Here is a 1,153,433-nt window from a genome sequence, read left to right on the forward strand (position 1 = left end):
TCTTAGAGGCATGAAGCGACCTGCTCAAGGATACACAGGCAGTCAGTCTTGTAAGAAGGGGGCCAGGATTGAACTCAAGCAGTCTGGCTCCAGAGCCCATCCTCTAAAGGAATACACAGGGGAAGTACATCGTTCAAAAAGCCTTCCTTGAAAGCTGGAACCAATGCAACTGGTGAGATAGAGAAGCGCCTGGCTAGGAGAAAGGAAGAGAAGAGCCGTGACCTTTGCATGGCTCTCCTTTACGCAGAAGCAGACTCTAAGCCCTCCAGGTAGAGCTAGTCACCTGAACTGAGGATGCATTGGAAGGTAGGCTGAGCTTTCAGAGTTGATTCTTGGACCAGCCTTCACCCTCCATAGACTTGGGGTTGCCTTCTATCCTGCAGCGCCTGACCTTCCCCTGCTGCTGCCCCGCTACCCTCTGCAGCCTTCTGGCATGGTTTCCTGGATGGCAACCGACTTGCTCCTTCTTGGTCCTATGTGTCCACAGCTAGGCACAGCCTGAATGTCGTGGACGCCTGGGTCCATACTGCCCTTGAGGGGCCCAGCCTGGCTTCTTTCCTGTTCACATTCCAAAGGGGCTGACTCAATGCCTCCTCTCCCATGTGCTAGTTCTTCTGTCCTACAAGGTGGTGAATGTTATATTGAGGTATGACCTGCTTGAACCCAACAGACTAATTAATCTCCAGGCACCTACTGAGTACAAAATGGTTCTTCTGCAGAGAATAAACCAGACACATTACCCTAGTGCTTGCCTTTCAGCAGCTGCACATTTATTAGATAAATGAGACTGTGTATGGGAAGCAGTTATTGGATAAATGAATTTCTTGTCTTTTTTTTTTCTTTTTGAGAGAGAGTCTGCTCTGTCACTCGGGCTGGAGTGCACTGGTGAGATCTTGGCTCACTGTAACCTCTGCCTCCCAGGCCCAAGTGATTCTCCTGCCTCAGCCTCCAGAGTAGCTCGGATTACAGGCCTGCAATACCATGCCCAGTTAATTTTTTTGCATTTTTAGTAGGAATGGGGCTTCACTATGTTGGTCAGGCTGGTCTCGAACTCCTGACCTCAGATGAGCCTCCTGCCTCAGCGTCCCAAAGTGCTGGGATTATAGACATGAGCCACCGTACCCGGCTAGATAAGTGAATTTCTAAGTTGCATGGCAAGGCTGTGAAGTGCTGGAGGTCAGAGAGTGGACCAGCCAGAATGGCCTAGAGTAAATCACAAAATGTCACAGCTGAGGGAGACCTTGACTATCATCCTGGTTTCCAAAGAGGAAAACGAATGTGGAGAACTCAAGTCACTCACTGGTGATAAAACGGCAAAGCAGGTGTGGGCTGTCAAGTTCTCCTGAGCCAAATGCTCTTTTCACTTGACTGTGATGCCTTCTCCAAGGAGCGGGGAAGACAGGGATCCTGAGAGCGTCTTCTGGTTAGAAGGAGTTGCATAAGCACGGGGACATCGCAGGAGTGAGGCCCCATAATAGAAAAGAGTCATGAGGACAAAGATAGGAAGACAGAAGGAAATTCCTCCCAGAAGACAGACCTGAGCCCAGCAGCCTATTCCTGATCAAAGCCAGTGGCTCGGAAGCTGTGATGGTGGCTTCTGCGTGGCTGTTAAAGTGCTGCTGTTAACAAGCAAGTACCGTATCTTCTCACGATGTCCGTGTACTCATCCTGAAAACGCTGACAGCAAAGCAGCCCCCGTCACGGGGCGATGGAGAGGTGCTCGTGGGCAGTAAAGCCACTGAGGTATGAAGACCTGCACATTAGAGCTGTTGGAATGAATAACTTCACAAGGAAAGAAATGGAAGTCCTGATACCAGTATCATTTAATCTTCCCGTCTGGAGGGCAGATTTTGACAGGATTAACAGAAACTTTCCCAGGGGTTCCTGCTCCCCATGAGGTGCAGATCTCTTCCAGGGGATGCGAGCAGCATCTGGGAGTCTTTGGGGCTGACTGTCTCCTTTGCTTGTTTCCTGAGTGTAATTATGGTCCCACAGCTGCTTTGGGAAGACAAAAAGTGCCAGCCTTGTTCCCCAAATCTTGTTCTGCATTTCTTAATGATCTAATTTGATAGTGTAATATCACACAAAGTTGTAGCCCTTCTGAGGAGCCAGGGATGATGCCCAAAAAACACTGGAATGGGAGTCAGGAGTTCTTGGCTCTACCATGGACCGGCTGGGGGACCTGAGGCAAATGACTTAACCTCTCTGGGCCTCAGAGCTCAGACTAGATTATCACTAAGGCCCATTTTGATCCTAATGTTTCTGAGCCTAGGAAGACGATGTTGTAAGAGAAAAACAGTGCACATTCCACGGTCGGATGAGCTGGGATTCAGAACTCCAGCTCGCAGCCTCATTTGTTGTGAGCCCTTGGAAAGTTACTTAAACGCCCTTGGTTTTTTAATACATAAAATATACTGAAGGAAATAAAAATGCTTATAATAAAGTGCTTAGAATAATGCCAAATACATATATGCACTTAATAAATGTTAGTTTCTCTCTTTTTCCTTTGCCTATCTCTAGCAACCTAAGGAAGCCAGCCAACTTTCATGTAAAATATCTTCTTCCCTCCCTCCCTCCCTCCCTCCCTCCCTGCCTCCTTCCCTTCCTCCCTCACTTCCTCACTTCCTCCCTCCCTCCCTCCCTGCCTCCTTCCCTCCCTCCCTGCCTCCTTCCCTTCCTCCCTCACTTCCTCCCTCCCTGCCTCCTTCCCTCCCTCCCTGCCTCCTTCCCTCCCTCCCTGCCTCCTTCCCTTCCTCCCTCACTTCCTCCCTGCCTCCTTCCCTTCCTTCCTCCCTGCCTCCTTCCCTTCCTCCCTCACTTCCTCCCTCCCTTCCTCCTTCCCTTTCTCCCTCACTTCCTTCCTCCCTGCCTCCTTCCCTTCCTCCCTCCCTCCCTCCTTCCCTCACTCCCTCCCTCTTTGCCTCCTTCCCTTCCTTCTTTCTTCCCTTCTTTTCTTTCTTTCCTCAACATACATTCCCTAAGCATCTCCAGTATCCCTGGCTTAGGATTAGGCACTGGGGAAACACAGGCGACCATGCTCTGGTCGAGTATGGGAGGTTATGGTAGACTGTATAATGGAGAGAAGGCATGCTTTTGATTCTCAGTAGGGAAAGAAAAGATTCATCCCTGGAGGAGGCCTCTGGGAATGCTTTGCGAAGGAGCTGGCGTATTAGTTGATTCCTGATGGAAACTTGCAGAAGCACAGAAGATGGAGAGAGTGTGTGTGTGTGTGTGCGTGCCCGCGCGTGTGCACTTGAGCTTGTGCTTATGTGTGTAAGCTGGAGGTGGGAACACTTGTTATGCAGCATTGGGCAAGAGACTGGAAAAATGAGCCCATAGACACTTCACTGAGGCCAGAGGCTTTGCAGGAATTGCCCAGCAAGGCAAGCTGGGATTGAGACATTATCTTCTTAAGGCTTCATTAAATTGTGTATGTTTCCCAGCGTGGGCAATGGGGCTGCAGCTGCACAGCTTACCTTTCCAGCCTGGTGGGGCTACACAAGTTTCTGGAATCCTGAAGCAGAGCATGACATCAGTGGAGCCCTACCTGCTTTGAAAAGTGCCTCTCATTCCCAGAAGGACAGTGTAGGGGCCTGCAGAACTAGCCTCCTGACTACCCGGCTTTGCCTCTGTCTGACCCTGGCCACTTGGCAAAGACTCGAGCTCTTGGGGAGGTGAACGGATAGATGCTTGTCCTGACCAGAGGTCGACAGGCATCAGAGCACACTTGCAACCGTACCCGAGTGACGGAACCTGAGCTGCAGGCAGAGCCAGCCCTGTCCCTGTTGTATGGCATTAGGATGCAGTAAGCAAAGGAACCCGGAGGATCTCCCTGGTCCAAGCCCGGGAGCGTTTACTTTTGCCTTGGGTTTCGGTCCCACTTTGGGCAGTTTGACTCTGTGTCAGGCTTGGGTGCTAGGAGCATGTCTTTTCTTCCAGTTTGACTCTTTTCTCAATACTTTGAATAGGGGCAGTCCCTGTTGTCTGGGGGAAGCTTTAAATGGAAGGATTATAAGATTTGGGTGTTTTCCCTGCTAATCTTGCTTTGTTACCTGCTTGGATACAAGAGTTGATTAAGTGAGGTATAGTCATTGCCTTGAAAGAAACCTCTGTTCTGCTCATATACCTCTAAGCAGTTGCCATTTTAAATCAGTAACGTAATTTTGTTTGGTATACAGGAAGCATTTCTCCTCTTCCTCCTCTTTCCTTCTCCTGCTCCATCTTCCTTGTGATTAGAGACTTTGCTCTAGGATGGAATGTATTTGCTTTATCTGAGCTTAGAGGTGGTGGTGGTTATGTTCCCATATTCCAGAGCAGGAAGCCACAGGGAGGCAAGGGGAGGACCCGGAAAGCATCACCTGGGGCCGGAAACCACACAGACCCGACGGTCTCCATCTTGGCGGCTGGGATTTCCACTCTGAGATAAACAGCCAGTCTCTCCCAGGGCAGCAGTTCTTATTATCCTCTGAAAATCCATGCCTCTGAAATAGACAGTTTCTCACAGATTTACTGACAGGTACAATTGTCGCCAGAAACAGAATAGACAATGCAAAATAGCTCCTCTAAGCTGCCTTTAATTGGCTCGTAAAGTCATTTTCTTGAGATGGATTAATCACACCCAGACACAGTTTGCTAGCGCAGCTCATAAAACCTGTTTTTCCCGATCATTTCCCAGGGTGAGGACATATTCTGTGCCACTCTTGGTCCTTATGTACAGTCCTGCTATTAGATTTTATAGGAGCTGGCCGATGAGACACACCCACCCAGGTTTTGGCACTGCAAGTCCAGTGGACAGGTGTGGCCTAATCCTAGAGGCAGGATTCTTTCCATCTTAAAGTGCACATTAAATTCTTTCTGCTTGTGGAAAATGACAGACCCCCAAAACTACCATTCTTCTGGTTCTGACAGGGAGATATGAGTACTCTGCAAACTCTTTCTTTGAGCTCCGCAGAGCTTACTACTAATATTCTATTTCCTATTCAAAGAAGCTTCTACGTGGGTATTGATCTTTGCACCAGCTGCCATTTCAGTGTTGAGGGAGCGTCCCAAGTGCAACTGGGCTCCCCTCCCCCAGAGTGAACTAGTGAATCAGAAGAAATCTGTTAGACATGGCAGTTCTTTTAATTTTTGTTTTAAAGCTCTGTTACTTGGAGGAGAAAACCATGGAGGCTTAGCTTCCGTGGAGAATTCAAGGCTGAAATCGAATAAAACTTGCACAAGTTAATCTTAAACACTTAATGGTATGCAAATTTGAACTCCTATTCATGTAAATCACTGTAATGAGAATCGGTTTCAACCAGCCAGATCAGATTTTGCAGTTTTTCTCTTTTGCTTCCTTATTTTTGAGTGTGAATGATGTGCAGGCATGTGGATGATTTCCCTGGGATTCCTGTTTGGTTGGGTAGATTGCTGGAGGGTGGGGGGCAGGAGGGAAAGGAGGAATACAGAAGGTAGAGCAGCTGGGCTGGAAGCTTTGTTCATGATTATGGGTTTCTCTAAAAGGATTCAGTCTAATCCTCCTCTGGCCATGTGTGGTAGCTCAAGTCCATGATCCCAGCACTTTGGGAGGCTGAAGCCAGTGGATCGCTTGAGTCCAGGAGTTTGAGACCAGCCTGGGCAACACAGTGAGACTCTGTACAAAAAATAAATTAAAAAGAATTAGCTAGGTTTGGTGGTGCATGTGTGTGGTTCTAGCTACTTGGGAGGCTGAGGCGGGAGAATCACTTGAGTCCAGAAGGTTAAGGCTACAGTGAGCTGTAATCAAGTCACTGCACTGCAGCCGGGGCCTCAGAAAGAGCCCCTGCATTAAAAAAAAAAAAAAAAAAAAATCCTCTAGCAGTAGCATAGCAGCAAGGGACATGGGGCAAGGGCAGGCTTGGGGTGTATGCTGGGCTTTTGCTTCCTGCTGCCAGGCCTCCGGAGGTGCCCACAGCTCCTTACCACATGTGCTTTCTCAGCATGGCTGCTTACTTCATCAAGCTAGCAAGGAGAGTCTCTAGAGTGAGTGTGTTATGTGTGTTATCAAGGTGGCATCTTGTACAATGCAGTGGAATCACAGGAATGCCTTCCATACCCATGCCATATGCTATTGGTTAGAAGAAGCAAGTCCTAGGTCCTGCTTACACTCAAGGAGTGGGAATTACACAAGGGCATGGACACCAGGAGGTGGGGATCCAGGGGCTGGTACAGCAGGGGCTGTCTGTCATACCATTCCTTATGAATTCCACTCCCAAGTATCGTTAAAGGGTTAAATTATGTTGACTTTGAAGTCACTGTGGAAGGATATCCTAAATTATACCAAGCTTAGGGAGAGTTGGTCCTCCTTACCTTTCAAATATCTCTGCCTGCTTTTAGGTATTTGATATTTCAGGTATTTAATAGTCTTCTATTATAAAATAAGCTGATATCTTTTGTTAAGTTGATAGAAGATAGAAGACTTAAATTTCAAATGCTTCTCTGAGGTTATTCTTTACTGAATTTAGTTATCTGAACTGGTTGCCATTGTTCATGTCTAAATCTGATCATCATTTATTTGTATGGGAAACAAGATGTGGGAGAGAAAAGAACAGGTCCTACTGGATGAAGTCTGAGATACAAACTAAGCAGGGAGACAGAACACTTTGCCTTTCCAAGGATCTTGCTTTCTAGTTACCTGACAGCTAGGCTGCAAGTAATGATGTGTCCTCTCTGAACTACTGCAAGGGCAGATAGCTCAATGGAAGCGGTTGGTCATGATATCCCAGAAGGGAAATCCAGAGTGTCTTATAGGTTCACAAAGTACTGAATATCCCCAGAGAGATCCATTAGAAGTTGTTCATCAATTGTTTAACTGCTAAAGAGAGCCTCCAATTGTCATGAACTTGCTAGACATGCATCTGAAAAGAGGAGAAAGGGAAGGGATTTGGGGAAGTGCCTTGAGTCTCAACATCCTTCCTTCTCCGGATGATGCCCCAGATTTCGTGAATTGTGTCCTGGTAAACTACAAATTCTTCTGGTGAAGCACTGCATCTTACTTTACTGGTTATTCACAGCCTAGTGTGAATGAGGGGATAGGGAGATGGATTTGCCATGCATATCCTCCCCTGCACGTGGAGTTGTGGAAAACTAACCTTTTCATGGACAGAGAAAACATTTTGACATGAAAGTGTCCTTTACTTATGTCTTTTCCCTACTTACCTACTTTAGCTGGGCTCTCTCTCCACATTATAGAAGATAAAACTATTTTATTTGGCCCACGTTCCCTCTACAGCTTCATCATGAGTGCTCTAATACTTATATACTGCACCAACCTTTCTTATAACAACCCAAATTCTTTCATGCAGGTATACCCGTCTCACACTCCTACTTCTACCTTGGATACATCTCTGCTCTTTTTAGCCTATTCTTAGTTCTTAGAGAGATTTAGTGCAATGACCACACGCTTTGGGAAGATTTCCCCAACTACTCTAGGGAGGAGCAGTTGCTTTCTCCTTGGGGCTACCACATTGCAGTTGGTAGCATCAAATCACACTGGAAAAGGTTATATGAAAGCCAATCTGTCTCACGACTCTAAGGGCTCTTTAGGGGCAAGGACTGTACTTGCTTATTATAATCTCTTTGATGCCATCCTAGGGCCTGATGATACTAAGTACTAACATTCACTGAGCACTTATTGTATGCTAGACACTGGGCTATACATTTTAAATGTATTACTCACTTAATCTTTACATAGCGTCAAGGATAGGATGACCTCTGAGCTGCCACTTGCTGGATGGAGCCCTTGGTTCCAGATTTGTATGACTTCGTGTTACTATTCTTGCTTTAGTGATGAGAAACTGTGTCACAGAGAATTTATGTAACTTTTTTAAAAAGTCATGCAATTACAATTGGCAGAGCCTGGATATGAACCTGGGCTTTTTGATGTAGAGCTTTTGTCTTAGGTCCTATGTTATGGTCTTGTGCATACTCCTTACTATAGAACTATGATTCACACATGTTTATGGAGCGACTGACTGAATGAAAGTGTCAGGTGTTGGAGTATGACCTTGCCCTCATAGCCCCTCCTCAGTGAAGCCCTGCCTCTGTTCAGTTTGGCCTTTGGTTTCTGTAGTTCTGGCTTGCAGTCCCTCCAGCCTTCATTGAAGCAGAAGGAAGCATCTGGACTGGTGGCCCTGATGGCTGATATCTCTATTCCTCCTCCTCTGCACTCTGGGTAGCCTGACCTGAGAAGTCCTTAGTTCCAGCTTGTTTGTGACCTGATACTTCAGCTTTGGGGCCCAGAATCCTTGAGCCTCTGGGCTGGCCTAGCTGCAAGGGTCTGATGGACATTCCACAACTGTCAGCACTACAGGTCTGGCCACAGATGAAAACAGCCTGGGTGGGAGGATGGGGATTGTCTTGGCTTTCCCTGAAGAACTTTGTCAGGTGTCCATGGCAACAAAGCCCTGAGTGGATGCTGAGTAGAGTTGGCCCTCTGCCTCATAGGGCCAAGGATAGGATGACCTCTGAGTTGCTACTTGCTGACAAGGCCGGCAATACTAGCATGTATACTAGCCCAGAGATGGGGCTTTCCTCTTTCACTGGAGGCAACTGAAACCCAAAATATTTGCCTGGTGCTATGCTGGATGTTATGGACATAGAGGGCTCCACAGGCACTTGAAAGACTTAAAGCCTAATGCCAGAGATATCCATATGAATTAACTATTGTAATATATTATAATGAGTACTTTGCTATACATGTACGTGCTTTGGATACATAAAAAGAGGAGTATTTAATTCTGCTGGTAGACAAAGTGGTGTATGGTAAGCTGCCAAAAGAGGAAAACATGGTTTAGCATGAGATAAAGTAAGTACAATTCCTGTATGGTAGCTGACACATAATAGTGCAAACATAGTGCTTGGCAAGCAGTAGGTGTCCAGTGAGCTCAGATATCATGGTCAGCAGCAACAGCATTGGCATTTCTAGATCTAGAAGAGTGAATAAGTGATATTCAGGCACAAAAATCAGGAAAGGGATCAACATTCCCTCTTTAAAAGGAGAAAATATTATTCCCATAGAGTAAGTTTGGAAAAAATATTGAAAAAAACATGAAGTTAGAAAGTTGGGAAAACATGGAACTCAGGGTTGGACATTTAATTACACTTTTAGTTCTGCTACAGTGAGCTATACTAACTGAGCATTTAGTAAATTGCCTTTCCCCTATGGATTCTCTTTTATAATTTGTAGATGTAGAAAGATGGACAGCATGGTACCCAAGCGCTCTTCTAATAACAGGATCTTCAGTCTCTACAATGTCTCACCCACAATGTCTTGCAGTCAATAAAAAGAGATCAGACATGTATGGAAACAGAAACATGTATTCCATAGTCAAAAGAAAAAGCAGTCAATAGAAACTAACTCTAAGATAATAGAAGTAATAGACTAATACTCTAAAGCATCTATTTAAAATATGGTCAAGGATTTAAATAAAAATATGATTATCATAAACAAACAGATGTGTAATATCAACAGAGAAATGGAAAGTATAAAAAACCAATGGGTATTGTATAAATGACAATCAAAATATTTGAAATTTAAAAATTACTCAGTGGGTTTAATATCACATGGGAGATGACAGGTAAATATACTTGTAAACTCAATAGAAGTTGTCCAATCTGAAGAACTGAGAAAAAAAGGCTTAAAAATAAATAGAGCATTAGGAACCAGGGGTACCATTTCAAGTTATCTACGATACATTTAATTATAGGTCAAGAAGGAGGGGAAAAATGGAGAAAAAAACAATAAAAAAAATAAAGGCTAAAAATGTTCAACATTTGGTGGAAAACACAAATTTACAGGTCAAGGAAGTCACTAAACATAAGCAGGATAAATAAATAAACAATAAAATAAACCACACTTAGTACTACAAAGTCAAAGGGAAAGCAAAATTCTTGAAAGTAGCAAGAGCAGAAGGACACATCACATGCTGAGAACATTAATACATATCATGATTAACTTCTCTTTAAAAATAGTGGAAGCTGGTTGGGTGCAGTGGCTCACACCTGTAAACCCAGCACTTTGGGAGGCTGAGGACAGCGGATCACCTGAGGTAAGGAGTTTGAGACTAGCCTGGCCAACATGACAAAACCTCATCTCTATTAAACATATAAAAATTATCTGGGTGTGGTGGTGGGCACCTGTAATCCCAGCTACTCAGGAGACTGAGGCAGGAGAACTGCTTGAACCCGGGAGGCAGAGGTTGCAGTGAGCCGAGATCATGCCGCTGCACTCCAGCTTCAGTGACAGAGACTCTGTCTCAAAAATAAATACATACATAAATAAATAAAAATAGTGGAAATAAGGCACAGAATGATATCTTTAAGGTGTTTAAAGAAAAAAAAAATCTGTCAATCCAGAATCTCAGAATTTTCTATTTCCTTCAAGAATGATGGCAAAATGAACACATTTGACAGTAAATAAAAATTGAGAGGATTTATTGCCAGTAGATCACAAATTCAGGAAATGCTAAAGAAAAATTTTTCAAGCAGAAGAAAAATGATACTTGATAGAAACTCAGATCCACAGGAGGGAATGACAGATACTGGAAATGGTAACTATGTAACAAGATATAAAAGATTATATATTTTTTTCCAAATTAATATAATGTGAGGTTTATAACAAATATAGAAATAATACATACAACAACAATATCCAAAATACAGACAGGGGAAGGCAAGTGATATTATTCTGTTGCATGGTTATTATATTTCTACATAAAATGGTATTATATAAACTCCAACTAGACTGTGATAAGTCAAAGATGCATAATGTAGTCCCTTGAGCAAGCATTAAAATATAATGCATCTCAGAGATAGAGCTGAAAAGCCAATAGCAGAATTAAAATTGAATACTAAAAAACATTTGATGAACCCAAAAGAAGGTAAAAAGGGAGAGAGAGACAAATCTGGTAATCATAAGATATAGAAGATTTCAACAGAGGTGTCAACCACTATCTTAGTCCATTGAGGCTGCTATAACAAAAATACCCCATGGACTTTATAGCTTAAATAACAAATACTTATTACTCATAGTTCTGAAGGCTGGTAGGTCCAAGATCAAAGCTCTGGGAGAGTCATTCTCTTGTGGGGACTCTCTTCCTGGTTCAAAGACAGCAATCTTCTTACTGTGTCTTTATATGAAAAAGGGATGAGTGAGGTAACTGGGCTCTCTTTTATAAGAGCACTGATTTCATTCATGAAGGCTCTGCCTTCATGGCCTAATCACCTCCCAAAGTCCCCACCTCCTAATGCCATCATATTAGGGATTAGGATTTCAAATCAAATTTTGGAGGAACACAAACATCTAATCCATCACAACCAGCTTGATATTATTGACAGTTATTGTATGTTACATCCAACGGCTGCACAACATACATTCTTTTTTATATACACATCTGATTTTCTTTAAGATTAACTATAAGCTGGGTCAAAAATGAAGTCTCAGTAAATTTTAAATGACAGAAATCTTAGGATATTTTGAATATGTTCTTTGTCCATAATGGAATTAAACTGAAAGTTAAATTTATGAAGGGAACTCTGGTGCCATGGTTTGGGAGTTTGATCCTTCCAAATCTCATGTTGAAATTTAATCCCCAGTGTGGTAGTGTTTGGAGATCGGGCCTAGTGGGAGGTTTTGGGGTCATGGGGGTGGATCCCTCATGAATTGATCAGTGGGCTCCCTGAAGCAGGAGCGTGAGTGAGTTCTCACTCTGTTAGTTCCCGTGAGAGCTAGTTGTTAAAAAGAGCCTGCCACCTCCCCTATCTCTCTCTCTCGCTTCTTCTTTTACCACATGGTCTCAACGTACACTGGCTCCCCTTTGCCTTTCACCATGAATGTAAGTAGCCTGAAACCCTCGCCAGAAGCAAATGCTGGTGCCGTACTTCTTGTATAGCCTTTAGAACCGTGAGCCGAATAAACCTCTTTTCTTTATAAATTTCCCAGCTTCAGGTATTCCTCTAAAGCAACACTGAATGGACCAAGACATCTGGCAAAGTCCCAATATCTGCATATTTATAAGCCACATGTTTAAATATCCCACGTGTCAAACATTAGAAAATATTTTCAGCTAAATGATAATGAACACACATATGAGAAGTTGCGGGACTCAGCAAAGGCAGTAGATAGAGGGAGATTTATAGGTTTATATGCTTATGTTAGAAGAGAAGAACAATTTAGATGATTGGTAATCTAAATTTCTGCCTTAAGGAACTAGAAAGATATGACCAACATGGTGAAACCCCGTCTCTACTAAAAATACAAAAATTAGCTGGGCATGGTGGCACGCGCCTGCAGTCCCAGCTACTTGGGAGGCTGAGGCAGGAGAATTGCTTGAACCCAGGAGGTGGAGGTTGCAGTGAGCCGAGACTGTGCCATTGTACTCCAGCCTGGTGATAGAGCAAGACTCTGTCTCAAAAAAAAAAAAAAAAAAAAAAAAAAAAAAAAAAAAGCTTAAATCCAGAATAAGTAGAAAGAACATAATAGAGAGCAGGTATTAATGAAGTAAAGAAATAGATAAACAATAGAGACCAGTCCAAAGCCAGTTACCCTTCTCGTATTCTCTGATAGAAATAATTAAACCAATGAAACCATTTCCATAAACATTATAGAATTAATTGGGAGAGATGGGAGGGAGAGAAATGAAGATAAAGCAGACCTGTGGCACACTTGGCATTTGCTAGCTCGGCTTATCCTCTCTGACGTGCTTCCTTTAGGTTCGCTGCCTCCCACCCCAGAATCGTGGAAATCCTGTCACAAGATTATAGTTCCCCTTAACTGCTCTGTAGATAACAACTTAATTATTGTGAAACATTAAGTTTTCCCTTTGAGATGTTCTTTCTGGTCATGCATATCAGTGAAACTACTGATGCCAGCTGGTCTGAAGGACCCCACAAGGAACTGACTCCTCAGAGAAGGCAGTTTCCACATCCTGATGATTTCATCCCCGTTACCCAAACCAATCAATGGCCCTAATTTTCCAGCCCCTCTCTCTCTATGACCCTCTTAGAAACCTCAGCCCAGAACTCCTCAGGGAGACATATTTGAGGGTTTCCTTATACCTCCTCACTCATCCGCCCTGTGATCATTTAACTCTTTCTCTGCTGCACACCTGGCCTCCGTGTGTTGGTCTGTCACTTTGCACCAGGTGTGGGAAACTGCTGGTCCTGGAATGCTAATATGATTTCCTCCTGGGACCGGTGATCTCTTTTGTGATAATAATACCTTTTTAGGATTCTAGAATAACTTAAGTCTATGTGAAAAGTTTGGAAGATTAAAAAAATGCTTTATTATATATTTTTTTCTATCAGAAAATACAATTTACATATAATGAAGCAATACGGTCCTTGATCCTGTCTAAAAAGTATGCATTTTAAAGCAAGGCTTCCATAGTTCACAAGAATCCATCACACAATCTGCTTCCTGTATGAACTCATCCTAACTATAACCCTTATCACTCCACACCAGATGTCAAAGGGGTAGGAGGTTTGGGTGGTGATGGTGTGTGGTTGGGTGGGGGCAGCTGGGCACTATTGAGAGAAGGAGGATAGATTAGCTGCCACTGAAACCTCCCCTCACTGTTCTAGGCATTCCCCCTTGTGGGACTTTTGCATTCTACCACTCTTCATAGGTCCTGAAAGATGTGGGCTTTGCTTCACATCAACCAAGGGGAAGAGAAAAACATTTCAAGACAGTGAAGGAGAATGAGTTATCACCTGGACACCCTGTTTAATAGATCAGGATTTGTAAATAGGAAAAGCTGAGTGATGAGCTTTCTGAATCTTGGACTAAAAACTCTAATAATTAAGCTGGGAGAGTGGTGGTCAAGAAAGCGCTCCCAGTGCCAAGGGAAGTCTTCCTATTATTATCGTCCCCAAATTTATGCCAGAAATGATTGAATCGTAGCATTCAGCAAGAATGGTTGTTCACCTGTTTTGTACACTCTGGGCCCCGGGATGGAATAGCCAGATACAAAGTCATCCAGACATAAAAATATTTGAATTGTTCTTTGAGTCTATCTGCTAGTAAAATATGAGTACATTCACTTTCATTTGAGAACAACATACAATTTAAAAGACATAGCTTATGTAACACTATAAAGAGAATAGAGTAGATTCAATTCCTCCTTGTCTTAGTCCATTTGGTCTGCTAAAAGAAAATACCTTAGACTGAATGACTCATAATCAAAATCAATTTATTTTCCCAGCTCCGGAGGCTGGGAAGCCTAAAATTCAATGTTCGTTTAAGGGCCTGTTTTCTGGTTCACAGATGGCTCTTTCTAGCTGTATCCTCAGGTGGTGTAAGGAGCAAGGCTCATACGTCACAATATTAATACATGGCCCTTTATATATAAGGGCCCTTTTATAAGGACACTAATTCCATTTATGAGGGCTCTACAGTCATGACCTGATTACCTCCCAAAGGCCACATTTCCTAATACCATCATATTAGGGATTATGACTTCAACATGTTTATTTGTGGCGACACAAACAGAGCATAGGACTTCCATGAGGAGGTAGTTCCCCCTAACCAGTGCAGCTGGGAGAGCAGTCTTGTTCTGGCGTTCCTGGAGGTGCCTTCTCTGTCCCTCTCTGTCGTGTCCTGTGTTGTCCTTGTTACAAGATCTCACTGTGCCGGAGATGACTAAGCTGCTTCAGATCTCCCACTTTAAGTCACAAGTTAGTTCTTTTTCAAAGGGCAAAATCCCTGGTGTTGGGCAGCCCATCCTCGCTGCAGCCCATCCTCGCTGCACAGGCCACTGGCCGTGGTGGGCCATGCCGTCGCTCTCTGTCTCTCCAACTGAAAGGGGCTGAGCTCTCATCTCGTTTTCTTTGCTTTGTCTGGTATTTCAGCAGGCTCTCTGTGGCACCTTCAGTTGCACATGCCTTGTGGTCACAGGAATTCATCTGAGACATGCTTGGGAACGATCGGAACTCAAAACCTATTCCTTACTGGGCAGAAATACGGATGTCATCAACTTCCATTAGTCACTTCCACATGCATTTGCTCATTTAATCCTCCCACCAATTATTTTAGTAGGTTATCAAATCTGTAATAAGGGTAATAATAATCACAATAGTATCAATAACAACTGCATTTATTGAGTGCTTTTCAGATGACAAGCACTGTGCTAAAAACATTGTGAGTGCTGTTCAAATTAATCCTCTTAGCAACTCTGTGAGGCAGGCATTATCATCCCCTCATTTAACATATGAGAAAACAGACTCATAGAGAGCTTAGGTAACTTGTTCCAAGTCACATAACTAATAGACATGGGAGCAAAAGCTTGAAACCAGGTGTTCTGTGTTTAGAGTGGAATGGGGTTGGTCCGGGTGAGTAGTAGAGGAACTCCCTGCTTTCATGCCTCCTCTCCTGCATGTGGTACCTGCATGTGGTACCTGCACTCATGAGCACTCAAGGCCCAGCTGACTCCTGGAAGTTATGCTCCCATCCTCATGGCAGGGCATGCTCTCCTGCTACCTACTCTCTCTCTTCTATCAGGAAAGAAATCCTATTTGCCATTTATGAATTTACGGGCCAGGTGTGGTGGCTCACACGTGTAATCCCAGCACTTTGGGGAGGCCAAGCTGGGCAGATCACCTGAGGTCAGGAGTTTGAGACCAGCCTGGTCAACGTGGCAAAACCCAGCTCTACTAAAAATACAAAACTTAGCCGGGCGTGCTGGTGTGCTCCTGTAATCCCAGCTACTTGGGAGGCTGAGGCAGGAGAATCACTTGGACCTGGGAGATGGAGTTTGCAGTGAGCTGTGATCACAACACTGCACTCCAGACTGGGCAACAGAGTGAGACTCCGTCTCAAAAAAAAAAAAAAATTTATGGAGAATTTCCCCTCCAGGGACCTTTCTTCTTACTGGAACAATCTCAGTTCAGCCTCACTGTCATTTTGGTTACAGATATAACATTTATCCCCTTTTAAAGGTGATGACATTAGATTGAAAAGATGCTTTGGGGATATGGGGCCATGCTAATAACTCCGATTGGTCTCACCTTTGGATAAACCCCAAGCTTTGTTCACATTCAACGGTGTTTAGCCAAGCCTCCCCACCTTATTTTTGCCAGGTGGTAGTGAAGACCTGGGGGAGGGAATTTCCACTCTTGGCTCTGCTATATTTCATCCTGTAGGATCTGGTCATTACTCAAGGCTGTTGAAATCTTTCTGGATTCCAACTCTGTCATCTGACGTATTTCTATCTTTCTTAACTGGGTGTCATCTGAAAATGTGATGAGCATGTAGCCTTTATTTTCACCCAGGTCATTGATAAAAATGTTGACTAGGAAGGAGCAAGGGGACCGAATACTCTAAATGCTGTTAGAAAGCCCTCTATGTCTGTGTCAATTTATTAATTACTATTCTTTGAGTCTGTCATTCTGCTCGCTGTTCAGTCCTTCTAATTATACAGGCCTGGACTTCTTTCTCTGTCTTATTCATAAGATATGAGAGTCTTGAGTCTGAGATTATGGGATGAGAGGGCAGGTGTGTGGCAAAGGATTAATCTTGTCCAAAGGGAGGTTTGTTCCTTGTCTAGTTCCTGGAAGCTAATCTCTAAATCCTTGGAATGTCCTGCCTCATGAGTGTCTTTGTTTACCTGGGGGCCCTGGGCCATACATTATAAGCCCGACCTCTGGCAGGGATAGAGACTAAGGCTGTTCGTGTCTACATGACCAACTCCCAATAAAACCCTGGGCACCAAGGCTTAACCGAGTTTCCATGGTTGGCAATATCCCGTGTGTGTTGCACACATTGTTGCCGGGAGTGCTGGCTGCGTAACTCTACAGGGGGAGGAAAACTGGAAACTCATGCAAGGTTTCTCCTGGCCTCTGCTCTGTGTGCCTCTCTCTTTTTGCTGATGTGGCTCTGTATCATTTTGCTGTAATAAACTGTAACTGTGAGTACAATGGCTTTGCTGAGTTCCGTGAGTTCCAGCCAATCACTAAACCTGAAGGTGGTTTTGGGGCTGACTGAATTGCAAGAGGAATCTCTGGATTACATTGAATGTATCTTTCTTTAAAGCCAGAGGACTGAGATCTCTTTGTACTTCTGCTTGAATCTCCTCCTGGACTTCCCAAACCCCTTCTTCAAAAGATACTATGCAAAATGAGTAGGAAGTCCTCTCTGCTTCACAAAGAAGCCTCCTCCTCCATGGCCTGTCCTACTCACTGACCATGGCCTGTCCTATGCACTGACTGTGGCCTGTCCTACACACTGACCGTGGCCTGTCCTACGCACTGACCATGGCCTGTCCTACGCACTGACTGTGGCCTGTCCTACGCACTGACCATGGCCTGTCCTATGCACTGACTGTGGCCTGTCCTACACACTGACCATGGCCTGTCCTACTCACTGACCATGGCCTGTCCTACGCACTGACCGTGGCCTGTCCTACGCACTGACCATGGCCTGTCCTACGCACTGACTGTGGCCTGTCCTACGCACTGACCATGGCCTGTCCTACGCACTGACCTTGGCCTGTCCTACGCACTGACCATGGCCTGTCCTACGCACTGACCAACCCCTCTTGGCTGCCCCACGGGGATGAATGAGTACTCACTTCGGTCTACGGCGGGTAGGATATTGTATTGCCCAGGCAGACTCCACACCTGCCTGCCTTTCAGGAAAGTCCCTGCTAAAATCCAAATGTTAACTGGGGAAGAGCGCAATTCTCTGCTGTCACCCATTTATACTTTTGCCTAAAGTAATCAGTCCACTAACAGAATGGGCTCTCATTAAGATAGAATTCAGGAGAGAGAAGATCGGATGGGGGTACTTCTGGGGCTTCCCCTAACTATGAGAGTGAAGAGAGTTCTTCTAGGCAGGGGAACAGGGTTTCTGGGGTCTCCACAGGGCTCTGTCGAGGCATAAGGAAGGAGAGTGCTGGAGGTGTGGTGGAGGGCTGACAGTAAGCTGGACCTGCATCCTAGATGTGTTAGAAAATTAGAGGGTGAAAACCAGCTCTTTGCTCCTTGTCTGGCATCCACGTGTATCCACCCGGCCAGGTGGGCAGTAACTTTCCAGAGGATGGAAGGGAGAGCAGCCAAGCTGGGCATGGGAGGCAGATGTATCACTAGAGAGAGAGGGAGGCCACTCCTTACCTTATCTCACAAGGGGTTTACTGAAAACCAGGTTCCTGGCACTATGCCGGGAAAAGCGTCATTAAGTAGAAGAGAGCAATCCCTTTACACATAGGGTTTTAATCTCACCTCTGCCCTATGCAATTCCAGGGAGCTGAACCAAGACACTCTTCAAAATGGAGACAATTTGTCTTCAATTCTAACGTCAGGGAGTGTGACCGAAAAACCTTTAGATCTCTCCTCAGAGGTCATTTTTATGACTTCTTGCTACTTTTATCTATAAACTATTTTTTAGGTCTATGATGGGAAAATAGTTTTGTTGTTTTCTTCCTGTCTTTTTCTTTTATCCTCCCGTCAAGAACCATGAAATAATCTCCCCTTAAGACAGTCACATGAGACGGTTCTGTCTTCCCTTGACCCTGGGCCTTAGAGGATCAGAGAGCACATGACCTGAAAAGTGTCACCCTCCCATAGAAATCCGCGGGGAATCTTTATTTCTATCCTCCTAGCACCAGAGGTCTTAGAAAGTGTAGAGAGATGGGGGTGGGGATAGATGGGGTCAACCCCACCCCCCAAGCTTCATAAATGCGAGCACTTAGAGTCAGTTCCCAAGATGAGAGCCTTCGTATTGAAAGCCATTAAATGAAAATTTCTTGAGAGCAGGAACTACATGAATTTGTCCTTGAATTGAGGGTTTGGCCAGGCCTGACCCCTGACTTGAGACTTCAGAACGCTTAGGTGAAGCAGGATCTGGAAATGCAAACTTTCTTCAGTCACCCGAGTGTGCTTGGTACCTGCCTGACGAATGCTTCTGATGCGCCCTCCCTAAACTCTGCATCGAGGTATTAGCTGGGAGCTCCCTCCCGTAGTGACCAAGGCTCTTCTCTAATACCTGACTGTGCTCTTGGTCAGAATCTCCACTGAGCTCAGCTGTCCAATTTCACACCATAAAGTATGCTTTCAACACAGTAAAGTTGTGCTTTGGGCTTGCTGGGTACTAATTTATTGGGTCAAACGTTGTCAGAATTGTTGAACACACAGGCAGTGTAATCAATATAGTTGAAATGGGAGATTCCCAGACTTTAATCCTCTGGTCCTTTTGTTAAATCTCCCAGGGATCTGGTTGAAATGCAGCGTGGGACACAGTGGTTCTGGGGAGGGTCCTAACAAGCTTCCAGGTGACTCTCTGCGCCAGACTTTGAGAAGCCAGCATTGAAGGATGTTGATATGGGGAGGAGGAGAAGCCAGTCACTACGGCTCTGCTCATACATCCCCAGCAGAAAACACAGAAAGGGATCATGGACTCTACATTGGTCTGAAGGAAACTCGCCCCATCCCTGAGGCTGAGGGCAGGGCTCTCAGCCCTCCATCACTTTGATTGAAGTATTTACAGCAGCAAGAGGCAGGATGGTGCAATGGTTAGTGCTTGTGCTCTGGTGCCAGCTTGCCTATTTGAGGCCTGACATGCACTCCTAAGCTCTGTGTTCTTGTGGCTTAACATTTTAGTGCCTCAGTTTTCTTACTTGTAAAACAGGGGCGGGCTAGTCCTAATAGCACTCACCTCTATAAGGTTGCTGTAAAAAATTAAAATATTATGTAAGGGACCTGGTCCATAGAAAATGTCATTATTTTCCTTTTCAGCTGGAGCTCCTGTTTCTAAGCCTGGGACCGACCTCAGGGGGCCCCGGGTTTCTGTGCCCTGAACTGCCACAGTTGTGCAAGCACTCGGGTCTCCTGTTACCCGGGAGCCGGCAACAGACCAAAATAAAGGGGTTGGGTGTGGGGGGCGGGTAGCAGGGCGGGCTGAGGGAGCCTCTAGAGGGAGTCTGAGCAGGCCAGCTGGGAATGCCTGTCAGCCATCCAGGGTGGCTTCTCCTTTGCTGTGCTCCTGCATGGGCCTGGAGGTGGGTGAGTGACTCATGCTGGTGCCCTCCCCACCCCTGCACCCAAATGCTCAGCCCTCCCCACAGCCAGGGCTCACCTAATCCCCACAGTGGGAGTCGGGGGGTATTCACGCCTGTGCCGAGGTCTAGGGTTGCACCGCGGTGACTTCACACTCAGCAGCATGTGCAGCTGAGGCCTCTGTGCAGCCGTCTCCTGCAAGGCGGGCAGCGAGGTCAGCTTGGCAGCCGCCGCCTCTCCAGCCTGGATCTGGCCGCAGGCAGCGGTTCCCTAGGACCCAAGGAAAGGATGGCCGAACAAGAAACTAGTGGGCTACAGGTCCTGCTGCACACGCTTCAGGTAGGAAAGGGTAGTGTGGGTTCAGAACCCCGCCGGCTGGGTCTTTGCCTGGGCTGGCCTGCCTGGGAGCTGGGCACACAGTCCCCTTTGGCAATCACTGGCCCAGTTTGCTAACAGCAACAGAGCAGGAGTCGGCTCTCACCTTGAAACTGACCTGAGTGATGCTATGGAGTTCAAATATTAAACATGACGATGTTGATGATTGTTCTGCTTAAATTATTGATCCTGGTGGGATCAGAGGCTCTGGGTAAAAGATTCATGTTTGCTAGAGATGGGGAAGGTGGAGAAAAAGCCTGTTTGGGAAATGAAGGAGGTCTGTTAAGCTCTTTCTGAACAAGGCTGGAGACCTGCTGAGGGCATGTAGAGCTGACTGGGAGGACAGGGTAGCTGAGGAGAGGACCCTTCTGGGCTTCTCCTGCTAAATGGCTATCTTACTGGGCTTCCAAATTGTAGTTATGTCAGAATGCCCTGGGATGCTGATGATTGGTGCATATTCTCAGGCAGGGTCCGACTGGAAGGTGTTTGAATCACGTAGGGCAGTAGCCTGGGAATGTGTCTTCTCCCTGGGGGAAGCTGTTCAGTCCTGATTTTGAGAATGCTTGTTCTAGAGCAGTGGTTTGCCAACTTGTCTGCACATTAGAATCACCTGGAGAGGGCCACAAAATACTCATGCTTGGGACTCACCCCCAAAGATACGGATTTAACCGGTCTAGGGATCAATCTAAGCATTAGATTTTGAAAACTCCCTGGGGGTCTCCATGTAGATCATGTAGATTTAAGGTTGAGAACCACGACTGTCTATGCTTGCATTTAGCTGGATTTGGAGGATGCTGGTGTTCAAAGAGGCCCAAGGGGTCTTCTACCTCAGGAGTTTAAGCTTGAAGTTCATGGAAGGGGTCACAACATGGTGGGCTTGAGGGAGTCCATGCCCCATTTAGAATGTAAACATCTTGTTCTTATTTTGCTTTTTCTCTGCTGAGAAAAATGTTCTTAATTTTTCTCCAATTTTTTTTTTTTTTTTTAGACAGAGTCTTGCTCTGACCCCAGGCCGGAGTGCAATGGCGCAATCTCAGCTCACTGCAACCTTTGCCTCCTGGGTTCAAGCAATTCTCCTGCGTCAGCCTCCCAAGTGGCTGGGATTATAGGCTGTCATCACCACGCCCAGCTAATATTTTGTATTTTTAGTGGAGACGGGTTTTACCATGTTGGCCAGACTGGTTTTGAACTCCTGACCTCAGGTAATCCACCCACCACTGCCTCCCAAAGTGCTGGGATGACAGGCGTGAGCCACCGTGCCTGGCCATTTTTCTCTTGATTCTTAGGAAGATCTGTATTCCTGAAAGTTTAAGAACCAATAAATCCAACCCTCAGGTGTGCATATAAGGAAACTGAATCTCAGAAGTGAAATAGGCTCCTTGATGTCATACGGCTACTTAGTAGCAGAACTGGGACTTCAGTATTCATTTGACTTGGCGTCCTTTGACTCATTCTATCTGAGGCACGCAAGGCGAGAATGTATCTGGCCAGGGGTGTTGGAGGCAGGAGTGGACTTCAAAACAAATTTGCAAAATAAATCCAAGGATTTATTTTTATCTGGCTAGATTTATTTGATTTAATAACCAGGTATAATAAGCTGACATTCTGAGAGTCCTTCTAATTTCTGAATACTTATATGGAGATCTTGATTAACTGTGATTCAAACAACTTAAAAGTGTCGCGTTGACAGAATTTTCCTTGCACTAGCTGTCTAGGAAAGAGGGAAAATAATAAATTGGTATTAGGGGTTCAGTAAAAATGGGTGTCCTGTAGCTGGCCTCGAAGTCACTTCAGGTTGAGCTCAATTGCCTGCATTCCCACCAGTGAGAATTGATAATTGATGTTTAGCATGATCACCCCAGGGCACTGCAAGATTCTCAATTATCAAAGAAAGATTTAATTATGTTCACTAGACTCTACTTGGTTCCCAATTAACCAGAACATTATGATAGCAGGAGCATGCTTCCTGTGTATACTTCAGATGATCAGAGTTTGGTTTAGAATTGACGTGGGTTCCTGGCCCGGCCCACACCGAGTGCTTCCATGAGCCCTGTTTCTATCTATGGTAGAAGTCAGAACTCTGAAACACATTTGAAAAAAGAGAACCCAGAACCTACATTCTGTGGAATGATCTTTCATGATGGATTTGATGTCCTCTCCCATAAACTAGGTGAGCCCTCATTGTTTTCGAGAAGGGTTAGCTGAAGCTGTCTCAGTTGGGGATCCCAAAGATCTTACCGATTCAAACCAGTGTGTCTCTCCTTGTGCACAGAGGTGACAGAAGGCTTTGAATTGCTTCTCAAACCTTCGGGGAAACCAGTGAATAGGTTCAAACCGCATGCGAGCTTAGGTCTCAGTTCCCGTCTTTTAGGAGTGCCCCAAAAGATTGCCAAGGGAAGGAAGAAAGAGATTGGAGGGCCAGGAAAAGCCATCGCAAGCATAACAGAATATCCCCGTGCTGTGTTTGTGGAGGTCTCCCTACGTGAGCACATCACCATTTCTGACTCTTTAGGGGCATAAAAGAAACCGGGCCACTACGAAACATCAGTTTTCTGCCTGTTAACCTTTTCCTGCACACATGAGGAAGGGGAAAGTAGTTCTTCCTACCACAATTTAAAAACAGCTTTTTTATCTCTGTCCTGAAGGTCTGAGGATCTGATTTCTACCCAGACATGTTCCAGCTTCCTGGCCTTTACAGCGTGGGTGTGAGGCAGAGAATCAGACGGACTGATGTGGGTCTGAGTGAGGAGGGAGGCAGGCAGCCCACGGCACAGGTGTTGGAGGCAGAAAGGACTGGATCCAGGCCCTTTTCTGGCACTTACTGGCTGTTTATCCTTACGAAAGTCCCTCGACCTCTCTGAGCCTCCATGGATGTATTCTGTGAAAGAAGGGCCATAAAAAAACGTTCCTCAGCACTTTGTGTGAGGATTAAGAGAATACATTTGAAAAGCACTTGTCAACTCTAAATGGCTGTTCAAATGACTGTGGTTTTATGATTTCCCTAGTGGAGTATGCAGTGGAGAGGCTGGGAACGCTTGCCTACACTTTTCATCAACCTGCCTTGCTTTTTTCCTGGGTGGACTCCAATATACTTGGAAAAAAAAGAGGTGTCTCATTTGTCCCGCTCTCATCTCTCCATGTGGTTTGAGCTAATGGAGAAGATGGGGAACTGCCAGGATTGCAGGATGTGGGCTCCCTGCCAGCTCTGATGCTGCGAGCTCTCACCCAGCAGTGTCCCACAAAATGCCAGTTAAGTACCTTTATTGAAAGATGAAAAATGTATAATTATTCGGTCAGCTTTGGCACACTCTACGTTGTGATATGGGCACATTTTTGCCATTTGCATTTGTACTTTATTATTTTATGTGATAGCTGCTTAGATCAAACCCAGGTCTACATCTTTGCCAAAATGTGCATAGTTAACTTTTTTTCTCAACTTGAGCTCCAAGAACAACACATCCATAATGGATTATGAATGATGCTGCAGGATGTGGGGCTTCCTGTCTTGAGTGAGCATGGAACTTAGATACCCTTGGCTGGGGTGACCAGTCCACTTTTCTCCCTTGGACTTGATCCTTCAGGGATTATTTCCAAGATAACAGGTGACTTTAGCTTCTGGGCTGCAAATAGAGAAAGGGTAGAAAAATGATGACTGATATGTTTCATTCATAGCACTTGGGACTTTTGCTTCCAAAACATGTGTCTGAAATTTTCCCTTGTAGAACTCTCCATGGGGGACATGGGAACATCCATCTATTGTATCCATAGGCCAGGTGGAAAGGAAACTGAGCTTTTCCCTTGGACTTAAACAGAAGGATTTGGACAAATCAAGGGAAGAACTTTCCTTTTGGTAGCGAACACTGTGTAGATTTTCCAAAGTTTCCTGGGAAGTTTGAGGCTTTCTGGGTTTGTGGGAGATGTCTGCTTCAACCACAACTCAAACATAAAAACAAACTGAAAACTGTCTTAATTTCAGGCATTAATAGAAGCAAAGAAAGAGGAAATCCTATGAGGATGGGTGCCAAATGGACAAGGAACAAAACTGGCGAGAAATTACATCTGTCAGAGCCTAAGGAATGGCTTTGTGACAATCAGCCTGGGCAGGGAAGGGGTGATGACGGTGCATAGGCATATGCTGAGCTGTAAGTGGGAGAAACCTTCATTTGGTATTTTGTTTTTCAAGACCTCATTACTTTCATAGCTTCTTAAATTTCTTGGAATTAGAGATTGGAGAAAATGAACAATTATTAAGGGTCTACCTGTGCCAGGCTTTTACCTCCATTACCTAACTTTCCTCCCTCTGTCACCTGTGAGGGAGGCGTGGTTGTTCTACTGTCTTATAGAGGACACTGATGGTCAAGGAAAGGGTAAGCTGCTCAAGGCTTAAGGACAGAAACTTAGTAAATCCTCAGATAAGAGATGTGAGGCAGGTTTTGTTCCCCTAAAGCCTTTTCACTGGTTTATGTTGCTTAAGTTACGTACAGAATACTCTTTTTTTGGGGGGTATTGCCTTCATCTGATAAACCTGACAGTTGGGGGAAATATGAATTTTCTACACTACAGGAAGCCTTATTTAGAATTGAAGTCATCTTCCACATTCTTATTTGGTGTAGGGGCAAGGAACTCCTAATGAAGGAAGGTAATACTTTGGATTTGAGTCAACTGAATGTTTTCAATACTCCTCTATCCATTCATGTATTCACTCATCCACCTATTCATTCACCCATTCATCAATTGATCCATCCATCCCATTCACATGTTCATCCACCTGTTCATTTACCCATTCATCAATTGATCCATCCATCTCATTCACATGTTCATCCACCCATCCATCTATCCATTCATCCACCTAGATATAGCTTTCTATGTGCTGGAAGAGATGTGTAAAAATGAGAATTATAACACCTACTTATAGGGTTTTTATAAGTTTAGAGAAAATTTATGGAAAGAAGTAAGCACATTGGTACATACCCAATAACTTGGAGCACTTATTGTAATGAAATGCAGTCACACCGCCCTCATGAAAATGCAGCATAGGAGCTAGGAGGAAGAAACAAAATTATTCGTAAAGCAAGTTTGCGTGCGGTCAATGCCATGGTAAAGGTAAACATCAACAGAAAATTTTCTGGAAGTTGGGGAAGAAACTTTTCCTGGTTAGGGATTCAGGGAAGGCCTTGGAAAATGGGTCTGATTTCAGCAGGGGGAGGTACATTTATCAGGATGAGGAGGGTGCCTAGTGATCTTCCCCCGTGAGGGTGGGATTTGCCATGGCATGGAGTTTGATTTAAAATGACAGTTCATGAAGGGGAGGAAATGAGATGGAGATGGAAGTTTGGCCAAATGCTGGAGGGTCTTGAGTGGCAAGCATCCGGTCCAGCCATGCCCTTGGTAATGGCTGCCTATCCCTGCATGTGAGTGGTGAAGCTGCAGGACATGCAGCCAAGGTGATAATTGCAGAGCTCTTTGGACTGGGAACATTCGACATGGCTGCAGCACTGTTTTTTCTTATCACGTAATGTGATCTGTCCTCATTCCCCATTCTCCACCAGGCTTTTGTCACTGGACTTCTTCCTATGCCTGTTCCTAACTCTTAGTTCCAACCTTCAGCCGCTCCTGTCACTTACCTCGTCCTTGTATCTCACCTCATTCTGAGTCTTTCTAACCCTAGGAGGAAGGGCTGGGATGAACTGAGGCTCAGGGACTGGGGCAGGAGAACTGTTCTAAAACACTTGTTTTTTTTTTTTTTTAAATTATTGTTTTTAATTTGGAAGAAACATAAGTTATTTTAGGGGCAGCATTCAAATGTCCTTGCATCAAAGCAGCTCTGACAGCATGGCTGAATTAACCAGAGTTGAGTCAAGAAGTCTCATCCCCACTCTCGAATTGGGAGCAGTTGGCATTTTCATCTTCTGAGCCCAGATTTTGGATCTGTTTCCCTGAACACCCACCTCTGCAAGGCAGGGGGTGAAGGACAGGGGCCAGTGGGGCTTTGAGGTGTAATTGGAGATTTGGCATTGCTGCTGATATGCTGAGGGAAATGGCCAGCAGAAACCCATGCCCACAGCAGAAATCCGTCACTTGGCAACATTTTCTCCACAATTTACTCCGTTTCTAAAACTGGAACTGATCTTTTGAAAACCAAACACAGCCTCAGTTCCAGCCCTGGGAGTTGGGGAAGAGAACTTGCTCTGGATTATCAATTACTGTATCTGCAATTGTGGGACAGGCAGCTATGAATCAAACAGCCTGGGCACCTCTTCGTATTTCAGCAATGAGTGTATGGAAATTCATCCTCCTGGGTGTGAGTCCCATCTCCTTTCGCCAGGCCTGAAATAAAGAAAGTGGAGGGTTTGTGGGGTCTGTGCTTTTTCACTGAGCAAAGACTACATGGTTCCTTCAAAGCCATAGATCTACAAATCAGGTTTTTGTTAGAGGAAAGGTGATAAGAGACAAGAGAGCAGTCAAGGTCAAGAGCCAGGAACAAAAAAATGAATATAAAGGAGGGCGTGAAAGAAAACAGAACGGCCAAGAGCGTGGGCTCAGTATGTCTCCCTTCCTCTTTCCCTCCCTCCTTTCCTTCTTTTCTCTCTCCGTTCTTTCTGTTTTTTGGTAACTTTTTACAAACTGAATATATCTGTGTAACTAGAACCCAGGTGAAGTAGCAGTACACTCTGAGCATCCCAGCAGGGCCCCTCACTCCCACTTCCCGGGAGTAACACGCAGTAACGTGGAGGAATCGCACAAAGTTAAGCAAATAACTTAAGTTGCTTAAATTTGTGCAGATAACTTAAGTTGCTTAACTTTGTGCTATTTTCCTCCATATAGCCCTATGTTGTTGTAGATGGTTCATTCTCATTGGTCAATAGCATGCCATCGTGTGAATATACCACAATTTCTATGTCCATTCTGGAGTTGGTGGTATTTGGGGCAGTTTCCGATTTGGAGTTATAACAAAATAGTGCTGCTTTGCACATTCTATTATCTGTCTTTGCAAACAACTGTATGCATGTCTGTCGAGTATATGTCTAGGAGTGAAGTTGTGGGATGTTAGGGTGCACATATGTTCAGCTTTATAGATAACAACAAATGGTTTTCAAGAATGGTAGCTCCAAAACAAACATCTATTAGCCACATGGGTGCCATTAGCTAGTGAAAGCACTGGATGTTCCAGATCTTGCCAAAACTTGCTTAACACATATTTGTTAGTTGAAAGTGATTTGAGATGCTTTGCATCAAAGGATTACTCATAACATTTATGTCTTGTGTGTTCAGTTCCGCTTCTTGGTCCTTTTTATAACACTTAAAATAATAACTAACATTTATGAAACAGCTTGTGCAAGTCAGGAGCTATGCAGAGTTTTTCACATGTATCATCTAATTTAATCTTTTTTTATTCTTTGAGACAGAGTCACTCTCTCACCCAGGCTGGAGTGCAGTGGCACAGTCCTGGGTCACTGCAACCTCTGCTTCCCAGGTTCAAGGGATTACCCTGCCTCAGCTACTTGGGAGTAGCTGGGATTACAGGCATGCACCACCATGCCTAGCTAATTTTTGTATTTTTAGTAGAGACAGGGTTTTACCGTGTTGGCTAGAGCTGGTCTCGAACTCCTGATCACAAGTGATCTGCCCTTCTCAGCCTCCCAAAGTGCTGGGATTGCAGGCATGAGCCCATTTAATCTTTCCAACAATCCTGTGAGGCAGTTAATATTATTCTCATTTTAAAGCTTTCAAATGGAAGATTGGAGAGGTTACTGAATTTTCCATGATCACAGAGTGAACAAGTGGCATAGCTGGAATTTTAGCAGCGGGAATCTCAATCATACCAGCACAAGTGCCCTCACCAGGTACATTAACTTTCTGAGGAAAAGGGGGGCCATTTAGAAGACTGTCAATAGATTTCCCCAGGTGTAGGTGTCTTCTAGGGAAGATGGAAACCCTCACCTAGCTCAGCCGGCCAGGACAGTAGCTGTCTCCACAGGCTGGGAGGACTGGCTCACAGGGTGCAGAACAGGTGCCCAGAACACGGATCAGCAAACTCTTGCAAAGGGCCAGTGGCAAGTTTTAAGGCTTTGTCAGCCATACATGGGATCCCTGTTGCAACTGCTCAACCCTGCCACTGCAGCTGTAGACAATATACAAATGAATGGGTATGTCTGTGTTCCAGTGGAAGTTTATTTAGAAAACAGGCAGTGGGTTAGATTTGGCCCACAGGCCATAGTTTGTTGCCCCTGGTCTGAGGGCCTTTGAATCACAAGCCTGGTATAAGGGTGGGAGATGGGGTGGAAAGATAATGAATGGAGCACCGGGGGCTAATTGCTGTGGCAAACTGCCAGGTGGGAACTTACCTCTCTGTGGTGGATGCTCTCCACTCCCAGGCTACCCTTCTTGTAAAAGCAACAGATCAAACCATGCCTCTGGGGACAAGTCTTGGAGAACCAGAGCGTCATCTCCCGAGTCTCCTGCTACCACCACAGCTTGTCTGGCTATCAGTGGAGAAAGCGCCTGTATCCATTAGCCCTCGGGGGTGGGCTTTCAGGTTATTTCAGCAGCACTGATGTGTGATGGGTGACTATTCTGTAGATAATGGTCTACATTCAACAGCACTAGAATCCCAAGATAAAACCAGCACTTCTCGAACTGGATTCCAAAGAACACTAGTGTTTCCTGGAATGCCAATGGGTGTTCCATTCAAAAAAGTTGTGGGGACAGATGGAGTTGAAATGTCAGGATAAATAAATTTACTATATTTCTTTACTGAAAAATCTTCATTTAAAAAAAATTCTTTAAAGACACTCATGTCTTTCAATTCTCAGTTTAAATACCTTTTACTCAGAGAGGATTTCTGTGATAGCCCGATTAGTTACCGGGTCACTGTATGCCCCACCTCTCTCATTTACCTGTCTGTGTGTTCCCTAATATTTGTTTTTGTGCTTCTTTTCTTCTTCCATCATAGTTGATGTCTTATCTGTCTTGCTTACTCTTTTTCCATACTACTGTTATAAGTAAAATTTCGGTGCCACAAAAGAAATAGCACTGGAAGATAAATCCTCTCAGCAAGGCGGTTTACTTGTATAGAAGGGTGCGGTGTATGGATGGAGCAATGGTGGCCGCATGCTTGGACGAGGAGGGAAGGGGTCCCTATGCCTGACAGGGGTCGTCCCTACTGCTGTGTCGTTTCTCTATTGGCTAGGGTTAGACCTCGCAAGCTAGACTGATCCCCACTGGTTATTATAAAAAGAGCAGTTGTCCGAGCTGGAGTGGCAGGGTGGGTGTTTTTGTGGGAAGGATGGTTACAGGAGGGTCAGAGCAGGTAGCCAGGGGTGATCGAGGTCAAAGAAGGTGACTGGAGCAGGTGACCGGGATGAGTCAGGATGGAGCTGGGAGCTGGGGGAACAGATGTGAACTACTGATTAGAAGTGGTGGAGAAGGTCGTTTACTGAAATTACAAGGAAGTGAAACTTTAAAATAGAGAATTAAAGAATAGGAGGGCTGAGCATACTGACATACTGATGCCTTGAAGAGAAACTTGGGGTTCACTCTAACACTACCTAAAGCACTGTCTGGTACATGCGAGGTGCTCAATAAATATTTGTTGATTGACAAATAAAATGAATGTGTATGGTATATTAATAAGTTGGAGACATAATATATGGTATTTCTAAATTATCTTGGAAATCAGATAAAATTTTTTTGGCAAAACCCACTGGTATTTCACAGGACATTAGGAGTCCACGGAACACATTTGGCAGGTAATGGTTTCAGATCGATGCCACGTTATATCTCCGCTGGCTTGTGAGTGTTAATTTTCTCTTGGTTTGGAAACTGGTTTCAGCATGTTATAACTGTTCTGATGTGAGTGGATTTGAAGTTAGGTCTGTCGGAAACCTAGGGACATTCCTCCGGTTGGTTTATGCCACTAGCTAATGACCCTATAAGTGGTTTGGAGGCCTTGTGTTGATATGAATTCTGGTCCTTACTTGATTGGGATAAAATGATATAAGCAATAGATGCAGAGGTTTACAACGGGGTTATTTCTAGAGGCTCAAGAGAGCCATTCTGATTCTGATCAGAAGGCCATATGGTGATAAGGATCGCTTTAGCTTCAGGTTTCACATTAAAGGCAGGGTCAGGTTTCACAGTCACGGTATCTGATGAAGCTTTTCCTAGGGGACTTGGAGAAAAGCCGCTTCTCCAATGAATGGTCAGCAATGAATTCTCCCCTCACCCTTTCCCCCACCAATTCCCCCAAAACAATGTATGTTAACATTTCTAATCTCCAGATCCCACCAGTCAGTGCTAGCTCAATACCCCACAGTTTTGACCCAGAGCATCCACATCCTAGCCCTCGAAAGACAATTAAGCCAGCCAGTCCTGAAGATAATGCAGACACCTTTTACTTTTCATATTTAGATTAAGAGCAAATGCCACTTTCTCCTTGACTTTAATTGCACCAACCTAATATGTTCTTAAGGAAAAAAAAAAGTCCTGAATGACAATTAAATTTTTGCACTGCAGATGAGATTAAGATGATGATAATATTGGAAGAAAAATGAGTATTAAAATTCAAGAAGTGTTTTTGTCAAGAACCCCTCACATTTGTCAAGGACTTACTGTGTACCAGGAAATAGTCTAAGCATTTTTCCTGTCTTCTCTTATGTAACCTCACAACAATCCTGTGAGGTATATATGGCTATTTTTTCCCATTTTACAGATAACGCCAGGCGTTTGCTTAAGCTCTTGCAGTCTTTAAGTGGCAGTCACAATTTAAACACTGGCAGTCTGACTCCAGATTCCATTCCATTCCATTCACCAGTCCACGACATCCCTTTTGTGTTTGCCTGTCTTTTCTCCACTAAACATATTTTTCTGTAAAGGTAATAATACCAGTTCATTATTTGTAAAAAAATTTAATTAATATGCAGATATAAATTATAGGGAGGAAAAATCCACCCCATTAAATTCTGCTTCCTAAGACTACTTCACAATCACTTGCTAAGTATTCTTCTAAATATTTATATACATATAGCAATGAGATTTTTCTATAATTATATACCTGTATCTTCAATTTGCTTTTCCTACATCCGAGGTACTTGAACATTTTTTATGCCAACACATGTAGCCAGCTCTATCTTGGGTGATAGTTATATAGTTTTTTTAGTTCATGTTGTGCTGTAATTTAAATAAATAGAAGTGTGTTTTTTTCTGGCATTTCACTTGAGCTTCACTTTGTTTATGCTCTTTATTTTTTGATATTGCATATGTTACTTTTTAATACTGAACTTTATCAAACTTTTCTTTAATGGATTATTTTTGCTGCAAGGCTTTCCCCCCGCTGATCTAACTCTTATACTTAATGATGTTTGAGTTTCATACCACATCATTTCCTTTTCCTTCTATCTTGTTTCTTTCCTAGAGCCTCTCTGCCATACCATTCTTCACTTGCTTGTGCCAATAGTTAACCCATTTATAGCTTTAAAATTTCTTTTACTGGAAAACCTCATTTCTCTGCTACCCAATAGAGCTCTACGTGATAACATTTGAAAGTTTGAAATTTGATACACATATTTATTTAAATTAACATATATAGGCTTCTTAGCTGGGCTCCAGGAGGGCCAAAGTTGATTTTGGGTACTGCCACTGATTTTCTGGTTGACTTGGATCCTATGGGTCAGATCTTCTCTGTGTTGACATCAGTGCTAGGAGATTTGTCTAGTAATCTCATCTGTTTTTTTGACAATATTACTCTCTTGTTACTGTTCATATGTTTATTAAATGTCTCCCTGTGCCAGATGCTGTACTAAATGCTGGCTGGAAAGTTTTTCAGAATTTTATCAGTAGACACTTTTCTACTGAAATTCTTTCAAATGCTAATGTCTGATGTCAGGAAGAAAGAGATCCGAAATGCTGTGGTCACTCTTGATGCCCTTTGCTCTATGACCCTCTATTCTGTGGTGACCAACTGAGAACACAGTAGCATCATTACTCCAAGTCTCTTGGGGAAGATCAGAATGCTCAGTAAACATGTAACATGTTTAGCTATGCCTATGCATTTCTATCTGCCTATGCAGTCATGCCTAGGCCTATGCATTTGTCAGTTCACACACTACAGGGCAGTGAGTCATAAGCTTTTAGCTTTGTTTTTGTTTTTTTTTTAACCCCACAGATTCCCTTTGAAACTTAAAGATACTTTCTCCAGATAGATATCCATAAAAACCTGTGAACAATTCAGGGCAATAAGCCACTTAAACACTACTTGGGTTTTGTCTTAGGGAATGAAGCTCTTAAAGGTCAGAATGATACAGCAACTTCCAGTAAAGTAAATCTCACATTTATTTTCCCAGTTGTGATATATCGCTAATAAATCTGTACTGGACACAATATTCTTCCTGTATCCACATCCCAACTTGGTCTTGAACATCTTTCATACTTGATCTATACTCGTGAAAGTCATAATTGCCTTTGATGGATCAACTAAAATGTTACTTTTCATAAAAAGCCTTTTCTGACAATCTAAGTAGATGGTATATCTCCCTTCTCCAAAGTTGCACCCAAGCATTTGTACCTCTCTGGAATCATCTATGATTTACTTGGTTATAAAAATCGTTGTCCTTAATCTATTCGACAAACCTTTACTAGGCATTGAGAACCTCAAAATGAATATAACATGGTTCTTGTCCTTCCAGAGATGAAGAATCAGATATACATTTGAGAGTCTCCTGAAAATGAGAAGCCCTCTCCCTAGATAAGCATACATATGCACTTAAACTAAACATTTGAATCTCAGAAGATTTGTCCACAGTTGGATTGAGAACTTACGCCTTGTGGTTGCTTGAGTAAAAATATGAACATATAATTATAAATTATTATTATAAATGAAGAGGTAGCAATGTTCCCAGTGTATTTTTTAAAGAAAGGGGATCTCAGTTGATCTCTAATCGTCCATGAACCTCTGCCTTTGAATAATGGTAGATTAGATATTTCAGACCAACTGTTGAACTTTAGATAATTAAAAATATGGATAAAATATAAATACTTATTCTAAAAAAATGAGTGTTCAAATGATATAATGAGCTTGTAATGGATTGAAGTCAAGAGAGGCGAGAAACTCAGAGAAAAGAGAAAAACTCTGGTACTTTTGCCTTGGTCTTAGTCTATTTTGTACTGCTGTAACACATTACCAAAAACTAGACAATTTATAATGGACAGAAACTTATTGGCTCATAGTTCTAGAGCCTGGGAAGTCCAAAATCAAGGGGCTGGCATCTGACTGGAGCTTCCTGCTGCATCATGACATGGTAGAAGGCATCACATGATGGAAAGCCAAAGAGAGGGTGAGAGAGAGCAAGAGGGGGTCAAATTTATCATTTTCTAAGAAATCCACTCCTGAGATAATAAACCTACTCCCAATAATGGCATTAATTCATTCATGAGAGAAGAAACCTCATTGCCTAGTTATCTCTTAAAGGTTCTACCCTTCTATCCCTTAATATAGTTGTATTAGGGATTAAGTTTCTAACACATGGCTTTTGGGGAACACATTCAAATAATGTGTAAATGCTTTGGAAGCATTTACTGTTTTGGAAGTTGTGGCTGGAAAGGTTGAATTGTACATTCGGTGACCTCGCTCATCTAGGAGAACAAGATCAGTATAGAGCGTTCCAAGAATGGAGACCCTGGTGATCCACTCCCCGCGTTAGGGCTGAGACCTGAAGGACTGCTGTCTAGAAGTAAAAGTGAACCATATACAAGCTAGTCTTCACATAGAGCCATTCTTCAACTCTTCTGGTTGACCCAGAAAATTTTAAGACTTGAAAAGGTAGTCTCAGATTCTTTAAAATCCTAAGTACCTGCTAGTTGCTAATTAAAAACATCATTGGTGGAAGAAAATGTCCTATGAGGCCCTATACTAATTTTACAAATAATTTAAAAATCAGGCATTAGAGGGAGGTAAGCTAATATGGGTAAACACCAGAAGAAATAACAGATGACAGAATTAGTTCCACCGGTACCCCAGAAACTGAAATTACTGGACATAGAATGTAAGAGAACTTTGGTTACTGTGGTCAAAGAGATAGAAACCAAGTTTGGAATTTTTGACAGTGAACTATAATCTACAAGAAGTGATACAGTAGATCTGAAGAGGAACTATTAATCAGTAGAAGTTCTTGAACTAAAAAATAAAAGAACCAAAACAAACAGCTCAATAGATGGGTTTAACTGCAGATTAGACTTGGCCAAAGAAGAATTGAAAATCAGGCCAGAAGAGACTATACAGAATGAAGCAGAGAAAGTCAAAATAATCGAACGTGCTGAAGGGCAGGCAAGATACATGGAGTGAGAAGGTTGGACGTACATTTAATTGGAGTTCTGGATGGAGAGGAGAGAATGAGGCAGCAACAGTATTTGAAGAGATGAGATAGTCTCAGCCCTTCATTATACTGATGATATTCTGTGATAATAGCAATAGCATCTTACTGAAGTCTATATTCCCTGAAATATAGCCTTTATTAAGTGTCTGTTGAATTTGTTAGGTGAGGAAACATTCTATAGTGTTCTATTCTAGTTTTATATCTTTGAAATTATATCAAAAGTTCTTTCAAAGTGGTATGCTCTTTAAAATAATATTAGACAATGTGAACTACTGTCTGATGTGGATGTGTGTTCAAATATTTGAATCTCTGTATTTGTGGTTGTCACCTCAAAAATTAGAGCAAAATCTAAAATTGACACTATAGATTAAATTTAAGCTCTCTCTTATGATTAATTTTTGACCAAAAATCCCCTTAAACTCATATATGTTATCTATGATAATACTCTATTTGAGTTCTTATAATGTAAGTTTTATAGCAGCCTTTGGCATTGAGTCAAATATTCTAATCTGGTCACAGGTAATTAAAACATTAATATTTACTTTTTCCTTGTCTTCTTTAATTACATGGTATTTTGATAACTTTATATTTTAATTTGAAATAGAGAAGAAAAATGATGTTTTATAGCTTCCTTGGGAAACAGCTTCTGAGACAAAGATTTGCATACAGGAACTTTATTGGGCGAGTGCCTGGATCCACACGTGGGATAATGGAGGAAGTAGGATTGGGCAGAGGGGAGATTGAACTGCAATGTAGTCACAACAAAGGCTCCAGATGATTACACACTAAACTCTGGAACTTAGACGGTCCTTCAGCAGTTGTCTCATCCTGCAGCAAGGGGGTTGAGGCTGTACACCTTCTCCCCTGCGTCATTGACTGGGCATTGGATGAAGGCTGCTTCCAGATACGGGACATGGCTACTATGATCTGTTTGTATCAATACAGCACTTCTGATACAAAATGTGTGAGGTGGTTCCCACACGAACAACCAAGTCTTCAACTTTCTGGATGCCACCTGGGTATCCTACCTTTCACTTCCATTCTGTTAGTAACTACCTGGAGTTAGCATCAGGTCTCACAAGTGAAGGACTTAGTCCCATGAGACTGCTTCTACTTCAGATGCCAATCACCTGAAACTTCTGACCAATTGACTTTAAAGCCCTGGAGTTCCCATAGCTCCCTCTTCAGGTTTGATAATTTGCTAGAACAGCTCCCAGAACTCAGGAAAGCACTTTACTTACATTTACCAGTTTATGATACAGGATACAAATGAATAGCCAGATGGAGAGGTACATAGAGGAGGTCTGGAAGGGTCCTGTGTGCAGGAGCGTCAGTGCCAAGAAGTTAGGGTGCACCAGCCTACTTCCTGTGTGGATGTGTCCAACAACCTGGAAGCACTCTGAACCCCATCATTTAAGGTTTTTATGTAGGCTCCATTATATAGGCCTGATTGATGATCTCCAGCCCCTCTCCTCTCCCTGGAAGTTGGGAGCTGAGGCTGAAAGTTCCAACCCTCCAACTATGTCTTAGTCTTTCTAGCAACCAGAGTCTATCCTGAATCTGCCTAGGGTCCTCCAGTCACCAGCCATCTCATTAGCATACAAAAAGATACTGTGAGCACTCTGGACATTCCAAGGGTTTTAGAAGCTCTTGTGTCAGGGACCAGGGACTAAGACCAAATATTATAACAAAATGATGCTCCTATCACTCAGGAAATTAGAAGGATTTTTTTTTGTGTTCCAGGAAGTAGGGGTGAAGACCAAATATATATTTTTACTATATCATAAGGTCACTTGACCTTGTATACTTTTTTTTTTTTTCAACCTTACAGCAGTTCCCAGAAGATACTGCTGAGAGCTGTCAGTCACTGATACTCTCTGTGGTTGCGGGGATAATTGCCTCAGTTCAGAAGGGGAGACCTTGGAGGAACATGCCCAGCATCCACTACATGTGATTACTGATAAAACTGAGCATCATGAGACATAGGTTCAAATCCTGGCTTTGCTAGAAATTGGCTTGGCTATGTGACCTTAGGCAAGCCATGTAACCTTTTGGGAAACAATTTCCTCAGCTGTGAAATAAGTGGTAGTGATGAGATGAGTTTTTCCTTAACTTTAATCATTTGCATACCACTTCCATATTTTTGGTTCAACTAAACTATTGTTTACTTAACATTTCCAGTAAATTTATTCATTAAATTTTTTTTTGTTTCTTTTTCTAGAACTGCATGTCAAAAATGTAATCATTTTAACTTAACATTGTTTAAGGTGAAACCTTTTATATAGCCACAATATAGCAGTAGCACTTACCACATACAGGAAGTAGCCACAAAAATAAGTGTAATATAAACACATAATGTTATTTAAATCCAACTAGATATGTTGCCTGTGGAGTCTCTGAGCCTTGGTTTGCTTTCTGTTTTCTGAAAAGATTAGCAAATATTGGAGAGGTATTGGAAATAGACTAATAACTGAGACTTCAGCAGACATTTCCCCAAAGAAGAATAAACACTTTACTGAGAACAAACATTTTTCTTTATGTGATACAGTGATATTTAATGCTGTGTCTCCTGTGGCATCTAAATCTAGATCATATACTCTCAGTAGGAGGTTTTTGACCTTTCAAAAAAATCCTGGATTAGGTAGTCTTTTGGGTAAAATTATATTGTTCCATGATTCGCTACTTGTGCGAGAAGAGAATTGGGGAAAAGATATGAACTATATTTTTTTCAGGTCATGCATCTATTAAATACTATCCGGAAGCCTGAAGAATTAAGTTTATTGGATGAGGTTCCTAATATTATGAGCATGCCATATTTGAAATGGAACCATGATGAATAGCAAAGATAATTCAATGCTTCAATTCTTTCTGTATCCCTGGAAGAAGGAGCCTTTCATAGAAAATAGACACTCCTTCCTCGAGTAAGCTAGTATAGGCCTATCCTGTGTCCCAGCTTCCCCTCCTCTGGAGTGGCTGATCTGAAGTCACATGCTCTAGGAATCTCCTCTTTGTGAAATCAGCAGTTTCTTAATCAGATGCCTTTTTGGGACATTTAAGCATTAATAGGAGGGACCTAGAAAATCCTTCTTCTTGTGATCTTTCTAGAAGATCTCAGACCCTGTACTGAGATGCTCAAACCTTCAGACTTACTTCTAGAATTCTATTACCTTTGCATATGTAGGTCATTAGGAGCAGAGCTTTGAATCTTGTCTAGGACTTCAGCTGTATTCTAAATGTTACCAGGGTTACTATTCCTGGTTCTTCTTCTTGTTTATTTTTAGAATTGATACATCATATTTTTACTTATTTATGTGGTTACATGTGATATTGTTACATATATAGAATGTGTAATGATCATGTCAGAGTGTTTGGACTATCCATCGCTTTGAGTATTTGTCATTTCTGTGTGTTGGAAACATTTCAAATTCTGTCTCCTAGCTCTATTTAAATATACAATATATTGTTGTTGACTATAGTCACCCCACTCTCCTATTGAACACTAGAACTGATTTTTCTATCTAACTGTATGTCTGTGCACATTAATCAGCCTCTTTTAACTCTTCCTCCACATTGACTGCCACACACCCTTCCCAGCCTCTGATAACCAACAAGCCAATTTCTATTTCCATGAGATCCACTTTTTTAAGCTCCCACATATCAGTGAGAACATGCAATATTGATCTTTCTGTGCCTGGCATGTTTCATATAACATAATGATCTCTGGTTCAATCCATGTTGCTGCAAATAACATAATTGTATTCTTTTTTATGGCTGAATAGTATTCCATTGTGTACATATGCCATATTTACTTTATCCGTTCATTCACTGATGGACATTTAATTCAATTCCATATCTTGGCTCTTGTGAATATTGTTGCAGTAAACGTGGGGGTGCAGGTATCTCTTTGATATACAGATTTTCTTTACTTGGATAAATATTCAGTGGTAGAATTGCTGGATGATATGGTAGTTCTAGTTTTAGTCTTTTTGAGAAATCTCCATACTGTTTTCCACAATGGCTGTACTAATTTACACTCTCACCAAATGTGTATGACTTTCTTTTTCTGTGCATCCTCACTAACATCTGATTTTTTTGGTCTTTTTAATAACACCCATTCTTCCTGGGGGTAAGATGATACCTCAGCATGGTTTTGATTTGCATTTCCCTGGTGATGAGTGATGCTGAGTAATTTTTCATATATCTGTTGACCATTTGTATGTCTTATTTTGAGAACTGTCTATTCATATCCTTTGCCCACTTCATAATAATGTTATTTATTTTATTTTATTTTTACCATTGAGTTCCTTGTGTATTCTGGTTATTGGTCCCTTGTTGGATGAATAGTTTGCAAATATTTCTTCCAGTCAACAAGTTATCTATTCATTCTGTTGATTGCTTCCTCTTCTACACAGAAGTTTTTTAGTTTACTGTAGTCTCATTTGTCTATTTTTGTTTCTGTTGCCTGTGCTTTTGAGGTTTTAGCCATAAAATCTTTGCCTTGACCAGTGTCCTGAAGTGTTTCCCCTAAGGTTTCTTCTAGTAGTCTTACAGTGTTGGGTCTTATGTTTAAGTCTTTAATCCATCTTAAGTTTATTTTTATACATGATGAGAGATAGGGGTTCAGTTTCATTCTTCTGCACATGAATTTTCAGCTTTCCCATCACCATTTATTGAAGAGGATATCCTTTCCCCAATGTATGCTCTTGGTACCTTTGTCCAAAATCAGTTGGCTGAAAATATGTAGATTTATTTCTGGGTTCTCTATTCTGTTCCATCGGTCTATGTGTCTGTTTTTTGTACCAACACCATACTTTTTTGGTTGCTGTAACCTTGTAAAAGATTTAGAAGTCAGGTGGTGTAATGTCTCTAGCTTCTTTGTGCTTAGGATTGCTTTGGCTCTTCAAGTTCTTTTTTGGTTCTATACAAATTTTAGATTTGTTTTTTTAATTTTGTGAAAAATAACATTGGTATTTTGATGAGCATTGGATTGAATCTGTGGATTACTTTGGGTAGTGTGGTTGTTTTAACAATATTAATTCTTCTGATTCATGAGCATGGGATGTCTTTCCATTTTTTAGCATCCTTCTTAATTTCCTTCATCAGTGTTTTGTAGTTTTCCTTGTAGAGATCCTTCAGCTCCTTGAAGCCTTGAAACACAACATACCAAAATCTGTGGCACACACCAAAAGTTGTACTAAAAGAAAAGTTCATAGCAATAAATGCCTACCTCAAAAAAGTAGGAGATATTTCAAATAACCATTGTAATAATGCACCTGAAAGAACTAGAAAAGCAGAGCAAAACAAACCCAGAATGAGCAGAAGGAAGTAACTAGTAAAGATCAGAACAGAGAGAAATGAAATGTTGACTAAAAAATAACACTGAGAATCACCACCTCAATTTATTCCCAAGAATTTCATGTTTTGGTAGCTATTGTAAGATTGCTTTCTTGATGTATTTTTTAATTGGTTATTTATTATTGGTGTATAAAAATACTACTGAGTTTGTGTTTTGGTTTTGTATCCTGCCACTTTACTAAAATGGTTTATCAGTTCTAAAAGTTTTTGGTGGAGTTTTTAGGTTTCTCTACATATAAGATTATGCTATTTTCGAAGAAGGACAATTTGGCTTCCTCTTTTCCAATGTGGATGTTTTCTTTCTTTTTCTTTTTTTTTTTTTTTGATGGAGTCTCATTCTTTTGCTCAGGTTGGAGTGCAGTGGTGCAATCTCAGCTCACTGCAACCTCCACCTCCCAGGTTCAAGCAATTCTCCTTCCTCAGCCTCCCACACCTGGCTAATTTTTGTATTTTTAGTAGAGACTGGGTTTCACCATGTTGGCCAGGCTGGTCTCAAACTCCTGACCTCAGGTGGTCTGCCTGCCTTGGCCTCCCAAGTGTTGGGATTACAGGCGTGAGCCATTGTGGCCGGCCCCAGTGTGGATGTCTGTTATTTCTTTATCTTGCCAGATTGCTCTGCCTAGTACTTTCAGTACTATGTTGAATAAGAGTGGTGAAAATGGCCATCATTGTCTTGTTTCAGTTCTTAGAAGAAGGGGTTTCAGTTTTTCCTTTACTGATATGATGTTAACTGTGGGTTTGTGATATATGGCTTTTATTAAGTTGAAGTTTTCTTCTGTTTAATTTTTTGAGATTTTTTTTTTATCGTGAAGGGATATTGAATTTTATCAAATGCTTTTTTCAGGAGGTATTGGGATTGTCAGATGGCTTTCGTTCTCCTTTCTGAAGATGTGATACGTGACAGTATGTTGAACCATCCTCGTATCACTGGTATAGATCCCACTTGATCATGGCTTGTTCTATTTTCGATGTGTGTTAGCTTTAGTAAGCTAGCATTTTATTTTTGTGTCTATGTTCATCTGGAATATTGGCATGCAGTTTTCTTTTTCTGTTGAGTGTCTGTCAGGTTTTGGTATCAAGGTAATGCTGACCTGGTAGAATGAATTGGGTAGAATTCTCACCTCTTCAATTTTTTGGAATAGTTTGAGAAAACGCATGTTCTTTGTTAGTTGGGTACAATTCGGTGCTGAAGCCATCCAGCCCTGGGTTTTTCTTTGATGGGACATTTTTATAAATAAAAAACCCAGACTTTTTTTTTTTTTTTTTAATTACTGATTCAATCTCATCACTCATTATTGGTCTATTCAGGTCTTCTATTTCTTCCTAGTTCAATCTTGGTAGGTTGTATGTGTCCAGGAATTTATCACTTTTCTTTAGCTTCTCCAGTTTCTTACTGTACAGAAAGAATCTTACTCTACAGAAAGAATGGTACCAGCTCCTCTTTGTACCTCTGGTAGAATTTGGCTGTGAACCCGTCTGGTCCTGGACTTTATTTGGTTGATAGACTATTAATTGCCGCCTCAATTTCAGACCTTGTTATTGGTCTATTCAGGGATTGGATTTCTTCCTGGTTTAATCTTGGGAGGGTGTAAGTTTCCAGCAAGGTGGCTTGCTGACTTGCTTGGATGGCAGCAGTGGGCCAGGTGGGTGGGTGGGTCCTCAGGACCCTGGGTGGAGGGCATGGCATGAGTAATGGCAGTAGCCACAGCAGGACAACCCTTTAGCTCCCAAGTGGTCTGTGGTGGTGTTGGCAGCAGCCGTGATGGGGTGAGGAGGGTCAGTCTTGAGGCACACAGGTGGTACATACGGGTGGGTGCCTGCTGTGCTGGTAGCAGCAGATTGAGTGGGCCTGTCCTCGGTCCCATGAGAGGAGTGCTCAGGTGCCAGTGGTGGTAAATGGGCGGGGTGAACCCAAGGCTCCCAGATAACACATATTGGTATTGGGGAGGATAAATATGGGCCAGGTGAGTGTGTCCTCTGGCCCTCTGGTAGTACATACAGGTGCTGGCTGTGGTAGGCAGGGGTGGGGTGATCCCTAGGACCCTGGTAGAATGTTTAGTGAGGATGGCAGTGGCTGTGTCATGGCCCTGCTCTTGGGTGGGTTGCTTTTAGTGGCAGCAGCCATAGACAGGCAGCTGGAGAGTATATGCTTGTGTCCCAGTTGATGGCTGCAGGTAGGGTAGCCTGTCCTCAGGTCACTGGTAAGTGCACAGTGGCTCTGCTGCCGGGGTGGCAGGGTTGCTGCCAGTGGCGGCAGGGTTGCTGCCAGTGGCTTATGCTTTGGCCCTGGGTGCAGCAGCCAATAGTGGCAGTGGCTGTGTGTGGGGGATTCTTCTCTCTGGGCACATGAAAATGCACAGAGGTCCCGCTGGGAGTGGCAGGCTTGTTGCCAATGGCTCATGCTTCTGCCCTGGAGGCAGCAGCCAGCAGTGGTGATGGTGAAAGTTTAGGGATGCCAGTGGGGCTCCAGGAATGTGGAGATACACGGGCTATTGGGTCTTATAGCAGGATGCAGTCTGGCGAGGACTGGGCTCTCAAAATGGTACCTTGCTGTAGCTTCTTAGGACTTGGGGGGGTGGGGGTGGGACCCAGTGTGGGCTCCCTCTCTGGAGTAATGCCATTGCACAGTCTCTAGGTAGCTACCTATGTTAGTTTCAGGGTCTTCAATGGTCAAGGGGCTTCCCCATGGCCAGGGTTGCAAGAGTCCATGGTGAGAATGTGGATCACTGGGAGCCCCTTGCCTACCCTTCCTTGCACTGGGGAGCCTCTCCGGGTTCCCAGCTGATCCTGGCCGAGAAAGCTGCCTAACGTCCCTCTTTTCCTTGCCTTGAGTATTTCTTGCCACTTCTTGGTTGAATTCCAGTATTCTTTCTTAGATGATCTAATTGAAGTGTATTTTGGTTCTTCTTTGTGGAGGAGGCAAGTACCAGATGCCTCTAATCAGCCATCTTGAAGACTCTGTTCCTGACTCCATGTTGAACTATGTTGACAGATACTTCATTCCAGTCTTTCTGTTCTTCAATCGCCCAGTGTTAAGACTCTGGACATCTCTTGCTGCAATCACCTAAGCTAGGTAACCAGAGGATGACTGAATTCTATGTAAGTACCAGTTTGTATCAGTACTAATAAGTACATCAGAAAGACATATACAAATTACCTTACCTTGGGCTAGTAAAGGCACAAACTCATGTTAGCAGGGCCACCATCACTGATTTAGTTAGATCTGTGGCCTGAATATTCCTAAGGAATTCGGACCATGAGGCCTCTTTGCCTCTATTGTAAAACCAGTTGATGTCAATAAATAAATAGTGATAAGACGACAACCATCAGACTAATAGCAGAGAAGGAAGAAGGTGAGGGGAAAGAAGAGGTAAGCAGCAGGAAGGAGAGGCCTTTACTCAGCACTTTCTGTTTTCTAGGTCGCAGGGCGGGGGAAGTGTCTTTAAATACAACCTCTGTGTGGTGAATCGATCCCTCAGTTACAAAGCCCAGGTTCGATTACACAAGTGTCTCCTATTATCTTCTAGGCCAACCCAATCACTGTTCTTTTTATAATTCTTTGAATCTTTTCTTGGTGTACAGACTTTGTGGCCAATTTAACAAGGTCTGTGAAAGTGAGTGAGTTTTACACATGCAGTTTTATTTGGTGTGCCTTACAAGTTACATGGAATATCTAGAATTACACTAGTATTTCTAGAGTGACCTGATAACTCAGCCCTTTGTTTCTTCCAATCACATCTGAAAAGTCACTTTTCTCTTTGCTTCTAAATGTTTTGCTACCATCTGGTTATTTATTTCTGCAAATGGCACAGGGACAAAATTTTTATGACTAATAATATGCAAGTAAGTGTGTGTTCCATCTGATGTGTGGGCAACCTCTCTGTTATGATATAACCTAGTATGCTGTTGTACTTGTCAAGTGTTTGGATATATGGATAACAGGGTAGTAAATGTGGTGCTTACATTACACGTGCTTCGTTTTTGTAAGATGTGATCCATAGAATTGTTTTCAGGAAAGCTAAATTCCCCATTACCTGGAACAAAATGCATTTGGATGTACCCACTGTACTGGTGATCAAAGTAATTTTCATGCATGATAGTCTGGGGTGCATGAAGAAGGAGGGTTGATACAGTGCAGAAGACTTTTAGACCTACCTCGAGTCTAATGAGAGGAAGCCTCCATCTGATTTTTGGGTAATACATGTTGTTTTCACTCAATTCCAATGGCTGTCCAAGGGCGATTTCCTCCCCTGGAAATATTTGACCATGCCTAGAGACAATTTTGGTTGTGATAATTGTGGGGGATGCTACTGGCTAAACATCTTGCAACACTTAGCGTCCTCCTCCGCTAATTGTCTTACAATGGGCAGAACACTTCCTTCATCCCCAACCAAACATTATACAGTCCAAAATGTCAACAGTGCCAAAGTTGAGAACCCCACTCTATTCAGTCATTTATCCATTTTACTAATCTAGGCTGGAATTTAAAATGGCACAATACCAGATAGCACAATGTAATTTTGGCTAGATAATAATTTCTCTGAGAAAGATAGAGACAGAGATGCTGTACTTGCTAATTCTTGGAGTTGCTCATGGAAGCATCAGGCTAGTGGATCTCAGGACAAACATTTTCTCTCCAGAGCCATCTCCTCACTCCCTGCTGGTAGTGTGCTGTTGAGCCCCGAGAACCAATTGGCAGTGATCAGTGTTGTTTGCTTTGATGTATTCCTGAGGCTGGAGGGATTGTTGAACTATATGAGTGACACGTGCCTGGAGGAGAAGAGTATTATAATTTGCAAAGGGGAGAAGGAGACCAATTAGAGTAGATTAAAAATAGAACATACTGTGGGAAACAGTCAGGGCCCCAAATCGTCCAGCAAGCCGACATATGCACACGAAGATCCGTGGAAGATGAACATGACATCCTGTGGGTTACAAGTTCATGGGCGACCAGTGGGGATGGGAGGATAAACAATTGTACTCACGTTTAACAGTGTTCTGGGCTTTTCTGTTGTTGGGTAGGGCTCAGTGGAGAGAGAAACGGGAGGAGCAGGAGGAATAGAAAACGTGACTCAAGTGTCTAGGAACAGACTGGCTACTGTTTTGCCCTCTCAAGGATTCTCAAACCCTCATGCATGCATATGGGTTCAAATTTGTGTATTGAATAGTAGTATCTCACTTTTTGTAGGAAAATCAGCTCTCTTAAAATAGAATAAGACCAAGATAATAACCAATTTATGCCTAGGGAGAGCCCAGATGGATGTCATGCTACAAAATCTGTACACCATGTGGGAAGAGCCTCATGCTGCCATCCTCAGGGCTGCCTTACAACCCTATTTCATATACAATTAAACAAACCTTTTTATCTAACTTGCAAGCCAATTATATTGTTGCAACCAGCAAATTAAAGTAAGGGGAAGATACTAAAGATAGCTTCTTTGACAAAAGCAAGGAATGGTAGCTCTCCTGCGCAGAGATTTAGGTTTACATACTTAACATAGAACAGGTTGAGCATAATATTAATTTTCATAGCAATAAACATTCGTTCTCACCAAGAAAGGCGAGATGATTTTGAGTGTATTCTGTTTAAGGGCATAGAAAATTTCTCTTCAAAATATTTATATAAATAGATAGATATAGCTATAGATAGTTTTATTGCTTAAAGACATAAAGATATAGGCTGGACTAATCATGGAAGAATAATTTAGTACACCAGGGTGTACGAGATAAGAGTGCACCTTACAGATACCTCCGGAAGCTCACTGTTAATTTCATGTGTATACATTTAGGTACTTCAGTTTCTCTTCTAGCAAAATGTAAATATACTGAGGTCAAGAGAGATTATTGGAAAATTCTCTGAAATCTGTAGCTAACAAGGAGGGAGAGTATGTTGAATTGAGACTATCATATTTAGCGTCCTTCTTCTTCTTTTTTTTTTTTTTTAAACGGAGTTTCACTCTTGTTACCCAGGCTGGAGTGCAATGGCACGATCTTGGCTCACCGCAACCTCTGCCTCCTGGGTTCAGGCAATTCTCCTGCCTCAGCCTCCTGAGTAGCTGGGATTACAGGTATGCGCCACCATGCCCAGCTAACTTTTGTATTTTTAGTAGAGACGAGGTTTCACCATGTTGACTGGGATGGTCTCGATCTCGTGACCTCGTGATCCACCGGCCTCGGCCTCCCAAAGTTCTTTTTTTGATTAAAGATCTCTGGCTGTAAAATGGATATTGCTTGCCTGAAAGTATGAAATAAAAGGAGCTAGTATGCCTACTAAAGCTCCTCCTTGGTATACTTAGTAGGTACTCATTAAATATTGCATTAATGTAAAATATAGTACTACAATAATAATAATTAGGGGCAGACCTGGGTTCTGGGGGCCCTGAAACTTACATAACTTTGGATTGCTCTTTAAGGAGAATAATGCAAAACAACAAATACAGAATTAAGTATGAATAAGGATACTTATCTAGAATAAGAAACTTTTACAAAGCAATGATTTTTAAAAAGCTGACAAATACCACAGACTTCACAAAATCAGAAAAATAATGTATTTTTAAATTGACTTCCTGGCATTTCTTTATAATCCTTTTTTTCATATTTTTCTTGGCTGAATTTCCTTTGATTGCGCTATTCATATGACATTTTATATAATACCATTTTCTATAGAGAAAATAAGGATAATTCAAGCTCTTCTGTAGCACGGTTGATCAAAATTTGTTTTTTACTACTGACAATTAAAGAAAAACTTCTTTCAGCTCCACAATTTGTTTTTTGGGGTAATGTCAAGTAAACATTTAGAATTATTGTCAAATTTGAGAAAACTTCTGTCAAACTTCTTTTAAGAGCTGTAAGTTTTGAAGGATCACTTTACAGAGCAGTTTCCAGCTCTGTCCATGGCGTGCTGGGTTTCTCCTCCGTGACTCACATCCAGTGCTAGACGCTGAGGGTAACGTGCTCACCATCATGGGACCCTCATGTTATGATGCTGGGTGAGTCTGCACAGGATGTGATGCTCTTAGAAGCTATTGCTGCAATCGGATAGCCAGCAGTAACTTAGCTATACACAAAAGTTCCTGCAAATCATACGAATAAATTCTGTTAAACCCAAGCCAAATAGATCCTCAACTCAACTCCAAGGTCACCCAAACAGGAATCTTAATTGTGGTTAAAATGGCTTACTCGTGCTAGTGGTACAAAATCATATGCCTATGTAAACACATGATTGGGACCCCTGTCAGGTATTGAAAGAATCCCATGCAAGTCAGGGACTCGAAAGTTTTAGCTGCATAAGATTTATGGTCACTCTACCTCTGATAATGACAAGTAGCACTGAGGAGAGAATTACAGTTGACCCTTAAACAGCGTTCGGGGCTGGATGTGGTGGCTCACCCCTGTAATCCCAGCACTTTGGAAGGCTGAGGCAGATGGATCACCTGAGGGCAGCAGTTCAAGATCAGCCTGGCCAACATGGCAAAACCCTGTCTCTACTAAAAATACAAGTTAGCCGGGCATGGTGGCAGATGCCTGTAATCCCAGCTACTTGGGAGGCTGAGGCAGGAGAATTGCTTGAACCTGGGAGGCAGAGGTTGCAGTGAGCTGAGATCGTGCCACTGAACTCCAGCCTGGGCAACAGAGCGAGACTGTCTAAAAAAAAAAGCAACGTTGGGGTTGGGGGCACGGATCCCTGTGCAGTAGAAAATCCATGTGTGACTTTTGAGTTCCCCAAACTTAAATTCTAATAGCTTATTACTGACTGGACGCCTTACTGCTAATGTAAACAGTGGATTAGCACATATTTTGCATGTTATATGTATTGTATAGTGTATTCTTATAATAAAGTAAGCTAGAGAAAAGAAAGTGTTATTTAAAAAATTATAAGAAAGAAAAATATATTTACTATTCATTAAGTGGGAGTGGATCATCTTAAAAGACTTCATCCTCATCTTCACTTTGAGTAGGTTGAGAAGAAGGAGGAAGTGGACGGGTTGCTCTTGCTGTCTCGGGGGTGGCAGAAGGGGAAGAGAATCCATGTAGAAGTGGACCTGCGCAGTTCAAACTCATGCTATCCAAGGGTCAGCTCTAGTAGAACTGGGCCACCGGTTTGCTCAGGAACTAGCTGTGTGACCTAAGTTTAGTCATTTTACTTTTTATGGACTTGGATTTCCCGTCTTTAAAGTGAGAAGTTTGAATTAGGTGATGTGGAATGTTCCTGATACCCACAATGCTGTGTGATTCTGTGAACAGTTTCTGAACAAGCCTAGCAGGGTCAGGGCAGATGGGGAAGAGCAAGAGGAAATGGTTGTTCCTGAATCAAAGACCATCCCTCCCTCCCTTTCTCCTCCAGCAGAGAGGTTTGTTTAGCAAACAAATCCCGAGTTTTCCCAATACAGCCAAGCTATGAAAACTCTGTACCACCCAGTATTGCTACAATTACCACTGTGACAGGCCTATCTTTTATTCTCCCAGAAGCCAGGCGTGAGGAGTGAACTGAGCTGTCTGGATGACTTACCCAGGCATTTCTCTTTTGAAAGCGATCAGGGCGGGAAAAGAATTGCCTGGAGGCAGCTGGGCTCAGGCCAATTCCCTGGTTGGTCCTGAGCATCTCCTTTTTTGAGGACCCTAGAAGTCAGACTAAGTTTGGGAGGATTCCATGACCTTCTCTCTTTACCTCTTGGCCTTCGATTCCTCTCCTTTGATGGATGGACTGGGAATGGGAGAAAGGTGAGTGGTGACTAGTCCTGCTTGGGCAGTATGTACTTTGAAGGCTGCTTCTCAGAAGTCCTGGGAAGAGCCAAGATTCTGGTTTATGTGTGTATGTTACCTAGAATAAATCCAGCTGCTAGGAGAGTGTCAGGAAGGAAACTTCTTCTGAATATTTGAATCTGTTTTGGAGTTTGGATGTCAAGGTAGAGATGGAGAGAGCTGTGGCTTTCCCAGCACAGAGGCGGACACACAGGCAAGGAGCAACTGCTGTTGAAGCTGAAGCCTCATGGCTGCTCCCCTTGGCCTGCTACCTTTGGTGTGAGTGGGATACAGGTATTCAGAAAGGAAATGACATTTGAATTACATTTTGAAGACCCAGTAGAAGTTTCCTGGGCGGTCGAGTTGGGGAAAACACTTGTGTAAGATCAAAAGGCATGCACTTACTTGTCGACCTGGAACCGCTGGCAAACAGAGACTGTCCATGGACACAGGGCCACAGACTGGTACCAGTCCATGTTAGGAACCAGGCTGCACAGCAGGAGGTGAGTGGTGGGCAAGTCAGCAAAAAGCAAAGCTTCATCTGTATTTACAGCCACTCCCCATCTCTCACGTTCCTGCCTGAGCTCTGCCTCCTGTCAGATCAGCAGCGCCATTAGATTCTCATAGGAGTGCAAGGCCTGTGGTGAACTGCGCATGGGAGGGATCTAGGTTGAGCGTTCCTATGAGAATCTCATGGCTGATGATCTGTCACTGTTCCCCAACACTCCCAGAGAGGACTGACTAGTTGCAAGAAAACAAGCTCAGGCTCCCACTGATTCTACATTTTGGCGAGTTGTATAATTATTTTGTTATATGTTATAACGCAATAATAATAGAAAATAAAGTGCATGATGAAATGTAATGTGCTTGAATCAACCCAAAACTACCACCCCAAACCCACCCTGTCAGTGAAAAAATTGTCTTCCACAAAACTAGTCCCAGGTATCAAAAAGGCTAGGGCGCTCTGCATTGATAGAAAGGCTGATAACGATGTATGGGTGTTTATCACTCCACATCTTGTTCTTTAGTTGTGTAGATGCAGATATGCATATATATGGATATATATCTATAAACATGCATGTATATAAACATTAAACAAAAAAGGACATGCTACACATACATTTTGTGCATTTAACACTATAACATGAATATCTTTGCACATTAATAAAAATGTCCTGTAACAGCATTATCATCAGTGATTGAACACGATTCCATTGTATTATGGTAATTTATTTCATGTTAGACATTTAGAGTGTTTACAGTTTTTCATGATTAGCAACAGTGATGAAGTGATGAAGATCTTTGCAAATAGATGTTTGTCTCCATCCCTTGGGAATACTTGCAGTAAAATTGTTGGGTCAAAGGGTCTGTACATTTTAAAGGCTTTTGATTAAGTATTTCTAAATTACCCATCCAGGAAAGTTGTAGCAATTTACAGTCTCTTCAGCAGTGTAGGAGAATGGCCATTTTCTCTCACCCTCACCAGGGCTGGATTTTATCAGGCTTTTAAATCTTTCCCCATTTGAGAGGGAAAAGATGGTAATTCATTTTAATTTGCATTTCTTTGATTACTAATGTAATTGAACTTTTTTTTTTTTAAAGCCTATTATCTATTTGCATTTCTGCATTTGTAAATTGCCTGTTTATTTCTTTCGGGTAAGTGAAAATTTTACTTGAGGAACATTCTCCTCAAAACATGAGGGTCAGATATTTAAAAACATTTTCTTTGTTCTCACTCTTCAAAAACATGCCTCCCACTGGACAAATGAAGAAACGATCTAAAAGGAGGAATGGTGTCTCTGTTAGTAGGTGGTAAGTCTATCAGCAATGGGACTGGGGCAGATTTTAACTCTGTGCTTCCGCTCCGAGCTCTTACCTCAGAGTTGGCTCTCAGCCTTCTGAGTTTCTGTTCATGGCCCTATAGTAACTTTTACCTCTTTCTTTTTTCCCTTGAGACTGAGTCTCACTCTGTCACCCAGGCTGGAGTGCAATGGTGCGATCTCGGCTCACTGCTACCTCCACCTCCTGGGTTCAAGCAATTCTCCTGCCTGGCCCACCTTTTACCTCTTTCACCTGCCTTTCAGTTGAGCTACTTGAGTACCTGTGTAACCATGCTCCGTCCTAGGTTTTAAGTTCCTAAAAGGCAAGGAAAGTTCTTTCTTCCCTCTTTAATGCTGAGCTGCACCTAACACAGTCACTTGTTCATCACAGGTGCTCACTATGTGAAGTGAACAAATAGGGAATGCCACTTCCCAATAGTACCACTTTACTGTTAGGCAAGTTTGAGCTTGCTATCCCTTCTTCAAACTTGCTAGGTAGTCTAAGAAAAATGACCCAGCTTTACAGTGCCTATTCTCCATGCCCCAAAGCAAAGATTAGTAATATTTGTTTATAAGTTGCAAAATACTGAGAATTATTGTGGAGCTAAAAAACAATTAAGAGCATTCTGCACATAAGTCATTAACTACACTTGAAATGAAATATGTGAGTTACCAGTGACATTTCAAGGACTATATTTGTTAATAGCTGAGGCTTAGCAAATAGAAATTATTTATAAACTTGTCTGAAACGGGAATCCAATAGCTGTTTCTAGTCTTGTTGAACAATCCAATTAAGGGACTCTTTATATATAACGTGTTTGCTATTTTTCCATTTGAAATAGTAAGATGATATTGTATTTAAAATCTGCAACTGGCTGTTTGATAGTGGCTCTGTGTCTAAAGCCTTGGACTCTTGGGGGAGGTGAGTCTATGCTCTGCCTTGGCAAGGGGTCCAGAAGGAGGAACTCAGAGGTGTCACTTCCAACTGAACTTGTGGGAGGTGGCCTGCGTCTTCTACTCTGGTCTGCGTGTGTGTGCCTGTCTGCAGAAGACATTCTCTGTTGTTGATCTAGTGGACTCTTGGAGCCCTGCATTTGTGGAAAGTAATAGGAACTCAGGTCCTTGTAGCCCGAATGCTGACTCGACATCAATATAATGTAGATATCTTACTTCCATGATGGGAGTCCCTTTTCAAGAGTTTAACCTCTAAAACTAAAAGAAGTCTGGGAGATTCCAGGAAGGGTCTTTTTTTCAGTGATGTCACAATTCTATGCATCTGAATCCTGTTAACATTGTAGGCCTTGCTGGATTACAGGTTCCACATGGTAGAATGTGGCCAATGAAACAACGGTGTGTTAGCTGAGCTTGGTGCAAATGACAGCCCCCACCACGCTTGCCCACTTCAGAACTGTTTACGTGCATGCCAATTCGTATTCTGTCACGAAATGCTGAGGTCCAACGCGACGAGTCTGTTCCTCAATGAATTCACTTGGAGCCTCGTTCTGCTGAGATTCACTGTCAGAGTATCCTGAGCCATCAGTGAATTTGACTCTTGTTAGAATGTCTTTACTGAACTTCACAATATGCTCTCATGTGAAAAAATTTTGTTTGGTAGTGGCGCTAACTGTTCACCATTGGGTTACGGATAAACACTGCCTGGTACCTCAAGTGAGGAAGACCTGAGGTAATGTCTTGACTACTGAAAAATAGCTCCTGGGATCTCAAAATGACACAATGAGACCACTTTTGTTTTCCTGAAAATATCCTTCTTGAAGGATGTTTGAGCCATTGTCTAGGTAGGTAGCATTGTGACATCCATCTTGCTTCTAATCCCATGATCCAGGTGAGTACCATGAAGTCACAGCGGTGGATTATGACTGTGAAGATGAAATTTTAACAGCAGCATGCACTCTGTTCTAGTCTAGACCTGCCTGTTAAAAAACAGCACCACTAGGTTGTGCTAGAGTATAAACATAGCACGACGTGCATTTCCTGGCAGATCTTTACTTTATTGGCTATTTCTTTCTTTTTTTTTCATTTCTTAAGAAAAAAATTCTTGCATTCTATGTAACGTAGAAAAACATATCAGAAGTATCATTGTGATCACTGTTGTTTGAAATGAAGGACCTTTGAATGACAATATTGTGATTTTTGTAAAGGCTGGAGGTAGGGATATGCTTAGAATCATTTATACTTACTCCCAGATATCACTTAGTCACCTTCCAACATCGGGTGCTCTGGGCTGGGGACTACTTCTCCTCCTCAGTCTTCTCATTGGAGCCTCATTTTCTGCCTGACTTGTCAACACTGGAAAGCTCAAGGCTGTCTCTCGGGTTCTCTTTCTTCTCTTCTCTGTATATTTTTCCTAGGGCGTCTTCCTCAGTCACATACCGTGTATATGTCATGGGCATTGAAGCCCCAGCTACATCTCTCGTCCTGACTTTTCTATGAAACTCCAGTCTCATTTATCCAGGATGACCAAACATTTCAGCCTTCTGGGACAATTCTGCTTTATACCTACTCTCCTCTTATAATTATTAGTAGCACTCATTTCTCTCAGAAGATTTCAGTCATGTCATCCTATACGTATGCCTCTGACAATTTAACATCTCCACTTAAATATCTTATAGGTATCTTGATTACTATGTCTGAAACTGAACTCCCTTATTTCTTCCCAGTGAATGGCATCAACGTCCACCAGTTGCTTTAGCCAGTTATTGGGGACTTTTCCTGGATTATTTTATTCCTCTGATGTAATCAGCGAATAGACTCTGTAGACTCTACGTTCAAAATACATCCCAGAGCCACTTGATATGATCTCTTCCACTACCATCCTAGTCCGAGTCACACTCACTCGTCTCTTACTTGGATATATCTTAAAATGAATTCTCTATGTGATAATGAGGTTGATATTGAAGTCACATCATGTCGCTTTTCCAACTAAAATTCTCTTATAAGAAGCAAAGTAAATAACTGGGAACAATAATAGAATTTAGTATGTCACTAAAATAGACAGGGAACCTGGAATTTGTTGAGTGCCATTGTGCCACGTTGTTTGCATTTGTTCTCTCATTTAATTTAAACTTCAGCTCTGTTTTGTGAGTATTGCTCTAGATTATTTCAGCTAAAGCAAAACAAAACCAGCCAACCAATCAAGGACAAAAATGTAAGGCTCAGAAAGATTAAAATAACTTGCTTAGGATTACACAGCTACTTACGTATTAGAGCTGGGTTTGAATCTTAGTTCTCGCTACTGCTAAAGCCCAAGGATTATCTGTTTGTTTTTTTCCAATCACTTTGTTGATGTGATGGCTAATTTATGTGTCAACTTGAGTGGGCCAAGGGATGCCCAGGTAGCTGGTAAAACATTTCTGGGTGTGCCTAGGAGGGTGTTTCTGGGAGAGATGAGCGTTGGGTTCAGTAGGCTGAGTAGAGAGATCCACTTTCATCAATGTGAGTGGACATAATCTAATTTGTTTCAGGCCCAATTACAACACAAAGACAGAGGAATGATGAACTTAATCTATCTTCTTGAGCTGGGACCTTGGAGCTCCTGGTTCTCTGGCCTTCATACTCTAGTACTTTACACAAGCAGAGCAGCCCCTACTCCCAATTTCTCAGGTCTTCACGTTCAGCTAGGAGTTACATAGTCAGCTTCCCTGGTTATTAGAACTTTGAACTTGGACTGATTTATATCAGGTTCTCCAGGTTGCAGATGATAGGTCATGGGACTTCTCAACCTCCATAAATTATGTGAGCCAATTAGCATAATAAATTTCTCTCTCTGGTTCTGATTCTCTAGAGAACCATAATACAGTTGGCAACCAATCATCTTTCTTCATCTGGCTTCAGAAATACCTTTTTTTTTTTTTTTTAAACATGTTTTTGTGTTACTTAGGCAGGTTACTTAGTGATCTTTCAATGGTTATCATCAAAGTCTTGTAAGAGTTTTCCTGTGTTACTGTATTGATTAGAATTAGATTTGGCTATGGATGATGGGAGCTAAAATCACTGTTTTATTCTTTTGTACATAAAGCAGTCTGGAGGTGAGTGTTCCGGGGCCCCACACTCATGCTCTGGTTTCCCTCTGTCCTAACGTTGTGATGCACTGTTACCTGCCTTGAGAACACCCTGGGTTCTGGGATGGCTGTTGGGAATCGCCACTAAAATGGATCTGTTACTAAGGAAAAGTGGGAGAAGCCAGCAGTCTCTCCTTTACTGATTGGCTTTGTTTCTTTTCTTTCTCATTATTTGAGAATTTGTTTTTAAGCAGAAATCTGAGTGTGTAAGGAATAAAGCCTAAAATTAGGTCGATTTGGCATCTGAGTGACCTACCTATAATTTTCAATTTTCCCTGTGACTGTTGTGTTGAGCACGTTTGTAATTTCTATGACCTAGATACTTTACACAATTATCTCATTTAATTCTCACTAAAGCCTCCAAAGTAAGCATTATCTCTATTTTACAGATGAGGAAACCAAGGCTTGGAATATGTTTTTAGTGCACATCGAACACTGTCTAATGTGCCATGATTAACACTTCATGTGTGCACAAGAGGTATTCAAAACTTTTCTTGACCTTGTTTTAATTGAAAGTTTCCCTCCTGACTATCAAATGGGACACATCATCCTTCATTTTTTTCTCTAGGTTTTCAAAAAAAAAAAAAAAAAACCAACAACAACTAAGCTTAATGTGATTAGAGATGATAGAAGAATATCATGGTTTTTAAAAATTCAGATGCCTGAAATCCAACCCCAGAACCTTTGATTTAGTGATTTGGACGGTTGTGGTAGTCTGTAGTTTAGAAAGGTAATGTGTAACTCCAGAGTGAGCTTCTGGCATGAGAAGAGGAACTGTCAAGGCTTGCTCTGTTGATCTTAGTTTGGTATCTTCTTGATTTGAAAAGTCTCTGCTTATTCCAGTGTTTGTGCTGTCCTATTAAACCACCATCTCTGAATTTCTTGTTACACTGACATTGCCACTGTTCTCCTGGGTGCTGGGTGTCCATATAATGTTTCTTCTCAGAAATTCTCTCTTTCAAAAGATGGCTCCCACCTTTTCCCAAGTGGACTCAGTTCTACTTTTAAAGGTGCTGCTGAGGGCTTTAAAAGCAAACTCTGATTTGAGGTGCTGGGGAGTCCTGGTCCATCTTGTCTTTCTCCCTTTGCTTCTCTCAGGAGTAAAGGCTGGCATAGGAGAATGAGAAGAAAATTATTAAAAGTCCAAATTGGCAGGTAGGATTTCAAAGAACGAAAGTAATTGTATTCAAGGCACGTCTCCCCTATGTTTATGCTCACAAAAGTCTGTCTTGCAAGAACTCCACAGCACCACGTACACTGCTGGCCCTCTGCAAATCAGCACCAACGACAACATTATAATTATGCTTCAAAAACAAAGGCATTGAGAAGTTGCGTCTTAAATATCCTTTATTTGACTGCTCTAGAAGCTTCTGTTTGAGTACAGCATGGGAGAGCAGGTGCAGAGGTTAAAAATATGCTCATAAAAAACTAGAACCCAGTGTCTTTTTGTTGTATTCATAATAAATGAGAATGTTTTCCTGGAGGCTTAGCCATTAATGGAGGTGATGGGGCAGGAAATGGAAGTTCTTCTCTTGGATTCTGTTTATAATGCAGTCAAACAAGGGTAAGGAGGCTTAACTAAACCTTTTTTGGGGGTAGAGTGGGGAGGTGGGACGAGAAGGCAAATTTGTACTAATAACTCACCTTGAGCTTGTTAATTTCTCATGCATTGTGCTAAAAGGGTCTCTTGGTATAAGCATAATAATAGCACCTCCCATGTATGTAGCATCCACTGCTTACCAGACAGGGTATTAGGGACTTTATAGACATGATTTCAAGCTGCCACAGCAAAATCGCGGGTGACTATTGTGTAATACTCTGAGAGTCTCTAGGAGGCCACACAAGGGGTGCATAGCCAGTAAATGTCCATACCAAGATTCAAACCCACAGGGTCCAAAGTCTTTGCTCCTTTCTCTAGACTATTGGCTTGATGAGGACTCATTTGGTTGCAAGTAACTAAAGCCTAGTTCAGGATTTCAACCAACTCAACTGAAACCACACTCTGGGTTTACTAAAGCTAATATAATTAAATTCCAGTTTACATATAAAAGGGAATTTATTACGGAGATACAAAGGTTTCTCACCAGATGCTAAAGTGAGTCTGTGTCTCCTGAGTGAACTGGAACCAGTGCTTAAGTCCAGGTAGGACTCATGCAGATTTTTGTCTTTGCTTTTTTTGCACACCTCAATTCACTTTTCCTTCTTGCTACAGAGGGGCTTCTGGCTCCTCTCTCAACTCTCCTGACATCCTGCAAATACTGCCAACGGTTGCTGAGTTCAGCATGACACAGTCAAGGCACCCGGAGAGAGATACCAGATTCAGTAGTCGAGATGAGTGGATTAACTGGCCCAGCTTAAATGAGCTGCCTACCCCTGGACCCATCAACTGGGGCCAGCAGGGAAGTTAAAACTGTAGGAACATGATTGCCCCCACAATGGCCAGGTGGTATAAAAATGGAAGAGCATATCTCAGAAAAGTTGTGTGTGTGTGTGTGTGTGTGTGTGTGTGTGTGTGTGTGTATTTGCATGTTTGTCTGTGTGTGGAAAGTAGTAGACAAAAGTTGTCCAGTATGCCTGTGCAGACTGCAGGTATCTCCTGGTTGCGGGGTCCTAGTAGCTGCATAGTTTGCCACACATCACTTTTCATTCTCTCCCTGTGGATGGTTCCCCACAAGGGACAAAAGTAGAAGGATTTGAGTGGTGTCTGAAGAAAGCCAAGGAAGAAAAGAATTTGTCCATAATCTGCTCTCAGCGTCAATTCTAAGCATCTATTAACTATTTATAAACTAACTCCATTTCCATTCATTCACGTACACGTTATTCATTCATTCTCGCACTCATTCATCTACTCTTTCATTCAAGTACTCATTTTTCATTCAATACACACTGAACACAAGAAACAAGGCCTCAAGTACAGAGGCCGCCATCGCCTACACGATAAAATCTAAACTCCTTATGAAGGCCTGCCTTCCCAGGTCGTCTATTTTGCTTTCTTCTGCATGTACTTGGGGCTGTAAGATACGTTGCAATGTTCTTTTGCCTTGTTTACTTGATAGATGAACACCTCTTGGCTTTAAGGCAGGGTTCTCCCCAACCTCATCGTTGCAGCATTCTCCTTACCCTTAATGCAAAGCTAAGTGACTCCTAATGTTCCCATAGTACTCAGTGAGCCTGTCTTCAGATGGCCATTCACTTATAGTGTACCTACCTGTCTCTCAGTGAGAAGACGATGTCCCCTCCTGGAGACACTTTGTCAAATGCGGAAAAGCTGTAGTAAGTGTGCAAATCAATGCTGATTGTGATGGTAGATGTGCCCTCTTAGACCTGGCCCCATGGAGAAGAGCGGGAGGTACATGGCTGGATGCAGTGGCTGTGAACTACCTCCACTGCAGAATGGCCTGCACGCTGCTGTTTCTGGGTCTGTCTCCACCATTGTGCCACTGGCACGATTTGTTTCTCACTAATTGTGGATCCCTGGTGACTGGCAGAACTCTTGGGACATTTTTGCTTCTCAATAAAGGTCTGTTGGATCAATGCAAAAATGAATAAAATATAAAACAAGAATATTAATTGCCGTAGAAATAGCTCTCTGGCATAATAAATGTGCTTTTGCCCCAAGGATATAAGAAACTTTTGAGCTTATATATTTCCCCCTACCTACTTCCCTCTCTCTTTATGTTCTTGTTTGCTTTTATGTTTTTTTTTTTTTAAATGGAGTCCTGTTCTGTTGCCCAGGCTGGAGTGCAGTGGCATGATCTTGGCTCACTGCAACCTGTGCCTTCTAGGTTCAAGCAATTCTCCTGCCTTAGCCTCTTGAGTAGCTGAGACTACAGGCGTGTGCCACCACACCTGACTAATTTTTATATTTTTTAGTAGAGCTAGGGTTTCGCCATGTTGGCCAGGCTGGTCTCCAACTTCTGACCTCAGGTGATCTGCCTGCCTCAGTCTCCCAAAGTTCTGGGATTACAGGTGTAAGCTGCTGTGCCTGGCCTGCTTTTATCATTTTTTATTATAGAAAGAGTCTATGGTCATTTTAGAAAAATTGAAAGTTGATTAAGCAAAAATAATTTGTCATTTTGCTATTAAGGAATAACAAACATTAACATCTTTCCCAAATATTTTTCTATGCCAAAAATATACACCAATGTGGGTTATTTTTAAAAGAAATTTAATCATCCGCTTTAAATAGAGATTAGGCAAATATGTAAATGTACAAATCACAAAGAAATAGACAGGTCTAAAGGGGACCTTATTTAAGATTAGAGTTTCAAACAGTACTAACTGCTTTGGGAGATGCTAAGTTCCTTGTCCCTGGATGTATTTAAAAAACCAGAAAGATTAGAAACTTCCTCATTTGCAAGTTGTAGGGGTGATTCAAGCATTTGACATAGTCGTATTAGAGAACTACAGTCTGATTTTCTGATCCATTTAGAGAATCCTCATGGATTCTAAAAGAAACCCACGTTTCCAAAAGTGTCTGCTGTGTTGAGAGCCAGAAGGCCTAGTGTTCTGCAGCCCTGTCTCAAGCAGCATAATCCTGAAAGGCAGCCTCTCCGAGGTTAATCTTTGAACACACTCTTAGGCTTACTTACGCTCCCAGGTTGACAGATGAGTTTTCGTTCCACAATGTGGTATAGTTCAGCGTTGCCTAATGTAGTCATTGTGCAATTAGCATTAAATTAGTTATAAGATGAAATGAAACAAATTTGGCTTTTTGAAATGGAGGACTTTCATACGAGGCCAAAGTTAAGGCAAAGAAAGCCAGAGAACATTTCAACTCAAAAAGCAATTTGCTTTGCACAAGGAAGTCGGAAAATTACAGCCGATCATACCTAATTACGGCACACATTTGCCTTTGAATGTGAGTTCTCCCTCCGAAGAACTGTCTCCAAGTTTCTTCCCCTTCACCTCTCAGCAGCCAGAATCCACTGCTGATGGAAAATAGTCATTGGAGCAACTTGATATTGTCAGTTTCCCGACATGGTCACAGGAGGTTCTGACAGATTGAGTGTTGTACAGGGTCCTGTTCCAAACGAAGTAATGTGCATGTGATCATGAAAAACAGGATGGAGGAGAATGTGGATGTTCCCATGTAAGCTGATGGAGAGAAATGTAATTCTCCTTCACACTTCAAGGATTTAAAGTATAGGTGTAGATACTACCCCTCCAAGAGATGGTGATTAATTCTACTCCTCCTTCTCAAGTGTGGGCTAGACGTATTGACTGGCTTCCAAGAAACAGAGTATGAGAGCAAAAATAATGTCACAGTTGAGAAACATGGTGTGCATCACTTTACTCAAGTGATAAACCATCAGCTACATCGTGTGTTTATCGCTGACCCTGGATGTATGATGGAAAGGACCTCTGAAGATCCATAATCCTTGTCTAATAAAAAAGAATCCGACTAACCAAATAGGGGGTCATTCTACAGGTTACCTTTTCACTACTCCTCAATGTGTGAAGGTTGTGAGAAAAGGTGTAAATCAAAAGTAAAACTGTAAGCACCACAACCGACGTAATGGACCCTTCCTCTTGGCCAAGAGCCTTCCAAAGTTAATCTGAAAGACTGGTTCAGGCCAGGATGGGACGTGGGGGTTGAACATGTCTCATTATACCCGCCTCCCTTTGGAATTCAGGCACAGCTGACCAGCATTAACATTAAAACAGATCTTAAGATGGACAAACAGACTTTTTGTAGCAATAAGACACCAAATTCCAGCCTGACTCTAGTACAGCATCACATAACAGATAGCAGGCGCTGAAAGAAATCAAAGTATTTTACCCCAAAATATATGAGTTTGACATGTATTGAAATGGTCCAGCAAAGCTGTCTGTTGTGGGGGAAAATCTGCGTTCTATAGAGAATCCCTATTCCTTTCTAGGTCTTTTCCCTGATCCAGGAGAGAATTAACTAAGGGTTAGGCACCTAATTGGGACTGATAAGAGATCTGAAGCCTGCTGCATAAAGGTTTTTTCTGCATGAGAAAACCTTGGTCTCCAGAACCCCTTTGTCTTTTTGTTTTTGTTGTTGTTGTTTTGAGACAGAGTCTCGCTCTGTTGCCCAGGCTGGAGTGCAGTGGTGCGATCTCGGCTCACTGCAACCTCTGCCTCCTGGGTTCGAGCAATTCTCCTGCCTCAGCCTCCCAAGTACCTTGGACTACAGACACGTGCCACCACGCCCAGCTAATTTTTGTGTTTGTAGTAGAGATGGGGTTTCACCATGTTGGCCAGGCTGGCCTCGAACTCCTGACCTGAGGTGATCTGCCCGCCTCAGCCTCCCAAAGTGCTGGGATTACAGGCATGAGCTACCACATCCAGCCTAGAACCCCTTTGTCTTAACTAAGACATTCGTTTCTGTTGATCCCAGGTCTTTAGATAATAGCTCTCAGTAAATTGCCAATCAGAAAATGTTTGAATCTACGTATGACCTAGAAGCTCCTGCTTCTAGTTGTCTCACCTTTCTGGACTGAACCAATGTACATCTTACATGTATTGATTGATGTCTTATGTCTCCCTAAAGTGTATAAAGCCAAGCTGTAGCCTGACCACCTTGGACACATGTTCTCAGGATCTCCTGGGGCTGTGTCATGGGCCATTGGTCACTTGTATTTGGTTCAGAATAAATCCCTTCAAATATTTTACAGAGTTTGACTCTTTTCCTTGATAAAGGAAGACTGAGAAACTGTCACAGACCAGAGGAGACTGGAGAGAGATGACAACCACATGCAACATGGTACACCGGGTGGGATATTGGAATGGAACAAGGATGTTAGCGAAGCTGGTGAAATCCAGGAATGTCTAGAGTTTAATTAACAATAATGTACCAGGCCAGGTGCAATGGCTCACACTTGTAATCCCAGTTTGTAAAGTGATCCGAGGCCGAGGCAGGACAACATGGCACAACCCTATCTCTACTAAAAATACAAAAAATAGCAGGACATGGTGTGGGTGCCTGTAGTCCCAGCTACTTGGGAGGCAGAGGTAGGAGAATCACTTGAACCCAGGAGGTGGAGGTTGCAGTGAGCCAAGATTGCATCACTCCACTCCAGGCTGGGCAAAAGAGTGAGACTCTGTCTCAAAAAAAAAAGGGGCAAAAACAGCAACAACAACAACAAAAAAACACATTAAAAAACTCAGTAATGTACCAATGTCAGTTTTTTAGTTATTTTAACTATTGTAAGATGTTGACAGTGAAACAAAGGGTTATACAGAAACTCTTAGTGCTATCTTTGTAACTTTTCCCTCAGTCTAAAATTATTCTAAATTAAAAAGTTTATTAAAAATATTTTAAAGAGTTTCTTTTTCTCCCTATGCAGATTTCTCTTTCTGTTTCCTTAAGGGACTTGGTTCATGCCTCTGATACTGACTCATCAAGTGGCTTTAAGGAAATCAGTATGTTCCTCATAAAGAAAGTCTACGTTTTGATTGTATGGCTCAAACACCAGATTTTGGATGTAATTCTTAAGAGTAAATTGTTAGTGTGGCCATTCATTATCAACTGCTTGACAATTGACTATAGAGTCTGAAAAACGGAAGAAGGTCATAATATTTAACCTAATTATGTAATTATGTATAAAGTCACTCATGACAGTCTGTATAATGGCAGGGCACAATTATAATAACTCTCAGTAAATGGGCATGAAGCTGATTGATGTTAGAATGGTAGACTTTATTTTGTGGAGAAATTAATCAAAAGAGGCTTTAGAATTAAGTTGGTCAAATATCTCTCCAAGTGCAGTCATGCCTTTGCAGCATCTCTGATTGATGAGAGGCTCTCTGCTTGTGCTTGTCTAGCCAACCCACATCCACTTTTGGGAGTAAAGAACTTTGATTTTCAATCATGGTGAATGTGTGCTTACTTTACATGGTTGGTTGACTTCCTTGAAGAAAATGGGAGCCAAAACTTAAGACAGAGTCAGAAATAATTAATAAGGTTTTGAAAGAGGTTTCCACCTTATGATCGCCATGGTTATCCAAGATAACTGTTGCCTCTATTTGGAAAGACTCTCCACTTCCTCACTGCCCATCTCTATTAATCTTCTTTCCATGATGAAGCCTTTCACGATTGGACTTTCCCTTCCTTTCCTACCTCTTCCTCAACTTCCATTAACCATTCTCATCCACTGAATTCAGTTTGTACTTGATCGTGGTAACTTGTCAATATTTCTGTGTTCTTTTCAGCTTGTTTAGAAGCTACATTGAGAACTCCCATTCTGCTGGCATCCTTTGAGTCCCCTTCATCCATGGCTAAATGTATTGATGAGCATCTAATAGTTTTAATAAATGATTAATGGATGTAGAGAAGGACAGACAGATGGACATTCTGTCAAGTGACTGCTTATGAGGGCAGCTACAACTCTCTATGACTTTACTTCCTGATGACTTTCAATCAGTAATTTTAATCTCAACCCTCTTCAACCTATGGCAGGATCTCTGAGTATTGGTGTCCCAGTCATGTTTCCTGGATTCATGGAAAGGATCAAAGTCAAAAGCAACTTCTATCATCATGACATTTACTTGATATTCAGCATAAAGCTGAATTCCAGATAAGAGGCATGAAACAAATTTGTACTCCTTAAGTGGAAGCATTGAACTAAGAGATCATTGAATATCTCCTTAGTTCTTGCAATTCAGCCCTGGCAATTAGAGAAGAGATGCCTGATGTCCTCTTTATGGGTTATGTGATCCTACACAGCTCCAGATGCTTTTATGGACTATTAAAATTGTGACTTAACTGGCTAATTGCCAAACATTCATGGCTTTTAATAGACTATTTTCATCCCAGTGTCTGGTTGTAATCTTTGATCCTTGAAGACGTGATCCATAGTGGAACTACCACCTTCATCCTCAGAAGTTCTTTTTTTTTCTATTATGTTTCCCATTTATTTACCCTCTTAGCTAATTAATTTTATAACCGAGCTTGTTGACCTTGATTTTCTGGAATCCACTGGTTTTTCTTTTTTGGGTGTGAACTATAAAAAAGACAAAATATCCTCAGTTTGTATTCAGCCTTATTTTTACCTAAAAACAGTTTACTCTTACCTACTCTCTCTACTTCATGAAATAGAATCTGTGTAAAAACTGAACACCTGGTATAAATTTATCATCAACCAAGAATCCTTCTGAAGCAGGTGCAGTGTCCTTGGCAGAGTTCTAGGGTGACATCGTGGGTCTTGTTGCTCCAGGATGGAATGTTTATGTTTCCAAAGACATATTCAGAATATTCATAAATAGATGGTAGAGTCTACATGAATTGAACAATGCTTCAAGCACAAGTTCCTGTTGATGAAGAATGAGACCTCTCTGGGAGAATGTTTTATGACATTATCTATACACTCTTATCCATACATATTACATAGTGATGATAAAATTTTGAATATATTCATTCACAGAAGAATGGATTAGTGAGACTTACAATAAAGATACAGATAAAAATATGTTTAATTCTTTGGAAGTGAAGTCATAGGGCATAGGGAAAGATAAATAGGATGCCTAATTTCCTTCCAAACTGCTTCCTGTTTAGTTCTTGCACTGTGGTTATAATTGATATACCAAATCTTGCAACAAATTTTCCTTGCAGCTGGCCACATAGCACTGAGATTCCTGGATATATTTGGTGGGAAGCATTCTGCTTTGAAGATGAGATTTGCTAGGATGAAAATCACAGTTGAAGTCCTTTAGAGCTGCTTGTGTGGACCAGCTGGTCCAGTGAGCTCATGTTATGGCTTAAATACTTCTGAGGTGTGCCTCATGAGATGAGGAGGCTATACTATACAGACAGGATGGGTAATCTCTTTTCATAGATACTTAAAGCTGAGTATTAACAGTATTTTTTCTGAGATAGTCCCCAGTAATCTGGCCTTCAAACAAGGGGAAGACTACAGGAATACTTACTCTCTGATCTATGGTATGTTTGACCTTAGCTGCTGCTGATTATGTTAATATAGTAACTCACTCTGAAGTATAAGGGCTTTGTGTTTTCAACCTCGGACATAGGTTGTATGATTTACTGACTCTTCTTGTTACTGTTTGGGTTTTCTTTTCGTATATAAATATTGTGTTTATTGTTGAGATTAAAGGTTTGACTCATCCGCAAAAGTGTAACTAATATCAGAGTCAATCTTTTACGAATGACGTGGGTCCTCCTACAGAAATAAGAACTTGGAAAATTGTCTTCTGTTGCAGGATAGAAAATCTAGTGTCCCTGGATCTTGATTACTTTGGCCTATAGTGTGGTGAGTATGGACACAATGGAAGGTGATCCCAGGTGGCAAGGGAAAGATGGCACCCACCAAAAGCAGGCTGGCTGAGGGCACATGGGAAATCATACCTCTTGGGAAACCCTAAGTGGAAAAGGAGAAAACCCTATTATGGCAGAGCCAAGTTAGTTATCTTCCAGAGCCATTTCTTCTTCTTCTTTTAGCACAACAGCTGAGCTGCAAGTTCCATCCTCCCTTGTAGTTACACCTGAACAAGTGACTGAGTTTTGATCAATAAGATGAGGTTGGAAATGACATGTGCCACTTTCAGGCCTGTCACATAAAATCCTCCTGTGAGAGATCTGCTCTATATATTTTTTTCAGTTAGCTTGAGGCAGGTGAACATGTTGACCTTGGAGGGTACATGAAAAAAAAAAGCCACAACATAGAAGGAACCTGGGTTGTTGAATAACCACTTACAGAAGCCCTGCCCACCAACTAAGAATATCTCTTTAGGACTTTATATGAATTTTTAAAAGCTCTCTTGTTGTTATTAGGCCATTTATATGTTTTTTGGGGGGTGGGTTATTATAGTGGGTAACATCATCTTAACTCATCTGTATGCCGTACAAACTTACTTGTCTATTTACCAATTCATCTTATGTTGTATTAGTCTGTTCTCATGCTGCTAATAAAGACATACTTGAGACTGGGTAATTTATAAAGGAAAGAGGATTAATGGACTCACAGCTCCACATGGCTGGGGAGGCCTCACAATCATGGCAGAAGGCGAAGGAGAAGCAAAGGCACATCTTACATGGCGGCTGGCAAGAGAGCTTGTGTAGGGAAACTCCCATTTATCAAACCATCAGATCTCATGAGACTTATTCACTAACACAAGAACAGTATGGGGGAAACCAGCCCTATGATTCAGTTATCTCCACCTGGCCCTGCCCTCGACAAGTGGGGATTATTATAATTTGAGATGAGATTTGGGTGGGGCACAGCCAAACCACATCACATGTGATGGCAAAACTTGGAATTCTGGAGCTATTTGCAAAGTTTGTTTCTTGGTTTTAACTTACTGTATGAGTAGCTTGGGAGGAAGCTGGATCTCCAGGAGCACAGAAGCAATTTCTGAGATACAGATGCCCCTCCTCACATGGTGACACCTCATTCCTTCCACCCTGGTCCAACCTTACAGTGTTTGGGCCTTATTTTATTAATGGAGGCAAGAAGTTTGCATATAAGTTACGTGAACTCATCTACATTCCCTTTCTTTATCTCTTTTTCTTTAGTCAAAGGATCTCATTTAGTACACCTGGGGAATTAATTTATACTTATGTAGCAGAATGAAGAAAACTCGGGCATATGACAATCATAGTTATTAATCTTACCATACCCGAAACATTAGTTGAGCAGATACTTCCTAGTCGAGATATCTGTGAGAACAGAGACTGATTTATTTACAACTGCATCTCCAGTTCTCGACATGAAGTGACCACCCAATAAATATCTGCCAATTATATTAACACAGAGCTTCCAATAACAAAGCCAATCATGGATAAATTGGGGAGAATACTGACAATAAAACAAAGAGAAAATATTAGTCTTTATCACCTAGAATGTGGCAGATGCTTTCTTTCAATATAACAGAACCAAATACTGTAGAGGGAAGATGAATTAATAATCATTCAAAATGAATATAATGTTTCATTCTAGACCAAAGCCACACCCTCAATTTCATTCCTAGTTGTTGATTTATTTTCAAATAGTTGAGAAGATGCTAGATACATCCATAGACTGAAATTTGCTAAATTCAACTAGGTTGTCAGTTAACCCTCTGTGTGTGTGTGTTTGTGTGTATAGAAGTCTGATTGATCATGTATCCAATTCAGAAATCTAGTCCTGGCTTTGAATGAAAATGGAAAGTAGGCAGTTGTCTTGGAGGAATAATTTGTGGGAGGTTCCATAAGTCTCCAAGCCCTAAAGTATCTCCCTGATGTGGCTTTCACTGATCCCTGAAACAAGGAGACTTTTATTCCTTTGATTTATTTCATTATCCTCATTAGGTTTACAGGGAGGAATAGCATGTTACATAGGTATAAGTAATTAATGCATTAGTGTGGTGGTTCTCAACCAGGGCCAAGTTTCTATTTTGCAACATCTGTTGATATTTTTGGTTGTCACAACTGGGGCTGAGAGCTGTGGGGTGGTTATGCTACTTGTCTCTAGTTGATAGAGACCAGGAGTACTGCTAAATATTTTGCAATATATGGGACAGCTCCCTCTTTCCCATTAAAAAAATAATTATCTGCCCCAAAATACCAGTAGTGCTGAGCTTGAGAAACCCTGCATTAGAGTGAAGTAATTTGTTCATAGATTCTTTTGAGAAGATAGTTAACAGAGTAGAAGTTTTGAGAGAGAGTAGGTGGGGTGGACAGAAAGGCATAAATTTAAAATTGTGGAATGGGAAGATAAATGCTGGGATACCTTTACACCCTAGAGGCTCCTGGCTAACATATGTGAATTGAAAGAGAAAAAATTACTCTTTCTTGGGAAATATCCCAACTCTAGAGCTGTTCTTTTAAAATGTCATGGTGCTGTCTTAAGTTAACAAAGGTCAGCAGTGGTGTGGGTAGGGGAAAGGGCAGAGATCCACACTGGCCTCTTACATGTCTCACTCTGTCTATCCTGGAGCCAGAGGGACACCTTTAGAAGAGCTTCCTACCCTACCTGCGTTTTCTGAGGGCACACCTGTCCTGAGACTCCTGGGCATGTTTCCAGCAGATGAACAGACACTCCCACTTTCTCTCTCACTCTTCATCTTCAGAGTCTGGCACACTGTCAGAAATGGAAAGTTGGTTTCTTAGCATGAAGATCTGTTGACTCCAGTTTGACATAATAGAACGTCATCAGGTCATGGAAATGGAAGGGGTCTGAGAAATCATGTCTTCTTATTCTCTTAATTGAAACATGAGGAAGCAAATGGGGTCCAGGGAAAGTAAATGGTTTATCTAAAATCATTATGGAAAAAATGAGGATTAGAATTGGATTTACCACCTCTGAGTCTGATGTTTCTCTATTCTCTATCATGTCATCTTCTGCAAAAACACCTGAGTAAGAGAGAAACTCACTAAAATCTTTGGGAGATTTTGCAGTTTAAATGCTTGGCATAGATTTTTTATTTCTTTTTCACTGTCATGCGTTCCAAATTCAGCTTTTAGAAATCAGATTTTCAGTGCTTTTTATTATCTCCTGTTGAGATTGGTTTGCATTCTAGTCGGTATTGCTGGTAAGAAATTATCCTGATCGCAGTGGCTTGAAACAACCATTTTATTTTTCTCACATTTTGGGGGGTCAGGCATTGGGGAAGAACTCATCAGGGCAGTTCTTTTCTAGTGTCTCTCATGTAGTTGCAGTCAGAAGTTGGCTGGGGCTGTAATTATCTGAAGCCTCAATTGGTCTGGACATCTAAGATTGCTCCCTACCATTATTTAGTTGACCTTTAATGCCCACTGATGCTAGTTCAGCTGAGAGCTTAACTGACTGTCTGCAGGAGCACCATATGGGTCTTTCCATATGGCCTGGGCTTTGTTATGGCATGGCTGTGTTATGGTAGTCAGTTCTCTTACATGGAGACTTAAGGCATTAGATGCAAGTGTAAGGTTTAAATGAAGCAAGCGAGGTTTGAATGAGGCAACTGTGGCCAGTTATTGAAATAAAGAAATTTAATCGGCTCTTGGGCGAGGTTCTGCGATCTGACAGGAGGGGCCAGAGAAGTCGCGCCTGACACCTCTCAGATGTGGGGTTTTATAGGGAGTGGAGGCGTTTTGATTGGTTGTGGGGAAGTAGGGTGTGGACGGGGCCAGCTGCTATTGGCAGGTAGGCAGGATTTCCGGTGAGTGGGCCGCCCAGGGGGAGTGGGACCTGGACAGGGCAAAATGCTATTGGGCAGGTTCTGGCGGGGCTTCTTTTAAATTTTGGCGGGCTTCTTCAATGGCTGGCTAGGTGCTGAGTGCAGAGGCTAGTGTTGAGTGCAGATTTGCGTGCTGAGTGCAGAAGTGGGTGTGGGGTGGTGACGTGGTTTCTAGGCGTGGAGGGGGGGTGGGCGTGTCCGAGCTCTTGGCGAGGAGACCGGCCTTACAGCAAGTATCCCAGTGACCTGATGCCTGTTTCTTAATCCTCAAACTGTACCCTAGGATTGCATTGCTTTTCATGACCTAGTCTTGAAAGTTAAGCTATGTTACTTCCATTGCATTCTATTTGGTAATAAGAGAGTTACTAAAATTGGCTAAGATTCAAGAATAGTTGACATAGATACCACCTCTTGGTGGTACACATGACAAAGCATTGTGGACAGGTTTTAAAATTGTCACAATTCAGATTTTAGAGTCAAAAAGTTTCCACTAAATAAATACTAATTTGGCTATTTTGCAATGTCCTATTTTTTTCATATTTGCTATATTTCAAAACTCAATGTATAAAATATGAAGAAAATTTACTTTTGCTTTTGAGTAAATTATTCAACTTCTCTTGGCCTAAATTTCCTTATCATTACAATAAGAATAGTGATATCTAAATTGTAAGATGATAATTTTATTTTAAAGATTAAGCAGTAAATGGTGTCTGAAACAAAGCAGACACTGAATGGTAATAATCATAATATTGGCTGGGTGTGGTGGCTCGCCCCTACAATCCCAGCACTTTGGGAGGCCGAGGTGGATGAATTGCTTGAGCTCAGGAGTTCGAGACCAGCCTGGGCAACATGATGGAAACCATGTCTCTACCAAAAATAAGCCAGGTGTGGTGGTGCACTTCTATAGTCCCAGCTACTTGGGAGGCTGACATAGGCGGATCCTGGGAAGCTGGGCTGCAGTCCAGTTGAGGCTTTGATGAGTCATGATCATGCCATTGCACTCCAACCTGGGTGACAGAGCAAGACCCTGTCCTGAAAAAAAATCGTAACATTGTTGTCTACATGGGATGCCAGTTCATATCTTGATGCCTTTTTCTTAACCCTCAAATTGTACAGAACATCTCTGAAAACAGCTGTTTAGATTGGGGTAGGGAAGACCATTGCCTACAACTTCAAAGAGTACCCAAATGTGGAGTACCCATGAGATAACAAGAGTCTCTGAAATGAGAGGTACAGAGACAGCCCGTCAAATCTTTCCTGCTTCATAATTCTGCTTTAGACTAGCTTGCTGAGAATGAGCTGGGTAGAGGATGTGGAAAAGGGCATCTTCCCAGTATCTTTGGAATGAAGGTGACTTGCAGCGGCAGGGAGGAGCCTCCCTGTCTTGGATGCTTTAATTGTCCAAGTATGTTTTGGAGGTGGTGGATTCAGAGGGGACGAAGGCAGCGCGTGGCAGCTGCTGGCCGAAGGAAGAAGGCAGCAACCCATTTCCTTGACAATGCTGTGAGCCTTGGGTGGTAGACACCTGGAAGTGTTATTTACTTGCTGTGTTTAGAATCCTTTCAGAAAAGCTGAAAACTGCTATTTCCTTTCAGTAGTCCTTAATTCTAACCTGCAAGTTTTGTGCTGTAATTTGTCAGCTGTGCTTGGAAAAGACCTCACAGCCTTCCTAGAAATAGAGATAGCGTCTGCTTTCTGATAAGCATCATTTAAAAGAAAACAGAGAACCTTTTAGGCCCGTGAGGTTGTTGATGCCTGTCATTATGATGATGACTGGAGTCTTTGCAGTTTATAGAGAGACCACAAGCCTGCCCGCATTGACGGCAAAGCGCAGGATTCAAAGTTGTCTCGGCCCAGAGGATGCAATCTCACCCTCTTTAGGGTTTTGTTTATTTATTTTTTCTCCCTCCTTAAGAGTATTCTGCTAAACTGGGAACACGGTGATCCTGGTGAAAAACTGATCTCATAAGATGCATCTCAAAGGGTCTTCAGACCTACTTTTGGATTATTCACCTTTCCTCTGTCATGGCCATGGCCTATTCATTTACCGGCATTTTGTTGGACATTTAGTGTGACCCAGGCAGTGAGCTAAGCATTTCTACATTTATTATGATATTTCTAACCCAACCGTGTCCATGAGTTAGGTACAAGTATTAGTCCAATAATATGGGTGAAGAAATTGGGTCTTACAGAGGTTGTGGAAATTGGCCTAAAGTTGATCTGAATTAAACTTACATTTTTTTAAACCCCCTCACTTCTCTCTTTCTCTCCCTGCCTCCCTCTACCTCTCTCTTTCTCTGCCTCAGCCTCACTAGCCTTCTGAATGTCCCTCAACTTTGCTATAGGACTTTGCAAACTAGCCTCTTTTGCTCTGAGCATTTTTCTTTTCCATCTTCTGCCGGTTTACTTTTGTTTATCCTTCAGCGCTCAGCTTAAGTGTTCCTTCTTAAGGGATTCTTTTCTGATTCACATCAAATAACTCTATTTTATGCTCACATGTCACAATAAACCTGGCACCTATTCCCAGTTGCACTTTTATATTTGTTTGGGTGACCCTTTGCACAATACATCCCTCCCCAGCTAACTTCGAAGCTTTGTGAGAACAAGAACTGTGTATATTCATACCATCTATGTATTCGTAGCACCTAGCACAGGGCCCGGTACATAGTAAATGCTCAACAAATATCTACCAAATAAATGAAAAATAGACCACATTCTACCTTAGATCCTGAATACCCTTTTTTACTGAGGGGGATCATTGATATCCTTGACAGCTCATTATAGGAGACTCAGTGTATGATTGGGACATTTGTCAGATTCTTCGGCTGGAGAACTGTGAGCAAAGATCTTGATGAGGTTGTTTTCAAATTTCCATCTAAGATACTCCAGCCAGAAAACAGTATATACCATTTATTTATTTTTTTATATTTTAAAATTTTGTTATAAAACCACGTAAACTACCACCCAGCTTCTGGGTAGAGCAAACTTCTTTCTTATATGCCTTCACCATTTCTATGCCAACCTCCATCATTACTGAAACAAATATCATAGTTATTCAGTCCATAGTCTTTTAAAACACTTCTATCTTATGAACCCATTTCAACCTTGCCAGGAATTTTTTTCCTTCAACTTAGACTACATTTCTAATCATGCAGTTTCTGCCTGTTTCCTCTTGTGTGAAGACAGACAGTGCTGGTCACTATTTTTGGTGTTATAGAACCATTTTTAGTAATTGAAGTTTGTGAATAGTGCTCCCTTCAGTCATTCATTACCAACTTCAAATTTAATAACGTCTTTTATTTAACCAATGGACCATCTCTAGTGAGCGTTCAAACTACACGACTGGAAGAACACATTTATTTTTGGCAATATGGTTTTCTTGGGCTCTGAGCTGTGTCCTGTGCTCTTGGCTCATGAATTTGGAAGAGGGTCTGTCTTATTCTCTAGAGGCCAAGAATTAGAATGTTATGGGCTTATTCTTTCAATCTGGCAGGGCATACGCACTTTATTTCTGTGAAATCAGGGGCACTACTCAAAGTGCGCCAGGATGGAGTGTTTTTTCCCAGTCTGGTAAAATTGGTTTTAGACTCGTGGAGAAAATTGAGAAGGGGACTACAGGAGCTTTCTTTACCCTCCACTTTAAGACCACGATGGTATCAGTGGTGCCTATTTTTTAACACTGTGTTTGACTGTTATGTTTTGGATATGATTTGTTTGTCCCCACGAAGGCACATGTTGAGACCTGAACCCCAATGTTGGAGTTGGGGCCCGATGGCGCCCTGGGGCCTTGCACAGAGTAGGCATTCAGGAAACTATGGAATTAGAGGTATTTGGATCATAGGGGCAGATGCCTCATGAATGGCTGAGTGCCATTCTCGCAGGAGTAAGTGAGTTCTCACTCATGGTTCCCACGTGAGCTGATTGTTGAGAAGGCCTGGCACCTCCCTTCCTTCTGTCACTTCCTCGCTCACCCTGTGATCTGCACATGTAGGCTCCTCTTGCCTTGCACTATGAGCAGAAGTAGCCTGACGCTTTCACCAAAAGCAGATGCTGGGGCCATGCTTCTTGTACAGCCTACAGAATGTGAGCCAGATAAACTTCTTTTCTTTATAAATTACCCAATCTCAAGTTTTAAAAGTAACACAAAAGGCAGACTAAAACACCGCACATACTAGGCACTCTGTATTTGCTTGCTCAGTTGTTAGATTGACAGAAAAATTGAGTTGTGCACCTTGTAAACTTCTGTAACAATGTTCTCACTGGAATGGAATTTACATCCTGGCACTGAGGAGAACAGAATGGCAAGGCTCTGTCAGATTGCATATGAAATTTGAATCCTATCTCGTATCATTCCATAGTTTCCTGAATGCCTACTCTGTGAAAGACCCCATGCTAGGATCAGGGAGAGCAACAGGAATGAGTAAAAAATCTGGCTCTAGAGGCGCTCACAGTCTAAAGTGAGTGTAGAAGGTTAAAAGTGGCTGCAAATTCTTTTCCACACCTCCATTTGAGGGGTAGAGTCTAACTCCCCTCCCCTTGAATTTGGACTAGCATCCAGATTGATTTGATTAATCAATAGAATGGAGCAGAAGTAATGTTTGGTCTTCTGAGGCTAAGACAAAAGAAGCCTTGCAACTTCCACCCAGTTCTTTTGGAATGCTTGGTCTGGGGGAAGCCAGTGGCCATGGAGGAAGTCCAAGTGCCTTAAGACTATTATGCTAAAAAAGACGTATGTGGGCATTCTGATCGACAGTCCAAGGTATCCCCAGTCTTCCAGCTGTCCCTGCTAAGGTGCCAGACATGATTGAAACTATCATAGACCCTCTAGTCTAGGGCATCTGACAGTTGAGTGCCACTCAGTGACCTCAGTTAATACCATGGGAAGCAGAAGAATCTCCCTGCCAAGTTTTGGCCAAATTTACCTACCCACACAATCCACAGCTATAATAAAAAGGACATTGTTCTAAGTGATTAAGTTTTGGGGTAGGTTGTTATCCCACAATAGACAACCAGAACAGAGATGTAAGAAAATAATCAGGTTCAAATAAGAATTTTAATAAAAGATATTTACAAAGTGTTGTTGGAAAACAGAACAAATAATTGGAACAAATCATTCTGTTCTTGGAAAGGCCAGGCCACCACATTGCCCCACTTGGCAGGGCACCAATCCCGGTGTAGTCTTTGTGAGCAGCACCCCTGGAGTTGTGTGGTACCCAACATGAGCAGACATGTGTGGCAATTGTAGATAATGGGTGCTGGGAAGGCAGGTTAGCAGGGAAAACTATATAGAAAAGGAACTGGAGCTGGGAATTAACATATGCTCCAAAGAGTGGGGAGAAATGACACTTAAGCCTGCATCAGCATGAGCCCAGACTTGAGAGCAGAGGTACCCATGATGCTCTTGGTGCATCAATACTGGTTCTGTATCGTTGGCACAGAGTGTTGAGGTAGGAGGAGTGGCTTCAGGTGAGCCTCCAAAGGCAGAGTGATGTGAAGGGCATCATTTTCTTTTTCTTTTTTTTTGAGATGGAGTCTTGCTCTGTCACCCAGGTTGGAGTGCAGTGATGTGATCTCAGCCCACTGCAACTTCTGTCTCCTGGGTTAAAGCAATTCTCCTGCCTCAGCCTCCCAAGTAGCTGGGACTACAGGCGCGCGCCACCATGCCCAGCTAATTTTTGTATTTTTAGTAGAGACGGGGTTTCACCTGTTGCCCAGGATGGTCTCGATCTCTTGACCTTGTGATCCACCCGCCTTGGCCTCCCAAAGTGCTGGGATTACAGGTATGAGCCAATGTGCCTGCCCAAAGGCCATCATTTTTATACCGTGATGAGGAGTTGGGAGGATGAAGGCAACAGGGAGACTTAGAAGATTTTGAAGCAGGAGTGACACATTCAAAACAGTATTTGAGAAAATTGCAGTTCAAAACCCCATAGACTATGAAAGACACTGTTCTTCCAATTCCGAGTCTCCCTGAAAGCTTGGTAGATAGATTTTTTTTTTATAGCAATGTCTTCAACAACAGGGGGATTACTCGACGTTTCATTTGAAAGGATCATTAAAGGAAAACCGAGGCACATCACATCCTGCCTTCTTTAATTGCTCATTTATTATTACTGTGGGTGAGATAACAGCTTTGTGTTATTCTTCTAAATAGTATAAAATGTTTATTGGTAAAGGTAGCAGTACATAAATTAATGCCGGTTGAGATTATTTTTCTCCACTAATAGCTGTAATTTTTATTTAAAGTGAAACCATTTTGTGCTGCTCCATTCTGGCTCAGAGCTGAGTGTGGGCATTAGGAACTGAGCATCTGTATGACCACACTGTCTCTTAGTTTCTGTGGGATGGCAGGATTTTGTTGGTGAGTTGGCTCTCTGGTTTGTTTGTGAAACCAATTTCTTTCCTGTTTTTTAAGACCACAGTACTTGGGAAGAGGGCTCATGGAGGTGTAAAACGTTCTTTTCTCTGTCACATCCAAATTTACTAAAAGTGGCTTTTAGAAATGAAGATATTCATTATTTCACTTATCTGAAAGTCAACAGGTAGGTGGGTCCACAGAGTTGATCTGGTGGCTTAATACTCACTGAGGACTCAGAATTGTCTCTTCATATGACAGTGTCCAAACACAGGAAATATTTTTGTGTTTTGTTTTAATTTTTTTTTTTAACTTCTGGAGAAAATTTTTTTTCCAAAATCCTCCTGCAGACATCCTCTCGGGTTTTCTATTCCTGATCTGGGTTCATATCCACCTCTAATCCGACCGCACGAAAGAGAGAAAGCTTAGAGGAGATGAGCCATGGCCCATTTCCTGGGCAGGGGAGAGGGACCCAAGTCCTCTGTCAGCACTTGGCCCTTCTGTATTTGAGGCAAATGGGGCTTTCTTGTAGGGAACTCCAGAGGAATGGCTGTGTGTGCAGCATATGATGTTGGCCACAGGTCAAACCAGTTTAAGGGTGTTGATTTAATACATACCATATGCCCGGTTCTGTATCCCTGCTGGCAGATACAACAGAAGCGTGGAAGACAATGCTTGTTCTCAGGGAGTATCAGTGGGCATTGTAATAAAGCAGGCCATTCCTTAGCTGGAGGAATTTAATAAAATATATAGATTAGCTATTACACCTTGCGAGGTGGGAACAGAGAGATGAATAAAACCTAGTTCTTGCCCAGAAATAATGTGCAATTCCCTTCACCATCTGCTTTATTCAGTCTGGTCACACTGCAGGTGGATCCATCCCCCAGCCTCCCCATGCTCTGCTGTGCTGCCCCTGGAGCACACAGAGCTACACTGCAGGAAGAACTCTCTTTTCTCCCCTTTCAACTTGGTTTCTAAAGAGTCTCCCATCCAAGTACTAACCAGGCCTGACCCTGTTTAGCTTCCAGAGGTTTCTCAAGAGTCATCACTCATGGACCTGCCTGGGTTCAATGCTCCCTTCCAGGGTTCTCTCTACTTCTCCCAGTTTACTGTTGTCACAGCTGTCACTGTCTTGGGTCCTGTATGCCAGCTGTTCATCTCAGCCAGGCCTGGAGCCCCCTGAAGGAAGGTTGTTCTGTCACCGATTTTTATCCTCAGTGATACAGAGGCGTGAAATGTCATGGTTTGAGCAGAAAACTTCCAAGGGGTTCCATGTTACTGAAGCATATATTTCAGGCAGGGGTGTTATAATGAATAATGAAGCTGGAGACATAAGAAGGGCAAGATCATAAAGAACTTTGAAAATTTTATTAATGAGCTATGACTTTATCCTATATGTGATGGGGAATTATAGAGGTCTTTGAAGCAGTTGAGAAACATGAGTCTTATTAATGGGAAGATTAAGGCTTTGCCTTAAATAAAATACCCTCTCCTTCAAGTATCTTATAATGCAAAGAGCACTGCACTGATTTTGGGAGCCTGAGCTGAGTTATACTCCTGGCTTTTCTGTATGTATTATGCAAGGAGACTCAGCAAATCCACACTGTCTCTGAACTCAGGGTTCTCTTCTGTATAACAAAGGATAGAGTGTCAAGCATTGCAGAGATCCCTTAGAGTTTTTTCATAATAGGATTTGGTGTCACTCTGGGATTCTCTTGAGAAAAGTAGGAGTTCATTCTTGTCAGTCAGGGAGTCTTTGCATCAGAACATTTTAGTGACTTTCTGTTTCTTGCCTCTGTGCTGTATGTAAAAATAAGCCAAACCTACTGAAAGAACAGACCTGTGCTACCCTGGCCCGCAAAGCCCTTTTACTTCCTTGTTTTCTGTATAAATCATGATTGCTTACTCTTTTATTCATTCTGCTGATGTTACTATGAGATAGGTCTGCAAAGAGGGGTTCTGAAGACTAAATACGGAGGGAGGTGCAGCCCCGGGTCCCTTATCAAGTGAGTCCCCTTGTCTGTCCTTTCGCTGCAGTAAGTCTTTCTCCATGGCAGGAGGTAGAGTCCTGCCATTCCGCTTGCATCCCTGATCATCCAACTTTTTTCTCTTGCGTTCCTTCTTAAATATGGCTGCCTGTGTTCTCGTTGCAGACCTCCTCTGACAAGGAGTCCATCCTGACCATCCTCAAGGTCCTCGGAGATCTGCTTTCTGTTGGTGAGTAGGCCATGCTCTCATGCTTTCATATGGTGGACGCGGAGCCTCCCGGCTGTGATCTCTCCGGGGACCTCTGTGGCCTGGGGGTTTGCTCTTGCTTCAGTTTCCTGTGAGAGGCAGCATCACTAGCCCATCTTTTTTCTCTAAGATTAATAAGACCCACGTAACCTGGACTGATTGTACTCGCACTCAGTCTTCTCACCCAACACTGAGGAGGAAAGTAGACTTAGTAGTAACCCTCTGGGGGTCTACCCCTCTTCTCCCTCTGCTCTCTTCCATGTGGCCTATTTAAGAGAGCCAAGTATCAGAAGCTGTCTTGCCTATTTCAAGTAGAGACAGAACTATCAGGCAGGAGCTGAACTTGGAAGCGGGTAAGCATCACGTTTTCAGAGATAAGATGACGGAGTCGACTACATTGGAATCAACTGAGTTAACTGGAGCATGCTTCTATTAGCTCAAGGTCCTAGTGAGATTTTTGGACATTCTGACATTCACCCAATTTGCATTTTTATGTATGCTGGCCACATTACTCTAGAAAGAGATGTTAACACTGAACAGGCAATGTCAGAAATAAATGACACTCCAGACCCACAGATACTGAAGGTTACAGTTTCAAGAGGAAGGGGCCCATCATACTGGGGTCTTACCATGGTTTGTGCTGCGTTCTATTGGCAGGATGACTTCCGTTTAGTCTTTTGAGTGGGGTCTGTGTAAGTGAAGTCACTTGTCTCTGGGATAGTGCTGTCTTAACGTTTGTTCAGAGGTGTCTGAAACTCTTAGGATGAAACCTTGAAGTTCTCCCTCTGATAAGGTGGTGATTACTGCACCTCTTTCAGAGAATGCTACTTTTCATTAGGATAAAAAATCAGATGTTCTTCTTTGATAGTGTCCCACCCTGTTGACCACCTTGGTTAGGTCAACTTTGCCCCGTGTATAGAGAGAATTAACCAAGGGCAAGTTGAAATGAAATCGTTGCTTTTGAGTTTGTCCTTGGGCAAGGTGGAGGAGATCCCTGTTCAAAACTGTTCTTAGGTTGAAAGACCAATAGTTCATCAAAGCTCTAGACTCTCTTCAAAATTCCCTAGATAGGATGATTGGATGTTTCTTTCTCAAGGTACTACTCCAGTAGTTTCTGTAATTTTCTCCCATCAGTTTCTGAAAATCAGAAAATCATTATGCCATCAATACAATGATTCCAGATTAGGTCATCATCCCAATCCTTGTTACAGAAGATTCAAATGCATAGCAGAGGGATACTCGATATTCCCTCTTCTAAGTATATGATTATACAAAAGCCTATATGCAAATTACAACATGTACACACAGGTATACACACGTATACTAAATATTCAACAGATTCTCAGGCAAGCTCTGTATATTAACATGTGTTGCAGATGAGTACTAGGTTCTTAAATATTCCACTATTTTCCTATTTCACAACCCTCTTTCCTTACCTGATAGTACAGCTTTAACACAGGTTGCTTCAAGAACTACACAGTTTTGTGTAGTTGAACTAATTCTTTCTCCGTCTCTAGCTGTGAGGTCTGTTTTCTGCTCCAAGAAAAATGGGGGTTATTATTTGTGTCTCATCTTTCCTCTGGCTTCCCCTCAGGCACAGATCGGAGGATTCACTACATGATCAGCAAGGGTGGCAGTGAGGCTCTTCTGCAGACCCTGGTAGACACAGCGAGGACAGCTCCTCCAGACTATGACATCCTCCTGCCTCTCTTCCGGCTGCTGGCCAAAGTTGGCCTAAGAGGTACTCACACTCCAAGACCTAAAGCTAACTAATAAGGCACTTCTAGGGTTGTTTTGATGAGTACAATTTGGGGCGCTCTGGTGGAGAAGCACAGGAAGGAAGTGGCAGGGAGGTTCTGGACACCTTGGTGGTGATGGCAGGACCAGACCCATAGGAGAAACCATTTTGTTGACTTAGATGTCAGCTCATCCAAGGTATGGTGCTCAGGACAGAGCCCAGAACAAACATGGGCTACATGGGGCGTGGACCATATTGGGGGGAAGGAGGGGAGTACTCCAACGCAGTTTTTAATTATTTAAAAAATAAATGGAACGTGTCTAAAAGTTGCATCACAAGGCTGTGGAGAAAAAGGAACACTTATACACTGTTGGTGGGAGTATAAGTTAGTTCAACCATTGTGGAAGACAATATGGTGATTCCTTAAAAACCTAAAGACAGAAATACCATTCGACTCAGCAATCCCATTACTGGGCGTATACTCCAAAGAATATAAATCATTCTATTATAAAGACACTTGCTCGCATTCATTCATTGCAGCGCTATTCACAGTTACATGGACTCAACCTAAATTCCCATCAATAATAGACTAGGTAAAGAAAATGTGGTACGTATACACTGTGGAATATCATACAGCTGTAAAAAGGAGGTCATGTCCTTTGCAGGGACATGAGTGGAGCTGGAGGCCATTATCCTTAGCAGACTCAAGCAGAAACAGAAAACCAAATACCTCATGTTGTCACTTATGAGTGGGAGCTAAATGGTGAGAACACATGGACACACACTGGGGGCTGTCGGAGGATGGAGGGTAAGAGGAGGGAGAGGATTAGGAAAAATAACTAATGGGTACCAGGCTTAATACCTGGGTGCTGAAATAACCCATACAACAAATCCCTATGACATAAGTTTACCTGTGTAACAAACCTGCGCATTTACCCTTGAACTTAAAATAAAAGTTAAAAAAAGAAAGTCCATTTTACAAGTGTACTGTTTTCCTAAGGCTGCCGTAACAAATGGCCACGAACTGACTAGCTTAACTTAACAGAAGACTGTTAGGAGATCAGAAGTCCGAAATCAAGGTGTTGGCAGGATTTGGTTCCTTCTCGAGGCTCTGAGGGAGAATCAGTTCCGTGCCTCTCTCCTCTGAGGGTTCCAGAAATACTTGGTGTTTCCTGGACTGTAGATGTATCACTTCAGTCTCCGCCTCCATCTTCACGCGCGGTCCTCCGTACCTTTTCCTCTTTGTGTGAGGCCATCAGTCATAGGATTTAGAGCCTACTCTAATTTGTATGACCTAATCTTTAGTAATAAAATCTGCAAAGACTCTATTTCCGAAAAGAATAACGTTCTGAGCTTCTGGGTGGACATGAATGTTTTGGGGCCACTATTCAATCCACTACAAGTCACATAGAAGTGGAACATTCCTAGTTGAAGGAAAGATGGGGGAAGGGCCTAGAGTTCTTCCATTTAGGCTCCATAGTCATTTCTCTTTTACCAAGGAAAACCCTGAAACATTTCCCTAAAATTCTAGAAGTTCTTGGAGCACAGTTTAAAAGCATGGACACTCAGGACTCAGGCAAACATTGCAAATGAGTTGCAAGTGTTAAGTTCTAATTGTGTGCTGAGTCTTATATAGGTCACAGCTGAGAAGCTCAGATCCTCTAAAAAGCGGACCTTTGATGTTCAGAGCTATCAGTGGCAGCCAAGGGCCTGGGGGTTCTGGAACACTCTTCCTTTCAATATTTGGATCTCCACTTTGAGTCCATTTAACATTCTGCTGATAATGATGGAGAACTGGGCTTTTGCCAGCACCTGCATGAGCACGTCCCAGAAAAAATCAATACAATTCATTTGGCGAATATTCAACAGATACTTACTGCATGTCTCCTAGGGCCAGGTGCTTTAGGTACTAGGAACACCATGATGACCAAGGAAATTAAGGACCTGCTCTCATGGAATTATGTTCAAGTGGAGAAGGCCAGCAAATCCACAAATAACTTGGCGATAGAAGACTATGATGAGTGATGTAAGAGGAAGCAAGAGTGATGCTACTCTAGACTGGTGTGGTCAGGAGAGGTAACATTTGAGCTAAAACTTCAAGAATGAGAAATCAGTAAACCAAAGAGTGGGCCATGTGAACTCCAGGAAAGGACCACAGAGACCTGATATATCCCTCGGTCATAAACAGTATTAGCTGGGGAGTCAGACCTGGGTTTCAGTTCTGGTCCTGACACTTACTGGCTGTGTGACCTTGGGCAAAGTAGTTAAACTTTCTGAGCATTGTGCCTTTATATAAAATAGAGTTATCTTTGTATAAAATCGAGTCATCTGTACAGTTGGCCCTCCATTTCTGTGGGTTCTGCACCCATGGATTCAGTTAACCTTGGATTGAAAATACTTAAACAATTGTATCTGTACGAAACATGTACAGAGTTTTTTCTTGTCATTATTCCCTAAACAAAACAGAATAACAACTATTTACATAGTATTTACATTAGATTAAGTATTACAGTAATCTAGAGATGATGTAAGGTACGAGGATGCGTGTAGGTGGTATGCAAATACTACATCATTTTAAATCAGGGATTTGAGCATCCACGGATTTTGGTATCTGTGAGAATCCTGGAACAAATCCCATGTGGATACTTTACTTAATTCTAGGGTGATATGAGGATTAAACAAGGTATTGTATGTCACATGCTTAGCATGTGGTTCAGGACCCTGGAAAACTAGGGTCATACAGGTTTTATAGGAGAAAGAGAGAGATGAGAGATACACCAGGCCAGTGATTTCCAAGTTATTCACCTTGATATTAGTATTGTAGTGATTACATTACCACAGTTTCTGCCATCAAGGGGTTATAGTCCTTGACATTGACATTCAAGTTGCCATAGGCTGACCTGAACAGAACAGAAATGAAGTTGGATGCTCATGAAGGAATGGGGTAGATATCTCTTTTCTGATGAAGGGAATAGGTTGTGTAGGTTTAGTTGCAACCTCTTTGCTGATGTCCTTTGGTCCAGAGGTACATATCAGTAAATCAGGTTTAGGATTTTATTTCTGTTTAATTCATTTCTACCTGTGATAAATCTGATAGAGATGTATTCTTGCAAAAACAAACATGATGTTTAGACATTACCCATTGACTGGTATCGTAGTGGGGACGAGGAAAAGAAAATAGGTGTTTCTTTTTTATGCTTATTTCCTGATTATTAAAATAATAAGGACTTCTTTGTAACACTAGAAGTTAGGTTATTTGGAGCAATAATTTAGAAATATTAGAGGGAAAAATTTATTTTTAAAAAAATATATTTTGACTTTTTATTATGAAAACTACCATATAGAAAGATGTCCTCTTATATACCTAAACTTAGTTCTAACCATTGTTAGCATTTTTCCATATTTTCTTCGCCTATTTATTTTTATCTGAAATATTTTAAGAGAAATTATGGGTAGCATTTTCCTTTCAAGTGCATTTCTTTGAAAAGAGACATTTCCCTACATAATCACAATTACCATTACTACAAACCTAATAAAATAAAAGATACATGCATAATTTATATTTATTCCAATGTCTCCAAATGTTCCCAACTGTCTTTTACAGGCATGCTCAGAGCAAGATTCAATCCAAGTTGACACATTACATTTTAATGTTATATCAAGAATTATATTAATATTAAGAATATTAAATATTCTTAATTCTAGAATTGTCTTAAAGGAGGAACTTTATTCCCAATTGAACTGTGGTTAATGTATGAGGACAACCTAAATATAGGGGCTTGAGAGTTATTCAACCCACAAGCTTGCATGTAAATATATGTAGCCCAAATTAGCTCTTTTGATTCGTTTGGTTCTAGTGGGGACATATTTAGCAGCATTTGTCACTAGGTCTGAAAAATGTCTTTGACTATGATTATCCTCCTCCTTCACCATCTTCCCCTTCCTCCACTTCACACACTGTACAATCCAGAATCAATGTGGAGTGCAACTAAACTAGATTGATTTGTGTTCTTAGATAAAAGGATTGGACGGAAGGCCCTCGAACTGGAAGCACTTGATGTCACATTGATTCTGGCCAGGAAGAACCTATCCCATGGCCAGAACCTCCTCCACTGTCTCTGGGCTCTGCGTGTGTTTGCCTCCAGTGGTGAGTGACTCTACTGTGGCTCTCGGGGATGTCTTCCAAACCTGGGCAGGGACAAAGGAAACTGTGTGAGGGTCTGGTTGGAAGAAAGGCATGGTTGGGTGATACACATGGTGGTCCCAGTCAGATAAATAAAAGGGGGCTGACAATCCAGATGCTGTGGATGTGAGAAGTTACTTCTTCATCTTCTCCTTAGCCAGGTAGAGCTCTTGTCTGGTCCTAGAGATAGACTTTAATATTGTTTCTCCTTGGGAATCACACAGGATAGTATTCTAGATTTTTCTATTAGTACTACAAGGTAAAAAAGATCTATGACAGGAGAAGGGCAGACTTTATTTAGTCCTAGTCACATTCAAGTGTTGTATCTGGGCAAAATGACTCTCATATCACAAATCTCCCTACCATATTCCTGAAATTACTCATTGATTACAACGTCCCTTACCATTGAAAAAAAAAACCCATGATCCTTCTCAACAGGGTCCTCCAAGTAATTATTAGGAACATCATAGCCCAGTTGATACTTATTTGCTGACTCCTGATTTATTTCTAATTATCATAACCATTTTGTATTTAGACCCACAATTTTATAGCTTAGAAAAAGAAACTTTAGAGTGAAGCAAGGCTGGGCATGGTGGCTCACGCCTGTAATCCCAGCCCTCTGGGTGGCTGAGGTGGGCAGACCACTTGAGCCCAGGAGTTGGAGACCAGACTGGTCTCTACTAAAAATACAGAAAATTAGCTGGGTGTGGTAGCACGTGCCTGTAGTCCCAGCTACTTTGGAAGGCTGAGGTAGGAAAATCACTTGAGCCCAGGAATTCAAGGCTGTAGTGACCAATGATCATGCCCCTGCACTCCAGCCTGGGCAAGAAAGCAAGACCCTGTCTTAAAAAGAAAAAAAAAAAAAGTGAAGCAATTGCTTGAATTCATACAGATAAAAACTCAAGAGGGCAGAATTTCTAACTCCAGAACTCATTTTAATTCTATTCCATATGGAAACTTTTTATTAATACATTAGATCCTATAGCTTCTGTCTTATATATAATGAGCATAGACTTTCATTTCTCCTTTCTGAGTTCCCTTCCTGTGAAATTAAAATGACAATTATTTAAAGGTTATATAGTCTGTAGGGGAAAGAATGTGGGCTTAGAGCCAAAAAGACCTGAGTTTGACTGTGATTCTATTTCTTACGAGTCACGAAACATGAGTGCTTAACCTATTGAACCTCAGTTTCATCCTTTACAAAACTATAGTAGTAATAATGATCACTGTTACTCTGCTAGGGCTGTCTTAACAAAATACCACAGTCTGTGTTGCTTCAACAAAAGAAATTTATTTTCTCACTTTTTATTTTTTTGAGACGAAGTTTCACTGTGTCACCCAGGGTGGAGTGCACTGGTGTGCCCTTGGCTCAACTGCAACCTCCACCTCCCGGGTTCAGGTGATAAGCGATTCTCCTGCCTAAGCCTCCCAAGTAGCTGGGATGACAGGCACCTGCCATCATGCCTAATTTTGTGTATTTTAGTAGAGATGGGGTTTCACCATGTTGGCCAGGCTAGTCTTGAAGTCCTGACCTCAGGTGATCCACCCACCTTGGCCTCCCAAAGTGCTGGGATTACAGGTGTGAGCCACTGCCCCCAGCCACAATAACCTGATTTTCATTAGTAAATTCTCTTAATAGACGTGGAGGATTCATAAAGAGAAAGTCTTCCTGGGGAATGATGGGATAGATTCTTGAATTCTTGTTCACAGATGGAGCCTCTATTCACCCATCTCCCGTATATTGACCTGAAAACCAGTAAGCATTAGGGAAAGGCTGAGTAACTCTATATACACTCATATCTAATAAAGGAAAAGAGAAACTGTGGCCTTGTATAAAGGACAACTCTCAATAATGAATAGACGGAAGGTGTTACATCCACATTTGCAACATGCCAGCAGAACAAAATTTGAAGCATTTTCTGGTTTCCTAAAGAATAATTAGGCTGAAAAACTTGCCTTCCTTAAATATAATTGTTATGGAGATTTTGAACAATTTCTTCAGCTGGAGTTGTGACAAGTCCTGGGATTTTTCCTGTGTGTGTGAGGAGATGACTATTTGATTTACCCTCTAAGCCTATGTTGATTGTACCAACTCACTGTTCCATAAGATAATTAAAAAAATTATACTGTCAATCTGTATACATGGGCTTTACTGATGAGAGGCAAGCAGAGTTCAAGAAGCCTGTGGATTACTATCTCTTCCGTGAACTGGTAGCTACTGTGGAATGTTCCAGCAAAGCTTTCTAAACAGCTCCTATCTTCAGAAGGAGTTGGCTGGAACCCTAATGGGCCTGTGAGAGCCAATGAACCCTTTGGAAGTTCTAAGATGGCCAGCGAGGATGTTTACAGAGCTGCTGGAGATCTAACCTTGGACACGCATCCACAAAGGCGAGCTCAGTGAAGATTTCTCATTGTTATCCTCTTCCAGTTCCAAGCCTAGAGTCTTTCATGTTAGAATCAGTGCATTTAAAATTAGCTCCTCCTTAACTTGATAACGGAATTTTGTTGAATTACTTGCCAAAAATTTTCTCTAGTATGTTTTCTCAATTAGGAAGTAAGAGCTGAGTTAGTAGCCACAAGAGTGGAAGATTGATGGGCAGGACTAGGATGCCAAATCTCTGAATTTTGATCCAGGCAATTACTTCATGTACTAGCCTCAGGAGGGACATATATGTAGAGGGTGTTCCAGGAACATGCACTCTGCAATAGCAAAGACATCAGCCTCAGTCCCTATCTGATAGACTGTAGTGGGATGAGGAGTCTTCAGATTTCCATTTGGCTTCCTTTCCTGAGGGTTGGAGCAATTCAGTGTTAGCCACCCTTGTTTCCCTCTCTTTGCCTTCTCTAAGACCTCTCGTTCCCACTTATTTTTCTCAAATCAAGGCTAGCGTAAAGCACAAGGCATTCACAGGTCTTTGTCTTAAAAAACACAAGTGCAATGGAGGAAAGACAGACAAGAGTCACACCTTGGAAGGTAACCCTCTTTCCTTCTCCCTCTGAAATTTTGCCCCCCTTGCTTACTGGCTCTATTTTGTGTCCTTTGGAATTCTCTTGTTTTTTTTTTGACATGAGCAGAGCTCTACTTAAAGTGATCTAAGTGGAGTAGGGTCCTGGGAATATTGGAGAGAGGCTGGGGCATCCTTGGAGACACGAATAACATCAAAAAGTTGTATTTATCTAACCAGATACCTCTTTTGAGTCTCTTTCTATCATTCAGATCTATGACAATGCTTTTATAACCACTCAATTGGGCAAAAAGGCAAAAACTTCCCAGTCTAGTTACTGCTGAGCAGGAAGAACTCATTCTTCATTTGACGTTCTAGTTGAGGCATAGTCCATTGTCAAGTCATCACCTTAGTCATGGGAGACCAAAGTATGAAACTACAGGGAAACGTGCAACCAGGGTGGAAAAGAAAGGGAGCTATTTTATCAGGTTCCCTTTTAAAGACGTAAAGGAGTCAATCCAAGTTGTACTGAACCTTAACTCATCCACCTGTGGCTATAACTACTGTGCTTTTGTCTTTCTTAGTCTCCATGGGAGCCATGCTGGGAATTAATGGAGCCATGGAACTGCTTTTCAAGGTTATTACTCCTTACACCCGAAAGCGCACCCGAGCAATCAGGTACAGAGTGCCGTGTAATACTTCTGCCCCTTTCGTAACACGTGGAGAGATGGAGACTGTCCCACGTGTATTTTCATGGTGCTTCCAGCTCAGTTTAGTGATGACTTCTCCCTTGGAAATATGGTACAATGTCTTTATCGCTTCCCAGCCTACATCCCTCCATACCCATGGGTCATTTCCTCTAATTTTCATGATAACCCCGAATGGATGTATTACTCTTCTCTTTCTCAGGTGAGGAAGTTAAAATGTGGAGAGAGCCTTATCCAAGGTTATTGTGCTAGGAAATAGTAGAGTTGAGATTCGAATCCAGATCTTTCACACTGGAAACCTCATGTTACTTTTGCCTGAAGCCCTCAGGTATCTACTTTTTACTCACAGAAAATCTACCATAAATAAATATAATCCTCAAAAGACATTCCAGAAATGACACGGTTTCTAAAGAGTCAGCCAGTTAAACTTCTGGCATGAGTTCTGGGCCTTATAATAGTCCATCATGGTCATGTGCTGGTCTTGAGATGTATTTTTATGATTGGAAAATGAAACTCAGCCTATTCTCTCTGCCTCTGCTTGCTGGAGTGGAGTGAATCATCAAGTTAAAAAGGGAGATGGTTAGACATGAAGGCTTTAGAGATATTCGGGACCATTAAGATCCATCATTTATGGGAGTGACTCAGCGAGGACCTTGAAAGAATATTAGAAGAAATTCAGCCAGTTTCCAAGATAGATGGGGTCATTTGGCAAGTAACATTTCCATGCTCAACCATACTATTTTCTGCATCCCAGCATCAATCTTAGGCTCATGTTCACCTGATTATTTTTCTCTTGGGTCACTACAGTTATGCCATTATCATCCATTCTCACCTGCAACTCTCTACACCAAGCATTTCCTAGAGTGAAATACACTATATCTCAGTGAAAAAAAATTTTCATCCAGTAAGTTGAGAAATACTGGATTGAATACTGGTTTCTTTACTGTAAGACTTCTCAGAGTCTTTGTAAAGCCAACACATATTGAAAATATCTGTTATTTAGTATACCCTGATCAAAAACTGATTTAGTTAGGAACTGTCTTTTTTTTTTTTTTTTTTTTTTTGAGATCAATTTTTTTTTTTAGGGGAAGAACAGGTGTCAGTGTTTTATGTATTTCATTTTGGAAACATATTCTCTAGGGTGTGAATTTATTGCAAAGTGGAATTCAATTAAATTCTAAGGACCCTCATCTAGTAGGTAAAAAACTTCAAAATAAAAAACTCAGGGACCAAAAAAAATTTCTTTATTTTCGATAATTATACTTTACTCTGTCTTGAATTTACATTTATGTCAGATAACAGGAAATATAATGCAGTGTCTTATCAGGAATCTAATGCAAATTAGTGATTCTTTGGTTCCTCCAGGGTTTTCACTCTTCTCCCCTTCTTCCTCAAGTGCATCTGAGGTCTAAGAAGTCATGGTAGTGCTGGGGTGTTGATGGAAAAACACAGATTGTCCTCCATCGTCTCATGTCCATTTGGACATATATATGATTTGGACATGTCTCATTTTTATCACTGTGTTCAGGCCTTTGCTGCTGACATCTGCAGTGTTAACATGTTCTTTGGTCACCAATCTGTGAACTTTCTGCCCTATTCACAAGGCTCCTTCTAATGTGATGCTGTCATAATTCAGCTGTTCAGAAGATCAGGAATATCTGGCTTCTTCCTTAGGTTATGTGAAAATCTGCGTGATGTCTGCTGGGCTCATCCACATACGCGTCTCACTCAGTTTTCTCTTGTTTGTCATGTGGGTACCATGTTGCTTGGAGGGCTCCCCTAGGAAGCCTTTTTCACATAACCATGGGTATCAAGGCACTAGGTCTCTCCTTTCTGGGAGCTTTTATTGTCTTCTTCATTCAGGCCAAGCTTGTTGGTAGCTAGGAGAAATCAACAAAGCATAGACACTTCCTCCTCAGAGACTCACATTAGCTGCCATTTTTATTGCTTTCTTTTACTCCTGCAAAGGGAGTTGAATTCAGGCACAAATCTGATCAAGGTTCCAGAGGCAATTGGGAAAGTAATATCAGGGATTGATAGGAGTGGGAATGGGGTGCTTCTAATAACAAAAAGAGACTTCCAGGGACCTCAGGCATATTTCTACATGTCTGGTTTGTTTCATAAATTTTGGGGAAGATGGCTCCCTTTCTCCAGTCAAATGCTGTATTAAAACCAAACCTCTGTAGGAGAGAGGCTTTTCCAGCATCCATTACAATATAGCTGTCATTGGCATGGTGTTTATTAGGTGCCCTACACTGTGCTAAGCTCTTAGCATGCGTTACCTCCTTCGAGCCTCTCATCTGCTCTGCAAGGCAGGTACTATTATTGTCCCCAGTTTTACTGGAAAATAAATTGAAACTGAAAGAAGTTAAGTAACATGCTGGGTTTTAAGTGAAAGAGCTGGGATTTAAACTCTGTCTGATACATGAGCCTCAACTCTTAAGCCACCACTGGCGTATCTTACACAGTCTATTTCCAGCATTTTATTTCTAAAGCCATCATAAGTAAGACAATCATATGCAATTAAAGTTTGCTTAAATCTAAATGGCTCATACCCATGGAACAATTTGCTTAATGATAGAGGAGTCTTTCTCCTCCATCAAATGGCTGTTTCCTCTCAAAGGCTGAATATCTACTCGTTTTGCTTTTGAATTATTTCCCAAAGCTACCTTGTTTTCTATCTTATCCTCACTCATCAACAGCAAGATAAGAACAAAGGTAATGAAATTGGAAGACCTGCTCTGTCAGCCTCCTTCTAGCAGATTCCTTGGCGAGTCATTTAACTTGTCTTAACTAAACTTTGACATTTCTTAAAGCATGAATGTCAAGTCTTACCTCCTAGGTTTATTGTGGGCAATAAAAAATAATGTGTAAAAACGTTGTGTGCTTTGACATGCTATGACACTGTTAATCATTATTAATGCAAATACTATGGGGTGTCTGGTTGTCTGCTGCGGGTCAGGTGGCAGAGGCTGGTGAAGAGTCTGGAGATGAGGACTTCCTGCCAATTTTCATCTTTCACAAACTCCATCCTGAAAATAGTAACAAGACATACCCAAATGAATTCTACCCAAGCCATTTGGATGACAGAACCTGTGGGCTTGAGGGGGTCTTGCAGGGAGGGGATGAAGTGACATGTCAGGGGACATGGAGAGCTCTGCTAAGTATCACCCTCCAAATGCCAGCATGCTATGGGAGAGTTATTCCGGGATGCCTTTGTAGGAGCAGATGCCCAGTGTTGTGTCACTATGACTCCTCCCTCCTGTGGAGATTAAACCTGCCCTACTTCTCTAGCATGAACCTAAAATTAGATGTGCAGCTGTCCTCCAATGAAGCCCTGTCTCCAGATAGTACTCAGGGCAAGATTTACAACAGAGGCTCCAACCACATACCTGCTAGAGAGAAGGGACACGAAGAGCAATGTCACAACCCTCTGTGGCCTTGTGCTAGTCCTCGCCCCAGGGCAGGCGGCTATTTCAGGCCTCATCTTCTTCCCAAATATCCCCCATGCTGCACACACTTGGGTCGGCTTGTGCCTGCTTCCTTCCTTCGGCTCCTCAAGTCCCACGCTAGTTGGAGCTATTATGGTCAGACTCTGACTGCTACGATAGCCCTCCAGTTGATCTCCCTTCATTTCAAAGCCATCAGGAAGGTGCCTCAGCTTCCCTTTCCAGACTGGTTTCTCATTCCTGCTCTCCTCTCTCTTTCCAGTCAACTATCCCTGAATGCGGCATTCCCTCTTCTTCCCCAGGTCTCCCCCTTCCTCTGGAATGCCCACGCTGCCTTGTGCAGTGGTAGAAGGTACTACCCAGCCTCCAGACTTCACTAGATGCCACCTGCTCCATTCCACCAGGGAAAAGGAATCTACTTTCCTCAGAACTTTGTTTAGACCTTCTTTCAACTTATATTCCATTGAACTCTGTACTATGTTGGACTAGGTGTGTTTTCTCCTCTTTAAATTCTATACTTCCTAAAGTAGAAATCAAATTATATGTATTTGTTATTTTCCATCCCTCCTAGCCCAGTGCCTAGATGATAATAGGCTCTTAATTGAATTTAAAAGAATCCGAGCATGGTGGCTCACATCTGTAATCCCATTGCTTTGTGAGGCCGAGGCAGGCGGATCGCTTGAGGCCAGGAGTTTGAGACCAGCCAGAGCAACGTAGCAAGACCCTATCTCTACAAGAAATTAGTTGGGTGTGGTGGTGTGCACCTGTCGTCCTGGCTACTCAGGAGGCTGAGGTGGGAGAATTGCTTGGGCCCAGGAGTTTGAGGCTACAGTGAGTCATGACTACACCACTGCACACCAGCCTAGGGGACACATTGAGATCCTGTCTCAAAAATAAATAAGGGCCGGGCACAGTGGCTCCTGCCTATAATCCCAGTATTTTGGGAGGCTGAGGTGGGCGGATCACCTAAGATCAGGAGTTTGAGACCAGCCTGGCCAACATGATGAAACCCCATCTCTACTAAAAATACAAAAATTAGCTGGGCGTGGTGGTGGGTGCCCGTATACTCCAGAGGCTGAGGTAGGAGAATCACTTGAACCCAGGAGGCAGAGGTTGTAGTGAGCCAAGCACTGTACTCCAGCCTGTGAGACAGAGTGAGAATCTGTCTCAAAAAAATAAATTAATTAAAACAAATAAATATATACATTGAAAAGAAATACTTTAATAAAAAAATTATTGGTGAATTCCCATAGTCATGAATAAAAGCCAGAATATGCTCAGTAGGTGCCATGCTAGGCATTTCATATATGTTACCTTTTTCTCCCTTGATCCCAGGCTGGCTGCACACATAGGATTCTGCCCCATCTAAATATGTCTGAAACATTGGTGGGCACACCTCCCGGGAGCTCTGTTGCATGAGAGAATGAGGTGCCTTCTGGGAGGAAACTTATTCTGGAGACTGCGAAGCAGCAGCCACCAGCTTGAAAGAGAGCAAAGTTTCTATCACTGGAGGGAAGATAAAAGTTCAGAGTCTTTTCTATTATTTAGAGTTGTCTGGGGGAACTGACAGAGATTGGAGAAGGGAAAGATCTGAATTTGAGGGGCGTGTGGGGACAGCATTCACATTAAAACTTCGCCTTCTATTTAAACTAGGCTTTCAGTGTTTGGTCTGTTAATGGACTCAGCTGGGGCTTAAACATTTCTGGGGGAGCTTTTTATAGAGGTAGGGAGGAGGAAATGACACCGGGCAGAGTGTGCTACCTCTTGCTCATTTGTTCCACTGTGGACAAGCTTGTTTATCTGCACTAAAGCTGTCTTTGAGCTGTCCAAACTCACTAAGTAGGGAAATTTATTGAGGCAAAGACAGATTACTTGTCTGCGACTGACTCATCTTGTGACCTTAGGAAGGCTTGTGATTACTCCATGTCTCAACACTTTCTGCTGGGAGCTGTCCCTTTGTGCCCTCATTCCCAGGATGGGACCGAGGGGTTTGGTAATAATAAGGACCATTGCCGCTGGCCACGCACTTGACCTTTTCCCAAGCGCAGCCACGTCCCCGCTGATCCTACTGGATTCTCGCACTGTCATATTGAGCCTAACCTTTGAAGCTGGGTTATCACATGTTATCATCAGTATGTCTCCTAGGATTTTAAACTCTGCTGGCTTGCCTTGCTTCATAAATTTCATAGCCAATTGGAAATGGGTTGGATCTTCCTAGCAGAGGCTGGTTCTTGAAGCCCATTGTATTTTCTGACCATTGCTCCACACTTCGAGAAAGAGAACCTGGCTTACCCACAGGCTGAGATGGCTCCCTCATCCCTCACCTTCATTTTCTCTGGAGCTGCCTCAAGGACGCAGGAAGTGGAAGACCACACTGGTCTCACCCTCACGGAGGATAACATCTTTAGTATCCCTACCCTTTTAATGCCCTCTCAGGTTTTCAGCAGGAAGGTCATGCAATGATTTATGTCTTCACCCTCAGGGTCAGTCTCATGCTATTAGATTGTGGAGGTCAAAATACCTGGGCTTGAACACCTTGGCAGTGGGAGGAGATGGATATGTTTGGTCTTTAAGAAAGCTTCATAAGCAAATTCTTCACCTTAGTCTCCTGCTGGCTGTCCTAGTAGCTCCTTGTGCTTGGAATTGTGTTAGGTGATATTCTCCCTTCAAAGGATCAATCTTCCAGGGCCTCTCTGGCCTTAGAATTCTGCCCGAGTGCAGGATTACTGGGCATTGCTTTATTGGCAGCCCTTTCTGGTGATTTCATCTTCAATTTATGAGCTAGAAAAAATGTACTGCTTCTCCTCTCCCTGCCCCCAAATCACTCACTGCCTTTGCCCAAAGCCAGGTCTTCTGGGCTTTCTCCAACCATCACACCATTCCACTTTATCTGATCATAGTGGCTGATAGATGAGTGAGACTCAGCCAGAGCTAATGGATTCCATGAGATCATGAGTGATTGGGTGACTCAGCAACTTTTCACTTAGACAATGGGAATGCAAACTACAAGAAACAGAGATATTTTTCTGCTTCTTAAAATAGTTACTGATTCCCCTGGGTTTTTATTTTCCCCAGCCCCCACTAAGGACTTTGTGACTCTCCATTCAGCGTTAGACTCTGTGGTCTCCAGGGAAGGGCCTCACAGTGGGGCTTCACTCCATGTCTTGGCACTTTCTGGTAGTCCCTTGTCTCCAGAGCAAAAACAGGAGAAAAAAAATCCCCTCCCCAGCCTCACAAGTGCTGATACTGGGGGCATGCACCATGAGCTCAACTTACTAACCGAGTGATTATTGTATCTGCGACCTGACTCCAAACCTGTAGCTGATGGAGAATGAATAGTTTCCTGCATGAATTAAGCCTTGGCAACTAGAGTTATAGGGTTAAGGCCCTTTCATCTTCTTAAGCAGCCATTGAGCATTTCCTGATTAGGGCAAGCCATAGATATCCAAGTCATGGAATCTAAAGTTTGAAGGTCTTAAGGGATCTTCTTATCTCTTTCATCTGAAAATGAGGTCACCGAAACCCAGAGAAGCTGAACCAAGCCTTCTACCCTAACTTCAAGACACCATTTATTACTCCAAGACACTTTTCTGCATATTACAAAACAAACATGCCTTGAATTAGGACTTTCATATGACAACATTCTATGTGCCAGTCTCAATGTTAAGCGCTGGGGACTTGTTGCTTGGGGACCTCAAGTGGCCAACAGTCTGTGCCAACAAGAATGATGTAGTGTGGGAGGAAGGCCTTGCATCCTGACCCAGTTTTGGGCTTGTGAAATGGCCAGCTCCCCATCCTGTGGAAATGTCTTTATAATACATTTCTCGGAAATGCCCACAGAGCTGAGCAGACAGGACCTCTTCTTTGGGCTCTGGGCCTCACGTGACCCTACATTTTTAGAGAGACTTTCTTGAAATGTCTAAAGTATTCTTTTGGTGCTTGAGAAGGGCTTGGTCTGGCAGTGCCATCCAGGGGAGTCTTAGTCCCTGTTTCTCCCCTCTGGGGTATTCTCTAATCCCGTGTCACCTGGGTGGCGAACCAGATTCCTTCAGCACGAGGAGCTCAGGAACTCATCGTGCATATGGGTTGTCCTGATTCAGGTGTGTTGGGCTGGCGAGCAGATCTTCCTCATTGCTGGTTCTGTGTTTATTCCTGAGGATGACATCCCGGGCAGTCAGAAGATTGCTTGATATGTTGATATTGGATGGATCAAGTCATTTACACAGACTGGCCTCCAAACCAAATCTCTGTTGGTCCTTAATATCCTCGGGAGGACTTACATGTACCACTTTTCCCTGATGAGGGTTCTCTACAGAAATTGCATTTCCACCTTTATCTACTGAAGCTTGTACAGCTCACACCTCTCTATAGATTTCCCTCAATTTTCCCTGTGGAGACTAGAGGCAGGCTCTTAGGAACTTTCACTTGCCATAGAAATTAATCTTCTAGCCCAGCCTGACTCATTGAGGAGCTTATGCACAGAAATTTGTATTTTCCTGTAAATCACACCTTCCTCTCAATACTGTAACCACCTACAAATAGGTAGGAAGGGGAGTTTGAGGAATTGCGGGGAGGTACAGAAAGACTCTTAGGAGGTACTCTTGTGGTCTTCATCTTTTACTTTGAGGGAACTGATAATTCTAACTGAATTCTAAATTCTTCAGGAGCAGATTCCACACTCAAGTACCACAAATTATAAAGCAGATTGGGGAAGAAAACACACTCTGGTTTTCCTGTGGGGCCATGAGTGGGTGCAGTGTCTGGAGATGTGCTTGTTTAGTAGAGATAAGCCAACTCATTGGCTGGGAAGGAAAGGGTCAAAAGGAGTCCACTGCACAGATGTAGAACCCTGGAAAGCTAGCTACTTTTAAGAGTTTAGGCAGAGACTGCAGGATGAGGACAGATTGAAAGCTTTCTGTCTAAGTTCAATTGTGGTGCTATTTTAATATTAGATCTCTATGTGATCATTAGTCATCTTCGACAAAGCTAATGAGAAAAATGACTAGAGAACAATAAATGGTTATTTCAAAGGAGTGAATTAGTATAAATCACATCTGAGTTTCTTTCAGTTGGTGCATTGTAGGTATTCAATAAATGCCAGTTGAGTGAATGAATACTGTTGTTTTGGTTTGCCTGAGTTGCACTCTTTTAACTATACATTGATTTATTCCGTAGTATTGTAGGGCTTTTTTTATTGTCAGGATGTGTGAGTATTGAAAAGATGTAGTCCTTGCCCTCAAGGAGCTTATAGATACATGCACACATTAGCATGTAAACAAATAAGATAAATGTGATCATGGTGGGGTATTCAAGAAGGAGGGTTTCAGTCTGCTCAGGAATTAAGAAGGAAGAACTCACTGAGAAGGCAGCTTTTGATTTGACATAGGGAAGGAGTTTCTGGATGTTAATTTTATAAGAGGGGAACCTTCTAGGCAGAGGCAGAAACAAGAGCAAAGACAAAAAAGCAGAAGAAATGATGGGTTTATATATTGTAGGGGTATACTGCAAGAGAGTGAAGGCAGGAAGCTCTTCCGCATTGATGTGAACATTCTAATACCTTAGTAGATGATAAAAGAATGGGAATATGTAATTCACAAAGAGGAAATAAGAAACAGAGAAACTCGTAAAAATATTCAACTATCAATCATCAGAGAAACGCAAGTTAGATCAAGACAACAATCTCACAAATCAAAGTAATAAAAATTTTGAAAAATGGTAAAATTTATTGTTGGTGAGGATTCCATTAAATGGACACTCATATGCTGGTGGGAATGTGGACTGATAGAACCTTCAAGAAACAATGAGTGATATAGATCAAGACTTAAAAAATTTTCCTATTCCTTAACCCAATTTTTCTTAAATTCTGTCCTAAAAAATCACTTTGAAATGTGGCCTAAGATTTATGTGCAAAAATATCAATCACAGTGTTATTTATAATTGGAAATATTATCACCTGAAAAAGCTCAATAATAGGGAATTCTTGGTAAAAGTGATGTATTTCCACATCATATTATGAAGCAACACACAAAAATAGGTCAGGAATGATATCTGTTATGGGAAACAGCTTATCATAAAATATTGACTGAAAAAGTAAGTCTCAAAGTTCAGAGTGACCTCAACTATGTAAAAAGTATACACACAATGTAGGCTTCAGGCTAAGATGGAAGAACTGGGGTCAGATTTATCTTCCCATCTAAAAAAAAGAACGAGAGATAAAATACATAAACCAATGTTGATGGACATTAGGCAATGAAAGATAGTGATTCCTGAGAGATAAGCCCTTAAATTGCCCCAGCTCATTGTCTTAGAGAGTTTCTAGATTGCCATGCAGGGACAATGAACCCACTTGCAGTCCAAGACTCCCTGAGTTAAAGAAACAGTTGGAAGACAGAGCTGAAGGTCTGGAGAAACCAAGGTGCAGAGCATTTATAGGACAGAGTACCAGAAACAGAGCTGCACAGAAGGAGAACTCTGGAGATCTTCAGGGATTACCCTCAGGTATTTAGCTAGATATGCAAGCGTGCTTATTGGGAAATTAGCCAAAGCCAGGGAAAGACCAGCTGAAGGAAATGGAGGGAACAATATCTGACATACACGCAGGACTGGAAATAGTACTTGATTCTGAAAGACAGACTGGAAAACCTCATGACTCATGGGACATTAGATAAAGTACACAGAAGGATTTTTGCCTCAGTAGTGAGGAAAAAAGTCATCCCTTGATATTCATAGAGGATAGGTTACAAGAACTCTTGTAGATACCAAAATCTGTGGAGACCCAAGTCCTTCATATAAAATATTGCAATAGTTGCATATAACCTATGCACATTATCCTGTGTACTTTAAATCTTTAAATTACTTATAATACCTACAAGTGTAAATACTATGTAAATAGTTGTTAGACTCTATTGTTTCGAGACTAATGACAAGGAGAAAGGTCGGTTAATATTCAGCACAGATGCAATTTTAGAAAATATATTTGATCAACAGTGGTTGAATTCACGCACGTAGAACCCATGAATACAAAGAGCTGACTGTTCTTAGCTCTAGCCTGAGCGTTAGCTCTAGACCAGGGCTTTGGTCCTGGCAGGCAAATATTAAAAGCAAGACCTGGAATGATGAAACTACTTCCAGTAAATTAGCTGTATTCCAAGTCAAAGCCTCAGAATGTTTATTGGAACACAAAAATATTCAGCAAGCAGTCGATCAGGTAAAAGTCACAATGTGTAGATTCCAAGAAGAAATTATTAGTCATGCAAAGAAACAAGAAAGTACCATCGATGATGAGATAATTCATTCAGTCAAAATCAGAACTGAGTTAGATGTTGAATTATCAGGCAAGAACATCAAAGAGCTATTCTAACTATATGTCACGTGTTCAAAAATTAAGTAATGACACAGAAGATAAAAGAAAGACCCAAATTGAACCTCTAGAGATGAAATCTACAATATGTAAAAGATAAACATATTGGATTGAATTAAGGAAAATTAGATGTGGCAGAAGAAAAGATAAGCTTGAAGATACAGAAACAGAACATTTCCAAAATGAAACACACAGAAGAGATTTAAGAAGAAGGGAGTCGTAGTGAACTATGGGACAACTTCAAGTGGCCTAGTACATATAATGTGAGCCACTGAAGAGGAGAGAGAGGTAGGGACAGAAAAAGTATTTGAGGAAATAAAAGCTTAAACCTCTGAAGTGCGATAAAAATGATAGCGATACAGGAAACCATGTGTATAAGAAAAATGAAAAAAATGACTCCAAGTAAAATAATTGAACTTCTCAAAACCAGCTGGGTGCGGGGACTCACACCCCCAGCATTGTGGGAGGCTGAGGTGAGTGGATTGCTTCAGCTCAGGAGCTTGAGACCACCCTGGGCAACATGGTGAAACCCCTGTCTCTACTAAGATACAAAAATTGACTGGGTGTGGTGGCGCATGACTGTAATCCCGGCTACTCGGGAGGCTGAGGCAGGAGAATTTCTTGAACCATGGAGGTGGAGGTTGTAGTGAGGCGAGATCACACTATTGCACTCCAGCCTGGGCGACTGAGTGAGACTCTGTCTCCACAAAAACAAAACAAAACCAAGCAAACAAACGAAAAACTTCAAAGCACCTAGGAAAGGAAAAAAGATGCATTATATACACAGAAACAAAAATAAAAATCTAACAGATTTCTTGTTGGAAATAATGGCAAGTGAAAAAACAGTGGTGCAGCATCTTTAAAGTATGGACTTCTATACTCAATGAAAATAGCTTTTAAAAATGCTGATGAAATAAAGACTTTTCAAACATACAGAAACTAAAAGACCTCATCAACATCAGACTCTCACGCCAATAAATATTAAAGAAAACTTTGGGCAGAAGGAAAATGATACCAGGTGGAACGATGTATCTATTCAAAAGATGGTTAAAGAACAGAGCACTAGAAATGGTGGTGGTGATGGTTGTTTTGAGACAGAGTCTGGCTCTGTCACCAAGCTGGAGTGCAGTGGCACAATCTCGGCTCACTGCAACCTCCATCTCCTGGGTTCAAGTGATTCTCTTGCTTCAGCCTCCCGAGTAGCTGGGACTACAGGTGCATGCCGCTACACCCAGCTAATTTTTTGTATGTTTTTAGTAGAGACGGGGTTTCACTGTGTTAGCAAGGATGGTCTCAGTCTCCTGACCTTGTGATCTGCTCGCCTTAGCCTCCCAAAGTGCTGGGATTACAGGCGTGAGCCACTGCACCCAGCCGGAAATAGTAACATGAGTAAATATATTTGATTTTAGATTATTATTTTAGTCTCTTTAAAAGGTAGGTTAAGTGTTTAAATAAAGGTAATCACGATATAGTCAGGAGTTTACATTCCTTGTAAAGTTAAAATGTAAGAGAAGAGCACAAAGATCAGGAAGAGAGAAATGAAAGTATTCTATTGTAATTGTCTTATGTGTTAAATGTCATATTAACAATTTAAGGTAGACTTCGATAATTTGAAAATGTATACTAAAGCAACCACTAAAATAGTTAAGAGTTATACCTAATAAGTCAACAAGAAGGTAAATTATTATAAAAACATTCAATTCATCCAAAAGAAGGCAGGAAAAGAGGAAAAGGTGGTTAAAGAACAGATGTCATAAATAGACAAAAAATTAACAAGAGTGTAGACTTAAACCTAACCACACCAATAAGATGTCAATGTTACGTCCTCTATGTAAGGGCAAATATGTAATCATATTGATAAACCAGTGACTCAGTTGTGCTGCATATAAGAACCACAATTCACAATTGAAAAAATATAGAACTAGCCCAAATGCCCATCAGTCAATAAGTGGATAAACAAATTGTGTATAAATATATCATGGAGTGTCACTCAGCCATAAAAAGGAAAAAATAGTGGCATTCTCAGCAACCTGGATGAAATTGGAGACCATTATTCTAAGTGAAGTAACTCAAGAATGGAACACCAAACATTGTATGTTCTTACTCATAATGGGAGCTAAGCTATGAGGATGCAAAGGCATAAGAATGAGAAAATGGACTTTGGAGACTCGGGGAAAGGGTGGGAGGAGGGTGAGAGATGAAAGACTACACACTGGGTACAGTGTACACTACTTGGGTGATGGGTGCACCAAAATCTCAGAAATCACCACTGAAAAATTTATTCATGTAATCAAATAGCACCTGTTCCCCAAAAACCTATTAAAATAAAAAAAATTAAATTGTGCTGCCTTAAACACTTAAAATTTCTTATTAATATATAATAATGATACATGTTGATAGAGTACATGTGATATTTTGATACATGCATACAATGTGTAATGATAAAATCAGAGTATTTAGGATATCCATCACCTTGAACATTTATCATTTCTTTGTGTTGGGAACATTTCAAATCTAGTTATTTTGAAATATATATTGTTGTTAACTAAGTCACTTCACTGTGCTATCGAGTACTGGAACTTATTCCCTCTGTCTATGTTTGTACCCACATTTAGTGATTTCTCTTCTCCCTTCCCCACTCCCAGCCTCTGGTAACTATCATTCTACTCTCACCTCATGAGATAAACTTTTTAGCTCAGACATGTGACTGAGAGAAATGTAGCGGTAGTTGTCTTTCTGTGCCTCACTTATTTCACTTAACATAATGACCTTCAGATCCACCCATGTTGCTGCAAATGACAGGATTTCATTCTTGTTTAATGGTGGACTAGTATTCCATTGTGGACATGGACCACATTTTTAAAATCCATTTATCTATTGATAAATTCTTTGGTTAATTCCATAATTGATTATTGTGAATAGTGCTGCAATAAACATGGAAAGCAGGTATATCTTTAATATACTGATTTTCTTTCTTTTGGTTAAATATTCAATAATGTGATTGCTGGATTGCGTGGTAGTTCTATTTTTTTTTTTAGCACCCTCCATATCGTTTTCTATAATGGCTGTATAAATTTACGTTCTGACTAACAGGGTATACGAGTTCCCTTTTCTCCACATCCTTGCAAGCATCCATTATTTTTTTGTCTTTTTGATAATAGCCATTCTAACTGTAGTAAGATAATATCTCATTATGGTTTTGATTTGTGTTTTCTTGATGATTCGTGATAGTGAGCATTTTTTCATATATCTGTTGGCCACTTGTATGGCTTCTTTTGATAAATGTCTACTTAGATCCTTTGCCCACTTTATTATTATTATTTTCCTCATTTAAGCTGTTGGCATTCATCAATACTCTCAGATGTCTCTACCAACATGGGCTTTATCAGAAGCTTTTGTCTACTTTTTAATGGGATTATTTGTTTTCTTGCTATTGAGTTGGGTTCCTTGTATATTCTGGTTATTAGTCCCCTGCCAGAGAATTTGCAAATATATATTTTTTCCATTCAGCAGGTTGTCTTTTCATTCGGCTGATTGTTTGCTTTTCTGTATGGAAGCTTTTTAGTTTAATGTAGTCCCATTTGTCTGTGTTTTTGTTGCTTGTGCTTTTGAGATCTTAGCCATAAAATATTTGTCTAGACCAAAGTTCCAAAGAATTTCTCCTGTGTTTTCTTCAGGTAGTTTTATAGTTTTGGGTTTTATATTTAAGTATTTAATCCATGTGGAGTTGATTTTTGTATGTGGTGAGAGATAGGGGTCTAGTTTCATTCTTCTGCATATGGATATCCAGTTTTCCCATCACCATTTACTGAAGAGGGTGTCCTTTCCCCAAAGAATGTTCTTGATTCTTTTTTCAAAAATTAATTGGCTGTAAATTGGTGAATATCTTTCTGGGTTTTCTGTTCTGCTCCGTTGGTCTATATGTCTGTTTCCTTGATAGTATCATGCTGATTTGGTTACTATAGCTTTGTAGTATATTTTGAAGTCAGGTAGTGTAATGCCTCCAGCTTTGTTCTTTTTGCTTGGGATTTCTTTGGTTATTTGGGGTCTTTTGTGGTTTCATATGAATTTTGGAAGTTGTTTCCTATTTCTGTGAAGAATGTCATTGGCATTTTGATGGGGATTGCATTGAATCCGCAGATTGCTTTGGAGTAGTATAGTCTCAAGGTGACTTTTAACAATATCAATTCTTCCAGTCCATGAGCATGGATGTCTTTCCATTTGTTTGTGTCCTTTTCAATTTCTTCATCAGTGTTTTGTAGTTTTCCTTCTAGAGGCCTTTCACCTCTTGGTTAAATTTATTTCTAGCCATTTTCTTATCTTTTGTAGCTATTGTAAATGGGATTGCTTTCTTGATTTATTTTTCAGCTAGTATCTTATTAGTGTAGAGAAATACTACTGATATTTTTTTGTTGATTTTGTATCTTGTGACTTTACTGAATTCAATGATCAGTTCTAAGAGTTCTTTTGGTGGAGTCTTGGTTTTTCTATATATAAGATCATGTCATACAAAAAGAGAGACAATTTTGACTTTCTGTTTTCCAATCTAAATGTCTTTTATTTCTTTCTCCTGCTAGAGATTGTTCTGGCTGGAACTTTCAGCACTATGTTGAGTATGAATAGTGAGAGTGGACATTGTTACCGTGTTCCAGTTCTCTGAGGAAATTCTCTAGGCTTCTCTCCATTTATTATGATATTAGCTGGGTTTGTCACATATGGCTTTTATTATGTTTATTATGTTTTATTATGTTTCTACTATGCCTAATTAGTTAAGACTTTTTCTTATGAAGGAATGTTCAATTTTATCAGATGACTATATGGTTTTTATCTTCCATTCTGTTTAACAGAACAGAATGTGATGTGTCACAGTTATTGATTTGTATATGTTGAACCATTCTGGCACTCCTGGGATAAATCCCCCTTGATCATGGTGTATTATTTTTTTGATGGGTTGTTGGTTTGCTAGTATTTTGTTTGCTGTATTTTGTTGAGAACTTTTGCATCTATGTTCAGTAGGAATATTGATCTATAAGTTTCTTTTTTTGTTGTGTCCTTGTTTGGTTTCAGTAACAGGGTAATGATGGTTTCATAGAATGAGTTAGGAAGAATTCCTTTCTCTTTAATTTTTTTGGAAAAATTTGAGAAAAATTGGTGTTGGTTCTTCCTTATAAGTTTGGTAGAATTCATCAGTAAAGTCATCTGGTTCTGAATTTTTGTTGTTGGGGGACTTTTTATTACTCATTCAATCTCATACTCATTATTGGTCTGTTCAAATTTCCTATTTCTTACTTGTTCAATCTTGGTAGATTGTACATATCCAGGGATTCGCCATTCTCCTCCAGGTTTTCTAATTTGCTAGCATATAGTTGTGATAAGAGTATCTAATAATTCGTTGTATTTCTGTGGTATCAGGAGTAATATCTCCGTTATCGTTTCTGATTTTATTTATTTGGGTCTTCTCTCTCTCTCTCTTTTTTTTTTTTTTTTTGAGACGGAGTTTCACTCTTGTTACCCAGGCTGGAGTGCAATGGCGCGATCTCGGCTCACCGCAACCTCCGCCTCCTGGGTTCAGGCAATTCTCCTGCCTCAGCCTCCTGAGTAGCTGGGATTACAGGCATGCGCCACCATGCCCAGCTAATTTTTTGTATTTTTAGTAGAGACGGGGTTTCACCATGTTGACCAGGATGGTCTCGATCTCTTGACCTTGTGATCCGCCCGCCTAGGCCTCCCAAAGTGCTGGGATTACAGGCTTGAGCCACCCCGCCCAGCCCTTCTCACTTTTTTTTATTAGTCAGTTAGCAGTTTATTGACTTTATCTCCAAAAAACTGTTCAATTCATTGATCCTTTGTAATTTTTTAGTCTTTATTTCATTTACTTCTGCTCTGATCTTTATTATTCCTTTCTTTCTACTAATTTGGGGCTTGGTTTGTTCTTGCTTTTCTAGTTTCTTGAGGTGCATCACCAGGTTATTTGAAATCTTTCTGCTTTTTTGACATAGGCATTTTTGCTATAAACTTCCCTCTTAGCACTGCTTGTACTGTATTCCACAGATTTTAGTATGTTGTATTTTTACTTTCATTCATTTCAAGAATTTTTAAATTTCCTTCTCAATTTCTTCCTTGACCCAATGGCTATTCAGGAGCATGTTGTTTAATTCCATGTATTTCCAAATTTCCTTTTATTATTGATTTCTAGTTTTATTCCATTGTGATCTGAAAAGATACTTGATAAGATTTTGATGCTTAAAATTTGCTGAGACTCATTTTTGTGGCCTAACATATGGTCTATCCTGGGGAATGTTCCAGGTGCTGATGAGAAGAAAGTGTATTCTGCGGTTGTTTGGTGAAATGTTCTATAAATGTCTGTCAGGTCTATTTGTTCTAAAGTGCAGTTTGAATTCAATGTTTCTTTGCTGATTTTCTGTCTAGATTATCTGTCCAATGCTGAGAGTGGGATGTTGAAGTCCCCATCTATTATTATATTAGAGTCTATCTCTCCAGTAGGGTCAGTGGTGGTTAGAGCAGATTAATCTCCAAGTTCCCTGACTGTGCTAGTGGGGAGTGATGCCAGGTGGGGCAGACCTGTCCTGAGGCCTGCTGATGATGCACATAAGCACCCAAAGTGGCAAGCAACACTAACTGATCTCCAGGTCCCTAGATGGTGTGGTCATGGTGGTGGCAGTGGTGAGGACAGGCTTGTCCCCAGGCCCCAGGAAGGCTCCCAGACAGACCAATCTCCAAGCCTGCTGAAAGCACATGCATGTGCAAAGTGTCTGTGTCTGGGAGTGTAGGGTTGCTGTCAGTGGCAGCAGCTCCAGGCAGGTGGCTCTCAGGCTCTGGGGAGTGAATGCTTCAGCTCCCTTTGTCCTGAAGGCAGCTTCCCAGGTGCATTGCACTGCCATTCCCTGGGCTATAGGGCATTGCGTGGGCTAGAGTGCTGGGCACCTGGTTGCAATGCTGGGTCTAGCCATCCTACTTGGTGGACATGAGGTGATATCAGTGGAGTTCTATGGATGTGGAAATGCAGGGTCTGTTGGGCCTCAGGGCAGGATATAGTCTGGTGGGTCCTGGGCTCTTAAAATGGCTGTGTGCTACAGCTGCTTGTGTCTGAGGAGTATGTGGGATCCAGCATGAAATACATCTCTGAAGTAATTTCATGATATGAACTCTAGGCAGCTTCATATACTAGTCTCAGGGCCCATGAAGGCTGAGGAGCTCTCCTGTAGCTAGGATTGCAAAAGTCTGCGGGAATGTGGAGAGATGGGGATCCTTTGCTCACCTTTTCCCTGCACTGGGGAGTTTCTTCTGACACAGAGCTGGTTCCAATCCTGGCCAGGCCAGATGCTTAGCTTGCTTCTCCTTCCCTGCCTCAGAGATTCCCTGGGTGCCTCCAGGTAGCCATCTTGAAGTCCTTCCACTCAGGACTGTGTATAAACACATTTTAAATATAAAGACTCAAGAGGGTTAAAAGTAAAAGGATGAAAAAGATATACCAAGCTAATGCTAATCAAAAGAAAGCTAGGGAGCTTTTTCTAATGTCAAATAAGGTAGATTTCAGAGCATGGAATATTGCCAGGTATAAAAAAGTAATTTTATAATAATAAAGGGTCAGTTTATTAGGAGCAAATAAAAGCCCTAAATGTTTATGCACCTACTAACAGAGTTTCAAAATAATTGATGTAAAAACTGATAGAACTGCAAGAAAAAATAGATATATCCATGACTTTAGTTGGAGATTTTAATAACCCTCTTTGAATAATTGACAGAATCAGTAGAAAATCAGTAAGAATGTAGATGATTTAAATAACACTATCAATCAATGTGGCTTAATTTATATTCATAGGATACTTTACCAACCTATGGCAGAATATACATTCTTTTCACCTGCAATGGAATTTTTACCAAGATAGACAGTATTGTGAACCATAAAGCCAGTCACAATGAATTTATAAGAATTCAAATGATATAAAGTAAGGGAATTAAATGATCAACAACAGAAAGGTTTCTGTAAGAGTCCCCAAGATTTGAAAATTAAATAATGTACTTCTAAAAGAACTATGGGTCAAAGAAGAAATCAAAAGAGAAACTAGAAAATGTCTTGAACTGAATGAAAATGAGTACAGCATACTAAAATCTCTGGGATGCCACATTGTTGGGGGAAATTTATAGAACAATAGAGGCATATTAGAAAAGAAGTAAGATAGAAGGATCTCTAATCAACAACCTCATCTTCCATCATAAGAAAGGTGAAGAAGATTGAAATCTAAAGCAAGTAAAAGGAAGGAAATAAGAAAAATCAGAATAGGAATAAATAAAATTGCAAACATTAAAACAATAAACAATTAATTGAAAGTTGATTCTTTGAGATTGATAAAATTGATAAAACTCCAATCCAGGCCAGGCACAGTGGCTCATGCCTGTAATCCCAGCGTTTTGGGAGACTGAGGTGGGCAGATGTTGAGGTCAGGAGATTGAGACCATCCTGGCCAACATGGTAAAACCCCTTCTCTACTAAAAATACAAAAAAATTAACTTAGTGTGGTGGCACGTGCCTGTAATTCCAGCTACTTGGGAGGCTGAGGCAGGAGAATTGCTTGAACCAGAGAGTTGGAGGTTGCAGTGAGCTGAGATTGCACCATTGCACTCCAGCCTGAGGACAGAAGGAGACTCCATCTCAAAAAACAAACAAAAAACTCCAATCCAGACTGATACGAAAAAAAGAGAGAAGCACAAATGACCAGTATCAGAAATGAGAGGCAAAATTGCTACAATTTCTGCAGATATGCAAAGGAAAATAAGGGAATATTACAGTTTTGTCCACTAAATTGGACAACTTAGATTGAGTGGAAGCTTACCAAAGAAGAAAAAGATAACCTACATAGCCCTGTATTTAGTAAGCGAATTGAATGTATAGTTAAATTATCCCCACAAAGAAAAGTCTAAGTTTAGATGGGTTTCCTGGTGAATTCTACCAAACATTTAAAAATAAATAATAGTGATTTTATACAAACTCCTGGAGATAATTTAAGAAGAGAGAGTATTTTCCAACTTATTCAATGACGCCAGCACTATACTGATACAAATAGCAGGCAAAGACTTTACAAAGAAAGAAAACTTCCAACCAATATCTCTTAAGAACAGAGATGAAAATAATCTTAACCCAATTTTAGTAAATTGATATTGACAATATATAAAGGATCAGGATCAAGATCAATTGATATTTGTCACATGAATGCAAGACTGGTTTAACGTGTGGAAATCATTAAATGTAATTCATTATATAAAAAATCTCCAACAATATATGATTATCTCCAAGGACCCAGAAAAAGCATTTGACAGGATCTACCATTTCCTGATAAAAACTCAACACATTAGAAATAGAAGGGAGCTTTCTCAATGAATCACATCTATGAAAACTGTTAAGTGACATCATACTTCCTGGTAAAAGACTGAATGCTTCCCCAGTAAGATCAGAAACAAAACTAGAACGTCTCCTCTCATTAAATCTATTTAACGTTATACTGGAGACCTAGTCAGTTAAATAAGGCAAGGAAAATAGCTGAATGACATCCATCTGGGTAAAGAAGATGTACAACTATTTGCAGATGATTATCTTTGTGGAAATTCTGATGGAAACGATACACAAAAAATTACAAGAACTAATAAATGAGTTTACCAAGGTTCCAGGATGCAAGATCAACACATAAAAAATTATGTTTCCACATAGTGCAAAAAATTGTTGGAAATAAATCATTGAAAATTTTTAATAATACAGTTTACAATAGCAATATAAATGTAAAAACTTAGGGATAAATCTGCCAATAGACGAAAAGGATCTGTATGCTGTAAGCTACGAAACAACGTTGAAACAGATGAAAGAAGACATAAATAGAGAGATAAATGAGTTTGTGATCTTTACCGAGGCAAAAATTATTTAAATAACAGGAGTAAAAGCACAATCCATAGAGTAAAAAATGGATAAACTGGACTTTATCAATATTAAAAACTTCTGTACCTCAGAAGGCACTTTTAAGAGAATGAAGATACAGACTACACACTGGGAGACAATATTTGCCAATCATGTACTTTGTAAAAAAGTTTTCTTCTGTATATACAAAGAACAGTTAAATAATAGAAAAGAACAATCCAATTAAAAATAGACAAAAGATTGGAACAGATATGTCACTAGAGAAGATAAGTAGATAGCAAATATGCACATATAAAATATGCTCATCATAATTCCTTAGGGAAATGCATACTTAAACTGTAATATGATACTACTGTGTACTTTTAGAATGGTTAAAATTTAAAAGACTGACCATCACGAGAATTGGCAAAGAAGAGCATGAACACACACTTTGCTGAAGGGAATGTAGGAATGGTACAACCACTTTGGACAACAGTCTGGCAGTTTCTTTTTTTCTTTTTTTTTTTTTTTTTTTTTGAGACAGAGTTTCGCTCTTGTTACCCAGGCTGGAGTGCAATGGCGCGATCTCGGCTCACTGCAACCTCCGCCTCCTGGGTACAGGCAATTCTCCTGCCTCAGCCTCCTGAGTAGCTGGGATTACAGGCACGCGCCACCATGCCCAGCTAATTTTTTGTATTAGTAGAGACGGGGTTTCACCATGTTGACCAGGATGGTCTCGATCTCTTGACCTCGTGGTCCACCCGCCTCGGCCTCCCAAAGTGCTGGGATTATAGGCATGAGCCACCGCACCCGGCCCTGGCAGTTTCTTAAAAATCAAACATGCACCTATCATATCATTCAGCCATTCATTTTCTAGGTATTATTTACACAATAGAAGTGAAAGCAGATATCCTTACAAAGACTCATTTACAAATGTTCATTGCAGCTTTATTTGTAATAGCTGAAAACTGGAAATAATCCTTATATCTATCAATTGGTGAATAGATAAACTGTGATATTTCCATACAATAGAATATTGTTCAGCAATTAAAAAACTATTGATATATGCTACAACATGGATAAATCTCAGAATAATTATGCCGAATGAAAGATGTCAGACAAAAAAGTATATACTATATTATTCCATTTGTATTAAATTCCAGAAAATGTAAAATAGACTATGGTGAGGAAAAGAAGCTGAATGGCTGTCTGGAGATGGAGGTTGGAGGTAAATGTGGAGAAGGAGGGAGGGATTATGAAGAAGAAAAAGGAAAACTTGAGGAGGATATTGATATTATCTAGATTGTGGTGATGTTTCAAAGGTATACACATACATGAAATCTCATCAAGTTGTACACTTTAAATGTGTATAACTTATTGTATGCCAATAACAAGTCAATACAGCAGTCAAAAAAATAAAAAAGTTCTATTTACATTAAAGAATATGTACAGTAAAATCTTTAAAGAAGAATACCAATAACTAGTTATTTTGAATGGTGGGGGGTAAATAATTAACTTTTTTTTTCTGTAACATTAGAATTACTTTTATGATCATAAAAATTAAAATTAAATGAAAATAATTTCAGTACTATCTAGTCTAGAATATATTCTCTTTGATTGGCTGGCTACAGACAAGCATTGTAACAAACAAGACCATCAATAATTAGATCACGCATTCATTCATTTGAAAAGGAATTGAGGGGAGTTTTGACAGAGGAGGTAGATTTAACTCATCAGTATTGGGGATGGAAAGGGAGGGAATGAAATAGAGAAGGGTTTTTTTGAGCAGAGAATAAAAGCATTAGAAAATGCATAAAGCAAGAAATGGATTGGTTTCTGTGGGACAAATAGTTGGTTGGATATTAATATAAGGTAACGTTTGAGATGGGTGGTAATGGGAGAGAAAGGCACAAACCATTTCAGGTTCTTGTCTCTATATCTTGTCTACCTTTTCTTCTTTCTGCTCCTCTTCCTCTCTTCCTCTGTTCTTCTCTTTCCCTTCTCTTCCTTTCTCTTTGTCATCTTAGGTTTTCTGCATTCTAGGAAAATTCCTTGTGTTTGTTTACAACTCGAATAATTCAATTTTCTGCTTTGTCCTGTCTGCTATTCACTGCCTCCCACAAAGTATCAAGCTTACTCTGCTTCACAGGAAGCTACCTCTTCAATATTTGGAAAATTGATCACCTCTTTGTTTTGAACTAAGGAATAGTTTTCTTTGCTATTTCAGCATTGCAGAAGCAGATCTGTCCTCTCAGTATTAGCTTTAATTAATAATAGTCACATTTAATTATGTTGGAGTTTAATATAGGTCTCCACTCAAATATTTCAGAAGAGGATCCTAGGAGGTTTCTCCATAGGAGAAACCCTAGTAGTAACAATTTTAGCAGTTTACCTGGAGAAGGAGTGTAGTGGAACAGGTCTATACCCATAGCAACAGATGTTATTTTATTTCAGTGTCACTGATATGATGCTCCCTATTATGACGATTCTCAGGCATGTGTCATCAAGAGCAAACCCTGAGGTGTGCTAAGGAGGAAGGTAATCGAACTCATGCTTGTCCAAAAGATTCTTAAGTGGTTTTGACCTTGAGTTCTTGTTTCTCTGGGTTAGGGGATTTCTTTAGTGTTTCCTGATGCCTCTGTCTCAGCTCTGGCTATCAGAGAGTCTTCTAAATATTTTACTTTGGGATGTTCCATTTCTGTTTCTGAGGACTGCTAAAATGTTTGCTGTTTGAATATTTCTACGGACTTTTAAAGGGTAAAAAAAAAAAAAATTTGACTCTGTGACATGGTAGTACGTTTTTTAATTCCATAAAATCTTTAAATGTTTTATGCAAATGAAAAAGTAGAAGGTACTCAATCCAATACCCTCACTTTATAAACAGGGACAATGAGTCCAAAATAGGTGATGTCCTGTAATTTACACAAGTAAATAGTGAGTAGAAAAGCTCAGAGAAGACTCCAGGTCTCCTGATGTCCTGTGCAAATTTATTTTCACCACACCGTGCTGTAGCATGACTTTTTTCCTCAAATTTTAAAAAAGAAATGATTAAATGACTAGAATAAATAAAACATGTGCAGTGGACGGTTTTACTGGAGCCCAAGGGCTCTAAAGAGGAAACAGCCAGCCTCAGGCCTCTGTTTCCTTGAGGTTGAACTAATTTGTTTTTGAAAATGATCCACCCTAATCATAGTAATACTCATCATACATAATAAAATCACATTTTATGTGGTGTTTCAGGCCAAATGAATCCCCCAAAAATACTTTTCAGAGCTAATACCAAGGTAATACCCCAATTAGATGATGCCGTTATGGAATTAAATAAACTACAGAACTAAAATATAAAAGGGTAAGAGGGAACGCTGAAAATGATTATTCTGAAACAAGATCAAGGGTCAATGAGGCAGAGAAACATGAAAGTCAGTTCCAGATGGCAGCCACCATAGTCCTGAGCACATGTGTACCCCACCGCCATCTCTTGGTAGCCATGGGTACTACAGCTCCAGATTGCCACAGTACAAGCTGGCATACATATTCCTTAAGACAGAAAGAGATAAAAGTGTTACAATGTCTTCTTATTGATAGAGATGTGATTTCCAAGAAATGCAAAGAAAATTGCTTTTTAAAAATTTAATTTGCTGATTTTTCTTTCTATTGTTGGGAGAACCCAAATGTTGACTTCTTAAATTTTGTTTGTGGTAGGGACAAATACTCGGTCCAAGTAGCATCCTAGTAGTATTCTTTTTCTCATTAGAGTTGCGGTAAAGGCTGAAATGAGTTCATTGAATAATTAGTTATAGAGTCAATAGTATTTCTGCTTCTTAAAGCGGAAATATAAGAGTGTATTTTGGAAGGCAATTGTTAAGAGACTTTTGATTTGATTTTCCATGGACTTTTATACACGTGCTATTCTTTTTTTCTTTTTTTTTTTTTCTTTTGATCTCGAGGGCAAACAGCTTAAAAAGGGAGTCCTAAAATCATTTCTAGTTTCTTAAAAAGAAGATTCTAAAATAAAAATATTTTTTCTCCCTCAAGGCCAGCTTTTGTTTTTGAAAATTACCTTTTAAGTAGTTCCTAAGGGTTTGACTTCCTGGCTAGAACTGGTTTATGGGTGTCCAGGGTTTGAACAGTTGAATTCATTCAAATCTTTGGGAGAAGATGTATTTGCTGTCTCCCAAGATGGGTTTCAAAATCTTGTGCATTCTGTTCTTACTTATAAGCTGGAGCTGAATGATGAGAACATATGGACACATGGAGGGGAGGACATGTACTGGGGCTTGCTAGGGGCGTGAGTGGGCGTGGGGAGGGAGAGCATCAGGATAAATAGCTCATGCATGCTGGGCTTAATACCTAGGTGATGGGTTGATCTGCACAGCAAACCACCATGACACATGTTTACCTGTATAACAAACCTGCACATCTTACACATGTACCCGGGAACTTAAAAGTTGAAATAAAAAAAAAGGAAAATGTCATGCATTTCAGTACAAGTCTCTGGACCGCATGTCATGATCAGTAAAAGTGAACAATGGAGAAGTCAATGTCAATGTAAAGATTTTTCTTTTGTGTTATGAATGCTCCGGGCCTTTCAAGCCATCATTTCAAGTGTAGTGTTAAACGTGAGGGCAAATCTGCTGTGGACCTGTCAAAATGTTTGCTATGGGAGTGCTGTTTATTCTTGAGAGCCAGGCTGACACAGAGCCGTCTGGATGCCGTAAAGGCCTCTTGTAGGTAAATCTCACAGAGGGTATCATTACTTTCAAGAATTTGATCCATCAATACTAATAAAAATGGAGATCAATTGGGAACCGCCAAATGTGTCAGATCTTTTTATGTACATTCTCTTATTTAATTTTCACATCACTGTGAAATTGGTGCTTTTATGCTGCTGTTTTACAAATGAGAAAACAGAGTCTGAGAGAAGTTAGGTAACACACACAAGGCCATAGCAGAATAAAGTTAAAGGCAGAGTATCTGACTCTAAATCCCACACTCTTTTCATTATACAATGCACACTGGTTTTTCAAGTCATCCAGCCCCAGGCTATGCTTATTTTCATCAATACTTTGAGGACATTAGTCTATTATTGATACTAATTCTATAGCAAACAAATTTAAAGCATTTGTAACTGCGTCTTCCTTTTTGCGTTTAAGCAAAAACATCCGAAGTATGCTATAAACACACATCGGAATGAAAACCAACACATATCCCCATCCACAAATCTGTTAACCAGATTGTCCATAGTATCAGCAATAAAAAAGGGTATGGAAGAAGGAAAGACATTGCTTTACATTGTTACAGGCGGATTTCTTTACAATATTTTTAAAAGGGGAAGGTCCCCGCTTCCTTTTTCAAATGAATTGTTACATGAAATTCCAAATTACAACACAGATTAAGAGTCGCCTTGTTGGAAGCTATAGTTAAAATTTCAGAGTTCTGACTTGAAACTTGTCTGCCCCATTACCTTCTCTGGGATTCCAGGACTTGAAAGAAGATGTATTGAAAGCCCCTCAAACTATTGAAAATAACATGAGGTCAGAAGTTATGAATTTCGGTTCAAGAGCAGGCTCCCTCTCTTTGATTGACCTTAAGCAGCTTTCTCAATGCTGCTGAGCCTCAATTTTTATACCTTAAAAATAGGCATAAGAGTGCTTGTCCTATGGAGCTGTTCTGAGATTTAAGTGGAATGATGCATATCAGGGCCCAGAGCAGTGGATTGAATTTAACAAGTTTTCATAAAGAATACTGCCCTTCATCCCTCAAGAGGGCTTCTCTAAACTGTCAAGATGATATGCAGGTCACATGTGACTACAACTTTCACTGCTCATCCAATGTACTGTCCCAAGGTGTAGCAAATCCTGTCCTTTGGTTGGCAAACATAGCTATCTGTACTGACGTTTGAAGTCACCATCTTTCCTAAGCACTTGCTCATAACACCACTTGCTTTTACATTGCTTGGTTTCCTTGCAACCTCAGGTATTCTGGGTTGGAAATTAAGTAAAGCATCATCCACATGCATTTCTTCAAGGCATTTCTAGTAGATATAGTACAGAAAGGTCCAGATTAGGAAAAGATACAAGTACTTCTAAGACAATGTAAAGTTTTATCATCTCTCAAATGATACCAATGCTTGGTTGAAAATGGTGGCTACTGAATTAGCTTGGGCACATGGCATGAATGTGCACACATTTATCATGTTGTTTCTTTGAATCTTCTGTGAAACTGAGGAAGTTACAGTTTCTGATTCAGAGGTTGTAATTAAAATAGTCTGTGGCTGACAAAAAGGGGGAAGTTTGATCTGTTGGCCCCTCACATTATAGAGCTGATCCTGTCCGTTCTTATTAATGATCATGCTTTCTTCCGTATTGAGTAATGTGTCAGGAATAAAAAGTTTCCCCTAGCTCTTAGATGTGAGAAAATAGAGTTTGAAATCATCTTCTTTATTTTTGTAAAGATTTTAATGGAGCTACAGAAAACATAAAACAAAAGAGTGTTGATAATCTTGTCCAAATTCATATTACACTTTCCTCATCTGTCTGCAGACTTGGCAGACATAGCTAATATAGATTTTTAATAAATTCTATTCAGGCTGTAAATTTTTTACTAAAGGAAATAAAAATATATTATCTGCTAAATGTCTTGCACATCTTGAACATAACACTGCTGAAAAGGGGTGTGATTTGCTTCCTTGTGGATTGAGGCTTTCATAATAAAAGTTCCTGGTCACTTTGAAGTTTCCTTAAAACATGCAGAAGCAATTAACAACATGTTTGACTTTGTAGAAACGGAAAGTGATAGCTTCTGAGACACGTGCCTACAAGATTGTACATCTTGATATACTGTTGCTGGCCATAGAAAAGATTTTCAAGCTTTGGCCTGCAGTAAACTATTTTTAAAGTGTGAGACAAGAAGAAATCTCCTCTAATTTGGAAATACATTGAGGATGAAAATAGGGCAAAAAGAGTACTGTAAAACTGAGATGTATGTGCTGTTTCTCTGAAACTGTTTGGTCTTTGAAGAGACATAAGTATCCTAGAAAAGGATGAATTAACTGTACGTGGGTAGTTGTAGGTTGTGACAAACAATTACATGGAGAAAAAGACTCAATTTTTGGAAATAAGACAGTTTCAGAATTCAGAAAATGTCAATGAAAAGGGCAACCAAATTAAACAGAACTTTCTCAATTTCCTTACTAAATTTGTAACATATTTAGAGTACACTGTTGATTTCACAAGTTTAGATGACTTCTGTGCTTTAAAAGCATTTTCCCTGAGGCAGGTTTAACTTTGGAATGTCTTAAAATCATGGCCATTTTAGACATGGAGAACTTATGCACACATTTAAAGATGCAAAAGACCTGATGGACAACAGCAAGCTGGTCTATGGTAAGCCTGTAAATAAAAAGTGGGTGGAGATTTTTGGATGAAAACAAATCCTACATTATCTAAAAGCCTGTTGTTGCAAGTCAGTAAAATACTAAGTATTCCTTCATTATAGTTTGGATGTTTGACCCCTCAAAATCTCACGTTGAAATTGTATCCTCAGTGTTGGAGGTGGGGTCTGGTAGGAGGCGTTTGGGTTATGGGGGTGGATCCCTCATGAACATCTTGGTGCCGTCCTCATAGAAATGCGTCAGTTCTCATTCCATTAGTTCCCATAAGAGCTGGTTGTTATAAAAGAGCCTGGCACTTCCCTCCTCCTCTTTCTCTTTCTCTCACTGCTTCTCTCACCATGGTGATCTCTGCACATTCTGCCATGAGAGGAAGCTTCTGGAAGCCCTCACCAGAAGCAGATACTGGTGCCATGCTTCTGCAGAACTATCAGCAAAATAAACCTCTTTTCTGTGGAAATTACCCAGCCTCACGTCTTCCTTTATAGCAACACACAAATAGACTAAGATGTCCAGGCACAAATGCTTTTGTGCAGAGGATATACATCACCTTGACATTACCATGCTGAAATGACACCAGGCAGCCATGTAATATAGGCTCAATGAGAGCAGAGCTACAAGATAAAGTAATGTTACATTTGCTATATCAGTTTTGCCTATGTAAAAGAAAAGAAGGATGTCCTAAAGGATACAGGCATTTGAGAGAAGTATCATTAGAGAATAAAAATTAAAATTTTCCTATATATCATAGCTAAAATAGATTTGTTATTTTTCATTACATAGTGGTAATAATACATGTTTAATTAGTTCAATTATATTTATATTCTCTTTTTTAAAAGTATTGAATTATGCACCTTAAAATGTATGTCAATATAGCATGATGAATATATAGCATCTCTTTAATATTCAGAGAACTTAAAAGTTAAATTGTTCTGTTAAAGAACAGAAAAAAATTATAAAATTATCATTGCATTTTTCTCACATATTTGTTTATACTTATTAATTACTACTAACTGCCACTTTTAGTCTTATTTTATTGTTTAAGTATTAGCATTTATGTAATAGAAAAGTAAATAGTAAATAATATGATTTCAAATAAATATCTATTCATATTTTATGTTAAAGTAATAACACATGTCTATATTATTTTAAAAAATTACTCTTTTTGTTTGTTTGATACAACTGTGTCTTGGGTTGACTTTTTAAAAAGTTGGCCATTCTACCTAGATAAATGCATTACAACCAGCTCCAGGCCCACCTGGGTTCCCTCCTCCTCTTCCTACAGGCTGCATAGAAGCAGATGTAACTTACTCAGGCTGTGTAAAGACAGACATAACTTACAATATCCATGCCTCCAACTGAACATCTGAGGGGAAGCTAATAAGGTATCAAAGAACATACGGATAATTTAACCACATTTATGTAGAATGAATAAAATATATAGAAAGGACTGTCCTAGTTAACAGAGAAAGTAACAATGTAGGGGCAAAACCCCTCTAAAAGATATAAGCAAGAAGGCATACAAAAGACAGATGAATAATTTAAGCTGGAGAAAACATTACCCAAGAAACAAATGCAAACTTCCTACAGCTGCTTTGGAGTGTAGAAGAATTTCAGGATATCACAAATTCAATGACTCAAGATCCCAAGAACAGGATGCTATAACAACAGAATGAGCTGATAAGAAAGATGACTGAACATTTAAGGTTAATATTGTTGTGTGTAAATTTGATCCTGCCATTTTGATATTAGCTAGTTGTTTTGCCCATAAGTTGATACGGTTTCTTCATAGTGTCAGTGGTCTTTACAATTTGGTATGTTTTTGCAGTGGCTGGTACTGGTTGTTCCTTTCCATGTTTAGGGCTTCCTTCAGGAGCTCTTGTAAGGCAGGGCTGGTGGTGACAGAATCTCTCAGCCATTGCTTGTCTGTAAAGGATTTTATTTCTCCTTTGTTTATGAGCTTAGTTTGGCTGGATATGAAATTCTGGGTTGAAAATTTTTTTCTTTAAGGATGTTGAATATTCGTCCCTACTCTCTTCTGGCTTGTAGGATTTCTGCCAAAAGATCTGCTGTGAGTCTAATGGGCTTCCCTTTGTGGGTAACTCAACCTTCTCTCTGGCTGCCCTTAGCAATTTTTCCTTCATTTCAATTCTGGTGAATCTGATGATTATATGTCTTGGGGTTGCTCTTCTCAAGAAATATCTTTGTGGTGTTCTCTGTATTTCCTGAATTTGAGTGTTTGCCTTCCTTACTAGTTTGGGAAGGTTCTCCTGGATAATATCCTGAAGAGTGTTTTCCAGCTTGGTTTCATTCTCCCTGTCATTTTCAGGTACACCGATCAAATGTAGATTAGGTCTTTTCACATAATCCCGTATTTCTCGGATGCTTTGTTAATTTCTTTTCACTCTTTTTTCTCTAATCTTGCCTTCTCACTTTATTTCATTGAATTGATCTTCAATCTCTGATATCCTTTCTTCTGCTTGATCAATTTGGCTATTGAAACTTGTGTATGTTTCACGAAGTTCTCGTGCTGTGTTTTTCAGCTCCATCAAGTTGTTTATGTTCTTCTCTATGCTGGTTATTGTAGTTAACATTTTGTCTAACCTTTTTTCAAGGTTGTTAGCTTCCTAGCATAGGGTTAGAACATGCTCCTTTAGCTCGGAGAAGTTTGTTATTACCCACCTTCTGAAGCCTGCTTCTGTCAATCGTCAAACTAATTCTCCATCCAGTTTTGTTCCTTGCTGGTGAGGAGTTGTGATCCCTTGGAGGAGAAGAGGCGTTCTGGTTTTTGGAGATATCAGTCTTTTTGAGCTGGTTTCTTCCCATCTTTGTGTGACCTTTGGATGGGATCTCTGAGTGGACATCCTTTCTGTTGACGTTGAAACTATTTCTTTCTGTTTGTTAATTTTCCTTCTAACGGTCAGGCTTCTCTGCTGCAGGTCTTCTAGAGTTTACTGGAGGTCCACTACAGACCCTGCTTGCCTGGGAATCACCAGCAGGGGCTGCAGAACAACAAAGATTGCTGCCTGTTCCTTCCTCTGGTAGCTTTGTCCCAGAAGGGTACCTGCCAGATGTCAGCCAGAGCTCTCCTGTTTGAGGTGTCTGTCAGCCCCTGCTGGGAGGTGACTCCCAATCAGGATACATGGAGGTCAGGGAGCCACTTGAGGAGGCATTCTGTCCCTTATCTGGGTGTGGTGGCAGGCACCTGTAATCCCAGCTACTTGTGAGGCTAAGGCAGGAGAATCACTTGAACCTGGGAGGCGGAGGTTGCAGTGAGCCTTGCACCATTGCATTCTAGCCTGGGCAACAAGAGCAAAACTTCATCTAAAAAAAAAAAGAGAAAAAAGAAATTGAGACCACAAATTCTGCTTTTAAATGAAATTAACAGGATAGAAGCAGAATGGATACAGCAAAAAGTTAATTTGTGACAGAGAGCAAAGGCTTGTAATAATGACCCTGAGTGGAGACAAGAAGTCCAAGAGATTAATGCAACTAGAATGACAATAATTTATAAGAAGCCAGGGATTATGTTGTTCTTTCTGAAGTAGAAAGACAAAGAATCACAACAGTTGTGAATGACAGAAAACTCTACCAGAGTGGCCTCGGAAATCCTGGGTCAGGCATCCTTTGCTTGCCTCTGCTGTAAATTTTGCTGTTACTTTTAAAATTTATATATGTTGGGAAATCTTCCTCCATTATTACCTAATATTGAGGAAGTAATTTATTTTATTTATAATAACATATGAACACATGGGCTGGGTGCAGTAATTCCAGAGCTTTAGGAGGCCAAGGCAGAAAGATTGCTTGAGGCCAGGAGTATGACATCAAGCCTGGGCAACAGAGTGAGACCCTGTCTCTAAGAAAAAAAGCTCAGTGTGATGGCATGTGCCTGTGGTACCAGCTACTCAAAAGGCTGAGGCCGGAGGGTTGCTTGAGCCTAGGAGTTCCAGTCTGCAGTGAGCTATGATTTTGCTACTGCACTCTATCCTGGGTAGCAGACAGAGATCCTGTCTCCCCAAACCCCTGCAACCTCCCAATACACACACACACATACACAAATATATAAATATATGTACATTTATAATTTATAAATCTATAATAGAATGCCTTTGTAATTTAATATATAAAATACAGATCATTTATATATAATTTTACATATAATGAAGAATTTTGTTATATGTTTATATAAATATATCCTATATATTAATATTTTCAATAATAATACATAATTAAATAGTAAAATAAAAGTTTATAACCTTAATTTATGTAGTTTAATTAAAACATCAAACCAACAATGCAGTATACATACATTTGTGTATGTACACATGTAATTCTTGTCTATCACGTGGATCATTCAAAAAAAATGATAACCTAAGTTTTATTAAGGCTGTGGTTAAACAGATCTGTTCATATGCTAAAGCCATCAATCCACATTAAAAGCTATGAAACTGTTTAATTCCTTTGACCCAGAAATTTCACTATTAAAACTCTTATTTAAAATAATCAAAGCCCAGCATGGTGGCTCACGCCTGTAATCCCAGCACTTTGGGAGGCTGAGGTGGGTGGATCACGAGGTCAAGAGATTGAGACCATCTTGGCCAACATGGCAAAACCCCGTCTCTACTAAAAATACAGAAAAATTAGCCAGGCGTGGTGGTGTGTGCCTGTGATTTCAGCTACTCAGGAGGCTGAGGCAGGAGAATTGCTTGAAACCGGAAAATGGAAGTTGCAGTGAGTCATGATCGCACCACTGCACTCCAGCCTGGTGATAGAGCAAGACTCTGTCTCCAGAAAAAAAAAAAAAAAAACATTAATATACATGGATATTTGTGAGAACATTGTTTCTAATACTAAAAGATTAGAAATAACTTAAAAATTGAACCATAGCCTGTTCATGAAGTAATGGTATATACAAAAAATCAAATACTATTCAGTCATTAAAAATCAGATGTTAGGAAAAATTTTATAGTACAGTGCTGAAAATATACTATAGGTGAAAAATGCAGATACAGGTTTTGAAACTTTGTATAGTATGATCACAAATACATAGAAATACACACACATATATAATCTTTAGTGATCTGTTCATTATCCATCCATTCCAATCATCTCTATTGAAAGCACACACAAGCACCAAAAAGAGATTTTAATTTTGTACTTAATTTATTTCACAATTTTTAGTCAAAAATATTTTTAAATACTAAAAAAATTGTGTTTTTCTTAGAAAAATAAGTAATTATAAATGCAGAAATGATAGCACCTTAATTTATTTGTAAATGTGATCATACCAGCTACTGTGATGGCATCAAAGGAATCTTTGGGAACCATCTTCACCCCAGATGGAAATATTTTCTTTGGTTCCATATGTAGACATCACTGAGAGGAGGCTGAACTTGCCCCTTATTTTTGCCCAGCTTCCCCAAAACATTATTTTTTTTCCAAGAAACGAAAGGACCAGATGAAATGCTAGTGGACTTGATAGAGTACAGGCACAAAGATGGAGACCAAAGAATATGATTTTAGAAATGGGACCATGTGGCCTCTTGGGTGAAGAATTTTTCAAAGGTGTCACTCTGGCCCACTTGTGCCTTTTTCTAATTTTGACCCCGCAGCCCACTTTAGATGAAACCACCTCTCCACTCTTCGTAGCTTTGGCTTAATGTCAAGCTTTGGGTGCTTGAGGCTCATACACAGGCACAGAGCTGGGGACTGCACCTGTGAGTCTCTCACCCAGGGCTCTGGAAAACCTTGAGAAGTGGTTGGACACTGGGACAAGGGATCGTGTTTCTTAATGGAGTGGAGAAGACCAGTGTGTAGAGAGCGGTGTCTGAAGCATTCTTTCAAGGTGTCCCTGGAGAAAGTCACTCCTTTAGCCAAATTTTGAAGGCTGTTCAAAACATTTGAGCTTTGGAATATTTTCTATGTTTATTCTAACCATCCTCTTATCATAAACACAGAGTTGTTTGCATTAAACAATCACACTGATTGCAAATGACAGAGCCTCTCTGGCTAGCTCATCAGGCCAAGAGAGAGGCGTAGCAGAGCGTAACTGGGTCAGTTTCCAAGTCCTCCATCTGAAAATGAGACTGCCAGGCAAGAGGCAGAATCTTTGTAGAGTCATACGTTCTCCTGTGAGGAATTCCGCCCTGATACTGGCTCTTGACTTTGCCATTTTTTTGTTTCTTCCTTTCACTCCTACTCACATCCTGTTGGAACGACTCATTTTGTTCTAATTCTGCTCTGGGGTTTTTGTTCGGAGTGCAAACCTAGAAATACATCTGCACTTTCTCAGCGAACTCATCGTTTGGCCGGGCTGCTCTATAATTAGATTTTTCAAAAATCTCTCTCCTCGTATATCAATTATTCCACTCCCTAATCATCTTCCTCAGTGTTCTCAGTGATCCTACTCATTTATCAAACTGTCTGGGTCTATGCTTAAGCATTTGCAAAGAGAGAGTGATGCATGCTACTGCCTACAGTGTCCATGTGGTGGAAGTCTTGGGATCTTTTCTCCCATGTCTTTTCTTTTGCTTCCCACCAGCCTTGCTGGATCATAGCATCACCTTCAGTGTTTGATCCAGGATGCTGTTCTGTTTAATGTGCTTTAGGATTTCCATGATGATGGTTTTAGAAGTAGAGCATTCTGGAAATTGATGTTCTCTGTGTTTGTGTCCCCGTGTACCAGGAGACCTAACTTCCTGAAGCACTCACCAGTTGTATAACTAATTTTCCTTTGATAATCTTGGTGATAGCCAACAGACAAGATGAATCATGGGATAAATTACTGATCCTGTGTTGGGTACTTAGTATGAGAGGGAAGATGGGCCAGTATTCAGGCACAGAACAAGTAGCCCTCTGTTCCAACAGGAGTGCCAGAGTCTGAAAATTTACACCATGGTGATTCCATCATGGTCCCAACCTCATCAAACTAGACATGAAAGGAACAAGCTAGTAAGGTCTTAGGCAAAAGACATATATAAGGAAAGAGATATATTTCTACAATTTGTCACTTAGTTCTTACTGTAGAACCTGATACAAATATACTGTCTGACAGGTTCTCTTACACTTGAAGACACTATTTTATGATGGGTATAAATTAATTCTTTTACTATAGTCACTAAGCATGAGTGATTTGCTTCTTCAATTGATCTATGAGGGTTTTTAAGTGCCTTATTCACTCATGTATTCACTTTTTCATCATGAATTTATTTAGAGCTTACTATAGGCTGGGTATTTTGTGGGCACTGGGGAAGGATTGCTGAGTAGAAAAAGATATGGTCTCTGTCCTGAGTTTTATAGATCAATAGGAAAGACAGATGTTAATCATAACGTCCCACAAATCCTTGTAAAATCATGGTGATGATAACTCCTAGTCGAAGGGTACCTTGGTGAAGGGCATGTTGGGGATGTTTTGGAGCTCTGACTGGTTGAACTTGGTTATAGTCATCCTGGACCAAACAGACACACACATCCACGTGTGCCCTTTGCTGTAACTGTTGTGAAGGTGAGGTCATGTTGTAGTGTTTATTTTTCAGAGGGTTTGATGGTTTTTATTATACTTACACGTATTTAACATTATGTTGTTCATCAGATTCAGGGAATATAAAGCTCCCAAACATAATTTTTCTATCAAAATAATGCCTAGAAAATTAAAAAGATTGTATATATATTACAGCTTCTTAAAAGTCTGCAAGTCTTCTGGCTTTCTGGGATTCCCATGTCTTCAGATTAAAGTGAAATTTGACTCTAAATCTGGTGGAAAATCCGGCATCCTTTCACTCTCCGTATTCACCAATAAATGTCCATATGGCAATTTGTATTGAAGACTTGTGGCAAAACGTGGTTTAAATGGTAATTAAACCACAGGACAGGATAGCAAAAATATAGATATTGACTATGCAAGATTTAAAAGTCTCTTAAGCATTTTCTCCCCTGGGGAATTTTTACTGTTTTTTGTTGTTGTTGTTGTTCAACTCAAGCTCTGTCATTTGCCCATATTTCTGAGTCTACCCAAGCTCTGTCCTGGGGGTATCTTTCAGCAACTATCCTCTTTTGTTGAAGATGATAAGACTTACTGAGGAGAAAATAAAAGGATTCTGTGATCAAATAAATTTGGGGAGCTTCAGTTCAAATGCCATAAGACATTTTTTTAAAACCATAGGATATCTTAGATTTTTAGCATGCTAATATGTGTTGTACATTTTTAAGAAATTGTATCATTTATTATGACTTTGGCTGCATGTAGCACGAATTCTGACTTAAATGATTTAAGCAGAAATAAACCTTATTTCATGCAGCTGAGTTCAGATGTAGAATGGACGTCACGGTTGGTTGATTCAGTGGCTCAGTGATGGCATCACAGGCTTAGTTTCGTTCCATTTTTTGCCACTGCCATACTCAGTATTGATTTTATACCCAAGCTGGTAGAAGGATATCCTCAAATCTAGAATAGCAGTATCCTTAACAAGAGGCGTGACCGTCTGTTCCTAGAGCCCTTTCTTAGGTGAGAAGAGACTTGTCTCAGAATCCCCAAATGGACTGTCTCTCACGTATCTTTGGACAGAATTGGGTATTAGCCTTATTCCTACATTAATCAACAGCAAGGAGAAGAGGTCAGCTCTCCTTCAAGCACCTGGATACACACGGGGTGGGTAATACCTGCACAAAATTGAGGTTCTGTTTGGAGGAAGTTATGTGGGATTAAGTGTCAAGCAGATCACTAACAAAAACATATGAGATGTTTCATGTTCAGATAAGTGTGTTTCTTTCTCTAAAAGAATACACTGCTATGGACTGAATTATGTCTTATCAAGTACATATGTTGAAGCCCTAACCCCCAATGTTACTGTATTTGAAGACAGGGTCTTTAGGAGTAATTAAGGTTAAGTGAGGTCATAAGGATGAGACCTTAATCCTATAGGACTGGTGGTCTTATAAGAAGATACAGAGATTTTCCTTTCTCTTTTTCCTCTTCTCCCTGCACACCTGTGCATGTGTGCATGCGTGTACACACACACACACACACATGAAAGGCCATGTGAGGACATACTAAGGAGGCAGCTGTTTGTAAGCCAGAAAAAGAGAATTCACCAGAGACCAACCCTGCCAGACCTTCTAGCCTCCAGAACTGTGAAAAAACACATTTTTGTTGCTTAACCCACCCAGTCTCTGGCATTTTATTATGGCAGCCTAAACAGACAAATACAGATGCTGGTACTGAGAAGTGGGGTGCTGCTGTAACCTAAAAATGTGGAAGCCACTTTGGAACTGGGTAATGAGTGGAGGCTATAAGATTTTGGAGGTACACACCAGAAAAGGCCTAGGTTGTAGTGAAGGGACCATTGGTAGAAATATGGACATTAAAGGCAATTCTGGTGAAGGCTGAAAAAGAAAAGAGGAGAGCTGCAGAGAAAGCCTCCACCTGCCTAGAGAATACATGCAGCGTGATGGACAGAATGTTGGTAGAAGTAAGGATGTCAAAAGCCATTCTGGCAGGGCCTTAGATGGAAATGAGGAACAAGTTACTGGAAACTGGAGGAAAGGCCATTGTTGTTATGAAGTGGCAAAGAACTTGGGTGAATGGTTTTCTAGTGTTTCGTGGAAGGTGGAACTCGCAGGCACTAAAGTTGGATAATTACCTGAGGCGGTTTCTAAGCAAAATGTTGAAGATGTGGCTATGTTCTTCCTGAAGGCTTAAAGAAAATTCTAGAGAAGAGAGAAATTGACAAAGGAACTGCAAAAAGGAACCAGAGCTTGAAAATTTGGTGAATTCTCAGCCTATCCATATTGCAAAAAGTGAGGAAGCATGTTTTGAAGGGAACACCGGAAGTGTGGCTGGACTATTACTTGATAAGGAGATTATGAGATTATATGGGCAGACAAAAGGAACTAAGTGAAGAAAAGGAAAGAAGGACTCCAAAGGTGATTCTGAGATGATCAGGGCTACCACTCACATCACAACCCAGAGGATACAGGCCCAGGGAGCAAGCTTGGGTGACGTCACAGACTTGGTTTCAAGAGGTCAAACCACCTCTTCTTGGAGTATCGGGGCAGGATCCCTATCTGACAGGGTCATTAGGGTGACAGAACATTGAACCAGAAAGGATTATGCTCCAGTCTTAAAACTCAACAGAATTTGCCGTGCTAGGCTTTGGACATACTTGGGAGTTGTCGTCTCTTTACTTGGTTTGATTTCTCACTTTTGGAATGGGAATGTCTATCTTATACCTGTCCTAATATATTTTCAATGTACATAAGTTTTCTGGTCTCATGAGCTCACAGTTGGAGAAAAATTTTGCCTCAGAATAGATTGTATTCCGAATACAATTGTATTCAACCATACTTGATTTAGACAATAATTAGATGAGAATTTGGACTTGAGATTTTAGTGCTGATGCTAAAATGAGGTGAGAGTTTTAGAGCTGTTGGGATGGAGTGGATGTACTTTGCACAAGAAGGGCCAGAGGCAGAATGCTACAGATTGAACTAAGTCCCCCTAAAATTTGTATGTTGATACCCTAATCCCCAATGTGATTGTATTTAGAGACAGGGTCTTTAGGAGATAATTAGGATTAAATGAGAACGTAAGGGTCAAGTCTTAATCCCATGGGACTGATGACCTCATGAGAAGAGGAAGATTTCTCTCTGTCTCGCTCTCTGTCTCTCTCTCTGTGTGTGTGTGTGTGTGTGTGTGTGTGTGTGTGTGTGTGTGCATGTGTTGAGGGAAGGCCGTGTAAGAATATAGCGAGAAGGTGCTGTCTGCAAGCCAAGAAGAAAACCCTTAGCAAAAATTGAGCCTCCCAGGCCTTGATATGGGACTTCTAGCCTCTAGAACTGTGGGAAAAGAAATTTCTGTTGCTTAAGGCATCCACTCTTGATATTTTATTATTATTGCTGTAGAAGACTAATACCTAAATCAATGTGATAAAAATTAAAATAATACAGAAGTTTCTAGAAAAAAATGAGGTTCCTCTCTCTGTGACAATTCTAGCCCTGAATATTGCTGCTAAAAATAATTTGTGGTGTGGTTTTCTAGTCACTTTAATACTTTCCAAATGAATTCATATGTTTGTGCATGTATACATACATTAATCATTATACATACATGCTTTGTTTACTTTTTATTTTTTAGCATCAATATTTTACTTACTGTTATACAAGCTGAATACTACCATTTAACAAAATGCATAGCCCTATCTCATTCTTTATAAAGTTTACATAGATACATTGTGTGGATGTTTTATAATTTCTCCAACCACTTCAGCATGAAAGAATATTGTGTGAAGTGGTTTCCACACTTATCTGAACATGAAACAGCTCCTATTTGGATTAAACAGAATATAATTTTGGACCTGCTATTCTGGAACTTCAGGTTCTGTGTCTGTCTGTTGCCTCAAAAGAAGATGTAACTTCCTGAGGCTCTCAAGACATTTGGCCATTTGGCCACAGTAGAATGTAATTGGCTGATAGTTCTCAAAATACATGATAACACAGGGTACTAATTAATACCCATGTGCTAGATGGTCCTCATCTGGTCCCTGTGCACCTGAAGTGCTAACTTCCCATTCTTTAGGGGACCAAGTACTTTGTTCTTTCATTTTTGATACTAGACTGTTACAGAAATTGTGGCATTACTCAGCAGCTGACTTATTTCATCTTGGAAGAAAACTCCTTCTAGCTACATGGCTTGAATAGAGTAAATCTGACTAATGAATTAACAGGCAGGATGTTGGCAGCATAAAATATTCTGGGCTGCCTAGAAAAGTTTTAAAAATTTGCCTAGTGTTTATAAGGAAAATTATTTCTCATAATTTATATTGCTTGAATCTAATTTTATTTATCAACAAATACTCTGAAAGGACAAAAACCCACCTTAGTAAAGCCATTTAATTCCTAAAGCCACTCAGTCCTATTAATGGGGTTGTGAAGGTAAATATGTGTGAATCTAACATGCCTGTGAGTTTGCACAACTGTCCTGTTGGCAAGAGCCAGGATTCTGTTGTGTTTATCATTGGGGATTGAATTGATTTCCAACAGAAAGATTATTCTGTAAATCCAATTCCCATACAGACGCTGTTAATTGTTGATTCAGTTGTTTGTAGGTCCAGATGCTGTATTTTGGAAGATTTGTCAATTTAATTTTTTAAAATTAAAACAATTTAATTTTTCATTTCCTCATGTTTAAAGCCTCATTTAGGCTTGGATTTATTTTACGTGACAGCACATATATATATATATATATATATATATATATATATATATATATATATATATATATATATAAAAGAAAAAGAACCAGCATCATTAAATTGATGGATCAGAGACTCAAAAATTTTTTAATGAGCTTCCTTTCCTGATTTCAACAAATGATAAGAAAAAAGATCTTTCCCAAGTCCACTTAATCTTTAGCACCTCATTTATGTCATACATGGCATTTTTCGGTATAAGACTGACTTACAAATTATCACAGATTTCAGATACTGGAAGCTGAGATATTTCCTACGCTTTATTGTTTAAAGGTGTTTATTTTATAGCACTTTTTAGTTGCATTATATTCTATTCTAGAGTAATAGCCACCTTTTTTTTCCTCCCATCATAGTGTTGTCTTAAGAAATCATGAATTCTTTTATTTATTTTTTTTTTGAGATGGAGTCTTGCTCTTGTCAGTCAGACCGGAGTGCAATGGTGCGATCTCAGCACGTTGCAACTTCTGCCTCCTAGGCTCAAGTGATTCTCCTGCCTCAGCCTCCCGAGTAGCTGGGATTATAGGTGCCCATCACTGCGCCTGGCTAATTGTTGTATTTTTAGTGGAGATGAGGTTTCACCAAATTGGCCAGGCTGGTCTCGAACTCCCGACCTCAGGTGATCTGCCCACCTTGGCCTTTCAAAGTGTTGGGATTACAGGTGTTAGCCATCGCACCTGGCCAGGAATCATGAATTTTTTAAATTGGAAAATGAAATGGTTTTCTTATCCAAACTCTTATCTAAATGTTCTCATATAGTAAAAGTGCAAGGGATATAGTAATAGTATAATTACTACAATTATACAAATACTAATAACCATACATTAAAGTATATATTTTATATATATACTTTATATTTATATTTATACTATATATTTTATATATATAGTATATATATAGTATTATATATATATACTAAAGTATATATTAGTATATAAATACTAATAACCATAAATTAAAGTATATATTTAATGATATGTATAAATATGTTTAATTATATATGACAAATAGTCATGTCTATCATTATCATTATACTCTTCTTGCTTAATATAATTTTAATAATGTGTAGGAACAGTCCAGGCTACCAGTGTCTTAGAACGACTCTGGACTTATCTATAGATCAATCAAGACCCAGGAAAGATAACGGGAAGTTCTATGTAGGATATTATGATGTTTTTCAAATCCTCTCCACCTCTGTATTCTTAAGTAGAAAAAGAAGTTTCTTGCGCCTTCATATTTAGGAAGGCAATCTTGGGTAGGATGTTTGTTAAAGATGTCATTTGACTATCATCATTCTTGTCTTTTAATCTAGATATAACTAAAAAGCACAAACAGTGTCCTGCGCCATGTCGGAGACATTTCAAGGTAGAGTAGGAGCTATCCTGAATAGAAAATGCCTTTCGGCCCACAGAGATGATGTTATCACAAAACACTGTGACTCATTGGGTTGACAGATCCATTCCCTCTCAACATAAAATCTGTGATGTTTTCACTGAGAAAGCTTAGTCCAGAGATTGGGTGATGGCAGCTAGTGTTTGCCTCGACCCCACCATGGCATGAAACCTGGTGGCTGGAGGGAGGAGACGGAAGCGTAATGGAGTAGTGCAGAATTAGAGAGTAATGTGCCCAATTCTCAGGACCCCTTGGGAATCTAGGGCATCCTTTTCATTGACAGAAATCATTTATGTGGAGCTTCAGTAACTTTTGAATCTGTCATGTCAGCTGCTTCAGTAGGCTGCATGGATTTAAATGGGTTAGAAATTCCTTCTCTTTTAAGGACCTTTATAGGCAACTCACACAAGGACAGATAGGTTTGTGCCCATGTAGGGGGCGGTGCTGGGAGACAAAGAAGGTCAATTTGATTCCATCAATTAACCAGTTAGGAAAGTTCTACAACAAGTGAACCTCGTGTGGCCAGGCATGGCGGCACACTCCTGTAATCCTGTCATCCCAGCACTTTGGTAGGCCGAGGCGGGCAGATCACCTGAAGTCAAGAGTTGGAGACCAGCCTGGCCAACATGGTGAAACCCCATCTCTACTAAAAATACAAAAATTAGCTGAGCGTGGTGGCATGTGCCTGTAATCCCAGATACTCAGGAGGCTGAGGTAGGAGACTCGCTTGAACCCGGGAGGTGGAAGTTGCAGTGAGCCGAGATTGCCCCATTACACTCCAGCCTGGGCGACAGACTGAGACTCTATCTGAAAAAACAAAAACAAAAACAGGTAAACCCTACGTTAGGCACAGGAGGAAGGGGCTCTGTTATATGACCCTATTTTCTTATTTCTCCCTTTTGTCTATTTTTTTCTTTCTTAATCAATTATTTGTAAGAACATCCTTGTGCTATAGAAATAGTACTTGAAATCAGAAGACCTGCACTCAAGTTAATCTTCTTAAGCCTCGATTTCTTTATAGTAAAATGAGTCAGCCTCAGATTTGTTGTAAAAACAATTGGAATGAGTGAATAAGGTCCTTGACATCGTACCTGCTGCATTGCAAATACTCACGAGATTCCACTTACTAACAATACTCTGTCAAACAGGGCAGAACCTTTCATTATGTTGGGGGTAACGTTTCATAATCCTGAAAATAGCAAAGTTTCAGTATTTTTATTTCCTAAAATATTTCTGAGAATCCACAAAAGAGCTGGCCCACCATGCTAGAAAAATTGTCCTCCACCCACCCACCTAAAACTTGTGGAAAATTTTGATTCAGATAAGAACTGTAGGGGCTTATCGCAGGCAAAGCCCCGTTGCTGAGTGTTGAAAGAGTTATCAGGGCACATCCGTGCTTTGGGGGGTTTTAATATTGCATAGGGAGGCTGAGGCAGTTACACAAATTACTATTTAATAATCACCATATGGGCAGGTGCAGTGGCTCATGCCTCTAATTGCAGCTACTTGAGAGGCTGAGGCTGAAGGATTCCATGAGACCAGGAGCTCACGGTTGCAGTGAGCTGTGATCACACCACTGCACTCCAGCCTATGTGACAGAAAGAGACCTGTCTCTGAAAATGAAAAAATAATAATGATAGTCACGATGATGATGATAATTAGCGTAAGAGTCACTGAGTTGCTGAGGGGAATCCAGAAGTAGGGAGCTCACATCTAAATGGAGGATCAGCAAATGCTTCATGGTACAGATTCGTTTTTGCCAATGTAAGATCAACACATTCTCAAGAGTCTGACAGCTTGATAGCAATTTTAAGATGTCATGTTATGCTTATGTTTTAAAGATAGTCACAAATGTGCTGCCCTACCGAAAATGTATAGAAAGCTTTTCATTGATAACTTATAGCTGAAAATATTTTTATAAGGCTAGTTTTTTAGGTCATTGTTTCTGAAACTGGCAATCTAAATATATTGTTTGTCTAAATATTGTCTTTATAAATACACAGTATCTGTATATTGCTCAAGTATAAGAACTGTGGTGTTTCAGATGAGGGGTGGATATTTGGATAGAATTTTAACTCTCAGATTTTCTGAGTTTCTCACTGACAGATTTGCTCCTACTTGGACATCACCGTCTTTGCTACCTGACCACAACTATTTTTGGACTATGGCTACCTTTACTCTGTTTAATCTGTCAATAGACTTCCTCTGTGTCTTTTCTTCCAAAAACTTGTCGAGGTATTTGTTTGACTGATGACTTCTCCCTGCCATTACCTCCATTGTTATGGAGTTACTCATTTTTGTATTTCCATTCTGAATTAAATGGAGCTTTGGGAGAAAGGGAAATGAATTTATGTTATTATTTTACTTTGAATGAGAAGCCCCTATCCCTCAGGTCATTCATTCATTCATTCATTTATGCAAAGACTTGATTAGGATCCAATAGATATGATGATTCAATAATTCAAAAGGAAAAAGCAACTAAACTGAAAAGAAAAATTTCTGTATGTTGCACTCTTGGCATGACATTAGACTTTCCATGACATTCCTAGATAAAGATAAAGAGTGAAGGATGAGACTTACAGTGGATGTGGAGTCTGGGACAATAGCCAAAATCTTCATAGGGAGGCAGAAAAAAGCAGGTGGACTGTACCTGTGGCGCTGAAAGCCTCACTAGGAAGAGCTCGAAGCTTGTTGGGCCACTTAGAGGAATCCTCATTCTATGCTTTCTGTGCCCCAATACTCAGTGGAGCCAAGAAAACTACCTAGCACTATGTTCTCCTGACAACTCAGTACCTTCATTTCCCCCTACCCTTCCTCACACCGTTCCAACCCACTCCTGGTATTCTTTTGTTTTTACTGAATATTATTTTGAGAGCAATTTTAAGATTGCAGTTATATTGAGCAGAAGATACTGAGATGTCCCATATACCCCCTGCCCTCCACATGCAGAGCCCCCCCATTATCAATGTCCCCCACTAGAGTTGTCCATTGGTTACAATTCCTTCCCTCCCTCCCTCCCTCCCTTCTTTCTCTCTCTCTGTCTCTTTCCTTCTTTCCTTTTTTGCTTTGTTTTCTTTTTTTGAGACAGAGTCTTGCTCTGTCACCCAGGCTAGACTGCAGTGGCGCAATCTAGGCTCACTGCAACATTCGCCTCCTGGTGTTCAAGCAGTTCTCCTGCCTCAACCTCCTGAGTAGCTGGGACTACAGGCATGCCACCCTATGCCCAGCTAATTTGTGTATTTTTAGTAGAGACAGTGTTTCGCCATGTTGGCCAGGCTGGTTTCAAACTCCTGACCTCAGGTAATCTACCTGCCTTAGCCTCCCAAAGTGCTGGAACTACAGGTGTGAGCCACTGTGCCTGGCCTACAATTTCTGAATCTACACTGGCACTTCATTATCACCCAAAGTCCACAGTTTATACGAGAGCTGACTTTTGGTGGTGTACATTCTCTGGGTTTGTACAAATTTATAATGACGTGAATCTACCATTATAGTATCATACAGAGTAATCTCACTGCTCTAAAAATCCTCTCTGCTTCAACAATCCACTGTTAAATAGGGCAGAACCTTTTATTATGTTGGGGGCAATGTCATCTTTTCCTTCCTTTAACCCCAGGCAAACACTGATCTTTTCATAGATTTGCCTTTTCCAAAATGCCATCTAGTTGGAATCACACATATGTAGCTTTTTCAAATTGGCTGTATTCACTTAGCAATCTGCATTGAAGGGTTCTCTGTGTCTTTTAATGGCTGGATAGCTCATTTCCTTTTAGTTGTGAATAACATTCCATTGTTTGGATGTAGCAAAGTTTATTTATTTACCTACTGAAGAAATTTATTTATTTACAGTTGCTTCCAAGTTCTGGCAATTATGAATAAAGCTGTTATAAACATCCATGTGCAGATTTTTGTGTGGACATGAGTTTTTAACTCATTTGGGTAAATATGAAGGAGCACAATTGCTGGATTGTATAATAAAAGTTTGTTTAGCTTTGTAAGAAACCGTCAGACTGTCTTCCAAAGTTCACCAGCAATTAAGGAGAGTTCCTGTTGTTCCATCCTTACCATTGATTGGTATTTTCAGTGATCTGGATTAAGGTCATTGTAATAGGTATGTGTTGGTATTTCACTGTGGTTTTAATTTGCATTTCCCTGATGACATATGGTGTGAAGCATCTTTCTACCTGCCTTGACATCTCTATGTCTTCTTGATAAGGTGTCTGTTAGGGTCTTCAGCTCATTTTAAAAATAAGTCTGCATGTTTCCTTGTTGTTGAGTTTTAAGAATTGTCTCCTGGAACTCTTTTTTCTCTTTAAAAAAAGGCTTGTCTTTGCCATGCTTATTCTATGCGGTTTCTAGAAGTAGTGCATAGTTAACATTGAGGTATATTTAAGTTTAGCAGACGACCGTTGCAATCTATTCAATGATTAGTTTATTTACTCACCAAACATGTGTTTAAAAATTACTGTGTAGCAGGTGCTATGATAAGTGCTCAGACTTTAAAGATTATGTTTGCTTTCCTCAAAGAGCTTCCAGACTAATGTGAAGTCAGATACAGAAATAAACAATTTTCATGTTATCGTAAAAATGTTGTCATAAAGAAAATTAGAAAGTGTGATGAGAACTCAGAGAAGGAAGAAGTTTATGGAGTCTGGAACTCAGGAAGCGGGGAGGTGGAGTTTGAGCTGGATGATATAAGGTGAGTAGATAGGGGAGGAGAAGTTTGCCAGCTGGGAAAGGACCAAAGGGGAAAAGGCTTTCTAAAGAATGAGAGAAATTCCCGTTCAACCTTGTGAAGAAATGCAAGAGCATGGTGTGTGGATGAGAATTTCAGGTAGTTCAGTGTGCCAGGAGTTCTCTGATAGATTATGGCCAATGTTGAACTTTATTGGTACTAAATCCCATCCTTTAAATAAGTGGAATTGACAGTTTTTTCTTTTTCTTTCTTTTTTTTTTTTTTGAGACAAAGTCTCATTCTGTCACCCAGGCTGGAGTGCAATGGAGTGATCTTGGCTCACTGCAACCTCTGCCTTCCAGATTCAAGCGATTCTCCTGCCTCAGCCTCCCAAGTAGTTGGGACTACAGTGGCCTGTCACCATGTCCAATTAATTTTTTTATTTTTAGTAGAGATGGGTTTTCAATGTGATGGCCAGGCCGACCTCGAACTCCTGACCTCGGGTGATCCACCCGCCTCAGCCTCCCAAAGTGCTGGGATTACAAGCATGAGCCGCTGTGCCTGGCCGACAGTTCTTTTGAAGTCTTCCCATATCATCTGAGTTTTAATGAAGATCTTAATTTCTAAACACTCCAAGGATGCTGGGAATCATAAATCCTGTCAATCAAGAATTGAGCACCAAATCATTGCAAGGCTTTGATATGGACAGAAATGAATAACTGCCCTTGCTGTCTGGAACTGCGGACCCTAGAGTCCCTCAAAATTTAAAGATCTCTTTATATAGATGATAGTCCTTAGTTTTAGCTAAGAAAGAAGAATGTTTATGAAATATTTTCTTGGAGTTCCACAAATCATGGAGCTACTGGGAGGCATCATGGAAGATCTTGAGCATTTGACCTGAAATAAAAATAGCTTAGGGGTTCTCCCCTCACTTCCTGCCGAGAAAGTCCCTTGGCCAGATCTACTGAGTACCCACTGCCTAGGTCGGTGTTTCACAAGTGAGATTCCTAGACAGTAGCATTAGCAATACCTGGGAGGTTGTTGGAAGTGCAGTTTCTCAGGTCCTACCCTAGACCTCCTGTATCAGGAACTTTGGGGCCGAAGCTCAGAACTCTGTCTTTTAACAAGGCCTTCCGAGGATTCCGATGCACAATGCATGCTCAGGTTTGAGAATCGCTGGTCTCAGGGATTGCTGGTGAACTTTTCTGTTGCTATTCTATATCCTGCCAAGTGACGGAACACTTTGTAGGTCTTTGCCAACTCTACATGTCTTTAACTTATTTTTTTAATCTTGCGATAGCAATTTTATTATTTATTTATTTATTTATTTTTATTGCATTTTATGTTTTGGGGTACATGTGAAGAACATGCAGATTGTTGCATAGGTGCACACGTGGCAGTGTGATTTGCTGCCTTCCTCCCCTTCACCTATATCTGGCATTTCTCCCCATGCTATCTCTCCCCAACTTCCCACCCCGTGCTGTCCCTCCCCTATTTCCCCCCAACAGACCCCAGTGTGTAGTGCTCCCCTCCCTGTGTCCATGTGTTCTTATTGTTCAACACCTGCCTATGAGTGAGAACATGTGGTGTTTGATTTTGTGTTCTCGTGTCAGTTTGCTGAGAATTATGGTTTCCAGGTTCATCCATGTCCCTATGAAGGATGCGAACTCATCGTTTTTGATGGCTGCATAATATTCCATTGTGTATATGTGCCACATTTTCCCTGTCCAGTCTATCATCGATGGGCATTTGGGTTGGACACATGCACACAAATGTTCATTGCAGCACAGTTTACAATAGCAAACTCCTTAACTTTTTAAAAAGAGGGCTGACTAGTTAGTCATCAGACAGAAGAACAACTCTTTTTGTTACTTTTTTATTATAAAAGATACATAACCTAAAATTTGCCATTTAAACACTTTAAAGTGTACAATTCAGGTATTAATTACACTCACAATATTGTAGAGCTGTCTCCACTATCTGTGGTCAAAACTTTATTGTTACCCCCAAATTCTGTCTGTAATCATTAAGCAATCACTTCCCACTCCCCTTCCCATCAGCTCCTGGTAACCACTAATTTCCTTTCTCTATGCCTTGGCCTTTTGTGGGTAGCTCATGTAAGTGGGATGGATTGCACGATATTTGTCTTCGTGTGAATGACAACATTTTGAAATGCTGGTTGCGTTCATGCTGGAAGGTGCTAAGCCTTGGTACCGCATATGGTTGTGTTACATCTCAATCAAACAGGCCAGCTAACAGTCAGGTTTGTCTTCACCGTGCTCTTTAACTGGAGCAAAATCAGATACATTTTTATTCATCTACTGAATCAGAAACTGTCTGCTGGGTGCCTGCTCTGTGCTGTCCATTAAGATAGCATATCGCATCTTTTCTTTTGTGCTGCCAGATATTTCTAAAGTGGATTATATCGTATGTGCATTTGACTTATAAGAATTCAAATAAATGTGTGGTATAGTAAATATTCTACTATTATAGTCAAATAGCAAACACTCTATAGAATTCTATTTTGCATGTATATGCTTAATTATATTCTTTACCCATTATACCTCTTTATATACATATTAGAGTACAGGATTACAGTTGCACATTCATGTGTGATGTACTTTTTGAATTGTTTAAGGAGGATAAATTATTTTAAGGCTAGTGCTTGTCTTAAGCACTGACTTGAGAGTCACACCTCTATGTAGAAAGAAACTCTTGTTTGTGAGAGCTTTCCCCTCCTTCCTGGTGCTGGGAATTCTCAAAAGCTTTTGTCTGAGCCCTTGTCTTGATGCCGTTGCTTGTGAATTTGGAAGTACTTCAAAACCGTTTCCCCTTTGCAGAGTCTCTGCTTATGACAAGCCAGGCAGGATGGGGCCCTCCTAGCCTCGACTGCTCTGCTCCTGGTTCCATCTCAGGCAGTAGTCACCCTCTGTCACACTCCCTGCTGAGTGTTTGTAACCAAACCAGTCTGAGATCTGGGTTTCATTTTCTCTTATAAAAATTTCCCATGATTGATGAGAATTCCTGCATCTGTCTTTGACAGCATCTGGATAGAGTTGTGGGGGAGGAGATTCTTATTTTCCCAAGAAAAGTGGACAAGTTTCATCCTGGGCACAGGATCTGGTTGAGTTTCTGCACCATATGTTTATGCTTTTTCTTTCCTTTCACCATGCAGGAGCCATCTCAGTTTCTCTTTCTGTTTTCTCCTCTCTCCCTTGAAAATGGTGATTAGCAAGATCCATGTGTTACCACTTTCCTTGTCACCTGGCTCTGTGTGTGTGTGTGTGTGTGTGTGTGTGTGTGTGTGTGAGAGAGATTTTATCTATCCTGCTAGTCCCTCTCAATCCAGGCAGGAGGCCGGAGTTGTACGAGACAGTATTCTAGGCAATATGCTCAATCTCTTGTAAAGGTCCTCCTCCTTTATCCACCTGTTATTTGGCTAACTCCTTTGAGTTTTCACTTTCTTTTTCTACTGCAACAACCCCTTGTCCCACTGCCAACTCTAGTGAGGTTCTAGGGTCAAATTCTAGGCCACCTTCTTCCTTCTTTCTGATATCTCCCTAAGGAAGCTCGCAAGTGCCAGTGCTCAATATGGTGCTGGACAGCAGGTGTTGAGTGCCTGACATTGAGGTGAGACACATGCCCAGACAAGTTCCCGCTCTGCTGCTTTCTAACATGGCCACTTCAGGCAGGTTAAGTTACCTTTCTGAGTCTCTTCATCGGTAAAATGGCGATTGTTATGAGAAGTAACTGAGCTAGTATTCTCTCATAGCAATCTGTCAAGAAATCCCATCTTAAATCTAAAAGATATCCACGTGCTTCTTGAGATCATTCCAATTGTACCATGAAGAACAGTTTGAAGGGGTCCTAGAATGGATATGGATGCATCAGTTCTGGGCTATTGCAATAGTTAGGTTAAAGATGATATTGTGTGATTTCTATTTATTTAGATCTTTAAGAATATTTTTTCAACCGTTCTCTAGTTCTCAGTATAAAAGGATGTCTTTCGTTAAATCAATTACCAGAAATTGTATTCTTTTTGCTGCTAAGATTAGTGGGATTTAAAAAAATAATTTCTGAAATTTCATTGCTAATGTATAGAGGTACAATTGATTTTTGTATATTGATCTGTTATCATGCCACCTTGCAAAACTTGTTTATTAGTTTTAATAGTTTTTAGTGACTTTAAGATTTTTCTATACCCAAGATCATGCCATCTGCAAATATAGTTTTACTTCTTTTCTAACCTATGTGCCATTTGTTTATTTATTCATTTATGCCTAAGTGCCCTGGCTATAATCTCCAGTATAATGTTAAGCACAGGTGGCTTTCCTTTGTCTGATCTTAGGGGAAAAGCATTAAATCTTTCTTCATTAAGTATCATATTAACTGTGGATTTTCTGTAGGCCCCTTCATCAGGTTGAGGAGGTTTCCTTTGATTCCAGCTTATTGAATAATTTTATAAGAAAAATGTGATGAATTTTATTAAATACTTTTCCTATGTGCTTTGAGATTATCACATATTTTCAGATCCTCTATTCTATTATTATGGTGGGTTATTACATTGATTGAATTTCAGATGTCAAACCAACCCTGCATTCCTGGGCTAAATCCCACTTATTCCTTCTGTGTAATCTTTTTTACTTGCTGCTGTATTTAGTTTGCTCTACATAACTTTCTACTGGTCTCTGGCTTCTCCTCTTGTCTTCCTAGAGTCCTTTTTTTTTTTTTTTTTTAATAGTTGAGTTGTCAGAGAAGGCTTCCTTAAAACATGCTAAATCATTGCTTAGAATCCAGTAGTGAATCCTCCACTTAGAGTGAAGCCAAAGCCCCTATAGTACTTACCTCATCTGAGTTCTCCTCTCCTCTCATCCTCAACTCTAGCAGCCCTGTCCATCTCACTGTTCCTTGAACAGGTCAGGGCTGTTGTCAGCTTACAGTGTCTGCACTGGCTGTCCCCTCAGCTCAGCAGATGCTTCTCCTGATGATTGCATGAAAACAACTTCCTCTTCACATTTTTGTTCATATGTTGCTTTATCAATGAAGTCTACTCCAGCCAACCTTTTAAAACTTGTAACCCATCCCTGTACAGCTGATCTCTTTACCCTGTTATTGCTTTTTCTTTTTTCCCCATAGCATTCATCACATCTAAGAATACTAATTTAGTGTATTTTTCGAAAATGCTATCGTCTATTAGCTATTTCCTTCGCTTTAATCTTCTGAAACATAAGTGCTTTGAGTGTAAGAGTCTTTAGTTTATCAATTTGTCCTGACACATAGCAGGTGCTCAGTAAATATTTGTTGAATAAAGGAATAATATAACTAAAGCTCTTAGACCAGTGCCTAGCTTTTAAAAAAGATTCAGCAAACATTTGTTGGTGATCTTTGTTCAAATAAGACTAAGTGGCAGGGGTAGAATACTACGAAACAAAATGTGCTTCCTATTTTTTGGAGCTTGTAGAGTGGAAGAAGAAACAGACATTAATAAAACAATCACACAACTGAGCGAATAATTACAAACTAAATTGTGCAATGAGAAAAGAGGAAAAAAGGATGAATGCACCTAACAGAGGACTAGCAGTCAAGGGAGTCTTTCTAGAGGAAATGACACCTAAGTTAGAATGCGAAGGATGAAATATGAGCTACGGGTAAAGAAGGGGAGAAGGGCCCAGAGCATTTTAGCCTGCAGCATTAGCAAGGTCAAAGGACAAGTGATGGGAACATGCTCTAGGTCTTGGAAAAAGGCCAAGGGGGCAGAGGTAGAGAAAGTAAAAGAAAGCGGTGTGGGACAAAGCTGGAGAGGACTGCAGCTGCCAGATTGGGTAGGGCCTCCTGGTCCGTGTTTCAGATTTGGGTTTTTATCAAGATCAAGAGTGGATGCGGGGTAGCAATGTGAGGGTGCTCTAATTAGAGCCTCTGACTGAGAAGACCACTCTAGTTGCAGACTGGAGAACAGCTTGAAGGAGATATATAGTGGATATGAATGGATTCGTTTGGGGGCCATAGCAGTAGTTGGGTGAGAGCTATTTGGGTGATTTTAACTTATTTCATTTCTTGTTGCTTAATTGTATTTTCTAATATACCTAAGAAATAACCTAGGAAGTTAAAATATATATTCCAACCAAGGGCCAATAGCTCTAGAAATTATCTTTCTCATTGAAGGACCAGACCCTGACATGCTTAGGCTAGGGTGACAACAGCAGAGATCAAAAGGAATGGACAACTTAAGAGCACTCTAGAAGTTACAATGTGGTGTTTGAGGGAGTGATTAGATTTAGGTGGTAAGGACAGGTAGTGTTAAGGGTATATGCTCAGCTTCCGGGAATATAGTAGTTCCACTGTCTGAGAAGGGGAAACTTGGGGAGGGTCATGTCTTGGTGAGGTGAATGTTAGGATTCTGGTATCTATCTGAATGCTAAAGATTGCAAGAAGCTTTGGAGGGGGACAGACTCTCAGGTAGCCCCCCCATTTTTCTTACCTGCTGCTGTTCAGACCTTTATGTTGTTTCCTGCCTTTGAGAGTGGGAAAGAGCTGCAACTTGTTTCTAAGCCACAGAATATGGCAAGGTAAGGACACGTCATCCCTTGTCACCCCTGTGATTATGTTCCATAATTGTGTTATAAGAGGTCATTGCATACATACTCTCTGTAGAAACTCTCCTTGTTGACGAAGTAAGCAGTAATGCTGGGGAAACCCCCAGTGCAAAGAAAAGTTGGTGGCTTGTAGAGACTCCAGGTAGCCTCTAGAAACTCAGAGTGGTCATGCCGTCTGTCAGCAAGCAGGCAGTGTCCTCAGCCCTGGCACTGCAAGGAAAGGTATTTTGCCAAGACCCTGTTTGAACTGGGAAACGTCCTTCTCCAGTTGAGCCTCAAGATGAAGACTCAGCCCTGGCTGATGCCCTGATTGCAGCCTCGTCAGACCCGAAGCAGAGGATCCATCTAAGCTATGGGATTCCTGCCCACATAAACTGCAAGATAATACATTAATATTGTTTTAAGCTGCTACGCTTGTGGTAACATTACACTACAATTGATAACTAATAATAGTGGCCCTTGCTATAACTAGGTCATCTGAGCCACAGAGTATTTGACTTCCAAGAGAGAGTTTGGTCCTGTGTTTCTTCCATGCACCCAGGGAGAGGAGCACATTTTTTCTCCAGCGACCTCTCCTGACTGGTGAATGACAGTCCTGCAGGCTTACTTCCTGCAAACACATATGCAGAGATAAGCTTACTTCCTCACTTGGTACCCAATCCACCTTCCATGATCTAACAGTGACATTCAAGTTAATAAGTTGGTGCAATTGTAATTGTGTTTTTTGCCATTACTTTTAATGGCAAAAATTACATTTGCACCAACCTAATAATATTACATTTCAGGGGCTGTAGTAAGCTTTTAACTTTTTAATTTAAATTTTTACTTTATCTCACTCTTCACACCATCCCATCACTTAGATCTTACTATATCCACTTTATAGATGAGGAACCTATGAGATTCAGAGAGATCAAGTAAACCTGGAACCCGGAAGCAGAAAATGGCTGCTCCAAGCTTCAAACCCAAGCCCTCTACTTCCTAATTTAGCTACTCAGTCCGTTCATTCAAAGATGCCTGTGACTTGCTTCTCCTCGAGTTCTTTGTCGTTGTCTCCATGTCCACCCCTGAACATCTACACCCACTCAGGCTGCAGCCAAACCGAACCACGTACATTCCTGAGTCAAGCAGTGGACTCCAACTGGACAAGTTGTTTGCTTCATTGGCTCTGCGATGTATTAATCCTCTGACCTTGCACAAGTCATCTCACCTCTTGATCTCCACAGTCCTTATTTGAAAGATAAAAAATTGCACTGAGAGATATTTTCGATTCTCTCTAGAATTATGTTAAAAGTAGAGAGAAGACATTAGGAACACTGATTTAAAGTCACACGGAGGTAGACATGTAGCTCAGTGCTGCCTCTTCCTAGCTGCTGAACCTTGGGAAGATTATTCACCCTTTGTGAACTTCATTATTGCTGTTTGTAAAACAAGACTAATAATCTCACCCTCTAGCATTCCCGTGAAGATCAAATGTGATGTATAATGATGTATATGGGACATTTAACTTTCTGCTTGGCATTTATAGGGGCCCCCTAAATAGGGGTGATAAATATTCAAGACTCTTTGGTAATGGCTCTTAAAATTTACTTCAGCTTGAAGACGTAAATTGAACTTTTGCGATTCTGTGGCTTTTTGCTAAAAATCTTAACAAGAGGATATTTACAAATTTGCCAATAGTTAAGCTTAGCTTTTTCTGAATAGGAGAGTGGAAGTGATCTGTGACCTCTAGAATCTTAGCTGAACTCAGTTAACTATCCTACAGTGTGAAAATAGATAGGATGGGGCCGTTCCACTTTGCCTTTGGCTGTTGTTAAAACTCTCTGGGAGCAAGATGTTCTGCAGAAATTTCTGAAATGATTCTTTCATTGATGTAAACACAGGGACACTCAGATGGAGGACATTTTGATAGTTCTATTTTTTATCTCTTTTGGACACCCCATAAGGAAGCTCAAACAATGGGGGATGATGGCATGAGTTTAAACTCTAAGAAAACAGTGACCTCCTGAGAAGTCCTCTTCAGGCCAGCGGGGTGTGGGGGCAGGGGCGGGGGGTGGCTCATGGCTCATGCCTGTAATCCTAGCACTTTGGGAGGCTGAGGCAGGCGAATCACTTGAGGTCAAGAGCTCGAGACCAGCCTGGCCAACATGGCAAAACCCCATCTCTACTAACAACACAAAAATTAGCTGGCTGTGGTGGCGCATGCCTGTAATCCCAGCTACTTGGGAGGTTTAGTCAGGAGAATCTCTTGAGCCCAAGAGGTGGAGGTTGCAGTGAGCTGAGATCCTGCCACTGCACTCCAGCCTGGGAGGCAAGAGCGAAACGCCATCTTGAAAAAGGAAAAAAAGGAGAGAGACAGAAGTCCTATTCCATAAAATCAGTGCAGCTACCAGAACCGTGAGTGTCAGATGCACGCATTCAGCAGGAGGCAGCCTTGCACTCAGAAGGCACTAACTGTGGGGCTCCAGAGCACTCACTTAATACAATGGCCTTGACTTCTTGGAGTGGAAGTAACTGAATGCCTTCTTATTTGTTTAAGCTTTAGCAGCTTAAACTTTTGCTTTTTATGGGGTTAGTGGTTGGTTGACAGAGTAGTTGCCTTGGCTCTGATAGGTTTTCTTTCTTTCTTTGTACTTGGCTGTGGGAGCAGATAAGTGGCAGAGAAGCATTGCTCAGAGTGGACCAGTGCTGCAGACATGTATCCACCGAATAAACCAAAAAAAAGAGGCTGTTGGTGACACGCACATGACTGACTCCATGCCTGGATCCTGGGCGCCGCCTGTGGGAAATCAAGTGATTTCAGTTTGCTCACTAGTTGATTTTGGGTGTTTGTTCTTATATGGACACTACATCTTTACAAACTTCTTTTTAAGGAAAGCCCTTACATCACATTCCCAGTAGGTACACGTATGTAATTTTGTGCATTGAAATGAAAATTTCTCAGACACTGCTAACCTTTACTGCATGAAATGACTCTGATTATATGAATTTCATTTTTATTCCTTCTATTTCATTAAAAAGTATAGTCAATACCTATAAAATTGACTTTACAATGCACTATTCGGTCACAGTTTGCAGTTTGGAAAAACAGTGTGCCTAGACAGTCTAGTGACATTCGGTTTCCAAACTAATCCCCAGGTCTCCTCCTGTTTCCTCACATGCACCTCGTCTGACTCCTTTAGGAGCTTCCTACCCTTGAGTGTTGGTGCTTTCCTGGGGCAGCCCTCTGTTCTGCTCCTGATTGAATTTCCTCACAGATATCACCTGCTTGCCTGGCTATGGCCGTCATTGCTGCTGTAGTGATTCATACATGTATATTCCCAACTCTAGTCGCACCCCTGAATTCTATATGAAGTGATTCATACATGTATATTCCCAACTCAAGTCGCACCCCTGAATTCTATATGAAGTGATTCATACATGTATATTCCCAACTCTAGTCGCACCCCTGAATTCTATATGAAGTGATTCATACATGTATATTCCCAACTCTAGTCGCACCCCTGAATTCCATATGAAGTGATTCATACATGTATATTCCCAACTCTAGTCGCACCCCTGAATTCCATATGAAGTGATTCATACATGTATATTCCCAACTCTAGTCGCACCCCTGAATTCCATATGAAGTGATTCATACATGTATATTCCCAACTCTAGTCTCACCCCTGAATTCTATATGAAGTGATTCATACATGTATATTCCCAACTCTAGTCGCACCCCTGAATTCTATATGAAGTGATTCATACATGTATATTCCCAACTCTAGTCGCACCCCTGAATTCTATATGAAGTGATTCATACATGTATATTCCCAACTCTAGTCGCACCCCTGAATTCTATATGAAGTGATTCATACATGTATATTCCCAACTCTAGTCGCACCCCTGAATTCTATATGAAGTGATTCATACATGTATATTCCCAACTCTAGTCGCACCCCTGAATTCCATATGAAGTGATTCATACATGTATATTCCCAACTCTAGTCGCACCCCTGAATTCCATATGAAGTGATTCATACATGTATATTCCCAACTCTAGTCGCACCCCTGAATTCTATATGAAGTGATTCATACATGTATATTCCCAACTCTAGTCGCACCCCTGAATTCTAGATGAAGTGATTCATACATGTATATTCCCAACTCTAGTCGCACCCCTGAATTCCATATGAAGTGATTCATACATGTATATTCCCAACTCTAGTCGCACCCCTGAATTCCATATGAAGTGATTCATACATGTATATTCCCAACTCTAGTCGCACCCCTGAATTCCATATGAAGTGATTCATACATGTATATTCCCAACTCTAGTCGCACCCCTGAATTCCATATGAAGTGATTCATACATGTATATTCCCAACTCTAGTCGCACCCCTGAATTCCATATGAAGTGATTCATACATGTATATTCCCAACTCTAGTCGCACCCCTGAATTCTATATGAAGTGATTCATACATGTATATTCCCAACTCTAGTCACACCCCTGAATTCTATATGAAGTGATTCATACATGTATATTCCCAACTCTAGTCACACCCCCGAATTCTGTATGAAGTGATTCATACATGTATATTCCCAACTCTAGTTGCACCCCTGAATTCTATGTGATGCTTCCAGCAGCATTCCAAACACTTTCATGTAGGCTTCTGCTGTCCCCTTCATCTTGAACTCAGCATCAGAATCAAAATCATTATGTGGCCTAAACACTGCAGCTTCTCTCCTTAGTCTATTAATGGCTCTCTTATTCCCCCATCGTCCTAGCCTAAATATTTCAGTCCATCACTGACTCTTCATTTTCCTTCACCCTCCACAGCTCACCTTTCCTCAGCTCTTGTTAATTTTTTGCTCACAACCTCTCTCTCAGTTTTCCATTTTGACACCACATCACCTTGATTAAAAAACCCAAATGGCTTCTCATTACCTACAGAACTGAATGTGAAGTCTTTAGAATATTAGAATTTGGCCTCAAATCTTATCTCCATCATTGCCCTAAATGTGCCCTTTGCTGCGCTAAACACTGATCTCCCGCTTACACCCTAGGAAGAAATAAATCTCTTCTAGTTTTTCAGGAAGAACCCTCAATCTTTTTTGACGAATGTGATACTTACCATGCATTTCCTGCTATATAATGTCACTGTCTGGATTCATATTTATTTAGATTAGCATGTTATTTGGTACTTTCTAGAGAGTTGTGATCTGGGAGTCACCTTGAATTACCCTCTCAACATCGAAAGAGTAAGGCATACTGATAGCGTCTCTTAAACCAATTATCCTAAAACTTGCGCGTGCATCCGAATTACCTTTTAGAATAAAGATTCTGATTCAGCAGGTCAGGGATGTGGTTTGAGATTCTGCCTATCTGACTTTCAGAAAATGTGAGGCTGGTGATCAGAGACTCAAACTTTGAGTAGCAAGATGCAAATGTGCCTTTAACTCATCCCTTCTTCCCTCATGCCACTTTTTGGGTTTGAGACCCTATTATGGCTTATTCTCCTAACTGGTCTGTTTGCCACCTGTCCCTTCACACCACTGGTCTCTCTCATAAAACTATTATCTATTTTTATTTTATTTTATTTATTTATTTATTTTGAGACGGAGTTTCGCTCTTGTTACCCAGGCTGGAGTGCAATGGCGCGATCTCGGCTCACCGCAACCTCCGCCTCCTGGGTTCAGGCAATTCTCCTGCCTCAGCCTCCTGAGTAGCTGGGATTACAGGCACATGCCACTATGCCCAGCTAATTTTTTGTATTTTTAGAAGAGGCAGGGTTTCACCATGTTGACCAGGATAGTCTCGATCTCTTGACCTCCTGATCCCCCCGCCTCGGCCTCCCAAAGTGCTGGGATTACAGGCTTGAGCCACCGCGCCCGGCCATAAAACTATTATCTAATGGATCATTACCTCGTTTGTGAATTTCTCAAAACAAAAGTGCAATGGAAATGAGAAATGCAGTCGCTGTCCTCGGAGACCCGGCCTGTGCACTGGGATTGGGTTAGGTGCCTTGCTTAGAACATCCTCACTCTTTGCCCGTTTCCATGGTTTCCTTCTTCTCTACTAATTCATTTCAAGGAAATTAATCTGGCTGCTCTGCTCTTCCAAAAACACCGATTTTCTTTTTGCCGCGTGTACTGCGGCGCCTGGACTTTTCACACTACCTTGAATTTCCAGAAACACCTTCCATGTGTTCCTTCTTAAATCCACCGTTGCCAAAACTCGGTGTGATTATAGAACAGTGGGATTGGAGAAGCTGAAAGCTGATGAGAGGAAAACCTTCTGAAGGATAAAGGAAGCAGTCCATCCATCAAAGCTAGCCTTGCCCTCTTCATAACTGCCCTATGGTCATTTTGGTCTCCCTGAGCTAGGGTGTCATCCCAGCTGTGGGTTTGCATAGGGGCCTGTGAATTCAGGCTTTTGCTCTTGAAGAGCTGCTTTATAGGTTATGGGGAATGATGCTGTCACAAGGACTGCTTTTCTTTTGTATTTTATGTTTATTCATTCATTTATTTATTTTCCTTTTTACTGCTTTCTCTGTTGTTCAGTATTAGCTAATATATTGCAAAGTGAACTCTCATTGATTAGGCAGAGGCCAGGATAGGGCCAGTGAGAGAGACATTCTGGAGAACAACAGAGAGGGAGGAAGCGGAGGTGTGCAGTGAGATTCTTGAGTTTGGGGTCCCAGCTCTGCTGACATGTCTATAGTCTTGGAAGTGCCATCCAACCTCTTTGGACGGTTCCTCCAATCCTGAGAGAGGTGGTGGAAACAGATCACTGCTTAGCAGGCCTTAAGGATAAGTTACTAGGGCCATATAGAATCTTCTATTTTTTTAAAAAAGCAAACACAACTCTCCTCCCTAGAATTATACCACACGGCCCTCAATGCCAGTGAAGTTTTCCTCTGCCCTGTAGGTATGTTTTTGTGTGAAGTCAGAAGCAGGAAACAGATCGAAAGATCACTGAGTTGTGGGTCAAAAAGTATTTTTCATTCTCATATGCGTCCTTTTGTTGCAAAGACTGTGAAATTCCTCCATGGAGGAAAGTGATGAATTTGGAAGAAAAATCCCGGCATAACTATTTTCCGCCCTAAGGAAACAGCCTCTCTTTCCAATGTGTGAATGCATTTTCCACTGCGTCCCCAGGGGTATGAGTGTTTCAAGAAGTTTGCACTGTGCTACTGTATTCTCTAAGCCCCCAAGCCCCACTCCCTCCCAGACCATTCTCTCGAGTCCCCGCATGTTTCCAGAAACAAATCAAGAGACTGGCAAGAGCTCTGCCTGGTATGAATAATAGAAAAATGAGCCACTCTGTGCAGGGAAGTTGGTGGAAGGTGGGAGGCAAGCAGGGAGAGAAAGATTTTCAGCAGCAGAGGGGACCTCAGAGATGCATCTGCAAGACGGACACTTTGCTCAGCGCGATTTCTGCATTTATGCCTCTTTAATGGTCAGCGGGACAATTGCCTCCTACCTGGTTAATGATGGGTCTGTTGTGGGGTGGCAACAGGCATTCTGGCTGTGGGATCCAAGGGATGACAAAAAGACCACTGAACGTTGACTGTTGCTTTTCTTTCTCTTTCCCCAGGGCGGCCACTGAAGTTTTGGCAGCATTGCTGAAATCCAGTAAGCAGCTCTTTTGAAGGGTGGTTATTTCTTTCCCCTCTGAGTTCAATGAAAAATGCTCTCCTGTCCCCATGGCTCTGTCTTTTTTCTTTTTTTTCTTTCTTTCTTTTCTTTTTCCATGAACTACTATTTCTCAAGCACCCATGGCTCATTTCTGATCTGGAAAGCAATAAAGTCATGTTCTGGATCTTTGGGGTAAGACAGAGAATGTTACGGCTGTTCCAAGTACATGACCACAAAGAGAAAATAAATATTATCCATACACGATGCCACTAAGACAATGGACCCTAAAGGGGGTATTGTTTACTGTGGCCCTGGTGTACTCTCTACCCCTGTCTAACAGAGCCAGCAGTTTTTAAAGATTGTTGGAATGAACTCTAGGTTGCAGTGGAAGAAAAGATTTTGGCTGCTGGAGAGCAGTATTCCTGCATTTGGTTCTCAACTCAGCTCAGCTCATAAGTCTAAATTTTTGGGCAGATGGAATGTTGGGAATTGCTTGGACGGTGTTGATGCTGATAACAAATTTACGTTTAAAAGTTGACTCTTTTCTCAGTTACTTGAGAGACTGCAAAAGAATAGCTCTGGGGGTTCTGAATAATTTGAGGATTTTTTTTTTTGCCTGGTAGCCCTGTCCTAATTATGTTGGGAGTCAATTTCATGTGTGCAATATAATAGCAGGCACAATGCACTTGGGAGGGAAGAAGTCTTAGCTTAACATTACTCAGTTTTTTCCTTCTTACCTCTTCATCCATTTTAATCTGGCACCTTGGAAACCAGCTGATTCAATTGGGATGTTTGTTTCTCTATAGGAAGCCTGAGGCCTGTGGGTAAGAGGTGAACTTTAATAAAAACTTTTAAATAAATAAATAAAAATAAAAACACACTCTCCCCCCATCCATACATCTCTGTCAACTATAAGCACAGAGAAAGAACCAAATCACATGCTGCTTCCCTTTATAGACTTAGAGAAATTGAAGCTTGAATTCATTTGGTTTCTTCAAACTTGATATGAGCCACAAGAGCTTTAAGACCAGCAAGTACAGTGGAGCTGGTAAGAGCAGGGCGTGGGAGTGAAGAGGAAGAGGTTACGAAGCCCTGGAGATAGGAGGAGATGGAAAAGTGTTACCTGTGGGTTCTGGGGAGAGACATTCATTCTTCAGACTGAACTTGCTTCAGGATTGGCATCTTTGTTCTCATTGTTTATCTACTCCCTCAGTTGCTCCCAAATGCCTTTTGTTTGATGCAGCAAAGGGAGGGAGTGTTGAATTGCAGGAGGAAAAGATGCCGAGAGCAGCCTGGGAGGCCAGCCTGTGGATGTCATGCCTTGGGAAAGAAGCTATCTCTCAAATCGCCCCAGCCCAGCCTTGGCCTGGAGGACTGGATGTTTCATGGGAAGGGAGCCCAGAGAGCTGAGTAAGCCTGGCTTACTTTCTGCACACACACCTTCCTTAGCTCCTGAGCTTAGAGTTGAGCATCCTGATATAAAATGTACCTACCTAGATGTGTAAAAATCTGAAAGTAGTCTTATGTCAGTTGTTTATTGATCAGAAATGTAATGCCTCAGCCCAGGAAAAACCAATAGCCAGTGCAAATGTGGTTTAATTCAGGCTTAGACCCTGTAGCTAAGTTTTTAACACACTGGCCACGCCTAGCAGGCTGAGTGTGTGGTGCTGGGGGCTCAACTTTTAGAATTTCTGACTTCTTCTTTCCCTTCAGAGCTTAGCTCGGATGTTGCCCTCTGAAAATCCTTGCCCTGGCTACAACTTGGATACCCCTCCTCAGTGCTCTTATAGGCTCTCCCATCTCAGACTTGATTACATTGTGATGAAATTGCTATTGTCTGTTCCGTCCAGCAGACTGCAAGCTTTTGAGGGAAAGCGTCACCTGTACTGGTCATTGTATTACTTACCTCAGCACAGTGAAGAGCCTGATACAAATATTTGTTGACTAAATTTTATTTATTTTTATTTTTTTTTAAATTTAAGTTCTGGGATATTAAATTTTTAAATGAATACATGATTTGTAATTTTTTCCACGTGTAAAAATGGCAGTACTGCCCCCTGCTACCTGAATCTAACATCCATGCATAGAACCAATGATCTTAAGATTTGTCGTACTCATCTCTATTTACCTATTCTTTTTTTTTTTTTTTTTTTTCTGAGGCGGAGTTTCGCTCGTTACCCAGGCTGGAGTGCAATGGCGCGATCTCGGCTCACCGCAACCTCCGCCTCCTGGGTTCAGGCAATTCTCCTGCCTCAGCCTCCTGAGTAGCTGGGATTACAGGCACGTGCCACCATGCCCAGCTAATTTTTTGTATTTTTAGTAGAGACGGGGTTTCACCATGTTGACCAGGATGGTCTCGATCTCTTGACCTCGTGATCCACCCGCCTCGGCCTCCCAAAGTGCTGGGATTACAGACGTGAGCCACCGCGCCCGGCTCTATTTACCTATTCTAATAGATTGGTGGAGACCTGCAGTCGCTTGCTGTCCTCTACCTATAAAACGGGTTTTAGCGTCCCATTAGGAGGATGGATAGCCTATTTGCTGATTCTGCTGAGCTGTCTGTACATCTCTTGTGTTACTTATAGCACGAGAGAGTTGGTGAGAGGTTCTTTAACATTCTTTCTAACACTATACCTGGGCTTAATGTGTATCAGGGTTTCTCAATGTTGGCACCATTGGCATTTTGGACAGGATAATTATTTATTAGAGTCTGTTCTGTGCATTGCAGGATACACAGCAACATCCCTGGCATCTACCCACCAGATGCCAGTATCATGCCTCAGTTGTAACAAACAAAATTACCTTCAGACTCTGCCAAATGTCCCTCCCAGGAGGTGGGCAGTAAAATTGCCCCCTGTTGAGAATCACGGATGTGTATTTGGGCACACACATGAGCTGAAGCTCATTCAAAGTTTCAAAAGACCCCTCCCCAAATACCTTTATTGATAGTTCCAAGAAATACCTTCTTGCATAATTGATGTTAAATTCCTCAGTGTCAGCATCCTTCATATGGGGTCATAAGAGGTAAGAACGCTGAAGGTAGAATGTCATTGTGAGCATTTACAAAGTACTTGGGAGGGAAACAGATTCTAGAGGATCTCGAGCGTCTTAGAATGAGGAGGGCAAATGGATTTCATAATGAGTAGAAAGTCCAGTGTGTGGGTAGAAGAATTCTGGGATCATGTTTAAGCTCAGCAGGAAAGAGGACTACATTTAAATAGAAAAGTCTGTCATGGATTTGGGGAGAAGTAAAACAGCATGCCAGGCAGTCACCATCTCTGTTTTGCCAGCCTATTGAAAGTATTGCATGGCATGGAGGGGCTGGTTATAGATGGTGCCACCATTCTGATGAGGCAGGGGTTGCTGCAGGGCATACAAGTGTTGTGGAATTTTCTGTTCGCTTTACATTGCCTATATGTCATGCATAGTTAAGACCTGATATGGAGTGTCTTTCGACTTGGATCCCAGAGTGAGTTTCCATCAGCTGAACTTAAATGCAGAAAGTCAGTTTCTGTCAAAATTTAAGACTTTACCATCTGGCACTGATACCTGGGAACGTTTATGTAAACCTTTAGCTCCTAAATGCACACTCCTTTTAGCTGGTGATTATTCTGACCTTGATCTTTGCTTGTTGGTGAGTATAAAGGTTGCCCATTACAAAAGGGAGAGACTTCCCTGATCTAAGTAAAGCTGGGAGTAAAGATCCACTACTTTACTTGAAGGAGGGCAGTCAGTGCTCCTGTGACAGTAAACACTAGGGTGGGTTGGAAATCTGAGGTTGCTGATGGCTTATTAAGTAGTGACAGGCAGAGGCCATCCCCAGGAAAAGCAGAACTGAGGGATCAGGGAGACTTGGAGTCCACCCACAGTAACCACAGAAAGCAAGGGAAAGATCACCTGTGTTGCGTTTGGAAGATCTCATTATTCAGCTTTATCTTTTATCAAGTAGCCACTGCATGAAAAGCCAGTGCAGAATATGAGGATGATGGGAAAAAGAGAATTGAACCAAGACACATTTCCCATCTCTTTCTCTTTCTGAGCAAAGCAGGCAAAATAAACCTGGAAGTCCCAGGCCTTTTCTCCAGTTACCTCAGCAATTTGGGATCCTACAAATGAAAAATCATTGCTCACTCAAGGTTCCTTTCTGTGTCTTTGTAGGCTGGAATGGTCTAATCCAAATCTCATGCCTTTCTTTGTGTCCATTCCCCTCTTCTCCACTATTAACATGCACAAATCCCACCCTAACTTGTCCTGTATTGAAAACTTTGTCTTTTAGTGCTTTATCCTATCCAAACACATTTAGCTTTTTATTCCTGAAATGTAATAAAGATTTACTTAGGAAATAGTGTTACTTATTATTTCAGGCAATTTTTTAAATATAATAAATCAACACAACATGTCCTTTGTTTTCCCCTCTATATTAGTCTGTTCTCATGCTGCTATGAAAAAATACCCAAGGCTGGGTAATTTACAAAGGAAAGAGATGTAATTGACTCAGTTTTGCAGGGCTGAGGAGGCCTCAGGAAACTTACAATCATGGCAGAAGGGGAAGCAAACATGTCCTTCTTCACATGGCAGTAGCAAGAAGTGTCGAGCAAAAGTAGAAAAAGCCCCTTAGAAAACCATCACATCTCACGAAGAACTCATTCACTATCATGAGAACAGCATGAAGGTAACTGCCCCCACGATTCCATTGGTTCCCACTGGGCCCCTACAATTCAAGATGAGATTTGGGTGGGGACACCCAAACCATATGATCCTCTCTTGCTGTCTGACTTCACTCTGCCTTGGTCTCATCTCTTCCTCTACCTCTACCTTCGTCTCTGTCTTTTCCTCATCCTTTTCTCTTTCTCATTTTCCTGTCCACCTCTTCCTCTTTCTTTTTGTTTCCTCCTTACCTTCCATCAGCATTAGGCATGAATGTATTTTTGAAAAACTGTGACCCTGGAAGCAGCACTCGAGTAAGCATGCAGCAATAGGATTATGCCTGATTTGTACTGGCTTCAGAAATGAATCTTCAAATAATGTCTTAGTATTAACCTTGCTGTCAAGATTTAAAGGTCATATTCTTGCAATAAGAAAACACCTTCTGGTTCAGGCCCTAAAACTTAGTCTAATGATGAGTCTCTGTCAGACCACTCTCCAGTTTAAGAATTAGCATTGGAGTCTGGAAGTTTGCAGAAGTTGGGGCATGGGAATGGGAAAGTAGGTTAGCAAAGTAAGAGAGACAGAAAAGAAAAGGGGGAAGGGAGAGATGTAAGATAGCTAATGGTAAGTTTGGCAGGAAGTGGAGACTTCTCACAGATCTTCCGAGATAATGCTGTCTGGCTGGCTCACAGGGACAGCCTGTCAGCCTGTTGCTCCAGGAGGCTAGAAAGGGAGGGCGTTCTAAGTGCTGAGAGCCGGATCATGGAGAGACAGCCTCATGGTCTCGGGGGTGTCTGCTGTGACCTGGCAATCAGCGACGCCAGAGGGGGAGAATGTGATGGCCAAGTGGCTACTCACTACAAAATGTCACAGGAGGGCCATCTTTGTTATGCACCCAAATCAGGTCTTTAAAAGAATTCTGGGAGCTTCAGGGAGTCCTCAGAATGGCCATATATATTTTAGGACGGTGGGTGTTGTTAATCCTTTGATCTCATGGCCATGCACAAGTACTAGTGGGTCAATGCAGCCTTCACGGCCCTTGCAGGTGAATTCTGTGTTTCCACGCTGCCTGTAATCTGCCCTCCTGGCTGCAAGCTTTTCTCTGCCCTGACGAGAACGATGCCCCCAAGGTTCTGCCCACAGAGTGTGTTCCTTCCTTTAGTTTCTGGATGAGGGCTGTGGAGTCAGACTACGAGAACTGGAAAACACCTTCAAGGCTACCTCATTCGGTGGTATTCAAATTTTTGTTTTTAAAAATTCATTCTTATTTATTCATTTTTTAATTGAAAAATTAAAATGTATACACTTTGGTGTACAACATGATTCTTTGAAATATATAGACATTGTGGCATGGCTGAATTGAGGTAATTGACACATGCAGTTTTTGAGTAGAGAGCTCAGAGCCACGTCTGCCTGACTCCCATCAATTCCCCTCAAGGTGGCCTCTGAGACACATTCACAAAAGACAGGGCTCCTGCGAACCCAGAAAACTATTGATCTTACCTCCCCCATCCCCCTTATTTTCACAGGAGGAAACTGAGGACCAGAGAGAGGGCATGATCCACGTAGATCTCTGAGACTTACTGTAATCGATGAATCACGTATTTTTTGCATGTTATGTGTGTATGCATATTTTTCCTACTGGTTATAGCTCCAAAGGAACTGGGATTCTACTGGATCCCCCATACCTCATACTGGGCTACACCCAGAGGAGCTGCTAATACATTAATGTTGACTAAGAAAGAGTTCCAGGTTCCTGAGTTAAGCCTCACACATTTGCTTTCACTATGCCTTGCTGAAGAGTCCAACCTAATTTCCGTCCCCAGAAGGAATCAAATTGTGGTGTGATTACAGAGCTGATGCATCTTCTTCCATCATAACTTCTGGAGAAGCATGCAGTATATTTCTGTGATGAGCCAAAAATTTGCTTCAAATAATATTGATAGATTTTTGCATTTGTCACACCGGGATGGGCAGCTGTGATCGAGAGTGTATGAATGCAGCATAGTAAGATACATCCATCATGCTGTTGGTTTGAAATGACAACCCAAATATCTACCATTTATCGAGAGTTCTTAGTATGTCAGGCTCTCTATATACAGTTAGCCTATCAAGGAGATATTATAATCCCCATTTTACAGGCGTAGGAACTGACATTTGGAAAAGTGAAGTAATTCATGTTGTTAGTGGGCTGCGGAGCTTACCTGCCAGTCTCCAGACCCCTGGGACCTGAGCCCTATGCTGCACTGAGGAGATTAATAAGGGTAGGTTTAATTAGCCCAAAGAAGATAGGATCAGAAACAGGAAGAAAGCTAAATAAATACTGTCTAAGTATTAGAAGGATTATTGTGGGAGGGGGTATCTGTCATTCAGGTTAGAAAAGAACACAGTCCATGCCTTGTAAGCATCTGCGTGGGATCCAGCGAGAGGTGCCCAGGACACCATTATGGATATGTAAAGGGCCAGGGTCTCTGCTGCCCTGAGGCTGAGCATCAGGCAAGCTGATGAATGGTGGGGTGAGAGAGGGAGGGAGCCGGAAGTGTTACAGACTCCCCGTATGCCATGTGATGTTCAACTTGGCACATGGCTTTTTTCCCTTGGCTCCAAATCCAGTCCTCTCTGCCAAAATGTTACGTCTTTTGCGTAAGTCCATAAAAGAGCTTAAACAGTTTAAGCTAAAGGGATACTACCTGTCCTGGTCGCCCCCGTCCCGTTCCCGTCTCTTTGGGACTGTCAGACAGCAGGTTGGGTGGGCCTTTGGGGCTGAGCCACAGACAGCAGTGCATGTCATTCCTCTTCAGGCCATGTGGTGGTGCTGTTCTTTCAGTTATCTTGGCCGTGCTAGTCCAATATTTATTTTCGGTGAGTAATTTGTTTATCAGGAGGTTATTTTAATCTAATTTTGGCCATATTTGCTATTCCACACTATCTGTGCTTCCCAGCGTTAGCAGCTTGCATGTCTTGAAGGAAATTAGCTGAAGATGGTCTCGGAGGCATTTGCTTAGCCATTATTTAAGGGAGTTGGGAGGAGGCAGGGTGAGCAGAGCCCGGGGTGAGAACCGGCGATGGAATTTGTTGCAGTTTCAGTGATGTTGGCATGATGGAGTGGGACTTTCGGAGGGCAGGAGCACTCGGAGCTGCTTTTCCAGAGCCGCCTCTGGTGAATCCTAGAACGTTTGTAGTTAGGTCTCCCCATTTCCCTATTGATCTCTGATAACCTTTTATCTTCCCCACCTGGTTAGGCAGACACCACTTAAGGACAATGCCTTTCTGCCTCCTCGCCCTGCATGTAGCCCTCATCCCATGTCATAGTCTGTTTTGCGAACCTTTTACTGCCAGCCCTTAACGAAGTGGGAAGGAGAGTAGGGAGTGGGGAGAGGATGACTGTTTATTAGAGTACCTGTGATGAATAATGGCTCTTAGTTATTAGGGAGCACAGCACTTGCTAGGCACTTTACACATGGCATCTCATTCTCACTAGAGCCTGTGATATTATGATCCCCATCTTACACGCAAGGAAGATGTAATTAGGAGAGGTTAGTAGCTCTCCATGGTAAATGGAGAGCTACAATTTGAACTCAGTGGTGACCATTTCCAATGGAGAAAAGCTTCCTATTTCAAAGATTATTCCCACCTTCCACCTGGAGTCAGAAAACTGGGTTCTGGGTTCAGAGCAGCCGTTGATTGGCTCTGTGACCTTAAACTAGTTTTTCGCCATTGCACTTCAGTTTGATTTTTGAAAATGGGAGGGTTAGCCCAGGTGAGGAGATTGGGAATTCTTTAGTAGCAGAAACTTTTCTTTTTTTTTTAAACATAAAATCTCATGAGGGAAATTGCACGCATAAAGCAAACAATGGGGGCAAAGGGGGACCCCACTTAATGACAGCATGACCTTTCCCTTGCCCCTCCCTTGTCCCTGGCTCTTGATAGACACTGAGAAACACCCAAAGAAGTTCCTGAGGGGCCCAAAGAAATCAAGTTTGAAAACCTCTCAAATAAATATACTCATGGGACACTTCCAGAGCCCAGTCTGTTGTCTGAGATTACAACTTAAAAAATGGGCTGACACTTTTCTTAGGAGGTTGGAAAGTGTGTTAAGTTTTACTATGCAGTGGCAATAAGGGAGAACCAGGACAGTTTGACCTGGAGAAATATCCAAAATGCTGTTCTCATCCTCCAGCCCTAATCGGGTAAATTCTGAGTCTTTTGGGACTGACAGACCTAGTTAAACCAATGAACTGAACCTGACTCAGTGAGGAGGGTCAGCTTCCAGCTGGAATTATAGTGGCAATATCCACCTTCCCAAGGTGGCCAGCGTGTTCCCAGGCACCCATTGTGGGTCCAACACAGCTGTGGGTGGTGGTGGTGAGTTTTTCTTGCTTGATACAAAACTCTTGGCCACATAAAATATTGTCGGCATGCGATTGCCACCGATCCTCGTTCTTACACTCAAGCAGGATGCTGTCTTTTATCAGGAGATCCTGCTAAGACTTAGTTCTATCTCGAGAGTTCTTCCTCTGGCCTGATATTTGCTTGCTGGTTTGGGCCATGTTGTTTCTTTGACAATAGTGGCGGCGTGGGAACATGTGTGCAGGTGGTATATGTTTGCTGTAAGCTCAGAGCTCTTACTCCGAAAGAGTAAGTCACAGTAGAGAATAGCACTTGCTCAGTGGTCACGGTGCGGGCTCTGGAGAGACTGTGTGAAGTCAAACTGTGGCCACTGTGGCATGTTTCTTAATGACTCTGTGCTGTACTTGCCTCATCTATAAGGCTGGGAAAACCATACGCTCCAAAGGTGATTAGTGAGATTTAAACAAGGTGATGTTTCAAAGAGTGGGAGTACAATGCTGGACCTTGGTACATCTCAGTAAAGATGAACTCTTATTTTATTATCATCACCATTTCAAAAGTCCTGGAGGTTTCAGGAATTGGTGATACAACAGCATCAAGCCTGATGAAATGTAAGTTTGTCTCTCAAGCTCTTCCCTGAGGGTTGAGTGATATCTGGTTGTTTTTAGAGTCTGTCTCTTTTTCAAGAAGCTTTTTCTGTAAAAGCGCCAGATGATAGTAAATATTTTAGGGCTTGTGGATCACACGGTTCTATCACAGCTACTCAACTCTTCCCTCATAGGACAAAAACAGTAACAGACAACACATAAGGAAATGGGTGTGACTGTATTCCAATAAAACTTTATGAAAATGGACTGTGGGCAATTTGCTGACCCCCTACTTTAGACTCTGTGAGGCTCGGATTTGGGGACTCGGTCCCATGCATCCTTATTTCTTAAGCCATTGACTCTAATGTGTTTTATAGAGCAGACACTCAGAGTAAGTTATCTAAATGAACAAAGGAATCAATGACCAAGTAAATGCGGGCAGATTCAGCCCTGCTCAGTCAATCCACATGCACTTATTTTGTTTTCACTCCAGGGAATTAAAGGTTAACATCCAAGGTTGCTGACTTCTAAATCTCTTAGATTTTAGAACTTGTATCATCCTGGCATAATTGATGACTGGCTATGGATTGGCAAAGATAAATTATCACAAAGATTTAAGGAGATAGACAAAAAGATAAACATTTCATGACTCCGAAAGGCTTCCTCATCGCTTTCAGGATTGGCTGTACAATTATTTATTTATGTCGAGTTGTACTTAAGGTGTTTCCTAGCACCTTCTAATAATAGCAGTTTACAAAGCACCTTTTCATATACGATCTCATTTAATCTTCACCATGGTCCTGTCAGATAGGTAAATATTTAATTATTCTATAATAGTAGTTCCCAACATGAGTGATTTTGCCCCAGAGGGAGCAATTAGCAAGGTCTGGAGACATTTTTCGTTGTCACATCTGTGGGGGGAGGGCGTGCTGCTGGCATCAACTTAGCAAAGGCCAGGTTGCTGCTGAACATCCTACAAGTGCACAGGATGGCCCCACACAATGAGTAATATCAGCCCGAGATGTCAATATAGTGTGATGTTGAGAAAAATAGTATTCAATGGAGAGGACACTGAGGCCCAAAGAGATTGGCTGATTTGCCCGGGATTGTGTAATATGCACTTGGCATATTGGGACTAACATCCATCCCTTCCTTTCACTACTGCAGAGTTTCAAATTTTTTGGGGGGAAGAAATGAAAGTTTATTTTTATTTTTGAATTAAATCCTTTGCAGAGCCACTGTATATGAACCAATGATGTGAAAGCTGCTCTGGGGACAGTGGAAGTTAGAGACCCTGCTCAGCCTTTTCCTTGGACCCTTCCACCAGTCCGAGGGGCACACAGCATGGCAACCACTGCCCACTGACCATGAGGCACAGAGAGCACCACATGTTTCTTGGCACCCCGAGGCTTCCAGATGTTTCTGAAACTATTACATTGCTTTTTTTTTTTTCAGTAGGGGATGAAGCATCCAAGTTGTGCTTCAATAAAATGCATTGCACAGAGGAAGAGAGAATGGGGGTCACATATGAGGGTATTGATTGCTGGTGCAGCCCAGGTGATAGGAGACGATGGACATACCAAGAGTGATAGGAGTTGAGTTAAAAGGCGAGTGCACGCAGCTCAAGGTTCTGTGATTTCATAGGCTCTGATGATTGAAGGAACACCAGGGTCCTTAGTCTCGGGCCAAATTTAATGAAACCACGCAGACACATGGGAATGGTTTTAAGGAGTGGAGAGTTTAATAGGCAAGAAAGAAGGAAGAAGCTTCCTTGTACAGAGACAGAGGGAGGGGGATCCAAAGCCGACAGAGGAAACCCTCAGTGCGGCAGAAATCAGCCAGTTATATGAGGAGGCTGGAGGAGGAGGTTTCTGATTTGCCTAGGGCTCAGGGGATTGGTTTGACCAGGCATGTCATTCACATAGCCCGTGAAAAACTGGCCCTCCCACCCCAGTCTTTTAATATGCAAATACAGGGGCCATGATGTTCTACACACGTGGGGATATGTGGGGGCCGCCATGTTGCCAGGCATATGTTGGGGCAAGGGCAAGAACAAGGTGGGATGTGTTTGGGTCGACCCAGTTTCTAATGACCTTCATTTGCATATGAAAGCTGGCCAGATCGGGGCTTTCCTGCTAGACAAGAAACGTTTCCGGAGCTGCTTTAAAAGAAACAAAAAATTCCCAAGGACCCCCTTTCCTCTCTATCTGCCTAAAATAATTTCTTAGTAACTCCTATAACAATAGTGACACACTGTTGGCTGTCCTAAGGCTGAAGGGCAGCAGGCTCGGGGGTGCAGAAGCATTTGCTATTTGCCTCTTCCTTGTACATTCAGGGTCTAAAGGCATAATACTGTGTGAACCAATTCACGTGTGTTGCTTGGAACACAGGGCAGGTTTGCTTTCCTGCTGTCTTCCGGCCAGAAGCGGGCAGCACCACCGACAGGTGCCTTAAGTATGAACTGGGGGAGAAAGGAAGGTGAGGGAAGGTATCTGATTTTCTTCCTCTTGGTGTAAATCCTGGCTTTCTTCTTTAAGTGTCATCCTCTGATGATTAACAGCGGACACAGTAAAGTCAAGCCAGGTGGAAGGTTTTCTAAATCTGGAAGGGATAATGGCTTGTGGGGGTATATCAAGTACTTCCTTCCCCACCCACAGTCTAGACTCAAAACGTCGGATGGATAGGAAACTCCTATACAAATTTCTAGGCCTATTTCTAAGATAATTATTCTGAGGAGCCTTCTTGCAGAGATGCCAAAAACAACAGAAAGATGAGTGAGAAAGTCTCAGCCGGACAGATTCCCCCGCTTTTGCACAACCTGTTGGGATGAGTCTCTAAGTGGTGGGGATCACACATCCCTATCCCTGCTCACCGTTCCCATCATCTGCTGCTACTGTCCCCTCGTTTTCTTCACCTGGCTTTAGCTCCTGGACTTTTTGTTATTTGCACTCACCAAGTTTCTGCGTTATCCATTTGCTGTGTGCCCTTAAGGTTTGAAGAATTTCCTATTCCCAGATCTCTGCATCCTGGCTCCTTCCAGTCACTCATGTCTCAGCTCCAGTGCCCCCTCCTCAAGGGTCTTCCCTGCTCATCCAACCTAAAGTAGCCACCCTACCTCGTGACTCCAGTGCCACTGTTTTGTTTTCTCTGTATCACTTGTCCCTATGTAAAACCGCCTTGTTTACTTTGATATCTGCTTCCCCACGCCACTCCTATGGAACTGCAAGCCCCATAAGAGGCGAGACTTTGTCTGTTTCATTTTCTGCTGTATCACTATTGTCAATAACAGTGCCTGGCACAGCCGGTATATCGTAGTTGCTAAATGAATGTTTGCTGAATGGATTAAGGGTGGTACCTTGGGTGTGGGAATGGTTTTAGTTTATAATTTACTCTCTGACTAGCCGTAGGGAAGATCTGGCTTTCAGGACAAAGGCCTGTATGTTTATTTGCATATAAGAAGCAAACCTCCCAAGAGTCTACCATGTTGGAGAATTTTCAAACCAGCAATATTGAAGAATCGATCATATTTTCTCAAATCCAAGTCTGTCATCAACTGTGAGGTGCATACCATTTTTTAATGTGACACTGAGTGAGAAAATGCTGTCAGTTACAATGAAAACATCACCCTTGGTAAGAAGCACCTTAATTTTGGAAATGCTAAAAATATCAGTGCCTTAGTATTGATAAAGTATGATGTGAGATGGAGTCCTCATATACGATGCAAAATACTGACTCAGAAGAGTTTCAAGTCTTGTGGCCCCTTGTATTTTTATTTTTTTAATTTATTTTTTATTTTTTTTTTTTGTAGAAAAGGGGGTCTCACTCTGTTGCCCAGGCTGGTCTCGAACTCCTGGCTCGATGCTTCTGCCTTGGCCTCCCAAAATGCTGGGATTACAGGCTCGTCCCATTCTCTTAATAGGTGTAGCACTGCACCCTAATGCCCTTCATTAGACGTTGTATGTGCTGAGGGTGGGGTAAGAGCAGAGATGTGTGAGGAAGAGAAAGGTGTGTATTCTGAAGCTTCACTGAGAGTGGAAAAATTCTTATGGTTGGGACTAGTTCTGCAGAAAGTTATTAGAAGGAGTAGAGGATTAAAAAAAAGGTAGATTAATCCAGATTTAAAACAATGCTCCAAAGTGTGTCTCTTACCTATCTTGGTTTCTGAAGCTTAGGAAAAGCATCTTTAATTTTATAAAGGCAATCAATTGGGAAAACAAGATTTGCTTGAAGCCAAAATTTCCTTTATAACCAAATTTATTAAAATGTACCTGTTTTACAAAGAGAAAAGAGTACCTGTAAGCTAATTCAAAACCATCATTCTTATTTGAGCGAATGATAATCAAGTATCATTTCCATTATGAATCGCATTAGGCTTCCTGATGCTTTTATACATGTCTGGCTATTCTCCTTGCACCAGCCACTCCAGCAGCTGCAGGGCAGGAGGAGAGGGCAGCTGACTGTGCCTTTCCTCATGGCGTTGAACTCACACCTGGGCCTGACTGCTGGGCTGGCCTCACTGTGCCACTGGCTGGATCTCAGGAAGTCCCCAAAACATCTCCAGGGACTCAAAGAACCATAGGCCATTTATTTGGGCCCTTAAACCTTCTTAAGTTTCCTATGAAAAATCAACTCTTACCACAATTTAGGAGCCTGAGAGGGAGCAGAGAAGTTGAAGGAGGGGGATTGGCTAAAAGCCACTCCCTTCAAGCACAGCGGGCTGTATCTCTATTAGCCTTTCAGAAATCTTCCTCAAGAAGCTGGATTAGTGGTAGGAGCTCAATGTCTTTGCATAGGTGCAAAGATTGTGAACTATGATAATAGGCTTGTGAGATGATGAATATGGTTATTAGCCTGATTTGTTCATTCCCTAAGGGAATGAACAGGCATGGAAACATCACATCTACCTCCATAGATATATACAATCATTTTTTTTTTTTTTTTTTTTTTTTTTTATTGCATTTTAGGTTTTGGGGTACATGTGAAGAACATGCAAGGTTGTTGCACAGGTGCACACCTGGCAGTATGATTGCTGCCTCCCTCCCCTTCACCTATATCTGGCATTTCTCCCCATGCTATCCCTCCCCAACTCCCCACCCCCCCCACTATCCCCCCTCCCCCCAACAGACCCCCGTGTATAGTGCTCCCCTCCCTGTGTCCATGTGTTCTCCTTGTTCAACACCCGCCTATGAGCGAGAACATGTGGTGTTTGATTTTGTGTTCTTGTGTCAGTTTGCTGAGAATGATGTTTTCTAGGTTCATCCATGTCCCTACGAAGGATGTGAACTCCTCCTTTTTAATGGCTGCATAATATTCCATGGTGTATATGTGCCACATTTTCCCTGTCCAGTCTATCATCGATGGGCATTTGGGCTGGTTCCAGGTCTTTGCTATTGTAAACTGTGCTGCAATGAACATTCGTGTGCATGTGTCCTTATAGTAGAACGATTTATAATCCTTTGGATATATGCCCAGTAATGGGATTGCTGGGTCAAATGGAATTTCTATTTCTAGGTCCTTGAGGAATCGCCACACTGTTTTCCACAGTGGTTGAACTAATTTACACTCCCACCAACAGTGTAAAAGTGTTCCTATTTCTCCACATCCTCTCCAGCATCTGTTGTCTCCAGATTTTTTAATGATCGCCATTCTAACTGGCGTGAGATGGTATCTCAATGTAGTTTTGATTTGCATTTCTCTAATGACCAGTGATGATGAGCATTTTTTCATATGTTTGTTGGCCTCATGTATGTCTTCTTTTGTAAAGTATCTGTTCATATCCTTCGCCCATTTTTGAATGGGCTTGTTTGTTTTTTTCTTGTAAATCTTTTTTAGTTCATTGTAAATTCTGGATATCAGCCCTTTGTCAGATGGGTAGGCTGCAAAAATTTTTTCCCATTCTGTTGGTTGCCGATTCACTCTATTGACTGTTTCTTTTGCCGTGCAAAAGCTGTGGAGTTTGATTAGGTCCCATTTGTCTATTTTGGCTTTTGTTGCCAATGCTTTTGGTGTTTTGGTCATAAAGTCCTTGCCTACGCCTATGTCCTGAATGGTTTTGCCTAGGTTTCCTTCTAGTGTTTTTATGGTGTTACGTCTTATGTTTAAGTCTTTAATCCATCTGGAGTCAATTTTAGTGTAAGGTGTCAGGAAGGGGTCCAGTTTCTGCTTTCTGCATATGGCTAGCCAGTTTTCCCAACACCACTTATTGAACATGGAATCCTTTCCCCATTGATTGTTTTTTTCAGGTTTGTCAAAGATCAGGTGGTTGTAGATATGTTGTGTCGCCTCCGACGTCTCTGTTCTGTTCCATTGGTCTATATCTCTGTTTTGGTACCAGTACCATGCTGTTTTGATTACTGTAGCCTTGTAGTAGAGTTTGAAGTCCGGTAGTGTGATGCCTCCTGCTTTGTTCTTTTTGCTTAGAATTGACTTGGCTATGCGGGCTCTCTTTTGGTTCCATATGAAGTTTAAGGTGATTTTTTCCAGTTCTGTGAGGAAGGTCATTGGTAGCTTGATGGGGATAGCGTTGAATCTGTAAATTACTTTGGGCAGTATGGCCATTTTCACGATATTAATTCTTCCTAACCATGAACATGGAATGTTTCTCCATCTGTTTGTGTCCTCTCTTATTTCGTTGAGCAGTGATTTGTAGTTCTCCTTGAAGAGGTCCTTTATGTTCCTTGTTAGTTGTATTCCTAGGTATTTTATTCTCTTTGTAGCAATTGTGAATGGCAGTTCGTTCTTGATTTGGCTCTCTTTAAGTCTGTTATTGGTGTATAGGAATGCTTGTGATTTTTGCACATTGATTTTGTATCCTGAGACTTTGCTGAAGTTGCTTATCAGTTTCAGGAGATTTTGGGCTGAGGTGATAGGGTCTTCTAGATATACAATCATGTCGTCTGCAAATAGAGACAATTTGACTTCCTCCTTTCCTAATTGAATACCCTTTATTTCTTTTTCTTGCCTGATTGCTCTGGCTAGAACTTCCAGTACTATATTGAATAGGAGTGGTGAGAGAGGGCATCCTTGTCTAGTGCCGGATTTCAAAGGGAATGCTTCCAGTTTTTGCCCATTCAGTATGATATTGGCTGTCGGTTTGTCATAAATAGCTTTTATTATTTTGAGATACGTTCCATCGATACCTAGTTTATTGAGGGTTTTTAGCATAAAGGGCTGTTGAATTTTGTCGAAGGCCTTCTCTGCATCAATTGAGATAATCATGTGGTTTTTGTCTTTGGTTCTGTTTATGTGGTGAATTACATTTATAGACTTGCGTATATTGAACCAGCCTTGCATCCCCGGGATGAATCCTACTTGATCGTGGTGGATAAGCTTTTTGATGTGCTGTTGTAATCGGCTTGCCAGTATTTTATTGAAGATTTTTGCATCTATGTTCATCATGGATATTGGCCTGTAGTTTTCTTTTCTTGTTGAGTCTCTGCCGGGTTTTGGTATTAGGATGATGTTGGTCTCATAAAATGATTTGGGAAGGATTCCCTCTTTTTGGATTATTTGGAATAGTTTCAGTAGGAATGGTACCAGTTCCTCTTTGTATGTCTGGTAGAATTCGGCTGTGAGACCATCTGGGCCTGGGCTTTTTTTGGGTGGTAGGCTCTTAATTGCTGCCTCGACTTCAGACCTTGTTATTGGTCTATTCAGGGTTTCGACTTCTTCCTGGTTTAGGCATGGGAGGAGACTACTGTCCAGGAATTTATCCATTTCTTCCAGGTTTTCTAATTTATGTGCATAGAGTTGTTTGTAATAATCTCTGATGATGGTTTGAATTTCTGTGGCATCTGTGGTGATATCCCCTTTATCATTTTTTATTGCATCTATTTGGTTATTCTCTCTTTTCTTTTTTATTAGTTTGGCTAGTGGTCTGTCTATTTTGTTGATCTTTTCAAAAAACCAGCTCCTGGATTTATTGATTTTTTGTAGGGTTTTTCGTGTCTCTATCTCCTTCATTTCTGCTTTGATCTTAGTTATTTCTTGTCTTCTGCTAGGTTTTGAGTTTTTTTGATCTTGCTCCTCTAGCTCTTTCAATTTTGATGATAGGGTGTCAATTTTAGTTCTCTCCTTTCTTCTCATGTGGGCACTTATTGCTATATATTTTCCTCTAGAGACTGCTTTAAATGTGTCCCAGAGATTCTGGTATGTGGTGTCTTCATTCTCGTTGGTTTCGAAGAACATCTTTATTTCTGCCTTCATTTCAGTGTTTATCCAGTCAACATTCAGGAGAAAGTTGTTCAATTTCCATGAGGATGTGCGGTTCTGGGTGGGCTTCTGAATTCTGAGTTCTAACTTGATTGCACTGTCGTCTGAGAGACTGTTTGTTATGGTTTCTGTTCTTTTGCATTTGCTGAGGAGTGATTTACTTCCAATTATGTGGTCAATTTTAGAGTAGGTGTGATGTGGTGCTGAGAAGAATGTATATTCTGTGGATTTGGGCTGGAGAGTTCTGTAAATATCTATTAGGTTTGCTTGTTCCAGGTCTGAGTTCAAGTCCTGGATATCCTTATTAATTTTCTGTCTCGTTGATCTGTCTAATATTGACAACGGTGTGTTGAAGTCTCCCAGTATTAATGTGTGGGAGTCTATGTCTCTTTGTAAGTCTTTAAGAACTTGCCTTATGTATCTGGGTGCTCCTGTATTAGGTGCATATATATTTAGGATCGTTAGCTCTTCTTGTTGTATTGATCCTTTTACCATTATGTAATGTCCTTCTTTGTCTCTTTTGATCTTTGTTGCTTTAAAGTCTATTTTATCAGAGATGAGAATTGCAACTCCTGCTTTTTTTTGCTCTCCATTTGCTTGGTAAATCTTCCTCCATCCCTTTATTTTGAGCCTTTGTGTATCCTTGCATGTGAGGTGGGTTTCCTGGATACAGCACACTGATGGGTTTTGGCTTTTTATCCAATTTGCCAGTCTGTGTCTTTTGATTGGGGCATTTAGTCCATTTACATTTAGGGTTAATATTGTTATGTGTGAGTTTGGTCCTGTCATTTTGATGCTAGCTGGCTGTTTTGCCCATTGGTTGATGGAGATTCTTCATTGTGTTGCTGCTCTTTACCATTTCGTGCGTTTTTGGAGTGGCTGGTGCTGGTTGTTTTTTTCTATGTGTAGTGTCTCCTTCAGGAGCTCTTGTAAAGCTGGTCTGGTGGTGATGAAATCTGTGAGTGCTTGCTTGTTCACAAAGGATTTTATTTTTCCTTCACTTATGAAGCTTAGTTTGGCTGGATATGAAATTCTGGGTTGAAAGTTCTTTTCTTTAAGGATGTTGAATATCGGCCCCCACTCTCTTCTGGCCTGTAGGGTTTCTGCTGAGAGATCTGCTGTGAGTCTGATGGGTTTCCCTTTGTGGGTAACCCGACCTTTCTCTCTGGCTGCCCTTAGTATTTTCTCCTTCATTTCAACCCTGGTGAATCTGATGATTATGTGCCTTGGGGTTGCTCTTCTAGAGGAATATCTTTGTGGTGTTCTCTGTATTTCTTGGACTTGAATCTTGGCCTGCCTTGCTAGGTTGGGGAAGTTTTCCTGGATAATATCTTGAAGAGTATTTTCCAGCTTGGATGCATTCTCTTCGTCACATTCAGGTACACCTATCAAACGTAGATTAGGTCTTTTCACGTAGTCCCATATTTCTTGTTGACTCTGTTCATTCCTTTTTACCTTGTTTTCTCTAATCTTGCCTTCTCGTTTTATTTCATTGAGTTGATCTTCAACTTCTGATATCCTTTCTTCTGCTTGGTCAATTCTGCTGTTGAAACTTGTACATGCTTCGCGAAGTTCTCGTGTTGTGTTTTTCAGCTCCATCAATTCATTCATATTCCTCTCTAAGTTGTCCATTCTCGTTAGCATTTCGTCAAGTCTTTTTTCAAGGTTCTTAGTTTCTTTGCATTGGGTTAGAACATGTTCTTTTAGCTCACAGAAGTTTCTTATTATCCATTTTCTGAAAGCTGATTCTGTCATTTCATCACACTCATTCTCCGTCCAGTCTTGTTCCCGTGCTGGTGAGGAGTTATGCTGCCTTGTAGGGGGAGAGGTGTTCTGGTTTTGGGTGTTTTCATCCTTTTTGCGCTGGTTTCTTCCCATCTTTGTGGATTTATCCGCCTATTGACTTTGTAGTTGCTGTCTTTCTGATTTTGGTAATTTTCAGTCTGCAGCAGCTAAACTCATAAACCCCCTTTTCTTCTCCCCAGGTGTTCTGGCCCAGGGGTTTAGCACTTTATGTTTTTCAGCTGTGTTGCTACCGTTTTCCCTGCCCACAAGGTGGCAGTCTAGTCACACTCAGCCTGCAGAGGCTTCGCTGAGCTGCTGTGGGCTCCGCCCAGCTTCCGTGTGAGCTTCCCAGCAGTCCTGTGGGTGTAGTTAGAACTGCTTCCGCTATGCTGGCCCGCCCCTGTAGTGACGGAGTCTCTGTAGTGGCGGGTTGTCTTGGTTACGGAAAATTGCCCCGGGAACTGTAGGGTGTTTCCCGATGGAGGACGCCCCTCCCCCACAGAGCTGAACCGTCCCGGGTTCAGCCGTGTTTCTAGAGGGGCCCTCTTTGTCCTGTAATCTCTTGGCTTGCCTCCTTGCCACAGTTCCCCTTGCTGGCCCAGAGGGGACACAGTCTCGTTCACTTTGTTCAAGGAGCCGCTGCTCCCCGCCCCCCGTGCAGGCCGAGCGGCTGCTCCGGTCCAACCAGCGGCGCTGGGAATGCGGGGAGCTTCTCCGCGCAATTAAAATCCGCTGCCCTGTGTGCCGCTGCGTCAGCCGAAGCAGCGGCTCTGAGATTCGTGGCACTCCCTTGCCCGGGGGTCTCCTGGCTTGGCTCCCTACTTCAGCTCCCCTTTCTGGCTCAGAGGGAACTCTGTCTCTCTCGCTCTGCGCAAGAAGCCACTGCCCCCCGCTCCAGGGCGTAGGCTGAGCGGCCACTCCGCTCAAACCAGCGGCGCTGGAGACCCGTGGGTCTTTTCCTCCTGTGAATCTCCTGGTCTGTGGGCAGTAAAAGTCCGTCTGGAAATGCGGCGTCCACTCACCCTCTGCGCCTTCTCTCGGAGCTGCAATCCCGACTTCCTCTTAAGTGGCCATCTTGGATCGATCTCTATACAATCATTTTTATCAATTGAAAATAAAACTAAAAAGGGGCTTTGGGGCTATCATGGGATATTAACTTTGGAGTCAGGTGAGGGGATTTCACGTGAATCCTAGATATGACGATTGTAAGCTCTGCAGACTTAAATAGGGTGTTTAATTTCTCTCAGCCTGTGTCTTCATTTGTAAAAGAAATAAAGTCATATTTATCTTTAAGCATTTCCGTAAGACAAATGAAATGATCCATGTAAGATGGTTAGCCTAGTGCAATGCACATAGAAAATATTTAGTACATAAATACTCATGTTGTAATGTGTCCTGATGGCAAAGTAGACAGTTTGCTTTTCATGCAATATGATTTAGAAGACTTGGTAGAGACTACTTTATCCAGAAATATCTTCTAAATAGACTCCTTGAAAAGATCCCTAAGATAATCTGTTGCAAAGTCAAGGGTATTGCAAACTGTAGTTAGGGACACCATTACCTTTAATCTTACTAATGTCTCAGAAATGGGAGTTCTCGCGTGGAAAATTGCAGGGTTTGAGAACCATGGTTTGAAGTGGGGCTTTCATTATGGAATCCTGATTGGGATTAGGCAAGTTTTGTGATTTAATTGCTTAAGGTTGGTAGACGCAGGGAGGAAGGAATTTGGAAGCAAAGTTTGGAGAGTGAGAGTTCAGTACCCCCAGTTGTGTGGGCTTCTGTTCTGAGAAGGGGGTTTCTTCCCAGAAAAAGACTAGTTGAATTGTCAGTAGTTCAGATGGATGGGTTTTCAGGAAGGCTCTGAAACAGTAGAGCTATTCTTTCTGGGCAAAATTTTTTAGATAGAATACGTCACGGTACGCTGTATGGCTGGAGGTAATTTCTCTTCTCAGAAATGATGGGGGCCTCGAGTCCTCGTATTTACTCTTTCTCATATGTGTCTTAACAAATGTAAAGGTGGCATATTAAACTGTTATCAGTCATGTGGATCTTAGAGAATTAACTAATCTTCTAAAAAGACTTTAGAGTCATGAGACTCAATACATGTACATTTTGTCAGAGAGGGAAATTTTAAGGTTTATATCATGGACATGGCCTTTAATGGCATCTAGGATAAAATGGGGTGTGAACCTCAGCATGTGTAAAGGGGAGCGTTTCATTGTATGATGGGGGTGTCTCAGAAGAGGCAGCAGTGTGGGACTGGTGGCCATTTTGGGGTGAGAAGTCAATTACATTCCATGGGGATTGAAGAAAATGGTTATAAATTTGACTTATTTTGAAACTTTTCCTTTGGCTATGCTCACTGGTGAAAGGTATGTGAAATTTGGATACCATCTTTGTAGAGAAAGGAACGAGCATTTATTGATTACGTACTTTATGTCAGGTGCTGAGTTACGTTTTCATTTCTTATAATGGACTTGTAAGAATGCTTCAATTATTTTTATCTTTTTAATATTGCTTTAATATTTGCAGACGATGGAAACTCAGCTCAGAATGGCTAAGTGCCCTTCATAGTCCATTTTGTGTTTCTATAACAAAATCCCTGAAACTAGGTAACTGATAAAGAACAGAAATTTATTTTCCCACAGTTCTGGAGGCTGGGAAGTCCCAGATCAAGGCTTTGGCATCTGGCAGGGGCCTTCTTTCTGCGTCCTCACATAGCAGAAGGTGAAAGGGCAAACTAGCAGGACACTGTGTGAAGCGTCTTTTATGAGGCCCTTAGTCTCATTTACAAGGGAGGAGGCTGCCTGGCCTAATCAGGTCTTCAAGGCCCCACCTCTTAATACTGTCACATTGACAGCATCTGAATTTTGGAGGGGACATGTTCAAACCGTAACATTGAGTAACTTAACCAAGGTTACACAGCTAGTGAACGCTAGGGCTAAAAGTAAAATTAGTCACTAGGGCACCCTGAAGCTTCTGTTTGTGGTTTGGCCGTGTCTCCACACAAATCTCATCTTGAATGGTAGCTCTCTCAATTCCTACATGTCATGGGAGGGACCCAGTGACATGACAGTGGGTCTTTCCCATGCTGTTCTCACAATGGTGAATAAGTCTCATGAGAGCTGATGGTCTTATAAAGGGGAATTTCCCTGCACAAGCTGTCTGTCGCCTGCCACCATGTAAGATGTCCCTTGCTCTTCTGCCATGATTGTGAGACCTCCCTAGCCTCACAATTCACAGTGGAACTGTGAATCAATTGAACCTCTTTCCTTTATAAATGACCGAGTTTCAGGTATGTCTTTATTAGCAGCATGAGAACAGACTAATACAGTTGTCCATAGCAATAGAGAGCCATTGGAATAAAAAAATAGATGATGCTGATCAGCATGATGATAGTTACCACAGGCAACAGTTATTGTACCTATTAGGTGCCAGGCATCAAGCCACCTACTTTATATGTAGTATCTCGTTTAGTTTTCTCAACAGTCTCACAAAGGAGAGATTACTGTTGGTTTTATTTCTCAGCTAAAGACTGAGTGATAGAACTGTAAAGTAATATGCTCAAAGTCGATAGCTAGAAAGTGGTGGAGTTTCTTGCCATACGCAAGGATTTCAGAAAGACAGTCACAGAAAGCTGAAGGGTCTGCCCACAGATCAGACCAGCAAGGCAGTGAAGGGTACATGAGTTTAGAAGTCTACACTCATCTGTATGTCTCATTTCTGGAGCTGTGGCTGTTAAAGCATCCAGTACATTACTTTGCTGCAGGCTCCCACGTTTCCTCTGCGAAAGGTCGTCACCACTCCCAAAAAGGATGGTACAGTTCCCAAATAAGGGAAGTAAAGAGCAGTGAGAACAACTTCCTTTGGTTTTGCCAAATAAGAGGAGCAGTGGGCTGCTTGCAGGTATAATTATCCAGGATGCCAACCATTTCTGCCCTCCAGCCTGCCATGAGGTCCCGCATTGCTCAGGAGAAGTTCAATGTTTTGAATTTTGAAGGTTTCCTGTTTAGACCACAAACATCTTTATAAAGATGGTTGGGATCTCCAATGCCTTCAGGAGCTAGGCGGGTAATTCACTTCTGAAGGAGCTGGGGTTAGACAAAAAGATGAGTTGATTACTATGTCAACCTGTGGATTGCTCGTCCTGCTCGTTCGCCTCGACAACACTGTGTGGCTAATAGTCTGTGGGTTGCTAGTTTGTAACACCAAAAGGCTACATATTTTTTTCCCCTCCTGATCGTCAAAGTTTATTGTAGAATGCATAAGGAATAAAACCATAGAAAAGTTGAAATAAGCAAATAGAATCATCAGTTGCTCCCCAGTCTCATTAAGTATTCTTGTTACCTTGGCATATTCCTTTCCAGTTTTTAGTGTAAAAATCTGCATCAGTGGGGTCTTCACTAGAGAGAAACACATGAACCTCAGTTAAGAAATATTTAGGGTGAAAATTAAGCTATCACGAGATCCCGTTTCACACTGAGAATTAGCTACAAGTCAGGCCCTGGGAGGATGGAACCTGGAGAGAGAAGTAGAAATAGTGGAATATAGAGGGTGAATGGGAGGTGAGGACAAAGATAAATCTCCTGTTGTTCATGGATTTGCCAAAGGAAAACTGGCCAAAAAAGATCTTTAGCATGAGGCTGGCAGTGAGGGCCTGATGTGGGAGCCAGGAAGCAGGGGCACAACTTTTAGGGTCGGGTAGAGGAGGGGGTGAAGTGTTGAAGACCCTTAGAACTCTCTGTCCATTCCATTCCCATCCTTCAACCGGTTTAAAAGACACTTATCTAGGTGGGGCATCGTGGTTCACGCCTGTAATTCCAGCACTTTGGGAGGCCGAGGCAAGTAGATCACTTGAGGTCAGGAGTTTGAGTCCAGCCTGGCCAACATGGTGAAACCCATCTCCACTACAAATACAAAAAAATTAGCCTGGTGTGGTAGCAGGTGCCTGTAGTCCCAGCTACTTGGGAGAATTAGGCTGGAGAATAGCTTGAACTTGGGAGGCAGAAGTTGCAGTGAGCCGAGATCATGCCACTGCACTCCAGCCTGGGCGACAGAGCAAGACTCCGTCTTTAAATAAATAAATAAATAAATGAAATAAAAGACACTAATCTACTTAGACACTTTTAAAAAATTAAGCAACAGGAATTTTTTTTTCTCAAGGAAAATTTTAGGAGAAAGCCATTTATGTAAACACATTATAGCACAGCTGGTCTGTTCCAAAGAGGGGCACTTGAAGCCCTCTCTCACCTCTCAACTCTGAGCCCACCCAGAGCAGTATTCAAAAACTCACATCATCTCCGCTCTGTTTGCCCTGGCCCGGAAAAGCAGCGCTTTCCTCTCGGATCATCTAGAACTCTTTGAAGTTGCCCATCCCGGTGACCCTCATTTCATTCTTTGCTCTTCTCCACATTTGCTCTTTCTCAGTTTGATGAATCTCCTCCTGTCGCATTTCAGATGCGTATTGACTTTTGCACCACTTCCCAAGCCATTCTCAGAGAAAGATTGACGGGTGTAGGGTCGCCGGGGAAGGAGGTTTAGCTGTTTTAAATGTTAGTAAACATGACAGTTTGTTGGGGATTAACAGGAAATCATGAATAAAATCATTGGGATTTGATAAGGGATTTTTCTCCCAGACAATTAAAGATTTTTTTTTCCATTATCTTTCTCCCCACAGAAAACAAGTCATGGATGAAGGTCACTGGGATAACCCATTATCATCTAATACTCTTAAAACAGATAAAAGACAAAAGTCTTTAAGCTTGTGCAGACCACAGGGCCCCTGTGAACTGTCATTCTGGCATCTTTTTAGCAGGTGATACTGTCCTTTAATGCCTCCTACTTAATTCTCAATTTTCTTTTAAACATCAGATGTTGAATAGGCTGCAAACTCCTTTAGGCAATAAAGAACTCTCGTGCTCTGTGGCCAAGGTCTGCCAAGGAGTCAAATATTTTTGGTACCAAAGAATAATTAATTAAAGGAGGTAATAAAGGCAGTTCAAACCCTCCGCAAACATATCACCGGGCGAATAAAGCTCATCACTCTCGGTTTTGGCCATGTTGTAAAGAGAGAGAGAGAAAAATAAAACGAGCTTCACAAATGGGCCAAAAATCTCAGTGGGGTTTAGTCAAGCCTGACAATTTAGAATTTGACAAACAAGCAGAAAAAAAAGAGAGTTTTATTAATATTATGAGAAAACCCCTCTGGAATAAAGCATTAAATGTCCATGTTATTTTTTGCACTCATATGTACTTACGTGATCTTAGGGAGAAATCTGACTTTGAGGTGAAATTTTGCGTGATTATACCTCTGGGGCTCTCCCTCACACACAGCCAGAAGTACACACTGTCTCGTAAGCCAGTGTGAATGGTTGAGATGATGGAGAGATGTGAGAGAACAGAGCTGCAAGATGTGGGCATTCTGGCTGAGACTCAGCCGGTTAGAGCCCTGCAGTGCACCCAGTCCCTAGGAGTTGAGAGGACCAGGCATCTGCTGGGTACATCTGAACTGGTACGTGTTTGTCCACTGACCCTGTAGCCCACGGAGTTTAACCTGAGAAGTAGTGTATAGTAACTGTTGAGAGAGGTATCTTGGACTACTCTTCTGCCTCTATTTTAGGTATGTAAAATAGGGTTTTATGGGAGATCCCAGCCGGGAATATTGGACTAAGAGAAGTCAAGGAGTAGAAAAGGCACTCTGTTACAACTCTGTGTCAGATGTGCGGAAGCCCCATACTACACCTCCGCTGGGTGGACTTTCAAACTGCACCTGAACATCTTTGGCGCCCATTGCTCACTACTACGTGCGGTCTATCTTCTTGATGAACAGCCTGAACTGTGACAAATTCTTTTCCTGACTTCAGCCTAGTGTAATTTCTTTCTTTCTTTTCTTTCTTTCTCTCTCTTTCATTTCTTTTCTTTCCTTCCCTCCCTCCTTCCCTCTCTTTCTTCTTTTCTCTTTCTTTCTTCTTTCTTTCCTTCCTTCCTTCCTTCTTTCTTTTCTTTTCTTTTTTCCTTCCCTCCCTCCCTCCCCTCTTCCTTCCTTCCTTCCTTCCTTTCTTTCTTTCTCTTTCTTTCTTTCTTTCTTTCTTTCTTTCTTTCTTTCTTTCTTTCTTTCTTTCTTTCTTTCTTTTTCTTTCTCTTTCTTTCTCTCTTTCTTTCTTTTCCTTTCTCTCGTTTGTTCGTTCAATAGGGTCTCACTCTGTTGCTCAGGATCATAGCCCACGGCAACCTCGAACTCCTGGGTCCAAGTGATGCTCCTGCCTCAGTCTCCCGAGTACCTGGGGCTACAGGTGCAAGCGACCATGTTTGGCTTCTTTGTATTTTTGTGGAGATGGGGTTTGCTTATCTCTGTTGCTCAGGCTTGTCTCCAAACTCCTGGCCTCAAGTTATCCTCTTGCCTCAGCCTTGCAAAGTGCTGGGGTTACAGGTGTGAGCCACTATGCCCGGCCTGTGATTTCTTTCTCACTTGGTCTTGGGGTCTCTCTTGAGAGCGACTGTAAGCCACCAATAGTGGGTAAAGTTAGTTGGGGTGTGTGGGTCAGGTGAGACTCCAAGGAGGCAGCACAACAAAACCCATGAAATAACAGAAGCATTTCTGTCGTTCCAGAGCCAGGAGAATAAGAGGAGTCGCTGGGGAGCCTGGCGGTGGCAGGGAGCTCACCTGTCTGGGCAGAGAGAGGTCCTCTTGAGGGACTGGGCCTTACCTAAGGTCCACGGCGCTATCGCTCAGGCTTTCTTGAGGGGGTTGTGGATTGGGTGGTTTAAAGAAAACACCCATGAAGAATGGGTCCTGTTCACATGACCCTGGTGTTGTCCATTGGGTTTTGCTGTGGCCGGCAGGGGTGGGAAATGTCGGGTTTTGGGTCGCTGGGATGTGGGACAAGGAGACCATATGGCAAACAGTCACGTGGGGAGGGCAGGTTTTCTGTAGGTCAGAGGTGACAGGGTATGACTGGGCTTCCAGCAACTTAAGCAGGCCTAAAAATGGATGTGGAGGCTACAACTACATGGAACAAATCTATGAGTCTTGATTATCCATAAACTGGCTTCCATTCTCTTTAGGAAGGACACCCAACACATCTCTTGGACATGGTAGCCTTTCAGATGTAGCATCTCACTCGGTATCCTCTCCTTCACCTAACATAAAAGTTAGCTCAACCCAAGTGACAACCTCCTAGGTGCACCGAGATTCAGAAAGGAGGAATGGAAATCTGGTGGAAATCTCTCTCTTTGTGTCCCTCTCTCCTCTCACACTATTATTATTATTACGTTTTCTCCCCCTGAGAATAAGGTACAGACTTTCATACACTCTAATGATGAATTTACTAAAAACAAAAGTATTCTCTTACATAACCCCAGTTTATCAAAATCTGAAAATAAACATTGATACAAGACTATTAGTCAGTCTACGGATCTTCAAATTTGACCAGTTGTCCAATAATGCCTTTTATAGCAAAAGAAAAAACTGTTTTCTGGCCCAAGATGTATATTATAATTACGTATCATACTGACCTGTCACGTCTTTTTAGCTCCCTTTAGCCTCATGTTTTGTTTTGCCTTTCATGACCTTGACATTTTGAAGGAGTGTAGGTCAGGTATTATCTAGCATGTCCTTCATTTCAGCTTTGCTGATTTTCTTCATGATGCAATTCGGGTTATGCATTCTCGGCAGGAACACTATAGAAGTGGTGCTGATCTTTCTCAGTGCATCGCATCAGGGCGCACGTGATGACTGCCCCATTGCTGGGGATGTTAACTTTGATCACTTGATTTAAAGTGACACCTGCCAGTTTTCTATACTAAAAAGTTATTATTCCCTTTATAATTAATAAACATCTTGTGGGAAAAACACTGGAACATTCTCAAAGAGGTGCGGCCATGGAGGGCCTGTGAGTGATACTGTTTTTCCCTTTGTTTTCAGAGTCGAACAGCCGCAGAGCGGTGAACCGAGGCTATGTCACCAGCTTGCTCAGGCTGCACCAGGACTGGCACGGCCATGACACAGCCAACACCTACGTGCACATCCGACGGGGCTTGCTGCTCTGCCTCAGGCACATTGCTGCCCTCCAGTCCGGCAGGGAGGCCTTCCTGGCAGCACAGGGCATGGAGATCCTCTTCAACACCACACAGGCAAGCAGCACACTCAGCAGCTGAATGACAGCTGGATGATTCCTGAAGGCTGTCATTTAAGAATCATCCCAGACAGAGCTGGGAACTCCTCAGTCTATTTCTTGTTGCCTACTATGGGCAGATGTTCTGGATTTAAATCTTCATTCCAGGTCAGGTGCGGTGGCTCACCCCTGTAATCCCAGCACTTTGGGAGGCTGAGGTGGGTGATCACCTGAGGTCAGGAGTTGGAGACCAGCCTGGCCAACATGGTGAAACCCCTTCTCTACTAAAAATACAAAAATTAGCCAGACATGGTGGCGCATGCCTGTAATCCCAGCTACTCAGGAGGCTGAGGCAGGAGAATCACTTGAACCCAGGAGGGGGAGGTTGCAGTGATCTGAGATCACGCCACTGCACTCCAGCCTAGATGACAGAGTGAGACCCTGTCTCAAAACAGTAACAACAACAAAAAAGTCTTTTGATTGATTCATATATACTTAGTATATTATTTGTTGAGCACACACTACCAGACGTGCAGTGTGGCATAGTGGCTGAAAGTGTTGACTCTAAAACTAGAGTACTGCATTCAAATTCCAGCTCTAGGGCCTAGAGCTGTGAAACTTTGAAGAAGTCCCCCAGCTTCTCTAGGCCTACCTTGAGGTTTTTCTTCAAAAAAAAGCAGAAATAACAAAACCTATGTTGTTGTGTGGACTGAATAAGTTACTGTAGAAATGGGATGTGCTTAGAAGAGTGCTTGCCATGACTGAACTGCTTTTGAGGGTGAGCCCTTATTGGAATAATTAGCAGTGGGAGCTAGTGGTGGATAGGACACACAAGGCCCTTGATCCTATGGGGAAAACCTCCCAGCACGAGAGTCAGACACTAAGTAAGCAAAGAATCCCATGAGGAAGATAATGTCATGTTGCTCTGTGAAATCAGCGAAGTAAGGCAGTGACTGCCCTAGGTAGAGGGAGCAGGTGTTCTTTTAGAGAGCTCAAGTCTCTTTTAGAGAGCAGAGTTACTGGAGGAGCTGGTCGTGCTGGTCAGGCCAGGTTGCAGGGTAAGAGCATCCCAGTGAAAGGGGATGGTGCCTTCAAGGGTGTCTACTTACCAGCACCCCACGGGAATATGTATTCTAGGGATTCATGGATTTCAACCTAAATAAATCCCTTAATTTCACTTGATTAGAGCTAATTTAAATACCACAGTTTGAGGCCACATATGCCTTCTCTATTGGTGATGAAAGTTTTCCAAATATCCATCATCCGCTCACCCGCCTTCTCCTGGGGTGAAGGCAGCCATGCTGCACACGCGTTACGTTCCTGTTGTCTCTGGATTGGGCCACCTCTGGACTCCCTCTATCAGTCTCCGTGCTCCTCTCTGGACACCCTCCAGTTTTTCTCTACCTGAGTACACGTGAGGTAATGAAGCTGCCAACGAGAGTGTTGTTTTCCAATCCAGGGTATCTGTAGACATTTCTCTTTCAAGAATGGCCCCTTTCCCCACTAAACAATAACAAAATACTGTGCTGCAAACCAGTATCTAATCTCCTATCTGCTAACACCTCTGGGTTTCTGTCCATCATTACAGCTTTCAAAGCTTTTCAGTCACTCAGTAGCTGTATTTTACGTTCTCTTTCTCAGGATGAAGCAGGGCTTTGAGTTTTTCCAAGCTTCCCCATGCTTTGTAAGCCTGTGGTTCCCCAAGTCTCGCATCCCTCCCAGTCCTTGTGCAATGCCCTGCTGCAGTGCTGGTGTTTAGCAGACCCCCGCTCTGGTCCCATGCTTTACCAAATTCCTCTGCCCTCCGAGCTATTGGCTATTTCTCTGTTCTGTGCTAAAAAACCAACCAAACAAAAAACAAGCAAACAAAGGCAAGAAAAACAAGAGTAATAAAGGAAGAAGATGGTCATCACCGAGGTACGTGTCTGCACTAGAAAGATGGTGGAGAAAACACCAAATGCAGCCAGCGTGAGGGGTGCGAGCCTGTATGCAGGTCTTTAAAACGGTGCCTCAGCAGTCAATGAAGACTTCAGTTGCTCAATTAAGCACATTAACAAGAAACTTCCAGCCTTTAATTACTGCTGGGAATGGAAGCAGAATGTGAGTAGACACAGAATCTGCACTTTGTAGTGAGGTTTCTCTAGCTCATATTATAATCTCTCTTGGCATTACACAGAAAAGTAGCTCAGGAGGGGCCTATGGGACAGTGCTGAGTAAATAGGACGTGACACACTAAGGCTGTCGCCTGGAAGAGTGTGTGGAATGTATGGATGTCAACCTCAAGGGGTTGAATTCCTCACCACCACCACTCCCTTTGCTTTTAGTCTTTTTTAAATAGTGTGCTCTTGGCTGGGCATGGTGGCTCACGCCTGTAATCCCAGCACTTTGGGAGGCCGAGGCGGGCAGATTACCTGAGGTCAGGAGTTTGAGACCAGCCTGGCCAACATGGCGAAACGCTGTCTCTACTAAAAATACAAAAATTAGCCAGGCGTGGTGGCAGGCGCCTGTAATCCCAGCAGCTCGGGAGGCTGAGACAGAAGAATTGCTTGAACTCAGGAGGCGGAGGTTGCAGTGAGCTGAAATCGTACCATTACACTAGCCTGGGTGACAGAGTGAGACTCTGTCTCAAAAAAAAAAGTGTGCTCTTCCAGAGGAAATGTTATCAAGTTTATGCGCAAAGTCTGATGTTTGACCTTCTCCTGTTTTTTGGAACATGATCCTTGCGGGTGAGTGACAGGCTGTCCTGACTTAGAAACCAAACGGCTCATTATTCTTCCCTGGCAGCCATAACCAGTGTTGAGTAGCCTCCCAGACCTGAGCTGAATGCTGTGAGCACAGATGCCCTTGCAGGTGTGCTGGAGTTTCAGCTCTCCCTTCTGCTAGAGAAGGCAGGGGAGTCACTGGATGGCCAACTCAGGGGCCTTGGATTTGGTGATGTTATTTCAGTTGCCATTTGCAAATTCTGCTGCTGCTGCCACTGCTGATGCCAGTGATGATGGTGACAATGAAAATGAAGCTGCAGCAGCAGGAAGAGGAGGAGGAAGAGAAGAAGAGAAGAAGACAGTTCCTTTGAACTCTTACTATTAATATATCCCTTCACTGTCTTAGCAATTTATGCAGACTTTCCAATATTGACCTTTTAAAAAGCTTTGAGATAGGCTCTATTATTTTCTTTATTTTTACAGATGAAGAAACCGAGGCACATAACTGTTGAGTGATTCTCCCAAGTCCACAAAGCTCACAAATGCTGGAGCCAGGATTGGAATCTGGTAGCCTCACTTGAGAGCCTATGCTTTTGCCCACTGTACCAGCAGCTCTCCAAGTTGCGCATGCATCAGAGTTACCTGGACGGCTCACTAAAGCAGAGCCCGTTGGACCACATTCTCAGTTTCTGATTCAGCAGGGCTCTGGTGGAGCCTGAGAATGTGCTTTCCTGACAACTTCCTAAGTGATGCTGATGCTACTGGTTCAGGATCACACTTGGAAAAACACTGTCCTAATTTATTTATTTATTTAGAGATGGAGTTTTGCTATTCTTGACCAGGCTGGAACGCAATGACGTGACTTCAGCTCACTGCAACCTCCGCCTCCTGAGTTCAAGCAATTCTCCTGTCTCAGCCTCCTGAGTAGCTGGGATTACAGGTGCCCACCACTATGCCCAGCTATTTTTTTGTATTTTTAGTAGAGACGGGGTTTCACCATGTTGGCCAGGCTGGTCTTGAACTCCTGACCTCAGGTGATCCGCCTGCCTTGGCCTCCCAAAGTGCTGGGATTACAGGCATGAGCCACCGCACCTGGCCCCTATATTGTTTTTATTGGTGTTTATGATGTGCTTACAAACCTATTGAGGATGAGACTGACTGTAAAGGATTGTTGTTTGCCTTTCTACTGAGGTCACTGCTGGCATTGTCTCTCTCTTGGTGACCCTACCTCTTGGTTTCCTGTGTCTCACATTTCTTCACAGATTCTGTAAACATCCCCTAAAAGTGCAAAGGCTGAGATCACACAGTGCAGCCAGGGTGTTGTGTAATGTAATATAATCTTATTGGAGCTTTGCATGAGGAAAGACGAAGAAGGATGACAATTTGAGTGCAAGGTTAAAAAAAAAAAGAACTCCTACAAGGATGCCTGAAACAGCTGGAGGTAGTTATCAATTTGGAGAAATAGGTAATTGCAGAAGGAACAAACCTATGTAAGATAATCAGAGAAAAGGACCACTCTTTGGAGCTACAATAGCTTGAGGGGCCTGAAAGGTGTTTTTCAAACTTGAGTATGCATCACTTACCTAGAGGAATTGTTACAGATTGCTAGATCCTACCCCAGAGTTTCTAATTCTGTTGATCTGAGGTGAGGCGCAAGATTCTGCATTTCTTTCTTTCTTTTTTTTTTTTTTTTTTAATGAATGAGAGGTTCTCATATTGCCCAGGTTGGCCTTGAACGCATAGCCTCGCCTCCTCAAGCGCCAGGACAACTGGCCGGAGCCACCGTGACTCCCAAGATTCTGCATTTCTAACGAGTTCTCAGGTGATGCTGATGCTGCTAGTCTGGATACCTCACTTTGAGAACCACTAGACTAAGATGTGATACGGCCTTTTAAAAGTCACAGTCGCCACCATTTGCTCAGAAAGTGCATTAGGCCAAGCCTTGATTCCCCAGGCTCCTCTCTGGCCGATAAGACCAAAGACCTCAGCCTTATGAACCTATGGAAGGAGGGACTGAATCCTGAAGATGGAATGTTACCACCTTGGAATCAGGAGCTAGGTACCCTGAAGGTCAGATTGGTGTGAGGTCATTTACTATTTATTCAGTAAATGTTTTCTGAGCTCCTTCTTTGTGAAAGGTGTTGGGTCTGGGTTTTATGGGGGGGTTCACAGATGAAGGTGTTAGAGGACATTGGGGCTGGGTTTTATGGGGGGTTCACAGATGAAGGTGTTATCATCCTCAGGAAACTTAGCATCCTATATGGAAAAGTAGGATATGGCTAATACAGTGTAGGCAGCAGGCGAGGGTAATGGCAGACTTGGTGTAAGCACGCAGGGGAAGCCTTATGTGATTTTGCTGACCAGAGAAGGCTCCATGAAGGCAGCCACATCTGAATGAGGCTAGGAGAGCATCTTGAAAACTCTAAGAGAAACACTTGGTTTGTGAACTGTTCAGGGAAGCAGAAGGAGGTGGCCATGAGGCATAGACGGAAAGAGAAGCCGGGAAGAGCGAGTGGGACAAGTAGGACTTTTTGGAGGGTCGGGCAGAAGGAAAGATCTCAGTGATAATCCAGAAGGTATTGAACCATTTCCATTTAAGATGTTTTTATATTGAAGCTACACCACATCTGCTCTCAGCCTTAGAATTTCTCACGTATGTTCAAAGAATCACTGGAAAGAGAGGGGAGAGAGGGGTTATGCCAGGCAGGGGTTGAAGAGCTGCTGTGTCACCTGAGACCTGAATGATAAAAGAATCAGTGCCATGGGGATCTGGAGACGAGGGTTCCAGGGAGAGAAGAAGAAAGTACATGCAAAGACCCTCAGGTGGGGGAGTAGGGTGGGAGGCGGGTGAGCTTGAGAAACACAGACATGGCAGAGCGTTGTGAGTGCGGGGGAAGGCATGAGGTCGGGTTGGAGTCATGGGCAGTGCTGGGGCATTTAGAGCTCCTTGAATCATAATGAGGAGTTTGAATTTTATTTCCATCAATTTTTTTGTTTGTTTGTTTTGTTTTGAGACAGAATCTTGCTCTGTTACCCAGGCTGGAGTGCGGTAGTGCAATCTTGGCTCAATGCAGCCACTGCTTCCTGGGTTCAAGCAATTCTCCTGCCTCTCAGCCTCCCGAGTAGCTGGAATTGTAGGCACGCAGCACCATGCCTGGTTAATTTTTGTGTTTTTAGTAGAGACTGGTTTCACCATGTTGGCTAGGCTGGCCTCTAACTCCTGACCTCATGACCCACCTGCCTTGGCCTCCCGAAGTGCTGGGATTACAGGCATGAGGCTCCTCACCTGGCCTCCATCAAGTTGTGAGCAGGCACGAAGAGAGCAGAAGACAAGAATTAAAGAGATAGGGCCAGATCACATAGAACTTCCTAGGGCAGAAAAATAAATTAGAATTTTATTTCTATTGAGCAGGAGACTGACCTGATACAATTTATGCTTTTCATTTTTTTATTTTTGAAAAATTTTAAGTTAATTATAGTAAAATAATGCAACAAAATTCACCGTCGTAACCATTTTATGTGTACAATTTGGTAGGGTTAAGTACATCGTTGTACAACCGTCACTACTACCCACCCATCTCCAGAACTCTTTTCATCTTGAAAAATTGAAACTCTATACCCGTTAAACTGATTCATGCTTTTAAAGGACCATTCTGGCTGCCATTTGGAAAAGCAATTATCAGAGGGCACGAGGGGAAGGAAAGAGAGTAAGGGGAGGAATTAGAGTGTTTATAGGAGTTTAGGCAGGAGATGTTGATGGCTTTGGCTATAGAGAAGCAGAGCTGGAATTTAAACCCAGGACTTCATATTCTTAGTCAAAGTCCTTTTCCACTAAAATGCCTTGCTTTGTTATCATGGCAGTGATTACCAGGACTCTGCTCTGAGTAGCTACGATTCCTAGTGTCTGCTTGCAGACTCTTAGGAGACTTTATGAAACTAAGGATGCCTTCTTGGAATCTTCCCACTAGCTAATACTAGGTGCTTACTGTGAGGCACTCTGCCTACCTTAATGCATTTAATTCGCACACAACATTATGAGTGAGGTTGTGTTATTATCTCCACTTTGCAGATGAGGAAGACACTGGCACAGAGGAGTGTATTAATTTGCCATAGTCTGGCTCCAGGACCTGAGCAGTTTGCTCTTACCCTATCTTGCCCATATATCATGCAAGTAGGGTAATTATTATTCCAAAGCTAATTCAAAGATGTTAACTGTGACGGAAGCATTGAATGTTTTAAGCATTCTCATATTTCATCATCCCTTCCAAGTAGCAGATGCGTTACTGAGAGTGATGGGAAACGGGAGCCTAAAATCTCACCTTTGCCTCCGATTCTGAGACATTGGTTCTTAAGGATCCTATTTCCTGGAGTCTTGTCTTTTTTTGATGTATAGCACAAGTACCAACTCTGCACTTCTAGGAGCCTGAAAGCAAATGCTTCCTGGGCACCCCCCTTGCCTCGCTTCGTCTTGGCCCTGCACACACCTATCCATCGAGGGAAATGTTGACAAATGAATTCAAGAATTTCTGTTACCTTGAAACTAACAATCTCTGCATTCATAAGTATTTCCCCTACAGTGCAGCAGACAGCAAATACGGCATGATTCCTAATGCCTTGGGTTTTATAGATTTTAATACTTCCTCCAGCCTCCAAAATCAGTTCACGGTATGGCCCAGTTTTTCAGAACATTTGAACTTGGCCTCATGCTTTCACTTACTTTTCACTTGTACTATTGCACCAAAGAAAAAGACACGATTACCTTTTATCAGCAAAGACCATCACAGACATACCTGGGTTCCAAAATGTTGGCATTTTTGACCAAGTTCCCTGGCTTGGGCTGGCTCTATTTCTACCAAGGTTGGAGCTGAGAACATTATCTCTGACAAGCCATCTCCTTCACCTTCTTGCTTCCTCCTTCAGTCTCTGTTTTATTTATTTATTTATTTTTTTGAGACAGAGTTTTGCTCTTGTTACCCAGACTGGAGTGCAATGGTGCAATCTCGGCTCACCACAACCTCCGCCTCCTGGGTTCAGGCAATTCTCCTGTCTCAGCCTCCTGAGTAGCTGGGATTACAGGCATGCGCCACCATGCTCAGCTAATTTTTTTTGTATTAGTAGAGATGGGGTTTCACCGTGTTGACCAGGATGGTCTCGATCTCTTGACGTCTCTGTTTTATTTTTTTCCCATTACAAAACTCTTGAGACCATTTGACCAGACCAAGGGGTGAAACAGCTTTAACTGTTCATTAGCCTCCGTAATGAATTTTTCTGGCTGTGTATTCTGAGGCTGTTGATTCAGGACACCTGATTGGTATGACTGGCGCACATTGAAGGAGAGAGAACATTCTTGATTGCATTAAGACATTTCATTTTGAAGTTGGCTCACTTAAGGCTGGGCACGGTGGCTCATGCCTGTAATCCCAGCACTTTGAAAGGCAGAGGCGGGTGGACCACCTGAGGTCAGGAGTTCAAGATCAACCTGACCAACATGGAAAAACCCTGTCTCTACTAAAAATACAAAAAATTAGCTGTATGTGGTGGCATGTGTCTGTAATCCCAGCTACTCAGGAGGCTGAGGCAGGAGAATTGCTTGAACCTGGGAGTTGGAGGCTGCAGTGAGCCAAGATCGTGCCACTGCATTCCAACCTGGGTGACTGAGCAAGACTGTCTGAAAAAAAGAAAAAAAAAAAGAAAAAGAAAGTTGGCTTACTTATATTTTGCAGTCATTTGGGTAGCTTAAATTCATGGATAAATTTTTATTATTTTTTCCCTCCATGTTCTTTGACATGGAAGTATCTGTAATGTTGAGTCTAGAGATGGCACAGTTCGGCAGCGCCACAGACATTCACGCTGCCCTGTCGTGGGTCCTTAGCATCCACCGTCTCCACTTCTGTGACTTATTGGCCTCAGAGCTTGCTGCACTTTTTAGGAACAGCAAACTGGGGCCCCCACTAGTCCCTGTACCAAATCAGTAGACAAAACATTTACAGAGATACTGAAGAAAATGGTTTTGTTTTTGCCAAAGAGAAACTGAACTATAGTCGACTCTGTCTCTCAATTTATTGAACTTGTTCTTACATTTTTCACAGTGTCTGAGAAGAAGGGTCTTGTCATGTTCCATCAGTATCAAAATGTTACATCTGCAAACCCAATTTTTCTCTGATTTGGGAAGGTACCAAGAGGGATCAACACTGTGGGCTTTGAGAAGAGGCATGTAATTTAATTTAGGTACTTGGGATTCACTTAGTCTTTTCTTCTGATTTCATGTTTTATCTTTTTTTAAAAAATATTTTTCTCCTCAGAAGACAGCTGAAAGAGAAAAGCAAGACTTCTATCAATTCAGCTGTTCATTCCCTAACATAGGCACTAATTCACAGTGACACATGGGTGGCTGAGAAAAGACACCGACCTCCACTTCCCCCAGCTATCCTGAGCAATGTCTTGCCTTAGGCGCAGCATCCTTTGAAAGAATTTTAAGTCTATATTCAGACTGTGTTCACTGCAATGATCTATGAAATGTGCAAGAGACAGAAAAGTGCAGATTCTGCATTAGACAAAATTCTATGTTAGAATGTTCAAATTTGACATTCTACATTAGGGCTGTTTACGGTCTGTCCATGTAGGCTGTGTGTAATTCATTAGCTTAAATACAGATAGGAGACTGTTATTAGCTGTGTTACAGCTAGGGGACTGTGCCCAGATGTCGACGTCTGATATAATCTTCCCTTTGCTCAGAACTGCCTGGATGACAAGAGCATGGAGCCCGTCATCTCCGTGGTGCTTCAGACCCTGAGGCGGTGCTATCCTAAGAGTCCTCTGCCCTTGGTCACAGCCAGCAGTGCCTACGCCTTCCCAGTCCCTGGGAGCATCACCTCTGAACCTCCACGTGATCTACTTGAAGGTAAAATAAGTGGGTAACTATGACCTTTAAGATGAGTTTTTGCATTTTGACAATGTTTCCCAGGAACGTGGATGAAAACAGAATTAGCTGTTTTATAGGTCCACCATAATTGTTCATTAAGTTAATTAGATACATATATGAAAAAGCAGTGTGTATTTTCATAAATAGGGTGAGAAAATACCAGGCTCACTTATTTCGTTCTTCATTATTAACTGTTTCTGCTTTGCCTGGTAGCTATCAAATGCCTGTATAGTCATCTCAGCTAATTAAACAAAAAAGTCTATTCAGAATCCCATGACTGAATCTCTGAAGCATACTGACTGATAGTGGAATTAATTTGCCCTAAGGATGAAATATAAATAAAATTCTTGTTATTTACAACTCCAGGCTAGTCATATTGGAATATTTGAAAGTATTATTATTTAATCTCTAGGAAGATCTTCCTGTCAAAAGATCCTAGTACGAACAGGTTTTCTGTAGGCATAATTTTGCCACAGTGGTACAAGATGCCTTCTGTGCCTTCTATAACTTCCTTCATCAAAAAATTAGGGGCTCAGTCAAGGTAATATTTAAGTTATAACACATTTTGTATGTATGGCTATGCTAGTTGCATAAACGCCTCTAACTTTCATGGGAGAATTCAGAGTGGTATTCATATGTCGTTTTATTCTGCAATTATTTTGCATTCAATGTGGGATAATTGCTTAGACTTTATAACTTAGTGCCCTGACTTGCCTATGTGCACACCATTTATACCTACCAATAAGTATTCGCGTGTGTTGGGATTTTGTGTAATTGATATTGCACCCCTTATTTGAGAGAGGAAGAAGCAGGAACCACTGCGTGATGAACATCTAGATCCTAAATCCCAGGCAAAGGGGAAACCTCACTCACTTCACCTCTTTTTCCTCTTCCAGAGGATTTTGAAGATGATGGTGAGGAGGAGGTGGACAAAGACTCTGATTCTGAAGACGGAAAAGTGGAAGTATGTACCCCAGCCCGTGCCTCTAATGATGTCCATATTCACATCATGCGCAGAAAAATATCACTTCCTATGTTTGCCTAAGCCCAGTGTAAATTTTCAGAACTTACTCTAGTACTGCCACTCCAGTGACACTCAATAAATGACAGCCACTGTTATTGATTTTCAAGTTGTCATTTTCATCTTGGTAGGTCTGGTACAAGGTATCATTGTAAAGTCAGAGGCTATCCTATCCATTATTAAGACACCGATATTCCATTCAGATGAGCTTTAGGTACACACTTAACACCTGGAGTTGGTGTATTTAATAAGACCATTTAAAGACCCTAGAAAGATTTTCCAGGATGCTTTCTAGTAGATCTCATGTGTCTTCATAAGTCAGTCTTCTTATCCTTTCTGCATAGGGTTGTTGCTTGTACAGTTCCACTGACATCAGAGTCTGTGAATTGTTTTCCCATAAATTGCACAGTGCACAACCTGGCCAGCAGAGAAGTGCTACTCTTTGGGCTCCCTCCCAAAAAGACCTATCCTATAGAACAGAGGTTGGTGAACTTCCTATTAAAAAAATCCAATAGTAGCCGGGTGCAGTGGCTAATGCTTGTAATCCCAGCACTTTGGGAGGCCGAGGCAGGCAGATTACGACGTGAGGAGGTCAAGATCATCCTGGCTAACACAGTGAAACCCCCCTCTACTAAAAATACAAAAAAATTAGCCATGTGTGGTGGCACGCACCTATAGTCCCAGCTACTCAGGAGGCTGAGGCAGGAGAATCACTTGAGCCTGGCAGGTGAGGAGGTTGCAGTGAGCAGAGATCACGCCACTGCACTCCTGCCTGGGCAACAGAGTGAGACTCTGTCTCAAAAAAAAAAAAAAAAAAAAAGTCCAATAGTAATTATTTTAGGCTTTGTAGAACACACAGTCTTTGTCACAACTGTTCAGCTTTGTCGTAGCACAAAACAGTTATAGACAATTCGTAAATAATGGGCATGGCTGTGTTCCAAGCAATCCTTATGTACAGAAATAAGCAGTGAGACATAGTTTATGGACTGTTTTTCTACAGCAAGGTTTGTAGACCTTGGCACTGTTGGCATTTAGACTGGATACTTCTTGGTTGTGGGAGGCTGCCCTGTGCATTGTAGGATGTTTAGAGGCATTGCTGACCTCTACCCACTGGATATTAGTAGTGCCTACCTCGTTTCCCCCCAGGCATGAGCCAGAAGTATCTCTAAGACTTGCCAGAATCACCCCTAGTTGAGGATTACTGCTGTAGAATAAGACTTTGTGAATTATAATTCTGTTTCCATTTCTGTTGGTGGACATGGACTTCGACAAATTCCTTTAAGTTACAGTTTCTTAATTTCATCATCTGTAAAATAAGACTCAGTAAATTAAAGTAAATGCTGCCTTTTATGACATTTCCTGGGGATGAAACTCAAATTTAAAAAATCAATTTTTTCTCCTCCTTTCCTTTCTCTCCTTCTTTCCTATCTGTCTAGAAAGAAAGAGACTTTTGAGTTTTCTATCATGATCCTCACTCACCTTGCTGATGGTAGTGGTAGCAGACATACAGGGACTACCTCTTAGCTACATCTGTAGGTTTAGACTGCTATTGACAGTCTGGTGTTCTTTGGGTTTTGTTGATAAATAGAATCATTTCTGAAGTCATCAGTAGCAAATTGGTTCTTTGCTGTGGCTTGGTGTGCAGGCTTATGGAGTACATGTGGAATTATTTGAATAACAGTGTGCTGCTGCAGTCATTCATCAATGCCACTTCCCCTCCCCTCTTGCTTGCTCTTTGATAACCGAATGTCTGATGCAGAGTGTCACTCGCCCCGTGTATCTGATGGGAAGGGACCGGGTGCACCACAGTGCCTGATGTCCCACAGCATGGGAGGACAGGCATTCAGATACTTTCCCATGCTCTGCAGTGGATGAAGGGGTGGGGTAGAGAGAAACCTAAACAGATAAATAAACTCAACTGGGAAAGAAGCACAAGACCAATTGGTAAGAGTTTGAAAACTGTTCATCAAAAGGCTTCAAGCCAAGGCAAGAAGATGAGAAGTCAGTGTGAGCATGAGTTGTAGAGATGGAGAGGAACATGAGAGTCAGGGCTGATTTGGAGGCACAGCGAGAGCAAGGAGACTCGTGCTTCAGAAAGCTGGGTTTTCCCCAGGGAACCCAGCAGCATTTACTGCCGGAGGTGTGAACCGGAAGTCAGGCATATTTTACTTCTGGTCACAGAACTGATCCGGGCCTTAAACCTGTGGCCTTCCCACTTGACAATCTTAGGTAATTATTGAGACCAGCCTCTTAAAAAGAATGATTAAGAGGATCTTTTATCTGTAAAGGGTCGTGAGAGTGGAAAGTAGGGTGGTGTGCTTTGATTGAAAATTGCTAAGGTCAACGTATTAGATGTGGGCTCTGTTCACATACACAAGCATCAGACTCAGACAAACTCTGAAGAAGAGAATGATAAACAGAGTGAATTCAAGCTCTCCCTTCCTTCTTCCTTCCTCTCCTTTCTTTTTACTTTTTTTATTCCCTTCAGGCACTTTCTTGGGTATGATCCATATGCAACATGCTAAATTCTTGGGGATGTTAATATGAAACACAAACAGACAAGACGATGTAGTTTTTATCTTCAAAGAGTTCACAGTCTAGTGAACTTGGAGTTTGTCCTTATTAAGTGTTAAAATCACCACCTTCAATGGATTGGTGAACTCAAATCTGAGGCAGCCAAAAGACAGTGTCTAAAAGGTCCAACCTATGGAACAAGAGCCAGAAAGCATTACCTGGATTAGGTAGGTACCAGAATTCTAGTTAGTAAAGGACTGCCTGGGATGCTGTGATGACACAGAAGCAAGTCCATCTCCAGATTCGTATAAATGCCATTTATAAGAAATACAAAAGGAAGTTGCAACCTGGCTGAGACTAAGCTCCAGAACTTTGAAGGTCAGAGATAGTCTCTGTCACAACGATTAAACTTCACTGTTGCACTGAGAAAACAGCCATGACCAAATGAACGGGTGTGGCTCTGTTCTAATAAAACTTTATTGACAAAAACAACCAGTGGGCCGTAGTTCATTAACCCCTGCTCTAAGGCTAAGTGGGTCGCCTAGTCACATGTGGAATGAATTAGATTGCAGCTCATGGGTTGCGTGACTCTTTTCTGTTCAGATGCACTGGTTGGAGCATAACCCTACTGGTGGGGACATTCTTCCCAGTGGCCTCAGGTTGTGTTTCCATCAGTGCCACCCCGTGCCATGGCTGAGTTTGCAGTGGAAGGAGTGGAGACAAGCAGAAACTGATAGATAAAGCTGGAAAGGACAAGAATGGTGGTCATGGATTTGGTCATGGTGTGTACTATACCTGAAATATTATTAAATGAAACACATGGGAATTAATTTTCTTTTAATTTGAAGTTTGGGGAAAAATTGTGAAACATAGATGGACTATTGCATTTTCCCCCCCTTGGATCAGGAATACAAACATCTATTTTCCACATTTATTGAATTTAACCTTTCAGGACTGCCAGGTTTTTCCTTAACTAGTGCAATATACTTGTAAAACATATGGTATGGTTTTTTTCCCTCTATTTCATTAAGGAAACTTGATCTAGGATGTAGAAAGATGAAGAGACTGGGCTGGTTGATTCCTGGTGTCTTTTCTCTGTAAGACCCTACAACCCTTGGAAAACACACAAGTATTCAGAGGAGAGTCACCATCACCATTAAATTGTTTCGAAATGATGATCTATCGAGAATAAAAAATAAAGTGCCTGGGATTGTTGAGTCCAATAAGTAGAAGACTGGTGGTGCCTTGGTAAACTTTTAAGTATGCAAAGGGATAAAGGTGCAGTAGGAGAATGCCAGCTCCTCCCCAGGTCTCGTAAGGATCGATATAATTTCTCTCCTATTTCTCAAATCTTGTCTCCTGCAATCTTCCTTTTATTCTGTATGCATCAGTCACCTTCTTTCTGTAAGCAAATTCCAGCTTTTCCTTCTGCTAGTAATTCACTTCTAGGCCTGCACATACGTGGCTTTTTTTGTCATGTAGGTTTCAGTTGAAACATTACCTCCCTGTGAGTCCTCCTCAGATCTCCCAATCTAAACAGCCTCTCATTCCTCAATCTTAGTCATATCATTCTCTTTTATCATTTCAAGGGCAGTTATCACTGTTGAAAATTAACTTATTCATTTGTTTACTTTCTTCTTTACTGTTTTTCTTTTCTCACTAAAAGGCAAATTCCATGGGAGCTTGGACGTTTGTCTGTTCCGTTACGACTGAACCTTCAATACCTAGAAGAGTACCTACTCACAGTAGGTGCTGATGAAGTGTTTGTGAAAAGACTGACAAATAAATGACAAAGATAGATAAAGAGTGACAGTAATCACAATGAAGTCGATGATAGTGGCGATGAGATAAAGAATTTATTTCATCATGTGTTTTATTGATGATCTAGTTTATATCATTTTATACAAATTTTTACTTCTGATGAAGGCTGATAACTACTGACATACATGCTGAGACAAGTTGTTTATCTTCTTTCTTTTTATTTTAAAAATACAATCCAGCATAACAAATTCCTCACTGGTTAGGCTAGTGTTGTAATTTGGAGGCAAGAAAACCACGTCTTGAGATTCTGAAGAAGCACATACGTGTCTTGTCTTGATGCTTCTCAGGGTGGATTTCCTGACTGTAATCTCTTCTATGAATATTCCTTTGTAGGATGATGACTTGGAAACAGATGTGGACAAGCTGAGTTCCAAACCTGGTCTTGACCGGCCTGAAGAGGAACTGATGCAGTATGAGGCGATGTGTCCTGAGCTCTCCTGCAGCTCCGAGGTAGGACCCGTGCTGTGGTTCTGATCTTTGATGATGTATGATGGGTTCTTTGCAGATCCTGGGAGGCCAAACCAGTGTGTCCAGATGGAAAGCATTGCTCATCATTAGCTATATGCTTCTGGGCTCTTCCTCAGAGAAAAGCAAAATGCTAAACAAAATTGGGAAAAGGTGGCAAAAATGGGAAAAAGTTAGGATGTCTGCAAGGGTTCTTCCATCTGACACTCACACTTAGGATGGATGCTCAGTCATGTGCTGCATAGCGACGTTTCCATTGATGATAGACAATATACACCATGGTGGTCCCATAAGATTATAAGACTGTATTTTCACTACATCTTTTTATGTTTAGACACACAGATATCATTGTGTTACTATTGCCTACAGTGTTCAGTACATCCACATGCTGTACAGGCTGGTAGCCTAGGAGCAATAGGCTACGCCATATATTCTAAGTATGCAGTAGGGTGGACCATCTAAGTTTGTGTAAGCACACCCTGCCCCCATGCACTGAAAAAGCAAATAAAAATTCATGATGATTTAACTGTTCTCATGCCAAAGTGGGAAAATTGTCCTAGATGGCTTTTTTGAAGGTGGACATCCTGATTTCAGGCTTTCTTTGTCAGTTAGAAACAAATTGAGAACCTTAGACCTGGTGATGGTAATTCTGTGCCTAGTGGCTGCCGTGAATATTTTAGACCTGCTTTTTGATCTCCATTATTTTCTTATGGCTCTTAGAAATAAATCATGAATTTGGCTACATCTAAGGGTATAAGCTAAGTCACGTGTACAGAAGGGAGTTAATATATTCTATTTGACTTCAGAAAGCAGGCAGCGATCAGTAAAAACCGTTTTAGGAAAGGAAATTTCAGTGTAGTATGAACGTTTTATTCAAATAAGCAGAATTATCCTCAAGTGAAAAGCACTGCCTTGGGGTGCAGTGAGGCCCCCATAAATACGGTTTTTCAACCAGATTATAATTCAGTGGGAATCTTGAAGAAGACATTCAAATACTGTTTACCATTGGACTAGACCCACCAAAAGCCCCTTCCAAACATAGTGAGTTTCTATGATTCCGTTATTTGTTTGACTCTTGAAGGTTACTCTTTCTTAGTCAACCTTGGAAAAAGCTTCCAAATTCACAGGATTCGTGCTTAGCTCTGTGTCCAGAGAGTAAGGACAGGGATCAAATTGTGCTCCCTATCTGGAAGGTCACACTAACATATTCTATTCCATTTTGAACCTGAAGGAACTGGAGTCCAAACCTGGAGATGATTTGAACCCTGAAAAGACTGAGTTTGCCAATCACCACCACATTCCGACTGCTGCCTTCTCAAAGCAGCGTTGCTTCAACGAGGACCAAAGTTCCTGTGGGCAAGAAAGAGAAGATGCCGTCCGGTCTTCCCTTCTGTGCATGGTGAAGACGGGAAGGTCCACAGCACATCTAGGATCCAAAAGAAAGCCTGTAGTGAACCCGTACCAAAATGTGCAATCCAGTCATCTCGGGAGAGATTCTTCTGAAAGTGAAATCCCTGACATTCAGGATTCCCTGAAAGTGGATGCCTGGGACGTAGATGCAATTTTCTGCCAAAGGACGGGTGCCTCCTTTTCCAATTCCAGTAGGACTGGAGAAACTGTCAAAGTAATAGATAAGCTTCTGCAGACACATCCGAAACGTGTCCCCTACCATGATCCCTATCTTTATATGGCCAAAGGCAGAAGAACCAGCTCTGTGGTGGACTTCAAGATGATGGCATTTCCTGACCTCTGGGGACACTGTCCCCCTCCTGCCACCCAGCCCATGTTGGAACGCAAATGTGGAGTCCAAAGGTGATGGTGCTACTGACTTGGGAGCTCTATTTGTTCTGTTCTTTGATCATTTGATAAATGGAATGGTTTGTACAGATAATTCTACTATCTATAGAAAAGTGAGCATTAATCAGGAACATGTTAAAGCCTGTTGGGAAACTTTGGCCAAACACACAAATTTTCCTCCCTGCAAGGACATTTCAGAATCAAGTGTGGGGTAGTGGTAGGCATGCATTTTCTGATGAAAAATTCCTTGAATAAATCTAATACAACTCCTTATCCTATCTCCCTTGCAAACCACTGTGACAAAGAAAGATCATCTAGTTTCTCCAAATACTGGGCTCCTTCCTCAAAAGTAGGTTTTCAGAAAAACCAAGAGCTGATTATTTGGGATCTTTTTTCTTGTTTACTGCAAATTGGTATGAGATCTCTTGCTAATATAAAGGAGGTGGTGTGCGTCCATTCCACAGCCCCAGCTTTGATAGACCCTGGCTTGGTTTGGAGAATAGTTTTGCTGCTTCACAGAGGAGGGGATGGAAAAGACATTCTCCAGGGAAGAAACACTGGATGATAGATTATTCCCAGAAGGCAGGAAAGGAAGCTTTACCTATGGCTCAGCATATTGTGAATAAAATGAAAACTGCTAAAGGCAAAAAAATATTATTTTCCTTGAAAAAAAAATGTATGCACATACCAAGTCAATGGAGCAAAGTGGGCAGACCAGAAAGAAATTATTCTCTTGATGGTAGGTCTCCCAGACTGCTCCCACTTGGGATCCTGGCTGACATCTCCCACCCTACCCCCTGCACTTTATCTGTCATGCTCATGTTTTTGAGAAACTGACCACAAGGGCCATTGTAGCACCATCTCACCCCTGCATAGAACATCTTCCCTCTAAGCCCAGACCTCATGCCCCCTTTTCCCAGCCTTCTCTCATGCCTCTTCTGTGGACTGGGTTGGAAATTCAGATGGCAATCTGAAAGACCTCCTAAGCTTTCTTTCCCTCTCTTAGTTAAATATCACAGATTTTGGTGTTTCTTAGACAGAAGAATGACCTAAGCCTATTGGAGCAGGCAGAGCCCAAGGAACATAAATTGCATAAGGGTATGCAGGCTTATTGGAGCCTCCCAAACCTTGAAGATGCTAGCAGCTAATAGTCCTAATGTCTTCCTCAAAACTTTCACAGTGCAGACTACCCTCTTATTCTCACAGCTAGAAAAGTTCCAAAGTCCCCTGACTCAAGTGCCTTTGATACAATTCTTCAAGCCAAGAATTCTCACATTACTACTGATGTATAGTGACAACCAAAATCTAACATTGCTAATTCCTACATTCCTACTTCTCAGTGCAGTTTTATTTTTTGATAAAGAGAAAGAAAGAGGGCAGGGCCATTTGCACTCTCTGAGCTCAAGGTTGAGGCATTATTAAACTTCTCTGTGCTTTCATATTTGTCTGATGACTCCCAGAGTTCTTCGCAGGTGATTATAGGATGAGTGAGCTAAGGAGGTAAGACTGACCCTTAAAATGTTTTCAATTTTCTTTTTCAGGATCAGGATATTTGAGGATATTCGGAGGCTCATCCAGCCAAGTGATGTTATAAATAGAGTTGTCTTCAGTTTAGATGAGCCTTGGTAGGTAGTCTTGTGCATCCGAGGAATGCGGGGCATGGAGAATTCTGTTAACGGCCTGAGAATAGACGTGTTTCCTGTTAGTAATCCACTCCTCCTCCTAAACACAGCATGATGGAAATTCAGGTTAAAGATCTATAGGAGAGGCTGGGCGTAGTGGCTCACGCCTGTAATCCCAGCACTTTGGGAGGCTGAGGCGGGCGGATCATGAGGTAAGGAGATCGAGACCATCCTGGCCAACGTGGTTGAAACCCCCTCTCTACTAAAATACAAAAAAATTAGATGAGTGTGGTGGTGTGTGCCTGTAGTCCCAGCTACTCGGGAGGCTGAGGCGGGGGAATTGCTTGAACCCGGGTGGCAGAGGATGCCGTGAGCTGAGATCGTGCCACTGCACTACATCCTGGGCAACAGAGTAAGACTCTGTCTCAAAAGAAAAAAAGAAAAAAAAAGATCTAAAAAACGATGAGTTTGTGTCCTTTGTAGGGACATGGATGAACCTGGACACCATCATTCTCAGCAAACTGACACAAGAACAGAAAATCAAACACCGCATGTTCTCACTCATAGGCGGGTGTTGAACAATGAGAACACATGGACACGGGGAGGGGTCTGTCTGGGGGAAATAGGGGAGGGACAGCAGGGGGTGGGGAGTTGGGGAGAGAAAGCATGGGGAGAAAGGCAGCAAATCACACTGCCATATGTGTACCTATGCAACAATCTTGCATGTTCTTCACATGGACCCCAAAACCAAAAATGCAAAAAATCTATAAGAGAAAGCTTATCTTTAAGAATCATCACCCTGTTTTCAAGAGTAGCTATAACACATATGTTCACATGTTCTTTATTTCATTATAGGCCTTTGCAAGATAGTGCTTCCAATTGCTTAAAGTTCTTCTCCAAATTTGAATCAGGAAATCTTCGCAAAGCTATCCAAGTGCGTGAGTAAGTAAGGAAAACCACAGGGGCTATGTCTTCGCAGTTCATGAAAGCAAGTTGTGACTGTCTTCCCCATGCTCTGTTCAGTGATTAGTGACCTCACATTGGTAGCTTGAAATCAGCCATGGTGGGAATATTTATATCATAAAAATTGGCACACAGTACAAGTGAAGGCTTTCGTCTCAGAGAGTCATTTGTTAAACATTCACCAGTACACCACCAGGGAACTCACAGGTGTCATAGCTGAGTGAGCCATTCACTAGAGGTGAACTGTTATTATGTGTCTTATGTTTCAAATAATGGGTCCATATTTGGGTTTGAGAGCACTTTGATGCCAAGACTGATTCTGTTGACATGGAAGGGCACATGGGCTTTGCTATTCCTGCACTTCGCCATGCCTGTTGCTCTCATTCCTTAGGTGGCAACTCATGAGCTTCCCAGAGAGAGGTGAGCCATCCTGCGTTCAAGGGAAGATGCTGTACCGTGCTCTCTAGCAGAACCTACAGATGAGCTCTCAGTAGAGACGGATATCATAGCCAAGGAAAGTCTAGGGCTGTACAAACTAAAAGGAAGGAAATAAAACACAAATGAGTTTTAATTCTTTTTCAGTTTCAGAAGAGACTACTGTTTTCACTTTGTTAAAATTCTTTCTATTATAGCAGCGTGGATATATTTCCCATATACCAAAAGGCAACATATATGATTCAACTTCTATGGGTGAACTTCTGAAAGAACAGTCCAGAACAGATAATGGTGTGGTAGCCACAGACAGACACCAAGGCCACTTCACCACCTTCCAACCAGGAGACTGAGCAAGTTTCCTAACTCACTCCATGCCTTTATTTCCTCACTCACAAAATGAGAACAATAATTGCACCTACTTCTTAGGGATTTCATGAGAGCTAAATAATACACTTAAAACTCTTAGAGTAGTACCTGGCACCTGGTCAGCACTTAGCAACATATACTCTCACTCGGGTATGCATCTTTACCACAGTTGGAGCTCAGAACTCAGTGTAGCTGGGACCTCCTTTATATTCACCTGAGGATTCATTTTTGAAGCTTTTCCTTTTTAGGGGAGGTGAAGGGTGATCCTTTTTTTTTGAACATAAAATATTTCAAGGAAGCCCAACATATAAAACAGAGACAAATTTAACAAATAAGGCTAAACACGAGAAAGACAATCATGTCAAGATTCATTCTCAGCGTTCTTTGGGTTATCGGCTTAGCTTCCACTTCTTCCTGTAGCTCCTACTTTGACTCTTCCTTCTCTCCAGATATCATGTTCAAAGGATCCAGGAGAGGAGACCTGATTATAAGCCTCCTGGTGGGACAGTTATCAGATCAGGATGTGCCTAAGCTGCTGGGCCAGCTCAGGTGTTTTTCTCTATACGTCTCCCTTGGACCAGAGTGTAAAATCCTAAATTCATCAGTTATGATCAGGGTAATAGAGCCAAATGACAGTAAACAAACCTAATTATGGGTAAGGAATGTTTGTGATTACTTTTTGGAGAGAGCCCTGTGGGAATAGCAGACAATTTGAGGGTCATAGCCTTTCCTAGTTGTTCTTGTGAGTGCCACTCCGTGGGTTATGCTTCATGTATTGGATGGTGGCTCAGTGGTTAGAGTGTGGTGCTCACAGCGACAGTGTGAGGGCTGGACTTCATCAGATAGCTCTACTCTGCTCTCAGCTGTCTCATACCATGCTATAGCCTTTCATAAATCTCACTACACAAAGCCATTTACTAGGGGTCCCACGTGGGAGAATATGAATGGATTGGGGCAAAAGCATTATCCTTTTCAGAAGAGCAACTCAAAGAGAATACCAAGAGGATGGAACAACATTTTTAAAAATAAAATATCCTGATAATGTTTAAGTCAAAAGTACATTGCTAGTTCTGTTGCTAGAGATCAGAAAAATAATAACCTTTGGAGATATAGCGATGAGGGGAGGATCCCTGAGGTCCTCTTGGGGTGCTGGAAATTTCCTATATCTGTGTAGTAGTCACGCAAGTGGTTTCAGATGTAAATAAATTCATCGAGCTGTATACGCAAGATGTGTGTATTTTATAGCATGGGAGTTATATCACAACGATAATGAAACAACCCCTGCATTACTCGTCTAATTCATGTTTGTTGTTTCGCTGGGGGATTTATATTTACTAGTTATTTGAGTTTTATAAATAGCACTGTAAGTTTAGACACTTCCATTTTCCATATGTGGAAATTGAGGCTCAAAAGTAATGCTGATCATCAAAAGTAATGGTGTATCCAAACCAGATGAGGTTGAATTTTCTCTGGTATATAGCATACTTGCATTTTTTCTAGCTAGATAAAAACTTCATTATAGTTCAATAAAAATATATGCTAATATTTTCAAATAATAAAAAGACTGGAATTGGAATGTTATTAACACAAAAGAAGTGTTAAATGCTTAGGTGATAGATATGCCAATTACCCTGATTTGATCATTACACATTGTATTATTGTGTCAAAATATCACATGTACCCCATAAATAAGTACAACTATTGTGTATCCATAATTTTAAAAAAATTTAAAAATATGCACTACTGTGTAATTGACTCTTCTGATACAAAGAAGCCCCCTCACCTCCACGAATTTCCAAAACCTGTACCCAGTATTGTGATATCAGGATGATAAGTATAACTCGCCAGCTGGCTGAGATCCTGGGTCTTAGATCTGTATAACCCAGAACCTGAAACATGTAGATTCTCAGTGTCTCAAGGTTACCTTAAAGTCTTTCCGGATAATCCTCCAGTCTTGCTTCTGATCTGCAGGTTCGAATATGACCTGTTGGTCAATGCGGACGTGAACAGCACCCAGCACCAGCAGTGGTTCTACTTCCGGGTGAGCGGTATGCAGGCGGCCATCCCTTACCGCTTCAACATCATCAACTGTGAGAAGCCCAACAGCCAGTTTAATTATGGTATGAACTCTTGGGGAGCAGGGGCTTTCCCCAGCATGCCAGGAATGAAATCATTTATTGACTGTTTGGATTCAAAGAGATTTGCACGGGTTCAGAGCGTTTGAATTTGGGTGGATTTTTGGGTTGCCAGGTGTGGCAGGCAGGCAGTGGCCCTCAGCGGCACACTGCTATTTTAGAGGCGAGGCTGGGCATCCTCACTCTGCACATGTAATATCCTCTGCTTCTGGATTCCCTCGCTCTACCTTGAATTTTTTGAGGTTGGTGAGCACTATCATTTATTCCTCCTCTCCATCTCCTAAGTCCCATAGGAGCAATTATTTTGACCTGCTTGTCACAAGATAGGAGAACAATAAAATCCAACTGGACAACACTGATTTACATTCTCAGAAAGCTCTTGAAGAAGTTTAAATTCTCCCGAATACCCATGGCCATTTTGGAGGAGGTGTTCAAGAGAGAAAGGCGATTAGCAGCCTGCATTTATTTTGAATGTTTCGAGGAATGGAAATTCTGCATACAATTGCTGCCTCACATGCTAATTTACTGGGTGGCTTTGAATGAGGAATAACTATTCCCAGGTGTGTAGGTCCAAGCTCAGGATACTGCCTCTACTTTGTAGTGAGTGAGCAGATTCTTGTGGGTATGAGAAGAGAAAATATGAATCTTGACATTTATACTCACTTTGTATGGCGGTTGTAACAAATTGTCACAAACTTGGTGGTTTAAAACAAGACCAATTTGTTCTCTTACAGTTCTGGAGTTCAGAGGTCCAAAATCAGTTTCTCTGGGCTGAAGTCAAGGTGTTGGCAGAACCATGTTTCCTCTGGAGATTCCAGGGAAACTCCATTTCCTTTCCTTTTCCAGCTTCTAGGTTAACATTCCCTGTGTTCCTTGGCTTATGGCCCCTTCGTTCATCCTCAAAGCTAGCAGTGTTGCATCTTCAAATCTCTCTCTGCTTCAGTCACGTCGCAGCTCTTCTATAGTCAAACCTCTCCCTCTGCCCCCCTTTCATAAGGACATTTGTGTCCTTATGAAACCTCCCTCTCATAATCACACCATCTCAAGAACCTTAACTTAATCACATCTGCAAAGTCTCCTTGGCCACATACAGTTAACTGTCACAATTTCCAGGGATTACGACCTATGTATCTTTGAGGGTCCTTATTTGGCCCAGAACAACTCTCTTTTCCGCATGGATTAATTCCTTTTCTGATTTTGTGTAGGGATGCAGCCCACCCTGTATTCCGTGAAGGAGGCTCTTCTTGGCAGACCCACCTGGATACGGACAGGCTATGAAATATGTTATTACGAGTAAGTTAGAGTGCTGTTAGCTTCCTTTTCTCTGTCCTGTAATTTTCTCTCAATTTCCCATATGGATCTTATAAACATCAGCAATCTGTGCTTGTCTGCTAAACTTGTTGTCACTCTGCCTTAATGTCCAATGCCCTGCCCTTCAGAGGTGTAAGCATATTCACTGGCACCCACAGTAGATCTCAAGAAATACCTTTGGATTTGCTGAAAGATAGTTTATCTTCATTTAACCACATTAAACTCTTAGATCTTGTTGTTAGGTATTAGCAGTCGGAGAGGGTCTACCTGTGATTAGTGTGTCAAGCCTTACCTGTGTTTGCTGAACCCAGAGAGTGAAGTGTCTGAGGTGTTCTGTTTTGTTCCTGTCTACCCTGTGCTTTAGTTTTCCAAAGTACAAGAGGGTGACAAATACACGCAAGTAACTCCTCCCCACAGCAAGGTGATTTTGTGAAAAATAAAAATAAAAAGGGAGGAGTTTCAAAATTCATCTTCAATCCTTGATCAATTGCCAGTGTCATCAATTTATCCTGCAAAGTTATAATGAACTTTAGACTGTCCATAGATTTTGATGGAAGAAATGCATTCTAGATGTCTAGGTTGCTTATGTGTACATTTCCTTCAGACGAAAAATACAATTCAAATTTATAGGAAAATAAGGATAGGAATTACTCTGAGAGGTAGAATGTGTATAATTAATTATTAGTTCAGTTCTAGTTTCTTATAAAACTGGGAGACTAGTGCTTGCTTTTTTAAATAAAGTAAGTTTCATCTCTTTCTGAAGTTACTAGAAGTCTCTAAGAAAATAGTATGATCAGACATTTTAGAGTTTAGGGCAGTTGTCACTATTGAAAAGAAACAGAATATACCCTTATGCCTCTTGGCTTTTGAGGCTTTGAGGATAGGAGTATTGATAGATGGGGAAAGGTCAAGAATCTTGTTGCTGTATCAGATACAAAGGCAAAAATCGCCATGGAGATAAAGACACTCTGCAGGACACAGAGCCAGGCTGACTAGAAGTCTATAATAAAAGAGTTGGAGGTATTCAATCCCTGGTCTATTAGGATATGAATCTGAAGAGTATTTTTTACATCCTTTAGAAAAATTGCAACATATTATGATTTTGTTGGTTTTCCATTCACCTAAATGGCAGCTACACTCCGGCTCACCTATCTCAAGACTCTCAGGACCTTTCTTACGGTTCAGAGAGATTTAGATTAAAAATCACCTCAAGGTGATAGCCTGCAACTGCAAGAAAAAAAATATGAAAACCTACATTTGGACCTTGGTGTGTCAAGAATGACTTTTAGTGTTCTCTGAAAATAGTTATTCTCAGGAAATGTGAAAGATCCAGCTTAAAGGTGGCTTGGATCTGAAAGTTAGTAAGAGATTGGACAGACATAACATTTTGCATTCTTTCCTAATGGGATGCATAGATGTCTTATTGGAGTGCTCCTCTTGGAACTATGGAATAAGAAGGCTCAGGGGACCACGCATTTCTCAAAAGAGGCAAGAAGCACACTTTCAAAAGCTCAGCTTTGACCTAAGGAGAACCATTGCCGATAGCTTTTAGATCTATTAACAAGACAATTATTATGTGATTAAAGAGCAACAGAGGGGTAAGAAAAAAACCATGAATGTATAATGTAATTCATTTTCATATTCCAGCCATGAATACAACAGAGATGAATGGATAAGATTGCTACATTGTAATGTGGTTTGTTTTATAATTATGCACCATGTTGTGTTAACATATTTCCAATAATGTGATGTAACAACAGGATAGATCTGTGTCATCTCCGTTCACCCACAAATTAGAACACATCTCTCAATTATAAAATGATGCCTTAGATTATACATGTCTCTCTCCCTGTTTACCTATCCTGATCTTTGAGTTGATTTGCTTTAGAAGAGTTCTTTGCTTCTCTCCTGCCTGTATGATCTCTGGTTGTTAATTTGGGAGAAGCTTACTTTCCTATTTCCTTGTCTCCAATATATCTTGAGAAACGATGCTCTAGTTCTATAATGCTGTTAAAGTCCCAGATTTGGTGCCATGTTTTAAGAGTATGCCAGGGTGCTCCTTGTGGAGAGAACTGTGAGCTGAGGTACCTGAGTATGAATACAGAAGGGTGAGAGGAAAAAGAACATTCAGAATAAATGGGATTTACATTTGCATTTTCTTTCAGAAGTTGAACTTGACAACAATGATGAGTGGTTAAGGATGTGGGCTGACTGCTCTGTGGGGCCAGTCGTCATGATGGAAAGTCTCCAAACTATTTTGATAATGTGTCACTAATCAAGATATATGTGTATGTGTTCTTACTAGATTAGTTTATGCATTTAAAAAAAAGTGTATATGCATGACCATACTAATGTATTATGCACGTAAGAAAACATACAAAAAAGAGTTTTAAAATAGGAGAAAAAGATGAAGCAAATAATAGTTTATGTCTACCTAATGGTTACATCTTTATGCTATTTATAGCTCAAGGCACACTAGAATTTTGCCATGGAGTTTACCATTAGGTGTAGTTATAAATAGTCTTTTTGGTAATTTTGAGAAACTTTGATTAATTTTCTAGATCTGATTAGATTATTTTAACCAAAATCAGAATTACCCCAAAAGACATAAAATATTGGGGTAGGCTATGTCCGTTCTGCCATTTTCTGGTCATTTTGATTGCAATTTAATGTCATCTATAGATGACTTCTAAGCAGATTTTCTTTTAAAAAGTAATTGTCTACTTTGTGAGGTTTAGTTTAATTTAGAATATAATCTGCAAATCAGAATAAGCTTCTGTAAACTTAAATACCTTGCCAGAAGCTAAAAGCAAAAAAAAAAAAAAAAGAAAGGGAGCTGGCTGTTCCCGCTTCTTCCTCTGGAGACCTCTCCCATGCAACAATCGATACTTAACTAATATATAAAAACCGTAGATGCAGAATAAATGTGTTTTTCATACTCCAGCCCTGCAGTACAACAGTGGTGAGTGGATAGATTGCTGCACCATCACCTACTCTGTGTTTTATAATTAGCCATCACATTAGGTTGACATCGAGACAGCTGTGCCAATCCCCATATTAAACAGCAGACAACTTAATTTCTTTGTTGCTATCTAGATAATAGTCATTTTAAGGAGAAATTCTGATATTTTCTGCCTGTGGTCAGTTGATCATTCTGCCCCAGCCCCGGAGCACCTCCCACCCCTTCTATTCCACACCTTGCTCTTCCCCACCTTGAAGACCACTAGGCTGGAAAATAAAAAATGCCCCTCGAGAAGGAGGAATAGTAATGGGCAGATTAATTTTTCCCTGCCTCTCGTAAAAGGAAGCCAGGACCCTTTTAGTTTCTCTTTTATTTTGTTCCCTGTGGTCTGCTTCTTCCTCTAATGTACACAGCCTCACACCTTTTTGAATTCTCTCCCAGCTCTGGTCTAAAGTAATTTCGGTGCTGAAGGGCAGAGGGAGGGAAGCTGCATGCGTAGAGTGGCCATGTAATACACAACGGCTGATCTCCTCTGACATTTATCTCCGTTCGTGAGAGGAGATGGAACAGCTCACTCATGAAGATGAATGTCATACAAGAGCTCTGCCATCGTGCATCCTTCCGCGGGATCTCAGGAGAGAGATTTGGTGTTATATGGAATATTAGAAACGCTGCAGACACAGGGAAACCTGGCAACTTGGCTGCTCTGCCTTATTAGATTCTGTTAAGTGAAATGATGCACCTTGTTAAACCGAGCCATTGTCATTATAAGATTATCTGATCCATTCTCCATCATGGCATTTGCTTATTTTATGCACCCACTGGAAAAAAAATGACTTTCCAGCATATTTTTAAGTACAAATGAAACTAGCCTGAGTTCATAACTATGCCTTTGTGTACTTTGTTCCTTGCTTCACTGAAGTCTTTATGATGATAAAAGTGTAGATCCTTCCAGATAAATGTTTCAGGGAATGGAAAAGCAAACAAAAAGTCTTTTAGCTGTGAAGTTGCTGCATGTACCCAGCCCAGGTCATCTTTGACCCCAGATGACCAATAGGATCCAGCTAATCTTCAGGAGCACACCTGATTTTCACCAGGCTGCTTCTCCATCTAGATGAACAGATTGGAGAGAGGAAGTTCTTTGACTCAAACTTTCACCACTTGTTAATGGTGTGACCTTGGGCAAATTCGACCAACTTCTTTAACTTCAGATGCTTCATCTTAAAACAGGGTAATAATGGTATCTACGTAATAGAAGTGTTCTGAAGATAAAATGACGAGATAAAACGTGTAAAGATTAGAACAGTGTCTGGTGCACAGTAGGTGTTCAATGAATGCTATCAATTATTTTTAATAATTAGTAAAAACATCTTGATGGCATCAAATCCAATGATTAAAAAAACATTGTACATAGATCATTTTATTAGCTCTCATCTGAATTATTTTACACTTTTTTTCTGTTATTTTAGACTCTAAGTTCATAGGCAGCTCTGATTTATGAAGATTAAAACTTCAGATTCTTACTTGCTACATTGGGCATGAGACATCTTGTCCTTTTTTATCCATTCTGAAGAAGCAGGTGATATATATATATATATAAAAATCTTAGTTTCTGAGCTAAGCCTGCAACTGGGGTTGAATCCTTGTGTGGAATTCCCATAGACACTTAACCTCTGTGAGCCTTAATTTCCATCTATAGAATGTGTGTAATAATTAATACTCACCTTGAAAGGATGCCATTAGGATTGGAAATAAAATGCATTGAACATCCTAATTATTACTCCTGGAGTCTTAGGTCCGCTTATTATACAAACTTGAACTGCATAGCTACTGTGTCCAGGCAATGTGGGAAGCATGAAGATAAATGAATAAGCAGGTCCCTGCCATAAAGTATTGGCCATGAGAATATGAGTGATAAGGGAACTATCAGGGAAGGCTTCCTGAAAGAGGAAACACTTGAGTTGAATCTTGAAGGATGAATAAGACTTCGCTAAATAAGAAAGATGGAAAGGGCTTTCCATACAAAGCAAGAACATGGGAACAGTTTAACACGGGAAGGAGGAACATCGCTGTCTTGCAAACATCGCTTGATATGTCCGTGTCGTAACTGAGAAACGAAGAGAACTTGTTGATGGGATCTCACTTTATCATGGATGAATTGAACTGTAGCAAGCCAGGTGTTTCACTTTAGAGATTTGTCAAACATTTGGCTTTGAAGAAGGTGATCTTGGGAAAGTTTAAAGGCCTCTGCAGAGGAAGGTGTGCTGGAAGTAGAGTCATCTCCTGGACAACTCCTGCTACAAGGTGGCTGCCAGGAGACTCCAGTGGGGATGCCTGACATTTGCTTTAGGTTCAGCCAGAGTTTAGACCCCAGACGAGGGTTCTAACTGAATTTGCTTTAGCTGAAAGTCATTCTAAAAAAGGTGACATTCAGGTTTTTTTTTTTTTGGAATTCTAGCTGTGTGCAACCATCTGGAGAAGGCTGACTTGGTAGGGAGCTGTTAGTCTTGCTCAGGAGAATATAACATCACCACGCTACAGGGGCAGCATGTTAGGTGAGAGAGAGAGAGTGTGTGTGAGTGTGTGTGTGTGTGTGTGTATGTTGGGGGTGTGAGAAGGCAGATTTGACATAGTCAAAACTGCCATTTGAATTCCTTACACTTCCCTTAAATCTTGAGCCCATGGAAGCTCAAGAGTTAAGGATTAGCCCATTTTATTTCTCTTGCCATTTCGCTGCAGCTGCTCTTTCCTTGGAGTCCAGGTGTGGTCTGAATGAGGGTAAGAACATAGGGATAAATGCATGGATTTTATTTTTCCTCTCTCTTTCTTGCTCTGTCCTGTGGTTGAATGTGGTGAGGCTGAGTTTGCATAGGCTGAATGTGCTTGTGATGTGACTTTAGTGTACTAAATAGTGCGGTGGGGACCGAAAAAGAGGCAAGGCCTATGCCGAATAAGACCAACCCTACCGGCCCTTAGGGATACCTATTATTCTTGAGTCCAGCTACAGGCTCTGTCTCCACTGTTTGTAGGTGAAGGACTGGGGACAGTGAGGCACAAGGTGCCTGTTGCTGTCAGCCTTTACGTTCACGGATATGTGCATATGTGTGTGTGCACTCACACATATATGCTTACAAGTGAGGCAGTCTTCCGTGCTTTGATTGGTTATCCCTGGCTCATTTTATTTCAATTGCTGTTTCCTGTAAAGAGGAGTAATTGACTAGCATTTGTTGTTCAGCAAGGTGTAAACTGAGTGTAAGTTTGCACGGAGCCTTTACAAGGGAAATCAGAAAGCAAATACGAGGTAGAGCATATGTAACTTGCATGCTTTCTGAGCTACCATCTGCTTCTTTACACATTTTCTAATAACCAGAGTCATAGCTTTTGGAGAAACTTCAGAACTTTGGGGCAATCTGGCAAAGTAGACCCAATTAGGCGTGAGATTCACATCACACCATGTGGGAAGACACCCTTTTGAAATTTCTATTTCTGTAGGCATAAAGGAAACGGATTCTATGAATACAATGCCAAAAACCTGGGTGTGACGGCCACTTGGGGCTTACATTGTTACGGGGTACACCCCTTTCCCTAGCATGACCAAGGCTCCAGGTTGCCATGTTGACAGAAGCCGAGACAAGATAAAGGCAGCAGGCCATGATGAGTGCGTTACCAGCTTTCCTTAGTCCCAGTCCATGTTGTACAAATATTGAAAAGCCACAAAAGCATGAGAAATAAAATAGTAGATTTTCTGTCTCTTTCTTCCATGCTTGCTTTTTGCTTAGGTTGGGAGTGGCATGAAGGTAGCACAAAGGCGGAAACCCATGTTTACCATGTGCTAACCCATGTTTTTTATATTTCTCAAGAACACACAAGAATAATCACCTACTATTTCTTCCCTTCCCCTTCCTTCCCTTTCCCCCAGTAAAACCAAAAGCACAACGGACTAGTAAGCCAGCGTTGTTAATGTTCAAAGGTGGAATTACATCTCTTGGTGTCCGGGTGTATTTTGCATTATAATGCAGCCTTGATGATAACATTTCTCAGGAAAGCCTGCACAGCTGTCTCAGCATCAGCTGGCAGCGTGTGGGGAAAATATTGCTCGGAATGGACTTCTGGGTGCAATTTTCTTTGATACTGTTCTCTGAAGTATCAAAATTGGTTCTTCATCTTTGATAAAGGAAAATGTGCACTCTCAAGCCTTAAGAAGCTGAACCACGTTTGAGGTGACAAATATATTCCTTTGGGAAGAGAGCATTGTACAGTAGAAAGAACAAAGCCTTTACAGCCAGAGAGATCTGGGTCTTAGTCCGGTATCTACCATTTAGCCTGGAGCCCTTTGGCAAATTAATTTTTTTAAGCTTTTGTTTCATCATCCTCCTGATGGCTTGCGGCAATAATAACGTAAGATGACATGTGTTAAACGGTGAATTGGAACTCAGTATACCATATGATTGCTAATAAATCTACTTGACAGGTGGAGGGGAAAGGAAGGAGTTGTACCCTATGTGGTCTGGGGAGACAGGAATTGGGGGAACCCAAATTTGGGTAATGAAGTTTTATGTCTGCAATGAAAACCCAGGAAAAACAGAAGTGTCACATTTTCTTCAATTTTCTAGCTCAATGACTGTATAGCCCTCATTTTCAGACAGAGCAAGGAAAGACCTATAGCATATATGGCACAATTGGGAGGCAGACAGGCCAGGCTACACGTTGCTGAACTGACTCGTGACCTGGCAGTAAGTTCACTTGTACATTTCCCTTCTCTCAGTCTCACCCACAGAAATGTTTCAAGTGAAGGCCATTGTGCCAGTACAGTACATAGCACAGGAAATTTACAGCATCTAGGACCCTAAGTGAGCCCGCACCGAGCCCCCACCTCTCCTTGATTTTCTTCTCTCTTCCTCTCTCTTTAGAAACCACTATCGCCAGAGTAGAGCTGCTGCAGGCGGAGCGTCTGGGAAGTGCTACTATACCCTCACCTTTGCTGTCAGTTTCCCACACGATGAGGATGTCTGCTACCTGGCCTACCACTATCCCTATACCTACACAGCCCTCATGGTAACCGCCTCCTTACAGCATCACTCCAGAAGGGGCTCTCTGAGGTTTTCCTGAGAACATTTAGGAGACCCTGACATCCTAATGGGGGGTGTAGAGGGGTGTAGAGAAACTATAGCCTTCCTAAGGGAGCCAGGCTGTGTTGTCACTGACTTGGTGGCTTACTATATGTCCCATCTTCTTCTCTGGACAGAGCGCAAGGCTGAGCCTTGATCAGTGACATTCTGAAGGCCCGAGTGGTCTGCAAGTCGGGGCAGGACATGGGGGCACTTCTTAAGAGACTATCTTTAAAAAGTCAAGTATGAAGTAGGTTGCAGGTGTATGGGGAGTTAGACCGTACAAGTAAGCTGAGATGCAAATCTGAAGAAAATTCAATCATTCAGAGGAATGGAGAAGGCAGGAAGGTGGAACTTGGGAAGCTTATGAGTCTGTGTGCAAGCAGCCATGCCAGCATCTCCAGTGCTTCCGATGGCTGTGAGCTGGAGGCTGCTAGAAGGATCCAGGGTGGAAGAGAAAAGTTTGAGAATAAAACACTAGATCCTTGCAACAGAGAACCACAATCTTTTTTATGAGGGAGTGCAGCAGAAGTCAGTGCAGACTCACAGTTAGCATTCCTGTGTTCCATAAGGCCCTGCAAAAAGTTCACAAGACAATCGTGAGCAAATGGACTGCTTAAACCATGCAGTTTTCTGTCATTTGAAAAAGCTGGCAAACTATCCCTTACCACTAGCCATTTCATGGCTATCCTGAGGATAAATGAGCCCAGTATCTTCTATAAAGCACTTTCATCTTCAGTGTTAACATAAAATGTTTTTAGCATATTTATAATCATATGTGTGTATATGAGTATGTCTATCACTTAGCCTGAAGGATGTGCATTTTCATTTTAAGGCTGTGATAAGGAGTTGGAAAAGATAATAACCAAGGACATCTTTTCCTTCCAAAGGAATGTGCAGGTATGAATGGAAATTTTTCTCATAGAGAAGGCATGTCTTGAACCACTTGGCTCACTGCTGCGTGAAAGTGCATCTGTCCTCTTCTCCATATGCTGTCTTGCCTAAAGAGAGATTTTTACTGTTTTCCAGATTGCAAAAGAGACACAACTAGTATTATTTGTGTATCACACTCAGAGCGCTCAAGAAGTTAATCCAAGTAACGTGCATCACAAGCTAGGCTGTAACAAGCCACATTTGTTATCAAACATGTTTTGTTGCCTTTAGGGACACAGAACAGGCAAGATTCATGATTCCCTTCAACAGCTGTTTTTACAGTCTTGCCTGTGAAACACTGCACATGAAAAGTCTACCGTGGGCTGGGCACAGTGGCTGACTCCTGTAATCTTAGCACTTTGGGAGGCCAACGTGAGAGGACTGCTTGAGCCCAGAGTTCAAGACCCATGTGGACAGCATGGTCATCTCTACAAAACCCCATCTCTACAAAAAAATACAAAAATTAGTCAGGCCTGGCGGTGTGTGCCTGTAGACCCTGCTAGTTAGAAGGCTGAGATGGAGGATCGCTTTAGCTCAGGAGGTTGAGGCTGAAGTGAGCCAGGACGGTACAACTGCATTCCATCGTCGGCAACAGAGTGATACCCTATCAAAAAAACAAAAACAAACGTAAAAGAAAAAAGTCTACTAGGGAAGGAGATTCAGTTCTAAACATGTGTTATGTGTCTGCCTTTCCCATTGGGTAAGGGATCATGGATCTAGGACACTGTTCTTTTCACTTGTTAGAATATCTTGGACTCTGATAAGGTTCCTGGTGGCGATTTGTATAAAGCATTAGAACTCAAAGGGGTTGGGGAAGTTGTCTAATTCACCCTTAACGTTTATAGATGCAAAGACTGAGGCCGGAAGTCCCACAGTTAGCTAGCAGCCATGCAGGAACAGGACATCAGCCTTTGAGGTCTATTCCTGTGGTCTTTCTACTTCACTGTAGAAAAGTGAAGAAGAAATTCAGAATTTCTGCTCTGGGGTTAGATCAGTGTCCTTGCTGGCTATGGCACTCATAAGCTACTAAAACATGCAGTCCTGTTTTATGAGTACATGTAGTCATGATTGTATGATGATACAGACATCTCTAATGGTTGAAATCAAATCACCAACCCACAGTTTATATCTTTAATTCTGAGTGCTGTGGATGTGGTTCAGCTGAGGGATAATGTCTTTTTCCAAACATAGTCTAATTCTTACCCCAAGATGCTCTGATGGATTCTTGCTAGGTGCCTACAGGCTGATTCAAATTGTGTAACCTTTTCAACCCAACCTTGACTTGATGGCACCTAGTTGTTTACCTCGTGCCTCTGGGCCTGGTTACCTTCTGGACACAGATTCAGATCAGAACACGGGGTCTAAAGTTTGCAATTGATAAATAACTCTAAGAGCCACCCAGTGTGGGTGGGGGGCGGTTAATGAGGAGATGATTTAATCTTGAAACAAAAACACACAAAAAAAGAGGACCCCCTCTCTCCACCAGTCATGTAGTTTCACTGAGAGGGAAAGAGAGGCTTGTTAATTAATGCTTATTGGCTTGTTACTGTTAATATTAATAACTATTACTGTTCCTGTTAATTACAATAAGCTATAACTGCTTATGACTTTTTATTGTTACTTGTGAGCCTATTGACTGTGAATGTCTTCCACCAGGGAAGTTTGTGGAGAGTTAATGAGAAAGTGGGATAACTTATTTCTCCTAAATGAGCAAAACAGGGTTAGAAAGACAGTTTGCTACTTGCAAGTAACAAATGTGTGTTCTCAATTTTAGGTTTTACATTTCCAATAACTCATGGTCTTTGTCCTCTCTAGGTTTAAGACAATAATTGACTCTGTGACTTCTCTTAAAAAAACTCTTCCTCCCATCATGGACAGAATGAGTACATTCTGTAATGCACACTAGTCATTTTTATTTTTGGACATGTCCTGAGGAGAAACAGTTTTTCTTCCAACAGATCAGTAATAAATTAAATGTGAATGATACCCCATGGGCAGAATTAACTGTATGATACTTGGGGGTTATGATGGGGGTAGAAAATACGTTTCCATGTGGAATTCATAATTTGCAAGTCTCTTATAATATGGATTACATTTAATAATTACAGACATTTTTATAGCGAAAGACTTGTATGTTGGATGTTTTTCAACGTGAATACAATTTTGAAACTTTCAAGATTGTATTATTCTCTTATAATAAGGGAATTAGTATTTGGTTCTTTCAAATGGATATCTTCCAGATGCTTGCCAGCAAGTCTGTTGGTAATTGTTCATATTATAGCATTAACATACAGCTAAAAGAAAGAAATACACTATTGTAATTCTGAAGCATACAAAAGAGGTCTATTTTAATCAGCTGTATCAAGTTATCAGTAATTGTAATGATTGTTAAAGTGTTAGCAATACTCATTAAAGTATTAGAATTATGTTATAAATAGCCCCTAGGTAGCCAGTAGTATTGGTTGAAAATGGGACCTCAAGAGAGTTTCTGATGAATATTTTAGGAGATAAAAAATTGGAGTCTCACTGAGAACTTACAACTGCATGAATTGACAAGAGACAAAAAAAAAAAAGTGGTCACTAATAGAGTCCAGGTATTGGGAGAGCTTGAGGATCTTAGAGAATAGGAGCAGAATTTTTACCAGACACATATACCCACTGTGTAAGATGTGAATACTGTTATCTCCAGAGATGGTGGTGGCGGGGAGGAGGGCGAGAGAGAGAGAGAGAGAGAAAAGAAAGAAAGAAAGAAAGAAAGAAAAAAATGAATTAGAATGCCACCAGCACAGTATCTTATAAATGACTCAATAAATGAAGAGTTTAAGAAGTGTCAAGTGGAAAATGTTGACTTCCGTATGTGGCAGATCAAAGATGCAATGAGCAGGTCATAAATCAACACTGTCATGTAATCAGTAGACAGAGGTCCATCCGTGTATGGGCCAAACAAAAGACAGGCCTCAATAAATGTTCTTGATGTTGAGGAGGTGAACATGGAAAGCCATTCTGAGGAGCCAACATGTTCATGAATGGTAAAGTCTTTGACCACAAAGACATCTGAATTCCAGGGTCTTGGGCATAATGAAAGAAAGCTTCGAGGTCAGACAGGCCTGGATTTTAGTATACCTGTTGAGTTGCCTTGCTGCGTAGCCACGGGCAAGCTATTTAACTTCTCTTAGCCTTGGTTTTCTCGTCTGTAACATTGGAAACAAAAAAACAGTGACTACATAGGCTATTTTGAAGATTAAATAATTGCTATATGGAAAATTTTAGCAGTGTCTATGTCTGGTAAGCAATATTAGGTGGTAACTATTGAAGCATTTATTATTTTTTAAGATGATGTGTGATTATTTTCTCTGTTGGACTGATTGGAAGATGCCCATTCCATAATTTATACTAAAATTAACACTTTGTAAAAAAAAAAAAAATCCAAATGAAAGACCCCTCCCCCAAAATTACAAAGGCTGATGATGGTTTTCTTAGGGTCTTTGATTATGATTGGTTTTTTTTTCTTACTCTCTTTTCCAAATCATCATACTATAGCTTTGTTTATTGCTTATAGACAAGGAATATTAAAACCATCTTTTCTTTATAATCGGCAAATCTGTGAGCAGTTATCTGGAGATTAATCTTTTCTCACATTTTTAAAGTTAAGTTTCTTTAACTTGCGGAGTGTAATATTGGCAGACTGGGACGGTTTGAGAAAGCTCATCAGAACATGCCTGCAGCATGTTCTTGTAGCTTTTATTTAGCTTAAGGGTGTTATTTGTTCTTCTCTTGTGATAAGAAGTCTTCGGATCTCTGATGAGTGTATTTAAGTGACAACTGAGATCTAGGCAGTAGACAAATAAAATAGGCCATCTCCTTAGGAATGGGCTTTCTTCTAAATTAGGGGAACAGAGAGTGCAGCAGTTTAGGGATGAACAATAGAAAATGAATGATTTTTGAGTGCATAGTGCTTCTCACTTTATCAGTAGCCATCAGCAGGTTACCCTGCTGAGGTCAAGGAAGTCTCTTATCGAAGTTTTAAGGGAGTAGTTGATAAAGGAAAGGGACACTGAGGACTCCTGTGGAGAGACACAGGATGAAGCTGCAGGCTAAGATTATCAGCTTGATATGTTCACAGACAGGATTTTCTTTTAAGAAGTCAGTCTCTCTGGGGGTTCCCACAATTGCCTTGACCTCATTCACAGTTTTATAAAGAAACCCACCCTTGGGGCTTCCACAGGGCTGTAATTGCAGTCAGTTGGCACATGCATTCAGAGGTCTCACTTTTCTCATCAATGATCCCCACAATATCCAGTTAGGCATAACTTTTCTGGGCTTGAGGTGGGAGATCATTGTTAGAAGAACAGGACAAAAACATTTTTACAAAAGGAAATCCGACAAATTTATATTTGGTTTACTTCTAGCAATCTTTTATATGACTGAAGCCAAAATAATCCCCTAAAAGTAGAAGTGTTAGATACTTGTGCTGGACCCGGTGGCAGGTCCAACAGGAGGGTGATTTCACTGAGGGGTGCGGGGAGATTGATCTGTGAAAAATTTCAGTTTACAGAAAATGAGTGATATGGTTTGGCTGAGTCCCCACCCAAATCTCATCTTGAATTGTAGCTCCCATAATTCTCATGTGTCATGGGAGGGACCCAGTGGGAGGTAATTGAGTCATGGGGACAGGTCTTTCCGATGCTACTCTCGTGATAGTGAACGATTTTCGTGAGATCTGATGGTTTTATAAAGGGGCGTTCCCTCGCACACACCGTCTTGTCTGCTGCCATGTAAGACTTGCCTTTGCTCTTCTTTACCTTCCACCCTGATTGTGAGGCCTTCCCAACCATGTGGAACTGTGAATCCATTAAACTTCTTTCCTTTACAAATTACCCAGTCTCAGGTCTGTCTTTATTAGCAGCATGAGAATGGACTAATACAGTGAGCTTAAGCTAAAAGATTATTAGACATTTGTTGAGTTGTAATATTATTTTGAAAAATGTAATAATAACAAATTAAAAGAGAACTCATGAGAGAAGAAAACTTTCAGGTTTTGCCTTCTCCCACATTTGCTGCTTGGGAGCCTGTGCAGCCAACACTATTTTGAAGGACAGTGCCCATGTGCCCTAAGATACCGTTTTGACTTTTTTCCTCTCATAGCTGATAGTGCTTGGTGGCGTCTATAGACCAACCTTCTGCCTAGCCTGTTTCCCTATAACAGATTTATAAAATCTAGATTTTATTATTTTTTTAAAGTTCGGTATCAGGCACCAAAGAGCTATGGCTTAATTGTAACTTCACAGAATGACGATTACTGCTTTTTGTTTTTCATTTATTTGTTGTTACCCCTTTTCCCTTTTCTTTTTCTTTCTTTCTTTTTTTTTTATACAGATTGTGTTTACTATTATTTTTAATTTCTTTAGAAGAGTTTTATTTCTTTTTAAATTGACAAATAGTGTTTGCTTACATTTATATGGTACATGTGTATGTTACAGATTGATCAAACCAGACTAATAAACATATCTATCACCTCACATATTTATCGTTTCTTTGTGGTGAGCATACTTAAAATTACTCTTTTAGTGATTTTGAAATAATTCAGTGTATTATTATTAGCTATGGTTACTACACTATGTAATACATCACCAGACCTTATTCCTCTTGTCTAATTGAAATGTTGTACCCTTTCACCAACATCTCTCCATTCCTCCCCCTTGTTCCCACCTCCAGGCCCTGGTCACCACCATTCTACTCTCTACTTCTGTGAGTTTGACTTTTTTAGATTCCATGTGTAGTGAGATCACATGGTATTTGTCTCTCTGTGCCCAGCATTTCACTTGGCGTATGTCCTTCAGGCTCATCCATGTTGTTTCAAATGACAGAATTTCCTGCTTTTGCTTTTTGAGGCTGAATAGTATTCCATTGTGTGTGTATGTATATATGTATGTGTGTATGTATATGTATATATACATATATATATCTTCATCGATGGGCACTGTGGTTTCCACATCTTGGCTCTTGTGAATAATGCTGCACTGAACATAGGGGTGTAAACAGACATCTCTTTGATGTACTGATTTCAGTCCCTTTGGATGTATACCTAGAAGGGAGATGTGTGGATTACATGGTAATTCTATTTTTGGTTTTTTGGGGAAACGTCATACTGTTTTCCAAAATAGCTGCACTGATTTGCATTCCCACCAGTGGTGTTCAGGGTTCCAGATCCTCACAAGCACTTGCTGTCATTCATCTTTTTGATGATAGCCAATCTAACAGGTGTGGAGTGGTATCTCATTGTGGTTTTATTCTTAATGTCTCTGATGATTAGAGATATTGAGCATTTTTTAATGTACCTGTTGGTCATTTGTATGTCTTCTTTTCAGAAATGCCTATTCAGGTCTTTTACCCATTTTTATAGGGTCGTTTGTTTTTTTGTTACTGAGTAATTTGTGTTCCTTTCATATTTTGGATATTAACCCCTTATCTGATGTATGATTTGCAAATATTTTCTCCCAATTTGTGGGTTGTCTCTTTGCTCTGTAAATTGTTTCCTTTGCTATGCAGAAGCTTTTTAGTTGGGTAAAATCCTATTGTCTATTTTTGCTTTCTTTTTCTGTGCTCTTGGGGTCGTATCTAAGAAATCACTGTCCAGACTAATGTCATGAAGGTTTTTTCCTTATGTTTTCATCTTGTAGCAGTACAGTTTCTGGTCTTATGCTTTTGTCTTTAGTCCATTTTGAGTTGATTCTTATGTAAGGGGTCAATTCTCATTCTTCCGCGTGTGGATATTCAGTTTTCCGAACAGCATTTATTGAAGAAAGTGTTCTTTCCCCATTGCATACGTCTATAAAAAAATTAATTGACTGAGTTTATGTTTGGGCTTTTGTTGAGAAAGCTTCACCACTGGCAAGGACCCATGTGACCATAATAAAATGTGAAACAAACAGATTTAGTAAGAAAGAGAAGAGAGAGACAGAGAGAGAGCGCATGAGAACACAAGCTCATAAAAAGAATTCAGCAAGACAGTGTTTCCCAACACATACTCTATAGCACTTCAGTCTCTTGAGATGTTTAGAGAAAAAAGTTTAATGGTCGTCTAAATTTATGAAGCACTTGTGCTAGCTTTTCTTCTAACAGTTCACAATGCATATTGAAATATTAAAGAATCTGAGAAATCCTGCATTCATGGAAATATTTTCATTTTCTTTAACTCAACATTTTCTAAGCACTTTGGCTCTGAATTTCCTGCCTCCTCCACCTCCTTGTTCACACCCCAGCACTTACTAACATAGTACGGGATATATTTTGGGAAATGCTGCAACCAAGTTTCCCTTTCTGGTTTTAGAGCCTTGGAATCTTGATAGTAATTGTGAGGCAGATTTCATTTTGTCTGGATTTCGGTAATAAAGAATACTGAGAGCAACTTTCACTCAAATGTTTATTAAAATGTTAAAAATAATTTGTGATCACAGAGACTATAATTTGAATCCAGCATTATCCATACCTTCAGTTTTTTTTTTTTTTTGGAATAGCATTTCACTCTTGTTGCCCATGCTGGAGTGCTATGGCATGATCTCGGTTCACCACAACCTCTGCCCTGGGTTTAAGCGATTCTCCTGCCTCAGCCTCCTGAGTAGCTGGGACTACAGGCACGTGCCACCACACCTGGCTAATTTTTTGTATTTTTAGTAGAGACGAGGTTCCACTGTGTTAGCCAGGATGGTCTTGATCTCCTGACCTTGTGATCTGTCTGCCTTGGCCTTCCAAAGTGCTGGGATTACCACCACCCAGGCGTAAGCCACCATACCCGGCCGTATTCATACCTCCTTAACTATGTAGCTAGAATTTTCCTTTTCCAGGATGACTTAGAAACATGACTGATATTATGATGGAGACATTTCCATTCTTGTTCTGTGCCATCTCTCCTGGGATACGCAGATGTCTACTTATATCAGGGCTTTAGTTAATAATTTAATATTGATTTTTTTAACCTATGAAGTTTTTTTCCGGTAAGGTCCTTTTAAGAGAGTATTTTCTATTCTCTAGTGGTTAGTTTATTTTTGCTGTTTTGAAAATCATTTTTACTTAAGTCTAATTTCATTTAATTGTCAGAAAATATTATTTGTATAATTTCTGCTTTCTTGGGGGGAGAATTTGATGAGTTTTCATTATACAGCCTCATATGTGATTAATTATTGCTGCAGTTCCATGGATATTTGAGAAATATTCTCTGGAAAAACAAAGTTTGACATATGTCTACAAAAACAATATTGTTCAAATAGCATATATTATTATTTTTATGCAGCTGATTTATTCAAGACTGAGGTGCAATGTTAAAATCCTCCCACTCCGAGAACAGTTTTTTCTTTTTCTGCCATTTTGTTGTGTTATGTATTCCAATCCCACATTATTTGATTGTTAAGATATATGAGTTTTATATGTTCATTGTGAATTGTGCCCTTTATCAAAATAAGATTTTAAAATCCCATTTAATGCACTCGATCTTGAATATGGCCTCGTTGTATATTACTATTACCATGCCTGCCTTAATTTATGTTTGCTTATGCTTTTAGCTTCAATATTTCTCCTTTAAAATGTTTGAACAGAGGCAAACAAAGAGATAATTTAAGGGCATTTCTCATACACATAACTTTTTTCCTTTCTCTGTCTTTAGAAGTCCCTCTTATATGCAACATGCAGTGGGATTTTAAAAAAGTAATTCGTAAGTTTTTTGTTTCATTTACCTAGCAGGCTAGTTTTTTGTCAAGAAACAAGGTGGGTGGTTTCTCCTTGGCCCTCTTAATACCTACTTGATTCTGGAAAAAACTTTAAATTTCAAGCTGGGAGGATAATTTTTGGGCAGTGGTGTTCTTGTCCTGCAGAGGGGCAGTGTTTCCCTCTCTGGTTACTGAAGTCTCCGCTGTCAGGGGATGCAGTGTGGGTGGGGAAAGTCTCTTGGCCTCTTTATGACTAGTCCCTGTTTTGACTAGAGAAAATTTCTTCAATTCTTAAAGCTTGTTAACAAGGGGCCAGATGTGGTGGCTCATGCCTGTATTCCCAGCACTTTGGGAGGTCAAGGGATGGGGGAGCAGATCACCTGAGGTCAGAAGTTCGAGACCAGCCTGGCCAACATGGCGAAACCCTGTCTCTACTAAAAATACAAAAATTAGTAGGGTGTGGTGGTAGATGCCTGTAATCCCTGCTACTTGGGAGGCTGAGGCAGGAGAATCACTTGAAGCTGGGAGGCAGAGGTTGCAGTGAGCTGGGACTGTGCCACTGCACGCCAGCCTGGGCAACAGAGTGAGACTCTGTCTCAAAAAAAAAAAAAAAAGATCGTTAACCAGATGTCCTAATTTCAGTGACTATTCCATTTTTGTATTGAGTTTTTTAAAAAATGAGTATTGAAATGGGGCAGTATGGTAGGAAAAATTGATTGCTATTAGTTCTTTTAGCTCAGCAGTCCACGTGGATTAATCACATCTGTTAGTTTTTCAGTATGCTCACAATTCTCCCTCTTACTTGGTTCTGTTGAAGTTTTCTGTCTCATTCTTCCCAGTGTTCTGGACGTGTTCTATTTTCATGATAGCCACATTTAAAAAAAAAAAATTTAAACAAAGCATGATTAGACTTGTCTTTTTTCTTTTCACATTGATTGATTTTTTTTTATTTGTACAAATTTATGGGTATACGTGAAGTTTTGTTACAAGCATAGATTGAGCAGAGATCAAGCCAGTGCTTTTAGGATCCATCACCTAAATAATGTACATCGTACCCGTTAACACATTTCTCATGATCCTCCCCACCCCATCCCCTGACCCTTCCGAGTCTCCATTATCTATCATTTCCTTGTATGCCACAGCGATAGGAAGAGGGCTTTATGCCCCTGCCCTCCTCCCTCTTCCTTTATGCCAAAACATGTAAGAATGATGCTTCCTGCTCAGTCTCACTGAACTTCTCCTAGACCATAGAAATAGCCCCCTTTTAATCACTCAATGCCCAATACATAAAAGGTGGATTAGATTAACAATACTTCTACACTGTATGTGAGCTGTCGATGTTTTCTGTTATTGTTGTTATAAAAAACGTTAATAATATACATACCTACTTTATTTCTGTTCCAGACTCATCTTGACATTCTGGAAAAGAGTGTCAACCTCAAGAAGGTCTACTTCCGGCAGGATGTTCTCTGCCAGACGCTGGGAGGGAATCCGTGTCCCTTGGTGACCATCACGGCCATGCCTGAGTCCAGCAGCAAGGAGCACCTAGAGCAGTTCCGTGAGTAAAATGGGATCCTCTTCGTTGGAAGATTTGACTAAGTGTGTCCTTTATAGTCTTGGAAGCATTCTGTCTCTTTTAGAAAAGGTCCATAAAGGGTTGGGGACTGTCTGTCTTTGTAGAAATACACCCCCAGCTCTTCTTGGTGTGACACAAAGGTTAAACATTAATGTTGCTCTGTTGTGAAAGGGAGAGAAAATGAATTCAAACTGTCAGGGAGATGAAATGACAGTTTGCTAATGATGGTCACTTCCTCTCTTAAAACACAACCAGGACTCTGAATCACATTTTCCAGCTTCTAATCCAGGGACTTTTCTCACTGTGCTCACTGCTGTTATGTGACTCTCAGCCTGTCAAGGTTTGGAAAGGAAGAAGGTTGAGTTTTTGAACCCTGGCTAAAGAATCCCCTTGATAACCTGAATACCATTTGTATCTGAAGGGCTGGAGGTGTGGAGTAGGCTCTAGCTAAGAACTTTGAAATAAAGTCAAAACCAAACTCATGCACACACCCGCAGACACACACAAATATACACATACGGACACATACACGAACACATAGACACACATAGAAACAGACATATACACATATGTATACAGACACAAACACATATACACACACACACACACACACACACATCTTTAAATGTTAGGATCCTCTCCCTAAGTGCATAGGTGTGACTGACCTGTTACCACTAGCTTTTGAAAATGGCTTCTGACATAGTTTCAGACCTTAGGTGGGCAAAAAACCCCCCAAAGAATGAGGAATGTTTTGCAATACAGCGAAGTTTTGGAGATTAAAGAAGAGACTGGGGACCCAAAGATACAGCCTTCCCTGATGAAGATACAGATTTCCCCGATAACAATCCAGCCTTACCTGATGAAGGGCTAACCTCACTCAGGTAACTCTTTGGTGGATGGGAATTGTATTTTCTCACACCCCATCGGCATCTGACAATGGATGCTTAACAACCTGGCTAATCAACAACCAATTACTCCATCTGGATTAATGAGGCCCTAAAACGCTTTAATGAATAATAAGGGATTTTCCAAAAATTCTCTGCTGTGTCTTATGCATTTAAGAGCAATTTCTGTCACAGTCAGAGAGTCCTCCCCTCGGCAGATGAGTGGTGCTTGGGAGCTGGAGACAGTAATCCTCCCAGGGCAACTTTCACTGAACAATTATTTATTTAAGAAAGCGGATGTGTGTAAGTCTCAGCTTCTCTTTCTGAAAAAGAGGTGAGCAGAACTCCGATGTATTATTATGACATAGAAGTGCCTCCGTTTTTGCAGTTTTGTTTGTGCTGACACTGGAACTTTTGTTGCTATTATAAATATGGAGAGTATTCTTACTTTAAGAAGAGGACTTGAAACATGCAAAGGCCCTTCAGTAATTTGGCACTCCAACAAATAGTTCTGTTAAAAAAAAGAGAGAAAAGATCTCTTAGTACACCCTTATATGAATCAAAAGAGGCTGGTTTCTGCTTGCTCCGTAAGATGGGGTATAGTAAGGGTACACTTTTATGATCAGAACAGTTTGTGTTTTCTTTTAAACATGTGCTAACATTTCCAATGTTCATCTTAAGAAGTATCAGATGAATGCTATGCATTTTCTTTTTGTCACTTGCAAATGACAATCATTGCGCTAGAGTCTGAGGAAACCAGGGATCTGACCTAGGTGAAAGGGCTAGTTAGGGCCATCTTCATAAGTGTGTCACCTGTACATTTGCACAGGTCTTCTGCTTAGAAGGACCATACGCTCCGCTTAATGCTCTTCTGTCACCCTCTTGAAATTCTTCATAAAATTTTAAACAAGGAGCCCTGCCTTTCCATTTCTCACTGGGCCCTGCAAATTATGTAGCTGGTCCCAGATGTGATCTAAGGTCATACAGGTAGAAAGTGGCCTTTCTCATACTACCTTTCTCTGTTTCCAAATGACACAAGAAGAGTTTTAATCTATTTCTCCCACTCACTGAAAGTATTATTTGTACGGATTATGTAGCTGATTGGTATCTTTCAGCATAGGGGTTAATTTCAGGACCCCTTATTTTACGGGGGTCCTGAATACTATGATCTGTAGTGGTGACAGATTTTCAACCTTGTTATTCTGATTCCAGCGTCTACGCACACAACAAATGGGCTGACTCCTTCATTATAACACGTGTACAGCATCAACATTTGGCTTCATTCTTGGAGCCATAACTTCCTCTCTTCCTCATTCTGTCCTCAAATTATTAGATACTGGCTTAGTTAAAGCATTCATGCTAAATTGACCACAGATAAGTGTATTACGATCTTCTTGCTCACAATGAATTTAATTTTCCTTTCCTAACCCAATGGAAGCATTTTCATGGTAGATGTTTCAGATACTGTGGCAGGCAGGGAGAGAGAGAAGATTCTTTCTGCCTGAATGCCTTTCTTCAGACCCATCAGGTAGCAGCACAGAGCTGAGATTCATGACATGAGCCACAGTGCTGGGGCACAGTTTCAACAGGGCTGCATAATAAAAAAGTCTATGGGGTAGGTTACAAGTATGTATGAATATATAAACACACGCCATTGCAGTGTTTCTAAAAGAAAAAAAAAAACCCCAGCCCAGTATAAACATTACCTACCCTTCAAAGTGCAACTAACCGTGCCTGTAAATCAGAAATGGAACTACTTAATTTCCTTTCAACTCCAAAATGTGACGTATTGATTTAGAAGGAGGAAACAGCAAATGAGCCTGCAGCTCGAGATCCTCTTGCCTCCAGGCTTCCCTTCAGGTGAGATTCAATTGTTTGACCTGCCTCCTCCCTCTTGGGGACTAGGGTAGCTTCAGTGTGGGGTTGTATTTAGCTGTAATTTAGCTAGTTTCTGCTTCAGTGGCTGCCACTCACCCCTCTTAAGGAGCTATGAGTGGAAAGAAAGGTTTTCTCTCCACTGTGTGGGATTATTACTTGAGTCTTACTTTAGAAACCCAGGAAATAGGACCATGTCTATGGAACCATGGGGGAGCCCCCCTCTTAAGGCTGGTTCCCCTGATGATCTGGTCTGAAGTCCTGGACCTGAAGATTATTGAGGACAAGTTACTGATTACTTTTAGTTCCTCCCAGGGTTTGAGCTTCAAAGAGTCTTCCAAAAGCATTTATTTGGTTTGATTTATTTTTCAAAAGCATTTTATTTTTAAAAAGTTATTTTCCTGGAAACGTTTAGCCATACGTTCTTGGTAATATATTTTCAGTTGAGTCGTCACCAGATTTGCCAGCTGTATACTTTATCACTGTTTGGACAATTGAGGACAGTGCCTTCTTGAAATGATCCCAGTGAAGAAGACTTCCTGCTTTACACCTTGATGTTTGAGCCCTCAGCGTCAAGCTGCTGGCAGGTCTTCAAGAGCAAAGTCACTCTCTGCCCTTTTCAGTGGGACAGTCAACAGGGAAGTTTTCTGGGAGATTGTCACTGAAGCCGTTATGGAAGAGGGGGACTTGAGGAGAAATTGATGATAGCAGGGAAGCTTTCTTTATAAAAGGATCGACAGCTCAATCTAGCATAAGGGACTGTTAGTGATGAATGAGGCACTGGGCAGTTAGGAAGTGCCTGGACTTCCTAACTGCCCAGTGCCTCATTCACCACTAAGGTAGGTACTTCCTAACTAGTAGGATTTGGGATGTCAAAGGAACCCAGGCAGGGCATTTGGGTTTTGCACAGGGGAACGGGAGAGAGGAGAAATACACAGAATCCAAGAAAATGGAACAGAGGGCTCCAACAGGTTGGAGCAGAAGATAACCCATAAGCAGTTTGGGGCTAGGCTTGGTAGGTACAATCAATCCAGGAAATTCTTTTCAGTGCCTTCTGAGCCTAGCCTCCATTGGTTAATGGTGGTCTGACATAGTTACACTTAGCCTACTTAAATTCTTTAACACATTTATGTTAACAGGTACTTTGATTAGCAAACCCTTTATATATGCAACTTCCAGGTAGATCTGAGAAGTTTTCTATCTTTAGTTTATATATTCTTCCAGAATAGGATATATGTGGGTGGGTGGTGTGGTATCTCCTTTCTTGAATTTGAACTGAGAGAAGATGCTGAATTTAAGCAGAACTAAAGAGCAATTCAGAATAAAGAGTCTTGGGGGGGGTCGTTATTTATCTAAACCCAGAAAGAGGAATGGTTGTACCTTTTCCCAGATTCAAAAATTTCCCAAAAACCATCCCTGCTTTCTGTTTATTTTCACACAGATTGAGTTGTCTTTGTGTGGAAATTACTCTTTCTCATGAACCGTTGGCTGTTTTATACTTGTTGTCTTATTTCCATTTGGCAGATGGGGCCCATCAAACATATTCCCAGATATCCGTCTTTAGGCTTTGGTTTAAATCAGAACACACTGCTTAGTGAAGGCTGCTATCATTTTGTTGACTTCTCCATTTTCTCCACATTTCTCTCACACCCTCATGTTCTAAATTACCATTTTAGCCTAGAGAAAGTTGAGTCCCGTTTGACTTTGGAGAACTATGTCTCTGATAGATGCTTCATTTTTCTTAGAAACTTTATTGCCAAATTGGACATCTCTACATTCAGACCCTGTGACAACATGTCTTGATTGTCCTGACGAATGATCTGAGAGAAGGAACAAATTTATGGGAATGTTCTGAGAGAAAATGTCATTATCCTATTAGAAACTCTCATTCTCTAAATGAATAGTCACTTACTAATTCACTGACTGGTGAGAAGTCAAGAAACAGCAAAGGTGCCTGGGAGCGGGTGGATGTGCTATTTTTGCAATCTGAGACACCTCCACCCTGCATTTATTATAACTTAAAAGAGCGGAGCATAACCTTTATATGTCTCTGGAGGTGAGATAATCTCACTCCGCTGCCGCAGTCTCCTATGGCTCACACATTCTTCTTTCCAGGGGGCCTGAGGTGGGGGAAAGCGGGAGGCTGCATTTGCAGTTGTTAAAGAATACCTTTCTTTTTCTTTTTTTTTTTTTTTTAAATATTCTTACAAAAGCAATGTTCTATTCAGCCTGCCATTATGCTAAAAGCTTTTCCTTGGAAGACAATAGCTGCTCTCAGAAAAAAGATTTACATGGGGTCCCGAGGGTGTAATGAGCTACCACGCAGCACCTGCCTCCGGTTGGGAGTTGTCACTTGTAAGTGTTTTTAAATTAGAAAGGAGTGGAAAAATACACGGTTACAGAATTCCCCTTTTGGCTTCTTTGCAAATCATTTTCCACTCTCTCTGGCCTTTGTTTCTGAGACTCCTGATCAGGTGCGAAGAAAAGAGCTTTCCGTTGGGAAGAGCTGGAAGTGGCAACAGTGGCTGGTCTCAGGAAAACAGAAACTCAGGTGAACTGCAGAACTCTCATTCTGGACCTTTCTGTTTTTGTACCTCCCAGAGGCGTATGAGACAAGTATCACTATGGAATTACTGAATTTTAGAGCTTAACAATCCACGAAGACTTATCGGGTCCAGATTTCTCAATTGCTGATGAGAGACTGGGCTGAGGGACATGAGATGAACTATCTAGGTAACCTATCTAGTTGGTGGTGGCAGAGGCAGCTCTAGACCTGAGCCTCTGGTCTCCATCTCTTGGCAATCTTTTTTTTGTTTGTTTCCGGAAAGTGATGCTTTTGACAAATAGTAGAGCTAAAAAAAACTAACTGCAAGAGCATAATGACTTCTCTCCATAGAAATCTTTAATAAAAGGAATTAGAGAAACGGAACTGTGCCCTTTTCTTGCCTTGGGATTTCTTCAGGCAAACAGGGCTAAAGATATTCGGAATACATAGATAAGTAGTATTTAGTCTTTGTCATTGAGTACTCATAGTCTACGGGGCGTGTGTGTGTGTGTGTGTGTGTGTGTGTGTGTTAAACAGGTTATTATAATACAGAAAGTTTTAACAGAACCGGGGTGAAACTAAGTTCAGTGGAAGCACAGAGAAGAGAGGATGTATCTGCATGGTAAAATCAAAGGGAGACTTTTACCCACCATGATCCCCTGTATAAACGCCACGTGACTGGTGATCTTGTACTGACACAGCTTTGCGTTGAAAGCAAGCTCAGTTGGCAATCCAAAAACTATTTGAAGAACAGTTTGACTCTTTGAGAATTCATGAAAAGTAAAATATATAAAACACATCAAAACCCTCTTAAATTTGTTTTTCCTCATTTTTCTCACTGTTGTTGATCCGCCCGCACATAAATAGGGACTCACCACAATCCTACCCTCTTCAGACACAAACCCTCAAACCGTATGACATCTAGACTGGTTGAATATCTCCTTTCTGCTTTCCACTTTGGCCTAGTCACTCTAATAATAAGAAGGTAGGAATCCTTCTTCCTTCCAAGGCTGGTTGAAAGTGATGGGAAAGATTGTAAAAACCTTAAAGGCAGTTAAATAGCTTGGCTTACACCCTATCATGTAAATATTTCACTCTTCTAGAGTTTTACATGATATCGTTTGGTCCTCGTAATTACCTTATGAATTAAGAAAGACAGTAATTGTTACAACTGTTTTGTGGATGATAAAATTGAGATTCAGCGTCAATGTCATTAATTTACACTTGAAGTCAGACTTCTGTATGCAGAGAAACGGGGGAAGTGTCTTTTCAAGAAGAAACGTAGCATATGCAGAAGCAAGGAGACCGGGACATGGTGCTTTGAAAATCTCAGGGTGGCTGGGCGTGGTGCTTCATGCCCGTAATCCCAGCACTTTGGGAGGCTGAGGTGGACGGATCATTTGAGGTCAGGAGTTCAAGACCAGCCTGGACAACATGGCGAAACCCTGTCTCTACTAACAATACAAAAAAAAAAAAAAAAAAAAAAAGCCGTGTGTGGTGGTGCATGCCTATAATCCCAGCTACTCAGGAGACTGAGGTAGGAGAATTCCTTGAACTCAGGCAGTGGAGGTTACAGTGAGCCGAGATCATGCCACTACACTTCAGCCTGGACGACAGAATGAGAGACCCTGTCTCAAAAAAAAAAAAAACGGGAAAGAAAAAAAGAAATCTCAGGGTGCCAGGACTACAGAATTGTGGACTGAGTTATGGGGACAGCAGATAAAGTGGGAAAAGTAAGTTGGACTAAATGATAGGTGACCTTCTTTTTCATGTTAAAAAGTTTTTATTGAAGGCAATTATGAGCTAATCGGATGTTATTTAAAGCAGAGAAATGACAAGATCACATGTGTCTTGGAGGAAAGTTTTGTGGCAGTAATGTAGAAGAAAGTCTGGGGTAAGCATAGAGGTGTCATGGAGTCCAGCACAGAGGAACTCTTAAGCATTTATGTGTTAGATTTACTGGGGTTCAAATATTGGCTCTGCCATTTGTTAGCGTTATGACCTTGGAAAACATGCTTAGACACTTTGAGCCATGGTTTCCTCATCTATAAGTTGTGGATAATAGTATTTATATACTATTCATAGAGCAATTAGAGATTGTAAACGGCTTAGAAGGGTGCCTCCCACACAGTGAGTGTTCAAGAAACGCTAGCAATTGTTGGTCAACTATGTGGGTGATGAGGTTTCAGAGGAAGATAGGTCTAGGGAAATGGGCGGGACGGGCCTAAATTCAAGAGCTGTGTCTCAGAAGTGAGAGGTACTTGGTGACTGGCTGAGAGTAGGGATGAAGGGTAAGGAGTTGAAATATTAATATTTCCACTTTTGTTGGTGAGTAGATAGTTGAATGCCAACAAAAGAATATATGAAAAAGGTAAGACTGTCGTGGGAGGATAATGAGTTTGGTTTTGGAAATACACATTTTCAGAGGCCTGAAAATTCTATAAGAACTAAGGCTAAACATAATTATAAAGCAATATGCTATAAGATGTAATGTATTTTACAGAGAAATAAAACAAATTTTGTACTACCTGACAGATTTTCTCAATTAGCGAGGATATCAGAGTTGACTCTATGCAGTTATTACAGCAGAATCATGGCGTGCATTTCATCAGAATCAGTCCAGAACATTCTATTCTACATGTGCTCATGTGATATAATGATTTACATAGTTTAAGGTAACTAACTATTTACAAAATATTTACATATGACTAATACCTCACAGCGTTGCTGTGAGGTAAAAAAAAGAAAAGAAAGAATTGGATTTATTATCTCCATGTTTAGATGATGAAGTTGAGACCTGAGAAAGACATATAATAAGTAGGAGCTAGAGCTTGGATTTAAACCAAACCTGAATTCTAAACCCCGTGATCTTAACTCTTGTAGTCGACTGCCTCTTTCAGCTGTGCAATAATGAGGGAAAATCCTTCATCTTCAAGATACAGTCACCCATATGTCAGAATAGCTGTTTATACTACAAATAATATATTCTAGGCTTCTCCAATGGTCATTTAAACACTAATAACCCTTATAATTTGAGTAAAATCTGAATATTACTGTCTCTACAAGACTTTGCATGCTTTTTCCACCTGTATCTAAAATGCTTCAACCCCACTAACCTCCTTTCTATTTCTTGAACACAGCACCGCCACCACTTCCCCTGAGTCTCTGTATTTGCTGTTTCCTCTGTCTCTAACACTTTTTCTCCATAGCTTTGCATGGTTGATTTCTCCTTGTCATATAATATCCAAGCTCAGGTCAAGGAAGTCTTCCTGGATCATCCTATCTAATGTTCCTTCACTCCTAATCTCTTTATCACATGACCTTGTTATTTTTTTCTTCATTGCCTCTATGACTGAGCTCCATGAAAGCACAGACTATATGCTGTGTTTTTTTCACCATTATAGAATGGTCTTGTGACTAACACAGTCTCTGCACAAAGCAGGTGCACAATATATGTTTATTCAACAAGTAAGTGAAATCCCTGCACCTGTTCTTGCTCCCGCCCACCATGCAGGGCCTTTAACCTTTCTTGAAAAGTTACTTCTTATCCGGGTATTTCTCGGGTCTTCAAGGATAGCCACAAACGTAGCAGCTATTGGGTGTGGTCTCCACGTATGGGCCACTTCATTGTTTCCCTCATGTTTGGACTTCTCTTCGTAGTTGTTGTCCTTGCAGTCTGGAAAAGGACTTTTGCCATTGCTGTGTTTTCAGAGAGCTACTGGATTCCATGTAAAGGTAGGGGAATAGCCCTCCTCAAAACTGTGCCACACATCCACACGACCCCAATCGGTATGAGTCTCCCCACGTTTCTGGTGAAAACAGCTTTATCGTCACAGGCTGGATGAGGATGAGAGAAACCCCTTGCCTACAAGATTCACATGCCTTTCTCTTCAGGATTCTTACACCCAAGGCATAAAAAACACATCCAATGTTTCTCTTTCAGGATCTTTGCACCTAAGGCAGAAAAACACAACCGATTTGTCTTCCATACCTATTAACACATGTCCTGAGGGCTGGGTAATTAGCAACCTTGTCAGTTCCCCAAACTTAGGATACAGGATTGTGCTAGCCAGGCACGACCATGAGTTTGCTATTAAGATTGCCAATAAAATATGTGGTTTTCATAAAACAAAACAATACAATTTATTATTCATGTATATTTACATGTGTAGAAAAAGTATAAAACCATGCTGAATGAAAGCTACCACCAGATTCAACATAGTGATTCCATCTGAGGAAGGAGGAAGCAGAAAGGGAAAGCAAAATGTGTCCTAAATCTAATCTATTGGTGAGTTTGTATTTCTTAAGGAAAACCAGTTCTAAAGAAAATATGGAAAAATGTTAACGACTTTAAACATAGGTGTCTGTCATATTATTTTCTGTCTCCAACTATTTTTATGTTTCATTTCTAAAATTAAAAAAATTAAAAAGTGCCAACATGTCATCCTTGTCTAAAAATGCATTAGTTAGAAATGTGAAAATAACTCTGTGTTCCTCCTATGACTACTCCTCAATTACTGTTAATAGTTTTATGTTTATCCTTTAATGTACAGATGCATGCACACACACATGCACATTCACACGCTGACGCATAAATACACATGTACAGAGCCTTAATATTTAGGTAAAATGTACTTAAATTGGCCTTCTTGACAACTGAGGTCTATGACTTCCTTTGGAAGTCCAGATCTCTGTCCCATTAATTCTGAGACTTGACAGCCTCACCAGATTCTGTGCTCTCACTTTACACTCTCACAAAATATAAGAGATTATTTTCCTCCATGGCTGAGTCAATAATTTTATCTGTCTTCTGCATTTTTATACTTACTAGTTTAAAATTTTTTTTAATTAAAATATTTTTTATTTTTAAAATTTTTGGTGGGTACATAGTGAGTGTATATATTTATGGTGCACATAGTAGGTGTATATATTTATTTATAATGAGATGTTTTGATACAGGCATGCAATGTGAAATAAACACATCATGGACAATGGGATATCCATCCCCTCAAGCATTTATCCTTTGGGTTACAAATAATCCAGTTACATTGTTTAAGTTTGTAAATGTTCCGTTGTCTTCAATTTTTTTGGGAGAGTTAGAGAAGGACTGGAGTTAATTCTTTAAATACTTGGTAGAATTTACCAGCAAAGCCATCAGACCCTTTTTTGTTGGGAGTCTTTTGATTGCGGATTCAATCTCCTTACTTGTTATGGGCCTGCTAATATTTTCTGTGTCTTCATGATTCAGTCTTGGTAGGTGTACGTTTCTAGGAATGTTTGCATTTCTTTTGAGTTATCTAATATGTTGCCACATAATTGTTCATAGTAGTCTCATGATCCTTTGTATTTCTGTGGTATCAGTTGTAATGCCTCTTATTTATAATTTTATTTAACCTCCTCTCTTTTTCCTCTTACTTAGTTTAGCTAAAGGTTTGTCAATTTTGTTTATCTTTTTGAAAAAGCAACTCTTAATTTTATCGATCCAAAGATTCTGGGTGGGCCATTTGGCGTGATACAGTCAGGCTTCATGTTGCAGTCCTTGGGAAGCTTGCTAGTTCCAGGGTCAGCAGGTGAGCGGGTCTGAGCCTGGTCTGAGCCTGGACTCGCTGAGGTGAGCCTACAGCTAGGGTCTGCTGGAGGTGGCCCTGAATCCTAGGTCTCTGAGGATCAGCCTGGTGCAGGGGGTCACTGGGTGGACCTGTTCACTGGATCTCAGGGGACTGGCTTGGAGCTTGGGTTCTCAGGGGCTGAATAAACACCTCTTCTGAGACAGGGTTGGACCGTGGGTCCACTGAGGCATGGAGCCATGGGTGCCAGCCTAGAACTGGCAAAAGCATTTGTATTTGCTTCTGTTAGTCAGGAGACTGCTAGCAAATTGGGATGACCATATTCTCTACCACGGATTTTTGGGATCACATATGAATCATAAATTCAAACATATGTAAAGATTCGCTTATCATTATAAATTCCTAGGGAAAATTTGACATAAAAAATTGTTCCTGCTCTCCCCTTCTGTGACTTAGGAGTAAAGATCAGGGATTTCCTACAATGTCCTGCCATGGGTGGGCCCCGTGCTTCAGTCCCAGTTCCCTGTGTCCCTTGCGGCCCTCAAAGCAGAAGCTCCAAGTCTCCAAGGCTTTGTTGAAACCTTCGGGGGAGAAACATGCTCTGATGCTTTCTTATTTTCCAAGTTTTTTTTTTTTTTTTTTGGTTTCACTTTGTTTTTGGCACTTACAGATTTATTCTTTCAGACCAATTCAGCAATGCCTCAAAAATGACTTTTGAATAAAAGAATTCAACATTTTTGTTTTTTGGGGGATTGTTCAGAGTATTTATTATTCTGCAAAAAAATGGAAGTTCTTACCCCTTGATCTTGCCACTTTGCAGCCTACTTTTTTCCATTAGAAAGAAAAATGAGAGTCTATTTTTTGTTTGCTATAATGGATAATATGAATTTGAAGGTCTGTTTGTAATTTGAAATAGCATATCTGCTATTCTATGTTTAGAATTGACATTATTCCTGTTGAAAAGAATACGCTTTCTTTTATGATTCTTTTTTTTTTCCTTAACAGACAGTAAGAATTTTAGTGAAGAAATACTTTGGAGTTTCTGAATTAAGATTCCAACCAAAACCTGGGTTTTCTCCAGGGATTTCTACCTGTTTTGTTTTTTGACATCATGAGTATCAACAGAAGAGTGTGATTTTTATTTTTATTTTTTTGCTTGTAAGATGACTAATTTACCCAGAGGTACCTCTTGTGTGTGACTTTAGTCCCCTGTATCCAACATCCACGCCAGAAACCTCAAAAAGACAAGTTATCTGATACACCACACCCAGCTGTTCTCATCTATGAGACTTGCTTGACGTACCTTCAATTGCGGAAGGAGCTTGTTCCCTTGCAGCTGATGGAAATTCTCTCCCTCCCAAGACGGAAATTCTTAATTGTAACTTGCGGGGTGGGTGTAATTAGAGTAATTTGGACAATAAATCTCAGCAGAGCTGATTGATGTTTCCCACGCTCTCAAAAATCAGGATAGGGTAACGTAGTAGAACCCAGAGATGGATCGTAGCTGTTTTTCCACAGTGAATGTTCATGAGCTAGTGGGATTCTTCATTTCTCTGTTAGAGGTAAGTGATGAGTGATTATGGCCACAGGGACTTCCTCCTACCCCAAAACAAAACTTACACAGTCACATTCAAGCCAGATTACAGAATGCTGAGATTGTATTGTACTCCCTCTTCTTTCTTCTTGAAAGTAGGGATTAGATTTACTAGAGGAAAACCGACGTGAATGATGTGGCAGTTTCCAGTTTGTTGATGGTGTTTTCCTACTGCCATTCTCTCAAAGTTGTAGAAAGGAAATTGTTTGGCCAGACAGGCGATTGTCAATAGGAGCCTCTTGAGGAGGTATCTGGGAGCTCACTTCACTGATTCCCCTCACCAGAGAGATTCAGGAACACAGGTTATGAGCTGAGTCATTGGGCAAATTAACTGCCCCACATGGGATAATTAAAATGTATGTCGATGAGCCACCTTGGTAATGACTGGGTGATCGAGTTCTCGCCTTATTGCGCGTTGTTGCCTTTCCCGGCAACAGATGATCGCATTCAGAGCTTGCATGCTGCAGCTCAGAGGGAATTGGTGTTACCCCAGTGTCCTATGTGTATCTTCCCTGCAGCTGATTTTCTGTGGCTCATTGAGCATCGAGTCCAGGTGGCAGCTGTGGATTTTGACATCCCAGAATTTTATAGGGCAAGGGCATTCTTAACATGTGGTGATGCACATCCCGTTAGGAAGTGGCTATTCATGAAACTGACAGGGTAAAGCCCTAATTAGAAAGACCAGCAGGGCTCTCTGTACCCCAGGATGCTTCAACAGAGCTGTCACTGTCTCCCCTCAGGCAGGATCGTCGGGCTGAAACACTGAGCAAAAAACATTTTGTTCAATGTTCAACAAAAATAACTCCCATCATTAGCAACATGACGAGTGAAAGGAGGACCTGCGTGTCAAAAGAAAAGGAGGTACACGTCGTCGTAAATAACGAGTGATTCTGAAAACTTTAAGCTGCTGGGGAAGCAGCTTTCAGCTTCTGGAAGGTGCTATTGGAAACCCATAGAGTAAAATGGGTATGCTCCTCTAGTTTTCAGCAGATGGGAGCTTAATTTGAGGGTTTTGGGAACACTTCAGTCATGGAAAGAAGTGGGGGACAACTGAATTTGAATCATGGATTATCTCAATATTTTGCAGGGCTTATTTCTTTGAGGCAGATTTTCTCAATCTTTAAAGTGGAGGGTTGTAAGCGACTATCTTCTTTGTTAGGTATATAATATAGTCCTGTTTATTCAGATTCTGAACTCTTTAGAAAAAAAACAAAAAATTCCCACATACCAAATTGCAGTCTAAGCACACTGACGCAAACAGCATTTATTCCTTATGATTAAAAAGAAATGTAGCCAGATGGTATGGCAGTTTCTTAAGTTGTTATGAAAAGCAAGAATCCTTGTCTTAATTTCTTTTCAATCAATAACAATTTCCAATTCACAAGGAAGAGAAAAGCGAAATAGAAACTGTCTTCCTTTGAAGGAAGCTGTGATGTAATGATTTGCTGGGCAACTTACATAGTTTAATTAAGCACTCTGATTAAATCAATATGCATCCAACAGCTCAGCCTGGCAATCAGCTTAATCTCATTAACTGTTGTTCAGACCCCAATAATTGATTAATAATACATTATCATTTATGAATTATTGACTTCAAGTTATAATTGTGCCTGCTTTGTTCATGGCACCTGCTGCCACATGTTAATTATGAAATGCTCAAGCACTTTCTTGGAATAACTTTAGAGATAAAGCTGATGGAGTTTTTAATGAAGCAGTACTATCTTTAGTTCAGAGCCGTCAGAAGAGCTAGGCCTGTATTGTTCATTAAGTGAGAGCAGGCATTTAGCATTTTTAGAGCTGAGGCTCAAAGAATTAAAGACAAGGTTGGAAGGCACCACACACAGGTTAGATGATGAGCCCTGCTAAATGAGATGGGTGATATCAGAATCATAAACCCCTAGATCCTTACTGCCAGTGGATTCTGCTTATTGAGGGTATCTGAATATATATTAAATACGTATTATTCCTGCTCTCTCTACTTGCTTACGGTCTATCTTTGAGGTTTTGATATGCCAATTTGGGAATTCTAGCAGAAGGATCTGACCTTTCCTGGATATAGGTGGAATGGATAGGAGCTATTGACAGAAATGGCCTCCCTCTCTGACAGAGGCCTTTGGCCGAAGAAGAGGAGTTACCACACTTGAACCAGGATAGTCTGTTTCGTGTTACTTAATTCACCTAGTTCTGTTTATTTTTTCTGGCTAGTAAGAGCTTGCTTCAGAGTGCCAGCCTGGTCTGTGCTGAGAGAGCTGGGAATAAATCCACGTTAAAAAAAAGGGGGCCTGGTGTCCCCCTGGTTATGGCAGCACAGTGAATTCTTGCTTGATACCCAAAAGAAGGATGAGATTTAAGGAGCAGGAACCGATGGGAGAAGTTCCATGGCCCCTTCCTCCATGTTGAGTCTCTTTGTACAGGCATTTGTGAACGACCTGGGCTTAATTTTATTAAAGACACCTTGGGAAGCATCATTATCACCACTTCTGGTTCTATAGCCCAGGAGGAACCCTTCAGTCAGGAATGAGTTGGAGCTCCCACTCCAATGAATTGGAACTCCCGTAATGGCTGGCTTTCCTAAGAGATTGCTTCCCCAGTAGGAAGCCCCTTTGATCCTGAACAACTTGCTCAGAAACCAGCAGTGTGGGAAGGAAGATCTGATCTTCAGGCTCCATCTTTTCTTCTTGTGAATTCCATGAAAAGCCACGTTTTCAAGGGCGTGTTTTCCAGGAAAGAAGGCCTTTTGATAGAGTTGTAAAACGTGGGCTTGTCATCAGACTTGGATTCGAAATCTGGCTTTTCTGAATTTTGAAAAGTGGCTTAAACTGTCTGAGCTTCAGGTTCGTCATGTGTAAATGGGGATAATATTTCCACTCTTATAAGCTTGTGGTGAGGATTAATGAGGTAAGGTATATTTTCTTAACACAGTGTAAAGAGAGGGTGCTTGTTAAATGCTCATATGCAAAATCGTTCACTCCATCCTCCTTGTTTATTGCAAGCTGAAATGTAATTGCCCGTTTTATACAATGCCATTTTAACTCAGGATAACCGCAAAGCCTTTTGAAGGGTGAAACTCAAGTGGATAAAGCTACTCAAGAGTTACAGCTCTGATCTGCACTCAAATTCGGGCTTTCACAGTAGCTAGGTAGACTTGTAAAGGTATTGGCAACCTCTCTGATTCTCAGTTTCATCATCTGTAGAATGAAATATCTATAATATTGTCACATACAACTATGGTTAAGCTTAAAGGAATTGGTGTATATAAAACACAGTGCCAAGGACACAGTAGATGCTCAATAAAATATCAGTACTTTACCTTCCTTTTATTTCACATGGGAATACTATAGTTAGCATTTATCTCTAAAGTGGCACTGATCAAGAGAAGGATATAGCTTTTCCCATTTGTAGTCTCAGAAAATACCAGAGGGGAGGAAATAGCAAGCATTACAAAACATCCTGTCTCAGCCTAAAGCTCTCAGCAAAAAACCTTATCTATATTTGGCACACCCAGTTAAAGACAGCTTTCAGCAAAGCCTGAAGACTGAAGCGCTATCTCGTTTATGCTGTTCAAATGAACACAAATGTACCTGACTTTTGCTTGGGCAAATGAATTTCCTTCTATTCCTTACCTATTTCTTGATTCCTAGCTTGTCTACCAAAGACAGATTCATGAAGGATGCCTAACAGAGTCCCATTACAATAGTGCAAAAGGTTTAGAGGAAATTACAGGGGAGAAGTGTCCTGTCTTAATACACTGAACCGCTGTTTCTGAGTTGAAATGAATCCCAGCTCATCTTGGAGCAAAAGGCTCTTTCAGAGGCCCTGAATGATTCCTTAGAACTTTGAGTTATGCTTGATTCATTTTTGTTGGATTCCTCCTCTTTCTGTCACACCCAGCTTATACTAAAGAACCACACTCACTCATGCCGTGGGTGAACAGGCACGAGCCGTCAATCACAGGAGTGAACAGAGTGGGTTCAGGAGCCTGATGGCCCTGGCTCTCATGCCTGCTCTGCCACTTGGTAATTTGAGCCTCTGTCTCCTCCTCTGAGAAACCCAGAGGTCAGTCATAGTGGAGGTGACCCCGCTTCAGAGGATCAGCAATCAGTGGGTCCCTTGACTTTCTGCTGGCCACCAAAATAATACTCTTCCTGTCTGCCTAGATTTTATCTGTGAGGTGGAGGAGCAAATTCATGGTAAGGAGAAAACGGGTCAGAGAGTCTCAAGATGACAAAAGCACATTTTCCATCACGCCCTGACTCTTGTCTTCCTCAGCTGTGCTGATAGCACTGGTCTGGGCTCTACTTTGTGAATCTCCATTTGTTCAAGTCACTGTGTATCCTTTTTCCTGATCTAAGTTGAGCACTTGATCTTGATCCTGGACTTCCTGCTTTGCCCGTATAGCAGGAGACTGAATCCTGCCAGGCTGATGCAGTCCTGTGAGAAGCAGTGCTCTTGTGTAGGATGTTGGTGGAAGCTTGTACTGGGACTTTCAGGGCTATGACCTGTCCTGTGACCAAATAGAAGACTTCAGCTTCCAAGGCCGCCAGTCTAGCATTGTCCCCTCTTGCCATCGTCCTTCACAGCATTTATAAACATGCAATTTGGTATTTCCTGCCTCTCATCTGTTTCCGGCTTCTTCCTCTCCATCCTTTCTTCCAAAGGGATTTGCATAAAGGCAGGCTGTCAATACTGTTCTTAAAGGAAGTGTCTACAAAACACTTTGAATCAACCTAGTTTCTAGCTCATCTGTTTCCATAGCAACCAATCATGATGTCACAAACGGGGGAGATGAGTTGAGCTGGGAATTAGGTGGCAAGAGAGCAGATGGGCTTTTTGTAAAGCAAGAAAAGGAAAACAATATCCTCTCCACACAGAGATTTCCTCGGTAATAAAGAGCAAGGGAGAGATAAATAAAGAAGCAATGAGAGAAAGGAAGAATCCTTTCCAAACAGAGTTGGAGAAATTAGGAGTGAAAATTAGCAACACTTGTGAGCAATGCTTGTTTCCTTTCAGCCAGTATGAATGATGAATCTGCACCACTCCCCTGGGATGATGAACAACATGCACAATGAGGAAACAAAACTTTGAGAGGCTGGAGAATTTGCCAGGGCTGTGAAGCAAGTCCCAGACTAGCTTTGGGAGGAGGATTGAGTTGATATTAATAATGAAATAGAGCAGGAATTGACAAACTTTTTCTGTAAAGGGCCAGATAGTAAATATTTTAGACTTCATGGCCAGATGATCTCTTTTTCAACTACTCAGCTTTGACTTTGTCACACAAAAGCAAGCACAGACAATAAACAAATGGATATAGTTGTGTTCCAATAAAGCTTTATTTACAAAATAGGAATGGGCCAAATGTGGCCCATGAAATTCTTGAAGTGGAGGGCTATAGAATATAAGTTTCACACTTAAATGGGACGGTCCTTGATAGTCGTATGGACCCCAGATGCACTCCTGAGACTTCTGGACCATGTATTATAGTGTCATGAGTGAAAAGAATAGATGGGTACTGAGGTCCCAGCTTCTTCATTTATTCAACAAACTTTATTGTGAATCTGCTTCATGAAATATTTTTTTCTGGGTGTTGGGAATACAGCAGTACATGAATGTCTGTCATCGAAAGTTTTATGTCCTAATTAGCTGTATAGCTGGGACAAACCATTAACCCAAAGTCAGCCCCAACTTTCTCTTTTGGAGATGTAATTTTTTAAAATCGTGAGTCACATTACATATACAGAACAATTTATGTAGAACATAAAAATAATCAAATTTCTGTTTACCCACTATCCGTGTGTAGAACATTGCCACTAGCTGTCTCTCCCAGGTCTCATTATCCTTCTCTTATCTTTGGAATATTGTGTTATTTCCTTTTTTGTCTGTTTTTTGATTTAATCATATAAATGTTATAAATGTTTTATTAAAAATATATAGCTTAATTTTGCCTCTGATGTTTTAAATTATATGGGCCATGATGTAGTATTATCCTTTGACATGTATCTTTCGCTCAGTGTTTTTTGTTTTTAACATGTATCCACACAGATGTGTGTAGCTATTAATAAAACCTGGGTCCAAAGACCACTAGGGCCAGATGTGTAGTTTAACAATGTTAGAGTAATTAACTTTGCTGCAGCAATAGAGAATGGAGAATCACTGAGCCTTTCCAAGGGGAGCTAAGGGAGGGTATTTGAAGGGTAGAGTCGATCATAGATTTTTTTGGCAGGGATTGGTCAGGATTTGTAAGCCAGGCGTTGCTGGAATTGTCAGTGGGTTTATCTTTAGAATGCATGAATCCATGTAGAGGTCAGTTTGTTTGTGGTTTTATTTTAGAATATATGGTTGTGAATGAAGTGATATTCTACGGTCTGTGATGTATGTTGTAGCTGAGTTGGCCATAGTTTATTTTTCTTGTGAGTCTGGGTGAATTTTACATATGTTGATGAAATTATCAGTTTTCCCGTTACAGCCTTGCTACCAGCAAGGGCGTTAAAACAAACAATTTAACTTTCTCACTATTTTTTATCTTCATTGCTGTATAATATTCCATTGTATAAACAGACTGACATTTACTTATCCAATCTGCTTTTGATAACATCTAAATTGTTCCTAAATATTTGCCCTTAGAAGGGATGCTGCTATGATGTGATTAAAAGTTTCTCCTAATCGAGAAGGTGGTAGAATGGAATCATAGTATCTAGGAGGAGGCAGATGTTTAACTTTACTAAGGAAAGTAGTCAGATGTTTACCTTTACTAGGGAATACTGCACTGGTTTCTGAAGTTAACATTATACAATGTTAACTTCCTGTCAGTTGTGAATGAGAGTTGCTCTACATCCCGACTAAGTTTCTAATTTTTGCCAGTCTGATGAGTATGTGATGGTATCTCATTATAGTTTTAGTTGGCATTTCTTTGATAATAAATAAGGTTGAACACTTTCTCAGATGTTTCTTTAGCCCTTTGGATTTCCTCTTTTTTGATGTTTCTGTTCATCTCCTCCTTCCTACCCTCACATTTTGCTATTGGTTTGTCTTTCTCTCACAATATATATGGAATCCTTCTGGCTACTGAAGTATAATACCAGTTCTGACATAACTCATGCTTTTATAGACATGTGGGTCTATTTCTGTTATCTTAGTTCTGATTCGTGTTTTATTGGCCCTTCTCTGCACTCCTATAATACTAGCTTGATGTCTATCATTTTAAATAAATTCTGATATCTTGTGGGGGAGTCTGGCACTTTGTTTTGCCTCTTTGGTAGTGTTTTTTCGTTTTTGTTTTTTGAGACAGAGTCTTACTCTGTCACCCAGCCTGGAGTGCAGTGGTGCCAGATTGGCTCACTGCAACCTTCACCTCCCGGGTTCAAGTGATTCTCCTGTTTCAGCCTCCCGAATAGCTGGGATTACAGGTGCCTGCCACCATGCCCAGCGAATTTTTATATTTTTAGTAGAGATGGGGTTTCACCATGTTGACTGGGCTGGTCTCAAATTCCTGACCTCAGGTGATCCACCTGCGTTGGCCTCCCAGAGTGCTGGGATTACAGGTGTGAAGCACCACTCCCAGCCTCTTTGGTAGTATTTTAACTATTCTTGGTCTCTTTCACTTCTAAATAAATTTTGATATATGCTTGTCTACTTTAAAAACAAAAATACAAAATGTCTATTGAAATTTTCTTGAAATGATATACCTATCAGGGAAAAAATGCTTCTCTCCAAGGTTTTGAGAACATGTTATATTTCCCCATTTAGGTAGGATTCTGTAATTGTTTTCATAAAGTTTTCTTTTTTTTTTTTTTGGTATAAAGAGCTTGCTTTCACATCATATTTTTATTCTTGGATAATTTATATACTTGTGGGCTATTATAAATGATATATTCTTTAATAATTTCTTTTAAAAATGATCGTTACTGGTATAGAAAAATGTGATGAACTTTTCTTTTTTTCTTTCTTTTTTGAGACAGAGTCTTCCTCTGTCACCAGGCTGGTGTAATCTCAGCTCACTGCAACCTCCGCCTCCTGGGTTCAAGTGATTCTTGTGCTTCAACCTCCAGAGTAGCTGGGACTACAGGTGCATGCTACCACGCCCAGCTAAATTTTGTATTTTTAGTAGAGATGGGGTTTCACCATGTTGGCCAGGATAGAATGGTTTTGGTCCTTTGATCTCATGATCCACCTGCCTTGGCGTCCCGAAGTGCTGGGATTACAGATGTGAGCCACTGCGCCCAGCTGGATTTTTCTATATTTATTTTGTATTTTAAAATGGAATACTTTTAAAATTTAAAGAATTTTTGCAAAACTTTAGAATTTTTAATGCTGATATGTCATTTGCAACTGACAGGTTTTCTTCCCTTTACCTCTGTTATATCTTCGTTTTCTCTTTTTTTATGATTCAGAACAATGCTTATTAGAAATGGTGATAGTGAGCATTTTTATATTGTCTCTGATCTTCAAAGAAATGCTCTTAATATCTTACCATTAAGTATGACATTTACTGAAGGTGTGTGTGCGTGTGTGTCTGTATTCATTTAAGGTTAAGGATGTGCTTTTCTATTCCCCATTTGCTCAAAGATTTTTAACATGAATGGATGTTGAATTTTATTAGATGCTTCTTCCCACATCTATTATAATTATCAGATCGTTTTTCTCCTTTAATCTGCTATTGAGATAATCACATTAGTTGATTTTATAATATTACACTGTGCATGCAGTTCTGGAATAAATCCATTTGTTATATATTATCGTTTTTTTTTGACATTGCTTGATTAAATTTGCTTTTACTTTGTTTAGGACTTGCATATATATTTATGATTGTGAGAGGCTTGTAATTTTCTTTCTTTTAGTTTTAAATTCTCTGAAGAGTTTGTGTAACATTAATAACATTAGAATGAGCTCTTCCTTCTATGTTTGGGAGAATTTGCCTCTATAGTTCTGGTGCTTTCTTGTGAGAACTTTTTAACCTGTTAATTCAATTTCATTATTGACTAAATAATGTTTTCTGGTTTTCTTATTTTTCAGACAAGTTGGACAAGCTATCTTTATTTTTTCTGTAATGTTTCTATTTAAGGTTCAACCTTGACTATATGTTGTTCAAGTTCTTCAGCTTGTGTAATTATGTCTTTATTTTAATTCTTAATGTTGTTTATTCATACCTTATTCTTTTTTGATATAAAAATTTTAGAGAGGCTGGGCATGGTGGCTTATGCCTGTAATCCCAGCACTGAGGGAGGCTGATCACCAGAGATCGGGGGTTTGAGACCAGGCTGGTCGACATGGTGAAATCCCATCTCTATTAAAAATACCAAAAAAAAAAAAAAAAAATTAGTTGGGTGTGGTGGCAGGTGTCTGTAATTTCAGCTACTTGGGAGGCTGAGGCAGGATAATTGCTTGAACTTAGGAGGTGGAGGTTGCAGTGAGCTGAGATCATGCCACTGCATTCCAGCTTGGGTGATGGAGTGAGACTCTGTCTCAAAAACAAAAAGAATTCAGAGAATTTTTTTTTTTTTTTTTTTTTTTTTTAAAGAGAAAGAGAGAGAGAGACTAGGAAGGAGGAAAAAGAAAGAGAAAGAGAGAGAGATAATGGGGAGGAGGGAGAAGGAAAAGAAAGAGGGAGAGAGAATGGGAGTATTGCTTTCTTGCCCAGGCTAGAATGCAATTTAGTAATGGGTATTGAAAACCTCTTTTATACTGATAATTATACTTAATGATGTAGTCAGGAAGGAATAAGGGAAGAAGATAACAAACAAACAGCCAACCAATATTTCATTTAAACCTATGAAATGCTATGCGATTACTGAGGAGTGATTTACTTCCAATTATATAGTCACCTTTGGAATAGGTGTGAGATGGTAATGTATGTTTTGTGTATTTGAAGTGGAGAGTTCTATAAATGTTTATTAAGTTTACTTGTTCCGGGTCTGAGTTCAAGTTCTGAATATCCTTGTTAATTTTCTATCTCGTTGATCTATAATATCGTTAGCTCTTCTTGTTGCATTGATCCTTTTGCCATTATGTAATGTCATTCCTTGCCTCTTTTGATCTTAGTTGCTTTAAAGTCTACTTTATCACAGGCGAGAATTGCATGTCCTGCTTTTTGTTTATTAGTGTATTTTTACTCTCTGTTTGATTGGTAAATCTTCCTCCTTCTCTCTGAGTCTTTGTGTATTGTTGCATGTAAGATGGGCCCGGATGCAGCATACCGATGGGTTTTGGCTTTTTATCCAATTAAAATATATATAAGTTTAATACCGGCGTTTGATGCTAGCTGGCTGTTTTGCCCATTAGTTGATGTAAATTTTTTATTGTGTTAAAGTTCTTTGCTTTTTGATATATTTTTGGAAAGGCTGATATTGGTTGTTCCTTTATATGTATAGTGCTTCTTTCAGAAGCTCTTGTAAAGCAGGCCTGGTGGTGGTGAACTCTCTAAGTACTTGTTTGTTCGCAAAAGATTTAATTTTTCCTTCGCTCATAAAGCTTAGTTTGGCTGGATAGGAAATTCTGGGTTGAAAGTTCTTTTCTTTAAGGATGTTAAATATTGGTCCCCACTCTTTTCTGGCTTGTAGGGTTTCTGCTGAGAGATCTGCTGTAAGTCTGATAGGTTTCCCTTTATGGGTAACCTGACCTTTCTCTCTGGCTGCCCTTAGTATTTTCTCCTTCATTTCAACCCTAATAAATCTGGCGATTATGTGCCTTGGGGTTGGTCTTCTTGAAGAATATCTTTGTGGTGTTCTCTGTATTACCTGGAGTTGAATATTACCCTGCCTTGCCAGGTTGGGAAAATTTTCCTGAATGATATCCTGAAGAGTATTTTCCAACTTGGATTCATTCTCTTCGTCACATTCAGGTACACCTATCAAACGTAAATTAGGTCTTTTCACATAGTCCGATATTTCCTGGAGACTTTGCTCATTCCTTTTCATCCTTTTTTCTGCATTCTTGTCTTCTCGTTTCATTTCACTGAGCTGGTTCTCGACTTCTGATATCCTTCCTTCTGCTTGATCAATTCGACTGTTTAAACTTGTGCATGCTTCGCGAAGTTCTCGTGTTGTGTTTTTCAGCTCCATCAATTCACTTATATTCTTCTCTAAATTGTCCATTCTCGTTAACAGTTCGTCAAACCTTTTTTCAAGGTTCTTAGTTTCTTTGCATTGGGTTAGAACAAGTTCTTTTAATTCACAGAAGTTTCTTATCACCCACGTTTTGAAACCTGCTTCTGTTATTGGAACACACGTGTAATCTATTAAGCCTTGTTCCGTTACTGATGAGGAATTGCAATCCCCTGTAGAGGGAGAGACATTCTGATTTTGAGTATTCTCTACCTTTTTACGCTGGTTTCTTCCCTTCATTATATATTTGTCCGTCTGTCGTGTTTATAATTACCGACTTTCTAACTGGGTCTCTGACGTCCAACTTGTTGATTCCCTGCGCCGAAATCTGAGCAATCCACTGAGCCGGCCAAAACAGCGGTGTTAAGATTGATGGTGCTTTTCTGCCCGGGAATATCCGGACTCTGCACCAAGAACTGGCGTGCTAAGGCACCAGCAAAACCGCCACGCCGGCCACAAGAGTCGCCCTGGCAACCCGTGGAGCTCCTCCACTGGGAATCTCCTGGTCCGTGAGCAACTAATATTCGTCTGAAAGTGTGGCGTCCTCTCGTTCTTTGCACTTTCACTGGGAGGTATGTGCCCGAGCAGCTAATCATCAGCCATCTTGGATCTGAATTTGTTTCCCTTTAAATGCCACTTTACCTCTATACCACTGGCTTTTCTATGATATTTTCATTTTCTGTCAGTACTAACTTTTTTCTAATATGCATTCTTGTTCATTTTTTTTTTTTTTTTGAAAGAGAGAGAGAGAATAGGAAGGAGGAAAAAGGAAGAGAAAGAGAGAGAGAGAATGGGGAGGAGGGAGAAGGAAAAGAAAGAGGGAGAGAGAATGGGAGTATTGCTTTCTTGCCCAGGCTAGAATGCAATTTAGTAATGGGTATTGACAAGCTCTTTTATACTGATAATTCTACTTAATGATGTAGTCAGGAAGGAATAAGGGAAGAAGATAACAAACAAACAGCCAACCAATATTTCATTTAAACCTATGAAATGCTATGCGATTACTGAGGAGTGATTTACTTCCAATTATATAGTCACCTTTGGAATAGGTGTGAGGTGGTAATGTATGTTTTGTGTATTTGAAGTGGAGAGTTCTATAAATGTTTATTAAGTTTACTTGTTCCGGGTCTGAGTTCAAGTTCTGAATATCCTTGTTAATTTTCTATCTCGTTGATCTATAGAATCATTAGCTCTTCTTGTTACATTGATCCTTTTGCCATTATGTAATGTCATTCCTTGCCTCTTTTGATCTTTGTTGCTTTAAAGTCTACTTTATCAGAGGCGAGAATTGCATCTCCTGCTTTTTGTTTATTAGTGTATTTTTACTCTCTGTTTGATTGGTAAATCTTCCTCCTTCTCTCTGAGTCTTTGCGTATTGTTGCATGTAAGATGGGCCCGGATGCAGCATACCGATGGGTTTTGGCTTTTTATCCAATTAAAATATATATAAGTTTAATACCGGCGTTTGATGCTAGCTGGCTGTTTTGCTCATTAGTTGATGTAAATTTTTTATTGTGTTGAAGTTCTTTGCTTTTTGATATATTTTTGGAAAGGCTGATATTGGTTGTTCCTTTATATGTATAGTGCTTCTTTCAGAAGCTCTTGTAAAGCAGGCCTGGTGGTGGTGAACTCTCTAAGTACTTGTTTGTTCGCAAAAGATTTAATTTTTCCTTCGCTCATAAAGTTTAGTTTGGCTGGATAGGAAATTCTGGGTTGAAAGTTCTTTTCTTTAAGGATGTTAAATATTGGTCCCCACTCTTTTCTGGCTTGTAGGGTTTCTGCTGAGAGATCTGCTGTAAGTCTGATAGGTTTCCCTTTATGGGTAACCTGACCTTTCTCTCTGGCTGCCCTTAGTATTTTCTCCTTCATTTCAACCCTAATAAATCTGGCGATTATGTGCCTTGGGGTTGGTCTTCTTGAAGAATATCTTTGTGGTGTTCTCTGTATTACCTGGAGTTGAATATTACCCTGCCTTGCCAGGTTGGGAAAATTTTCCTGAATGATATCCTGAAGAGTATTTTCCAACTTGGATTCATTCTCTTCATCACATTCAGGTACACCTATCAAACGTAAATTAGGTCTTTTCACATAGTCCGATATTTCCTGGAGACTTTGCTCATTCCTTTTCATCCTTTTTTCTGCATTCTTGTCTTCTCGTTTCATTTCACTGAGCTGGTCCTCGACTTCTGATATCCTTCCTTCTGCTTGATCAATTCGACTGTTTAAACTTGTGCATGCTTCGCGAAGTTCTCGTGTTGTGTTTTTCAGCTCGATCAATTCACTTATATTCTTCTCTAAATTGTCCATTCTCGTTAACAGTTCGTCAAACCTTTTTTCAAGGTTCTTAGTTTCTTTGCATTGGGTTAGAACAAGTTCTTTTAATTCACAGAAGTTTCTTATCACCCACGTTTTGAAACCTGCTTCTGTTATTGGAACACACGTGTAATCTATTAAGCCTTGTTCCATTACTGATGAGGAATTGCAATCCCCTGTAGAGGGAGAGGCATTCTGATTTTGAGTATTCTCTACCTTTTTACGCTGGTTTCTTCCCTTCATTGTATATTTGTCCGTCTGTCGTCTTTATAATTACCGGCTTTCTAACTGGGTCTCTGACGTCCAACTTGTTGATTCCCTGCGCCGAAATCTGAGCAATCCACTGAGCCGGCCAAAACAGCGGTGTTAAGATTGATGGTGCTTTTCTGCCCGGGAATCTCCGGACTCTGCACCAAGAACTGGCGTGCTAAGGCACCAGCAAAACCACCACGCCGGCCACAAGAGTCGCCCTGGCGACCCGTGGGGCTCCTCCACTGGGAATCTCCTGGTCCGTGAGCAACAAATATTCGTCTGAAAGTGTGGCGTCCTCTCGTTCTTTGAGCTTTCACAGGGAGGTACGTGCCCGAGCTGCTAATCATCAGCCATCTTGGATCTCTCTCTCTTATTCATTTTTTAACCCATTAATTGTTCAATACTTTCTTTAAAATTTTCAAATATGTGAAGTTTTTCTGGTTATTTAATGTTGATTGTAAATTAGTTTTATTGTAAACAGAGAATGTCATCTGCCTGTTACCCGTCCTTCGATAGTTGTTAAGGCTATCTTTATGGCTTAGTGTATGGCCAAGTTTTGTGAACACCTCGTGTGCACGGAAGGAGTGTGTATTTTCCAGCTGCTGAGTGCATCGTTCGATATAGCTGATTTAGGTGAAACGTTTATCTGTGCTGTTTGAATCCCCTATATTTTTATTGACTTCTTTCTTTGACAGCTTAATCTGTCCATTTGAGAGAGTTGTGTTAAATCTTCCACTACAACAATAGATTTGATAATGCTTTCTTGTTTAGTAAAGATTTTCTTTACCTATTTTGAGACTATGGTGTTAGCTGCATATGAATTTACAATTATTATACTGTGTTTTTCTAATTAATTGAAACTGATCATTATGTAGTGACTTTGTTTGCCTTAAGTGCCTTAAAGGGCACTTTGAATTAATATTTATGCTTTTGAGGGGTTTCAGCATTTCAGTTGCTTCTGTGGGAAGGTCGAATCAGGGCATCTTATCTATCATGTTTTTAGAAGTGGAAGAGTCTATTTAATGAATATTTTTCATGTCTTATTCTTAGGGTTGCCATGGGGATCAAGAAGATAATATACGACACATAAAGTGCTTGACTTTTCCATGATTATGTAAATACCCAAATAACATTTCCAACTGATGCAAAACGTGTCAGGGAGAGTCATACTTCGAAAAAAAAATTTTTGATGGGGACCGATATATCCCTGGTAAATCTATTTCCAATAGAGTATATCTTTGGAGGCCTGTTTTTAATGTCAGTTGTGTCAGCTGGTTTTTATTTGCAGTATTGCATTACTGGTATGCTTTATGAATATTGATTGTAAGGTGACTATTTACTTGGAACTGCATTTAGGGAAACACTTTATAACTTGGGTTAAGTTATATTCCTGACAGAATTTCTTCTGCTAGTCACCCAATGGTATGCTCACCACAAGTCCAGTTTAAGTTAAATTCTTCATGACTGTCAAACCACATTAGTAGTGTGCATTTGTAGTGAAAACCAGCTTCGGGGGGTACACATGGATGCCTTCCCAGAGTAGCACTAGAGTCAAGTCCTAAGTTTTCTTGCTACTCCCTTTGCAACCGCGTTTTGCTTCTCGTTCTCTTTTGTATTATCTATGCGGCTTTCTTGAGTACCACCCTTTCGCGGTGGTCTATCAAATTTCCCAGTGTGGCCAAGCTTTGGGCTGCTTCTCCTGTTTCCTGGGACCTGTGCAGATGTCAAACCAAAACTCAGATTCTCTAGGGGTTGGCAGGAAACTCTCAGGTTCAAAGATGACTTCAGTAGTCACTTATTCCCCAAATTTTTGTTTTTACTTTACTTTACAATACAAGTTGAAACCAGTTTGTATTGGCATCAACTAAGTACCAGGGACAAAAATATACAGAGAGAGAGTTTCTGGTTTTTTGACTTTTTGGGACTTTCACACTAATGGAAGATAGTCAATAAACTGTCCAGTTAACAATTAAGTGAATATTCACATAATGTGATAGTAACCATAAGAAAAAAAGTAGGTTGTAGTAATGAAGAATGAGGTAGAGTGGTGGTGGTAAATCATTCAGAACAGGATGACCTCTTTGGAAAGACATTTAAGCCAATACCCCAACCACAAGCATTTGCCATTTGAGAAGGTGAGGCGAAGTGGGGTGGAGTTTGGGGAACAGGGTTAGAGGAAGTGAAGCAACATATTGCTAGCTCACTAGCCTGTGAGGAGGCCGTGCAGCAGGAATGAATTTGGTGTGTTTCGGGATTGGAAAAGAAGAGAGAGTGACTGGAATGAACTGGGCAAGGGAGAGAGTCGAAGTAAGTGACATCGGAGAGGTAGAGAGGGGACAGATCGTGGAGGGCGTTATAGACCAGGCTAACTAAGCAGGACTTTTGTTCCCATCCTGCAGTCAGTGGGGGATCTTTAAAGGGTTTTGGGTTTTAGAAATGTTACTCTTCCATCAGTGGGCAGGATAGCTTGGAGGCCTAGAAGACTAGAGAGAGAGGCAAGGAAGAGGTGAAGTGAATAGAAAATTATGAGTATAAATGGGAATTCTAGGGAGAAATGTGTGAAAAAAATACTTGGGCAAGAAAAGAGGAGGAATGGCAGATAACATCCATGGGCGATGAGTGGATGACGGCGCCATTTTCCAAATTTCTAAACTCAGGAGGAGGAACTAGTTGTAGTGGGAAGGCAAATTTCTTACATGGGTAACTTTTGAGGTTTTAAGAGCCCGAGAGAAGAGAACAGCGTGGAGTTGGGGCATGCAGTTCTATTTGGAGCTTATGGAGCAATCAGGACTTGAATTAAAGATGAATGCAGGTTTGGCAGGGCCTTTCCTTTTCTGTAACTTGCTAACTTACACGATAGGGAATCAGGTTTCACACACGGGGAGTCTTCGCCTCTGCTGTCAGCCTGGCATTGTTATATTATTGAGTGGGCCAGTTCCACAGCCAGTCAGTCTCTGCCGGCACAGCCATCTTCCAACCCCCTGGCAAGGAGGGCATAGAACACTTAATCTCCCTTTTTCCAGTTCTTAGTAACTCCTGGTTTGTTTTCACCGAAGTATTGGACTATACTGGAAATATAGGTTGCTGTTTTTTCCAGCAGGTTATATAGATCTCAGAATGGTATAGTCCGTGCACGTGGCAGGTGGTGAGAAGGGGGGCACATGATCACTTCTTAATTTTTTCAATGTTCTCTCAAATCTCCTGCACTCAAGCCCCCAAATCCATTACCTGCTCTCTTCTTCAGAAAATTACAACCCTTCTTACATGAGCAGGAAGTTCTGTTTCCTTAGCCCCTCCTCTATCTTCCAAATATGATCATGTAAGTTTTTAAGAGACACTAAAGAACTTTTATAAAGTTTCAAATGAGAAGAGTGCAGCTCTGGTCCCATACGTGAAGGCAGATCGATGCTCTAATTCTCATTCATCCTCTCCAGCAACAAGTAGCTGATTTCTTCTCTATTAGTTAGGAAGCCAGCACCCTTTATTAAGGTGAACATTTCCCCATTTTGTTCAGGACAGCACAGTTCAGTCTCATAGACACAATGTATATCCTTTCAGTTTAGAAGATATTTTCCCGCCTCCTTGTGAAACAAGAAATGCAGAATTACCGGTCTACACCAGACATGAGTGTCTCTCTCTTAGCCATCTGAAGTGAGTGAAAACAGTTTCATTAAATTCTTTTTACTTATGTATTTACTTCTAAATATAAGTATAAATAGGAGAAGGGTATAGAGAATGATTTTCAGTTTATTCTACAATGTAAATAAAATTGTCAAATATTACAACAAAGCCAACTTAGGTAAGGATGCAAAAGAAGAGGTGATTCATTTCTTTGGCTAGAGGAGTTTGACTGGTGGGAAATAAGACAATGTGTATAGCTTTTTTTTTTTTTTTTTTGAGAAACTTGATTGTTAAGGGAAAGAGACCGTTTGAGCAATAATTAGAGAGTATTCAGGAGGTATGTGTTGCTTGCTGTTGTTGATTTTTTACTTGTTTGTTTTGCTTACTGATAGCAGCGTTTGAGCAAGCTTCTTAAATGTCTGGCTGGAACAGAAGCCAGTCTTGAGATAAAAAAGATCAGAAGTGCAGCCAAGGCTGGTAACAACTGACGAAGTGTCCAAAAGAAGCTAGAAGAGGGTAAGAATAGAATAGATTAGTCATGAACTTCTATCCCTCAGCAGGAGGAAGAAGGATGTTGGCCCCCATATCCTTGATTATTTTTTTCTTTTTGCACAGAGCATTATGAGGTCATCTGCCAATGGGGAACAGAGTAGAAGGATTTGAGGGAGATAGTAAAAGTAGGAACAGTCATTAAGGGGAATGGAAGGAAAAACTGACCAGTGATACAGTAAAGAGTGACAGAGAGAGGCTGAAGAATCAGTGGCAGGAAGACTATGGATTTCTGTGGCATCAACCTATGTGGATGGGTACTTTCCCCAGCAGTGATCAACAGGTCTGATGGAGCGGAGATAGTCAACGTGTGGACTGACCCAATGTGGAGGGTGTGTATGACAAGGAAGTGGGAAAATTGGGGAATAAAGGAGGCTTAGCATCATAAACTCTTTGTTTTATGGAGTTAGAGCCCCAGCTAAGCTCTTATCTGGTAAATTGGTGGCATTCCAAACACTAGGTAATGATTTTGTTCTTGACACATGGTAGCTAGATATGTTGTCCTTTATTCAGTATGCTGAAGGTTACAACATCTCTGACTTATTCTCTGATAATAAAATGTATTCTTTGGATGTAGAAAGTTTGGCCTGAATGTAAATGTCTCCAAAAATTAGTTTAGTTTAGCTTATTTATTTTAAGAAGTAATGAAAGCCACCTAAGAGACAATAAATCTTAAGCATATGTGCCCAGCAGAAGTGTTTGTATATGTAATGTTTGCTTATGTTTTCCTTGAGCTGTCAGCTGCTTTTTCTATACACGAACCATTGTGAGCATATGGCATTTTGAGGTGAGTCATAGGAAATTCAGCTGAGTTTGTTAATTGCCCAAAGAGACAGGTATAAAACTCAGAAGGGAATCAGAATGCATCTACCAATGAACCTTAGACAGGTGTGACTTGCCTAATTACTTGCTGATAGAAAAAGCACAGCTATTCTAATTTATTTACATCCCACTCTAATGATATGAGGATGCTCAGCAACTGTCAGATGGGGTGTGTTGGGTTTGTCCTCCTGAGTTGCTCCAGGCAGTGTGTTTTAAGGGAAATAAGAATATGGTTTAGTATCCTGGCTTCATAGTTATGTGGATCCCATGGCTATATGAGCAAGCTTTGTTTTTAAGCCTCTGTTTTTCTCTTTCTTAAAAATGAAGCTCATAATACATAATTTTATGTCATTCTGAAGACCAGATGAGTCAACAAATATTTAAAGCAGAGAGCCTAGTTCCTGGTCCTATGGATATTTGTTTTTTCTCATTTCCCACCTGCTTCGCTCAACTATGAAACTTCTAGCTCCTAACATGCGAGATCAAGCTAATGCTTATTGTGATTCTTCTCCCACAACAAGAGCAAAAATTACAGAATCAAAATAACACAACTTAAGCATTATAAATAAATTGAGAGAAAGCAAACGAGAGAGAAATAGAGGATGATATGGAAAGTATGGTAAAAAGTATTTGGAAGACTTTTGATGAAAAGTATGAAGACGTCCCTTGAATTATTTTTGCAACTTTTTATTTCAAAGTAAAACTTAAAAAAATAACAATTTATAAAGAAAATGGTTTTTAATTTTGCTTTCTTTTTTTTTCCAAGATGGCAGATTAGAGGCTTATAGCATGCCTCGGCCACTTGGAAATAGCATGATAGTGCACAAAGATGAACTCTGTGAGCCTTAATTCAAGAAAGAAAACAGGAATCCACCAGAATCATGAAGGACACCCTATATCCTGAGGAGGAGAATGTGGGCACACTGCCCCTGTGACAGTGTCTGTCTGATAAAATTTGAGTGAAGCCCCAGTCATGAGAGAGACAGAGAGCCTCTGTGTCTCACCTTTCCACTAGGGATCCAAGCAAATGAGGCTGAAGGAGAGCATTTTGTTTCTTCCAAACTCTAGAGCTAACTTGGAATGAGGCTTGAAGACATTACGAGGAAAAGGCACTGGGAAAAGCTGCAGGCATTTTGCCAGGTTCAGGACCAAGAGCAGGACATGATTTTTAGTTTGGGCTCCTACAAAATCAGTCATTCTTTGGCAACTTGCATAGCTGTGCAAGAATTTTAGTCTTGGGCCCAGAGATTGAAGCACCTGCTCTGGAGGGGTTAGGGACCTCCACAGCCAGAACTGTAGAAAGTGCTTCAGAAGTAGTTGCTAGAATTGTGCTCTTCTCCATTGCAGGCCTGTGGTGGAAGGAGATCTGCTACAGCTGTGGTTTCTTCTAGGTGACAAGACTTGTAGCTAGGGCCATCTTGGAAGACTAAAACCAGTCTGCATGTATCATTGCTGGGTGCCTACCCCAGCCTGCCCCCCTGAGTTCATGGTCCAGCAGAGCCCTCTCCACTTCACTCCCAGACAGAAATCCAGGCATTCAGAGTATCCACTTGCCTGGACCAGCAGCCTGAGCCACCCCACCCTTCCTGGACATAGATCATAGTGCAGTGGGGCCCTCTCTGCCTCTTGTCCAGGCAAATCTCCAAGTATTTGGAGCATTTTCTCACCAGGATCAGAAGCCTGAGCTGTCTCACCCTTCCTGTGCATAGATTATGGTGCACTAGGACCCTCTCCATTCCACATGTAGACAAATCTCCAGGTATTTGGTGCACTCTCTCACCTGAGTCACCTCACCCTTCCTGTGAAGAGATCCTAGTGTAGCAAGGGCCTCTCCACTTCATGCCCAGGCAGATCTCCAAGTATGTGGAGTGCCTGCTCCCTAGTCTAGCACCCTGAGCCACCTCACCCTTCCTGGACATAGATCATGGTGCAGTGGGACTCTCTACAGTCCAAGCCAAGACAGATCTCCAGGCACTCAAAGCACCTTATTACACAGATTGACAGCCTTAGCTGCCACACCCTTTCTGTGCAGATATTTGGGTAAATGCAGTCCCCCTATGCTTCATGCCCAGGCAGATTGTTAGGCATTCAGAGCACCTGTTTTCCTGGTTTAGCAGCCTGAGCTGCCCCACTTTTCCTGCACATAGATCCAGGTGTAGAGGAGCCTTCTCTTCTCCATGTCCAGGCAGATCTCCAGGGATCCAGAGCATCCACTCTCCTGGATTAGGAATTTAGGCTTCCCCCTACATCACTATGCAGAAGACTTGGTGCTGAGGAGGTTTTCCGGCTTCATACTTAGGCCTGCGTCTGGGTGCTTGGTGGCTGCTCATTGGATTCTCCTTTAGTACTGATGCTTGTGCCTACCATCAAGGGACCTGTATGTGAGCTAGCTCTCCCTGGCCCTGCCCACTGCGGCTGGTGCCTCCCCTGGGGCTAAGCCGGGAGCTCAGACCACTATGTATTCCACAAGTCAGCCCATTTCCCGAGGCATCAAAGAACTTTTGACAGTAAACAAGGATCAAGTATATACCCAGCTGCATTGGCCACAGCTGGCTCTTACCCATAAATGGACATCCACTGGCTTCTAGGTGAAATCGCATGGCCCAATATCAAACCTGCCGACAGACGTGCATAATAGGGCTATAGAAGCAAAGCCAAAATAACCTGCCTAGCATTTTCTACAGTTACACTCCATAGGGAAGAGGGAAAACAGAAAGACAAAAATTATAGAGAAAGATAAAGAAAAAATTTTTACCTATATGAAAATAATTACACAAATTAGAAATGCCAACATCCCCAGATGAGAAGAAATTCTGACACCATGAAAAATCTGAATTTAGTGACACCACTAAAGGATCTTGCTAGCTCTCCAGCAATGGTCTCTAGGGGGAAATGGAAACTCAGGAATGACAGATAAAGAATTCAAAGTGTAGACTGCAAAGAAGCTCAGTGAGATCCAAGACAATGATGAAAATCAACACAAAGGAATTTCTAAAGCAATCCAGGAAATGAAGGAAGTGATACATATCTTTAAAATAAATCAATCAGAGTTTCTGGAATTGAAAAAAAAAAACACTTGAAATATTTCAAAATACAGCTGAAAGCTTTCTAATAACTGGACCAATTAGGAGAAAGAATTTCAGAGCTTGAAGACCAGCCTTTCAAACTAACCCCATCAGACAAAAATAAAGAGAAAAGAATTTTAAAGAATAAAGTCTGAGAAATATGGAATTATGTAAAATTACCAAATCTGTGAATTATTGGCATTCCTGAGAGAGAAGAAAAAAGCAACAAACTGGAAAACATACTTGAGGGAATCAGTCAAGAAAATTTTCCTAATATTGCTGGAGAGGTAAGCATCCAGATACAAGAAATCCAGAGAATACCTGCAAGATGCTATGTTGATGAAAATCACCAAAGCATATATTTACCACTGTCCAAGGTCAACAATAAAGAAAAAAACCTTAAGGGAAACTAGAGGAAAAGGTCAGATCACTTACATAGGGAACCTCATCAATCTAACAGCAGGCTTCTCAGCAGAAACTTTGTAAGCCAGGAGAGATTGGGGCCTATTTACAACATTGTTAAGGAAATGCCAACCCAGAATTTTATATCTGGCTAAACTAAGCTTCATAAGCAAAGGAGAAAGAAAATATTTTTTAGAATAGCAAGTGGTATGGGAATTTGTTATCACTAGACCAGACTTAAGAAGAACTCCTTAGTGAGTCTAAACATGAAAAAAAGTAACTATTCCTGCTATGCAGAAACACACTTAGGTACATAGCCCAAAGATGCTCTGAGGCAATCACGCAATAGAAACTACAAAGCAACGAGCTAACAACTTCACAATAGGATGAAAGCCTCACATATCAATAGTAACCATAAATGGTTTAAACGCCCCATTTGAAAGACACAGTGTGGCAAGTTGGATAAAAAACCAAGACCCATCCATCTGCTGTTTTCAAGAGACTCATTTTATACATAATGATATCCATAGCCTCAAAGTAAAAAATTGGAGAAAAATCTGTCATGCAAATGGGAAAAAAGAGCAGGGATTGCTATTCTTGTATTAAATAAAACTCTTTAAACCAACATCAGTAAATAAGAACAAAAAAGGGCATTACGTGATGCCCTCTCTCACTGCTCCTATTCAACACACCACTGGAAGTCCCAGTCAGACCATTCAGGCAAGAAAAAGAAATAAAAGACATCTAGATAGGAAAAAAAACAAAGAAGTCAAAATATCTCTCTTCACTTATGATTCTATACCTAGAGAACCCTAAAGACTCCACCACAAGGCTCCTAGAACCAATAAAGGGCTTCAGTAAAGTTTCAGGATACAAAATCAATGTACAGAAAATCAGTAGCATTTTTATACAGCAACAACATTCAAACTGAGAACCCACTCAGGAACACAGTCCCATATACAGTAGTCACAAAATAACTACCTAGGAATACATCTAACCTAAAGTGAAAGATCTGTATAAGAGAAATGCAAAACACTGCTAAAAGAAATCATAGATGACACAAATAAATGGAAGAATATTTCATGGTCATGGATTGGAGGAATCAATCTCAAAATGGCTATACTGCCTAAAGCAATCTATAGTTTCCATGCTATTCCTATCAAACTACTAATGTCACTTTTCATATAACTAGAATAAAACTATTCTAAAATTCATATGGAACCAAAGAAGCATCCAATAGTCAAAGCAATCATAAGCAAAAAGAACAAAGGTGCAGAACAAAGGTGCAGGCATCATATCACCCAACTTCTGACTATACTATAAGGCTACAGTAATCAAAATGGCATTGTACGGTACAAAAACAGACACACAGACCAATGGAACACAACAGAGAGCCCTGAAATAATGCCATTGACAAAGATGATGAAAGAAGAAATAAAAATTATAAAGACAGAATAAAAAACTATGAAAATCAGCAGGCATATTTAAGAAAAAGGAAAGGCATTTTTTAGAAATGAAAGATAAATTCAATGAAATTAAAACCATGGTAGACAAATTAAGCAGCAGTTTAGACATAGTTGAAGAACTTAAGAAAATGAAGGACATATTTGGGAACATAACCTAGAATTTATGACCTAGAGAAAGAACTGGATACCTCAGAAGAATGACTGAGAGACGTGGAAGGCAGAATGAGAATTTCTGAGAAGCTTCAGAAGGAGCGTAGAGAGTAGGAGGAAGTGGGTGCTGTCTTAAATATATTGGCTAAAAATTTTCCAGAATTGCAAAATAAATGAATCCTTAAGTTGAGGATAGGAATAACTGCACTTGAATACACCAAAGTGAAGTTGCCGAGCACCAAACATTGAGGGAAATTCTTAGAAGAAACCAAAGAGAAAATACATACAATGACATAGTACTTGATTATTGTTTTCTAAAACTCAAGAGTAAAATAAGGTGCTGTTATAAGAAAGCTGGAAAAAAAACTATGAGAGGAAAAGATTGAAAAAGTGAAACTGTAAGAAATGAAAGAAGGAAACAGCTACATGAATGTTAAATAGGGGAGATCACAGCACTTAGATTCAGGACACTCTTCTCCTGGTTTGTCACTTACTACCTGTAAGAATTTGGCTAAGTTACCTACCATCTCTGATTAAGAATATGCATGTCTTCTGGTTTTGTTTCGATAAGCTTCAGCCATCAGCAATCAACCCATCTCGTACAGTGATTTTTATTTTCCACTAAAAGAGCCCAACGTACTGTATTGTGAACGTGTCAGACAAAAACTGAGAGAAAGTATGAAGTTAGCTTGCTGTCTAGCAGAAAGAAAGGGTGGAGAAATCCAGAATTCAAAGAAGAAGTCAAAACCCAGCCTCCACCTGTGATAGAGTGCCCTAGGTGTTTAGGACCAACTGAAGTTTTGAGACCAGCAAGGAAGTGGTTTGCACAGAGCAGAGGTGCCCGTTTGATGTCTCAAAACTCAGATTCTTGCTACATCTACTCCAGGCTGCGACTTACATTTTACTCCATGGGGTTGAGTTCTGTTTCTGGAAGTCTTGAACATGCTTCAGTTTTGAGTTGCTAATCATCAGTCTCTGCAACTTGCAAGAAACGCCCCTGGGGTTTCACTGATTCAAGTAGAGCAGAATCTAAACTTGTTATGAAGCATAAAGCATGAGAGAGTCAAACTGAAACAAGTTCAGGAAATAAACTGCATTTGGAGCTAAGTGAATAATCTTCCCTACTTCTTGAGCAGACTGGAACAAAGCACTTGTCTGGAATAACATTTGTTGTGTGCGAGTTGACGTTTGATTGCCTTTTATTATCCAGAGGGCTGGCTTCAGCATGAGGAGAGGTGAGGGGTGTTTCATCAGTGTAGGGTTGCTGGATTGGCTGGAGACTCTCCAGCTCTGATCCATAATTTATACCAAGATGGGAACAGCAAGACACTGCCCATTATCAGGGCTTTTGCTTATGGACACAAACCTATCCCACTAAATCCCTTAGAGAGGAGACTTAATGGGGACTTTTCATGGTTCTGATAGTGAGTGCCAGGCTGGCTGCTGCCTTAAGAAAGAGACAAATGAAAGGGGCTAGAGGCAGCTCCTATATTGACACATGACCTTTGCATACTCAACCTAAGTAAAAATTACCTTGCCATCTACCTCTCCATTTACTGATAGTCTTCTAGCACCCAAGGAGATTGTCTAAATGAGTTCAGGGGCCACCAGACTCTGTTTCTAGAGTGTTAGGAAGCACTCCTAAGGACTCTGGCTGCCAGGAAACAGGGACAAGAATTAGCATCACTCTCCAGGGTGAAGCATTAGGTGGACACATAAAACAATTTAGAAATCCTGGGAGTATTTGTGTCCTCACTGCCTCTCTGTTTCTTTCCTATGTTCATCTAATAATTTGCACAGAATTACGCTAGTACACTTCTGTAAACTGAGTTGCTATTTGATTCTCATGTGATACTTTGTTTATGTACACAGATGTATTTATGTAGAAAAAAGACAAACCTAGTCACTCATGTTTTGCAAGAATTCAGCGCACTGTCTGGTACTACCAGTAGGCTTTTTAATATTAGTTCAAGCAAAAGAAGTAGGGAGGAAAAGGAGGGAAGAAATGAGGTAGAAAGATGCACGCAGGCCGGGCGCGGTGGCTCAAGCCTGTAATCCCAGCACTTTGGGAGGCCGAGGCGGGTGGATCACGAGGGCAAGAGATCGAGACCATCCTGGTCAACATGGTGAAACCCCGTCTCTACTAATACAAAAAATTAGCTGGGCACGGTGGCGCGTGCCTGTAATCCCAGCTACTCAGGAGGCTGAGGCAGGAGAATTGCCTGAACCCAGGAGGCGGAGATTGCGGTGAGCCGAGATCGCGCCATTGCGCTCCAGCCTGGGTATCAAGAGCGAAACTCCGTCTCAAAAAAAAAAAAAAGAAAGATGCACGCAGAATGTGCATGTTCATTGCAGCACTCTTCACAATAGCAAAGACATGGAATCAACCCAAATGCCCATCAATGATAGACCGGATAACGAAAATGTGGTCCATACACACCATGGAATACTATGCAGCTGTTAAAAAGGAATGAGATCTTGTCCTTTGCAGGGATATAGATAAAGCTGGAAGCCATTATCCTCAGCAAACTTAACAGGAACAGAAAACCAAACACCGCATGTTCTCACTTATAAGTGGGAGCTGAACAATGAGAACACATGGGCACAGGGAGGGGAATGACATTTTCTGGGGCCCATCAGGGGAGGGTAGGGGGTGGGGAGGGCATTGGGGAAAAGAGCTGATGCATGCATGCTGGGCTTAATACCTAGGTGATGGGTTGATAGGTGCAGGAAACCACCATGGCACACGTTTACCTATGTAACGAACCTGCACATCCTACACATGTACCCCAGAACTTAAAACTACAAACCAAAAGTGCATTTAAAAAATTGAAAAAGAAAGCTGCATGTAGGGGATTATTTTAATTCATTCATTTACCAAATATTTGTCAAGTGTCTGGTGCATGCCAGACACTTCTAGTCAGTAGAGACATCCATAAGTAGGAAGCAAAATAGATAAGGTCTTGCCCTTCGAATTTGCATTCTAGTGAAGGGCCACATAAACTGATCAATGAAATGTCAGATAGTTCTAAGCAAATGAAGGAAAGAATAGCAAATGGAGGATAAGGTGTGCCAGGGGGTCATGGGCTTTGAATTATGAGAAAAGGTCAGAGAATAAGTCTCTGTGAAAGGTAACAATTGGAGGAGAGAGACTTGGAGAACTCTTCATGGCAAAGAAAATAGCGATTGCAAAAGTGCATTTGAAAACAACATGTTTTAAAGCCCCAAGACAGGAATGTGCTTGGTCGGTTCTAATCAGGGAGGTCAGGTGGCTGAATAGAGGGAACAAGGTGGAGAGGCAGAGGTAAGGTCTGAGAGGTGATGAGGGCAGTTTCTGCAGACACTGGTAGCAGTTGTAGGGATGCTGGCTTTTCTCTGAGTGATTGGTGGCTTGAAGTAGAAGAGTGAAATGGTATGTTTTATTTATTAAGGGAATCACTCTAGCTGTTATGAGGGCACTGTGCAGGGATAAAGGTGACCCCTGAAGAATCATTTGCCTTGATCCAGGAAAGCATAGTGGTGTCTTTGAAGAGAACCACAAGAATAGGAGGGTGGCTGTATTTTGGCCCCATTTTGAAGGCAGAACAGATTTTGCTATTGGACTGAACAAAGGATGTGCAAGAAAAAGTCATCAAGGATGACTTCCAGAATAAATGGTTTGAATGGGCTGCCCAAACTGGAGCCAGGAAAACCAGTGTAGAAACTACTCAGTCATCTAGGTAAAGGTAGAGCTTCCTGGACCATTGAAAAAGTGTGGTGAGACGGGATCTCCTTGCTCTGCTCTTAGTGCTAGGAGGACAGCACTCGATCTTTCACCATTATGCATCATATTAACTGTAGGTTTGTTGTGGATAATTATCAAGTTGAAGATATAACCCTCTACTAGAGGGTTATAAGTATTCTTATTTTTCTGAGAATTTCTATCGTAAGTAGGTGTTGAATTTTGTCAATGTTTTTTATGTATTAATTGATATGATCATGTGATTTTTCTTTATAGTTTGATAATATGGTAGATATTACATTGCTTTATTGAACCTTTATTTTTGAAGGAAATTTTTACTAAATATGGAATTCTGAGTTGAAAGTCCTTTTCTTTCAGCACTTAAAGAGTATTGTGCCACTTCATTTGGCCCTAGTTTTTGATGAGAGATCCACTGTCATTCAGTTTTTTTCCCCAATAGAAAAGGTGTTATCTAGTTCTTGTTATCTTCAATAATTTTTTTTCTTTAGTTTTCAAAATTTCATTACAATATGTCCTATTCTGGGTTTCTTTGAGCTTATCCTATTTGGTGTTTGCCCAGCTTCTTGAATCTGTAGGTTGTTTATTGCCAGATTTGGGAAGTTTTAAACCATTGTTTCTTTTAGCTCTTTTTTGGCTCCTCCATCTTTCTCCTCTAACTTGGGGACTCCAATTATACGAATGTTGGATCTTCTATTTTGTCTCCCAAGTCATTGAGATTTCTTCTTCTATTTCAGTGAATATTTTTTCTGTTGTTCAGATTAGGTAATTTTTATTGCTCTATTATCAAGTTAACCGATTTCTCTTCCCCTCCATTCTGCTGTTTAGCCTATTATTTTTTATTACAGTGATTGTAGTTTTCAGTTCTAAAGTTTTTATTTCATCCTTATATCTTCTGCTTGTTTGCTGAGGATCTGTTAAATGTTCATGTGTTTCAAGTGTGTTCCTAATTTCTCCTGAAGCATTTTTATGACAGCTGCTTAAAATATTTGTCAGCTAATTATGACATCTCTGTCTTCTCAGTGTTAGCTTCTATTCATTACCCTTTTTCAGGAAAATTTTCCTTTTTTTTTTTTTTGATCTGATAAATGGTTTTTTGATGGAAACCTGGACATACTGAGCTATGATATTATGAGACTTTGGATGTTATTTAAACCTTCTGTTTTAGCTAGTATAGTATCTACACTATCTAAAATTCATCAGAATTCTAGCTAGTATCTACTATACTAGCTAAAACAGAAGGTTTAAATAATGAATATTTATAATATTTAATAAGACATTGAATATTGCCCCCATTCATGTCTATTCAGAACCTCAGGATATGATCTTATTTGAAAATAGGATCTTTGCAGATGAAGTTAATTAAGGGTCTTGAGATGAAGTCATCCTAGGTTTAGTGTGGGCCTTACATCCATGACTTCCATCCTTGTATGTGGAGGAGAGAATACAAAGAGAAACAGGGAGGGCCACGTGAAGGCAGAGCCCAAGAGTAGGGTTATGCTATTACAAGCCGAAGAACATCTGGAGGCTCCAGAAGCTGGAAGAGGTGAGGGAAAATTTCCTCTAGAAACTTCAGAATGATTGTGGCCCTGAAAGCACCTTGATTCAGATTTCCATCCTCCGGAAGTGTGACTGAGTAACTTTTCATCGATGTAAGCCAACTAATTGGTGGTAATTTGTTACGTACGGTAGTCCTAGGAAACAAAGTAGCTTGTTCTATACCTCTCTGGCAGAGGAAGGGATGGGGGTGCTACAGTATCTGCCAGAAGAGTGTATCCAGGTTTTCCACTCAGCCTCTGATGATCCCCAAGGGAGGTGGCCTCCACCTTTTTGTGGTTGAGGGTGAGGATTCTGGCTCCACGTTAGGCTTGCACTGGTACCACTGTGGCTAGGAGGGCAAGGTGTAGACCACTCAGACATCCTCACATGGTGTCTTCTGACACCTCATTATTACTGGTAGGTGGTGAAAGTCCTTACTCTCACTAGGGCTCCTCTGTCACCACCCCAGTGGGGGGGCAGGGCTAGGATTTTCATGACTGCTGGGGTAGGAAGTTGGAGTTCAGGCTTCTCACCTGCAGAGTCCAGGTCTCCCCTGACACTGCAGGTTCTCTACCTGGCCTTCTCTGACACACCTCTGTGCCGGGAGGTAACCCAGTTGGGGTGCCTCAATGGGACCTGTCCAGAGTGCAAGTCTCGTCTCCCCAGGGTTTTCTGTATAGCGTTTGGCTGGAGTGCTATTATGTAAAAGTTTTCTGACTTGCTAGGCTGCCCCTCTCCTGACTAGACAGAGCAGGGTTTTATGGGGCTCTTCTGTTTGTGACAATTGGCATTTCTGGGTTGCTAACTTGTTCAGCTCCAAGTTTAGGATATATGAGGCAGAACAACAACAATGACCAACCTGCCCTGAGGTCATTCTTGGGTCCTGAGTTCCCGAGCTGATCTGCCTTCTTCTCTCCACTTTTCAGAGACTTTTTATATTTGTTTTCTATGTAATAATCAGAGATTTTAGTTGTACTTAGTGGGAGGAATTGGGAAGGATACATCTCCTATATATTCCCAGAAGTGGCCATCCTCAGATGCCTTTTAAAGATTCCTCATGTGTTTATTCTTGCCAGATTGTAGAACTTATCATTTTATGCCCTTTCCTATTGAGTATCATTCTTGGGCACTACAAAGATCTAGGCAATCCTGTTAAAAATGTAATTATGAGCTAGAGATCAGTTGAGTCCCTTGAACTCAGGAGGGCCCTGAACCTTGATGGGGTTTTCATCAGAAATTTCCTTTGTCCTTTCTTGTTACTTGAGAGAAGGCCATTTGAATCATTGCTTTAAGGAGGAAGGAACATTAATAATAACTTTTTTTTTGTAAAAGAGAGCCTTCATTTTAGAAGTTGTTTAACTATAAAATTTCTCAAAAAAGCCTAGTCTTTCCAGAGTAAATAAGCTGTTATTCAGGTTATATGAATATTTTGTGAACCCAGATATTCAAATAAGTAATTACTTTCTGAGACACTGGTTTGTGAAAGGCAGTGGATCAGTGTTCTCCTCCCCCAGGCTTTTCTCATGCGAATCAAGGCTACTTTCTGAAAATGAACCTTTCTTATTTTGTTCTCAGCTTTGTATGTTTCTCCCCTTGTTATCTAACACCCTTTCTTTATTGCTGCTTCTCTGCCTGCCCAGTACTCACCGTGTTCATGAACATTGTCTAAGCTTTTCACAGGATGAACACTTGGGAAATAGCCAAATTCTGGTCTTGCCTTTACATTACCCGTTTGATTATGAACTCAATTATGTTCCTCGACTTGTCTATGTTGGGACAGCTTTTCTCAGAAATACTGTATACTGTGTGAGACCCAAGGCTGTATTTCCTACTTCTTTCCTATCTTTTGGGATGATGAAGAAAATGCTGACCTAATAACTGATTGTAAAATGAATTAATGAAGGAGGTGAAGAGAACCTGGCTTAGATGATAGTAAGAGAGATTGAGTATTTTGGTTTTTTTCATTAGATTGTATTCACCCTTTCATCCATCCAACAAACACTCATGTAGATGCCTGCTGTTTATTAGATACCTTACTAAGCATTGTATAGATTTGAAAAATGAAAAGAAAAACAGAGGGACAGGATGATGTATACCTTGAACTTCAGGATCAGAAAGACCTGACTTTGGATCTCTGATCTGCCATGTACTAACTGTGTTGCTGTGAAACTAGCTCTCGGAGCTTCAATTTCCTCCTATGTATGTTTGTTACAATGATTAAATGAAATAACAGACATACAGAATTCCTGAAGTAAGTAGATACTGGATATATGTTGGTTATTAACAAAACATGTTTTTCTGCCTTAAAAAAGTTTATAGTATAGTAGAGAAGAATATGTTTAAAGTAATTAGAACATTTTTAGATTTTCCTATGAGAGCAGCATTTTGTAAATTCAAAGGAGAAAGTTCACATCAAACTGGTGATGGATTGTATAGCTTAAATGTAAGTTGTATTACTGTCCATCATTCAGACTGGCATATACAGATGAATGATCTTCACTAACTTAGAGGTAGGTTTGAGGGTCAAGGATAAAGATTGGGTTTTTGCATTTTTCTTAGTGTGCTGAACATTTTCATGTTACCCACCACCCCAATATCCCATATCTGTTCTTTAGCCCTAAACGGTGACTTTATGAGTTGGGAGGCTAATCTTCATGACCTATGTCTTTGCTGTAATAGCTTTGATTGGGTTTGGCCAATGGAAAATAATACAAAAGATTAGATAAAGGGAGGAAGGATGACAGCATGGTTTTTATTCCTCCAGCTTTCTCCTTGGCTGTGAATCCCGCCTCTTAAGATTCCAGCTTTTGGTGGGGTCCCTTCCATCCCATCATCCTTTCTTTTTTTTTTTTTTTTTGAGACGGAGTTTCACTCTTGTTACCCAGGCTGGAGTGCAATGGCGCCATCTCGGCTCACTGCAACCTCCGCCTCCTGGGTTCAAGCAATTCTCCTGCCTCAGCCACCTGAGTAACTGGGACTACAGGCATGCACCACCATGCCCAGCTGATTTTTGTATTTTTAGTAGAGACAGGGTTTCACCTTGTTGACCAGGATGATCTCGACCTCTTGACCTCATGATCCACCTGCCTTGGCCTCCCAAAGTGCTGGGATTATAGGTGTGAGCCACCGCGTCTAGCCCCCATCATCCTTTCTAAGTACCTGTAATGTCTCCCTCCTTGTGCCTTGAGGCTAGGGGTGTTCTACCTGGCCCCAGGATCCTGTACTATCCTTTGCTGATTTCTCCAGTTTCATGTGCTGTTTCCTGCCAATGCTTGAAATGATGTCCCAGTCCGCTTGGAAATTACTCTTGCTTCTGCATCTCCTCCCAGGGAAGATGCCTCATGGTAGCGTGGATCAATCCAAATAACATTGAAATCGTGTTTGTGCTCAGAAAATTATGGATTAAAGGGGCTGTGATAGATTTTCATAAAAGAACAAAAGATTGGGAGAGGAAGGGAAGGCTTGAGAAATTTTTCTTCTCAAATAAATTCACTGGGGAAATTCGTACCAACTTTTCCAGTGCCTGTGGGTTCTTAAGTTTCTTCCCTTTTGGAGAAATCCATCTGTTTCTCTAGAATGTGACCAGCAGGCCCTGCTGTTGCCACTGCTTGCAGGGCTTTTCATCACCTGTATGAATGTCTGATAGGGCTATGAAATATGGCCCCTGAAGGCCTCTGAACTGCCTTTTCCCTTCCTCAAATGGTGAATAATCATTGAACCACTCCACGGTTTCTGATATGAAGTTCAAATCAAGCCATGAAAAAACTCATATTTCACAAGGTAGCATATTTTTGGTTCCTGGCAGTAAATTTCCCTCACTCTCCCTGTGCTGTGGGACACATTTGGAAAGGTCAGTTTGGCACTGTGTAAATTAACTGGAGGGCCATTGGAGTTGAATGAAATCTATTGTAAATGTGTATTGATGGGCGTAGCATAGGCTGGAGGGCCATGGCTCTTGTGCCAGGGTGATTTGGACAAAAAAGCAGATTGTACCATGGGCCTTAGAACCGCTGTTATTGTCACACTGAGTAATTGCTGGAATAGTGTCATGAGACAATGAATGGCAGCCACATTCTTTTCCAAAGCTTCCTTTGGGAGGTGAGTATTGAAGTTCTGCCCAGGATGAAGCCAATAGCTTGGTGTCATGAGGTCTTATCCCCTCAAGTCTGAGTGGTGCTATGCATTGCCAGGATCCAGAGGACACCATTCCCGTCATCATCTATGTAAATGGAGCCCCATAGAGTTGTGCAGTGTACTGGCTGTGCAGCCATGTAGGATAGCCTTGAGTTCATTACAGCACAGCTTTAGGAGGAGGCAGCATGGTCCAGGGTTGAGAGCGAGGACTCTGAGGTCAGATGGTCCTGGGTTGGATCACAGGTCTTCTGCTTGTTAGCGGTATGATCTAGAGCATATCTTTCCAATTTTCTGAGCCGCTCTAGGTACCCATTTTAAAAGTAACTATAATAATAACCCCTCCACATGTGATTTTGATTATAAAATCAGTTAATGCAAATGAGGCACCTTGCTCATCATGATAAGCAGTCCCACAGTGTTAACTATTAATGTTCTTATTACTTAAAATGTAGGCTCTTCCTGGAGCCCCAGAACCCAGTGTTGTCACAAATGATAATAATTAATGGAAAACGTGGAAGGGAACTTGATCTGCCATGTCCTGTTCAGAGCCCTTGGTTTGTACTTGACTCCTTTCCTTTTCAGAGTCATATAATGTCATCAGTGAGCAGAGGAGCTTAACTTTCCTGCAATTAATTATTTAATCAATCCATTCATTTATTTAAAGTATAATAATTGAACACCTCTTCTTTCTCAGGCATTGTTTTAGACTCTGGGGAGCAGCAGTGAACAAAGAAGACAGTAAACAAATCATGTCAAAATCCCCTTACAGAGCCTCTACTGGACTGCTTGAGCACTATATTAACTATCTCATTTTACCTACAGGAAACATATGTTTAGGAGAGAGAGAGAGAGAGAGAACATTTAGAGAAGACTTTCTTTTTTTATATTTAGTGGGAAGTAAAGCTGTAACTATTATTCAAGGGCCTTGACTCTGTGCTGTCTTTCGGGAGACTCTGCTGCCATCCCCTTGGTGTTTAACCTCCCGTACCTTGTGGCACCAATAGTTGGTCAGCCAGCAATATTAATTTTGCACCTACTATGTTCTTGGCACTGTGCTAGGCACAAAGAATACTGTTGCGAACACAACAGAAATGTACAGTTTCATATGAATATAGACATTAAAGATAGTTTGAAAGTTATTACTGAAATAATAGTAAATGTTCAAAGAAGCACCTCTAATTGTGAGGAAGCCGTCAGGGGAGGCTTTTCTGTGGAAGTGACATTTACGTTGGGACTTGAAGGATGGCGAGGAGTTGCAGGGGAAAGGCAGGTAGAGGAAGAGCAGCTTCTGAAATTTAACTTTTTCTAAAAGATCTAGATTTTGGTTCATTTTTCTAGTAAGTTTTTTTTTTTTTTCCATTTAGGGCTTGATGATTGGTTGGTCAATAAATATTTGTTAAATGACAGAATAAGTAGATGGATAGATTATCCATCTTCAATGAGTGAATGTATGAATACATAAAATCTTGCATTAGAAAAAAAACATAAAGATTCTCTGGATCAGGGTCATCATTGACATTTTAATAGGTTAAAGAGACAGAGAGAGAGTTATTTACCATCCTTACTCCTTGGCTGCCTTCTTGCTGATTTTTGGCTGCTATAATTTCTTTCATTAATTCTCTTTTCTTTTCACTAGACATACATAGCTCTTCCTTTTAAAAAGTACTTACTTGATACAGGATATAAGCTCATTTTTTTATGGTCAAGTGAATAGTAGCACTGCTGACTTGGAAATCTTGCACACTGAAGAGGAGGAATCAGGAATTTCTGAAAAATGGGCCTTTTAAAATTAGTCATAGCTTAACATCCGCAGAAAGAAGCTTGTGCTTGCGCACCTCTGTTGGAAGCTTTGAGAATTCATGCTCACAATGTGCCATGCAGTGAGACTCTGCCTTTGGGTTCAAGCACTGGCTGTTTTGTGTTGATCTATTGTAGACCAACTTGGAAGGCAATGAAAAATTATCCCATTTGATGCCTCGTTTATGCAATATGGATCCTGGTGGAGCTTTGAGGGCTTTATTAATAAGAGCATCTGATGGTTTATTGAATATGTGGTACCCAATTACTGGATTTGACAGTAAAAGGTATATATTAATGACTTGTTAGAGCTGACCTGGCTGGTAATTGATTACTAATGAGGCAGACTTGCTTTCATCTAGGCAAAGTGAGATTTTGAAACTTTTAGATAGCCCTGCATGAATGCCTTAGGAGAAGTGATCTACTAAATGGAGGATAAATATTTCATGGAGAACATTTTACAGCACCCATCTTACTAATTTTTTAAAGGATAACTAGATGGTTACTGGAAAGTCCCAGTTGGCAGTTGTCTTTGGTGTTCAAAATTCTTCACGTGCAGGATTGGCCCAAAGTAATTTCAGTCATTCTAGATTTATCTTGCTACCTGTAACAAGAGGGCCAGGTCCTACTGACTGAGCATGTTTTCCTGCAATGAGTGAGTCATTGGCAAGCTTCCTATGGGGTTTATGGAGACAAAGCCTATTTTATGCATGCATTTCAAATGTCACAAGAAAGAACTATTTCTAGCCACAACTAGGATTGCTCACTGATACAAAGGTGAAATATTTTCCTTTCTTTTTGGCATTGAATTAAATAAATAACATGCTTTCCTGAAGATGTTGCATGTATCTTTTCTATAAAAATGCTCTGAATCTGTTTTACAAATCTCAATTTTCCATCTGACCCTTTTCCTCTTTATATTAATGAACTTCACCTAATTGAATAGAATGCCATAACTGACAAGAGTTCATTCTGAATTTCAGCTTCATGTCCCCAGGAAGGCATTTTCTTAGTAACACTTAGCAAAATGATATCTATCAAATCACTGGTGCAGTTAGAATTTAATTTGCTCTATCAGCTGCCATTGTCATGCTACTTAACCTTAAAAAATGTAATTTTTCTCAAGACTTCATAATTCCCTTTACATTTCTTCTTCTTTTTTTCTCATTGCTTGAATTTAATAAACTCTTGAATGAGAAAAGGCTGGGTAAGAGCCATTCTTCACAAGGTGACAGGGAAGGAGTGCGTTTCCAATTCACACTACCTGTCTCTCACCTCCCAGCTGGGAATCTCATGCTTTCTACGCTGCCTTTCCTCCTGTTGCTAGTCCACAGCATCCTCCTAAGGAAGGGGAAAGGAAGGGACTTACAGAGAAAAGAAAAATAGAGAAAAGAAGCAACAAGAATAGGAAAATAAAAGAATAAGAAAATAAAGAAAATAAAAGGAGGAAAAAAAAAACAGAAGAAATGAATAGCAACAAAGGGGGGAAAAATGAAAGGGAGAAGCAATTGTGAAAGTCAAAGAAACCAGGCCCCAACCCTTGACCCCTACATACTGTGTTTTCACCTTACTGAATATGCAGCCCACATAAATATCTCCCTCGTTTGAGCTCTGCAGAGCATGTCTTCACAATTATTGGTGGCTTTTCCTCCAGGGGACACTTGGCAATGTCTGGAGACGCTTTTGATGATCACCACTGGTGGTAAGAGTAGGGAGGAGGATGCTTCAGTGGGTTAAAGCCAGGCATCTTGGGTTGAATGGTGCCCCTCCAACCCAAATTCATGTCCATTCAGAAAACTATGAATGTGACCTTATTGGAGAAAAGGTCTCTGAGTTATAATCAAGACAAGATGAGGTTATACTGGATTAGGGTGGGCCGAAATCCAAAGACTATTGTTCTTTTAAGATGAGAGCGCTTTGGACACGGAGACACAGACATAGTGGAAAGATGGCAATGTGAAGAAGATACAGAGATTGGGATGGTGCTGCTACAAGCCAAGGCATGCCAAAGGTTGCCAAGAACCACCAGAGGCTAAAAAAAAGAGAAAGGATCCTTCCTTAGAGAAGAATCTAAGGAAACATGGCCTGATGGAGGAAATATGACCTGATGCCATCTTGATTTTGGACTTCTAGCATCCACAACTGTGAGAAAATAAAGCCATTGTTTTAAGCCATTTGATTCACGTGGAAACAAATTCCTAGGAAACTAATACACGGGGAATGCTGCTAGACAGTGTGCAGTGCACAAGACAACCGCCTGTAACAAGGAATTATGTGATCCATGTTGAGAAGGACGAGATTAAAAAACCCTGTTGCAGAGCTAAAGTTTGTAGGTCTCATTTAATACTCTATTATATATGCTTTGAAATGTTTCTATGTTTGCAATTTCTCACCGCATTCCTATATGTTATTTAAGTTTTTGGGCCTCTGTGTGTTGTTATGTCAACTATGTGTTAACTCTTGGAAGGCCAGGGGGCATATGTTTGCCTCTTTGATTCCTTTAATGTTAGTTAATAAGTACATAGTAGGAACTCAATAAATGCTTCTTAAATAAATGAACAAAGACTGTTAGCACACGAGACAGTTGCGGTGAACCTGTCTTCACTTCTGTCAGTGGAGCATATTCTGAGGGCTTGTGGTTGTGCTTTGCCAAGTTGTGATTGATGCTCCTTAAGTTTGAGATGTCTGTGTAAATCATGTCCACCCGGCAAGGAAGTTCTGATATAAACAAGACGTAGAAAAAGCATGGCCTATTGGAAAGAGATCTGGAAAGAAAGTAAAAGGTTCAATATATGTATCTTTGGGCAACTAACCTGTTCTCTCTGAACTTCAGTTTTCCTTTCTATGAAATGCAAATAGTGAACGTAGTTTATAGAGTTGTTGTGAGGATCAGGCAGTTTACAACATAAAAAGCTTGACAAAAGTGCCAAGCGAAACTTTTGATTTTTGATCATGCAAAAAAAGAAACAAGCATCTTCTCCTGGTTCATAAAAGTGTCATGTACCAGGAGACATGAATGTGTGCATGATGGAGCTATGAGTTTTACCTGGGAAATAAAAATCATGGAGGAGGGAGTAATGCTTCACATTGTGCATCTCCTGTGTGCCAGGGATGTTTTTACATTTTATCCTTAATTTTTGGGACAATCTTATGAGGTAGCAATTGCTATTCTCAGTTTGGAAATGAGGAGGTGAAACTCACAAAAAGAAGCTCACAAAGAGCTGAAGTCAGTATTGACAGACTCTGATTTAATATTAAAGCCCAAAATATATCAACGGAACACGCTGGTTTTCAAGCTGATGTGAAGTCTTGAGTGGTTGTTTGACAAATTAAAGAAAGGTGATGAGCCCATGTTGCATTGGAACAGAAGATATATGAGGATAATATGAAGTGAGTATGTGCTGGTAGGGTGTCATCTCTGTGTAAGACAACGTTTCTGACCCGCCTTTGCTGTGCCAGATACAAGGGCTGTTTTCTCTTGGTCTCCAGGACTTGCCTGTAATACATTAATAGTGGTATCTACAGACCCGGGCTACAGAGAAGATGATGGGCCATGGTCTCAGGAGTCCTACAAGGCACTCTGTTAGTTAGTTTCCCAAGTCTGACTATCAGAGCTAGAGAATGACAAGGTTGAAGATCTGGAAAATGTATCAGGATAATACATGGTGAATCAGAAGAATATTCCAAAGCCTCTTGTTCTGCTCCTATCAGGAATTTATGCTCTGACAGCTTCTCTATGAAACTGTTTATGCCCCGGTGGCCTATGCCCCATTGAAAACTATGTTAATCCATAGGAGCGTTTTCAACAGAACAATTCAAAGAAAAAGCAAATTAAAAAATAAGTGCATTTAAGTGATATCCAAGAGAAGACTTCCTGTATCAGAGACCAGAATCAGGGCAAGCAAAAGCCTGTCTTAGATTTTGCTTGTCTGAGCTAAGCATTTTGTGCATAGTTATGCCAGACCTGCTGTCTTTGTCTGTTTTGTGCTGCTAGGCTAGGTAATTTCTAATAAACAGAAATTTATTGGCTCATAGTTCTGGAGTCTGGGAAGTCCAAAATAGAGAAATCTGTATCTTACAAGCATCTTCTTGTTGCATTATCCCATGGTGGAAGGACAAACAGTAGGTAAGAGAGAGGCAAAGCGGGGCTGAATTTGTCCTTTCATAAGAAATCCACTCCTGAGATAACAAACCCACTCCTATGATAACAGCTTTAGTCCATTAATGGGGGCAAAGTCCTTATGGCTAATCAACTCTTGAATGTCCCCCTTCTTAGTACTGTTACAATAGCAATTAAATTTAAATATGGGTTTTGGAGGGGACAGACATTCAAATGATAGTACCTGCTCTCCAGAGAATTTATGTGGGAAGCCCACATGAAGAGAAAGCATGGTGTTCCTCTACCATTGGTGGAGTACCAGTGGTACCATTGGAAGTTGAAGGCCACTCCTTTGCACACATGAAACTGTAAGTCTTGCCTTTGGAAGACTCAGCTTTCATTACTTAGGTAATGTGGCATCTTAAATCTGGTCGTGTGTGGATATTGAGGGTAATACTTCTTCACTTTTTAAGGGGCTGATGAGGAAGGAACTTACGGTAATCATCACTGCAAACATTTTAAGATATTTTTCTTTTGTCAAGGTGCTACAAGAGAAGATATTTGATTGTTAGAGGAAGAAAGGTTAGCTTCCTACTATCCTCTTACCAAATTAATAATAATTTAGACACTAATGACTCACTTCATAGGTTTCACATTTCTGGATTTTTTATGAGTTTACATCCAAAAGATCAAATATAAAATATACTTCTACATGTATTTTCTCCAGAGACAAATAACTTTGGGATTCTTTTCTGTTCCTCTGTTTGCCTTCTCTACAAGCCGAGGCCATTTATTTCTGTATGAATAGTGACATTAGAAATATTTTCACACATCCTTCCTTTCTGGTTTACCTAGTTTTGACAAAACATAGACCAAGGGTGTTCTTTGAGCCTTTAACTTACATTAAAAGTGACATCTAATGTATCAGACACATGATTTATAGGACTCAGATATTCTACCTCCTTCAGTGGGAAGTGCTCCCCACCGCCTGAACATTACAGATGCTGGGGGCTGACCAGTCACTTGTTCTTGGAAGTCCAGACCGCACCCCCCACCCCACCCAATGCTGATTCTGAGTAGCTAGGCTGACCAGCAGCAACACTGGAGTTTCTGGTTCTTAACAGCCATTTCTAGACTTGAACGGAACCTCACAATGAAGCTTTGGATTGTGGCATCTTGAGTCCCTAAAGCAACTATGATATAGAGGAGGGCTTAATACGCTGGGAGATGAACTCTGACCAACTAGAAACAGAAGACAGGAAAGATACAGTTTGAAATTATTTCCCATTTCTTCCTTTTATTGGCCTCTTGGAAGTATGGTCGATCTTTGCAACTTGTTAGTAGGTAACTCACATGCCGAGTGGTCTGTTCTATCTACACATGGGATGTTGTGAATCAACATGGTAATTAAACATTTTCATTGTTGTGCATCTTTTCTTGTCTCCTGTTGCTTTTCCTTTCCTTTTTTTTTTTTTTTGAGATGGAGTTTTGCTCTGTCGTCAGGCTGGAGTGCACTGCATTGGCTCCATCTCAGCTCACTGCAACCTTCGCCTCCCGGGTTCAAGTGATTCTCCTGCCTCAGCCTCCCAAATAGGGATTGCAGGTGCACACCACTATGGCTGACTGATTTTTGTATTTTTATTAGAGACGGGGTTTCACTCTATGGGCCAGGCTGGTCTTGAACTCCTGACTTCAAGTGATCTGCCGCCTTCGCCTCCCAAAGTGCTGGGATTACAGGTACGAGACACCATGCCTGGCTGTTTTTTCTTGACTCTTTAGGCCTATGGTTTGGGCCTCTCAAAGTAAGGAGTAGCACTTTATTTCTCACCCGTGTCTCTATTTTCTAGAGACCTCAGGTTAAAACAATGTCTTAAGTTGAAAAGTAGCTTAATAGTCATAAGAAGATCATACTTCGGACTGTGTTCTATATGTCAGAAAAAATACACAGTTTTTGTTTCAATGATGTGAAATTGAAAATCTCTTCTTGAGGAGAATGTTGTAATTTTTATGAAGCGTCTGTTGTAGTATATACGAAACTCAGGAGGATGGAAAGACAGCTGACCAGAAAGTTCAGATGTGATTTCCAATTAGTTTTCCTTGGTGCAACAATTCGTGTAATCACTGCAGCTTTTCTACCATGCTTTGCAGAAAGCTGAGTGAGGGAAGTCAGTTGGATTGGCAGTGGGCTATCAGAAAACATTCAGGCTGTTGCCAGGAAAAGAGTAAGACAGAGTTTCACAAAACTCTATTTGCAAAATTAAATTGGCTAGGATCAAGATAGTCTTGCAGCTTCAATTTGGTTGCAAGCCTATAAACAAGGACCATAAATACAAAGCAATGTTCTGAACAGCAAGGATGTATCTAATGGGCTGCCACTGAGGTCAGCTCTGGGTCAAGTTTCATTTCCTAATGAAAGGAAAAAGAGCGGACTGTGGAGAACTTAATGAAACCCATCATGATTCCAAAGTGGAAGGCCCTGCCTTTCCAGGAGAATGAAATACATGTCATTCCTGTGTCTTCACATTTAGATTTTCTAATTATTTTGCAGTGTGTGTGATTTTATGATAAAATCACTTGAAGAATAAAGGAAATAATGAAAGTAGCAAAGAAATGCAGGTATGAAAGAGGTTTATCTCTTTATCTCACAAGACCCATCATCTGGATGAGTTACTGAAATTCAATTTTGGACAGAAAGATTTCATAGAGGGAATGCTCCAAAACGGTGATCAGACTTCTAGGGAAGAATGGGAGTAAAATTAGAAACAAGGAAGCAGATTTCTCAAAAATACCTGAGAGATGAGAGTCATATGAGGACCCAACCACTGAGCTGTGTTGGATGGTAAGAAACTAGAGTAGTGGTGGTTGTTATAAGAAACTTGATGTACCTTTGAAAAAACAGGTGCTGTTTTCTTTCATGCATGGCTCAAGACACCGTGTGCTGAAACATTGCAGAATACTTTAATTTCAGAGAGGGTAGCTCTGTGAAGGACACTAATGAGGCAAGTGATTTGCACTTAACTTCCCCATAGATGCAGATGCTAAATGGCGTGGCTGTCATAACATCCATATACTTTAGCAGGGATATTCCCACACCTCGGGCGTGTGTATGTGCATGGAACAACACACCTGGTGCATAGAACGACAGATCCTTTCTCCCAAAGTTGGTCCCTAAGGGGTCATCTGCATAGATTGTTAAGGTAAAATCACTCAAAGGTATGGTTCAGGTAGGCACAGGTAAGAAGAAATTCATTTGATTATTTAGGCAAATCTAAGGGCGAGCCAGTGCAGTCAGCTGCTAGGGCATTAGATGGTTCATGATAGAATTGTTGAGAGTGGATGAAAATCAAAGGCAAGTCTTTAACGTCTTGGATAAGAGACAGACCAATTGGCATGGCCCACTCATGTTGGTTAGATGGTAACACAAATCTGTAATCTTTGCCATTGTCAGTAAAGGGGCAGGGATTGAATGGGGTTGAGGTGGAATACATCAGTAGGAATGATAACCAATAACTGAATAAGGTTAAGCAGATTTGCAAACATGAAATATGAAAACAGAGGAGAGATACATTAACATGATGTGCATAGCTCTGCATAATCAGCTAATAGTTTTGAAGTTTAGTAGATCAAGGAATTCAGATGATATATCCAGTGTGGAGTTCAGATCATGGTCTCTCAAAGATGTCCTTGCCCCAGTCCCTTAATTCTATAAATGGGTTACTTCTACATCTCAAGGGATCTTTGTAGGTATAATTAAGGTTACAAATCTTAAAATAGGGAGATTATTGTGGATTATTAAAGCAAGCACAATGTAATCATACAAGCTGTTACAAACAGAGACCATTTTGTGGCTGGAATCAGATGTGGTAGAAAAGGAGGCAGAAGAGATGTGAAAACCATAAGGTTGAAAGCATGAAACAAACTTGATGAGCTCCTGCTGACTTTGAAGATGAGGCAGGAAGCTGAGGGAGGCTCTTAGCTGACAGCCAGCAAGGGAATGGGGACTTCAGTCCTATAACAAAAAGAAATCTGAATAAACTCGAAAGAAGATTCTCCACTTAGCCTCCAAACAAGATTCTGGGCAGCTGATTTTTCTTAGTGAGACCTATGTTTGGCTTCTATCCCACAGACCTGTGAGACACATGGGTATTATTTTAAGTCTCTAGATTTGTCATAATTTGTTATGGCAGCAATAGAAAACTAACATATTCACATATTTATTTTTACATAAATGTGTATATGGTCTTCTTCAGTGTGCGAACATACACAGATATTTCAGGAAAAGTATCATACTCTATATAACATATTAGAGTAAATAAATGGCTCACGGGTTGGCCATGCATAGCTTTATGGTCAGTTGCTTCTGGCACACACCACCAAGGATTGGTCTGCAAGCATGATACATTTTGGCCATTTTAAACTTCTTCAATGATAAAAAGAGAGATTCCATGTGTGAAATTTATCATACTGTCCACTTTTGAGGGCTGCTGGCTCCTAAATTTTGTCAGAAATTTAAACCCATCTTCAGCCTTCACCCAAGCTTTTGCCAAACTTGAGAAATCTTCCAGCCAATATATATGTATGTATCTGTGTTTATATATCTATAGTGTATATACATGCAGATCTATAGTTACCATTTTCAAAGCAGTTTTATAATGTGTTAAGAATACTGCAGAATTCTGCTGAATTGGTCCTACTGAAACACTGAGATGTCTGCTTTCTATGGACTGGGGAACAGCAGGTGAAGGGGGGCATGAGGCTTTGGTTTCTATCAACACTGGGCCTGTCCTTTTCCCACACTGACATCTCTTGCAAGTTTTCCTTATTTGTGCTTCCCCATGTTTTAAAAGCTCACCCATGAGTTTACCCAGAGAAAACACCTCCTGCTTCATTCTTTTCAAACATCTTGAATATAAGAATTTAATGATGCACTCATGGGAGCCACCACTCTGCTTGCCTGTCTTCTTTTCAGCACCAGACTGGGATGGACAGCCCTGCTAGGTGGTTGGGCAGTATGTAGGCAGTCCTTACGTAGTCAACAGAACTATCTTCTGTGTTTTAAATCTAAGTGTGGATACTGGAAAATGCTAATTTATGGTAAGCAAGAGCTGGATTGACAGGAAGCACACAGCAGAGGGAGAGGCCGTTTGGTGAGTCTGGGAAAGGGTAATGGAAATGGAAGTGAGAAATAAAGACTGACAAGAATAAAATCAAAGAGGTTAAAAATAGAATGGTTTAGAGTTAACCCAGAGAGTGTCTTAGTAAAATAACGTAGAAAAAGCTTTTGGATTTATATCTAGGAAGATAGACATGTGTGTTTGTAAACACACACATGTGTCAGAGAATAGGGAAAATGAAAAAAAAAAAAAACCTCAGGGAATCAAATACCTTCTTGGAAGATCAATTAATGTCCAAACTTGAGTTTATATCCTGAGAAACAATAAGGGTGGCCTTGTTTTTTTTCTCAAGGTGAGAGGAAATGAGATGCCAGCTTGCTGGCCTTAGGCTAGAATCTAAGCAGATGTCTGTCATAGGGTGGATCAGATGGACTCAGCACAGATCTCATGCTGTGTCCCATGAGTCTGACGATCTTCTGAGGCTTTTTACTCTGAGAATTGTACTGGAAGGAAGGGAGAAGCAGGGCTACCATTCCTGAGATCAAGTTTTTTGAGTTAGAGCAAGAGTTAAGACTGTCTTTACCATGGGCAAATGAGGAGGTATTCCTTTTGGCGATATCCCCAGCAATTTGTTCCGTAGCTCTTCTGTGGAGCATGCTGGAGAAGTAAGGTGAGGCAGATTCCCATTGTACATTTGAGTCAGCTGAGTCCCACATGGGTACCAGGATTGTCCAACATTACATAGTTAGCAACATCCCTACCAATTGTTGTGAATACTCTCCATTTTTCTCAAGTTCTAAAGCAATTCTATTCCCACATTGCCTGAAAATAACCTTGTTTCCTGTTTTGGTGGTGGTGGTGGTGGTGGTGGGCAAACATTGGCACAATCGTGTAGAGCTTATTTGTGAATGAAAGAACATTTGAGGACTCAGAATATTTTAACAAGCACTGAGTAACTCAGTTGAAACATGATTGTTATCTTCACATAACAAGGAGTCATGTATGTAAAAGGGATTTACTGAAATCCCTGTCGTCCCAGAGGGCTGATGCGGGATTAAGGAGTAGTAGCAACAACAGGAAAACAGATTTCAGCCTAGGATAAGAAAGAATTTTCTTCCAGTTAGAAGAGTCTAAAATGGAATTAGCTAATTTGTGTGATAATGAATTCCATGTCTTCTGAGGTAATTAAGTCAAAACTGAATGATCATTTGCCAGAATGTTGTACAGAGATTTATAGAATTGGCACAATAGCGGACAGGACTTGTGCTTGATAACCCAAGTATTAAAATTCACTGTTTCTATCAAAATTAAAATAGTTCCACCTGAACTTCATTATTTTATTCTTTCCTATTTGCCTTTGATTTCTACTCTCTATTTAAGCTTTTGTTTCTATGTAGGGCAAAAAGGGACCTTGTGGTTAGCAAAGTTTAACTTACCTTCCTGAGTTCAGCCCTCTCTTTTTCATTTCCCTTCTGATTTACTCATACATTTATCTCCTCTCCTTTGCCTTTCTAATACCTTCTTCAGGCCACGTTCTTTGCTTTAATATAGCGTGCTTCTTTACTAAAACGATGTTCCCTTAACTCTGCCACTCCTTACATTTCCAATCTGAATCTTTTCATGAAGCAATAATTTGTTTACAATTTTAAAATTAAAAAGTTGGCATTTCCACTTCCTCAATTCATGCTCATGCCTTAAACTCTTAACATATGACTCTTTTTGCCCCTCAGCTTTATTGGGGTATACTTGACAAATAGAAATTCTATATATTTAAGGTATACAAGGTGATGTTTTAATCTGCAGATACATTGTGAAATGACTTCTACAATTAAGCTAATTATCACCTCCCATAGTTATAATTTTTTTGTGGTGAGAACAACTAAGATAAACTCTCTTAGCAAATTTCAAGTGTATATTAATAACTCAGTATTATTTATTATTAACTGTGGTCAGCATGCTGTAGAGTAGGTATTCAGAATTTATTCATGTCTCTTAACTGAACATTTGTATCCTTTAATCAACATCTCCCTATTTTCTCCAAACTCCTCTACTCCCTGAAAACCACCATGTTACTTTTGATTTTTATGAGTAAAATTAAAAGTAAAATTATGCAGTGTTTGTCATCCTGACTCTGGTTTACTTTACTTAGCATAATATCCTTCAGGTTCATCCATATTGTCATGAATGACCGATTTCCCTTATTTTCAGGCTAACATTCTTTTTTATATATGTAACACATTTTCTTTATCCATTTATCTGTAGATGAACTCTCAGCTTATTACATGTCTTGGCTATTGTGAATTACCTTGCAGTATACATGGAGGTGCGGATATCTCTTTGAGATCCTGATTTCCTTTCCTCTGAGTATGTACCTAGAAGTGGGATTGCTGAATTATATGGTAGTTTTATTTCTGATTTTTTGAGGCACCTCTGTACTGTTTTCCATAGTGGCTCTACCAATTTACATACCTACTAGCAGTATACAAGGGGTCCCTTTTCTCCACATCCTTGCCAATAGTTATCTTCATTTTTTTTTTTTTTGATAATAGCCATTCTAATAGGTATGAGGTTATATCTCATTGTGGTTTTAATTTGCATGTCCCTGATGATTATTGATGATGAGCATCTTTTTCTACAGCTGTTGGTTGTTTGTATGGTTTTTTGTTTTTTTTTTTTGAGAAATGTTTATTCAGGTCCTAGCCTATTTTTAAATTAGCTTGTGTTTTAATTTTTCTATTGAGTTGTTTGAGTTCCTTGTATATTTTGAATATTAACCATTTATCAGATGTATGACTTGCAAGTAAATTTTTTCCACTTTGTAGATTGCCTTTTTACTTCATTGATGATTTTCTTTGCTATTTAGAAAATGTTTAGTTTGGTGCAATCTTACTTGTCTGTTTTTGCTTTTGTTGACTGTGTGCTTTGAGAGCCATATCCAAAAGTCATCACTGAGGTCAATTTTAACAAACTTTTCCTCTTAGTTTTCTCCTAGTAATTTTCTAGATTTGTGCCTTATGTCTAAGTCTTGAAACCATTTTGAGTTGATTTTTACACGTGCCTTAGATAAGTGTCCAGTTTCATTCTTCTGTATGTGGGTATCCAGTTTTTCCAATACTATTTGATGAAGAGACTGTCCTTTCTTCATTTAGTGTCCTTGGCACATTTTTTGAAATCAATTGACTCCTCAGTTTTATTTCTGGGGTCTCGGTTGTATTCTATTTATCTGTATGGGGTTTTTTTTTTTTTTTGAATGCCACTATCATGGTTTTGATTATTGTAGTTTTGAAACATGTTTTGAAACCTAGAAGTATATTGCCTCCAGCATTTTGTTTGTTTATTTAAGATTGATTTGGCTATTCAAAATCTTTTGTGTTTCATATCAGTTTTAGGACTATTTTTTTCTATTTTTGTTAAGAATGTCATTGGGGTTTTGATAAGAATTGCATCGAATCAGTAGATCACTGGGATAGTATGAACATTTTAACAATATTTATTCTTACAATCCTTGAATATGAAATGTCTTTCTATTAATCTGTGTCTTCCTTAATTTCCTTCATCAGTGTTTTGTAGTTATAAAATAAGTATACAAGTCTTTTAAGTCTTTGGTTAAGTTTATTGCTAAATATTTTATTCTGTTTGTTGCTATTGTGAGTGGGGTTCTTTCTTAATTTTCTTTTCAGATACTTCATTGTTTGTATATAGAAATGTAACTAATATTTGCATGCAACTTTACTGAATTTATTTATTGGTACTAAAAGGTTTTTTTTGCTGAATGTTAGCGTTTTCTACATATCATATGTAAATTGCAAACAGACGTAATTTTACTTCTTCCTTTCTGATTTGGATATTATCTATCTATCTATCTATCTATCTATCTATCTTGTCTAATTGCTCCAGTTAGGACTTTCAGTACCATACTGAATAGAGGTGGTGAGAGTGAGCATCCTTGCCTTGTACCAGATCTTGGAGGGAACCCTTTTGGCTTTCCCTATGGATTATCATATGATCTACGGGCATTTAATATATGGCCTTTAGTGTGTTGAAGTAAGCTCCTTTTATATCTATTTTGTCGAGAGTTTCAATCATGAATGGATATTGAACTTTGCCAAATGCTTTTTTGGCATCTACTGATATAATCACTTAGGGTTTTGTCCTTTTGTTGTTGTTAATGTATCGTATCACATTGATTGATTTGTGTATGTTGAACCATCCTTGCATCCCAGGGATAAATCCCACTTGGTAATGGTGCATGATCCCTTTAATATGCTATTTAATTCAGTTTGCTAGTATTTTATTGAGGATTTAAAAATCTATGTTCATCAGGAATATTTGCTTATAGTTTTTTCCTTTTAGTGTCTTTGGTATCAGTGATGCTAGCCTCATAAAATGAGTTTGGATGTGTGCTCTCTGCATCTTTTTTGGAAGAGTTTAAGAAAGATTGGTTTTAATTCTTCTTTGAATGTTTGGTAGAATTCAACTCTGAAGACTTCTCCTCCAGGTCTTTTCTTTTTGGTCAGGTTTTTGATTACTGATTCAGTCCCCTTACTTGTTATTGATTTGTTCAGGATTTCTGTCTCTTATTAATTTAGTTTTGGTAGTTTGTATGTTTCTAGGAATTTATCAGTTTTTTTCCAGATTGTACACAATTTGTTGGTATCAATTGCCTGTAATAGTCCCTTGTAGTCTTTTTATTGCTGAGACATCTATTGTAATATCGCTCTTTAATTTCCAATTTGTATTTGAGTCTTCTTTCTCTTAACCTATCTAAGGGTTTATGGATTTCACATATATTTTCAAAAACAAACTTTTAGTTTTGTTAATTTTGTAATTGTTTTTCTGTTCTCTTTTTGATTTATTTCTGATCTAATACTTATTTTCTTCTGCTAATTTTGGTCTTTCCTTTTTTTTTTTTTTTTTTTTTTTACTAGTTTCTTGAAGATAAAAGTTTTTTTGAGATCTTTCTTCTTTTATGATGTAGACATTTATAGCTACAAAATTTTATGTTGATATTGCTTTTCCTGCATCCCATTAAATTTTGTTTTGTAGCATTTTTGTTTTTGTTCGTTTCAAAATATTTAAAACATTTTTTACATTTTTTTTACCCAATGGTTGCTAGAGTGTGTGGTTTAATTTCCATATATTTTCTCATTTTCTTACTGTTACTGATTTCTAGTTTTATTCCATTGTGTTCAGAAAAGATACTTGGAATAATTTCAATCTTCTTGAATTTGTTAAGATTAGTTTAGTGACCTAACTTGTGATTTTGGAAATGTTCTGTGTGCAATTGAGAAGAATGTCTGTTATTTCTGCTGTTGGGCACAATGCTCTATATGTTTCTGTTAGGTTCATTTGGTCTGTAGTGCTGTTAAGTCCTGCTTTTCCCTTACTGATACTCTGTTTAGGTGGCCTCTCCATTATAGAGAGTGGAGTATTGAAATCTTATACTATTATTGTGCTGCTGTGTGTTTTCTTCTTTAGATCTGTCAATGTTTGCTTTATATACTTAGGTTCTTTGTTGTTGGGTACATATGTAATTTTAATATTTTTATCTTTCTATTAAATGGGACTTTTTGTATGTAATAACTTTCTTTGTGCTTAACTTTTTTTTATTAATCTACTTTGTTTGATATATGTACAGCTATCCCTACTCTGCTTGGGTTACTTTCACGTGGAATATCTTTTTCTACCCCTTAACTTTTAGCCTATGCATGTCTTTAAAGCTCAAGTGAGTATCTTATAGGCAGCATATTGTCACATCTTTTTAAAAAATCCATTCAGCCATTCTGTGTCTTTTGATTGGAGAATTTAATCCATTTCCATGTTTTGATAGTCTTGCCATTTTGTTAATTGTTTTTCAACTGTTTTGTAGTTTCTTTGTTTCTTTCTTCTTTGCTTCTGTCTTCCTTTGTATTTGATGACTTTTTGGGGTGTGCTTTGATTCCTTTCTCTTTTGTGTATCAAATAGAGGCTGCCATGAAATGTATGTAAATTATCTTAGAGTTATAACACTATTTTTTGCTCCCAATAACTTGTCACATACAAAAACTATACTTTTTTTATCCCATACATTTTATGTTATTGAAGTTACAGTTCACATTTTAATATTTTTATCCATTAACAAATTATATCTAGTTAATTTTAATACATTTGTCTAACTTTTATAACAGAGTTAAACTGGTTTACTTACCACCATTGCAATATTAGAGTATTCTGAATTTGACTATATACTTACATTTACCAGTGAGTTTTATACTTGCATATATTTTCATGTTACTAATTAATGTTCTTTTGTTTAAACTTGAAGGACCCCCTTAGCATTTTTTTTTAAACCTAGTCATAGGTTTGCTTGAGGATCCATAATTGGGCTAAGTTAGAGGGCTTGCTATAGGGGAGAGGGATAGGCATGTCTCCTTCTGGATGCCTGGACAGATAGGCATGACCCTGGACTGCAGTGGCGCAGGATTGAAACAGAATCTCAGTGCTGCTTAAGGCTCCATAGCTGGGACTGAGGTTGGAGGGCCTGCCACAGGAAGCATGGATGTAAGTCACTGGGCTCTCAGGCAAGCAGAGCTGACTCTGGACCATGGTAGGGCAGGGCTACAGCTGGGTCACAGAGTTTCTTCAGGACCTGCAGTAGGGAGCAAAGCCAGCTGGATTGCTACCAGGAGGTGGGTGCGTCTCCTGCTTTCACCCAGTTCCCTGGGTGGGCAGGACTGCTGCTGGACTGGCAGGGTGGGGCTGGGAGCTAGAAATGAATCACGGAACTGCCTCAGGATTTGCAGTTTTAACTAAGGGCTTAATACCAGGACCGTGGCGAGGTGTGGCTTCTCCTGAGTTTGTTGGCACATCAGGCTGCTTGCAGGATGGAGGCCAAGTGGGGCTGGAGCTGAGTCTACAGGGGAATGGGGCTTCTTTGGTCTGCAGCTCTGGCCAGGCTTGGTGAGACTGCCACTGGGGCATGGGCCTGCTTTCTCAAAGGGGACCTCCTTGGTTATGAGCGTTGCCAGGGTTTTTCAATCTCCTATCTGGATTCTGAAGCTCCTTCAAAGGCACTTTTCTCTGTGGATGGTTGCCAGATCGATTTTTCTGTGGGCAAATGCAAACTGGGCACCTCCTGTTCTGCTATCTTACTGATGTCACTTTGACATACTACTCTTTCCTCATCATTCTACTGAGTGATGGGTACTTAGGTGTTTGTTCTCATAGTCTTTGTAACTTTCTGGTTTAAAAAAATTCTCATGATAATAAGCCTTTCCAGGATCGCTTCCTTGTCAAATCAAACAGCGTTTTCTCAGTCTTTTTCCCCACTTCAATTCTTCATGTCCTTTTTATATGGATGATATGTTTCCTTACTTCTGGAAGCTCTCTCTTCCCTTGACTTCCATGGCAGAATCATGCTGATTTCCTTTCTATTACCTCTCACATTTCTAACAGTAGTTTGCCCAGGGAACAATCTTCACCTGTTTTTCTTCTTCTTCTTTTTTTTTTTGAGACAGAGTCTCAGAGTCTCACTGTGTTGCCCAGACTGGAGTGTGCAATGGCGCGATCTCGGCTCACTGCAACCTCCGCCTCCCGGGTTCAAGCAATTTTCCTGCCTCAACCTCCTGAGTAGCTGGAACTACAGGCACATACCGCCAAGCCCGGCTAATGTTTTGTATTTTAGTAGAGGCAGGGTTTCACTGTGTTGCCCAGGCTGGTCACAAACTCCTGAGCTCAGGCAGTCCGCCCACCTCGGCCTCCCAAAGGGCTGGGATTACAGGTGTGAGCCACGGCGCCCGGCCTATTTCTCTTCTTTCTCTGTGTTTCAGGCATGTTTATGATTACTCTGTTTTAGCTATAGTCCTGTATGCAAATGGCTCTCAAATTCATTAATTTAGACCCTGACTTCTCTCCCAAATCCCTGCTCCAAGAGCTCTCCTTGGTTCCCCTCAGTACCTCAGAGCCAGCGTGGTGAAAACCCAATTGATAACCCTCTCCTTGCCCCACTCAGCTCCTCCTGCTTCCTCTTGACTTGCTCTTCCTTATATTACCCTTATCCACACTATTCAGGCTCTAAATTTAGTAATCAGAGTTGATTCTTTCTCTGACTCCGTAATCAGTGCCCAGCTTTTATATTCTACCTTTGATTTCTTTCAGGTGAGCATCTCCCTTTCTATTTCCCCATCTCTATTTTAGTGTGACGCCTATTACCTCGCATCTGAACCTTTCTCACTCACAACCAATCTCCATGCACAAAGTCTCTGTTCTTTTCCATCATAATTTCCATACTCTGGAAATGATCATTCTTTTCTTCAGACACCATCACTAGCTTCCCTGGCTGAAAAAATTAAATATAGTGTCAAATTCAAGATCTTCCACAATGTGGGTCCCAACTCTCTACATGCTTTATCCACCACAAATAGCAGCCATTAATAATAGTGAACATGGATGAGAGCTCACTGTGGGCCAGTATTGTGCTAAGTGATTTTAATAACCTGATTAAATAGATACTATTATTATAATTCAATAACTATATTAATTATTCCCTATAGTCATAGAATCAGTAAGCATTTGAGCCTAGGTGAGGTGATTCCAGATCCTGCCACCACTTCGGTGCTTTATTGGCTTATCACCCACCTCTACCACATGAAGCTTTAATCTGGAATTTTAATGCATCTGCCATTGACTGCTGCCCCATCCCCCACTAATTGGACTGTTTTTCTACAGATGTTGTGTTAGAAAATATCTTCCTTCTTACAGACTCTTTACTGACCCCTGCCCCATATTTGAAATCCGACATTATTTACTTTGTACTTTTATATACAACTGTATTGATTTCTTATAGTAATGTGTGCCCTTAGCTTCTCAGTTTTATTATTTTTTATCTCCATAGAGACAGAAACTATGTTTCAATCTTGTTTTTTATTCTTTAAGTTACTTAGCAGAGCACCTTATGAACAACACGGTAGGGTCTTCATTTGAATTAAATTGGCTGGTAGCACATCAACTAAATATCAGAACTTGTCCTAATTTCTTACAATGCACCTTTCATGCTTTTATGATTATTACTTCTTGCGTTAGTGTTTAGACAGCCTGCAGGAGCCACATTGATTTATATGACACACACACACACACACACACACACACACGTGTGTGTATATATATATACACCATTGATTTATTTACACCTCAAGAACTGCCCTGCTAAGTGAGGGAAAGAAAAGCCTCATTTCCACAAGAGACAAGCACTAGTAACTGAAAAAGTATCACAGCAATGTCTAGACAGAAGGAAAAATTTTAAAGTTTGATTAATTAGAATTAATAGCCTAGTTTTGATCTCCTATATTAGTCAGAAGAGATTTATCTAAGCTATTCAAGTCAATGTGGAGTAATCTGAACTTTTTCTACAGAGAAGTTCATCTGGAAGAACTAATTTTGAGTTATTTGAATTTTTCTGATCCTGAGGGTGTGATGAGCACTTGACTGCTGGCTGTAATTCTCCATTGTCTTTGTCACCCAAGATGGAGGGGTACAACTGTCTCAGCAATGGTTTGCAAAAATGAGTTGAAACTGACCATTTGCTAGCCCTGTCTCAGAGAGTGGGTGATGGAATTTTTGCCTCTCTTATGTGAAACCCATTCTTACATTCTCTCTCTACAGCCATTTATTTCTTTGCAGAGCTGTCTGAAATTATTCATATTTCTGATTTTTTATCCCTTTTTCTCACTCAACTGTTTGATTTTTTCTCAATCACGCCGTTATTTTTCAGTTCTGCTTTCTAAGAGCCTTTAAGCTTGTTTGGTGTGTGATGAATACATTTTTTAAAATGTTTTGTGACAGAACATTTCTGGGGTAAGGGAATGATAAATATCAAATCAAGTGGAGGCTAGAAATTTAATTTTCCCTATCAGGGCCAATCTGTGCTTCATTTTATCCTGACAAAAATTGATATTTTATCCCTGTGATAATGGAAGACTCTGATTGTAGTTCCTTTTCATAATTCGTTACAAAAAAATCTTTTTTTTTTTCCCCTGAGAAACTTGAATCAAAGCAGAGTGGATTCTGTGCACATAGTGAAGAAAGGCACCTGATATTCCTTTACCTTTGTTTCCCCAAGCCTGGCAGCAAGGATTTTCATAAAGTTGCCCAGGTTCTTGTTTAAATGTGTTGCTTTCTGGTTTAATCTCTGGTTGTTGCCGAGAGATTTATCTTGAAAAGGCTGTGACACAATCCCCCCCTACTTTCTTCATTCAGCTCCATTTCTTAAATTAAGGAAGACTTAAGGAGCCTGAGACGATGGCTGAAAACTGACCTTTTAAGTTAACACACTAGAATTTGGTTAAGTCTAGAGAGAAACTAAATAGTACTTATTTAATGAAGACCCATCAAGGGCTTGCTTCCAGTCAGGTAACATTTCAGAGATCTTTACATATTAATTCATTTAATGATCATAACATCCTATGATGCTGATCCTATTTTTAATCCCCGTTTTATGGTTGAGGAAACTGAGGCAAAAAGAAGTTAATTGTCAATGATTCAAGTTACCAGCAAGTGGTAAAGCCAGGATTCAAATGCAGGCAGGCAGCCGGGATCAATACTCTTAATCACCTGCTCTGCTGCCTCCACATTAAACTGTTCAGTTAGGTGTGCATCTACCCTGGCCTCATCCACCCCTCCCAGACATCTTCCCAGGTCTTCAGTAGTTCAGTCTCTGAACTACTCTTTGGAAGGATGTTGCCAGTCATATTTTTTACACTCCCCAAAGAAGTTATGCCAGAAGCATTCAGGAAATGTCCAGACTCCCAAATCCTAGAATTACTTCTGCCTCAGAAGTATAGTCTCAGCTCTGTCAGAAACAAACCATATGATCTTGGGGGTAAAAAACTTCCTTTACTGTCTTTCTTGTCCATCTGTAAAATAAGATAAGGCTCAGCTAAGTTATTGCTTCTGTTCCAGCAATAAAGGGTTAGCCTTGACCCATTCTCTGTGACACCCAGCTTGTGGACCATGCTTAGAAATATGTCTCATATTCAGACTCTGTCTTCTGAGGGCAGGCCAGCTTGGGTCAGCTAAAACTTTTCACCAAGTCTGAAATAATATATATGTATGTGTGAATATGTGTCTTTTAATTTCATCTCATTCCATGGAAACCCGACCATTAGTTAAGAACTGTTTTAGAACCAAGTGAGAAAACCCAATTTAAAATGGTTTCAGCAAAGTAGAAAAATTTATGGGCTCATCTAAATCAAAAGTTTGGGAGAATGGAATTTTTATGCATGATTTTATCCAGAAACTAAACAATGCCATCAGAATTCAGTCTTCTGCTGTGCTCGCCTCTGTGTGGGATGTATTTTTGGCAGGGAATTCTAATAGAGAGCTTGCTTTACTCCTTAGAGATTCAAGTTTGTATGTTATTAATTAGCAATTCTAGCATGAAGGGAATTGTGTGAAGCATCTTTCCTATTAGGTCAAATGGAAGTCCTAGAGCTACCTCTTAGGAGAGCGATTTTGGGGCCAGTTTTTACCAGTCATTCTGGTGAAGGCAGGGTGCTGGTGGTGGTGGGAGAAATGATGGTATAATACCAAGTTTCCTGTGCCCAAAGCCTAGGGATCATACTGTTTGAACCATGTGGGCTGAAAGTGGGGAAGCAATTGTTAACTAAAAAAAATAGTTTCTGTTACCAGAAGAAAAGGAATGGGTGGTAAGAGGAAGGCAGGAAAAGACTAAGATATATAATCCATAGTATGTGATGCTCAGCCTCCTTCTCCCATATTTACAAGCACAATCTCAGAAAAAGCTTTTAGGATAGTTTTCTCATCATCCAAACATATGACATTGATAGATAAAATATAAAAATTTTAAAACACGAAAAGAGCATAAGTTCAAAAATAAAAAAATCGTGGACTACAAATAGACCAGAAATTTAAAATCTTGAGGAAGGCTTAAGTCAATGGCCTGCTGGGCTCTAAGAATAGAAGGAGCTAGCATTTTGCTCCTGGGCTATTTCTGCTAAAACTAATACACATGGGTTAGGGTTCTAGAGTCAGGCTCACTGTTTGATGTCAGAGGCTGGAGCTGGCTTCTCTCCCCCTCCCACAAAGAAAAAGTACACTGAAAATAAATAAATAAGTATTGATTCAGGACTTGGGGATTTGGTTTTTCAGAACCGATGGTCCTACAAAGCCGGGAGGATAAAGATGCATCTAGGAATAGTACCAAGATGCCATAGTCCTCATGGCACCATGGGTAAAGAGCTGCCACGTATCTCTGGACTGGGGGTCTGAAGGTGAGGGAGGGCAAAAGCAGCACCACTAGATAGGTATGGTGATCAGAGAGGGAGGAAGAGAAAGAGAAACGTAAATGACAGCCGAGGAAAACCCACTTTCAACATGAGCCTACAACAAATAAAACTTCAGAAATATGTGATGAGAAAGACAGTCAATAAAGCCTGTAAGAAAGCCACAACTTCACTCCATGTGACAGCAAATATAGGAAAATTGTACATGAAGATTTTACAGTGACTACATTTAGGCTGCTCAAAGTGATAAAAGAAGAAATAATGTCAACTAAGAAGTATGAGAATTAACTAGCTTAAAATCTTGTAAATGAAAAAATACAGTTCATTTAGAAAAGTAAATGGGATAAATTTAATCCTAGACATGTTTAAAGAAGGAATGAATGAAAGTGAAAGAAATCTACTCAGAGAGCAGCACAAGAGGAGTGGGATATCTCTGGAAGAACCAGTTAGAGACGTGAGGATGCACTGAGAGGCTCGCACGTTTATCTGATGATACTTCCAGAAGAGGATGAAGGAAATGGTGGAGAAACAGTGTTACAAGATGTAATAGCTGAAATGTTCGTAAAATAGAGTAAAGATTTGTCTTTCAAGATTGCATTCTGCATATCAAACAGAAGAAATAAAGATTAACCCACACCTAGAAACATTATATTGAATCAACAGAGTAACGGGATAAAAAGAAGATCCGAGAATCTATGCAAGGGGAAAAAATAGTTCACTTTCAAGGAGACAACAGTTAGACTAAAAGAAGGGGAGGCGCAACGAGGCACCAAGTCTTTAAAAAAGTGAAGTTAAAAGCAGATGTTTTCAGTCATTGAAGATGAAGGAAGTCTACCAACAAGACCCTCAGCGAGGGAACAGTTAGCAGATGCACTTCAGCAAGAAGAATAGGAAACAAGAGATGACAGGTGTGGTATACAAGGAATGGTGAATATGGAAACTGACACATTTTATCAGAAATTACAGAAAGGACTGGCTACAAAAACTAACTTATTAATTTGATAAAACAAACTCTAGACAGCAATGCCAATGTGGAAAACTGAGTTTAATGGGTACTTAAAATATGCTAAAATTTTTGTCTTATTTTGGGGGTGCAGACACATTGTAAATACATAGATTTTGTTCAGAATAATTATAGTCCAAAGAAAACCACTGAAATCAAGACATAAAACCCATAATTTTGACACTAATAGAGAAATCAAAGACTAGAACATATTAAAGTCCATCAACTTAAGCATGACTGGAAAGTCGAGGGAAAAAGGAAGAAGAAAAGACTGATAAACACAAAATCAGTTTGCTAAAATGAGTGTATGTACATAACCAGTAGTAACAATACAAATAATTGGGTTAAAGTAAATTATTTTCAGCTAAAACTGACAGTTTGAGAAAAATAAAATCTCTGTCCCTGCTAACAAGAGACATACTTAAGATGACCCTCAGAAAAGGTTTGCAGATAGAAACAGCAAATAAGCTTGTGCAGTGGTATTAATGTTAAATGAGAAAAAATTATGGAAAATCTAATGATAGGGATAAAAAGGGCTACTGCATAATAAAAAAATACAATCAGATAGTCTCTCAAGCCCCTACTAATAGAGCAAAAACAGATAGAATTACAAGGAGGTAGAAACAAACTTATAAAATGGATGATTTAAACAATTATGTCTCATTGGCATATATAGGATTTCACACCCAACAAATGGATTTACAAAATATAACTATATTGTAGGTCACAGAAGAAAAATTATCAGGCAATTAAAAAAAATCAGTCACCAGTTTTATGAGCAGAGAGCAATACACTTCCATCTCTATCAAAAAAAAATTTAGAAACTTAATTTTTCATTAAGAAATCACCCTGGAATTTAAAATTGTCTTGAACTGAAGGACATTGAAAACATTACATATAAAAACATATGAGGTGCAGCTAAATTGGTAATTAGAAAGATTTTTCTGTCCATTAAACCAGTATTAGCCATCCTGGGTAATATTCTCACGTGCCTTGGAGTGAGGCTTCACGTCTGCAGCTACCTAGTAAGCCCCATTCCCACTGTTTCGATTCTTTAAGGCCAGGACGAGTGACACCCGCCCAGAGCACAGCCTCTGGTGTCTAACCTGAGCTGACCTATGCGATTTTGCCTCTACTTACCTGTCTCATGGTGCATCTCCATCTTCCTTAGTACAGCGTTATCTGTGACCTCGCTTAATCCTCTCTCCTCTTTCCACTAGCAGTAAACTCTTTGAGGCAAGGGATCTTTGTATGCCCTGATGTAAGAGACTTGTGCGTGGTAGGTGTGCAGTAAGTGTTCCCAGACTTGAGTCAAGTTCCAAAGTGATTGCAGAGGCTATCTACACATTGTCCTTCCGCATGAGAGCAGTGCTCAAGCCTGGAGACCTGACTTCGAGAATCATCAGCATTCAGATGATATGTAAAGCCTGGAAATGGGTAAGATCACTTAGGCATTAAGTAGTGTGAGCAAAGAAAGCCTAGGTTCAAGAAGAGAGGAATGGCAGCATGGTGCAGTACAGAGTTGGAGAAGGGGCTAGCTGAAGAGGTAAGAGGAAAATGAGGAGTGCAGGTACCTGCAAATCTGGAGAAAACAGTTTAAAAAAAAAAAATAAGTTGTGCTCCCAGCAGCTGGTAGGCAAAGAACAAAGAGATTTGAAAGGAGTTCGTAGGAATAAAAACAATGGCGGTCATTGGGGCCTGGAGCAAAGTCAGTTTTAAGGAAATGGTGGAATTGGGCAGGAGATTGGAGTGAGCTGCCTGCATAATTTTATGCATGGAGAGCTCTGCCTGGAGTGTCTTTTCTTCCACCCCTCAAGACTTGGCTCACAGCCTGTCCTCTGCATGTACTTCATAAATATATGTTTTTATTACATATACTATACATATATAATCTTTATCACATTGCATATATATAAGATATAAATAACATATACACATATACCTAAATTTTTACTGCAACACATCACAGTACATTAGTATTATTTATGTGTGGACTCCCACACCTCACCCTGGCCAAGAATCTGAGGCTTTGGGGTCAAGACCATTTATGCGTGTGTCCCAGTTTCCAACACAGTGTGCAGAAGTGTGTCAGCTTTCCCTTAATGGAAAAGGTTTTTCTGCGGGTGGGGCACGTGCAAAGGGGGTCGTGAGGGGAGAGGCTAAGGTAACAATGCTGCCTCTTTCCGCCCTTCCTCTTGTGTTTTGGCACAACTCTGGTTGCATGTGGTAAAGTATAGAGGGCGGCTGCCTGTAGGTGGGAGATGAGGCGTGCAGAGGCGCTGTCAGAGCAGCGCCTGCCAGCACTCCTGCAGTGGCGACCACTTCCATTTGGGGCAGGGGTACCTGGCATCCCTCAGACATTTCTTATGCTCCTCTGCCTCCCCACCCTCCCAGCATTTCCCCGAAAACCCTCCCAGCACGTCCCCGAAAGTGCAGTGCTAATGGATCCACAGCTACTGGGCTTTTCATCCTGGTCTAATGTGGCCTGGAGCCAGGCAGAGACGGGCGATAGCACAGACCCTCACCTTCCTCAGCATGCCTGGGCATGATGTGAATATGAGTTTTGTGCAGACTCCATGTTGTGCTTTTCCAGGGTTTAGAGTGAGAATTCCCAATTCAGCCAAGAGGAGCGCTCATTTGCTTTGCTTAGTCTTGGCCTCGAACGTAATGTAAGTTAGGGTCAAATGTAATTGTTTTCCCTTCTTTCCCTCCTCCCATTCATCCTACCCATCATTTCCTCCCTCAGTGTGCTCTCTTTGAGTGTCTCATCTGTCTTCCTTCCTGTCTTTTTGCCTGCCACTTTTTCTGTCTCATTCATTCTCTATTTCTCTCCATTCATACATATGCACATGTTTGCATAAATGCAAATATATGCTTATATAGTTCATTCAGATTTGGAATGCAGAGTTTTGGGCTTTTTTCTCTTATGGTTGTAATTTTCCTGGCTACCCCTGCAGTGTCACCTGGGACCAACATCTGAGAAACTGTTTCCATCAGGTGGTTGCTCTCTGTCTCACCCTAGCCTGGTTGGCTGGATTCTAGATACTACGAAGGCTTCTCTGGAGAAATTAAAAAGACAAGGGCTAGGGCCTATAGGGCTCTGAGCAGAAGGTTATCCAGGTAGCTATGGTGAGGAAGAGGTCCCTCCAGCCCTTGCCGCCCCTACAGACCAGGGAATCCAGCCGCTACTGGGTGCTAAGGATGAAATTTGAATTCCAGAAGAGTAAATTTTGGTTAAAGTGCTGGGAAGAACTGATCTAACCCTGTCACCCGTCCTTTTCTTCTTTCTTTTTTTCGTTTATAGTTTCTGGCATGTAATTAAATGGTTAAAGCATTAGGAAGTTTTGAAACTAGTCCCACATCCCCTTCAAATAGCATGCAGCCCCATGAGTCATTACCTTTAAAAATATATCTCACTGACCCTCACCCAATTAACCCGTTGCGGTTTAATCAACATATCCTTGGGAAAAGGTTGGTGATATTTTGCTTGAAATTCTCTAGTCTGAATTTTTACGTGCGATTTTCTTCTAGAGTGTGTGCCTCTTCTAATGTGATTAATTACTTTCCCCCGGAAGAGGTCTTGGCACCCTTTCAACACTTAGAAGCTCTGCTCTCATGGGCAGAGAAATTACCTTGACATGCTGTGGCAAGAGCAGGGACAGAACAGGAGTGGCTCAGCATGGTAGAGGGCATGGGAACGGTAATAGGCTTGCTCTAAAGGCCGGGACTGGGAGCTTGGCTGTACTGGATGAGGGTTTTAGAAGGTATATATGTCAGAGATGAAATCTAAGTCTTTGAGCAGATCTGAGGGGAAGGTGCACTAGGCAGGCCAGTGGCCAGGAGTCCAGGGAGAGCGGGCACCAGAGTGAGAATCCAGGCCAGAAAACCAGGCAAAGAAAATAGAAGATTCAAGTGGAGCTTCTGCGGATAACAAGGTCAAGGGCTTTTGGATAAAGACAAAGGTAACAGAGGAAAAGCTGTAGGCAAAGCACAGCAAGCTGGAAAGACCAGGGGCTAAGTCTCACATCGGGTCTGGGTTCAAGTTCTTGTGCTATTTACAAGGTGTTTTTCCGTGAGCAAAATTAACATCTGTAGCCATTTATATTTTACTTAAAGTGGAACCTATAAAACTCCTTTCCTTTGTTATGGTGAAGGTTAAGTAAAATTATGTGTGTAAAATGGTAAATACAGGGCCTGCTTTACAGTAGCTGTCACTAACTGATAATTAACTTCTCCCTGCCCTAGGCAAGGTCCTGTGGCATGAGCTGTGTGAATGAAAGTTGACCCTCATGCAGAGGTTAGCAGGCGAGAAATTCCCGTGGGTTTCCTACCTAAGTCTGACTTGGTTGCATGTTTAGACAGAAACTCAAGTCCAGAGCGTGTACTTGACTTGGTGAAGGTCTCAGCAATAGTTAGAAACAAAGCCAGAAATATAACTCAGCTTTTCTAAATTGTAATCTGTAGGTCTCTCTTATTAAGCATGTGCATACTTAGCGGTATCCATTGGTATTTTGAGCCAAATAAGATTTGTATCTTGTTGAGGAAACGTCTGTGGATTATTACAAAGCCTATGAAGATAAGTGTAATTTTATGTTTCATGGATACATCTTAGTGGATGCCCTACAGGTCTGCGTGTTTGACTTTAATGCTTGCATTTATCTAAATATCAAAAAGTCATAGGAAGACCAGATGAAGGAGATGATAAGAACCAGGCAGCACCTTCTTCAGGGCATGTGACTTGTCTTGTGTATATACTGGTGGTGATGGATCATTTTGATTTATCTGCTTTCCGATCCCAGTCCCTCTGGCCATGACAACAATGATTGGAGTTAGAGCGCAGGCTGTGGAAATGGAGTGAGCTAGGTTGTCTATCTAAAACCCATAAATCGAGGATCATCAGTCACATACTTGCCTCATGGATCTATCTGTAAAATGCTAAATACAGGGCTTGCTGTATTGTAGCTGTTCTAACTGGTAGTTAACTTCCCCCTGGCCTAGGAAAGGTCCTGTGGCAGGAGCTGTGTGAATGAAAGTTGACCATCATGCAGTGGTTAGCAGGTGAGGAATTCCTGTGGCTTTCCTACCTAAGTCTGACTTGGTTGCATGTTTAGACAAAAGGAGACCCTCAGAGTTCTTGACTCTGCTTTTAGCTCCTGATTTGCTCCATGGGTATCTCTCATGGAACTATCCCTTTGGAAATGCAGCAGGGATTAATTAAGAATGTGGCACACAGGAGCCAGACTGCCTGCTTTGGAACCCAGACTTTAGGACTTTGTTTTCCATGTTATCTTGACCCAGTCACTTAACTATTCCCAGCCTCAGTTTTCTGATTTGTGAAATGGTGCTTACAGTAGCACATTCATCATGAACTGTCTTGAGGACGATTGGGGCCAAAACAACCACAGTCAATGATGGAAACATAGTAAATGATTTTTAATTTGCTGTCTGGTCCTAAAGCTACAGATCCTTGGTTTCCCTTTGTGGAATCTGTCACACTCTTTCTCTACTCAACCACTTGGGTTCACCTCTTCCCTTGTCTTTTGGTCGGACCTAAGGCAGCCTATCTGACCCCTGGTAAGATCATATTTGGGTGTGGGTTTGCCTTGAAAGGCGCTATAGTAGTCCGTTCTCACACTGCCCAAGACTAGGTAATTTATAAAGAAAAGAGGTTTAATTGACTTACAGTTCCACATGGCTGGCTAGGCCTCAGGACAGTTACAATCATGGCAGAAGGAAAAGCAGGCACCTTCTTCACAAGTCGGCAGGAAAGAGAAGCGAGAAGGAGGAACTTCCAAACTCTTATAAAAACACCAGATCTCGTGAGAACTCACTTTCATGAGAACAGCATGAGGGAAACTGCCCCCATGATCCAGTCACCCCCCACCAGGTCCCTCTCTCAACACATGGGGATTATGGGGCTTACAGTTCAAGATGAGATTTGGGAGAGGACGCAGAGTGAAACGGTGTCAGGTACAGAACTCATGAGCTTGAGTTGTAGCATCACGTTACACTCCTTGAATTCTCCTGTTCTTATGTCATGTTGGCCTTCTCAGTAATCCATCCCCAGTGCCTTGCACGGTACCTGGTGCAAAAAAATTACTCAGCATGGACTGGCCACGTAAGCAAGTACATACGGGGAGAAACACAGTCTCTCGTGTAGCCCTTAGCTGGCCCTAAAACTTTGACTTCACACTGCTGCTTCTGTGTTGTTACTTTACAGTTTACTCAGTTGTAGCAAAGGGCAGAAGACCTAAGTGTGGTAGCCATGGGTGAAGGAGAAGTGAAAGAGTACCATAAGGAAATGCATTCTTTTGGGGCACTGCCAATGGCCAGGCAGGGCTCATGTCGGGAAAGGAAGGATGGAGTCCTATTTGACGCATTTGCATTCTCAGAGTCTGGTGAGCCAGGCAGCCAACCTGCTCCGGACAAGTTTGGTGGGTCTTACATCAAGTTGAATCTGAGTAGGCATTTATCTAATATAGTTTGTGACTATGTGAACATATGGAGAGCAGAATTATGCTAGAGAGGTGCCAAGATTTTAGCTGAGAATATAGTTTGTGTTTTAAGCCTTCGTGCCAAGTTAGAGACTCAATGGGACAAAGGAGAAAGATGTCAGAAGAATGTCACTGATGTCAGAATCAGAGACAATTATCAGCTAGACGAAAAGAAGGTCAGTGTTAGGTACATATTTTTACCCAAATTTCAAAGTCTGAACAGTTCCTGAAAAACTGTCCCCCCCACCCCATACCAACTGCAAGTTTGGGAACTTCCCAGAATGATCCTCAGTTTCCATGATTTGCTGGAGCACTGCACAACTCACTGAAAGTTATGATACTCGGTGATAATTTATTACAGGGAAAGGATTCAAATTGGAATTAGGCAAAAAAAGATATTCATAGGGCAGAGTCCAGGAGGAATTAAAATGCAGAGATTCTGCTCCTTCTCCCCCTGTGGAATCCTGGTTGGCATTACCTCCTCACTGCCATGATGTATGATAACAGGTGTAAAGTATTGCGAACCAGGGACGCTCATCCAAACCTTGGTGTCTAGAGTTTGCATTGGGACTTGATTGGATACTGCCTATATGGCTGACCTGTAGTCTCTCTCCTTGTAGAGGCTGGGCTAATACCTTTGGTCTCCAGTTCCTCCAGAGCTTGGAACATCTAGGGCTAGGGCATGGCTCAAGCTCTCATCTTAAGTCACATTGTTAGATAGTCCTGTGGCCAAAGCACCCAGGCAAATATACTCCAATCAGGTAGGACATTCTAGGGACACAGGGGGTCTCCTCTAAGTAGCCAAGGGCAAAGGCCAGACTTATCTTTGGGTAAAGTTGATGCTTCACTCCATGGTTATTAACTGTTAAATTCCCCTTTTCTGAAATCACCCAGTGAATGGTGACACAGGGCAAAGCAGATTATAGGGACTCTACAGAGCTAGACCGTATTCATTTATGACCCTCTCTATATGGAAATCCAGATAGAGTGGGCCAGGTCCTTATACATCAGGATTATGCTGGCGAGGTTTTTCTGGCTGGGCCTAATGGCACAGAACAGCCATGGACCCAGCCCTAGCCTTCGGTTTGCAGTCTCAGATACTTGATTTTATCCATTCATCCAGGTGGATTGGATTATATGGACCAGAGATGGATTTTTAAAATCACAATCAAATCTATTAATTTATAATTAAATATATACTCACATATGTGCATACCTTTACTAAGAACCAGAAGAGGTCACCAACATGGAGTGTCTCAGTCCTGTCGAGGTGGGTCACTCAGGATGCTGAAATACACCGCAGAAGGCAGCTTATTCAGCACAAAATCAGAGCAGAGGGAGCGGCTGTCGAAGATACAGTAGTTCTCATGGTCTGAAGACTGGCTTTGCCTGCTCTAGCAGCATTTTTGCTCTAAATAACTGTATCAGACTCCTAAAATGAGAGCACAGTTTTTCCTGGTCAGTGCTGACAAGTCCTGTTTTTCCAAGTCTCTATTTTCATTATTTCTTATCAGGTCCCAAAGGCTTCTCTCATTACAGCATTTTATATTATAATTTATAAGCTTATTTTATGTACATGACATCTCAGTGTAACTGGTACCTAGTATGTTAATCTCACTAAGTCAGCTCCAAATCACCATGTGGGGTAGGTTAGGGTGGAGGGATACCTTGCTTACTATGTCCAGGGAGCCAGATATTCCCAGCCCCTTCTACACTGGGGATTCCAGGACCTGGTGATTTGGAGGTCATCTTAGATTTCTCCATTTTTATCCTCTAGAGATAACATGAGCAGGTATTATTTGTACGATTGCCTGAAGAAAAAACTCATGCTCATGAGATACACATCCGGCTGTGGTCCTCTCCTTGTTCCATGGCAGAATAGAGACCATCAAAACAAATGGAAATGGTGGGATAAAAATGAATTGCGATATGTGGATGAGAATTTAAGTCCTGGTGTAACATGCAGGCATTACAAACCTAGGCTACATGCTTTATTTTGTCTGCGGACCAGCTTTGCATCTAAATACAGGTCACACTACGTTGCGTACATATGTGTGTATAATGCAAATATAGAACACTGCATAATACAACAAAGAAATTTCAGAGTTTAAAATGCAGTACTGTCATCTTTTTAGAGCTGGAGTTACCTTAATGTGCTGTCTGCCCCACTCAGGCAAACTTTAAAATAATATCATATTTCACAAAACCCTATTAAACTGTCACATAAATTCCCTTTATTTCCCTTTCCCGTCAATGCTGATTACCGCAGAAGATATTTCTGTGTCAGTGGAAATGTTTCTCCCTTCCCATCAGCTTTCCTCTCTTGCCACTTTTTTTTGGGGTCTGTCTCCTGGGGCCAGTTTGCTAGAGACCCCTTTGCCTGAGCAGAACAGAGGAAATACAATCACTCAGCCAGCCCTGCTAATCCAGTGCTGTTTTTCACAGAAGCATTTAGTAGCTTCCGCTTCCGACTGGGCCATTCTGAGAGCGAGGCTGACTTCACAGGGGCTTTCAAATAGTTGATACTGAGCATTTCCTACGTGTTTGGCTCAGGCTGACTCCTTTAATGTTTACAATGCAGTGAGATGGGATTATTATTATTATACCCATTTCACACCTGAACAAATTGAGGCCGATTGTAAGTAACACATGCAAAGTCAAGCCACAAGTTCAGTGGCGGGGCTCGGATTCAGGACAACCAGCTGTCCCAGTTTTCCCCAGGATGGAGGAGTTTACCTGGACATGGGCTTTCAGTGCTAAGACCTGAACAGACAGTCCTGAACAGAGCAGGATGGTTGATCACTTCAGTTTTTTTTTTTTTTTTTTGAGATGGAGTTTCGCTCTTGTCACCCAGGCTGGAGTGCAATGGTGCAATCTTGGCTCACTGCAACCTCCGCCTCCCTGGGTCAAGCGATTCTCCTGCCTCAGCCTCCTAAGTAGCTGGGATTACAGGTGCTCACAACGACACCCAGCTAATTTTTGTATTTTTATTAGAGGCGGGATTTCACCATGTTGGTCGGGCTGGTCATGAACTCCTGACCTCCAGTGATCTGCCTGCCTTGGCCTCCCAAATCGTGCCTGGCTGGTCACTTTAGTTTAGATCTCAATCCATCTGAATGCCTGAAAACCCTTGCTCTTAACCATTAAGGATACTGCCTTATCCACATGGAACAGAATATGATAATATCATTACATAAATTGATACGATAATATCCATTCTTTATTATTCCCATCTTTCTAAATTTTTTATGCTTTACAGAAAACTTTTTAAAGTCAAATTCGAGTGGTTCTCATTCAAACTAGATGTGGCCACACCAGTAATGTATTCACTCATTCATTTGACTGAGTACAGTTTGAATAATAATAATATAATTATCCTTAATAATAATGCCAGTAATTATACAACTTAGCTAATTATACTGATCGGGCAATTAATATGTTCCATATACTTTGCAAAATGCTTTACATGCATTATCTTATTGAATTTTGACAACAATTTTGTGAGGACCATTATTTTTCCCAGTTTTTCAAATAAAGCTGTGAAGCTCAGAGTACTTCAGTGACTAGTCAGAGAGAGTGGGCAGAGTCGAGATTCTAACCCGAGTCCATCCTACACAGCGACACAGGACATAGTGATTGCAACATAGCTTATTTGCTCTTCTCTACAGAGTTTCAGAGCTGGCTTCAAGGGCTCTGCAGCAGAACAGTCTAATCTTAACCATGTAGCTGTGTCTCACTTAGAAAAACAACTGAGAGAACGCTAACTTTTCAAAAAGATTCCTGGCAGCGTGCTTCAATATTGAGAGCTCTCAAAGTAAATTTAAATGATGACTTGATTTGTAAAATATCAATTTATGCACAATCTATAAGGCCTATCTCTGGCACAATCCCGTGGCATGGTCTAGGGAGATTGTTTTAAACCAAGGCACTAGAGGATGTCATTAGGTTTGTATTAAATGACTTCCTGGGTGGGTAATTTAAATCTGTATTCTGCTCAGGAAAAATTGATGACCAAAAAATTCTCACATGATAGATGACTTTGGTCACACAGATAGATTTGAGCATATAGTTCCCTTCCTCCCTCTCTTCCCTTCCCTCGTCTCTTCCCTTCCCTCCCTCTCTTCTCTTCCTTCCCTTCTCTTTCCTTCCCTCCCTCCCTTCCTTTTTTTTCATCTTTTTGAGACAGAGTCTCACTGTGTTGCCCAGGCTGGAGTGTAGTGGCATGATCTCGGCTCACTGCAACCTCTGCCTCCTGGGTTCAAGAGATTCTCCTGCCTCAGCCTCCTGAGTAGCTGAAATTATAGGTGTGAGCCACCACACCCGGCCCTTTCCTTCCTTTTCTCCTCCCTCCCTTTCTCCCTCCCTCCCTCCTATCCATCCCTCTGTGTCATTCTCTCTGTTTCTTTGGTGTTCATCTTTCTGTCTCCAAACCCTGAAAGAAAAAAGAAGTATTTCCATTAACTTCCTGTTCATTTACAAGGCCATTCACGCACATGCGTGGCCCAAAAATCTGTTTTATTAGGCTCCAGCTTTCAAACTGTGTTCTTTTAAAGCTACTCGTTCCCATGTGAATCCCCTCTGGAGCCAGTCTCTTAATGGCTACACAGTAGAACTTTTAAAATTCTTGCTTTTAATGCCTGCCTTATTCTCAGACAGAGTGATATCCCACTCACTAGTCTTCACTGGTCTAATCTATATTATTTATTGTGTGTGTGTGTGTGTACACCAGTCACTGTGCTGGTTTCTAATTACTGGGGAAACAAAATTGAATCAAACACATATACTCAGGACCCTTTTAAAATGATTTTTAGGCCTGAGGCACTTTAAGAATTGGAGGGCCCATCATACAGTATATCAAACATAATAAAATGCAATCACAACTCACATTAAATACCTTTTTTTGTCACTGAATTTGAAATAATTTAATGTTTGCTTTAACAGTTATTTGGCTATGGATGATATTTAATTTATGAGTGACTTTTGCCGTCATTGTCTGTAATTGGGAATTTTTGTGAAGTGTGGAAATCTTACCTACAAATTGCTTTCAAACTCAATGACGTTCTTATGAATACTAAATTTAACAATGAAGTTGACATGATATTCTATTTTTTGGACAGTGAGACGTTTATTTCAATTTCATAGTTTCTTTTCACATTTTGGAGCCGATACATTAAGGTCTCACATATTTTTCAGAATCTTATAAAGTGTGTTGGCTCCAGGCAGTCTGGGAACTTAGGGGTCAAGGACCCTGTGTGTCTTTCCTGCCTTGAGGCGTGTTCTGGCTCGAGACAGAGGGAAAAATCTAGAAGTACAAGGCAGGATAGACTGAAATGACCCATGCTATGGTAGAAATCAGGGCCAGACAGTGTAAGAGCACAGGCACCAGAGTACTTAATTCAGACTCTAAAGGAGGGAAGAAGGGAGTCTCAGAATGGGTGAACCATGAGGTTACCAGAAGCCCAAGGCCGCTGGTCAAGAAGAGAGGGCATGAGGGGCTTTCCTGCAGAAGGAAGGACCTATGCAAAGATCAGGAGCAGAACAGAGTGTATTGAATCAAACTGTAATGTGGGGAGCAGGTCGGGGGGGGGTCTGTGGCATGGGGTGAACATCTCCCCACTGGGGAGGCAGATCTTGAAGGGCCTTGTGCCTCAATAAGAAGTCTTGATTTTATCTTGAGGCCAATGGGGAGCTACTGAATATTTGGAAGAAGTAGGAATGGAGAGGGTGTAAAATATTCAAAAAGGTATTTAGGAGATGAAAATGATGGGACTTAGTAATGCCCTGGATGCCAGGTACCTCTGTGATGTGGATGTCTGGTGAGATGCCCCCCATTTCCCGAAGAGTTGACTCGAAGGGCGATGATGCAGCATACCTGCCCACATCAGGCCTGGGGGGTAGGGGATGGGGGAGTGGGAGGACATGCCCCTGTGCAGGAGGACACATCTCCAGGCCATTGTCTCAGGCCACTGCTGCTATGCCACAAAGACCCGCAGGAAGGTTTTAGGATGGCAGAAGTAAACTTTGAAAAGAAGGGGCCAGAAACAATTCTTTGAGGCTGTTTGCAAGCAGCAAAAGACTTTGTATGCGGATCTCAATTTCCCATTTTCAGACCTAAATGTGTCACTAATATTCTCCATCAGGCTCTCTGACCAGACCTGCTCCCCACACACTCTGTTGATTCCACACATCCTAGGAGCTCTTGGCCTGCCAGGGGCTCTTTCTTGTTGCCCAGTCATCTGTGAATATACCTAATTCAAAAGGTGAATACATTTAAATGGCTTAAACATAAAAGGCAGGTTGCCAAGCAACTGGGAATCTGAAATACCCTCGTCAGGCTGTGTAAGTGGAGAGCTGGCAGGCCACCACTGGAGTCATTCTGAGTGGAACAGTGGCAGGAAGAACAATAACAATAATAATAATTCTCATTCCCTTTCTTTTTATTTTTCTCTGATTTCTTTCTTCCTCCTTCCATTTCTTACCATAAACCAGCAGCTCAGCCTTAATTTTGAAATATAATCGCTGTGTTTAAACTAACCCATAACAGCTCTTAATTCTGTTTGTGAAGTAACCAGGCAGCAGAGCTGCTTCCCTATTGCTGACTTTCCCCATTCCTTGAACACCTCCAGAACTCTGCAAACGACCTGAACTATGCTAACCCTCGTGAGAGTAAAAAAAGAAATCCACCTCTTAAAGCAAGTAACCTAGCTATTGAAATTTCCTGGCATGGTTTCCATTTGGACCGGCTCTGCTCTGGTGTCAGCTGGTGACATCTGTTTTTGGGTTTCAGACTCTTACATCTTCACCTTCTGCCTTATTGGTCCTTATGGCTCAGACTGTCATTTCATTGTGCTGTTCTCTCGTGCTGGTTTTTCTGCTGTCTAGAAGTCAGCTGTCTTAAATAGCTGGAGCTGGAAAGAGTTTGGGGGAAGCCCAAGATTCCTGAGAGATGCTCCAATGAAGAGAGCGGGCGTAAAACAAACAAAATCCTATTTGCTTATCTAAAACATTTCGTTGGGCCGGGCACAGTGGCTCACATCTGGAATTCCAGCAATTTGGGAGGCCGAGAAGGGTGGATCACTGAAGGTCAGGAGTTCGAGACCAGCCTGACCAACATGGTGAAACACCCATCTCTATCAAAAGTACAAAAATTAACCAGGCGTGGTGGTGGTGTCTGTAGTCCCAGTTACTCGGGAGGCTGAGGCAGGAGAATCACTTGAACCTGGGAAGCGGAGGTTGCAGTGAGCTGAGATTGCATCACTGCATGCCAGCCTGGGTGACAGAGTGAGACTCCATCTCAAAAATAGATAAATAAATAAAAATAGTAAAACATTTCATTGCACACGAGTTCATGTCTCTCCCTCTCACTCCTCTCACCTTTTCCCTGCCCCTCTCCTCTGATGCGTAATGGCATTCTGCAATAAAACTGACCTGCTTCAGCCCACTGCAATGCTGCAGTGGCAGACACTTGGCCTCTGGAGGAAACTCTGTCCTGGAGCCCAGATTTTGGATCCTTCTCCAGTTGAAATACTTTTTTTCAGGCAAATAATTTAGGAAAGAGCAGAGCAAGAAACTTATCTGACGTGAGAGTAAAATTATTCACTAGAATGCATTTCAAAGTTTTCTGAATTAAATCAATAGCTTTCTCTTTCTTCAAGATTCTTATCTGTCAGTGCTTTATAAGATGTCTAAACCTGGCGAAATGTAATAAAGCATAACAGGGTGGGATGTGTTGAATGAGTCTTCATGGAGCATGTCACAGTCCCCTTCCCATCTCATTTTGGTTGTGTGTCTAGAGGTTGCTGTACCACGTGGGCTCCATTGAGATAGTGCTCGGGGTGGGAGCTCTGGAAGAGGATCGCTTGAGACTTGGCCATGTCTTTACAAGACAGGTCTTCAAAACAGCCAAGCAGAAGTGATCTGGCCCCACCCTTGGTGGCCTTAAGGTGTCAGGAGCTTTTATGAGAAGTCCTGAAGCTTAAGGGAAGCAGTTGATGCTTTCCTCCTGGCAGTGCTAATTCTACCGGGGAGAGCTGGGGCAAAGGAGCTAGTAGCGTGGGATACAAGTGAGCCAGCCGGCAGGTCTGCGGCACAGTTGCAAACATCCCTAAGTGAAATCAGCTGATGGATTGATGGGGGCGGGTACACAGCATCTGTCTGCAATTTTCCTGATGCGATTACACACTTCTCCCAAGTGACTGCCGTTTCTGTGTGTAGTAAATTTCTCAAACCCAATCCAAATACTTTATTATTATACTGTATATATTATGTATCATTATAGCACAGATGTATTATTTTTTATTCCCAGCATATTATAATATAACAAAATTTCCAGGAAAATCTGTACAGTTTGATGCAGATGAGGGAATGCAGATGGATGGGCTCATCTTTATGCAGAATCTAAAATTGTTATCTCAGCCTCGATTACGGCACTTCCTCTTGGTTATCTGAAAATTGCCCAGGAATAGATTTGCTGATTTTCTTTTCATTTATCCCCATTATGTGAGCCCACTTTCTTATAGTTTAGAGATAGAGGGTACAAAATAAACAGGCAAGATTACCCTTTGCAAAGAAATACAAGTTTGTAATATTTTGAAATTGGACTGTTTTGTGAGAAAGAAGGCAACAAAAAAAGATGCTTTGTTTTGAGGGGAGAAAACCTTATTCTGTTATTCATCTTCTCAATATCTCAGCTCTGTTCCATTGGGGTATAATAAACTTTTACTATTCAGCGTGGTGAGGGGTTTTAGTTAGGAAGTTGGCAGAGGGCACAGGGCTACATTGTTCAATCCGGCAGCCACCAGCCACCTGAGGCTATTGACTAATTAAAAGCCATTAGTCCAGGTTGGGTTCGGTGGCTCTTGCCTGTAATCCCAGTGCTTTGGGGGGTCCAGGCGGATGGATCATGAGGTGAGGAGTTTGAGACCAGCCTGGCCAACACGGTGAAACCCGTCTCTACTAAAGATATAAAAAATTAGCCAGGTGTGGTGGCACGCCTGGAGGCTGAGGCAGGAGAATCACTTGAACTGGGGAGGTGGAGGTTACAGTGAGCTGAGATCACACCACTGCACTCCAGCCTGGGTGACAGGGCAAGCCTCCGTTTGGAAAAAAAGCAATTAGTCCAAATTTCTCTGTGCTGCAAGTAAAATGTGTACCCCAAAAGTCTGATAACTTGGTACCAAAAAAGTCTCACTCAATACCTATGTCTCATTAATCATTTTTCATATGATTACATATTGAAATAGTCATTTTTACTATCTACTGGGTTAAAATATATTATTAAAATTAATTTCACCTTACATTGCTTTTTTAAAAATGTGGCTATTAGAAAAAATAAAATTATTCGTGTGGCTTGTATCATATCTCTGTTGAACAGGGAGGGCTTTGCTCCTTAAAAGTCCAATTCCTTAATTTTGGCATCATGTGGGGGCTTGGTAGAAATGCAGAGTCTTGGGCATCACCTAGACTCAGTGGAGCAGAATCTGCATTTCAGCAAGATATCCAGAGGATTCACACACACATCGAAAACACTGTTGTAGTTAAGGACAAATTTTAAAAGGCTTAAATTATTTGACCTCCCATAAATACCTATTGGTTTCCCATGGGAAAACTGGGAGTCCTTTGAGGACAAGACTTTGTCTAACACTCCTTGACATCCTCAGTGTTTGGTATAGTCTTGGGTTCACAGGAGATGATACCCAGTGAATGTTGAACACATGAATGGGCACACAGTCCTGTCTGCCACTGCATGGGTGAAGACTCAATGGTCGCATAAGGTGAAGGGATCTGATGGCGACCACATTCCAGTACAAATAATTTAAAATGATATGTGCATCCTTTGGGTATCTGAAGCACAGAACAGAACTATGTTTTATTTTCATATGTTAGGATCCTAACTGGTTTTCCTATCTGGACTCTTAAAACATTACCTCCCCCGCCCCTTCCGTACTGCCTTTATTTTTAAAGCGTAAATAAAAGCAAGTTTATTAAGAAAGTAAAAGAATAAAGAATGGCTACTCCATAGGCAGAGCAGACCTGAGGCCTGCTGCTTGCCCATTTTCATGGTTAGTTTTTGATTATATGCTAAACGAGGGGTGGATTATTCCTGAGTTTTCTGGGAAAGGGATGGGCTTTGATTGTAGTATGGAAAATTATATGAAAGGGAGCAAACTTACAAATTAGATCATGGTATTTGGCATCTGGTACGCTTCTCCTCACACATTCTTTGCCATCCCCACTTACATTTATTTCATTTCTTTAACTGGCCAAGTTTCCTCAGTCCAGAGAAGTCTCTGCTTATCTGTCTATACCTCAAAGAGCCTTCTGTTCCAAAATGGTGATTCCACTCCTCCTCTTTCATTCTCCATTGCTTCTCTCTGCTTTAAGTAAATACTTACCCTGTAATGCCCAGGACCTCAAGCCTGGGACCTTCACGGTACTTATATGATGTTGTTGTCTCCCTCCTCTGCTTCCCAGCCCTTGTGTGGCTGGGACTTTAACTCTTTTCACTACGGTCCCTATTAAAGTGCTTGTTGCATCGCAAGACTTCAATAAATATTCTTTGAATGAATGAATGAAAATGAATGAATGAATAAAAAATGAGTGATTGTTGTGACATAACTGGGCATGGAGGAGTTAATTACAGGAGCTAATTATAGTTAATTGCACCTATCTAGTCAGCAAATATTTTCTGAATAATTCCCATGTAGACAACAGAGAAATGTGGTATGGAAAGCAGAGAGGGTGATGGAAGAAACCAAATATGAAAATGAACTGTAAGGTCACATGGTGAGTTGTACGCAGTTGCATAGATGATGTGCCATGGGACCCGGGAGAAGGGAGTTACTCTTTCTGCCTGGGGCATCAGGAAAAGCTTCAGATGAAAGGACAGTGAGAGTTTGGTAGGTTGAAGTGTGAGGATAAAAGGGAAAGGACACAGTGTGTTTTGGGAACAGTAAAAATCAGGGCGATCGCAATTTGGTTCAGGAGTGACAGGAAAGGAGACCCATTGGCTGGGCCAGCTGGAGTGTGGGTACACTTTCCATGAGGAGACAAGCGAGTGTAGACTCTCCTGCAGTGTGTTACCACCAGATTTAGGTTTTTGGTTTTAGACCTCATAGGCTGCTGTGTGGCCAGACCAGATGTTAAGAAAGAGGTTGTAGTAATGCAGTGAAGAAGAAGGGGGGGATGTATATTTGAGAGAGAAGGAAAGAGAGGGTGGGGCTTGAAGGTTCTGGACATTAGTAGGAAATGTGTGTATTATGATCTGTGAAGAAGCTGGAAAGATTGAAGAAAGAGATTTTTAGGCTGCCAATAGAATGATCATTATCCTTCAATCAGTTTCCAAAGCTTATCAGCCACAAAGGGCCTGTGGTCAGCCTTGACCTCCATGACTTCCTCCCTGCTGCCCCCAAGAAACCCCAGTGCGGCGAGGGGGATCATCAGAATCTCCTTTGCCTGCTCTGCCAGTGCATGAATGCCCACATCTTTTTGGTGAAAACTAAGCAAATCCATCACAGAAAGATGTCAGAGCCTCTTGGACTCCTTGTCATCTGGAGGTAATGGAGGTCACACGTCAGGTTTTGGGGAAAAGGCAGAGTGCAAAGTTCCGGGAGGGACAGGGTCGGGGGCCACTTCCTGCCACTGGAAGGCAGGTGGGGCTGAAGATGAACAATTTCTGGTGAAGGCAAATGGTTTGGAAATGACAATCTGGTCAGTTTCTTATTCCAGTAGTATATGGGTTAGAAAGATCACAGCTTAAGAGTTTGTAAAAGACAGCCTGGACTCAGACAAACCCTGCTCATCTGGGAAGGAATTGTGTGCCAGCAAGAGAAAACCAGCTCACATTTGGTCGTTCCGGAGCTGATTATTAGCTGTCATTACCTGCACTTTCTATTTTCTTCTGCTGCCTCCCAACTTTTGAGCACTTTTCTACTTATTAGCACTTGCATCTGAATATTGGAAAAGGAGAAAAGAGAGGTGAAGAGGCTCCACGTATTTTGCTTCCTGTTAGCAATTCTATTAAAAGAATGCTGAAGGAACCAATAGAATTAAAGTAGATTGAAACCATTGGCAAAAAGTTTGATTTTCATCTACCCTGTTTCACATTGCCGTTGATAATCATTAAATCTAGTGCAGCAAAGACTTAAGAGAGCCTTGCTTTATGGGTAGAGAACTGAGATTTCCAAAGATTTTAATTTCCCCAAATCCATTCGATCAGTAAGAGACAGAACCAGATCTCAAACCAAATTCTTCCAGTTCATAATTTACACGGTACTTGTTTTTCCTGCACTATATCATGTTTAGTCTCAATAAGATTCATTTTGGCTTTCCTCTTAAATATATACAGACAAAATAGTACATAATGAAATGAAAAGAATATTGCATTTTGATTCAGAACACCTAATTTTTTCCCTTGCTTTCTCTCCTTTCTTGCCTTGTAAGCAAGAGTGTGATCATTCCTGCCTTGCCTACTTCACAGATTTACTCACAAAACCGAAGGAATAATACAGGTGAAAGTGCCTTCTCTGCTACAAGGTGCTATAAAAATGCCATGAATGTGTTTACGTACAATCCCACACGTTTGAACAGAGCTAGTCAGAATTATTTGTTACTCTGTCATATGTCTACCAGTTTAATAACATTGCATGAATTTGAAGGATTCTTTTTATTTGGCAGCGTTAAGGAAATTCTAAGAAATTAGAAATATATCGGTCATAACTGATATAGCTTCTGAAGAGAAGAAAACACTTTATTATTTGCAGGTGTTAGGAATTATTTTCCTGGACACTTTTAGAGAATCAACAGCAAACATTAAAAAAGTAAGGAGTATAATAAAGTTCAATAACTTGGAAATTTTAATAAAAGATTTCTTCCTTATCTTGGAAAACGTGTAAAAAGATCGCATACAACAGAAAACAAGAACACACGTTTCTATTTCTGCAGAATGAGGAGACAAGTTTCCAGGCGCCTAAAGACTGTTAAAAGCTGTCAGCTTCTTGCACAATCTTGGTGGGAGAAACATGGAGCGATGTGGAAAATGGAGAGGTCACGAGCAGGGGTGATATGATGCTAGGCCCAGCAAAAATATTTTTCACATCTGAGGATGAAATGAGTTCACTTTCAGACAAACAAGAAGTGCCTATGTTCACTGCCAGCAGATTCATATTAGAAGAAACCCTGAAAGGAGGAAAGTGACGCCTGATGAAAGCTTGTAGATGCAGCAAGGAGTGAGGAGTAAATAAAGTGTAAATATGTGGTTTCAATCAATATTGACTTTATAACACAATAAATGTAAATGTCTTATGGATTTTAGGATGTAGTAGAAATTATAGTAGATTATATTATACTGTAATAAATCAGAGAAGTACCTTGTAATCTCTAAGGTAACCACTGGAAAAGAATAGAAGGATACATAACTTTTAAGCTAATAGAGGAGAATAAAGAAACAATGGGAAAAAACAATCAATTCAAGTGCAGGTCAGATGGGAAAAACAATTGATCATACAATACTTAGGACAAAGGGAGAGCAAATATTAAATTGATAGCATTATGCCAGTATAAATCATTAATTACAGCAAATGGAAATTGATGAAATGCTTCAATTAAAGTAAAATAAAACAATGCTAGACTAAATAAAATATAATATATAACCATATGGTGCTTCAAAAGACAAATACTTGGCCAGGTGCGGTGGCTCACGCCTGTAATCCCAGCACTTTGGGAGGCTGAGGCAGGCGGATCATGAGGTCAAGAGATCGAGACCATCCTGGTCAACATGGTGAAACCCCATCTCTACTAAAAATGCAAAAATTAGCTGGGTGTGGTGGAGTAGTCCTAGCTACTCAGGATGAGGCAGGAGAATTGCCTGACCCCAGGAGGCAGAGGTTGCGATGAGCCGAGATCGTGCCATTGCACTCTAGTCTGGGTAACAAGAGTGAAACTCCGTCTCAAAAAAAAAAAAAAAAAGACAAATACTTATAGCTATGGAAACATTGAAAGTAAAGTGATGAAAAAATGTATATTTTTAAATACTAAGCAGAAGAAAGCCAACAAAGCTATATTTATACATGCAAAGGAGACATTAAGGCAATGGCTTAGGAGAACTGCAGAGATATCTTAAAATGATAAAAAGTTCATTGAAGCAGGGAAATATAATAATTCTAAATCTATATGTAGTTAATAACATGGCCTAAAAATAAATAAAGAATTGACAACATCATAAAATGGAACAGACAAATCCACAATCATCTTTGGAGATTTGAATATACCCCTCTCAGTAATTCCCAAAACAAACAGTATAATATTTGTAAGAATATAGACAATATGAACAATATGACTAACAAACTGGACCTAATTGGTGTATATGGAACATTGTACCCAACAGCATTCTTTGATCAGAACAGCTTTTTTTCATAATGGAACTACTGGAAATAAATCAAATGCCTATCAAGAGGTGAGAGAATAAACAAATTGCTGTGTGCTACCCTGGAGTACTACTCAGTGATTAAAAGAAATTATTGATGTATCCAACAACATCGATAGCTCTCAAAAGTATTATGCTAAGTTAGAGGAGCCAGGCAGAAAAGTTATATACTGTATGATTTTTTTTTTTTTTTTTGAGATGGAGTTTTGCTCTTGTTGCCCAGCCTGGAGTGCAGTGGTGCGATTTTGGCTCACTGCAACCCCTGCCTCCTGGGTTCAAGTGATTCTCCTGCTTCTGATTCTCCTGCCTCAGCCTCCTGAATAGCTGGGATTACAGGTGCACACCACCATGCCTGGCTAGTTTTTGTATTTTTAGTAGAGACAAGGTTTTGCCGTGTTGGCCAGGCTGGTCTCGAACTCCTAATCTCAGGTGATCTGCCGCCTCAGCCTCCCAAAGTGCTGGGATTACAGGTGTGAGCCACCGCTCCCTACACTGTATGATTTAATTATTATGAAATTGCAGAAAAGAAAGCATCATGTGATAAAAAGCAAATCAGTGGTTACTAGAGGCTAGGGATGGGGTGAAGGGATTGTCTGCAAAGTGAATTGAGGGGAATATTGGAGGTAATAATAATAATTTTATATCATGATCATTTGGTTTTGCAACACTGTATACATGTGTCAAAATTTATTGACTTGTAACACTAAAATTGGTAAAATTTATTTTGTGTAAATTATATCACAATCAAGTTAATAAAGAAACATCTTTTAATATTGATATGGAAGATCTTCAAGATATATTGGTAAATGAAAAATGCACAGTGCATAAAATGTGCATAGTAGGTACCTTTTTTAGAAAACATAGTAGCATGTGTATGTAATATATACAAATTTTCTTCTTTTTAAATTTTTTTTCTCAGAATCTCCCCACTTCCTTTTCCACTCCTGTTTCTTGTTTCCTTCCTTCCTCACCCTGTTTTCCTTCTGTCGGGTCCTTATACACTCTCTTCTATGATTGCTGGGCTTCGTGTTAGCTGCGTGATTCCACCTTGAAATCAAACCTGCTCTCCTGGCCATTTCTTCTACCCCTTAACCCCACTGTCTAATTCTTCAGCTCCTGGAAGCCCCATCTGATCATACCTTTGCATCATGATTTTTTTTTGTGATGCTTGCATAGCACACAAGATTGGTCTGAAACCCTTAGTATGCCCAGAAAGGCCTGCAGAAGCAGGGACAAACTTAGTTTTGTACCTTCATTCCTTGTTTTGCCTTCCAAATGGCCTGTGCTTCGGTCACATTAAATCACTTCACTTTTCCTCGGGTATTATGTATCCTATGACCTCAGTCATTTGTAAATAGACCTACTTAGGCCATTTCTACTACCTTTTTTTTTAATTTACTTGGAAAACAACCGGACAAACCAGATCAACTGCTACCTTTTCTGTGAAAATTCGTTTTTTTACTCTTCCTCGCCTGTGGTGACTTACTATTTGAAAATACTTGCCTTTGTGAAATTGACATATGATTATTATTTTCTAAACAAGTAAGCATTCCAGATAGAGATAAAGAAGACCTAAAAATCACCTAGATGACCTTTATCTGCAGCTGTCTCTATGTATAGATACCTTTTGATAAATTTTATAGCTACATACAAATGGGATCCGTCTGTAATGTACTCTCTCCTCTAATTCTTTTTTCACTCACCATTATATCACAGATACCTTTTTGTGTTGACAGAAAAAGACGTGTCATTTTTAATGGCTGCATAGTATTCTGTTTTGCATATTATTTCCTGAACTGCTTTCCTGTTAACACATGTTTAAGTCACTTACAGTTGCTTGCATCAGTATAAATGATGTCACAATGATTATTCCACTGTGCTTTGAAAATACCCTGACAAGTGTCCCCGATCACGTGTGATTGTAATTATCTGTGTGCCTGTCTTCCCCACCAGACTGTTACTAGTTTCCTGAGGGCAAAATCCATTATTTACCTTGTAATCTGCAGAACCCTGCAGAGTGCCAGTAGGAGCTTAATATATGTTGTTGAGAGAAAGAAGGAGTAAATGAATGGATGTTTATATAGTCGGGTACACGTGTTATCATCACACGTCTTCAGTTTTTGCTCAACTTTTCGTTGGCCTAAAGGCCTGATCTCTCTTAGGTATTATTCAATCTCCTACTTGTTCCTAATCTATCTTTACCGATGTCATTGCCTCTCTAAATTCAATATATAGCTTTAAGAATTAAAACCTGTTCAAACCATGACTCCCCCATAGATTGTGGTGGTCTCTGAAACATATTTTGTTAATTGCCAGACAAAATAAATGCAAATATCTGCCATTTTCTCCTGATCCTAAGCGAACACGTGTTACCAAGACTGAGATTGTCAATTGCAAGAAAAAACCACGTGGTATGTGTGATGCATACTATTTACAGCTGTTGTCCATTAAGAGTTCTCTGGAGTACCATTTGCTGCTACAACTGAATGGTTTCCTAAGTTTAACTCACCAATATGACTGCAAAACTGTCTTAAATCAGAGGCGAAGAGAGGAAAGCCAACTAGAACTGGCTAAAATACTGCTTATGTCTTCATGAGAATCCGTCGTTTTCCCCATTTGCTTTGCTTCTTCAGGATGCTAGAACAGCCTGCAAGGTCTTGTGGCATATTACAGTACAGCAGGTTAGCAACTTGACTCTCCAATGGAAAGAAACACATCGGTGATGCCTCTCTGTTACAGCTTGCATTCGGCTTATTGGTTAATGCACTGCGTCGTACCGCGTGTATCAGACAATGGTAGCCAACTGTCCCAGACGATGGAAGTGTTTTGTTAGTGTCACAAATTTACAAGAGCTTAAGCTAGTTTTCATTCCTTCTTGCTGGGCTGAAAGCACTTACTACTGTCCAATATGCTGCAAATGAACATAGTTCAAAAATCACAAAGAGAGTGATGTGGGATTACAGAACTGAAAATAGGATACTGATTGGGTACAAATTCATCAAGCCTCTTTATTTCGAAACAAGCTTTTATTGGAGTGCCAACACAACTTGCTTTGGAAAAAGCAAAAGCAACTGTGAGCAAATGATATAGTAGGAAACCTGACCTCCAGTTAATTTCAGTTGTGCCCAGCTAGCTAACTGTACATGTCCTTCCTTCCAACATATATTTTTTAGAAAGTTTCAGTTAGTGAGTCATTACTTCTTTGTGCAGAACACCTAATCTGCTATGGACTGAATATGTATATCATCCCCAAATTAATATGTTGACATTTTAATTCCCAAAGGGATGGTGTTAGAAGGTGGAGCCTTTGAGCCGGGCGCGGTGGCTCACGCCTGTAATCCCAGCACTTTGGGAGGCCGAGGCGGGTGGATCACAAGGTCAAGAGATCGAGACCATCCTGGTCAACATGGTGAAACCCCGTCTCTGCTAAAAAATACAAAAATTAGCTGGGCAGTGGTGCATGCCTGTAGTCCCAGCTACTCGGGAGGCTGAAGCAGGAGAATTGCTTGAACCCAGGAGGTGGAGGTTACAGTGACCTGAGATGTGCCACTGCACTCCAGCCTGGGTAACAAGAATAAAACTCCATCTCAAAAAAAAAAAAAAAAAAAGAAAGTGGAGCTTTTGAAAGTTGATTAGGCCCTGAGGGTGGTGACCTCTTTAAGAAAAAAAGGTTGACGGGGTATGGTGGCTCACCCCTGTATTTCCAGCACTTTGGGAGGCTGAGGCAGGAGGATCACCTGAGGTCAGGAGTTTGAGAACAGCCTGCCCAATGTGGCAGTGGCAGGTGCCTGTAATCCCACCTATTTGGGAGGCTGAGGTAGGAGAATCTTTTGAACCTGGGAGGCAGAGGTTGCAGTGAGCCGAGATCGAACAACTGTACTCCAGCTTGGGTGACAAAAGTGAAATTTAATCTAAAAAAAAAAAAATGAAAGGAGACTTGAGGGAACTCAGTTGTCCCTTCCACATTCGAAGACAGAGTGAAAAGGCAGTCATCTAAGAAACAGAAGGCAGGTCCTCACCAGACACAGAATTTGCTGGCACCTTAATCATGGATTTCTCGGCCTCCAGAACTGTAAAAAAGAAATTTCTGTTGTTTAGAAGCCACCCAGTCTATGGTATTCTGCTATGGAAGCCTGAAAAAAGTAAGACAAATCCATTGCTCAGTTTTTTCAGAAACTTACGTAACTCATCTTCTGTTAAAAATGGTGAGGCCAGAATCTGAACCCTGGAAATACGGCTCCTAATGTTGTTCTCTAATTCACTATACTGTACTGTCTCTGATTGGGTAGATGTTTCGTCTACAATAATTTCAGAATTAGTTTTATAAGGCACGGTCTTTGGCATGTATTTCTTCTGATGAAAATTCATCAACTCCCTTTTTCTTTTCTAAAACACACGTCAGATATCATTCTCCCTACAACTCACTATTTCATTCTTTTCTCCACAATCTAGAAAGTGCACATGAATGCATGGTCATTCAAAGGATGACTTTAAACCTGGTCTGACAGTGAGTTTAATAGGGTGTCACAAAAACATGAGTGCAATGGCCTAACCAAATAGTGGTTTACTGTTCTCAAATAACCAGAAGTAATGAAGAAGTCCGTGAAGTTGTGGTATAGCTGCTTAAGGAATTTGCCAAGAACCCTGGCTCCTTCTGCTTTTACAGTCACCATCTTTAGCATGTGACTTTGATTCTCACATTGGCTTTCTCATCTGAAGGTATCACATCTATGTGCAAAACAGGAGGAAGAAGAAAGGCAAAGGACAAGGCACAAAAACCAAGCAGGCATTTACCAGATGCAACTGTCCCCTTAAATTAGTTTTCCAGAAAGACTCACTCTCTGATAACAGTTAAATCTCACTGGCCACAACCGTGTCACATGGTCACTCGTACCTGCAAAAGGATCCATGAAGCTAGCATTTTAATATGGGCGAATTTCTTCCCCTTCAAAAATCAGGGCTCTGGTAATAAGAAAGAAAGGGAGAAAGGCTACTGGGCAGGTAACAGGCAGTTTGTGCCATGTCTGTAATACTGTAAGCAACACTTGCACTTTTATTGGTAACTGATGATTCTGCAATATACTCTGTTACTTATCACAGGATACCAGTGAGACACTGACTCTATGGTTGAGGATATCTGATCTACAGGATAAAGTCCAAATCCCTAAACCAAATATGTAAGAAAGGATCTTACCAGTTTAATACTAGCCTACTTTTTAATATTCATGTTCCACCATCTCTAGCCCTTTGCTTGAGCCACATGTAACTTCATTTTTTAATTAACTGACTTTTGTGCCACTATTTTTTGCATATGTCCTTTTCTTTGTTCAGAAGACCCTCCTCACCATCTCCAACTGGTAAATAATGCTTATTTTGCAAGACCCAGTGTGAATACCATCACATCTCTGGAAACGTCCTTACCTCTCTCAGTCATACCTATTTTGGTGTTTTGTATACACCTCCATTAGCTCACTTGTAATTATTTTTTTCATATTTGTCACTTCTGACAAACACTATGGCCTCTTAGAGAACAAGGACTATAATTTATCCAACTTTTTCTACCCGGTGCTCCTGCAGTTCTTGGGATATGCTCAAGACACCTGCTTAAGGGAAAATAAACTGACTGTTACCTCCAGTGTATAGGTGACATACAAGGAGCTGAAGTGACCTGTTTTCACCACAGCCAGTAAAAATGAACTGATCTGCACCCCTTAAATCTAGACCTCAGTGGATTAATGGCTGTCAGCAGAAACATGGAAGAGACAGATAGTGGGGTTTTTTTTGGTCTTAGTCGATGATAATAACATAATTCAATAATTTAAAAGTGTTTTCTTTATATCTTCCATTGCCTATTCTTTAGCTCTAAGAGTTATGCAGTTTTTTTCTTTCTTTGTGCACAATTTGAGACACAGTTTGTGTCCTCAAAAAGGCTACTGTTTTTTAGATTCTATATATGAGGAAGATCATATCATGTTTGTCTTTCTGTGTGGGGCTTGTTTCACTTAACACAATGTCCTCCAGACTCATCCATGTTGCTGAAAATGACAGAATTTCATTCTGTTTTATGGTTGAATAGTATTCCGCACATACACACATATATACGCATATATACACACACACACACATATCCATATATATACATATCCCTATATATACACACACATGCATACAATAATATATATAATATATATGTGTGTATGTGTGTATATATATGTAGGATATATATGTGAGATAGATACATATTCATCTGCAGTTGAACATTTGGGTAGATTCCGTATCTTGTCTGTTGTGAATAACATAGAAATTGCAGGAAACATGACCAAGGTGGCTGCAATAAACACGGGAGTGCAGATATCTCTTCAAAACACTGATTTTATTTACTTTGGACACATACCCAATAGTGGTATTGCTGAATCATATGATAGTTCTATTTGTAATTTTTTGAGGGACCTCCATATCGAGTAGAATAGTGGTTACCAGGGGCTGGGCACGGTGGTGGGAAGGGAGAAACGGGAGAAGACGATCAATGTGTACAGTTACAGTTAGGAAGAATAGGTTCTGGTGTTCTGTTACACAGTAGGGTGACTAGAGCAAACAATGTAATGCACATTTCAAGATAGCTAAAAAAGAATATTTTGAATATTATTCCAAAGAAATGATAACTGTTTAAAATGATGAATATGGTAATTACCCTGATTCGGTCGTTATATGATGTATGCATGCACTGAAACATCACGTTATTGTCCCATGAACATGGCTAATGATCGTATGTCAATTATAAATAATAAAAACGTTACCGTCTAAGGATAAAAAGACATTTGAACTTCAAGTGATTTGAACAATATGTAAAGAAATGACTAGTTTATTAACTTTCAGGCTCTTCAGTGGCTTGGGTGTTTATGCTTAGCAAATCCTTAGTACTTGTCATTAGAGGAAGTTTAGGAGCAATAAGGAATTCGGTGAGAATACGGAAGGAAAAGTGAGTCATAAAAAAACCCACTAAACTGAACAAAGGGTTAAAGTAGACATGGTGAATACTTGATATGATGCTACAGCCTCTCCCTTCCTTCCCTGAGTATGTGGAACACAGACATCACTAATCAATCAAAACACATTTTCCACCTGAGCCCAGACATGGCCTTAGAATGCATTTCAACACTATGACACTCCGGATATCTTCTATCAACAAAGAAGGGAAGACATTCCTATCTTTCCCTTATCAGTACATTCTCCATAAAGACTGGTTCATGTCAATACAGTACCTGTAACAGGGCAGAGAGTGTTTTCCTAACTCCCTCTGGAAAATGAAGCAAACACTGGGACTCCAAGATTGAGCTTCCAGGTATTTAACTCTTCTATCAGATCTCTCTCGTGGGTTGGGTTCATGGAGTTCCAAAGACACTGCTTCTGTAACTTGCCTTCTATTTCTGCTAGGGAATGAGAGGGACCGTCCCACCCACAGACCTAACAACTGAGGAGGGGGAGAGCTAACATATACTGAATGGCAGGCAATATACTGAGTGCTTTATATTTACACGTTTTTGTTTTTTATAACAATCGCATAAGGTCAGTATTATTGTTTCCATTTTATAGATAGGAGATAGTGTCAAAGAAATTAAGTCACTTGCCTGAGATCCCAGAGGTGGTGAGGGGTGAAGATAAGATTCAATCTCAGATCTGTGATATTGAACTCTGGAGAGTTAGTTGTTTCTTTGGTGATCTTGATAAAATCTGCTTCTTGGGTTCTTTTAAACCACCATGTAGTTACATTTTTTATAATAGCCTTGAGCTGTACCTTCATACTTTCTTGAGTCTTGCAGACCACAGAGGCAGATGGAAAATGGGTAAACGTAGATCAGATATGTGTTAGAAAAAATCTGTTTAAACCTTCATGCCAATCATGTGAAAATCTGGTCCACTGGAGACCATCTTGATGGAAATGGAAAACAAATTTGGGTTTAATTTTCTTCTGTCCCCTTTTCTGCAGGACATCGTCCATATCAGGTGATCACCGCTCGAGTTCATCCAGGAGAGAGCAATGCCAGTTGGGTGATGAAGGGTACCTTGGAGTTCCTGGTCAGCAGTGACCCTGTGGCGAGGCTCTTGAGGGAAAACTTCATTTTCAAGATCATACCCATGCTCAACCCAGACGGTGTCATCAACGGCAAGTATGTCAGGCATCTGGCCCAGCCAAACCTGCATTTATGCTACCAAAGAAACACTGTCATTTCACCCAGTGGGCGTGATTGGAGAGGCCTTGGTACTCTGTGAGGAATGAACTCTTGATTTTCTGTTCTCTGGTACATGTAACAACATACTTTCCATACACACTGATGTCAGTCTCATGGTTTCTTTGAATAGAAAGGTATAGAATTGAGGCCTACGCAGGATTGCTTGAGACCAGTAGTTCAAGACCAGCCTGGGCAACACAGTGAGACCCCATCTCTACAACATAAATAAATTTAAAAAAAAATAGGAATCATAGGCGATTAATAGCAGAGGAAATAATCTAGTTTAACTTTAAAAAGGAGGAAACTGGTGTCCAGAGTAATCAAATGACTTGTCCAAATCACACGGTGGGTTAATGACAAAGTCAGGGCTCGAACTGTGATTTCTTCAGAGTAAGGCCAATGCTTGTATTTACTTACTCACATTTACTACAGGGAAATCTTCATTCTCAATCAGCTATAATAATGGCATCTCTCTAGCTAAATAAAATGTTGGCTGAAAAACAGAAGGTTGGGGTGGTTCCTCTCTTTACCTAGCCCTTACAGGACTCTTGGGAATATATGATGGGAAAGATGACTCCCGTGCCTGGTTGATGACTCCGTTGAAATGGGCCACATTCTCAGAGTTTGTGAGCTGAGGCCCAGACGTCAGATGAGGCACCAAAACTCACACAGCTGGTCTGTGAGGGTGACAGGTCACATTCACGAAGACCTCTTTCAGACTTTGTGGGCAAAGGATAAAGCTCCTTGCCTTGGTAATAGATGATTCTTTTTACTCTAGGAATGAACATTATATCCTATGAGAAAAAGAGAATACAAGATAAACTGAAAATATTGAGGAAAAAAATTCAAAAGCTACAAATTGAAAATGTATTATTTAAAAAAAGTATCAAAGAAGCAAAAAAGAAGTTTAGAAAACTATAGAGTAGAGCAATGTTAAAACTGTTAAATGAAAGAAAATGAGAATTATAAAGAAATACTCAAAGGAAACAAAAACATCCAAGGATGAAATGAAAATGACTTAAATAAGAATGATTTAAGAAAGATGAAACAATTAACTTTTTAAGAAAAAATTTAAAGGCTAAACAGCTAATATATTGACTAACTTCAAAAGATAAGCACCAAAGATAGATAAGTTAAAAAGGTTAAAAATCTGAAGATGATAAAGTATAAAAAGATGAAAAGCATAATTCCAAATGATGAAATATGTCAAACTATGTTAAATGAAGGCAAATCAAAGCTACAGACTGTAAAAATAAAATTTCAGTATGCACACGCGCACACACACACACACAAACACACACACACACACACACACAGAAAGGAAAGATAAGACACCCATGTGTTCCTCACAGGTCAGCTTGTCCCAGCTCAGCAGTTGCCAGACTTCATTTTATTTAATTTTTTACGGAGATTATTTGAGGGCAGAGAATGTTGGGCAGAGAGTAGGGTTTCTTCTCTTTTTCTGTGGTGACTGATTGGCCTTTAAGCACATGGGAAAACTGGGAGGCCAAGTCCTTCACTAAGAAACTCAATCAGACCTTGGAAAGCAATTAGCCTTCTGAGCTCTCAAGCTGTAAAGGTCCTAAAGCAGTGTTCGCTCCTGGTGGAACAGAACTCAGCTGGCTCTTGCCATGTGCTCCTTTAACGGCAGAGAACAGCTCTGGGACATCAGTGAATGGCTCCTCCCTGCTTGAGCAGCCACGGGTTTTACCAGTAAGCTTTCTCAGCCCGAATGGATGGAAAACAGTTATGCAAGGCATCTTGAGGGACATGATCCCATTTTGACATTTTCTCATCCAAATTGGCTCTTTTCTGAAATCTCTCCTTCCCTGGAATTGTCTGAGGTCCAGTAGAATATGGAAAGAGCACTGGATCTAGAGTCATAAGATTCGTTGGGAATTCTGGCTTTCCTCCTGCCCTACTCAGTTTTCTCTTCTGTTGGAAGAAGACGACTATATGCTCCCTATTGACCATTCTGGAAAAGGCCTCAGAAGCCCAAGGCAGTATTCAAGCTCAGGGATTAAGTATTGTAGTTTCTTCCATTTTAAATGCTTATAACTCCAAATCAGAGGCTTGATCCAGGTCTCCGGTTTAAAGGTTAATGTGATCTCAGTCACCGAGTATCCTCCTGGCCTAGACACACATTATTTCCAGCTCACGGCTGGTTGCTTTGGGCTCCCAAATGGCAGGCCAGCTTTCACTTAGTGACACTGGCATTCATCATCATTACCATTATTTATTATGACTAAAATTACCTTTTCATTTATATAGCATCTTTCATCATGGAGCTTAAGGCACTTTGTAGATCACTTGGATTACCCAAACAATTTTGGCTGAAAGGGACTTGGAAATCATAGTGTTATTCTACTGAAGGAAAAATCCACAGGTCATAGCACATCATTTTGAAAAGACTTGAGACTGCCTGAATGTATAATGTCTCATCGTAAAAGAGCTTAAAAGTCTCAGTGCCTCAGCCCTCCTTAGAACATACCTAACACATGGTTTATCTAATTTCTGCTCGAACTATTTCTGTGATTGACATTTCATTTTAGGGCATGCCCATTCTGTTGTGTATAGCTATGTGGATTTGTGTTTTACTGTGTTTTGATCTTTGTCCTGTGCGCTTCACCCATTTCAATCATTCCTCTCTTAGGGTACCCCATGGATAAAATCTAATCCCCCTCATCCATGGCTGAACTTCCCTATATCAAGTCCTCTCCAACCTTGATGCAGTTCACCTAAATCTTGTGCATATGGTATTTTTTCTGATGTTCTCATCTTCACCGATTTTCTCTGAATATATTTTTACCAGTAGGCTCCTTTTTGTGACACTGTGGTGTTTTGTCCTTTGTAATGTATTTTGACAGTTTTAGGGGAACAGATGGTTTTTGGTTACATGGTTAAGTTCTTTAGTGGCGATTTCTGGGATTTTGGTGCACCCATCACCCGAACAGCGTACATTGTACCCAATATGTAGTCTTTTATCCCTCACCTCCCAATCCTTCCCCCTCGAGTCCCCAAAGTACATTATATCATTCTCATGTATTTGCATCCTCATAGTTTAGCTCCCATTTACAAATGAGAACATATGATATTTGGTTTTCCATTCCTGAGTTACTTCACTTAGAATAATAGTCTCCAACTCCATTCAAGTTGCTGCAAAGGCCATTATTTCATTCCATTGTATTCCATGGTATATATATATACACCACATTTTCTTTTTTTTAATTGTGCTTTAGGTTCTGGGATACATGTGCAGATCATGCAGGATTGTTGCATAGGTACACATGTGGCAATGTGGTTTGCTACCTCCATCCCCCTGTCACCTACATCTGGCATTTCTCCCCATGTTATCCTTCCCCACTCCCCCAACTGTCCCTCCCTTGGCTCCCCCAACAGACCCCAGTGTGCGGTGCTCCCCTCCTTGTGTTCTCATTGTTCAACACCAGCCTATGAGTGAGAACATGTACCACATTTTCTTTATCCACTGGTTGGTTGATGGCACTTAGGTTTGTTCCATATCTCTGCAATTATAAATTGTGCTGCTATAAACATGCAAGTTCGAGTGTCTTTTTCATATAATGACTTCCTTTCCTTTGGGTACATACCCAGCAGTGGGATTACTGGATCGAATGATGGTTCTACTTTTGGTGCTTTAAGGAATCTCTGTACTGTTTTCCATGACAGTTGTACTAGTTTACATTCCCACCAGCAGTGTAAAAGTGTTCACTTTTCACCATATCCATGCTAACATCTATTATATTTTGGTTTTTTAATTATGACACTTGTTACAGGAGCGAGGTGGTATCTCATTGTGGTTTTAATTTGCATTTCCTTGATAATTAATGATGTTGAGCATTTTTTTTCATATGTTTGTTGGCTATTTGTGTATGTTTTGAGAATTGTCTATTCATGCCCTTTGCCCACTTTTTGATGGGATTGTTTTTTATCTTGCTAATTTGTTTGAGTTCTTTGTAGATTCTGGATATCAGTCCTTTGTTGGATGCTTAGTTTGCAAAGATTTTTCTCCCACTCTGTGGGTTGTCTGTTTACTCTGCTGATTATTTATTTTGCTGTACAGGAGCTTTTTAGTTTAATTAGGTCCCATCTGTTTATTTTTGTTTTCCTTGAATTTGCTTTTGGGTTCTTAGTCATGAATTATTTGCCTAAGCCAACGTTATCCAATGTTATCTTCTAGATTTTTTGTGGTCTCAGGTCTTAGATTTAAGTCTTTAATCTATCTTGAGTTGATTTTCGTATAAGGTGAGAGATGAAGATCTAGTTTCATTATTCTACATATGGCTTCACAGTTATCCTAGCACCATTTATTGAATAGCATTTCCTTTCCCCACTTTGTGCTTTTTGTATGCTTTGTCAAAAATCACTTGGCTCTAAGTATTTGGCTTTATTTCTGGGTTTTCTATTTTGTTCCATTGGTCTATGTGCCTATTTTTACACTAGCACCATGCTGTTTTGGTAACTATAGCCTTGTTGTATAATTTGAACTTGGGTAATATGATGCCTCCAGATTTGTTCTTTTTGCTTAGTGTTGCTTTGGTTATGCAGGCTCTTTTTTTGGTTCCATATAAATTTTAGAATTGTTTTTTTCTAGTTCTTTGAAGATTGATGATGGTATTTTAATGGGAATTGCATTGACTCTGTAGACTGCTTTTGGTTGCATGATAATTTTCACAATATTGACCTTACCTATCCATGAGCGTGGGATGTGTTTCTATTTGTTTGTGTCACCTATGATTTTTTTTTTCATCAGTATTTTGTTTTCTTAGTAGAGATATTTTACCTCTTTGGTTAAGTACATTCCTAGGTATTTTATTTATTTATTTATTTATTTATTTTTACAGCTGTTGCAAAAGTGACTAAGTTCTTGATTTGATTCTCAGCTTGGTTGCTGTTGGTGTATAGCATTGCTACTGATTTTTGTATATTGATTTTGTATCCTGAAACTTTACTGAATTCATTTATTAGATGTAGGAGTTTTTGGATAAGTCTTTAGGGTTTTCTAGGTATACAATCATATCATTGACAAACAGTGACTGTTTAACTTCCAATTTATTGATTTGGATGCCCTTTATTTTTTTTTCTTGTCTGACTGCTCTGGCTAGGACTTCCAGTATTATGCTGAATAGAAGTGATTAATGTGGGCTTTTTTTTTGGAAAGTGCAGTGGTGTGATCTTGGCTCACTGCAACTTCTGCCTCCTGGATTCAAGTGATTCTCCTGCCTCATCCTCCTGAGTAGCTGAGGCTATAGGCGCCACCACGCCCAGATAATTTTTGTATTTTTAGTAGAGACAGGGTTTCACCATGTTGGCCAGGATGGTCTCCATCTGTTGACCTTGTGATCTGCCCACCTCAGCCTCTCAAAATGCTGGAATTACAGGTGTGAGCCACTGTGCCTGGCCAATGTGGGCATTCTTAATAGGCTTCTTAAAGATGAAAGAACTGTTCTGTGTGTTGTCTGATCAGCAAAGAGGCAATCCCTGCACAAAGATTAGAGAACCTAAACCCGAACTTGGCTCTTAACCTATTAGGCTTTATTTCTCTCTCACAAGTAAAAATGGGCCTCATGGAGCTTGCAGTAATAAGTAAAAGTAGAGTTTCCTTTTGTGGTGTTGGTGATGGAGCTTCTGAGGGTGGCTGAGAGCTTTTGATATAAGAGTGGCCAGTGAAATAAAAGCATGATTTTCTAGCAAAAAATCATGCCAAGCCAAAGATCTCTTAGCAATACATACTGGAACAGGAAAACAAAATACAAAGATGGAAGGTTATGTTAAGTTCCAAAAGAAAAACATTTTGTCACGTTTTGGGCCTGGTAGTTTGTGCTGAATTGGGCTGAGTTCTAAGAAAATCAGGAGGACTGATCCAGTGGTTCCTTGACACTTAAAAATCTTCCCACGGTGAGGCAAAATAGAATGGGCAGTCAACAGATTGTGTTAGAGCAGAAGTGGTAATTAGTGGCTGGGTTAGAGTGAGAAATGGGGAGAAGACAGGTGATTCCTGAACTGCATTAAAGGTAGACAGAATGTATAAAAGAGCATGGGGTGAGGGAGAGGAAGAGTCTAGCATGATTCCCAGTCTTTTTATTTTGGTTGTTGGGCGGTAGTGACAAAATAATTTTTGTAAAGTCAACACACAGCCTAACATTTTATTTACAGGAGAACCAGAGCATATTGATTCTTAGAGTATATACAACTCTAAAAACTTGATTATCTTCTTTCAAGGCCATTGTGGAACAGAAGCAAACAGCAATAAAGAGCAAAGACTCCACTATAAGAAAATACATCAAGGTATTAAAACGTAATCGCTGAATGCACTAGAGGAAACAAATCAAACTATAAAAATCAGATAAAAAACCTTGACCATTTTAACAATCTGGGACCATTTAAAGTTAGTGCCAGTAGTGTTTACTCCACTGTGGGTTGTGAAGACTTTTACAATAAGAACGCTCACAGAATCCATCTAAAAATTATTCAACACCTTTTATGGGCTAAGAAAGAACCTAGTTCTTTTACATATATTGTCTTATTTAATCATCTCTATAGCCCAACAAATTTGGGTCTTCTGTGCAATTTCCAGGTAAGAGAAGTTGAGCACACGGGCGTTCAGTCTTGAGTGCAGTTTAAACATCTGGCATTACAGAGCCAGGAACTCAAGTCTATCCTACATGACTTTGCTGCAGATATTTAAGGGAATTAGAATAAAAGCATCTTTTTATTTATTTATTTATTTATTTTTATTTATTTATTTTTTCTTAGAATAAAAGAATCTTAACATGTTCTTGCAGGGCAAATTCTTATATATTAATTAGTCCCAGTCATTCAAATGATAAGGAAACTGAGACCAAAGAGGTAAACAAGTTATTCACAATTACATAGCTAGTTCAAGGTGTAACTGGCGTGAGAAATTGTCTAGATAATGAAAGTGCATGCGTGCACGCGCGCGCACACACACACACACACACCATGCCCAAGGTTATATGACTATCTTGTGGCAGAGCTAACTTTAAAACCCTTGTTCTGGTCTATCAGGACTTCCCAACCTCGGATGGAGATTGTCTCAGACCCATCAGCTGGTAGGCTCTGAAACTCATCTTGCTGAGTCAGACCTTCATATCCAGGGTGCCTGGGAGAAGCCATGGCACAACCTTGCCCAGATTTCAGCCATTCTTGCCCAGGATGAATGAACTGGTTCATCCTCAATTTCTAGCTTGGCTTGATCTTGGACACTCAACCTTGACTTTCCAGCTTTCTCTACTAGAGAATGCTGTGTCCTTCCCTATTACTGCCAGATTTTGGCTGCAAGCACCACTCAGCTGACTGTGTATATTTATTGTCATGGGGCTTCTATTCCATGACCCATTCTGTGGTATATTTTCACTTAACTCTCTAGGATCACAAAGGGCTTAGATTGTTACCTTTGGGCCGGGCCATGCCTCAGCTCTACTTTTGAATGTATTTAAAGTCTTTTGATATAATGACATGCAGCGGTGGCTCTCAGACTTTTGGATTTCACAGATCTGTTGAATTTAAATGAACAGAGGACTGATTAGTAAGTATGCCTTTTTTTTATTTGAGCAAGTAAGAATGGAAGATACTCTCTGAGATCCCAAACAACAGACTGGGAAAGTTTCAATCTCATTTGTTTCTTGGGCTGCTGCCTCATCTACGTGGGATCATGCAAATAACCCAGGAGCATGCGATGTTGGGCCTGTAGATCATGACAGTGAGCATACTTGCCGTGTGCACTATAATCCATGCTGCTGGTACCCATGAAGGCTTCTCTGTAGACAGGGAGAAGTGTGTAATCAGTGAGTATATTAGTTATTCCCGCTGTTAATCATCCTGTTCCAGGAACAAGGAAAATTCTGGAACAGGAAAAGGTGCCTGAAAAATGGGCCCTTAAGGGAAAGAGGTAATTCTCCTGAACTTCAAATTGGGAATACTCAGGTCTAACCAGAAGGTCCCTGTGGATCATAGAGGAAGTTGGCATCTGCCATATGGAGGAGGCCAGAGGACCCAAGTGGCCTCTTGAAAATGACAACAGCGATACTAACAATCAGTTTTCATTTTTTTTTGAGTAGTTTTCTTTTGCTCTATAATTGACTATTTAAGGGTTAATCAGTCTGCTAGTATTGTTTCAGCTGTACTACTGGGGAAAGTGCCTATGCCGAAGGTTGGTGAAGGGGAAAAGTGGCACTCGTACTTAATGAAATTCCTAGGGAAACGGTAGGAACAGTACAATAGCTAATACATTTTAAGAGTTGTACTCAGTAAAATGAGAACATTTAAGAAAATGAAATAGATTTACTTTCTAATTATAAAAACGATACATGATACAGCCTAGATAATAGGTGTTTCAAAAATAAGATTTAATGTAAGGAATTAGTACGAATTTAATACAACATTCACGCAGGTGGTAGAAGTCTAAAAGTTCAAAAGGAGGTGCAAAAACACCACCACCAACAACAAAAAACAAAACCCAGGAGATTAAGAACTGCAGAGGCAGCCGGGCGCGGTGGCTCACGCCTGTAATCCCAGCACTTTGGGAGGCCGAGGCGGGCGGATCATGAGGTCAAGAGATTGAGACCATCCTGACCAACATGGTGAAACCCCGTCTCTACTAAAAATACAAAAAATTAGCTGGGCATGGTGGCGTGCGCCTGTAGTCCCAGTTATTCAGGAGACTGAGGCAGGAGAATTGCTTGAACCTGGGAGGTGGAGGTTGCAGTGAGCTGAGATTGTGCCACTGCACTGCAGCCTGGCACCTGGTGACAGAGTGAGACTCTGTCTCAAAAAAAAAAAAAAAAAAAAAAAAGAACTGCAGAGGCAGTAGCTACCACCTGTAATAATGGAGGAAGCAAATGGAAGAGGAGGAGAACCTAGCAAGTAGAGGGGCTCCATGAGGCTGGTGTTTGGAACTCAGAGAAGGGAGATTGACCTGGCTAGGGCTTCAGTGCACAGCACGCACAGCCTAGAGGGTGGAGTCTAGAGCGGCTTATATTCAAATAGCAAAGGAACCATTTGGTTCTTTCTGCTGCTGATGCCTTTGATGGAGTACAGCAATATTCCTTTCTGTGGGAGCCGAAGGAGTAGGGTTTGACACATTTGATAACTGGAACTGGAAAACAGAAAGGGTGTGTTTCTCTTTCTCAACCTGCCTTCCTATCTTTCTCTAGAGCCTCTCATTGGCAGAACCTACTGTCAACTGTAAAGGCTATCTGAGCTCTGTGGTCTGCAGAGTTTTAACAACAGGTGAAAGTAAGTGCAAAGTATCTATTTACCGAGTGCTCAACGTGCACTAGTATGGTTCTTAGCACCGTGTCTATGTGACTTCGTTGTTTTCAAAAAACAAAATGGTTTTATTTTTTCCAGTGGGGAAAAAATGACACATCATTATTATGAACAACTCAATATGTATAGAAAAAGCTTAAAGAAGAAATTTAAAGGCACCTAAATTCAGGACTATTGCATTGTCTAATTCCAAAGGGTACCATTTACATTATAATCTATTATAATTACTTAGTGCCTCTGGAATTTTATAACATGGAGGCTCTTTCTGAATCAAGCTGCCCAGAGAAAACATTATTAGCGAGTTGAAGATCTTTTAGCCATTTGTCTATAAATTGACAGCTTTGGGTGTGTCAGCTATATCTTTAAGTATATTTCTATTTTAACTTTCATAACATAATATATTTTGTAGTATAATTTATAAACCGCATCTTCCTGTGGCAGAAATACGAATTAAATGATCAGTTTTAAAAATAACCATCTTTTAGTATTGATGGGGCCATAATTAATGTAACTAATTCTTCATTACAAACTATAGAAAGATGAATATTTTGTTATGTTTTTAGTGATTTTTTTCTGGTTACTTAAGATAAATTTTTAAAGTAGTCAGTTGAGTCAGATGTTGTGCATATTTGATATTTGATACATATTGTTGCCAGATTACTCTCCTACCTAATCTTTCTAAAGTCTCTTAAAATGTGACCCTCCAGGTAAGGTCATTCCAGAATAGAAGGGCTCTGAAGTGTTTTACTATAGGTTAGATTGGAAGGTGAAGTTTGTGTACCACTCATTTAGGGTATGATTTTTGTTGAAATTATGGGCATAATAATCACTTAGCATTTTCAATTTCCTTCTTCTCCTTTTAGTCTTCATTTGCTATCTTGAAAGAATTACTGAAGGTACACCAGGGAGCCTTGTTTTATGTCTGGGCATTCTCCAACAGGCTAAGGTTCAATAAGCATGGGGTCTGATCCTTCCAAGTTGGATTTATGCTGGTGGGACTCTTGGATCATGTGGGGGAATAATTCCCTTTCCCATGATTCGCTGGTTCATGGTTGGCTTCTGAAATGCACATTCGCCGTATGCCTGTGGGTGTGAGTTTTGCAGTGCTCACCCACAAAGCTAGAGCAGGGGACCAGGGCGCCCTCTGCAGGAGGGAGAAGGAGTGACAGGAAGAAGCAGCGCAGACCACAAAGGCGGAGGGAAGCCGGCTGCTACGTGGTCAGCTCCCAGCAGGCATTTGTTTCTTTCTCCGTTTCCGTGTCTCCCTCTCTGTTTCTCAATCTCTCTTTCTTTCTAACTCTTCAAGGCATCGCATCCCCTCTCTGAAAGCTTACATGGTCACAAGCTGAAGAACCTGTAGGATAAAGTTCTATGGCCTCTGGGAAATGAGTAATTCTATCCATATTTTCTGTAGAAATGATGCTGATGACAAGACAGGGGAGTAATATACCCCCGACTTCCTTGCAAATTCTCATTCCGAAGTTTTAGCTCCGTTTTAGCTCCAAACTTCTTTCAGACAGAGGCCAAGGCAATTAGAAGCTCCTGCTGTAACACCTCCCTGTGAAATGTTTGCTATCCGAAAATCATAATCTCTTAGCAGTTAAAGCTTAACCTCTACCAGTCATCTGTTCCTTACACATGGAACTCAACTGCTCTTCCTGTGAGCTGACAAAGGAGCTTAAACTTGCAATCATGTTTAATTCCTGAGTTTCATTCCTCACATTTTAATTTAGATTGCTTTGCTATTTTGTAGTGTTTGGAACAGAGCAGAATTATTGGAGGATGGAAATTTTTGCTTTATTTGGTTTTTAGAAAAATTTAAGAATTTCGAGACATGAAGCCGAGGTTGAGTGTTTGGATGAAAATGTCAATCTGGGTTCTGGTTCGACTCTGTCCATCTCTGTGTCAGAACGCTCTGAAGGGAGATGAACAGAAGGGTATTTAATCTTCCTTTGCATTCCTTTCCTTATATTTAAAAATGGGAAAAATTGTTATTCTGATTCAGAAGGGGTCTGAGGAACTATAATTTTTTTTCACTTTCTCCTGCCCTCACTGGGAAAACAGTAGGGGTGGAGATCTCAGCCGTTTTGAATGCTAAGATATTCTCCTAGACAAAAAAAAAAAAAAAAAAAGCAACATTGTAGGAATAGTTTAATCTCACAGCTTTGTTTGCAACTTTATAAAATGAAAGACAGATGCATATTTAAATTTTTTAAAATATGCAGAAGTAGCTGTTTTTGGCCTTAAATTCCTGCCTGGCAAATGCCTGTCAGTAATTCCCAAATCATGGTCTGTAGGGAATTTGTAGGGCATCCGCAATGCATCTTCAGACAAGTGGAAGGAGGTCGAGAGACCCATGAAGAACATGGCACTTGGTGTAACCATCCAAACCTCTGCCCATAAACCACAGAAATAGTATGGACTCAGAGCACTGAGGGCCTGGTTCATAGAGGGCAACACACTCAATCTTGCTGACGAACTTGTTCATAGAAATCAAAATGGAAATGATTTGCTCTGGGAACGCTTAAGGTCCTGCTGCTAAATCATTTGCATAGTGTTAAATGATGCATAGTGCTGGGGCTGGGTTCTGGGATTATGTTCCCAAGGGCTTTCTCACTCATCCCATTCCCACCACCGCCTGCATACACAGAAGGCGTCAGGAGCTTGAGGACTCCATTTGCCTTCCACAGACATTGCAGTTTTGAATAAATATTACTATTTATTATTCCCAAATTTAGAGTTATTAATTATATCAGCATAAACCTAATTTATGCCATCATAAATAGTGATAATAAATGCTGCCAAATTCTAATACCCAGCGTTTGCCAACTGTGCCTGTAGTTGATGGGTTTCCCCTCCTCACTTCCCAGAAGCATTAAATTAAAAATGATTCAGTGTTGCAGAATCATTGATCAAGTTGGGGCTGAGGCTCCTCGGGAAATGCACTTGTTTTGTTCAATGCTTTGCTCTCTCATTGGCTGGGCAGCCTCTGATGTCTGTCTGCATTCCAGTGTTTCTCCTTTCCTTTCTCTCTCCTCTTGTCCTCCTAAAGGAGGAAGAAATCCGGGCACCGATGCAGGGATAGAGAGAGGTAGATGAGCATCTATTCTTTTTTTCTAAATTTCCCCTTTAGACATCACTCTTCTTAGCATCCCCTCTTCTAACACTTTATTTCAACATAAACTTAGAAGTCTTTATAAAGCAAACCCTTGGGTATAATATAGATTTGTTATTTCTCAATTTTCATCACATCTATTGTGTATTTAGGGGTGAATATTATACATAGCTTCCTAAAATATGTGAAAGTCTATAATGGGAAAATAGGAAGCATAGCCCTGGCAACCCCCACCAAAACCGAGGAAGCTTTTTCTTTTGGAATTTACTCTCAGGGGTGCTCTGCTTTTGCAAAGGAAGAGGAAGAACCCGTCCCTAGGTTATCAGAACGATAATGCAATATCGTTGCTTTTCTCAAGGGAAACAATTTTTACTTTTTCTTCATTCTCCCTGGCTCTTGCTTTGTTTTCATCTGTGATGATTGTGGTGCTGATGTAGTAAAAAAAATTCTGACAAGACAGTCAGAAGAAGACCCAGCTTAGGTCAAAATTAGCTTCTTTATAGCTGCGTGGCTTTGGACAATTTACTTAATCCTGTTTGCACTGCTTTTTAAGGGAGTAGTAAGCCCTAACCACTGCATCTCACTTGATTAATATTATGATCAAGTACCATAGTACTTCCAAACTACTCAGTACTGAACAAAGGTAAGAGCTCCTCTTATTGTGTTCTGATGCCTAAATTTCAGTGATAGGACATCAGCGCTCTTCTCAATGCCAGGCCAAGCAGGCTTAATAATCTTTTCCCTGCTTTTCATTTTTTAGTTTTGCAAAGACATCCAGAATAAGCTATGGCAATGGGATAGAAATTCTAAATTCTGCAGAGGAAGAGGCAAGGTAAAAGATATATATATAGATAGATAGATAGATAGATAAAAATTTATATATATATGGAGAGAGAGAGAGAGAGAGAGAGAGACAGAGATCTTGCTTGTTAAAGTTTGGTTATCCTTCTGATTTTAAAATTATGGGGCAAGTATAGGACTGAATAGATCATACAAAAAGTACACCAATAGAGAAAACTTTGAACTGGGGAGTTCAGCTAATGCCCTTTTCCCTCCTCATGCTTACTCATCAAGTAGATGTAGCTGGCATCTTGGAATGGACGAAAACCCTGGCTTCTTGCCTTCAGAAGCCAGCCTATCATCAGCCTCCATAAAGGCATCTCCAAGAGCTTTTCAGGGTGTCAGTAATGAGCAGCATCTGTGGTCCATGGAGACTGTCTTTGCCAGCCTGGAGACTGCCTCCCTGCAGTGGGTACCCAAGCCCCAAGATCACAGAAACCCAGTTTCCTGGAAAAGTACACCCTATCAGCAACTAGAAGGAATTCCACCTTAAAGGCTGGCATTGGGAAATTGCCCGAGAGCCTCTGCTCTCTGTTCTAGATCATTCTGCCTGACAGGCAGAAGTGTATAAGCAGGAAAGCCAGAGGCAGCACATACACTTTGATAATGCAGATCCACCTCCCTGCCCCGGTTTCCAGGTTGCCTTTTGCTTGGCTATTCATCTCTCTGAGCCACCTAGCCCTTTTGAATTATTAGCCTTATTCCTTCATTGCCAGCTTCCTTCTTGCAAATATGCTCCCATACATCTTCACTCCACAGAAAATGCTTTCCTCTCTATTTACAGCTTCTTTCTGCCCCCACCCTTCCCTCTGGTCCAATAACTAATGGTAGAGGAGATAAATAAGAAACATAACTCTTTTTGGCCATTATTTTTTGTTGTTACTCTGCAGAGTAATATATATAATAACAAGGAAACAAATCTTATTACTAAAGTAATTACAATAAATAAAAAATAACTGAGAGTGGAGCTTAAAGAAGGGGACATAGCAGGGGAGTGATTGCAGCAGGATTTAAAAATGTTAATTTTCCAATGCCAGTCTCTGCTGCCCTGTTCATGTCCTGCTTAGGAGATTGTGTCTGATTAGGGAGTGGTTGTTACTGCTGTTTGAACACACCCACTCCCAGCTGAGTTATGTCTTAGGTCTTTAAAGGAGAAATTTGGCCCAAGGAATCCCTTGGGAAATCTCTTTGCCAGCAGCCCAATGTTGGAAAACAGCAACATTTAGCATGTTAAGCTGCGTCATCATCAAAACTTGGGAATTGCAAAGAATTACTTTGCATTTTTCCCTGTGTAGATAAAATTCTCTTTAACTAGTCTACACAGACATGCATTCACCCCATTATCTGTGGATCTCCAAGTTGAGGACACAGCGCACCCTTTTGTAAAATACGCTGATGCTGACCAATCTTAGAGTTAAAATATTTTTCTTTATAGCCAATCTAATTTTATCCAAAAGCAATTTATGTTTATTTGTTTTTGTATGGCCACAGTGGAAATTATTTTTCTTCATTAATTATGACTGTTATTCTATTTCTGATAGTCATCTTTCCAAGTCCTTTTGGTATTTGAGTTGCTTCTGTTTCTTTTTGAACCTAAATCATGTATGTGCAGTGTTTAGTCTGATACACAGTGTTTTAAGTGTAATTGTCACTGTTTGGTTTCCTTAACCTTCTCCAAGTTGCTCTTGAGTGTGGAAGGATGAGGTGAGGTATAGTGGCTTTCCCACGCCTCTTAACATCATTCTTCAACACCATCCTTAAACTTCAAATGCATTTATTAATTCATGTGACCATATGGTCTTCTAAGTTGCTCTAAACAACTGGTCTTGGTAATCTGCACATTTGGAAACATAGGACAAACCCAAAATTTAGACACAGCCACTACAACACTTCCTCCCTCAACCACTGCCATCACCACCATCTCTGCTATCACCACCACCATCAATGACATGACAAGAAAATGGCAAATATTGAATGAGCATTTAACACATGCTTGACAATGCTAAACACTTTACATATATTATTTCTTAATTCTCACAACAACCCTCTGTGGTAAATATTAATAATATCTTGACTTTACTAATGAACAAAGTAATATTTTAAAAGCAAAGTAAGTGTCTCAGGGCATTCAGAATACAGATAGTATTTGGGTAAAGACAATATTCAATTCAGTTTTCTTTCTTTTTGTATTGTGATTCTAGATCCTGCCCACTTACCACGACATTATATATGAAATCAGAAGTTACAGAATTCTGTAATGCTAGAGGTGAAAGGCATCTTACATTTTAATAAATCAGCCCCACGCTTTCTTTATAGAAGAGAAAAATAAAAGATGCTCAGTAAGGTGACCATAGGTTCTTAAATCTCCACAGTGTTAGAGCTGAATTTGACGTTCAGGCCCGAAACTTTCCCCGCTGAATCTCCATTACATGCAAGAATAACACATTTGCAACCTAGGCAGACATTTATGTAAACTATTATGCATAAAATTATGACATTTGGGAATATAAAGCAAAGGTAAGTTCTTCATTAAGACAGATAATGCAGGATTGAGTGGTAGTTCTATTTTTAGTTCTTTATGAAATCTACATGCTGTTTTCCATAGGAATACAAATTTACATTCCTACCAACAGTCTATAAGTGGTTCATTTTCTCTGCCTCCTCACCAACATCTGTTATTTTTTAAAACTCTTTTGAATAATAGCCATTCTGACTGGTATAAGATGATATCTCATTGTGGTTTTCATTTACATTTTTCTGATCTTCTGTGGTGTTGGTTTTTTTACATGCTTGTTGTCCATTTTTGTATCTTCTTTTGAAAAATGTTGATTCATATCCTTTGCCCACTTTTTAATGGGGCTGTTTATTTATTTATTTTGTTGAGTTGTTTGAGTTCCTTGTAACTTCTGGATATTAGTCCCTTTTTGGATGGATATTTTGCAAATTTTTTTTGCCATTTTGCAGGTTGTCTGTCCACTCTGTTGATTGTTTCTTTTGCTGTGCAGAATCTTTTTGGTTTAATTTTCCCATTTACAATTCATAGTAGCAAAGATGTGGAATCGACCTAAGTGTCCATCAATGGATGACTGAATAAATAAAATGTGGTATATATACACAAAGGAATACTATTCAGCCGTAAAAAGAATGAAATCATGTCATGCAGCAACATGGATGGAACTGGAGGCCTTTATGTTAAGTGGCAAAAATTCAGAAATGGAAAGACAAATACTGCATGTTCTCACTTATAAATGGGAACTAAATAATGTATACACATGGACATAGAGTATGGAATGAAAGACGCTGGAGACTCAAAAGGAAAGGGAGGTGAGGAGGAGGCGGATGATGAGAAATACTTAATGGTACCCTGTACATTATTCAGGTGATGGATACACTAGAAACCTAGACTTCATCATTGTGCAATATATTCATGTGACCAAATTGCACTTGTACGTCTTAAATTATATATATATATATATAAAGAGAATACAAACAGCTCTGCATAGAGATGGTTAAAGTATCAGAAATATTTCAGCATATCTAATACAGCTTCTCAGATGTAGTTGGATGTCTGAGGGGGCTTTAAAAGGGGAGGCAGAAGACCCTTGGAAGAAGAGTAATAGTATCTCCAGGCCAGCATTTTCCTAATGGCTTCTGCAGGATGCTAGCAGACTGGTGCTAATAGATGTTTCACACAAAAGGGTGCTATGGCTTGAAAAGTTCAAGAAATTTTCGGTAAAAAATTTTTCTTTTAATTGTAGAAATGTTCAGTGCCATTAAAATATTAACATACATGGAGACTCTCCAAGATGGGATAAAATATATGCCATTTCCTGAACTTATTTGAACAGGATCACATTTGTTGAAATGCACCTAAACTATCTAGAGGAACATTAGTGATCACTCAACTTGGGCAATGTTGCCTCGGGCTTTTCACTGAGATGCAGACATAAAATGAAGACTACTTAGAAAGAAGCACATTAGCATCGTGGTTAAGAACACTTAGAATGGAGCTGTGTTGCTTGGGTTTGCCACTTACTAGCTGTGTGACCTTGGACAAGAAACTTGTCATAGGTTGGGTTATTTATGACACAGTCTCCACAATAGAGAATTACTGTAGGAAATTAATTGTGTTGTATTCTTGGGAATAGCACTTATGAAAGCATGAGGGAAGCTGAATTGGGCATAGAACACAGTTGATTGTGTTGCAATTGCTATTACAAAGGCCTCAGATGATCAGTAGGGATTTCTAAAGCTGGGATGCCTCTTTACCCAATGGCTTTTCAGTGTCTGGAACTAAGACAAGTGGACTGAGGCTTTCCTTTGTACTCGCCACCAATGATCAGTCCTTGAATATAAGGTGCCCCTCAGGAGGGGATACCCCAGGGAAGAAAGATCCCTTTGGCTGAGGGCAATTCCTAGGGGAAGTACTCAGTTGTGAGCCTCAGCAGCCAATGACAACTGAGGAATAAGTTCCTTGATCCTAACGGTACTCTGAGAGATACACCACAGTATCTGCTGTGCTTCAGTTTCCTCATCTGTAAAATGGGAATAATAGCAAATAATGACCTTTTTAATAAGGCCATTATGAGTTAAGTGAGTTACTATATAATATGCCTGATACTTAATAGTGCTCTTATACATGTTAAAGTAAATAACACTTATAGGAACAGTTATTATACTTTAACACTTATGAAAGCACTATTAAACAAGTGTATTTAGCAAATACACTACACACTAAATAGTGTAATTAGCATGAAGCCGTAAACTCTTTCAATGGCTTAATCATATTGCTAACTCATTTTTAGTTCATTGTCAAATAAAGCCTCTAAGTAATTTTTATAATAATTGTCATTAACCTGAACGTTTCCTGGTATGTCACTGTGCAGTTGATCTAGATGGATCAAATCTTGAGCCCATGCTTATCTTATGCCAATTTCATCCAATTAGATTCCATTCTTCTGAAACCACTTTGGATCTTGAATCTGTCATCCATTTCATACACTAAGTAGTGCTCTTATAAATGTTACGATTATTCACTTTTATAGTTAAGACAATGAAAACTAAAAAAAAAACAAAGAGAATATATTATTCATTCCTAGTATATTAAAAACAAGTGCTTGTATGTCATAGTATTTTCATATGACTTATCATAGCTTTTTCTTAGGCTTGGACAAAGAGGCTATTACTGCATTTTCTGCTGTGTTCTTTCCCTAATAATGTAAATATTTCTGTGATACGAGTGGTCCGCTCTTTCAGGAGGCACCCCCTCAGACGGGTCTTATGTTTGGTAAACAAACAAACAAACTTCAGTCCAGTCCAAGATGTAATTTGAGTAGAGATGACTAAATATTGACTCATATCTAAGAAGTTGATTGTGATTTTGACATGACCTAAAGGGAACTGTATTCATGGAAGAGATGGCCTATTCCAATTTGATGTCAAGAGATTCAATGCTAGCATAGCTGAGATCATTTTTCTTTTATTTTCCTAAGTGCATCATTAAAAGAAAATGTCCAAAGCTTGGGCTGTGCTTTCCAATCTCAGGGCAAAAAATTGGAGTGTTTGTGAATCCTGATCAGGCTGGACTTCTCTCTAGAAGGAGACTACTGCCCATTAGTGCCTGTCATTTGTGATAGTAACTGGAAACTCAGCCAGCAAGACTCCCTTCAACAGTAATCAGAACCATTGAAGTCCATCCGATCTCATGTGGGGAACACTTAAAAAAAAATGTAATTCAATATCTAGCTATTAATCTAGTCATCCTGACACTGCATTATTGAGTGTTCTAATTCAGTGGATTTGGCCTCTGAGAGACTCAGCCATAATGCATGTAATGTAATGGATATCATCTGAAAAGCAAGTTGTTCTCCTTGGCTAGGTTATTTAAAGGTATTGAATAACATCAAATATATTCTATATCCATAATAGTGTTCAGAATCATTTTGTTCAACCCAGTTTTTCATAGTATGGAAAAAGAAATAGGCTTAGAGTTTCGATGCTACGTATAAAACTGTACCCAGTTTCCTGACATAGATAAGATCAAGTCAAAAGACAATAGACTCTTCCATTCCAGTGATGTGCTATTTCTCTTGGACAAAAATCTTATCCTTTTTATTCCACAGAGGAAGACAGTGTGAGCTCTACATGAATATATTTCTGTGACTTGATCATACAACCATGGAATCTTAGGGAACTTAGCATCTAGACCCGTTTTTCAACTTGCACTTGAAATTCCTTTACAGCATTTATGACACGTGGCCAAACAGCCTGTGCTCTAGCACGTCTATAGTGTGTGAACTTATTTCTTCTCACAGGAACTTATTTCATTGTTGATAGTCCTCTTAGAAAGTCATTTCTTAAACCATGCTAATATATTTCACCTCAAAACTTCTACGCTTATGCCACATGGAGTAAGTTCAATCACTCTTCTTTGGACTTCTATGCAATTGAAGACTGCCCTCATATCACCCCCATGTTTTCCTTTCTCCAGAGTAAGAATCTGTAGTTTCTTCAGTCACTTGTCTTAGGATGTGGTTTTGGATTCTTCCATCATCCTGATTTTTATCTGAATTACCTCACTCATTAATCCATTAAATGTTTATTGAGCATATCCTAGGTAAGAAACATTGGTAAACCCGTGGATGCAACGTTGAACAGAGCAAGCTGTTTAGTAGAGAGGTGGAAACAGGCAATTCAAAATAGTAGACTACAGTGTTAGACATCGTCTTATGGCTTTTAGCCATACAGATGCCCGGAGAAAGGGGGCATAAGTTGGTCCTGAGGTCTGGGACAACCTCCTGTAGCATCTACATTGGGAGCTGAAGGAAGGGTTAGCCAGCAGCAAAGTGTGTGAGGGCAGTAGAAGCAGGGAGGTGTCAGACATGCTGGCCTACATGGGAGACTGGCATGTTCAGAGCCCAGGAATATCTAGGTTTTTATTATGATGGAATTCCCAGATGACCACCATTATTATTCTGAAAACCCAACTGCTATTCATGAAGCCTGAAGCATGAAGCCTGAAGCATACAGCCTTAAGCTCTGTTGATGGCCTAATCCTATTGCTAACTCATTTTCAGCTCATTGTCAGATAAAGCCTCTGGTATTTTTTATATTGATTTCCATTAACCTGAATGGTTCTTGCTGTATCACTCTATAGTTGATCTAGATGGATCAAGTCTTGAATCACACTTGTCCCAGTTTCATCCATTCTTATGAGATCCCATTCTTATGAGACCACTTTCTATCCTGAATCTGCTATCCATCTCATTTGGCTTTCTCCTAATTTACATGGAGCCTTCAGCGCTGACAAGAATTTCTTTTATCTTTTTATCATGTCATTGATACATTCATTGAACTTGAGTGAACCAAGGACAATGTACTAGAAGACATATCACCAAAGGCATAGGTCCATTTAGTTATGAGCATTCAAGCACTTTCTTATCTATTTTAGTGCTGCCATTGAACACATCTTTCTTTATATAACTTGTAAGGATATGTTGAGAGACTTTCGCAAATTCCTCACTGAAGGCCTGTTAAACTCTCTCTCCTTATCTAATAACCTGTCAAAGTGTGAAACGAAGTTGGGCTGGCACAGCTGGAACAATTCACAAAGTTGTTCTGGTTACAGGTGCCAGTTTTTATGTGTTCTACTTCCTTTTCTAAGAGACCCCACATTTCCCTGTTAATATATTCCAGGATTTTGCTGACGATTGGTGTCAAGCTCCCTGGTTTCATGTGCCATTTTTTCCTTTTACAAAAATGGAGGGACGTTTGCCCATCCCTAGTCTTGATAATTTTTCATAGATTACTGACATTGTCTCAAGCTAAGGGTGAGCTCAGCCACTGCCTTTGAAAAGTGAAGAGGAGACCCCAGCTCCTGACTTGGGATGTTTCAGACTTCCCACAGGCACCTCTCATAATTGAGAACTTGTGGCAGTTAGTCTTTCCTGTCCCCAGAATAGATCGTTCATCATGCTTGTCAGGATGATTTAGTCTGGGGGTGTGAAACTGCAATTCTTTTGACCTTGGTTCACTGAACTGACATGTTACATGTGGGCCCAAATCATTGTAACTTCAGGTATTTTAATCCAGAAAGGGCTTTATGACACTAAATTGTTTTACTTCCATTGACTTAATGCTCTGTGGTACCAGCCACGTTCCCTCTTGGTTATGAGTAGATCATAGATGGAAAAGACCGAACATGTTTTGATAGTGTGACATGCTATCAATGATATGTGACTAAGATATGTCCTGCATATCTTAGGTACCTTTGTCCACATGTGGCAAGCTTTCAGGGGTTAAACAGCAAAATTCGGGTGTGGTGGGTGTGGCTGTCAATATGGCTGAATAGGAGCAGCTCCAGTCTGCAGCTCCCAGAGAGAGCAACTCAGAAGGCAGGTAATTTCTGCATTTCCAACTGAGGTACCTGGCTCATTTTATTGGGACTGGTTAGACAGTGGGTGCAGCCCACAGAGGGCGAGTCGAAACATACTGGGGAGTTGCCTAACCCTGGAAGTGCAAAGGGTCAGGGAACTCCCTCCCCTAGCCAAGGGAAGCCTTGAGAGACTGTGCCATGAGGAATGGTGCATTCCAGCCCAGATACTACGCTTTTCCCACACTCTTCACAACCCACAAACCAGGACAATCGTTCGGGTGTGTATAGCACCAGGGCCCTGAGTTTCAAGCACAAAACTGGCCAGCCATTTGGGCAGACACCGAGCTAGCTGCAGGAGATGTTTTTCATACCCCAGTGGTACCTGGTACACCAGTGAGACAAAATCGTTCACTTCCCTGGAAAGGAGGCTGAAACCAGGGAGCCAAGTGGTCTAGCTCAGCACATCCCAACCCCCCCCCATGGAGCCCAGCAAGCTAAGATCTATTGGCTTGAAATTCTTGCTGCTATCACAGCAGTCTGAAGTCGACCTGGGATGCTCTAGTTTGGTGGGAGGAGGGGTGCCCATTATTACTAAGGCTTGAGTAGGCAGTTTTCCCCTCACAGTGTAAACAAAGCTGACAGGAAGTGGGAACTGGGCGGAGCCACCCCAACTCAGCAGAGCCACTGTGCCCTGATTGCCTCTCTACATTCCTCCTTTCTGGGCAGAGCATTTCTGAAAGAAAGGCAGCAGTCACAGACAGGGGTTTATAGGTAAAACTCCTATCTCCCTGGGACAGAGCACCTGGGGAAGGGGCAACTGTGGGTGCAGCTTCCGCAGACTTAAACATTCCTGCCTGCTGGCTCTGAAGAGAGCGGTGAAGCTCCCAGCACAGTGCTCAAGCTCTGCCAAAGGACAGACTGCCTCCTCAAGTGGGTCCCTGACCCCCGTGCTTCCTGAGGGGGAGACGCCTCCCAGCAGGGATGGACAGATACCTCCTACAGGAGAGCTCTGGCTGACATCTGGCAGGTGCCCCTCTGGGATGAAGCTTCCAGAGGAAAGAACAGACAGCAATCTTTGCTATTCTGCAGTCTCCGCTGGTGATACCCAGGCAAGCAGGGTCTGGAATGGATCTTCAGCAAACTCCAGCAGACCTGCAGCAAAGGGACCTGATGTTAAAGGGAAAACTGACAAAGAGAAAGCAGTAACATCAAAGGACAACCATGCAAAAACTCCAACTGAAGGTCACCAACAGCAAAGACCAAAGGTAGACAAATCCAGGAAGATGAGGAAAAACTAGCGCAAAAATGCTGAAAGTCCCAAAAACCAGAATGACTCTTCTCCTCCAAAACATCACAACTACTTGCCAACAAGGGAAAAAAATTGAGTGGAGAATGAGTTTCATGAGTTGAGAGAAGTAGTCTTCAGAAGATGGGTAATAACAATCTCCTCCGAGCTAAAGGAGTATGTTCTAACCCAATGCAAGGAAGCCAAGAACCTTGAAAAAAGGATAGAGGAATTGCTAACTAGAATAACAAGTTTAGAGAGAACATAAATGACCTGATAAAGCTGAAAAACACAGCACGAGAACTTTGTGAAGCATACACAAGTATCCATAGCTGAATCAATCAAGCAGAAGAAAGGATATCAGAGATTGAAGATCCACTTAATGAAATAAAGCATGAAGACAAGATTAGAGAAGAAAGAATGACAAGGAATGAACAAAGCCTCCAAGAAATATGGGACTGTGTGAAAAGACCAAACCAACATTTGATTGGTGTACCTGAAAGTGATGGAGAAAATGGAACCAAATTGGGAAACACTCTTCAGGATATTACCCAGGAGACATTGAACCTAGCAAGACAGGTCATTCAAATTCAGGAAATACAGAGAAGACCACAAAGATACTCCTTGAGAAGAGCAACCCCAAGACACATAATCATCAGATTCACCAAGGTTGAAATGTAGGAAAAAATGTTAAGGGCAGCCAGAGAGAAAGGTCAGTTACCCACAAAGGGAAGCCCATCAGACTCACAGTGAGTCACTGCAGAAACCCTTCAAGCCAGAAGAGAGTGGGAGCCAATATTCAACATTCTTAAAGAAAAGCATTTTCAACCCAGAATTTCATATCCAGTCAAACTAAGTTTCATAAGTAAAGGAGAAATAAAATTCTTTACAGAAAATCAAATGCTGAGGGATTTTGTCACCACCAGGCCCGCCTTACAGGAGCTCCTGAAGAAAGCACTAAATGTGGAAAGAAAAAACCAGTGCCCACCACTGCAAAAACATACCAAATTGTAAAGACCATTAACACTATAAAGAAATTGCGTCAACTAATGGGCAAAATAATCAGTTAGCATCATAATGACAGATCAAATTAATACATAACAATATTAACCTTAAATGTAAACAGGCTAAATTACCCTATTAAAAGACACAGACTGGAAAATTGGATAAAGAGTCAAGACCCATTTTATTTAGGAGACCTATCTCATGTGCAGAGACACACATAGGCTCAAAATAAAGGGATGGAAAAATATTTACCAAACAAATGGAAAGCACATAAAAGCAGGGGTTGCAATCTAGTCTGAGTTAGATGGATCCAGCCAACAACTGAAGCTGGATATAATATACACATACACATTAATTGAACTCCTCTGTGGATCATAAAGCTGCCCAAGTGGGGCTGCTTAGCTATTTATTTTATCTACTTTGTTATGTGTTTTGCATTTTATTTATTTATTCATTTATTTTGAGATGGAGTCTCACTCTGTCGCCCAGCCTGGAATGCAATGGCACGATCTTGGTTCACTGCAACATCTGCCTCCTGGTTCAAGCGATTCTCTTGCCTCAGCCTCCCGAGTAGCTGGGATTATGGGCACACAGCACCATACCCAGCTAATTTTTTGTACTTTTAGTAGAGACGGGGTTTTTCCACGTTGGCCAGGCTAGTCTTGAACTCCTGACCTCAGGTGATCTGCCTGCCTCAGCCTCCCAAAGTGTCGGGATTACAGGCATGAGCCACCGTGCCCGGCTTTATTTTATTTAATTTGAGTCAAATGGTGATCACCTAAGGAAAAAAAACATGATTTCATGTTTTCTTTGTCACCAAATGACTTTGTTTTCAACTGAATTACTGGGCTAGACACTGCATAAAAATATTTTTTACAGGCAGGAGTGAAAAAGAGGAACAGTTTATGAAATGAAATTATAAAAGTTTCATTTTATAAGGGTGATGACAAATGTGCTAGACCTTTTTGTAATATCCATAGCCAAAAAACAGAAATTGCGTAAGGATGAATATTAGTGTCTTTCATAGGATGTTTTAGTACATACTGCATGTCATTAATTAGGCAATATTTCTGTGAGTTTGAAACTAGGACATCTCCAGAGTCCTAAATGACATTTCCAGCTTTATATTGTCATTCAGTGTCTTTTATGCTATTTTATTTTTTTTCAGTCTCTTTGAAGCATTGAGACCCACAGTTCATGATAAAATACATTCTTCAATTTTAGTGCATGGTTAAAAAAAAACCATCTATTGGCATTTAGCAAGAGTAACCGTTCATAAGGTTTTGACAGTTTATACTGGTTTTCATGGGACAGCCCCTGTTTATATTTGGTTTGGCAGTGTAATTATTTAATAGTATACCAGTTTATTCTAAAAAATGCAGATGATGTATTATGTGGCTCCCCTTAATGTAGTTAAGAGTCACAACTTATTTGACTTTACATTAGTGGTTTTGTGTTTGATTAGGCCTGTTCTTCCCAGCTGTGCCTTCTCCAGGAGCTAAAACTCATGTTTCCAGTCTTTCCTTGGGATCTAAACACTGCACATGATAGAAGTTGGCAAAGCTGGTCAGGCACGGTGGCTCATGCCTGTAATTCCAGCACTTTGGGAGGCTGAGGCAGGCAGATCACAAGTTCAGGAGATCGAGACCATCCTGGCTAACATGGTGAAACCCCATCTCTGCTATAAAAAAAAAAAAAAAATACAAAAAATGAGTCGGGCATGGTGGCATGTGCCTATAGTCCCAGCTACTTGGGAGGCTGAAACAGGAGGATCCCTTGAACCTGGGAGGTGGAGGTTGCAGTGAGCTGAGATTGCGCCACTGCACACTAGCCTGGGCGACAGAGTTAGAGTGGTTTCAAAAGAAAAAAAAAAGAGGTTGGCAAAGCTTACGGACAAATACCCTCTCTCTTTTCCTTTATTATTCTTGACCTTGTAGAGAGAAGTAACATACAAAACGGGATAGATCTTAAATACTCCTTAGAGTGTCTCTGCCCCTTCGTTTTGTAGGTGATGTAACTGGGATTCAAAGAGAGCTTAATGGGTGTAGCCCGTGGATGGCTTGTCTCTTAGATCAGCATGCCTTTCAATTTAATTAGTATTTTAAGAGAGTCCTAAGTAAACTCACTAAAAGGGAGGGATCTGAAAAACCACGCCAACACGAAGATGGAATTTTACAGAAATCCAAATGAAACCCTGTGTGTTTAAAACCCTCATGCAGAACTGCTTTGGGTAGAATGAGTCGGACAAGCAGGACTCCTGCTGCTCTGGGGTGCCACCTGCAGCGCCCAGGCTCCGGGAACCATTCCTGTGACAGCACAATTAACTATCCCAAAGTAGGAGAAATATGTTAGAGAGGAATACTCCAGGGAAGGCAGATACACATCTTCCTATTGATAGTCCTATTTTTCCCTGTGTTTTTTTTTAAATACACAGATTTCTTTAGCTTCTGTAAGCAGAAATAATCCACTTCTCAGAGTCCTTATTGTCTATTGGACAAATCCAGCAAAAAATATGCATTGTGTTTTCAGTATGTGTTTCTTATTTTATGAGTTGATTTGAGTAGAACTCCCCTCTGAGAAAACCAAGCAAGAGGAACTCTGGAATAGGGAAGAGTCTGACTAGAATTAAGGACTCATATACTGACCACTGGGGCTGTCAGTCATAAAGATGGATTAATAATAGGGTTTCAGAATAATATCTGAAGGTCATTAATTGTATTTTGGATTTCTGCCTTCCTGGAATGAATTAGGAATACACTGAGTCTTTCCGAAAGCAAAGGGCTACACGAAACCCTTTCTTGCTTTGTGATTAAATAACTTTGCCTTTTTGGAGACCCATGTTCTCATCTATTACAGAAAGAAAGAAAAAATCATGGAAATATTTATCTCCCGGAAGTTTCTGATTCCATGGTGTGTCCTAGATGAGGTGGCGTCTTTGGGACCAGTGCTACTAACAAGTGAATATCGAGAAAGAGGATAGACACAGGTGGGAAAATATGGCTGCTGGTTTCACAGAAGGTTCCAGAAACACATAGACAATGTCTTTTCCCTTCACTCTGCTTTCTCACAAAGATATTCCAAAGGGCACGCATTCCTTGGATCACTAGGTCATGAGGACCTTAGGTCTAGGGTAGAAAGTAGAGTGCTCTCTCTGTTGGGAGGTTCCTATCATAGTCCAGGAGGTAAGAAAACAGATAAGCAATGGTGTCTCTCAGAACTGGTTTAAAAGATGCCAAATGTGGGATCTTGGCCTCTGCTTTTCTCCAGGACCAGCCTTGTGGCAAAACTCCGCGGGCTGGGCCTATTCTACCACATTGAGATCGAGAAAACTCCAAGACTCCACCTTAGCTTATGATGAATAGAAAAGAATAAGAAAGCTGTGATTTTTCTTTGAAAGCAAAAGTTGTAAAAAAATGTGTTGAGCATAATAGACTGTCAACCATGCTATCAGACTTAAAATTATAGCTGGACCCAGCAGACTCACAATGTAAATTTGACAGATAGGGCAACAGGCAAGTATTGCACAAATGCCTCCTGGGACCATAACTTCAATTCATCTCTGAGGAATCAACGTGAAAGGTCTACTCTCCCGAACACTCATGCCCCTGTAATTTCAGGCTCTGTTCTCACCACGTGGGTTTATACAACCTTGAACCATGTCTGCATTTTTCATTTTATTTCAGGGAAATTAATTCCTTGCAGGACATGTTGTGTGTGAAATCAGGCATTTTTCCTATCATTGCCTTTGAGCCCTGCCGCTTATAATTCTAAGATAGCCGGAAGCATTAAAAAGAACCCAAGAGAAATTTATAGTTGAAACGAGTAACAACAATGCAATGACTGATAAATATTCTTTACCCTTGCCCGCACTGGCCTGGAGTTGAGTCAGCTCTTTATCCTTCAATGATCAAGGTTGGGGCTGCTTTTCTGGGGAACAGAACAATGGAATAGAGCCTATTTCAATTCCAGCGTTTTAGAGTGTCTACATTGATGTAGCCGATCTTTGAATTTCTAAGACGTTGCGAATCAAAGCATCATATCAATGTTATTATATATTGGAGAGTTAACTTAGAAAATGCAAATTGTAATTTCGGTGCATATGTTTTAGTTGAGATATATAACATTTTCTTAATAGGATTTACTAAGCACCCTAAGGCAGAATTCAGTGATTAAGGAAGTCTCTCTCTCTCTCTGTGTGTGTGTGTGTGTGTGTGTGTGTGTGTGTAACTTTTTGCCAAGTGCTAGACAGTGTTCTAGAATTTAGGGAAGCAGTGATGTAATCTTATAATCAAAAGCACGCCTCAAGCTTGAAAGACCCAGAAGAACTAACCACTGCACATAGGATAGATATTTTAGTAGATGCATCAGTAATTTGTTGTGGAAGCAGAACCACACTGAGAATTAACTTTGCTTTGGAGAAACAACAAAGGTATAACAGTCCACAGCTGATAATTGGGGTTTTAAGTTGGGCTTTGAGAGAACAAAGACTTTACAGCACTCACTTTTGAGAAAGTGGGTTGTATTTCAGTGTAACTTAGTGATACATATACATTTTTAAAATGGGTATTCTTAAACTGGGTGTTTACTACGTAACAGTAAATAGTTTCTAGCATTTTATACTATAAAATCTCTTTTAATACTTGTGATAATCCTGTGGGAGGGGTATTACTAAAATGCCTTATATAGATAAGGAAACTGAGACTCAGAGAGGTTAGGTAACTTACTAAAGTTCTCACAGCTACCAAGTGGTGGAACTGGGATTAGAACCTGGCCTTCTTTGCTCCAAAGTTCCAGTATTTTAGTGGACCCATTTGCTTGTTAGCAGTGACCTTATTAATTTGCTAACCCTTTGTAAGATCCCACGATGAATCTCATTTTCCAGAACTTGGCCAGAAACGATGACAGGAGAGATGAGTGCCTGACTTGGCATCTGGGGATTCTGTTTCTTTGAGTGTCACTTTCAGTACTCAAGTGGTCTTGGGACAAGTTACATAAAATTGAATAGCACTGCTTTCTTTAAGTAAAATGAATGTAATGTTCCCTCCATTATGAAGTTTGTAGTAGGTTACCTTTAACCTATACATGTGCATGGCTGAGCACACAGTGCTAAGCACAGGCACATAATGTGTCCACGGAAGTGTCTGTTACCACACACATTTCTGAGTAATTTGCAGTAGGGAAATTCAGCTATCTCAACCTTTGCAATAATGCCATCCACAGTGTCTGCTTCTGTCTCTGTAGGACAAAGTAAAAGAACTATGTGTAAAATATTTCTATAACTTAGGCTGACCTTCACACTAGTCTTGGTTTGTATGATTTTATTTTACTTTATTAGTAATCCTGAGTGTTTATGCAATGTCTGGTAAGCCAGGGGATTCCACACATATTTCGAAATGTTAATGCTTACTTAATACACTGTATCAGCTTTTGGACTGAGTTGTGGTCATTTTATTAGGACCCTATTATAGTGCTGATGACATTATCCCCTCTTTGACTTCTCTGTCCCAACTACCTTCCATGACTCCACTTGGCTGAGACTCCCGGTTGCCGCGTGACATGGGAAAGTCAGTTTTAAGTAATCTCAAAGGCTTCCCCTCCCTGCAGCAGATCTGAACACCCCAGGGGTATTGGGCTGTGCACTGGCAACACAATAGCTCTGAATCCCCTCTCCCACTAGCCATCCCTAGAATCCAGGGACTCACCTCTTATCCTCCCATCCTTCCACTAAGTTGGGGCCCTTGTGATTCTCAGCACCCCAGTTCCCAGGATCAGGTTTTAACTTTGTGGCCCAGGATTCTGTTTGCTAAGGACCTGGCATAAGGGCTTGAGTCCAGCTTGCCCTGGGATTAGACCTCTTGACAAACAACTATGTACATGCCAAACTGCAATTAGCGTAAGCCAAGGCGAATACATTTCTATTAATTAAAGTCCATACTTTATTCAGATGTCTTTAGTTTTTACCTAGTCCAGAATCCCATCCATGACATCATATTACATTTGGTCCTCACATTTCCCTAAGTTCCTTTGGGCCACGGCACTTTCTTGGACTTTGTTTTTGATGACCTCAATAGTTTTGAGGAGCCCTGGTCAGATATTTTGGAGAATGACCCTTAATTGGCATTGATCTAATGTTTTTCTCATGATTAGCCTGTGTTGGTGTGTATTTTTGGGAAGGAGACCACAGGTGTAAAGTGCCATTTTTACTGCATTCTATTAAGAGAGACATATCAATATGACTTATCACTATTGATGTTGACCTTGCTGAGGTAATGTTTGCTGGGTTTCTACATTGTAGAGTTACTCTTTTTCCCTGTCATTTCATACTTTACTCTTGCTGACCAACCTTTTTCACTTCAATAGTATCAGGTCACCACCAAGGATAGCAGAGATAAAGGAGTTTAGATAAAAGCCTCCAGGTGGTAGGGAGATCTAAAGCCTGAGGCTGTTCTGCTTTGGGTTTAATTTTTTTCTTGGGTCCAGTGGCGTGAAAAATTGAAAGAGGTTTTTTTCACTTTAAGAACAACGAGGAACAGCCCCTGGCAGGTGGCTGTAAGTCAGTGTGTCGGCATAGGGGCAAGTCGCACTGACTGGAGTGGCCCCTGTCCCCATGTCTCCCTCAGGGTTCTGGCAGGGCCTGGCTGCAGGGCTGCCAAGGGCTGCCAAGGGCCACGCTGAGGTCCAGTCCTGGTGACCACATCAGGGCAAGCGTGTACATTCAAGATGCTAAAAACAAAGTGACCAAGGATGACTCAGCTGTGCCCAAGCCGGGGCAAGTCTGATAGATAGGCTGGAGCAGGGTGGATGCAGGAACTAAAGCCAAAGGTCAGTGGCCTGGGAGGACTGAGAAGAAACCGCTTGCTGGCCTTGCAGAAATGAGGGTTCTGAATCAATTCCTTGAAGAAGATGAAGCTCCTTTCTTCTTCTTCGTCTTTTTTATTTTTATTTTTTACCATTGGCCACATAGATAACAGATGGATGGAGGAAATTTAAACAGAACCAGGATGATCGCATCATTCTAAATGATCTTGTTTAGTTCCTTCTAGAAGGAGGAAGGTGACAGCTCCTGTTCAGGCTGTTCCTTGGAAATTACATCAACGTTTCTAGTGCAAGGAAGACTGAATGAAACATTAAATGAAATATATCCATCTAAGAAAATCGGTTGCTCCCAAATCCTGCCCTTTGACTCATAGAGCAGCAGCTTCAACCGTGATTCACATTTCTTGGAGAGAGAAGTTTCATTGTCAGGGTCTCTGCTTTTAAAGCCCAGTAGGGATGTTCCCATGAAAACTCTGGCATGCACTGTGTGGTAATTGGTATGTCCAGAAAGGGCACCCCTCAATCTAAGCTCCCCGTGTCCACTCCCACTCAGTCTCCAAGCTTCAGCCTTCCTCTGTTAGATGTGCTAAATTTGTTAATGTATCCACTAATGCAATCCAGAAACTGAGTGAGCAGGCGCGGGGAGATAACAGCATCTTTCTTATATAACTCTCTTCCTCTCTCTTATAACTGGAATGTGTCTCCGTGGTCTTTTCCTCTAAGAGACCATGATTTACAGCAGCATAAGCTATTGAGACCCAGTTTATAAAATGTCCTTGACTGTATTCCACCATCCAGAGTGGAGCACCCGTAATTCTGGTTGATCCAGGAATTCTAGTTGATTTCAGCCAGTGCAGGAGACTACAGGCATCTACACACCCAACTGATCCTTTTATTGTGGCTGAAGTATTTGGTCATTCACTTTCCTAGTCGTTTTGGCTTTCAAGAAAATGGAGTCTAGGTACTTATTTGACCAAATTAACCTTTTTGATGACTGTGCTAACCATCTGTATTAATCACCGTGGTGAAAGCGGTTGTCCACACAACCAGAGTTTTATGAGTCTCATTTCCTTTGACCTTTATTCTAACCACCCAGTTATCTGACAACATGTGTCTAAAAAGTGAAAGAAAGTCCGCTTGCTTTACACTGAATTCAATAATGTCTGACCTTGCTCTTCAGCTGTAGAGTATATTGTTTAGACCGTGAAATTGATGAGGCGAGAAGAGATGCTGAGAGGAAAATAACTGAAATGCAGGGAGAGCAGATAGTGCAGTTTGCTTACATTTAAATTAACTGATGCTAATTTATTTACTTATTATATTTATGGGATGCACCCATTACTTATTAGCCCCTGGATACATTTTAAGAGGATCATAAAAAGAGACACTCCTTGTCATTATGGCTAATTAACATTCAAATTGACTAACTAACTAACATTTAAGCGCTAAGAATAAAATCGGTCATGGGCCAGTCAACATTTTCATCAAACGTCCTTAAATAGAATCCATTAGCTGTTTCCCTCTCTGCTGCTTTTCTATCTGCTGCCAAAATATCGGACACCAGAGGATGTCAGAGTTGATAAGGGAACTATAGCTGTAGCACTGCAGCAGTTAATATCAGGTGTGTCTCTGGACTCGTACGGGGTTGTATGCAAAGCTTGATTAAATGGACATGGCTTCCTCTCAGAAGAGGTTTGTAGTCCAGTTGCAATTGATGCAGAAGAAATGAACACAGGACATTCAGGACTTATATATCCTATTGTTCTGAATTTGTTTTGCTCACAGCAATTACTAAGGCTTACAAATTAGGGTGTGTGTCCAATAGTAAGTTTTCTTATTGAATATGTATGCTGAAATATCCTTGAGCTATTGTAAATCCATTCAGTTGAAATACGTAGGGCAGGGAGAAATACTGATTGGACAGCTCAGATGGTTCTTTTCATAATTTCTAGGAGGAAAGGTCTAGAAAAAGAAGGAAATAACTTATGTGTCACTAACCTCCCAAGTAAATCTCTATTTAAACACATATGAGTCCTACATTAAAATATGTGTATATTAAATTTTCTGTCCCTTTCACTATTTATGTTTTTGATGTTTTCACTGGTTCAGCTGTCAGTTGAGGTTATGCTGAAGGCAGCTGGGGGTGACTAAGATCAGGCAGGGAGAAGATGAGCTAAGAATTATGAAGATTTTCCACTAAGTATTGTGAGGATTATTGTTACAAGGTGAGGACCAGGGTGATCTCACCAGGTGAAAGTCATTTTTTTCACTTTAATCAGACTTTTGGTAAATTTACATTTTTGAAGAATCCTATGTTTTAAGCCATGAAAGGTGCTCCATTTAGGCTAACTGTAAAGGAATCATTTCCATGTGAATCAAAAGTTCAAGCCAAATTAGAGATTTAAAGTTCTATGTCATTTTATTTTTTATTTTTTATTTTTATTTTTTTATTTTATTTTATTTTTTTTTATTGCATTTTAGGTTTTGGGGTACATGTGAAAAACATGCAGCGTTGTTGCATAGGTGCATACGTGGCAGTGTGATTTGCTGCCTTCCTCCCCTTCACCTATATCTGGCATTTCTCCCCATGCTATCTCTCCCCGACTCCCCACCCACTGCTGTCCCCCCCACTCCCCCACATCAGACCCCTGTGTATAGTGTTCCCCTCCCTTTGTCCATGTGTTCTCCTTGTTCAACACCGCCTATGAGTGAGAACATGTGGTGTTTGATTTTGTGTTCTTGTGTCAGTTTGCTGAGAATGATGGTTTCCAGGTTCATCCATGTCCCTACAAAGGACGTGAACTCCTCGTTTTTAATGGCTGCATAATATTCCATGGTGTATATGTGCCACATTTTTCCTTTCTAGTCTATCATCGATGGGCATTTGGGTTGGTTCCAGGTCTTTGCTGTTGTAAACTGTGCTGCAATGAACATTCATGTGCATGTGTCCTTATAGTAGAATGATTTATAATCCTTTTAATATATGCCCAGTAATGGGATTGCTGGGTCAAATGGAATTTCTATTTCTAGGTCCTTGAGGAATCGCCACACTGTTTTCCACAGTGGTTGAACTAATTTACACTCCCACCAACAGTGTAAAAGTGTTCCTATTTCTCCACATCCTCTCCAGCATCTGTTGTCTCCAGATTTTTTAATGATCGCCATTCTAACTGGCGTGAGATGGTGTCTCAATGTAGTTTTGATTTGCATTTCTCTAATGACCAGTGATGATGAGCATTTTTTCATATGTTTGTTGGCCTCATGTATGTCTTCTTTTGTAAAGTACCTGTTCATATCCTTCGCCCATTTTTGAATGGGCTTGTTTGTTTTTTTCTTGTAAATCTTTTTTAGCTCGTTGTAAATTCTGGATATCAGCCCTTTGTCGGATGGGTAGTCTGCAAAAATTTTTTCCCATTCTGTTGGTAGCCGATTCACTCTATTGACTGTTTCTTTTGCCGTGCAGAAGCTGTGGAGTTTGATTAGGTCCCATTTGTCTATTTTGGCTTTTGTTGCCAATGCTTTTGGTGTTTTGGTCATGAAGTCCTTGCCTACGCCTATGTCCTGAATGGTTTTGCCTAGGTTTCCTTCAAGTGTTTTTATGGTGTTACATCTTATGTTTAAGTCTTTAATCCATCTGGAGTCAATTTTAGTGTAAGGTGTCAGGAAGGGGTCGAGTTTCTGCTTTCTGCATATGGCTAGCCAGTTTTTCCAACACCACTTATTGAACAGGGAATCCTTTCCCCATTGCTTGCTTTTATCAGGTTTGTCAAAGATTGGGTGGTTGTAGATATATTGTGTCGCCTCCGACGCCTCTGTTCTGTTCCATTGGTCTATATCTCTGTTTTGGTATCAGTACCATGCTGTTTTGATTACTGTAGCCTTGTAGTAGAGTTTGATGTCCGGTAGTGTGATGCCTCCCGCTTTGTTCTTTTTGCTTAGAATTGACTTGGCTATGCGGGCTCTCTTTTGGTTCCATATGAAGTTTAAGGTGGTTTTTTCCAGTTCTGTGAAGAAGGTCATTGGTAGCTTGATGGGGATAGCGTTGAATCTGTAAATTACTTTGGGCAGTATGGCCATTTTCACGATATTAATTCTTCCTAACCATGAACATGGAATGTTTCTCCATCTGTTTGTGTCCTCTCTTGTTTCATTGAGCAGTGGTTTGTAGTTCTCCTTGAAGAGGTCCTTTACGTTCCTTGTTAGTTGTATTCCTAGGTATTTTATTCTCTTTGTAGCAATTGTGAATGGCAGTTCGTTCTTGATTTGGCTCTCTTTAAGTCTGTTATTGGTGTATAGGAATGCTTGTGATTTTTGCACATTGATTTTGTATCCTGAGACTTTGCTGAAGTTGCTTATCAGTTTTAGGAGATTTTGGGCTGAGATGATAGGGTCTTCCAGATATACAATCATGTTGTCTGCAAATAGAGACAATTTGACTTCCTCCTTTCCTAATTGAATACCCTTTATTTCTTTTTCTTGTCTGATTGATCTGGCTAGAACTTCCAGTACTGTATTGAATAGGAGTGGTGAGAGAGGGCATCCTTGTCTAGTGCCCGATTTCAAAGGGAATGCTTCCAGTTTTTGCCCATTCAGTATGATATTGGCTGTCGGTTTGTCATAAATAGCTTTTATTATTTTGAGGTATGTTCCGTCGATACCTAGTTTATTGAGAGTTTTTAGCATAAAGGGCTGTTGAATTTTGTCAAAGGCCTTCTCTGCATCAATTGAGATAATCATGTGGTTTTTGTCTTTGGTTCTGTTTATGTGGTGAATTACATTTATAGACTTGCGTATATTGAACCAGCCTTGCATCCCCAGGATGAATCCTACTTGATCATGGTGGATAAGCTTTTTGATGTGCTGTTGCAATCGGCTTGCCTGTATTTTATTGAAGATTTTTGCATCTATGTTCATCATGGATATTGGCCTGTAGTTTTCTTTTCTTGTTGAGTCTCTGCCAGGTTTTGGTATTAGGATGATGTTGGTCTCATAAAATGATTTGGGAAGGATTCCTTCTTTTTGGATTATTTGGAATAGTTTCAGTAGGAATGGTACCAGTTCCTCTTTGTATGTCTGGTAGAATTCGGCTGTGAACTCATCTGGACCTGGGCTTTTTTTGGGTGGTAGGCTCTTAATTGCTGCCTCGACTTCAGACCTTGTTATTGGTCTATTCAGGGTTTCGACTGCTTCCTGGTTTAGGCTTGGGAGGAGGCAACTGTCCAGGAATTTATCCATTTCTTCCAGGTTTTCTAATTGATGTGCATAGAGTTGTTTGTAATAATCTCTGATGATGGTTTGAATTTCTGTGGAATCTGTGGTTATATCCCCTTTATCATTTTTTATTGCATCTATTTGGTTATTCTCTCTTTTCATTTTTATTAGTCTGGCTAGTGGTCTATTTTGTTGATCGTTTCAAAAAACCAGCTCCTGGATTTATTGATTTTTTGAAGGGTTTTTCGTGTCTCTATCTCCTTCAATTCTGCTTTGATCTTAGTTATTTCTTGTCTTCTGCTAGGTTTTGAGTTTTTTTGATCTTGCTCCTCTAGCTCTTTCAATTTTGACGATAGGGTGTCAATTTTAGATCTCTCCTTTCTTCTCATGTGGGCACTTATTGCTATATATTTTCCTCTAGAGACTGCTTTAAATGTGTCCCAGAGATTCTGGTATGTGGTGTCTTCGTTCTCGTTGGTTTCGAAGAACATCTTTATTTTTGCCTTCATTTCAGTGTTTATCCAGTCAACATTCAGGAGAAAGTTGTTCAATTTCCATGAGGCTATGCAGTTCTGGGTTGGCTTCTGAATTCTGAGTTCTAACTTGATTGCACTGTGGTCTGAGAGACTGTTTGTTATGGTTTCCGTTCTTTTGCATTTGCTGAGGAGTGATTTACTTCCAATTATGTGGTCAATTTTAGAGTAGGTGTGATGTGGTGCTGAGAAGAATGTATATTCTGTGGATTTGGGGTGGAGAGTTCTGTAAATGTCTATTAGGTTTGCTTGTTCCAAGTCTGAGTTCAAGTCCTGGATATCCTTGTTAATTTTCTGTCTCGTTGATCTGTCTAATATTGACAATGGTGTGTTGAAGTCTCCCATTATTATTGTGTGGGAGTCTAGGTCTCTTTGTAAGTCTTTAAGAACTTGCCTTATGTATCTGGGTGCTCCTGTATTAGGTGCATATATATTTAGGATCGTTAGCTCTTCTTGTTGCATTGATCCTTTTACCATTATGTAATGTCCGTCTTTGTCTCTTTTGATCTTTGTTGCTTTAAAGTCTATTTTATCAGAGATGAGAATTGCAACTCCTGCTTTTTTTTGCTCTCCATTTGCTTGGTAAATCTTCCTTCATCCCTTTATTTTGAGCCTTTGTGTATCCCTGCATGTGAGGTGGGTTTCCTGGATACGGCACTCTGATGGGTTTTGGCTTTTTATCCAATTTGCCAATCTGTGTCTTTTGATTGGGGCATTTAGTCCGTTTACATTTAGGGTTAATATTGTTATGTGTGAATTTGATCCTGTCATTTTGATGCTAGCTGGCTGTTTTGCCCATTGGTTGATGCAGATTCTTCATTGTGTTGATGCTCTTTACCATTTCGTGTGTTTTTGGAGTGGCTGGTACTGGTTGTTCTTTTCTATGTGTAGTGCCTCCTTCAGGAGCTCTTGTAAAGCTGGTCTGGTGGTGATGAAATCTCTGAGTACTTGCTTGTTCACAAAGGATTTTATTTTTCCTTCACTTATGAAGCTTAGTTTGGCTGGATATGAAATTCTGGGTTGAAAGTTCTTTTCTTTAAGGATATTGAATATCGGCCCCCACTCCCTTCTGGCCTGTAGGGTTTCTGCTGAGAGATCTGCTGTGAGTATGATGGGTTTCCCTTTGTGGGTAACCCGACCTTTCTCTCTGGCTGCCCTTAGTATTTTCTCCTTCATTTCAACCCTGGTGAATCTGATGATTATGTGCCTTGCGGTTGCTCTTCTAGAGGAATACCTTTGTGGTGTTCTCTGTATTTCCTGGACTTGAATATTGGCCTGCCTTGCTAGGTTGGGGAAGTTTTCCTGGATAATATCCTGAAGAGTATTTTCCAGCTTGGATGCATTCTCTTCGTCACATTCAGGTACACCTATCAAACGTAGATTAGGTCTTTTCACATAGTCCCATATTTCTTGTTGACTCTGTTCATTCCTTTTTACCCTGTTTTCTCTAATCTTGCCTTCTCGTTTTATTTCATTGAGTTGATCTTCGACCTCTGATATCTTTTCTTCTGCTTAGTCAATTCGGCTGTTGAAACTTGTGCATGCTTCACGAAGTTCTCGTGTTGTGTTTTTCAGCTCCATCAATTCGCTCATATTCCTCTCTAAGTTGTCCATTCTCGTTAACATTTCGTCAAGTCTTTTTTCAAGGTTCTTAGTTTCTTTGCATTGGGTTAGAACATGTTCTTTTAGCTCACGGAAGTTTCTTATTATCCACTTTCTGAAAGCTGATTCTGTCATTTCGTCACACTCATTCTCCATCCAGTCTTGTTCCCTTGCTGGTGAGGAGTTGTGCTCCCTTGTAGGGGGAGAGGTGTTCTGGTTTTGGGTGTTTTCATCCTTTTTGCGCTGGTTTCTTCCCATCTTTGTGGATTTATCCACCTATCGACTTTGTAGTTGCTGTCTTTCTGATTTTGGTAATTTTAAGTCTGCAGTAGCTGAACTCATAAACCCCCTTTTCTTCCCCCCAGGTGTTCTGTCCCAAGGAGTTAGGGCTTTATGATTTTCTGCTGTCTTGCAACCGTTTTCCCTGCCCACAAGGTGGCAGCCTAGTCACACTCAGTCTGCAGAGGCTTCATTGAGCTGCTGTGGGCTCCGCCCAGCTTCCGTGTGAACTTCCCTGCAGTCCTGTTTATATGTGTGTAGTTAGAACTGCTTCTGCTATGCTGGTCCGCCCCTGTAGTGACGGAGTCTCTGTAGTGGCGGGTTGTCTTGGTTATGGCAAATTGCCCAGGGAACTGCAGGGTGTTTCCCGGTGGTGGACGCCCCTCCTCCACAGAGCTGGACCGTCCCGGGTTCAGCCGTGTTTCCGGTGGCGCCCTCTTTGCCTGTGAATCTCTTGGCTTGACTCCCTGCCTCAGCTCCCCTTGCTGGCCCAGAGGGGACCCAGTCTCGCTCACTCTGCACAAGGAGCCGCTGCTCCCTGCCCCAGGTGCAGGCCGAGCGGCTGCGCCAGTCCAACCAGCGGTGCTGGCAACCCATGGAGCTCCTCCACCTGTGAATATCCTGGTTTATGGGCAGTAAGAATCCGCTGCCCTATGAGCCGTTGCATCAGCCGAAGCAGCGGCTCTGAGATTCGTGGTGTGCCCTTGCCCGGGAGTCTTCTGGCTTGAATCCCTGCTTCAGCTCCCCTTGCTGGCTCAGAGGGGACTCAGTCTCTCTCGCTCTGTACAACGAGCCGCTGCCCCCCGCCCCAGGGCGTAGGCCGAGCGGCCGCGCTGCTCAAACCAGCGGCGCTGGCGACCCGTGGGGCTTCTCCTCCTGTGAATCTCCTGGTCTGTGGGCAGTAAAAATCTGTCTGGAAATGCGGCGTCCACTCACCCTCTGCGCCTTCTCTCGGACCTGCGATCCCGACTTCCTCCTAATCGGCCATCGTGGCATGGACCTGGACCAGCTCCTGGACGTGTCCTTCGAGCAGCTGACGCAGCTGCCCTATGTCATTTTATTAAAACTCAATGGGATGCTTTAGAATTTGGAGCATCTGAAGTTAATTTTCAGATTGGACACTAACCTAGTGCAGTATATAGGTGGAGCAAATGGGTTCTGGAGCCATAATTCTTAAATTCCTAAGCTGACTGTAACCTCAGGTGCATTTGTTAACCTCTCTGAGGCTCAGATTCCTTCCCAGTAAAGTTGTGAAGATAATAGAGTCCATTAATTCAATGAGATAATCATGTACAGTGCCTAAAACTGTTCCTATCATATAATAAATAATAAATCTTCAGCTATTGTTATGGTTAGTTACCAATATATTACCAATTTATAGCAACACAATAATAATTATTAACAACTGTCATTAATTCTATATTAACTAAAATTTCTTCTCACAGTGGTTCATTAGCCTAAGGAATATTTAAATTCAGTTTTCTTTCCCTAAGATGGTACTTCAGAGTGATTGCAATGGAACTTCTTAACTTTCCCTTCAGTCCCTTTCCTCTCTTCTCTCTCTTTTTTTTTTTTTTTTGCCTATTTTTAAGTAAAATCCTCAATTTTAAACCTTGCATGCATATAGAAAATTATAGTCTTACCCCTCTCCGTGGTGGTGGTGAAGGGGGGTGTGTGTGTGTGCGCGCGTGCGCGTGGGGAGATCTAGTAACATCCCATTAAGCTTGAAGAAAGTTTCATCTCCTGCCCAGAGCTGTGCCTTGCTGGAGTCTGGTGAGGGACAAAGGGCAAGGCTGCAACAAATGATACACCAAAGAAGAGATTCAAAATGAATAAGGAAAGTAGGTAAATATGGAGAAGGATAAAATTAAGCTAAGGAAAAAAATAAAGATGGAATAAGCGTGTCTGTTGGGTGTGTGGGAGCAAGGTTCTTGTTCAGAATGATGGTCTTATCCAGCATTAGCTTTATGTGCAAGAGTTTCAGGGCCAGGAAACTCTATCTCATGCCATCCATTTAATACATATTTAATGTGTTCCCACTAGGTGACAAGCACTGTGCTAAGCATTGTGTATAGAGTGTCAAAGACCAGATCCGTGACCTTTGTTGCCATGACAATTACACTGTTAATGGGAAGACTTATATTAGTAATAATTAATATTAGTTGACAACCATGATTTCATATTTGTTATTTTACAAATAAGCAGAGGAGCATCTGTTAAGGAATAGAGACCAAAAGTTAATTAGTTTAATGGATTAGCTGAGGAAAGACTAAGGATGTATGAATAGATTTTCAGAGAGTGCCTAAGGACTTGCTTATGGTTGTGGAAAATAACTATGGGGCAGTAAAGACTAAGTAATCACTAAAGTTGGGACTTCTAATATGTTTCGAGACTCTGCAACTCACCAAAATAAAACAAACTGGCTTTGCCAGATCTTGAAAAAGCATCATTGTGCAGAGGGATTTGAGCAGGACTTTTTATTTCATTTTATTTACATCAAATGACTCCAGATTTCTTGGGGATTTTCCACTGAAACTATTTTTAAAACAACTTCCCCCATAGTGGCTATTGCCAGAGTGAGTAGTTTTTGTAATTTTATAAGTTAGCTCAATTTGAGGACACTGAGGGTGTGTACGAAGGTATGTACTAGAGAAGCTAAATAAAAAAGACTGAAAATAAATGTTGCTGTCAAATATTAGATAGAAATCTGAACATCTTGGTGCTGTGACCAAAACTACCCTCCCTGAGTCCTGGTATGTATAGAAATAATTTTGGCTTTTTGTGAAGCACTAGCCCAATGATCAGTTGCTTCTCCCCAACAGAGAAAGGAGAAAGGGCTTTAAATAAGATCGAGGAGGTACTGCTCCTGCTTCAGAGCTTCATTGTGTTACCATTGTGAGACATTTATTGAGCACCATAATTTAAAAAATCATAGTAAGATGTAGTCCCTTCTTCACAGTCTGATGCTCTCAGGGAGCTACCTTGTCCTGACCCTTCAATTTCTTTTTTTCCCAATATGCATGCGGTTCCCCCAACTCAGCTGGGTCCCCCAACCTAGTCTGTCACAAGTTCAGCTGATCCTAATCCTGGTTAGTAACTAATGTGCTAAGCCTCTTACAAGAGCATCAACAATTTCAACTAACAGTGAGCACTTCAGGGTGGAAATTAGGCTTTAAAAAGTGCAAACCCAACACTTATGAGCTCTCGGCCTTTTCATCTGTCTCCTCCCACCCTTCTGTTTCTATCAGGAATCTGTGATAAGAGTGGATGAGCTCATGCCATCTGAGGTCAAACCCAGCCTCTCTCAATTGCCAACCAAATGTCACGGGTCAAAGTACATGATCCAGCTAAGCCTCAGTTGCTCCTCTCCTCCCCTCTCCTCTCCTCTCCTCCCCTCTCCTCCCCTCCCCTCCCCTCTCCTCTACCCTCCCCTCCCCTTCCCTCTCCTCTACCCTCCCCTTCCCTCCCCTCCTCTCCCCTCTCCTCCCCTCCCCTCCCCTCTCCTCTCTTCTGTCTTTTTGAGATGGAGTCTTGCTCTGTCACCCAGGCTGGAGTGCAATGGCATGATCTCGGCTTACTGCAACCTCCACTTCCCAGGTCCAAGTCATTCTCCTGCCTCAGCCTCCATAGTAGCTAGGATTACAGACGCACACCACCATGCCTAATTTTTATATTTTTATTAGTAGAGACAGGGTTCAACATGTTGGCCAGGCTGGTTTTGAACTTCTGACCTCGTGATCTGCCCACTTCAGCCTCCCAAAGTGCTGGAACTACAGGTGTGAGCCACTACACCTAGTCAAGCCTCAGTTTTCTTACTTATAAAATGGTGACCATTATAGGTGGATTTTGAGAAAAAAGGCAGGCTAATTTAGGTAAACTACTTTGCATGAGATCTGGTATGAAATGCTCAATATAGCTAAGTTCTTATTTTTATTATCTCATTATCTCCTAATATTCCCCAGTCACATGCTCTGAGCAGATTGGAACATTCCCTTTCTCAGGAATATGCTTTGTCTCTCTCCCTACTTTTAAAAATAACATTCACTTTGTCAGAAATGACCTCCTTATCCCCAATTCTTCTATCACCATCCAGGGTTACCAGATTTAACAAGTAAAAATACAGGACATTTAGTTAAATTTGAATTTTAAATAAACAACCAATAGTTTTTAGTACAAGTATGTCCCATGCAATATTTAATGGGATATGCTTATCTTAAAAATTTATTGGTTTATCTAAATTCATATATAACTGATAGTCTGTCTCTCTCTCTCTTTTTTTTTTAAGATGGAGTCTTGCTCTGTTTCTCAGGCTGAAGTGCAGTGATGTCATCTCAGCTCACTGCAACCTCTGCCTCCTGGATTCAAGTGATTCTCCTGCTTCAGCCTCCCAAATAGCTGGGATTACAGGCACCTGCCACCATGCCCAGCTAATTTTTGTATTTTTAAGGGAGACAGAATTTCACCATGTTGGCCAGCTGGTCTTGAACTCCTGACCTCAAGTGATCCATACTTCTCGGCCTACCAAAGTGCTGCGATTACAGGCATAAGCCACTGTGCATGGCCTGATAGTCTGTAATTTATCTGGCAACTCTCCCTCCTCCACTCTCTCCTGCCTCCTAAGCCGTATCTGCTATTGAAAATCTTGTTTGCAGTGGCAAACTCAACCAAGTGGGGAATGCTGACGGGTGGAAGAATCCTGGTGAGGATGTTGTAACTGGGCGGTGTATACAGGGTAGCATCTCATCTCCTGCTTGTTTCTATGTGTGAATGTAAAACTTGTGTTGCTAGTGTCCCCAATATTTAAGAGTAGTCAGAAATTCAAAAAATTAAGTGTGTGTTTTCTGCCAATATTTAAATGTTGAAACTAATTTAAAAATCACTCATGGGTTGCAAATTTGAAAACTCCATCCAGGATAATTACATTTCCCTACACATGACTTTCCTTGAAAGCCCACACTTAGAGATGGCATCTTGTTCAGCTGAACTCTCTATAGGGAGCTCCATTCTTATGGCTCAGTACTAATGGCCCTGTATGGTACGTCTAAATTTCTTCCAAGTAGATTATAAATCAAAGACGGTAGAAACAATGTTCATTTTTTAATTTTCCAAGGCTTAGCATTTAATGCATTATCAGTTGAAAGAATGAATAAAGGAATACATAAATGAATAAATACATTTCAGTTTAGCAGGAGTGGGCAAAAATCACTCACAGGGTCAAGAATAGGAGTAAGACAAGGCGATACCGAGGAAAGCACAGAAATCCGAGACTTTTCAAACCGTGACCAGGCGGCAACAACTTGATCCGATTGTGGTATTTCCTTGCGGTTCTCCATTAAATACATTTACTTGAGGTGTTACGAAATGAGTAAATTCCCCCTCTCTCTAACAGCTGCTGTTCCTCAGGCCGCAGTCGCTCAAGCAGCCCATAGCAGATAGGCTGTGTAAACAGAAGCATTCCCAGTTTACTTAGGGAGAATCCTATGTCAGAGCACACAGCTCCAGTGGGAACAGCCAGAGGGTTCCTGAAGTGGTCTTAGTGCCCTAGCCAGCGTTATATCTGAAGTTTTAGCTATAAATTTTGCCCTGGATAGAAATTAATTTTAAGTCCCTCAGTATTAATGACAGCATTATGAACTAATATAATAAAAGTTTATTGACTCATTTTCCACCACAATTTGTCTTTGATTCTTGTGCTACCATATTAAATTTTTATGAAATGGAAACACTGTTTGTAGGCTGAATAATAATGAAAGAAAAAGAACAAATAAGACTTTGAAAATCATTCATTGGGATCTAAGACATTTTGAGTCAGGAAAATTAATGCTATTTTCATGAGGGATGGGTAGAATAATTTGTACAACAGTAAGGGAATCTGACCAACCAGAGAAATGCTTAAGGATACATAATCACTTATGATTGGTTCGTATATTATTTGGCTATACTCAGAAGTAGATATTTAGATCATCAAGAAAGGAGAAGTTGAGATTATTGTCAATAATCTGTTATCAAGGGCTAAATCGACATGTGTGATTGTCCTACCCCCACCAAGGGATGGAGAATAATAATAAACAGTGAATGGAAGTTAAATTCTTTATATCAGGCACTGTGTCTACCATTTCATAGACACAATCTCATTTATTCCTCATAACCACCCTATGAGGTGGGTTTTCTTTCTAAACAAGGAAATGGGTCCAGTAGTTTGCCCCAAGACACATACTCATGAATGATGTCATTGATGCTTTAACCCAAGATAGAGCATGTACCTACTGTGCATTTGACACGGTCTCCTGATGTAACACTGCAGCATAAACACAATAGCAATGGAAGCCAGGGAGCTGCCATCAAACTCCAAAACATTCTCATAAGTGACAGTTGAACCAAGGGAGCATAGCGGAAGTAAAGTGCCTTTTATTGGGACATGAGATACAAGAGTTGAGTAACAAGCATCAGAATCAGGCGTAGGAAACAAGCTCAAGAAACATAAAAATCAAACACGGTGTCAGGAGTGGACTTTGGGGTCAGAGTCATACATTAGAGCGAGGGTCAGGACAGATGGAGTAAAGACCCAACCATTAGAGTTAGAGATTTAGTTGAAGAACAAGGACAGAAACCATCCTTTCTACTATGAGGACTCAAGAAAGAGGATTTTTCTCAAATCTGGTAGGTGAAGGCTTGCTGGAAAGAGCTGTATCATAAAGAGCGCTCAGTGTGGTGATTGTGCCATGTCACTGTGTTACATAGCCCTGAGAGTGATGGCTGTTCTTATAGCAAATTTGGATGCATGGATATAATTATCATTGGTCATTGAAGAACCCTTCAAACTAGTGAATTCCAAATAGTACATTTAAAAAAAATTGACCCGGTGTTTTTCCTTTGGAATCAAAATCTTCAACATCTCATGCTATGGGAAAGAAAAAAAAAATTCTTCAGCAGCGCTCTCCAATTTCTGCTCGAACAAAATTTATGACCTTTTGAGCAGTGAAGAACGCCCATAGTGGACTGCTTTTAATGACTCATTCTGTTTAATAAATGACTCTGAGAGCCATCAAAGATGGTGTGAGAGTAGGTGTGCCAATGACATAGATACGCTTCTAGGAGAATGAATATCCAGGTACCTGTGCCAGCAGGCCCATGCCAAGGGCTTACCAGTATTCCTCAAAGGACTAAATGACTAAATAACAGTGTGCACACTTGGGCATGGGGCGTTGTATCCCTGTTATTGGAAGAGGTTGGGTAGCTTCCCTTCTCCGAAATCTAACCATAGCTGTTGTCTAACCAAAGGGTCAATTACCAGAGATGAATGTAGTAATAATGGAGTTGCCAGTGGGAGTTAAGCCACAATCTTCTGTCTGCACTGATCACAGTGAAGAGACAAGCCCAGCAGGGATGCTAACTCTGCAACCTGGTGTCCAGTCAACCTCTCAGGTGCTGGGGTAAGACCAGTCCTTGGCAGGATCAGAAGAACCTAAGGGAAGTTAAGGTCATGCTTGGAAGAGCTCTGCGTATCAAAGGGGAAGCTACCAGGTCCTCAGGGGTGGGGTAGATCGTAACACCACCGATGAAATTTGGAACATTACGATCTCAATACCCTCAGGAAGTGAGACAGGAGCCAAGAGCCAAGGTAGAAGCAAAGCCAGGTTCAAGACAACTGTTTGTGTGGAGCTGGGAGGCTATGCCTTGTTTTCACTGTGTACCAGCCATGTGGTGTGTGGTATTCAGCTAGGTTTAAAGGCATGTGGTCAGGTCAGAAGAAGAAAACAAAAATCCCTGGCTTTGAATCTGAGGAGCAGGCTGAGAGTGGAGGAGATAGTTCCCCATCCTGAATATTCTCAGGGCTACAATACAATGGAATGAGCCTGAGCATCTGAATCAGACAGAGCTGGTATCAGGTTCTGTTTTCATTCCCCGTTCCCTGTGTCATGCTCGAGATTTACTTTTCCAGCCTAGATACCTCTTCCTCACTTGTTAAGAGAATATGATCATATCCACTTCACAATAGTTTTCAAAATTTCACTGGGAACGTAAACCCCAGAGCCTGACTCAAAGTATATTTTTAATCTGGCCATTAATAACAATAACAATCCTAATAAAGGTTCATTTTACATCTGTCATTGTTGGTAAGCCACTTTCTCTTCCTTCATTCAGTCCACCATTGTGGCTCAAGGAAACGGCTGGAATGAATTAACTTTGAGAAAGAACTAGATATAATAGCGGGAGAATCAGTGCTGGAGAGAAAAGTAAAAATCGCCTCTTGTAGCCCTGGTGGATTATGGGAAGGAAAAGAACAACAGGAAGGAAAGCAAGTCCTTCATCACAGGCATCCTGGGCTCTGCTCTCAGGGCTCAAGTGTTTGGGGAAAATGTGTTAGAGAAGGGTGAAGACGAAGCAGAGGAGACGAATGTGACTCACTCTGTTTAGAACTCTGAGAGAAAGAAGCAGGCAGATGCAATTGCTTTGCAGGAGGGTCTCTCCCCCGTCCCCTGCTCCTGCCCGCAAGGCAGGGTGGCTGCAGGGAAGAAAAAGTGAAGGGGGCAGTGCTATGGGTGTTAACGTTCTGTCTGGATCCCTACCAGCCTGTGCATCTCCCCCCGGATGCTGTATTGTCTGACAAGGAGAAACTGTTGTTCTCTTCTGACGTTGCCCTTAACCAGACAGAAGTCACTGAGCCAGGGAAACCTAGCGGCTCTCTCTCCACTCAGCCCCCGTGGCCCTTGGCCAACGACCAGCTGCCGCAGGGCACCAGGGATCTCCAGCTGGGACTCATGGCTGCTGGGGGTACAGTCTGTGCTCTCAGTTTTCCTGTGTGGTCAGATGGATGGGAATCTCCTGTTGAGGCAACGTTCTTTTATCAGTTTTGTGAAAAAGTGTGCAATATTTGCACATACTTATGGGGCATGTGATACTTTGATGCGTGTATACAGTGTGTAATGATGAAATCAGGGTAATTAGCCTATCACTTTAAATATTTATCATTTCTTTGTGTTAGAAGCATTCTAAATTCACTCTTCAAGCTATTTAAAAACATACAATAAATTATTGTTAATTATAGTCACCCTACCGTGCTACAGAACACCGCAATTTATTCCTCCTATCTAATTTTAATTTTCTGTTTATTAACAAACCTCTCACCCTTCCACCTTCTCCCTTACCCTTCCCAGCCTCTAATAACTGCTTTTCTACTCTCCGTTTCTATGAGATCAACTTTTTTCAGCTTCCATGAATGAAAGAAAACATGGTATTTGTCTTTTTGTACCTGGTTTATTTTACTTGACAGTGTCCTCCAGACTCACCCACGTTGCCATGAATGACAGAATCTCCTTCTTTTTTATGACTGAATTGTATTCCATTGTGTATATAGGCCACATTTTCTTTATTCATCCATTCATTGACAGACACTTGGGTTGACTCCATATCTTAGCGATTGTGACTAGTGCTACAATAAACGTAAGGATGCAGGTATCACTTTGATATGCTGGTTTTCTTTCCTTTGGGTAAATACTCAGTAGTAGGATTGCTGGATCATAGGATGGATTTGTTTTTAGTTTACGGAGGAATCTCTGTACTGTTTTCCATAAAGTTGGTACTAATTCACATTCCCATAAACAGTGTCCAAGCAGTCCTCTTTCTCTACATCCTTGCCAGCATTTGATATCTTTTGTCTACCTGGAGTAAGATGATATCTCACTGTGGTTTCTTGCATGTCCCTGATGATTAGTGGTGTTGAGCATTTCTTTTTTATATATCTGTTGGAGAACACAATCTCACTGGCTTTTTCCTTCCCTCTTGCTTGCTGGCTTTCCTCATTTCCTTTTCTTCAAAGAATATCCTGCCCTAATAAGTCACTTGGATAGGAATTCCTACTTTATTGTTCAGGGAGAAGGAGAGCTGGGGTTAGCCCTACCCGGATTCACTCAGCTTTTGCATGGTGGGAAAGGACCTGAAATTTTTCACATGGCTCTTACAAGTGAAGAGTTCCTGGAAAACTAGCTGGAGAGCTTGCCCGGAGGATTCATTCACTACAGGATAGTGTGAGCCTAGGGCCAAAAGCTATCTGGAGGCAGGCCATCCTCCTAAGGCCTGAGTGGGAGTCCCAGGTACTAAGAACCAAGGTGGCTCTTAGTATCTTTGAAAGGATCGTCCATGCAGCAACAGAAGAGCTATGGACAACAGCAAGAAAACCAGCAGTAACACCCAGCAGCAGAAAGGGAGAGTGTGCCGGGGGTCAGCACCAGGGCCAGCAGCCCACACGTAAAGGCCAACCCAGCCCTTTGCAGTCAAGAGGCCAGCATGAGACAAGGGGCCACCTGCTCCCTGTGCCTTCGCAGTCCCGCAACAACACATCCCATCTTGGAAAAACGGAAGGAGGGGAGAACATTTAACTGAAAGTTAAATTCTGAGTTCACTCAATTTGGTTTCCCACCAAGTTGTTTTAACCCCGAAGACAATTTAAATCAAAAAATAAATTGAGATACATTGAATTATAAATTTAAGATTTTCATTATCTTAAATTTGCAATTTAATGTATGGGGTGGTGCTATATATATAAAAAGGTGGAAACCACGTTGTCTTTGCACGTCTGAGTTGGGGTGTGAAGAAAACTGTGTTATTCCTGTGTGCATCTTCCTCTCTGCTTCCCATGGGAACGGAAGTCACTTGCATCAAAGGCCTCAGATGGGGTGAAGAACAATCACATTGGCACTCAGCTTGACTTGAAGCCCCTCAGCCTGGGGGAGATGCAACCCACCGGCAAGCGGACAGGAGTAGCAAGTTGGCCATGAGGATCTGAAGAGAAAGAAATCCATAAAGCGTGTGAACTTGCAATACCCTTTGGTGCTTACAAATATGTGACTTGTTGCTATGGCGATGCTTCTGGGATGAATGGGTGATAACAGGAAATACCTCAAGACCCTTTTACTCCAGCCACAGCAGGAGCAGTCCTCAGTGAAGGTTTGGTTAGGGGAACTTCCCTTGCAGTTGAGGCAGTCAACTCTCCTCCCATTGGGGATGCAGCGGGGCACTCCGGTGTCAGTCTGGATTTATAGATTTTCACCACTGAGCACTCCTTGTTGTTAAGCATGGCGGATGCCCTGCTCCATAGAAAATACGCAAGTGCCTGCTAGAGAGTGTGGTAACAGAATGCAGCCTGCATTTTCTGCCTTCCACTCTAGACCTACCTTCCCTTTTTCTTCCAACCTGAAGCATAATTCTGTGGATGATTTTTCCCTCCACCTGACCTCAGATGAGTTCATTCATCCATTTGTCAGGAACAAGAGCCAGTTGAAACAAGTAAATAACGTGGAAAGGAAAGGGAGCTGGGTGTCCCAAACCCCTCCATTGAGCTGTGACTCGGGAATTACAGCACATTGTATTAAACCATTTCTTTTTGATGCATTGGGGCCATGTAAAAGTCGACAGTGACATATGGGAAAGGCCCTGTTAGCAGGATTGGGGCTGTTGTGTGATAAATGACACAATATGTCAAAGACCATCTGTTATCCATCATGTTGGCTTCCTCAGAACACTTGGGATGGAGAGAGAGAGAGAGAAGAAGAAGGAGGAGGAGGGAGAGAGATTGGTGAAGAGTGGCTGAGAGGTGGGAGAATGAAAAGGAAGCAAGGCTATACACAGCTGGAAGAAGACAGGAAAATGACCTGCTCACCGTAAGAGAGCAGACATCACGCAGGAGGATGAGCTAAAGCGAGTCTCTCCAGCAACTTGCCACTCTCCTGTTCCTCACATCTCTCTTCCCTTTCTGTTTTCATGTTTGTTTGTTTGTTTAAGTTTAATCAGTTGAGCGTATTAAACCTTCATGCCGGCAGGTGAGGAATTGGAGCTGGCTGCACAGTTGTTCCGTTCCTTTCCTTCTCCAGACACACTGCTCTGGTGTTGCATAGGATCTCTCCTGGGCCAGGCAAGCTCAGTGGAGCATTCTGCAACTTCATTGGCATGGCACGACATATTAGAATTGCTCAAGTGAATGGTCTGAAGCCAGTGTTTGAGAGCAGGTTTTGTGCCAGGAGGGAACTTGGGTTTCTTAGCACTTCATCCTTCTAACATTCCTGTCACACTTATGCAAATGCCTGCAAAGTTTCTGATTATTTTGTATCATCAGAGGAAACTTCCATTTATATTGAATTTCTCTGTGATATTATATCTGTGACTCTTTCAGGATAGGGCCAGGGTACCCGGGAGGATAGATTTCTACTCCCCTCAAAGATGCAACTGCTTCTTGTGCCATCTAAGGGAATAAATCTGTGTTAGTGAGTCTGAAAGATCAGAATCAGACATCCCTGCAGCTCACATGCTTTTTTAGATGAGGTTACAGGCAGAAGTGCTTTTTGAAAATAATTACACTTTTATATTTACAGAGTCAGTTTCCTTAGTACTCATATTTTTTCCTAAGCATTATTTTATATCCTTTAAGTATATATATGGATTGTTGTTCTGTGTTACAGAAGTAAATAAAGGAAGAGACAGAAGCAAGATACTTTGATCCCACAACCTGGATTACCTGAGTAGGTTTTATAAAACACAGATCCTATACTTTAGAATAAACTTCTGATTCAGAAGTTTTGATATAGGGCCCATAAATCTGAATTTTTACGTTTATCTGGTGATTCTGATGATCAGTGTAGTGAAGGTATTGGTTTCAGCCTAAACATTAATTTTACCCTTTTCTTGCCACCAGCACCCAAATTTCCTTCTGTGTATTTAGTTTCTGTCTCTTCTCCACCATGTGGTTATTTTTAAAAGATAGATCCACTTTTGCCCCATTCAGGCCAACGGTAGAGAGTGACTCCTAAAACCTAGAGCTATTGCAAATGATTCTTTTCCTCTGAAGACAGTGGATAAAGATGTGAGCTCCAGAATTGTAGTGGACATTTTGTTTGCTACAGGCAGGGAAAGCCTTAAGCTATTGGGCGCTGCCGTGTGTAGCCTGAGAATGAAGCTGACACCATGGAAAGCAGAGAGGAGAGACGGAGAGAAACTGCATCTTGATGAATCAATTGAGCTTCTTGATCAGGCTTGTCTGACTTGAAATCTATGTTTAGATGTTTCAGCAGCATCAGTCACAGTGTTTAAGTCAAGATGAGCTGTGTTTTAAATCACTCAAAACCAAAAAAGTGCCACCTGTTACAAATAGCCACGCTGAGGAAAGCTTGCTCTAAATCTCATTCCAAATAGGTAGGGAATCCAGAATGAGCATCACCACACACTAGATCCTAATAATACTGAGCATCTGCTAGGGCCAAGCACCTTTTAAGGCCAGCATGGAGCATCTCGAGTTGAGAAGGCCAGTTCTTATGACATTTTCAGGATAAAAAGAGAGGACAGTATGCCTTTTAAGAGAACTAATAATGTAAGACAATTCAAAAGTATCCAAACAGGGCTGGGTGCTGTGGCTCATGCCTATAATGCCAGCACTTTGAGAAGCTGAGGTGGGAGGATTGCTTGAGCTCAGGAATTCAAGATTGGCCTGGGCAACATAAAGAGACCTTGACTCTGCAAAAAATACAAAAACTAGCTGGGGGTGGTGGCACAGGCCTGTGGTCCCAGCTGTTCAGGACAGTGTGGTGCGAGGATCACCTGAGCCCGGGAGGTGGAGGTTGCAGTGAGCTGAGATTGCACCACTGAACTCCAGCCTGGATGACAGAGCAAGATCTTGTCTCAAAAATAAAAACCAAGAAGTATCAAAGCAGAATAAATGCAATCAATAAATGAAGTTAGAGGAGTAAAAACGAACCAAAGCTCATTATGGGCCAGAGATGTGGAGGAGTTAGTATTTGGATTTGTTAGCCATCGTTGTTTACAAACATCAGTTCCTGTCTCTTTTCTTGGAATACTCTTGGGTAACACCTATAACCAAAAACAAGATAAGACATAGATTATCTCAGGTCAGACAGGCATCCCCACTCATGAGTTAAGCATGCCGATATCATCGAGGGTAAAGACGTGTTTAGATGATGAAGAGGAGGCTACATGAATTACTGATATAAAAATTACTTAAAGATCCAACTCCCCACCATTTCAGTTAAGGAACAACACTTTGAATTTTTAACAGTGGAGCGTTGCACCTGACCTATCTAGGAATATTGATATGACAGTTGTGTCTAGAGTGTTTTAGAGGAAGATGAATTAGAAGAAAAGAAGGTCCCTCAAGTATCTAGGCTAACATCTCTTTAGTCTCTGATTGAATGTAAGGGCAACCAGATTGGTAGAGAGAGGCCTGAGGCCAGGTAGACACAAGAATATTTAGTAATTGATTGGTTATGGAGGATAAAGGGAGAGGAGGGAATTAGATGTAATTATGAAATGTTTAACCTGAGTTACTAGGGGACTTAGTGTGCCATTAAAATTTAACTCAAAAGGGAAAAAAAAAGCTGATTTTGAAAGGAATATAATTCTTTAAGTTTCAAATATTTTGAATTTCATTGGCTGTCAAGATAATTGTGTGGAGATATTTATGGCAGGTACATGAGAAATCAGGATGTGGTGTATCGGAGGGAAGTCGAGGCTACAGGTGCAGTTTTTTTGGTGGTAACATAAAAAGTTAAAGCTGGAAGAATAGATACAAAGTTCCATAAAGAGTATACAGAGAGAAAATATGAGGATCAATGCCAAAATATGAGTAAATTTGTAAAGCAAAAGGAAGAAAAGAAACTCAGAAAACAAATAGAGATAGGCTGGTCAAGAAGGCAGTGCTAATAACAACAGAAATACCAGCCACAGTGATAATAACTAATTTACTAAGTGCCAGACACTATGCTTAAGCACTGCATAAATATATATTAGAAGAACCAAAGGCATTTTTGTTTTTATCCAAGCAAAGAAAAAAGGATCAGAGGACAGATGTAATTACAGAAAAATCCAAGGCAACTCAAACTGGCTGTCTTTGAAGTGGGTTGTGAGATCTCCAATTGGTGAAACGGGGTTCTGCCCTTGAGAAGCGTGTTCACCAGTGGTACAGTGGCTGAAAATCTGTGCTGTGGAGATGGGAAGACCCGGGATTGAAACCCTGGTCTGCACTTAACTAGCTGTGTGGATTCTTGCCCAAGTGACCCGGTTTCTTCCTCGGTAAAAATGTAGAGCTATTTTACCTACTACACAGGCTCATGACAAGGATTAAGTAATGAATAGCACATAAAGTATCCAGACCACTGCCTGGTACAGTGCTCAGCATAAGATGTCTCTTAAGAGTATGAGAAGGTGGGAAGCCTTAGCTGGGACTAGGCAGCAGAACCCTATTATGTGTCCAGCTAGGGAAGCCTCCTGGAGTTCAGTGAGGCAGATTCGGGGTTGCTGCATGCATGCCTTTGAGTGGAGTGACTGAGGAATGGCATGTCCAATCCTTCCACACAGGAGAGCCATACTTTGGCTTGCTACAATGGTCAATGACATCCATGGCTCTGTGTGCAGAGAAATAAGCTGCAAATAAACCCCCTTTCTCTTTCACCTATTAAAAAAAAGTTAACAGTAAATTGTAGCATTTCAAGGTTCCCTTCTGTGTGCCATCTCTTCACCTACCCATGGTCCTACATGTCAGCTTACTCCAGCAGCTCACAAATACCCCTGCCATCAATGCCCAGTGACTTCTGACTCCATGAACATTGCCCTGATGAAAATCATGTCTCTATTTATCTAGATAAATCGATTGTGGCATAAAGCCATTCAGTTCAGCCACCTCCCGTGATGCATGGGGTCCACTTCATGATGGATTTGACTTTAGCTATCTAAGGCAGTAATGCTTATCCTTGACTATCCATTAGATTCTCCCAGTAGAGGTTTATTTTTTTAACTCCACGTTTTTTCTTTGTTGTAAAATCCCTGCCCTAGACCTGGTGCATTAGAATTTGTAGGTATGAAGTTGGGACATACGTATTTTTATAAGGCTCCCTGGCTGAGTCTGATGTACAGTCAGTGGTAAAATCACGCATCACATATTTAAGGAGAGAAATCTTTGAAAGTCATAGTCAATATGTAACTAAGCTAGAATTTGAGTCCAAATGTCTCTAACCTCAAATCTATTATTTTGACCCTATTCTTAAATAGTAGCAATCAAAAAAGTTAAGTTTTGGATAATCAAGTAGTCATTCTCCAGTTCAGGTATGACAAAAGCATAATCAGTTTTCATAATCAGAGGATATATTTTAGTGGATATGTTTAATTCTTTCTTTGAAAATGTTAATTTAGACATGTACACATGTGTACAGACATACTCAAAAGAATTATTGACTTACGAAATATAGAGGCCCATTACTGAACATTTGTGTATGCCATACCTGAACTGGTTAGACACTTTCTTTCCCCCCCACTAAACTTTCGGCGTGTGTGACTTTCTCAGTACTTTTCGGGCATTCCATCGCCTCTGCTAATTTGTTGTATCATTGCTGGTCATGCAAACTAAGAAGAGATACAGTGTAAATGAAGCCAGCGGGAAAGAAGGACCTCAGATACATCTAAAATACAGGCAGTGTGAGAATAGAGACCTTGTTCTTTACGTTCTTGTGTGTCCATAATAGTTGTTTAAAAGAAATACTTGTTGAATTGAAATTGTGTTATGATTTTTCTTTACCAGAATCTCTCAGAAACCAGCCTTTCTTAGGCTTCTGAATATTTAATTAGTTACTTGTTTTCATTTATGGACGTGTGGCCAAATTTTGGCCAGGGAGGGCTTGGAATTCTGGGTAATTTGGCATACCATGGAATAGAGGTAATTCCTTCAAAGGAAAATTCAGTTGCTAGCTATCAAAAGGAGAAATGAATAGTGGAAGGCAAGAGCAGTTCATGTCCCCTTTTCCACCTTCTCAGTGTCTTTCCATGTCTCCCATTTTCTCCAGGCCTCGGCTGTTGTTATAATGTGCTTTCCTACCTTCTTGTTTTCTCCCAATTCTAATACGATTTGTACAGGCCTATACAATTAAACTTCCCAGAAAGTGCATTTACCATATTTTAAAACCTTCAGTCACTTCTAATCCTCACTGGATAAAGTTTGAGCTCCTCTGCCTGGCATTCAAGACCCTAAAAAAATTCTTGTCTTTTACCAAGGCAATGATTTTATTATTCAGAAATTTCTACTTGAACTAGCTGTTCAATGAATTGCTCTTATATCCCAAACACAGCCTCATTGGATTGGTGGAGGAAACTTATCCTAGCCAGAGTAGCTTTGCCTGGACACATCATATAGATTGATCAGAAATCTTAGGAATAATCTGGGCATAATGTCTACATTCCTGGAATTCTCCCCTGTTCCCCATTGTAGGCATGCTCTGTATGTCCATCATGTTGAAAAACTCAAGGCAGGCCAAGTGGCCACATGTTTGTCCCTCAGTACATGCTATCCCCTTCCTTAAGTGTCATTCTATAATGTCTCTCCTATGCTGACCACTCTTATCTGGACACTTGTCTCAAAAAAATCGTTCCTGATTTCTCCTAGTGAATAGGAGGTGCCTCTCATTTGTAACCTCACGATGCACTGAATATTCCCTTATGACACTGTAATGTAATTTCCATTTGCTCTCCCTGTCTCAACTACATCAGGAACTCCTTCGTGGCAAAATTAACATTCCAAATCTTCATCACCCATCCTAGCACATGCTTAGCTAGTGTAGAAGCTCAGGGATGGTGAAAACCTTACCTATCCTATTTATGCCTTGTCACATCCTAGTGCACAGAAGAAGATGGGGCACAAGGAAACTCTCCACACAGAAGTACTTCAATGGCTCCACCTCAATCATGGTGAGCATCAATGTTCTTACTGAATGAAACAAAATATTGTCTAAGATGTGATCCTGCTCCCCTTCTCCTCTCATCTCCTCACACTGTCCCTGACCCACCCTTGCTATTTCTGTCCACTGGCCTCCTTGCTCTTTCTGAGACACACCAGTGTCCCAGAAAATGACAAGTGCGTTCCAGATTCATTCTCTTTACCCTGAGTGTTCCCTCTTCCCCCTGGTATGTATGTGATCTGCTCTGCTCAATAATAACCTAATTAGGTCCCTGATTATCTGGTATCATAAAGTGCTTTCTACATAGCACACCCTATATGCCTTAGCCTTCTTAATCATTTCCACTGCTTTTAGCCTTATCTTACATGACAGATGTTCAGTGGTGTGTTTATTGTGTGTCACCCCTTTCTTTATGGTAGTTCAATGAGGGTAGGGACTTTGTCTTGTCTGTTACTCTGTCCTCAGCTTCTAGATCATGCCTAGCAATTACTGTTTGTTAAGTGAATATGTGCTAAAGAAATAAAAGGATGTAAGGGAACACAAAGCATGTAAAATAATTATGTTGGGCACTACTGAATATAGATAGCTATTCCCACCAGCCATTCATATTCCCTTCTCTACAGAAACAGATAGATACCTGAATTAAATATAGGTACATGTTCCTGAATCTTCAAATCCAATACAGGCACAGTGGTGTTAATAATTTGCAATACATTGTGTCTAGCATTGCCTTGTGAAAGAGATTGGGAGGAGAGAGGAGAGAGCCTGAACACTTCTCCCAACTGCAATTCTCTACCCCTTTTCATAATGTTTTTGTAGCTTGATGGAGGCATTTTCTTCCCAAAAGCAGCTTGACATTTATCCAGGATTGGCTGAATTTACTGCTGCAGTTACCAGCAAAAAGCCATCAGGTTTTAGAGTTTTCTCATCCGTAGAAAGCTGGTCAATTTATTTTATTAGCATCTTTTCCAGTCCCCGACCCTAAAATAACTGATTTCAGTGTTTACATTCTCAAAGGTGGGCTAATGAAGAAGCTTTGGCAGCTACTGCCAAGCCCTGGATGTTTAAGTAAAGCTTTGTAATAAAAGCAACAGCAATAAAACCCCAGCCTTACCCATTGGAAAAATAGATTTTTTTGTGTAGTATTTTAAAAATACCATATTTTATGATAGATATGATAGATAAATTTGGTTTGTGAATAGACGATTAATTAAAATAATTCTGTAAATTTTATGCCGCTTCTCTTCCCATTATTCTCCACCTTGTTCATTGACAGATATAACTTGCTTTTTTTTTTTAGGATAGTCTGCTATTTTTTCACTCTTTCTTGTTTTCCTCAGTTGCCTTCACCCATCTGTGTGTCTTTATCTTACTCCCTTCACTGCATGTGAAGACTCTGTTATTTCTGAATCTTTGGACTAACCTTAGAAAAGTCCCCTTAGAGGTGCACACTGTGGTGGCTTCTGAGAGTCCTGTGCCTGTCCACATGGAGCTCCTTCTACTCATTCACTAACAATTCTGTTTATTAAACCTGAACCCAATTGTTTGCAAAATGTAGAACGATTAGAACTCTCTTACATGGCCAGTGGGGGTGAACTCATATACAGCCACTTTGGAAAATATTTTTGAAGTTATGCTTATCATGTGATTCAGTGAATTACACTGTCTCCCCAAGGGCAATAAAAACATGTCCACATGATTGCTCATAGCACTTGTACTCATAATCACCCCAAACTGAGAACTCACCAAATACGTATCAACAGATGAACGACTAAGCAAATTGTGGCAAATCCATGCAATGAAATACTATTCAGCAATAAAAAGGAACAAAATATTGGTACATACTACAACATGGATGAACCTCAATAACATGCTTAGACAAAGGAACCAAACACAAAAAACGACATGCTTCATGAATGATTCTATTTTATGAAGTTCTTTAATAGACAAAACTAATCTAAATTGGTGGTTGTCTCAAAACAGGGGTGGGGCTGTTGACTACAAAGGGTCATGAGGAAACTTTTTGTGGTGATGAAGAAGTTTTATATCTTGATTGTGGGAGTGATTTCAGGGATGTACCCGCTCGTGAAAATGCATCAAACTACCCTTTATATGGGTGCATTTTGTTGTATGTAAATTAAACTTCAATCATGTTAATTTAAAATAAAAACAAAACAGCAAAAGAATGCATGTTTGAAGTCAATTCCCACTGAAATCTTCAGTGGTCAAGCCATCTGTCAAGCCATCTGTCTGCAACAGACTCTTGCCTCCTAAGACACTACTGACCACTTACCCATCAGGAGAGTTTTAGGAAACTTCATTAAATTATTACAAAGAGCACGCTCGGATTCAAAACCTGATATTTCTGGCCACTCCATGGGAGAATAGCAACTGATGATAAAAGCAATGAAAACAGTGAATATTTATTGATTTATTGAAATACTTGGCATTTGTAGTGCTGTGCCAGTGTGTCTGGTTCTTAGCACAGTGCCTGGTGCACAGGAGGCACACCATAAATATTTACTGAGTAACAGAACAAAACCTTTAACAATGTTACAGCGAATGTGTTATCATTTTATCACCATTTTATAGATAAGTAAGCCAGGGTCAGAGAAGTTAAGTGACTTTTCCAAAATCTATGAGCTAAGAATTTTCAAAGCCATTTTTTAAGCCTTAGCATCAGGTTTCCCATTAAATTAAAATTTGATTTAATGCAAAATATCTTGCTTCCCAATTGGTTGCCTTTTTTAAAAATGTAAAATTGTTATGATTATATATAAATCATATGCCTCTATTGGCAATCACATAATTTAAATATGTGAACAATCTTTGTAAACTCCAAAGCTTTGTAGAAAAACAAGATATAAGCAATATGGCTTAGCATAAAATTTGGCTTTCTTTTTTCCTAACATAATAAAAGCTAACATTTGTGCTTAAAATGTATCATACACTGTTTTAAGTGCTGTGTATTCTATAAAATCACTAAATTCTCACAAAAATTCTCTGAGGTACATATCATCATCATCATCATTATCATCATTGTCTTATCCTTGTCTTCAACATCACCATTTTATAGATGAGAAAACTGAGGTTCATGCAATTTTTTCCCTAAGTTATAGAGATGGTAAGTGGCAGAGCCAGGATTTGAATCCAAATTGTTTTTATTCAAATCTCTCATAATCATTACCCCATACTTTCTCACCCATCTCTTTACCTATCCATCCATCCATCCAACCATCCATCCATCCATCCCTACAGCACTAGTTTTTAGCATTTTTCCTTGCAACACATCTGACAAATAATGTTCATTCAGTGATATCCTCACCTCATTGTCATTTACTTTGGTGTTCTGTATAGATGAACAGACTGCAAGTTACGTATAGTTTTCTGTCAGTTGAAATTTCAACCCATTTTAACGTTCAGAATAGAAACTGTTCCTCTAGATTAAAACAATAACAAAAAAAAAAAACAAAACAATGGCATGGTTTGTCTTTTATTGCCAATCTGAGTTGGGTAAATGTAGCTTAATAATTCACATCACATTTATTTGGATAATGTTCTCTTAAACTGAAAAAAGACACAAAGGACTCATTACTCCAGAAAACTACCCTACCCACTTCTTCCATGCTATTTCTCTTTTCCTTCTCTTGAAAATATGTTAGAAAAATCTAGCATAGGATTTCCAAACTTTCCCTCTTCAATTCAGTGGTTAAAAGGCTCATGGCCAGAAACTCATTAGCATTCTTCCCAAGAACCAGGCAGCTTGGGCACATAGATGATGATAGCTTTGAGAGCAGCTGAGAAGAAAAACCTCTAGCCAGTGTGGTATTCAGAGGAACAGCCTTCAAAAAGCCAGAGAGGTTTATTCCTCAGGTTGACATGCATGTCTTTAGGCTGGATCTCACATTTGGGACAACAGTCCCCAATGAGAATAAGTTCAGAAGAGGTCTGATAAAAGCTACACACTGATTAGGATATCTCCTTGAAAAAACTGTGATTAATCATGCCTCTAGAGCAAATACAATTTAATTTATTTCATGACAGTTTTATGTTTTAAGAAAGTAATTGTGATTTTTTAAATGAAATGTCAGTTTGACCTGCTTGGTTTTATAAAATACAGCATATCTACAATGCTTTCTTATTCAGACTTTATAACCTTTGCTATTATGTTGACTAAGGTGGAATGACCGACATTTGAATGTCTTTAAAAAAGATTACCTACATTCTGAAGACTGATACACTTATTAGATATTCCTTATGGATTCATTTCAGAAATTACCTATGTAGAGAAAGAACACACCATGATTTGCCTTGTTAGTAAACTAAATGGACAAATCCCTTTCATTATGCAGCGTAGCTAGTATTACCACATTCAAAATAATTCAAAATTTAAGAATGCACTGTAAATGTGCATTCTTAAAAAGTTGTTCAAAGGGACAGGAACAAAATATCTTTATCTCTATGTTTTTAAAATGTATTTTTGCATGCTTTCCATAATGAAGGCAACTTTTTTTTTTTTTTAAAGACTAAAGCCCAGCATAAGCATTTGGCCTGTTAGATGTGCAACAAACTTCAGTTTTTTTGTAGCATGTTCAAAAGGCTTTTGGCTTGCAATCAGGCTATAGTTGACACACTAAGGTTTTTTTTTTCCCTCTGGTAAAGAGGAGGTTCATTCAACAAGTTTGTGGCAGCCTCAGTACCCAAGACCCCGCTGGGAGCCAATTTTAACACCTGAAATATTTTCTGCTTTCTGAAGAGGGAAGGACATCCAGAGAATACTTGACATTAAGAGTTATTGTCATAAAGTTTTGTCTTAATCTATTAAGGAGAATTTTAAAGTCAGGAAAGTATGACTAGAGCATCTCATATCTCAGGAATAGTGTCCCCACTATGTTTTAAGCTTCATATATTGTAGAAAGATTTAAGACTAAATAATCTTAAAATCAAACCAGACTCGAAATGCTCTGGAGAAGAAGCCCAGGATATGTCTTCCTAGTACTCACATTATACAGGATGATACAGCTTTGTTGGTTGAAAGGATGTCAAGGGATCATATAAATTATCCACTTTGATGAAGTTAAAGGTTAATAATCTGCTAGCAAAAGAAAGGGCAATTCTAGAAACGCATACTTCAGCCACTGGTTCTCATAATTCCTCTAAGACCTCTCCGGGTCTGGGATTAGTGAATGCCCCAGATTCTTCCACGTGGGGCCCTTGGCCTCTTTCAACGTTCATTGCTTTCAACTCTAGGGGTAGGTAGTCTGGTGTAAAGGGAAATGGAATAAAAGTGAAGACAATGCAGGTTGAACAGGAAGAAAAGATTGTCCTATTTTCCATTTTGGAAGCCAAATAAGATTGTCCCTGTATATTGCTACTTGAAAAGATGAGTTAAAAAATCTGATAACATGGCTCAGAAGGCTGGCCTAAATGAGGTCAACTAGTATGACTAGGTAACAATCTGAGGAAATGTACAAAAATCAAGCCTGTTTTTTTCCAATACTTGGAAGAGAGCTTATTTTAAATAAAAATCTAAATTTTAAGAGGTAGATTACAAAATAAAAATAACTATAATTAATTATATGAAATATAATCTTATAATGGATGTATTATGCCATATATAAAATCTATGTTATGATGTATTATAATAATTTGCATTTGTGTGCCAAGAATTGAGCTATCCATTTTGCATCAATTTTCTTTCTCTTTTCTTTTTTCCCAACAAATGACAGATTTAATGTAAATGCTTCTGTTACAATTGCATCTAATTTATAGAAACATGTGTACCATTCATTCTGCTATAGTCAGTCTATTACATTGTTTCTATCAGAGCTATCTTTTTTTGTGAATGGAAAACAAAGCTTAACGCTAACACCGTTTGTCTCTGATCAAGGTGAACTCTGCTGTCTAAATAGTCTGGACACATCAATTTTCTAACATATTTATCTCAATAATTGTATGGGAGCAATACTCTTACTGTCCCATTTAAGAGATGAGGTTGTTAAGGCAGAGAAGGTTGTAGAGCTCACCAAAGAGCATCACTAAGTCCCTGTTGCAGAGTGATTACCCTAGGTTGCATATCCTGTAGATAATTTTTAGGTTTATTGCAGGCTATCCTGTATAGTTAAGTGTTATGAAGAAAATGAGGCTAAAAAAATAGAATGGAAATTGCAGCTGATTTGTGAGGCAAATAGACATATCAAGCTCCCATTGAGCACTGCTCAAAGCCTTTATGAATTAATTATATGTTACATGTCTAGTTAATTACTAACTTATCACTGTACTCACCTTTTGCCTTAATAGCTTGGTAAAATCTCATGCATATCCTCAAATGAACTACTGCTCCTCTGCATGCTTGCTTACAAATTATAGTTTGATCCAAGAAACTGAAAAGTTCTGATTCTCTGTTATATTCACATGCGTTGACGTGGAGCATGTGTGTGTGCAGTAATCAGGTGAGTATAACAGGCTCCCTTGGATAGTGCCCACCTTCAAGGAGAACGGCTGTACTGTTGTCGTTTTCAGTGTAATATCACATTTATGGAGCTTGCTGTCAATGTGGTAAGATCAATGGGAATTGCACTTTTATAATACCAGTTTTCCTCTGGCCTCATTTCATTTAGACCAGGAGCATGCACTCACATGCTTGAGGGAGACAGAAGCCACAACCAGTGACAAATGTTCATTTGTCCCCAGGATTGAGACTGGAATAATAGTGTTGCTTTCTCTAGTTTCAGCTTGCCTAGAAACATGCGATGGTTATTAAATCTTTATTCAATATGCTTATATCAAACATACATTTCATATTTTTTATTCTCATACCTAGGTTGTGTGAAAAGAAAGATTTGGGAATAAAAAACTTAAAATCTTATATAATTCTTCCAAGTTTAAGTCCTGATTCTGTTATATGATTTTATTGATCACTCATCATGCCCCAGACACAGCCCTCAATACAGCACATGATTATCTCAATTAATCCCCACCACGTCGCAACAACAGAGGCTCAGAAAAGTATACGCTTTCTGGAAATGGTAGAATTTGAACCTAAATTTCTGACTCCTAAGTGTATAATCTGAACTCCTACAGGATTCCACCTTTTGAAATTGATGCAGGCAGGCACAGTTGCCATTTTTTATTGCTCAACAGATAGAGCTAATCTTATGAAGCAACCCTTATAATGCAATCAGCTTGCATAGCTACACTGCCCAGTGATCTGCTATATGATGGACACTCCAGAGAATTTAAAAGTGAGGAAACGTTTAGGATCAAGGCTTGAGCATAACTAATGGCAAAATTGTCCTTCTTCTGCAACAGATAGAGAGAATAACTTGTAAATTGGGCCTTTTTTTTTTTTTTTTTTTTTTTTGTCAGGGCCAGGCTGGTCAGATTCAGCAAGGGGACAGTGTTTACTTGACACTTGGTTCAACTTGGTCTTCTGGTCTTAGGTGTCACTTGTAGCTTCTTAGACATCAAGGGACAAACTGCACCATTAAAAAGGTAAAAGGAGGCTATTGGATGATAGGTGGCTCATACCTATCATTCCAGCACTTTGGGAGGCTGCAGCAGGAGGATTGCTTGAGCCTAGGAGTTCTAGATCAAACTGGGCAACACAGAAAGACCCCGTATCTACAAAAAACGAAATAGCCAGGCATGGCGGTGTGTACCTATAATCCTAGCTTCTTGGGAGACTGAGGCAGGAGGATTCCTTGAGCTCAGGAGTTTGAGGTTGCAGTGAACTATGATTAAGCCCCTGCACTTCAGTCTGGGCAACAGACAGAACAATGCCTGGTGTCTTAAAAAACAAAACAAGTAATCCCAGCACTTTGGGAGGCCAAGGAAGGTGGGTCATGAGGTCAAGAGATCGAGACCATCCTGGCCAACATGGTGAAACCCCACCTCTACTAAAAATACAAAAAAGTAGCCAGACGTGGTGGCGTATGCTTGTAATCCCAGCTACTTGGGAGTCTGAGACAGGAGAATCGCTTGAACCCAGGAGGCGGACCTTGCGGTGAGCCGAGAATGCGCCATTGTACTCCAGCCTGGGCAACAAGAGTGAAACTCTGTCTCAAAAAAACAAAACAATGTTCTTGTTAAACATACAGTGTCCCAGGTTCCCAGGTACCTCCCCTGGAGACAGGGATTCAGAGGGCCTGAGATGGTACTTGGGAATTTGCAAGTTAAACATATACCTCAGGAAATCCTTACCGTCAGAGAAGTCTGAGATACTCTGCCAAGGCAAAGATATAGGCTGGCAGAATTAATTGGCCTTCCTTGCTGCTTTTCCTTAAATGGTTGTCTTGGATTTCCTAGTTCCGTTATTGCTAGTTCTGTGTCATTGACATTTGACCTCACACATCCTTTCCTGGGCTCCTAGCAGCTGCTCCAGTTCTTGTCTGTACATCACTCTGCCTCTTGGGTCACAACTCCTTGCCATTTGCTATTATTAACCTTGCATTTTGTGTCTGTCAAATTTGACCCATGCGAGAGAATTGGCAGTTCAGTACCCAGACAAATGATTTCCAGCCCAATAGTTCAAAGAATGGATATGATCTTATTTTCTTCTTTGTGTTTGGATGTGAGCCAAGCAAATGCATTCTCCTAGGTCAGTGGATGTCAACCTCGGCTAAGCTCTTCAGGGAGCTTTACAACCCACCCTGGGTGATTCTGATGTCATTGGTCTGGGCTGTAGCCTGGCATAAGGGACTTTAAAGGCCCCAGGTGCCTCCACCATGCCCCGTAGGTGGTAGGGTGTGGGGGTACCAACACTCTAGAAAGTCCTGCAACCACTCTACTAGTTTTCAGGAGAGTGGAACTGGGTTTATAAAAACTTTTGCTTTAGGTATAGAATCATCTGAGCTATCTTTGAAGGAATCAGCCAAACTAGCATATTGCTCACCCAAACTCTCTTTTCTAGGAGAGAAAAATCTTCAGTGAGCCCCTTTTATGCCTAGCCACCATTCTTCCCTGGACCTCGTCTGAGACAAACGTGTTACAATATCGCATTTATAAAGCACTTATCTCCCTAGAGCACACATACCATGCAGATGCGTTTTAAGATCTCATTAATCCTCACAGATGTTTTCCTTTAAGATTTCATAGGCGTATCACACCAATGCTGAAAACACAACTTTAAAAATACATATAAGTATGATATAATTTTCAAACTATTATTTACATTCCGTAAACATTTATGTAGATGGATGTATATAAAACCTAGAAAATATCAATAACATATATAAAACACAAACCCTCAAATGTGCTTGCATTGATCAACATTCCTTTTCAATCCCTTCTTTTACTCTGTGGTGCCCCATTTTCTTTTTCTCTTTCCCTTTGCAAGAATTTTCATGTCTCTTTACTGTTGAAATTCCCATGGCTACATTTTTGGCTAGTTCAGCCGCTGTGTTTGCTTATTTTTTACGTGCTCATGATGGCAGTTGCATCATGGTGATCAAACTGCTTGCAACATCCCTTGCTTCAAATCTTACCATATAGCCCCTCCCTCCCTCACGCAGCCCATACAAAGTCTTAGCTCTGTGGTATTCCTTTATCTTTGTCAATTACTTACAAACTCTGAGTAGCTTCACCTGTTGGGTAATAAAAAATGGCAACTCTGCCTGCCTGCATCAATTTCAGAAGGCAGAATCCTGTAGGATTTGAGGATATACCCTAGGAGTCAGAGATCTAGGTTCAAATTCTACCATTTTCAGAAAGCATATGACCTTTCTGAGCCTCCGTTTTTGGGATGTAGTGGGGATTAATTGAAATAACCATGTATTGTATGGAGAGCCATATCTGGGGCATGATGATCAATACATGGTAACATTCTTATCAGCATCTGTCATCTACACAGACAAGGCTTCCATTTTAAGCCCAAGCTCTTTCCTTTATTTAAGTTGTCTCTGACTCCCACTGGGGTACTTCAGGACCTGTTTTTTTTTTTTTTTTACTGCATCATTTCTTTTTTCTTTTCTAAATATACTTCAATTTCTGGGATACCTGTGCAGAATGTGCAGGTTTGTTACATAGGTATACATGTGCCATGGTGGTTTGCTGCACCCATCGACTTGTCATCTACATTAGGTATTTCTCCTAATGCTATTCCTCCCCTAGCCCCCCACCCCGCCGACAGGCCCCTGTGTGTGATGTTACCCTCCCTGTGTCGATGTGTTCTCACTGTTCAGTTAGTGCTTATGAGTGAGAACATGTGGTGTTTGGTTTTCTGTTCCTGTGTTAGATTGCTGAGAATGATGGTTTCCAGCTTCATCCATGTCCCTGCAAAGGACATGAACTCACACTTTTATGGCTGCATGGTATTCCATGGTGTATATGTGCCACATTTTCTTTATCCAGTCTAACATTGATGGGCATTTGCGTTGGTTCCAAGTCTTAACTATTGTGAATAATGCTGCAATAAACATACAAGTGCATGTGTCTTTATAGTAGAATGATTTATAATCCTTTGGATATATACCCAGAAATGGGATTGCTGGGTCACATGGAATTTCTATTTCTAGGTCCTTGAGGAAGTGCCACAGTGTCTTCCACAATAGTTAAACTAATTTACACTCCCACCAACAGTGTAAAAGCATTCCTATTTCTCCACATCCTCTCCAGTATCTGTGTTTCCTGACTTTTTAATGATCGCCCTTCTAACTGGTGTGAAATGGTATCTCGTGGTTTTGATTTGCATTTCTCTAACGACCCCTGATGATGAGCTTTTTTTCATATGTTTGTTGACCACATAAATGTCTTCCTTTGAGAAGTGTCTGTTTGTATCCTTTGCCCACTTTTTGATGCGGTTGTTTGTTCTTTTCTTGTAAATTTGTTTAAGTTCCTTGTAGATTCTGGATATTAACCCTTTGTCAGATGGATAGATTGCAAAAATTTTCACCCTTTCTGTAGGTTGCCTCTTCACTCTGATGACAGTTTCTTTTGCTGTGCAGAAGCTATTTAGCTTAATTAGATCCCATTTGTCAATTTTGGCTTTTGTTGCCATTGCTTTTGGTGTTTGAATCATGAAGTCTTTGCCCACGCCTATGTCCTGAATGATATTGCCTAGGTTTTCTTGTAGGGTTTTTATGGGTTTAGGTCTTATGTTTAAATCTTTAATCCATCTTGAGTTAATTTTTGTATTAGGTGTAAGGAAGGGGTCCAGTTTCAGTTTCCTAAATATGGCTAGCCAGTTTTCCCAGTACCGTTTATTAAATAGGGAATCCTTTCTCTATTGCTTGTTTCTGTCAGGTTTGTCAAAGATCAGATGGTTGTAGATGTGTGGTGTTACTTCTGAGGCCCCTGTTTTGTTCCATTGGTCTATATATCTGTTTTGGTACTAATACCCTGCTGTTTTCATTACTATAGTCCTGTAATATAGTTTGAATTCAGGTAGTGTGATGCCTCCAGCTCTGTTCTTTTTGCTTGGGATTGTCTTGGCTATATAGGCTGTGTTTTGGTTTCATATTGTAATTTAAAGTAGTTTTTTCTCCTTCTGTGAAGAAAGTCAGCGGTAACAATGGGAATAGCATTGAATCTATAAATTACTTTGGGCAGTATGGGCATTTTCACAATATTGATTCTTCCTATCCCTGAGCATGGGATGTTTTTTCATTTGTTTGTGTCCTCTCTTATTTCCTTGAGCAGTGGTTGTAGTTCTTTTTGAAGAGATTCTTCACATCTTTTGTAAGTTATATTCCTAGATATTTTATTCCCTTTGTAGAAATTGTGAATGGGAGTTCACTCATGATTTGGTTCTCTGTTTGTCTGTTATTGGTATATAGGAATGCTTGTGATTTTTGCACATTGATTTTGTATCCTGAGACTTTGCTGAAGTTGCTTATCGCTTAAGGAGATTTTGGGATGACACAATGGGGTTTTTGAAATACACAATCATGTCATCTGCAAACAGATAATTTGACTTCCTCTCTTCCTGTTTGAGTACCTTTTATTTATTTGTCTTGCCTGATTGCCCCGGTCAGAACTTCCAATACTATGTTGAATAGGAGTGGTGAGACGGCATCCTTGTCCTATGCTGGGTTTCAGAGGGAATGCTTCCAGCTTTTGCCCATTCAGTGTGATATTGGATGTGAGTTTGTCATAAATAGCTCTTATTATTTTGAGATATGTTCCATCAATACCTAGTTTATTGAGTGTTTTTAGTATGAAGTAGTGTTGAACTTTATCAAAGGCCTTTTCTGCATCTATTGAGATAATCATGGTTTTTGTCATTGGTTCTGTTTACGTGATGGATTATGTTTATTGATTTGCGAATGTTGAACGAGCCTTGCATCCCAGGGATGAAGCTGACTTGATCATGGTGGATAAGCTTTTTAATTTGCTGCTGGATTCAGTTTGCCAGCATTTTATTGAGGATTTTTGCATTAATGTTCATCAGGGATATTGGCCTCAAATTTTATTTTTTTGTTGTGTCTCTGCCAGGTTTTGGTATCCGAATGATGCTGGCCTCATAAAATGAGTTAAGGAGGAATCCCTCTTTTTCTACTGTTTACAATAGTTTCAGAAGGAATGGTACCAGCTCCTCCTTGTACCTCTGCTAGAATTTGTCTCTGAATCCGTCTGGTCCTGGGTGTTTCTGGCTGGTAGGCTACTAATTACTTACTCAATTTCAGAACTTGTTATTGGTCTATTCAGGGATTCAACTTCTTCCTGGTTTAGTCTTTGGAGGGTGTATGTGTCCAGGAATGTATCCATTTCTTCTTGATGTTCTAGTTTATTTGTGTAGAGGTGTTTATAGTATTCTCTGATGGTAGTTTGTGTTTCTGTGGGATCAGTGATGATCTCCACTTTATCATTTTTTATTGTATCTATCTGATTCTTCTCTCTTTTCTTCTTTATTAGTCTAGCTAGTGTTCTATCTGTTTTGTTAATCTTTTCAAAAAAACAGCTTCTGGATTCATTGCTTTTTTGAGGGGTTTTCCCTGTCTCTATCTTTTTCATTTCTGCTCTGATCTTCTTTATTTCTTGTCTTCTGCTAGCTTTTGAATTTGTTTGCTCTTGCTTCTCTAGTTCTTTTAATTGTGATGTTGGAGTGTCAATTTTAGATCTTTGCTGCTTTCTCCTGTGGGCATTTAGTGCTATAAATTTCCATCTAAACACTGCTTTAGCTGTGTCCCAGAGATCCTGGTACATTGTGCCTTGTTCTCATTGGTTTCAAAGAACTTATTTATTTCTGCCTTAATTTCATTATTTAGTCATTAGTCATTCAGGAGCAGGTTGTTCAGTTTCCCTGTAGTTGTGTGGTTTTGAGTGAGTTTCTTAATCCTGAGTTCTAATTTGATTGCACTGTGATCTGAGAAACTGTTTGTTATGATTTCTGTTCTTTTGCATTTGCTGAGTGTTTTACTTCCAATTATGTTGTTGATTTTAGAAAAAGTGTTATGTGGTGCTGAGAAGAATGTATATTCTGTTGATTTGAGGTGCAGAGTTCTGTACATGCCTACTAGGTCCACTTGGTCCAGAGCTGAGTTCAAGTCCAGCATATCCTTGTTAATTTTCTGTCTCATGAATCTGTCTAATATTGACAGTGGAGTGTTAAAGTCTCCCATTATTATTGTGTGGGAGTCTAAGTCTCTTTGTAGGTCATTAAGAACTTGCTTTATGTACCTGGGTGCTCCTGTATTGGGTGCGTATATATTTAGGATCCTTAGCTCGTCTTAATGCATTGATCCTTTTACCATTATGTAATGCCCTTCTTTGTCTTTTTTAATTTTTGTTGGTTTAAAGTCTAGGATTGCAACTACTGCTTTTATTTGCTTTCCATTTACTTGGTAAATTTTCCTCCATCCCTTTATTTTGAGCCTCTGTGTGTCTTTGCACATCTCCTGAATGCAGCATACCAATGGGTCTTGCCTCTTTATCCAGTTTGCCTATCTCTGCCTTTTAATAGAGCACTTATCCCATTTACATTTAAGGTTGATATTGTTGTGTGTGAATTTGATCCTGTCATTACGATGCTAGCTGGTTATTTTGTCCATTAGTTGGTATAGTTTCTTCATGGTGTCGATGGTCTGTATATTTTGATTTGTTTTTGCAGTGGCTGGAATTCCCCTCACCCCCCATATTTAGTGCTTCCTTCAGGAGCTCTTGTAAGGTCGGACTGGCAGTGACAAAATCCCTCAGCATTTGCTTTTCTGTAAAACATTTTATATCTCCTTCACTTATGAAGCTTAGTTTGGCTGGATATAAAATTCTGGTTTGAAAATTCTTTTCTTTAAGAATGTTGAATATTGGCTCCCTAACTCTCTTCTGGCTTATAGGATTTCTGCAGAGCGATCCACTGTTAGTCTGATGTGCTTACCTTTGTGGGTAACCCGACCTTTCTCTCTGGCTGCCCTTAACATTTTTTCCTTCATTTCAACCTTGGTGAATCTGATGATTATGTGTCTTGGGTTGCTCTTTTGATGAGTATCTTTGTAGTGTTCTCTGTATTTCCTGAATTTGAATGTTGGCCTGCCTTGCTAGGTTGGGGAAATTCTATTGGATAATATCCTGAAGTGTATTTCCAACTTGGTTCCATTCTTCCCATCACTTTCAGGTACACCAATCAAATTAGGTTTGATATTTTCACATATTTCCATATTTCTTGGAGGCTTTGTTCATTCCTTTTCATTCTTTTTTCTCTAATCTTGTTTCACACTTTATTTCATTAAGTTGATCTTCAATCTCTGATATCCTTTCTTCACTTGGTCAATTCAGCTATTGATCCTTGGGCATGCTTCATGAGGTTCTTGTGCTGTGTTTTTCAGCTCCATCAGGTCTTTTGTATTCTTTTCTAACCTAGTTATTCTAGTTCACAACTTTTCTAACCTTTTATCAAGTCCTTAGCTTCCTTGCATTGGGTTAAAACATGCTCCTTTAGCTTGGAGGAGTTTGCTGTTACCTACCATCTGAAGACTACTTCTGTCAATTCATTAAACTCATTCTCCATCCAGTTTTGTTCCCTTGCTGGAGAGGAGTTGTGATCCTTTGGAGGAGAAGGGGCATTCTGGTTTTTGGAATTTTCATCCTTTTTGTGCTGGTTTTTCATCATCTTTGTGGATTCATCTACCTTTGATGTTGATGACATTCAGATGGAGTTGTTGCGTGGTCATTCTTTTTGTTGTGTTGAAGCTATTGCTTTCTGTTTGTTAGTTTTCCTTCTAACAGTCAGGCCTCTCTGCTGCAGGTCTGCTGGAGTTTGCTGGGGGTCCACTCCAGACCCTGTTTGCCTGGGTATCACCAGCAGAGGCTGCAGAACAGCAAAGGTTGCTGCCTGTTCATTCCTCTGGAAACTTCATCCCAGAAAGGCACCCACCAGATGCCAGCCAGAGCGTTCCTGTATGAGGTGTCTGTCAACCCCTGCTGGGAGATATCTCCCTCTCAGGAGGCTTGGGGGTGAGAGACCCACTTGAGAAGGCAGTCTGTCTTTTAGCAAGGCTCAAGTGCTATGCTGGGAGATTCGCTGCTCTCTTCAGAGCTGGCAGGCAGGAATGTTTAAGTCTACTGAAGCTGTGGCCACAGCCACCCCTTCCTCCAGATGCTCTGTCCCAGGGAGATGGGAGTTTTATCTATAAGCCCCTGACTAGGGCTGCTGCTTTTCTTTCAGAGATGTCCTGCCCAGAGAGGAGGAATCTGGAGAGGCAGTCTGGCTAAAGCGGCTTTGCAGAGCTGTAGTGGGCTCTGCCCAGTTTGAAATTCCTACTGACTTTGTTTACACTGTGAGGGGGAAAACTGCCTACTCAAGCCTCTGTAATGGTGGATGCCCCTCCCCTGACCAAGTTCCAGCATCCTAGGTTGACTTCAGACTGCTGTGCTGGCAGCAAGAATTTCAAGTCAGTGAATCTTAGCTTGCTGGGCTCTGTAGGGGTGGTATCTACTGAGCAAGACCACTTGGCTTTCTGTCTTCAGCCCCCTTTCCAGGAGAGTGAATGGTTCTGAACATTCTGTCTCACTGGCATTCCAGGCACCACTGGGTATGATAAGAAAATCCCTGCAGCTAGCTCAGTGTCTGTTTAAATGACTGCCCAGATTTGTGCTTGAAACCCAGGCCCTTGTGGTGTAGGTACCCGAGGGAATCTCCTGGTCTGTGGGTTGCAAAGACCTTGGGAAAACTGTAGTATCTGGGCCAGATAGTGCTGTCTTTCATGGCATGGTCTCTCATGGCTTTCCTTGGCTAGGAGAGGGATTTCTCTGACCTCTTGCGCTACTGGGGTGAGGCAACACCTTACCCTGCTTCTGCTTGCCCTTTGTGGACTGCATCTACTGTTTAACCAGTCCCAGTGAGATGAACTGGGTATCTCAGTTGGAATTGCAGAAATCACCAGCCTCTGTGTTGGTCTTGCTGGGAGCTGCATACCAGAGCTGTTCCTTTGCAGCCATCTTGCCCAGGAGTCCTGCTGCATCATTTCTGTTTGTTTATATTGCCTTTACAAATGTTCCTTTATTTCCTTTTACTTGCATGTTTCTGCCCATTAGACTGTAAGCTCCTAGGGGCAGGAATGTGACTTAAATCATTGTGTCCCTACTCCCAGACATGCAAGTATATCATGAGAGCATAGGGACAGATAGAGAACTCCCTGTCTACAGATACTTGAATAATTTACACTAAGGCCTTACACAAAAATTGCATGTCTGTTTATCCTCCTGTCTGGTAAGAAGAAAGCATTAGACAAGGCATTCCAGTCCTTAGCCACCTTTTTCTAACTGGTCCTAAATTGGATCTTTAGACAAACTTAGCAAGGTCTGTCTTTCAGAATGGAAATCTGGAAACCCTCTCCATTGCACAAAATTTTGGCATGCTGAATCTTAAATTACTGAGCCTCCCTAGAGAATGAGACCTGCTAAGCCTGGGGTCTAGTTTCCCAGACCCCACTGCGGGAATCTGCATTCTGGGCACTTGGCTCCCTTGTTTTGATTCAGGTTAATTCCAGGGGCAGGTCACCTTCCCACAGAGGAGCTTGGAAACACCCGTTATGGACATACATTGCCATTCCTCTACTTCTGAAGAGAGAATTGTTTGATGTGTCTCAAATGATCTCATTATTAGTTCTTCAATTTTTATCAGCTCAAAATTGGACTAAACGCTGACTAATAAGGCTCCTGTGCTTATTAAAATTGTTTTGTTTGTGTTTATGGCATTTTTCTTAATCACCAAGGAATAATGAGTACAGTTTATAAATTCCTTGGCTAATAATTCAGCAATTATGGTATTAAAAGAGTGTTTTGTACAATAGATATGAGAAAGAATGTAAAGAAATTAGGAGAGACGAATTATTCATCTTGAAGCTGAAGGGGAACAGGAATTTTTGTCTCCCCTCCTGGAACCTAAATGAACTGGGGTAGGCAGAGTGGCTTGTGATTGACTTTCTGTCTTTATCAAGGTGTAATGAACAAATACAAGTTGTTTATATTTATGGTACAGAATGTGATGTTTGGATATATATATTAATTGTAAAATACTTATCAGTCAAGCTAATTAACATATCTAACACCTCATATAGTTTGTTTTTTGTGTTGAGAATATTCAAGATCTCTGATAGCAATTTTCAAGTATATAACACATTATTGTTAACTATAGGCATCTTGTGGTACAAGATCTCCGGAACTTACTCATACTGTCTAACTGAAACCTCGTACCATTTGACCAACAGCTTTTCATCCATTTCCTTTGCCTGTTCCCCCAGCCTGTGGTAATCAACCTTCTACTCACTGCTTCTATGAATTAGAAGTTTTTTAGATTCCACATGTAAGTGAGATGATGCAGTATTTATATTTCTATGCGAAGCTTATTTCAGTTAGCATAATGTCCTCCGGGTTCATCCATCTTTTCCCAAATTACAGGATTTCTCTGTTTTCTAAGGTTGAGTACTATTTCATTGTATGTATGGGTCACATTTTCTTTATCCATTCGTCTCACCGTGGACACTTACATTGATTCTGTATCTTGGCTATTGTGAATAGTGCTGTACCGAATGTCGGAAGGCAGAGATCTCTTGGACATACCGATGTCATTTCTGTTGGATATGTACCCAGAAGTGGGATTGCTGGACCATAAGGTAGTTGATTGTAATATTTTTAGAACCTCCATATTGTTTTCCAGAATTTCTGTATCAATTTACTTGCCACCAATAGTGTACAAAGGGTATTTTTCCCTACACCCTCCCCAAATACTTGTTATATTTTGTCTTTTTGATCAAAACTTGTTCTCACAGGTGTGAGGTTTGTCTTTTTTATCAAAATCATTCTCACAGGTATGAGGTATATATCATTTTTGTTTTAATTTGCATTTCCCTAATGATTAGTGAAGTTGAACATTTTTTTATATACTTGTTTGAGAAATGTCTACTGAGGTCCCTTTTTCCATTTAAAAAATCAGGTTGCTTGTTTCTTGCTATTGGTTTGAGTTCCTTATATATTTTAGATGTTAGCCCCTTATAATGTATGTTATATAAATATGTTCCCCCATTCCGTAGGTTGTTCTTTCATTCTGCTGGATGTTTCCTCTGCTGTGCAGAAGCATTTTAGTATGACACAATTCCATTTGTCCATTTTTGCTTTTATTGCCTGTGCTTTAGAGATCATAATCAAGCATCATGGTCCAGACTAATGTCAATAAGTTTTTGCCTATGTTTTCTTCTAATAATTTTACAGTTTTGGATCTGAATTTCAAGTGTTTATTTTGAATTGACTTTTGTATAAAATGTGAGATAAGGTTCCAAGTTCATTCTTTTGCATGTGACTATCTAGTTTTTTCAAAATCAGTTACTGAAGAGACTGTCCTTTCCACATTTTCTGTCCTTGGCACTGTTGTTGATCAGTTGATTGTAATTGCATGGATTCATTTGTAAGGTCTCTATTGTGTTTCATTGGTCTCTATGTCTATTTTTATGCCAGTACCATACTGTTTTAATTTCTACAACTTTGTGGTATGGAGAACATGCTAATTGGAGAACATTTAGAAAATATAGATAGACAAAAACAATAAAATAGGTTGGGTGTCATGGCTCCCGCCTGTAATCCCTGCACTTTGGGAGGCTGAGGCGGGCGGTTCACCTGAGATCAGGAGTTTGAGACCAGCCTGGCCAACATGGTGAAGCCCTGTCTCCACTAAAAATACAAAAATTAGCCAGTGTGGTGGCTCATACCTGTAATCCCAGCTACTTGGGAGGCTGAGGCAGGAGAATTGCTTGAGCCTAGGAGACAGAGGCTGCAGTGAGCTGAGACTGTGCCACTGTACTCTAGCCTGGATGACAGAGCGAGACTCCATCTCAAAAAAAAAAAGAACCCAGAAAATCAAAAACTAAAACAAAAATAAATAATAAAATAAAAAGTAACCCATTAACCCAAAATCAAAGTTTAATCACAGTTAATATTTTAATGGATTTCTTTTCACCCATTTTGTAAATACTCTTATAACTAGAATAGTATATACTAGTTTAACATTAGATGAAATAAAATATTACTTTAAAATATCATTGTAATGGCTTTGTAAGTCCTTTATAGAGAATACTGTTCTCTGATTTTATAGCATTTAAGTTTCATCCCAATTTCTTCTATGCAGAAAAATAAGTTTGGGTACCGAATTTTGTCCTAGGAACCCAAATGGGGACCCCGATCCAGCCTAGAAGGCATCCCAGGGAAAGACTGATGTGATGGGAATAGTGAGGCCCCCTCCAAGGGCCATTCTAAGTATTCAAGGAGATAATGTAGGTGAAAACTTCTTGGTAGGTGATTAGGAGAATTCTTATCTATTGATCTTTTATCTATTAGCTTTGATTTCCAATAAATACAAATTAAAGTACAAAAAGAAAAGCACAAAGAAGAAAACCAAATCGCCTAGAGTTTTATTTCTGTGAGTTAATGGCTATTAATATTTTAGTGTTTAAAGTTTCATTATTTTCTATGTGCATGTAATATATATATTTTTGTCTATCTGCTTTTATTTCAAAAAAAGGTCATGTAGTACATACTTTGTGTTAATGTTTGTATTTTCTTTATATCAAAACTATTCTGAGACTCTATATAGTATTTCAATGACTATATAAAGGCATTTCATCATAGGTATAGAAAACAATTCACTTGATCTGAATAATTTTCCAAATTGTGGTGCTTATGTTTATGGCATTACTATGCTGTTTTTGGAATTCTAGTTGCTTCTAGTGCTGCACAGTTGACAAAGTTTGCCTGTCTCTTGATTATTAACTCAGTATTAATTCCCATAATGGAGTGGCTGAGCCTCTGGACAGTTTTCTTGCTTTTGATAAGTTGTACCAAATTTCCCTTTGGAGAATTGTCCTGACTTGAACTTCTACACGAAGTGGGCTGGAATACACCCATCTGGATGACTGGTCTGAATTTCATAAGAATGAATATGCGTTGCTGGACTCAAGTAATAAAGTTGCACCATTTGGTATTTATATTAGATGAGTAGATTTTGGCTGCTCTTGCCACACACAAAAAATGAGTAAGTATGTGAGATGATAAATATATTAATTTGCTTCAATATAGTAACCTTCTTTTTTACTATCTATGTGTATCCTGTAACATCATATTGTATACATTAAATATTCACAATTTAAAAGAATGTTTTGCCAACGTTCAGAGCATTCAAAGTTAATTTTTTTTTTTTATAAGTGCTTATGTCAGAGTTCAGGTTTGTGGTTATTTTTGTCATGCTAATGGAAATTAGTGGTGAAAAGTCTTATCAAGAGAACTTGTATCAGAAATGAGTCAGTTAAATTCTATTTTATAAACATTCATTGAACATCGATCATGAGCATAGGAGTTTGTTTGAATCTAGTGCTATGCAAAGATGAATGTGATGTCATTCTTTAAAAAGTACAGTGTTACAGAGGAATAAAACCTATAAATGCCTATAAATAAAATATACATATGAGAGGGAAGAATGCAATATATACTGTCATACAGACTCAAGTCGAAGGAAAGATCAGATCACATTGCCTTGCCAAAGTATGGCAAAGAGATTGGCCTCTGAGGCTAGGCAGGATTTTAAGAGGTGGAGATTATATGGCCATAGAAACAGCAGGAATAAATCATAAAAGGTCAGAAAGGCTAAGAATATTTAGGGAATGGTGAGCATTCTAGTCTGGTTGAAGCCTAGGAAGTATGTGAAGGGCTTTGATCATCATGCTAAGAACTTGGAAGCTTATTGCAATAGCAAAATACTACTTGAGTATTCTTGACTTTTTTTTTTCCTCCTGACATTTAAGGCTAGTAACTATTTTCAGTGGGTAGGATTTATTAGTCAAGAGGGAGGTAGCAAACAAAAGAGAAAGAAGAAGAAGGAGTAAAATCTTTCCCATGAAATGAAACTTGAACATAAGAGTTGAAGGACAGAGAGAGCAAAGAAAAAAGTCATTTTTCTGTCTTAGTGCTTTGGCATGTTTAGAGGATTTCTTGAGGGTTTCATGACAAAAATGATAATCATCATTTATTGAGTACCTATTATGTGCTAGATGCTTTTCTAACCTTTCCTTGAACAATTTAGGTAGTAGGTATTTTTCGACATAGTTTATGAAAAAGGAAGTCAAAGTCTAGTAAGGTCATGTGCCTTGTTCTTCTAGATCATATAAAGGGCTGGGATTAAGTTTAAATCAGTTGCTTCCAGATCCCATGCTCTTACTATTGTATTCAATATGTGACCTTCTGGGAGCAGGACTTTCTGGGTTCTTTTATTATTCTTATAGCTTCTATTTCTGAACCCTAAGGCATGTTGAGCTTGGGTTGACGTGTGCAATAAATGCATATTAATAATTTTCCAAATCGTACTTATGTTTATGGCGTGACTATGCTGTTTTTGGAATTTTACTTGCTTCCAGTTTTCCAATCTTAAGAACAGTGCCATGAACTGTTGCATTGTTGCCACTTTTCCTACACCATTGATTATTAATTCAGAACCCCTATGTTCAAGTTTCATTTCATGGGAAATATTTTATTCCTTCTTCTTCTTTCCCTTTTGTTCCACTGCCTCCCACTTGACTGATAAATCCTACCCATTGAAAACAACCACCAGCCTTAAATGTCAGGAGAAAAGAAAAAGTCAAGTAACTCAGAGTTACCTGTTTTGTACTCTATTTTCTTCAGATTCTGCCAAATCATCATCTTAGAACTAGACAGAACTTCAGCAGTCACCTGGTTTATTATTCGCCCTTCTGATATCCCCATCTAGCATCTCTGATGGATATTTTCTGACTCAAGACTTGACTGAAGTGGAAGCGGTTGTGTTTTACTTGAATGACTCATTTAATGTAGCTGAGAAGTGGAATGACAGAGCGAAAGCCATGTTTGCTTCTAGAGAGGTTAAACATTGAATAGAAAAAGTAATGTATAGATGCTGCCAGGGATCAGTACAATGGTCTGCTGTGTTGTGCCCAGCCTTACTCATCGTTCACAGCTTAGGAACTCCTGTGCTAAGGAGACAGAAGCAATGTGGTTCCTGACTCATAACTGTGATGAGTTAACCTACTTTGGTAATATGTTTATAATCCTTTTGAGCTCCTTGGAGGAAAGATGCAATATGAATATAAAATAATAACAAAGCAGCTGGCCTTCAGCTACTTCCTGAATGCCCAGGTGTGGTTTGAGGCTTAATGAATTTGTGTTAGTAAAATATTCTGAGGTTCCAGTTGAAGGGAGCTAGAGAGCACAAATGGCTATTAATTATTATTATTGTTGTTATCGACTTCTGCCCAGAGCATGGAGATGGATGATCTGTGCCATGGTTTATCCCCAGGAGTGTAGCTGCAGGTGCCAGTCCAGTGTGCCATAAACGTCTAATCTTTTGCAAGGATCAACTCTACTTTGGATTAAAAAAAATAATGATTTCTCATAGTCTATTCTGAATGAGATGCTTTTTTCTCCTCCTGTGTCATCTGGTGACTTTTGATATTTATAATTAAAACAAACTGCACTTAAACCCTGGCTGGACCCTTCATGTTTTATATTAAGCAGTGTGAAGGCAGTCTACTTGAATTCATCTCACCTGCATAACATAAGAAGAGGAAACAAACAAAATGCAGTTTTACATGTAACCTTGGCATATTTTGCCTACTTTGTGTCTTATGGGCATGCGTTTGCCACCCAGATGTCCAAACTGGGTCTGTATACAGTCAACATAGATCAGATTTTTTTTTCAATCATTTTGCTTTACATGGCCTTAATTATTTCAACAAATGCTTCAGCAGCTAAGCAAAGTATGTCTCATCATGTCAACTGAAGGATGACAAGGTTCATAAGTTTGGAAAGGAGAGCTGTATTTCTCATAAAGCGTTACAGTCTGCAGGGTGGCCATTCTGACAGGCTGGGAAGCATAGCCTCCAGCCAGAAGCCAGAAACAGACACTTCAAGGGAGAGGCAAGGGTGCAAATATTTATGCTGAGAGGAGTGGCTGAATATACATATTTATAAGTTAGAGGAGGAGTCATGAATATGTATAAAAGGAGAAACATACACATGCTCAGTTGAGCTGCATGCCTCTCCATGGGGCCCAAGTTCAGAACATGGTGGCATTGGTGTGATCTGATGGTGGAGTTTTCAGTCTGCTGACATAAAAAAGTGAAGCAGAGAACGTGAGAACCCTCACTGTGCATTCTCTGACCCACAGATAAGACTGACCAGAACCACTTCATGGTTGATGGGCTCTTATCAGGAAGGCATGCTACTTGGTGGTTGGGCTGAAACTGCAAAAGGGAGGGACGGTTTAAGGTGGGTGGTGTCAGGGATTTGGTTGATATCGGTGTGGAGCCAGTCTTTCCAAAGGGCTGGTTTGTTTAACCCCTAGGAAAGAAAGCCTAGTAGCAGTGAGGGAGGAAGGATAATGAGGCTTGTCTGACCTCCCATCCCATCATGTCCAGGAACTCAACATCGGAGGTTTCTCTGCAGTTCCTCTTGACCAAGAGGATGTCCATTAAGTCCACTGGGGGCTCAAAATTTTATTTTTATTTCTCGTTCAGTTTCAGGCTTGCTCCAAGGAGGCAGGGGGAAAAGTTGATGATTACTTAACTCTGCCCCAATCGCTGTCTATTGTCATTGCCTGAGAAACACAATGGAAAGATTTGGGCAGATGAAATGGTTCAAGCACATTTCCAAAGTGATTACAGAAAAGTTTCATTGGTTTTTGAGACACAAACATTTAGCTGTTAAAATAAACAAACTTCTGCATCCCTACAATTATTGCTTGCCAACGCAGATGCAGCTTAAATGAATCCCGGCTCATCTTGAATACTGTTATGATCTCCCCAAATGAATCTTCTTGCTATTTTAGCCAGGGAGGGAGCAGTCAGTATTCAGCTGAATGATCTTGTGACAATATCCTCTCTGTTTTCCAGTTTAAGTTTGAAGGACATTTCCAATCAGGTTAATGAGGACCTGCTGATTCAGTGCTGAAACAAGTTTGCTTACATCTCTCCTCTTATCTATCCATGAAGAGCCATTCTCTTTCATCTGCCAGCCAATCACAGCCTGCCAGTGCAACATCTGGCTTGAGCAGCTGCCGAGAGAGGAAGTACACTTTCTCTCCCTCAAGCAAGTAGCAAGTGTGTGTAATTGACAACCTGTAATTGCAAGAACGCACAGACTTTGGGAGAAACCGTGAAGGGAAGCTGAGAGAGGAGATGAAGGAAGCAAGGCAGGTTTTGTACACTTTGGAGGGAGTGTGAGGTGGAAAGAATTGCATAGAGGAGAGCAACAAATCATGTTATCTGTGCATCAGCAGAGAGGAGTTATTGTAACGTGTTCATAATGTTCTGGTCCACTTTTTAATCAGCTCAATGTAAGGAAAAAACAGATAACCCTTAATATTTTCCCAAACTGAAAATGCAAGGGATTATTTATGAATCTGAGAGGCATTTGATTCTATGACTAAGACTCTCTTGAGCCCAAAGGTATTCTTTAAGGAAGCATGCATTAAGATAGAAACAGGTCGGCTTCTTCTGTATTTCACTGCATTTAGTTCACCTGAGCTTAAGTCCGCGCTCTCCCTTGTCACACTGAAATACTATTGCCTGAGTATGAGATACATTTAAAAGACAGCCTATTACCAATTTATTCTTTATCTTACCAAGAACTTCCAAAGTGTCTCTTCCCTTTATTGGGGTCTGTTTTCTTCCAAATCTGCAGCTGTGATATTCAATTGAGATGAATTCTATAGAATTGCTATGAGAACTTTTTCAAAACTTACATCAGGCTAGGTCAGAATCATTGGCGGTGATTTAAAACACTTGAACTAGTTTCCTGGATTGTTCCATTCTGCTTTACCTTTTCTACCTGCCCCACCTTGCTTAGAATCACTTCACTGTATTTACAAGTTGCCACTTGCTAGTGCCTTGTGAAGATGTTGGAAAATTCCCTTTGAACCTCAGTCATCTTTGAGAACTCCTTGCAGAGAGAAGAGCAGAGCGCATTCAACCAAAGCAGTGTCTCAATCCCTGAACAGCCTCAATGACACCAGAACAAGAGGGAATAGAAGATCTGCTAAGCCGTTGCTACTCAAAGTGTGGTCTGTGGGCCGGTAGCATTGGTATCACCTGGAGCTCGTTAGAAACGCACAGTCTCAGTCCTCGTCCCAAACCTGTGAAATTCAAATCTGCATTGTACCAGAGTCTTCAGTGATAATTGTGCAAAGTGAAGAGTGCTGCTCAAAGCTACATCTGAATAAAGAAAAGACACTAAGAGCCAATACCAGCATGATTTGGAAAGTCAATCCATGGTTTTTCACTGCTTATAGATGAACAACTATGCTTATTTTTAATACATGTGCAGGATCAAAGAAATCTTTTCTGTCAAGGGCTTATAGTAAATATTTTAAGCTTTGTGGCTACACAGTTTCTGATGAAACTGTTTGCCGTTATAGGGCAAAAGCAGCCACAGACAATATATAAGCAAATGGGTATGGCTGTGTTCCAATGAAACTGTATTTAGGTACACTGAATTTTAAATTTTACATAATTTTCGTATAACACAAAATATACTTCTTCTGATATTTGCTCAACCATGTAAAAATGTAAAATTTATTCTCAGCTCATGGGACATACAAAAGCAGACGATGGCTTAGATGTGGCCCGTGGGCCATAGTTTGCAAATTCCTAAAACATACTGAGATATGTTTAATATTTATTCTTTGTTGCAGATTTACTCATTCAAAATTTATTCTTGCTCTGATGCAGGTGGCCTGTAGAAACACCATTGACAAATCGTGGTCTAAAGGTGTAAACTTTGAAATTGCACCCAAAACTCTTCACAAACCTTGATCACGTCTCTCCTTTCCTTCTCTTCTTTTGTTAACCCGATACATGAGACACTCAGAAAAGCACAATTGCGCAGCAGCTAAGAGGCTGAGCATTGGCATCACCTGTATGTGGGTTGACACTTAGGTTCTTCTGTTTACTAGCTATGTGAACCTTAGTCAAGATGCTTAACCTCTGTGTAGCGACGCAGCTTAGTCTGTGTGTCTTTAATATGAAGATAATTAGATAATGGCTGGCTGACAGTTTTGTGCTAGTTGTAAAATAATAATCAAGTATGCAGGGTTCTTAGCACAACGTTTGGCACATGACAAATCCTCTATCACGAAAGAGGCTTTGTGACTCCTGATCCCTCCTGTGAACGGTTAGCTCTCGATTCCTGGGCTTACGCCGTCCCTTTTGCCCACGCCACCTTGCCCTCATTTATCCCTTCTACTTCCATATTATTCTAGGTCCAGGATATGAGTCCTAAAATCTTTCCTAACTCATCTCACTGTGCCAATCCCTACTTAGGCAAAAGTAATTATTCCATGCCTGTGCTTTGTGAATCGCATCACATCTGCTGTCACATTTTAGCATGGTCGTGTATTATATGTTTTCTCAACCTCATTCCTGTAAGTGAGATATTGACCAATACAGTAAATGTGTCTTTTGGAGGTCAGTTGCTCCCTCTCTCTTTCTGTGTCTCCCTGCTCATGGACACCTGGGTCTCAGCTGTGCCCATCTACATGCATTTGCCCTACCCTTGCCTATGCACTTTGATTCGGCTTGGACCTCTGCACCCTGATTCCTGACCAGTGACCAAGTTCCCAGCTGAGTCTTCAATGCCAACTCTGCATGCACAGCTTTCCAGCTTCTCCTGTTTCTGTAACCTGCTGGATGCCTATCTTCTTTTCATTTCAGCCCATCAGCGTCCAATGGTGCTGCACGCTCCTTGCTATGAAACTGATCAGGATCTGTAATTGCCCAGTATTCTCAGGTTCTAGCCATCCTGCTAGCCCTTGGGCTTACCAGTTTCTTTTTATTTCGATCTTTCCTGATCTTCCAGAACTGGCACCAGAGAACATTTTATAATAAAAAATAAAGGAGTGGCAATGTCCGGTCACAAGGAGATGGCCACAAGGTGCAGCATTTGTCCAGAAACAAGCTCAGTCCATGTGAGACCTTCTCTCTTCCTATTGTAACTCTTTGCTTAAAAAAGGAGCTTCAGCCAGGTGCGGTGGCTCATGCCTGTAATTCCAGCACTTTGGGAGGCTGAGGTGGGAGGATCATGAGGTCAAGAGATCAAGACCATCCTGGCCAACATGGTGAAACCCGTCTCTACTAAAAAAAATACAAAAATTAGCTGGGCGTGGTGGCGCTCACCTGTAGTCCCAGCTACTTGGGAGGCTGAAGCAGGAGAATTGCTTGAACCCAGGAGGCAGAGATTGCAGTGAGCTGAGATTGCACCACTGCACTCCAGCCTGGCGCCTGGTGACAGAGCAAGACTCTGTCTCAAAACAAAACAAAAACGGAGCTTCATCCTCCAAGGGCAGCTGCTCCCCAGCCCATGGAAGATGAAGTGAAGTCCTAACCCTGCGGTGCTAAAAGTACTGTGGACTCCTTGCCAATGTGCAGAACAATGGTGGAAATAGTAATTAAGTCATACGGTATTATTGACTCATTAGGAACACCTTTCTGCTGGGCCGGATCAGTGCATAATATTGGTTCTCATAAAGATGCTTCTTAGAAATCCAGATACCCATGGTAATGAAATGATCTAAAAATTTGAAAAGGCCCCTTGACTTTTTTTTAAAGGAAAGTAGCTTCAGTCTAAGGGGAAATGAAAGCTCAGTTGGCAAGGAGGCTGAGACCAGTGCCAGATAGCAGGCCTAAGGCATTTAGTTAGCCCCTAAATCTCATCTATTAAGGACTCAACTGCATGATTAATATATTTTTCTTACAGTTGTCCAACAATACTGTGCTGAATGTTGAATATTGAATTAATATTTTCTCTAAGCAGCCAAACCTATTTATTTGGAATTAAGTCTCTGAGCTGGTGACTTTGGGAAATTCTGGAAAACCAGAAGCCTGCGTAATGGAACGCTGTGTGTTGGGCCTGAAGAATCGCTGAGAGAACACTGGTCTGCAGGGCATGCCTGTTTTATATCGGGGATGTTCACATGTGTCTGGACGAGTTTCAAGTTCCCCTCCTTTGCTTTCTTCTCAATGAGTGGGTTTTACCTGGTCGAAGCGAACAATAAGAGCCCTAAACATCATTAACTCATCCTGAACTTTTCTCCTCAGCCCCCAATTTGGTTTCCGGTCATATTGACCCACAGTTTTAGTTGTGGTGTTTCAGCTAAACAACAGCTGGGAGTCGATGGCAACCCAGCTGCAGCCTGCTGGAGCAGGCACTTGAGCTCCTACATGTGTAAAGATGATAAAATGGCTAGACATATACGTTTCTAATTGCAGCCAGGATTCTGCAGCTGGGAAGTCACCCGAAGATATATATTCTGTGTTGTAATCCGGCGACGATGCAGTCCACCCCAACTGAAAAGCATTTCCCTTCCTTCTCACCCCCGAGATTGCTGCCAAAATGTGAAGCCCAGTTCCAGCTCCCAGACTATGTTCGCTTCTCATTAGGAGCTGACCCAGCTCCAGTCTTGTAAATCTAGCCATGGATTGAGCCAGGGAGATAGAGCAGTTGGAGTTTGAGGGGGACGTGATGGTAAGGTAATGCCAGGACATAAGACTCAGATGCATCCTAAGATAAGATCTATGGTGTCACAAAGGCAGCCCTCCAATCCCACACCACCTGCACCACTGTACTCATGATTGGGAACAGAGCCTCCTGTTTCCTCCCTTCAGCCTTCTGACACCCCCCTCACTCCCCTCCTTGCCTCTCCTTCCTCCCCCTTTTCCATTCCACCCTACGTGTATACACACCTGTCCTCCTTGCTTCAAACAGCTCCTACGACTCATCGTCCATCTCTGACAGGCCCTTTCCAATGATGGGGAAACATTCATTTTCCTTGAACTTCTGAGGGCTTTCCTCTTTCTTTGCAACAGGTATTTCCCTGTAGTTAAATATTTAGTCTTCTGTCTTTACAATGAATCCTCAAAGCATTTCTCTTTATAGGAAAAAAAGTAACCAAACTTAGTTTTCCTCTGCTTGAATTCTGGCTTTTAAGACTATCATTTTGCTGTGGATTTAAAGAGCTGAGCAATGATTTCTTTGTTCCCTTATCCTGAGGTACTGATCTGTAGCCACTCAGACTAACTAGTCTTTATAGCAGGAGGACTGCAGGAGCCGGCGGGAGAAGACATTGATAAAAGAGGCCAAAAAAGGACAATACATCTGCAAGAGTCTAAACCGTTATTTGGCTAGAGTGGTAAGCCCTGGCACTGCACTGCTGGCTTCTTTGCCTTTGGTGCTTGGCCAAAATCTCCTTATGATAAGGAGCCTTCCATTTGCTTTTATATTTGCAAGGTCTTGCACAGTGCCTGGCATCATACACTTAAAAAAATGCCTGGGCAATAAGCAGTGCGAGTGAATGAACTCCTGTCAAATCTGGTCGGATCTGCTTGTGCTAATGATAATGCCTCATATTTGTAAAGTTTCCCAAAGTATTTCCGCATGTATCATCTGACTTGATGTGACTATTGGTAAGTTGTCATTTTTTTCCTGCACTTTCGTCAGTGAGCCAGAAGGCATACAAATAAGCAAGTAATTTAAATCTGAGAACATAACCAGAAGGAGCAATAGCCTGGATGACGAGATATATTATCTTCTATCTGGCCTTTGGGTATAGATCAGGGATCAGCAAACTGTGGCCCATGAACCAAATCTGGCCTGTCCCCTGTTTTGGTAAATAAAGTTTTGTCAGAAGGCAGCCATACTCATTCATGATGCTGCTTTCTTTCAACAGCAGTGGAGCTGACTAGTTGTGAGAGATGGTCAGGCCTGTAAAGCCCAAGACATTTGCTATTTGACCCTTGACAGAAAAAGTTTGCTGACCTGTGGTCTAGATGATTAAGAAGCATTCATTTAGCAGGGGGCACATGTCACTTTTAAGGATGTCAGTAAAGCCAGAGAAAGTCTGCCTGCCTTTGAAACTCCTCTGGATGATTGGGTGGTATTTTCTGATCAGTGACCTAGGTTATATGCTTAAAAAGAAACAGCAGGGAGGAAAAGTGGAGCAGTAAATAAAACATAAAATTATCTTCTTCAGGGGCGTACTGGAGTACCCAGGGTTTCACACTCAGGTTGCCTTGTGTTATCTTAAACAGCTCAACATAAAGTGCTTCAGAGAGCCCATTGTCCCACAAGGCAGCTATGACATCCGGCTGAGCCATCTCAGCCTCCTTCCTTATTTCACACGTTCTGTTATCTTTACACTTGAGAAGTTACTCCAGATGCAGCTCTGTTGAAAGTAACATAATTAGGTATGGGTGCCTCCTCTCGCTCTTTCGTCATCCCTGGAGTGCGTGCAGGCTGCCTTCACTCTGAGAACTTAATTTTTCCCTGCTGGATCCATAAGTAGATGGAACATATGGGACCTCTTGTACCTGTAGGCATTTCAGCAATTTCCTCTGATGAATCCATTTGTAAATCTCTGCTCAGATACACCCTGTATCTGAGTTCTACAGGGATACAGAAGAGGGGTGTTTTCCTCAGTCTGAGGGTCCAGGGAAATTAGTGTCATTAAGCTAGGGTAGACTGCCGCATTGATATCTTCATATCAATGCATGGCTCCTCTCTTCACTCTATCCTTCCATTCTCCTTTGTTTTCTCATCCTCTTTAGTCCTTTTCTGGAACCACAAATATCTTCCCCAAAGCTCTCCCTTTTGCAGGCCAAGTGGTTCTTTCTTCATCTCTGAACCCTGGATGCTCACTGACATCTCAGTCCTTGGAGCACGGGTAAGGGGTGGGTGATGAGTCACCTTCTACTCTAAGTGTTTATCAAGAGTATTTTCCTCTAAAGGTCATTGAGGTACTGGCTATGAAGTGATTGTAGTCTATCCACTTTGTTATGTGGTTAATATGAGGCATGGTTGGTGAGGGGTCATGTTTGTAACAGAGGGTGACCTGTTTTGTTTTAGACAAGTTTGATTTGACATGTCTGTGGTACGTTAAGATTACCCCTATGGTTACAGCTGATCTCCTTCCTCCTAGAAGATTTTTCTTATAAAGAGTAGACTTTTGTAGGTGGTTCTGTTCTTTCTTATGGGCACACTTAAACCTAAGAAAGTTGACTATTTCCCCTCACTGGCTCTTCTCATGCTAGTTTTCCATGTTCGGCAGGACGATGGTGTGCTTTAGTCTCTTCAGACTTAAAACCACCTACCCATCAGCACCATAACTTACAAACACGAGAAATATATTTACTTTTGTTTAATCATAAACTCTGACTCAGCATTTTTCAGTTAGTACTTTTATTTGGAACCATCCTTGCTTTCAAAGAAAATGTCATCCTTTATTCTAGAACATTGACCTTTAAAAAATGTCTAGATAATTATCATTTCATACAGGTATATCAGGAGCCATCATTACTCATGTGTTTGTTTTGTTTTTATTAAATAATTCACACATAAAATAATGTGCGAAGAATATGCAAGGAACACACACAATGCTAATATTTAACAGAGTTTAACGCTTTTACATATTTGCTTCAGGGTTTTATTTTTAAATAAATAACATATTGTAGATACAGATTTAAGCCTCCTTGGAATCCATTCACAATCCAATTTCCATCCTTGCGTCTCCAAAATTGCAACTATCCTGAACCTGGCATCAATTGTGTGTCCTCCTGGTCCCTCTCTCTCTCTTTTTTTCTCCTTCTTTCTCTATTTCTGCTTTTGTATTTTTTCCTTGATGTCTTTGGTCAATTTTTTATGCTTGTGTATGTTATGTAAATTATGCTAATTTACAATGTTTTTATAGAAATTTTTTATTACATTTTTCTTAAATTAAAAGCAAACATACAAACACGAAACAAACATTCCACGAAAATTTCTGAAATTCAAAACAAAATGAAACTCTAATTTCTTTTCTTTTTTCCAGCTTGATCTGTCAGTTTCTGAGAGGGATTTTTTTTAACTTCCACCATGAGTGTGATTTTGTCAATTTCTCCTTGTAATTATTTTTGCTTTTGTATTCCAAAGTGATGTTCTTAGGGGTATACACTTTCATGGTTGTGAGAGTTTCTTAGTGCATTGTTTCTTAAATAATTATATAGCATCCCCCTTTAACTTGCTTAATGATTTTGCTGTAAATAATTTTTTCTAGTAGTTATTAGGTGTCTCTCAATATTATTTTGGATTTGCTGATGATTTCTATTTTTTCTACTTTATCATTTTCTTTTCTTTTCTTGTGTGTTCCATTGATTCTCCTTTCCCTGGATTTACTCCAATGACTTTTCCTAGATTTGAACAAACTCTTTTTATCTTAACTCTATCTTTTTTTTAAAAAAAAAAAACCTTATAAAAGAAATTCGATAAGCATTTTGTTACATTTCTGCATTTTATAACTTCCATCATTTCTTTAACTCATACATTGATAGATTCTGTTTTTTGATGCCAGAAGGCCATGGTAGAGGTTATTACTGTTAGAATTCTGTTCTTATAACTTTTAAGGGGATGCCTGATTTCTAATTCAATTCCATTGTGATTAAACAACCTGGCGTCTACCGCTTTTTTTTTTTTTTTTGATATGTAGTGAGTCATCTTTATGACATAGTATGAGAACATTTTTTACAAATATTCAATATATAGTATAAAAGTATGCATCTTCTCTGGAATATAATGCTTTTAAATCAAGCTTTTTTGATGTATTATATAGATTTCTTATCCTACTTTTTCTTTTTCTTTTTTTTTTCCTATTTGATCTGTATCTCTGAAGGATGTTTATGAAACACATCCCAATATTATATCTCCTTGGAACTATTTTATCCTGTTCAATGTATTTGCCCTCAATTCTATTTTCCCCCTAATACTAGTATTGCTATACCAGGCAAAAGTATGCCTACTGAGTCTTTTTTTCTTTTTGTTGAGATGGAGTCTCAATCAGTTGCCAGGCTGGAGTACAGTGGTGCGATCTTGGCTTACTGCAACCTTTGACTCCCTGGTTCAAGCAATTCTCCTGCCTCAGCCTCCTGGGTAGCTGCGCACACCACCACGCCCAGCTAATTTATGTATTTTAGGTAGAGACTGGCTTTCACCATGTTGGCCAGTATGGTCTCAATCTCCTGACCTTGTGATCCACCAGCCTCGGCCTCCCATAGTGCTAAGATTATATGGGGTGGGGGGTGGGGCACCATGCCCCACCCTGAGTCTTTTTTTCTGAATTTTTATTTTCAAACCTGATATGGTTTGACTGTATATCCCTACCCGAATCTCATCACAAACTGTAATCCGCATAATCCCCATGTGTTGAGGGATGGACCTGGTGGGAGGTGACTGGATCATGGGGACGGTTTCCCCCATGCAGGTCTTAGGCTAGTGAGTGAGTTTTCACAAGATCTGATGGTTTTATAAATGTTTGGCAGTTCCTCCTTCACATTTGCCCTCTCTCTTCTGCCACCTTGTAAAGAAGGTGCCTGCTTCCCCTTTGTCTACTGCCATGATTGTAAGTTTCCTGAGGCCTCCCCCAGCCGTGTGGAACTGAGTCAATTAAACCTCTTTTGTTTGTAAATCACCCAATCCCAATCTCAGGTATTCTTTATAGCAGTGTGAAAATGGATTAATACACAATGTTTTCCTGATAATCTGTTTTAAATATGTATCTCGCAGAGATCATATAGCTTTTTAAAAAATCCAATATGTAGTAGTGTCTTTTAATAGATTAATTTTCTATTTATTGTGAGCATTCCTCTGTTTGGATTAATTTTATCCATCTTGTTTTGTGCTATTTAACATCATTTTTAACTTCCTTTTAAAATTCATTTTTGCTACCTTCCTTGGATTACGAATTTTTAAACTATTTTTTTTCTTTTGCTAGTTTAGAAGCTACTGATTATATTTTATTATTTTGGTGATTTTGCTTTAATTTAAAAATAATAAAATGTAATATACATACATAAAATTGTACATGACAGAAATGAATGATCACAAAATGATCACATGATGACAGAACATTCATGTAACTGTCATATAAGAAATCAAACATTTCCAGTATTTCAACAGTATAAGAGCATTAATACATTTTAAAAATACATCTTTTCACTCCCAGTTTTAATGAAGTATAACTGATAAATAACAATTGAATATATTTATGGTGTACAACATAGTGTTGTGATATACATATACATTGTGAAATGACTACCACAATCTAAAATAAATCTTTAATTTAAATTTTGTTTCCACATTATCTAAAGTTATGCAGTATCTCTATACCTTTCCAAATGAGATGAGGACATTAGCAAAGCTGAATTAACTAGCCATCAAAAACTCTTTCTAATCATTTTCAATGATATTGTTTTTAATTTTAATATCACTTATTCGAAGCAGTCAGCTATTTTATATTCAGTAGTCACATAAATTTTGTATCTCGCTTCCCTTTTCTGTGCCTTTTTTTTGCTTCTTTCTAAAGAAGCTACCTTTAGTAGCTTTTTACTATTAATTTATGAGAAGTAAATTCTAAACCTCATTTTATGTCTGCAAATGTCTTTATTTCATCTTTATTTGAATGATACTCTATCCATTTACAAAATTCTAATTTAACGGTTGTCGTCCCTCAGCACTTTGAAATTTTTCTCTATTGCTTTCAATTACTTATTGTTACTACTCTTAAATCTACTCACAATATAATTACCATTGCTTTGAAGGAAATGTATCTTTTGTTTGATAATTTTCAAAAAATTTCTGTTTATTTTCATTGAAGTGTGTCCTCCTGTTTTTATTATGGCACCCCACCCTTCCTTCAGCTGTGCTTGATGCCCCTAGGTTAGGAATCTGGGGGACAATCATTTGAGAATACATCTCCTGTTTTCTGACCAGGAGCAGGAGGGATATTGCTTAGTCTTGTAACCTGGAGGATGGGACTCAGGGTCTGATTATTCCTACTGCAGATTTTCAACCAATCCTTCTGTGTTTGGAAATTTTCTGTAAGTCTCACATTTAGAGATACCTGGTGCACCCAATTCCTGACCTTTTTCCCATGTAAATTGACTTGCTTTCTTTTGGCACTTAAGTTTGAGGGATCTCTGAACTGCTAAATCACATACTGCTAGACCATCTGCTTTCAATCTTTCAATATTTAGATATTTCTCTGTTATCATCCCCCTTTGCTATTTTCTTTGTGTCTGAAGATTTAGAAATATTTAAAAAATTCTTTACAGTAATTTTGGAGGGGGCTTCTTGGAGGTATAATGAATGAATGCCTATATTCAACCTTCTGTGTTTAAACAACAATTTTTTCCATTAAGGTTTTATAGACATTGAAAATTCTATTAACAGAAGATAGGGTACTTCATTTCATAATTAGAAATATCCCAGGGAGACATAACACATTAACTTATAATTATAAATGGCTGTCTGCTTTCCTCTTTATAATTGACCCCCAATTCAGAATTAATTGCTTCCATATCCCTGTTTTATCTCCTTCACATATTCACGGTTTTTGGTTAGCAGGCCTCAGTAACTAGACAGTAGACTTCCTGGGATTATGTCTTAGTACTATGACAGGTACTAAATACACGTTTGAGTGCCTGGTACAGAGGTTGCACCATAAATGCTTCTTCAATAGAACTGAATGATTTAAAATCGGAATTAACACAAAAATTTTCAGCTATGACAAGAGTGTTTCTCACCCATTGGCAAGAAATTTGAACCAGATGTTCACTATGTTACCATATTTTTCTCTCAGATTTGTCACTTGATTTGATTGATTACAGGGTTTAGAAAATGACATTATGAGTAGATGGAAACCCAGTAATAATGAAATGACAATATTACTTGGTATGTATGTAATCCTTTTATTAAGGTATTTCTATACCCATCATTTTTGAAAGTCTTAATACATCCCTGCAATTTTGGAGAATTGTAAGGCCTATTTACAAGATACTAGTGAGAATAATCGTCATCAATTTAGGAAAACAGAAGTATATTCCCATATTTAACATTGTTTTATGTGAAACTATGAGCAGCGAAGGCAGGAAACTAGGAGAAGGGCTTATTAAAAGAATTTTAAAAAGTGTGGATCACCTGTTAATTGCCAAAATACAGGCCTAAATTTTCCCTTGTATGTTACTCTTCCCCTAAGGAATACAACCATGAGGCAGTTGAACACACCTGTTTCTTTTTTTTCTTTCTTTCTTTCTTTTTTTTTTTTTTTTGAGATGGAGTCTCACTCTGTTGCCCAGGCTGGAGTACAGTAGTGCGATCTTGGCTCACTGCAACCTCTGCCTCCCAGGTTCAAGCGATTCTCCTGCCTCAGCCTCCTGAGTAGCTGGAACTACAGGCACATGCCGCGACATCTGGCCAATTTTTGTATTTTTAGTAGAGACAGGATTTCACTGTGTTAACCAGAATGGTCTTGATCTCCTGATTGAATGATCTGCCTGCCTTGGCCTCCCAAAGTGCTGGGATTACAGGCATGAGCCACCACGCCCAGTTGCACACACCTGTTTTTTGAAGAGAAATAGAAAAGGGGACTTGGTGCAATATGTATCTATCTACAGAAATGGCCTGTGTACTACACCGCCTGCCCATGCAGAGTGACACAGATACACTTCTTTACCCAATTCCACATTCTGACCACAAAAGGACTACAGCTCTGAGCTTATTCTAATATTTTAAATGGAAGGAGTAGAGGGACCTCTCCTTATGTAGAGAAAACAAAGTTCTTATTTAGTAAAAATATTATAGTTAGACACAATTATAACCACACAGATACTTGACAACCAGTAGTTATCAGCAAAGGGAGTAATGATAATTTTTGCCTGGCGTAGAAAGACTTGCTGTTGTTAATTCTGAGAACTGTCTAATCTCTCCTCAGGAAGCAGGAGGCCTGAGGATTCTAGCTAGGCTGGGATTCCAGGAGAACAGAATAATATGGGTTTGAGAAGGGTTGGGGTCTGTGGTTATACAATTTTGAACAAAGTGTAATGGAACCAGGAAAATTGGGCGTAGACAAAGAAATATTTTAGAAGTTGAAGAAGAGTTTCCAAAGCAAGAGTCAAATCTATGGAAGGGATTACCCCAGAGATTGCCTGAGAGGAGCTTTAAAGTGTGCTGATTCAGTCTGAAAAGGAGGATTGTACATTGAATTGAAGTTATTTACTGCAGAATGTCAAACAGGTAATGCAACGTTTACTGATTAATATTACAGTTCATTTCTGGACTGGTCCCATAGAATGAGGTTTTAAGCATGGATTCAGCTAGTAGGAGATATGCAATTTAAATGCATTAAAGGAAGCTAAAGTTGTAAATTGTAATAAATCATTATGCCATCTTAAACTGCCAACAAGGTAAGTGCAAGTGGTGACCTGGTTAGCAGTCAGTAGGCACAGTTTCATGAGAGCAGCAGAAACATTCTATTGTTGTATAAATGGAGGGAGCAGGGAATTGCTCCTCCGTCAGAGAGAGCAAATTAACTAACATCACATCATAGCTTCAGGGATGTCACCTATGAAAACCTAGCAGCTTTACAGGTGTGACTCCCTTGGTTACTGAAAGAGCTGGTCAGTCGCCAGTCTGAGCTATTTTTATGTTAGTTGTGTGAGAGCTGAATTCCTGGGTTTGTGGTCATGCTGACTCACTAGATAAAATGGACAACTGAAGAAAATGGTGCTTTTTTCTTCTTCTAAAGAATAGACAGATACCCGTTCATCACAGAAGTGGGACTTGAGAGCTTTATGAGGCTGGCTATTGGAGTGAGCCCTGGAAATTCTTTTTATGATGCACAGGTTTGTGAGGGGAGTCTCTATGTTTGTCTCATGGCTTCTTGATAATCATTAGGTTTTAGAGAACTTACTAACAAATCATGATTGACTTCTGAAAAATGAAAGTTGCAGATTCACACAAGAAACCGGAAAGTTAAGAATAGGTTATCCCAAGTTCTAGTATGGAAATAGGTAGCCATATGCTGCAAGAGCAAAACTTTGGTAATTAAGGGGCTAATTCTTGAGCTATCTGGAATATGAAATATATTTTTTATAATTTTTGCAATTACATTTTAAAAGTCAGGATATAATTCATGTACCATGCTCTTCAGTTATTTCAAGTGGGTAAAGTGGTTTTTAACATACTCACAAAGTGGTACAACCACTATCTCATTCCAGTACGTTTTCATCTCCCCAAAAGAAAGCTGTTAGCCATCCTTTCCTGTTTTCCTCTCAGTCCCCAGAAATCACTAATGTGCTTTCCGTGTCTATGACTTTTTCTATTCTGGACATTTCATATAACTGGTATCATATAATATATGGCCTGCTATGTCTGCCTTTTTGCATTCAACACAAGGTTTTCAAGGTTTCATCCATGTTGTTGAATGCATCACCATTTTGTTTCTTTCTATGGCTCAGTAATATTCCATTGTATGGGGATACTGCATTTGTTATTCAGCATCAGTTGATGGACATTTGGCTTGTTTCCTCTTTCTGACTGATAGGAGTAATGCAGCTATAAACAAGCATGTGCAAGATTTTATGTGGACATATATTTTTAGTTCTCATGGATATATATCCATGTGCAATTATCAGATAATATGGTGCTGGGTCATATGGGGACTTTATGTTTGACATTTTAAGGAACTGCAGACCTACTTCAAAGTGCCTGAACCACTTTATATTTCACCAGCAATATGTAAGTGTTTCAGTTGATCCACATTCCCTCCAGCACTTTTTTCTATATTTTATTTTAGCCATCTGAGTGGGTATGAAATGGTATTCTTTTGTAATTTTGATTTTCATTTGCCTAATGACGAATGGTGTTGAACATCTTTTAATGAGCTTATTGGTCATTTGTAAATCCTCTTTGGAAAAATGTCTATTTAAATATTTTACCTAGGCTTTGATTGGGTTGTTTGTATTATTGAATATAAGAAAACATTTTCTTCCATTCTGCAGAATGTCTTTTTCACTCTCTTGATAGTGTCCTTTGATACCCAATAGTTTTTACTGTTGATGAAGTTCAGTTTATTTTTTAATTGAATTTGCTTTTGATGTTATATCTAAGAAACCATAGCCTAACTCAGGGTCACGAAGATTTATCATCATGTTTCTTCTAGGAGTTTTATAATTTTAGCTCTTATATTTAAATCTATAATTGGTTTGGGTTAATTTTCATGTATTACTTGAGGTGAAGGTCCAAATCTACTCTTTTATGTGTGGATATTCAGTTCTGCTAGCACCATTTGTTGAAAAGGCTATTTTTCGTCATTGAATTGTCTTGTCATCCTTGTGGAAAATGATATGATCAGAAATGTGTGGGTTTATTTCTGGGCTCTCACTTCTGTTTCCATGGATCTATGTCTATCTTTATTACAGTATCATACTATTCTGATAATTGTAACTTTCATTTTGAAATTCGGAAGTGTGAGTCCATCATCTTTGTTCTTTTTCAATACTGCTTTGTGTATTCCTTGTTCTTTTGATTTCCATATGAATTTTAAGTTTAGCCTGTCAAATTTTGCAAATAAAAAAAAACCCAGATGGATTTATGATAGAGATTGTGTTGAAGCTGTAGATCAATCTGGGAAGTGGTGCCATTTTAATAATACCAAGTCTTCAAGTTCATGAATACACAGTATCTTCCATTTGTTCAAGTGCTCTTTAATTTCTTTCAATAATGTTTTGCCTTTTGTGATGTACAAGCCTTACACTTCTTTGGTTAAATTTATTCCTAAGTATTTTATTTATTTTAATGCTATTGTAAGTAAACTTGGCTTTTGAATTTTATTTTCAGATTGTTCATTGCTGGTGTATGTATATATAATTTGGTTAATTAGGATTTTCTATATACAAGATTGTATCATTTGCCAATAAAAATAGTATTACTTTTTCCTTTCCTATCTGGAAGCTTTTAATTTCATTTTCTTGCATAATTTCTCTGGCTAGCATCCACAATACAATGTTGAATAGAGTGGTAAAAGCAGACAACTTTGGCTCATTTTAAATCTTTCAGTCTCTTACTATTAAGTAAAATAACAGCTGTGAGCTTATCAGGTGAAGAAGTTCCCTTCTTGGTTTTTTTTTTTTTTTTTAAAACATGTTTTCATTATGAACATATGCTGGATTTTATAAAAGCTTTTGAGATGATTGTGTGTGTTTGTCTTTTATCCTACTAATATGGTATATTACATTAATGGATTTACATACATTGAACAAACCTTCCAATCCTGTGATGAATCCACTTGTTTATGAACAACATATGCAATCTTTATTATAAGCTGTTAGGTTTGTTTTGCTAGTATTTTGTTGAGTATTTTGGGCTTACTGTACTTTGGACACTGTTCTGTAGCTTTTTTCCCTCCATGATGTCTTTGGTTTTGGTATCAGGCTAATATTGGAATCATAGAATGAGTTGGAAATTGTTTCCTTCTTAAGGATGCTTTGGAAAGTTTTGTGAAAGATTGGTTTTAATTCTTCCTTAAAAGTTTGGTCGAGTTCACCAGGGAGGCCATGCAGAATTCACCAGTAATGCCATATACTTGGTCTTGAGCTTTGCTTTCTGAGAGTTTTGCTGATTAATAATTCTCTCTTTTTATTTATTATAGGTCTATTCAGATTTAAGATTTTCTATTTCTTCTTCAGTCATATGTGGTAAATTGTGTCTGTCTAACTTTTTGTCCATTTTATTTAGTTTTTTTTTTGTAGCATGCGATTATTCATAGTATTTCCTTACAGCCTCTGTGAAGTCAATAGTAATGTTCTCTGTGTCATTTCTCCTTTTAATAATTTACATCTTTTCTTCCTTTTATCCTTGTCAATTTAGTAAAAAGGTTTATCAGTGTTCAAAGAACCACCTTTTAGTTCATTGACTTTTCTATTGTTTTTCTATTCTGTATTTTATGTATTTCTCTTCTAATCTTTATTGTTTCTTTTGTTTTGCTTACTTCAGGTTTAATTTCTTCTTCTTTCTAGTTTCTTAATCTAAAAGCCTAGATTACTGATTTGTGACGTTACTTTTTTTTTTAAATATAGGCACTTACAAATATGTATTTTTTTCTAAGTACTGCTTTTGTTTATCCTGTAAGGTTTGGTATGCTGTGTTTTCATTTCTGTTAGTCTCAAAGTATTTTCTAATTTCTATTGTGATCTTTTCTTTGACTCATTGATTATTTAGGAGTGCATTGTTTAATTTCCATGTGTTTATAAATTTCCCAAAATTCTCTCTGGTATCAATATCTAATTTAATTTGGTTTTGGTCAAATAACATAGTTGGATAAATTATTTGAATTTATTAAAACTTGTTTTATGGCCAACCATGTGATCCACTCTAGAGAATGTGTGCACTTGAGAAAAATGTGCATTCTTTGTTGGACGAAGTGTTCTATAGATGTCTGTTAATCTACTTGTTTTATATTGTTATGCAAATCTTATGTTTTCTGTTTGATTCTGTGTCTAGTTGTTCTATCCATTGCTGAAAGTGAGGAACTTAAATCTCCGACTATTACTGTTGACTTGTCTATTTGCTTCATTTCTTTTAGTTATTCCATCATATATTATGATGCTTTGTTACTGGTTGTGCACATATTTACAATTTTTGTAGCTTCTTGATGAATTAACCCTTTATCATTATGTAATGTCCTTCTTTGTCTTTTGTAACTGTTTGTGAGATAAAGTACATTATGTCTGTCAGTCCTATAGCCACTCTATCTTTCTTTTGGTTACTGTTTGCATAGTATTTTCTTTTCACTCTTTTAACCCTTTGTATCTTTGAATTCAAAGTATATCACTTACAGCCAGCTTATAGTTGGAACACTTTAAAAAAAATCCATTCTTCTATTTCAGTCTTTAGATTTAATTGTTTAATCCATTTACATTTAATATAATTACTGATTTTAAAAAAGATTTTATGTATGTCATTTTGCTATTTGTTTTCTATATTACTATGTATGTTTTGTTGTTCTTTCATTCCTCTCTTATTACTTTTGAGTTAATAAATATTCAAATTACTATTTAAATTTGTTTTCATTGGTTTTAGAGTATTTTTGAATTCTTTTATAACTGCCTTAGGGATTTACAATATTAAAATATAACATTCTAGTCAGATTAAAACAAACTTAACTGCAATAGTATACAAAATGTGCTATTATAAAGCTTCATTTCCTTCCCCTTTCTTTGTGCTATTATCATACGAAATACATCGTTATATATTGTATGCACGTCAGCACAGTTTATAATTATAGGTTATGCCATTGTTTTTTAAATCAGGGAAGAAAAGATGTAATTAAAAATACATTTACAATGCCTTTTATATATACATATGTATTAACCGTATCAGTGATTTTTTATGTGGATTCTTTTTACTGTCTAGTGTCCTTTCATTTCAGCTTGAAGCCTTCCCTTTAATATGTCTTGTATGGCAGGTTTCATGGCAATATATTTTCATTTTCTTCATTAGGAAACAAATTGATTTTTCCATCAAAAAGATAGTTTTGCTAAATGTTCAGTCTTTTTGTGTTAGCATTTTGAGTATATCATCTCACTGGCTCTGGCCTCCACAATTTCTGAAGAAAAATCAGTTATTAATTTCATCGTAGGTCTCTTGTAGAGCATTAGTCAATTCTCTCTTGTTACTTTCAAAATTCTCTTTGTCTTTTGATGTTTTGTTTATTATATATCCAGCTGTGAACTCTGAGTTTATCTTTCTTTGAGTTTGATGAGATTTTTGGATGTGTAGATTAATGTTTTCCACTAAGTTTAGAAAGTTTTCAGCTATTATTTTTTCTGTCTCTTTGTCTCTCTGTTGCTTCCCCTCTTATTTGGAAGTCCTGTTAGATGTATGTTGATGGTGTCCTAGTGTGTGTGTGACTCTTAATTTTTTATATTCTTTTTTCTCTCTATTCATGAAAGTGGGTAATCCCATTGATCTTCCAGTTACTGAATACTTTTTCTGTCTGTGCAAAACTTCTTTTGAGGATCTGTAGTGATTTTTCAATTTTAGGTATTGTACTTTTTAATTCCAGAATCTATATTTGATTATATCATTTTTGTTTTTTATTAATAGTTTCTATTTGGTAAAGATGTCATTCTGACACTTTTCTTTAGTTCTTCAGACCTGTTTTTTTTCTCTTTTTGTTTCTTTAAACATATTTATAATAGCTTATTTAAATCTTGGACAGTAAATTCAGTATCTGGGCTCCCACAAGGATAGTTTCTATTAGCTGTGATATTTTCTGTGTATGACCCACACTTTCTTGTTTTTTTCATTTTAATGTCTCATACATTTTTTGCTGAAAAGTAGAAATTTTAAATACGTAATGTTGCCATTCTGGAAATCAGATTCTTCCTCGACCCCAGGATTTGTTGTTGTTTACTTAATGACTTCTTGAACTAATCTGTAAAGTCTATGTTCTTCGTCACGTGTGGCCATTAAAGTCTTTGCTTGCCTAGCCTGGTGGTCTTCTAATGATTAGGCAGAGTTTCCTAGTGTTCTGTAACTAATAAGTCTCATAGCATTTGCTAGGGAACCTTGAGTTTATGTTTGGGCATGCTTTCAACAGTCTGTCAGACAGTTTACATCTCTTCTTCAATCTTCACTTCCTGCTTGTTCAGAGCCTCAAGGTTTGTCACAAGTGAGAGCTCAGGGCCTTTTTATGTCTTTCCTGAGCACACATATAGCCCTGAGTGTACACACAATCCTACGCATGTAGGTCTCTAGAAATATTTTGGAGCTTTCAAAATCTCCCTGTCAACTTTTACCCCCACCTTTTAGTTTTAAGTTTGGTGGTTTGCCCATTGATTGCCCAACTATTTTCTATTGCCTTGGAGATCTATGATATTTAGCAATTGCTTGTAACTTTTTTCAACAAATGCCCCTGGGGAAGGCTGTTTTCTCTCAGAAAGCTTTGAGTCATGTCAAATAAGGACCAGTGCTGCTGATTCCTTTTGGCCGTGAACAGAGCTAACACTCATCCAATAGCTTTTCAACAAAACAACCTTAATTGTAGAGTCTTGACACAATTTGCAAGACATCACTAATTGGATTTCACTTGCCATCTGCTACAGTATACCTGACAGAGCCCAGTAAAATATAAATTCAGAACCGATGACAGAAAACAAACCCTTCCTGATAATTGCGGTTACCCAATCTGGAGCCTTAGAGGGATGGCAGAGGTAGCATCTAGAGTCTTATACTAAAAGGACTGGCATTGAATAAATAAATGTGTACATTTTATTTTCTCAAGATTTATTTGAGATTTTCCTACCTTTAAGGGAGAGCAAGGATGAAGGAAAGCAGGTATCATCTCATGTAGGATAATTTTTCTTAAGGAACACTGACAATTACTTTCTTTTATAAACATATATAAAGTCATATTGACTATGTTTAGCTTGAAGTGTGTATTTTAGTTTAAAATATCCAGTGAACTGAAGATAACTTTTTTTTTCCTGATCCATGAGACCTAACTATAAAGATGTTTTGATTTTTCATATTGCAAATTTGATTTCCTGAATAAAAAGATGCAGTCAAGCTACTAATAATAAAACCCTCTGATTTTCTCCTTGGATCTTAGTGGAAATAAAGTAAAATAACTTTAAAATGTTAATACAATATCTTTGAAGGAGCTAGACCACTGAAAAGAATGGAGCTTTCTTCTTAAGTAAGAAAGATGAAGATATGATCATTTCATGGAAGGTCCATTAATACCATATCCATACTCAAACCACAACTATTCTAAAAGGAAAATATACTCAGACCATAAAAATATATTTCCCAGAAAATAGATAGTGGAGTCATTCATTCATTCTTTATTGATAAGGTGATTTCTATGTGTCACACATTGTTTTTTGGTGCTGAGAATATAGTAGTTGAATAAAATAAGTAAGGCTCATGTTATCATTGAACCTGTACTCTAGTGTGGAAGAGAGAACATGAACTAAACTGGAGGCAGATATGTAATACAATGATAGGTGGTGTTAAATGCAGTGAAGAAAATAACATATGTTGGAAAGCAGAGGGTAATGAGCAGGTGAAAGGTAGGGAGAAGGTTCTCTCTGATGAGATGACATTTGAGCAGAAACTTGAGAGTAAACCATGGATATTTGGGGAAAGAGACTGTCAGGTGGAGTGAAAGCAGGTAAGAAACCTTTGAAGTGGTCCAGGTAAAAGAAGATAGTGGCTTGGGCAGGGTGGTAGTGTTAAAAGTGCTGAGTTATACTTGGTTTCTGTATATATTAAATATTTTGAAGGCAGAGTCTGTAAGATTTGCTGGTAAACAGGATTAGGGGTATGTGATAAGGATGCCTCAAAGATGAATATAAGGTATTTGACCTGAGCAACTGAGTGGTTAGGGGAGCCATTTGCTGACAATAGAGAGAGGGTAGTTGATGCTCCTTCTTTCTTTGTTTAGGAAGCCATAAAAGTGATTTTCCTTTTAATTTCCTAGAATCGTGTGTGTGTGTGTGTGTGTGTGTGTGTGTGTGTGTGTGTGTGTGATTCAGCTGAACAATACCAAGAGGCTGTAGAAGATTTGGATAGCATTCAAAGCAACACAAAGGCTTTTCTGCAACAAAATACTATAAATGTGTTAAGAGAGAGTGGGGGAAAAAAATGAGAAAAAGGAAGGGAATAGAAAAAGATTGTGCTTTAGGTAAAAAAATTTCCAGACTTTTTCCAGGACACCTACTTTTCATTGGCTAAAGATCTGGGATCAAATTCATTCTTGAAATACATGACTATGAACAGTTACGTAAACCTTCTGAATTGCAGTTTCTTCAAATATAAAGTAAGATTTTTTTGAGGATTGAATGATAAATATAGTTTTTTCCCTCTTATTTTCATTTTATTCTTATGGTTTACTGAAAGTCTCAAAAAAGCCCTATATTGATGATCTAATTAGTCTCTAAGATTGTATATAACAAGTAGTTACTGAGATCCATTAAATGTAGGACATGATGATGAGTATTGAAGCAGATTCAATGAACATATAAGATGCCGTACTATCCTCAAAAGATTTATAATCTAAATATGTAGTTAAGCAAAATCACAGGACAGTATTGATGGTGATGCAAATACAAATGCTAAAAAGAACTGCTTTTAAAAAATGCAAACATTTGTTCATCACTGATTATGTGTGAAGCATTTTTCTAAGTGCCTTAAGTGTGTTATGACACTTAAGCTAAGAAACAAACAATCAAAAATCCTGTGAGTTAAATACTGATATCACCCTTAGGTAGAAATCAAAAGACAGGAGTATTCATCATCTGATATTGAAGAGTCTTAAATTTAACAAAGTTAAATAACTTGGCCAAATTTATATAGCAAGTGAGAGTTCCAGACTTGAATGCACACAGCCAGAATCTGGTGATACACACATAAACTTTTCACCATTTTTATTTTTTCAAGGAAATTTAGAAGTTGGAGAAATTGGTATAGATTGTAGTCAAAGGAAGTCTCATGAAAGGGGCAAGGCTTGATAAGTTTCCTGAAAGACAGGTAGAATAAGACAGTGATGGTGGGACTTCAGACATACTTCCTTCAGCAGGTGAGAGGATTTGAGAGCTGGGGGAGCACATAGTGGCCTGGGAACAGTAAGGAAATATGGTTTGCTTGGACCACTGGATTTGTGTTGGGCAGTGATAAAAGATTGAGCTGGACTGGTGAGCTGAGACCAATTTGTAGAAAATCTTGAATATCAGCCAAAGTAGTTTACACATTCTTTTTTAGGTAACAGGAAACCAGTGAAAGAATTTGAATATATGTTTGGAATTATGTCAGATTGGAGGAGAAACAGTATACAAAACAGAAGATGAGAAAAACAGTGAGGAGGCAATTGCTGCAATTTATATGGGAGATGATAAAGCTTAGGTGATATATTTTCTCCTTATGAATTTGGGTTTGAAAAGATAAAACCCTATAACCTGCCTCCCCTCTCTCTCTCTTCCCCTTATGTATGTCACTGTCACTTTGTCTTGTCTTTTGCGTGTCTTTACCTAGAATTAGGGTTTTCAAAGAAGAAAGTCATCTTGGATCATGTGTTCTAATTTTCTACTTTAAAAACAACAGCAAAAACTAAGGAACTTGCTTAGGATTACATTGTAGTAAGTGTCAAAGCCAAGGCTAAAGCTCAATTTTTTTTTTCCTCATTTCTTCTTCAGCACTGAGTGCTATCCATTTTCTCCTAACAAAAAAATCAAGGAAAAAGAACTCTAGAATTCCAAGATGATTCTTTCCATTCTTTTACCTAGGATGGTATTAGCAGTCAGAATTGCTTTCAGGGAATAGGATAAATGTTTCCTAGCTACTTAAAGATCCAATCAGCAGAAATTATTTTTCTGTATCTATGTTCCTTATTGTAAGAGACTAATCAAGGTTTCATTATACACCAGAGTTAAACACATTGACATCCTCTGAAAAAAGCATTAAGAGTCACCTTCTTTTCTACATCTACTAGTTAGCAGGAAAGAGGAGTTGTCACTCTCTAAAGACACATTTTGGCTTGGTCGACTCATCAGGGAGATTCCTTTCTGGTCTATAAGAAAAACTTACCTGAATATGAACAAGGTCTTAGGCATAGAAAAAGGGAACAAGTGAAACGTCGTGCATTCTTTCCACCTAGGAAAATAAATATGGGATCTAATGGTTCATTACAGCACTCTAATTTCTGAGCTTCTTTCAGAAATCTGCTTTAAATTTATTAACTTTTTTTGCATTAGGGATAGTAGACTAGAAGTTCCATTGCAATTTTATACAAAACCATTTTTATTTTTCTTAACATTAATGATTTTGAACATTACATGAAATTTTTCTATTAAAGGTTTCTCTCCAACAAGGATTATACAGTGACTTTTAATCCAAAGCAGACTGCAGCAGCCCAGAGGAAGCCACAGCTGAGATGGAGATGACCAGGAACAATCAATATTTCATAATTAAATCTGTTGAATTCACAGTAAAAAAATAAAGCTGCAGTTTTAATTTAGAGATTGACTGTCCAGAGAAAAAATATTCTGACAGCAGTAGAATGGGGATTTGACTTTCATTTACTCCTCAGATAAAGGTGAATTCATTGCCTATCACCTTCTGACCACTGTGCTGGGTTGGTGCTGAAAAATTGACAGAACAAGAGAGACATGATATATGCTTGGGGCTGTCACTTGGTAATAATCCCCACAATGTAAATTCCTGGAAGGACTTATACACTGCCATAATCTTCAGAATAAGAATAGTACCTGACACATAGTAGGTGTTCTAGTTGAATAATAAATATTTGGTGAATTAGTGAATAAAATGTTTGTATATGACATTTTTGTCTTTTGAATGTAATTTCATACCTGATACAAACTTATCAGATAAGAAGAGGAATGTTAATTTTACATCGAAGAAAGCCACAAAGATGCCAAAAGATTTCTAAGGTTTGTGGTCAGGTGACAGCATTGGCCTTACAGTCCATCAATTTTTAAAATATTAAGCAGTGAAATCCTTTCTTCAAACAAAATTGGACTCCTGAGTTCAACAAGCAAATCAGGTAGAAACTGAGACACCCTGGTGCATACAGGTGTGGGAAACAGACAGCTTCCATTGCTGTAGGTTTCTTCCTCATCCCCTTTCATCCGTTGCAAACACTGGATTAATCAAGACAATTAGATGGTTAAGAAATTTGTGCATCTTATAAGTAACTCTCTTCTCTGTTATATGGTTTACTCTTTATTCAGAGGCTACTCTAGCTGGGTGACCTTAGGCAGGTTACTTAACATTTCTAAATCTCAACTTTCTCACCTGCAAAATGGGAATTATAATTACAAATGCCTCTGGTGTTATTGCGAAGACCAATGAGGAGAATACATATAAGCAGTTAATAAAAGGCATGGCACAAAATAAGTGCTCAGTGAATGTGAACTATAATGGCGGTGATGACGATGATGATTGAGGTAATGGTGACTGGGAGGAAGAACAGTTTTTGATACTCACCTGGTCTAAAACAAAAGGATAAAGTAGGGCTTATTTATTTTTCCCAAGGTGATAGGAACTTTTAATATTAAATTAAATATATAATTATCCACTTCATCTTATATCACAGACATGACAATCAGGATACAAATAAATGTAGAGAATAATGTGTTCTTGCTTTTGTGGTGTCAGCATTTAGTTTGCTTTTTAGATTTGATTTAATAAAAAGGTTTTAAGCACAATTTATTTAGGACATTAAAATATACAATTAAATGTCATTTTAATTCATGTTAATATATGTTTATGAAATAATATCTGTGTTCCAGTTACTCTTTCAGTCTCTGGGGACACAGAGGTGCACAAAACACTATCTTGTCTTCAAAGTGCTGTACGTCTGGTGGAAGAAACCGTTATAGTAATGTAAAATAAGTCTGTGGCAGAAGTGTCCTCAAATTCCTTTTGCAAAATTTGAAAATGTCCATATCTTTTTACTCAGTTTGTTTGTTTTTTTTTTTTCTGATACATTTCTAAGGACAAGGCTTATGGGGAATGATATTTCCCAGGTTGTTGAATATTGATAATAATTTGTCTATACCTCCTTATATCTGAAAGATCAGTTTTTCTGAATATCAAATCATTGTCTCACATTTCCTTTCTTTAAATATTTTACTTAATTCTTTGAATATCCCTATTCAGTTTTCTTTTGAAGCATTGTCCTCAAAAAGGGGTAATCTAATTGTTCCTTGGTAAGTCATATCCTGTTATTACTTAGATTTCCAATGAGTTTCTTTTTCTTTCAAATCCAGTAATATCACTAGATTATCTTCTGGTGTTGGCTGAAGTCTTAGCGTCTGTTTTGATCCTTGGCTTTGTTTTTCTTTTTCAGAAACTACTCTTATTCATATGTTAGATCTTCTTTGCCTGTCCTCAATATTTGTCACTTTGTCTTGAATCCTCGTTATCTCTTTCAACCCTTCTACAGATTTTAAAAAAGCTTTTAAGTTTACATTTTTCTCTAAAGGCGTTATTTGTCATATTTATTCATGTTTGTGTTCTTTCTAGGCTAGGTCTTATTTTCGTTTATTTTCACAAAGTGATATTTTCATTTTCTAACCATTTATTATCACCTAATTTTTGGAGTTTTTCTAATTCTTTTGTTGTTTTCTCATAAATTATAGATTTTTTCTTTTTCCGAGTTATAACTTTCAAAACTTTTAAATATTTATTTTGAAATAATTTCTGTTAAATAAGTTATAGTACAAAAATATTCCTGTATATCTTTCACTCAGCTTACCTAAATGTTAGCATTTTACATATTCGTAGGATAATGCTCAAAACCAGGAAACTAACATTAATATGCTAGTATTAATTACTCTCATACATTATTCAGATTTCACTGATCATTCCAATAATGATTTTTTTCAGGATGATATATTGCATTTAGTAGTTGCATCTTCTCAATCTCCTCTAATATGAAATGGTTCTTCAAGTTTTTTTCTGTTTATCTTGACTTTTTTGAAGAGTACTGGTCAGTTATTTATAGAATATCCCTTGAATTGGGTTTGTCTGATGCTTCTTCATGATTAAATAGTGACTTTGTATTTCTGACAAGATCGTTGCACAGGTGACTTTGGACCCTTCTCAGTTGAATCACATCAGGGGTATGTGATGTTGCTATGTCTCACAAATGGTGATGTTAACTTCCATCATTTCAATAAAGTGTTATCTTACAGACTTCTCCATCATAAAGTTACTATTATTCCCTTTGGAATTAGTACGTCTCTTGTGGGGAGATACTCTGAGTCTATGTAAATATTCTGTCGCTCATTATACTTTCACTCACTAACTTTAGCATCCTTTGCTGATTGTTGCTTCTATCAATTATTTTTGTGTGTTTTTCAGATAAGTTTTAAAATTTTTTCTCTGAATTTATAAATCTACTTCTCTATATACTAATTGGAATTATACTAAAATTAAGAGCTATTCCTTCTTCCCTATTTATTTATTAATATCACTATGAATTTATGAATATTTAATTTATTCTATGGGTTATAACATAATACTATTGTTTGTGCTCAAATCTTACTGTATTTGGCCATTGTGGTTCCCTTAGGATTGATCTCTGTGTCATTTCAACATGTCCCCATTATTTTAAAATACTTCCTTACTTTTTGGTGCCATTATATATTCTATTCTAGATTGATATTCTTTTTTTCTGCCTCACCTCTGAAAGCAGGCATTTCTTCAGTGGCCCTGATTTCTTTTTTTGAATAATATTTATATACTGGTATCTGGATACTAGATGTGTTTCTTGCTAATAGGGTGTTCTCATTTCTTGGTTCTTTCAGTAGACAAAGCTAGGAAATAGATGTATGAATACACACACGCGCACACACATCTATTTCTTTATCTATCTGTTTATATAAAATCATGAGTTCATGCTGATACCTCGATTTCAATACCGTATCACAGAGTTAATTTCTTATTTGTAATTCCTTTCTGTGACAGTGAGAAACCTGGTTGTTGTTATTCATAATTGATTTACTTATTCATTCAATCCTAGAATACACATAAAGTAGTTTTAGAATTGCTAGCTCAGAATTGCATACTGCTGTGAAAAACAAGTTTGTGTATTGTTCTTTTTGTCCTTAGTTTTACCATTTATAGCCAAAATTTTATTTTGTAAAGTTACTCAGCTCAGTTCTTTTCTTCTTACTTCCTTTAGTGTTAGTCGTTTGTCACAGAGTTTATTTATAAATGTTTTATAACCCATTTGGGTTTTCTTCATGGCGTTTATGTTTGATTATATTTATTTATTGACTGATGTGAATATGTGAAATGTTAACATGGTTCTAAAAGTTGGAATTAGACAAAAAAGTATGCTCAGGGAAATGTCGCTTGCCCCTCATCCTTTTTATCCCACTCCCAGTTACCCATTCTCTGTTTGTTATACCCCATGTCCACCAGCCTTTGTTAGGCAATCAATCTGACTAGTTTCTGATTTATCTTTCTTATATCTGTTTTTGCACAAAGGAATAAATGCATGTATATTGTTCATCTCCATTATTAATTCTGCTGTTCTAGCCCTTAACTGTATGTTTTTTATATTTAATAATTATATTTCATCCAACTTTATCATTTAACTCCATATCCTAAAAATTGCCACTCCATATCAGCTCATTGGGATTTTCCTCTTTTTTTTACATAGCTGCATAATACTTCATTTTGTAACTGCACCAAATTATTCAACTACTCTCCTATATGGAAATTTACTTGTGGATGCTAATATTGTATCTACTACTTTACTGAATTCCTTTACTGTTTGAGCTAATAGTTGGTTTTCTAGCTATGCTGTACTGTTATCTGCAAATACACATGATTTCACATCTTCTTTACTGATTTGCGTGCTTCTGATTGATGTCTCTTTTCTAGGTTCATTAGGTAATACTTTTAATTATACATTGAATAGTTGTGGAGTGATCCTCATTACCTCGTTTCTGCTTTTAGTGGAAATTCCTCTGGAGTTTCTCCATTACATAAAATTCTTCCTTTAAGACTTTTAGAAGTCCTGGTTTTAGGAATGTGCATGTGTGTATATACACATACATGCAAATAGTATCCATCCATTCTTATTTTCTTGGTTATATCAGGAGTGGGTGTGGAATTTTTTCAAAGGTTTCTATTTGCTTTATTATAAAAATGATTATTAGTTCTTGATTTTTAAACATTTTCTTTTATTATTTCCTATTCTTTTTTTTTTGTGAGAATTAAAAAGAATTTAAAATTTCAGATTTTAAATAAATTACCCTTAGTCGTATCTAGTAAATAATCTTATGTTGTTCAAAATGTCAGCTGGTTGCAATAGGTGACATCAAGTGATTGTTGACTGGCTGGCCTCAGAATCAGTAGCACAGCCTAAGGTTTCACTGCTCACTTGCATGTGTTGTTGGTCTTGTGAACACATGAGTATCTGAGACAGATCTCAATCAATTTAAAAGGTTTATTTTGCCAAGGTTAAGAATGTGCCCACGACACAGCCTCAGAGGTCCTGATGACATTTGCCCAAGGTGGTTGGGGGCATAGCTTGGTTTTATACATTTTAGGGAGACATGAGATATCAATGAATACGTGTAAGATGTACATTGATTGGGTCCAGAAAGGTGAGACAACTCAAAGCAGGGGAGGGAGCTTCCAGGCCATAGGTAGATATGAGACAAACAGTTGCATTCTTTTGAGACTCTGATTAGCCTTTCTCTGAATATACAAGTTCCATGTGAGAGGAAGGTGGAGGAGTAATCACTTATGCCTGAGTCTGGCTTAGCGAAACAACACGTGGAGGAAGCAATCAGATACGCATTTCTCTCAGGTGAACAGGGGCATGGCTTTGAGTTCTTCCACGAGGAATCTCCTTGTGGGCAAATTGCAAGGCAGGTGTGTCGCTTTTCTATCTCTGTAGCTGAGAGGAGTAGTCACTTATGCCCGAGTCTGGCTTAGTGAAACAACAGGGCAGAGGGAACAATCAGATATGCGTTTCTCTCAGCTGAACAGAGGAATGGCTTTGAGTTCTGCCTCCTTTGTCTACAAGGAATCTCCTTGTGAGGCAGGTATGTAGCTTTGCTATCTTTGTAGCTATCTTATATGGGAATAAAATGCGAGGCGGGTTGTGCAGTTCCCAGCTTGGCTTTTCCCTTTGACTTAGTGATCTTGGGGTCCCAAGATTTATTTTTCTTTCACAGTTTGACGACATGGCTTTAGAAACTTCCACGTTAGAGGGCTGACTGTTTCATAGGGAGTAACATTTCCTTTTATTGAGTCAGTTGTATGTGGGGACAATGGCTGTGTAGAAATGTGAATTAACTTGTCACATGTTCTTGATTGATGCAAGTGATGCAGTAGGGCTCTCTGTATATTTGCAGCCAGTCTGAGTCATCCCTTAATCTGGTCTGAGCCGATTTCAGCCGAAGTTGTCTGTGATCTTTAAAATTGCCCCATTGAGTATCTGAATGATATTATGAAATCAGACTTGTGAAAATAACTTAGAACTATAAATCACGTTTTAATCTTCTCTATTAGTGTTCAAATTAAAACATGTATGAGACTAATGCAACAGTGGGAAAAATGGGGTGGGCAAGTCTGTAAGCGGGGGTGTCTCCAAGCTTTTGGAGCTAGCTCTGCTCCAGATGAGATGCTAGAAATTCTAAATATGTTTTCTAGTTCCTGGAAGCATGGTGGCAATACACCCCTTTATAAAGTGATAATTCCTTTGTAAATGTTAATTTTCTTCCTTTCCTTAAAGTCTAGTGGAAAACACTGCTTCTTTCACTTTAATGTGCTTACACATTCCATTAGGATCTTGTTAAAATGCAGACTCAGGGCTGGGACTTGAGTTTCTATATCTCTAACAGGATGCCAGGTAATGCTGTTGCTCCTTCTTTGTGACCACCCTTGGAGGAAGACGGGCATAAAGAACAACTCATTTATGTTTAGGCCTAGCCAAAGTTCAAATGTTAACTACGGGTAATGTCTTTCACAAAGATGATCTTTGAACCCAGGTCAGTTCTTCTGGCCTATCTTTAAAGACTTTGGCCTTCCCATTTCTGGGCTCTGGGATGATCAGGCCTCTGGTAACCCATCCCTGGGTTCCTGGAGGTATGTAGGAACACCTGTGTTTGATCTTCCCATTTCTGGGCTCTGGGGTGATCAGGCCTCTGGTATCCCATCCCTGGGTTCCTGGAGGTGTGTAGGAACACCTGTGTTTGATCTTCCCCTTTCTGGGCTCTGGGATGATCAGGCCTCTGGTAACCCATCCCTGGGTTCCTGGAGGTGTGTAGAAACACCTGTGTTTGATCTTCCCATTTCTGGGCTCTGGGGTGATCAGGCCTCTGTTAGCCATCCCTGGGTTCCTGGAGGTATGTAGGAACACCTGTGTTTGATCTCTTATCTTCCCTTGCTCTTTGAGTTATTGATTCTTCTGAGCATTTTACAGGTCAAAAAATATCCTGAACATAATACTATGTCCCTGACAACACTGGTTGTTTTGAGCTTTAGAATAACTGTAGCCTTGAAATGAAGTTGCCTTTTGTTTTTTTTCTTTTCTCCATCCAAACCATCTTTATTTGGAAAGCTCTGGGTGCAGTGTCTGGCCAGTAGTCCCCCATGCTGTTCCGTCATGTTCTTGAAGTTTTCATGCATCTCTTTGCCTTCATAGATATTATCCTCCTGTACCCTCACTGCCTCCTGCACCTAGGATGTGCAGTGAATGGCGAAGCTGCTGCCTGCATCTCAAACGTGCTGCCTCTCTTTAGGCTCCAGAGCCTGCTGTGCTGCAGGCACAATATTATCAAGCCTGGCATCATTCATTCAGTCTGATGGGCTCTATCCCTCTGTCTTTTAGTCCTGGACTGATGCATGAATGTTGAATCCTTTTGTATTTTGATGGTAGCTCTATAGATTCTTTTTTAAAAAGTGACTCACTTTGCCTCTTTCTCTGCTTGTGGTCCTTTCTTTGCTTTAGGAGTCCTGGTAGTTCAGTATCTCATTGTTAAAGCCCTTGGTTACATTACTTGTTTACCCATCTCTGGATGATCCCTGTTCTCAGCAGAGAAACAAGATCCACAATTAATTAATGTTAAAAGAATGACCTTTATTGCCATCACTGTCCTTCAGACTGTGCAGCGTCTATGGTTCTGTTTCACTCAGAATCGTGCAGCTGATGGTCTCCATTCAGTGACCTTTAGTTAGGACTAGTGCTGCTGCTTGACTCTTCGATAATTTCAGTTGAGATGCTTTTGTTTGGTCGTAAAATGACCATGTTTTCTGGAGATCAGAAGCTTTTCTCTCTTTTCTTAAGGAAAAAGATCTGCCCCACGATAACCTCAGTTTTAAGGATTAGGGCTTTTCCAGACATTGGCTGCAAAGGCCTGAAAAGAACAGGAAGATAATGCATGTGGAAAACAAGCAAGGTAAACAGAGGAAGTGAAGACACCTGAGCCTAGAGGAGTGTGAAAGTTCCACCTAAAAACTTTCCATCAGTGCAAAATAATTCAGCCTAGTTCTGGCCAAGTATTCTAGCTTTGCACCACCTTCTAAAATTAAGGATCTAGAAAAGGGTATCACATCTCTGTTTTGCGTTTGCTGTGAGAGTTACTGGGATGCAGTAAAACATGCAACATTAAACATGCAACATTCCTAGACAAACTGGATATCTGAGCACCCTAGATCTAGCGTATCGAGTGCATAGAAACTTTATCTTAAACTAGTCTGCATTTAAACTAAAGCTTTTTAAAATGAGAAGGACTAGTCAGATGAAATGTCTTTATCTGTGAAAAACAAAACGAAGTGGATAATTTTTCCTGTAACTGCGGTTTTCAGTGGAGGGAATAATAACATCATCCATCAATATTTGCAGATAATTGGTTCCAGGACACCTTCCCCACACCCACCACCATGGGTACCAAAATTCGTGGATGCTCAGGTTTCTTACATAAAATTGCTTGGTACAGTTGGCCTTCTGTATTCGTGGATACAAAGGGCCAACTGTAGCGATAATCACCATTTCGTGATTCTTTTAAAGAAAGAAGAACTTCAAACTATTTGAGAAGGGGACCGCTTTTCAGAAATTATAGGCACCGAATTTATTGCCAGCCAGTCATAGCTGTCCATCTGCTAATTCTCTCCCCTTAGAAGGAGCAGCTGTCATTTCAGAAATGCTACAGTAGATAATAAGATGGGGTGCATTTCATCTTCAAATGCTCAGAACAGATCCCTGGGAAGAGCAGCAACAGTTCCTCTGACTGCACAGATCTCTGATATTATTAACACAAAATGCCAACTGGATTCAGAGATTGGAAGCAAATGGATTTGCTTAAAAGGAGAAGCACTCAAGTTAGGTGTTGTATATATTATAATAACCTGCAATTGCTTAGATATAGGGACTGCCAAAGCCATAGGGACACACGGAGATACTCTCCAAATCATAACCCCCATAGAGCTTTGAAGACAAATACAGTCATGTGGGCTCCCCAAATCCACACAGCCTATGTACACAAATGGAATGATTCATTGCCTCTACTGCTCTAAAACAGAAAACAAACAGACCAAATTTTCCCCAAAATAAGAGCTTTCTTCACTTCTGTGTGTCTCACATTGGCCTAATTTCTCTCTGAATCTATATGTTTAGATGATCTTTGATGCAGTCCTCCTTTGTGCACTGTTTAACAGCCCAAATTTCAGTCAGCAATTTCTACTGATTATTCCTTTGCATTTTTTCTTAGCTAAATTCTTTTCTGTTCAGCCTACTGCCTCTCCTCTTGGGTTTGTTCAAGTCAACTGATACTTAAAACTGACCAAAGCCTCTTGGCTGGAGTTCCTAGTCAAGCCACTTCTCCCTTCCACCCACCTTTCATAAGCAACCTAACTCTACTTCATAAGAAAAATAATTTTATTAGGATGAGGTAAGGAACAAATAAATGTAGTCAAAGTTGTGCTTTGGTCTAAATGCATCCGAGAGCATTTTAGAGATGGATGAAGGTGTAGACAGACGTATAGATGTGGATATAGTCATGGACACAGACATATGCAGAGATGGAAGCATATGATATTTCTCTATAGGGATATCTAAAAAAGATATCTCATTCGAGCCTCAAAATAAACCTGAGGGGAGGTTTGACTTATGTATTTCACATATGAGAATGTTGACCCTCAAAGAGGTCTCAAATCCTATATCTGGTAGCAGCTGGGAGTTCGAACTAAGTTTTCTTATTCAAACTTGGGCTTCTTCTGGCTGCAGCATGAAGCTTTATTTTTTCTATTCTTGGGAATTGTGATCTAAAATAATATTTATGTAAAGTGGTAATGCATGAGCCTTCTCTACGTAGATGTTGCCCCTGAACTTGGTTTCCATGGAGCACAGGGAAAGAAGATGAAGAGAGAGTTGATACAGAATTGCTGGCTGCTGGACACATGTCATGCTTGCATTTTCATTTACAGAAACAGAAATGCTTTTAAAGGGCCTCAACTAATTTCATCACAGTCGATGTTACAAAGGAAAAAACAAATCTCCAGTGCTGATGAGAATCCAGGTCAAGGCAAGGAGAAATCACAGAGCCGTCAAAGAGCATCCTGGGGCTCTGGGATGCTGTGCCTGCAAGTGCCTTGATTTGAGAAAAGAAATTCTTTTAAACACAGCAAATGTGCTTGGGAGCAAGTCTGGGTTGCCTGTTCCTTTCTGTTGCTGTTGGCATTGAAAATCTGCTTCATATTTTACCTTCATCCTTGGTCACCAGGCAGAACTGATAAACTCTATTTCTAGATGTCATTGCTATTAAAAAGAGAAAGGGAGAAAAAAAGCAGGCAAAGACCAAAAAAGCCAGAGAGGCACATGCACAAGACCTACCATTTATCAAGTCAAAATATTTTAATGGAGAAATCAGGATAAGTAATTAATCTAAAGATTTTCAGTTTCCAGCAAGTTGTAAGAGGGTCTGACAGACAGCAGGAAGCTAATATTTAAAGATAATTTCAGGAACATGGAAATGAATAAGTGGTAGAAGGAGAAGGCTGAACCTTCTTTTTAGCTCTAATGTTTATTGAAAAAAGTGCATTTGAAACAAAACAAAACAGAAATCATATCTGATTGTATGTATAAATGCTGGTGAATTTATTGTTTCTAAATTATTTACCCAATAACCTGGCAGAGTTACTATATTAGAGTTTTGATGGTGACCAAGAGACTGCCACTGTCCCTGCCCCCAGGAAGCTCCTAGTTTAATTGGGAGGTCAAGAGAAAGGAAAATAAAAATGCATCTAAAATGGTTTTATAAGAACTCTGATTAAGGGGGCCTCAGGATGTCATTGTAAGAAATAGGAGATGGAGGCAATGGCCTGGAAGGTCATAGAAAGTTCCCCTGCATATTGATACCCTAAAAGTTGAAGAGGTGGGAGTGCACGAAGATGGGAGAGTCCCAGTAAAGACCTATGTGTGACAAGATAGAATGGGCAATGTATTGTGTATTGGTTTCTTAGGGCTGTTGTAGCACACTACCACAAATTGCGTCGCTTAAAACAACAGAAACTCATCTCACATTTCTGGAGGCCATAAGTCGAGTGAAAACTGTTAGCGATTCCATAGTGCTTGGGTGCGGAAGGACAAAGGCGTAGGGCTTGGGAGGAGAGGGGGTGCTGGAGGTGATGGAGATGACGTGCTGATCCTCCAGATCTGTGGTACTTAGCTCACTGACCCTACTGAGTAGATGACACCTTAGCAGGACTGCTGGGAACGTCTCCTGTGTAGGGGCTGCACTTGGTAATCTCTGGTGGTTGTGGGTTTTTAGGATCATGCTTCCTGACAACTCAGCATCTCAGTTTCCTCACTGTCAATGGCAGTCAATCCTCTCACTACCAGCTGGGTCACATTTGTAAAGTAACTTGGTACCTTCCAATATGAACATCATCATTCCCCAAATGAGGGAATATATGATTTTGAGCTCATTCTTGCTCTAATACACCATGATGATATATTTGTAAAAGGTACTCTGATTCTCTTGGTAAATGTCAAGCAGTGCAAGAGAAGAGACTAAGGGTTAGAAACAATAAACCTGGGGGGAAAGCCTAGCTCTTTCTTATGGCCTAGATCTCCAGCCATTTATTTAATCATTTCTAAGCCTCATTCTCTTCATGGGGGTGCTCTAATATCTACCTTGCAGAGTAATTGAGCCAGCTGGAAATATCATATGTAACATACCCAGTATCATAGATTGAATGTGACTTAATTATCTGTAGAACCGAGAACCCATAGCCTAGATAAATTTATTAAATTTATTCCCCATGGATGTATATAGTTGGGAACTACATTTTCCAACTTTGACTTAAAACTCTGTTCATAGTAAGTCAAATATGGTTTCTAGTTCCTTTTGGGATTGTGAATAATCAGGATACTTTGGGGCTTAAATGACAGATCTACAGCTTTCTGGACATCTGAAATTGATGCCAATTGGGCAGAAACCAGAGGAAAGTTTTGAATTCATTAGTTTAGTTGTTTATCTTGCAGAGCTTTATTTTCTCAAGTTATTTTCTCCTGAATGTGTATTTATTTGCTTATTGTTTCTTACTGTAGCCACAGATGCTCGCTGAGTGGGGAAGATTTGAACAGACAATGGCTTTGTCCCAGTGCTCATCTGCAGCCAACCATTTACCATGCCAAAGGACTCCTCTACCACCTGAGCAGCGTTGGCCGGAGTCCCGTGGTGAGTCACTTCCTTCTGCCTCCAGCTTCCTGGCTGCTTCCTTCTACCTTCCAGGAAGCAGATTATATTCGGTCAATGCAAGAATAGACAAAGACCAAAGACCTATGTATGACAAAATAGAATGGGGGATGCATTGTATATTGGCTTCCTGGGCCGCCGTAGCAAACTGCCACTACTGGGTAGCTTTGTGTAAAGCAACAGAAACTTATCTCACATTTCTGAAGGCGTAAGTCTGGGATCAGGGTGTTGGCAGGATCATGCTCACTCTGATAGCTCTAAGGAAAAATCCTTGTTTGTCTGTTCCCACTTCTGGTGGTTGCTAGCGATCTTTAGCATTCCCAGGCTCGTGGCAGCATAACACTCATCTTTGCTTCTGTCTCAAGACCATGTTCCCTCTATGTCCAAGTTGCCCTGTTCTAGTAAGGATTTCAGTCATTGTATTGGGGCTTGCCCTAATTAAGTATGGCCTCATCATAGATTTATTATATCTGCAAAGACTCTTGTTTCTAAATAAGGTTACATTCACAAATATCAGGGATTAGAGCTCCAATACATCTTTTGGGGGGACACAATTCACCCCACAACAAAGGCAAACCTCCAGTGTAGTATTCACTAGTAAAAAAAAGAACAAAAAACTGGGTAAAAAATTATATTTTGTCCCATATCCTAAGTCTTTGTTTTTCTGGTATTTCAGTTATTGGATAAGAAAGAAAATGTATATACCTATTAAATAGTGTTTGGAACAAAATCCTCTAGGTGTTTATGTTCAACTAACACTTACTGTATTCCAAATATCATTCTGGCACTGTCCCAGGGATTTTTATATCTAAGCTATTTTCCCGAGCCTCTGGTACTATACAATTGATTTAAAAAACAGACTATTTGAAACCAGAGTACTTGGCTCAAGATAATAAAGAGAAAATGGCAGCCAAGTAACCATATGAAAATGCTCATTTATTAACTACAAACTGTGAACATACCTGTCTACAAATGTGTAGGGGGACATATGTCCAAATTTAGAGTCCTAACATAACAAACTTAAAATAGAGCGAAGAAGCTCACATACTGGCCAAATAAATTAATCATCTCTACCCTTAACCACTTTTTGAACATCTATGTGACAAAAAGGTGGTGCATTCAATGAATATTTATTTTTAAAATGAATGAATATATAATGTAGAATCTTATTTAAATCTCAAAAGAGATGAACAAGTAAACTGATTTCAATGAGATCACCCAGAGGTGTATGGCAGAGTGGGGATTCAATTCTGATATGTTTTTCTACCTGCGGCATAGCTTCTCCTCATTACTTACTGTTGAAAGAGTGTGTTGGGGAGCCCCATTACTGTTCTCAGGCTCAGTGATTCCCTGGAAGGACTCACAGAACTCAGAATAGCAGTTACATTCATAATTACAGTTTATTACCTTGAGAAGATACAGATAAAATCAGAAAAGGTTAAAGTCATTCTTGGCAGAGTCTAGGAGAGACACGGCACAAATTTCTAGGTATCCTTGCTCAGTGGAGATGGATGGATAGTGCTTGACTCTCCAGCAACAATATCCATTGGCAACCAGGAAACCTCACCTAGCTCTGGTGTCCAGGATTTTTATTGAGAGGTCAGTTATGTAGCCATCAAATATCCCACAAGACTGATTTTAATTACTCAGTCTCCCACCTCTCCAGAGGTCAAATTGATATCTCATGGTCTGAAAGCCCCACCATAAGTCACATTGTTAGCATCAACCATCTGGCATGGCCCAAGTCCCAAGGTAAAGAAAGATCTGTTATCCAGCAGAATATTCTAAGATTGTGAAGTTTATTTCCCAGGAGTCATTCAAGGGACAGAGCTTATTTTAGAGTATGCAGGATTTGAACCCTCTGGGCTTGCTGAGTCAATTCTTTTTTGCCTAGAAAGCAAAGTGCATTATTTTCTCTTAAGAACTCTCATTCTGGAATTTCTAGCCAGAGCTATCAGGCAAGAGAAAGAAATAAAGGGCATCCAAATTGGAAAAAATGAAATCAAATTATTTCTGTTTGCTGATGATGTTATCATATACCTAGGAAACCTTAAAGACTCTCTTAAAAGACTCCTACATTTGATAAATGATTTCAATAAAGTCTCAGGTTACAAAATCAATGTACACAAATCAATAGCACTGCTGTATGCCAATAACAACCAGCTGAGAATAAAATCAAGAATTCAATTTTATTAACAATAGCTACAAAAAAATAAAATAGGAGTATATTTAACCAAGGAGGTAAAAGATCACTACAATAAGAACCACAAAACACTGATGAAAGAAATCAGAGCCGACACAGACTAATAGAAAAATATCCCTTGCTCATGGATAGGAAGAAACAGTATTTTGAAAATCACCATATTGCCCAAAGCAATCTACAGATTCAGTGTAATTCCTATCAAAATACCGACATCATTTTTCACAGAATTAGAAAAAACAATCCTAAAATTTATATGGAACCAAAAAATAGCTGAAGAAATCCTTAGCAAAAAGAACAAATCTGGAGGCATCACATTAGTAAACTTCAAGTTATACTACCCGTCGATACTTACCAAATCAGCATGGCACTGGTATAAAAGTGGCACATAGACCAATGGAACAGAATATAGTAGAAAAGAATATGTGCTCTGTTCAGTAAATGATGCTGGGAAAATTGGATAGCCACATACGGAAGAACGAAGTTGGATCCCTATCTCTCACCATGTACAAAAATTAACTCAAGGTGAATTAAAGACTTAAATCTAAGATCTGAGTCTGTAAAAATTCTCAAAGAAACCCTAAGAAAAACTCTTCTGGATATAGGTATAGGCAAATAATTTGTGGTGAAGACTCCAAAAGCAACAAAAACAAAAATAAATAAATGGGACCTAATTAAACTAAGTACTTTTGCATGACCAAAGAAATAACAGAGTGAACAGACAACCTACAGAATGGGAGAAAATATTTGCAAACTATACATCTGACGAAAGACTAATATCCGAAATCTACAAGGAACTCAAACAAATCAGTAAGACAAAAAACAAATACTGTCATTAAAATGTGGGTAAATGACATGAACAAATATTTCTCAAAAGAAGATATATGAGTGACAAAGAAACATGAAAAAATGGTCAACATCACTAATCATCAGGGAAATGTAAATTAAAACTGCAGTGAGATACCACCTTACCCCAGTAAGAATGGCCATTTTTAAAAGTCAAAAAACAACAGATGTAGGCTTTAATGCAGTGAAAATGGAATACTCATTCACTACCAATGGGAATGTAAATTAGTACAACCTCTATGAAAAACAGTATTGTGATTTCTCAAAGAACTAGAAAAAGATCCACCATTTGATCCAGCAATCCCACTACTGGGTATCTACCCCAAGGAAAGCAAAGTTTTTGTATTAAAAAGACACCTGCACGTGCATGTTTATTGCAGCGTAATTCATAATTGCACAAAGATATGGAATCAACCCAAATCCTCATCACCTAATGAGTGGATAAAGAAAATGTGGCATATATAAATATGCACACACACATATGTGTGTATCTGTGTATAAATATATATACATATTTATATATATCTATATATACATATAGATATATATATAAATACACACATACATACATATACCATGGAATACTACTCAATCATAAAAAGAATGAAATAATATCTTTTACAGCAACTTGAATGGAACTGGAGGCCATTATCCTGAGTTAAGTAACCCAGGAATGGAATCCCACGTGTTCTCATTAAGTGAGATAAGCTATGGGTATACAAAGGCATACAGACTGGTATAGTGGACACTAGAGAAGCAGAAGGGGGTTGCTGGGAGAGGAGTGAAATGAAAAATTACCTATCGGGTACAATGTACACTATTCAGGCGGTGGGTACACCTAAAAGAAATTTCACCACTATAGAATTCATCCGTGCAACCAAAAACTACCAAAGCTATTGAAATTTAAAAACAATTAAAAAATGAGAATACTGGTTCTATGCTGCTGAAAATGTACAATATTTTCATTCTGACCTTCTCCCTCCTCCAATCTTAGAAGGCACTGTAATCTCTGCAGTCTACCCTCTGGAAGCAAGCACATGACCTGCATAGCAGGGCATCAATCTCATGATTAAAATTTGAAAAAATTATGTTTCTCTGAGTAGGAAGCTTTAGTCTCTAAGAGGAAAGACAGAGAGAGAGAGACTTAAAAGGGAGAACTCTCTACATAATACACATTTAAACACGCATACATTCAATCCACTACAAAACAGAATTCCTCTCTGCTCTGACAACCTCTAATTGAAGAGCAGAACATTTATTTTAAAGCATGACAGGTGAAAGTCTTGTTTAAAAATATAAATAAACATTAATTAGCTATAAACATGACAGCCACAGACGTGTCTCCTGCTGGGACCATCTGAGAGGTGGGTGAGAAACAGCTGAGCACTAAATGCTGTTCACAGTGTTACAAAGCTCTCTAATGGGCTCACCATCACCTTTTAGTTACCTAGGAGGCTATCTTTAATGAGTCTCCTGCTGGCAGCAGAAGCGCTGCCACTCACTCAGCACTCAGGCCTGTCCTGTACTGGGAAGATTTCCACTGTGATGGGATTAGCTGTGACTCTGCCCAACTTCTGGCTCTTATGAAAATGTTTTCTGAAGCACTGGGAAGTCACTTTATGGTGGCTAGGAAGTTCCACCTGTCCTAGATACTCTTCAGGCATTTGCCTATTGGTGAGTGGATTAATATGAATTCCCAGGACCAACAAGAATGTGGTACTGTGAGAAAAAGCAGTATCCTGATAGTGCTGAGCATTGCTAAGTACCAGACAAGTCATTCAGTTTATAGTGAATATGGCAGTATTCACAAACTGTGTCATTCCTCCCCTAATTCATATGCCTGTCCATCTACCCAACTAGCCATCCATCATCCATTCATCTGTTCATGCATCCATCCATCCAATCAGTTATCCACCTACCCACCCATCATAGACAGTCATTCATTTGTTTATTCACTTACATCGTATATGTATAACTATGGTGTTGGGTGCCAGGGATACAAATAAAATTTTTCATTAAAGATTATCCTTTTCTTTGAGGAAACCACATTTTACTTTGGTAGAAACTAGCCAGGTCTACAAGGAAACTGGTGTGGTAGAAGAGAGTAAGCACTGTAACAAAGGCTCATGTGAGCTGTTATAGGAACATCGATGAAGGGTTGAGTTATTTTCTCTCAGCGTTATGGAAAAGTCAGAGATTGGAAGTACCATTTGAACTGGACTTGAATGAAGAAGAGTTTTCCTTGGATTTTATTCTAGTTAGCATGAGAAATATTATTTTCTCAAAGAATCTGTAGGCCTATTATCTCTTGGGTCTTCTGCCTTGTGAAATTGAAAATCCAGGAGTTTTCTGTGCTTAGGGTCACTACATAGGGCAAAGGAAAGGAAGCTTTTCATCTGATGGGTGGCAGAGATTCATGTGATATCACATAGACCTTCTTGTGACTCCATTCCCATTTTCTTTAACCCAGGTTTTCTGTCTGTGTTTGTTAGAGAGTCCAGATGTTAGGTACAAAAGCCCACACACAGCAAAGTTTGGTATAATTAAACATTGAAATATTCAGTAACCAAAACCAACCAACCAAAAAAAAAAAAGAACTATGATATAGCCAATAACATGGATGAATCTCATAAATATTATATTGAGTGAAAGAAGCTAGACACTAAAGACCACATAATCTATGCTTCTATTTACATAAAATTTAAGATCAGTCAAAGTAATTTATGAAGACATAAATTAGAACAGTGGTTACCTCTGAGGAAGAGCATTGATTGAATAATAGGTGCCAGGAGGGAACTTTATAGGTTAGTGGAGATGTACAATATTATGATCAGAGTCAGTTACACAAAAGCTCATTGAACTGTATATTCAGGATCTGTGTTTTTCACTCTAGGTACACATTTACCTAAATACAGAAAATTAAAACAAAGCAAAGTCACAGAAATTTAAAATGCAATGAAGAGACAAAGGGGGCTCCCTCAAATGAAGCTGACTGGCATACAGGCATGTGAGTCAAGGAAAACAGTTTTGCCAGAACAGAGCAGAAAGGATAAGGTCTGTTTAGAAGTCAGAAAGATCCAGCCAGAGAGAAGGCTTATAAGAAGAGAAGTCCAAAGAAGCAGATAAGCTCTATAATCAGCTAGCAGAAGGTATTGAACCAGTTCCCCTTTGTGGAGCTAAAAAGTTCCCCTAAAAACCAAGAGGCTCATGTCCAAGGAGGCAGATGAGGACAGTCGGGGACATCCTTGGGAGTGGAAGAAATCTCTTAGGCTACTAGAGCAAGCTCCTGGGGAGCCAGGTGGCCAGCCTTTCTTCTGAGCTGCCATATTGCAGCTGGCGTGGCCCCTGTGCTGTTCAAATAATTGGGACTTCAGAATTAGGAGTGATATTGATTCTTATCCTCTTGGCTCTCACTATGTGAGTGCATTTTGGTAAAGGGATTTCAGTGCTCTTTGAAGAGCACATTGATTTCCATTTATAACTCACACACACTGGGCTGCCTTCTGCCAGAGGACAGGGTGGGCACATTTCGGTCTTGTCTATCTCTGGGGCCCAGTGGAATATAATCTTTAGCTACTTAAACGATTTTTCTGGTTTTATTTTGTATCTCTGGCATATGTTTTGAGTTAACCAGCTTCTTTTAAAAGAATCACAAAAGGGGAGGAAAAAGAGGATGACTTATTCCTTTCCATAACCCTTGTCAAGGGCCTCAAGATATTTTATACACACGATTTGTTTTATTTCCACTTTATTCCTTAGCAGTAGCAGAAGAACAAGTGTTATTTTTGCTTATTTTCATGACTCATGCTAAGGTACCACATCTAGAATTTCCTTTTTTTTTTTTTTTTTGCATTTGAGGATATGGTAGGAAAACAACAAACTCACTCTCCAGTTCCATAGTCAGGAAGAAGGACAGAATACCCACAGAGGTCCTCGATGAAAAATATTTCACTTTGTTTCTATATTCTTTTATTTGGAATTGTTCCCAAGCTAAAATAAAGACTAAACAAGGCTTCTTTACCATACCAGAAACCAAGTTTTGTGTATATCTTTCCTGACACAAATAATCTGTATCTAATTGAATTGCTTCAGTTTCTTGATAAACTTTAGTTGAAAGGCAAAGGGCATTTTTCCTGTTGCCCTCAATAGTGTCTTCAATGTAATTTCAAAGAGCTGAACATCTGGGATATTCTTAGAGGGAGGACAAGTTAGAATTTTCAAAGAACTCTAAACCAATTTCTTTCTTTTTTTTTTTTTAATTGAATTTTAGGTTTTGGGGTACATGTGAAAAACATGCAAGGTTGTTGCATAGGTGCACACGTGGCAGTGTGATTTGCTGCCTTCCTCCCCTTCACCTATATCTGGCATTTCTCCCCATGCTATCTCTCCCCGACTCCACACCCGCTGCTGTCCCCCCCACTCCCCCCCAACAGACCCCAGTGTATAGTGCTCCCCTCCCTGTGTCCATGTGTTCCCATTGTTCAATACCCATCTATGAGTGAGAACATGCGATGTTTGATTTTGTGTTCTTGTGTCAGTTTGCTGAGAATGATGGTTTCCAGGTTCATCCATGTCCCTACAAAGGACGCGAATTCATCGTTTTTGATGGCTGCATAATATTCCATGGTGTATATGTGCCACATTTTTCCTGTCCAGTCTATCATCGATGGGCATTAACAAATTTCTTACGTTTTATTTGTTGAGGGGTGGAATGAGATGAGGAGATGGAGTGGAGGGGAAAATAGGAAGAAACCACTTGGATCATGTTCCCCTTCCGCCTTTGTGAAGGTCCCTCTGCCCAGAGCTGATGGAAATGGGGGAAAGCAAGAAATACATGGAGATGGGGCCCGAGAGACTAGTTTTGCCATTAGGCTGCTCTTTGTGAAGGCCAGAAGTCAAGAACAGAGGTTTCCAATGAAGACACAGGAGAGAGTTGTGCATGCCTGGGGAAAACTGATCTAGTAAACACAGGAGCAAGGTAACATGATCATGGCCAAGGGCATTGGATGTAAGGCTTAAAGTTCTCCTCCTGGACAGTGGGGGTTGCCCAGAGCGAAGCACTTTCCATCCTTGGGGGCCAAGGCAATCAACAGTTCTCAGATAGGAAAGCAAATCAGAAACAGAGGCAAAAACCAAGGCAAACCTCTGTCCTGGAACTGGGTAGGCATGGTGATAGGTCAGTATTCAGTCCCCACCCCACCCCAAGAGCTCACCCAGGCAACATAGAAGCTCTGTTACAGGTAAAAAAGACTAGTCTAGATCCCACCTTATGGTGAAGACAGAGGTCTCAATAACCATCTGCTCGGATTGGGCTTGGCACACCAAATGGATTAATGCTTCTACCTGGAGAACTTCAGTACCTGCAACTGAGCGAGACAGATGGCAAAGGCCTCTCAGTCTGATAGGTTGCAGGGATTGCATATAAAGGTGACATCCAGGCTGCTGCTTGTCTCTCTTCAGTGTCTGAAACTGGATAAAGGGAACAGATTTAGCACCCGAGGAATCTGCCAGGAACTCACTGCACAAGGGCCTTCTCAGGGCGTTAGGTTTACCGCTCATGGAGGGAGGAGGGCTGGCCAGAGACGGAGAGTGGAAAAACACGAGAGCATGACCACTCACTTTCAAACTGGCTAACTGAGAGTTTTGTTATATTGTTCTTCATCACTGGTCCATCAAATGTTTCACAATGTTTTGTTTGGAAAACTTTTAGAACCATGCTGATCAGAGTTTGAGTTATCACACATCACTTTCTAATGGGTAGCCATGGCAAGTTGCTTGACCTCCTTTAACTTTAGAAGAAATTGAATCTTGTCACCATAGTTGGATAATATCCTCCTTTTAGGACTTCTTATACCAATTATAGAGGCTTATAAAATCTCAGCATGGTAACTAGCACGTGTCAGGCATTCAAATAAATAATAGACATTAAAATCATTACTTACCAGAAGGGTGTTAGATACAAAACAAAGCCACATATTAGATTGTATGTTTTGGAGTTGATTTACAGGAACTCTTTCAATGTAATTAAAATATTTTGGAAAGAAGAACATAATAATACATGATACTGGGATGAGATGGCCAAAAACCTCCGCCAGCATAAAGGGTCCCACTGTGCGCAGTCTCATGAGCAGTTGATTATTGATGCATTCTGTTGAGTTTTAAGGTGAAATTTTTCTCCCCAAAGTAGCCATTGGAGGGGGGCAAGACTGATCTGTAAGTAAAACCTGCTTTTCTAAGGCCATATTGGAACTTTGGCCCATAATGGCTCAATTTAAGTGAAAGTCTGATTCTTTCACTTTGGGAAAGGAAACAGAGCATAAAATCCCCTTTTGGGTGGTTAGAGGAATAAATTCTGCACATGCCTACTGTGGTTAACCTCAGCTCGAACTGGATGTTGCTGATGACTCAGATGAAGCACTTACTAAGGAGAAAATATGGCTGTCAGTAAAAAGACCAGGAAGTGTGCTCTTGCAAATTGGCCTCTTGGAAGGTAGCTGAGCACGTCACTACAACATCATTTCCCTCATAGAGAGGTTAACTCCATTTAGGAATTTGGGCTGAATGCCATCTGCACAATATTGTGCACAAACTGGAACCTCCAGGGCTTTAGTGAGCCTCAGTTGGTTTAATTGGACGCGTTGCTGTTTTGGGTTTCCATCACATTCTCCAGAATATATCTCCTCTAGGCTGTAGCCTTGCCTTCCTTTTCCTGTGACAATGGTATAAATAATGCAAGTGTCTTGATACTGGGAAGCAGGAATGAGACCCAGATGTCAGGAATGGAAACATAGCAGTTTGCATTGGCAAAGCAGAGTGGTAAACACAATCAGGAGTAGGCGAGCCCTGGGGAAAAGGAGAATGGTTAAGGGGGAGGTGTTTGAGAGGGAGAGGGTAACCTCTTGAACAAGGGGGGCCTATTAACTTGCAGAGGAACCAGAATGGGACCAAGGAAGGCATGTGAGGAGCATGGCAATGTGGTCCTGATCAGTCTCTTTGCTGACCAAGAAATCATGGAACTCATGTTTGCCTGAACTAAATTAACCTTGCAATTCAGCTCAGACAAGAATGCATTGGAAAAGGTCCTAGGGAGATGCATAATCCAATCTACATCATATATTTTCCTGATGAAGAAACTGAGACACAGAGAGGGGAATTGGTTTAGCCCAAGGCCAAAAGTTCAAAGCTAAGCACTCCAGCTCAAAGGAAGCTAGATGAAACTACATAAAATATTTAATTCTATGCTTCTTGCCTTTGGGGAAAAGCACGATCATTGCCTATTTACTTAATCTGGAAATCTAGGATTTATTCCTAACCTCTTCCTTTCTTAGCCTCTAAATCCGTTTAGTCTCCAACTCCTACAGATTTTACTTTTTCACTCTCATAAAACTTGCTTTCTTTATATAGTTATATCTGCTGCCTTAAGCTAGGTCCTTCTCATCTCATTTGCTGGGTTTCAGTCCTTCCCATCCTAACACTTCTGTTCTAATGATCTGATCATCTTGCTGCTTCTTGCTTAAATAGTTTGAAGGCTCCTTCACCACCTTCAAGAAAATGTCTCAACATCCTAGAATGACGTACAAATGCATTAACGATCTGACCACTGCCCATTCTATAGATACCTAATTTATTCTCCTTTCACTCTATCCTCTTATTCCAAATTATTGCAATACCTCAAATCCATGGATCCTTCTCACTCATTTGTCATTTGCTTGGATGGCTCTCACTCAGTAAAGTTCTTCATATGTATAACCTCCCTTGAGAATCCCAGAAGCACCACATGGCACACTTCCAAGGTGCTGTTCCCTTAGAGTGCAAGTGAATGCTGCCCCCTAGAAGTGTGCCGCTGTTCTTATTGGGTTCCCAGAGAACACTGCTTATCTCTGCTTCAGCTCTTCTCTCATGGTAATACAATGACCTATTGGCTTGTAGTATAATCTCAACAAATCAGCTTCTGGATGAGGTAGTATAGAAATGAGAAGTGTTTTAAAATCTTGCTTCTGGGTTAGGATAAATTGGGGTTCCAATATTTATTCACATGATAACAATACAAACTTGGGCAAGTTACTTATTTTATCTGAAATTCACTGTTCTCAGCTGCACAATGGGCATAATAATAGCAACTCCTTCATCGTGAGGTAATCTAGATTAAGTTTTTAGCATGCTATCTAGAGACTTCAATACATTAACTATCGTTTCTATTATTGTTATGGACAGCAGTGCTATGTTATATTAAAATTTTAACTTCTCTGGTTACATAGCAGGTTCCCAGTAAATATTTGTTGAATCAATTGATTAATAACAAGATAGAGCGATTAAGGCCGGAAGCGATGGCTCATGCCTGTAATCCTAGTACTTTGGGAAGCTGAGGTGGATGAATTGCCTGAACTCAAGAGTTCAAGACCAGCCTGAGCTAATGGTGAAACGCTGTCTCTACTAAAAATACAAAAAATTAGCTGAGTGTGGTGGTAGGCACCTGTAGTCCCGGCTACTCAGAAGGCTAGGCATGGTAATTGCTTGAACCCTGGGAGGTGGAGGTTGTAGTGAGTTGAGATTGGGCCATTGCACTCCAGCCTGAATGTGACTCTGTCTAAAAAAAATAAAAAAATAAAAAAAAATAGGGCTATTGATTAATCTGTAGATATTGGATTGGGAACATTTTCTACTTACGTGGTAAAGAATTTTACTGAAAAGAAGTATAAGTATTAAATCTTCCAGTAGAAAAGAAGAAGCTTCCTCAACTTAAATAACTTGAAAATTGCCTTGTAATTGCCCCCTGCAATTTGGAGAAACACATGTTTCTTAGAATTAACAGGCATTTATTTTTAGGGGTATCATTTGAGCAACAAGCAGAACAATGTCTCCAACTCCTTCACTCTGAGTCTTCTGAGCCTACTAGAGCTCACACGGCTTAGTCGTGCTCATTCCTGCAGGTGAATAGCTCTATAATTTGTCACTTACTTCCTCTTTCAGAGTCTATAAGGATCAGGAGAGGAAGAAAAGCTATTTTTTCCAGTTGAATTTAGCATTTAAGGAGTGCCTATCACCAAGGAGGCATAGCTTCTGGCTCTATTGAGAAATCTGTTGCTAAGACACAGTCTTAATTTGTTTGCACACTTTCATAAGAATGGTGAGTATTTATTCACAGAGAGAAACAGATGTAAGAGGTAAAAGTTGGTTGAAAATTAATGATAATAGAGGATTAAACCTCAAACAATTATTTTATGTGTTTGTTTAGACTAGAGGCTTTCAAGCTAAGGTCCTGGGACTGGGGCATCATCATCGCCTGGAAACTTGCTAGAAATGCAAATTCTTGGGCTTAACCCAGATGTACTTGAATCACAGAATTGCTAAGATATGGCTCAACAGTCTGCTTTAACAAGACCTCCAGGTTATTCTGATGCTTAATATTTGAGACTCAGCTTGGCAATACAGGGAGGTCCTGTCTCTATAAAAATATTTTTAAAATTAGCCAGATATGGTGTCACTTGCCTGTAGTCCTAGCTACTTGGGAGGCTGAGCCAGGAGGATAGCTTGAGCCCAGGATTTCGAGGCTGCAGTGAGCCATGATTGCACCACTGCACTCTCAGTCTGGGTGAAAGAGTGAGACTATGTTTTAAAAAAAAAAAAGAGAGAGAGAGAGAGAGAGAGACTCACTATTCTAAAGTCTAGAATAGGACATTGTGCAAGCCCCACATATCAGTAGGAATAGTAACGGAGGAGACTAGCTTTCCTCTGCTGGAAAATCCTGTAATAACATTACCTGGGGCAGATGCCTTGAAGGAGGATGCTTATTTTTTTTTATGACCCACAACAACTACCTCATGTTGCCTCCTGATCTCCTAACTAGAACCAAACATCAGCATAATCCTAGAAGATAAGTACATGCTGTTACCCAAAAAGAAATAGCTTGCACACAAAAGAATTACAAGACTTAATAATGTATATCGTTAGAAACCTGGGCGACATGTGTAGGAGTATTCTAATTAGGGCAGAACTTTACTAGATTTGGCTGACTTCATTGACACGAGTGTACAATCTAGAGATTCTCAATTTAATTTTTATCTTGAAAGGCCAGAAGTGGATCTAACAGCTTAATTGGTTGAATGAATGTTGTGCTCAACAATAGTCTATATTTAGTTAGGTCAAGATGCCAGAGCTTTGCCGGCATAATGGAGGGGAGAGTATGCAAAGTCTCTAGAACATAGAAATGTATACTGAGTTTATCCTGTCTATGGGAGGGCTCAGAAGACACTCCCTCCATGAAGCAGTGAGAAATATATTAGTGTCTTCATGCTTGACAAACTTTGTAGCTGTTCTCTTTGAAGGCCAGGTCTGTAGGGGATGCCACTATTGAGATGGGGTCTTTTTTTTTTTTTGAGACAGAGTTTTGCTCTTTTTGCCCAGACTGGAGTGCAATGACATGATCTTGGCTCACTACAACCCCCACCTCCCAGGTTCAAACAATTCTCCTGCCTCAGCCTCCCAGGTAGCTGGGATTATAGGTGTCAGTCACCATGCCCGGTTAATTTTTTTAAATTTTAGTAGAAACCGGGGTTTCACCATGTTGGCCAGGCTGGTCTCAAACTCCTGACCTCTGGTGATCTGCCTGCCTCAGCCTTCCAAAGTGCTGGGATTACAGGCGTGAGCCACCACACTCAGTGAGATGGGGTCTTTGATTTCATAAAGATTATACAGTCCCAGAGTAGCAGAGGCCAAGTGGTAGTACTTAACCACCAAAGCCAAGAGGGACACATCAGCCATCACCTCTCTCTTTTCCTAGATAATTCTTCTTGTTCTGATGTCTTCTTTATCTGATAATTAATATAGCTACTTTAGCATTCTTTTGTTTGGTATTTGCATAGTGTATTTTACATCCTTTTACTTCCAACCTATCTGTGGCTTTATATTTAAAATGCACTTCCTGAAGGCAGAATATATTTGATCTTTCTTATTATCCAATCTGATACTCTTTACCTTTTGAATAGTGTGTTTTGACCATTTACATTAAGATTATTGATATGTTTGTGTTGAAATCTACCATTTCACTGTTTCCTATTTTTTCATGTGTTCTTAGAGCTTCCTATCTTTTCTGCTTTCTCTTTTATTAATTCAGCATTTTTATGATTCCAATTTATCTCCACATTTGAATTATTATTTATGCCCCTTAAAAGTATTTTAGTGTTTGCCCTATTGTTCACACTATCTTTAATCAGAGAAGAGATAACATACTACTTCATCTCTACTATAGGGACCTTATAACACTATTTATTTTTTCTCACATTTTATAATATTGCTACTATTTAATATATTGCTACCATTTTGCTTTAGACTGTCAGTTGTGTTTTAGATAAAGTCAAGAAAAAAAGAAAAATATTTTCTTTTACTGTCATGTATTTTATTTTCTAATTCTTTTAGTGCTTTGATTAAAAGAGACTGTGATTTTTTGAGACCAAAATGATCTTTGGGCTCCCAAACTTCTATATCAGAAACTGGAGAAGATAGAGGCTTTGCCTTAAAGTGGGCTGTATTGTCCAATGCCCTTTTCATGTACGGCCAAGAAAGATACAGGAAAAATTAGTACCTTCCAAGGAAAGAGTAAATATCTATAGAAAAAATAATACTGGACAGCTCTGACAGGGAGCTGATCCAGGGTCTAATCAACCACTAGCCCTACCCAAAGGATACAGGCATCTCACAATGCCTGCATGAGAGCATTACAGAATTGTTATGAACCAGTGACTGCTATACCCCTCTTATTCATCCCTTTGTAACATGAGTGTTACTGGGGATATTGTTTCCTCATTCAACCATTGTAGATAGATGAGCAGAAAACAGGTGACTTGCCTTTTTGTTCATAGATAAGGAGAAGGCATACATAGGACATAGAAACTGTAAGGGAATTTTGGGCTGAGACTGATACTGTGATGGAATGGACTCTTTAGGGGTATCTTCCTTGGGGAATATGAGAGTGTATTTTGTATGTAGAAGGGAGGGAAACAAATATTTAGACTAGGAGGAGACATTATTCTAACACTTAGCTTTTGTTGAATAGCAAGCCACAGCAAAACTTAGTGGCTTAAACAAAAGCTATGCATTATTTCTAATGGTTCTAAATAAGAATCATCCAGGTAAACTGGCTGATCCCCCTTCTCTGAGCCAGGTTGGCTAGGACTGGATAGTCTAAGATAGATTCATTCACATACCTGGTGGTTCGCTTGATAACAGCTAGGTCAATGGGGATAACTTTGCTAAGAGTCTTATCATCCAGCAGCCCAGCCTGTGTTTGGTCATGTGACAGTTGTTGCAAGGTTCCCAGGAACAGCAAGACAGCAAACCCCTTAATATGCCTCAGCTTGCATCATATTTTCTCATTCCTGTTGATCAAAAGATGCTACATGGCTATATTACTCTGTTCTTAGGCTGATAATAAAGACATACATGAGACTAGGTAATTTATAAAGGAAAGAGATTTAACTGGCTCACAGTTCCACATGGCTGGGGAGGCCTCACAATTTTGGTGGAAAGTGAATGAGAGGCAAAGTCACATCTTACACGGTGGCAGGCAAGAGAGCTTATACAAGGGAGAATTCTTCCTTATGAAACCATCAGGTCTCATAGTATTTATTCACTATCATGAGAACAGCATGGGAAAGACCTGCCTCCATGATTCAGTTGCCTCCACCTGGACCCACCCTTGACATGTAGGGATTATTACAATTCAAGGTGAGATTTGGGTAGGAACACAGCTAAACCACATCAATGGATAAGCCCATGTTCAAGAGGTGAAGAAACGTACTCCACCTATTGATGAAGATAGAACATAGTCTATTGCAAAGGGTAATGCATACAGGAATAGAAACAAGTTGTGGTCATTTTTTAGATTTTACTATTTTTCTCCATTATTAGCATCTTTTCTTATAATAAGATTTTGCATCACTGCCCTTTGTCATGTGACTTGCAGAGCCTCCCTGTAGGAGTCACATACTTCCCCACACCACTGATAAAATTGGTTATGTGACTTTCTTTGACCAGTGGACTATGAGAAGATATGATGTTTGCTGTGCCTCAGTAGAAGCTTTAATGGCAATTACCTGATTCTACTTTTGACAGTTTTTCCCCTCTACCACAAGAGTAGCATGTTTCAAATTAGGGCTTCTTTAGCTTGGCTTCTAGAATGGAGGAAACATACAAATCAGTCATAGCTGATCTCTAGCATGAATGAAAAGTAAGCTTTTGTTTGATAAGGAACTGTGTTTTGATGGTTATTCTTTACCACATCAGAACCTAAGGAAAAATGACAATGATTGATTAGCTTCTGTTTTTATGTATTTCATCAATTCCTTTTAGATGAATCTTTCCTATTGACTTTTATTTTTTTAATTCTTTTTTTTTTTAACTTTCAATCAAGTTCAGGCGTACAAGTACAGATTTGTTGCATAGGTAAACTTGTGTCATGGGGCTTTGTTGTACAGATGGTTTCCTCATGCAGGTATTAAGCCTGGTACCCTTTAGTTATTTTTCCTGATCCCCTCCCTTCTCCTACTCTCCACCCTCTAAAATTCCCCAGTGCGTGTTTTTCTCCTCTGTGTGTCCATGTGTTCTCATCAAATTGTTTAAAATGCTCATAGATACCTTTCTTTTGTGTGAGATGGAGTCTCACTCTCTTGCCTGGGCTGGAGTGCAGTGGTGCGATCTCAGCTCACTGCAACCTCTGCCTCCTGCGTTCAGGTGATTCTCTTGCCTCAGCCTCCATAGTAGCTAGGATTATAGGCACCTGCCACCATGCCCAGCTAACTTTTTGTATTTTTAGTAGAGATGGTGTTTTACCATGTTAGCCAGGCTGGTCTCGAACTCCTGACCTCGTGATCTGCCCATCTCAACCTCCCAAAGTGCTGGGATTACAGGTATGAGCCACTGCACCCAACCCATTCATAGATATCTTAAAATGCCCTCGTTCTTATCTTCTTTTCCAGCTTTGGCTTCGTCTCCTCCCCAGTCACAAGTAAATTTATCAAAAGAGCGATAGATGATTTGTATTTCTTTATATTCTGTTCACTCTTAAGACCCTTACAATCTACATTCTCCCCTGATACCTCCATCAGTACAATCAATACCACTCTTGCCAAAGTCACCAATGATGCCCACATGGCTGGTTCTGCTAACTCAACAGCATCCATTTGGGAAAGTTGACATTTTAAACTCTCTTTGAGGAATGGAACATGAGTAGATATGATTTAAGCAGATTTAAGAAACCAGTGACCTAACCTGGTTTTATTTTCTCCTTTGTTGGGCTATTACAGGTTTTCTGTGACTTCCATGGCCACTCCCAAAAGAAGAATGTGTTCCTTTATGGCTGTAGCATCAAGGAAACCTTGTGGCAAGCAGGATGCACGGTGGGCACATCTACTATCCTAGAGGATGTCAACTACAGGGTAAGCCACCAAGGGGGATGCCACCAGACATACTGTGTCCATATTCTTTATTCTTACCTTTAAGACCATGCTTCACTCATTTATTTAGGTTTTTTTTGGGGGTGGGGGTGGTAAATAAGCCTTTCGATTATTTTAACCATAGGTTGTAATACAAGCAGGCTGGAGGCATGTGTAACCTCTCCTAATTTTTGTTGAATAATGGCTTACTACCTGGTTGCTTTGCCTCTTTTCTATAGGGTTTGATATTGTAAAAAGGCATGAGAACTGGAGACAGAAGACCTCATCTTAATGCCTGGCTTTACAATTATTCAATTACTAACTGTATGATTATGGGGTCATTAATATTATCTCTCTGAACCACCCTTCTGCCATCTGTAAAATGAGGATAGTTAAAATACTGCCTCTGTTACATAGTTTAGGGAAGGAACAGAATGACAGAATACAAAAGGACTTGAAATAAATAGAGAGGGATGAACCTATATAAGCCATTAAACCATCCACATCTCTCTGCATGAGCATTCTATAAAAAGCAGAGCAGTAATCCACTGACCCTAGTTCTATTTTATCTTAGTTTCAGTGGTTAGAGCTCAAGTGTTCCTCCACGAAACCACATAGGAAATTAGGGAGGTGCAGAGAAGAGGGTACATCTTCCTATTAGGATAAAGAAAACAAGCTGTCGCTTAGTGAGAATCAGGAAGAAACAGAGAAGCAAAGTTGCCCAAACACTAAATGAAAACTGGTCTTTGTTTAAAATTTAGGTAGAAAAAGTAAACATTATGACGGTAACTGCCTCTTCTAAGTCTGTTATTCTGGGTATGACAATTTGCTATGTGCAAAATAGCTTCACGCCCAGGGTTAGTGACAGTATTAAGAGGTAAAAACGTGCCAAACCACCATTTCACCTGGAAATATGTCCCCTCTTGTCTAGCCTTCTTCACCCAAGTCCATCTGAAACAGACTGCCACTGATCAGTACAATCACCCCAAGGCTTTTATGGCAGAATCAACAGCTTATCTTCAATAATCTGTTTGCTGTAAAGCTCCACCAGAGTAATGGTGATAAAACACAAGAAGCCTAACTACTCAATCTTATTTAGGAAACTAATTTAGTAAATTAAAGTATTCATCTGAGCAGCGCACGTGGACCCAACCTATATAAAACCATCTCTTATGTGCGATACCTCTTGAATAAAAAAAAATCTACCTGGTCCAACCTTACATATAGAGTCAGTGTGTTTTTTACTTCTCTTTTTCCAAGAGAAGGTAATAATATTAATAGATAATTCCCTATAAACAAGAAAAGGTTATTAGACACAGAACCTTAAAAAAGTCTTCTGTACGAAGCTGATGTGAAATGGGGCAGAGGTCAGACATTGTAGGGAATGACAGGATGGGTTCTTATCAACTGTATCTTAGTTTTGGTGTATGATTCATATTGTTTAATTAATAAATTCAAAAATATTTTGAGGCCCAGATTAGTGTCAGGTAAGGTAAAATGTGTAACATTATAGAGGTAGGTATGCCAGTTTCTGCCTATGAGAATAAGCACAGTGGTATTTGGTAGCAATGCTGTTGAAAAGATTAATCCACCTAGACACTGAAACCACCTATAAGGTCCTTTAACTTCGGGTGGGTCAGTTGCCTGAGCCTCACTTTTCTCCCTTGTGAAACGAGGGAGTTAAATGTTCTATGTAGTTTGTTACGTCGAGTTTGTTGGTGCCCTGGGATCCCTTAAAGGTGATTCATGAGCTACTGTGACATACGTGGAAGTAGTGAAGTGAGCATGGTTTGATCCCACCCCTTACTTTCAACCCAAACAACTTTGCTTTTTGGGGTCCCACATAGTATATAAACTCCCTCTATCACTGACACTCTAAGTCAGTGTCACATAATGATCTGCAAATAATTATCTTAACACTGGTGATCTGCCTAAAAAGACTTCTGTGTGTACAAATGGATCTTGTCAGAATTGAAAGGACCCACTCATTTTGTAGATGGGAAAATTGAGTCTCAGGGGAAGAGTGTCTTTGTAAGATATGTTAATGTTATCATCATGATATCTGCCAGCAGTCAACAGCCGGCTGATGCTGAGAGGCTGATTTCTTCCTTACCATTGAAAGTGGAACAATTCTAAACATATTAAACTTATCCAAGGCTTTTTTTTGGCAATTTACCATTAGTATTGAAGAGACAGTTATATGCCGTATTATATTTCACATCCACTCTGCAACATTTATTCCATTTTATTAATCAACCTTAATGGTACTTCTTTTAGTTATGTTGGTATAAAGAGGTCAGTGAATCCTCTCTGTAAAACGCAAGTATAAAACTGAAGAAAATTTTGAAAAGCAGCCCTTTTAGGACTCTGGAAATTGACCAAATACGATGATAAATTGAGAAGCATTTATTCTTGAAAATTGCTAAAGTTTCATGTAAGAACGGCAAGGGTCTGTAACCTTCTTGACTGGGGCTGCTCCTGAAACCACTCTATTTGGTCATCAAGAAATGCAGTTTTACCAACAGAAGGATAGACACACACACACACACACACACACACACACACACACACACACAGAAATTTACAAGGGAGACCTTAGAAATGAGATTCATAGAAGAGCTAAGATAAGCTCTCTATAAATACATGGTGTATTAAGACATTCTTGCATTGTTGAGACTAGATAAATTATAAAGAAAGAGTTGTAATTGGCTCCTGGTTCTGTAGGCTGTTCAGGAAGCATAATGCTGGCATCTGCTTCTGGGGAGGCCTCAGGAAGCTTCCAATCATGGCAGAAGGTAAAGGGGGAGCGGGCACTTCATATGGTGAGAACAGAGCCAGAGAATCAGGGGGAGGTGCCACATACTTTTAAACAACCAGATCTCACAGGAATTCGTGATGCAGAGATGATGCAAAACCATTCATGGGAAATCCACTCCTGCAATCCCATCACCTCCTACCAGGCCCCCCTCTAACACTGGGGGTTACATTTCAACATGAGATTTGGATGAGGACAAATATCTAAACTATATCACATGGATTATGGAAAAATATGTGTCACTTCAGAGAAGACCCAATAGAGCCCAGTGAGAAATAAAGTCCAAAGAGACTTAAGAACTGCCACAGTTTTGAATGTCTTCCTAAGTCACATACAAATCAATCTACAGAGAGTGGAAATCTTATGCACTCAAGATATCTGAGCACTACATTTGCCCAAATTATTGTATAACCACTATGCTTAGCAGCCACAGATGTCAAGCTAAATAATTTAAACAAGAATGTAGAAACTATATAGAGACATCAGCGGCACATAATGCAGAAGAAAAAAAATTATTCTGTGGATTAATCCAGGAAAGTAGTTAAAATTTTAAAAACGTTTAAAAAATAGAATCCAGAGATGTTAAAAAATCATAATCTATGATGTCCAGTTTTCAGCCAAAAATTACAATTTTGTAAAGAATCAAGAATGTGAAATCCATACTCAGGAAATAAAGTGGTCAGTAGAAACAGAGTAGGCCAACTTGTTGGATTCATAATTATTTCCAAGCAATTGTTAAAATATGTCAAATAATTACAGAAAATTATATTCAAAAGTTAACAGCAAAATATGATGACCATTTATTCAATATATATGAAACTTTGTCAGAGAATTAAAAATTAAAAGAGAGAAAGGAAGGAAGGAAGGAAGGGAGGAAGGAGACTGTGTTGAAAAATATAACCAACAGAAAAAATTCACTAGATGGGATTGTCAGCAGATTTGAGATGGCAAGATAGTAGAAAATGAATCAGTTAATTTGATGACTAACTCCAAATTATTTAATTAAAAGAACAGAGAAAATAAGATAAAAGTAAAGAGCTCTGGAGACCTAGAGGATAACATAAAGCATATCAACCAACATGTAACGGGAGGCCCAAAAAGAGAGGAAAATAAATGTCTGTAAAGGATACCATGTCAGAGAAGAAGATAATACAGGAGGAACAAAAAAATACATGAGGCATATAGAAACAAACAACAAAATAGCAAATGTAAATCCAGAAATACCAATGATGACTAAATATGAATGAACAAACCGTTCATTTCAAAGGCAGAGGTTGTAAGACCAGATTTAAAAAATAGGTTCAATTATATATTGTCTATAAATTCAATAGTGCAAACAAGTTGAAAGTTAAAAGATGGAAAAAGATACACCATGCAAATGGTAACCTTAATAAAGATGGAGTGGTTGTATTGACATAAGACAGACTACACATTAAAAGAAGAAATATTACTAGGGCTGAGAGGGCAATTCCTCATACTGAAAGAAATAGTTAATTAGCAAGGCATAACAGTTATAAATGTATGTGAATATATATACTCTGAAATACAAGAAGAAAAAATGTAAAGGAGGCATTTAAAATTTAATAATACTTGAATATTTTAGTAATCTTCTCTCAGAGATAGAATAACCAAACAGAAAATTAGTATAGAGAATACCTGACCTAACTCATATAAATAACAGTTCATTTCAAAACAAAACTATATATATTCTTTTTGAGTGCACATCAAAAATTCTCCAGGATAGACCCTATAATAGGCTAGAAAATAAATCTCAATATATTTTAAGGTGCTGAAACCATGCACAGAATATTCACCTACACAACAGAATTAAATTATAAATCAACTTTCATAAAAAATCTGGGATATCACTGAATATTTGGAAATTAAACTATTTGTATCAAATTGACTTATGGATCAAGGTGGAAAGCCAAAGGGTAATGAGAAAATATCTTTAACTGAATAAAAGTAAAAACTCACTATGTCAAAATTTATAGTACACAGCAAAAGTAGTACATATAGGGAACTTTGTAACTTAGAATATTTAGAAATGCTGAAAGATCTAAAGTCAGTAATCTAAGCATTCATATTCAGAAACAAGAAAAAGCAGTACAAATAAATTCCAAAATACAAGAAAGAACAAAATAAAAGCCAAAGTAATTAAATGAAATCAAAATTATATGAACAATAGAGAATCCATAAAGAACATGCTTTTCATTCAATAATTCATAGTTTGGTTTCTTGAAATGATCAACAAAATGATCATCCTTCAGCTAGACAGACAAAGAAAAGAAAGAAGGTACAAATTACCAAAATCAGGATTGAAAGAAAGGACATCACTACAGATTTTACAGAGTAGAAAAGAATATCATTAACAACTATATACCAACAAATGAATACATTCTTAGGAGGACACAGATTACCAAAACTGACTCAAGAAGACATAGACAATCTGATGAGGTTCATTTTAAGTGGAAAAAAGAAGGATTAGTAATGAAAACTCTTCCCACAAATGGAAGTCTAGGCCCAGATCGTTTTGTTGACACTTTATCAAACTCTGAAGAACAAAATAGTGCTAATTATAAAAAACATTTTTTCAGAAAATAGAGGAGAAACACTTGCCAACTCATTTTATGAGATCTGTGTTACCCTGATACCAAAGCCAAAAAGAGGACATCACAAGAAAAGACAGCTACAGCCCAATATTTGTTCTAAACAGACAATAAAGTATTATTCAGTGTTGAAAAGGAATGAGCTGTCAAGCCACGAAGAGATGTGGAAGAACCTTAAATGGATATTACTAAATTACAGAAAACAACCTGAAAAGGCTGCATACTATATTTCCAGGGGTATGACATTCTGAAGAAAGCAAAAGTATAGAGGCTAAAAAGATCGGGATTCCCAGGAGTTTGGAAGGAAGGAGAGAAGGATAAGTAGGTGGAGCACAGGGGATTCTTAGGGCAGTAAAACTATTTTGGGTAATACTGTAATATTGAGTACACATCATTGTACAGTTTTTCAAACCCAACACCAAAAGTGAAGAGAATCCTCATTGTAAACTGTAGACTTTGAGTGATGATGTTTCAATGTAGGTTCAGCGGTTACAACAAACCTACCCCTCTGGTGAGGGATGCCCATGATGGGGGCGTCCATGCTTGTATGGGAGCAGGGTGCGTATGGAAAATCTCTGCATCTTCCCTCTCAATTTTGCTGTGGACCTAAAACTGCTTTAAATAAAGCCTTTTTTTTTTTTTTTTTAAAGAGATACAACCTACAAAAGAAAAAAATACATTCATAAGTCAAAAAGGAAAAATCACTTAAACTCTGTTAAGAGTAAACTTTTGCAACATGGTAAGCCAATGATAGATTAAAACTATTTTCAAATATTCTTGAACACTTTAGTTGCAGGAAGTAGAAACAATATATTTATGTCTATTTGAGCAGCCCCCCAGGGGTGTGGGCTACCAGATTCTATTTATTTTAGCGAATAGTTATGGAGGACCTTCTAAGAGCAACATACTGCTCAATGTGTAGAAGACACAGACCTGCCCTCATGGAACTTCTAGGCTTCTGGGAAGATAGAAAATAAACAACTAATACATACACAATAGTTTAATTGTAGTTGTAATGAGCCCTTTGAAGGAACAAATAGATCGAGGGATTATAGGAAGGGAGGGACAGGAGTGGATATGATGAAACCAGTTAGGAGGCATTTGTAGACATTCAAGTGAAACGTTAGCGTTCCATTTCCCCTTCTCAGACAATCTGTAGGTCTGGAGGCTATGTAGGAATTTAGATGTCATAGTAAATTACAATTATGTTAATGTATTCATATAATTTATAAAAAATTAATAATTATAATTAACAGTTACATTTAACATGAGGATAGTAAGTACAAGAGACATTAAGAGATTTGCTCAATGTTCTAGAAATTAACAAAACTTCTTTCATTTATATTCTCATTAACTTGTTATGCTTCTTTTTCCCTCCATAATTTGTCTAAAAGGCTAAAGCGTCACTATTGTCTAATGTACATAATTTTAAATGATGTGTTAGTTTATGCATATTCTGCCAACACTAAAATGAGGGAACCCTTCTTGTTCATGTCACAGAAGTTCTGGGACTGTCTACGTGCAGTATTTCTGCTGACTCAGGATGGTGTGTACTATCAACTCTGAGTCATTGTCCTCTGGGGAGGAGGTCCAGTGGCTGGAAGCTCCCTCTCTGTCAGTCAGGGTGTGGAGAGTCTAGAGATACCTTCTAAATGGAGATTAAGTGGTCATAAATAAAATATTTTTACCCCAAGAAAAGGTAGAGTATATGAACCCAGAGAGAATGGGCTTTCAGGAGTTTCATAATTGATCAAGCCTCAGATTTTTGTCTTGGAAGATGAGACTAAAAAGTTCATTTTGGCAATTACGTACTCTTAGGAAAGAAGTGAACTTCTTCTCCAGAATCATCACTGGCCCCTCTGGCCTTCTGAAATAAGTTTACAGCCCTAGTCTGAACCTGCTAAGTAACAATGAGGCTGGATGTAGTCTGTAAATTTCAAGTCCCTGTGAAATCTGAGGCTTTCCGTAGTCTCAACTCATTCATGTATGAGGCCAAATGTATGTGTGCGACCTTGGTCCATAGCAATGCAGAAAAGTGGAATTGAAAGATTATGGAAGTGGCCACGTTGGCATCTGGGTCCCTCTCTAGCAACTTTATAGTTTTCTGGACTTAAGCTATTTATTTCTAACTTTTCCTTTTTGTGGTGAGGGGGAGATGGAGTCTCAACGCTGTCTCCCAGGCTGGAGTGCAGTGGTGCAATCTCGGCACACTGCAATCTCCATCTCCTGGGTTCAAGTGATTTTCCTACCTCAGCCTCCTGAGTAGCTGGGATTACAGGCACCCGCTGCCACACCCAGCTATTTTTTGTATTTTTAGTAGAAATGGGGTTTCACCTTGTTGGCCAGGCTGGTATCAAACTCTTGACCTCAGGTGATGAATCCACCAACTTCAGCCTCCCAAAATGCTGGGATTACAGGCACAAGCCACCATGCTCGGCCTATTTCTAACTTTTGTAAGCATGATTCCTCATCTGCAAAATGATTTTTAAAAATTGATAGCCATTTCTTGGGGTTAATAAATGATTTAAAGTAACATATATTAAGTATTTTTTATATAGATGCTTAACAATGTTGAGAAGCTATTTTTATGATGACTATCCCTAGTCACCCACAACTAATCATAGTCTGATTTTTTTTTTTATTGTAGACTCTTCCCAAAATCCTTGATAAACTAGCACCAGCATTCACAATGAGCAGCTGCAGCTTTCTCGTGGAGAAATCTCGAGCCTCCACTGCCCGGGTGGTGGTGTGGAGAGAGATCGGGGTGTCCAGAAGCTACACCATGGAAAGCAGCTACTGTGGCTGTAACCAGGGCCCCTATCAGGTATGTGAGGCTTCAGGACACCCATGCTTTCTGTCCAGCAACAATACACAGAAATTACAGATAGCTCATTCCTGCTTTCTCACCTAAAAGGGGAAGAAGGCTCCAAGTAGAGTCTGGTCCTGCTCCCTCGCCTTGAAAAACTGATTTGACAATTGCTTTCACCTGCAGGATCATCTGTGTTGATCCTGGAAGCAATGTGTGCATGCTTTCCAGTTTGGTTCCTCAATCAGCTGCCCTCGCCAGCAAGCAGCAGGGAGCCTTTCTTTGACATGCATCTTCTACTTTTACAGAACCTCTGCCTGCCCAGCTCTGTTACATGCATAAAAATCTTGCCTTCTGCAACAAGTGGACTAATTCCATGTCCATCATAAGGGCATAGGTCAGTCTGTAAACATTGTTGGTACATATATCTATTGTGTTTCTGCCTTCTGCACCGATCTAAATCTGTAGCTCTCTTTGTTATCCTGCTGTCTCCAGAGCACACAAAAGTGTGTGTGCATGGCGTGGATCTCCCAGGATGAGTGGATCTCGGACTCATATGCTAGTGTTGAGAGAAAGTGCTTTTGTATAAATCACATTCTTTCTACAGCTATATTAACTGCATGAGCAGCTGGATAGCTGCTACAGCAGGCTGTTCTGGCTGCTTTTCCCACTCCCCTATAGAGGAACATAAATAAGGGACATTTTGACAGTGCCAAGGTAATAGACTCTTGTAAATTTCTTAGGCAAGCTGACAGACTGCTCCTTGGTGACTTCCATTCAACCCCAAGAATACCTGGACCTCACCAGCATGAAGCTCGTTGTGTTGGCTTCGATAGTCTCCTGGAACAGCTAGGAAGCACTTGGCATCTATGCAATCCTGAGCTTGTAGAACTCTGTTAGTTACCAAAGACAGTACAGGGCGTGACAGGTGATGCACATTATGTAACTTCCCACCTGGTCAAAGATTTTTTAAAATTCCAGGCTACTAAACCACCCAGTTTGATTATTACTTCTGTCAAATAGCCACATAGTCTAAAGACTTGTTTCAAAGAATTGTTATGTTACTGAACTAATAAATTCTTAGACTGAATCAATCCTGTTCACCCCCATTAATGTAAATGAAGAATAAGAAGAGTTGAAATCCTTGGATGAGCATGAGATTGGGCATCAAGAGATCTCACTCTTTTATATACCAGCAGTGTTGAAAGCTGCATACTTCTAGGAACCTATGTTTTTCATATATCAAATGCAGATTTTAATAAGAACTCCTTTTATCCTACTATACAAGATTTTGTAAGGACTAAAAGAAAACACATATGTGAATGTACTTGGAGGTTATATAATCAGGAATCTGTTCACTCCCTTGTCATTCAAAACCTATAAGATCGGAAAAAAATATGCTTGAAATATTGTGACTTTAAGGCCTTACGGACATGGGTTTGTGTCTCTCTGTTTGTATGTGTCTTGATGGGAAGGGGCCTGTCATTTGTTTAAAAGACAATTCCACGTAACTCTTCAGAGATTTATTGGCTTGGTGACTTCCGTTGAGTTTGTTTCTCTAAGCACCAGTTCAAACTAACAGCTTCTAGTCACATAAGTATCAATGTCATTCATAATAAATCAGCTGGAAACTCAAAGTCCTCCGGAACTGTTTGAAAACTGAATGACTCATAGGTTCAGGCCCTCACCAACTCTCTTCCGTGCAACGTACATAGAGGCTGTTGGAGAGGACACAGAATGAAAGGTCTCACCCAATAGATTGCCTTCAGGTATTGGCACAGCATTTATCCTGTGAAATTTTCCAAATGGAGTTTTCATGGGGTCGCTAGAAGGAAGAATGGAGGGAGAACTGGCTAGAGAAAGCCCTAACAGTGCCAGACCTGGTTTTGGTTTAACAATCCCGTTCGCTATATGAAACACCTCTCTGAATGTATTGGTTTTCTCCTTCTCTTTGTTTGCCTGTCCTTACAAACACTGTTGAGTAACAGCAGAATCACAGGCAGTGAGCAAGGGGGTGGTGAGTAATTTTACATATGGGAGGGCCCACCCATGGGAAGGAGGCCAGCCTGGAGTTGGGTGTTTTGGTGATTGTTGCGTGAGGTATATAATGAAGTCTATGAGCTATAAAGCAGTGTAGAAATTTCCATCCTGAACATATTGCAAATGCTTTTTGTACATTGGGAAGCTGAGTCCCAGTTGAGTCTTGAGGTTATTATTCTAAGGTCATCTTTCCATTTTGTGTTTAGCATTACCATTTATCCAAAAGATGGAGGATACTTAAATACACCCATGAGGGGCATTCTTTCCTTCCTTCATAAGAATATAAATATTTTTGCAGTTTCTCTGGTTAATGCAGCTTTAAAGTAGTTCCAATCATTTCTCCCCCAGCTCACTAAGTACCTGATTTGTTAGTATTGAAATGAAATATCATTTCTTACAGTGACATTTATATTGGAACTGCATTAAAGAACATAAGCTATTACCTTAAAATAATGATTATTAATATGATATTTTCTCTTCTATTAACCAGTCTATAGTTGGCTAATTAGAAAAAAATTATCCTGCTCTTGTTTCTCTGGGATACAGTCTCTATTGCTAGGTCATAACATGTAGATCTATAACTTGTATTTAATATGGAAATCCCACCCACTGAGAGATTTACTTTACCTATTAGGGATGGGCCCAAAGCTATTGAGGCTGTTAAGGGAAAAGCCATAATGGAATGATGCATCCTTTGGGGGCTCATTTTTTAGAGGCATCCAGTCTGTGTGGACAGCTGTGGGCTTTGCACTGAGTGTTTGTGACCTGAGGTCACATACATGGTGTGTTTGCATACACAAAGTCATGTGGCTGGGCCCCGGGGACTACTGGTGGCTTAGGAGGATATGAGTCCCTCTACCCAAGCAGGCTGTCGACCTGCTCCTTACAACACTGCTAACTTGGACAGAGAAGTGGATTTTAGAGAAGGACAGAAGATACTAACTCAGCTGAGGTTTGAAGAGTGACCCAACTTGTGTTTAAATTCTTTATCTGCAAACTGCATCCTTGCATTGTGGGACCTGCCTGCAGTTCATCCTCTCTACCATCCACGAGGGCTCCTTTAATAACCCAAATCTATTCAAGTCGCAATATGCCCATAATCCTTCTAAGTGTCTTCATTGTGTCTCAGTAAAATCTAACTCTTCATCACGGTGAGTAAGGCCTTTTACAATCTCTTCTTTCAGTTTTTTATACTCAATGCTTAGTATAATGTAAAGTAGTTATTAAAAATGTATGATGGCTGACAAGTGAGTAAATAAGTGAACAAGTGAATGAATGGCAATTTCCAAGCAGTCAAATGATTATCCTTGCTGTCCTTGGGTAAGTAGAAAAAGAGAAGAAATTATTGTGGTCCAAATGTGATCAGATGCTATTCTAAGAACTGAGATTTTAAGAGTCGTTATAACTGGTGGAGATGGAAATGTGTGCGTGAAAGAAGGAAAGGCATAAGGACCCCATCTTGCCCAATGCCATGGCTCCTCCCCACCGGCAGCCTACATCCAATAGCTGATCTATGCAGGTACAAAGTACAGTCTCTGTTGCTAGATCATACTCTTAGATCTGTAACTTGTAGAAATCCCACCCACTTTGCCTCAGTTGGGAATGACTCCAAAGGGCCATTCCAGTTCTAGAGCTCCCTATAGGATCAGCTGGAGCCTCTATTGCAATTCCCTTGTGATTCAACCTCCCTGTCTGCCCAACTTTGTTTCCGTAGTAACTCATAGGTATTGTTACAGCAGGCACTCCCCAAAAGTCCTTCTATGTGCAAATCTCAGCATCTCAGAGGCTGTTTCCTGCTGTAAACAACTTATAACAGTATTTCAAAAAGGCTTAGATTAGAAAACATGCATGCTGGAACTAAGCACTTAAATTGTTGGAGAAGGTTTAGTAGGAATGAATTTCATATAGGAAATTCAGTCATCGGAACTCTGTGTTCAAGGCTCCCAGTGCCCCTTCATTCACTCCACTTGCTTTAGCTGTTTAGGAAACAAAGTCCTCTACTACAGATCAGAGCAGGGCTTCTTGCAGTATTCCAGAACGTAGGCTGGGTGTATTTATTTTCTGTGGCTGCCGTAACAGATTACCACAACCTTGATGACTAAAAACAACATAAATTTGTTCTCTCACAGAAGATAAAAGTCTGAAATCAAGGCGTTGGCAGTCCTGTGTTCTCTCTAAAGGCAACTGTTTCATGCCTTTCTTTCGGCTTCTTGTATTGCCAGAAATCCTTGGTGTTTTTTTGTCAAAGCACCACTACAATTTCTTCCTTTATCGTCACATTTCCTTCTCTACTTGTGAGCCTCTATCTCTGTGTCTCCCCTCTTCTTAGAAGAAGAAGACATATTGGAATAAGATCCCACCTTACTCCAGGATGACCTCATTTTTTTTTTATTGTACTTTAGGTTCTGGGGTACATGTGAAGATCATGCAGCGTTGTTACATAGGTACATACATGGCAAGGTGGTTTGCTGCCTCCATTTCCCGTCATCTATATCTGGCATTTCTCCCCATGTTATCCCTCCCCACCCCGCTGTCCCTCCCCTAGCACCCCCCACCCAACTGACCCCAGTGTGTGATGCTCCCCTCCCTGTGTCCCTGTGTTCTCAATGTTCAGCACCCGCCTATGAGTGAGAACATGCAGTGATTGATTTTCTGTTCTTGTGTCAGTTTGCTGAGAATGATGGTTTCCAGATTCATCCATGTCCCTACAAAGGACACGAACTCCTCATTTTTTATGACTGTATAGTATTCCATGGTGTATATGTGCCACATTTTCTTTGTCCAGTCTATCATCAGTGGGCATTTGGGTTGGTTTTAGGTCTTTGCTATTGTAAACAGTGCTGCAATGAACATTCATGTGCATGTGTCCTTTAATAGAACGATTTATAATCCTTTGGGTATATACCCAGTAATGGGATTGCTGGGTCAAATGGAATTTCTATTTCTAGATCCTTGAGTAATTGCCACACTGTCTCTCACATGGTTGAACTAATTTACACTCCCACCAACAGTGTAAAAGTGTTCCTATTTCTCCACATCCTCTCTGGCATCTCTTGTCTCCAGATTTTTTAATGATTGCCATTCTAATTGGTGTGAGATGGTATCTCAATGTGGTTTTGATTTGCATTTCTCTAATGACCAGTGATGATGAGCATGTTTTCATGTTTGTTGTCCTCATATATGTCTTCTTCCTAAAATTATATCTGCCATGACCCTATTTCCAAGTAAGCTCACATTCTGACGTTCTGCGAAGGAGATAAATTTGGGCATTAGAGATACCATTGAACCTAATAAACTGGGTCAAACAAGAAAATGCAAAATTCTCTCCAAGAATTAGGGAAGTTTTTTATTTCTGTCTCCATATTGCCATGTGGTGAAGCCCTAAATATGTTATAACAGTTCTTGTTTTCTCTTTACCTCATGATGAGGAAAAATGAAAAGTTTCAGATCTTCTTGGAACATCTTGGAAGACAAGTTTGAGACTCATAGCATGTATTAGTGCTGATGAAGGCAGCTCCAGTGTTACAATACACAACGTTAAGGTAGCAATAATGACAACAAACAGGTCTATCACACTTTTTGTGTGCCAAGCCCTTTACATCTCTTAAATTACTTCATGTCTGCTATTGTATAACAAAGCACTACAAAACCAGTTTTATTATTATTCTCATTATTCCTATTTTACAAATGAGGCCACTTAGACAGAGAGGTTAAGTAACTTGCTCAAGGTCCCACAGCTAAAAGTTTTGGAAGCAGGAGATCACCTCTGCACTTGGCTATCATTAAGCAGATCTGTAGCAACAGTTGAGTCACCTAACTTCTCTTGGTCGCAGTTATCCTATGAATAATAGGAAGACAGAATTGGAACTAAAAGATAGGCATGGTTCCTGCTATATTATGTTGAAAAGTCTGCCTTTGCTGGGTATTCAAGGGTCTTGTGGATCACCCAGACCAGGGTGACCCAGTGTAATGTGAAGCCCTTAAAAATCTGCAATTTATCTTGAGTATGCACATCTTCACAGGGAGAAAAGTGCTCTGCTTTTAGCACCAATTAGCTAGTTGTCAGGTGACTTTGGCTGTTCTATCCACTATTTCCCCTCTCCTTTTCATTTTATCCCGGCTGGTCTTCATTTCACCTTTCCAGAGTATGCAAAGAGGACTGAGAAGAATGTAACACACAAATTGGCAGCTCTCTATCAGCAAGGGGAATGGGGAGCAGAGTAGATCTTCAGTGAAACAACCAATTTGTTTATATCAGGCAACCTCCTAGGTTGCTTCCTTTTCTCATTTCACTTCCTCTTGACTTTTCTTCTTGTCTCATCAGAGAATCATTGCTGTCACACAGTTCTTTGGACTTGCACAGCCCAAATGGGACACTTCTCCTCCCTAAGAGTGTCCTGAACTGCAGAATTGCCTCTGTATCAGGATACACACACACACACACACACACACACACACACACACACACACACACACGGCGGGGCGGGGAGGATTCTTTCTCTCCAACACACAGGTGTATGAGTATATCATACATATATACACAAACATGCATACTATATCAGTGTTTTTTAATTATACAAGAAAGCAGAGTTGACTGTTTAGTATGGGCTTCTATGTCAGGCATAGAGTTCCAGGGAGAGCTCTACATTTCGCAGTTGTGACCTTGAGATAGTTCCTGAGTTTTATGAGCTTTAGTGGTAAACATGTTGCTCTTCATAGTTCCTGCTTCATGGAGATGCTGTAAGGACTGAATGAGCTACTGCCTATAAAACATGTATCACCATTTTCACAGTAAAACGCAATACATGCTTACTGTTTGTATTTTTATTAGGATTATTAATGATGGTTTTCTTTTTCTATTTTAGATAAAGACACTTAAGCTCCAACTCTCAACCATAATCATCTTATTCCAACCTTCCTAATTAGAAACTTTGGGGTTTGAGAATAAGATTCAGAGATTTAAAAAAGTGTAATATGCAGCCAGCGTTGAGAACCAGATTTTGGCTTTTATAGACACTAATACCCATATACCTATATTTATAGGCTTAGCTACATCAAAGTGATGTCTATATGTATCATTTAGACATTTCCTTTATTATCCACTCATTTATTCTATCTATCAAAGTTCCTGTGCTGCATAATCTATATTAGCTAATTTGTATGGAAGTCCCAGAAAAGGGAAGGGGAGGACGACAATTTGTGAGCCGTTTTCTAGGAGAGAAAGAAAGGTGTGAGGAGTGGAGGCAGGCAGGAAACAGATTGAAATTTCCCCAAAGACTGCTGAATTTTAAAGTCTACTCTAATTATGAGCACAACTCAAAAAATATTTTGGATCACTATTCTCAAAATTATTTTTACAGGTAGCCTACAGAGTAATATAATTTTGATCTTTTGTTGATCTTTGAATAAGGGAAGGGGGTGTCTTACTTTCACTAACATAATCTGAGGAGAGTTTGAAGACCACCTCAAACTTTAATGTGCATAAGAATCACTTGGGAGTTTATGAACTGCAAATGTTTACATTGCAAAAATGTCTGAACTCAGTGTCCAGCAATTTCTTGATCTGGGGCATGGTCCAGGAATCTACAGTTTTTCAAGTTCTCTGAACATTCAGAGCCCAGCAGCCCAGAGGCCAGTTATTGAGAGGCTGAGGCAAGATAGTCACACCAGATGTAAAAGCTAAGATGGTTTTGAGACAAGTTTTGGTTTTTCTTCTCTTGCTTCTGATCTTCTTTGGGCTGTAGAAAAATTCTCATGACTTTTGTCGTGAAGTCTCAAATTCTCCTTCTGCTCCCACTTTTACTTTTCATTTCTTCATCCATGCTTTTAGGTAATTAGCTTAATTCTACTATAAGAAACCATCTGATATCACATTGAGAGTTTCAAGATGTCTTTGCTTCTTTGTTTTCTCTAGCTCCTGGGACACTTCCAGGTCAGGATATTTTTAAATCGGTATCTTTGAACAATTTTCTTATGTAGCCTTTCAAGAGTTTAAGAACAGATATATCTAAAATTATTTGCTTGCTATGTGCACATTTTCTGGGGAGAATACCTGTATTTCTAAAGATATTCTTAAAAGGGTGAGCGATACCCCCAAAAAGATTAAGAGATCATGCCTCAACTTACTGATTCCAAGATCTCTAGGAGCCCTTCACAGCCTCCTAGTTTTTGCTCTTAAATCAGCTCCAGAAGTGCTTGGCTTGACTTTGTGAAAATCAAATGGAGGCTGTAAATCCCTGACTACTTCCGCCTGCTTATCAATTAGACAAGAACAATGATTCATATCATTAAATGTGTATTGGATTAAGCAGTCTAAATCTTCTGTGACTGCATGGGATGCTAATCTTCTTAGGATGCTCTTTCTCACAAGTGGTTGTTTAGGTCCTGGAGCAGAGCATCAGCAGCACCTGGGATTTATTGGAAATGCAACTCCCAGGCCCCACCTACTGAATCTGCATTTTAACCAGATCTCCAGGTGATCCATGTTTTCCATAAATTTGAGAAACATGGGTTTTGAGCACCCTTGGTCAAAGAGGCGAGATAGGTTGGAAACGGTGAAGGGTCAAGCATAGGAAGTTGGGGAGCCCTAACTTTTCTGTTAAGGCAAGGACCTTGTTCCTAGAAATTTTTTTTTAACTAGAATGAAATGCTGTGTATATTATAAATGTGATTTAAAAGTTGAAAATAAATAATCCCCAGTATGAGATACTTTGTTGATCTATGCCAACATTTTAATGTTACATAAACTGTTTTTTTTTTTTTTCACTCCCATATTCTCTAATACCTTTTCCTTCTCAAAGGCTTGGAAAAGAGGACAATTTTCCAAATAGCAGTTTTTGGAAAATGCCATTTTATTTTTTTTTTAAATACAAATATGAAATCCAGATGCTGCTGGGTGCAGTGGCGCATGCCTGTTATTCTAACACTTTGGGAGGCTGAGATGGGAGGATCACTTGAGCCCAGAAGTTTGAGACCAGCCTGGGCAATATAGCCAGACCCAAATCTACAAAAAAATTTAAAATCAGCTCACCATGGTGGCATGTACCTGTAGTCCCAGCTACTTGGGAGGCTGAGGTTACAGTGAACTGAGATCATGTCACTGAACTCCTGGGCAACAGAGCAAGACTCTGTCTCAGGCAAAAAGAAAACAAAGAAATAAAAAGAAATCCAGATGCTAATCTATAATTTCAGTAGAAACAGTATTTGGGCCATTTATGTTGACACTCTCTCCTTCCTTACTAACTGTAATTCAAGTGCTGCCTTGCTGTTCTCTGTGTTTGTTTGTTTTTTAACAAAAACCTCTTCATATATGATCTCAAAGCACATTATGAACAGTTTATTAACTTACTGCAGTCTTAATGATGTAGTGAAATATTGTCCTCATTCTGTTGCCCTCAGTTCTATAATGTCTGGCAGCATAATGGTAGAATATTAAAAGGAATTAAATAAAAATCAAGAGGCAGAGATGCTAATAAGGTTGCCAGCAGGGATCTTTGCTGGGATTACAAAAGCCCTGGGAACCATGAAATTTAAATGCCCATTGTAGAAAATTGTTCCTTCTATGAAAAATAAGGAAGAAATCTGGCACTTGGGATGATCCTATGAGCCTCAGAGGACCTATCATCCTTTAAAAAATCATTTGGCTTCAAATGACCAAGAAGAAGAAAGGATGGTTTTTATCTCTGTAAATCTTACTCTCCCATGTGACTATTATAAATGCAATAAGCCACATACTCTTAAGGAACAGACAAATAAAATCAAAGAAAGCATTGTCAATCCAGAGTTTTATTTATCTTGCAGCGTAGGGAAAAAGGATTGGCTCAACCTGGGATGCTTAGAGTAGCACTTCCATACAAATGTTCTGAGAAGGGCAGAGTCCAGAATATGAAGGGTTCTCATGGGGTTTTCTCTCTGTACAGTATGGAGTGGACCCCAAACCATAATATCCTCTTTGACTATTGATACCGGTGGGCTGGGGGAGGTAGGGACTTGACCCTTGGTATTGTCCAGGCTCTTGACACCATCTTGAGAAGGAATTCAAGGATGAGTCAGAAAATAGGGAAAATACAGAGATTTATTGCAAAGTGAAAAGTACATAGTCAAGAAAGGGGAGTATAGGCTTACTGAAGAGAGAGTTATATGCAAGGGCATTTGCCGCTGCTACCTCTATGGGTCTCTCTAACCAAGGGGTGGAATATTCATGAAGATTCTTGGAAAAAGTAAAGATTTCTCAGAACTGTGGTGGCACCTGTTTTTACACCGAAATCTGGGTATTCCCAGAACTGTCATGGTGCCCATGAGTGTGTAATTTAGTATGTTTATGAGCACATAATGGCATTCTAGGAGAAACCAGGTCAAATCCAACATCATATTGGGCCTAGCTGGTCTTAACCAGCTTGGTCCACAAACTTTCTCAGGGTCTTTTTCAGCCCCAGCTTCTGCAGCTATTTCAAGTTCCTTTTGCTAGTCATGTTGTTATGGGTCTTTGGGGTGTCGCTTTTCTGGCTGGAAACCACTGTGGCTGGAGGCACCTTTGTCTGAGTTTTGCTTGGGACCTTTATGCTTGTCCCACCCACTTGGCCTGGCAGGCTGCACTAGGCTCATGCTACTGACCTGGATCCCATGCCTGCCAAGGGCAAGTCAGGCATGGAGCAGCGAGGGGTGTGTGAGCAGCATGTGGTCGGGCCATTGCACAGTCAGACACGCTGGCTGATGCCGTGGGGCAAGCAGCTCCAGGTGCTGGTATAAACGCTGGCTCTCGGCAAAGCTGTGGCTGGATCAGGTGCACCACAAGCAGCTTCTCTGGCTGGCACTGGGGAATGTGGTGGCACCCCGAAGTTTGGAGACACCAGGAACCACAGAGCCCCAAAGATGGAGTCACAGCCCTGGCCCAGGAAGCTCCCAGGTCTGGGATCCCCGAAGGGCCACAGCTCTTCTCTTCTGCTCTTCACCCCCAACATAGCGAGCAAGGGACATGTCTCAACCCTGTTTGTGTTATAGATCTTTTAGCCTCACCATTCAGTGGGTCTCGAGTTCTTGTTCTGTGACCAGAAAGAATGAGGTTCACAGACAAGTGGAGGGTGAGCAAGATGAAGAGGAACTTTATTAAATAATGGAACAGCTCAGAGGGGACCCACAGTGGGCAGCTACTCTCCATAGCCAGGGTGTCCCAACAAGTGTGCAGCTTTCAGTAGAGAGGGTAGCCCCTCTCTGCAACTGGTTGTCCCATCATTGTTTCTTCAGTTCTCAGCAGAGTCGGGTAGCTCCTCTCTGCTAGGCAGGTCATCCTGATGAGTGTCCAGCTCTCAACAGAGAAGGTAGTTCTTCTCTGCAGCTGGTCATCCCATCACCTCCCCATCGTCTCTCCATCCTCTCTGTCCTCTGCTGAAGTCTGGTTGAGTTCAGATGTTTTATTGGCCTCAGAGGGGAGGAAGTGGGTGCTGATTGGTCCATGGACAGCCATGAGTGAGCCCAGTGAAAAGCACCACAAGCTTCCCCTCTGGTCTGGGGTCTGATGGCCCAGCCCCCAGGCTTCAGGCCCTCCCTAGCTTGAGGGTGGGGCTTCACTAGGGACCTGCTCTTTCCACTCAGAAGACTATCTGCCTCCTGCCTCCTGCCACTCTTCATGACACCCAGGCAGTGCATGTCAAGGGGTGCTTGCAGGCCAGGATCAACTGTCCTAAGCACTCCCTTGGTCTCCGTCTCATGCTTGTTGGTGCCCAACATCCTGAGGGGGCAGAGCCAGCAGGTGTCTGGCATGTCAGCACTACCTTGAGTGTGTGCATATGTAGCCAGGCTGTGACAGTGCCCAGGCTAGGCCCTGATTTTGCTCTGAGATTAGAGTAGGTGTTGACAGTGGGGAGAAGCCAGGCAGTGGGAGCAGGCACTTCCGAGCCTGCTGGGGGAAGAGGGACCTTCCTGGGCTCCCAAGAGCACAGAGATGCCCAGGTCCTGAGCCGCAGCAAGGAGGCTGCAGCTGCATCTGTGGAGCTCCCGCTCTGCCAACTCAGAAGGGACAAGGCTTCCACTTGTCCGTGGTTCCCACTGGCTCCATGGAGTGTGCAGCCCAGGCCACACCTCCTCACAGCCTGGGGTGGGGGCTTCAGGTCCTTGCTGGGCCCCTCTCTGCCAGTTTCTCCATGCCAAAGCATGCTGCTCTCCTGCTGGCTGGCAGCTAAACCTGGGCCCCATTGTGGCAGTTGTTGGGGTGCTGGGCTCCAGGAGGCTCCCAGAAGCAGGCTCTGGCGTCTGCCCACCTCCTCCCTGCACCCTTCCTGCAGTGGTAGTTGGTGAGAGCAGCAACATGGGGCCAGGGGCCAGAGTGGCAGAGGCTTTGGGCCTGGGAGCGGTCCTGCCCAGCCATGCAATGGTGGGGGCAGTGCATTTGGCTGCCTCGGGGGTGCGGGGCACAGGAGTCCCCCCATCACCACTGCTGCTCCCACAGCTGCTCCTGCCACCAGCGCCGGGGCCTCTTGCTGCAGCCGGCATGATGGCAGTGGCTGCTCTGGAGCACCGGCTGCTGCCATCAACGTGGCACTGCCGCCTGGAATTGTCTGTTCTCCTGTGACTACACTGTATTATTTCTATCTCACTATAAGAGGCAGATACTGGTTCAGGTCTTCAACATTCTTCACCGTTTCTTCAATCTAACAGAGTAGGCTTAAGAATCATCTCTATTTCTAACAATAAGCAATAATTCTTTTTATATGCCTGTATTCCCTAAACATAAATGAGAACATTTTAGAATACCTTGAATCCTGTTGTTAGAAGCCAGTAATTAGATGTTTTTATGTAAATATTTAATTCTTTCATCAATTTGTCAACATGTATATACTGGAGATCTACTTTGTTTGAAGCTGAAGTTTGTGACTGGGTGTGTATATAGACAACTAAAAGCACGTAACCAGGGGCAGATAGTAGTTATTTCGTCTTCATTCTTCATTCATCCTTCCTTTCATTAACGATTCAAGAAACGTTTTTTAAAAAAATCCTGTGGTAAGTTAAGTGCCAAGAATATGACAGGGAGTAGATCTGACAGCTTCCATGTCTCCTGCAGTTTATAGTCCAGCCACAAAGGCAGATAATTAAGTAAGCAATGACAGCCGAGTATGGGGAGAAGTCGGTGCCTAGGAGAACACAGAAGAAGGAGATGATGATTTAGGCTTCTGGAAATGTTGGCTGTGTATGTGTGTGTATGAAGCTGGGAAAGGTAACATCTGGTGAAATAGAAGATAATTCTTTGAAAGTAGGACAAGGTCAGGAAGTTCTTGATTTTTCTTTCATCCTAGTTGTCTTTCATCCTACTTCGTTCCCCTTTCGTATTCTAATCTCACCGTAGAACTGCATGCTGGGGTGTGCATCCTGCTGGATCTGAGTGCACTGGCGTATGCAGGCACATGCATACTCCTTATTCCAACATGCCCTCTTTAGGAGCACACTGAAACATTCTGCTGGTATTTCTCTGAAGCTCATAATTAACTACACCTCCCTGAAGGCAGACAGAATCAAAAGATAAAATATGTTTCGAACTCCTTAGACTGATAAAGAATAGTAAAATGTAAATAAAGACCATCTTAATTATTTTGTTCCAAATGAAATGCTGGCTATACACCACCAAGTATTCCTGAAAACACCAAAGATCACAATAATAAAAATACTTTCCGTTTTCAAAATGATTTATAATTTATAAAACATTTTCATAAACTTTATTTTCTCAGATAAGCCAGAAAATGACCATAAACAAAACAAAAAAGCATGGAAGTGAGAGATAGGGAAATGGAAAGGAATGTGAGTGTTGCATTGCTGCAATGGTAAACGCAGTGAGGGAGGTCCACGAGGCTATGTGGGCTGCTTCTGGATAGGCCGTACATAGTTGTAAAGGAAGGTGAGAGCATTTATCTGCATGCTGTACACCACCCTACCTTCCTGTTTCCCGTTAGTCCAAGTGTGTACCCAGAAGGTTAAACTGATATGTTCAGGTTGTACCATCTGGTCCCTTCTGCAGCCACTCATCCAAGTCCAGAAATGGTGGAAGAAGCCAGAAATTTGAGGTGGAAGGACGGTTGGTCTGGCTCTCTGGTAGCAGCAAAGGAGAAGGTCTTCTAGGAATTTGACTGGTCAACCCCAAGGGGTGCAACAAGGACCCAACAAGAACTGGTGGCACCTACGGCAAAGTTCACAACTGGGGATTCAGGAGCTGACATATCTGAAGGAATCTAAGGAGGCACATAACATGTTCTATACAGTTCTCAAAAAATTTTTAATTTTTTTTTTTTGAGATGGACTTTCACTCTTGTCACCCAGGCTAGAGTGCAATGGCATGATCTTGGCTCACTGCAATCTCCGCCTCCTGGGTTCAAGCGATTCTCTTGCCTCATCCTCCTGAGTACCTGGGAGTACAGGCACCCGCCACCATGCCCAGATAATTTTTGTAGTTTTAGTAGAGACCATGTTGGCAAGGCTGGTCTCAAATTCCTGATCTCGAGAGATCCACGCGCCTCAGCCTCCCAAAGTGCTGGGATTACAGATGTAAGCCACTGCGCCTGCCCCTAATGTTTTTAATTATAAAAGTTATTACACATGGGCCAGTTATGGTGGTGCACATCTGTAATTCCAACACTTTGGGAGGCTGAGGCAGGAGGATCGCTTGAGCCCAGGAATTCAAGACCAGCCTGGGCAACATAGTGAGATCTTGTCTCTACCAAAAATTCAAAAAATTACCTAGTTGCAGTTGGATCCACCTGTGGTTTTGGCTACAAGGGAGGCTGAGGCATGAGGATCACTGGAGCCTGGGAAGTTGAGGCGCAGTGAGCCATGTTTGTGCCACTGCACTCAAGCCTGGATGACAGAGCAAGACCCTGTCTCAAAAAAAAAAAAAAGTAAATAAATAAATAATTAAAAAATAAAAGCTATAGCATAAACCAGCCATATTCAATTTAAAAATTCATGACTTTTTTTTTTACAAAAAATAATTTATTTTTAGAGATAGGATCTTGCTCTGTCACCCAGGCTGGAGTGCAGTAGTGCAATCATTCCTCACTGCAGTCTTGACTGTCTGGATTCAAGTGATCCTACTGCCTCAGCCCTAAGTGGCTGGGCCACCACATCTGGCTTATTTTTGGGAAAAAGAACTCTGTAGAGACAGGGTCTTGGTATGTTGCCCAGGCTGTTCTTGAACTCCTGACCTCAAGCAATCCTCCCACGTTGGCCTCTCAAAGTACTTGGATTACAGACTTGAGCCACCATGACTGGCCTCCATGACCTTTGTCTCTGAAATCTCCTTCCAGAAATTTAATTACAGAACTACACAAAGATACATATACTGGAATGTCATTGCTTGTTAGTGATAAAAATGTACAAACAGCCTTAACTCCCATAAGTAGAAAATTAGTGAAATAAACAATTGTCTTAACAATGAATGACTCAGACAGAAGGAAAAAGATAATTAGTATTTACATGGACTTTAGCATTTCTACATGCTAACTCCATTATTTGCTGATTGTACTTTGGATAAATTATTTATGCTTTTTAAATCTTTAGTGTAGTCATTAGAATGAAAGGGGAGCTAATGATTGTAGCCCCGCTCCTGCAGAGTACATGTATATAAAGCACTTATAGTGCTCCTAAAAGAAAAACTTCAGACAAACTAAATTTAGCAAAATTTAATTAAGAGAAAAACAATTTGGGAATTGGGCAGCCCCCGAACCAGAATGGATTCAGAGAGACTCCAGCACAGGCACTGTCACAGAAAAAAATTATGGACAGAAAAAGGAAAGTGATGTACAGAAAATGGAAGTGAGGTACAGAAACAGCTGGATTGGTTACAGCTTGGTGTTTGCCTTATTTGAACATGGTTTGAACAGTTGTCTCCCTTTGATTGGCTGAAACCAATCAGGGTGACTGACACAAGAGTAGATAATAGTCTGTTTACACATCCCGTTAGGTTACAGTTTACTATGCACAAAGAGGTCTTTAGACTGAATTTGAAATCTATAAGGAGGCAGTGATATAGTTTGGCTGTGTCCTCACCCAAATCTCATCTTGAATTTCCATGTGTTGTTGGGGGGACCTGATAGGAGGTAATTGAATCATGGGAGCAGGTTTGTCTCATGCTGTTCTTGTGATAGGAAGTCTTATGAGATCTGACAGTTATTGTAAGGGGGAATTTCCTTGCACAAGTTCTCTCTCTTTTGCCTATTGCTATCCATGTGTGATATGACTTGCTGCTCCTTGCCTTCCACCATAATTGTGAAACCTCACCAGCCATGTGGAACTGTAAGTCCAATAAAACTCTTTCTTTTGTAAATTTCCCAGTCTTAGGTATGTTTCATCAGTAGTATGAAATTGTACAGTAAGTTGGTACCAGGAGTTGCTACTAAAAAGATACCCAAAAATGTGGAAGCAACTTTAAAATGGGATAAAAGACAGGGGTTGGAACACTTTGGAGGGTTCAGAAGAAGACAGGAAAATGTGGGAAAGTTTGGAACTTTCTAGAGACTTGTTGAATAGCTTTGCCCAAAATGCTTGTAGCAATGGACAATGAAGTCCAGATTGAGGTGGTCTCAGATGGAGATGAGGATCTTGTTGGGAACTGGAGTAAAAGTGACTCTTGTTATGTTTTAGCAAAGAGACTGGCAGCATTTTCCCCCTGCCCTAGAGATTTGTGGAACTTTGAACTTGAGAGCGATAACTTAAGGTATCTAGCAGAAGAATTTCTAAGCTCCAAGGCATTCAAGAGGTGACATGGGTGCTGTTAAAGGCACTCAGTTTTAAAGGGGAAACAGCATAAAAATTTGGAAAATTTACAGCCTGACAATGTGATAGAAAAGAAAATCTTATTTTCAGAGGTGAACTTCAAGCCAGCTGCAGAAATTTGCATAAGTAATGAGCCAAATGTTATTCCCCAAGATAATGGGGAAAATGTCTCCAGGCATGTCAGAGGTTGTCGTGGTAGCCCCTCCCATCACAGGCCTGGAGGCCTAGGGAGAAAAAGTGGTTTAATGTGCCAGGTGGGCCTAGAATACCTTTGCTGTGTGCAGCCTATGGACTTGGTACCCTGTGTCCCAACCACTCCAGCTGTGGCTGAAAAGGGCCAACATAGTGGGCTCAGGCCATGGCTTCAGAGGGTGCACCCCAAGCCTTGGCAGCTTCCACATGGTGTTGAGCCTACGAGTGCACAGAAGTCAAGGATTGGGGTTTAAGAAACTCTGTCTAGATTTTAGAAGATGCATGGAAATGCCTGGATGTAAAGGCAGAAGTTTTCTGCAGGTGTGGGGCTCTCATGGAGAACGTCTACTAGGGCAGTGTGGAAGAAAAATGTGGGGTCAGAACCCCCACACAGAGTCCCTACTAGGGCATCGCCTAGTGGAGCTGTGAGAAGAGGGCCACCATCCTCCAGACCCCAGAATGGGAGATCCAATGACAGCTTACACTGTGTGCCTGGAAAAGCCACAGACACTCCACACCAGCCTGTGAAAGCAGCTGGGAGGGAGGCTGTACTCTGCAGAGCCATGGGGGTGGAGCTGCCCAAGACCGTGGAAACCCACTTCTTACATCAGCATGACGTGGATGTGAGACATGGAATCAAAGGAGATCATTTTGGAATTTTAAGATTTGACTACCCTGCTGTATTTTGGATTTGCAAGGGAGATGTAGCCCATTCATTTTGGCCAATTTCTCCCATTTAGAATGGCTATATTTACCAAATGCCTGTATCCCCATTGAATCTAGGAGGTAACTAATTTGACTTGCCTTGTCTCAGATGAGACTTAGACTGTGGACTTTTGAGTTAATGCAGAAATGAGTTAAGGCGTAATTGGTTAGGAAGGCATAATTGGTTTTGAAATGTTAGGACATGAGATTTGGGAGGGACCAAAGGTGAAATGATATGGTTTGGCTGAATCCCCACCCATATCTCATCTTGAATTCCCACGTGTTGTGGGAGGGACCTGGTAGGAGGTAATTGACTTGTGGAGGCAGGTTTTTCCTGTGCTGTTCTTGTGACAGTGAGTCTCATGATATCTGATGGTTATTATAAGGGAGAGTTTCCCTGCACAAGCTCTCTCTCTTTTTGCCTGTTGTCATACATGTAAGACATGACTTGCTGCTCCTTGCCTTTCACCATGATCGTGAAGCCTTCCCAGCCATGTGGAACTGTGAGTCTAATAAACCTCTTTCTTTTGAAATTGCCCAGTCTCAGGTTGTCTTTATCAGCAGCATGAAAATGGACTAATACAGGCAGCTTTAGGCTAAACTTAATTTAACAGTGCCTGACACAAAAATACTAGCTAATTCTCATCTTCACCATCATCATCATCATCCTTTCATCTTGCTTGCATATTGTTATACCCAGTTTACTGATGTGAAAACCTAGATGAAGAATATTTCAGTGGCATTCTAAATGCTTGACAACCAGTCAGTAGTGTTCTTCAATTATACTGCTTTGTCTTATGTTGATGAAATTTTCAGATGTCAAAAAACTGGGACAAGCAGTTATTGCATTATGTTGCAAATTTTGTGTTTAAAAAGATCTTAGCAAGATAGAATCCTGGGCAAAATCTCAAAAGAGGAACTTAAAGTGGATAATTGGGAAGTATTGGATTTGGTTAAAACAAAAAGGCATCACACCACTGCAAGATTTATAAAAAGTATTTGGAGATTTTACTTTTAATATAATATGAATTAAATGTAAATTATGACTGTTAAGATGTGAATGTGGTATTAGAGTATGTTAAAATTATCATAGTGGCTAAAATAAGAAAGCTGATATTTGTCCTTTCTCCACATCAGTCTCAATGTGCTGAGAAAAATATGTTCCATGCAAAAATATTACTTGATTTTTGTGCACTTATTGGAGAACTGTAACAGAAGTAAACAATGGTCAGAAAAAATGACCCTTATGAGCCATCCTAAGGAGATGGAGTTTATTTCAGAGAGTGTAAGAATCCACTGATAAGATTTGAAAAGAGGAGTAATGGGATCACAGCTGCGTTTTAACTGGTGAGTATTGACTGGGACTTGAGGCAGGGAGACCAGTCAGAAGGCTTTTGTAAAGCCCATGGTTGCAGGGAAGGCAGAAAACAAAATAGACGCATCAAGAGATATTCAGGAGGTGCAATTGACCAGACTGGATAATGAGTTGGTTGAGGTGGTGAGGGAGGAAGAAGTGGGAAAAGTCAATGCTGACTCCCAGGTTTCTGGACTAGATTTGATGCTGGGAATGTAAGAAGGAAAATCATCTTGTGGGATTTTTGGATGATTATATGCATCAGAAAGTGAAGCATAGGCAAGGGAACTACCATTTTCTTTTGATGTTAAGGAAGAAAAGACGCTGTGTTTGGCTTGATAGATAAAGTCCATGGCCAATTTCTTCTGTGAAATTCTTAAGTATATAATCAGACTATTAATGGAGGAGAATGTGAAATTGCCGAGTTAACCTTAGGAGGAACTTTCTAACCGACACTCATTACAGCTTCAACACAGCTGACCTTATCCTTGTTGCAGCCTAATTTAAATTATAATGCTTATTCTTCTACGCACTCCAAAATTCTGACTACACTTTTCCTTGTTACTACTAACTTGCTATAAATGCAAATTTGTACTTTTAGTATTGAAAGTATACTTTTGGTTGAAAAAGGGAGTCTGAGTTGACATAACTATACATGCATATATATATTTATATATATAAATATAAATATTTCTAACCATATTATACATGTATATATATATTTATATTTCTAACTATATTATAGAAAAGCCCAGGGAAAAATAAGAAAAGCAATATGGCCAATAAATGTATGAATTTATTTTTATCATTGTTCTTGTTATTTTGGTAATTTTTTCTAGACTTTGTTACACGTTCATGTTTATAGACTGGTACTCAATCTGTACGTACATTTATGGATCATTAATTTTTTTGTTTATAGTTGATATAATAATTGTACATATTTAATTGAGTACAGAGTGATAGTTTTATACATGTATACAATGTATAATGATCAAGTTAGGGTAATTAAGGTATTCATCACCCCAAACATTTATCAATTTTTTTGTTGTTGAGAACATTCATAATCCTCTCATTGCTTTTAAACATATTACAAGAATTTTTTGTTAACTATATTCACCCTATAGTGCTATAGAACACTAGAACTTAGTCCTTCTATCTAGCTATAATTTTGGAATCACTTATTTTTAATCAATATAATAAGAATTTCCCAGATTGCTTTGAAGACTTTATGCTTTAATGTTGTTCCAACATTATATTAACTACAGTAAAATTTACTTACAACTGTTAGACATTTTGGTTGCATCCAAATTTTTGCTGTATTGTTCAACCCTAGAAATAAGATCTTCATATGTAAACTTTCCCCCACTCACTCCAATACTTTAGTAGATGAGAGTTCCAGAAGGGGAATTACTAAGTCAAAGGTTTGGAAAAATATTATGGAACTTGATATTATACAATATTATTTAAATTAAAGCCTGGGTGGTTTTGATTCCTTGCTCATGGTCAATGTGAGAAGTTGTGTTTCCACTTGGGCTTTTTAGTTCAACAATATATAGGATGTTTAAGCTTAATGGAGAGGCAAAAAAAGGAAGGCAAAATGGGAATAAAATGATCACTTTTATTTTAAGTATTTTTCTCAAAATTTGTCATCTCTTGATTTTGATAGGCCCTTTCTTACTTTCCCCTCCTCCCCCCATCAGCTAATGAAAAGATATGGTGGCAACATTTCTTATAAGTTTTCTCATTCAGATAAATTGTCATAGAAAGAAATTCAAAGGATGGGTTGTTTATTTTGTTTAGTGCTTATGAAATGATATCCTAAAAGAGGCCTTTGCAAAAACCATTATGTTGACTTCCAAATTGGATCATCATTTTATCAGTCATTTGAAATCTCATTTACCACTGGCACCCACTGCCAGTTTCCATAACAAATCAATTTGTGTGTCATAACACTCCTAGGGCACTATTCAGTCACCCATGAATGGGTTGAGTACAGCTGTCATGAGCAACCCCAAAATGTTACCTAGAAATCAAATTTTCCTTTTCCCCCCAAATCTCTCTAATATAGCTACTTCCTTGCTGGCTCAACATAGGTACAAAAATGAGACCGTTAGTAGTCTCAGTCAGGAAATACAAAAGAAATTGCCAAGGAAGGTGGTGAGATGAAACCAGCCAAACCCCTCTCTTCATCAAGGACATGGGCGATGAGTTTACTTTTGATTATGAGGTTCTTATGTAATAATTATGGATAGATGACAGGCATGAGATCCTAAAAGGATTACTGAAGCAAGAGTGATCTCTGACTTGGAGAGTTTCTCAGCCACAGCACTTTTGACATTTGGGGCTGGATAATTCTTGGTAGTATAGGCTGACATTGTAGGATATTTAGGTGCATCCCTGGCCTTTACCCACTAGCTTCAGGTAACACCTCTGCAGTTATGACAACCAAAAATATATCTAGACATTGCCAGTTGTCCCCTTGTGGATCAAAATCACCCATTATTGAGAACCATTGCTTAGTTACAATGGTTTAGTTTTTCAGGTTCACTCTTTGAGTCTTGGTTTCTTTAGCTGAAAAGTCAAAAGAATGACTTAGTTATCTAAGTTATCTAACAACATTAATGGTTGGATAACTTAGATTTACTGGTCTATATAATCTTTAAAGCCCTAGCCTTTGTAGTTCCTGAAGTTTAAAAGTTACAATGTTTAAAAAAAAATTTGTTTAAAGAAACACCATGGTGTTATTAGTTGGGGAATGTAAATACGATTAGCTATTATTTTATCTAAGAGGAAAATAAGTATCTTTAAAGATGAGAATTGGAATTCAAAAAATAATTTCAACTTTTATGTTAAATTCAGCGGGTACATGTGCAAGATTATTACTTGAGTATATTGACTGATGCTGAAGTTTGGGGTACAATTGATCCTGCCACCAAGGTACTGGTACCTAATATTAGCTGGTATATAGCTACTTAGCATAGTACCTAATATTTTAATTTCTCAACACTTGCTCCCTCCTTACTCCTCTCCCCAGTGTCTGTTACTACCATATTTATATCTATGTATGCCCAATGTTTAGTTCCCACTTATAAGTGAGAACATGCAATATTTGGTTACAGCCTCCAGTTGCATCCATGTTGCTGCAAAGGGCATGATTTCATCATTTGTGGCTGTGTGGCATTCCATGGTGTATATATGTACATTTCCTTTATCCAGTCCACTGCTGATGAGCACTTAAGTTGATTCCATAAGTTTTCTATTGTGAATTGTGCTTCAGTGAATGTGCAAGTGCATGTGTCTTTTAGACTGATCATTTTAGAATGATTTATTTTCTTTTGGGAATACACCCAGTAATGGAATTGCTGGGTCACACAGTAGTTCTGTTTTAAGTTCTTTGAGAAATCTCCAAACTGCTTTCCACAGTGGCTGAACTAATTTACATTCCCACCAACAGTCTACAAGCATTCCCATTTCTCCACAGCCTCACCAGCATCTGCTGTTTTTTGATGTTTAAAATTATAGTTATTCTGACTGGTGTGAGAAGGTATTTTATTATGGTTTTGATTTGCATTTCTCTGATGGTTAGTAATGTGGAAAATTTTTTCATGTTTGTTGGCCACTTGGATGTCTTCTTTTGAGAAATGTCTGTTAATGTCTTTTGCCCATTTTTAATGGAGTTATTTGTTTTTTGCTTGCTAAATTGATTAAGTTCCTTACAGATTCTGGGTATTAGACCTTTGTTGGATGCATAGTTTGCAAATACTTTCTCCAATTCTGTAGGTTGCCCATTGACGCTTCTGATGGTTTCTTTTGCTGTGCAGAAGCTCTTTAGTTTAATTAGGTACCACTTGCCAATTTTTGTTTTTGTTGCAATTGCTTTTGAGGACTTGGTCATAAATTCTTTCCCAAGGCCAATGTCCAGAATGGTGCTTCCTAGATTATCTTCTAGGATTCTTATAGTTTAAGGTGTTGCATTTAAATCCTTTAATCCATCTTGAGTTAATTTTTGCATATAAGGAAAGGTAGGGGTCTAGTTTCATTTTTCTGTATGTGGCGAGCCAGGTAGCCCAGCACCATTTATTGAAAAGGGAGTACTTTCCCCATTGCTTATTTTTGTTGACTTTGTTGAAGATCAGATGGATGGATGTGTGTGACTTTATTTCTGGGTTTTCTATTCTGTTTCATTGGCATTTATCTGTTTTGTACCAGTACCATGCTGTTCTGGTCACTATATCTTTGTAGTATAGCTTGAAATCTGATAATGTGATTCCTCTGGCTTTGTTCTTCTTGCTTAGGATTACTTTGGCTATTTGAGCTCTTTCTTGGTTCTGTATGAATTTTAGAATTTTTTTTCCTAGCTCTGTGAAAAATGACGTTGGTAGTTTGATGGAAATAGCATAGAATATGTTGATTTCTTTGGGGAGTCTGATCATTTTAATGATACTGATTCTTCCAATCCAGAGTATGGAATGTCTTTCTATTTGTTTGTGTCATCTGTGATTTCTTTCAGCAGTGTTTTGTAGTTCTCCCTGTAGAGATCTTTGACTTCCTTTATTAGATGTATTCCTAGTTATTTTTATTTTTGTGACTATTATAAATGGGAATGTGTTCTTGACTTGGTTCTCAGCTTGAATGTTACTGTTTTATAGAAATGCTACTGATTTTTATACATTGATTTCATATCCTGAAACTAAGTTGTTTATCAGTTCCAGAAGCTTTTGGTGGAGTATTTAGGGTTTTCTAGATAGAGAATCATGCTGCCTATGAAGAGAGATAGTTTGACTTCTTTTCCTTTTTGGATGCCTTTTATTTCTTTCTCTTGCCTGATTGCTCTGGCTAGTACTTCCTCAAAAATGGAAGTCTTATTTTGCAAATGCCCCAAAGTTTGCAGGTTGGAAGCAGGCTGGCGTGTGATAGAGTTCAGAAGATAGCTGGCCAAAGATAAGAGCAAAATAGAAGTGAAGGTAAAATGAGTAGATTTCAAGTGTGCAAATACACACATAACTCCTCTTATTGTCTTATTTTCATGTATTTATTTAGAGACAGGGTCTCACTGTGTAGCCCAGGCTGGAGTGCAATGGTGAGATAATAGCTTACTATAACCTTGAACTCTCTAGTAACTGGAAATTCTGGTGCATGCCACAATGTCCAGCTATTTTTTACTTTCATTTTTTTGTAGAGATAGGTCTCACTGTGTTTCCCAGGCTGGTCTTGAACTCCTGGCCTCACGTAATCCTCCTGCCTCAGCCTCTCAAAGCCCTGGGATTAAACACATGAGCCACCTTACCTGACTGAGCAACTTGGACATCACCCCTTTTAAACAAACAATAAACAAAGGGTTAGAGAAAAATGGTTCAAGGAGTCCAGAATCTGCTTTCTGTTGGAAGGCTTTCTCTGTCATCACTTGGTTATTTAAGTTGCACAGACTGGTTCTGTGCAACTTAAATTTCACACCTAGGAGACTAGGTGTGAAATCCAGAAATTGTATTCAAAGTAGATGGAAAGGAATAATTAGCAAATTCAGAAAAATGGTGAGACAGGAAGCTCAGAGTTCTAGACAGACTGTGAGGATGAAGCAGGAAGTAGATGATGAAGCATAGGAAGCCATGCTCCACATTCCACTGCTTTCACTGTGACTTTTGTGATGTTCAGTGTCTATTTAGAGCTTTTGTGATGTTCAGTGTCTATTTAGACACACAGGCATGCTGCTTGTCAGCATGCCCCTGTACCGAATAGAACCATGAATTCAGATTCGGCTTCACAGGCAAGAACATTCTCATCGGAGAGAGAATGCTTTATAAAATTGAGTCAGAAAGGAGAAGAAGAAGGAATAATAAATCCCCTTTTCTCTTGCTTACTCTCTCATTCTGTCTCTCTCTTTCTCTCCTAGCCTGTTATTCTAAGTTATCTAGACTAGGAACTAGGGTCACACAATAAGCATTCATAACTGAATGTTAATAACTAATGTTTTTTAAGTGTTTGCCATAAGTTTACCTAGCTTGGAGTGGCTCCTATAATAAATTGTAATGTTTATTAGAACTTTGTGTTCTTATGTCTGCATAAGATTTAATCTGTATTAGATTAAATGTCAATATAAACCTATAAGGTAGTTGCTATTTTTATCATATACCTTTTAGGATGAGAAAATTAGGGCAGAGAATAGTTGAGTAACATGTTCAAGGTCACACAGAGAGTAATGATGGCAGAAAAACCAAATTCTGTGCAAATATATAAAGTGTTTTATTCTGAGCCAATGTGAGTGACAGCAGCCCAGGAAAACAGTCTCAAGAGGTCCTAAGAAAGTACACTTGAAGCAATTGGGTTACGGTTTCATTTAATACATTTCAGGAAGATAAGAATTGTAGGTAAAATCATACATCAATTCGTGGGAGGTATACATTGGTTAGGTCTGAAAAGGCAGGACATCTTGAAGTGGGAGCTTGTAAGTCATAGGCAGGTTTAGGAATTCTTTATTTGGCAATTGGTTGAAAGAGTTAAGCTTTGTTCAAAAACTTGGAGTCCACAGAAAGGAAAGCTGAAGTAAAGCAGGGCGGGGTGGGGGAGGGTCTGTTTGTCATGTGATGCCATGCAAGAAAAGTAAGCCACAATATATTGGGTTAAAAAAGACCTGTTTAATGAGCTGTAAGGGTTTGTGAGACATGACTCCCCAGACCCCTTAGAAAGGAATCTGAGCAAGTAAAAAGGTCAGAGTTCCTTCCCCAGTGTGTTTAAAGAGCTAGGACTAGAACCCACCAGATTTGCAACTGAGGCTTCTCTCCCTACTGCCACATTCTTCTGCTTCACTGAGCACACTGCAGGCATGGTCTTAGCTTACTCCCACCGTGATCTTAAGAGCAGGTATTGTTTTTATCGTCCTTCAACAGATGCGGAAACTAAGACACGGAGAGGATGAATAATTTAAAGTCTGAAATGAAGTGAGGAATCAGGGATTCAAACTAGGTCGGGTTGCTGTCTCTTTTTCCTCTGACCTCTGTACTCCTTGGCCTCCTCTCAGAGTGCTACAAGGACATGCTGTACCAAGCAACTGTGCAGCCAGGTAGATGCAGTCGGAGCACTCCTGTGGCAGCACGATTTCAGTGTTCGGAGAAATGAGAGATTATATGTGATTGCTTGGGGGACGTTAAAAAGGCCTTATGGAGGGGCTTGTGTTAGCTAGGGTTTGGGAAAATGGGTCTAATTCTATAGGCAGCAAGTGGAAGAAGAGCTTTTGTGGAAGAAGAAATAGTATAAGCAAAGGCATAAGGTCCAGTGGCATGGGGTTTGCTGCAAGAAATGTTCAGTTGTCGTTCAGTTTAGAGCACTGAGGGTATGTACCTTTTAGTAAATATTTTCTTTAAAAGTACAGCAATTCAGGGAAACTCAGAAGACAGAAAAAATAAGTTTTGGTTACAGTCAGAGTACCCACAGACAACCACAGGAAGTGACCAAGACAGGGAAGATGCTGCTGTTAGAACCCGCGTAGCAATCGCACAGCAGTGGCTAGGCTGCGTTACATCCAGAGATGTGGACCATTAGGATAAAAAGCACAAAGCAAGAATTATAGCACTGTAGGAAGCTTCTAGTTCTTCCCCAGGTTCCAAGGACTGACTGTGAACCCAGAGTTGTCTTTTAGACAGCAACCTTTCTCTGAAAAAGTAACTTTGTATGTATGCATTTACATGGAAAGGATCACTAATAACTAACATATATGCTGGCACTATTCTTCATTATTCTAAACATGAACTTATGTAAAGGTATAAGTCATGCTTATGTTTAATTGCACCATTAGAAAATTGCCTGTAGGTTTAAGAATAAAGTTTCTGAAGAGAAATTTAAAAATTGTGAATTACACCTTCATTAATACAATATTACGATATTGGAAATCAGAATGACCCTGGGTTAGCCACTCTACAGACAGAGAATATCATTTCTTCACTGAACGTGAATAAAGAAGTTAAGTTTAGGGAGCCTTGATCACCTAGAGATCTTATCAAAGGCTCTCTGACATAGTTGATCTCCTCCAGTTATCTCTGACTGAGTGGATTCAGCCAGTAGTAATTCTGCTGTCCTAAACGAGATATGCCTCCCGACACCTGCCCCTACTAGAAGAAAACTGGCAGCAGTAACCATTGAGGACTGGCCTGCCTGCTGTGTCCTGCAAGGGAGAAGTTACTGCAGAGAGTGCTGGGATCTGTGGGATTTGGCTTTTCAACATTTTTAATAAGGCTGAAGCTCACACGTACATAGAACTCGTTTGCTTGGGGTCAGACACCACTGCAACCACAACCTGATCAAATCCAACCCCTGGAGTGTGTCAGGGCCTCTGTGACAGAACACAGCAGGCTCACCTTTGAAGCAGAGTTTGACTCCAGAATCTTCTGTTTGCAGTGAGACTAAGCTTTGTTTTTAGTCTTCTTCTTGGGGAAGAATTAAACTTGACCCTAGGAAAAGGCAACAAGAACTGAACAAAAACCCATATTTATTGATATGACTCTTCCTCAGAGGAAATTGAAACAGGTGTCTTTTGAATTCTGTTAAGCCTTTATTATTTCTTTGATGGCAGATCTGTGTTATCAATGTTTATTGAGAAGACTGAGAATATGCTGATGACAAAAGATCTGAAGAGTATTAAACATTTCCCATTCATATATCTTTCACAGTTTTTTATGCATGTATTTTCAGAATCTCCTCATATATATATATATATATATATATATATATATATATGCTGTGTGCATGGACACAGAAGGACAAATATTTTTTTAAAAATACGAATAACTTACGATGGTTGTTTTGAAATCTACCCTTTTGGGGGTATCATTTTAGAACAGAATGAAGTACTGATCACTTAGTGCTGGGTAAGGTGTCAGAGCCCCAGCACCAGAGAGCGATCAACTCGCAGGTTGGTAAGAATTTACTGATGACAGTATAGGTCTGAAAAGGGGAGTTTTATTGTTATAGATAGAAAGTGCACTGCAGAAGAGTGCAGTGGGTCATCTCAGCAACTGAGGGCTGAGTGCCCTGTGATGAATTTTTGCTTAGGGATATTTATGGAATTTAACGTGGGACCTTAAGGGTATTTTCGACCATATTAGTCACATAGGTCATGATAAATGGTTAAATTTGTAGACATTTTTTTGTGCCTTAATGTCAGCAAGGGTTACACAATAAGATTTGTTATGTGTGCATTCTGGAGATGTATAGAAATTCTAATTACTTACAAACTTTGGGTAAAGAAAGTTAGAACCAGATGCCTGCTTCAGATAATAGGGAAGTCTAATTGCTTGTAAATTTCTCAGATAAGAAGTTTTGCCTCTGGTTGGCCTGCTTGGTGATCACTAGGTGATCTTTGCTTTCTTTACTTGGATTTGCCAAATAGTTTGGATTTTTCCCCATTTGTTTTATAATTTTCCTTTCTCCTTTCTTCCTTCCCTTCCTCCCTCCTTCTTTCCTCCTTCCCTCCCATCCTATTATCTATTAGTCTACTTCTTTATCTAATCTATCATTTCTCTATCTGTCCAAATAATCTTTTCTGAACCATTTGAGGGTAATTTGGAGACATCGTGCCCTTTTAGTGTATATTTCTGTATACATTTCCTAAAAACAAGGATATTCTTTTATATAGCTACAGTAAAATATTTCTCTTATATATGTAGGGGCAAAGAGAAAATTTCTCTTTTGCCCTCAGAGGGTCTGTTGAACAATTAACTCACAAAAGGCAGATTAATAAGATCAAAGGAATCTAGTTTATTATTGGGCTTACAGGGAGAACTACAGAGTGATTGCTGTCCCCAGTGGGCTGCAAAAGCTTATGTACCATCTTGAGGTTACACACAGAATGGGAGCTCAGACAATGGCCAAAAATAGGGTATAGTGGTAAAACACATTAGGGGAGGAAGAGAAGAGGAGGCTTGGTTGGTGATATGGTTTGGCTGTGTCTTCACCCAGTCTCATCTTGAATTGTAATTCCCGTAATCTCTGTGTGTCATAGAACAGACCCTGTAGGAGGTAATTGAATCATGGGGGTGGTTACCCTCATGCTGCTCTCATGATAGTTAGCGAGTTCTCACAAGATCTGATGGTTTTATATGGGGGCTTTTCCCAGCTTCACTCTTGTTCTTCCCTTTCCTACCACCATGTAAAGAAGGACATGTTTGCTTCTGGTTCTGCCATGGTTGTAAGTTTCCTGAGGCCTCCTCAGCCATGCTGAGCTGTGAGTCAATGAAACTTCTTTTCTTTATTGATTACCCAGTCTCTGGTATGTCTTTATTAGCAGCATGAGAACAGACTAATATGGCTTGCAATGGGAGTCTTGTTATATAGATGAAACCTCACAGGTAGCAACCCTCTGAGAGAATAGATGGTAAATGTTTCCTTCAGGCCTTTAAAGATGTCAGACTCTCAGTTAATCTTTCTTGGATCCAAACAGGGGAGAAGTCCTTGCAGTATCAATGCAAATTCCCTACAGATGTAAATTTCCCCCAGGGAAGACAGCTTTACAGGGCTACTTCTGTTTGCTGGCTCTCTGACAGCCATCTCAAAATATGTCAAGGAAATATATTCTGGTTGGCTGGGCGCAGTGGCTCACACCTGTAATCCCAACACTTTGGGATGCCAAGGCAGGTAGATTGCCTGAGCTCATGAGTTTGCAACCAGTCTCGGAAACATGGTAAAACCCTGTCTCTACTAAATACAGAAAATTAGCTGGGCCTGGTGGCATGTGCCTGTAGTCCCAGCTACTTGGGAGGCTGGGGTCGCAGTGAGCCAAGATCACACCACTGCATTCCAGCTTGGGCAACAGGGCAAAACTCTGTCTCAAATAAATATATATATATATATATATAGTAAAAAAATTTTATTTTCCTCACATACTACAATAAAATGATCAAATGACAAAATATACATTAATATAATGTGATTATCTAAGCCAGAGTCCATATTCAACTTTCCTCAGTTGTCCCAATAATGTACATTATAGCTGTATTTTCCTTGTCCTGAATCCAGTCTGAGATTCCACTTTAAGTTTAGTTTCGTTTCTAGTTTACTTAAATCTAGAATAGTTACTCATCACTTGTCTCCCAAGGAAACTTAGTTTTTTTTCTGGAGAAAAGAACTTAGAAACCAAGATCTGTGGACTTGGTGTGCTCATTGCACATTGTTGTATTTTCTCTTTAAAGACTGTGTGAATCGTGCAACTGAAGATATTTGCAATTCTGTTTTACCTGCCAGAAAGCCAGCCCAGGGACAAATTTGCCATTGAACATTTTAACTGTGTAGGATAAAATTGTCTCTATATTTATACTTTTTCTTTCTGGTCTCAATCTCTTATTCTAAATGACATTGTCTCTGGTTTTATTTTTGTGTTTTGAATTTACTTCTGTTACACATACTTCTAAGTATCTCAAATCCTTTGGGAAATGCAATGGGAAGTACATGAATGGATTGATAAGTGAATGTATATATAATGGCTTGGCAAATTGGTGTTCCTTTGGGTAAGTGCCTATAAGCAGTGATATTATCATGTTCCACAATGATCTAGTAAGCTATCAATTCCTATCCTTGCCAGTAATTTTCATTCTTACCCAATATCCAAGTTCTTATTCCCCAGATAGATTCCCATTTGGATAATCATCAGCCCCAATTCTATGCTTATTCTAAACAGTAGTGGTAAACAACTATTTTTTTTTTTTTTTTTTTTTTTTGCCTGAGGTCCAATTGGTAAATAACAAATTGGGTGACAATATCCTAGACCTTTTTTACATATCATAATTAGGGTTCATAGGTGCTTGATATATAAGAGAATGTGCTTCTAATAATAAAAGCCCCCATATTGAAAGAAACTTATTAAAATACTCCCTGAATTATATATAGGATACTTAAATTGACACTACTTTTAGTCCCAAAATGATGGTACACTTGATTTTCCATCTTAGATTTAACTCTAAATTAATTTTTGAATAGTAAAAAGTGATTGCTTCTGTCTAATTATTACTGATCTAAGCATGTATAGAATGTGTTCAGTTCTGGGCAATATCCTTGGAGGATGTGAACAAACTGAAATAGGTTTGGAGAAAGTTAACAAATTTGTGAGGACTTTTGAAAGTATGTTTCCTGTCACTGCTAGAGCTATGAATGCTTAGTCTGGAAAGTGATTAAATTGACATGGTTATTTCTTTCAAATATTAGACTTGACTCTCTCTACTGTGCACTAAACCTTGTGCACACAAGGAGTCTTCCAGAAACACAAATATCATCAGACGGGTGGTACCTGTCGATAGTACCAAAATACACTTCATGAAGTGCCCAAAATACTCTAAAAGGTCTTGCAAAAGGACCGTATGGGATGTGGCTTTCTGATAATTGGCATATGACAACCTGCCTGTCAAGTCACTTCTGTGTATACCTCCTAGACTGTGTTCTGGGAATAGTCATCCCCTGGCAGCATGGGATGGGTTGACTCTGTCAGTCAAACAATCTGCTTTTTGTTTTCCTACAGAAGGACCTTAGATAGATTGATGAGGAGAGATCTCTGTAGCCTAGAAACTGGTTCCTGGGAAAGGAAGCTGAATCAGAAAGCATCTGGGAGGGGAGCATTGCTTTTCCTGTCCCTACCCTCACCTCCAAAGCAACTCTGAATCTACTTTTATAGCTAAGCAATATCAAAATCAGAGAATAAAAAGAGAGAAAATTAGGCTAACTTGTTCTTTTAGTGGCAGAGTCCCAAAGCATTTTAAATCTTAAACATTCTAACACTCCTGTAGTACACCTGGGAGAGCTGATGCTAATTTAATCAAGGCAGAGGAGAAAGTCTCTAACAGTATTTGCTGTAAGCGCTGACATTCTCCATGGGTCCAGAGCCTGCTGGACTCCATTTGTAATTTCTCCAGACTTCTCCTTTTGTAAAACCCTCCTGGATATTAAAATACCCTAGGATTGGTGGTAACTGAAACCGTTCCATTTCATCTTATTTGCATTAACCTCCAGCCAGACCTTTATGGAGCGAACAGCTGACAGTGTCATTTGTTGTCAAAGGAGATGCTGGGAATAATATAGGGGAAAAGTCTGCCCACCAGTAGTCATTTGGTCAAAAGAAGGTAACATAGATTTAATTAATAATGAGTGGATTCTTCTATAGACTCAACTAGCACTCAGTTGAGGGTTATCACATTCTCAGTCAGTAATTTTGAAAGTGATTGGGCAATACATTATTTGATTTTGTTTTTAATATATTTATCTTTGCAATTATGCATTGCTTATGCTAATAATACAATTATATTGAATTTATTGGAAATATTCTGAATTAGAATTAAAGGCTTGAAAACAGGTAGTGCATTTCACAAAAATGTGGTTGTAAAACTAACCTTTAATCATGCTTCTGTTGGACGCAAGTGGGTTGATTAATTCAATGAATTAATAAATGAATAAACCAATAAATGCTTTTTAAAAAAGATACGAATAAGGTTCTTTCTGTTTCTGAAAAGACAGACAAGTTTCTGCCCGGCCAATTAAGACTTAAGAAGTCACAAGTGGTGAGCTACGGAGGACAAAGGGAAGGAAAAGGAGACGTTTTAACTGGTGTTTTAGGCAGAATCCTCAGTAATGACACATTCCATTTAATAGCAGTTATAATTTCTCCCATCTCTTCTACATTCACCATGTTATTTTATTTTGAGGTGGTTTAGGCAAATCAAATAGAAATACTATTCTATTTGATAATGAATAGTAGTGTCTATTCATTACTCCATCTAATAGATAAAGAAATGGAGATAGATAGGATAAATATGTACTTAAAGTGACATAGCTGCTTAATAAATGGATTGAGGCCAGATCCCAGGCTCTTGGCTTAACCGCATACTCTTTCCACTAGATTACCTGGACATGCAAAATGTATAAATTATCTCCATTAAATGTAAGCCACCAGTAGTTACTGTATCTTGATCGTTCTCTTCCTCCCTTCCTTCTTCCCTCCCTTCTTTTTCTTTCTTTCCTTTGTCTTTCCCTCTCTTCTTTACTTTTCATTTTTCTTTCTTTATAATATCATGACATTGGCACATATTAATAATCCCTTTGCCAGAGGAAATCTAATCCACACGAACAATGAGTCTGAGTTTTAGATTCTTAATTCATCTCATGTTGTATGATGGGAGTGGGGTTGGTGTAAAAATTTCCTCCTTCATAGGATTATTCTGAGGATTAAACTTGATCATTACATGAAGTGCTCAGCACAACTTCTAGGACATTGAGAAATTAAGAACTCAATAAATTGTAGCTTTTGATGTGTGGTGTTGTATGCTCACCAAGTGACAATTAAATTGAAATTGATAAAAAGAAATCCATCTGAATTTCAAAGAGAGGGAAATAGAGTCACAGAATATATAGCCCTGATTTGAGATGAAACCCAGGTATCATATCAGTTAGGGCTATTTCTGGGCAAATTCCAGTCAAGTTTAATATAGTCCTTGCATATGAAAAGATTTTTAATGAGTTGAAAAATACCCAGCTAGTGGGGAATACATGAATGATGTAGTTAACAATAGGATTGTGAAATCATAATCATGATTCAATGGCATGGGTATTTTTATTTTATAAACAAGATGGGAAATTATTTGAAGATCAGCCCTTGACTAGGGAAATGTCTTTGGAATATGAAAATGAGAATTCTAAAGTTAAATGCATTAGTAGGAAAAAAAAAAATAAGGCCTGTAGGGAAGAGGGACTTCAGCTAGGACTTTGATCTCTTGGAGTCGATATCAAAAGTGTTCCTTCTAAGTGGAATGCTAGGATCTCTGTTGCTCCAGCAGTGGACCAATGGAGGACTCATTCATAATAGTGACACATCTTAAATCAGGCCTCTCACCCTGGCTGCTGACATGTTGTTGGGTGTAGACCTGACTTGTAATTGTAGATGAAGCCCCATGCCAAATGGTTCAATTACAGTTCAGAAGAAAGCAATGATAGGACAAAGGCAGTATAGGTCCACATGCATTCTGAATGTGGGCAATTTCTGGCATCTCTAAACCAGAGGAGGTAATTTCTCTTCATTCTCAGAACTCAGGATTTCTTACCCCTCAATATTCGGCCATCCCCCACCATCATCTATTTCTCCACATTACTATGTAGACTTTCTGGACTTTATCTTTCCAAATACAGATTTCCTTGGTCACAGCACAAACCTTTTCTTCCAAAGGACCCACTATCTGATGCATGTTTCAGCATCCCATTTTTATGTGTTAATTATGTGGTTGTTTAGGAAACAGTTGGAAACTGACTTCAGAATAGGGATATAAAATCCATTCAAGATTTCTCTTAATATTGTTGTTCCCTCCCTGCCCCCCACTGCCTCAAGCATCTGGGCACTTGGCTAAAGGTTAGTACAATGACACATGCTTCCTGTTCCCTTTAGCCCCCTATTTTCTCATATCCATCCTTTTTACTTCCTAGATGGGCATTCTGCCTGAGAACGGGATAAAGCTGGCACACTACCTACCAGAAAAGAAATCTTTGTTTTCAGAGAGAAGTATTGAATCAAATCTCTCAGAAGGGGAGCCTGACCCCTTCCCTCTCTTCCCACCGCCTCCATCTGGAAGAGAAGAGAAACAGAGAAATTCAAAAAGTTGCCAAAGTTTAATTACTTCTACTGAAAGTGCCAAAAAAAAAAAAAAGTAAAAGCTTATCCTTTAGTGGAAGAAACCCAGAGGACCCTGTGGACATTTGTAGCAGTCTGTTTGTCATTTTTTTTTTTTTTTTTTCTTCAGTTTTCTACTATAGATCCTGAGTAGCAAATTTCCACTTTCTTTTCCAAGAAGAACGAGGACAGATTGTCCCTTGGAGACTTCAAAAGGGTGTTTCAGATTCTGCCTCTAGAGACAAAACTATTGAGCCATCCCCAGATATTTCTGTTTTCAGATTCACACAACCTGAAATTTCAGGCAAGCATTTTCTTATACCATTAGCTCATCTAGTCAACCATCCACCTATATTGTGTTAAAATTACATCCATTTCTAACAAACTCATTGGGACCACCTCAGCAGATATTAAAATAGATGATTTTTTTTAGGGGAGAAACAAAAATTCAACAAACATGCAAAGAAATGAAAATTAGAAAGTTATAATATGAAATTGTATAGGTAATTAGATAATTAACATTCTCATTAAACAACAGTTATCAATCACCTACCATATGTCAGGTCTACACACTTATTTGTCTTACTATAATTATCTATCATGACAACCCTGTGAAAGAAAGTACTGTTTTCATTTAATAGGTTCAAAGAAAGCTACATTTTCATTGAGGTTTTGGGACTTGGCCAAAGTTACCCATCTAATAATGAACAGAGCTAAAATTTCAATCCGTGTTTTCTGATCCCCAGGCCAGGCAACTCCTCAGTTAATTCTCAATTACTAGCTTGTGGATCACCACACATTTATCTGCCTCTTCTTTTCCTGTGGCATATTTTCTGTGTGCTTTACCTTTTAACAATACCTGTACATTTGGGCTGACATATACCAACCTCAATCAATAGGTAACAAAATTCTCTTTTCTACTTTTTAGTAGGTTGGATAGGCAGGTGAATGAACCCATTAATTAAAATGATGTATACATTTTTATGTATTGCAATGATTGCTATTTTCACTTATCTTTCTTTTTTTTTTTTTGAGATGGAGTTTTCCTCTTGCCCAGGCTGGAGTGCAATGGCTTGATCTCAGCTCACAGCGACCTCCACCTCCTGGGTTCAAGCAATTCTCCTGCCTCTGCCTCTTGAGTAGCTGGGATTACAAGCATGTGCTACCATACCTAATTCTGTATTTTTAGTAGAGACGGGGTTTCTCCATGTTGACCAGGCTGGTTTCAAACTCTTGACCTCAGGTGATCTGCCCGCCTCGGCTTCCCAAAGTGCTGGGATTGCAGGCATGAGCCACTGCACCAGGTTCCCCTTTCTTTCATATGTAGCAGTCAAAACTGGTGACATGAAGAATAATTTTTTTTCAATAACAAATTTGGAAATTGAAGATAGTTAACAACATTGTTTGAAAGAAATACAGCTAATATTCCTTCAGCTTTTAGCAACAAGCCTGTTCTTAAAGGAAAATTCTTTGCATTTTTACAAATGAGACATTGTAGGTTTTCTGTTTTGTTGGTGACTTTTTAAATAAAAAAAAGAGAATCTCATATCTTTAAGTTTTCTGTGAAATCAGCATGCTTTGCTTTTTGATTTCTGATGTCTTTCTTATCAATCTAGTTCTTTGTGGATTTATTGCACAAATCTGTGCAGCCGCTAAAAGTCATCCTTTGATACAATGCTGGCAGTAAGCATTAACTTCTACATTGAGGGAAATTGATATGGAGGATGATGGTGCAACCAGCGATTGGAAGCCAGTTGGACTTTCTGTTTCAAGCCCTTTTTACTTTCCAAATCTTTGATGTACCTGGCTCATTCTTAACATCACATGGAATACAGAAATTGGCCTTAGAGGTTAAGACATTGATTTTGCTAGTCAGGTTTGATTTTTCAGAGTATGGAAATTTCCAGTTCATATTTTACTGAACTGGATTCAGAGGCTGTGTGTGAGTGTGTGTGTGTGTGTGTGTGCGTGCGCATGTATGTTTGTTATGTGGTTTGGGCTAGGCTAGAGGAGGCAGCATGAGTTGAAAGAGTAAAGAAGGCCAGGTGTGGTGGCTCACACCTGTAATTCCAGCACTTTGGGAGACCAAGGTAGGTAGATCACCTGAGGTCAGGAGTTGGAGACCAGCCAGGCCAACATTTCTACTAATTTGTAGTAGAAACTCTGTGTCTAATAAAAATACAAAAATTAGCTCGGCATGATGGCAGGTACCTGTAATCCCAGCTACTTGGGAGGCTGAGGCAGGAGAATGGCTTGAATCCGGGAGGTGGAGGTTGCAGTGAGCAGAGATGGCACCACTGCATTCTAGCCTGGGTGACAGATTGAGACTCTATCTCAAAAAAAAAAAAAAAAAAAGAGTAAAGAAGAAAGTAGCCTGAATGACAAAATGTTCTAGTTACTGAATGAATCGGCTTATATTCTACAGACTGAGAGCTGAGATTTGACTACTGTGGTTCTGTTTAAGCAAAATGGCATATTTGGGGGAGTGAAAACATTCCTTCTAGGATCTCCTTAGAAACCGAGCTCTCTGGTAAATTGGCAAGGACATTCAACAGTACTGAGTTTTCTGTGTGAATTACTTTGAGTAAAATATTCAGCAAAGACAGAGAGATGGACAGAATCATCTTTGTCTAAGTTATACTTCAGGGAAGAGATATAAAGAGGCTGTTTATTAGTATCTGACACTATTGGACACCTGATGATTGTTGAACAACTCACCATTGAATAGAATTTAATCTGGTTTTGTTCTGAAACCTTGTGAAGAATAGAGAATAAAATAATGTTTAGAGACAAGACTAAGAACCAGCCCCTACTCCTCCTCTCTTGAACTCTGAAATTAGCATGCTTTGATTAAAAATAATTAACAGGCTTTCTTTGGAGCAGGTTTAGATTTATAGAAAAATTGAATAGAAAGTACAGAGTTCTCAAATATCACCTTTCTCTCCTCCTAGCTCTCCGTTATTAACATTTTGCGTAAGTGTGGTATATTTGTAACAATGGATAAGCCAATATCGATATTATTAACCAAAGTCCGTAGTTTATGTAAGGTTCATTCTTTGTGTTGTTCATTCTATGGGTTTTGACAAATGTATAATTACATGTATCCTATGTTGTGGTGTTACATAGAGTGGTTTTACTGCCTTAAAAGTCCTCTGTCCTTCACCTACTCATCCCTCCTTCTTCCCCTTTCTCAGACCCTTGATAGAAATTACTGATTTTTAAAACTGTCTCTTATAGTTTGGCCATTTCCAGAATGTCATATTGTTGGAATGATACATATGAAATCTTCTCAGATTGGCTTTTTTCACTTAGCAAGATTTATTTAAGCTTCCTCCATTTCTTGTTATGGCTTGATAGCTGCCTTGTTTTTCACACTACATTTTACATTATCTGGAGATTCCACAGTTTGCTTGCAAGCTTTAGCTATTATGAGTCAGGTGCTTTAAACATTTGTTGGTAGGTTTTTGTGTGGACATACAATTTTAACTCATAATGGCAAGGAATGTGATTACTGTATACCATGGTAAGAGTATGTTTAACTTTGCAAGAAACTACCAAACTGTCTTTCAAAGCGGCTGTGGCATTTTGCATTCCCAGAAGCGATGAATGAGAGTTCCTGCTGCTCCACGTCCTTACCAGCATTTGATGTTTTGTATTTTGGTCATTTTACTGGGTGTGTGGTGGTATCTAATCATTGTTTGAGTTGTCATTCTTTAATGACTTATGTTGAACATCTTTTTGTAACCCTTTTTGACATCTATATGTCTTTTTTGGTGAGGTGTCTGTTCAGGTCATTTGCCCTTTTAAAAATTGGTTTTCTTGTTTTCTTATTGTAGAGTTTTATGATGTGCATCGCTTTTTTGATTTCTGATATCTCAAGGGGAATGTGCTATGGAGGAATAATTGTTGTTATGCAAAGTTTGTGTTTCTCAAGCTGGGGTGAGGAAAGTCTAGGCAGTGCATGGACATGTTGTCAAATGTTTGCACATTATTATTTTATTTGAGATGGCATCTGTAAACCATAAGAGAAACATGTATTGGTAATCTGGAGGGCCACTTTGTAACCGAGTCCTATCATCTGCTTTCTGCACCGGCATTTGCATTAGTATTTACAATTGCTTTAACACCAAGTAATGACACAACAGTGACACAGTTTGTTTTTAATGCAGGATTTTTAAAACTCATATTTTATAATCCTGCTAGTATGTGGATATATTATTTGGGATCCAGGACAGCTTTTATCCTGCATTTCAGGTGTTTCTGGAGAGAAACGCCAGAAATACCACTACAAGGCTTTGGTCACAAACTACGATTGTCTCCACTATGTTAGGGTAAGACTTTCTTTGCCTTGGTTAGACACAGTCTTGAGGTACAACCAAAGCAGAGAAGAGGGACTGCTCTTTGTCCTTTTCTCCTAATTCACTGTCCAATCTTAGATTTTGAAAGCAGGGGAATGCAAGAGCAAACAAGAATATTTGCCTAAATACAACCTTCTTTTTTTCCCATTTGATAAGACACTATGCAGAGAAATGTGGCTCAAACTGAATAGCCTTGCAACCTTCTCACTGAAAAGTAAAATGCTTGGGTCCCGAGAGGCATAAAGTGGTAGAGGCAGAGCAAAGGATGCCGTGAACTGCCTTCCCTGGGAGATCGCTATATATGACATGATGCTGAACTGCAGGATTCGCCAGAAGAGACCTGGCAGGTATCCAAGCAGGATGGCAGCAGCATACTGGGGAGCTCTGCCCATTGAAAAGAGCAGGTGCTATTCAGTGTCAGTCAGTTGCTGCATACTGAAATGTGGGCTCGAGTCAGATCTTCTGATTTTCCAAGGGAAGTTGGAAATCTGATTTTAATGGAAAGTCTCCTAATTTTCAAATGTTGGCAATGAATTTAACCCCTGTGAGCATCAGGAAACATATGTTTGAATGAGATCTGGCCAGTCGCAGGCCTTTCAAGTTGGTGATTTTTGCTCTGCCCCTTGGGTTTGCATTGCTAGTGATTTGTTGATGAGAAACTGCACCTTGGCAAACAGAAGGTGGCTATGTGGAATATGACACAGGAAGCACACTTTGCATAATTTTTAAGTATGTGACTTTTTTGCTTTCAAATATATATAGCTGAGCTGTCTGGGTGGGCTCTTGTGACTGTGTCACATTACACTCTGTTTTTACCTGCTGTCTGATCCAACCCACACACCCAGACAGAGAGATACATCCCTGAAGGTGTTACCACCTGTATATGGATAAAGATTGATGAAACCAGCTTTCTTCTGGAGGAGTAGGAAGAGATGGAAAGAGAATGCATACAAGGACATCAGAAAGGTGGAGGAATTCAGCCCAGAAATCCTGGGAAGCAGAGGTTGCTAGGTTGCTGAGACCCAAAGGTGACCAGCCATCAAATGATGTTTCAGATAACCCAAACTGAGAATCACAGCTGAGAGCAGACGAATCTGGTGCCTGGGCTATTGCATGCTTCATTTGTTGTGTTCTGTATCAGTAGCTGTGGTAGGGAGTATTGACACCTGTGAGATACGGTATGTGTAGTTCTAGGAATTGATTTGTGTGGACCAATTCTTGGGTTTAATACTGTTTTAGTGGACCCAGATTATAGAACTCAATCATAGGACACATTGCATTGTCTCCCCCAAACACCTCATTCTCATGAAAAGCTTCTTGTTAAAAAAATCCATTTATTCTAACAAATAACTTGGCATAACAGAGATCATGTGAGAATTGTTACAACAGCCAGGTGAACAATGCGTGCTCTCTCAAAAAGATAGATGGGAGAAAGGTTTGTAAACAACATACTCATAGGAAAAACAAAGCAAAGCAAAATGACCCAGGTGCTCATAGCAATTCATCCAGATTTCCCTCAATTACTTATTAAATGCCAACCTTATGCTGGGGCTTTGTGTTCTGTTTAACAAACCCTGTCTCAAGTTTTTATTTTAACTTTAATTGTACCCATTTTATGGATGAAGCCATGCGTCTGTGAACACATCATTTGTGCAAGTTCACAGATCAAATAAATAGAAGAGCTATGCATCCCAAAAGACTTCATGTCTCCCCAATCTCCAACAATGGAACATCAAACTTTTAATGTGTCTTAGGGGCAAAAACATGGTTTTCTACTAGGGATTTAATTGGACTACTGGTTTAACAAGGTATCTCCTCTTTCTATAGCATAGTAAATTCAATGGAAGATAGTCGTTTCTTCTTGTTTGACACAATGGCACTGTGGTTGTGATATATGTGGATAATTGAATTTTGTTACCACCATACTGTTACGTTAATGCAAAACCTCCAACCCAGCAGACTGAGAAGAACCTAGTCAACTCAGTGGTTCTTTGGTCTACATAATATTGAACAAAAGTTTAAGATCAAGCAACATCAAATACTTTTAGAAAAATTAGAATTTTTAGCATGTAATGATGGATTTGAAATGCTTACCTCGGGCCCTTCGTTGTGAAGAGACACTTTTTTGGATGTGAATAAGGAATGTACTCTGGCAGCAGCTAGAAAAGTCAGCCTGAGGCTGCTCACTGTTCTGCCCCAGGAAGAAACAGATAAACAAATGAATTCCCTAGACTAATTAGATGATACAGTTTTGAGTTTAAGATGGAAAACAACCAAATCCAAATAATTTCCAGCAAATCTTGGGGTGGGAATAAAAGGCATGTTTCTGATTTAGACTGAATGCAAAAACCTAGCCCACTTCACACTCTGTGGGGACATTCCAAGATAGGTCCAAAATCAGTACTGACTTCGATTCCCTAATCACATATTTTGCTTCCCTAAGTACATATATTTTTCCCTCTGTTTTCCCACCACGTTCTTGCCTTTTGTCTTTCATTAAGTGTTTGTGGAGGTTGTGATATCTACACTGTCCTATGCTCTGGATCAGTGGTTCTCAAAGTCCGCTCCTTGAACTAGCAGCTTCAGTGTCACCTGGGAAATGGTAAAAGTGAAAATTCTCAGATCTACTTCAGACCTACTGAATGAGAAACTCAGGAGTGGGATCTGGGAATCTGAGAAAAACTTACTCGACAAGATTAAATGTCATCACAAGAGCTCCAGGTGATCTTGATGCATGGTCAAGACTGAAATTGTGACTAACGTAGACTGCAAAACTGAATGGGACTTGTATCTTGTATCTGCTCTTGGTAGCTTGCAATTTGATAATAGGTACTGCATTAAATTATTAGTTTATGATAAACTATATTTTATAAGTAAAATTTCAATGCCACAAAAGAAATAACTCTTGAAGGTGAATGCTCCCAGCAAGGCAGTTTACTTCTATAGAAGGGTGCGGGGTGCAGGGATGGGGCAATGATGGCCGGGCATGATTGGACAAAGTGGGAAGGGGTAATTATGCCTGATGGGGGTTGTCCCTACTGCTGTGTCGTTTCCTATTGGCTAGAGTTAGACCACACAAGCTAGATTAATCCTGATTGGCTATTTTAAAAAGAGTACTGGTCAGAGCCGGAGTAGTGGTGTGGGTGTTTTGGCAGGAAGGACGGTTACAGGCATGTCAGAGCAGGTAGCTGGCGTGATCAGGTGACCGGGATGAGTCAGGATGTGTCGGGGAGTAGATGTGAACTACTGATTCGAACCAGTGGAGAAAGTTGCTTACTGGAATTACAAGGAAGATACACTTTAGAATAGAAACTTTAAAAAAGAATAAGGGAGCTGGACATACTGACATACTGATTCTTTGAAGAGAAACCTGGGGTTCACTATAACATATATGATATATGTATGCTCAGGGTGTGTGAATGAACAAAGAGAGCAACAAAATCAAAATCAATATTTTAGAGGAACTTCTATGACACTTTAAATTCAACAGCTTTTTGTTGTCTACAGGCTGTCACCTATATATTTGCATATTTATAATGTGCAGCCCATCTTAAATTAGCAGACACCCCGACCACTGGTAATCCATAACAACAAACCAGGAGGAAATCAAATTCCATTTTGAGAATTTTTCAATATAAATGTTGTGAAACATACCTTTAATCTTTTTGTTTGCAAAGCCATTCAGTTTTACTGGGGCCTAGAATTTGAACCCAATACCACATGAGGAGAGAGACATAGAGGGAGAAATATTCACCAATCCAGGGAACGAAGAGTTAACATCAGCTCCTGCCAGGTGAATTGCATCCCGTTGCAATTTACAACAGGATGTGGAAATCTTTGCTGATTTATTGCAGCCTTTTCTGTCAAGGTATTGTCCCTCCCTTGGTGATCTCATCAGAAAGACAACTTACATTTCTGTGGATTGTTTAAAGCATGATATTCGATAGGCAACAGAGGCCAGAGAAGTGGTTTGTATTAGGAGAACAAGCCCATTTGTAAGATACTGTGAAAGCAGCAGCTACTTGAAGAAACCTCTGAGTTGGAAGTTTACTGTAAATTCAGGGTGAGTCAACAGAACCGCAAGACTGCCAGGAAAGTTGATTTGATCTTGTGCTGCATTCACGATGGCTGGTATTTAAAATGAGGGGCAGACTGAGTGTTCTGCTCAGTAGACGTCAGGACACACCTGAGCATTGCCTTCTGTTTTGAGCTTAGTTCAAAGAAATTTAACAAATAAACCCCAATTTCTAACCCAAATCAGACTCTAGCTTCTCTACATAGTAATTGTGAGTGAAAGAGAAAACCGTCACCATCAGCTGTGGGTAAAACCTCCATAGTGCTCTTCACCTTTTGGGAGATCGTGGTGGGGAAGAGGAAGGGTGAGACTCTTAGAGATTTGCCTTTGACCAGCAGCAGAATGCATCACCTCCCTGAGTCTTTGAATATGCAAATAGAATCCCCTGAAGGGTAGCAGAATATGCCAACCCAAAATATGCTAGCCACTTTGGCATAAGGAGTTTTGAGCTAAAAGCGTATTAACAAAAAATAAAATTCTAAGCCCCTGAATAAAATAAACTTAGACTAAATGGACCCTGCCTTGGCCAAGGGGATTCCAAAGAAACCTGAAAAACTAGTTTAGGCCATGATGGGGTCAAGGGAAGGAGAAGAATGGGGGTCTGATATGCCTTATGATACACTCCTCCCTTTGGAGTTTAGACAAAGTGACCAGCATTAACATTAAAACAAGATCTAAAGACTGACAAAACAGACTTATTATAGCAAGAAGATAAACTTTTCTAAACTGACTCTGGTACAGCATCACATGGCAGCAGGCCCTGAAGGAAATCAAAGTATTTTACACCCAAATATATATTTGACATATTTTGAAATGGCCCTGCAAAGCTGTTTCTTGTGGGAAAAACTTGCACTCGTTAGAGAATCTCCTTTTCTTACTAGGTCTTTGCCAGAGAGTCTGACACCTTTTCAGTTTCAATAAGAGAATTTTACCATCTATTCTTTCTGAAGCCAGCTGGCTACCTGGAGGCTTTATCTACCTAACAAGAAACCTCCCACTCTCAACCCCAACTAACTTTCTGTAACTCAAGCTGATTTCAACTCTTCAGGCAGAGCTACACTGTTTCAACCAGTTGACAATCAGGAAATCTTTGAATCCACCTATGATCTGGAAGCTTTCCTGCCTACAAGATGTTTTACCTTTCCAGGCCAACCAATGCGTACCTTACATATAAGGATTCATGTCTTTGCCTGTAACTTCTGTCGTTCTAAAATGTATAAAGCCAAGATGTAACACAATCACTTTGGGCACATGTTCTCAGGACCTCCTGAGGCTGTTACAGGCCATGGTCCTTAACCTTGGCAAAATAAATCTCCAAATTGATTGAGACTTGTCTCAGATACTTTTTGGTTTACAGGCACCTCAAGAAAGAAAACAAAAGCAGGAATCAGAGTCAGAGTTTTGTTGGTTTTGCAACATGAGATCCAAAACCATCCGAGGACTGCAGCACGGTGAAGGCAGTCCAAGTTCCATCAACTTGTAGGTGACTTTAGTTGGTGCCTGGACAGTTAATGGGGAAGAAGACGATGACTGGCATGTTCAGAAGACTCGATGCTGCTTAGCCAGATGAGTGGCAGGAGGAGCCATGGGCATTTAGCTGGGACAGAGAAGGCTTGCTGTTAAGTACTTAAAGGCTGCCTTGTGAAAGAGCTATTAGAATTATTCTGTGTGTTTACAAGAGCTAGAACTAGGAATTGTAAAGTAGGGAATTACCTGAGCCAGACTTCAGATCATAGAAAGTAAATCACCAGTACTTACGAGCTACCTAAAGAAGGCATGACATTTCCCAGAAAGAGGGCATTTTCTATTGAGGGATGAAAACAAACGTTGGCTGAAGCCCAAGCTCTGCTACTCAAAATAGGATCCTCACACCAGCATCATCTCCATCACCTGGGAGCTTGTTAGAAACGAAGAATTTCAGACCCCATCCCAGACCTACTGAATTAGAATATGTAGCATACTAAGATTCTTGAGTGATTCATATGCATGTTAATGTTTGAGAAGTCCTGAGTGAAAAGACCAAACTCTAGGGATGTTATTCAGGGTAGTTCAAATCAGTAATGGATAGGTGGATTCCCTTCCATCTCCTAAGGCAGGTGGGGTAACATGCTGCTGTAAACTCTGTGTGGTAAGGGAAAAAACTTATCCCTCTGAGTTGTTGGTTTTAATAAAAATAAATCTTAAGAACAGAAGAAAGTGCAACCCAGAACTAGTTACCTGGCTCTGTATAAAATAAGATTCTATTTTAACTTTAATTAAGCATCTATTATGCTCTGCCAGGCACTAGGAATAAGACAATATAAATAATATGTGCATGGAGCTCCATGTATTAAACTGTTAGACTCTACCCCTAATGGTTGAAATCATTTACTGACCCTGGGGCTCTTGCCTTTATTTCTGGACAAATTTAGCTCGTCCTCATTGTCACTTTCTCCCAGCTCTGCTCCTTTCCTAATTCTTGATAATATTACTATTCACATGAATGCACAATACCCTGGAATACTCCACTTTGTTCTATTGTTTTCATAGTACTTAGCACCTTCAGACACTTTTAGAAATTATTTTCTTATTTAGCATTTGTGTAGTCTGCTTTTCTTTTACTAGAATTATGTATTTCTAAGAAGATTTTGGTTTGCTGTTGTTACCCTGGAGTGCTGATAAAACAGGTTTGAAAGGAGCCTTGATTTGTAGTGTTTGTCAGTCCCCCCGGTGTAAATATTCCTATCATGGACAGTTTCGGCTACTGTTGTGACATCACTAAATGTGACGTTAGAAAAAATATGCAAAATTGACTATTGAACTGGCCTGAACAGCCTCCGTCACATAATTGGTCCCTGTTACCTAGAACAGTGTCAGCTCCAATGAAGGAATGGAGTGGAAAAAACAGAGGTCATATAATCTACTACTGATAGTAAGAAGAAAGTGTTTTGTGGGCAAAGAGGAGAGACAATTAGAGATACCTTTAAAGGCCTATTGGAGGCTTCTTTCTGAAGGTGGCCACCAAACTGAGTGTGGAGTTGACCTGGCAGTGAAGGTAGTTTATAGAGAATGAGCAAAGTTGTTCTAAGATAAGCAAAGAAAACTGCAGTGGTGAGAGTTCATGGCATGGCAACTCAGATAAAATAATTAGGATACCAAGATGATCGGCTTTTAGAAGAGGTTTTAGGACTAGACTGTCAAATGTCTTGAATGACATATTAAGCGGCATGCTGAGGGTGACTGAGAGTCGCTGAGGAAATCTAAAAGTGAGAATAATTCCCGCCGATTTGCCTTCTAGATGCCTCTGCCAGGAATGAGGGAGATTAATTCTAGCATTGGAGGTAGAGTAGAGGGCCGGAGAGACTAAAAACAGACTATTGACTAAATACCAGTCTAGGAAAAGACGTGCTGAGGGACTGTGGTAAGACTAGAGTGGAGGAATGAGATATGGGAACACATCTGAGGGCTCGGTAGGAGTAGATTTGATGCAGGTGGTGTCCAGTGGGATCTGGGGTAAGGAGGAAGAAGGTAAGATGATTATGAGATGATTTGATGGTTACTGTGGCTTTAACTAAAATAGGCAACACAAATTGTAGGAACAGATGTGGAGGAAATGAAAAATACTCCTTGTGATATGCTGAACCTGAGAAGGCCGCATGCCATCCAGGTGGAGATGGCACAGTTGGAGAAGGCAATAAACCTTCGCTTTTGTGGACTTTGAAGCAATCTGATCTGAGTGTAACAGCACTGGGGCTCCGGTGCACCTCTGGACAGCTGGAGTGGGCGCAAAGACATTGACTGACATGTTAAGAAGATTCAAAACTACTCAAAGCCACAGAGTTAGAAGTGTGGGTTTTATCTTGTGGAGAGAGGTTTAAAAAATAGATTTAAAAGTCAACAGCATATATACCAGTCCTGGAAGCAGATGGAAACTCAAGGAAAGACTGTTGTAAAATGAAAAATTAGTAGAGATGACAGTTTTGGGGCCATACATACATTAATGGGGGGCATCAATATAAAAAAAGATGTCAATAAGAAAGGAAAAAAGTACTCTCATAGAAGTGGAAGGTAAACCACAGAAGAGAAGACTTTCAAGAGGTCAGGGCAGGGAGATTAAGCTGATTAGAATAGCAATTATCACAATACATTAAAATGAAGATGGACCAGGAGCCATGGCTCACATGTGTAATCCTGCCACTTTGGGAGGCCAAGGCAGAGGAATCACCTGAGGTCAGGAGTTTGAGACCAGCCTGGCCAACATGATGAAAATCCATCTCTACTAAAAGTATAAAAACTAGCCAGGCGTATTGCCTCATGCCTGTAATCCCAGCTACTTGGGAGGTGGAGGCAAGAGAATTGCTTGAACCCAGAAGGCAAAGGTGGCAGTGAGCTGAGATCACGCTACTGCACTCCAGCCTGGGCAATAGCAAGGCTCTGCTTGAAAAAAAAGTGAAGATTGAAAACTTGTCATTGGATTCGATTGGTGGGCATTGTGTGATATTGCTATAGAGGTTGAACTGTACAAATTGAGGAGGGCAGAATAATAAAACGGGAAAGGAGAAAAGAATGAGCCAGCAGAGGACACTGTCTCCAAAATGCCTGCTTAATGGGTAAATATAGAACTAGACACCTCTTGTCTGATTTTGTTATTGATTTAACTTGCTGTTGACCCTGGCACAGCTTTATCCTGTGCCTACATAATGTTGAGTTGCTTGATGTTTCTATAGAGTCATAAATTTGGAAATATTGTTATACATGGCTTCACCTAGACAAAATATTTGGTTGACCAATGAATTTTTACCATTCACCTGTCACTTTGTCACATTTCGGATATATACTTTGCTTGTCTATCTCTACCCCTCAATTTTCTCCTCCTTTTGTAAATCATACTTCAATAAAGTTGACTCAAACAAGGAAAGAAACAAATCACAAGGGCTGGTCCTGTGTCTTTAGCCCACAGTAAGTATTGTGGAAGAGTATCTTTGCTACTTCGTCTATCTCTTCTGCCTCTTCTGTCACCAGGAGCGATTGCTTGCTGGTAGAACAGAATTTGTGTTGTAATGCTTTACCGTTATAAAAATTATGATCACCTTTCCCGTTTAAATGTTATCTTGCCTCCTTTAACCTTCACTCTCTGCTCACATGTAAAAATCTATTCCTTAAGGCCCTTCTTAGCCTTAGCAAACTACCTTTGGCCCGACTTCACCTTTGATCTATGATTTCTAATTGCATTCTATAAGGGGTCCTGCTTTTAGACAATTTATTGACCCTTTGACGGGAATTTGGACTACTGTCATTGGACAGAATTGATGTTTTCTGCAATCTGACAGATGTTTGGATTTCAGAGTCGATAGCCAACAATAATATCCCTGTGACCTTTGATCGTGACCTTTTTCTTTTGCTTTAAGGACTAGACACATGAGATTGGAAAGGACTGCCCAAACTGGCTTTCTTCCATTCAGCGGGAGAAATGATACCTCTGACTAAATTCACAAAGCTTTACACTAAAAATATAAAACTCTCTAGTACAGAATTGAGCATGAAATTCTCCGCCTGCAAATCAATTGTGTGTGTCTAAAATTCTGTAATTTATGACAAGCTCTGACAATTGGGACTACAAGTGATATTATCAAAATTTAGTCCAATTGGTAAGAATATGGTATAATCAAAACTGTGATCATAGGTAAAATTTTTAATTTTTAAATTTAAAAACCTTTCCATTTCTTAAGCTGTGACATAAGTATATTTATATATTAGGAAGACAGTATAAGATTGCTGTTTCATAGATCAGAAGGGGTTAATAATGGTAATTCTGTATGATTCAACTTTACACACACACACACACACACACACACACACACACACACCAGCCAGAGGGAGAGAGAGGGAGATTTTTTTCTTAAAATGCAAGTACCTCGCAACAGAAGTTTGATAGGAAAGTGTTGATTTGCCATTTCGAAAACAAAACATGTTATTGCTATTTGATCAATGATTATACAATATTAGTAGAATAATGTTAATTGAGGACTTCCTATGGGTAAAATATTTGATTTAATTGTAACATTTCTATAAGGTAGACAGGGAGCAGGGCTTCCCACTATATTATACTTCCTTCTAAGATTTAACGTTTCTCATATCTATCTCGGAAACTGAAGTCTTGATGGACTATTCAGTAGAGGAGGCAAATTATGACCAACAAACAGAAATGCTCTTAATTCCAAACTGTGTAGGATGCTACTAAGTTTGATATCAGAGAAGATAATTTAAATAAAGAAACAGGAGGCAACACCCATGTCTGCCTAGTCTTGCCTTTAAATAACTGCAAGTTTGGTTAAGAATTACTAACTTCTTCGTGCTATGGCTTCTTATTTGCAAGCCATTAGGATGACGCTAAGATGATTTAAAGACCTCTCTCCACTTTAGATGGGGCTCATTACGTTCATGATGACACAGGCATGTCTATTAAGGTAAATAAAGCAAATGGAGCCAAAATATCTTTCTCCAGGTTTCATCCCAGGGCCACCCTCATCAGACGCACATGGGGCTTTTATGAAAAATACAGATCTCTGAGCTCCAGCTCCAGACCTGCTAATTGAAAATCCTTAGGGATGGGGCCTAGGGAATCTGCATTTAACTAGCTTTTCCAAAAGCCTGGTATTTTGTTAGTGCTATGTAGATGAATATTTGTGTAATATGTATAGTGCTGCTAATTCTTAGGCATCTCAAATTTGAGAGCCGCTAAACCAGCGAGTGTGGTAAGCTGTGCAGATTTATTTGACAGTAGACTCCCATCCTTACTGCACCAGAAAACGGGAAAGTGGATCATAGACTGATCTCCTGAAATCTCTGGTAAAGACGTGGAATTTTTCTAAGACGCCTGTTTTTGTCCTCCTCGTTACAGAACCTTCACGGATCCTGCTATGTCAGGCATGTCCCTATTTTGCTGGACCCTCTGGCACTAACTCCTTCTCTTGGGCTTCGATTTCTGCTCCTACTTTGTGGTTGCTCCTCCTCTCAGAACCCAGAACAAATGTAGGCAGGAAGTATCATTAGATGCCTCTTTCTCTCTTTTAATATCCTAAAACAAAATGAAAAGTTCAGTGGGAAGTAATAAAGTTCAGATTTCATTAGCTTTTGAGATCACTTTTCCTTGGGGAGAAAAATTACATTTTTGGGTGACCTTTTTAGTTAATTCACAGCTGGGAGAAAATCACCCTTAGTGTCTTTTCCATTAATAGGTAATTAGATGCTGCTGGTCACCGTGGTCCTATGAGGTGGGCTGTGCTGTGAGGGTGAAGACGCAGAATGTGGCACTCATCCTTTTGACCTCTGTTTCCAGACCCTGGGCCACAGGGACCAGTAAAAGAATGAAATCAGTAAGCGGCAACTCAGATTGTGACAAGCAGTGAAATAGATACAACACCCAGGGCAGAGAAGGCTCACTGCGCACCTGAGAGTTAGGGAAGGCCTCTCAAAAGAAGGAACATTTGGATTGAACCTTAAATAATATATGACTAAGCTTCAAAGGAACTGAAATGTACATGCACACGCAGAGAGAGTGGGCAACCTGATTTCTGCGAGAGCTTACTCCTGGATATTCCTATAACAGAGTTAAGTCATATTTCTGCTATCAGGACCCAGTCTTTTCTGATGAAGGGCTTTCCAGACTCACTAGTGTTAACCACATAACTATTCTTCCAGACATGCTGGGTGAAGACGGATCTCAGAGTGTTTTTATTAAAACAGTGTGGTCTCCAGTAATATCACTTATTTGTGAGTTTCGCAGATGGAAAGGGTCCACAAAATTGGTGGTGTCAGGTACAATTCCCATAAGTAGAAGATGAAAAGAAAGATCCATGAGGTCACATCCAGTCTGTCTCTGGAGGATCAGGGCAGGAGGATTCTGGGATGTATTTATTTTCTAGCACTCTGTCCAGCTCAGACTTACATGTTTACATTTATATAGCACCTTTCCTCAAAGGAAATGACTTCACTCATGGAACAGGGAAAGGTCATTTGAAATTTGAGTTACATAGAGAAGCAAATAAACTTCACCCTATCAGGAGGTTGCACTGAGACTTTGTGAATGATCCTTTGTGGATTGCACCCCATCACTCCCACTTACCTGCTTGCCTGTGTGAGATTTTGTTTGCTATTCCACACTTGCCTGCATGCTGGCCTCTCATCTCCTCCCAGACAGCTCCTTTGGCTTCCCCAGTGACCTTAATTATCACCTCATCAAGGATACATATTTAGTGCTTTTAATCTGTCCCCAGAAATCAATCTATCCTCTGCGTGCATTACTTTTGTTTAACCCTTTCATCAATTTCCTACCTTGCTCTGGTACGTTTCTACTTTCTGGTCTGAAGTGACTTGGAAATAATCTATCTTCTCATTAGAGCCTCGTAAAAAGGGACTTTGCAACCTGCCAGCTGTGTGATTTTTCCACCTCTGAAAGTGAACTTCGAAATGATATTACCTCCTTTTTTTTTTTTTTTCACTATAACATTGCATGACTGGTCTAAATCCGACTTGCCGCCTGCATGTCTCTCTTCACAACTTCTTTTCAAGTCAGCTGTGTGTTTTGAATATTTCCCTTCAAAGGGAGGGGCTGCTCTTTCCCTCCAGTTAAATCTCTCTCTATTATTTTCTGCTCTCATAGCTATTGCTACTAAGTTCCTCTGCATCCCTCCTCCCGGTTTCCTAGAATTTGCAACCCTTTCTATTTGGAATCAGCTGAGAGTTTCTTTTGTGTGAGGTCTTCTTTGCACTTTGGCCATAAATATAGATGATACTTTGACCGAACATAACAACTGTGCTTGCAGATTTCATTTGGTTATAGGGCTTTGCTTTTACATCTTTCTGTATTGTTATAATATGTCGATCAAGGATGGCTCCTCTGCTATAGCATTCAGGGGTGCCAACTGGGATAGTGGAATGAGTACAGGCTTTGGATTCAACAGATCCAGGTTCAAATCCTTGCTCTGCCATTACCAGCCCAGGATTTTGTGTTAGTTAAATAAAGATACTATAACAAACTATTATAAACAGGATGTCTTGAAAAAAAAGCTTACTGTCTCACGGATCTGGAAGGCAGAAGTCCCATTCCACATTTCCTGCCTAGCTTCTGGTAGTTGCTGGCAATCTGTGACATTCCTTGCCTTGTAGCTGTATCACTTCAATCTCTGCCTTTACCTTCACTGGCCCATCTTCTCAGCGTATCTCTGTGCCTCCCCTCTTCTTGAAAGGATAATAGTCATTGGATTTCAGGCTCACCAAAATCCAGTATATCTTGAGATCCTTAATTACCTCTGGAAAGATCTTATTTCCAAGTCAGCTCACGTTTACAGGTGCTGGGATTTAGTACTTGGAGATATCTTTTGGAGGGATACAAATACAGCCTTAGTCAAGTTATTTATTCTCTCTCACCCTCAGTTTCCAGAATAGTTGTTGAGAGAAATAAATCATAAAATGTTTGGAAAGTTTCTAGCATCATGGCAGGCCTATAGCAAGTGATCAATAAATATTAATTCCCTTTTTCAAAACTTCTATTACTTCATTGGTAGGACAGTTTAGAAAACAAATATAATCTTGTTTTACAGACTAGGGCATTTTTAAAGGTCTAATGCTATATCACTATATGTAAATTAGAAACCAGCCTCCCTCTAAATAATTCATCTGCAAGACCCAGTTGAAAACTTTGCTACGTAAGGGGTCAGCTGAGAGTGGTGGCTTATGCCTGTAATCCTTGCACTTTGGGAGATGGGGGCAGGCTGATAATCTGAGGTCAGGAGTTTCAGACCAGCCTGGGCAACATGGTGAAATGTCATCTCTACTAAAAATATAAAAAAATTAGCTAGGGTGGTAGTGGGCACCTTAATCCCAGCTACTCAGGAGGCTGAGTCAGGAGAATTGCTTGAACTCGGGAGGCAGAGGTTGCAGTGAACCGAGATGGCACCATTGTACTCCAGCCTGGGTGACAAGACTGAGACTTCATCTCAAAAAACAAAATAAAACTAAAGAAAATTGGCCATTTGGGTAGACACCAAGCTAGCTGCAGCAGTTTTTTTTTCATACTGCAGTGGCACCTGGAATGCCAGGAAGACAGAACCATTCGCTCCCCTGGAAAAGGGGCTGAAGCCAGGGAGCCAAGTGGTCTAGCTCAGTGGATCCCACCCCCGTGGAGCCCAGCAAGCTAAGATCCACTGGCTTGAAATTCTTGCTGCTAGCACAACAATCTGAAGTTGACCTGGGACGCTCAAGCTTGGGGGGATGCACCTGCCATTAATGAGGATTGAGTAAGTGGATTTTCCCCTCACAGTGTAAACAAAGCCACCAGGAAGTTTGTACTAGGTGGAGCCCGCCACAGCTTGGCAAAGCTGCTGTAGCCAGACTGCCTCTCTAGATTCCTCCTCACTGGGCAGGGCATCTCTAAAAGAAAGGCAGCAGCCCCAGTCAGGGCTTATAGATAAAACTCCCATCTCCCTAGGCCAGAGCACCTGGGGGCAGGGGTGACTGTGGGTGCAACCTCAGCAGACTTAAACATTCCTGCCTGCTGGCTCTGATGAGAGCAGTGGATCTCCAAGCACAGCACTTGAGCTCTGCTAAGGGACAAACTGCCTCCTCAAGTGGGTCCCTGACCCCCATGCCTCCTGACTGGGAGATACCTCCCAGCAGGAAACAACAGACATAGAGGAGAGCTCTGGCTGGCATCTGGTGGGTGCCCTCTGGTACGAAGCTACCATAGGAAAAAACAGGCAGCAATCTTTGCTGTTCTGGAGCCCCTGATGGTTATACACAGGCAAACAGGGTCTGGAGTGGACTCCAGCAAACTGCAGCAGAGGGGCCTGTTAGAAGGAAAACTACAAAACAAAAAGGAATAGCATCAACATCAACAAAAAGGATGTCCACACAGAAACCTCATACGAAGGTCACCAGCATCAAAGACCAAAGGTAGATAAATCCACAAAGATGAGAAAAAATTAGCACAAAAAAGGCTGAATATTCCAAAAACAAGAATGCCTCTTCTCAGCCAAAGGATCACAAATCCTTGCCAGCAAGGAAATAGAACTGGATGGAGAATGAGTTTGATGAATGGACAGAAATAGGCTTGAGAAAGTGGGTAAAAACAAACTCCTTCGAGTTAAAGGAGCATGTTCCAACCCAATGCAAGGAAGCTAAGAACCTTGAAAAAAGGTTAGAGGAATTGCTAACTAGAATAACCAGTTTGGAGAAGAACATAAATGACCTGATGGAGCTGGAAAACAGCACAAGAACTTCGTGACACATATACAAATATTAATAGCTGAATCGATCAAGTGGAAGAAAGGATATCAGAAATTGAAGACCAACTTAATGAAATAAAGCGTGAAGACAAGATTAGAGAAAAAAGAATGAAAAGGACTGAACAAAGCCTCCAAGAAATATGGCACGATGTGAAAAGACCAAACCTACGTTTGATTGATGTACCTGAAAGTAACGGGGAGAAAGGAACCAAGTTGGAAAACATGCTTCAGGATATTATCCAGGAGAACTTCCTCAACCTAGCAAGACAGGCCAATATTCAAATTCAGGAAATACAGAGGACACCACAAAGATACTCCTCAAGAAGAGCAACCCCAAGACACGTGATCATCAGATTCACCAAGGTTGAAATGAAGGAAAAAATGTTAAGGGCAACCAGAGAGAAAGGTCGGTTACCCACAAACAGAAGCCTATCAGACTAACAATAAATCTCTCTGCAGAAAACTTACAAGTCAGAAGAGAGTGGGGGCCAATATTCAACATTCTTAGAAAAGATTTTCAACCCAGAATTTCATATCCAGCCAAAGTGAGCTTCATAAGTGAAGGAGAAATAAAATGCCTTACAGACAAGCAAATGCTGAGAGATTTTTGTCACCATCAGGCCTGCCTTAAAGGAAAATCCAGTACCAGCCACTGAAAAAACATACCAAATTGTAAAGACCATAGACACTATGAAGAAACTGCATTAACTAATGGGCAAAATAACCAGCTAGCATCATAATGGCAGGATCAGATTCACACATAACAATACTAAACTTAAATGTAAATTGGCCAAATGCCCCAATTAAAAGACAGAGACTTGCAAATTTAAAGAAGCAAGACCCATTGATGTGCTGTGCTGTATCCAGGAGACCCACCTCATGTGCAAAGACACACATAGGCTCAAAATAAAGGAATGGAGGAATATTTACCAAGCAAATGAAAAGCAAAAAACAGCCAGGGTTGCAATTCTAGTTTCTGATTAAACAGACTTTAAACTAACAAAAATCAAAAAAGATAAAGAAGGGCATTATATAATGGTGAAGAGATCAATGCAACAGGAAGAGCTAACTATCCTAAATATATATGCACCCAATACAGGAACAGCCCACTTTTTGATGTTTTTTTTTTTTCTTGTAAATTTGTTTAAGTTTTCTGTAAATTCTGGATATTTGCCCTTTGTCTGATGGGTAGATTGCAAGTTTTTTTCCCCTTCTGTTGGTTGCTGGTTCACTCTGATGATAGCTTGTTTTGCTGTGCGGAAGCTCTAAAGTTTAATTAGATCCCACTTGTCTATTTTGGCCTTTGTTGCCAATGCTTTTGGTGTTTGAGTCATGAAGTCCTTGCACATGCCTATGTCCTGGATGGTATTGCCTAGGTTTTCTTCTAGAATTTTTATGGTGTTAGGCATCATGTTTAAACAAGCAATGGGGAGAAGTATTTGCTATTTAATAAATGGTATTGGGAAAACTGGCCAGCCTTGCAGAAAGCTGAAACTGGATCCCTTCCTTACACCTTATACAAAAATCAACTCTAGATGGGAGACACACATTCTATACCAGCAATCATCAACCATTTTGGCACCAGGGACTGGTTTTGTGGAGGACAATTTTTCCACAGACTGGGGGTGGGACATAGTTTTAGGATGATTCAAAGGCACTATTTACTGTACACTTTGTTTTTTATTAATATTACATTGTAATATATTATGAAACAATTATACAACTCACCATAATGTAGAATCAGTGGGAGCCCTGAGTTCATTTTCCTGCAACTGGACTTTCCCATCTGGAAGTGATGAGAGACAGTGACAGATCATCAAGCATTAGATTCTCAAGAGGATCATGCAACCTAGATCCCTCGAGTGCACAGTTCACGATAGGATTTGCACAGCTATGAGAACATAATGCCACTGCTGATCTGACAGAAGGTAGAGTCCAGCAGTAATGCAAGCGATGGGACTGCATTGCTCCACTCACCTCCTGCTGTGTAGCGCCGTTTCTAACAGGCCTTGCACTGGTATCAGTTGGGTACCCCTGTTGCAGACAGAAGGAATTGCAAGTGCAGAGCAGGACTGTCAGGGTGCGTAAGGCAGTGGGGTATGGGAAAGGGTTTGGAGGAGGCAGGAGCTCGATCATGTAGAGCCTGATAGGCCAGGGTTGGGATTGGGTCATCACAAGTGCTGAGTGGGATCCAGTGTGGCTGGCAGAACACAGCGTTTGAGGGCAACAGCTACTGCTAGCTGTGATTCAGAAGGGCAGCCTGCAGCGTGAACTGAGACCACGGTGGCTGGTTCTCCACATGCTGTGACGGTTTTTTGTTTTTTTTTTTTTTTTTTTTTTTTGAAGACGGAGTCTCGCTCTTGTTACCCAGGCTGGAGTGCAATGGCGCGATCTCGGCTCACCGCAACCTTCGCCTCCTGGGTTCAGGCAATTCTCCTGCCTCAGCCTCCTGAGTAGCTGGGATTACAGGCACGCGCCACCATACCCAGATAATTTTTGTATTTTTAGTAGATACGGGGTTTCACCGTGTTGACCAGGATGGTCTCAATCTCTTGACCTCGTGATCTACCCGCCTCAGCCTCCCAAAGTGCTGGGATTACAGGCGTGAGCCACCGCGCCTGGCTTTGGATGCTTGTTCTTGCTGTTTTTATTTTATTTTTGTTATCTGATAGAAGCAGACAGTCATATTCCAAGACACTTCTAGGACCCAGTATATGACAAGAGATGCACTTCACCCTGTCAGTTCCTCCAGCACAAATGGCATGATAGTGCTTTTATAAATAATTTTATAATAATTCCAAATCCTGTTCCTCCAGCACAAATGACATGATAGTGCTTTTCTAAATAATTTTATAATAATTCCAAATCCTGTTAAGTGAGTTTGCTTCCACTGAGGGATACCATAATGCATACACTTCTGCTGATTTTACTGTCCTTTCACCTGAAACTAAATTCTAGTGGGCTTTGTTGCAGTTCACCTGGAAGAGGCACAATTAGATGCACTTTCATTCTAGTCTCACAAACTGCTATGCTAAGTACTATCATTAAAAACTATTTTCTCAAAGAATTAAAGCAAATATAAAAAATAAAACTAGGGGCCTTTCCATAAGAGAAAGAATAGAGATTGAGAGGAATGGGAGGAAGGGATACTGAGTGAAGAAAAGCTGAACAAAAGCATGGAAAGTCAAAGAAGCACACACATATGTGGATAGCATCATCTAATTGTCCTAAAATGAATTGTCCTATGTCAGAGCATGCTTGTCAAATTCTTCTAAATTTCTCTAGGCAGGCATAGAAAGGTAATATTCTAGTTCTCAGTATTGGCAAGTCACAATCAAGAGCAAGTCAGTTGAATGTTAGAAGTATGCATCTAGCTTATGCTGGTAGATCAAATGTAATACAACAGCACGTAACACTTACCAGCCTTTTGGTCAAGCTGTTGGGCATGAAACACATTCAACATGCGGTAACATTTATTGAGTACCTACAGTATACAGTGCCCTTGATTTGGGTGGGGCTCCATGGAATGAAAGATATATCTCCTGTCCTCCAGAAGTGTTCAATATTGATTCTGAGTCATTTCCCATGGCCCTCACTTTGTCAGTTCTTCATATCTACTTTCTTGGAGGGTATTCTCAATAAAGTCCCAAAAGGCTGCAAATAAATTTAATTAAGGGTGGAAGTGCTGCCAGACAGTGGAGGAGTAGTGAGCCTGAGCTGCAGCCCAAAGGTGGAATAATCCACAAACTCAGGCGAGCACCCTTTCTTCCCTGGCAAATGCCCGGCGCACTCTTCGTTTTATTAAGGGATACTCTGCTGTGATGAGCTGACCTGGCCACAGGGTGTCACAACTGCCCCAGGGACTCCTCTACACACTCGGGAGGGAGACAAGGTCTGAAAGGTCAGACGCCAGCAGCTTGTCGTCGCCTCTCCTGCCCACATGGCCAAGTGAGTCAGCCCTGAGTCAGCCCAGCTGCGCAAAAATCACCCAAAATGTCACGGCTGCCAAGGCCTGACAGAATGCCTTCTGAACTGCTCACCAGGCTGTGTGTGGCTCTCGGTCTAACGGAGGGGATCGAAAGTTTGGCTGTCCCCGTGAGTGAGATGAGGGACTGGTGACAGCCCCACCCCACACAGCAGGGGCCCCCTCACAGGCCTCCAGTCATTGGACCACGTTTGTTCCTGGAAGGGTCTGCATCATTTATTTGGAGAAGGACCAGGCAGGGGCTCAAGAGACAATGATTTTAGTGTTGGTTTTGCCTCCTTCAAGTTGGGGACCTTCAGCCGCTGAATCCACAGAGCTGGGCCTCAGTTTCTCCATCTGTAAAATGAAGGTGAATCCTTTCAACTTCTAAACATTTATGCAGAATTGGCCATGTCTTATTTAGTTAGCTGTTTCAATTTCTTTCTCTTTTTTTGGCTCTGACAGTCAGCCTTCAAGGTAGAAGATATTAGCTTTTTTTTTTTTTTTTTTTTTTTTTTTAACAGACACAGAAACTGAGGCCCTGTGAGACTAACAAAAGGTAATCAAAAGGGAATAAAGAGGAGACGTTTTAATCCAGATCTGTCCCAATTAATCCCACTGTAATTAGGGTGTTCATTTACAAACTATACATAACCCTCTGTGACTCCTGGGAACTGGGGTTTAGACAGGATCAGATGAAAGAAACAGAATATATTTGAATAAGACTCATGGAAAGTAAATTCTGGATCTTTGGGATAGAAGCTAAGGGATATTTGCTAATCAAATGGTAGTAGCGAAATGGGTCAAGAATGGCAGCTAAAGAATAAACAGAAGAGAAACGCATTTTAATAATACTTAACCAATATTTATTAAGTTTCTCCCCTGAAAAAGTTATTGTTTAGGGCAGCAAAAGGCAAGCAAGCCTTGAGGCAGCTGAGAATCCAGCCATACCAATATCCAAATGCAAATAAAAGGAAGAAAAAGTCAGAAAAAAACAAGCAAAGTATTGCAGGAATTCAGTGAAGAATTGAATGAAGAAGCCATATCCCATCGGTGGAACTTGGAAGGCACCAGGGAGAAGGTTTCAGCTGGGTCATGAAGAATAGCAGAGTATCAACAGGTAATAACACGAAGGACGAGCTAGGTGGGAGAAAGAAATGCAGGAACGGAAGTAGGAAAGAAAGGATCGCGTTTAATTGTTGGAAGACAGTGTATCAATTCCTCAAAGTCCTGAAGACAGAAAGAGCATTCAACTCAGCAATCTCATTACTGGCTATACACCTAAAGGAATAGAGATCATTCTATTATATAGACACATGCATATGTATGTTCATTGCAGCACTAGTCACAATAGCAAAGATATGGAATCCACCTAAATGCCCATCAATGATAGACTGACTAAAGAAAATGTGGTACACATATACCATAGAATACTATGCAGTGGTAAAAAAGGAATGAGACCAGGCTCTTTGCAGGAATATGGATGGAACCGAAGGTCATTATCCCTAGCAGAACTAATGCAGTAACAGAAAACCAAACACAGCATGTCCTCACTTTAAGTAAGTGGGAGGGAAATAGTGAGAACACATGAGGGGAACAGCATACGCTGGGGCTTTTTGGAGGCCGCAAGATCAGAGGAGGGAGAGGATCAAGATAAATAACTAATGGGTACGAGGCTTAATACGTGGGTGATGAAATAATCTATACAACAAACCCCCATGACACAAGTTTACCTATGTAACAAACCTGCACACATACCCCTGAACTTAAAATAAAAGTTGTTTTTTTAAGAAAAGAAAGGGTTACCTTTGGAGAACAGTGAAGTCTGTTCTGTTGAAGTGAGTGTGTAAGGGACTCTCTCCCTTGGAAAAGTTCATCTGAAATCATATTGTAGAGAGCCTTCCTAAAAGACAATTTTGAGGTTGGTGGCTAATGGAGAACCAATTAGAGGGTGATATATATATATATATATATATATATATATATATATATATATATTTTTTTTTTGAGACAGAGTCTCACTCTGTCACCCAGGCTGGAGTGCAGTGGCATGATCTCGGTTCACTGCAACCTCCATCTCCTGGGTTCGAGTGATTCTCCAGCCTCAGCCTCTCGAATACCTGAGATTACAGATGCCTGACACCATGCCCAGCTAATTTTTGTCTTTTCAATAAAGATTGGGTTTTACCATGTTGGCCAGGCTGATCTTGAACTCTTGACAGGCGATCTGCCCACCTCAGCCTCTCAAAGTGCTGGGATTACAGATGTGAGCCATCATACCCGGCCTGATACAATTTTTATAAAGAAGTTTTTGCCTATTGTCTGGGGATGGATGTGGGAGACAGGAGAGGTTGGTGAAAGAGTCCTTAAAATAATCTGGTGGCAAAGGTGAGTATGAGGAGGTGTTAGAGATACCAAGGTACAAATGTGAAGAGTTGGCCTCTGAATAAATACTAGATTCTGGAGTATTGGAGACAGGGCAAAGAGATGATGGAGGTTTTAAGCCTCAGTGGGAAAATGAAGGCGCCGTTAGGATAAGCAGAAACATCATAAGGAGGAGCAAATTCCAGAAAATTAACAAGATGAAATATATAAAGAGAAAAGAAGTATACAAATGGAACATTGGGAAGGATTTATGTAATGCCGTGAAAGAAAGAAAGTAAAGCTAATGAAAAAGAAACCACCAGCCAGGGTATACAGTTAGGATGGAGGAGAGAGTTCCTTAGGGAAAGCAGCAGGGTCAGTAGTGTCGGGGGTCTCAGGGATTGAGGAGGATTGAGACAAAGCCTTTGTAAGTGCTGTGATGAGCACTGTTTTCACCTCTTTGCCATTTTCTCTGAATGTAGAGAAATTCTGTCTGTGCCTGTGTATTTGTAGCCTCCAACACAGTGTCCCACTCATCAAAGGCACTCAGTGAATGTTTGCTGAATGGAGAAAGGAAAACAGACACAGGGCTGCTTAGGAGAGCTGTATGCATGGAAACAAAGGTGTTAAAGAGGGAGTGCCTTCTGAGTCTTGCAGGGATCCTCTGTCTTTCCAAATGGTTCCGGGAAAAAGGCAGTTCTGGGCTAGTGCAGTCCTTCCAGACCTTGAACATGCATCAGAATCACCTGTAGGCTTGTTATATGGATTGCTGCCCCTGCCCGCCTCAGAGTTTCTGATTTGTAATAGTAGGTCTGGGCCAGGTGGGGTGGCTCACTCCTGTGATCCCAGCACTTTGCAAGGCTGAGGTGGGTGGATCACAAGGTGAGGAGTCCAAGACCAGCTTGTCCAAGATGGTGAAACCCCGTCTCTACTAAAAATACAAAATGATAATAATAATAATTAGCCAGGCTTGGTGGTACACGCCTGTAATCCCAGATACTGGAGAGGCTGAGACAGAGAATTGCTTGAACCCAGGAGGCAGAGGTTGCAGTGAGCCGAGATCGCACCACTGCACTCTAGTCTGGGTGACAGAGTGAGACTCAGTCTCAAAACAAAACAAAATAATAGGTCTGAAATGAAGTCCCTACATTTTCATTGTAACAAGTTCCTGGATGGCGTGAAGTCCACTGGTTCAGTGATCACGCTTTGAGAACCCTGGACATGTGAAAATATCCCTGTATATTCAGTTAGAAGACCTAGTTTGAATCCCAACTCCTTCTCTTATTTGCTCTTTGCCTTGAGATATTTCTCCATGCCTATTTTCTCAGATGCAAGATGAGGGTCTCACCTAGAACATAGTTCTGAGATTTCATTTAACACTCACTGACAGGCGCATTAAATGAAATCTCAGTACTTGTCTAAAACATGTTTGTTGAACTATTTTTTTCTTTAAAAAATATTTTGAAATTTTATTTTTAAATGTCTTCAGCTTTGCTGAGGCACAACTGACAAATACAATTCATACAGTGTATTCAAGGTGTGTAACATGATGTTTGATATACCCTGGGAAAGTCTCGTCACAATCAAGCTCATTAATGTGTCAGTCGCTTTACATCGTTAACTTTTTTGTGTGTCTGATGAGAACACTTAAGATCTGGTCTCAGCAAATTTCGGGCATACCATAGCTTCTTATTAACTACAGTCACCATACTGTACATTAGGTCTCCGGAATTTACTCATTTTACAGCTGTAAGTTTATATCCTTTGACTAGCATCTTCCCATTTTCTCTACTCTTCGGCCACCCACCATTCTACTTGGGTTCTGTGAATTCAACTTTTTTACATTCCTTTAAAGATTTTTAAGAAGACGAAGATGAGTTGGAGTTTGAGACAGTAACAGGAAGGTGGAAAATGTGTTTATTTTGCTTATTTAAGAAATGGCAAGATGCATGGCAAATGCATGTTTTCTGGGCAGAAGATTTAGTATAAATTAATGGATTTCTGTGGAACAGTAGTTCATTTTAGAGCTGGCATGACCATGACTCTTATGATTATCTGCATATGGGTCACTCAGTTTGTCTGTGTGAACAGGACATACAAATCCTAAAGGCAAGGTTTATCATCTTGCTTATACAAAGTTAACCATAGCACCCAAATCCCACACATTCAAAATAAGAATAAAATAAGGCACGCTTTGAATCATACATAGATGTGTAATTTGCTTCCAATAAAAATGGAGATGAGGTTGCAGCTAGATAACCATTCAGCTTCGTCCAAGGTACAAAGGTTTAATTTTTGATGTTTGCATTTAGTCATTTTTATAGTACCGGCTTCTTGGCTCATTTCTGAATAAATCCAGGCAGCATTGAAACAAATGCCAAAGAAACAGAAAAAAAACCTCAGAATTTCCCGTCCATATTTATAGTGAGTCGACAGATACTGCATTTCCTTTATTTCAGGCCCTAATCAATTCATTGCTAAAAGGAAAAAAAGAGAGAGAAGAAAGCAGATGAAGAGGAACAATTTGTATGGGGCTTCTGGTCATTACCCTTCTGTTATAACTCTCATTAGTAGAACTAATTAGCATTACATTAATAAATATAGGAATAGAAGATACAGCAGCCAAAGCAGATGCTTATTGCAATTGCAGATATATCGCTGCCATTTGCTTATTAAATTCAGCATCTTTAATTCTGCAATGTGGTGTTTTGAAGAGGATGAAAGGGTTCTCCTCATATGAATCCTCCATCTATGTGGTCAGGATGCAAGCCATAGGGTGAAGCAAAGTGGCCACATCTGTCCAGCTTCCTTCGTGTACAAGGATGATGACTGTGCTTTTGTGTCACTCCCTCAGGCATCATGAACCCAGATCCTTTGCATTCTAATCTTGCTCGCCTTTTGACTGTTAGTGAGAGGGTGGCCCCAGCACTACAGAAGGAACCAGCCTATTCCATGATAGTTGCTGTGGAACTCAGCATTGATCGCTTGTGTCACTGTACTAACAGGGACACCTGAATGGCTCTGTCGTTAATAATGGAATGGAGACCCAGAGTGCAAAACAGATTCCACGGGCTGACTCCCACATGTAGAGGAGGGAAATTAAGGGCAATAAGTGCTAAGGTGCAAAAGAGGGAGTGCTGTGCTTCTCAAAACATTAATTTATGCAAAGAATCACCTGGACATTGTGTTAAAAAGCAAATTCTGGATCCAGGAGCTCCCACGGATGCAGGTGCTGCTGGTCCATGAGCCACTCTTAAGATGCATGTGTAGTGTTAGGGATTTCTTCTGCCAGCATAGTGTGTGTGTGTGTGTGTGTGTGTGTGTGTGTTTTGGCAGTTAATCTGCAAAAAAGGTTTTGCTAATGCTTCTGCCATTTTTTTGTTTCTTACCTTTCTTGTCATTATAGATAATTTTTGCTTCAAACTAACCATACTTAATTCACTTGCATAGTTCAGTTAATAACCAAAAAGCCTACAAAGGAAGTCTTTGTGAAAAAGAAAAAAAAAAAGATGATGAGATTTAGTTATTGTCAATAACTGTTTTCCAAAGTGATTTCACCATTTTACATTCTCGCCGTCAGAGGATGAGGGCTCCGATTTCCTCATGTCCTTGCCAATACTTGCTATTTTCTGTCTTTTTATTTTAGCCATCTTAATGGGTGTGAAGTGGTGTCTCCTAGTGATACTGATTTGCATTCCAAACACTTTTGATTTTGCATGCCTATTAGTAATTGAGCGTTCGCCTCACTTTATGTGTGCTGGATTATTTACACAGTTATATATGTACATGACATATATACACACATAAAATATTGCATTTATATATTACTGTATACAATACAGTACAAAGATAGCATATATAGTATAAAACACCCCCTGAAAATATGTTTTAAATGTAAGACAGAAGTTCTAACATGTTTTTCCAAATATTTCAGGGAATGATCATTTTTACTTCCTTGGGATTAATTCGTCCCACTTAGAAAATACCTATATAAAGAACCATCAAAATTTAAAATAAAAATTCTGCTAAAGAGCAAAGATTCTAATATTCTTTCAGCAGTATTTATTTATTGAGACTTCACTGTATATGAAGCATTCTAAGTACTTCCCAGCATACAAAGTGCATAAAAGACGATCCATGATGTCAAATGTTACAGTGTATGTATTATTTCATAAGCATAAACATAAACTCTTCATAGAGTTTTTTTCTTTTAAATAAGCAGCAGGTGACCATATTACTTAAAAAAAATCATGGTGCAACCAAACACAGCAAAAATAATCTGATATATCTTAATGATATAGCAATAAATAATGTGTGTACAAGAAACCATAAAAGCTAACATTTACCTAAATTCTTTCCATTCATTATCACACAACCCAGCTTTTTAAAAAAACTGTACCTCTTCTTTGTAAGTATGAAGTGGTAGTCAGATAATCTATTCTATTGTAAGAATTCAAACGGTAAAGACAAAGAAAATATTTTGAAAGCACCTACAGAGAAAAGATAGATTATGATAAAACCATCATAAAAAAGAAAAATATGCTAGGAGACCGCTACTTTAGAGAAATTCACACAAACTGGTTGAAGCCAATATAACTGAGAACACCGGGAAATAAGAATGTTCAGTATCATTTGTATTATGTTTCCCCATTTGTTTTTTCTCTCTTTAAATAGCATAATCTCTAAAAGACTTTTATTTTCTTTAAATTATCTCTATAAATGCTGATTTCAAGAGATGGCATGTTCCATTTTGTGTACCTTCGTGGTGTCTAAAAAGAGCCCCACTAGATCTATATTGAGAAATTAGGACATTCTGCATAAACAAAACTGATAAAATTGTTCTGTGAATTAGGAGAAAAGTAATTTTTATCAGATTTGTAATGATATATACTCATTTAAGGAACTGTGGAAAAGAGAAAAGAATGAGTGCCTCCTATTTTCTTAAGACTAAAAGAACTAGAGTTTACCCATAATTTCTTGTTGTGCCCTATTTGGGGGTGGCAGGAGATATAATCATTTCTTCTTTCCTCTCCTCCTCCTCCTTCTCCTCTTCCTCCTCCTCCTCCTCCTCCTCTTCCTCCACCTCCTCCTCCTCTTCCTCCTCCTCTTCCTCCACCTCCTCCTCCTCTTCCTCCTCCTCTTCCTCCACCTCCTCCTCCTCTTCCTCCTCCTCTTCCTCTACCTCCTTCTCCTCCACCTCCTCCTCCTCCACCTCCTCCTCCTCCTCATTGCTGTGTAATTATCAAGGGCAAAATACTGTTGCCTTTAACTGTGATTCAGGTTGCTGTGGAGGTAACTTAGTGGAATGACTCACTGTTTTGGCTGTTTGAAGGCTAATGTAACAGACTCAGCTCAACATGTGATGTTCCTGCCAGGCTGGTCATTTAAGGATCCTGATGTATTTGAGAGTTGTCCTGCGTCCTTTCTCCAGGAAAAGTAGGTGTGCTGGGGCTAGGAGTAAATACAGCTTTTGTGGGGCCTTCATATGATAATATTTGGGAGCTCTTCTGTAAGAAAAAGATTACATATTACAAATATGTACAAAAATAGTTACAAAAGTGAATACTTTGAGTGACAAAAGATATCACACATCACATAGGTAAACATGCTGCCACATTCCAACATGAGAGCAAAAAACATAATTTATTTCAAGCCTTGTGTCTCATTCCTCTCTCCTCTCAGTGCCAACTGCCAAAGGACTTATTTCAACAGAACTCCTGGCCCTAACTTTTGTGTCCCAACATTGGATGAGTCAGCACAGTTGAAGGTAGGAGAGTTATTAGAAGCTTCCTACACTGGGATGTTAGCAATGATTTAATGACACGTCAGATTCACTGTGAACCACATAAATGGGTACCACTCACCATGAACTAAATAGATCCCTAAATCATCTCTTTCTAAGTGTAATGCTCAAAGTGTCCAGAACACTGCCTCACTACATGAGGGGACTGGAAAAGTGGCAGTATCAGAGAGAGAGAGCACAGTGTTAATCCATTTCTACTAAAATACCCACGTCTGCAAATCTTATCACATTAAGGCCCTGGAAGGAGCCTGTTAGCAAGGGCCCATGAAACCTCACCTTCTGTAGTTTCTTAATAAATATATCTCCACTGATGCTCTGTTTCAGAGACATTTTATAGATGTCTATTCAAACAAGTCAATTTTCACCATTTCATCTGAACAATTTTACAGGAATAATGATTTCACAGGACATTTTGGAACATTCCAATTTAAAACACACAGAGAAGACAGGAGAAGAGGGGACATGAGAAAAGTATTCTTTAATTCATCAAGATAGTTTTCTTTTTTTTCCTGGAACATTTCCTACATTACAAAAAATCCTATTAAGACAGAAAGTAAAACTTTTCCCTTATAAAATATGTTTTAAAACAAATTCATCATCGCATCCTCTCTGTGAGGGTATTACTAGATTACTGAATCATTGTGAGTCAGAAATTTTTAATCTTATCATATTGGCTTATAGCTTTGCATGGAACTGCCACTCATATATATATATACCTAGAAAGGCAGGAGAAGGTTACCTTCTTTAATAAATTTAGCTGAAACACTGTGACACCACCTATGATGACTCAAAGGCACACTTCAACTGTTTCCTTCATTCAATACACATTTATCGGTGCCAATTATATATAGGGCTCTCATTGGACTGAAGGTGGATTTACAGATTTATAAGGCACAGATCCCATCTTCAAGGAGCTCAGAACTGTTTTTAGGCACAACCAGGTATGTATACAAGTAACTATAATAAAAATGTGGGGTGACAAGTAGACATAAAGAACTGTGAGAATTCTGAAGCATGGGAGCAGCATCCAATCATTTATTTGATGATGGAGGATGAAAAACATGTATTCGGTACCTGCCCTCATAGCGTTTGTAATCTAGTGATAAAGATGCACCTTACACAACTCAGGACATAGACAAATATGTAACCTATAAATTGTGATGTGTTATGAAAAAATAGACTTAAAAGGCAATGAAAGAGGGTCCTGATGAATATTGGAGGGTCATGAAAAGTGTGAGAAGGTGGCACGTCAGGGAGAGCTGAGTGCTGAGGAGGAATGACCTGAGTAAAGGAGGATAACGAGGGATGTTGCAGGCAGAGAGAAACACAAGTGGGAAAGGTGCTAAGGAAGAAGACGGCTTGATGAACTGAAAAAACAGATGAAGGTGAATGAGGCTGGGACACAGTGAGTGAGGGTGGCAGAAGATAGTTCAGAGAGGAGGAGCAGAAGCTAAACTGTCAAGGCACTTAAAGACACGTTAAATGATTCTGTGCTATGGGAAATCTTTGGAGCTACAAAAATATTACTTATGTACAATATAAAGTGTGGATTGGAAGCAGAAAGCAGTGCTAGCAAAGGCTTCTGGGGTCATCCCAGGGAAAGAGGGTGGCTTGGACTGGGGCAAAAGCAATGAGGGTGGCGGGAGTGGTGCTGGTAAGAAGCACTCAGATTTTGCAGGTAGAATCAACAAGACTTGGATATGGATCGAATGGGGAGAATGAATGAGAGGGAACACACCAGACTGTTTGCTTTTATATTGTAATCTGAAGTTTGTCATGAGACCGTAAGTTCTTTGAGGCAGTGGTGTTTTCTGCCTGATCTGTGCTTTTTATAGCATCAAAGAGGTAGCTGGTGGTTGGCAAATATAATTTGCAATTTGTTTTACCAGGTAGAAAATATAGTTTCTCTATCTTTCTGGTCCTCAGGGCTCTCTTGTTCTTTCCACCACTGTGTATTTGCTTCCTGATAGGACCTCAGAGGAAGAACAGAAAAAAAAAAAATCCTTTGTACATCACACTTCAGGACTTCTTCTCATCCTCTTTCAACTTGGCACAGGCTAGAGACCAAGAATTGCTCCTTTCCTTTTGAAAAAATCCTACAATGGTGTCTGCCTTACGGGGGCTATTCAAGAGGGTAGCGGTTGGTAGCCCAGTTGAGTTAAAGAAATATTGCAGTACAGCAGTTGGTATCCATTCTGTTTTGTGTAGTGACCAGGTGGATGTGCCTTTAAAATGTTTTCATATGCCTCTTAAAATTTTCTATGAGTACTTCAATGAGAGTGGTGTGGGACCTGGCTCTTTGTAATGATCTTCCAAGGAAGCGATGCGATTTGCTGCGTTTTCACTTACATCTGCATCACCTGGCCCATTTCAGGATCAGAAGTGCTGCGTTCGGGTTGCCATCCTATTGTCACTCTATCTTACGGGGAAGCGGGTATGTGCTGAGGACCAAGCAGTTGCTCTGGTGGGGTCTTTGGACTTGGTGGACGGCCACAGCTGAGGCAGCATTCTCCTTTACCTCCAAGACTCCTGTCAGCCCCACACTTTGTTCTTCACATGCAGCTTCGGCGTCTAAGCAATCCAAATAGAGATCTCACCTTAAGAGGAGGCCAGGATGACTTAGAGGGGAGATGAGGAACTTCTGACAGTAAGAAGAAAATGAAAGACGAGGTAAACATATGACTGTATTAGTCAGCTATTGCTGAGTAACAAATTACTGCAAAACCTAGAGGCATAAAACACCACATATATTATCTCATAGTTTCTGTGTGTCTGAGTCTGAGTGTGGCTCAGTGGGACCTCTGCTTCCAGAACCTTTCATAGGCTGCCATCCATGTGTCAGCTCATCTGTAGTCATCTCAAGATTCAACTTGGTAGCAATCCACTTCCAAGCTCTCTCCATGCTTGGCAGGATTCAGTTTCTTACTATCTGTTGGCTGGAGGCCACTCTATTCTTGCCAGGTGGGCCTTTTGCTTCATTGATGGTACAGCTCACTTCATCCATCTAGGCAAGCGAGAAGGCAATAGAGTATGAGCAAGGTGGAAGTCAGTCTTCTGCTGCCTAACCCTAGAATTGACATCTCGTCACCTTTGCTGTATTCTAATGGTTAGAAGCCAGTCACTAGTTCCAGACCACACTCAAGAAAAGGTGTTACACAAAGGCACAAATACAGGAGACAGCACTGAGGGTCATTTTGGAAGTTTGCCTGCCACAGTGACCTTGCACCAGATCTACCTGCAAATATTAAAACAGTTGTAGTACAGTGAAGGAAGAGCAGGAGTTTCTTTGGTAAGTTTTCTTTGCTAAGTAGCTTCCCTTCTATATAACAGAAGCTCCAAAGTGTTAGTCTGGTGTAACTCTGATCCAGGATCAGATTAATATGATGGTCCAAGAAAGAGTCTGGTGGCCAAATGTGATTTCAGTGGACTCAAGTTATTTTCTACTTAAAAAAAATATTATGGAGGCCGTGCATCTTCTGTACAACATCCTCTCTGAATTCCGTTTTTTCCCTCCCATCTACTTAACTCATAAACTACACCAGAGTTGCTCTGAAATTGCTCTTTTCCTATCTCCCCCGAGACGACTTCCCGGGTCTCTTGTTCTTTTTTCCATCTCTAAATGACAAATGTCCACTGACAAAATCTGGCTGCAGCTCAGAAATGGTCTGGCAACTACTGATCCCTCTTTGGGGAGTGGAGGAGGGGAATGACCTGAGCAGAAGAAGCAAGTTCTCTTTAGCAGGCAGGGAAGGAGGAAAGCTGGGAAACCCACGTATATGAATATTTTCAGCCTCGTCACATTACATTTATTGGGTGCGGGTTTTATCTCTATAACCAGACTGGAAACTCCTTGAAAGCTTGTCCTTATCTTCTGCTTTCTTGTATATCCCCACAGCATATGTGGGACTGAGCTTTGCAGAATGGATGGTGTGTGTACTGGGCTGTGACATTTTTTCCAGTGGACTGGTGTGATTGAAAGAGATAATGTGTCTGAAAGTGCAATGTAAATTGTAACACTCTATATACATGTCATAGTTATTATTGTTACTATCAGCACCATCATCATCATCCTCTGGCACATCTTTTATGCACCATCTGCAAAAATAGGCTTTTTCCTAGATGAGTGCTCCACCTAGGCCATTAGGATTTAAGTTCAGCAAAATAAACAAATTCCTTCCAAAGATACATTTGCGTGTCATTCCTAGGCTTTTAAAATCCAGAATGATAAATATAATAGTGTGAGAATATCACATATGGCATGAATGTTTCTAAATGTTTTACTTTTTTGATTGGAAGAGCAATCAGATATATTTTATAAAATTTAGAAATAGAAATGAGATAATAAAATAGAAGAAACCACTGTTAATATTTTACCACATTTCTTTCCATCCTTGTGTGTATGTGTGTGTATTAATGTATAATACATACATACACAGATTTGTGTATATATGGTTATAGGTATAAAGATTTTATGTGTCGCTGTGTTTATAATCTTTCATGAGCAATTTCCTATGTCATTAAATATATTTGAAACTATTATTTTGTTGGTAAAATAATATTCCACTCAAATATACGTAATAACAAGTTTAACTATTTCTCTACTTCTTGGAGATCTGAGTTTCTGTTTCTTTCCTAATATGAATAAGGTTCCAATTAAGAGTTGGTAATAAGTCACTGTCTACATCTCTAATTCCTTCCTTAGAAATCTTAAAACTTCCGTTAGTAGGTCAATGGTTTGACCTTTTAAAATATATTTATAAATCAGGCAAGGCATTTTTCTGAAAAGAATTAACCAGTTTACATCCTTCCAAGAGTCTAGAAGATTGTCTTTCTTATCCCACCCTCAATGGCACGGAATAATATTTGTTTAAAATTTCTGATTATTTGATAGAAAAAAATTCACATTTAACATTAATTTTATTTTTTAATTACCGAGGTTGATTTTTTTCTATGTACCTTTTGGCCATTTACATTTATTCTATGAGTGGCTTAGTTACCTCTTTAGCCCTCTTGACTTTGAATGAGTCCTAATGTTTTCCTTTTTAATTGATAAAGGATCTTTAATAGCGCATTTTCACCTTTAGACCTTTAAGGTATCATATTCAATTATTTCCTTGCAGTTGTTTGCCTTTAAGATTTTGTGTATGATGTTTTTATTAACTGTGGTCACTTATTTTTATTATAAAATATTTTATGCACAAATGAATGTATAATATATACAAAAGAAATACACAAATAATGTATGGAATATATGTGCCTGTTTAAAGAATATTGATAAAATGAATGCTTTAGTCCCTACTACTTAATTTTAAAAAAGGAAACAATGCCAGTACTGTTACCTGGCAGCCCCCATGTGTCCTCCCTAGTCACACAATTCTTCATCTCCCCAAGTTAACCACTCTCCTGACTTTTGTGAGAAGCATTTTCTTCCTAAATTTGTAAATTGTATATATTTAATATTTAATCCATATATTGTTTAGTTTTAGTTTTTCTTGTCTGTGGACTTTGTATAAATGCAACCACACTGTGTGTATTTTTGTGTCACTTCTTCAGCAATATACATGCAGTTTTAAATCACTCATGCTGACAGTTGTCATTCTAATTCTTTTTCACTGCCCTATAGTGAATGTACCACAGTTTATCTATTTATTCTATTTTTAATGGATATTGGATTGTGTTCAGGTTGTCATTGTTGTTTTCATTATAGACAGTGTTGCTTTAGCATCTTGTACATAACATGTCTCCTGGTACAAATCTGCAAAAATGTCTCCCGGGAATTTATCGAGAAGTCAAATTGTTGAGTTCTAGATAGGCATGTGTACAGTTCTGCTGGATAAATGCCAGCCTGCTTCCTGAAGTGTTTCTTCTTTCCTATTCTTTCTTTCCCTCCAATAGTGGATGACATTTCCCCACTTCTTTTATTGGACAACATTTAAAATTTCCGACATTTTAAGTTTCACTTGTATGGCAGATGTGAAATATTATTTCAATATGGTTGTAATGATAATTTTATTAATTAATAAGTGAGGTCAAGCATATTTGACACATTTAGGAGTCGTTCAAATTTTGTCTACTAAAAATGTTCGCTCAAATTATTTGCCCATTTTTCTGTTTTTTTTTTTTTAAATATTTTTGTAATTGAGCCCCAGGTGCTCTCTCTCTAGTTTCATTTTAGCTTTTTCTGTCATTATAAGTGTTCCAAATATATTCTTCCTGTTTATAACTTGATTTTTCATACTCTGTTTTTATGTATTTTGATTGATGAACTTAAATTCTGAGATTTTACATAGGCAGATTTATCCATCTTTGCCTTCATGTTCTGTTCTTTGGGGTCTCATTTTAAAAAATTATTCTTTACTCTAAAAGTCATTGTGACTCTCTCTCTGCCTTACTTTTAAAAATTTCATCGTTTGAACTTTGACATTTGAAATGGTTATGATTAATTCTTTTTTAGGCTATAAGGAAAGGATCAGATTTAACTTTTTTCTCATATGGATAAGCAGTTGTATCAGAGTCTTGTATCTTTCCCCAATGATCTGAATGTTTGCTTGATCAGAGATATGTTTATATATCAGCTTGTATATTTTTTTCTGTTCTCCATTCTGTTCTTTTCATCTAATTGTCTTTTTCCGCAGCAACCACTATTTAAACCAGCAGTGACCAGCAGAAATATAATATGACTCACAAATGAAAACCACATATATAATTTAAATTTTTTAATGACCACAATAAAAAGGAAAAAGAAAAAGCAATGAAATACATGTTATTATGTTTTAATTCAATTTATTAAAATATTTAACATGTAATTAATACAAAATTTTTAAGATATTTGTATTTATTATATCACATCTTTAAATATTTGTACTTTATATCCTTTTATATTTGTAGCATATCTGAAATTCAACATGATCACACTTTAAGTGCCCAATAGCTACATGTGACTAGTACTATGGTATGATTATTATACGACTTTGTAATTAGCCTTGACAAGTGTAGGTTTTGACACTCCACCCTGTTTTTTTTTCATCAGAAGTGTGTTGATTTTGCAAGGCCTTTGCATTTTTATATACATATACATTTAGAATCCATTTATAAAGTTTTATTTTAAAAATTGAAATTTCATTTGAAATTACATCTGCCCAACGTTGAAACTTTCTTATTAGCATTAAATTTTTTTCAATATTTTATTTTGGCTATATGTGTTTTTAAATTTTCTTTTAACAATCATTCCACAGTGCTATTTAAGTGACATTGTCCTGAGTCTTTTACAAATATTAACTTGTTCATTTCTCCTAACAACTTTGCGAGGTTGGCACCATTATTATCTTCCTTGTCCAGTGAAGAAACAGCCAGGAATATATTTGATATTCAGAACCAGGGTCTCTGTCTCACATATTTGTATTTAAATATAGAGATTTATACTTAAATTAGTATATAGATTAGCTATGTATGTCTATATCTATATATAGATATTCATTTTGTTTTATTCTTTGCAAAAGTTGTAACTATTATTTTTGTATCCTGTCTTTTTGCATTATGTAAAATATTCAAGAAATGTTTTAAAGATAGTTCTTCAATTTTAAAGGTTTAACAAAAGGCTGAGTGTGGTAATCCCAGCATTTTGGGAGGCTGAGGCAGGGGGAGTGCTTGAAGCCAAGAGTTTGAAACTAGCCTGGGCAACATCACGAGACTTGGTCTCTATATTTAAAAAAAAAAAAAAAAAAAACCTGCAGTGTGTATCAGTCAACTATTTTTGCAACAATGCTGTGTAACAGACTACTCTGTAACTCAGTAACCTCAACAACAGGCACTCATTTTCAGGCTCATGGATGTTCTAGTCAATTGTGCTTTAGGCTAGGCTTGGGTGGGCAGGTCTACCTCACTGTGAAAGGACTTCAAGCCTGCTCCATATGCCTTTTCTTATTATGTGATTGCTACCTTGAACTTGTTCTCATGGTAATGACAAAAGTGTAAGAATAGACTAGTCATACCTTGTAAGCACATTTTATGACTGCTTGAATCATGGCCACAAATAATCTATTGGCCAAAGTAAATCACACAGCTCAACCTCAATGAAATAGGGAAATATATTTGGACTTCTAGTGGTGACTGTAAAATCACCTGGAAAAAGGTGTGCATGTAAGCTGTATAAAACTATAATTAGAAGAGTTGAAGAATTTGGACAATAACGAGATCTGCCATGCATTTTAGCCTCCCTAAAGTGAAATATATCTTTTACTCAATAGCTAAATTTATCGTCATGGATCTCATTCCCTGTCTTTTCCTTTTTACAGTTAATAGTTTAGAGTTAATAGTTTATGGCCTTACAATTAAGTGTTTAAGAATTGAGGAGACATGGTAATTAATAGATATTACATTATCATTTTTTCAGTGTTTCACTATAGCAAGATATTGGCTGTTAGTTTAAAGTGAATTCTTTTTAAAAAATTATGTTAAAGAGTATTCATATTTATAGTTTACTAATAATTTTAAGCAACATGCAACTTTTGTCTTCCGAAATTATTGTGGTAATAATATTTTCTAAAATTTTTACTTACCACCATGAAATATATTAATATTTAATGTTACTGAAATTAAACCACTGTTACAATCTGAGCATAAATTCTATTTAGTGATTGTGAATTATTATTTACATCCTTTGGATTCTATTTGCTAATTTTTTATTTAAGATTTCACATCTATGTTAGCAATTTCATTTTGTTTTCTTCTTTAAGTTTTATTAGTTTTGTGCTACCTTTACCAGGAGCACTGAGTAGCTACCATCTTTTTCTGTGCTTTAGGAGAACTATTTTGTTTTATTTTATTTTTATATTACACATAATAGAAAAACTAACTCATATTGCTAAAATAAATAAATGTGTTTATGTACTAATATACCAGGATGGTAAAGAGGTGGCGTGAGTTTGGGGTTTTGAGATTGCTTTAAATCAATGATCATATGACATCAATGACTTGGTTTCTTTTTACATCTCAGTTCTGCCTTCTGGGGTGACAAACTTTTTAGGCTGGGTCCCTGAATGGAAGCAAAATGGCTGCAGCAATTTCAGGCATCATATTTTGTAGTACATTGTTTATTAAGAGAAAGATGGGCTGGCTTCTTATAAACGCTTATAAAATAGTGGTATCTTCTTTTGAGAGGTACACACATGTATATTCTAACATATATAGTCCTAGAATATGTATCTGGTCACATACTTTTTCATGTTTATTAATCTATTTAGGTTTTATATGTTTCTTTAAATTTATTTTATAATTTACACCTATTCCAAAGATGACATTTATTTCATCCTGATTTTAAAAGTTTGCCAACGTTCTACTTGGTATTCTCCTATTTTTAATCTCCTATGTGCTCCTATATCTGCTACCATAGCCTTGATTTTCTTTGTCAATATGAATAATATTGAGAACTTACTTTGTTTTATGTACTTAGAAATAAATTTTATGTATATTAAGTTATCTCTAACTTCTTTTCCTAATTAGATTTATAGGACTTTTTAAATTTTGGAGTTTTGTCTATTTTTTTTTTTTAAAAAGGACTAGTTCTTAGATTTACTTCCTATATCTGCTGGTTTACATATTTTTCAGTAATTAACTTGACATATTAAAATAAATTGGTTTTCCTGCATTTTATTATTTTCTCCTTTTTTTTTTCTTGCAGTTGACTTTATATTCTTTTTCTAAATTCTGAAGGATAAAAATTATTATTTAATGACAAAGTATTCAAGGATTTTATTTATGCACGTTTATATTTGTTACGTGGACATATCTAAATAGTTTACTATTTTATTATGCTTTTACTGTTTAATTTAACAGGCTGATAGAAGAGCAGCTTTCAACTTTTAGGACCATGTGAAGTTGTTTTTGCTATTTTTACCCTTACTCAATCTTGATTAAATAATGCAGTCTATACAATCTCTAATTTGGGTGACTTATTGCAGCTTTGTGTCCCAGCAAACGAAAACCTTTAAACTATTCTTTTGAGACTTAAAAAAAAAATTTGGTTTGTAGTATAAACATTAAATATGCTGTCTATTCATACACTTTTGTTGATTATATTAATCTAATCATCATGATTTCTATACATTTTTGACTACTTTTTCAATATATTATGAAAGTAGGGAATTAAAGCAACTCTAAGTATATTTATCTCAATTTTAAAATTCATTTTATTTTAACAAGTAATTGCTTAACTAAACAACTGGTTTCAGACTGGGCATGGTGGAGCACTTGGGGAGGCTGAGGCGGGAGGATTGCTTGAGGCCAGGAGTTGAGATTATGGGAAACATAGCAACAGCCTGTCTCTATAAAAAAAAAAAAAAAAAGATTTCATGTGTAATATGTGAGCACACACTCACATAATCAGCACCTAAGTCAGGACTTTCAACCTTAATAACTCAGCTTTATGCTCCTATTCAGCCACTAACCCTTACAGGTAATTGCTCTCCTTAATTCTAGCAGCATAGATAAATTTTGTTTTTGTTTTTTTTGTGTGATGCCTCGTGTCTGGCATCCTTCATTCAACATTAGATTTGGTCATGTGTTTTGTGTGATACATTTTATAAAACAATTGGCCTGAACCAAAAAAACAAAAATCAATATTATGAAAGACCAGAAAAGCATACAAACAAAAAAACTGAAGGACTAGTCTGCATGAAAAGAGAAGTGGCCAGGTGCGGTGGCTCAGGCCTGTAATCCCAGTACTCTGAGAGGTCGAGGTGGGCAGATCACCTGAGGTCAGGAGTTTGAGACCAGCCAGATTGACATGTTGAAACCTCATCTCTACTAATGATACAAAAAAAATTAGCCAGGCCTGGTGGTGCACACCTATAGTCCCAGCTACTCAGGAGGCTGAGGCAGGAGAGTCACTTGAACCAGAGAGGTGGAGGTTGCATTGAGTAGAGAGTGAGCCACTGCACTCCAGCCTGGGCGACAATAGCAAGACTCTTGATAATGTTAAAACTTTTTTATTTTGAAATGGTGTAGTTATGAAGAAGAATATTCTTGATCTTAGATGATATCATGCATTTAGGTGTCAAATGTTTTAGGGTCTATAAGCTATTTTAAAATAGTTTGGTAAAAGTAATATACATATACATATACTGGTGTATGTAAAAAGAAAGCAGGGAAGTGTGACAAAATGTTAAAAATTGGGGAAGAATAGGTTAGTGTCTGTTGTACTGTCCTTTCGGCTTTTCTGTGCAGGCAGTGGGTGGGGGTTGAAATATTTTAAAATTTAAAAAGGGAAAGAATAAGCATACATTGTTATTTAATCGTAAAATTTAATAACTGAGCAGATTTTCTATTGTGATTTTATTTAGCATATGTGAAAACAGAGGCTCAGTGGAGTTTGGTACATCGCCTAGAGTGTGGCCCTGATGACTCTGTGATCTAGGTCTTCTGACCATCTCCTGTGTACCTTTTATGAAGGTCACAAGAACACTGTTGACTGACAGTTGAGAAACGTAAAAGCTGTCAGACATCCTAGAATTTTAGAGTAGATAGAAACTACAGTGATCAGCTAATCAGATTCTTTAATCTTAGAAATGTCAAGAAGGTCAAGTACTCAGTCCAAGTTCACAGAATGAATTAGGAATGTCAGAGCCTGCATTACAGTCTTGGTTTTCTAATTTTTAAATCCTTATTATTTGTACTGTACCATGAACAAGCTGAACGTTTCAAGCACACAGAATTCTGGGCCATGCAACATTAGGACAACAAAGTTGAAAAACAAAAACAAAAATGAAAGCCTCGGACTCCTCAGCTTGCTTTTCAGGTTTAAGCTTGACTTCTGACCACATGTCAATCAGGCATTGTTTTCAGGTTGAGTTGGGAACATTTTGGGTAACTCCTCTGAATGTGTAATATCCTTGCTCTCTTTCTCAGCCAGGTTGGGAGTGTATCTTGGCATGTAGCAGAATTTCAGAATGTTTATTTCCACATCTTACATCAACAGTTTGCTGAATCATTTACTTTTTCCCTTTGACAGAGTTTCAATGCTGTCAGTAGAATATGCATCAGGGCAGTAGGGAATTATCATAGTGTCAAGCATTATGGGTAATTCCATGTAAATGGTTCTGCAGAGAGCCATGCTGATTTGCATGGCGGCAGTAACAACTCTAAATGGAAGGCTTTCTCAATGTCTGGTTTTGTTAATTTCAGTTTAGTGGCTATTAGCAGGTTTTCTGAAAATAGGAATGTTGCACCCTAGACAGTCCTCTTGAACTTGAGAGTACTTTCCAGTCTCATTTATCCTCTTCTCATAGAAAAGGTTTTGTTTTCAATTTCTTTGTTTCTATTATCCATATCTTTCTGTTTACTTTTCCTGGCTCCCTGCCTAACTGAGAGGAAAGGGATGTGTCTCATGTTCCCTTCCCACACTCAAGACTCTGTACCCTGAGTTTGGATTACACTTCTTTCTTTTCTCTAAGTTATTGAGTATACTTCACCAATAGTATACTCTGCCCCACTGTAAATAACTTTTTTCCCACAGAATCCTGTATGGTCTTATAGGAAGAGCTCTGGACTGAAAGTCAGGGGCCCACAATCTCATTTTTTGCCGTTAGTCAGTCCTATGACCTTGATCACGCTATTTTCATCACTAAATAAGTAATGTTGAGAAAATGCAATGATTCTGCTTTCACATGTTTTTGATAGGTGGTGAGTAATTAGGTTATAAGTGTTCATTCTTAAATTATACATGAAAATACATTCTAAAAGATATATTTTAAAATCAACCCTAATTATCCAGGAAGAGTTGAATTTTTTTTCTTAGTTTTTTGAAGTGTCATGACATTTCCTTATTCTGCTATGACTTAATGTGTTTGAACACATTGTTTTGTTGTCTTCTCTTATGTGAGCTTCTCTAGCTCAGATAGAAAGCTAACACTTTAAAACCCATTTTTAAAATATACAAATGAAAGTTCAGCAAATTAATTGATTTATATAACATTAAAAGGTTAGTATTTGCTTGAGCTAATAGAATTAATAGTTTAAAAATCTTAATTTTCATCTGTAATTTTTTTTTACTACGTAGGTAGTAAAAAAAATCCAAGATAATTTGTAAAGTAGAAATGTTTAAAACATGAAGACAAAAAAAAAAAAACCTGTGTCCCTTATTTGTTAATGATCTAAATGAATGTTGATTACTTACTATATGCTAGCTATTGTTTTAAAGGCCAAGAATACATCAATGAACAAAACAGATAGAAATCCTTGTTCTTATGCAACTTAGAAAATGGTATCATCATTCTCAGCAAACTGACACAAGAACAGAAAACCAAACCCCGCATGTTCTCTCTCATAAGTGGGTATTGAACAATGAGAACACATGGACACAGCAGGGGGAACAGGCCAGGGAGGGCCTGCTGGGGAGTGGGGGGCTAGGAGAAGGATAGCAGTGGGTGGAGGGATAGAGGAGGGATAGCATTAGGAGAAAGATCTAATGTAGATGATGGGTTGTGGGATGCAGCAAACCACCATGGCACGTGCATACCTACATAACAATTCTGCATGTTCTGCACATGTACCCCAGAACTTAAAGTATAATAATATAAAAAAAAAGAAAATATGTAAAATTTCTGGCTGGGCACAGTGGTTCATACCTGTAATCCCAGCACTTCGGGAGGCTGAGGTGGGCGGATCACCTGAGGTCAGGAGTTTGAAACCAGCCTGGCCAACATGGTGAAACCCTGTCTCTACTAAAAATACAAAAATTAGCCTGGTGTGGTGGTGTGCACCTGTAATCCTAACTACTCTAGAGGCTGAGATAGGAGAATTGCTTGAACCCAGATGGTGGAGGTTGTAGTGAGCTGAAATTGTGCCACTGCACCACAGCCTGGGCAACAGAGAGAGACTCCATCTCAAAATAAAAAAAGAAAATACGTAAAATTTCCAATATGCAATGCACAATAAATGCATGAATCATATAGATTACTAGAAGGTCATAAATAAATCAGAAGAATGAAAGGAAAAGAGTTTGGAAATTCTGGAAGTAGGGTAAGGGTGTTATTGAGAAGATGAAATTTGGGCGATAATTTGCATATGTGAAGAAGTGAGCCATGCAGGTATTTGATGAAAGAACCTTCCAGAGGGAGGAGGAGTCAGGGTAGAAGCATGTCTGGCATTTCTAAGGAACAGCAGTGTGGCCAATGTGACTAATCGTTATAAGGAATGAATAGAGTGTCAGGAAAGAAACACAGAGACTTGCTCAAGGACCAGAACCTGTAGCCTTTTAGGCCATGATAAGGGGTTTAGAATTTTCTCTCAGAGAAATGAGAAGTTAGTGGGATTGCCTTACATTTTGAAGGTCTTGCTTTTACTACACTTTGGGAAGACTGGGATGTTGTTGGGGAGGACAGGAAGGGGAGGGCAAGAGGAAGGAGCGGTTCCCAGTGAGGCTAATGGTGCCTTCTTAGGCAGGGTGCTGGTATTGAAAGTGGTGAGGATCAAATTCTGATTATAGTTTGAAGGCAGAGCCAATAGGACTGTATGATAAATTGGATGCAGTGGGTGGGAGAAAAAACAAGAATCATGGAGAGCTTCCAGGTTTTTGGCCTGAGCCATTGGAAGAATGGAGTTTCCCATCAACAGAGATGGGGAAAACTGAGTTTAATAGGTTTCGAGCAGGTGGGGACAATATAAACAATTGTTCTGCAAATGTTTAGTTTAAGATTTCCCTTAGATACCCAAGTAGTAATGTCAAGTTCGTAATCAGATAATGAGCCAAGAGTTCACTGGAAAGCTTTGGGCTGTAGAAATAAGCTTGACTTATTCCTGGGCCCTTTGTTATTAAGAATTGAAATAGAGAGACTAACAGAAGACAATGATACATTAGGTAGAAGGAAAACCAGGAGATGAACTATGAGTGTAGTGTCCCAGAAGCCTAGTGAAGAGAATATTTTAATAAAGAATAAGATATTCTCAGCATCAATTAAAATAAAGTAGATGAGGAGTAAGAACTGGCCATTGGATTTAATGAAATGAAGGCCATGGATGACTTTGGCGTGAGTGTGAGATGGGTGTGAGATAATAAAAGAAGAATTTGAAATTTGATGCAAAGGGAAATGGAGAAATGGGCCAATGTTGGAAGGAAGAGTGATATTAAGAGACCCTTTTTAACAGATGGAGAAATGATACCATGTTTGAATGCTCTTGAGAATGGTCTAGCAGAGAGGCAAAACTTACAGTCTGGAAGAGAGGCAAGAATTGCTGGCTGACCTCCAGAGTGAGGATGAGGAAATAGGATTTGATGCATACATGAAAGAATTGACCTTGTAGAGTGACATGGCTAGTTTACTTACAGTAACAGGAGAGAGGTAGAGTATATGGAAATAGATTCTGGAAGATGGATAGAAGAGGTTGTGGGAGTCTTTGGAAGATCTTTTTTGATGGCTTCAATTTTGCCAGTGATACTGAAGGTAAGACCATTGACTGAGAATGAAGGTCCATTTCATAACGGATACTTTATTTCATTTCCTTCTATCTTTTTAATGCACAAGGTAAATTTGTAGGGTTTTTTTTTTAACAGAAAAACAATTATTCTGAGTATCCCCTTTTAATTCTTTTCTTTTAGGAAAAGGCTTTTTTTTTTTTTTCTTAACAATATAATGCCTATGTGTGGTGTTATATACAATTAATGATTGCATTAATTTTTTTTTTTACTATTATAAAGCTACCTAATTGTATTGTCCTTTAAAATTACATGTCAGTTCATGGTTACAACATTCTTATCAATAACTCACTCATCAATCAATTTAATCATGAAAATGACCCATGCCATATGTCTAATAAGCATAAAGTCATAGAACCCCCCCAAAAATGAGATAAGCTTTAAAAGTACCAGTCAACATTCTTTTATGGACATCTGAAAATACTTAGATTCTTAATAAGCTAGAGAATATATATCTAGTTATTTTGGTGGGGGGGCATTTAGTTTTGTGAAAGAGACCAGCAGTTTTTCTAAAATACTCTCTTCTTTCATTCTTCATTAGTAATAGAATCCCTTCCCTTGTTTTTAGCTTGACACACAGCCACCTGAAATAAAGACTAAGTTTGCCAGCTTCCTTATTACTAAGTATGGCCATGTGACCACCTTTGGCCAATCAGGTGAAAGTGAAAGTGGTGTTTCAGTCATCAGTCATCTGGGACCATAACCTTGACAATGGAAGCTATATAAATTTATAAGGTAGAAGGAACCTGGGTCCCTGACACTATGAGGGTCATACTTCTGGTTGAAATGACTATAAAAGAAAAATAACTTATTTTATAAGCTAGTGTTATTGTGGGTTTTCTGGGTCTCACAGATGAATTGCAGCCATCTCATAACACCAAAGTCCAACATACCATTTTTTTCCCCATGCCAAGCGTTCTGTTTCTTGTTCCACATGAGACTCTCTGAAAATAAGAGCAAAATAAAAAGGCATTACTTTAAAAAGGACAAAGAAACAAAAACCCTGAATTTAAAAACTATAGGGCAAGATGTCCGTAAAGTACATATTTGTGATCCTCCAGTAACTATCCTTGAATCACAGACTGGCAGGCGTACAGCACCAACACACTGTCTAGAGGCTTCTTTCTCGAGCCCCCTCATCTCCTAGACCTATAGATTCTGAATATAGGTGTAAGTTGTTATAGCCTACAGCTAGTCTTACCCACGCTACTCTCTGCCAAGGACAAATTCCAAGTAGGTTTGATTTGGGGATTTCATTGACTTCACAGTTCATTGGCAGAGCAGTGATTCTTGAAAATTCTGTAGTTAGTAAATCCCTTAGCACTTCTCGGTTCAAATCCTCAAATTGGCTTGCATCTGAGAGGGAAATTCTGATATTACTCACTCAAGTGTCTTTAAGACCCCCTTTCCTAGGTTTCCTATATTCCCCCAACATACAACTTAATTAAGTAGCTCTCAAATTTTAATCAGGATAAAATCTTGATGAAAATGCATCTCGTCAGTCCACAGCCTCGGAGTTCTTAATTTGGTGGCTCTCGTGGTGAGTCCCAGGGTTATTCATTTTTAACCAGTGTTATTCCATGACTCTGATGTGGGCCCTGCAGGGGTCACGTTTTGAGAAATTGCATAGAGGCCTCCGTGAGTCTTGACTCAGATAATCTAACTAGTATGATTTTCTAGCACTTCTAAGGCTCATGCTGAAAGGAAAGAACACTTCTCTATCAAAGAGATAATTCAAAGAGGATTAGATTCTGGCTAAAACTTTTCTTACTGTAGAAACACACAAAAAATGGCATGGCTTCCCTCACTGTGTGAATTTGGAATTGTGTAGATCTTATTGATTCCAGCACTGCTACTTACTGGCTAAGTGACTTAGATGAGTTATGTGATCTATACAATCCTCCTCTACAATGCTGTTGTCAGGAGTGGAACGCCTAGCCTGGCTCCTAGAGCATTGATGATATTCAGTAAATGATGGTGTTTCTGTTTTCCCACTCCTCTTTCTTCTCATTTTCTTAGTTACATAAAACTTCCTGACCCCTCCATAGATTGTTAATAAGTTCCAACTATTGATCTCTCTGAGTTTTGATATCTTACTAAACCTGACACTGAGTAGTTTAACTCTTTAACACTGAGTTCAGTTGATTTCCTGAATGTCCGACGAAGTATTTTCTTCCTTGGTCCACTGCTTGGTATCAGTGCTGGTTGCTCCATCTGAGACACTGTCTCTTGAGCTATAGTCCTACACGTGGGTGACCTACTTCCACGCACATAAAGCATGATTGAGATGGGGATACTTCAAAAGTCCGGCGAGTTTTTGTTTGCTTTTCTCCAGTCCAACTGGAGTCTACTGGATGCTCAGAAGCCTTCCATTGTCTAAGATCATTTAACAAATGGATGATCTTCACTATCTTCATCTGTTCTTTCCCCAATACAATAAAAAGAAAACCTCTGCCAAAAGAGGAACTCTGGCAATGTGCTTATACCCCCAGTGCACTCTTTTTTTTTTTTTTTTTTTTTGAGACGGAGTTTCGCTCTTGTTACCCAGGCTGGAGTGCAATGGCGCGATCTCGGCTCACCGCAAGCTCCGCCTCCTGGGTTCAGGCAATTCTCCTGCCTCAGCCTCCTGAGTAGCTGGGATTACAGGCACGCGCCACCATGCCCAGCTAATTTTTTGTATTAGTAGAGACGGGGTTTCACCATGTTGACCAGGATGGTCTTGATCTCTTGACCTCGTGATCCACCCGCCTCGGCCTCCCAAAGTGCTGGGAAGTGCACTCTTAATTTAAATGTTATTTCATGGTGAAAAGATTGGCAGACAATATATGGAGGTAAACCAGCTTTCCTCATGTTCTCTTTCAACTCAAGCATCATAGGGAGCTTTGCGGCTGCGACATGACTTCCACTTAGTGACAAAGGGGACAAAATCAATGTCCATTTCTGTGGTTCTTCCAGAGAGGCACAGGGATCTCAGCCTCCAAATGTTATTATTGTTGAAGATCCAAAGATGAAAGCTAGGCTTTAAAGTTTGAGGCCAGAATAGAAAGACTGTTTTTCTATTTCTACTGGAGGTTTTTATACTTCCTGATTTAGTGATTCTAGAAATATGTTGTCCAAGAATCAATATTGACACACCAAGATGTGGTTTAGCTGCTTTCTATTTCATAGTTATGTAGATTCCTACCTCAGGTTGTAGATTCAAACATTTGTACTACCCATTTATTCTCCTTCTTTAAAAATCTTCCAACTTTTATTTCTGGAACGCTATTCTGAGACTCATTGCAAGGGAATTAAGTTAATGAAAATTGTTGTGTTTGAAGTTTTCTCTTTGAAATTTCATGAAGAAGTACATTAAATCTCCCCAAAGTGTGTGTATATACACACTCTAGCTTGTGTAAAGCAGTGGTTCTAAGCAGGGAGAAATTTTGCTCCCTTTTCCCCCTGACAGAGACATTTGACAGTATCTAGAGACATTTTGGGTTGTCCCAGCTAGGTGGGGGCACAATGGGCATCGAATGAGGAGAGGTCAGGGACTGCCAAATTTCTTGCAATGCACAGAACAGTCCCCATAACAAAGAATTTGATGATCCAAATGTCAATAGTGCTGATGTAGAGAATCCTCGTTGTAGAGCCTAACAAATGCATTTTATCCATGAGAATGCGTATTTATTTCCATGAAAGACTAGTTCACCCATCAACCAGTTGGGATGCTGCTGAGTAGCCTTCTTGCACTATCCTTCCATAACCTCCTCAATTGCAAACCGAAACGAGTTATGTCAGCACAAATATCCCAGGGAATCCTGAATCACAATTAAGGAATGGTTGGCCCTGGCTTCCCAGTCTCCCTCCACATCTATTCAATAGTCTCAGGCTCCCTCCACATCTATTCAATAGTCTCAGCGTAAATTATAGTCCATACACTGCGCCCTTTAGTGCCTGCTCCTTTCCCCTCTCTCTGCCACCCAGGGTACAGGATGCTGACTTTTCCCTAAATCCTATAATACCACAAAGCCCCTGCTCTCTGTATTGTTCTCAAGGCCTAGCAGGGCTTTTTGTTCTCAGGCAAATAAACATGCCACCAATAATCCAATAAAACCTTCGCAGACATCGGATATAAACCATGGCGACGAGCGGTACACAATCTATAACTGCTTGGTTCTTTTTTATAAACCCTGCACTTGAGCCCTGAAGGCAACACAAATCAAAGCTAATAAAAGCACCAAGACCTTCTCCTTATGTTCCTAATGGGTTGATTCACCCTACCTATGCTACTCCCCTAGTGACCACAGGCTGTCTCCACTCCTAGATGGAAGAGATGCAAGCCAGCATATCCAGTATGAGGAAGGAGGAGCTCATTTCAAATACGCCTTTCACCGTGATGGCGTTCCACTTGGTGCTCAGTAGCTGCAGAGAAATAAGCACCATCACCTAGGGCTGGAGCTAGCCAATGTCTCATATTCCCAGAGACTGAATACAACACAACACTCAGTCCCGGAGCTCTTTTTTTTTTTTAACTGTGTTTTCCAACCCTCAACTGTGTGAAGGAGCTACAATTAGTCTATGCCATAAATGAAAGCAAATTAGAGTAGAAGAATGTGAGTTGTTTGATGAAAAGCTTGCCCCTAAGCAGAGGTAAGAGGAAACCACAGTTAGGATGTTGTTTCTTCACAGGAAAAACTCTATGTTTGGTAGAATGACTGCAGGGTTTCGCTGATAATCAAAACGCCAAGATTTTATTCTGAGCCACAAACTCAGATGTCTCTATGGGCCAAGCAGATCACACACATGAGTGAAAAGGGGGAGATAAAGGAAAGAGTGAGAGGAGGAGTCTTTGGTCATCTGGATACATATTCCTTGTTTACAATCTCCACTTCTCCCCCAGAGCTCTGCCAAGTTGTTAGCAAGTAGGAATGTGTTTTCAGATCTTCCAATTTTTTTTCAAAGCTATATAATAAAGATTTATTTTGACTGTAGAAGCTTCCAGTTTTTACATATGGGTAAGTAATTGCATTTAGACAAAAAAATGCATGGGCCAAAACAAACAAATGAAAATATATATGTGAGCTGGATCTATTAATAGCTGCCAGCTACCAGGCTGGCACCACTCTTTGCCCATGGCCTTGTATTCAATGTCTCCTTCTTGAAAATGAAGTTAATAGTGTCCATTAGTACCAGGACCCTAATCAAGGCTTTACAGAGCCTTGTTTTGAAAGGCTTACCACGAAGGGGACTGGGAGGTTCTAATTACACATCACTCTGGTTTATTCATTAAAGGGAGTCTCTAGCAAGGCCTCTGTGTAGCCAGACTTTGGTAGTGCATTTCTAAACATATAAATTATCAATATATTGTTGTATTTTTTAACTTTCATTTTTAGAATCCACAGACATTCGTGGAAGGTGGTGGATGTCAGGTGTCAGAGTAACATGTCGGCGTCCCCTTTTGTTTCAAGTCTTCTCCTATAGGTGTCACTGACGCTCTCCTTTGGGGAGGGTTGTGGTCATTGACCTTCCAGTCCCCTTCATGGTAAGCCTTTTCTCATGATGAGCCCTGCCTAGTCAGCCAGCCATGGAGAAACAAAGATTACACACAGCCGTCCCTGACTAAAGATGCCAGTGAGCATCAAAATCAAGTGGGAGCTTCACATAGCCCCAGGCACTGAGAGATTGCCACTCTGGAATCTCTCACTCAGTAAGGTTTTGCTCTTTTATAATGTAACATCTTCTCAACAGCTCCTACTTTTCAGAGCAGCCTTGCAGAGAGGCAGTTGGAGGTCTGTTTCTGTTAGACAAGAACCCACACTCACATCCTTCAGAAAAGGTGACGCATCTGTTCACAAGGGAGGTAAGGGAGGAGCTTACTCTATCCATTGGCATAATCATTCCAGATGCATCTGGTGGCACAATTCTGGGGCTGATCCCAATCTCTGAAAATGCATTCTTCCCTGGGAGACATTAGCAAGGAGGGACAGGTGGCAGGGAATGCAAACAGACCTTCCTTTTATTTCTCTTTGAATTGTGAATATCTATTAACAACTTGCCTTCCCATTGTTCCCCAACAATTGAAGCACAGCTGAGTACACAATGGGAAAATAGAAACCGGACTAGCCAATTGATTCCGGCTTCTGTTTAACTACCAATATATGTGATGATGTCCTCACTAGTAAGTATTTGGTGGAAAATATGTCAACATATAAATAAACACTATTTGAGTATGTCCAAACCAACTTTTGGAAGTAGGTAATAATTAATTTCCCGTTGCTTTCTTTTCTCGTCTTTCCTTTTCTTTCCTCTTCTTGCCCCAAATATTTGTAAAGCATCTTATATTATGCATAATTCTGGGCACATTGATCCTCTAGGAAAGGACTTCCTCGCCATCAAGTTCATAGGTGTTGACAAAAAGAACATGTGCAATTCAAAAAACCCGACATGGCACCTGTGTGTTACTAGATGTCCAATAAATGTTACTGTTGTCGTTTGTAGGGAGAAAATGAAGCAGGAGCACTGAGGAACAAACCTCTTGAACACCAAACTGAGGAAGGAAGTGGCTTTTTATTTGGCAGGGAGCTGCAGGGGGCTACAGCCTCATCCACTGAGCTCCCCGAGCTGCAGCTTCTCTCCCCTTTTATAGGCTTACAGCACTAAAGGGGAAACTGAGGCGGAACTATGTCATCGTCCGTTTGTTGGATGTTCTACCTTACAATCTTTTGGCTTCATTGATTTGCTAATTCATATGCAGCGTGAGCAGAGACCAGCAGGGGAGGGGGCTTACAGAGAAAAGACAAAGTCAACAGGCTGTTTGTTGGCAGAGGTGTTTTCAGGAGGGAGCCTGGTCCGTGGAGATGTAGGGGCATGACCCAGTGCCAGGCTCCAGCAGGGATAACATTCATTTGCAGCTCTTTACAGGTTAACAGATAGTAGAGATGCTGGGATCTAAAAAAGGGAGTCATTTTCCCAGCTCTTTGGTATTTTATTTTATTTTATTTTTTTCCTTCTTCACCCTCCTTCCCACCTAGGAGGCGGCGAGGTGGTCTCCCCTCTCAAAGGGAAGTCATTGCTAACTTGTAGTGATCAGGAAGTGCTTTAAGAAAGTGTACAATTTAGATACATTATGAGGAGAACTACCTGGGGAGGCAGTTAGAGGTGGAGTTGGGGTAAATATTATGACTAAAGTCTAGCTGTAGGCTTTGTAAGTTTTGCTGGAACACCACATTACTATAGATAGTAAGTGTGAGTTAGCAGAAAGACTGGGAGATAATTTAAATATTGGGCGAGTTAGTTTGCCTCCCTGAGCATCTGGGAGCGATAATGAGAATGAGAGAAAATGAGAATGATAATGCTTACCTCCATTGAGATGCTATCGATAAGTGAAATAAGGGATGACATAATGTACAGAGCATGAAGCGTGATGCCAGGCCCTTTTCTGCACCTCCAGTGTAATAGATCAAATCATGGAAGTCTTTGTGTGATGAATTTAGACACTTTTCTACTGGCTTTTGTTGATGAAAGATGATTTATAGGAAGTCTTTATTTTATATTAAATACTCATACACTACTTTCAACCATCTTACAAGTGGCAGAAGGTGAGAAACTATGTACAATATTAAACTTCAATCTGATTATTTGAAATTTCTCTTAATTTGAGCAGAACTAGCATTTGTAGAAAGAAAGAGCATGCTAACAAAATTTGCGATGGTTAAAAAGTGCTTAGCTATCACCCTGGGGCTTTAGGGGGTTACCTGCATTATTTAGGAAAACAACTTCACTATTAACCCAATGTAGTAGAGTTCTAAAGGAAGTAACTTGCTGCTTGTTGAGGTTCTAATTACACATCACTCTGGTTTATTCATTAAAGGGAGTCTCTAGCAGGCCTCTGTGTAGCCAGACATTGGTAGTGCATTTCTAAGTATTTTATGCATCAAAAAGTAATCAAGTACCTCTTAAAATATGATATAGTCTAATGTGGCCAGTGATGTTAATAATCTGGCCTCTCTCCCTTCTTTTTCCCTTATTTATTGACAGTCTCTCCATTTTCCTGGCCAGAACTCATGTGGCGTTCTCCACCCCCTGAGCTTCCTTACCTTCCATTGTTTACTCCCCATGAAAGGAGGTTAAATGTACTCAGTGGCTCTTTCGCCTGGTTAGCTAACATTGGAAGGGTCCGTTCTTTTACCTGAACTCTACCAAAAGGAATCCCACATCTCCACTGGAGGTTTGAAATGCAAATAACTAAGAATTGTTTTTACGTCACAGATTTGGTTTCTCTGCTCTCTTCCCTTAGGAAATTGTGTTTTTTTCTTTGCCGTCACTTTTACCTGGTCCCCAGCCCTCCATCTTGCCTCAGCCATGCTGATTCTCTGGCCCTTGACTTATTTCTTTTGAAGATCGTCAGGTTTCTTTCACGTTAAATGTTGCTGCTTCCAAGACCCTCACCTTTCTCGTTTCTCAGTGTGATTGCTTTTGCTAATATAGTCAGTGTCTTCTTTGCCCCTTCCACTAAGCCTTCAGCAACCTTTGCTCTAGTCTCCCAGAAATATTTCATGAAGGGGAAGCTGACCTGGGACAATGCCAGCTGTGCAAGTGCCACGGGCTGGCTGCGGGCCTCCTGGCCAGTCAGTTTCCCAGACGCCATAAGAGCTCATTTCCTCCTGCTTTTTGACACAAGCTTTCCTCACTTCATGAGAGTTTCTGATTAGTATTCAGAAAGAGTTTTCTCTGATGGCATTAGTGGGAAATCAGACTGTCAATTTACTTATACCCAGCCTCAGGGCAGAACCACTATGCATGGGTAAAGCTATTGAGATGCAGAAAATACTCTGTGTGTGTTTGTATGTACACATATTGACTAGAGGTGATGTTTAGAGTGGAAATCCATTGCCTCATGGGTTGGAAAGTGACTCACAGTGGGATATAAAAGTGCCAGAGAAAGATTTGGTGTTATTGCTAATGGCGGTCACATTTTCAAACTCCTGGTTAATGGCTTTCCCTAGAAATGCTGTGTCCCCTATGGATAATCACAGTGTCATTTATGTGTGGATTTGCTTGGTCCAAACTTAAGATGGTGGCCTAATCTCACATCATAAGGAAGAGCACATCTCTCTTAAGTCTCCTACCTCTGAGACTGACAGAATGGGCCACTGGCCTGGGGAAGACCAGAACAGGGAATAGAGAGCAAGGGATTCTGGTGGGCCAGCAGCCATGGTGTCTTGGTGGGAAGCACCCTGGCTTGAGGGTTAGGGGAGCTAAGTTAGGGTTGCAACTCTTCGGCTTATTGAGAGTGCAGAGATAAGATGCTCAACGTCTCTCAAACTCATCTTTAGGACTGTTGTAAGAGTTAAAATATACACATACACACCCATGTGAGTGTATGTAATTTATATGTGTATATACTATATTGTATATGTATGTATGTATGTGTGTGTATATATGTATGTATGTATGTATGTATGTATAATGACAGAACATGATCAGCATAATAATCCAGGCTGGGTTAGATTCCCTTAATGTATTCTCATAGCAACCTATCGTTTTTGGTCACAGCACTTTCAAAGCTATAATGAAACAATTAATAATGTAATGCCTCTAGACAAAGGCAATTATTAATATGACTCCTCTAGGTTAAATTCTATGAGGGTACAGGGATTTTTTCTTTAGACTGAAAACAATGCAACAATGTCTGACACTTGGAAAGCACTTACTATATATTTTTGCAAGAATGAATGAATAGTAAACGTTAATGTTTCTTAAGTCTGAATAGAAATGAACTCTATTAGGGATTTTCTGTGACTTTGACTAATGGACATTGACACCTCTATTGGCTTGCTTCATTTTGATTCTGGATTAAATAAGAGTCAATAATATCCTAGGTGCCCATTTAATTTTTAACAACTATCTAGCAAAATGAAAATATGAGTTCCATTTTATAGCTGTGACTCTTGCAGCCTTCTGGACCTTGGTTTTGGCCAGTGTTCCTCATTTATGGACCGACGCTTTGTTTAACACATAGGTATCAGCAACACTCAGGATTGCTGATCTTACATGGTCATACGGATACAGAAACAGCAGAGCCAGAGTTCCTTGGCTGGTGGGTGTTTCTGATATTTGGCCCATCACCCCATTAATAACTTAGTACCTGTTAGGCCATGTGTTTGGGGTTTGATTTAGGGAAAAAAATGTGGTCACAGGAACACTAAGGAGAACAATCCATGTTGGCAGGTAGAGATAAATCACAGAATGTTGGAACATTCTGGAGGAAAGCTGTTTGGGATGCAACACCAATCATCATGCAGATTCAGTGGAGGTTATAGTATCATTCCCTTCATATAAGCAGGACGTGTGTTGGCTGTCTGTACTACACAGAGAGCAAAGGTGGATGTTCACAAAGACAGAAGTAAGCCACGCTCTTTTAATTAAGAAAAGTTCCTGTCTCATTTATTTCCTATTTGTTCCCCACACACACACACTCCTTTCCTAAAGAGGGTCATAGAAGGCCTGAAGATTTCTAGATTCTTGATCTTTTTTCCAGAATTTACCTACCTGTTCCATGTTTCACTCCATCTGGCCTTGAATCTCCTCTGAATGGCTATGTAGCTGTTATGCACTAATAAACAATGCAACAATTTGGTGTTACTTTGCTTACTAATGGATATTATATAAAGAGCCATTAATTAAAGAATCTCAGTAACTGTCAGATTGATGGATGAGATGATTTGAAGCAGGGAGACTTTTGGCTTCCGTAAGATAAGACTCTGCCAAAGGTGAGGACTCTGCAGGTAAAGGTGTTATAATCCAGACCTGCAGGTAGATCTGATACAACCTCATCTATATCAGGGTTTTCTTTTCTGTCTATAGGAACTGCTGCCTTCTTTGCAGAATTTCAGCAGCATGCTCCTATCTTCTGCTACCTGCCGCGGCATCTTGAATTTCCAAGTCTCTTTCATTGACAATACATCCCAGTGTGTTTGTTTTCTTTTTTCCAACCACAGGATCTAATCTGAACATTCCTCCTTATGTAAGTAAGAATGAGACAGCTAAACAAGGTTGGAGGCAGCCAGGAAGAAGACAAGACTAATTGAAAAAGGTTTCATTAAAAAATAAAACATTTCTCCTCATTTGAACTGGATGAAGTCTGTTAACGGGTGTTCTGCTTGTTGGGGTTTCCAGCTGTTCTCTTGAGCACTTGGGTATCAAAGTTGTGTGGGCCCATAGTAGGACCGTTTGCTCTGTTGCCACGGCAGTTGCAGTCGGACAGTGCTCAGCTCTGTTCCTGTTTTTATTACTATTGTTATTACTTCCCTGCTCATGGACTTTGGGGTCCTCTCTACACAGATGCACACCCTGGGGAATCACAAAGCCACAGGCACATTTGTAGCCTTGGCTTGTCAGCTCTTGGATTGATATGAATTTAGCACGTTCCCTTTATCTAGTAAGCAGAATTAAGATGTTTAGACTTACTCCCACAGGAAAGAGGGTCTGAAGAAAATGTCAGCTTTCCACCACAGGCAAGGAGCAGAAAGGAGGGACTGCAGTATCTTCATTTTCATCTACAGAAAAGGTCTACAGGGGCCAACTGACTGGGGGCTTCCTGCCTGCCGCTGGGCAGAGGGACATATTCATTGCCAAACTGCTGGGGTCCTAGACTTGAAGCTCTAGACTTCCATTATTGCTACAGCTATTCATAAATACATTTATAAACAAACATACAAAGAAATAAATTTACCCTTTAGAGCAATCAGAATGCTTTACATTCTTATCGTGTGGATGTTTCAAAATGTAACATATGCACATATCATCCTCTATTCAAATCTTCTTGCACTTTGGTGGGTGACATTTGCTCAGAAACAGAGCAAAGTTTCAGAAACAATCTTGTTTTCCCTTAAAGTTAATTGTATTGCTAATCCAATATAGTCAATAATTTTTTTTTTGATTTTTAAGTTCAACTATTTTAAAATTAACCATTTTTTAATTTACTTATAGACTCAATATGAATCTTATACAGCAATCTCATTGCTTTTAAGACCTGAGTTATGATTTTCTCTGCATTTGGTCAGGCCTCATTTACTGAACTGAATATAAAGCTGTTATATTGCTTTTGGTCAGATATTATCTTTTAGATCATAACTGTAAATTCTAGCCATGCGTAAATCTGGACTCTAATGTACATTAGCCTCTCTTCCTGTTTATATTTGTTGTGTTCTGAGTCTGTCCTTCTCCAAAGTATTCAGTCAAGCAAAACTTGAAGGAAAATAATAATACTATCAATGAAGGAGAGCTTTCGTGACTAAAAATGCTCAGAACCTGAATGCCTACAGGAGCCAAGCAGGTAACGTAAATTCAGGGACTGAGAAAGTGTAAAACAGTATGTACTTAACTGCCTGTGCCGCACACCTGCTTAGTTATTTCACCTTTAAAGCACCGCAGGGACAAGCAGGAAAAAGATGTCTGTAGATACACACATCCTAACGTCCAGCCTAATGTAGAGAGGCTGTTCTTCCTTCAGGCATTCAAGGCAAATGCCATTTTAGTGTATGTTTTACCTTCCTTAATAGGTATAAGATCCTTGGGGATTGGCATAATTTCTTATTTGCTTCAATGATCCTTTAAACGCCCACCCTGGACTCTAAAATCACACCATGTACCAAACACTGTGCTAGAGGGGCAGAAATAAAGGCAGTCGTTAGGGGGTGGCAGGCACATGAGTCACCCTTAGGAATTGGGACCATGTGTTCTTTCCCAACTCCTAAAACAGAGTCATGTACGTAGTAAGAGCTAATTCAATGGCCATTGAATTCCATTTCTGCTAACTAGACTGGGTTAGTATCACTATCTCCACATTAGACTGGGTCAGCATCATTGTCTCCAGCAAATACTTATGAGAACCCTGTAATTCTTTATGAAGCCAAGGACACCTCTTATTAAAAAGATACCCGCGCACAAATTTACATGCAATAAGAGGAAAATTACCTATTGTCATGGACCCTCATTGTTCAGTGAAATCCACTTAAAAGCTTTTTTTGCTAGAGCAAGCAAACAGTCCCCAGACACGCTGGAGGTAGGGAGCTTCCCAGCTAAGCATGGTGACCATGCTAAGTCTTATCCAAGTACAGGGCTCCATACCAGGTCACCCTGGTTGCTCTGAGAATGTCACATTACTTGCTTTTATGTTCTGCCCAGTTTATCTGACTAGTCAAATGAATCATTTTGGGGACAATTTCTCTCTTTTCTGCTCTAAGCTCTGAATTTTCTTTCTTCAGTTCAACTTCCACTTTCCAGATAAATTATGTATATTGGGAATACTAATCTTTTATCTTACCTTATTCAACAACTTCAATTATGTAGAGGAATAAAAACTGGCTTCCCTTGAATGTCAGTGCTGAATACTTGGCCTATCTGTGTTTTATCCACATCAAATGACCAGGTAAAATTGGAGAAAAATAAGGACTTCAGTTGTAAAAAAGAGAAGTAAAACTAAGCAAAGATGAATGGCATTATTATATCCACACTATTGCCTCTGTGTGTAATATTTCATATTGCATATGGAAAAAGTGTCTGAAAACACTCACTTTATGGAGCCTTTACTCTGTGCTCCATGCAAGGCATGTGTACTTTATATCTCATTTAATCTTTATAGAAGCACTTAAGCAGTGGATAATATTTTCCCATTTTAAAGAAGAGGACATTGAGCTTGAAGAGCTTATATAACTTAAAAGTGGTCATTTGGACAGAAAGTTGGGATTTAGATCCCAGAGAGCTGACTACCAAAATATTCCCTTTATACTGCTTAAAGTAGCGAGATCTTATTGGGGAGTGTATTTTGGAGCAGTGCTACTCAAAGTGTCTGGTCTATGAGCTGTTGACCCATTGGCAGATGCAATGATTCAAGGAGCTTGTACTCAGGATCCCTGTGCCTCCTTCACTGACAAAATCAGCTGAACTAAAAACAGATGCTTAGTTACACGATTGATTTACAATCTGGCTTAGGTTTCTTATTTCATCACAAATAAAAGTTCATAACTATTTCACAAGCAAATGCTAATCTGCAGACCACATTTTGAGAAGCCCTGGACTTGACTATTATGGTCCTCTTACCCAGCAAAAACTGCTAGCCATGTGAAGATGCCTGGTGGACCACTCTCCTGGCATATGGGAGACTGGGGAACATGTGGAAGATTAGGGAGCTATGGCTTCATATTTATATTATTTCACCTTTTTGAAAATAGTTTTGATTTGTGTTTTATCCCCATCATCTTCCAAGAAAACTGGATGCACTTGAATGAGCTGCTGTGGGGCTTGGAGTTCTAAGTAAAGGTTAGGATTGATATACTGGTTTTCACTGGCGTGACTATACCAATTGCTAGTGTATTACAAGACTCCCACAGCTGTGGGTTAATGGCCCCTGCTCATGCCCACCAAGTGAATCCCCCACCCACTACTTCGCTATCCTATTCTTCCCCACACCTCTTCCATGATCCTCCAGGACCTTACTGAGATTCAGAAACTAGAGGGTTAAATGAAGTCAAGTGCCATTGCTGTGGCCAGCTTCTGTTCTAATTGGTCCTTGTCCTTTTCATTTGAGTTTCTCAAATTGATGCATGTAACCATGGGTTACAGCAGCACCTTTCTCCTGCTCCCAGTCTGTGGTCTCAGAAGGGAAGTTCAGAATTAGGTCTGAGAGAACCCATAGAGACCCAGGTTTAGAGAGATTACTCCTGCTAGTCACCACACAAGGTAGCTGCAGGTAGGTTTCAGAAGCCAGGGTGTGTAGCTTAGGGAGCAAAGGGCCAGAGAAGATGAGTGCAGGGGACAGTGGTCGCAACAGAGAAGGAGAGAGGCAGGCTGCTATTGCCAATACTGGGCTTGTGCGTGTTTCTGGTGCCATATTGAGATTTTTGGTGGAGGCATGAGAAAAGAAAGAGGAAATATGGAAAGGTGGAACTTAGGGGGAATATAATTTATAAGAAAGGATGACCTCCAGGTCTGCGAAAGTTCTTGGTAGACAAATACATGAAGTGTAAAGCCTCTATTGAAATGGACATGTTAATAGAGTCAGGGGACTATTTCGTTCACTCTGGCTTTACTGGTACTTAACTATATAACTTTTTAAATGCAGTTTATGCATCTACAAAACAGAGAGTTTGTCTTGATCAGACTCTAGGTTATTTAATCATACAGTCTCTGTTTCACATTTACCCTCTATATGCATGCTCTAGAAAGACATGGAAATGTAATCACAGAGGGTCTAGCTGTCTGCTGTGGCCATTTATGGTGTAGGGACAATTTCACCAACAAAAGACCCAAAGGAAGGTCCAGCATAGAAATGAAGGACACGTTTGAAGTCTAGCCCACACCTTCAGCCCTGCTGTGCCAGTGAATACATGGCCTTTTTGCAGTTACTAAGGAAACAATTGTCAGTAATGGATTAGAAACTTGGGCTCAAAGGACACACACAGAGGGGGCTTTGTACGGAGGAGCCCATCAGATGAAATCTGGCAGAGACACCAACATGCTTAGCAATTGATCCAGTCCTCAGCATGAAAGCATTAGAGTCCATCTGATGTGGTCGATAAGTGGAGAAGTCGCAGAGCCCATCCACCAGCCCTCACGCTTTCTTCTCTCCTACCTATTAGAGTTCACAGATCTGCATGGCCAGATGGACTCAGTTTTGACTTCTCTGTTGGGTGCTTGTCAAGGCAGGGGATATACACACTTAATTCAAGTTCAGATGCTCTCCAAACCTGTTTAAAACTCCAAAAGTCACTCTTTCAACTCATGCTGGCTCTTTGTAAAGGTTCTGAGAATGTTTGGAGGGACAGTGCTAGGGAAATAGATGTCTCATTGCTATATCTTCACTGACTTTTTGCAGGTGTTTACCTCCCCTGCCAAGTAGACACAAGCCTAGTGACCCAAAAAAAGTTCCTGGGAAGGAAAAAGTAGGAAGCTAAGAAACGAGATAGGCCTAACCAGCTCGTTCCCTTGCCCTTTGTTATTATGAATATTTAAAATAAAATACTAAATTTAAATTTAAGGATTTATAAAAGTTAATTTTAAATTTAATTTTATTTATAAATTTTAAATCACCTATTATATAAAATAACATCTTAATTCAGATGTGCTTTTTTCAGGCTTACATGCATTGCCTAAGGAAAGAATGAGTGGAAAAAAATTACATAATTTGTGGAATTAAAAAAATAAGGAAAAGGCACAAAGAAAATATTTAAATCATGCATTTCTAACCAGTTAACATTTTTGTGCCCGTATGTCATTTAAAAAATTTAGAGTAAAATTGGGACCGTGAAGGATGTAGCATTGTACTTTAACATCATATTGTGATTACATCCTTATGACGCTGCCAGTTTGAAACACATGATGATGTCATCATTTCCACGGTATGAATTCTCTCGTTTATTTGAGTAGTAATAGAGTGGTGCACACTGCGGGTTTTCTCTGTTACTCATCTTATGATTATTTCCTTAATATTAATTTCTGAAATTTGTATTGCTAACTCCAAGAGTTTAACCACTTTTAAAACTTTTGAAATACACTTCCGAATTTTCCTCAGAAAGACTGCAGTGGTATGTAATTTCGCCAGTGATAGAATGTAACAGCGACTGTTTCCAGCCCATTTCCAGCAGACGATTATAATCTGGGGGCTGACGGTAAGCCTGAGATGAGAAGGGAATCATAGTATTGCACTGTTACATTAATCTCCATTTTACATCAAAGCAAATTAACATTTTTTTCTCTATTCTGTTTATTTTGTTGTTTCCTTTTTAGTTTAGTTTGTGGTATTTCAGGCTATTGAGATATATTCAAATTTTATATATCCAATCATTACTATTTTCCTTTATTAATTTCTTCTTTTGAAAATATGCATTGAGAAAACTTCTCCTGGCTTGGAGATGATAAAACATTAATATGTTCTATTCCTTTTTATCATTAAATTTGACTCTTTAATCAAAATATTTTTTTATATTTGGGGTAAGATTTTTCCCTCAAATATTAACCAACTGCTTTTGAGTTTTTATCTTTATCATAGTCCTTTTCCAGGTGCCTGGAGGGCTCCTTTGTCAAATACAAACCTTTATTCAACCCAGGATATTTGTGCTTTCTGTATTCTTTGATCTGCCTGCCACTTTTTTTTTTTTTAATCAATACCAAAACATTTAATCATCATTGCCTGCAAGAGCTTTTTCTTATCTGTATGGGAAAACCCTTGTTAATAGTTTTTACTTTTTATTCTGGGACATTCTTGCCATGTATTCTTCCAGAGGGGAATTTGTTTTCCAAGTGTGAAAATCCCCAGTGGTGTTCTGATTCCCTTTGCTTTGATAGACTAATAGGAGGAGAATTGATGTCGCATGGTCGTGGGCCTTGCTTTCCTAGAATTTATTTACATGTTCCTTGCTGTCTCTTGGTCCTAGGATTTATAACATAACCCTTGGGATATTTATTATTAATTTCATTCTCAGTTATTTTATAGTTCTGTTGCTATTGTGAATGGAATTTTTATGATACTTAATAATTTATTTTGCTAGTTTATACAAAGAAAATTGATTTTTGTATATTTAATTTGTAACCTGTCTATTTCCTCAATTGTTGCCTTATATCTGATAAATTCTGTCTTTCAGTTGATTTCTTTGGTTTGTTTCAGGATATAATCAGTCTTCAAATAATAATAGTGTGATTCTTCCTTTCTAATATGTATGATTCATTTTTTTCTTATCTTATTGAATTGTTTGGGTCATGCCAAAAAATAGCGGTGAAAGCAGGCCCTGGTTTTGGCGATAGTTTTAACAAGGACTGTGTTAATGTCAAGTACGATTTTGACAATTGGTTTTACATAAGCATTTGGTGCTGTTATTGATCATAATAAGTACTTACATAATATGCAATGGGCCAACCACTGATCTCAATTTATGTATTAATTCACTGAATTATCTCAGCAGCTCCATGAGTTAGATATAATTATCCTATTGCAATTATTATTTCCATTATATAGATGAGAAAACCAAGGCACTGAGAAGTCAAAGGGTTTCCCTAAGACCCTGCAGTTAGAAGCGGAAGCACTAGGACTAGAAGCCCATATGGGACTCATATGGGTCTTGGGGCCTGTGTTTACACCCACCATGCCAGGCTGTCTTCTCAGGTTTACAAATAATCCTGGTGGGCTCATATGAGATGATTCGTATCAGACATAGATGCATCCGTCTAGAAGTTCCTGCTATTTTCTTCTGTTCTCTGTCTTTTATCTTGATGTGTTATATATATTAATACCTATATTAGCAGATTTCCTAATGATACCATCATCATGCCGTTCTTCAAAAATACTCTCTAGATCATGTATTTTTATTATTATATTTTTATTTCTGAACATAAATTACTTTTTGTTGAATTGAGGTATCATCTCTCTATCTATGAATTTGGCTTGCTGCCCTGTTTATGTGTTAAAATGACAATGATAAGTTTTTGGTATTAGGATTATGTTAATATTTTAAAAGAAATTATGAAGCTTGTTTATGATGTGGTTTGTATTCAACGCTTCTCCTTCTCTTGGTTTGTCTTCCTGAGGCTCTTAGCCCTAACATTTTTGAGGTGCAGTACTTTCTCTTCAAAATTATATATATATCTTGCTCACTGTCTTAGATATTAGTATAATGAATAATTATTAGACTGTTTAATTTTAGTTATTTATAGGGATCTTGATCCTTTTTCCTTTCTTTAATTATATTTCAAATACTTGGAGATCCTATTTGATATGTAAACCCAGATATCTTTCGGACCATAAGTGAGTACTCTGTTCCTTCCCTTCATCCTCCTTTCCTTCCTTTTCCTTCATCTTGGCTTCTGCTATTACTACCGTACTATCTGAGTCTGAAATTCCAAATGGGAGCATAGCACTTTTCCCTAATCTCTTCTAAAATTCCTATTTATATATTTACCTTGTCATTTTTTATCTAATCTGTTGTGTTAGTCAGTTTTGCATTGCTATAAAGGAATACCTGAGAGTGGGTAATTTATAAAGAAAAGAGGTTTATTTGGCTTACAGTTCTGCAGGCCATATAAGCATGGCCACAGCGTCAGCTCAGCTTCTGGTGAGGCCTCAGGGAGCTTTTTCTCAATGCAGAGGTGAAGGGGGAGCAGGTGAGAACAGGAGCAAGAGAGAGAGGAGCAAGTGCCAGGCACCTTTAAACAGCCAGCTCTTGCATCAACTATTCACTCCTCCCCATGGGGAGGGCACCAAGGCATCCATGAGGGATCCACCTCCATGACCCAAACACCTCCCACCAGGCCCCACCCCCAACACTGGGGATCACATTTCAACATGAGATTAGGAGGGGACAAATATCCAAATCACATCATCTACCCTTGAGATATTGGAAAATTTCTTGAAGTTGTCTTCTCTGTAATATATTTTATTTTCTACATTGAATAATCTAACTCATGATTTTGGCTTTTAATTTAGAAATTGTATTTTTGTTTTCTTTTTTTTTGAGACAGAGTCTCACTCACAGGCTGGAGTGCAATGGCACGATCTTGGCTCAGTGCAACCTCTGCCTCCTGGGTTCAAGTGATTCCCCTGCCTCAGCCTCCCAAGTAGCTGGGACTACAGGCGCATGTCACCATGCCCGGCTAGCTTGAGACGGGGTTTTGCCATGTTGGCCAGGATGATCTAGATCTCCTGACCTCATGATCCACCCACCTCAGCCTCCCAAAATGTTGGGACTACAGGCGTGAGCCACTCCGCCCAGCCTAGAAATTGTATTTTTCATCTCAATCATGCAGTCACTTGTAATTTCATATTGTTTCCTTTTTGTGCCTTTTAATATACTCTAACAAATGCAATATACTCGTTTCTTTCAGGAAATATAAACAAATATCCCAGATTTTTCCCATTTCTGGCAGTAAATCTATTTCATAAAACGACATTTGCTTGGTATCTTCAGAGTGGCCCCTTTTATCTGCAATATTTCTTCATAGCTTTAACATCTTTCCTCTGTGCATGTTTACAAAGGATGTTTAGTGATGCTCCGTTTTATAAAAAGTGATTGCCAGAGGTTGTTTTAAGACTTTGGGGGCAGATACTAAACCCTATTCACTTATAACTTGGGTTTTGTGACAAAGACAGAGGTCCATGCAAGGTCTGAGGATTGATTTGCTACCATCACACAAAGCCAGGACCTCCAGAGATGACAACTGTGGTCACTGAATTAGTAAAGCCAAAATCTGCAAAGGGACAATGTGGGCATATTTGACTTTTTTGGCAATGGCTTTGGGTAGAGCAGTAAAAAAAAGGGCAAAGTCTTCATTCATAATTTCTAAACACAGCCCTATTTCCAAGCAGATTTGGAATCACGATTCAAATGTACCTGTAGCCCAAAAGACCTCAAGCCAAAAATGCTGTCTGTAGTGGTCCCTGATTGATAGTGTCCTCAAGTACTCAGGGGAGAAAAATAATAGTTCCGACTGGAGAAAACAGCACTAAAACCAGTCTACAAAAACAGACTTTAATGTTCAAAAAAAAGTTTAGAATTTTAAAAATTATGACATAATTTAGCAAACAGGCCTACACTATTGACACTCAACAGAAAAATCAAACTAATGAATGATGCCCAGATACGCTGCATATGCAGGAATAATCAGGTATGGTAATATAAAATAACCATGTTTATACATTTTTCAGAAATGGTTTTGCGATGAATAAGTTTACAAGTAGATTCAATCTAGTTGGAGAAAGAATTATTAATATGGAACAAAAATATGAAAAAAATCAGAATTTACTACAGTGAAACAAAGAAATAGAAAATAAGAAAATAAGGTTAAGAGATGTGGAGGACAGAGGGAAGAACACATACATTGAATGTTAACTTATCTTTGATTTCCTTGACAGAGATAAAGGAGAGGCAACATTCAAAAAGATCATGGATGATGTTTTTCTAGAATTATTGAAACATACTAATTATCCTGTCATAAATTCCAAATAAAAGAAATGAAAATAAATTTAAGTCTACTTCAGAAAATCCAAGATAAAGAGAAGGACTTAAAAACTGCTAACCTGAATTCCACCATTCATTCGTAGGCATATATAACTTTTAAAACATTTTTTCCAAGTAGCAATAATTTCTTAAAGTTTTCTTTAAAATTCCTTAAATATGTGGATATTTTTCCTGATGAGATTATAGATCCCTTTCTTCTGCAAATGCTTCTGTTTCCTTGGCAAACTATGGGAATACAGTCTGAAAGAAGTGTGTGTGGAAGGGAGTGGGGTCTGAAGATCGTCACCTTTGCTTTCATTGCCAAACCTTTGGCATAACTTGTATGACTGCATGCTTTGTACCTTGATTTCATGCAACTTTATTTAAATCATGAGCATTTTTCATTTTGCTAAAAGGTTGTTATAATTTTCAAAGCTTCCTTATAGTCCATTAAATTTATTCCATTACAATTTCCTTAATAATTCCTCCCTTATTAGACACTTAGGCTTTTATTTCCGTCAAATTTGGATCATTATATGTAATACTGTCATAATAGACATTTGTATGCCTATAGCTTCTCTTTTATTTTGGTTCAGTTTTAGGAAGGGTTCTCTGAAGTGACGTTACTGTGTCAAACGTTACGGAGCCACTGCCCTGAAGTTGTCAATAAATTTACACTTCACCCAGGTATTTTCACATGTGCCTGTTTCAGCAGGAGGGTCACCACTAAGTATTGTAAGTTTAGAATATAGGCCGAGTGCCGTGGCTCACACTTGTAATCTCAACATTTTGGAGGCTCAGCCAGGCGAATCCCCTGAGGTCAGGATTTTGAGACCAGCCTGGCCAACATGGTGAAACACTGTCTCTACTCAAATTACAAAAATTAGCTGGGCGTGGTGGCAGTCATCTGTAATCCCAGCTACTCAGGAGGCTAAGGCAGGAGAATTCCTTGAACTCAGGAGGCAGAATTTGCAGTGAGCCGAGATCATGCTACTGCACTCCAGCCTGGTCGAGGAGAGTGAAACTCTAACTAAAAAAAAAAAAAAAAGGCCGGGTGCGGTGGGTCACGCCTGTAATCCCAGCACTTTGGGAGGCCGAGGCGGGTGGATCACGAGGTCAAGAGATCGAGACCATCCTGGTCAACATGGTGAAACCCTGTCTCTACTAAAAATACAAAAATTAGCGGGGCATGGTGGCGCACGCCTGTAATCCCAGCTACTCAGGAGGCTGAGGCAGGAGAATTGCCTGAACCCAGGAGGCGGAGGTTGTGGTGAGCCGAGATCAGGCCATTGCACTCCAGCCTGGGTAACAAGAGCGAAACTTCGTCTCAAAAAAAAAAAAAAAAAAAAAGTGTATATATATATATATATATATATATATATATATAGAGGCACTAAATGTGCAGAGTGCAGAAGGCATTTTTATTTAAATAATGAAATGGAACATTTTCCCACATTTGCTTATTAATTTTTTTGTCTTTTGCTCACCAATTATCAGTACTTAGGCTATTTAAACATCTTTTTTGGACCTGATGTTTGTCTTACAGATATCTAACATAGATATTCTTCTTTTGTGGTGAGTTATCAAGAAAAGCTGTTAAAAAATGCATAGAGGGTTGTGCTGGTAAGCTTTGCTTACTAATACTACACATAGATAGGGACCTATATTTCCTAGCAGCATTGGTGTTAGAATACTAGGGTGTTAGCCACGGTCGGCTTGCTTGACACTCATTTCTAACCCTCTTCTCTCTTACCTGCCTCTTTTAAAGAGGTTGAACAGGCTGAAACATTTAGTGACCAGCCCATGGTAAAGCTGGAGGTGGTTTTATTATAGAGCCTGGCCAATAAAATATAAGCAAGAGTGTGCTGGTGACTTTTCCCCACATTTTCTCTTTCTTTGTTCTCAGCTGAATGATGTGCTCACTGGAGCCATAGCAGCCACCATGCAATCAGATTGAAAAAAAAAAAAAGAAAAAGAGAAGAAAAAGCAGGAGAATGGCAGATAGTGTGGCCTTTATTTTATTAAATTGCTGAAATAATGCCATGAACCTTCTATGTTTCCCTCAAATTTAATTTTGTGCAAAATAAAACCTTATTTAAGTCGCTATAGTCAGACTTTGTGTTACTGTCTGTGGAAAAAATTTCTAACTAAGACGTCTGAGCTGGGTGGGAAGGGGGTTGGATCTCTATTTTTTTATTTTATTTTATTGCATTTTAGGTTTTAGGGTACATATGAAGAACATGCAGCATTGTTGCATAGGTACATACATGGCAGTGTGGTTTGCTGCCTTCCTCCCCATCACCTTTTTATATGGCATTTACACTCACTTTTCAGCGAACCCAAAGCCAGTTTTTTCATAAACTTTATACTGTGAACCCATGGTAACTGACCAAAATGGAGGTTGAAATTTCTAAATTTTATTTGTTTCCCAGTTTATATCCAGAGATACGAATGAGTCTCCTGTAGCCAAAATAAAATCTTTTTTTTTTTTTTTTTTTTTTTTTTTGAGACGGAGTTTCGCTCTTGTTACCCAGGCTGGAGTGCAATGGCGCGATCTCGGCTCACCGCAACCTCCGCCTCCTGGTTCAGGCAATTCTCCCGCCTCAGCCTCCTGAGTAGCTGGGATTACAGGCATGCGCCACCGTGCCCAGCTAATTTTTGGTATTTTTAGTAGAGACGGGGTTTCACCATGTTGACCAGGATGGTCTTGATCTCTTGACCTCGTGATCCACCCGCCTCGGCCTCCCAAAGTGCTGGGATTACAGGCGTGAGCCACCGCGCCCAGCCCCAAAATCATTTTATTTTTAATGCTCACAACATTTGACAATGGACAAACAAAATTTAGAGGCACTCACATACCCTAAACCCAGAGAAGTCAAGTCGCACTTGACAAATACATCATGCATCTGAGAGATAAAAATCCACCCATGCCTCTCCACATCCACTCATTTAGAGCCATTATTGATCCATTTATCACATACTGAGGGTATGTCATTTGACAGGTATGTGCTTCATGACAGATATGTAAAGGAAGAGACATACTGCTTAGTCTTTGCCTTTAAAAAGTTCTCTTCCATACCAGTGATGGGGTGTGAGAGGAGGTCATCTACATAAACAAATATACTTAGCCCAGGAGTTCAAGGCTGCAGTGAGCTGTGTTAGTGCCACTGCTCTCCAGCCTGGGTGACAAAGCAAGACCCTGTGTCTAAAACAAAACAAAACAAAAACAAAAACAACACTCAAATATGTTTTATACTGTGTGAGAGCAAAAAGAAAAAATAGAGTAGTAAAGAGAGATTAATAGTGAAAGGCAAAAACGGAATATAAAGGCCTCGCCCAAGTCTCCAGAGCCAATAAAGTGGTGCAAGTTCCTTTAATCAAGGTCTTCTGGACTACTTGTTACAATGACAGCCATGACCTGTAATACATGGGCCAACATCTGGGTCATCAAATTTTTTTACATTATAAAATACTGTCAGTTCAGCGGTTATTGTATAGAAGTTAACTGGTGTGAAGGAACTGTCCCTAACCTATCAGTATGAGGTTTATTTTCTCGAAGGACTCCTTGTAACCTCTACAGAGCACCTGTTATGTGTCTGCCGGAGGCTGGAATTGCAAATATGTATGTGAGTGCTCCTGGCCCCGAGGGCCAGAGTCCTACTCTCATTTCCCTTCTCACTGGGACCTTCACTTTCTTCCAACCAAGCCAACCATTCTAGAATTTTATAAAAGTAACCTAGAAAAAGGGGTGGGGAGAGACTCAGACCTTCTTTAGAAAAGAGACTCTGAGATTTCTCTCTAAAAAGTGTTATTTTCTATTGACTAAAGAAAAAAAACAACTTGTTCATTCAACATCTGTCTTTCCCTTCTGACTGCTATTGCTTAAGGAGGAGCTGACTTCCCTCAACTCTGAAGTAATGTCTCCTTTCTTTAGGAAAACAGATGTCAAAACATGCAGCAAATCAAGTTTTCAAACAGCTGAAATAAACTTAAGGATTTTCTACCTTTTAAATGATTTTAGCCAGGAATTCTTTTGTGAGGCTTATGATTTTCCAATTTGGAAATTTGTTTCTCCTTGGGGTGCTTATGAGCAATCTTTTTGAATTCTTATTGTCCCATTCCCATCCTCTATAATCAATCACTATTATTTGGATGTGAAAAATCTATTTTTATAAAATGATCCACTATTGATTATTTTTATATAGGTCAAATGTACTTTATAAGCAGGAAGATCTCAGGACCACACTGAATTCTATCATATTAAACATCTTTATAGGAAGAGAGAAAGATAAATTGAGTGAATATTGATCAATATTGTGGGGACTTTGAAACATTACTTGTTACCAGATGCTTAGGTATGGAGGGGAGAATTATGATTCCATTTTGCAGATGAGAAAATCAAGGCAAATAGAGTTTACTGAGCCCAAGATCACACAATTAGAAACTAAAGAAACCAGGATTAATCCTTAATTCTGATCTAACTTCAAAAACCACACACATTCTGGCTCACCACAGTGTCTCTTCTAGTCGCTATGAGGCATTTTATGTTGAGTAGTCAAGGTTGAATTTACTTATTAGCCTCCGGTACTTACTAGCTGCTAGGCCTTGGATAAGTCACTTGTATTCACGAGTCTGGATCCCCTTATCTGTGGAATGAACAGTCTATACCTCACAGGGCTTTGGTAATGATCCACTGAGTTAATGCAAATGAAAGAGCTCAGAATGGCACCTGGCGTGCAGTATGTGATTAAGTTTTGTCAATTATTATTATTATCTGTTTCTTCATGAATTATACTATAGAATACATGTTATGACTTTGTTTTATGCATATCTGAGTACAGCTGAAGAGGGGGTTCTAACTGAATGCTGGTTTTTTTTCCTTTAAAGTTTCAGTGTTTAGTATTTATATATGAAAGATATTCCCTACTCTTCACCATTGGCTGATAAATTCAGGGGAAGGAAAAGGTATCTCTTAGTAAGATGGTTTATGAACTTTTGTTTCAGCAGTAAAACCCTTTTTAAAAATACAGATAAAGCCTTGCTGCTTTGACCATGGTGTGGGAAGGGGACAGACTCCTGGGTCTCCATATACCCTCTTTCCCTTTATAACTCCTACCAGCTCATTATTGTCATGGGGGTACTTCTGGGGAGCCCTGGATGTCAACATCACACAGACAGAACCACTAATCCACAATGCACACACAAAAAACACAATGGACAGTGACTGACAAATGTAATTAATTCTCACTGTCTGCAAAAGGCCTGTGTATAGGAGTCCTCCTTCCCAATCTCAAAGTATCACCACTCTTCCCATTATACATTGCCACAGTTAATGCTTTGTTTAACTGGCAGGGTCTACAGTTTGGTACCAGAGAATTGGAGGAGATGGGAGCCATGTTCTGCTTGGGCCTCCTCATCCTGGAGCTCAAATCTGCCAGCTGCAGCCATCAGCTCCTTGCTCAAGCTGCAACTCTGCTGAGTGCTGAGGAAGAGGCTCTGGACCAGCACCTCCAGCGGTAAGATGCTCCCAAGGGCTCAGAGAAATCTAGACCTTGGTGTTTCCATTGCTGAATATCTCAGTAATGAAAGTCGAGTGATCCTAGGGGTCTTTACAAAGAGACAATATGGAAGAACTGCCAAGTAAAGGTAGGTGCAGTTACGCCGTACTGCGTGACCCATACCAGGGACATCCTTGTTTCCTACTGATGATAAAGAGGATGCTGCCTGTTTGTACACACATATGCAAATATAAAACTGTATGTATTTAAACATATTTCTAGTTAACACATTTTACTTATGATAAAGAAGATGTGGCTTGGTGACACACACGGATATCTACCTACACTTATATTTGCCAGTTATGTGTTTATATGTATATAGATAACATTTTTTGAGCCATTACTCAGCAAAAAAAAAAAAAAAATAGCAGTCAAATTGGCAATATCTAAGCACCTGGAGACAAGAAATGTTTTACTCTTCCCATCTTCAAACAGCATCATTCCTCCTTGGAAGATGAAGAAAACCACCTGAAGATGATTAACACATTGGCTCAGAGAACCGGACTCCCAGCCATGGCAGGGAAAGGCTGGATCTCTGAGAACCGTGGGGATTATTAAGGAGCCAAGTGAGGGAGAACAGTTATCCAAATGAGCCCTTTTGATGTTCTTTCCTGTAGAGGAATATTTTAGACTCAACCAAAACAAATTCAGGGGGCAAGAGGGGAAGAAATAATCGGCATGTGAGAGGAGAGAGGATGGACAGGAGTCCAAGAAGCCAAAGTGGGCTAAGTCATTGCCCACCCTTTGAGTGTCAGAATGGATGGGGAAATTGAGCTCTTGGGGAAGTGTCTGCTGGTAAATGAGGAGGCATCTGGTCATGCAGTTCATGTCCAAAGGCAGACAGAAAGCCATTATCAAAACTGATGCCATCTTATTTCTAGCTCATTTTCATGAGTTTTCCTCCTGCTCCTGTTAGGCTGCTGTTGTAGTGTGACTTCTTACTGAATGGCCAGTGAAGCCAAGAAGGACCTAGCAGTGTGCCTTAATACTGCATTGGAAGGCCTTGGTTTTTCTGAGACTTAATTACCTAAATGCAATAATTAACTTGCTCATCACACCGGGCCATAGATCATAGACTATAGAAACTTAAATGAGTGCAGGGCTCTTTTCTCCATAGGTCTGATGCTGCTGATGTATTTTGACATCACAGCCGCTTCTGCCTGCCTCAGCTCCTTTCAACACTCCTCAGTGTCTGAAGGCTTCATGTGTTTGGTCTCACTGTGGTGTTTTCAGACTCTTCCTCTGACGGCAAGCGCTTCCAACTGCCAGCATGTTTATTTCAACTTGTCTTTTCATCTTTTCCTTTGCTACGCCATCTTGGGTGTAGGCATGCCTGAATTTTCTTTCTTTCTTTCCCCTTTTCCCACTCTCTCCTCTGTTGCTCATTGAGGGAAGACTGAGCAGGACTGGCTTTGCTTGCTTTCGTCAAATTGATTGTGCCCGTCTGTTTGATCCAATGCAGTGAGGATTAGTTGCCTGCAAACTGGAACAAAAAGAAATCTATCAAAGAAATGCCTTTTCTAATTTAAGTTCTAAAGAATTTGATGTCAGGCTTCAAATACAATGGCTGCTCTATAGGTTATCATAAGGAGCTAGTATTATTTGCCCCCACCCCTCCACACCATTTCACACAACCATGAATTTTCCCACTGCATCCTGTCCAAGGGTATTGAAGCTAGAGGTCCTCCCATGACCTCTCACCCTTCCTAGGCTGGTGCAGCTTCCTAAAGGCAAGATACCTGAAAACAGGGTGTGATTAATATGCCTACTTTGAATAGATTTGAATTAAGTTTGACTGGCATGGTGTTTGGTGGAGATCAGCAGGAAGGAAACTACCTATTTCACCCAGACATTTGTATGGTAATATATTTTCCTATTCGTTACGAAGCAGTTGACCACACAGATTGCGATTATTGCCCAAAGGACCTGAAGACTACATGGTTGAGAGGGAAATCACCCTGAACATTGCTTGACCCCAAAAATATTCCAGCCAATAAGCTTATGGTCATGAAAAGATGACACAGAGAAAATTTACAAAATGAAATCTACTGGTTTAAAACCATCAACAGGCTTTTGAGTAGCATTTGATTAGTTTCTGATGAATAAAGTTAAATCCTGAGATGTAATTATCAGCAGAGTGAATCCTAAGAATTGTGTTAGTATCAGGATTCTTATTGTAATACAAAGAATGTAGCCAATGTTTGTCAACACAAATCTGTGTATGTTTTAAAGAGGAAACCTCTACCACCCTCCTCCACTCCTGCCTCTTTCTTTAACATAACAGGGTTTCCAGCATCCTATGAGATTTGTGTTGTTGTTGCACAGAGGGAATTATGAATAACAAGGTGGGTGAGGGGCTCTTCTCCAAAGGTCTGCCCTAAAGAAATGCAAGGCTGTGGTAGTGCATCCTCTCCTAAGTCCACAGACGGCATTAACTCCTGGGAGTGATCAGCCAGGAAGACAAAGTGTGGCTGCACACTGTGGACATCATGTTTTCTGACAATAGGTTTCATGCCTCATTTACCATAAAAACAATTAGAGTGTAGTCAACATCCGCAGAGCAACTCACCATTTCTCAAGAGCAGAGGAAGAGCAGAGATAGCGGATGTTTGCCTGGTGGCTGACGCTTAAAATGAAGTACATGCGTGCTTTGTGGTGGATTTCCTTTGGCAGTCCTCTTCTTCCCAGTTGCTCATTTCAGAAATGTCTGCATACTCATGAAGGCGTCTTTTGATCTTTCCTTTCCTCTTCCTTTCTTCTTCCTCTCAATCTTGTCCCTGGAAATAATGGTGTGTGCACTGCAGGAATGCTAAGCCGCTTCTTCAGGAGTAGCCGTTTATCCATTGTGACAGGTCTTTTGCAAAGTCATTTAAGTTTTGCCGAGTCAGCCACTGTTTGTCTGGATTTGTATCCCTCCACTGCCTCTTGCTCTTCTCTGTCGAGCCCCCGCCTCCATTTGTCCCTCCATTAATAACTAGAGAAAGCTAAAGCCCAGAGCTTCAGAGCTGTGCCTCAGCAATGGCTCAATACCCACCGTGCTCTCCGAAATTATAGTCCTGTGTGCTTTAGCCTGGGCTCACCTTAGTACCTACATAAACTAGGTTTGTTTGACGCAACAACACTAAAAGAATAAAAATTAGACATATATCTTAGAAAAGAATGTTTGATAATTCAAAGTGCTTGATTTTCATTTTTAAAAGTACAATTTTGTTGTTTTGAAAGAGAAAATGAAATTAGGAAAGCAGTATATGGTATATATATAATATTCACATATTATAGTTTTACTATTGAATCATTTTGTAGTTTTAAATAATCCACGTTTTATCACTGATTAGTAATGCCAGTTTATTATATAGTATGTACACATGCATGTACCTGGGTATATTTTTTGGATTTATATTCTGTTCCGTTAGTCTGTCTGCCAGAAACACATAGATTTTAATACTGTAGCTTTGTAATCTAAATGTATGATGCTGCAAATACCACCTCATTAGTATTAGTTTAAAAATGTGTTTTGCTACATTTCCTTCTTTATTTTCACTGATACACTCTGTAATGAGTTGTTAGCTGCCAAAATCTAACCAACTGGGATTTTAACTCAGGTAATATTAAAATTATAGACATTTTGGGTGTATTGACTGCTTGCCTATGATACTTTTATAAAATTTGATATTTTTATTCACTTATTCAGATCTCCTTGGTGTTCATCAGTACTGTAGGGATTCTTTTGGTATTCTTTTTACGTAGTTCCTGAATATATCATAATAAACTTTTAACCTCAATATTTAAAAAATTTTTGTTAATCTGAAAAGTGTATTTTTTACTACATTGCTTCTAAGTGCTTGTTTTAGTTATGTAGAAAATTTCTGGGTTATATATATGTTTGTCTGTGACTTCCACGAACTCGCTAGTTATACCTGAAAGTATTTTCCATGGATTTTCCTATTTTTCTAGATAGAAAACAATATCATTTATACATTTTGACCATTGGCTTCACGTACTTCTTTTTCTTATCTTATGACCCGGGCTAGAGTTTTGAGACCAATGTGTAAGGCTGAGGATTTTATGAGCATCTTCACCATAAACCTAACTTCAAAATGAGAATGACGCTGCCTTTAAGAATTAAGTGAAATAGCTCTTGGTTTGATGTTAATATTTCATATCTTCTTCATTATTATTTTTCTTAGCTTATTAATTTAACAAAGTCTGGATTGGATGGCTAATTTTATCTAAAGTTTCTTTAGCATCTAGAAAAATAACTACTTATTTGAATTAATAAAATATTATATTATGGATTTTCTAATATTCAGCTATCCTTACATTTCTGAGGAAAATGTATTTGGCTGTGACCTGAAATATTAGTTTAATGTAGAGATTGATGTTACGTACTGTAAATTGAGGAGCTGCATGCCTGTATTTGTGAGTGAGTGAAGTCTGTGCTTGGTCTCTGTTGTTCTATGACCTTGAACGCTTTAAATTTCCTAGGATACATTGCACCTTGAACATTTACTTACTGCCTGCAAAATCATCTGTGTTCTATTGATTTAAAACAAAAATATTATTTTTCCAATTTTAATTTTTCCAAACAAGAATTATCTATGGCATTTAAATTGTCTTGTAATCATGTTCAGATCATTTTAAAATTCAACTTTGTGTTTAATTACTTACATCGCTCATCTATACCCATTCTATGCGATCAAGTGCTCATTTTTTTTTTCAATGTTGATTCATCTTACATTTTTTCAGACAACACCTTAAAAATAGCTTTTCTTTTTTTAATGTAAATCAGTGGGTTTTTTTCTTTTTGCATATTAATACATATGTGAATATCTTTCTCTTCCTTTACCTAGGAATTCTACTTTCTCTGCCTAGAGATTTTATGGGTAACACATTAAAATAGTGTAGACAGGGCCAAATGTACTCTGGTATGTAATCTTGCAGTAGCTATCCTCATTTTTCTTTGTTTGTATGCACCCTGTTTTTTCTTTTTCTTTTTCTTTTTTGAGATGGGGTATCTCTCTGTCACCTGGGCTGGAGTGTAGTGGGACAATCTTGGCTAACTGCAACCTTTGACTCTTGGGTACAAGTGATTCTTCTGTCTTAGCTTCTTGAGTAGCTGGGGTTACAGGTACCCATCCCCATGCCCGGCTAATTTTTATATTTTTAGTAGATACGGAGTTTCACCATGTAGGTCAGGCTAGTTTTGAACTCCTGACCTCAAGTGATCCACTCACCTCAGTCTCCCAAAGGGCTGGGATTACAGGTGGGAGCCATCACGCCTGGCCACATGCTGTCTTTTGTACCTTAATCGTTGTAGTAGTTTCTCTTTGTCCCTTTGTTAACACAAAAATTATTTTTCTACTGCATCAAAAATATTTCTTTTCTTTGTGTGTGTCTGTGTGGTTTAGTTCCTTTTAATTGATTTTAAATATGAACATGCTATTCCCTTGCAGCATGTCTCAGTTATAAAGAAACAGTGATGCCATTCTACATCTTCATTTATCTTTCTTTGAAGTGTTTGGTATTTGTTTTCTAGCCTCTGTATCTGTATCTCTTCTTCTTTAATCCTTTTTACCTCCTTGCCCCAATTTATCAAATTCTGGAAGTGTGTCTCAAGTTTGCCCTCACACATTCAATTTTCTGTGGCATGGACACCCTACTCTTTGCTGATAACATTTTTTTTTGGTCATTTTACATTTAGGTTTCATTGCACCTATTCTCCATCTTTCATAAGTTTCCTTTTATTCACGTTTGTACTACTGCTAGCTCACTTTCCATTCGCATCAGTCATCTTTTCGTTTATTGTCCCATAGATGCCTTTCGAAAAACAGCTTTCCCGATCCCTTCACCCAGGCTCCATCATGCTTGCTTCTGTGTCCTGTGGCTAATAATTCCCCCGAAGAGCACCACCGCCAAGCCCCTGGAAAGGCATTGGCCTCCTTGTACTTTTTCAGGACGTTTCACCACCTCTGGGTTGTGCTTCTTACCTCTTCCTGCTCTTCCAACTTCTTTTCCTCATTTTTTTTTTTTGTCCATTCGTTTTGAATCATGAGCGCTCTATCATGACTTACAGTTACTCAATAATCAAGAGTTTATATGTTCTTTAAGCCCTTTTATGTCTACCTGGATGTAGAGAGGTCCTCTTGTTTTAATAGGAAGTAACCTGATTTAGGTGATGCTTTCTCTTCAAGAATTCATGGTATTTTGGCTTTTACCTGAGAGTACAAAGTTGGGGTGATTGTGTTGGAGAGGTTAAGGAGAACGGGCATGGAGAAGTGAATGAAGATGGGAAGTGCCCTACTAATGTCACTGAGCCAAAATGGGAAATTTGGGATTGGAGACATTCGTTCCCATAAATTTCCCATTAGAGTAAAGCAAAGGATGGAGTCTCAGTGGAATCTTCAGTTTAAAGTTAACATTCTATTTCCATCAATTCCAAATTAATACTACGTAACTATTCTGGTAATAGCTCTCTTAAGTTGTCTGTTGTCATCTTAATTCTACTCAATTTTTTAAAAACATTAGCCCATAGTATGAATTATCTGAGAATATTCTTAGCTTCTTTCCATAGTTGCAGTAACAGAAATGCTACATGTAGGATAATGTTGGAGTAGAACTCATCCTGGGAATCATTATAGATTATGAGTATCACGTGTTGCTTTAAAACATTAAATGGCTCCCTAAGTGGTCAAAGAAAATGAACCGATTAGCCAGAAGAAGTGCTGATTTTAGGCTGGGAAAACAATAGCAAAAACAAAACAAACAAAACCCCTTTCCATTAGCTGTTAAACCAAAATCTAATATTTTTTGGTATGATTTTATGCTGATTCTTCTAAAATAGGTAAATTAAAATAATCAAACCCAATGTTCATGTGTCTATGAAGAAAGAGGTTTAATAATATCATACAGCTACTGGTAAATTGGTTTACTGTACTCTGGAGAGCAATTTGGCAGTTTGTAAAAAGGTCCATAAAAAATCTCTCATTTGATCCTATGTTTTGAGCTCACAGAATATTATTGAAGACAATAAACATAACAGAAGAGAATATTTTATATGTACATATTTATACAAATAGTACTTATTTCTGCACATTATTTTAAACAACTCAAATTCTTAGTAGTAAAAGAAAAGAAAAGAGCATTATTGATTACTTTTCTGGACTACTATACTACTGTGAAAATAATAAGTATGTCAGTTTATATGTAAGACAATAATAAAGCTAACATTCATTAGGGCCTTAAAATGAACCAGATGCTGTGCTACACATTTTATAAATATTATCTTACTTAATACTATAAATAATCCCATGTGGTAGATGCAATCATTAACATTCCCTTTTACAACCAAGAAAATTAAGTTTTATAGAGGCTAAGAAGTTTGCCAAATGTCATGAATGTATTTAAGAGACTATGCTGTCATTTGAACCCACTTTTGCCTAACTCCAAAGGCTCTAGGTCTTATCCTTTATTATATTTAGCCTTTCAAATAATAGATGAAAATCAAAGCAGAGTAATTAATGGTGTACACATGCTGATTATGAATTCAGCAACATACAGAAACACTGACAGAAGTGGGGGGGCATTAAATGTATGATCTAAACTTAATTTAGTTTTATTAATTTCTTTCTCTTTATAGTTCCTTAAAGTATGTGTTGAGTACATGTATGTCTGTGTGTGTTTATTGGTTAAGTTTTAAAATTCACATGACTTGGGCTCATTTGGGACCATAAATATCCCTTGATTGTTTTAATACTATTCAGGGAAGATTAATGGATACCATTATAGGTTGAATGCATCGTAACCCATGGCAATTACAAAAGGGAAAAAGATTGCAGATGCGGAGGAGTGAAAGTGCATTTTCTTCATATTGCATTTGCCGCTTACGAAATGTTACCACCTAATAACAACCATGAAAGTTAACCTAAAAGAATTCCTATTTTACGAGTGACTCCATGGGAGCCCAGGGAATCTAAGTGACCTGCTAGGTGTAGTTAAGTGATTTACACATTGCCACTCAACATGGGGGATCTCATTCGCCTCTGCCTCAGGCTCAACCAAATGAACTGCAGGTCTCTTGCCTATGAAACTATAAATACCTGAAAATAGAATACGTTACCAGCCCCTGGAAAAGGATTTCAATCAAGAAACTTACTCTTACCACTCTCTATAGCAACTGCAGCCCTTCCCAGCCCTTGTCTTTTGTTGTTAATTCTAAAACTGGAAGGCAAAAAAACCTTTGAAGTTTTCCCACGCAGGAGCAGTTGTTTTCATTTAAGAAGGCTTCAAATAGCCTGGCATGTGTGGTCTAAGTTAACTCAACTTATCATTCATTTTTACAGCATTACCCCTTTCTCTTCTTTCTACCTAATTCTTATTTTATTTCTTTTCATTAAGTATCCTGTGACACCAATGGCTCTTACCAAAGAGTTAGTCCTTTAGTTAAGTTCAAAGCCATTTTATCTATGAGAGCGAATCTACCAGATGTGCTAGAGGAAAACAAAATTATAAATACAACATTGAAGGCAAAGGAGAGAAGGAAGGGAGGGAGGGAGGGAGGGAGGGAGGGAGGGAGGGAGGGAGGGAGGGAGGCAACCGAACAGGAGAAGAAATCAAGGTTGCGGTATTTGAACTAAGAGAATCTTATGGGGATAAAAAAGCATCATAGGATGTTTATGTTTTTGGTTTGAAAGATCCTGAGCTTAGATTACTGATTTAGAAGAAAGATGATGGCTTTTAAAGTTTCTGTGAACATTTCCACGTTTACCTGATTTCTTTATCCTGGCCAAGTGCCAAGTTGCTCCCTCTCAGGAAGGAAAGAAGTAAAGAAACCTAGCTATATTCTACTGTACCCAAGATAAAATAGTCCATCATGGCTTTTCTGTCCCACAGATTTCCATAAAGTCCTCACTTTAGTACCTAGCATAGTTTCCTTTTATCTCTTCTTTTATTTTTTGTTTTGTTTTTGAGACAGGGTCTCAGTATGTTGCCCGGGCTGGTCTCAAATTTCTGGGCTCAAGCAACCCTCCTGCCTTGGCCTCCCAAAGTGCTGTGATTACAGATGTGAGGCAGCACATCTGACCCCTAGCATAGTATAGATCACACATATATGGCTCAAATTCAAGGAACTTCAATTTTGATTCAAAATATTTCTGGGATGACAAGCTCTGTGAATCTATGGAGGTGTCTTAACTTGTTTACTCTCAGATTTCTTAGCCTTAACAATAGGGAATCTAAACTCCTTTCAGATCTAATATCCTATATTTATTCTCAAAGGTATAGCCACTGACATCCTCACATTCTAACATCAGCAGTAGAGTTGCAACCCTGAATTCAAGATATAAAAGGCAAAGTGGTTGAATTATGCTAAGTGGCACACAGCTTGTATTTGAGTGAATAAAAATTAAATTTTATTTTGATGTTTACTGGATAGATGATAAAGAAACAGAAGCTTAATGGTGCATAGGTAACAGAAAGGAGTTGTAAACAAGTAATGAGAAAAAGAGAGATGGAAACAAAGAGCTATGTTTAGAAGTGGACGTCAAGATTTGTGGAAAATGATGTCAAACCAGCATCTAGCATCCAAAGAAGGGTCTGATGCAAGATGACCCTTTACTAGGGGCTTAAATGTTCTTACCAGGAATCTCAATAAGTGCTATTTTCTGTTTCTGGATGTGGACACTTCAGGAGAAAGAAGTGATTTACCTCTGCTTGGTCCTTTTAGTTTCCTTAGACAGGTTTGTCCAATTCAGACCTCAAGTAAGTTCTAGTAAGCCAGAAAAATATCTTCAGTCATGTGACAGCTCATCACAGACTTACTGATTCTATTTGTGGTGAGAGATGAGCCTGTTGGAAAATGAAGATAGCTTAGCATAAGTCAATATTGTTTCAGAACAGTAGGAATGGAAGCTAAATTAGAGTCAATATGTTTATGATGACTTGGCATTCATCATTTTATTATGTGGCTTTGAATCAGAAAAGCTGACTAGTTCCCTATTCTCTGCCAGTGACGAATAACATAAATAGAAGGAAGAGACAATAATGAAATAGAATACCATGTGCCTGGAAGTGTGATAAAGATTTGATAGGCGTTATCTTAAAGCACGTTTAGAAAGTCATTATTACTATTATTATTAATTATTATTTTATAGACAAATCAAAGGAGACATGATGCTAAATGTTTTATAAAAGCCAATTCAGTATTATGTGGCTGTTCAGTGATTCAAAGGCTGGTCACTAAATCAAAATTTTTTCTCTTTTATTTCTGAAACATATTGCAAATGATTCTGAAAATGTATTCATAAAACAGTTTCAAGGATGAAGTGGAAAAATTAGGCCATAAAATGTGATCTATATAAATCACTGTTCTTCACTAAAGAGCTGACTTCCTGTAAGTTCAGTGCAAAGGTCGTAATATCCTCCACTGTAGGGAAACATACGTGAAAATAAGTCCCAACATTCTAAGCTTTTCACCCACTAGATGTTCAAGGCCATGAAGCAAAACTAGTTAGCCTGCTTTTGTTGCTGTTCTTGATGCTCATGTATTTAATTATTTGCGGACAACCTAGAAAAAGTAAAAGAAACTTCTCACTTTCAGCAAAGGCCATGCAATTATTTTTTAAGGTCTACATACTATCAGCTCTTGAATGTTTGCTTCTTAAAGGATTGATCTAGTTTTTCTAAAGAGGGCCTGGAGAATTTAAATTGACTCCGTCTCCTATCAATGAAGTGCTGACAACCTAGAAGTGATTTGCATTCCATTCTTAGCTATTTTTTAACCACTCAGGTGTTAGTGTGTGAAGAAATAGACACAAGGGAATTTAGTATCCCCATCAGAAAAGCAGGAGTTAATGGCACTACTGATAATAATAACTGATGTTTATTGACTGCTTAGCATATTCTAAGTTTTTATTCATATGAATTTTTATCATCTGTTACCACAGAGAGTCCTGAGATACATAATATAATTATACATATTCCCATTTAACAGAAATGAAACTGAGGCACTAAGAGTTTAAATAAGTTGCCTAAGGCCACACAGCTAGTAAGTGATGAAGCTGGGATTTGAACTCTGGCAAATAGACTCTAAGATCAGAATGTTTAACCATTACTCCCATTTGAACAGTGGACATGGTTTTGTAAAATCATTCTATCTCTTGTTCCTAACTTAAGCCTGCACCAGTCAGGGTTCTGTCAGGAAAATAAGCTGCTCTATGAATTCCAAGTATGAATGGTGTAAAAAGGGAATTAGAGGCTTATGAACCCATTGGAAAGGCTGTATATGGAAATGAAGGCAAGCACTCTGTGGCCAATTTACCTTCAGTAGAAAAGCTGGCCATTTTCAAGAGAGTACCTAGAAGCTGCTGTGAGCCTCGAGAACTTCTCGGACACTCTTGCCAAGCACCTCTGTCTGCAATTCTGCTGGAGAGCTTCTGAAGTAACTGCCCTCACTTGCTTCTGTAGCCCGACAGCCACGAAGGTGGTTTCTGGCTGAGGCTAGCCTGAAAGCTAACTAGACCCTCATGTCTGTTGCCTGTCCATCCATCTGCCACAAACAATGGCCTCTCCTCTTCTGCTTCCAAATCCAACAATAGATAGACAGAATCTAACCTGAAACCTTGGAGAACCAGAGTGAAATGATAAGATGATTATATGGCTGAGTACTATGTAATGTTTTAATATTTTTGAAATGAGTGATTTCAAAAATCATGGCCTGTGAATAGACAAATCTAGAACTTCAAAGCAAAAGTATGAATGCCATAAGAATAAAGCATAGGATAAGTTAGTTCCACAAGTTGCTCTGAAGTAGAACGATGGGAATTCTTAAATCTGCATGTCTTTGTTGCATTTCCAAAGTGTATATAATGATTACAATAATTTTAATTTATATAGTGCTTCACTGTGTTCAGGTGTTTTTATTTATAGCCACTCTATGAGTGTCCTCAGATGCACACTGAAATGTTGAGAGTGTGAGATACCCGTACACATTGGCAGCCAGGTCTGCACAACCACATCTCAGGTTATAAATCATGTCCCAGGTACAGTTCCCCTATATCCAGTAAAATAGTTGTTACTCATTCCATCAGCAACACAGAGATTTTGTCTTCCCCAAGACCCTAACTTTTGTTAGCAGCAGAAATGAGAACAGGGCCAGGAATATGAAACTTCCTTAAAAAGTTGGAATTTATAAAACTCGTGCCAGGAGAAACAACAAGCGCATGTGGTTATGTTTCATGTATGAATGCAGCTAAAGGGAAGGCACACTGCTTGGTGCTACAGGGGACCGATGCTTGAGGAGAGAGGTCCTCTCTGACCCCTGGATGCTGCTGCTTTCTTCACAACATAAAGAACGATATTTAGACCAAGAAAGAGAAGGAGAAGGGGGAGGACAAGGGAGAAGGAAGAAGGGGAGGAGGAGGAGACTAGAAGAAACTTACCAAGAAGGAACGGAGGTCAAGGTGGGAGAGGGAATTCTGAATGAATTCAGGGGTTTCAAACTAGGTGAATTAAAATGCAATTCTGAAATCATATGCAAATTAAGTTATGTAACTCTTGTCCAAGATCTTTGAGGAGGCTTGTTTGCAAACTGAAATTGAGCAAATGTTCTTTTCCTGTCCAACACTGAGAAAGTGATATAGTCTCCCAAATATACACAAGTCAGTGTGATGCAGATGTCAGGAAGGCATAGGATAGGTTATCAAGGGAAGTTTATTAAGTACTTAGAAAAGGAATCAAACATTACCCAAACTACCAAATATTTCCCTATGAAGTGAAATGCTCAAACAAACCTGATTTTATTATAGCTTTAATGAGGCACAATTGATATATAATAAACTGGACATGTTTAAAATACTAATTGGATGACTTTTGGCATACATATATATGCATATATATATATGCATAAAACTATCACTACAATCACAGTCATTCCCATCATCCCACCAAATAGCAAGTTCCTCTGTAATTAATTCAACATTCTACTCCAGTATCCTCAGACAACAACTGACTTGCTTTCTGTCCCTAAATATTAGCCTGCATTTTTAGAATTTTATGTCAGTGGCATCATATGATATGTACTCATTTTCCCTTTAGCTTTTTACACTCAGCATAATCCTTTTGAGAGTTACTCATGTTCTAATCTGATTTCATTTTATTTTTACATGGTTAGTGGTCAGTGGATCAAAGAAAGCAGAATTTGTTTGCCTGGATGTCGACCAGATACTGTTTCTGTAACAGCCTGAGATGAATCAATTCTAACTTAAAAACTGTTACCAGTTGTTCCTCTGCCTGGCATGCATTTTCTACAGATGGTTGCATAGCTGGCTCCTCTTTGACATTTAAGTCTCAGCTTAAATATCATAATCTCAGCTTAAATTTCACCATCTCAGCAAGACTTTTCATGACCACATTGCCCAAAGTAGCATTTCTAGTCCCTCCTACCGTAAGGCCTCTAATTTAGTATTATCTGTCTCCTCCAGCTAGTATGTATAATCCATGGGAGAAGGAATTTTATCTGTCTTGTTTAAACCTGAGTCTCTAGCACCTAGAATAATACCTGATGCATAGAAGGTGATCAATAAGTATAATAAATAAACAAATCTTTGCCAAGCCTCTCATCCTGTGTTTATGGGAAAATATGGAGACTTGTGGTCTAAATAACAGTATAATTCCATGTAACTGTGGTTCATTGATGGAATATATTCAAAATATTGCTGGTTAATGGATATTTATTTATCTGAATGGGGATTTATACCTATGGCATTAGCTCAAATCCTGTCCTATTAAACAACTTTTATGTATTAAAAAAAAAACACTTAGCTGTAACTATAGAAACGATCATCCCTTCCTGTATAACACAATGCTACAACACATAAGGATAATATAATTGATATTTTAAAAAATAAACACTAAAAGCAATGGCAACAAAAGCCAAAATAGACAAATGGGATCTAATTAAACTTAAAAGCTTCTGCAAAGCAAAAGAAACAATCATTAGAGTGAACTGGCAACCAATAGAATGGGGAAAAAAAATTTGTAAGCTACCCATCTGACAAAGGGCTAATATCCAGAATCTACAAAGAACTAAAACAAATACATAAGAAAAAAACATACAACACCATCAAAAAGTGGGCAAAGGATATGAACAGATACTTTTCAAAAGAAGGTATTTACGAAACCAACAAACATATGAAAAAATGCTCATCATCACTGGTCATTAGAAAAATGCAAATCAAACCCACATTGAGATACTATCTCACGCCAGTTAGAATGGTGATCATTAAAAAATCTGGAGACAACAGATGCTGGAGAGGATGTGGAGAAAAAGGAACAGTTTTACATGGTTGGTGGGAGTGTAAATTAGTTCAACCATTATGGAAGACAGTGTGGCGATTCCTCAAGGATCTAGAAATAGAACTACCATTTGACCCAGCAATCCCATTACTGAGTATATACCCAAAGGATTATAAATCATCCTATTATAAAGACACATGCACATATATGTTCACTGCAGCACTGTTTACTATAGCAAAGACTTGGAACCAACCAAAACGCCCATCAGTGATAGACTGGACAAGGAAAATGTGGCACATATACACCATGGAATACTATGCAGCCATAAAAAAGGATGAGTTCGTGTCCTTTGCAGGGACATGGATGAATCTGGAAATCATCATTCTCAGCAAACTGACACAAGAACAGAAAACCAAACACCACATGTTCTCACTCATAAGTAGGTGTTCAACAATGAGAACACATGGACACAGGGAGGGGAACATCACACACTGGGGTCTGTTGGGGGTGGGGGGCTAGGGGAGGGATAATGGGGGTAGGGAGATTGGGAAGGGAAAACATTAGGAGAAATACCTAATGTAGGTGACGGGTGGGATGGATGCAGCAAACCACCGTGGCATGTGTACAATCTTGCAAGATCTGCACATGTACCCCAGAACTTAAAGTAAAAAAAAAAAAAATCTTTACAGATTGAAATGATGGACGATACTAAAAAGATAAAAGTGGATAAGGGTAAATTCTGCTCAAAGTGTTCCCAGCCAAGAGCACACCACCTTGGAAGAGTACATAGTTCTCTATATGGGAATTGTAATTGGCAGTGAGTTTAAGACTCAGTACACTAAACCTGCAAAAGTTTTATTCCAACTCAGTGACTTTGGTAGAAACATAATGTCCAGAATTAGACAGGGAATAGTTTCTATTTTGTTGTGGTCAAAACAAAACCTAGAATATTATAGTTCATTTCTGAGCTACAGAAATGGAAATGGGTTCAGTGGATTGCATACATAATGGTAAGAAGAGAAAGAGTGATACATATAAGGAATTATACAAGAAATAGGGAGTGTTCATTTTGTTAGCTGTCTTCAAATATCTCTCTAATGAAATTAAAGTCTTACTTATAGCAAGGAACTAAGATTTATTAATCTCTGATGGTACAAAGGCCTGTCTGATGATCACAGATGCCCCAAGATAGAATGAACTCTTACTAACTTCAGGGCCATACAGTGTTTGAAACAGGCTTTGTAGGACAGACTTAAAAAATATGAATTTATACTTGGATGACAGCATATGGAGTTTATACCAACTCTGAAATATAAATGAAAGCATATCTTAATAAAGAAATCCATTCATTTGCAGTTAATTCATTTCGGGTGAGATTTAGTCCCTTCACCTTTTTAAATGGCAAAAATGCTAAATTATTTCCTAAATTCCTTATTAATATGAGCAATCCACTGCAGAGGTAGGTTTGAAAAGTGGCAAGGAACTGGGATTTCTTTGAAAATTTATCTTGAACCATTAGGGTGACAAAGGAGAATAGGGTTTTACTTTTTTTTAAGCCATGGAAGAGTGTGTGTGGTAGGGTGTCGGGAGGTGATGTTGAAGGCACTGAATTATTGGGGTCTTAGTCACCACAGAAAATTATTCTTCATTGCTCAATTTCTGTTTAGTTGGTTTCCTGTAGATGCTTGCTGAGGGGGTGCTGTCCAATAGCATGGGTGCTGAATTGTAGGGCTCTTGAAAGGAAGTTTTCTCAGCAATCTCATTAGTAGAATGAAACTGCGGGTGACAAGATAAGCTTGCCTAATTTATTTATGAATTCTATTTTTCATAATTGTATTATTAATCAGAGAAATGCATTAGCTATTGATGCATTTTTCTTTTATATAGATATTTATTTTAAATTATAAGAGGAACAAAACATAGTAATTCATATTAAGTAGTAGGTTACATTTTTTTTTCCTAGACAATTTTCTCTATTAACAAGAAGTGGAGACAAAGGAAGAACAAAGACATATTTGTTACGTGATATGGAAGCAAAACTGTTTCTAAATAATACTGTTGTGTGGTGTATTCCTGGAGGTACTGACAGCTCCTTATAAGGCAAATGAACATTTTGGCTAAAGTTTGCAAGCTAAACACAAGGCTAATTATAAAACATTCTTTTGTCTCTTAGCAAACTGCAGGGGGCAAGAATGAGCTTGTGAAAGCACTGAGCATAGATTTCCCTGGGTGCTATCTTCTCACATGTGTTTTTAAATCTTCCAACTTGTGATTATTATTTTTCAGTACTGAATTAGTGAATCATTTTACATAGTGCCATTATGTAAAATAAAATGATACTTTGTTTCTCTGCATTGGCCAATTACTGGAAGGGGAAAATTGGACTCCTGAAAGGCACATGTGTGTGTAGTTTGGCAGATTACAGGAAAGCCTTGTAAAATGCTACCAGATGTTTGATGCATGAGAGGGAAAATGCCAGGAACAAGGAGCAAATTGAGGTGGGTTTCAGACATTATAAAATCTATTGATGTAAAAACTAAGAAAACAAATAAGATTATAGGGATGAAATCCTTCTGGAAGGTCAATAATGATAAAGTTTTACTGTATTAAGCCAATTTGCTCCTTTTCTTTTCCCCTTCTGCCTGAGGCTATTATAAAAAATATTAAGGAACATTATTGCTAATCTATAATAAATGGTACATTAACTATGACCCAACTTATCTTTTCTACACAAGGGCCTCAGGACTACATGTAGATAAAATCTGGACTGGATTTCTTTTTTTAGGGGCTTGATCCCGTGTCCAATCATCAACCTTTAAGGTGGTTCTTGATAAGAATTTTATTATTAAGAAGTTGAAGCATCATAAGTGTAGTATCCTTCTAACTTAAAAGAGCAATTTGAGGGCTTGTCCATCTTTAATTACAGGGTTTCTTTTTTTTTTTTTCTTTTTTTTTTTTTTTGAGATGGAGTTTCTCTCTTGTTACCCAGGCTGGAGTGCAACGGCGCGATCTCGGCTCACCGCAACCTCCACCTCCTGAGTTCAGGCAATTCTCCTGCCTCAGCCTCCTGAGTAGCTGGGATTACAGGCACACGCCACTGTGCCCAGCTAATTTTTTGTATTTTTAGTAGAGACGGGGTTTCATCATGTTGACCAGGATGGTCTCGATCTCTTGACCTCGTGATCCACCGGCCTCGGCCTCCCCAAGTGCTGGGATTACAGGCGTGAGCCACCGCGCCCAGCCCATTACAGGGTTTCTTAAGCTTAACTACAACACAGCGGTATTGATGAGGTAAGGGTTGTAAAACTGACCACCTTTCAGTGCCAAAATTGTTCTCTAATCAGTCCACATCCTAGCATCAGGCGTCCATTGGTCTATGTGCCATTTTCATACCAGCATCATTCTGTTTTGGTGACTACGGCCTTATAGTTTGAAGTCAGGTAATGTGATGCCTCCAGATGTGTTCTTTTTGCTTAGTCTTGCTTTGGCTATGTGGGCTCTTTTTTGGTTCCATATGAATTTTAGGATTTTCTAGTTCTGTGAGGAATGATGGGAATATTTTGATGGGAATTGTGTTGAGTTTGTAGCTTGCTCTTGGCAATAGGGTAATTTTCACAATGTGGATTCTACCCATCCGTGAGCATGGGATGTGTTTCCATTTGTTTGTGTCATCTATGATTTCTTTCAGCAGTGTTTTGTAGTTTTCCTTGTAGACGTCTTTTACCTCCTTGGTCAGGTATATTCCTAAGTATTTTATATATATTTTTGCAGCTATTATAAAGGGTGTTGAGTAATTGATTTGATTCTCAGCTTGGTCGCTGTTGGTGTATAGCAGAGCTACTGATTTGTGTACATTAATTTTGTATCCCGAAACCTTGCTGAATTCATATATCAGTTCTAGGAGCTTTTTGGTGGAGTCTTTAGGGATTTCTAGGTATACGATCATATCATCAGCAAACGGTGACAGTTTGACTTTTTCTTTACTGATTTGGATGCCATTTATTTCTTTCTCTTGTCTGATTGCTCTGACTAGGACTTCCAGTACTATCTTGAACGGAAGTGGTGAAAGTGGTAGTCCTTATCTTGTTCCAGTTCTCAGAGGGAATGTTTTCAACTTTTCCCAGTTTAGTATTATATTGCCTGTGGGTTTGTGATAGATGGCTTTATTACATTAATCCCTTGTATGCCAATTTCTCTGAAGGTTTTAATCATAAAGGGATGGTGAAATTTGTCAGATGCTTTTTCTGCATCGAGATGATCGTGTAATTTTTGTTTTGAATTCTGTTTATGTGGTGTATCACATTTATTTGTTTTGTGTATGTTAAACCATTCCTGCATCACTGGTATGAAACCCACTCAATCATGGTGGATTATCTCTTTGATATGCTGTTGGATTTGATTAGCTAGTATTTTGTTAAGGATTTGCATCTGTGTTCCTTAGGGATATTGGTCTGTAGTTTTCTTTTTTTGTTATGTCCTTTCCTGGTTTTGGCATTAGGGTGATACTGGCTTCATATAATGATTTAGGGAGGATTTCCTCTTTATCTTGTGGAATAGTGTCAATAGGATTGGTACCAATTGTTCTTTGAATATCTGATAGCATTCAGTTATGAATCCATCTGGTTCTGGACTTCTTTTATTGGTAATTTTTTTTATTACCATTTCAATCTTGCTGCTTGTTATTGGTCTGTTCAGGGTTTCTAATACTTCCTGATTTAAACTGGGAGGGTTGTTTATTTCCAGGAATTTATCCATCTCTTGTAGGTTTTCTAGTTTATGTGCATAAAGGTGTTCATGGTAGCCTTGAATGATCTTTTGTTTTTCTTTGGTGTCAATTGTAGTATCTCCCATTTTGTTCCTAATTGAGCTTATTTGGATCTTCTCTCTTCTTTTCTTAATTGATCTTGCTAATGGTCTGTCAGTTTTATGTATCTTTTCAAAGAACCAGTTTTTTGTTTTATTTATTGTTTGTATTGTATATTCTTGTTTCAGTTCATTTAGTTCCGCTCTGATCTTGGTTATTTCTTTTCCTCTTCTGGGTTTGGGTTTGGTTCCTTTTGTTTTCCTAGTTCCTTGAGGTATGACCTTAGATTGTCTATGTGTGCTCTTTCAGACTTTATGATGTGGGCATTTAAGATTATGAACTTTCCTCTTAGCAGCACCTTTGCTGTACCCAGAGGTTTTAATGGGTTGTGTCACTGTTATTGTTCAGTTCAAATAATTTTTAAATTTCCGTCTTGATTTCATTATTGACCCAGTGAGCCTTCAGGAACAGGTTATTTAATTTCCATGTATTTACATTGTTCTGAAGGTTCCTTTTGCAGTTGATTTCCAATTTTATTCCACTGTGGTCTGACAGAGTACTTGATGTCATTTCAATTTTCTTAAATTTATTGAGACTTGTTTTGTGATATTTTCCTATTAGACAAGCCCTTTTATCATTAATAGTATCCCTCTTTGTCTTTTTAAATTGCTGTTGCTTTAAAGTTTTTTTCATCTGATGTAAGAGTTGCTATTCCTGCTTGCTTTGGGTGTCCATTTGCATGGAATGTCTTTTTCCATCTTTTTACCTTAAGTCTATGTGAGTCCTTATGTGTCAGGTGAGTCTCTTGAAGGCAGCAAATACTTGATTAGTGAATTCTTATCCATTTTACAATTCTGTATCTTTTAAGTGGAACATTTAGGCCATTTACATTCAACATTAGTATTGAGTTATGAGGTACTATTTCATTCATCATGCCATTTGTTGCCAGAATACCTTGTTTTTTTAATTGTACTTTTGATTTATAGGTACTGTGAAATTCATGCTTTAAATAGGTTCTGTTGTGATGTGTTTCCAGGATTTGTTTTGAAATTTAGAGATCCTTTTAGTAGTTCTTGTAGTGCCAGTTTGGTAATGGCGAATTCTCTCAGCATTTGTTTGTCTGGATAAGACTGTATCTTTCCTTCATTTATGAAGCTAAGTTTCACTAGATACAAAATTATAGGCTTATAATTGCTTTGCTATAAATACAAAATTATCTAGCTTGCAGAGTTTCTGCTGAGAAATCTGCTGTTAATAAAGTTTTTTTTTTTAATAGGTTACTTTTTGCTTTTGCCTCACAACTCTTAAGATACTCTTTCTTCATCTTAACTTTAGATAACCTGATCACCATGTGCATAGGTGATGACCTTGTGATAAATTTCCCAGGTGTTCTTAGAACTTCTTCTTTTTTTTTTTATAATTGCATTTTAGATTTTGGGGTACATGTGAAAAACATGCAAGGTTGTTGCATAGGTGCATACGTGGCAGTATGATTTGCTGCCTCCCTCCCCTTCACCTATATCTGGCATTTCTCCCCATGCTATCCCTCCCCAACTCCCCACCCCCCCGCTGTCCCCCCCTCCCCCCAACAGACCCCTGTGTATAGTGCTCCCCTCCCTGTGTCCATGTGTTCTCCTTGTTCAACACCCACCTATGAGTGAGAACATGTGGTGTTTGATTTTGTGTTCTTGTGTCAGTTTGCTGAGAATGATGTTTTCCAGGTTCATCCATGTCCCTACAAAGGATGTGAACTCCTCGTTTTTAATGGCTGCATAATATTCCATGGTATTTGCATGTCTAGATATCTAGCAAGGCCAGGAAAATTTTCCTCAATTATTCCCCCAAATGCATTTTCCAAAGTTAAATTTCTCTTCTTCTTCTTCAGGAATTCCAATTATTCTAGGTTTGGTCATTTAACATAATCCCAGACTTCTTGGAGATTTTGTTCATTTTTTAAATTCTTTTTTCTTTGTCTTTGTTGGGTTAGATTATTTCAAAAACCTCTTCTAACTCTGAATTTCTTTCTTTTACTTGTTCAGTTCTATTGCTGAGACTTTCCAGTGTATTTTGCATTCCTCTAAGTGTGTTCTTTATTTCCTAAAGTTGTGATTTTTTAAAAAAATTATGCTATCTATATCACTGAAGATTTCTCCCCTCATATTTTGTATCATTTTGAAAAAATGTCTTTAGGTTAGACTTCACCTTTCTCTGGTACCTCCTTGATTAGCTCGATAATCAACCTTCTGACAATTTGAGGATTTCTTCTGACAATTCAGGGATTTCTTCTTGGTTGGAATCCATTGCTGGTGAGCTACTATGATTTTTGGGGGCATGTTAAAGAACTTGTTTTGTCATATTGCCATTTTTTTGTTTGTTTCTTTTCATTTTGGTAGGCTATCTCAGAGGGAAGATCTGGAGCTCAAGACTGCTGTTCATATTCTTTTGGCTCATGGGGTGTTCCTTCGACGTGGTACTCTCCCCCATTTCCTAGAGATGTGGCTTCCTGAGAGCTTAACTGTACTGGTTGTTATTTCTCTTCTGGATCTAGCCACCCAGCAGGGCTACCAGGCTCTGGACTGATCCTGGGGTGTGTCTGGACAGAGACCTGGGATGTGAGCCATCTTCAGGTGTCTCAGCCATGGACACCAGCACAATATTTGGGCTGTCTCCTGGGTCCTACAGCAGCAATCCACTTCCTTTCAAGAGTCTGTGAATTTTCTCAGTTTTGCTAGTATATTCCTGCAGTAGTTCTTGGAGCAAAAATTCACAATGTGAGTCTCCACATGCTGCTCTGTCCATCTGAGTGGGGGCTGCAATTTAGTCCTGCCTCCTATCCATCTTTTTTTCCTACCCTCTCTTTCTCTTACTAACTTCTTATCTGATTATGCCACAATTTTTCTGAACCCAAATAATAGCCCCAAAAAAGGGAGACTGGTTAAAGTAGTCTTTAGGGTTGGTCTCCTAGGACATAATGTGGGATGCAGAAAAATGATGAACAGACCTGAAGAGGAAAAGGAAGAGTAAACAGTGCATTCCCCATGTTAGTTTATTGGTTTTTTGAAATATTACCCCAAATAATTAGTTTCCATGTTTTTATGGAAAAGGATACTGAGGTTCAGAGTGGTTAAACACCTTGCCCCAGTCTAAACAAGGATTTGTCTGACTTCAAACTCCATGTTTTTCCCTTCCCTATACCATGCTGCTACTTCTCACTGTACCCCCATACATAAGTGTTTCCAATGATATTATTTAGGGGCGATAATCCATAGAAGTAAAACAATATATTGTTGTATCCACTGTTTTTTCAATTGGAATTCCACCTGTATATAGTGCTAATCATTGTTTTTAAAAAAGAGACCAGCATTTGTGACCAGATTTGTGGAGGTAAGTGATCAGAACTCTCAGGCAAGGAAGCTCAATCTCACTATTTCCTACCCTGCCTGTCTAGTGCTGCAGTTTCTCTGGGATGCCTAAAAATGACAGCTGTTCTGGGGCAAGACCTGAAATGCCATTCTGAGATCCTGCTGCCATTAATAAAATGGATTTTGAAGGTATATTGTGAAGGTTGCAGGTTGTGAAGGTTAAGATTATTACTGAAAAATTAAAGATTTATTCAACATTTTCATTTGATGTATATGTAATTTAGACTTCTTGTGGATTCCTGTTAGTAAGATAAGATCAAAATATCAGTTTTTAAGACTTCATTAAAAGTCTCTATAACTTTCTTTAAAATAATAAAATTGAGGAGGTCAAAGTATTGAATCTTAAAAAGCAGGAAGATAAAGTATTCTCAATCTCAGGTGACATACCTTTCATTTTTTTTACTGTTTTAATGTTAACCTTTTATCTTCAAATAATTTGAACCTCTCAAAAATTTCAAAAAAATATTTGTATACCTTCATTGAGATTCCTCAAATATTAATATTTTATTACATTTATGCTACCTTTCTCTCACACACACTATGTAAACACACATTTATTTTTTCCCAATCATTTAAGAATAAGATGCAGATATAATTCAACTTTATTTCTTAATATCTCAGTGTGCATTTCCTAAAAAAATATATTCCTGTCTACCAGTGCAGTATAATTAAAACAATAGCAATTAATAAAGTAAAAATAATGTATAAATCTTACTGAAAATGCTTAGTTGTTCCAGTAGTGCCCTTTATAGCAAAAGGAGACAAATATCTTGTCTACAAGATCCAATCAAAATAATAAGATTTATTTTTGCTGTCAAATCTATTGAGTTTTCTTTAATCAAGAACAGTTCCTTGATCTTTCTTGGCCTTTCATGACCTTTATGTTTTTTAAAAGATTTTAGGTCAGTTATTTTAAAGAATGTCTCATTTTGGGTCTTCCTGATATTTTCTTTTGATTAAATTTAGCTTATCCACTTTGGGCAAGAATACCACAGGGATGGTGTTTTTGTCCGTATCAGTGTTTCATATACTTAGCACATGTGGTTGATCTGTCACATTACAGATGATGTTTACTTTTACTGCTTGTTTAAAGTAGTGTCTGCCAAGTTTCTCTACTATATAGTTTCTGTTCTTCCTTTGTAACTAACAGGTATTTTGTGAGATGCTACCCTGAGACTACATGAATGTTTCAATTTTTATTAAATATATGCCCACCAGTTTTAGCATCCACTGATGACTTTTTGCCTGAAACAATTATTATTATGCTGAATAAATGCCAAATGGTTATTTTTCAGTTCCATTATTTCATCTATATTTGTTAGTTGGCATTCTATTGTAAGAAAGAGCTATTCCTTCACTCCTCTCCCCATTTAATTTTGCATTTATTTAGGCATATGTCTATGGATTCAAGGATTACTCTTTTCTTCAGTGACTTACAATACATTGTTATTATTTATTTTGATGCTCAACTTGTCTTAAATGTTGATAGTGGGAATTTCTTCATACTGGCTCTTGGATACTTTTGATATGTCTCCATCATTCTCTGAACAAGTCTCCACTCCTCTTCTCACTTTTTTCCTCCCCATCCCTCCTCTCCCCTTCTCTTCTCTTCCCGCCCCTTTCCTGTGGCTGATCTACCACAACAAATTATCACTAAATCCTATCACTCTTTTCTCCAATCCATAGCTTATATTAAACAAATGTAAATATCAGAGTATTACAATGAAATATAGGCATGAGTAAAGATAAGCTTACTTTTTAGTTTTGAAAACTTAAATCTAGTAAATAAGCTATGACAAATATTAAATTAGTATAATAAAAAACTGACAAACAATGTGAATATTATACTGTAATCATTCCCCAATAGACTAATAAAAATATTTCCTTTCATCAAGTGCACTACAGTGGAACTCTAGGAGGACAGAGAGAGCCTTATTGATTTGTTCAGTGTTACGTATTCAGTCCCTTGAATAGTTGTAGACATATAATAGGTGCTCAGTAAATACTGAATGAATAGATGAATAAAAGGGTTTACATTCTTTTATCATCACTTATTTCTCTTTATCCCCCTTTCATAGTTGCACTTGACTCCTCCTTTCCCATTTACTCCCTAATTCACTACAGCATCACTCCATAGGAACTGCTTTCAACAGGGACAACTCACTGCTGCCAAATCCACTTTCTTCTTTCCAGTCCTCATTGTACTGTCCTCTTTGTAGCAAGTAGTACATATCTCTCACTACCTTTAAAGTCTTTCTCTCTTCATTTCCTTCACACTTTTCTTTCTTTCATCTTCTTTGGGTCTCCTCTTAGCAGTCTAAGTACTTGTAGTATTTTTCCTTGCCCAGCCTCCTGGGGTAATTATGTCAACCTCCATGACTTGGACTAAGATTTCTGTGCTTAAAAAATTGCTCTCTTTTTTTTTTCGACGTGGAGTCTTACTCTGTTATCCAGGCTGGAGTGCAGTGATGCAGTCTTGGCTCACTGCTACCTCTGCCTCCCTGTCACCTCTGCCTCACAGATTCAAGCTATCCTCCTGCCTCAGCCTCCCAAGTAGCTGGGATTACAGGTGCCCACCACCATGCTCAGCTAATTTTTGTATTTTTAATAGAGATGAGATTTTGCCATGTTGGCCAGGCCGGTCTTAAACTCCTGACCTCAAGTGACCTGCCTTCCTTGGCCTCCCGAAGAGCTGGGATTACAAGCGTGAGCCACCATGCCTGGCCTAAAAAAAATCTCTTTCAATGGCTGCATAATATTTCATGGTATATATGTGCCACATTTTCCCTGTCCAGTCTATCATTGATGGGCATTTGTCTTGGTTCCAGGTCTTTGCTGTTGTAAACTGTGCTGCAATGAACATTCATGTGCATGTGTCCTTATAGTAAAACGATTTATAATCCTTTGGATATGTACCCAGTAATGAGATTGCTGGGTCAAATGGAATTTCTAATTTTAGGTCCTTGAGTAATCGCCACACTGTCTTCCACAATGGTTGAACTAATTTACACTCCTACAAACAGTGTAAAAGTGTTCCTATTTCTCCACATCCTCTCCAGCATCTGTTGTCTCCAGATTTTTTAATGATCGCCATTATAACTGGTGTGAGATGGTGTCTCAATGTAGTTTTGATTTGCATTTCCCTAATGACCAGTGATGATGAGCATTTTTTCATATGTTTGTTGGCCTCATGTATGTCTTCTTTTATAAAGTGTCTGTTCATATCCTTCACCCACTTTTGAATGGGCTTGTTTGTTTTTTTCTTGTAAATCTGTTTTAGTACGAACCTGGAAACCATCATTCTTAGCAAACTGACACAAGAATGGAAAATCAAACACCACATGTTCTCACTCATAGGTGGGTGTTGAACAATGAGAACACATGGACACAGGGAGGGCAGCATCACACACTGGGGTCTGTTGGGGGGAAATAGGGGAGGGACAGCAGGGGGTGGGGAGTTGGGGAGAGATAGCATGGGGAGAAGTGCCAGATATAGGTGAAGAGGAGGAAGGCAGCAAATCACACTGCCATGTGTGCACCTATGCAACAATCTTGCATGTTCTTCACATGTACCCCAAAACCTGAAATGCAATAAAAAAAATCTCTTTCAAGGAAGTAAGTATAGATGGAGAAGAAATATAATCTAAGAACTGGCCCCTGAGACACTTCTAATTTTAAATGATTGGAGGATGAGGATGAATTATCAAAGAAGATTGAGAATACATGGTCAGATATAGTGGAGGAAAATCCAGTTATAGTCTTGTCTCAGGAGTAAAGAGAATGATTTTAAGAAGCAATATTGAAAGGCTTTTAACAAGTGGGTAGAGTGTGATAATAGATCAATGTCTCCAATCATGGATGTAGTATTCTGATAAATTCACATAATTACAAGTAAACTAACATTTTTGTTTCTCTTGTGAATTTTTAAATGCATAGACAAATAGATATATATATCAAGAAAACAGGCTGGATAAACTGAGTTTGAATACTGGCTCTGCCCCTTAACAAGCGTAACATGACAGTAAGTGCTTGGACTGTAGCGCCATATGGCCTGACATTAACTCTGGCGTTTTTTTGTAAGCAGATGATGTGCTCTTAGATGAGTTGTTTACATTGTTTATGTTTCAGTTTCCCGAGTCCATCAAATAGGAATAATAACAGTACTTGTTTCACAATGTTGATCTGAAGATTAAATGAGAAAATATACTGGAAAAGCCTAGAACAGTATCGTAAAGTAAATCCCTAGTGACTGTTATTCTCTAATGGTTTGGCTCTTTGTCCCTACCCAAATTTTACCTTGAATTGTAATAATCCCTATGTGTTGTGGGAGGGACCTGGTGAGAGGTAATTGAATCATGGGGGCAGTTTATTCCCATGCTGTTCTTGTGATAGTGAATAAGTCTCACGAGATCTGATGGTTTCATAAAGTGGAGTTTCCCTGCACATGCTCTCTTGCCTGCTGCCATGTGAGATATGTCTTTCTTGCTTCCCCTACAACTTCCCACATGATTGTGAGGCCTCTCCAGCCATGTGGAACTGTGAGTCAATTAAACCTCTTTTTTTAGAACAAAACTGGAGGCATCATGCTACTGGACTTCAAACAATACTACAAGGCTACAGTAACCAAAACATCATGATACTGGTACCAAAACAGATACATAGATCAATGGAACAGAACAGAGACCACAGAAATAACACCACACATCTACAACCATCTGATCTTCAACAAACCTGACAAAAACAAGCAATGGAGAAAAGATTCCCTAGTTAGTAAATGGTACAGAGAAAACTGGCTAGCCATGTGCAGAAAACAGAAACTGGGGCCCTTCCTTATACCTTATACAAAAATTAACTTAAAGACTTAAATATAAAACCGAAACCATAAAAACTCTAGAAGAAAACCTAAGCAATACTATTCATGACCACCCACACATAGGCAAAGACTTCCTGACTAAAACAGAAAAGCAATTGCAACAAAAGCCAAAATTGACAAATGGGATCTAATTAAACTAAACAGGTTCTGCACAGCAAAAGAAACTATCATTAGAGTGAAAAGGCAACCTACAGAATAAGAGAAAATCTCTGCAATCTAACAATCAGACAAAGCTCTCATATCCAGAATCTACAAGGAACTTAAACAAATTTACAAGATAAAACAACCCCATCAAAAAGTAGGCAAAGGACATGAACAGACACTTCTCAAAAGAAGACATTTATGCGGCCAACAAACATATGAAAAAAAACCTCATCATCACTAGTCATTAGAGAAATACAAATCAAAACTACAATAAGATACCATCTCATGCCAGTTAGAGTGGTGATTATTAAAAAGTCAGGAAACAACAGATGCTGGTGAGGCTGTGGAGAAATAGCAACTCTTCTACACTGTTGGTGCAAGTGAAAATTAGTTTTCCCAAAGATTATAAATCATTCTACTATAAAGACACATGCACACGTATGTTTATTGCAGCACTATTTGTAATAACAAAGACTTGGAACCAACTCAAACGCCCATCAATGATAAACTGGATAAAGAAAATGTGGCACATATACACCATGGAATATATTAAAAAAATGATTTCATGACCTTTACAGGGACATGGATGAAGCTGGAAATTATCATTCTTGGCAGACTAACACAGGAACAGAAAACCAAACACCACATGTTCTCACTCATAAGTGGGAGTTGAACAAAGAGAACTCATGGACACAGAGAAGGGAATATCATACACCGGAGCCTGTCAGGGACTGGGGGATAAGGGGAGGGATAGCATTAGGACAAATACCTAATGCATGCAGGGCTTAAAACCTAGATGTCGGGTTGATAGGTGCAGCAAATCACCATCGCACATGTATACCTATGTAACAAACCTGCATGTTCTGCACATGTGTCCCAGAACTTAAAGTAAAACAAAACAAAACAAAACTCTTTTTAATGTAAACTACCCAGTCTTGGTTATGTCTTTATTAACAACATGAAAAAAGACTAATACATATTCCATGACCTTGGGTTTCCTCACTTGAACAAGTATAATAAATAATTTCAACCTCATAGAGTTTCTGTGAAAATCAACCTGGATAACCTATGTAAAGTGTTCTGTGCATGGCAAGCCCTCCATACATATTGGCTAAATTACTGGGAAGTAGGTTCATCATTTGGCATTGGAGTTAAATGAGCCCGCCACCAGGTTTATTCCTCAGTTGAGACTGTTAGTGGTTATGGGGATGTAAGCATTACACGGCATTAAATTGTCTTATTCTGAGTCATACATTGTTTAACTTATACTCATAATGTACTGTTGGTTGGTGAGAGGAAGCATAAGGAGCATTGATGTGCATGCATTTTCACCGGATCTTTAAGATGCAATCATCTGATCAAAACTCTCACAGAGACATCAAGGTGTCTCTAGCGCTTTGAAAACCAATGTTAGAAAGAGAAAATTCAGTGATGATTAGATCCAATTTGATTTTCCTTTTGGGGAAATAAACACTCTCTTCACAAGCAACATGGTGTTATATGTGGAGAAGTACTTGCAAATGGAATACTGAAACCATCTCTCTTATTTCATCTTTTGGAAAAAAACCTCAAAAATAAATAGTTTTTTAAGTACCAAATGCAATAATTCCAGACATCAGGTCTAAAAGATAAGTTTTAATTTAATGGCTTGATTTCCATCTGAAATCAGTTATTAAATGGCGTGTGCCAATTGCAAATGGAAAAAGTAAAATTTGTCTATATGGATTATGAATACTCTTGAAGGTTATGCTAAATTAGCTATATATTATAATATGTCATAGTTTACTGATCAAAGATAAAATATGATTTTTACCTTTATTTTTTATTGTCACAATAAAAACTTAGAAAATACTTTGAAAAATCCCAAGAGAATTTTACAAAATCATATATGATTATGAAATAAGTTCATGTGGTAAAAAAGCTGGAAAAAGCTCTATTTAATAAAAAAAAATTGTAGAGGCATAACTCAGTTTCTTGGACCTGGTCTGTTAATTTTGGGAAAAATTTGAAATGTCAGACTTTGGAGTTTGATTATAGCACTTAATTATGGTAATCACTGCTAACCCTCTCCCACAACCTTGCACTCATCTTTTAGAGAACATATTTTCCAGGAAAGACTTAAATTTGCTTTGTAAAACTTGCTGCAACATGCTGGTAATCACAACTACCTAAGGCTCACAATTTGTTTTACAAGAAAATTTCTTAACATTTAAACAAGTGGTGCACGTAGACAGTTAACACACTTGCTAACACCATGCTGTTCTCCTTTCAAGACAAATGCATCCCATATTTTGTTCCAAATTTTGGGTATATTTTATCCTCTGTCTTTGGGGATTTTACAAAGTAAACAATTCAATGGAATATGTATTTCACAATAAAAATAGCCCCAATTTCAATCCAGGCACTTGCACTACTTTGTTGTGGGACATTAGAAACACCTACTTAGCTTGTTTCACTTTTCTCAACCTGTTAATTATCTATGACACAACACATTTTCCTATAGAGAGTAAAAAGGTTAAAAGTGGAAAATGTAGTCAAAAGGGAAACATGAACAGATATAATAAGAAAGGGATTTTGCACATATGGATGATGATAATGCAACATGAGCCAAGTAATATGAACTCAACCTTCTGTCCCTGAGCTGTAAGTCTCTTTATCTCTTCATATAGTTACATTTGGGGTTAAAATTGAAGCCAATATTTGGTCAAATTGGATTGGACCCAATATTTGGAGATAGGGTCTTAAGGGAAGTAATTGAGGTTAAATGAGATCATAAGATTAGGGCTCTGATCTCATAGGGTTAGTGTCCTTGTAAGAAAAGATATAGGAGAGCTTGCTCTCCCTGCAGGTGCACACAAGGCGAGAAAGTCCATATGAGGACATAGTAAGAAGGTGGCCATCTGCAAGTCAAGAAAAGAGCCCTCATCACAAGCAAAACCCTGCTAGACCTTGATTTTGGATTTCCAGCCTCCAGGACTGTGAGAAAGTGAGAAAATCAATTGCTATTGTTAAAGCTTCCTAGTTCCTGGTATTTGTTACTGCAGCTTGAGCTGTCTAAGACAAGGTTAACTACAAGATTCCAGAATTTGAGATATTTATATATTATAACAGATTTCAAAAAGTCTTTGCAAAAACCCGTGTGAATGAGGTTTTACTACAGATGAAGACTCTGATGTTCTAAGAGGTTAATTCACTGAGTTCTAAAAACTCAGAGCTTAAAGATGTAGGAACTACAATTTGAGCCTTGCTCTATTTCCTAAGTGTGTTTCTTTCATGCTACTATTGACATTATCACCCTAGGCCAGGCTGTCCTTGTTTAGTGACTTACTTGGTTCACAGCATCTCCCTACAGCTACCCAGCACTCGTTAATTTTGCACACTTGCCAAGTCCTAAATCATCCCTTTTGTTACTTCACTTCCACTGCTCCATCTCATTTAGTGTACCTCCAAGAGTTCCCAGGACAAGCTCCAAATCCTTAATCTGTCTTTTAAGGTGTGTTTAAAATCTGAGTCCACTTAACTAAAATGCATTACTATTTTCTCAAAGCTCAAATGTCAAATTCCAATTCATCTCATTGTGTCAAGTTTATACTACATTCATTCCTATCTTTATAATCTTATTTATGGTAGTTCCTCTCCTGGAAAACACTTTTCTCTCTTTTCCACACACAAAAATTCTACTTATCCTCTGAGGATAAACTCAATCCGGGCACTTGTATAAAACTTTTCTTCACTGGGGCCTATCGGGGGCTGGGGGGACTGGGGGAGGGATAGCATTAGGAGAAATACCTATGTGTAGGTATACACCATGGCACGTGTATACCTATGTAACAAACCTGCACGTTCTGCACATGTACCCCAGAACTTAAAGTATAGTAAAAAAAAAAAAAAAAAAAAAAAAAAAAACAGAAATTAAAAACAAACAAAAACTTTACTTATATCAGTCTATAGTGACCTTCTGCTTGAAACTCTCCAGACTTTTCTGGGCAATTTATTTCTTTTTTGCTATTGGGTTGTGTGTTATTTTCTAGTTGTCTTATGTTTAGGAGGAATTTTTCCAAAAGCGAACTGGGAGGGCAGGGGAACAAAAACTCTTTAAAAATGCAAGTTCAACTATCTAGCCAACCAATCACGCAGCCAAGAAATCTACGAATCGATACATAGTTACTGAGCGCTTACTATGATCTAGGCTTCACAAAACTGAATGGCGTTGGCTCAGAATATATTTTTCTTTCTGTTTTTCCTGGCTAATTCCAATGCTCCAAAGACATTCAACAAACGACAGGACAATTTATGAAATACATAATGATACTGCTGCTATGTGCTTGAAAAACCAAAGAGTAGCCAACACAGTCTTGCCTTTGTTCGCCAATAATACCAATAAGGAACTATGACTAGAGCAGGTATTTGACATGCAGGAAGACAGCATGGTGTGATGGAAACCATATGGACGTTAGACAGAACTGAGTTTAAATCTTACCTCCATCTACTTTCTCCTTTTGTTCTCTTAGGTAATCATTAAACTTTTCTCAACCATAGTTTCCCTATTTAAAGTTTCCAGAATAGAGTCTGGCCCATAGTAAATGCTTAATGAGATGTATTAAATCTCCGAATTGCTATTTGCGGTCATTGAAAATCATTAAATACAGAGCCTTGTTATCCTGTTAATTGTACTCTTTTTATGTTTATTGTTGCCCCAACTTTTCCCTCTTTCAAGGATGAGCAGTATGCATAGCTGATTCTAACATATGGCCAAAATCCTGGTCTGGCTTTGAATGGGGCAAGGAGCAGATAATTTGGAGGGAATGTGCTAGAACAAAGGTACTAAATACAAAGATGGTATGTAATCACTTTTTATCATACTCATCATTTTTTACAGGAAGAGATTTATTTGCTGAACTTAGAAGAAATGAGACAGCCAATCCTACAGATGCATTATAATGCTTTGGGAAAGATATAATTAGACAAAACACCAAGTATTGATGGATTAATCTTGGCGTGATGCACCTGATTAGATAATTCATCGTTTTACTTAGTAATATCTATTAGACATGTTGTTAGTAGTCTTTTGAATAAGGAGATACAATGAATGATTATAAAACTGCAAGTAACATCCCATTATTTTTAAAATAAAGAATGAATGACTGTGAACCAAGGTAGTTCTATTATTTCCAATGGAAAGATAATTTGAGCTGATACTTAAGACTCTGCTCAGCATTACCTTTGGAAAAGTGCAATTTAATTGGTGTGAGGCAGCATAGATTTGTGAAAATAAATCATGTCAAACACATTTGATTACTCTTTCAAATTAAATTGCTATTGCACTAGCTAGAAGAGGAAACAAGTAAATTCAATACAACTGAATTCCTTTTTAAGTCACCTGGCAACATTCCTTATCAGGGTTAAGCATATGGATAGGTTTCAGGTAGGTTTATAAGTAATAGTCAAGCAGCAGTAGACAATGGGTACCAAGATTGAAGACCTAGAAAGAAACATAGCAATTCTTTGGAATGGCTGAGAAAGCACAAAATGCCAGGATTGGAGGGATTTACAGGCAGACAGTTTCAGGGTCAAATGTTATCACTGCCACTTACTGACTGTGACAAGTCGCAGCCTTTTAAACCTCAAATTTTGCATCTATAAGAATCATAACAGTTTCTTTCCAGGGTTGTTGAGAAGAACAAATCCAATGGTTTCAAAGTTCAGGGCCCAACATATAGCAAGTATCCATGGCCTTATTTTTCTCATCAGATCTAGACCCTGTACCACAAGGTGACTTCCTCTAATCATGTAGGACTCTAGGAAGTTTGGGGGGAAGGTGCTATCAAGACTGTGGTAATACTGAGGTCCACGCTCTGCTGTACTCTGGAGCCCTTGGTACCTTATAGATGTTTCAAGTGTTTCCTTCTGTAAACACCTGTCCAAGAGATCAGGACTGTAAAACCCAGCTTAGTTCTTTGGAAACAAGAAACTTGAAAATCTTTGTAAAAATCCTAAGATTAAAGCTCGAATAAGATCAACGAAAGCCTGTTGGTAAATGACTTCTGCAGTACTCTGAACCTCTCTGTGGTGAGATATGGCAAGAAGCCTCATGTATCCACCCTGTCGCTGACATCTGTTCTAATTCTCTGCGTCGTCCCAGCCTTACTGGGTGCTTTTCTTGTTTATACCATTTGTGTACTGCTTAGTCACTGCTTCCTCTCATAGAAATGTAAGTAGGTCTTACAAGAAGATGAATCTTCTTGCTAGCCCTTACAGTTGCTAATCTGGTATGGTTGCTTGCTTAGTGTAGACACCCAAATAAATATTTGTTGAAGGAATTAACAACTCATGGCAAAGAACAAGAGTTGGTGAACTATGGCCCACTGTTGAAGTCCAGTCTATGACCTGTTTTGAATGGCCTACAAAGACAGTTACACTTATTCATTTACATATTGCCTGTGGCTGCCTGGCTGCTACAGCAGCAGAGTATGTGTTTCCTGACCCACAAAGTCCAAATATTTACTATCTGGCGTTTAGAGAAGAAAGATTGTCCACTCTTGATTCAGAAGATAGAAATCAATAATGTGATATTATCATCATCATCAGAGCAGCTATCACAAACGTCTTATATGGACAAGACATTTTAAGTGCTTTCATTTGCTCTCTTAACAGCCTTTGCAAGGTGGATCTTATTTCTGCTATCTTGCAAATGAGGAAACTGACACCCAGAGAAGTCAATTCTACAAAGATATAAAGCTGAATGCTATCTGAGCTCAGATTCAGCCCCTGCCCTCCTCCTCAACCTTTCTGACTCTATAGCCTCTGATCTTTATACTAATCTAAGCTATTAACACTGTTTAGCATAGACATTTTAAGTGACCATGAGAATATTGTGAAAATTTTCAATGTTTCCATTTCCTTGTTTGTCATGGATTTAGGGTAGAAATAATGAAAGCAAACAAACAAAAAAAGCAAAAATAAATATGTCCCAGACTTGTAAGTTTGTTGAGCATGAATTGTCATTCTCTATTATGTTTTTTTCTTGGTATGTTTGTACTTAGTGGAAGGGATTACAGAGATGATGTGCACTTTTTTTTTTTTTACGTTTATCACTGATATTAAAATAGAATGTTAAGATTTCCAGCTAGAACCATTTCACAGAATAAACTCTGAGAGATTAGGCAATTGGGCTTCAAAGTGGAATGTGAAACTTAATGTGGCTAAGTGATGCATTTGGTTAGAAATAATACCCAGGCTAAGTGCAATTTAAATGGTGCTTAATTAGTTAATATGGCAGAGAAAAGAAATCCACCTGTATTCTGAGAATGAACATTTTGGGTTCAGCACGTAGCAGTGATGGAAACAGCTAAAATGTTGTCGGCTTATGTTCTGAGGGCTATTCTATTAGTCCTGGGATAAGGGCCTTTTGTAAGGCGCTGATTGGAACACACCAAGGCATCTGGTCCTATTCCAGACTCATTAAGCAACAAAAAAGATCGGGAGTCTGTTTCCAGGAACTAGATATTTGATTAGTGAAGATAGCAGCAAGGGCTGGAGCTGAAGTTTAGCCTCCTGAACGAAAGCCTTAGACAGCCTCTGGGATGGGGCTCCCACCCTCTCCAGCCTCATCCCATGGTTCCCTCCTCTCCTGATCTGCATGAGCTGATTTTAACCAATGCCACTCCCTTCCTATGTAATAATGCTGTGCACTGCAACCCATCCCACTGAAGGGACAACTAAGCTTCGGTGTCTGTTTCCCCAGGAGAAAGCAAGCTCCTTGGGGCTGGGGTCTTTATCTTATTTACACAAGCATCACTGGACCCTATACTCCCTTTCCTACTACACAGAATCTTATTTTTGCCCTTTCTCTTTCTCCTTTTCTTCCACTGAAAGAGAAAGGGAGGCTAAGTATAGCTACATCATTAATTATGAAAGAGTTTGGGGAAGGACAAAGATAGAAAATTCAGGCAGCATGTTTATAGAAGAAAAAAGTGCTGGGGGTGGAGTAGAAGAGAGAATTGAAATTAAAAAAATGTGCATGTTATGAAGCATGGCTGTGGCTTGCAAACGGGGCCATCTTACTTTCTAAAATATATAAATACATATTTAAGTTGATTTTAATTAATTATGGCTATGGAAGTGCATTGCTTTAAACATAATCTCACTCTTGGTTTGGACTGTGTGTTTGTTAGAATTATAAGTATTACATTGGATCCCCAGTGCCCATAGAGCACTAGACAAGTTGTGGAAATTAACGTATGTTTTGAATAAATGAATGAACAAGAGGGAAAATAACTGGGTGATGCTAACTAGGGAGTGATCTAATAGAAGACAGACTTACTCTAACACTCTTCAAAGTGTTTCAGGTCAGCATGATAAATTAGTGGTGGGAGTCTAAAGCCCTGCTCCTTCAGGGTACATAACTCACCAGGATGTGCCTTGGGAGCTCCTTCAGCCCAAAAGCTACAGTGAACAGGTTATAGAGGTTAGAGAGTATATTTTCCTTTCCTTTCTTTTTTCTTTTCTTTTCTCTCTCTTTCTTTCTCTTTCTCTCTTTTTCTTTCCCTCCCTCCTCCCTCCCTCCTTCCCTCCCTCCCTTCTTTCTTTCTTTCTTTCTTTCTTTCTTTCTTTCTTTCTTTCTTTCTTTCTTTCTCTTTTTCTTTCCTCTTTCTCTCTTTCTTTTTTCATGAATCTACTAAAAGAAATCCACTATCCCAGCTACTTGGGAGGCTGAGGCAGGAGAATTGCTTGAATCCAGGAGGCGGAGGTTGCAGTGAGCTGAGATCCTGCCACTGCACTCCAGCCTGGCGCCTGGCAATGGAGCAAGACTCTGTCTCAAAAAAAAAAAAAAAAAAAAAAAAGAAATCAACTAAAATTAAATTAATCATGAAAGAGCTGTAACGTAGTCCCTGATTAGAGTTTACTAATTAATGAGCATTTGCCCAAGTCGAGCATGTGGTTGTTAGAGCGAGTGAAATTATGCAACGCATGATGGGTGTCTATGTATATTTTTCCTTGAATGTACATGCAAAGGCTGGAGGCACAGGCGACAGGAGAGAGGGATAACCTGCATCAATAGCTGAACTTCTACTCTGTTTAGGCAACAAATTTTTATTGGACACTGGCTATGAGGCATAGGAGTTATAATTGCTATGACCATTTCCTCCAAGGAATATATGGTGTTAGGGAAAGGGGTGCATATAAACACATAATTAGTTATGAGGCAATGATAAGGAGCCTAAGAAATACAATCCATGTGCCATTGAGTTTCAGAGAATAGCAAAGGTACATTTTACTGGTGACAGGGTTAAAGGAGTTCAAGGCTCAGGTGATGTGTGAATCAGAACTCAAGTGTAGTTGAATGTCCATGGGCTGAGCTGAGAGGGGAGGCTCGGTGTAGGCAGAAAGCAAGGATGAGAAGCACAGCACAGACTCGAACAGATCATACAGGTGAACTACCAGTGGGAGATTAGCCTAGAAGCAAGGCACTGAAGCAGTTTAAACTCTAGGGAATTTGGAGAAATGCCTGCTTTCTCAAAGCCATGAATGTGTACAGATAACCAGGGGCCTGAGTGGTATGAGACATGAGGGAGTGGTGGGGTCTATAAGAAACAGAAACTACTAAGATTGAAACTTTTTTTTTTTAAGTTTGTAGCTCGCGAATGCCATCATAGCCTTTCAGAGCAGGCATGATTCAGCCTTCATGGCAAAGTCCTCTACAGTGGAGTAAGGTTGTGACATTGTGGTCAACAAGCCTCTGAAAGTGAACATGGCTTCCAAAAAAAGAAGGCGGCTTCCTGATGCTTCTAGGCTTCACTGCCTCCCCCAGTCTACCAAGACATAAAGGGTCCCCTGAGGGGAAGCAAGCAGGGAGCATCGGAGGGAGGGGCCCCTGCTCAGCATCCCTCCTATTCGGCACTTCCTTGTCTGATGTCTCCCAGCAGGCACACAATCAGTCTGCACTCCAAGTGCTTTAAGCGGTGTGCTCACCACTTTAAATTTTTGGATTATTGAAATTTAGGGTTGCTCAAATAAAGTTAAGTACTTCAACGATCTTCCCTATGGCCTCCCCTCCTCATCCCACCATGCCTCTGTACTCCCCCAGCACTTCTGCTGGCCCAGACTTGGGAACATAATCTGCTTTTAGGAAGGAGAGATGTAGGAAATTGACCTGACCCAGCAACTTCACTGACTTAAGCCTGCAAAGTTGAGTGCTGAGAATGGAGTTGTCCTGCTAGGTCTGAAGTCAGAGAATGGGGGAAAAGAGTCTAAATCCTGCACAGCGAATTAGTGGCAGAGACCTATGTACCTGTTATTGTTGCTGTTCACTATAATGGCAATTATCCTTATCACTCAGCAGAGAAGTCACAAAGGTGACAGCTCTGATGGACTGCTCTTTGCTATTGCAGCTCATGCTCCTCTCACAGCTATGATCTGTGGTCTTCTCCTAGAAGCATTTATACCTGAGTATTCAGTACCAAGACATGACAGTTCACAGATCTTTAACTCATAACTGAACTGATCTAATTTCCATGATGATTTAGTCTTATTTTACCTTTCTTTGGGTCTTTAGCAGACAGAATAGCTACTGGTTGATGTGGAATTGATAATTTGAAATGAAAACTGTATTGAGCTTATTCTCTGAATCTTTTGAGGAAGAACGTTTGAAAGATTGTGTCACTAGGTAGAGATGGCTATTGGAATTTTAAGAAAGAGAAAGAAAGATGAAGGAAAAGCACAGGGGAAAAGTGTAATTAATAAGTTTTAATTGATTAGTTAGTGGTTATTGAAATGTAAATCAGTTATTTTCTCCATTGCATCTTAGTTTGCTAGTTTATTGGTAGTAATATCTATATTTTGAAGTGTGCCAGGAATTTATCCTCCATTTCTGGAATCTCCCTACCATTCCCAGTCCAGGTCTTTCTCAAAAGAATTTCAGTAAAGATGCTATACACTGCAGAGAGTTACAGTGAAGGTGACTGCTAACCCAGTTAATTATTTTTTAAGTTAGTGTTGCTCCATGGGGGAAATCTGAAGGGCGCTGAAGTATAGTGGTGTCCCCTGGAGGGCTTCAGCTGATGTTATATATTTTAACATCTCTTCCAGGATCAGGTAGGCTACATGTCACCTCCATTTCATGTGACTTTTTTCCCAGTTTGATCTGTGGCCGCGCTAAATATATCATTGGCAATCACTGTTTATAGTTTCTACAGCTTGGAAGATCCTAGCAAGATATTAAAGATAAACAAACGATTGACCAAGACTTGGAAAGGAGAAGGAAAACAACAACAAAAAAAAAAACAGTAAGAAAAAAAGCCCAAGGCTACCTCCAGCTAATACTCAGCTTTCAGATGTCAGAATAGAAAGGACACCTACACCAGAGACAGTTCAGGAGCTCATAACTTAGATGTCAACTCTCCCAAAGCCTCCATTGCTAAGATTTGGAATAGATGTATAAACCAAATGCATTGGTTTATTGTTAAATTTTAAATAAAGCACCAGGACCTCATAGGTAGATTGGAAATCCAAATGAACTGGGTAGGTTAAAAGCTCAGGCACTAAGGTTGACTCTAAGGGCTTATTGGAATCCTTGTCTGGCCATTTATTAGGTATGTGATTTGGGAGAAGTCGTTTTATCATTTTATGCTTCAGAGGTTTTTGTTTTGTTTTGTTTTTACCTGTAAGGCAGAGATGATAATATAAACTAACTCGAAAAACATTTTGCGAAGTAATCCACATGAAGTGCTTCAGGCAATTGCCTGGCATATGGTAAGTGCTCAAATATTAACTACTAGTTAAAGCAAGATGGAAATGTATCCTAGGTGACAAAATGGTTAAGAGGCAAAGATGAAAGCAGCCGCAAGAGAAGCGAAGGGCAGGACAAGGAGGATTTGAGATGAAACGTGGTAAGAGCCGAGAACAAGGAGAAGGAGTGGGGTAGCGCTTCATAATGAAAAATATTAGTTTCCATTTTATAACCTCCATTTTTGCAAATAAAATTCACGTCAGGGGCGAAAGCAATGGGCTAATATAGTCAGTGTGGCACTTGACTATCTCTTCTGTTCAACCTTCTAAACCCAGGATAAAATACACTATTAAACAGATTGCCAGGCTAAGCAATAGGGTGCCCCTTATCCAACAAGGAAGGACTCCAGCCAGACCCAAGTAAAGATAATAAACACATTTAGTTCTTCCATAACAATCCTTCTATAGTCCTTCCTTTTGAAGTTTTCAATCTGGTTTGCAGACATTTCCCAGAACCTTCCCATTTCACAGATTGGCCAATTGCCCTAGGGAGCAGAAGTAGCCTTGGCCAAGTTGAAAAGCAAGGGCTTGGTCCTGGGAAGCATGTCTGTACTGCCTCTGATTAATTGTACTTCAGGGATCTTTATTCTTTGCCCCATTGATACCTCCCAGAAAAATGGGATTATAGTATCACAGCCACCTTTGAGATGGCAGATTTGGGAGAATTTAAAATCCATCCTTATAGAAACTCCTTATAGAAACAGGAGGGGAAATATTATTAATGTTGTCTGTATATGAACAAAGCAGCCAGAGAAGCTGCTATTGAAGTAAGGCTGATCACTACCCAGCTAGAAAACCATCCTGTGATGATGGAGAAGAAAGCAGTGCAGCTTATCAAAGGGGCAGTCAGAAGGACAAGTCGTATCCCAAACCAAGGGCAGATGAAGGCACACGAAGAGGAACAGTTGGCTAGGTGGAGTTAGGAAGGGAAAACAGTGCTTGAAAAATCTGAGGTAAAGTTAATGATCAGAGAAGCGGTATGTAGCCACGTAACTGCAGGAGGCCAGGAAATGAAGAATTTTTTTTTTTTAATTGTATTTTATGTCTGTTTTTTTGAACAGAAACAAATGAAGTAAATCCTTTTGGGGAACAAGAGAACTATAGTGATTCCACCAAATTAACTATTAATATTAGTCCTATCCCCCCTTAAATCTAAGCATTTCTGAGTAAATTTGATTGGAATCCCTGCATCTGGTACTGTTAAAAGTTTTGGCTTCTAGGCTAACTGCCTAATGAAATAAATGATCTATCCCTCAACACCCTTTTCCCCCATCCAATAGTCTCCCTTTTCTCTCCAAAGAGGAAAAAAAAGTTCATGGAAATGACTTGCTGGGAAACATACCATCAAAATTTAGTAAGTGATAGAGAAAATATAACGAGAAAAAATATGTAAGTATTTGAGAATAGAGGAATAATGTTTAGCAAGCAAAACCTCAAGTCTGTGGGGAAGAGATTAGGCTTCACTCACTTGATGGCTTTTTCTTCCCCCAGTTGACCTATAAGAACCGGGGTTGGAAAAGTCAGCAGCAGTTAGATAGGAGACAACTCTGTTTTTAAATCTATATAGTCCCAGTTTTCTGCTGCCTCCAAGCACTTGACATATAGTAGTAAGTTAATTAATACCAGCTCTGAGTAGGCATGTGAGCTAAAGATGGGGTAGAGAAAACAGCCACTAATTTAAAAGGGAAAAGAAAGACACAGCATCCTTATAGTGAACATTGAAATTCTTCGTTAGGAGTAAAGCCCTCTTTTCCTTCCTTTCTATGCATAGGGAACATGGTGAGCTTCGCAGTAAAACTGGGCTCTATCCTGAAGCTTTTCTCTCAGATCACTAGGGCCATTCATTCAGTCATCCTTTCCTCCCTCCCATCCCTTTTCCTCCCCTTGCCTTCCCCTCCCTCCCTTTCTTTGTTCCTTCATTCCCTTTTATCCTCAATTAAGATAGTGAAGAGTGATGGAAGACACAGGAATTTTTAAGTTAGGCAACTTCAGTTTAATTACCAAAATTAAAATGTATCACTTGTGTGAACTTGGACAAGGTATTCCTCTTTCTCGGTCCTGATTTATTCCTGTTGGATGGAACTACCAATGCCTGTTTAGCAAGGTGAGAGGATGAGGCTGATGTGGGCTAAATGTCCAGCACACGCTAGTGCTCTCTTGGTTTCCCTGACACTTCCTTCCAGACTCTTGGGTCACGGGTTTTCCAGCTCCTTAGCCGATGTTTCCCTAGCTTTCTCATCTAGTCACAAAACGGTGGGCTGCTTCAGGGCTTGACTTTGATTTCCCAGATCTTGGTTAAGACCAACCTAAGGTGGTCACTTCTATCTGTAAGTGACCAATTTAGGTTTAAATGACAAGTATCCACAGATTACTGTCAAATTAATATGTCAAGGCTTCACTTTTCTCCAGAGCCCCATACTTACATGGGCAATCAATTCTGTGACATCTTCACTTGGATAACTCAGACTCAACCTGACTGATGACGGTACAGACTTTTTAATCCACCTCCTAACCGTGTACATTATTTCTTGTTGGTCTTTTCACCTGGATGAAGAACACTATCTACCCAGTTACCAGGCTCAAATCCAGGGGGGTCATCACTGATTTCTTCTCTTCATTTATGTTTACTTTCTGTCATTTCTAGCCTCAAAATATATCTTGAATGACCAACTAATTTTTGTTTTTAATGCTACCACTGTAGATTGTATGAAAGTTCTCAATTATTCATTCTTCTTGACACAGACATGTAGGGTCACTCCATCTCTGGAAGGGATTTACTTCCCTGTCCATGGGGCCCCTTGAGATATGTGGACAAAGATGGGAAATGTGACCAGTTGCTCCGCTGTTTCATTGCTCTGGTCAGGACTGTAGTGAGCCACAGTTACCTGTAACCATTGTTGCTGTCAGACAAATAGGATAGAGACAAAGAACGCAAAGTTGTTGAGAGTGAATATCAGTGGTGAGTATACTGATGAACCGTGGGACATAAACTGCTTAAGGAAGGAAGTGAGTATGTGGCGGGACCAATGCAGTGGGAGTGCTGGCAGAGTGGGAGTTGTTGGAGTCAAGGTTTGGATACTTGAAAAGCTTGAAAACGAGACTATGGGGGAGTAAGTCGATTAAATCAAAAGGTGTTGTGTATAACCATGAAAGTGGATGGCCATTTCAATGACAAGAACATTGGAGATAAGGAAACCAAGGAATAGAGGGGCCAGAATATTGGAGTGGCCACCCGTGTGGATCTTGAAGTCCTCAAGAATTATGACAAGCATTAGATTGATTCAGTGCTAAAATAAGTTAAGGAAGGAGGAGGAGTGATCTAAGGTGTGTAGGTAATTGTACCATGGATGAACAGTAATAGTGAAGGTATGATCTTTGGCCCAGAAATCACAGCAGCAGGGAGCAAGGGTCGAGGTAAGGGAGAAAGAACAGTGACCTGGTGGTGACAGTGAGGAACAAGGAGGATATTTGCTCCATTTTTAGCATAAATAGTTGCTATAGTTTGGATGTTTGCTCCCTCCAAATCTCATGTTGAAATGTAATTCTCAGTGTTGGAGGTAGGCCCTGGTGGGAGGTGTTGGAGTCATGGGGATGGATCCCTCATGAATGGCTTGTTGCTATCCCTGCAATATAGTGAGTTCTTGTAAGACCTGCTTGTTTAAAAGTGTATGGCATCTCCCCCCTCTCTCTCTAGCTTCCACTCTTGGCATGTGACATGTCAGTTTCTCCTTCACTTTCTGCCATGATTGTTAGCTTGCTGAGGTCCTCACCAGAAGCTGATACTGACACCAGGCTTCCTGTGCAGCCTGCAGAACCATGAACCAATTAAACCTTGTTTCTTTATAAATAGCCCAGCCTCAAGTATTCCTTTATAGCAATGTGAAAATGGCCTCATAGAATTGTATATGAAGCATGAGAAACAAAGCAGCCACTGTTTGTGAGGGATGCAAAGGAGGTAGCCGGTAGAGCTAAATATTAAATGTGGGTTGAATAAATGAATGAATGAATAACAATTATTATTACATTTCTTTTAAATTTCCAATGTATGACAAGCTAAAGGAGAACAAAATACATTCTTTTATTTGAGGAGCTCACAGGAGCTCTGGTTGGCATGTATTTCCAAGCAAATAACATACAATGAAACTAGTGCACAGAGACATGACCTAGATGTTATGGGAACACAGAAAATGACCAAGTCATGCTTCCAGGGTGGTAGAGATCTCTGGGATAGGTCAGGGGAGGTTTTCTAGAAAAAGGGATGGTTTAAAGATAGGTAATTAATTCCTGGGAGGTCAGTTTAGCAAAGCATGGGTGAAGTCTGAAAGATATGAGAGCGTATCAGGGGTGCCAGGCTTAGCTGAAAAGTTGTGGCTGCCTCTTTTACCAATGCTGGATCAGGAGACAAAGGCTTGAGATAAATTCCTTCGTATGTGTGAATCTCCCTCTGTGTGCGTGGCAATTTTTCCCATGGAATTCTTTCAGAAACATTCCTTTGTAAAGTAAGTGTTCTTCCTACTGGTAGGTAGAACATGGGGCGGTATGAGCTACCATTGAGTCAGAGAGCAAGATGACATTGTGAATTGAGTTCTGATGCCACTGGTAGGTAAGCACCATATGCGTATGTGTGTTGTCATTCTGGATGAATCAGCCCTAAGTATGAAGGCATGCACACACGCATACCAGTGAGCGTTGCAGATTTCACTAAAGCCCTTCTAAGTATAACTATGATTGGAGGAAGAATCCACTAGACTGAGTTCTTAAAGGACATAGCCACATTTTTTTCATCATTGTGCTCCCAGTACTGTATTCTTCATCTGGCATACAGTATGGCCAAAAAAAAAAATGATGTTATTTTGTTCAGTCTTCACCAGTGAAGCTAATGAACAGGTAAATATGAGAAATCATCTAGCAATACTATAGTAGGATATCATAGTGCTAGAAAGAACAGTGACCTGGAGGTGACAATGAGGAACAAGGATATTTGCTCCACTTTTAGCATAATTAGTTGCTATAGTTTGGATGTTTGTTCCCTCAAAATCTCTAAGCCAGTACATTTGTACTCTAAGCTAGCACTATTGTAAATGGTAAGACTTTTACTTTGTAAATTTGAAGACTTTTGAATATACATTTACTTATTAGATGCCATAAACAAAGCACTGAGATGGTTACCAACTTATGCGTTACCTAGCAGAAAAGCTTCTCAATTACTTGGCAGAGCTGGGACTAGATCTTTTGTTTTCTGGTCCATGGTTCAGTGCCAGATGCAGGATCTGGAAAAGGCAGTGTGGTTTAGCAACAAGAAAGTCAGGGCCAATTTGGGCTGCATGAGAGAGTTGGGCTGCCAATATGGGACAGGGGGAGGAGAGTGGACCTTGGAGTCAGGCATAACTGGATCCAGATCTCAGCTCTGGAAACTTGAGTTGTGTGACCTTGGGCAAGTGAACTCACTCTGTGAGGATCCGTTTCTCCATCTATATGAATAAAGCAATTGTAACTGATGGATGAGGGTTAACCTAGGATTGGGCAAGATAATATGCACAGTGTTTGGCACAACACTAGGCTCTTAAAATTGGTAGGTACTATGTATTATTATTATTATTTGAGATAGGGTCTTACTTTGTCACCCAGGCTGGAATGCAATGGTGCAATCACTACTCACTGCAGCCTCACCTCCTGGGCTCAAGCAATCTTCCCACCTCAGACTCCTGAGTAGCTGGGACTATAGGCAGGCACCACCATGCCTGGCTAATTTTTAAAATTTATTCTAGTCTCACTATGTTGCTCAGGCTGGTCTCAAACGCATGGGCTCAAGTGATCCTCCTGCCTTAGCCTCCTAAAGTGCTGGGATTACAGGTGTGAGCCACTGCACCCAGCCAGTACTATGTATTATTATTATCATTGGGTGCACCGTGTTTTAGTGGCAGTTAGTTTGTGACAAAGCTGAAGTGAATGGTGGAAGCATGGTTTTTCTCATTGGTCAGATACACACGGGAACTTCTGTGTCTTGGCACTGTTAAGAAGTCAGTGGGAGGAAAAGGATATTAACATGTAGAACATATTTAAATTCTCTTTGGATTGTGTTGTATCAGGGAGATGGAAAAGAAAGTGTCAGGCAGTACTTGGGATGATGGGGACTCTAGTGCTAATGACACCAAGCCAGAGGTGCAAAACCTGTGACATGATGGCCAAAGAGGGAATGTGATTGCACCATTTAAATATTTATCAGGAAGGTGTGAGACATCCTGCCATACTCAGGGACCTTCCACACCACAAAGGTGACACTGAAATTAAGACTTAGGGAGACTCTCTTGGCCCTGAGACTGGCTAAATATGTGAATTCAGAAGTGTCAGCTGAGATGTCAAGCAGTAACACATGGGCTAGCAAAGACTATTTTGTTCTGAAAAAGGTGCCTTGGGAAAGAGACATCATTAATTTTTTTAAAAAAATTTTAGTTGAATTCCTATTCCATGTTTTATGACCCTGACACTGGACTATCAATTAATGAACATGGATAAAAGAATGAATAGGGATAGTTCTTCCCCAGGACCTTGTTTTATTTTCAATGACAGAAAAACTAAATTGTTTTCAGCTTCATTATCTTTGCAAACTCAAATGTAAAGAAAGAGCATAAGAAGCAAGCGTGTGCAATTAAGGCTGCAAAAGGAAAATAGAGTTTGTCTAATAATAATGGGATATTTTCCATAGGCAGAAGCTTTATTCTGATTTCCCAATTTAAAGACTCTAAGGAGAAATCAATTTATGGACTCAGAGAATCACTGAATGTTAAGCGCAAAAACCCTGCAAATCATCAAGTTTATCCCTTTATTTTATAAATGAAAGGTCTGGGGTCTAGAAAGGTTCAGTGACTGGTTATCCAGTGAATTTACTGAGAAATATAAGAACAGGTGCACTTAGGATGAGGATATCTGGATATATACTTAGCCTCTACAGTGACTTACTGTGTACCCATAAGCAAAGCTTTTACAACAGGCAAGTTCCTTGATCTCCCTTTATGCAAATGAAGTACAGGGAAACCTTATTTAGACCTTACTTCTAGCATTTACAATGAACCTGCACAAATGGACTACATTCTGGGTTCCAAAGCCATCATATAAAGTCAAGTAGATTTCCTTCTCCTTTCTAGGAAAGCTCAGTCTGGCAAAGGGTCTAACAGTCATTGAACTGGAAAGGATGTACCTATTTTATAGATGTGGTAAGTGAGGCCCAGCACAACTAAGTAACTGTGCCACAGATACCCAGGGAATACACAGTTCAGGCAGACCTGGGGCCTTTGGCTTCATGCTGCAGGGTTCTTTCCATTCCATCATGTGACACTATTTAAATAGAAGCAATCTACAGTTGACAAAATGAGTTCCTTTCCATTTGCATGAGGCACTGAACTTCTAAAGAAATTCTATTCATAAAAGTCAACAAGTTTCTTTTCGGAGCTTGTCCGCAACTGCCCAGGCTTAGGATAGAACGAGGCATTCCCAGTCCTCAGTCAGACAGGTGGCCCCATAGGTATCAGCAGAGCTTACCTTTTTGCCTCCAGCATCTTTTCAGCTTCCTTGTTACTCAGAGCCCTGTGGAGCCATGCTGAAGCCTGGGGCTAAAGGAAAAACTTTGCCTTTATATAAAATTTTGATAGTATGCTCATCATGGATTATTTTGCATTAATTTTTATTTTTAAAAATACTATATTAAGGCATTACCTGTCTTGACTACTGAGGGTTTTTCTTTTTCTTTCTATTTTTTTCCCACACCTTTTAAAATTTCGTGCCTGGAGTTCTTAACGGAATAGAATTCCACACTTCTCTTGACTTGCTGTAGCCTCTGGTTTCAGTGTTAAAATATAGATAAAATGGGCCCATTCCACCCATTTTCCAGATCAGTGTAACCTGCACATCCAGATTTAGTTCACATTAGGAAATGGGCTTGTGAAGCCATTCACATGGGTGGGGATTTTGTGTGTTTTATTATCTGTGTATCTACAGAGTTCAGTACATTTAATTTGTAGAAGCCCAAATAATATTCATTGGATAAATAAATAAATGCAATAAAACTCTACAGTTTTTAGTGTTTATGACCTGTTAACATTTATCTAAATTCCCTCCAAAAGAGTCTCCTAGGCCCATAACCAATTACTGGGAAGTTTTTGAGAACTGAGCTCTCTGTCTTGCCAGGTCTCTAGAGTATTCTAAGTAGATAAACAGAACAATAGTGATTTTCAAGCAAGCCACTATTAATGTTAGGTTTTAACTGAAAAATAGCTCAAGTGATTAACTATTTTCTGAAATCTTCACTTTTTCTTTGCTTATTTGGCTCTTATTTTAGGGTCAGGAGGCACATGTGCAGGTTCGTTACAGTGTAAATTGCGTGTCACTGAGGTTTGGTGTATGAATGATCCTGTCACTCAGGCAGTGAGCATAGTACCCAATAAGTAGTTTTTCAAGCCACCCCACTTTTCCCCCTTTAGTAGTCCCCAGTATCTATTGTTGCCATCTTAATGCCCATGTTTACTCAGTGTTTAGCTCCTGCTTATAAGTGAGAATATGCAGTAGTATTTGTTTTTCTATTCCTGCATTAATTTGCTTAGGATAATGGCCTCCAGCTGTATCCATATTGCTGGAGTGAACATGACTTTGTTCTTTTTTATGGCTACATAGTATTCCCTGGTGTATATGTAGCACATTTTCTTTGTCCAGTCCACTGTTGTGAGCATCTAGGTTGATTTTGTATCTTTGCTATTGTGAACAGTGCTGCAATGAACATACGAGTGCATGTGTCTTTTTGATAGAATGATTTATTTTCCTTTGGGTATATACTCAGTAATGGGATTGCTGCGCCGAATGGTAGCTCTGTTTTAAGTTCTTAGATAAATCACCACAGTACTTTCCACAATGCATGAACTAATTTGCATTCCCACCAGCAGTGTATAAGCATTCTCTTTTCTCTACAACCTCAGCAACATCTGTTATTTTTTGACTTTAACGTAATAGTCATTCTGACTAGTCTGAGATGGTATCTCTTGTGGTTTTGATTTGCAATTCTCTAATGATTAGTGATGCTGAACATTTTTTCACACGTTGTTGGCTGCATGTATGTCTTCTTTTGAGAAGTGTCTAAGATTGAAACTGGACCCTTGTCTTTCATTATATACAAAAATTAACTCAAGATGAATTAAAGATTTAAGTGTAAGACCTCGAATTACGAAATCCTGGAAGAAAACCTGGACGTTGGCCTTGGCAAAAAATTTATGACTAAGTCCTCAAAAGCAATTGCAATGAAAACAGAAATTGACAAGTGGGACCTAATTAAACTAAAGAGCTTCTGCACAGCAAAAGAAACTATCAGCAGAGTCAACAGACAGAATGGGAGAAAGTATGTGCCAACCATACATCCAACAAAGATCTAACATCCAGAATCTATAAGGAACTTAAACAATTGAACAAGCAGAAAACTAGCAACTCCATTAAACGTGGGCAAAGGACATGAAATATTTAGTTTTTAATCACTCTTAAACTTCAGAACATTTTATTTTAGGTCCATGGTGTTTTTTCTTCCTTGTCCCAGGCTTATTCAGATACAATGTAGAGTCTCTTGCAATTAGTGTTTCCACAGTTAAGTGCATGTGCTGCCATTTGCTTACTTGGTAGGCTTGACTATGTGTCCCCATGTTTCTGAACATAAAATTCTTCATTTGTCTTCTGAGAATAATGATGGTTACTACAAACAGCTTGGAAAAAATTAAATAAGGACGCATAGGAATGGACTTTAAAAGTGGTAAAGAGAACACAAATTTCAGAGTGTATAATTACAAATTCCATGCAAAAGCAAAAACCTCAGATTTGTATTTATTTTATTTTATTTTTGAGATGGAGTCCTGCTCTGTTGCCCAGGCTGGAGTGCAGTGGCATGATCTTGGCTCACTGCAACCTCTGCCTCCTGGATTCAAGAGATTTTCTTGCCTCAGCCTCCTGGGTAGCTGGGATTACAGGCACATGCCACCATGCCCAGCTATTTTTTTTTTTTTTTTTTTTTTTTGTATTTTTAGTAGAGACACAATTTCACCATGTTGGCTAGGCTGGTCTCGAACTCCTGACCTCAGGTGGTACACCCGCCTCGGCCTCCCAAAATGCTGGGATTACAGGTGTGAGCCACCATGCCCAGCCTTATATATAAACAAATCAGAGGTCAAAAAGAGGAAAGACGTGAATTATGTCCAAACTGTCAAATTCTGTTCATAGCCTTTCTGGACTGATACTAGGCTCACTGGCTTTTTTGTTTTTTACACTGACCATCCTAGAAAGAAGTCTCATGTGCCTGTAAGTCTCTCGAGAACAACTTAATGGGGGACACTGTCTGAGTCTCTTACTCCCATATGCATATCCAGTATTCTCAGATCCTAAGACTCGAGATTTCTCCTCCATTGTTGAAAATAGAAAATGTCGCCAGGGATCTCCAAATCATACTGCTATCTTTCTGCTTTTTACATTATCACCAACAATAAATATTCTGTAGTGGAATTTTAGCTGACAGTTCAGGTGATGATTTGCCAAGCAGCAAAGTCTCCAGCTTTGTTCTTCTGGGTTTCTAGCTGATCCTGCAAGGCTAACAGGAAGGAAATCTTGTTGGTTTTCTTTCCCACTTCTGTAACGCTGGCAGACGAGACTTGAAAGCCAACAAGATGCAAAGATGTAGAGAGAAAGAAGCTATCATTGTCACCTAGAATTCTTCCACCAACCAGACTGACTTTCAAGTTTCAGGGTAAGTCATTGACCTAAGATAACGGAGTAGCTTGCATTTTTACAGATGTCTTGAAGTAAAGGTTGCTTACGTATAAGGCAGCAGTTTTGGAAGCCAGAAATTGGGGCATCTTGAGGGGTAGTAGGCCCCAGGGCACTGGCTTGACCATTGATTCTGAACAAGACAAAAACTCAGCTCTTTAAGGACCATCTTCTTCTTTCTGCATTTTACTCACGTAGCATTCCTCAAGGGCATTGGTCTGCAGTCACTCTGCTTTGTCTGGTTATCACATGAAGATTGAGAGGAAGATTCACATAACAGTCTTATGAGGCAGGTGTTATTGCTTTCCCCATTTTACAGAGGCAGCCACTGAGGCACAGCAAGATTAATTGCCTTGCACAAGAACTTGCAGACAGTAAATAGCAGAGCAACATTTTGAATGCAGGCAGTGGGGCTCTAGAGACTAATAAATAAATGTGATTTATTTTTTTACCCCTGAGAAGTCTGAAAAAATAATAATTTCATGTATTCAAATAAATGATAGGTGCATGTGTTTGCATGTGTATTTGTGTATGTGATGTTTTCTAGGGTTATAGGTTTTATTAGTCATAGGTTGATCTCATGTAATCTACTCCACCATAGCTAAAAATGGAAATTCTTGTGATGTGATTTTACAAGTGTTTATAACTATGTAGCTGCCCTTGTCAATACCTTCTTTTCTCATCCTGGTTTTCCAGATTTCCTGTTCGTTTTGTGAGCACCTAATATTTTTTCTATGCATTTCTAAAGTAGGCAGATTTGGTTTTACTTCCTTGCACTTAAGAACCATGATTGATTTGAAATGTGGAGTAAGAAAAATAGTACTGTTTTGAAAATTAAGTTCTTGAGTATGGGGCATGTGACAAGGGGTTCAGTTTTCAGAATTTCGAAGGCAGTATAGTACTTACTATACAGACTCTAAGACTAGACTGCTTGGAATTGAGGATTTGACTCTAGATGGGCCATATATTAGTAGCTGTGTGACTTATGTAAGTCAGGTATGTATCTGTCAGTTTCTTTGTCTTAAAATAGGAACAATGATAGCGTCTGTCTCATATCCTCATCTCTGAGCATTAGAGGATATATTAGGGTTCTCTAGAGAAACAGAACCAATAAACAGAACCACACATATATATACACACACACATATATATATCCACACATATATATCCACACACATATGTATCCACACACACATATATATCCACACACACATATATGTATATAGATATGTGTAAATATATAGATAGATAGATATGTGTATATATATATGTGTGGAGCATTACAGGATATATTAGGGTTCTCCAGAGAAACAGAACCAATAAGAAACAGAACTAATATATATTCAAACGTATATATATGTATATGTCTATATATATGTGTGTGGATATATATGTGTGGATATATACACACACACACATATCTATACACACATCTATATATATGTGTTGTATATGTGTATATACATATATATACACACACACATATCTATACACATGTATATATACACATATATATACACACATGCATACATATACACACATGCATACATATACACACATAGATAATATATATCTTATATATAATTATATATTTTATATATAAAATATGTATTAATACTATATATCCCTATATATCATATGTATATATTCTTTATATATACATAGAGATTTATTATGGGAATTGACTCACACAATTATGATATCCAGGAAGTCTTGAGATCTGCCATCTGCAAGATGGGAACCAAAAAACCAATGGTTTAATGCAGTCTTTGTCCAAAAGCCTGAGAACTGGGGGTAAGGGTGGGAAGCAGACATGCTCCTGGACTGAGTCTGAAGACCCAAAAACAAGGAGTGCTGACGTCTGAAGGCATAAGAGGGATGTCCCAGGTCAAACAGAGAGCATGATAAAAAGTTTTCTCTTCCTCTGCCTTTTTGTTCTATCCAGGCCCTCAACAGACTGTATGATACCCAACCACTGTAAAGATGAGAGCAATCTTTTTTACTCAGTCTGATGATTCAAATGCTATTCTCATCCAGAAACACAGACACCCAGAATTAATGTTTTACCAGCTATCTGAGCATCCCTTAGCTCAGTGAAGTTGACACATAAAATTAACTGTCCCAGAGGAGAATATTTAGTCACCGCTTGGAATGGGACCTGGCACTTATTAACTACAATATAAGCATTAACGTCTATTATTCCCAGCAGTTTGTTGTTGTTGTTGTTGTTTTTAAGTACAACTAACAGGCATTGACTTGGGAGGGGGAGGAAAGAGAATCGCTGAAACCCAGGAGGTGGAGGTTGCAGTGAGCCGAGATTGTGCCATTGCACTCCAGCCTGGGCACTGACTGTTTACTATGCAGAAGTCATGGTACTAATAATTCTATATGTGCTGGTAACAATCTTATAAGGTGCTATCATTAGCCAATTTATAAAGAAAAGCGAGGCTCAGAAAATTCAAAGATCTTTCCCAGGATCTCATAAACAGTAATTGGCAAATTTAGTATTTTATCCTGGTTGAAAGTCTCTTTATCCTTCATAGGACCTTCTTTGGGAAGGGAAAAGGCCCTTTGCATGAGTCATATATACCCACAGCACCCCGCGTTCATACACTTTCTGCTGATGAGACTACACAGTCCTTCTCACCATTCTGTCACTCAACTCCTCCTCCATTTCCTGGGTCTATGACATCCCCAGTGACCCCTTACACAGGTTACATTTGATCCCCTCTGATGCCCTGATGACAAAGGAAGTGACCTTTATTGAAGCCACTTTTTGTGCTGGACTCTGTTCTAGGCAGTTTGCATACGCTTTGTTTTCAAATGGTCATACTACAAGCAACCCCGGGACATATTTGACCCAAGACACTTAGAATCTTAAATGTTTTCAAACTTGCTCAAGGTGACATGGCGACCTAGCAGTACAGTCAAGATTGAAAACAAGGCTTGTGTGACTCTAAAGTATATATTTCTGTGTAATATACCCTGAGTGGTGTATTCCAATAAGAAAGATGACTAGAGTGGCAATGAAATAATAATTCAGTTATTAGGAAGAAGTGTGGCATGTTGGGTTTCATGAAGTTGATGGCAGGGAGTGACAAGGAGATCTTCACTTGGAAAAGATGCAGGGACTAAGAACTATTACATGAAGAGAGGTGATGGGTAAGAAGATTTAAGTGAGTAAAGAGAGGTGTGGGCCAGCCTCAGGTCTGCAAGAGGTGTGAGATGAGTGATGAAGGAAAGCTATGTAGAAATAGACACTACCTCCTTCATGCTGGTTCTCCTGCCTGTCAGAGCCACAGCTGCTCAAGTCCTATGCCATAAAGTCAGTGTCACTGGTGGCTTCTATACTTCTCTATTGCAACAAAGCAATGAAGTGACCTCAGGAAAAATGAGGAAGAGACAACGCTGACTCCTTCCGTGACGAGGCCAGATGACTCTTTCCCACTGGCAGCCTCTTCTGTGGTTCTTAGGTTTATTCTCTGTAGACAAACCAAAAAGAAGACAAAGGAGCAAGGCTTTCCTTACCTTTCTGCCACTGTTCGTGAGTGAGCTGATGGAGAGCATGCTCTAAAATTGTGAGGGAAAAATAAGGAAACAGGAGGCAAACGGCAAAAACACACACACGCCCCAGGTTCAGGGTGGGTTTCCATCCAGCTTTCTCTTTTCTTTTGTGCTCATGCCTTGATATGTTTATAGACATCATACTCAATGTGAAATAAAGATGTTCCTTGGCATATAATTATAATAATAATTATTATTATTTGAGATGGAGTTTTGCTCTTGTTACCCAGGCTGGAGTGCAATGGCACAATCTTGGCTCACTGCAACCTCCGCCTCCTGGGTTTCAGCGATTCTCCTGCCTCACCCTCCCAAGTAGCTGGGATTACTGGCGCCCGCCACCATGCCCAGCTAATTTTTTGTATTTAGTAGAGACAGGGTTTCACCATGTTGGTCAGGCTGGTCTTGAACTCCTGACCTCAGGTGATCCACACCACCTTGGCTTCCCAAAGTGCTGGGATTACAAGCATGAGCCACTGCACCAGTTGGCTTATAATTAGATTAAAGCCATTGCACACACACAACTTAAAAACAAAACCACACACACATTAATGCTGAGTGGGCAGATTTAAAAGGAAAATGCGCTCATATATATTGAAGATAATTAGAACAACTTCATCTGTCTATCACCTGTCTATCTATCTATCAAGTCTTCCTCTCTCCTCTAACTACTATTACACCCTTTACTACTTGTCATTACTACTACCTTCTATTGTCTCTTTTGATATAGAGATACAGTGTGTGTGTGTGTGTGTGTTTCTACAAAGAGCTACATATATATATAATATGTATATGTATATATATATAATTGGTCTGCATACTTACCTCTCTTGGTCTCTTTCAAATATCTTATTTTGTCAAATGAGGGTAAATTTTAAAAAATGAATAAAATTACTTGGCACAGTGTGCTATATTTTAAAATGTAAGTAGCCTTGACTCATGGCCTGGCATGTACCAAGTGCTCTGTAAACAGTAGCAGGGATGCCGTATCTCACAGTTGTGGCTGCTAGAATTTCAATAAAGTAGAACTGATATGACTTTCATGCCTCATTTTGCTCTTGATTCTCACTGCTTATTCATTTTAATTATACAGCAAATATTTATGGAGGTGCCAGCACATGCTTGGTGTGGTGCTTGACAATGAGGATACTGAGATTACTGTGGTCAGTCTATGACCTCAAAGAGCTCAGCATAGCAAAGGAGATAAATATTAATTATTAATAGATAAAATTTATTGGGCAGGGTACGGTGGCTCATGCCTGTAATCCCAGCACTTTGGGAGGCTGAGGCAGGTGGATCATGAGGTCAGGAGATTGAGACTATCCTGGCCAATGTGGTGAAATCCTGTTTCCACTAAAAATACAAAAATTAGCTGGGTATGATGGTGCACGTCTGTAGTCCCAGCTACTCAGGAGGCTGAGGCAGGAGAATGGCTTGAACCCGGGAGGAGGAGGTTGCAGTGAACCAAGATCGTGTCACTACACTCCAGCCTGGTGACAGAGTGAGACTCTGTCTCAGAAAAAACATTATTAAACACCTATATTATGCTAGATACTCTGCTTTGTGCACTTCGATGTAGATCTCCCATTGAATTCACATAACAACTTTATGAGTGGGCTCCATGATCAATTTTTTACAGATAGGGAAACAGATGTAGAGAACTTCTGTAGCTTGCCCGAGGCCACTAAGACGGTAAGTGATGTCACTGGCATTCAAGGCTATCTTCATGTAATGTCACAGCAAATACCCTTGCTCATATTATGAAACAATCTGGCTCTTCCACTGGCCATAATCTACACCACTTCATCCATCATTCCTCTTAATAGTCATGTAAAATTGGGCATAGTCTCCATGGGGATAAGAACGTAAGTATGCATGTTGGAAGTATAAGCAGACTTGCGACATTTATACCAGGCTTCTAGACATGCTTATGAGGGTACCCTTTGAACACTTTTAGCTCCCTTCAGCCTCTTGGTTTTTTATCATCTCTAAATTCCTAGGTCAAGAAGGTATCATGCATTTGGGATTGTCATGTATTATGTTTGATCATTGGTCATTTGTGGTATGTATATTTGCTTCTTAGAAGTCAAGTTTTCTGGACGCAAGGATCTTAGCTTGTAACAATTCTCCTATGTCTCCTTCCTTATGATATTTACTGGCATTTGTATGTCCTGTACTGTGCTGAACACTGTGTGTAGAAGACACTGTGTTCGTGACACATACCTTGTCTTCAAATTGCTGATAGAGAACACAAACACATATGAAATATTATTGAAGCGAGGTGTGGAATGGTGCAGGGATGGAAAACAAGTCATGTTTTTAGGGACTGGGGGAAGGGAGCTGGAAGGTTGCTGGGGAAGTATTAGGAGCTTGCAAAATTTCACGGAGGCAATATCTGAGCTGGGCTTGATCAGGTAAAGGATTTTGCTGAGGAGAGAAACAGCTGATGCAATTTCCAGGCAAAGGTGATATTCCTTTATTCAATGAGAGCCGTAACAATGGTGCTATATTCCAGGTGTTTTAGACACATTATTTCTGGTTATCACAACATCTCTACAAAGTGGTGTTTATTTTTCTTTTAAATCACCATTTCACAGATGAGAAAATGAAGATTTCAAAAGCCTAACAATGTGCCTGTGATATCTCAGCTTGCGAGAGTATGAGCCAGACTCAGGAGCCAGGTTCTTCCTGCTGTAACCACACTGTGCAGGATGAGCTGGACCTTGATTTCCTCCTACGTAGGGTATGTTTCAGAGAGAATGACATCTGGGAGAATGTGCACAGCTGAGCATTAGGTGGGGTTTCAGTAGTCAGGATCCCACCTACTGCTTCTCCGCTCCTTTTATAATACTCCATAAGGGAAAACGTGACCTCTTTTAATTTCAAGATCACATTTCACTTTATTACTAATGAAAACATTTGTCAAAAGCATTTGGTGCAAATGTGCAATATTTTAAAATGTAAACGGGCTTCATGAAATTATTTTTTTCTAATAAACGTAGATGCAAAAATCCCAAATAAATACTATAAAATCAGATAACATATCAAAAATATAATATAGCATCATCAACTAGTATCTATCCCAGGGATGCAAGGAAGGTTCAACATACACAGATCAATAAATGTGATATATCACATCAACAGAATGAAGGACCAAAACCATATATTCATTTCTACAGAACACAGAAAAAAACTCCTTCTGTGTCTATTGAGATGAAAATGTGGGCTCTTTGTATGTTAATTTTGTATCCTGCAAGTTTACTCAATTCATTTATCAGTTTGATAAAATTCAACACCCCTTCATAATAAAAACTCTCAACAATTTAGGCATAGAAGGAGCATACCTCAACTTAAGGTCATATATGACAAACCCACAGCTAAGATCATACTGAATGGGAAAAAGTTGAAAGCCCACTCTCACCACTCCTGTTCAATGCAGTACTGGAAATGCCAGCCAGCGCAATCAGGCAAAAGAAAAATATATATAAAAGGCATCCAAATTGGAAAAAAAAGAAGTCAAATTTCCCCTCTTGCAGTTAACATTATCTTATATGTAGAAAAATCTAAAGATGCCACCAAAAAACTATTAGAAATGATGAATTCAGTGAACTAGCAAAACACAGATTAACATACAAAGATCCCATTGTTAACTACATGAGTTTTTCTGGCTCTCTTCACACATTATGCATTATTGCCCATTATGCATTGTTACCAATATTCTGGCAATAGAATATTGTCTCATGTGACATGAAATGGGGCTCTGAAGTCAAATGAATTTGGGAAATCTAAGTTACACAAGAAGAATCGATATCTCTATTTCAGGCCCAAGGAGATTCTTTAATATGCTAGAATGCATTATTAGGCTCCAAAAGGTAGGAGTTGTGTGTGGGAAGATACTTTGACCAACAAGCTACTTCTATGTACTTATAAAATCCCAGCCAGGCGTGGTGGCTCACGCCTGTAATCCCAACACTTTAGGAGGCCAAGGCAGAAGGATCATTGAGCCCAGAAGTTTGAGACCAGCCTAGGAAACAAAATGAGACCTCATCTCTCTAAGAAAAATTAAAAAATAAAATATTACCTAAGCATGGTGGTGCATGCTTGTAGTCTCAGCTACTGAGGAGGCCAAGGCAGGAGAATCATTTGAATCTGGGAAGCTGATGCTGCAGTGAGCCATGATCATACCACTGCACTCCAGTCTGGGTGACAGAGCGAGACCCTGCCTCAAAAATGAAAAAACACATTTTCACATGATCAATCAAGATTCATTGTTTTTTTTTTTTTGGGTGGGAACAAGAAATTAGAAATTTCAGAGTAACAGGTAAAAACCATGATTTGCAGTCTCCAAAAGACCTGGGTTCAAATCCCACCTCTGCCAACTAACTTACTGTACCACCTCCCATAAGTAATCAATCCACTTGTAGAATAACAGACTTACCTTGGCACTTGGAAAGTACAGGATATGGCAGCAGTTATCGCTATCACTCTTATCGTTGTCACTTTCAAAACCCTAATGCACTGGGAACAAGGGAGGATGGAAAGATAATTTTCACTCCTTACACAGCAGGATGGCAGAGAGGACTGGACACAAAACCTCCAGGGTTTTGTGACACTAAGTTTATAAAGACCCTCCCCCTCCAGAAGGGTGGCCTTATGAATAACTGAGCCCTGCTATGAAAAGAAAGGTTTATGGTTTTCTGACACTGCAGCTGGCTAGTTCTGATAAGACTCTTAAATAACCCCTTTCACTTTTAAAGCCGGATACATTTGCCTCCTGTTTACTGTTCCAGGAGTTCTATAGCTATAAAAATAACCTTGCTTTAAAGACTCAATACATTTTTTTAAAAGAATAAAAGTGACCTGGCTAGAGCCTTAGTAATTTAGAGAATAGAAGCCCAGCAAGTACATTTCATTCACTACAGCTCAGAGTCTTCTGTCAGGGAAGAGTTGGACACTTTTGTCTCTTTCATTATAAAGAAGAGAACTGTCTCCCAGGCTCCTCCATACTGGGATTACCCCAGACCTTTCAGACATGGAGCTCATGCTGAATTTCATTAATCGGGTGATCACAAACTGCTCTGAGCCTCTGTATGTGTAAACTGAAGAGGTTAACATATTTTTGGCTCCAGCTTGCCCACCCAGAATGTTCTAAGATTCTTGACATAAAATGGTCGCCAGGTATGCCCCACACTCTCATCTTCTTTTAGTCTGACGGTCTGAGAGAAGGAGTGAGAGTTAGCTCTGCTAACATGCAAGTAGATTCGAGTTGATCCAAAATTATCCCTGATTTTAAGGAGATTGCTGTCTAATTGGGGACATAAGACTGAAATAGAATACAATCAGTCAGTGTGAAGTTGAGTGATAATTATGGCACACAATTTATAAGTGCTTGTAGAAGATTAGTAGACAGTGCGATTACATCATTTCAGAAAAGGCTTCATGGGGAGCTGGGTAGACAGATGAGTGAGGTTGGATGGATCAAGGAAAAGAAGGTGTTCTATTCAGGATCCTTTTACTGGCAAAGATAAGAAACTGACGTAAGGTATCCCAAGTAAAAATCAAGTTTTAATACAACAGTAAGATAATTTTGTGAATTCCAATCAGGAAAGAAAATTGAGCCAAATTTTAGATGAAGAGAAATTGATACCTAAAATGCCTCAGGATCCAGGGGTGAGACCCCCTCCATCCCGCAAAGGATACACAGTTGACTATTTGTAGATCCTCGAGTACACCTGCACAATCTCCTCTCTCTCAGAGGATAGATGGAAGAATGACTGCTTATTCTTTATTTTGCCTGGGACCACACTCAAATGGCAGCTCCAGCCTCCAAATGGTAAAACTCCTCTTTGTTTGCAGAACGCTACACATCATTTGCTACTAGCCAGCTTTTTGATTGTGTCCTCCCAAGTTAGGGGACCACCGTGCTTTGTCAGCTATGCCCAGGGGAAGGGTCACATGGTACAGAGGACTTTTGTTCCTAGGGCTACAAGCAGGACTGTTTATATTAGCAGGAAAATGTTCCCCAACAAGTAAGATAAACAGTACCGCTGGTGCAAATGACATGGCAGGTTACAGAAAATGAGGGGCAGAAACACTCAGCTTGTAAAGAGAGTTTCCTAGCTCGAGTGAACAGTGATCTAAGGCAAAGGAAAATAAAAAAGATTTAGCCAGATGAAGCGTGGCTTTGAAATTCAAGGAAATGATGAATGATTAGAAAGAAAATAAGCACTGATAATGTAAATAAATAGGATAATGGCTTTTGGCCATTATGGTGGGGACAATGTTCAAGTCTTGAACTATGATAAGACATCACAGTTCTGTGTGTGGATTAAATCCCTTGAAATTTAGATCAGGCGGCAATCAAACAGGAATGAGAAAGGAACTCTATATTCTGTTATAATTGACCTTCAAGAAAAGAATTTGGTCCCTTATTGAATTTTGAAACACCGCAGCTTGATGAAAATCAGCTCGGCTTAAGTTTCAAATTCACCTTTAATATTTGCTAGCAGACTTTTTTTTTAACCTTCCCTTATATTAGTTATTCAATCTGCAAAACAGAGGGACGATGCTTCTAAGAGTTATTTTAAGGATTAACATAATGTGCCTAGGATAGTGTCTGGTATATGGTAGATGTTCTATAAATGTTAGTTTCATTTTTACTCTATTCTTCTTTAGATCTCGTTCTATATTAATTCTCTTTATCCACTGGAGTTTTTTTTTTTTTAAACTATGAGTGGCTTAAAACCCACGCCAGGCTAAAGATGATGAAAGGGAAGGGTAAGCCTTTTGGTATGGAGAGAAGGGTTGAGAGGCTGGCAGTGACTCTGAACCAGCAGTGAGGCATTGAGCCATCTATGCTGACTGATGACATGGCTATTCTTTTTATTGGGCAGACATAAAGAAACGTGACCCAGACTGCAAAGGACCAATTGTGTCATAGCTTCTTTCCTAGAGGATTTCCTTTTTGCACTTTTTATGAGCCTCTACAAATGGAATCAGACTGCGTGGCTTTTCCAGACAGTTTTGAAGAGGAAGATTGATTAAAATTCGTTACAGATGAAACAATGCCCTCTGCTTTTGTGGAGTCCCTTTGTCAAGAAGTAAATGACAGAAGTGACTAAAGTCTTCTTTACTTATGCTTTGGCAAAAGCCAAAAGTTGTTTCTCTGCTCATCTGACCTCATCCTCATTTACCAATGATGCTTTCTTTTGCTGCTTGTTCCCACGGGCTTGGAGTATCACAAGATCAGATTGTGGGATGCGGGGAAGGAAAGGGAAGCACCTACCCCTCATCTTCTCTTGGTCCCTATGTTCTGCCAATTGCCTCTGCCTCTCCACGTTCCCTCCCTGCAGGCCAGTCTTAGGGCTGTGGCTTTCCCAAGGATTTGCCCATTGTGCCACAGAGAGGGACTCAGACTCTGACAACGTTGCCATTAGCAGAACCAGAAAAGACCTCCGTCCTTCAGTGCTCTATTCATTCTTCTGATACAGTCTCGGTAAATACAAGTCTCCTTATGCAGATTAAACGGTCCCTGCCGCTCTCTCTGCTTTGGTCTGTTAGTCACTAAATTAAATTCTGCATTGGAAAGTATCAGAAGCCTACAGGTAGCTTGGTTCAGCAAATAATGAGAAAACCAAACTGAAACTCAACATACTTCAATGCTTGTTATATGGATACATTCTGGAGACGCCGTGAGGGTAATAATATCGTATATAACGTATTCGAAAAAAATTTTATTTTTATTTTGTTGCACCTAGATTTAAGTTGTGCATGAAGTGGGCCTCAATAATGGTACGCTGAACGAATGGCTGCATTTTGAAGACCCCCTAAGAACGCTGTCACAGCAATATTAAAGGCTTGAACATACAGCTTCTCAAGACACCCAAGTTATATATTTCTTTAAAAAGTATTTTTTAAATAATGATTTATTTCAACAGCTTTATTAAGGCATAATTTACATATCTTAAAATCCATCCTCTTAAGTGGGCTATTATTGACGTTGCAATTATTCTTGACCCAACATTTGTTATTATGGGAAGAAGGAAGAGCATCTCTCTGAAACTGTAGGGGAGCCTAAGGGGGTTAAATGTTATCATCAAATTCATAACTCCGCTAGGTTCTGGGGAACATCTTTCAAATCCATCCTTATAGCTTCTCAGAACCTCCTAGGCTGCTTTTCCTGCTTAGTAGGCTGGGCTTCTGGCAAGAGAGCTCCCCCTGGTGTCGGGTTGTGAGATGAAGGTTGTGGCCATAGTGAATGTGGGCTCTTCACCTTTATACACTGGGGAGAGTTATACCCCAGTAACTCAATGGACCTCCTTTAGAGGAATGTGCTTTTAAAGTGCAGATTCCCAGGTTTCACTTTCAAAATGACTGGTTCTGGAGGGCTAACGTAGCCGCAAGAAATCTGTATTCTACAGAAGACCCCAAGGAGATTCTGATGCAGATGGTCCCTGAAAGATGTCTGAGAGCTTCTGAATGAGCTTACAGCAATATTGAAATGGTTATGAGCTGGAAATGTTGACTGCCCTAGTCTAACCAGTCCTAGTTTTAACTACCTAACGTGGCCTTTCCAGTGTATCTAATTGCACCAACACCCAAACCACACCTCCACACACATACACACACATATCTACACAGTCTTTATTTTTGACAAAAAGAAAAGACAAGCTGATATGGATAAGTTAGGAAAAAATAACTTAGAGGTAAAATAAATAATAATTTTCTGGGAAAATTTTCTTTATAATAATGCTATCTTATTTAAATATATATTATATATATTATATATTATATATATATTTATATAAATATATATTACATATATTATATATATTTATATATTTTTTATACATATATTATATATATAAATAATATATAATATATATATAAATAATATATATTTATATATATATTTACTTTCAAGGGATATAGATACATATGAATCTACCCTTCAAAATATTAGTTGAACCCAGAGTCTTGCTGAGAAATGAATGAAATGGGACATTCCACTCTAGCTTAAAACACAGAAACATTTTCAATGACTAATGGTTTCCAGCCACCCTAGTTAAGGCAGGACTTCCTATTGACAGGAATAATTAGCTTTGGAATAAAAGTGGAAATAGAAACGGAGGACGCTAGCTGACAAGCCCACTGTGCATATTTATATATTCTGCCAGGTCTTTGCATTGTGCTTTCTGCTCAGGAATAAATTTGCCTTTATTGTTTGTCCTGGCCTCTCCCATTCTCACAGAGCTCCTGCCGTGCCGAGAGAGAGATGAAAAAAAGCCAAGTGATCTGCTATTGAAGCCGGAAGAAATATCTCCCTCCCAGTGACCTTCCTAGATAATGAGCAGATATGGTTTTCTAATATAAAGGGAATAAATCAAGGGGACTTTCAGGGAATCAGGGCAATAACAGGGAGTCCCAGACCATCGATTCCAAAAGCAAAGGGCAGAGGCACCTTTCTTTATAGATCAACATCGGACTAAGGCAAGAAGGGAGACTCGCCCCCGGAGTGGGGGGAGGAATTAAAATAGATCCACTCTCCCTTCCTCACGTTTCTCCCACCCTCCCTTCTTGCACTGAGTCCTGAGACTAATGTGGGAAAAATCACACTTTCACAGGATGTCTCATTGGCTATCATTTTCTATCAATTGAGTTAATACATAGTTTTGACGGATGAGTTGCTTGACTTTGTCTTTAGTTCATTATAATTTTTGGTGTAAATTCAGTGCTAGACCAGGGTGCCAGATTGGTGTCGTTCTGCAAACTTCTGTTGATTTGCAGAACAGCTCTATCCTGCTGCTGGTCTTCCTCTGAAACCACCGATCTCACAAGAGAGGCACCTATCAGGGGTGGGGGTAAAAGTGGGGCCAGCATGTGTTTGGGGCAAAGTGGACCATTGGGTGAAGAGAAGATAACAGAGTATGTCTTCCCACAGACCTACTGCTGTTTGCTGATCCATTTCTTATGTAGGTAGCACCATAATACACCAGTGAAAACAAAGGAGAGAGTGTGTTTGATTCAAGGAATAATGTCTGGCATATTAAGAATAAACATATAGATAATTTTGATAGCAATAATTGCTATTTACTGAGATCTTAGTATGTGATGGGCATTATGCCCAATCTTTCTAAATATGGTAACCTTGAAGGAGGGGTATTATTATGCCCATTTAAAAGATGGGAATATAGAGGCTGTAAGCTTACGTGACCTTCTCTAGGTCATGCAAGTGTGGAAAATACTAAGTGAAGCATATTTTATTGAGGGCTGTCTGCCCCAAAGTCCATTCTTTTAAGCATGCATCTATGCCACAGGAAAGGTTATTGGTAAATGGTGTAAAAAGGAGGTGCAGATGAGTGGGAAGAGAGACTCAGTCTTTTTCTAGACCTTTATGTAGGAACCAGTTTTTTGGACCAAAATCTTGGTCAGGGTGAGATGGCATTGAGGGCCTAGTATTTTAACATACTATGTGGTGGATGTCAAATTTTAGAAATTGTATTTCAATCCCACCCCCTGATTTTGTCTGTGAGGAAATAGACCTAAAGAGGGAATGGAAGGGAATGGATTGTCCAAGACTGAGCCAAAATCGTAACTCAGGTCTTTGGTTTATGAGCCTCTCCTACTGGTAGCCAGTCATATTTGGTGGCAGTTAAAACATCATGTTAAGTAAGATCTATTTAGCTCATCTTTCCCATGACACCTGGAGAACTCCAGGCACTTGGTCCCATACAGGCTGTCAGCAATATATCTGGGACAGAAACTCACGGCCCAACATCATGGGCACCAGAACACATCTGGTCCAAGATAGTTTGATGTTTCTCTTTCAATTAGAGAATACAGCTCCCATTCTTTGAAGTGCTAACAAGCCAGGGCGGTGCAGGATAGTGACCCATTTGGTCCCTCTTGGGGCTTCCTGTGGTTGTGCCTCTCGCCCAGCACTTCATCCCAGTAAAGGTCTCCCCTCTGCCTCTTTCCTCCCTTCCCTGAAGTCTGTTCACCACACTGTAGCCAGAGAGCTTTCAGAACACACCTGGCTATGTTTCGCTCTTACTGACAAGATGAAGTGGACCCCTTCTGCACATCCTTCTTAACACGACTTATGCAGGGCCTTGTAAGAAATGGCCGTTTCTTGTGTAAACCCATCCATATTGAAAATGTTTTATTTCCTCAAACCTGGCATATGTCTCTTGCCTCTGCGCCTTTAACCTTGTGATTCCCAGTGCCTAAATCTCCTTTGTATGTCTGGTCATTCAAGTCCTGGTCATTCCTGAGGTCTCAGTATAAACATCACTTCACTCAGTAAGTTTACCCTTGATTTTTTTATTTTGGGCTCAGAACATACCTTGCACATAGCCCAGGCCTAGACTTACCACTGTATATTATAATTCCCTGATTGTGCACATCAGCCTCCACCCGTAGACTATAAGGTCCCTGGAGTTGGCAACTATGTTTGTCTGATTTACGTTATATCCCCATTGCTTCAGAGAAGGTCCAGCACAAAATAGGGACCAAACAAATATTTCTTAAATGCAGCACTTACTGGATGTTTTGTGAACAAATCTTTTCTCTTTAGCGTATTTTATGGCAGCCATTGTATTTAGTGTCGGTGATTAAATGGAGAGGAAATTAGTAGGACATTGGCCTCCTAAACACTTCAGTCTATTGGCAGAAACACATATAACTACACAACAACATAGGTACACACAAACAATATAACCACAAATTCTGATGAATATTCTATGTAATATTCATTTAGCTCCCACTTATTTTATTTATTTATTTTTTTTTTGAGACTAAGTTTTGCTCTTGTTACCCAGGCTGGAGTGCAATGGCACGATCTCGGCTCACCGCAACCTCTGTCTCCTGGGTTCAAGCAATTCTCCTGCCTCAGCCTCCCTAGCTCCCACTTATAAGCGAGAACATGTGATATTTGGTTTTCTGTTCCTGCATTAGTTTGCTGAGATAATGGCTTCCAGTTCCATCCACGTCCCTGCATTACAAGAGACCCTATTACATGGTGACCTGAACTTTTTCAATCATTACCTTCTGATATTGTTTAGCTATTAAGGAATTGATAAGATCACATGAAAAAATACTGAGTAACTCAACAATTAAGTGGCATGCTCATTGGCATCATGGAAACTGGAAGTAGATAGGGACGATGCCACCAATGTCTCAGCTTCACAGCCTCCCCAAGCATATCGACCCCAGAGCTCTAGAGAGAGCACTTTTGCCCCTCCCCCTTTAGGAGAGCATGAGCCCCAAATATTCATGATTTCATGCTGCTTTTCCTGAGAATCCATGGCCATGAATGGGGAATGTGAGAGCATTTTCCTGCCTCAAATAATAATTATTAAGTAGTTTGTAAAAATATTTAAAACAGGAATGGTCCATGTCTCCATTGTCCAGAGAGTTGCAGATGACATTTTGTAAATTAAAGTAATATACAACCATAGTTAGAAAATTAATGTCAGATAAAAATTAAAATAAATACAAATAATAAAATATACAAAATTGCAAAATATATAAGTATGAAAGTCGAAAAAACACAGTGTGAAATTTTTTGCCAAAGGCAATAATTCTTAATACTCAAGATTCCCTGCAGGAAAGTTTTCTAGTCAAATAATTGTGTATGTGCACATATATATATGTATATATATATATATAAAATTATCATTATTAATACCAAAAGGAGTCATATAAAAATGTTTGTATTTATTTTTTTAATTTCTAAGTTAAGATTAAAAAATTGTCACATAGTAATTGTACATACTTGTAGGGTACAGATCGATGTTTTAACACGTGTATACAATGTGTAATGATTAAATCTGGGTAATTCATATTTTAGTTTTCAGTGAAAAACAGAACCTAGTAATTTCTCTATGACAATGACACAGAACTCCCCTTTTCTTTTAATGCTGTGTAGTCTTTTGTCTTATGGCTAGATCATCAATTACTTAACAAGCAATTGTGGTCCTTTGTTTTTGCTTTGAAAAACAATGCTGGCAGGAACATTTATTGGCGTTTTGCTTCTAGTGTAACTGTAAAATAGGTATTAAGCAATAAGATTACTTGGGAGAAAGATGTGTGAGCATTTTATTTTTTAATTTTTTAAAACTTTCAAGTTCAGGGGTACAAGTGCCGGTTTGTTGCATAGGTAAACTTGTGTCGTGGGGGTTCGTTGTGCTGATTATTTCAATTCCCAGGTATTAAGCCTGGTATCTATTCATTGTTTTTTCTGATCCTTTGCCTCTTCCCTCCTTCCAACCTCTGGCAGGCCCCAATGTGTGTTGTTCTCCTTTGTGTTCATGTGTTCTCATCATTTAGCTCCCACTTATAAGCGAGAACATGTGATATTTGGTTCTCTGTTCCTGTATTAGTTTGTTGAGATAATGGCTTCCAGTTCCATCCATGTCCCTGCAAAGGACATGATCTCATTCTTTTTTATGGCTGCATGGTATTCCATGGTGTATGTGTACCACATTTTTTTTTGATCCAGTCTATTGTTGATAGGAATTTAGGTCGATTCTATGTCTTTGCTACTGTGAATAGTGCTGCAATAAACATAAACAGGCATGTGTCTTTATAATAGAATGATTTATATTGTTTTGGGTATATAAACAGTAATGGGATTCCTGGGTCGAATGGTATTTCAGCCTTTAGGTCTTTGAGGAATCACCACACTGTCCTCCACAATGGCTGAACTAATGTTCACCTCCACCAAGTGTGTAAGTGTTTCTTTTCCTCCATAACCTTGCCAGCGTCTGTATTTTTTGACTTCTTGATAATAGCCACTCTGAGTCATATGCTGAAGATTGAAACTAGACCCCTTTCTCACATCATATACAAAATTAACCCAAGATGGGTTAAAGACTTACATGTAAACCCAAACAATAAAAAGTCTGGAAGACAACCCAGGCAATACCCTTCAGGACTTAGGCATGGGCAGAGATTTCATGACTAAGATTCCAAAAACAATGTCAATAACAGCAAAAATTGACAAATGAGATCTAGTTAAAGAGCTTCTGCACAGAAAAAGAAACTATTATATCAACAGAGTATTTTATATATTGTTAGATATTTTAATTACCCTCCAAGTCACATTGATTAGTGTAGGAGTAGATTCATTCCTTGCAGCCTCCCCAGCAACGTACAATGTCAATCTTACAGATGAAAAACATATTATATACCTTATTTAAGTATTTTTAAAAGTGAGGTTGCATATTTTTTGGTCTGCTTATTGATAATGTGTATTTCTTAAGATGCTGCCTTAAGATCGGTTAGAAATGAAAAGGTTTATTTATTTATTAGCACATCATAAATACACACAGGTTTGTACAGATAACGGTAAAACCCTTTTAGAGTAAATAAAAAAAAAACACCAAACCTGTTTTAATCACAGGTCCCAGAATTTTAGAGATGTTCATTCTACATTAAAAGCTTGATATTCTATTTACAAACCACTTTCACATATTAATCTAAGTTGTTCTGTAATGATCTTTAGTAGGGAGCACTTTATTACCTGGGTTCAATTTGTTCTATATATGGAATAAATTAACTTTCGCCTCATGCCATTCTGTAAATCACACACCCCTTCCAATGGCCCATCTTAGTAGAGTCATTGTACCATAGGTGGACATTCTAGAACCTTGACTTATCTGTTTGTATGCCGTGATGCCAGGATGGAGAACAAAAGGCCAAATGAAGCCCTCAGACGGCACAGCAGTTACTCCACCAGCTCAGAGCTCTGTCGCTCCCATCTGATATATTCCAGTCTTTTTGGTTTTCTTTGTATCCATCTTTCCAGCTTCACTGAAACCAGCATTTCTAGCCTGTGGGTTTGTGATGTGCTGGGTGCTGAAGCAAAACAGATGTGTTTCTGAAATGTGTCTTAATCCATCCAGATTTTAAAGATGAAGCCATTCATCTTTTATCTTGTCCAAAGGGATTTCTAGGTTCTTCTCCAAGTAATGAGTTTGATTCCAGTGATGTGGTGACGGGAGATGCAGGCAGATTCTTCCATGGCTGTCACCACCTTCCCAGATCCATGCTCTAGGGAGAATGCAGGAGCACAAGAACTCAGCCCTGTTTCGGCTCCAGATTCTACCCCATTTCCAGGAGCCAAGGGCTGGGCAGGAAGGCTTCTTACGCTCTCTTTACTGTTATCTATATTTTTAAGAGTGAAGTTAAGGATGACAGCCTTACCCCACCTCCAAAGAACAGACATATTTGAAGCTGTATTCTGGGAGAAAAAGGTGAAGAGAGGAAACCAAACTCTGTGACCAACCTTTTTGTTGTTTGTTGCTCATAAAATGAGTAGTTATGATTGTGTTATTTGTTTAGTGAGTGCATTTTCTGAACCAAAAATCAAGGACCCTTGATTAGATGAGGGACATTAATTGCTAAATTAATGGACCAGAATATTGCAATTTTCACATACAAAATTTCCTTGGTACAGAATAACCAATCTATTTATCTTTCCTTCCTCCCGTCCTTTCTTCAGTACTTCTAAAAACACGGCACTGTTTATAAGACACTGTCCTATAACCTCCTTAACTCCTTCCTTTTAAAACCACTTTGTTCTGTAAATTTGTTGCCCTCTGTCTAAATCTGTTAAAAACAGAGACTAAATGCATTTAGAGAATGTGTCTCTATGTTTTACAGATAAAATATTATGTGTATTATTATATTATGTGGTCTTAATCTGGCCCTGGGTGGTCCCAGATCCAGAGCTTTTCTGGCTCAATCTCCATTCTTGCTGTGTTTGCCTCATTCTGGCCAATGAGGGGGCATCGGGTACATTTCTATGTCTGCTTCAAGGAGTTTCATTTTCAGTACACTTGCTTAGGGACACACAAGAGTAAGCTGGGGCAGGTATCAAGCCTGTCTTTCTAACTGCAAATCATGTTTAGATCTCAAGAGAGAGGGGAGAGATGCCCCTTTATCTCACCTGCAAACACTTGTCCACATTAAACTCTGAACATCAGAACACTGAACAGTGAACATGTGAAGCACAAGTCTGTCTCCCTTGCTTAGCTGCAGGTCTCCCTATATGCCACTGTCTTGTCAGGTCCCACTTGCTCTATAGAGCTAGGCATCAGTGGCTTGAGAGTAGGGCCACTGTACTTCCATACCTCGTGCGTCCTAAGCATGCTGAGACTCTTACTCATCATACTATGCAGTGACAACAGTTCCATAGAAGAGAAACCTATATCAGGAAACTTGAATCAAAGACTTGGCTTCAGCCAAACAACAGCATCCATCATACTAAATTATAGTGGTTAATTCAAATTTTATTAGTAGAAGAGCTCTAAATACAATGTATTTTATGTTTGTGCAGATTTAAACACTATTATTTAAAAATTGTCAACAAGTTTAAGGGAATATTCACACTTAAAAGGGATTCGTGCTTACTTCAAATTTGTGGAAGCATATCCTTCATTAATACTGCTGTTTTTCTTTTGACACATGTATGTCTTGCTTGCCCAGCTAGATCATAAAATTCTTGAGGGCAGGTGCCATTGAGTCACTTGATTTTTGGAATCCAAGGGTACCATGAAATTTAAGCAAGACTTAAACAATATTGATTGGTTAAAAGTTCTATCACCAGGTATGTTCTGATGTCTGGGTTTTGTTTATTTTCCTCTGGATTTTTTGAGGATTGAGAATTGTGCATGGGTAGGGTTGTTGGCAAGAGGAGGGTATACATGTCAGTTCTATTGTGTCTGCTCATGGGTCCAAAGGGCTCCTGACCCCATTAATCCCTGGCAGAGATTCCTGCAGGGCTTTGATGTGTATACCCCTCCCAAGTGAATAAGTGCTCCTCACGTCCTGAAAGCATCAGCCCGGCCTCTCCTCAGTGACATCTTCCACTCCGATGTTCACTTGCGGCTGTGCAGCTTTATTGTTGCTGATGGCACTAATATCCCTGCATAAAGTGGCTTCTTTGTTCCCATCCTTTTATCCTTTTGTATTCCCTGTTCAGAGGCACTGACCTTTTAGCTTTCGTGCATTGCCAGCCTCAAGAGAAAACCCAATCTGTCCTTTACCTGGCAATTGTAGCTCATCCCCATTCCTCTCCCCGTATCCCTTCTCTCTTATATCCATCCTTTCCTTTCCCAGCTTTTTGATTATTTCATTTTCTTCCCCATAGTACATTTGGAGCCTCACTAACTGAAGAGAATGAGGGCATATATGATGTGGGGCTTGAGATTTATCAGAAACCTTTCATTTCAAAATGATGGCATGGGAAATTGCATCATCCATATATGTGTCTGAGGAAGAGACACCAGATGGAGAAAATATTTCCACAATATGATGGACTTTTATATTTGTGTCTCCTCTATAGAAAAGACCAAAAGGAAAGGAGGGAGCAAAATAAAGGAAGGCAAATAAAAGTGGGGATGGATGACTTAATGCTTTTGGCTGCTGGTTCGTCCCTTCCCTGCTCAAAATTAAAATGAAAACACTCAGTACACTATAGAATGGAAAGTGTGGAAATTCTATCCTATATTTCATCTTAAGTCTGGGATATTATTACAGTTGAGCAGTGGACAAACCAGGAACATGCAGGTTCTTGAGAGAGCAAGCTTTTCTGTGCAGGGTTTAAAGTGGTGGGTGAAAAACACAGATAAAGTTAAAATCCCAGGAGCAATAAGTTGCCTGTCTTCTTCAAGGGGCAGTGGACACCCCTGCTGTTTCCTGAGTCTTCTCTGTTTTTCAGAGATAAAGTACCATTCATATTAGGATGACCTCAAAGTCCCCCTCTCCCAAGGATTCTTCCCTGAGTGACCGCCTTCTGTATACCTCTGTGCTCAGCTTTACTTTTGTAAGCGTGTTGAGTTCTCGTCCTGTGCCTCTGTTCCTTCACATGCTTTCCTGCCCGACTGCATGGTTGTTGAGAGTAGACACTGAGTGCTTTCCTTTTAGTTATTTGCAGCTATTCTTTCCTATTAGACAAGGCAGCCTTGCACTGTTGTTGCCTGACTTCTCTCTAGCACAGGACATCTTGCTTCACCTCTAAGGAGGAGTGAAGAGGCAGTGTCGGGGAGGAGACTCTACCAGGGCAATCAATCAGTGCACACCTGGATTTGTTTCCCAAGAGCTGGTTCCTAAAAGATATCCATTCAAGTGACAATGAAAGAAGATGGCCAGAGACTGGAATTTCCCCATACTGTTTAACCAAGAGCCAAGAAGCCTTGATCTACTGTTCCTTCTCAGTTGAGGTTAGCAAATCGCCCAAGGGGCATCCAGAAATACAGTAGGATCAAGTATAGGTTGTCATATTGACTGGAGGGAGGAATGGGTAATATTAGCATTTAATTCCAGGGGCCAGGCCTAACAAACGTCTTGAAATATGTAGAAAAGGGCCCACAGAAAAAGGTATGTCTCCACAAAATTCTAGTAGTGTCCTCCCAAAATGAAAAAGAATACCTGGCCATTTTCTCAGAAAAATGTCAGATTCCAGGTGGGATTTGCTATGTAATCTTCAAATTCCTTTTCTAGAGTCTATTTATTCATGAATGAACTTTCTAGAGGAACTACCATGTGCTGGGTACTGGGGACCCATCAGTTAGTAAGATGGACACAGCCCCTGCCTGTCGGCTCTTGACCTCGTAAGAGATGCAGAAGAGGACAGAGATAATGCCGTTCCATGCCACGGGGGTTTTAAGAAGGGAAGGTCAAGGTTGTCTGGGCAGGTGTGGAAAGAATTTAACCTCGAATAAGGGAACTGGGTCACTAATTCCTAAATGAAGATTGCCCATAGTAGCTGATTCCTAAATGAAGATGAGGAGTTCTGAGGGTGAGAGAAGGAGGGCCTGGGGTGGGGCATCTATAACCAGGAGCCACTGGGCGAGGCAGAGAGTGCAGCATTTGTAAAACCTGGAGCATCATAGGAGACAAATTCAATATGGCCGATCCTGAAGTGTAGATTGAAGATAAAAGTTGTTGAGATGGAAAAAGTAGACATAGCCTATCTTATAAATAACGGTCAGTAGCTTAGAGTTTGTTGAGAGGGTAATTGAAGATACTTAAGGCTTTTAAGCAAGAATATTGGCAATAGCTCCCTCTGGCTGCAGTTTGGTTGTGTTGACCAAATTTGAATCCAATAAACATCTTTTTTTCTCCCATCCTCTACTCATCCCGCTTGTAACTAAGTAGTTACCTAGAGATTCCTAGATTCCCAGAGACTGCCATATATTGAAATATATGGCAATACAAAAATACAATTTTGAAACTTGTTCATTAGGTAGGGAATTTATCTATAATAGTATAAGATTTTCTGGGTATTTATAAATTCATAACATCTCTGGATGTCTAGATAAGTTTATTCATGATTAACATTAGAAGCTAACTTCTGAAGATACATAGAAAAAGCATGGATGGTCCTCCGTGCTATTTCTTGTATAGCGTTGATGTTGCTATTCCTGCTGCATCTAAGCAGCCAGAGGGTACCAAAGGTTTCTCTACATTCTCTCATGTTAACCTCAGAGCACTGCTACAGGTGGGATGAGCGGGGAGCACTGTGTTCCACTTGTCACACTTGGGGAAATGCATCATTTTCTTAGCTATCAACTTTAATGTCCTCCTGTGAACTAGAGGAGGGACCTAATTTTTACTGAGAAACTGCTAAAGCAAAAATACATTCTGTTGTCATTTCTTTTGATCCTCTCAATGGCACTATTGGGAAGGATTTATTAACTCTGCTTTTACGGAGGGAGAAACCAAGGCTCAGTGGGGTTAAGTGGCTTGGCCAAGATTCACATAGCTCTGGAGTGTTCTCAGAAATCAGAAAATAAAATGGATATGTTTAAATGACAGATGTCTTGTCTCTCCACCCTTTTTTGTCGTTTTCTCCATTCCAGAAAGTTGTCTTGGCCGTGTACTTTTAGTTCCTAGGGATTTCCTTTCTTTTCTCACACCCGTCCTCTTTGCTGGCCCATTATGCCTCTCTAAGTGGATTTGTAGTTTCTAGTCTTGAACTATGAGTGCTCCTGCCATGGCTGGCTCTTGGTTCTTTAACCGTAGTAGAACAGGAAAACCCAGATTCTCTGAATGATTCTGATTTTACACTGTAAGACAAGTGATTCTAGATATGTTGTATTCCACTTTGTAGAGCTTGTTGTGGCTCTGTCTTTAATATAGAGAATAGCAATTCTTCCTCTTTATATAAAGTATGGGAGGATCTCAAGACAAACAATTACCAGGGCTTTTGAAGTTCTATTCTTTTTTTTTTTTTTTTTTTTGAGACGGAGTTTCGTTCTTGTTACCCAGGCTGGAGTGCAATGGTGCGATCTCGGCTCACCACAACCTCCGCCTCCTGGGTTCAGGCAATTCTCCTGCCTCAGCCTTCCGAGTAGCTGGGATTACAGGCACACGCCACCATGCCCAGCTAATTTTTTGTATTTTTTTAAGTAGAGACGGGGTTTCACCATGCTGACCAGGATGGTCTCGATCTCTTGACCTCGTGATCCACCCGCCTCGGCCTCCCAAAGTGCTGGGATTACAGGCATGAGCCACCGCGCCCGGCCTCTATTCATTTTATATGTTTCCTCTGAGTCCAAGTCAGTGATCCCCATGGTTTCCCAATTCTCCTATGGTAAAAGCCCAATGGTAAAATCGATACTATAGTATCAAAAGCCCAGCATGTCCACTCTCATGTGCTTTCCCCTGCCGCATCTGACACCACAAGATTATTTGTTTCTTGTGCTCCATCTCCACTGCCCTTTCTTTCATTTCCTAAACACTCCAAGCTCCCTCTTGATACAAGGTCTTTGCATAGTTTCTGCCTGGAAACTTCTTAACACCTCTCTGGTTCATATCTACTCATTATCTTCAGCAATGGTCACTTCCTCAAGGAATTATTTTCCAGCCCCTAGAATAGTTTGGACTATTATATGCATTTCACAGTACCATGTATCATACCATGCAAATTGTTATTTATGTTGTCATTAATTGATTAATATCTATTTTATTCACTGGATTATAAGCCTCATAATAACAGAGGCCAAGTCTGCTTTTGCAAACCATTGTGATCTAAGTAACTGGAACTTAGGTGCTTGATAAGCATGTGTGGAAAGTTTGAATGAATGCTCTGGATTAGATTATGGGTGACTAAATTGCCACTTGAATTGTTCTGGTGCAGGTGCTGAGGACTCACTTCTGTTAGAATTTAAACTGATACCTGGCTGTGCGTGGTGGCTCATACCCATAATCCCAGCACTTTGGGAGGCTAAGATGAGCTGAATGCCTGAGCACAGGAGTTTGAGACCAGCCTGGGCAACATGGAAAAACCGTGTCTCTACAAAAAAACAAAAACAAACAAACAAACAAACAAAAAAAACCCCAAAAACCAAAGCAAAAAAACCTGAAATTAACTGGGCATGGTGGTGCATGCCTGAAATTAACTGGGCATGTTGATGCATACCTGGAGTCCCAGCTACTCAGGAAGCTGAAATGGGAGGTTCACTGAAGCCTAGGAGGCCGAGGTTGCCTTGAACGGAGATTGCCATGGCACTCCAGCCTGGATGACAGAGAGAGACCTGTTTCCAAAAAAAAAAGAAAGAAAGAAAGAAAAAAGAATTTAAATTGATACCTTATGAGGGTAGAGAGCATGATTATATTTGATACAGATTTCTTTGAATCAAAGGAGTTTAAATTCTATCATCTTAACATGTATCTCTTCGTATTCAAATCAGTTCTGAACTCTGTATTTAATACAAAATATTGCAGGATTCATGTTTACTTCAGAGATCCAAAATAATACGGGATTAATTTATGCATTTAAAAGTCAGTTGGCCAGTAGAAAGTAAATGTTAACAGAGAAAGCATTTAGGGAATTAGAGTTGTACAGTGGTTATAAGTTCGAATTCTAGCATAAGACGTTCTTAGATAAAATACTGCTTAGTAGGTATGTGATCTTGTGCGTATTATTTAGTTGCCCTCTTAGTCTATTAACTCACTTGTATAATAGAGGTAATAACAGAAACTTCCTTATAAAGTTGATAAGGCTTAAACAAGGTAATATAGGCAAAGTGCATAACATAGTGCTATTTTAATCCTTGGATTATAAGCCTCATAATAATACAGGCCAAGTCAAGGACGTGTCCAATAAATGTTAGTTCTTATATAATGAAGAGATTAACGCATTATTAAATTATTTAAGAATTAATCAATGTTAATTGACTTGCTTTCCCCAAATCACACAACCAATTTCCCGTTGTAACATTTGGTGAGCTAGTCATTGTTAGAAAGTCGTGATTTGAGATGACACATAGACATTCATTGAAAATACGGATACAGAATATAGAAGGACATTAAAATCTTTGACAGGAAACATGCAAGGAGATTATTTTAGGGAAAGAAAACATGATGATGACTCTACATTCTTCTCGATGATCTCCACGTGACCCTAATTCTCTTTGGCAACAATGGGAACATTTATTGTAATCATTTTTAAAAATCACAAACACTCCCACATTATTTCCGAGTACTTATGGTAACCTTGTCACCTTTCCCAGAGCAGAGTAAAGGCGGGCAATGTGACATTTGGAAAAATGAGGTGTGCAGTTATTTTTAGACTTACTGAAACAGCAGCAGCAGGTTTCCATTTATAGGAACTGTAGGAACCCTCCCCTATGTCTGGGACAAGGTAATGACTTCTATGAAGTAATGGCTTTGCCATCATAAATTTTATTCCACTGATGATTACTGCCTCTTTAGTGGTCTTTGTGTTATGCTATTTTGTCTTTTTAGTATTAAGAGAATGAGGCCCTGGTTGTTCTTTACATTTTATCATTTCTTTCTTCTCGAGCTGGGAGAAAATGAGAAGCAGGGGCAGACTACCTCATGACTAAATTGTTCCTGGCTAATAAAACTTCAGGAACTGTACGTCAGGGTGTCTTCCATAAATCAGCCTTGGGGAGAATTAGGTGCTGAGAGATGGGAGAATGATGTTTAATCATCACTTGTAGGAAATCATTAGCTGCACACCCTCATTCCACTACTTGCCCATTCATCATTCCCCAATCCCTAGTTTTCCCCTAGACCATTAACATTTCTCAATGACTTTCTAAATGCAGAGAAAAACCACAGAAGGGGTGAGGGATGAGGGGACATTATGGAAACACACAACTGAGAGATGTCTCTGCTGCTTGCTTCCTGCTCCTGTGAATGTAAATGGACCTGCGTAAAAACCAAATGATCGATAACTTGGCCAGCCAGCTGCTGCCACGAGAGCTAAAGAAGCTGTTGCCTCCTGTTCTCCGCTCTGCAAAAGTAAATAACTTGGTCCCCACCTAGATTTCTTTCCTTTGGCCAAGAACATGCAAGATTGTTGCATAGGTGCATACGTGGCAGTGTGATTTGCTGCCTTCCTCCCCTTCACCTATATCTGGCATTTCTCCCCATGCTCTCTCTCCCCAACTCCCCACCCCCTGCTGTCCCTCCCCTATTTCCCCCCAACAGACCCCAGTGTGTAGTGCTCCCCTCCCTGTGTCCATGTGTTCTCATTGTTCAACACCCGCCTATGAGTGAGAACATGCGGTGTTTGATTTTGGAAACACAGCTCTTTCTTTTCTTCATTATCATGACTTCCTGACAGACAAGGAAAGTGAGGACGTTGGGTGGTTCATGGAGGAGTACCAGCTTTGGGAAATTAATGGTGTCTTCCCAAATTGCCTTCCACCCACCGTAGGGAGGAAAAGCCACAGCTTAAGATTCTGTAAGGTCTACAAAAAGTGAAGTGGACAGTTCAGTAAAACTGAACTGGATCATTGTCTAGATACATTGGTAAGCACCCTGAAAAAGGTTAATCCAATAGTGATGTGTAGACGGATGGCTCTGTTGAGCAAATCATAGGGGGGAACAGTATTCTGGCCTTGTCTTCTCCCAGAAAATATTGTTGATGCTAATACATGTACACAAAGGGATTTTAGGAGACTTTTTCTCAGACAAGTACCCTAGCTCTTTGCCTCTGATTGTTTAATTTTGGTCATGGATCTTAGACATTCTCAGCTTTCATATGCTGTTTTCCAGACAAGACTAGAAGGTCAGGAATAACAATAACAAGTTCATTGAGAACTTAACGTATGTCAAGCACTGTAATAAGAAACCTGACATACACTAAAAATGGTTAATTGGCACAACGGCACTCCAAAGTAAGTATTTAATTTTACTGGTGAAAAGCCTTGTGCTAGTGATTGTAAGTTTCTGAATTCATGCAGCTTAGACAGGGCAGATCTAAATTCTGTGGGTCTTGAAAGTTATCTGAATAGCTGTTTAAAAAATTCAGGCCTACAAATGTAAGCAAAGGGCTGCAGAAAGGGCATGTGAAAGGCAGAGGCACTGTAGCCGAATCTTCATCAGCTCTGTGGGAAATTTGTTTCCATTCAGCTGGAAGCAGAGGAGGCCAATCTGATTCCAGTTTCCCTGAGATCTCAACTGCAATGAAATTTGGCATGTAAAAAAGATGAGTGTCTGTTCATATCATTTGCCCACTTTTTAATGGAGTTGTTTGCTTTTTTCTTGTAAATTTGCTTAAGTTCCTTGTAGATTCTCGTTATTAGACGTTTGTCAGATGGATAGATTGCAAAATTTTTCTCCCGTTCTGTAGATTGTCTGTTAGCTCTGATGATAGTTTCTTTTGCTGTGCAGAAGCTCTTTAATTTAATTAGATCACATTTGTCAACTTTTGCTTTTGTTGCAATTGCCTTTGGAAATTTCACCATAAAATCTTTGCCCATGCCTGTGTACTGAATGATATTGCCTAGATTTTCCTCTAGGGTTTTTATAGTTTTGGGTTTTACATTTAAGTCTTTAATCCACTTTGAGTTAATGTGGTACATATACACCATGGAATACTATGCAGCCATAAAAAGGATCAAGATTATGTCCTTTGCAGGGACATGGAGGAAGCCTGAAGTCATTATCCTCAGCAAACTAACACAGGAACAGAAAACCAAACACCATATGTTCTCACTTATAAGTGGGAGCTGAACAATGAGAACACGTAGAGACAAGGAGGGGAAAACACACACTGTGGCCTGTTGAGGGAGGGCGGTGGGAGAAGATCATTAGGGAAAACAGCTAATGCATGCTGGGCTTAACACCTAGGGATGGGTCGATAGGTACAGCAAACCACTATGGCACACCTTTACCTATGTAACAGACCTCCACATCCTGCACATGTACCCTGGAACTTAATAAGATAAGATAAAAAATACACCCCCCTGCAAAAAAAAAAGATGAGTGCCCTAACAAGTAGAATCTAAATGTGAAATAGTAGAGTGATGTTAGTATCACAGTACACTTCGGGGCAGAGGTTTGGAAAGCTTAATGGAGAGTGAAAAATTAATCACGGAGTTTTCTCTGTTGCTCAGGAATTTATTACTCCTTACTGTAAAGCTGTGAGGGAGGAAGCCCTGACAGGGAGCCTCTGGACCACTCTGCAAAGGAGCCAATCCATGAAGAAGGGAAAGGAAATGGGAGTCTGAAGGACTGTGTCCCAGCCCTGGTGCTAGTGCTGATGAACCCTGTGACTTTAGAGAAGTTACATTTGGTTCTTTTATCTGTGAAATCAGAGGGCTTTACTGTAGCCTCAGAATTCTTTGATTCCAACTCAAAGAATGCATGGTTTTCCACCTATCTTTGGTGTTCCTCCTTGTGGAATATTTATGGGGTAGTTGAGTGTTTTGCAAAGAGACTGCCTCCAAAGAAGTGTGGAAGTGGAGAGAGAGGAAAAAATATTGCTTTGCCTAAGGTGGGTAGAGACAGAAACAGAGGAGTTAAAACACCATAGTACTGTACTGAAAATAGAGTCCAATGTCCGTCACACACGATTCAGGTTGCTTAATTGTGGGTAAATGAAAAGCTCGGTTGAATGGTAGAAGATGAGAGCAGTTGCTGACCACGTGATGTTTGGAGCTGCGTTACTGTGTGTTCCAAATCACACTCCTTTACCTACTCTCTACTCGCCACAAGGATGACAACAACCACAGCTGTACAATAATACTACAGATACATACTGACTGTGAGATTTAAGATTTATGCACATGGGCACCCAGAAGATGGTTCACTTAGCCAATCTCCTACAGATTTTCCCATAGAGAAAATATTTTAGATTATTTGTGGGTTCTCAGGATACATCACTAAAGAACTATTTAACTCACAAAGTGGATGAAAATTTTGGAGCCTCAATAAATTGCAGTAGAAAGTGTTGATAATTTGTGCAACAAATTAGGGGAAAGATACAAAAAGATGTACTCACTTTACTGAAAAAAACACATATTTAAAGATGATGGGGAGATAGATGATGGGGCAGATATTCAATTGTGAATGTCTGGGACATCTATAGGACTTTAGAGATTGTGATTCCTGGTGACTTACCATTTTTTGACTTTAAATCTAGGATGTTTCTTTTATGTAGAAGGAATTGCATGCCTAACACAGCTCTCAACTTTATTGGCCAGGATTATTGCCACCTGTAAATCATAGGAAATAAGATTAGAAGGATTGCATCCTAGCCCTGGCAGTATTGCTGATGCACCTTGTGACTTCCCCATTAGAAAAGTTCCAAGTTGCAGTGGTTTCTTTGATTCTAACTCAAACAATGCATGAACACCTATGTTTGATGTTTCTTCTCGTGGACTGTTTATGGAATAGTTGAGCAGATTGTAAAGGGAATGCATCCAAGTGATGGGACAGGAATTCTCTCATGAATATCTGGAGATACAGAGAGAGAATAGGATCGTGGGATGAACCCAAACTGAAATGAAGTGAGGGACAAATATTTTCCTGAGATGATTTGGTAGGGAAAGAAAAGACAAACAGGTTGGATACAAGTGAAAGAACTTTTCTAGTGGGGAAAGACAGAAGGAAAAACAGAAGGAGCTTTACCTTTCTGATCTCTCTGAGGAGAAAGTGGGTTGGACTAGAAAGTCCAGCTGCTATTGCTTGGAACCATTATGCCTTCTTACAATATACCTGCTCCCAGAAACAAACCAGGATTGAAGGGCAGGAGAGATAAAGGAGAAAGAAGCAAGATAATACATGTAGCAGAACAGGTAAGTACCAGGCAATACGATGCTGTTGCATACATAAATCAATGTACCCATTGTTTATGGGTACAATGATATGTCGTGAAAGTTTAAAAACAATGACATTATAGAAGCGTGCTGTTGTCAGGTTGGGTTATCAGGGAGCCACGATAGGAATATGATAGGGGTCCTGACCAAAGTAATTAACTGAACATGTTTGATGCTCTATGTGGGTGGATGGATGTGTGTTCCTGTATTTTAAAAGGATCTGAGACAAATCTGTCAAATATTAACATAGGTTAAATCTGTAAGATGGGCACATGGGTGCCTATTATAAATCCTCTGTACTCTTAGATTTTAAAGTTATTTTTAGGATAAAAGTATAATAAAGGCATTGTTTATAATCTACAAGAATATCAATCATAGTGTTATAGGTTTGATGATCAACTCTGCAGACTTCCCTTTTGCATGTAAATTTCTTAAGCCCATTTTGCCTCAGATGCTAAAGGTATTAGGAGATGACATATCTAATGTTTTTTATGACCATGAAATTTTTAAACATCTTACGGGTGAACATTAAAATGAATTTTTTGTGTTAATTTGGGCCACCTTTGAGCTGGGTGAATGTAGATTATACAGAAAACACTTGATTAAGCTCCACTCTAATGAAACTATTTCCAGACAATGATAAGGAATATTGATCTTCTGTAATCAGTTGCTCTAGGATGCTTTGATTCCCCAAGAGAGGCGTTCATTTCCATTGCAGGTGGAAAGATGGGAAGAGTAGGCTTGTGCTCCTAGGAGAAACTAGAGCGATAAGAAGCTTGGAAAAATTCACGGATATATCTTATGACTAGAATAAACCTTAACTGGTCCTACCCCATATCACACTGCAGATCCACATTAGGATTACACGTGTGGTTTTTTGTATTTGAAGATGATACAGATGCAGAAGCAGAGAAGCACCTTATTTGTATTTTTATGACAGTGGAAATTCCCTGTATTCAGTTTCTTTGCCTTCTTCCCATTGCAAAAAAAAAAATATATATGTTTTTTTCCAACAAATCATCACTGTGCAACCATGACAGTCACTGGAGACACAGATACGCTAGATCCAGATATGTTTGTTAAGGAGGAAAGGAAGCAGGTCAACAAACAACTGCAATCCGAGCTGACAAGCTCTGCTATGAGACATTTAGTGTATTGCAGGGAGGGCAGAAAAGGGTGCCCACTCTGCAGCTGGTGTTGCAGAAGACACATGGTGGAGAAAGGAGCATTTGCAGAGGAGCAGTCATTGGCTAAGTGAAACAGATGGGGAATACATTCCACATGGTAGGGACAGCATTTATGAATCCCTGGAGCTTTAAGGGAGAGAGACATGACAAAAAATTCCAAGTACCGGCTAAAGTCTCAGTGTGCTGTTGAAGTATCTTGAGGTGAAGAATGACTAGACTTCTGCCTTTTTTTTTTTCTTTGATTTTTAAAAACTTCTCTGTCATGGCAGTGTAGATATTCTTTTATTGGAGTATGAATCTGAAGACAGAAAGATATCTGTGGCTGGGAAATAATTTATAGTCAAAGGACAGATAAAACACAACCAGGATTATAGGGACCGGATAGGACATATGGTGGTTTCAGTAGACTAAACTGGAAAAAGTCTCTAGGTGTTGTCTAAAAGAGGGAGAGCCGAACTTAGTTTAGTCAGCAATTATTTTCTTGAAAGTATATTTGGCTCTCTATCACCCATTTAAGTTGTAATTTCTAACAGTTAATAATAACAATAGTAATAATAGTCACAACCAACATTTACTGAGTCTTTACCTTGTGCCCTGCATGGTTCTAATAAATCACCTGCATTCACTCACTCAACTGTCACAACTCAATGCGATAGGCTACAATGGTATCCCATTTTACAGATAAAGTAGAGGAAGGTTCAGTCATTCGTCCAGGGTCACACAGCCAGCAAAGAGTGGTGCCAGGAGTCAAACCCAAGTGGTGCAGCTCCAGAGTTCATACTCTGTCTCCCAGGGTGTACCGCCTCCTAGATTAAGACCATTTTATGTTTAGTGCCATTTACAATGTCATTCCATTATTTTTTTCTTGTGTTATTTTATACATGTTATTTAGAATTTGTTTCCTTTCAACCAGACACTGATCCCTTTATAAAACTACTTACGGTATAAACGTAGGATTTTGTAGGTCTAATCCTGTGTCCCAGACAAGTTAATAATTGATGTTATCATTAAACTCCTTGATAATGAAATTATTTCATTCGACACTTTTATTTCATCCTAGGCCCATCAATTACAAGAGATACAAAATTTATATGAAAAGATAGATGGTCATATAATTTTTTTCTGTTGTAAGGGAGCAAGTCATAGTGATTTTTATTTCAGTGCCAAGATTCCCTTATTCATCCATGTGTCCATTTATTCTTTTGTCGTATATTTATTGAGTGTCAACTAAGTGTTGGATTATGGTTATGTACTAGAGATATAGTAAAAAAAGACACAGTCCTAACCGTCAAAGATCTGGTCGTTTGGGCCTAATGAAATTTCAGCTGTCCACAATGGGAGAAACAGGGAACCAAGAAATAATTTTTTTCAAAGAATCCCTTCTGACAAAATAGTCTCACACACAGGCACACACACAGGCACATGCACACACACACGTGCACACACACTCTCTCACACCTCTGCTCTGAGAATTAACAAGACAACCTACAGACATTTCTAAAAATCTGGCTGGCTGGAATGGAGGGAGGAATTATAGCTCTGACATAAGGATTTAGGGTTATTTAGTTAAAAAGATTAGATTAAGATTTAAGTAGGAAATTTATGTTGTATTAAATAGTAATCATGTTTAAGAATTAACGATGAGGTATCTAGTTGTGTCTACTGCCTAATTCTTAACTATTGCTTAAATAAGTATCAACTTTTAAAAAACATGATTAGCTATATTAGTGAAGCTCAGACTTTTTAATCTATTTTTTAAAGAATGCAGTACTGCTCAGAGGTGAACCCTGAGAAGCCATGGAACTAGATATCCTAAACTTAACCTCCGGTAATCACTCTAGCTAGCAGCAAATGCAGGCATTCTAATGATGTGTCTGTGGCACCAGGGACAGAGACGAATGGGCCTTTGTCTGGTGCCGTTATAAATTATTCTAAAATAAGTAAAGCTAAGCTAGGGAAAGATAGACTTTTTCCCTCTTTGCTTGCTTCAATTTCACTTTCTCTAAGAACTTCAACATTAAGAACTTTATTATTAAATTCCTTAAATAATAAATGCTGAGGAGGCATGTTACCCAAAGCATGGATTTAGTTTCAGGAGATAGCAAATATTTCAGAGGCAAACAGAGAATTCTCTTCCTTGAACTGAAAGAAATAATATAGCATTTGTTGAGCTTCAGTTTTATATTTGTTATCTCATTTGACTTCTTTCTTTCAACAACTTCCCATGGATTTATTAATATTCCTGTCTTATAGTTGAGAAAACTGAGATTTGCTTCTGAGGCTTTTTTCTAAGATTACACAGTTCACCAGAGTAAGAATAGAGATTTTAAAAGTCAGATCTTCTGACGCGATGACCAGAACTATTTCCTCTTCTTGTTGTTCTTACTGGTAGCATTCGGTAAAGTGTACCACCATCTCTCTGATAATACAAGACACCACAAGCGAGAAGTCAAACAATCTTATGTTCTATTCAAATGTGAAAATTTGCATAACTCAACCTTTTGGGATTTTTTTTCCTTGATTAAACTATGAAAACCATGAGCTGAGTAGAATCAGACAGCGCTACACACGGATGAGAAAAGGGCCGTCTTAGATTGCTTTCATTTATACAGAAAGGACTCATCATTGCAAGGTGTCTGCCCTGATCATGTTGCTTCAAGCCAGCCATACTCTCAATCACTGCTCCACAGTCAATCCAGTCAATGTGGGAACATTGCATTTTGACTGATGTGAATAGTCTTAGACCCTGCTGATTTGCTTGCAAATTTTACTCAGTCTAACTTTACACCTGTGGCTTTTTTCTCCAATTTAGTTTTACTCCAACTATCTGGACATAAACATCTCCCTACCCTTTTCATTGTATATAACATAGTATAGTATAATATAACATAACATAACATAACATAACATAACATAACACAACATAACATAACATAACATAACATAACATTTCACTTTGGCTTTTTTCTCCAATTTAGTTTTACTCCAACTATCTGGATATAAACACATCTCCATACCCTTCTCATTGCATATAACATAGTGTAACATAACATAACATAACATAACACTCACTTTGGCTTTTTTCTCCAATTTAGTTTTACTCCAATTATCTGGATATAAACATCTCTATACCCTTCTCATTGCATATAACATAGTATAACATAACACAACACAACACATAACATAGCATAACACTCATAACATCTACTGCTATAGCCCCCAAGCATGATCCACTTAGCCTTTTATTTCCCTTCCCACCCTGTCTTATATCACCTCTGCCTTTGTTCACTGTCCTCCAGCTACACTGGTCTCTTATTTAAAATGATTCAAACATTTTGCATTTGCTCCTGTGTAAGGGTCTTTGTGCTTGCTTTTTATGCTTGGAAGGCCCTTCCCCTGAGCCTTGAGTGCCTCGTTTCCTTTAGGCACTTCAAATCTCAGCAACACAGAGAGGCCTGACCTGACCACTTGGTGGTCAACTGGCTCTTGGCACATCAAGTCACTCTGTACCACATTGCATCTCTAGATTTTCTTTATTGGAGTTATACAAATTAAACCATATAAAATTAACTTTTTAAGACGTGTAGTCATTTATCATTTACTCATTTTTTGCAACGTAAGTTCCATTGAATCAGGGACCTCTTCTTATATTTATTGCTGTGCCTTAAAAGCTTAGAGGAATCTCTGAAATGTAATAGGTACTCTAAAAAATAATCTGTAGAATGAGTGAATGTTTGAAGAAGTTAGATATTTAGAACATAACGTTATGTCAGGGTGTGAGGTTTTTGACCTACTTGCTAGATAACATGAGACCTCTGGGTCAGAGACAAAGACAATTGATTACTCATAACAAAAGCGGCAGCCGAAGGAGTATATTGCGTCAGTTGCCTGTGTTCGATCCTTGGGCTTGGTGGAAACTGTACATGCAATGGGATACATTACAGGAGAGGAACCCAAGATTAAGGCTGTTGGTGGGCTTCTTATTTTGAGAGAAAGAGAGAAAGAGACAGAGGGAGAGGGAAAGAGAGAGGAAGCGAGAGGGAAGAGATACTCCATTTTTACTCTGGAATATAAGCAAACATTTCCTGGGAAAAGGAAGGAGAGGTCTGTATCTGCATTACCTGGGCTAACTCTGGGAAGGAAGATTTCTCTATGCTTTACTATCCTGGCATTTGTCCTTATATAAACATTCTTAATTTGGCTATAAATGTCTTTGCTCAGAGGGCTGAGACCCTGTGTAAACATGAGATAGTCACAGAAAATGATTTCTCAACATACAGTTTCTGTGTCATTAACTAAGGACTCTGAGTTGTATTTACTTTTACCTTCTGTAAGCAATCTTGTTCAAGAACTCTGAAAACCTTTCCATTGTCCGGTTTGACTGGTACCCTGGCCTAGCCATGCCCAGGAGAGGTTAGACCCAAGGTATCTGAGTCGAAGGACACTTGTTCATTCACCAAACCCATCAACATTTGTAGCATTTGGTGTTAATGGTGACTTTCCTTGGACTTTACAGCAGGTTTAGTAATACAGCTCAAATTAAGTAATAGTCATCCAGTAGCTGAAGTCTGAAATGAAAAGCTCATTTAGAGACATGTTTGGGATGAGTATATTTCCTTCTTCCTCATCTCATTGCCACCCTTTTAAAATCACTAATGCAAATCTGGGGGGAAGCTTCCAAGAAAGTCAGATTGAAAGGCTTAAAGATGACTGGGTTCTTGGGTGTATCCCAGAACAAAGGACCAGTTATATACAAAGCATTAAGAAGATTCCGTTGGGCTCCTCAACCCAATTTAAAGGCTCTTATTTTAATCCTTTAATACTGTATATTGACTCCTTGCGTCTGCAATAGGATTAAAATATTCTGCCCAGGTTGTTCCTTTTCAATAGTCCCTATTGCTTTTCTTGTTCTTCTTTATTTCTTATTTCCTTTAAAAAAGAAAAACTAAACAAACAGAAACATTGGTGGATTATCTACATGTTTCCGATACTATAGTTAATATATAGAGCAGAATAAGATTGGGTCTTGCTCTCATGAAGCTTACTATCTAGTGGAACAGACACATAAATAACTATCACAGTGCAGTGGTCCTTACATGGGGTTGATTTTTGCATGTCCCCCCCAACAGGAGACATTTGGCAATGTCTGGACACATTTTTTTTTATTGAATTTAAGGTTTTGGGGTACATGTGAAAAACATGCAAGGTTGTTGCATAGGTGCACACGTGGCAGTGTGATTTGCTGCCTCCCTCCCCTTCACCTATATCTGGCATTTCTCCCCATGCTATCCCTCCCCGACTCCCCAACCCCCGCTGTCCCCCCCACTCCCCCCAGCAGACCCCAGTGTACAGTGCTCCCCTCCCTGTGTGCATGTGTCCCCATTATTCAATACCCATCTATGAGTGAGAACATGCAATGTTTGATTTTGTGTTCTTGTGTCAGTTTGCTGAGAATGATGGTTTCCAGGTTCATCCATGTCCCTACAAAGGACGCGAACTCATCGTTTTTGATGGCTGCATAATATTCCATGGTGTATATGTGCCACATTTTTCCTGTCCAGTCTACCATCCATGGGCATTTGGGTTGGTTCCAGGTCTTTGCTATTGTAAACTGTGCTGCAGTGAACATTCGTGTGCATGTGTCCTTATAGTAGAACGATTTATAATTCTTTGGCTATATACCCAGTATTGGGATTGCTGGGTCAAATGGAATTTCTATTCCTAGGTCCTTGAGGAATCGCCACACTGTCTTCCACAATGGTTGAACTAATTTACACTCCCACCAACAGTGTAAAAGTGTTCCTATTTCTCCACATCCTCTCCAGCATCTGTTGTCTCCAGATTTTTTAATGATCGCCATTCTAACTGGAGTGAGATGGTATCTCAATGTAGTTTTGATTTGCATTTTTTTATTGTCATGATTGGGGAAGGTGGGGCTACTAAGAACATCTACTAAGTAGAAGCTACAGCTGCTGTTAAACACCCTAGAATTCACAGGCCAGTTTTGTCAGTCCAAAGTGTCAGTAGTGCTAAGATTTAGAAACCCTGCAATAGGATAACCAAGCTGAACCAGAAATTAAGAAAGACATTGGGATTGCACGATGGAGGGTTGAGTGTCCCATAGAAGGATGGCAGGGTGGTCAGAGGAGACGTACCTGAAGAGGTGAGTTTTGAGCTCAACTTTAAAGGACAATTAGTTTTCCAAGTAAATGTAGAGGATATCGTAGGAGCAAGCTCACTCACGGACTGGGGCAGGGGGTGTTGATTTCCTGCTAGAGAACTTTGTATTCCCCAAAGTTACTGAAGACCACAGAGGAGTAGTACATAGGTAATCAGAGTGAGGCTAAAGATCTGCTCTCTCTCAAAACTTTCAAAAGCACTTGGTCTGAACATGTTTTAGGCATGTTATTACATGAGATTGTTAATACAAGGTAGGTTATCACTCTGCAGAAACACAGAGTAATAACACTCTACCTTCTTCAGACATCTATTCTATGCTAGGCGAGGAAGGCAGACGGGCTAGCCCTTCTCAAGCCTGGGGACACAGCTAGATTACCTATCTCAGTTACACTCAAAGTTTTAGATGCGGTCATGTGACGGAGGAAAGTCCTGAACTATTGGCAGGATTGAGGTATTCACTTCTGGGCCTCGGTCATAAAAGCCTCCAATGTGTGGTCCTTGCTCTCTGAGGAGGGAGGTGTCAAAGATGGAAGGAAGTTGGTCCCTGAATCACTGCATAAAAGATCACACACTGGACTTTACTAGAGCAAAGACTAAGTTGTTACGATGTTAAGGTCCTGAGATGTCAGGGTTTATCTCTTATAGTAGAAAGTGCTACTATAATTAATCTAAGAATAAATATGCTAGGTACTTTAGCTACATTACCCCTAATCCCTTTGATAACCTTGCAATACAGATGTTATTCTACATATTTCAAACACAAGGAGAAAGGGCTCAAGGTAGTTAAGTAACAAAAGTTAGTAAGTGGAGTGACTCAGGGATAAAATACATGCTCTTTCCAATGCGCTTAACAGTGTGCCCTTTCTCTCTACAAGAGCTAGTTTTGAATGACTCTGGATAAGTTTTTGGAGGGAGAGCTTTCCTATAGAGACTTGCATTCTTCTGCATTTCTTCTGGTTTGGTGTGGGAGGAATATTCCCCTCAGCCCCTGTATTTCTATACCTGGCTTAATATACTAATGCAGCACTCTCATCACCTAAAATTTTTGGTCCACTGCAAGAGGTAACATGTTTGGTAAATAGAAACTGCACTTGCATGAGTGGTACATTGCTTGTCAGACATTCAGAGATGGATAAAAAAAACTTTCACAAATGTAGTTGTCATTCTCCTTAATTATTTTTTTCTCCAATGAACTGAAAATGTACGTGATGCAAAGGACTATTCTGCCTCTCTTAGCTGCTGGAAGCCATGTTTTATTTCCCAGTTAGAGAGCTTATTGGACCCTAAGGCTGCTGGAGGGGGAAGTTGCTGGTAGGCAGACAGTGTCATTAAGGGAAATGGGTGTTTCCATATAGCAGCCCTGGGAGATCCGGGAGTTCTTGTGTGGATAGAAATGAGGTAAGGGCCTGAGAGGGGAGGAATGTACATATTTGATGGCTCTCATATGAAAAACAAGTGGAAGCACAGTGGGCTGTATCTCAAAGTGTGAGTGTAAGACATGAGGCCGGCAGGTCACTGTGGTGGTGTTGGGCTTCCAGTCTGCCCAGCATCTCCTTGGGAAACCACCTCTCCTCTCTTATTAGTCTTTGAAATTAAATTGGGGTTGAGCACCTTCTCTTCCAGGGCTGTTAACCTGACCCATACTTGGCCCACCACTTCATTTAGTCCTCATTCCCCTCTACTGATCAGAGCCACAGAAACTGTTACAGAAATGAGCGTATTACCCAAGCAGCACCAGTATGAATAATATCTAAGATGTTTCTGTGTGGGAAATCCATAAGAATAACAAATTTGGAGATGAAGTCAAGATCATGAGTTTATATTTTATTTGTAGTGTTTTTGCCACATTTATATAGAAATTTCAATTAGGCAGCTGGAAAGTGGAGTCTAGGTTTCAGAGGACAGCTCTGGAAAGGAGATAAACATGTGTAAGTCATTTGTTCCTTGGTGGTAATTAAATTCACACGTAAGATCACAGAGTAAATTGTTAAGAGTGAACAGAGAAGAGGGCCTGTGTCTGGGCCTTGGATAACTCCAATGTTTAATGGCCAAATAGGAAATAATGGGTCTGAAAATGAAGACAGAGAATGGACAACCATAAAGGTAGGAGGAAGTCAAGGAGGTCATTGTGTCAACTAGGGCAGAAAGAAAATCTTTGAAGATGTTGTAGTCAGCAATACTGATAGCTGCTGATAAGTACAGTAAGCTGAGAACAGAGAAATACTTTGCAATTGAACAACATGCATGCCACTGATGACCTTCAGAGCTGTTTCAGCCATGTGATCAGAGCAAAAGCAAGAGGGAGTGGGTTGAGGAGTGACCGAGGAGGGAGAAAATGGAGATGAGTTATCATAAACAACCCTTCCAAACCAGTGAGCTCTTAACATGCAAAACTGAACCACCAGCAGCTAGAAACATGCATGACAAATTGTGGTTTGGGGTTAGATTTGCCTGGAATTTTCAGAATCAAGGGCACATTTACGGGCCTTCATTCTTGATTCTTGGCTTTTTGTCCGTGGTTCTATTCTGTTCAACCAACATTTATTGGGTGTATATGTTGTGTTACGCCCTGAGTTGTAGAGAACAGAATTCAGTTCTTGGCTTTGAGAAACTGATTATCCAGATGGGAGAAAAGAGTTGCAAAAAGAATATTCGAATTCAACATGGTAATGCAGTGATAGGGTACAGAGGAGGCAGTCCTGAGTGGAAGAAGAGTGATAGCTGAACCAAGCCTCGAAGGATATGTAGGGTTTAAGTTTCTCTCTCTGGAAATTTAACTATTCCATATATGGAGCCAAGCCATCCAAAGTGGATGTCAATACAATTAGCCTTCATGCACTCAGTGGAATAGATGTGCCGAGAAGCAGAAGCCTGTTTCCTTAGACACCTGATGCTGCCCAGTCACCACTAGTTGGCTCTGTATCCACTGAAAAAGAAACAGGCAGAACAGCTAGGTGTGTGTGGAAAAGAATCTCTCCTAGACTTCTTATCTCCATGGGGTTTCAGAATGAAATATACCAGCTCCACAGGGAAGCCTCTGACAGATGGGAACCTATTTAACAAGCCATGGAAAATGAATAGGCTGGCTCCGAGAGGGATAGCACAGCCATAGAAATCTATTCTCAGAGATGTGGGTGTTGGCGAGCCCCAATGACCCACATTCAGAAATATTTGTCTATTAATTAGGGCAGGTGGTTCCATCCCTGAAGGCTTTGCCTAGCAACAGTAACCAAGACCATCTGCAGCTTCAGTCCTGTGAAGGAGCTTCAAGTGGAGAAATGAGAGTGATGTGCACGGTAGCACGAGAAGATGGGGACCCTGAGCCCGATGCTGTATTTGTGCCCCTGTTTTTCCCTCACTAAAATCAGGAGTTTCTGACAGACCAACAGTCCACAAAATAAAATATTTCTCCCCTCACTCATTTAAAAATCTATGTGGCTTTTTCATCTGGCATATGATTACAATAATGAGTGATTTCAAATGAGAATATTAAACAATGTTTAAGAGTTATTGCAGGATGGTTGGGACACAGAAAAAGGACAATGGAGCCTTTAATACATTCTTGGTTTGCCTTTTGTTTTATTCAATTTATTCATTGAGCAAATGTTTATTTAGCATGTTTTCACATATCGGAGGCATAATATTGAACAAAACAGAGTATCTGCCTTCAAAAACTTAAAGCCTGTGGGAAGAAATCAAGAAAGTAATTTCAGTGCAATGACACAATTACTGCAACAGGTAGCTCTCAGGGCAGGAAGCTCTAAGTACAGGGAGCTCATGGAAGACGTAGGTAGTCCCATCATTGAGGGGTCATGGAAAGTTAACAATTAGATTTACATTGAGGAAAATGGAAAGTGTGGTGTTCTGAGAAGTGCTACAATATGTATCAAGGTCTGGAGACACAAGCAGGCATATTTGTGGAATGAACAGTCTACTGTGGCTTGGGACTTAGAGGGCTGGGATAGAAGTGTAAGAAATGAAGTGGGGAGGAAGAGAGGTAAGCGGCAGCTATGTTGTTAAGAGTCTAAAATGCCATGCTAAGGAGTTAGGATGTTGCCCACAGAAAAGCTTTAACTGGAAAGGAAGAAAACTCATGTTTGTACTTTGGAAAACGTTCATTAGTTTATTCATACCCCAAATAATACATAAGAATCCCCTGTTGTATGGCAGGCATTGCATTGGGAACACAGTGCTGTCCAGAGCAGGAATGATTCCTGCCCTCGTCGCCCTTATGAGACAGACGTTAAACAAATGATTTGAAGGGTCAGTGGGATTTCAATGTGAAACATGAAGAGAAAGAGGCTAGAGACAGGGCGGTGACTTCAAGGCCTGTGGTGATAAACCAGACAGAAAATGATGGTGGCTCAATCCAAGGCAGATAGCAGGGTTGGAAGTAATAGATTAATTCCGGATATGGTATAGAGTTAGAGGCTAGAGGACACTAAGACTGAATATATGAAGAAGAATGCAAAAGGTAACTGTGATCTTCTGGTGACCATAGCTTCTCTAGATGAAGTAGCATGCTCAGGATTACTTTGTTCCATGAAGAAAAAGGAACCTACTCAAATTTTGCAAATCTGTTGGTGCATCTTAGAGTTGAATCGTGTGGTGGTGAGAGATGACATAGAAATTCAGGTAGCTTGATATTTGAAGAGAGCTGTCAATATCTCATACTCTGCAGAAGATCACTTGGCATAGCTAGTTTCTGAGCAGCTAACATGAAAAAGACTTAGTACAGGTTAAGATTCAAAAGTCTACTTAAAATTTATACTTGGGCCTTTTCTTGGGCCAGAGCTCATGCAGTAGCAAATCTTACATTTTTAATTCATGCCAGAAGATTTTTTTCAAAGCTATTACAATATTTTTGTATTAAAATAGTTTAAATTTAATTATGAACATTTCAAACCCATAAAAATGTGTAGAAAATATAACGGACACCTATGTACTCAGCAATCACCAATATTAAGTAAAGTTATTTAAGCAGTTAAGACACAACTAAATCACCATTTCCATCTCATCGTCCTTGACATCTTAAGAAAAGAATCACTGTGAAATTGATGAATAGCATCCTATATACTTCTTTTTCTACCTTTATTAGACATAAATATGCCCACAACACATAGTCTCTTTAACAATCCAACCTAAATTGGATCTGACAGTTTGATCTCTTTTGATTGTTGAGTGATCATTGATCACTTTCCAACTCCTCTTCTTCACTCAAGATGTTGCATTTAAGATTTTCAGGTTGGTAAAAGTGGACTCAGTTTATTCATTCTGATGGCTGTGTATACTCATTGCATGGATGCTCACAGTTTACAGACCCATTTTCTTTACTGCGGGACAGTGTTACTTTCTCCCCTTTGCCTTGTATAAAAGTTTCTCTATGTCAGCAATCGAGAAGCAGAATTGCTGAGCTACTTCCTCTTCATAACTTGGTGATATCCATGTAGTTGCCTTTTGACAATATGGAAATGATATAATCTCATGGTTGCTTTTACCTTCGTTTTTCTTATTAGTGAGGTCAAGCTTAACCCCTCATATTTTATTTATTTGAGTTTCTTCCACTATAAGTCACTTATTAATATGATTTGTCTATTGTTTCTATTCGTTGCTTCGCTTTCTGTTATTTTTTTTCTTACTGATTTGTAGAAGTTTGTTCTATACTTTCAGAACGTAGTTCTTTGTTCCAGGGATTGTAACATTTTTATCCAGTTTGTGACTTGTGTTTTCATTTTCATGGGATTTTTTCATTAATGGGAAAAAGATTTTTGTTCTTGTTTTGTTTGCTTTTAGTTGAATGGATAGCATTCCTTATTCATATTTTATTCTTTGTGAGCCCATGGTTTAGAATTATATATATGTGAATTAAGGGGAATTTGTTAATGAAACAGTATTTTTTAAAAATTTCAACTTTTACTTTAGGCATGCGGGTATTTTTTCTGTTAGTTTTACTTAATATGTGTTAAGATAGGTGAGTTTTCTTCATTAGGTATTATGTTTCTTTTCTACTCTAAGAAATTGTTTCCTAACGAAACACAATAAGGTTTTTTTCTTCTATACATTTTTCTAAACATTTTAGAGGATTGTTGCTCACATTTAAGTATTTTATCTAGCTGAAATTAAGTTTTGCATATAGGCAGAGGAAGTGTTCTAATTTTGTCTTTTTCCATATGGACAGCCAATTAATGGTCCCAGCACCATCACCAGTTTTATAAAAACCTACTTCTATTATGTGCCAAACTCTCATATACATGAAAGGGGGTTGTTTCTTTGCTCCATGTTATGTTCCCTTGGTTTATTTTTTATTCCTGCACCTGGACCAAACAGGTTAAAATACTGACATTTAGTTAATATTTATAACTAGTTACGGGTGAAATAAATATTTCTATCGTACATATTTACATTAAAATAAAATATTACTCATATAAATTCATCCTCTTATGCCTCCTCTTTCCTCCTCCTTCTTATAGTGGCCTCTTCCATCTATTTTTTTCCCTTTACAAGATCGTCTTAGTCATTATTAAATTTTCAGTTTCCATAGGCATTTTAGAATCTGTATGTCAAAGTTCATGAAAGATCTTTTTGGAATTTTAACTATAATGACATTTAATTTGCAGATTTATTTAGGGAGAATTGGAGTATTTATGACATTATAATTACCATCCATGTAGTAGATGGTGTCTGTTTTTATTTATAGCATTTCTTTTCAATCTTCAATAAAATTTTACATTCAGGCCAAAAATGTTTTTTTACATAAAAAATCTTATTTTGAATATGTTTCATCTTGAAAACAACTGTCTATTTACATTTGACAACAGCCATGTTACCTCTTCTGTTTTATTTTAATATTTATTCACATGTAACAAACATAAAGATAAGTGAACAAATCATAATAGTAAGTCTTGATGACAAAGGGGTCATAATCAAGAAACTGTCATCCAGACAGAGAGAAATTTTTAAAAGCTAAACTTGAAAGAGAATACTACGCACATCCCAAAAGTCTCCTGGTGTCTCCTTTTCCCCTTTGACTCATCAACCTTCCTAGGGATCTTTCTTTCACTGTTCTTACTGTCAAACACTATCAAATAGTATGTCCTCTTAAAAATGTGGTATGAATGGGATGTTTGCCTTTTTCACCACATGTGGACACAGGGAGAAGGCACCACCTATGAACCAGGAAACAGTCCTCACCAGACACAGAATCTGCCAGTGCCTTGATCTTGAACTTCTCAGTCTCCAGAACTGTAACAGATAATTCTGTATTATTCATAAGCCATCAAGTTTATAGCATTCCGTGATAGAGGCCCACATGGACAAAGACAGTATTCCATTGTGTGAATACAATTTATCCATTGGAATCATTTATTCCCTGAACTCTCAGTGGGCATTTGGATAGTTTCTAGTGGGGGACCATTTTAAACAGGGCTGCTATGAACAGTATTATACCTGTCTTTTGATGAAACTATGCATCTAATTATTTGGGTATAAATTTAGGTGTGGGATTAGTGACTCATACAGTATATATATTCAACCTGTAGTAGATATTTTCAAAGAAGTTTTTAGTGCTGTATGGAGAATTCTGATGCTCCACATTACCAATGATTGGTCTTGCTTTTCTTTTTCACTGATTTATTCTAATGGGGTAATAGTGGGATTTAATTGTGGTTTAATTTGCATTTTTTTAGATGACTAACACAATAGAACATTTTACTTTCATATTTTATTAACCATTTGGGGGTCTTCCTTTATAAATAGCCTGTTAAAACTTTTGTTCATTGCTCTATTGAGTTGATTGTGTTTTTCGGATTGATTTGGAAAAGTATTTGTTGGACATCACCCCCCACAATACACACACACACTACACTTTTCACTCCTTGTCAGAATATTTTAATGAATAGTTATTCTGAATCTAATGTACTATAACTTATTTTTCTTTTAAGGCTAGTGCTGCTCATATCCTATTTAAGAAGGTTTTGCCTACTCTGAGATCATGAAGCTATCCTCCTATATGTGGGGTTTTTTTGAGACAGAGTCTTGCTCTGTCACCAGGTGCCAGGCTGTAGTACAGTGGCACGATCTCGGCTTACTGCAACCTCAGCCTCCCTGGTTCAAGCAATTCTCCTGCCTCAGCCTCCCAAGTAGCTGGGATTACAGGCACGCGCCACCATGCCCAGCTAATTTTTTGTATTTTTAGTAGAGACGGGGTTTCAGCATGTTGACCAGGATGGTCTTGATCTCTTGACCTCGTGATCCACCCGCCTCAGCCTCCCCGCTATGTGTTTTTAAACTTTTATTGTCTTACCTTTCACATTCAGGTCCATGATCCACTTTTCATTATTTCGGTACATAGTATGAAGTAAGGAACAAGACATATTTTCTTCCATTGACATCCATTTGGCACAATACCATGTATTGAAAATGCCACCTTTGCCTTCACTGCCATGTCAGTTTTGTCATAAATCAGATGGTCATATGTTTCCGACTATCTCTTCTTTTCTGTTCTGCTGTATTTTTCTCTTTAGCTCAGTATTACGCTGTGTTCATTAATACAGATTTATAACAGTTCTCGATGTCTTATTGGCTATGTCCTTCATTTTTATTGTTCTTTGAGATACTTTGCCTTTTCTTAGCCATTTGGATTTTCAGATAAAAATTTAGAATTGACTTGTAAACTTCCACCAGAAGTACATTCTGAATCTTTGTTGGAATCACCTTTATTGGAATCACATTGAGTCAATGGATCAATTTGGGGGAAGATTTGCAATTTGACAACATGAAAGTTTTTCATTCTGTGCCTATAGAATAACTTTCAATTAATTGGGTCTTCTTTAATTTCTCTCTCTCTCCTCCCCCGCCTCCCCCATTTTTTGGACAAAGTCTTGCTATGTCACCCAGGCTGGAGTGCAGTGGTGCAATCTCTGCTCACTGCAACCTCCATCTCCAGGGTTCAAGACACTCTCCTGTCTCAGCCTCAATCCTCAGTAGCTGGGATTACAGGCAAGCACCACGATACCTGGCTAATTTTTGTATTTTTAGTAGAGACGTAGTTTTACCATGTTGGCCAGGCTGGTTTTGAGCCCTTTACCTCAGGTGATCCACCTGCCTCAGCCTCCCGAAGTGCTAGGATTACAGATGTGAGCCACTGCACCTAGCCTTTAACTTCTTTGAATTTTTTGAATTACTCATTTAGAAATTTTTATAATTTTTATTAATTTAGCTTATTCCTAAGTATTTAACATGTTCTGATACTATTGTAAATAGCACCCTTTAACATATTTGTATTTGTTAATCCTGTATTGTTCATTTCTCTTTTAAATAACAGAGATTAATTTTTTTTCAAGCTCTCTCTGTCATTACCTGTCATGGTTAGGTCATGTACCGAAATGCATTATTTTCTCCCAATTTATTTTTTTAATTAAGTAAAAAATTTAAAATTTTTTAAAATTTTCTACTTACTATGTTTTGTCTTTAGTTTTAGCTCTATATTTTCTGCCTTCCATAGGGTTAATCAATTTTATTTATTTTCCTGTTCCTCTTTATTGTTTTGAAAAGTACACATTATGCTTCTAATCTTTTATAAGTTTCCCTTAATATTTCAGTGTAACATCTCCTCTGTGGGAGTTGGTATAAGAATTTAGTAGCAATCATGAGGCAATGAATTCTGACTGCATGACCCATGACAGATGCTCAGAACCAGCAATTACCATAAAGAGGATTTTTAGGAATCTTAGAGATAGTTTTAAGATACAAAAATCCTCTCTTCTCGCTCCCTCTCTTTGTGTATCTCTCTGTATCACTCTCTACATATCTTTCTAGGACTAAACAGTAACATTAAGCGTAACCTTAAAGAACTTTTATATCTGAGTTATTTCATTGTAAGAACAGAATTGAGTTGCTAAAATCACCAGGGATTGTTAGGCTTCCAAAGACAGTGTGGTCAAGACCAGCGGAGCCTCAGCTTGAGTCTTAGGAGAACAGAAGCTTAAACATGCTTTCTCCACCTCATCTACATGTATCTTGTTAAACGTTGACTACAGTGACACTCTGATCATCTACTGGGAAGAACGAGCACAAAGAGTTTTTGCCCAAGGTTTTTTTTTTTTTTAATTGTCCTTGTTATAGCTATTAACAGAATCATGGCTTTTACTTTCTTCAAGAATTTTCTCGGTCTTTGACTCTTAGTCACAATCTATGGATCTTCTGGCTCTGAGGCACAGTTACAGATTTTGGACCCTATAGTCTTTTAATCTACAAAAATTATGACTCAAAAGGCACAATATCAAAACCCCACTCATTCAAATATCAGCCCTAACACAATCTAGGAATAACAAATTGTATTTGTTTGTTATTTCTGTATTAGGCTTTTTATTGAAGTTATCTAGAGACTTAACTCCCAAAGGGCTTTGACTCATTTCAAAATCCTTGTAATTTTTTAAATTTAATGATTATTTGCCAGTAGTATTTATATAACAATGAGAAATATGATCTTCCAGATATAATGTCTGAGTCATTATTTGACTCTATGCTACTTGGTAGATTTTATCTCCCATTCCAAGATACATAGTTTTTCCCCTGCAAAGGCAGACAAGACAATTCAGGTGTAAACTCTACAGGAGAGACAGTAGGATTTTACTATTTCTCATTTTAAAAATGTGTTTGAAATGCTATGTAATCTGCTGTAATCTTATTTGGGGAATTGGAAGCAAAATCCCAAAATAACCATTTCCTACTTTTGTGTGCATTATTGAAAGATATGATGAGACTGGTGGTTAGAAACAAAAATATAAGTGAAACTAATCTTGGATAATACTCTAACAATTGCATTAATTTTTGCTTTAAGTTGATATTACAGTTTGGGCATATCAATCAAATTCAGGATTTATCAATGTAGGGATAGGTGGCAACAGGAAGAAAGAAAAATCTACATATATACTTAGAAAGCATTTTTATAAATGTTGAGATTTGCTGAAATTTTGCCTTGCAATGGCAGAGCAAATATTTTATTCTTGTGATGGTCAGCAGTGAAATGTTTTAAGAATTAAAGACCGTGGGGCCATTTTTGTTAAAATTGACAAGCCCCAAAGCTAACTATTTTCTATGTCAACGCCTGATTGAAAGGAAATTAGCTTTAACTTGCACTAACCAAATTCTTTGGCCCCTTTTCCATGTTTGTTTGTTTGTTTGTTTGAAGTGATGCTCCATCTCTCCAGTGACATGTATAATTAGTTAATAGGCTGAGAAAAAACAGCTGGATCCCAGGGGAATCCATATCCATGAAATTGTTTTACTCCTTCCAAATTGCTTATGCTTTCCAGTTGTTAGAAGAAGTTCTTCAGCCAAATGAAATTGCTATTTTAATTGTTGCCCCCTGGTTTCCATGTTCCGGGTGCTGCCTTTCCCTTCTTGTTAATCCATTTGGATGCATGTTTACTCTTCTACCATGAGTCCTAAGAATAAGTTCTCGTCCCCTATTCTGTTTTCTTTCTCATGTTCTACTAAAGACATACACCTGTTCTGTATTTAATGTTATCAGCTACTATGGCATTTTGTAATCTCTGGTGCTCTCCAGGAAGTCTGTTGTTTAAAGCAAACTTTTCCGCTTATTTTTACCCTTTCTTTTTCTTTGGGAGTAGAAATCGTCTTCCTTTTCTTCACAGCCTGAGAGCAGGAAGCATGTGTGGTCCGTGTGTCCAAGAATGTCTTCCCGTCATGGCAGAGTGGTCCTGTCTCCAGGTGCAGCACTCCCGGCCATTAGCTCTCTTAGCGTCACTATTTTAAAAGTATAATCAGAGGAACACACTGTGGGGTTCTATGGGACTTTAACCCATTTTTCTTTATTTTTATTATTTTTTTGAGATGGAGTCTCACTCTATTGCCCAGGCTGGAGCGCAGAGGTGCAGTCTCAGCTCACTGCAGCCTCTGCCCCAGGTTCAAGTGATTCTCCCACCTCAGCCTCCTGAACAGCTGGGATTGCAGGCAAACGCCACCACATCTGGCTAATTTTTTTGTATGTTTAGTAGAGACAGGATTTCACTGTGTCGGCAAGGCAGACGCCACCACATCTGGCTAATTTTTTTGTATGTTTAGTAGAGACAGGATTTCACTGTGTCGGCGAGGCTGGTCTCCAACTCCTGACCTCAGGTGATCCACCCACCTTGGCCTCCCAAAGTGCTGGGATTATAGGCATGAGCCACCGCATCCAGGCCTTATTTTTCTTAAAAAAATTTCAAAGTACTGGTTTAGGGGAGGAATGGTGTTGGAGTAGAGGTAAGAACATGGATTTTGAGGTCAGAGGGACGTGAGATTAAATCCCTGCCCTAATGCTTACTTGGTGTGCAATTTTGCACAATCTCTTAATCTCAGTTCCCTGTCTGTAATATGTGAAAAAAAAAAAAAATACTTGCCACAAAGGAGTGTTGTTAATTTTAAACGAGATAACTTATATAGTGTTTGGGACATAGCTGGCACATCATAAGCTCCTAATGCCATGTTAAATATTAATAATGATATTAATAATGTTGGAGCATAGAAAGTCCTGTTCCCCACAGAGGCAACCTACTGATGGAATTCAGGAGAAATATAGCCAGAAAGTTAATTTGCTTTGTGAACTGGTCGACTGAAAACAGGAGATGTGGTTATGCAAATTCCAGAAATAATAGCTAACATTTATTTCGGCTTGCCAGAGCATATTCACTACCCCACTGCTTTTTAGATTTTACTGTGAATAAGAATCCCTGGGTAGCTTGTTACAAATGCAGAGACCCAGGTTCCATCCTTAGAGGTTTTAGTTTCTTTGCCCTTGGGTTCATGATTCTGCTTTCTAGGGAGTGCCCCAGCTGTTGTCATTGACTATGTATTAAAGACCGCTGTACTGGGCTTTGATTCAGGCTGATCCACTTGCTTGATAAAGCTTACTTTACTTATGTCGTTTCTGACCACTATCTGAGTCACAGTTCAAAAGTAACTGTGGCTTCTAGTGCGTTATAAATTATCCATAGAGACAGGTTGGTCAGACTACCTTGACCTATAGAATACTCTCGAATACAATAGTGCTCAGTAGATATAGCCTGAGTTCCTACAAGACATTAAGTTCTTTATAGCTCATTGGTCAAATGGAGTTTGACATCATTGGAACACGTAATCCTTGCACTGCTATCTTTGCAATATTTCTATAGATCTAAAGTTATTCAAAATGATTATTTTAAAATTTGAACTTATAAGTTCTTACTTTCCCAAGTGCCTTTTCAAGCCTAATGTTACAAATAATAGTAATAATTATCAGCATAAATTAAGAGGAAGGCTGTACTTTTTCAGGCAAACTTCTACAATAAATGCAAATGAATTGATGTTACTACAAATGAAACTTCACTTCCTCAGGGGCACTCTTGGCCCTTTCCATCCCTGAAGCTAAGGAGGAAGAGGAGAAAGGAGAGCCAGGGCACAGCTGTAGGGAACACACCCAGGCTGGGCTTAGTAAGGGGCTTAGGGGTCTGGGTAGGAGGTGCAGGGAGCGAATCAGGAGGAAGCACGGTCCAGGTCAGTGTTTGGAAAATCTGGCTGACCACAGGAATCTTTTAGGACATTTTCTGATTCAAAAGGTCTGTGGAGAGGCACAGAGATCTGCATGTTTTAAAGGGGCAGTAATGATTATGATGAGTGATCCAGTTTGGGAACCACAGATACCAGCAATGAAGCAGAAGTCAGGAGAAAATCATAAGAAATAAATTCAGGGCCAGGTGCGGTGGCTCACATCTGTAATCCCAGCACTTTTACAGGGCAGATCACCTGAGGTTGGGAGTTCAAGACCAGCCTGACCAACATGGAGAAACCCCGTCTTTACTAAAAATACAAAATTAGCCAGGTGTGGTGGTGCATGACTGTAATCCCACCTACTCAGGAGGCCGAGGCAGGAGAATCGCTTGAACCCGGGAGGCAGAGGTTGCAGTGAGCCAAGATCGTGCCATTGCACTCCAGCCTGGGCAACAAAAGCAAAACTCCGTCTGAAAAAAAAAAAAAAAAAGAAATTCAGGTAATCGAACCCGAAGAGAACTGAGTTATAGGGCAACTGAGTAGTCAGAGAGCTCTTTCCAGCGGGGTACAGAGGGTAAGGGCTAGTGTCTAGTTACAGAAACTCAAACAGGAGAGCTGGGACCACATCAGAGGCGGAGACTATGATTGGAGATGGGAAGTGATTTTACTGTTCCAGGTTAGTGCCGGAGACGTAGGACGTAGGAATGTATCAGGTAGTTTATGTACAAACACCCACTGGGTAAATAGTTGTGGAGGGATTTGGCTTCTTTTCAGAGACTTTGTGCTTTTCTGCATTTTTTTGAATAGTTATTATTTCTTCTGGGACTTACACTTGTGTCAAAGCCTTGGCTCTGAAAGCTCATGACTGCCAGGGGCTCTCAGTTGTAGAAAGACAGTGTGGCAGGATATGGCTTGTATAGTGGTCAAAAGATACAAAAGCTATTGGGTACAATTATTTTATTTTTAATAAAATATTTATGGCATATAAAATACATAAAAATATCCTTGATACATATATGCTTACTAACAAGCTTAAACACTAAAATATCACAAATAAAATGGCTATCGTCTCTATACGTGTGTCATAATGCATCTTTGCAACCTAAAATAACCATTATTCTAAATTTAGCTTTTAGCATTTTAAGGACCATCTATCTATATATCATTTGTTGACACGTCTTAACTTTCATGTAATTGTTGTCATGCTTTATGAATCCTTCTTTTTTATTTCAGTGTGTGTCTGAGACATGCATGTGGCTACATGTAGATCTAGCCCTTTCATTGTCTTAGAGTAGAAACACATTATGATTTATGCATGTGTTATTAAACACTGTGCCACACTGAACATTCTTACACATATCTCCTTGTACCCTTGTACTACTGTTTTGCCAAGAAGGGAGAGTGTTGAGCCAAAAGGTACGTACATCTTCTAGATATTACCGAATTGGTCCACAAGTGGTGGTACCAATTTACACTCCTACCAACAGTGCATGAGATTTCTTAATGATCCACCTTTCTGTCAAGACCTGGTGGTGTTTTGCCTAATTGATGACGTTTGAAGGGTTATTACTGATTCTTTTGTACTCATCAAATATTTAATGGGTATTATGATTGTTTTTTAAAATTAATTTGATTGTATATATTTAAGTGTACAACTTAATGTTTATATGTATATATACTGAAATGATTACTACAGTCAAGAAAACTAACACATCCATAACCTTCCATAGTTACTCATTTTTATGTGTATATGTGTAGTGAGAGCACCTAAAGTCTATTCTCTTGACAAATTTTCAGTATGCAATACAGTATTGTTAACTACAGTCTTCATGCTATACATTAGATCTCTAGACTTATTCATCCTATGTACTCTAGCCTTATTCTTTCTATGTAACTGCACGTTTTTACCCTTAAATCTATATCCCTTCATTTTCCTCCCCTCCCCAATCCCGGTAATCATTGTTCTATTCTCTATTTCCATGTATTCAACTTCTTCTTTAGATTCCACATATCATTGAGATTATGCAGTATTTTGATCTGGGTCTAGCTTATTTTCCTTAGTATACTGTCTTCCAGATTTATTCATAAGTGTCAGGATCTTCTTTTTTATGCTGGACAATATCGTTTGTATATATGTATGTATATGGACACTTCGGTTGTTTCTGTATTTTGCCTATTATGAATAGTTCTACAATGAATGTAAAAGAACAGATATATTTATGAGGTTCTGATTACATTTCTTTTGTGGATATCTTTGGGGATATCCAGCAGAGGGATTGCTGGGTCATATGGATAATTTGCATTTTCTCAATTACTACTGAGGTTGTGGTCACTTAGGTTTCTTCTTCCAATAACTTTTTATCAATACTTATATCTATTTTTTTCTTCTTTGAATTTTTAATTTTTTAAATTATTTTTTATTTATTTTACTTTAGGTGCATACTATATCTGGCATTTCTCCCCATGTTATCCCTTCCCACCCTCCCCTCCCTCCCCACCCCCCGCTGTCTCTCCCCTACACCCCCAACTGCCCCCAGTGTGTGATGCTCCTCTCCCTGAGTCCACATGTTCTCGTTGTTCAGTACCCACCTATGAGTGAGAACATACGGTGTTTGGCTTTCTGTTCTTGTGTCAGTTTGCTGAGAATGATGGTTTCCAGATTCATCCAAGTCTCTACAAAGGACATGAACTCATCATTTTTTATGGCTGCATAGTATTACGTGGTGTATATGTACCACATTATCTTTGTCCAGTCTATCATTGATGGGCATTTGGGTTGGTTCCAGGTCTTTGCAATTGTACACAATGCTGCAGTGAACATACATGTGCATGTGTCTTTATAGTAGAACGATTTATAGTTCTTTGGGTATATACCCAGTAGTGGGATTGCTGGGTCAAATGGAATTTCTGTTTCTAGATCCTTGAGAAAACACAACACCGTCTTCCACAATGGCTGAACTAATTTACACTCCCACCAACTGTGTAAGAGTGTTCCTATTTCTCCACATCCTCTCCAGCATCTGTTGTCTCCTGATTTTTTAATGATCACCATCCTAACTGGCATGAGATGATATCTCAATGTGGTTTTGATTTGCATTTCTCTAAATCCTGTTGGATTGATCCTTTTACTATTATGTCTCTTTTGATCTTTTTTGGTTTGAATTCCATTTTATCAGAGACTAGGATTGCAACCCCTGCTTTTTTTTGTTCTTCTCCATTTGCTTGGTAAATCTTTTTCCATCCCTTTATTTTGAGTCTATATATGTCTTGTATGTGAGATGGGTTTCTTGAATACAGCATGCTGATGTGTTCTGACTTTTTATCTAGTTTGCCAGTCTGTGTCTTTTGATTGGGTCGTTTAGGCCATTTACATTCAATGTTAATATTGTTATATGTGAATTTGATCCTGCCATTTTGTTACTGGCTGTTTTTCTTTACCATTAGTTGACTAATTTTCTTCATTGCATTTTTGGTCTTTGCCAACTGGTTTGCTTTTGCAGTGACATACTTGTTCCTTTCCGTGTTTAGTGTTTCTTTCAGGAGCTCTTGTAGGGCAAGTCTGGTGGTGACAACATCTCTCAGTAATTGCTTGTCCGTAAAGGATTTTATTTCTCCTTCACGTACGAAGCTTAGTTTGGCTGGTTAGGAGATTCTGGGTTGAAAGTTCTTTTCTTTAAAGATGTTGAATATTGGCCCCCACTCTCTTCTGGCTTGTAGGGTTTCTGCTGAGAGATCTGTTGTGAGTCTGACTGGCTTCCCTCTGTGGGTGACCTGACCTTTCTCTCTGGTTGCCCTTAGCATTTTTTCCTTCATTTTGACCCTGGTGAATCTGACGATTATGTGCCTTGGGGTTGCTCTTCTTGAGGAATATCTTTGTGGAGTTGTCTGTATTTCTTGAATTTGAAATTTGGACTGCCTTGCTAGGTTTGGGAAGTTTTCCTGGATAATATCCTGAAGCATGTTTTCCAGCTTGGATTCATTCTCCCCATCATATTCAGGTACATCGATCAAGCGTAGATTAGGTTTTTTCACATAATCCTGTATTTCTTGGAGGCTTTGTTCATTTCTTTTCACTCTTTTTCTCTTGTCTTGCCTTCTATTTTAATTTCATTGAGTTGATCTTCAATCGCTGATATCCTTTCTTCTGCTTGAGGGATTCGTCTTTTGAAACTTGTGTTTGCTTCACGTAGTTCTCCTGCTGTGTTTTTCAACTCCATCAAGTCATTTATGTTCTTCTCTAAGCTGGTTATTCTAGTTAGCATTTTGTCTAACCTTTTTTCAAGGTTTTTGGTTTCTTTGGATTGAGTTAGAACATGTTCCTTTTGCTCAGAAAAGTTTGTTATCCACCTTCTGAAGCCTGTTTCTGTCAATTCGTCACACTCCTTGGTCGAGTTGTGATCCTGTGTTGTTAAGGAGTTGTGATCCCTCGAAGGAGAAAAGGTGTTTTGGTCTTTGATGGTTTGATCTTTTTTGCACTATTTTTTTCCCATCTTTGTGGATTTACCTGGCTGTGGTGTCAGAGAGCTGCTTGATGAGGTTGCTTGTCTGCCTGTGGGGGCGCTACTGGGTTTCTAGGGACTCCTTCAGGTTACTAGGGAAGCTTCCTGTATCTGTTTTGTTCATACTGGGAGATTAGGCCCGCCTCTTCCGCTGACATATAGGTGCTGCTGGGTTGTCAAGAATGCCGTCCTGTCCCGTTGTTACGTAGGCTTCCTGTGTTTATTAGCCCATGTAGCCCAGTCCCACCCCTCTAGTGGTGGGTCGTGCCCTTCCTCCACTGGGCTGGATCATTCAGGGTTCATCTCAGACTGTGACACTGGCTACGTGACCCAGTAGAGTCAGAGCTTCAGCCCTCTGGGGTTTGTGGGGGAGGGTAGGGACCCGCCCAGCCGCACCCGACTGTCTCCTCCTTTCAGCTTCCTCTCTCTCTGGTCCTGGGGTCGGGGCCTGCCCAGCTGCTCCGGCTTACAGCTCCCTCTCTCTCTGCATAGGGGGAGGGGGCGATAGCTCAGTCTGCAGGCTCTTATTCAACTCCGTGCTTGTAATTCCCAGCGCTTGACTGGCAAAGAGCCCCTGTTCTGTGTATTGCTGAGGCTTTGGGGGAAGCGCTGTGTCTGGACTGGAGCTCCAGAGGTGGAGCCTCCAACTCGCCCGTCACATGTACTTTCTGGGTGAAGCAGCACTCCACCCTGCCTCGGTCTGCCCTCAGTGGGCTTTGCTCACCATCAGATCAGACCCGTTGAAATACACCTGGTACCTCGGTTGGAGCTAGGAGACTTCTGGTTTTCTGCATCTCTCTCACTGGGTGTTGTGCGCTGGAGTTATGTCTAATCGGCCATCTTGGATCCCACCGAACTTTAAATTTTTTAAATGTTGATTTCAAGGAGTCTTTATATATTTTGAACACTAACTCTTGGTATTTAATTGCATTGAAAATATGTTCCATCAAACTGTGGTGCATCTTTATGAAAGCCACCTTCTTGAACATAAGAAGGTCAAGTAAGGGAACAAAGTAATTTGCATCAACTTTTTATAAAGTAGAAGGATGAGGAAATGGGAGGCACTGACCAGTTGCTAAGGCCAGAGAGAAAAGAACAGGTTCTAGAAATTAATGGAGTCTGAGGCAGTGGTTCTGCACAGTGCTCACTGATGCCAACCCTTGGAAGGACTAAGGTGCTGTCTTTGGTCTCTTGCTTGTGAGCTTAAGCAGACCTATTGCCACAGAACAAAATATGAATAAAGTAAAGAATACATAGCCCAGTTGTTATTTAGCAAATTCTTAGTAAACACATACTATATGCCAGGCTGTGCAACAATTTGCTAGTATTATACACAGGAAGATGACACAGAGCTTGACCTTCAGGAGCTTTCAGGATTGTTGAAGGACTCATCTCTAATGAAGTCATTGCAAGAACATGTGGTAAGAGTTTTAATAGCACTAAGTACAGAACAATATTGGAGCCATTGATTTCTTTGTAAAATACTTACTGAACATCTGGTAGGGGGTCTAGGGATACAGCAGTGACCAAGAGAAGCAAGACCTCCTGCAGCATATATTTTAAAGGTGTGGGATGGTCATAAGCAATTAGTAAGTAAACATACAAAATCACTGCCATCAGTTAGTGATCATTAAATAAATAAGTTTCTAAGCAACATAATTCAGAGAGTGACAGACGTTGTGCCGAATAGTTGTAAAAGGAAACATCATGAAAAGTGTTGAGGAATGGATCTGCTTCAGCCGGCATGGTCGGAGAAGGCCTCTCTCGGGTACAAACATTTGAGTGAGCTCTATGTGATGAGAAAGAATCAGACATATGAAATTCAGAAAGAGACTATTCTAGACCCGCCGCCTCCCCCTCCACCGCCCGCCAAAAAAAAACCCAGCAAGTGCAAGGCTCCAAGGCAGGCATAAGTTTGGTGTTCACAGATAAGCACAAATCACAGCAAAGTAAGTAATGGGATCTGGTGACTGGCAGTAGGGTTTGAGGTTAAAGGCAAGCTTTGTGGAGTAGATCACTGTGTGCAAAATCTGGAAGGATGGAGAATAAGCTAGAGAACCTTTTAGATAGAGGAAATAACACGCAAGGTCAAAGCTTTTGCATCTAACTCTATTACTGTATTTAATTACAAAGTCAGAAACAAGGTCCTGCAAGCTGCTGGACCTTATGTGCCTTATCATGCCTGGGCTCAGCCCAATCGCCTGTATACTTGCGCTCCTAATCTGGAGTCCTGACACTTCCGTAGGCTCCATTGTTAGGCAAGGAATATCAGATGATGCAACTATGAAACATGCTTCCCCCCAGGGAAGTGAATGTAGCAGAATGCAGACTCGGATTATTAACTGGAGTTAAGAGGGTGAGATAGGGATCATCTGAGACAAGTTTCAGCCAAATTTCCATCACTGCAACTTATACTTCGGCTTTGGTAGTTGCTGCCAAGGTTGTTTAAACTTTTCTTTGCTGGAAATTTCATGTGGGTTTATAGATGATCCCATTGAGGGGGACAAACAGCTGAATACAAATGGATCTGATTCCATCATCTGGGAAAGCTAAGGGGGAGGTGAGTAATGAGCCTTTAAATTATACCTCCTGGCCAATGATCCGGGTCTAAGTAAAACTGCAGTCCAGCCCCTGCCAACCTGGATTGCCACCGCGCCCATTTCAGTGGCTTTCAATCATCCTTCACTCCAGAGGATGGTTTGAACACTGCAAGTTTCAGCAGTCTGTGATACTTAGAGACCCCTATGTTTTTGAAAGAGTAGGGGAATAGTCACTTGACCAGGTGAGTGCTTCTGATGATAGGAGGCATAAGATATCTCACCCTTCCCTGGGGCTAGCCCTGGTAAGTCTTGTCAGATTTATCTGTACAACTCAGTTCAGCTTAGATGATTCCAATCATTTGAATTGTTTCTGGTGATGAAAATAGTCACCAGGAGACTAGGAGATGCCACACCTCTCAATCAGTAACACATCCACCATCATCCTTGATTTTCACTACTTTTGCTGCTTCTCTTACCTGTTTTCTCGAAGTTCAGCAGTATTATAAAATAAGAGTGTTTTGTTGTTGTTATTTGTAACATGATGATGCATTCTCATTACATATTTCTTATCCCAGGATCTGAAAAACTTTCTGAAGAAGGTACATAGGGCTGCATTTTGCCCTTGACAATCATTTTCTAATCAGAAAGCCCACAGAAAGAAACTTCAGGTGAGGAAAGGACTGTGTTTCTCCAGAAGAAAGACATTATAGATGTTATTTCATCAAGGCATTCAGGTAACATTGTCAACCTGAGGGAAGGAACTCATGTGGCATATTAATTTTACCAGCTAAATAGAAAAGAAGCCATGGGTTTGTTTTTGTCCTTCAAACACACACACACACACACACACACACACACACACACACACACACCCCCCTGTATTTTTTTTAAAAATACTTTCTATCTCCCATCTCACACATCTGTATCTTAATAGGTATTTGAGCTTCCTCAGAGCATGTCTATAGGACCTGCAAGCTAGTGCCCTGTGGCAAACTTGCAATATGAATCTGTTCTCTAGAACGTTGAGATATAGATGATGACCATTTGGTCTCTTATTTTAAGGTTCCTATGATTTGTAGTGTATTTAATGGGAAATGATTCCTATTGGAATACTCATAGGGTAGCAGCATGAGATATGTAATGAAATCTAGGATGTTAGCAGTTCACTCTCAGGACTGCTCCCTCTTCATCTTGTGTGCTTAAAGTCTCTCCTGTCATAGAGATTCGCTATTCTTTCTATTTACTTCAACAAGCATTTAGGAAATGTATAACAGCTCCATGTGGTAGCAGCTCCTGGAACACACCATATGGCTTCTATAAGCCCCAAGTAGCAATTACACAAAAGAAATTGTAATCAGTCCCAAACACTAAAACAAGAAGAGTAGTAAGTTTCAAAATCTACAGACAAAATAACAAAAATAATCCATGTAGCAGATGATAGGAAGGAGAAAGATCAATCTTTGTCAGATTTTCAGAACTGTCAGATGATCAACAAGTAGATATAGCACTGGAAGATGGAGAATATTTGGAAAGACAGAAAAATCCAGACTTCTTTAGACTGAGATCACATCTTTGATCTGGAAAACACATGAACTTAAAACGATTTGCCGCCATGGATGAATCCTCCCAGTTAGTTACCGTTAGAGTGGATGACCTGGTCACTTTAGTAAGCTACTTAGGTCTAAAGATAGGTTCCCAATAAGGCTTAGGCTAAACTTTCTGAATGGTCTACACGAAATGTGGATAGTATTATATACGAATCTCAGTCCTTCCATTTATTATTTGTGTGACCTTGGATAAGTATTCTAACTCCATGAGTTGTCACTTTTGCCTGTAGGGGATGCACTTTTGTTTGCATGATCATTTCAGAATTAAAAGAAGTAATTCATGCTAAACACCTCACCCATAGCAGGTGCTCAGTAAATGCCCACCTGTATCCTTAGGCAGGACAGCTGGCCACAATGACCTTGGTCTTTTTCAAGCTCAGTATTCCTTAGGGAACTAAAGTCACTGGAACACAGACACAGAAATGTTGCCTACCTTCGCATTGCTTTTCTACGAGCTAATGTCATTGAAAATCTCTTGGATACCTCAATTTCTTGGGTATCTAAATCTTTAATCCAAACAGCAGTCATTGAATCTTTTCCTCTGATCTTTGCCATAGTATCAGATGAATTCTGAACTCATCTTTCTTTTCTTGTTTTATGTAGTTTCATTTTTTTTTTTTTTTTTTTTTGAGACAGAGTCTTACTCTGTCATCCAGGCTGGAGTACAGTGGTGTAATCTTGGCTTACCACAATCCCCGCTTCCTGGGTTCAAGCAATTCTCATGCTTCAGCCCCCCGGGTAGCTGGGATTAAAGGTGTATGCCATCACACCTGGCTACTTTTTGTATTGTTTGTTAGTAGAGACAAGGGTTTTGCCGTGTTGGCCAGGCTGGTCTAGAACTCCTGGCCTCAAGTGATCTGCCCACTTCGGCCTCCCAGTGTGCTGGGATTACAGGCATGAACCACCGCACCAGCTTATTTTATAGAGTTTCTAATAAAATTCCTTCCCCAACCTATATCTAATTTTATAAGCTTAACGTTGTATGATTCTATATCTAAGTCTAGGGCCCACAGCTATTCGAAGTAGGCCTGTCCTAACTTTGAGTAGCACATATTATGTACAGCGGTCCCTTAAGCATTAGATCAGAGTCCTTGACTTGTGCTCTGCATCAGAATTCCATGGGGTGTTTGTTCAGTGCCTTCCTTCTCCAGGTTGCTTCTTCCTTTCATGTTCTGGTTTGGTTAATCTGGGTAGATTCTAGAATAATCTGTTTATTAGCAAGGAATACTCCAGTAATTCTGATATAACCTGTTCATTGTCTAGTATTTGGAAAGCATCATGCCAAATATAGACAATGAAGATGTCAAGCAAGGAATGAACATGGTCTGTTCACCATGGAAGTTACTGAGCATGCCTGTAAGCCTATTATTGGGAGTTTCATATGAGTTGTTTGAATAATGTGGATTCATACTATGAAGAAATTTGTTGGAAAGAATAAAGTGATTAAATAGACTTTGAAATCATTACGCATCCAGACCTCACTCTACCTGGCCTGGACCTTTAAAATAATAATTCTTTTAAAACTTAATCTGGGCTGGGTGTGGTGGCTCATGCCCATAATCCCAGCGCTTTGGGAGGCCAAGATGGGAGGATTGCTTGAGCCCAGGAGTTCAGGACCAGCCTGGGCAACATGGCGAAACCCCATCTCTATTTTCTTTTTAATTAAAAAAAGAGAAAAGAGAAAAAAAATTAACAAAATCCAGAAATTATGACAGAAGTTTAGGGAAGTCAAAGCTATATTTCCGTGATTCCTAGTAATATTATCAAGAAATTATAGATATTTGTCTCTTCCATTGTCAAGTCAGTCCCATTATATACATGTTTTATAACTACACAGGTATTAGCACTTTTGGGTCACCTGATAACTTAAAAAAATAGATAATAACAAGTTCTGAAGTTGAGGCAGCAATTAATTAATAGCCTACCAACCAAAAAGTCCAGGTCCAGGTGGATTCACAGCTAAATTCTACCAGACATGCAAAGAGGAGCTGGTACCATTCCTGTTGAGACTATTCCAAACAATACAAAAAGAGGGAATCCTCCCTAACTCTTTCTATGAGACCAATATCATCTTGATACCAAAACCTGGCAGAGACACAACTAAAAAAATTAAACTACAGGCCAATATCCATGATGAACACTGATGCAAAAATCTTCAATAAAATACTGTTAAACCAAATCCAACAGCACATCAAAAAGTTTATCCACCACAATCAAGTAGGCTTTATCCCAGGGATGCAAGGCTGGTTCAACACACGCAAATCTATAAACATGATCCACCACATAAACAGAACCAAGACAAAAACCACATGGTTATCTCAATAGATGCAGAGAAGGCCTTCGACAAAATTAAACAGCCCTTTATGCCAAAAACTCTCAATAAACTAGGCATTGATGGAATGTATCTCAAAATAATAAAGCCTATTTATGACAAACCCACAGCCAATATCATACTAAATCGGCAAAAACTAGAAGCATTCTCTTTAAAAACTAGCACTAAACAAGGATGCCCTCTCTCACCACTCCTATTCAACATAGTATTGGAAGTTCTAGTCAGAATAATTAGGCCAGAAAAAGAAATAAAGGGCATTCAATTAGAAAAAGTAGTCAAATTGTCCCTATTTGCAGATGACATGATCGTATATTTAGAAGACCCCATCATCTCAGCCCAAAATCTCCTTAAGCTGATAAGCAACTTCGGCAAAGTCTCAGGATACAAAATCAGTGTGCAGAAATCACAAGCATTCCTATACACCAACAACAGACAAACAGAGCCAAATCATGAGCAAATTCCCATTTACAATTACTACAAAGAGAATAAAATACCTAGGAATACAACTAACAAAGGATGTAAAAGATCTCTTCAAGGAGAACTACAAACCACTGCTCAAGAAAATAAGAGAGGACACAAACAGATGGAAAAACATTCCAGGTTCATGGTTAGGAAGAATCAATAGTGTGAAAATGGCCATGCTGCCCAAAGTAATTTATAGATTCAATGCTATCCCCATCAAGCTACCATTAACCTTCTTCACAGAACTGTAAAAAAAACTTTAAACTTCATGTGAAACCAAAAGAGAGCCCGCATAGCCAAGACAATCCTAAGCAAAAAGAACAAAGCTAGAGGCATCAGCTACCTGACTTCAAGCTATACTACAAAGCTATGGTAATCAAAACAGCAAGGTACTGGTACCAAAACAGAGATATAGACCAATGGAACAGAATAGAGGCCTTGAAAACAATGCCACACATCTACAACCATCTGATCTTTGACAAACTGGACAAAAACAAGCAATGGGGAAAGGATTTCCTGTTTAATAAATGGTGTTGGGAAAACTGGCTAGCCATATGCAGGAAGCTGAAACTGGACCCCTTCCTTACACCTTATACAAAAATTAACTCCAGATGGATTACAGATTTAAACATAAGAACTAACACCATAAAAACCCTAGAAGAAAACATAGGCAACACCATCTAGGAATAGGCACAGGAAGGACTTCATAACTAAAACACAAAAAGCAACAGCAATAAAAGCCAAAATAGGGCCGGGCGCGGTGGCTCACGCCTGTAATCCCAGCACTTTGGGAGGCCGAGGCGGGTGGATCACGAGGTCAAGAGATCCAGACCATCCTGGTCAACATTGTGAAACCCCGTCTCTACTAATACAAAAAAAAATTAGCTGGGCATGGTGGCGCGTGCCTGTAATCCCAGCTACTCAGGAGGCTGAGGCAGGAGAATTGCCTGAACCCAGGAGGCGGAGGTTGCGGTGAGCCGAGATCGCGCCATTGCACTCCAGCCTGGGTAACGAGAGCGAAACTCCGTCTCAAAAAAAAAAAAAAAAAAAAAAAAAAAAAAGCCAAAATAGACAAATGGGATCTAATTAAACTTAAGAGCTTCTGCACAACAAAAGAAACAATCATTAGAGTGAACCCAGATTTACAAGAAAAAAACAAAACAAACCCATTCAAAAGTGGGCAAAAGATATGAACATCTCATGCCGGTTACAATGGCGATCATTAAAAAATCTGGAGACAACAGATGCTGGAGAGGATGTGGAGAAAAGGGAACACTTTTACACTGTTGGTGGGAGTGTAAATTAGTTCAACCATTATAGTGTGGTGATTCCTGAAGGATCTAGAAATAGAAATTCCATTTGACCCAGCAATCCCGTTACTGGGTATATGCCCAAAGGATTATAAATCGTTCTGTTATAAAGACACATGCACACATATGTTTGCTGTGGCACTCTTTATAATAGCAAAGACCTGGATCCAACCCAAATGCCCATCAATGATAGACTGGACGAAGAAAATGTGGCCCATATACACCATAGAATACTATGCAGCCATAAAAAACAACAACTTCATGTCCTTTATAGAGACATGGATGAACCTAGAAACCATCATTCTCAGCAAACGGACACAAGAACAGAAAACCAAACACCGCATGTTTTCACTCATAGGCCGGTGATGAACAATGAGAACGCTTGGGCACAGGGAAGAGAACAACACTCACTGGGCTAGGTTGGGGGGTGGAGGAGAGGGGAGGGGAGGGACAGTGGGGGCACTGGGAGGATGGGGAGGGATAACACCAGGAAAAATGCCTGATGTAGGCAACATGGGGTCGGGGGAGGCAGGGGGATGGAGACAGCAAACCACCATGGCATATATGTACCTATGTAACAATTCTGCAGGATGCAGGATGTGCACATGTACACCAGAGCCCAAAATACAAAAAAAAAAAAAAAGATAACCATACTTAATGCTTTTAAATTTAATGCCATCCTCAAGGTACAGAAAGCAGCCTATAGAATTTCCCATTCTTTATAAAAATGGTAATACAAATTTTCATAATAAAACATTTATTATGGGAGTTAGTAAAGCACCGTAGACTGTCCATCCATCTGCCTTCTTCCTCCCAATATACACACTTTAGATATGAGAAATCTGAGGCTCAAAAATGGATTAACTTGACCAAAAGAATATTTAGGGAAGATTGGCATAAGTCTGGACATATGAACCAGTGAATTAGAGATGATAATCCAGTTTTAAACCCACACATCTATGGTCAGTTGATTTTTGATGAGAGTTCCAAGACCATTCAGCAGGGAAAGAACAGTCTTCAGCAAATGGTTCAAGACAACTTACAAAAGAATGAATTTGGACCCTACCTCACACCATTTACAAAAAGTAACACAAAATCAATCATAGGCTGAAGAGCTAGAACTATATGCCTCTTAGAAGAAAACATAGGCAAAAATCTTCATGACCTTAGATTTCATAATAATTGTTTTTTAAAATATGATATCAGAAGCACAAGTGACAAAAGAAGAAAATAGATAACTTGGACTTTATCAAAATTAAAAACTGTTGTTTATCACAGGAAACGATCAAGAAAGTAAAAACACAACCCACAAAATGGAAGAAAATATTTGCAAATCATATGTCTGATAATAGTGTAGTATCCAGAATATGCAATTCAACAACAAAAAGACAACCCAATTAAAAATTACAAAAGTCTTAAGTAGAATTTCTCTGAAGAACATATATAAATGGTCAACAAGTATATGAAAAGATGCCACCATCACTGGTCATTAGAGAAATGCAAATTAAAATCACCATAAAATACCTCTGAATGCACATTAAGATGACCATAATAAAAAATATGGAAAGCAACCAGCGTTCGTGAGGTTACAGAGAAACTGGAACGTTAATACATTGCTGGTGCAAATGTAAAATGGTGTATCCACTGTGGAAAGAAGTCTGGCAGTTCTTCAAACAGTTAAACATAAAATTACCACATGACACAACAATTCCACACCTGGGAATATACCCAAAGAATGGAAAACATATGTTCAAACAAAACTTATACAGGAATATTCATAACAGTACTATTTGCAATAGCCAAATAGTGAAAACAACTGAAATGTCTATGAGCTGATGAAAGGAAAAATAAAAGTGGTGTATCTATACAACAGAATATTATTCAGTAACATAAAGGAATGAAGTACTGACACACACTACAACATAGGTGAGCCTCAAAAACATTATGCCAAGTGAAAGAAGCCAATCACAAAAGGCCACACATAGGATGACTCTATTTTTATGAAGTGGCCAAAACAGGCAAATCCATAGAGTCAGAAAGCAGTTTAGTGATTGCCAGGGGCTAGATGAAAGAGGCAATGGGGAGTAATTGCTTAATGGGTACAGGGTTTCTCCTTGGGGTAATGATGTTCTAGAATTAGATTGTGGTGGATAATTGCAAAGCATCGTGAATGCAATAAAAGCCACTGATTGTACACAGTGCTTTACAATGATTAAAATGGAGAATTTTATAACATGTGAGTTTTACTTTAATGAAAGGCCAAAACTTGGGGGTCTCAGGTTTACTACTTCTACATCAGTGCACTTTCCCCCAGCCCGTGTTCAGTGGTGTTCTGAAAGTGGATAGCCCTTAGATATATACCTCATGACTGACTATCCTTATGGCAGAAATATTTTCCTTATTTCATAGGTAGCTGGATGAAAGTAACATTAGTCTTTCAGTCATAAGCACAGTGCTGTATACAAGCAATGAAACAACTAGTTTCATATTTTTTCTAGTTATGTAGAGAAAGTCCCAAAGTGGACACGATGGACTGTGTCAACACATCATAGGAAGTTCCTAATTAGAAGGCCACCTGGGGGGACCAGCACCTGTCAAAAGCAAGAAAATTGCCAAAGGGGGAAAATAATGGACCCCGCACCCTGGGTGATAATCAATTAAACAGCTTCAGGCTCAGGACCATCTGCCAAAGGTCAGCTGAAAAGGATGGCTATCAAAATTTGAAACTGAGTCTCCATGGCTCTGAGGGCTATAAGGCCCAGCCCTGGCACTTCAGCCGCAATTGGAATCCTCAGCTTTAATTGCCAGATCGTCAATTCCCATTGACTGTCTGCTCTTGCTTGGATCCCTGCATGGTCAAGGGAGACATGGGGATAGACAAATTGCTGCCTGGACGGAGGCTGATTGGTGAAGCCCTGTTGTGATATCTGACAGCCAATCTTTTATAAAGCCTTCTGGGAATAAAGGGGGGACTGGAATTTTGTGGAACACTCAGAAATGCTTGTCCTTGAAATAATGTCATTGGGACCATTCCTGGAGGCTTCTATTACTTGGGCTGGGAGCATGACTCTGCAATTGCTTATTTGAGACTTACATCCAGTGTGATGTTGAGGAATTCAGCCCTCCTATCTAAGAGACACTGCCCTTCCTCATCCAGCCCCTCGGCATAGGCATCTGACTAGTAAACACCTTGCTTATCTTTTTTTTTTTTTTTTTTTTGAGACAGAGAGAGAGAGTAAACACTTTGCTTTCAGCTTGATTTTTTTTTTTTTCACCCAGGCTGGAGTACAATGGCAAGATCTTAGCTCACTGCAACCTCCACCTCCTGGGTTCAAGCAATTCTCCTGCCTCAGCCTCCCAAGTAGCTGGGATTACAGGTGCCCACCACCACGCCCAGCTAATTTTTTGTATTTTTTTTTTTAGTAGAGACAGAGTTTCACCACATTGGCCAGACTGGTCTCAAACTCCTGACCTCAGGTGATCCACCCGCCTCAGCCTCCTAAAGTGCTGGGATTGTAGGTATGAGCCACCATGCCTGGCTGGTTTCTGCTTGATCTTATAGCCCAGAGGCACACAAGAAGAAAGCACCACATTGCCTTCCTGGAGACATGGCACCTGTTTCACTGCGTCAAGAAACCGGCACGTGTACGCCAGGCACTTAGGCTATGTAGCAATCTTCTTACATGTGTCAACCAAGTAAAAGTTTACATCTACTCTACGAGACACCCATTGGTACTATTATCACCACGTTAAAATGCATAAACTTGGGTCCAGATGAATGAGTGATTTTCTCAAGGTCACATAAAAAATTGACTGCTAGTACCAGCATTCTCTTCTCATTCTTTCCGATACAAAGACCTCATTTATTCCACTTCACAGTGGGAAAAGTGAAGAGATGAGTTGGATGACTAGACATCTGGCTGTCAGAAGAGTAAACGTTATTGGGCTTTGAACATAATACACTCTGTCCCTTTATTTCTGTCATAAAGGATTGTCCCTAAGCCTCAAAAGCACACAAGTAAACTCTCTGAAACCTGAAGTAGTTGGTCTCAATCTATCCTTCGGCATCAAATGAGTGCAAAGGTCAAAGATGAAAATTGTATCGCTTGCTTCTTAGATGCCACAGTCCAAAATACTTCTGACCAAATGTAAGTCACACCCAGGATGTGACAAGAATCTTTAATAATGGCCCAAGATTTAGCTATGCCTTTAGAGTTCTACAGTCATTCTGGTTCATACCAGTTAGAAGCTCATGCAACGCTGAAATGACTTTGTTTGGTTTTAGAGCAATGGTCTGCAAACTATGGCACAAGGGTGAAATCCAGCCCTCCACCTGCTTTTGTAAATAAAATGTTATTGGAACATAGCCACACCCACCTATTTACATATTGTCTGTAACTGCTTTTGCTCTACAAGGCAGAGTTAACTATTTTAATCAGAGACTGTTTAGTCCACAAAGTGATACTGCTTGGCTCTTTATATAAAAATGGTTTCAAGCCCTGTTTTATGAGTTGGAAAGAAAGGGCTTTCTAAGGCTTTCTCACTACAAAGTTTATTTCTCAGAATCAACCAGAATGAACTGTCCAGGGCTGAGGTTGCTGTGCTGACTCTAAGAGGTGGTGCAGTGGTACGGAACACGGACTCTGAACATGAGACAACCTTGAGTTCAAATTGTAACAAACATCTGGCTGTGCACTCAGAAAAGTCATTTAACTAAGAGTTTCCTCGTCTGTGAAGTGCTCATTCGAATTCTGACCTTGCAGGATCTTTGAAGATTGAATTGGATGGGGTATTTGTAGCACCTTGCCCAGTGTCAGGCATGTATAGTTCTTACTCCATGATATTTTATATGTGATTCTCAAAAGACCGCATCCCCACACCATGAAGACCTCAGTTAAGCTGACATTTTGTGGGTACGCACACTGGCTCTCACTATCCCTGGGCTAGTCCAGCATGACAGTGACTTTACATCCCAGTGACAAGTGACCCACAGCAGGCTGTGTCTTCATGTTCTAAGAATAGGATGGAAAAGCATGGTCATTTCAAAAAAGGAGCAGAACCCTCTCTTCTTTCTCTTCCCTGGTTTGTCTTCCTCATGCCAGAACTTGTTATCCTTCAGGCATCTCAACTTTCTCACTCTGAGAAATAAAAAAAAATGCACCAGGCCGTTGCTAATTGCTGATAGCTCTCTCCCCATTGATCTCTCCATTTAGCTCAAACATCTCAGATTACTGAGTGATCCTTGCAGCTAATCACAGTTGAGATAGGTCAGGACAAAGAGGCCCTGCTTAAATATTTCTATGGAAGAATGAGAGTGTCTGCAGGAAAATAAAAATAAAAAATAAAAAAAAACAGGTACAAGTGCATTTCAAGAGGCAAGGACATTCAAAGTTAAGAGTTTTGCAACATATTTAAAGAATGGGGCGGAGGTGTGGGGAGGTGACCCATCAGCAAAAGAGAGGAAAGGACTTGAACTAACCTGCAAAGGGAAGGAAGCCAGTGGGGGTGGAGGCCTTAGGATAAGATCAGACATTTGATATGAGGTAAAATTACTTCTTTTTTTGGATACGGCCTTTTCGTCAAATGACATTCTGCTAATGTATCTGTCAGGGTTTTAGTTTAGGCAGAAAGAGATTTATTAAGGGCAATTAGTTACAGAATGTCTTAGAGGTTCAGGCAGCTAAAGCTTGGTGCTGCCCAGCAATGCAGCCAGGAGAAATGCCCAACCACTGGGTACAAATGTTCCAATTGAAATCCAGGGACTGTCATTGCAGTCCCTTGGTACCCATTAGACTGCAAACCACGGAATAAACTTCAACAGCAATTTGTACAGGAAAACAAAACAAAACAACCGATTCCACCACATTTACCTTTGCCTTCAAAATCCTGAGCCACAGAGTTGGCTTGGTAGCAGGCAGATGACCCCTGGAACCCTGACTGCCAAGGAGTCTGGGAAATTTACACTTTAACTCTCCAGCTTTAAGTGAGCTGGCACACATGCTACAGGTGTTGGGGTAGGGTTGGGTGAATCAGTCTGTAATGCGTGCATCTTAAGGATTATGTAAACAAGTTACGTGGGACTGTTTAAAGCGTCTGTTCATGTTAAGAGTGCCCTCCATCCCTGGACATTCTTAGAAATTTGAATTCAGAAGACTCTGCTCTCCTCTGTTACTCAGATTGATTAGTAACCCATTGAATGAGCCACTACTCTGTAATAGCAATGAACTAGATACTTTACCTGGCTTAATTTATTTAGTTTCTTGACAACTATGTTTGATAAATATTATTTAACTTTCATCTTGGAAACTGGGAGATAGACAGACTAAGTAACTTGTCCTGTTAATACCACATGCATGCTGGGTAGTATGTCTGGATATCCAGGACTGGCAATTAGATCTGCTAGGCTGAGAAGCCCAGGGTCCCATGTTTTCAGAGAGCCTGAAGTACCCACAATCGGGAGATAAAATATTCAATTGTTGTCTGTTTCTGTTTATTACGGCTGGAAGTGAACCTCCTAAATGTGGAGATTTTGACTTGAGGATTTGGGGAAGAAGCTGGTTTGCTTGGGCAACCTTCATTTGGCATTCTGGGGAAAATTTAAATAAAATAACAAATGTATTTGTCTGAGGTGGGTCTTCTTTTTGGAAATATCTTTCTTTAATACCAGGGCATGTTGTTAGCACTCAGTGTCCAGGTAGGACTCAGATTCCAGATTCAGAGTCCTATCTAGCATGGCGGTTCTCTCTGGTTCCTTTAGTTTGTACCTGAATGCAACTGTAATTTTCTAGGGCCACTTGTTGTGGGCAGAAATCTTCAGGCAGTTTTTTTCTCTAGTATTAAATAATTCTTTCCTTGATTTCTTGAAAAATGCGTGAGCACACAGAAATTGCCCTTGCAAGGTGTGGGCGAATAGGGTGGATGTTAAGAGATGAATCCAGACTAAGCAAGTGCCAAGAGGTAACATTCTCTTCTTTGCACTGGAAGACTTACTGCATGGTTATTCCACATTTATTTCTTAACACTCCTTCTCACTTGTTTTCAGAGTAGCTCATCTTTTTTTTAAAAATGGCATCTGATATTGCAATGGAATTATGTAAACTCTAGAATTCTTGCACTCGGGAGTCTGACAGCTCTAGGAAGTTGGGGAAATTGAATAAATAATTTAAATTTCACTTCTATGTTTTTGTTGACTTTAGACAGAAAAAGAGAACCCTCCCCTAACATCCTCATTTGATTCCATAAGCCATTTTGAAATTCTTAGCTGAAAAGTGCTAGGGAATTGCACATAAAACTAATCATTACCTTGTAATGAAATGGTTCTGCAAGTTACTGCTTAATAATACTTGAAGTCATCAAAAAGTTCAAAGATTAATTACCATGTAACTGACAGTGTTTAGATCGGAAAATTAAGGTTCCAGTGAAGAACCGAAAAATATCCATATAATTACCCAGGTATAAAATGCAGCTTAATACATTCTGGAATCTGGGCTTCTCAAAATAGCAGGTCCCTTTTTGAGAGCATCAAGTGGTTTTTCATTATTCTCATTTTTCATCATACAGCAGCGAATATCATGCTTGTTTACTAATATGTATCTAATGGCTACTTTCCCTTTAGCAAAAAACACCTGCACCACCATGAAATAATTAGAACCACATCATTTGATAGGATATTATTGTTTTTTGTCATAGATCCTCACAATTAACCAACACATCATATTTATACATACGATTTTGGGACATATTTTTAAGCTGTAGGTTGCAGAAAGCATGCTATAAAACTACAAAATGTTTGAAGCCATGTAAAGAGAAATTTGAGTTGACTAATTCATATTAGGATATTTAGACTTATTTGTGTCTTTTCATCCTTTTCATATCCTTGCAAATAGTACATCTTAGAAGACAAGTGAGGAAAAAAGGCCCGGAATTTCTTTTAGGAGCTTCTAGGACAGAAGGAAATCAGAAATATGGAACCTAGGAATCCTCTTTCCATAAGTCTATTTGGTGTTCAACACTTTCCCTCATGTATTTCCAAGTACCTTTCTCACTTTGCATAACTGGTTTACAAATTTGTCTTAGAAAACTGGCCTCTTATGTTTTTAGGAGACTTTTTAAAGTAAGACATAATTTAAAAATTGAATTTGGCAAGCGGTGCTAAGTTCAAGCATGAGCCATATGCTAGTAAGCGACCAGCACCTGGCAAGTTCACTGCAGAACAGTTTTGGGATGCTGTATATCCTGTTTGAAAATATTTGCTTTAATATTTTCTACCTGAAGAAAAGAAGGTTATTTACAAAGGTAGAAACGCAGAGTAAAGGAATGGATACTGGCCCAAAAAGAAGAGCTGAGCGATCTGATTGAAGACAATGACTTCTTATCAGAAGCAGCAGTTGCTGACTTAGGTTATGTAGCGGGTGACATTTTAAGGGGTGAGATGAGTGAAATACCAACTAAAGATTAGTGTTGGGAAACTTTTTTAAAGCAAATTTCTCCAACAAAAGGTCATTGAGTTTGAAATAGGTGTCTCTTCTTAGTACATCTTTGACTTCAGACAAAAAAATAAACCCTCAAACTTGTATGTGTAACACTTCTTTAGGATCCATCCTCAAAATAAACCTTACATTCACCATCTTACAGCTTCAAACATTGCCTTCCTGTAGTAGCAACCATCATGGTTCCTTTAGTTCTTTTAAGTTTCTCTTCTAAATTCTATCAGGAGCAAAACACTTTCTTGGACAAATGTTGAGGAGAAGCAGAAAAGAGAATATGCATGATTTTCCTTAGCTTATAACTGTTGATGATTATATCAATGTATATATAAGAGCCTTCTTAAAAACCCCTCAGGAACTCTCTCATGTCCTGCTCTTCTGTGCCTGCTACTGACTGTGTTGCTTCTAGCTTATTAATATTTTATCTGCCCATGGACTCTGATCCTCATTCATGTTACAACACACTTTATTTCCCTTCATGAGATATTACCTACTTCTGTGAAGTCTCATAATGGAAGATACTACATTCCCAAGAACTCCTGGCATATATCTATCTGTATCTGTGTCTGTCTTTGTAAATATCTATCTAGATTTGTTTAACCTTCAACATAGAGATAACTATATCTAGGTTTTCTTTTTTTTTAACTTCAGCGTGGAGATCTCTCCATCACAGTGCAGATTTAGTCTTTACTGATACATTTTACATGAAGATTTCATAGGAGTTGTGATTAAACTAGTTGGAATTCTCTGAAGAAAAGCAAGTATGAGAAAATAGAAAAGATCATTGCTGTGGTTATTCCATGTGCCCTCTGGAGAGAGCTGCCAGGGAACCTGGAGATCTCAGAGACTGAAAGAAAATGGGAGTCAGAATCTGGTCAGTCTATGCTAAAGATGAGAAAAGAGCAAGCCCTGCCAACAACTTATGGATGCTATTATACTTAGGAAGAATTAAACTTTATATCCTTTGGAGACTAAACAGCTCCCTAGATGGTGGGAATAAATCTTGAAAACATTTTTGATGATAGTTAGGGATTTAAGTTTGCTGAGTTCTTTTTGTGGCTGTACAGGGAGACTAAGTTTATGAGTCTCCCTGAATGATTCCATATAGAGAAACAGTGGGCAGCTTTTTATTTTTCAAGTTTGACTCACCAGCTCTCAAATTTGAATTATATTTTTTTTAGACTTTAGGTTATTATTCCCATTCTCAAATGAGCTAGATGCTGTCTAATGAGGTTTTCATTTTTTTTTTTTTTCAGTTTGCAGTAGATGCATTGTAGTATTCATGATGGCAGGGAATATGTCTACCTGATTCACCACTGTAACCCCAGTTCCTAGCACAAAGCCTGGCACTTGGAAGGGACTCACATATTTATTACCTGATTCATTTCCAGAGGACAAATTTCCAAGTTTCATCATGCATCTGTTCCTCAAATCACAAAGTAGAACCATGTTGCAATGCTGGAGAACTCAATGTGGTAATATAATTCTACCCTCTTTATTTTTAGTCTAACATATACTTAATATATGATATATTAAATATGTTTACTTAACACATAAAAACAGAGACAATCAAGAGATTCCGTTTCTGTATCTAAGAGGAAACTGGAAATATGCATATCATTGTTTCTAACCTCACTGACTAGTAATGTGAGGGACATATAAACAGGAAATCTCAATATTGTGCTATAAAAGAGATTCATAGAGCTACTTAACATAAAGGTGAGATGAAGGTGGACTATAAGCATTTGTGTTCAGACAGACCTGGGTTTAAACTGTGGCTCAGTCATCCACTAATTATTATAATTGCAATTGTCCCTTAACCTTTCTGTGCTCCAATTTCTTTATCTACGAAAAGAAGATATAAGACACTCAGTATAGGACTATCATAAGCTTTTCATGACATAAGATAGGTAAGAAGCAAATCACTATGTGTGACCCATTATTTGGACTGCTATTAACCATTACTCCAAAATCAGAGAGTTTCCCTAAGGAAGTGAGGGTTCTTTTGTATTTACCTCATAGGAAACACCATCCAAATGAGGAGCCACAGTATGGTGAGGAATTTAGATTTGTTTCATAAGGAGCATCATGTGGAGCAGTGATATGGTCTGGCTCTGTGTCTCCACCCAAATCTCATCTTGAATTCTAATCCCCACGTGTTGAGGGAGGGAGGTGACTGGATCATGTGGGTGGTTTCTCCTATGCTATTCTTGGGATAGGAGTGAGTTCTCATGAGATCTGCTGGTTTTATAAGCATCTGGCATTTCCCTTGCTCATGCTCTTCTCTCTCCTGCTGCCATGTGAAGAAAGTCCTTGCTTCCCCTTCCCCTTCTGCCATGATTGTAAGTTTCCTGAGGCCTCCCCAGCCATGTGGAACTGTGAGCCAATTAAACCTCTTTCCTTTATAAATTATACAGTCTTAGTTATTTCTTTATAGCAGTGTGAAAACGAACTAATATAAACACTGATATGTATATCAATTAGTATTTACCCTGCCTCCTTTCAGAAAAGGTAGGCGTCAACTCTGGCATCTCATGGGTGATCCATTTAAATCATGTCAGATTATTTCCATCTCTCCTTTGAGTTTTACCTCATCTCATGGCAATTTGGAATCTACTAAATGATGTGGCAATATTACTGTTGCTTCTTGGTAAGGACAAAATTCATCCTAAAAGTCTTGAAGGAAAGGGACTGGGAAGGATATACTGCAGTGGTCCTCAACCAGGGCTATGGTGTGCAAGAGACATTTGACAATGTCTGGAAACGTTTTGGGTTGTCACAACTGGGGGCAAGGGTGGAAGATGCTTCTGGTATCTAGTGGGTAGAGACCACAGATGCTGCTGAAGATCCTACAATTCACAGGTCGGACCCTCACAATAAAGAATTACTTGGCTTATTATATCAAGAGTGGTGTAGTTGATTAACCTTGGCATGGGGAAAGACAGTATGGACTAGTGCTTATAACAAGTCTGTTATCCAATGGTTTGGTGAGTAGATTTAGGGAAAGAGACATGAAAAAAACCAATCCCTAAGAAACCCGAGTATGGGCTAGAAGACAAAGGGATCATGGGAAGTGACAGAAACTCCAGCCCCATGGTATTTAACATTAAATGTAAATATTAAAGGTGTGGGAAGAAGCACCATAAATTTAACCGGAATTCGTTTAAACATTCATGAATCTGAGAAAGGGGGAAGGAGACTTCCATCTGTTAAGTGCATGTTCTCTGACAAGCTTTAGACATATCTCATGTTAATTATCATTAGGAAAGACTTCAGATGAGTAGCATTACTTACTGTTGTGAAATTTGGGTTCTTAAACATACAGCTGGTTAATGACACAATCGGAATTTGATGCAGAACTTTCTGAAGCATTTCTAATTCATCATGTTTTCTCCTTAGCTGGTTCTCCGTTTCAAGCCAATGGTGGAGGCAGAAACACAACAAAAAACCCAAATCAAAAATAATAACAACAACAAATCTGGCCTCGCGAAAAATGCAAAACAGAAGGAAGCAAAGCCAAATGCGAATGCTAAGCATGTGTCCTGATTGCAGTTTAATGCGATCCTAAACTGCAGGACAAGCAATGCCAGTTCTCTTGGCTCTGGCCCAAGACACACCTCAAAAACCCGGACATACTGTTTTCTCTTGCACAGAAATAGCTATATCACTATTCCTGGGAAGGTATAATGAAGGATGGGAAAGGTAGGTGGAGGGTGAGGCCCTGAGTTTTTATGTCTGCATAGAAGGGAAGCCCTAGAGGATATTAATGTCTAAATACCAAAGGTTATTTGGAAGAACTGTTTTCCAAACTCATTATCTGCAAAGAAAAGAAGCATCAGCAGCCAGAAACCATGGAATATAAGTCAGGATCTCAAAGCTAAGGTAGGAAAAGTTTAGATCAGCCAATGAGAGAGATGATGTTCAGACAGAGCCATCAGGGAGTGAGCAGGGTCCCATGGGAAAGGCTGAGGGACTCCCAGTGCCAAGTTTCTAGTGCATATTGGATAAAATAATTGCAAAGAACTCAAGTGGTCTTTTCTGGCCCTAGGAGATAATTGGTTAGCTGAGCAGAGCTGTCTCACCCATGGGCCAATGACAAATTATAACAATCCATTATTTTTTCAAAAAGGAGAAAAGAGGGTTTTTTCATCTTTTTTTTCTCTATTGCTCAAAATGAATTATATGTCTGTAAGGAGCATCAGATAAATAGACCCTAGAGGCTGAAGTTTTCTATTGACACACAGACAGTGACTTAACTGAACAAGAGTGGTGCAAGACTCTCCTCTGTGAATTCTTCCAGCACGCCACGAGACTTTCTGCCAGAATCCGGTTCCTCTGCCCACTGTACCGACTGCCCAACACTACCACTTGGTGTGAGATGAGAGTTCCTCAGTACTGAGAATCACTCAGCATCCAGCCCTCTCTGCTGAGCCTTCCAACAGGGGAGCTAGTTAAAATGTGTAGGACTCTGTGGTGCAGACGTGTGCACAATAGGAAGAGGGCTAGAAATGTATCTCAGAGTAGACAAGATTAGGAATTGCTTGGAATGATTTTAGCTGTTCTGAAGATATGTGGACCTAACATAGCCCCTTGGGGTTGGTGGGATGTGCTTGTTGATTTTCTCACTGTTCTCTGAAATGCCTATTCTCATAATTTTTCATGTGTAAAAAGTATTTTTTTAAATAAAATGCTAATTTTGCTCTAAACGCACAGGACAGGCATTGACAGGCTTTCTACAACACACTCAACCATTTACTACCCAGTTGCAATCCCCCAAAGTCTGCTCATACTACAGCTAAGTCCTAATCAGTTTATGACAGACCTAGTAGAAGCCGGGAAAACCGAAACAGTTTACAACAACGCACTTAGCGTTCTGTAACAGCACAAACTCCAGAGAATACTAGTAGGGTCTATGCTGATTTCAGGGGCTCTTTCCCCAGAGACCTTTTCCTGCCAAGAATTCATCAGTGTTCAAGGTCCAGCATATTCCAACTTTGGTCCCACTGATGGGAGGCTTGCTGGGGATTAGGGACTGGAAGGAAAGAAGGGTGGGAAGCCTCCAGAACACAAAGACATATTCCAGAAACCTGGAGCCAGCTCTTCCTCCAAGAACAATACATCATCATGCATTTGGGATTCTATGTCTCAGATGACTAGGACATAGATATATTATAGATCAATGAGGTCAAGATGGAAACTGGGATGATCTCTACCACTTCAGATTGACTCTGCCAGATCTATCTTAAACAGATTGAGAGGGCACAAAACTGAATAAGCAGAGGAAACATGACCTGGGAGGGGAAAATTAGAGAGCAATTACTTAAAAAGTGGCTGGGCAAAACTGAAACTCCCAAAAGAAGTATCAAACAGTTAATGCCATATGAAATATGTGTTCTGGGCCTGGAAATCTCAGGAGATGGACCTCATACTAGCTTTACATTCCACGATGGTGTCGTAGTTGAAGACAAGGAGCTGGCTTGTCCAAATTCTGGTTCTAACACTGACTAGTTATGTGAACTTAAGCAAACTTCTTAACCGCTCCATGCCTTCCCTTCCTAATCTGTAAAATGGGAGTAATAATACTATCTCAGAGGATAGTTATGAAGGTAAATTGAATTAATTTATGGATAAAAGCACTCATAACAGTGCTGCTACCTATAAAGTAATATATAAATGCTCATTATTATTATATATACATTTATATTTATGTGTAATATATTTATAATTTATATTAATTATAATACACATAATACATGTAACATACAATATATAGATGCTTATATGTATAATATATAAATATTACAGTTAATGACTATTCTTTTACTTCTGTTATATATAATACTTGTTGTATAATATATTACATATATGTATTATTCTTTATTGGTAACTACATCTGCATTGCAGCATTGAACCTAATTTATATTTTATATCTACATTTTTTTCCTTAAAATTTATAACTGCTTTCTAGATTTCCTGAGAAACATTCCAAATAATCTGGCTCAAAACTAGCTCTAACATATACTAGTTGTGGAACTGTGACAAAGCTCCCTAAATCCAAGTTTGTTGATCTTGAAAATAGGGGTGGATAAAGATTTAAATAAGATGGAACAGAGCTGCTCAGCCAGTGTGCCTGCCATTCATTAGTCACGAGTAAGCCAAACAGTGAGCACTTTAGCCTTGCAAATAGACAGCTGGGGTCTGGTTTGACTGGGGCTCTTGCCCAGCTGTCTCTGACCATAAGTGTCCTTTCACTCCAGTGTGCCCTACAAATACTATTTTCTCTGGGTTCATGATAAAAAAAAAAAAAAAACCTGAAAAAGACATTGCATTGGAAGCACTGAGCACCAGACGTGGTACATAGCAAGTACACCAAAAACATTTACTTTTGTGGTTGCTGATGGCAACAGTGGCAGTAGAAGGAAGACGAGAGAGAAAAGAACTATTTTTTTTGTGTGTGCTGTCATTGTTTTGTTTCTTTGCAAAAGTGGAATTGGAACCTGTCATAATATTACTACTTTAAGTAAAGAGGCCACGCAGTCTATGGGTATGGTCTATCTAAAGTGTATTGACTTTGGAGCCATGAAGAGTAGGGTGACCAGCTGGCCCAGTTTCCTAGGAATGAGGTGGTTTCTGGGTAATGGGATTTTCTGTGCTTGGAAGTGGATCCTCACTCTGAATATGTGACTTGGCCTCTCTGAATTACATTTTCCTATCGTCAAGTAGGAAAAACAAATCCTGACTTGTAGCACTTTTGTTATCAAATAAAAAAATGTTCATACAGTATGGGAGAGAGAAGTAAAACAAGTGTTATAGCTGCTCCGTTCCCCTCATTCCACCCTCCGGTTAGCAGCATCAGAGTGTGAATATAAGCCTCATACTTGGTAGCTGCATAAACATGGGCAGGCTGTGGAAAATTGCAGAGCTTCAATTTTATCATCTGTAATATAAGAATCATAATACCAACCTTGATAGAGGAGGATTAAATTAAAAAAGAAAATTACTCCATAGGAGCGACTATTAGATGTGATTTCCCTCCTGTTTCTCCCTTTATTTTTTTCTTCTAGTAAATTTTCAATCCATAAATCTTACACAGAATGACCATTTCAAAAAATAAGGCTTCTAAACTGTGGCTAGCCCCTGGTATTCTCCATGCTTCTTAGTTGACAGAATTTCAGCAGTGTGCCTCTCCACGCTACCCACGCCTTTCCTGTAGAGAAGATGGTGTTCTTTATACAGCATTTGCACAAACTTCAAAATAGCTTTCAGAAACAGGAGCTGACCAAGATTTTACTAGCATGTCATTGACTTCACATAACAAATAAGTTATTGTATCTAAATCTCATTAATTTTCCTTCTTTTATAATGTCCCATAGGAACTGAATGAGAGATATAAAAATGGCTATAAACCTCTTCCACATCTGCTAAGATGAAAAGCTGATTTTTACTCAGTTTTTGAATTTTCTCTCCCTTCAGTCTTTCCTTCCTCCCCCTTCCTTCTTTCCTTCCTTCCTCCTTTTTTTCTTTTCTCCCTCACTTCTTTCTTTCCTTCTTTCCTGTCCATTATTTCTTTAGTTGCTTCCATTCTCATCTGGATCATGGTTTCTTTAACTGCTTGCAATTCTTTTTGACTTCACTTTTAGTTGTCTCTCTCCTTTCTTTATCATTGGTAATCATGGATGGATTTTCTCTTCATTTCTGGATAATTTATTCAATTATAAACTCAGTAACTATTTATTAGCACTTCTGACTGACAATGTGTGAGATACTGATGAATGGAAAAAGATGGAATCCTATGGCCTCTTTCATAACATACCATTCTTTAGCAAAACGATTTTATATGAATATCTAAAAAAGGAGAGGCTTGCTATGTACATTGTCTCATTCCATTCCCAACAATAAAGGATTAGCAAAAAAGAATTAACTTGCCTAAAGTCACTGACTAGACAGTGACAGATTCATAATTCAATCCAAGATCTGTTTCACTGAAGCATAGTGATTCATTCTAATTTGAATGTGCACTGAAATAATTTCTGCAGCTCTTCTTGTTTTTCTATTTTTATTACTGGTTACTTAAAAGTTTTTACTACCAAAATCTTCTCCAGACAAATATGATGTTAGGAAAGTCTTACTTTGATGATTCCTTCTACCCCTAAAAGTCCCTGTCCTTAAAAGCCATTCACATTCCCTTCATATATATATACATATATATATATATGACGGGAGTGAGATATGTGTGTGTGTGTATGTGTGTGTGTGTGTGTGTATATATATATATAAATATATATATATATATATATATATATATATATGCCAAGCCATTCCATAACAAAGATTCTTTTTCTCCTATCAAACTGTCTGGTATTTGTCCCATTCCTTTACATCCATGACCTCTGAAACACATGATTTGATATACTAGCCCTGTGTCCTAACTTGTGAGTGGCCATTAGTGTTAGTACTACTTTATTAGCTGGAACATTCTGGTGACGTTGCCTTAATTCAGGAGGGTAGGGGTTCAGAAATGCAGGCAGTCCTTGGAACTAAGGGAAGATTTTGTCAAGTTGGAGAACTTCCAATCATATTGGGTTATTTTCTAGGGACACGTAGTTCTATTTACTTAAAAGAACAACATTTAAGAGCCCGTTCATCTATATTGTTTTGGTAGACCACAAGTTTTCAATGTAATGTTGAAATTCAGGCCATCTAGGAAACACTGAAAAATTTCTGAGGAGACAAGCACCTCTGGACCTGGCTTTGAGTTTCCTTAGTAGGAGTTTCATATGCCGTTTGGCCGATAAAACCTCTGTTGGATCATTAGCTTTTTAATAGGATAAATAATTACCTCTAACACAAAAATATTTGGAATGGAAACATTTGGTTCCAGATTTCTAAAAAATCCCATTAAAACACCACATTAATTCATCCCTGGGTTCACTGCATCTCGAAGTGAGAGATTTGGCTGCCTTGGTCAGTATGCCTCAAAGAAGTTCAAAAGTAGGAAGGTTTTGTTAAAAAAAAAAAAAAAACTACAAAAAAAAAAAAAAAACAAGCAGAAACAACAAAAACCACATCAGTCTTCCTTTCCTCAGGACTAAGTAGATTCTTAGTTCCGCTTCAGTGAGTGAGAGAGGGAAAGACAAGCACAGTCTCTGGAATATAACCTTCTTGGGGGTTTGGCTCAAAGCTATTCCTTTTGAGTGAGTAGGAGCTTCCTGATCTGTCATTTAGCTACAACTTGACCAAATATTTTCTTGCCTGTCTGCAACACACAGTCTGTAGGAAGAATGACCCTTTCACCTTCTAGGTCCAAAGACATGAAATTGCCCATCACTCTCTCTTCCTCTGCTCCTTGACATGCAGTTTTCTTCTTGCCATTTTTCTCTAAACCCTATTAATCAGCACCTCTGAAAGGCCCCATTACTGAGAATATTTAAAGTATGACAGGATAATACACTAGGAAATATACTGTGGGGAATATTACAGTCCTGGCAGGACTAAATGACCTAAAGTCGTCTCAGTCTCCAGTGTTTCTTTGATTAATTAACCCCATTTCTCAGAATCCTTGAGTTCAGAGTTCTCTCTGCACTGAAGCTTGTGCAGGGCCAGTGCAGAGGAAAATTTTTTTTCCATCTCTGGTGTGCTTTCTTTGCCTTAGTATTGTCCTTAAAGTTTAGCTTTTGTCTCTAAAACATTCATAAACTCACTCAACACGTATGATTGTGCTTCAGGTATGGACTAGACACAGTGCATGGTGCTGATAAGAACAAAATGGAGCAAGACCCGGACCTCACCTCAAGCTCTCAGCACTGGAGGGGAAATTGTTCACTAGGAGGCCTTGTGGATACACAGAGGAAGTGCTTTGCTTTGCCGACAGTCCCAGAGGAAGTAGCACATAAGCCAAGTCTTAAGGGATTGGTTATTGTTTGAGAAGCAGATGGACCAAGGGAGGCTACTAGAGACAGAGGGAAGATGATGTACAAATATGTAGATAATTCTTACCCATTTATTGGCGCTGAGGGCATTCAGTATATCTAGAATATGAGAGTCCAGTGAAGTGGTGGAAAAGAATGAACATCAAGACCAGCTAAATAAAGAAATGTCACATACAATATGCCAAGGAACTCAGTCTTCTTCCTGTTTGTAGTGGGGAATTATCAGAAATGTTTTAGCAGAGCTGAATTTTTAAAAGATCATTCTGGCCTAATAATTGGATAGAACTCACAGGAGGATGAAAGATGGGAGAACAGTCAGAAGGCTACTGGAAAAGTTCAGATATAAGCTAACCTAGAGTAGTAAGATCTGGGTCTATGGATGTGACCATGGTTCTTTCTGGAGATATGTCTCTCTCCTGGCCTTATAATTTGTTTTTTTATTTAAAAGTAAAAACAATTCTCTATGATGGACAAATATATTCCCAATGTTCCAACAGGCTTTCTTTGCTCTTCCTGGCCCTGTGTAAGGAGCTCTCCCAGCTCCCCTCTGTTTTATTTAATTGCAGTTGAATATTTAAGACTATGATACCTCTGTCAATCAGCAATTTTGGAATAATCTTAGTTTCCTAGGATTTTAGAGGGCTCAGTCCCAAATTCCAAGACACTTGAAATACCATTGTAAATGCAATAGCAAACAGAAAGTTACAGTTTGGTATGTGACAAGTGTTGTAAGTCTTCTTAAACTGACACAGTAACACCTGTCATTAAATTTGGAAGGGGTTATAAAAACACACAAGTCAACTTTTGGGTTTAGAACCCACTTCACATCTATGATGTACATTAATTCATTTTAACTGGCTATACCCATGTTCCAGGTGCACTCTTAGACTCAGTTTCTTCAACTGTGAAAAGCAGAGAAAAATGCCCATCTCACCTTTGAGATCAATCAACATTTAAGAACACACTTTGTAAACATTAAAGTACTGTCAGATTAAATGGTTTTGGTTGTAATGTGTAAAGGTAGGTAACTGATGAGTGACAGAGTCAAGACAAAAGGTCTCCTGATACCCATCCTAGCCTAGAATGACAATTTGTCCACTAACTTTTTATTTTTAATATTTTCCTGTATACACTTTACTTAGTTTCAAAAATAATTGAGCTTGAATGCCTTCTTTTCTTATGGCAAACTAAGTCATGTTTGTACACTGTCTCCCTAATTCTGATACCCCATATGGTGTTTAGAATAATTCAGTCAAGCCACGGACTGCAATTTAATTTAGAAGAATTTACAAAGGAAAAAAGGGCTTGACAACTTGCTTTTTTAAAATGACTAACAGAATTCTCCACTTTGCTTTGGCATTCAAATAACCAATGGAGTTCTTAAATTAAAAAAACCAAAAAACGGAAAAACAGCTTTGATGCCCGAGCTCCATCACAAGCTTCTTGAATCAGGATGTCCTGTATTTCCCTTAATGATTGACTCCCAAGACATGAAATTAGCTAAATGGATAGCAGTGATTCTGGCATGTGCTTAGGTGGATACTTGGTCCCTACAACCTCTGACAAGTAGGTTCATAGCGTACAACAGATCTGCAGCGCACACAGATGCCCCTGCCTTGCGTTTCGCCTCACAGCCACTCTTCCACGCACTGCTGGAAATGCGCAGCATGCAGACCCATTCAGACCTGCAATCATCACCCAGGTTATACTGCACGATGTTAGAGTAAAAAAATGAATGAACACAATTGCTGCTTACAAGGCATTCTAAGAGTATGCATGGCAGGTAAAGAAGTAAACCTAATGTGAGTATAATATTTGCATATGCCAAAGTCCATATTAAAGGAGAGATTTTTTTTTTTCACTGGAGGGGAGCAGGAAAGAAAAGGCTTTACAGGGGAGGAAATTTATGGGCAGAATTTAAAGAATGAGTGAGAAATGTCCAAGAGGAAGAAAGTGGGTCAAGCCAGTGGAAATGGGGAGCAGGTAGCAGGTGGGAGATGAGAGAAGGAAGGAAGATATTCTGGGAAGAGGAGGGAGTGCATGCAAGGGTCATGAAACTGCCTTGAACACACGAGACCTTCAGGGTGATGGGAGTAATGATGGGTCACAGCTATCCTGTGAGGGTGGAGTGGCCTCAGTGGATGTGGATGGAGAAGCCAGCAGGGGCCAGTCCAAAGGGCCTTGGGTGCAATGCTATGGAGCGCTGCTGCGCTATTCCCAGTACACATCCAATGATATTTAAAAAAATACACATCTAAACTCAAGTGAAGAAATATTCCCAATAATATTTCTGAGCCAGAAGAGACATTCTGACAAAAGTGCTTCTATTACATTCTCTTCTGTTGTCCTTTTGTAAGAAGAGTCATATATGTTTTCTGGAGCATTCTTTTCCTGTCTTCCAAAGCAGAAACTCTGTCTTTTCCTTTGCTGTCTTCCAAAGAGGACAGCACTAAAAGCTGTTATCCTAATGCTTTTGCCCTCCATCCCTCTCAGGCTAACACACAGATGCTCTGGGGTCCTCACCTGGCCCTCATTTCTTGTGGGTGGCAACATCATTGTTCTAAGACCTGTTAATACTGAAATAAGCTCAGAGTCAGTTACAGGGCAGGGAATAACAATCTAGAGAGAGTTCTTGTAACAAACGGGCAGAGAATTCAGGGCTAGTCAAACCACATAGCATGCAGGACTGAGCTCCAGTTTCAGAGAAAACTGGTAATCTTACTAGAGATATGAACATCACCAATCCAAATCCTATGAACTTTGCACCTGCTATAAGAGCTAGGGAGAAACATGACTTCTTTTTCCATCTGGAACTGGCCCTGAACCCTCACTGGAAATGGCCCTGAACCCTCACTGGAAATGGCCCTGAAGCCTGACTGGACGTGAATAGAGACCAGACTTAGGACTGTGAAACTGAGTCTAGATCACTGTCTTACCTGGCAGCTGCTCTGGTCTGCATTGGCTCATGGCCTGGGAAGCCTGATGCTTTAAACCAGGGGTCCCCAACCCCTGGGCCATGGACTGGCACTGGTCTGGTCCATGGCCTGTTAAAAAGCAGGCCACAGAGCAGGAGATGAGCGGCAAGCGAGCAAGCATTACCGCCTGAGCTCTTCCTCCTGTCAGATCAGCAGCAGCACTGGAGTCCCATAGAACTGCGAGCCGTAGTGTGAATTGTGCGTGTGAGGGACCTGGGTTGAACACTCCTTGTGAGAATCTAATGCCTGATGGTCTGAGGTGGAACAATTTAATCCCAAAACCATTCCCTCCACTCTACCATCTGTGGAAAAACTGTCTTCCATGAAACCATTCCCTGGTGCCAAAAAGGTTGGGGCCTGTTTTTTAGACCAATGGGTAGGAATTGGGTGGCTGGGCAGAGACTGAACCCACATAGCATGGTCACAATGAACCTTGACTGTTAATGTGTTACAGGTTTACACAACAGCTTGCTCACGAAAGCATCCAGGTCACAGAAGCACATTCTCTGGATCTCAAAAGGGATAGTTTCCATATTCCAGAAGGTAGAAAGGAGTGGAGGAGGATAAAGTGTTACTTAGAGTAAGAGTTGGGACTCTGAAGTCTGGATAGTCTGGTTCAAATTATTCTATTATCAAAGTTAATTTCTAAACCCTACCAGGCAAGGTCTAGGTTTATTTTAATCCTCCAAGTAGCCCAACATTCACCACAGAAAACAATAATTTTTTTTTGATTTCTTAAACAAATTGATTCTTTGGGACTTTTATTGTCTTTGCCTTATTTTCCTCTCTTTGAAGTAGAGGTTAAAAATACCTACTATGTTCTTGTGGAAATTACCTGATTAAATGCATTAAAGTTTCTAACAGAGTTCCTGCCCTCTTAGTAGAAATGTGCAAATAAATGTTGGTTTAGACTTTAGTTTCTTGTGTCTCTGTGTAATTTATGTAGAGCAGTCAGATAACCGTGTTTTTTTAAAAAATATGGCAGTTGACCACCAATGTAAACTAAGAAAAGAATTATGGGACAGCATAATATAATATTTCGTGTGCCAGTAAATAAGTGACATTTATTTGTGAGGTAATTGACTGAGGAACTGCCTTATACTTTAATCTCCTCACAGTAATGACCTAAGTACTTGCACTCAGCAGAGGTTGAAGAAGTCTTTATGGATTACATGATTTAGGAGATATTTTTAACTTTTACTCATTTAATTTTAAAATTGGGGATAAAGTAAATAGGTTGCAGAATTAGGTGAGTTGGGTCACATCAGTAAACAGGGATTTATAGGGTCCACTACCAGTTTCTAGCACGGTCTTGGTATTCTCTGCAAAACATTGTAAGACATTCCTTCTTACTGCAAGGAATGGGGGTAAAAATGTGTGTAGGAGAGATTAAAGAGATCCATCATTTCTGGCAAAATGTTCATATTTAGAAAGTCATGAAAACTTAAAAAGTTGGTCAGGATCACCACATTGATGAAAACGGCACATTATCGGGAGTTACTGAAGCAGCGCACTGCGCTTTTAAGATTAACTGGAGCCAAGAGGAAATACACGCACCCAGGTGATAAGTAGTATTGTTCTGGTTTCGGTGAACTCAGTTTGTGGACTGGGAGGAGATGAGACGTCTCCAATCTTTGTGATATACTTAGAGAAAAGCAAAATCCCAACTCTTGCTCCAAGTAACACTTCATCCCCTTCCCCTCTTCTTCTACCTTCCAGAATATGGAGACTATGAATCACCTTCAAAGTGTTTGAAGGTGATTCCAGAACTTTAAAACAAACAAAAACAGAACATTTACAGCAACGGAGGTTTTCCTAAAGGATGCTGCTCTGGGGGAGGAAAGGGTGGGGAAGCACAAGGTAAGTTCGTTGTTCATGCTTTAGACCTGTTGAGTCTGAGGTGGTAGGAAGTGCAACAAGCAAAGATTTCAAGTCCTGGTGAGTAGTTTGTGTTTTCAGCCAGAAATATGGGATAAGGACACAGTAAGAAGATAAGGCAGAAAGATGGATAAGAGGTGTCAGTTAGAGCCGTAAAAAGAATGAGGTCTTCCAGAGGAATTAAAGAAAGGACACATTATAAAAGCCTGAGAACTGGGGAACACCCACCTATAGTACAGGGGGAAAAATGTGTACTTGCAAATAGAATGGTGAGGTCTTATTCACAACGGTGAAAGGACCAAGAGAGCCTTCTATCATATCAGAGAAGTCAAGAGAAAGAGAAAGTGAAGAGGGCGGGTGGCCAGCTGGGATACGCTGCGGAATAGTAAGGAGGCCTGCAGGCCAAGAAAAGACACATTTGCACCCGGCCATTTCCTTCCAGTGCCAAGATTCTTTAATGCCATTGTGACTTTCAAAAAGGCAGTCCAGTTGACAGGTGACATTGACACCAAAGAAATATCAGGAGGATCGGTTAAAAGGAAATAGAAGCACAGTTGTAGAACATTCATCTGGAAGTTTGGCTGTGAAGATAAGGTGACAGGTAAAAATGGTGAGTAGGGTCATTTAAAAATCATTTCAGGATGAGAAAAAATACCTTATTTGAAAGCAATTGTTGAGGGGAAAGATCTGGAGATACTAAAATGGAAAGGTATAGTGAAAAAACACAAAAACAAAAATCCCTGAGGAGGCAGAGAGAAGACTTGGTACGACTGGGAAACTGACCCCCCTCTGAGGTCAGTGACCAGAAGAGATAAGTGGCTGTAAATGACAATCATGTCATCTTACCTTTGAAAATACTTCTTAGATAACAAAACTATAACTGTAGTTCTTTACCTAAGTATTTTTTTCTTAGGTCATTAAGTCTTCACAGTCACTGTGTAAGAAAGGCATTACCACATTCATCTTCCGTTATATAAATGAAGTCTCAGAGCAGGTTAGGAAATAATTCAAGATCCCATACACAGGAAGTAGCTGAGTTAGGACAAGATCTCAGATCTGAGCCTAAAACTTAAGGCATGGCACTTTGGGAAGTCGAGGTGGGTGAATCTCCTGAGATCAGGAGCTGGAGAGCGGCCTGACCAACATGGTGAAACTTTGTCTCTACTAAAACATACAAACAAATTAGCCAGGCATTGTGGCAACTGGCTGTAATTCCAGCTACTCGGGAGGCTGAGACAGGAGAATCACTTGAACCCAGGAGGCAGAGGTTGCAGTGAGCCAAGATTGCGCCACTGCACTCCAGCCTGGGCCACAAGAGGAAAACTCCCTCTCAGACAAACAAACAAACAAACTTAAGGCATGGGCCAAGACATAACTGCTCATCACATTTGTCTACACCAATGTTGGAATATGACCAAAGAAGATGACAGCAATGCTGTGGGTTGTAGCCTCAAAGTATTAAATAAGGCGAGTGTGTATGTGTCTGTGAGAGACAGTCAGACAGACAAACACACATAGACACAGAGAGGAGCGAGAGAGATAAAGAGACACACACACACACACACACACACACACACACACAGAGACAGACAGACAGACAGACAGAGTTTTGGGAGATGTTATGGGTTGAATTGGGGTCCTCCAAAAGATATGTTAAAAAGCCCTGATTCCTGCTCTCTGTGAATGTGTGTTTATTTGAAAACAGGGTCTTGGCAGATGTAATTGAGATGTTATTTAAGATGTTAGTTAAGATGAGGTCATACTGGAGTAAAAGCAGGCCCTTGATCTAATATAACTGATGTCCTTAGAAGAGAAGAAACAAAGACAAACACAGAAAGAAGACAGTCATGTGACGATGGAGGGAGAGATTGAAGTGACAGATCTGTAAGCCCAGCAATGCCAGGGATTTCCAGTAAACATCAAAGGGCAACGAAGGATTCTACCGTACAGTTTCTAGAAGGAGCATGGCCCTGCTGACACCCTAGGGTATTAAATAAGGCGAGTGTGTTAGGCTATTAAACACATATTGTGTTTAAAATAGTTGAGGCTTTTAAACACAGAGTGCTGGGAGATGGGATGGGTTGACTTATGGCCTCCAGAACTATAAGATAACACATTTCTGTTTTTCTAAGCCACCTAGTTTGTGATATTTGTTAGGGCAGCTCAAGAGCAGAACTGCTCTAGAGCAGAATTGGTCTGTGCCCTGTTAGGAATCAGGCCAGGCAGCAGGAGGTGAGCAGTGGGCCAGCGAGCGTGACCACCTGAGCTCCACCTCCTGTCAGATCAGCAGCAGCATTAGATTCTCACAGGAGCGCAAACCCTATTGTGAACTGTATATGCAGAGGATCAAGGCTGCACGTTTCTGAGGAGAATCTAATGCCTCATGCCTGATGATCTCAGGTAGAACAGTTTCATTTAGAAACCACTCCCCTGAACCCCAACCATGGTTCCTGGAAAATTGTCAAATTGTCTTCCACAAAATGGGTCCTGGTGCCAAAATGCTGGGGACTACTGCTCTACAGAACTAATATGGGAGGATATCACCCAGATGGATTTGGTGAAAACTTGTCCAGAAAAGAGAAGGTGTGAATGTCCAAAGTGGATGGTGATTGTGGGAGTTGGCAAAGGAGGAAAGGTATTTCTGGAATAAATACTTGCAGGCCAGTAGTACAACCTCATGGCTAAGCACAGTAATTTTGGAACCAGACACCAATGGGTTCAAATTGCTATTCTGCCTCTTTTAGTCTGGGAAACACTGAGAATGTTATTTAATATTTCTAAGGCTTTGTTTACTTATTTGCAAAATTGATATAATAATTCCTACACCATGGTGTTGTTATGAGGATTAAATGGCATGAAACATGTAAAGTGCTCACCACAGTGCCTTTGAGTGCTCAATAAAGTGAGCTGAGTTCCCAGTAGTTATAATAGTTACAGTTGTTTATGCCTTTCCCATTATATGCCTTTTTCAAACAGCATTTTTGTCTGGAAGTCTTTCCAGATGAAATACTTCCAAAGTATAGCCAGCATTTTTGTCCACAGGGAGTAGAAAAAGAAAGTGATGAGGGCAAAATCTAACACTGAAGGATATTTGTTTGTATGTAAAGGGCACCGTGATGGTGAGGTTGGTAGTGATACTAACAGTAGTGGCAGGAGTACTAGCAGTAGGTTGGTAGCACTAATAGTAGTAGCAGTAATAGAAGGAGGTACACAAGGATAAGGAGAAAAATGGACAGTGGTTCTATTAAGTGATTACTATATTCCAGACATTTATCACATGCTTTGCATGTATTAATAAGAAAACCCCATTGTCTCAGCCCAAAATCTCCTTAAGTTGATAAGCAACTTCAGCAAAGTCTCAGGATACAAAATCAATATGCAAAAATCACAAGCATTCCTATACACCAACAACAGATAAACAGAGAGCCAAATCATGAGTGAACTCTCATTCACAGTTGCTACAAAGAGAATAAAATACCTAGGAATTCAACTTACGAGGGATGTGAAGGACCTCTTCAAGGAGAAATACAAACCACTGCCTAAGGAAATAAGAGAGGTCACAAACAGATGGAAAAACATTCATTGCTCATGGATAGGAAGAATCAATATTGTGAAAATGGCCATACTGCCAAAGTAATTTATAGATTCAATACTATCCCCATCAACCTGCCATTGACTTTCTTCACAGAATTAGAAAAAACTACTTTAAATTTTATATAGAACCAAAAAAGAGCCCATATAGCCGAGACAATCCTAAGCAAAAAGAACAAAGCTGGAGGCATCACACTACCTGACTTCAAACTATGCTACAAGTCTACAGTAACCAAAACAGCATGGTACTGGTACCAAAACAGAGATATAAACCAATGGAACAGAACAGATGCCTCAGAACTAATGCCACACATCTATAACCATCTAATCTTTGACAAACCTGACAAAAACAAGCAATGGGGAAAGGATTCCCTATTTAATAAATGGTGTTGGGAAAACTGGCTAGCCATGTGCAGAAAACTGAAACTGGACCCCTTCCTTACATCTTAACAAAAATTAACTCAAGATGAATTAAAGGCTTAAATGTAAGATCTACAACCATAAAAACCTTAGAAGAAAACCTAGACAATACCATTCAGGACACAGGCGTGGGCGAAGACTTCATGTCTTAAACACCGAAAGCAATGGCAACAAAAGCCAAAATTGACAAATGGGATCTAATTAAACTTAAGATCTTCTGCATAGCAAAAGAAACAGTCATCCGAGTGAACAGGCAACCTACAGAATGGGAGAAATTTTTTGCAATCTATCCATCTGACAAAGGGATAATATTCAGAATCTACAAGGAACATAAACAAATTTACAAGAAACAACCCATCAAAAAGTGGGTAAAGGATATGAACAGATACTTCTCAAAAGAAGACATTTAGGCAGCCAAGAAACATATTTAGAAAAGCTCATCACCACTGGTCATTAGAGAAATGCAAATTGAAACCACAATGAGATACCATCTCATGCCAGTTAGAATGGTGATCATTAAAATGTCAGGAAACAACATGCTGAAGAGGATTTGAAGAAATAGGAATGCTTTTACACTGTTGGTGGGAGTGTAAATTAGTTCAACCATTATGAAAGACAGTGTGGCGATTCCTCAAGGATCTAGAACCAGAATTACCATTTGACCCAGCAATCCGATTACTGGGTATATACCCGAAGGATTATAGATCATTCTACCATAAAGACACATGCATACGTATGTTTATTACAGCACTGTTCACAATAGCAAAGACTTGGAACCAACCCAAATGCCCATCAATGTTAGACTGGATAAAGAAAATGTGGCACATAAAACCATGAAATACTATGCAGCCATAAAAAAGGATGAGTTCATGTCCTTTTCAGGGACATGGATGAAGCTGGAAACCATAATTCCCAGCAAACTAACACAGAAACAGAAAACCAAACACTGCATGTTCTCACTCATAAGTGGGAACTGAACAAAGAGAACACATGTACACAGGGAGGGAAACATCACACACTGGGGCCTGTCAGGGGGTGGAGGGCTAGGGGATGGATAGCATTAGGAGAAATATCTAATGTAGATGACAGGTTGATAGGTGCAGCGAAACACCATGGCATATGTGTACCTATGTAACAAACCTTCACTTTCTGCACATGTATTCCAGAACTTATAGTATAATAAAAAATAAAATAAAAATAACAACAAAAAATGTTAAGTATCTTAAAGTGAATAACATTGAATTTGAAATCTAAGGGTAATAATGAATTCATTTGATATGAAGAACATCATTTTGGTCTCTGTGAAAAAACTGAAAGTAATTCCATTTAACAGAAATGGAATGGAATACAAGACCAAGTTTCAAAAAGATCGTAGATAAAAAATATAATTGTTGAAAATAAAGCATTCACAATGATTCATTTGTGTGACAGAATAGTATATTATGTTGATGAATTTTTGCCTTTTTATGTGATGGCCATAGATGTCAATGGATAGTATAAACATGTCAATAATGTCATCAGCATTAACGACAATACTAATAGTTGTTATTTATTGAGCATTTACTGTTTTCCTGTGGTAGTATTGACAGTATTATGAGCTTTATTTTGTGTAATTCTTAAACCAATCTTCTGAGGCAGTGTTTCTGCTTCAGATCTACTCAGCTTCACTTATCTCTGGAACCCCTGGCTACTTGTTCCATCCCAGTTGCCTCTGCAGTAAGTAGGCATGTGATCCAACCAACATCACATGGGCACAACCCAGTCCACCTTATTTCATAACTGTGCTGATCACCTTTCAGCTCCAGTCTCAGGGTTTCCTAACATCCCCTGAGAGATAGAGTGCGACAGGACCTGTTCAGTGTCCATGTGTGCACAGCCCTGAAGTATAGGGATTTATTGCCAATTGGGATGAGCTTATGACCAATGGAAAGTGGAATTTAGTGAATATATTGGCCTCCTTTTTTTCCCCTGGACTAATTTTCCTGTGATGCGATAGCTTCATAATACTTCTCAGTGGAGAATCTCCTTAGAGTAATGGGTTGTTCTTGAGCACTTGTGATCACCACCACAGTGACTCACTCTGTTATCCCGTTCTTCTCTGTTCCATTAACCTCTTCTCAAATTCCTGTTTCTCTAATATTTCTCTTCCAAATAAATTAGTAAAGCACCAGCATTTGCCTTTTTAAATAACCCAGGCTAAGACAATGGCACCAGAACTAGGCTGTTTATAATGTCTGTTCTGCAGTGGCATCACCATCTCTGTGACCTTCACCTATGCATAATTGGGATGAGGTGAAGGTGGAATGCAAAGCATGGGATATGTGGTGGTTGTGGTGATGGAAGAAAATGGGTACAATGACAAGTATAGGAACTGTGGAGCAGTATGGTGTTCTGTGGTTAGTAGGTCTATGCAAACCTACCCCTAAAAGTCCAAGAAAACTGAGAAGCCAAAGAAAGATGCTGACATATGCAGTTTCTCAGGAAAAAAAGATAAATCTAGCAGTGATCTACAACAGAAACCATGTCTGTGTCTTGGGCAATGGCAAGACAAGATGGTGGATCCCCACATCATTACCCCTCAGACCCAGCTAAACCATAGGGAAAGGGATGTGTAGGATAATTATTGAAGAGCAGGATTTAAGTAAGTATAATAACATCAGGGTTGTTTTGACCTAAGGGCAGGAATTATGGTAAGTACATGCTCTTACACAAGGCAGCATAGGTAATATAAAAATCTTAGCAGCATTCCTGTACTGAGGTTAAACAGAAGTCAGCCCGGCAGATTAGCAGCCAAGATGGAGTTGCTTTAGTGTCAGTAGATGGCTTTTGTTAGCAATGCTAGTAGCCTTGACAATGGAAAATGATAGGCCCAGGTCAACTGCTAGCTTAAGTCATGCAATGAAACCTGGATCGCTTTTATAACAGCTTTTAGTAATACCCTTTTCTTCTGTAGCTATAAAGCATACAGTACTGAAAATCAGGCACAGATTCCATCATAAGGGTAACAGAGCTGCTAATGAACTCAAATGCTCACCTTTAATAAGTTACCTTTAAAAATTAGGGCCTTGAGAGAAAAAGGGTGGGACATAAAACTTGAGATGTGGACACTGGATGAACATGTCTGAGAATCTTTAATCTCCAAACTCCCTTGAATTCCTCAGGCCAGTAGAAATAACCCCCTCTCAATTGCTGCAGAACAGTCTGTCAGTGCCTTGAAATTTGCAATATCTTCACCTGAAGAGGGAGTCTTGCAAGACAGTACTTATACACTTCAAGAGTCTTTCTCCTATCCTTCACTGCCTCCAGGCCAATAATCAGGGTTAGGTCTTAGCACAGACCAATTAGGAAAATACAGTCTTGCTCCAGGAAATACAGACTACATGCAATAATAAAATAAAATAAACTGCAGGATCTTGCTAATGTGTTTGAATGAGAAACAGAAGAATCTGTATCAGAATGCATCCTAAATAGGTGAGAGTGGAATAGGGAGAAGCAAATGTAAGACTGGACAGGGGAGAATTTATTAACATAGGAGAAATCACCTGAGAATCTGGATTTAATCTTTCATCAAAGACCCTAAAGCAAATTCTGAAAGTCTGCCGGATGCACCATAAAAACAGGCTAAATAAGAAAAATTATATATTCATATAATTGATGTGGAAAAAAATTAACAAAATTCAGTACCCTTTCATTATACCCTTTCATCTCAGAAAATTAGAAATGGAGGATAATTATCTCAACAATAAAAGACATTTACAAAGAAAAGCAAACAAATAATATTATATTTAGTAATCAAAGGCTAAATATATTCCCCTGAAGATTGGGAACAAGGCAAGCATGTCCACTCTCACCATTACTATTCAACACAGGTCTACAAGCTCTAGCAAGAACAAGACAAAAAAGAAATAAAAGACTCAGGAAAAAATTAAATCATCTATATTTGCACATTAGATTGTCTATGTAAAACATTTCATGAAACCTATCCTACCCAATCCCCCCAAAAAACTTAAGAACTAATAAATGAGGTTTTTAGGATTGTGGAATCTAAGATGAACACACAAAAACCAACCATGTTTCTATACTAAAAATTAACATGCTATAACTAAAATTTAAAATATAATACCATTTATAATTGCTTCAAAGAAAATACAACATCCACATATACCCTTAACAAAACATATACAAGAATTAAAATTACAAAATGCTGAAGATAGAAACTGAAAATCTAAATAAGTACAGAGACATACTATGTTCATGGATTGGAAAACTCTGAATAGAAAAGACTATGTTTCTCCCCAGATTGATCTATAAGTTTAATAAAATTCCTATCAAAATCACAACAAGATTTTTTCATGAACACAGAAAAGCTTATTCTAAAATTTATATGACAAGATACACATTCTAGAGTAGCTAAAACAATTTTGACCAAAGAATATAGTGAGATGAATCACTCTACTTGACATTTGAAATTACTTTGTAGCTATAGTAATCAAGGCATCATGATATTGGCAGGGGAATAGATGTATATAGATCAATAGAACAGAAGAGAGAATTCAGAACTAGGCTGGGTGTGGTGACTTACACCTGAAATCCCAGCACTTTGGGAGGCCAAGGCAAGTGGACCACTTGAGGTCACGAGTCCAAGAGCAGCCTGGCTAACATGGGGAAACCCCATCTCTACTAAAAATACAAAAATTAGCTGGATGTGGTGGTGCATACCTGTAATCCCAGAAACTTGAGAAGCTGAGGCAGGAGAATCACATGCACCCAGGAGGTAGAAGTTATAGTGAGCTGAGATTGTGCCACTGTGCTCCAACCTGAGTGACAGAACAAGACTCTGTATAAAAAAAAGAAAATGAAATCAGAACTAGACCTTCACAAATATACTCAACTAATTTAGACAAAGTTGCAAAAGCAGTTGAAGGGAGGAAGTCATTTTAACAAATATTGTAGAAGTAATTGGACATCCATAGGAAAGAAAATGAAACTTGACCTACAACTTACACCTCATCCAAAAATGGGCTGTGTCTTTAGGCTTGATGCCAAAAGCATGATCCATAAAAGAAGAAATTGATAAATTGGGTTTCATCAATATTAAAAACTTTTTTTTTTGGTAAAGGACTCATAAAGAAGTTGAAAAGACAAGGTAGAAACAGTAAAAAAAAAATTGCAAGCCAGATATCTGGGAAATAACTTTTATTAAGAATATACTTAAAAAACTTACAACTCAACAGTAAAAATTCAAACTGTCCACTTAGAAAATGGACAAAATGCAAAAAAATGAGACATTTTAGCAAACGAAATATACAGATGGCAAATAGCACTGAAAAATATGTTCAACATTATTAGTTATAAGGAAAATGAAAAAAGGAAGGAAGGGAAGGGAGGAAGGAAGGGAAGGAGGAAGGAAGGGAAGGAGGAAGGAAGGGAAGGGAGGAAGGAAGGGAAGGGAGGAAGGAAGGGAAGGAGGAAGGAAGGGAATGAGGAAGACAAAGGAAAGAAAAACCAATAACGGGATACCTATCAGAATTACTTTTTTTTTTAAGTGATAACACCAAATACTGATGAGAATGTAGAGAAACTGGATCACTCATTTATTCCTGGTATAAATGTGACAGATGATAAAGAGATAATAGATTAGATAGATAGATAAGGTAAATTGTAGATAAACATGCAGTTGTAAGAAATAATAGAGAGATTCCATGTACCTTTCACCTAGTTCCCCTCAGTGGTAACTTCTTGCAAAACAATAATAGTATATTACAATCAGAATATTCACACTGATATAATCCACTGATTTTATCATATTTCTCCAATTTTGCTTGAACTTATTTGCATGTATGTATGTATGTATGGCTAAAAGAAAAGTACAAAAAAATCTTCAGAGTAGTTCCTTAAAGCTTCTACACATCAAAGCCCTATACGAAGGAGACAGAGATCCCTTTGCCTATGTAAAAAATGGCAAATATTATTGATGTCCTGGAGAACTAAATGTTGCCAGAGAGTAGAAGCTAATCTCAATAGAGATTGGAGGCTGATGCACTGGTGAAGTCTGAGGGATGCAGTGTCTACCACATGAAGAATATTGAGAATGAAGTCAGAAGAGTCAGGGCAGTGGAAATATTAGAATTGATTTATTATACAACATCTAAAATTCACCATCTGATAATTTTTTTTAGAATTCCCAGAAAACACTCCTTTCACTAAGTTAGTGGTCCTCAAACTTGAACTTTAGAATTTCCAGGAAGAGATCAAAATCTCCAGAAGGGCTTGTTAGACATAGGTTTTTGGGTTCCATACTTGAAGTCTCATTTAGTAGACCCTAAAATTTCAGGTGTTAAAATTTGCATTTCTAGAAATATCCTAGGTGCTGTTAATGTTATTGTTCTGGGGTCTACACTTAGAGAGAACTCTGCACTAAGACAGTAAGAAGGGCATTGGGGATGAGGGAGTATCAGCATTGTTGAGAAGTTCAATGGTGGCTGTCCTCTGTAGGCTAGATTTGACCATGGGAGATCTTAACATGGAAATAATCTCCCTATGATATATGGTGATGATGAGATTCCAGAATGGCTGAGGCTGGGTGGCAGCACTTAACTATCAGAGACAAGGAGAATATACCTGATATAATTATTATAATGGGTAAGAACACTGTTGTGGTAATCTGGATGTCTTGACCTGCAGAGATTTGTAGCAATATCTGAGATTAAGGTGACTTTTGATTAAAGGCAAAGGTCTACTTTATAAGGAAGGGCCCTGCAATGTCATTGCAAGTAGATGTGGTAAAGATCTCTCTGATTCCTCCCAAAGGGACTTGTGCTAGGATTACAATGTATGAGGACTAGGAAATAACTAGACTATTTTAGGGTGGTTAGAGAGATGTTCTAGAGTTCAGGTATAAGAAAGCCAGCTATTTAATGGAATTTGACTCAAGCACATCTCATAGTGGGCCCAAGGGATATATACATCTAGCCTGTGTTTATTTTCCTGGGTCCTGAATGTATGATGGACATAGATTTACTTAATAGCCAGCCATATGGATTATTTGATGTGAAGGCTGTTATGGTGAGAATGGCTAAGTAGAAGCCCCTAAAACCTCCTCTCCCTTTTAGCCAAGATACAAATCAGAAGTGAAATTTGTCTTCTTTGAGGAAACTCTGAGACCACTAACACCACCAAAGCTGTGTAATTACGGAGAGGTAGTGGTCCTCTTCATTTCTCCCATTAATATGTCTAGATCCTCAAAAGCCAGGCGGATTATGGTGGCTACTATAACATAAAAGATGGTAGCCCTATCTGCACCTTCCTGCTGGGTGTGTTGTTTTTACAGACAATTAACATAGCCTCTGGCACTTCACGTAGGATTTCTTTTTTTTTAATAGTCTTGCTTTGTCACCCAGGCTTGAGTGCAGTTGCATGATCATAGCTTACTGCAACCATAGACTCCTGGGCTCAAGAATTCCCCCTGCCTCAGCCTCCTGAATAAGTATGCCTACAAATGCATGCTACCTTGCCCAGGTAATTTCTAAAAAATTTTTTGTAGAGATGGGGGTCTCACTTTGTTGCCTAGGCTGGTCTCAAACTCCTGGGCTCAAGAGATCCTCCTGCTTCAGTTTCCCAAAGTTCTGAGATTACAGGCGTGAGCCACTGTGCCCAGCCTGTTGTACGAGTTATTTATGGCAAATGATTTCTTGATAATTCTAGCAGGCTGAATAATAATCCATAAATATATCCATATCATAATCCCAGTAATCTGTAAATTTTAATGTACATGGAAAAAAGGGACTTCGCAGATGTGATTAAGTGCAGAATCTCGAGATGGAAAGATTATCCTGAATTATGCTGGTTGGCCTGATGTAATCATACAGGTCCTTATAAATAGGATTAAGAGGATCAGAGCCAGAAGAAAGCACTGTGGTAACAGGAGCAGAGACTAGAGATGCTCTTTGAAGATGGAGGAAGGGGCTACAAGCTAAGTAACACCAGGGCTCTCTAGAAGTAGAAAGTAGAAGATCCAGAAAAGGCAAAGAAATGAGTTTTTCTCTAAAACTCCAGAAGGGAGCCCTTCTGACACCTTGCTTTTAGCCCAGTGAAGATAATTACAGACGTGGTTTTCAGAAATATGAGAGAATTTGTATTTTTTTAAGAAACCAAATTTGTGATAATTTTTGCAACAGCCATAGGAAAGGAATATACCATCAGTATCAGCAAAAAGGATTTACACAGTGCAGATTACTCAGTGCCTGCACCAAGTCTGTGATAAAGTTAAAAATTATATATACAGTCATATATAATTCATACAGTCATAAAATTCAAAATTATATATATACATACATATATATTATGTATATATATGGTATAATATTGTATATATAGTATATATATAATTGAATATATTACTATCCCTAAATTGATGACATGATGTTGATTGAACCTAGTGAGTAGGAAATGGCAAATATTATTGATGTCCTGTAGAATTACATGTTGCCATAAAGCAGAAGATAATCTCAATAGAGACTCACGGGGTGATGCACTGGTGAAGTTCAGAGGGATGCAGTCTCTACCATATGTTGGGACTGTCTAAGGTTAAGGATAAGTTGTTAGGCTTTGTACTTTCTACTGCTAAGTAAGAGTCACAACACTTAGTGGGCTTCTTGGAATTTTAGAAGGAGCATATGCCACATACAAGAATACTGCTCCACCTTGGAAGACTGCAAGGGCCAAGTGGGCTCTGATAAAGAGAAGCCTCTGCAACAGGCTCAGAATGCAATGCAGGCTGCCCTTCCACTCATGCCATATGACCCTGTAAATCTAATGGTGTCAGATGTTGCAGTGGTAAAGAATGATTATGTGTTGTTTCTCTGACAAGCCCTAATTAGAGAATTACAGTTCACATGCCACATTTCTGAAGCAAGATCAGGCTTTCTATGGAAGAGAACCACTAGCCATTTGAAAAACAGCAGTAGAACTATTTGGTCATTTAAAATGGAAAGAAAAGTAATCTGAGAAAAGGACACACAGACTTCTGGGCTTTGAGAAATGGCTGAGCTTGTTGCATAGGATTCTGGGTGGAATTAAACTTGAAGATTAGAGACGAGCAGATATGAGGGGGAGATAGAGTCACAAACCTGTAGGAATGGTCCCAAAGTATACAGATATTTTTATTTTTTAAACAATATAATACTTATTAAATTTTGTTACTATTTTATAACATAGATTTATTGACTTTGGGTTGGAAATATTAGTTGTATGCATTTGTTTAGTTCACTGCAGAATCCTTTGCATCCTGGGCTAAGGATTAAATGCCCATAGTATACCACATTTATTGCAATATCCAAGAATGCTGCTACACATTCCCACACACACCCAGGAGAGTACTTGGTTCTCATTCTACTTGAGAATGACTTAATACCATAAAAACTTACCACCAGGTATGATTCTTAAAATACAGTAATTTTATATATTTCCAATTTTAAAAGTTAGATGTATTTAAATTATCTCAAATATTTTATTAACTCAGTTGTTTTAATCTTTTTTGGCAGTATAACACACATACTCTACTCTCAGAATTAAGTTTTAAAGAATACAATTCAATAAATTTTTTTACCTACATATTATACCCATGTAGTCACCATCCAGGTTAAGATGCTGGATATTTTTGGGACTTCAGAAATCTTCATGACCCTTTTCAATCAACCTTCTCTCAGAGGTTAACTTCTAGTCTAACTTATATCACCATATATTAGTTTGGCCTGTTTTTGAACCTTATTAAGAAAAGAATCATAGTAAAGCATTCAGATCTCTGTCTTTCTTTAATCCTTCCAGAAAGCATCTACCACCAAGCAGGCTTCAGTCACCAGGTGAACAGAATGACTCATCCAGTCATGTGAACTAGTCTCTGACCAGTCTATCCAAGTGTTGGTGCAATTAGTCCATGAACATGTGGTCATGGTGGTAAAGATGGAGACTACACAAAAGCCCAACAGCATAAGCTCTCTCTGATCTAGTTACTGTCAGGACCTAGTAGTGTCCATCCTGTCAGCAACAAACACTGGGCCTTCCATGTGGCTCCATTTCTTTAAAAGGCTAGCCATTAATAGCAGACAGGCCAATTATTCTAATTTTTTTTTTTTATTATGAAAGGGTATTAATTTATCCTTACGGGACTTAATAGGTACTCCAGGCTATGATTTTGTCTTTTTTGTCAGCAAGAACTGTACCCATACCACCATCAGAGCACTTATAAAATGCTTGCATGGCATCTTATACAACAATGCCTCAGATTAAGACACCTGTTGTATTAGTCTGTTCTCATGCTGCTAATAAAGACATACCCAAGACTGGGTAATTTATAAAGGAAAGAAGTTTAATGTACTCATAGTTCCACATGGCTGGGGAGGCCTCACAATTATGGCAGAAGGCAAAGGAGGAGCAAAGTCATGTCTTAGGTGGCTGCAGGCAAAAGATGGCATGTGCAGGGGAACTCTTCTAGAGAAAACCATCAGAGCTCATGAGACTTATTCACTATCATGAGAACAGCATGGGAAAGACCTGCCCCCATGATTCAATTACCTCCCCCTGGGTTCCTCCCACAACACATGAGGATTATGGGAGCTAAAATTCAAGATGAGATTTGGGTGGGGACACAGGCAAAACATACCATTAAATCCCTGGCTCCTCCCAAATCTCATGTTCTCACATTTCAAAACAAATGATGCCTTCCCAACAGTTTTCCAAAGTCTTAACTCATTTTAGCATTAACTCAAAAGCCCATAGTCCAAAGTCTCATCTGAGACAAGGCAAGTCCCTTCTACCTATGAACCTGTAAAATCAAGAGCAAGTTAGTTACTTCCTAGACACAATGTGGGTACAGGTATTGGGTAAATACACCCATTCCAAATGGGAGAAATTGGCTAAAACAAAGGGGCTACAGGCCCTATGCAAGTCTGAAATCCAGGCCAGTCAAATCTTAAAGCTTCAAAATGATCTCTTTTGACTCCATGTCTCACATCTAGGTCATGCTGATGCAAGAGGTGGTTTCCTATGGTCTTGGGCAGCTCCACCCTATGGCTTTGCAGGATACAACTTCCCTCCTGGCTGCTTTCATGGGCTGGTGTTGAGTGCCTGCAGCCTTTCCAGGTACATGCTGCAAGCTGTCAATGGATCTGTAATTCTGGGGTCTGGAGGGCAGTGGCTTGCTTCTCACACCTCCACTAGGCAGTGCCCCAGTGGGGAAATCTGTATAGGGGCTTGCACCCCACATCTCCCTTTTGCACTGCCTTAGCAGAGGTTCTCCGTGAAGGGTCCACCCCTACAGCTCACCTCTGCCTGGATTTCCATGTGTTTCCATACATCTTCTGAAATCTAGGCGAAGGTTGTCCAACCTCAATTCTTGACTTCTGTGTCCTGGCAGGCACAACACCACATGTAAGCTGCCAAGGCTTGGGGCTTGCACCCTCTGAAGCAACAGCCTGAGCTCTATGTTGGCCCCTTTTAACCATGACTGGGATGCAGGCCACTAAGACCAAGACTGCACAAAGCAGCAAAGCCCTGAACCAGGCTCACAAAACCACATTTCCCTCCTAGGCCTCCAGGCCTGTGATGGGAAGGTCTGCTGTAAAGTCCTCTCAGATGCCCTGGAGACATTTTCTCCATTGTTTTGGTGATTAACATTTGGCTCTTTGTTACTTATGCAAATTTATGCAGCTGGCTTGAATTTCTTCTCAGAAAAATGGGTTTTTCTTTTCTACCCCATCATAAGGCTGCAAATTTTCTGAATTTTTATACTCTGCTTCCCTTTTAACATAAGTTCCAATTACCAACCACATCTCTGTGAATACATAAAACTAATGTTATTAACAGTACCCAAGTCACCTCTTGAATGCTTTCCTGCTCAGAAATTTCTTCGGTCAGATGCCCTAAATCATTTCTCTCAAGTTCAAAGTTTGACAAATCTCTAGGACAGGGGCAAAATGGCACCAGTCTCTGTGCTAAAACATAAAAAGAGTCACATCTTTGCTTTAGTTTCCAAAAAGTTCCTCATCTCCATCTGAGACCACCTCAGCCTGGACTTTATTGCCCATATCACTATCAGCATTTTGGGCAAAGTCATTCAGCAAAGCTCTAGGAAGTTTCAAACTTTCCCACATCTTCCTGCCTTCTTCTGAGCCCTCCAAACTGTTCCAACCTCTGTCTGTTACCCAGTTCTAAAGTCACATCCACATTTTCAGGTATCTTTATAGCAGCACCCCACTATACTGGTACCAATTCACTGTATTAGTCTGTTCTCATGCTGCTAACAAAGACATACCTGAGATGGGGTAATTTATAAAGGAAAGAGGTTTAATGGACTTACATTTACACATGGCTAGGGAGGCCTCACAATCACGGTGGAAGGCAGAGGAGGAACAAAGTCATGTCTCACATGGCAGCAAGCAAGAGAAAGCGTATGGAGGGAACTGCTCTTTATAAAACCATCAGATCTCATGAGACTTACTATCATGAGAACAGCATGGGAAAGACCCACCCCCATGATTCAATTACTTCCCACTGGGTTCCTCCCATGACATGTGGACATTTTGGGAGCTACAATTCAAGATGAGATTTAGGTGGGACACAGCCAAATCATATCACCCATTTAATGGCAAAAAGAATATGTCCTTGGGCACATGCCCATGAGATCCACAAATCACATAATGTAATCATGTAATTTAAAAGGGAAACAGAGTATAAAAGTTCAGAAAATTTGCAGCCTGATGATGCAGTAGAAAAGAAAAACCCAGTTTTTGAAAAGAAATTTAAGCTGGCTGTAGAAATTTGCATAAGTAGCAAGAAGCCTAATGTTAATCCCCAAGACCATGGGGAAAATGTCTCCAGGCCATGTCAGAGAAATTCACGCAGCCCCTCCCATCACAGGCTTGGAGGCCCATGAGGAAAAAGTGGTTTTGTGGACCAGGCCCATGGTCCCCATGTTGTGTGCAGTCTAGGGACTTGGTGCCCTGTGTCCCAGCTGCTCCAACTATGGCTGAAAGGGGCCAACATACAGCTCGAGCTGTGGATTCAGAGGATGGAAGCCCAAGCCTTGGCAGATTCCACGTGGTATTGAGCCTGCACGTGCACAGCAGTCAAGAATTGAGGTTTAGGAACCTCCACCTAGATTTCAGAAAATGTACGGAAATGCCTGGATGCCCAGGCAAAAGTTTGCTGCAGGAGCGGGGCCCTCATAGAGAACCTCTGCTAGGGCAGTGTGGAAGGAAAATGTGTGGTTGGAGCCTCCATACAGAGTCCTTACTGGGGCACTGCCTAGTGGAGCTATGAGAAGAGGGCCACCATCCTCCAGACCCCAGAATGGTAGATCCACCGACAGCTTACACCATGTGCCTGGAAAAGCCACAGACACTCATGGTCAGCCTGTGAAAGCAGCCAGGAGGGATGCTGTGCCCTGTAAAGCCACAGGGGCAGAGCTGCTCAAGACCCTATGGCAACTCACCTTTTGCATCAGTGTGACCTGGATGTGAGGCCTGGAGTCAAAAGAGATCGTTTTGGAGCTTTAAAATTCGACTGCCTCGCTGGATTTCAGACTTACACGGGCCCCATAACCCCTTTATTTTTCCCAGTGTCTCCGATTTGAAATAGTTGTGTTTACCCAATACCTGTACCTTCATTATATCTAGACAGTAACCCACTTGCTTTTGATTTTATAGGCTCATAGGCAGAAGGGACTTGCCTTGTCTGAGACGACACTTTGGACTGTGGACTTTTGGGTTAATGCCGATACGAATTAAGACTTTGGGGGACTGTTGGGAAGGCATGATTTGTTTTGAAATGTGAGGATATGAGATTTGGAGGGGCCAGGGGTGGAATGATATGGTGGCTCTGTGTCCCCTCACAAATCTCAACTTGAATTGTATCTCCCAGAATTCCCACATGTTGTGGGAGGGACCTAGTGGGAGGTAATTGAATCATGGGGTCTGGTCTTTCCTGTGCTATTCTTTTGATGGTGAATAAATCTCATGAGATCTGACAGTTTTATCAGGGGTTTTCTGCTTTTGCTTCTTCCTCATTTTTCTCTTGTTGCCACCATGTAAAACATGGCTTTCACCTCCAGCCATGATTCTGAGGCCTCCCCAGCCATGTGGAACTGTAAGTCCAATTAAACCTCCTTTTCTTCCCAGTTTCATGGATATCTTTATCAGCAGCATGAAAACGAAGTAATACAGTACTCCATCACCACGTTTCAGACCTAAAAGAATACTTGAATAGCCTGCTAAAGCTCAAATAGAGCAGCATCTCAGAACAACATCCCGAACAGCTGGGACACTATTTTCTTTGATTGAGAACATGCCAAGAATCAACAAGAGTACATAGTGCTATGTCCCCAGTAGCTAAGATACATGGGTCCAGAAATCAATGTGTAAAAATAGAATTTACACATCTCAGCCTTACTCCCGGCAACTCAATTCCTATTTTGTATTTTTCACCTTGAAAACTCAGTCTCTTCCTAATTAAAGAACCTAAGGTTTCCTAAAAAGAAGGCTTGTGCCAGGGGACACATTTAGTTTTCTGCAGAACTGAAAGCTACAACTCTCATAAGCCCATATTGGGCTTATGAACCAGCAAACAAGAAAAGAGTTACTGTACTGGAGGTGGGTAACTTTGATCATTATGAGGCACTATAGTTTCTCCTACACAATGGAGAGAAGGAATCCCTATGTTGGGATCCTAGAGGATTCAATGGTGCATCTTTGTGCTTCTGTACTGAAAAACAAAGGTGAAAGCAAGTGTCTGCAGAAATCATGGTATCTCAGTAATAGATGGAAGGCAACTAAGAGTTCAGACTCTATAGGGATAAAGTTCTGGGTCACTCCATATGGCAAGCAACCCAGATCAGCTCAAGTGCTGGTCCAGTGTGCAAGAAATCAAAAAAGCGAAGTAGAAAAGGGAGATCATGATTGGCATGGTCTCAGAATCAGCTCTAAGGCACCAGGGAATGTAGCCTGTTTCATAAACACTCTTGCCTTAATCCTTCTCAGAAATCATAGCTGCCACCAGCTGAAGAGAGCTCTATGAATAATTTACAGGCCCTCTTAGGGATAAAATTAGGATCTGCTCATAAAAATAGAAGTACCTCTATATTGTGAGAGACTGGAATAATAAAAGGGCATGTGTGGATCTGAGTGCCGCGGGGGGAGCCCCGTATCAGGCACCTCCTTTTGTGCCCTCTCTGATCCTTTTGACCTCATGTGTCTCTAGGCTGGTTGTTTTGCCAAGTTATCACTAGGCAACCAACTGTGCATGGACTTTGACCCACTTCACTGGGATACAACCCAAAAGACCTTGCCCATGCCAGGCCACTGTCACCTTTGACTCTGGAGCTTCTCTGTTGACATGAACGCATGAGATGCCAGGAGATGTATGTGGCATGTACAAGCCAGAAGAGTGGGAAAGTTAATTTCTTTTGGGGAAGACCCATGAAACGTAAGATCCAGAGGATGAATTCTTCTTCTTTCCTTTCCTATGGACTGTCTTGAGAAGCAGTACTTCTTAAGACTACTCTAAAGACAGTCCCATGATATTTAGCAATTGTGTTCACCTGCCACCATGCAGTGACCGGTTTAGTAAGGTATCTGCATATGGCTTCTCTTGTCTGACTCACTTCCCTTTTCCAGACTCTGGCTTCTCTAGTATTACATTTACTGGTTAATTAGTAGTCTCAGACTCTTTTTTCTGGGTAGTCCAGGCTAAGACAGGTGTATACTATTTTATCCCCATTTTATAGATGAGAAACTGAGGCCAAAAAAAAAAAATGAAGCAACTCGCTATGGTCATATATGTAGTTCATTCATACCTAGGTCAGCCTGGCTTACAATCTAGATCTTAATTCGTGTATTTAATAGAAGACGTGATCTAGTTGCTGAAAACAGTTGGGATGGTAAAAATCAATCCTGTAGACTAAGTAGTAATGGTTTGAATGGGGTGGCGTATAATGTATAATGGAGTCCTGAACTATAAACAATCAGGAGAGGTGATGTGATGATTACTCAGTAGGAGTAAATAAAAGGCTGTTGCCTTGTAGTGTGGCATAGACCAGTGTAGAGACACTGTTCTGCCATTTGGAAATAGTGTAGAAAAAGCATTCTGTAAGAGAAGTCTACGGTGTTCCTGGTAAACAGGTTTTAAAAAAGGAGAAGAGAGAGAGAGAGAGGAAAGAGTAGAAGGAGAAAAATTAAGACATGACCACGGGTGAAGGAATTTCCCTAACACATCAGTAGGTGAAATATATGGCTAAGGCAAAAGTGGTGAATAGTTAGGATCTGGGCTGAAAGTTTACAAGAATTGGGATATACATGACCATAGCAGGAGATCTGGGCAGGGAACAAAGGGGCGTTAGCTGGCAAGGAGGTAGGTGTGGAGCGGATATCAGAAGCTGGACCTCCCGTCACGCACAGAAATACATGTATGATCCACATAGGTACGATCCATTGACTCCTATCAGGAAAAGTCTATCTTCTTTCATTCACACAGGCCTATGGGCCAGCTGCCACCCGCAAAGTGAAGGAAAAACAGTTTCTTATCTTTGATCAAGTCTGCTATTGAACAAGCATGTGCTGCTTCTAACTTATTCCTTGACTAAACTCTATTTATATTCTGCAGTCTTACAAAGAAAACCTCTCCTACCCTTAAACACATGAGAGGCAGAAGTTCAGTTTTATACAGCTAAACAGAGATTGCCTGTTTAAAGAAAAATCTGGAAATTGGTACTGGATGAAAAGAATATTCAGTGAATTTAAAATACTGGAGATTATGCTCTGAAGTCTAACGGCTTATTTATTCAATAGGCCACATGGGTAGCCCTGAAAATAGAAGCTGATGAAATCAAGGCAGGGAAGTAGAGAAGGTCAGTGACTTAAGAGTTAAGATAACACAGAACCAGCTCTCAGATCTTGGTCCTTTCAGCAGAAGTAATTTTTTTCAAAGGTAATAGGTACCAATTTACACTAAGATCTCAACTGTAAATTAATTAACACAGTGGCAGGGATGAAAGAAATGCTCCAGACACACCGCCATCAGGCAACAGCATCCTAACTTACCTTCCAGTTTCCACTCTCTCCCAAGTCCTTCAACAAACAGTCTGTTCTCACACCCCAATAAGAACTCTCCTTTAAAGAGTCTAGTTATATCATCTTCTCCTTCAATCCATGCAATACTTCCCTTTGCATAAGAAATAAAATTCGAACTCTTTATCCTGGTGCCTAGGCCCAGCCTGCCTCTCTCACCTCATGTGGGTACCCGCCCCCTCACTCTCACCACATGTTTCAGTCATACTAGCATTCGTTCTCTTTTTAGTGCCTTAATCTTTTTGCGGCGGGTTTCTAATCATTAGGGCTCAGCTGAAAGACTCCATCTCAGCGGGACCTTCTGCAACTTCCCAGATAGTAGTAGCCATTCCTCCTATGTCTTGTCCCTAGAACATCACTCTTTTGTTTCCTTTATGTTAATTATCGTGATCTGAAACTATCTTGCTTATGTATTTATCTGTTCATTGTCTGCTTCCTCATACTACATATAATCTTCAAAAGAGCAAGAACTAATTTTGTAGTGTTCACTGTTACACCTCTAGCACCTAGAAAAGGGCTTGGTAGACAGCCACACACACTCCTTTCCCCAAATAAAAATTGCTGAGTAAATGAATGAATGAATAAATAAAGCTAAATGAAACTAAATGAATGAAACTAAATTTTCTTAGTGCATTTCACAGTCTATCCAACCCCAGGATCCCTCCATAAACATTCCCAAGATTACTGCTTTTCTTACAGGCTTCAAAAGTGTTCCTGGCTATCAGAGAAAACTGCCATTGAGCACAAAATGACTACTATGCCTTCCAAGAAATTGAGGATGTTCTAATACCAACGGAATACTACTGCATGCTGGTCATTTATTTTATTTATTAATTTGCCTCACACATTCTGTGAGTTATTGTTGTGCATATGAAGCAAGGGTCACCAAATTACAGCCTCCAGGCCAAATTTGGCTCACCCCCTATTTTTATAAATACATGTTGATTGGAATACAGCCACAGCCTTTCACGTACATATTTTTATGGCTGCTCTCGTGTCACAAAAGCAGAGCTGAGGTGCTGCGACAGAGATAGTATAACCCCCAAAACTGAAAATATTTGCTGTCTGACTCTTTACAGAAAAAATTTACTGATTCTTGATATGAAGCAATATGTACTAAATAATAGAAACTGTGTGAGAAAAAGCTGCAAAACGTCAGGGGGAAAAGGAGAGCACTGACTGGTGTTTTCTTTGGGTGAAATCCAGGAAATTTGATAGTGACCAAATTAGAAGTGTATCCTCAAAATGGTTTTGGATTAGAGCGTGAGAGAGAAGGCTGCAATTCAGTGGTTAGCTCAGAAATCAGAAGTTTACTGGCTGAAGACCAAGCTTTTTTCCAGGCTAGTTCTGTATTCTCTTGCTAAGAGGCACGTAGCTCCACTCGACACTGGGCACCCTAGTCCCACCTTAGTTCGCATCTGTTCTCTGTGCAGTCTATGCAGGGAACACTGCCATCTTCGTGATGAATCGTTTCCTCCATTGAATTGCAATTACAGGTTTTAATCAGTTCATTATTTCACCTAGTTTTTGGGTCCTGACAGTTAATGCTGTGGAAACTAATTGAATTGGCTTTACCTCAAGGCATTCCCACAAGAAGATTTTTACCTTGCCATTTGGGAATTTTTTGGCTGATTGACCAAATTAGCCCTAATTTCCCTGTAACCTAAAAAAAAAAACCTCTTATTTTTATATTTTTCCTTTGAAAGATTTTACATTCTTTTCCTACTTTTAACACAGTGCTCTTTATATAAAAAGACAAATCACTGGGCTATAAGTTAGTGTGTTAGATACCAAGCTTCTTATGCAAGAAGCTATAGAGTGGTTGCATAATATACCCTTTTCCTTTTTCATAGCCCTCCTTTAGAATAATTTTTTTTAAGTGTGGAAGGGCTAGATATTAGATTACATTTTTCAACACTTTCTTATTTTTGCTGCTGCAACTTCTACTCTATGGAAAATATATGGCCCAGGAATAACATTTGGCTCTCTGTGGCGACATTATCTTAGCAAGTTCACCACAGTCTAAGGCTGGATCCTCAGATTTTGGGTTGCCTCACAGGCTTACATCAAACTGGCAAAATTTCATTTGATAAAGAAATCAAAATATCAGCTCATAATATCATGATGAGAAATACAACAGCCGGGCATGGTAGCTCATGCCTGTAATCCCAGAACTTTGGGAGGCTGAGGTAGGAAGATTGCTAGAGCCCAGGAGTTTGAGACCAGCCTGGGGAACATAGTGAGACCTTATCTCTACAAAAAAATAAAAAATAATTAGTTGGACACGGTGGTGCACGCCTGTGGTCCTAGCTACTCAGGAGGCTGAGAGGGGAGGATTGCTTGGACCCAGAAGTTCAAGGTTTCAGCGAGCTAGAGATACGGCCACTGCACTCCAGCCTGGGCAAGAGAATGAGATCCTTCCAAAAAGAAAAAAAAAAAAAAAAAAAAAGAAATATAACAGCAGAAGAGACTACAATGATTTTATCTCCTTGGTCAGCACATACTATTCTTCTAGGAGAAGCTATCCATATGAGAGGCCATGTTATAATCCAAAGGTTGTTTGGTGAGTGTAGAATCTAAGCAGAGGGAGGAGAAATGCTGGTTAGAAGATTACATTGTTGACAATAAGTGAACACCCAGCTGCATTCATCTCTCGTGTAGGCGTTGCAACATCAAAGGACAAGAAAACCAAATTCTGGGACAGGGCAACCTGTTCTCTGAAAAACCACGAATGAGTACTTCCAATATAGGCCTCTACCCTGCTGATTTTCTCCATACATTCTAGTGGAAAAGTCTTGCTTTAGTTATTGTCAGACAAGCAACTATTTCATCAAATCCTACTCTTTCTGCTGTCTGCCATAGGGGCCCTCATCGTCTGAAGGTGACATCTACATATTTCTTATTTGATCCATTGTATGTTAAATATATCAGTTTGACTCACAAAGCTCTGGAGTACCTCTTGCCGTCTTTATTTGGAATTCATATGTAGCAGGGTTTCTCAACCTTGGCACTACCGACGTGTTGGGTGGGATAATATTCTGTTATCAGGGATTATGTAGGATGTTTAGCAGTATCCCTGACCATTTCCCATGATATGTCAGTTGCAGCCTCCCCACCCACTGTACCTTAGCAGTTATGACAACTGAAAATGCTTCCAAACATTGCCAGACATCTCCTGAGTGTCAAAATTGCCTCCTGTCAAGGACTGCTGGTATATAGGATAGACAGGTAAAAAGAAGAGGGGATGCCTTCTAATTCTTTTCAAGGATCTAGGGCAAAAAGCATTCAACTGAGTCAAGCTGAGTTCCAGCTTCCTATCATTTAACTCCTCTAGTTTAATTCCTCTGAGATTCCCGTTACCATAACCAAGATGTTTATACAAGTCAAATCCTAATTCGGACTTCTGTCCATGAATTTTTTATGCACGTCTACCTTTCTCGGCAAGCCACAATTTTCTTATATCTGATTGGGCAGAAGGTTTATAGTACCTCAGTAAATAATTTTGCTCAGTTACACAGAGCATCATACTTTTATTGGGAGAGAAACATATTTCAAAATTTGAGGTATGCGCAGTATCTATCAATACCCATGGCTGGCTTCAATTCTGAAATCTCACTAATGTGCATTCTAAATTCCTTGGGTCCATCAAATCTTTGTGTTTGTCAGCATAGGGTACAGAATTTTGATTGTTGTTTTCTCCTCTCTCAACACTTTAACTAGAGTTAAGCAGTTTTCATTTTATCAAGAGGGCAAGTCACAGACAAATAAATCTGTCTTCAAAATGGTAGAGGTAACATTTCAGTAAGTTGAGAGATGAAGTATTCTTATTGCTCCAAAATGACGCCATGTGGCAATTGGACCCCAAGCTTAAGTTTCTAAAAGACACAAATCAGGATGCTCTGTACAAATGCGTATTTTATCCTTTTTGTCAGGGACGGGGAGGAAGGAGCCTCACTCTATTGCCCAGCCTAAAGTGCAATGGTGTGATCTCGACTCACTGAAACCTGGGTTCAAGCGATTCTCCTGCCTCAGCCTCCTGAGTACCTGGGATTACAGGCGTGCACCACCACCATGGCTGGCTAACTTTGTATTTTTAGTAGAGACGGAGTTTCACCATGTTAACCCGGCTGGTCTCGAACTCCCGACGTCAGGTGATGTACCTGCCTTGGCCTCCCAATGTGCTGGGATTATAGGCGTAAGTCACCGTGCGTGGCCCAAATGCACATTCTATTCTTAGACGGGTATGTTATTTCATTCTTATCTTCTTTTCATCTCCTGCTTCCTCTTTTCTTCCAACACGTTTGAATCAATTATGCCCGTTTTTGTTTTTCCCTAGGCCATGTCCCAACCATGGTAGTTCTCCAGAACTTAATCAAAAACCTTCCTCAGTTGAAAGCGCACATTCTTTTTATTGCAACTCACAAACAACAGTCGAGAAAGCCCTATGCCAAAAATGCTATCGATGAAAAATGAGACTACAAGATTACTTTTTCAGAAATAATTTTAAAATTTCCTCCCTACCATGAGAAGGTTGTAGGACAAGACCAGTGATGCTCACACTTGGGGAGAATAGAGCAGCAAGGATCAAAGTCAGTATTTTTCCGCACTCAGCCCTTACAGACAGCTCAGCGTTTCTTTGGCAGCTCCCCTTTAACAAGAGGGAAGACGGCAGTTGGCCAAACAGATAAAATACAAGTATTGCTGAGACAACCCAGGCATGTATCATTCATTTTAAGACTGGATCTTTTCCAGAGGGATTTTGTTAGCAAAGAAGAGAGAGGAGATAGAGTATAAGGAGTCAGGGGCAGTGAGGGAAAATGATGAAATAGGTGGATAATTCTATTTGGAAAAATGCGAGCCCTATAGGAACCTGCCAAATACAGGTGAGAATTTCAGAGAGTGTTTTGCTGTGATGCTAGTCTCAAAAGACCTATGAATGTTTTTAAATTTATTATTTTAAAATTTACTTTTAAGCAATCTGTCTCTGAAATTTGGCATTTCCCAACACTCATCTCACAATTTGAGCTCTGGAGTCAGACAAATCAGGTTTAAATACCAGCTCTACAACTCGTTAAATATGGGACTTGAACAAGTTATTTAAGAATGATCAGACTACATTTGTTCATCTGTAAAGTGGAATAAACCAATTAACAGAGCCTGGCTCACATTAGACAATGAGACAAGGCACAGAAGGTGAATGGATGGATGAGTATGTGGGCAGTAGAAGATTCTGAAACTCTGGACCTAGCAAAAGAAAATATAATCTAAATTCTTACCTAGAGGAAACTACTTTGCTTTGCTAGTTCCCATTGACAATGTGGAAGAATTAAGTGTTCATTCTTCAGGAAGGGCATAAGCCCTCAGCTATCGATATCTAAAAAAATGCAACTTTACCTGCCTTAAGTGTTTTTGCTTTTAAGAACTGGAAAGCTTTTATTGAAGTGGTGGTATAGGAATCACTGAAAAACTTTATTCTGGACTCTCAGCTCCTCAGATAGATCAATTTCATCCTAATAAATCAAATCTTTGAAACCTGCTCTCTGTGATATTGCAGTCATCTCTGCCTGAGCTCTGCGGCAGGCAGAGTCCAGCCCAGCCATGGGGCTGGTTTTCCATTTCCATTTCAGTGTAATTAGGAGATTTTCTTTCTTTGAATTAGAAACTGGCTGGAATGAAGAATAGTATGGGAACATTCCACAGGGTACTCTGGAGGAACAGGCAATTTCACCATTGATGAAGAGGACATGGGCTCATTACATTATTATAGGGAAATGCTCCTCTCTGCAGCAGAAAAGTAAGGAGTATGCTTCGTGCTGGTGGGCTGATTATTTGGCTCATTCCAATTAGTACTGCATCTAAATGGAATAATGTATTTTTCCTTGATTCCTTCAATTACCCAAATACTCTCTGGGAGAACACATTCTTTCTCTCCAACTGGAAGCAGAGGATTCAGCTCTGCCATGTGGCCTGCTGATTAGACCTGCTGGATTAGTGATGCCTGCAATTCTGTCAGAGGTGTAGCCCTCCTTGCTAGCATGCAATTGCCTTTAGAGAGGTTACACTCCTTCCTCTTTGCTTCCTTAATGATCTCATTAGACAATTCAATCCGGAAAATGCTTGCAAGTCCCCCAGCCCATGTCATTGTGTCCAAGATAGGGGTTTAGGGCTCCTTCAAACAGGTCAGATGTCATACTTTGGGACATTCAAGGTAGATTTGGGGGCAGTCTACCAAGCAAAGAGCAGGTATTGACTGATGGGCTCTCACTCAAAGCTGCAGATGGGTAAAGAATGATAGCATGCTTAATGGGCAACAACAGAAAAAGCAAGTTGCTTGAAGATCATGCATCTGTATTCACCACAGCCTGATGCTTCTCACAAGGATCTTCAAAGGATTAGCACATTGGTTCGCCAAGACTTCACTCAGCTTCGAGGGCCCTGCTATAGAGCGAGTGGTGGATGTTCCAGCAGCAAGAATAGTGTAGGTTTCATGCAGGCAACACTGAAGCCAGGGCTTTTTTTTTTTTTTTTTTGGATAATAATTTGTAAATGATGCAAAGTCCAGATATTAAGGTAAAAAAGGTAAGGGTGGGTGTGAGAAAAAGAGATAGGGGTTGGATTTGAAGATAACTTTCGGGGTCAGCCTATTTAATGAGCATTTAATATTGGTAGAGGAACCACATCAAGACCCAGGTTTTTGTTGTTGCTCTTTGTATGTTTGGTCCTTTTTATGAAGTTATCCAGAAGGAGGTACTGCAACATCGTCCCCCAGGTAGGGAAATAAGGCAACCTAGAATGATTGCTCCTTTCAACCTTCATTACCCGTCTGCTTCAAGTCTTGTAACTGAATTTGATGGCTAGACCTTGACCTCAAAAATCATATACTGAAGATTTTTTTAGCTTTATTGAGGTATAGTTTACGTACTATGAATTTCCATCTATGGTAAGTGTGAGGCTCAATGATTTTTAGCAAACTTATGTAATGAAATCATCACCACAATCCAGTTTTAGAATACAGTATTACCATCATCCCTGTTTTCCTTGTGTCCACCAGGAGCTAATCCTTCCACCCTCCTCTTAGTCCCAGCCCAGACCACTACTACTCTTTATTTTCCTGCAGATTTTCTTTTCTGGAAGTTTTACATAAATAGTATCATATAATACATAGTCTACTGGCTTCCTTCACATGGCATCAGGTTTTGGAGATTCATCTATCTTACAGCATTTACCAGTAGCTTGTTGCTACTTTATGGCTGGGGAGTATTCTGTTGTATGGGTATACCATCTTTTGTTTATCCATGCACCAATCTATACGTTGGTATGTTTACAGTTTGGGGATATTACAAATAATGCTGCCATGAACACTCATGTACTAATCATTTTGTGAACATGTTTCAGTTTCATTAGGAATGAAATTGCTGGCTTGTATGGTAAGATACATTTCACATTTAAGTTAACTGCCAAACATGAAATGTATCTTACCATACCTGTAGGGTTCCAGTTTTCCTACATCGTTGTCAACAATTGTCATTGCCTGTCTTCACCATAGCTGTTCTAGCGAGTTGTATAGTGGTATCTCATTGTGGTTTTCATTTGCATTTCCCTAACATTAATATTAAGCACCTTTTCTTATGCCTATTAGCCATTCATGTATTTCTTTGGTGAAATCCCTCTCCAAATATTTGGCCCATTTTTTAATAAGGATTTTTGGTCTACCTATTAATGAGTTGTGAGAATTCTTTTTATATGGATACAAATTTTTTGTGAGATGTATAATTTTCAAATATTGTCTCTCAGTATGTGGCCTATAGTTTATTTTCTTTATTATATTATTAAAGTATAAGAATGTTTAATTTTGATGGCATCCAAAATCATTTTAATCTTACATATTATGCTTTGGTATTGTAGTTAAGAAATTTTTGCTTGCCCAAAGTAATGAAAATTTTGTCCTATATTTCCATCTGACTTTGATAGTTTTTGCTCTTACGTGTATGAGATAAACATAAGAGATGAGATATGAGATGGTTTGCTCTTATGTCTGTGAATCAACTTACATGTATAGCATGAGGTAAGAGTGAAAATAATTTTTGTTTATTTATTTTACATGTTGATAACTAATGATTTTAGTATCATTTATTGGCTATCTTTTTCCCCATTGAATCATACTTTTGTCAAAAATCAGTTAAGCATACATGTAAGAATTTATTCTAATCTTTGATTGGTCTACATTGATATACAGTGCTCACTGTCTGATTACTGTAGAAATGTTGTAAATTTTAAAATCAAAGTCCTCCAACTTTTTTCTTCATAATAATTTTGGCTATTCTAGGTAATTTACATTTCAATATACATTTTAAAATCTATTTGTCAGCTTCTGCAAAAGGTCTGTTGGGATTATGATATAGGTCACTTTGAATCTATAAATCAATTTGAGGAAAATTGTCATTTTAATAATATTGAATTTTTTAATACATGAATAAGGGTGGTTAATTTTGTTAAATCCTTTTTTAGGCAGTGATTGAGATGATTGTGCTGTCTTTGTCCTTTACACTATGCACTGCACATAATACACTGTACACTGTATTGTTTACTATATGAATTGAGTTGTGAATTTTAAACCAACCTTGCATTCTTAGGATAAATCTCACTTAGTCATGATATATAATCCTTTTTTATGCTTTGCCAAATTTGGTTTGCTAATAATGTGTTAAATGTTCTTGTGTTTATGCTTATGAAGGATATTGATCTGTATTTTACTTTATTCTTTTGATCTGGAATTGTTAGCACAGTAATACTGGCTTCATATATTGAGAAATGTATTCTCCTTTTTTATTATCTGAAAGACTTGGTGAAAGATTAGTATTATTTCATTTTTTTTGATAGAGCACTAGTGAAGCCATCTGTGCCCAGGATTTTCATGGTAAAAGAATATGTATTTACTAACTTAATTTCTTTACTTGTTATAGATATATTTGTATTTTCTATTTCTTCTTGAATCCATTTTGGTAAATTGTGTTTGGTAAATCTGGTAAATGTTTATACATTGTGCATGCTCTCAATCCCCCCTCATAAATATGTATAGCTTTTCTCCCAAATCTGCTAAATATGTATGACTCTATTGTGTGACACAGACCCTGTGAAGCATAAAAGCCAATCTACCCTCTTCCCTTTTAAAAGAGGGAGCACCTTCAACACATGCCTGAGACTGTCTCCTTCAGTTTGCAAACTGATATTGCCAATAAAACTCTCATTTCTACTATTTAGCCAGCCTGGTAGTCTTTTGGATGACAATTACACATATACTTAGATTTCCTTTTCCTTTTTATCTCTTCATGTGAATTTCAGTTACCATCTGGTGTTATTTCTCTCCAACTTAAATGACTCTTCAGTATTTCCTGTATGACATCTCAGCTAGAAAAGCGCTCTCTCAAGCTTTGATTGTCTGGCAATGTCTTGTTTTCATTTTTGAAGGATAATGTTCCTAGATAGCTGACAGTTTTTTGTGTGATTGTTTTGCTTTCATTGCTCTTAGCATGTCATTTCAGTGTTTTGACACTTGTTTCTGATAAGAAGTTGTCTGCCATTAATTTTATATTCTCTTTGTACATAAGGAGAAATTCTATTTGTGTTTGGCTATGAACATTTTGGTTACAAGGTATCTATCTTACTTAGAATTCGAGTTCCATTGTCATACAGATTACTACTTTCAATCAAATTTGGGTAGGTTTTTTTTTGAGATGGGAGTCTCCTTCTGTCGCCCAGGCTGGAGTGCAGTGGCACAATCTTGGCTTACTGCAACCTCAGCCTCGCGGGTTCAAGCAGTTCTCCTGATCCAGCCACCTGAGTAGCTAGAACTACAGGTGCTGTGCCACCATGCCTGGCTAATTTTTGTATTTTTAGTAGAGACGATGTTTCACCATGCTAGCTAGGCTTGTCTTTAACTCCTGAACTCAAGTGACCCACCTGCCTCGACCTACCAAAGTGCTAGGATCATAGGCATGAGCCACGACACCCAGCCAAATTTGATTGGTTTGTATCCATTACTTTTTCATATTCTTTTTCTGGCCTTTCTTCTTCCTGTATCTGGGACTTCTAAAATGTATGTATTGACACCCTTTAAGTTTCTGTTTTTATCTATCATTTTTTATTCTCTGTTCTTCAGATTAAATAATCTCTATTGATCTGCTTTTAAATTTTCTGACTATATCTTCTAACATTTCAATTCTACTATTCAGTTCCTTTCATACCATTTTATTTTAGTTATTATGTTTTTCAACTCTAGAATTTTCGTATGGCTCTTTGATAATTTCTATTGCTTCATTGAAATCCTCTACTTATTGATTTACTATCATCATATTTCTCTTTAGAGAAGCACAATTTTGTTTAGTCCTTTGAACATATTTATAATCACAACTTTCAAGTCTTTCTCTGCTTAATTTAATCTATAGGCCCACTCAAAGACAGTTGGTAATCCCTGCTTGTTTTTTAACTTTTGAGTAAGGGTCACACTTTCATCTTTCCTTTTTTGTATCATAATTCTTATTGAAAGCTGGAAAATTGTAGATAATGCATTGCACTAACCCTGCCTTCTGATATGTCTTCCCTGCCCAGTGATATTTGGTTTTGCTGCTTTTGTTTTGTTTTTTAGTAACTTGCTTTGACTAAGTCCGTGTAATCTGTTTCCCCTTCATAGGTGACTGCTGTTGTTTCTGCTCAATTTTTAAAAATTCTTGTTTTTATTTTATTCATGGATATTTAAGGGCCACACAGTTATGCATAGCTTAGTAATTAAACAATGATGTTTGAGAAGTTGCACTCAACATCTCAATCTACCAAGTCTCTAGCCTCTGCCAGTGGATCTGTGTATGTGTTGGGGAGCATATTCAGACCCATCTAGCTTTTAAGCTGGCTCCAGATTTTATTTTTTCACTTCCTCTTGCACACGTGTGCAGACTTGGAGTCAGATGGTTATGTGTAGATAACTTAGATTATCTTCAGTCTACCTTACATGTGTGCACAGCTTTCCAGTTAGCTGGGAATTGGTAGAAAGCTTACCAAGGCCCCTTAGAGCTGTTTTGCCTCCCAGGTTTCCCTGTTCAGTTCCTGGCTGGTCTGCTACTTTATTGCTTGACCAGGTCCACACGTCAGGCTTGCTGAAACACTGGTCATTCATTCATTCATGACAGAGATAACTATAAATACTGACAATGCTGCTTAGGGTGGGGTGTTTTTTCCCTGCTTGCTACAAATCAGGTCAACCCTCTTTTCGGTGAAGCTTCTGTTATTCACAGATTGGATCCACTCTGTTAGAACTATTATGTCAATTGAATAGGGGAATAAAGGAGGAGCTACCCACAGCAAGAATGCCAGACTTCCAATTTTCCCACCAGAGGTTCAGTATTTCTTTTTAAACAACTGCTCCTCAACTTTGTATATGCATTTGGTTGATTTCCAAAGCCTGAAAATGTTTTTTCTTAAACTTTTTTCTAGTTTTACAGCTGATTTTGAAGGAGAGAATTTGCTGAGTTAAAAACTCTGCCATAGGTATTCAAGTAGGAAAGGAGGAAGTCAAACTGTCTCTATTTGCAGATGACATGATTGTATATCTAGAAGACCCCATCATCTCAGCCCAAAATCTTCTCAAATTGATAAGCAACTTCAGCAAAGTCTCAGGATATAAAATCAATGTGCAGAAATCACAAGCATTCTTATATACCAATAACAGACAAACAGAGAGCCAAATCAAGAGCGAACTCCCATTCACAATTGCTACAAAGAGAATAAAATACCTAGGAATACAACTAACAAAGGATGTAAAGAACCGTTTCAAGGAGAACTATAAACCACTGCTCAACGAAATAAGAGAGGATACAAACAGATGGAGAAACATTCCATGCTCGTGGTTAGGAAGAATCAATATCGTGAAAATGGCCATACTGCCCAAAGTAATTTATAGATTCAATGCTATCCCCATCAAGCTACCAATGACCTTCTTCACAGAACTGGAAAAAACCACCTTAAACTTCATATGGAATCACAAAAGACCCTGCATAGCCAAGACAATCCTACGCAAAAAGAACAAAGCCGGAGGCATCACACTGCCAGACTTCAAACTAAAGTACAAGTCTACAGTAGTCAAAACAGCATGGTACTGGTACCAAAACAGAGACATAGACCAATGGAACAGAACAAAGACCCCAGGAGAAACACCACACATCTACAACCATCTGATATTTGATAAACTGAGAAAAAACCAAGCAATGAGGAAAGGACTCCATGTTTAATAAATAGTGTTGGGAAAACTGCCTAGCAATGTGCAGAAAGCAGAAACTGGACCCCTACCTATCACCTTACACTAAAATTAACTACAGGTGGATCAAAGATTTAAACAGAAAATCTAACATCATAAAAACACTAGAATAAAATGCAGGCAAAACCATCCAGGACATAGGCATAGGCAAGGACTTCATGACTAAAACACCAAAAGCAATGGCAATAAAAGCCAAGATAGACAAATGGGATCTAATTAAACTCCAGAGCTTCTGTACAGCAAAATAAACCATCATTAGAATGAATCAGCAAACAACAAAATGGTAAAAAAATTTTTGCAATCTACCCATCAGACAAAGAAAGGGCTAATATCCAGAATCTACAAAGAACTAAAGCAGATATACAAGAAAAAAACAAACAAACCCATTCAAAAGTGAGTGAAGTATATGAATAGACACTTTTCAAAAGAAGACATATATGAGGCCAACAAACATATGAAAAAATGCTCATCATCACTGGTCATTAGAGAAATGCAAATCAAAACCACACTGAGATATCATCTCATGCCAGTTAGAATGGCGATCATTAAGAAATCTGGAGACAACAGATGCTGGAGAGGATGTGGAGAAATAGGAACACTCTTACACAGTTGGTGGGAGTATAAATTAGTTCAGCCATTGTGGAAGACAGTGTGGCAATTTCTCAAGGGTCTAGAAATAGAAATTCCATTTGACCCAGCAATTCCATTACTGGGTATATACCCAAAGAACTATAAATCATTCTACTATAAAGACACATGCACATGTATGTTCACTGCAGCCCTGTGTACAATTGCAAAGACCTGGAACCAACCCAAATGCCCATCAATGATAGACTGGACAAAGATAATGTGGTACATATACACCACGTAATACTACGCAGCCATAAAAAACGATGAGTTCGTGTCCTTTGTAGGGACTTGGATGAATCTGGAAACCATCATTCTCAGCAAACTGACACAAGAACAGAAAGCCTAACACTGTATGTTCTCACTCATAGGTGGGTGTTGAACAATGAGAACATGTGGACTCAGGGAGAGGAGCATCAGACACTGGGGACAGCTGGGGTGGGTAGGGGAGAGACAGCGGGGGGTGGGGAGGCAGGAGAGGGTGGGGAGGGATAACATGGGGAGAAATGCCAGATATAGTATGCACCTAAAGTAAAACAAAAAAATAAAATAAAGTAAAATCTAATGGTTTACATAAAAAAAATAACCTCTGCCATATTAGAATCACTGTTTCAATAAATTATTTTGGAAAGAAAGAATAAGTGAATTAATGAGAATGTAGCTATATTTTCCTCATTTAAAAAATCAGACATAAAATCCTGTGCTCATTTCTGTTATCATCATGATCCGTATCTTTGGTTACATATACCCCTTAATAATACATGGTCCTTAGAACTAAACATAATACTGCAAGTATGGTCTCGGTCATTCAAGCAGCTGTAACTTATCTCTGTAGAATGGGTTACCTGAGACTATATCATCCTTTTTCCAATAGGCAACAATTAAGAGTTGAACCTTTTTAAAAAATTCTACTTTAAGTTCTGGGATACATGTGCAGATCGTGCAGGTTTGTTACATAGGTATACACGTGCCATCATGGTTGCTATACCCATCAACCTATCACTTACATTAGGCATTTCTCCCAATGCTATCCCACCCCTAGTACCCCATTACTGACAGGCCTTGATTTGTGATGTTCCCCTCCCTGTGTTCATGTGTTCTCATTGTTCAGCTTCTGCTTATGAGTGAGAATGTGTGGTGTTTGGTTTTCTATTCCTGTGTTAGTTTGCTGAGAATGATTTCCAGTTTCATCCACGTCTCTGCAAAGGACATGAACTCAACCTTTTTTATGGCTGCATAGTATTCCGTGGTGTATACGTGCCACATTTTCTTTATCCAGTCTATCATTGATGGGCCTTTGGGTTGGTTCCAAGTCTTTGCTATTGTGAATAGTGCTGCAATAAACATGTGTGTGTATGTGTCTTTACAGTAGAATGATTTATAATTCTTTGGGTATATACCCAGTAATGGGATTTCTGGGTCAAATGGTATTTCTGGTTCTAGATCCTTGAAGAACTGCCAAACTGTCTTCCACAATGGTTGAACTAAGAGTTTAGCCTTTTAATAAATTTTGTTTGGGCTCAGGCTGATGACCCATGGTAGAAAAATAGTGAGACAAACCATTAGATTAAATTTCCATGGAAGAAATTTGGAATATCATAAACATATTTGTCTTTAAACTTTATATGGTAGCAATATAAATATACATAGGGGAAAAGATTATAACAATATTAATAATAGCCAATATTTCTTGAGTACTTTCCATGCTCCAAGATAACAATTTTAGGCGCTTTACAAATTACCACTCTTTTTATCTTTGCAGCCCCACTGATGAGGAAACTGAAATCAGCTGTAGTAAAGCAGCCTGCCTGAAATCACAGAGCTATCAGATGACCAGACTGGAGTTTGAGCAGGGATCCTCTGGATCCCAAGCTCGGTGTTGATTGAATATGCAGGGCTACTCACCGTCTAGGGAGGAGAGCTTTCTCACCGAAAGCTAATCTGAGCATGCCTTGCTTATCCATCGCCAGTTCTGAAGGAGACTGAGAAAAGATTGGTGCTGTAAAATTCTAAATGAGTCCAATCTACAGCACATTTCAGTGCTGCATGGTTTCAGTTTACACAGCTTTCTCTGCTTTGCCTCAGCAAATTGCAAGTTCCTGGGAAGAGCCCCTAAGAAGCAGCTCCTCTGGCTGCTGAAGCAGCCAGGCTGCTATGCACACTGGGATCACATTTGGCATAGTAAGTAGCCATTCCTTCTGCTAGAAGATGTGCACGCAAATCAACATGGGCTACAGAATTCAAATCAGAAATCGCCAGCGGCTATTGAATCGGAGGGCATTTGATAGGTAGAACAAGGAGCTATAAAAATAAGGTGATGGCTATTTTTTTTTTTTTTGGCTGATCTTATGCCAATCACAAGGAAAATATCAGAATAGTAAATCATGTGAGAATAAAATTGCCCAAATCCTGACAGACCTTATTATGGATAAAAGTGGAATTATATCTAGAATAGAGAAAGTAGCAGCTCTGGCCAATTTCCTTCACAAGCTTCAGAAGTGAGAGGCATGGCACAGATTATGCTAGGCTTAGTATCTGTGCTCTTCAGGGGCAATTCCCATTAGCTTTTGTGCCCAGATTCTCATCCTAGGTGGCGTGTGCTGGGTAACATTCAGGACAGCAAGGATCTCCTGCCTCAGCAACACTGTGCTTGCTTTAGAAGCAGAGTGAGTAGGGCTTTTGTCCACATCACACTTTAATTTTAACGGGAAGTCATAGAAGGAGCTGCTCTTTTTGGTCCTTTTACAATTTTGAAAATAAGAAAAAAAATTGTTAATCTTCCCATCGCTACGCTGTTCAGTCATTTTGGCCTAGGAACTTTAATGCTACTGCTTTGTCGTTTCCATAGCTTAAAGGTAGGCACCTATGTGCTGGTGTGATGCTCAATCTCTCTCAACCCAATCACATTCAATGGAAAGGATAAGAGAACTCTGTTCAGCTGTTTCCCATGCGAAAAACACCTATTTAGTGGAGCTGAAATGTACTGATAAGTGGGTTCAAAAGGGACAGCCATTTTCAGGGCTTGCTAAGTAGCAAGATGTCACCATTCTTGCTGCCTTAGGCTATAGACATTACTTATTCATTTCTTCATCCATTATTTTATTAAAAAGTGTCTGTACATGGCATGGATTAAATGTTGGAGAAATTACCAATATGCATTGCATTATTTGACTTCCCAGTCTTATCCCTGCTCCTGTCCCCTTCCTGTTTTTCACACATTCCCTATAGCACCTTTCACATGATATTTTATAAACAGAACTTTGCCGAAGGACCAAGTACCCAACTGCCCTCACGCCATGGGTGCTCCACTGCGCCCACATTGCCTCTCTCTGTTTTGTTTGCTCCTGTTTCGGATAATTCCTTCTCCATCAAAACCCATCTCCCCTCCACCTTCGTTTCCTCTGGGCTCTGCCAAACACTCTTATTAACACCCAGGATCATTATTGATATAGTTACCTAAATTACCCTTGGCCTCTCCTTTAGCTATAAAACGGAGTGATAAGAATATCTATATGATGTATTGTTGTATGACTTAAATGAGATACTAGAAATGCTGAAAAAAATTACTTGTCACATGGCAAGTATTTTCTAATTACACTGCATATCGTGTAAGCATTCCAAAAAGTAAAAAAATAAAAATGAAAAAATAGTTTCCTTCTGGTCAACATTGATAGTAATAGGTAATATTTATATTACGTAGATATTGTGTGAAGCATATTATTTTATTAATTATTGCCATGCCCATTTTATTGATAAACTGGAGTATAGGAAATCAATAATAATGTTCTGCCATCTCTTCTAAAATGCGTTTGGAGAGGCTTGTGGGTCAATTATTGAAGGGACTGGATTTATAAGTTGCTTTAGACCATCTGATTAAGGGTGAGTGATGTCACCAATCACAGCAGTGGAAGGATCACTTACTCTTATCCTTTCTAAGTGCTTTCCTGATAGCATCACCCTCATCTACTATTCTGGGAAAGAGGGTAATAAGTGGAAGAAAGCCCTGGGAGAAAACTGAGAGCTGGACCTATAGGTTCTCTGATTCCTGAGACTATTAATCTCTAGGATTTGGGGCAGGAGCTGATTCTATCTCACAGCTAAGTCTACTAGAACTGGCTCACTCTGCCCACCTAACCCTGTAGGAGGGAGCTTTAAACAATTTTGATGGGGGCAAACAGTGAGGACAGAAAGGTTCATCACCTTGTCAAGGACACAGCGTCATTGGTCTACCCTTGGCACTGAGAACGGGAGATCTGGTTGAAGTGATAAGATACATATCAAACCAATTCAGAGGGCAAAACTTTCTGAATCCCCAGAATTTCCTGAAAACATTTTTATTATATGAGCAAGTTTTTCCAACAAAATCTGCAAAGGTTAGTTCTATCTGATTCATTAAACCCTCAAATTCTCCCATCCTCAGAGTCTCTAGAGTGGTAACCAGCTTGATAAATAAAGAATCTGGGCCTGGGCAGGGGCAGTAGCAGGAAAGGAAGGCAGGGCATTAACTTGAACCTGGATGGGGAAGGTATGGGGATGGTGAGCAGTGGGGCCCCGAGAAGCATGCACACAGGAGGGACATAGAAGCCATTCTCTGCAAGCTGCTGGGATGGCCAACAGAGAATTGAGTTTCATATGGAAAGACGGAGGTGGTGGGAAGTTCAGACTCATTTTGGTGAATGGTTTGCCTGCAGCAGTGGCAGGTTTTTATTGTTTTATCGTTTAGTTGTAAGAAGATGACTGCATCTGTTTCCCTCAACATTGTCACGGCACCTACTGCAGAGAAACTACTGCATAAGCATTGTTGGATGAATGAATGCATGGTCCATATATTAGTCCATATGCACACTGCTATAAATATACTACCCGAGACTGAGGAATTTATAAAGGAAAGAGGTTTAAATGACACAGTTCCACATGGCTGGAAAGGCCTCAGGAAACTTACAATCATGATGGAAGGGGAAGCAGGCACCTTCTTCACAAGGCAGGAGGAGAGAACGATGTGCAAACAGAGAAAATGCCAGATGCTTATAAAACTGTCAGGTCTCATGAGAACTCACTATCATGAGAACAGCCTGGGGGACGCTGCCCCCATGATCCAGTCCAGTCACGCTGGGATTATATGTCCCTCCTTCCATACATGGGGTGGCATTTGGGTGGGTACACAGAGCCAAATCATACCAGTCCATTTCCTGAGGGTATCCCGAATCACTTTAAGACATCTACCCCTATCAGGAGACTCTATTCTGATCCACCTCCAAGCCCCTAGGAACTATGTAGATTGTGTGACTCGAAGAACACTAAAACTGCTTTCCCAATGCCCCTTTTTGCAAGGTACATTATCTTCACTTAAAAATATCCTTCCTACATTCCTTGATGAGTTCTAAATGCCCCAGGGCTCGTTTCACTGCAGCTGGCCTACGGCTGGTTACCCCAGGTCAGCATCTAATGGAGTGCTCAACCTACCATCCTGTGAACTTCTTTCCTGGAAGCAGAGAGGAGGAATGAGGCAGGCTGCTACGGAGTAGATCCCTTATCTCCTACCTATAAGGCATCTTACCTATTGGAAAGGTTTGAAGCAGTGGCTCTCAGGCCTAGTTGCATATTAGAATCACCTGGGGAACTTTTAAAGCGCACGGACTTCACCCTGGACCATTTAAATCAGAATCTCTGGGCACGAGGCTCAGGCTTCGTTGCTTTTAAAGCTTCCCACGTGAATCATTTGTGGTCAGAGTTGAAAGCCAATGAGTTTTTGCTTTAACTCGGCTGCAATTAGAATCACATGGGAAAGTTTCAAAAATCCCAAAGCCCAGGCCACACCCCATACCAATTAAATCAGAATATCTGGGGTGGGGCCAAAGCATCAGGATTCTGACAACTCCCCAGATGACCAGCCAAGTTTTAGAATAAGTAGTTTAGGAGAAAACGAAGATGTATTTCTCCTTGGTATGCCAAATCACTGTTATTTGCTAGTTGAATGCCAATTAAAAGCAGTGATCTAGACCTTTGACCAAAACAATATCACACGCCTAATGCTCATACAAGATCCACAGATAAGCATTAGCAATTAAGCAAGCAGTAGAGAGCTAATTACCTTATTTTTTATATCTCAATTTCTAGTCCTCAGAAATAAAAGAAATAAAATTAGCTATTATTGCTTTAGTTCCAGGTCCTCACAGCAATCTTAGGAAGTAGATAATATTATTCCAGTTCTACAGATGAAGAAATTGATATTTAAAGAAATTAAAGAACTTACCCAATGTTGCCCAGGGCAGAAGAGCTGGAGTCAGGATCTGAACTACAGAATAATAACACCAAATCCCAGGCTCTACTTATTACACTTGGTTGCCTTTATTTTCAAGAGCTGTATTGAAATATAATTTACATACCGTAACGCTCACCTTTTTAAAGCATATAATTATTTCTAAAAAATTTACAGAGTTTTGCAGCCATCACTATGTCTAGTTTTAAAACATTTCCATCACTCTTAAAAGATCCCTTGTGCCCATTTATTTGGCTGGCTTTTAAGGAACATTGGACTAAAAATCTGAAAACTTGGGTTTTACTCCCAGCCCTGTCATTTACACAGTACTGTGACCTTGAAGAATTCCTTAACCTTTCTGGGTCTCCCTGTTTTTTTAATTAGTCACTTAGAGATAATCATTCTTGCCAGCGGATAAAGGTCAAATAAAATATTGCATAGTGAAATGCTCGATATCCAAGAGCCGTAAAAGTGGAAAGGACAGCAATTTCTTTTTAATATGCGGAAAGTCATTTTGCACCTTCGTACCTTGGGTCTGAGATGGAACTGACAGAGTTGCAATAACACAAATCAGCTGTTTCTCCCTCCTCTGCATTCTTCTCCTCTACTAACTCGTTCACCCCATTCTCAGGTGTCTCACTTACACTCCTTTGGGAGGTCAAAACTTGCACCAGCCATCTTAGTTGGTGGGGTGTACACCTCTTTGTATCACTGGTGTGGCAGTGGACACATACAGGCCATTGTAGCTCAGAGTTCTGCCTGGGTTCTTAGGGGTTTAGCTGTCCCTGGCAGAAGCGTGATGTGGCCATATGCTCCTGTAATGACTAGCTGTCAGGGAGATGCATGGTGTCCTTTCAGCAGAAGAACACAAACAGATGAGGTGGACTGTGGTATTTCTCTGGCTCCTTAATTAGCACTCTGATGGGTGACAAGAGACCCAACTGGATGTCTTCCATCAGGGCTGCAGGGAAATCAGGCCAAAGGATTATGATGTTCATCCAGGTCCCAAATAAACAGTCAACTTGGAGCTCAGTGTTACATGCACACAACCTGCTTTTCTTTCCATTTTTTCATCCTTTGCCTGAGCCAGTTTTCTCACTTTTGGTAGTGGAGAATAGGAACATCCTAAGGATGTATCTTCTTCAGCCTTAGAATTTATTCTAGCAAAGGCCATTGATAAATGTTCAGTGAAATATAAACAGCTTCCATCTTCATGCAGTTGCTTACCCATTCCTCTTTTTCCATCTTGCAGTATCTGGGTCTTGTCCTCTGTATAGAAATTCTCAGACTTTCCGCCTAGCATCTCAAAGATCATCACTGATTTTTGATGATTCTCATGAAAAACATTACACAGTTCCAATTTGTTCCCCCCAGTTGCCCTTGATCTCCACCACCGCTTTTTGGTGACTTCAGTGATATCTTACACAGTTGTGATTTGCTACAGCCCCACACAGGGTCCCAGTTTAATGGCCCATCTGGCATGCAGAGAAGATGAGAAACTTGTCTTCTACTCAAAGGTTAAGGGCACACAGAGACAGGGAAATATGGAGAAGAAGGACCTGTGATCTTATTGTGACGTTCTCATTACTGCACCATTTTTACCAGTTTGCCCAATAAAGGGTCAAGGTCTAAGTCTTAAATTCAGTAGCATAAATTACATATATTCAGGGGAAGAGTCCACCCTAATATTTAAAGTTTGTTTCCACGATGTTATCAGGTAGCTATTAGGTGTGAAATACAGGGGGAGGGGGAAGACACTGAGGAATACACAAATCTGATAAATAAAAAACTCAAGGAGTTTAGTATAAGCCAAGGAGAGACAGAGCACCCTATGCTTACAAAAATAATGGCATTTTTAAGAGTGCCCCTTGAGTTACAGGGCTTGAATGATATGTGTGGGTCTTCTTTCTCAAAGATCTGGGGTTAAGCAATCCAGCTATTGCTCACTGTCCCCCTAGATCTCCTGCTAAACCACTGGAACATGGCATCCACGCGGGAGAAGGGGAGCTTCCTTCTCCTGAGTATCAGGCAGATTTCAGTATCCCCAGCCACAGTGAGAAGCCGGAATAGACAGCTGCACAGGGAAAGGCAATGGTGATATAAATACATGTTTAATTGCACATCAATTACAATTAGTTACTAGGCTGCATTTATTTAAATGCAGTGTAATTAGAGCAAAAACCTTGATTTAATCATAACCTTATCAAACACAGATCCCGTCATCTTCCTGTGCTTGTGAAGTCTGTGTTTCCCTCTGCTCAATTCCAAGGGGAGGGGAGATAGCAGAATGCATTTAGGGTAGAGGCCTTTGCCAAGGATTCCTTCCTCATCTGGGACCCCTGCTCAGATCTGCAGAGGGGCTCATCATGTTGTCTTCTCTAGCAGCTCATGATGAGAGGGTCTGATTAGCTAGAATGACTTATTGAAAATATAACTCATCTCTAATGGCAGGCTTTATAACCCAGGAGCTCAAGATTAGTAAGGACATTACATAGGTTCAGCCTGCAGAGATAAATTACTCCTTGGAATGTACCCTCTCACAGTCCTTATATCTGATTTCTCATCAATGTGGATGGGCCCTGACTTGACATTTCCACAAAGGGGTGGACAGCAGGCAGGCCACTGTCTTTCACAGTTAACTCCAGCCTATGTTTTTTTCTTCCTCCTTTACTTTCATTGTCGTCTGGCTTCTCTTCCCCTGCCTCCCCAGACACTGAGACACTATCTTTGAGTTTTTTGAAAGAGAATGTCCTCTCTCTCTGAGTGTGCTTAGAAGCAGGGCTCTGTTGTACCCATAACAGCACAAATATTCCCAGTTGCTGGAAGGTCTTTTCTTCAATGACCTTCTCCATGGTTACTGGGAGATAAAATTGAAACAAACCTTATCTCCATTTTATGGATTGGAAAGTGGAGGTCTAGCTCTAAGATTACTCTAGCAAAGACAGACTGACATAAACAGGCAAATATCTGTGTGAAACAATTATACTGCTGTGGTTAGTTGGTTCTTTCATAGTCATTCCCTACACTTCCTGCTAAACAGAAAAAGATAGACTTCTGTAACTTTGGTAATGATAAGTAATGTGTATTAAGCACATGCTCTGTGGCAGGCACTGTGTGTGCATTGTCCTTCACAGCAAAGGACAGTGTAGCCACCATTATTATTTCCATGCCACAGATGAGGAAACTGATATGCAAAAAGGTTAGTTACCTAGACTGAGTAATGCAATGACCACTGTTGTCTGTGGAACATAAGCATAGAGCCAGAGCTGCATTACATGCTTAGATATTTTGTTTCCTCTTATTCTTTCAATAACCCTATGGATCAGGCAGCACTATACTATGCTGAATTTGCAAACGAAGTGAATGAGTTTCACAATGAAATAAGAGAGGACACAAACAGATGGAGAAACATTCTGTGCTCATGGTTAGGAAGAATCAATATCGTGAAAATGGCCATACTGCCCAAAGTAATTTATAGATTCAATGCTATCCCCATCAAGCCACCAATGACCTTCTTCACAGAACTGGAAAAAACCACCTTAAACTTCATACAGAACCAAAAGAGAGCCCGCATAGCCAAGTCAATTCTAAGCAAAAAGAACAAAGCAGGAGGCATCACACTACCTGACTTCAAACTATACTACAAGGCTACAGTAATCAAAACAGCATGGTACTGGTACCAAAACAGAGATATAGACCAATGGAACAGAACAGAAGCCTCGGAGGCAATGCCACACATCTACAACCATCTGATCTTTGACAAACCTCACAAAAACAATCAATGGGGAAAGGTTTCCTTGTTTAATAAATGGTGTTGGGAAAACTGGCTAGGCATGTGCAGAAAGCAAAAACTGGACCCCTTCCTGACACCTTACACTAAAATTAACTCCAGATGGATTAAAGACTTAAACATAAGACCTAACACCATAAAAACCCTAGAAGAAAACCTAGGCAAAACCATTCAGGACATAGGCATAGGCAAGGACTTCATGACCAACGCACCAAAGGCATTGGCAACAAAAGCCAAAATAGACAAATTGGACCTAATTAAACTCCAGAGCTTCTGCATAGCAAAAGAAACAATCATTAGAGTGAATCAGCAACCAACAGAATGGGAAAAAAGTTTTGCAATCTACCCATCTGACAAAGGGCTAATATCCAGAATCTACAAAGAACTAAAACACATTTACAAGAAAAAAACAAACAAGCCCATTCAAAAGTGGGCAAAGGATATGAACAGACACTTTACAAAAGAAGACATATATGAGGCCAACAAACATGAAAAAAAAGCTCATCATCACTGGTCATTAGAAAAATGCAAATCAAAACCACATTGAGATACCATTTCATGCCAGTTAGAATGGCGATCATTAAAAAATCTGGAGACAACAGATGCTGGAGAGGACGTGGAGAAATAGGAACACTTTTACACTGTTGGTGGGAATGAAAATTAGTTCAACCATTGTGGAAGACAATGTGGTGATTCCTCAAGGACTTAGAAATAGAAATTCCATTTGACCCAGCAATCCCATTACTGGGTATATATCCAAAGGATTATAAATCGTTCTACTATAAGGACACATGCACACGAATGTTCCTTGTGGCACTGTTTACAATAGCAAAGACTTGGAACCAACCCAAATGCCCATTGATGATAGACTGGACAGGGAAAATGTGGCACATGTTCACCATGGAATGCTATGCTAAAAAACGATGAGTTCATGTCCTTTATAGGGACGTGGATGAAACTGGAAACCATCATTCTCAGCAAACTGACACAAGAACAGAAAATCAAACACTGCATGTTCTCACTCATAGGCAGGTGTTGAACAATGAAAAAACATGGACACAGGGAAGGGAGCATCATACACTGTGGTCTGTTGGGGGGAATTAGGGGAGGGACAGCAGAGGGTGAGGAATTGGGGAGGGATAACATGGGGAGAAATGCCAGATATAGGTGATGGGGAGGAAGGCAGCAAACCACATTGCCATGTATGTACCTATGCAACAATCTTGCATGTTCTTCACATGTACCCCAAAACCTAACATGCAATAAAAGAAATATATATATATATATATATATATATATATATATATATATATATATATATAAAATAAACTAGTGGCAGAAGTTTTCATGACTAGAGAGTGGTGAAGCCCAGTTTTGTCCCAAAGTCCCATGTGCTCTCCCTGGCGTCCACCTGGGCTTCATCCAGTGCTCCTGCTCCCAGCAGGTGGCACCACCAGCCACCAAGCTGCACAATCCAGAAACCCAGAGCCCAGACTGAAAGCCTCTGCCACCTGCCACGTTGTTTCTATCACCAATTTCTGTGCATTTTATGTGCTCAATCCCTCTCCAGTTTATCCATCCCCTGGCCAGCATGGTGTCCAGACCACCATTATCTCCTGGTTGGATTCAGCCATTACTGTCCAGCTGGGTACCCTGTTTCTACTATCTCTTCCCTACATATCAACCAGAGTGAATTTAAAAACTGCAAATGTGGTCATGTCACTCGTTGGCTAAACCCATCCAGCAGCTTCCCATTCTTCCAGTAAAGGCCATGATCTTTCTTATGTCCTACATCTCTTTTCAATGTGGGGTTCTCACCCATCCCATATCTCGACCCACCTCCACGCCTCCTTGCTCCGGCCATGTGGCCTTCTTTCATCTGTTTTTACATGTTCTCTCTCAAAACAGAGGCTTTCCCCATATGACCCCCTCTGTGTAGAATGCTCTTCACTTTACCCCACCTGTCTCTACCTGGTTAACTTGTCCTTATTTTTCAATCTCAATTCAAAAGTGGCCTCTTCAGGGAAGCCTTCCCTGACCCTTCTGAATAGATCAGAACCTCCTGCCATCATGGATAGTAGTCATCCACTGTTTTTATACACTCCTGTGACTCTTTAATTCAGACTTGGCTCCGTACTAGGCTCTAAGATGCAGGAGGGCAGGGACGGTGTCCATCTCATTTACCAGGACATCCGTGGCCCCCAGGATGGGATTCTGAACCTGGAAGGCCTCAATAAATACTGACTGGCATGCTGAGTTAATCCACTCCAGTCAGCCTGGAATCCATTCTTTATTTATCTTTGGTGTCTTCTACATGCCACAAGCTCTTTCCCACATCCCACAACTGAGTCTTTGTTTCACAAATGTTTTCTTGGCACTGTAGTCTTGGGCTCTTGCTTTCATGAGCCCTTGCCAGAATTGTTCTTTCTTTCCAGAATAGTCTTTCCAGTTCCTCTTCTTCACTCTGCCCACGTAACACCTTATATCCACTCTACACAGGATAAGCTCCCCTGACACCACTTTTACAAACAGTATGAAGGTCATGCTGAGGATACAATATCTGTAGCACAGATTTCAACAAAAACCTCCCGGAGGGAGACATGTTGTGCAGTGCTACACAAGGGTATCACAAGGGAAAAAAGGCAAAAGCTTGGAATGAAAATAAAGAAATAATTGCTCAGAAGCAGCAGCTAGAGTGAAGAAAAGTATAGGAAAATTAGATTTACAGGAACCTGTTAAAACCCAATGCCATGGGGCCTTGGGGAACATCATTGGAGTTTACCAGCCCAAAGCATTGTTTCTTTAAGACTATGCTGGGCACAGGGCTAGATCCTGGGGCCAGAGAAAAACAGGAGACAGTTTCTGACTTCAAGAAGTTATCAGTTCACAGCTTGCAGGTGTGTCTGTGTCTGTGTCTGTGTGTGTGTGTGTGTGTGAGTGTGTGTAAGGGAGGGGGAGACTGATTAAACTACATGGTAATAATCATTCATCCATTCATTCACCAAACATTCATGGACAACTTATGTCCAGGACACTGTTGTAAGCACTCAGACATACTAGTAAACAAAGCAATAGACCCCCTTGCTCTCTAAGAGCTTACATGCTCAGGAGGGAGTTGGAGTGACAGGGACAGGAAGTAAAATCTACAAATGTCAGAAAGTGCTAAGCGTCACGAAGAATCAGGAAACTTGGGTGGGGTAGGGGATGGAGTGTGTACTTGTGTGTGAATTAAGGTGGTCAACATAGGTCTAAAAGACACTGCATGTGGACTCCAGACCACTGTGTCTTTCTTATCAGGCCTGCTTCTTAGTTGTATTATCTTTAATCCTTGAAGCAACTCTAAAAGTGAAATATTATTACCTCCACCTGACAGAGAAGAATTAGAACCTCTAAAAGGCTTCTTACCTTTCCTAAACTCATACAGCTTCCAAACGGTAGGACAGATGATCAAGACGAGGCTCAACTGCTGCCCAAGCTCAGCACTTCCCTCTTTTGCTGTGCTGCTATTGTATTAGTGAAGGCATGCTCTAAGGCATATGGAATAGGAAAGCATCAACCCTAATTATTGCATTGGAGAATGTTTCTCAGAGGAACTAATATGAGTCTAGCTGTGATAAAGCCACAGACGGATGTTTCCAGTACAACTGGTCACCCTGGATGCCGGAAGCGTCTCTAGCCTCACCCTGGGCAAGGCGCTTCCCACAGGCGGTGATGACCTAGACATTCACATCTGTGCAAGGAATATTCATGGGCACTAATTGAGCATTGGTGTGCCAGGTGCTAGGGTGCAAACATGAAAAGCGGAGGGCCACTGAGTTAAGGTTAAACATCCTCTTTTAACCAAAGAATGTTGTCATCGTACAGAAGTATTGTGAGGTTGAGAGTAGCCATTAACCCTCTTCCCCTGAAATCTATCTCCCATGAAGAGTCCTGTCCCGTAAATCCCTGCTACTTGGGATGCTGTCCTTTGGGTTCAAATGTTGCTACTATCAAAGCTTTTAGTTTTGATAAGGCACTCTGCTGTCTGGACAAATTCCATTCTGTAAGGGTGCTGAGGACATAGGGCTTGTCATGAGAGGCTTGGCCAGCTGCAGCAGGTCTGGATGAGCTGCCTTAGGAACCATGAAGGAGAGGGTACCCAAGAAGTGTTCGTGTGTGGTGGGCAGCACTCAGAGGCATGAGTGCACATGTGGAAGGAGAATCCTCACCCCTCAACACCTAGGTGTTCTAGGGACAATACACAGCTTTGGGGTCAGACATGCTTGCTTCCTAACTCCATGTCCAGTGCTTATCAGCTGTGCAGCCTTGGACAACTTAAAGATACTGTCGGAGTTTACTATCCATAAAGTGAAATGATGAGACTTCCCACTGAGGATTGTTAGTGAGAGGATTAAATCTGAAGTCAAAACTAGTTGAACATGTTTAGGCATCTGCTCCCAAGTTTTGCCTAGGTCTAGTCTGATCCAATAATGTCTGTTTCCATACCTTAATGGTTGATTTGGGGGCTGAATATCTCAAAGCCTTACAAACCTAGCTTACTCATTCACCAACTGTGAAAACTGTGAACTTAGGGAAAGTTACCAAGCTTCTCTGAGCCTCAGCTTTGTATCTGTCAAGGGAGGGCAATGAGGCCTCCCCCATGGCATGTTTTAGGATTATAGGCAATGATGCATGCATGGCTCTGAGTTCAGTGCCCAGCACATGGTGAGTTCTGAATAGGCTAGCCATAGCTGTTATCATCACTGACTGTCATGACTACATCAAGAGACTCAGCCCCCTTCATTCCTTTTGTGTCAGAAATTCAGTTTTTCTTTTTCTCCCTGCATATAATTTCTTATATATAATATATATTTCATATGCATATATACACACACACAGACACACACACACACACAATTTCGTCCTCTTTCCTACCAGCTGAGATGTGAGGAGTTAACTGCAGTCATAAAGCACTGAGGCTGTTCATTAGAGCCTGATTTATAAATGTTTTATGCTGCCATCCAGGCATGTTGGTACTACATGACTACAAATTATGCTTTGGTGCCTGGTCCTGCAGCAGGGGCTGCTGTTCAACAACCAAGCCCAAGGAGCTTGATTTTTGGCAGTTCCTATCATCACGGATCCTTCCTTCTCTCTCTGTCTCTCTCTCTCTCTCTCTCTGTGTGTGTGTTCATGTGTGTATGTGTGTGCCTATCAAGACACACACGTGTGTGCCTATCAAGACACACACGTGTGTGCTCTGGATGAGCACACGTTTCTATGTTCCTGAAAATGTTAACAGACCCACCATCTACCACAGGGAAATCTGTATTCTGCCTGCACCTCTTGTGGGCAGGAAGCAATAAGGAGGGGAAGAAATTGAGGGAGAGGCTTTGTGTTCACCTACCCCTTGGCTTCTGGCTGCTCCAGTGCCTCCTCAGCACAGGCAGGGAGGCAACAGGGATGTGAGAAGCCGTGTCAGCCTTGCACCTGCCCTAGGTCAGAGCAATTCCAAGTGACGGGGCTCCTTAAGGAGGTCACAGAGCTCTGTAATTGCATCGGATGAATGGAAGGGCACTAATGAAGTAATTTCACCTTTATCCAAGCTCCCAAGCACTCCTGAACGTCACCTCTCAAATCTCTTCCAGAGAATTCTGATCCCCATTGAATGTATCTATTCTTTCTTCAGTTTCATTCAAAGGCATCAATGACACACCAAACATAGGCAATAACATACTGTCTGGGTGCTGTGGGGAAAACAAGAGTGAACTAGATATGATACCTGCCCTCAGGGAGCTTGAAATCCAGCAGCTACTAATGAATGTTAACCTGTATTAAGCTCATTCTTCAATGTGTTATGTTCTAAGGACTGTCTCAAGGGCAGTTTCTCATTTAGTTCTCACAACCTTTTGGGTTAGGTTATGTTATTACCCCATTCTATTAATATCTTTAATGAAGTTTAAAAAGGTTTAGCAATGATTCCAACTATAGGGAGCTAGAATATCAACATTCAGAGCCTGGTTTTAAACATTACTGTAAGTGTGTCCTTGGGTAACTTACAGTTCTCTGTTACTCAGTTTTCCCATTTTTACAATTTCATAATGATGTTATCTATTTCAGAGAGTTGTTGTAAGGATAAAACAATATATTAAGTATTTAATATTATATGCTGGCATATAGTGAGCACACCAAAAAATGTTAGCTATTTTTAAAATTATTGCATTTCTCTAATGACCAGTGATGATGAGCATGGAGAAATAGGAACACTTTTACACTGTTGGTGGGAGTGTAAATTAGTTCAACCATTGTGGAAGACAGTGTGGCGATTCCTCAAGGACCTAGAAATAGAAATTCCATTTGACCCAGCAATCCCATTACTGGGTATATATCCAAAGGATTATAAATCGTTCTACTATAAGAACAGGTGCACACGAATGTTCACTGCAGCACTGTTTACAATAGCAAAGACCTGGAACCAACCCAAATGCCCATCGATGATAGACTGGACAGGGAAAGTGTGGCACATATTCACCATGGAATGCTATGCAGCCATAAAAAACAATGAGTTTTTGTCCTTTGTAGGGACATGGATGAACCTGGAAACCATCATTCTCAGCAAACTGACACAAGAACAGAAAATCAAACACCACTTGTTCTCACTCATAGGCAGGTGTTGAACAATGAGAATACATGGGCACAGGGAGGGGAGCATCACACACTGGGGTCTGTTGGGGGGTAATTAGGGGAGGGACAGCAGGGGGTGGGGAGTTGGGGAGAGATAGCATGGGGAGAAATGCCAGATATAGGTGATGGGGAGGAAGGCAGCAAATCACACTGCCATGTGTGTACCTATGCAACAATCTTGCATGTTCTTCTCATGTACCCCAATGCAATAAAATGCAATAAAAAATAAATGCAAAACCTAAAATGCAATAAAAAATAAATAAATAAATAAAATTATTGCTTCATCATTGTCCTCAATATGCCACCCATATTCCTGAGGAGACTGATGTGTTTGAAGTGTCCAACCCTAAAGCATGTATTTGTATTCATGAACTAACTGTCAGGTTTATCCACAAAGTTAAACCAACTATATGTCATCAAATACCACAAAAAATAAACATATTTCTGAAGATAGCAATAGCTCATAGATGTCAGGTCAAATCTACAAGGGTGAGCATTGTCCTAGGTGCTGAGGATACTGTAATTAAGAGCCTCCATGGCACTTCGGATTTAGAAAAACTAGGATTGGAATCTTGCTTCCTTTCCTTCTACTTGTGTATTCTTGTCCAAGCTACCAACCTCTATAGCATTGCTTTCTCATTTTATAAAATTGGAATAACAATGGTACTTACTTCTTAGAATCATTTGGGGGTTAAGTGACATGAAAAACACAATCCATAGTCTCTACGCAGAGTAACTGCTTAAGGAATGTTACTTATAGGTCATTGGGAAAGTGTATTATACAGAGAATCAGCATGTACAAGCAGAACACATAAATTATAACTTACCTAAAAAACTACAACACAACACAACTACAAGATTAGTATTACTAAGAAGTCCTACAGATGAGGCTGCTCGAATTATTTATGACATTAGCCCAAGGGTGTACACCTATAAGATTGGGTATTTGATCTGAATTTGTATATTCTCAACTCAAAGACAATGTTCTTTTCAGCCAGGCGTGGTGGCTCATGCCTGTAATCCCAGCACTTTAGGAGACTGAGGTGAGTGGATTGGCTCAGGTCAGGAGTTCGAGACCAGCCTGGCCAGCATGGTGAAACCCATCTCTACTAAAAATACAAAAAATTAGCAGGGCATAGTGGCATATGCCTGTAGTCCCAGCTACTTGGGAGACTGGGGCAGAAGAATTGCATGAACCTGGGAAGTAGAGCTTGCAGTGAGCCGAGATAGTGCCGCTGCACTCCAGCCTGGGTAACAGAGCGAGACTCCGTCTCAAAACAAAAACGAAAACAAAGTTAATGTTCTTTTTAACATTTTGGTCACAAGCATTTAGGTAACAGTTATTGGTTATGCTGAGGACATCTATGAAATTATCAGAAGAGGGAAGTAAGAAGGTGGATGTGGAAAATACATTATGTAAGGAAAAGAGTTCTACATTGATTGGACCAAACATTGTAGCTAGAAACACAGGTAGTTGCTGATAAATGTGGGCAAAAACTATGAAAGGATGGACAAATGGTTTTCCGATAGGCTTGCTGAAGGTAGAATTAGGAGTCAAGGCGAAGCACGTGCTACCATCCTGCAGGAGGTGAATTACTGTACTCACTAGTGAGACGTTCTAAAACAATTAGAGAGATAGATTCCATGCATATAAATAGAAACAGCATGTGGATATATGGGTACTGCATGGTGATAGATAATGCCATAGATAAATACTGGAGCTGGAAAGGCATATAGAGACTCTGGATAAATGATTCCTATAAATAAGAATTGCTCATAGATATTTCAGATGCTTCTCTATTTATGAACATTTGACATTCACCCCTAAGGAATTGCATATTTCCTCATCAAAGAGAAAAGCAACCGTGAAGCCAATGACTGGATGTCTGATTAGAGCTTTCAACATTCACACCATGTTAGCAGCTGCAACTGTGACTCAGGCTCTAACTTCAAGCCCTTGAGGCCTAATGGGCGTCTCATCTACAGCACGGCCAGGAAACCGCAGTAATTGCTGCCAGAGAGAGCTCACCACCAATGCCTGTTACTAGGCTCAATTTTCTTTGGAAAAAAAAAAAAAGCCCACATTTACCCTTGCTGTGATAAGTAAGGGGAGTCACCATCCCCTATTTGGGGCAAAGGGTTTTGCCTGTGTATGTACTGGGAAGTATTCCTATTGTTTATTAGATGGGAATTTCCCTATGAGTAGCAAGCATTTCATATTTTAAATTTTGGAACGTTCTGAATGGATGGATCACGGGCATGACAAAATAATAATAGCAGGAGTGTGATCATATCTATGCAACAGCTTCTAAAGGAAAACACATGGGTTCTGAAGTCAGCTGGACCAGAAACTGTGTGATACTAAAGAAGTTACATAACTGATTTTCCTTAGCTTTAAAATGGGGATAATAAGAACCATTTCATAGGTTTATTATGAGAAGTAAATGTTAAAGTATCCCTAAACTATTTAGTCTAGTGCCTGGGAGATGGTAGAATTTCAACAAAAGGTAATTGATACAATTATTAACAATGACCAGAACAGCAAAGTCCCAACTGCTTGTCCCCATTGAAGGCATCCTTGTGTGCAGAGCACTGTTTACTACTTAGGTGGCACAGCTCTGCATAAAGACAGAAGCCAAAGCAGCTGAGAAATAGCTGCCAGAGGCTCTTTCTCTTGAGTTGAATATAAGAAAGAAGGCACACTTGCTCCCTAGGTCAGCCTGACCTGCTTGAAAACATAATCCAAGCCCAGAGGGACACCAGAGTCTATGGCTGTGAGTTGTAAAAATAAATATTAAACAGCATTCTGATTTCTAGTTATTTTTCTACTACCGTGCATTGACTCACGGGAAATACCTTGAAGCTTTGAGTTTTCCCATCTATCAAAAAAATGTATTGAAAGTTTGCTTTACTCAGTCATGATTGTAAGTACTTTTGCATTATTTTATATCACACTATTAGTAATCTTATGAGTTAAGAGAATTTTAATACCTTCACGTCTTAGATAAGAAGTTGAAGCAACTTGGGTGTGGTAATTGGTATTAGAACTGAGAGCAAATCCTGGGCCTTCATGCTACTCTACTAAGCTACCTCCACCAAAATCAAGATGTTGATATCACTGAAGCTTTAAGTTCCATTTTAACTACAAATGCCATGACTCTTTCATGAATGTTTCATAGCAGGAAGGCATCAGGAAACTAAGTCACATACACGTAGTGGAGCATTCAACAAACATGTGTTCAAAGAGCCTACCAGGAGCTAAGCATCAGGAGTTACAATGCACACTCAGCGGTGCAGCAAGTCACCCTGGATTTCATACCACGGTGCTCTGGATGTCTGTGAAAGCATTCTGCAATCAGTCATGTCGGCTGGAATATGACGTAGCAAGAACAACCATATACTCTCTCCATACTTTGATTTTTCAGAGCACTTGTCACAATTGAAAATTATTATGTTTGATTTCTTCCTTATTGCTTTCTTCCCCTTTACCACCCTGATGGGAATATTTGTTCTCCCCGGAGCAGGGGTCTTGTTTACTTGCTCACTGCAGAATCCCCGACACCCCTAAGAGTGCTCATCTATCGTTGGATTTCCATAAATAGCTGTTGAGTGAACAGTGAATGAACACAACAACCATAAACCCTAGTATAACACTTTGCATCATTTCCCTGAAGTTTAGGAAATGCTTGCAGGTATAATATTCCACTTGATATTCATCAACAGCCCCGTGGGAGAACTAACTTGCACTCCTCATTTTACAGAAGAGGAATCAGAAAAATCAAAGAGGTTATTTGAATTATCCAAAGTCACACATATAAAAACTGTAACCATTTTGACTCAAAGCCCCTCGCTTTGTATTCTGCAAGATTGCAAATGAAACTGTGACAACATTTTGGAGGGACCCCTTCATGAAACTGGGCACTTCAGAAACATAGGCCCTTGGCATAAGTGGACCAGAAGAGTGAATATAGCTAGAAAGAATCACCTTCTGCCTCCTCAGTTCTATGATAGTCCTAAAGAAAATGTAGAGTATAAATAGTTGAAGTAGATGGTAAGTTTATATAAACCATGTTAAGTTTTCTTAACTCAGTATAACTGAGGGAAAAATCCCATGTATACAGAGCTCATCATTCCATTTTCTTCCCAAAGCACAACCTTAGCTTCACCACTAATACCTGATGTCACAGCATGTTATAACCCAACAGAGTGCTATACACTGTGTCAACCTGTACCTTCCTTTTTCCGAGTGCCCATCTGAAGTAAATGGAGTCTAGTTTAGCCTGTCTGTGTTCAAATCCTAGCTCTATGTCTTCCTCTCTCTGGAGCTTTGGGATGAGTTGCTTAAACTCCCTGCGCTTCGATCCTACACAGGTTTATGAGAAGATTAAGTGAGTTAATGCATATGAAGTGTTTAGTTCTAGGTCTGGCATATAACCAAGTGCTTGGTACGTTTGAGCTGTTATCATTATCATTTTCATTATTATTCTAACATCCAGATGACCTTGCCTCAGCCACCTTTCCCTCCCTCGGGGTTGCACTGTAAGAAACATCTCTGTCATCTACTCTGCCATTCTTTTTAGCTCCCTTCTAAATTCTCAAACCACAATTTCCTTTCACTATAACTCTGAATTTAAAAATAAGATCATTTTTCTTCTCATAACCAGAGTATGACTCAAAATAAACACTCCGTTGAAGGAATTAGAAAATTCATCTTGGCAAATGAAGGAAAATGGATTTTTTAATAGTGACCATTATCATTGCCTATATACCACTTCCTCATGTACCATTCCTGAATTGTTGGCTGGACCTCAGTTCCACTGATGGTCTGAGCCATATTTACTTCATGTCAATATGGCATTGATCACACACTCAAAGTGGGTATGCAAACTGTGATCTTGTTTCTGCAGACAAAACCAAGTTGGGGGAATGGTGGCTAATCCAATAGTCATCTACATAAGTCTTCAGAAAATGATTATTGAGCACCTACTCTTTCCCAAAGAAGGCCTTCTTCTAGATGCTGGTGAAGCAACAATAAATAGAATAGCACCTCTGGCTGGGCGTGGTGGCTCACGCCTGTAATCCCAGCACTTTGAGAGGCTGAGGCAGGCAGATCACTTGAGGTCACAAGTTCAAGACCAGCTTGATCAACATGGTAAAACCCCATCTCTACTAAAAACACAAAAATTAGCCAGGCATGGTGGCACATGCTTGTCATCCCAGCTACTCGGGAGGCTGAGGCAGGAGAATCCCTTGAACCTGGGAGGCAGAGGTTGCAGTGAGCTGAGGACAGAGCAAGAAAGACTTCATCTCAAAAAAAAAAAAGAAAAAATAGAATACCATTTCTGATCTCAAGGAATTTATTGCAGAAAAAGAGTTATTTTAAATAACAGATACGGAGACCACTATACAAGCAAGAAATGTTTAAATAGAACTATACTTGGTCCACTATTTGACCATCAGACATAGACTGCAGAAGTCAGAAAAGCTTCTCAGAGAAGAAGATATCAGAAGAGCATTTAGAAGAATGGATTACAGTTAGGAAGGTGCAGAACAGAGCTCCCATTTGACTAACTAGTGTCTGCAAAGGCATGAGCTGAGATTGGAAAGACACTCTTGGGAGACATCTATCTTATCAGTGTGGCTGTGGCATGGAGTTTGGGAGTGGAGTGAATAATGAGAAGACAGGGGTCATGTCATAAAAACATTTGCACCTCATGCTGTCAGGACTTCTGCTTTATCTTTTTCTTGGGGGTGGAGGAATTCTATTTCACAATCATAAATGGCAGGTACAATTATAGAACTCATTGAAGGTTTACTCAGACCTCATTTTTTTCTTTACCCACATTGGTCACAACATAACACTTCCTTCAAAACCACACTTGATGTGCTGGTACTTCAATTTTCCTCCTGCCAAGAGTTGACATTATGCTAACTTTACATTTTACAAATCAACTCACCTACTAGGTAGGAGAGAATCACTTTCTGCATTTTGTGGTATATGTTTCCACTTACTGCTCACCCCAAGGATCAGGGATTCTGTCTGCAGCAGGAGTGAAAACAACAGTGTTTTTTTTTTAAAAAATATTAGTGTTAAATTACACTGGACATGTTTAATTTTGTTTTCAGTAATGGGCTTTGATGTTTTGGTGAAGACTCATTGTCTTATATCTGCAATAGAAACATGCCATGTGAGTGAACCTGCGAGTGGTTAGAACAATAAAATGGTAAAATGCAGCTGGACTAGGTGGGGCTTACAGTGCCAGATATTTTAGGCTCATTTTTGTTGTTTATGGCACTGTGCAAAAATAAATAGACATTTAAAAGAAGCAGGATCTACGCTGCTATAAAAGCAGAGGGAAATCAATTAGCAGCTGCAGCTTGAAGCAGAGAAAAGAATAGGATTGACTTTAAAGATCTGAGGTACTAATCTGTCTCCTTAAATGCAAATTTCTAAGTTTTAACATGGCTGCCCAATATACAGAGATCCCAATGAATCCAGATTATTTTATAATAGGGAATAAAGGAAATAGCAACCATCACAGAGAGGTGAGCCCTTATTTTGATGTTTCATAAATGCCTGGATCCAGATCACAAGAGATGTCAGATTGTGTATATTTTACAATTTTTCAAAATAAGGAATTACCAATGTGGCTAATCTGGTGTGTCTCTCGAGAGGTCAGGATGTTACATTATATGAAGCTGAAATGAGGCAGAGGTAAGGCTGAAGATACATGAAACATACATGAAAAAAGTAGGCAAGAAGCAAAGGAGCAGCTATAGACATAGAGTGAAGATGATTTGGTTTAATGGGTCACAAGAAAACTTCAAACCCTGTGAAGTCACCAGATGACTATTTATATGTAGCACTAACTGTATGGCACAAAGCTTGCATATAACTAATCAAGCAACACAAGACTGTAACCTCTTGGGGTTTTCTAGATGAGAAGTCTTGTTTATAAAGCAATTAGAAAGTCCTTTGACTTTTATTTTAATATTTTTTTTTACACTGACCTAAAATAATTCTTTCAGGTTTAGTGGCTAGAAACCATGGAGGAAAGGTCCACTTCCCCAAGAGGGTATTGCACATGGGATACATTCAACTATCACGTAATTCTAAGCACTTTTGAATCTAGTGGGCACTAATGCTTTAAAAATGTAGGTGTGTACGTATGTTTATTGCGGCACTGTTCACAATAGCAAAGACTTGGAACCAACCCAAATGCCCATCAATGATAGACTGGATAAAGGAAATGTGGCACATGTACACCATGGAATACTATGCAGTTATAAAAAAGGATGAGTTCATGTCCTTTGCAGGGACATGGATAAAGCTAGAAACCATCATTCTCAGCAAACTGACACAAGAACAGAAAACAAAACATCGCATGTTCTCACTCACAAGTGGATGTTGGACAATGAGAACACCTGGACACAGGGAGAGGAACATCACACACCAGGGCCTGTCGGGAGGTGGGGGCTAGGGGAGGGATAGCAGGGAGTGGGGGGACAGGGGAGGGATAGCATTAGGCGGAATACTTAATGTAGATGACGGAGTGATGGATGCAGCAAACCACTATGCCACATGAATACCTATGTAATAAACCTGCATGTTCTGCACATGTACCCCAGAACTTAAAGTGTAATAAATAAATTAAAACGTAGGTGTGTAAAGGATTCGTGAAGAGGATATTGTAAGGAACTATGACGATCTAGAACCACATTACACTGATTTCCACTCACCTCGGGAGTTCATTAAAAAGAGAGAAGCTTCATTCTGTAACTTCACACTGTCTGGTTTGTATCTGGGCTTATGTCCAACAAAACTGCTAAAAAGTAAGGCCTGCGGACCATTAGTAGATATGAGTGGGGTGACAGAAATTAATGGAACGGTGACATGCAACAGATGTTGAAAAAATAAAACTCAATCTTAAAACTGGAAAAAAAAAAAAAGAATAGAAACAACGGGTATGAATTAAACTGCCTATGCTTTTAGAAGAAGATAATGAAAGAAAGTGGCACGTGCACCTTGGCTTATAGCTAGGACATTCCCAATTCAAGGCCTCTAAGTCAACAGCTTCAAGGACCAAGCAAAGGCATCATTTTGAAAGAATGTTTAGGGCAGTTATATGCTAGCTGTCAACTGCCTTGGTGACAGGGTGATAAGTGCTTCTGAATTAAGCAGACTAAACTCTATGAAATTGTGCTTGTACAACTGATAAACTCTCTAATGGTCAGCTCCCAGAATTCCCACTGGAGAACACAGAGAGGTGTGTCAGGGGAAAAACTAGCAGGAAGGTGGGAGACTGAGAGACAAGTATGCAAAAGCCACCCACCACCGTGTCTTGCCAGCGGTCCACATGATGCCCACCCCTGAATGCACAATGCAAATTCTCTGCCCACCGTAGAGAATCCAGCTGCAGGTCTCTCCTTCTCTCTGCCTCAGAGCCCCGAAACGTCCCTGGATTAATAATCATGGCCATTTTCAGGGCTTTGTTTCCCTTCTTTAGCAATAAGCATGTATATGTTTTAATGTAAGATATGGTAAAGCTAAATGACACGCTAGAGTTCAACTTTCTTAGAGAAGAACTTGGGGCGTAGTCTACAAGTCATGAGGGGTATACTTCTAGACCGTGTTGGTCTCATATGTGGGTAAAGCCTGGAGACAGAGAAGAAAGTGTTACCAAACCTTGCCTGATTTGATTCTAGACATATGCTTCCTAATAATAGTAATAATAAAATAATAATTATTATTATAACCACCCCTACTACCCCAACTATTACACACACTGACAAGGAGAGCCATGTACCAACCCCTTGGCTAAGCACTATGCCTACCTTATCCCAAGTGGCCCAAGTCTAAGCTTGATCATCTCTTGAGATCCTTTCTACCTTTACAGCCCTATTAAATTGAATCCTCATTTCCCTAGGAAGTTTATGAGGAGACAAGCATCATTTTGTTACTTGACAGTACCTGGTTGCTAATCTGGGCTTATATCCAGCAGAGCTGCAAAACAGCCTATCCATTGCCCACACGTTCCCATTTTGAAACCCATTGCAGCAAAGTCATATCTTCCTCCTTCTTTCTACCGTATCACCCCACTTCTATTTATACTGCAGGGCCTTTGAGACCCACTATTCTAACACACAGATAACCTTGATTGGAAGAGATGTGTGTTTATAATTGAGCAACATGAATTTTCTGGTTAAATTGTCTTAAGATTATCCAATTGAAAAAGGAAAGGAAAGAGAATCAATGTATAGCCACAAATACTTGGTGCTTTATAGAGAGTAAGAGAAATACTTTATCTCTATTTTTTGTCCTCAGTTTACAAGGGAGAAATCTGAGGCTTATAGAATTTAAGTCACATATTGAAGGTCAAATAATAAGTGGCAAAGTCAGGATTTAAGCTTTTCCATTACCGCCTTCTGCCTCAGTCAGAAATAACATTTAAAAGAGAATCCATAGCCTGCATCCAACTGTGGCCAGAAAAAAGTAAAGCATACTGAAAAAAATAAAAAGAAAGAAAGAAACAAACACAGCAAAAGCCCTTTCTTTCCCTTTGGCATTAAAACATTGCTTGTGTGAAAACATGAGGATGGAAACTGAACACATGCTTACATGGGCAGAAATATTCCCGGGAGCCTTGAGATTTATTTCAGATGTATTTCAAATAGATATATGGAAAGCGAGAAAGGAACGGAGGGAAAAAAAGCATCTGATGAATAAATGAGTGGGAGAAACCGTGAGGAAAAGAGATTCAGTGTAATTGTGGCCCTGATTTCTTTCAGGAGAAACGGGCATGCTGGTGTTGTCTATACTATGGGGAATACATCACATGTACTGAGATTACTATTTCATCAAAGATGATATTGGATCTGATCTTTCAATTTGGCTAGTTGGCTGCAGAGACAACACTGGAAGTTTCCAAACAAAGTTTTAACTCAAGTGAATATCTAAAATACAGATTCCTTAGTCGACTTGACAGAGAGTTGCTTTAGCTTGCCTCTGGTGCCAGCAACCACCTGCTTAGGGACAGTAACTCTGATCTCTCACTTACTACCTGTCTCAACCCATGTGTGCCTCACTGTTGGAAACATTCCATGAAATTAGACAAACTTACCTGAGTGACTTAGCCAGGAAGCCAGCTTGAGAAACCAAATCAGAAAAGCCATTGTCATTTTGCTGCTTTTCGTCCCCATGATTTGTGGGTAGGAGATGGGAACAGAAAGGAAATTGTCTCCAGTATCCATGGTCCCTAGAGACATCCATCTCGCAGATAGGGGGCCTGCTATTTTCAAAGGGAATATGTAGCCGCAGAGACACTCAGAAGGATCAAGATTGACCTCAGCCTGTTAACTTGACAACCATTCTGATAGGAAGCCAAGATACCTTCACGAAACAAGCCTAAACCAACTCCTTGACTTGCCATGAGTCACAGTATTATTATATCTCTGTAGTATTTTTAAATCTCTATAAACCAAACAGACAGAATCCCCTTCCCTCATTCTCCCTTCCCACATGCTCTTTGGCAAAAGGTGCCACTTCTGTGGTCTGGATCCTCAGGCTTTCTCCTCCTTCTACTCACACCTCTCTCCTTCCCCACGCTGTTGACTACACTTTAAGATGGTTAGCTGTCTCACTGCCTCAGACTTGGGGTCCTTGGCCTCCTCCAATGGGTGGATGCTCTGGTTCATCTTCAGGTTTTTACTCTGGTATTTCATACACCTGCACTGTTGGGTCACCTCTACCTTCGTGCTCTTCAAAACAACACAACTCTGACTTCCTTCCACACCTAACACCCTGGCTCTGAGAAGCCCAGAGACCTACTTGTGCCAAAAGAGTGACTGCGCCACCACTACTTTGTCTTTCTACATCATTCCTCAAATGAAAAGAAAAACGATTGGTTGAATTGTTCATTTGAACGACTGTCACAGGACACATTCAGCTTTAAAATACAGTTACATTTAGAAAACACTGTACGTATATATGTTCACACCTGATACTACAAAAACCCCGTGGTATCATATCTCCATTTCCTCATTCAGACGAGAAAGTGCTTTAAGTGACATTGAAATGAATGTCACAAATTCATGTAGATGAACAGAGGCGTATCTAGAACTCAAACAGGGAGCAGATTCCAGTGCTGCTGTGCAGTCCCACGCACACGCAGGAGCTCTAGCAGGACAGCTGCAGTAGTCAGATGGCTGGGACAGAAGAACTTCTTGCATAAATCATAAATCATAAATCACTTCTTGTGAATTCCCATCAAGTCCTCTTGCATTTTCCTCCGTAATAGATTTTATGAAGTCAAACGGCCAGCATTCCATTGTTTCAGGTGGAAAAAACTGAGACACGAGCTGATGGAACAATTTGAAAATAGAAGCCAAGTCCTGAATCCTAAATCTAGACCAGGTTTTCTTCCTTCCTAAATTAATGTATTGTATTCTGCCACTAATGGTATTGCAGGCCTGCTTACTATTATTGCAGAGAAAAATTTAAAAATATATACATGAAAGTACTTTCTATGCCAGTTACAAATGATAATGATATGGTTAGCAAACCTTGTTTATTTATTCTTTACTACTCAGAAGTTCCATAGCAGACCTCGTTATATATACACAGCAATGTGAAGACACTCATTCTCAAACACGTAAATCTTGCTTTCTTCTCCCTATTGTCAGCCTTCAGTCACAGTGTCTACCAGACTGGTCATTTCTAATTAGAGAGGAATCTGGCATTTGTCTTTGTGAATACACTCTTTAAGTTCCAATTTGCTGCCAAACCCTAGGTCTCCACAGGTGGGAACTGAAGAAAAAAGCATTTTGCTCCAGTGGTTTCTTTTCAAAGGTAAAGTTTTCATCTCTGCAGGAGCAATTAATTTTTCCTGTTTAAAATGACAGAGAAAACTCTTATCTTTTGCTTTTCACTCTAAAGAGCTTGGGGAAGGCAGTGTGGGAGCAAAGGCATATTGGTTTTTCCTGTTTCCCTGCTGAGCCAGATGAGTTGATTTCTGAGCAAATTCTCAGTATTATATAAAGGGGTTAGTAATCTGGTTAGATACTGTGGAGTGCCATAAGATATTAATAATGAGAATAAAAACGTTAAGAAACCACTTTTGTTCTGTGCTTTTCTTTTTTTCTTTGAGATGGAGTTTCGCTCTTGTTACCCAGGCTGGATTGCAATAGCACGATCTCGGCTCACCGCAACCTCCCCATCCTGGGTTCAAGCAATTCTCCTGCCTCAGCCTCCTGAGTAGCTGGGATTACAGGCACGCGCCACCATGCCCAGCTAATTTTTGTATTTTTAGTAGAGACGGGGTTTCACCATGTTGACCGGGATGGTCTCGATCTCTTAACCTCGTGATCCACCCACCTTGGCCTCCCAAAATGCTGGGATTACAGGCGTGAGCCACCGCGCCCGGTCTGTTCTGCACTTTTAAAGGTGTTTGAAAAATCTCCACTCCATAATGATAATGTCCAGTTTTCCTCCCTGATATAGTCTGAAAGTTTTTGTCCCCACGCAAAGCTTACATGCTGAAATTCTACCCCCTGAGTTGATGGTATGGAGAGGCAGAATTTTGCGGACTGGGGCTCTCAGGGGATGAGATTGGCGCCCTTATAACAGAGGCCCCAGAGCTATCCTTTGCCCATTCTTCACGTGAGGACACAGCTAGAAGGTGCCATTTATGCATCAGGAAATGAGCCCTCATTAAACACCACATCTGATCTTGGATTTTTAGCCTCCAGAATCGTGAGAAATAAATCTTTGTCGTTTAATAAACTCCCCAATTTATGGTATTTTGTTATTGCTATCTGAACAGACTAAGAAACCAAACATTACTGCCGCTTTTGGTGGTAGTAATATTTTTTGCCTCCGGCATAATAGAAACTATAAAGTGGAAGTCAAAACTCAAGACACAACGGTCTTTATAATCTTAGCAGTGGTAGTTTAATAGGAAGAACGGTGGACTTGGAAGCAACACCTAGGTTCAAAACTTAGGTTTAAAACTTGGCTCTATTGCCTAGTAAGCCTGTGCATCATTTGCTCCATCTGTTCTCAGTTTTATTGTTTTGTTTTGTTTTGTTTTTTGAGACGGAGTTTCGCTCTTGTTACCCAGGCTGGAGTGCAATGGCCTGATCTCGGCTCACCGCAACCTCCGCCTCCTGGGTTCAGGCAATTCTCCTGCCTCAGCCTCCTGAGTAGCTGGGATTATAGCCATGTGCCACCATGCCCAGGTAATTTTTTGTATTTTTAGTAGAGACGGGGTTTCACCATGTTGACCAGGATGGTCTCGACCTCTTGACCTCGTGATCCACCAAAGTGCTGGGATTATAGGTGTGAGCCACTGCACCCAGCCTGTTCTCAGTTTTTTAATCTCTATAATAGGGACAATACTTCCCATAACCTCCTGACACATATATGGTGAGGGTCAAGTCAGATTCAACTGTGGAAGTGCTTTGTTAATCATAAAACCCAATATAGAGACTTCTTCCAAGATGGCCGAATAGCAACAGCTCCAGTCTGCAGTTCCCAGCAAGAAACAAGGCTACAGTAATCAAAACAGCATGGTACTGGTACCAAAACAGAGACGTAGAGCAATGGAACAGAACGGAATCCTCAGAAAGAATGCCACACAACTACAACCACCTGATCTTTGACAAACCTGACAATAACAAGCAATGGGGAAATGATTCCCTATTGAATAAATGGTGTTGGGAAAACTGGCTAGCAGAAAGCTGAAATGGGATCCCTTCCTTACACCTCATACAAAAATTAACTCTAGATGGATTAAAGACTTAAACATGAGGCCTAATACCATAAAAACTCTAGAAGAAAACCTAGGCAAAACCATTTAGGACATAAGCATGGGTGAGGACTTCATGACTAAAACACCAAACGCAATGGCAACAAAAGTCAAAATACACAAATGGGATCTAACTAAACGTAAGAGCTTCTGCACAGCAAAATAACTATGATCAGAGTGAACTAGCAACCAACAGAATGGGAAAAAAAATTTGCCATCTACCCATCTGATAAAGAGCTACTACCCAGAGTCTATGGAGAACTTTACAAGAAAAAAACAACCCCATCAAAAAGTGGGCAAAGGATATGAACAGACACTTTTCAAAAGAAGATATGTATGCAGCCAACAAATACATGAAAATAAGCTCATCATCACTGCTCATTAGAAAAATGCAAATCAAAACCACATTGAGATACCACCTCACACCAGTTAGAATGGTGATCGTTAAAAAATCAGGAGACAACAGATGCTGGAGAGGATACAGAGAAATAGGAACACTTTTACACTGTTGGTGGGAGTGTAAATTAATTCAACCATGTGGAAGACAGTGTGGCGATTACTCAAGGATCTAGAAACAGAAATACCATTAGACCCAGCAATCCCATTACTGGGTATATACCCAAATGAGTATAAATCATTCTATTATAAAGACACATGCACATGTATGTTTATTGTGGCAGTGTTCACAATAGCAAAGACTTGGAACCAACCCAAATGCCCATCAGTGATAGACTGGATAAAGAAAATGTGGCACATATACACCATGGAATACTATGCAGCCATAAAAAAGGATGAGTTCATGTCTTTTGCAGGGACATGGATGAAACTGGAAACCATCATTCTCAGCAAACTGACGAACAGAAAACCAAACACCACATATTCTCACTCATAAGTGGGTGTTCAACAATGAGAACACATGGACACAGGGAGGGGAACATCACACACCGGGGCCTGTGGGATGGGGAGCTAGGGTAGGAATAGCAGTGAGTGGGGGGAAAGGGGAGGGATAGCATTAGGAGAAATACCTAATGTAGATAACGGGGCAATGGATGCAGCAAACCAACGCCATGGCACGTGTATACATATGTAACAAACCTGCACTATCTGCACATGTACTCCAGAACTGAAAGTATAATAAAAATAATATATATAACTGCATGCGTTATTTCCTATAAAATAACGTAAAGTGCTTTTATGGAGAGCCACAATTATGCCAATGCATAATAAATACTAAATTAATGTTAGTTTCTCCCCACTACACTGTTGAGAGCCTCACTCAATCTGGCTCACTCCTAGTTTGAGCAAAGGCCCTGGTTCTTACTGAGGGAGTACCAGAGTGGGCACCTGCACCCCTGTCACAGGACTGGGAAGCATCAGCTGCCAGTTGAGGGCCAGATGATCCCGAGTTAGGAAAATCCCTCTATGTGGAATGAGCCACAGGAGGAAGACGAAATGGGGACATTCTTTGTTCTCCTCACTGACCTGGGGTTAACCTTTAGAACAGAATTTTTCAAATACTTTTAAATGCAATTCATATTATGAGTACTTTTTATGCAGTGACCCAGTATATATAAACAGCACAACATATATGATCCAGACACATGGTACTTTCTATTCTATTAATCCTACTACTTTTAAAAATAGGATTTTAGGACACACTAATTGGTAGCAGTCCAACAATTCAAAAATGCCACTTTAGAAAGTCTCCCAGCATGACCTCCAACCTCACAGTTTTTCTGGGCCCTCCCTAAGGTGTCCCTACCTGACAAGTGACAAAGCTGATTGCTATTGTTTTGCAGCTTAGAAAACAAAGAGATCATAACCAGGACTGTGGGTTTCGAAGAGCTAAAAAATACAGAACAGAAAAAAATATACCTTGGTTTTTCTTAGATGCTTTGTTCATGACCCCCGGAGAAAAAGTCTCACAATTTCTCTTCGCTATAAATGCTAAGAATCTTTTAATAGCAATAAAAGAGTGAGATCCATCTTAGGTCCCCCACACCCTGCTCAGGGCAGCCGTCACTGTCATCATAAATAAGATCTAGGTCTTACAAATGTGTCTGCTACCTGGGACAAGCCCAGAGCCAACATCTCCATATCCAGAACGTGGTGACAAATGTACCAGTTTCCCTCAGACACACAGCGTATCCTTGCTGCAATGTAACTGGAGTTTTTTTAAAAAAACTTTTTAATAGAAGATTCTATAGAAGAGGAACAGATGAGTGAGCGTTTGGGATCAGCGTTGAGCCTCATAACTTTCTCTTTAGTGTCTGACTTGCATCTGTTCAAGTAGGTCTGTTTTATTAATGCTTACTGGCCTAAAGCTACAGCCATAATATTAAAGATGCAGTGTTAGCACAGCACTGACGTATAGATTGTTTTCTATGAGAAAGAAATTAATGCTTGCGTAGGACATTGAACTCCTGGCTTTCCTCCAACTTTCTGGCCTCCATTCTCAAAGGCTGGATTAAAGATAAAGATTACAAAGGGGATCCTAAGGGGGTTACCATTAAGAATAGGGTAGAGATCAATGAGAGCTAGGCTAGGGGACTAAGGCTGAGGTATCACCTCACCTCAATGTAAGACCCAAATTCCTCCCCATTGCTCAGTCCTCAACCATCAGGTAATACATACGGATTGGCATGTACTTGGTAAAGAGGGCAACAAAGTAATCCCTTAACTCATAAAACATCCAAACAGCTTTGTCAGGCAGGTGGCAGAATTTCATTTATCATAAATGCTGGGGGTTCTTTTGTCACTAAGAATAAGAGAGTGTAGCCACCCCCAGTTTGATCCAGGCCAGCACCAATACTCAAAACACTGAGGGGTGGAGCATTTAAATTCAGTTTCTAGGCAGCTGCCATCTTGGATACCAGGGACTCTGAAGCCCCAGCCTAGGAGCCCCCTCCAAGCAGATGAGAACAATAGGAGTCTTCAACCACAAAGGAAGGCAGGGGTTGAGTGGGAAGATCACAACCCAGTAACCTGGTTCATGCTTCAGGACAGGACTCCAGACGCATGAATCAGAGAGGGCCTTAGAAATGCGTGACCGGGTACAGGGAAAGCTGCGCCTACAGAGTGCACTCAGAAACAGGAGCCAGGAGATGGAGATGCTGCTGCTGCAGACTCCCTGAGATGTTCAGATGCTCCTGATGAAAGAAAACTGACTCCTCAGGAACCGCCCGTCCTGTGGGAACAAGTTCCATGGGTTCTGGGTCAGACAGAGATCAGTCTGTGGCTGAGCATCCTGATTAGGGCTTTGTTCCTGAGCTGGGCTTGACAAAGTTCTTCTGCAAAGAGTAGTAAGTATTTTTACCATTGTAGGCCATAGGCTCTGTCTTGCTATCATTCAGCTCTGCCCTTGTATCACAAAAGCAGCCACAGGCAATCCATGAACAATGGGCATGGCTGCATTCCAAAAAAAAAAAAAAAAATTTACAAAAACAGGCAATGGGCCAGATTTGTCTTACAGAACGTAGTTGGCTGAACACGTGTACTTAGGGCTCCTTAAGTCCTGGTTTCCTCATTTCTAAAATGGAATAATGATACCTATCCCTAGGGTTGTTGACAGGTTTGAATGAACGGATGCATGCTAATCCTGCGGCATTATGCCTGGCACAATAAAAGAACAATAGCAATCATAACAATAGTAATACAATCTATATTGTTATTATTATTGTTTTCCCATTCCTGGGCTAGGAAAAAGCATTCAGAGATAAATTCTACCCACTTATGTCACTCACTGCACTTAGGGAGCTCCCTTCCCAGGTCCATATAATATAGGGTATATGGGTCAATAATTAAATTCCAACCTTTTTCTGTTGAAATGCATGAAAGCCGCATAACCAATCCCCTGCCCACTCTTCCGTGCTCGCTGAGATCTTGCCTAGTTCACCCATCTTCAGGCATCCTGGCTGCCACTCAACAGTGGACTTGCTAAGAAAACCTGAGTCACAATCCCCCCACCTAGATGGAAAGACGATGACAGGTGCCCAGCCCTGCCCCATTTTCTAAGTGATAGCACTAAACTGAAGGGATTGCCAAACAGTGTGTCACTAGTCTTGGCTGGCCTGATCTTCCATGCAGAAGAGACTGGGCAGGTAACTATCTCTTCTGGATGAGATTAGGTTGTGTTCTTGGAGATGGGAGGATGAACTCAGTTGACCTCAGGACAGACTTTCTTGTCAAAAGATACTTGGAATCTCTCTTTCCTGTTACCACTGAGGAAGGGATTAGTAGAAACAATGAAGCATGAGCCTCCCCATAGGAAGAAAACACACTCTATAACCTCAGTGGTTAGAAATACACCCAGACAGAGAAGCCCAAGGCTCACTTACTGCTCCATCATTTAGCGGCTTCTCTCTGGACACTTCTTTGGATTAATTAAATGGTATTTTTTTCCAAGATACCATGCCCTCCCCATTGAAGTGTCTTTACCAACCTTTATTTACATCTTTAGCTTTATTTACACAGCTAAAAATGGTGACATTTCTAATGACATGTCTGTGTTTTAAAACAGAGTTACCCCCATCATGGAGAACCCTACCTCCACATCCACCCCACGCTGATGTTGAGGAAAAACAAAGAACACTGGAAAGTGTAAACTGCTTCTGTTCTGGAACAGAAAATACCTCCCTGAGGGACTGATTTCCACATGGAGCTCAATAGCTCAGCAATGCCACCACAAAAGCAGATCCTGGGTTTGCTTTTGTGTCATGAGACTCTGGAGAGAGAATGAAGATATGCTTTTTTTTTTTTTTTTTTTTTTTTTTTTTTGGAGACAGAGTCTCACTTTGTCACCCAGGCTGGAGTGCAGTAGCATGATTTCGGCTCACTGCAACCTCCGCCTCCCGGGTTCAAGTGATTCTTTTGCCTCAGCCTTCTGAGTAGCTGGGATTACAGGCACGCGCCACCACACCCGGCTAATTTTTGTATTTTTAGTAGAGACAGGGTTTCACCATCTTGGTCAGGCTGGTCTCCAACTCCTGACCTTGTGATCCACCCGCCTCAGCCTCCCATAGTGCTGGGATTACAGGCATGAGCCACCACATCCAGCAGAAGACATGCATTTATGCCTGTGGTATGATTTTGTGATTAGGGTTTTTTTCCTGAGCTGGGCTTGACAAAGTTCTCCCGCAAAGAGTAGTAAATATTTTAAGCTTTGCAGGTCATAGGCTGTGTCTTGCTATCATTCAACCCTGCCCCTGTAGCACAAAGGCAGCCACAGACAATACATGAACAATGGGCATGGCTGAATTCCAAAAGAAAAGCTTTATTTACAAAAACAGGCACTGGGCCAGATTTGTCTTGCAGAATGTAATTGGCTGACACAGAGATGTAATTCATCTCTTCTCCGTAAGGCCACCCCTCCTATCCATCAGGCCTCTTGTTCGTGGCCCAGGACCGTTGCTCCTCAATACTCCTATGTTCCTCCTTTCTCCTTTGCTTTTCTTTCCCTGCTCCTTTTTTGTCTCTCTCTTCTCTGTCTTGAATCTCTTTCAGTTTTTCTCGTAAAGCACTTGCCCCCCACATTGTAATGTAATCGTCTGCCCTGCAGATCTGTCCTCTACTGGACTTCTTAGGCTCTTCCTGAGTTTGTAGTTTTCCCACCATGCCTTAGAAGCAGTACGTGCTCGGTCAATGTTAGCTAACAAGCCTGCTTACCTGCGATATTTCACTCCTTTTCCTGAATGCCTGGTCTTCCCCCCATAACCTCCACAGCAACTGTGTTTCGGGAGCAGCTCCTCCCCTATGTTTGGAGCTCTCGGTGTTGGAGGAACAGCCACTGGGATGGGATTGAGTGCAAGAACCTTCAGCAGCTGGTTCCCGCCTGGAGCGAGAGCCGCTGTTGCAGTTCAGAACACACCTGATTGTGATAGAACAAAGGAGCCCTGGTAGAAGCCTGAGTCAGACCAAGACGGGGCTTAGAGCCTTTCGGTGATTGTTCCAGAAGGCAGAAGGCCCTTCATAGCGTTCGGGTCTGTGGCGTTCCACCCAAGAGGATGTCTGGCGGGTGGAAGCTTCCTTTCTACATTCCTACCCCATTCATCCTCTGTTTGGCCCTCATCTCTTCCAAGAGAAGGGCTTCTTCCTCCGGTTTTGCAAAATGACTGATTTTCATTTACACCAATCTAGCTGACAGACCGTGTCGACGCAGGGCTAAGGTAAGTGTCTGACTTCAGCAGCCCCTGGGGCAGGAGCTTCCCTGACGCTTAAAGAGCGGCTCAGGAGGCGTCGGGCTGCCCCACATGATGCTTTTTTGGGAAATAACTTACCTGCTGAGTGTGCATCTTAGAGGCCTGCTGTAGCTTTGGCTTCAGAAAGGGTGTCATTTGGCGCTTGGCCTGAGTCCGTGTTGCTCTCGGTCTCCTTGGGCGAGGCATTTCCCCCTCCCACTCCTCCTCGGCCTCTTGCTAGTTCACAGATGCATCAACGCATCCACTGTTAATCTGGCCAAATCAGTTACAAATGTTACAGATTGTAATTACCCAAGGAACTCCTAAAACTAATTATGTAATTTGCAATCCCCACAATAAATTACACCTTTCCTTTGGCTTGATGTTCCAGAAAACTGTTTTCTGAAGGAGGCAGAGAAAGAGTGTTGCTCATCCCTGCCAGGAACTCTCACGAAGTGGCTCTTTATTTAGCTCTGCGGAATGTTTGTGGGTGTTTCTCAGAGGTGGCCACAGGCGCCGTGCCACGGCTCTGGGCGGCAGTCACATCATCTTTTGCCACCAGGGGGGATTTTGCCAGAATACCCATGGGCCCGTGTCTTGTTCCACCACCAGGAGAAACTTCAGTTTCCTTGGGCAAGAGTCTGGGAGGCCAGGTAATGGAAAACAAACAGCAGATACAGGAAATGCTTAAAAGGGAAAGAGAAGCAACGTGTTAAGCTTGGGGTGAGACTAGTGGAGTCGTTAAGTGATGGATCACTAGAGTGTTCCTCGGCCAGAGTACCTGTCATAGAAGAAACCCAGGGCAGACATTTACTTTTTTCCTTTTCTTTTCACTACGAGCAGACAATGGAATCTCAGAGCTTGCTGAATCTCAGCTGTAGGTACCAGTAAAGGCTTTCCTTGACATAAATGCGTTCGAAAAGAACACTACAAAATTATATCAGTGATAAAGTAAGAAATTAGCTCATTTATAGGACTGGTAGCTTCAGAGTTGCAGACCCTTCACCGGGAACTACCGTTCATGGGAAATGCTATTCCTAACTGTTAATAAAATCAGGAGAAAAGCGGAAACAAGAAGCAAACTTATGAACATTCCAGGCATGGAGCAGGGGACAGAGAAGTTTAGTAATAATTGTTTATGTCAGGAGCGCCGAGGAAGGCTGACAGAAAGAAAATGTTCTTTGAGTCTCAGTAGTAGTGAGAAGGTTCCCGCTGAGAATAGGTGAGCTTGGGATTGGTCCTGCGTGTCTGTGCATGTGCAGAGGTGGTTTGTGTATGTGGCAGTGACTATGCGTGCATAACGTGTGCACATGCATTTGTGTGTGTGCAGATATAAATTGTGTGCATGTGTGTATGCATGTATGTGGATGTGAGTCTGTATGTGTGTGCATATCTGCTTTTGTGTATGCATTGCGGGGGGTGTGTGTGTGCATATGTATGTGGGTGTACATGTGTGCATGTACCTCTGTGTGTGTGTGTGTGTATAGAGACATCAAAACACACTAGATAAGATAAGAGCCCTTTACTCTTCTCCTTCAACCTGGGTCTTTACTTCCCTGTTACAACTGATGTGGTTCTTACTGTAGATTCGCATTGAACCGACCACCTCCTCTCCTGGGAGGGCTGGAGGAGGGAGAGACATGATGTTCTTCAGCTGCGCATCCAGCCCTGAGCCTGGCTTCTGGTAAGTGCTAGCTCAGTACCTGCAGAGTGGTGGAACTGCACCCCACACTGATGGGATGGGGGACAGTTAGGGTGCATGGCGGGCAGTTCTCATTTCACTTCCTCCCTTGCCAGACATGCTAAGTTCCATTTTGCGACATTGGGAGTCTAGGTTTTGTCACTTGTTTTTTGAGCATTTGTTTTTAAAACAGAAATATGTTTTCAAAATAGCATGGACCCAATTACGGCATACAGAATGAAGTCTATAGAAATATGAAGAAACTCTTCTTTTTTCAAAAGTCTTGACATTGGAAGAAACCAAACCTCATAGAATGCTCTGCGTCGTTTACTGCAAACCCCAGCATCCTCTTGGTGATTCTCACATTCTCGCCTCTCGTGTCCACTTGATAATCTGTCGTTATAGTTTGGAAATGGTTCAGGAACCTATTCAACCTCTCCTTGTAAAAGCTGCTTTTATGAAAACAGTCATTCCTCCTTGCCTTTATAAGCACGAAAGTTCTAACTTGGTTTCTTTTTCCATTTCCCTTACTTATTCCATACACTGTGCCAGAGTTGCTGTATTAGTCTGTCTTGTACTGCTATAAAGAAATACCTTTACATGGCCAGAGGGGGAGGAAGATGGGAGGGAGGGGCTACATACTTATTTATTTGTCTGTCTGTTTATTTGAGATAGAACCTCACTCTGTCACCCAGGCTGGAGTGCAGTGGTGTGCTCTCAGCTCACTGCAACTTCTGCCTCCTGGGTTCATGCAATTCTCCCGCATCAGCCTCCCGAGTAGCTGGGATTACAGCTGTGCGCCACCACGCCCAACTAATTTTTGTATTTTTAGTAGAGACAGGGTTTCATTATGTGGGATAGGCTTACACACTTTTAAGTAAACAGATCTCATGAGAACTCACTCACTATACAGTATCAAAGGGTAATGGTGCTAAATCATGAGAAACTGCCCCCACGATCCAGTCGCCTTCCACCAGTCCCACTTCCAACATTGGGGATTATAACTGAACATGAGATTTGGTGGGGACACAGAACCAGAGCATATAAGTTACCTTTCAATAAGAAGATCTAGTTGTATTAAATGAGAAACTATGAAATTGCCAATATCTCACCTCTCTTGACCTACAAAAATTCTCAGTCTAACACAGGTCACCATGACACTGCTGCCTAGCTCTGGAGTCTGTGTTGGCCTCTCATGACAATGGTTTTTTGAGAAGAACTTGCTGTTCTCTGTTTCCTAATGGGCTCCCCAGAATTAAATAGGCAGGGTGGTATCCAGAATCTCATTTCCCATCGGTGTTATTTGCTGGGTAACCAACAGTGGAGATCAGATATTTACCACTGAAATGTAATGTTCAAATCAAATAGTAAAACGTCTCTTATGTACACATGTTATGCCTCCTTGTAATGTCAATTGAACTGTATCCTTTCTGAAGTTACCACACCATTTCTCCCAGGAAGCCATTGTCTACAAAAATCTCAGAGTTGATTATGACACTACTAATTTTGAGTTGAGTGACCTTAGACAAATCACCTACCTTTTTAAGCTTTGCTTTTTTTTCATATCAAAATTAGACATATTAATAATAGTTAACTCATGGGGCTTGTCTGAAAATGAAAGTAAAACTGTGTGTAAAGTGGTCAATAGGATGATTTGCACCTACTAAGTGCTCCAAGGAGTTGAATTGGCGTTACTCTTCTGGATCAATTCAAGGCCAACTCTGTTAGGATAAATCTTGTCTGGACCCTTCCTGATATTCTGTAGTTAAATGGCAACCCTCTGGAGGAATTTTCTCCAAATCCTCCTAAGTCTGAGAGGAGATTGAGGTCTTTATTTGAAAAAAAAAAAAAAAAAAAAAAAAAAATTGACAGGAACCTAATGGAAATCTTTTCTATTTTTAAAAATGCATATCCAATGAAAATAGTACTAGATTTTTCTAACAGTTATATAAGTTTATGTGGAGAAATTTCAAACAGATTTTTAGAATTTGAGTGATTCTTGCCAGAGATGTGAATTCTGAAATGAATTTAGAGAAGTTGCAGAGTTGCTTGGTAGTTAGTATTCTTCACTTTGCGTTATGAGAAAATATTGGTATTGCACTAAGTTTTTAATAGCACATCTAATTATATCCTCATTAATACATGTCAAATATTATTATTTAAAACATTGCTTCAATTAATTATGTTTTTTAAATTAAACAGCTAATTTTGAACAAGTTATATTTAAATAATCACGTCTAATGCTAATAAAATGGAGTGTGCTTCAGCATCTTCTTTAGAAACACGACATAAAATGACCTGTGAAATTGAGTCTGAGTTTTTTCCTTGGCTAACCAGCTCCTCAGCTTCAGGCTTCCATCTTCCCGCCTTTAAGTCCCACCAGAATCCATACATGGCTTCCATTTCCAGCACCAGCAAAGGGTCCCACTCGCTGTGCACACTATCGTCTCCCATAATGCTGGACTTTGTATGTGTGATTCTTCTCCTTGTGGTGTCATTTCCTCACCTCTGAACCTGGATGAGAGCCCCCATGTTCCCGCTTAGAGACACCTTCCCTGCCTCCCCTTGACAGAGCTACTGCTTCCATCTGCTGAGCTCCCAGGGTGCACCGCCTGTTCCTCTGCTGGAACATTCACCAAATAATACTGTGATTGATTTCTGAGCTCATCTTGCCCCAACTCCACTCGTAGGAGTTCTTCTATTCTTGTGCCCAGCAGGAGCCCTAGCACATTGGAGGTAGGTGGAAGAAAGGTTGCTCTTCTTTCCTTCTTCCATATTTTTCTGAATTAATGAATAGATAAAAGGAAATCTGTAGACTAATGATATATGTTTGTTGAATGAATGGATGAATTAAATGAATTAGTGACTGTAAGAATTTTAGTGTATTTAGGATTTGTATGGCGTAGGCACACTGAATGACAAATCAGAACCAGAATATGTACACAGTAGTCCCTCCTTTCTACAACGGACAAGTTCCAAGACCCCCCAGTGGGTGCCTGAAACTCCAGATAGTACTGAACTCTATGTATACTGTGCACTAATTTTTCTTTGTCTTTAGTTCCATGGATAGAGGATTCATTCTCACCATAGATCTTAGCAACCTCAGCATATTTTTTCTTTCCTTATTAAGTTGAGAACTTTCCGCTTTTGACCTTACGACTTCTTTTGGCACATCAGAATCTCCAGCATCACTATTCTTGCACTTTGGCGCCATTATTAAGTCCAACAAGGGTTACTTGAACATAAGTACTTCCATATAATGACCGTGGATCTGGTAACCGAGATGGCTGAGTGACTAATGGGCAGGTAGTGTAGGCAGTGTGCGTTCGCTGGACAAAGGGAGGGTTCATATCCAGGCCAGATGGAGTAGGATGGCACAAGATCTCATCACGCTACACAGAGCTGTGCACAATTTACAACTTAAGATTCATTTATTCCTGGAATTTTCCTTTCATTGTTTTGGACCGAGGTTGACCTCAAGTAACTGAAACCCTGGAAAGTGAAACTCTGGATAAGAGGGGACTACTGTGTTTTAAAATAAAAAGTTAAAAAACAAACTACAGGCTGGGTGTGATGGCTCGTGCCTGTAATCCCAGCCCTTTCGGAGGCTGAGGCGGGCAGATCATTTGAGTTCAGGAGTTGGGGACCAGCCCAGCCAGCATGGTGAAACCCCATCTCTACCAAAAATACAAAAATCAGACAGGTGTGGTGGTGTGCACCTGTAATCCCAGCTACTCTGGAGACTGAGGTGGGAGAATCGCTTGAACCTGGGATGCAGAGGCTGCAGTGAGTGAGATTGCACCACTGCACTCCAGGCTGGGTGATAGAGCCAGACCTTGTGTCAAAAACAAACAAACAAACAAGCTATAAAGCAATGCCATTGAGTAAAATGAGGTAACTTATTTAAAGCGTCTCACAAAATGCGTCTCACTGAGCTCTCGGATGCAGAAGATGTGCTTCACTGTGCTTTGTGCTTCTTGTGGCTGCTGTGTTGCTCACAAATTAGTAAATAAAAAAGAACTACCTAATAGAACATATGCTACCAGATGATGCTGAAACATCTACTTTACAATGCTATTTTTATTTACATTTAAGAAGCTTTTGAAATGAATTATAATATATGACTTCTTTTAATTATACATAATATGTAAAATAACTTTACACACACACATACACATACATATACTGTTTTCTGTTGTAATTCTTTTTTTTTTTTTTTTTTTTTTTTGAGATGGAGTCTCGCTGTGTCACTGAGGCTGGAGTGCAGTTCTGCCTCCTGGGTTCAAGCGATTCTCCTGCCTCGGCCTCTTGAGCAGCTGGAGCTATGGGAATGAGCTACCATGCCCAGCTAATTGTTTGTATTTTTAGTAGAGACAGGGTTTCACTGTGTTAGCCAGGATGGTCTCGATCTCCTGACCTCGTGATCTGCCCACCTTGGCCTCCCAAAGTGTCTTTGTTGTAATTTTACAATACGGTCTCATGTTTTGTTAAGTGGATTAATTCACTCCTTTCTTTTGCCAAGTTGCTGTAACATATTATGCATTATCTTAAATTGTATCATAATACTGCAGGTGGTATATCTTATTATGATGTCTATAACAATTTATCACAGCCCCTCCTACAGTAATACTTACTGTTTGACTCCCTGTGACAAACTTCTCTGACTCTGACCCGCTTCTCACAGAACACTCTCAGTTCTTACGTTCTGTTGTTGTTATGATCCTCAGAGTCTCCTTCCTACTCAATGTTTTGATATTCAAAAAGGCTCATAATTGTCATTTTAAATTATATCCTCCTTCCCTCCCTCCTTCCTTTCCCTTCTCTCCTTCCTTCCTTCTTTTCTTTCTTCTTTTTTTCTCTTTCTTTCTTTCTTTCCTTTCCTTTCTTTCTGCTAACCCAATTGAAGATGTACCTTCTCAACTGTTCAAACCAAAATGTTTCCTTGAAGGTTAATAGTCATATTTACAGTAAAATTGATTCTCTAGGTTAGTTGCCCATTAATTAAAACACTGTAGAACTGAATGTGGGATAAATTAAAATTGGTTTATTGGATTGGGGTAACCTCCCTCTGAAGATACTGACATCTTTCACTCACAAACCTTGAAAAGACAAGGTTTCTTGGCAGTTGAGTTGTATGATATGGGAGTCCATTCTAAACACTTCACAACTACTAAAATACCATATGTTGACTATTTACCTACTTAACAGCAAAAAAGAGTGACACTCGCTATATCATATAATATTTAATAGGCATAAATACTCAATTCACTTACGCAGTGATTTCTCCCAATGATGTTTATAGTACATGCATCCATGGCCACGCTGTCTGACTGTCATGTAATTTCATTGTCGGGAAAAATGTGTGTGAAAAAAGCAATAGGATACAGATAACTGTAAATGCGTTATTTCTAACCAAAATAGGATAAGACATCCACAAAATTGTGGTTTTACTCCAGAGTCAATGGTAGGTGATAGCATAACTTACTCCATGCTCTGAGACCAAGAGCCATCTGGTTTTCTTCCTACAACTGAGATCGAAATTCATTGCTCTGTAAACTCCTTAGAATCCCTTGGTGTTTCAGAAGGCAAGGAGATTTGATTTTGCTCTCACAACAAAAAGCCCTGTGTAAAGAATTCTTTTAGTCTGTAACAATAGCAACACTAAATCTTTTTATCTGAAACCTGAGAGCCTGATAGAAACACAGAATTTGGGAGACAGTTCTAAGATAACAAAGTAGGGTCATTAAATAGTGTTGCTCATTTTTGATTTTTTTCATATAGGCTCTCAAACATCTACCCTATCCTGTAAATTTTGGACTTCTATTCATCTCTTCTTTCTTTATCTAAACTGTAAACATCCTGTTCTTGTACTTCACATGAAGTAAGAAGTAAAATAAAACACAAAGATAGAACAGACAGTAAAATAGAATATAAATATTTATATTTTCTATTAGTATATTTGCTTATGGCAAGTGTGCTAAAATTGCCTATAAAATTGCCAATTAACTTGAAGTTTTAGCAAGTTATTTTGGGAAGAAATGGCCCACTTTAGCACTGCTGCTTTTGCAGTTAACAGTTTAAGGTACGAATTCTCTTAAACACTCCTGCCCCGTCAATTTCTGTGTATGGTGTAATGAAAGCAGCAGAGATATTTGGTTATCCCTAATCTGGAGGTAGAGTGTGTATTTCTCGAGTCTAAAAAAGAGAGTTATTCTGCCCTTGTTTAATTGGCATTTGTTTTGGGCATATTCTATGTATAAGACAAAAGGCTAAGAACCATGAGGATTATAAATTAATAAAAATATGTCTCTGGCCTCTAAGAGACCATATGGTAAATATATGCATTAAAATCAAATGGATAATTATTTCTAATCTGCATGATCATGGATGTTTTTATGTAAGAAGTAACATTGGACTTAAGCTATGATAGAGTTTTCATTAGCAGTGGCAAGAAGGATGCCATTCCAGGTAGAGTCAGCTTGGACCCTGTCAGAGAACAGCAAGGCCCCAAGCATATTTGAGGAGAGGAGAGAGACCAAGTTTATTCTGCTGAAGGGATTAGGTAGGAGCATAGAGTTGAAAGCTCAGATGAAGAGATAAGTAAAGACCAGATTTTGGAAGCTCCTTTCTCTCACCAAGTATGTAATACCAAGTCTCCAAAATAGAAGATGACACAGATCAAAGCTCTGTTAACTTAAGGGCCAGAGAATGACCAAGATGATTGGAGTGCTCACAGAGTTCCCACAGTGAGAAGGCTTTGCTTGCAATATGTGTGCCTAAGATATTAATACTCAGTAAATTCTAATTAGACTGTTTATGTAAAGATTCTGATTCATAGAAGTAATTTATTAAAACAAATAGAAATAATATGGTACATATATGTAAAGGTATATGTGTAAAGATATATATGTCTTTCTGTCATTCTGCCCTCTAGCCTCTATCATTCCATCTGTCTATCTATTACCTATCTATCTATCATTTATCTATCTATCTAATCTTGGTTGTTACTTTTAAACTTTTTCTATCATTTGAACGATAGAGCTCAATTCTAAAGATAAGCCTCTCCTTCATTAACACTCACCTGCCTTACTACATACATTCATCTGCCTGAACTCAGTCTTTACTGAGCTCAACAGAGCTTTTGTGCAGTTTATACCTGCACCTCTAGTATTGCTTAAGCGTCTCTCTCAAGCCATATTACGCTTTGCTTTCATTTTAAGCTTTTAGTTCCTAGCCTGTACAGGCATTCTGAGTTTAGTGAGGAGGAAGTGTTTGTGAAAATAGAAATACCATCTGAATAAAAGCTACGTAATTCCTTATAACATAGTCCCTATAGAGACGAGTTCCTGACATTGAACTTTACAATTGCCATTTCACTTTTAATTCCCTGACATTACTGTTCCATGCACCTCACCAAGATTCTTTTAGGCATAGATTGTACAATTAGGAACATGTACCTCACAGGAGACAGTGTTATAATGTCAAAGGACTTCCACAATTCTCCAATTAAATTAGTGTAAATAGAGAAGAAAGAAAACATGTCTCCCCTCTGGATCCTTGGTTAAGGGGAACACTACACAGACGTATAGATTCATAATGATGTGTATAAACCCCAGGAAGCTTTAATTTGCCTTCCATTTACTCTAAACTCTCTGGGGAAGAATGAGAAAAATATAACAATGAAGAAGAGTTTAGAGTTACAATCTCACCACTCTGGCTGCCTCTACATGCCAAAGATGAGAAAAAGGAGGCACATCTTGCAGGAGCGTCAAGGCTTGGCAAGCTGGATTCTTTTCATCTGGGCCCAGAGAGATCAATAACTTTAGTCCCTGGGACCAGCAGGGAAAAGAGAACTATATGGACCATGACCAGTCCTCTTGCCTTAGGCTGAGGCATCCTTAGTGCCATTCATTCTGACAAGCCAGATGATGGGTCTGATCGTATCAGAAGTAAGCTGGCCAGCAGCACTTACTTTAGGGCTCCCTCATAAAAAGAGAATGGACTGTCCAGTGGAAACTAAGTATTCAGAAGGCTGGAGCTCTCTTCGAAAGAAAACAAAAACGCACAAATCCACATAAACTAGAGAGCTACAAAGTAATCATATACCTGTATTTTAAAGGTAACATTGGTGCTGAAATTCACACTGCCTATTCTTTGCAAGTTTTTTTATCCAGAATTATATCTAAGATGTATGTGTGTCAATAATTTGAAGAGAAAATGATAACCAAAGATCTAGGTATAAAACGAAGTTTTCTGAGGATAAGAGGGAGTGGGGTGGTCCTAAAGGTCAGCATGAGGGGATTTCCTGGACATCTCACTGAGGATATACATTGACCTTGGACACTCTCCATCTGTTTCCTTACCCCTCATTTCCTTAAATGGACTTATTATGGCCTCAAACTGTTTTAAAACTAGCATTCACTGTCTGTGTACCACTAGCATTATTATTTGCTTGTCTTTCATGAGCCATTATGAGTCAAGACTGTTAATTAGAACATAAAATAATGTCAGAAAGAGAAAACTGCAGAGGAGTTAAAAATGAGCACTTTTGGAAGTGAGAAAAGTGCTGAATGGCATGCTGTGTTCGTCGGCTGGGAGCAATAGATGGTGTTCATTTCTGGGGCAAGACTAATAATATATAAGCGTTAATAACAGTAAGCGTCTCGATGACAAGTGAACACTGGCACTAAAGGAGACATCTATAAAATTATGTCAGAAAATAAAAGCATATTTTAACTTTTCCACGGATTAAATCCTTTGTTTACTTTTTAAAAGTTTATAATTTGTTTTCCATTTACTGAAAGTCATTCCTGACCTTTCTCATGCCATAATTTCCATCCAGTAACCCATTTTATTTCTTTGTTGTTTTGAAGCATATGAGATAGAAAAGTTCTTCTAACAGAAAATTAGAGTGGTGATACCACTTAGCAGAGAAAGTTTGGCCACATATTGAACTGAAATCTAAGTGGTTTCAGCAAATCTATACTTCCTTCCAGATGCTCTGATTTCCCTTTTTGTTTTTTTTTCTTTGTGTGTGTGTTGTTGTGGTCGTTTTTTGGTTATTTGTGATTTTTTTTCTTCATGTGTTATTTTAAGTTCTCTAGCACATGTGTAGGATGTGTAGGTTTGTTACACAGGTAAACATGTGCTATGGTGGTTTGCTGCACAGATCAACCCCTCACCTAGGTACCTAGGTATTAAGCCCAACATCCATTAGCTATTCTTCCTGATGCTCTCCCTTCCCCCACCTACCCTCCACGGACAGGCCCCAGTGTGTGTTATTCCCCGCCATGTGTCCATGTGTTCTTGTTGTTCAGCTCCCACTGATAAGTGAGAACATGTGATGCTTGGTTCTCTGTTCCTGTATTAGTTTGCTGATGATAACGACTTCCAGCCTCATCCATGTCCCTGCAAAGGACATGATCTCATTCCTTTTATGGCTGCATAGTATTCCACGGTGTATATGTGCCACATTTTCTTTATTCAGTCTATCATTAATGGGCATGTAGGTTGATTGCATGACTTTACTATTGTGAATAGAGCTGCAGTGAACATACACATGCATGTATCTTTATAAAGAATGATTTATATTTTTGGGAGTACATACCCAGTAATGGGATTGCTAGGTCAAATGGTATTTCTACCTCTGGATCTTTGAGGAATTGCCACACTGTCTTCCACAATGGTTGAACTAATTTACAGTTCCATCAACAGTGTAAAAATGTTCCTTTTTCTCTGCAATCTTACCAGCATCTACTGTTTCTGGACTTTTTAAAAGTCACCACTGTGATTGGCATGAGAGAGTATCTCACTGTGGTTTTGATTTGTATTTCTCTAATGATCAGTGGTGTTGAGTTTCTTTTTTATATGCTTGTTGGCTGCATGAATGCCATCTTTTGAAGTGTCTGTTCTGTCCTTTGCCCACTTTTTAATGTTTTTTTTTTCTTGTAAATTTGTTTAAGTTCATCGTAGACTCTGCATATTAGAGATTTGTCAGATGGGTAGATTGCAAACATTTTCTCCCATTCTGTAAGTTGTTTGTTCACTCTGATAATCATTTCCTTTGCCATGCAGAAGCTCATTAGTTTAATTAGATTGCATTTGTCAATTTTTGCTTTCATTGCAATTGTTTTCGGTGTTTTTTTCTCACTCATAGGCGGGTGTTGAACAATGAGAACACGTGGACTCAGGGAGAGGAGCATCACACACTGGGGGCAGTTGCAGCGGGTAGGGGAGGGACAACGGGGGTTGGGGAAGGTGGGGAGGGATAACATGGGGAGAAATGCCGGATATAATATGCACCTATGCAACAACCTTGCATGACCTGCACATGTAGCCCAGAACCTAAAGTTTAAAAAAAAAAACTTTGCCTATGACTGCGTTGTGAATGGTATTGCCTAGATTTTCTTCTAGAGTTTTATAGTTTTGGGATTTACACTTAAGTCTTTAATCCATCTCGAGTTAATTTTTGTGTAAGACATAAGAAAGTGGTTCAGTTTCAATTTTCTGCATATGACTAGTCAGTTTTTCCAGAACCATTTATTAAATTGGGAATTCTTTCACTATTGCTTGTTTTTGTCAGATTTGTTGAAGGTCAGATGGTTGTAGGTGTACAGTCTTATTTCTGAGTTCTTTTTTCTATTCCATTTGTCTATGTGTCTGTTTTGGTGCCAGTACCATGCTGTTGTGGTTACTGTAGGCTTGTAGTATAGTTTGAAGTCAGGTAGCATGGGTGCCTCCAGCTTTGTTCTTTTTGCTTAGGATTGTCCTTGCTATTTGGGCTCATTTTTGGTTTCATGTGAATTTTAAAATAGTTTTTTTTTCCTAATTCTGTGAAGAATGTCAGTGGTAGTTTAATGAAAATAGCATTGAATCTATAAATTACTTTGGACTGTACAGCCATTTTCACAATATTAATTCTTCTTATACATGAACATGGAATGTTTTTCGACCTGTTTGTGTCCTTTCTGATTTCCTTGAGCAGTGGCGTGTAGTTCTCCTTGAAGAGGTCTTTCACTTCCGTTGTTAGCCGTATTCCTCGGTATTTTACTCTTTTTGTAGCAGTTGTAAATGGGAGCTAATCCATGACTTGTCTCTCCTCTTGCCTGTTGTTGGTATATAGGAATGCTAGCAACTGTTGCACATTGATCTCGTATCCTGAACTTTGCTGAAGTTTCTTATCAGCTTTAGAAGCTTTTGGGTTGGATGCTTTGACAATTTTCAAATTTGTCTCATTTTCAGACAATGAGAAAATGTTCATTTGTGTTTTAGAAAGACATTGATGAGTTTTATAGCAGTGTAATGGAATGAGATGGCCCCATCTTCCTGTAGAGTGTTTTCCTTGACCCATTAGATCTGACATTGTACCACGTGTTTCACTGTTTGAGGGAATGAATTACACCAATGGTAAAATACCTTAGCCATACCTGATCACACTGTATCATTTTAAAAATGACCCACAGATATCTAGTAGAATGTGTCTGAAACCATTCAACATAAATAATGGGGAAAGGTTGGAAAACAAGCATGAGATGGGTATCTTTTGAATGCTGAAACAATAGTAGCTTGAGCACAGCATCATCATTCATTGCTAAAGTGACAAACTGGCTTGCCCACAAACACCTTTGCTCTTCAACTGACATGGGTCATTATGCCCTTGATTTTGATACCTGTAAGGATTTGTTAACTTCTCTCGGTCCCTTAGCTACAGAGTACAGCCGACCATGCAGGCCAAAGCCCAGATGTATTTTAACACTGAGTAAGTTTCTAAACAGAAGGACTGAGCAAATGAATGTGGTTTTCACCAACTACATTAGGTAAATAGTTTAAATTACATGCCTGAAACATCAGTGGGGCACTCAATACTCAGAGGTCCTCTCACATAAATACTAAACTTTTAGCTATTAACCATACTCCCAATGAACCAGCATCTTACATATCTTTTCCTTCAGACCACTTAGGTCAACCCATTTTTTCATAAGTTGTGAGAACTTAAGAGAAAAGCTCAGGCCGGGCGCGGTGGCTCACGCCTATAATCCCAGCACTTTGGGGGGCCGAGGCGGGTGGATCACGAGGTCAAGAGATTGAGACCATCCTGGTCAACATGGTGAAACCCCATCTCTACTAAAAATACAAAAATTAGCTGGGCATGGTGGCACGTGCCTGCAATCCCAGCTACTCTGGAGGCTGAGATAGGAGAATTGCTTGAACCCAGGAGGCGAAGGTTGCGGTGAGCTGAGATCGCGCCATTGCACTCCAGCCTGGGTAATAAGAGCGAAACTCCGTCTCAAAAGAAAAAAAAAAAAAAAGGAAAAAAAGAAAAGCTCTTACTGATGAATTGATTGAGCAGGTTTCATTAAGCACGTCAAATGCCATCTCTCCTCTTCCTCTCTTTTGCTTTCGTTCTTTTCCTCATTAACCCACTCTCTCCCACTTTCTTCCTGTTTGATTCTACATTCCTATTTTCATAAAGAGTTTGGACCACATTTCCCCACATTGCTTTGGGTACTCTGGTTCAATAAGAAATAGGACGTTTATTTCCACGACTTTTTATGTGAGAATGACTGGATTTTTTTGTAGAGCTCTAGATCATGTAACAGAGTTCATGACTTTGATTTGGGCTAAATGAATACCTCATTCCAGTTCTTCCACAGGCAAAGCAAACTTTATCTATAAATATTTGCTGATTGAATCAAGGGAATACAGGAACCCTTGGTCTTATCTAATTATCGCACATTTTCTATGCCATGTGCAGCTGTAAGATATTGGGAAAATTACGTAAACTTCCAAACCTCTTTCTCCAACTGTTAAGTAGAATTGATAATATCTACCCCATAGATATGTTTATTTGTTTGTATTTTAAGACAGAACAAAGGCAAAGCACCTGGCAGACAGTTGGTGATTGGCAATGTTTATCCTTATTTTTTTCTCAACAATGCCTAATGCTTTTCACTGTACATAGAAAATGCTCCATTACTGGAGTTAACAAAAAACCGAAGAGTCATAAATTATGTCCTTCCTCTTAAATGTGTTAAATCAGGGACAGACTTTGTGATGGTGTGAAGTACCTGACAAATACAAAACCCTAGGGAACCGTGCTAAGTGTTCTGGGTGATGATGGTGAGACGCTTGTGGTGGGCATACTCAGTGTGTCTGTAAGTGTGTATGAGCTGTGTAATAGGCTGCTCCTGCCTCTTAGATGGAGCACAGCATTCACACAGCTCTGCTCCTAGAGAGAGATGTTAGAAGGTCAAGGGAGAACGGGAGCATGTGGGCAACACCACCAAATACTGCCTTCAGGACTCACTCACCCAGGGAATTCAGAGTTGCTCTTTTCTAGCCTGCAAAAACTGGGATGCAGCCGGAGTTGCATTTCATTTAAAGGAGGCCTTCGGTAGAGCTCAGCTTTTTTTTTTTTTTTGAGACGGGGTTTCGCTCTTGTTACCCAGGCTGGAGTGCAATGGCGCGATCTCGGCTCACCGCAACCTCCGCCTCCTGGGTTCAGACAATTCTCCTGCCTCAGCCTCCTGAGTAGCTGGGATTACAGGCACGCGCCACCATGCCCCGCTAATTTATTGTATTTTTAGTAGAGACGGGGTTTCACTTTGTTGACCGGGATGGTCTCGATCTCTTGACCTCGTGATCCACCTGCCTCGGCCTCCCAAAGTGCTGGGATTACAGGCGAGAGCTCAGCTTTTTCAGGAGGGAGGCGGGTGACAGGTAGCTGGGAGAGCATGCCGGATGAATCTGAGTGTCTGGAATTTTAAGTGTTCGCCTCTCGCTTCTCAGTAGGTGGCTGCCTCTTGAGGTCTGGCATTCACCCAAGTCTTGAGCATTACCTCAGCATTTAAAGAGAAAACAAGTGAAAAAAAGAATCCACAAAGCTGCGTTTAAATCAGCATCGACATCAAGGAATGCCACAGGCTGGGTTTTGTTCACCCTGTTAGCATGCAGAATTATTTTTCACTATAGGAAGCTGTCTTTTCCCGACCAAGAAAACAAACAAAACAAAAAAAGCAGAACTAATTAAGATCGTCATATCTCAATAAATATGCAAATGAAAAATCAAAACAAAGAAATTCTATTTATCACATCATAAATTTGCAAATTGCTGTATAGGCTGCTTGGAAGAGTGGCAAGGGATAGAGATTTCGTAGTGGCTTTGCTTAGAGACTGTTTGAAAGCTGCATTTATATAGGTTTATGTTTGAGGATGAGGATGATGAACTTGCCAGGAGAAAATTATTTTCGTATGTTGTCTTCAAACTCTGTGGAAAGGAAAGGAGAATAAAAATTCAGTCGAGTGAGACTATATGTGAGGTTTTGTGCTATGACATTTGTTTCTAAGTGCATCATTTCAAGAAGAAAAACCGGTTTTATGCTATGCCGTTCGTTTCTATGTACGTCATTTCAAGAAGAAAAACAATAAGATTCCCATTTTATAGATGAAGGCAACAAGGCTCAGAGAAGGCAAATTCCTGTTTCTCACTTGGCATTTGGAGAACGATTCAAACCCACAGTTACTTATCTCACTCCAATTTTATGTTTCGTGTCTGATTTATATTTTGGCCCCTACACCATGTCTCTCCAATATCGCCCAAAGTGACTTTACTTTTGAATATGTGTTTACAGGACATCAAAGCTTCCAGGTGAAAGGAGAAAATAAAATCAATTTTCAGTGTTTTCTCCATAGATTTCTCACTTCTCAATATTAAGGCCCACTCTTTCAACTACCATTTGATTTCTGCATGATGCTATAATGCTAATTCCTTTTATTTATGTTTAACTTCAGTTTCAACTGAAATCAGTTTCCTTTTTCTGCCTGGCTTTAACATTTTTATTTGTTTGTTTGTTTTTGGTTTTTTAAATTAAGCTTTAAATTTAGGATAATTTTATATTTATAGAAACATTGCAAAGATACCACAGAAAGTTTCTTTCATCTAGTTTCCCTTATTTAATTTGTCTTCATGGAAAATTTATGTTGATCTGAATGCCGTTTATTTAAGAATAATCTGTCCTTCTTTCTCAAGTTTTCTAAGATTTGCCCTTCTTTATTGATATTTATTATGATGTATTTATGAACTTCATGTATTTCCTATTTTTTCCAGGGTATTTCTTGAAGACTATCATCTTTCAGTTATTATCTTTTTAAATATTATCTATTACCAATTTACCCTAAACACTACTTTTAAAAATCTTTTCTTGTTTATTATCTTTGCTGAACCATGTCTTTTTTGGCATTTGACCATTCTATTAAGCTTTTTGTTAAATTTATTTTCATTTAGAGAAAATCTGTTTAATATTCAATCTACCTTTTTTCCCCAAAAATATCTTATTCTTTCATTATGCTTCCAGAACTTATTCCAATTTATTAATTATTTCAAATGTAATCATTGTATAGTCTTTTCCAAGTGGTCATAATATTTCAAGTTCGTGAGTGTCTGCTTTTGCTGCTTTTTGTGTCTGCTGATTCTTACTCAACGTGGATCATTTCCTCATTTGACTATGATTTGTTATTGTGAGTGTATCTTCTGCAGGCTGCAATCTTCACACCCTCCCAAGAGAGTTCCATACACCCTGGGTTTGGAAAAAAAAATACCTGTATGGTAGTTTTGTATTTCTTTCTAATGGAGGCCTCCAGTTTTCACCAACAAGAATTACGGGTTTGGGATTCACAATGTAATTGTGAAATCTACATCTGTATAATCCATGATTTCTGTATTTTGTCAAGTCTTTCCCCGTTCTGGTAATTAGGTTTCTTAACTTTGTCACATTGCTAACATTACTTTCCCATATTTAAATCTCTAATTTTTGTGTTTTTTTTTTTGAAATTACTGTATTGTCTATTGACTTCTGCTGTAAAAGATAAATAATTCCAATATGCATTTCCTTCTCATGCGTACCTTCTTATTTTTATTATAGCATCACTTTTATATTGACAAGATTGATAGCATTTATATTCTGTTTTGTAAACATCATTTTCAGATTATCCTTAGTTATATATTTATTATAAGATAGTTCTTTGCTCATCAACACTTTCTGACCACACATTCCCCATTTGTGAGATCTTCACTTTATTAATCTTTGCGTTTCCTAGAGCTTCTCAAGTAGTGTCTCCCTCTATCCCCTACATGCACATTCCTAAGGAAAGCAAGTAGCTTTTATATTTCTTGAGGTTTTGCATGTTAGACTGTGTCTTTGTTTTGCAAAACAACTTGGCTTTTTTGAGAATTATTTGGTCAGATTTTAATTTTCTTTTGAGCTTTTCTGTCACTGGGGACACTTACCCCACAGTAGAGAACATTAAAATCAGTCTATGTTCCTCATTTTAGGAGACTTATTTTTCTACTTACACGTTTATATACTTATCTTTGAAATTGAAACTGCTATAGTGCCTTACATGTTTCTCAGCTCCAAGCACCCTGTTTGACATAGAGATGGTACTCCATGTTGCAGGAGTGAATGGATGACTGAGTAAGTATGTTGCAGTGGATCATTCAGTCTGTTCTTATTCCTGGCGTATCGTGCACCATTTTGAGCTAAAAATAGGTTTTTCTGTATCTGAGGGTTTTTTTTTCTGTTGTATCTTTCAACTATATATTTTCCAGTATGTTGGTCCTTTATGGTTTTACTTTCACATCTATTATCTTCTCTCCTATTAACTTCTTTCTTACATATTATGTATTTGAATTGTAATTTTCTACCCTACATTGTTTATGTTTCTTTTATATTTATTACTATTTTTTCTTATTCCTTGGATCTATCTGTTCAGTGTGTTTTATGTAAATTTCACACCTCTGATTTTCTTGTCACTGATTTCCCCCGCGGTAGTTTCTACCGTAATTGTTGTTGATTCAAATGTGATTATGGTTTCCATAAATTTTAGTCACCTTCATTTTTTTTCTTGAACTATGATAATTTACTCTTCTCATCTTTTATCTTTAATTTTATGGTAGGTGCTGATTTCTTTTTTTTTTTTGAGAGAGGGAATCACTCTGTCACCCAGGCTGGAGTGTGCTGGTGCGATCTCAGCTCATTTCAGCTTCGACTTCCTGGGCTCAGGTGACCCTCCCACCTCAGCCTCATGAGTAGCCAGCTGAACTACAGTCACATGCTGCCATGCCTAGCTAATTTTCATGTGTTTTGTAGATATGGGGTTTTGCTGTGTTGCCCAGTCTGGTGTTGAACTTCTTGGCCCAAGTGACCTGCCCACCTAGGCCTACTGAGTGCTGGGACTTATGAGCCACTGCACCTGACCCTGAATAAATATTTGATAAATAAATTATCAAATGAATGAATGAAGACACATAAAATAACAGGAAAGTATTTATCCAGAGTTTTGTTAAGGCTCTAGAATAGATTAAAACTTTTTTTGGAGATTTAGTATTTTATTCTTCAACTCTGCTATGCTGTCTGAAAAGTAGCTTGACCACGTTTGGTGTCTTTGTCATGGAATCTTTTCTCATTCGTATGTCCAGGATAGTATTATTGCCTAGGTTGTCTTCCAGCAATTTTATAGTTTTGGGTTTTATATTTAAGTTTGTATTATGTCTTGAGTTAATTTTTGTATTATAGTATAAAGAAGGGGTCCAGCTTTAATCTGCTGCATTTGACTAGCCAGTTATCCCAGCACCACTTATGGAACAGGTAGTCTTTTCCCCATTGCTTGTTTTTGTCAGCTTTGTCAAAATCCTAGAAGAAGGTCCTAGATGAAGTGAAATAAAAAATTGACAAGTGGGATCTAATTAAGAGCTTCTGCAGTGCAAAAGGAACTATCAACACAGTAAACAGACAACCTACAGAATGAGAGAAAATATTTGCAAACTATACATTTGACAACAGTGTAATATCCAGCATCTATAAGGAACTTAAATTTACAAGAGAAAAACAGTCCTATTAAAGAGTGGGCCACATGTAAGACACTTTTCATAAGAAGACAAATATGTGGGAAGCAAGAATATGAAAAAAAAAGCTCAACATCACTGATCATTGAAGAAATGCAAATCAAAACCACATTGAGATACCATCTCACACCAGTCAGAATGGCTATTATTAGAAGGTCAAAAAATAACACGTTGGGATGGTGGTGGAGAAAAGTGAACACATATATTGGTAGGAGTATAAATTAGTTCAACCATTGAGGAAAACACATGGTGACTCCTCAAAGAGCTAAAAGAAGAACTACAATTCAACCCAGCAATCCCATTGCTGGGTATATACCCAGAGGAATACAAATCATTCTACCACAAAGACACATGCATGTACTATACACAATAGCAAAGACATGGAATCAACCTAAATGCACATCAATGATAGACTGGATAAAGAAAATGTGGTACATATACACCATGGAATACTATGCAGCCATAAAAAAGAATGAGATCGTGTCTTTTGTGGGAACATGAATGGAGCTGAAGGTCATTCTCCTTAGCAAACTGAAGCAGGCGCAGAAAACCAAATACCACATTTTCTCACTTATAAGTGGGAGCTAAATGATGAGAACTTTTGAACCCAAAAATGAAACAATAGGCACTAGAATCTACTTGAGGGTAGAGGGTGGGAGGAGGGAGAAAAGCAGAAAAGATAACTGTTGGGTACTGGCTTAATAGCTGGGTGATGAAATTGTACAACAAACATCCATGACACAAGTTTACCTACATAACAAACCTTCACATGTACCCCTGAACCTAAAATAAATGTTAAGAAAAAGTAGCTTGAAATTCTTCATTTTAAAATCTTAAAATTCTTTTAAATTTATATTCAATAATACTTATATACATTTACTGGGTATATCAAGTCTTAATTTGTTCTTCATCTTACCTCAAATGAAGACAATTCATCTGAATTAGCTGTGCATGTCATGCAAAAATGATCCTGGGCTGACCTCCCATCAGTCCTAGTATGCATGCTGTGCTTTGGTCATACATTGTGACCTGACGCACGTTATGGTGGTTAATACTGAGTGTTTAACTCGATTGGATTGAAGGATGAAACATTTTATTCCGGGGTGTGTCTGTCAGGGTGTTGCCAAAGGAGACTGACATTTGAGTCAGTGGAGTGGGAGAAGCAGACCCACCCTCCATCTGGGTAGGCACCATCCAATCAGCTGCCTGCACGGCTAGAATAAAGCAGGCAGAAGAGAGAAGGACTAGACTAAGTCTTCTGACCTACATCTTTCTCCTATGCTGGTTGATTCCTGCCCTTAAACGTCAGACTCCAAGTTCTTCAGCATTTGGACTCTTGGGCTTACACCAGTGATTTGGCAGGGACTTCCAGGCCTTCGGCCACAGACTTTGGGGACTCAGACTGGCTTTCTGCCTCCTCAGCTTGCGAGTGGCCTATTGTGGGACCTCACCTTGTGATCATTTGAGTCAATTCTCCTAATGAACTGCCCTTCATATATTCATCCTATTAGTTCAGTCCCTCGAGAGAACCCTAATACATATATGTTTCTTTTCCTAGTTTCATCCTAGGAACCTAAAATTCCTCAGAGAGAAGATTTTTGGTTGATCTTATCAGAATCCTTAGTAATTTTCAGAACACTCCTCAGCCTGCTTGACAAACTGGAAAATAATTTATCCTTTCTTACTTTTTTCTGTAAATTTTCCAAACTTAAGTATATTTAGCATATATTTTTCATAGTCTATAGTTTGAGGTTAAGGCCACTTTCTAGTTTCAGTGTAATTGAAATTTTTTTTTTGGACTTTTATCTTTTGAGAGTTTGGGAAAGACAGTCGAGTAAAGGTATCATTTGCTGCTATCTTATATCAGAGTTTTTTGTGTATAATTCCTTCTGTAAACAATACTAGAATGAACTTCCTGGTATATAAAATAGATATTTCTACTCAACTATTTTATTAATGAGATGTTGACTATCTGGGTGAAAGATTGTGTTTTTTTGTTTAAAGCTTTTGATAATTGTTGCAGATTACCTTCTGGAAAGACTGTGCCACCCTTCAGTACTTGCAAAGGTACTGGTTTACTTGGACCCTCTCTAATGTAACACTTAATAACCTTCTCACATATTTTGTGTCAGTTTTATACATGAACAGTGGCCTCCAATTATTATTATTGTACTTAGTGTAAGCCTCACTTTTCAATTTTTTCCTCATTTTTTCTTATATTTTTATCCCCACATTCTTCATTTGTAAGTTTTCTACTCATACCCCTGATCATTTTTCACTGGTGAGGATTTTGTTTGGCCAGGTTATAAGAATTCTTTAAATATTCCCGATAATGACCACTCAATGGTTTTACACATTGCAAAACTTTTCTTGCTTTTTATATGGCTTTCAAATATGTTGACCAGGTCTTAGATTTCTGTTTTATTTCTAAAAGATTTTTTAAAAGAGTTCAATTGCCTTTGGTGTCAAATTTAGAAAGAATTCTATCATAAGTTCTATAAAACATTAATTGTGTTTTCTTTTGATATTTCTATAATGCATTTTCTTAATACTTTCAAACCGTCTAGAATTGAATTTTTTATCATGGTGTGAGATAGGGTTATAACTTGGTTTCATGCCAAAATTGTTGCAGGGATTCTATTTTAAAAAGGTCCTCTCATAGGGTAATAACTTGTATACATAATGGTGTCTTCATTTCCAACTTTCTCTTCTATTGCATTTTATTTTTATTTCTTCGGCTTTATTATGTTTTGTTAGAGTAGCTGTATAAAGCAAGTAATTCCTAATCGCCCTTTCTTTAAATAACTTTTTTTTAAAACCTAATTTCATGTTTTTGTTGGTCATTTGGTCTTCTAGTTACATTTCAAACAATTTCAAAAATTCTTAATAATTGAAGAAATTATTTACTTAAAATAGTTGGTAATTCTCTTTGTATGTATTTAAGAGTCACTTTATCACCCACACTGAAATTTGGTACTTTTTCATGTAAACCTACATTTTTTTTATTGCTTTTATGACTAAGCATTTTATATATCTTGGTTCTATTGTGGATGAATTTTTTTTAGTTGTTACATTACAGTTTTAACTGGTCAATGCTCAAATAGCAAAACTATTAATATCAATATTAATAATAACTCATTTATTTTTGTGGTTGAGTAGTATTCCCTGGTATGCAGGTCCCACAGTTCACTAACCATTCACCTATTTTTGGACATTTTGATGTTTCCAGGTTTGGGCTATTACAAATCAAGCTGCTGTGAACTATCGATATAAGTTTTTAGATACCTGGGGTGTAATGTCCAATATTTCGAGTTTTTAAAGAAACTAAAAAACTATATTCCAGAATGACTGTACACACCTACCAGGAATGTATCTGGGTGAAAGGAATGTATTAGAGATCTGGCTCACCTGTCTTCTCTCCAGCATTTGGTATAATGACTATTTTAAATTGTATTTCTTTTCCCAGGTGGGCAGTGATAGCTCATCTTAGTCTTAATTTGCATTTCCCTCATGGCTAGTGTTGTTGAACATCTCAACTATTTATATAATATAGTAGAAAACACCACACAATTTTATAAATTTTAGTTCAACTGTTAAACATCATCTTAATAGCTTAGGAAAAGAAAAATCTGTGTATTTTTACTTATATTTTTACTCTTTGGTTGCTTTTTCTGCCTTGCTTGTGTTAACAATTTCTTCTTTTATTATTTTATTTATGTTTAAAGAGTTTAACCATTCTTTTAGGGTATTTGTTGGCAAAAAATTATCAAAACTTTACTTCCCATAAGAATGTTTTAAGTTTCCCTTCATTCTGGAAGGATATCTTTGCTAGTTTTAGAGTATTAGGTTGTCAGTTCTTTGCTTTCAACACTTGAAAAATAGTGTGCCATTTTCTTCTGTCCTCTGTGGTTTCTGATGGGAACTCAGCTGCCATTCAAACTGTTTTTCCCTATGGCATTGTTCCCCTAAAGTTTCTGTCTCACAGCTTTCAAGATTTTAAGTTTCTCTTTAGTTGAAGAAGGTTAGCCACGATCTGTCTTTGCATTGATTTCTTTGGCTTTATCTGTCTGGGGTTTTTCTAAGTTTCTTGTATTTGTAGGTTTATGTCTTTTGCAAAGTTTAGGACATTTTCGGACATTATTTCTTTGGATTCCTTCGTAAGGCCTCTCTTCTGTTTGGGATGATGGTGAAATGAAGATTAGATCTTTTTGTTATAGTCCTACAGGGTATTAATGTTCTATTTATTTTTTAAGTCTATTTTCACTCTTTTGTTTAAACTGGGTTTTTCTATTGTTCTACTTTCAGGTTCACTGATTCTTCCCTCTCCCTTCTCCTTTCTGTTGTTGAGACCCTCCATTGAGTTTCCTTTATCTAGCTTTTTATATTTTTTCATTCTAAAATTTTCATTTCATTTTTATTTATAGCTTCCATCTCTTCGCTGAGACTTTCTGTGTTTTTTACCGAGTTCTGTAATTCTGTTATTGGATTTCTCACCTCTACAGTTTCCATTTATTTTTCCTACATTTTTTGCTGGGACTTTCTGTTTCTTTCCTGAGACATTTTACTTTTTTCATTTGTTTCATGTGTCCATAATTACTCATGGGAGCACTTATATGCTTTAAAATCCTTGTCAGATAATTCTAACACCTGTATCATCTTAGTGTTGGCATGTCTTGATTATCTTCATTCTTGGTATGATGAGTGATTTTCTGTTGAAACTTGGACATTTTGAGCATTATTCTATAAGGCTATGGATTTTATTTAAATCTTCTGTTTGAGCTGATCTTCTGTGACACCATTCAGACAATAGAAAAAGGGAGCTCGTTACTGTCAGGTGCTGGGTGAAAGTCTAGGCTCCCCACGAGGCCTCCAGGGGCACCCAGTGTGGGGAGGGGCTCCTTGCTACTGCTGGGCCATAGTGGGAATTCCAGCTCCCCACCACACCTTTGCTGATCCCACTCTGGCCAGAGGAGGCGGGAGTTCCTCCTCACTGCTCTCCAGTGGTAGAGGACAGTCTTGTTACTGACAATTGTGTGTAGAAGCCCAAGTTCCCAACACAACCTCCACTGATATTGAGGGAGAGGAAGTCACATTATTACCAAATGGGGATAAAAGTCTTGACTCCCTCCCCTGACTTCTCTCCCTACTCCCCCTCCTCAGCGTGGGGGAAAGAAGGGGGCTTGGGGTACACCCTAACAGTCTGGTGAGAGTAAAAGCCTAGGCTTCCTGCTTTTGTGGATGGGGATGGGGGTGGGACTGCTGGTTTTTTTGTGGTGTTTGCCTGGAGTAGAACAAACTTTTATCTTGCTAAGCTGCCCCTTTCCTCATCAAGTGGCTAGAGAAAGCAAGTTGACCAAACTTGGTTGAGGCTTTTAATCATCTGCACCTGTTGGCATTTCCAGCTCTCAGATGTTCCAGCTCCAAGTTCCTTTTGTGAGGCCGAAAGGAAACCCAGAGAGATCATTGCCGACTCCACCTGCCAGTCCTGAGGCCCCAGTACAGTCTTTTCTCTCCCCACTCCATTCACATTTCAGTGTCTTCTTGTTTTTTTAATATGTAATATTGAGGGACATTAGAAGGAGGAAAAGGTAGAGATACTTCTCTAGTTTTTAGAAGGGGCGGTCTCTGAATATGCGTCTTAATTCCCTAACTTATTAGAATGCCTACATTGCACTTAGGCAAATAAGTGACAGACAAAATTAAATAATTTTGAGACTCCTAAATTTATATATATATTTATAACATATATGTTACATAATGTATTATTATATAACATATAATATGTATTACAAATTTTATTTGTGCTGTATATTTATCAAATATATGTATCATATATAAACATATTACATATATTTTATTATATATAAATGACAAAGGAAAACATATTTGTTATAAATTACTGGAATTCACAGACATGATAATTGTGGCATAATCATATATTAAATTTTTTGAAAAATCAAAAGTAATTTCACAAAAGATAATCCAAATATGGCTTTTTCTGTACACACTTCTGTTATATGTTCAATTCGGCAACTCTTTGTTGCATGTCTAGTATGATCTGATTACATTCTAGGTGTTCCATAGTGTAAAACAAACAAATCTGACAGAGGCGTGGGCCTTATTGACAATAAGACTATAACCATGTTAATAATAAAAATAAATTAATTTGTAAAGACTCATATTTAGAAAAGGGAAATTTCATTAAGAGATGGAGGTACCAAAATGGTCCTTTGGTCAAAATTAAGATGAGATTTTTTAAAAAACTGTATTTGTTTGTATGTTGAGGGGTTGGCAGACCGTTTTAGGAAATTGTGAAGGCTTGGGAAAACATTAAGTCTGGGAATTCTGAATGACCACAAGTACAACTTGACAACTTGATGAGTGGCAGAACCACAAGTTCATGAGTGACAGGAGCCTACTGCACGGGGTACAAGGCAGGACGTGATTTAAGCAAGATTGACCTTGTCGTGCCCCAGTGGACCCTGTAGGAAAGCCCTGTTCATCAATACTCACATTGCCCTAATAGGCAAGGTAGCGTCATTGCAAGTTCCAGAATTTGAAAGTGGCATAATAAAAATCATATTTTAGAGATATTATTCGTAATAGTTATTGCAGTAACCCAGGTGTGAAGCAACAAATCTAAATGCATGCTTTCCTTCCACACCATGTTTCACCATCTTCTTCAGAATCGACAGTAGAGCATGGAATTAAAATGTGGTGATTGCCTTTATTTCACAGAATACTCTGCTAGACAACTTCCATGTGTTTTCTCAGTTAGTATTCAGCGCAACTATTGAGGAATTATTATTGACATTCTGTGAGATTAAGCAGTTTTTCCAAAGTCCCACAGCCAATATTTAAATACAGGCTCTTGACATCGCATGACACTGACACCTCCATACCTAGCATGATGGCAGGTGAGGCACAGGCTCCCAGGGTCCTCGATGACTTGATCCTATGTTGCAGCTAGGGCAGCTCTTACCCTCCTTTACTCAGCTACTTTATTACCCACAAGTCAGCCTGTAAAGTATGATAACAATTTAATGTGTGGTGCTGTAGAAACAAGTTTCATATTTCTTCCCCTTCCTCTCCATTCAGGCAATGGCCCACCAGACCTTCAGTTTAGGGTACTGCAGCCCAGAGAGCACAGAAGCAGCTCACATCAGTCAGCAGACAATTAAGACACTGGCCTTTGATTCATTTTCCAAGCTAACATGTAACCATGCCGCTGATTTCCCATTTTCATTGTTTATGGCACGGCAGGTGGATGAACAGCTCTGCCTGATTTATGAAGTGCTTGCCTTCTATAAATCACAGAGTAGAAACCCAGCACGCTGCTAATCCTAATTGGTTAAGTCCTAAGTAGGGAGTGATTAGAAAGTCTTCAGGAATGAAGGTGCCTCATGCAAATGAGGGAGACAGACAGCTCCTTGGGAGGAAACTCCCCCTGCTCACAATATGCGGTGAAGTTTTGGTTATTGTTCATACCTACTGCCCTCTTCTATCTCTTGCTGGTCAACCCCTGTTGATCTTCCATTTGTAATAAACTGGAGGGAGCCAGGGAGGGGGTGAGTGGGGAAGTACGCTGCAGAAGCAGAATGCTGTTTGCGCACTTACTCTCTCATTTGTTAATTTCAACCTGGATTAATTTTCCAGTTCCTATAAACCGTTCAGCACGAAGAAGGAGAACCGTGCAGTATGACTCATAGTGTTGTTTACCGGAGTGGGAAACACGAGGGCTTTGATTTCTGTCTACCTGCGTTCCAATGCCACTCTTTCCTGCGAGAAAATAACATGGCATTCTCAGACACTCAGTGATGGCCTTCTCTGATTGGTCACTTAAAGCCTAAACGACTCTGAAAAATTCTAAACAGGTGAGGCTGTGCACATCTTCTAACTGGAAATAGGGTTAAGAAATGCAGACTGTGCTGGCAGAAGAAGAAAGAAGCCTGCAAATTGTGTACAACTTTCCCCCAGCCCCAAGGTTGAGGACACAGGATAGTGTGCATACGACACGTTTAAAGGAGCAGTGACCTGAGATTAAAACTCAGAGCAGGAAGCTTCCACTCTCCTGTTCCAACCAATTGAATATGTTCCCTTTTTTGGCTAACTTCTCTTTTCATTTCTCTCTCCTCTTCCCCATCTTCCTCCTTCTACTTCCCTTCCCCTTTGTACTTTTTCCCTGTCTACCTTCCTCTTTTTCCTTTCTTCTCCATATTTCCTGGGACCAAATGGCAGCTGCAGCAGCAGAAGTGGCAGCATCCCTTTGGAACTGGAGGATGAACCTGCCTGCATGGAGGAGGTTGATTACAGTACAGACAGCAGCTCAGAACAGGAAGGGAACTTGTCTGAGTTGGACCGGAGGATCCAGGAGTGTGCCTTCAGTAAGGACGAGGGAGAGGAAGAAGAGGAGGCACCGGGGCAGGGAGGAGAAGCCATCCCATAGCCCCGAGGTTCGCAGCAAGTTCTGTGTCTCCAACCATTGGATTGGACAGGCAGCCGTGTTGCTGCTGCTTCACGATCAGACATGCACAATGTATACGTCAGTGCAAAAAGCCAGCCTGTGTGAGCTCAGCAACCCCGTTTCCAGATTTTGTTCTAGTTTCTCTATGCATAGAAGCTGGCCGCTTCATAACATTTAACATGCACATGTAGGTAGACCCTGGGGCCTATGCAAGCTGCCATCGTGCTTAGAATGGGACTCAGCGTATGTACGTATACAACAATTCTGCATGATCTGCACATGTACCCCGGAACCTAAAGTGCAATTAATTAAAAAAAAAAGAAATGTGGCCAAACAAACATTACTGTACAATAGTTCCTCCTTATTAATCCCAAATTAATCCCAAGGCTTCTATGAGAACTCCTGGAAGTAGGTGCTCTCTTTTCATGGTTATTTCTATGGTAGAATATATCCAAGTTGATTATATCCTTGCCATATAACATAATAGCATATACCTGAATCTTTTCCAGTACTGAAAAATGGCATCTAATTGATCCAATTGCATTGCTCTGGTTACCAGTAAATGTGAATATCTTCATTAAAACAAACAAACAAGAACAGGACTCAACGGGTAACCTCAAGATTACCACGGATCCTTTCAAGATTGTTCTGTTATTCTCCATTCCTGCGCTTGAAACTGGAGCAAGCTGGAAGTGGAGGAGTTGGGTTTCTTCCTGGCTTCTCAGCGAGAATTCTAAGTGGTTATTTAAGTTGTTCCATGTATGAGTGTCATCTTCTACTGTTATTTCCCCACCATAGCATTTGAGCTCCCCAGAGCAAACCGTGAGCCCCACGGAGACGCTGGGGATCCTGGCAGGGTCTTCAGGTGCCGGGTGCTTAAACATGAGAAACCGTGCATCCAAGTACTTGCAGGTTTCATCCGTGATCTCTCAAGCAGCATATATTTTACATACGTGGTACAAGCCAGAAGCTGCGCTGGACTCTAAGAAATAAGACGTGGTCACTGGTCTTCACAGATTTTAGGATCCTGTGTATTCAGACCACCAAACATCGTGCTGGGAAGCAGAAAGACCTACTGGAAAATTTATTCATTTCAGAATCAGACAGATGTGGTTCATATCCTGTATCTGGCAGTTGCTTGTTATGACAACTTAGAAAAGTAATTAAGTTTCCCTATACTTCAGTTTTCATATATATAAAATGTTGATAAGGATACCTATATCATAAAGTTATTGTAGGATGAAATGAGATAATATATAAAAGTCTACAGCTTAAGCATTTGGAAAACAACATTGGCTTATTTTTCTTCATAACACAAACAGAACATTCTATATAAGAATTCTGACAGTTAAAAAAATATTCTCACCAACCTGGCCAATGGGGTGAAACCCCATCTGTACTAAACTCCATTTCTACAAAAATTAGCCAGGCATGGTGGCGCATGCCTGTGATCACAGCTGTTTGGGAGAGTGAGACGGGAGAATTGACTGAACCTGGGAGGTGGAGGTTGCAGTGAGTGGAAATCCCGCCACTGCACTCCAGCCTGGGTGACAGAGTGAGACTCTGTCTCAAAAAGAAAACAAAAAAATTCTCTGGGGTCACATGGTAGGAAATATGCCCTCTTACTGGAAGGGAGCTGAGAAGAAGATTACACAGGAGCAGAACCTGGGAGGTTGGAATGACTTCAAACAGATGAAAATAGAGCAAAGCCTTTCGGCATTCAGAAGAAAGTGCTTAGATATTTGAATAATGAAATGTACACGACCTGTGAAGAAGGGATGAGAACGGACAACAAAGGCAGTGGTAAAATGAGAGGTAGAATATGCTAGGTCAAATTTAGGCTGTTTTAGATGTCATATGTATTTAGTTAAAATTAGGTTTTGCTGCAAGAGATGGACAACTTATCATGGTAGCGGCTTTTATAAGGCGTAAGTTTATTTCTCTTTCCTGTGGAATTCTCCATGCTGGAATACCAGCCCTAGTGTCATGGCTGCACGGTGTGAGAGACCTGGCTTCTGCAGTTTTCTGGCTCTACTATGTATTGCTTCTACTCTTGGTCTAGAATGGCTGCTGAAGCACCAGCCATTGCTTCGGCATCCCAGACAGCAGCAAGAAGAACACAAAAAGAAGCGCCCATTTTCTATCTTTCCAAAAGCTATACGTAATATTTCTGCTTAATCTCATGAGCTGAAAAAATGGGCCTATGACCACAGGAAGCAGCAAGAGAGGTTAGAAAACACAGTCTTAATATGAGGTGGGCCCAGCTAAAACTCAAAGTTTGAAGTAAAAGTCTGAATACCAAGGGAAAAGATAATAATGGATATTGGGGGATTACATATCTGCCAAAGAGACTTCTCCGGATGTTCCAAACACCACCAAGAGAGTTTTGGAAATAGAATAATTTCAGATGAAACTCATAGCACACACCTCATGACCGGCAGAAAGCCACAGAGCAAAACTTTGCCATAGATTAGCTCCACGGCATAGAAGAAGGGCATCTATGTTGTGATTCGGGTAGCCGATGGCATTATTGACAGTCTCTTATTTTTTTTAACTGTTTTCCAAATTTCCTTGCTGTAGTTCAGAAATTGCACGTCCATTCTTGTATCTTTCTGTAACATATGCAAGAAATTTGAAGATTAGCAAAGATACTGAAAGTGAAACCAAGCACTATCTATCTCTTAGCTCCTCCTGTATTTCATCTTTCCACTCTTAAATACAGGCTGTGGGTCATGCACTTTACTAAGCTCTACGGATGCAGATAAGAAAGACCCATTTTGTGCCCTCAGTAATCAGAGAAAGAACAAAAAAAATGCTAATTTAATGCAGTGTGGACCATGACTTTATGGAACTATGCAAAGAGTATTGCAAAAATACCTAATGTAATGGGGGTGGCGGTTGTGGTAAAAGACTACCAAAAAGAAGTCATGATTTAGGTGATTTTTGAAGAATGCACAGGAATTTTCAGGTACAAAGGGAGAAAAGACACGCAAAGAAGTGGAAAGATTTTGTGCAAAGGCCCTGTGGTAGAGTGAGAGCTTGAAATAATATGTTCCGTGTGACGCCGCATGTTCCGACTCATAAGTGGGAGTTGGACAATGAGAACACATGGACGCAGGGAGGGGAACATCACACATTGGGGTCTGTTCCAGGCTTGGGGGCTAGGGGAGGGATGGCGTTAGGAGAAATACTTAATGTAGATGACGGGTTGATGGGTGCACCAAACCATCATGGCACATGTATACCTATGTAACAAACCTGCACGTTCTGCACGGGTATCCCAGAACTTAAATTATTTTTAAGAAGATGTGTTTGTATGTGAGAAAAGGAGGAGAGTGACAAGAGATGAAATGGAAAAACTAGACAGAAAATTAAGCAGCATTTGACGTGCCTTGATGAAGAGGCTGAAGTTAATTCTGATTGTGATAGGGAGCCTTAAAGAGCCTTCCGCAGAGGCATGCCCGTGACTGACACCAGCATGTCTGTATCAGCACCCCTGCTCCCTTGTTCATGGCTGACGGTTTGGTGCTCCTGTTACACTGGCTGTTCAGTAGTTTGAAAAGTGCCCCAGGTATGACATTACCATATTTGAAGAGCAAGCAGAAGGTCTGTCTTCAGGTCAAAGATAAAAAGTGCAGTTTCGGGTCATATTGAATGTTGGTGGCCTATGTGACAGCCATTTGGAGAGGTTTCCTAGAAATCAGAAATCAGAGGTCCATCAGGAAGCAGAAGGAGAACGAAGAGAGGTGTACCTAACACCTAGTGATGTTGGGGACTCAGGTGAGTGTCCTAAGCACCTAAGCCCAGGTGCCAGTGAGTTGGGGAGGCAATTGATTGGAGGAGGGACGAGGGACTTGGGAGCAGACCTCTCTTTTTTCCTGCCAGGACGGAAGGCTATTCTGTGTCGCATCTCGCCAATCTTCCATCTAGAGTTAGACAGTACTTACCTGAGAGTTAACTCTAGATTGGCATAGGAGCTGTTCTCCTAGTCAAGTCAGGACTGTCTCTTGCTGGCCAAACCACTTCAGTGAATTGTTCTGAAAAATATGTTCTACCAAACTCAGAGTCAAACTAAGATGACCCAAGAATTCCAAGGAGTCGTAGGCCATAATGGGAAGCAAGTGTCGTCCAAAACGTGCAGAGAAGAGCAGAGTCCGGAGAGGCGCTGCTGGGGCCAGGCAGAGTGCATGCTGTCTCGAACCAGCTGTCATCTCGTGCTCTGCATGGCAGGACTGGAACTGGGGCTGAGGGGCTGTGGGGGCCTGCAGCTTCCTGGTGAACCTTCTCTGATGGGCAGAGGTTGGGAGCGCTCCGATTTCACCTTTAGGATAGTCCCATTGTTAGAAGAGAAGCACAGGACTTGCCATCCATGAGTCCCCAGGGGTAGAAACTCCTGACTGTTCAGAACATTTGCCTCTGGAGAGAGGCTTTGTGGCTCCACAGAAGGAAGAAGGAAGAAGTGTAAATGTCTCAGCAGATCCCTTTATAGTCTGGCCCCAATCTCCTTGACAGCCTCAGCTTCTGCCATTGTTTATTCTCTTTGATTTGCCACAGAACACGCCCTCATTTTCTCTCATCGCACTTATGATGTGTGTGTCTACACCCATACGCGTATGCACACATGCATACCACTTCTTAAGACACACAGATCCCTTAAGTCCTCTTTGATTTTTCTAACGTTTTCACATTTTTCCTCAGCCTCTGATAAGAATCTCCCACTACCTCGTTTGGGAATATCAAAACCCAGTTCAGATATCATCTTTGTTCTGTGAAGCTTGTCCTCATCACCCAGATCACCCAATGCCAAGTTACATAATCTCTCTCCCATGCCCCTGTTGTCATCTGTTTTATACATCTGTTTTATACTATGCTTATCATTTTTAACTTGATATATATGCCTTTTATATCCACACTCCCATTCACCATTGAATAGTGAGCTCTAAAGTACACAGACCTATTATCTTGGCATCTCTCCTTGTACCTACCATGCTTCTTGACACATTGCAGGTGTTCAAAAATGTGTCTTCCCCCAAGCTTTAAACCTGGACATCCAAATCTCAAAAAATCTCATTTATTTCCCTTAAATCCCTGCATTTTCCATCTCAAAGAAGAGTCTGTGTTCTAGAAAGGGAAACTGGTTTCACTAAAAGGACACATAGCACAAGTGTGGCCCGGCCTCTCAAGCTGGTGGTTGCCATTGAAGATTTCCCAGAGGGAGGCCAGCTTAACAAGGGGCAGGGTGGCCTTGTCCTGACCTGCGTTGTGCAGATGTTTAGACAGCGTGGTGATAATGGAGGGGTGGCATCTCCTAGGGTCTCCAGGGGCTGCCTTATTCATCCAAGGCGCTCTGGCTCCTGTGCCCGCTTTGGTGAGAACTGGTCGTGCGGCTCCGTGGGTATCATGCCAACTTGGCTGCCTGGGCCCTCCTTGCAATCCCGTCAGTGAGAATCAGCATCCCAGAATTCCATCCCTTTGCTTCAGTTTCCTTCCAGTAAAAGGACTCAGAGCCACCAAGAACATTTGAAATTAACCTGCTCCGTGAGTTACAAGCTCACTTTGAGGGTTGCCAACCCAAGAAAGGTTGCATTGCACCCTTCCATTTATCACCCTGGAAAATGGTGCTGTAGAGTCGATTTCATATTCCAAGGGGAGGTTCTGCCCTATGCCAAGGGAAGGGGCTCCCAGAAAATGCCTGACATAAGCCATCCTTGTTAGGGACTCAGAAGAGTGACCCGCGTGGTGGATCTGAGCATTTGGATTCGGATTAGAATGACGGATTTGTTTTCCCTGCTGGTACAGCTCACTCCAGCTCCCCAAACGCTCCAGTGTTGGAAAGACATGCATAGTAGCCTCGTGCTCACCAGGAGGCCTTTTCTGGGCAAAAATAATTCATCGGTTCTGGAGCCTGCTGCCGTCTTCCCAACAGATGCCCTCTTTTGTTTGTGTTGCTGTTTAGCTTCAGGCTACCAATGCTTGATAAAAAGTGTTCTTTAGAAAAGAAAAAAGGAGTGGTAAAAGGGAATTTTGAGATAAAGAATGGATTATATTACAAACTTTCAGTGCCTAATAATAAAAAGATAGAATTGTATGTAACTCAAAATCATCTATTACACACACACAGTTCAACACAATGGAGCTGAAACTGAGCTTGAGTTACATACACACACACACACACACACACGTGCGCGTGCGCGCTAGGCATGGGGCTTTAAGCATGAGAACAATGAATGAGTGAAGGTTGGTCATCAGACACATGACACGTGTTCATAAGGGTGAGGGGTAGCTAGTTAATGATTTCAGGCGCCACTGTCACACAGAAGTCAAGATGAAAGCCTTTTGTGTAGAAGATGAGGCTCATCTCTCATCAGCACGTGTCATAAACTGGTCTTGAAGTGTGTATATATTCTGGGCCAGTTCCAGTCACAAAGTAAAATGGGTTCAGTATCATTGGTAGGGAACACAGACTATGAGAGAATTACCGAATGAACCACATTTAGGTCTTATGACAAGTAGCTAAACAGAGGAGATCACGGACTGTTTACAAGGTGAGCGGGCAAGCCGCAGTGGCTTACGACTGTAATCCCAGAACTTTGGGAGGCCTAGGTGGGAGGATCCCTTGAGCCCAGGAGTTTGAGACTGGCTTGGGCAACATAGTTAGACCTTGTATCTACAAAAAAAATAAGGAAAGAAATTAACCAGGCATGATGGTGCATGCCTGTAGTCCCAGCTACTAGGGAGGCCGAGGTGGGAGGATCCTGTGAGCTTGGAAGGTTGAGGCTACAGTGAGCCGTGATCACGCCACTGCACTCCCACATAGGTGACAGAGCGAGACCCTGTACTCGTCTAAAAATAAATAAATAAAAACGCTGAAGCAAACATGATTCTACATGGGGGGATTTCAGTAATCTTTTATAGTCTCTAGGCTCTGATAGGGTTAAAATGACTTCTTGGTAGCAGACAAGTATTATTGTGTCCAGACCCTGGCAAAATTAATAAAACTTAAGCCCAATTACGTGGAGCTCTGCAGTTGTGGTGTCTGAGTGTGGCCCTGGTCTTGAGGGGCGGGGCAAGAGATGGCATTGAGTCCTGTTCTCTCTTCTGGCTGTGAGACAGAGAGAGGAAGCGGAGAGGCCGACAGTTCTTCCATCCAAGTGTCCAGGGGTGGGGCTTAAATGAATGAATGTCCTGAGATACCAGATTATCAACCAGGCCCCACCCACACTTCCATCTGAAGAGGAAGTGATTTTGGGAGGTATTAGAGGAGGAAAAATCTGCCAGTATTTCTGCTCTGCTCAGACGATCACATAGTGACTCATTTAACTCTCGGTACCAGCTGTGTGCGACAAATGGACACGATGATTGTCATTTTAAAAATGAAGTGCACCCATATTTAAAGGGACACGTTTAGTAAATGACAGAGCTGGAATCTGTTCCCAGGGAAATCAGACCTCCCAACTCAGGCTCCCTCCACTTCCCCAGAGGAGGTGAACACGAACCGTATGTAACACAGTTACTCCTAACATGCTAATTAGCAACGCTTATGATCTGCAGTCGTCTAAGGCCGTCACAGGTGTCATCATGTTTAACCCTAAAACTTCAGCCTGATAAGGTAAAAAAAAGTCTTAATGCTGCCACTTTGTAAAGTGAGGACATTAGGAATGCAGGGGCTTGCCTAACATAATACGGGTAGTAAGTATTAGATCACAGCCTTAACTCAGGCAGTCAGACTCTTAAACCTCTTCTCCAAGGAAAAGCGTCTTTCTTCAAACACCCCTACGGGCCTCTGAGAGGTTATAGAGCAACTCTCTCCATTTCTAGAAGTATATCGTTCTAGTCGATCCTTGACTCAAATATAAGTAGCTCATACTGGACATTTCTGCATAACGTCCTGCTTCTCTTCAAACTCAACAGGTTCAAAGTCAAAATCTCCTCCCAACAAAATCTCTACCTCCAAATTCCTAAACTTGATCAGCCGATAGAAACCTGCGTTGTTTGATTTCTTTGTGTGCCAGATGCATAGCTCACTGTCTGGCCGGGCCAGGCACTCAGATCTGCATTAAGTGGATGAATCCGCAACGTTGTCGAGTTTGAGTCTTAGCTTTGGTTTGAGTCCAAAGCGAAGAATCAGACTCGACAGCGTTGTTCTTTCTTCTCTTTCTTCTTGGGCCATTTCTCACCTGAACTTCAAGTTTTCTTACTACTCTTCTCACCTTTGGTTGTGCCTTTTTTCCAACACTTTTATCCCCATGCAGCCTGATGATATTGAGCAGGAAAACTGGCTTCTCCTTACGCTGCTTATAACTTGTCAGTGACCTCCCACGGTCTTAATGATAAAATGCAAACAGGACCTAGTGCTTGAGCCTTTCCAGATCCAGCCAGTGTGTAACTTTCTGGTCTCTTCTCTTGACACCAGCCCCTGTTTAAAGTCATAAAAAATTACTTTCAATTCTCAGAAAGCACCCTACATTTCTGTTCCCCCTGCTTCCATCCATGTGCCTAATTCTATCCATTATGTGCTTAAATGTAGCCTCCTCCAAGAAGTCTCCCATGATCTGATTCTGAGTTCCCACAATCATCTTGGAGAAACTCAGTCACAGCTTTTGATGTATGGCATTGCCTGTGGACTTTGCTGACCCGTCTCCACCCCCCTGCCCCACTACACCAAGACTGTAATATCTTGGAGAACAAAGACAATTTTGTTCACGGCTACATCCCGAGGACCTAGCATTGTGCCCAAGATGTGGTGGGACTTCCTTAAATACGTGTTGAATGACTGAGATCTTAATTTCCGTTCCAAACGTCTCCTGAGAATGACCTCCTACCCATCGCCTCAGGAACCTCTTACACATGGAGAGCAGAGCTGCAGGAACGTGTGTGTCCAGCAGCTCAGAGCTCCAAGAAAGTGTCCAGGATAAACCTCCCTCAGCCCCTTGTTTGCCGAGCCTCCTGGTCGGTAATTTTCCAGAAACAGCTTCCTGTTTCCTCCAAATGGCCTGTAGAGGTCAGAAAAGGGCCTTGTTTTCCAATCACCGACTGTCCTCTCTACATTAGCATTCACCCCGGGTGTCTATAATTAAGCAAGCCTAAGCTGGGCACATAGGAACGGAAATGCATTGACTTTAATAAAACAGAGTGTAAAACAACTTTAGATTGACTCCAGCCTTGTTTATTCTTGCACACTTGTAATTCTGGTTTGGTATATTCCCAGTCAAAGAGACCATTGTCCTGGGAACTGAAGCGTGTCCCTTGCTCATTGCTACTGCAGCCTGTCCAGGGAAGCAAGTCGTACCAGGTTGCTGCTACCTACCGGCTCACAGCAATTTTTTTTTTGTTTTGCATTTTTAAAGAAGCATAATAACAAAGAGAAAAACCTGTGGCAATGAGAAGAGGAGCTCGTATTGATGTCCTAGACTGTGTGTGTGTGTGTGTGTGTGCATGTGTGTGTCTCTGTGTGTGTGTGTGTGTGTGTGTGAACGTAGGTATATTCAGAGTCCAGAAAAACATGTAAATAATGAAAATGGATCAGGCACTCTGGTGTTCACCCATTGTGAAATTTTGGAAATGATGGTTTTGTTCTTTAAGTGAGTCCCTAGCATGAGAGACAGAACATGATACCGGAAGTTGAGATTCCAAGGCTCTGGCTCTGTTACTTCGATGTATGGTTTTGGGATGACCCTTTTCTCTGGGTTTCAATTTCTCTGTTGGAGGGTGAAGGGCTGGACCACATGAAATCTAAGGTTAGTTCTATTTCTAATATTCGTGAACATGAATGCAGAGAACACCAGCAGGCCCAGGGCTGGCCAGGCGGGTGAAGAGGCAGCGTGAGGTTGGTCACACTAGCGTTCTGTCTCTGCAGGGACTGAGGCCAGGCCTGCACAATGATCTTTTCAGAGCAGAGAGCAGAGCGGTGCCGTTGATACCCTGCCAATCTCCAGCAGAATAAAAGCTTCCGAAATCAGGGCTAAAAATAAATAATAAAACAAAGTGACAACATAAACAGGAAGACCTAACGGAGGGGGAGGAGGATGAATTGAGTCAGCAAACTTGGGGCTGGGGTGGGGCAGGGAAGAATCCAGTGTGTTTTCATCTGCATGGATTGGCCTCCTAGGTGCTTCTCTGGTGTTTAAAGTGCTCTTGGAATTGGGAGTTAGATGCCACCGGGAGAAGATGCAGAAGACGGAGCGGAGGCATGGCTGCTCTCTCAGGCCCGTTTCCTCCCTGTTGTGCAGTTGGCCCGCCCACTCCCCACTGACTCTTTGTTGGTTGTTCAGAGAGAGTTCTTTCACAGTCCCTCTCCTGTCCCTGGCCTCTGCCTGGGCCCGGGCCAGCTGCCCTCATCGACCTTGTCTCTCAGCATTTGGGGCCCAGCTTCCTCTTGGCCTCTTTGCACACACTCAGGATTTCAATCAAAATGCCTTTCAAATCTGGTCATTTAGGAGAGGATGTGTGCAGGAGGGTTAGGGGCAGGGAGCTCATTATTACTGAGCACGTTTAATGTTCCAGCCACTGTACAGTTACATGCAACGTGTGAGGAGACAGAGAGCAGTCACCTAGCAGCAGCCACAGGGCAGGTAAACACATGCAGACACCTCTATGACCACAGATCACCTCTGTTACCTTGTTCTGGGCCTCATCATTGGTCATTGTGAAGGGTAGAGATTCAAAGCAGGTAAAACCTTCCCTTAGTGAGGCCGTTTCCTGAAATTGGGGATATGCAAATGTGAGCAACCATTGTTGGGGTGAGGGAGGAAAAGCTTCTCTGCTGTGCATTAGATGGTACCAAAGATTTGGGGAGTGGGGTCAAGGGTGTGCGCTGGCAGAGGAACAGAGAGAAGAGAGAGGGTGAGGACTTCCCAGCATGCTCAAGGCAGGGGAGGAAAGAGGGCCTCTGAGAAATCCTGACTCATAAAAAAGTGATGTCTGGGATTTAATTTTAAATTGTTTTCTGTTCTGTAGGATCTCATTTCACCCCATCCCTAGCCCCTCAAATCTCTAGTAAAAGTCTTCTACTCCCAAGTAGCAGGATTCTTATTGTATTTTGAGTAGATGAAAGGTTCCATTGTTCATTTTGGATAAAAACATGGGGAGAAGCCACCAAGAGAACTCAGCAGAAGCAGGAAATTTGCAAAATTCATTTCTTGGAAATTACAGATTCCATTTATTTGGACACTTCATGAACACGATGGTAATGATAATAATCAACTTACCATAAATACTAACCATGAACCAGTCTTTGGGCTGAAAGTTGACTATTCACAAAACCCCTTTGAGGTAAGAAACTAGTATGATACCCATTTTACAGATGAGGAAACAAAGTCTGGGAGATATTTAGCAGCGTGTGCAAAGTAGGTGGTTAGTGGAGAGGCTGCATTTGGGTTTGAACAGCTTGTACGCTCTTCGCATTCTCCCCATGGTGTAACACCTCTGAACAGGAAGTGTTCCTCAGTGGCAGTGGATGTCTCTTCCCTTTGTTTTTTCTCTGAAGCAAACTTGCCTTCATACTTTCTTCTTCAAATTCAATTAGAAATGGATCTGTATTATGCCACTGCACTCCAGCCTGGGCCACAGAGGAAAACCCTGTCTCAAAAAAAAAAAAAAAGGAAATGGATCTGTAATTTTCAGCGTCTTATTTTCAGACTTAGTCGAGACTCACTTTTCCACCGTGTACTTATTAATCTTAATTTTTCTCAGCTTCCTTTTCTATATTTCTAGATGAAAATGCTGGGTGACCTTTTAAAGAAATCTTCCAGTGGGTTGATGGTGGTAGTTGGTGACGTGCGTGGGAAATATGTGAAGTACACTGTATGTTTCCCCTAGCAAATGCTCAGAGCAACATTTTTAAAAATTATACTTTAAGTTCTGAAATACATGTGCGGATTGTGCAGGATGGTTACATAGGTATAAACATGCCATGGTGGTTTGCTGCATCCATCACCCCGTCATCTATATTAGTTATTTCTCCTAATGTTATCCCTTCCCAATCCCTCTTTCCCCTCCTTTTCCTTCCCTTGCTCCCTCACCCCCCAAGAGGCTCAGGTATGTGATGTTCCCCTCCTTGTGTCCATGTGTTCTCATTGTTCAACTTCCACTTACGAGTGAGAACTTGCAGTGTTTGACTTTCTGTTCTTGTGTCAGTTTGCTGAGAATGATGGTTTCCAGATTCATCCATATCCCTGCAAAGAACATGAACTCATCCTTTTTTAAGGCTGCATAGTATTCCAAGGAGTATATGTGCCACATTTTCTTTATCTGGTCTATCATTGATGGGCATTTGGATTGGTTCCAAGTCTTTGCTATTGAACAGTGCCGCAATGAACATATGTGTGTTATAAGAAAAAAAAACAGCCCCATCAAAAAGTAGGTGAAGGATATGAATAGACACTTTTCAAAAGAAGACATTTATGCAGACAACAAACAGAGCAACATTTTTAGAGAGGAACAACACGAATTTCAAACAGAGGTTAAGTAAACATCAAAAAGAAATATGTCCCCTACAAAATCAGGTCTGGATTGGGGTTAGCAGGATTTCTCTTAAGGTGTCTGCTCTGGGTCAGAAAATGATTCTTCCTGAGTCTCTGTGTATCATGCCCATGCGTGTTCCCCTGGTGACTCTATTTTTTGTCAGAGTACTACTTTCCAGGCTGTAGCATAGGAGTGCTAGGGACATCTTGCAGATTTGTGCTCAGAGATCTATAATGCACCACATCAACATCAGCTAGTTTCAAGAGATACTCGGTCTACTTTGCTAGGAAAGGATCCACACTCTCTAAATCCTAAACTGTCACTGCTCCTCAGCTTCTCTTAACTTCAACCTAAAAATTAGTGCTGTAAGTGAGCCAGCCACTTCTACAAGGCCACTCAGCAAAGAGCAGCAGGAGAAACAGGACTTGGTCCTCTACCTACTCCTGTGTCTGTTGAAATGGATTTTCCTCTAGTTTGACACAAGTCAATGATATTCCAGAAAGACAGCTTACCAGAGCCATGCTTCTATTTTTCTGAATAGTTTTGTTCTTTTTCTTTTTTTTGTTTTGTTTTGTTTTGCTTTTTTTCTTATCCAAAGTGGCTATGAGAGGAAAAGACCAGAAACTTGTGACATTAATTAAGGTAAGGAAAAACAGGGCCCAGCAAGGGAGAATGAATTAACACTGAAATCTCTAGGGCTCATTAATGACTAGCTTGCTTAGCTGTCCACTCCCTGTTCACACACACACACACACACACACACACACACACACCCACCCTACTACCTAAGGAAAAACTCTCATATGAATGAAGAAAAACCAGAGCCTTCAAGGACACTAATTTGGGGCCTGTTGCAGAGAGCAGTTTTTGTGTAAGAGGAAGATTATAAATAGAAGTGACTGCGGCAAGCGCTCTCATGATGCTTTATAATTGGTGTTGTAATACCTTGTGCCAGATGAGCTGAGAAAGGTGGTGTGGCAGGATGTGTCCAGCCTGCAAAGCACCCACAGTGTCTGGAGTCGCAGTGGGGCTGAAATGGGACAAGGGAGAAGGAGCAGGCGGGGGCTGCCTGACCCACTCTGCCATGGGCCTCAGGAGTAAAGGGCAGGCTTGTAGTGGAGGGATATCAGGACCTGTGCCTCAGTTTTCCATTGCTGGAAAATGCCACCAATTTAGTGCTGTTGCAAAACATCCATTTGCTATCTTAGGGTTAGTAAGTCAGAAGCAAGCATAGGGAACCTCCCTGGGTTCTCTGATCAAGATGCCTCAAAACTGAAACCCAGGCGTCAGCCAGCCTGGACTCTTACCTGGACACTCAGGGAAAGAATCTGCTTCCAAGCTCAAACTGCTGTCTAAATTCAGTTCCAGGTGGTAGTAGGCACTGAGCTCCCCATTTCCTAGCCAGCTGTCTGGGGGGCTGTTCTCAGCTCCTACAGTCTGCCCCTACTCCTTGGCCTGTGACATCTCAAAGCCAACGAAGTGGGTTTAACCACCACCCCTCCCCCATGCTTTGAATCTCTGACTTTTACTTGTACTAGCCAGAAAAACCCTCTTCTTTTAATAGGCTGGCGTGATTAGTTTAGACTCACCCTGATCATCTCTTCCTTGCCTTAAAACCTAGTATAATCACAGCAGTGAACTCTCATCATAGTCAGGGCTTCTATTCATGATCAAACTCGGGGGAGGGGTTACGTAGGGCAGATTTCATGGGGTTTATTTTTATAATTCTGCTTACCACAAACAGTAATATTAGCAAGGGTCATGTAATGCTCTCCAAATGCCAGGAACAGTTTAAGCATTTTACATAAAGTATTACACGAAGCTTCATAACAATCCTGTAATGTAGGTATATTCATTCTAGTGTTCTGATTTTACAAGTGAGGCCAGAGTGTTGATGTAGTATACACAGCTAACTTGGGATTGAGCTGCGATTTGAACTCGAGAAGTACGGCTGCAGGTTTATGCCAGATTGTTTAGATTTTCCTTCATTTTGCCTGAGCTGGGATGTGAACATGATGTTACCAAAACAAACTGAGGGGTTGCTCACCTGGTGCATTAAGGCAAAACATCCACATTGAGGTTTTGCAATTGGAGAAAGGAGGGCGTTCATTTTCAGGGTGCCAAGCAAGGAGAACGGGGCAGCTCACACTTAAGACCTGACCTCCCCAGAGGCTTGTAGGTAAGGGCCTTTAAAGGCAGGGAGGCAGAGGTTACAGGAAAAGTCATCAGTCAATACATGGAGGTCATATATTGGTTTGACCTAAAAAGGTGAGACATTTCAAAGCAGGAGCCCACAGGTCGTAAGTGGATTCAAAGGTTTTCTGATTTATGATTGGTTAAGGAGACAAAGATTTGTGTAATGATTTGAGGGCAACAGAGAAGAGTGGTGAGCTCCAGCCTGTGGATGTGATGTCCTCCAGGCTCCTCAGGAAGAAACGTAGAACAAAAAACAGCAGTCAGAGTTCAGTCCTGTTTCTTGTCTGAGGTGTATGTGCCAATGGATCCATTTGGCAGGGGTCTGGGTTTCTGAAGAAACAACCCAGGGACATACATTAAGATGTAATGTTTAGTGTCTATAGGGAACCAAACATCTCATGACTATAAGTTCCTTGGCTATTGTTTTCAGCTACCGTTACCTTCTCGCTTATCAAGTTGCTCATTTACTTCTCAAGGCTAGCTAGGTGCCTGGAATTTCCCTTAAAGGAACTCAATATTTTCTTTTATTTCCATGCTTGGGGAGGGAGAGTGAGGAGGAGGCCCCTAAGAGGAGTCCCTGCTCCCTCTGGATGAGGTTTGGAGTTGTCTAGCGGGGCAGGAATGGGATGCAGTGGAAGGCGGCACAGCATGCAGGGTTCAGACTGTCTGCGGCCAAGGCTGCAAATTCAGGGCACCTGTGACACGTCCACTCTTCTCCTTTCACCATCTTGTACTCAGAGTCTTACTTAGTTATAAAGAGCACACATTTCCCCAGACTGACCCCTCTTCCATGGATCCTTCAGGAGCAGTTGATCTAGTAAGGATTTTGAGATGTTCAAGGTACCAAGTGCAGTGTTCATAAAACACATATCGCAGCTCCGTGTCCCTGGGACTCTTCTTCCTACTTGAGTTGATGGCCATGCCGTGCAGGTGCTCAGGCCTATATACAAAAGGGAAGCTAACAAACCAGTGCTTACTCTATATGAACTTATTCATGATTTTTCAGTCTTTCATTGACTGGGTTGCATTATGTTGGCTTAGGTAGGAGGATGGCGACATATTCTTAAAGATATAACTGGTTTATAATCAGAAATTAGCAAGAAAAATTTTAATAAATATGAAACAAAGGTGATTTCAAAAATAGTATTTTGGAATGCCTTAATATTATTAGTATTAGTATTAACAGAGAAACTTCACCAATAAAGTTACATTGTTGCATACGGCAAAAGGCATAACAAAAAACAAAACCCAGAAACATGTTATTATTCTTTTCCTTTGAGATGAAGTCTCACTCTGTCACCCAGGCTGGAGTGCAATGGCACAATCTCCACTCACTGCAGCCTCTGCCTCCCGGGTTCAAGCAATTCTTCTGTCTCAGCCTCCCCAGTAGTGGGATTACAGGCATGCACCACCACGCTCATCTAATTTTTTGTAGTTTGAGTAGAGACAGGGTTTCGCCCTGTTGGCCCGGCTGGTCTCGAACTCCTGACCTCAGGTTATCCACCTGCCTTGGCCTCCCAAAGTGTAGGGATTACAGGCAAGAGCCGCCATGCCCGTCCCCGAAACATTTTAAAAAACTAAACAGAAGGCAGAAAACTGACCTTTCATAATTGTATCTATAAATTTAAATGCTAAAATTATACCAGTAAATGACACAGAATATCAAGTACGATATAAAATAAACATAATACTATTTTTCATTCATTATACATAAGAAAATAAAAAGATTTATAATGAAACAATCCAGGTGGAAAAGAGGCAATGAAGTGATTTCTAGGGAGCAGTTACCAATGAGAAGAATTACAAAAGCAAGCTCAAGTTCTGAAGCAACAGTTTAGGTACAGGGACTGCTTTAGGTAACTAGGAGAATTATTAACCTGCTTATTATCAGAATTGTGGTAGAAGACTGTGATGACCAGAAGGAGACCTTCAATCCAAATGCGAGAGCATGTGAAGAATAAGGAGACGAAAATGCACAATGATGCCGCCCAGGGCACTGCAGCAAGGAGCCCAGGCGTCTGGCCCGAGGGATGGTGGTGGCAGGGATGCAGTCGCTGGAGCTGGATATCACTAATGTGGTGATATGTCTATCTGCTATCTCATCCCTTGTCTCCTCTCTTACACCAGATAACTTTGAACACATGATGAATTAGGTAGAAGGGGTAAACAGATCTGTTGAATTATGTGGGCTTAGGACAGATTAAAGTGAATTGAAAAGACAGTCTCCTTCAGTTGTCCATATGATGCATTAGCTTGACATTCAAAAGCTTCTACAATTTAGCCCACCTCTGCCTGCCTTGCCAGGCTTGTCTTCAATACACGGGGCCCAGGACCAGCTTTTCAGCTAAAGTGGCCTGTTCCCCGTCTCCTAAGTCTTTCCTGCCTGTCATCACCTCCTCACCTTTTCCTGCTGTTGCTCCCTTTCTTCAAGGACCAATTTAAATCTCAGTTCACCCCTGATCTGAGTATCTTCTGTAACTCCTACTCTCTGTTCTTCCATCCATGAACGCTTAAAGTATTTATTGTGCAATTAGCCATATCCTTTCATGCTTGACTATTCGGCCATTTATCTCTTTTATTGTGGTTCAGTACTTCACATGTGACTGTCATACCTCTGCAAGTACACTATCCCCTGAAAGCAATGCTACGTCTTTTTCATATTGTTCATCATTTAGCACCTTCCAATTTCCATTTGTTTACTGATATTATCTGACAAAATGCTCCCTATAAAGCTTCATGTTAAATATTATTTTTCTCATTATGTAGACTAGCTAATTGAGGCTTAAAGAAGTTTAAAAAAACCTACCCTAAGTCATACAGCTAATAAGTGACAAAATCAAGATTTAAAGCCATGTGATTAGGTCAGAAATCCTCCACTTTTCCCATGGGGCCATGATATCATTACACCTTCCTGGAGCCATTACTCTAGATAATACATCAAAATAAAATATTCATAACATATATACATACAAACGTAGTCTCCATAAGTACATGTCAGTTATTTTACTTCATTTGCCCACAAGTTTTAAGTTATGTTGGAATCCTTAAGTTAAATGGAAAGCCAAGATAAAATGTCTATTCATGCATATTCACAGATGCACATGTATGCATGCACACATACATGTGCACACACACAGGGATGCATACACACATGGTCATACACACAGACGCTTGCATCATGATAGATTGGCTGGTAAGTGCCACACACAGTTCTGCCTGAAAGGACATTGCTATCCTAATGGCACAATGAGTGGTCTCATTGGCAAGGACATAGAGAATTTTTAATCCCATTTGGGGTAGAAAGGTGTGTAATCTTAGCAGAATGCTTCAAGGCTCAATTTTATTGCAAGGATGCGCAGAGCTCATTGATTTGGCTTATGGTCAGCATATTACTTTGAAATACAGCCGTGTTAGCTGTAATATTAGCTATTGAAAAGCTCTATGTCAATTTCTCTGTTAATGATGACCTGGAAAGTGTAATGAATGGGGAGGGTACTCAGCAGGCATATTATCTGGGAGAGAAAGGCGTGACAACTCTGAAACCTATAATCTTTCATGAAACCTATAATCTTTCAGAAGTGGGAAGTAGAAAGGGAACTGTGGTGGCGAAGACACCACACCAGATTGTTCGTGGGTTCCCTTGATACCTTGGACTTCACTTTTTGGCAGCAAATACTTTCCTTGTGCATGATAAGAATCATTATAGTTCCCTACTCTGTGTCTCTCAAACTTTGGACACAGAAGAATTACCTGGGTGCCTTGTTAAAACGGAGAGCTAAGCCCCACTCCTGGAGACTGATTGGCCAGGTATATGATAGAGTCTAATAATATGCATCTCTAAGAAGTTCATAAATCATGCTGGTGCTGCTGGTCCAAGGAGCACCCTATGAGAACCACTGTCCTAGCAGACATGGTATGTAATCACAGGGCACAGAAGCAGCATTAGGTTCCTTCAAGAAAATATGATACTGATAATCGGGAAACTCTTTCTATTAATAAAACCAGTCCTAAGTATTTTCTTCTATTGCAATGTCAGTGCTCTCTCCTTTGTATCTCAGAGAATGTAGAGAACTTCTCTGCATTACACAGATGCTCACACTGCTATCTCAAGCCTTGTTCTCATGTAGGCAAAGTAGCTGTCCACCAAATAGGTGCTGACAGGCTTCCTCTTGTTGATGGAAGATTTTCTTCTTTTCTTAAAAGGAGACTCTTGATCAGGGAAAGCAGAAGAACACTAACCTATAGAAGGAAAACATCACTATCTGCTTCATCTCCTCTCTCTTCCTTCCATTACCTTTTCCCTGTACATTCCTTTCATGTTTCTCCCCTGTTCCTTTTGCCCCTGTCATTTTCTTCTCTTTAGGTCGTAAGCCTCCTTCTATCCTCTCCTTTCTATCCCCTGCAGATGAAAATAAGTTATTGTGGGTGAGTTAATCACAGTCTGAATTGCCAGCTCCCATATCCATATCTTTACTTCTCCTTACATTGTCCTCACTACATAAATATTTTCTGAACAAAATGAATGCCATTAGTTCTGATCCTAGAATCTTGTTCAGACCTTGAGCCGATCAGGCCAGGCAAGGTCCTAGCCAGTCAGAATGACTTGAATAGCTTAGTATACCTGCCGTGTACACAACCTCATTTTAAGAGACTCAATATAAATAGGTCACTTTATTTGTGTCCAGTGATATCATGGTCTTGAGCATGATGGATTTGACCCCCAACCCAAAATAAGAAAGTCAATTTATAGGAATTCCTTAGACCTATGAAGTAATGTGGTCTGAAAACTCCAATGGGGGTGCCATAGACTGGATGGTTACTTTACAAGCCAGTTAGCTTTTCCTTTGTTGAAGAGTTTGAATTTGAGTCACGTATTGAATAATTATACGAAAACAATGTTAACAATAGAAATAGAAGTAAAAAAATGCAAAGCGATTTAAGCCATAGTCTAGAGGATTGGATGCCACAGGACAATCAACAGTATTTCTATGCATCATCAGAGCAGGAGTTGTACTTTTAGAACTACTGCATTGACCTCAATAAAATCTCCACTCTAGGAATCCTGCTTGTCTTTAATTGTATCAAACTATTGAAGATAAACGGCGTCTCTCTGTTCTTTATGTCTCAAAGAAGCTCAACTTACAAATAATAAGGAAAATTACTTTAGGCCAGGTGTGGTGGCTTGCACCTGGAATCCCAGCACTTTGGGAAGGTGAGGTGGTAGGATCACTTGAAGCCAAGAGTTTGAGACCAGCCTGGACAATAAAGGGATAAAATAAAATTTTTTATTTTATAAAAAATAAAAAAATAGCCAGGTGTGGTGGCACTTGCATATTCCTAACTACTTAAGAGGCCGAGGCAGGAGGATCGCTAGAGCCCAGTGAGCTCTGATCATGCTACTGCACTCCAACCTGAGAGACAGAGAAAGACCCCATCTTTGAAATAAATAAATAATTTTTTTAAATAGTTACTTTAGGCTAAGACCTAGGCAGAAAGCTATAATGAATAGAGGAAATATCAATAATATAATCTAATGTTGATAATCATGACGAGTAGCAGTCATTGAAAAAAATTACCATGTGCCAGTGTACTAGAAATGTCAATTGTTGTGTCTATTTGCCTATATAGACCTCTAGGGCAATTGTTCCTCTCAAAACCACTGATGGAAGGACAAACTTACGTTGCAATATTGTGCATTACGTGACCTCACCCTTCCATTTAAATATTTAGACCAAAGGTGAGCAGCTACTTCAAAAACAGCAAATTCATAGTCTAATATACATATATATATAAAATGTGTGTGTGTATTATGAATACGTGTGTGTATTATGAATATGTGTGTATGTATGAGTCATGCACTTAAAATATATTTTATCAATGAAATGTCTGAGGATATAGAAATAAATGTATAGAACGAAAAAGGATATGCTAGGCCAATCAGATCCCTGTATGGGCCATTTAAACTAAGATCAAGATAATGACTTAATTAACTCAGGGAAAGGTTATGAAAAGTCATGAGGCAATTGATGGCATGAAGGACAATATGCAAACTCAGGTAAGGATGCTGACCCCCCTGGGCTGTCAGAATCTGGGATACAGAGAAAAGAGAGGGCAGAGGAACAGAATGGGACAACCAGGGCAGAGGCACGGAGAGAAGCAAAGGCAGAGAACACACAGCTCACGGTGGAAGGGGCCGGGGAGGACCTGGCCTAAGAGAGGCCCTGTCTGCAGAAAGATCTTCAGGTCCCATCTGAGTGCAAATCGATCCTGACAGTGAACCCGATTTTCCTTGAGGCTCAGTGACGTAAAGCCTCTTGCCTGAAACTGGTGAGCCATTACAGACTGGAGCAGTCATTTGAGTCGAGGGCTGGTCTGCTCTTTCCACTGCACTATCCTGTGTTGCAGAGCTTCTACAAACGTGGAAGAACATATGAGTCTTAACGATAAGCATGCTCTACCATTCACATCTATTTTTTTCCTCCAAGTACTGTGCATGTTTTGTGCACGTGTGTGAATTATATCCTTTTGACCCTTGTGAATATACCCCTCTGCCTCTTTTATCCCAATCTCTTCTAACCACAGTGTTTCTGGCAATAAAGCATTGCATTTGAATGAATGAAAGTAATAAAGTTGTCTCTAATATTTTACCTGTTCATTTTACATGTGAAGTTGCTGGATGTTAATTTAAGCTGTGTCAACTTATAATTTATTTGCAGTTTCTCCCAGTGTCTGCTATGTCCTCCTCCTCAGTCCACCATTCATTTATATTCTTTCCTATTTCAGTTTCATTTACCACCATTCAGTCTCCTGCGGTCAGGTCTTGAAAACATTCTCTGAATAAGAAAGAATCTGATGTCAATAGTAGTAGTGAAACCTGGTCTAGCTTTTTTAAATGGGGAAAGATTGTAGGTTGAGATACCTTTTCAAGGTCTGCCCTTTGTGGCTCTGGACAAAAAGACTATCAACATGATTATCAAGGAAACAGTTTTTTAATACCCTTTCCTAAACCTCTGGACAATACACGAAATGGGATAGCTAAGCCTCACAATCCCAGCAACTGATGACATTCCCCTCCAATATCAGTTTAGAGGCCTGAATCTACCTGTGAATTTTCGCTGCCTTTGCCTACACGGCCAGGTAGAAGTGTCTTAGGGAATGGCAACCAAGTAATATTAACACTCTGGAATGAAGAGATTCTCAGTCTAAAAAGTCACAAAATTATGAAAGAGTAGTGGCCCGGGGTTCCTTTAAGATACACGATTCAACATCCGGCTTTCAAAATATCAGGACTACATGGCACTATCAGCCTGGTGATCTTCAGAGGAATCCAGGCTTTCCAGAGAGCCAGCTTGTTTTGGCTTTGACTATAACTGAAAAACTTCCAGTAATAGCTTTCTTTATGATCATTGACATTCATCCCTTGTATCCAACTGAAGCTCTATATATCATAATCACAAATGAACAGGGCATGATTTCTGAACTGGGTAAACTAGAAGATGCCTCTCCATGGAGATCGCCTACCTGCCTTTCCTCAATTTTATTCCAATTCTCCTTTATAAACGCGCTTTGGCTGGCTAATATTTTGGTAAGCAGATAGGCGTGTGTAAATTGGCTATGATGCATTCAAACAATCCGTGCTTGCCCAAGGAAGTATACCATAAATCATGCTATTTGTCTTCCCCTAGGTACCACTTAAAAGGATGCAAATAAATGATGAATATTATTGTCAATGGTTCACTTCTCCCCATGCCACAAAATAAACCAAATATCACTGGAATGGGAGTTAGGAGACCTACCTCCTTGTTCCAGTTAACTGCTAATAGGGTGACTTCAGGCAAGTCACCAACTCTGAAAAACCCTCCAAAGTGAAAATAAAAATCCTATCATACCTTCCACTTAGGGCAACTATGAACAGGATGAAGTGATGCATGTGACAATATATTTATCACTACTATATAAATATAAGGGGTCAGCCTGAGGCAGGCAGGGACAGGGGAGGGATAGCAGTTGCCAGTAATAAGAGGAGGACCGTTCTGTTGGGGGCACTGCTTGGGAGATCTGTTTATTCTATAATTACCCAAAAGCAAGGGAGACCTCTGAGATTCTCACTTAGAGGTCATCGTTTCAATCTGACCACTGTTTAATAAATATTTTCTCTTGTTGTAGATAGCCCCCTTAAAAAATAAACAATTATTTTCAGAATATGAGTGAAAGAAAATACATTTATCTGCTATGTGCTAGCTGTTCATTATAGGATTTAGGGATCTATGGGAAAAAAAAGATAAAAAAGAAAATACTCAGAATAATTCAACAATTATTTTCATAGTGAGAGAGATTAGGGATCCCTCTTAGGGGCCTGCCAGTCCCTGAAGCATGGATATAACGGAAAATCTTGAGTTTCTTCAAGGTGAATTTCAGGCACATAGAAGTAAATGAGCAACTCGATAAGCAAAAAGGTAATAGTAGATTAAAACAGTAGTCAAGAAAGTTGGAGTTGCAAGATGTTTGATTTTCTGTAGAAACTAAAGATAACATCTTGACATAAGTCCTTTAGTTGTTTTTCAGAAACCCAGAACCCACCAAACAGATCTGCTGGCATGTGGACCCCAGATAAGAAAGAGCTGAGGACTGAACTCTGCCTGCCCACCCTTCTTTATTACAAATTCCTTCCTTGGAAGCCTGGAAGGAGTCATGCTCATAGCCAAAGCTGCATTCTTTTCTGTTGACCCCAAGTCTTTAGACAACGCTTCCTTTCCTGAACCAATTGCAAATCAGAAAATCTTTGAATCTACTTATGACTTGTTAGTTTTGCTTCAAGACATTTAGCCTTTATAAGCCAAACCGAAGTATAACCTCCATGTGTTGATGTACTATTTTGCCTGTAGCTTCTGCTTCCCTGAAATTTACCCCTGCCTTTAAAACCCTTGTTTGTAAGCTATCAGAGAGGTCAGGTCTTCAGCGCGAGATCCCCGATTCTCCTTGCTTGGTGCCTTGCAAATAAACACCCTCCTCCCTCCTGCTACAAAGCCTGGGAAGGAATGTTTGGCCTTGCCATGCTGGGTGAGTGGTCCCCAGTTCAATTTGGTAACAATAAGAATCTACATAAAAAGTATTAGATTCATTCACTGAAAAATCATAGCAACAAAATGAATAGTGGTGTTTTTGCTGCTGCTGCTGTTGTATTGATCAATTCCATGCTAACAAGTCTTTTTCATTTGATACGCTTCTGAAATTTTAAAGTGTGTGTGTGGTGCAATGTGGAGGGGGAACTTTGGGTAGAAACACTCTGAATTCTATTGGGATACATTTTCCTAGAGTTATTTGCTTCTTAAAACAAGCCGATACCATCATTTATAACCATAACCCTGAAGGCATCATGGTTGCCTAAATATATAAGCAAAATGAAATGTACAATTTGCAGAATCTTTATTTGAATACTTTAAAATTCTTGAGTGGTTTAGGGGAAGACATGCAAGCAGTAAAAATCAAGTGTGATGCTATCTAGCAATGTTTATTAAATGCCTACTTGTGGTTCTGTTTGGTATTCTGAAGGACAAAATAAATGTAATTGTAGAATCATAGAATTATAAAGCTGGAAGGAATTTTAAATTTATCTTATCTAGCTTGTACAGTTTACTCAAGGAGAAAGTGAGGCTAAAAAATTATTAGTTGCTGAGGTCACTAAGCTAGGAAAGGCAGGACTCAAACCCAGATTTCCCAAGACCTAACACAAGACTCCTTCCAACACCCTCCCCTTGAAGAGCCCTGTTACATCAACTGTTGTTAATGTAGAATGTAAAATTCCCTAAGTGCATATAAACAATGAAGTAATTTCTAAACATGATATGATTTCAAGGATAGGCCTAACCATTAACTTTAGGCTCTGTCAACACATTTAAAAGTGGTGAAGGGGTGTTCAGGTATTACTCAAGTCACTTGATTAATGCCAACAGTTCAGATCTTTCAGGTTCTAAAGTGGGTTCCTGTGTGAATAAGCTGATTTGATAGTGTATAGGACCTATTTGAAAGGGCGCATGGAAACTTTTTCCTTCCCTTCTTGCTTCATATAATAGCTTTGGATGGGCGTGGAGGCCAGAGAATTGTTTGGAAAGAGAATTGCTGAGAATAAATTAAATCACCAGTCTTCAGAGAAGGACAACCAGTTAAGTCACATTTAGTCAACTCTTTGGGACAAGGGCAGGATTGCTCCTCTAGGGTTGCTCCTGAGTCTTGTATTTTTTTCCAAAATCGCTTTGCAATCACATCAACTATGGCTCACTCCCATTCTCCTGTTCCACTGCTTACCATATAATGACCCATTATGAATGTTTTGCTGAAAGTGGAAATTAACCTTTTAAGGAAGTTTTATCCCATTAAATCTAGTTACATGAATCTGGACTTACTTTGTTTCTGATGAGAAGATTTTTAGTCGGTGTTTTAAGTGCTTGAGAAAACGTTCTGGTCTTGACTGTCTATGAGAGCCTTCCGGGTGAAAATAGAATTGTTAGTCAGCTGTCGTCTCCATGGTGATTTTTTTAAGGCCAAGTTTATGTCAGCCTTCTAAATATTGAGGCATAATTTGTGAATATGCAGTTGAATAAATAATAATAGAATTATCAACAGGATAGACTGCCTTTAATTCTGGTGTTTGAGACTTTCCACAAATTAGTCTATAACTAGCCTTCAATCTGGTCTCTAAACATGACCTTAACAGTTTCTCTGAAATCACCTTTGCAAAGATTATGAAAGTGAGAGAAATCTAACATGGTTGACTCCATCCTGCTTCTAGCCTTACGGGCTGGCTGTCCTTGCTCATTCCTGGGCCTAGGCCAAGATAACCATGGGAGGAATTTAGTTTATAGTTTAACTTTGAAGCAAGGATGATAAGAGTCCCTCCCCATAACTGATCCCCTCCTTGTTTGGGGGGTGAAACTGAAAGGCCACAGAATAAGGGATATGGGAGGGGCCTGAATTCTGTTAAAATGTGGGCATAATTTCTATAACTCATTACAGCTCCAGAGTCGTGTGGCCAGAGGTCACAAGATTTGTGACTTCCCCAGTTGCTCCCATAGATCTCATCTCTATTGTAGAACCCAAGATTGATCTTTTGAGATCAACTCGAGTGATCCAGTGTGTCTGGCCTTGCATCAGTTAAACTCATTTCTTGACTGCAATACCATAGTCTCAGTGAATTGGATCTGTCTGTGCAGCAGGCAGGAAGAACCTGCCAGGTGATTACATCGCCTCCTCAATGGTCACGTTTTATTTCACTCTACCTACGTCTGTGTATCCAGTTCCTTCAAGGAGTAGCTCTATTCTAACTGCTAAGTCCTCTCTTAGACTCATCTTTCTTTATTCCCCAGTGTCTTACGCAATGCACATAACATAGGCTCCCTTGCCGGAGGAATTGCCACTTTGGAAAAAAACTCTAGTTTGAATGTCAGGAGATCTTGGTTGAGGTTCTAACACTGCCCAGTACAAGCTCTGCGGCCTTATTTAAGTTTCTCCATCTTTAATTCTCAGCTAAAAATTGAACAAGTTGGGCAAGATCATCTCTAATGTTCTTTGTTGCTGGAGTTTATGATGAATCTCAGTTACAGAAACTAAATAATAAAGTCATCAGAGAGCACTGGCTTCCTGCACTATATTTTTAATAGAGTGTTTTTTTATCCATTATCTCTTCAAATTTATGATCAGAGGTCAGAATTATGATGAACAGCTAAAAGCTGAAGTGAGCTGGGGAGAGGAGTAAGTGAATTCACCTCTCCAAGGAGACTTCTTCTGCAGCCTGTGAGTGCTGTTAACCAAGTGTTTCCAGTGGCAAATTAGGGGCATCAAATGATTTATTCCTGATTTTATCTCTTTAAGTGTCCAGAAAGCTGTTAAAGCAAAAAAAAAAAAAAGGTCTAACAGCTCCCTATTGGCCAGGAATAAATAAGTCTTTGGGATCATCCATTTAGAACAATAGACCAGAATGTGTGACTCTTCATCTATATCCCTGCATCTGAACCAAAGAGAGGCAGAATAAACAAGTCAATGCATTCTGTGCTTTCAGGCATCCTGCTTGCTATTATCTTATTTCTCCATTTCAGACCCTATATAGGTAAAAAGTAAACAGCAAAACAAAACTATCTCCCAAAGTTCTTGGGGTTGGCTAAAATAAATATTTATTAACTGCCTACTATGTTATATTTATAAGTTAAGGGGTCAATAGAATGTCACAATGAATATTACAGCCCCTGGAGCTGGTTAATATGGTACTTAAAACAGTGTCTGGCTGAAAGTAAGCACACAGTAAATGTTGCCTTTTAATACTGTAGTTATTTATTATTGTTGTCACTTTCTACGTACCAGATACACGGTGAGGAAAGTAATAAGTTCCCTTTTTCCATGGACAGCCAAATTAAACTCTACATATATTCATAAATATTTTTTAAATACTGTGTTTGGGGGAATCATGGGTAGGATGATCAGACATACTGCAGATATTCTGGATCATTCTCCTTTTGATGTCACACCACATTTCCCAAGCTTGTGCCATAATAAATGGGACAAATGTAGAATTCAAGTTAAAATGTAAAAAGGATAGAAATAAATTTACACTGCAGCTGGGGTCACAGTGGTCTTGCTCTATCTTGTAATCCTCTAGGCTGAACCAGATTTCTTTTCATTATGGGAGTGAAAATGAACTCAGCTGGTTTTCTCCCCGATTCCTCTCCCTTTTCCCTGTTCAGAGTTCTCCATCCTGTCCTTGTTCCCAGTGAGCCCCCTTGTCAAGTCTTGTGTGACCCCAGAGATCAATTAGAGGGTCGTTCAGTGTTGTACCACTTACTTGGCAAAGAGGAAAATGCGGGTAGTGTGAGTCACTGCAGGGAGGTATGCTTGTACATGTGACATTAAAATTAATTGTACACTTGCATACGTCGGGTGCGCTATAAGGCACTGGATTTGCCCAGAGAAAGGGATGGCTCAAGAGAAGGCAGAGCAGGTAAGAGCAAATTCTAGGCTAGGAGGCAAGCCAGCTAATGAGTGACCTTTCCCCATCCAACCGTAGTGGGCATAGCTCCTCCAGGGCAAGCTGGGGCATACAACCTCCTTTTAGACTCTCTCCCTCTCCCAAAACATTGGGAGCCATATCACCCTCCACAGGCCCACACAGTCTCTAATTGGAACTTATTTCTGTTTCCCATGCTTTACTGGTGGCTCTGTGAGGAGAGAGTCTATGTAAACATAAAGAGCCCATGTTAGTTTCAGCCAGTGTCAAGCCTGACTAAAAATGAAATCTTGTTCTTATCATGCTGTGGGATTGCAAAGAGAGCCGCACTGAGGCTGGAAAACAGGGGAACTCAAGGCGACAATTTTGTGTGAGTTTTAAAGGGCAGCTGTGATTAGAAATGTGACTGTAAAAATGGCATTTCAATGTTCCAAATGTATTCCCCTTTGGTGACTTCCATGTCAAATTCACTTAGTTTACAAACATAAACAAAAGATTCCCAACTGCAGCTCTGGGAGCTCAGGGAAAGACTTGAGTAGAGAAGCGACTTGCCCTGCCCTTTCCAGCTGAAGAGCCCTGCTCCAGCAGGCGAGGGAGGGGCGGCCACTGAGCCACAGAGCAGGTGAGGACAGGTCTCACAGGTGGGAGGCTCGGCAGGTGCAGCCCTGGTGCCCAGGCCTTAGGGTTCTGTGGTGCCACCAAGTGCACAGCATCTTAGTCACATTCGAGGGAGCCCAGCTTTGTCAACGAGTGCTTTTGAAAGGACAAAAAATGCATTGCCAAACTGTAAACAGCACTGTGTGTGTGTGTGTGTGTGACAGAGAGTGAAAGAGAGAGAGCAAACATCAGATAAAACAAGAGTAAAAACAAAAGTAAATTACTCACGGTGACAGGCATTGTGTCAGGAAGTGCTAGTCATCTATATTCTTGTGGAAAACTGGCCATTATCTGGGGCAGGAGGATGGCTTGAGCAAAGGGGTTCGAAAGCAGCCTGGGCAAATAGTGAAACCCCATCTCTACACAAAATACAAAAAAATTAGCTGGGCATGGTGGCATGCACCTGTGGTCCCAGCCACTTGGGAGGCTGAGGTGGGAGGATCACTTGAGCCTGGAAGGCAGAGGTTGCAGTGAGCTGAGATTGTGCCACTGCACTTCAGCTTGGGTAACAGTGAGACCCCATCTCAAAAAAAGTAAAAAACTGCTACAACTTATTTAAAATTGTTTGACTCACTTAATAGTAGAATGATGTGTGTGTGTGTGTGTGTGTGTGTGTTGTGTGTGTTTTCTAGTTTGATTCATTATTATTAGTCAGCAGTCTGGGGAGTTTACACTTTAAAAAGATACATTTGGACCTCACCAAGGCTTTTACAAGTAGATTCAGCTGAAGGACAGCTCAGAGTCAAAGAATAATAATTCTTCCCAAATGTATAGCACTTTCACATTAAAGTGCTTTCATGTACATTATCTGATTTGATCTACTCAACAGAAGACAGGTATTATAATTCTCATTTTACATTTTCAGAATCAGAATTTCTGAAAGATTAACTTAATTGCCCAAAGTCAAACAGATATTTTAAGGTGGGTTGAGAAGTATAACTCACGTCTCCCAACTCTTAAGTTCAAATTTCTTTCAAAGATAGCATCCTAGGTTCATCCCATGTCACTAATTATAATGCAATATTTTATTATGGACCATGTTAAGGGGCTACTGTTTGGTTGGAAGAAGCCTCTGGAAAAGTTGTTGAAGAGTCGTGTGCCCAGGTGATGTGTTGAGCAGACTGGATCTTGCCTGATGGCCAGAAAATAAAAACAACACTAAAAGTAATAAAAATTCAAACTCCATTCTGCTATTTGAATACTTCACTGAATTTTAAGGATATAATGTTTAGGATTCTTTTATCATAGTGGAATTTATTCCAGTGCTTGTTTATATAGTTTATATAATCTACTTAATTTCTCTTTTTCATAAATAAACACGAGTCTATAAATGAATGAAAACACATGAGTTTCATTCATTTATTAGTATTATGATTATTCCTGTTGAAGTGCCCCGTAGGGGATGCTAAGAAATACTATGGGGAGGTGAGATGGGAGCTGAGAATTGACTCATCCCTCTGCCCATTGCTCGGAAATCTGTGTGGCATCTTTTCACCTGGGCTTTAAGTTCTTCAAGGCACCTTTCGAGGAGGTGGCAATACTCCCTGCAAGCACTCAGACCTATCCAGGGACTACCGACTTAATCAGCTAGAAACACGAAGATGGTCTCTGCTGCTTCTCTGAAAATTAAATGCTAAATTTGAGAAGGGTGGTGGGAATTCTTTGCTTATTCTAATGAATAATGAGTAATGAAAGCTGCCCAGCTCCTGTTGACTAAGTATATTGTCAGATTTGATCAGCCATTTAATTTCATATTTTAGTAATTGCTTTGAATGATACCAGAATTGAGTGACAGTTACTCACATGAGCATAATCGCTAGTCCTGAAATCTGACAATCTTGTCTTATTGACCTGAACTAAATTTATATTGTTAGTTTTTAAAATTTAGTATTCCTTCGGGTATTTCATAAATTGCTTTAGGTAGATTTTATGTCAGATATTTCATATTTTATGCTGTTCTATGACTCAATCATTTGCAGATAAATTGTGGAACTTCGGAATGATTGCCTGACCATGCTTTCAGGGTGAAAATAGAGAAGATTGCTGAGCTAATTCTAGGGAATTTTAAAAATTAATTTATTTTGAAAATGTCTAACTTTGTTGTAACTTAATTATCAAATTGTAAGTTACATGATTGCTTTACAACACTGAAGGAAGAAAATGTGCATGAAACAGTCAAAGAGGTGTAGACATTGAGTGAGATCCAGGGTTCAAATCCGAGCTTCACTGTGTAGCAGCTGAATGACTTAGGGCAAGTTAGCCTTACATTTCTTATTTTATTACTCATTTAAAAAACACGAAATTTGTGAGGTTGTTGTGATGAACATATAATTTATACACATTTTCTGACATTGTTTTTTCCTTTAGATTTTGCATTAAAATATAGCATTGAATCTGCTATACGGATGATAATGGACATTAGAAGAAACATGTAATTATCTGCTTTAGCTGAAGGTTTTCTCTACATCATCTAAATAATTTTCCCCCATTAACATGATGTTAATGTCATCATCTACCTCAAAAGATGAAAGAGGGCCTTTCACTTCTGCAACATGGTGGATATAGTGGTTTAACATTTTCCAGAGTGACAGGAGCAAAAAAAGAACCAGGAGCCTCATGAGTAAATATATAGAGTGGGACTGAGGGTCCCCCACTCAGAGGTGGATTTAGACCAAATTCCACCAAATAGATACACAGGCAATAGGCTGCAGACTGATAAAGAGATGAATTACACCAATGAGCACCTAGAAAACACCAAAGCAAATACAGAACAATATGTATAAATGACAGATTTAAAAAAGAACATACAGCATTTAAAAAAATAAAATGTAGTCATTAGAATTAAAATTTAAATGGACATTTAAAATAAAAATGTAGATACATCTGTAACAAGAATTGGTAAATTAGAAGATAAATATATGAATATTAATATCAAAGGAAAAATAAATGAAAACTATAAAAAAAAAGGTTAAACCCCACGTACATGGACACCAGGGCCACCCATTTAATTTGTTTTTTGACTGCCATAAGATTACACTTCCTGGTCACTTTATACACTTACAGGACTATGCATGGCCCAGCATAATCCTAGCCAGTGAGTGATGAATGTGTGCAATGAGTATCTCTTCAAAAGTAAATATTTAATTGCCAGAACATTCTTTTCTGTTTGAATGCCAACAAGATCCCTTAGCTAGGATCCCTGAGAAACTACAATGAGCAGAGTCCCTTCGATATATCTAACGTTAGTATGTGGCATGAACAAGAGATAAATAAAATAACTACTTGATATCTTGGGCCAGTGAGATTTCAGGAGTGTCTAATACATGAGCATAGTGTAGCCCAGGGATTAGTAAACTAAGGCCTATAGACCCTGGATACTACTTTTTGTAAATAAAGTATCCTGGAATACAGCCACAGATACTCATTTATGTAACATCTATGACTACTCTTGTGCTACAATAGTAGAACTGAATGGTAGTGGCAGGAACTGTGTGGTTCGCACAGCCTACATAAAATGTCTCCGGTAATAAAGAAATGGAGAGGACAAAAACTACCAAAAAAGTCATGTAAAAGTCCCAACAGGAGATAATTTACAAGAAAAATAAAAGAAATAATGTAAAGAATAATGGCAGATAATTTTCTTAAATGAAAAGATAAAAAAATGATGACCGATTAAGATTTTTGTTTCTCTTTTTGATAGAACAGATAGTAGCAGACTAACGTTCCTATTAGGAAAAACTTACAAATTCAAGATGAAATTTAAACAAAATCTGTTTGAAGACATCAGAAATGGGCAAGAGCCTTCCTAGGATCAAGGAACTAAGATCCCAGAAAGAAGAAATTATAGAGTGGTGTGCCCATGTTCAGTAACTGCTCCACCCTTCAAGGAATTTTCAAACTTTTGGAGCCAATTCAGGCAGAAGGCCACTGTTAACACATAAATAAACTAGACAAAATATCAAAACTCCTCAGAAGAGAGAGGACAACACAGATATTTCATGCTGTCAAATAGTCAAAAGAAAGTTCACTTTAATACATTAATAATAAAGTAGACTCTGAGACAAAAAATACTGTAAAGAAAAAGAAAGGGGTTACATAATAACAAGAGGGTCAGTTCATAAAGAGCATATAAAACTGCTAATGTTTTATGTGTATAATAATGTTTTGATCCTTATCCATTCTAAAACCTGGAAGAAAAGACAAAAAAAAAGTTGTGAAATATGTAAAGTAACAATTAAAAGAATTAAAATGAGAAATAGACAAATTTCCAATTACAGTGATTTATGAGCCTTTTATATGAACACGTATAGAACCCCACTACACCCAATGATAGGAAAAATGCATTTTTTTATCAGATATAGGACATTTATCATTAATAATCATATACTGGGCCTTTAAGTGAGCTCAACAAATTTCTAAGGAATGATTGTATATAGAGTATATTCTCTGATCACAGTGGAATCAAGCTATAAATCAATAACAAAAAGTAAATTCTCATCTCTTTGGAAACTAAGATATACTTGTAAATAAGACAGGGGTCAAAAAAAATCAACCTGGAAATTAAAAAATATTTTGAGCTAAATGACAATAAAAATATGCCCTATCAAAATATATCTGTTAAGTCTGTTCAGAGGAGATATTACCTAAAGTAAAGATATTTTAAATAAATATAATTTAATAAATAATTTAAAAATAATAACTTATGTAACCATCTCAAGAAGCTAAGGAAAAAATAATCAGTTAAACCCAAGTAAAATTAAAACAAGAAAATAATAAAAAATAAGATAGACTGATGAAATAAAAAACAAGTGTAAAATAACATAAATAAAATCAAATTTACATTTGGAAAAGACTAATTAAATTTATAGAATTCAATCAAGAGTTAAAAAATGCTAATATCAGGAATAGTAAAAGAGACATAATCATGGATTTTATACTTACAAGAAGAAAATAAGAAAGATTTCTTAAGTAGGACAGAAAAGCAGTAACCAAAAAGAATGTGTGTGTGTGTGTGTGTGTGTGTGTGTGTGTGTACTCTATTAAAATTAAGAAATTTTATTTACTATTGGAAACAACTGGAGGATGGAATGGAAAGTCAGAATGAAATGTATTTGCAATACAAAAATCCAACAAAGGATTCATGAAAAATATGTAAAAAGAATGTCAAATAAGAGGAAACACAGCTAATCCAATTAAAATTATACAAAATATTTGAAGAGGCAATTCAAAAAAGAGGACATCAAAATGGTTAATCAATATGTGAAAATGTGCTCAACATCATTAATCATCAGTGAAATGTAAGTAAAAATTACAGTGCGATAACACTACACTCCCTTTAGAAAAATACTAAAATAAAATAAAAACACTATATCAAGCAAGGCTGAGAGTAGAGTGACATTACATGAAGTGTGTCTATGGTACAGAATTCAAGAAGGCACTTATTCTCAAGTTTGCTCAAAGCAGAGTTCTACACAAACCTCAAACTGGGTGCCTTCTTAAATTTTGTGTCGGAGGCATCTAATTGTTAGAGAGACACCTTCTTAGGTTGGTGAGCACCTTTAAAATTTTTCTACCTTCATTGCCTCACCTGACTCACTGTACTCCTGGACCTAATGTTAAGTGTTGGTGAGGATGAGAAGCTAGTGGAAGTGTTAACTGGCACAACCACCTTGGTAAATATGTTGGCATATTCTACTAAATGTGTATCCACATGCCCTAAGTTTTCAGCTATTCTACTCTTTGTTATTACAGTCAAAACAAATAAATACTATGTTCATCAAAAGTCCAATATAAGAATGCTCATGACTGCATAATTCCTAATAGCACACAAAAGAAAACAATTCAAATATTGATCCAAAAAATATGTAAAGACATTTTAGTAAAATAATTCAAAAAATTATATACAGCAATAAGAGTGAACAAAGTGTAACTATACATGACATCATGGTTAATCTCATAAATATAATGTTGAGTAAAAGAAGGGACATGCAAAAGGTCGTATTAACTGATTTATATTAATTTTAACAAAGGGACTTGTCTGTGGGATTAGAAGTCAGGAAAGTGGTCATTTGAGAAAAAGAGTTACTAAGATGAGACAGAAGGGGAAACTTTTGGAATGCCAATAATATCACATTTATTGATCTGAAATTGTAAAAATTTATTGAGCTTCACACTTTGGGCAATTTTTATTTATTGCTTTTTATAAGTCTATAAATTTTTGCTTTATTATTAAGTGTACACATGTTTGGGACTGCTATGCCCTCTTCATAACCATTTTATCATTATGAAATGACTATAAATATGGCAACATTTTTTGCCATGAAATCAGCTTTGTTTGCTATTAATATAGTAACTCCTATTTTCTTTTAGTCAGTGTTAGTAGCATATATATTATTTCATTATTTGACTCTTTCACTTTTCATCTATTTGCTTATTTATATTTAAAACATGCTTCTTGCTGGCAATATATAGTAGGGTCATGATATCTTATCCAGTCTAACCATCTCTACTTTTTAATTAAGTGCTTAGATAATTCACACTTAATGTGATTATTGATATAACTGTAATTGAAACTAGTCTCATGCTACTTGTAAAAAATTTGTATCCTTTGTCCATTTTTTAATGAGGTTACTTCTTTCTTGTTGATTTGTTTAATTTCCTTATAGAATCTGGGTATTTGAACTTTTTCAGATGCATAGTTTGCAAATATTTTCTCCAGTCCTATAGATTGTTTGTTTACCCTGTCAATAGCTTCATCTGCTAAGAAGTTATTTAATTTAATTAGATCCAACTTGTCAACTTTTTGTATTTGTTGCAATTGCTTTTGGGGACTCAGCCAAAAAGTATTTGCCAGTGCCAACGTTAAAAAGAATGTTTCCTAGATTTTCTTCTAGAATTTTTAGAGTTCGAGGTCTCATATTTAAATCTTTAATTTATCTTGAGTTAACATTTGTATATAGTGAGAGGTAAGGGTCCAGTTTCATTCTGCACATAGCTCGTCAATTATGCAAGCATAGTTCATTGAATAGGGAGTCCTCTCCCCATGCGTGTTTTTGCTGGCCTTTTTGAAGATCAGATTGTTGTAGGTGTGCAGCTTTATTTCTTACTGTTCTTTTCTGTTCCATTGGTCTATGTGCCTGTTTTTGTACTATACCATGCTGTTTTGGTTATGATAGTTTTATAGTTTGAAGTGAGTAGTGTGATGCTTCAGCTCTGTTCTTTTTGTTTACAACTGCTTTGGCTATTTCAGCTCTTTTTTAATTGCATGCAATTTTTAGATTTTTTCTAATTCTGTGAAAAAAATGACAGTAGTTTGATGGGAATAATGTTAAATCTATAAATTGCTTTGGGCAGTATGGCCATTTTAACGACATTGATTCTTCCTATTCGTAAGTAAGGTATATTTTTCCTTTTATTTGTGTAGTCTCTGATTTCTTTTAGTAGTGTTTTGTAGTTCTTGTAGAGATCGTTCACCTCTTTGGTAAGCTGTATTCAGATTCTGTTCGTTTTTTTTTTTCAGTGTCTTACTCTAGGATGGAGTGCAGTGGTATAATGTTGGCTCACTGCAACCTCTGCCTTCTGGGCTCAAATGATCCTCCCACCTCAGCCTCCCAAGTAGCTGGGACTATAGGTACATGCCACTATGCCCAGCTAATTTTTCTATCTTTTGTAGAGACAGGGTTTCACCATCTTGGCCAGGCTGGTCTGAAAGTCTTGAGCTCAAGCAATCCACCCACCTCGGCCTCCCAAAAGACTGGGATTAGGTGTGAGCCACTGTACCTGGCCAGGGATCGTGTTCTTGATTTGACTTGCAGCCTAGACATTATTGGTATATAGAAATGCTACTGATTTTTTATACTGACTTTGTATCCTGAAACTTTACTGAAGTCATTTGTTAGTTCAATGAACCTTTTCGAAAGTCTTTAGGGTTTTCTGGATATAGTGTTACATAATCGGCAAAAAGAGGTAGTTTGATTTCTTCTCTTTGTATTTGGATGCCTTTTATTTCTTTTCCTTGCTGGATCTCTCTGATTAAAAAATAATACAGACGAGCGGCCAACAAATATTTGAAAAAAATGATCCTCGTTACTAATTAACAGAAAAATGCCAATCAAAACCACAATGAGTTATCATCTCATACCAGGCTGGCTATTACTAAAAATTGAGAATGGCTTTTATTAAAAAGTCAAAACAATAATAACCAGAATGCCTATTATTAAAAAGTCAAAACCAACAGATGCTGGTGAGGCTGCAGAGAAAAGGAAACACTTAGAAGCTGTTGGTGAGGATGTAAATTAGTTCAACCACTGTAGAAAGCAGTTGGGAGATTTCTCAAATTGCTTAAAACAGAGCTACCATTCGACTTGGCAGTCCCATTCCTGAGTATATATCCAAAGGAAAATAAATGATTCTATTCTACCAAAATGAGACACACACTTGTATGTTCATCACTGTGCTATTCACAATAGCAGTGACATGGAATCAACCTAGGTGTACATCAGTGACTGACTGGATGAGGAAAATGTGATACATATACGCCATGGAACACTATGCAGCCGTAGAAACATTGAAATCATATCCTTTGCAGCAGCATAGATGCAACTGGATGCCATAATCCTAAGCAAATTAATACCGGAACAGGAAACCAAATACCACCTGTTCTCACTTATAAGTGGGAACTAAATGTTGAGCAGATATGGACATGAACATAGGAACACAGACACTGTGGACTACTAGAGGGGGAAATATGCACGGCAGAATGGCTAGAAAAAGTACCTTTTGTGTCCTATGCTCACTACTGGGGTGAAGGGATCCATACCATAACCTCAGCATCAGGCAATATACCCATGTAACAATCATGCACAGGAACCCTCTATATCTAAAGTAAATGTTGAAATTTAAAAAATATTGTTCCATCTATTATTCCACATCTCTTTTTCTGAATTTTAACTTAATTGAATATTAGTTTATGGTTATATATTTTTTGACTTATTAGTCATGATAACTTGTATTATTACATTAGTGGTTGCCTTAGAGTTCACGTATCTTTACTTACATATCGTTAACTTGTAAGAGTCTAAGCTCAAGTGGTACTACATAACTTCTCATATAGTGTAAGAATCCAACAAAAATATACTTCCATTTCTCCCCTCCAGAACTTTGTTCTATGGCTGTCATACATTTCACTATTGCATATTTTAGAAACCTTGCAATTTCATTATCATTTTGGATTTAAGATTTGTGCAAATTTATATGTATGTTTACTCTAGTACAAATTTGTTAAAAATAGAAATTTTAATATACATATCTAAAGATAAAATGTTATTATTCATTCATTATAATTAAAAAAAATTTTTTAATCCTAAGCACAATTAGCAAATACTTAAAGCTGAATCATAGAATCACAATGATTCTATGATTCCCTATAGATTAAAATGAGTGGGTTGCTAACGAAACAGGACTTGAAGGAAATCGATGGCCCTAGCTACCCTTATAAGAAAACAAATCAGTTCTGAAACAAAGGAGCCAACAATTCAATTCAAGATGGAAGAAATAGAAATGAGTAAATTCAAAAAAAAAAAGAGAGAGAGAAGCAAAAACAAATAATGAATACATAATCAAAAATGAACAGAATAGAGGAAAAAATAAAACAGATATAAAAATAAAACTACAGCTTGAATTACAAAGACAAGATAGACAAACCTCTGACAAGTATGATTTAGAAAAAAGGAAGTTTAGAGTAGCTATAATGATAAAATCAACAGAAGTTTTTAAAGTCATGGAAAGGTACTATGAAATATACATGATTGAATGCATAAAGTTATATGACATGAATTAATTTCTGAAAATAAAAACCAGATTATGAAGAAGAAAAATTAAAAACTAACTAGATTATATTTTTAATATACTTAAATAGGATTCCAAGACTTTCCCCTCATAGAAGAAAGGTTTTAAGAGATACAACTTTATACCAAACATGTGAGAAATGGAAAGTTCAATAATATATATGTTATTGTGGCCATGGAGAAACAAGTACTGTCATATGTTGCTGGTTGGAGTGAGACCCGAAGCCATGGTTTTACAAAATAGTCTAGCATTTTGGAATGAAGTTAAATATACATTTGCATGCTATATGAAATCTGGGTAAATAGAGCGATACAGTTTATAAGAAACAAGTCACAAAGTTATCCCAAGCAACATTGTTTGTAGTAGCAAGAAATTATAGATTATTAGTGGGTCCATTAACTAGAAAAATAGATAAGGAAAAAGTTATAAATACTGTATTAGAGTTCTCTAGAGGAACACAACTGGTAGGACAGATAGAGATAGATAGATAGATAGATAGATAGATAGATAGATAGATAGATAGATGTTAAATAAAAAGAGAGTGAGAGAGGCAGAGAAAATGAAAGAGATAAATTCTAAGACATTGACTTATATAGTTGTAGGGGCTGGCTAGTCCAAATTCCACAGGACAAGGCAGAAAGCTGGAGATTCAAGTGAGTTGATCTTGCAGTCTTGAGTCTAAAATCTAGATTTATGGAATATTTCTATTGTAGTCTGGAGGCAGAATTCCTTCTTTGGGAAACATCTGTCTTTGCTCTTCAACAGATCAGATGTGGCCCATCCATGTCATGGAGGATAATGTGTTTTACTTAAAGCCAGCCAATGTGAATGTTAGTCACACATTAAAAAATACTTTTGCAGCAACATCAAGGCTAGTATTTGACCAAACAATTGGTTACCATTAGTTTACTAAAAATAAAAATTTTAATATCTTATATTTCTAAAGATTAATGTTATTAAATATTCATTATAATTAAAAAAAATTTTTTAAATCCTAAGCACAATTAGCAAATACTTAAAACTGAATCATAGAATCACAATGTGTCAACAAAGTTGACACACAAAATTAACCAGCACATATGCCAAAGATTACTGTTTAGCTATCAGAAGTAAAAAGCTACATTTTTATAGAGCAATGTAGCAGTATTTCAAAATGTTAGTGAAATAATTAAGAAACTGAATGGGATAACAAATAATATTTACATAAGTTAAACACATGCAACATATAACACTGAACACATATATGCACATATGTGTGTATACAGAATGAATTAACATGGAATAGATTGTTGAAAATAAAGTAGATGTCTAGAAGGAACAATGCAAAGGCAATCAGGCACACAAAAAAATTACATGAAATATTAGAGGTGTTATACATGGTCTGATGATAAGGGCAATCAATCTATTAGGAACTAAGCAGTATAATTGTCTCAATTCTGTGAATGTGGGATCTGAAATCAAGTATAAAATCTGAATTCAACATGTTGAAAAATAATCTACTTTTATACACTTTATTCAATATTTTAATACCTTGAAAATAAAGGACATTTAGTGAATGTGGTAAATATATCTACTAACATCCTACAGAAAATTTTACTCTTTAATGCTGAGTTTAGCCATTACCTCTATCATTACATTGTAGTGAGGGTCATAGTAACTAACGCAGAAGAAGAAATTTCAATACAATACGTAACATTTGGAAAAAAGTTAAAAACTTCTCATATTTCTCAGATAGAGTTATGGTAACAAGGTAAAATCTAAGGAAATCCATACGAAAATATTTAGAATATACTATAAGAATTTAGAAAAAATGTTAGATTAATATATGATATAATATAAAATGTCAATATATAAAAGTTAATTATATTACTATATAGCAGGAGCAAACAATAAGATAAATAATTTGATTGATTGCATACAAAACAGAAGACAGAAATCAGATAATCATCCTATAATATATTTAACAAAAATTTGAATGATCGTTCAGAATAAAAATACCAAATTTAATTAAAGAACCTTTTAAAATTTCAAAACAAATGTGGATCTACCCCTTAATAAATGAGAAGAATCAATATAATGAATTGTCAATTCTTGTCATATTAATCTATAAGTTAAATGTTAATTCAATAAAAAGGTTGAAAGATTATTTTTCTTGGAATTTAAGAGCTTAACTCTAAAATTCACATGGAGGAATCTTGATTTTAGCATAGGTATAGACAAGAAAAATAATTACAAAGAAACATGAATCAGACCTACATTCATAGACATTTGGCATATATGCAAATGGTAGTAAATTTAATAGGAAAAAGTTTAGTTGAAGGTTCTGCAACAATTAGCTGTTTATAGAACATGATTAATAAAATAGATCTCTGTGCCATATACATAAATAAATCTATTGATTAAAAAACTAAAAGACCTAGTTGAAAAGCTAAAGCAGTATATAATTTTTTATCAGCATTTTCTATAAATCGATTTTAGAAAAACTTCACAAATGTATTCAAAGAGATAGTTTAGAAGATATTCATTTTGGCACAGATTGTAATAGCAAAAGCATGAAACAATTTTACTATCCATTATTAAGATAAATAAACTTTATGTTTAATTCAATGAAATACTATGTGTCTGTTAAAATGAATTAGCTAGATTTAAAAGTATCAATATGAATTAGCCTAAAAAATATAATGCCACAGGGAGGAAGCAAATTGCAAAGTATACTTACAGTAAGATATCATATATTTAAAATGTTAAAACACTCAAAAACAATAATATACTGTTTATAGTTGCTCACAAATGTGGTTAAGCAAACGGAATCCTGAGAGAAAATATTCCCTTTCTGGGAACTGAGGAACAGAGAAGGATGATGTGAGATTTCAATTATAGATGTACCTAAGTCTGTAATAACAACACAAAAGAGTTCTGAAGTTACTATGGCAGTATTTTAGTATTTATTAAGCTTTGTTCATCAAACATAATAATCTCCTTTTTGCTCTCTATTTTTATATGTGAAAGTGTGTTCATAAAAAATAAAAGGTATTATTATGCTTATCCAATTGATTAAAGATATTTTAATATTTAGTAATAAAATTAAACCTACTTATACAAACACAATAAAACGTGTAGTTCACTGTCCAGTCATGTACCTAAGAACCCAAATGCAGGCCTTACATTTCCATGTTTACTCTACAAAATGTCCCTGCCTGGAGATGGGTGTTCTCTGGTTTGACTGGAAGGGGTTTTACGTTCCTAATATGGGCTAACTTGCAATGTGCATTTTCCATTTCTCTTTCCTACTTTGAAGAGTGTTTGCTTATGAGATCATCATTACGACACACACACACTCAAAGTCTTTTTTATTCTTTGCTTTGTTATTTGTCGGCAAGGATGAATTAAAATTTAAGCACCCTAACTGGTAAACCAATCCTTTTTTTCTTTCCTGTTTATTAATGAGCTTCTCTCTCTTTTTCTCCCCTTTCTTACTCTTCCCTTCTTTTTCTCTCCTCAACACATTCATCTCTGTGCTCATTTGCTTTAATGCTCTTTCACCAGCCTTATCTTTTCCTTCCAAAGCCAGAATAATGATGCACATTATTCTTATCTGAGTCTCTCTCCACTTCTCTATTTCCAGGTCAGATTAGCTTCACAAGTGGATCATTGATTGGATATTTACACAGCCACACTGGATCTTTATTGCTCTGTTCATTTGTCTTGTTCAGGGGAAATGGAATTAGTTCTTCTTTGATTGTGTCATCTCTAAAGATGCCCAACAACTCTTTCAGGGTTTAGGGGAAACACGCAGTGGATAATATTTCAAAATATTTTTTAAATGATTCAACTTTTTCTTCTTTAACCTTTCTATGTTGACTTGAAAACAAAAGAAAACATAATAAAAAACACAGGGTACCATTTATCTTGCTTTCCACACAGTCTAACTCAACACTTTCCTAGTCATTAAAACGATGCAGACAACGGATTGGAGTTGATAGTTGATGGATCTTAGATTTTATTCTATTAGAGAGCCGCTTCTAGATTTTATACCCATTCAAGCGCTTATCACTCTATTTTATAGCTTCTCTTTCCTTGTACAATTTACGCTCAGATCTACACACTACGGTAATTCCATATTATTAAGAAATGTAAATTATCTGGTTGAAATGAGTCAAATCCATCACTCTTGTTTTATTTTTATAGGGCAAGGATCAGATTCAAGTAGGGCTTGACACAAGAGAAAGTCATTATCAAAAAGTCAAAAGATTAGTGTTGTGAAAGACGTGGAGAAAACAGGACCCTTACAAATTTGGTAAGGATGTAAATTAGTACAGCTGTTGTGGATAACAGTATGGAGATTCCACAAAAATTAAAAATAGAACTACGAAATCATCCAGCAATGCTAATACTGGCTATATATCCAAAAGGCAAAAACAAACAAAGAAAATGACCATCCCAAGAGATATCTGCACCTCCACATATACTGCAGCATTATGCAGAATAGCCAAGATATGAGAACAATCTAAGTGTCCATCAATGGCTGAGTAATGGGATATTACTGATAATAAGGAATGAAAAGAATCCTACCATTTGTGACAACATGGATCAACCTGAATGACATTATGCTAAGTGAAATAAGTCAGACAGAAAAAAAAAACACTGCATAATCTCCCTTATATGTAGAACCTAAAATAGTAAAATTCATAGACACATAGAATAGAATGGTTGCTGCCACGTGCTGCAGGTTGGGGGAATTAGGGAATATTTGGTTAAGGGGTCCAAACTTGCAGTTATAAGATGACTAAGTGCTAGAGACTTAATGTAAAGCATGATGACTATAGTTAATAATACTCTATTGTGTACTTGAAATTGCTAAAAATGTAGATTTCAAGTATTCTTACCCCCATCCCCCCACAGACAAATGGTAACTGTAAGTAATTGATATTTTAATTAGCTTGATGTGGTAATCATTTCAAATATATATGTGTCATCAAATCATCATGTTGTGCATCTTAAATATTTACAATTTTTTTGACTAATATTTAATAAAGGTTAAAAAAGTCATTGCTGCAATTTCTGTTAGGAGGACTTATAAATCTACCCAGACTTTAGAAAAGAAAATTTTTAAAAATGCCAGTGAAGGTCCACTCTACAACTCTACAGCTCCTACAGATGTAGGATTTCTGAAAAATTGGTCAGCATAATGGCAATCCTATCAGTGTGGAGTCTAAGTGCTATGCCAAACTCCTATCGACTTCAGTGGGGAGGGCACCAGATTCAAGGGTATGAAGAAGAGACCCACAGTCAGCAAATGAGACCTGAGCCTTCACTGAGGCTTACACAGAGGATAGAGGGTCCAGCATCAATGGGAATGACAGGAGAACTGCCACCACTTGGAAAAGGCATGCAGTTTATACAGCATTTTTGCTTAGTACCCTTTCCCTAACCACCTCCATTTGGCAACATTCATTCAACCCAAAACTCTGGACCTCGATCCTTTGTATCGCCCATGTTTTATGGGTAAGGTTGGAGGCTCAGATGTTCCTCATAGGAACTATCTCTAGTTTAGCCATTCCCAGATTCCCTAGCTCAGAACATACATTCAGGTGCATCTGCCATACAGGGTCATTCTTAGGGCATGCCTAAGGTATGGCCTCTCAGGTGCATTTACCATCAACTAAGACCATCTTGACTGAGCATTCCTGAGGACGGCAGTGAAGGCAGTAGAACAGCCAGGACTACTAAATAGAAGGACCTGAAACCAACTTTATAGCATAATGTCCAGAAAACCTGGATGTGAGGATATATCATCATTTCTCCCCACGAAACACTAAACAAATCTCTTGTGATGTATTGGCGAGTTCTTATTTGTAGTCATACGATGTTACTATTTTCTATTAGAAATTGCAAATTCAATTCTCAAATTCAATTATCCTGGAGACAGCCGACCAGTAAGTTTAGCAGTGTTTGAAAAGAAAGACAAGTTGCACCCAGGTTTATAAATACACATGTAGACACAAACGCGTTAAATGTAACCCTCAGCAAAATTGAAAATGGACAGTTTCTAGATCCAGACTGGGCCAAAAGTGGGAGAGAGGATTTTTAGTGGTGAGATATAAGAGACTCCTGGATTTGTGTGTTTTCTGGAATAGCATTTCCAGCTGATTCTCCAGGAACGACAAATTTTTTATGACCATTCACAAGGCACATCAACATGTCTAAGATTACAAAAATTCTTGAAGAAATATCTTTAAAAAAAAAAATCTTATGTCTTTAGAAAAAAACATAAATCTCATTTTACTTTGTTTATTATCATGCCACATATTCGTTTCACCACAAAACACTTTTTTTATAGAATTCTTATTAATAATACTTCTGGAAACTTCTGCTTCATAAAACTCACCTAGGGAAGCAATAATGCAGAGTAAATACATTTCAGGTCATGCAGGACATACCACTGAATATAAGACTCACACCACAAGATATTTTACTTCCATGAAAAGGCACAAACATTTACAAAACATATTTTGAGGCAGGCCTATTTAGGACCTTGCTATTCAAAATATGGTTCTTGGAATAGCAAAGTTAACATCCCTGTGGAGTTTGTTAGAAATATGGAAACTGGTCCCACCACGGAGCTATTGAATGAGAATCCTACATTATCTGCAACATCCCCAGGTGATTCCTGTGCACAAAAAGTTTGAGAAAGTCTATTGTAGATGACTCACTTCTAAAGCATATGAATTTCACACATTTCTGCATGTAAATTAAATAACGCAAACTAGAAACATATAATTAAGGTTAATTGCACTTATCTTTTAAAACGTGAGCATTAACCAATGGCAAAACATAAACAATTATATTAACATATGTAAGCCTTTAATAAGTGACCAGTTTGATTTCATAAACATCAGCATCGGATCTGGATCAGCATATATAAGGAAATACGGAGAATGACAAAAACCATGGAAAACCTGGCATAAAGCCACAACTCTCACTTGATTAACACACAACAATTTGCTAGTGAGGAAAGACATTCAATGGCATGCATGCACCACCACTACACTGACAAATCGTATACAGAATCCTCAGTTTATTCACACTCTTCTAATAGTGCCAAATGGCAAATTTAGAAATATTCTAATAGTTTGAAAATATCTATTTGACATGTATTTATCATAGGTTAATTATATCATTTCACAAATGCTTTTTTTGGATTAGTGCTGTCCTCAGATCAATTAGACATAAACTTTCCAATCAAAGGGCACACAATCTAGTATATTGGATGGATTATAAACAATCTACCATGTTGAAAGCACACATATTACAAAGTTATAGCAAGAAGTTTCACAAGTAGGAAACATACATGACAAATAATGGATGCCAGAGTATGATTAAGGATATGGAAAAAGCTCCATCTCATTATTTATCTGTGTATCCTCACATCACATCACTCGGAGTTAGTGTAGTCTGTAGGTTAGAGGGTGGAATAAGAGACTCCCCCTCTTCCAAAGTCTCTGTGTTAGTCCTTTTGAGTTACTGCCTTTCTCATTGAACCACTGTTCAATGATTTTTCTGAACAATGGTCCTCTGAAGGCAGTAGCTTCCTAGTGGCCGAGTGTCTGATTTTTCCCAGCACTACCTAATACAGAGCTGGGCTCAGAGTTCATACTTGTAAAGCCAGAGATAAGAGATCTTGAAGAAAGAATTATGAGCGATTCAAGGGTAATACATTGGCATAATTTGAGAATAGAAAGCCAGCTCTGCAAGCAATCAGACTAATGGAAGATCTGAGCCAGGAAACTGTGTCTGTATGTGTGTGTGTATGTGTGTGTGACTTCAAACACTTTGGAAGATTTGGTGTTATTATACTAATTTTACAGTTGAGTAAAGTTATACCCAGAGAGGTTAAGTTCACAGCTAGTCAGTGCTGGAGTTAGGAATCAAACCTGGCTCTGCCTGACCGTAAAACAAGGACTCTTCAATCACTCCCTTTCAGGGTTTCTTAACCTCAGTACTATTGGCATTTAGTGTAAGATAATTCTTTGCTCTGGAGGGTCATGCTATGTATTGCAGGATATTTCTTTGTTGCAGAGGGTCATGCTATGTATTGTAGGATAATTCTTTGCTGTGGAGGGTTATGCTATATAGAGTGTAATGTTTAGAAGCATCCCTAATTGCTACCCACTAGATGTCAGAAGCACATTACCCACCCCTACCTCCAATGTGATAACAAAAAATGTGTCCAGACGTGACCAAATGTCTCCTGGGAGAGAAATCATCCCTGATTGGGAACTAATGTTCTATTCACAGTAGGTCCCTAGGATTCTTAATGTGAGCATGTAAATCACCACCTGAACATAAACTACTGACAAAACCTTATTAATGTAGATGGCTTAGTGGGTTTCCCTGTAGTCACTTCTACTCCTAAAAGAAATAGAAATCATATATATATACACACACACACACACACACATACATATATATGTGTATATACATATACTTAACATATATATATATATACACACACACACACACACACACACACACTTTAAGTTTTGGGATACAAATGCCGAATGTGTAGGTTTGTTACATAGGTATACACATGCCATGGTGGTTTGCTGCACCCATCAACCTGTCATCTACATTAGGTATTTCTCCTAATGCTGCCTCTCCCCTAGCCCCCCATCCCCCAACAGGCCCCAGTGTGTGATGTTGCCCTCCCTGTGTCCGTGTGCTCTCATTGTTCAACTCCCACTTATGAGTGAGAACATGCAGTGTTCAGTTTTCTGTTCCTGTGTTAGATTGCTGAGAATGATGGTTTCCAGCTTCATCCATGTGCCTGGAAAGGACATGAACTCATCCTTTTTTATGGCTACATAGTATTCCATGGTGTATATGTGCCATATTTTCTTTATCCAGTCTATCATTGATGGGCATTTGGGTTGGTTCCAAGTCTTTGCTATTGTGAACAGTGCTGCAATAAACATACATGTGCATGTGTCTTTATAGTAGCATGATTTATACTCCTTTGGGTATATACCCAGTAATGGGATTTCTGGGTCAAATAGTATTTCTGGTTCTAGATCCCTAAGGAATTACCACACTGTCTTCCACAATGGTTGAACTAATTTACACTCTCACCAACAGTGTAAAAGTATTCCTATTTCTCCACATCCTCTCCAGCATCTGCTGTTTCCTAACTTTTTAATGACTGACATTCTAACTAACATGAGATGGTATCTCATTGTGATTTTGATTTGCATTTCTCTAATGACTAGTGGTGATGAGCTTTTTTTTTTTCATTTATTTGTTGGCTGCATAAATGTCTTCTTTTGAGAAGCATCTGTTCATATTCTTTGCCCACTTTTTGATAGGGTTGTTTGTTTTTTTCTTGTAAATTTGTTTTAAGTTCTTTGTAGATTCTGGATATTAGCCCTTTGTCTGATAGATAGATTGCAAAAATTTTCTCCCATTCTGTAGGTTGCCTGTTCACTCTGATGATAGTTTCTTTTGCTGTGCAGAAGCTCTTTAGTTTAATTAGATCCCATTCATTTATTTTGGCTTTTGTTGTCATAGCTTTTGGTGTTTTAGTCATGAACTCTGTGCCTATGCCTATGTCCTGAATGGTATTGCCTAGGTTTTTCTTCTAGAGTTTTTATGGTTTTAGGTCTTATGCTTAAGTCTTTAATCCATCTTCAGTTGATTTTTGTATAAGGTGTAAGGAAGGGGTCCAGTTTCAGTTTTCTGCATATGGCTAGCCAGTTTTCCCAACACCATCTATTAAATAGGGAATCCTTTCTCCATTGCCTATTTTTGTCAGGTTTGTCAATGATCAGATGGTTGCAGATGTTTGGTGTTATTTCTGAGGCCTCTGTTCTGTTCCATTGGTCTATATATCTGTTTTGATATCAGTACCATGCTGTTCTGGTTACTGTAGCCTTGTAGTATGGTTTGAAATCAGGTGGTTTGATGCCTCCAACTATTTTGTCCCATTTTTCAACCTGGTAACTGATTTTTCTACCCTCTGCCATCTCCTAGAGGGATAGAAATATGACCTAAGACAGGAGAATTAGGGTCTCTCCTGGGTCTTTTCCCTCTCAGATAAAGATAGTAAGGGTGTGAGCCAAGAGTGAGAATGCAAAAACAGTTTATTAAAGAATCATGTCAGACTGGGCACAGTGGCTCATGCCTGTCATCTCAGCACTTTGGAAGACTGAGGCAGGAGAATTGCTTGAGCCCAGGAGCTTATGACCAGCCTGAGAAACATAGGAAGATCTCGTCTCCACAAAGAATCAAAAAATTTGCTGGACATGGTGGCATACACTTGTGGTTCCATCTACTTGAGAGGATCACTTGAGCTCAGAAAGTCAAGGCTGCAGTGAGCAATGATCATGTCACTGCACTCCAGCCTGCATGACAGAATGAGACTCTCTCTCTCTCTCTCTCTCTCTGACACACACACACACACACACACACACACACACACACACACGCAAGAAAGATGTCAATGGACAGAAACAAGAGTTTATGGCATCCATATTTCAGGTGTTCAGAAATGTCTCCATTCCTGATATCCTGAGGCTTTATGGCTTATCACTATTTTCATTCTGTAGGCTACTCAAGTATTTTTCTAATAAAAACTACTTCTACCTAGGCTAGTTCAAGTTTGCTTTCTGTCACATACAACCGAAGACTTCTGGGTGACAAAATTTAAGAGACATGAGCTCTAAATACCATGATCTTAAGAAATACATCCTTTCCCAGTCTCAGATTTCACCCCAACCCCAAACCCAAACACCTACATGTGAAAATTAGCTAAGCCAGCCCTTCCCTACTTTAAAAATAATTCCATATCACCCAAGGAAGTCTTTAAATAGTCTCCAGGTTTTGGTGTAGAAACTTTTCCCTAATGGAGAAGTAAACAAAAATATGGAAGTAGGGTCGTTTTATAAAGTTTAATTGATGATATTTATGTCAGCTACAGAGACGGTATTCTTGCTTGTAAAAAAAAAAAAAGAGAGAGAATGACATGATCATATTTATCTGGTTTTTGTAAAATGCTAGGGATAAGTGTGGCAAGATTGGCCCAAAACATGCAGACAATGGTATCTGAAACATAGAGAAGACATGGTGGAAGATGCAGGTATAAACCAAGGAACTTGCCATGAAGAGAAAGCAACAAGGGAGATATGAAGCACAGTATTTAATTATGCATGGAATAGACGGCATCATGAGATCCCAGCAGCCGAAGTACAGGGAAGTGCTTATAAATATAAGATGCCTATAATGGTGTTTTCAGAAATTTCTTAATGCTTTCGGAGACAGAGGGTAGATTATTTTGTCACATTTATTTTAAGTGTTTGGCATGATTTCTGCAGGGAGATCCTTTTGATTCTGGGAAACCAAGAAAGTACCCTGATAGAACTCAAAGGAAAGAGGACAGGAGACCACTTGTTTTGTCTTCTTAAACTCAGCTGGGGTTCATGGGTTCGTGCTAGAACCATGTGGGTTCTCCATTTTCCTTCTTGGTGTTGTAGCTTAATTTACTGAAGCAGTCAGGAAATCATGATAGTTGGTCTGGTCAGGAATAAAGACTAAACCTTTGATATGAGAAAGATCAACATTAGGTTTTCCTAGAATCAAATCAAGATTTAAGGATATACAGATAACCCAAAAGTCTACCCAATAACACTAGTAGTGTATTCTGTCTTTCAATTGTGGAGAAAGCAGAGCCCAGGCCAAGGCAGCATTGGAAATATTGGGTTAATCCCTTCCTTCCAGCCCTCAGAATCACTTCTGAATAAAATTCCAAGCTACTGGGAAGCAGAAAAAAGAAAGAAAGCCCAACTTCAATACAGGAATATTAATAATAGTAGCAAACAGTTACATGGTACTTACCATGAGCAAGCACCATTTGAAGAGTTTTAGAAGTCATTATTGTTTACTGTTGTTATTTATGGACGGCCAATTGTATGTCAGGCACTTTACTATGTGCATTAAAGATATGATTCCATTTACATTTATTTTCATAACAACTGATTGAAGTCTATTTTAATAAGTCAATTTTACTAAAGCAGAAACTCAGGTTCAATGACATTAAGCAACAAGCTCAAAGTCACAGTGGTAGAGCCATGATTTGAACTCAGGCCTATTACAAATTGTCTTTATTTTCAGAGTTAGTTTTCTAAACTACAGTCATGGTACCTAGGTTTCATTTGATCATACGAAAGCAATATGTGATAGCCAATCCTTTTCTTTATCCTAGCAAGCAAAAACATTACAAAATAATTTACAGATTTCAGCGTGTTCCTACCACATTGTTTCCCTATGCACGTTGGATGGAGGTTAGCTGAAACATTCCCCTAGGTATCTGAACTTCAGAACAGTGTATAATTGGCCCTCCATATCTATGAGTTCTCTGTCTACAGATCCAACCAACTGAGGTTTGAAAATATTTGGAAAAAACACAATATAATAACATAAAACAACATCAATACATTTAACCACTATTTGCATATCATTTCCACTGCATTAGGTATTACAAGTAATCTAGAGATAATTTAAAGTATACAGGAGAATGTGTGTAGATGGTGTGCAAATAGTACACCATTTTATATAAGAGACTTGTGCATTTGTGAATTTTGGTAACCGAAGGGATTCTGGAACAAATCCTGCAAGGATATCAAGAGAAGACTTTAGGACAGTTCCAACCAAATTCGAAGTTCAAGTACCTAAGATGATCATGGCTCTTTCACCTATTAGCTCTTCCTATTTGCCTGAATTAAGATGACCGTACTGTCATACTTGAATACAGATGGCACCTAGAGATGATGGGAATCTTCAAACCTGAGAGAAGTATGTTTCTTATGCCCTTTTGTATGTTTCCTTTAAGAGCTGTATTTTGTGACAGGTCGTGAGACAATAATTGTCATCTACTATGTGTTTCCTTAGCACCTTGCTCTAGACAGCATGCTATAGTAAGGGAAAGCTTGCTCATAAAGGTTACCAGTTGAGATTAATGCTGAATCTTGCCTCATTTATACTATTCCTACTAACCAAGTATGTGGAAATGGGGAGAGGGGATGTGCTTTTTAATTAAATAGTCAAAAGTAGAAAACACTGAGCTCTATGAGAAAAGTAAAAGAAGAACTAAAAGTGGCTGCTATTCTAGTATTTAGTACGTTTCTAAGTCAGGAAAATGTATGATTTCTCTTCTTATTTACCTAACTTAAGTCACTTAGGTAATTTGGTGTCTGGAAACACTGCAGCTCCCTCTCTTCGTTCTTTGGCCAGTTGAATTAACTGATTAATATGCTTAGGCTTTGCGTCCAGACCCAAATCTCATTTTAAATTGTAATCCCCACAATCCCCCTGTGTCAAGGGAGAAACCAAGTGGAGGAAACTGAATCATGGGGACACTTTAGCCTATGCTGTTCGCATGATAGTGAGTTCTCAGGAGATCCAATGGTTTTATAAGGGGCTCGTCTCACTTTGCTTGGCACTTCTCCTTCCTGCTGCCTTGTGAAGAAGGTGCCTGCTTCCCCTTCACCTTCTGCCATGAATCTAAGTTTCCTGAGGCTTCCCCAGTCATGCTGAACTGTAAGTCAATTAAGCCTCTTTCCTTTATGAATTACCCTCTTGGTTTCTTTGTAGCAGGATAAAAACGGACTAATATGCTGATCAATATATTTTTCCATTTACCTTGGATAAGACGTCAGAATCCATCTTAACACAGTATGTCAGAAAGCCATGCCAAATAGATGATTATCACTGTGAGCCCTAGTTGCAATTCTGTCATAGATTATTGATCTGAGGAGAGAAGGAGAAACAAGCTTCACAGATAAAATATTTGACATTATTGAAATAGGCCTTGCAATTTGCCCAACATATAACTAAGAGATAAAATTCTAGTAGGTCTGAAGAAATGGGAGCATCTTTTGGTGACATTCCAGACCAAGACATCTACTTCATCCAGGCTTAGATGATAAATGGTCCATTGTAGATAAAGATATGTATTTCAAGCAAAGTATTTTTTATTTACTGAAATTATTGAATTTATAACTTCTGATTTGAAAATAGGAATCTTATCCATTGCACTTTTATCATATGGTCATTGTCAAGGCCATCTTTGTATTATACATGGATGCACAGAGTTTTTGGTCAGATAACATTGAATGTTTGACTTCTGAAACTCACTTGCATTTCTGATTTCATGATCACCAAACATTTGCATGTTTGTGTGCTCCCCTTTACAAACGGAGAATGCACGTATTTCTCTATTTCATTGTATGTTCATCTATTGCAAGTTTGATAATTTTCATTCCCCTAAAACTTAGTTTTTCACAATCTGACAAGTAATTTTTCTGATTTCTTTTTTTCTGACAGTGGTAGATGCAGAGTCTCAATAAACGTCGCCCAGAATCAACATTCTGGAGTAGCCAGAACGTTGTAAGCAGTATAGCTGGGTGGTTAAGAGCAAAGAATTTGGATCAGACAAACTAGGTTTTTGCAACTTTCTGGTTGTGAGACCTTTAGTGAACCTCAAAACCTCCTTAAGTCTCAGTTTTTGCATTTGTGTAACACTAGTATTAGTATATATTTGTGATGCTGTAAGCCTGTGAAGATGGTATGAAATGATGAGTGGATATGGTTAGTGGTCCTGTTTGCTAGCACTTGGCATATATTAGTTGTTGGCATTATTCCTTCTTTAAAACTCCACTGACATTAAATTACCACATGAAGAGCATGATGATATGTGAACAGTATCCTGTCCCTAATGATTTTATGCCCACGAGACCTAAACTTACTTTTGTGACTTAAAATTGCCCCACCATCAACAGTTGAAGCTTCTTGATGGTGAGAAATCTATTATATGTAGAATTACTTAAAAAGACATTTTAACTATAGTAGCAATTTCAACTGACTTCCTGTCATTTCTAAGTCACTCAGTGTCAGCCTACCTCCTCTCCAGGGAACTAGCTCCTCCCAAGACTTCTCATGTCAGGTTGGCCTAGCATGATCAGAAAAAAATCACAGGTTGGCTGTCAATCATCTAAAAGCATCTCCTCGGCACCTAAAAGGGCATAATGCTATGCCAACTACTGTGCAAAGTACATTACACAGACATAGCCATAGTAATCTAGTAACTTCTATTCTCTAGGCAGTAGGAGAAAGGATCTCTGTGCTTAATAAAAAGCAGTATGCTGTGGTGAAAGGAGCATTCTCTTGTGTTAAGAGACAGGGTTTTCTCAGGTTTGTCCTTCAGCAATGCATTTTACATTTCTGAATGTGTTTCCCTGTTGAAAAGAAGAATTATAAAATCTGCTTACCCCCAGTATTCTTGATCCCTTAAAAACATTTGCAATGTGCCATATATATAACTTTTCTGCAAAAAAAGATGAGAAGAAGCATCAAAAAGAATAATAGCAAGTAAAAAATTAGTGATCAGAACAGAGAGGGCATGAGCAATACTATCTAATTATGAGTATCAGTTTTTGAATTTCCATTCTGGGCCAGATCAAAAACAGAATCTCAAGCAAGTTAATTGGGGATATGCTGGAATTTACTCTATGTTGGCTAGAGGTAACAACATAGTGAATTGACAGCAGAGAAACCATACCTCTGGGTGATTATTTTGAAGCTCCTGAGTGGAGATACAAAGCAGAATAATGTCGCAGGGGGATTACTGAAGCTTTTTCTTGGTGTTAGGGACTTTAGGCCAGGGGCTAAGAGGCTTCTAAAAGAAGTGGTTTTGGAGGACTCCTGGCATTCATTTCTCATTACCTCTGATGATCTGGAGACAGGACCAAGTAATCCACCCCGCAACTTTCTGGAGCTTTTATGAGAGGAGCAATAAGATAAAAAGTGCCACAGTAGTTTCCCATTGCTCTAAAGATACTCTATTAGTCTGTTCTATGCCACTAATAAAGACATACCCGAGACTGGGTAATTTACAAAGGACCCAGGTTTAATTGACTCACAGTTCCACATGGCTGGGGAGGCCTCCCAATCATGGCAGAAGGCGAAGGATGAGCAAAGTCACATCTTACATGGTGGCAGGCAAGAGAGCAGGTGCACAGGAACTCCCCTTTGTGAAACTATCAGATCTCATGAGACTTACTCACTATCACAAGAAAAGCATGAGAAAGACCCACCCGCTTGATTCAGTTACCTCCCACAAGGCCCCTTCCACGACACGTGGGAATTATGGGAGCTGCAATTCAAGATAAGAATTGGGTGTGGACACAGCCAAGCCGTATCAGAAGTATTTCCCTTGTTTTACAACTAAAGACCTCATTTCCAAAAACCCTTATTGCTTTCCAAGCTCCAACCTCATCAGCAGATATTTGCAATGTTTCTAAAGCACAGTGTTTCCTGGCTCCCCCTTGACCCAATGGACTTTTGCAAATGATGCTTCTTCTGTCTGAGAACTCTTTCCTTATTTTTGCTTGATTGTTCCACACTCAACCTGTATCTTTCAGCTTAAATGTCAGTTTTGCAGGAAAGCATCCTCTGGGCCTTCAGACTAAATATGATCTCAGTTATAAATTCTCAAGAACACCTGGTCAGTTCTTTTCCTAGATAGCCAAAATGTTTGAAATCATGGAATTTCTGCATGATTGTTTGGCCTGGCTATCCCATTAGGCTGTAAGCCTCCATGACAGCAGAGGCAGTTTTACTTGATACCTAATAAACTGTCTGCAGCTGCTCCACAATGATTGCTGAGTATGTGAATGGATAACTGAGGAAATAAGCAAATAAATCATATACTTTAAAATTTTTATATTAGTTATACATATTCATTGCAGAAAGATTTAAAATTATAAAAGTATAAATAAAAAATTTCAGATGTCATTTAGGAAAATTATTCATATTTTATTTTACTTATATATTAATAAATTATATTATTTAAGATACTATAATTTATTCTAGTAATAGATATGCTTACATATCTGTAGTATATATGTATATTTATGTGAATATGTATCCATGTGTAATTTTGAATGGTAGGGCATATATGGTTCATAAGTGTGATATTACAACTTAGAAATATATCACATAAAATTTTTCGAGTCATTAGTTGTTCTTCACTAAAATTATTTCTAATTGCTAAATAGCATTGCGTTTTTTTTCTCAAGTACCCCAGCTTATTTAACTAAGACTTATTGTTGGCATTTGGATGATTTAAAATATTTTATAATAAATATGCTAGAATAAACAACTGTTTTGCTAAATTTTGCATGCCTTTTTCTTAGGATATATTTCTAAATGTGGCATTACTGAGTCTAATGTTTTGATTCATACTGCCAAATTGTCTTTAAAAGGAAAGCAATTCCAAAGCTCTCTTACACTCGTGAGGTGTAATACTCATCTCAACAATATTATTTCTATATACCTTTTAAACTCTTCAAAGTTGATAGACAAGATTTGTAGTTTTTTTTAATTGTATCTTTTTTATTACAAACAAGGTTGAATTTATACACAAACACAGATAGATATGCTCATATATTTATTTGTATATATACATATTCACCATTTTACAAACAACTTTTTTGTTCATATCGTGTATGGATCTGTTGCTGTCCTCACTCAAGATGTTTGTCTTCCTTCTTGGTAATTTACAAATGTCTTCACGTATATTTCAAAGATACTTATACTACATTTGCTGCATGTTTTATTTTCTGAATTTGTTGATGCCTTTTAATTTTGACTCGTTTTGCTGTCAAGTGACACATTTTAATATAGTGAAACATCTTCTTTTATTGTTTTCTTCAGGTATTTTATGATCTGTCTGTGTGTGTTTTACATCAAGATTTCATATTTCTGTTGCTATAAATTATGAGGCTACATTTTCCATTTCTTTCTCCAAATAAATATTCAGTTGTTCCATTGACTATCACTTATATAAAAATCCATTTTTTGATATGCCACTCATAACACATAGCAGTTCTTATCCACATTTGACTTTGGCATTTGATGTTGTATGCAGTTTTAAGGGCCTACTAACCGAATAGCAAACTACTTTATTAATTTTAAAATATATTGTAATGCACGTAGGTTCCTTATTATTCCCTTTTCTTTATTAAAGCTTTTTTCTTTTGCTATTGTGATACATTTATATTTATAGATAAAAACTCATCAAATACCATTGGGATTGTCACTGCACATTAAAATTAGAGATTATATTTGTGCCTTTATTCAAATCTTTTTATATGTTCCAAAAAAGCTGTTTATTTTCCTTAACTCCAATATAAGATTTGTCATATTTATTCCTAAGCATTAAATTTCTCTTATTGCAATTAGAGATGAGATTTACCTCCTGTCATGACATTTCTCTGACTTGTTATTACAACGATAGGAAAATTATTGGGTTTTATGAATTTAGTATGTAATTAATTACTTAAGTCTACTAGATTTTATTGTTTTTCAAATAGATTATGAATTTGCATCCTACTTTTGAATGATTATTTCTGATGTTATTTTCTCTTCTTATTGCTTAAAAACTTTTAGATCAATATTGACTAATGAATATCTTAAATTTAGGTCTTAATTTTCAAATTTAATGAAGTGTCTCTTTACCTTATTAAGTTGGTTTTGGAGCCCAGATATATATTTTTATCATGATTTAGAAGAATCATTCTACTACTAAATTGCTAAGGATATTTAAAATAAGAAATGTTAAATTTTATCAAAATTATCTTCTAAGCTATCATGTTTCTAAGACTATCATGTAGTCTTTTACAAATTGCTTTTTAGATAAAAGCAGTATTATTTTAAACTAATGCTAACTTTTCTAATTCAGTTAAAACTGTCTATAAGTAATTTCATCAGCCAAATTCATAGACTATCACCAAACCACTATTGACTGTTTACCTTACATGTAAGTCAACACACACTTAGGTTGAAATTTTCATATCCAAAATGCCATATGCAGACTTGCAAAAAGACTAAAAAAAAAAATACACTGAGGTTCAGAGAATGAAAGTAGACCTTCCTAGGTTTAGGGGAATAGGGTCAATGAAATTGACCAGATAGAGAGCACAAAGGGATTTTAAGTTTCAGTTACGGCACACATATTAGTGATGGTCATAAATATTCACAAGTCCTGTAAGTTGGAGGCAGACCAAATTTATCAATGAAGATTTAGACAAATAGCTTCTGGGAAAGGTCTATGAGCTGCAGAGCCTGACTTACAAGGCTGGGGGGTTAAGGATTCACACAGTCCCTACAGCAAAGTAGGACAAGTAGCACTCCTTAATGGAAAATGAATGACTCAGAAAAGTCACTGATGTAGGAACAAAATATAAACCATCTCAGAAACCTAGCCCCAAGAAAAGATCCCAGGTGAAGGAGTGAACATGCGGTTATGCAAGACCTCAGAATCAGATCACATTATCACCTGTGGGGTCAAGCTGTGAGCCGGGCAGCAGGGAAGAACTCAGAGATGAGCTCTAGGTCACTGCAGTTCATCTAAAAGAACAAATAATAATAAGGCCTCTCAGATTGGCAAGATATGGAGCCTCTTACTACATCTTGTCATCAGCCTATTTTCTCCTTGGAAATAAATCTGAATTTACGGAGCCCAATGGACTCAGTCGGGGGAACCCATAAGAGGTGGAGAATTGAGGCAGAAAGCTGACAGAAATCATTTAATGAGTTCTTGCTTTTCAAATTCACACTCAAACTGAAGGAGATATTAACATGTCTGCGTTGAGCTTTCTGGAACTGGTGCAGGCACAGGCTTCATAAAACCTTTATCCTATTCATTGGCATGACACAGCGAGGAAAATTCCACTTGTAATGCTTGGTGTCGCTTTCATCTAACCTGTCATTAAAACTGAACTATTTCTATGTATTTTGATGACTTGTCCTTAAATTATTAAAATGCTAAAAATGTGTCTATCTCAGCAATTAAAATATTAATCATGAAAAATAAGCCTTTCTTTAAGAAAAATCCATTAGGACAATTTGGGAAATGCAGAGCAATATTGAAAATGCAAACATAAATACAGGTGTACGTGATTTCTAATACAATAACTATCTACAATTAAAATGCACATTTGTTTCTGCCTGTGTCCTAGAATCACAGTTATCTTATACAATTTAAGAGTATTTATATACTCATGATTATTTGAAAACACAAAGGTAAGGGAGCCAATAATTAAAAGCAACCTAGAGGCACTGTCTTGAAAAACTTGAGACAATATTAGAGTGAAGGGTCCCTCTTGCCCCCATCCCATATACATCTTGCTTTTTCCCTCTCCCCTCCCATAGCAACAGGGAAAAATCCACTAAGTGATTTTTACTGGGATCCATTAAGAGAATTTTTTTTTTTTTTTTTTTTTTTTTTGAGATGGAGTTTCGCTCTCGTTACCCAGGCTGGAGTGCAATGGCGCGATCTCGGGTCACCGCAACCTCCGCCTCCTGGGTTCAGGCAATTCTCCTGCCTCAGCCTCCTGGGTAGCTGGGATTACAGGCACGTGCCACCATGCCCAGCTAATTTTTTTGTATTAGTAGAGACGGGGTTTCACCATGTTGACCAGGATGGTCTCGATCCCTTGACCTCGTGATCCACCCGCCTCGGCCTCCCAAAGTGCTGGGATTACAGGCTTGAGCCACCGCGCCCGGCAAGAGAATTTTTAACAGCTGAGAGCAATTTCTCATTTTCTTTTCCCTTCCTCTCCCCTAATGCCATGTCTTCAAATACGGCCTGAGAAATTGTTGGGATTGAAATCTAGGAAGGGTCTTCTTAAAGGAAATAAACCTTTGTCACCTCAGTTGATTTTAACCTCAGTCCTGAATTCTTCACTCTCCTAGAGCAACTCAACTCAGTAATCAGATCCTAGTTTTAAATCAGAAGTGTAGTTTAAGCCGTTGATTTTATCCAGTATTCTCTGAATAATTTGTTGATACAAGAATTTCACCACCTGTTTATAGACGGTGGCCAGAAGTTAGAGCTGCCTGCTGATCACTTTTTTCCGTGTTATTGTGATTTTAAACTATATTTAATATTCTATTTGAATGGGAGATTTTGCCAGCTGGGGGAGCATTCCCAAACATAGCATTGGCTGCTGTGTATATGAATGTCAGAGTCAAATTCATACCGCAAAGGGGCTGCAAAATTTGTGAGTAGAAAATGACCCACAGAATTCTGTTAAAGCATCTTCCCTGTGAAGTCTAATCCTCTGTCAATTTAATAAGCAACTTCCATTTGTCCTCTAAGGAAGTCACAAACTTCTCTCTTAGTTTGCAGGATGAAGCAGAGATGTTAGAGAAATATTTTGAGAAAATGTGCCTCCTTCAGTTTTCTCATAAATGGACAAAAACATAGATTCCACCAGTCACACGATACAATATTGACATCAGACTAGAGTCTTGCATCATGTTTTTTTCCATTAAATATTGAGTTCTCATTCATTCCTCTTGCTGTTATTTTAAAAACTCAAATGATATATTAAAATCACAATGATTATATGAATACAATTTATTTCATGAGCATTGAAGCTTTACTAAATATTATAAATAGTGCTTCAAAAACATTCCTTTTGTTTGTTTTTTGAAACAGTGTTTTGCTCTATTGCCCAGGCTGGAGTGCAGTGGCGTGATGTCGGCTCACGATAGCCTATACCTCCTGTGTTCAAGCAGTTCTCCTGTCTCAAACTCCTGAGTATCTGGGACTATGGGTGCATGCCACCACGCCCAGCTAACTTTTGTATTTTTAGTAGACACAGAGTTTCACCATATTGGTCAGGCTGGTCTCGAACTCCTGACCTCAGGTGATCCCCCCACCTTGGCCTCCCAAAGTGCTGGGATTACAAAAACATTCTTATAAGTATACTTTTATTCGCATCTCTTACTATCTCCTTAGTGACTATTCCACAATATTAATCATTCAACTGGAATGTATGAATATTTTAAATTGATTAGTATATTTTAATAATGTGCTTTCCAGAAAGAATTTATCAATTTTCATCCTCATTAGTTGCACTTTGAGTCTCATTCTCACTGCAGTGTGTGTAACATCATGGTCATTGTTTTTCCAACCTTGCCTGCTTGATGGACAGAAAAGCTAATTTTTACTTAATCTGAATTTCATTAATTACTTATAAAAATGTCTGTATATGTTTCTCAGCTCTTCATCACTATTGTATGGGTATTTTGTTCATGATCTTTGTCCGCGTATCTCCTTGGTTTCTCTCTTTGACTTGTAAGTGTTCTTTACGTAGTTCTAGTGTAAACCTTTGACATAGATTTTGATTCTTTGTAATTTGTCACAGAAATTCAGAATACTTTCAAAACTTTTAATACCGTTGCACCTTTGTTTGAGTTTGGAATGATGGTCCTTGCTTGGTTTAAACTTTTTTTCCTTGAATGCCTATAACCAAAATCTCTCCCTGTTAAGCCAGCTTCTAGGGCCACAAAACTGAAAGTTTCTTGGGACCCAACAGTATACATCACCATTCTAAACCATGAGCCTTGTAAAACCATCTGAGATGATTATGTCACGAGAGGCACAGAGAGTAAGCGGATCTTTGTCCAGCAGAATCATGCCTCCTGGGACCAGAAAATTCCTCTCATTCTTCATTTTCTTTGTTTTGCTCCCTATAATTACTTTAAAAATTAGAATGTAAAATATTTTTTAACAAACCAAATATATGAATAAGGATATCATGAACGCTCATGTTATGAATATTCTGCTTAAGGAATAACGATCATCAAAAGGTTGAAGGCCCTGGGTACTTCATGCTGATCACATTCTTCTTAATTTCCTCACAAATTAGAAAAAGTTACTGCCCTCAGAAAGAGTTTCTTATCCCTAAAAACTTCTTTACATTTAATTATATAGTTATATCATCCTAAACAATATGCAGAATGGTTTTTAAATTATCAAATATGCATATTAAATTTTATTAAGCAGAGAACATATATTTTCACCCATAATTATGTTTTGAAATTCACTCATGTTGATATCTATTTACTGTTTAATCTTATTACACTGTATAATGTTGATGGGCATTTATCTTCTCGTATATTCTTTTCTGTTTTTTTCTTTTTTTTGCTATTATAAACATACCTGATAGGAACATTTATATACAGTTGACCTGTGAACAATATGAGTTTGATCTGGTCCACTTAATATGTGGATTCTTTTCAATAAAGATGAAACTAAGTGTGCCTGCCTCTCCTGTCTCTCCTTTGACCTCCTCCACCTCATCTGCCTCTGTCATCCCTAAGACGGCAAGACCAAGCCCCGCTCTTTTTCCTCCTCAGCCTACTCAATCTGAAGAAAATGAACATCTTTATGATGAGCCACTTCCACTTAGTAAATAGTAAACGTATTTTCTCTTCTTTATGATTTTCTTAATAACATGTTTCTTTCTCTAGCTTACTTTATTGTAAGAATACAGTATATAATATAAAATAAGTGTTCACTGTTTTTGCTATTGGTAAGGCTTCTGGTCAACAGTAGGCTATTGTTTCTGAGGAGTCAAAAGTGATACATGGATTTCTGACCACATGGGAAAAGTGGCGCCTCTAATCTTCATGCTGTTCAGGGATCAACTGTATATTCTTGAGTACCTGTGAGAGAGTTTGTCTAGGTGAGAATACGCCTACTTTTTTAGTTGATTGAAATTTGCCTTTCGGGGTGGCTCTACAAATTTAAATTCCCATTCTTCATCAGAATTCACTATTATCAGACCTTTGTCTTAGTTTTGCTTTTGTTGTGATAATTGGTGGATTATGGTTTTAATTCATATTTCCATGATTACTATTGAGTTGACCTTCTTTTTGTATGTATATTGATCTTCATATTTCCTCTTCTTCAAATTGCTTACTAATATATCTGCCTACTATTTACTGGGGTGTTTATCTTTTCTCATAGATTTGCAGGATTCTCTATTATAATCAGCATATAGATCTTTGTCACTTATATGCATGGCTACTATCTATCATCTCCCAGACCATGGCTAATCTTTTTATTATTATGAAATATTTAATTCACACAAAGAATATATATTATAAGGTTTGAAATATAATAGAACCAAAATCCTTGTGCCAAACACCTACCTACCTTATTGGTGATGAAATATCACCAATACCTCTGAAGGTCTCTGGATGTCTTTCCTATGTTAACCCTTCTTTTGAATTTTTAAAAACTCAACTTTATTGAGATGTAATTATATGCAATAAGTGCATACGTTTTAAGCATACGGCTTGATATCTTTTGGCAAGTATATATACCCATAATCAAGATAGATAGCACAGGCTTGTGATCTGCAAAAGGTTCCCTTGTGTTCTTTTGCAAATAGTCCCTTTCCTAATCCCCAGCCATAAACAACTGGTATCAGCTGTCAATATAGGTTAGTCTTGAGTGCTCTAGAATTTTATATTAATATAATCTTACATTATACAAAAGTACTTGGTATCTCTGGCTTGTTTTGTGCAATGTAGTGTTTTGAGATTTATCCATGTCGTTGTGTACTTAGGTAGTGCTGAGTAGTATTCCACTGTTTGCAACAGTTTGCATACCCACTCTTCTGTTACTGGACAATTGAGCTGTTTCTTATTAATTTGGATCCCAAAATATTTATATACAAGTTATGGGCATATGCTTTATGTGGGCATATGATTTTAGTTCTCTTGGATAAGTACCCAGGGGAGAAACTGTTGGGTTGCATGGTAAGTCTACGTTTAACTTTCAAACGATTCTAGCATGTTAGTGCTCACATTACATTCCCACCAGAAATGTAGGCATGTTTCAGATAATCCATATTTATTAGGTCGGCTTAGTTCAAAGTTTTCTTTTATCTACTGTTATTTAAATGTGCATTTCTTGAGGTCTAATGATGCTGAATATCTTTTAATGTACTTACTGGTCATTCATATATCTTGGAAATTTGTCTATTGATACACTTGGTCAATTTTTCAAAGTAGGTTGTTTTCTTTTTATGATTGAGTTAAAATTGTCCTTCATATAGTTGGGATAGAAGACCTCTCTCATATACACACAGGTGCAATATTTTTCCCAGTTAGTGGCTTGCTTTTTTATTTTCTTAATGGTGCCATTTTAAAAACTCCATTTACAGTTCACAATGCAATGAGTTCTTGCAGATACATACATTTGTTAAATCACCACCACAATATATACAAAATACTTCCATCCCTGCCTCCGCTCCTGGCTGGTCACAGACAACTGATGATCTGCTGTCAAAATAGGTTATTTTGCATTTTCTAGGATTTTCAATTTATACATTGAAACATTAAGTTTTCATTTTCGACTTCTTTTACTCAGTATAATGAGTCATTCATGGAGATTCATCTACGTGGTTGCATGTTTTAGTGGTATCCTAATTTTATTGCAAAATAGTATTACATTGTGTAGATATGCTACATTGTGTTTATCCATTCTCTTCTTGATGGGAATTTAGATTATATCTGTTTTTGGCTTATTGTGAATAAAACCTCTATGGACATTCACGTACAATGCTTTGTGTAGGCATCTATTTTCATTCCTCTTGGGTAAATATCTGGTAATGAAATGGCTGGTTCATATGGTAGGTTATGTTTAACTTAATCAGGAACTGCCTAATGATTTCCTCATAGTTGTATCATTTTACGCCCCTACCGGCAATGTAGGAGAATTTCAGTTGCTTTATATCTCATCAGCATTTGGCATCATCAGCCTTTTTAATTTTAGCATGCTAATGTGTATGCAGTGACATCGTATTATGGTTTTAATTTGCTTTCCTCTGATGACTAATGCTACTGAGCAGCTTTTCATATGCTTATTTGCCATCCTTAAAACTTCTATAGTGATGTGTCAATTCAAGATTTTACCCATTTTGTATTGGGTTGTGTTCTCCTTTAGGATTTGTAAACATTTTTTGTTACAATTTTTTTTTATCAGATGTGTGTTTTGCCAATATTTTCTTCCACTCTGTGGCTTCCCTTTTCATTGTCCCAGAGGTGGCATTCAAAGGAACAATGGTTTTAATTTTAATGAAGTCCAACTTATCAACATTTTTTTTCATGGTTTACATTGCTGCTGTTGTATCTAAACTGTTAATATTTCCATATTTATTTCTAAGAGTTTTGTAGTTTTAGCTTTTACATTTAGTTCCACGTTCCATTTTGAGTTCACTTTTGTATGCGATGTGAATTGTCAAAGTTTATTTATTTTAATATGGATATCCATTTTTTTTTTTTGAGACAGAGTTTTGCACTTTTGCCCAGGCTGGAAGGAAGTGGCATGATCTCAGCTCACTGTAACCTTGAACCAGGTTCAAGTAATTCTCCTGCCACAGCCTCTCAAGTAGCTGGGATTATAGGTGCCCACCCCATGCCTGGCTATTTTTTTTTTTTTTTTTTTTTGTATTTTTAGTAGTGACAGGGTTTTGCTGTGTTGGCCAGGCTGGTCTCAAACTCCTGACCTGAGGTGATCCACAGGCCTCAGCCTCCCAAAGTGCCAGGATTACAGATGTAATCCTCTAATCCTGTAATCCACTGTGCCTGGCCAGAGTATCAATTGTTAGAGTACCATCTGTAAAGAATTAAATTTTTTAAAAAATTTATTTCTTCTATTATCTAGGTAAATTTCATAAAAATCAATTGATATGTGGGTATCTATTTCTGGACTCCTAGCTTGTTATAAATATATACATATATATTTACATATAAATACACACATACACTACCATGCTTTCTTAATTACTTTATAATACATTTTGAAATCAGATAGTCTTTCAACTTATTTCTTTTTCAAACTTGTAGTTGTATAGCCTTTTCGTATCATATGTATCTTAGAATCAGCTTATCCATTTCTACAAAAATAATAGCAATAATAATAGCAAAAAGAAGAATGGGGGGAGGAAAAGGAGGAGGAAGAGATACAGGAGTAGGACATCTGCTGTGATGTCCTGGGCTTGTGTCGAATCTTCAGATCAATTTGAGAAAAAAGTATCTTAATAATATAATAATATGGAATTATTATTCAAAAGATGAACCTTGTACATCTCTTTATTTGTGTTTAACTTATTTTATTAATGCTGGGTAATTTGCAGTGTCCAAATACCGTACCTATTTTGTTAAGTTTATATTTGTTTTCTGTTTGGTTGACATCATTGTCAATGGTGTTATTGCATTACATTTACTATTGTTATTGCTAGTATACAAAGTACAATTGATTTTTGTTTATTGTTTTTGCGTATGTAAGTGTATCTAGTAGTTATAAAAAACTTTTTAGGTAGATGTTTTAGAATTTTCTGTATTCATCTTTTTATCAACCGCAAATAAGACAGTTTAATTTATTTCCAAATTGTATGCCTTTTATTTCCTTGCTTGACTTACTGCACTGGCTAAGTCCTCCTTTTACATTATTAAACAGAAGTGGTAAAATGCGGCTGTGTTTCAATAGTTTTATCAGGTCGAGAAAGTTTCCCTTGTGTTCTATTAATATTTTGTTAATAGTTTCTATCCTTAGTAGGTGTTGAAATTTATCAAATGATTTCTCGGCATCTAATGATACAATCGTGCTTCCTTTATTTATGACCACAGTGTCATACGTTCCTGCCAGTGATAATCACTCTTAATTTTTTATCATATTCTTGGACCATCATGTATTTTACCATACATTATGTATATTCTAATAAGCAATATATTATAAACATTTGTATGCTTCTGGCCTTATGTTGCTGGTATCCTACTATATATAATCTTTTTGTTTGTTTGTTTGTTTGTTTTTTGAGATGGTGTCTCGCTCTGTTGCCCAGACTAGAGTGCAGTGGCGCGATCTTGGCTCAGTGCAACCTCTGCCTCCAGGGTTCAATCAACTCTCTGCCTCAGCCTCCCGAGTAGCTGGGATTACAGGCACCCACCACAATGCCTGGCTAAGTTTTGTATTTTTAGTAAAGATGGGGTTTCACCGTCTTGGCCAGTTTGGTCTTAAACTCCTGATGTCGTGATCCGCCCATTTCAGCCTCCCAAAGTGCTGGGATTACAGGAGTAAGCCACCACGCTCAGCCAATATATCCTATTAAAATTTGTTTTTCCCACTCAATATGTTTTTAAAATCCATCTATAATAGTATGTGACACTATGGTTTATTTATTTTCCCTGATCTGTACCATTCATTTGTGTGAACACTACAGATTAAAATCCAATTTCTTGTCAAAGCACATTTCATTTGCTTACCACTTTTTGCCTTTACAAACTTTTTCAAGATGAACCGTCTTCTGCATATCTCCCAGTGAGTATGTTAGTTTTCTGACTGCACATTCCCAGGACAGGGATTGCTGGATGAAATGCCCTTCATATGACTACACTGGGACTAGACAAAGAGAAAGTAAATGGCAGGCCAACAACAAAAGAACTAGATACCCCTTCAGCTTTGCAAGACAATGCCAACTTCTTTTCCAAAGTGGCTGCAGCAGTTTACAGTCACACAAACGAATAAGATTACTGGTTGTTCCCTGCGCACACAACTCAGTACTTACTGCCTGCTGGTTAGATGTTGAACTCAGTTTGGTGGATCCCTGTGTGGTTTTGTTGGTAAATACACACCAACATTTCATTGGTAAATGTTTTGCCTGCTGCTGATTCTTGTTTCTTTTCTTTAAAATACCTATTTATATCATTTTATCACAATTATAAAAATATACTTCTCAACTTAATCTATAAAATTTAATAACATCACTGCAATGATATGAAATTTTATAGATTAATTTGAGAAGAATATTTTTATAATTCTGTGGAGACCTATTAAAAAACAATTTACTTTCACCTTTCTTAATGCTACTACATAAGGATTTATCACTTTGTATTTCTGTTGTCAGATTTATCTCAAAGTTATTCAGTTTTTGATATTTTGGCAATGCAAATAATACATTAGAATTATACTTTGTAACTGTGTATTGCTAGTGTATAAGAACTTACTTTATTTTAAATTTGGTGTTATATCTAGAAACCAAGTTATGCATTTTGATGATTAATTTTAGTAATTTGATTATGGAGTCCCATGAATGTTAATGTCACCCCAGAATTGACAGGGTTTTTTTGTCCCATTTATGACAACATAAATGGAGGCTGGGCAAGAACAAACAAGGCCTACCTCTGAAGGTGGTTCAAGGCCACCAGGAGTAAGAACAGGGAGGGAGAGTCCTTGGCATATGGAAACTCAGAAGTGGGATGTTGACAGGCTATCTGGGGCCTCACTTTAGAATGGCACGGACGCTTTACCTGGCTATGACTCCAGGGTATGTTTCCTAGGATAGAAATCTCCACCCCTGCTGTGGATACAAGAGGATTCAGTTATTGATAATAGTGAAGGAGGGGTAGGATTATGTAAGTTACTCTTTTGTTACTATTACCATTGCATTTTAAAAGAGTACCTAGGCTCTCTGATGCTGAGAGCTGCAATGTACATTTTTTATAACAGACATAAAAGAGAAAGAAGTAGAGGGTCTAGAATTCTTGCTGTCTTCTCCCATGGTCAGTCCTTAATACTAGATCTGAATTTTCTCTGGCTAAATGGTACAACAGTCTTTTTCTTCTTATTTTTTGTTCATTCGTTAGTTTGTTGAAATGAAGCTCTGTGCATTCTTAGCATGATGGCACAGAATACCAACTTATTTTTTCTCGCATAAGATCATCAATCATGTATCTGTAAAATGCCCTCAGCATCTGAACTGCTTACACATTTTGCCCATTTCCATAATTTCCCCAAAAGTGAAGTTCTCCGGGTCCCTTAGGTAGTTTTTGTTCATTTCAGATTTATATTTAGATTTTTTTTTGTTTTTGGTTTGCAAAATGCTTAGGAAACCAAAGTTTGAGAAATCAAGAGAAAGCAGAAAGTATAAAAGAAAATATTGTGTGTTTGTACATTTATAAATCTGTCATACATACATATTTACATATATACATATTTTTATGTATGACAAATTTTTATGTATGTTCTCTACCTATAACAGGTGTTTTGTAAGTATTTGTATGTTGATTAATCTGAAGCGCCAATGCCTGGATTTGTCATTATTATATATGACATAAAAATATGTCCATATGTCATATATAATAATATACTGTATGTGTGCACATGTGTGTACATATGCATCTATTTGTATTATATGATGATTCCCATTGAGAATGCATGTAATTGCATACAATATTATATATTTTATGTGATTTTATGTATTCTAATATATGATGCAATATATAATGCATAAAACAGTTAAGAATTTTTCAAAGTCGTGGAGAGCATACATTGGAGAGCCAAATCTCTGGACCTTGGTGTATAATTAGGATTTTTGGTACCCAGAGAGACCTGGTAGGCAGGCTGAAAAATCAAGTCTAAGTATTCAGAAAGGACTAGGTGAGAATGTAAAACAGACAAATCCAGGCATTGTGCTTCAGATTAATCAACATGCAAATACTTATAAAACACCTGTCATGGGTAGAGAACAATGTCAGGTGCTGTGCTCTGGGGCAGTAAACAGTGTTATAACAAAGGGCCCCTGCTCTGCAGGGGTTCACATTTAAGATAGCGAGGTAAGATACCTACATGTCACTACAAACCAAAGCAATGCAGGGCAAAGTCCATAAGGATGATTAGGCAATAAGATAATTTCAGAGGAAGGGAGAATCACTTTGACTGAGGGAACAGGGAGGGCTCTGAGGAGGAACTAGGATTTAAGCCTGGATGTGAATAGTGTCTCTTTTTACACAGGTAGAGAGGGACAGGGATGCCTGCCTATGAGCACTGTGTCAATTCTCTGCCTTTAGCCCACAGCACTGCTTATGGTTTCCTCATACGTTCTGATCAACAGCAATTCCCTCAGTAATCACCAAGGACATCCAAAATCTCAATCTCAGCTTTACTTTGATTCCTGGACTTGGAATCAAGTTTTTACTGATAAAGTTTTATTCGCTGGGAAGAGACTAAGACTGTCAACTTTGTCTTTCTCTGTATCTTCCCTATGCCAGGTACATATTAGATACTGTCGGTCTGTTTTTGTGCTGCTGTAAAGGAATACCTGAGGCTGAGTAGTTTATAAGGAAAAGAGGTTTAATTGGCTCCTAGTTCTACAGGCTGTACAGGAAGCATGGCACTGGCATCTGCTTGGCTTCTGGTGAGGCCTCAAGGAGCTTTTACCCATGGCACAAGGGGGAACAGGAGCAGGCATGTCACATGGCAAGAGTGAACAAGGGGATGGAGCACATGCCACAGTCTTATAAACAACCAGATCTTATGTGAACTCAGAGTGAGAACTCACTCATTAGTGCCAGGAGGGCACCAGGCCATTCATGAGGAATCTGCCCCATGACAAAAACACCTCCCATGAGGCCTCAGCTCCAACACTGACTGAGGATTACATTTCTTTCTTTTTTCTTTTTCTTTTTTTTTTGAGACAGAGTTCTGTCTCGTTCTGTCACCAGGCGCCAGGCTGGAGTGCAGTGGCACAATCTCGGCTCACTGCAACCTCCGCCTCCCAGGTTCAAGCAATTCTTCTGCCTCAGCCTCCCCAGTAGCTGGGACTACAGGTGTGCGCCACCATGCCCAGCTGATTTTTGTATTTTTCAGTAGAGACAGTTTCACCATGTTGGCCAGGATGGTCCCGATCTCTTGACCTCGTGATCTTCCCACCTCAGCCTCCCAAAGTTTTGGGATTAGAGGCGTGAGCCACCACACCCGGGGATTACATTTCAACAGGAGGTTTGGAGAGGAGCATCCAAACCATATAAGATACTTAGCACATGTTAAGTTAATGAAAAAATACATTCCCATTTAACTTGAAATCTTTAGAATTGTACTCTCCATCTCTAGTAAGCCACGTAGTTTAATCTATTGCACTGAACACAGTGCTAGATATACTACTCAATGTATTTCTCAGTGACCAGCTACTTGCTGGAACCAGAGTCCCTTCCTAATTGCAGTCTTATTGGCTAGGTATTGGCACTGCACTTGGCTGAGGTGTCACCTCCTCATCAGGGTACACTGCCATAAATGGACAGATGGCTATGGGTTCAGGGCTGCTGTTTCCCAGAGTCTGAGTGTTTCTTGCCAACCAGGATCGCGAGGAAGTCTGGATTTTTTTTTTTTTTTTTTTTTGTAATGACTTTCACCTCCATGTCTAATTGTAAGCCTGCTCAATATCAACAATGCCTAAATTGCTAAATAGTGCACGATGGCTAACCGGTGCGTACTAAAAGATAACTTCAGTTCCTAGCTTGGCTTTTCAAAGCCATTGTCATCAAGTCATAGTTTCCTTCCAGGTGACTGTTTTAAAGGCAGGAATGACTTGAGCAATGCAAAGAGACATGAGCGTCCTTAAAATGTCTCAAGCATGGCGAGTGTGTGGCAGAGAAATATGAATAGAGCAGAGGTCCTCAATCTAACTGAAGTAAACACTTCCCATTTACGAGCAATATTTGTAATTTCTCCTTTATTGTAATAAAAAAAGCAAAGGTTATATAATATTTGACATAAATAGTTTCAGAGTAGCAACACTGTGCCCTAACTGTAATATAAAAAGAAAGTATAATAAACTGGTACAAATTAAATTTGTGGATGATCAGACACAGTTCACTCAACACGTACTGCCCTAAGCAGCCAGATCCTTATTTTTCCCTTTGGAACCCCAGTTTATTCCCAAGGCATTCTGTGTATCAGCTCCTGGTTTTCTTTTAGCCCTTTATCCAAAACTTCTACTGAATTGCAACTACATACTGGACACTGTGCTAAGCAATAAAAATTAACATCTCCCACATGGCTGATGTGGAAACCAGCAAGTTAACCCAGTTTTCCTAGTTTGTATTATGAATAGACAGCTGAACAAAGTTTCAAAAGCAAATATACCTGTCACTTCTGCTGTCACAAACATGAGAGCAGTTATGGGTGGGACAGTCACTGGAAGGGAGTCGGAGGGAGGTTTCTGAGGGGCGGGGTTGGTGTTCTCTTTCTCACGTGGGTATGCTCCATTTGTCGAAGTTCAGTGAGTTTCACTCTTACGATTTGTGCTATGTGAACTTTTCTTTATGTATGTTGTTCTTCAATAAAAGCTGGCTCCAAAGGCAGGGAGAGAGGCAAATCTATCTAAATCCAACGGTTTCCTTTGCCTGAAGCCAGACTTTCAATGAATCTCCCCTTCAAATGTCAAATCCCCTTCTCAGTAGCTTTTTGTCATTTTATTAGCACTGGCTTGCTTTGCAAGGATAGCTTTTTCGATCCTTCTTTACTGAGAGCTCTTGACAGAAACCAGGACTGCTCTCGACGGGTAGGGGTAAGAGGAATTAGATATTGATCCAAATCTGAGTTCTACAGGAGATCCTCTCCCATCTTGCCAAACCGCAATGTGATGTTTTCATTCCAGGTTCTGTAACACAGGCTCTGAAGAAGAACTCAACTTCAGTCCCGTGGAGACTACCAAAAGAGGAACCTCCCTGCAGCAAAGAAAGGAACCAGCAAGTGAGTTTTCGTGGGAAATTTATCTTTCAAATTCAATGCAGTAGATTGGAATGTCTATTGATAGTCTAGCCATAGAATTGAGATGGCCCTCAGAAATTAGAGCACTGAATTTCACTTGAATGACTTTAAAAAGACTAAACAATAAGGGAATCTCTGTATATTATATATATATACACACACACACACAGAATATATGTATATACACACACACACACACACACACACACAGATATTCCCTTATTGTTTAGTCTTTTTAAAGTCATATATATTTAAAGTTGTATATATATATATACACACAGATATATATATCTGTGTGTGTGTGTATATATATATATATATATATGAGTATGGGCACAGCAGGGCATAAACTGTCCAGAGTGTCAGACACCAACTGGGCAGCTATTCAACTATGAATTGTTAGAGAAGAGAGAGAGAAAAGAGAAAAGACTGAAAGACTCTGTACCATACTCTACTGCAAGCCATGGAAAGAGGCAATTCTGAAATGGTTGGTGGTCATGGAAAGTAGGTTAATGATTTTACAAGTTTCCCAGACAGTGAAAAAGTAATACTTTATTTCTAGGCAAGTGATCAATTTGCTTCTTTAATATAAAAGGGCTTGAATAATTCAATGAGGATCAGAGGAAAAAAATGCTTAAAGTTGCTTTCAAAGTTGTATTTAAAAATCACATATACCCTTCTATATTTTGTAAGCCATTAAAAGACTTTCCAAGGGTAAATTTAAACCTTCCAATTAGTCATCTTACAAGCTGACTTTAGAACATAAAGTATATGTAAGATTTAATTTCATTTTATTTCTCAAGCTCATAATGGTGAAAAGCCAGTGACGCTGTGGGGTGAAGTAAAATCTTCGACCCATACAGTAAGATCTGCGGCGAGGCTGTAACGAACTATTTTTTAAACACCTGGCGTTTACCAAGTGTAGAACTATGGTGGTGCTGAGCTGGCTTTATGGGTCTTTGGCCAGGCAATATGATGAAGACTTTGTAACATTATTTCCTTTAATCCGTACTCTAATCCTATGCAGTAGATAGTAAATTGTGCTTTAAAAATAAGGGTAGTAGGCTGGGCACAGTGGCTCACACCTGTAATACCGGAATTTTAGGAGGCCAAGGTGGGAAGATCACTTGAGCCCAGGAGTTTGAGACCAGCCTGGGCAACATAGTGTGACTCCATCGCTACAAAAAATTTAAAAAAATTAGCTGAGCATGGTGGTGCATGGCTGTAGTCCTAACTACTCAGGAGGCTGAGGTGGGAGGATCACCTGAGCCTGGGGGCTCAAGGCTAGAATGAGCCAGGATGGCACCACTGTACTCCAGGCTGGGTGACAGAGTGAGATCTGTCTCGAAAACAAATAAATAAATAACATAAGGCTGTAAGGTACGTAGAAGTTAACCAACCTGTGACAGAGCCCACAGCTCTCAATCAAATAGATATAATATTATGCCAGTGAAACTTCTGAGGCAAAAGCCTTGTAGGAGACACAGAAATATGTCAAAAGTTCGAAAAGCTCTGAATATTATTTCCAGAAGGAAAGCACAGAGCAGAGAAAAGAAAATATTTGAAAATGCAGTGGTAGAAAATTTGCCTGGACTGAGGGGCAGCATTTTGCCACCAATGTCTCTGATATATTAATTATTCTTGGCGGGAGTGTAAACTAGTTCAACCATTGTGGAAGACAGTGTGGCCATTCCTCAAGGATCTAGACATAGAAATTCCATTTGACCCAGCAATTCCATTACTGGGTATATACCCAAAGGATTATAAATCATTCTATTATAGAGACACAGGTACATGTGTGTTTATAGCGGCACTGTTTACAATAGCAAAGACCCGGAACCAACCCAAATGCCCATCACAATAGACTAGACAAGGAAAATATGGCACATATACACAATGGAATACTATGTAGCTATAAAAAATGATGAGTTTGTGTCCTTTGTAGGGACATGGATGAATCTGGAAACCATCATTCTCAGCAAACTGACACAAGAACAGAAAATCAAACACTGCATGTTCTCACTCATAGGCGGGCGTTGAGCAATGAGAACACATGGACACAGGGAGGGGAGCATCACACATTGGGGTCTGTTGGGGGAAGCCAAGGGAGGGACAGTGGGCGGGTGAGGAGGTTGGGGAGGGATAACTTGAGGAGAAATGCCAGATGTAGGTGATGGGGGGTTAGAGGCAGCAAACCACATTGCCCTGTGTGTACCTATGCAACAATCATGCATGATCTGCACATGTACCCCAGAACCTACAGTACAATTTTTTAAAATTATTATTCTTTGCTACATTAATATTTCAGTTTTTAATTTTAACAGTTTTTTCTCCTGGATTTGAATTTGCTGTGTTTGGTTTGATGCTTTTCCTCACAAGGGTAGTTTGCCTGAAATGTTTGGGAAATTTTACTTATCTTTTTATATTTGTAAATAAGAATCTGCATTGATCAGTCTTTGCAGCAGGAGTACATTTTCTCCAGCCTCCAGGTTCTAATTTTATGACACCACTGCCTATCATTCTGAAATTATTTGAAACATTAATGGAGAAAATCACGTTTTAGAGATACTCTTCTTCACCTGGATGAGTTTGCAATTTTCTCAGCTTCGTTGTATTTTATCATTTTTTACCCTTTTCCCATCAGCTTTGCATTTTTTACAAACTCTGTAATGATTATGTGGGCTGATGCCACCCCCTCAGCCTCCTAGACCTGCTATAAAGTTTTACTCATTTGTTCACATATCCAGCTTTTTGTTGAAGTCTATACATACAGAAAGCTGAACATATTGTGAGGATATAACTTGAATAATTTTTGAAGAGTGTGCTTGTATAACTATCTCCCAGTTCAAACAGCAGATTCTTACCAGGAATTCCAGAAACCCACCTCCTGCACCTTTCCAGATACTACGACCTCAAAGGAAGTCAACTACCCTGACCTCTAGCACCATATTAATTTTGCCTGTTTTGTACATTATGGAAGCAGGATTCTACAGTGTATACACTTTGTGTCTGGCTTCTTTAATCTGTTTTTGGAGATTCACCCATGTTCTTGAATGTAGCCATGCTTTATTTTTTCTCATGAGGTGGGAGGACCGCCAGAGCCTGGGAGGTCAGCGCTGTAGTGAGCCAGGAAGATGCCACTGTACTCTAGCCTGGGCAACAGAGCAAGACCCTGCCTCAAAAATAAACACAAAACAAACACAAAAATAAAAATAAGGGTACTGAGGTACACAGAAGTTAACCAATCTATCCAATTTGCAGAGCTGACAGCTCTCAATCAAATAGATACAATTTTATGCCAGTGAAACTCCTGAGGTGATTATTATCCAATTTATCTCTACTTTCTATTGTTGCTGGGCATCTGGATAGTATGAGGTTTTGGATTATTATGAGTTGGGTTGCTATAAACATATGATTACATGTCTTTCTATGAAAAGATGTATGGACTTCTATTAAGCATATACCTAGGAGTAGAATTGCTGGCTTTATTATTACATATCCTCTGTCATTTCAATAGGTTTTAGAATGAACAAAATATAAACACATTGGATCTGCTTGGCATCTTTTATTTGAAAGCCTAAAGCATGGTTCTGACTGATAAGAATCATTTAAAATTCAATAGCAGTGCTTTTGCTCACACTTTTAAAATTTTATTTAAACCAGAATGAGAAAACTTTGAGTTCATCACCATCAAAAACAACAGTGACAAAACTTGTAGAGTTTGCTTTTTTCACTTTTAATACACTAATGTATATTTTGCTTTAAAAATTGCTTAAGAAACCATCACAGAAAATATTCATTATAAAACTTGTTTTTCTACAATCTTAAACATCTCTATAAAGCTGCAGTTGAAAACAAAAAATAAGAAGAAAAAAAGAAGCTTGAATAGCCTTTTTTTCTTTCCTGTTGTTTTTGATCCGTACTTGTTCAATTATGCATCTCTGAATAAACCTAGTCCCTCATCCACTAACCTTCTTCTGAACTCAAATGATTTGTATGTGGTCTAATCATATTTCCTGGTCCCATGGCACTCTGGAGTCTAACTGTGCATGCGGGTCTCTTATTTCCATACATGTATCTCAGAGATATCCAAATGCATGGCCAGCTTCCCTAATTACAGCCACCAGGTCCTGGCAGCCTCCTGCAGTGCCCTCTCTTCTCTGCATCCTTTCACTTTTGTGTTTTTATTTTTTCAATCTCTCTCCCTGAAGTACCCTCTCCTTCAAATTTCCCCTGACCCTAAGGAGACTGCTTCAACATTTGTTTATATATCAAAATAATTGAAGACTAAATTAATTCTCAGCTTCAGTCTGTCAAGCTCCTTTTCAATTGTGGCTTTTTTCCCCTTTAGACTTTGGACTTTGGCAACTAGGATAGGCTTTGAAAACAGAAAAAAAGCACAAGAGATATTGACTGATCACTTGATAGACTGCATCCTCTAGGCCTTGAGTCTATGATTTTATGATTCATTGACTTGCTAGGTTTCTTTTTGTTTTTTCCTCATGGGTTCCCAACATCTGATTATTAAATTACACAGAGAGAACCATTAAGCATGTTTGTAAAGCCCACATTCTTAATATCTCCACTCCTTTTTTAAAAGAGACATAATGGAAAAGCTAATACCTGAACTGTGCATTCTTTCATGAGAGAAAGATATATTTCACAACTCCTTATATACTAAAAACACAATACATTGGCCAAACACGTAAAAGACGCACACACACACAAACAGACACACACACACGCGCGCACGCACACACACACTGCCTATTTTTGTATTTTATATATTTACTTTCTTATACTTTATATGGTCTGTGTAAATGAACTAGATATGTAATACATTGAGCTATGCATATGTAGTAGGTTGAACGTTTATGATGTCTTAGGAACGCATAAGATTGCGGATTGTGGCAGGTAGTTTCTGAGGTGACCCCTAAGAATTTCCACCACCTGATATATTTGCTTTGTGTAATTCCCTCCCCTTGAGTATGATCTAGTCCAGTGACTTGCTGTTATGTAATAAAATATAACAAAGGGGACAGGATATCACTTCAGTGATTGGATACAAAAGACTGCAGCATTTGTGCTTCAAGTAGATTCTCTCAATTGACTCCTTTGATGGCTTTAGTAAAGCAAGTTGCCATCTTGAGAGACCCAAGGGGCAAGAAATGGAGGCAGCTGCTGACCAGCACCCATCTAGAAACTGAGGCTTTCAATCCAACAGCCCTTGAAGAACTGAATTCTGCTAGCAAACACATCAGGGAGTGCATACTTTCCCAGCTGAGCCTTACATGACACTGTGGCCCTGGCTGACACCTCAATTGTAGCCTCTTAAAGATTCTAATATAGAGGACCCAGATAAGTCATGCCTAGACTCAGACCTAGAGAAACTGAAAATAACCATCACACCTGATTTTCTCCCTAGTTTGTTGATTTGTTATATGGCAATAGATTATACAGGAAGGCCACATTTGTGGAGTGCATGCTCAGTACTCAACAAGGGAATGGGCAGCTGATATACAAAATCTCATTTGATAAAAACAATCATTCTGCTAGGTAAGGCTTTGGTTGAGATATAGGCATGATTCTAAATTGCACGGATATGGAAAAAAACTCTTCTGACAAGTTAGCTAGCTCACCTTGCCCAAGGTAACGTGGAGCTAACATTTTAAACCTGGACTACAGCCTGGAATAATGGAATGAGAGAAAAGGAAAGGATCTGACATGAGTCTTGGTTTTGTGGGTGAGGCATGAGACAGGGTTGAGCTTTAGGTGGAATGGGTTTTCTTTCCCAGCAGCAGAAAGTACAACAAAGCAGAGAAAAATGAACTCATATTCTATCTAAATCATACTCCAGAGAAGGTAGAAAATTGGTTTAAATTCTCTTGTATTGAGTAAGAATCAGTTGACAAGTGAGGTTATAGAAAGGGTTCAAAAAGGAATCACAGAAATTATGCCATTAAAAAAAAGAAAGCCACTGAAGAAAAAGTATTTGGTAGTCATTTGAAATATATAGCACATTTTTTTCCAGGAAAGAAATGTTTTACATCACTACTGGGTTCTTAGGCTAGTGAGAAATATATATATATATATATCTCCATAATGCAGCTGAAATACTGCATGTTTGTAATGAAGCTAACAGAACACTGGACTCTTAAAATGATCCATATTAGATATAGCAGCAAAATAAACTCCATTAAGGTAGAAAAATACATTGCTTTTAGCTAAACTATTTCCTCAAAAAAATCAGGTTTAATGAAAAATTTGTGGGTGCTCTGGACTTTGGTATGACCTTTAAAATTGATATCGCCAGTTCAATATTTGTATTTCTAATTTCTTTACAAAGCAACATACTTTTTCTTGATACAAGTATATTGCTGGCACAAGTCTTGTTCATAATAGACATGGATGAGAGCACAGAGAGGATGAAGTGTTTTAGTTTAGAGAAAACTAGATAAGAAGTTGGAAAGGAAAATATAAAGGAGAAACGAATTAAGAAAATAACTGGGCACCAAAAAGATATAAAATGTTTGCTGGTGGAAGAATCAGCTCAGTTATATATATAAGTGAATCTATCACACACAGGAACAAACAGAAATGCTAACTCTACAGATTACCTTTGTGTACGCTTAGTCAATTCCTGAGCCTCAGATTTCTCATCTGAAAGCTGGCATTACAATGCTTGTTTTTATATTAAATGGCCTAATGCATATGGCAATTCCTTGTAACATGCCTGGCATGATAGTGGACTCTGAATGATATTTGTTGAATCTAAAACTGAATCTCTGCAGTCTTTATAAGGAGAAATAATAGAAGTCATAAAGAAGAAAATTTGGATTATTCATTGTTCAAGATAGAATCGTCTGGTGAGTGAAGGAGGGAAGGTGTGATGGTTAATTTTAGGTGTCAGCTTGTCTGGAGTAAGAGATATGCAGATAGCTGGTAAAAAGCATTATTTCTAATTATGTGTTTGAGACTGCTTCCAGAAGAAACTGGCATTTGAATTAGTAGACTGGGTAAGGAAGATCTGCTTCATTTCATATGGTTTGGCTATGTCCCCACCCAGATCTCATCTAGAATTCCCATGTGTTGTGGGAGGGACAGAGGGGGAGGTGATTTAATCATGGGGGCAGGTCTTTCCCGTGCTGTTCTCATGACAGTGAATAAGTCTCATGAGACCTGATGGTCTGTAAGAAGGAGTTACCCTGCACAAGCTCTCTTTGACTGCCACCATCCATGTAAGACGTGACTTGCTTGCCTTCTGCCATGATTGTGAGGCCTCCCCAGCCATGTGGAACTGTAAGTCAATTAAACCTCTTTTTCTTCCCAGTCTCACGTATGACTTTATCAGCAGTATGAAAATGGACTAATGCAGTAAATTGGTACCAGTAGGGTATGGCACTGCTCTAGATAGCCAAAATGTGGAAGCAAATTTGGAACTGGGTAACAGGCAGGGGTTGGGACAGTTTGGAGGCCCAGAAGAGGACAGGAAAACGTTGGAAAGTTTGAAACTTCCTGGAGACTTGTTGAATTGCTTTGACCAAAATGCTGATAATGATATGGACAATGAAATCCAGACTGAGGTGGTCACAGATGGAGATGAGGAACTTTTTGGGAACTGGAGCAAAGGTGACTTTTGTTATGTTTTACTTAAGAGACTGGTGACATTTTACTCCTGCCCTGGAGATTTGTGGAATGTTGAACTAGAGGGAGATGATTTAGGGTATTTGGCAGAAGAAATTTCTAAGCAACAAAGCATTCAAGAGATGACATGGGTGCTGTTAAAGGCATTGAGTTTTAAAAGGGAAAAAGAGCATAAAAGTTTGGAACATTTGCAGCCTGACAATGTGATAGAAAAGAAGATTCTGTTTTCTGAGGAAAAATTCAAGCTGGCTGTGAAAATTTGCATAAGTAATGAGGAGCTGAATATTAGTCACCAAGACAGTGGAGAAAATGTCTCCAGGGCATGTCAGAGATCTTTGCACCAGCCCCTCTCATCATTGGCCCAGAGGTAGTTTAGGACGAAAAAATGGTTTTGTGGGCTGAGTACAGGGACCCTATGCAGTCTAGGGACTTGGTGCCCTGAATTCCACCTGCTCTAGCCATGACTAAAAGGGGGCAATGTACAGCTCAAGATATTGCTTCAGAGGGTGGAAGCCCCAAGCCTTACTGGTTTTCAAATGGTGCACAGACAGAAGTCAAGAATTGAGATTTGGGAACCTCTGCCTAGATTTCAGAGGATGTTTGGAAACACCTGGATGCCCAGGCAGAAGTTTGCTGCAGAGGCAGGGCCCTCTGGGAGAGCCTCTGCTAGGGCAGTATGGAAGAGAAATGTGGGACTGGAGCCCCCACATGGAATCCCCACTGGCACTGCCTAGTGGAGCTGTGAGAAGAGGGCCACTGTCCTCTAGGCCCCAGAATGATAAATGCACTGACAGCTTTCACTGAAGTAAAGGGGGGCTATTCCTAGTTTGATTGCTAGGGTGACTAGTATTGTTGTAGATAAAATTTGGTTTAGAGATGGATTAATTGTTTGTTGTCCAGAGAATAAATTGTTGAGGAGAATGGTTATTATGAAGACTATAGATGTGGTTGCCTGTATTAAAAAGTATTTAGTGGCTGCTTCCATGGAGCAGGGGCTTGTGTTTTTAACCAGTATAGGTACAATAGCTAGTATATTTAGTTCTAAGCCTATTCAGATGAGGAATCAGTGTGAGCTTAGTATTGTGATTACGGTTCCAGTTAAAACTGTAAGGGAAATAATGAGGTGGGCTAAAGGATTAATATTAGTATGGAAGTGTTGAACCAACATTTTTGGGGTATGGGCCCGATAGCTTATTTAGCTGGCCTTACTTAGAATATGGTGTAATAGGTAGCATGGAGAGTTTCGAGTTCTCAGGTATGGGTTCAATTCCTGTAGTTCTAGAAATAAGAGGATTTAAATCTCTATGATTTACTCTGTCAAAGTAATTCTTTTGTCAGACATATTTGTTATGTTTGGGGTGGGATGCCAGATATCAGGATGGGTACTGAAATATATACATAGTGCTAGTGTAAGTGGTAAAAAAAATTTTCATAGGAGGTGTGTTGGTCCTAGTGAAATTGAGGGTATGCTGTTCAAATTCATAAAAATAGAGTGGTTGGCCGGGCGCGGTGGCTCAAGCCTGTAATCCCAGCACTTTGGGAGGCCGAGGCGGGTGGATCACGAGGTCAAGAGATCGAGACCATCCTGGTCAACATGGTGAAACCCCGTCTCTACTAATACAAAAAATTAGCTGGGCACGGTGGCGCGTGCCTGTAATCCCAGCTACTCAGGAGGCTGAGGCAGGAGAATTGCCTGAACCCAGGAGGCGGAGATTGCGGTGAGCTGAGATCGCGCCATTGCGCTCCAGCCTGGGTATCAAGAGTGAAACTCCGTCTCAAAAAAAAAAAAAAAAAAAAATAGAGTGGTTAAGAGGAGGGTTTTGGCTATAAAATTTATTGTGTAGAGTTCTGGCATAGCTGTGGTATAAGGTGTTGCTAAAAAGATGGTAATGGTTAGGGCATTTATTATAATAATATTTAAATATTCTGATGTAAAGAATAGAGCTAATGAGCCTGCAGCATATTCAATGTTAAATCCTGAAACTAGCTCTGATTCGCCTTCTGTTAAATCAAAGGGAGCTCGGTTGGTTTCTGCAAATGTGGAGATAAATCATATTATGGCTAGGGGTCATGATGGTAGTAGAAGTCAAGAGTGCTCTTATGTTGTAATAAGTGAATGTAAGTTAAATGAGCCACTTATTAGTAGAGTTGATAGAAGAATAATAGCTAGGGTGACTTCATATGAGATTGTCTGAGCTACAGCTCGTAACGCGCCGATTAATGCATGGTTTGAGTTGGATGCTCATCTGGATCATAAGATTGAATAGACAACTAGGCTTGATGTTGCTAGTATAAACAAAAGGCCTAGGTTAAAGTTAATTAGGGGATATGGTATGGGGAGGGGGGTTCATAGAAGAAGAGCAATGGAAAGGGCTAAGGTTGGGGCAGTTACGTACAGGGTTGTAGTGGATGTGGTAGGTAGTAAGGGTTCTTTTGTGAAAAGTTTTATTGCATCGGCAATTGGTTGAAGTGTTCCGTAGGGGCCTACAATGTTAGGGCCTTTATGAAATTGTATATAGCCTAAGACTTTTTGTTCTATGAGTGTCAAGAATGCTATAGCGATTAAGGCAGGAATAACTAGTAGGAGTAAATTAATTATAAACACATTGTTAAGAAGAGGAATTGAACCTCTGGTTGTAAAGTTTTAAGTTTTATGCAATTGCTGGGCTCTGCCATCTTAACGAGCCCTGTTCTTGGGAAAGAATAATAATTTATAAGATTGAGATAATAATCATCTGATTTGTGAGGGCGCTTTGTGAAATAAGCTCTATTTCTCTTGTCCTTTCATACTGGGAGAAATATTTAATACATAGAAACCGACCTGGATTCCTCCGGTCTGAACTCAGATCAAGTAAGACTTTAATTGTTGAACGAACGAACTTTAATAGCGGCTGCACCATTAGGATGTCCTAATACAACATTGAGGTCGTAAACCCTATTGTTGATAAGGACTCTAAAATAGGATCGCACTGTTATCCCTGTGGTAACTTAGTCCGTTGATCAAGTTATTGGGTCAATAAATATAGATTTACTTAGACTAGTAAGGTCTTGGTATATGTCTTTCAGGGGCTGTGCTGTACTCCGAGGTCACCCCAACCAAAATTTATAATACATAGACAGTGGGTTAGTGCCTGTGGGCTTTTAAGATATTAGTTTGTATTATTAAATTGAAGCTCCATAGGGTCTTCTCGTCTTATTTAGAAATATCTGCCTTGCTGAGAGCGTCATTGCACTCCAGCCTGGGTAACAAGAGCAAAACTCCGTCTCAAAAAAAAAAAAAAAAAAAAATCCGCCTCTTCACGGATAGGTCAATTTCACTGATTAAAAGTAAGAGACAGTTAAACCCTTGTGTTGCCATTCATACAAGTCCCTATTTACAGAACAAGTGATTATGCTACCTTTGCACGGTCAGGGTACTGTGGCCGTTAAACAGGTGTCACTGGGCAGGCAGTGCCTCTAATACTGGTGATGCTAGAGGTGATGTTTTTGGTAAATAGGTGGGGGTAAAGTTTGCCGAGTTCCTTTTACTTTTTTAAATCTTTCCTGGAGGCATGTCTGTGTTGGGTTAACAGTTTGGGTAATAGATTAGCTAAGCTGTAGGGTATAATGATTAGGCTGTTAACTAACAGTAGTTGTTTTGGTCTGAGATAAGCTTATGTGGGGAGAATAATTTCATGTTACTTATACTAACATTATTGCTTCTATTAAGTAATAGATTAGTCCAATGTGTTTTAGGAGTTCAGTAGAATGAATAGAATTGGGAGGAAGGCAGCAAATCACACTGCCACGTGTGTACCTATGCAACAATCTTGCATGTTCTTCACATGTACCCCAAAACCTAAAATGCAATAAAAAATGCAATTAAAAAAAAGAGTAATTGAGTATTGAGCTTAAATGCTTTCTTAATTGGTGGCTGCTTTTAGGCCAACAATGGTAGTGAAATGTTTTACTCTCTATACAAGGTTATTTCCTGGGGTCTAAAGAGCTGTCCCTCTTTAGACTAATGATTAAATTTATGGGAGGATTAAATAGTTCTGTAAGTAAATTTAAGGTTGAACTAAGATTCTGTCTTGGACAAACAGCTATCACCAGGCTCAGTAGGTTTGTCGCCACTACCCATAGATTTTCCCACTATTTTGCCACATAGACGGGTGTGCTCTTTTAGCTATCCTTGGGTAGGTCGCTTGGTTTCAGGGGGCGTTGTTGAAGTTCTCTACACAAAGCTATTTCTAGTTAATTCATTATGCAGAAGGTAGAAGGATTTGTCTTTGCTTTTTATGCTTTATTAAGTTTTTGTCTTTCCCTTACGGTACTATATCTATTGCGCCTAAGTATAATTTCTATCGCCTATACTTTTGTAACAGGTAAATGATTTAATTATTGTAGTTGAATAATATTTATATGAGGTTGGGGCTAGAGTTAGCTCAAAGCGATCAGTTGTTGGTGAGATCTTCCGGGTGTAGGCCAGATGCTTTAGTTTAAGGAGCACTTTGATTCGTCCAAGTGCACTTTCCAGTACGCTTACCATGTTACGACTTATCCCCTCTGTATCAGTGTATAGTGGCTTATTGGCAAAATACTTTAATGTGATGTTTGAGGAGGGTGACAGGCGGTGTGTGCGTGCTTTTTGGCTTTATTTCAATCAAGCTCTCTATTCTTGATTTACTGCTAAATCCACCTTAGGTCTTTAGATTTCATAAAGACTATCGTATAGTTTTCTAATTTAGAAAATGCAGCCCATTTCTTCCCACTTCATTGGCTGCATCTTGACCTAACGTTTTTATGACAATACTTGTGCTTACTTTACGATCTTTAAGGAGTTTGCTGAAGATGGCGGTATACAGGCTGAAGGCAAGAGGTGGTAAGGTCTATCGGGGTTTATCAATTATAGAACAGGCTCCTCTAGAAGGATATAAAGCACCCGTCAGGGCCTTTGAGTTTCAACCTATTGCTTGTAGTATTCTGATGAATAATTTTGTTGGTTAAGTTATTGAGGTTTAGGGCTAAGCACGGTGGGGTATCTAATCCCAGTTTGTACCTTAGCTATAACATTTTCAGGGTGTTAAAGCCACTTTCGTAGAATATTTTACTATAACTGGAGTTTTCTACAACTTAGTTATAGGTTAGCTTTATTGGAAAGAAAATCTTAAACACTCTTTACGCTGGACTCTATTAACCTGAGTCAATCGTATGGCCGTGGTGGCTGGCACGAAATTGACCAACTCTAATAGTCAGTGTAACTTAGTTAAATTTTCATTTATTGCTAAAAGTTTGTCACTGCTGTTTCCCGTGGGGGTGTGGCTAAGCAAAGTGTTCTGAGCTGCATGTGTGTGCTTGATACTCGCCCCTCATGTTCTGATAATCTAGAGGGCATTTTAACAGGGCTGTGGATGCTTGCATGTGTAATCTCACTGAGAGCTAATGGAAAGGCTAGGAACAAACCTATGTGTTTATGGGGTGATTACCTGTCTAGACATTTTCAGTGTCTTGCTTTAAATATTAAGCTACGTTAATTTGATACACACTTATATATGTGAGCGATGGGCTCATATTGTTGGGGGCTTTAAATTTAATTTACTAAAATATTAGTATAAGTATGTTTTCTGAAGGGTTTAATTCAAGGTATGCGAAGAGTAACCATGACCAATAGTATTTATTAGGATGTACAGTAATTACAGAGGTGGGCATGTTTGCTAGTTAGTGGGACCTATATTTAATAGATTATATTAGTAGGGGGTGTCTCTTTATGATAGCTGACCCAGAAAATAGGGATTGGATTTGGATTTTGGATGTTGTTTTTGGTTATTACGTTGTGGTTTTGGGTTTGTTGAGTATAATTAAGTGTAAATACTAGTTAATTATTTATTATGTCCTGCAAGCATTGACTGAATAACACCTTATGGTTGGGATGGGGACCAAGACATTCAATATAGGTGTGATGATAGCATAGAGCCTAGCAAATCACATTCAGGTACCACAGCAAAATGGTTGGAAGACTTAAGCCTCCCAGCGATGCTGACTGATTATACCCCCAAAAGTCAAAATACTAAAGGCCCATCATGCTCCCATGATTGAGTTAAGAGGGTGATAGCACCACACCATCATGATGTCTTATTTAAGAAGAACGTATGCATGGTCTTAATGATACGGCCCTGAGGTAGGAACCAAATGCCAGATATAGTTCCAGTATAACCAAGCCCTGTCTATATGGGCCCGGAGCGAGAAGAGCGGCGATGTGGGCAGGTTGCTGGTTTCATGGAGGATGGTAGATTAAGAGACCAAAACATGGTAGAGGATACCCATGTTGGGGAAGACTATCGAAGTATAATGTGCTGTGTCCGATTAATCATATGATGCATAAATGTACTATTAATGATTCTATGTACTGAATGATATTTGTGTATTGTAATGTCCTGTATGTACTGTGTGGATGTAAATGTATTATAGTTTGATGTGCAATTACAGTTCTTGCTTGTAAGCATGTTTTATGATATTTTAATGTACATTTTAATTAATGTACTATGTATGATTAAGCATTTATAGTACTATGTGTTATTCATGGGGATAAACAATAATGCACTAAGTACATAGCAGGGAAAAAGAATAATATGTTATATGTACTTGCACATTACTTAAACAGAGAGCATTCTATAATACAGGGAATAGTTTAAAATTAGAATTTCAGCTTTGGGTGTTGATGGTAGAATGAGGCATTCTTTCCCTGAGATTGTCCTGGGGAGTAAACGTTCTCCATTTTTGGTTTACAAGACCAGGGCATTCAATTATGCTACAAGGATGCTTATCACTTAAGTAGTTTGTTTTCAACTAGGGCAGAGAGGGGAATGAGGGTGAGAATAATAAGGAAATATATAATGGATGCAGTTTGGCCAATAGTAATGAAAGGGTATTCAACTGGCTGGCCTCCAATTCGTGTAAGTATAAGTACATTGGCTACTAGGGTTCAGAATAGGCTTTGACTGATTGGTTGGAATGCTGTGCTTTGTTGTTGGGATAGATGTGTTATAGGGATAATTATTAGGATTAGAATGGAAAGTGTGAGAGCTAGGACGCCCCCTAGTTTGTTGGGGATTGATAGTAAGATTGCATATGCAAATAGAAAGTATCACTCTGGCTTAATGTGGGGCGGAGTTTTGAGGGGATTAGCTAGAGTATAGTTGTCTGGGTCGGTTGAAAGGTCGGGTGTGAATAAGGTTAGGCTTATTAGGAATAGGAGGAGAAAAATTAACCCCAGGATATCTTTGGTTGTGTAGTAGGGGTGAAATATGATTTTGTCGGGGTTTGATGTCACTCCTGAAGGGTTATTTGATCCTGTCTCATGTAGAAACAAAAGGCGGATAGTTGCTGGGGCTGCAATAATGAAAGGCAAGATGAAGTGGAAAGTGAAGAATCGTGTAAGGGTGGCCTTGTCTACTGAGAAGCCACCTCAGATTCATCGTACAAGGTCAGATCCAGTATAGGGAATGGCTGATGGTAGATTTGTAATTACTGTAGCCCCTCAGATTGATATTTGGCCTCATGGAAGGACATAGCCTATAAATGCTGTGGCTATAGTTGTAAGTAGAAGGGTAATACCGATGTTTCAAGTCTCCAAAAAGAGAAAAGATCCATAGTACAGGCCTCGACCAATATGAAGACAGAGGCAGATAAAGAACGTGGAGGCAGCGTTGGCATGTAAGTAACGGATTATTCAGCCATAGTTTACATCTCGGGTGATATGGGCGACTGAGGAAAAGGCCGCTGAAGTGTCTGGTGTGTAGTGTATGGCTAAGAATAAGCCTGTGGTAATTTGAATAATTAGGCAGATGCCGAGAAGTGAGCCGAAATTTCATCAAGAGGAAATGGTAGATGGTGTGGGGAGGTCGATGAATGAGATGTTGATAATTTTTGTTAGTGCGTGTGTTTTGCGGGGGATAATCATTAGGATTCTTATAGTTGAAGTACAACAATGGTTTTTCATATCATTGGTCATGGTTATAATCCATGTGGGAATAATGACATATGCTTTATTTTCATTAAGTATTATTTTAGTTATAGGATTTGTAGGGTTTTCTTCTAAGCCCTCACCTATTTATGGGGGCTTGGGGTTGATTTTTAGTGGTGCTGTAGGTTGTGTGATTACGTTATATTTTGGTGGATCTTTTATAGGGCTTATAGTTTTTTAAAATTTATTTGGGTGGAATAATAGTTGTTTTTGGTTATACTGAGGCGATAGCAATTGATGAGCATCCTGAGACATGAATATCAAGGACTGATATTCTAGGGGTTTTATTGTTAGGTTTAATGACGGAAGTAACTATAGTAGGTTTATTGGGTGATCCTAGTAAGACAGTAGAGGTTACCGTTAATTATAAGACTGTAGCGAGTTGAATAATTTATGAGGGTGAGGGGTCGGGGTTAATTCATGACGATCCTACAGGTGCTGCTGCTTTATATAATTATGGGGTTTGAGTTGTTTTAGTTACTTGCTGGGCGTTGTTTATCGGCATGCACATTGCGATTGAGCTTACTCCGGGTGGAGGTTAAATGGTTAAAAGTAACGCGAGAGTGGGTGGGATAAAGAAAGACAGGAAGTAGAGCTTAATTAGGCCTTTTTGGGTTGATGCAGTTGTGGAGATTGAAATTTGAGTCTGTGTTATTATTTTTGGCATGCAGTTTTCTAATCAAAATAGATCTAGTAAGATTGAGGTGAAGCTCTGGCTTGCAGTTAAGCTTAAATGGGTGTTTAAGCGATGAGTAGCAGTTGAGTTAAAGCCTAGTATATCAGAAAAGTAAAAAGTTTTGATTGGGGTGCTGAATTTTGTATTGTTGGTTATGAGGTTGAGTTCTATTGCTAGAAGAAGCCCTGAAATAGTTCCGCCTAAAGCTGTTAGTTTAAGATAGTATGGTATAGTTATTTGAGGGAGTGAAGTAGGAGGAATACAATTAGAAATAAGAAACCCAGCAAAAATACTACCTATTGCTAGGCGATTAATTGGGTTTATTAGTAGAGGGTTATTTTCATTGATTATAAGAAGAGTTGTAAAGCGGGGTTGTCCTGTTAGAGTAAAGAAAATGATGCGGATGCTGTATATAGCTGTTAGGGAAGTGGCTGAGAGTAATTATAAGGGCTCAGGCATTGGTATACGATGTATTGGCAGTTTTGATGAGGTCTTTTGAGTAGAAGCCTGGGAGAAAATGTATGCCTATGAGGGCAAAGCTGCTGATGATGAGGGAGGAAGCGGTAAAGGGTAAAGTTTTAAAGAGGCCTCCCATGTTTCGAATGTCTTGTTCATTGTCGAGGCTATGGATAATTGATCCTGCAGATAGAAATAATATGGCTTTTAAAAAGGCGTGGGTACAGATATGAAGAAAGGCTAGATGTGGTTGATTAATGCTGACTATTACTATCACGAGGCCTAGTTGGCTTGAGGTTGAAAAAGCTACGATCTTTTTTGTATCATTTTGTGTTAGAGCATATATTGCTGTAAATAGGGTGGTGATAGCTCCTAGTGATAGCATGAGTGTTTGAATAAGCAGGTTGTTTTTGATTAAGGGATGAAAGCAGATAATTAAGAAGATTCCTGCAATGACTACTGTGCTAGAGTGACGTAGCGCTGAAACTGGAGTGGGTCCTTCTATAGTAGGGGGTAGTCATGGGTGGAGACCAAATTGGGCTGATTTTCCTGTTGCAACTAGGAGGAGCCTTATTAGAGGGAAGGAGTTTGGGGCAGAGTTAAGGATAAATACTTGTTGAAAATCTCATGAGTTGGAGTATACAAAGAATCATGCTATTGCTAGAATAAAACCGATATCGCCGATAACGATTGTACAGAATTGCTTGGAGGGCTGCTGTGTTGGCATCTGCTCGGCCATGCCATCAGCTGATTAGTAGAAAAGATATAATGCCTATTCCTTCCCACCCAATAAAAAGTTGAAACAGGTTGTTAGCAGTGATTAGAATTAATATTGTAATAAGGAAGATGAGTAAACACTTGAGAAATTGGTTAATGTTTGGGTCTGAATTTATATATCATATTGAGAACTCCACAACTGACCAGGTGACGAATAATGCTGGGGGGTAAATATTGTGGAAAAGAAGTCTAGTTTAAAGTATAGTGATAATTTGATAGTTTGAATTGTTGTTCAGTGTCAGCTTGAAATTATAGATTCTTGGCCTGTGAAGATAAATATTGTTAAGGATAGAATGCTAATAGTAAAAGCATATATGATAGTTAATTTTACACAATGTGGATATAAAATTTTTTTGCAGGGGTTAGAGTAATTATGATAGGTGTTAGTAAGGGGACTAGTGTTATTAAGGTTGTGGAAGAATGCATTTTTTTACTTTTATTTGGAGTTGCACCAGTGTTTTTGGCTCCCAAGACCAATGGATAACTGCTATCCTTTAAAATTTGAGAAAGCCAAGCTGTTAGGCATGGGGGCATGAATTAGTAGTTCCTGCATACTTTCTCAGTAGGTAAGAAGTTATGGACTTCTATTGTTAGACCCACAATCTAATGTTTTGATTAAACTATAGCTACATGGTGCAGGTACTATAATTGTCTTAGGGTTTAGGGTGAGGAGAAGGATTGGTGCCATATGCATTAGTATTAGTGTGTTTTCTCGTGTGAAGAGGGGTTTGACATTATTACTACTATACGTTAATGTTCCTCGCTGTGTTGAGGTAAATATGTGTAGTGAATATAGGGCTGTATGTAAAGGGATGTATTTGTTGATGAACAAAACATGTGGCAAGGAATGTGGTTCCAATAATAACGTGAAGGCCATGAAAGCCTGTAGCTGTAAAGAATGTAGAGCCATAAATTCCGTCAGAAATAGTGAAGGAAGCTTTAGGGTATTCTGAGATTTGTAGAAGGGTAAAGTAAATACCTAGTGTAATAGTTACGGTTAGAGCTTGAGTTGATTCTTCTCGGTTAGCCTGTATTAGGCTGTGGTGTGCTCAAGTAATTGTAACTAACTCCTGATGCAAGTAGAATAGATGTGTTTAGAAGTGGCACTTCTAGAGGGTTAAGGGGAAAAATACCTCTGGGGGGGTCAATGTCCTCCTGTTTGTGGGGTTGGGGCTAAGCTAGAGTGGTAAAATGCTCAGAAGAAACCAGCAAAAAAGAAAATTTCTGAAATAATAAATAGGATCATTCCGTATTGGAGGCCTTTTTGAATGGGCATAGTGGGGTGGCCTTGATGTGTGCTCTCTCGGACTACATCACGTCATCACTGAAATATTGTTATTGCACTAGCTAACGGTCCTGCGGTAAGGAGGAGAGTATAGTAGAAATGAAATCATATAATTAGGCCGGAGGTTACTAGAAAGGCGGACAGGGCTCCTGTTAGTGCTCAGGGACTTGGATTGACTATGTGATAAGCGTGTGTTTGGTGTGTCATTATGAATTATCGTATAGATAGAGGCTGACTAAAAGTGTGAAAACATAGGCTTGAATTAGAGCTATGCTCAATTCTAGGATAATTAATAGGATGATAATAATAATAGTAATTGTGGCAGAAGAGAGGTAGATGGATAGTATAGGTAATTAATGTGGTTTCTCCGAGTAGGTGCCTTAGTCGGCGACCTGCTGTGATGTTAGCTGTTAATCGTATGGCTAGTGCTACTGGTTGTTTCGTTGATGATTAGTATAGGAATAAGTGGGATAGGTGTTCCTTGGGGTAAGAAATGGGCTAGAGATGCTTTTGTTTTAAATTGAAATCCTGTGAGTACAGTGGCTGCTCATAAGGGAATTGCTATGCCTAAATTTATTGATAGTTGAGGCGTTTTTTTTTTCCATGCCTGAAAAAGCCACAGACACTCAACACGAGCCCATGAAAGCAGCTGGGAGGGAGGCTCTACCTTGCAAAGCCACAGGGGAAGAGCTGCTCAAGGCTGTGGGAGCCCACTGCTTGCATCAGAGTGACCTAGATGTGAGACATGTTGTCAAAGGTGATTATTTTGGAACTTTAAGATTTGACTGCCCTGCTGGATTTTGAACTTGCATGTGCCCTGCAACCCCTTCATTTTAGACAATTTCATTTGAAATGGCTATATTTACCCAATGCCTACACCCCTATTGTATCTATCTAGGAAGTAAATAACTTGCTTTTGATTTTACAGGCGCTCATAGGTGGGAGGGACTTGCCTTGTCTTGGATGAGACATTGGACTATGGAGTTAATGCTGAAATGAGTTAAGCCTTTGGGGAACTACTGGGAAGGCATGATTGGTTTTGAAATGTGAGGACATGAGATTTGGAAGGACCAGGGGCAGAATGGTATGGATTAGCTGTGTCCCCACCCAAATCTTATCTTGAATTCATATGTGTTGTGGGAGGGACCCAGTGGGAGACAATTGAGTCATGGGGGCAGGTCTTTCCCATGTTGTTCTCATGATAGTGAACAAGTTTCATGTGACATGGTTTTTTGTACTTTGGGCTCTGGGGTACATGTGCACATCCTGAATCCTGCAGGATTGTTGCATAGGTACATACGTGCCATGGTGGTTTACTGTCTCCATCCCCCTGTTGCCTACATTAGGCATTTCTCCTGATGTTATACCTCTCCATCCTCCCCACCCCTCACTGTCCCTCCCTCTCACCTACCCCAGTGAGTGTTGTTCCCTTCCCTGTGCCAAAGTGTTCTCATTGTTCATCACCCGCCTATGAGTGTTCAGTTTTCTGTTCTTGTGTCAGTTTGCTGAGAATGATGGTTTCTATATTCATCCATGTCTCTACAAAGGACATGAACTCATTGTTTTTTGTGGCTGCATAGTATTTCGTGGTGTATATGTGCCACGAACCCAAATGCCCAAAAAAATCATTGATGGGCATTTGGGTTGGATCCAGGTCTTTGCTATTGTAAACAGCACCACAGGGAACATATGGGTGCATGTGTCTTTATAATAGAATGATTTATAATCCTTTGGGTATACACCCAGTAATGGGATTGCTGGGTCAAATGGAATTTCTATTTCTAGGTCCTTGAGGAATCGCCACACTGTCTTCCATAATGGTTGAACTAATTTACACTCCCACCAACAGTGTAAAAGTGTTCCTTTTTCTCCACATCCTCTCCAGCATCTGTTGTCTCCAGATTTTTTAATGATCGCCATTCTAACTGGCATGAGTTGGTATCTCAATGTGGTTTTGATTTGCATTTCTCTAATGACCAGTGATGATGAGCATTTTTTCTTGTGTTTGTTGGCCGCATAAATGTTTTCTTTTGAAAAGTGCCTGTTCATCTCATTCACCCACTTTTTGTTTGTTTTTCTCTTGTAAATGTGCTTTAGTTCTTTGTAGATTCTAGATATTAGCCCTTTGTCAGACGGGTAGATTGCAAAATTTTTTTCCCATTCCTTTGGTTGCAACTTCACTCTAATGATTGTTTCTTTTGCTGTGCAGAAGCTCTTGTTTAATTGGATCCCATTTGTCTATTTTGTCTTTTGTTGCCATTGCTTTTGATGTTTTAGTCATGAAGAAGTCCTTGCCTATGCCTATGTCCTGGATGTATTTCCAAGGTTTTCTTCTAGGGTTTTTATGGTGTTAGTTCTTATGTTTAAATCTTCTTTAATCCATCTGGAGTTAATTTTTCCATAAGGTGTAAGGAAGGGGTCCAGTTTCAGTTTCCTGCACATGGCTAGCCAGTTTTCCCAACATTTATTAAACAAACAGGGAATCCTTTCCCATTGCTTGTTTTTGTCAAGTTTGTCAAAGATCAAATGGTTGTAGATATGTTGCATTGCTTCTGAGGCCTCTTCTTTGTTCCATTGGTCTATATCTCTGTTTTGGTACCAGTACCATGCTGTTTTGATTACTGTAGCCTTGTAGTATAGTTTGAAGTCAGGTAGCATGATGTCTCTAGCTTTGTTCTTTTTGCTTAGGATTGTCTTGGCTATGTGGGCTCTCTTTTGGTTCCTTATGAAAGTTTAAAGTGTTTTTGCAGTTCTCTGAAGAAGGTCAATGGTAGCTTGATGGGGATAGCATTGAATCTATAAATTACTTTGGGCAGTATGGCCATTTTCACAACACTGATTCCTCCTAACCATGATCATGGAATGTTTTTCCATCTGTTTGTGTCTTATTTCCTTGAGCAGTGGTTTGTAGTTCTTTTTGAAGAGATCTTTTACATCCTTTGTTTGTTGTATTCCTAGGTATTTTATTCTCTTTGTAGCAATTGTAAATGGGAGTTTGCTCATGATTTGGCTCTTTGTCTGTTGTTGGTGTATAGGAATGCTTCTGATTTCTGCATATTGATTTTTGTGTCCTGAGAGTTTGCTGAAGTTGCTTATCAGCTTAAGGAGGTTTTGGGCTGAGATGATGGGGTCTTCTAAAATATGAGCATGTTGTTTGCAAATAGAGACAATGTGACTTCTTCTTTTCCTAACTGAATGCCTTTCTTTCTTTTTCTTGCCTAATTACTCTGGCTAGGACTTCCAATACTATATTGAATAGGAGTGGTGAGAGAGGGCATCCTTCCTGATATCAAACCTGGCAGAGACACAACTAAAAAAGAAAATTACAGGCCAATATCCATGATGAACATTGATGCAAAAATCTTCACTAAAATACTGGCAAACCAAATCCAACATCACATCAAAAAGCTTATCCAGTAGGTTTCATCCCAGGGATGCAAGGCTGGTTCAACATACTCAAGCCTATCAACATAATCCACCACATAAACAGAACCAAAAACAAAAACCACATGATTATCTCAACAGATGCAGAGAAGGCCTTCAACAAAATTCAGCAGCCCTTTATGCTAAAAACTCTCAATAAACTAGGTGTCAATGGAATGTGTCTCAAAATAATAAAAGCTATTTATGACAAACCCACAGCCAGTATCATACTGAATGGGCAAAAACTAGAAGCATCCCCTTTAAAAACTGGAACTAGGCAAGGATGCCCTCACTCACCATTCCTATTTGATACGATGGTTTTATCAGGAGTTTACCTGCACTAGCTCTCTTCACCTGCCACTATGCATGTAAGATGTGACTTTCTCCTCCTTGCCTTCCACCATAATTGTCAGGCCTCCCCAGCCAGGTAGAATTATAAATCCATTAAACCTCTCTCCTTTGTAAATTGCCCAGTCTCAAGTATGTCTTTATCAGCAGGGTGAAAGTGGACTAATACACCACCCAACATGGGTGGGTACATCCAATCAGCTAAAGACCCATGTGGAACAGAAAGACAAAGAAAAGGTGAATTCACTCTTTCTTCTGCAGTGGGGACACTCTTCTTCTCCTGCCCTTGCACCACACAACTACAGGTTATCTGGCCTTTGAACTTCACAACTTTCACCACTCCCCTGTTCCCCATCCTGGGTTCTCAGGCCTTCAGTCTCAGACTGAGAATTACACCACTGGTTTCCCTGGTTATGAGGCTTTTGGATTTGGACTAAGCTATGCTACAGCTGCTCTGGTTCTCCAGCTTGAAAATAGCCTATCATGGGACTCCTCAACCTCCATAATGACACAATCAAGCACCTAATAATCTCCTATCTATCTATCTATCATCTCTCTGTCTCCCTACCTACTTACCTACCCACCTATCTATCTATCCACCCATCCTTTTGGTTCTGTCTCTGGAAAAGCCTAATATATCTAGCAAAAGATTAAAAAGGTCAAACTGAGACAAAGCCTAGAAAATGTAGCAGGCGCTGGCTAAATGCTCACCAAATCCATTTTTCTCTTCTTGTAAATTTTGCGAACTCCTCTCATATATATGAGAGACCATGTCAGCAGTTCTTGTCATAGTGAATAAAAGTGATTTGTCACTTGCAGTTAAGTGACAGAAGTTACATAAGAACCTGCCTGTCCTTGCACTCCCTTCTTCCTATCTACCAGCTGGATGATGTCAGGACAGTCCTTAACTGTGTATTGAAGGAGACCATCACATGGCAGGAGCCTGAGTCCCTGAATAGTTGCCTGGAGAAGAGGCCCACTCCCACACTATCTAAATTTGGACCAGGGAGTGGAGTGAATAGAAAAGAAACCCTCACTGTGTTGATCCATTGAGATTTTGAAATTGTAATAGAAGCCAGCATCATTTACAAGTAGAGCCTAAATGGGGGAAAAGAGGGAACATTATGTAACAAGAGCTAAATTTATGTACACTTAGGAAGTGAATGTCCAGATTTAAAGAACAGATAAATTGCTTGGTAATTCTGTATGTCACTAAATATTCCCCTTGGATTCCTGTCAGTGGTCAGCTTCTCCTGTCCATTTAAAAATAATGCATTTTCAGCATGTTTGTGGGTACAGTTATTACATGTAAAAGGGATATACCGGCATGCTACCCAAACTGACTGAACTGTAATGGATTCCCAAAGGAGGTGAGATTTCTCCCCCTGGAGACAAGTTTATTTGGTAGTCAACAAAGTGCAAGAGTGTATTTTCTGAGATACTTGCTTAGGAGCTCAAAATTTAAACTTGCAACATTGGCTTAGCCACTTGTTTAAGATAATAATAGTTGCTTCCATTGGAGATATAATATTCACAATGCCCATTGTGTATATTTTTCCAATTAATTGGACTTTAATTACTTTGCAGAAAATCTATAAAAAGAGTCATCAAAGTTTTGAAGATGAGAACAAGCCAGCTCAGATTCCATTTACTTTCCATAGAGCTATCTCACAGTGAAACCGAAGAAAAAAATAGCCTATTTAATTTTCTTCTGTTGAGGTTTATAAAAGGCCCAATAGAGGCTACTATCTCTAACTTTTAAGAGATAATTATTTAGCAATACAAATGCCAAGAAATAAAATAGGCTCAGGTATGCTGTGCTAAATCAAGGTGACCCTTCATGTTAGTTTCTTATAGCACTTTTGTGTGTGTGTATGCACAAATTTACACACACACACTTGCATATCTGGTCATTATTCAGCCCAAGCAAGGTAAAAAAAAAATCCAACAAGAATGTAGTAACATAAAGCTAATTCCTTGATCTTTCTCATTTCCATATTTTTGTCTGGGGTACTTTCACTTGCCCACATTGGAGGGTAAAATAAAAAAGGATTATATTTGTAAATGTTTAAGAAAATGTATTTAACCTCAATTACTGAATATATAGTTCAGTGTGAAAAAGGGTGAAGATACAACATTTGACTAAGACATAATAGTTTAACTAGAAGGAAGTTGTTCACAGTCAGCTGGTGAGAGGAACTTACGTACCACGGATGCAAACAGGGGATTGAGTGGTAAGGGGAAAGAAAACTGCGTGTGATCTGGGCTGTATCCTGCCCTTCACTCCATTATAGCATTGGTGTGAAATGGAGAGGAAGCCACTTTTAAATCCCATCCTAAATATGTCCAATGTGGTCAATGAAAAAAAATTATTTTTAGCATTTGGAGCAGAATAGCAGACTAGATAGGAAGCTAGAAGCTAAATAAAAAGTGAACCCTGAAATTAAAAACCCATCAAAATCTATCAGTTCAGTATGGTTAGGATATATCCTTACCTAGAGGGAGATGACTGCCCTTGAGGGCATCTCAAAAATCTCTTTCCAGATCTGCACTTTGATGCTGTAAGATTCTGAGTTGAGAGATAATTGGCTGAATATTTTGTCTTTGATTTGGAATTTCAAATCTTCAACCAAGTTCTGGATGCAATTGCAACAATGCTTATTTTCTGACCACGGCTACTGATACCTACTTCATAATACTGTTGAGTATTTTCCTGTAGACTGAATTAGTTTAACGTTTCTGACAAGTAATTGCAATGGCTTCACTCCATGATATGTCTCTCAGGGCACTCTTGGAAATGAAATGTTACTTCTCAACAGTTATTTGCTTACTTCATCCTCATTTTATTAAATAATCATAAAAAACTTTCAAATTTAAATATCCCTGCTCTGTTATCTGAAAGTTCTGGCAAGACAGGTAGGCTGGATGAAAGGAAGCCAACCCTGGTCTCTTTGTCCTTTTTCAGTGATTTTTCCATTGGCATTGAGTGCATCCCAAGTCTGGGGCTTTACGGAGTTTTAATGGTCTGTGCTCACTGGGGTCCTGGTTTATTTTCAGCAACCACAGCTGAAATTGCTGCTGTTTATAAGTGGCTCAAACCTTTTTAACAATATTAAAAATAGCTCACCTCACAAGAGCAAAAGAATGAACTATTTTTTATTTTGTTTTTGAAAAGTTTTTTTTTTTTTTTGCAAGATTCCTGAAGACTTATTCTAGCTGAAAAAATAAGTAGGAAGGGTTCCAAGACCCATGCAGGTGATCTTGTGACAATGATTAGACACTTTATCTGGGTCCAGTTAGTTATAAGGGCTTGCCCCTCATTTTAGGTATGGTTTCTTCTAGAAGAGTTATATGAGGTTACCTGACTACAGAATTTGGAGGAGAGAATACTGTCGTCATTTAAAGAAGTTCACTCAATGAGACGTTAATGACTTGTTTACATTTAACAAAACAGAGTTATGCTATAATCCACGCTCAACTATTCCAGAGAAGCATGGGGTAGCAGAGAGGTCTTGGGCTTTGAACGTAGACACGCTTGATTTGATTCTAGGAGCTACTGCTTACTAGCTGTACATCCTTTTACATCTTAATAATCTCTGAGTGTCAGATTTCTAAAAAGTCAAAATAGAGTCCAACTTACAGGGCTGATACAAATTATCAAAAAATACCTTTCATTCATGTATCCAAACTATAATCAATAATAATAAATGATAACTACTATTATTATATTGCTTGTATTAATCCCAACACACTGCTTGGTTTAAGGCTGACAATTGTGATATAAATCATGATATAGCCCAGGAATGTTATTTAGAAAGCCTTTAGTTCTATTCCCTTCCCTTGACCACTCAACATGGTAGTTTCTTCTTCATCAAAAGCACAATATATAGGTCTGAGGTTTTCACAAAAAGCTGTGTGTATTAGCTAATGCAAAAGCAAAAGTTTGCATTCTTATCCCAATTTTCCCTCTCTTAATTCTATTGTGTGATCATAGGCAAGTAAGTACAATTTTCCACTTCTTTGAGAGGAAGGGCAGAGGACTTTATCTGCTATATCTCTGTAATTATTTCCAAGACATGAGTGAGAATGACTGCAATATTGTCCCTCAAGTACTTGGCATTCCTTGGAAGAAAACATGATGTAATTGGGCTTTAATAACTTGGATGAAAATGTATCCTAGGGCCATAAAATGTTTCTCTACAACATTAGATCTAGGCGAGTTATTATGATTACCTCTTAAGAAGTGTTCGGATTAACAGATATGTGATTATAAAGTCCATTACAAAGGCAGAATCAGAAGGAAGAGGTATAGAAGACTACCCTGATATTTCAATGCTTTTTATTCATGAACATTTTAAACAGAGAAGTTCTTTTATCACTTCTGCTGCCAGGCTCAGTGGGGGAATACCTGAACAAGGAGGTCTGTCCTGAATATTATTTCTGTCTCCCTACTTCCCCTACATTAGAAGCGTTCTTAAAGAAACTCCTCTCTGTAGCCATGCTTGATGATTAATGTTAGGTGTTGACTTCACTGAATAGAGGGCTGCCTGGATGGCTGATGAAGCATTGTTTCTGGGCATATCTCTGAGGGTGTTTAAAGAAAAGATTGTTATGTGAGTTGGTGGACTGAGTGGGGAAGATTTGTGCCTAACGTGGATGGACATGATTCAATCAACTTGGGGCCCCAATGGAACAAACAGGTAGAAAAAAACATCAATTTTCTCTTTCTCTCTTCAGGAAAGGGACACTTATTTCCTGCCCTTGGATATCAGAATTCCAGGTTCTTCAGGCTTTGAACTCTGAAACTTGGCACCTTTACCCTCTCAAACTCTCAGATCTTTGGTCTTGGACTGAGAATTAAGCATTAGCTTCTTTAGTTCTCAGGCCTTTGGACTTGTTCTAAGACCTGTTACTGGCTTCTCTGGGTCTCTAGCTTACAGGCAGCCTATGTGAGACTTCTCAGCCTCTATAATCATGGGAGCCAATTCCCCCCTAATAAGTACCTTTCATCTATCTATCAATCATCTATCTGTCTGTCTATCCATCCTATTGGCTCCTTCTCCAGAAACCCCTGACTAATATAGCATGTGTATAGGCAATGATATGGGAGTCAAACCACTTGGGTCTACCAGTTTAGCCTCACCAAGCTATGTGATTCATTACAACATTCATTCAGTAAACACTGAGTGCCTTCTGCACTAGGTGTTATAGATATGAAAATATATACAACATGATTCTTGACTTCAGTTGAAAATGGCTTAGTGGAGGTAACCAGATGTGCATAAATAAATCTATTTAATTCTTAAAACATTTTATGGCTGATTTCACATAGTTGATTATTCTTAGCCAATTATAGTAATTTCATCCTTCATTCTACCCACCCACCCTGCCCCCCTGCTATTGATGAATTCAGTGATACAGCTTTAAGTCTAAGCTAACTTCAGTACTAAAACATTATGTATAATTTTTTCAGACACTCCTGGAAAAAATGCCATCTTGCTCTGAAGAGGACATCTAATGCTCTTAAGGTACACCACTTTACAATGTTGTTAAATCTGCCAGTTGCAGAGTAGAGCATGGGAAAGATACTATGTCCTAGGTGATACACATAAGCAGCTGGTTTAAGCAAGCTGAAGTTGTCTTGCTCTGCCTGTGGACTTAATGCTATCTAAGCTAGTAAATGACTTCATTGCTTAACCCAGTCTGAAATAAATTTTTACTTACTTGCAGCCAGAACCATCACAGCTGAATGCTAGTTTAATTTAATGCTTTCCATATCATATGATCATGAAAGTCTCCTCTGATTCCTGTTTAAAACTCAAACTCTTGCATAACCCTTAAGGATAATCTGACCCATTAGGACTGACATAAGGCCCAGGAATCAGGGTTTTTAATAAGTGTCCCAGGTGATGTTCATCTTTAGCTATAGTTCAGATCATTGTTCTGACTGCTAGAATAGGGACACAAATTAAGTGCAGGCTTACCAACTGACTCAGCCTGGAGGAGTTAGGGATGGTCTTCTCAAACAAGGGGACATTTGAGCTGTACCTTGAAGAATGAGTGGGGGCTTGCTAGGCTAAGAAGACGTGGAAACGTGTTCCCAACAGAGGAAGTCTCAACAAAATACTTATCTCTCAGGCCTTTATTTTCTCATCTATAAAATGAGGACATTATAAAAGAAAGCCTTGGACTTGACCAAGATGGCCAATTAAAAGCAGCTACAATATTCAACACTCCTGGAGAGAAATGAAAATGGCGAATGAATTCAAGACCTTCAACTGAAATATCCAGCTTCTCACATTGGGACTGCCTAGACAAACAGCTCGACCCACAGAGAATGTCGAAAAGCAGAGTGGGGTGATGGCATAGAGCCAAAGGAAGCACTACCCCAGCCAAGGGAAGTGGTGAGTGACTGTGTGATCCCCCTGGGAAATCACACTTCTCCCACAGTTTTTCACAACCAGCAGATGAAGAGATGCCCTTCTAAGCCCACACCACCAGGGCCTTTGGCCTGATACAGAGAGCTGTGTGAAGTCCCTGCAGAGCAGCCACTGAGGTACTCACAGAGACCCAGGAGTTTTGCATACTCTGGTCACAGGATTTTTGGCAAGGTAGGAGATCCATTCCTACATATCCCTAGGAGGGGAGCTAAATCCAGGGACTGAGCAGCATCATTCTGCAAGCCCGACTTCCATGACATCTCACAAGTTAAGACCCATTGGCTTGGAATTCCAGCTAGCCAGTGGGAACAGGCTGGAGTCTACCTGAGAAAGACCAAGTTCCTGGGGAGATGGGTGGCTGCCATTCTGCAGTTTGGATGACTCAGCTGTTCCAGCCTGCCAGCTCTGGGGAGTCCAGACAGCCCGGATGAAGGAAGAGCCCCCCACAACACAGCACAGCTCTGCTACCATAAAGCAGCCAGACTGCTTCCTTAAGCAGGTCCCTGATCCCATTCCTCCTGGCTGGGTGAGACCTCCCAACAGAGGTCTCCAGCCACCTCCTTCAGGCACAATTTGGGCTGGCAATGGGTCAGCATGTCCCTGGGACTCAGCTTCCAGAGGAAGAAGCAGGCTGACATCTTTGCTGTTCTGCAGTCTTCAGTGATAATACTTCAAGGTACATGAAAAACCAAAGCAACTAGGATCTGGAGTGGACCCCTAGCAATCTGCCGCAGTCTTACAGAAGAGTAGCTTGACTGTTAAAAACAGAAAACGACAAAAACAACATCAACAAAAAACCCCACAAAAACCCCATTCCAGGGTCAGCAGCCTCAGAGATGGAAGGTAGTTAAGCCCACAAAGATGAGAAAGAATCAACACAAAAACCCTGAAAACTCAAAAAGCCAGAGTGCCTTATCTCCTCTAAATAATTACTGCAACATCTTTCCAGGAAGAGCACGAAACTGGGCCAAGGCTGAGATGGCTAAATTGACAGAAGTAGGTTTCAGAAGGTGGGTAATAATGAACTTTGATGAGCTAAAGGAGCATGTTGTAACCCAATGCAAAGAAGCTAAGAATCATGGTAAAACAGTACAGAAGCTAATAGCCAGAATAGCCAGTTTTGAGATGAAAATAACCATCCTAATGGAGCTCAAAAACATAACACAAAAAATTTATAATGCAATCACAAGTATCAATAGCAGAATTTCAGAGCTTGAAGAATATCTTTCTAAAATAAGACAGGCAGACAAGAATAGAGAAAAAAATAAAGAATGAAAAGGAATGAACAAAACCTCTGAGAAATATGGGATTATGTAAAGAGACTGAACCTATGATGTATTAGGGTACCTGAAAGAGATGAGGAGAATGGAACCAAGTTGGAAAATATACTTCAGGATATCATTCAGAACTTCTTCAACCTAGCAAGACAGGACAACATTCAAATTCTAGACCTGCAGTGAACCCCAGTAAGATACTACCCAAGAGGGTCAGCCTCAAGACACATAATCATCAGATTCTCTAAGGTCAAAATGAAAAAAAAAAAAAGGTAAGGGCAGTCAGAGAGAAAGGCCAGGTCAACTACAAAGGGAAGCCCATTAGACTAACAGTGGATCTCTCAGAAGAAATCATACAAGCCAGAAGATATAGGGGGGGCAATATTCAACATTCTTAAAAAAAAAAAAGTATTTCCAACCTAAAATTTTATATCTGACCAAACTAAGCTTCATAAGAAAAGGAGAAATAATGTAAGCCCAGCACTTTGGGAGGCCGAGGCGGGTGGATCACGGGGTCAAGAGATCAAGACCATCTTGGTCAACATGGTGAAACCCCATCTCTACTAAAAATGCAAAAAAAAAAAAATTAGCTGGTCATGGTGGTGCGTGCCTGTAATCCCAGCTACTCAGGAGGCTGAGGGAGGAGAATTGCCTGAAGCCAGGAGGCAGAGGTTGCGGTGAGCTGAGATCGCGCCATTGCACTCCAGCCTGGGTAACAAGAGTGAAACTCCGTCTCAAAAAAAAAAAAAAAAAAGGAGAAATAAGATATTATTTGTACAAGCAAATACTGGCGAATTTGTCACCACCAGGACTGCCTTGCAAGAGCTCCTGAAGGAAGCACTAAATATGGAAAGGAAAAACTTACTAGTCACTACAAAAGCACACTGAAGTACACAAACCAGTGACACTATGAAGCAACCTCATAGACAAGTCTGCAAAATAACTAGCTAGCATCATGATGACAGGATCAAATTCACATATAACAATACTAAGCTTAAATGTAAATTGGCAAAATGCCCCAGTGAAAAGACACAGAATCACAAGCTGGATAATGAGCCAAGACCCATTGGTATGCTGTCTTCAAGAGAGCCACCTCACATTCAAAGAAACACATAGGCTCAAAATCAAGGGATGGAGGAAAATTTACCAAATGGAAAGCAGTAAAAAGCAGGGATTGCAATCCTTGTTTCTGACAAAACAGAGTTTAAACCAACAAAGATCAAAAAAGAGACGAGGACATTACATAATGGTAAAGGATTCAATTAAACAATAACTAGCTATCTTAAATATATATACACCCAATACATGAGCACCCAAATTCATAAAGCAAATTCTTAGAGACCTGCAAAGAGACTTAGACTCCCACACAAAAACAGTAGGTGACTTTAACACCTCACTGACATTATTAGACAGATCATCGAGGAAGAAAATTACAAAGATACTCAGAATCTGAACTCAGCTCTGGATCAGGTGGACCTGATAGATATCTACAGAACTATCCACCCAAAACAACAGAATTAACATTCTTCTCAAAAAGACATACAAGTGGCTAACAAACATATGAAAAATAGCTCAACATCAGTGACCATTAGAGAAATAGAAATCAAAACCACAATGAGATATTATCTCACACCAATTAGAATGGCTATTATTAAAAGTTAAGAAACAACAGATGCTGGCAAGATTGCAGAGAAGAAGACATGCTTTTACACTGTTGGTGGAGTATAAATTAAACCATTGTGGAAGACAGTGTGGTGATTCCTTAAAGACAGAAACAGAAATACCATTTGACTGAGCAATTCCACTATTGGGTATATACCCAGAGGGATATATATCATTCTATTATAAAGATACATACATGTTTATTCTCATGGCAGCACTACTCACAATAGCAAAGACATGGAATCAACCTAAATGCCTATCACCGATAGACTGGAGAAAGAAAATGTGGTGCATATACACCATGGAATACTATGCAGCCATAAAAAGGAAGGAGATTATGTCATTTGCAGGGACATGAATGGAGTTGGAAGCCATTATCCTCAGCAAACTAATGCAGGAACAGAAAACCAGACACCACGTGTTCTCACTTAGAAGCGGGAGCTGAAATGTGAGAACACATGGATACATCAGGGGGAACAGCACATACCAGGGCCTCTAGGAGGGTGTGGGTGAGGGGAGAACAAGGCCCAGGAAGAATAACTAATGGATGCTCTGCTTAATACCTAGGTGATGGGATCATCTGTGCAGCAAACCACCATGGCACACAGGTTTACCTATGTAACAAACCACATCCTGCGCATATACCCCTGAACTTAAAAGTTGAAGAAAAAAAATAATTAAAAAATGTATATATGGATGTATATATTCCTGGTGGTTTAAGGATGCAGATTATGCTTCCTTGAGCACTTTTTTCTCCCTTTTTCTAAATAAATCTATTTGTGATATGTCCTTGCTAACTATATTGGGCAAATTTACCAATTTACTACTTCCTTATGAATAAAATCCATTTTTTTCTCCATTGGAAAGCTATCCTAGTTCCCTCACTGGGTCTATTTTTCCCAATTATCAGTGTATTTGAACTTTGTTACTCTACTGGCACCAAGCCACAGCCTCTCACCCAGTCCGTACCAGTCTGCACTCCGGTAGGATGCTGCTGCTGAGCTGAGGAATGACAGACATGGCATCATAGGTCCTCATATCTCTGATACAGCCAACACTACTTCAGAGAAGAGTGACATTGATTTGTTCTGAACTGAAGGCAAATATTTGCTGTTATTAAAAATTTTTTTTTTCATTTTTAGGCAAACATATTTGCCTACTTCTTCAATTCCTACTACAATACCTCGGGCTTTCTGTAAGCCAGAACAAATTCAACCTTCCCTTATCTTTTTATATGTCAGCTTTGTATATGCAAGAAGGCAACTTTTTAAACATATCCTGAAATCACTAACATTTTGTCTCATTTTTCTCTTTTTTTTTTAAACCAACGTCTGTGGTACCCCGATGTAACCATAATTACAAAGTGGAAGAGTAGTCAATGACATGAAAAAAGGAGACATATGAATAGAAATAAAGAGATGCTGCTCATGGAAAGTACACATTTACGGCAAATAGGAGTAAATATGTGGCTCCCTTACTGTATTAAGGTAACACAGATCAGCCTTAAGTGCAAATAAAAAATGTAATCTTCATGTTAAATGACTTTTTCCTTAACATGAGAAAAGAAATGGACTTTAGTATTTGTTGTATTTTTTTCCCCCTCAGGCTCTTTACTAAAGCTTTATTCTTTTTCAGGACTTTCCATGTTTATTGCACTTAGTTTAGCATGGTTTATCACATTGCTTTGACTTCATTTGTTGTTGTTGTTTTGCTTTGTTTTATTTTTGCCAGAGTTGAAGTTGGGCATTGTTCCATATTTAATCTGACGGATAGTCCCGGCAAGTCCTAGGGCACTTAGCTAATTGCTCAAACATGTACCACTGCACACCACTCATGCCTTGCGCATGTCACATGACTTTTTTTTTTTTTTTTTGGACAGAGTCTTGCTCCGTCGCCAGGTGCCAGGCTGGAGTGCAGTGGCACAATCTCAGCTCACCGCAACCTCCGCCTCCTGGATTCAAGCAATTCTTCTGCCTCAGCCTCCTGAATAGCTGGGACTACAGGCACGTGCCACCATGCCCAGCTAATTTTTGTATTTTTAGTGGAGACGGGGTTTCACCATGTTGGCAGGATGGTCTCAATCTCTTGACCTCGTGATTCGCCCGCCTCAGCCTCCCAAAGTGCTGGGATTACAGGCGTGAGCCACCACGCCCAGCTGTCACATGACTTTTAAGGAACAATCCAAACATACTCTCCTCTGAGCCAAAGGAGATTTTTCAGATCAATTTGGTTTTCTTTGGAATAAAATTACTTTTATCAGTAACCAAAGAAAAGAATTTTCGCAAGTAGACACTATCCTTCAGTGCCATATCCATTTATTATTTTCCCTTTATTTGAAAACAGAGATATTGATTAAAACTCTGCACTTGTAGATTTCTGGGGACTCTATGCCTCTAAGGAAATATTCTTTGCAGCATGGGAGAGAATGTGGCTCATCAGAAATCATAGCCTTATTACAAAAGTCTGTCCAAGCTGCCACTTAAAGAAAATTATAATGTGCCTTTTTCACTTCTCTAGAAGCAAAGCCTGAGATAAAGATTCACGTGCAAGTATTAAGTTGTCACAAAAGTAATTGGAGTTTTGCCTTCACTTTTAATAGCAAAGACTGCAATTATTTCTGTACCAACCTAAATAGTTTAAGGTAGCCTCCCAGAATAAAATGGTAAAAGAATGGAGACAGTAAGACAGGGATGGGGAAAAAGTTAATAAGGGTGTGATTTCAGGCAAAGTCTAATCTCTAGCTGATCGTGTGCGGAACTCAGGAGTGTAGTTTTCACCTCACAGTTTGTCAACACTCGAAGCACAGGAGCTGGGCATTCTTGATCTATGAGTCAGTCACTGGCTACAAGCTACCCTGGAGGGGTGTGAGCTCTAAGGCATGCAGGGAAAGGTGACTCTCCTAGCCAAGAGACAGTTATGTGAACAGCATTGCAGATACAGGTCATTAGAAGCAAAGTTCACAGAAGCTGGATACAAATGCATGAATATGATTAAGGGAATCCAAGGGGAACTTAAATTCTACACCATGTATCCATCTCAACATATTTGCACGTATTTTGTATGCTGTTCATTCAGCGTCAAAATGTGCTATGAATCTAGCTCAGTGTTGTCCAATAGAAATATGTGAGTCAAATATGTAATTTTAAACGTTCTAGTAGACACAAAGTAAAAAAACTATGTATGTGTATATATTTCAATAATATATTTTATGCAGTATATTCAGACATGTAGTTAATAAAAACAGTTGAGACGTTCTGTTTTTGTACTTGGTCTTCATAATCAAATGTGTATTTTGTACTTTTTGTACATCTTGATTTGGACTACTCTCAAGTGTGTTCAATAGCTACATGTGGCTAGGGGCTAATGCATTGGACAGCACAGATCTGGCTGGTTTCTTGAGCTGTTACTTTGGGCATTTACCATGTGGTACAGTCAGAAAAATTAATGTTTTATAGTTAAAATAAAGTAAGTTTTTCCTATACTCTACTACATATGATATAATCTATAGTATAAACTGCACAGTTCTTGAACCATCTTAAGTTTTCTGAAAATATTTCACCTCCTTCCACAAGGGGGCCCCTTATGGCTACCCTTGGACAAAGTGACTGTCCAGCTGGACACAATTGATTAATCAAGCTAGATCTGACCCAGGCTGGGCCAATCATACTCACTTTCTTAAGGATTAGGTGTATTCCCAGGGGCTTTACAGATTCTGATTCCGGCGCTCTCTGAAGCTTGGCTTCATTTCTGCCCTTGGCTTTGGTGAAATACGGCTGTAAATAGAAAACAATTCCTTATTAAGTTGCTTGCAAGTGAAAGAATCATAACTAACAATGAAAATAGGTACTGGGAGTGCAGAGACACTGTGATTCTGACTGTGTCAAGGAAAAGGACAATGAATCCTGCCCATACTGGACTGGGAAGACAATAGGCCATAAAATGACACTGATGTTCACTGTCTTGAAACCTAGACCGGTAGAACTTGTTGATCAGAATTAGGAGACTTAGATACAAAATTTAAAGATGTCCTATCACAGCATGTAATTCCTCTCTGGAAACTCCAGAAAGGTGCAGCAGGACAAGGAAACAGGGTAATCTAGTAGGAAGGAGATACAGAAAATTTGTGCTTATTTCCTTTTCACCCTAGAGTTTATTCTTGACACAGTCGTCATAATGATTCTTTCAAAATCTAAGTCAAATCATATCACTCCCCTTTCCAAAATATTCCAATGATTCCTGAGTGAGGGATCAGTCAGGCAAAGTGTGAGATAGCCAAGGTCTTTAAAATGACTCATAGTGGCTGACAGCATCTGGCTTCTAAAAAGCCCTCTGATATTTCCTATTAGGCCTCTCCTTGCTCACTCCACACAGTAACTTTCTTGTGCTTCATACATGTCAGGTCCCACTTTGAAGTCTTTGCATTGACTGAAACTTTACCTGAACCACTCTTTTCTTACTTCCTTCACCATATTTGATATATTTCTTAAATGTTACCTCTCCATAAATACTACCCTCATCATTCTGTTAAAATTATAACCGTTTCTCATTGGCATCACTACCAAAATCTTCTAACCTTACTACATTGTTTAAAAACTAGTATCTCATATAGCATATATTTGCATATTGTATAATATGTATTTGTAAAGTGCATTTATTAATTTTATTTATTTATGTACTTCAAAAATTTTTCCACCACCAAAATATAAGCTCCATGAGGTCAGGGATTTTTTTCATAAAATGATATATACTTAAACCACAATATAGATATATATAGTTTATATATTGAGTGAATGAATGAATGATGAACACATGCTGACATAATTAATTATTTGAGGATCCAAACACACACATTTATCGGGCACATTGCTACAGTGCAGGAACAAAATTCTTTTTAATCTTCTTTCTGCTGCTAAGATTGGCACACTAACTGTGAAAATGTAGGGTCTTTTCATTAGAATGGAGATGTGTAAGAAGAAAGAAAAGTATTCAAGTCCAGCAACAGCATGCCCGTAAATCCCTTCAGGACACCTTCACCTACATTTCACCATTGAATTTGTAAAAGTTCATGTTGTTGCCCATTGCAAAGTGCATTCCAGGAGCAGGAAAGAATTGCAGGGGCTTTGTTCTGTATTTCATCCCTATTTCTCTTTTGTTGTCTACTAATGTCCAGAAATGTAATGTCCAGAAAACATTGTCCAGAAAACAAATGTAATGTCCAGAAAACAAATAAGGAAAAATAGAGATGATGTCAGCGAAAGTGGGGAAGCAAGCAGCTCTAACAATTCATTCTTCAAACAGAAACAGAAAAATCAAGCAAAATTGTCAGAATCAACTATCAGAACCCTGAACAACAATAAAAGAATGACAACAACCAAGCAAATGCTGAATCAAGAAAAAGGTCATTTAAAAATGGTAGAAAAGTTATGAAGCTTTTTTTTTTTTTTAATTGCATTTTAGGTTTTGGGGTACATGTGAAAAACATGCAAAGTTGTTGCATAGGTGCATTCATGGCAGTGTGATTTGCTGCCTCCCTCCCCCTCACCCATATCTTACTTGCCCTTCCTCTACCCCTTCTTCAGTTTGGCAGTGATTTTGAAGACAGCAGCCTATTTTCCCAGAACCTCATTTCCTGATTCTGGAGGGAGTATAATGCATCTCATCTGCAAATAATTGTGCTTATTCTAATTTGTCTGGGGGCTGCTGGAAGAATTGACACAAGTTGCTTGCCATTGCTTTTTATCATCTGGAACTCACATAGGGTGGAAAAACAACATGCAATCCTTGAGAACATCGTAAAGCAACTCAACAAGCCACAGTCACCTGGGGCAAAAGATAATGGCTGAAGCCTACAGGAGAATACCCAAAGCATGGGTGAAAAACCTCAGAAGAGAGATTCTTTGGGAAAGTAAAAATAGGCCACTCAAAGAGACCTGTGTATACTGAAGGATTTAGAAAAGTACACATATGCCCAGGACATGATACATGCTCAGAAAAGACCTGGGAAAACCCTAACCTTTCCCTTAGGGCCAATCTCTAGGCTTGGAACAAGCAGGAAGTGAAAGCTAAGGCTAAACATTGAAGGAGAGACCCAGCACATAGCCAAGATGCAAATAACACATTGGCTATTCCTTTTGAAGGGGTAATATAACACCACTTGTTTCTTTATTTGCCATAAAAGACATTTGCAGTCTGTTTTGTTTTTAAGATTGTGAACTAAGAATCATTAATGCAATGTAATAGCTTCAAACATAAGCTTCAAAACATGGAAGACAGAGGTGAGGTAATAGTAAATTCTTTTTGCAGAATAAAGTGAAGTTAATCTGATGTTGGCAGTCTGGGGTATTACTCAGTCTATCTTGCAAAGACCAGGATAGATGTATTATTATTATTATTAAAATTTATGTTTTCTCCTCTTTTTTTTGTCAGTTATTTTCTTTTGGAGGTTGACATTCCTGGCATGTAAGGAAGTATCTGCTAAAACACTTGCTGAATACCAACTAAATGAACAGAGACTTTAGAGATCACACAGGAAGAATAATACACAGTACAAAATTAGTTCAGCAAAATCACTGAACAAATGGCTACAGCCTACAACAAGCAACTAATACAAATGCAGAGGATGGGGAAAAGTCTGATTTCCAGGGTTATCACACTCTAATATTAAAAATGCCTGTTTCCAACAAAAATTATGAAGCACAAAACAAAACAAGAAAATGTGGTTATTCACAGAAGAAATTTATAATTCCTGAGAAAGCAGACATTAATTTACTAGACAAAGACTATAATTCAACTACCTTAAAGAGCTACAGGAAACCAGAAGAATTACATATGAATTACATAGAAAATATCAATAAAAAGAAATTATAAAAATATAAATTTTAAAGTTGAAGATATAACAACTGAAGTAAAAAACTCACTAAAGGATATCAATAGCTGATTTGAGCAAACAGAAAAGATAATCAGAGAAAATAAGGGTAGAACAATTTAAAATATTCAGTCTGAGGAACAGAAGAAAAATAGAAATGAAGAAAAATGAACAGAGCCTAAGGGCTTTGTGGGACACCACTGGGCATAAAAACATGCACGTGATGAGAATCCCAGAAGGAGATGAAAGGGAGACAGGAGAGAAGAGAATACTTGTAGAAACTCTAAACTTTGATAAAAGACATGTCTACACATTTAACAATCTCGTTCTCAGATAGATAAAAGCTGAAGGAATTTATTGCTGGTAGATCTGCCCTGTAAGAAATCCTTTAAATTAGACTGCTTTGGCTCAAATTAAAGAATATCTGACAGAAAATCAAAGCTATATGCATAAATGATACATCCTGGTAAAGATAACTACATAAGGATAAAAGCTGATTTTATTGTATTTCTTGTTTGTGATAACTTTATATTTTTATATGATTTAAATGCATAAAACAATATAAATCTATGTTAATGGACGCATCCTATATAGAGATGCAACTTGCCACAAAAATACCATAACCTGGAAGGGAGGAAGGAGCTGTATAAAAACATAGTTTTTACTGAAACTTTGAGTCTATGTTTGTATCACTCAGACTAATTTGTTACACATTTGGGATGTTAATTGTAATTCCTGTTGGAACTACTCAGAAAATATCTTTAAAAATACACACAGACTGCAATGAGAAAAAAATTAAAATGGTACACTGCATACATATACATCATACATACATACATACATAGATATATTTTTCAGACATTGGACAACAGATGGGATAAGATTGTGATCCCTAAGAAAAGTAGGATAAAGGAGCTAGTCTAAATTATTATCCTATTTTTCTGCCTAGAGTTCATTTCTTGACCGTAGCAAAGGAAGAAGAAATTTAATCAGAGCCTGAAAGTTTTGCTGATAAGACAGAGAAAAAATCTTGGAAGCAGGGTGTAACCAGAATATGTGAAAGCAGAGCACCAGAGAGCAAGGAATTACTCACAGGAAGAGCCACAGAAATCTGCGGGGGCCCTTTTGAGTCTCTGGCTGAATATTGTTCTCTATAGGGAAAGAGTAATATTCTATGAAACCAAAAAAGAACAAGTGCCAGGAAACTATATGCTAACAATTTCCAGATTTCTCACAGGGCTGGGAGACATTAAAGTTCCTAATAGCCACAGTAAGTGATATGGGCTGGCTCTATGTCCCCACCTAACTCTCTTCTTAAACTGTGTTAAGGAAGGACCTGATGGGGAGGGGCGATTGGATCATGGGGTGGTTTCCTCTATATTGTTTTCCTGATAGCCAGTGAGTTCCCACCAGATCTGATGGGTGTGAGTGTTTGGTAGTTCCTCCTCTGCTTTGCACTCTTTTCCTGCTGCCTTGTAAAGAAGGTGCCTGCTTCCCCTTCACCTTCTGCCATGATTGTAAGTTTCCTGAGACCTTCCCAGCCATATGAAATGGTGAGTTAATTAAAACTGCTTTCCTTTATAAATTACCAAGTCTTGGGTATTTCTTTATAGCAGTTTGAAAATGGAAGAATACAGTAACAGACATCGTTGAATTCTGAGCACATTCAGTGGAGATCCAAGTAGGTTGCTGAATGCAGTCAGGCTAAACTAGCCCTGGAACAAAGGCTAACCTAAATCCACATTAGCAAAAGTTAAACATAAGCCTTGGAAATGACAAGCTGACCCACAAGTAATTTAACTGTCAAAACAAATTGCAGTGCTCTTCAAAGGTAGACAACAAAATCCAAATACTCAACAATGTAACGCTCATAATACTAGACATCAATAAAAAATACTGGATGAGTGAAGAAGCAGGAAAATGTGAACTATTATTACCAGAAGAAAAATCGGTCAACAGAAACAGATTTAAACACAACTGATGATTGAAATAGCATGTAAGCAATTTTAAAATGTCATTAGTTCCAGGGGGGATGGAGGCAGCAAGCCACATTGCCATGTATGTACCTATACAACAATCCTGCATGATCTGCACATGTACCCCAGAACCTAAAGTACAATAAAAAAATAAAATATCATTTGTTCAAAAGTTAAGAAGACAATGAGAAGAAAATGATGAGTAAACAAGTGAACAACATTTTTGTTAAAACTCCAGAGTGTAAAAATTCCTGAAATTAAAAGCTCAGCAAGAGATGGAATTAGCAAAAAATAACACTGCAGAGAAAAAGACCAGTCAACTTGAAAACAGAGCAGAGGAAACTAACCTGAAGCTCACAGAGGGAAGAAACACTGAAAAACTGAACACAGCAGCAGTGAACTGCAGACACTACTGAGATCTAACATGCTTAATTGGGTTCTTAGGAAACAAGAAGAATGGCCAGGAAGATATTAGAGAAATTATTTAAAAATTTCAAATTTGTGAAAAGTATGTATTTCTTTATTCAAGAAGCCTGACAAATCCTGAGGAAGAAGGAATCAAAGAATGTGATACCAAAGCAAATCATTATCAAATTTCTTAGTAATAAAAAGAAAATCTTAAAAACAGCCGGGGGGGTGGGAAGCCATGTTTTTACAGAAAAACAAAAATAAAAATGAACATAGGCATCTTGACAAAAACAAAGCAAGCCAGATGATAAAGGACCAGCAACCTTTATGTATTGGAAGGAAAAATAATTGCAAAGACAAAATTCTGTAGATAATGAAAATGTTCTTCAAGAATGAACACAAATGATGACTTTTCGTAACAAAAGCATTGCCAGCAGGCCTATAGTCAAGAAATGTTTAAACAAGTTCTTCACACCAAAGAAAAATTATACCACATGAAAACTTGGACAAATAGAAAATAATAGAGTACTAGAAATGATAAGTGTGTGAGTCAATATAAAAGTTGATTTCATTGTTTAAAAATTTATTGAAATAATATTTTAACATATAAAGTAAAAATAATATGTATCATGAGATTCCTAACATATAGAAATGAAGGGTGTGCTAACCATAGCACAGGGGCAGGTGGGAAATACAGAAACATACTATTTTATGTTTCTTACATACTATAGGATGTTGTATAATATTTTTACAGATCGCATGTAATAAGTTAAAGATGGATATTTTCGGGAGGCTGAGGCAGGAGAATTGCCTGAACCCAGGAGGCGGAGGTTGCGGTGAGCCGAGATCGCGCCATTGCACTCCAGCCTGGGTAACAAGAGCGGAACTCCGTCTCGAAAAAAAAAAAAAGATGGATATTTTAAATCATAGAGCAATCACTATTAAAAATCAGATAAATCAAATAAGCCAAGAGTAGATATAAGTTGGAACATAAAAATATATTCAGGTAACCCAAAATTATTCAGTATAACAGGAGAAAAGGACTATATTATAAATGATGAGACAATAAAAAAGAAATAGCATGATAATCAATTCAATTTAGTTATATTAATATTTACATTAAATATAAAGAGTTTAAATACTTTAATCAAAATACTAAGGTTATCTGACTGGATATGAAAAAGTCACTACTATAGTGCTCTATATAAGAAACCAACTTTAACAGTGTGGTATTGGTAAAAATTAACTGGTTAGATTAATTAAACAATATAGTTTTTTTTTTTTTTTTTTGAGACGGAGTTTCGCTCTTGTTACCCAGGCTGGAGTGCAATGGTGCGATCTTGGCTCACCGCAACTTCCACCTCCCAGGTTCAGGCAATACTCCTGCCTCAGCCTCCTGAGTAGCTGGGATTACAGGCACGCGCCACCGTGCCCAGCTAATTTTTTGTATTTTTAGTAGAGACGGGGTTTCACCATGTTGACCAGGATGGTCTCGATCTCTTGACCTCGTGATCCACCCGCCTCGGCCTCCCAAAGTGCTGGGATTACAGGCGTGAGCCACCGTGCTCGGCCAACAATATAGTTTATTGAGTGTGACAAAGGTGCCAATGCAATTTGATAGAGACTAGAATCAAACATGGTGCTAAAAAAATTAGCTATCCAAATGCCTTCCTGTATCTTCACACTAGCCCAGACACTAGCTGAATGTATTCAATTGAATGACCCAAGCCAAAACCCTATGAAATAATAGAATTGCCAAACTGAACTCTGTGCAAATTTCTGATGCACAGGGTATGAGAAAATAAGATAGTGTTGTTTTAAGTCATTACGTTTTGGAGTTCTCTGTTATGCAGTAAAAGATGTCTAAAACTTAAATTGATACCTACACATGAGGTGCTGCCATAACAAATATCTAATATATGTGACATTGCCGTTGGGAGTTAGTGGAGAATAGGTACCTAATGGGTAACAAGAAGCCTGCCACTGGGTGCTAGAAAGGCATGAGTAAATTTGCTATGGTTTGAATATGTCCCCCAGATTTGGTGGAAGCTTAATCCCCAGTGTGGCTGTATTGAAAGGTGGAATCTTTTAAGAGGTGATTGTATCATGAGGGTCCTAACCTCATGAACGGATTGATCCACTTATGGATTAATGGGTTATCATGGGAGACAAACTGGCGGCTTGATAAGAAGAGAAAGAGAGACCTGAGATAGTACATTCAGCCCCCACATCATGTGACACCCTGTGCTGCCTTTGGATTCTTCAGAAAGTTCCCATCAGCAAGAAGACTCTCACGAGATGCAGTCCCTTAGTCTGAGAATTCTCAGCCTCCATAACTATAAGAAATATATTTATTTTCTTTACACATTACCCAGTTTCAGGTATTCTGTTTTAAGCAACAGAAAATGAACTAGTACAAAATTGTAAATAAAGGTTGGAGGAAAGATGATTCATGTTATGGAAACACAATCACCTTAGGTAACTTGGAACAGGGATCCCTGACCCCCAGGCCATGGACTGGTGCAGGTCTGCGGCCTGTTAGGAACTGGGACACACAGCAGGAGGTGAGCAGAGGGCAAGCAAGCATTCCTCCCTGAGCACTGCCTCCTGTCAAATCAGCCAGTGCATTAGATTCTCATAGGAGCACAAAGCCTATTGTGAACTGCACATTCGAGGGATCTAGGTTGCATGCTCCTTATGATAATCTAATACCTAAGAATTTGAGATGGAACAGTTTCACCTCAAAACTACCTCCCTGCCACCACCCCCTCCATGGAAAAAAATGTCTTTCATGAAATCAGTACCTAGTGCCAAAATGGTTGGGGACCATGGACTTAGAAGACAGAAAATTTACTCAGTGAGTTTGTACATCCAGCTGAGATGTCTAGGCTGAATGGTATAAATGCCAGTTGTGTTTATCTGTTTCATAATACACAGATAGAGATGAACTAAAAGATAAGCTGTTCAGTTTTCGAGTATTAATCTACAGAAAAGGAAATCCAAATTTGAACTTGATAATATGGAAAATTAAATGCTTTCTCATACCCAGCTTCCCCAGCAAATAAAGATTCTCAAAATAAGAATTGGCCTCAGGGCAAGGACCAAATCTAGGGTTCTGTCAGTAAAAGAAGACCTCAGGGTCAGGTCAAAATCAAATGAGAAATTCAACTGTAAATTCTTTCATAGGACCTCAGAAGGGCTTAATGGGGTACCTTAAGAACTCAGGCCAAAAGACTTCTACTAATCTAAAGGGCATTATATTACAGCAACCCAAAGTAGAGTGTGATTTCTCTTGGAGAAATTTGAAGGTGTGGTTTTTGTCTGATGAAGTAAACACTTACATGACTCATAGAAAACCTACAAAGTTTATAAATACAATCATATTCATGGAAGCACTAGTAGCTTGAACTAAAAGGAACAAGGACAGTTCAAAAAACAACAGGCTTCTGGACATTTTACCTACAGACAGACAGTAGGATGAGAAAACCACTTAGGTAAAAAACACATGCCAATTTGATTTTAAAAGGAAGAATGATGCAAAAAGCACAGTACACATGCGTGCGTGCGCGCACACACACACACACATACACACACACACATTTTCCAAGGACTAAAACTGAACCTCGATCAAGAAATATTTTTTGACCCTGGAATAAGAAAGTTGATATATGCCCTGGTAGATTACAGAATTTCTGCAAACCAGTGGCTGAAATGCATCTTTTCTATTTTTTAAATTACTTTTTGCATGGGCACGTCCATTGCAGTTACTCCACTTCTATGTCTACTCTGTGTCATACTCTGGCATGTGTGAGATCACTTTGTAGGCCTTTAGATAGAGAAGACGTATACTCATTCGGCTGACCCCGAGGAAAAACAATGAACCTCATCCACAGTGGGTCTGATTTAAAAGACAATATCCTAGACCTCAAGCCCAAGCATAAAGTTAAAATGGGGTCATACTTTTTGGCTTTCATGGAGTAAGGAAGGAGTATATTGTTCATCTGGGAAGAATGTGAATCACTGTAAACCAGATTGTGGTACATTGTCACCTTGGTGGTCTCCAATAAATCTTGGCTGCTGATATTCATGCCCTTGCTCCTTTTTGTTCAGCAGGACCTGGACTAGAGTGAGACCAGGTAGGTGCCTATGGCACAGAATTTAAGTGAGATCCACATACACGGATCCACTTACTCAGAGTTGTGTCCAAGGCACCTTATTTGCCTCACCCTAATCCTGACCCTTCTCTGGAATCTGGTTTCAGCCTGCAATTTGCTTTATCAAATAGAATGTATTGGAAGTGACACTGTGCTAGTTCTGGGTCTAAGACTTATGGATGTCTAGAAGCCACTATTTTGTGCTCTTGGGAATCATGAGTCTCCTAAGAAGTCCAGCCATACTACTGTTGAGACTACAGAGACATACAAAGTGGAAACTTCATGTGGAATGGGAGAAGCTCTGAGACTAGAGGAGCAGAGGAAGATGCCCAGCCTTACTGGCATCCCAGCTGAGCCCAGCTCCCAACAACCTGCCAGCTGAATGCAGTCACGGGAGTGATCACTGGCAATACCAGCTGAGCCCAACTCACAAACTAGAATCGTGGACAAATAAAATGGTTGTTGTTTTAAGCCACTAAGTTTTAGTGTGTTTGTTAGGTAGCAATAGACAACCAGAACAGAAACTATCCCTGTCTGTTTGGGATGCTCTGATGGTTTAAGCAGCTGATATAAATCATGACGGGAAATAGCAGAGAAAGGAATAACACAAAACACAGCAGCTGAAAGGCTGGAAATATCTGTAAGATTTCCTTACCGGGTCCTAGAGTTAGGTGGGCTAGAGGTCTGGATGCTTAAAAGTAGATGGAGTCAAAGACTAGAAATAGTGTCTTGTCACAAAGTCACTCTTTATCACTGATCGGGTTTGTCCCAGGGGGCACTTATCTAATAGTGCTGTATGCATGCAAGTTGGTGTTATCACCACAAAAGAAAAAAATGACAGGTCAGGGACCTGATTGATTTATCAACAGAGAGCATTTACGGCGCTTGGCCTGTGCAAACAGACTTGTCAGCAGACAGGCTTAGACCCATCAGAGATTTAGCACAACAGCTAGGATCCAAATCTCTCTCTATAAAATGTCTCCACACATACATACATGGATATGGTGCTGAAAGCACTAGGACCCCTGAGCCAATATAAGCACAACCTAGGCATCTTGCAATATGTAAGCTTTGGGGACTCACTTCGCCCCTGCTGTGATCATATGCCTGGCTCTAGAAGCCTTGTGCAAATTACAGAACCTGGAGAGTTTAAACTGTAAGTGAATGCAAATGAATGTGGCCTCCCAGGAAATAAAAATACAGGCTCATTATTTTGTTTTTTTCAGTCCAGAAAAAGAACACACTTTGAAATGGCAGTTTCTGGCAAGAATAAAATAATATTAATAATAATGATAGCTCTGCCCAAGTCAATTTTCTACAAATGGCAAAATTTGATAGGCGCTGGCAAAGTAAGGGGACATCAGCCGATCTTATGCACGGCGACCTCCAGGGAACTTGCCGTGAATCTATCATCACTGAGCCTTTCACCAGCAGCATTTATTCAGCCCATTTATTCCACAAAGTCGGGGGGGGGGCACGATTGTGCCCCGGTACAGGCACAGAATGCATTGTTAAAGGGTGGGTAATATATAAGGTGATGTAAACATGTTCCCTTTTAAACACATCCAAATTGGCCAATTTCCTTGATCTTTAAAAATATTTTCAAAGCACCATGGTGATGGAACATTTTGTTATCTTTAAAATGCATAGACCAGATTCATCTTGGAGATGGCTATGCTATTAGAATATTTTATGGATGCCATTTCTGCAGGCTACTGGTACTAGGAGAACTTAACAAATGGTGCCAGGAATGTTTGCTGGGTTTGCTCAGCTATACAGGTTGATTTCCTGGGCTCTTTGCTGTAGGAGATTCCAGTTCAGAGGTGATCCTGCTGAGCGGAGGTCTCTTATGAGGTCTCTATTCCTTTAAATCTTTGTTCAAAGCTTACCTCTTTCAATTAGGCCCACCAAGACACCCTATTAATACTCAAACCTGCTTCAGAACTTCTGGTATTATTGATCCTCCTATTTCTGCTGTATTAATAAGTCAATGCATTATTTTATTTTTTGTTAACTACTAATGGAAAGCAAGCTCTATAAGGAGGGAGGTTTTGGTCTTTTACTTCACTGATGTCTCTAATACAAAGCCTGAAGCTCAATAAATGTGTGAAATAAAGAAAGAAATGGGTGCATCTTTGGTAAGGCACTGATTTCTCTGATATAGAAATCTTATCTCTTGAATGGGAATGATTATTTTTGTTTCCTGGACCTGCTACCTGCATAAACAAAAGTGGTTCAGGATAAGGCTAGTTCATGCTGGTTGAGACCCAAGGAGGTTTGCTTCATATATTCAGGCATGGTTTTTGAGATATTGTGAGTTTGGTTCCAGACCACCTCAATGAAGTGAATCTGGTAATGAAGCAAATTGCGGGAAGTTTTTGGTTTCCCAGTACATATAAATGTAGCCCATTAAGTATATAATAGCATTATGCCAAAAACATGTACATTTCTTATTTAAAAAATACTTCATTGCTAAATAGTGTTAAAGATTATCTACGCCTTTAGCAAGTTGTCATCTTTTTGCTGGTGGAGGGAGAGAGAAGGGAAATGGCTGGTTGGTGGAACAGTCTGAACATTAATTGATTAAGTCTGCCATGGGCATGACTGATGGTGCCCCAGAACATAATAATAACAGCAAAGATAACTGATCACAGACCACCATAACAGTTATAATAGTAATAATAAATTTGAAATATTGCAAGAATTATCAAAATGTGACACAGAGACAGGAAGTGAGCTGATGCTGTTGGAAAAATGGTGCCAATAGAATTGCTTGATGCAGGGTTGCCGCAAACCTTCAGTTGGTAAAAATAAAAAAGCAATATCTGTGAAGAACAATAAAGTGAGCACAATAAAATGATATATGTTTTTAATCCCAATGAATAGCTATATATAATATAGTGTTACTCATATCAAATTTCAGTTCCTTGATTTTCAACATGGAAATTTTCTCCATAGCTCTTCTAAATGTTAGTCCGCATGTGTACCGACATAATAGGTTTGAACTAATAGAACTCATTCACACATGTGTTAAATACACGTTTATTAAGAGTCTACTGTGCATTAGACACTGGGTTCAGTCTGTAGATGCAGAAATAAATCAATCGTCATTATGTGTCCTTAAGGAGCTCACAAGGTGGTACAAGGCAAAGACCTGTGCAAATATACACAGCAATGATGGAATGCAACTTGTGCTACAAAGGAGGCCAGGAGCAGAATGCTGAAGGAGCAAAGAGAAAGAAGCCACGTGCTCTGCTTGCTGCAGAACAGATGAAAAATGAACTTTTTCTGGGAGGATGAACAGATATTTGCCAGGTAGTCTGTGTGATGATGAAAGGCCAGAGAAAAAGCATTCTGGGCAGAGTAGGCCCCATGGGAAAGGAAATGAGGTAGTGAAGAGACATTGGGCACTTTGAGGAGAACACAACGTTTTATCGACTATTGAATAGCTTGACAAAGCTTAGTTCTTGGGAAAGGTCTCGCTGAATCTCTGGTCAAAGAAACCACATGCCTTCTCAGACTCCAAGACAACTCACTTAACTATGCAGGCATTTTCTACAGAAGCACTTGCTTACATGTGGTTATGTTGGAGCCAAAATGTAATGTTTTTGCCCAGGTAGCTCCAGGTTCTCAGGTTGATAGATGCTGTATGAAATAGGTGTAATAAGCTGTCTACAAATAGTGACAATTAGTGACATCTTCTAGAACCAGCGCTTTGGCAAGCTTCCTGTATATGTGTATGTGTGTGTATATATAGAATTATATACGAATGACATACACACACACACACACACACACACACAGGAAGGTTATAGTTAGAAGTTTTTGTCCTATAAGAAGGTTGAGAGTGGTTGTTATATCAATGATGCAAAAGATGGTCTAGCTGCAACACGTGTTACCACAAGTTTCCACAGGGCTCTCTGATTTACCCTGGCTGGCTAGCAGATGAAAGCTACCTCTCTTGTATTTCCAAATGCATCTTCTCCTTGGGTCTTGGACATGCCCAGGAGTTTGCAATGGCTGTTCCTTCTACCAGAAATGTTCTTTACCCTAATGTCCACATGCGTTGCTCCTTATTTCCTTTAAGTCATTGCTCAAATGTCACCTTCTCTTTGTGGTTTACCTTGACTGTTTTATTTAAAATAGAAATTATTTTCCTACACCATCATCCCATGGCTGCCTCCCTTGGGTTCTAACACTCCCAGTTGCCTTTTCTGTTCCCTATTTTTTTTCTTTTTCACAGCAGTGGTTCTCAAATTATGTGTTTACACGGTTGCTTCAGGACCTGCTAAAGGGGAAGAGGTGGGGAGGTTGAACAGATAAAGTCTAGATCCCAAGCATTTATTTTAATTTAGCTCCTCTTTATATCATTTGACTCAATGGAATATATCATGTTAAGTGTTCTGAGCCTTTAAAAAGTTAGAAAATGACTGTTATGGATGAAAGTACACAGAACTAAATTCAGAAAACTTAGATTCCAATCCTACATCTTTTATAGACAAACTATGTGTGAACTTATGAATGTCATGCTCTGGCATTCTACCTGTAAGATGATGGGCAAAATAATGGTCTCTTGGTTCTCTTTGAATGGAGTCTTTCTGTGATTCTGAATAGTTAAGCATACTCCCTGCTGCTGCAGAACAAAGCCATCAAGGCTCCTGAAAATGGTAATAAATATAAGAGCAAGAACTGACATTATCTAGGTATGAGGAGATGTAATCATAAATAATGAAAGGAATGTTCACATATGGGCAAGTGCCTAAATGTAAGTACAAATACAAAGATAGTGGTGGGAAATAGAGTGGAACCTGCCAAAAGGTGAGAGAAAAGGTCAGCTGTGACTACTTGGAAACAAATAGAAGACAATATAAGATTTTTGGCAATCCAGAGAAAAGAATTGAGGGCCTGGCTTTTCACATATTAATCTTGTGGAGGCTAAAGTCCCATGCTGTATGGCCGAAGCAATCCCTGTTTTGAGACTCATCTCACAGATACATCATCTTACACTAGTAAGACCTTAAGAAATTTGAACTATTTTTGCTTTTATGCTTTTCATATCAAAAACAATAGCAGCTTCTCTTTAGAATGTCCAGTTTCAAAGGAAATCGGATATCATCTGACACATCCTAGGATCCCTGCTAGCAGCTGTCAGGGACATCCTAATTTAAAAGTCTTGAGCACATCATGATGAACATGAGCCTTCTCTTACTGAAAGGACAAAAGAGAAATCAATAGAGAGTAACTTGAAACACTATAGACTCTCCCTGTATCTGTGATATGTTCAAAAATTCCTATCAGCCTCTGCTAAGCTTCATTTCCCCTTTTTGATTATTTACTTATTTTAAAGGACTAAAGAACAGAACTCTTGTCAGTACTAATTCATCCTTATGATACCACATTATTAATTCCAGCTTAAATGGCTTGATATTTGAAAAGTTAATTGAATTATGGTTTACTTTTGCAGTAAGGAGCGCAAAAAGATTTTTTAAACAAATGAAACCTTATGGGATCTTATTCAGAGTTTGGCCTCTAAATTCAGAAGCTGTTGAAAAATCCTAAATTTTCTCTTGAGTATCTTGATTTTGATACTAATATCAAAAGCTGGATATCTCCCTTCTCAGATTATATCATACTAGAAATAACTGTGACAACTCGGGGTATGACTTTGACTAATAAACATCATAACAATAGCTAAGTAAGAGGAATATGGCATAATATTGGCAAATGAGAAGACAGAGATATTACAGAAGATGAGACTGATGTAACTCTATAATAAAAAACAAGTAATAATAAAATGCTTACAAAATATAGACTCATTTTTAAACTGAAAAGAAAGAAGATAAAAACAGTACACTCAATAGTTCCAGAATCAAAGACAAAGTAACATGTCTAGTTACAGTCTTAGATATTAATGCCAATTAGAATAATAAACGTGTGAAAACTTAAGGAAGGTAGAACGTGTTTTTAGAAGCATACTCATAGTGTCAAGTATGATAATTATTCAACTATAAAAAAGAAGGTAAGTTTTTCAAATACAAACTGTGTCCTCCCCTGCAAAGATGATTTGATGATACTATGTATGATTAATCACAAAGATAACACTGGAAATTAATATATTAGAAAATTGAAAAAAATGGTAAATTTATACAAGAACTAGTTTTTTTAGTAAACTCTAAAAATAGTGAAAGTTTTTGAAGGTAATCAAGCAAAATTCAGAAAACTAAAAATACAAAAATCCGTATGTAAACAAGAGGGCACAAATATGGAAGAGATTTAAAAGAATATTCCTATACATTTCTACAAATATCATTGGAAAAACTACATGAAATGGGTTGTTTTCTATGCTTTGTCTTAAAATAGAAGAGGTAATTTAATAAATTTGTTAAATAGGGAAAGAAATTGAGCATGTTTTTAAGGACTTCCCCTAAAACTGTGGGGCCAGGGAACTTTAAATTTTACAAAGTCAATAAGAAACAGGTAATACTCATGCTCTCTACATTTTTCTGCACTGTGGAAAGCAGTAAATTTCTTCTCAATTAAATTTATAAATCTAGCATAATCTTCATAATAAATCACAAAGATAGCTCAAGAATATCGACTCATTTTTCAAGAATAGAAATGCATAAATAAACTAAACCAGCATGTTAAAATAATAACATACAATTGCATAAAGTATATAGAGGAATGTGAGGCTATTTCAACAGAAGGATATATTAATATCATTAGTCACTTTAATAAGCAAAGAAGAAAAAATATTAATAGATATTAAACATAATTTCAAAAAATTTTATAGCAATTTTTTGCATTTAAGAACATAAAATATAAGCTTTGAGAAAACTGTCAAGTGAAGTATACTAACTTTACATGATGATTTCAAAACCATTAGCTGATGGCAATATGATTACATTCTAGAATATATATGCTATGACATAATATAAAATGTTATGTATTATCTATATAATAAATATTATTAAACATAATACTATATTTAAATTTTTTCTGGTAGTTACAACCAATACAATAAAAAAGAATAAAAATAACACTAATTAAAATAGAAAATATTTTAAAAGAGAATTCTTCACAGATAATTGCAATTTTCTTTACCTAAAGAAAAAGGAGAAAACTGAAAGAAAATCTATTATAAATAGTGATAATTTTATAATTGGGTTACATACATAGTAAATATGTAAAAGTAAATAGATTTTCTTTATAACAATAATAACAAGTTAGATCATTTGGCACTTAAAGAAAACCAGTAGCATGAATGTGCATAAACACAGACACACACACACACACACACACACACACACACACACACACAAACCCATTAGAAGTCAGCAAACCACCTGAACCTGAAGGTAAATAAATTATTCATGTAACAGAAAAGATCTTTAAATAAAATTTTAGGATCAAAAAGCTAATTATTTAAAAATCTGATTTAATATCATGTTACAAAAAGTAACAATCAGAGAAAAACAAAAATGTAATTATCTAAGGTAAACCTAGATGTAAAAATTCTCAACACAATACTGGGAAACCAAATCCAGCAGCACATCAAAAATCTAATTGACCATGATCAAGTAAGCTTTATTCCTGGGATGCAAGGTTGGTTCAACATATGCAGATTACTAAATGGGATTCATCACATAAAGAGAACTAAAAACAAAAACCACATGACCATCTCAACAGACGAAGAGAAGGCTTTTGATAAAATTCAACGAACTTCATGTTAAAAACCCTCAACAAACTAGGCATTGAAGGAACACACATCAAAATAATAAGAGCTCTCTACAACAAACGCACAGGCAACATCACACTAAACAGGCAAAAGTTGGAAGCATTTCCCTTGAGAATTGGAACAAGATAAGGATGCCCATGCTTACCACTCCTATTCAACATAGTGCTGGAGGTCCTGGTCAGAGCAATCACACAAGAGAAACAAATGAAAGGCATCCAATAGAAAGAGAGAAAACAAAACTATCTCTCTTAGCAGACAATATGGTTCTATACTTTAAAAACACCATATTCTTTGCCCAAAGGCTCCTAGATCTGATAAACATCTTCAGCACAGTTTCAGGGATACAAAATTAATGTACAAAACTCTGTAGAATTTCTGTACACCAACAACATCCAAGCTGAGAGCCAAATCAAGAATGCCATCCTACTCACAAAAGCCACAGTAAGAAGAAAATACTGAGGAATACAGCCAACCAAGGAGGTGAATAATCTATGCAATAAGAATTACAAAACATTGCTGAAATAAATCAGAGATGACACAAATAAATGGAAAATTATTCCATGCCTATGGATAGGAAGAATCAGTAGTGTTAAAATAGCTGTACATTCCAAAGCAATTTACAGATTCATTTCTACTCCTATCAAATTACTAACACCACTTTTCATGTAATTTAAAAGAAAAAAACTATCATAAAATCCATTTGGAACCAAAAGAGAGCCTGAATAGCCAAAGAAATCCTAAGCAAAAAGAATAAGGCTGAAGGCATCACACTACCTGACTTCAAATTATGCTACAAGACTATAGTAACTAAAATGGCATGGTATTGGTACAAAAACAGACCTGTAGCTCAATGGAATGGGTTACAGAACTCATAAGTAAAACAGCACACCTACAACCATCTAATCTTCAACAAAACCAATAATAACAAGCCATGAGGAAAGGACTTCCTAATCAATAAATGGTCTTGGGTTAACTGGCTAGCCATATGCAGAAGATTGAAACTAAACCTCTACCTTTAACTATATTGAAAAAAAAAAAAAAAACCAACTCAAGACAGATTAAGTATAAAACCTAAGACTATAAACACTTTGGAAGAAAACCTAAGAAATACCATTCTGGATGTTGGCCCCAGCAAATACTTCATAACAAAGACTCTAAACAAAAATTGACCAGTAGGACCTAATCAAACTAAAGAGCTTCTATACAGCAAACAAAACTATCAACAGAGTAAACAGACAACCTACAGAATGGAAGAAAATATTTGTGAACTATTCATTCAACAAAGATATAATACTCAAAATCTATAAGGAGCTCAAACCAACAAGCAAAAAACAACCCCATTTTAAAAATGGGCAAAAGACATGAACAGATATTTCTCAAAAGAACACATACATGTGGCCAACAAGTATATGAAAAAAATGTTGAATATCACTAATTAAGGAAGTGCAACTCAAAACCATAAGTTACCATCTCATGCCAGTCAGAGTGTCTATTATTAAAAGTAAAAAAAAATAACAGATGTTGGTGAGTTTGCAGAGAAAATGGAACACTTATACACTGCTAGTGGGAATGTAAATTAGTTCAGCCACTGTGGAAAGCAGTCTGGAGATTTCTCAAAGGACTCAAAATAGAACTACCATTCCACCAGCAATCCCATTACTGGGTACATACAAAAAACAATATAAATCATTCTACCATAAAGGCATATGCACACATACATTCATTTCAAGACTGTTTACAGTTGCAAAGACAGGGAATCAACCCAGATTCCCATCAATGGTTGGCTGGATAAAGAAAATATGGTACATGTCCACACAGAATACTCCTAAGTCATAAAAAAAATGTGTCCATTGCAGAAATATGGTTGGAGCTGGAGGCCATTATCAGAAGTGAATTAATGCAGGAACAGAAAACCAAATACTTTATGGTCTTACTTATAAGCAAAAGCTAAACATTGAATATACATGGACATAAGGAAACAATATAAACCATGGCATACTTGAGGGTAGAGGGTTGGGGGAGAGTGAGGATAAAGAAACTACCCATTGGGTATTACGCTGATTACCTAGGTGACAAAACTGTATGTACACCAAACCCCTGTGACATGAAATTTACCTGTGTAACAAACCTGCACATGTACCCCTTGAAGATAAAATAAAAGGAAGAAAAAGAAACAGGAAACGAAACAAAACGAAATATTTTTCCTGACAAAGGAAAAAGTGGCAAAGAACTTAGCCTTCTCTTCAGCAACATTCTGTCAAATGACAATAAATTCGTTTTTTCAATATTTTGAGGGAAATAGATTTTGAGGGAAAATAATTTTGAAGTTAAAATTCTTTATCTATTAAAAATATAAATCAAATGTAAATGAAATTTAAAATATGTTCAAGTATACTAAAAGTTAAAAAAATTTCCCGTGTACTTATTTTTTGAGAAAAATATTTTGCGGTAACGCATTATCCAATAAAGAGCGAAAAAGAACTAGACTTAGAATCAAAGCACAATGCAGTTATATCACAAGTGCAATGAAAATAAATCATAGGACTTCAAATATAAAGCAGCCTTAAACCATAAAAATTAGTCCAGCATAAAAGAGGAAATGAAATGGCCCTAAAAATAATGTTTGTCATAGGAGACTGGATTTATTTTAAAGGTAGTTTGAAGATGCTTACTGTCAAAATGCTACAATAAAAACAACACATTTTATCTATTCAACACTAGCACCACCACCACCCCTCCAACAACGAAACCCAAAATATATCTAGAAAGAAAAAACTATGAATACCATGAATAACTGCAAAGAAAACTGAGATGTAACACAGCTTTGAAGAACTGATAGACTTCCTTTACTACAGAAGTCTGTTAATGTACCAGTTTCAAATTGCATATTACTAAAAATATTTTTAAAATAGCTGGTAATACAAATTTTCATTAATGTTACTCTCTCTCTCTCCTGTACATTACTACAAGTTCTCATTATAATTGTTTTTAAATGCCTTCTAAATATAATTTGCCCTTTGTAGTAAGTTTGCAGATAATACTACATTAATTGGGTGAGAAGTTTAGAGAAAACATTCCTCTTTACCTCTCAAGACTGTAAGTTCTCTCAATTTATACAACCTTTTCTTGATCTCAAAAATAAGGTAAGAAACATACTTTACAGGCACAAATAAACAATAACTGATTCACTTTTGTATGTTCAATAAGGCTTGCATTCCCAGGATAAACTCTACTTCATCATATATTCATATATTTTTGGATTTTATTTACTAATATTTTGTGAAGAATTTTGACATCTGGCATTTCTCCCCATGTTATCCCTCCCCGACCTCCCCACCTCCCTGCTGTCCCTCCCTTGGCCCCCCCACAACAGACCCCAGTGTGTGATGCTCCCCTCCCTGTGTCCATGTGTTCTCATTGTTCAACACCTGCCTATGAGTAAGAACATTTGGTGTTTGATTTTCTGTTCTTGTGTCAGTTTGCTGAGAATGATGGTTTCCAGGTTCATCCATGTCCCTACAAAGGACACAAACTCATCATTTTTTATGGCTGCTTCCATGGTGTATATGTGCCACATTTTCCTTGTCCAGTCTATCATCGCTGGGCATTTGGGTTGGTTCCAGGTCTTTGTTATTGTAAACAGTGCCGCTATGAACACACGTGTTCATGTGTCTTTATAGTAGAATGATTTATAATCCTTTGGGTACATACCCAGTAATGGGATTGCTGGGTCAAATGGAATTTCTATTTCTAGGTCCTTGAGCAATCGCCACACTGTCTTCCACAATTGTTGAACTAGTTTACACTCCCACCAACAGTGTAAAAGTGTTTCTATTTCTCCACATCCTCTCCAGCATCTGTTGTCTCCAGATTTCTTAGTGATCGCCATTCTAACTGGCGGGAAGTGGTATCTCAATATGGTTTTGATTTGCATTTCTCTAATAATCGGTGTTGATGAGCATTTTTTCATATGTTTATTGGCCTCATATATGTCTTCTTTTGAAAAGTGTCTGTTTATATCCTTCGCCCACTTTTGGATGGTTTTATTTGTTTTTTTCTTGTAAATCTGTTTTAGTTCTTTGTAGATTCTGGATGTTAGCCCTTTGTCAGATGCGTAGATTGCAAAATTTTTTTCCCTTTCTGTTGGTTGCCTGTTCACTCTAATGATTGTTTCCTTTGCTGTACAGAAGCTCTGGAGTTTAATTAGATCCCATTTGTCTATTTTGGCTTTTGTTGCCATTGCTTTTCATGTTTTAGCCATGAAGTCCTTGCCTATGCCTATGTTCTGAATGGTTTTGCTTTAAAACTACATCCTGAATTTGGCTTATGCCTATGATGTACTAGCACCTAGCTGACCAATCCTCCCCATGAGAACAGCTGCAAAACTGGGTAACATATATTTCAGAAAAAAATCTATGCGAAGCCTTAAATATCTACCAAGGTGGGCAGGATATAAAATGCCAAAGTCCCCAAAGAAAGGTATTGAGGTGAGTATGATATTCTACTCTACGTTTTCACTTTAGTAACTTATTGAATCATTAACAAGATTTGTGGAGAATCTAAGAACCTAGTTAGAAACAGCTGCTCCAGCTGATAACCAAGTTAAAAACAAGGCAGAGCTTTTGGCAGTCTCACAAGGAAAAAAAGAAGAAATTGGAAGGCATAGACCTTATTTCTTTTGTGCCCAAGATCCCAAATAGAAGGGAAGAGAAGAGAGAGCAACTTTTCCTCTTGATAAATTCTCTGGTGTATATTCTGTGCTGTCAGAGAGGTGGAGAAGCCAAGTAGAAAATAAGTCATAAGGGGCTAAGAGGAGCTGAAATATCAGCCACCTTATGGTATAAGAGATAAACATTATAATTCAGAGGACTTGATGGTGAAGAGATCCTGATAAACATCCCATAATTTTATATAGGGACTGCTGGCCGACTAGGAGAGTCAACTTGACATGGCTTCTATCTTACCAAGCCTAAAATCAGCCTTGAGTTGGCTCTGTACAAGACTAGTGGTCTACTACGAATCTAACTACAAATAATAGCCTGAAGGAAATATTATCTAAACTAAATAAATATCATCCAGAGACTTTATATGTAGAGGGCATAGCATCTTTTTATACTTGGCACATGACATTTAAAAAAAATTATCAGAAATTCCAAGAAAAAGGACCAAGATAAGAAATAAACAAAATAAACATATCTACAGATGACACACACATTTAAGCCATCAGTCATGGACTTAAAATAATATATAATTTGCCTGTAATCCCAGCACTTTGAGAGGCCAAGGTGGGCAGATCACCTAAGGTCAAGAGTTAGAGACCAGCCTGTCCAACATGGTGAAACCCTGTCTCCACCAAAAACAAAAAAAAATACAAAAATTAGCCAGTCATTGTGGAAGGCACCTGTAATCCCAGCTACTAGAGAGGCTAAGGCAGGAGAATCACTTGAACTCAGGAGGCAGAGGTTGCAGTGAGCCAAGGTCGCACCATTGCACTCCAGCCTGGGCAACAAGAGCAAAAAACTCCATCTCCAATAATAATAATAATAATAATAATGTATAACTTGTCTAAAAATAGCAACATAGAAAAGTTTAGTAGAAGACACATACACATATTTTCTTTGACAAATATATATTTGCGTGTGTCTGTTTAAGAAAATCTCAATATCTAAAAATAGGAATGCCCTAGCTGTGTTCTTCCTTTTTTCTCTCTTTCTTTTATCTTTTATTACTTGGCTTAAAAAAAAAAAATGATTCTGTATCTCTCTCTTTCTTGGCCTTTTATTGCTATAGGTTTGCTTCTCCCTAAGTGATCAGGGCCAGTGGATCCTGACTGAGGAGGCGATCAAGACTTCAGAGATGGCCTGGACTGGCCAGGCTGAGGCATCTAGAACAAAAAAGGCAGACAGGGCTGAAAGGATAGATGGGGGCTGGTAAGACTGGAGAGATTGGGGCTACAGAGGTGACCAAAGACCGGATCAAGGAAGTGACCCAAAACTGCAGGGCCTGTGAAGTCAAACACGAAATTACACATACAATATTTTTCCATGCATGGCAATTTACATGCAAAAATAACTAATGGCAACAAATCAGCAGAGTTGTTCTTTGGTGAGGAAGGCAGTGACTATGGGTGCATAAACAGCGCTTCCAGCATGCAGATTAGTTTCTATTTCCTCATCTCGATAGGGAGGTGTGATTTTGTGTGTCTACGTGTAAAAATTCACCAGGCTGCACACTCAGGATTTGTAACTTTCTATGTTCAAGTTATACAGTCATAAATTTTTACTGGAAATATAAATTCTGACCTGAGTGTTTATGAATAAATTAGAATTAGCATAAAATAAGGCAGGAAGAGTTAAGTGTTTGGCAATGTGACTGTAAGTCCAGGAGCATAAAATTGTTTGATACACGTATTAACTATAAGCAGCTCCACGTATAAAAGGAAAACTTGGAGGGAGGAATTGATGATGGAGAAAGCTAGAAAAGCAGTCAGAAATAAGTATATGGAGGTACTTTTATATAATACTAACGATTTTGGCTTCTAATCTGCAGAAAATGGGAAACATGGAAGGCTCAGGAGTGGAGGGAGTTGATTTGGAATGAGGACTGAGTTTTACAAAGATGAGAACTTTCCATCAAACAAATCGTTAAACAAGAAGCTTAGGGTTGCAGAAGCTGTGAGGTAAAAGTTGGTGGCAACGTTTAAATGTGTATCTGTGGACAAATGTGACCATTTTCACAGCAAAATACAAATGCTTTTAACTTTGATAATTTTAAAATAATATGGTAACTTACAAAAAATGTGGTGGCATATATAAGGAGATATTGGAGGAACACGTAAAAATACTGCTTTCCTAATTTTTTATTTGATACGATTTGAAATTGATAGATTTATTAGATGATATATGTTATAAGGGCAATGTTAGTAATAAAGTTAGCAGTAAAGTCACTGATATAAGAAATAGAATCTATAAACATTATAGACTATCAAAACTAAAACCCAAAGCAAACATACAAAGCAAAAGAAAACACAAACCGTTGAGCTAATGACAGAGGCTATAGGAGACATTAAAAACAAATGGAATAACACAAATGACAGAATTCAGAACAAAAAATATCTCCTATAGCAACCAATGTCAGTGGGATAAACTAACCTATTAAAAGAAAAAGACTCAGATTATATCAAATAATAAAACCTAACTATTAGCCATATATATAAGACATATCTGAAATTGACTCAGAAGTTTGAAAGTGAAAAGATAGAATAAAGTCACATTGGGCAAACACAAACAAAAAATAAATCATAGCCCGTAACATTGATATTTAAGTTAAATCCAAGACAAAAATTTAAATGACAAAGGGATCTGTATATAATAAAAGTTAGAGACGCATACACATCAAAGTGTTCATGTGGTCTTCATGCATCAAATAACGAAACTTTAAAATGCATAACCAAGAATTGGAAGCAATAAAAGGAGAAAAAATAGAATCATGATAACTAGCAGAGTTTAACTTCCCTTGCATTGCATGACTAATCCAAGTTATAATAGAGAATTTTAAGTGAAATTTAAAAAGTAGACTCAATAATGAGATCCTGAATTTTTCCCTACTGTATACCCAGAAGGTAACTTCTTTTTAAGTACCTATGGGGCATTTGCAAACATTGGCCATCTTTTAGGCAAGAGAAATCTTCTAAAAATCTCAAATGAAAGTAATATGGATATTTAAAAAATAATTTGTATAAAAACTACTAAATAATTCCCAAGTAGAAATGAAAAATTAAAAATCCTCCAATATAGAAACTTTAAAAATTCTTCTATTGTGTTAAAAAAAATCAAAACCAACATTTTACAACATTAATCAGGAATTATGAAATAATTATCAGGAAATCAATAGATTGTAACTAAAACTAAACTAAAAAAATCACTCATGTTACTAAACTAGAAAAAATGAAATGATTTCAAGGCAAATGAAATAAATTGAAGGCAACTAGGGAGAATTTAAATAAATGCAGAAAATGTGAATTAAAAATTAGAAAAAATAGTGGAAACTCTAAAAATCCAATTTTTAAGTATAAAATAAAAGAGAGAGACCAGATGCGGCAGCTCACGCCTGTAATCCCTGCACTTTGGAAGGCTGAGGTCAGGAGTTCGAGTCCAGCCTGGGTAACATGGACTTGTTTCATAAAAATTACAAAAAATAGCCGGGCACAGGTGGCACATGTCTGTAATCCTGGGTAGTCAGGAGGCTGAGACATGAGAGTTGCTTGTACCCTGGAGATGAAGGTTGCAGTGCGCTGAGATGGCACCATAACGCTCCAGCCTGGGCAACAGAGCAAGACTCCATCTCAAAACAAAAACAAAAACGAAAACAAAACAAAACAAAAAACTTGTCTGTTACGTGAGAATATTCACTTCTCTGTCATGTCACCATCTTGATCTTTGGTGACCCCAGGCAGGATCCATACCTCTCTGGACCACACATTTTAGAGGGTCTCACTTAACACTCACATGAAAAATATAAATCTGTAAGTGAACACATGGAGAATTCTGTCAGTGCTAACTCCAAGCTAGCCAAAGCCCTGAAACCATTCTGGTGATTATCATGGTTGGAGGCCCAGGGAAATACTTCTCCAAGTCTCGTCCTATATTTTGAAATAAAAGTCAATTCCATCGGAAATATTATTTAAGTCTGTGGGCTATACCACTGCATAGAGGAGAGATGGACGCTGTCTCAGAGTCTAGAGAGTATTTGAGGGGTGCAAACTTTAAAAAGAGAAAAGCTAACTTTTCAGATCATTTTTCTCATTGTACCAAAGTAATGGTCTACAAAATGTCTCATTATAGTATAACGAGGTTTTGCAAAACAGATTGTAATTTCTCAGTGGTCCTGTGTGTTCGTTTTCTTGTCTTGCCTTTCTTTTTAATGCTTTCTTTCGCCCACCCTAAACTGATCTCTTCTCCAATCTTCTGCGTGCCAGTAAATAGCATCACTATGTACCGCTTCCAAACATCAGAAACCTGACAGTTCCCCATCTTCTTTCCTAACCTCTTCCTCACACTGAATCGAGGAGCAAGCCCTTTCTTGACGACTTCCATATTTCTCACATTCTTTTTCTCCATTTTCGTACAACTATTTTACTCTCAATCACCACTTCTCATCTCATCTTCCAGTCTTCTTCTCACTGTGCTTTCCTGGTTCATTTTCCAGACTTACTCTTGGGTCAACAGAGAAAGAGATCTTTTCCTAAATAAAGTTAAAAGCCAATCTTTTTAATAATAGTGAACCAAAAATTATAAATAAACTGCCTAATGGGACGCTATAACACATTAATAGAATAACCTATACTACCAGGAGCAAACAGATGTTCCAATATTAGGATTTCTATTGTCTAATGTATTAAAGATCACTTCACACAGATCAAAACTGTTGTTGATAAAATTAAGCTCTTATCCCTGATTTATTTTTCTTTTTGTATTATCAGTATCTTGTGAAGAGGCAGCATATCTTAATTTAATATACAATTGTATACAGTCATGCACAGGTTTATTCACAGAGAATCACTCTGAAAAATGTATTATTAGGCAGATTTGTTGTGTGCATATCCTAGAGTATACTTGCACAAATCCAGACGGCATAGCCTACTACATACCTAGGCTATAAGGTAGAGCCTATTGCTCTTAGGCCACAAACCCGTACAGCATATCACTGTACTGAATACTGTAGGCAACTGTAACTCAACAGCAGATATTTCTGTATGTAAACATGATATAGGTACAGTAAAAGTGTGGTATTACAATCTTATGGACCAACCATCATATATGTGGTCCGTCATTCACTGAAACATCATTATGTGGTGCATGGCTATATATAAATATATCACATTTTCTTCGTGCATTTTTATTTATGTGTATATGTATTTACAATCTTTATACACACACATTCACATCGTTTATAGGAGACATATGTATTCACATCGTTTATATCACTATGTAGATGTGATTCTAAGGGTTTTTTTTTTTTAGCATTTTTCTTTTGCTTTCTTTTCTCTTCTTCCTTCCCTTTCTAATTTATTCTCTTCACCAAATAACTAGTTCATCAACTTAGCAAATATATTTTCATATTTTGGTTTATGCCTATGTAATTATATATAAACAAATCTGTACACAAATATATACAAATATGCATATTTATAAATCCATATACACAAAGTACTTTTTGACATTATTTAATAAAAATATTATACTATACAGAATATTTTACATATTGCTTTTCTCCCTCAACAGAATACCTGATGGAAACCCTTCCCCATCAACAAGCCAGCTCTGTGACATTTTCTTTCTGGGATATAGTCTATGATGTAGACACCTAATATATTCAGTCAATAATTGAAACTCACATTGTCTCCTCATTTTGTTACCACAAACAATGCATTGTAAAGTATCTGTATATACTTGTAGTAAGTTGGTTTTATTGGGAAACAAATTCAGAGTTTCTGAGAGTTGCTGCACTAACCTTTTATGTGTTATCTGCATTGGAAACATGTTAGTAAAAATCTATTTGTATCATCTATTTGACCTTGTTAATGTTTTATCATCAATACTGTACTTTTTTTTTACACTGGAATGTTTAGTTCCTTGGGAATTCTTCTGGGAAATGGCATAAAATAGAAGCCCAGATAGATTTTCTTCTGCTGGATATAATCCAACATTTTCCACAAATCTGACAAATACTTTTGGTATATTAAATATATGTATTTCTGGATTTTCTATTTAATTTTGCCAATAAATTTTTAATGAATTAGAAATATATTTGTAAATTTTTAATATGATAAATACACATAAATGGCAAACATCATGATTAATAAAATAAAAAGAAGTGTTACCATCAAAAATCAGGAACAAACTTTTACTGAAATTGTTTTGAAAATATGAATCAATGTAGTAAGAAAATCAAGTATATACAAATGGAGGCAAGTTTATTATTATTTGCACGACATGACTGTATACTTGGAAAGAGAATCAACTGAAGAACTATTTTAATGGTAAGAGAATTTTATAGATTGGCTGGTTAAAAAATTAATATATAAAATTAAATAGCTTCCTAGACACAGACAGTAAAGTTAGAAAATCAAATGCAGGAAAGATCTCATTTACAAGAGCAACAAAAAAAATAAACTGTCTAGGAATAAACTGGAGAAATGTTCAGTGGCTGCTGGAATAAGATGATGAAACTCTACTGAGGCATAAAAGAATAAATTGAAAAAAGGAAAAGGCACATTTCTTACGGATACATAGGTATCTTAGTCACCCAATTAGAGATCAGAAGTTACAAGTTTTGAGACAATTTGAACCAAGCAGTGCCGGTCACTTCAGTAACAGGAAATGAGGTTTCACTATCTGGCTTCATACTTTTGGTATTGTTAAAAAAAAAAAAAAAAAAAAAAATTGGGCCAAGGTGGAGCAGTGGTCCTCAGAGTAAAGAGTACATCAGAATCTCCTGCAGGGCTTGTTAAGACACAGATTGCTGGGTTCCTCTTTCAAAGTTTTCAATTTTGTAGGTCCTGGATGAGGCCTCAGGTTATGTATTTCTAACAAATTCCCAGCTGATGTTGATGCTGCTGGTTCTATGCTTTCAAAGCCCCTGGCATAGAGAAAGATTTATCTGAAAATTCCTTTCCAAGTCATAGAGCATAGAGAGTCTGGAAAATGTGTAGAGTCTCACTAATTTCAGAAAGAGCGTACATAGATTAAGTATAAGACTATTTAATCATTTCATTTTAAAGATAATAAGCCTTGAGTTCTGGAGTGGGTAAATGAGGGCTGAGTTATCTGGCTACTCTGACTTTTGATGTGGATCTTTAATTCTCATTGCTGACAAGTTTTAGCCACTGAGATTTCCACAAGGTCCCAGATCTGAGAAAAAAAGAGAATTATCTAATCACTAAAAAAAAAAAAAAAAAATCCACAAAACTCCTAAGGATATACTGAGGAGATTTTAGCTCCAGCTGGCCTGACAGTCTTAGAAAGCCAAGTGTAGGGACGGACTCAGTAATTAACCACAAGCAACTATGAGAATATTCAGTCCATTTGTTCATGTGCCCCAAGAGGGTGACCTGAATGACATGGAGGCCAGAATTAATAATAACAAAAGCTACCACCTGCAGTGGGTTAGAAAGGGCAAAATCAGTGTTGAACTATACCAGCCCCTGTTGCAGTCTGATGCTATTAACAAGGCTGGGGGGCTTTGAATCAAGAGTGCTTGGAAAGCAAAGCAGAATCCCACCGAGAGAAGTGCTAACTAAAGAAAAACTGCCCCTCTGGCCCTAGCCACACACTATAGGTGACCCAGGAAAAAAAAAAGGGACATTTGAACCTGATTCACCAAGTAGCCACAGCTTCCTACGGGGTCACAAAAGTAGCATCTTTTTATATCTGCTTCATTACATGGTGGCCTCTAACGACTGTCTTTTGTTATCTCAGGTTGTCATAAGAAAATGCCATAAATGGCTGGGTGCGGTGGCTCACACCTGTAATCCCAGCACTTTGGGAGTCCATGGCGGGAAGATCACCAGAGGTCAGGAGTTCGAGACCAGCCTGGCCAACTTGGTAAAACCACGTCTCTACTAAAAATACAAAAATTAGCTGAGCATAGTGGTGGGTGCCTGTAATCCCAGCTACTTGAGAGGCTGAGGGAGGAGAATTGCTTGAACCCTGGAGGTGGAGGTTGCGGTGAGCAGAGATTGTGTCAAAAAAAAAAATTGTGTTGAGATCCCTCTTTTGGCTTGCAGACATCTGCTTTATGGCTGTTTCCTCATGTGGCCTTTCCTGGGTTCATTCTCTCTCTCCCTTTCTCTGACATCTCTCCTTCTAAGGGCACTAATCCCATCATGGGTCTGTTTACTTCTTATAGGCCCCGTCTCCAAAGACCCTCGCACTGGGGGTTAGTGCTTCTATACATGAATTTGCAGGACAGGAAGCATTCAGTCCATAACACTGACCCAAGTTGATTGAATTAAGCAACAATGCTCCTTTCCATTTAAAAACAGAATAAGAGAGAAAAAGTCTGACCTGGGCCTGAAAAATCCCACTTGTGCAAAGAAATGAGAATTGGTTGTCTAGCTTTGCCCGGTTAAGCAAGTTTCAAGATGGATCACCGTAATTGTGGACAGCTTTCAGCACTGGTGGAAAACTTCTTCAAACCCCTTTTTATGCAACTCAGAGCAAATATTCTTCTCCCTTCCTCGTACATCTAGAGAAGAGGAGCAAATGGAGAGGCAAGGCGTGAAGCCCAGGGAACGAGACTGAAAAAGACTCTCTTTCCAGGCTGTCAGTCAGGTGGCTGCTTTTGTCACAGGAACTACGGTCTCCCTCCCTCTCTGCCAAAGCTGCTCCCCTGTGGACCTCTCTCGTTGTTTTCTGACTATTTCAGATTCCTGTTGAACATCCCTGAGTTCAGAAGCCCTTGTTTTGAGGGGAGAGAAAACAAGCAGTTGACTAAATCACTGCACACAGGTGTCAGTGCAGAAGCAATGCCTTTTACCAAACAGCACGCACCCTAAGGCATTTCCAAGGTGCATTTCAGAGGCTTGAATGTCTTGGTAGAATAACAATAATAACAGGAAGATAGTGTTTCATCATATATCACAATTCAATGGAAATCATCTGACTTCATTTAAGGAGCAGCACAGTGAGTTTAGAAAATTAAGGCATTTGAATAATGTAATTCTTCCTACCGGGGCATTTAGGGGTGGCGGGGTTGTGAGGGCTTCAGACTCTGCTATCATAAGAAAGTGCTGTTAAAGCTATGGTCTGAGAAAGGAAAGGTGGCTGTTGCCACACGTGCGTGCGCGCGCACACACACGCACGCGCGCACACACACACACACACCCCAGCCAGAGTAATCTTGCCAAAATGGAAATTTGAGTATGTCACACAGATGAGCAATGAGTTAACAAAGGTTTCAAGGTGGTTAAAATGCAATTCAGCCTCTGCCACAAGCTACGGGATGCTGGGCAAATCCCACCCTTCTCCAGATTTTGTTCTAAGATGAAGCTCTTGTTGTCAGAACACTGAGCGATTACTACGTTCCAGTAACTGTGCTGGAAGCTTTTAAAATATATTATCTTACTTAATCTTTACAGAAAACCTGCATGGCTGGGAATATTGTTATCCCCTTTTTACACACAAGGAATACTGGAGTAAGAGAGTCAATACCTTGTTTAAAATCCCATTGGCAGTAGTAAAGAATCAGGATATCAACAAGGATCTGTTTGACTAGTTATTCACACATGCATTCCTTCACTTAATAAATTATTATTCCATGCTTGCGTTGTCCTGGATACCATTGTAGACAGAAGATATCAAAAGTAGCTTGGACTCTACCCTTACAGAATTTATTCTCTCGTGGAGGGGAGGGAGAGTTATTAATTAAATGCATAAACCTATACCTGTAAAATAACAATCCTTCTAAGCATTGTTAAGCAAATAAGAAAACATAACAGGCTATCCCCTAGTCTGGGAGTTACGGAAAAGAAGTGACATTCAAGATGAGACCGGTGAATGACTAGAAGTTAACTGAGTGAGAGAGAAGGGATGGAGATAAGACATTGGGTTATCAGCCTACAGATATGTGAGGTAAGGGAAGTAGGTGAAATCATCCAGAGGTAAGACAGTGGTTCTGCCAGGCTTTGGAATGTCTGAATTATCGACCTAGCATATGGTCTTGGACACGTGTAGGCTTTGCCTGAATGCACTATCTCACAGGGCTACTGTGGGTATGAAATGATTATGTATTTAGTGTTTGAACCAATAGGCAAGCCACATGTTTACCAACTTTTATAAAGGAGAGAGCATGGAGAGAAGCAAACCTAAGGTTAAATCTTGAGGGACATCAGCACTTAATTCCTCAGCAGAGGAGGCTAAGCATGCAGACAGGAAGGTAAAGGAGCAGTGCGAGCTGTGGACTGTCACAGAAATCGAGGCAGGAGAGTTCACACGCGAAGAAGCGGGATCAGCTGGGTTAAGTGCTGCTGAAATAGCAGCAAAGACGCTCACCTTAATGTTGCTCATTGGATTCAGCAGTGCAGAGATCCTTGGTGAGACCAGAAATATCTTTTTTAAAAAATTGTATAAATTTAAGGGGTATAAATACAGTTTGGCTGCATGGATATATTGCTTAGCTGTGAAGTCTGGGCTTTTAGCATAACCATCACACACATAATGTACATTGTACCCATTAAGAAATTCCTCATCTCTCACCCTCTTCCCACACTTCCACTTTCCTGTCCTCAATGTCCAGTACTACACTCTCTCCGTGCGCGTATACATGTCATTTAGCTCCTACTTACAAATGACAACATGCAGAATTTGACTGTTTCTCAGCTATTTCACTTCAGATAATGGCCTCAGTTCCAGCCATGTCACTGCAAAAGTCATGATTCCATTCTTTTTGTGGCTGAGCCGTATTCCACTGTATGTATGTGTGTGTGAATATTTGAAATCAAGAATCGGAGTCTTTCAATTTTCTTCTTTGTTTTCAATATTGATTAGGGTATTGTGAGTCCCTTGCATTCCCATATAACTTGTATGATCATTCTTGTCAATTCTAGAACAAAATAAGGCTGCTGGGATTTTGTTAGGCACTGCATTGAATTTGTAGATCAATTTAGGTATATTGCTATTTTAACAACATTAAATTTTCTGATCCATGGAAAGGGGTAACTTTTCATTTATTTCAGTCTCCTTAAAATTGTAACAATTGCTTTGCAGTTTTCAGTATACAATTAATTCTTACACGTGTTTGGTTAAATTTACTCCTAAATATTTTATTTGGCGTTTTAATTTAGGGGAAATTTAAAAGCAAGTGGAATTGCATCTCAGTTTTATTTTCAGATTCTTGATGGCTAAGGCATAAACATACTGAATATTGTTAGCTTATCCTATAACCCTGCTGAACTCACTTATGACTGCTAATAGTCTTTCTTTGGCTTAACAAAATTATAGACAAGACTTTTTTATCTGCAAATAGTGATAGTTTTACTTCCTTGTTTTTAGTCAGGAGGCCTAGTATTATTATTATGATTTGGCTTGTCTAATTACCCTGGTGAGAACCTCCAATACCATGTTTAATAGGAGTGGTTAGAGAAGACGTCTCTGCCTCATTTCCAAGCTTAAGGGAAAAGCATCTAGCTTTTCACCATTAAATATGATGTTTTCCTCTATTTCTAGTTTGTTGACTCTTTTTTTTTTCTATCATGAAAGGGTTTTGAATTTGGTGAAATAATTTTCACCATCTATTGAGATGATCATGTAGTTTTTGCTCTTGATGCTATAAACATAGTATTGATTTTTGTGTATTAAACCAGCCTCGTAATCCTAGGATAAATCCTTCTTGGTCACAATGCATAATCCTTTTCATCTGTTTCTGTATCAATTTTGCTGGTATTTTGTTGAGGGTTTGGGGTCCATATTCATAAGGGATATTTACTATTGTCTTCTTGTGACATCTTTCTCTGATTTTGGCATCAGTCTAATACTGGCCTCGCAGTATGAGTTGTGAGCAAGTCCTATTTTGCCTGACACATCTTTTCATCAAATATTCACACGAGCCCTATTTCCCTCTATTCCAATGGAATCCTATGGTGCTTCAAGTACACGTGTGTGATTTGTCATGGTCCTAGTTCAGGATGATCCCTATCTCTTAACGCTTCTCTGGGACTACTGCTTTGGTCTGTAGATATTTTCTGCCCTCCTGATGATGTTCTGCAATAGTCCTTCACCAGTTCTGTCACTCATCACTCACACAACATCGCATGGAAGTGTATTCTAAATGCTCCTGGGAAGGCTGGCCAAGGAAAAAGATTGTTCTGAATTCTCCAACCCTTTTAACTCAAGCTGACCAGCTGATCCAGACTAGTGAGAACATAGGAAACTTACAGTAAAGATTTAAAAAATGGCCTTTTTGTTATCATGACTTACGGAATAGTCAGATGTAATTAACCTAGAATACTATTGAAAGGTACAATAATGTATGGAATATACCTGATGCTACAGGAGGAAACAGAAAGAACTAGGTTATACCTCTCCAGCAGAGGAACTAGAGAAAAGATTATCAGTCGGTGCTGAAGAATCTCATTGGCCCCAGTTCCAAGGTAGTGGTTAGTTAGCATGGAGTGGTTTAAGACAAGTATAGTTTAGCCTTAAGTGATTGCCTGTAATGCTAAGTAAACCATCTCCAGTCATGGGTACCAAAGTACAGAAAAAACTCACAGACATACGGGAAAGCACAGGGCTCTCATCTTGTAAGTTGAGATTATTGGTTCAGGTTTTGACACATCAGACTATACCAAATGAGGGGATTAAGAATCCTGAACACACCCACTTCAAAATGGACTGCTTTTCTGACTTTTTCTTGTTTTCTTCAACGAAGGGTATATATACAGGATGAGCACTTTTTTTTACATAGGTAAACATGTGCCATGGGGATTTACTGCACAGACCATCCCATAACCCCGTTATGGAGCCCAGTATCCTTCAGCTATTTTTCCTGATGCTCTCTTTCCCACAACAGATGCTCAGCGTGTGTTAATCCCCTCCCCATGTGTCCATGTGTTCTCCTCATTCAGCTCCCCCTGATAAGTGAGAACATGTGGTATTTGGTTTTCTGTTCCTAAGTTAGGCTGCTGAAGATAATAGCTTCCATTTCCATCCAAGTCACTGCAAAAAGTATAATCTCATTCCTTTTTATGGCTGCATAGTAGTCTATGGTGTGTATGTACTGCATTTTCTTTATCCAGTATATCATTTGTGGGAGAATTTAGGCTGATTCCTTCAACTAGAGAATTCGATGAGAAATCTCCTCACCTGCCTTTGCGTTCTAGAAAGCGGTATTTATTTGCCACATTTTCAACTGTGCCTCCTATTTTTAGAGTTAAGAATTTTAAAATATATACAGTCATGCTTCACTTAAGGATGGGGATACACTTCAAGAAATAGGTCATTAGGCAATATTGTTGTTGTCGAAACATTACAGAGTACAGTTACAGAAACCTAGATGATGTATACTTTTTAATTATACTAAATATTAATTTCTTCTATTTGATCTGCAATGCCAATATCAAGTGCCATATATCAGGTTGTTAGATACGTTTCATTGTGATAGTGGCATCTCTATCATATCTGTGGTCCATCATTCCCCAACACGTTGTTACATGGTGCATGACTGTACATCATCTGTCCTGTCTCCCCACCTCCCTGTTTCGCATTGTAGTTGCTATTTATTCTTTTTCCCTGGGTAATGGAGTATGAGGAAAGAAATAAACATTTTTAAAAGGCCTTGATGCTCCTTTTGTCTGTGACCTCTTTAGTGGCTTTGGGGATGAATTGGATGTTACAAGGGAAGTTTTTCCACCGTTTTAATTAGGGTTTCTGAAGTTTAAAACCAACAATAATTTTATTCTTTGTTATTTTTTAGAAACCACAGGAGAAAAAATAGAGGATCCTTAGCTCTAAAATCACACTGTTAAGGCCATCAACATTTTGATCATTTTATTTTTACTTGTAAAGTAAACTTATTAGACCAGGGTTTCTAAGAATGTCACATGTGCAACAAAACGGCAAACTGAATTCTTTGAGGGATACATTTGAGTCCTCTGAGAAGCTGAATTACTGCTTCAAGAAATGAAAACTAGAAATACAGGCTAGTTTGTCTGTTCATTACTGCAGTAAAGGATAGATGACAGCCAAAAATGACATGGCTAGGAAAAAGTTTAAATTCCCTATTAATAGGAAAAATAAAATAGACAGTGAAACAGTTCAAGCTTAATTAAGACCTTGACAAAGAGCTGTTGTGAAAAACATAGGCTAAAAAACTAAATAGAAATTAATTATTAAAAAGCAGTGTGTCTCAATGCCGTTTATTGACTTTTCTAATCCATCAAATAATTTCCACTTAAATTTAAGGAGAATGAAAGATGAGAAAGATCTATGGGTATGATGAAGAAACAATATTATGTTTCTAGGTAGCAGTGACAAAAATTTATGCTCTTTCCGATCAGGAATTAAATTTTGAAGTAAGGTAGAACAAGAACAATATAGTCAAGCAATATGGAATTTTTGAGTTATGTTCCCAAGATGCAATTCTTTAAGGAATATGAGAAATTAAAACCATGTAAGCCAGCCAGCGTTGGACAGGAAAATTGCAATGGATCTCACTGGGGACCCAGAGTTGCTAATGTTTTCAGTAAGTCATCACTGCTTCTCTAATTAAGCTGATCCTGATCTGAAGATAGCTCCAAAATGGTCACTAGACAAGTTGACAACACACGCAGCCTATGACATGATGTATTCCAGATAGTCTGGAAAAGTAGAGAAGTTAGGCTGCCAAGGCCAGTCTCGGGTTAGCACTCTGAGGGGAGCACATTCCCTACCTGGGTTTGGATTCTGGCTCTCCTTCTTGCTCACTCTGTAGTTTTGTGGAATTATCTCAAGCTCTCTGCCCTCTATTTCCTCTCTATAGAGCATGCATAATAGTAATATCCAGCTCATAAGATTAAGTTTAGTATGATGCATGGGACATACTGAGTTGCTCTCAGATTATTACCAATCATCATTATCGTTATTGGGGTGATGCTAATAAATGTACAGTGCTGTCCAGTGGGAGATGACCTTTGGCTCATTCTGAACTGCACTGTTATTCAAGGCTTTATTTTGTTTCTTTCTTCCTATTAATCTGCAGGGAGTAATATTCCATGATGGTGGCATTTTGGATACAGATGCTATTTCTTAATGTGAATTAAGGCCCCAAACAGCAGCTAGTTGGATGAAGTACAAACCCTAAAAAGAAGGGACTGGGATTGGCAAGGATTTGAAAAACTGTCAGGGCAGCAATCAGATGATTTGAATTTACAAGAAGCGCCACCATCTCATCAGGAAAAGCAGACAGCAAATCAGGAAATTAAACTCTACAGGCCGGGTTGATATGAGAGCAGTAAGAGCAATGCCTTAGTGCTGCAGCTTATTAGATATTGGGTAGACTTCCACTAACCCTCAGGTGGCCTAGATATTAGGATGTGCTTCCCAGGGCCTTCAGCTGATTGTCTTGTATTTCTGTGGCATTCTTTCCCAATAGTCATTATGTTTTATGTCTCATCATCCAAACATGCAATAGCTGACAGCACCATGAGTGGACACCTGACCTAAAGGCACGTATCTATAGTCTGGCCAGTGGCCCAGGTAGTCTCTGAGAAGTTTCCCAGAAACAATTATATTGTCAGTTCCAGGATGTGACAGCTAACCTATCAGCAGAAAGGCATGAGTAAGAACTTCACTAAACAAGAAAAAAAAAAAAAAGATAGCAACCAGGGAGCTATAGTGTACACACAAATGGTTGTATGGTAACTATACAACAAATATAATAACTAGTGTTTCTCCCAGTGACTAAGTGATCAGCAAACATTAACATCATGTTGAGTATACTGGTGTTTTAATACTATAAAAACTATAATAGATGTTAACAAGATTTGCATCTAAATTAGGATTTTAAAAATAAATTTTTGAAAATTATAAAAAATGTATGCTGAACTCTCCGTAAAACTTAACTATCCAGATTATTATTTCTTTGGTGTTTCTGGATGGCTAAGATTTAGCTATTATTGAAAGTCGTGACTGATGAAATAAATGGATGGTTATAAGTGTCTTCTCTTTCTGAGGATGTTTCAGACAGGTGAACTTTGGAGGGCAAATACAGACCTACAAAAATTGATCACAAATTTATAAATGGTTAGAACTGGAAAGGAAGGGGAAGTGAGAATTATTAAGACTCTCCTCCTGCAGGTAATGTGCTAAGGGGATTTACCTACTTATACTTAAATTTCAGTATTTACAGAAGATAGGCATCAGTATCTCTCTTTTTTTTTTTTTTTTTTTGAGACTGAGTCTTGCCCTGTCACCTAGGCTGGAGTACAATGACACAATGTCAGCTCACTACAACCTCTGCCTCCAGGATTCAAGCAATTCTCCTGCCTGAGCCTCCCGAGTAGCTGTGACTACAGGTGCAGACCACCACGCCTGGCTAATTTTTGTATGTTTATTAGAGACAGAGTTTCACCATATTGGCCAGGCTGGTCTCGACTCCTGACCTCATGATCTGCCTGCCTGGGCATCCCAAAGTGCTGGAATTACAGGTGTGAGCCACCACGCCTGGCCAGTATCTCTATTTTAGAGGTGAGAATAGTGAGCTATTTGTTCATGTATTCTATATTGTTGCTAAACAAATCACCCAAAACTTAGTGACTTAGAAAGAAATACTTTACTATGGCCTCTCATGGCTTTGTGGGTTGACTGGGCTCGACTAGATAGTTTTTGCTTGGGCTTTCTTTTGCATAGCTGGGGCTGCAGTCATCTGAAAGCTCTACTGAGCAGGACATCTAAAATGGTATCATTATTCACATGTGTAGCACCTGAGCTAAGATGGTTTAATCAGCAGGAGCCTGGCTGGGTCTCTTTCTCTCTCTCTCTCCCTCCATGTGGCCTGTCCACATCAAGTCTGGGCTTCCTTACAACATGGCAGTGGGAGGCTTGTCAGACCCTTTATGTGGTGACTGGTATCCTCCAGACTGATCTATTGGTTTCTTATGTCCTGCACTCAGAAGTCTCAGTATGTGGGCCCAGCACGGGTGGCTCACGCCTGTAATTCCAGAACTTTAGGAGGCCAAGGCAGGTGGATCACTTGAGGTCCGGAGTTCGAAACCAGCCAGACCAACATGGTGAAGCCCTGTTTCTACTAAAAATACAAAAAATTAGCCTGGCATGGTGGCTCATGCCTGTAATCCCAGCTACTCAGGAGGCCGAGGCATCGCTTGAACCTGGGAGACAGAAATTGCAGTGAACTGAGATCACACTAGTGCACTCTAGCCTGGGTGACAGTGAGACATCATCTCAAAAAAAAAAAAAAGTCTCAGTATGCCCCTCCTCTTGGTAAAGCAAGTCACTCAGGCCAGCCCGGGCACAGGAAGATAAATTAGACCCCATCTGTCCCTGGGAGGAGTGTCACAGGATCTATGGCCATCTTTTAAAAAGTTACACCATAGTAACCCAATTAGTATGAGAACTAAATCTTGGTATATCATATAACAACATCCATATCATGTTTAGGAAAATTAACCCTAGAACACTCCTTGTGTTGCCGATTCAGTAGCTGAGTCCCAAATAGGTAAAGCCATGTAATTCAATTCAAAATATTATCTGGGAATTTGTCTACATATAAGACTGTCCAGAATTGATTTGTTCAAAAATAAGAAACTACCTCTAAGAAGGAGGTGCAAATTCAACTAATTTAAAGCAACTTAACATAATGCACTATCAAAAATCCTACAGGGAGCTCTCCAGAGCAAGCTGTATATGCTGGGATTTGTAAGGCCCTAAAACATAATGGCCGTGCCAGGACAAAAAGCCGTATGCATTCTGCTCTTTCTGCATAATCACCAGGTGGCTGAGACTTAGAACAGATGGGCAAGTCCCAGAGAGTGGCTCATGTCATACATCTGGGATGTTAACATGTTGGGGTGGAACGTCCCTGTGCTTGTAGTAGCAGAAAATCTTGTGCTTCTCTTTGTATTTAGAGCCATGAAGAAAATCACCACTGACCTGTGAATATTCAAGAGGAAATCCAACAGCGATGACAGTCCTCTGAACCAAAAAGAAAGACAGAGGACAGAGATAATTCCAGGATTTTAGTGTTTTTCCTATGTCACAGGCCATATATGAGCATATTTGGAAATCACCAAGTGTGGTGAGTACAAGAGATATCCTTGAAAATGGGGAGAAAAATGTTATCAGGTTTTTTTAACCAATGGTGATAATGAGAAATTAGACCAGATATTGTTATAAAAATCCATCCCTACAAAACCATTTTATATAAAAAATAATGAGAACAGAACTAATTTAGTTAGCTAATTATCACATGCATTTCACATCAGCCCAAAAGCAACCAGAAACCATTAGCACTACACCCTGCCGTTCTCATCAAGCAGGGGATTAATGGGAACAGACCTGGAATTGGCTTTTGCAGAAATGAATCTACCATCTTCAAAAGGTAATAATCACCATGGGCCTCCCCTTGTGATCTGCACTATGCAATGAGGTTTCCCCTGGAGCTTTGGAGAGCTGGAGAAATCTTTCTCTTCCCCTCTTTCTGGTTGCCCCCTCCCACCCCCGAGTGCTGGAGGTATAAGGTGAATGAATCGCTTTACACAGATAGTCCTAGAGATTAATACATCTTATTAGTGACAGAACAAAATCTCAATGTCTTTAGCCCCTCTTCTGAAACAGGCCTAGCAATCCACACATGGCCTTGATCATCTGTTCTTGTCAGAATATGAGGTTGGGAGGGGTTTTTCCCCCATGCATATAGCTATATGTGGTTCATATATGGCTGATATCATTTGTGCCATTGATCATCTGTCAAACATTAAGCTTCATTCAGTCATCCATTCATTCAAGCGACACACTGTATTAGGTAATGAGAAAGGAGACAAATAATCCCCGTATTTAATGAACTCATAATATGTTGCATAAGAAAAAAAAGCTAAAATTAGAGTGCAGCATGATGCGTTACGACCTCTTTCTAGGACATGGATAAAGCAAGGGATCAGGAGAGCTTGACCTGAGGATTGACAAGCACAAAGATAGAAATAAGCATCTACTCTGGGTAGCTCTTTTAGACAGAGGACAAACAAAATAGACAAAACATAATTTAAAAATTATGAGCATCCTGCAGGCTTGGAGTATAGGATTCATGAGAGGAATTTGCAGATGAAATCAACCTGCTACTTTGTACTCAAACCTGCACCATCAGCAGCCCCTGGGAGCTCTTTAGGAATGCATGGTCCAGGCTTCCCTGCAGAACCGCTGAATGTGAATCTGCATTTTGATCATATCCCAGGTGATTTGCATGTATGTTAGAGTTTGAGAAGCACTGGACTAGGGCACCCAATACCCGACAGATTAGTTGGAAAATGATGAAAATAAAAAATAAACCTTCCAGTCCCTGACACACACAAACCTGCCAGGAGGCAACTGCATCTGAAGATCCTGAGATTTCTGAGAATTCTTATTCATCTGTCCTGTACAACAGAGATCATGCCTATCAGCCCATAGTTCTCAGTTAGCAACAGGGGTTTCTGATGAGTTTGACCACGTTTCCCTCATCGGTTAAGATGTCTTGTAAGATACTATTTTGACAGTATGTTTTTATTTTTGGTAATTTTTTTAACCTCATGGTTCTTCTCCATTCAAAAGAGACAATGAAGGATCCACTGCCTCAGGTTAGATTATTTACCACGGAGCCCAGAAAATTTAAAAAAAAGTCAGTTCTAGTCTTTTGAGTATCAAGATGGAATTTGAAGGGGATATGCTTTAGGAGTTAACATAAACTTTAATCTTCAAAAGTCTGAGCCACAAAGAATTGAAGGCACACATCTCAGGCTATCAGTGGTGGGTTGGGATGAAGAGATAAAAAGTCAAGAAACCTTGCTTCTAGATTAGGTAAAAAGTCCATGAGTGCTGTGGAGAAAAGAGTCAGGAGACCAAAGAGGGAGCTTATGAGTTCTGGATAAGAGACCCTACATCCTTGATTCTACACTGAGGCTTAGGACCCAATAGATTTATCTGGGCCTTATCTCCTGGGTAGCTTCAGGTTTCTATGAGCTCTTAATAGGAAAGGAGAGTTCTTGGTGCCCCCAGATAAACAGGGGCAATAAGATGTTCCGAAATTCCAAAAAGAGAAAATGACAAAATGAATGATGTATTAGAGTTCTCTAGAGAAACAGAACCAATAGAAGAGCTATCTATCTATCTATCTATCTATCTATCTATCTAACTATCAATCAATCACCTATCTCTACCTCTCATATATATATATATATGGAGCTCAGCCTCAGTGTAGAATCCAGGGGTACCTTATTCATCCAGGACTCATAATCTCATAATCATTCAACTTCCTTCTCGAATAATTACAAGTCCTGATTAAGGTTTTATATATACACACACACACACACACACACACACACGTATATATATAAACATACGTATATGTGTATATATACGCATAGACACACACATCTCCATATATATGTGGAGAAAGAGAGGGAGTTATGATGGGTTGGCTTACACAATTATGGAGACTGAGAAGTTTCATGATTGGCCACCTGCAATTTGAAAGCCAGTGAGTTTCATTCCAGTTTAAAGCCAAAGGCCTGAGAACCAAGGAGCCAATGGTGTAAGTCTCAGCCCAAGTTGACAGACCCAAGAATTAGGAGCTTTGATATCTGAGGGTAGGAAAATTTAGATGTCCAAGTTCAAGCAAAGAGCAAATTTGCCCTTCCTTGGTCTTTTTGTTCTATTCTGACCCTCAGAACAGATGATGCTGGCTCACATGTAGAATGTTATTGTCTTTATTCAGTCTACTGATTCCAATGCTAATCTCTCCAGAGATATCCTCACAGACATACCCAGAAGTAATGTTTTACCAACTATCTGGCCATTCCTTAGTCCAGTCAAACTGACATGTACAATTGAGCAACACAGACGAGGATGGCAGTGAACATGAAGGGGCCTTGATGCCTGCTTTCAGAATGAGGAGCCATGATGTGCACAGACGGATGACTGAAGGTCTATGTCACCCTCATCCTCAGCAAAGCGTGGTGTCTGATTACTGCTCCCCCATAGCACCTAAGACATAGGCCAGCTGACTAAGTCTCCCCACATCTACTGAGATTAATGGTTTGTGCTTTTCAAAATGGGGACTTATAGCATATCTGTGTATATACTTTAGGAAAAACAGAGATATTCTATCACTCTGTGTTTGTGATGTGAACATTAATACCTGCTGCAGACATGTGTGACTCAAGAACAGAACCAGTCCCAGCCCTGATGTACAGATCTCCTGTGAGCAGCCCACTGGCTTAGCAGACCCACCCCATCATGAACATGCACAAGGGTGGCTCATTCCCTTGGTGTATCCAGCAATTCTGGGCAAGCTAACTGTGATTCTATCCATTTTTATTCCACTTAAGAAAAAACAGAGAAAAACAAAGAAGTCATAGTGATGCTATTGTAAAGAAAACATTGAATCATTATTTCTTTATAAACTTCCATCAGTCATGTAAGACTGTACTTTAATACAGGTAACAAATGCTAGAGGACACACTCCCAAATTAATCAGTACCCACATGTATTGTTAACACTGAACTGGGAATCCACTGGGTAAGAGGGGGCCTTGGTTGGATACTCAGGTAGCCATAAAGTTGAGGTCAGGCAATGTCTCACTCAGCATCTTTAGGGATCTCTTTAGCATCTAATTTTTCTTTCATGCCAAATATTGCCTCCCCTCTAAGAAAATAGAGGGAAATGAATATGTCCTGGTGTGGCACTAAATAAAGGACTGTAGTGATGGTGTATCAAAAGCAGTGAACGTGGGGTCCCGACTGATCTGGATTTGATTGTTAATTTGATTCCTCTTACTTCCTGTGTGATCTTAAAACAGTGACCTTTTTTCCCCCCATGAACTTGAATTTTTGGATCTATAAAGTGGAATTGCTATAAGATATAACTATTGAATTGACTACAGCCAAATAGATTTTCAATAACCATAAGATCCTTCCACCATTATTAGATAATTAGAATTGACATTTTTATACTTCTCCAAACCAGTACACAGAGGGATAGCCAACATCCTCTTCCTCCTTCTGTGTCTCTTAATCTCCTTACCAGGAGACTTAAGTTGGCTGGAGAAAAGAATGCTTAGTCACCCTGAACTGTGGTGCAGAAGACATTCATTCATTCATTCATTCATTCATTCAATAGCTATTTCTTCAGTGCCTTCTTAGTTCTTGGAATTCGTTATTCTTAAAAACTATTGATATGTATGTGTTTTAATGGAGGGTGATAGACAATCAACGAAAAACTAAGTAAATAAATTATCGAATATATTAGAAAGTGTTAATTACTATAGAGAAACAGAAAAGGCATAGGTAGTAATAGGTGTAGGATTGGTGGGGTAGTGGCTCGCAATTTTAAATAGGATGATCAGGGTAGGCTTCAGTGAGAGAACTTGAAGGAAGCTGCCATGAGAATACTTGAAGATCATCACAGACATGGAGTGTCCACTACAAAGGTCCTTGGACAGAACATGGTGCCTGGCATGTCTGAGGAATGGGAAAGCAGCCACTGTTGAAGGGGAAGAGGTCAGAAAGAGTGAGAGGCACAGAGAAACAGACCGAAAGCCCAGCTGGTTTTCAGCATCGGGGATCATCATGGCTGGGGTTTTCCTCTTCCTTGATGGGGAAGTGGAGTCCTCTGAGGAGAACCATTTTTGCTACTCCACTTCTTCTAGAAAACTGCAGATAAACAGCCTCAGCTGGAATATGATGGAGCCTTTTATCCTTGTCCTGCAATTGAATCTGACAGAACCACATCTCAGGAAGGGGAAGAGGGGCTCATGTAGCCTTGACCCTTACTCAGAATCACCCTCTGTCAAGGCTAGTGTGTCTGTGGACTCAGGCTTGAGATACAATTAGCTGTACTACTTCAAGGGAAGAAGGGGAATTCCAGGGGAAAAAAAAAGGGAAAACTTGCATGGTGTCTCAAAAAGACCAGGAGGCTCCAAAGATGCGGGTGAACTCGCCTGCTATAGTCCCAGGCAGCCCACCTAACCCACCCAAGCCTCTCCCTATTCTATAAAATGAAGGTCAAGTAATGTCCAAGATTAGGTCAAGTTTAATATCCAAGATTCTTTCCACCACACAGAATCTCTCTGCCCATGCACACCTTGTATCACACATGTGACTGGTTACCTGGTTCTCCAGGGAGCCTTTTCATGTTCTCAGTTAAAGCACTAAAATTGTGGTGGGTTGAATTATGTTCTCTGCAAAATCCGTATGTTGAAGCCTTAGCCCCCCAGTACCTCAGGATATGGCTATATTTGGAGAGAGGATTTAAAGAGGCATATAAGTTATAATGAGATCATTACGGTGGTCCCTGATCCAATCTGACTGGCATCTTTAACAGAGGAAGAGATTTGGACACAGACAAGTACAGAGAAAAGAACATATGAGGACACAGGGAGCAGAAGACAATTATCTACAGGCTATGGAGAGAGGCCTCAGAGGAAGCCAGCCCTGCTGAAATCTTGATCTTGGGTGTCTAGCTACCAGAACTGTGTGAAAACAAAATTCTGTTTCTTGAGCAAATTGCAGCCCTAGCAAATGAATACAGCAACAACATAATAATGTCCAAACTGCATCCACAGAGTCAGCATGGCCTCAGAGCACATAGGCATGTGGAAAAGAGAATGAGCATAGGAAAAGGGAACCAAGCCCCTCTCTAGGGCATCCCAGCTGATGCTCAGCTCAGCTCTTGTCTCGGACTCTACTCAGTATACGTGAAAATGTACTTCTGCTGCCCTTCCCATGCCGCAGGACCTAACGAACCCACAGGGGTGTCCATGCCTCTGCGGCCCTGCAGGCGCAGCTGCCTTGTGGACCAACACTCCCTTCCAGTCCTGAATTTGGGCATCTGTTCTAGGTTTAGCTCATATTCCTGTGTCCAGCCTGGCACGCCCTTGTTGGGTTACCCTTTTTGTTTTCTTGTCACTGAATCTGATCTCTTTCTGCTTAGGGCTTGGTGATTAACCAGAGTGGCCCTATAATACAAATGAGATTCTTCTTTAATTATCAGAGATATTCAAGGGGGTTTTATGTCAGAATTTCTGTGGATGCTGTCTTTTTCTGCTAAATAATAAAAAGGATAAGCAATATTTTAAAGTAGTCATTAAACATGCAGCAGTATTGTAATAATAATAGCATTAAATTTAAAAAATCACAACATCTCAGGCCCATAGTCATTTAATTATTCATTTTTCATGTCTTCTACACATAAATATTTTAAATTTGTAATTGTAAAATAGATACAATTTTAGGCTCTGCTTTTCTCTCATTACAGGGTGGATACTTTTATTTGTTGCTGTATAACATATACTATTGCATTTAGAGGCTTCATAATATTATCTCTAAATGAATGTACCTGGTCTTAAATGTCTTGTTGGACATTCAAGCCGTTTTAAAATTCTTCACTATTTTTAGTAATACTGAAGTGAACCTCTCTATCTAAATAGTGTTTTCCATCTTTGGGGACAATTTCATTAGAAAATTTTCCAGGAAGAAAATGGTTAAGTCAAAAAATCTGAGTATTTTTATAATTTTAGAAACACATCAAATTTCCAAAAGACTTGTCAATTTACTTTGCCTATAGCAGCGTACATGTACTAGTTTCATTTTAACCTCATCAGAAATTAGTGGGTTTTTTTTATTTTTTTTTAGCAAAATCAGAATGTGACCTTATTTTTGTTTTGATCATAATTCCTCCATCAAAATGTTTTATTTTAGACTTCGCAAATGTGTGAATTTATAGTGAATTTAAGATATAAATAAAGTCATGGTGGTGAGAAATAAATATTCAATACCCACTACCTGCCAGACAGTTTACTAGAGATTTTATGCTCATTACTTTTTAATCCTCACAATAACCTGTGCTTATTTCACAGATGAGTCACCAGAGACTTTTCTTGGTTATGGAACTGACCCAGAGGTCTAGTAGGTAAAACAGGTGAATTAAAGCTCAAAACTGTCTCCAGTTCTGAACTGACTGATATTGTTAGAAAATGGATTTACAGACATTGAGCATTGATATATAAGCTCATACTAGGCTGGAAGCTGAGACTCATCTGGGAGCAGTCAAAACAGCATTTGAGCTCAGAACTCAGAGATCCAGATACAGTGAGTCTGGAGTGTGGCCTGGAGGTCTGTATTTGCATGTAACAGCCCAGGAGATTCTCACTATCAGGCAAGATCTGTACTTGGCATTTGACACGGATTTTCCACTCTTAGCTATCAGAATCATGTGCAGAGCTTGGTAAAATTTACAGATCCTGAAACTGTGCTTCAGATCTATTGAATAGAATCTTCCAAAGTGGGGCAGGAGAATATGTCTCTTAGCAGGCTCTCCCGGGTGTTGTTTATATTTTATTGTTTTATTTTACCTTAAGTTCTGGGATACATGTGCAGAATGTGCAGTTTTGTTACATAGGTATCCGTGTGCCATGGTGGTTGCTGCTCCTATCAACCTGTCATCTAGGTTTTGAGGGTATTCTTACAAAGCAGGTGCTCAGGGCTGCTCAGCGGCATGTGGGAAGTCCTACCCTAGGATCTCGCTGCTGCTGCCTATTGGATCTGTGGGATGGGATCCTGTATTAAATGATGATCTTTTATAGGGCTCTTTGGTTACATAAATAGAAGTCTCTGGAATATAAAGTAGCAGAAGGATCTGGTGTGCCCACCAATGGAGACGGTTTGCAATTATATAATGTCCCTGAAGATCACTGTATGAACTTTGAAGACCTTTAAAAACCTATAATTTATCATCATTTCTTAACTACACTCATGCATCTTAGTTCTTACACTATATTATGTTAAAAGTGTATTTCTTTCGTGCTGCCAAAAAAAACACACAATATCTGCTCTCATGACAAGGCATGATTCTAAAATCCTCCTCCTTTTTAGCTCCCCTCCCACCCCCTGCCACTAATTGTTATATTCACACTTTGGATAAAGAGCCTAAGATACGGGTTTAATTTGGATTAATAGGATAATTACTATGTGACAAACAAATGCCAAATAATGTGAAGAACTGCTTTGTAAGGGAGTTCTTGGTTTGATAAAGGTTTGCTTTCAGGTGTGTGGCCTAAATTCTAAACCTCAGAAATATTTCCCAGGCTTCTGATGAAATTTGAATTTAAACATACAATGCAACCTTACCATTTTCCTGTATATTTTTATGAGTCAATTTTAAATGCTGCAGGGAAATCTTTCTATTATTCCTCAGGCTTTGCTGAGACAGCTGAATTGTCACCTTGACCTTGTTGATGCCCCCAAAGGCAGTTTCCTGAAAAGGAGGAGGCAGTCTGTAATCTACAGGGGGAGGAGGGCATTCTTTTCGCAAGATCGCACCTGTGTTCACCAGAGCATCCATTGTTTATGTATTTCTCATCCCTGTTAAACTGTAAGCTCCATCATCTGCAAGTGATGTGCATTAATACTTTGGATGGTAACAATGTCAAAATATCTTCAATACCTAACAATTTTGGAGCCATCACGATGCCATGAGTACTGTGCTAATCACTATTAGGCATAATTCAGAGAAAAGAGAAATGCAACTGAGAACATTTGCCGAAGGTTCAATGAACATTAAGTGACAGAAGTGGGATTCAAACTCAAAACTGCCTGACTCCAAACCCGTATTTATAAGGCCCTCTTTAGTATCACCGCTACCTAACCTGTAGTCGGTACTTAGTATACCGTAGGTATTAAGAGTAGTACTGGGAGCAAAGGGCTAACATTGATTGAGGGTCTACTCTTTGTTACATACGGTGCTCAGCTCTGTGACACTATCAGCTCCCAGAACCTAACCACCACACTTCCCTGTGGTCCCGCCTGTAAAGACAGTGGCTACTTCTGAGGATTGCCTATGGTGGGCTGGCTCTGGCCCCTGTGCAACTGGCTGACATTTCAATCCAGCTCAAGGCTTTGGCTACCTGAATTACTCAATTATTTTTCTCTCTTCCCTCCTGACTTCCCCATTCTCTCTGCCCTTTGTGCATTTTATGCTGGGCCCATTTTTCATCTACCTGCACATTTTACTCCACCGCTGTCAATCACCTGAATCCCCTCCATGCACATAAAACATATACTGGGCATCTGTTACATGTCTTGCACTAAACACTATTCCGGTTCACAGCCCCTCACTGCCCCAGGGCTTCTCTGCACCTTCCAGGTTCATTCCCAGTCACTGTGACAAGCAGTGCTCAGGGCCACACCCTGTGCTGCCTAGAGTCACAAACTCTTCTCATCTCTTACCAGTTTATGACCTTGGGCAAGTTACTTAACTCATTTGTCCCTCATCTTTCTCATCTTTGCAAATGTGATATTAATAACAGTACCTGCCTCTTCAGGTCAGGGTAGAGTTAAATAAATTCACACACGTAATGACCTTGTCACAGTTCTTGGATCATAATAAGAGCTCCGAGGCTGTCAGTCTTCCCATCGGCCTACTCCAACGGTCTTCTCTCAATGCATCTCAGTTCTGGTTGCTCAATGGGCTGTGGCCTTTTACGTGGGCATTCCTCTCTGTTCCCCTTTATACTCACTCCTTCACATTCTTCTTTTAGTTCTTAATTTTTTTCTGCCTTCCTTCCTGTTTCTCGTTAGTCTATTATTCCTGAAACCACACGTGAAGGTGTTTGTGGTTATACTGTGTATGCAGTCATCAGCCCCGTGGAAAAGTGAAAGGTTCAGTCAATTTTATGGCTTGTTTTTAACAAAATGGGTTTGTAAACTGAATAGAATCAACCACATATAGGAACTGTTTCATTAAAAATTATAGTTTCATCTAAGTAATTTTGTTTGTAGCTGTGTGTGTGTGTGTGTGTGTGTGTGTGTGTGTGTTGTAAGGGTGATGTCTACCCACACTGCAAATGGAAGCCAGGTCCACTGAGTCCTCAGTGAGTAAGTGAGAAAGACATTAAATTTCTCTATGCCTCAGCTCCCATATCTGAACAGCAGGGATAGGTGGGCCTATTTCATAGTGGTGTTTGGGGAAATATTTTGTTGATATTAAAAGTCTAGTGGAATCGAAGCAAAATGCTAAAAAGAAAGCTTTATAATCTGTTTTATCTCTTTTTCTCTTAGCTTTTAATCATGAATATGTACAGACTACCATCCTGACACAAGACTTCATGTCTCCTGGCACACATGATAACATGTGTGTGTGTGTTTGTGTATTTTTCCTCCTACATTACATATTTACAGGATTGTATGCCTCTTGTTTCAAAAACTCTTTGTAATTTGAAGTTTAATGGCTACCATGAGGCTTTCTGGAATAAAGTATGGCATTGGCACCAAATAGTATTAAATAGTTGGAGACTCAGCCTCAGTTTGGTGATGCTGTAGAGGATGGATGTCAAAGAAGAAGATGAGACACAGAAAATAAAACAGAAGAAGCTCTTTTCTGTTCTCCTTCATTAATTATGGAATAATTTGGTAAACAATAGGAAAGAGTCAAATTGGGAAAAAACTGGTGAAGATATTATAATATTGGATAAATTTCCTTATATGAGTCTTCATGACATTTTTTTCTAAAAAAATAAAATCCTACAGATTAGTATCCTGAGGCTAAAAATTCTTCTAATACTTTCCATATAAATGAGTCCATGCTTCCTAAATATTACCTGAGGAGCTGTTGCTGTATGAATGGGAAGATTCTAAGGCTGGTAATAAAATAAAAATGTGTAAGTTAAATGTGTTCATTTAAGCATCTCAGCATCTATTCAACCCACTTGCAGGCTGTGATTTAAGTGGAGCCCTGTCACTTGACTACAGAATTGGAGCGTATGACCCAGACCTAAGCCAATCAATTGCAGAACATTCTTCCTGCTGAGATAAAATTTTGATTCAATCAAAGCATGTGAGATACAATTAAATTTTTTCTGAGATCTTAAAATCTCTCTATTTCCATCTGACTTGAATCTGGAAGAATTTGATATCAAGAAGTGCCACCATTATCCTTCAAAGTTAGAATCAGAACTTGTTAAACTCTGTCTCAAAAAAAAAAAAAGAAAAGAAAAAGTAATGATATAATAGCAAATAATGGATTTAAATTCAAATAACAGTAGTAATGATTGGGACAATGAAAGGATCAAGGTGGATGACTTTTGTATTCAGAAGTCTATTTGTACCTTATTAAAATTTTATCTAAAAAGTAAAAAAAAAAAAAAAAAGTAGATGTATATTGGGGCAAGAGAGAAACTGGGTCTAATGCAGTGGGGTATATCCTATCAAAAATGTCTGCTCTGAATCAGCAATTCTTAGTACATGAGAGGGAAAAATAAGGAGAACATAGAAAAACAGAAGACAGAGGAAAATAACATTAAAAGAGAAATAACAGGGAGGACTCTAATAATTATTCAGTGCTTAATATGAACCAAACCCCCATGTCAGGCACTGTATATGACTGACCTTATTTATTCTCACAGTAACTAGGTACTGTTAGTGTCATTTGTAGAAAAGAATTTACATAAATTAGCTGACTTGTCCCATCTGATGAGTGCATTGCCTGCCTTAGAACATGACTAGGCTTAATCTTTATCTCATTCAGAGCTTTTCACAGCTCTGTGCACAGGTAACCTCAGAAATGGCAGAGTGCTATGATTTCAATGTGTCCCCTCCAAAACCCTTGTTGAAATTTATACTCATCGTGGTGATATTAAGAGTTGGGGCCTTGGGGAAGTGATAAAGTCACAAGGGCTCTGCCATTCATGAGGGATTACTGCCTTATAAAAGAACTGGAAGGAACCACTGTGGGGCCCTTTTTGCCCTTTCATCATGTGAGGACACAGCATTAGTCCCCTCCAGAGGATGTAGCAAGGTACCATCTTGAAAGCGGAAACCAGGCTGTCACCAGACACCGAACTTCCTGGTGTCCTGATCTTGGATAACCCAACCTTTAGTACTGTGCCTCTAGTACTGTGAAAAATACATTTCTATTCTTTATTTTTATTTTTTGAGACATCAAAAAATAAAAATGTGAGATATTTTTATCTCACTCCTTTGCCCAGACTGAAGTGCGGTGGTGCAATCCTGGCTCACTGCAGCCTCAAACTACCAGACTCAAGCAATCCTCCCACCTCAGACTCCCAAGTAGCTGAGGCTACAGGCACACACCACCACACTAGGCTAGTTTTTAAATTTTTCTAGAGATGAGGTCTCACTATGTTGTCCAAGCTACTCTCAAACTTTTGAGCTCCAGTGATCCTCCTGCCTCAGCGTCCTAAAGTGCTGGGATTACAGGTGTGAGGGACTGCACCTGGCCTGTTCTTATAAATTACAAAGACTAGAGTATTTTTGTTCATAATAGTGCAAACGCACTAAGACAGGCTTCCTGAATCACACAGTAAGAAAGAGCTGATATATGGATTGAAACTGAAATATATACAAACACATCTAGATACACTATTTACTACATACATATCATTCTGAAATGAGGTGGTTTCTTCTGTCAGCATTAGCTAATTTTCATTATTAAAGGAAGACTATTTGATTATGATTGCTTGAGGTCCTGAGTTAAGATTATGGTGCAGCTCAAACTCAGATTACTCCTAGTAAGAATGTGGGCAAATTTCTGGATATGGAAAGATTTTGTTGTCAGTTCCTGGGTTATTTGATTTATTTTATATGACATATACAATTGATCTAATCCCAAAGCTTGATATCAAACCTATTCATATTCAGGCATTCATTTAAAGAAGACAGCCACTATTCCGAAGAACTTGTTCTTTGGTGGTACAAAGATTTAAAGAACCTTACCAATATATTATTTAAGTCATTTACTCATGATTAATGTATTACTGAAACACAGAGGTTAACAAATTAAAAAAGACTACTTGCTTATGAAGGGGAACACCACCACGGTGACACTCATATAGATACAGTGTACAGAGTCATCCCTTATACATTAAATAATAGATTCAACCCCCACTGCAGCTGGTCCTGCCTCCTGCCTGGTCTCCTTGCCAAACAAGTGGAATTGGACAAGAGATTTTTGTGGTTTTGCTTTACAATCTCTCACCCATCTGACATTCATTCCATCATTGACTCAATCTTTCAACCACCCATTCACACACTCACCAAACAAACACTAAATGCCTATTGTGTCAGCAATACTGTTTTGCAAAAAGTTTCACCCTGAATCAAGAAGGAAGAGTTGATACAAATTACAAATGATATACTGCAATGATGAAAACATTTATTGACACCAATAAACTATGCATCCTCATTCAGATACTCATTCATTCACATTTTACAAATACTGAGATGTGCAGACACTCTCTCAGATGTTTGCAATCATGTTAGCATGCAGAAAGACCAGCTCAAAATTTGTAATATGGAGGGGAAATCTGCAGCTGTCTGTCTGGAATATTTAGCTCTGTTAAATCTCCCTTGCCTTTATTTACACCTCTAAATTTGGAAAACAGAAGAGTATAAAGGTAGAAAAAAACTATTATTTCAACATTCTGAAATAACCACTTTTTAATATCTTGGTCTTTAGTTTTTTAGTCTTTCTTGTGCAAAAATGTAAATTTATATATAAATGTATAGATATTTATAGAGAGAAATCTATACATATTTTCTACCAAAAAGCATATTATACCAGTATTTGATAGCTATATATTCATTTATCAAGTATCTAATGGGATTTTCCAGGTCAGCGAATATTCTTCTATAACATTATTTTTAGTAACTACATCTCCATGAATGTGCCATATTTCACTTAGTCCTATTATGAAACTTTTAAGTTGTTTTGAGATTTTAATATTGTAAATTGTACTACTGTATCAGTCAGCTATTGTTAAAATAATGCTGAGTAACAAACCTCTACAAAACTCAGTGTCTTAAAATAATAATCTTCATATTCATAGATGTACTGCTCAGCCATGGTAGCTGTGGTTCCCTGTATAGCCTGACAATTCAGGATCTTCTCCGAGTGGCTCTCTTCTTCCATGAAACATTAGGCTATCTGGGGTATGCTATTTTATGGCAACAGCAGGAACAAGTTTGACTTTACAAGCACATTCTGAATCCTTGGTGACATTACAGATGCCCATAAAAAATTATTGAAACCAAATCATATGACCAAACTCAAAGTGTACTCCAGCTTTGTAAAGAGAAACCCCAAGAGGACATGGTAAAAAGCATAGATACTGAGAACGGTGAAGAATCTGGGACAAGAGTGTTTTCTATCACAATTACAGTAAATATTTTTGTATGTATCAATTAATATACATCTCTTTTAAAATGCTGTTTCTTTAGGATTACTTCCTAAAAGCTGGGTTGGACAATATGCTTTCCTTAGCGCATATACATGTAACTAATCTGCCCAAATCACATGTTCTCACGTGTAGATATCTGCTGTATAGTTAAGCTCCACTCTATGGATTTAATCCAGACATCTTAAGCCTGCTGACGCTCCCTTTATTTCCATGATTCTTTTTTGGTTTTTAAATTTCAACTTTTATTTTAGGTTCGGGGTGCATGTGCAGGTTTTTACATGGGTATGTTATGTGACTGAGGTTTGGGATATGAATAATCCTGTCGCCCAGGTAAGGAGCATAGTACCCAGCAGGTAGTTTCTCAGCCTTTGCCCCTTTTCCCCTCCCCTCCCACCTCTGCTAATCCCCAGTGTCTGTTGTTTGTTGTTCTTATCTTTTATTTTTATTTTTATTTATTTATTTTGAGACAAAATCTTGCTCTGTCATCCAGACTGGAGTGCAGTGGCCAATCTCAGCTCACTGTAACTTCCACCTCCCAGGTTCAAGGGATTCTCCTGCCTCAGCCTCCCAAGTAGCTGGGATTACAGGTATGTGCTACTATGCCTGGCTAATTTTGTATTTTTTGTAGAGATGAGGTTTTGCCATGTTGGCCAGGCTGGCCTTGAACTCCTGACCTCAGGTGATCCACCCACCTCCGTCTCCCAAAGTGCTAGGATTGCAGGTGTGAGCCACTACCCTTGGCCTGTTGTTCTTATCTTGATATCCATGCATATCCAATGCTTAACTCCCATTTATAAGTGAAAACAATGTGTTATTTGGTTTTCTGTTCCTGCATTGATATCCATGTGTACCCAGTGCTTAGCTCCCATTTATAAGTGAGAACAACATGTTAACTGGTTTTCTGTTCCTGCATTAATTCACTTAGGATAATGGCCTCCTGCTGCATCCCTGTTGCTACAAACAAAAAAAGTTTATTCTTTTCTATGGCTGCATAGTATTCCATAGTATATATGTATCACATTCTCTTTATCTAATCCACCACTGATGGGCACCTTGATTGGTTCCATGACCATGCTATTGTGAATAGTGCTGCAATGAACATACTAGTGCATGTGTTTTTTTGGTAGAATGATTTCTTTCCTTTGGGTATATTCCCAGTAATGAGATTGCTGGGTCAAATGGTAGTTCTGTTCTAAGTCCTCTGAGAAATCTTTAAGCTGCTTTTCACAGTGGCTGAACTAATTTTCACTCCCATGTACAGTGTATAAGAGCTTCCTTTTCTGTACAGCCCTGCCAGCATCTGTTATATTTTGACTCTTTTATAACAGCCATATTGATTGGTGTAAGATGGTATCTCATCATGGTTCTGATTTCACTTCTCTAATGATTAGTGATGTTGAGCACTTTTTCATGTTTGTTGGCTGCTGGTATATCTTCTTTCAAGAAGTGTCTGTTCATGTCTTTTACCCACTTTCTCATGGAGTTTCTTTTTGCTTGTTGAATTGTTTAAGTTTTGTATAGATTCTGGATATAGACCTTTGTCAGATGCATAGTTTGTGAAGATTTTCCCCCATTCTGTAGGTTGTCTGTTTACTCTGTTGATAGTTTCTTTTGCTGTGGAGAAGCTCTTCAGTTTAATTAGGTCCCATTTGTCTATTTTTGTTTTACTTGTAATTGCTTTTGAGGACTTAGCCATAAATTTGTTTCTCAAGGGTTGTGTCAGAATGCTGTTTCCTAAGTTTTCTTATAATTTGTGGTCATATCTTTAACTTTTTTTTTTTTTTTAAGATGGAATCTGTTTGTTTTTTTAAGATGGAGCTGTTGCCCAGGCTGGAGTGCAGTGGTGCAGTCTCAGCTCACTGCAACCTCTGCCTCCCAGGCTTAAGTGATTCTCCTGCTTCAGCCTATAGGCGTCCACCACCAAGCCTGTGTAATTTTTTGTATTTTTAGTAGAGATGGGATTTTATTATTCTATCTAGGCTGGTCTTGGATGCCTGACCTCCTGATCCACCTGGCTCGGCCTTCCAAAGTGCTGGGATTACAGCACCCTCCCAGACATTCTCCCCACCCCTCAACCCCCACACACATACACCTACCCTCTAAAGTGCTGGGATCACCACGCCTGCCATATCTAAATCTTAAATCTATCTGCATATGGCTTGCCACTCTCCCAGCACCATTTATTAAATATTTCTTACTGATTATTTTAGTCAACTTTGTCAAAGATAAGATGACTGTAGGTGTGTAGATTTATTTCTGGATTCTCTATTCTGTTCCATTGGTCTATGTGTCTGTTTTTGTACCGGAACCATACTGTTTTGATTACTATGGCCTAATATGGTTGAAAATCAGATAATGTGACACCTCAGGCTTTGTTCCTATTGCTTAGGATTTTTTTTTTTTTTTAACTGTTCAGACTCTTTTTTGGTTCCGTATCAACTTTAGAATAGTTTTTTTCTACTTCTGTGGAAAACGACATTGGTAGCTTGATAGAAATAGTGTTGAATCTGCAGATAGTTTTGGGCAGCATGGATATTTGAGTAACACGGATTCTTTCAATCCATGAGTATGAAATGTTTTTTCCATTTGTTTGTGTCATCTTTTATTTCTTTTAGCAGTGCTTTTATTTCATGTTTTAAAAATACCATTGCCTGAATTCCATCAAAAAGATTTCATTTAATTGGTCTTGGATGGGGCTCAAACAATGGTATCCTACAAAAATTCCCCCCAGTTAGAATATAGTTGAGAATTATTTCTCCAAACCCTCAACATTTTGCTGAGAGTTGGTGGGTATTGCTATTTAGCCACACCCAACCACTCACCCTCCCAGCCATCCTCTGCAACTCTCAACCCCCACACACATACACCTACCCTCTGGACATTGTTTTCTGTATTTCTCTTTTTGTTTACTTTTTTCTCCAGGAAGAAGAGAAAGTCTTGTTCGTTGTTACCACAACAACACTAGACTTAGGTAAATACTTTCCCAAAGGAGAATTTGTGATGTTAAAATTACTCCTCGGGTTTTCCTATTTCAATCATGACATATAAAGAGCATAGATTTCATCGATGTTATTCTTTCAACAAGAAATTCCTAGAATAAAGGAAAGGCAATGACTTTTCTTGGACCTTTTCGAAAACTGATGCTACAGGGTAAGTTACTACTCTGAAATCAGGTGAGAGAGGCACATCTGGAGAGACACAGCCACTGAAATCTGTTAACCTGAAGCAGAAGATGCTGGAGCCATAAACTGGGGGATACATGATGCATATGCCTCAACATAGCAGGTCTGTACGTGCTATCCTTAGAAGGACCTGCTGGAAGGACATGGATGAAGCTGGTAGCCATCATTCTCAGCAAACTAACACAGGAACGGAAAACCAAACATTGCATGTCCTCACTCATAAGTGGGAATTGAACAATGAGAACACATGGACATACACAGGGAGGGGAACATCACACACCAGGGCCTGTCAGGGGTGCAGTGAAAGGGAAGGGAGAGCATTAGGACAAATACTTAATGCATTCAGGCTTAGATGACACACTGATAGGTGCAGCAAACCACCATGGTACATGTACACCCATGTAACAAACCTGTCCGTTATGCACATGTATCCCAGAACTTAAAGTAAAAAACAAAAAAATTTAAAAATTTTAAAAAATTTAAAAAGACCTGCTGGAAAGGTTGGCCCTTGGCTGATGTTTGAATTTCAGGGGGGTTACTGCCATTCCCAGACCTAATAACAGGGCTCACTTTGCCTAAACGGTTTGTACAAACCAGATGATTTATGCTAAATACCTATTTTTCTTCTGGGAGTTGGAATTTTGGTATGTGCTATGGTAAGGATGACCTCAATAAAAATTTTGGGCACTGAGTTTCTAATAAGCTTTCCTGGCAGGTAACATTTAATATGCATGGTCACAACTCATTGCTGTAGGAATTAACAGCAGGCTATGTGCTTCCTCTGGGAGAGGACTCTGGGGAGCTTGAGCCTGTTTTCCACCAGACTTCATCCTATACATTTTTTGCCCTTGATACTTTTGCTTTGAATCATTTTACTGTAGAAAATCATAACTGTATAATTATGGGCTGAGTTCTATGGGTCCTCTTATTAAATCATTAAAATTGAGGGTGGTCTTGAACCCCTTATAAATATATATTAAATTTGATGAATTGCAGGAGACTGAGTTTAGACAAAGTGACAGAAATTCTTGACAGCGACTGTCTTAGAGGGGGGTCCCAAATTTTCAAGGGCTTTATCTCCAGAAACTCAGACCAGTTATTATGGTGAAAATTTGATAAATATCCTTACTTTTTTCTAACGGAGAAAGGGGAAGAATAATCATTGTGAAATATACTCATGACATTCTCTATAAGCAAATCTCACTCTTCAAGGGAAAGTCTTTGCTAGAAACTGCTACCAGAAAGAAAATTTCTTCCATTCAGTACCATTCAGTATTCCCAATTCACTTAAAGGGACGGGATATCCAATAGAAGTCAGAGTATCAAGGAAAAAGATGGAGAACATTCCAGTCAAGGAAATAATTAGGGACTATTGAGAACCAGATGTACCACTGGAGAAACAGCTGGAGAGCACAGCTCCAATACACAAGCCCACTAAAAGACTGTGATTTCATAGGAAGATTATAGAACACTCCCCATCCCACAAACATGACTGAAAAACAAAAAAAGTAGGGCTACCTTATAAATACAATTGATTATGCGTGAAAGAAATACAAGACACAAACTTTAACTAGAACTACTTAGGGAAACCCAAAGTTAAGAGGGAATTAAAACAAGGATGCTATAGCAACTTGAAGCCTCTGGTACCTAGAGCTATCACAAACATCAAACAAAGGCCATATCCTAATCAGATAAACAAATATCCTCACATTATAGTTCCATTTATTTCAGTTCCTCTTACCTGATACAATATGTCTAGCTTCTAGCAAAAATGATAAGGCATGCATAAAGGCAAGAAGGAACACCATTTGAAGAAACAAAGCACTAATCAGAACCAGATTCAAATATGACAGAATGATAAAATTAGCAGCCAGGGAATTTAAAATGACTACAGTTGAATTGTTAAGGCCTGTATGAGAGATAAAAGTAGATAATATGCAAAAATAAACAGTAATATAAAGAGATAACAAATATGAACAATGTCTTTGATGGGGTCATCCATTGACTATAAATGACTGAGGAAAGTATAAGAGCTGGAAGACTGGTGAATACAAATTTTCCAAACTTAAATACAAAGAAAATGAGTGTATGTTGGTAGTGTGGGGAGACAGAATTTCAAGAACCCTAGAGCAATTTCAAAAAATGTAACATATGTATCATTAGGATAAAATAATGAAAAGAGTAAGAGAATAGTAGAGAAATATATGAAATAATAATGGCTGACAACTCTCAACAATTAATGAGATAGACTAAACAAAATCTCAGAGAACAAGCAGTTAAGTACCAAGACATGTGTGCACGCGCACGCACACACACACACACAAACACACACACACACATAGACATACCATATTTGCATTTTAGAAACCAGAGAAAATAAGAAAATTTTAAGAAAGAGAGAAGGAGATAGAGAGAAGAAGATAATTTACTATAGGGAAATAAGAATAGAATTAAGAGTTGTGACAGACTCCTTATCAGAAATCATATAAGCAAGAAGAGAATTGGTAAAATATTTGAATATTTGAAAGAAAAAAAATCAACCTAGAATTATATGCAGTGAAATTCTTAAAAGACATTTTTCAGTCATAAAAAATATTATAGGTAAATAATTTAGATATTTTTAAAGGGAAAAAAGCATAAAAGGAGGAATAAATGAAATTAGAAAAAAACTGTCATTTTTTAATTCTTTCTTTATTTAAATGATTACTATACAAAATCATAATATAATCAATATATTGGGTGAATATAGCACATGAATAAATGAGGTAAATAAAAACAATGTCACAAGGTATGGAAGGGAGAATTTGGAAAGAATACATTCTAAGGCACTACATATGAAAACAATATAGTATTATTTAAAGTGAAATTATATTAGATGTAACTATGTACAGAAAACTATAGGGACCCAATAATATTTTAAAACATAAATATAGCTGATATGTTAAGAGAGGAAATATAAAATGCTCCATTAAAATCAGAAAAGCAGAAAAATGAAGAAAAATAAGAAACCCAAAGAAAAATTCAATTAATAAAAACCAAAAATATAAATAATATCTTTAAACATAAATAGTATAAATTAACTGATTTAAAGACAAAGATTTATCAGAATGGATAAAAACAAAACAAAACTCTATGTCATCTATAGAAAACTAACATAATAAAATAATTCTGTAAGTTACAAATAAAGAAATGGAGAAAGATATACCATGCTAACACTAATTAAAAGAAAGCTGAAGGAGCTTTTATAATTTCAGACAAAGCAGACTTCAAGCAAGAATGATTGTCAGAAATAAAAAGAAATGCTCTATAATGATAAATGGGCAGTTCTTTAAGAAGAATAACAATGCTGAAAGTGCATACCCTAAACAAAACACATTAAGCAAAAACTGAAAAAACTTAATAGTAGACAAATCCACTATTGTATTCGAAACCTCAACAGAGTTTATTAGCAATTGATATATCAACCAGGCACAAAATCAGTAAACATACAGATGATCTGAACAGCACTATCAATCAACTTGATCCAACTGACATTTAAAGAACATTCTCTCTAACAACACCAGAATACAGATTTTTCACAAGCTTATATGGAACATTTACCAAAATAGACCACATCCTTGGTCACAAGACACAACTAACATATAAGATAATGGAACTCATGCAAAATATGTTCTCAGACCATAATATAATTAAACTAAAACTTAATAACAAAAAGAAAACTAGAAAATTATCAAATATTCCAGAATGAAACAATATAACTCTTAATAACACACATAAAAAAATAATTCTCAAGAAAAATTGAAATATATTTTGAACAGAATAAAAATGAAAATTCAGAAGGGATTTCAAGATGGCTGACTAGGGACATTTGACACTTGCATCCTCCATGAAGAAGAGTCAAAATAGTGTGTAGATAATCACACTTTGAATGGATTATTTAAGACAGAATACTGAAATTCAACAGAAAAGTGACAGGAAACACCTAAGGCAAGGAAGGAGAGGGAAGCTAAGATCAGCTGGAGCCTGGAGAGGCTCCTCAATGTGGGGAAAGTGTAAGTAAGAGACTCCCATTAGTCTAAATTTCAGTCATAGAAGAGCCCCTTGACCTTCACAGGCCCTGAGACTAACACAGACAGTTGCCTGGAAACATTGCCTTGGAGAGAAAGCTCATGTTGAGTCTTAAATACCCACTAAGACCTAAGTCTTGCTAAGTCTCAGTGCATAAACATTGCAGTGCCATTCTGAGAGCCCAGCCCACACCAAACTATATCCTGCCCTGGGCCAAACTGCCCCTACATCTTTACATTTCTGAAGCCCAACTGACATCCTTTGCCTGCAGGCACCACTGCTGCTGAACGCTGCTGCTATAGACAAAGTGAAAGCTACAGGCAGTGACACCAGCCCCAGTGACACTGCTGCCACTGACAGCAACCTTACCATCCAGAGTAAAAGGTCCCCAGTGCACTTGCATGTGCCCTGAGGAGAGGCTCCCCCATCCACCACCACCACTGCTGCCTCCACCCAAGAGGGAATCTGAAGATCACCACACTCCTGCCCACCACAATTAATACCCATAAAAACCACTGGGAGTGCTGGGCTACCCAGATACTATCAGCTGGCCTGGGTACTAACCCACTCAGCCTGTTGCAACCATCACCAACACCAATGCAGACAGCTTGAGAGCCAAATGGTTGCCCTACCATTGCTGCTGCCATCAACCATACCAAGCCTATTTCCCAGGGATCTGAGAACCTGTCCACCAATCTGACCTACTGATGTCACGGCTGACACTCAAGCAAGGTACCTGGAGGTCCAAGAACTGGCCAACCTACACCCACTAACACTGATACCAGCATCTGCCACCGTCAGATCAAAAGACAAGCATGCTTAGACTGCTACTGCCAGCACTTGGGCCTGAGCACTGGCTTACCTAGCTTTCCCATCCTCAGCAAAACTTTACCACAATCTCCACTGATAACTGCACCCTAAGCTACTGAAGAAATCACAGGTATCACTGACACTGTTTATAACTGAACAAAATATATGAAGACAACATTATTGCTTGCACCTAAAACCAAAGCCAACGTGCCCCAATCAACCAACAGGAAATAACTTCAGGAAAATGTTTTCTTCTATGAAAGTGGATCCAAAAACTTAGAGGTGACTGTTACATAAGATGCACTGATGTCAATATAAGGATACAAGAAACATGAAAAGGCAAGGAAATATGATACCTGCAAGAAAACACAATAATTCTACAGCAAGAGATTCTAATGAAAAAGAAATTTATAAAATGCCACAAAAAATTCAAAATAGTGATACTTAAAAAGATCACTGAGATAAAAATATAGATATACAATATAAAGTAATCAGAAAAGTCATTCACAATGTAAGTGAGAAACTTGCCAAAGAGATAGGATACCATAAACAAGAACCAAACAGAAATCCTGGAAGTAAACAATTCAATGAATGAAATAAAATATACATTTAAGAGATTTGACAATAAACTACATCAATTAGAAGAAAAAAAATTCATAACTTGAAGATAAGTCTTTTGAAATAACAGACAAAAATAAAGAAAAAAATAATAAAAAAGAATGAACAAAACCAACATGACATATGGGACACCATAAGTGCCCAAATATTTGAATTCTTAGTGTTCTAGAAAGTGAAGAAAAAACCAAAAAGGTATAAAATATATTTACGAAAATAATAGCTGAGAAATTCCCAATTATATCATGAGATTAAGACATACAGATACAGGGAACTCAGAAATTCTCAAAATGATCCAACTTTGAAAGATCTTCACTGCATGGAGTAGTCAAACAGTCAAAAGTCAAAGTCAAAGAGAGAATTCTAAAACAGCAAGAAAAAAAAGCATCTAGTCACTTGTAAGAGAATCCCTATATGATAAGCAATAAATGTGTAAACAGAAACCTCACAGGTCAGGAAATAATGGGTTGATATATTCAAAATTCTGAAACAAATCAAATGATGCCAAACAAAGATACTACACTCAGCAAGGTTAACCTTTATAAACAAAGGGAAAATAAAGTGTTTCTCAGATAAGCAGTAGCTGAGGGAATCCATTACCATTAGACCAGACCTACAAAGCTTAATAGAGTCCTACACCAAAAAGAAAAAAAGCAGTATCTACCATCATGAAAACACACACAAGCATAAAACCCACTGGTAGAACAACCACACAAATAAAGAGAAAGCATTCAAATATTACCACTACAGAAAGTGACCAAACCACAGTGATAATGAGAGAAAAAAGGAACAAAAAATATACATAAGAATCATAAAATAATTAACAAAATGACAGGAATAAGTCTTAACATATCAATAATAATCTTGAATATAAATGGATTAAACTTCTCACTTAAAAGATATAGAATGGCTGAATGAATATAAAAAGTGTGACCCAACTATAAGCTGCTAGCAAGAAACTGACCTCATTAATAAAAACACATAGAGACTGAAAGTAAAAAGGACTGAGAAGGATATTCCATGCAAATGGAACCCAAAAGTGACCAAAAGCCACTATACTTATAAAAGATAAAAGAGCTAATTTTTGAGAAGATGAATGAAATTGGTAAACATCAGACTGGGCTAAACAAGGATGAAAGAGAAGACACAAATCATTAATATCATACATTAAAGAGAGGTTACACAAACTGAGCTCACTGACACTCATTGAAAGGATGCCATAGAAATACCATAAATAAATCTATGAGCAAAAATTTTGATAATGCAGGTGAAATACACCAATTCTTAGAATAATACAATTTATAAAAACTTGCACAAAAATGAAAGCACTATGTCCATCTTGTTTCACTGGGAAGTTTTATCAACATATGGGAAAAATAATACTAATTTTCCACAATCCTTTGCAGAAAACAAAGGCAGAGAAAAATTTTTCTAACCCATTCTATGAGGCTAACATTACCTAAACTGAAACCAGAAGGAGGAGGAGGAAGGAGAGGAGCTACAATAGCTATCATAAACATAAACACAAAAATCTTTTTAAAAATTAGCAAATCGAATTCAACAATGCCTATAAAGAATTATGCATCATGGTGAGATGAAAGTTTTTTCCAGATATGTAAAACTGATTCAACATTAGAAAATACATCAAGGTAATCTACCATATCAACAGGCTAAGGAAGAAACATCGTATGATCCTATCAGTTAACACTGAAAGAACATTTTAGAAAATTCAATACTCATTCATGATAAAAATTCTCAGCAAACTAGGAATAAAAGGAAACTACTTTAACTTGATGGGCAACTTAAAAACCAGTTGCTAACCTCATACTTAATGAAGCACTAGAAGTTTTTGCCCTAAAATTGAGAACAAAGCAAAGAGGTCTTCTCTTACCAACATTGTTCAAAATATTTGCAGAAATTCTAGTTAGTGCAATAAGATAGGCATAATAACAATAAAAGGTATACTAATTAAAAAGGAAGAAATAAAAATGTCTTATTTACCAATGGCAACACTGTCACTCTATAAAATCTCAAATTTACATTAATACTTTGAAACTAATAAGTGAGAATAACAAGATTGCAGGATTCAAAGTTAATATAAAATATTAATTTTCTTCATAAGTACCATTTACAATAAAACTCCTCCTCCCAAGATAAACCCTTATAATATAAATCTAACACATATGTACAGGATCTATACACAGAAAAAATGACAAAATACAGATGAAAACAATCAGGGTATCTAAATAGAGAGAGAGTCCATATGCATGGATTGAAAGAATCAACATTAAGATAGCTATTTATTTTTTATTGACAGATTCAATGCAACCCCAGTCAAAATCTCAGCAAGTATTTTTGTAAGTATCAACAACCTGGTTCTAAAGTTTATATGGAAAAATAAAAGATATAGAATAACCAACAAAATACTGAAGAAGAAAGGTGTAAAACTTGTATGACCCAGTTTTTCAAGACTTAGTATAAAACTAGAGTAATTAAGATAGGGAAGTACTGGGGAAAAATTATCAGTTGAACAGAACAGAGAGGCCCAAAATAGATCCATGTGAATATAGTAAATTGACCTCTAATGATGTAACAAAGTAAATTCATCATTAAAGTAAATTCATGAAGAAAGTATAATATTTATAACAAAGGATGATAGGACAATTGGATGTCCCCACGCCAAAAGAAAGAAGAAAAGAAAACGAAAAAAGAAAGAGCCTTACACTTTACAAAAAGTGTAAAAAAAAATTCTAGGGGGATGATAGACCTAAATGTGAGATACAAAATCATAAAATTTATTTAAGAAAATATGGGAGAAAACCTAAATTACGTTGGGTTTGATAAGTATTCAAACATAATATAAATAGTATGATTCGTGAAAAAAATTTATAACTTGTATCTTATTAAAATTAAAAATTTTTGCTCTAGGGAAGACACTGTTAAAAGAGTAAAAAGACAAGGTACAGACTAGGAGAAATATTTACATACCACACCTGATAAATGACTTGTATCCAAAATATACAAAGGCGTAAACACTTACAATATACGAAGACATATACAAAATACACAAAGACATCAAAACTTAATAATAAGGAAATTAATTTCCATTTTAGGAAATAGGCTAAATATCTGAATTAATACCTTGCCACAGAAAAGACACATAAGGCAAATAAACACATGAGAAGCCGCTCAACATAATTTGTCCTTTGGGATACACAGATTAAAAGAACAATAAGATACCACTGCATACCTAGCAGAATGGCAAAAAAAAAAAATGCAGTACCAAACACTAGAGAGGATGTGGAGCAGCAGGGACTTTTACTCACTGTTGATCCAAATGGAAAACGGTACTGCTACTTTGGGAGACAGTTCAGCAGTTTCTTTCAAAATTAAACATAGTCTTACCATATTGTCCAGCAATTGTACACCTAGGTGTTTACCTAGTTTCTATAAATATAAGAAACCCTATATTTATATAATACCTGCACATGAATAGGTATAGGAGCTGTATTCATAAGGACAAAAAAAAATTTTTTAAAGACATTCTTCAATAGGTGAAGGGATTACTAAATTGTGGTACATTTATAGACGCGAATACTAGTCAATAATATAGTGACGTGAGCTATCAAAACCAGCAAAAAAGATTGAACTTCAACGGCATGATGCTAAGTGAAAAAAGCCAGTCTGAATTACATATGGTATAATTTCAATTGTATGACAGAATGCAAAAGGCAAAACAATAAAGATGGTAATTGATCAAGAGATATATCGAAGAGTGAACCTTAAAGTATGCAAAGTATTTTTTTTGTGTGTGTATCTATACATGAAGGCATTTAGGTAGTTGGAGGATTCTAGAATGGAAGGCAGACTGTAGGAAAATAATCGAATTGTATTACAGATTTATGAAACAACCTCACCAAATGAGGTTCAGAAAACGGTGTTAATATAAGTAATTTTGGAAACGTGCAGAGTCTGTAAAACTAAAGGCAAAATAACTTTTACACAGCAACGTAATCTAATTAATAAAGCTGTTTTTCATGGCAACATGGGTTAATAATTCTGCAACCACTATACGAAACACTGGCATTGAACAATCACATAAATGGACGGCAGATGATGTAAGGCAGGGTTCTTAGTATCGGAACGGCAGTTACAAACAAGGGGATGAGACTAGAATCACCCGAATGGTAATATACTTGAGTTGCACACATCAGTATGAGCTCATAATTAGCTTAGCAGAATAGACATGATTATGCATTGAAATATTTATAGATATTTATATATACACACACAGGTTAGCAAACAAATCTATGTTTCCTTGTTCTGCCTGCTGAGAGGGCCTCACCCAGTGGCAACGAGGTTACTTACCATCCAGATATCTTGGTTTCTGTGCCATTCTTCAATCAAAGGAATGGGAGCTCCTTGGAGAAACCGGCTGAATGTGATACAAAAGGGCTGGGCTCCCCGCTAAACGCCATCCTGGAACCGTGGCCCTAAGTGAAGACAGTGGACCCGTTTTTCTTCCCAAATGTTGCCTTTTTGGCCTGCCCCGCCCCTATCCCGTGCCCATAAAAGACTTCAGGTGGTAGAGCAACACACACAGCTGAGCATCACGGCTATAAGTGGCTGAGCCTGGGAGACTACAGATGGACGCCCTAACTTCAGGTGGTGTGGCTTCTGGGAAGGGGCCCAGCCGGAGATAGCCAGGCTTCAGGGAAATATCACCTTCCCAACCCCTTTCCAGCCCCCCTTCCTGCTGAGAGCCACCCACTTCTCAATAAAGTCTTCCAAATTCATTACCTTTCAAACGGTTCGTGTGACTTCATTCTTCCTGGACTCCAGACAAGAACCTGGGTGTCAGGAGGGCAAGGGCTGCCACCCTGACCTTCCACTGAGCTGGTTGGCACTTGGCTGTCCCCGCATGGCAGAGCTGAAAGAGCATCGGTTATAACACGTTTCAATGCTGTTGTGGGGCCCAGACAAAGTCTGCTCCGGCCAGAGAGGAGCAACCAGCCAGTTCCAGCGTTTGTTCACTCTGCTTCTCGCACTAGCTCGCTCGCCCGGCCCCTCCTGTGAGGAGTGGCCAGTGATTGGCGGAATATAACGAGCCATTCCAGTTCCCACCTGGGAACGGGGTCAGGGGAACAATCCCATCTCAGTTCTAGGGCCAGGACTGGAAATATACAAAATGAACCTGGACCATCTTGTACCAGAAGGTAAGGAACTGCCGAAACAAAACAAAACAAAATTAAATATGCATGTGTAATAATGGAGAGACATCAAAGGTATACAGAAAAGAATGGAAAGAGCTCCCAATGCCCAAAGCTGGAACAATTTGAGTAAGAAAATAAAGCAGTATTGGATTATAACGTAAAGTATAAAGTAATTATACATGAGTTAATACTGATATAAATAAGTGATTGAACAAATAAATAAATGATTAAACAGTGGAGAACAGACAAATCTCTCCTGTAGAAGAATTCCAAATAATTTATGTAGATACTCCACCTTCAAGGAGGTGAAGCATAACTCCTCATACTTTAAGTATAGGTTGTGCATAGCACTTTTCTTCCAAAGAGTATTGTGTGGAAAGTGATACAACACAGTAACTTCACAGTGGAGAACCCTGGCAAACACTATCCCAGCCAGATGATTACAATTAGCATCCATGATGTTAAGCCAGGCAGATAGTATATACCCTGGGCGTAATAGAATGAAAATGGTACTTCACCTCTGTGGGTCTTCCTCCCCAAACACATAACCTCAGCCTACAAAAACATCAGACAACTCCCATATGAGGGACACTTGACCAAATACCTGACCATTAATTCTCAAAACTGTCAAGTCATCAAAAACATCCGAGAAACTGTCACAGCACAGAGAGGACTATGAAGACATGACAAAGTGTCTTGTGGTGTCCTGGGTGGATAGAAATAGCGCCTTAGGTAAAAGCTAATCTGAATAAATATATAAACTCTAATTTTTAAAAATTGCTTTCAATCAACAGTCACTCATCACATCTGTTCATTTTTATTTAGTTGCATCATCAGCTGTGAATTAACCTCAGCTCACACCTCTTCTGCTGCCTTTGAATACTGGAAACGAGATTGTCTGTACTTTGTTTTCTGTACCTTTCACTAACGCTAGTTACCTCGCAGGAAAACCAAGCCCTTTTAACCTGCCAGTTGAATTCTACACATCATATTCGATTTGATGCCTCTTGGAAACTAGTCCTCAATCCAACCTAGGAAAGGAGGCCAGAACTGCCCTCTGCAGTTGTCATGGTGAAACTATATTGTTCCTGATAGATATCTATGATACAGGGCTTGAACCTGGCTGTAAGCTGGTACATCTCTTCCAGAACGCAACATTTCTTATTTAGAATGTTAAATTTATGAGCTTATACTAGTTTTCTTTTCTATGTCTGGAGTCTCACCTATCAGCTGTACAAGTTAATTTAACCAGAGCAATTAATCTCTTTTCCAGGCAGCATTTAAAAGCAAACAATTCATTCTGTAGGTGACAAGCGTGTTGCTTAGAATATCAATAAACATCTTAGAAGTTTGTGTTATATTATCTTCTTTACTAAATTAAAATCCACTAATTAACAAATATTTATTAAGCATCTACTATGTTCAAAACACTTCACTACCCTAGCCAACATATCTCTACAAAAACTAAAAGTATAATAATAAAAAATAAAATATAGCCAGGTGTGGAGGTGAGTGACTGTAGCCCTAGCTACTTGGGGGAGGTTGAGGTGGGAGAATTGCTTGAGCGCAGAAGTTCCAGGTTTCAATGATCTATGACTGTGCCACTGCATTCCAGCCTGGGCCACAGGATGAGACCCTGCCTCTAAATAAAATAAAACAAAAGAACAAATAAAAATACACACACTCCACTAAGCATTGGGACATTTCAAAGTGAAAGGTCCCTGCCTTCCTAGAGTTTTCAATATAACTGGCAAGATCAAAGAACTGACCAAATGTTTCTAACGCAAGGAATTATATGGTAGTCATTCCTATAGCACTGAAAACTTTCTGAGAAGATCAAGGCATTGCAGGAGGGGAAGATCAGAAAAGTCTTCTTCGAAGTGGTCTTTGGAGGCCTCTAGGGTGGTAACACGTAGAATCAGTATTAGAGGGTTCTCTGGGAGGAATAAATAGAAAAGTCAGGTGGTAAAATAGGGCAAGCATTTTCGAGGACAGAATTTGGAGACAGTTGTGTGGAGTAGAGTGATGAAGGGAAGAACATTACAGAGATGGTGAAAGCAAAGCAAAGAGTTAAAGTTTTATTGATAGACAATGAAGAGCCACTGAAGGAAGCCATTTGTGATCATAAAAGTGCCATGATCAGATTGGTAATCGCTGTGGCGTCAATGTAAAGGACACATGGAAAGAGGTACATTTGCAGACTTTTTTCAGGTTCCACATTTGCAATCAGTGCTCATGAGCAACTGCAGCATACCTCGTTAAATATTCCATTGCCACTAAAGGAATTCATTCCTCTGAGCCCAGTAGCCAGCACTGGTTCCACAAACCACTAGTTAGTTGGATGTCCAAAAGAAATTTCTCTAATTCCACTTGGGATCTTATCTATCCATTTCAAAATTCCAGTCCTGTTGGAAGACAGGATTTGTAGTATAGACACTTAAAGGGAAAGCAATGACATAAAGTGAGAAGTTATTTGCTTTTCTAAGCCAGATAGACCAGCCAATGCTTTTGTAGAAGGATGTTCTCCCGCACCTGTCTGCCACAATTTCCCAAGTGGAAAAATGACAGAGGAGACTGAAAAAATATTCCCAGGGATCTGGAGGTATAGACAAAGAGGGCTACTAAAAGCCTTGACATTTCTTTAAAGTTTTATGTTTGATTTCTAGGATTATTGTGAATTTTGGTCTTCTTTCTAACATATGTGTTCACTGCAGGTCACTGTGAATTCCTGGAAGCACTCACACCCCTGTGGAAGCATGGGTAGGATAATTTTTTTGGTTTTTAGAAGAAAGTAGTATGGAAAGAGAGCAGACCTCACATCTATCAAGCTCACTCTAAGGACAAGTGAGAATTAAAAGGCCAGCTGGACCTATAAATGCTGAACCTCTAAACGGAACAGAGATATACAGACGCTTTAATATGGTTAGCTTTTCCCCATGTTCTGGCGGAGAGAAATACCAAGGCCTTTGGAGATGGAATGGTCAATCTTGAACTAATCAAAGCCTAGCTGTTTGAAACAAGGGATCTAAACTTTCCCTTACTTGATTAACATTTCCCTCTATCCAAATATGAAAAATGGGCCCATTTATTATTTATTGTCTTCCCATCTGATATTTCACCTGCTGCCAACACAGCTAAGCCCAGCCAAGTTTCGTCCGTGGCTGGCCTGCAGGCAGATGATCCCAGCAAAGCAGAATTACACCCAGGGAAGCAGATGGGTGACCTTTCTCTCGCCTGCTCTCCAGACTAGAGAACAGATCGCCAAACTCTTTGGGTGGCCCAGGCCCTTTGCTTCTATAAATTAAAATATATATTTCCCGACTGATGGTCTGTTTCTCAGAAACATCGATCACACATTCATCAAATACCATCTTTCATGCATTATGGCAGAGCAGGCAGTTTTTCTATCTGAAATCCCTAACATGATACCCCTTCCCTCCGAGCCGACCTTCCCTCAAAATAACTTGGTGTGAACTTTCTTCATTGCTTCTTTTTCCTCCGTCTTTGCAGCCATGTGTTTGAAATGTGTTTAAGATATTGTCACATTTCACATTTCAAATATCATGAGGACAGGCCAATTCTATGATATTTTAAGTGCCCTCATTATGAAGCATATGGCCAGAGGGGTGGAGACAGGGAGGTGGGGAAAGAAATATGGCAAATGTAATACTTTCCCAAGGTGGGGGTGGGGAACATGACCTGCAAGATGCAAGAATCTATGTGTGCCAGTACCGAAATACCATCTGTTTCCATTCAAGTTATCATCTTGAAATTATGACTTTTTTGCATATGCCATAATGTATAGGATTCAAGGGCCAAAACACATCACAGTGTTTGCAATCAACTGATCCAGTTGCTGTTAAAGCTGTGGCAATTCAAAAAAATTTAAAACCAAGAAAACCTAAATATGTAATTCTTGTTGTATTCTCATGTTTATTTCTTTTAAAAATACAGATATTGTTATTATAGAAACAATGAAAGAGACAGTTATTGACAACATCACTGATTTATTTGTTAGCTAATTCATTTATTCTTTTGTTCATTCAGCAACTAGTGAAGGTATTGTATGAATTACACATACCGTGTGTGGACATGGGGTGTAGAGATGAGAAGACAGTGGTCAAACTGTTAAAATATAAACAATAAGGCTGATTGTAGAAGTTAACACAGATGTGACAGAAATATCCCAACTTTTGAGAGGAGGGGGGCTATGACATTGCTCAATGATAGAAAAAAATTTTTTAAAGAAGGCTGCTTCTCAGCTGATTTAAAAATAAGCAAGATTTATCTATACAAAGTAGATGTTGATGTTTCCAGGCTTTGGAACAAGAACATGAGATGATATGGAAGTGCCAATGAGCGCTGGCTGCAAAGAATTCATTACGGCTGGAACACAAAGGGACAGAAACACAAGAGATAGAGGGCGTGGTTGGAGCCACTCCCAAGGAACCTACCTCTATGGAAATCCGACAAGTACTTTAATAGATAACACCCGATGTCCTATGAGGACGAGACAGTGTCTTTAGTTGAAACAATATCTTGATGAACACTTGGTATAGAAACAGACTGCAAGAGCCCGTACGTCGGATGTGGCAAGAGTCACAGAGAAGCAGACAAGCTACTCTAAGTAAGATGCAGAAAGTAAGTTCATTTGTTACCCTGAAAGCGTGTAGAAGAGTAGAGGATAGAGAAGAACAAAAGGGCGAGATCAGTGGGTAGTAGGATAGGGGACCTCTAGGGCAAAGGGCTAAGAGAGGAACTCAAAATAGCAGAGAAAAAAAAAGGACTTTGGGAGAAAAAGACTGTCTAAAATTCTACTGTTCTGCCTGCTTTGCCTGGGCAAATATTTCTCCCCTTAACCACCACTCCTCTCTAAACTCTCTTTTCAGCTCCTTCAAAAGTCTTCTGCAGTCCTGTGTATTTATATGGGAGTTATATCTTCTTTTGGAAAAATTGGTAAAGATATGAGTTTCTTGTCTGAAACAATATGACTTACTGAAGAGATCACAAGCGAGAAAACAAGCAGACTTTAATTTAAGCTTTCCAGGAATTAAAATAATAAAATAATGAGATGGATGGGCTTTGACCCTCAAGAGGATGTATAAATGGGGTTTCAAGCCAATCTCACTAAATTTTTAGGTATAAGGAGGCATACTAGTTGACATTTTGTTTGTGTCACTAGAGATTTAACTGTGATAAACAGAGCTAGGAATAAACACATGAAGAAGATCGGGTGCCTTGACTGAAGGATTTATGGTGGATTTGGCAAGAAGTTCATACATGTAAAAGAGCAGTGAGAAAACCCTGAGTAGTCAGCACATCCAACCTTAGCAGGGTTATCTGACCATTTTCTCTTTGACACCCTGAGAACCATCTGGAAAGCACAAAAGAAAGCACTGACGCTTAGACTTTGGGCAATGATCACTGCAAGCTAAAAATAACCATCAACAGGTGAGGACCTTCCATCATTCTGGACTAGGCATAGACAATGCATTTTTTTTTTCTATCTCACACTATACTCCAAGTCATCAAAGACTCCTGTGAATATATGTCCCTCAGATCCTCAATGCCATGCCCTGTGTCCTCATGACTTAGTCAAAATATCAATTATGTTGTATTTGTATATTTTTAAAAAGTACTTGTTCAATTAATAAATGCATGAATGAAGTTATATGGATTAATGGATAGTAGATTTTCCAAAGAAACTGCCCAAAATACATTTGTCAAGGGTATATATATTTTTAGAAGATTCAGAATTCTGAGTAAATTATATACTTCTGTTCTGCATGGGTAGACTAGTAATATTTAGAACAAATTGAAGAATATATGATGAAATAATATCATCAATAAAACTGAGATCTAACAAACTCATCAAAATTTTTATTTGCCCAGTGCTTGTTCTTAGCTATTTCACAATTCTTTATTTCATCTGCACTACATCACTCTGGGGTGGATAATACCATTCCTCTTTTCAGATGAGGACGTTGGAGACTACTAATAATTATCTCTGGGATTTAAGCTCAGGCCTTTTGATTTTTTCCCCAGGACGGACTACATTTCCTTGGGCTGACGGTGAGGGGTGAGACTTCTGTAACCACCTGTCATTTATTTACTGTATGATGTCGTAGGCAAGTCATCCTTGAATGATACAGTCTCTGCCCTCTTTCCCATCTCTGCGTCTTTCCTCTTGTAAAGACGTAGTACTTTCCAAGTAATACTTGACTTTCATTTCAGACTCAGCCTGGTTTTGGGATCAATATTTCCTGCATGCAGAAAAAGGTGTTTTATTATTGTTAACAATTGAATTTAATACCTGAGAACTTCATTTGTTTATTCATCCATTTGTGTTCTCAGACACATTTTTAGATACCTGTTATCTGCCAAGAACTGTTCTAGGTTTGGGGATAGAACAGTAATCCAGACTAGAGTCCTGTGCTTAATCTGGTGCCTGATAACATGAGCAGCATCTAAGCTCCCCAGACTAGAGGCAGTGTGATTTAACGGGGACAACGTGAACTTCAGATGTGACTCCTAGGTTCAAATTCTGTTTCTACTACCTATTATTAGGTGAGATGAAAAAGCAAGTCACTTCATGTCTTTGAGTTTCCATCTATAAAATGGGGGTCCCAACCTCACAGAGCCTAGTAGGCGTTAAGTAAAGTAGCATTGTTAGAGCACACAGCCAACGGCCAACGTGAAATAGGCATGTACAGCAGCTGTTTAGACCTAGTACCTCTAGGCTGTGGGGACACCTCTTCTGTAATCCAACTATTCTGTTTTGAGTGCCAGACTTTATATATCTGTTGCCTGGCTCAATAGCCAGCCCCTGTCTCCCACCTTCTCCACATTCTCTCTTGTCCCTGTTTGATGTATTCTCCATTCAGCATTTAGAGGGATGCTTTGAAAACATGAACTTGATCATGCCACCTTTTTGATTAAGACCCTTTAATAGTTTCCCATTTTCTTGGAATAAAATGTAAACGACTCCACGTGGCCTGTGATTTCCCCGCTGCCTGCTCCTGTTGCCTCGCTTCTGTCCTCCTTTTGCTCAGCCCTTCTTGTCTTGTTGCTGTCCCTCAGAATGCCAAGTTCATTTCCACCTTAGAGTCTTTCCATGGCTTTGCATTCTACCAGGAATACCACTTCCCCCAGTGTGGGTGCTTAGCTTTGCTCTTCAGCTATTATATCTTTATCAACCGGCTCTTGGCAAAAACACCACCAGCTACTCACAGAGCTGTTTACTCACCACACAATCTAAAATGCCCACATTGTTTTTTACCATCTAAAATTATTTATTTATTCACTTATTTATTTTCTACCCTCATACAAGAATGTAAATGACACAGAAGTATCATCTAGGACAACGCCCAGGGCATAATAGGTCTTCAGCGAAGATTTTTGAATGACCCTGTAAAGGATGCTTCTTATTTTGAATAACTTTCCCTCTCTGGTGGACAAGACTTTCGACCAGCTTTCTTAAATTTAGCACACACTTAGCTTTAACTCTCTTGCAAGAGACACCATTAAGTTAGTTAAAAGCAATAGGCAGTTGTAACTGTCCCCAAGAAACACCCATAAGAAACAAGTACACTCTCCTTATTAAAAGGGGTCCCTTTGGGCCTTGCTTAGGTAACTGTTTCATAAGGATGAGTGGGTAGACGGCCTGATTGTAGAGGCCATTTTGTGTAAGCAAGTTTCCAAAAAGGAACACAAGATGTTCAGGCACAATTGCAGATTTGCAGATTACTGTCCACCTTCCTCTCTCTCCTCCTCCTCTCTCTCCTAGTCACCTACACCAAGGTGGATGGGGGCTGGCATCCCATCCCAACAAATTCCTTCCTTTGCCTCCCCCATGTTGCTCTTCATCTTTTCCCAACATAATTACCATCTTGCTAATAAGTCAAATGAGTGGGTACAGCACACTGGGCAGCTCCACTTGGCTGCCTCACTGAGCGCTGGCTTGGAGTGAATGGGAAATACCGTGATACAGCTGCCGCTGCCCCCGCACCCCAAGGGAGCCCTGCTCACAAGGTTTCTTGTCCTTGGTTGTTGCTTGCAGGGATGGCACAGAAAACCATCTGGAGGAAGACAGAGCTATGGTCCCATCTCAGTTCCCAAGGTGTGCCCCTTTTGCCATAGCCGTAACTTCCCAAACACCACAGAAAAGTCACAGCCTAATCCTTGTCTGAAAAAGGACTCCGCTTACCCGGTGCTGCCTCCCTCCCACCCCACCCAAGCCATTCCTTTCTGACATATTTTCCTGTGAGTGTAGTCCTTCCCATAGGTCTGTGCTGCCCTGCAATCCAGACTCTCAGATGCGTTTATCAGCCAGCAGCTCCTGCTCTGCCAGTCACATTCTAGGCTGGAAGAAGGATTCTGAGTCAGGAAGGCAGCAGCGTGTTTAGACTGGCCAGACTGGAGAGTCAAGTAGCAAGGCAACTCTGGAGGAATGCACGACTTTGAGGAATTTGGAAGTCTTCACTAATGAATGTGCTTTTGTAACACGTTGGCATGGGCATTTCAGCAACAGTATAAGGAGCGCCAAGTGCTTAAAATGCAACAGCGGGGCTATCATTGCAGTGATTTGTAATTTCATTTTAAACTCAGTGGAACCTGGGTGATGGGAAAGAACAGGGTGGAACCAGAGTGGAGAGGGTGTGGCCTTGCGCCGGCCTAACACAGCGAGACTGCAGAGGAAATCACAGTGGCAGGAAGGCGCCTCGCCTGGACACCAGCTCCCCAAAGTGCACTTTTGTCCTGCCTTCTAGTTCTTCCTCTGCACTTGAGCTCTGCACGCTTTGAAAGGGGCAGGAACAAGACAAACCTTGTCTCTTCCCATGAATGACTCCCCAGTGCACTTTTAATTATTAATCTGAGCCAGGTTATTCATCTTTAGGAAGGCAGCAAGGGGTACGGCCCACACAGGCACCATCCTTTATCATACAGATCCCAGAACAGTAAAAGAGCAGATGAAGAATTACTGGAGACCCCGAAGATGCCTTTTCCCTTGCCTGCTTTCTGCCCTGGGACCAGCGGGGGCTGTGCTCGCGCTCTCCCTAGTTCTAGCAAGTGACAGAAAAAGAGAGGACGTGGGATGCTTTGAACACAGTGTAGCCTCACTGATTTGAAATGAAGGGGTGAAGGTCAGTGTAGATGGGTGGGAAGCCCAAATTCAGAATATTCTTAAAGAAATCTGCGGATATCTTTCAAGTATATAGAGTAACATATAATTATAGCTAATTAAGCGTTACCAAAATGGAACCCTATGGGGGATTGAATTGAACATCATTTTTTAGAAGCTCCTGCTACATAAATGGCTGGCAAAAATTTTGCTTCAGGATGGCTTTTGAAAACAATTCTCTGAGATAATTTTTAATCTATTCTTTTAGTCATTCAGGTTTGAAATCATACCAATCTTTGATTTCTCCATTTTCATGATCTTTTTCCCATTTATTTTTCTTTTGTAAGAGCTATCATTAGTTGAGTGACCATGATGTGCCAGGTGACTATTTGTAGTTTTTATCTTTACTAAACACTGCAAAGTGGCTGGGAGCGGTGGCTCATGCCTGTAATCCCAGCGCTTTGGGAGGCCAAGGTGGGTGGATCTCCTGAAGTCAGGAGTTCAAGACCAGCCTGGCCAACATGGTGAAATCCCGTCTCTAATAAAAATACAAAAATTAGCCAGGCATGGTGGCAGGTGCCTGTAATCCCAGCTATTAGAGAAGTTGAGACAGAGAATTGCTTGAACCCAGGAGGTGGAGGTTGCAGTGAGTCGAGATCATGCCACTGCACTCTAGCGTGGGCAACAGAGTGAGACTCCATCTCAAAAACAAAACAAAACAAAACCCTGCAAAGCAGATCATTTTAGGTCCCCTTGGCAGATAAGAAAACTACAGTTCATAGAAACTCAGTGACTCGTTTTGGGTCAAAGAGTTCATTGAAAAAATAAATAAAGTAAAATTAGTATTATGCCCCCTTCTTCCACCCCCCCTTAATAGAATTGCTGTTTGTAGATCCAAGCTATGATAATCTAAGTAAGTTTTATACATACATATATGTTTTACTAGGTTCCTTATTTTTTTCCTATAAAAAATGTGGGATCATATGTTAATTAAGCATAGCGTATTTGTTTCTGATTGAGCTTTTCGGTGACTGCTCCAGCTGTTCACATCTGGATCCAATGGATCCCAACCATAGGTCCAACTGCAATTTTATCCCTAGCGACAAGAAATATATTGAGTCACATCATCTGGTGGTAATTGACACTGTACTGCCTTCTGGATTCAGGAGCCACAGTGCCAGAGATTAATCCTGAGTATTATACAGACTTTTCAGGATTGCCCATATGGGCTTTATCTATTTCTCTTTCTTTATAAATTTTCTATTTATTTTAACCAATTTCCATCAATAACTGTAGTTCCTCTCCAACTCTAATTTGCTATACTGAATCCTAATAATTCTTGCCAGTTACCATTGCCCAAAGAGCTGAAACCTGACCTCTGTTATGAATTATCATTGGAGGACCCTCTCTTAAATACACAAACAACAACAACAATATATCTCAAATGCATGACATAGATCTGCTTGGTTTCCTGTTATCAATGGTTCCAAGGAAATTCTCGTTTATGATCACTGCTGTCCAATCTCAGGATGCCTCATGTTCAAATCCACTTTTACCGACAAGACCTAAAGACTTATAACTAATGAATAGGTTCTACCTTAAAAGAATTTCACTCTTGAATCCTGGCTTTGGCCTAAGGTTAATCAACGTTTGTTCTTAACTTGGATAATGCATATGGCCAAATCAACCTGTGCGTGACACAGAGCTGGGAAAAAGAGCTAAAAATGAGTCCAAAAAATGTTCCAAAAGCTGCAACAATGGGCTAAAAGTAACGTGATGAAATTTAACAGGCACAAATGTAAATTTAAAAATGAAAATCACTAACAATTGCAGACATGAATAATTGGAGGGGAATTTATCAATAACACATGTGAAAAAGATGCAGGGGTTTTAATTGACTTTAAGCTCAGTATGAGTCAACGGTGTGATGGAGACGCCAAAATATTAATGCAATCTTAGGCAACAGGAATAGAAATAGCATAGACTTTTCAGAACAAGAGGCAATCATCCCACTCATTCTGAGCCAGTGAACTCACACCTGGAATGTTGGGTTGGGGTCTGGAGAGCACTCAGGTAGTGGAGGGGCCTGGATTCATGGTATGTTAGAAGTGACTGAAGGAATTCAGGGTCTGGTAGAAGAAAGCCTCCATGAGTATCTTAAAACATCCAATGACTGTGGCATAGAAGGAGAATCAGGGTTCTCCTAGCCTCAATCCTATAATCCCAGCACTTTGGGAAGCTGAGGTGGGTAGATGGCTTGAGCCCAGGAGTTCGAGACAATCCTGGGCAACATGGTGAAATCCTCTCTCTCCAAAAACTAGAAAAATTAGCTAGGTGTGGTGGTGCACACCTGTAGTCCCAGCCACCTGGGAGGCTGAGGTGGGGAGATCACCGGAGCACTGGGAGATCAAAGTTGCAGTGAGCCGTGATTATGCCACTGCACCCTAGCCGGGGCAACAAAGACACTGTCTCAAAAAAAAAAAAAAAAGAAAAAGAAAAAGGAAAAGAGTCCAGGCTAAATATAAATGGGACATTTTTACCATTTAGAATGTTCTTCTTAAATTTCTGTAATTGACAGAAAAACTTGTATATATTTATCATGTACAATTTGATGTTTTGAATTACGTATACATTGTGAAATAACCGGAATGTTTTTAAATGGAATGAGCTTCACTGGGAAAATGAGTTGGCAGTTAACAAGTAAAACAGACACTGGATGAGCACCTCTAGAGCTTTACAGAAGAGATTAAGGCCTTCAAAAAATCAGGGCCAGACAAGAGAAACTGTAGCATGGACATGAATGCTATACAACTTACATACCGCTGGATCATCCTGAATCATTATGTTTTTCTGTGATTTCCTCATCTTCCCAGTTAAAATGGAAGTTCTCTGAAGCCAGAGATCATGTCCTTACCATGGGCTTCTCCTAACTTCCTCCTCTTTTTTCTAGTGTGGCTCAGAGAAAAAACCATAATAAATATGTACTGATTGATAGCTGGAATTGCTAATTTATGTAGCTAGTATTTTACCCTGTTGGCTAAAGCATAAAAGTATGGGCCAGCCCAGTTTATGTAATAATTGTCACATTTCTGACCTGTGGCATTAGAGTTATATTCTGCATTTCTTGTAAATCACTGTTTGCTCATCTTATTTGAAAGCACGAAGTTTCTTTCCCCAAAGATATCCAGTTCTGAGTAATATGAACATGCTGGGAAATCTCCCTAGGCCTTAGTGTTCCCTTTGTGAAAGAGAGGGATGAGATTTCCTAGGTCTCTTTCAATTCTGTCATTCTGTGACTGTCGTCTTGTGGACTGCCTTAGGAGTTTTTATTATTTTGTCTTTTTCATATATTTCCTTCATCTCTCTCCTATGTTCCTTCAGTGACTTTGATAGTATCAGCACTGAGCTGGGGTATGTTAGCATCAAATTCTGAACATAGCATCTCAAGAACTCTTAAAGATTAAATATGTAGAGAATTATAAATATTTGAAATACCCTGGGGCTGGTGTATGTACTGTCTTTAAAAGGATCTTTTTGATCTAGTATCTTTTATTTGCTTGCTTGCAAGCTGACTTTTTTACCCTCTGTTAGAGTATCAAACCCATTGCAGGCTTTCAGGATGGTGAAGGGTCCTGCAGTCACAGCACCCTCACTCCCTGCTCGCCATACTTACTCAAGGTTGAGGGAAAGGATGGGAGAGTCACAGTCTCTAATACCACAGCAGAGTACAATACTAAGAATTGCTTTTGCTTAGCCTGAAAAGTCTTAACTAACTATTGAAAGGTCTAAGCTCTGGTTTTAGCTTTGATATTCATTCACTTAGGAAAGATTAATAGCCCTGCTGGAAATCCATTTTCCATGATAATGACCCTTACATTCCACAGATATTTAATGCCTTTCTCGAACATCTATTTCCTAATTCTTGATCTATTATAATCAAAATATTTTTATTACAGTTCTGCCACATATATGACTTTAGTAGACACAGTTTCTACATGGTACTTACCTTGAAGGGTTGTATTTGTTTATTACTTATGTATTGGCTTTTGTTGATTAATATATTCTATGATTTTCTTTCTTGCTTCATCCCTTCCATATTTCTGCCCTCTCTTTCTTTCTTCTTTCTTAACGATATTTTTTCCAAAAATGCTTTCAGATGCTTTACATAAAGGCACACACATAAAAAGTGTAATTTAAATAAAAAGTTTACAGCAAAAGGAAAAATAGGATGATCCTAGGATAAATACACAATAGAGTCTATGCCTAGAGGATATGAGGAATATAGAGGATATGGAATATATAAAGTGATAGAGTATATTTATAAAGTATATGAGGAATAGAGGATGGAGGTAAATACACAAAATGCTTAGGAAATGCCCAACACTCTTTCTAGAATGTTGCAGTGTGTTTTCTAATAGCAAGAAAAAGAAGAAAAATAAAGAATTATATACCTCAGCATTCCCACAAGCTAAATCAAACCTGCTGATCGGGAGGAGCATGACTTCTACTGGTCTTGGGGCAAGAGAGAAATACAGAGAACATCATGGATTGTTGTAAACACGGTTTTCAACAAACTTTTGCAAAAAACCACAACTTTTATAAGAATGCTTATTTTAATATTCCTCCACATGGGCATTGGTCATAATGCCAAATAGTGCTTCATTTAAAGGCATTTTGGCCAGGCACAGTGCCTCACACTTGTAATCTCAATGCTTTAGGAGTCCAAGGCAGGAAGATCACTTGAAGCCAGGAGTTTGAGACCAGCCTGGGCAAGATAGGAAGATAATGTCTCAAAAAAAAAAAAGGAGAAAAATTAGCTAGGCATGGTGGTACATGCCTGTAGTCCTAACTACTCTGAGAGGCTTAGAAAGGAGGGTCACTTGAGCTCAGGAGTTCAAGGTGGTAGTGAGCTTTAATCACGCCACTGCACTCCAGCCTGGGTGACAGAGTAAGACTCAGCTGTCTCGAAAAAAGAAAAAAATAAAAACATTTTATATGATGATGATGGATGGCAAGGAATCAAAATGGTGAGGGAGAGGAAGAAATAAAATGCTTCTCTGTTGTCCAGCTTAACAAAAAGATGGATTTTCAACAACTAGATGCATAAACTGCACAACTTTCAGATAACTTTCCATAAACTCAGAGACCTAAACTCTCTCATAAGTCCAGCAGAACTCTTGATAATTGTTGATGGTTCATAGGTTTGAGATTATAATACCTGATGATCACCAGAATATTACTATTTTCTGTTTCCAGCAAAATCCACTCCAAAGCACAAAACATTCAAGTTTGGATTAAGATAAAAGTCCTTTGATAAAAATAATTATGATTAAGTACTTCATCTGTTGGGTATGTTGCATCCAAAATTTCTATTATTTATAACAACTCCTCAAAGTAAGTATGATGTAGAAACTGAGGCATAGAGAAATGCATTTCAGTAACTTGTCCAAAGTCACAAAGTGTCTAGAGGAGGTAGATGTCAAACTCATGTCTCTCTGACTGTGTAAGTCAATAAGATGTACATTGGCTGCTCAGTAGGCCATGCTGAGGATCCACCTTGGCTCACTTCCTGACAAGTGCTTATTACACCTCTGGATTTTTAAAAAATTAGTAGTGTTTGTTAAAATGTTTGTACAGTTTTATAAAACTTTTGAGTCATTTTGGTCTTAAAGTGGAGCAACAATTACAAAAATGATTCCCTCTTTCTCAGTCTCTTTCTCCCTCCATCCCTCCATCTCCCTTTCCTCTAATTTTCCAAAGCCTGTCCAAGACCCCGGAAAAACATAACACATAATCCTGATGTTTTAAATCCAGTTTCAGAGGAGAAGAGGTTTCACTTCTGATAGGAGCATGGTTTACTGGATCATAGGGCTAAGAGAGACAAATGCAGAGTTTGGCCCAAAGCAAAATAGACCCAAATGGTAGTCTCCAGCTTTCTTTTTACTTGTCATGTTTTTAATGGCCAGTCATTTTTACATGCTCAGGATGGCCCTAGAGAAGGTTTCCTGGTGTCGTTATTAAAATGTGTGCCGGATGGAGATGAGGAAACCACCATACTCCTGACACACATTCACACTTGCCCAGCCGCCATGACATCCCGCCATCCTTCTTACCCTAGTGTGAATAAGTCAGAGGGACTTCCTGTCACCATTCTTCCCAGATCTAACGTCTGTGTCACTGATCTCTTAAAACATTGTTTTACACTTTACAGTTGCATTGTTAATGCTTACAACAACTAAAGCAGTACCATATGTAACGTACGAAATATAGAAAACAAAAATGTGAAGAAGAGAAATATCCACTATGATTTCACCTCCAAGATATTTCTATTTATGGACCTAGGAGTATATGTCTAGGCTTTTTTTTTCTGTGTGTATAAACTCACAAACACATATAAAAACACACATATTTGTTTGATTTTAAGAAAATTAAAATTTCATAGAAAATATAATTATGTATTATTTTTCCATCTTATTTTATAAGCATATTTTGTGTTAAGTGAAATAAGCCAGACACAGAAAAATATCGCATAATGATCTCATTTATATTTGGAATCTTAAAAAAATGGTCAAATATATGCAGATAGAGAATAAAAATGGGTAGTGGGGGGGCAGGGTGAGATGTAGGTCAGAGAATACAAAGAGGCAGATATATAGGATCAAGTCTAGAGATCTAATGTGCAACATGATTACTACAGTAATAAAATTACATTGTATCACGGATTTTTGTTAAGTAAGCAGATTTTAAATGCTCTTGTCACTAGAAAAGTAAATATGGGAGATGGCAGATATGTTAGTCTGCTTCACTGTAGGGTCTTCAGTTAACTAAGACAACATAAAAAGGAATAGCACATGCAAAGATTCTGTGGCTGAAGAGAGCACAACAGTGAAAAGACATCCGAACAACCAAACAATGAAACAAAACACTGTAACGGGTACAAGGGACTGGGGGGAGGGCAAACAATAAAGGGAAACTGGAGAAAGATCCAGCGAATACGATATGCCTTGGTCTTTATTTAAAAGCAAAAAATAAAAAATTCAAAAGTTGAGAGTGGAGTTTTTGAAGTTTCATTTTTAAAGTAGAGTTGAGAGATAAAGCATAAAGCAATTTGTGCTTGAAAATTTGTGCTTAAGAAGATCCCTTTGGCCTACCAAAGCGACACTTACATTTGCAGGTTTATTGCAGCACTATTTACATGAGCAAAAACATGGAATCAACCCAGGCGCCCATCAATGGTGGACCGGGTAAAGAAAATGTGGTACATATACACCATGGAGTACTACGTGGCCATAAAAAAGCAGAAATGATGCCCTTTGCAGCAACATGGATGTAGCTGGAGGTCATTATCCTAAGTGAATTTATGCAGAAACAGGAAACCAAACACTGCATGCTGTTGCTTATAAGTGACAAACATTGGGTACAAGTGGACATAAAAATGGGAACAATAGAACACCGGGGGTCCCAAAAGCAGGGAGGGAAGAAAATGGACAAAGGTCACAAAGCTACCTATTGGGTACAATGTTCACTATTTGGTGACACATTCACACAAAGCCTGAACCTCAGTGTCACACAATATATTCCTGTGACAAACCTGCACATGCACCCCATGAATCTAACTTAAAAAAATAGATCCCTTTGTCTGCAGCACAGAGGCTGGGCTGAAGGGGATAGTAGAATGGCCATGGAGGGAGGAGTTGGGAGGTTATTGCCATAGTCTAGGTGGGAGATGATCACAGCTTCGGGTAGGATGCTAAGAAAGAGACGGTGACACATGGATGGGTTCAAGAAGTATTTAGATGGCAAAACTGATAGGACTTTCTTGTAGATGGGTGGGGAGGAAAGGAAGACACATTTACAAGGATGACCCCTAAATATCTGACTTACGAAACTGTTGTTATCATTTACCAAAATAAGAAATCCTGGAAGAGGATCATGGTTGTTGGGTAGATACTGTGTGTTTAGTATTGGAACTCTTGTAGGCAAGGAACTTTTAGAAACAGTCCAAGCTTGGGAGGGTACATTTGACTGTCATTGGCATGTAAAAGGCCATGAAAGAATGACATGGATAAAATACAAAAGGAGCTGGTGTGGAATGAGAAAGGTAGAGAGCCTGGAACAAGAAAGAAAGTGCAAAAGAGGCAAAGATGAAGGGAAACTAGCAGGATCACTAAAAGGGTTTTGGAACAGGAGGGGGATGAACTTAGGAATGGAACACTTGGTTCTTTCTTACTCTTAAATATGGGCTTTTTAGGCCAGGCGTGGTGGCTCCGGCCTTGGGAAGGAGTCAGCCAGACTCAAGAAATGAGCCCATAGGATCACACCAGAATGATCAGCTCCTAGGAAGTAAATGGAGATGGAGGTGAATAGTCACTCATAGAATGCTTACGAAGATGCTAACGTGTGCCAAGTCTATGAGTTACTCAGCAAGATGTTAACCTAAGGATCAGCCTCTTATAAAAAGTGTAGTTCTATTTTTTAGTATATTTAAAATTAATTAATTTCTTCATTCTTTTGACCCAGTTGTCCTGAATGTCTATTTCATCTTAGGCAATGAGAATATAACTATGAACAAAAGCAGACATGGTCTTTAACTTCATGACTTAGCGTGGTGACATTTTACTATTCTTTTGATTTCTTAAGAGGTTATTGTTTCCATAGGATCTGTGTATCTATCTCAATGTTGCTGCTTAAGACACTTTTCATGTAGCCTTAGGTCAGTAACTCTCCTGAATAGTATCTATAAAGTTTCTCTGAAATAGGTCATGTTTCCTGAATATACCCCCAGGACATGGGTCTGAGAAAAGTCCGTCTGTATGGTCTCCATTCCCTAATCTCTCTTCTGCCCTCCAAACATGCTCTTTCCCAAAGACACATGTTCTTCACATGTGCTCATTCTATCAGCCTGAAGTCATCAGGGCACCTCGGGACACAGTACTCATTTCTGCAGTTCCTGCTTCAATTATCTTCTTGTTGAATAAATTAACATAAAATATATAGGATATCTAAAATCCAATTATTTTAGTTACTCTGGGTAGAGACAAACAATTATTTTGTATACACACATTAATTGGAAACAGAAGATGCATTTTGTTTATCATTTTTTGAGTGGTTATTTTATACTGTCTCTCAGCTTAACTTTCTTTGACCTCATTTTCCCAAGAAGTATGATTTCTCTTCACAGATCCACACTTTTACCTCCTGTTAAACTAGAATTTTGATTTTATTGCTTCTCCTTGCACGCACCTTCCCTTTTAAGCCAATATCTATCCACCCCCACCTACCTTAATTAACCTGCATTCTGAGATACAACTTACTTTTTATTTAGTGTTTTCTTATTTCCACATATGAACCTTTAAAACATACAATGGTGCTTGTAAAATATACAAAATGATTTATGTTCTGGATTCAAAGGATGACCCAAAGAATAAATAATGCCCAGAGGTGAGTGAGGTCATTCATTATAGTAATTTTTTATGTGCTTGCCAAATGACAAGGGAAATCATACGATGCAGTAATCTTACTTCTAGAAATCTACTTCAAACATACTGATAAGAATATTAAATAAGATGTGGATAGGACTATTCATTGAAACACTGTGATATATCAAATGACTGAATTGAAAACTATCCAGATTTCTATTATGGAAATTGATGAAGTAAACTATGATATCTTCACCAAATAAAATTGTAAGCAACTAAACCAAAAAAAAAAAAAAAAGAATATATATATATATATATATATAGACATATTGAGAGAGGAGATTTAAAAGAATTGCAATTGGATCATGTGACTGTAGGGTCTGGCAAGTTTGAAGTCTGCAGGGCAGGCTGGCAGGCTGGCAGGCTGGAGGCCCAGGCAAAAGTATGTGTTACAGCCTTGAGTTGAAAGCAATCTGGAGGCAGAATTTCCTTCTCTTTGTAGGGTGTGTATACGGAGCTCAGTCTTTTCTCTGAAAGCATTGAACTGATTGGATGATAACAACCCAGGTAACGGTGGGTAATGAGCTTTACTCAAAGTCTGCTTGTTTAAATGTTAATCACATCTTAAAAAAAAAATACCCTCATGGCAACATCTAAACTAGTGTTTGACCAAACAGCTGAGCACCATAGCCTAGGCAAGTTGAAATACGAAATTAACCATCACAAATATAAAGTACTAAGTTAAGAAACAGCTTAATTTATGTAGAGATATATTTGAAACAACAAAACAAAAATAAAAATGTATGCCCTACTTTGCAGAAAAGAATTACTATAGCAAACATGAGAATGCAATCTTTAGAAATGCTTCCATCCACGTTTTGCCCTTGGCTGGTGTCTGAGAACCTGGCTGGTAAATAGTCCTCTACACTGAAATGAAACTATGAAACCCCTCACTGAAGTGAACCAGTGGTTCACTGTTTATAGACTGTGCAGACAATATGATTTATGAGGAGTACTTGCTTTCCTTATGAGTGTATGGAATGTTGGGACATGCTAGGCAGAAGGTAACTACATAACCAATCCCCAGAAAACACCCTGAGCACTGAGTAGGCTACTCTGGACAGAACCATAACGCACACGTGTGCAGCAAAACAGAAGAAAGCAAGCTTTACGTGGGAGAGAGAAAGCATGAGAAAGTCTGCCCTTGGACTCCTCCAGACTCTACCTGGATCTTTTGCCTTCATGATTGAGGTATATTATTACTTTATCATGGTAATAAATCTTAGCTGTCAGTACAATTATATGCTGAGTACACTCCATTGTTCTGGAGGATTTCTGAACGTGGAGGTTGTCTTGAGGGCCTCCAACATACCTATCCTACATATAAAGAATATATATATATTTTAGGACAATGATTATTTATTAAAATATAATTTTAATTTTAGCATAGTTTTAGATTTATAGAAAAGATTCAAATATAATACAAAGAGATCTCATAGACACTTGACCCACTTTTCCATATTGATAATATCTTACCTTATCATAGGACATTAGTCACAACTAATGAACAAACTTTAACACATTGCTCAACTAAAACTTCAGACTTTATTTGTATTTACCGTGATTCATTTTCCCATAATGCTCTTTTTCCGTTTCAGGATTCTTTCAGACTTCATTTGTATTTACCGTAACTCATTTTCCCATAATGTTCTTTTTCTGTTTCAGGATTCTATCCAGGATACTGTCTCATCCCCTTAGCCCACTCTGCTCTGTAAACATTTCTAGAACTTTACTTGTTTTCCAGGAAGTATTTTGTTGTTGTTGTTGTTGTTGCTTTGTTTTAGTTTTTTTTTTTTTTTGTAAACGGTTTTGGTTTTCTTAATTATCTCCATGGTTTCTCTGTGTTTTACGTTGCAAATGCCTGTTTTCTGACTTTCCTGTTATAATTTTCTTTGGGTTGACTCTGGTTTTGTTTTCTGGCTTCTCCAACAGAAGTTTCAGCTCACAATTTCTCAATCTTTCTTGTTTTCTAAAATAAAAATTTAAGGATATAAATGCTCTTCTTTTTTCATATCTACCATCTGTATGGTATGTTTGGATGACTTCCTCGTACTACTTTTCCAATTCAGTAATACTTTCTTCAACTGCTTGTAGTTTACGAGTTATAGACATAGATACAGATGAAGATAATTTAATAAGAATGATTATATAATGGGAGAAGGGATGGAAAAGAGCACAGAAGGGGATAAAAGTTAGAGTTATCTCACTCTACCTTGTGTGACAAGTTTTTCTTTGGAAATATGTAAATGATTTCAAAATTATAAAATAAACTAAATCAAAATAAAATAAAAGTGATGCCTAAAAATCAAAAACAAAATAAAACAAATGACTCTAACTTTATATAAATTAGCTGGCCTAAAAATATTATGTGATTATCCAGCTTTATAAGTAACTAGTAGTTAGTAATATTAAATACTAATTATACATCTCTAACTAGTATTTTTTGTATGAATGTTATTGTTTCTATAGTTATATATGTATACATATAATATTAAGATAAAGAAACTGTGTAATTACTTAAAAATATTTCAGTCTAAGATTTCTAATGCAAACAAAGAGAAAAAACTATAAAATCAAATAAATTAATATTTACTATCTTAAATTCAAATTGGAAATTTTCTTTTTTTTTTTTTATTGCATTTTAGGTTTTGGGGTACATGTGAAAAACATGCAAGGTTGTTGCATAGGTGCATACGTGGCAGTGTGATTTGCTGCCTTCCTCCCGTTCACCTATATCTGGCATTTCTCCCCATGCTATCCCTCCCCAACTCCTCACCCCCCCACTGTCCCCCCAACTCCCCCCCAACAGACCCCAGTGTATAGTGCTCCCCTCCCTGTGTCCATGTGTTCTCATTGTTCAGCACCCGCCTATGAGTGAGAACATGTGGTGTTTGATTTTGTGTTCTTGTGTCAGTTTGCTGAGAATGATGGTTTCCAGGTTCATCCATGTCCCTACAAAGGATGCGAACTCATCGTTTCTGATGGCTGCATAATATTCCATGGTGTATATGTGCCACATTTTTCCTGTCCAGTCTATCATCGATGGGCATTTGGGTTGGTTCCAGGTCTTTGCTATTGTAAACTGTGCTGCAATGAACATTCGTGTGCATGTGTCCTTATAGTAGAACGATTTATAATCCTTTGGAAATATGCCCAGTAATGGGATTGCTGGGTCAAATGGAATTTCTATTTCTGGTCCTTGAGGAATCGCCACACTGTCTTCCACAATGGTTGAACTAATTTACACTCCCACCAACAGTGTAAAAGTGTTCCAATTTCTCCACATCCTCTCCAGCATCTGTTGTCTCCAGATTTTTTAATGATCGCCATTCTAACTGGCATGAGATGGTATCTCAATGTAGTTTTGATTTGCATTTCTCTAATGACCAGTGATGATGAGCACTTTTTCATATGCTTGTTGGCCTCATGTATGTCTTCTTTTGTAAAGTATCTATTCATATCCTTCGCCCATTTTTGAATGGGCTTGTTTGTTTTTTTCTTGTGAATCTGTTTTAGCTCGTTGTAAATTCTGGATATCAGCCCTTTGTCAGACGGGTAGGCTGCAAAAATTTTTTCCCATTCTGTTGGTTGCCGATTCACTCTATTGACTGTTTCTTTTGCCATGCAGAAGCTGTGGAGTTTGATTAGGTCCCATTTGTCTATTTTGGCTTTTGTTGCCAATGCTTTTGGTGTTTTGGTCATGAAGTCCTTGCCTACGCCTATGTCCTTAATGGTTTTCCCTAGGTTTCCTTCTAGTGTTTTTATGGCATTAGGTCTTATGTTTAAGTCTTTAATCCATCTGGAGTCAATTTTAGTGTAAGGTGTCAGGAAGGGGTCGAGTTTCTGCTTTCTGCATATGGCTAGCCAGTTTTCCCAACACCACTTATTGAACAGGGAATCCTTTCCCCATTGCTTGTTTTTATCAGGTTTGTCAAAGATCGGGTGGTTGTAGATATGTTGTGTCACCTCCGACGCCTCTGTTCTGTTCCATCGGTCTATATCTCTGTTTTGGTACCAGTACCATGCTGTTTTGATTACGGTAGCCTTGTAGTATAGTTTGATGTCAGGTAGTGTGATGCCTCCTGCTTTGTTCTTTTTGCTTAGAATTGACTTGGCTATGCGGGCTCTCTTTTGGTTCCATATGAAGTTTAAGGTGGTTTTTTCCAGTTCTGTGAAGAAGGTCATTGGTAGCTTGATGGGGATAGCGTTGAATCTGTAAATTACTTTGGGCAGTATGGCCATTTTCATGATATTAATTCTTCCTAACCATGAACATGGAATGTTTCGCCATCTGTTTGTGTCCTCTCTTATTTCATTAAGCAGTGGTTTGTAGTTCTCCTTGAAGAGGTCCTTTACGTTCCTTGTTAGTTGTATTCCTAGGTATTTTATTCTCTTTGTAGCAATTGTGAATGGCAGTTCGTTCTTGATTTGGTTCTCAGGCAGAAATAAAGATGTTCTTCAAAACCAACGAGAACGAAGACACCACATACCAGAATCTCTGGGACACATTTAAAGCAGTCTCTAGAGGAAAATATATAGCAATAAGTGCCCACATGAGAAGAAAGGAGAGATCTAAAATTGACACCCTATCATCAAAATTGAAAGAGCTAGAGGAGCAAGATCAAAAAAACTCAAAACCTAGCAGAAGACAAGAAATAACTAAGATCAAAGCAGAATTGAAGGAGATAGAGACACGAAAAACCCTTCAAAAAATCAATAAATCCAGGAGCTGGTTTTTTGAAAAGATCAACAAAATAGACCACTAGCCAGACTAATAAAAAAGAAAAGAGAGAATAACCAAATAGATGCAATAAAAAATGATAAAGGGGATATCACCACAGATGCCACAGAAATTCAAACCATCATCAGAGATTATTACAAACAACTCTATGCACATAAACTAGAAAACCTGAAAGAAATGGATAAATTCCTGGACAGTTGCCTCCTCCCAAGCCTAAACCAGGAAGAAGTTGAAACCCTGAATAGACCAATAACAAGGTCTGAAGTCGAGGCAGCAATTAAGAGCCTACCACCCAAAAAAAGCCCAGGTCCAGATGGGTTCACAGCCGAATTCTACCAGACATACAAAGAGGAACTGGTACCATTCCTACTGAAACTATTCCAAATAATCCAAAAAGAGGGAATCCTTCCCAAATCATTTTATGAGACCAACATCATCCTAATACCAAAACCCGGCAGAGACTCAACAAGAAAAGAAAACTACAGGCCAATATCCATGATGAACATAGATGCAAAAATCTTCAATAAAATACTGGCAAGCCGATTGCAATAGCACATCAAAAAGCTTATCCACCATGATCAAGTAGGATTCATCCCGGGGATGCAAGGCTGGTTCAATATACGCAAGTCTATAAACGTAATTCACCACATAAACAGAACCAAAGACAAAAACCACATGATTATCTCAATTGATGCAGAGAAGGCCTTCAACAAAATTCAGCAGCCCTTTATGCTAAAAACTCTCAACAAACTAGGTATCGACGGAACGTATCTCAAAATAATAAAAGCTATTTATGACAAACCGACAGCCAATATCATACTGAATGGGCAAAAACTGGAAGCATTCCCTTTGAAATCGGGCACTAGACAAGGATGCCCTCTCTCACCACTCCTATTCAATATAGTACTGGAAGTTCTAGCCAGAGCAATCAGACAAGAAAAAGAAATAAAGGGTATTCAATTAGGAAAGGAGGAAGTCAAATTGTCTCTATTTGCAGATGACATGATTGTATATCTAGAAGACCCCATCATCTCAGCCCAAAATCTCCTGAAACTGATAAGCAACTTCAGCAAAGTCTCCGGAAATTTTCTTATGAACAATGTATTTTGTCTTTACAAAAATAAATTACTTTTTACTACCTTTCTCCAGTTAAATGGTCTACAATGATAGCAATATCCAGTAACAATAATAATAAAATTTCAAAATTGAAAATTAATTTCAAAATACTATTTTTCACTAAAAGGAACCAATAATTTTTGGTGAAATTATTGATTTCAGATCTGGGCCAGGAAATTCCTTGGTCTGTAAATCAATATCTACATGATGTCCACATCATGGACATCTTTACAAAAAGAAGCATAAAAGATCATATTTACCAGAAAATAAGAAAGCTTTAATGCATATTGGGGCTATGCCAAAATAGGACAGAGGCATCATTTTGAAGACCTTCACTAAAGAAGAATACACAATTTGAGCATCAAAAAGAAGTTTGGTTATAATAGATTCAAGATCATCATTCTTGAGATTCTTGAGCTCATAATGACACAAAAGTACATCTCACTGATCACTTGAGAAATTTTTTTTTTTTTTTTTGAGATGGAGTCTTGTTCTGTAGCCCAGGCTTGAGTGCAGTGGTGTGATCTTGGCTCACTGCAACCTCCACCTCCTGGGTTCAAATGACTCTCCTGCCTCCGCCTCCCGAGTAGCTGGGATTACAGGTGCCCACCACCGCTCCTGGCTAATTTTTCTATTTTTAGTAGAGACGGGGCTTCACCATCTTGGTCAGGCTGGTTTGAAACTCCTGACCTTGTGATCCACCCGCCTCAGCCTCTCAAAGTGCTGGGTTTACAGACATGAGCCACCCCTCCCAGCTGAGAAAAATTTTAAGGCACAAATTCAGTATTTTAAAAACTTATAGCAAAAATGTGGTGCAGGGGAACAAAAGCATTTATCCTGCCTTTCCCATGCCAATTAGGTTTCAGAGTAATTTAATAGTAGAGAAGTACAAGTTCTTTTGTATAGAAAAATCTCACAGCTAATAAGAGCAGAAAAAATAGAAGAATATCATCATTTTGCCATCCCTTAATATAATAATAAATCTAGATAACAATTCTTGGTGGCTACTAAAACCAGTAGATGCAGAACTTAAAAATAGAGGAATTGAACTGACAATTTCTGAACTATTGATAAATATTTATATCGTAAAAGAGAGACAACAAGTTAATAAATGACTATTAATGCAACAAAGAGTAGGCAAGTATTTTTGAGAAAAAAAAAATCAAACATGAATCTCATTAAGTCTCCATTAAAGCTCAGTGTTTACAGAGGATAGAAGAACGTGCTATATGACACCATATGGCCAAATTCAGAAAGTAAGAAACATGACAGGAAAAAGGACTTAGTTTTTTTCAACAAATAAATGTTCAGGGATGGTGGGAAAAGAAGTGAGGGAGAGAAAAAAATAATAAAAGAGAGAGATGGAGACTGAGAGAGAGAATTTTGTAGATTAAAAGACACTCAAGAGACTTAGCTGTCAAATGTAATATGTGAACATCCTGTAGATACTGATTTACAAACCAAGTGAAGTAATTGATGGCACAATTGATATAATTTTACACTATGTATTTTCAATGTTGACATAAATGATTGATTTTTAAGTTGAATACCAGAATTGTGATTAATTTTTTAAGATTTCTTTACCTCTGTCACTAGAATTCAAAATGGCTTTTTAAAATGCAGCCTTAGAATTATTAAGTTTATTAAATTCTTCCATGTATTCCTTGGATCCCCAAACTAACTAATGGGTCATGCAGGGAAGGTATTATAAGTACTTCTTTTTCTTTCTTTTTTTATTTTTTTTTATGGAGTATCACTCTGTCATACAGGCTGGAGTGCAGCAGTGCAATCTCAGCTCACCACAACCTCCATTTCCCAATTTCAAGTGATTCTCCTGCTTCAGCCTCCCGAGTAGCTGGGACTACAGGCATGTGCCACCACGGTAGGCTAATTTTTATATTTTTAGTAGAGACAGGGTATTGCCATGTTGGCCAGGCTGGTCTCAAACTCCTGACCTTAGGTGATCTGGCTGCCTCGACCTCCCAAAGTGCTGGGATTACAGGCATGAGTCACCATGCCTGGTCTAGCCCTTATTTTTCTAAAGACAAAAAGAGACTTAAAAAACATTTAAATGTCATACCTCAATACCTTCTAGAAAGTGGAAGAGCCAAGTCCTCTAGTGATAGGTATCATGACCCAGTGGTTTACCATTTCAGGCTCACCCAGGCTTTTACATTAGCAAAAAGCAGAAGAAAATAGTCACAGCTTAGGATTCTGCAAGCTCTTTTTTTAATCAAATGTGCACAATTTCATTTAACACGTTCAGACAAAACACAGACGCACACACCAAATGCACACAAACACACACATACACACATACTGGGAGATGACATAAATTCCATGTCCTCCCTTTCATTTAAACTATCCTTAATATCAAAAATTTTCCCTTGCACATTTTCTGGACACAATTTAGGACAAAGAGTAAACACCAAATAACTCGATGGTTTAGCTACCTTGATTTTAACATTAACAAAGAGGCATTCAGTAATTCACTCAAATAATAAAGTGTTTAACATTAAGGTACTTGATGTTTCCTATTACATAGATTATAGTGTCCCTATAATCTAATAAACAAATCAAATTTTACTAGCTCATCTTTGAATTCCATATTTTTTTTTCAAGTTTGCATGGTTCACTGCCCATTTTTATGCAAACATAATCTTAAGGGTTAAATACTATTCCAACGAAATTTCTAAATATTCTCTCAGTTGGCAAATATTTAAGTTATTTTCTATATTTTCGTATTTTGGATAAGCTTTGATCTACATTCATGCACATGAGCTTTTATGTGAATTGTGAGCTAATTCTTCAGGATTGCTTTCCAAAGTGGAATTAATGGATCAAAGGAGTTTTAAGGCTCTTGAAAATATTGGCAAAATGCTTTCCAAAAGTGTTGTACCAAGTTGCATGCCTGCTAGCAATGCACCTCTCCACACCTTCTGCAGCAGAGACCCTGCAGATTGCTAAACCTAAATGGACTTGACTAGCATCTCTTCTGGGCTTTCATCCTGAAATGGATCTGGTCTTGCACTGTGTGTTGAGCAAAAGTGAAAGGAGGGAACAGACTTAGATATTTCTTCCCCTTGGGCTGCTTTCCACAGTCCGTTTCTGTGCAGTGGAATTGCCCAGAAATGGTTTCATTCAACACTATCCCCGTTTTGATGCATGAAGTCACTGAGTTCCTCTGCTTTTTAATCCCCTTAATTCTTTTGATTTGCTGGCTAGTTGAAAACAAAGGAATAAATAGCTCGCACACGGAAAGCAATGCGTGTTTCAAATGAAGTTTCCTCTTTCTAAAGCTGGGCGATTACGGGCTTGGCTCACCCTACCTTCATTCCAAATGGTTCCCTGCATGGCTGCAGTGGTGTCTGGTTCAATGACCACCTTTGTCTGAGCTGCTGGTCAGAATCAAGCTTAGTTCTGAGCTGATATTTCATGCATTATTTAGAAATTGATAATCAGAGAATTGAAACAATGTGAAAATAAAAAACCTCTTTCCTTTAGAAAGCCACGAGCTGATTTGCATTTTCTCTTGCCTCTTTCCTATATCTAATGATTTAGAAAGTTGAAGCATGCTCAGTGCTTTGAAAAAGAGGCATGGGTCTTGAAAACATAAGGTAACCTGAAAGAAATAGATAGCATGTATTCCAGTCTCCCATATCCTTTTTCTAATTACTTTTATCTTTTGCTAAGAATCTTTGAAGACCTTACTAAAAATTTAAAGCACAGATACAAGACACAGAGCTTCCATTGAGGCTAGATCTACAGTAGTAATCAATAAACTTCAAGGCTTGGGTCTTTCCATGTATTCATGCATCCAATCATTCATTCATTCATGCAGTAGCCATCTATTTTTCATCATATGCCATCACTATGCTAGTTATTAGTGATTTAAGACTACAAACAGTACAATTATTGTTCCCAAAAATGTCAAATCAAGGAAAAGACTGACCCATTTATAATTAACTCTACTATAGAACCTTCCAGAAGGACAAATAGCTTTGACTCCTGCCACTTGTAAAATCATAATAAAAATCAAACAACATAAAATTGTCAAGCATATTACAAACCACGATTAGCATCTTAGTTATATATTTGCAATGCCAATTTTTGTGTATTTTATCAAAAATGGCCTTCAACTGTTATAGGACCACCAGGTTTGATGGCTTATAGCATGATAACATACCAATACACTGAAAGAGCAAGAGTTGCAGCAGAGAAATTGTTTAATAATCATAGGGCAACCTAAGAAAGGAACTGAAGAGAACCTCAAATCTGCTTCCCTCAGGGGTTTTGGACTGGGATATTTAAAAACATTTTGGTTAATGGCAGGCTAAGGAGTTGGGATCACTGATTGGTTAGGGCATTGGAAACGAAATTATAAGAATGCAGAAGCTGCATTCTTGTGCTGAGTCCTAGGTGGGCTGTTTAGCCCACTGGCTTCAGTGGAACCATTGGCATGCAGAATCCAGAAGATTTCTCAAATGGAAAACTTGAGGTTTCTTAATGTTAAAGATGTTATCTGTAAAAGCAATTAAGGGAAGTTAAGACCTTGTTAACTTCCCTTACTTGTTAAGACAGGGACTATGTGACTCTTAAGCAGTAGGCAGCTATAGAAAAAAGTGGGCTCATAGGGCAAGCTAGATAACGCTTAGCTATGATTCTACTCAAAGCTCATGCTTTTGTTAAAAACCTAGCAATTTCTTATTATTAATTTTAGGAGGACTATTTTACAATACATGGTAAATAATTTTTTAAATGAGTTTTCTTTCTTTCTTTCTTTTTTAATCTTCTAAGTTATTCCCAGGAACAGACCGTTAAAATTTTCTGAGTCCCCTTTTCTGGTAAATGTCACAAAAATATCTAATACAGGTTTGTTTATTATGATGACTCTGAACATCAGGACATCATGACTCACAGATGGTGAAAGGTGTCATACCACTTTGACTTACTCAGTTTGGGCATGGTCATATAAATGCCTTGGCCTCATTTTTCTGTGTTAGAAATTGGGTTGTCAATTGTTGGCCTTGGAAACTGAGCAGCAGGAACATCTCCAGCCATGGAGATATTTCCTTCTGTGAGGGGTAGGGCTGGTATGGCCACAGTTGCCTCCTACCTACTGTTTCAGTGGGTAACAACTTTTGAATAATATGAGTACCTTGTTAGGTCTTTGCTACGGCCCAAGAACTCTAGGAATATTTATGAAAAGAAAGGAGTTTTATTACCTTTCTATCTTTCAAAAATGATCCATGGTGCAGTTTAGACAGTTGTGACTGGAATGAGCTTCATCATGGCCCTGACCATTTTATTCATCACAATATGTTCAAGACTTCATGGGATCTGGCAACTGGTAGATATATAATCAGTGTTTTAAGAATGAGTAATGCACTCCTCCCTGGTGCACCACTATGCCCAATTAATTTTTGTATCTTTAATAGATACAATGTTGGTTTTTCACCATGTTGGCCAGGATGGTCTCATCTCTTGACCTTGTCGTGATCCACCTGCGTCAGCCTCCTAAAGCAAAGACTTTTTTTGCTCTCAAAAAGCAAAGATTTCTTTTAATATGTCACTCTCCTCGACCAAGGCACTAATAAATATTTGGAATATCTCACTGTCCTTGACCAAGGCACTAATAAATATTTGGAATAATATGTTCTCTTTTCACAGTGGCCTTTTGTTTTAGATAGTCCTGGTTTTTAGCATCTTGGTAAAGATAAATTCTTTTTCTTTTTAAATGATAAACAAAAAACAGAGTCATCTTGGAATAAACATTTCCAGGCACACTAATGTATCCCTCCTTGAAAAACCCAAGGTCTTTCTTGACCTTGAGACTTACCTTTACATTTCCTTCCATTTGGAATATGTCCCTTTTTTATTAATGCAAGTGTCTTCTCAATTGTAATGTCTTCCAAGAAAGTAACTATTTAATCAGGTATCCACTCAATTTATAGCCCAATCATTTCCTAAATCTGTATTTTTAATGTAAATTATTCATATAAATCACCTCTTTAATTTACTGTGAAATTCCCAGTCCCTGGCACAGTAACTGACAAACAGCAGAAAATAATAAATATTTAACAAATCAATTAATGAATGAATAATTCATTAAGATATACATTAAGATAATTCATTAAGATATACATTAAGTTATACATTAGATGACTTTAAATATCTCTTTCCACTTTTAGATTTCTTGACAACCTGGTGTGCCAGGTACTACAATTTGACTTTCCTACTTAAAAGAAGGCTGCTGCTTCAGTGTGTGAACATCAACATCTATGGACTTTATGTGAAAGCCCAAAGCAGTGGTCTGTGATACTCAAAAGGAGCTTGCTTACTTATAGGCTGGGAACCAAAGAGGGAACATGAACTGATGCCCATTTTACCAAACCTGAGAAAGATGATTGGTGAAAAATCGCCCTCATTCAGAAGACTGCTCTGATCAGCAAGATTTACCGACTGCTGTTAGGAGTCTGAAGTGGAAATTCTTACAAACAGTAACAGATTGATAATGAAATATTGATCGGAGGTGCACATTGCAAAGCAATTTTGTCCATTTCCTTATGGAAGCTCAACCCTTCTCAGGCTTCAGGGAGGGCCCCGACTGGCATCTTCAGCCCTAGAACTTCCTTCTTTAGAGGCTGATTATGATGCTTATTTTGTGCTGTCCAGAAGGTATCACTACTTCTAATTTTCTTGGGGCTTTTAGAACGTCTCTTTTTTGCCTCCACTTTCTCTCATCCTCCTTCTTATCTAGGCTTTGAAAATGAAATAGCATGGCTTAGAAAAAGCCTTGTGCAAAGCAAACTTTGAAATCAATCAATCAGGCTGGCCCAGTAGCAGTGGCTGTAGTTCAGGAGTGACTCTGCCAGACAGCTCAGCCATTACTTACATCTGAGATAACTTCCTCTGCTTCCTCTCCCACTCCATGCCTATCCGAACGTTGGACAGATGGAGCATGTTTGCACAATGTCAGATGGTACTGCCTTTTGGCTAGAGTGCTAATCAGAAAGCCCTGGTGTTGCAAATCCTGTTTCTTTTTTTTTTGTTTTTCTGCATAGAACAGATAATTCACAGGCATCAGAAATATATGCTATTAACAACCATCTTCTTCACTTTTTTTTCAGTCTTCTACCTCTATTGACACCTGGAAAATTTGTCATCTAAGAATAGTGAGATGCATTCTCAGAAGCCAGCATAAGACAAAATAAAGTATACTGGTCTTAGAGTCACAAGATGTGCTATTGGAACCTGATTTTGTCTCTTGTCAACTTAAAAACCTCTCCTAGAATAATAGAAAGAGCAAGGACTGGGGTACAATAGTCCTGGTTTTAAATAGTGGTTCTGGAACTTATTAACTGAGATAAATTTTCTATCTCTGAGACAATTTTCTAGACTTAAAAATAAAGTTATAATTTCCACATAGAAAGATTTCTTTAAAAAATTAAATGGAATATTATTTGAGGACTTTCACTCTGTGTCAATTTTCTAATCCGTGAAAAGGGGAGCAGAGGTTGACTATGACCTTCCATGTCCTACCTAAAAGCAGAAGTCACTTTCCTACTCCACAGAAACATCTGTTAGAACACTAGCCTGTGTTATGCCCTAAGAAGGTATACTCACACAAAGGATAATAATTGTCTTCACCAAGTGGATTTTAAAACTGAGAAATTACCCATGATGTTTTAAGCTATTATTTATGTAGACAAAGAGTGTCAAACTGGTGAAATGAACCAGCCATAGGAACAAAGTTGAACACCAGCTATAAATTAAACTGGAGCTCCCTCTGAATTGAGAAAATCTGAATATATGACTCATAGGACTGCATCTCCACAAAGCTCAGAAAGGAATGGCTTTGGAGACAAAGTGGATAATACGAAGGGGAGGGCTGAAAGGGAGATGGAATCTGAAAAGCTTAATGGGGATGAGGCTAGCTCACCAAAAACGTGTACCGGCACCCATCATTAAATGAAAGTAGTGTTAAAGCTAAGCTAATCTAAAGATCCTTACTTGCTCTGTTTGAAAAAATGCATTTCCTAATTCCCTGAAGTCTACAGGATCATGTTATAAGCATACCGCAATAATTATTCCTTATGTTCTTCCTAAGATTGCCCCCCCCCAACCTTTTCTGTCTAAAAACTGCATTTTTAACTTATTTCAGGTAAGATGCAATAGATCACAACAGACCAATGTTTCTATTGCAGTGATGAAGGGGGGAAAAAAGAGAAATTACAAAACATATTTCAAAATGCATCAAAGAGCTATTGAAGCAACAGAAACTAGATCAACTTAAACTCAAGAAAGGGAAGAGCTCTATTTTGGTAAGCAGATCACCAAATGTTTACTTCCTCAGGGTCATTTTCTGATTCAGAAATGACCAGGATTAGCCAGATCAGTATAAGCCAGATCAGGATAAACAAATGCTACTGGGAAGAAAGAAACTAGTTGGAATCATGGTGGTTGTATGGTACTGGTTTAATGGATTGAAAGCCAGAAGAGTCCCAAAACATGGTCAGTGATTCTCACGGGTAAGTCATTGAATTTTGGTGAAATGGGAGACTGAAAATGTCATCTGTCTTCTAAAAGACAGTAAGATATCACCCACATAATCAAAAAGGCTTACAATATTATGTCTCCTAAGATGAAGAAGATATTATAAGATTATGCCTGCCTAGATAAGTTACATAAATACATGTTCTCCCCCTCAAGACATCTGCTAATTTAACAACTGTGAGATACCAATCCAAATGGAAGAGTAGGAAAATAGACTCAATTTCTTGATAAAAGAAACTTTGAAATTGCATTCCAAAGGATCTAATGCATGGAGGAGTAGAAACGTGAGGCCATGTTTGCATTCAGTCTACCACAGATGAGCTTAACATCTGCCTGGATGCAATAGAAGACAGCATCAATGAACATGAAGGCAGATCAACTGAAAATATTAAAAGTGTAGTAGAGATAGAAAACATAGTTCAAATGCTTCAGAACACTGGTCTGGAAAAATATTTTATGAATAAAACCTCAAAAGCACAGGCAACAAAAGCAAAAATAAACAAATGGGATCATATTAAACTACAAAGCTTCTATACAGTAATGGAGATCATCAACAGAGTGAAAAGCTAACCTACAAAGTGGGATAAAATATTTGCAAACTACTCATCTGACTGAGAATTAATATGCAGCATACAAAGGAACTCAAACATCAAAGCAGCAAGACAAAGAATCTGATTTAAACATAGGCAAATGATCTGAACAGACATTTCCCATAAAAAGACATATAAATGGCCAACAAATAGATGAAAAAAAATTTCAACATTACTAATCATTAGAGAAATGCAAAGTAAATCCAAAATGAGGTATCATCTCATCCCAGTTAGGATGGCTATCATAAGAAAGCCAAAAAATAACAAATGCTGGCAAGGATTCAGGGAAAAGGAAACTCTTATTTACATTGGTCGGGATGTAAACTAAAAACTAAAACTAGAACAGCTACTGTGAAGAACATGATAGAAGCTCCTCCATAAAGGATTAATAAAACTACCACGTAATCCATTATTGAGAATTTCTCCAAAGGAAAAGAAATCAGTGTATCAAAGAGACATCTGCACCCCTATGTTTAATGCAGCATTATTCATAATCATCATAATTTGGAATCAACCTAAGTGTACAACAGATGAATGGATTTTAAACTGCGGCATATACACGTGGTGGAATACTATTCAGCCATAATAAAGAATGAAGCCCCGTCATTTGCAGCAACGTGAATGAAACTGGAGGACATTAAGTGAGATAAACCAGGGACAGAAAGTTGAACACCACATGTTCTCATTCATATATGGGAGCTGAAAAAATGTTGATTTCATAAAAGTAAAAAGTAGAACAGAGGATAGCAGAGGTTGGGAAGGGTAGGGGGAAGGGAGGGATAGGGAGAGAGATGTTTAAACCCAAGACTTAGTTACAAAAAGAGCTATCATCTGGGGTATGGTATATTATCTGGGGTATGTAGTGAACCATAGTGTACTAAAACCATTCTGTATAAAATCAGTTACTGTGATCATCAACTCCTCATCCCCTGGCATTGATGAGGTATATAGAAGAGCCACTTTGCATTTCTATTTCTATGAAATTTTAAGATTTTGTCATGGGATAAATACTGGTCAAATAATTACATCTAAAAGGGAATTGCTTCTTAACTGAGGGCCCTTCTGATATTTTTTTCCTGAGCTCACAATTTATTGTAATGAGGTTTGGTCTACTGGACAGCATACTAAGTGAAAAGTTCCTAGCTCAACAATTAATTTGATGCTTGGTGATCAGCATGCTGGTTTATACTTCTCACTCTCAGTGTCCTAGAAATAGTGACATCTACCTATTCACCCTTCAAGATTGATACAATGAGCAAACATGATAATATATTAAAATAATTTGAAAGAAAAATAAAGTGTGGTAAGAAAAAAGGATTAAAAAAAAGAACAGCGTAGAAGACATATGTATGACACATTGAAAAGGTCTGAATATGTGTATTTTAAAGTCTCAGAAGGGGAAGAAAGAGCAGAATAAAAATTTAAACAGACAATTACTAACAATTTTTTTTTAATTATGCAAGTTACTCTTTTTCTCAAAAAATCAACAAATATCAAGCACAATAAAGGTAAAGAACATCATACCAAATAATCTTATCGCCAAACTGCTGATCACCAAAGGCAAAGAGAAAGTGCCTTTGTATACATTAACAATGAAATAGTTAGAACATATACACATTTTAATTTTACTTTAAATTCTGAGACACATGTAGAACCTGTGGGTTTGTTACATAGGTATACATGTGCCATTTGTTACATAGGTATACATGTGGTTTGCTGCACCTATCAACCCATCATCTAGGTTTTAAGCCCCTCATGCATTAGGTATTTATCCTAATGCTCTCCCTCCTTTTTCTCCCCACCCTCTGAGAGGCCCCAGTGTGTGATGTTTCCCTCACATGTGTTCTCACTGTTCAACTCCCCCTTATGAGTGAGGACATGGGGTGTTCAGTTTTCTGTAGAGATTTACTATAGCTTCAAATTTTAAGTATCTAGAAGTAAATACAACAAAATATGGGCAAGATATTTAAATTAACACCTAAAAATATTGCTGTGATAAACTAGAAAGGCAAAGAGGTAAGTCGTTTTTATGGATTGAAAGCCTTAATATTGTTAAGATTTCTATTTTTCCCAAATAGATCTCTAAAATTAATATAATTCCAATCAATATCTCAGACCGTATATGCATGGAGGTGTATAAATTGACAAGGTAATTCTAAAGGTCTATAAAATATAAAAGACTTAGGACAAATGGACAATTGTAAAGAAGAAAACAAACCTGGTGGACTGAGACTGTCGAATACTACTGAAATACTGTAACTATTAACACAGTGATGTATTAGTGCAAGTAAAGACAAATATCCCAATGGAATAGAAAGTCTAGAAACAGACTCACACATATTCAGTCACCTGCTTTGCTGTAGATGTACCAGTGCAATTTTGTGAATAAATGATGATCTTTTCAATAAACAATAAGGAGAAACTGGATACTAATATTAAAAAAATGAAACTTGACCGCTGCATTATACAATACAGAAATTTTATAATCAACTGTTTAAGATAAATTATAAACCTAAATATTGAAGAAAACCTAGGAGACTTTGTGTTTTAAGTAGAGAAAATTTTTAAAAATATAGCAGAAAAAGTGTTAATCTTAAGTCAATAATTGATTAATTGCACTTCAATAATATAACAACTTCAGATTATGCAGACATCATTAAAAATGTAAAAGGCAAGTCGTAAACTGGGAGGAGATATTCCCAGTACATATATTCCAAAAAAGACTAGAATAAAGAATATAATAAAAAGACAAAATGCCCAATTAAAAAAATGGACAAAATAATTTAATGGGCAATTACCAACAGAATATATTCAAACAGTCAATAAGCATATGTAGAGGAGTTCAAACCATCAGTCATTAAGGAATTGCGAATCAAAACTACATTGCAAGCTAGGCTTGGTGTCTCACACTAGCACTTTGAGAGGCTATGGTGGGAGGATGACTTAAACTCAGGAGTTCAAAACCAGCCTGGGCAACATAGTGAGACCTTGTCTTTATATTTAAAAAAAAATTACCTGGGTATGCTGTTGCCTGCTTGTACTCCCTGCTACTCAGGAGGCTGATATGGGAGGATCACTTGAGCCCAGGTTGTCAAGGCTGCGGTGAGCTATGTTTACACCGCTGAACTCCAGTCTGGGTGACAGAGTGAGACACTGTCTCAAAAAAAAAAAAAAAAAAAAAAATTAAGACAAAACTACAATGCAGAAAGCTGGGCACCATGGTACGTACTTGTAGTTTCAGCTACTCTGGAGGCTGAGGCAGGAGGATTGCTTGAGCCCAGCCTGTAGTGCATTATCAGCACAATGATCATACCTGTGAATAACACCGGCACTCCAGCCTGGGTAATATACTAAGACCCCGTCTCTAATAAAATAAAATTAAATTAAATTAAAAACCCTACCATGCAAAATGAAAATACATATTGAAAACGAGTGGAGCAACTGGAACCCATACATTATAAAATGGTTAAAATACTTTGGAAAACTGTTAGGCAGTATCTATTCAAGTCAAACAGTAACTTAAACTATGACTCATTAATTTTACTTTTAGGTATATTCCCAAGAAACAACAACTGCGTAAGCCCACCAAAACATACATTCAAGAATGCTCATAACAACTTTATGTATAATAGCCCAAAACTAGAAATGACTTACATGCCCATCTACAGGAAGATGGAAAAACAAATTATGTTTTAACCGTTCAGTGGAATGCTACCTGTTCAGCAATAATAAAAAGAGACAGTTTATTGATACATGCAACAGCATGGATGAACTTCACAGAGATAGTGATGAATGAAAAAAGACAGACACAACAAGGTACATATTGCATGATTCCATTAATCTGGTTACAGGCAAAATAAATGTATGATGATAAAAATAAAAACGTTGGTTACATCATAGCAGAGGGCAGTTACTGACTCTGAAGCAGCACTGAAAACCTTCTGGGTGCTGGGGATGATCTTATTTTTATCTGGGTTGTTGGTTACATAATTGCATTTATATGTAAACGTTTATTGAGCTGTACAGTAAAATCTGTGAACTTTGCTGTTTGCATATTATACCTCAATAAAAATAATAACTAAATGCAATAATAGTGGCATTTTAAATTAGTTCAAACATGCATGATCCAAATTGGTCCTTAGGGTGTCCTTTATGATATCCCAAAGCAGCCAATGAGAACAGCCTAGGTAGAAGCATTAATCTGTCCCTTTGCCTGGGATAGAATAAATCAAAGAAGCATATACAATGTGAAAAACAATGAACAAGAGAAAGAATGATTTTGCTAACAGATCCTCTGAAAATGAGAGGATTGAACAAATTCATTCAGCAGCAGGATGAGTCTCAATCAATTACAGTCAAAATACTGTATGAGTTCAGGTCATTTCCAAGAAGCCAGCTTCAATTGTTCAAAAACCGTGTCTGCAGATTTGCAGTATGACGTGAAGTGTCATTGTTTAGGGATTCTGTAGAAAGCCAATTTTAATATTTTATGGAATACTGGAAAAGATTATTTTAAATTTTAATAAGTATTTTAAATACTGAAAAATAAACTTTTAATACGTGGAATTAGCACTGATGTGGGTATATAAAGATCTATTGTCTAAACTTCACTCTCACATTCAAGTCAACCTAATACATACATTTTTAAGTATTTACAGCTTGTTTGAGCCTAACACTGCTCTCCCATAAACTGTAAAAGTAACTTTGTTCCTTCTTTATTTTTTTATTTTCTAAAGAGAATAACTACTTTTTCCAAATGATTTCCTAATAAAATATAAACTAAGATCTGTTTTGGTTGATGCTTAGGTGGCATTACGGCCTGAGCATTGCCCTTCGGCCTCCAATTTTGTCTTCTGTGGTCCCCTAAGATCCAAGGAAAACATCTGGAAAAGAACTGGAAGTTGATAATGCCCAGCTCTAGTGTTCAAAGATGAAAGGGAAATCTCAAAAGCATTGCCAAGGTAGGCTCACTTATCGCTTTGAATTTTAGTCAGTAATTCTGTTTCAGCCACTGTGCTCAGAAGAGGCAATATTATTCTTTTTCATGTTCATAGAGATTCCTGGTTGCAGTGTGCTCCTACCTTAGGTTTCACAGGAGACTCTGCACAGAAAAAGAAAGCCAATAATGGAAGATGGAAATTGGTCTTAGAAGTCTTCCATTTTCCCACCTTTCCACTTCCTTGTACCCTCTCCTCTAAAACTTTATGCACTACTTCCTCGTGGTTCCCTTAATCCCTCAATCACAGCTTTCTCCATTGTCCATATACCCTCTCAACAGCCTAATGACTTGTCTGCTAAGAGGACTTTGCTAACGATATTGACACTGATACCAGCTGTGAGAAGTATAGTGGAAGAAACTGTGGAGGCAGGCATCCTGGGTCTTGGCTTTGCAATCTGGTCTTGGCAAAACCAACAGGTTTTTCTGAGCCACCTTTTTTTTTTTTTTTTTTCATTTTTGAGACAGAGTCTTGCTCTGTTGCTTAGGCTGAAATACAGTGGCACAATCACCGCTGGACCTAGTGATCACTTCAGCTTTGATTTCTCAGGCCCAAATAATTCTTCTGGGCTCAAGCAAACCTCCTGCTTCAGCCTCCAAAGTACTGGCATTACAGGCATAAGCCACCATCCCCAGCCTTTACAGCCATTTTCATTATTTGTAAAATATGAATAATAAACTCCTTGTAGACTGCTTCATGGAATAAAGTTAATAAATACATGAAATATTTAATATCATGCCTGGTATATAGCATGTGTTTAAAAATGATATCCATAATAGATTGATTCACAGGTCTCAACTGATTGCAATTAAGAAGTATTCAGTTGTGCGGTTGGTTCATCTTAACCTTTCCAGGGTACTTTTATATTAGAGTAAACAGTGAAAATTCCTGGTCATAGTTTTACATCTGTATAGTAAAATCATTTCATGGGGGCTGGGGGTGTGCCAATAGACCCTTTAACCCTAAGAATATCTTAGTTTTGGGTTTTTCTTAGGGGAGGCACACTCATAAATACCAGATTGTCATCAGGCAGCTTTACCAAAAGCTGAGTGGAAAATACGACTATGGAAGTCAATTTCATGTGTACCTGTTACCTCTGTGATTCCCCTCCATCTTTATTTCATTTCATTTTATTTTTCTGTAAGTTATTGGGGTACAGGTGGTATTTGGTTACATGTCTAAGTTCTTTAGTGGTGATCTGTGAGACTGTGGTGCATCCATCACCCTAGAAGTATACACTGTACCGTATTTGTTATCTTTTATCCCTCGCCCCCTCCCATTCTTCCCCTAAAATCCCCAAACTCCATTGTATCATTCTTCTGCCTTTGCATCCTCATAACTTAGCTCCAACACATCAGTGAGAACATACAATGTTTGATTTTCCATTCCTGAATGACTTCACTTAGAATAATAGTCTTCAGTCTCAGCCAGGTCACTGCAAATGCTGTTGATTCATTCCCTTTTATGGTTGAGTAGTATTCCATGGTATATACATACCACCGTTTCTTCATTCACTCATTGATTGATGAGCATTTGGGTTAGTTCCATAATTTTGCTATTGTGAACTGTGCTGCTACTAACATATGTGTGCAGATACCTTTTTAGAATAATGACTTCTTTTCCTCTGGGTGGATATCCAGTAGTGGGATTGCTGGATCAGATGGTAGTTCTACTTTCAGTTCTTTAAGGTATCTCTGCACTGTTTTCCATAGCGGCTGTATTAGTTTACATTCCCACCAGCAGTGTAGAAGTGTTCCCTGTCCACCACATCCATGCCAACATCTGTTTTATTTTATTTTCTTATTGTGCCCATTCTCGCGGGATTAAGGTGGTATTGCACTGTGGTTTTGATTTGCATTCCCTGATCATTAGTGATGTTGAGCATTTTTTACATGTTTACTTCCATTTCTTTATCTTCCTCTGAATATTGTCTATTCATGTGCTTAGCCCACTTTTTGATGGGATTGTTTACTTTTTTCTTACTGATTTGTTTGAGTTTGTTGTAGATTCCGGATATCAATCCCTCGTCAGATATATAGATTGTGAGGATTTTCTCCCCCTCTGTGGGTTGTCTGTTTACTCTGCTGGCTGGTCCTTTTTCTGTGCAAAAGCTCTTTTGTTTAATTTGGCCCCAGCTATTCACCTTTGGTTTTGTTGCACTTTCTTTTTGGTTCTTAGTCATGAAATCCAGACTGGTGGAGTGGAATAAAGAATCCAGAAATAAACACAAATACTTACAGCTGGCTGATCTTCCACAAAGCAAATGAAAACATAAAGTGGGAAAATGACACCCTTTTCAACAAATGGTGCTGGAATAATTGGCTAGCCACATGTAGGAGAATGGAACTGGATCCTCATCTCTCACCTTATACAAAAATCAACTCAAGATGGAGTACAGACTTAAACCTTAGATCTGAAACTGCATAACACTGGAAAAATCATTCTAGTCATTGGCTTAGGCAAGGATTTCATGACCCTCAATCTTTCCATTATTCCTCATTTATAGCATTCCGGAAACAGAGTAGTGTAGATTCCTCTTGGCTGCTCAATTTTTCTTCAGGGATTCTTAGAATCCATTACCAATTCCTGTTTCCTTCCTTCCTTTCTTCTTTCTTTCTCCTTTCTTCCTGTCTTTCTTTTCTTTCTTTCCTTCTTTCCTTTTTTCTTCTCTCCTTCCTTCCTTCCCTCCTTGCCACCTTCCCTCCCTCCTTCCCTCCTTCCCTCCCTCCCTCGCTCCCTTCCTTCCCTCCTTCTTGCTTGACAGAGTTTTGCTCTTGTTGCCCAGGCTGAAGTGCAATGGTGCAATCTTGGCTCACTGCAACCTCATCTTTTCTCAGACATTAAAGTGAACTAAAGGAAGCAACACAATTTCATGTTTAGACACAACAGACAGTCAGACAAGTGTTCTGCAGTGAGAAATTGGACAAGATAACCAACCACAATTAGCCTATTTCTATATGAAGATGATAATGTTGTTTGCTTTTTCTCTAGGGTTATTGTGAAAATTAAATGAATTAGTTACTCAGCACCTGGTAATAACTCATCAAATGCTAAACCTTATGAGAAAGAGAATTGGCCTAATATCTGGATGTACAGGAAATATTCTTGATTTTTTCCCTAAGCTTTCTTAGCCTTTTTCTTTTTGGTTCATCTCCTAAGATCCTTTTTTTGTTGTTGTTATACTTTAAGTTCTGAGATACCTGTGCAGAACGTGCAGTTTGTTCACATAGGTATACACGGGCCATGGTGGTTTGCCGCACTCATCAACCCATCGTCTACATTAGGCATTTCTCCTAATGCTATCCCTCCCCTAGCTCCCCATCCCCCAACAGGCCCCAGTGTGTAATGTTCCCCTTCCTGTGTCCATGTGTTCTCATTGTTCAACTCCCACTTATGAGCAAGAACATGCAGTGTTTGGTTTTCTGTTCCTGTGTTAGTTTGCTGAAAATGATGATTTCCACCTTCATCCATGTCCCTGCAAAGGACATGAAATGAACCTTTTTTATGGCTGCATAGTATTTCATAGTGTAAACGTGGCACATTTTCTTTATTCAGTCTATCATTGCTGGACATTTGAGTTGAGTCCAAGTAAATTCTAAGAGTTTAAGAGTCCCTCAAAACCAAAGAAGTTTCCATGTTATAGAAGAACATTTTTTTTTCAAGTTACATTTTAATTTGATGTCGACTTTTTTAAAAAATATATATTTTATTGCATTTTAGGTTTTGAGGTACATGTGAAGAACATGCAATATTGTTACATAGTTAGATACATGGCAATGTGGTTTCCTGCCTTCCTCCCCATCACCAATATCTGGCATTTCTCCCCATGTTATCCCTCCCCAACTCCCCACCCCCACTGTCCCTCCCCTAGTTCCCCCCTACAGACCCCAGTGTGTGATGCTCCCCTCTCTGTGTCCATGTGTTCTCATCATTCAACACCTATGAGTGAGAACATGTGGTGTTTGATTTCCTGTTCTTGTGTGAGTTTGCTGAGAGTGATGGTTTCCAGGTTCATCCATGTCCCTACAAAAGACACAAACTCATTGTTTTTGATGGCTGCATAATATTCCATGGTGTATATGTGCCACATTTTCCCTGTCCAGTCCATCATTGTTGAGCATTTGGGTTGGTTCCAAGTCTTTGCTATTGTAAACAGTGCTGCAATGAACATTCGTGTGCATGTGTCCTTATAATAGAAAGACTTATAATCCTTTGGATATATACCCAGTAATGGGATTGCTGGGTCAAATGGAATTTCTATTTCTAGGTCCTTGAGGAATCGCCACACTGTCTTCCACAATGGTTGAACTAATTTACACTCCCACCAACAGTGTAAAAGTGTTCCTATTTCTTCACATCCTCTCCAGCATCTGTTGTCTACAGATTTTTTAATGATCGCCATTCTAAATGGTGTGAGATGGTATCTCAATGTAGTTTTGATTTGCATTTCTCTAATGACCAGTGATGATGAGCATTTTTTTCATATGTTTGTTGGCCTCATATATGTCTTCTTTTGTAAAGTGTCTGTTCATATCCTTTGCCCACTTTTGAATGGGTTTGTTTGTTTTTTTCTTGTAAATCTGTTTTAGTTCTTTGTAGATTCTGGATATTAGCCGTTTGTCAGATGGGTAGATTGCAAAAATTTTTTCCCTTTTTGTTGGTTGCCAATTCACTCTATTGACTGTTTCTTTCACCGTGCAGGAGCTCTGGAGTTTGATTATGTACCATTTGTCTATTTTGGCTTTTGTTGCCAATGCTTTTGGTGTTTTAGTCATGAAGTCCTTGCCTATGCCTATGTCCTGAATGGTTTTGCCTAGATTTTCTTCTAGGGTTTTTATGGTATTAGGTCTTATGTTTAAGTCTTTAATCCATCTGGAGTTAATTTTAGTGTAAGGTGTCAGGAAGGGGTCCAGTTTCTGCTTTCTGCACGTGGCTAACCAGTTTTCTCAATACCACTTATTAAAGAGGGAATCCTTTCCCCATTGCTTGTTTTTATCAGGTTTGTCAAAGATCAGATTGTTGTAGATGTATGATGTTGCCTCTGAGGCCTCTGTCCTATTCCATTGGTCTATTTCTCTGTTTTGGTGCCAGTACCATGCTGTTTTGATTACTGTAGCCTTGTAGTATAGTTTGATGTCAGGTAGTGTGACACCTCCAGCTTTGTTCTTTTTGCTTAGAATTGACTTGGCTATGAGGGCTCTCTTTTGGTTCCATACGAAGTTTAAAGTGGTTTTTTCCAGGTCTGTGAAGAAGATCATTGGTAGCTTGATGGGGATAGCGTTGAATCTGTAAATTACTTTGGGCAGTAAAGACTCAATATTGAGTCTTCCTAACCATGAGCATGGAATGTTTTCCCATCTGTTTGTGTCCTCTCTTACTTCATTGGGCAGTGGTTTGTAGTTCTTGAAGAGGTCCTTTGCATCGTTTGTTAGTTGTATTCCTAAGTATTTTATTCTCTTTGTAGCAATTGTGAATGGCAGTTAGTTCGTGATTTGGCTCTCTTTAAGTCTGTTATTGGTGTATAAGAATGCTTGTGATTTTTGCACATTGATTTTGTATCCTGAGACTTTGCTGAAGTTGCTTATCAGTTTCAGGAGATTTTGGGCTGAGACGATAGGGTCTTCTAAATATACAATCATGTCATCTGCAAATAGAGACAATTTGACTTCCTCCTTTCCTAATTGAATACCCTTTATTTCTTTTTCTTGCCTGTTTGCTCTGGCTAGAACTTCCAATACTATATTGAACAGGAGTGGTGAGAGAGGGTATCCTTGTCTAGTGCCAGATTTCAAAGGGAATGCTTCCAGTTTTTGCCCATTCAGTATGATATTGGCTGTGGGTTTGTTGCAAATAGCTTTTATTATTTAGAGGTATGTTCTGCCAATACCTAGTTTATTGAGAGTTTTTAGCATAAAGGGCTGCTGAATTTTGTCAAAGACCTTCTCTGCATCTATTGAGATAATTATGTGTTTTTTTGTCTTTGGTTCTGTTTATGTGGTGAATTACGTTTATAGACTTGCATATGTTGAACCAGCCTTGCATTCCTGGGATGAAGCCTACTTGATCGTGGTAGATAAGCTTTTTTGATGTGCTGTTGCAGTTGGTTTGCTGTATTTTATTGAAGATTTTTGCAACTATGTTCATTATGGATATTGGCCTGAAGTTTTCTTGCCCTGTACTTCTGGGTGACAGAAGACCCCAGAATGTCCATACGTTCAGCTTTCCCTGTTAGGTGGTTCTTTAGGCCACTAGCACTGACTCCTTACATCCCATTCTCACCTCTTTGTTGAGGCAGGTCCTGGATCTCTCAGGTCCTTGGATCAGTTGGATGAGCCCTGTCTCTTCTGTTGTTCCATCAAAGACCTGTGCACAGATGAAGAACTACAAAGAGTGTTCACTAAAGACAAGAGGTTCCCACGCATGCCACTAACGTTACCAGAACTTCTTGTATCATATAGTTGTTTCTGTCTTCCTAAAATGACCCTGCCCATGGCAATGAAGCTGTATGAACTGGGACAGTCCCTTAGCCTCCCTGTGACTCACAGTGACATCCTCAATGTCTTGTACTCTACAAATGTTAATTAAAAGAAATTTGATGAGCAAAACAAAAGTAATCCTAACGTATCCATTTATTCATTTATCATTTTCCTGCATGCGCTAACTAAGCACCTTCTGTGCCCTAAGCAGTGTTCTGCACAGGGATGCAGCAATGAACAGAACAGACAGCTTCTCTCCCAGTGGAGGAAGAGGGAAACAGTAAAGAAGTATACAAACGATAAGATAATTTTAAATGCTGTTATATAAAAAAAATCATAGAGCACCAAGGACTTAGGACATCGTTTGGGCTGCGAGGTGAAGGCAGCGTTAGGGAGCATCATCAGGATCAGTCTCTTCTACTACATACTGTCTGGGAACAACCTGGAGGACCAAGAAGAAACTGGACTTGCAAAGCTCTGCGGTGACTGCAGCTAGTGTAGTTACTGGAGAATCCTGAGTGGCCACTGGCGGTTAATAATCCCAGAAACAGGGTTGCTGGAGGTAGGCATGTTGAGGTTAATGCAACCACAAACAGCAAGCAGAAGAGGAAAAAATACCCAGTGAGTCCCGTTTTGAGCAAGCCCAAGTGGGAAGCCACGGTTTGTGGCAGTCAACCTCAGGACTGCACTTTCCGAATTGCCCTGACGGCTGCCAGCCTCCTAAAAGGCTCGGCTGTCATGCAGTGACCCTCTGGACCACTCCTTCCTTCTGCCCATGCCTCTAGTCTCCAGGGTCTCTTCTCTTCCAGGACCAGCCGGCAAAGTCATCCTCTGCTCTGGGAAATACCACAGACCATGACCAATCTGTATTTGGGCAGGAAGCACCAGATGCGTGCACTGTGACAGTAATGGTTCCCGTTTTGACAGGAGGGCAAAGTTCCCAGGCTCTCTGGTTCCATCTCCTTGTATATTGGGAGACGAGGTAGTCTTTGAGAACACAGAAGAGAACAGATACTAATGCCTTATTTATCTGCCATTACAGGCAAAGGATGTTTTCCACATAGGGGACAATTCCAGGTAACAGAAGTTTATCCCTCTCCTTCCTAATTAAAAAGCAGCAACAGCAAAAGACACACTGATTTTATTTGCTTACACTCCATAAAACTCAAGAGAGTGTGTGTATTAAATACACACACACACACACAACATATTTGTTTTGGATTAGTCTTGAGCATGTGGGATTAAAACATTTCTACGATGTGTGACAATCTATCTCCCTGCATTTTCTTAATCTTAATGAACTTAAATGAAACTGCTCTTAATGGCTTGGGGTTATCTGTAAGATTGGAGGACCTAACAAGGTTCACAAAACGGAACCAGGCTACTAGGTATTTGGAGAGCAACTACCTTCTTTCAGCTTTGCTTTCTTCCCAAATTTAAAAAATTCTCCCCCTTGCTGTTACCTTCCCAGCTATCACTTTTCATGGTTATCGCAAAGTCATTGCCCCAGTGTAATCACTCTATCCACCTATTCCTACTCCCATCCTCCACTCAATCCTAATCTGCTCTATGTTTAGCAACTGATTAGAAATGTGCACAGAATTATTATAGTCATATTAGGAATGAGAGCTGGAGATAAACTTCTATGGAAAAAAAAGTTCCATGATTTTGAATGTGAACTCTGACACATATTGACAGATTTTTAGCTTCGAGCCCAAGGTTGAAAATGCCCCAAATAAGTAGAAGGTGAAGTTTAGAAATGTATTTCTAAATAACAAAAGGGATTTTATTATTATTGTAATTATGACTTTAATGACCTCTTCTGGGGCCCTGCATTGAAATATTTAGGCTGGCAGGTATAACTCAGATATTAGAGCAGATATTATTCCTTTATATCACAGAAAGAACATCGGACTACAAGCCATGAAAACTGGTCCAAGTCATCACTTTGTCACTAAAGGCTTGTGTGATGCTGTAATGCCACTTAACTTTCTGTGCTCACTTAGCTGAACTCTAAAATGGGTCACATCACAATAGTCAATCTGCCTCACAAAGTTGCTTTGAAAATGAACAGAGGAAATGAGTGTGGAAAATTCCTTGAAAAATAAAAATACCCTAAGCATGAATGTGTATTTGCTGTTAATTATTCTTTCAGTCTCTGTCCTAATTTCTTTCATGGTAATGACTAGCAGAAACCGGAATATTAAAGAAAAAGACAGCCAAGTCAAAAACATAAATGCAGAGCAGTCGAATCAACAATAACAAACAGAAATCATCAGGAAAAAGAAAAACACATTTCTTATAAACAAAGTGATTATTTGATTGTAAATGAGTAGTATGAAAATTGGCATAATTGTGCCATTTTTTTTCCAACAAAATTTTAGATAATTTCAACTCTGTTTAAAATGCCACTGATTAGCACACTGGTCTAGAAGCTGGGAAAACTGGGTCTTTGCAGTGACTTGTAAAATAAAGTGGCTGTGCATTCTTGGGCAGACTACTTCCCCTCTGTGGATCTGATTTTTCTGAAGAACGAAGGCATTGCAACACCATTCTTTTTTTTTTTTTTGAGACGGAGTTTCGCTCTTGTTACTCAGGCTGGAGTACAATGGCGCGATCTCGGCTCACCGCAACCTCCGCCTCCTGGGTTCAGGCAATTCTCCTGCCTCAGCCTCCCGAGTAGCTGGGATTACAGGCGCGCGCCACCATGCCCAGCTAATTTTTTGTATTTTTAGTAGAGACGGGGTTTCACCATGTTGAACAGGATGGTCTCGATCTCTTGACCTCGTGATCCACCCGCCTCAGCCTCCCAAAGTGCTGGGATTACAGGCTTGAGCCACCGCGCCCGGCCAGCAACACCATTCTTAAACTCTCCCATTCTTGCTCCTTTTAGGATGTAAAATAAGAGGGTTAGCAAGATCCTCTTTGTCTGGGACATGCGCCATCTGTTGCAGGGAGACTGGGATTCTGGGGACCAGAGTGGATCACAATTTCACCATCTCTCTGCATGTGGAACAAGGACATCATCCACAGGTGATGAGGATGATGAGCTGCTGAAGGGCAGGCATGTACTGCGTCCTGTGTTGTTCAAGCAGTAATGACTTGACATTTTATCAACGACTATCATTAATCAACGCAACAATACCTTTATGGCTCTTTCTTCTATGTTCTGATGGTCATAGCTCCATTAGGAGCACAGTAGGTAAAGAGTGGAAGGAGCCTAATTTAGTGTGCCCTCAATTGGGCACCCAGAATGGCTGGCACATGTGTACCCCAATGTATGAGGGGGGTTGCTCCTACTGGTTTGTTAACTACTTTGGGAGTCACGTTGCCACACATAAGAAGCATCCATGGCTGCCTCATTTTAGATAATCTGGGAGCCATGTGCAGAGCACTGCCTTAGCCAGGTCTCTAGCTAAAATTCTTCTTTTAACTTCAATCTTTGTGTGTGTGTTTTATAATTCTGCATTAGAAAAATGCAAACACTCAAGGTTAATGTATTTAATCAATTTAAAGTGCAGAGGTGATAAAATGGATCACCCCTAATTTGTTGGCTAGTGCCAAGAGGTTGCCATGCCAACAGGTGCTTACTAATTTAAAGAACCATTTGGGCCTGTTCTTCGACCTTCAAATCTACTCTCCAGTTCAGGTGGAAATCTCAGATGTCCAGGTTATATCAAACACAATCTCTTCTTCCAGAAAAGGACTTGCCTCAATGCTTCTCAGCTAAATGGTGCTAGAGAAAATGCACACCCATAGAGAAAGCTATGATCTTCAAAGGCCAAGATAATCAAACCAGTAGAGGAGTGATAACCATCTCAAACCACTGTCTCTTGGGTGACCAATGGTCAGGTCAGGCTGCTGCAGTTGTTTAATGCTAATTCAGAGACAGGGTTGGGTACAGTATAGAAATCCAGAGTTGTTGACAATGTTAATTGAGCTTAAGCAGATCATGTCATTTAATCCTACTGAGCATTTTATTTAATCCTATAGTGTCTCTGCATGTATAATGAGGCCATTGTTTTAAAAAAGAAAGAATTATAGCGTTTGCTGCCACCCTGGACTCTAACATCTATGTCAGATATTGCTATCTGATGCTAGTACGCTTTCATATCTCAGTTTCCTTCCCAAGATGGTGCTCCAAGAAATTGCTTATCAGTCAAACAGAATAGATGAAGGAGACCTGTATTTGAGATCTTTGATCAAGAGGAGGAGTTGCTTAGATGCAAACAAGTGGAGGCCACTAGTGGCATTGGTGTTATGGGAAATGTTTAGCAACCAATTTTCCAGAAAAAGAAACACCAGGCAGAGCTGACTTGGTAGCATTTGCCAATTTCCATTGTGTCAGTATTCCTACTGTGGCCATTTCAAGCTAACAACACATCAATTGTCTTGCAAAATTCTTAACAATTTTACAAATGACTCCTGCAGTCCACTATAAGTCAGCTCCACCACACTTCTGGTAGTGACCTCCTGGCTGAGATGTAGTGGCATCCGTAAACTCAATGAAATTCTATGAAAAAGTAGTATATAGTCATCTAAATTTTTCTGTGTAGTTGGTCCATAATTTTCATCAGACATATCATGAGTTCATGGTCCAAAATGGGTTAAAAAACATAAGTTAGCTGATATCTAAGGAAGATACTACAATTAATAGCTGGTTCAATCCTCCTTGTTACTCGCCCCCCTTGTAGTTAAGAAGGCCATGGAACTAATTCTGGGAGGTGATCCATGAGTACAGGTGACATCTGTCACTTCCAAGGCAAAGCTGTGCATTTTGAATATGTTTGCCTGGGTTTCTGGGTGACTACATGGAACAGAGGTCTGCTAATCCACAATAGGTAATAACATAGTAAGAAATAAATCTTAAGCCAGAACAGATGAATAACAAGCAGATTGAAGCAGTAATTTAAAAACCTTCAAACAAAGAAAAACCCAGGACCAGATGGCGTTACAGCTGACTTCTACCAAACTTTCAAAAAATAATTAATATCAATACTTCTTAAACTCTTTCAAAAAATAAAGTCACAAGGAATACTTTCTAATACATTTTGTGAGAAACAAATCACCTTGATATTTTAGGACCAGACAAAGGTGCCAGAAGAAAAGAAAACTGCAGGCCAATATCTCTTATGAACATTGTTGTAAAAGTTCTCAATAAAAAATTAGCAAATTGAATTCAACAACACATTAAAAAAGATTATACATCATGATCAAGTAGGATGCAGCTCTTTTATGCAAGACTGACTTAACATACATAAATCAGTCACATTAATAGACTGAAAGACATAAATCAAATGATGATATCAAATTGATTTAGAAAAACATATGACAAAGCTCCCCATACTCTCTTGGTGCAAACTCTTAACACGTTGGGTATAGATAGTTTCTGCTATAGTTTGGATGTTTGTCCCCCAAACCTCATGCCGAATTCGACTCCAATTTGGAGGTGGGGTCCTAATGGGAGGTGTTTTGGTCACTGGGGCAGAGTCCTCAAAAACATATTTATGTCCTCCTTTGGGGAGGGGAGTAAATGAGTTCTCATTCTGTAAGTTCCCCTGAGAGGTGGTTATTATAATAAAGAGTCTGGCATCTCCCCCTTCTCTCGTTTCCTCTGTCTCCATGTCATCTGTGCATGCACTGGCTCCCCTTCTCCTTCTACCATGATTGGGAACAATTTGAGGCCCTCACCAGATGCAGATGCTGGCACCATGCTTCTTGTACAGCCTGCAGACCCATGAGACAAATAAACCTTGTTCTTCATAAATTACCCAGCCTTAGGTATTCCTTTATTGTGACACTAAATAGACCAAAACAGTTTGTTAACATAATATAGACCATTTAGGAAAAACTCACAGCCAACATGATAGTCATGAAGAAAACTGAAAGCTTGTCCTATAAGGTCTGACACAAGACAAGAAGGCCCATTCTTGAACATCTATTCCACAGAGTACTGAAATACCATCAAGAGTAATTACACAAGAAAAAGAAATAAAAGACATCTGAAACAGAAAGAGGTAAAATTATCTTTCTCAGATAGTATGACACGATCCTATATCTAGAAAACCCCAAAGCTTCCACCAAAAAACTGTCATGTTAGATCTGATAAGTGAATTCAGTAAAGTTGCAGAATATAAAGTCAACATACAAAAATCCATGGTATTTCTACATACATATGACAATGTCACCCAAACAAATCAAGAAAAACAATCCCATTTAAAATAGCACCCAAAAAATAAAATACTTAGGAATAAATTTAACCAAGGACGTGACTGAAAACCAGAAAATACTGATGAAATAAATTGAAGAGGACAAACATAAATGAAAATATATTCCATGCTTCTGTATTGGAAGAATATTGTTAAAATGTCTGTAGCACCTGAAATAACATATTGATTCCATGCAATACCTATCAAAATTCCAATAGTCTTCACTGAAATAGAAAAAAAAATTCTAATTTCATATGAAATCACAAAAGACTCCAAATGGCTAATGAAATTCTGAAGGAAAAAAGAAACAAAACAAAGTTTAAGACATCACACTTCCTAATTAAAATTATATCACAAAGCTATGATAATCAAAACAGTAGTAAAAATAGACATTAGCCCACGGAAGAGAACAGAGATCCCAGAAGTACATTTAAACATATATGGCCAATTAATTTTTGATAAGGGCACAAAAAGACACAATGAGGAAAACATAGTCTTTTCAACAAATGATGCTGGAAAAACTAGATTTTTAACGTGCAAAGAAGTAAATGGAACCTTTCTCTTACACTATACATAAAACTCAACTCAAACTGAATAAAAGACTTAAACATAAAACCAGAAACCGTAAAACTCCTTGAAGAAAACATAAGGGAAAATCTCCTTGACAATGATGTCTTGGCCTTGGCAATGATGTCCTGGCTACCACACCAAAAGCTCCGGCTATAAAAGCAAAAATAAATACATGGGACTACATCAAACTAAAAAGCTTCTGCACAGAAAAGTACAGAATGAAATGAAAAGGCAACCTATCTATTGGAAAACAATATTTGCAAAACTCATACAACTCAATATTAAGAAACCATACAACCTGATTAAAAAGTGGACAATGAACTTGAACATATATTTCTCTAAAAATGTCATAAAAATGGCCAATGTGTACATGAAAAGGGTTTCAATATCACTATCAGAGAAATGCAAATCAAAACCACCATGAGCTACAACATCACATCTGTTAGAATAGCTATTATCAAAAAAAGAACAGATAATGAATTTTGGCAAGGGTGTAGAGAAAAGGGAACCCTTGCACACTGTTGGAAATGTAGCTTGGTGTGGCCAACAGAAAACAGTCTGGAGATTTCTAAAAAAAAATAAGAGTAGAACTACCTACATTTCAGCAATTCCTCTTCTGGGTATATATCCAAAGGAAATGAAATCACCATCTCATAAACTTATCCACAGTGCACCAAAATTCACAATAGTCAAGATACGGAAACAAGCTGGCTGTCTATCAGTTAATGAATGAATAAAGAAACTATGGTACAGATACACAATAGAATATTATTCAGCCTTAAAAAGGGTAGAGATCCTGACATTTGCCCCAACATGAACAGACCTGGAGGACATTGTGCTAATTTAAATAAGCAAATCATAGAAATAAAAATATTGTATGACCTCATTTTTATGTGATATCTTAAAAAAAAAAAAAGGAAAGGGGAAAAAAAGATCAAATATATATAGATAGAGAATATAGAGAATCAAGACCAGGGCCACAGTTGGAGGAGAAAATTTGGAGAGGAAGTTCAAGGATGAAAGGCAGCAAATATATAGAATAAACAAGCTGAAAAATCTAACTTATAACATGAGGACCATAGTTAATAACAGCATATTGTGTTGGATTTTTGCTAAGTGACTAGATTATTGCTGCTTTTGACATGGAGGGCAGTGATGGGTAAATGTATGAGATAATGGACATATGAATTTTTTCCACTGTAGTATATGTGTAACTTAACACAGCATGTCATATACTTTAAATATAAACAAAAATTGCTTTATTTAAAGAAAAAACAGCTTATGTTATTAAGTCACTTAGATTGGAGGGTGAATGTGATACCACAACAAAGTCTAGACAATTGTAAACAATGTAATTAATAATGTTCTTTCTGGATCTTAAATTACATAAACTTGAATAAATTATCTGAGGTGTTACAATTGGAATCCTAAATGAATTATTAATCTATGAATAATCCTTTCTTGGAATAGCTCTGTCCCCAGCTGTCATCTGAGGCCCACAGTCTAACCTTAGATTACTTTACTTTCTTTACCAGTCATAACTTTCTTCAAGTTTTCTTTCCAAGAAGCCAGACTGGACAATGGGAACACTGTGCCCTATAAAGGACATGGGTTATTATTTACTGTGAGCTCATATCACATGCACTGTGTTTTATCTATTTAGGAGACATTTACAATATGTATCAGATCATATCAATAGCACCTTTGATGAGTGCTATACACCACATGTTCAGAGGTTGATCAACTGAGCAGACTTGGCCTTAGGTACAGACGAGAAAGGCAGTTCTTTGTGATTTAATTTGAGATACTGTGTGTATGCACCCCGGACACAAACAACTTCCCAATGAGTTTATAACTCAGCCTGAAGTTCCACCATGGAAATTGTATCTCTTTGCCCAATTTAAATATATAATATATAAATTACCCTGGGAAGGACATGAATCGATCACCAGTCACTCCCATCATTGAAGGAAAGTGACACTTGAAAGACTTATTTTCTTTAAGTTGGGTGAGGGCAATGTATTAAAAAATTGGAGCTTTTGTGATAGAAGAGAAAAAGGTGAGAAAAAAAGGGGTCATTTGGGAGTGAGAACACGCCTGGAAAAGGGGTCATTTGGGAGTGAAAACACGCCACTTTTAAATCCCTCAGAATGCATGAATTAGTAAAAGTAGTTACAATTATCACTGACATTTCACATGTGAGAAAAGGAATGGAAGTTAGAGAAGCTAAAAGTCTTGTCTTATGTAACACAGCTTATAAGTGATAAAGAATTGATTTAAACTCAGGGCGAATGTGATACTACTGTCCTTGCTGTCATTGTTTATTCCAAATACAGAATATTTTCCTTTTTCTGTATACCTCTAAAATATATAAACAACCTTCTTTTTCCAGATTTCATTTTACCTAGAATTCATAGACCATAAGGACTCTCAAATAAAAGTCAGAAGCAACGTGGCTTGGTATGGCAGAGATCAAACTATACGGAGGACTTGCTTCTCATTCCTGTCTGAGGAAAGGATGGGAAGGCTCAGAAGTGCACAGAGAGAAGGTGTTCAATATTGTATAATGTTTGACCTGCAGCCATCTGTTCATCCAACTTATGCATTTATTTTTGTTCAAGCAACAAATATCTCTGGCCTTCCTAGTATGCCAGACATTCTCCTACATACAGAGGTGGAGAAAATATACTCTTCCCTCATGGAGTTAACAGTATGAAGGGAAACAACAAAGAATAAATGAATAAATAAAATGGATTCGTGGCAAACGCTATGAAAGGGAAAACAGTACCTTGCGAAATATGGTTCTTCCATGAAATCTGCTAATGCAGGATGGATGGTACCGGTGCGAAATACGGTTCTTCCATGAAATCTTCTAATGCAGGATGGATGGTACCGGTGCGAAATACGGTTCTTCCATGAAATCTTCTAATGCAGGATGGATGGTACCAGTGCCTAATCCCTAAAATGTTTTTGTTGTTGTTGTTGTTTTGTTTTTGTTTTTGGTTGAGAACAATATTTCCACCCACTGGCTCAACAACAACCCTCCCGTTCTGAACCTCCAAAAAGCCATGTAGAAACAAAAATAGAAGGAAAAGTCAAATTTGTCACTGGGATATACACAGAAGTTTCATAGCAGGAATTTAAAACCCAGTTTCTCAGGGAACTGTCTTTATATTGATTACCAGAGCACCTGATGGGAGAAAACAAAGCAGATGACAACTATTAGGGATTTGGCGAAACTGGGGACAGTGGTACAGTCTGCACTTGTCAACAGGATAGACAAGAAAACTGGGCGTGACTTTGACCACAAAAAAAGCTAAGAAGGGAGAATTACAAGGGATCAGAAAAACAGGGTAATGGTGACCAAGTGCATGTGTCTATAATGTTTTCTTATTCCCTGGTAATTGTATGACACAGCTCTATTTCAATCACAAATGTAACAGAGGACCGTGAGCTTATAATAGGTCAGGTATTTTATTATGTTTTATTATACGCCACATTAACATTTTATGTTTTGTGGCCAAAAACATAAAATAGCACTGCTTTTAGACACAGCAAGATTATATACTCCTACAGCAAAAGAGCTTTGGAAAGTTCATCTAATCTTCTTTGTTTGCCAATTCGAAGCAGAGATGAATAACTGAAAGCTTTCCATGTGGATGTCAATGAGGACATTTCTCCAGGACCTTTGCCTGAAGGCCTTACCTAGGATTCCTAGAGTTTTAATTATTCATTGTTAGTAGGCCATGGAGGGCAGCCTGAATAGAGAATCTGAAAACCAGAACAAGATTAGAAGGAAGTGTCATAGTATTGTATATAGCACAGTTTCCACAGTCAAACATAAGGCTTCAAATCTAAGTTCAACTCATTGCTCTGTGAACTTTGGCCAATTACTCAAGCACTGTATTAGTCAGGACCTAACCAGGACTCAGATGCCACGTGGAATTTAAGCAGAATGAATTTAATGCAGAATTTGCACAGGTGATGAACCAACTTAGAAGCCTAACAGAAGGTAGTCAGCAATTCAGACATTAGAATAGCAGCAGTTAACACTGCCTCAGACCAGAGGGAATTCAGGGTGGGAGTGGTGATGCTACAGCTAGAAGACTAGGATTATCTTACAGAAGCTGGCTCAACGGCAGGTCTCATTGTCAGAAGCTGAAACCAAAGAAGAGATGTAGACACTGCAAGGGACACAGACAGAAACAAGGGGGTAGAAATATTTGCCCTCCCTTCTATTGGCTACCCCAATCTCTCTTCAGTATCTACAAATGACCAAATCAAGCCAGAATTTCACTGACACAGAAGCCTGGACAACACAGGCTGAAGGTGTCAGCTGTCCTGCAATACAGAGCTCAGCTCAATGTGGGCAGGTGATCCTGAGGCTGTCATTCTTAAAACTGTCATTGTCAAGAAATATTTAAAATGTAGTCAGTGGTATGATGGCAAATGTTTAACAATTGACTCTCTGTGGGGAGAGCTGTGACTTTAGCTGGTTTCTATGGTGTGGATATTTTCATCATGGCTAATTTCCAACTACCAATGTGAAGGCACTGAACGCAGCACTGAGAAGACTGGCTCATACAAGTGGGTATAGCAAAAACTACTAAAATTTGGACTATATCCCCTTTTGAGTCCATATATTCCTCACAGTTGTGGCCACATTCACTAGACATCTGGCAATTCTTTACAAATATTTTTTAGGAGCTCTGTATCACACAGGTAGTCAGCCCTGATGGTTCATGTGTTTGCTATCCAGAGAGGAATCCTAAACCTCCGTATTGTTTTGGAGATAATTGATAATTCAGATTCCATCAAAATTAAAAACTTATATTCTTCACAAGACCCTGCTAAGAAAATGAAAGATAAGTTACAGAATGAGAAAAATATTTTCTAATTGTATATCTAATAAAAAACTGGCATCTAGAATATGTAAAGAATTCCTACAACTCAATTATAAGAAATAAACAACCTAATGAATAAATGAACAAAACATTTGAAAAGGTACGTCACCAAAAGGAAATAGGCAGTAAATAAGTGCATGAAACACAATTCATCATTAGGAAAATGCAAATGAAACACACAATATGATATCAATACGCCACTATCAGAATAGCTAAAATTTTAGAAAATGATTGACTATATCATATGTTAACTTGGCAAGGTTGTGGAGGACCTAGAAATCTTGTACACTGCTGCTGAGAATAAAGAATGGTACAACCACTCTGGAAAACAGTCTGGCAGCTTCTTAAAACGTCAAAAACATAAGATGAGATCACGCTGGAATAGAGTGGGTCCCTAATCCAACATGACTGGTGTCTTTATAAAAAAGAAAACAGGTGGACACACCAGAGGGAGCAAGCCATGTGAAGATGAAGGTAGAAATAGGGACGATTCTTCTACAGGCCAAAAAATGACAACAATTGCAAGCAAACCACAAGACAGAAAAGAGGCAAGAACAGATTCTCACTCAGAGCCCTCAGAAGGAATCAATCCTCCTGACACCTTGGTCTTTAAACTTTTAGCCTCCAAAACTGAGACAATACATTTCTGTTCTTTAAGCCAGAAAAAATAGTTGAATATTAATATATACACATCTACCGTATGATCCAGTGAATCCACTCCTATGTGTTGAGTCAAGAGAAATGAAAGCATGTGTCGATGCAGAGACATGTAAATAAATGTTCCTAAGCAGCCTCATCTGTAATTTCCAAGAAGTGAAAGCAGCTGGGGAATAGATTAATAAATAATAGCATATCCATACAAGGGAATACTATCAGCAATAAAAACAGTTGATACACTGATACACAAAACGACACGGATGAATCCAAAACTAATTATGCTGAGTGAAAGGAGCCAGACAAAGAAGGTGTGCAGATGTATAATTTATATAAAACTCTAGGAAACTCAAACTAATCCATAGTGACAGGAGCAGACCAGTGGTTTCTCGGTGTGGGGAAGAAGGACAGACAGGAGGCAAGAACATGGAACAGGAGGAGACTTTTCAGGATAATTGGTATGTTCACGCTCTGTGGCGGTTTCACAGGGGTATACAGATGTCAAAACTTATCAAATTGTCTGTTTTAAATATGTGTGCTTTATTATAAATTATACCTCAATAAAGCTGTTCTCAAAGAGAGACACACACAGAAAGAGGATTGGATGGACTGCAAGTCAAGCTGTTTAGCTGAACATATGCTGCAGAAGAGAAGGAGCTGAAGGGGAATTGAGGCCAGGAAGTGAAAAGTCCTTGCAAGCTGTGAAGAGAAGTTTGCACTTACTGCAAAAAAAAGCAAAAGAAGCATTGTAGCATTTAAAAGTATGTGCAAGTGTGTTTCTGCAATGTTAATTCATGCTTTTCATTTCAGTTAATTTTCACATATTTTTTAGCAAAATTACCAGGTCAAACCAAACAATAATAAACGACTCCTTTGAAATTACTTATATTCTAAACACTCACCACAGTCTGCCTGAGTCTTCCTCATTTCAGACTATCCTCAGATGCCCTGGTCTCATCAGAGCACATGAAGATGGACACGCTCAGTGGGTTCCCCCAATAATGAGAGTTATTTCTGTGGATATTCATGGAAGATGTTCTCCTCATAATCCATTTTCTACAGAGACAGCTAAATCAGTTTGGTTTTCCCTGCCCTGTTTTTACTTACCAATGGAAAGACCTTTAGCTTTTAAGAACTCAGTAGTGGTTTTAAAATCCTGAGCTCTGTCACTTTTGCATAATCATGGGCTGACCAAAATCTCTTTTGGAACGCAGCTTTCTCCTACGTGAAAGGGGCTAATAACACAGCCTTGTAGTGTTGTAGTGGGTATTAAGCTTCCACATATGTAAAGGCCCCAGCAGAGAAGCTCAGACATAGTCGAGGTTAATTCCCTCTAGTTGGCTTCCATCTCTTACTGTCTTCCTCTTTCTTGGAAATATTTCCACCAGATGATGAGATCATAATGTCATATTTTCTTCCTCAGTTACAAATTTAGTTTGGTATAAATACATGAGCCATTCATAAGAAGTTTTGTTTAAATTTAACAAAAATGCATACAACTAAGGATGTCATTATGAGAAAGACAGATTCAAACCTGACCTGGGTAGAAGTTTTTGGTCTGGATTTTAAACAACACAACCGGTGTTTTCAAGTCAAGGCCAAATTCTTGTGACACATAATGCAAAATGTATGAACTTACTGAAACTGATTTATACACCGATAAAGGACAATATAACCAGACAGAGCTGGTTGCAAAATAACCAGAGGGAAAAACTGAAGTTTTATTAAAATGACCGCAATCATTTTATTTCATACCTATGCTGGATAGTCACTTTAGTGGGATCTGTAAGCATGGGGTGCTCCCACCCCATGTTTCTTGTGCATGACATACCAGATTTAGAAGGAAATCATGCCAGGAAATGGGGTTCCTATCAAAATGAATTCAACAGACTTTTATTAAGTGTCTTCTCCATGCCAGGCTCTAGGACATATAGACATGAAAAACACATTCCCTATTAAAGGGCCTTCAGTTTAATGAAGACAGCAAAAATGTCAGCAAAGAAAGGAGCTGAGAGGTACAGGATACTGAGTGAGCATGAAGGTGTGACCAGCGGAAGCAAGTTAATGTTCACACTGCAACAATAAGCAAATTTTCTGACCTCAAGATTCATTCGTTCATTTATTCATTCACTCATTCAGCAAATACTGAATTTCTGCTGTACATCAGGCATAGTTCTGACCTTAAGATTCATTCATTAAATTCAGCAAATACCGAATTTCTTCTGTATACCAGGCTTAGTTCTGACCTTAAGATTCATTCATTTATTCATTCATTCATTCAGCAAATATTGACTTTCTGCTGCACACCAGGCATGGTTGTAGGCACTGAACAGTAGCAGCCTATTTTTTTTAAGTCGAGTTTACTCTTTGCATGGTTACTTTTTATTCTCCTCAATTAAACAAAGTTTCTGCAGGACAGACTCTCTCTCCTTTCCCAGCAATAAAATACTTATTTTTTATTGTTCAATATTTACTGAAATTATATAAGATCAATTCTTATAAACTTTTTTTTTAAGAAAGAGAGAAAAAGAGAAGCTCTTCAGGTGGTGATGGAAAATATTTTTCAAATTTTGCTGCAGGTGGCCCTTGAGTCTTTCTACCATCCTCTGTATGTAAGGTGGACACATTCATCATTGCTAGTGCTGCAAGGAATATGACTTTTGTATATCTTCAAAATGTAGGATTCTACCCAAAGACCCTTCCAAATATATTAAGAGTCTACTATTGGAAATGGGATGGGGTTTGGGTAGGATCTAGTGGTTTATTAACAGTTGAAGACTAAATAGTAATATTCACACATATTTTAAATTCCCAGATCAGAAATATTTCTGACACTGTGAATCTGGTCCCACCAGTATCTCTGAGCACATCTTGGCATCTGTCACAATAAAAAACAAATTCATGGGTGAGAAACAGATCCTTGTTAGAAGTCTCATTTAGGCTACGCCTTCTACTAGTGGTTTTATGTATGTTACCCTATTCTGCCAAAATAACCCTCTGATGTGTGATTTTTTTTCCACGCTTGCAGATTAGAAAGTTGAAATTAAAAAAAGACCCAGGAAATTGCTCAAGGTTCACAGTAGAAAAATTAGGGTCTATGGCCAAGTCTGGTTTACTTCAGAGCCCACAAGCTTCCACTACCCCATACAAGGTTCAGAAAGATCTCACCCAGTCTACCTTGTAAAGGAAATCTGGACAGCTGGCCACCCAGTTCCTGCTCAGTCTCTTCTCTTATCTGAGTTGTTACAAGCTGAAGAAGAGGCACTGTGCAGACCACAATGGAATAATTCTAATTCTGACCTTCCCAAAGTTCAAGTGTTTATATTCTGCCCTCAGGATTATTCATTATTATGTAATATTTATTTGATATTTAAATTTCTTTAACATTTATTTTTACTTAAATAACTTTTTTCCAAAAAGGCATTTTATATCATTGCCAGAAACAATAATAGCGACTAAGAGCACACACTGGGTTCAAATCCCATTTCCATTACTTACTAGCTATGTGATCTCAGATAACTTACTTTGCCTCTCTATGCCTCAGTTTTCTCATCTGTAAAAGGAATAATAATAGCACCCAACTAAAAGGATTGCCACGAAGATTAGAGCCAAACATGATAAACACATTAGTGTCCTATAAATGATGAACATTCAAGAAATGTTAATTCTTGTTATCATTGGCACATTAGTGGAAAACCAAATTGCCTTCTTTAAATGAAAGGTAATCATATAAGTCAAGACTATAAAAGTATCCATTATTATCAAGTTCTGACCAGACAGTGCTGATCTCAAAGGCTGCAGATCTCAAGCTTACTCTATTTTTGTTAAAAGGCAATATTAGTCAGTGTCTGATTACATTCATGTCCAGCACCAAATTATTTCCCTTTGTTATAGTTAGAAAGATTAAAGACAATTGAAAGGGAAGTAGTTATCTGTACATGTTCCATAGTGTTTAATTTCTCTCCCAGGCACCAGCTGAAAACTAAAGTACTGCCAGCTAGATGTGAACCACATGTTCAGAAAGATGTATTAGGAAGACCTTCAGTGTCTGCAAGCAAGTGGCCTTCTGTCTTAGTTCAGGCTGCTACAGAAAAAAAAAAATACCGCAGACTATGTATCTTAAATAACAGACATTCAATTCTCACAGTTCTGGAGGCTGGGAACTCTGACCGCCTGTTCCAGCACGGTTGGGTTCTGGTAAGAGCCCTCTTCCTGGTTTGTAGACTTTCTTGTATCCTCACATGGTGGAAACAGAGAGAAGAAAGCTCTCTCTTGGCTCTTTTCTTATTAGGGCACTAATCTGATTTATGAGGACTCCACCTCATTACCTAATTACCTTCCCGACACACCATCTACTGACATCATCACACTGAGCACTGGAATTTCAGGATATGAATTTTGGAAGACTCACCCATTTGGTCCATAACAGCCTCTTTGTCTCTTTGCTGGTCCAACATTTGTTCCTCAGATAAAACTGTCATTGCCATGTATCCATCCTGAGAGACCTGGACAACCGCTGGATATGTACTCGGCAGTGCACAACCTGAAAGGGATAACATCTTAGACACAGATTTATTCCACACCTGACCCAGATTCACAGAGCAGGTGGCCCTTATTATAGGTAAAACCAATGTTGGTGCAAGGAGGGAAGAAGCCTTGCATAACAAGGATGTGTCCAAAGGGTCAGGGTCGGCGGGAAAGTGGGCCTGCTCTAAAGGGAGTCAAACTGTTGAAATATACATGCAAACAGGGTCTAGTGTCCATTTTAAGGTACAATACTGGGTGTCAGGACATTAATATTTCCTGCCAGCACATGCTTCACCCAGGAACTCATGGAAGGAAGCACCAGCTAGAACCGGAAGGGCCGCAGGCTGAGCCTGTCAGCAAGTCTGGAATCAACAACGGCTGACATTCCGAGGATCCACGGAGGGCTGAGGAAGAGTATGGAAAGAAATCTCAGCAATGACTATGGGGGAGGAAAAGCCACGAACCTTCCTCTTTCATCTTCTCATTCACACATCAAAAACAAAACAAACAAAAATAGGACGGTGAGCACCTCCCACGTGGAGAGTTCTCTACTAATCACTGCACTAGACGGAAATGCTTAGGTCTCTGAAGTCTAATGGTTCAGATTAGATTGTACAAATAACTGTGCAAATAACTCTGGTCCAATATAGGAAATAGTAAAGTTAATAAAATTATATAAATCAGCTATAAAGGAGATTTACATAATGGAAAAATCATTTCCAACCATGGCACCTATGTCTTTAAGAATGATAACACTCAGACTACAAAAGTGGAAGAAAGGGCAGAGTAGACAGAGGGGGATGTGGAAACCCACCCATGCAGGAAGCACAGGCGTGTTCTGGGAATGGTTAGTAGTCCAATAAGGCTAGAATCTGGCAGAGAGCTTGACAAAGTGAATGCAGTGGGTTGGAACCAGTTCATGGAGAGGTTCTGAATGACAAGGGTATTGGGTACCAAAGGTGAAATGTATCTTTCCCTAAACCTTGCTGAGCAGTATGGTCTGTGGGACAACAAGGACTCTTCTGGGCTGCCTGCTGCAATGTGCCATGGCTTCTGTGGTCACCACCAGTTCCAGACACAAGCTTACGTCCAGGGCATTCATTGTACCGATTCATTGCCTGCACCCTTTCCACTCAGGCATTTGGAGATTACATGTGTTTCTGCTGGAGAATTGGAAGCCATGCAAGAGAACAATGAGTTACGTGTGTTTCTGCTGGAGAACTGGGCTCAAATGGTTCGGCTGGGTGAACCAAGCCACTCCTTCCAGCAGCCAAAAGTAGGGGCTTGCTGATAGGGGTGCAGGTTGCAAGTGACTTACCAGTGCCTCTGAGATCGCTAGTCATTGCATGGCTGAGTTTCCCTGCTCTGCAGTGAAACACTGTTGTGCATGTTTCTCCTCCTCTTCTTTGCCCAGACTCACATGATAAACACTGGGATGAGATGCCCCCTTGCCAAGCAGTGAGGCAGTGGCAGCAGCTGTGGCCCTCTCATCAGCAAGGTAATGAGAATTCATTTCTATTTTATCACTTCTGGCACGTCTGCTTTTTCCCCTCTGCGTTATCTTATTATTACGGCTGAAATTGATTGCCACAACAGACCAGGCGTCTAAATCCTATCCCTTTATGCTCCCTCCAGCTCCTCTGAGCCCTCTCCTTTCAACCCTGTCTCTCTTAACTCAACATCCTTCCCCAGACCCCTTCCTCCTGCTGTGGTACATTAACAGGAAAGAAAATCTCATCTGAAACAATTTATGAGGTGACTCGGTAATCTGTGTGCTCCTAACCGCTGGGCAAGTCTGGAGCAGGAAAGCAGCCCCTGGTTTGGGTGCTCTATCATGAGGCAGAGCCTCCTCTTCCTGCCAGTCTATTTAACTGCTTTCTGGAGTCCTTCCTGTTCCGGGAGATGAGGGAGTGGAGGGAGGACCCTGAGAAGGTTCCCACATAGGGTCAACTAAGCAGGTGCCTGATTGGGCAAATCCCAGGTGGTTGGGGAAGGCAGGCAGAGAAGGGGAAAAGTGGCAGACGTTGTGCGGGACATTATCTTGTTGTATTTCATTTTCTGCGAGCATGTGCTGGACAAATTGGCTTCTGGAGGTGCTGTGTAGTGTAAGACTTGGGATTCCCACTGAGCCTTGAAGCCCTTCTCTGAGCTCTTTACAATTTCTTGAGCCTTGCCTTCAAGTATGCACTGTGAAATAGCCAAGGCCAGGTGGGGGTGGTTGGGGGAAGGAACCTAACACATATTCTGGCCAGGTTCAGTGGTTCACACCTGTAATCCTAGTACTTTGGGAGTCTGAGGCAGGTGGATTGCTTGAACCCAGAAGTTCAAGACCAGCCTGGGCAACATGACAAAACCCCACCTCTACAAAAAATATGAAAAATTAGCCAGGCATGGTGGTGTATGCCCATAGTCCCAGATACCCTTTAGGCTGAGGTGGGAGGATCACCTGAGCTTGGGGAGGTTGAGGCTGCAGTGAGCCATGATAGGGCCACTGCACTCCAGCCTGGGCGACAGAGTGAGACCCTGCCTCAAAAACAAACAAACAAACACAAAAATAAACATCCTCCTTGGAGAGAGAGATGGAGTGAGGAGGAAACCCAAAGGGAGGAGGAAGTTAAAGGTGGGAGACTTAAACTTAGTGGGTACCACTGTGGATCAGACATGATGGTAGGTGCTTAATGCTTAGTGGTCCAGAGATTATTCCAACTCAGCTATCTCTGAGCACTGGACTTGTGGTCTTTCTATTTGACCAACACTGCTGGGACTCTTGCCAGATGCAGAAGCAGCCACCAACGCAATTAACTTAATCTGTAGGGAAATATACTTGCATTTATTTATAATTTGTATTAATTAGACAGGAGCTGTAAGTTTTGTGTAATTCCTAGAATATAGTCAAATGTTTATTTGTAACCATACATAGAAACGCTCCTGTTTTAAACCCTGGTTAAGATGAATGGGTGAAAAGTCATTCTCTCTGGCCTGGTAAATTTTAAAAATAAACCTTCAAGGTTGGGGTTTGCTTTTAAATCTTTATGTTTTGCCGCTTGCGAAAATGGACAGTCAGATTTTTACTTTTCAAAAGAAAGCTGGTCCCAATGGGAAATGTTTGAGTTTAGGACGTGTGAGCAGGCAGGATTTTTCAGCAGGGCTTACCTTGTGCAATATAAATCTGTTAATCTTTTTGATTCCTCGTATGGATCAGGCCAGACTTCACAAAACCCTGGTGTGTTTTGTGTCTCGGATGTTGTGGGATGGTGTATCTGCATTTCACCGCACAAGAGAACAATGAGTTTGCACTTACAGAGCTGCTAAAACTGGCTCACTGCTCCTTTATCTTCTCTTCCCCACCCTACATCTTTCAGGAGACTGTGCTCACCTTCGCCTGTGAGATCCAGTTTACATATGTACTGAGAATTGTGTGAGTCTTGGGCCGGAAATATGCGCAGAATGCAGCCTTTGGGCTTGCAGAAAGTCTCCAGCTCAGACTCTAGCCCGTTCTTGCCTCTACACCTGAAGCCCGTTATTGGCTTCTCCATGCCCGTGCCCGTGCCCCTGCCTCAGTCATTGTGTCTTATTTGCATTCCTGATTCTCCTTGACTCTCCTACCAGGTCCTGAATCTGCCCAACTGCCTGGATGGACTTGCCTTCCTATTGACCCCCTTCCCACTTCCTCAGCCTAAGCATAAGCCACATCAGTCTTAGGATATTAGCCCCTGACCAGCTTTATGGAACTTCCGGGCTTGCAGTAGAATGGAGACTTTGGCTGGTTTTAGCTCTGCCTTACTAACCTGCCAAAACAAATATTGGTTGAATGAATGAATATATGATTGAATGCATGCCCCCTACTCTGGTGATTCCCCTTACGTGTGCCTGCATGTCCAATTCCAGATGTCGCTTCAGGGCCTGGGAAACTTGCCCATTCAGAGTGAGGTGGATCCTGGGTGACTGCTGAGTCTGCTCTCTCCACGTGGTGAGAACTTTGAAGCTTTGCTCGTCTGTGTTTCCTATATCTTGGAAGCATGAGCTTCCAAATGCAGCCTTGGAGAAATGAGAAACCACTTTGTTTTTTTGGTTGGCAGCAAGAAGACCTGCCTTCTCCCTGAACCCCAGGAAAAGAAGGATTTAATGTTTCTTAACTTCATAAATCTGGCCTCATTCTACCTGAATCACTGAAACCTGATTCAGATGTTTGTGAAACTACTAAAGGCTGCTACTGAGGTTCCCAAACCACATCAACAGAGACACTCAGGGGCCCCTTCGGCAGGCTGGAGCTCTTGGAGAAGGGAAGAGAAGACAAGGTCTCCTGAAAGAGAGCCTGATGGGGCTGAGTGAGAAAGATATTGGTGCCCTAAGGGGCTGATTCCAATCTTGGATCTGCCTTCTTTTAGCTATGTGAGAGTCTGGGTAAATTACCAAATCTTTCAGATCATCCATTCTTTCATCCAAGTTGTGAGGCAAATCCCTGCTTCTAACCTTGTTGAGTAAAGATTAAGTGGCCTGGAAGATGGAAACGTTTCTAGAATAATACCAGACATTCAAGACAGGTTCATTCTCTCCTGATACCTCCCAGAACTGTTATATATAGTTCTGCAGAGACTTCAACATATGTAAACTCTCTGGTCCAAAACTTCAGATTCTGAGCTTTCATTTCCCCCAGTTCCCTACAACCCATATGTCAGAATTATAGACTCCAGCTTCTTTTATATTCCCTGCCCTCTTGGCACTGGCATCAGCATCTTCTGCCATTTCGATTGCCATATAACTCTTCAGTTAAAGAAGTGCATTTTAAAAATCCCAGTGCATCTGACAAGTTCAAGTTTATTGCTCACAAGCCTTCAAAAAATCTGGCTTCAAGGAAGAGTTAATTTATACTTTAAGCTATGCTAGACCCTTACATCAAAAATAGCCTGATCCCAAATTTCATACTGGAATACATAATGACACCATACATCAAATGTAAGATTCCAGTTTCTACTGCCAAATTCCCTGACACACTGCAAATTTTCACAATTTCTCTGTTCCTAGAGAAGATTCCACCTACTGGAGGGCTCGGAGTTGGACCAGGGTATATGGAATCAGATCCCATGACATGGTTCTGGTGAGATGTGACATCCATCCACCATTTTAAGAACAGACTAAGTGGCTGTTACTGCCAAGACAACTTGCGAGGATCACTCACTTGGCTTTTCCCTGCACTTTGATTGGAGTCATGATTCTTATTCTTAACCTTGGATACCACTCCATTCCCATCTCTCTTTGACTCTGCAGTGCATTGCACCTATTAATGTGACGTCTCATCATTGGTATCACATTTTCACAACTTGTTCTAGAAATTTCACTTAACCCTATTTGCTTCTCACTTCACCTTAACTTGCATGATCCCTGACTTTTTCCTACCAACATCCCCTTTCTCAGATACATTCATCTCTATGAAGTCCTCCCTATATCCTCAAAGTCCATTTAAGTGATTTCATGGCATTCTTTCCCAGTCTGGGCAAACTATTTTATAATTTAGGAGTTTATATTTGTTTTTATCTACTACCAGCCTGGGAGATCTTCCATTGTTTTCTCAGCACTGGGTGCATGGCTGGACACACAAGTTGAATGAGTGAATCAATAAACAGTGAAACTTGTTCTTAGTTCAATTGTCAGGATGATAGAATATATGCTTCACTCAGAACCCATCCTCAAGTGAACTGACTACGACATGCTTTATTCTATTCACTAGGTCAATGATTCTCAATTTTTAAAAAAAGTTTAATTGACACATAACAATTGCACATATTTATGGGATACGGTATAATGTTCCAATACCTTCATATAGTGTGTAATGATCAAATCAGGGTAATTAGCATACCCATCGCTTCAAACAATTCTCATTTCTTCTTCATGTTATGAACATTTAAAATCCTCTCTTCTAGCTATCTGAAAACATGTACTAGATTGTTATTAACTCAGTCAGCCTACAGTGCTGTATAACACCAGAATGTATTCCCTTTACCTAGCTATAATTTTGTATTCCTTAACCAACCTCTGCCTTCCTCACCCCTGAACCCTCGGTCCTCAAATTCTAGCAAGTGTCAGAACCACCTGGTAGGCTTGTTAAAGAACAGATTGCTGGGCCCCAGCCTCAGAGTTTCTGATTCAGTAGTTCTAGGGTGGAGCCAGGTAATTGGCTCTTCTAGAAAGTTCTATGGGAATGCTGATGCTGCTGGTCCTGGGACCACCTTGATACCCTCTGCTCTAAAATGGTTTAATTTACCTGTTTTCATTAAAGAGAGATCTCTTCAGATCTGGAGCTTTCCAATAATAGTGTGCATTTATTCATTTTGATCCATTTCTCCTGTCAATTTAAGGATTTCCTGAATGTCCTTGCAAGTACAAGCATATGTGTGTCTCACCTAAACAAACTACTAAAATCTTAGAGACATTAATCTAACAGTATTACTGGAGTAAGGCAGGGCAATCTGCAGCCATCTCCATCTGGTCTTTTGCAAAACAAGGTGTATAAAGTTACGATCCACAGCTCCCTACTCCCGCTGCATGGAGTGTATCCTCCTTGATAATGCCTTATCCACCTTATCATGCTCTCTGGTTTCCAAGGTCTTACACGCCATTGCTCCATTCCGTTGATATGGTGACTACCACTGTAATGGAAAGAGGAACTTGAAGATCACTGCTAGGTATTTACCCTAAGCTTGGGAAAACCTTCCTTTCATGTCCTTGAAGTAGAAAGGTTGAGAAAACAGATAACAACATGGCCTTGAGAATGGAACACGATAAAGAAAAGAAAAAGAAAGAGAGAGAGAGAGGGAAGAAAGAAGAAAGAAAGAGGAAAGAAAGAAAAGAAAGAAAGAGAGAGAGAAAGGAAAGAAAGAAAGAAAGAGAAAGGAAATAAAAAGAAAGAAAGAGAAGGAAAGAAAGATGGACATAAGGAAAGAAAAGGAATGAAAGGAAGAAAGAAACCCTGTAACTAGATGGCAATTATGGCACGGTGCTTTTCCTACCTTCCCTTCAAAATCAATATGACAAAAAAATAAATCACAACATCCTCAGGTGCTAAGACAGTAATCAGAAAATTTTCACACTACAGTAGAAGTTACTCCTGTTTACAGTACCAGAGCACACATTAGTTCAAAAATTCCTGCTTATGCCCAGTCCATTTAAACAGCCACACAGCCAGTAACCCAAGAGGTAGCCATGGTTTGCATCTACTTTTCCTGGCACCCCAGTCTCAGATAACCTGGTATCTGTGCCAGGAAACAGCAGCACTGGAAGTCGCAGCCCCACCATGTCATCATCCTCTGCATAAAGTTGCCAGTACCCTGTCTACCTCTATGTCCACTTGGTATGAAGGACAGGGGGCACGTTGCCTATTCCCTCGCACATCCCCTGTCCTTCATACCAAGTGGAACAGAGGAAAGGAGAGCAGCGGGAGTAGGGAACTGGGGATTGTAACTTTATACACCTTGTTTTGCAAAAGACCAGATGGAGATGGCTGCAGATTGCCCTGCCTTACTCCAGTAACACTGTTAGATTAATGTCTCTAAGATTTTAGTAGTCTGTTTCAGTGACACACACATATGCTTGTACTTGCAAGGACATTCAGGAAATCCTTAAATTGACAGGAGAAATGGATCAAAATGAATAAATGCACACTATTATTGGAAAGCTCCAGGTCTAAAGAGATCTCTCTTTAATGAAAACAGGTAAATTGAGCCAAAATAAAGTTTAGGCAAAGATTCTGTAACCTTAAAAGGGTAAATGTCCTGAAGAATATGGAGCAAAATCATATTTATAAAAGAAAAATTACTGAAAATTTTTTTAGAATGCATTTGTTGGTGCTTTTGATAAAGGCCAAAAATCACGACTTCTGTGATGGCAGCATGAAGATGGATTTGGTTGAGAAACAATTTGCAAGAAAAAAGAAGTTTACAGGAAGGTTTTAAATAGTAAGTGAAAATTTTAAAAATATAACTAAAAGACATATTGAAGTGTAGAACTGTAAGGCACAAAATTAACACAATAGAAAATTATAGCAGTAAAGAAGATGATAAACTAGAAATTTAAGAATGAAGGGGAGAATATCAAAACCTAAAAAAGCATAAAAGAAAATAAATGGCTATAGGGCTAAACAGTATACATATTTATTATTATTTCATTAATTTATTTTTGTCTTAGATTGCATATGCCGAAAGTTAGAAATCTCTCGTGCATTGTTCACTGTTGTTTCTTAGGCACCTACTAGTGACTTAAGTTTTTTTTAAAGAAATGTTAAGAATGACAGGTCATAAATACTCATGTATTAATACATGACATCCTCAGGAAGGATCCAGAATAACTGAGCAAAAGTAATCACCACAAAGCTAGCAGAAGAAAATATTATTAAGCTGAATAAAGAACTACTGTTTCATGGTCTAAGATTACTGAAAAACAAAATAAGAAAATTTAAAGCATCAGTTAAAAAATATTGCAAGGATAAAGCAGTGAAATATTATTTTCAAAAAGAAAAAATAAAACTAGCATTTGACTTTTGTTTATAGCAATGTCAGCTGATAATAAATATCTACTAAACTTCAAGCGAGAAATTGTTGCTACTGAATTCTGTTCCCAGCTAACATTTTATTTTTGTGTGTGATTACAAGAAGCTATTTTCAGATATTTATGGATCCAGAAAATACTTCATATATTAAAAAAAATGCTGTAAAGCCTCCATCAGCCAGCTGTGAGATGAATCAGAAATAAAAACAATGGTGAGTTTTGATTCCATTTCTTTGTTCTTAAATAAAATACTATTATTTTCTTCTTTTAAATTACCAATTTCTACTATTATCTTTAAGAATTTCTTAACTTTTTTATTATATTTTGATTTTTTTTTTACTTCTTTAGTTGAATGTGTGACATTCATTCAATTTTTGTCATGATTTTTGTAGTAATGAAAATCTTTGAGGCCATGAACTTATCGCTATCTATATCTTTCAGTGAACTCCATAAATGTTAATATGTAATGATTTCATTATTCATATACTCTTAATATTCAGGAGTTGTAGGTCTTTATTGCCTATGGAGATTCAAGAAAATAAGTTAAAAATTAGTTGAGCACATGTTGTTGTTTAATTGCTTTTTAAAAAAAAAATAATAGACTTGACTTGTTTGTGTCGTTTTAGGTTGACGCAACATGGAACAGAAGGTGCAGAGCTTTCCCATTGCCCCTCTGCCCTTCCACAAGCACCATCTCCCTCGTGACTGACATTTCCCACCACAGGGGTACATTCGTTACAGCTGATGAAACCACATTGACTTTGCGTTCTCACACAAAATCTGCAGTTTACATTAGGGTTCATTCTCATCATTGTACTCTGGCTTTCTTTTTAATTACTATTTTCTTTTATTGTGGTCTTGGATGATTATATATATACATATATACTTAACTTTAAGTCATCTTTGGGGCTGGGCACGGTGGCTCACCCCTGTAATTCCAGCACTTTGGGAGGCTGATGTGGACAGATCACCTGAGGTCAGGAGTTCAAGACCAGCCTGGCCAACATGGGGAAACCCCATCTCTACTAAAAATACAAAAATTAGCCAGATGTGGTGGCAGGTGCCTGTAATCCCAGCTACTCAAGAGGCTGAGGCAGGAGAATAGCTTGAACCCAGGAGGCAGAGTTTGCAGTGAGCTAAGATCTCGCCACTGCACTCCAACTTGGGCAACAGAGTAAGACTCTGTCTCAAAATAATATTAATAATAATAAAGTCATCTTTATAACGTAATCTGTGAACATTATAATAAAATTTAAAAGTTGTGCTTGATGGTCACAGCCATTCTAGGTTCACATCCTAATATATCCGTGACCAGAAAGAAAAGGGTTGATGTGTGAAGAAAGCAAAGACAGAGAGAAATGATAAAATCTTCCTTGATTGTAGTGGCTCTATTTCTGACCATTGTCCATGGGAAATTATTTAAACACCTCTCAAATCATTCTGATTAGCCTCTCTAGAGGAAAACAGATGTAGGTGCCAATAAAAATGCAGTAAGGGATCTAAGTATAATATCTCAGCACAGACTGTTTCTACCCTCAATGGTCACTACGATACACCAGTAAATGAGGTCACCTGTTTTTTACCAAGTATGCTGGGTTTCTCCTTTTTCTAAATTTTACAGGTATTCTATTTAATCTCATATTCACAGATAAGTCACTTTATTAATATTCTTCTTAACAACATATTTTTTTAATGACTCCTGTAAATTTTCATTAAGTTTTAAGTTATCTGTTTCTATGGGATGCTCCTGTGAAAGTGGCAAAAGGTGGGGAAAATAGAGGGTGGCTACAGGGTTTGCTGCCCCTCCTAAAGTCTAAACACTCCTGTCTTGGAAAAGCTATGCCTCACACGTTTCCCACAGTGACCCCATGTGAGTCTTTGCCAGAGAAGTCAGCTTCATTGAAAAATGCACTCTTGCAAGACGTGGGTTGTATGCAGTTCTTGGAACTGAACCACCCACCACCACTGCTATTCCAGGCCACCCTCCCCCCTTTTTTTGCAGTTTGGGATTCTCACACATCTTCCCCTTGATAGTTTGACACTATCCGCTCCTTCCTCTAGCGGGGTTAGTGTGAACTCTACTAACGATTGAGCCTGCCACTTTGGAACACGACTGCATCCCTCTCACTGGAAGAACCCTGCCAGGATAAGTGCTTCCCATTCCTGTGCTGGGAACCAGATAGGGTGTGAGAAGGGCTGAGGCTGCCCGAAAGAGATCCTACTACCACTTATACAGGCTTACCTACTTTTGCTCTGATTTCTTCCTTGCTAGACTTTTTGGGGAACAGAGAAGCTGAATCTCTCCTCTATCTCACTCTCTCCAAACTCCTTTCAACTTTAACTTATTTAAATTTGTTTCACAAAATATAGATTGTTTTAGAAACTCAAGATCTTTCTAATAGGGTCTTTGAAAACAGAGTAAGCTTGCAGAAATATCTGCCCAAACAGAAGGCTGCAGCATAGAGACTAAGCATGAATGTTAATTTCCAGAATGTGCTGGCCTTTCTTTCTGGCACATCAAAGCCTACAAAGGCTCTCTCTCATATTAACCTGATATGACACCTGCTGCCAACACGAGAGGCTTGGATGAAACTGATCTAGCAAGACCACTAGTTATTGGGAGGTGGACTGCATCCCACATTTGCAGAGTATTAGAGCTGAAATGGGAGAATCCGTATGTTTTAAGGAACAGGACTATCATCTGTTATGTTCTAGCAAGATTTCTTCATAACATACAACCATATGCAGACATAAATAAAATGCTTTGGGTTTGAAGTAAGATGAAATACTTTAGAGGTAGCATAATATATAAAAAGTATTCATTAAGTTTGAATACTGGCTCTTCTACATAGGAATTGGGTGATCTTGGGCTATTTAGGTAATCTGTTTGGGGGTCACATTTTTCACCCTTACAGTATACATAAAAATAAATTTTTGGGCCAGGTGCGGTGGCTCACGCCTGTAATCCCAGCATTTTGGGAGGCCGCGGCGGATGGATCACAAGGTCAAGAGATTGAGACCATCCTGGTCAACATGGTGAAGCCCCGTCTCTACTAAAAATACAAAAAATTAGCTGGGCATGGTGGCGCGTGCCTGTAATCCCAGCTACTCAGGAGGCTGAGGCAGGAGAATTGCCTGAACCCAGGAGGCGGAGGTTGCGGTGAGCCGAGATCGCGCCATTGCACTCCAGCCTGGGTAACAAGAGCAAAACTCCGTCTCAAAAAAAAAAAAAAATACATTTTTGGTGGCTGTGAAGATTAGAAATACACGCATAATTTATCTAGCACCAGAGGAGACTACCGTGCCACTGACGCTTGTCAGATGCCCCATAATGGTAACTCATGTTGTGCCCAAATGAAAGGGAAGCGCTATGCCTGTCAACAATATTCATGTTCAGTCCTTGGTCCTATTGTTTCCCTTCCAGATCTAGCGCTTATATTTAAGCACAACTATACTTTAAAATTACGATTTTAAAATCTGTTTAAGCAAACTATAGAGACAAGTTTTGACGATAAATGTCATGCTTTTTCTTTCTTCATTTTCAGTCTTGGGCCAGGAATATACTTCTTTTTAAGGCTACCTGGGGCTTTAAGAAGGTCTTAATCAAAAATATATAAAAAAAATGCATGTGTCATGGAGCACTGCTGTTTTGCTAAATCAGCGTCCATTTGTTCTTCTGTTAATAACAGTTCCCTGGTTTCCTTCAGGGAATTAATTTTCTCATCTTCCTATTCCAGGATGTTCATGTAGCAGGCGAGAGGCTGGCACATGTGAAACCTCTGGCCAATTAAAGCCTTTCAGGTCCCTGGCATTTGTTCATGGATAAACTCATTAACTGGTCCAAACTGATCAGATTCAACACAGGACTTTGGCCGAAAGTGTTGGAAGTACTGTGAGGATGAGAAGAGTCTGTCACTGCTGGATTGAGCATGGAACTAACATAGAGGAGGGAAACAAAAGAAAGATAAGCGATTAAAAGAATAAGACCAAGTTCTATTAATAATAGTGTGATTTGAGACACTAGGTCTAGCTGTGCTTGATTTTTCATACTTTCTTCTTTTGTCTATGTTGAGTTGGGTTTTTATCAACTTGCAACTGGTGGATCCTGAGTCTTATACAATTTAGGATGTGATTCTTAAGAAGTGAGTACAAAATTATAAAAAGAAAATTAGATAGAAAGTAATTATTAAGAATTTAAAAATAAAAAATATAAATTGTAAAGGACTGACAATTGTCACACACCTTACAAAATCTAAAAATAGAAAATATACTTTTATATTAATATTTTATATAATGCTTTTTTATTGGATATTCTTCATTTGACTTTTCATGAGATACTGTTTTGGTATCATTTTATTCTAAAGACAGAATAGAATTGACATATCATCTGGTGTTGATCACAATTTGTTTTTGTTTTAACTTTTTTAAGTCCAGAATTTTTTTTTGAGACTTACAAACCACTACTGGTAAGGACATTATTGTTTAAATGTAGATTATTGTCAAACTTTAGAAAACTTGTGTTAGGATTCTGTCACATACAGACTATAAAATTTTAGGGAATTTCAAGTTTTCTTAGCTAATAAATCATCTAAAATATTTTTTCAATTGCTGCAAATCACTATCCATTTTGTCCTAATTATTTCTGACATCCTAATTATAATGGTGTGAGTTTCATATTATTTTGTCCATGTCAGTATTTCATATCTTGTTAACAAGAAAATTATGTTTCTTTTTCAATGTGTTCAAATGATTAACTTATTTTTATTAATTGGATTATCAGGCAATCACAAAACCTATTTCTGATGAGTTTATAAATATATACTGTAAGGGACCCTTACATATACGCTATATTATTAAGTATGTTCTTAACAAAAGGGAACTTGTGTTTTGACTAAGTATGGAAATGGACCTCATTTCAACCATGTCTTTACATATACGATGATTGGAAGAATTTTCCACGGACTAGTTTCTGCTTCTCTATATATCTAACTGTGTTTCTCTTTCTTTACCATATATTTTTGTGTTAAACACTTTGGGATTATATTTTAATATGATCCTTGACCCCACAACTTTCTTCCACAATGTTGGGTGAGTCAACATAGTGAACAGGAGAGGGGTTCCCAGAAGCCATTCTTATTAGAAGCTGGCTAACAGTCACCTGACTATAGATGTAACCACAAAGCACATACATATATCTAATTAAACTCAAGCTAAACTTAGCTCCCAGCATACCTGCAGCCACTCCAGTGCTATGCAACAAGAGAGACAGTATTATGGAGGGTGGCATCAGAGTAGAACTCTATGACAGTTTTGTGGTTAGATTGCTTAAATTTGCAAATTTTATAAAAACATATAATCAAGTTAAAGCATCACAGGCTCCCTCCTAGGGTTTCGGAAGTAACTTATCCAGGTGAGGATGCCGAAATTTGTCTTTCATTAACTTCACTTAAAATTTTCCTTTGCTGACACAGTATATAACTTGGGGGCTCTGGGAAACTATTTTCGTTTTTGAGCCATGTTGACTCATGTTGATCAGAAACCAGAAAAACCTTTTGCTCTCTTAACTGGGAGAAATCAGGAAAATCCGAAGCAATGACACTGTGAACATAAGGCATGGTCAATGTCTGTGATTTCCTAATGGCCTCATGACTGCTTAAACATTGATGCAATAATTTTTTACTTTTGTGAGGTCATAATGGAGGAAATGTCATCTTACCTCAAATCAAAGACTGCTTAATGCTGTTTCTTTGACAGCAGCCCTAACAGTCATTTTTTGGGAAAGCGAGAGAATTTCCCCCTTTGTCAACTTCAAAAGAATAGGCTTCCCTGTCTAAATATCCCTGATATCCCATTATTGTCCTTCCAGACCCTGGATTGTGTTCTTAGGAACTGAGTGACTTACGTCTGCCACCCTGAAAATTAATGAAAGACCTTGGATCATATAAGATCAAGGCTAATACTAGGGGATTTGAAAGAGCTTTTTCCTAGGTCAGAGTAGGTCACATGCCAAGAGAGATTCATGCTGACTTAACCAGTGAGGAGAAATTGAGGATTAGGTTTTCAATTTGAGAAGTCAAACGAAGCCTGGGGAGTTTAATCGGCCATCCAACATGTGCTTCGCTGGTTACTAGCAATCTCTAGATCTGTCTATTATGTGGAAATATAGAGAGGGAGTGAATCTTGATAATTCCCAAGTCACCTAATCAGATTATCATCCTTGTCTGAACGCAAACTGACAGGTGGAAGACAGACCTGTAACTGCAGTGCATTTAGTCGGGGCTCCAAGTCTTTCCACTAGCTTGTTCTCCAAATGGCTCTTTGGATAAGTTAATGAGCGCAGAGCTGAAAGGCTGGAGGTCTGCATATGGCAGGGCCTGGCATCCGCTTGGCATGGTTCTGTGGAGGAGTCAGTGCAATCACCTGTAGCAGAGGCATGGAAATCACCATCTGCCCAAGCCTCATTCAGTTCACTTGGGGAGATTAGAAGATACGACTTCTGGAGTCCCAGATGGATCCTTCAACACTCAGGTGCAAAGCTGCTTCCAGAGAAACTGCAGGAGACATGGAGCAGATGGGCCCTGGACCTACCACCACAGTTTCCTGGCTTAAGCATTCTAATCATTGCCTTGTTCTGCCTTGAGCATAGACCAAGTTGGAACAAACTTTAGCATCAAATAGACCCAAGTTCAAATTTTCTAGTGATGAGAGCTTAGGCAAGTTACTTCATCACTATCAGCTTAATTTCCTCATGTGAAAAAATGGAGGATTACAAATATGCTCTTATTTGTATTGTTCTGAGGATTAAGTATGGTAAAGTGGATGAATGTGTCCTTTACTAGGCTGGGCTTAGAATGGCATTGAGAAAATGTTTCTTTCTGGAATTATATTCCTCATATGCATTAGTACTTGGAGGACAGTAGGCCTGACTCATATTCTGAGCCTGTTCATGACACACATCCGATAATTCACGGTAACACTATGCTAAATATTAAAATATTTTCTTTTTTTTAAAGGGTGGACTTTAATGTTTATTTACAGGAGGCTGAAAGATATGAAATTCATTTGTAAAGAATGCGAAGGCAGTCTTTGTAGGGGTCTAATTCAAAGTTCCATCTTCAATCAGTTTCGTAAAATGAGACTAAGATATATCAGAGCCTCTCGAACCCAGCCGTGATGCAGCATTGACTGACATTTCTAAGATTAGAATCATTTACGAAACTGATAACATAGGGTTTCCACTAGTGTGTTGCTTGGGCAACTGATTTCATGTATTCATAGTCCTAAACATGAGTTGCTGCAGAATACCAGGACAGAAAAACGGAGCCAACTCCTTGGGCTGGGCACAGAACACTAGAGGAGTCTATGTAAGAGCCATCCCTTCTAGGAGAGCCCCAAGTATTATGCTATTTAGTTAGAAAACTCATTATTTGGAATGAAAGTATTCCCTCAAGTGGGTTAAACCTGTCAATCATTTTATCTTTTTATCCCATTCTTTTAATTGGGATGATACCTTAAGATCTATTTACTCACAAAAGTCAGACTATGATTTTTTTTTTTTTTTAAATTGAGATGGAGTCTCACTCTGTTGCCCAGGCTGGAGTACAGTGGTGCAATCTCTGCTCACCACAAACTCCGTCTCCCGGGTTCAAATGATTCTCCTGCCTCAGCCTCTTGAGTAGCTGGGATTATAGGCACATGCCACCGCTCCTGGCTAATTTTTGTGTTTTTAGTACAGATAGGGTTTCACCATATTGGCCCGGCTGATATTGAACTCCTGACCTCAGGTGATCTGCCTGCCTCAGCCTCCCAAAGTGCTAGGATTACAGGCATGAGCCACCACTCCCAGCCAAAAGTCAGACTATTCTGACTTAGACTTCCTACCTTTGCTCTTTCTACCTGAATTTAATTTAAGTCAGTTACCCTTAACAAATATTTGCTAAGCACACACTGTATTCCAGACAATGTGCTAAGAAAGAATGGTAAAATGAAAATTAAGAATTTGGCCTTTTATTCAACGGAATACCCACTTCATATCTAGTTTGTGACAGATGGAAATAATTAAGTGTAATACAATGAAGTAAGTGCCAGAGTAGAAGTATTTTAATAATAACAATTAATTTGGAATATTTTTAAAATCTGAGATTATTTAATGTTTCTCCATGATAGAGTCAGGTAAATTTCTGGAAGAGACATGTTTTCTGTTTTTGTTTTTTTTTTAAGTAAATAGAAGTTGCCTGTAATCCCAGCACTTTGGGAGGCCAAGGCAGGTGGATCACTTAAGGTCAGGTGTTCAAGACCAGCCAGCCTGGCCAACATGGCAAAACCCCATCACTACTAAAAACACAAAAATTAGCTGGGCATGGTGGCAGGTACCTGTAATTCCAGGTACTCAGGAGGCTGAAGCAGGAAAATTGCTTGAGCCTAGGAAGCGGAGGTTGCACTGAGCTGAGACTGCACCACTGCACTCCAGTCTGGGCAACAGAGTGAGACTCTGTCTCAAAATAAAAGATAAATAGAAGTTAGACGTTTGCCATGGGAGTAGAGGACGGTTATTAGCAGGGATTTTGTGATTGATTAAGATACTGTAGCAAAAGAGAAGAAACAAACCAAGATTTTGTAAGTTTACCTGATTAATGAGGGCATAATGGGGATGAGAGTAGTAAACTGGGGAAGCCAGAGGAGAAATAGACAGGGAATGTGGAGCTGGACAGAATGCTAGTTGGGTTGGACATCAGCACAGGTATCAGGGCAAAAGACAGTTTTCCATGATCTGTAGTGATGTAATATTTCAAGCCAGGTGTTTTGCTTTGGAGCCAGACAACCCTGAATTTGAGTTTTGAGTCCTTTTTATAGAATACCAAGCTGCTTTAAAGCTCAGGCTAAATGTGAATCACAAAACCTCCCTCATGGTTTTGCTATGAGGATGAAATAAGGTAGCAAACACGAAATGTGTTGCACCTTATCTAGCACATAGCAAGAACTTGTTACATCAAAGCCATCCTTCAACATAAGCTGGCAGAAGGAGACATATTGCAGGGTTCCCTGGATGGGCTGCAGGGGGATCCATGAAATGCAATGTGTATTTGCACTTGTCTGAGGAGATGGAGGACACCTTTTATTATATTCTCCAAAGTCTGTCACTCAAAGTAAAGATAAGTACTAATTCCAAAGAGTGCAAAGAAAAGACAGCAAAGAATGAATATTGAAGGATCTCAACAGTATAAAAGCAGGAAGAGAAGCAGGAAAGCTATGAGAACACAAGACAATTTATCAGCATCGACAATTCTGCTTTCATGTGACAGGTGTGTTCCCACAAATCACTGTGTGTAGAGGGCAGAAATCTGGCCCCCAAGACCTTCACCTCTGGTGATACAAGAAAAGGGGAGAATAGAGAGATTCAAAGCAAAAATAAGGACTTCACATATTGTTGCTGGATTTGATCATGGAGCTGGCCTGTGAGCCAAGGCATATGGGTGGAGCCACCAAAAAACAACCAAGGGAAAAGGGAGGACGGCCTGAAATTATCCCACATCCTGAGTGACCCTGGAAGTGGATTCTCCTCCATTACCCTCTAGATAAGAGCCCTACTTGACCAACAGCTTAATTTTGGCTTTGTTAGAACTTAAGCAGGTAACTCAGTTGAATTCAGTCAAGGCACACTGTGAATGGACATTTGACACACAGCAACTGTGGGAGAATATATATATTTATTAGAGACAGTATCTCACTCTGTGCCCAGGCTGCAGTAAAGTGGCCCAATCATGGCTCACTGCAACCTTGACCTCCTGAGCTCAAACAATCCTGTTTCAGCCTCTTGAGCAGCTGGAACTACAGGTGCATGGCAAAAGGCCAGGCTAATTTATTTTTATTATTTTTTAGAAATGGGGTCTCACTAGGTTGCCCAAGTGGGTCTCGAACTCCTGGTATCAAGCAATCCTCTCACCTTGACCTCCTCAATTGCCGGGATTACAGGTGTGAGTCACCATACCTAGCCAGTTTGTGTTGTTTTAAGCAGCCACTTTTGAGGTTCATCAGTAACAGAAAACTGATACACGGCAGCATGCTAACTTGTGCAACAAGAACTGCAGGGACTAAGAGCAAAACACTCGAAAACTCGACACTGACATGTAAACAAAGATATAGAGAGAAATCTAGTAAAAATGGTGGCACAGTTTCACATATGGGAAGTGGTTAAGAAATAGATAAATACAAGGTCAGGAGTTCGAGACCAGCCAGGCCAATAGGGTGAAGACTGTCTTTACTAAAGCTGGGCATGGTGGTGCGTGCCTATAATCCCAGGTACTGGGGAGGCTGGGGCAGGAGAATGGCTTGAACCCAGGAGGTGGAGGTTGCAGTGAACCAAGATCATGGCCCTGCACTCCAGCCTGGGAAACCGAGCAAGACTCCATCTCAAAAAAAAAAAAAAAAAAAAAGATAAATATTGGAATAAATACAGCATTTTACCTCAAAAAAAGTCCTGACATTTGCTTGTGGAAGTGGGTGTCAGAAGGATTTCAGCTCATGAGTTACCGTGAAGTGGTGGAAGGATGGTTATCTGACGTCAGGCAACAGCAGATGTGGCTGAGTGTGGCTTGTAACGTGATGAACTGAAGTCACTGGTAGATGTGTAAGGTGCACATGTGTGTATGACTCAGTACAGTTTTCTGTGTTCACATAGTTTAGATGTGAACAAAATCATGCCTAAGCAAATGCAAAATTTGAATTAGGCTCAAATTACTCTTCGATACATCAATTATATTGGAACTATTTCCTATGTTCAAAATAAATGTTATAGCAGAACTGACTCTGCATGGAAATAATGGCAATGAAAAACTACACAACCGGGTGGCAGCCCACGCCAAACATATGTCAGTCTTTTTTTTTTTTTTTTTTTTGAGACGGAGTTTTGCTCTTGTTACCCAGGCTGGAGTGCAATGGCACGATCTCGGCTCATCGCAACCTCCGCTTCCTGGGTTCAGGCAATTCTCCTGCCTCAGCCTCCTGAGTAGTTGGGATTACAGGCACACACCACCATGCCCAGCTAATTTTTTATATTTTTAGTAGAGATGGGGTTTCACCATGTTGACCAGGATGGTCTCGATCTCTTGACCTCGTGATCCACCCGCCTCAGCCTCCCAAAGTGCTGGGATTACAGGCGTGAGCATATGTCAATCTTTTTGACAACCAGACTAGCTGGACTGTTAAAGGTATGAGGCGATATTGCCACTCTAAGCAAGACCCTGGGCAGTCACAGGCAACTCAGCAAGTCTGTTGTAGCAACAGGCTTCCTGAAAGTCAGCAACAGCAAAATATTTAATCAGCGTAACTCAGTTTCTCAAAAGGCAGACAATATGAGACCAAACCCTTTTGGGGATGTCTGCTTCAATACTGTGAGTCAGTTTCTCATTTTGCAGTGGCCTGGCTGGTATAAATCTCTTTGCAAATCTCTTAAACAGAGTCTCACTCTGGTGTGTTTTCAGCCCTCAAATAATTAGTGTTTCTCCTTGGTTGTTTTTATGCATGATTGCCTTTGCAGAGTCTAAAGGAAGCTTGTCTTTGGGGGAATGCACCAGGTACTGTTCCCTGGCCAGGGGCAATGATAGAGGGAAAACAATAACCCAAGAATTTAGGTTAATGAGAAAGATACACACTAGTGTAAAGCATAAATTGCAACACTGAGCTTTATTTTATAACCTCATAACCTTTATAATTTGGAAAATTCCTGTGACTTCAGTCCAAGCCATTCATGGAGGCGCTTGAAGCCCAGCAAATGGGGTGCTTTGTCCAGTATCAAATGGCAATTTGCTGTTATTCTCTAACAGCTTTCAGTGGTAGTAACTGTATATAATTTGCACATCTTATGAAAATCCAAGACCTTTTGCACAAGACAAAACACTTTGTTTCTTCTTTCCCTAGTTCTCCTTTAGAGTGGCTAAAAGAAAGGATGAAGGTCCCACACCGCTTTCATGAGAATGTCTTATGATTCATTAATTCTATGATATTTTAATCATTCATTATTTTCTTCCTTATTTCTACCTGAAATAAACAAGAAGCTAGATGTATCCTCACTGTGACTGATACAAAAGACGCACAGAAAAAGAGGAACAAGACAGAGAATGAGAAATGGGACAACCGAACTCTTATCATTTAAATTCTCTTTATTTACAAGGAGAATTTACCATCACCTTTTAACTGGAATCAAGTCACCCCCTCAAGGAAAGAGGTCCTGAAATACTTTATTTCCTTCTACTTCTACTTTGTTTCCAAGCACTGAACTCTTGTGTCATAAAGACCATAGAGTCATTGCTTATTTGAAAGAAAAGTGAATGTGTGGGTGTTATAAAAAATAAACCTGAGACTGCCTCCTTGCCCTTTGTTTGGAAACTCAATTCTAGGCCCTGTGCTACCTCTGCCATAAAAAGGATCAAGTGTCCTCCCAGTCTCAAGTTCCTTCCAGAAGATGTGCCATCATCTTCCATCATCAAAAAGTAAGAGGTTTCCATGGCAACCTCCTCCTCAAACCCATCAATTTTTCTGGCAAAGCCATTTCATTCTGTCCCAGGAACCACATTAGTGTTAAAAATAATAATAATACAACTCTCAAAAAATGAAGTTAGGAAAATATCAACAGGAAAAAATAAAATGAATGTGAGCCCAACCATACTCTGAGCATACTAAGATTGAGAGAACAAAACTTTCCCCAGTATACTGGGTTCAGGATGTTAATGAAGATTTGACCTAAAGAATCACAGTGTAAAAGGGGATAGAAGGATGGAAACAGGGAAGAGCCAGCCGCAAAGAGTGGAGAGTGTACAGTGGTTTGGGGACAGCCAGTGCCTTCTCCTTGCTACCCTTTTCTTCTCCGATAAGCATACGGTCACTGGAATTGAAAACTAAGGCATCAAATGAGGTTTCCACCAGGAAAAGCTGTCTCTTGCAGAGTTCGGAGTGGAGCTGGGAGCAGTGCCAAGGGCTCGTGAAGCAATTTTGGAAGGTTCTGCTGGAAAGGCAGGAATCCCTGTCCTTCCATCACTCACCACCCTTTACAACAACTGGCTCATCAGGGTGTCAGGATCTTATGGTGCAAGTCAGAATGTGAAGAGGCTTGGGCGGGCAGGATCCATCTGGCTCATTCCACATGGTTACATTTGTGTACCATCTTAACTTTAGCCAATGTTATTTATAATAAAAGCTATTTCTTCTCTCTCTCTCTCTCTCCCCTCCCCGCCGCCGCCCCCCCCCCCGTCTCTTTAATTTTGAGGCAGGGTCTCAATCTGTCACACAGACAGGAGTGCAGTGATGCCATCATGGCTCACTGCAGCCTCAACCTCTCCAGAGCTTAAGTGATCCTCCCATCTCAGCCTCCTGAATATCTGGGACTACCAGCACGTGCCACACTCAGCTAGCTTTTTTGGTATTTTTTGTAAATAAGGTGTTTCACCACATTGCCCAGGCTGATCTTTAACTCCTGAGCTCCAGCGATCTGCCTACCTCAGCCTCCAAAAGTGCTGGGATTACAGTCACGATCCATCACACCCAGCCCCTTTTCTTCTCTAAAGCCTTGGCTAAGAAAAGATTAATTGCTCATGTTCTAAATCCCAATCCTAAATTAATCAGTACTATACCATTTCCTAATAATGGCTTTTTTTTATACTTGTGATTACCAGTCTTACCATGTTATATAAACTCGCTGGAGGGAAGGAAGGAAGGTGCTCCTCATGTCACCTATAGCATATGCCATAACAGATAATTCCGTGGATTCCTAGCGACTGAGTTTGTGTAATCTGCAAACATGTGTAGGAATAGGTTCTAGTGTTCAGATGAAGTTCCTGCCTGTCTTTAATCAATCCAGCAGTCAATGGTCATGAAGAGTAGTAGCAAAGAAACATGGACACAGGCAATTTGATCTCTGCCAGAAACTTGATTCCTTTGCTCTGAACTCAGGAATTGTAAAGAAAGAGGATTGGATTCCTGGAGAAGATTTTCTTCCTGTGGCATTGCCAGAAAAGAAAAGGTTTAATATTCAAATGAAGAGCTTCCTTAAATAAATAAACACATTTCTCTCTAAAAGAGAAGTGAAAGACACAAAGGGCTGTGGGAGGAAGAAATTGACTCTACAGGGCACAACAGAAAGCATGTATCGATAATTTTGATAAACTACCCCTAGGACGGGGATAGGCCAGGATAGGTTCGATTCTGCTGTGTGGTAACGAACAACTCCAAAATGTTATGGGTAAAAACAACAACATTTCTTTCCTATCATGCTCCATAACCCAATTGTGTTGGCTGGGGGCTCTGCTCAGCATCACCCTAACGCAAGGTCAAGGGTGACAACACAGCCACTCTCTGGAACCCTGGGGGGTCACTGGGGCAGAGGGAAAAGAAAGCCCTGGAATATAGTACACTGGCAAAGAGATGCTCCAGCCCCAAAGGGTCACACTTTCCTTCGGCACACAGCTTATTTGCTGGAACAAATCACATGATCCCATATGAATCCAGTAACTCCAGCAAGACCTTTCTTCCTCTGTGCTTGGTGGGTACAGAACTGGGAATTTGTGGTGAATTACGGTAATGACTATCACAAGGGTAAACCTTCACATTTACAGGGTTTTTATGGTTGGATTTTTCTTCAGAAGTAGCAGCTATAAGAAAAACACCAGGAAAAATGTAGTTTTTTTTTTTCTACCTTTCTCTGGCCGCTTCCCACAACAGTGTTAACTAGTCCGTGAGGCACATGAGCGAGCTGGAAGTTTCAGCACTTCTTCATTCATTTTTCAACACATGTGTACTGATCTCTGTGCTAAGCCCTGTGTAAGACATTAATGATACAATGATCCTTCCTGATCTGTGATTATCTCATCATTATAACCTGCTCTGTATTTCCAAGTAAAAGCTACTTGGTGTCAATTCTGGCCTAGGCTAATAGAATTTATAACTGTACTACGTGAGACGTGGTGTGTTGAGCTACTGTACCCTGTCTGGAAGGATCCACCATCTTTATTCTGGCTAGTTTACGTCACTTTTACACCTCATTACCCATACTACTCTTAGCTGTTCTTATTTCCTCGCTATGGAATACAGCCTACATACTTGAGTCAATTTCCATCTGATTCCATTGGCTGTCTGACATTACTCTCAGAGGTGGTTGACCAGTCACAGTCAGAATGGGCCATTCTTGCCTCTTGTTTAGAGATGGAGTTTCGCTCTTGTCACCCAGGCTGGAGTACAATGGCACAATGTCGGCTCACTGCAACCTCTGCCTGCTGGGTTCAAGCAATTCTCTTCCCTCAGCCTCCCTAATAGCTGGGATTACAGGTGCGCACCACCACGCTCAGCTAATGTTTTTGTATTATTAGTAGAGGTGGGGTTTCACCTTTGAAGCTCTTTGTATAAGGGTTTATCCCCTGAATTCTTCCAAATACCTGTGAACATAGTTCCTGAATCCTGATTTATCTGACATCTCAAATATTCAGAATCATAATTATGACAATTGTTTGTTTCTCTAGCCCTAATATATGTTAGGGCTAGAAATAGAATGCTAACAACTAAAATATTTAAATGTTAAACTTCAAATTAAGAGATTAATATTTATTGAAGGAATATTTATTCTGTTTCCTTTATATATATATATATATATTTTTTTTTTATTGCACTTTAGGTACTGAGGTACATGTGAAGAACATGCAGGATTGTTGCAAATGTACATACATGGCAATGTGGTTTGCTGCCTCCATCCTCATCACCTGTATCTGGCATTTCTCCCCATGTTATCCCTCCCCAACTTCCTACTCCCCACTTCCCCTCCCCTAACCCCCCCCCAACAGACCTCAGTGTGTGATGCTCCCCTCCCTGTGTCCATGTGTTCACATTGTTCAACACCCACCTATGAGTGAGAACATGCGGTGTTTGATTTCCTGTTCTTGTGTCAGTTTGCTGAGAATGATGGTTTCCAGGTTCATCCATGTCCCTACAAAGGACACGAACTCATCGTTTTTGATGGCTGCATAGTATTCCATGGTGTATATGTGCTACATTTTCCCTGTCCAGTCTATCTATTCTGTTTCTTAATCAGAAGTATTTCTATAGGAAAGGCAGAATGATTTCACTTTCATATGTAAGAAGTAAGAAGCGAGCCTTGACAAAATCAACCACTTTGAAATGCAAATCTAATTCATTCACTAATAGTCTCTATAGAGTACAATCGAGACACAGTTTGTTAAGTGTACTTAATAGGGACTCCACGTCACCTAATACAAATCTATTTTTTCTGTCCATGTTAAAAACAAGACTCCATATTTGAGGTGGAAGCCAAGATAAAAGACCACATTTTCTAACCACTTACAGCGAGGTATAGCCATATTTTAGCCAAAGTGGTCAGTGCCCTGCCTATATTCCCCTGAACTCCTCAGTGTGCTCCAGCAGCCAAAGATCCACACTTCTATGCTGGCAACATCTTTTGCCAGCACAGTTGAAGGCCACTGCCTGCATGTGACAAACTAGAGATTCTAGTTAACACAGTCAAGAGCAACCCTCAATTAACGACTCCCTGGAACTGGTGTACAAACACTCAGCTGTCTCGCCCCCTTGGGTGGGAGAATTTAAAGCTGTATGTTTTGCTCCACCGCCCAGAATTTATTTGCCAATCATGCTCCAATTGTCCACTTCCATTGCTGGCGGAATAGCAAAGCATTTTTTTGGGTACTTTCTGTTTACTGTACAATTCCTTATTTCCCCACCAGAGTTCACTACACCTTCCACATAAATTACTTTGAAGCACTTGAATCCCTGTCTCAGGGTCTGAATCGGGGATAAACGTGGCTAAGACAGAAATGTAAGAAGTACATGACACCTGCAACAGTTCTCATTAAAATGAATGGCTATGCCCTTTGTCACCCTTCTCTTTATCCTATTCTCTAGAACATAGATGTAACTTTTGGAACTCTATAAACATCTTGGGCCACCAGGATGAGGGTCACATCTATGTAAGGAAAGAGCTGAGAAGTAGAAGAAGCCCCAAGCCATGACAACCACGGAGCCTCTTTACTGGGTCTTGACTTCTCACCTCCAGAACCGTTCCATGTGAAAGAGAGCTAAAAGTCTATCTTATTCAAATCACAATTATTTTATTTCTAAAATTAACCCAAACTTATATAGTGAGAAAAAAGCAGAAAAAAAGACTTGCTTTTTAGAATTGTATTTGGGGAGTCTTTTATGAGTTTGAAAATAACCACTAGCATATGAAAGAATGGTTCATTCAAGGTCAGAATTCACCTGGCTGTGATCACATGACAGACTCAGGCTTTATGAACTATAAAAATCTCAAAGGAGCCCCACTCCTGGGACAGAACTCAGCTCTCCCTGCATACCCAGCCTACCTAGATTTGAATCCTGCCCATCCCAGATACATCCATTGCCCTTTCAGGTGGAGGGCAATGGTCTAGGCTTGGTCTCCCTGTGGAATCCTCCATTCTGGCCTCTCCTCTTTAGCTATTCTATCTTTTCTCTGCTCATGCTTTAGCATAAAAATCAGTTAGTATTAGAAAAAAATTATGGCACGAATATTTGTATTTTTCTTTGTGTATCTTCAGGGCTGTGCCTATTTCTACATTGTCAGTTTCTTAGGATCAGCCCCTTGGGATAGAGATTGTGCTTTGCATTTGTACTGAAAACCAGTTGTAGGAGAGCAGCCAAATGAGAACAATGCTCTGCTGGGGCCTGCACTGCCTAGATTGGGGAAGAGAATGGGGCATTCGTGCATGCATCCTCTGCATGGGAAGGAAGAACCGCTGTTCCTAATATGTCACCTAGGTCTCCCAGCATAAGGCTTACACAGTTCCAAAGCATAACGACCCATGGAAAGCCTATGAACTGCTTCCCCATGGGACCAAATGCTCATCAGATTATCTATCCCAGCTCTTCACCTCAGGGTCCTGGACACATACACAGAACAGGACATTCATTCACAGGACATGGCAGAGGGATCCCTCTTCACCAGGGCTTCAGGATAGATGATTATTATTATTACACTGTAGTTTTGCAGTTCTAGAAACAGGGAACTTCTAGTTCCTGAAGGGCACAGAGGTTGCCTCCAGGTCAGAGAAACCTTCTGACCAACTGTAGTTCTGGAACTTTCTGATGCTTATCCTATAGGGAACATAAACTTGTTTTTGAGAACAGTCAGGATATTACCAAAGAATGGAAAAAATAGTGTAAAAACAATTAGATAAGGTTCTTACCAGATACCTTACATATACCAAGTATTAGCCTAATTACTTTATTTGTTATTTCATCTAATGGGTTCAAAGAGAGGTATATATTATTGTCCTCACTTCCTAGTCAGGATAGACCATAACTGCCAAGTGGGAAGGCTAGGATTTGAACCAAGGTTTGCATGATCCAATACAGGCAACATATTTATCCCCACTATGAATTCTGGGTCCCCGATTTGAAACTGATGGGTACTAATTCTAATAAGAAGTGTCTGATACAAGGACCTACGGAATACTTCCTAGTCCATCCTGGGATTGGGCAAATACAACGAGAACCACAAACAGGTAAAAGGCACTTATCCCAAGCAGCTGACTAGGTTACAAAAAAGATGAGTTTTTAGGGGCTGGGACTGAGCAGACAAAAGCCTTTGAGGAAAATGTCAAGTATTCAATCAATATAAAGGGTTTACTTGGCTTTTAGGTTACAAGGCTGTGGAAACATTTGCTTCAGTATTTCAGCCCAGTTCCAGATCTTGCCAGCCAGCTCAATTACCCAACAACTCAATTAAGCCATGAGATACACCTGCCCACTCCTGTCCTCGTCTGGCCTCGGTGAGAACTTGGCTCCTCATGTGCCGAATTAGTTTCGTCCCGATTCCTTACCTACCAGTGACAAATGTGAGCATAAGACCATTAAAATGTGTGATTCTGGACGAGCTCTTCTGACAGGCTGAGGTGTGGTGTGTAGGAGGGCAATACGTAAACTTGTCCCATGGATGTGAGGATCTTAAGGGCAAGTAATTACAGAGCTGTGGTTGTAGAACACAGACTTAGGGTCAGAAAACCTGGAAGTAACCTCTGATTTTACTATGGGCAGTTCTATAATCTTTCACAAGTCACATAGATTTTATGATGATCATTTCTTAATAGATATAAAAAATGAGGACAGGACCAAATACAATGACTTTTTTGTGAATTAGATGAGGTGATGTCTAGGGATGAGCTTTATATAGGTTGGAGCATGATATAACTATATAATGTTATTTGTAAAAGTTACTAGGCATGGGTTGTCCAGTCAGTGGCAGTCTCAGGAGCCTGCAGCCAGAATCCCTTCCCACTACCCTAGTTGGGGAAGCCATGGTTCTGGTACTATCAAAGAGTGTGCCAAAAATGAGGTCAGAAAAATACTGCTAAAAGAGGATCATGCAATCAGGATGTAATCTCCCACAGGACCTGAACGTGCACCTAAGTCTAGAAGATACAAGGGCATTGAGAGCCAGAGACAAGGAATTGTCATGTGATTCTAGGCAGAAAGCTGGTTAGCAGAAGGAAACGATTGGGTTTTTGTATTTTCAGCAGAGTATCACATGTAGGTGACTGACTCATTTAAAGCGCGAGTTGGAGTCTATGTGGATTATTTCTACTTTGTATTGGAAAACTAAACTCAAATCAATGTGAAGCCAGAAGGTGTAGGTTAATGTCCAAAATTATATAAAGAACAGGAAAAAGATAATCAGATAATGGCAACTTTAAGTACCAAACACAGCCCTGAGTGCTGTATGAACAAGAGAGTATGACAAAATCCTGCTGTTTCTGGAATGTACAATTAGGGGAATATGACAAGTCTACAAATAATCACCATGCAAAACAAAGAACAAATGTCAGAAAAAAGATGTCAAGCGCTTTAAGGAGTAGGGTGAGAAAGTCACGTTGGTGGTGTGAAGACTGATCAAGAAAGTGTCTGTAAAGGAAAGCACATTTGATATGTGTTCGAATTGGACAGATACAGCTAAGGGCAAAGTGGTGGGCCCTCCAGGAAGAGACAATGATCAGAACTAAATATGAAAGCTGGGGGTCTGGAAGGAAGGAGCAGCCTGACTCGTCTGGTTTCTATGGGAGAAGTGCAAGACAAGTCATGAAAGATTACTCAGGATTAGAACTTCGAGGACCAAGTTCTGAATGTGGCCTGTGATATGGCAAATACTTAGTTACTGGATGCTGAAGAGCAGGGACATCTTAAGATCACTTGTCCGCAAAAATGTGTGACTAGTAACATTCTTGGTAATATTACTTCCATTATTTAGATTACTTTCATTGGTCACGGTGGATGGTAGCCAACCTCCGAGATGGTCTCCGGTGATCTCCTACTCCTGGTATTTAGCTGTTGTGTGAACTCTCCCATATTGTATTGGGGTTATTATGCATGGACAACAGGATATGGCAGCAGTGATGGTATATCACTTCTGAGGCCAGGTTACAAAAGACTTTGTTTACATTTGTACACTTGTGTACGTGTGTGTCTCCCCATTCTACTATTTCTGTGTGTGTGTGTGTGTTTGCGTGTATACATGTGTCTTTCTCATCATTTGCCTTAAAGGAAACCCTCTAAAGCCATGTATGAGCTGCCCTGTGGTGGAGCCTCTAGGTCATGAGGAACTGAGGCCTCCAGCCAACATCCAGAGAGAAACTGGGGCCTTGTGGCCACAGCCGCATGAGTGATCTTGGGAGAAGGTACTTCAGGGCAGACCAGTATCCAGATGAGGTAACCCTGGCCAAATTCTTGACTACAATTCATGAGAGACTTGGAGCCAGAACCACCCAGTGGAGCAGCTGCTGGATTCCTCACCCTCAGAAACTGTGGGAAATACATGATAGTTGTTTTAAGCCACTACATTTTAGAATGATTTGATACACAGCAATAGATGACTAATATACTCCATCATTCAACAAATATTACTTATTCAGTGTCTACCTCCTGTCCCAAGAATTACGTAGTTCATTGAATAATCATTACAACTCAAGGCTTCTTGTTTTCAGATAGGACTATATTGAACTCCTTTTGATTTGATTTTTTTTTTTTTTTTTTTGAGATGGAGTTTCACTCTTTTGCCCAGGCTGGAGTGCAGTGGCACAATCTTGGCTCACTGTAACCTCTGCTTCCTGAGTTCAAGCTATTCTCCTGCCTCAGCCTTCCAAGTAGCTGGGACTACAGGCACGTGCCCCCACACCCGGCTAATTTTTGTATTTTTAATAGAGATGGAGTTTCGCCATGTTGGCCAGGCTGGTCTCAAGCTCCTGACCTCAGGTGATCCGCCCACCTTGGTCTCCAGAAGTGCTGGGATTACAGGCGTAAGCTACCACACCCAACCACTCCTTTTATTTTAAAACAAATTATTTTCCCAGTTTCCAGCCTTCCCATGTTTTTAGCCATCTCTCATCTTGGAACATTTCCTTCCTCTATCCTACCCTCTTTCTGCTGGCTAACCTCAAAGTATCCATTGCTTAAATTTAATTTCTTTTTAGAGAACTTTCCTGATATCTACATTAGAAGAGAGACTCTCTGGAATGATCCCTTTTAGCACATACTGTATCAAATTCTCTTGTCTAATTATCATCTTCCCTGCTAGTTTATAAGCTCCATGACTGTGGTTGCCCTGTCCACTGAGATATCCCTAGTATCCAGCATAGTGCCTGGCACAAGGTAGCAATCCTCATACACAGTTATGTATACACAAAAACATATACAGAGAGAGAGAGAGAGAGAAAGGTGGGGGGGGAGAGAGAGAGAGAAAAAAAAAAGAAAATTCAGCAAGTGTAATCAACCTTTTATGCATGGTCCACAAATCATCTGCAGTGAGCACCTTGCCCAGTCCTTCCAGCTATGCTTTAGAATAGAAAATATCTCTCATGCAAGTCTCCGACACTCTGATCCATAGTAATCCAATGATGTCTTGGTCACATAAAGTTCACTTCAGTGGCCTCATTGTGACACGGACGAAGACATTGTCAAGAATAGAAGTCTTGACTAGGAAGTATTGAAAGATAGTTTCGGAGCAAGAGATCCAACCTTAGAGGAAACAGGCAATCCACTGATTTCACCTGGTTTGCTTTTGTTATTTTAAAGGGCAAGAGTTTCGTAAGAACGGAACTCTAGAGGAAATTTTCATAAACTCTAAGATGGCTTTCGCCACTCAACAGCATTTCATGAGTTTTTCAGGATTTCAGCACAAAAGGCAGGAGCTATACCCAGAGGGTCCCAGTTGACTGTAGACACATCTTTCCACGACCCTGAACTGCACTAGAATTTATATAGCCAAACAAAACTGCTCTTAATGGATTTTTCTTCCCCATCTTTAAGTTTTATTCTCCCTTAAGTACTAAAATAGGTGTGGTATTTTAAAGCAGTTCGTCCAGAAAGAGAAACTTCTGTCGACGTGCTGAGCAAGTGACATTTGTATGCGCGGGATTGTGTAGTCTGTGGTGGTGGTAAATAAACACAAGACTCATTGGTATCCACTATGGCTTTAACCTGATGCAGAGGCTGAGGTGACCTCTGACTGTACTTCTTTCTTGCTGCTATGAGAGCAATGGAGGAAAAAGGAAGACAGACCCCGTATCTCAGGCCTGCATTCAGCCCTGAGTTCTGCTAATTACCATCTAGAGCCGCTGGTTAAGAAAAACACATATTGTCAAGTTGGGGCTTTGAAAGAGAAAACAATGAATATTTCTTTGGTCCTCTCCTCCTTTTGCCTTGACTAATTGGTCCATTTCTCTGATACAATCACTGGAAAGGTAGATTTTCTCCCCACTTTGTAGAATAAACTGAAATCTCTTTTTCTTTGTGTCCAATAGAGCCAGCTACTCCCTAATTGTGCCTATAAATGAGCAGACGGTTAAAACATTATGTTGGGAAATAAGTTTGTTTGCTTTTTTTTTTTCTCACAGCGTTTTGTGGGGGACTTTTTCTCTCCTCTTTTCTTTCCCTTAGGAAATGAAGCACTATTTAGAACCTTTCACATTTCAAGTAAAAGCTTTCAAAATGAAAGGAAAAAATATTTCAAACCTCGGCATTTAAAGTCCATATGGTCTCTATTCATAGTGAACAATTAGCGTGTAGTTGGCAACTGTGCTTTAGAAACAGACGTGCCCAGCTTCTACAAACGGGGGTGGATGACTGATGGCAGATCTAACATTCACGGCCTTCAGTCCATCATTGCCAGAAAGGTGACATGAACAAGAGCTGAGCATTGAAGGTGCTTAGATATTTTTAACCAGTAAAACAGGTGGAGGTGTACCTGAAACATACAGCTATGCAGTTGACATGTAAATTATGAGTATATATTAACATGTGCCGACTTACTCCCTATAATCGTGTTTTGACTTTTTTTGAGTAATCATCAATGCAACCAGTTAGGCTTTTATTTTGAATAAAAGTAATGATATTCTAACAGTAACTCTAATTCCAAGTTAACTCATTCACTTTAACACATAAAGTGAGAGTACCAAAAGCCAGCCTAAGCTACATAGCCCCTGGAAATTCAACCAGATCTAAGCCGGCCTGGAACGTTTGTATGTTGGCTCCACCAACAGTCTATTCACAGACGGAACTAGGCACTCACATGGTCATCACGACATAATGGAAGAAAAAAATCCAAGGTACATAATATTTGCTGCAAAATAAATGAGAGTTTACAATGCACCAGGCATTGCTTAAAGACCTGAGGATATTGAAATAATTGATATTCTCCCTGGCCACCTGGAAGTCACTTAGTGTAGACACGTAGTTACTCTTCAGTGTGCTAAGGTCGCTGATGCAGAAAAGCATGAGGTAGAAGGTGAATCCAGTCTCGCGGCGGGTTAGGTGGGATTATGCTGGAGGTTTTAACAGAGCCCTGAATATGAGTGGATGTGGAAAGTAAATAGCAGGGAGAAGACATCCCTGTAAGATTTGTTGTCGCTCCCGGTTATCTAGCCATGGCCATGCCTCATTCTTCATATAACAAGAACTCCATCACAGGCACAGACTGAGGCTCTGTTTTGCGCAGTTATATGGACTCCTGCAGACTGCTCTTGCCACCTGAAGGAGAAAATGGAGACTTGGGTTTGTTTCTTCTCAGTCCTGTGCCATAGGCTAACATGCCTAATTTTGCCCTCTGTAGGGTGAAGCTCTGTAAGAAAGGCGTCAGCTGACACAGGGACACTCACAGAGGAAGCATCTTTGCTCAGTGCACTGGGAACCATGGTTGGCTGCAGGATGGGTGGTAATGTTCATAGCATTGCTCACATGGAAACCAGTCCTGCTTTTTAAGAGCTTCCTCTTAGATTTAAACCTGGTCTAGAACTTGTTATCCATTTCCAAGTGTTCACACCTGTTTTCACTCTTAGACAATGTCTTTATTCTGTAACCTACAAGTGGAGCCAGGCATCCCTGCTTTAGCACACGTCCCACCTGGGTCAGCGACATTTTTCCATGGCTGCCCTAACAAACTACCACACACTTAGTGGCTTAAAACAAGATGTGTTTATTATCTCGCAATGGCGTATGTTAGAAATCAGGAAGAGGACACACTGGGCTAAAATCAAGGGGTCAGCAGGGCTGTGTTCCACTTCCAAAGTCATTTAGGTTGTTTGCAGAATTTAGTTCCATGTTGCAGAACTAAGGTCCCTGTTTCCTTGCTAGCTGTTGGCTCAGGGTCATTCTCAGCTTCTAGAGTCTGCCCAATTCCCTGGATTATGGCCCCATCCATCTCCTAAACTGGGACCAATCCTTCTGATGTGTCAAACATTTCTGATCTTCTTTTCTTTATGCTTTTTTTTCCCTGATACTCTTCTGTTGTATCTCTCTGTTTGCAGCCAAAGAGGTTTCTATGCTTTCCAGGGTCCATGTGATTAGATTAAATTTACTCAGATGATACAGGATAATCTTCCAATTTTAAGGTCAGTAATCTTGATTTTATCTGCAGAGAGCTCTTTCTTTGTAAATAACCTATTTACAAGATCAAGAGATTAGGGCATGGACATCTTTGAGAAGGATTCTTATGCCTAACACAATCCCCAGTTTTGGAAATCAGACAGCTGGAATATCCAAGCTCCTAGGTCTTGCTGGAATTACTAAAAATGTCCTGAACAAAATGTGTATGACTTTTTCTCTGGTAATATTTCAAGTTTGCAACATGCTTTGGCAAACTATTATGAAGATGAGCAAGATATGTTTGAAAAGCCGCTAGCCTAGAGCCTGGCACAGAGTCAGTTCTCAGAATACATTAATTTCCTTTTCGCATTTTTGTACTTGGCATTCCCAGAGAGAGCACCATGGTGTGACTTTGAAGTTATAACACTGATCTACAAGCTGCATTCACAAATCAGCCTCAAGATTATTAAAATGTGGAACAGACAGAAGACTAGAACAACTTTAAGCTGAGCATCAAGATTCTATCAATCCTATTAGTTATTTGGCTGAAAGTAACGTTTTTCTCCTCAAGTTCTGAAAACCCATATATTATCTATAAGATAATAGGATGTAAATAGTGGCTTGATGGCCTCAAAGAACAAGGAAGACCCAAGTTAATTGGCTTCTTGACAAATAATACCTCCTTGTTTCTAAGTAACCCAGAAATCAGATATATTAGGGATGAGGGAAGAATCTCTTCTTTCCTCATCCCTAATATACCCATGTAAGCCTGGAATACCCCTTTCTTTCTTTTTGGCCTCTCTAAATCAGTCACATTGTTAACTCCAGGCCTATGTTTTGGAAAAATAAAACATACAACCACTCATATACACACAGTCCTTTCTTTGATAGATTCTGCATTAATTACCTTTTCTATGAAAGCTCCTTTCCTATAGATACTACTTTTCATAGTTTACATCTTCCTATCACGTTAGAGGTTCCAGAGTGACATCCAGGACTTCACTCCTTCTTCATTATCTCTCCCCAAACCCAGCATACAATATATGCTCAATGAATTTCAGATGAATGGGCAAGATGGCATGGTTTGTTGCTGAAATTTTAGGCACGTGTCATTTGAACCTCCTAAATGTATTGTAAAATTATAAATGTACATAGTATTTTTCCTAATTTATATCTTAAACAGCTTTGGTAAAACCAAGATCAGGCACTTGGGCTACCATTTTCTCTTTTATTCGAAGAGCAGACATCATTCTTGACACAAATTCTACACACCACACATATGACACAGACACAGAGTCATCTGCAAAACAGCCCTCAAAGCAGATCTCCAATTCAACAAAACTGGCAATGCAATAAAGCCTATTTGCCAAACCTTACCCAGCATGAACACCTACGACTTTACAAGCAAGGTAAATATTTGTTAAAATGAACGAGTAAACTGTCAGGGCTAGGAAGAGCCTAAGAAAGCATGACTACTAAGGAGAATGTGATGTTCTAGACAGGATTTTGGAAGAGAAAGAAGGACACAGATAGCTTAGGAAATCCAAATAAAGCAGACTTCAGTAAATAATAATGTATCATTATAACAACAAATGTACCTACTACAATGGTAAACATAACAGAACACGGTGCTAATCAGAGGAGCTGGGTGTGGCCATATGGGAGCTGTCAACTGTCTTCACAGTAATTCTCTAAGTCTGAAGCTCTTCAGAAATAAAAGGGTTATTTAGACAATTTAAAAGGAAAGAAAATATATTCTGAAAAAAATAAACGACTCAGTATGAATCTAGAAGCCTTAATCAACATTGTGACTATGAAAGAAAAGCAAAACCGAAACTTTTACTAATGGTTTTCATTTTGGTAATTGCCTGTGAGTAGTTTCTCAACTTTCTTTTTTTAACAACAAAAGTTAAAACAATAAAAATACATTAAAATTTATTCACTATGAGAAGGGATTTGATTAGACAGTAGTAGTCTAAAATTAAAGTTTAATGGTGAAAAACTAAATTCGTATAGTTGTTTAAATTTATTTGTGCTTTCCTATAAGTTGTATTTTTCAGTATGTATGAGCCGATAATCAATAAATGGCTAATACTGCAATACATAAAGCATGGAACTGTATCACATATATTTTTACCCTGTTATTCTTTTTCCAGTGATCCTAGAGCACCCATCACGTGCATGCCAAATATTCTTGTTGATGGGAATTCTTTAATTCAAGCAAAGCTATTCCCTTAGCCAACAATAACTGAATTTTAAATATACAGAAAAAAATAAGCTCAAACCACTAGCAGAAAGAACATGTAAACTCTGAATTTGTTTTTCAAAGAGAACTTAAAATGCAAAATGAAACGTGGTTAATTGTACAACCGAAGTCCAAATTGTGGAATCTGTGTCTATTAAGGACCAAAGTAAGAAAGACACAGAAAGAAGACATCACCCCATTAGTTAACCCCACTACAGATAGTGCTATCTTTCATTATATGTTTAGCATCTTTGTCTGATCGGGGAGATTCTAGACATAGCCTCTCAAAAGGTCCCTAAAGCTAAATTGCACAGGGGCTTGTGGAAGGCATCTTCACAAGCGGCATCTTCACAAGCGGCATCTTCACAAGCGGGTGTTATGAAATTTTGGTGGATAAGAGCCAAAACTCTAGGAAAAGGCTGTTCTTGCGTTAGTCAGGGACAGTCAGAAATGCCTGAAAGCTCATGAGGAAAGTGATTCTCTTCACTTCCTTACATGCTAGAAGCTTGGATGGTTCACAAAAGATTCTGATAAGCATCCAGTCATCTGGCTTCAGGTCCAAGCCAGACTTTTCTGAAGTTCCTGAGGTCCATTCATTCACGCTCATTATATTGTAAACAAGTGTGGATGAAAGGCACTTAACAAACTGTTGTAAAAACATATGTTGGTGCTCATTGTCGGTCACTAATAAACAAATAGTGGCATTCCTTTTTTTTGCATAAATGAGAGTGTTGCATCCACTAGCTCGAGCCAGGAATCTAAAGTGATCATCATTCTTTCTATTATAGAAAGAATAAAATGAGACAAGAAATATAGCCAAGAAATGAGGCACCCATCCTTGAATACGGGGACCTGACCACCAGGTTTGAAATTCTCTCTCCTTTACAATGCATCTGCAATAAAACCATGCCTGGGATTGAACTTGGGTTTTAACTTCTCTCTCACCTACAGGAGAGTACAATCTTGCCTCATTAGCACCATAAATCAGCCACAAATCCTGTCCCCAAAGTCCTAAAATTATCTGTTTACATCCGGGGAGACAATCACAGTGTTTTGTCAGTAGTCATAACAGAATACTAAGCAGAGATTTGGGGCTCCCGTAGGCAAACAGGACAAGGGGAGAGGTATTGGCCTCTCGCCTACAAACACATGTGCAAATAGCATCACATGGGAGCAGCACCGTCCTCTGGAGCTGTTCACTAATTCATCTAAGGGTGACTGCAGTTGTCACTGAGAAAGAAAATGGATTTCTTTTCCTCCCTTTCCTTCAGACATGATCCATATTTGACATCTGTGATCTCCTGTGTTTTAATTTTTATAAGCTGCTTGGCACTAGCAGAAATGTTAATCCTTTAAAAAGAAAATTTTGGGCTTTTTCTTTCCAGCAACTTAAGTGAATAGTAATAAAACATCTTCTGACACAGACACTCAGTCGCAGCACTCCCACCTACCCTTGATTTTGACCTTCATGGCTCACAATGCCACTGCAAAACATGAGGGAAAAGGAGCTGGGGCAGGAGAATGGCAGAGAGGTGGGGAGATCGAAGTTCTATATTCCTCCATTGAGAAAAGAACATCTAAGACAGAATCACATATATTTATACATCTACGTGAGGCTCTGGAAACAGAAATGAATAAAGTATCATCAATATCATCCAGGAATTCAGTCTTATGAAAGGAAAAAAAAAAAAAAAAACCATGCAAACCGATGATCTCAACCTGCTTCTCAAAGTGCTATGAGATGCCAGATAAATGCTGTAGCTTTGCCTGAAGATCTCAGGACAGGTTTTCTGGAAGATGGCCAGGTAAAGCAGGAGAAAACGGGCTGGGAAAGGCTAGCAAGGACAAAGAAAGGCAAGAGAAAGAAATGCAGATGAGAAAATCACATATTCTCGCTCATATGTGAGAGCTAAAAAAAAAAGTGGAAGTGGAGGTAGAGAGTAGAATGGTGATTACCAGAGGCTGGGAAACAAAGCAGGGAGGGGTTGATGGAGAGAAGCTGGTTCATGGGCACTAAAGTACAATTAAATAGATGGGATAAATTCTAGTATTTGATAGTCTGGTAGGAAAATTATAGTTAACCATAACTTGCTGTATATTTCAAAATAGCTAGAAGAACTATAATGTTCCCAACACAAAAGATGAATATTTAAGATGAAGGATATCCCAATCAACCTTCGTTTGATCATTATACATTGTATATATGTATCAAAATATCATGTGTACCCCCAAAGTATGTACAACTGTGATATATCAATAAAAATGCTTTATTTTGTTTTGTTTTGAGGTGGAGTCTCGCTCTGTTACCCAGGTGGGAGTTGAAGTGGCGTGATCTTGGCTCACTGCAATCTCCGCCTCCCAGGTTCAAACAATCCTCTTGCCTCAACCTCCTGAGTAGCTGGGATTATAGGTGCCCACCACCACACCCAGCTAATTTTTGTATTTTCAGTAGGGATGGGGTTTCACCATGTTGGCCAGCCTGGTCTCGAACTCCTGACCTCAAGTGATCCGCCTGCCTCCACCTCCCAAAGGGCTGAGATTACAGGTGTGAGCCACGGCACACAGCCAAAAATGTTTTTTAAAAGAACAAAGAAAGGTGCAATAAACAGTACAGGAGTATTTATCAACGCATAAAGCATTTGGGTGAAGGGGAGATATGTTGCTGAAGTAGACCAGCTAATAAAGGCCTGACTTTTAGGAAGGTCTCCCTGAAAATGAGTGCCTCACGATCTGCTTTATGGCTATGTGGAGAGGAGACTGGAGGGAGATGGAACATGATAGGGTGGAGCAGAAAGATAAGTAGAGTCACCCACTGAGAAATTAGGCGGCTTCCTAGCTTGTGATAGTAAGGGTGCTCCTCCAGCCCTCCAAGCAGACACTGGTCCAGCCTCGAAGCTGACATTCCTACTTACAGCATTCCCCAATATTATCTGAAAACTGTGTTAAAATTGACGACTCCTCGAACCTACTTAATTAGTACTGGGGACCCGGGAATTTGTATTTTTAAAAATTCTCCCATGATATTTTCATACCTGTAAAATCTCAAAAACCACTTCCCACAATACTATTTAAGTTACTGAATGTGGAAATTCACATTTTATTTGGAAGCACTGAATCCATCATTAAGTCTTCTACTGACTAGTGTTACCGGTGACCAGCAGGCCAGTGGAGCCTCTTTAACTGTAGTTCGGAACCTAGAGGAGTGAGAGCTCCTGACTGACTTCGGCCACTCAGTTTTGCAAGGGGAGTCATATGAAAGGGACCTTGTTTACAGAGCACCCACAGAGTACTAAGAAGGAGCAGCACTGTAACAAAGTCAATGAAGGAAAAAGAGGTGCTCAAAGAGGACAATATTCGAAGGCATAATCATCTTATGACATTTCATAACATATGACAATGTTCTCATGTCTCTTATTCTCTTTGTAACTCCTAGTACCAGTAACCCAATGGCATGGCCATTACTATCCCTGTTTTACACGTGATGATGATAAAATGGGACATTTTAAATGACTTATGCATGCCCTGCCCACCCTACAAAGAAAGTATTTGCTAGCATGTCAGAATGCAGATGAGAATCTAGATTTTATTGTTTTTCTCCAAATCATGTCTATTATTTGTAACATCAATGGCCAATTCTCTCTCTTATTCATTTTTATTTATAAATGACATGCAATAATTGTATGTGTTTATGGTACAGTGTGAGGTTTCAATGCATATATACATTATATAATGACCAAATCAAGGTTATTGCAATGTTAATCACTTTAAACCCTATCATTTCTTTGTGGTAGTAACATTCGAAATCTTCCCTTCTGCATCATTATTTGCTATAATTACCCCATTGGTAATAGAACAGAAGAAGTCATTCTTCCTGTTTAACCTGTTGACCATCCTCTTCAGGTTCCCCTTCTCCCCACCCTCCCTCGTCTCTGGTAACCACTACTCCATTCTCTACTTCTAAGAAATCAGTTTTTAGATTCCATATATAAGTGACATCATCTGGTGTTTGTCTGTCTGTGCCTGGCTTATTTCATTTAATATAATGCCCACCAGGTTCATTCCTGTTGACACAAAAGATGGGATTTTCTTCTGTTTTAGGGCTGAATAAATACACAGGAATATACATATATACATATGTGTGTGTGTGTGTGTGTGTGTATTTAGGTTGAATCCATTTAGGTTGGCAATTGTGAATGATGCTCCAGTAAACATGGGAGTGCAGATATCTTTTTGACATAGTGATTTTTTTTCTTTACATATATACTTAGTGATGGGATTTCTAGATCATATAGTTCTATTTTTCATTTTTTGAGGGACCTTCGTATGTTTTCCACAATGGCTGTCATAATTTACATTCCCACAAATAGTGCATAAGAGTTCCCCTTTCTCCATATCCTTGCCAGTATTTTGTGTGTGTGTGTGATAATCACTCTAACTGGGGTGAGGTGATATCTCACTGTGGTTTTAATTTGCATTTCACTAATGATTAGTGATGTTGAGCATTTTTATATATCTGTTAGATCAATGGACAATTTTCAATGGGCAGTTTTTACTGATTTCATTTTCTTTGTCCTAGAAAGAGCTCTAACCATCTCAATGTGAAGATGTTTGCTCTTTGTGTATTTCCATAATAATAATAATATTCATCATCATCACTGTAATAATAGCTACCATATATTGAGCGATTGAAATTATTCTACCTAGTCACAAAATGTTTTAAAATGCAGTATCTAATTCTCACAATAACCTTGTGTAGTATGTGATATCCATATCTTGAAGACAAAGAAACAGAAGCTCAGAGAGAACAAGTAACTTGTCCTGGGCTCATGGTTCTTTCTAGAGCAGCCGCCACTGGAACATAGGTGTGCCTGACCCCAAGGCCTATGCCCATGGCCACAATGACATTTTCCCTTTTCTCATGTTAGTCTCCCTTCCGGTAAATCATGTCAATAACTAGGCTGTGTTCAGGGAAACAGATTATTTTTTCCAGTTTAGGCTGCAAAATATAAAATACGTTGTTAATGAGAATGGAGCAGTGCAGGATATAAATCATGAATAAATTACAAGCTAGTAGCTACCTGTAACAGTGTTGCAAATGGAGATTTGTTCCTACCAACACGTGAATTTTATGAAGCCTAGGAACACAGAGTGGAGACAGCCTTGTGGTTGACGAGGGGCTAATCTATGGAGAGAAACAGGTAGTAAATCCCTTCCTGGGTACTGGTGCATAGGCCCAGTGTGAAATGCCTCCACCAGCACTCACAGCCCTGTTCACACACCATAAACAAGGTCCTTATTTTTAAATTGATTGCCTGATAAGCAGGCACTGAGAACAGGTAGGAGGGAGAGTGCGGCTATGCCAACTGGCTGGGGAGTAGCTCACCTCTCTGGTTTGCTAGGCTGGTGACTGGAAGAGAAGATTAATGCTGGTGAGGATGTCAGTCCGACTCCATTGAACTTGTTCATTCTGATTCCATCAGGAGAGAGTTAGGTGCAGCTGTGACTGGGGGCAGAGCACGAGGAGGGGAGAAGCCGACTTCGGGCTAGGCCAGGGCTGGAGTTAATTAGACAACCGTGTAATAAGAGACCACGAGTGGCTTTCTCTGAGGCTGCACCTGTGATTTATTGAAACTCGGCTTTTGAACCCCAAACATCTTTCCAGCATGTTGGCTCATTTGTGAGTTTCCTCTACTAGCACCTCCATTTAACATTTGAATAGTATTTTTCACCCTTTGTCATCACGCCTAACAGGACACATGAATTTGATGATACTGTAGTTGAGCTGAACCTATAGCTTTTCCCTCCCTTCCTTCCTTCCCTTTCTATTTTCCTTTTTGTTCTTTTATCTTTTTTTAACATATATTTTATTGTGTTTTAGGTTTTGGGGTACATGTGAAGAACATGCAAGATTGTTGCATAGGTACACACATGGCAGCGTGATTTGCTGCCTTCCTCCCCATCACCTATATCTGGCATTTCTCCCCATGTTATCCCTCCCCAACTCCCCACCCCGTGCTGTCCCTCCCCTAGTAAACTTCGATGGATACAGAAGGAAACAGAAGTTCACAGACACCAATCCGTTCACAAGAGAATAAGGATTACAATGCAGATCTCGGCTTTGTGTTCCTTGACGCTGTGTGGACAGTTGCTCTGTTCACTATTCTTCTTATTGGTGCTAAGTCTATTTTTGACTGGATCCCCATTGCATTTTGAGTGCACAGCTCATGCTAGTAGCAGAGCTGATGGAGACAATGAGAGCAGTCCTCTTTGAAGCCAGCATTGCAATCCACAATCCAGGAAGAGCAGAAACGTGGCCTGGAGGAGCAAGTCTTTGTCTCACAGCCGCAAGCACTCCTGTCTCAACCGTTGTTGTTATTTTACAACCAACATTAATACGCTTGCGGAGTATTCAGTTGCCTGGACACAGAAGCCCATCATTGAATTCATTAATATTCAGCCAGTACGCTTTTATGAGTCTTATTACATGAATTTTCTCCTTTGATCCTAATTAACTGGTAAATATCATCAAATGAAACATTTTCAAGAATTTATGGATCTGAGTTTCAATTTTCAATTTTCTTTCTATTCCCAACTTCCCTGTGATCAGGTTACTTTCCCGGAATTCTTATGCTGATTAAGAAAGCAAATGACATAGAATATGCTCCTTGAGAAGGAAAAGAAGCTCAGGCAATGTTCCCTAATTTAGGGTGGAGGGGGGTAAAATCCCCCAATTTAAGGAAGAGTTGTTAACACTTATTTCAACTCTATAGAAAAAAAAAAACCTAACATTTTGGCCAGAACTGAAGCTATAGTCTTGTAACTCTGAATCAAATTTATGGATGTCACCCATGTTTTCTTACATGAATAATTAAGGTAAGAAAACGCATCAGGTAACAGCATGTAGGTAGAGAAGGTGCTAGCAACTCTTAGACAACTGCTCCTGTACATTTGGCCTTTCAGCACCACTTCAACACACATCTTCATTTCCTATGCAATCTGGCTCGCAAGCCAGCAACTTAATAAGACAACACCTCCCTCATTGTATCAAAACTGCCTAATACAGTGCATGGCACATGTTAGGTACCTAATCAATGGCAGATACGATTACTTTGCTATTAATAACTACAAGGATGACTTGGGCTGAGGGCAGCTCACCACACTCAACCAAGAACATCACAGATTAGATGAGGATACCAGTTTTGACTTGGCTTCTCCTATTTCATTATACACTGGGGCAGCATGGTAGGTGTAGCCTAGCATGGCAATGCTGTTCAACCTTAATGCTCTTACCCCAGGGGGATTTGGAGGGGTTTCACATTGTCTTTCTCTGCATGCATGCAAAACACAGAGGGATATAGAAGACTGGCTTCTTGCAAAGGTCAGACATGTGCCCTCCCCTTTTCCTTACTGTAAGTCAAGTTCATCAGTTGGCGTCATGATTAAAATAACTAAATGCCAGAGCTGAATTTGAGAAATGACCTGATCCGGAAAGAAAACTGGAACCCTAAGAAGCAAAGGATCACTTTTGGAACACTTATCTTCTGATTATTTTAAGTGACCTCCTCTTTGAGTCTTGCTTGAAAAACCTGCCTCACTTTGCATTTCGCCTTGAAGCATTTTGCCATATGATGGATAGAGTATGCCATATGAAAATAAATTAGATGGTATTTCCTCCTATTATCTATGATTCCTTGATCTTCCAACAGAGTTTTTAATAAACATTTGAATTATTTACAGTAATCTACAAAGGCATTTTAATAGTGCACACGGTGGAGGGAAGAGAGTGAAAAATGTCTTTGTTTCATTCTGACGGGTCCGATGAACCATGACGCAAATGATTGCTTGCCTCGTTTGTAATTATTCATGGTAAAGATCTTCATTCAGTGGCAGAAATGTTCAGCTCTGGGTCTTAGCAATCATGAGAGCATGAGCATTATTTGCCACCATCTCACCAGAGGACAAAACTGTACTGTAGGCAAAGTTAGGGGAACGGACTTCAGAAAAGCAAAGGTAGACACCGCCAACAGCTACTGCCTGTTAAGTTACTTTTAGCCAGTCTGAGAGAGAGAAGCATTTAGATTTTGCTTTTTCTAGCTTATAGAGAGACCACGGTGTGGCCACACTGATTGCACTGTTTATATTTATCTTTGATTACATTGAAACAAATTCAGCCAGCTGCTCTTAGTTATATTACATACCTTGTATATGCAAATGGAGTCAAGTGTAGTTTAAGTCAATGCAGATTGACTGACCAAACCAGGTGCTTTTATGCAAACTCAGACTAGACACTGACATGTCAATATGTTTCAGTCTTGGCTAATATCTATGGTCCTATGTACTTTGTTTTCCAACTAAACTAGCTTCCATTCTCCTTCCACTTTGTGTTTTGTTTTGTATCTTCTGTTCTCAGCTCTGTGTCTTCACTCTGGAGATTTCTTTTAATGGACCATTTTCCTTTTTATAGCTAGATTTTCTGTTTTCTAAGAATTTGGAGAATCTCCCATCCAGATTCTTCCTCTAAAGACCCTAGCTTCAGTGTCTTAGGAACAAACGGCCAGCAACAGCCCGAGGAGAGGCAATTCCAGAAGACAAATAATCAACCTAGGTGCCCATCAACAGCGGCCTGGATAAGGAAAATGTGCTATATAGACACCACAGAATTCCACAAAGCCATAACAAGGAACAAAACAATTTCCTTTACAGTAACATAGGTACAGCTGGAGGCTATTAACCTAAGCAAATTAATGCAGTAACAGAAAATCAAATACCACATCTTCTTACTTATAAGTGGGAGCTAAATAATGAATGCACATAGAAGCAAAAACAGGAACAATAGACACGGGGGCTACCAGACGCAGGAGGGAGAGCAGGGCGTTGGCTAAAAACTACCTATTGGGTATCATGCTCACCACCTGGGTGAGGAGACCATCCATATTCCAGTCCCCAGCATCCCGCAATGTACCCATGTAACAACCCTGTACGTGTGACTCCCCCGAATCCAAAATTTAAAAACAGAAAAAAGAAAAAAATAAATTTTAAGCCACCAAGAGTGTAGTGGAAGATAAAAGGCAGATAAATCGATGGATCTCTACTGTGAGGTACTTTAGAATTCCTGAGATTTTTTAAGCAAATCAGGGCCAAGATTCTAATCCAAACTAATAGAATTAGAATTTCTAGGGCTGAAGTCTGGGCACTGGTATTTCTTCAATTTTCAGGAAGATTTTAATATTATACTGAGGCTGAAAACCACAGATCTAGACAATCTGGGGTATCACCTCTGATTAGCAAAGAAGATATTAGCCAGCTGCAGGTGATCCATGTCTCACCAGATTGAATGACTTGAAAATCGACATTTAGTCAAAAATTATCGATCAAACATTGCCATGCATCAAGTCTTCCCAGAAGCCAGTACTGACCCTGATACAATTCAAGTATGTGGGCCAATATGTCTTCTTTTTGCTCAAGCCAGCTTGGTTGGGATTTTTGCCACCTAGGAGATCTCCTAGATATTAAAGGAAATAAGGGAATGTGTGGATGTAAGACGCGCGTGTGTGTGTGTGAGTGTATGTGTGCAAGTGAATGTGGATGTGAGGTGGTATGTGCACCAGAAAGATCATCTAAATGAAGAAAACGCTATCACACCATCCAGATAAAAAGGCATTGAAACTATTACCTATTTAAGGTGTTTTAATACATGATAATGAAGTCTTTAATCAAAGTGCCAAAATTTTGTGACCAAGTTTAAAATGTAAGTTTTATCATCATGTGGATAATGTGTATGTATGGTGCAGAGTGGGGAAAAAGGGGAGATTGAGAGAAAGATGGGGGTGTAGGTGGGGAGGATATACAATGAAGCTCTTTTGTCACAACTTTTATTCTCTCAGAAGACTTTTTATTTCAAACAGATATTACAGTATAACAGCCTGTTGTGATGGGCTAAAGCATTTGAAATAAACACTGCACAACATTCAAATGTGCTGTTAGAGGTTTCCACTAGAGAGGAACAAAAGAGGTGTAAAAAAACCCTTATTTGAGGAATTGCAGCCCTGGACACGGGCATAGGAAATGAAGATGTGTGTTGAAGTGGTGCTGAAAAGCCAAATGTACAGGAGCAGAATAGTACTTTATCAATTGCAAAGTTAGACACGAACACACAGTGAAAGGTCTACATGAAAACCAGGATGAAATTCAGAGGACTTGGGTTGCCATGCAAACTTGGGTGTTTTGATGCCTTCAGCTTAAATTGACGATGTTGCCTCATTTCCTTTACGATTATAGAAAATGGAATTAGAAAAGAATCATAGGTTTATTATTAATACATTTAGGCTGCTACATGATTTTTAAAAAGCATCAGTGTTTAAAATTTTCCTTAATTTAATGTGTGTTTTCATATGAGGAAAAGTGTTTACTTACTCATTTTACTAATCTACCTCCTACTGCACACAGTACCCCATGCACTTTCTGTAGATTTTCAAGTAAAATAGCATGTCATGTCGAACAGCATGAGTAAAAGCACGTGAATAAAAGAAATAAAATTCATTTTAATTGGTAAAAACAATCATTCAGAATCTTACTATATGCAAAGCAGTGTACTAGGAACAAAATACGAGATATGGAATAGAACCATTCCATTGAAAAGACTTATGGAACACCTATTATATTCCAGCCTCTACTGCATTCTGTATACAGGATTTAATTTAATCTTCATAACAAGTCAATGAGGATGATACATGACTTATTATAGACAGATAAAAAAATTGAAGCATTCTTTTTCAGACTGTAAAACCCATGTGTTTTCAATTATGTTACATTTTGATGAGCACCTAAGATGTGCTAAGTACATTATGCATTATACATGCTCTCTCAACTAATTATGTAAAATTCTCTGAGGATTACCATTTCACTGATGAAGAAAATGAGACTGAAATAGAATACATAACTTTGCAGTCATAGAATAGCAATTTATTTACTCACTTACTTTTTACATATGATTATTTATCCATTTATTATGAATCTTTACCTTGCTTTTAAAGCTGAAAACTAAGTTCATCTTTTTAAGGTATCTGACAAATTTTAGAAGTGTTTTGGCACCTCCAAAGAGCAATGAACTATATCATATAGCTTAGGTAATTGAAGATAATATTAATAGAGAAGCATATGTTATCTAAAAACGTATCTAATACAAAATAAAACAAAATTTCTGAGTTTCTAAGTTTTCTAACTATAATAATTACAAATAACTATTATGTAAAGTTAGCAATATTAATTAATATCATCAATTTATTCTTAAGCACCTTTAAAAAAATAACTTCACCTTTTATTTTAGATTCAAGGGGTACATGTGCATTTTTGTTACCTGGGCATACTGTGTGAAGCTGAGGTCTGAGGTTTTATTGATCTCATAACCCAGGTACTGAGCATCATACACAATAGTTTTTCAGTGCTCCCCGCAACCCTCTAATAGTCCCTGGTATCTATTGTTGCATCTTCATGTCCCTGAGTAACCATTTTTAGCTCCCACTTTTAAGTGACAAAATGTAGTATTTGACTTTCTGTTCCTGCCTTAATTTGTTTAGGATAATGACCCCTAGCTGCATCCCCCTTCCTGCCAAAGATATCACTTTTTCCTTTTCGTGGTTGCATAGTATTCCATGGGGTGTGTGTGTGTGTGTGTGTGTATACACCACATTTTTAAAATTCAATCTATTGTTGATGAACACTTAGGTTGATTCTTTCTACTGTGAAGGGTGCAGAACAGCAATTTAAATCGAAATCTGTCTGACTTCAAACTGCATGCTTTTTTAAAATCACAGGTTGATCACTTAGAATGGGGAAGAGGGAATCAGGGTAGAAAGGGGAAAAAGAAAAAGGAGATAAGACACATATTAAAAATGAGAAGTTACATATTTACATTTATACTGCAGTCTTCCAAGTAGCATCCCTGGGTGTCTTTATGAAATTACTGGTAGCTCTTATTTTCACAACCTACTTAAAGACCATCCTAGAAGGTACATAGGAGCACCAGTCCCCAATCGATGAAATTAAAAACAAGTAGAAAATGAGAAAATGATGCAAAACATTTGCAAACAAAAGTAAGATCACAAGTGCTTTTCCTTCTTTCAACTGTGTATTTTCTAATTATTATCTTGAAATTAGTGAGCCTATATGGATTTGAAAATAAAAAGAAAAATGTTACTTGAAAGAATGGTAGCAGTAGATGCAAATTAATCTTATTCTTTTATATTCATATTTTGACGTTGACCAAGTAGAGCAGTGATTCCTTTATATTCATATTTTGACGTTGACCAAGTAGAGCAGTGTCTGGCCTGACAACCCTTATTCACTAGACTTGGATTTGGGTGAGAAAAAATATATATAAACCTAATCCTCAATAAAATCAGAGATTAATTATTGCCACCAGTATATAGCCTAGGGAATTTGATGGTAATCCCTCAAATCGAGTTCCTCAGGTGAAGCAAGTGACAACAGCATCATTTTTAGAAGTGCATGCTTTCCCAGGGAATTATGTTGAAAGGGCTAAGATTATCTTGGAGCTCGTGAGTTTGTTAAACATCTGTCACACATTACAGCCTCACCCAGTTGTCCATGGACCCAACAGGAAGAAATAGAGAATTAAAAAGCAAGTGGAAAACACTGACAGATTTCAACTTTGAAACACCTGCTCCTATCGGTTCACTGGCCACTCCCTCTGGGTCTCAGTTAATGATGTCTCCTTCTTTTCCCTCACCTCCCAATATTTGAACTCCTTGTGCTTAACCACTCTTTAAGTGACATCATCTAATCATATGCCTAATAGTCAATCTGTATTTGGACAGGTACCACATTTAAATCTCAACCTAGATTGCCCTGATGTTCAGGCTCTGATATCCAACTGTCTACTTACTGTCTCCATATAGATAACCATTACAGATTTGAAACTTATTATGTCCAAAACCAAATTCCTAATCTTTCCTCCAATTATCATCCTATAATTTTCTTCATCTTATTTAAGGAAAACTTCATATTTCTATTTACTGAGACTAAAAACATTGCAAAGTAATCCTTGATTCCTTTCTCTATTTCTCACACCACACACCCAATCCACCACCAAATCCTGTTGGTTCTACCTTCAAAACATAACCGGGAACTTGCATGTACCAGTACTTTTACCACCACACCCCTGGTCAAACCGCCACCATCTCACACCTGGATAATAATGATATCCTCCTAAGTGGTTACTCTGGTTCAAATGTTGCTCACCTAGAATCAGTTCCGACCATAGCAGATGCGTAACCATTTCAAAATGTAAGTAAAATTGTGTTCTAACTCTGTTTAAGACTCACCAATGCCTTTCCATTTTACACAAAGTAAAGCAAAAATCTTTACAAGGATCTAACAGGTTGCTTAAAATCTAAACCCTCATTACTTGTGAGTTCCTTACCTGTAACTCATCCTCACTCAGTCTGGTTCAGCCACCTGGTCTTTTGGCTGTACCTGAGCACTGAAGTCCCACTCCTACTTTAAGACCTTTGCACTTCCTGTTCTTTGAGCTAGAAATACTCTTTTTTTCTTTTTAACAGTGTAAAGAGTTTTTATTTTTTTAATTGCGTATATGTAACATTAGTCAAAATTATTTAAAGTTAATAAATTTTTATTCAAGCAATTCCATGTTGTGAATTCTTCTACTGTCCATCAAGGTCACTTTAGATCCTCTAAAGAGCTGGAGTGAAAAGATTTATCTTCAAGTTGGCGCTTTTTAATGAAACTGATGCTTTTTAAAATCCAGTTGTCCTGTCAGCCCATATTTCTTTTATTTTGGTTTCCATCATCTCCTTTTAATATGGTTATACTGATAAAGACTTCAAAATTCACCAAGAATCTTTGGGATCTAATTTCTTCAACCAATTGACTTTAGGGTCCTTTTTACTGTAGGTGGTGGATCTGCCTGGTTCTCAATTTGACACCCTCTCTTAAAATGAATGAGTTCAAATCATATTCCTTCCTATAGAAAGACCCTTTTCCATATAACTGATATGAGAGTTCACTTCCTCATTTGAGAGACAAAATTAATTTACATTTTACAAACAAAATGCTCATATTACTTTTAACAGCAAGAACTGCAATTGCTTTTGCACCAACCTAATAAAGTGAAATAGACTCAGTAGCTAGCTAGCGATTTATTTTCTCATGAAAAGACACACGATGAGTTAGGAATTCAGTAAGACTGATTTGACAAGATACAGGTTACAAAGACCCTATTAATAAAACATGATGCAGTAAAGAAGCCAGCCAAAACCCACCAAAACCAAGATGGTGACAGAAGTGAGGTCTGGTCATCCTCACTGCTCATTAAATGTTAATTATGAGACATTAACATGCTAAAGGAAACTCCCACCTGTGCCATGACAGTTTACAAATGCCATGGCAATGTCCAGAAGTTACCTTATATGGTCTGAAAGGGGAAGGAACCCTCTGTTTTGGGAAACCTCAGCCTTTTTTCCAGAAAACTCATAAATTACCTACTCCTTGTTTAGCATATAATCAAGAAATAACCGTAAAAATAGCCAGCAACTCTAAGGGCTTTTCTGCTTATGGAGAAGCCACCTTTTCATGCCTTTACTTCCTTAAAGAGCTCGCTTTCACTCTACTCTGTTGGCTTGCTCTTTAATTTTTTTGCAAATCCAAGAACCCACATAGCGTCCTGAGCCGAAGCCCAATTTTGGAGTTTGCCCTGTGATAATTCCATGAAAGTAGAGGTCTCTCTCAAATTCAATCAAACCTGGCCCCTCGAACAGCAGCCAGGTACCAGAAGAATAGCATGGAAATTAGAACCTGAGATAAGTCAGTATCTTACACGCCCATGGAATTGTTCTCAGGAAGGAGAACTCATGGCCTCAAAAAACCTAACCCTCAGGATTCTAGGAAATTACCTGTGTGAATTTTACCAGAGGAGACCCTTAGCTCACTAATTTTAAATGGAAGCTCCAGTTTCCTTTTTGGTGCAATTTCACTGTTGCATATCACAAACCAAGCATGTGAAGCAGCAATATTCTCACTTTTGAATGTGTTTCTTTTTATATTTCCTACCAGTGAGCATACTCAAATAACAAGAGAAATTGGTTTTATAGGAAAGCAGAGAAATACATGAAGAATAGTTAATGTAAGGTGAAACCCTTAAAGAGTTAAAGACATTCTACATGTAAAATTGAAGTGATCATACCTACCTTTAAGTAACACATGACTGTTAGACTCACTATACGCAAAGCATCGTAGAATCACCATTGATCCCATAAAGGAAGAAGATAAGACTTTGGCCTCAAGGGGTTTATAAAGCAGCCTAAGAACATAGGTGACTCTTAAAGGTAATTAATAGGGCGGCAAGTTCTATAATTAAGCTAAAAAGAGCTTTAGGCAGAAAAGGAAGCGTGAGGACAAATTTAATTTAAATAGATGTAAGGGAAATTTCATGAGGTGACATCCTTTTATGTGGGCTTTGAAGGACAAATTGAATCTCAGTAAGTAAGAATGAAGAGGAGGCAAGAAAGCTCGTTTATGTAGTTATTCATTTATTCGTCACAGTAAATACTTACTGAAAACCTTCCAAGTTTCTACGAAATTTTTTGGATGCAAAAGAGGTGTTCATCGATCAGAAAAAAATGAGGATCTATAGAGGTACAGAAGAAGCATGAGAAAATTTAGCAAAACAAAATCAGGTGAGGAATTGGCAAGACAAAAGATAAAAGAGTGGATAGTTGATAAAATAAGACTGGGGGAGTGGGAAGCAGAGGAAATGGAAGTGGAATCTTGTTTCTGAAAGTGTATGATTTTACCGTAAAGCTCTATAGAAGTGTCAGTTACTATTACTATAATCAATAGTCTTGAATGGTGTGCCAAAATGTTTTGAATTTGTTAATAGCAAGGTTTTTCTGAGCAGGAGAATGACAGTCTCAGTACCCTTCTTAGGAGGAAAAAAATGCTAATAAGCCCCAAAGAGTACTGGGATGGTGGGGTTCCTCAGACACAAATCCCACAAATGCCTCCATGAACGAGTTCATTCTGTGTCTGCTCCAGGGCATTCTTAACCCACTTAGATATAAAATAAACCAGGGAAGCACAAGGCAGCAAATTTGGTTATAAGGCAACTTGCTTTAAAGGGATTTTTTTTCAAAACTATTAAATGCGTCTGATGTCCCAAACACAATTGTTTTTGGACTTGAATTATGATATTTTTTTAAGCAGTTATTTTGGGCGGATTGATACAGTGATGACTGTTGGCCATTTCTCTTTAACAGCTCTGAGGCCCCAGCAAATCTTTCTTTGCTACGACCATCTTAAACATTTTCATTTGCCCAGCACAGCATGCCTCACATTTCCAAGCTATACAACAAGCCATTGTGATTAAATAAACTCCAGGCTCTCTACTTCGTCTTATTCTATAGACACATTGGTCATCAGTGTTTGTATATTTAAATACACATATTCAATTTATGTGGGCTATAGTAATGTTACATGAAATAAGTCCCCCTAAGAGTGTTTATCTTCATCTCTTACCTGCTAGTCTCTCTTTAAATCTGGATAGGGGTGATTGCCTGTCTGCCAAGATTAAAAAGCAGACAACTGTCCAGGCTTTATATATGGCACTAGGTGTACAGAGTTCACCAATTGAAATAGAATTAGAATTTCACTCACCTATTTAGTCAGGCCTCACTCATCCTCACAGGGTTGCTTCAGTAAACTCCCGTATGGCCATAAGGAGAAATTTTTAGGTATATCATACTTTGAAATTTACCAAATACAGCTTCTCCGGAAGCAAAAAACAGGCATTTAATTTGTCTCTGCAAACTTCCTGCCAGGTAATTTTATTGCATTCAAAGCTAATTTTTCCCTAAGGGGTTTTTGTGACATACAGGTAAACTTGAGGCAGACTCTAGTTAGTGGACCTAAAAAAGCGGATGGTCAGGGCAGTGACCCCAGTAAATACATGTAGGGTCCCTTGCTACCTAAAAAGGTAAGTGTTGACCTCTTTACACTAAAATAATAGTAATAACAATAATAAAGGTGTTCAAAGGGCAGGTTATAGGACAAAGATTGAGAAGAAGACAGACAAGAAATCAATGATTCAGACAAAGCACCAATGTTATCCTCTTCTCTTTGTTTAGGTCTATGGATTGGCGATTTGTGTGGTGTCGTGGGTTTTACTGTATCCAAGGGAGTGTGCAGTCAAGCTAATGCCAGGACGGGCAGAGTAATAGAGAGTCCAAAACAGACTGAAGCGGAGGATTTACCTCAAAATATTAACCTCCCTGGGACTCAGCCTTTAGCTTCCTCCACTGGTGTTTCCCAAATTCATGTTTTCAGATTCAAACTCTCCCCCGAACTTTAAACTCAGTTTTCGACTACTAACTATACCTGGATATACTGCAGACCCCTGGAAGCAAATATGTCCAAAACGAACCTTGAATTCCTTCCTGAATTTGTTCCCCGCAAGACTTTACCATCAAATTAAATGGCGTCACCATTTACCCAGTTGCTAAGTCCTAAAGTCCAGGCATAGGCATATTTACCAACTCCTTTTCTCTCTAATATCTCTTACACAATCCATTTAGCAAGACTTTGTTATTGCTATGTTAGCATTATGTCATGAACTTGATGAATTCTTACAAATTCTACTACTAATGCATAAACTCAAGCCCAATTACTTCTCCCCTAGACTATCGCAAAAGACCTCTAACTGAGTCCCCTACTTCTGGACTCTCCATACACTGTCCTGTGCCCTTCATATTAGCTTCTCCAGACACAGCATCCAGAAGGATGCTTCCAAATGAGAAAAACAGATCACATCACTCACCTGCTCAAAATGTTTCCACCAGGTTTCAAGTAAAATTAAAAACCTTTAGCAAGGTCTACAAGACTCTTCGTGGTCTGGCCCTACATACTGCTTAGATCTCATCCCCAGGTACCTCCCTGACAGCCCCTCACTCATTTTGGCATACCCTACCCTTGCTGTTCTTCAACATGGTCAGCTCCTTTCTGGATTTTACACTGGGTTCATCTTTCCAGACTCTGCACCCCCAGAAGTTTTAAAGGGCAGGATGCTTTACATCAGGGAGGTTTCTGTTAAAATTTGACCTTCTAGACCATTCTATCTAAAATAATCTCCACCCTATCTCTGCCCTCTATACACTGTCCCAACTATGTTTTTTTTTCTTAGTACTCACATCACTTGAAATTGCATTATTTTTTTGTTTGCTTAATACCTGTGACTTTCAAAAGAAAATAATTTCCACATGCAGGCAAGACGTTTTTATTCATTGCTGTTTCCTTAAAACTTCCACTAGCATATATACGAGGGATAAATAAGAAGTAGTGAATGGGCTTTGATAACTGTAATGTGCTAGAGAAATATAAGAATTATCAAGAGTATTACCAGATAGAGAGATCTTGTTAGCTCCAGGGAGACTCTAGTCTCAATGAGTCACATGGTTTAGACAATTTCCTTTGACTCAAGCAGAGGCTAGGTGCAAACAGAGCAAACAGATCTGGGAGGCAGGAGACTCAGATCCTTGTCCCAACTCCAAAGTGACCTCGTTGAGTTTTCTCAGGTCTTTCTCATTCTGTCTCCAATCTTGATTTGATTATCCACAGAAAGAATAGCTCAAAGTTGTGAACTCTTAAGGGCCTGGCAGCTCTAAATTCATGACTTTTTAAGTTTTTGGCACAATCATAGTATTTTGCTGCTAAATCTGTCAGAGTAAGTAGATGCTATACCCACTGCCTGTATTTCCTTCTATGACAGTAAATTGAAGGAAATGTCTTTAGAATAAAAGAGAGCCCAGTAGACTGAGGTCAGTCTCATAGATGGCACTCCAAAAATAGCTGGACTATGGTTTTAGTGACCAGCTGTGCTGGACCATGGAGATGGACTATTGCCTGACACACCACTTTACCCCAAGAGACAGAAACTGCATACTAGAAGTAAATCAGTAAGATTGGCCTATGATACTGCTTTTCTCCAACTTTACGGCATCATTATCAAATCTTTTGCTTTTAAGGTGTCATTGCTTTTCGTTGTTGTTGTTGTTTTGTTTGTTTTAATAAATCAATCCAATGAAATGCAAAGATCCAGTAAGGCAGTATCAGTGTTCTTAGTCTTTATCTATATTACTCTTGTCCTTCTATACCCACTGCTGTCATCTGCTAAGGAAAGGCTCTTCCTATTACAGATACAGAACTAACAGAACACACACTTCTTACTTCAAAAAATAAAGATATGCTTTCAACTTCAAAGGACAGTCAGAGGAAAAGTTTAAGCTTTTGCCTCATACTTAGGTTCAGTTCTTCCTACATGTCAGAGACCTCTGGCTAGGGGTGAATCTCACTGAGAACAAACACATGAAGATTATCCCATTTAGCTTGCATGGAATTACAGAATGTGCATTTTTAGTTCATTAAGACTAATATAGCCTCTCTATTAACTCACCTGTCGTAACACTGACTGGTATTTTTTTTCTTCTCCCATTAATTCAGGCTGGTTCACTTAATCATACTAAGAGAATATTTATGAAGGTAACTAAGACGGAAATTCAGAAGAAGGAGAGAAGGAAAGGAAGAAGAGAAGAGGAGACAAGAAGAAGAAGAACAACAACATAAGAAAATGACAAGAAGAGGAGGAGGAGGAGAAAGCCCCATTGCTGTTACATACTGTTTGAAAGAGTACTCAGATCAAATGTTCTCAATTATTCAGTATCTATGACATTAGGCAACACGATGACTTAAGTTCTCAAAGTATAAAATTGGAGCTAGAGCAAAATCTTTACGGAATTTCTAAATTTTTCTTCATGGAATGTTCAACAAATGTCTGAAAAAATCAAAATAATAGCTATCTATTCTACGTCTAATATAGGCTGGATACCATGCAGTATGTTTTACAGAAGATCTCTTTAAATCTTTACAGAAACCTTATCTCATTTTAAAGATGAGGAACTGAAGATGAAGGAGACGTGAAATCCCATGCCAAGGTAGTGCCGCTAGTAAATTTGGAGACGTCATTTAGAATATGACAAGTCGGAGTCTCACCTCTGTGTCCTCAACTATAATAGCAGATGGCTAAGCTACATCATGGCAACATCAATGAGTTCAAATTGGCTGGGTTTCTAATAATAAAACATTTGTCATGCCATAGCTAAGTTTCTTGAACAGGCTCACATCTTATCCAATTTTTATAATAGTTCTCAATAAATTTTTATTGATGGTTTCAATAAAAAAATCATATATCAATATTATAACACAGAAGCAGCTAATGAATTAACTGTGTAGTTTTTGATGCTAATTTATTATTTACAAAGTACTGTCAAATCAAGTTATTTTACATGGAAATTATGTGCTTATTTAAGTCAAGAAAGAGAGACAAAATGACTTGTCCACACTCACCCAGCTTAATCTTATAAGACTTGTGTCTGGTCCTTCTGATAGTTATTAAAACTAGCCCTAAGGAATGACGGCATAATAAAATGAGGCAATAGTTGTGAATTATTTCCAAAACAAACTCTCTTCCTAAAAACACCTTATTACAAAAGGAAATTTAAGCAAAACACCTGCAAAATTTAGAAACTTCCCTTAGGCAGATAATTTTCTTCTCTATAAGTGTATGAAATTCAAATCAATATCAAAAATCCTGGAAACTTTCTCTTGAATTTTAGTAGTAGACGTGTTTCTTAGTTTTAAGTATAGAAATGTGTGATGTCAAAAGGGATCATATTTCAGAGAACATTGTAACCATTAGTTTTCACCTTTGGTGAACAGAAATCAGAAAAACAAACCAAGTCCATAGAAAGTGCAGAGAATATTCACATTGGTTATGCTTTCATTAAGGGATTCCAAACCTGTTAAGAAACAAAGAAAAACCTGTACTCTGGCTGGTTAATTTGTTTCCCGTAGGGAAATGGGTTTGCCATTGTAAAACTACTAATTCTTAGAGGAATTTAAAGACAAATTTGAGCAGGCAGAAGAAGAATATCAGTAAATTTGAGATAAGATAATATAAATTATTAGGTCTCAGGAACAGAAAGAGAAAAGGTTAAAGGTAAGTGCACAGAGCCTGAAGGACCTATGCAACACCGTCAAGGACAGCAACATGCTCATTGTGAGATTTCCGGAAACAGACAACACAGAAATTTGGAAGCAAATAACAGCTGAAAACTTTCCAAATTCAATAACACACATAAATATAAACATCCAAGAGGCTTGAGGATTAATTTTAAAACATTCCACACATTATAATTGAACTCTTAAAAGCCAAATACAAAAAGAAAATTTTGAAAGCAGCATGAGAGAAGTGACTTGTTATATACAAGGGATTCTTAATTAGATTGTCAGCAAATTTTTCATCAGAAACATTGGAGGCAAATGTATTCAAGGTGCAAAGAGAAAAAACCGTCAAACAAAAATCCTATCTGCAGCAAAATTATTCTTCAAAACTGAAGGAAAAATTAAGATATTCCTGGATAAGGAAAGGTTGAGAGAATGTATTATTATGAAATTGCCACTGCAAAAATGCTAAAAGAAGTCCTCCAGATTGAAATGAAAGGGCAGTAGACAGTAACTCAAAGCCATATGAAGAAATGTATTTCTCAGTAAAGGTAAATGCATGTTATATAACTCCTTTTTTTATTTTATACATGATTAAAGAGAGAAATGCATGTAAATAATAATCCCAAAGTGAGTATTATTTGAATTTTGGTCTGTAACTACATATTTTGTTTTCTTCATACTTTAAGTCTGTTAGATCTCCATATCCATGGGCTTTGCATCTGTGGATTCTGCCAACTGTGGCTCAAAAATATTTGAAAAAAAGGATAGTTATGGCTATAACTGAATATAAATAGACTATTTTTCTTTACATTATTCCCTACACAATACAGTATAATAAATATTTACATAGCATTTGCATTGCATTAGGTATTATAAGTAACCTAGACATGATTTAAAGTATATATAGAGATGTGCTTTGGTTATATACAAATACTAATCGTTTCATGAGAGACTTGAGCATTCATAGATTTTGGTGTCTGTGAGGGGTTCTGAGCCAATCCCCCACAGATACTGAGGGATGATTATACATTAAAAAATATTAATTTATATTTTTGGACATATAATAAATAAAGTTGTAATTTTGTGACATAAGGTTTAGGGATAGAGTGGTAAAGGAGAAGAATTGCTGTACGTTATTAAAGTTATTCTGGTGTAAATTCAAATTAGAGTGCTATAACTTTAGGATGGTTAAGGTACTAATTTCCATTAGAATCACAAATATAATAGCTAAAGAATGTACACAAAAGAAAATGAGAAAGAAATTTATATTTTACTACAAAAAATTGGCTAAACACAACAGAAGACAGGAATACTGTAAGATAGCAAGAAATTAGGGACCAGAACTATGAAGCATGTAGAAACCAAATTAAGAAATGGTAGAAGTTAATCCTTCCTTATAAGTAATTACTTCCTGTAAATGCACCAAACTCTCCAAAATACAGAAATTAGCAGAGTGGGTTTAAAAAACAAAAAAAAACCATAATCTAACTTTATACAATCTATAGGAGACTCACTTTAGATTCAAAGAAAAAATAGATTGAAAGTAAAAAGATGGAAAAGATATGGTATAAAAACAGTAACTAAATGAAAGCAAGGATAATTATATCAATATCATACAAAATAGGCTCTAAATTTAAAAAGCATATAAGAGAAAAAGAGGATATATTAATAAAAGCTTTAATAGAACAAGATGATATAATAATTACAAACATCTATGCACCAAAAAATAGACCATAGAATATATGGAGAAAAATTAACAAAACTAAAGAGAGAAATAGGTTTTCAACAAAAACTGAAAACTTCAGTGCCCCCACCCATGATAATGAATAGAAGAACCAGACAGAAGTTAGAAAATACAGTACTTGAGCAGAACAATAACCAGCTAGATCTAACAGACATATACAGAACACTCTATATACCAACAAAACACACATTCTTCTCAAATGGATGTGAGAGATTTTGTAGGATAGATTATATATTATGCCACAAATTAAGTCTCAATGGAGATACACACACACACACACACACACACACACACACACACACACACACACACATATATATATATATATATATAAAACAAAGGACCTTCTTTGGCCACAATGGAATAAAGTTAAAAAACAGTAACAGAAGGAAAACTAGAAAATTCACAGATTTGTGGAAATCAAACAACATATTCTTAAGGTGTCAAAGAAGAATTTATAAGAGAAGCTAGAAAATAAGTAAGAGATGGGTGAAAATTGAAATACAACATACCAAAACTTACAGGACATAATGAAAGCATGCTGAGGGAAATTTATAACTATATATGCTTACGTTTAGCAACAATAAAAAAGGGTCTTGAATCATCAGCATAAAGAACTAGAAAGAAAAAAAACCACACCCAAAGTTAGCAAAAGAAAAAAAATAATGAAGATTGGAGTAGAGATCAAAGAAATCGAGAATATAAAATAATACCAATCTTTCTCAAACTATTTCAAAAAATTAGAAAGAAACACTTGCCAATTCATTCTGAGTTCTGACACCAAAGCCAGACAAAGACACTGTTAAGTACAGAAAACTACAGACCACTATTCTTTATAAACATTTATGAAAAATCATCAACCAAATATTTGTAAGCTAAATTATGTAGCATATGAAAATGATTGTACAAAGTGGGATATATTTCAGGAACATAAGAATTGATCAATGTTACATACCACATTAACAAAATAAAGGAAAAAAAAATATGGTCATCTCAAATAATGCAGAAAAGGCATTAGACAAAATTTAGTACTCTTTCATGACAGAAATACCCAACAAACTAAAAATAGAAGAAAACTACCTCAACATAATAAAAGCCATAAAAATGCACAGAGAACATTACACTTAATGATAAATGGCTGAATTTTTTTCTCTAAGATTAATAATAAGGAAACAATGACCATCTCTACCACTTCTATTCAACACAATACTGAAAATCCCTGTCAGAGCTGTTAGGCAAGAAAAATAACATCATTCAAGGTGGAAAGGAAAAGGTAAAATAAACCGTGTTCACAGATATAATTCTATATTTAGAAAGTGCTAAAATTCCACACAAAAACTGTTGAAACTATAAATGATATCAGCAAAGTAGCAGGACACAAAGTCAACACACAAAAATTAGTTGCGTTTCTATACGTTAATAATGAATAATCCTAAAGTGAAAAATTTTTTCAATCTACTTTCGATAGCAACAAACAGAATAAATACTTAAGTATAAATACTGAACCAATGAGATGAAAGACTTGTACAATGAAAACTATAAAATATTTCTGAAAGAAGTTGAAGAAGATATAAGTAAATAGAAAGACCCCGTATTCATGGATTGAAAGATTTAATATCACTAAGATGTCAGTACTATTCAAATCAATCTATAATTGATTTGAATAATGCAATTCCTATCCAAAACCCAGTAACTTTTTCTTTCAGATAGAAAAATCCATTGTAAAATTCATATGGAATCTTAAGAGACTCCAAATAGCCAAAATAATCCTCAAAAACAAGTACAAAGCTGGAGGAGTCACATTTGCTGATTTTAAAAATTACCACATAGCTTTAGGAATCAAAACAGTGCTGGCCAGGCATGGTGGCTCACACCTGTAATCCCAGCACTTTGGGAGGCTGAAGCAGGAGGATCACTTGAGGTCATGAATTCGACATCAGCCTGGCCAACATGGCGAAGCCCCGTCTCTACTAAAAGTACCAAAATTAGCCGGGCATGGTAACCCACGCCTATAATCCTGGCTACTTGGGGGGCTGAGGCAGGAGAATTGCTTGAACCCAGGTGGGGAGAGGTTGCAGTGAGCCCAGATCATGCCACTGTACTCCAGCCTGGGCGACAGAGCGAGACTCCAACTCAAAAAAATTAATTAATTGATTAATTAAATTAGATTTTAAAAAAAACCAGCATGGTATTGACACAAATGGTAGAGTTCAGAAATAAACCCTAACATATACAGTCAAATTATTTTCAAGAAGAGTACCAAGATCATTCAATAGAGAAAAGACAGTCTTTTGAACAAATGGTGTTGATAACACTACATATCCACATGCAAAAGAATGAGGTTGGACCCTGACATAGCACTATATACCAAAGGTAATCAAAAATGAATTCATGATCTAAACATAAGACCTAAAACTGCATCTTTTGGAAGAAAGCATAGGATAAAAAGTTCACAGCGTTAGATCTGGGAGTGACTTCCTGGATATGACAACAAACACACAAGGAACAACAATAACAAATATTAAGTAAATTGGAATTTATGAAGAGTTTACAATTTTAGGTACCAAAGACACTGTCAACAGTGTAAAAAGGCAACTTACAGAATGGAAATCAATTTTAAATCATATATCTAGCATACTATTAATATTCAGAATACATAAAGAATTCCTAAAACTTGACAATAAAGTATAGTTCAATTTGAAAATCGGCAAAATACCTTAACAGATATTTCTCTAAAGAAGGTATACAAATGGCCAATAAGCATATGAAAATAGGCTCAACATCATTAATAATTGGGGAAATTTAAATCAAAGCTATAATATACTATCTCACAACCATTAGACTGACTATTATAGAAAAAAATCAAAACATTTGGTGAGGATATGGAGAAACTGGAACCACAGTGCACTGTTGATGGGCATGTAAAATGATACAGATGCCCTGCAAAACAATATAGCACCCCTCAAAAAAGTAAAACCAGAATAATTATATAACACACAGAGTCACTTCCAGGTCTTGAAAAGATACTTGTAGACCCATGATAATAGCAGCATTATTCACTATTGCTAAAATGGAAGCAATCCATGTACCCGTTGACTAATGAATGAATTAGCAAAAAGTTTTATGTACATAAAATGGAATATTATTCAGCCTTTAAAAAGGAATTCTGACACTTATTACAACATGGATGGTCTTTGAGGACATTATGCTAAGTAAAATAAGTCAGATACAGAAAGACAAACACTCTTATTCCACTTATATGACTACCTAGTGTAGTCACAGTTACACAGACAGAACGTAGATTAGCAGTGTTAGGTGCTGGGAGATGGGAGAAAAGGGGAACTACTGTTTAACTGGAACAGTTTCAGTGTTGCAAGATTGAAGGAGTTCTTAATGTGGATGGTGGTGATGGTTGCACATCAATGTGAATGTACTGAATGTCAATGAACTGTACACTTAAAAATGGTTAAGACAGGAAATATTTTGTGTTATGTGTATTTTACTATAATAAAAAATGGAAAAAAATGATACATTAGGACTTGATTACAAAAGTCTCTACTTTTCTCTATTAAAACACTTATTGCTGCAATAGTAAATCCTGTCCGAGAAAAAGGTTGTACTAATTCATCTATTTATGAATTTGCCTCCACAAGCAGTCCTTGAACTCAAAAGACAGACACAATATTCACTCTCTCGGCATCCAAAATACCTACCATGGGGCTGCCATTCAGAAGGTATTCAATGGCTATTTTTTGAAACTGTTGACTGTATGTCTATATTCCACTGTAGCTAGAGAGGTAGGACACCATCCTCACTAACATAAAGCCTACTTTCATTTGGTCTAAATTAAGAATCATTTATTTAAAGAATGAGGTATTAATTGCAAGACATTCATTATTAGTGTCTGTGACTGATACCATGTAGAAGACGAAGGAACTGATAGATGTGTGTAGCAGGGGTGGGGTGTTGTCTCTAGATTTAAGTTTTAAAACAATGAAGGAGAAGGGGTAGAAATAGAAAGACAAGGAGAAGAAGAAAGGAGGAAGAGAGAAGGAAGAGGAGGAGAAAAGGAGGAAAAGAAAGGAGAGGGAGGAAGAATAAGAAATGAGGTAGAGAGAGGAGAAGAAAGAGAAAGGGAGAGAGAAAAGAAAGAGGCGGGAAAGAGGGAGAGAAGGCACAAGGAAACAAAGGAGTGGGAGAGAAAAAGAGAGAGAGAAAGTTAGAATACGAACACAAGAGGCTTTCTCAGTTGGAGAAAGTAGAAAAGATTAATATCAGGCATGTCTTCTGCACTGTAAGAATGCTTAGGCAATAGAACATGCCTGAGGGTCTGGTTTAGGAATCTAAGCATCAGGTCTAGTTGTGTAGTTCTCAGGAAACCACACACCCAGTTCCTAGTGGAGTTGAGTCATGGCTTTTATCCTTCTAACTAGTCAGAAGTAGACACCTTCAGTTTGGAGTATAGGATTACCTTCTTCAACCACAGTATTAAAAGCCAAAGTCTTGGATGCTCCAAAGAGCCATTAAGCATCCCTTTTTTGTTTCCTTCCAAAGGAAGACCGTAAGAATTAGTCTGTGTCAGAATTTTGCTCACTTACTGTCCATTTATCAGAGAAATTGCTAGCACATTTGGCTGAAGGATGGAGAGAGCATCCTTGGTGGTGGGATTATGCATGATCTCATATCCACCTAAATTATTTTTCTGAAGATCACAGATTATTGGAAATAGGGGAGAAAATAAATAAGCAACTGGTGTTATGCAAGGAAGGAACCCGTAAACCTTCAGTACTCTGTAACTCTGAGAAAAGTTGATAGATTATTAAGTAGAACAAATAGGTAAAAGATTACTGAATTTTCAATCATTACCCTAATGAGCACTTCTGCTTTGCTCTCTTATATGATAATGTGCATAGAAATGTGTGACTAATTCTTGAATTAAAAACTTTATTTAATCTGGTTCCAAGATCCCTGAAATCAATAAAATGACCGTAGGTTCCTTTGAAAAAAAGTAAAAAGGCATCATTGCATTATTATTATTGAGCAAAATAGAAAACTCCGAATAAGGGTTTGTGTTTGAGGAAGTGAGCAAATCTTGTTTCAGTCAAGAAGGTTTATATAATCCTAAGCAGTCTAATCTAATAAACATTGCATTACGAATTTGAATTTTATTATCAAGGCCAACAGTCTTCACAGGGTGCAAAACAACCCACTGAGATGCAAAAGAAATAATTACACTTCTGTTTATAATGCTAAGCTAAAATGTAAAGAAAATACGCTTTAATTGTATCACCGTATAAACTGTCACCAGAATCATTATTTGGGTCATATGGAAAATGGTCCTAAGTGTCATCTGGCATGCAGGTGTCCCGGGTGAAGGCTATGAGGGCCCGAAGCAAGGGTTGACCACTCTACCCTTTCTCGTTTGCTCACTTTCAGCACATTACATGCTGCAGTTTCTGTGGACAAGGTTGAGTGGATTTGTGTATTAAATTATCTGGTTTTAATTAAACTATCATAAATGGACAAGTGGTTTAAAAAGATTTTTTTTCCCAAGAGCTGCAGGCTGAAGATAATACTAATAATGCCAATACAAGTGAGCAACTCAAAAACGGCAAAACCGACACTGTCTTCACCTCGTAGTAGCTTTTCATCAGCCACATGATGAAGAAAAACAGAACGACCATGTAAGCAGCTCTGACAAGGCATCAGCTAAATGCTCGAAATCATCAAGAAGGTCCTCTGAAATGTCTACACGTATCATTAGGAATGAACTTTGTTCTAAGTGTGTACTTTGTTATACGCTATTGGCTAATAATAGTATAGACTCATTATGATTAGTAAGACATAATAAAATACTATTTATTTTCATACTATTCCCATGATTTTATATGGCACATTATGCAATACAGTAATATGCTAATTATAGTTTAAAATTGTGATTTGTGGGCATGCTTCATCGATTTTCATATAAAATACAAATGTAATATATGAGGGATTCATATCCAAGTATGTCAAGTAATGGGATGCTTGAAAATGAAATTGGAAACTTCCGTTTAAAAAAAAAGCTTTCAGATAGAAGAATAACCTGAAATCAAGTTTTAGAAAGTTACACTAAATGATTATGTTATCAAAGGTAGATTTGAGAAAAGAATCCAAGCAGAGTTACCATCCAGTATGGTATTTTGATGTTGAAGACAAGAGTCAAATAGATCTCAGAAAATCAAGTAGTCTTTAGTTTCTGCACCGAAAAATAGTCCTGAGTAGACATATTTGTCCACAGGGAATATTCTCTTAAAGAACTATTACAACTCAAAGGAAAAACCATAACAAGGTAAAGAAAACAAGACCAAGGGGAGGAAAAAAGCCCGCTACCAGCAAGACAGACCACCTCTCCTTTGGCTGTTCAGAGCTAAAAACTAGGAAGGAAAAAATAAAAGTTCTCTTCTCCCTAGTAAAGTAATTAAATCAATACGAAAGATACTTTATGTTCTCTTTTCTTCAAAGGATCCTGTGATTTCAATTAGAAAGGATGTACAAGGCCAGCCCTTTGTTTTCCTAAAAATACACCGTGCAAAGGAATCGCATGAGGATCTAGTGAAAATGCAGATTCTGATTCAGTAATTCAAACAGTCTCTTAGGTGAGGCTTGTTGCTGGTAGTTGGGTGGTTCCAATTAGAGTGGCAAGGCTTTGGAGCAGCAATCTCGGAACTTACGTGAACTTGAATTATGCTTAAAAAAATGCAACAGCATATACCTCTGATACATGTAAGTGTATTAATGTGTAAGTGACGTATTTGCTGTCACTTGCCACCAATATTATGGATGTTGTAAAATGCAACCAAAAATTAAAAAGTTATAAATAATTCCATTAAAAATAAATATAAATAGAAGTTCTAGTATCTACTTCATACACTTCCATACAGAGGAACATATTGGGTAACCTGGTAGCATGTACCCCATTCTGGAGGCTACTGGGCTAGAGAATGAGTATTACCTCTTGATTCTTTCGTCTAAAATTTTATTGTTTACTCCAGGTGAATAATGGTACCTTAAGGTTTGGTTACATAAGCCAGAGTTAAAGCTTTGAAAAGGGGGATTATTTGAGACTAGTGTATATTTCTAATATGTAATTTCTGTATATTTAATGATTGTCAAAAGTAGCATGATTATTTGTCACTAATTATTAGTCCTTGAAAAACAGGTATAAGTAAAAAATAAACAGCAATTTTCAAGTTAATCCAGATAACCTAGAACAAATGAAGTGCTTTTCTGGAGAAGCTGAATTGATGTAACACAATTTTCCACATAGTCAAACTCTTCCATATTATTTTGGCTATCTTTCACTTACATGCTGGATAATCAGGTATCTCAGTTTGCCTACATGATAAACAATAGCTATAAACCATGGGCAAGAGATCCATTAAAGCCGAATTATCCACCTTCCCAACCTTCCAAAATGGCTCAGAAGAGACATGGAGAAAATAAGATTAAGCCTTTTTTGTAAAATAATTATAAAACTATATAGTTTTCTTGCTAAGTATTTCTCTGTTAAGAATTTACCAAACTTACTTAATTAGTACAAAATCTAAGCTAGTTCTCAAAATCTAGTATGCATAAGAACTTCCTGTGGAATTTGTTTAAAATACAGATTATTGGGTCTTATGGAGATACTTTTTCATTAATATGAATAAAATTAAAAGAAAATTAAAGAGCCTAAAAACAGACTTATAAATGTGTGAAACTATATATAATAGAAGAATACATTTTAATCAATAGGAAAATGATATTCAATAAATGGTATTAGAAAAAATTGGTTTTCCATGTGTAACAATTAAAAGGGGTTACTTTGATCCAGCAAAAAATAAACGGCACATGCATGCTAGCGTACTTTGAAGAAGGTTTAATAAAGGGGCTGTTTAGGCTGGGTGTGCTGGCTCACGCTTATAATCCCAGCGCTTTGGGAGGCCGAGGCGGGTGGATCACGAGGTCAAGAGATCGAGACTATCCCGGTCAACATGGTGAAACCCCGTCTCTACTAAAAATACAAAAAATTAGCTGGGCATGGTGGCGCGCGCCTGTAGTTCCAGCTACTCAGGAGGCTGAGGCAGGTGAATCACTTGCACCCAGGAGGCGGAGGTTGCAGTGAGCCGAGATCGCGCCGTTGCACTCCAGCCTGAGTAAGAAGAGCGAAACTCCGTCTCAAAAAAAATAAATAAAATAAATAAAAAATAAATAAAAAGGCTGTTTATAGAGGTAAAGGCAGGGTATATAGCCAATATATAGCCAAACCACAAGGTTGTCATATACCAGGACTAGACACAGTAGAACTTTTACTACTCATGGATTCAAGGAGGAGAAGGGTGATAGAGGGTTACGATAATTAAAAGTAGAGCTGTTTTCTAGGGAGTGTGACCTTGACATTCAATGTCCCTTTTAACCAAGAGATACAACTAGCCACAGGCAACACTTCAAGAAGATACCCCAATATTACTTCCCTCTCTTCTTCCAATTTCCTTCAGTTCCTTACTGTCTAAAGCAAAACAGAAGACAGAGATCAAGAAATATCTTTGTTGAACACCACACAGATGAATATTTCTGGTCAGAGAGTAGGGTGCAGAAAGGAAAACTGGTAGAGAGGGACAACTATAAGATATCCAACAAAGTTTACTAATGCACGCAATACATAAAATCCATTCATACATAAAATCCATTCATACATACTAATGCACACAATACATAATACTTACTAATGCACACGATACATAAAATCCATTCCAGGTGCACTAAATTCTTAATTGCAATATTCCTAAAATATAATTCATATTGGTATATACTTATATAAAGTGGTATACCTATTTTTAAGAGAATTTTGTTACTATCATTCAGGGACAAATTTCTCACCACAGGTTAAAATAAAATCACTGTTCTGTGGTTCAAGTTTTTACCAAGATGCTAAACTAGCAAAAGTTCTTGCACTCTCGCTCCAAAAACAACTCTAAAGAAAGTATAGGAGAACATCAAGAAGAAATGGTAGAATTCCCTGACCACCTTGCAGGACATTTGACAAGAGTGTGGCTTGTCCGTGTGGTTGCCACTGCTGTTGAAACTCTTGATAGGAGGGTAAGCACTCAGATGGACAGGTGCAGGAGCGCAAGTGGGCATGTGTTACAGAGTGCTCCTTAGCCTTGTTGTCCATGGATGGTTTAAGTATTAAGCTGCTTAGCACTTAACACTGCAAGGGCAGAAGGCCAGTATTACAGCTTTCTGCATCCTGAGCTCTTGTGCAGCATCCCAGAAGAACTGGGTCACACGCAGACTTGAAGGATGATGAATGTATTTTTATTGGGTGGTGGAGGTGGCTGTCAGTGGGACAGATGGGGAGCTGGACAGGGGATGGAGTGGAAAGATGATCTTCCCCTAGAGTTTGGCCATCCAGCAGCCAAATCTCCGACTGTCCCCAAAGTCCTCCAGACGTTCCTTCTCTTCTCTCCTCTGCTGAGCTGTTCTGCTGTTTGTCTGCTCATCTCCTGTCTGTTGCCTCATCTGCTTCTGGAGCCTGGGGTTTGGAGTTTATATGGGTACAGGATAGGGGGCGTGGTGGGCCAAAAGGCAACTTTTGGGCACAAAAAGAGAAATGCCTGTCCTCATTTAGGGCTGCAGGTATCCAAGCTTGAGGGTGGGGCCTTTGCCAGGGAACTACCCACTTCTACCTAGTATTTCCTTCTCTTCCATCTGTATCAAAGATACACCAAAAACTGAAAATCCCTAGGGTGCACAATTATCTGTGTGGTGTAGTGGTTTTACTGGAGGATAAAAAGCAAGACTTTTCTTGATTATCTTCAATCTTTGCTTTGGGATCAACTAATAGTTCTCAAAGTTTATCCCAGGCCGATGTAATCCACATCACCTGGGAACTTGTGAAAAACTCAAATTATTGGGTCCTATCCCAGATAAACTGAGCCAGAAACTGAAATAGGATAGAGCCCGTAAATCTGTTTTAACAAGCCCTCCAGGAGATTCCAATACTCACTATCCTTTGAGAACCACTGGGATAAACAATGCCTGTAACTACACTAGTGTTGTCAGATTTAGCAAATAAAAATACAGTATAGCCAGTTAAATTTGAATTTCAAATAAACAAATTTTTCTTCAGTGTAAGTGTGCTATTGAAATTCAAATTTAACTGGATGCTCTGCATTTTATTGGGCAACCCTAATCTGTAATTAGTCAAAACTCTGGGCCAGGTGTCTTCCAGAGTAAACTTAGGACAGGTCTGAAGCACAGTGGTTGTGCTGGGAAAACAGGTTAGGACTAATTAAGTACTTCAGTACTGACAGCTGTCAACCATTAGCATCACCTGAGAGCTTGTAAAACATGCATATTCTCAGCTCCACCTCTGCATGACTAAATCAGAAACTCTGGGGATGTGGCCCAGGACTCTGTTTACTAAGACCTCCAGGTGACTCTTATGCATCCTGAAGTTTGAGAAGCACTGAACTAACTAATCTCAGGCAATAAATCTGACTTCTTTCTCTTTAAAATGCCCAAGACCAAGCAGAGTCTCCTCCTAAGGCTACTTCTCTCAGGGGAGCATAGAGTGAAGCTTTGGCCAGAGGGATTATTTTGTTGACATACCAGCATTCCTGTGGAATTGCATTCACTAGAAGTGAGTAACCAAAAACAGCCCATAGCAAGGGGAAACAAATTAAGCTCCACCTCATGAGAAAGAATACTAAGAATTTGAAGATACTGGTAAAAGAAAAGCTTCAGCTGAATTAAATTTAAAGGCATTTAATTGAGCAATGAATGATTCACTCATTGGGCAGCCCCCAGAATCACAGCAGATTCAGAGAGACTCCAGGGATGTCTCGTGGTCAGAATACATTTATAGACAAAAAAAGTAAATTACATACGGAAATCAGAAGTGAGGTACAGAAGCAACTGAATTGGTTACAGCTTGGTGTTTGCCTTATTTGAGCACAGTCCGAATGCTCAGCAGTGTATCAGTGGTTGAACACAGCTGCTGGGATTGGCCAAGACTCAGCTATGGTTACAGGTACATACTCCTAAGTTAGGTTTTCAATCTTGTCTACCTATCAAGTTAGATTGCAGTTCATCCACAAAGACTCAAATATAGAAGTATAATCTTTCTCAGGCCATACTTAGTCTGCTTTAACAATACATATTTTTAAATCATCACAGACACAAAATGTTGAAATTTTAAAAGCATAGAAAAAATTAATATCAATCAAATTCTATGATAACCAAAGAGAAACTGGCATGACTATATTAATATGAAATAAAATTAAAACAAACACAAAGAAACACAATGTATTTGAGATTGATAGAGTCACAAATAGAAAAAAAAGGGTTCAACTCAGTTACCAAAATGTAACAATTTAAAAGATGTTAACATTTAATAAAATTGCTTTACAACATATAAAGCAAAACAGCAATCGAACTACAAAGAGAAACGTAATTCCCCTACTTTAATAGGAAAATTCAAAACACCTCTCCTGATTGACAGGTCAGTAGACAGACAACTAGTAAGGACGTAGAAGATCTGGTAAACACAACACATTCAACTTAATGACATAGAACTCATGTAGAGTTCTATGCAAAAAGTGGATAATGTACTTATTTTCATTCACACATTCAAATATTGGTTATGTACAAAGCTATAAAGAAAGCCTCAAAAAACATCAAAGAAAAAGGTATTCTTCAGATCACAATCTCTGGTCAAAATATAATTAGGCTAAACTTTAATAACAAAAATATTCTCTAAGCATTTTCACAGTAATTTTAAAATGCATGAAGGTGCTAGAGAAGAAATTATGATAAAAATTTAAACATACTTATAATTAAATCATGATGAAAAATAATATCCCATACTAACACCCATGAGAGTTAGCAAAACTTACGTACCATGGGATATTTATGGCCTTAAGTACCTACATAAGAAAAAGAGAATACTTAAAAATTAACGCATAAAAACCTATCCTAAGAAGTTAGCAATAGAAAATGATCATCATCATCATCATAAGCAGATAATAGAAGGATAAAATTCATTAAAAAAATAAAAAAATACAATGATAAAGGTAAAACAATGAGTTGGTTCTTTAAAAAAACTAAAATAGATGCCTCTGGCAGAAATAATCAAGAGATAAAGAAGACAAAACTAAACAAGATTATTTTAAAAAAACCATGACACTCATATATTGAGTATAAACTTACAAAACTTACAAAAAATAAAATAATATGCCATCAATTATATTGTGATTTAATTAAAAACTTAAGTGACTGTGATAGTGAGTTTTATGTCAAATTGACTGGGCCACGGAGTGCCCAGATATTTGGTTAAACATTATCCTGGGTGTTTCTATGGGGATGTTTCTGGATGAACATTTAAATCAATAGACTGAGTAAAACAGATAGGTAGACCTTATTCAATCAGTTGAAGTCCTCAACAGAATAAAAAGGCTGATGACCCCAACCAAAAGGGAATTCCTCCTACCTGATTGCTATCAAAATGGAATATCAATCAGCTTTTTCCTGCCTTTGGATTTGAACTGAAACATCAAGTCTTTATAGGCCTCAAGCATTAGACAGGACCTACACCATGGGCTCTTCTGTTTCTCAGGCCTTCAGATTTGGACTGTAACTATAGCATCAGCTTTCCTGGGTCTCCAGATTTCTGTCTTTCTTTGCAAATCTTAGGCCTTGTAAACCTTCATTAATTATCACACACACACACACACCCTACTGGTTCTCTGTTTATGGTGAACCCTAATAGAGTAATGTAGACAAATTCTTAAAATATATATATAACATCAGAACTCAGTGAAAAGAAAGAAAAGAAAAAAGCTGCATTAGTCCTATAACTATTAAGAATTTTAACAGTTAATGAATCACTAAGCCAAGATAGTTTAAAATGAATTCTTATCAATCTTCCAAGGCAAAGAAAAGAAGACAAACATTTATATCCACATCCAAATTGGGTCTATTCTGGATAGGCAAAGATAACTTTACTTTTAAATCTTTATAAGGGAAGTTCACTGCATTATCAAAATGAAAGAAAAACACCGTATGATAATTTCATTAAATGCCAAAACAAAACACATTTGATAAAAGTCAACACTTACTCAGGATAAAATACACTGCTAAATAGAATTTTAAATGGGAAAAAAAAATAAGAATCATTCTTTTCATACTGGAGATTGAGACAGGGGGCCAATTATCACCACTTCTAGTTAATATTTTAGTAGAAATATTAGGCAGGATGATAAGAATTAAGAAAAGAGAAGAAAAATAATAAAACTATAAATTTTGGAATGGAAAAAAGTAAAACTGTCATCATTTGAAGATGATGTGACTGTTTACATAGAATAACTAAAATAATACCTGGAAATTATTTTAGAAATAATGGAAGAGTTTAGCAAACTATGTACATTGGTACATAAAAGCAGTTGCCTTACTGGACAGCAGACATCAACTTGAAAAGGCAATTAAAAAAGAAGACACAATTTTTAGTAATATCAGGGAAAATCCCATATTGAGAAATAAACAAAAAAATTTAAAATTTTATAGAAAAAATACAAATTTATTAGACGTAGCAAAGATGATACAAATAAGAGGGAAAAAATGACATGCCAAGTTAAGGCAGGAAAATCACAGAGATATTAATTCTCTCAAAATTCATCCCTAGGTTCAATGTAATCCCCTCAAAATTGTAACAAGAAAAATTTTTTAACTTGATATTTCTAATATTTATTTAGAGGAGTAATGGGCCAAAAATAATAGCCAGAATAATTTTATTTAGAGCAGAGAGGAGAAACTTGTCTTGCCAGGTATTGATACTCATCAATACTTATCCATTACTAATAAAGATAGCATGGTGCTGGTATAACAAAGACACGTTCACCTTGGAATCAGAAGCAGACCCAAGCATTTATGACACATTGGCACATGATAGATGTATGACAATAGTATAAAAGGAAGACTTTTTGATGAAAAGAATTGGTATAAAAGAAAATCACATAAAAAATAAATTTGTTTTCTAATCTCATAAAAGATTTAATAAAAATCAATTCCAGATGGATATTAAAACATATAAAGCACTTAGTAGAAAATGTAGATAAATACAGTTAAGAAACTGAGGTAGGAAAAAAGATTCTTAAGATAGAAGCGGAAAGGAATAAAAACATCAATAAACTTGGTTATATTAAAATCAAGATTTTTTAATTCATTGCAAGAGTTCTTAAAGAATATGGAAAAACAAGTTTTAAACTAGGAAAGGATACCTGTATTACATAAAATGAAAAGATTAACTTCAAGAATACATTTTAAAAACTCATAAAAATTAATTGGAAAAATACCAGCAAACCAATAAAGAAAAAAGAAGGGGTGGTATGGGGAGTAAGAATAGCCATCTTACAAAGAAGTAAACCTGTGACAAAATAGTCAGCAAAATTAGTGATAAGAGAAATGCCAATAGTGACCATGAACAGCTTAGATGCTTTAATAGACAAAAATTAAAAGTCTGATATTATCAAGTATTGGAGAGAAGTGCATTGATTGAATGTCTAATATATTGCTGGAGGGAGTATAAATTCAAGGAACTACTGTGGAAAACGGTTTCGTATTCCCCTTTAGAGTCAGACGTTCACCCATGTTTTGGCCTGGCAATTCTATGCCTCAAAATATACCCAAGAGAAACTGTTGCATGTGAACATGGGAGACATGACCTGGAATATTTACAGCAATACTGTCCACATTATTCAAAATTTGGAAACGGCCCAAAGGCTCACCAGCAGGACAGTGGGTGGCTAAAATGTGGTGTCTTGCACATGATAAAATACCACAAGCAATGAGGATGAGTAACTACGGAGATGTGCAAAAAGAGGGATCAAATTTAGCAGGATAATATATTTTTTAAAATATATATATTTTATTTTGTTTTAGGTTTTGGGGTACATGTGAAGAACATGTAAGATTGTTGCATATGTACGTGCATGGCAATGTGGTTTGCTGCCTTCCTTCCCATCACCTATATCTGGCATTTCTCCCCATGTTATCCCTCCCCAACTCCCCACCCCCCGCTGTCCCTCCCCTAGTTCCCCCCTACAGACCCCAGTGTGTGATGCTCCCCTCCCTGTGTCCATGTGTTCTCATTGTTCAACACCTGCCTATGAGTGAGAACACGTGGTGTCTGATTTTCTGTTCTTGTGTCAGTTTGCTGAGAATGATGGTTAGCAGTATAATATTAAGTAAAAAGTAATTCTGGAAGGATTATATGCAGTATGATATCCATTTTTATAAAATTAAATGTAAGTAAAAATAACATATGTAATACAAAATTTTAACAATTCCTACATATAAATAAATGTGTGAAAATGAAATCGAGAGAAGGATGAACATGGAATTCAAGATGATCACCTTCTTGAATGAGGTGAAGGTTGGCAGAGGGATGAGAAAAGATACCACCATTGTCAAGATCCTAGTTTCTATAATAGTTGATAAACTCATGGACGGCTACAACATTATGAAAAATAACTAAAGTAAGCCATGCATGAATCAACAATGGAATGATTTTAATGGATACAATTTTGTTTCCCTGAGGTCTAAAGGCAGCAGTGAATTCACTGTCTCCCACAGGGAATTGGAATTCTGATTGCAGACGCTATGGCTGCAGTGAAGAGGCGGGTAGACATACACCCACAAGAGCTTTTCTTTTTTGTGTGTGAGGGAGGTCTCTGTCCTCAGAAAGAAGGTGTTTCTTATCCTGTGTTGTCACCAGGAGTTACCTGGAACTGCTCTGCCTCTTTCTTTTGCTGCAGTAAGAAAGCTCTATATGGAATGGCAAATTCCACAGTCAGCTCTTAGGACAAAGACTGGTCAGGATATGCTATGTCAGAGCCCTTTGGTTTCAATTGACAGCACTGATGATTTCCACACAGCTCACTCCTACAGCCCACCCCTGCTGACTCTGATCTCAGGGAAACTCCCCTTTTTGGAGCCCCTCTCTTGTTGGCATGTTGACATGCTCTTTTTTAAAAAAATTATGTTATCAATTAGAGGAATTTGTAGCATCCATAGCATAGGTTCTTAAATGCCATGGTCTGCTCAGGGACAGCTTCCTATGTTCCTAATGCCTCTGTGAATTTGTGTTTTTATTTTTTCCTTTCTCTGCCACTTCACTGGGCTTTAAGCAGAGAGGACATATAACCTCATGTACTCTGGAAGTTCTTGGAAATTCATTTAGAATGAGGACAGGGAGGTGAGGCTGGTTTGGTCTCTTTGAAAAGAGAAAACGTTGATGATTTAGAAAGATGTGTTCTAGTGCTTTGAGTCAGGATTCTTAAATTATTTATCAGATTCAGGCTGAGCTACTAGAACTGAACAAAACAAACAGAATGAATCTAAAAGAAAATTGGGTTGCCAACAATGAGCCTTTAAATAGAAAGTCTACAACCCTCAGCCCAAGTGCTGTAATCCTCAGACTACAGTGACTTTCAGACATGCGAAATATATGTACATGATAAACACATTAAGAGTTGTCGAAATGATAACAAGCTGAACTTTCAATAATTTGTGAGAATCGCTTCCCTTGTTTTCTCTCATTGGAAATGGTCCCTTATATTCTGCAGGAATCATCTGAATTTTTAATTTAATTTTGTTTGCAAGACATTCTAACCTACTATGAGAGATGCACTAAACAAGTGCATGTATTTTTTTGTTTGTTTGTTTTCATATGACCCCTTTAGGAAATCTTCTGTTAGAGCCATTAAAGAGCAGTTTTATTAGGTTACATATATAATATGCACCAAAATTTCCAGGAAGATTGTAGAAAATAAAACAGTGAGAAACCTGAGGTATACTATTACACTTTGTCTACTGGGACGTCTAAGACTGATCTTCAATGCTACCCAAGACCTCCCATGGATAAACTTGACCCTTTATTTTATTTTTTGCCCATTCACTCACCTTCTTTGGCTGTGCCCTGGTTTTCCAACATATCTAAAATCCAGATACTAGCCAATCTATGAATTGCAGAGTCTTGATTATGGCTTATAATAACCTGGCCCTGCCCTGCTGTCTCCCTGTCTTCCTGGTTTAATCACATTGCCTTTAGCTGCGGAAACATGCCAAGATCCTTGCACTTGTGTTTTTCTCTTTGCTGCCTAGAGTATTCATACCCTTTCACCTCTTCTGACTAGCATCGATTGACTCTCTAATTCTCAGCTTAAATATTCCTTGTTCATGAGACTTTTCTGACCTCCCTATAACATCCCAGCAGCTTGAAGTTTTCCCTTAGAGCTATTGTCAATATTGCAGGTTATACCTGTTTTATATTTCCCTTTGGTTCCTGTTTAACATGTCTTCAATATGGCATTAGGACAGGTATAATACCTCTTGGTTCCTTGTATAAGAGCAATAAATGTACAGTGGTTAAAACTTAGTAGGTTTCCAATACATATTTACTGAGTTCCACAAATTGAAGGTAGAGTTTTAGATAAATTAGGGCTGCAGTACACCCTTGAGGAATAACCAAGTCCAGATTCACTTGGTTACATATTGCACTTGTTAGATCCTGATCTTTCACCCCTGATGTGACGTAATTCACTCTTGATTCTAGGATGAAGTTTTACTTTTACTATCAAAAGAAAATTGGAGATCTTAATATATTCCCTGACCTTAATGTCTTCAGGCAAGTCATGAAACCTTTCTGAGCCATGGTTCTTTCATTTGAAGAATGAAGGCCAAAGGTTAGTCAGGGTGATTAAGTGAGATCATTTAAACACAAATCTCAGTACTACTGATCCAAGACCACACAGCCGCACACAGATGCCAGCTCCTTTCCCTCACTATTATACTTGTGTGTGAGTTCAGACCAACTTTGAGAGCACACAGCCAACACAAGACCACTCTTACTTCTGACACCAATTGTAACTTGAGCATGCTGGTTTCCAAAACTACCCTGAGATGTGATAATTTGCTAAAAAGACTCACAGAATTCACTGCAAGCCATTACACTCATGGTTACACATGGTTTCACAGTGGAAGAATGCAGATTAAAATCAGCCAAGGGAGAGACACATAGAACACAGTCCAGGAGGCATCCAAATGTGGAGTTTCAAGTCCTGACTGTGGAGTCAGGACAGTGTTACCTCTTCCTAGCCACAGTGTGGGACAGCATGGATGGAGTATTGTTGACCTGACCCACAGCGTCCGGGGCATTTACTGGGGCTTCATCGCTTAGACGTGATTGATTGACTGATGGATTGATTACCTACATAGTTGATCTTCATCTCCAAGTTGACTGAGATTGTGTGATCCAAAACTTCCACCCTAAGTCACATTGTTACCATCTGGCTTGGCCTAAAGGCCTTACCCTAAATCACACTGTTAGACGATCCAGTGTGACCCAAGGCCCTCACACAAACAGATACTCCTATTAGGCATGCCATTGCAATGACTAGAGATTACCTCTCAAACGTAATCTCTTAGGCAGAGGTCAGGCCTATATTGGGGCAAGGTTAAATTAGTTATTATGTAGTTGGATACCACATGTTCACCTGTTGGCTCCCTATACAAATGCCATTTTCATACCCATCTTCCTCATCAATTCAAAGTTCCATCTTCTGTGGAACATTAATTTCTCTTGGTCTCCTCTCCTTGCTCTGTGACATAGAGTCATCTTCAAGCTGAATGTGAGTAGGCTGAATGCTTATTAATGTATTTGCCTTAATCCACTTAGACTACGCTAACAAATACTATAAACCAGGTAGTTTGTAAACAATAGACATTTATTTCTCACAGTTCTGGAGGCTGGGAAGTGTAAGATCAAGTTGCCAGAAGATTCAGTGTGGTGAAGGTCACTTTCTCATATCCAGCACTTTTTTGCTGTGTCTTTACATGACAGAGAGGGCAAGGTACCTCTCTGGGACCTCTTTTTTAAGGGTGATAATCCCATTTATTAGGGCTTCAAAATGTTATCACCCTTAAAAAAGAGGCTAGGGGTTCAAGACTAGCCTAGGCAACATAGCAAGACCTTGTCTCTACAAAATATGAAAAAAAAATGATCTGGGCATGTGAAGGCACTCTCCTGTAATCACAGCTACTTGGTAAACTGAGGTAGGAGGATTGCTTGAGCCCAGAAGACTAAAACTGCAGTGAGCCGTGATTGTGCCACTACACTCCAGCCTGGGTGACAGAGTGAGACCCTGTCTCAAAACAGAAAAAGAAAAAGGTAATACAGATATACATACTCAAGATTTTAAGCTCCTCGAAGGAAGGCAATGTAATCTTTTTACCTGTTTTTATAAATCCTGCAACATTTTGAGTAGTGTGAAACATGGAATCGAAGTTCAGTAAATACCTAATGGAACATTCATGGTTATTAGGAAGAAAATGAAATTCTGAAGACAATAGCAATTATTTTACTGATATCATATGAACTATATGAATGAGGCCTTTTATTCAACTAGTAACACTACATTCTCTAAAAGGTAAGTTGAGTTGCTTAAAAGGACAGCCTGACATTGCCCATGAGAAGTTATTAATATTTTCCTTGACTCTGTTAATGATAGCTACTGTCAAACACTTAATTTCCAGGATTCTTTACCTTTTCTTTGGAATATCAGATTTTTTTAATCTTCTGGTATTCCAGTAATTTCCTGTCATTTCATTAGTCTAATTATTTTTAAATTTCCAAAGGCACATCATTTGGTCAGATCAACAAAATCACGTTCATCTATTGGAAGAGTCAGGTATTCTCTACCACTTCTTACAAAAAGGATTCTTTTGTAGGAGACAAAAGCTCAAAATTACCCACTAATTATCTCTACTATATCTCTTAAATTGTAAATAGGTTACATTTATCATTTTCACCAGATCAGCGTACTCTGAAATTTCTGGGTTTTTGTTTTTTCCCCAAAATTGGATCCATTAGTCCCCTGGATGAGTCCCATCATCTCATTCCATGCTTTACTGAGAATCCTATCTAGTTTGCTGTTTGCACTCACTCAGCCTGTGCCTTTTTCCTTCTTGCTTCTTTTTGTAGAAGCAGACTTTCACAACTATGCAGGGATCCCTTTATTGTGTTCTTTCTTCTATTACGGATTTCCACTTGGCCTGCAGACAAAGAAGCAGCCTTTCATAAAGTCATGTTAGCTGTTTCTTGAGCGTATGACCCTTCATGGGCCTAGTTAAAGAGGGTATTTCAAAAGCTGGCAGGTTATTCAATAGCTCTACTCATTTTTATAAAGTGAGCTACACAGAAGTGTTTATTGTGATTTACAGATGGGCTGCAGATAAACTGTGCATCGTGAACTTCTAGTGGCCCCGCTACCCAATGTCACCTTCCTTGCTTCTGTATCTCATTGCATCCCAAGAAACAGGTAAACATAGCTCAACATGTTTAGTATACAAACTGCTAACGCCTCAAGGAACAGCCTTCTAAACAAATGTGACTCCAAAGCTAGTACATTCTAAAATCTTAACTGGTTTTATAAAAGGTAAATTAGGGGTTTTGCCTTTTTTTAAAATCTGTATTGATTTTGTGTCTTGAAGCAAAACAGAATCAGTTTCCAAACACTGTTGGAATTGGGCTCTGCCTTTTATCTTTCTCTGTTTATATTAAGTGAAAGGGGAAGTGCTGAATAGGACACAAACTTTAATGTCACACAATCAAGAAAAAACGTTCCTCTTTGTGGTCCTAGAATGTCTACATCAGCCAACATATTCAAGTCATGAACGTGAACTGCCATTCTCCATATCCAACATTCAACTCATAAGTAAGTTCTTAGACCTCATTCAGCAGTTTACAGCAGAGCTGAGGGTTACCTACAAGGAAGCGCCTGATGGGCATAAGCTACAAGAAAATAAACTAGAATTCAGGAATAAACAAGAATTTCAAGCCAAGAAACCTGAAATTCAAAATCTCCACTGATCCCATATACATTCTAGAGTATCGTTTCAATCACAATAGAAAGATAAACCACAAAACACTAAAGAACTGCAGGTGGGGCTGGGGAGGTCTGTGCAAATAAAACGAATTTTTTAAAAAATAGACTTTGTAAAGGAAACTTAAAACATTTTGGCAAACAAAATATATTTAAAACTTCATGGATCTCTGGTGACCCATGCTAAGGATACCCAAATGAGGAGAACACTTGCTTAACTTAAACAGGCATTGCTGCTTCACCTTAAAAAATAAAAATAAAACGGGATGGGGGGAATCTTTAAGGATAACACAGTTGTGTTTTTAACAAATTGAAAATGCACTTAGGTTCCATCTCTAATGATGTCTTACCATATTATTTTAGACGGTGTAACCACTTTGATAGGTTAAATGTTTCTCACTTACTTGCCTGGGATATTGTCAAAAGAATCAGTGAAAGACATTCTACAAACTATTTGTGATGTAATCACCTTCCTGGTTATTGGTCCAAAACTTAAAGAACTCTCAAGTTTTACGTTAGCTGAGCCTAGCAGAGCAAGAACAAGTAGAGAGTAAACATTACAGGAACCTAAGCCTTCAGAAAGAAATGAGTACATTACATTGTAACACTTCTCTCTTTCCCTTCCTTTTAATGGGACAAGTCTCCTGGCTTACCTCTAATTGAATTCATCTTTGATGAGTAGATTGCATGATATACAACAGTGTCCTTTTTTTTTTTTTACCAAACCTAGAACAGAAAATAGCAGGCTGGGCATGGTGGCTCATGCTTGCAATCCCAGCACTTTGGGAGGCCGAAGCCAGCGGATCACCTGAGGTCAGGAGTTCAAGACCAGCCTGGCCAATATGGTGAAACTCTGTCTCTACAAAAATACAAAAATTAGGCATGATGGTGAGTGACTGTAATCCCAACTACTGGGAAAGCTGGGGCGGGAGAATCATTCGAACCCGGGAGGCAGAGGTTGCAGTGAGCTGAGATCACACCATTGCACTCCAGCCTGGGCAACAGAGCGAGACTCCATCTCAAAATAAATAAATAAATAAATAAATAAATAGAAAACAGCAGATGTGTAACTAATACCAAATTTTAAAAAAATTTTCTTTATTTGTATGTATGTATTTATTTATAGTCTGAATCTTGCTCTGTCAACTGGGCTAGACTGCAGTTGCACAATCAGAGCTCACTGCAACCTCCAACTTCTGGGCTCAAGTGATCCTCTCAACTCTGCCTCCTGAGTAGCTGGGACAAGAGGCCCAGGCCCCAGCTAATTTCTTTTTTAATTTTCTTGCAGAGATGGAGTGTCACTATGTTACCCAGGCTGGTCTCAAGCTCCTTGGCTCAAGGAACCTTCCTGCCTTGGCCCCTCAAATTGCTAGATTTCCAGATATGAGCCACCAGGCCCAGCCTATTTTTTATTTTAAAAACTACATATATTTGTAACTATAAGAAAAAACACAGAAAAAAATCAGGCATGTAGATTTATTCATCATAAAACTTCTTTCCATTCAAGTTTAATTCAGTTTGAAAGCTATTTCTGTGAAACCCAGTTGATAACAACCTTAACTCAATACTATTTTGACCTGAAGATAAGAGAGGAGCTTTGGAGTTGGAAACTGCTTTTTTTCTAATTGTATAAGGTGAATAAAAGCACTTGAGCGAGTGTATTCTCTTTAAGATCAATGACCCTGGTAAGGCTAATTAACCCTCTCCCTCTAAATTTAAAGACACCTTGGTAACTGGAAGGACCATATGATTAACTGGCTGAGAAGACTGACCATGATAAGGGTGGCTGGTGCTTCCGGGTCTCCCCTCAGCTGCCTCTTTGTCACCTGGAGAATATACTATATGTGCCTATGAGCTGCATCTCAAAGGGCTGGGAGATTCTTTCATGAAGATTGATAGCAGTGGTGCAGGGATAGGGAAAGATAACTTAAGTCTTAATGAGATTGCACTTCCGGGGAAAATGTGGAATGGCATTGGGATTCTAGGGACTCAGCTGTTATGGGCCAGTCCATAAGGCATTGTCTTACATTCTTTCAAACCACAGCCCAGATTTCCTGCTCAAGCCATCTTTGTCTTCCAAGTGGCATTCTCCATCTGAGACTCTTTATTAAAATGAAAATTAATGTTGATCAAAATTGTAATTTTTTAACTTCTTCTCCTTATATTTTATCTGTACGTAATTGTGACTAGCATTCTATAATCAGTTCATGAATATTTTCTCATGCTATTAACATGAACCTCTCGTCATCATAATACAATTCCTAGTCACATGCTGTTTTTTCTTCCATTTCTTTAATCCAGTTGTTTCCCATCTCACAAGAGTAAATCTACTTATTGCTTGTGCTATAATAACAAACATACCACACAAATCCAAACTTAATTTTTGTTTTTTTAAATGAAGTTACATGATGTTTAATGAAAAATTCTGCAAGTACAAATATAAATGCGAACATCACTTCAGACCCGTGAGATGGTTTATATACTTTGCGTTAGGAATACCATTCCTAGGAATTCATCCTAAAGAAATAATTAAGCAAATTATTTGTGAAAACACAGTGTTTATAAGGTAACTATTGTCAATTATTTAAAAACTACGAAAAGCTATCCAAATGTCCAACTATAGGAAAATAGCTAAGGAGATGTTACACCATTGAACGGGACAGAAGAGTTCAGCAGATATTTAAAAATATAACTATTAAGGTGATAGAGAAAACCAAAATACTTTATAGTTTAGTGTTAATTTTAAAAGGCTTATATAAAATAATAGGCTATGTTTCATCATTGTGATGTATAAAATACAACTGCAGATTAGGAATAGATGATCAGGTACAAAAGTGATAATAAATTGCTCTGTTAAGTGATGTTAGCAAAATTTTTTCTTCAGAACTCTGTATTATTGTTATCATCTCATTTTTTATTTGTTTAACATTTAATTTTGCTGATTTTTTAAAATCATAAAGTGTGTTAATTTTCATGTTAAATCTGTCTACCCTTCAATACTTCTGACTAAAGATGGTAAATGTCGACTGAAATCAAATATAAAATTAAAATTTATTTTTTTTTAATTTACAAGACTTGTAAGTATAGAAGAAATTTAAATAATGCTTCAAATGATGTTGTCATAAGCTTGTAGCATTTATAATTCTGAAAATTTTTCAAGTTAATTCTTCACTAAGACTTGTGGTTTACTTTTCTATAAGTATGCACATATATACAATTTTACTTCAACTATCTGAGAGTAGATCAAAAACGGTTCACCTAATAAAAATACTAGAAAAACAGTATCATCTTATATAACCACAGTGCAATAGTCAAAGTCAGAAAAACTGACATTATCTATTACTATGAGAGAATCCATAATTTGTATTTAAATTTTATCAAATTACCCAATGTTTCTATACCTAGTTTTTTCCCCCTGGTATTTAGGATGTAATCCAGGATCATATGGTGCATTTACTTGTCTCGGTTCCTTCGTCTTCAGTTGTAATCTTTCGATTGGGTGTGTCTCCTCTTTTCTCATAACTAGACTCAAGTGAAGAGTTTCAGTACACACCACAGAAATGATGTAGTAACTTTGCGTTTCTTTCATTGTTAATAAAAATAGAAATATAAAAATTTTCTTAAATTGTTAATTATATGGAACTGCACTCACAAAACAGTTGTCACGAGAGAAAACTCACAAAGTTTTACTTTGAGAGATTACTCTGACAAGAGAATGCAAGTGCTAAATGGAGCTTCCTGAAAGACAAAAGCAAAGCAGACTGTTCAGGAGCCTAAGATCAGCAAGTGAGGCAAATCTTTCCACCACATGAGGGGTTTGGGTGGGTTTGGTTTCCGGAAACATGATTACAAACCACATCTCTTGGGCTCAGAGAGCAACAGTAGGGGGTACTCACATTTGAAATATAGTTTGGACCAGAAAGCAAGGCCCATCAGAATGATGCATTCTCCTACATACAAGATCATTCCCATGCCTCTCTGACTTGTAGACCTGCCCAGCCTCAGCTCATCATTCTTTCCCAAATAACCCAGCCAGAGAACAGCTGAAGGACCAGGACCTCAAAGCAAAGCTCCAGTGGATGCACAGCTCCAGCTCTGCCATTACCAGGGATAGCTCCAGAGACAAGAGAGTCACAGCTGGTGCTCAGATCACAAGAGGGGATCCAATCCTGGCAATTACAGAATGTATCAAGGAGTTATATGCTGAGAAAATGTGTTCTGCATGTCATGAAGCATAAATAAAGAGAAAACCCCAGGATCTGGTGTTTTACAGACTCCTTTGTGATTGGAATCAAACTCAAAATAACCCCTTTACTTTCTGCAGCCACTTCTTCTGGGACATGGTACTACTTGATGTGTTTATTTAGGTTTCTTTGTGCAATTATTTCAAAGCAAATCTCTAAAGCAAGTTACACTTGAAGAGACATGGGCTGGGCGGATCTTTAAAAAAGAGAATTCACTTAATCCTCAAGAACTACTGTTGACTTTTCTGCCTGTGCTTCTGCTTATTTACCCCATTTCCAACGCATGTTTGCTCAACAAAAGCAGCAGACAATCATCCTTACACATCCACATCTGTGACACACAGTCTGACTACTTCTAATCCTTTGGTCATGATTTTCATAAAATCCTAAGTGAATAGATATTATCCTTCCACTGCTCTTGCCACCATGATGAAGGCTTCTTGTTTATATTTCCAGCTAAGCATCACCAAACAGAAACAGGCACGGGGGATTCACCTAATGCTAACCCTCTCAGCATCTTAAAAATAAGAAGAGATAAGCATGGAAAAATTATGGGAAAAAACTAAGGTATAGCAAAGCTCCTTGGCATATGTTGAAATAGACTAACTCTGCTTTTAAGGCAAAGAAAAGGAGTCAGGCTTCTCTCTTCTGCAAAACTATATAAGAAGACTGTCCTGGGGAAGATGTCAAATCCTCATCAAAGAATTTGAAAGATAAGTAGGAGAGGTAAAGGGCAGCCCAGGCATGGATATAGCAGAAACACAGGCCAAGAGAAGAAAAATAAATTGAGACATTTATAAGTTAGCTATTGCTGACTAACAGGCCATCCCAGAACTTAATGGCTTAAAGTAATGCAGCATTTCTCGCCAGGTATGAGCTAGCTGGGCAGTTGTGCTGATCTGATCTGGCTCAAGAGGGGGCTAACATATGCATCTGTGGTCAGTTGCCAGTAAGACTGGTGGTGTGGCTGACCTTGGATGGGCTCTGGTACAAATGTAGAGCCTTAGCTGACGTGGCTCTGCTCCGTGGGTATTATACTGCAACAGGCTGGCCCACACAAAGCCTCATGAAAAGGCGGAGGAGCAATAGGGAAAGCAAAATCATGCAGTCTCTTGAAGTTTAGATTCCCAACTGTCACATCATCACTTCCATTGCATTCTATTGAGTCAAGCAAGGCACAAGATAGCTTAGATTTAAGGGAAGGCCTGCAAAGTTACATTGCAAAGGGCATAGATTCAGATATAGAATTGGGATCATTTTTGCAATCAATCTACTACAGAAATGCCTAGGGAAGAGCTAATGGTCAAATATGGGTAAATATGTTAAGAGCTATGACTATCAATGAAGGGTAGTATTTGGAAATGAGGCTGGGATTGTGATTAAAGGCATAACTAGGTTTAATGCATTTTCACCTCAGATTACCAGTGGGAGAATCTAAGCATAGAAGTGGTAAGATCGGGAACATTAACCTGGAAACACTGCATAGAATTAATTGGAATAGGAAGAAACTGGAGCTCAGCCATGAGACTGTTGGAGGGCAGGGGTGGGGACTGTTGTGAATTTGAGCCCTGGTCTCAGTGGTGGGGTAAAGAGAGGTCCACCTCTGGGTGCTTTGTGGTAGTGTCTCAGTTCCTTCCAATGGCAGGATCATGGGGTTCTCAGTGGCTGAGGAGGGCACACATTAGTGTATCAGAAGCACACTTCCAGCTACAGAGGAAGGAGAGGCTCAAAGGGTCAAGCTGTCTGGGATAAAGTGACTTAAGGATGATCAGAATAGTGAAAACTTTACAGTAATCTTCTGGATCTAAAACAAGGAGGACAAGAGGCTTTAATAAGAGTTGCTTGGGTCTAACAGCTTGGACTCCCTAAAATTACTGAAAGAGACAGAGCAAAAGTTCCAATTCTGTATTTAAGCTGTGCTTCAGAATTCCTCTTTCGATGACAGCATTCTGAATTGAATGCTCACTTTATATCCTGGGCCGATCCTAGATAGTGTGGCTTCTGAAATGCAAGTATAGGTCACATTTTTTCTATCCCTGGTCCATCCATTCATCTGGAGTTGCACTCCTTATATTATATCCCCTGGGATCCAATTCCCACTACATAGACAACAGATATAATGAAGTCATGTTTTCTACATAGAGAACTTCTAGGGAAATTAAAATTACTAATTTACTATTTAAAACAAATTATTACAGAATAGTTATCTGTTTACCTGATGATTGTCTTCAGCCTCAGTTGAACTTGTTAGCTCTCTGTCCTAATTTCTTATTTTCCTATATAGAAACATGTGTCACTGATGAAAAGCAAGACGTATACTTAGTAAAAAAGTCTGGGGAGGAAGCCAGAGGATGCCTTGCGTGTGCTTCAAACCCTACTTGCCTCCTACCACAATTTCCTTCAGCCTTCCAAGTCATCCATACAAACGTACTCTTTGAACAAAAAATTATGCTTAATATGCAAACAGGACTTTGAGCACAACCTGTCGTCCTTGTTCCTGTGGAGACCACTTCCCCAAGCCTTTTCTCCACGGAAACTCTCAAACTGCCATCAGCCGAGGCCTCAATGATTGGCTTCAATTTATACTAACATATTTATGTGTGTATGTGACAGCTAGATAAAGACAAGAGATTAAATAGAAAGGCAGATAAATAGAAAGAAATATAAGTAGATAGCTAGCTAGACAGAGAGAGAGATAAGATGATAGATGAATAGATAGATGATAGATGGACAGATGGATAGATAGATAGATGGATAGATAGATAGATAGATTTGGTCAAAACAGTTCTTGAAGAGACAAATGCTGTCTTCTTCTTGAACCTCACATCTCACTATGCCCCCAAACTTATCATACCATCATATCATCTAGTCTATTAAACTTATCATGATCTGCCCTGGCTCTTTGACTTCGCATCTGCTGTACCTCTGACAGTAGTATTTTAAAATTTTGTGTAGTCATAGTTTTCTGTAGGGTCAGTAGTGTCCTCTTATGACATATCCCAATACACCTTCTGGAAACGTCTGCCCTATTGATTGGATAGGCTCTTGACCTCACAGCTTGGAGGTACTTGTGGCCTAAGACTATATAAAGAAGTTCTGTTGACTAATCGAATACACGAAAACATGAAGTCAGTGAATTTGACACGAAGGCTGAATACATAGTACATTTTCTGATAGGAGGCAGCTTGGCATAAAAGGGAAGATCTGGGTTTTAACACTGACTTTCCCACTTACTTGTTAAGCAAGTTATCTAATCCTTTCAAACCCCTTTGTCTTTATCTGTAAGTTGATGGATAATAATGGATACCTCATAAGGCTGCTGTGAAAATTAAATAAGATAAAGAATGAAAAGTGTTGACCAACATACCTACCACATTTTGGTTATACAGCAAGTGAACATTTCTTTCCTCTTAATTATGTGACCGTGTTACTTCATTGAAAGTAAAATACTGAAGAAAAGATGTGGAGGAAGGAAGGGAACTCTCTAATGTAAGATATCTTTCAAATAAATTGTAGCTTGTAGTTTGCAGAGGTCTCCACCATTGATTGATCAAGAGTAGCATTTTACACTTTGTTCCAATTGCCTGTTGCTGCACAACAAATGACCCTAAAATTTAGTAATTTAAAGTAACAACATCATTTATTTTGTTAAGAAATCTGTAATTTGGGCTAGGATCATTGGCACAACTCCACTCTGCTTTACTGAGCATCAACTGGAGTGGCTCAAAGACAGGGCCTATCATTTAGTGAAGGCTCAATCACTCGCAGGTCTGGCAGTTGTCGCTGGTCACTGACTGGGACCTCACACAGCCTTTCCACATGCAGCTGGGTTCCAAGGGTGACTGTTTTAAAACGGCCAGGTGGAAGCTGTATCATCTTTACAATTCAGCTTCAGAAATCATATAGTGGAACTTCCACCATAGTCACAGCTCCACTGAGATTAAAGGTATGCCATACAGACCTCATGCCTTAAACATCACCCTGCAAGAAGAGCATGTGGCAGGGAATATACTAGAATAACCATCTTTTGGAAAATACAATCTGTCCTATTCTACAACAAGAAATGGACTCTGTGAGGAAGCCTTAACGCTGTGTTCCTTTTTGAGGTCACTTTATGCTTTGAACAGCAATCATATTGGGCTGACTGCATACTTTGGGTTATGTTCTTCCTAGTGTGGTAAAAGAGGTTCAAAAACCTAGGAGATATTTCTTTAAGAAAAACAAAATATCTTTTTGTTTATTTTATTATAAACATAACACATTCTTTATTAATGGAAAAAAGGAGAAGGAAGAAAGGAAAGAAGGGAGGAAGGAAGAAAGCAAGGAAAAAAATGGAAAAACTGGAAGTACTTATCTATCAATCTTCTAAACAGAATCATGTTGTACACAGCCCTGAAAAGTATGTTTTTTAAAAAAAATTTAATCCTTATATGACTTAGTGGTTTACTTTATGAATGTATTAGAATTTATTTAACCAACTTCCCATTGATGTATACCTCCATTGTCCTGCAATTTCTTACTACTATAAAAATACAAGACAATGCTTTTTCTAATCCAACATATTCCTGAACACTTATCTTAGCATTTTCGTAAGCCTTAAATTAAATTGCCTATGAATTTTAAACTAGTTTTCTTTATAAAGGAAAGTGTAAGATTTCTGGCCCAATCGTGTCCTCGAGGACTCCCTTGGTAACACCCCCACTCCCCTAATTATTTCAAGTCTAACTTATTTCCAGAAGCCTTGGTAAAAAATGACAACTTGTATTTTGTTGCTATATATCTGTACATAAATTTATATGAATACAGTTATATATAAACCAATTTGTATAACTCTGTCAGGCATGATACTAGTGTTCTATACAAATTATTTTACTTAATTCTCAAAACAACTGTATAAAGCAGGTATTCATATTCTTATGTTACTGATAATAAAACAGGCTCAGAGCAGTTCACTCTGAGTTTGAGTCTGACAGCAGAGTTTTAGCCTAACTCCCTTTCCGTTATACAACACTGTATTCCCACTGAAATGTGTATAAAATGTCAGGCAGAAACAAAATGGAATGGCATATTTACATACAAAGCAGTGATACTTTCATGGAACTCCTTATTACTCTCCTAAATTTTTGCAATGGCTTTGAAACAATGTTTCACCCAATCAGTTGTAGACTCTTCATGTCTGCTTTCTCTGACTGCTCAGCTTCAAGGACATAGCAGATGTATCTACCTGACCTTGCCTCTGACCTTGGCCCTGAGGCTCACTCACTTTCTCCTACCTTCAACCCTGCATCTCTTCATTTCCTCTTTGTTTCCGTTACAGATTCTCTTGTTTCCTCTTGCCCTTAGCAGTAGGCCTTCCAGAAGCCAGGTTTCTCTCTGCCTTTTATTCCTTTAACACACATCCTGGGAGAGCTCATCCATTCTCATGGCTTTACACATCACTTCTATGCTAATAACTCCTAAATTTACATTTCCAGCCCCATCTTCAATCAAAGCAACCCCTCATTAATCACTGAGCTCCTGTTCCCTGTCTCTAGTTGCCTACTGGATCAGTAGGAATATCTTACTGTTACCCTACCCTTAAAACCAAAAACATCGTCTACTCACCAAAATGGGGTCTTCTAAACTCCTTTTCAAGTCAATGGCACCATCCTTCCACTCCTCAGGTGACTCTTGCTGTCTTTACCTTAATTCTGGGAATACACTATGGACAAGATGCTTCTGTTATTAATTTAATTGCTGTTGTTATAAGAAGCTAAAGGAAAAATATTTGATGCATGCTTTGAGATGTTTCTCTAATCTTTAGCTGAATTCACAGGAAAAACACTGTTGAGCTTTTCCTCCTCTGAGGATGATGATGATGAGGATGATGGTGAACATTTACTGATCTCTCTTTGTGAACGAGGTGCAGTTTTTAGCACTTTACACATGTCAGCACATGTTGAATTCTACCAAACAGCCTGATGCGATCTCCATTATGCAGACTGGGCATCTAATGCCAGATCACAGCTGCATGATTTGACTTCATCACCTTTGCTCTCCTCCTGTATTACCCCCCTCATTCACCTTTCCTTTAGTTTTCTCAGAACTGGACAAAAAAGTAATTGCTTTTAATTTATCAACCACCTTCGCTCTGTTTTCTCTTCCACACATTTAGTTTCTTCTTCTTGTCATTACCAACATGGATCCCCTGACATGCCAGGCTCACTAGTCTCCTGAATAGCTGCCTGTTCTGCTTGTCAAATGCCACCATCCTGATGCGAACCTTTGTCCTCTCCCCTGACCTCACATTCCCCCTGTCTTTGACCTTCTTCTTCCATTGTCCCTTAGCCATAATCCAGCCTGCATGCCATTTACCAGACAATTCTCCATACACAGCCTGTTCGCCTGAGAGTCCACTTCTGCTGGGACCTAACAAACAGTCACGTTTCCCAGCTAGCCCCTAAATCTACTCTCAAAAATCATACCACTGGTTATGAAAGTTTTTTACCCTATCTACTTTTTCATTTTTTTTCATCTGAGGCATTTAACAATCTATACATATGATACAATTTCATAGTACTGTATATGGATCATAAAAGTAAGTGTATGTAAAAACTGGTGAAATGTGAATAATTTCTATAGTTTAACTCATAGCTGATTGTACCAATGTCAGTTTCCTGGTTTTGATAATATACTACAGCTCTGTGAAACATTATCACTGAGGGAACCTAGGTAAAGGGTATGTGGGAACTCATTATACTATTTCAGAAACATAATAGGAGGCTTATTTATTTCAAAATAAATGTTTAAAATACCCTGAGGCGTTTTTATAGGAAGCTACATCCCAAGTTGTTATCATTGGGATGAACTGCAATGAAAGGAAAAGAAAGGTTTTTCCTTTTCACCCTCCATAGTTCTGCACTGTCTGAACATTTTGCTAAATAAATATATCTATGTAGAAGTTGTATACGAATAAGATCAACAATTTCAGGAAAAAAAATCAAAAGCATTTTCAGTGTAAATGTTATGTTCGGTTTTAAAATTTCTAATTACTTATCTGCTTACTACAATTCAACATCTCTTTGTATGACTCACAAATACAGTCCCTTTGGTCTGATCAGGTAGATCATCTTAAAATTCTAGAGTGTACATCTTGTCCACCCCTGTTGACAACCTTGTGGATTTGGCTATGCTCTCCAAGCAGATGACTTCCAAATATGTCTCCCTGGCTCGCTTTTTTTTGAGATGGAGTCTCACTCTGTCACCCAGGCTGGAGTGCAATGGCATGATCTCTGCTCACTGTAACTTCTGCCTTCCAGGTTCAAGGGATTCTCTTGCCTCAGCCTCCTGAGTAGCTGGGATTACAGGTGCACATCCCCACACACAGCTAATTTCTGTATTTTTAGCTGATATGAGGTTTCACCACGTTGCCCAGGCTGGTCTTGTGATCCACCCACCTCGGCCTTTCAAAGTGCTGGTGTTACAGGCATGAGCCACCGGGGCACTGGCCTCCCCTGGCTCCCTTACCTCCCAGAGCTCTATTCCTAAATTTCAAGTGCTGCTGGCCTTTGCATGTAGATTTTTTTTTTTCTTCTGGTATCTCCAACTTAGGTTGTTAAAATATTGAGCTTCTCCTCCCTCCCATGCTATCTCTTCCTTCGGTGCTGTGCATATTCGTTGATACCATCGTCTTTAGAATCGGTCTGACTCAAATCACGTTGAAGTCATCTTCTGTTCTTTTCTCTCCTCCGTTTTTTCTTCCACCCTGTTAGCATCGTGTTCCCTTTCTGCAGACTTGGATGTCCCCCTAACACGGCATTTAATGTCATGTAAAATCTGACTGAACGTATTTTCTTAGGTGTCTTACTACTCAACACCACACTTTCTACATTTTCATAGAAATAAAATGCGCACCATTTTTCTCACAGGTCTATTTTCCACCTCCCTACCCTACATAAGTAGATAATAGTGTCCTGGAAGGAAAGGAGTTTTATCTTTCTTATCTTTATATCACTTATCTGGCATTAGAGGCTCCATAGTCACTAAAAAACTATTTGTTGAAGTGAATTGATTTTCCTAATCAGATTGTAGTGATTTGAAAATAGACTCTTACAGACACAAAAAATTCTGAACACATAGTAGGAGCTTAATAAATATTCATTGATTGATTAAAATTTGTTAGCCAGGTTTCATTATTCAGGCAAAATGAAATACAGAAAATAAACTCTCATCTCAGGCTAACTTCTCCTAGAAATAAAGTGGAGATGAATGATTCCATTGAGTTATATAGATGAGTATCTGGTCTGGCATCCATAGAGAAGAGTAAATTAGATTTTTTAAATAGTTCTGGGTTAATAATGTAAGATGTTATTAGTAACACAAGTAAGGAATCATTTTTAATGTAGTCTATGACCTTTATCTTGATATACTGGAATAAGAGATTTATGCATCAGAATGGGAAGAATTGTTCATTTTCAGCAAGGATTTGGAAACAAAGGCAGAAGCTCAAATAGGGAGCATTCAAGTTTGACTAAGAACCAACTGTGAGAACGCACTGCAATTTCCCAAGCCCCACACAAGGCCTCAGAAACTGAATCGGTCCAGAGGGAGATGGTAGTTAAGAACAAGAAAGCTACTCCTTCCACATAAATACGTAAGTCACAATCATCAATAATTTAAGAAGAATAAAGGAAATTCAAAAACAGCCTATGTCAGTTTAATGAGATTTGGGGAAAAAATACGATCACCTTTTAAAGTTTGCTTCAATACAACAGGGCCTCTTTAACACATCTCTCATTGGATTTAATAGAGGTGAAACAGATTTAACTAATCTTAACACAGATTTATTCAATATTATGTAGATTTTATAAATTCACTAGAGGTTCAATATAAGTTCTTGTGAACTTAGTAAATCTTCACTGATTCTTATTTGTACTTTCTGTAATTTAATAAGTAGGCAGGTGTAACCAACACCAAGATATAATATTTAGAGTTTTATTGAAAAAAATAAACAATGCAAGGATGTATTTAATATGCTTAAGACTTAACAAATATTGTCTCAACTCAGGGGAAACACAAATTAAATAAAAATAGCCCTAATTGCTTACTCTGAGACAAGTGTTCAATTTACCAATCATCTTTTATATATTTAATAAATAGATTATTAAATCAAGTGCAATGCTTATTAAAGATTATATCATTTGAAGGAACTCCTCTCAGCTATGATTTATTTACTTTAATGCCCCATTGATTAAATGTTCTTCAGATTTTAAAAGTCCACTTCAGGTTTAATAGGTATCAGGTCAATTTAGAAAAGCATGCAGAACACGTGAAAGCCAATCAGCAGGGGGAAATGATATGTATACTTCGTACTGTATGGGTACCACAGTGGGAGGGATGTTGGAAAATCATGTACTTAACATGCTACTTAAAAGCATTTCCAAGAGAAAATACTGCAACTCTCTAAGCTTCTCAAGTGCCTTTAAGTGGAATGGATAGGAGCAAATGGTATAACCCAAGGAAGGGGTGGTAAATGGGAGAAATTCTCCGGAGTAGACCTAGGAATATGACTTTTGCTGGAACTGCCTAATGGCTACAGTGCCTTCTTGGGAAGTTATGTGGATTAGGGCTGTAACCGTATCTCCGGGGTTCCAATCACATGTTTTATTCTTCCATATATCATGTCTCCAAGACATCTACAAAGAGTTACAACTTTGAAATTTGGAGTACATTCTTACTTAGCTAAATTCCACAGTGATGTACTATTGTGATTCCAATAATTGATGTCTGCTTGGTTTCAGTGGTTTTGTTATGATTTGAAAGATAAATAACAGATTCTATGTGAAGCAATACCTTGGATACTGCACCCAAGTTATTTGTGTGTTTATGGAAATAAGATAACATGGTATTTTATACTTAATCATGAAGCCAAGAGTCCCGGGATACCACAGCAGGTAACTAGTGAGCTGATCATAAGCCTTTCACTTGCCCTTTTAACACTAAAACAATAATACACTCACTCCCATTTATTTAGCAGCCACAATAAACTGTATATACTGGACATTATGTCTTTTATTTATTGTAAATATTCTAAATGAAGTTCTACACATCTTCATATTATAGATTAATACACTAAGATTTTGAAATTAAATAACTTGTCTCAATTCAAATAGCTAGTGAGTAGCAGAACTGAGATTTGAAATCAAAATTGTATCATTGCAAAGTATATGGATTTCTTTTACTATCTTACGTTGCTTCTGTGGAATATCAGGACCATCAAATTTGATTAAAATCATAAATTGAGTAACTATCTTTTTTTCCTGTCACAGTGCTGAGTAATAAAGATACAGAGATAAAAAGACAGACCTGTTTTCAAGTAAATCATTGTCTGCTTGGGGAGAAAGTCAAGTAAAGAGAAAATTAGCAAGTCATAAGACAAATATTTTGATAGAGCAATTCAGTGTGTCCAAAGAGGTATTTGGCTGCACCATATGGGAAAAATTAAGGAAGGTGGCCGGGCGCTGTGGCTCACGCCTGTAATCCCAGCACTTTGGGAGGCCGAGGCGGGTGGATCACGAGGTCAAGAGATCGAGACCATCCTGGTCAACATGGTGAAACCCCGCCTCTACTAAAAAATACAAAAATTAGCTGGGCATGGTGGCGCGTGCCTGTAGTCCCAGCTACTCAGGAGGCCGAGGCAGGAGAATTGCTTGAACCCAGGAGGCAGAGATTGCAGTGAGACGAGATCACGCCATTGTACTCCAGCCTGGGTAACAAAAGTGAAACTCCGTCTCAAAAATAAATAAATAAATAAATAAATAAATTTCCAATCGAGTTAAGTAAAAAGACTGATAATACCAAATGTTTTGGAGGTAATGAAGTAGCTAAAGCTCTCACACACTGCTTATAGAGACAGCTTTTAAAAACTCTAGCAATTTTTAAAATAAACTAAGCATAGATATAGCCTGTAACCCAACATTTTCAATCCCAGCTATGCACCCAAGAGAAATAAAAACATGAATGCATGCAAGACTTATGCAAGAAGTTTATAGAAGCCTTATTTTAAATAGCCCCAAACTGAAAACAGTGATCAGGAGGTATATGAATCAACAAATTGCAGCATATTCACACAATGAAATATACCTCAACAACAAAAATGAATAACCTATTGATACATATGACAATATGAATAAATATAAACAATATCAGACACTAAAGAATACACACATACCATCAGAAGGAATTGCCTCTGTGGGGTCTGGGATGACACTGAATGAAAAGGGACATGAAGAATCTTTCTGGGAAGTTAGAACTGTTCTATGACTTGTTTTGGGTAGCGGTTACATTGGTATATGAAATAGTCAAAACTTATCAAGCTTCAAACAAATACTGTAATTTTGAAAAGTATACCTTATTGTGAAAAGGTCTTCAGAAGCCACTGTAAGAACCCTCCTAAAACATCTCCACTCAGTTGCAGTGAACAATGCAGGAGAATGAAGAGGAAGGCCAATTTTAATTTCTTCATCCTGGAAGAGCATCATTACTGACAGGCTTTCAAGTTGGAGTGTAAAACATGTTCTATGCCCTACTCAATTTTTTAGTCCATTAGATAGTGAAGCCAGGCATTTTCCTCTCGTAAAATAACTGTTAGAAGTTGGAGATCAAAATTATCTAATGTGAAAAACGCAGATGAAGATTTAGAAGGCTTGGACATTCAAGTTCCAAGTCAGCAATGGTACGGGTGACTTTGGCAAGTCCATGAACCATCTGGATCTCAGTTTTCCACCGTAGGTCAGATGCATGTGATGAGGGTGAAGGGAGGGGGAGTTGTACCACCTAGTGATGGACAGAGATTGGTGATGGCAATATAATGAGAGAGGGAAGTGGAAAGAGGAGACTTTGAGCCTTTTTTTTTTTTTGAGACGAAGTTTCACTCTTGTTACCCAGGCTGGAGTGCAATGGTGCTATCTCGGTTCACTGCAACCTCCGCCTCCTGGGTTCAGGCAATTCTCCTGCCTCAGCCTCCTGAGTAGCTGGGATTACAGGCACGCACCACCATGCCCAGCTAATTTTTGTATTTTTTTTTTTTAGTAGAGACAGGGTTTCACCATGTTGACCAGGATGGTCTCGATCTCTTGACTTCGTGATCCACCCGCCTCGGCCTCCCAAAGTGCTGGGATTACAGGCTTGAGCCACTGCGCCCGGTCGAGTTTGAGCTTTTAAATGCCCAGAGAGACAGAGTATTTTCTTTTAATTCTATGATCTAGTACAGCACTAACTGGTTAAATAGCATCTTTAGGACTCCCTGAAATGAGTTACCTGGAATTAAATTTCCCACTGAGGGCTGAATGTATGGAACTGAGATGCTAGAGGCTGAAATATCGGAAGACACCTTCCAGTGGGAAAGGAAAAACAAACAAAAAAACCCTCTAAATATTATGAATAACATCACTAGACAGCTGAACATTTAGAGTCAAGCTGACAGATTCTGAAATGCCCATGTGCATATTTAGTGTGCATATACTATATATTAGTGATGCGTATATGCATGCACACACTTTCTAAATATGAACTCTATTTTCATAGTCTTATGTTAAAAGTGTTTGAAAACTGGAGTCAGAACAGGGCCAGTTTAGTATCCTAGATATTCATGGCTGTGTTTGACACAACAGGTCACACATGTAAGAAAAGCTCTTAAAAATAATGTGAAGGAATATTCTAAAGTACTAATTAGTGTGATTTGAATTTCACACTTATTAAAAGTATTTTCCTGGGTCTTCATCATAATTACTAGTATGTGTCTATTAAAAGATGGATTTCAATACTATCCCTTTGTTTAACTTGTTTTAAGAATCTGTAAGTCTAAACAGCACTTTACTTAGAGAACATTCTTCACTGACAAACTGAATGTATTATTTTGGATGTATTATTAGTTTCCTCAACCAAAAGGTTTTACTATTCTGTATTATATATTAAGGGAAGTTTTTGAAGGCTATTGTAAGACTGACTCACATTCCACTGAGTGTCACAAGTTTATGAAGATATTATCACCACACCAGAAAGTATTCATAATTTATTTCAGAATATTGAATAAGGTACCATGTTCAAGTACTGCTAAAGAAAGTATAATACGAACATTTATGTGCATGATGTTTCACAAAGACCTGATAATTATAGGCATGTATTAGAATCTCTCAATAATTTGTCAGATGATAAGGCAGGTATTATTGCACTCATCTGACAGATAAGGAAACTGAGGCTCAGAGGTTTGGTAATTTAACCAATTAAACCCAGGTACTAATAGGCATGATAAAAACTTGACCTTGGTCTTCTGATATAGATAAGGACTTTTCACAGCCCTAAATGGCCTTTCTGACTTGCACTTTATATTTAGAATTGTATATCCTTTTTGCTATAAAGTCCACAGAGCTTATCTTCCACGCGATAAGTAACAATGACTCATGTCCTTGATTTCAAGCTGCTAACCTTTAGCAGGCTAGGAAAAGGGACTTCAGAATTTAAGACAAAGAGACCTGGAGCAGAAAGTAGACTCAATTCAAGTAAGTCTAGTTATCCCTGGCTAATACTCTTTTAAAATAGATCAGCCAAAGGGAACTCTGGGGGAAAAAAGGAGAAACCATCACTCAAAGAGATAATAATCTTAATTGAAATCAGAAAGCCTTCAGATCTCCTTGTATATAAATGTGTGTGCTGTAATAGTGAACATTTAAAATCCTTATGGGATTTTAAACATTCTGGACAGTGTTTCATCTTTGTTTTTCCTTGTTTCCTAATTGGAGGTGGATAGGGAGGAGGAAGTTCAGGAAAATCAGAATCCCTGAACTCTCCTGAGAGTTCTTTCTATGGTGCTGCACTGGACTGTCTGAAATCCAGAATCTTGGGGGAATAACAATGACGGGGCATTCTCCAGGAAAAAAGAAAATAAAGAAGTAAGAACTTGGTATTCTTAAGGAAACATGCTGTAGTGGCAGGTATTCGTGGGTTTCCTTAGAAGGTGGAAATGAAGTTGGTTAAAATTCTGCAGCTCAACACAGTAAAGATAGAGACAGTCACATGAGAATGTGGAGCAGAGATGATTCTGCTATAATTCAGCTCACAACATCTTTTGAAGAAACAATTAAAATATACAAATACAGTACTGACATCCTACGATATTGTGATAGAAAAAGAAATATATATTTGGTTTCTGTCCTTGGTTCCTGGGCAGAAAACCCATAAAACCCTTGGAATTTCCTGACAGGGGTGAGAGGAGCATTGTTTTGCTATGCATCATGGGTCCCAGTCAACCACACCTGAGTTTATGCTAATGAGGTGACTCTTACAGGATGGGACTGGATGTCTGAGGAACCAACAATGTGATTAGAGGGTTGGAACATTCAGCCTTACCTCTTGACCTCTGGGAAGGAGAAGATAGGCTGGAGATTAGGTTTAATCACCAATAGCCAATGATTTAATCAATGATTCTTATGTAATGAAGCCTCCATCAAAACTGTAGTGGAAAAGATCCAGAGAGCTTCTCGGTTGGCAAACGCATGGAGGTGCTTGGAGAGCACGTGGAAGCTCCACAGGGCCCTGCACCTTGCACTATGCATCGTCCCCATTTGGGAAAGATGTATCCTCAGTTGTGTCTTTTTATGACAAACAGGTAAATAGAAGTAAATATTTCCCTGGGTTATGTGAGCCATTCTAGCAAATTACTGTACCTAAGAAGGGAGTCATGGATATTCCTGACTTACAGCAGGTGAGTCAGAAGTACAAGAGGTCCAGACTTTTTACTGGCATCTGAAGGGGTCGGGGGCCGGGGGGAGGTAGGTGCGTTTTGCAGCACTGAGCTCTTAGCCTGTGAAGTCTATACAAACTATGTGGAGTCGATGTCAGAATTGAGTTAAATTGTCCACCAAACATTGGAGAATTGGTTGGTGTGGGAAAAACCACCAAATATTTGGCACCAGAAGGGTTCTGTGTGAATGTAGAGAAAAATTTATTTATTTTATATATAATTAAATAGAGCCAATCCATGAAGACTCTCATTCTCTGTGTGCTTGAGCATCTTATTAAAAAGAAGCATCTTCAGGGCAAAACCAAGTTAAGAAAAGTTATTGGTACAACCCTCCAGTCACAGGTATAGAAGGCAAGCACAGTCCAGGTGAGAAACATATTGTCCCTGATTATTTTCTTTAAATTGTAGATCATCACTCATGGCTCTTAACCACTCTATAAGAGAACGGCAGGATGCAGGGTCCTTGGCTCTTACAAACAACAAAACAAAAACAAACTGGGACTTCAAATTTTGGTTGTCATATATGAAGAACCTGGAAGTCATCAATCCCATTTTACAACAAAGAAAGTCGTGGTAAGTTAAAAACTAATGACTTTTTTTAGACCCATCAGAGAAATAAGTTTTCAAGCCTAACATCCAGCCTGAAATCTGAAAAACCATATAAATTCAGAGAGTTACAGGTGAAATCTGCTTACACAGAGCAGAAACCACCAAGGATATAAACCGATAGAAACACGTAAATAATAATTTTGATGAACTGCTGGAGAGGGAGTGTGTACTAGTTTAAATGAAGCTCATACTTCAATCTGGGGCTATGGTCTTAGGGAGCCTTCCACACTTCTGTAGGATTTACCTCCAGCAAACATCCAGGAATCTTCACATGCTGAAGGTCGGAGAAAGATACTTTCCTGGCACTAGTAGGAGGAGTTACAGGGTAATCCTTGTGAAATATGCCCAGAACCTTCCCTATAATAAAAACCTATTCTTCAGGAAATAAGAATTTACCAGAACCTTGTCCCAGAGCAATGAGGAAAGAACATTCCTTCAACTCCAGTCACCTCTAGCCTGTATTTCGCACCATAAGTGGGAGGCTGGAGAGGTTGGCCCTAAAAGAAGAAATACTTCTGAAGATCACAGGTCATAGAAGCAAGACCACTTAAAGGATAAGATTAGCTATTTCAGACAGCTCATTTTATTTAGCAATGTGGAATAATATTCAGCTGTGTCTCCTATGGCTGAATAGTTTACTTATTTTTATCACTGAATACTAGTTGATTTTGTGTATATACCATTTATTTAGATTTTCTCACAATTTCTATCTGTGTTTTGTACTTCCCAGCATATAGAGTCTGTATACATTTAGTTAGATATTTACATGTAGGTACTGGGAATGCTATTGTAAAGGACATTTAAAAAAACATTCAAATTCTGATTGTTCATTGCTGATATCAAAAAAAAGCAACTGACATTTATATATTAACCATGGGTCCTGCCACATTGCAACACTCTCATTAGTTTCAGGAATTGTTTTGTTGATTATTTGGAATTCTCTACACAAATAATCATATAATCTGTAAGTAGACAGTTTTATTATTTTTCTTTTAAAATTGCATTTTTTAATCATATCGTACCAGCTAGAACTTCCAGTACAATACTAAATAGGCTGATGAGAGAGGACATCCTTGTTCCTGATACCGAGGAGAAAGTGTTCAGTACCTCACCATTAATGATGAGCTACAGTGCTTGAGAGAGATCTGAGAGTCAAGAACCACATAGATCACAGGATAGAAAAGCTAACAGTAGCAAAAACAGATCAAAACAAGTGAAAAAAATGGAGGGTCAGGAAATGCACTGTATAAAAGAGAGAACAAGTTGTCAATTAGGAAGTAAAACTTGCAACAAAAACTATGAATAGAAGCCATGCCATAAAGAGCTATGGAATGTTGATCAAGCTGCTTCACCTCTCTGTCCCTTAGTTTTTTCCTCTGCAAAATGGGAAGAATGACTATACCTAACTAACAAGGCTGCTTTGAGGTGTAAATGGAACCAGGTACATAAAGTACTTAGAAGATGGCAGCACTCAGCAGGTGCACAGTACATTCTAGCTCTTATTATATTTTATAGTTGTTACTTCTGCAGACCTGCTGGTGCATGGTATGGAGAGCTAATTAAATTTGAGAAAATGAGGAATGGGAAAGGACAATTTTAGGCTGGCTGAAAGAGGAGGGTTGAAACCACATTTTAATCCATATGTGTGCGTAAACACGCACGTGAGAAACAGAGAAGCACTCCATCACAAAGCTCCTGAGCTGCTTGTAGATTGCCAGCAGAATCATCATTTCTGTCTTCCCTAAGAGACCTTCCAGGCACAGATGAGCATTGCTTCATTTATAGAACCAGGCATTAAGTTAGAACATTCAGAGAGTGAGAAAAAATTGTCTTCCCTTCCAAACAAAACTGTGCTAATAAACAGGTGCAGAGAGAGTATACACAATACTTTCCTCCAAGCAGTCTTTCATCTGCTCAAACTGTCCGCCCTTTCTGTATTTGTTTATGGTGTGTTAACTGTAACTTTGCTTGTTTCTCCCCAGATGTTTGGACATCCATTAATTAGCACATCCTCTACAACATATTTGTGGATGCTTTTCACCAAGTGAAGGAAAAGCTGGATTCCAGCTGGAAAGAAACTGCAATTAAGAAAACACACACACCACATGCACACACATAAAACAAGACTCTCTTTAGGACAGCTTGAGAGTGAGATGGGAAGACAAGGGAAAAAACGTGAATACTGAGGTGCAGTGATCCAATGGGGCGCATGCCTAGCTTAAACATTTTTAAACTCACCTCATCAACAAACACGTAGCTAGCCTGCAAGTCCAAGGTCAAATTAATGCAGAAAAAAAAATCTTATCAGAGTAAAAAAAGAAGGCCTTTCCTCTCTAAAGTAAGATGCTTCAAAATTAATTCTTTTTCTGGACCTCACTTTTGCCATTTTATTGCTGGTTAAGAAGCCATCCAGGTAACTAGCAAATTCAGTGCAAAAAAAGGCAATGCTGGTTTCTAAATAATTAAACAGACTATTTGGTTAAAAGCATGTTAAGCTGCCTCAATTTTCTTCACACCTGTCTGAAAAGGCACAGGGTAAAAGGAGAAAGGAGTATTGTTTTCCTTTCTGTAGTGACATGCCCAGTCTCCAACGCCATCTCTCACATCTTCCCTGGAAAACTGTTGTGTCACGGAGGTCATTTTTCCTCCTATTAAATATGATGCCACCAATTCCTTATGAAACAATACCGCCAATCTCGCTTGTCTTCTGAAATCACATGCAGTTTTTATTTGTCACATTCCACTCACCTCTTGGAGTCTGCATTGTTTTCCTAAATTTTCTAATGTCAAGTCTCCCCTCCTCTAGCCCATGGCACTGCCCTTTTTAAAGGCAAAGATGCAAGAGCATGCAAAAAGTCAACCAGTAGAATCAGGGAAATCTCTCATCTAGCCCAGGAATAGATCTCTCTGAAAAATTAATAATCTCTATAAAATATCATTCTCAAATTCCATCAAGTAATTTTGGATTTTGAATTGGTCATTTCACATTTAGCCAAAGTCACAATGTAAGACTGTGATTGGCAAACGTTACTTCCGTTTTCATAGGAATTATTCGTCCTCATTTTAACATTTTACCTCTGATTGTATTTCTTAGAAAGAAGCCAGCCAAATGTCCATTGAATCTTAATAAAATCCACTGTGTATTGAGAATCTACAAAGAACTGTAATAAAACAAACACCAGAAAAAGCTATTTTTTGTGACTGTTTGCAAGTAAAACAGGAACATGGGGGAAATAAGGAATGGTGCTAAGTATATTATCACTTTAAATCTCTGCAAGAGTAGTGCAAATTTGGCATTATTATTTCCATGAAACAATAAGGAAGCTGAGATTCAGAGAGATTAAGTAACTTCCTCAGAGTCAGAGACTCAGGAATGATATTTGTAGAATTCTTAGCAGTAGTTAAAAACATGGGCTTGTGAATCTGAAAATGCTGGGACAAGTCTTGACCCATGAAAGAGCAATGGAAGATGGGAGACTAGGGCATTAGGCTAAGATGGTAGCTCCACTGCACAGCATTATATTCAGACAACAGAGCCCAATGGAGGTGGGTACATATATAAGGAAGAGGCATGCAGACGTGGTGACTTCAGAGGACCAACCAGACCTCAGGTTCAGAATCCAAGCAGAGAAACAGTAATTAAACAGAATTCAACTGTATCAAGCTTCAGCCCTGAAACTTATTTAATAAATGTGGCTCTGCTGCCCCCATTGCTATGGGTATAGGATAAGATCCCAAGTTGAGAATCTGGCAAGATTGTGATACAAAACTGGGACAACTCAATAATTCTATTAGGTAGGTCAAAATGACCAATTGCCCATATTACACACACACACACACACACACACACATTCATCTTAACACATATGTGCATGCACACAAACCCACCTTATAATGTAGGCATTATTTTCTCCATTTTATCAACATGAAAGCAGACAAGCGTAAGTGTAATTTGCTGCAGTTACAGACCTCAGGAGGCTCATGACTCAGATTTGAAACCAGACATGGCTGACTTCAAATCCCATATCCTGTAACATGCTGTTAATTAGAGATTATGGTCAATCAGATGATGATTCACTTGAGGCACGTGTCAAGAATCAGAAGGAATGAATAGAAGTACAAGCAAAGGATATAACAAAGAAAATAAAAAGAAATCTCATGGCCAAGAAGCTATAAAAATACAGTCAACCTTACTAATCACCAGGAAAATAAAATTAAAGCATTAGTGAGACACTATTTCTCACACAGTTGTCTAAAATTATAGATGTTTGATAACATCAGGTTTTGGTAAGAATATGAGAATGTGGATAATCTTGTACACTGCTCATAGGAGTATCAATTTACACAGCTGTTTTGGTGGGCAACTTGGCAATATCCTTTAAAAGTTAAATAATCTTAATTTATCCATTTCACTTTTGGTAGATACCCAAGAAGTATTTCACAAAGATGTACACATACACACAGCAATGTTTATACAAAGGATGTTGGCTGCAGCCTTGCTTGTAATCATAAAAAAACACACACACAATCAAAATGTCCAAATAGAAAAAATAAGCAAATAAAAACTATGTTTTAGTACATCAATACAGTTTAAAACCGAGTTAGATTAATGTGTACTGGTGTGTGAAACATATATTGTTAAAAAGATATATTGTCCAATTCAAAAAAAATTAAGCTCTATATGACACTATAATGCTAGATACATATAATAACATTGTCCTATCCCACAGAACGTAAAACACCAGTGGGGAACCCCAATGTAAACTGTGTACTTTGGGTGATAATGATGCATCAGTGTAGATTAATTAATTGTAATAATGTATTACTCTGGTGCCGGATGTTGATTACTGGAAGCCAGGCACATGGGAAGGCAGGGGGCATATGAGAACTCTCTGCACCTTTCTCTCATTCCTCATAGAACTGGAAGTCCTCACCAGAGCAATCAGACAAGATAAAGAACTAAAAGGCAACCAAAAGAGAAAAGAGGAAGTCAAATAGTGCCTCTCTGCAGATGACATGCTCTTACATTCAGAAAGATCAAAAGATTCCACCAAAAAACTCGTCGAGCTGATAAATTCGGATGCACGATAAAAAAAATCAACAAATGAAATCAGCAGCATTTCAATACACTAACAAAATACTTGAAAAAGAAATCAAGGAGGTATTGCCATTTCTAATGGCTACAAAAATACCTAGGAATAAATTTCACTGAGGAGGTAAAAGATCTCTTTCAGGAAAAGTACACAACACTGATGAAAGAAATTGAAGAGGACACAAACAAATGGAAAGACAGTTCATGCTCCCGAACAGAAGACTCAATATTATTAAAATGACCATACTGCCCAAAGCAACTACTGCAATGAATCATCTGAGAACCAAGGGTAAAAGACAAGGAAGACAGCTAGGAGTCCCCAACACCTTGCCCCAAGCCAAAGGTGTTCCTGATATCAGGTTGGAAACCCAACTGTGACGGAATTGTGCTTTTGGAACTGTTTACCCATTTCATTCCTTTCTATTGCCCGGTAGCAGTGGTAGCAATGGGGGCAGGGTGATCTTGAGCTCAAAGGATACATCAAAGTTATTCTAGAAAAGTGGACTGATATCAGCAGAAAAGAGCCACACATGTTTTGCAGCCACATCACTCTTCAGAATTACCCCAGGACCCAAGAGACCAGACAAAAGGTCAAGCAGATGGCTCCAGGTTGGGCTGCTTGTAAAAGATATTTGAGGACTGGTACTGAGAAAGTGTTTGGATTAAGGAGAGCCCACAAACCACAGTTGCACAGTCCCTTGCAGTTATATTCTTGGGCATAGAGCACAGAATGCTGCTTTCAATTCTTGTTGGCATCATGAACAAGGGTAACCTATGCACTGGCTCCTCCTTGGTTCCTGAAGAACCGAGGAACAGACTATGCAAGAGATAGACAGTCCTCACAAACAGCCAGGGAAAGAGGGTTGTCCCTAGTGGAGACAAGAGAAGGCATAGACCGTGCTTTCTGTCTTGTGTACTATGCATGGAGGGACAAAGTTGCATGGTGAGAGGAGCGGCTCTAGAAAGACTCACCAACGAAATCAGAAACAAACAGTTGTGTTTCTCAGAAAAAGGAAACCGCACACAAACAGATGGGGCTGTGGATTTCTCCCTCCCATGATTCTGAGATGGGGGAATCCCCAAGCTAGCACAGAGCATGCCTCTAAAGCTCCCTGTGGTTAAATGTGCCAGCTGTAACTCGCCATGGAACAGAGAGTAGCACCCCACAACACCCCCTCATAGACAACACCAATTACCTCAAAATGATGGAAATGATTAGGCATGTGAATTAAAAATAATTTTCATTCACACTCCTAAAAAGGTCAGACTGTCAGCTGCAAGGAAAATTGAGCCTTCATGCATTTTCATTTGATTTTATATTCAAAGTCTAATTAGTCACAATTTGTTGTTAAAAGTGATTTTTTTTATAATGTAGTTGTTTTTGATCGTGTTTGCCTTCATTATCATGGCAGCATTGTCCTTAATACTGTCACAGGGTGGTGTTTTTTACTCTTCTGAGCTAATGAAATAACAAGCAGATGCCTTCTCAAGCCCTGCTGATCAAATCCAGAAAGATCACAAGACGCTTGCAGTGGAATGGAAGAGACAACTGTTTCCACGTCTGGATTAGATGCTTTTCATGTTAAAAGCAAGCAATCAAGCAAACAAATGCTTAGACTATAGGGCAGAGAAACCTGTGTTCAATTTAAGTTCCATCACTGTGTAACCGTGGGTGACTCACGTTTCCTCTCAGATGGTAAGATTCCCCAATTTAAACGTGGGGATGATAACACCATCTCATGTGTTGTTGGTAAAAATCAACAAGTGTCAAATGCCTAGCAGAATTCCTGGCCTTCAGGAGGCTGTCAACAGATGTTAGTGAAGAGAAGCTCATTTGTGAGATAATGAGTTTATTTTCTCTTAACTTAGGTAGGATCCAAATGATGCTATCAAAAATAGCCTATACTTAGTGCTTTAAAACACACAGGAGCTTTAAGACACATAGGATTATTTTATATATTACATTACTTTAAAACACACAGGATTATTTTATATATTACATTACTTTAAAACAGAGCTTTAAAACACACAGGATTATTTTGTATATTACATTACTCAAAAGGAAATTTGAGTAATGTAATATACAAAATAATCCTATGTGTTTCATAGTTGATGATATATATGTCATTCTGAAGAAATGAGGTGACTCATTCAAAATTATACAAGGAGTGAATGATCAAGCCAGGCCACATATCCTGTTTGCACTAAACTGTTTTTTGAAGAGATGTTAGCACTCTCTGCAACACACAAAGTTCTCTACAGAGTGTTGGTTGCCCATGGTAATGGGCCACAGGCAAAAAGCGCAGTCCACTTTAGTAGTCACTGGTGTTTTCTCTGTTCTGTTGGGAGATCTGCAACCAAACCTCTTTATGTTGGATGAGGGTTGGGAGAAAAAGCCTCATTGCCAATATTCACCCACTATAACTGAAATAATCTGTAAGTCAAGTTATATATCATCCAATCCTGGTCTTTACAGTCATAGCAGGCATTTTACTCTTATTACCTTTTAACTCTGAACTGTTCTCATCGGGATCTGAGAGAACAGGAGAAGTGAATGGAATTCTGCATCTAACGTGAACACACTGTGATGCATATGCTTGACACAGATGTGATTGATTATCTTAGGAAAGTGCATACATTGCCACTTAAAGCAAACTTAAAAAAAAAGACAACATGTCTTAATAGTTCCTGTCAACAGGGAAAGTTCACTCAGTGCTGCCAGTCAGAGGAAAAACCACTTAGGAAAGCAACTGCCTGGTGGATTAAAAAGCCTTTTTGTCAAATGTAAAGGTCACAGAGGCAGTAAACGCCTTAAAAGGAAGGCAACACATTTCACGCATGAGAAGCTCAGCTTAAAACAGGACGCACTGACCATATAAATGGATAATCCTATCTAAGTGGAAATGGACTCAAAGACATCATTTGGAGACTTAATGGCATTTTTTTAAAAAGCCAACATTGGAGAGAACGGGCAAGTTCATGACTGCCCTAGATGCTACCCACAGACAAATGTCCTTGGCAACCTCAGTAAGTCCGGTAAAATCTTCTAGATGACCTGGTCTAGGTCATGACCATGAACTAAACCTCGTGGTTTCTAGCTGCACGTCATTCTGGTAAAAGGTCCAGGCCAGGAGCTTCCCTCAGTCATACCAAGAAACCAGTTCCTCCCCTTCTTTAATTGGAAATATCAATTCTGGGACAAGTCCTCCTTCAGGATGGGCTCCTCTGCCCCTCTGGACCATGACCCCATTCGTGGAGTTAAGCAGAACAGATTGCTGATACTCAGGGTTGACTAATGACCATCGCTGAGTGTGTGCCATGCAGGTCAACACAATAATCTTTTGGAGAAACTTGTTTTTCCATCAATTTACTCTCCCAATGCATTCCCCAGGTGGCAAGCAATCAAGACCAACTGTGTATGGTAATCTTGTAGGTAGAGAAGGGAATAGAGCTTCAGAAGGAAAATCCACCGAAACTGCCGCATTGCTGATACAGGCTCCCCAGGCTGAACTTCCCTCTCCTGTGCTGTTACAACAGAACCATCACAATCTAACCCTGGGAGTTTCCTGCTCAGAGGAGTATGCTCCAAAACTCAGCCAAATTTTCCACTTCCAACTGGATCATATATTTTGGACCTACTCACTTTGATGCCTTCTCTGGGGCTGCCTACTCCAGTATCTACATCACTGAATTAGATGAAATCCAAGCTGCCTTCAATAATGGAGAGGACTTTCCAGCTGCTACATATGGTTGTGCAGATTGTACATGGCAAAGAAATGGTTGTGCGCTGCTTCAGTTCCCCAGCAAATATTCTGGGATGAAAATATCAAGTCTTCTAGATTAAAGCAAGCTGGATTCTAGCATTTCACTGCCCTTCTCATGTTATGAGCAGATTTGTCTTTGCTGGGGCACTGAAAGCTGGCATCTATAAGATGGTTACGTTAGTCGTTAAGGTTATTTGGTTGTAAGCAAAGGGGACAGTCTCTGGTTATAACTCATGACAAACAGAAACTTACTGGAATCGGAACAGGTAATTCTCAGAACTGAAAGCCTACTTAATCAGAAAATAAAAAGGGACAGGAATCAAGGCAGGTCCAGGGTCAAGATAGAAGGAGCTACTTGACAAGTATTCAAAGAACTCTATCCTTTCTAACCAGTGGTTACTCTACTCAGTGAGAGCACCCAGTTAGCCTGGCTTACATCATATAAATCTTCCTTGACCGGGGTTGGGCAGAGAACCCCGATTTTATGTCCCACCAAGACTACACACAAGAAAGAGAGAAAGTTCCTCGAAGAGATGAGAGTGGGCTGCCACCAAGCGAGAGGAGTGAAGCCTAAGCAGCCAAAAGCAGCAAGTGCCCACCATGACCCCAGGCCATTCTTTTCCAAAAAAAGCATTTAGTACTTAGTAAGCATCTGTTACACAGAGCTCTGTGTAAGGAGCAATGAGGAGACAAGTTCAGAACACTGTCTCTGACTTTGCAAAATAAAGAAAAACGTGTGCTAGGTGTACACCTCCACATCTATCCTAACTTACAAGAAGGTTTTCGAAAAGCATGGCAGAGTAAATCATTTTCACACTTTGATATTGAAAGTATAATTAGTAGTAAATTACTTGTGACATATCTCGTAAGTCCATGGCTATAGAGCTTTGACCTGGGGGATTTGTGGTCTTAAAAGTTATTTTCAGACTCCATTCTATGCAGTCCCTCACTGGGGAGAGTGGAGTAACAGCTTTCTAAAGCAGAAGAGTGCTTTCATCCACTTGTCACTTCCAGGGAAGTTTTCAGTTGACTATAATATTTTCTGGCAAAACAAATGTATGAACCATCGCTCTTAAAGTTCAGAGTTAAGGGTCTCTGAGGCAGAGAGCTTCATAGAGAAAGGGACTTGGAGAGAAATGTGTTTGATTTAAATGAGGTTCATGCCAAGGAGAGAGCTTTAGAAATGGGAGAGTGCTATGCAAAGCAGCAGAGGCGAACACATGCATAACTTGTTACAGAATAGCAAGAAGCACAGACCTGACACGCAGGGGAGCAGAACTACATCCTCTACACAACTGGAAAAGACGGTGGCAAAAGCTATTTGCTCATGGGGTTACTGTGAGGATTAAATGAGATCATGTTTATAATGCCCTTAGTGTGGGAACAGAGTGAATGGCACTTTAAAGAAAGGCTTCAATGAATGTCAGCTATGCCCTGACTACTTTAGGCTCTGGAACAGATGATGAATGGAGGGTTTGGGAAATGGAGGGCTGTATCAAGGGCCACTGCAGGGCCAATGTGGCAGGCACTGGCCCTGTTGTACCTGGGAAGGCTACCTGCTTGGGAAGGCTACCTGCTTGGGAAGGCTACCTGCTAAGGGAAGGTTACCTGCTTGGGAAGGCTACCTGCTTGGGAAGGCTACCTGCTAAGGGAAGGTTACCTGCTTGGGAAGGCTACCTGCTAAGGGAAGGCTACCTGCTAAGGGAAGGCTACCTGCTTGGGAAGGCTACCTGCTCGGGAAGGCTACCTGCTAAGGGAAAGCTACCTGCTTGGGAAGGCTACCTGCTTGGGAAGGCTACCTGCTAAGGGAAGGTTACCTGCTTGGGAAGGCTACCTGCTAAGGGAAGGTTACCTGCTTGGGAAGGCTACCTGCTTGGGAAGGCTACCTG

The 1,153,433-nt window shown here is 39.4% G+C and overlaps 1 protein-coding gene and 1 non-coding gene across 5 annotated transcripts; one reads left to right on the top strand and one right to left on the bottom strand.

Annotated features, from left to right (window-relative positions):
• Window positions 1-19,947: 19,947 nt before the first annotated feature.
• On the top strand, window positions 19,948-806,940 carry AGBL1 (AGBL carboxypeptidase 1). 4 transcript variants are annotated; one of them, XM_012438697.2, is made up of 23 exons: window positions 19,948-20,010; window positions 77,371-77,434; window positions 79,047-79,193; window positions 83,206-83,337; window positions 86,903-86,996; window positions 147,614-147,651; window positions 176,158-176,366; window positions 185,785-185,950; window positions 186,868-186,935; window positions 191,661-191,777; window positions 193,024-193,604; window positions 195,131-195,214; window positions 196,067-196,153; window positions 198,947-199,095; window positions 200,316-200,403; window positions 208,294-208,438; window positions 219,531-219,684; window positions 318,510-318,690; window positions 435,249-435,378; window positions 452,743-452,874; window positions 460,943-461,119; window positions 569,390-569,553; window positions 805,841-806,940. In XM_012438697.2, the coding sequence occupies exons 1-23, from the start codon at window positions 19,948-19,950 to the stop codon at window positions 806,046-806,048; spliced, it is 3,378 nt and encodes a 1,125-aa protein (XP_012294120.2). In that variant the 3' UTR covers window positions 806,049-806,940. The 4 variants fall into 4 exon arrangements, with proteins under 4 accessions (XP_012294120.2, XP_064232299.1, XP_064232298.1 ...); XM_064376229.1 differs by lacking the exon at window positions 805,841-806,940 and adding an exon at window positions 732,325-732,376; XM_064376228.1 differs by lacking the exon at window positions 805,841-806,940 and adding an exon at window positions 702,208-704,139.
• LOC135275021 (small nucleolar RNA SNORD74) lies at window positions 101,160-101,227 on the bottom strand. Its single transcript, XR_010342744.1, has one exon. It is a non-coding gene; the product is annotated as a small nucleolar RNA SNORD74 (small nucleolar RNA).
• Window positions 806,941-1,153,433: the final 346,493 nt, after the last annotated feature.

This window comes from Aotus nancymaae, unplaced genomic scaffold (assembly GCF_030222135.1).
Source record: "Aotus nancymaae isolate 86718 unplaced genomic scaffold, 86718_ANA_hifiasm-v0.15.2.pri h1tg000014l, whole genome shotgun sequence".
Taxonomy (NCBI): domain Eukaryota; kingdom Metazoa; phylum Chordata; class Mammalia; order Primates; family Aotidae; genus Aotus; species Aotus nancymaae.

Bases quoted from the DNA above. Each gene is read 5' to 3' on its own strand.
- AGBL1 (XM_012438697.2), top strand. From the start codon at position 19,948: ATGCCTGTCAGCCATCCAGGGTGGCTTCTCCTTTGCTGTGCTCCTGCA. The intron at 185,951-186,867 runs GTAAAATAAGTG...TTCCTCTTCCAG, and splicing joins TCCACGTGATCTACTTGAAG to AGGATTTTGAAGATGATGGT. The intron at 199,096-200,315 runs GTATGAACTCTT...GATTTTGTGTAG, and splicing joins CAACAGCCAGTTTAATTATG to GGATGCAGCCCACCCTGTAT.